Source organism: Lissotriton helveticus, chromosome 4_1, assembly GCF_964261635.1.
Source record: "Lissotriton helveticus chromosome 4_1, aLisHel1.1, whole genome shotgun sequence".
Taxonomy (NCBI): Eukaryota; Metazoa; Chordata; class Amphibia; order Caudata; family Salamandridae; genus Lissotriton; species Lissotriton helveticus.
The window spans coordinates 1457240852-1458375909 of record NC_136063.1 but is presented as its reverse complement, the minus strand read 5'-3'; the positions used below and the strand labels follow the sequence as shown (position 1 = coordinate 1458375909).

Sequence of the window (1135058 nt, the reverse complement as noted above, 5' to 3'; positions counted from 1 at the left end):
GCACACACCTACTGAAACAGGATTAGAGAGAGGGTCTCTGCATATATCCACTGGAGATGCAGTGGTCATAATTCGGTCAAGCCTTGAAGATCCTACAACTTGTATTTCACTAGATCCTCCCGGGTTGCATGAATCCAGTAAGGGAGGGAGAGAGAACTACTTATAATTTTTGTGTAGGGACCAGGAAAAATCTTCGTTTCAATTTAGAACTCCACACACAAATGTATCCGGTTCCCCTAGTTTTACCCTGTTACATGCTATTTATTCAGGAACAAGTACAAGCAAGTTCCAGGATCATTTGATTCGTTTCTGTAAGACACACACACACACACACGCTCAGTCTCATTATTTATCATTGGCTCTCATCCTGGTGCCTAAAAACTACGATGAGCTGGCTCAACCATGTTTTGTTATATATTGTGAAACGGGAAGTGAGAAAGATAAAATATACCTTCGGATATCTGGTACCCCTTTATTATTGGGTATCACAAGATTAAAAGTGAAAATTATAGCCGTTTCTAGGGGACTAGTATCCTTACCCGCATCTTATCATTAATATGTTTCAGCCTCTCACAATGGGCTGAAAAGCACCCTGTTTTAATTTTTAATGTATAGACTTATCCCTAATGTCTATGTGAGTACAAGGGGAAATGAATACATATAAGCATGTGGTCTCACTTTGCCTCATGAGTCGAGCATCTATTAGTGATGAGAAAGAATAAAGTATTAATCAGTCGATGATTCCTAGGGTACTGTAACCATGACAAGCAGACACAGACATGTATGAAATGTAATGATCCTGATGTAAAACATGGCCAACTATTACATGCATGCTGGGTGGCTCATACTGAAAGGTAGACAGAACAACATGTGGCAAACATGCTGTAGTCAGATGTAATCTATTGCACTGTAAACTTGTGGTGGTGAGCACAATGGTATTACAAGTGAAAGTATAGTCTCAGCCTACGTATTATTGGCTAGTTGCCTCTTTTGAAAGGAGGCAGGACCCATGCAATCACACTCTGTATTTGAAAAATGTACCCTAATATATGAGAGTCATTAATGAAAACGAATTGCTTCATCTCTTTATCAGTGCAAAATGGGCACTTGCATATGGTAAGGATTATTTTCTTTAATGTTATCATCTTGAAATTGTGGAGATGCAGGGAATCCAGGCTGGGGGCACATGTACTGCCCATGGAAATCCCATGCTGTTGTTCATATATCGTATCATACTCAAAATAATTCCTTCTAATGGCAAGCCTGGCTAGTTTCATTTCCCTGAATGTAGTAATTCTGACATGATGGACAGGCTTTCTTCTTGCAGTATGGTTGTATATGTACATCTAAACCAATCATTCTCATTAGTAAGAAGTCATGTTTCACATGGGTTTTAAAATGTTTTTGTATCTTTCATTGATTAGTTCTTTGTAAGACCCTGACACACTTCGTATCATTGGGTCTCATCCTCTCCCCTATTAACCTGAATAGTCTCTACCATATTACAGGGAACACTTTTAGAAATTGTGGAATGGGGAGTTGAAAAAACAAAAATGTCTTGAGATACTCCAGTATCCCTTTATTATTTGGTATCGCAGGCATGGTTAAAAGTAGAAATTATAGGTGTCTCTAGGGGGATTAATATCCATACACCTTTTTTGTCAAAGAAATGTTTCTGCCATTCACAATTGCCGCTTAGGGTTCTAGGCGTTCATTAAGATGTTTGAAAAACAGCTTTTTATAATGTATAGTCCTGTCCCTAATGTTTCTGTAAGCACAAGGATGGTAAGTCACTGTCAATATATAAAAGGCAGACCTATCGGTTTTATCAAAAGGGATCATTGCATTGTGTGTCAGAAGACATTTAAACAAAGCATTTGTAGTCAAAACAATATTAAGCAGATGTTAGAGCCTTTATTTTTTCCTCCTCCTCAAGCCACATAATGTAGTCATTAGATCAACCACAGGGGTCCCTGCATTCCCAAGCTGAAGAGCAAAAGCTCCCGCGTTAGGAATGCTTAAAGATATCATAAAATTTTCCTGTGGTCATGTTCTATAGACCACATGAAATAGTCTTCATTTTTTAAGTATTTCTTAGGGACTGCTGTACTCTCTGCAGCCCACCATAATACTTTTAAACAAAATATGCTGGTAGTGCCTCTGCCCAGATTGGAGCACCACCATGCACCAAAGTATATCTAAATTAGACCACAACGGCCATTCTGGTGCCGCCGTAGGCTAATTTAGATATAGTTGGGGTACATCTTTAATGTTGCGGGCCATGGAGGAGGACCATGAGCCCCACAGTGGCGTAGCAATAGCCCCGAGGTGCTGGGGCTGAGTTCCAGGGTGCCCCCGACGGCACTGTGCACAGGCAGGCCTGAAAGCTCACTGGGGCCAGAGAGTGGGGGCCCCCTCAATGCATTTTGCAGGGGGGCCTAGTCTGTTTCGTTACACCACTGTGGCCCAGCTGGCTGTCCTGTCAGTACCCATTCTGGGTGTTGCGGTAGAAGGCTTTACTCCCGCCTGGGTGTGAGCAGATTTTTTCTCTGTTCCTGCGGAGTGGGAGCGATCTTTGGTTCCCTGCCTGTGACAGCAAGGGAGGGGAGAAACTGTTCAGCGTCAATTCAGTGGGAGCATTTTTGCTTGCTCCCGCCATGTGGAAGCTATGAAGTCTTCCCTGCTTGTGCTCTTGAGGGCAGGGAACCGTGTCTTGGGGATGGAGTCCACTGGACACAAACAACGATCCTGCCCTCTGAGGATTGAGGCCAAACCATGGCTCAGGGTTGTACACCCTCTCCCCAAAATAAGACTGGGCCCTGGACAATGGGGCCCTGGGGCTGAGATCGGCTTGGGAGGAGTGACCTCACACTCAACTCCTCAACAAAAATACAGCAGGCCCCAGGGGATGTGGTCCTTGGGGCCGTATCATGGATCGGGGAGGCCACTCACCCATTAAAAACAAATATGGCCCAGAGGATTGGGTCGCTGGGCCTTAAATGGCTTGGAGACAGGGCCGCACTCCCACTTCGCCATTAAAATAAAAAAGGCCCAGGTCAGTGGAGTCCCGAGGCCTTATAATGGCCCAGGGAGGTGGTCCACGTACCCCGCCCCACAAAAATGTTTCCTTCGATCACCCTGGGGGAGGGGTATTTATTTCAAAAGGGCAGGAGCTCGCTTTTTGATTTTTGTGATTTTACCACAAAACTAAAGAAAAAAGAATAATCTCTTGCCCTATAACCCCCCACCACCATACGTAGGGGATCAGAGATTCTCTACCTGGCCCCCTATGTTTTTGTTTCATCTGTTTGCAGGGGACTCTGTCCCAGAGTCCTAAAACGGCTGCGGCCACATCTTTTTTGTTTTTGATGCAGTGGCAGCAAATTAGATCTTATCTTGAGATCTGTTAGGTCGACAGATCCTCTGTTGCAAGAATTATACTTGTATTTTTAACTTTAATGTTTTCTTTTTGGAAAACTACTGAATGGATTTAGACCAAATCACAAAAAGCAAATTTCCGGGTTCAAGATCTAGCTTTATGGGAAATTTTGTGTAATTCCATTCAGCCCTTTCGGTAGTAACTGTGCTTAATTTTTCTATGAAAAATTACAAGCGGAAAACGTGTTTTGGAACCCAACCTTTTTCTTAGCCCCCCGTTTAACGGATCACCCCAAAGCTTTCCAGGAAGGAGCTGAGCTAGATGAGACTTTTTTTGTTAAATTTTGTCAAAATTTGTGAAATGGTTCCAAAATTAAAAGCAAACCAAAAAAATGTGTTTCCTATGGAAACTTGGTCCTTACTAAGACTAGCGAGTGGTGAATATAGATATAGATATAACCTACTGGCAGTTGCCAGTAGGTAGTTATAGTTAAGACCTAGTTTCTAAATGAAAAGCATTTTTTGACTTCCATATAACCTTGGCACCGTTTGACGAATCTTGGTGAACTTTTCCAAAACAAGCGGCACAGTTAGTCTAGTTTTGCATGGAAAGTTTGGGGACTGAGAAAAGGGGGGGGTCTCAAAGAATTTGCGTTTCCTAAGCAATTACCCATTGGGGTTTTGAACATGACTACAGCGTGAATTAGTGGACGGAATTACACCAAATTTAGCAGAGAGGTACCTGTTGGTCCAGAAACCGCACTTTTTGTGATTTGGTGTAAATCTGTTAAGTTGTTTTGCAATTATTGAAGAAAAAAGGAATATAGATATCTAGGAACATGGACCCTCTGCGGATTCAACAGATCTCATGTGGAGATCTGATTGGCTGCTAACTATTCAACCAGGAAGTGTTGGCAGCCATTTTGGGACTCTGACTTAGCTGAGTCCTCAAAGAAAAGTAAAACAAAAAAGAAGGGGGAAGGGTCTGAATACCCTGGCCCATTAGGCCTGATGGTGAGGTACCCCAGGGACTCTGCCAGGACCCAAAAGCTTCCCCCCCCCCTCAATTTTGTAGCAAAATCACGAATGGATGCAAGCATTTGCTGCAAAATTGAAGAAAAAAAACAGGTACACTCTGCGTTGTTTGCTTTTACTTCAGCCCATGGGTGGGCCCGGTCCAAAGGGCATAATTAAATTAATATATTGGGGAAGTGGGTGCACGCGGCCAGTCTCCCATGGCTGATTGTGATTCCTGGGGCCGGTCAATGTAAAGTATGGGGAAAGGGGACTGCGCAGACCCCCCACCCTCCCCCCGGCACTTTACAGCCCCGGAGAGCACCGCCTTCCCAGGGCAAGAACAATGTTTATAGTGGAAGGGGCCACATGAACAGCCCGTGTGGGCCTATAACGGCCCCAAAGACCACCACCTCTGGACCCAATTACAAAACAGGGAGGGGGGGCGCCTGGACCCCCTTCCTGGGCCATTTACAGCTCTGGGCACCACCACCTCCCTGGGGCATAGCTGTACAGTTAATAGGGAGGGGGCGTGTGCCACAACCCCGGGCCATTTGCAGCCCTGGAGACCACCACCTTCTTGAGGCAGGCCCTGCAAGAAGAAAGGCAGGGGGTTGTGCGGCCCCCTTCTGCAGCTATTAATGGCCCTTGGGGATGGATGTCCACTCTCAGGACATAGATGTTTGTGTATGCTTGGCGGCAGCTTTGACAGCTTCCGTCAATTGAGAGCTAACACTAAGACTGCTCCCAACAGGAGGGTGCAGGAAAAATGCTCCTGCTTGCTGGGAGCGGACTTTTCAAGCAGGCTGTCAAGTGAACAGCAAAACAGATGAAGAAATTGCGAATACATGCAAGTAGCAGCATTTTGTTCTGCTCCCTGCTTGCTGGAGCAATGTTGGCTGCCGATGGAGGAGTAGAGCGGGCAGGGACCATTGGGGCAGTGGGTCTCCCCCACTCTCCCATACAGTGCACACTGTGGGTGCTGGTTGGGCTCCAGGGCACCCAGCATCTAGTGGCTGGGCCCCAGGGAATGGAGTCCCTGGGGACAAAAGCGGTCCCTCTCTCCTTCTGTAAAGAAACTTCTTAGGCTTAGAGAACGCAAAGCAAGTGTGTTTTCGCATCAATTCCACATTGAAAAATGATCTTGAAATCCTTTGTGTAGGTGAATGCATCGTTGATCTATTGGAGCATATTCTGTAGTGACTGTGACAAGCGGGTTCTTTCTTGTCCTCTCCTGGTGAAAGCTGAGTTCATGATTCTCCTTTTAAATTGCTATGAGTATGCAAATGTGCAAAATCACCTGGAAGTCTTGTCCGTTTGGCCCCACCAACCTTGCTGGTATTCAAAGGTCTTCCTGCCTTTTGCCAGGATGATGGATAGCTTACCAAAAGATCCCCCAGAGCGTTTCCTGTCGATTTTAGTAACGCCTTCTTGATGCAATGAATGAGGACATCTTGATGCAATGAATGAGGACATCTTGATGCAATGAATGAGGACATCTTCACCAAACAAAGAAGCACTTACTTTATGCAGTTAAGTGGAAGTACCCTTGTTTGGTGCAGATTAATCTCTAAGTTGTCTCGCCATCTTCTCTACAGGAGAATTGATACTATTACACATTTCTGGAAGAACACACACAAGGAACAGTCATTTTGCAGAAATTAAACACACAGAAGGTCACAGGAGACATTTCCTCCTGGTCCATTACTCAGCTGTAGTGTAGAATATGCACTAGACAGTTACCCAATGAGTTAGCACTTCATAATTAACCACTAGAAAGTGCTCCTGCTGAGTAGACATTTTGTGCAAAACTGTGGGCTCTTGTTGAATAAAGGTGCAGGTGAGGTTCTGTTCTGGCACACGGACACACACGCCCCTCTCACAGCCACTCACAAACCCACTCATAGATACAAACAGCCACTCGCACCCAGGCACACTCCCATACAGCCACTCACACACCCACTCAAAACTACTCGCACCCACTCATATACCATACAGCCTCATGCACACTCAGACCCATACAGCTGTTCACACCCACTCATTGACCCATACAATCACTCGCACACCTACTCACAGACCCATACAGCCACTCACACACAAACTTATACAGACACTCACAGATCCATACAGCCACTCACAAACCCATACAGCCACTCACACACCCACTCTCAAACGTTGCAGATTATAATTAGAATATAATTAGGAAGAACATTTTTAAAAACATTTGAAATTCACTAAAAAAAACTAAGGTTACAGGGAAGTTCTAGTTAGGAAATGATGTTAAAAAAGTAGAAATTCACTGAAAAAAACAAAGGTTACACGGATGTTATGATTAGGCTCAAACTGTACACTCAAAAAACCATAGGAAATCAGCAGTTACTTGAGCAAACTATAACTTATGCCCCCACAATACACTGTTTATGACCTCACATATTACATCACTCATGACATGATCAGTGACATCACTCATGACACCTCAAATGGTGTCGCTGATGACATTATTCACTCCAACACCCATATAGTCACTTACACACCCACAAAACCACTCGCAGACCCATACAGCCACACACACCCACTTACTGATCCATACAGCCACTCACACACCCATACAGCCACTCACTGACTCACAAATCTACTCCTATACCCTCAAAACCGCTCATTAACCCATACAGATGCTCACAGATCCACTTACACACCCACATATAGATCCATGCAACAACCGAGACACACTCCTACAACCACTTAAACACCCACTTTCACATCCACACAAGTACTCAAACACCCAGTCACACAAAGATACAACTGCTTACATTCACACACACATGCAACCACACACCCGTGCAACCACTCACACACCATATGACCACTCACACACGCATACGACCACTCACACACGCATACGACTACTCACACACGCATACGACTACTCACACACCCATACAACCACTCACATATCCACTTACACACTCCTACAATAACTGACAGCCACTCACACACCAAAATAACGAGACTGCCACCCATTGACTGATGTATACAACCATTTACATACCAATTGACAGACCTAAACAGTTACTCACAAACCCACTGACAGACCTATACAGCCACTCACAAACCCACTTACATATTCATACAGCCACTCGCTTACCCAGTTGCATATCCAGTCACACATCCATACAGCAACTAAGACACCCACAGACAGTGACACAGCCACTCAGGTGACATATTTTAGAAATCGTATCACTTAGTAGTATTGGAGAACATATAATTTAACTAATGCAGTAGCTTACAATATATCTTTGGGCATCAAGCATTTATGAAACAATCACTGGATGAAGTCATTGATGATGGCATTTGAAATTTCATCAGTTATGTCATCAGTAGGGCGTGGCTGGCCGGGCAGCGGGATGGCCGCTTAGACAGCGAGCTCTGCTGCCCGCATCGTTTATCCTGTTTAAATCCTGCCTGCTCCCGCTCGCACAGGCTCGTGGATGACACGACACGACACCGGATGATCTGGGGCATGACTGACGGCAACTCCGGTGTCCTGGCATAAGCGGGAACCCCGTCTTGGACTCCTCCCTGCCCGGGCCGTGGCGGAGTCGGGCTGCGTGCGGAGGTGCTGGAGGTCGGCGCCGGCTGCCGCTGCTAAGTGAGGACGTGGCGGTGCGGGCCTGAACGATTGCCAGACGGAACTGCGAGGGACGGCGCTGTACCCGCGCTGGTGGAGGTGGGGTAAGGGCGCTGCCACGGCTGATATACTTCGGGAATCCCCCGTTGTGCGCCCGCACGATTTTCTCCTGTTTTTCGATTCGGCTGGTGTGGATCGGTAGAGAAAAGGGGCCGCCATATTGGGCTGGGCACGGCGCCACCGTTAATGTCGGACTTGGAACAGACTTGTGAACCCTGCCTCTCCAGTTAACAGTGCAGCGGAGGTTATTGATTTTCCACGCGCTTGGAGGGTTCACCACTGAAACAGTCTCCTGTGCCACTCGGCGCCACTTTTGCCAGCGCCTCGCATAAGGCGTCCGGGACTGTGTGGTCTGTGCATGTTCCTGGTGGCTATGGCAGCTTGCCCTTATTTTTCTAGGATAGTGACGGCCCCTGCCTAATGGATCTACCGTGGTTTGCCTACCAGCTGCAATTGACCGGGCCTCTGATGCCGTTCTGAGTGAGGAGCTGCACCCCGAGAGACAGAGAGTGTCCCAGAAACACATGATGGAGCCCACGGTTCGTGACCTCTTTGTTGTTCTTGGCTCCCTCCATGCTGCCTGGGTGGGAGGAGTCAGAGTGCTTGGACTAAAGCTGGACGCCATTGTTGCCCCTCCGACCGATGGGAGTCAAGATGATCCTGTGATTGTTAGTGCCGCTCGCGGCTTTGCGCCAACACCAGGGTTTACGGTTGCCCGCCTAGAGATGGTTAATTGTGGGGCTCCGTCAGGTGTGGAATATGCGTCCCGCACGGCCGATTACATAAGTGGCGCTGGGGGGCCTGGAACTACACTACGGGCGGAACACTTCCACGGAACAGCACCTTTGCCCATTCGTGATGCACCGCCTTTGCGCCCGGCGGAAATGCCCTTCTATTCTTTATTGCCCTGGCGGCATCGTGACTTGGAAGGCTGGCTTGGTACTTTGTTGCTGCACTCAGACGATCGTTGGTTGTGTCTTGATGGTTCCCTGATGCAGGACTCTCGCATGGTGTTGGCTTTGCCTTGCTTGCCTGTTAACTCTGATCATTGGACATTGTACTGTGGGGCGGATGTTCGGTTGCCACGCGCCAACGGGCGTGTTAAAGCGGGGCAGGGTTGAATTTTTTCGTGTGATGTGGAACGGATTCCCCGGCCAGCTATTGATAGGGAGTTGCTTTAATGCTCTGTCTTTCTAATGCCACATTCGATTGTCAGTTCGTGGACCTGCTTGTATTCGATTTTATGCTGCTTTGTGCGAGCGGGGCGGGGGAAGTTGCATTCTCCTCCATCTTTTTCCCTTCCTTGGGGTGTAGTTTAGGGGGCGACAGACATACTGCTAGTGGGGTTGGGTCGTAGCCATCGGCAGGGATGTAGGGTGGGGGGGGGGGTTATTTTTCTTTGTTATTTTCTATGACCTTCTATTCCCCTTTCCTCTCTTCACAAGAGCTGTTGCGTACTCTCCTGATTCTTGTTTATAGCATATTCGGGTGTCCATGTTTGCTTTGTGTATCCTGTACATCTGGTGGGCGGGTGTAGGTGGGTGGTGATTGCTGTCATTACTCTCTACTTGCTTATTTTTGATTCTCGCTACATTTGGATCACTGTGGCTTATGCTGTGTATTGATTCGTTACTTATTTGCCCGTCCACGGATCTATTTCAGTTCGTCTATTGCCACCGGATATGTCTATGTGTATTTCTTCTCTTGTGTTGTAATAATAAAAAGATTACAAAAAAAAAAAAAAAAAGTTATGTCATCAGTGATGTCACTGACCATGTCATGAGTGATGTAATATGTAAGGTCATAAGCAGTGCATTATGGGGGCGTTTTGCCAGTGACGGCACCACCAAGACGAAGCAGCGCATTGCGTGTGGTACTTCCCCAGTGTAGCCCAGTAAGGCAACCTTTGGGACCAATGCTGCAACCGCCACTACTCTTTCGGACAGCACCTGGCTCACTTAGTGCCAAAATTTAGCTACTGCAGGGTAATGACATTCAAGGTGAGGAAAATCTGCCTCTGGCGTGCCACATCTAGCTCATCTGGAGTGCTCTTGTAGTTTGTGTGAATAGAGTTTTAGAGGAGTGTAGGAGACAATGAATGTATTTGAAGTGTATTAGCCAAAGCCTGCCATTTGGGGAGAGTGTTGATAGTTGGCACAGCAATAAGCCCATTCTTTGTTCGAAAGAGCTGTGCCCAAGTCTATTACCTGTGGTCGTCTGGAACTAGGAGGTGGGGAGGGGGGTCTCCGCCTGTCTGTTAGAGTATGGTTAGTCACCAAGCGTTTGACTGCTGGGATGGACAGAAACCTCATCAGTTTGTTGGATTTTTGAGGTTCTTAAGGGAAGGGCGGATGGTTGTGTCTACACACCACCTGAAAGTAGTAATAATTAAATGTTACCGTTTGTCTAATTGGGTAGCCATCTATCTCAGTAGGACAGTCCAGAAAGTGGGCAGATGGCAAGAGGTCCCCATGGTATATATGCCTCATCTGATCAAAAGTCTGAGAAGGGTTGTGGTCTGGGTTAGCGGGGTCATTAAGAAGCGGATCAATGATTGCTTTGGGGAGCAAAGGGTAAGGTGCTTGATTAGTTTTCATATCTTTCCCAAGGCCAGCTGGGATTAGCAGGCATTTCACATGTATTGTACACCATATTGAAAAAGGTTAATTGGATCCGAGGAAAGCAGGTAGATATTTCTAACCTGCAAGAGGCCATCTTGGCCTCCATTGACGACTCATTTTCTAGAGTTCCTATTTCTCTTTTCCTTTGTGTCCGAGTTGTGGAACAGGGTCTGACACATTTATTAATGACAATTCTGTTTGGTAATGTCCTAATGCATGTTGTAATTGTAGGTATTTGTAGGACTGTGTTGTGAAGCTGAAAGTCATCTCGTAGTTCATCAAAGGACTTTAAGGGGTCTCCTGCTCGCACATCCCTAAGATTGAAGAATCCAATGAGATGCTGGGCTCTGAAGCCTCCTGCCGAGCCCACATGGGATAGTTGTGTATCATAACAAAGGGTGGTCTCCAGCACGAGTTTGCCTCCTCAGTCCTCCCACTGGAGAGGCCATCACCAGCTTGTACGGGGTATCCTCATCACCAAGGAATGTAGCACCATGCAAGAACCCATGTCTGGGCATACCCGTCCCACTCGGTGACAAATGCAAAAAGAACAATTGATGGTCAGACTACAATGCTTGTTTCCAGTCCAAGGAGGACCTGGCCTGGCAGTTCGGGCTGGACTGTTCCCATTGGGCACAGGGTCAAGACCGATTTGCATGTGGCTGGGTCCAAACTGGAATGGCGAGCAAAAAAAAACCGATGGATTTAGTCCCAAGTCTCTGTACTGGGGTGAATGTATGATATTGTTCTGCATTCTGTCCATCATTTGTTCTTTTTGCATTTGTCTCCCCGAGTGGGATGGATATGCCCAGACGTGGGTCACGTACTCCCATGCCAATGTAGTCAAGCTATCCTGGCTGATGAGGGCTGAAAGCCAGAAACCAGTCCTAGGATGCTTGTTTCCAGTCCAGGGAGAACCTGGCCTGGCAGTTCCGACTGGACTGCTCCCAACGGGTGCAGGGTCAAGACTGATTTGCATATGGCTGGGTCCAAACTGGATAGGCATGGTGAGGAAAAAACGATGAATTTAGGCCCAGATCTCTGTACTGGGGTGAATGTATGACATTGTTCTGCATTCTGTCCATCAATTGTTCTTTTTACATCTGTTGGTAAGCAGCTTTTCTATGCCCCATAAAGGTTCTAGTAAAACAGCTGGCAGAAAGTGACTGCTTGATCTGTGTGGATATCTCTACCAGGTGGCCTTAGATATGTGCAACAGATTCTCCCATTCTGGAAAGCATTCATGATTCATTTGTTTGAATAATATCTATGAGTCCCAGAAGTGCTCCAGCACCCTGATGCCCTTGGTTCTTTGGAGATTTATAAACTTTGCTGTGATTATTTTTTTCAACCCTACCCTCTGCTAACTGGACCTAATTGACTGAAGTTGCCCCCAAAATAACATTGATCCAGGTACCTCACAAGGACTGTTGCCATTGGAGTAGCCCTTACACTGCCGTCGCAACATGCTTTGTGTTTCTCCCTGAAGATGCGTCTTGACCCGAATGAGCCATGGTCTGGTGGTGGGGAAGAATACACTTCACAGGGTGGCTCCTCTCTGGCCATATGTTTTTCAGTGCAGGAAACCAGGGAACCTGATAAATATTAAAAATATATATATTAGGATAGCTCCATTGTTATAATTGTATATATTTGTTCATGTACACGAGCAAAGTACTTTGTTAACTTGATTCATGCAATAATACAACTGCAATACATACGCCTCAAGAACCCTGCTGTACAAAATTTCTCAAAACATAATTCTGAACCCATCCACGAGTCTTCAAAATCTCCATAAGTACATCTTAATAAAATAGGTGAAATTGTGTCCTCCGAACCAGCTAACAAGTCATTGATATATCTTGAAGTGTATTCGTGCACCATTATTCATCTTTCCTACTACTTAAATAAAGAGGACTTTCCAAACATTAGCAATTGTTGCATATCACTAGACCGTATTTCTTCATGAGGTTATTTGCTTACCACGAGCTTCATGTAAATTGGTATATTTTGCAGTAGTTGCCTCTATTTAACATCCCGACTGATCGCCAATGTGCTAACACCTTTGTCCCGTATCACTGCCTGCTTGCCTTCCTACACAAGGAACAAGATTGTGGTGATGCTACTGCACATTTTTCAGATCCACAGAGCTGAGTCTGCCACAGTCTAAAACAGTGCTGTAAATGACTTATTTTTGTGTATGCTGCTCGAGGTATAGATGGAGGCCATCTTGATTGGTCCATGCAGCAGATTACATTCCTAGTGCATGTTCCTTTCTATTACCACCCGCCGCAAAGTGTTCACCCCTAGAACGTGGCATTGTGACCTTGCAGAAGGGAAGGGTGCGCTTTTTGGAATGGGGCAGGTGATAGGTTCCCATCCTAAAGTATCTGTTCTCTTGTCTTCCTGGAATTCAAAATCACCTGATAATCCCTTAGCGTTGGGTAACAGCTTTATCAAACCAGCTGAACTTTTCACTCAAATGATCTGCAACATTGCACAAACTTTTAAATCAAAACAAGGTAAATCCTTGTAATTGACAACAGAAGGTTATCCAATGGTAGGTGGTTGATTGTCAAGACCATTATCTATATACTTTATTTGGCTGAACTGTGAAGCTGATCAATTGAAAAGAAATACCTTTATTGAAGATCACCAATCATGTTTCAGATCGGGTAGCAGCACAGCACCTGCTGCCCTCAACATAGAAGAGAAGCCCCAGAACCTCATTTCACACCTGAGTCCTTTCTCCTAGAACACCAAATCTGCTGGCAGTTTGGGTTACTCCCAGTCTACCATTCACACTTGAGATGGATTGTCTATCTGTTCCACTTTCAAATCCCTTGGAACCTTTTCATCAAAATAATCCTATTTGTGATCTTCAATGTAGCTGGTAATGTTTTTAACCTAATCAAATCTGTACAATCTCCCCCGTCAATGATTAAATTGACACATTTCTTTAATTCCCTTCCTCCATAGATTATATCTAAATCAAATGTAAAGCTTTTCCTCAGAGGAAGTAATTGCTTTTCTGTAATAAAAAAAAAAAAAGTAAGATCACCTTCAAATCAGACATCTCATATTTATAAGTTTGTTGCAAATACTGTCTTGGTAAGTACTTTCATTCAGTGGGTATCCAGTAAGATCCAAGACACTTTGTAGTGTTGCTTCCTTTTACCCAAAGCCTTTGAGTCTTTCGCTTGTGTTTGTTTAGTTTAGTCTGTTACAGAAGCAACTTCATGCATATCATTAAAACCTCTTGGGTCCAATGTCCCCCATTTTTTACTCAAAATGGTTCTATTTGTGTTGGAGGGTTTTCTCGGTGTATCCCTCTTTCTGTTTATTTTATTGCTGTAAATCATTCCAAAGTCTAATGCCGCCAGTCAGCTTCTCCCGATGTTGCAAGAGAGCAGTGTTGTCTCTGGTATTCACTGTTTTAAGAGATGCGGAAATCCCAAACCAATGTCTCACACACCAACTAACATTAATTACAGTAGTGAGACTCTGAGAAGGACAATCTTTGTTGATTTGCTTCTACCTCCGTGTCCTGTCATCTGACTCCAGGTCTTCAAGTAATTGCATAGAGCTCTGATGGAAATGTCAGCATTTCCACCATGTCTCAAAGTCCCAAGCGTTTCTTGGCGCCCTTCGCATTGCTCAGTCACCAAGAGATTCAACGGGTCCCATGAACCGAAACAAAATATTACTGACCGTGCTTACAGAGGAGGCGGAAGAAGGTACCATTGCTCATGGAGACAATAGGCGTGGCACATTGTGATACTTTGATATGGAGATATTTATGTAAATAATGTCTGAGAGACTTATGATGCAATGCTACTGTGAGAGTAATGACCTGGAAATATGTAAACCAAAAATAGGGAATGCAGCCTGGAACAGTCACTACAAATAACAGTGAAACAAGTAGAAACGCCCGTTGCCCACCTCAAAGGTCAGCTGTAAATTGACCATACATTAATGCAACTATATACACAAAACGAGAGGTGGCAGGACTAGTTGACGAAAACCACATTCAATAAAAATGAGAAATTGTGTGTCTTGAATGAGGGTACAGAATTTTTCAATCTTGTATATTCTCTTTATCTTTGCGAATATACAATCAAGACACATTTTGCACTATATTTGACAATATACAATTTAAAAAAATCCTGCACCATCATTCAAGACTCACGATTTCCCATTTTTATTGGATGTGACCTGGAAAATGTACTTCTTATGGTCTATTTGTCTCAAAAGCAGGTTCTGAAACCCCAAGGTATGGAATGACATGGCCCTACAAAGCTCCTGGCAGCAGAGGGTACAGAAAACAGAATTTCGCATACAATGCCATTGCAGTTGGAATGAGAAGGATATGGGAGAAAGGGCCCAAATATATATACCTGCTTTGCTTTCCAAGTCGCCTTCATACTTTGCACATTGATAAAGTATTTTCCTCAACGGATCCTGCATTTTGTTGTGAAGTTTTGAGAGTTTCGTGAACATCTCGCACACATCCTTTTTGTTCTCATATTGTCGAGCAAGATGTGACTTCACCAGGGGAGGCAGCCTCAGAGGGGCGTTGTCGCTTGTAGACATGGTCAGCAATGGTCACGCTCAGCCGCTGTCATAATAAAATATGGTACTGTAACCCAATATTCAGTTAGAGGCAAGGTCCAGCCAGCTGCAGAAGAGGCTTGCTTCCTACTGCCAATATTCAGAGCTCTTGCAGGGATCTAACTGAGCCTTTGAAGCTCTCACCTGATTGGAACAAAAACTCACAATTACTCTTCTTCAGGTGTCTGTTTTGCAAACAAATACAAATAGTAAATAAGGCAAATGTTTGGAAACAGGTGACACCATCAAAAGCTTACTGAAAGTATAAATTATCACTAGCTTACCAATTCATTTTATTATTATTAATAAGCATCATAATGATAAAAAGCATCATAATAATCATAACATATTCACCATCTTCATCTTGACATTTATTGTTTTGCAAACAAATACAAATAGTAAATAAGTGAAAATAAGGCAGGTGTTTGGAAACAGGTGACACCTTTAAAAGCATACTCACTTAAAGTAAATAAGTGCACAAGGAAGAGAATTTGACTTGAATTTTTCTAAATGATCACTCTAGCTTACCTATTAAGCATCATAATGACAAAAAAAGCATCATAATAATCATAACAACATATTCACCATCGTCATCTTGACGTTTATTGGTCGCTTACTGCACAGAAAGTTCCCATTATAAAGAAAGTTCTGTGGGAGTGGTAAATTGCTAGACATTTATTTCTGGGATACAAACATCAGGGGGTCCAGAAGTATAATGATGGAGAGAACATGAAGGCTGAGGGACTCTAACCCATTCATTTCAAGAATATGATTATGTTTCTTTAGAAGGGATTACACGAAGCCATTAGTCCATGCATATGATTAAGTGAACAGAGGTTTTGCTTCAGCTCTCATTTTGGGAGGTTGTGTGATGTCAGAAGATTATTCTATAAACCAGCAGATACTATTGTATAAAATAATTTGTTTTAGTCAATATAGCTGTACCCTATTACCGTAACACATTTTATTCAGTTTTACGTAGAGCAAACTCAACCCGAAGGTATTGGAGCACCGTACAGGAGCACCAGTTACATTACACAAGAACATATTAATGTTTTTTGTAGGCAATTCGAGATTAAATGATACCCAGAATCACAGGATGTTGAGCCAACTCTGAGACTCAAACCTGGTTCTCCAATTCTAAAATCGGCCCCTCTGACCGTATCTCCACATCTCTTACCCTATCCATTTGCCCTCACCTTTTTTGCAACCAGTTTTTGAAAAAGCAATTTTCCGCTAATCTGGTGGTGAACTAAAAATTGATCCGGCTTCCACTACCTAAGGGACTTGTTAGCTAGCCACCAAATGTTTAGTGAGGGCCAGTTTTGCTGCAGGCTCCTGTCCAGGTTCAGTTTCAAAACCAGGGAACCAATGAATGAATTCTGTTGAGAGGGATGGGCAGAGCGCCTCGATATCACCACCTCAGGCTTGCTCCAGCTGCGATGGTGCACCGCCCCTCAGGAGTAATTTTGGCATTCAGACCCTATACCAGACAGCCCAGAGCACCACTGCTGCAATGACACCCCGGGACAGGGATCAAACCCAATTTGACATTTCCACTTTCGCCACCTCCATGGAAGCAGTGGGTCGAAAGGTACAGAGAAGCATTGTCCCATGTAGTCCATGTGGTCGGAGGGGGGTAGCGGGCAGCTTGGCGCCACACTCCCATATTACACACGTGTGTCCAGGGCAAAGATACCAAACTTCTTTATAATAAGTGATCCACCTTGCCTTATAAAGATGGGGATGATTTACCCTCTGCACAGAACACCAAACACGACAACTCTGGATAGTAGAACGAAAATGTAAGATTAAATGCAAAAAAAGAATGGCAAAAGTATATTTTTAACGCAACTGAACAACCACATTAACAGGTCTCAATTTTCAGCAACGAAAAAGAGGAGCGTGTACCCCAAGTCCCGTGGGAAATGCCTCTGAGATCAACTGCATAGCCCTGGCACTGTATTATAAACCATTTTTCACTAAATATGAAGAAGAAACGATACTTCTGAAGCACTGAAATGGTAAAGGTGTTTCAAGGAACTTTTTACTTGTCTCTGCTCTACCTTATGCCGTAAATTAAAGTAATTGAACCCAACTCAGAGTTTGTATTTCACCCAACAAATCCACAGGCAGCATCTACTTCCTTCATTTTTTTCACATTTTAGGTAAGTGACAAAAAGGACTCATTGTTTTTATTACTTACAGTTGACCTGGAAGTCCAAAGAACACAAACCTTTCTGACTGAAGTTTATTTTGTTGCCCTTGGCAACCATGGAATGGAATACGATTGTGTGGAATTAAAGGGCCAGGCGTTTTTCTCGGGCTGGTTACCGAGATGCATTTCACAGGCTGGAAATCCATTGATTTGAGGTCATATTTCTAGGGCTACAGTTCACTCTTTCAAGGAGGATTTAGGCAACGATTACAACGCACAACGGGTTGTTGTGACCTACAGTCTTGGTGAATGTTAGGTGAAGTCTCCAGTGGTAAACACCTAAGCATATAAGGTAATCACGTGGAACCTTAGAGGCATGAATAACCCCTGCAAAAGGGAGTAGATTGGGTGTGTATCTTACAAGAAGATACAACGCACACATCACACTCCGACAGGATAACACTTCATTCAGGAAGAAGCAGGGTTCTGAAGTGGTAGCAACACAAATTGCAGAGGAGATGGAATCTAGGATACTATTGGTAAATACTAATAAGGTAGGTAGATGTGTCTCCTTGGACAGAGTGCCTGGTGTTAAAGAACACTAGTCAATGTGTAGGCACCTAAAATATTAAAAGAACCTATTTTCTGTGTTTGATATCACAATTTGTTGAATTCTGGGAAAATCGGCTGAATTATTGGCTGATCACATTGAGCTATAGCATGATTTCGCTCAGATTAAATGTCTGTTAATGACCCAATTCAATCACTCATCTGTATTTTGAGAATGGTTAGAGCTTACACCTTTAACCCTACTCAGAAAATGATGGGTTTGATGCTGCAAGATGCTGCATTTAGGGGACAGCGTAGTAGGAAGTGATCTTCCCAGCATTCCCTTGAGTGGTAAGTTTTCAAGGTGTTACGTAGAGGGTCGGCCCTAAGTCCTATGAAAATGCTGGGAGTTTTTTTTTTAAATAAGATGCACTGTTTGGAAAGAAAATATGCACTCAGAAACACTGCTAGCACTGACCAGTGAAGCACCGAAGAAGGGGAAATTAAAATGCTAGTTGTAGTTCAATTGCTAAGTGATACAGGGAATCCATTTCCTTTGCATTAAGAATCTTAGCAATATACTAGCGACCAAAATAGAAAGGGTGATAATAGGTCTAGTGCAAGTAGGCAGAAAGGTTTTATCTCAGGCAGAACCACTAGTCTTGGGTATTGATAGGGCAGGTTTTTCGCAACAAGAAATCTGCTCAGATGAACACCCCCATAACATGTCCTAACAGTGTGCGGTGTAAACTAATATTTGAATCCCAAGAAAATACGTGGGAAACTGCTTTACGCATGTGTGCACTAACATGAAATAATGCTTGAAAAAACAAAGTTGTATTTACATTGCACTTTAACCCCTTCGATGCTGATGACGGAGCGGTTCCGTCATCAGCATCGGTTGGGCTGTGCTGATGTCGGAACCGCTCTGTCATCAGTACAGCCCTGGGGGGAGCGCTGGCGCTCCCCCCCCATGCAGCGATCTTTTTTTTTTTGCAGGGGTGGCAGCGGAACACTTTCCGCTGCCACCCCCTGGCCCCCCCACGCTTCCTGGTGACGTCAGCGCGCACAGCGCGCGCCGACGTCATCAGGAAGCGCTGGACGCGCTGGAAGCCATTTGTTTCCAGCGCGTCCAGCAAAGAGGTGCGTGTTTGCTGCTCCGGTGGGGCGGGGGGGGCGTTTTTCGGTGCCTTGAGGCATCGGGGGGGAGGAAACTGTGTTTCCTCTCCCCTGATGTCCCAATGCACGGCATTCCTGGTGCACGATCGCGCACAGCGTCGCGATCGTGCACCAGGAATGCCCCACTAGACACCAGGGATTGCTTGTGTTTGGTTTTTTTTGTGCAGGAAGCGACCCCTTGGGCAAGGGTCGCTTCCTTAGGGGGCCAAATAATGTTTTAGACTTCTCTGCCCCCCCTGGGGCAGATCGGCCGTTTTGTTTGGCCGATCTGCACCCAGGGGGGGCAGAAAAGCCCACTAGACACCAGGGATTGTTTTTGGGCATATTTATTTGTCGAGGAAGCGACCCCTTGGGCAAGGGTCGCTTCCTTTTGGGGCCAAATTATGTTTCAGACTTTTCTGCCCCCCCTGGGGCAGATCGGCCGTTTTGTTTGGCCGATCTGCACCCAGGGGGGGGCAGAAAAGCCCACTAGACACCAGAGATTGTTTTTTATTTATAAAGGAAGCGACCCCTTGGGCAAGGGTCGCTTCCTTAGGGGGCCAAATAATGTTTTAGACTTTTCTGCCCCCCCTGGGGCAGATCGGCCGTTTTGTTTGGCCGATCTGCACCCAAGGGGAGCAGAAAAGCCCACTAGTCACCAGGGATTTGTTTTTTATTTGAAAAGGAAGCGACCCCTTGGGGAAGGGTCGCTTCCTAGTGGCCCTAATATTTTTTTAGACTTTTCTGCCCCAGGGAAAAGCCCACTAGACTCCAGGGTTATTTTTTTTAATAGGGAAAGACCCCTTGGCCAAGGGTTGCTTCCTTGGGCCCATTTGTTTTCAGTATGTTCTGCCGTGTCTTTATTTGGCCTCTCTGCCCTCCGTAGGGTTGCTTCCAGGGGGCCCACGTTTATAATGATTTATAATCTTCCCCCCTTGGGGACAGACTCCCCATTTGTGACATACCCTGTGACATAGCCTGTTGTAATGTGTGTTGTTTTTGTTTCTTCTAATGTGTATTGGTTTTTTTTCTCTTTAGATTGTTGCAGTGTGCGGTTCTGTTACTGGTGGTTCTGTTGTTCTGCTGTTTCTGTAGTTGCATGTGTTTGGTAAGAGACCTTTTTTTGTTCAATTGTAATGTAATTGTTTATTTTGCAAAGTGTGTAGTAATACGAGTATGTTTTGTTGCTGTTTGTTGTGATTGTAAAACATGTTTTGCATTTGTTTTTGATGTGTCCTTCTGTAGATGTAAGTTTTTTTTTCTTCTTTCTAGTGGGATATTGTTGCCTATTTGCTGTGTCTTTGCAGAGTAGGTGCTGGTGAGTGTAGTTGTGTCTTGTATATTTTTTCTAAATATATTTTTTTGTGAAAAAGTCTTACATTTTTATCTTACTTTGCGCAGTGTTGGGGTTGTTGAGTTGTTTGTGCAGACTCCTTTATTTGTAAGGATAATGGCTAGCCGCCGGATTACTGCTCAGCAAGTTGTTGGAATGCTTTTTGATTCTTCCTCTGACCATGGTCCAGAGTCTGACTCTGATTCTGAGCCAGAGGTGGGAGGTGAAGATTCAGGTAGTGAGTTTTCTGTACACATGGCTTCATCTGATGATGAAGACACTTTGAGTGCTGATGAAGCTACTTTTGGTGTGGATGATGTGCCTGTGGTTGGGGAGGACATTGCTGTGTTTACGGTTTGGGAGGACATTGTTGTGCCTGTGGTTGCGGAGGACATTGATGTGCCAATTGTGCGGCAAGAGACATCTGGGCTGCAGCCTGGGGCTGCTAGACTTCCAGTTGGTGTAGTGAGACAAGAGGCAGCTGGGCGGCGGCCTGCGGCTGCAAGACTTGACGATGAAAGTTCTGACCTCTGGGTTGCACCAGGCATGGTGCAGCCGGCATTGCCTGAATTTACTGGTGTTCCAGGGTGTAGGGTGAACATTGAAAACTTTTTGCCTATTGATTTTTTCAAGTTGTTTATGGATGATGTGTTTTTGGCAGAGATTGTAGAGCAGACTAATTTGTATGCTGACATTTTTTTGAGGGTGAACAGTGCCAGCCTTAAGCCCCACGCTAGAGCTACCCGGTGGACTCCCACCAATTTGGAGGAGATGAAAAAGTTTTTGGGTTTAACTCTTTTGATGGGCTTGCTTAGGAAACCATCAATGGCTTCATATTGGTCTACTAGTCCCTTGATGGCAACAGCTATATTTCCGGCAGTCATGAGTCGTGATAGGTATTTGCTTCTGCTGCGGATGATGCATTTTGTTGACAATAGTCTTGCTTTGCCACGAGATCACCCTGATTGTGACCGTCTTTTCAAGATTCGGCCTGTCATTGATCATTTGGTTGATCGATTTTCCGAGATCTTTTATCCTGGGAAAGAAATTGCAGTGGATGAGTCTTTGCTGTTGTTCAAGGGCCGCTTGGTATTTCGGCAATACATTCCTAGTAAGAGGGCCCGCTTTGGAATCAAAATGTATATGCTGTGTGACAGTGAGACTGGATATGTCTCTAATTTCAGGGTGTACACTGGTAAGGAATCGAGGATTAACCCCCCTGGTTGTCCGTCGACTTTTGGAGTGACTGAGAAAATTGTGTGGGAACTTGGTCGTGGCTTGTTTAACAAAGGCCATCATTTGTATGTCGATAACTTCTACACTGGTGTGCGGTTGTTCAGGGAATTGGCCAAAGTGGACACTGTTGCTTGTGGCACAATCCGCTCAAACCGTAAAGGTTTCCCAAAAGAACTTGTTTGTCGAAAGCTTGCTCGGGGACAGTGCAGTGCATTGCGTTGTGAGGAGCTTCTAGCTGTGAAGTTTACAGATAGGAGAGATGTCTACATGTTGACTACAATACATGATGAAAGCACTGAACTGCGGACTGTTTGGGGTCAGGTTGCAGAAGTGCGCAAACCTGTGTGCATACTGGACTACAATAAGTACATGGGTGGTGTTGACAGAGTTGATCAGAGGTTGGAACCGTATGCTGCTCTTCGTAAGGCTTACATTTGGTCCAAGAAGTTGGCTATCCATCTTTTCCACTTGGCAACCTTTAATGCTTTTATTGTGTTCCAGAAATCTTGTCCCCAGTCAAAGTTGTCTTTTGTAAAGTTTCAGGAGTCTGTAATAGGCAGCCTTGTTTTAGTGGAACAGGCAAGTGTTCCTAGGGTTGGAGTGGTGGAGGATGTTGCCAGATTGAAAGATCGCCACTTTCCTGATACAATTCCTCCTACAACCTCAAAAGACTTTCCCAGTCGGAGATGTAGAGTCTGTTAGCGAAGAGGTTTGCGGAAGGAGGTTTGCATGTACTGCCCCGACTGCCCTTCAAACCCCGGGCTGTGTGTACCTGCTTGTTTTAGATTGTACCACACGCAAAAGAATTTTTGGGAGTATCAATGAGTGGTAAAGTGAACTGGTTGGTCTTTATTCTGTAAAAGTTATTGTTCAGTTTCAAAGTTTGTATTTGTGTAGTCTTTTTAGATTTAGTTGTCGAGTTAGTAGATTTGTATCAATTTGCAATTTGTTTTTGTTTCTCTTTTATTTAAAAAAAAACTAAAGTATGATGTTGGTTTGCGTGTAGTGTCCATTGTCTGACTGTGTGCATGGTTTGGCGCTTGGCTGCCGGTGTCTGTGGACTGGTGCTTGTCTGGCGGTGTCTGCGGACTGGTGCTTGACTGGCGGTGTGCGTGGTCTGGTGTTTGGTTGGCGGTGTGCGTGCTCTTGCGCTTGCCTGGTGTTGTGTTTGGATTTGTCTTTGGCTGGTGGTGTTCGTGGAGTGGTGCTTGGCTGGCGGTGTGTGTGGAGTTGTGCTTGGCTGGTGGTGTGTGTTGAGTGGCGCTTGGCTGGTCGTGTGTGTGGAGTGGCGCTTGGCTGGTGGTGTGCGTGGAGTGGTACTTGGCTGTCTGTGCACGGAGTGGTGCTTGGCTGGTGTTGTGTTTGTGGAGTGGCGCTTGGCTGGTGGTGTATATGGAGGGGCGCTTGGCTGGTGGTGTGCATGGAGTGGTACTTGGCTGTCTGTGCACGCAGTGGTGCTTGGCTGGCGGTGTGTGTGGAGTGGTGCTTGGCTGGCGGTGTGTGTGGAGTGGCGCTTGGCTGGACGGTGTGCGTGGAGGTGGACTTGGCTGTCTGTGCACGGAGTGGTGCTTGGCTGGTGTGTTTGTGGAGTGGCGCTTGGCTGATGGTGTGCGTGGAGTGATGCTTGGCTGGTGGTGTGTGTGGAGTGGTACTTGGCTGTCGGTGTGCGCTGAGTGGTGTTTGGCTGGCGGTGTGCATGGTCTGGTGCTTGGATGGTGGTGTGGGTGGACTGGCTCTCGGCAGGCGGTGTGTGAGTAGTTACTTTCTGGTGGTCACTACACACACTGCTAGTTGAGTGACACTCCACACAGTCCATCATTTTGTGTAGTTGCAGTGTCAGAAATGTGGGCGTGTGAAAGTGATGGGCCCTTGAATGGCGCTGTTTGCTGGTGTGAGTGTTGGAATGTGATGGGTCCGCGGCTGGCGGTGTGAATGTTTTGTATGTGTCACGCGTACGAAAGGTGTATGAATGGCCTGTAAAGAGTTTGGTGCTTTGACGTGGCTTTACAGCTCACGAGCTGTGAGTCAGTGGTTCAGTTTATCATACTTTCAATTATACACAGTGTATTTCATTTTTGTGAAATTACTTGCGTATACAATTGTATGTACTGAATCATCACTCACCCTCGTGCCAAATCCAACCAGTATGTGTGTGTGCTTGCGGATTAGATGGGTGTGCAGTAATAATAGTTTTTTTTCTCCTTCTGCAGTAGGGTGTACCTTGTCCCTTATTGTGATTGTTGTTATGTGTTGCTTTTCCATTCGGATGGTGTCAATGGTCTGGTTTGTATCAGGTATGAAAGGTGTGTGGATGGCCTGTAAAACGGTTGGTGCCTTGTCGTGGCTTTACAGCTCACGAGTTGCGAGTCACTGGTTCAGTTTTTATGCATTTATTTATTGACAGAGCATTTCATTTTTTTGAAATATCTTGTTAATAAAATTTTATGTACTGAACCATCACTCGCCCTCGTGCCAAATCCAACCTGTATGTGTGTGTCTTTGAGGAATAGATAGCCGCGCTTTAATGTTTGACTTTTGAGTAACTCTGTTAAGGTGTGGTATCCTTTTAGTCGGGAGAACAAGGGGAACGCAGGGTGGTAGGACTTTTTTGTCGGCACGGCGATCCCACGCCAAAAAGTTTGGAAAAGAGCTATTTTTACCTATTTTTAAGGTTTGCAAGGAGTTCTGGGTAGGAAAACATTGGGGGACCCACGCATGCCATACCTCCCTGGACTCTCCGGGGTGTCTAGTTTTCAGAACTGTTTGGGTTTGCTACTTTCCAAAGAATACCACCCAGCCCCGGGCCAAAAACTCAGGTGCCCCCCCCCAATCAAATTTATATTGCTTCAGGGTATTTTAAATTCACCACCGTACGATTTGGACCTTTTCCTGTTGCAGCCACTATGGCTACCCACGCAAGTGAGGTACCGTTTTTATCGGGAGACCTGGGGGAACGCTGGGTGGAAGGTAATTTGTGTGAGCCCAGTGATGCCACGCTTTCCCAGACTACAACGTGTGAAAGAATTAATTTTTTTCTGCTAAAATTGAGGTTTGCAAGGGATTCTGGGTAAAGGAACGTTGGAGGATCCACGCAAGCCATACCTCCTTGGAAGCCCCCGGGTGTCTACTTTTCAGAAATGTGTGGGTTTGGTAGGTTTCCCTAGATGGCTGTCTCGCACGGGGCCAGAAACCCAGGTAACCCCTCTTGCAAAAGCTGGTGAATTTAACAATGGTGAAAATGTTAAGTTCACCAGCTTTTGCAAGAGGGATTACCTGGGTTTTTGGCCCCGTGAGAGACAGCCATCTAGGGAAACCTACCAAACCCACACATTTCTGAAAAGTAGACACCCGGGGACTTCCAAGGAGGTATGGCTTGCGTGGATCCTCCAACGTTCCTTTACCCAGAATCCCTTGCAAACCTCATTTTTTGCTTGGAAAAAATCAGTTTTTTCACACGTTTTAGTGTGGGAAAGCGTGGCATCACTGGGCTCACACAAATTACCTCCCACCCAGCGTTCCCCAAGGTCTCCCGATAAAAATGGTACCTCACTTGCGTGGGTAGGCATAGTGGCTGCTTTAGGAAAATGCCCAATTCATACTGTGGAGACCAAAACATTACCTTTAGCCAAATAATCTTATTTTTTGAGGGGGTCACCTGAGCTTTTGGCCCGGGGCTTGGCGGGCATCTTTGGAAACTACCAAACCCAAACAGTTCTGAGAACTAGACACCCGGGGGAGTCCAGGGAGGTATGGCATGCGTGGGTCCCCCAATGTTTTCCTACCCAGAAACCCCTGCAAACCTGAAATTTTGGTATAAAAACCCACTTTTCCGTACTTTTTTGGGTGGGATCTCGCTGCCGGCACAAATGTCCTACCACCCAGCGTTTCCCTTGTTCTCCCGAGTAAAATGATACCTCACATGTGTGGGTGGGCCAAAGGCATGTGACTCAGGCTGGGGGGCTTAATTTGTAAAACTTAAATATGACTAAAAACTACTTTTTTCAAAATTCATTTTTGGCGTGTTCTGCTTTGGGGCACCCACACAAGTGAGGTATCCTTTTACTCGGGAGAACAAGGGGAACGCATGGTGGTAGGACATTTTTTCCGGCACGGCGATCCCACGCCAAAAAGTTTGGAAAAGTGCTATTTTTACCTAATTTTAAGGTTTGCAAGGAGTTCTGGGTAGGAAAACATTGGGGGACCCATGCATGCCATACCTCCCTGGACTCTCCCGGGTGTCTAGTTTTCAGAACTGTTTGGGTTTGCTACTTTCCAAAGAATACCACCCAGCCCCGGGCCAAAAACTCAGGTGCCCCCCCCCCCAATCAAAGTTATATTGCTTCAGGGTATTTTAAATTCACCACCGTACGATTTGGACCTTTTCCTGTTGCAGCCACTATGGCTACCCACGCAAGTGAGGTACCGTTTTTTATCGGGAGGCGTGGGGGAACGCTGGTTGGGAGGTAATTTGTGTGAGCCCAGTGATGCCACGCTTTCCCAGACTACAACGTGTGAAAACATTGATTTTTTTCTGCTAAAATTGAGGTTTGCAAGGGATTCTGGGTAAAGGAACGTTGGAGGATCCACGCAAGCCATACCTCCTTGGAAGCCCCCGGGTGTCTACTTTTCAGAAATGTGTGGGTTTGGTAGGTTTCCCTAGATGGCTGTCTCGCACGGGGCCAGAAACCCAGGTAACCCCTCTTGCAAAAGCTGGTGAATTTAACAATGGTGAAAATGTTAAGTTCACCAGCTTTTGCAAGAGGGGTTACCTGGGTTTTTGGCCCCGTGCGAGACAGCCATCTAGGGAAACCTACCAAACCCACACATTTCTGAAAAGTAGACATCCGGGGGCTTCCAAGGAGGTATGGCTTGCGTGGATCCTCCAACGTTCCTTTACCCAGAATCCCCTGCAAACCTCATTTTTTGCTTGGAAAAAAATCCGTTTTTTCACACGTTTTAGTGTGGGAAAGCGTGGCATCACTGGGCTCACACAAATTACCTCCCACCCAGCGTTCCCCAAGGTCTCCCGATAAAAATGGTACCTCACTTGCGTGGGTAGGCATAGTGGCTGCTTTAGGAAAAGGCCCAATTCATACTGTGGAGACCAAAACATTACCTTTAGCCAAATAATCTTATTTTTTGAGGGGGTCACCTGAGCTTTTGGCCCGGGGCTTGGCGGGCATCTTTGGAAACTACCAAACCCAAACAGTTCTGAGAACTAGACACCCGGGGGAGTCCAGGGAGGTATGGCATGCGTGGGTCCCCCAATGTTTTCCTACCCAGAAACTCCTGCAAACCTGAAATTTTGGTAAAAAAACCCACTTTTCCGTACTTTTTTGGGTGGGATCTCGCTGCCGGAACAAATGTCCTACCACCCAGCGTTTCCCTTGTTCTCCCGAGTAAAATGATACCTCACTTGTGTGGGTAGGCCAAAGGCATGTGACTCAGGCTGGGGGGCTTAATTTGTAAAACTTAAATATGACTAAAAACTACTTTTTTCAAAATTCATTTTTGGCTTGTTCTGCTTTGGGGCACCCACACAAGTGAGGTATCCTTTTACTCGGGAGAACATGGGGAACGCAGGGTGGTAGGACTTTTTTGCCGGCACGGCCATCCCACGCCAAAAAGTTTGGAAAAGTGCTATTTTTACCTAATTTTAAGGTTTGCAAGGAGTTCTGGGTAAGAAAACATTAGGGGACCCATGCATGCCATACCTCCCTGGACTCCCCCGGGTGTCTAGTTTTCAGAACTGTTTGGGTTTGCTACTTTGCGAAGAATACCACCGAGCCCCGGGCCACAAACTCAGATGCCCCCCCCCCAAAATCAAGGTAGTTTTGCAATAAGGTAATGTAAATTCACCACCGTACGATTTGAACCGTTTCCTGTTGCAGGCACTATGTCTGTCCATGCAAGTGAGGTACCATTTTTTTCAGGAGACCTGGGGGCACGCTGGGTGGGTGGAATTTTGTTGATCCACGCAGATTCCATAACTTTCCACCACAGAAATGTGAGGAAAATGTGTTTTGTTTGTCAAATTTTTAGGTTTGCAAGGGATTCTGGGTAACAAAACCTGGGGGTAGGCAGACGAGTCACCCCATCCTGATTTGCCCTGGGTGTCTAGTTTTAAAAAATGTATAGGTTTGCTAGGTTTCCCTAGGTGCTGGCAGAGCTATGGCGCAAAAACAAAAGGTAGTCTTTTTGTCCAAAACTTGCTAAATTTCACTGGGAAATTGAGGTGCGACCATGCTGCGTTTTGCGCTGTTTCATGTCGCAGCCACTATGCCTACCCACGCAAATGAGGTACCATTTTTTCCGGGAGACCTGGGGGCACGCTGGGTGGGTGGAAATTTGTTGATCCACGCAGATTCCAGAACTTTCCACCACAGAAATGTGAGGAAAATGTGTTTTTTTTGTCAAATGTTTAGGTTTGCAAGGGATTCTGGGTAACAAAACCTGGGGGTAGGCAGACAAGTCACCCCATCCTGAATTGCCCTGGGTGTCTAGTTTTCATAAATGTATAGGTTTGCTAGGTTTCCCTAGGTGCTGGCAGAGCTACGGCGCAAAAACAAAAGGTTGTCTTTTTGTCCGAAACGTGCTAAATTTCACTGGGAAATTGAGGTGCGACCATGCTGCATTTTACGCTGTTTCATGTCGCAGCCACTATGCCTACCCACGCAAGTGAGGTACCATTTTTTTCGGGAGACCTGGGGGCACGCTGGGTGGGTGGAAATTTGTTGATCCACGAAGATTCCAGAACTTTCCACCACAGAAATGTGAGAAAAATGTGTTTTTTTTGTCAAAGTTTTAGGTTTGCAAGGGATTCTGGGTAACAAAACCTGGGGGTAGGCAGACGAGTCACCCCATCCTGAATTCCCCTGGGTGTCTAGTTTTCATAAATGTATAGGTTTGCTAGGTTTCCCTAGGTGCTGGCAGAGCTACGGCGCAAAAACAAAAGGTAGTCTTTTTGTCCGAAACGTGCTAAATTTCACTGGGAAATTGAGGTGCGACCATGCTGCGTTTTGCGCTGTTTCATGTCGCAGCCACTATGCCTACCCACGCAAGTGAGGTACCATTTTTTTCGGAAGACCTGGGGGCACGCTGGGTGGGTGGAAATTTGTTGATCCACGCAGATTCCAGAACTTTTCACCACAGAAATGTGAGGAAAATGTGTTTTTTTGGTCAAATTTTTAGGTTTGCAAGGGATTCTGGGTAACAAAACTTGGGGGTAGGCAGACGAGTCACCCCATCCTGAATTGCCCTGGGTGTCTAGTTTTCATAAATGTATAGGTTTGCTAGGTTTCCCTAGGTGCTGGCAGAGCTACGGTGCAAAAACAAAAGGTAGTCCTTTTGTCCGAAACTTGCTCAATTTCACTGGGAAATTGAGGTGCAACCATGCTGCGTTTTGTGCTGTTTCATGTCGCAGCCACTATGCCTACCCACGCAAGTGAGGTACCATTGTTTTCGGGAGACCTGGGGGCACGCTGGGTGGGTGAAAATGTGTTGATCCACGCCGATTCCAGAACTTTCCACCACAGAAATGTGAGGAAAATGTTTTTTATTTGTCAAATTTTTAGGTTTGCAAGGGATTCTGGGTAACAAAACCTGGGGGTAGGCAGACGAGTCACCCCATCCTTAATTGCCCTGGGTGTCTAGTTTTCATAAATGTATAGGTTTGCTAGGTTTCCCTAGGTGCTGGCAGAGCTACGGCGCAAAAACAAAAGGTAGTCTTTTTGTCCGAAACGTGCTAAATTTCACTGGGAAATTGAGGTGCGACCATGCTGCGTTTTGCGCTGTTTCATGTGGCAGCCACTATGCCTACCCACGCAAGTGAGGTACCATTTTTTTCGGGAAACCTGGGGGCACGCTGGGTGGGTAGAAATTTGTTGATCCACGCAGATTCCAGAACTTTCCACCACAGAAATGTGAGGAAAATGTGTTTTTTTGGTCAAATTTTTAGGTTTGCAAGGGATTCTGGGTAACAAAACCTGGGGGTAGGCAGACGAGTCACCCCATCCTAAATTCCCCTGGGTGTCTAGTTTTCAAAAATGTATAGGTTTGCTAGGTTTCCCTAGGTGCTGGCAGAGCTACGGCGCAAAACAAAAGGTAGTCTTTTTGTCCGAAACGTGCTAAATTTCACTGGGAAATTGAGGTGCGACCATGCTGCATTTTGCGCTGTTTCATGTCGCAGCCACTATGCCTACCCACGCAAGTGAGGTACCATTTTTTTCGGGAGACCTGGGGGCACGCTGGGTGGGTGGAAATTTGTTGATCCACGCAGATTCCAGAACTTTTCACCACAGAAATGTGAGGAAAATGTGTTTTTTTTGTCAAATGTTTAGGTTTGCAAGGGATTCTGGGTAACAAAACCTGGGGGTAGGCAGACGAGTCACCCCATCCTTGATTGCCCTGGGTGTCTAGTTTTCATAAATGTATAGGTTTGCTAGGTTTCCCTAGGTGCTGGCAGAGCTACGGCGCAAAAACAAAAGGTAGTCTTTTTGTCCGAAACTTGCTAAATTTCACTGGGAAATTGAGGTGCGACCATGCTGCGTTTTGCGCTGTTTCATGTCGCAGCCACTATGCCTACCCACGCAAGTGAGGTACCATTTTTTTCGGGAAACCTGGGGGCACGCTGGGTGGGTGGAAATTTGTTGATCCACGCAGATTCCAGAACTTTCCACCACAGAAATGTGAGGAAAATGTGGTTTTTTTGTCAAAGTTTTAGGTTTACAAGGGATTCTGGGTAACAAAACCTGGGGGTAGGCAGACGAGTCACCCCATCCTGAATTTCCCTGAGTGTCTAGTTTTCATAAATGTATAGGTTTGCTAGGTTTCCCTAGGTGCTGGCAGAGCTACGGCGCAAAAACAAAAGGTAGTCTTTTTGTCCAAAACGTGCTAAATTTCACTGGGAAATTGAGGTGCGACTATGCTGCGTTTTGCGCTGTTTCATGTCGCAGCCACTATGCCTACCCATGCAAGTGAGGTACCATTTTTTTCGGGAGACCTAGGGGCACGCTGGGTGGGTGGAAATTTGTTGATCCACGCAGATTCCAGAACTTGCCACCACAGAAATGTGAGGAAAATGTGTTTTTTTGGTCAAATTTTTAGGTTTGCAAGGGATTCTGGGTAACAAAACATGGGGGTAGGCAGACAAGTCACCCCATCCTAAATTCCCCTGTGTGTCTAGTTTTCAGAAATGTATAGGTTTGCTAGGTTTCCCTAGGTGCTGGCTGAGCTACGGCTCAAAAACAAAAGGTAGTCTCTTTGTCCAAAGAGCTTAAGATTTCACTGGGAAATTGAGGTGCGACCACGTTGCATTTTGTGCCGTTTCCTGTCGTAGGCACAAGGCCGACCCACACAAGTGAGGTACCGTTTTTATCGGGATACCTGGGGGAACGCTGGGTGGGTGGAAATTTGTTGATCCACGCAGATTACAGAGTGTCTTTCATACAGATTATTCCATGTATACATTTTCCAAGACAAAGTGCACTATACCCAGTAAATGAAAAAATACCATTGCAAGTTGCTGCTCAGTTTTTGGATCTGGGTTCGTCGGGTTCTTGGTGAAACTACAAGTCCTATATATCCCCACAACCAGGAAGGACTAACGGATGTAACAGTATATTGCTTTCCAACAGTTGTCAAAATTAGAAAAAGTTATAGGTGAAAACGTTGAGACAAAAGGCTGTTTTTTTCAACAAATTTTCAAATATTCCAATATCTAACTGTTAGTTTCTATAACGAAACCTTCATGGATTTAGAAAAATGACCCCTTTCTGAATTCAGAATTTTGTCTACTTTTCGAAAATGTAAAGCTTTCCAGGATCCATTATTGCTTTCAAACTCATTTCTACCATTAACTGGAAGGAGGTGGAAAGCTCTAAAAATAGCAAAAATAGGCTATGTCCGAGAAAAATGCCAAAACTGAGTAAAATATTTCGGTTCTCTGACAAAAGTCTGTCATTCCCTGAAAGCTGAGAAAATGGAGATTTCAGCCCCACAAACCCTTTTGTGATACCATTTTCAGGGAAAATCCCAGAGGCTTTCATTTGCAGCCCGTTTTTCCCATTTTTCTGAAAAAAACAAAAAAATCACTATATTTTGGTTAATTTCTGGGACCCCTCCAAGGGAATCCACAAACCCTGGGCGCCTTTAGAATCCACATGATGTTGGAAGAAAAGGACGCAAATTTGGCGCGGATACCTTATGTGGTCAAAAAGTTACAAGGGCCTAATCGCGCACTACTCCAAAACGCCAAAAAAAGACTTAGCACAGGAGGGGAAAAGGCCTAGCAGCGAAAAGAAAAGAGAAATAATGCATGACTAGGCCGCATAATGCATTTTGCATGTTGCATGTTGCATTTTGCTTTAAAATAATAAATAATGCTGCTTATGCTTTAAGCTCCTGCTAGGAAACCCTTAACAGGGGATAGTGCAAAGGTGGGTGGTAAACAGTGTACATTGCATTTCATGTAATTAATGAGTGCTTATGTTCTATTTGCCTTAGTGGGCCGAATGGGCCTCCATTTTTCTTAAATTGGCCTGATAGATTAGGGCTGGAGAGCGAAAGGGATGACGTGAGCAAACAGACAGAGTTGCTGAGCACTGCAGAGAAAGAATAAAAGTTCAAGGTTGTTCAGATCGAAGTGCATTGTTCGCCTGCCAAAGGATGAAAGTGGACGTGGGATCCAGGCCTTCTTCCGCAAACGTAGCTGAGAATATGTGTGAAATTGATGAAATGTTACAAGCATTGAATTAAATGAACGAGTCAGAAATTACGTTATGTGAACAACGAATAAACAATAGGCTATACAAAATGTGAATGGGAACTTGGTGGTATGACAGTCCACCACCCGGCTCAGCGAATCAGAAGTCAAATTTTGTGAAATGATTCAACTGATATGGGATGGACATGTAAGGTTTAGGATATAACTGGGGTGCCTTTAGAGGTGTGGTTACCTTGGGCTGGCTTGCGGAGAGAGAGAGGGACGGGAGATGCATCGCTCTCGTCAGTTTGTAAAGAGGCCTAACTGTTCCTGTCCCTCTCCTGGGTCCTGAAGCCTTTGTTCCCTGCCTCTATTTCAGGGAACCCCCACCATCTCCTCGGCCAGGACGGTGGTATTTCACTGACTCCTTGGGTTAGTATTTCTGTCTGACTCATACTTTGCAAAATCATTTGCAAATGTATTTTTGTCTCTGAACCCTATGTCTCTTCACCTATCCACCCTGTCATAAATATATTGCTTCGCATTATTTTTGCTGAAACTGATGTCTCTCAATCTATCCACTCCTCCATATGCATATTGTTAAATTGTTGATGAGTATGACACTGTTTGCATTTTTGCTAATGTTTTCTCTCCCTCTTGTGAATTTCATTGTTTTGCATTTGTAACCGTATGCAATGAGTATTTATAAATTCATATTAATTGAGACACATTTTTATTAATCATATTGAGAGTCAATATTTATTTAACTAACTAAATAGTTAGTTAGATAGTACTATCATTTCCATCAACTTCTCAACTAATTGGTCCATCGACCACGAGGAAAGAAAGTTGATATAAAGTTTAGGTATGTATTTAGAATTGGTAAATATGAACCTTTTAAGAGAACAAATCTATACGTCATTAAAACTTGACCCCCAGCGCATCAGGGATTTGGGTGAATGTGTATGGGCCATTTGTATGTGATGTTATTGAGTAATGATCCCTAATTAGGTGTAGCGCTGGATACATAAAATGTTTGAGTCCACTTTGAACTTAGCACCTTTCTCATTAGCTGTCTAAAAGGCTTATGACTCTGTTGGTTGGAAGCATGTTTCTTCATAATACAGGCAATTAAATTCAGCACAAGGATACCAGCTTGAATCCGTGTTCTTTATTATAAGCTGTTCTTACACATAGGGTCAAGGAAAAAATAATATTGGAACCCTTTAAGTTTGACAATTGCCCCCTTTACTCTTCATTCTTGTGCTGAAACCTATTTCTAGTCTTCTCGTTTAGGCATTAGTCAAGAATAGCTTTATACTAGAGCATAGACCCATACATGGTGTCACTAAGTGCCAGTGACACAATGCAATTGACGTCAGGAGCCATCCATTGTTGCAATTGGGAGAACATTTTTAGGTCGAAGCCTGCCGTTCACTGCGCAAGCAGTGTCGCGCAGGCGAGAAATTTTGATCTCCAGTATTGGGCTTTAACCCGCCTCTCTCTTCCATTGGCTAGCTCCATAAATGGAGGCTAGCCATTGGAAGAGAGATGTGGCAATCATTCTCGGAGCAGATTCGTGGGCGTTCCTGTCTTTTTTAAGCCCCGCCCCCTTTTTCCGTCATGAGGTTGTGGGCGTGTTTTTTTTGGGTTTTTTTACACCGATGTTTTTCTTCATTGTTAACCTCGTCCCTGTCCTGCGTGGTTGTATCCTGACCACCTTCCCGCTGTCTGTCCCCCCTCCCGCTGTCCTTGTCTTTGTTCCCGCCGCCCCCCTCGCAGATCACTACACGCCCGTCATTTTCGGGGGGGGGGGCTGGCGTAACTCCGCCGTGAAACTTTACGGGAAACTCTCCATGCTGCAGTTGTTTCCTTGCTCTCTAACTTGTTCTGTATTGTATTTCTTTCTGTTTCCAGTTTTTTATCCTCTTTTGCACCCTACTCCAGGTAATCCCCTTGTCTTCTCCAACATACAGATCACAGCAAGGCCAGCCCTTCCCTCTAACTAGCTCCTGAAGTGCGTGCCGCCCTCCCCGTGCCCCAAGTGGCCGCTGTTGGCCCTAATCCTCGACACTCAAAATTGATTTAAAATGTCCGCCTCTCTGGGTGATGTTAAGAGGGGTCAGGCTGTCTCTCCTCGGCCCCTTCGGAGCCGGCACTCCCTCCCAGACTTGTTTCCATTAGTTTTTACTTGCTCATCAATGTTTGGTACAAAACGGTCAACCTTATCTTTTAACTCGCCATAGCAAGTTTGTTATCCACGATTTGTACGAAACATCTTCTATAATGGTGAGTAAAACAAAATGTGGGGTGGGAGGAGCTAAGGGGTGGTGTGGATCTGGTGTTGTGAATAAGTGCAGTGGGCCGCACAATGTTTGGGGCCTGCCTTTGAACCATGTGGACCTCAAGCAATATCGCCAACATCTTTCCATCCATACAGCCCTGGAAGGGCGCCAGGGAACTGCTAAAAATCAAGTAATCAAGTGCTTCACAGCTGTGTCAGGGGTATGAAGCGCTGTACAAATATTCCGACACAATCCAATGGAATGTTTAGAACAAAAAAAAACTCTTTAGCCACCTACACGTTGCACAGCCCTACGTCCAGCAATGTCACCTCCGAATTACGAATGCAGCCGCAGGGCAAGGACAGTATACAGGCGCAGCGGCAGCCAGGCCAGCTCTCGGGTGCAAATATTTCGCCTGCCTTCCACACTCTGCCGAGCCAGGCGCGCTATGCCTCCTTCCTGCTTCCCTCTTGTTTTTTATTTCAACTATGATGGTCTCGCATCAGCTGGAGCTGGGCAAGCGAAGTGGTTGCAGGCTGGATGGAGAAGCGCTGTGGGAGCTTCACAATTAGAGCCCGTGAATTAGTGATGGCCGCAGAGTTTGTGAGTGTGTGGGTGCGGGGATGGAGAAGCGCTGTGGGAGCAGCTAGGAAGCAGCTAGAAAATGAAGACGCTTCACAATTGGAGCCCGTGAATTAGTGATGGCCACAGAGTTTGTGAGTGTGTGGGTGTGTGGGTGCGTGGATAGAGAAGCGCTGTGGGAGCAGCGAGGAAATGAAGACACTTCACAATTAGAGCCCGTGATTGAGTGGGTGCGTGTGAGGAGTGGGCCACACGGGGGCTACTAGACAAAAATAAGTCCTGATGGGAGCTCTTCCATTTCTGCAAACCAGGCCCCTACTGTCACAGCTTCGTATCAAAGCAGCTAAAAACAGTATTTTGTCTGGATTTCAGGCGATGTACTATTTTGCAGGCTAGCAACATTTTACAGGACGTTGTATCACTCATATTTTAAGTTACATGTCTGCCCGAGGAGGAAAACTTGTCAGCAAATCCCAATAGCCAACCTTTGTTTATATGACACATGATACATTGTCAATACATTTGAGTGGCATGTATTAACTTCAGTGTAACTGACCCACAATGGAATGCTCGTGACCACTGACCAGATATATTTATTGACTAACCACATACCACACGAGGCTACCAATTATGCGTGCAGAACCGAACACATTTGTTTGTTGTGCATATATGCTCATATATATCCCTTTGTTCCTCTTTTTACTCCAATATCTTGCCAATCACTGTTGTTTCTACGGACCTACTGGCCTACCTCTTTTGGTCCGGGAACATCTGTAAAGCGCTCTTGATACCCGCCTGGGTCTTGTCCGCGCTACATAAAACTTTATATAAATAAAGCATCCTCGAAGAAAGTAACAAGGGAACTATTACTTGCCTCTCTGCATGTCCAACCAACTTCTAGTGTGAAAAATTTGTGCTTTGGTTTTAAGTGAGGCGATTAATCATCACCTTTGATTACAGCACCTCCTCATATTGCAGACTACACAACACTCATTCAGAGAGTCCAAGTAAAGAATTAGGCACTCTCATGAACAGGCTGGCGCCATTTGAATCTAAGATCAACTGTGATTACCCTGAGGGCATCTGAATAAGCAAAATGATAAACTTTTAACTGTAAAAGGGCAATAGCACTTGCCTGAATGATTCCAAGAAAGAATCTACATTGAATCTCTCAAGGTGGAGTCAGAGGTACAGGATTAGTTACAATACCGCTGAGCCTGTAACCCAGGCGAGGTCGCCCCCACACACCACTGCTCCTGCTTGCCTGCCGCTGCCTTGCCTCGTGCTTCCTTCGTTTTGCCTGCTTTTTGCCCGGACGACCCAGCCGCCACTGGGCCGCCCTTCTGACCGTTTTCCCGCTGCTGCCTCCCTGCAGCCCCGCCCCCCTCCTACCCATTCGCCTCCCCACTCCCGCCACCCAGCTGCTCCTCCCTCACGGCTCCCTACTTATGACGCCCACTCCCACGCGCAGCGTTGATGCGCAGCGGGCGCGCCGATTGTGCGCCGAAGGCTCGCCAAAGGCAAGCCCGTCTGCGCCCGTCCGCGCCTGGACCGCGCCCAGCGCCAGCACCCCTGGCCCTCCCCGCCGATGCAAGACGACCCGACTGACCTACGACGCCGCCACTCTCAACGCACTCAATGCCGGCCGGACCCACGCCTGCTGCCGAACCTCCCCGAGACGCACCCACGGACCCTTCACCTGCTGTATCTGCAAATTCACCTGCCTCCTTACCTGCCCCGCACCCGCCAAGACAAACACCAGCAGCAACCACCTCAAGTGCATCCTGCTCAACACCCGCTCAATCCACAGAAACGCCGTGGAACTCTGGAACCTCCTCGACGCTACATCACCGGACGTCGCCTTCCTCACGGAAACCTGGATGAACGCCTCCTCTGCACCCGACATCGCCATCTCCATCCCGGACGGGTACAAGATCATCAGGAGAGACTGCATCAACCAGACCGGAGGAGGCATCGCCATCATCCACAGGAACACCATCCGCATCACGACCGACGCCAGCGACTCCTTCGCCGCAGCCGAACATCTCCACTTCCAGATTCACACCGCCCTAAGACGACCCTCAGAGGCACCCTCGTCTACAGACCCCCGGGACCACGCACACAATTCAGCGAAGACATCACAGACTTCATCAGCCACACGCCCTCCCCTCCGCTGACTACATCCTCCTAGGGGACCTCAACTTCCACCTGGAGAACAACAAGGACCGCAACACCACCGCCCTGCTGGAGAACCTCGCTAACCTCGGACTCAAGCAACTGGTCAACACCCCCACCCACTACGCCGGCCACACGCTTGATCCCGTCTTCTCTTCCAGCAAGTACATCACCTTCAGCCACGCCACCGGACTCCACTGGACCGACCACAGCTGCGTCCACTTCAGCTTCAAAAGAACCACGACCCACCACCACCCGCAACAGGTACCTCACAGGAGCTGGAGCAAGATCACCGCCGACCAGCTCACCACCTCCCTCAGCCAGAGCCCACCCGCCAACACAACGGACCCCAATGAAGCAGCCCGCAACTTCTCACAGTGGCTGACCGCCTGCGCCGACGACCTCGCGCCACTAAAGAACCCTCCCAGCAGACCCAGAAGCAAGAAGGCACCCTGGTTCACCGACGAACTCAAGGACTCCAAGAAGACCTGCCGCACCCTCGAGAAAGCCTGGCTCCTCGATCGGACCACCTACAACATGACCGCCCTCAAACACGCTACCCGCAAGCACCACCAGCTCATCAGCACCACCAAGAAGAAATCCCTGAAGGAACGACTAGACAACAACGCCCACGACAGCAAAGAGCTCTTCACCATCGTCAAGGAGTTCTCCAACCCCAGCACCGGCACCAACGACATCACTCCGTCACAAGACTTCTGCGACTCCCTCGCCTCGTTCTTCCACCGCAAGATCGCTGACATCCACAACAGCTTCGGCGCACCACCCACGCACCCAACCGTCGAACCAACGCCCCCCCACCGCCACCCTCCGCACCTGGACCACGGTGACCACCGAAGACCCAGCCCGCACGATGAACACCATCCACTCCGGATCACCGACCGACCCCTGCCCACACCAAGTCTTCAACAAGGCCGACTCCACCATCGCACCCCAACTCCGGAACATCATCAACACCTCCTTCAACACCGCCACCTTCCCGGAGAGCTGGAAGCACGCCGAGCTCAGCGCCCTCCTGAAGAAACCTACAGCAGACCCCACCGACCTCAAGAACTTCCGCCCCATCTCGCTCCTTCCTTTTCCTGCTAAAGTCATCGAGAAGATCGTCAACAGATAGCTGACCGTCTTCCTCGAGACGAACGGATCCCTCGACCCCTCGCAGTCCGGTTTCAGAGCCAACCACAGCACCGAGACCACCCTCATCGCAGCCACCGACGACATCCGGACCCTGCTCGACAAGGGGGAAACAGTGGCCCTCATCCTCTTGGACCTCTCCACTGCGTTCGACACTGTCTGCCACCGCACCCTAGTCCAGCGCCTCAGCAACATCGGTATCCAAGAGAAGGCACTGGAGTGGATCATCTCGTTCCTCGCCGGGAGAACACAAAGAGTCTGCCTCCCCCCGTTTCGCTCTGAGGCCACCGAAGTCATCTGCGGCGTCCCGCAAGGATCTTCACTCAGCCCCACCCTCTTCAATGTCTACATGAGACCTCTTGCAGCCATCGCACGCCAGCACAACCTCAACATCATCTCTTACGCCGACGACACCCAGCTGATCCTCTCCCTCACCAGAGACCCCGACACCGCCAGAACCTGCCTACACGAAGGGATGAAAGACATCGCCGAGTGGATGAAGGACAGCCGCCTGAAACTGAACTCGGACAAGACGGAAGCCCTCATCCTGGGATCTTCGCCCTCCGCCTGGGACGACTCCTGGTGGCCCCCAGCCCTGGGCACCGCACCCAAGCCAACCAACCACGCACGCAACCTGGGCTTCATCCTGGACTCCTCCCTCTCGATGACCAGACAAGTAAACGCCGTCTCCTCATCGTGCTTCAACACCCTGTGCATGCTTCGCAAGATCTTCCGCTGGATCCCGACCGAGACCAGGAAGACTGTCACCCAGGCACTCGTCACCAGCCGACTGGACTACGGAAACACCCTCTACGCCGGAACCACAGCCAAGCTACAGAAAAGACTCCAGCGCATCCAGAACGCCTCCGCCCGACTCATCCTGGATGTCCCCCGACGCAGCCACATCTCCAGCCACCTGAGGAACCTGCACTGGCTCCCCGTCGACAAGAGGATCACGTTCCAGCTCCTCACCCACGCACACAAGTCTCTCCACGACCTGGGCCCCAAGTACCTCAACGACCGCCTGACCTTCTACACGCCCACCCGCCAGCTACGGTCCACCAGCCTCGCCCTCGCAGTCGTACCACGCATCCGAAGAGCCACCGCCGGAGGAAGATCCTTCTCTTACCTGGCTGCCAAGACATGGAACTCCCTTCCCACCCACCTTCGGCTGACCCAGGACCATCTCGCCTTCAGGAAACAACTCAAGACATGGCTGTTCGAGCAGTAGCATACCCCTTCCCCCAAGCGCCTTGAGACCCTCCCGGGTGAGTAGTGCGCTATACAAATGGTATGATTGATTGATTGATTGATTGAATACCAGAAATGTATTGTTTATTCCTCTCTGATGATTTGGAGTACACAACAGACTGACACTGCCTCCTTTCAGATGCCTTACCCCATCCGTCAGTCCATGACCAATCTGCTGGCGGAGATATTGTTTCTGTGGAATCTCAAGTAAAAAAAAATATGTTTTTTCCTTATTTATACCCCTCTCTCCTCTTTAAACAGTGTGGAATGAAACCTGACACTCTTTTACACGCAAGAACAGCTTAACTTGTTGTTTAGGAATAACTTGGCCATAGTCCTAACCCATGAAGGATAGGAGGTTTTTGTTCTAGAAAGATTTATTGCCTTGGCCTTTAAACACTAATCCAAAAGCGTTGTTGTCCATGAACAGCACCTTACATGTGCAGTTCTTCTGGGCTTTCAGTCCTATGCCCCAGTGTAGTAACAAGCCCCAGCCACCACAGTTGATGTTCTCAAACAAAAAGTCACACATAAATGTAGGCTGTATTTTAATAAAGACTAGAGACTCTGGGAGACCATGGTATTGAAAGACCTGGGGCGAACAGAAGGGTGGCGGTTTTGGGATCAGCTGAGTATCTACAAACTAGAACTCCGCCCTCCAACTCAAACTCCACCCTCCAACTCAAACTCCACCCTCCAACTCAAACTCCACCCTCCAACTCAAACTCCACCCTCCAACTCAAACTCCACCCTCCAAGTCCACCCACCAACCCCACCCTCCAACTCAAACTCCACCCTCCACCCTCCAACTCCACCCTCCAACTCAAACTCCACCCTCCAACTCCACCCTCCAACTCAAACTCCACCCTCCAACTCCACCCTCCAACTCCACCCTCCAACTCCACCCTCCAAGTCCACCCACCAACCCCACCCTCCAACTCAAACTCCACCCTCCAACTCCACCCTCCAACTCCACCCTTCAACTCCAGCCTCCAACTCCACCCTCCATCTCCACCCTCCATCTCCACCCTCCATCTCCACCCTCCAACTCCACCCTCCAACTCCACCCTCCAACTCCACCCTCAAACTCCACCCTCAAACTCCACCCTCAAACTCAAACTCCACCCTCCAAATCCACCTCCACCCTCCAAATCCAACTCCACCTTCCAACTCCACCCTCCAAATCCACCTTCCAACTCCACCCTCCAACTCCACCCTCCAACTCAAACTCCACCCTCCAACTCCACCCTCCAACTCAAACTCCACTCTCTAACTCAAACTCCACCCTCCAACTCCACCCTCCAACTCAAACTCCACCCTCCAACTCCACCCTCCAACTCAAACTCCACCCTCCAACTCCACCCTCCAACTCAAACTCCACCCTCCAACTCAAACTCCACCCTCCAACTCAAACTCCACCCTCCAACTCAAACTCCACCAACTCAAACTCCACCCTCCAACTCGAACTCCACCCTCCAACTCAGACTCCACCCTCCAACTCCACCCTCCAACTCAAACTCCACCCTCCACCTCCAACTCCACCCTCCAACTCCACCCTCCACCTCCACCCTCCAACTCAAACTCCAACTCAAACTCCACCCTCCAACTCCACCCTCCAACTCCACCCTCCAACTCAAACTCCACCCTCCAACCCCACCCTCCAACTCAAACTCCACCCCAACTCAAACTCCACCCTCCACCCTCCAACTCCACCCTCCAACTCAAACTCCACCCTCCAACTCCACCCTCCAACTCAAACTCCACCCTCCAACTCCACCCTCCAACTCCACCCTCCAACTCCACCCTCCAAGTCCACCCACCAACCCCACCCTCCAACTCAAACTCCACCCTCCAACTCCACCCTCCAACTCCACCCTCCAACTCCACCCTCCATCTCCACCCTCCATCTCCACCCTCCAACTCCACCCTCCAACTCCACCCTCCAACTCCACCCTCCAACTCCACCCTCAAACTCCACCCTCAAACTCCACCCTCCAAATCCATCTCCACCCTCCAAATCCAACTCCACCTTCCAACTCCACCCTCCAAATCCACCTTCCAACTCCACCCTCCAACTCCACCCTCCAACTCAAACTCCACCCTCCAACTCCACCCTCCAACTCAAACTCCACTCTCTAACTCAAACTCCACCCTCCAACTCCACCCTCCAACTCAAACTCCACCCTCCAACTCAAACTCCACCCTCCAACTCAAACTCCACCCTCCAACTCAAACTCCACCAACTCAAACTCCACCCTCCAACTCGAACTCCACCCTCCAACTCAGACTCCACCCTCCAACTCCACCCTCCAACTCAAACTCCACCCTCCACCGTCACCCTCCAACTCCACCCTCCAACTCCACCCTCCACCTCCACCCTCCAACTCAAACTCCAACTCAAACTCCACCCTCCAACTCAAACTCCACCCTCCAACTCCACCCTCCAACTCAAACTCCACCCTCCAACCCCACCCTCCAACTCAAACTCCACCCCAACTCAAACTCCACCCTCCAACTCAAACTCCACCCTCCAACTCAAACTTCACCTTCCACCTCCACCCTCCACCTCCACCCTCCAACTCAAACTCCACCCTCCAACTCAACCTCCACCCTCCAACTCAACCCTCCAACTCCACTCTCCAACTCCACTCTCCAACTCAAACTCCACCCTCCAACTCCACCCAACTTCACCCTCCAACTCCACCCACCAACTCCATCCACCAACTCCACCCTCACCCTACCCTCCACCCTCCACTACTCTACTCCTCTCTCCTACTCTTTCTACTACTCTCTACTACTCACTCTCTACTCTCTACTGCCCACTCTCTACTACTCTCTACTACTCACTATCTACTCTCTACTCCTCACTATCTACTACTCTCTACTACTCACTCTCTACTACACTCTCTACTACCCACTCTCTACTACACTCTCTACTACCCTCTACTACTCACTCTCTACTACTCAACTCTACTACTCTCTACTACTCACTCTCTAATGCTCTCACTACTCACTCTAATACTCTACTACTTACTCTACAACTCTCTAATACTCCCTACTCACCGTACTACTCAATCTCGACTACTCTCTAGTACTCACTCTACTACTCTCTACTCACTCTCTACTACTCACAATACTCACTACCACTCACTGTAATACTCTCTACAACTCTCTACTACTCACTCTATTAATAACTATTACTATCTAGTACTCTCTCTAATACTCTACTAGGCACTCTCTACTACTCACTCTCTACTACTCACACTCTACTACTCACTCTCTACGAACTCTTACTCACTCTACTACTCTACTACTTACTCTACAACTCTCTAATACTCCCTACTCACTCTACTACTCAATCTCGACTACTCTCTAGTACTCACTCTAATACTCTACTACACACTCTCTACTATGCACTCTCTACTACGCACTCTCTACTACACACTCTCTACTACTCACTATTACTCACTCCACTACTTCCTCTTTACTACTCACTCTTTACTACTCGAACTTTACTACTCACACTTTACTACTCACACTTTACTACTCACACTTTACTACTCACTCTACTACTCCCTCTAGTAGACTACTACTTACTCTACAACTCTGTAATGCTCCCTACTCACTCTACTACTCACTCTCTACTACTCACTCTACTACTATCTACTCACACTCTACTAATCACTATACTCACTACTCACTATAGTACTCTACAACTCTCTACTACGCACTACTACTCACTCTCTATTAATAACTCTATTACTCTCTAGTACTAACTCTAATATTCTACAGCACACTCTCTACTCCTCTACTACGCGCTATCTACTAATCACTCTACTACTCACTATTACTCACTCTACTGCTCACCCTCTACTACTTACTCTACTACTCACTTTCTACTACTCTCTGCTCTATTCACACTCTCTACTATCTACTACTCACTATCTACAACTCTACTAACTCTATATTACTTGCTCTACTACTCTCTTCTACTCTACTACTCATTCTCTACTACTCACTCTCTACTACTCTCTACTCTCAAATCACTATACTATTCGCTCTATCTACTACTAACTCTACTACAACTATTCACTACTCACATTTGCGAGAGATTAAACTATTGTCATTGTAAATGGCAATGCCATTTTTTTATCTGTTTTCAAAAACAACACATAGAGAAAAATTTGTAATTTACAATGCCAACAGCTCTAACTTTTGCAAAGGCGAGACCGTTGCATTGTAAATGCTTGTTGATTTTCATTATCACTCACTCTGTGGCTGGCGGTTGTTCAATTCAAGGTAATTGTAGAATTGTAACGTAACCACAGTTTGAGGAGTTTGGTAACAGAAGGGTGGCAAAAGATTTGTCTATAATAAGACAGGGTCATTTTGTTGACTGTAAGTTTCGTAAGAAGCATAGTTAGAGTGATATGTTTTAAGTTTACAGGGGACACCTCCTGACAGGGAGATGCTGACAGACCTTGAAATTATCTAGATAAAAGAAGGCAGGCAAATGTTGATAACATTTGTTTATTGACAGTATTTATAGAGAGCAGCATTCATCCCAATGCGATATTACATCATTAATTGTAGCTCCCTGTGTTTATGAAAACATTCGTTAAAGAGGACCCCAAAAGCATTACTTCCTAAACAGCCATGTTTTCAGCTTCTTTCTCAACCCCAAATGGACTTTGGTGAGGTGTAGGTCTAATTGTAGTTTATACCATTGTACATCTGCCTGGTATAAAAGAGAGCGTCCGCCTGCTCTAACTTTCTTTATTCGCCCGGTTTTGGCAAGTGCAAGATTACGAAATCTCAGTTCTTGCAGAGGCGAATAGAATTCAACTCTTGCTGGATCAATTTGGGGTAGTCTTGTTTAATGCTCTATGCGCAGGGCACAGTAAATTAAACTTAGCTCTTTGGCGCATTGGCAACCAATGTAACACCTCCATACATTCTGATGCCGAACTAAACTTGTTCTTGTTGTAGACAAGTTCTATAGAAAGGATCAAATGGTGAGCAGCAGCTTTTATTTGTTGGCAATGTAGTTGGTTGCGGTAAATGTGAAATTAAAGTTTTTCCGATGTAAATTTGCTGCTATGGTACCACTGATCAGGGTGTCTTGCTGACTGCTAGCGCGAGGAAGATGATGTTTGAAAACATTCAGCAGTTTCAGCACTAGTTCTGGGGTGCACATAAACAGCGAGAGACCTCACCTGTTTGGTACGGCCAGTAATTTCTCCCTATTTGGATATGGTAGGAGGCAGAAACACTCTTCAGGCCAAACCAGAGCACTGTGCAGGCCGGACTACCACAAGATAATTATGAATGCATAGTGCCATGCGAGGAGACGAGGATGGATTATGTCTGGATACATCTCCTGTTACTACGTAATAATTAAATTAAAGTAAATAATTTAGCTGGGCCTAGATTGAGATGATTTCTTAGCAACTCGCCTCTGCTTGATCTGGGACCGGATCACACTAAGGGCCAGATTTACTAACCTTTCACGCAATGCAGTGCAGCAAGGCAACTTGCTGTGCTGCCATGACTGAAAGGGAGGGAGCAGAAATGCGCCATATCTACTAAAATAGGGCGCACACCTGCTCCCTCTCAGCTCTAGCGCACTTCAGGCAGCCTAGCGCCAATGCGTGCAGCCTTGCACCATGATGCAAGAGTGCATGTGTTACAAAGAAAATTGTTATGGGGAGAAACGGATACCTTCCTGCACAACACAATCCTTCGAGACATTTTATCTGTCTTTCTGTGCTGCAGAATACAGCACACATAGAAAGAGGAAATAACAAGGAGAAAAAAAAGTTTCTCCTCGCAATGAGTTCATGCAACCCCAGGTTCACACCCCTTTGTAAATCTGGGATTCATTGAAATCCATGGATGGATGCACGGGGACGCCCCTGCTCCACCCATGAAACGCCTCCCAGAACAAAATGTAATGCAAGGCGGCAGCGCAAGCCGCTGCACTGCGTTACATTTATTTACTAAGTCATGCAAACTGCCCCTTGTGTGGCTTTGTAAATATCTACTACCATTTTGAATTGTGGATGCGCCACAAAAGTGGTGCAACTATGACGCAAAATGTTAGTAAATCTAGCCCTGAGTGCATTAGCTTCCACATCCCACCAGCTCAATCAGCTGCGACGCCTTGTCACGCATGATAGGAACTGCCTTTGTAATTTGTGACATTATTGTTTTGGTACAGTAATGCCGACACCAGCTCTAAAATGGTTGGTACATGGTAGGGATGGTTGCTAACAGTGGTCCTCCGAACACTCTACTGAATATTTTTCCTGATCTGAAACGGATAAAGACCAATGTTTAAGTATTTAAGGGTAACCAATATTTTAGGCTTCTGTAGCATCCTGCTACAATAAACACAGACACTTATTGCTATATAACTTGGAGCTTTATTTTGTACACCTTGCTCATGCCCTGTCCCTACACTAACTGCCCTCATCCTGTCCTGACTCCTCCTTTTCCCCTCAGCCCACCTAGCTCCTCCCATCCCAGCTACTAGACTGTCAACTATATTACATCTCCCCCCTTCTTAACAAAATGAGCTTAATGTCTTCAGTGTTCGCAATTCTTCAATCCACCACACGGGTCGGCGGACGGCCTGTTTTTCAAGCTTCAGTAGTGTTGAATCAGTGGTGGGCTTGGCTTTGGTCACTCTTTCTGTTGTCTTGATCAAGGCATTCTTGACCACGTTGCGTGTAAACTGTTGACTCTCGCGGTCCGCAGTCCTCATGTTTCCTTCCGGTGGTGTAACTACGATTGGTTCAGATGCTCGATCTCTTTCACGAGTGGATAATGTTCCGGTCCTCTTCCGAGCACCCGCATCTACTTTTGCTTCCTTTTGTCTTGTCCGGCCAAGGGCAACACTGCCCTCAAATTCAGAGTCATGTATACCAGACCGTACGGTGTTACCTGATGAGACTGTCTTGGTTTGGTAACTCATTCGCCACATTTACCCTTACTTCCTTTTGGCTAGTCCGGTCGAGAGCAACACTGCCCTCCAATTCAGGGTCGTGTATGCCAGACAGTACGGTGCCATCTGATGAGACGGTCTTGGCTTGGTTCGATAACTCATTCACGGCCTCGGGTTGTCTGGCGAGCTCGTGAGCTATCTGTGCATGGGCATGTCTCTCTCTCATCTGATGATATTTCTCTACTGACACGTCCGGCTTCTGTGCATAGGCATGTTTCTCTCTCATCTGATGATCCCTCTCTCCTGACACATCCGGCTTTCCTTGCGGAGTGACTGGCTGGTCCTTTCCCGTCCAGTTACTAAGGTCCACTGTCTCTGTCTTCCTTTTGTAGGTCCTGTGAGTCAGCCTTGCGGACCCCTTCAGGGGTGACGGTGTCTGATCGGTGTCTGAATATACTTGTGCCTGACATGACAGGTTGTCCGGTGGGGTGACTGAGTATTCAGAGACCTTAGTGTGTGACATGTTGCTCTTGACGGGAAGAATGTCCTTTGGTTCCATGGTGCGTTCGGGTGGCTGACGCCATGTCTGTTGTCGGGACCATGACTTGGTCGACTCACGGGATTGGACAGACATGTTCTCTGGGTCATAGAAGCCTTTTGTCGACTTCCAGGATCGGGCAGATGCGCTCTCTGAATCAGAGGAGGTCTGGGCCATACCCCTTTTAAAGGATCGGACAGACGCGCTCTCTGAACCAGAGGAGTTCCTGGCCATAGACGTGCTTTCTGGGTCAGAGAAGTCTTTTGTCAACTTCCAGGGTTGGATGGATGTGCGCTCCGCATCAGAGAGATCCTTCTTCCCATTCCTTCTCAAACATTTCTTTGAAACTGTCTCGGGTAATGGATTTTTGAATTCCGTAGTCCGTGATAAATTGCTCTTTCCCTTTGAATTGTCTTTGAGAGGCTTTTCCGTGTGCCTTTGTTGGAGCATCTTCAATGCTGTCTCATTTGGGGGTTTGTTTGATGACCCCGTGCTTGTTCCTTGTGCTTGATCCCAAGCTTTTGCCTCTTTGTCCTTCTCGCCTGAAGTTAACGATTTCCCTTCCGTTTCTCCATTGTCGCGGGAGCCAAAGATGCATGGATCTTTTCTGGTTCGTTGTTGTGGAGGATCAGTCCATCTTGTGCGACCTGTTTCTCCTTCACGCTTGTTTGATGCTCTAACACCTCTGGTCTGGGGGTGGTGCGGTCTCCTGCCAGATGTTTCCTTGGACTCGTCTTCACTGCTTGACGACTGATGTTCCTGCGCCGACTTCAGGTGTTGACCAGCGCGACCCTTTCTTCTAGGGTTTGTCTTTCTCTCCCACTTGTTGTGCAGGATGCCCTCTTGTCCAGGAGTGCGATCTGTCCCATTTGACTCTCTTTCCTCATCAGAGTACTGTGTGTCATACTTTGAATGACTCCTTGAGGAACTCTTGAGGGGTGAATAACTCTTTGGAGTTGTCTTTTGGATGGTTGATTCTGAGTCATCTGACTCTGAGTAATCCTTGGTTGACTTTGAGTAGTCAGACGCTGAGGAGTCTGACTCTGAGTAATCCTTGTCACTTTCTTTGTCGCGGTATCTTTCCCGTTGTCTTTTTGAATGACTCCTTGAGGAACTCCTGGGGGGTGAATAACTCTTTGGAATTGTCTTTTGGATGGTTGACTCTGAGTCATCTGATTCTGAGTAGTCCTTGTCACTTTCTTTGTCACTGTATCTTTCCCGTTGTCTTTTTTCTGGTCTGCCTTCCCTCTCTCTCCTTTCAGTTTTGTTTGTTTTCTGAGTTCTATCTTCCCAGGTATCTTGATGGTTTGCTCTCAGGTGCACGTCCTTGAATTTGTCTCTTGCTTTTATTTGCATTCCAATTTCGGCCTTCTTGATGATTTCCTTTAACGACCAATGCCCTTGCAGGATCTTGCGCTTGGTGTCAGGGTTTGTGCAACCTTCAACGATCCGAAGTCGGACCGCATCCTCATTTGTAAAAGTGTTGAAGTGGCAGCCTCGTACCAGACTTTGTAACCGAGTGATGAAGTTTGGCAATGGTTCGCCTGGTTCCTGCCGTGCTGTATTGAAAACTATGCGATTGTGATCCACATCTGTCTGTGCGTTGAGATGGGCACAGAGCTCCCTTTGGAGTCTTTTGTAGATATCTGTATCCTCTTTGGAAAATGTCCTGATTGGGCAGCGGCCCTCAGGACCCACCAGACGGAGGAGTAGTATCAGACATTTTCTCTCTCGTTGCTCACCATTGGCTTTTAAGAAATCTTCCAAAGCTTCGAGCCACCAGTGTCGTTTGAGATCCGAGATCCACTCATCAGTCTGCACCGCTGGGGGCGGTACTTCAGTGTCTGGAGTGACCCGCGGTGCTACGTCTCTTCCCGCCATGAGAGAGGGAGATTCTGGTCAATGTCTTTGGTCTGGTCGTTTGCTTAGAAATTGATAGTCTTTGTAACCATCCCAGTATGCGCTGTATGTGCTGGTGAATGAACTTGGATGGTTCTACTTTCTCCGCGGTCCTCTGTAGGACTGCCCTCCTCTGGGTCTTCTGCAGTTTTGCCCAGCGGCTCTTCTCTCTTCGGCGCTCTTTGGTTTGTGCTCAGTATCGTCTTTATCGGTCTCTTGCATTTGCTTATGCTTGTTCCATTCTGTTGTTGTCTTTGCTTGGTCCTTGTGTTTGCTTGTGCCTCCTTTATTTTATAGACACGTGCTACTTCATTGCATTCGCCACTGCGCATTCGCTTGCGTTTCTCAACGTTCGCGTTTCCACCCGTGCTGACCTTTGTTTTGTCAATGCATGTTTGGTAAATCACTCTTGTGGTTGCTCGTGCTTGTTAGTTGATTCACTCTCGTGTTTGCATGTGCTTCTTCTGTCTTGGTTGCCAAGACTTGTTCATTGTTGTTCACGCGCCGTTATCCACGCTTATTTATTTGCCTTACCAATGCCTATTTCTTGGCATTTACCAGTGCATGTTTATTTGCAAATACCAATGTTTGTTTATTTGCATGCACCAATACTTGTTTGTTTCCTTTCGCCACTGCTTGTTGGCTCCTACTCGCCACGGCTTGTCTGTTGGCTCTTGACAGTACTTGTTTGGTCTTCGCCAGTGCTTGTTTGGTCTTCGCCAATGCTTGTTTGGTCTTCACCAATGCTTGTTTGGTCTTCGCCAATGCTTGTTTGGTCTTCGCCAATGCTTGTTTGGTCTTTGGCCAATGCTTGTTTGGTCTTTGCCAATGCTTGTTTGGTCTTCGCCAATGCTTGTCTGGTCTTTGCCAATGCTTGTTTGGTCTTCGCCAATGCTTGTTTGTTCTTCGCCAATGCTTGTTTCTGTTCTGTTCGCCAATGCTTGTTGTGAAACTCAGCTCGCCTGACCTCAAAATGGCCGCCTACAGTTTGCACAGGGAGGATGTCCCAAAAGTTGCCTGACTCAAAGATGGCCGCCGTGGTTATCTGCAGGCACTACTTTCTCTCTCTTCATTCGACCCAGTTTCTTCACACAGGACTCACCGGCAGTTGCTCCCAGGGTCAGCATACTCCTGATTTGGCTCCCTCTGGTCAAGGCTGCAGTCAGGTGAGGTTGGGGTGGGCTCCCGCCTTACTTTGCAGAGTCCTTCGGCAGCGGCGTGCGAAAACCCACGCATCCGGCGTGAGGTTTTCCGACGCCGGGCACAATTTTACCGCGCTCAGCAGCGCTTGACAGTGGACCTTCACGGGGGCAGTCCACACCAGGATGCACTCTCTTTCGGCCACAGCAGGCCACAGCAGTCCTCAGGTGAGCTTGGGGTGAGCTCCCAGCTCACTGTCACAGTTCCCGCTCTCACTTACGCCGACAGCATGCCAAACCTCACGCATCGGGCGTGAGGTTTTCCGACGGCATCCAGGCTCCGGTTTCGGCGCGTTCAGCCGCGCTTGGCAGTTAGCTCTCGGGGACAGCGTCCTCTTCACCAGGGCACCTTTTCTTTACTTTGAGGTTGCTGGACAGGGTCGGAGTGGGCTCCCGACTCCTGTTTCTTCACCACGGCTGGGCACCACGTATCCACCGGGACTCGCGCTTTCGGTGCGAAATGGTTCCTGTCACCGAGCGTTTCAATGCTCAGTGTCGTGACTCTCTTGGGGCTCCCCAGCGTCGCTGAGGATCGGGGTCACTCACTACTGACCTCCTTTGCCTGTTATCAGCTTCACTCGGCAGCGGAGCTCTTCTCTCGACGCTGCAGGGACAGGGTGCCTTCACACGATCTTGTGGGCTGCATTCACGCTGATCCCACCCTCGTCGCCAGCTGTAGCATCCTGCTACAATAAACACAGACACTTATTGCAATATAACTTGGAGCTTTATTTTGTACACCTTGCTCATGCCCTGTCCCTACACTAACTGCCCTCATCCTGTCCTGACTCCTCCTCTTCCCCTCAGCCCACCTAGCTCCTCCCATCCCAGCTACTAGACTGTCAACTATATTACAGCTTCTTCTGGGTATTCTGGCTTCAATGTGCAAAGGGGTAGCTGTAAGCTTTGTGACGTTCGTGGACCTTTCTCTCTTGCCAATAGACAATGCAAATATATACATTCTCCATACTGGTATAGGTGCTTGAAATTAACTTGGATGGGTGCATTAGGTGATATATGTGGCACACATTCATTTGACATCTACCTTTGATACCGTTAATTGGCTGAGGCTGTGGACAAAATTGTAAAGCTGGGGTATCCCAGTGGGTTACTTGCCCTGCTGGGTGAAGTACTCGAGTGTTAATGGGTGGAAATAGAGCTGGGAACTAAAGGAGCTCAGTCTAAAAACATTGAAACCCAAATGGCCTTTGGCAAGTCTGTAAACGTGCCCCCTTCTGTTTTCTATCATTATAGAAGACATCCCAAGCGCTTTGATGATAGTCAGTCTTTTCCACTAAATCTGGGGCAAGTGGAAATCCCTTACCAATTTTACACAGAGGATCTTAGACTATTTGGTATACAGAGATTCTTGGAGGCTTTAGCAAACTATTGTGCTGAGAACAACCTGATAATCAATGTGCCACAAAACCAAAGCCATGACATTCTCTAGGAAATGGGCCAAAACACATAAGTAAAAATTATGGTTAAATGGACTACAGGTTGAGTTTGTAATGAAATATAAGTATTCAGTGGGACTTTTAGTCGGAATCTCAATTTCAAAAGCCATCTCAGAACGCTGGAACAGGGTAGAAAAGCAGTGGCAGGTGTTCTAACCAGACTGGATTTGGAATTGGGCCAAAACTGTGGAGGAGCTGAGAGTGACATAACTTGAAAATTACAAATGTGCTGCTATGTGGCCCTGAATTTAGGTAGAGAAAGACACCCATCGCTTGGAAAAATCTAAATGAATATCCGGAAGTCGTGGATGGGTCTAATCTGTCAAGGCGGTCAGCTAATTCAGCATTGCTACTAGACTTAGTTGTTGTTGATATTAAATGTAAACCTTCCAAAGACCCTTGAACTATCGGAGAGAATTGCAGAAGCATTAAATGGCACAGTTAGGTACATTCTTAAATCCTTCCTTCAGCCTATGCCCTCATTGCCATGCATGACGAATTTGGACAAAATCACACGTTTTGTGGATATAAAAGGGGCCTTAAACCAAGATCTGTGTCAAAGAATCAGTAGACAAAAAATCATTGAACTTCTGACCAATAAATTGACCACTCTATGCAATTCCACAGACTGTGGTCATCGTCCCCAACTTGCCCACATCTTGGACACCTCGAGAACAAATAAAATGCAGCTCTGCCTAAAAGATATAAACGAAAGGGGTATAAGACGTTGGGGGTTGAAGTTAAGACTGCGTCAAGTGCCTACATTTATAGACTGGAAGATGCTGAAAATTGGAACAATAAACCCATTAGTAAACTCTAAAACTGCCCATTGTGTATAACCGGCGGTGGTTACTGAGTCATCTGTTTATTTTTTCCACTGTTTTTTTTTTTACAACGAAAGAATCTTTTATTACCTGTTTTTAGAGCTTTGGGTATTAGGACAATCACTGCTTTGTCTTGCATTGTTATGAAAGTTAAAAATATCACCTTGTGTTTTAGATTAGGCCAATTCTTTGATAGAATTAACTTGAGGTTAAAAGCAATTGCTGAGAAGGAGGTTGTAAGCTGCAATCCTAATATACATTTAATATATTAGTTGATGGTGCTGGGACACTAATGCATGTTTGATTTCGGAGTTCTGATAAGACCGTGCATACATTTCAAAACAATGTTTTATTTGCTTCAAGGGTTTTAGGACAATTGTTTTTTTTGTTGTTATGAAATGCAATAATGTATATACATTAGGTCAACCTTCTGATATGACTAATTTGCGACTGGTGGCGTTTGAGGTGGAGGCAGGTCGTAAGACAAGTCTCTGATATAGAAGTAAAAAAATCTTGGATGCTGCTAGTCAATAAAATAACTTTTTTTCTTAGGGGCCTAACATGATTTTTGTACGCACTTGCAAAAATTGTTTCCTGCTGGTAGGTTATAAATGCCCTTTATTATCTGCTCTGTTTCTAGGTTTATCAAGGGGATATGTTGTAAACTATGTTGATGGCTACTGTCCAATATAGTAATATCAGCGCAATGGTAAGATATGTTTATCTAGTAAAATGGGAAGCAGGGGATGGTTGGAGAAATAGAAGTTTTAATACGCTTGTTGGTGTACAGAAAACGTATTTCTCTTTGGAAGATATTGCTTAAAGGGTGGTGGGGTTCAGGGGAGTTTAACTACCTTTTGCTTACTTATTTTAAAACCTATTTATCCTTTTAAAATTGCATAAGCAGTATAATTGTAATTTTAAAAAGTATGTTTTGCCATTTCAGAATAATATCAAACTTGATAAACTAATTTTAAAACTTGGGTGCATTCTCCAGATTACACTGTATGCAAAATCCCTTTGCTTGACACCGAGCTCTGCTCAAAGAAGGAAATGCCAAGAAAGCAAACACAGCAATGTCCCATTTCCCTGCTGAAGAGAGTAAAACCTTCCTCAGCCAAACAGACTTCAGAACAAGCAGCTAGAGGCAGGGCGTCTTAACAGCATTATAGGCCCCCGGGCAAAGCAATGCACTGGGCCCTGCCTACGCAACCATTCACAGGAATAAAAATGTTTAATGGAAAATTAGTGTTGAATTCTGGGTCTGCCTGGGGCCCCTATGCTCGTGGGGCCCCAGGTAACTGCCCAGCGTGCCCATGCGTTAAGACAGCACTACCTAGAGGGAGGCAACAAACAGCCTGCTCTGCATTCAGACTTATAGAGTACTCTATTGCCTGGAGGGGATCCCTGACAACACCGAATGAAGCAGCTCATCTCCTCAGACACCTAACAAAGAGCGAGCATACCTCTTCAAGTTGTATTGAACTGAACCAGCTTCCCTCCAAGCAAGCATCATCTTCAATATAAGCAGCATTGCATACAGAGCCGCTAGGACTGACACCCCTCCTCCATACCTGGCTCAGAAATTACCTACCTCAGATGGACAGTGACACCCCAAAAACCATGATATCTCCAGACTGCAAACAAAAAATCTGAAAAAAAGAGAAAAACAGAAAAGAAGGCTTCTCCATCTGTGCTCCCAGGATCTGAAACAGCATCAAAACAGAAAGGAACCGAAGATCCACCCATACATACATACATACATACATGAGAGAGGTATAACATTTAGGGACCTACTATGAAATTGTGCACTTTTGGGAAAGACAGAACAGTAAAAGTTCATACCATTAAAAACCCTCTAAGGATTTACATGGGAAATGATCTGTAATGAAGTGGTGAAGTATCGTAATGTTTTACACCCTCGCCGCCAGATCGCTTCAGACTGAGGGAAACTCACCATATCATTCCCTGTACCTCAAGCGTGCAACTCACTCTTCTCTGTTATGAGAGGGAACAAACTCATTGCCCTGGGTCGGTACCTCACAAAGACCTCCTCATTTGCTTAGCTTAAGTAGAAGTATTAATGGAGGAGGAATTTGGGGTTGGTTGAAGCCACTTTGAGCTTCATCAGTTTACGTTCTTAGCAGTTTACTCTTAGCCAGTTGTAAATTCCTAAATGTGACAATAACAGATACGTTGTGATGTGCCTTCAACTCACAGAATTTTGATCAGCATGCTGTCATGTTGCCCAGTCTAAACACTGAAATGCAGCTTTTGATTTCTCATTGTCTGTTGTCAGCAGCCCTCTTTCAAAACTGAAATTTCAAATGTACATTTTTATGTGAATTCAGCCAATGGTTTATCAATAGTCACAACCAGGAACGTGGCAGATAGGGAAAGTGTAAAAATACAAGGCACTGGATGCAGTTATCCGTCTTCAAACAACCAATTGTGATGAAATGCTTAGCAAGTGACCAGAGGGATAACAATTGTGTAATGGAATGGGGATTTGTGTTAGTGATAATCTATCACATGGACTTTAGTGGAACATCTTATGTGCATGGTTTGCCACGGCGGTACACTTATCAGAGGATGCTGGAAGTGTTCTATTGTTGGAACAGTGTTGCCTCTCACCTTGTCCGTGTGGTGCTCTTCCTGCAAGTGTGACTGAAACACATCCGGTATGGTGCCCCACTCATATCAGAATCTTTTTGTGGGCAACACTTTTGTTTTGCTATGATGGATGCTCCTGTAAAGGCGAGTTGTTGTGGTCCATACTGTGGTTGTTGTCCTAGTCTTACTTTCTGACTCATCTTTTTTCCCCATCCTGTGGGCCTGAAGCAGAAGTAATGCAACTTGACCAGTTAACTGTCATTTACAATTTGATTATAATTGAATTCTACATACCAGAAGGTCCACAAAATGGTCGCCAGTTTAACCTAGCCTAAAATGGAGGCTGAGTATTGCTACTTTGTCTTTCATAACAACAATAGAAAGGGTACTTTAAGTTGGATTTCTCAGGTTCAGCTAGGTAATGTGGCTGGTCCTTCAGGTTTGTCCTTGATGTATTGGAACGTCGGAGGACTCAACGATAATCGTAAAAGAAGACATGTTATTCATTATCTTCTCAGGCATAGAGTAGACATTGCCCCTTTACAAGAAACGCACTTACCCAAAACTGACCTGCTCTGATGTGCTACGAGTTGGGAGGCACACAGGTACTTTTCCAATTTTAGTGGCTAAGCCAGGGTCACAGCCATCCTTATTCTCAAAAGGGTCCACTTCAGCTTAGGTTCTGTTATAGGGGATTGTGATGGTCGATACATCATTGTCATGGGATTCCTCATGGGGCATAGGGCTGCTCTGGTGTGCGTGTACGCCCCGAACACTAATTCTCTTGATTTTTTCCACTCATTACATGCTCAACTATTAAAACTAGATCCCTGCCTACTCTTGCTGGGGGGATTTTAACTTGCTCCTTAATCCTGCTTTAGATAGTACTGCCACAACCCCTGATGCTAAACCTCGAGCACGGGGCGCTCTCCTGGACCTCTGCGAGCAACTGTCGCTCCTAGATATTTGGCGCATGCGCAATCCCACTCTCACTGAATATACACATTACACTGGCCAACATAATACCTGGACAAGAATTGACTTTTGGCTGGTTTCCCCTGGCATTGCTAACTATTTCCAGGCACTTACAACGCTCCCGAGGACGTATTCTGACCACTCCCTGGTCCAGCTCCCCCTGCGGGTCCCACATCCGGAGGGGTTTGAACGACAATGGCACTTACCGAGCCACGCACTTCACGATAACCTTTTTAACAAAGAAGTGCGTGAAGCCATTGAAGACTACTTCGCTATTAATACTGGCTCAGTTGACACTTGGGCAGTCCTATGGGAGGGCTTCAAGCGTACATTAGAGGCATTTGCATCCTCAAACACGCAGGAGTGCTTAAAAGTCCCTGCACCATGATCACCCGCATTGAACACTACCTTGCTGACTTAGATGCCACTAAATTACACTCCTCTGTTCTGGACTCGACAGGTCGGCGTTTAGCTCTCCTTATAGAATTCCGGAATGCCGCGGATCTCGAGATATTATATCTAGGCAAGAATCACACCGCCAGGTGGTACGGAGAGGGAGAGCGGCCTGGTCGGGTACTGGCACAGATGTTGAGACCCCCTTACAGTAAAGCCTGTGTCACTGAGCTGCGTTCTTCTGCAAATCAGACACTCACATCCACCTCGGGGATTGGTGATGAGTTCCTGGATTATTTCACGGCCTTGTATACCACCAGAACAAGCCATGACCCTTCGGCGCAAGAATATTATCTGTCGGAATATGCATTGGTTTATCTGGAAAAACAGATGCAAGACTTCCTTGCAGAACCAATCTCAGAAGTCGATGTTCTTGGTGCCATTGATACCCCCGCTGCTCCTCGGCCCCCGGGCTGGACGGCTTCACTGGGGAATTTTACAAGACATACAAAGAGCTTTTGGCCCCGCAGCTGATTGAGGTTTACGCAGAGGCCCTCAAGAAACAGATTCTACCCCCCTACACTTAGGGAAGCGGTTGTGATTCTTCTCCACAAACCTGGCAAAGATCCGACGCTATGTGGGTCCTACAGACCATTATCCCTATTGAATTTAGATCATAAAATCTTAGCTAAGATCATTGCCAATCGCCTATCCCAATTATTGGAATTTATCATATCCCCGGCCCAATCTGGCTTCATCCCCCACTGATCTACCTCTTTGAATCTTAGGACTCTTTTTTCGGTCCTCCACAGAATTAATCCTACGGTACCGGTGGCCGCAATCCTGTTAGACACTGAAAAGGCCTTTGATTCCCTAGAATGGCCCTTTTTAATTTCTGTTATGCATCGCATGGGCATGCCAGCGGGCTTTATAGCCACCACCGCCTTATTATACAGCCGTCCCACTGCACGGCTCTGCCTCAACTGAATCCTGTCTTGTCCCTTTTCAATCTTGCACGGCACACACCAAGGCTGTCACTTATCTATATTATTGTTTATTTTAGCAATGGATCCCTTAATCTGCCACTTCCAGGAACGGCACCTACAGAGGAGCTTACAATTCAACACTGGCCCTCTCCACACTGACGACACTATCCTCTGTCATAGATCCTCGTGTAAACCTAGAACCTCTCATTAGAGAAATACTACGATTTGGCAACTTCTCCGGCCTAGGCATTAACTGGTGTAAATCTGTGATTTTCCAGTTAACTTCCAGCACTGCCCAGTGGGAGTGTGAATTCCCTCTTGAATGGTGTACTGACTCTGTTAAATACTTGGGCATCCATCTCAACACTGCCCAGATCCTCCTCCTTAACTACGGGCAAGCAATCGCCGCCCTTGAAGCTCAGGTGGAGAGGTGGTTGGGTTTGCCATTATCCATAGCTAGATGGGTAGTGATCCTTAAGATGATAGTGCTCCCCCAATTTTTATATCTTTTCAATAATATCCCCATACCACTCACCAACAGTTTTTTCTCGATATTACTTTCGCACCTTATCCGACTCGTCTGGGGTGGTAAGCAGGCTCGCGTCCACTGGCAAGTTCTCACCCTCCCATTTGATAGATGTGGGTATGGTGTGCCGGATCTCCAATTTTATTACCTGGTGGCTCAATGCTGCTATGCCTATGCATGGTTTCACCCTGAAGCCATGATCCCATATCTCCGCCCAGAGGCGGATTTTGTCCTTTCTGAACAGTTGTCCACCGTTCTACCCAAAGGGGTTCCCAGAGACCCCAATGACTTACAGACAGTTTCCACTACCAGCTGGGCCTGGGATAAGCTGAGACGGGTCACGGGTGCCGCAATTCTGTACTCCTCTGCCCTGCCTATCCCAAACGCCCGCTGGCTGCCAATCACCGGCGAACAGTTAATAAAATGCACCTTAACCAAATTTGATATTTCCACACTGGAAAACTTATACCCAGAGGGGCAGAAGATACCTGTTTCCATGACATCACCTTTATGGACAGATTTTTGCTGAGTCGAATCAGCTCGGCTCTGCGCGCTATGTTGCCCGGTTTCCCCCTAGAACTGGACTCGTTTACACCTCTCACACTGATAATTGAGAGCACGAGCGGGGCTCATCTAATTTCTAAACTATATAAGGCATGCGCTTTGCTGTGAAAGAAAGAAAAGCAAAAAAAAACTTTTGAATTGTGAATGCGCCACAAAAGTGGTGCAACTATGACGCAAAATGTTAGTAAATCTAGCCCTGAGTGCATTAACTTCCACACACCACCAGCTCAATCAGTTGCAGCGCCTTGTCACGCATGATAGGCACTGCCTTTGTAATTTATGACATTATTGTTTTGGTGCAGTAATGCCATCACCAGCTCAAAAACGGTTGGTACTTGGTAGGGCTGGTTGCTAACAGTGGTCCTTGGAAAACTGTACTGAATGAATTTCCTGATATGGAACGCATAAAGATCAATGTTTAAGTATTTAAGGGTAACCAATATTTTGGGTTTGTTCTGGGGATTTTGGCTTCAATGCACAAAGGGGTAGCTGTAAGCTTTGCGACGTTCGTGAACCTTTCTCTCTTACCAATAGACAATGCAAATATATACATTCTCCATACTAGTATGGGTGATTGACATTAACTTGGATGGGTGCATCAAGCGATATATGTGGCATACATTCATTTGATATCCGTGTTTGATACCGTTAATCGGCCGAGGCTGTGGACAAAATTGTAAAGCTGTGGTATCCCAGTGGGTTACTGACCCTGCTAGGTGAAGTATTCGAGTGTTCATGGGTGCAAAAAGAGCTGGGGACTAAAGGAGCTCTGTCTAAAAACATTGAAATCTAAATGGCCTTTGGCAAGTCTGTAAACTTGCCCCCTTCTTTTTTCTATCATTATAGAAGACATCCCAAGCACTTTGATGAGAGTGAGTCTGTTCCACTAAAACTGGGGCAAGCTGAAATGTCTTACCTATTTTACACAGAGGATCTTACACTGGTTGGTATACAGAGATTCTTGAAGGTTTTTGCAAATTATTATTCTGAGAACAACTTGATAATTAATGTGCCAAAAACCAAAGCCATGACATTCTCTAGGAAATTAGCTAAAACACATAAGCAAAAATTATGGTTAAATGGACAATAGGTTGAGTTTGTAATGGGATATAAGTATTCAGTGGGACTTTTAGTCGGAATCTTAATTTCAAAAGCCATCTCAGAACGCTGGAACAGGGTAGAAAAGCAGTGGCAGGTGTTCAAACCAGACTGGAGTTGGAATTGAGCCAAAACTGTGGAGGTGCTGAGAGTAACATACAACTTGAAAATTACAAATGTGCCCTATATGGCCCTGCATTTAGGCAGAGAAAGAAGTCGTGGATGGGTCTGTTAGGGCGATCAGCTAATTCAGCATTACTACTAGACCTAGGGGCATATTACCAAGGTAGTGATATGAAATTATCGCTGCTTTTGCGGCCGTTTTCGGCTGAAAAGCGGCGATAATTTAATCGCCTTATCAGCAAAAACACACTACGCGTGTTTTGCTCTCTAATGAGATGCAAAGTGGGCGTTCCGTGCCAAAATAACTGGAGAAATGTCGCTAACCAACATTTCTACAATTATCAAGCTGCACGCTAACAAACAGAGCGTTAAGAAGAGTAGAGCTAACCACAGTTAACGCTACTTTCCTAACGCCTGCTTGTGACCTGACTTAGCCATGTAATCCAATGGGAGGTGGATTACATGGCTAAAATCCCCCTGCCCTATCAGCAAGGTTTCGCTGGTAGCAGGGTGATTATCGTTGGATTTCCAGTGATAATCACACTGTTTTCCAACTAACGCATGGATTCCTATCACTTGGGAGGTAAGCGTTGCTGATAGCACGCTATCTCCGCGGGATGTATGACAGTACAACGCGGGTTTTACACCGCAGTACCATTACAACGAGGGTTTTACAACGCAAGTCGTTAAAACGACTTGCGCTGTAGGGTGCTGGACTTAGAAATAGTAAGATTTACTATTCCAACACCAGCCTACGTACAGTAGGGAAGGTGTTGGAATATTAAATCTACTATTCCTTAGTCTAGAGCGCCCTCCAGCGCAAGTCGTGGTAACGACTTGCGTCGTAAAACCCTTGTTGTAATGGCACTGCGGTGTAAAACCCGCATTGTAATGGATGTTCCACATCTCCGCGATGGAATCCAGCGTTAGCCTGCGATAATTATCCTCGCGCTAAAAGCGCTGAGCGATAATTATCGCAGGAGATTGCTAATATACCCCATTGTTCTTGTTGATATTAAAAGTAAACCTTCTAAAGATTCCTGAACTATTGGAGAGAATTGCAGAAGCATTAAATGGCACAGTTAGGTACATTTTTAAATCCTTCCGTCAGTCTATGCCCTCATTACCATGCATGACGAATATGGGCAAAATCACACGTTTTGTGGATATTAGAGAGGCCTTTAACCAAGATCTGTGTCAAAGAACCAGTAGACAGAAAATCATTGAACTTCTGACCAATGAATTGACCACCCTATGCAATTCCGCAGACTGTGGACGCCGTCCCCAACTTGCCCCATGTTGGACACCTCGAGAACAAATAAGATGCAGCTATACCTAAAAGATATAAACAAAAGGGGTATAAGACGTTGGATGTTGAAGTTAAGACTGGGTCAAGTGCCTACATTTATAGACTGAAAGATGCTGAAAACTGGAACAATAAACCCATTAGTAAACTCTAAAACTGCCCATTGTGTATAACCAGCCGTGGTTACTGAGTCATCTGTTTCTTTTTTCCACAGTTTTTTTTTACAACAACGAAAGAGTCTTTTATTACCTGTTTTTAGAGCTTCGGGTATTAGGACAATCACTGCTTTGTCTTGCATTGTTATGTAAGGTGAAAATATCACCTTGTGTTTTAGATTAGGCCACTTCTTTGATAGAATTAACTTGAGGTTAAAAGTAATTGCTGAGAAGGAGGTTGTAAGCTGCAATCCTAATATTCATTTAATATAATAGTTGATGGTGCTAGGACACTAATGCATTTTTGATTTCGGAGTTCTGATAAGACCGTGCATACATTTCAAAACAATGTTTTATTTGATTCAAGGGTTTTAGAACAATTGTGTTGGAACAGGGGTCACCAGTCCCCTAGGGTAGCACGGCACGAGCGGGTAGGCATCCGAAAGCACATGTGTTAAGCGATCATGCAGCACACACTCACACTGAGACAGAAACCTGGGCACGCAATAAATGACTCCACTCCAAAGCTTGTATAAAAACAAGTAATTTGTATTAAGATAAATAGTTAGATAGAGCAGGATCAGGGAAATCATAAATTCATTTAAAATACATGTGTCTCCAAACTTGCAATCAATATTGGATGAATAAATATCCGTTCTGCAATAAATATTAAATATTGGATCAATAAATAGTTAAATACATTTTTAGTGGAACACAGGCCCGACCTACGCCTTGCTTCTTGGTCAGCACCTGAAAGGAATACATCTCAAAGTCATAAGAACAACACTGCATTAAGCATCAATATCCATTTCCTCAGGTAAACAAAGGGACAGTTCCATAACAGAAACATCTCCCCGCTGTAGGAATAAACAATTCGTTAAGTGTAGTTCAAACATTTCCTTAAATATGAAACATTTCATTTGCCACAAAAGTATGTGGACGTAACTCTCCTCCTGTAATAGGAATTAAACATTTCATTAAGAATAATTATTCCATATAACAAGGTAGGGCATCCCTTTGGGAGAACTTCTCATTGGGCCCAGATAACCATTGCATTAGCCAGCACTAACTAGGAGTAAACATTGCCTCAAATGAGGACAACACCTTTCATTAGGCGTAAAGTATTTCTTTAGGCATAACATACCATCCCATTACCTGATGCCTGAACAGGCAGGGCCTTCCCCCTATTAATCAGGAGCTTACAGGTAAAACATTTCATTAACCATTTCCTTAGGCAGGAATGAAACTCCTATGGCAGGAATAAAAACACGCCACTGCGGATAAAACATCTCATTAGGCAGTGTAGCTATATCCTTATAGCATTATCGTTCCCCTACTCAGCAATCAACAGTTAACATCTCTTCAAGGCAGACATAACTGTCCCGTTAAATACATATAAACTCTGCGCCTAAGAACCACTAGGCAAGGATACGTGAGTAGGAATAAAACATTTCATTAGGTAACACACCTGGCAGGTGTAGACATTACAGTAATTAACTTGCGTAAAAATAGACACTTCCTTACGATAGCCCAGGCAAGGAGCTCAGTACACAGCAGGGAGAACAACTCCATTTCACTGAAGGGGGGTAAACCATTTCCATAAATGTAAAACATTTAATTAGCCAGCCCCAAGTATTTCCGTAGGCCCCTAGAAGCCCTACATCAGGCTGAAAGTGAACATTTCATTAACGCATTTCCTGTAAATATTTCATTAACCAGGGCCTTAAAGCATTTCTACATAAGCAATTCACTATACATTCAATAACGCAGTCTCAATGAGCATGTGAATGAAGCAATGAACTCCCTGGCACAGGGCTAAACCATCGCGGCCCAATTCATTAGGTTCTCAGGCCCAAGCAGGCAAATCTTCCCAACTGGGGCTAATAATCCCCTTATGCAGGGTGAAACATATAAATGAGGGCAGGCCTATTCTCAGGCCTGACAGTCACTGGGTACAAATCGGTGGGCCCGGGTAGTCTAGGGCTCTAACAAGGCCTTGTCACCACTTGAGGCTCTTTGGGGGCCAACGGGACCCAACAACAGTTTCTCCCGGGGAGGGGCGAACACGGGGCCTTCTCCGGCCTTCCGCCCACCTCCCCGGGGATTACCGTGTGCTCTTCGGCCCTCCAGGGCCCTTGTGCAGCTCCTCGGGGCCTCGGGACGAGTAGGCCCTCTGGCAGGCCTCTCGCTCGATTACCGGCCTTCCAGGGGCCGGTGCTGGCAGGTGGGGGCACACAGGCTCCTTCTGAGCCGGCGCCGGCAGGTGGGACAAATCGGAGAGGGCTCTTGGGCTCCACGGCCCCCCTCCGCGATGAGTGCTGGGCCCGGCCGGGCTTTCCCCGGGTCTCGGGCCAGGAACTGGGAGGCTCGGCTCGGCGGACCAATCCGGAGATAAGGAAGGCGGGGGCTCGGCTAGAGACGCGGCGCCCCGTCACGTGGTCGGCGTCTCCGACTTCAAGGCCTGGCACGGCCTAATGACTTGCGCTGGATGCGGCGGCCCTCTCCTGGCATCCAAGGGCCACCGAGGGGGACACGGTACGGGCACGACCTCACTCGAGGGTCGGGCCGGTCAGGCAGGCCAGGCGCGGCCGGTGGAAGCTTCCGGCGACCCTCTCCTGCACACGGGGGCTGCCAAGGAGGGTCAAAATGCTGACGCTTGACACCGGGCGTGTGGAGATTCTTCGGCGCCTCAGGTAAGCGCGTGGAGGGGGGTTTCACGGCGCATGTGGTCCAGCAGCGCTTCAAGCCACATCGCTTCCGAAGGGGGCAATTACAACAGCGCTTCTCACAGCCTCAGCGCTCACACCAGTGGCAGTAATTCTGGGCACAGAAGCGCTTTCTAACACAGCGCCAGGCAGCCACTTCGGGTCCTGGGCACACAGCGCTTCGCTGATGTAGTGCTGGTCACTAATGACAGCTACCAGATGTACAGCGCCTCACAACTTCACAGCGCTTCGCAGGGGCATACAAGATAGCGCTTAGAGGCACTAATACAGCGCTTCTCCAGATGAGGGAAACAATACAGCGCTTGTCATTAGTGGATTTAGAATAAAGGCAGCTCACAGGACAAGCCACACAGCAGCGGTAAGTTAGCGCAGGGACCCCAGGTGGCGTCAGGGCGCACAGGGAGCGACACAGCGCCAATACCTGGGTAGTCCCTCAAAAGTCCTGTGGTTGCTTAGTTTCTTCTTGGCGTGATGTTTCTTGCGCCCTTAGTTTAGTTGCTTGGTTACTTGTTCCTTGATTTAGTTGCTTGGTTTCTTGTTCCTTGAAGGGGGAATAAATTGGTGGCTGGTGTTCCAAGTTCTTCTCAGCCAATCCCTTCAAGTGGTCCCTGGGGGTTCCGTTCCGCGGGGCTAGGTCAGAGGGGGGGTACAGGATACCTCAACACTTGAAAGATAACACCTAGGCCCTGTCTCTTCCAGTATCATAAGTCCCTGCCCTGACCCTCACTGCCTATCCTCCTGCGTAGGTTCTTCCCCAGGTCTCCCCTCAGTCTCTCTGACAGGAAAGTTTCCCTCCCTTTCCTTATATACTGCCAGTTGACAGTTGGTAGTGGCAATTGGTGTCACCTCACCTCTTCCAGAAGGTTCCAGAGGCTTCCAGGAGGTTCCACCATTCTACCTGTGGGCAGGCTGGCAGGCTAAGATGGATACATTGTTTGGAGGGTTCCAGCTAGGCCCTGGCCACTAGAATGCGCCCACTAAACCACGCTGCAGCAGCAGTGGTCAGTGGCAGCCATGTTAGGGGTATAAGTCACCTGCACCTTAACATCAGTTTCACAGTACACAGGGCTTTCCTCACTACACAAGGCCTATACATTGTTGTTACCATAAGGGCATTCTAAATTAAAAGGGGAATAAAAGGCGAAAAATTTTGGGGAAAGGGCCAAGTCTCACAAGTCTTTTTGTTGTTATGAAATTCGATAATGTATTAAGTATCATACATTAGGTCAACCTTCTGATATGACTAATTTGCGACTGGTGGTGTTTGAGGTGGAGGCAGGTCGTAAGACAAGTCTCTGATATAGAAGTAAAAAAATCTTGGATACTGCTAGTCAACAAAAGAACTTTTTTTCTTAGGGGCCTAACATGATTTTTGTACGCTCTTGCAAAAATTGTTTCCTGCTGGTAGGTTATAAATGCCCTTTATTATCTGCTCTGTTTCTAGGTTTATCAAGGGGATATGTTGTCACACTATGTTGATGGCTACTGTCCAATATAGTAATATCAGCCCAATGGTAAGATATGTTTATCTAGTAAAAGGGGAAGCAGGGGATGGTTGAAGAAATAGAAGTTTTAATATGCTTGTTGGTGTACAGAAAACGTATTTCTCTTTGGAAGATATTGCTTAAAGGGTGGTGGGGAATCAGGGGAGTTTAACTACTTTTTGCTTACTTATTTTAAAACCTATTTATCCTTTTAAAATTGCATAAACAGTATAATTGTAATTTTAAAAAGTATATTTTGCCATGTCAGAATAATATCAAACTTGATAAACTAATCTTGAAACTTGGGTGCATTTCCCAGATGACACTATGCAAAATCCCTTTGCTTGACACCGAGCTCTGCTCAAAGAAAGAAATGCCAAGAAAGCAAACACAGCAATGTCCCATTTCCCTGCTGAAGAGAGTAAAACCTTCCTCAGCCAAACAGACTTCAGAACAAGCAGCTAGAGGCAGGGCGTCTTAACAGCATTATAGGCCCCCGGGCAAAGCAGTGCACTGGGCCCTGCCTACGCAACCGTTCACAGGAATAAAATTGTTTAATTGAAAATTAGTGTTAAATTCTGGGTCTGCCTGGGGCCCCTATGCTCGTGGGGCCCCGGGTAACTGCCCAGCGTGCCCATGCGTTAAGACAGCACTGCCTAGAGGGAGGCAACAAACAGCCTGTTCTGCATTCAGACTTATAGAGTACTCTATTGCCTGGAGGGGATCCCTGACAACACCTAATGAAGCAGCACATCTCCTCAGACACCTAACAAAGAGCGAGCATACCTCTTCAACTTGTATGGAACTGAACCAGCTCCCCTCCAAGCAAGCATCATCTTCAATATAAGCAGCATTGCATACAGAGCCGCTAGGACTGACACCCCTCCTCCATACCTGGCTCAGAAATTACCTACCTCAGATGGACAGTGACATTCCAAAAACCATGATATCTCCAGACTGCAAACAAAAAATCTGAAAAAAAGAGAAAAACACAAAACAAGGCTTCTCCACCTGTGCTCCCAGGATCTGAAACAGCATCAAAACAGAAAGGGACCGAAGATCCACCTATACATACATACATACATGAGAGAGGTATAACATTTAGGGACCTACTATGAAATTGTGCACTTTTGGGTTTGACAGAATAGTAAAAGTTCATACCATTAAAAAGCCTCTAAGGATTTACATGGGAAATGATCTGTAATGAAGTGGTGAAGTATCGTAATGTTTTACACACTCACCGCCAGATCTCTTCAGACTGAGGGGAACTCACCATATCATTCCCTGTACCTCAAGCGTGCAACTCACTCTTCTCTGTTATGAGAGGGAACAAACTCATTGCCCTGGGTCGGTACCTCACAAAGACCTTCTCATTTGCTTAGCTTAAGTAGAAGTATTAATGGAGGAGGAATTTGGGGTTGGTTGAAGCCACTTTGAGCTTCATCAGTTTACGTTCTTAGCAGTTTACTCTTAGCCAGTTGTAAATTCCTAAATGTGACAATAACAGATAAGTTGTGATGTGCCTTCAACTCACAGAATTTTTATCAGCATGCTATAAGTCATGTTGCCCAGTCTAAGCACTGAAATGCAGCTTTTAATTTATCATTGTCTGTTGTCAGCAGTCTTCTTTCAAAACTGAAATTTCAAATGTACATTTTTATGTGCATTCAGCCAATGGTTGATCAATAGTCACAAAAAGGAACAGGGTATATAGGAAAAGTGTAAAAATACAAGACACTGGATGCAGTCATCCGTCTTCAAACAACCAATTGTGATGAAATGCTTAGCAAGTGACCAGAGGGATAGGGATTATATAATGGAGAGGGGATTTTTGTTAGTGATAATCTATCACATGGACTTTAGTGGAACATCTTATGTGCATGGTTTGCCACGGTGGTACACTTATCAGAGGATGCTGGAAGTGTTCTATTGCTGGAACAGTGTTGCCTCTCACAGTGCCTGTGTGGTGCTCTTCCTGCAAGTGGGACTGAAACACATCAGGTATGGTGTCCCACTCATATCAAGAATCTTTTTGTGGTCAACAGTTTTGTTTTGCTATGATGGATGCTTCTGTAAACGCGAGTTGTTGTGGTCCATACTGTGGTTGTTGTCCTAGTCGTACTTTCTGACTCATCTTTTTTCCCCATCTTGTGGGCCTGAAGCAGAAGTAATGCAACTTGACCAGTTAACTGTCATTTACAATTTGATTATAATTGAATTCTACATACCAGGAGGTCCACAAAATGGTCACCAGTTTAACCTAGCCTAAAATGGAGGCTGAGTATTGCTACTTTGTCTTTCATAACAAAAATAGAAAGGGTACTTTAAGTAGGATTTCAAGGGTTCAGCCGGGTAATGTAGCTGGTCCTTCAGGTTTGTCCCTGATGTCTTGGACTGTCATAGGTCTCAACGATAATCACAAAAGAAGACGTTATTCATTATCTTCTCAGGCATAGAGTAGACATTTCCTATTTACAAGAAACGCACTTACCCAAAACTGACCCGCTCCGATTTGCTGCGAGTTGAGGGGCACACAGGTACTTTTACAATTTTAGTGGCTATGCCAGGGGCATGGCTATCCTTATTCACAAAAGGGTCCCCTTCAGCTCAGGTTCTGTTATAGGGGATTGTGATTGTTGATACATCATCACAGGATCTCTCATGGGGCATAGGGTGGCTCTGATGTGCGTGAACGCCCCGAACACTGATTCTCCTGATTTTTTTCACTCATTACATGCTGAACTATTAAAACTAGATCCCTGCCTACTCTTGCTGGGGGGATTTTAACTTGCTCCTTAATCCTGCTTTATATAGTACTGCCACAACCCCTGATGCTAAACTACGAGCACAGCGCGCTCTCCTGGCCCTCTGCGAGCAACTATCTCTCCTAGATATTTGGCGCCTGCGCAATCCCGCCCTTACCGAATATACACATTACGCTGACCAACATAACACCTGGACAAGAATTGACTTTTGGCTGTTTTCCCCTGGCATTTCTAACTGGTTCCAGGCACTTGAGACGCTCCTGAGGATGTATACCCGGTCCAGCTCCTCCTGCGGGTCCCACGTCTGGAGGGGTTTGAACGACAATGGCGCTTTCCGCACCACTCACTTCACGATAACCTTTTTAACAAAGAAGTGCGCAAAGCCATTGAAGACTACTTCGCTATTAATACTGGCTCAGTTGAAACCTGGGCAGTCCTGTGGGAGGGCTTCAAAGCATACATTAGAGGTGTTTGCATCGCCAAACACGCAGGAGTGCTTAATAATCTCTGCACTATGATCTCCCGCATTGAATACGACCTTGCTGACTTAGATGCCACTACATTACACTCCTCTGTACCGGACGCAACAGGTCATCATTTAGCTCTCCTTATAGAATTCCAGGAGGCCGCGGATCGTGAGATATATCTAGGCAAGTATCAGACCCCCAGGTGGTACGGAGAGGGAGAGCAACCGGCCAGGTACTGGCACAGATGTTGAGACCCCCTTGCAGTAAAGCCTGCATCACTAAGCTGCGTTCTTCTACAAATCAGACACTCACCTCCACCTCGGAGATTCGTGATGAGTTCCTGGATTATTTCACGGCCTTCAATACCACCAGAACAGGGCATGACCCTTCGGTGCAGGAAGATTATCTGTCGGATATAGCATTGGTTTATATATAAAAACACATGCAAGACGTCCTTGCAGAACCAATCTCAGAAGCTGATGTTCTTGGTGCCATTGATACCCTCTGCTGTTCCTCGGCCCCTGGGCTGGACGCTTCACTGAGGTATTTTAAAAGATATACAAAGAGCTTTTGGCCCCGCAGCTGATTGGGGTTTACGCAGAGGCCCTCGAGAAACAGATTCTACCCCCCACACTTAGGGAAGTGGTTGTGATTCTTCTCCCCAAACCTGGCAAAGATCCGACACTATGTGGGTCCTACAGACCATTATCCCTATTGAATTTAGATTATAAAATCTTAGCTAAGATCTTCGCCAATCACCTATCCCAATTAATGGGATTCATCATATCCCCGACCCAATCTGGCTTTATCCCCTACCGATCTACCACTTTGAACCTTAGGACACTTTTTCGGTCCTCCACAGAATGAATCCCGTGGTACCAGCCGCCTCAATACTGTTAGACTCCGAGAAGGTCTTTGATTCCTAGAATGGCCCTTTTTCATTTCCGTTATGCACCACATGGGCATGCCAGAGAGCTTTATAGCCACCACCGCCTTATTATACAGCTGTCCCACTGCAAGGCTCCGCATCAACGGTACCCTGTCTCGTCCCTTTTCACTCTCCCGCGGCACATGTCAGGGCTGCCCCTTATCTACATTATTGTTTATTTTAGCCATGGATCCCTTAATCAGCCGCTTACAGGAATGGCACCTACAGAGGGGCTTACAATTCCACACTGACCCCCTCCTTGTCTCTCTCTACGCCGACGACACTATCCTCTATGTCAGAGATCCTTGTGTAAACCTAGAACCGTTCATTAGAGAAATACTACGATTTGGCCACTTCTCCGGCCTAGGCAAAAACTGGCGAAAATTTGTGATTTTCCCGTTAACTTCCGGCACTGCCCAGTGGGAGTGTGAATTCCCTCTTGAATGGTGTACCGACTCTGTTAAATACTTGGGCATCCATATCCATCTCGACACTGCCCAGATCCTCTGCCTTAACTACGAGCAAGCAACCACTGCTCTTGAAGCTCAGGTGGAGAGGTGGTTGCATTTGCCATTGTCCATAGCTGGAAGAGTAGCGATCCTTAAGATGATAGTGCTCCCCGAATTTTTATATCTTTTCAATAATATCCCTATACCACTCACTAACAGTTTTTTCTTGACATTACGTCCGCACCTTATAAGACTGGTCTGGGGTGGTAAGCAGGCTCTCATCCGCTGGTAAGTTCTCACCCTCCCATATAATAGAGATGGGTATGGTGTGCCGGATCTCCAAATGTATTACCTGGTGGCTCAATGGTGCTATGCCTACGCATGGTTTCACCCAGATGCCAGGATCCCATATCTACGCCCGGAGGCGGATTTTGTCCTTACTGAGCGGTTGTCCACCGTTCTACCCAAAGGGGTTCCCAGAGACCCCAATGACATACAGACAGTTTTCACTACCAGCTGGGCCTGGGATAAGCTGAGACGGGTCACCGGTGCCGCCATACTGTACTCCTCTGCCCTGCCTGTCCCAAACGCCACTGGCTGCCAATCACCGGCGACCAGTTAATACAATGCACCGTAACCAAATTTGATATTTCCTCACTGGGAGACTTATACCCAGAGGGGCATAGCTTCTCCTCGTCAGGAGATACCCATTACCATGAAGTCACCTTTATGGACAGCTTTGTGCTGAGTCGAATCAATTTGGCTCTGCGTGCTACGTTGCCCGGTTTCCCCCTTGAACCGGACTTGTTTACACCTCTCTCACTGATATTTGAGAGCACGAGCGTGTCTCATCTAATTTCTAAACTATATAAGGCATGCGCTTCGCTGCGGCCTGTTAATGACGACATGGTTTGCTCGGATTGGGAGATAGATCTAGGCACCACATAACAGATGATCAGTGGGCTAAGTGCTGCGCAGTAACAAAGGACGTCTCTCTCAACAGCTGGCATCAACTGTTTCATTTTAAGTTCTTACATAGAATCTATATTACCCCTGTTAAAGGTGACAGACTGGATCCGACCAGACCACATACTTGTCGCAAGTGCACTGCCCCACATGCTGATTTAGCACACCTCACATGGACCTGTCCCAAACTCCGAACATACTGGGAATATGTACACAGCACAATAGGGGCCATGATAAAGCTGACCCTTGCCCCCATACAGAAAGTGGCACTTTTGGGATACATGGTGAACTTCCCCAAAAATATCAGATATTTTGCATCCCTCTGTTTGCTCCTTGCCAAAAGAGAAATTGCTCTATTGTGGGGCCGCAAATCAGGTCCTACCCTTCAGGGCTGGCTGCGCAGCCTGGCGTACTGTAATACCAAATGTGAGGTGTATTCCGGTATTCTGTCAAGCTTTTCCTGACCTAAAGACATTTGGGGTCCCTATAGAGCCTAAGTGAATGAATAGTGGGGGTTCCACTGGTTACCTGAACTTTACAAGGTCTAGCATCAAGGAGATTGGGCAATGTCCTGCCGTGGGTATGCAATGTATGCGAGACCAAGTACCCTTGACCTCCTGATCGATTTTAGAACACCGGAGCCTGTGCTCCATATAGCCTGTCCCTATGTGGAGGTCGTGCCAGCTCAGACAAGATGCATTGGCACTGTACTCGGAAGGGGCTACCACCTCGCTGACCCTGTATGCCCTAAAGTACGCTAATGTGAAGACCATTCAGAAGAAGGCTATCTCAAAGTACTCACCACATATTGCTTGTAGCAACGGCTGTATCACCCTCAACTTACCAAAGTCAATTAGGAGCCTACTGTCCCTGGTTTGCATACATCCCCAATCCTTCAAGGCCACCCTGCATCTGATGGAATTGGTTTAGTCGCTCCCGCCATTCTGTTTGGTGAAATACACCACTGCCACTAGGTGCGATTGTGGCCAGGCATTACTTTTTTTGTTATGGAAGGCCCATATAATGAATCTTTCAATCGCAACTGTCACTTGATCCCCGCTAAGTGCTTCCACGCTCGTGCCCCATTGGAATACATGTAGACACCTACACTATTTGCTGCCAGTTGCCAGTACCAATGCCTTGCCCACAGAGCACTCCTCAATTGGGTCTACCAACATTCACAACTCGTTTGGGAAAGGGGTCGTCTCTTTGTCTGGCTGTGGTGCCAATTCCGTAACCTTGATCACTGAAACAAGACAGAGCATCAGCTACTCAGTTGTCACTACCTGGGACATGCCTAGCCTTTATTGCTATATTTAGGCTGACTTGAAAGAAGGATCCAAGTGGATACTGCTGCCCTGTTGTTCACCAGCTGTACCAAACCATGGTTGGTTGACCATTTGCTTGTTCACTAGCCTATCCTTCCACAAGCAGTAGACCACCACTCTGGGAAAGAGCTCCAGGTACGTAAAGTTTTTTGTGATGTATTTCTTTCTCCAAGACATGGGTCCCTGCGCAGAGCATCATGCATTTTCCATTATAGTGCCAAAACCTTCATGTCCTGTGACATCTGTGAACAGTTCTAGCTGGGCTGCTGTGACCAGTGGGTCCTTCCAGATTTGTTTACATTTTAAGTCAGCCAGAAAACCCATCCATACTCCGATGTCCTCCCTCATCCTTGCTGCCATTCACAGTCTATGATGTTTCTTGGTTAGTCCTCTTGTCACCTAGGCCAGGCTCTTGTCAAAGGTTGTTCCCGCCAGATCACCCTCCCTGCAAAGTTCAGCTTCCTGAGAACCTGCTCTAGCTCCCGTACCTTGGCTTTTTTTCTTAGTGACCAGATTCTGCAGAGGCTCCCTCAGGCCTGCCACTTTATCAGCTGGCAGCCTGCATACCCCTTCAACTGACCCCAATTCTATGCCCAGGAATGTGATTGTTGTGGCTGTACCTGCCATTTTGTCATGCTGTAGAGGCATTCCTAACTCATCAGTCAGTTTTACAAATAGCGACTGATATTAGTTCGAGTTTGACTCCCCAATAAATTAGAAGTCATCCAAGTAATGCAATTTACCTCAGGCCGGGTGCATCTCACTGAGTGCCAACTCTATAAATGAGCTGACCGCCTCAAAGTAAGTGTAGGATATGGGCAGTCCATGGGCAGGAACATTGTCAAAGTAGAACTGGCCATCAAGCTGGAAGCTCAGCAAGTGTAAGCTCTTGAGATGAAGAGGCAGAAACCTAAAGGTGGATTCAATGTCCACCTTTACCTATGCTAAGGATTGCCTTAAAACATCTTTTAGGTGCAATTTCAATTGGGAAAAGATAGAGATTTGGAGTATGGTGTCTCTGGACTCACAATTTAAAATCACAACTCATAGTGAATTTGGATTGTAAATTGTAAGTCTGGAAACGCCATTTGAGGAAGTTTGCCTTTCCTCACTTTAACCAATCTGTGCTTCTGCCTGTCTCTGAATATGGGTGACAGCTGACGATGCAGGGCGCGACTGTGAGGTTCAACTCCGACGCAGTGCCGATCCTTTGACAACGACAGCGTGGCTTGACTTCGAAGCATCAGCCCTTCTGTGTGAATCATAACTGACACAGGAAGTCCGTAACGCTGACGCTTGCTCCATACAAGGTATTTTATCAGCGGCCCGTGCATGGGTGCTGTAGCCGGCCTACCCTCCATTGCGGTCAGTTTGGAACTTTGAATTTACCCCAGTCTAGCCGAACCTCAAGTAACCTTTTAGCGCTATTGACTTCTAAAAACTGTTTTTAGATTTATTCTTTAAAAATTCAAATCTTGACTTCTGCTTATTGGATTTTCGATATGTTGGTCATTTTACTCAGATAAATATTCTCTATTATTCTAAACTGGTGTGGAGTCTTTTTTTGGTGTTTTTATTGTGACCTACATGTTGCACAAGCAATTTACACATTGCCTCTTAAGTTAAGCCTGGCTGCTGTGTGCCAAGCTACGAGAGGGTGAGCACAGTTTAATTTAGGTTGTGTATCTGACTTACCCTGGCTATCATTGTGGTATTTCCTTGCACAGGGTGCAAACCTCTGCCAACTAGAGACCAGATTTCTAACAATTACCGCTTGTATTACCATATTTTCTTTGTGTTGTCACAATTTAGTGACATACTTTGTGTGTCTTTTCATTGATACCCTATGAGTCATTGTTGCATGATCTGCATATGTGAGTGTGAAGCAGGTACCAATCTGTTGTAATATTGTCATGGTGAGCATAAAGAAAATACATTTTTTACAGGTTGAATGGGTGTGTTGTGCTTGTATGGGGGAGAAGGTCAAGTAAAGGAATTGCAATGACGTATGTGCTGAAGGAGAGAATGATAAGAGGGTGCAAAAGACGAAACCGATGGGTGTGAAATATGTAGATGAAGGATTTCCGAAAGATGTGGAGATAAAAAGATTATAAGTGTCTTATGCAGAACCTGCAGAGGAAAGTGGTGTGAATGGGAGAACAGGGGTGACTGAGACATGCTGAAGACTACTACCCCTTCCACAGACATCAGTAATGTTTAACTGACTATCATATTTTGAGAACTGAAACATTTTATTTCTAATTATACTGAAGAATATCATTATTGTCACTCATGTATCTAACACTGCTAACAAGCATTGGTAAAATCAATAGTTCTGGCTAGTTGTATGCACGTCTGTTATTGTGGGGTGGTATTGAATGCAATAACAGAAAGCTCGAAGATAGCGACTCAAAAACTAATCAGATGGCATGCTGTGTGAAGCTCAAAATTGTAGTTTACATGTTTAAGCCACGCCCTTATTTGCATGGGTCACCCCTACTGGAAAGTATTAGTAATTACACTTATTTATCCACACCCTTTTTAGAGACCCCTCCCCCCCCCAAGCACCTTTTTCATCCCACTTTAAGCCCTACTCTTCTCCACCCATGTGCTCATGAAAAGTACTTTATCTTGCAAGGGCGGCCTCAGATGACCATAATTGCGAGATGAATATGTTATGCTGCACATCAGCGATCCACAATAAAGTCCATTATAATAATTTGTGTAAACGATTAGGTAATGCAGGCGGAAGACGTGTCAACATCAGACCTTCCCCTGCTGGAGCTCTATGCATTGTCAGCTCTTCCAAATGGGGAGGGGGGGGGGGGGGCATGAAAGAGCAGGAGCGCAGAGTCTGGGTCAGTTTTCATTTTGGATGTCTAACTAGTTCGGTTGCTATTAATGATTTTAACATAACCTTCTAACCGCAAAGACAGATCACACAGTGCCCTAAATGCTCTGTATGTGCATCAAACGAGTATGAGATGGGAACAAAGAAAAGAAGTAAAGCGGAATGTAAAATCCCAAGACACACAGTAAGTATAGGTGAAGTACAACTAATTCACAAAGAGGGTTAGAGTAACATGAGGCAGGGCCCAACCGTTTAACTCATACAATAAAAGCTGTCACATCAGCTTGAAGTACATTGTCACACGGGTACATCTGCTACACAATGCCACAGAGATCAGATGACCGCCACCAGATCAAACGGACGCAGCCGCCATTGGTCTGTTTTACTAATGTTACTTCTTGAACTATCTTAATGAATAACTATTGTATTGTGGAGATCAGCTACATTTACATTGCTTAAAAATATGTAATTTCCTGCTGAAGTAAAGTATACTTTTATTTATACTTTTATTTTAGGGTTTTATGGAATGAGAACCAGAACCTCTTGGGTGTCAAAGAGCTCTAAGTGATGGTGAGAACACACAAGGGGGAGGGTGGGGATATTTCCATCATTGTAATTGTAATTTCATTTATTTAGCACTTACCTGCCCTGATGAGGCATCAAAGCGCTTTTTCGGCTTGTAGCACGCTACTCGGAACCCAAAAAGGATTAGTGGTGAATTAGTATAGGGAGGTATGAAATTAATTCAAGCGGTGTACATGTGAGTTTATTATTTGGATTGAAAAAGGATAGTGGAGGGATAGAAGACGGAAGGGTTTGCATTTATACAGCACTTGTTACCCCTGATGAGGTGTTGAAGCGCTTTTTGGCAGGTAGTAAGCTACTCCGGAACCAAAACAGGATTAGTGGGGAATCAGTGTAGGGAAATAAGAAATTAATTTGAGCGGTGGCCATGTTATTCTGCTGGTTGGATTGAAAAGTGTAGTAGAAGGATAAAAGAGGGCTCGCTTATTAAGCACTACATGCCATAGCAACATGGCTTCAAAGTGCTACAGAAAGATAGCACCAACCAGGATAGAAAGGAAAAGGATAGAAGTCTCAGATTGGGAGGACTGAGGAGAAATTGAGGTTGACCAGATTTCAAGAAAAAGTAGCCACGTTAGACGGCAGCTCCGAATAAGTGAGTCCCTAATGTTTTCTAGAATGCAGCCATGCTAGGGACAAGCTTCAAACAAGAGACTTTCAGAGTTCCAATGCTTTAAATTTTCTGTGCAGTTTTCTTAGATTTTGCAGCAACAGGCTTGAGACAATAAAAGGAACAATTAAAGGAACGCACTAATGGGGCTCTTGTTTTGGTGCAAGTAATATGAAATTGAGTTCAGATATTCAACTTTTTGCTTGTATTGTATTAGATAAGCAAGTTCATGCTTGTGTGTATTGTTTTAGGAATCGAAGAGATTGCTGGATTGTATTGTATCAGATGTGTATGAAATAAACTTTTCATTAGCATAACTGTGAATCGAGTCAGACATGGTTCTGCTCATGCTCAGACCTGCCTGAATTAAGTGCCTGCCTCTAGCGTTTCAAGCTTCATTTTCACATCAGAGAAAGAACGCCTTGATGAGCTTGCTCATCCGAGCTGTTTACATATGTTCGGCAGTCTAAATGGTGCCTTTTTCATTTCTAATAAGGTTGATCTTCAGACCTGGCTTGTACTCTATGTGTTATTGCATAACGAGTCTCCCTTGCAGACCCATGTGTACACTTCTATAAAGTGGGGCTTTGCCTTTGTTTGTTAACCACTTGGCTGCTAAGGCTTTTCCCGTCCTGCGCTGATATTTATTGAATCCCATTATACATGACGAGTTCCCCTTGTCATGAGCACAGCTCCAGTGTGCCTCATGACGAGCTCACCTTGTCATGAGCATCCAAGAGGTTAAGGTTGCAGCAACCCACGCATACCCACCCCACATTTCACTTGTCTTGAGCCCTGGAGAGGCGGAGGTCCCCAGCGCTGCGGGAGGCCTGCATGGGCCCCTCATCATTATTTTCAATTACCCCCGGGACCTTTCCTACCCGGGGGCCTAAATTAAACGAAACATGGGAGCCTGCGTTTCGTTTTTTTCCACATTCTCTACGGGAGTCGTGGATACAATGTGACTCTCGCCGAATAAAAAAACCTTTTTTGGCCCACAGGGACCCTCCCCAAAGAGGCCTAGGGGATCAGGATGTTTCTACCCTGCCTCCTATTTAATAATTTTTTACAATTTTTTCTTGTGATTTGGTTCAACCGAGTCACAAGATGGCTGCCAACACTTCCTGGTTTGAAGTGCTGGCAGCCTATCAGATCTCAGGCATAAGATCGGGAGTGGTCCGGATCCACTGCGGCCTCAATTCTATCTCTGAGAAACCTTTAAATTTCTCAGCAACTACTGAATGGATTTATATCAATTAACAAAAAGAGCTAACTTTCTGCCAAATTTGGTGTAATTTCGTTCAGTAGTTCGGGCTGTAGCTGTGTCTAAAGTTTCCTAGAGAAATTAACATTGAGAAAAAGCGGTTTGTAGCCCCCCTTTTTCTCGGTCCCTGCTTGACAACAGATCATCCCAAAATTTTCACAACAGCGCCTGAAGTGACTGAGTCATTTGTGTTGAAAATTTCGCGAGGATTCATAAAACAACGCCAAAGTTAATGACAAATGAAAAGAAATGCTTTTCGTATGGAAACTACATCCTAACTATAACTACCTACTGGTGATTGCCAGTAGGTTATATATATACATATATATAGAAATATACACACTCACATATATATATACATATACATTACAAGGCTATACCAAAATCAGGCCAGGCATAGCAGTAAGGCTAAAGGATTTAGTCCTACTTATATGTCTGGCCTGTCCTGTGTTTGCTTCTCAAAATGTGGTAATTCTGTCAATGCACCATGGGTATTGCTGGCTGTCCCTGAAGACTTTCAGAAGAAAACAATACAAATATTGGCAAGGATGCTCCGAATAATGTACTTCAAACTGAAAGGGACACTTCTAATTACGTAGAGAGAGCTATTGGCCCAAGTGTCATGCTCAAATGGCACACCTAGATAAGATCAACAGCTTTTTCACAGGATGTGTAGGCATCCTTAATCGACATGCCTTGTGATGGTGTCAGGCTATTTGGAAAAAAAGCTAATTCAGTGCTAAAATGATTTAAAGACCATAGCATCACAGGTCAGTGCATGATGCAAATATTGTCAGCTACGTAGTTTCCCAAAACGACAGGAAGCTTTGACGTTGTTCCAGGGGGTAGCTTAGAGACCGTGCCAACCTTCTCTGCCTGTACTACTGCAACTGACCTAGTACTTTCCAGGTTGAGGGTGTGGGAACAACTGAAACCATGGGCACCAGTAGGGTATGCAATCATTCAGTGTTTCCTCTCCTCATGCTGCTTTAGTTTGTCATAAAAAGACCATGCCTAGCCTTTATAAGGAAGAATATGGCATGCTCTCTCTGGTTGTTGATCCATCGTATCACATTGGAGGGTCTTACAAATTGTTCAAAAGATCTACACCCTGCTGTTTTTTCCCCCTTCATGCCCTCCTCCAACAGAGCGACATTTGGAGGAGCTGGCTGCAGCCCTGATGGAGGAAGTCAACCGTCTGCTGTCCAATGGTGCCATTGAACAGGTGTCAGCCTCAGGGAAGAGAGAAGGGTGCTACTCACGCCACTTCTTTAGACAAATGTCTCAGACCTATCTTGGACCTCAACACCTGGAATGCATTTTTAAGGAAGAACAGGTCCAAATGCTCACTCTGACTTAGATCCTTTCAACTCGGGACACAGGTGACTGGATGCTGTCCCTGCCCTGCAGTGGCACTAGGGTTATCAGCAGCAAGGGAGTTGACTGTATCTCAAATGGCACTTAGAAAGTAAGCCCAGCAGTCATTTAGCAGATTGTTTTTTTTTTATGGGGGAATTCTGAAATTCCTTCTTTCTCCCCATCCTCGTTTCATTATTTTGTCCTTCTTTTTTCCATCCTGCTGTCTTTTGTCATCTTTAAAATTCTGTTTATTGAAAAAGAACAAAAGAAACAATAACATCAGGTGAACAAGAATTGTCATCATTGTGAGGTTCGATTTGTCATTCGTACAGAATCATATATTACAAAATACATATATTTGGGATCATGGGGATTCTTGTGCTTCTGCTTTCGTTTGCCGCATCGGGGGGGTGCATAATTCACCGCGATGACTATTCCAAGCCCCCCAGATCTTCCCCCACTGCTCCGGACAACCCCTGGCCACGTACACTGCCCTCTCCCTGAACATACACCAATCTAAATCTTCTGCCCATTTAGTAATCCGGGGTGGCTGGCTGGCTCCCCACAACTGGGCTATATTCCGCTTCGCCACCATACATGCCAACGTGACCCACTGTTTCAGATACCCGTTCAAGTCTGTGGGCTCCCATAAATTTAATATACATCTTCGAGCTTCTGGTTGTATCTCCTCCCCCAGTACTTCTTTCATCTCATCGTGTATCTTTGCCCAGAAGTTCTGTATCTCCTCACAGTGCCAAAGGATATAAATGAAAGTGGCAAGTTCTCCATAGCCTCTTCTACACTCCCCACTCGCCGCCCGTCCCATGTGTACTAGTCTGGGCCCTGTGATATACGACTTATGTAAGATCTTAAGCTGCACCAATCTGAGCCTCATCTGAACTGCAACCACTTTAGGGGAGGAGACTGCCTCCACCCAGTCTTCATCGTCTAATTCCAATCCATCTGCCCCCATGATATTCTGACTCGTCCCAACGGGTCATCCATATTATTTACAAGCTTCTTGTATATTAAGGAGATAGTCTTTTCTGGAATGTGACCATCAAGCACTCGGTCCTCGAGAGGGGAAGCCTCTGGAAGCGCCGTATCTCCAGGTATGTGGGCAAGAAGGGCGTGTCTAATCTGCTGGTACCTAAAGTGTTCATTTTCATTCAAACTGTATTGTTGTTTCAAAGATTCAAATGTCTGCACACTGCCCCCCCCCCACCCACACATCCTTAATCTGGCTGATTCCAATGAGGTCCCTTTAGACTTCCACAAGCTACCAAGCTTCTCCGAACAGAACAGGGGGGTGGCCAACGTCAATCCTCCCTCCCATCCCAAACTTCTAGTAGCAACGTGCCAAACATGTACAGCGTGTGCTGTTGGGCCCACCAGCGTGAACCTCCCGGGTCTGGCATACAGGGCTCTGATGATATCTCAACCCGGTGCCTGCCCACGATCCATAGCATAACCTGGGTCCCCGGGGGTCCATAAACTATGTGGTTCACCGTTGCAAGGTGTCAGGCCCAGTAATACTTCTTCAAATCTGGGAGACCAATTCCCCCATCGTACCACGGGAGGGTTAGCTTGATAAAAGCTTAGCGAGGTCTGCCGTCCCAGCGGAGCCGCCGCTGAAGTGTCTCAATCTCCTTAAAATAGGATATCGGCACCGGATCCATTGTGTTTTGGAGTAGGTATAGAAACCGAGGCAAGGCCATCATCTTGAATAGCACTGCCCTCCCAAGCAAAGATAACTGGAGAGCTTTCCAGCGCTCCACGTCCTTTTTAAACCGATTCAAAGGGGGGCCCTAGATTATTGGCATATCTTAACTTCGGGTCCAGGGTTATATATATGCCTAGATATTTAAATCCCACCGGTTCAATCTTTATAGGGCAGGACTGTGGAACCACAGGCGGCGCTCCCGATGAAACAAACAATACCGACTTCGACCAGTTTATAGTGAACCCGGAGTATCTGCCAAATATGGCCAGGACATCCAAAAAATTACACAAGGACACCCTTGGGTTAGTGAGGTATAGCAGGATATCATCCGCATAAAGCGAAATCTTATCCTCCCACTCTGGCCTCCACCACAAGCCACGTATCGACTGGTCCCACCTGCCCCATGCCGCCAGAGGCTCCAGCGCCAGAGCGAAGAGAAGTGGGGACAGCGGGCATCCCTGTCTCGTGCCTCTCCCAAGGGAAAAATCGGCTGATTTACAATTATTTACGACCACTCTGGCCAAGGGAGTGGCGTACAGCAGTCAAACCCGACCGATAAACTCCGGGCCAAAGCCCAACTTAGCCAAAACTGCAAATAAATAGGCCCATTCGACTCTATCAAATGCCATAGTGGCATCCAAGGATACCAATACTGCTGGCTCCAGCAACTTTTGGGAACCACCCAGGATCCAGTGGAGCCTCCGCAGGTTCAGGGCTGTGTTGCGACGTGGCATGAAGCCGGAATTATCGGGTTGTATCAAAGTTGTATTAACCTTAACCAATCTGGTGGCAAGCAATTTCGCCAAAATCTTGAGCTCAGCATTGAGAAGCGAGATGGGCCTATACGAGGAAGGAGATGTCTTAATCTTGCCTGTCTTGTGAATGACCACAATATTTGCAACCCGTTGATCATATGGGAGTTGGCCCGACTCCCTACTTTCTAGGAACATGGACCGAATATGTGGAGCGATTTTATGGGCATTCAACCTATACAGTTCTATTTGTATCCCGTTTGGACCCGTTGCCTTCCCAGATTTTATGCCTCTAATCGCCTGCGCAACTTCATCATCCATAAAAGAGGAGTCTAGATATTTCCTATTGTCCTCAGACAAGCTCGGCATGCAGATATCTTTAATCATTTTGCCATTCTCTGCCTTTGTAAAACAACCGACCGAGGCAAATACGTCTTTGAAATACTCAGAGAATTCATCTGCCACTGCCTGCGGGTCTGTGATTCTGTCGGATCTCGACCCCTCTAGCTCCGTCACCAACCTAGAGGCCCACTCCCCATGTTCTAACCAAGCAATCAGCTTACCGGCCTTGTCTCCATGTTCTTATATTCGACTTTGTGTGGCATGGTTATAAGGAATTGCTCTTTATCTGGAGAGGCCCTTGTATTCATCTTGTTTTAACTTCAGTAGGTGAGGGTCCTCCTGAGCGGCAGACTCAGCAACCCGTTCCTCCAACCTTATCACATCAGCCTCCACCCTGGTCACCTCTGCCTGGTGTTTCTTCTTCCTGCCCGCAACCAAGAAGAAGACCTCACCTCTCAGCACCACTTTATATGCCTCCCACAGTGTCTGCGCCGAGTCGACAGTGCCCACATTCTCCTATAAATAGCGTTCTGAAGCCCGGAGTATCTCCTTTTTAGTGGCCGGATCTTTCAGGTGCCATGCATTAATCGGAGCAACCCTGCCAACCGCTGGCTGCCTGAACTCGACCTGTAACCACATCGGGGAATGATCTGAGATGCCCCTGCCAAGGTATCGTGCTTCTCTAACTGTGTCTGCCATAGCCTTTTGCCATCTTTATTTCCTTTTGTCCTTTATATCTTTCCTTCTGTCATATTGAATTCATCCATTTTTATCTATCCTTCCTTCTTTCTCCGTCCAATTTTCCTCCTTTTCTTCATACTTTCCGTCCATCCAACCTTTTTTCCATCTACCTTCCCTTCCCTCTTTCTGTCCATTCATCCCTCTCTCAACTATCCATCCATTGTTCTATTCATCCAACTATCCATATCCACATCCCTCCTCTATCCATCATTCTCTAAATCCATTCATCCATGCATCTCAGCATCCATATATACATCTCCCATCACCCTCTCTCATCCATCCATCCACCCCTACCACCCTCCCTTTTTCCCCTACCTCGCTTCCTTCCTATGTTTATCTAATGGACAGTCTCTGTTTAAGTGTCCGATTGTAATGCATTTAGTAAAACGTTTCACTGACATGTTTCCTCCCCAAACTATTTCCCCAACTTTTGCCACTTAAAAAACTTCTTCCTCACTGAGATGAAGCCAGCACACGATGTAAGTGAACTGCAAGTGCTTTTGGTGCAACTGCCTTACCTCACCTTCTTTCCAGACAAACTGGTACAAAGAACTCAAGAGGTCTTCCTACCAAAGGTTGTGACTCCTTTCTGGCCAATCAATGAGTCTGCCAGCGTTTCTCGCTCTGCCTCAGCCCTTGAAGACAGCGTTAAGCTTTTACATCAACTGTATAAAAGACCCTCACAAGGATAATTCACTCTTTATGGGATTCTCAGGTGCAAAGAAAGGCAAAAGAGGGATCTGCCACGGAGGATGGTTCTCTTCATCAAAATGTGCTATGCTCTGGCAAAGAGGCAACCCCATGAAGGCCTGAGGGACCTTTTCACCTAGCCCAGGCTGCTACAGAGGGGTGCCTATGCTACACATCTGCTAGGCTGTGACATGGGCGTTGATGCATAATTCACAACATATTTCTGCCTTGCCATCTGGTATGGTGGAAAGGTTTCTGTGCCCACTCAGATCTGCAGGAGTTTTTGGACTGAATCCAATCCCCAGACCTGCCACCTTTGGGAGGTACTGCTATGGTATCTATCCTAAAGGCGAGGGGCCTCATTTATGAGAAATGACGCATCGCTGCGTGAAAGCAGCGATGCGTCACTTCTCAGTGCGCACTCCTTTTGTCATACCTGATGCGTCATTTAATGTATGACGCATCATGTCGCAAGGAGTTACAGATACGTCAGTATTTCTGACGTATCTGTAAGCGCAAAAGTGACGCATTGCTGGAGTGTGTCACATAAGTGACGCAACTCCAGCAATAAGTCCTTTCACATGGGGCAAGCCACATGTGAAAGGGCCTGCGTCAGTCTTACGCCTGCTGTGAGGCAGGCGCAAGATTTTGATGCAACGACGTAGTAAAATCTCACTTCTACGGGGCTTTTTGCGGGGGAACGCCCCCCTGCATACATTATAACTGATGCAGGTATAATGTAGCGCAGGGGTTTCCAAAGTGACGCATCTGCTTCGATGCGTCACTTTGTAAATAGTGCGCAACAGGAGGTATGTTTTACGCCACCGAAGCGTCACAAAAAGTGACACATCAGAAGCGCAAAACTGACGCAAGCCCTCATAAATGAAGCCCCAGGAATCTGCAGTTAGAAGGATCCATCAGAAGAACAAGTTGCTTACTTATCTTCTATAACGCTCTTTCCGGTCTCACCTCAAAATCCTCACTTCCCTCCTGTCTCCCCATTCTATAGAGTGCCCTTTTGAAATTCTAAAAATGTTCCAAGTTAGAGATTGGCACACTGTCTCAATCAATGTATTCTGTGCTCTGTGTCTGAGGGTATGGAATGGGAAAGATACATGAAACTGACGTGAGTGCATAAGGGTGGTACTTGTACAAGGTACCACTCCAACACCTCTGAGGTGTAGGGTGTCACCGCAGAGCCACCCAACGCCGTCAACCAGTGCAGAGGATCACTGTTACAAAATTCTCCAGATTCCGTCTACTCCCTGGGGATATTCGACAGGTGAACAATCTGCATTTAGGTAGAGTGTTGCTGACCCGTCTCCGAGCAAACCAGATACTCAGCGCCTCGGATACTGTCAAAGACACACCCGTGTCCCTTGACCCCCTCACCTCTTCCCCTACATTGCTAAAGCTGTATAATTAATTTGCTGTTAGTTCAAGCTCCTCAATGTGTCCTTCGGCGTAGGGTAAAATTGTTTTTAAAGTGTAAGCTATTGCATCTGCTAAACCTTTTAACTTAAGGCGAATAAAATACTTATATGTTTTCAATACGAAATGATTGGGCAATAAAAAAAAGTGTATTATTATTAACGTATGAACTGTATTTGAATTCTACCCTAACCATCCTTCAGGAGTAAGTCTTGACTTGGTCCTTGCTTTTCCCTGAAAGTGAAAGCCCAAATGAGGAGTCATCTGGCCTCAGTGTAAGGTTCCTGAGCTTCCAGGTGACAGGGATACATGGAATGTATGACGTTACAACGAATTCCGTTGCAACGCATGCCTTTACAACGCATACGTTACAACGGAATTCGTTTTCCACGCTTAACCTTTACCTCGAATATTCCTTTACCACGCATACATTTACACCGTTTTTTGTTGTAAATGTATGCATGGTGAGGACATACTCTTGATAAAGATTAAAACTCTCCCCTTACATTCCCCCAGCCTCATTCCTTATATTTACCCTTAACCCTTAATATATATATATATATATGTATTTTACTAAAATACCCCTTACCTTTTAACTCGCCTTCCCTCCATCTTCTCTGGTTACGTCGGACGTACGTCGTTAAGAGGAAGCGGAAGTTACTTTCCGTTTCCTCCCTAACGACGTTGATAGCTTCGGCTTTAGCTTCGGCTCCTCAGGTTAGTTTTGTTTTTTGGGGAGAGACCCCCCCAGCCCCCCTTTTTATCCCAGCGCTTTATTTTTTTTTATGGGGGAGACCCCCCAAACCCCCCTTCGTTTTTCTTTTCATTTACCACACATGCCTTTACTACGTATTTCGTAGTACAGGTATGCGTGGTAAAGCCTTTAGTTGTAACCACGCATGCGTTGTAGTGCATGCGTGGTAAATGATTTCGTGGAAACGGCTTCGTTGTAGAGGCCGTTTCCCGGATACATGTATGTGACTGCTCACCTAGAGGCAGATTTACAAGCCACTTGCGCCTCATTTACGCCGCTGTTGCGTCACTTTAGTGACGCAGCGACGGCGCAAATCCTGCTCCATGTTGCAGGGGTACTTACAACGTGATGCATCTGGGAGATGCGTCACGTTGTAATGCCCTGCGCCACATGTAGGCGTTCCTGTGCAGGGGGGCGGCGTTCCGGCGCAGGAACGCCTCCTAAAAGTGGCTGAGTGAAATCTACAAGATTTCACATAGTCACTTTTAGGCCCATGCTGCGTCAAAACCCTGCGCCTACCTGAAGCAGGCGTAAGGATTGACGCAGCATTAACTGGATAGGGCCCCCAGAGCATTGTTGGAGCTGCGTCGCGCTTGCGACGCAACTCCAGCAATGCGCCACTTTTACGGCACAGATACGTGACGCATCTGTGCTGTTTTTGCACCATGGTGCGCCGCATTGTAAATGCGGCGCATCCATGATGGCGGAGCTGTGGCGCACAATAACTGGCGCATCCCTGCTGATTTGCAGGGATGCGCCAGTTATTGTAAATATGCCCCCCAGTGTTTCAAACTCCTGAACATTGTCATGATACGGTCCCTTGGTTTCGAGCACTGGGATAGGGGAGTGGTGCCTGTAGTTCAAGGTGTTAATGGGCTCATCAGGGCTCTGGGTCCTGGTGCCACTGCACCTGCTGCACCAACGGTAGCTATACCCCTGGAGAGCGGGCGACGGATTGAAATAGCGGGCGCATGTTTGTGAGTGTGAAACCAAGGAGCCCAGCCGGGCACTCTGCTCCTCACGGCCGGCTCCTGAAAGACCCCATGGGACGGGCGTGCAGTGTTCCCATAGTAGCCCGCCTGTGACGTGCTGCCCGCGGGAGGGCTCGGCACCTCCTCCCTGTCCCAGCCCGACCTGCAGGAAAGTCAGTAGGAAGTGAGAACTGAATCCCTCCGCTCAAATCCCCGCCTGGGGGACGGGCAGCGGCGCCGAGCCGCTTTTAAGAGTTCGTCTCTGGAAGGGACGGCATCCGGGTGCACGTCCCTACCTCATTTACCAGCCTCTGTTGCAGGCTTCTAACCCACCCTACTCCCACCACCACCTCACCCCCACCACCCAAAGGCGGGCGAGCCATAGGCAAGAGATGCTGCGATGTCCCCCTTGCTCCAATGGCCACTTTCTCCATTCCAACCCCATCCCCTCCCTACCTGGAGGCAGGTGCTGCTCCCAGCCTACAGAGAGGGGATGTCGGAGGTAGCCCGGCCCCAGCCCTCCTAAACAGGGCCCGAGGGGAATCCGTGTCGTTTTGGCGGTGACTCGGTTGTGCTGCTCCGTCTGTCATTTGTGGGAAGCTGTGAGGATGCTGGGGGTGAAGCGCCGCCTCGTCTACCCCCGAAGTGGAAGATTCCAGGACAGAGATTCCATAGACGGCCTCAGCGGGACGGGCATCTTCAGGGCGCAGCACGCGCACACCCCTCCTCAGGTAAGCCACGAAAACTCAGCGATTATCATTATACCTCCACCCCACCTCCCTTCTTAAAACTAGTCCACCCCCCAGAGGGGAAATGTTGATACTGGCGCATGACATGTAGTGGGGACGGGTTTACAAGAGGCAGGGCTGAAATATTGCTTTTCCAGCCTCACTTCCCTTATGCCGAAGTAGTAGACACTGTTCAAGGTCAGGATATTCAGCGAAAGTCAAATAATTAGCTTGTATGTTGTAGCTGTCTGTCAAGTGGTGCAATAATCCACCTTTCAAGAAAGTGTGAAACACGTTTGAATGGGTTGCAGGGCATATCATAACTTCCAAATGCGCCTAGGTAAGTAGTTTTTAATGTCCCACCTTTGTGTTTTGCTCTCTGACACAATGTTGACTTTTTCGCTTTTTATTACTGAATTACATTGTTTACAGGGAATGTTTCTGATTTTTCAGTATAGTGTTTTAACTGATTTATAATAACTCCTCTGGTTGTTACTGTGACTAATGCCTCTTATTTGTCTTTGTAGGCTACTAGACTACCATTTAAAAGTATTTGTATTCAGTTTTTTATGTATTGTGTTTAGAAATATTTTATTGTCTAATCTTAATTAACCCCTTCGCTGCGGCGGCAATTCCGCCGCAGCGCTAGGGGGGAAAGCCGCCGCGCGGCGCTCACATGCTCGTGACAGAACCGCTCCGTCACGAGCCTCGGGTGGGCTGTGCTTGTGACGGAGCGGTTCCGTCACGGCCCCGCCCGCTCAATAGAACTCACCGCGCAGGCGCGTAATCAGCACCGCACAGGCGCCGAGCGAGCCGTGACGGAACAGCTCCATCACCAGCACAGCCCACCCGAGGCTCGTGACGGAGCGGTTCCGTCACGAGCATGGGAGGGGTTAAGCGGTACAAAAGGGGGTGGTGATGGAAAGAGCATCTGAACCAATCAAACACTCACACCCAATCAAGAGATCTGGGTTTAATCCATCACCATTCTTTAGCCCACTCTGCCACCCCAGTTCAGACATGGCCATATGCAAATCAGTCTGACCCTGTGCCTCATGGGAACAGTCCAGCCCGAACTGCCAAGCCATGCCTTCCCTGGACCGGAAACAAGCTTCCTAGGACCGGTTTCTGGCATTTCAGCGCTCATTGGCGCACCTATCACTGAGATTTCTGAAAACAGGTCATTAATCTGGCCCTGCATTGGCACTCATAGTACTCCCTGAATTTTGTAGTAGCATCTGCGGGTCAGATTTGCTAACTGTTTTTGAATACCTGAATGGAATGCAGGTGCAGACACTTTGTGTGCCCAGCAATTTTCAGAGGATAATAATAATGGTAAGTAGGGCTGGACTGGCCTTGGCGGACACCGGGCCTTTCCCCGGTGGGCCGCTAGGGTGGGCGCCGGTATTGGGCCGGGGGTCAATAGCACCCTGTTTCCAGCCCAGCCCTGATTGCAAGATAACTCTGATGGGTAATACACCTGCTAGGGAGATCTGTTTTTTGTCTAGTCACAGTTTTGACTCATGAAGTAGCATAGAGGGTTAATGTGTCTCCTGCACAGCACATAGGGGCCCATTACGATGTCGGGCGGATCGCCACCGCCATAGTGGCGATCCGCCCGACATTTATGCCCGCCCGCCACCCATTTCCCCCCGCCATATTACTATGGCGGGGGGAAAGCGGCGGACGGAAACACGGTCTGCCGCTTTTCCGCCCCGGTCGCCTTGTGGAAAAGGTTTAATATGGTGGCGGTGTCTATTAGACACCGCCAGCCATATTACAATGGGCTCAGTTAGATGCCTTCATGCGGTCTTCACTCTGGAGGCCCCCTGCGGGCCCCCAGAGTGAAGGACAGGTGGGGGTGCACATGGTGGGTACCTGTGGTACCCCCCAGCATTTGAATACATGAAGCGGCAGGCACCGCGCGGTGCCTGCCGCTTCGTGTATGCAAATGCATACATGCATTTTTAGCATTGTGGCGGGCAGTGTTCTCAGCACCACCCCCCACAATGCTAAAAATGAGGGATGCGCCCGCCACTGTGGCGGGCGCATCCTAATCCCCACCACGGGACCCCCGCCCTTGTGGTGGGCGGTCCCAATCCCCGTGAGGATGGCAGGTGGGCAAAGTCCGCCCGCCATCCTAATGACCCCCATAGTGTACCATGCAGAACACAGATTTGTATTTCATGCAGTTAGCTGAGCGTGTTACTGCTTTTGATACAGAGAACTTTTTGTTACTTGCAATTAATATGTTGCAATAATTCTAGTACTAGACATAGAGCTATAAATCATCACCAAGGTCAAGGCATGGGTTTAGAACCTGATTGTGTTTTTTCCTCAATTTGTTGTTATTCTGATGCTGTTAAAATAGCTCCTTTGGGTAGTATGGTGGTAATAAAGTCTTATTAGTACAGACAACCCCCACCACTGCATTATATTTTAAATCCTGCCTTTGTGTTTCTCCGACCATTTTATTTATTTATTTATTTATTAAGATTTATTAAGCCCGAACAAATGCCCGTAGGCGTCTCAGCGCTAAGACTCATTGCATGATTCTCCAGTGCTGGTTCCAAAGAAGGATTACTGGTTAAACAGCCATGTTTTTAGCCTTTTGAGGAATAGCAAAAGAGAGTGACTTGCCCTGATCGACTGTGGGAGGGTATTCCAGAGTCTGGCTACAGTAACCATGAACCGTCGATCTCTCCAGGAGACTGTCTTGGTGAGAGGAATCGCTAGTTGATTAAATGTTGAGGATTGAAGTTGTCTTGGGGGGCAGTAGAGTGTCAACTGGTTCATAAAAAAATGTGGTCCTTGCTTATGTACAGCTTTGAATGCTATGCAAAGTGTCTTGAATTTTATCCTGTTTTTAATCGTAAGCCAATGAAAATTCTGAATTGTTTCAGCAATGGGTTTAAATTTGGGGGTCCTGGAGAGCAGTCTTGCTGCAGCATTTTGTATTGTCTGCATTTTATTAACCACACGTGTTTGGACATTGGCAAATAGGCCATTACAATAATCCAGTGAGGATAACACCAGCGAGCTTACCAACGTTTTTCCGGCACTATCTGGTAGGAAAGGGATTATCTTTCTTATAAGTCTCAGCTTGTGAAATGCCGTTGCTGCTATTTGATTGGCATGAGCAACAAAGTTGAGGCTTTCATCAAAGACCACTCCCAAATTCCTAACCCTTGGAACCGGTTTGGGTGGTACTCCAAAGGATGAGGGCCACCAAGTGGGGGACCAGGCTGGGGAAAGCTTTCCAAAAATTACAACCTCCGTCTTCTCGGACTTTAGCTTAAGTCAATTGGAAGACATCCAGTCTCCAATTGCTAGCATGCCTTTTTGGAAGCATTCGGCCACCTTTTCTCCATCATTGTTGATGGACAGCACTAACTTTGTGTCATCTGCGTAGGAGGTAAGTCTCATCCCGTGCGATTTGATGACTTTGGCTAGGTCCGACACATAGATGTTAAAAAGTGTCGGACTCAGGGATGAGCCTTGAGGAACCCCACAAGGCAGAGACAGGTTAGCCGACTGGAACGGTCCTAACGTGACAGCCTGTGTTCTTCCAGATAGAAAGGAGGCAAGTAGGTTCTTTGCTACCTGTTGGATGCCCATTTTTTCGACACGGTCGATCAGAATAGAGTTAGTGACCGTGTCGAAAGCCGCAGATAGGTCTAGTAACACGAGCACTGCTGTTCCTCCCTGATCTCGCATGACTCTAATATCCTCAGCGGCTTTAATCAGGGCTGTTTCTGCGCCGTGAAATTTACGGAACCCGAATTGGGTATTATCCAACTGATGATGTTCCTCGATGAATTCAGACAACTGCTGGTTCATCGCTTTCTCTGCCACATTTGCCAGGAATGGAAGGCTGGCTATTGGTCTATAGTTTTTTAAATCATTTTTATCCAGATGCGATTTTTTTAACAGTGGTTTTAAAAGGGTGTTTTTTAGTGTGTCTGGATAAATCCCTGATCTGAACATGGTGTTACATACTTGTGTAATTACTGTTATTAGGGAGTCCATGACCGGGGGAAGAATTTTGAAAGGACAAGGGTCCAGGGCTGATCCAGTTTTTATGGATGTAATAATATCCATTATTTGTGACTCAGTGAGTTCTTTAAATTGAGTTAGCGAAAAGTCCAGTGGAATGTTACAGGTGGAATGTGTAGAAACGCCGATCTTGGACGAGAAGGCTTGATAGATGTCATTAACTTTTGTGAAAAAGAAATTTGCCAGTGCGTCACAAAGGGATTGAGAGGGAGGAGGGGCCAGGTCGGGGGCTTTCCCTGCTAATTGCTTTGTTATATCATAAAGTTGTTTGTTGGAGTTCTTGCCGTTCTCTATTTGTTCACTAAAGAACTTCCTCTTGGCCTCAGTAATCATCTTTTTATATGTGACAAGCATCTCCTTGTAACGGGATTTGTTTTCTGGGTCATAGGATTTCCGCCAGTGTCTCTCGCTATTCCTACAGAGTTGCTTCTGTTTCCTAAGGTTCTCTGTAAACCAGGGCGCGGAGGGCGCTATCCTATTTCTAGTTACTGTTTTCAGTGGGACCAGTAAATTCGTTGCATGACCTAGCCATTCCAGGTATTGATTAGTAGCTATATTCGAATCTGAGGATATAATGGGACGGGTGCTATCCAATAAGGCTTTTAAGTTTACGTTGTTTATATCCTTCCAAGCCTTAAAAGGTTTGCGACTAGGAACCACCGTACTATATGTGGGGGCATCCTTAGAGGTAATTGTGCACAAAATGGCATGATGGTCCGACCATAGGAGCGGGAGGATATCTTGTATATGGATACCGTCTAAGTTAGAAAAAATACCGTTCAGAGTATGACCGGCATCATGAGTGGGGGATGTAACCAATTGAGGGAGCCCTAGGGTTTCCATATCTGATAATAAAGATTGAGTTTAGATGTTATCTAACTTTTCTAGATGAAAATTGAGATCACCTAGAACCGTTAGTGAATCTTCTATTGCTAAAGATTCCAAGATTGTATTTAAATTTGAGAGGAATCCAGAGCGTGCTCCTGGGGGTCTGTATAGAAGAACTCCTTTAAAATTGTGCGAGGGGGTCAGAATAATGGCAAATTGCATGGCTTCACAGGTTGGTGAGGGAATAAAGAATGTCCTCACCATGAAGTTGTCACGAGCAAATATTGCTAGCCCACCCCCTTTTTGTCCTTGTCTGTCCTGGCGGTAGGCCTTATATCCTTGAGGGACGGCAATCACAAGATCTAGGTCGGATGCATTGTCCATCCAGGTCTCTGTTATGAAAAGTATATCTATTTTCCTATTGCTGATGAGGTCAGCTATATCCTGTCTGTGCCTACCTAGCGAACGAGCATTAATGAGCGCTACTGTGGTGTTTGTGGGTTTTCTATTGTTCGTCTTTCTAGGGTTGGCAATATTGTTAATAAACGGTATAGAGGACTTACAATGGGGGCAGCTCATGGTAGTTGTATTTAAAAGATACTCAGGGGCATACCTCATGCAGTTACTTCCTGGTACTGGTCGTAACTCATGTAATTTCGCAGTAGAATAAAATAGCTGGGGCTCTTTGCGACCAGGACCAGGGGATGTGGCCCTGGGTGCGGGTCCGGCACGGACGAGCGCAGACGGGCTTACCTTTGGCCCGCCGCCGGCGCGCCCGCTGCGCCCGCCCGCTGCGCGGACGAGATGACATGGTCCTTATATGCGGGTGGAGGAGGGTGGGAGGCGTCCTGCAGCTGGACCGCAACCCTTTCCTCCTAATAATATGGCGGCAGCAACCCTTTGTCCCTCGTCGTCAGCACCTAGTCGGCTGCGCAGGGGATCAGGGTTCGAGGTGCAAGGAGCTCTAAAGTGCAGGTATTTAAAATTAAGTATTTCTTAAGTGATAATAAACGATGTGCTTTATTTTCCTCCATTGCATTGACATCTAGGTATTAGGTTCCAGTTCGCTCCCAGCCAGGATGAGACTCCTACAAAAAGATTGCTGGTAACCCTTCAAAGCCGGCCTTTGTTTTGGCTCAGCTGGAAGTGAAAATAAGAAATCCCCTTCACCTCTAGCAGGTTGCTGCTTGGTGAGAGAGGAGTTGGCGTAACGGCTTGGGCGGTCGATCTGGAATCTGGGGAACCGGGTTCGAGTCTCGGCAATGAAGCTGAACATCCTGTGATTCTGGGCAAATCACTTAATCTCACCAAAAATGAATGTGTCTTCATGTAACGGAACTGGTGCTATGTAAAGCGCTCTGATACCCGATGCCAGGTCAAGTTTGTGCTATATAAAACTCTGTAAAAATAACGGAAAGCAGACAACGGTGGGTGCTACTGAAAGTGTCCTGTTGTCAGCAAATTATACCAAATTCAGCATATTTCACTGGGGCTCACTAGAACCCAGACACAGCTAAATAATAGCTGCCGGATCTGACAGGATCCCACTCATTTAATGCAGTGGTTATTTTCACCCACAAATGACACTGAATACTGTACACAATTTGGCCATATGTAGGGTTTGGTTTAGACGTGTGGGACAGGTGGGTTCTGAATTCACATGTTTTTGGGTTTTGATAAACATTTTGCATGGCCTTTCCAATCCTGTAACCCGAAGCGGCTGTTGCCAAAATAAAATAGTGGGGCAGCGCAGGGCACATGAAAAAAAAAATGCACTTACCTTCTTTTCCCACTGCCGCTCTCCCGCTGGACGCCTCGGTGCTCCTTTCTTCTATATGTCCCTGGGCCAGCACAGGCTCCCCAACCAATCAACACGCTGCTCTCATGCTGTGAAAGCTGCACCTGTATTGGTCTGTGTGGCCTGATTTAGCTCTCACGTCGGGACTGTGAGCCTGTGCCATTTCTGTATTGTACAGCTGGGTGGAGACATTCTAAGGGGCAGATTTACAATAACAGGCGCATCCCTGCATATCAGCAAGGATGCGCCAGTTATTGTGCGCCACGCCTCTGCCACCATAGATGCGCCGTATTTACGTGACGCATCTGGGCCGTAAAGGCGGCGCATTGCTGGAGTTGCGTCGCAAGCGCGATGCAGCTTCAGCAATGCTCTGGGGGGCCCCATTCTTACAATGCTGCACCAATCCTTACGCCTGCTTTAAGAAGGCACAGGGTTTTGACGCAGCATGGGCTCAAAAGTGACTGAGTGAAATCTTGTAGATTTCACTCAGCCACTTTTAGGAGGCGTTCCTGCGCCGGAACGCCCCCCCTGCGCAGGAACGCCTCCTTCTGATGCAGGGCTTTACAACGTGACGCATCTGGGAGATACCCCGCTGCATGGCGCATCTTTTGAGCCTCCGCTGCGTCACAAAAGTGACGCAACGGCAGCGTAAAAGAGGCGCAAGGGGCTTGTAAATCTGCCCCTAAGTGCACATGTGTGTTTGGATGGCCTGAGACGGCTGGCAAAACTGACATGCACACTTATAAGTGCCCTCCACTCCTCCTCCCAGTCCATGGCTAGCGTCAAGAGGATTGCCTCGCTCCGCCCTAGACTCGGCAGCATCGGCTGCCAGTGAAAAATAAAATGCTAATAAAATAGTATTATTACTGTTTTAGTTTTCATTCTCAGTGGGGTGATGCGCCGCTGCTGCCTGGAATTGTAGGGACCACTACTCCTGTAATTTATGGGAGTACTTTCATTTCGAGGGTGGAAAAGGAATACAGACACACACACATATTTCACTGGAGTGTAAGAGTAGGGATACCTCAGTATGGAATGCCAGGACATGCCCTCGTCGGTAAGAACATCAGAGACTCCATACAACTGGCTACAAGTAGATTTATTCTCAGCAGCCAAAGGTAAAAACATCTACACTCTTCATATTCCTGTCTTCAACTGTCAATCATATCCAATACATTCTACCTAGAACCATTATGCTCCATATTCCATATTCTAGTCCATGCCTCCGATTCTATATCCTGTAAAGAGTGGCCTGTTCTTGTATACTAGCCACCACCTGGACAATTAGCATCAGCATACTAATGGAAAGAAGTCCCCACGGAAACTGCACAATATCGAAGTTTCTATAAATACTCCAGGGGATATTTTTGTGAAACTCCAAACAGCCAAAAATCTACACAAACCTTAGAGGTAATTCTATGATATGTAGAGATTCGGCTTTCTACTTTGGACCCTGTGAAAGGGCTGGTGACGTCACCGCTTGTAGGAATCCCTCCGCCTGTCAGGAGCTTGGGTTGATTCGAGGCTTGCTGTGTGCGCTTCCTGCTACTGCTATCAAAGGTTAAGATATAACAGATGAGCTTTGCGATGTTAATTATTTATGCAATCTATTTAATAGAGTGCTGGAGCTCATTATTTTCAATGTAGGGGTCGCTGAACTCATTAAGATTTTAGCAAGTTAAGAATTGCATCCTCTGCAACTTCTTTTGTCCTTCTTCCTACAAGCCTTGCATCCCCTTATCATTTTACACTTTTGTGAACTTGGTGTGTAACAGAATTGCGCCTTAAGAACGTTCCTATTCACCAGAAACAAGTTTGGGCTAACTTACAATATAATGCTGCTCAGGGCGAATGGCTATCAGTTCTCGAGGCATGTACAGGTTATGACTTTGAAATGCCACCTAACTGAATTCATTCAAAACCACATAGTTTAGTACTGCATGTTGGATTGTATTTTATCTGCTGCTCTGTCAGTTTGTCGCTGTTGGCATATGAGGCCTTCAAATAAAGGTTTGTCTAGTTATTTAATTCCTGCAACCGATAAAGGCTGCTGGAACAGAAAGGACACTTAGGCAGAATTCTTTTAAAGTATTAATGTTTTATAAAGTCTTGTACAAAAACCTGCAAAATAAAAATAAATTCGCTAGAATTTGCAAAAAAATACTTAAGCTCGGGTTTAAATAGTTTTTGGGGAAGGTATCTTAAGTTACTTCTAGTTGGTATAACTGCAATTTTAATTAACTGTAAGCAGTAACATGTGTGGTGATGCAACAGAAGCATGGTGCACTTTTTTTGGTCAGGTAATCGATGTTACTTCCCAATTTTGGAACCGACTAGAGACTTTAGAATTTAAAGCCACGTGTATATATGGGTGTACAGAAAGTGAAATAGAGGTGTGGAAGCTTGAGATAGGTGGAGGAAGCACCGGACGCCTGGAGACAATGAACTATAGGCCTAAGATTAGCAAACATTAAAAGCAATTTGTAAGGAAAATGGATTTCTCTGAAACTCAATTAATAATCTCTAAACCACGAAGAGTTAACACCGTGGATTAGCATAGGTCGAGTGGAAGAAAGCCACGTCATACAAAATGGCTGCCACGCCTGTCAGAGTGTTTTCTAAGGAAATGACAGTGAGTACATCTAACTGTTCAGAAGTCTCTGGTAGATAATCACATCATGAAACGTGTCTAAGCTATAACTGCAGGTGCACTGCACGTGGAACTGTACATGCCTGGTGACTAAAGCAGTAGTAGTAAATATTTATTTGTTGATTACTTGAAATCATTACAATCAGCAAAGTACATATCCAAAACAAAATCAGTATAAAAATATGCAGATACAGTGTACATTTATATCCAAGCCAAAATCCACAGCTAAGCCCTGACATAGCCCTGACATAGTTTGTTTGAAAAATAAAGTGCATTGTGCCAGCAGCTATAATTCACAAGATACAATACTTTAAAACAATAAGACATACAAAAATAAAAAAGGAACAAAAGAATAACATTTAAGACAAATTTGACAATAAAGTACAATTAAGCTGATAAACTTTTAGCAGCAGAAACTAAGGTGCCTTCTGCTGTCAGCTAAAGTTGTCAATATACCAAATAAACATTTAGAATAAAAGGTCCATGAAAAACAACCAACCATAGTAAAATTGCGTTAGAAACAGCATTAGCAATAAAGTGCATTTATAGTAATAGACTTTAGCCAGACTTCAGAATGCCCACACTATCCCTGAAAACATTTGAAAGCGATGTAAAGAAAACACACTTGGGCTATCAAACCCTAAAAACCGTGGTTTAAAGACAATGCATAACCCAAGAAAATCATTGCAGCTTTTTAAATAATTTTCGTAGCACAAATATCTTCACTTAAATTGTCTGTATTACAAAGTTTCTTTTCAGCTATAAAAATAAACTTAACAAATCGGGAAATAAGACGGGTGGTGGCTCCACTTAAACATAAAATGATGGTGTTTCTACAAGATCTTGCTCTAATTCATTAAAAATAGACTTTAAGATGATCTTCCGCTCTTCTAACAATTTTGGGCATAAAGTTACTAAATGCACGAAGGTTTCCTCACAAGACCCCGATAACCTACATAGGTTAGAGGGCCACTTGTTTTTCCATTTTGGTATTCCATCTTTAGTTGGATATCTCCCGAACCGTAATAACATAAATGTATTCTTAATCAAAAGTTTTAAATGACTAAAGCACTACCAGTCTGAAAAAGTACAAATTAATTTATTAATTTATCTGTATGTTTTTACATTGTCCTACCATAACATCAATGCATCGTGTATACAAGTTATGGAAGTTCCAGCATTAAAAAGTTACTGCAGGTGTAGGACAGTTGAAAAGTGAGGAACGAATGAGTTAAATGAGTGAGAGTATGCAGGAGAGTGGAAAGAATCAATCTGAAGGAGAAAAAAAATGTTAGTCATAGTCACTGGTGTCGATCCCAAAGGGGAATGGTCACCAATGTTTTCGCTTCTGCAGCGCTGTCCCAATCTAAGATGGTGGACAATGAGTTCTGTTTCAAGACTGCAGCGCAGCAGCATTTAAGGCAACAATCAGATGTGGAGAATGTGCTCTTTGTCTCCTACCAAAGTTTGCACCTGATCCTGCTGTTTTTTTAAATTTTGCTTGGACCCTTCAGTTCCCTCAATTTTTCAACTTGGAATCTTAGCTTCCTGATTACTTACTTGCAGCCACACCATTTGAAGATCTGCAGCATCTTCTCCAGTATGCTGTATGGATAAAGATCTCCCTTTAACTCTTCACGGTGAACATGTGGTGTATATGAGTTACATATTCAGTTTCTGTTTCATACTTCTTTATTTCGACTTTTACATCATAAAAGACATCAATTAAAATACATACATGATTCATAAAAATTCAGTTCATAACATAATTAATCCAACATGTTTAAGAAATTTCCCCTAGTGTCCTCTAAAACATTAAGGGTTCAATAAAACAGAATTAAACAAATTCGAAAAGACGTTCTAGAATAAGAAATATTAATCTTCATCACATTAAATAACAATTGTTAATCCTCATCTGATTAAATAACAATTTGATTAAATAACAATTGGGTGCCTAGCTCTGATAATCCATGCCCACCCCAAAAATTTGGCCACGCCTATAGTCACCCACTCTGAGGTATTAGATCTTAATACCCAAAGGGCTTCCCTACACACCCGTGAATTAATCCTCCTACAAATGGGTTTAAGCCATTTGCACCATGGGGCAGAGTAAGCAGGGCAGACAAAAAAGAGGTGGCCAATAGATTCCCTTTGCCCGCTACACCAGGGACAGGTCTCATTTTGTTGACCACGCCATTTGTATGTAAACGCCCTTACAGGTAGCGTACCAACTCTAAACTGATGATAGAGTTTTCTGTCTAGACTTTTGGTAATGCTATCCCAATATGGCTCTAGGCGGATGTCAACCTTATGAAGCAAAAAAAGACCTGTCAGGTTAGTAGACTGTGACAACAAAACATGTTGTTCTTTTACAGTTGCCCAGTATAATAACTTAAATTCTTTTTTCGGCCGGAATACGTTGTTTCCCGGGTCTGACCACAATAGACTCAAGCCCATTTTTTGTAGGATGGACTTCACTTCCCGAAACCACGGAAGGTTTCCTGACCCTATGATTGATCTCAGATCCAAAATTTCATTAGCAAATAAGATCAATTCTGGGGTGGACCATACACGTCTCCACAGAGCAACCATCCTGTATCGAGCTAGATCTCTAATGGAGTGACAGCCCATATCTAATAGAAGGGGGATGATAGGCGTAGATTGTGGAAGACTAACCAAACTGCGCAAGAACTTATTTTGAATTTTTACCAAAGGTGCAAGATCTACAAAACTCCATAGATCCGCTCCATAAAGGATAGCAGAGCCTATTTTTGCATGATATATTTTTAATGCTGGTAGTATCCTTTTGGTTTGCGAACATCATTGCTCCTTTACAAGACACCCCGTTAAACGGGCACATTTTAAACAGAGGGCCTCGATCTGTGCCTTCCATCGCAGCCTATAGTCTATAACCACCCCTAAATAGGTCATAACTCCCACTTGTTCTAAGTTGGTGCCATTCATACTGACTTAACTCCGTTGTGGTTTATTTTTCGTTAAGACCATAAATTTCGTCTTGGACACGTTGATCTCGAGATCGTTAATTTTGCAAAAATCCACAAATTTGATGATTGCGGTCTGTAGCCCCATTTGTGTTTTTGCCAAGATCAACGTGTCGTCAGCGAAAATAAGAAGGGGAAACTTTCTCCCGCCTAAAACTGGTGCATCTTTTGGGGTATCTGCTAGAAACTGCACTACTTGATTTATGAAAAGAAGGAACAGGGTTGGTGCCAGGACACAACCCTGCCTTACACCACGGGTCACTGGGAAGGGCTCTGTCACCTGTCCCTGCCTACCCCATCTTACTCTAGCAAAGTTGTTCTTGTGCAGCCTTACTGTTAACTCCAATAGTTCTGGTGGCATTCCCATTTTCCTCAAAGCATCCCACAGCTTCTCTCTAGGGACAAGGTCGAACGCGGATTTGAGGTCCACGAATGCTGCATAGATAGTACCCCCACCTAAAAGCACAACCTTCCAATATATCAAATTAAATCTGAACACTTGGTCGACTGTGCTGGTACTTGACCTAAAACCTGCTTGCATCGGGGATAAAATATTTTCCTCACTCATCCACGCCTGAATTTTAGCAAGAAGCATTCTTGCTATAATTTTCTGCAGGGCATCTATAAGGCTTATGGGGCGATAATTCCCTGGTAGAGACCGATCTCCTTTTTTATAAACCGGTAGGATTTCGGCCCCTTTCCATGATTCTGGAACCCTAGCCCCATTGGCAATGGCATTAGCTAAAGTCGTTATATATGGTACCCAGTTTTGCTGATCATACTTGAAAAGATCGGCTGGAATGCAGTCCATGCCGGGCGCTTTGCCCACTTGGACCAAACTTAACGGATTCTCAGCCTCGGTACTTTCAAACACTAAAAGCTTACTTATGGGCTTAGGTATTGACGACAAGCCTCTCTATACTTCATCATTTGTTGCCATTACCAGACCACTAAAGTGTGTCGAGTAGTGCTCCATCCAATCCTCGGCAGAAACATGATTAGCTGGTGTTTGCGAGTCCTTGGGCCCGCCCCATTTCACAACCTGCGAGAATTTAATCTGGTTGGAGGACAGGCTGGCCTCATACAAATTCAACCAGCAGCGGTCATCCCATGTTTGCTTCGTGATCTTTTGGACCTTCTTATAATTTGACCGTTCCGCTTTAATAGCTGATGTCATCCTAGATTTGATAGCATTAATCAGGGAGCTATGGGCCTGACGACAGGTCTTGTCGTACCATTTAGTACCAGAAGAATCTCCACCTATTTTCCCAGATGTCCCTGGCTTCGTAAAGAGGGTTTTTAATTTATCAAACAATTGCTCATGTAAAGAGCAGATCTGCTCAGGTGAGCTAGAGTTTTCAATCACTAACCTGGCCTGTTTTGCCGAAGATGACACTTTGTGGAAAATTATATCAAGGGTGACTGGGTCGTCCAGGACCCTACACCAACGAACCCTACGACAATCGTTAGTGAGGATGGCCTCCGCTGTAATACAATTTGTAGCGTTAAATCTAGCGAATTCCCCTTCAACTTTCAGCTTTAATACTAGGGGGTTATGGTCACTCTCTGGCCTCGCTATGATTACCATATCCTCTAGTAGTGACCAGAACACTAGTTTGATTAAAAAATAATCTATTCTACTAGTACTAAAACCATTATCAAATATAACCTGACCTGCCCTGTCTGAATTTGCTCATCCATTGACTGCCCTAAAGCCCCATTCCAGGCACAAACCCAGCCACAGTAGTGCTGCCTCGGTGACCTTTTTGATAGGTTTTATGTCAAGGTAAGGAACATTCCATAATTGATCAACCTCACCATAGCAATCTTCTCCCTCACTAGGCAGTGGTTCAAAAGTGCAATTTAAGTCACCTGCCACTACTATGCACTTATCCCTCCCAATGGAGTCCAATAAGAGATCTAGATCCTCTATTATTGCTGAGCTCCGCTCTCCTGGTAAGCCCCTGGCATATATGTTAATTAAAAATAAATCCTGTTGTTTATCTCTCAGTTTTAGACCAAGGATGTCATTATTTTGGGCTATCAGTTCCAGTGGCCTGTAACCTAAGGATTGTCTAATCCAAATTATTAACCCACCTGACGGTCTTCCCTTTTTTCCCTTGATTGCCTGTTTATAAAAATTAAGATAACCTGTGCGAAAGACAGGATCTATTGCCCAGCTTTCTTGAAAAACTAAAATATCATACTGATCTATAAATTCCCCCCATTCTGCTCCATCTAATTTCCCCTTCAACCCCGCAATATTCCATGAAGCTATCGTTAGTGTGGGTTCCTGTCTTGAAGGTTCATTAGGATTTGAGTCTAAAGTCCTCCTCGCTTCCTCACCTATCAACTGCCCACGTGCGGGCACATCTGCCACATTACAACCTTTAGAATCATCTCCTATATATCTCCCCCCAATACATTCTCTGTGCTATACAATTTGTAAATACAACTATCCTCCTCCTCTGTGAAGGAAGAGTTAAGATCCTCTAGACAACTAACTATAATAGAGTCCCTGTGATTGTCGGCTGACTCACAAGAGAGTCAGTCGACCCCTATTGAATTTCCATCAATATTTATCTCTCCTGTTATATTAAGCATTTTTTGAGGGATGTGTAATAAGTAGCACCATTCAGAGTCCCGCAATTAAGACTACAAGATTTGCAATCCGCTCTGATCGACTGTTCTGCCACAACTCACCTGAACTCTTGTGCGCTTCAGGAGTCGAGGCAAAGTTTTCGGAATGACTCCTCTGATCCTCGGATACTGAAATGCCATATCAGTTGTTGTATTCAATGAAGTGTTGACCAATTATGGGTATGTCTAGGCAATGGCTTGTCTGGTAGGAGTCTTTCCTCGTGAGACTGCACCTTCCTCTCATTCTTCAAAAGGGCTGGGTAGTCAAGTGTCTGGTAAAATAAACTCGCAGTATATGGAATGTGAAAGGGAAGGGATGCACCGTATTTATGCAATGCAGTTCATTACGGTCCTTTCCCCCTGCTCTGGCGCCGTTTTGGCAGTCTACTACCAACAAAGACACCCACCCTTGCACCATGGTGCAAGGGTGCCTGTATTGCAGGAAGTATTTATTTTGTGCAGGAAGGGGTACCTTACTGCACAAAAACAATCCTAAGCTGTGTTTTCCTATTTCTGTGTTTTCCTCTTTCTGTGTACTGCAGAATGCAACACACATAGAAAGCGGGAAAAACAAGGAGCAATTAAGATCTTTCTCCTCGGTACTCCTCACCTCAGGAAAAGTAAGGATTCAGCACTTCTCCAGGTTCACGTGATCTTGTAAAGCTGGAGCAGCATCAAAATCCATGGGTGTTGTGGGGGAAACCCCACTGCAACGCCCATAGAACGCCTCCCAAGTGCAGAGTAAGGCAATGTAGCAATATGCCCTGCGTTGCCTTGGTACGTAGACATATCGAAATTTTAATATGGATGTGACATAATATCGATGTTTAAATATCGATGGTAAAAATATTGGAAGTATATATATCGACAACAAAAATATCGTAATTAGTATGTGTGTTTAAATATCGGAATTAAAAATATCGAAGTAAAAATATCGTTGTGGTTAAATATCGATTATGTGTTAAAATATCGATAAATTAATTATTATAATATGTGTTATTTTAGTTTTATAGTTTTTATATTTTTTCTAATGTAGTAATAGTAATGTGTATCTATAATAACATTTATTTATACTTTTTTTAAAAAAATCATATATATTTTTAGGAGCGGGATGTTGGGTTTATAGGGGATAAGGGTGGGGAGTGTTTTAAAAATGTATATATTATAATTATAAAATATTGGAAAATTTATAAAACATATGTATTTTAAAAAAATGTATTTTATATTAATTAATTTTTTATTATAATTTAAAAAAATCATATATAATTTTATCAGCGGGGTGTTGGGTTTATAGGGGATAAGGGTGGGGAGTGTTTTAAAAAATAAATGAAATGTAAATTAAAAAAATATTTAGATTTGAATTTAAAAAAATAAAAAGAAAGTAATTTTTTTCCAATTTTTCATTATATACTGAATTTAAAAATTGTAAAATAAAATGTAAAAAAAAGTAACATTTTAAATTAAATTTGAAAAAATAAAAAAAAAAAAAAATTTTTTTTGAATATATTTAATTAAAATTTCAAATTTTAGATTTAATTTTATAAAAATAAATGTATATATTTTAATATTTCTCATTATTAAGTATATTTTGCTTTATAAAATAAAAACAAAGTAAATTAAAAAATTTTTTTATTTTCAAATAGAAAAAATAATAAAATAATGTAAAAAAATTATTAGAATATTTAAATATATTTATAATTTCTAAATTTAAATAAAAAAATGCAAAAAATTTAAAATTATAAAATTATTTTTATAAATATTTTTAAAAAATTACAAAAAAAAATCAAATTAAAGATACAATTATCATTATGTTGCAATAATTTTAACATTTTAAAAGATTTATAATAATATTTATAACATGTATTTCATATTTAACAAATATTATGATTGAGTAGACTTGTTTATAGAGTGTAAGGAGTGAGTTATTTTGATAAAAATCTATAATGATGTAAATTTTGCACATTATACTCAATTTAAAATGTAACTTTAAAATGTATTATTTAAAAAATTTACAATTGGATACAGTAGTATTGTATATAGTGTTTAAGGGTTTTTGTTTTTTTATCAAATCATATATTATAGGCACCTATATCAAATTAATGTACATTGGAGTGGGATTAGAATAATAATTTTGTATGTTATTAGTGTCCAGCACCTACCCCAAATTGATGTAGACTGGAGTGGGAATAGTAAATCATATGTAATTAGTGTTCAGCACCTACCCCAAATTGATGTAGACTGGAGTGGGAATAGTAAATTATATGTAATTAGTGTCCAGCACCTACCCCAAATTAATGTAGACTGGAGTGCGAATAGTAAATTATATGTAATTAGTGTCCAGCACCTACCCCAAATTAATGTAGAGTGGAGTGGGAATAATACATTATATGTAATTAGTGTCCAGCACCTACCCCAAATTAATGTAGACTGGAGTGGGAATAGTAAATTATATGTAATTAGTGTCCAGCACCTACCCAAATTAATGTAGACTGGAGTGGGAATAGTAAATTATATGTAATTAGTGTCCAGCACCTTCCCCAAATTGATGTAGACTGGAGTGGGAATAGTAAATTATATGTAATTAGTGTCCAGCACCTACCCCAAATTAATGAATACTGGAGTGGGAAAAGTAAATTATATGTAATTAGTGTCCAGCACCTACCCCAAATTAATGTAGACTGGAGTGGGAATAGTAAATTATATGTAATTAGTGTCCAGCACCTACTCCAAATTAATGTAGATTGGAGTGGGAATAGTAATTTTTATGTTATTAGTGTCCAGCACCTACCACGAATTGATGTAGACTGGAGTGGGAATAGTAAATTATATGTAATTGGTGTCCAGCACCTACCCCACATTGATGTAGACTGGAGTGGGAATAGTAAATTATATGTAATTAGTGTCCAGCACCTACCCCAAATTAATGTAGACTGGAGTGGGAATAGTAAATGATATGTAATTAGTGTCCAGCACCTACCCCAAATTAATGTAGACTGGAGTGGGAATAGTAAATTATATGTAATTAGTGTACAGCAACTACCCCAAATTGATGTAGACTGGAGTGGGAATAGTAAATTATATGTAATTATTGTCCAGCACCTACCCCAAATTAATGTAGACTGGAGTGGGAATAGTAAATTATATGTAATTATTGTGCAGCACCTACTCCACATTAATGTAGATTGGAGTGGGAATAGTAATTTTTATGTTATTAGTGTCCAGCACCTACCACAAATTGATGTAGGCTGGAGTGGGAATAGTAAATTATATGTAATTAGTGTCCAGCACCTACCCCAAATTGATGTAGACTGGAGTGGGAATAGTACATTTTATGTAATTAGTGTCCAGCACCTACCCCAAAGTAATGTAGACTGGAGTGGGAATAGTAAATTATATGTAATTAGTGTCCAGCACCTACTCCACATTAATGAAGATTGGAGTGGGAATAGTATTTTTTTTTGTTATTAGTGTCCAGCACCTACCACAAATTGATGTAGACTGGAGTGGGAATAGTAAATTATATGCAATTAGTGTCCAGCACCTACCCCAAATTGATGTAGACTGGAGTGGGAATAGTAAATTATATGTAATTAGTCTCCAGCACCTACCCCAAATTAATGTAGACTGGAGTGGGAATAATAAATTATATGTAATTAGTGTCCAGCACCTACCCCAAATTAATGTAGACTGGAGTGCGAATAGTGAATTATATGTAATTAGCGTCCAGCACCTACTTCACATTAATGTAGATTGGAGTGGGAATAGTAAATTATATGTAAGTAGTGTCCAGCACCTACTCCACATTAATGTAGATTGGAGTGGGAATAGTAAATTATATGTAATTAGTGTCCAGCACCTACCCAAAATTAATGTAAACTGGAGTGGGAATAGTACATTATATGTAATTAGTGTCCAGCACCTACCCCAAATCGATGTAGACTGGAATGGGAATAGTAAATTATATGTAGTTAGTGTCCAGCACCTACCCCAAATTAATGTAGACTGGAGTGGGAATAGTAAATTATATGTAGTTAGTGTCCAGCACCTACCCCAAATTAATGTAGACTGGAGTGGGAATAGTAAATTATATGTAATTAGTGTCCAGCACCTATCCCAAATTAATGTAGAGTGGAGTGGGAATAATACATTATATGTAATTAGTGTCCAGCACCTACCCCAAATTAATGTAGACTGGAGTGGGAATAGTAAATTATATGTAATTAGTGTCCAGCACCTACCCAAATTAATGTAGACTGGAGTGGGAATAGTAAATTATATGTAATTAGTGTCCAGCACCTTCCCCAAATTGATGTAGACTGGAGTGGGAATAGTAAATTATATGTAATTAGTGTCCAGCACCTACCCCAAATTAATGAATACTGGAGTGGGAAAAGTAAATTATATGTAATTAGTGTCCAGCACCTACCCCAAATTAATGTAGACTGGAGTGGGAATAGTAAATTATATGTAATTAGTGTCCAGCACCTACTCCAAATTAATGTAGATTGGAGTGGGAATAGTAATTTTTATGTTATTAGTGTCCAGCACCTACCACAAATTGATGTAGACTGGAGTGGGAATAGTAAATTATATGTAATTGGTATCCAGCACCTACCCCACATTGATGTAGACTGGAGTGGGAATAGTAAATTATATGTAATTAGTGTCCAGCACCTACCCCAAATTAATGTAGACTGGAGTGGGAATAGTAAATTATATGTAATTAGTGTCCAGCACCTACCCCAAATTAATGTAGACTGGAGTGGGAATAGTAAATTATATGTAATTAGTGTACAGCAACTACCCCAAATTGATGTAGACTGGAGTGGGAATAGTAAATTATATGTAATTATTGTCCAGCACCTACCCCAAATTAATGTAGACTGGAGTGGGAATAGTAAATTATATGTAATTATTGTGCAGCACCTACTCCACATTAATGTAGATTGGAGTGGGAATAGTAATTTTTATGTTATTAGTGTCCAGCACCTACCACAAATTGATGTAGGCTGGAGTGGGAATAGTAAATTATATGTAATTAGTGTCCAGCACCTACCCCAAATTGATGTAGACTGGAGTGGGAATAGTACATTTTATGTAATTAGTGTCCAGCACCTACTCCACATTAATGAAGATTGGAGTGGGAATAGTATTTTTTTTGTTATTCGTGTCCAGCACCTACCACAAATTGATGTAGACTGGAGTGGGAATAGTAAATTATATGTAATTAGTGTCCAGCACCTACCCCAAATTGATGTAGACTGGAGTGGGAATAGTAAATTATATGTAATTAGTCTCCAGCACCTACCCCAAATTAATGTAGACTGGAGTGGGAATAGTAAATTATATGTAATTAGTGTCCAGCACCTACCCCAAATTAATGTAGACTGGAGTGCGAATAGTGAATTATATGTAATTAGCGTCCAGCACCTACTCCACATTAATGTAGATTGGAGTGGGAATAGTAAATTATATGTAAGTAGTGTCCAGCACCTACTCCACATTAATGTAGATTGGAGTGGGAATAGTAAATTATATGTAATTAGTGTCCAGCACCTACCCAAAATTAATGTAAACTGGAGTGGGAATAGTACATTATATGTAATTAGTGTCCAGCACCTACCCCAAATCGATGTAGACTGGAATGGGAATAGTAAATTATATGTAGTTAGTGTCCAGCACCTACCCCAAATTAATGTAGACTGGAGTAGGAATAGTAAATTATATGTAGTTAGTGTCCAGCACCTACCCCAAATTAATGTAGACTGGAGTGGGAATAGTAAATTATATGTAATTAGTGTCCAGCACCTACCCCAAATTTATGTAGACTGGAGTGGGAATAGTAAATTATATGTAATTAGTGTCCAGCACCTACCCCAAATTGATGTAGACTGGAGTGGGAATAGTAAATTATATGTAGTTAGTGTCCAGCACCTTCCCCAAATTAATGTAGACTGGAGTGGGAATAGTAAATTATATGTAATTAGTGTCCAGCACCTACCCAAAATTAATGTAGACTGGAGTGGGAATAGTACATTATATGTAATTAGTGTCCAGCACCTACCCCAAATCGATGTAGACTGGAGTGGGAATACTAAATTATATGTAGTTAGTGTCCAGCACCTACCCCAAATTAATGTAGACTGGAGTGGGAATAGTAAATTATATGTAGTTAGTGTCCAGCACCTACCCCAAATTAATGTAGACTGGAGTGGGAATAGTAAATTATATGTAATTAGTGTCCAGCACCTACCCAAAATTAATGTAGACTGGAGTGGGAATAGTAAATTATATGTAATTAGTGTCCAGCACCTACTACAAATTGATGTAGGCTGGAGTGGGAATAGTAAATTATATGTAATTAGTGTCCAGCACCTACCCCAAATTGATGTAGACTGGAGTGGGAATAGTACATTTTATGTAATTAGTGTCCAGCACCTACCCCAAATTAATGTAGACCTGAGTGGGAATAGTAAATTATATGTAATTAGTGTCCAGCACCTACCCCAAATTAATGTAGACTGGAGTGGGAATAGTAAATTATATGTAATTAGTGTCCAGCACCTACTCCAAATTAATGTAGATTGGAGGGGGAATAGTAATTTTTATGTTATTAGTGTCCAGCACCTACCACAAATTGATGTAGACTGGAGTGGGAATAGTAAATTATATGTAATTGGTGTCCAGCACCTACCCCACATTGATGTAGACTGGAGTTGGAATAGTAAATGATATGTAATGAGTGTCCAGCACCTACCCCAAATTAATGTAGACTGGAGTGGGAATAGTAAATTATATGTAATTTGTGTCCAGCACCTACCCCAAATTAATGTAGACTGGAGTGGGAATAGTAAATTATATGTAATTAGTGTACAGCAACTACCCCAAATTGATGTAGACTGGAGTGGGAATAGTAAATTATATGTAATTAGTGTCCAGCACCTACCCCAAATTAATGTAGACTGGAGTGGGAATAGTAAATTATATGTAACTAGTGTCCAGCACCTACCCCAAATTGATGTAGACTGGAGTGGGAATAGTAAATTATATGTAAGTATTGTCCAGCACCTACCCCAAATTAATGTAGACTGGAGTGGGAATAGTAAATTATATGTAATTAGTGTCCAGCACCTACTCCACATTAATGTAGATTGGAGTGGGAATAGTAATTTGTATGTTATTAGTGTCCAGCACCTACCACAAATTGATGTAGGCTGGAGTGGGAATAGTAAATTATATGTAATTAGTGTCCAGCACCTACCCCAAATTGATGTAGACTGGAGTGGGAATAGTAAATTATATGTAATTAGTGTCCAGCACCTACTCCACATTAATGTAGATTGGAGTGGGAATAGTATTTTTTTTGTTATTAGTGTCCAGCACCTACCACAAATTGATGTAGACTGGAGTGGGAATAGTAAATTATATGTAATTAGTGTCCAGCACCTACCCCAAATTAATGTAGACTGGAGTGGGAATAGTAAATTATATGTAATTAGTGTCCAGCACCTACCCCAAATTAATGTAGACTGGAGTGTGAATAGTAAATTATATGTAATTAGTGTCCAGCACCTACTCCACATTAATGTAGATTGGAGTGGGAATAGTAATTTTTATGTTATTAGTGTCCAGCACCTACCACAAATTGATGTAGACTGGAGTGGGAATAGTAAATTATGTGTAATTAGTGTCCTGCACCTACCCCAAATTGATGTAGACTGGAGTGGGAATAGTAAATTATATGTAATTAGTGTCCAGCACCTACCCCAAATTATTGTAGACTGGAGTGGGAATAGTAAATTATATGTAATTAGTGTCCAGCACCTACTCCACATTAATGTAGATTGGAGTGGAAATAGTAATTTGTATGTTATTAGTGTCCAGCACCTACCACAAATTGATGTAGACTGGAGTGGGAATAGTAAATTATATGTAATTAGTGTCCAGCACCTACTCCACATTAATGTAGACTGGAGTGGGAATAGTAAATTATATGTAATTAGTGTCCAGCACCTACCCCAAATTAATGTAGACTGGAGTGTGAATAGTAAATTATATGTAATTAGTGTCCAGCACCTACTCCACATTAATGTAGATTGGAGTGGGAATAGTAATTTTTATGTTATTAGTGTCCAGCACCTACCACAAATTGATGTAGACTGGAGTGGGAATAGTAAATTATGTGTAATTAGTGTCCTGCACCTACCCCAAATTGATGTAGACTGGAGTGGGAATAGTAAATTATATGTAATTAGTGTCCAGCACCTACCCCAAATTATTGTAGACTGGAGTGGGAATAGTAAATTATATGTAATTAGTGTCCAGCACCTACTCCACATTAATGTAGATTGGAGTGGAAATAGTAATTTGTATGTTATTAGTGTCCAGCACCTACCACAAATTGATGTAGACTGGAGTGGGAATAGTAAATTATATGTAATTAGTGTCCAGCACCTACCCCAAATTAATGTAGACTGGAGTGGGAATAGTAAATTATATGTAATTATTGTGCAGCACCTACTCCACATTAATGTAGATTGGAGTGGGAATAGTAATTTTTATGTTATTAGTGTCCAGCACCTACCACAAATTGATGTAGGCTGGAGTGGGAATAGTAAATTATATGTAATTAGTGTCCAGCACCTACCCCAAATTGATGTAGACTGGAGTGGGAATAGTACATTTTATGTAATTAGTGTCCAGCACCTACCCCAAAGTAATGTAGACTGGAGTGGGAATAGTAAATTATATGTAATTAGTGTCCAGCACCTACTCCACATTAATGAAGATTGGAGTGGGAATAGTATTTTTTTTTGTTATTAGTGTCCAGCACCTACCACAAATTGATGTAGACTGGAGTGGGAATAGTAAATTATATGCAATTAGTGTCCAGCACCTACCCCAAATTGATGTAGACTGGAGTGGGAATAGTAAATTATATGTAATTAGTCTCCAGCACCTACCCCAAATTAATGTAGACTGGAGTGGGAATAATAAATTATATGTAATTAGTGTCCAGCACCTACCCCAAATTAATGTAGACTGGAGTGCGAATAGTGAATTATATGTAATTAGCGTCCAGCACCTACTTCACATTAATGTAGATTGGAGTGGGAATAGTAAATTATATGTAAGTAGTGTCCAGCACCTACTCCACATTAATGTAGATTGGAGTGGGAATAGTAAATTATATGTAATTAGTGTCCAGCACCTACCCAAAATTAATGTAAACTGGAGTGGGAATAGTACATTATATGTAATTAGTGTCCAGCACCTACCCCAAATCGATGTAGACTGGAATGGGAATAGTAAATTATATGTAGTTAGTGTCCAGCACCTACCCCAAATTAATGTAGACTGGAGTGGGAATAGTAAATTATATGTAGTTAGTGTCCAGCACCTACCCCAAATTAATGTAGACTGGAGTGGGAATAGTAAATTATATGTAATTAGTGTCCAGCACCTATCCCAAATTAATGTAGAGTGGAGTGGGAATAATACATTATATGTAATTAGTGTCCAGCACCTACCCCAAATTAATGTAGACTGGAGTGGGAATAGTAAATTATATGTAATTAGTGTCCAGCACCTACCCAAATTAATGTAGACTGGAGTGGGAATAGTAAATTATATGTAATTAGTGTCCAGCACCTTCCCCAAATTGATGTAGACTGGAGTGGGAATAGTAAATTATATGTAATTAGTGTCCAGCACCTACCCCAAATTAATGAATACTGGAGTGGGAAAAGTAAATTATATGTAATTAGTGTCCAGCACCTACCCCAAATTAATGTAGACTGGAGTGGGAATAGTAAATTATATGTAATTAGTGTCCAGCACCTACTCCAAATTAATGTAGATTGGAGTGGGAATAGTAATTTTTATGTTATTAGTGTCCAGCACCTACCACAAATTGATGTAGACTGGAGTGGGAATAGTAAATTATATGTAATTGGTATCCAGCACCTACCCCACATTGATGTAGACTGGAGTGGGAATAGTAAATTATATGTAATTAGTGTCCAGCACCTACCCCAAATTAATGTAGACTGGAGTGGGAATAGTAAATTATATGTAATTAGTGTCCAGCACCTACCCCAAATTAATGTAGACTGGAGTGGGAATAGTAAATTATATGTAATTAGTGTACAGCAACTACCCCAAATTGATGTAGACTGGAGTGGGAATAGTAAATTATATGTAATTATTGTCCAGCACCTACCCCAAATTAATGTAGACTGGAGTGGGAATAGTAAATTATATGTAATTATTGTGCAGCACCTACTCCACATTAATGTAGATTGGAGTGGGAATAGTAATTTTTATGTTATTAGTGTCCAGCACCTACCACAAATTGATGTAGGCTGGAGTGGGAATAGTAAATTATATGTAATTAGTGTCCAGCACCTACCCCAAATTGATGTAGACTGGAGTGGGAATAGTACATTTTATGTAATTAGTGTCCAGCACCTACTCCACATTAATGAAGATTGGAGTGGGAATAGTATTTTTTTTGTTATTCGTGTCCAGCACCTACCACAAATTGATGTAGACTGGAGTGGGAATAGTAAATTATATGTAATTAGTGTCCAGCACCTACCCCAAATTGATGTAGACTGGAGTGGGAATAGTAAATTATATGTAATTAGTCTCCAGCACCTACCCCAAATTAATGTAGACTGGAGTGGGAATAGTAAATTATATGTAATTAGTGTCCAGCACCTACCCCAAATTAATGTAGACTGGAGTGCGAATAGTGAATTATATGTAATTAGCGTCCAGCACCTACTCCACATTAATGTAGATTGGAGTGGGAATAGTAAATTATATGTAAGTAGTGTCCAGCACCTACTCCACATTAATGTAGATTGGAGTGGGAATAGTAAATTATATGTAATTAGTGTCCAGCACCTACCCAAAATTAATGTAAACTGGAGTGGGAATAGTACATTATATGTAATTAGTGTCCAGCACCTACCCCAAATCGATGTAGACTGGAATGGGAATAGTAAATTATATGTAGTTAGTGTCCAGCACCTACCCCAAATTAATGTAGACTGGAGTAGGAATAGTAAATTATATGTAGTTAGTGTCCAGCACCTACCCCAAATTAATGTAGACTGGAGTGGGAATAGTAAATTATATGTAATTAGTGTCCAGCACCTACCCCAAATTTATGTAGACTGGAGTGGGAATAGTAAATTATATGTAATTAGTGTCCAGCACCTACCCCAAATTGATGTAGACTGGAGTGGGAATAGTAAATTATATGTAGTTAGTGTCCAGCACCTTCCCCAAATTAATGTAGACTGGAGTGGGAATAGTAAATTATATGTAATTAGTGTCCAGCACCTACCCAAAATTAATGTAGACTGGAGTGGGAATAGTACATTATATGTAATTAGTGTCCAGCACCTACCCCAAATCGATGTAGACTGGAGTGGGAATACTAAATTATATGTAGTTAGTGTCCAGCACCTACCCCAAATTAATGTAGACTGGAGTGGGAATAGTAAATTATATGTAGTTAGTGTCCAGCACCTACCCCAAATTAATGTAGACTGGAGTGGGAATAGTAAATTATATGTAATTAGTGTCCAGCACCTACCCAAAATTAATGTAGACTGGAGTGGGAATAGTAAATTATATGTAATTAGTGTCCAGCACCTACTACAAATTGATGTAGGCTGGAGTGGGAATAGTAAATTATATGTAATTAGTGTCCAGCACCTACCCCAAATTGATGTAGACTGGAGTGGGAATAGTACATTTTATGTAATTAGTGTCCAGCACCTACCCCAAATTAATGTAGACCTGAGTGGGAATAGTAAATTATATGTAATTAGTGTCCAGCACCTACCCCAAATTAATGTAGACTGGAGTGGGAATAGTAAATTATATGTAATTAGTGTCCAGCACCTACTCCAAATTAATGTAGATTGGAGGGGGAATAGTAATTTTTATGTTATTAGTGTCCAGCACCTACCACAAATTGATGTAGACTGGAGTGGGAATAGTAAATTATATGTAATTGGTGTCCAGCACCTACCCCACATTGATGTAGACTGGAGTTGGAATAGTAAATGATATGTAATGAGTGTCCAGCACCTACCCCAAATTAATGTAGACTGGAGTGGGAATAGTAAATTATATGTAATTTGTGTCCAGCACCTACCCCAAATTAATGTAGACTGGAGTGGGAATAGTAAATTATATGTAATTAGTGTACAGCAACTACCCCAAATTGATGTAGACTGGAGTGGGAATAGTAAATTATATGTAATTAGTGTCCAGCACCTACCCCAAATTAATGTAGACTGGAGTGGGAATAGTAAATTATATGTAACTAGTGTCCAGCACCTACCCCAAATTGATGTAGACTGGAGTGGGAATAGTAAATTATATGTAAGTATTGTCCAGCACCTACCCCAAATTAATGTAGACTGGAGTGGGAATAGTAAATTATATGTAATTAGTGTCCAGCACCTACTCCACATTAATGTAGATTGGAGTGGGAATAGTAATTTGTATGTTATTAGTGTCCAGCACCTACCACAAATTGATGTAGGCTGGAGTGGGAATAGTAAATTATATGTAATTAGTGTCCAGCACCTACCCCAAATTGATGTAGACTGGAGTGGGAATAGTAAATTATATGTAATTAGTGTCCAGCACCTACTCCACATTAATGTAGATTGGAGTGGGAATAGTATTTTTTTTGTTATTAGTGTCCAGCACCTACCACAAATTGATGTAGACTGGAGTGGGAATAGTAAATTATATGTAATTAGTGTCCAGCACCTACCCCAAATTAATGTAGACTGGAGTGGGAATAGTAAATTATATGTAATTAGTGTCCAGCACCTACCCCAAATTAATGTAGACTGGAGTGTGAATAGTAAATTATATGTAATTAGTGTCCAGCACCTACTCCACATTAATGTAGATTGGAGTGGGAATAGTAATTTTTATGTTATTAGTGTCCAGCACCTACCACAAATTGATGTAGACTGGAGTGGGAATAGTAAATTATGTGTAATTAGTGTCCTGCACCTACCCCAAATTGATGTAGACTGGAGTGGGAATAGTAAATTATATGTAATTAGTGTCCAGCACCTACCCCAAATTATTGTAGACTGGAGTGGGAATAGTAAATTATATGTAATTAGTGTCCAGCACCTACTCCACATTAATGTAGATTGGAGTGGAAATAGTAATTTGTATGTTATTAGTGTCCAGCACCTACCACAAATTGATGTAGACTGGAGTGGGAATAGTAAATTATATGTAATTAGTGTCCAGCACCTACTCCACATTAATGTAGATTGGAGTGGGAATAGTAAATTATATGTCATTAGTGTACAGCAACTTCCCCAAATTGATGTAGACTGGAGTGGGAATAGTAAATTATATGTAATTAGTGTCCAGCACCTACCCCAAATTGATGTAGACTCTAGTGGGAATAGTAAATTATATGTAATTAGTGTCCAGCACCTACCCCAAATTAATGTAGACTGGAGTGGGAATAGTAAATTATATGTAATTAGTGTCCAGCACCTACTCCACTTTAATGTAGATTGGAGTGGGAATAGTAATTTGTATGTTATTAGTGTCCAGCACCTACCACAAATTGATGTAGACTGGAGTGGGAATAGTAAATTATATGTAATTAGTGTTCAGCACCTACCCCAAATTGATGTAGACTGGAGTGGGAATAGTAAATTATATGTAGTTAGTGTCCAGCACCTACCCCAAATTAATGTAGACTGGAGTGGGAATAGTAAATTATATGTAATTAGTGTCCAGCACCTACCCAAAATTAATGTAGACTGGAGTGGGAATAGTAAATTATATGTAATTAGTGTTCAGCACCTACCCCAAATCGATGTAGACTGGAGTGGGAATAGTAAATTATATGTAGTTAGTGTCCAGGACCTACCCAAAATTAATGTAGACTGGAGTGGGAATAGTAAATTATATGTAATTAGTGTCCAGCAACTACCCCAACTTGATGTAGACTTGAGTGGGAATAGTAAATTATATTTAATTAGTATCCAGCATGTACCACAAATTAATGTAGACTGGAGTGGGTATAGTAAATTATATTTAATTAGTGTCCAACACGTACCACAAATTAATGTAGACTGGAGTGGGAATGGTAAAATATATTTAATTAGTGTACAGCACCTACCACAAATTAATGTAGATTTGAGTGGGAATATTAAATTAATGTAGATAGAAATGTCATTATACAAATATTCCATACAGTTTGTGTATTGTTGACGTTTTTTATTGTTTTATTAACATCACAAATAATAAAATTAAACATTAGTATGACATTTATATTTTTTACAAATATATTTATTTATGTATTTGTATAATTATGTTATTTTTCATTGTACATTTCAAATTATTTTTGAAATATTCTTTTTTTCGAACTAAACATATTTAATAGACATAAGTATTGTTAGAAGTAAATAAAAAATACTGTTTGAAAAATAAATATACAATGTATATATTGAAATACATGGTGTTTGTACACAATAGTTTTCTATTCATATTAATAAAAAAATATTAATATTATTATTTTAAACAAACATTTTACATGAAGAAAATATTGTATTACAGCTTTATTTATATACATTTTCAAAAACATTTTTTAAACATTTTTAAACAACATTTCAAGATTTTTATAATTATAATAATAAATATTTATTTTATAATATTTATTTTTATAATTTTACAAAATGTGTACTTTTTGGTAAGTAATTTAATACAACTAAAAAAACAAATATTTTTTAATAGAATTCCTTAGTTTATTTACTTAACTAATAATTTTTTAACATTAAATAATAAGTTTGTCATTTCTATCTTTTTATTTAGTTTTGGGTCGTTTATTTTGTAACCGCTTTAGGTCGTTTTGTGTCATTTGGAAGAAGTTCAGCTCGCGGTTGGGAAACACTTCACGTCTCTGAAGGTAAGATTTTTTTTTATATATTTTAAGAGTGTTTTAAATTAATTTTGAGAGTAGTTTGTTAGTATTTATTGTTGTTAGAAGTAACTTTGTTGTATTAGCCATTATGATATGTTGTATTTGCGGATGTTGATTTGACGTACTTTCTTTGTAGTGTTGTATTGGCTTGTGTGTAGAGTTAGTGTTTCGATGTTTAAAGTTTAATATTAGAAATAATATGTTAGTTTTACTTTTAGTAGGACTTTATGTGTTATTTTCTGTGGGTGGGAATATTTGTTTTATGTATTTTTGTTGCAGGAGTTCGTGATGTCGGAAGGAAGCGTTTTTTTTTTTGGAGAAGTGTTTGTTAGTTTTATTAGCTAATCGTTTTTAGACACTTCTTCAAATTTTTCGGTTTTCCTGGAGCGTTTTTTCTATATTTTTACATTTTTCGGGTTTTGTATGGTATTTCGAACGACCTTCGAGGAATGGATTTATCTGTTTTGGGACAGTTGTATTTTTTCATTTTTTTTTATGTAACTGTTTTTCGATACTGGATTGTTTTGCTGGAAAAGGATTCTACAGCATTTGGAATATCTTTGGTAAGTGTTTTAAATGTTACTAATTGTGGGTGGGTAATGTTTCAATGATTATTGTTTTGTTTTATTTATTTCAAAGATTATTAATGTGTGTATATATATTTTATAATATAATATATATTGCATACATTAATTATTTTCGAGATAAAAAGTATGATTGTCATTATATTGTATTTTTACATTTTTCTAAAGTAATTGTTTGTGGCTTAGAGTAGTTTAGAGTAGTGTTTTGGCTATTATATTGAGGTATTCTATGCCTGTTGTTCTAGGGTACAGCTTTACTTGTTGCTCTAGGTATTTGTGCATTTGCTTTGTTTGTTTGGATGTTTTTGGAGTTAGTTCAGTAATGGATTGCTCCATTCTGAATTCCTGATAACTTTGCTCTTTCTGGAGGCATTTAATACATTTTTCTAATGTTGGTTTAGTTCTGCCTGTTGATTGTAGGAAGGCATTGTGCCAACCAACTGCGTTGTTGGTTTTAGATTCTCCATTTAAGGTGCTTCTGTAAACATTCCACCAGGGTATTAAGAATTTAGGTTTTCTCCTGTGGCCAGATCTATGGAGTCTACCTATCCAAGTGTCCTCAAAGTAGTCTAAGAGAGGATTTAATTTTGCTTCATTTTGTTTGTAAAATGCGCTGTCTATTAAAAGGTTGTAGTGTTCGGCCACATCTGTTTCAGGAACGTAAGCTAGTCCTATCAGTTTTTTTATTTGATATGCAAAAGATGAGCTTGTTGCATATTCTATGCTTAGGGTTGTTTTTTGTAAATGCCTCCAAAGACACTGAATAAAATGATAATAGCAGCCTTGGATACAGGTATGGGGGTGTATTTTTAAAATAGCAGAGAGCATTGCTTGTTCAAAATCCAGTAATATTTTTTCAGGGGAATAGTCATTTGTTTTTTGTTTGATAATGTTTAATAATTCCATATATGTTGAATTAGTTTTATTTGGAAGCAGTGCATACAGTAGAGGTGTATTACAGTTTTGATGAAAGCCATGTATTGTGTAAAGGTGGTAGAAAGGTCTGGGACAGATATTAAAAGTACCGTCCATCATCCAATATTGGCATTGTTGGAGTTTTATTAGGTTTATGGCTGTACCAAAGATTATTAGTCTTTTCTCGTTGTTTTCATTGTCATAAATTATAAAAGGTATTTTGTTTAAAGTTATAGTTTGGTCAGGAGTTAAATTTATATCACTATATGTTTAGGAGGTGGAGTGGTAGTAGTAGTTGTTTTTTTGGTACGTGATATTGTTCTTTTGAGAGAAATTATATTAGGCATTTGGGTAGTGGCTGTTTTAGGGATTTGTGGAATTTGTTCTTTTAAGATTAGGCTTGTTGGTTTTTGGGAACCTGTACTTGCTTCTTTAATGTTTTCTAATGCTGTTCTGACTTCTATTTCTGTTACATTTGGTGGGTGGTTGTGTTCCCTGGTGTAAAGGACAGTTGCTTCTCTAGTTGTTGCTCTTCCATAACATTTGTTGGAGTAATATTTGCAACATTTCCAATTTACTTTCATCCCAAATTGTTTCTCTTGGGTATAAGTGTAACCCATGTAGCAGAGTAATAGTTTCCCTTTTTGGCTGGTAACAAATTCTGCTCCTTCTGTCATTTTGTTCTTTTTTAATCTATAAGAAATATATGTTATAGTTATTTTAATTATAGTTATATGTATTTTAAGTTGGAATTATAAACATTTATATAGTGCATGCTTACCTTTGGTAGAAGTTTAGTCTGTAATTTTGATGTTCTTTACTCATTTAGTTTTGGTCTGTATTTTCTGGGTTTTCTTTATCTGGAAAAAAAACATTTATTTGTGTTAATTGTTCAGTTATATTTTTTGGGTTGCTTTTACAGGTTTTGCTATAGGTTTTAGCTTTTACTTATTTTAGCTTTTAGAAAAGTCTTTGGATATACTTACTTTGTTAGTTGTATCTACGTTTGTTGAATTCAGTTCTTTGATATTTGTTGGTAGAGTATGTTGTAGTGAAGCTACAAAATAAAAAGGACATATGCATTAATTATTAAATTATGTTTGTAATTTTTATGTGTGTAGCAGCTAGTTTTAGTCACATCATTTTATTGACTTACTTTTTATTAGTTGCTTTTTATGTTGAGTTTTAATGTTCTTGTAGGTGTAGTCCAATCTGTCCAATTGTCAGTTGTGCCCTGTATTTTCTTTGGTTTCTTTCTCTGTAAAAAATAAAACATTAATTATGTTCAATGTTTAGAACAATATTTTAGGTTGCAGTTATGTTTTATGCTTTAGGTTTTATGCTTAACTTATTTAATGTAGTTCGAGAAATATATGAACATGCTTACTTTGTTAGTTGTTTTTTAGTTTTCTTAGTTGTTTTTTCTGTTCTATAGTAGTAAAGTTTTCTGTAGTGGTAGGAGATAATATACAATACATATGTATAAGTTAATTGTCCTTTTTAGTAAGTTTTTTATTTTAGCAGTTACTTTACTTAATTTAATTTTAGTTACTTACTTTTAATCCTCTGATTAGTAGGTTGAATCTTGATGTTCTTTTAGGTCTTGTCGAATGTATCCACAGTACTCTCTCTTGTCTTCTATTTTTGTCAGGTAGTTTGTTTGTCGGATTTAATTGTTTATATAGTGTTTTGGAGTTAGTAATTAGTTAGCTATTGGTTAATTTATGTTAGGAGTGTTTTTATTGGTTCGTTTGTATTTTTGAAAAACTGTTTGTGTAATTATTTACCATATAAGGTTAACGCTAATTAATGTATTGCATACATATTTTTATATAACATGGTAAAAAAAATATTTTATAAATTTCTAAATCATTTTATTTTAATTGCGAAAATAATTATATTCATAATTTGTTGTGAAATGTTTATTTTAGTGTTTATAGTATGTTTATAATGTTAAAAAGTGTTATAGAATATTAATAAATATGTTCGATATTTCTCAAAATACGATATTATTGTTGCCGATATTTTTACACTCGATATTTTTAACGTGGTGTTTATATTTTTTAATAATCGATAAATAAATATAGCGATATATATGTTGTCGATATTATTGATATCGATGTTTATGTAGTGCGATATTTATTTTCCAATATTTGTGTATGCTTTTAAATAAGTATAGGATGTCGATATTTTTGAATTCGATATATTTGTGTAGATAAGTTTGTACAACGATATTGTGTCTTTCGATAATATGTCATAGATTTGCGTTGCCTTACTCCCAAAAGGAATGCTCCGGTGGTGTAGGAGGCTCGTAAATAAGCCCCTAAGTTTTATTTTGGCTGGATCCCAAATATTGATCTACCTCTTCCTTTGTAGACATATTTCTGGTATAGTTACCTCAGGATGTTTCACATATGGTAAAATGTTATCTGCATTCACTGATATATAGTGTAATATTTTCCCTATAATTATATCCTTGTGTGTATGCCTGTATTTAATCAATCTTCCTTGGGATCCTAGTACTACTGTGAAGAGTAAAGGAGAGGATTGACAACCTTAATTTGTTCCCCCATGAATTGGTCATGATTCACCGATCAGAGTGTTAGTGCAGACTTTCGCAGTCAAGTCTGCGTATAACATTGTCACCAAGAGCAGGAAAGTCTCACCAAGAGCTGGAATGTCCCACCAAGTGCATAGCAATACTGCAGTCATACATTTCCATTCTACAGTGTCAAATGTCTTTTGCACATCCAAACTGGCTACAGCACAAAGGGTGATATCATGTCCTATTTAATCCATTAGCATGAATGACAGCAATGCTCTTCTAATGCTGTGTAACATGTCTGATGAGGTGTGGGTGAGGTGCCAGGATTTACTAGTGAACGGGTGGGGGCAAGTCCTCAGCAATCCCTAAATAATAAAGAAAAGGTTCTCGAAGGCAAACCTTCCCACTTTTGCAGCACATAATTATTGTCTTAGTCAACTATCCTACAGTGTATTATTCTGAGGCAAATTCAATATGGCAGAATCTTCTGCCCTTAAAAGGAGCTTCTGTGTCAACCAGAGGTGAGTCTAGGGAAATTAATAGTCACCTCCTCTTCAGATACACTAAACTGGTTTTAGGGCCAGCTCTCCTCTCATGAGGCTGGTTCCAAACTGGTTACAGAGGTCCTAAGGAACAAAATACTTCTCTATCACAGGTCTCCCTTTAAATGTAACTATGACTTTAAAAAGGCAGGATTCGCCTTGGTCCTTTCAAGTTAATGAAGGTCCCAAACCGTCCCCAGGTGCTCTTCCTGATCTGATATCTGTCACATACCTCACACTCAGGTCTTCATGTGAAAAGGTTTAAGCTAATGTTGTGCTCTGGGAGTAGTTTTTAAACCTCATTGTAGGGAAGTACTGGCAGGGCCAAATGTCATCAGGCTAATTATAATTAGCCAGCTGGAGACTCAGGCAGGTAAAGTATAACTTTTTAAAAGTCACTTTTCTTAAATATGTACTAAAAATGTAACTTCACCAAAGATGTGATTCTAATAAATATTACACATAGTGGTTTGATCATCTCTGAAGCTTATCCCAATCCAAAGTTAACAGACGTGTTACTTTATCTGAACTTTAGTGTTTCTCATTGGACAGCTACAGCCCTAACAATAAAAATAGTGTTTGAGACTAGCCACAGTGGGTGCATGCCAACATTAAATTCTGGGATGTACTACCTCTAAATAATAGGTGCTCCATCTTGGGGACTAAAGGTCCTACTTAGAGGTAACTTACTTAATACTTAAAAGTAGGATTCTTGACACATTTGCCTGCAGTTTTAAAAGCTGCAGCAGCCAGACTACACAGGTAGACCTGAAACATGTTTTCTTGGTCACTTCAATGGATGGTACAATAAGTGCTCTAGTCCATAGGTCATTTTTATTTTATTTATTTATTTATAAAGAGCAGCACTCATCCCATCGGGATACCAAGGCGCTCAAGGTGACATTTAACTTTCGATGCCATTGGTGTATTTTTCTTCCCCATATACTATGGCCTTACTGTAAAGTTAAACATTTTGTTTGGGGATTAGGAAGCTGTACCATGTTTTACGGGTCAGAGCACATACACGGGAGCCTGGATAACAGTGTCCCAGTGTACATAGTTAAAAAAACAGCAAGTTCAAAATGTGGCAATTCCTTGTAATGCTACGTTTTAGCCAGTTGGATGCCCTTAGCAAGCCTGATGAAGAAACATGCCACTATAAGACATTTTAAACAAACCTTGTGTTTTGCCTACATAACACTCATTCTTGATTATTTTATGACCTCCTTTCCCTTTTTGTGTGTTTTACGGTTAGTGATCTGGGAGTGTGGGTTAGGAACGGTACCTCTTACCCCTTCATTTTGAGTGAAATAGTGACAGTATGGCCTCTGAGCCAAAAGGTGCGCAAGCCGAAGAACAGGCTGAAATTTTCAGTGTATGATAAAACTGAGCAGAATTACTCAGTGTTCTGGATAAACCATGTCTGATGATCAGGGTTTGTCCTTCGGGGATGACGCAGCTGCATTGATCCCCTCTGGACCCTCTTTATCAAGTGAAACCACAATCACTCAGGCAATCACTCAGGTAGAGGGTTGGGACACATTGGTTGACTTAAAAAAGACCCATGTGAAGATTATCTTGCATGGGGCAATTCTAAGAGAGTGTCTTAGAGTGAATGCAATACCCAGGGGGTTGTTTGTGAACAACAAACCTCTGATATTCTCAAAGATGTATTGTTCAGACAAGATTGGGTGTTGATTGCCTGGAAATGCACAAGAGATTGGCTAGTTTTATTCATCAACACTGCAAAAATGATTGTGGGTGCATTGCTGATACATATTCAGTCTAGTGAGAAAGCTCTGAGAACCAATGTATTAATAGCATTGTACAAAAAGAGACTTGAAACTAACAATGAAGTAGCAGAGTATAAATACCTTATGCAGTCAAAAGTTAACAAGCTCCAGAAAGATCTGGAATGGTTTGCCAAGGAGAAAGTGTAGCCTTACACAACAGATGGGTATGTACAATAGAAACAACACGATACCCGGGGGGGGGGAAGAGATGGTCATGCTACTAGCTCAGCGAGTGATAGCAATGACCATGAAAATAAATGTAGGAGAAGAATAAGAGGGAGAGGCTTCTTCCAGGGATAATGTCTGATATTTAATATAACCTTCCCAAGACATCCTGGTCAAGGATATGGCTGGCCTCAGTGTTTCCACCAATGCAGTCTATACAACCAATGCGGCCTTTCCAACACCAATCCAATCCTTCCCTTTTTTAGAGAGAGGCAGGGGAAGAGAGAGAGGAAAACAAAGAACAGGGCAACAGGTCCAGTGAGAAGACTTGAACCAATGAGTGACACAGAGCATGACTCAGGATTTCCACCGGGGGACAAGCAAGGGCTAAATCTAGTTTTGACATTTACAGATTATAGATTATTGGAATATCAAGAGAGAGTTCTGAATATGGGCCTACATTTATTATTCCTATGAATCTGCTGAATACCTTTTTACTGAGACAGAAATTGGTAGACATTTACAGAAAAATGCATCTGAATATTATCTTTGACAAGAGAGAGGAGGAATTTACACAGCAGGATGACACAGCTTCCACCCAAAATCGAGCTTTGTACCTCAACTCTTACTATTTCCACCAGAGATGGCGACGTTCAAGCAGGCTGTGGTCCATAACATAGAAGAAATTAGTAAGAATATGGACCAACCCTTTAGGAACCTCTAGAGAGCAGAAAGGGAGGCAATAGATGAACTCCAGCAAAATAAGAATCAAGTTATTAAACCGTCCGATAAGGGTGGAGCCAAGAGAGGTCTACAAATAGGAGTGTCTGTACCCCCTGTCAGACAGACAGAATTACAACATACTTTTAAGGATCCCACTTCGGAACTTCAGAAAGAGATAGGATCCAAGGTTAATGAAGCTGTCAATAATAGATGAATCTCACAGAATGAGGGGAGCTTTTGGTGCAGAGAGAAAACAGTCATTCTGCATTTTTATATGTTACCAAAGGTGCACAAACCTACTAGGGCACTGCCGGGGCGTACCATAGAATCCGAGATCAGACCCATATTGGAGCCCCTATTACTGTTCTGTGATTTTGTTCTCAAGTCGTTGGTCCAGAAGAATGAGTTGTACCTTAAAGATACCAGGGATGTTCTCAACTTGATCAAGAATATGGAATTTGGTCCAGCAAGGGAACTACTGGAGGGATTGTACACAGAATCCCTGTATATGAATATACTACAAAGGGAGACTCTGAGAGTGATAAAGGATATACTGTACCAACTAGAGTGGGTTATTGAGATTCAAAGACCATTTATTCCACATTTGGCAGAGATAGCATTGAATTATTATTTTGTTTCAATTTGAGGGAACGATCTACCCCCCCCCCCCCCCCCAATCCCATGGCACGTCTATAGCCAGTGCATTTGCGACGAGCCTGGCAGTAATGTATGTAGCAGCATTTGAGAAAGAATACATTGTTGTACCTGAGGGACCCTGAACGAACCGAATCAGGCTGTGTTCGGTTTATAGATGACGTTCCACTAATTTGGAAAGGGGTTTGAGGCATCAATTCATGAGTTTCTGGAGTGGCTGAATAGCTGCAACCCCTTGTTACATTTCACCTCCGCTATTACACACACCTCTGTACCGTTTCTGGATTTAGAAATCTTGACTAAGGATGTGAGACTAACCACTCAAGTATACCACAAACCCACAGACAAGAATGGTTTTTTGTCATTTAAGAGTTTCCACCCAAGACCTCTCCGGGAGAATCTACCATTCAGACAATTTCTGCGGTTCCATAGGAACTGTACCAAAGTGAGGGATTTCAAGTCAGAATCCCCAAAACTCAGTCATATATTGCATGAGAGGAACTACCCTACGATAGCGATGGATAGGGCACAAAATAGAGCATTGAATTGTAACTGGGATGCCCTATTGGAAATCAGAGAAAGGTCTGTTGTGAAGAGCATTATTTGTGTTAAAACCTTTAGCACAGCATCCAACAGAGTGAAACGTATCATCACAAGGAATAGGCGCATTTTGAACTCCAATGGTTTGGGTTTACAGAAACCTGTGTTCTCCTTCAAGAAGAGTGCCAGTATCAGAGATTTACCGGTACACATAAGGCGATATCATCTGGGTCCGAATCAGCAGCCAAGACTATGGGATCTCCCATGAGTAACTGGCCACACAACGTGTGGCTCACGCATGGTATCCTCACTGACAAGTACCACAAAGTCAGTTGACGTGGGCCTGAGGTACCCATGGATCCAGGCTAAACACATAAATTGTAATTCAATGTGATTTATTTGACCCAGTGCCCATATAATCTCCTCTACATAGGCAACACCACTAATCCTTTATGGTTTACGGAGTAGAGTTCTACTCGCCAAAAAGCACTTCGACGCCTCTTCAGGAGTAGTAAGCGCTATATAAATCCAATTACAATACAATACAATGACGACTCGCTAGATTAAGATCAGAATTATGGAGCACAGAAGTTACATCAGGTGCCAGAAAGCTATGACCAAATTCACAACATACTTCCTAGAAAAGAAACATACGGTCAATGACATCTAATGGACAGTATTGGATAAACCCAATATTCCCAATACCATCAAGGAAATTAAGAACTTCCTATTGCCATGGGTACAGAAGTGGATCTATTGGATCCGCAGTCATGACATTGGTCTTAATGATTATATTACATGGCAACAACTCAGCAGACTTTAAATCATGAGGGAGCGCCTCATATGAACCAGAACAGATGGAGTGAGAGACAATTTCTGCCTAGGAGGCAGGGGTAATAGGGGAAAAGGGTGGCACCACGATTTCTAGACCCCTAGGTCTTTTGTTTAGACAGAGTAGATGGATTTCATCTCCGTAGGTTGAAGACTGTAGGCACCCCCTGAGTATATTTCATCAAATAGACCGTCTCTCTATATGGAGATAGAGATAACTCCTAGAGACCCTGGATTTAGGAGGGAGGTTGGGTGTAACAACATTTCCCAGGTTCAGGAGTAACATGGGGCACACTGACATCCACCATACAACCTATTTCACAATCAGGAATTCCTCCTACTTGCTTTATTTTAAAAAAACTAGACTTCAAATTACTATTTGCTTAATCAGCAAGTGGTTTTCACAGTTTGTTATGCTCTTTTTGGGTTTTATATTGTTCAGGGCCTCTTTCCAAGATGGTGGCAATGTTTTAGCCCTTGCCTGATGTATGTCCCACACCACTGTAGGGAGACCATGTGACCGGAGTCCCAGATCACTGGCAAGGAGCGGATGTAACATGGGTAAAGAGAGAAGCCAGCACCTACACGGTGAGGACATGAATACGGCTCTGTAATGGAGCAAGGGGCTCACAAAAGGTTGTACTTAATGCGTATGGGGGGATGCTTGAGCCCGAAAGGAGAGAGGGGGAACCTGCAGATTTTAAATATTTGATAAATGGGCTAGTGACCCTGGGAGGGGTTATAGAATAAGCATCATTTAACATCTCACATGACGGGGTATGATTTCTGATTAATGTGATTGTCGCCTCTGTGTGTATACAATGGGTGACTACAGGGAGACGCTCATGATCACATACCAGTTCCAGAGGTGGGCTTATGAGACTTGGTAAGCGTGTTTTCACATTGCATTTGTCCCTCCCTATATCTATCATTTTATCATCACTTTAGGGTGTGGCTTGATTGTGGTTATGGAATATGTATATTCACGATTATCATTTCATGAAGCAAGCAAGAGAGTTAGCAGTATGGTCATGCCTTGGAACAATAGGGCAATGACCATTGCAAAGGCAACCAACATTGTATGGGTTCTCAGGGTTTTAACTGAGGATGAGTGTTGGGTACATTGAGGAAAATGCATTGTTTGTTTATATGTGTCATGTACCATTGTAGGAGTTATTTGTCTATTTGTGTCATATGTCATTACAGGAGTATCTGCAGTGTGATTTCAGAAAAATACCAGAGTTGGTTATCCCTCTCTCTACTGGAAGTTCTAGATAGGGTAGTAGTGTCGTTGTGGGATCTGTAGTCCTGAATAAGGCCTATTGATCCATTGGGACAAATTTACAGTGGCCAAAACATGTAGATATGAGGGATGAAGAGGTAATAACTCCCCCTTATCATCACCGTCCTTTATATATTTTTTATTTCTAGCAAGGAAATCCAAGAATAAAGGTACTTAGGGATTTTTCTCAAGCCAGTTTTAATTACTGTTTTTTTGGAGTCCTGCACAGTAAGACGCTTGCACATATGTGTATGTATTGTCTTCCCCTTCCCTTTGCTCCATCCCAGGCGTTGGTCTGTGCAGAGATGTCGTTAGCAAGCCCGATGATGTAGCATGCCATGTAATGCATAACACTCCATCTTGATTATTTTTTGGCCTCATTTTCCCTTTTATGTGTTTAAGGTTAGTTATCTAGGAGGGTGGATTAGGAGAGGTACATCTTACCCCTTTGTTTTGTGTTTAATGGTATTAGGGTTATGTCATCCTCCACATACTTTTTTGCTGTAATCTGATGTGCAGGAGGGGCCCCTGTAAGTGACAGAGAAGTGGTTGATACTGCAAGTACAGTAGACATGGAATAGAGGGCAATTCTGCAGGGGCAACATATATATATGCAGCAGGGTTGGTACATTGGCCCAGTGTACTAAAGATCATGTGATTACCCTGACCCAAACTGCTTGAATAATGGGTGTGATGATACAAAATGCTCAAGTAGCATTTTATTTTGCACTGGACATTACCCATGAGAACAATTATAATTTCTAATCGTCATTTTATTTCAATTCTAAAACTGTTGCATAATTAAATCTGGTTAATCCTGTCTTTGGCATAAATAACTGAATGTTTGCTCTGTGCTGCAGGACAGATGCAAGATTCCAGTGGATCAGATGGAAAACCTTCACCTATCAAAACACAAACATATCCAGGTAGATGTGGCCAATTATTTTCTGTGTGCACTCACTTTTAAACAGTTCTTGTTCCCTTATAGGCAGTGGGTATTACAAATATTATTAGAACAACGGTTATTTATCAAGCACAGTTAGCCCATGTTTTTCATCAGGCTTGGAGGTTTAGTGCAATGTTATGGTGCTACCCGGTGGTGACAAGTGGTGGCTGGACTATTAGTGTGTTCTCCACCTTCAAGCTGTCACTCATGGGGAATGTTCCCAAAGCTGAGAACCTGATCTGAGCTCATCCACTACAGCAATGCCTATTTCTGAAACGCACCCTGCATGCAAGGCAGGATAGGGGAACCAAAAGCAGACGAGCAAAAAATGCTCAAACCAGCCCAGCTCTGTTTCTCTCCTAGCGCTATCTCTCACTTTTCATCCATCCATTTTATCTCTCTTCTCTTTCACTGTCCTCTCGCTCACAGATCTCTTTCTCTACATCTACCTCTCACACACTCTTGATCTCTTTTAAAGGCCCTGCCCGTCCCCTGGAGTTGAGGAAAGTAACTAAGGTACTGGAAGCAGCCCTGGGCTCCAAAAGGGAAACATCCTTTACCCCACAGTCTCAACAACGACCAGCCTTTACAGCGCAGTCACTACCCCAACTGTGATGTTACCGCACGTTACTTTAATCCACAAGTCATTCCAATGACTTGCTGTAGGGGGCGCGTTGTTGCACTGGTGCTGGATTTTTAAGCCCAAAACCTTCCCTACTGTTGCATAGACTGGAATTGGAATAATAATGTATACTATTCCAAAGTCCAGCACCCCCAATGCAAGTCGTTGTAATGACTTGCATGGTAAAGTAACGGGTAGTAACGTCACAGTCGGGGTAGTGACTGCATTGTAAAGGCATACGGGGTAATTGCGTGCAGGGTTCCATCATACAACCCTCCCAAAAGTAGGATCCAATTGCTACAGCCCACCGGGAAAATGCCAGGCGGAAGAAAAGGCCAGTCCAGCACTGCTTATGAGGCAAGTGGAGCTGCTGAGCATAGAACCTTCTCGCTTGAAGTGCACATTAAACAAACTGCTTCCAGCTTTCCCTGCACAAAAGGTGGTGTAGGCACAAGTCTTGATGCAGGCTAAGACTACCCCAGATTCCATCCTTCTCTTCTCCTGTTAGGCTGGAACCATTTGTCAGTCCATGCATTTTACAGAAGAGGCATGGATCTGAATGGGACAAACGAGAGGACAACTTCCACTTGTCCTTCCTGCTGTGCTATTCCTGAGAATTAGCTGAGCTAAAAGACACTGGGTACAAGAGATTGTGTATGACCTGCAGCAGAAGGTGAGCTGGGCAGTGGATGGGTGTGTGGGCACGAGGATCTTTGCATCTCAGTCTTCAGGTGTAATCATTAAATAACCCTCTCAACTGGCCATATAGACCTTTGTTCTTCGGCAAGGAGAAATTAAAAGGAGGAATCTTACACTTCAAATATCATGAACAGTAAAATTAATTTGGGTCCAGAGAGTTGGTGTGAGTTACCGGGTTTTATTAACAATTCTAATAAAATTCAATTTTTTTAATCAGTAGTATTAATCTTTATTCATCGTTATTACAAATTAAAATAATCCATTAGTTGGTATTTCAAAACATGCTAAAATACCAAATTAGTGAAGATTACAAATAAAATACAGATGATACAGCAAGCCTGTTCCATAACGGAATTTCCCTAATCTACACTAAGGATTAGAATCACAATTTCACAATTAAGCCAATGAAAGGTCTCAGTTCAGAAACTGAATAAAGAGTTTAGATGAGAGAATACAATGCATGAGCATGAAGCTTTTGCACTTGAGCAATAAAGAAATGATCAAGCTGGAAAGTATTCTCAGCTATAAATCAGCAGTCATCTTCTGAAAAGATAAGAGCTCTAATGGGGATCACTCCTGAAGAGATGTAACCCTAAGAATCTCAGGAAAAGAGTACTCGGGAGAGAGGAAGAGAGACCTAACCAACTCTAAGTACAGACACTAATATAAATGTCATAAAGTACAAGGGGAAAAAATGTATGCATTCTCCATTCATGGCATCCAATCAAATTTCAGCAAACCCTAGCGAGCAGGTAAACTCCCTATTTTCTCACGTCTTCAAAATAGACCATGGTGACAAAAGATACTTCATCTGCATTTTGAGTTTCAGACAGTTCTTCCCGTGAGTCCCTTCCTGCCATCTCCTCCCGTGAGAACCTCATTATCAGTTTTCTAATACATAACAAATGCCCATTCTCTAACTAACAGAAGGCTTCTAGAAAGTTACAACATCTGCAGTGGAGGAGAAAAAATATCTGGTGCAAAACAAACATTCAATCTGAAAAACAGGCCTTTCAATGCTAATGTATACATCAGTGTTAACATAGCATCAGTAGTTGGGCTAACATAAGTCAGTACATTATTATTTCTTTTTATATACCTGTAATACCTAAATATGGGTGCCTAATACAAAAATTGCATTTACTAACGTATGTTAGTTTGCATAGACTTTTATACTTTCTATTCAATTGTGTGTTTGTTTATAAAATGACAACATTTAGCTCCGCCATGGGTGAAAAGCCTGTGTGTGTGTACGTACATCCTTATGTTTGTGTTTCCAATGAATTGATGTGTGCGAGTCTGCCTGTTAGTATATGTTGGTGAAAGATATGTTTTAAAAACCAGTGGACCATGCAATAATCATGGAGATTGTATACCATTCACCCTACACACTAGTCATAAATGGCAGTGTAGTGGCACTAGCATAAAGTGTGCCCATCCTTGACATATTGTGAGCATTCTTTAGCATAATTGTGGCTGTCATTGGTATATTGGAGGTCTTGACAAAAAGGTGTTCTTACTTGCCATATTGTGAGCCCTCTTTCTGTCACATGGGCTTTTTCTGGCATACTGGTCCCCACCCTTCACATACCTGGGCCTATCTATTGGGTGATGGTGGCTCTCATATACAATTACTCATTATTGACATATTAAAAACATTCTATACATATTTGTTGCTCCTCACAGCACAGTATTGACCTTGGAAAGTGGTTTATGTTCAGCATCCTTATCAATATTCTGACTATCCCTTCACACTGTTGGTGGAAATCTCTGCCCTATGGGATCGTAAATATGAATGATAGGCAAATTCTGTCCATATGTGGCAGTACTGCATGTGAGTGCTGAATGGCAATGACTCGCTTGTGTTTGTGGACCAAACATGTATTTGCAAAGAATCAAAAACTAACATCTTAGGGTAAAAATAAACATCTTATGGAAATGAGGAGCTTTAGTTTTGCAGTACTGAACCTATTTATCCAAAATGAAAAGTTTGTAAACTTTTTATTTGATAGCAAAGAGGAAATGGCAAGCTAATGTGTGGTGACAAAGGTACCGTGTTCCATAAAAATATTTAAACCTGATAAGTGAGTAATAATTGATGCTGAGTTTGAGTGGCATGTTAAATCTCACCATGTACAGAATTTGTCCCTTGAGATAAGGCTACCAAGATGACTGTGGTTTTAACAGCTGTAAATAGATTGGTTTGGACAGTGACAGATGCCACTAAAAGGTACGGGGGGTAGACATATATATACAATTATTTACCTGGCTGCCAGCCACTGCCTCCGTCAAGCTCCATCCTCTACTTCCTGCCATAAGCAGGAAGCAAACACAAGCTCCCCTAAGCCAATCACCATGACAGCAGCATCGTGATTGGTCTGAGCACTTTGCTTTGGTGCTCAGATAGGTACTATGAGCCTGTGCATTTTCTGCACAAATGGCTGTACAATACAGCTAGTGGGGAACATGCAAAGTGCACATATTGTTTGGCCGGCCAAACTGTCATACGCACTTAAATACACCAACCACTTCTCTCCTGCTGGCTGTGACTACAGCCTAGCCCTGCCTTGCAAACCTCCCTCAGTAAGGAAAAATAAAATTATAATAACTGTGAGTCATCATTTTATTTTTCCTGTTTTCACTGCTCAGTGAGCAGTGGGGCGGCGCTCCTCCTCCTTAGCAGAGGAGCCACGTCTGGGTATAGAGCTGCGATCTTCCTGTAGCCAATGACGCAGGACGTTTTTCAAGTTCCTGGATCCCAAAGATCAGTGAAGATATATATATGTTAAAGGGTTAGCACAAGCATAAGGAATCCTCAGGTACACATTCCTGGACTGCTTCTCAGAAAATCTGGACTCAGGTTGTTAGCCCTCTTCCGTTGTTGGGAAAGTAGGGCAGCTAAAAAGACATCCACAAGGCGAACTTTGCAGTGACTGCATGATATGCTACATCTGAATTGTGGCATTGTTAGAAAGGGGGTTTCTGATTGGTTAGGGTATGCACCTAAGCCAGGCAAAACACAATACTCTAGTGAGGGTAAGGGAGTTACACACCCAAGACAGCCCCTGCTCGTCCCCTTGGTAGCTTGGCAGAGCAGTCAGGCTTATTCCAGAGGCAATGTGTAAAGTGTTTGCACAACACACACACCAGTGACACAATAAATACAGCACAAAAGAGACTCCAAACAGGAGTATATAAAAATCTCTCATATATTGTGTATAACCATAGACCAAAAATGACATAGTCAATTGTCATAATATCACAGTTACTGCACTAAGGTAAAGACATATATGTTGCACACGTCATAGAAATGCCATACACCATCACAGTACATATTATGCAGGTATGCAATTATCTTGTCATTGCAAGGTATAAAATGCCATGCATCGTAAATCAGGGCACAAATATAAAGCAGTTTAGGACCCATTATATGAATCACCACGTCACCAAAACATCAGCACACACATGCAGCATGTGGTGAGTAAAAACACATAAGCACCAAAAACACATAGGATGCAGCGCACCTACTACATGTTAGACAGTAATTTAGGCACCAAACACAGGGCATAACCGCACCTGCTTGCCTATCACTTTCAATACGGTAACTTTACTTGTTTCCCTGAACGCAGCCGGTTCTTGGTCAGAGAGTGGGCTGAGGGCTCACCCCGTAAGACCACAGCAAAGAAACAGGTGCACCGAAAGTATGTCACCCAGGAAAAGTGGGGGCACACACCCACACTGCCAAATCCAGTTAAGAGACGACTGCAGCAAAAAGAAACAGGTATCGCGTCTCTGGACTGGGAAACCAATGTGGGGAGATATGGAGCCGACGGATAAACTCCCCTGGGGCCCTCAATCGGCTTGGCGGCCTCTCATCCTGAGCCTGCCCCGTCTTCCTTGGCCTACATTTGAATCCTGGAGGAGACCCCTATCAGACATGGTATGTCTATCCGGCTGCCCCTGGTTACCAGGCAATGAGTCTTCATTAAAGTAAGGTGGCGCTGTCGTTGCAGGTGACTTCTCTGTTGCCCCAGCATCAAGTCTGGTGTGGGTTGTAGGTTCAATATTTTCTCCTCAGTGTAGCCCATGCAAGAACAACTGCTGACTTACAGGGAGAGCGCCCGACCACACTACCATAAAAGCACTGTTCCTTAGAGAGGCAGGAAGGCCCACGCTGCTCACATAACTGAGGGGGCCACCAAAAGTCAGTACCTGGTAGGAGATATGGGCCAAACGTCACGCTCACCACCCGCTTCACTTCAGGGAAAGATCAATGAAGCATAAAGCGCTTACCGCTCACTTCGCTTGTGGCCAAGAACCAAAGTAATAAAGCACTCACCAGTGCAACGTTTTCACAAACACAGAGTATGCCACCAAACCTTGGTATATCTTTGGGAGCACCAAGCAGGAATAGTCCACGCGCTGATCATCTCTCACTTGGACTACGCGAATGGACTCTATTTAGGATTACCCACTGGCCTCTGTCACAAACTCCAAACGGTTCAAAATGCTGCAGCTCGCTTGATAGGTGGCCTTTCACGTAGACAGCATATATCTCCATACCTCCGCGAACTGCATTGGCTACCCATAAGCAAACGCATTGAGTTTAAAGCTATGACACTAGCCTACCGCTCTACCCAGGGTAACGGATCTGCTCATCTGAGATCAATTCTCCGCCCTTACCGCAATTCTCGCTCACTTCGCTCCAACTCTAAAGGTCTACTGGTCACGCCAAGATTGAAAAAATCTCGTTCTGGAGGAAGAACCGTTGAACTAGGCGCCGCCCAGCGATGGAACAAGCTGCCTCTCAATTTACGCATGAGAAAGACTGAATCAGAATTCCGTCGCGCTCTGAAAACTTTCCTTTTCTGTCGGTAACCGCCCATCTCTGGTTCCTCCCTGAGATCCCCAATCAATCAGCGCCGGGACACCCCGTTGGGGTAGCTGAGCGCTTTACAAAAGACACAAATAATAATAATAATAATAATAGGTGCAGCAGGCCAGCACACAGAGGCCTTATAGGGAAGCAACCTAGGAACACCTTGGGTTGGCTCTTAATCAGCAAGGCTGAGCCAAAATTCTAAATCAACAAAAAACGATTGCCTATACTGATACTGTTTGACAAAGGTTTTGCCACCAGAGCAAAGAACGTTTATCCAAGCTGGGATGTGCTTATAAGTAGCTTTTTATTAGATTATCTTAGTCCAAAAAACACAGGGGTATATTTGTATTAGTCATATACATTTAGAACAAAAGCAACACTTTTACATACACTAGATACAATACGGACAAAAAAAGAGAGAATAAGTTTAAAAAAAAAAAAAAAAAATTCAACAAACATGCCAAAGTCAGTCATATCACATTCATACCTTACCATTCATACATGGAAAACATACAAAAGCAAATACATACACGATTAAATAAATAATAAACAATCATGTAATGTATTAGGTCTGCTGCAGTCTATATAATTATGTACACAATAATATTTACAAGTATAAATCCAAATGAATCAGAAAAATCAAATATCAAATTGAAATATATACAGCAATATTTTGTAAGCCAGTAATGTGACACTGTATTCACACTAAAGGACAAAACCTATGGAAGGAAAGCAGACACTGAGCATGGAACGGCCTACGCGTTTCAAATCCCAGGGTTTTTAGCAGGGATTTTCGTCAGGGCCAGGTCATTCTAAGGAAAAAGAGAGAAAAAGAATTCTATCGTGTGGATCTACAAAACTATTGTAATAAAATATCAAGACACTCTACAGCATTGCCACCCAAGGAGCTTTCTGCTTACCACTATGGAAAGTATCCAGGGAAGGAGTAAAACCTGTGTGATGAAAAGAACAACATTCAAAGGGCTATATGAGTAAGCTGAACAACACACAACGGAATGAGGTTTGCCATATTCCAGAAAAAAGTTTACCTTAACGGTATCTTGTAGTGTTGCAAGTTCAAGTAAGGGGGGGGCCTGTAACAGAGCAACGTTCATTTTAGTATGGCATGACCGGGTGCAATGCTCATGGACCAAAACAAAACGAGGTTGTGGATTGCTTACCAGCCGATTGTGGCCAAATACGTCCTTGAACAAGGACAATGCGAGTAACAAATTCAATCAAGTTCTTCCAAACAAACGGCCTCTGTTAGAAAGGAAAGAACGATAGGCTCGTTTATTCCATGCGCCGGTTTACTGTGGGCGTATTTAACAAACAACCCGGTCCTGTTCAAGCTTACCGGCATAAAGCTCCGTTGATTACCAGCCGATTGTGGCCAAATTCGTCCTTGAACAAGGGCAATACGAGTAACGAATTCAATCCACTTCTTCCAAAAAAACGGCCTCTGTTAGAAAGGAAAGAACGATAGGCTCGTTTATTCCATGCGCCGGTTTACTGTGGGCATATTTAACAAACAACCCGGTCCTGTTCAAGCTTACCGGCATAAAGCTCCGTTGGTCTCAATGGATCGGCGTCCCCTGTGGCACTGTTCTCCCGCGCATGCGTGGAGTGTAGGGTAACTTGCAGGGCTGCTCAATATATGTCACGCTAATGCGCATGCGTGGAACAGAGACAAGCCGGGAAGGCTTCTCCTGGTGTGGTGTAGATTGCGCATGTGTAGCGTCCTATAGATTCACTGTGTGACTTTATAGCATGGTGAAATTCCTGAGTTAAAGCTTATATATCTCTGAGATCTCATTTAATCCTTTGACTGCTGTGTCAAATTTTACAATTAAATAAGCTTCCCTTTTGGATAATTTTAGCTCCATGTCTCCTCCTCGTGCATCTTTTTCAATACGTGAGATCACAGTCCATTTGAGGTCACTAAGCAAGTGTTTACAACGTTTCCAATGGTTAACCAATGGGGCAGTGTCGATCCCATTTTTTATTCTGGATTTATGTTGTGTGATTCGTGTCCGAGTTTCCTGATTAGTTTTTCCGATGTAAAGTAGCCCGCACGGACAGGTAATGCCATATATGACATATTTAGTTCTACAGTTGCTAAAACTGTCGTGTTTCCATGATATCCCACGATGTTGGAAGAGGGATCCCTCGATGGTCAATTCGCAGCAGAGGCAAGTGCCACATTTGTGATGGCCTGTGATGGGCGGTAGTCCCATCATCTGTCTTAGCGATGGTTGTTTGTCTTTTTTGGTTCCTGCTCTAATCACATGGTTGGCCACACTGCTCTCCTTTTTGAATGCGAATAACGGTGGAGCTTTCAAGCTAGTGTCCAAGTTTTTTACAAGGTGCCAATTTTGTAGGATGATTTTTTTGAGGTTATTGGCATTTGGACAATAGGTAGTTACACAAACTTGCCTGTTGGAAGCAGATTTGTTTTTCCTTTCGAGGAGGCTTTCCCTCTGGGTCCATCTAGCCCTTTTCATGGAATTTCGGACAAGTTTTTTGGGGTATCCCCTGTCACACAATTTGGATACAAGGTTTTCAGCATGATGTTTATAGTCCTCCTGTGATGAGCAGTTTCTACGAATTCGCAGAAATTGCCCATAGGGCAGATTTTCCTTTAGGCTTCGCGGGTGATTACTAGAAAACAGTAATGCTTTATTCCTGTCGGTGGGTTTAGTGAAAAGAGATGTTGCTAACGTACCTCCTAACGGAAACACTTCGACATCCAGAAAAGAAATTTTTTCAGCTGAGTATGATATACTGAACTGTATGTCTGATGTTCTATTGTTAAGCCAATTGAAAAATGATGTTAAACTTTCTTCTCCCCCAGTCCAAATCATGAAGACATCGTCTATAAAACGCCACCATGTGGTGATGTGTTCTTTAAACGGATTGTTGTTGTGAATGTACTTTTCTTCATAGAGTGACATAAAAAGTACTGCCAACTCCGGCGCAAAGGGACACCCCATAGCCACCCCCTTTGTTTGGAGGTAGAAATCATTACCGAAACTGAAATAGTTCTTTTTTAAGGCAAAGGATGCCAATTCAACAAGGAATTTTGTGGGTACCTGGACAGGTCTAGGTCGCTGGTCCAGGAAGTATTCCAAAACTGCCACAGCCTCATCCTGAGGTATTTGTGTATAGAGCTGGGTCACATCCAATGTTACAAGTAGATCCTTTTCTTTCTCGAATTTGATGCCATCCAACTTAGTGATGAAATCTGTTGTGTCTTTTAAATAAGAGACAACTAAGTCCATAAATTGTTTTAAAAAACAATCGACGTATTTGGCCACCGGTTCCAAAAGGGAATCACAACCCGCCACAATTGGTCTACCTGGTGGCTTTGTTTGATGTTTGTGGACCTTTGGGAGGACATAAAAAAGGGGTACTTTGGGGTGTTTGTTTCGTAAATATTCCAGCTCTTTTGGCCCTAAGAAGCCCGCCTCAAAGCCTTCTTGTAAAATGGGAAACAGGAGGTTTTGAAATTCTAGCGTGGGGTCTTTACTAATCTTCCGGTAGCACCTTTGGTCGTTTAGCTGCCTCAATACTTCAGTATTGTAATCATTGGTGTCCCAGATGACAATCGATCCGCCTTTATCGGCTTGTTTTATGGTGATTGTATTGTCATTCTTTAACATTGAAAGTGCATTTGTTTCGTCCTTTGAGATATTAAATTTCACGAACTTTTTTTGTTTCTCCATGTCCGCAATGGCAGAGAGAACCGTTTTTTCGAAGATGACTACTTCTTTTGGTACTTTGTGCCCAGGAGGACAGAATGTGGATTTTTTTCGTAATCCAGTGACTTCTGAAGGTGTGGGGGAAGGATTATCCGCAAAAAATGTGGTGAGGCGCAATTTACGACAAAATTCAATGAACTCGGTCTTCATCTTAACAAAATCTGTTTTTTTTGAGGGCACGAAAGATAATCCTTTGGATAAAATACTTTCTTCGGCTGTTGTTAATATCCTATTTGAGAGGTTGAAGATCGGGGAGACTGCTAGTTTTTGTATTGTTTTTGGCGGGTTGTCATCTCCCAAGGCTGATTGTAGCGTTGTCTCCCTCTGGAGCTCGTTTGGCCTCGTCCTAAAAAAGAGGAATTTGATGACTGTCCTTGGGGTTGTTGCATTTGGTTCCATTTGCGATTTTTATTATTAGATCTACTATTATTTATATCGCTATCGTCCCCCGAGGAAGAGGTGTCCGAGAATGTGATGAACTTGTTGCGGGATCTCCCACGATTGTCAGACAAGTATCTCCTAGAATCTCCCTTGGTGTAAAAATCCGGTTGCAGGAATGGATATACGTTTTCGATCCTAAAGTTCTTTTCGTCCTTCTCAAATTGATTTGATTTTTGGGTTATGGTAAAGTCCTTGAATTCCTGAATCTCTTTGTTGACTTTTTCCAATAGTCCTTTCGAATCCGTAATGGTTTGATTGTTGCTGATTTCTTCCTCTAACTTTGCGATTTCCTCGAGCTCAGCTTTAGAAATCCTGACCGCTGTTTCAATAGTAAGGACCATAAGGTCCCTACTACACTTGGTTTCTATAAAGCTGAACCCTTTCTTAAACACCGGGTCTGTATAGCGGGAGCTGTCTCGCGAGGTTTTTTTGGTAATTCCTACTAGCGGTAGGTACAAGGGGTTAAATTCCCCATTTTTCTATTGACTTCTTTAGGTCTCTCTGGTGGAGGTTTTCTGTTCTTTCACAGTTGTTTTAATTTATGTTTGTTTACACACATTTTACGTATTTTAACACGTCTCATTACAAAGGATATGGCAGAGGAGGACACCTTTGCATATAGTGAGAATCATATCAAGAACCTCTTAAGCGACCCACCCATTTTTTCATCCTTCTCCTTGAGTACTACAGCCACCTCTCAAAACGAATCTGACAGACTCTTAAGACTTAAAAAGAAACAAATACGCACGGACCTGCATGGTCATTTTTTGTTAAACCATCTCCGTGAAGGCACCATCCCTGGAGGACTGCAAATTAAAAATATTCCCGTCATATTTACAGAGGACCCGGTGTTTAAGAAAGGGTTCAGCTTTATAGAAACCAAGTGTAGTAGGGACCTTATGGTCCTTACTATTGAAACAGCGGTCAGGATTTCTAAAGCTGAGCTCGAGGAAATCGCAAAGTTAGAGGAAGAAATCAGCAACAATCAAACCATTACGGATTCGAAAGGACTATTGCAAAAAGTCAACAAAGAGATTCAGGAATTCAAGGACTTTACCATAACCCAAAAATCAAATCAATTTGAGAAGGACGAAAAGAACTTTAGGATCGAAAACGTATATCCATTCCTGCAACCGGATTTTTACACCAAGGGAGATTCTAGGAGATACTTGTCTGACAATCGTGGGAGATCCCGCAACAAGTTCATCACATTCTCGGACACCTCTTCCTCGGGGGACGATAGCGATATAAATAATAGTAGATCTAATAATAAAAATCGCAAATGGAACCAAATGCAACAACCCCAAGGACAGTCATCAAATTCCTCTTTTTTAGGACGAGGCCAAACGAGCTCCAGAGGGAGACAACGCTACAATCAGCCTTGGGAGATGACAACCCGCCAAAAACAATACAAAAACTAGCAGTCTCCCCGATCTTCAACCTCTCAAATAGGATATTAACAACAGCCGAAGAAAGTATTTTATCCAAAGGATTATCTTTCGTGCCCTCAAAAAAAACAGATTTTGTTAAGATGAAGACCGAGTTCATTGAATTTTGTCGTAAATTGCGCCTCACCACATTTTTTGCGGATAATCCTTCCCCCACACCTTCAGAAGTCACTGGATTACGAAAAAAATCCACATTCTGTCCTCCTGGGCACAAAGTACCAAAAGAAGTAGTCATCTTCGAAAAAACGGTTCTCTCTGCCATTGCGGACATGGAGAAACAAAAAAAGTTCGTGAAATTTAATATCTCAAAGGACGAAACAAATGCACTTTCAATGTTAAAGAATGACAATACAATCACCATAAAACAAGCCGATAAAGGCGGATCGATTGTCATCTGGGACACCAATGATTACAATACTGAAGTATTGAGGCAGCTAAACGACCAAAGGTGCTACCGGAAGATTAGTAAAGACCCCACGCTAGAATTTCAAAACCTCCTGTTTCCCATTTTACAAGAAGGCTTTGAGGCGGGCTTCTTAGGGCCAAAAGAGCTGGAATATTTACGAAACAAACACCCCAAAGTACCCCTTTTTTATGTCCTCCCAAAGGTCCACAAACATCAAACAAAGCCACCAGGTAGACCAATTGTGGCGGGTTGTGATTCCCTTTTGGAACCGGTGGCCAAATACGTCGATTGTTTTTTAAAACAATTTATGGACTTAGTTGTCTCTTATTTAAAAGACACAACAGATTTCATCACTAAGTTGGATGGCATCAAATTCGAGAAAGAAAAGGATCTACTTGTAACATTGGATGTGACCCAGCTCTATACACAAATACCTCAGGATGAGGCTGTGGCAGTTTTGGAATACTTCCTGGACCAGCGACCTAGACCTGTCCAGGTACCCACAAAATTCCTTGTTGAATTGGCATCCTTTGCCTTAAAAAAGAACTATTTCAGTTTCGGTAATGATTTCTACCTCCAAACAAAGGGGGTGGCTATGGGGTGTCCCTTTGCGCCGGAGTTGGCAGTACTTTTTATGTCACTCTATGAAGAAAAGTACATTCACAACAACAATCCGTTTAAAGAACACATCACCACATGGTGGCGTTTTATAGACGATGTCTTCATGATTTGGACTGGGGGAGAAGAAAGTTTAACATCATTTTTCAATTGGCTTAACAATAGAACATCAGACATACAGTTCAGTATATCATACTCAGCTGAAAAAATTTCTTTTCTGGATGTCGAAGTGTTTCCGTTAGGAGGTACGTTAGCAACATCTCTTTTCACTAAACCCACCGACAGGAATAAAGCATTACTGTTTTCTAGTAATCACCCGCGAAGCCTAAAGGAAAATCTGCCCTATGGGCAATTTCTGCGAATTCGTAGAAACTGCTCATCACAGGAGGACTATAAACATCATGCTGAAAACCTTGTATCCAAATTGTGTGACAGGGGATACCCCAAAAAACTTGTCCGAAATTCCATGAAAAGGGCTAGATGGACCCCGAGGGAAAGCCTCCTCGAAAGGAAAAACAAATCTGCTTCCAACAGGCAAGTTTGTGTAACTACCTATTGTCCAAATGCCAATAACCTCAAAAAAATCATCCTACAAAATTGGCACCTTGTAAAAAACTTGGACACTAGCTTGAAAGCTCCACCGTTATTCGCATTCAAAAAGGAGAGCAGTGTGGCCAACCATGTGATTAGAGCAGGAACCAAAAAAGACAAACAACCATCGCTAAGACAGATGATGGGACTACCGCCCATCACAGGCCATCACAAATGTGGCACTTGCCTCTGCTGCGAATTGACCATCGAGGGATCCCTCTTCCAACATCGTGGGATATCATGGAAACACGACAGTTTTAGCAACTGTAGAACTAAATATGTCATATATGGCATTACCTGTCCGTGCGGGCTACTTTACATCGGAAAAACTAATCAGGAAATTCGGACACGAATCACACAACATAAATCCAGAATAAAAAATGGGATCGACACTGCCCCATTGGTTAACCATTGGAAACGTTGTAAACACTTGCTTAGTGACCTCAAATGGACTGTGATCTCACGTATTGAAAAAGATGCACGAGGAGGAGACATGGAGCTAAAATTATCCAAAAGGGAAGCTTATTTAATTGTAAAATTTGACACAGCAGTCAAAGGATTAAATGAGATCTCAGAGATATATAAGCTTTAACTCAGGAATTTCACCATGCTATAAAGTCACACAGTGAATCTATAGGACGCTACACATGCGCAATCTACACCACACCAGGAGAAGCCTTCCCGGCTTGTCTCTGTTCCACGCATGCGCATTAGCGTGACATATATTGAGCAGCCCTGCAAGTTACCCTACACTCCACGCATGCGCGGGAGAACAGTGCCACAGGGGACGCCGATCCATTGAGACCAACGGAGCTTTATGCCGGTAAGCTTGAACAAGACCGGGTTGTTTGTTAAATATGCCCACAGTAAACCGGCGCATGGAATAAACGAGCCTATCGTTCTTTCCTTTCTAACAGAGGCCGTTTTTTCGGAAGAAGTGGATTGAATTCGTTACTCGTATTGCCCTTGTTCAAGGACGAATTTGGCCACAATCGGCTGGTAATCAACGGAGCTTTATGCCGGTAAGCTTGAACAGGACCGGGTTGTTTGTTAAATACGCCCACAGTAAACCGGCGCATGGAATAAACGAGCCTATCGTTCTTTCCTTTCTAACAGAGGCCGTTTGTTTGGAAGAACTTGATTGAATTTGTTACTCGCATTGTCCTTGTTCAAGGACGTATTTGGCCACAATCGGCTGGTAAGCAATCCACAACCTCGTTTTGTTTTGGTCCATGAGCATTGCACCCGGTCATGCCATACTAAAATGAACGTTGCTCTGTTACAGCCCCCCCCCTTACTTGAACTTGCAACACTACAAGATACCGTTAAGGTAAACTTTTTTCTGGAATATGGCAAACCTCATTCCGTTGTGTGTTGTTCAGCTTACTCATATAGCCCTTTGTATGTTGTTCTTTTCATCACACAGGTTTTACTCCTTCCCTGGATACTTTCCATAGTGGTAAGCAGAAAGCTCCTTGGGTGGCAATGCTGTAGAGTGTCTTGATATTTTATTACAATAGTTTTGTAGATCCACACGATAGAATTCTTTTTCTCTCTTTTTCCTTAGAATGACCTGGCCCTGACGAAAATCCCTGCTAAAAACCCTGGGATTTGAAACGCGTAGGCCGTTCCATGCTCAGTGTCTGCTTTCCTTCCATAGGTTTTGTCCTTTAGTGTGAATACAGTGTCACATTACTGGCTTACAAAATATTGCTGTATATATTTCAATTTGATATTTGATTTTTCTGATTCATTTGGATTTATACTTGTAAATATTATTGTGTACATAATTATATAGACTGCAGCAGACCTAATACATTACATGATTGTTTATTATTTATTTAATCGTGTATGTATTTGCTTTTGTATGTTTTCCATGTATGAATGGTAAGGTATGAATGTGATATGACTGACTTTGGCATGTTTGTTGAATTTTTTTTTTTTTTTTTTTAAACTTATTCTCTCTTTTTTTGTCCGTATTGTATCTAGTGTATGTAAAAGTGTTGCTTTTGTTCTAAATGTATATGACTAATACAAATATACCCCTGTGTTTTTTGGACTAAGATAATCTAATAAAAAGCTACTTATAAGCACATCCCAGCTTGGATAAACGTTCTTTGCTCTGGTGGCAAAACCTTTGTCAAACAGTATCAGTATAGGCAATCGTTTTTTGTTGATTTATAGGGAAGCAGGCAGTCCTTCTTGTAGCCCACCAGGCCACAGGTCAGCACAACAGACAAAGGAGTTCAATGGTGGCTCCTCGTGGCAGCATAACAGTTCCTTTGGAAAGGTGCAGTCTGTAAATCCAGCAACTTCTGCTTACAAGTCCCATGCAGTGTCTACAATCATGTAGTCAGAGCCCCTATACTTATGCTCATAATGTCTTTGATGTGAAGGTAACTTCAATACAGACTCTCAAAGTGCATAACACCACCATTCAGTCCCAGCCCTGGTTCCAGACACACTACAGGGGGGGCGGAGAAAGCATTGTGAAAGGCAGGCACAGCCCTATTGAGGTGCAGGTGAGTCCCACCATTCTAGCCCAGGGAGACCCTTCAGCATATGCGGGGCACACCTCAGCTCCCTTTGTGACTGTCTAGAGAAAATGCACAAAACAGGCGCATTCAATGTCTGGTTTAGACTGAACCAGACATTGATTGGAGTCAAGCTTCAAAGAGTCATAAGCACACAGAAATGCCCACTTCTAAAAGTAGTATTTCTAAAATAGCAATAACAAATTCACTTTCACTAATGAGAAGGTTTTATCACCACTATTCCAAATATACCAAACATGAAACGCTACTGCTTCCATATCAGAAAGTACCAGTGAAACACATCAGGGAATTTCCAATGCAAACCTATGAGATGAGCAGCCTCACAGCAGTGAGAAACCAAATATGCTGCTTGTCACTACTAGGACATGCCCACAACAAAGGCACATCTCTCAACTTTTACAACCCAGCACCCTGTCCATAGAGGTGACCTATATGTAGAAAAAGGGGTGTTTCAGACTTGGCAAGCACTTTAAATGCCAAGTAACTATGGCAGTAAACTGCATTTAATTAATTTAATTTACAGGCCCTGGGTTTATAGGATACCACTGTAAAAGGCATTTACCGGTACATTAAATATGCCAAACAGGTTTAGACCAATCTTATCAGGTTATGGGAGAGAGCACATGCACTTTAGCACTGATCAGCAGTGGTAAAGTGCCCTGAGTCATAAAACCAACAAAAACAGGACAGAAAAAATACAGGAGGAAGGCAAGAAGTTTGGGAACAACCCTGCAAAAAGGGCCTGGTCCAACCGGCCTGTGTCCACCTGATCACCTTTTAGGTCGAGCCTAGCAGTGAAAATGCGCTGCGCTGCGAGGCATGGTTTATTCGGTACAAGCCGGCCCATCACTTGTCATTGGTTGTTCCGGGTACATTTCTAAATTCTTTACTTTTGAATGGTAAATCGTGCCAGTTTGTCCCTACTTTTGGTCTGTCGTTTCTTCCCATAGGAACTGGCCCTGTTACAGGGCTGATTTTGCTTCTGTACATTTCAGTTCATTTAGCACACTAATTTTCTGATTGCCTGCCTCATTTTGTAGAAGCGTTGCAAACGTGAGCAGCTGACAAGTGTTACTGCTTTCCCATCCTACCCACCGTTTTTCCGCATGTTCACCACTTCGCACCTTGGCTTTCACTTATGATCCACAGAGTCTGGGTCACTGAAGATCAAGTTGAGTGGTCACAAAGTTAGAATATTAGAAATTTGACTTTACTTGCTAGCTCCCTTTAACCCAATCTTTCGTTTTTAGCATTAAATATGCTTCACTCACTTGTAGCTCCGCTGCTCCGTTTCTATAAGCAGGGCTGTAAATCTTGTTCTTTATCTGGTCAGAAATGTAGCAGCTGTGTCTCTCTTTCCAGTGGTAATTCCCCTTTCTTAGTCCTATAGGCAGTGCTGCAGCTTTGTCTTTGTTCCCAGTGGTAATTCCTCATTCTTAGTCTTCTAGGCAGTGCTGCAGCTTCTTCTCTGTTCCCAGTGGAAAGTCCTAATTCTTAATCCGCTAGGCAGTGCTGCTAGCTGCTTCTCTAGTCCCACTGGTAATTCCTCATTCTTAGTCCTCTAGACAGTGCTGCAGCTGCTTCTCTGGTCCCTATGGTAATTTCACATTTTAAGTCTTCTAGACAGTGCTGCAGCTGCTTCTCTGGTCCCTATGGTAATTTCACATTTTAAGTCTTCTAGACAGTGCTGCAGCTGCTTCTCTGGTCCCAGTGGTAATTTTTCATTCTTCGTTCTCTGGGCAATGCTGCTAGCTGCTTCTCTGGCCCGGACCGGCCTATAATTCCTAATTCTAAGTCTTCTAAACAGTGCTGCTAGCTGCTCCTCTGGTCCAGTCGGTAATTCCTCATTCTATGTCCTCAAGGCAGTGCTGCTCGCTGCTACTCTAGTCCCGTTGGTAATTCCTCATTCTAAGTCCTCTCTATAGTGTTGTAGCTGTGTCTCTGTTCCCAGTGGTAATTCCTCATTCTAAGTCCTCTAGACAGTGCTGCTAGCTGCTTCTCTGGTCTCATTGGTAAGTGCTGCTGCTGTGTTTCTATTCTCAGTGATTAATCTTCATTCTTGGTACTGTAGCCAGTGCTGCTAGCTGCTTCTCTAGCCCCAGCTAGACAGTAATGCAGCTGCTTCTCTGGTCCCAGTGGTAATCCCTCATTCTTAGTCCTCAATGCACTGCTGCTAGCTGTTTCTCTGGTCCCATCAGTAATTCCTAATTCTATGACCTCTACGTAGTGCTGCTAGTTGCTACTTTGGTCCTGTCAGTAATTCCTCATTCTAAGTCCTCTAGGCACATTATCACCCTTCACTTAGGATTCTACTCACATAACCACATGCACCAAACGGCAGTTCTCAAAAGATCTCCGCTAAAGTGACCCTTCGGGGGACCCATTGGGCATTGCAGCGCCGGCCGAACGACAAAGCAACTGCCCAATGATGAAGCATGACATCCCTTGGGGTGTGTGAGGGCTACAAGAGACAAGATCTGTCTCCCCCCACTGAGTCCTAGACCTAGTACTCTCCCCTTTCAAGCCCTTTTTTCCATTATCTCTCTCTTTGGAGTGAGTGTGTAACTGCTGGCACTACTCACCTTGGAACAGTGTCCTCCAGTTGTTGACGACCCAGTGGTATTTCCCCATTCGAAATCTTCTAGACAGTACTGCAGCTGCTTCTCTGTTCCCAGTGGTAATTCCTCATTCTTAGTCTGCTTGGCAGTGCTGCTAGCTGCTTCTCTGATCTCATCTGTAATTCCTCATTCTAAGTCATCTAGACAGACAGTGCTGCTAGCGGCTTGTTTGGTCTCGTCAGTAATTCCTCATTCTAAGTCTTCTAGGAAGTGCTGCTAGCTGCTTCTCTGGTCCTGTCAGTATATCGTCATTCGAAGTTCTCTAGACAGTGCAGTGCGGCCCTGGTGACCGTACTGGACGAGCTTCGTTGGTGGGCAGACAGGGGACAGGCAGGGGGTTTTGATCCTGCTTGACCTGTCTGCCGCCTTCGACACGGTGAACCATGATATTCTGCTGGGCAGGCTGAGAGATGTTGGAGTTGTGGGGAGTGCCCTACGATGGTTTGAGTCCTTTCTTCAAGGCAGGGAACAGGCTGTATCCCTTCCGCCCTTTCAATCGGCCTTCTCCACTGTCTCGCATGGCGTTCCACAGGGCTCGGCAGTTAGCCCAGTTCTTTTTAACATCTATATGAAGCCCTTAATATCGGTCATCAAACATTTTAAGATCGAAATTGTCAACTACGCTGATGACACACAGCTGATTCTGTCCTTGGAGGGGAATGATCTTACCTCCTTGGAGGAATTCCACAGCTGCATGCGAGCCACTGCAGAATGGCTGGAAGCCAATTCGTTGCAATTTAATTCTGGGAAGACCGAGGTGCTCTATTGCCCTCGGCCTAGGATAAGTTCTTCCTTACCTGACAACTTCTGGCCGAAGGACTTCACCTCATTGGTCCAGCCGGTGAGGGTAGTTCGGAACCTGGGTGTCATGTTCAATAGTGAGCTCTCCTTGGAGGCGCAGGTCTCTAAGGTGGTGGCTAGCGGTATGGCTATCATTCGCCCTCTGAGAAAAATCCTGCCCCTGTTACCACCTACGGCACGGATAGAGGTGGTACGTTGCACTGTGCTAAGCAGGTTAGATTACTGCAACGCCCTTCTGCTGGAGTCCCCGAGCTATCTTTTGGATAGGCTTCAGAGACTTCAGTCTGCAGCTGCCAAACTGGCCTTAGGTTGGCCTCCGAGATCCTCTTCTGCTATGGCTTTGGCGCAGCTACACTGGCTCCCAGTGAGGGAGAGGGTGACCTTTAAGTCCTTGTGTCTGACCTTCAAAGCCCTTCATGGGCTGGGCCCGGCTTGCCTCCAACGGATGTTTTCATGGTATGTACCGGCCTGTGATTTGCGCTCCTCCCTGGCCAGGGTGGTGGCTGTACCTAGGTTTAAAAGATCTAGAGCTGGAGGCAGATCATTTAGTGTGGCTGCGGCTAAGCTGTGGAATTCTCTGCCCATGGAACTTAGGCAGATTGATTACCTGCCTGCTTTTAGAAGGCAGCTAAAAACTTGGCTTTTTCCACGCTTGCCTTAATCTTCAGCCGCCTCCAACTGTCCTTCCTCTGTGCTTTTGCTACTGCCAGCGCCAGGATGCCTCTTGAGGTGATAGTGCGCTCTACAAGTACAATAAATAAATAAATAGCTGCTACTCTGGTCCTATCAGTAATTCCTCATTCAAAGTGTTTCAGACAGTGCTGCTAGCTGCTACTCTGGTCCCGTAATTAATTCCTCATTCTAAGTCTTCAAGATAGTGCTGTTAGCTGGTACTCTTGTCACGTCGGTAATCCCTCATTCTAAGTTCTCTAGATAGTAGTACTGCTAGCTTCTTCTCTGGTGTCATTGGTAATTCCTCATTCTAAGTACTCTACATAGTCCTGCCGCTGCTTCTCTGGTCCTGTTGGTAATTCTCACATTCTTAGTCCTATAGGCAGTGCTGCAGCTGTGTCTGTTCCCAGTGGTAATTCCTCATTTTTAATCCTCTAGGCCAGTGGTTCCCAAACTTTTGACTCCTGAGGACCCCCATTGAGTCACCACTGGAAGCCGGGGACCCCCAAGCAATTTGTATGAGTTAAATTTCAAATATGAAAACAGTAATTCGAAAAAAATACACACGTGTGCACACAAAACAAATACTCAAAGTATTTAGGGGCAGATTTACAATAACTGACGCATCCATGCATATCAGCTGGGATGCGCCACTTATTGTGCGCCATGCCTCCGCCACCATTGATGCGCCGCATTTACAATGCTGCGCCTCATGGGGCAAAAAAGCACAGATGCATGACGCATCTGTGCCGTAAAGGTGGCGCTTTGCTGGAGTTGCGTCGCAAGCGCGACACAGCTCCAGCAATGCTCTGAGGGGCCGAATCTTGTTAAAGCTGCGTCAATCCTCACGCCTGCTTCAAGCAGGCGCAGGGTTTTGACGAAGCATGGGCCCCAAAGTGACTGAGTGAAATCTTGTAGATTTCACTCAGCCACTTTCAGGAGGCGTTCCTGCGCCGGAACGCCTCCTTCTAGCACAGGGCTTTACAACGTGGCGCATCTCTCAGATGTGTCACGTTGTAAATACCCTGCACCATGGCGCATCTTTTGCATCGCCGCTGCATCACAAAAGTGACACACCGGTGGCGTAAAAGAGGAGCAAGGGGCTTGTAAATCTGCCCCTAAGGATTTTGGGGCCAGATGTACGACCATTTCATTTAGCGCCTCGCAATTGGCGACACATTGCAAGTGGCAAATTGCGAGTCGCTAAATGAAATGTACAACAGTGTGTTTAACTCTGTTTCGGATTCCCAATGGGGTCGCAAATTGCGAGGTTCATTAATATTAATGAGCCTCTCGCAATTTGCGAGCCTATTGGGAATGCCAGCCCTCTTAGGTATGGTGCCTGCTGGGCTCTGCAGGCCACCATGTCTGGGACTGCTTTTAAATAAAGCAGTTTAAAAAAAAATGCAGCCCATTTACCATACATTTAAAAAAAAAAAAAGAAAATGAGGGCAGGCAGAGATCCCTGGGACCACTGCCTGCCCTTAAAAAATAATTTTTCATGCATTTGCAAAGGGGAAGGGGTCCCCTGGGGACCCCTTCCCATTTGCAAATGCATTACCATGTACTTGAAGTAAGTGGTAATTGCGAGGGGTTTGCGACCGCAAAACATTTGTACATGGTTTGAAGACTCGCTATTTGGAAGGGAATGCCCCTTCCAAATAGCAAGTTGCAAAGCCTATTTAGCGAGTCGCAAACAAATTGCGATTCGCGAAATAGGCAATGTACATGGCCCAATACTTTTTTGCGAGTGAAAGCGGGTTCACGAACCCGTTCACGCATATAAAAGCGGATCGTACATCTGGCCCTTAGTATTTTATATTGAAGTAATAGCCCCTCTGTCACATGTATTTCATTTGTTTTATAGCATCTCTCATACCATTGTAGGATGTCTTTACATCACACACATATAGAGACATTGAATCTTACATGTAAAACAGTGTGTATATAAAATGTTTAAAGAGTGTTTGGTCTGGAAAAGCACAAACTCAGGATTCAGAACATAACACATTGGCTAGCACTGACTTTAACATTAAAAATGTATTTCCACCCAAATAAATCTTTTTTAGCAGCATCAGGATAATGAATAACTGGGAAAAAACAAAAGTTACTAACTGGTACCATGCAGTTTGCAAGCTGCTCTTTGATGACAGTTTATAGGTCCCTCTGCTACATTACGATTGTCACTTATGAAGTGCACAGTAACAAAAGAATCTATGTGACAAAAGCAGTAACCACGAACCTATGCACATAAAATGCTGCGTTTTAAAATGCATGTTGCACCTTCTTTGCAGTAGGCACATTAACCCTCTGTGCTACATTAGTTAAGTCAAAGCTGCCACTAAACAAAACTCTCCTCACGCTCCAGCAGGTACATTAATCACTAGCTTTATCTTGACACTTTTATTGCTGCTGGAAAGCTGCTATTTATACAAGAAACTTTTCTGTGCTTTTAAAACTGTTGCCTGCGGACCCCCTGGGAATGTGTCACGGACCCCTGGGGGTCCGCGGACCACAGTTTGGGAAACACTGCTCTAGGCAGTGCTGCTAGCTGTTTCTGTGATCTAGATGGTAATTCCTCATTCTAAGTCCTCTAGATAGTGCTGCAGCTGCTTCTCTGGTCTCATCAGTAATTCCTCATTCTAAGTTCTCTAGACAGTGCTGCTGCTGCTTCTCTCGTCCCGTCGGTAATTACCACATTTTAAGTCCTATAGGCAGTTTTGTAGCTGTGTCTCTGGTCCCAGTGGCAATTCCTCATTCTAAGTCCTCTAGGCAATGCTGCTAGCTGCTTCTCTGGTTCCGTCGGTAAATCCTCATTCATAGTCCTCTAAACAGTGCTGATAGCTGTATTCTAAGTCCTCTAGACAGAGCTGCTAGCTGCTTTCCTGGTCTCATCTGTAATTCCTCATTCTAAGTCCTCTAGTTAGTGCTGCATCTGCTTCGCTTGTCCCAGTGGAAATTCCTTATTCTAAGTCCACTAGGCAGTGCTGCAGCTGTGTCTCTGTTTATAAATCCATTACACTCCAAACCAAAACACTTAGATAAAAGACATTGCCATTTACAATGTCAATAGCTCTAACTCTGGTAATTGAGAAACTTATTGCATTGCAAATGCTTGTTGGAAAGTACAGTTGGCAGGCAAAGTACATTATTTTGTGTGTGAGCTGGCTTTAAATATCGTTGTAATAAATGATGCCCGAGTAATATATTTCTGTTTTGGTCTCCTTATTTAACAAGTGCAGGTTGTGGGTAAAAGCTAATAAACGGTCATTATCAAGAGTTGAACGTTTAATTTGCGATGTTTTTGTAGATGTAGGGTGAAGGTGAGTTCACGAAGGTTGCTGCTTTTCATTCTATACAACGTTTCATGAACAAACTAACTAGCTGCTCTATAAGCTGCAACAGTGACATTCCACAAAATACCACAAGATGGCAGGCTAACATAAGGAATGTGATTACCTTTCAAGGAGGATTAAAAAGTGCTCAGGGAGTTTGATGGAAAATGTTCGATGCCCGGTTTTGTTCTTAATTTCTTTCTTCTCTTGCTCCCATGCGTATGCCCCAGGCTGTTCAAAATGCTTTCCTGTGTTTGCTTTAGTGTTTACTGCTTTGGGGAGATCTCGCCGTGAAATAGAAAGTCTACCTTCCCTCTGGCACTCCACTGGAAGTGGACATCTGTTTGCAGCAACTGCCTGTCTCCTCAGTCGGTGCTTAATTTGAGTCGGTGGTGGCCACCGGCACAAATTTTTTAGGACCATCATTTATTTTTCAGCATCAGACATTTACCGAGCGCAAAGAGAGAAAAACAAAATGAAAAGACGGAGGTACCGAAAGAGGAGAAAAAAACGCAAGAAAATTAGAATGTAGGAACCTACAAGAGTGAGATAAAGTCACAGGGAGTGTCTGGTAGTGGATTAAAGAGGCTTGAAGTGGAATAAAGACTACATAGCCATAGTACTGGCTGCGCCAAAATTGTTCAGCAGGCCTCAGAGCTCATCTTCGGGCACCAGCACTCGTTCTTTCACAAATCAAGCGCTGCCTTTATTTATGTCTAGATGTATATATTTTGCATAGTGCTGCCTGTTGCCTTTTAGTAACTTCAAAGAACCAGCAAGTTGGAAGCACAGTGTGACTGCCGGAAAAGTCAGTGGTACAGTGCTATCAATTAATAAAACAGTGGTGGGTTATATGCAGGGCTTTAAGTGGGCCTGGTCTTGCCGGTGCTGAGAAGTGGAAGTTCTTAAAAGCAGGTTCAGAGACGGGTCCCTATCTGGCTCTCCATTCCTGCTCTTACCCTCAGGTTGGAAAAGAAAATCTTTTAACTCTGCAGCAGTACCACTGCTCAAAAACTTTGATGCAACCTCAAAGAGACTCATTTTAGTTCTTTCAGTCTCATCATTTCAGAACTGAAGCATTTTCAATATTATATACAAAAAAGTTATAGGGGTTGCTTTGTGCAACGAACAACCATTGACAAAGCCAATAGTCCTGACTTGTTGTAGGTGTAATGTTACTTGTTGTATTATATTTCTGGATGCAATGACAGAAGCAGAATAATACCAGTGGGGTGGCACACTAAGCTAAGCACAGATTTTTAGCTTAAGTGTGTTTAAGCCGCGTCCTAAATTACATCGGCCGCTCCCCTTTGAGGGACCCCCAGTTTTTTCATCCCACTTAAAGCCCTTGTTATTTGACAAACATCTCTATATGCGATTTCTTGAAGAGTTCAAGGTCGAGTTATTTAGCTGTGAAACATTAAACAAATGTTACTATGTTGGGAACCTTACAAGTTCCAGTGAATTTATCTGGTGAATGGATGCCAAATTCATTCCTCTAACACCTGTATATATCATTTTGCATTACAGCGGCATCAAAATGCTTTACTTTGTAGTCCGCCCCGGTCGTCGCATTCCTGGAACAACAGACCTAAACAAGAAAATGGCGCAATGAACAGGTAAAACGATGGGCTATTTAAAATAATTTGAATTTCCCGAAGCAACCTTTGTACGCCAACCCCCTGAAGGGAAGAAGCATCTTTTCCGCTTCCCTCTGCTCCCAAACCCTTGCTGACAGCTTTTTTTAAATGTTTCAACTTTTATTGCTTTTATTCCACAAAAGTTATCCAGGTTAAATTTTGTTTTTTGTAAATTATTGTGTTTTTTCAGACATGTTGGAGGTTTCAAAGGTACCCAGGGTTTGTGGATTGACCTGGAGTGAACGGAGAAAATAGCCAAAATGTAGCAACATTGTGTTTTTTGGGAAACAAGTGGAAAATGTGCCTTGCAAGAAAGTGTGTTTTTTTTTCTAAGAAAACAGTAGTTTCTTACAGATAATGCCCTTCAAATGTCATCACTATGCTTAGGAGGTGAGGTTCTAATTACAGCACACCAAAAAGTGTTTGACTTATTTAAGCCTTCATGTACATTTCGGACAAGTGAAAGATTTGATAATTGTCACCAGTAAAATCCATAAACTAATATAGAAAACAGTATAAAAATAAACAATAATCCAATGTTGGGTCAAGAACAAGGTCATCTTCATATAGTTTATTTTTGTTATTCTTCTTTATTCAAGGTTCATAAAAAACAGGTTTTTCCAGCATACATATCGCCAACACGTGTTTCGTCTCCCACAGAGACTTTATCAAGGCATAAATAATAGTTGGAAGATGTATAATACTCTGTTCTTGAGATAAGGACACAGCTTCGCTTGATAATAATAGAATACCCAGAACAAACAGTGGGGTGAATTCGTAACTGGATTTACTTCAATTAAAGCGTCAGCATGATCATCTTGGTAATCATAACACAATAGTTTAAGACGACGAAAAATATCATAGGCGAAAAAAAAGAATATAGATGTATGTTGCCAGAATCCCAAATTTATATGGAGGATCCCATGATGCAAGTCACACAATATATTTAAACGAACTCAGCTCAAGGTTAAAAAAGTCCGCATTCGCAACCCTGATAGCTATTGCAGGCGACGAGGCGGATTATCGGTGCTGCTGCCACTTGGTAGATTGCAACTTATCAGGATTGCGAATGCGGACTTTTTTAACCTTGAGCTGAGTTTGTTTAAATATATTGTGTGACTTGCATCATGGGATCCTCCATATAAATTTGGGATTCTGGCAACATACATCTATATTCTTTTTTTTTTCGCCTATGATATTTTTCGTCGTCTTAAACTATTGTGTTATGATTACCAAGATGATCATGCTGACGCTTTAATTGAAGTAAATCCAGTTACGAATTCACCCCACTGTTTGTTCTGGGTATTCTATTATTATCAAGCGAAGCTGTGTCCTTATCTCAAGAACAGAGTATTATACATCTTCCAACTATTATTTATGCCTTGATAAAGTCTCTGTGGGAGACGAAACACGTGTTGGCGATATGTATGCTGGAAAAACCTGTTTTTTATGAACCTTGAATAAAGAAGAATAACAAAAATAAACTATATGAAGAGGACCTTGTTCTTGACCCAACATTGGATTATTGTTTATTTTTATACTGTTTTCTATATTAGTTTATGGATTTTACTGGTGACAATTGTCAAATCTTTCACTTGTCCGAAATGTACATGAAGGCTTAAATAAGTCAAACACTTTTTGGTGTGCTGTAATTAGAACCTCACCTCCTAAGCATTGTTTTTGGTTACACACCCGTGTGCACCAATATAGTACCTTTAGGTAGTAGGTACTTTGAGTTTCTTGAGCACCCATTGTATATTATGTTTATGTCTATTTACAGTACGCATCTACTTAGTGATATGATGAAACATGCTTCTTTTTGAATGTTGCTGACTTTTCCATTTTTTGGACACTACTACCGCCTTCTGTTAAAATGTCATCACTATGCCTAATAAAATTCCTCATCATTTCCAAGGGGTATGTCTGTAGTACTGGGCCTGACTAGCACCCAAAAATACCTTCTAACCGCAAAAGTTCTGAAAACGTGACTCTCGGGGAGTTGAAGATGTTGCGGCTTTCATTGATCTCACCATTTTTCACATCCCTTACCCAGAATGCCCTATACATACCAAATCATTGGTGAAAAACGAAATTCCCTCACATTTATGTCATATACATTTTTGAACTTACAGCCAAGAGCAAAAGTCCCACTTTCCTGTAGACTTATCCACATGAAAAAGTACCCCACATTTGTGAGTGGGCCTACTATACTTCCATACTACCAAACAGGAACTGACGGAAACCTGGACTGTGTGAAAGTTATATAGTGTCAATATGGTCTTCACATGGTTATAGTTTTGCTCTTTTCCTATCATGCATGTTAGGCCCATCCACACATGTGGCTTTTCTTGGTAGACATGGAAATGAAGGAAGGTGAGACTTTTACAACACATTGGAAGTGCCCTAATTGTATGGCACACAAATGTACGCACAATTATGCTTTTAGATCCTACTTTAGCAAACAGGTTCCACCCATTTAGTCGCCTAGGATTGTTTGCAATTGACTACTTGGTTTTGGACTTTTATTGTTAGCCATTCTCACTATTCACCATTCTCCCTATTCGCCATTCTCACTATTCAGCCATTCAGACTCACAGTAAATTCACAGTAATTGGACAGAGTGATAACTGCCACTGTCCACCTGTTAAGATTAGCGAGCTGTTTCGCAACTGGGCTAAGAGGCTCTTGGCTGTTTACATGTGAACACATGTGCAGACTGCACGTGTGAGACTGATGTATTTTGCAGCCTGTCACAGAAGGGGCTCTTCAGGCAATTGGTACTAACCTGGGCTCGGCCTTATTATGCACGTGGGCATTCACAGTGAAGACTTGTAGAGGCATATTATCAACAACTAGCGATATCTATTGCTAAAGAAGCTTAGCAAAAAAAAATTTTATCGCCAAGCATCGCCGGATTTTATCGCAGAGATAACGTGCTATTAGCAACGTTTATCTTAAATGCGATAAAATAACCGGCGATAGCGGCGAAATGCGTGAATATCGATGAAAAACCAGTGACATTCACTCATCATCGCCAATAGGGTCTTAGCCAGAATATCCACCTTCCATTGGATATAATGGCTAAGAACTGGTCTGAGCAGGCGTTAGTTTTTAGCGATACTCGCGCTTAGTGCAATTTTTTTTAGCGCTACGCCTTGCTAATAGACGATAGCGACGTTAGCGACTGCTTTCAGTCACTAACTGGTTGGGTACGCCCACTTTGCATGTCATTAGCAATAAATATCGCTGACATGCAAAGCGTGCCCTAAACCGCTCGCTATCACCTAAAAGCTGCTAATAGGGCGATGAAATTATCGCCGCTTTGCGGCCGAAAACGGCCGCAAAAGGTGCAATTATTTCATTTCGCCTGCCTTGATAATATGCCCCGTAGTGCTTACTGGCAATCTGTGGTGCCTACACGGTGTTCTGCTTTATAGGGGAAATCCACACTAAGGTACAGTTTTGCTGCACTTACGCCTACAGGATCCAGTGAGGTAATCTAGAGAAGCACACACCCCAAATGTAGATTTACAGAACCTAACAACCTTTTTACACTTATTATGGCACTTTCAGATGTATCTTATTTCCCTGGCTCAGCTCAGAATTGAATTCCTGGCCTTTGCCCCCCTTACTGGGCCAATTACTCTGCTCCTCAGCGGAGGACTCAAAGGTCTTCCCACACAACAGAGCAATTAACAGTGTTTTACCCAGTTCATGGGAGATTAAGGGGTGGGGAGGTAGTCTGCATCTGTTAATTAGCTTTTCACTTTGGACCTGGGCTGAGACAACCCAGGCCTAGTGGAACAAAGGAAGTGAACCAGTCCTCAGAGACCAGCGCAGGAAGGGCTTGCCTTTTAAGTTTTGGTGGTAAGGGATCATGCAGCTGTGTCAGCTATTGGCAGAGCTGAGGTTTTCAGGGGAGCTCTTTCCACAAACAAACTGAAGTTGCCATATTCGATTGACCTAGAGTGCTGTGCACAAGGGCTGGGAAAGGGATGGAGTGATCATGTGGAATCATATGATTGGCCATTGGTTCCACCCTTTCTAAAACTTCCAAGGAAGAGAGAGAGGAGAAGACACTGGCCATGGGAGTGATGGCTGTAAAAGAATGCCTAGCTGAAAGGAGAAGCCACCGGATGCCCTGCAAGAATGGACTTTGGGACTTTGACTCCAGCTGGCCCTTGGAAATAAGATGGATCTCTCCAAGGCCAGGGATGCTGGCTCCCTTATTCCCCCTGAGGAACAGCTGGGGGTATGGACATGCTGCCTGCTGGGGACCCTGGATAGTTCTCCTGGATGTTCTTTGGACATTTCCTAGACTCCACTGATATATAGGTGCCCGTGAAACATCCTAAACAATGAAGTTCAAACAACGACATACATTAACAATAAAGTCTTAACAACGAAGAATTGCATACAACGAAGTCCTGAACCACGAAGTCCAGAACCACGAAGACCTGAACCTCGACTTTTCAATGAAGAATCAGACAGGCTTACATCGTGTTTGTATCCGGGCAGTATGTTAGGCACGTCACTTCTCTCCACCCCCCTACCACTCATCTACACTTTGATTCAGCAGTGTTGGAGTGTTACATCACTCATCTCCGCCCCCTCACCTTTCTGAACTGCACAGTAGTGAAACTGCAAATGCCTCACATTAATCTGTGGACCTGGCACCATATTTGGCACTGCTGCAATAATGCTGGCGGGCAACGTGAACTGCCAAGGTGTGACATTACGTCTTGTTTGCACCCTGGCTTGCGGAGTCCAAAGAGTGTTGGGAAGCAGTCTTCTTGTTCGTCCGGTACTTAAAAGTATGTCTTTCCTTTGGAAAATACGTTTATTTAAGGAATCGTCACTTAAAAATATGTATAAAATATTCATCTACTATTACATTAAAAAAAAAATCAAGCACATACTCATTTTATTTCAGCCTTACGAGTCTAATGTCGTTGATTGTGCTTGTGCAGAGGGGCACAGCTTGATGTGTTTGTGTTCGTCACTTGTTAGGTGCTTAAGCAGATCAGCACAGCCTTTCATCTCACTCTGCTTGATTGTGCTTGCTGATGGGCACAGCTTGTACATGTTTATTTAAATGAACACACTGGCGTCAATTAGTAATGGTCAATTTAAAGTAGATTTGTGGTTTAGGAAGTCATTGTAAAAAAAGTAGTGGTTAAGCATTGTTCGTTGTTTAGCTTTCGTTGTTCAGGAAGTCGTGGTTTAGGCAGTAGTTGTTTGTCATACAATCACAGGTGCCCTTCAAGGACCCAGGAGGCTCTGGACCTGGAGAGTGTAGCTGGGAGGGTGTGGTAATGGCAAGGTGTGGAGGGGCTGCACAAAATGCCCTAACATGTAGGAGAAGAGCACCTGGAAGACAGACAGAGGAGAAGTCTGGAGCAGGGAGCCAGAAGAGTACCCCTTTAGAGACAAGGAGGCCTGACGAGGTTGCTCCTGGTAGCTAGAGCTTGCACCTAAGAGCAAAGTGACACCTTACTAGAGTCAATAGGCCCTACAGGGCCAGAGACACATCCCTGGACCCATTGGAGGGCCAAGCAGAGAACAAAGCATGTGGGGCTTTGTGGAGATCTGAAGATTTCCCCAGGGCAGGCCAAGCTATTTAATTAACTTAGGGCCACATCAAACTAAAGGGTTTCCTGGCCCACAAGGATACCTGGTGAGATGTGTTGCCCACCCCTTTTGCCCATGTCTGAGGGGGGGCACGTCACGTCGATCTCTGGACTACCTGCCCACGCTCAACACAGGTAGGGTACAGTGTGCTGCTGGAGCTGTGGCCAAGAGCAGCAGCTGAACTTGCTCCAGATGTGTGTGGAGCAAAAAGAAGGATGCCAGCTTCCACACAGATATGGCTAACTGGGGTGGCGTGGTGAGCAAATAAATTATGGATTAAACCTAGATCTGTGACTGGGATGAAAATTTGATTTGGTCAGCATTCCGTCTATCAATTTTTCTTTTTGCTTTTGTCGCCCTAAGTGGGAAGAGTATGCCCAGACATGAGTCCCAAGCTCATTGTGGCTCTGGATTCAAGCTAGTCTGGCTGATGAGGGGTGGTACCCCACAACAGGTCGCAGGATGCTTGTTTCCTGTCCAGGGAGTACCAGGTCTGGCAGTTCGCTGGACTGTTCCCATGGGGAGCAGGGCCAATACTGATTTGCATATGGCTTGGTCCAAAATGGGATGGTGTGGTGAGCAAAAGAAAACAATGGATTAAACCCACATCTGTGACTGGGGTGAATGTTTGATTTGTACAGCATTCTTTCCATCATCTGTTCCCTTTGCTTTTGTCGCCCTAAGTGGGAAGGGTTTGCCCAGATATGGGTCCCGTGCTCACTGTGCCACTTGATTCAAGCTAGGCTGGCTGATGAGAGGTGAGAGCCTGAAACCAGTTCAGGGATGCTTGTTTCCAATCCAGGGATGACCTGGCTTGGCAGTTTGGTCTGGACTGTTCCCATGGGGAGTAGGGTCAAGACTGATTTGCGTAGGGCTCGGCCTAAACTGGGGTGGTGTGGTGAGTAAAAAAATGATGGATTAGACCCAGATCTGTAACCCGGGGTAAATGTTTGATTTGTTCAACATTCAGTCCATCATCTGTCCTTTTTCCGGTCGGCTCCCACACCAGCACAGGAAGCAGGAAATCATTGAGGGGGCCTTAGGGCACCCAACATTTGGGTGCCCAATTGTGCATGGGCACCTGGTAGCACAGAGACACGCAGTCTAGACCACCACAACACGAAAGAGAACAGGCACTCATGTGGTATACATTCCTCTGGGTAGGGAATTGCGTCATAAGCCCCTGTACACATATGAAATCTGAATATTGGCCTATGTTGTGCCACATAAGGGATGGGCAGGGGCATCATAAACGACTTTCCAAAAGTGTTTGGAGGGCTTAATGATGTGCAACAGCTCCCACTGAATGTTTTCTTTTTTTACCTGCCTTAGTCTCCTGGGTTTGCTTCCCTTTTAAGTATCCTTTTTCGATTCTGATATCCCTCGGTAGGAAGTGCCAGGCTAATTATCCGCACTTGATACTATCCGACAGTCATCTCTTCAAAAGGCGTAACTCAAGGAACATTGCTTTTATTCCTTGCTGCCCTTGTGATACCAGTCCTAGAGATCACTACTTTCTTCAAATTACATCTCTGGCCTTCTGCTAGTAACCATTCAGCTTGAAATGCCCTGATGATAATCCTTGCATTTAAATACGACCAAAGCGTTGGCGACTTTGCACACTGACCCCGTACTGTATATATAATTTGAAAGACTGACTTGTATTAATTGCATTACTTGGTGTTCCTTGATGACATTACCCACTACCCTTGATTGTTAATAAATATGTCTTTTAATTTTGTATGAAGACATTGATCATGATAAAGTTTATTGATTTAATTTGAGTGTGATTGTTGTTTGCAAGGACCGTTGTTCCTGTAAAATATCATGTACCCTTGGTCCCTATGTATCCTCAGATTTTTAAAATATGCTCATTAAAGTGGACAGTGTAGGGCAGTAATTACTAAAAGATACTGCACTACTTTAAAAGAAACACACTTGACCGCACAGTGGTATAAAAATGTAGAAAACTTTATAAACAAAAATGTTAACTGTGGAAAACAAAATTTGGGGTAAAGCAGTACTCCCGTGCTTCTCCATAGGTTGAAAAAAAATACTTAAAATTATAACTATTTTGCTCTACATATTACCACTTTAGTGGTAATAGTTAGGGCAAAAATACCAAACCTAATACTTGCCTCCATCACAACACAGGGAAAGTGTACCTCAAAATAACATGTCTGCCTTTAGCTTTGTAAAGGCAATGATTACCTGACCAGCTAATGGCATGTGAGAACAATGTACTGTGGGACTACCGCAAAATACCCCAAATTTCACAAAAATACCTGAATAACCAAAATTACTAACTTTCAACACAATAATTATATAACTTATCTGCAGCACACAAAATAAACATGTACCCACGTTAACATGTAATCGTGCCAAATTTAAACAAAATACGACTCTGGCTTTTCGAGCAACACAAATTTTAAAATTGTGTATCAAATATATTCAATTAAAGCATGTGTTGGGCCCCCACTTTTGTCTTTACACCCCCTTCAGTCAACCTCACAAAAGTTTTACTCCTTCCACAATTAAACCACTGTAAGAAGTCTACTAAAATGTGTGGACATTCCTCAAACAGGTGTAAAGTTATTCAGGTACATAAGAAAAAAACATAGGTTGAAAATATATCGAATTTTCAAATCAAAAACATTAACGTATTACCACTTCACAAGTTGTAATATGTTGTTAACAATAATAAAACTTCATATTTAACTATAGTAACACCCTAGCCCAGAACTCAATGAAACGCTGACTACACAATAATTCAAAATTGTCATAAAAACTACATGGCTGATTTCTACCCTTGTTAAACACAGTCATCAACAACCCGTCATGTCTCCCGTTCTAAGCACAATGTACTGTGGTATACCAAGGCGTTTGCACGGTATACCATAGCACAATTAATAACTACGTTTTATACAATCTATACATTTACAATTACTTACACTATGTACTATATTTATAGAAATGTAACATTTAGATATAGAAACTTGATATTTTTCAGATATAACATTCACATGTTTTCACACAATTGTGCGGTACCTTTAATTTTAATTACACACTTCACTTTAAGCTACTCCAGCGTATGAGTTGACTTTACGCCACAGCAGTCTACGCTACTTATAGTATGCCAGTCCACCTTATGACACTCCAGTATACACCATTAAATTGTACTGTAATCCACTGTATGTTACTCCACTGTACTCCACTTAACTGTATGGCACTCCAGTCTGCACAACTATACGTTATTATACTCTTCACCACTGTATGCTATTCCACTGTACGCAAGTCCACTTTGTGCTATTCCTCTATATACTATTCCACTACGCCCCACTACATGTTTCTGTCATATGGTTCATACTATAGCAGTAAGACTGTGTGTTTGGACACCATTAACGCCAAAACTGTGCGAGACTGAGTCCATGCACACCATCAGGATATGCTGACCTTAGTCCTGGCTTGCTCACAGTGCACCAACTGGACCTGTAAACTTTCAAGGTACTGGATTGTATGTGCAACCTCAGAACATGACAACTCTGACTCCCCAATGAAATCGTGGAAACAGATCAGTCCCCTTCCTTAGTAACCGATGCATTCCCAAAGGGAAACACAAAAAATACTCCATTTGGCATTTCAAACATTTATTGAAGCAATAAGATTCTTGTGTTAAATATGTGCGCTGCAATGAATAATAGAATGAAACAGAACAGAGTAATCAGCATTAGGAGGATGGTAAAGAAATTCAACCATTGTGCTGTTACATTGATTATATGCAGAGGTATATAATCATATCTATACTCCTATCTAGCACTTCCTAACCTAGTGGGCTTAGGGGATACAAAACGGCCGGAATACCCTAGGGTGATCTAACTCCCCAGTTACCTATTGGTATGTTTCATCTGGAAGCCCGTTCTTACGCAGAGCAGGCCATCGTCCTTCTCAGGAAGGTATAGAGGATTCAGCTGAGCTGACCCGAGGGCGACCTCAAAAGTGACAGCAAAATGCTCCTCTTCCTCAACAAAAGATTGGTGTTGTTTATATGATAAACTTCACCCATGTTACCATGCCCAAGCTCTAGTCAGACCGTCATTATTGATTCTATCCTTGCATGGCTGTTGCCGAGCAGACAACAACAAATATCAACTTTATGCACAGCAAACTTGAGACTTGACAAAACTCCCCAATTACCTGTGGGTATGTTATATCTGTGAGTCCGTTCTTGTGCAGAGCAGGCCATCATCCTTCTCAGGAAGGTATACAGGATTCAGCTGGTCTGAAATTCTGGTATGGGGTGACCTCAACAATGACAGCTAAATGCTCCTCTCCCACAACAGAGGATTGGTGTCATTTATATAATAAACTCACCCTTGTTACCATGCCAGAGCTCTAGCCAGGCCGTCATTATTTATTTTACCCTTGCAGGGCTGTCGGAGAGTGGACAACAAATATCAACATTTTGCACAGTGAACTTAAGCCTGGTACAGAATGTTTAAGGCCCTGATATTATGCCTATGAAAAAGCGCAAATGTAAGCAAATTCGTTTCAGAGACTATTATCCCGTATGGGAGTGCATGCAAATGTGTGCCAAGAGTCATCATTTAGGAAAGATTTCAACTTTAAACGTGAACATGTAAAATGGTAGTGTTCCCTGTCTGAGGCCTATGTAACCACATGACAGTTCACTACCGGAGTGTACGTTATTCCTGTGTACGCTCCTCCACTCAATTCTAATAAAACACCACTCCACTGTATTGCACTCCACTGTACCCCACTCCAGTTTATGCTTTTTCAGTTTACGCCACTGTAATGTACCACCCTCACTGTACTCCACTCAACTCTATGCTATTGTAGTATACACTATTCTAATGTATGCCCCTACACTATACACCACTCCACACTATAGCACTCCATTCTACGCCACTACAGTCTATGCAAATACACTCTACATTATTTACAGGACATAACTCCACTTTACCACACTCCACTCAATGCTATCCCACTGCACTGTACCACAATAAACTCTATGCCACTACAATATATGTCACTCTACTGTATGTGACTTTAGTATATGCCCCTCCACTGTATGCAACCCCACTCTACGTCACTCTGCTGTATGCCATTCCAGTGTACGCCACTCCAGTATACCTAATTCCACCTTATTCCACTCCAGTATACCAAAATATGTTGTACAATAGTACACTTTACAACACTTTCCTCCTCTGTGATCTACCATACTACACCTAATAACACTCCATTCCACACCACTAAACTGTACCAATATAAAAAACAAAGGTTAAAGAGAAGTTATAGTTAAGAAAACTTTCTTTATGTTTTCTATAGAAACTCAACTTAAACTACACAAACATTAGAAATTCTAGAGTTATAGTTATATGTTTAATTTATAATTTAAGCACCACTTATAAAGTAATATATCATACTTATAACTCACATTTATGCTTACGCACCATCTTAAAATTCTGTTAACTCACGCACCACTGTACACAGCCTTCTCACCTCATTTGCTTTGCCACACTCCATTAACTATAACTCAGCCCTTCTCCATGCATTACATATACCCTTACATATTACAGAATTTAGAGCATGTGGAATCACTGCATTAATAACAACACTTAAAACATCTCAAATGAGATGATGTGCCTGAACATACTGCTTGGTACAGTGGAGGGTTATAGTTATTGTAGTATCGGCGAGCGAGGTGAGAAGACTGTGTACGGAGGTGCGTGAGTTAACTGAATTTTAAGGTGGTGCGGAAGTATAAATGTGAGTGAGTTAGATTACTTTGAAAGTGGTGCTTAAATGATAAATTAAAGATATAAATATAACTGTAGAATTTCTAATGCTTGTGTAGTTTAAGTTTGGTTGTAATACCAAACATAAAGAAACTTTTCCTAACTATAACTTATGTTTAACCTTTGTTTTTTGTGTGAATATATATACATATAGATATATATTTCAAAACACCAAGGGCCTCATTTATGAGGTTTTGCTGTAGGGCATCACCGCAGGCCTTCCTGCTGCGCTGCCCAATGGTAAAAGATAATGGGCAGGAATGCGCCGTGTCTATCAGATACTGTGCATTCCTGTCCTTTTCCCCTGCACTGGTGCACAAAGTGCTGCCGTGCACCAATGCAGGCACCTTTGCACCATGGTGCACGGGTGTTGCGTTGCATGGATGATTTGTTTAGTGCAGGAAGGTAAACCTTCCTTCACCCAAACAATCACAAGAGGCTTTTTTCCTCTTTCTACATGCTTTGCAGAATGCAGCACACATAGAAAAGGAAAAACGCCTCCCGAGGGGAGGCGTAAGTTTTTGGCACTGCCTCAGATTTACGATTTCTCCTAGATCTGGGGCACTATCAAAAAGACATGGATGTTGCTGGGTACACCCCCAGCAACACCCATTGCACACCCCTTTAACGTAGAAAACTGCTTTAAAGGGAACAATAATTCACAAGGCAACATTATGCCCAAAAAAGTGGCTTAGTGCAGGCTTGTAAATATGGAACAGTCTCCTGCACCACGGAACCTAACAAAAAGTGATGTTTTGGCAGCGCAAAGGAGCTTCATAAATGAGGCCCCAAGTCGTCCAAAGTCCAAGCAAGTAGAAGCCATTTACAGAAAATGCCAAAAGTATACAATAAGAGATTCATCTGACAAATGTGCATTTCATGACATGGTATGGCACAAAAGATAATAAAAATAGATACCCAAAACAACCTAATGTCCGATTATATCTCCTATGAGGGAAATATAAAGCCCCAATGGGTGCAGAGAGGCTGTAATAAGTGTAATAAATATATGAAAGAAACTAAATACTGTTGTCTGATATCCCACAAACATCTCCCATAACTGTACAAATACTGCCCAAGTGGGCACGAAAAACGTCCAAATAGGAGAGAGCATTGGTATGATAATATAAAAGGAAACAGAGGTGCATATATGTTGTCAACGACATGAATCAAAACATAACAAAAACATATCTAAATGATCCCAGGTATTAGAAAGAACCCTCCATAAAGTTTGGAACACTTTTGCATAGATAAGAGGCTTTTGTTACTTTTATATAGTATATTCTCTTTAATTTTATCGTGGGCTTATGTTTATATTTGTCTTTGCCTTGTGATTTATCATTTTCCCACTATGGTTTATGGAGTGTTCATTCTGCACAAAATAACTAGATGGCCACAGGTAGATGAGGAGCTGAGCAATTGATAAAAAAAAACATTGGTAAGGAACGCGCGAACAAAGATGGCCGCCGCACTCCTGCATTAGTGCGTTTTATGCCCATTTTGGTTCAAATTAACGACGATGCCTGCCGGAGATCGCGTTAAAAGCGGTCGGATAGCTGTGGGAGTGCCTACCTGACATCTCCAGTGAATCTCGCTGTTTTTGTAGCCTTTGCAGTCGCATTTTGAGCAGTTTGTCTTCTGGTCCCAGCACAGCTCTGAGGTTCTGCAGGGTTTCCAGTCAGGAGAGCTATTCTAGGAAAGGGCCTGGCTTTGGCCTAGCCACGCCCACAGGTCATTGTAGCTGCTGCACCAGTTGTTTTTCTTCCTTTACCACAGTTTTTGCTGCATTTTTGACTGGAAATTTATATTTCTACTGTTTCCTTTTCATTTTTTTGGGGGGGGGGATGGAAAATAAGGCATCTGCTAATAATAAAAGGAGGCAGCAAATCTCCCCACCTCCTATTAAATCTAAGGTTGTGGAATCTTCTGAGCCCTCTTTATCTTTAATATTAGAGGAGATTCAAGCTCTGAGAGTCAACACTAATTCCATTGCGTCAGAAATTAAAAATGTTCGCAAGGACATGGTTAGTTTATCTCTGAAAATTTCAGATCATTCAATTAAAATTCAGGATAAGGCTCAAATTGACTTTTTCACTCCTCTAGTGGCAAAAATTTCTCCTTTGAGTTCTCAATTGCTCGATTTGGAAAATCGCAATAAACAGTACAATCTTCGCATTTTTAATTTGCCTGAAGATGTTGAAGGAGCTAGCTGCAGATTATATTTGGAAAACTTGCTACCTAGTCTTTTGCAACTTAAATTTCCTGATAAGGGGGAGGAGCCAAGCTCGCGACCGTGATGGCCGCGTTGTAGCTCGGCTCCGTCAACCTTCCTGCTTGAACTATCTATCCTGCGCCTTATCCTGCCCCGAGAAGTCTTATTTGATGGAATATGGAATTATGACGTTTTGCTGGCACTTACCGTCTGCTCCGGATGATCCTAGGTGCCGCGGATCTTGAGCTGTGCCCTTGTTCGCTTCGGAGCCTCCGGGGCGGGCAGGCCTGGGACTCGTCTGCGGCGCCCGGGCGGGGCAGAGCGCCTGGGCCAACCCCTTGGTGGAGGAGTGGGGTCGGCCGGAGCGGCCACTGTGCGGTTGGACCGGTGGCGACTGACCGGGCCTGGTCTGGCTGTCCGGGGACCTGGTGGTGGAGCGTTGCCTTCCACGGACGGGGGTTGACCGCATGGGCGACTCGTCTCCCCTTTGTTCTCCTGTCCGGCCATCTTGAAACCCTCCGCCCGGTCTTGGCGGGCGGCGCCTGTGGGTCGGTGGCGCCGGCTGCCTCAATATTCTGGTGGCCCGCCTTTCTGCCCTGGAGGTTCCATTGCTTGTCGCCGGCTGGATTTCATCGAGCCCCGCCGGTGGCCGGATTGGGGTCGGAGATTGCCGAGGCCTCGCCGGGCTACCAAGATGGCGGCCTGCGCCCTGTATCTACGCCCTGTTGGAGATGGCGACATCGGCTGGCCGCACGGCACGTTTGCTGAATACCGTAAAGGTGAGCCTACAGTTGGCGACGTCTTTGCTGCCTTGTGTTCCTGGCGTGCTTCCATGACTGTACCTGTCGCTGGGCCGGATGGTGGTCTTGGTACCGAGCTCGTTGGGCCGTCCCCTGCGTGTGCGGTTCCACCGCTTCAGTGTGCTGCGGGGTCCTTCCTGGAACTTGAAGACACCGGGGCCACCGCTTGTTTGGACGTACAGATGCCTACTGCCTTGTATCGACAGGAGTTCTTCCCTGTGGTGGGTGTACTGGAGGGCCTCCAGCCGAGATCCGTCCGGGTCTGTCTAGCCGGGTCTCCCGGTGTTTTTTTGCCTCGACCTGCCGAGCGGAGATCCTGTAACTGTTTCACCGGGGCGATTTTTTCCCCTTGTTCGGCGGAGTTGCGCTTGAGCTGCTTGCTGCTGTTGCTGTCCTTTCTTGCTCATCCGGTCCGAAGCCGTTATGACTTGTGTGGTGTATCGACGATTGGAATCCCTGCTTTTCACCTCAGGCCCCTCATGTTCTGGTTCTTTGTGCACTTTGTGCCTATGGCACTGGACAGACGCGGACAGGGGTGAGTTACGCTTGTACCGCCGGACTATTACTTCGTGGCATGGCCGATGACCACCTTGCAGCTGTACGTTTATGATCGATTCCTCTTCATATTCCTGGTGCCTGTTTTTTTAAATGACTTCATCTTCTCGTGGGATCTAAAATGTGTTCGAACGGGGGGTTGGGAGCTGATATTTTTGATTATGTGTCTCCTCTCCCACTAGAGTTTTTTTCTTTTTTTTCCCCTTCCTTTCCCCTTCCTCTCCTTTTTCCTATGTGGTTTCTTCCTTACTTTTTGACTCTTCTATATTTCGGGTTTCCTGTTAGGGCGACAGGCACGCTGCTGGGGGGGTAGGCCGTAGCCTTCTGCAGGGGTGCAGGGTGGGGTGGGTGGGGGGGTCTGTATTTTTGTTTTTTCTTTGTTCTTGGTTCTATGGCTCTTATGTATTCTATTTTCTGGACGCTGCGTCTACATGTAGGCCTCTTGGGGTGTTTTTGCCAGCGTAGGCCTCATGATCTCCCTGCCACCGATGTTCATTGTGCATCCACTGCTCCTATTTCCTTCGGTTCCATAAGCTGGCCTTTTCTTTTGTATGCTTTGCTTGCCAAGGGGCGCATGATGTGGTGCCGCGTTCTCTTTTCCCTGTTTTTTCTACCCTTTTTCTTGATGTCCTTTTCCCCTCTCTTCCCCTTCTTTCTCCCTTTCTTTGGGTTGATGTAGCGGATGGCTCTTTGTATTGAAATCCTGACTTCCTTTTTATGTATTGCTGCGTATTTTCGTAGTAACGGGTGGGCATTGGGCAGTGGTTGGACTCGCTTGCAGATGTGGGACTTACGTTTTGCTCTTGCTATAATATAGCTGTTCTTTTTTAAATTCGCTGTGTATTGTTTTACTGCTTGCTGACAGCCCGCCACGGACTTTTGGACCCTAATAACTGCACTATTCCTGCTATTCACCCTATTGTATTATAAAATTAACCTTCACTTTTCCTGCTCATGGTGGTTTCCTTGTGGCTTTCTGCCTCGTCTTATTGCATCTGTTATATTGGAGACCCGCTGGAACTTCTTTCCTGGCCTACGTGCTAATACAGTGTGGTGGCCGGCCCGATGGGTTGTAGGCCCGTATTTGTAAGCTACAGCTGCACAATGAAGGTTTTCCCAAAAAAACAAAAAAAAACAAAAAAAAATCCTGATAAATTTTAAATAGATAAGGCTCACAGAATTCCTCCCCACCAAAATCCTCATCACTCCAAGCCACGACAAATGATCTTTAAGGTTCTTCGTCACCATCACTTGATTTTAATCAGAAAGGCAGCACGAGAAATTCCTTCCCTGATGGTTAATGGAAATAAGATCTTTATAAATTAAGATTTTGCTAAAGAAACTGTTGCAATTCGTAAGGCATTTTCTGCTTTCCGTCCTCATCTTCGACGTCTTGGCTTCAAATATGGACTTTTTGACCCATAGACGATGCGTATCTGGAAGGATACTTTCTCCAAATCTTTTCAACGTCCTGAGGACTTGAGACATTTTATTGATCCGCAATCTCACAATTCAATGGATACTCATGATTCCAATACTTGAACTCTGACAGGTTTACCTTCTCTGACAGGATACTAAGTCTCTCTTCTGTAGGGCTCCAGCGGTTCTGGCCATACTTGTAACCGTGTGTGCGTTTCACATTTCACATGGATGTTTTTCGTTTGTTGTTTTTTTCCATGTTTTTCTTTTTTCCTATCCTTGGGTTTGTCTTGGAGCTACTTTTTTCTCTTCTTTATTCTCTTCCGATATTTTATCTGTTTTTCTGATTCTTCCGCTCTTCTTCTGGATCTCATTTCTACTTCTTCTCTCTCATGGCTCTTTCATAAGCTGAAAGTAGTGTAATTAAATGTTAAAGGCTTACGTCATCCAGTTAAGCGCACAAACATTTTGGATTATTTAGGAAGGTATAACGCTGATATTTGTTTTATTCAGGAGACTCACGTTGATGACAACATTTTAGAATATATGAAAAAGAAATGGGTTGATATCATTGTCTCTTCTCCTGCTTCTGGCAAGAACAATGGTGTGGCTATACTGTTTGCAAAAAGACTACACTGTCAAATTTTAGGCAAGCACTCTGATGCTGATGGTAGATTTATATTAGCAAAAATTAAAGTTCAGGATACAGTTTTATTTTTATTAAATGTTTATGGTCCTACTGCAGATGATCCTACATTCTGGTCCACTCTTGCTACAGAGGTCTTGAATGTTGGAAATGTTCCTTTAATTGTAGGAGGGGATTTTAATATAATTTCTGATCCTTTGTTGGATAGAATTTCTCGCACTAAATTTCACCCTTCTAAAGTGTATTTCGCATTCAAAGCTTTTCTTCAAACTACTAAATTAGTAGATATATGGAGATTACATTTTCCCACAGACAAGTTTTACTTTTTTCTCCAACCCTCATAACTCCCATTCTCGAATTGATTGCTTATTAATTTCTAGACAATTAATTCTGTTATAGATCCTCAAATTGCTAACATTGATATCTCTGACCATACCTCGGTTTCATTAATTTTGAATTTAGAATCCACATATACTAAGCAATCTAGGTGGCGAATGAACACTGGTATTGTATTGAATGAAAAAAACAAACCAAAACTTTTATCGGCCATCAAAGAGTATTTTTCATTTAATCAAGAAGGTTCTACCTCTTTAATAAACAGATGGGATGCTTTTAAGGCTTATATTAGGGGGGTTACGATATCCATTATGGCACATGAAAACAAAACTTTCAATGCATCCATTAAAGAATTACAAAAACAAATTGCAAAATATGAAAGACTATTCATAACCTCTAATGATCCCCGATATAGGTTTATGCTTCAAAAATTAAGATATGAATATAATTCCATTCTTAGTCAGCGAGCAGGCATTCAAATTTCTAATGCTAAAGCCAGATTTAGTTTTAATATCAATTGATCTGGCAGACATTTAGCTAATTAGTTACGTATAAAAGAGGACAAAACTCAAATTAACTCTATTCAAAGTTCTCATGGGAAAATTGCTTTTACACAAAATGAGATTGTTAATGAATTTTTGTAGTTTTATTCTACATTATATAATAAACCTACTTTTAATGATGAATCATTAATTGACTCCTTTTTATCTTCCTGTGATTTACCTAAGATTTCCCAATCTGATAAAAATGGTCTTGATTCTCCCATCACTAAAGATTAAATTTTACTTGCCATTAAATCCCTTAAAAAAAAATAATCACCTGGTCCGAACGGGATACCAGCAGAATTTTATAAAGAATTTCAATCACACTTGTTACCTTTTTTATTTCAACTTTTTACTTTTTTGGGTCCACTGGTACGACTTCTGGTTCATTCACAGAAGCTTTAATAATTGTACTTCCATTGCCGGATAAAGATCCCACTCCTGTCTCTAACTACTGTCCTATCTCTTTGATTAATCAAGACTGTAAATTATATGCAAAAATATTAGCAACTAGATTAGGACCTATTTTAGATTCACTTATTTATCCCGATCAATTTGGTTTTATAAAAAATAGATTTTCTGCTAATACCAGAACTTTACTTCACGTTATTGAGCAAAGCTACACTTTAGTCAGCCCCTTCCGGTATTCTAGTATTAGACGCTGAGAAAGCTTTTGATAAAATTCATTGGCAATTTTTATTTCATACATTATCTTTTTTTAATTTTGGTGATGCTTTTATACGTATGGTTTCCGCTTTATATTCTGCTCCCACTGCTCGTTTTTTTATTAAAGGACACATTTCTCATCAGTTTTCTCTTTTTAGAGGTACGAGGCAAGGATGTCCACTTCCTCCTCTTTTATTTTTAATTGGCATCAAACCTTTCCTCTCTTCGATTAGAAAATGTAATGAGATTAAAGGAATCACTATTTAGGATGTTCTTGTTAAATCCCTTGCATATGCAGATGATGTACTTTTATTTATTAGTGATCCTGTGTCCTCTTTCCCACCTTTACTTCAAATTATAACAAATTACACTACAGTTTCTGGGTATACTTTAAATACAAATAAAACAGATTTTTTCCCTTTAAGTATATATTGTACCCCTGACATGCTTCCCATGAATGGTATAATTTGGCAAAAAAGTAAGCTGAAATATCTTGGGACTTTATTTTCTATGCCTATAAAGTCAACAATTACTTTAAATTGTGATTTTCTCTTAAATTATATTAAAGACAAAACATCTAAATGGCTTTCACTACATCTCTCATGGTGGGGTAGATTGGAATTTATAAAAATGACTTTAGCGCCTAAACTTTTTTATACCCTTGCAATGCTCCCGACTCAATTTCCACTGAAGTTTCATAAAGCTGTTGATAGACTTTTGTCTAAATTTCTATGGAATAACAAATCACCTCGTATTAGTTATAAATTACTAAAAATTCCTAAGCGTAATGCTGGTTTTGGTATTCCTGACTTTTTTCTTTATCATAAAGCCTTTATTTTAAAACAAAGTTCACTTCGGTTTAACCATTCTTCATTAAATATTCCACCTACATGGTTATCTATTGAGAAATCATTAGTAAGTCCTTACCCGCTTCCTTCTCTAATGACAATGACTAATACCACAACTTTTTTCCATAAATCAGCTATTATTAAATCTTCTAAAATTATGTTTAATGATTTAGATTTAATTTTTCTTTCCCCTATGAATACTACTGCAGATATCTCCCTTTGGTATAGCAATGTTATCAAACTGAATAGAAATGTTAATTTTTGGTCTTCATGGATTAAAGCAGGTATCTTTTACCTTAAAGATGTGTATATTAATAATAATTTTATTTTGTTTGAATATTTACAATCTTGATTTGGTTTATCTCGATCCCATGTTACCAAATACCACTACTTATGTAATTCAATTTTGGATTATTTTCCTGATATTATTCCCTCGAACATTGCGTCTGATTTATCCATTTACATTCAAACGGTGTCTTCTTCTTCTCATGGTGTTTCTATTTTATATAAAAAGTTATTAGATACTCTTGGTAGCAGTATAGACATGTTGTCAACTTTTCGGAATAATGAACTGTCACTTTCTTTTTCTACTGACACTTGGAAAGATATATGGTGTAATGGTATATCAGGTTGGCTGCCTGTTTCCCTTTATCAGACTAATTCATATATTTTACTCAATAAATTATGGACTCCTTCACGGTTATTTCATGCTAAACTCCTATCTGCTACTAATTTTTGGCATTGTAAATTAGATTCGGGTACATTGCAACGTATGTTATTTGATTGTCCTTTAATTTTCAAGTTCTGGAAAGATGTTTGGGCTATTATAACTAAGATTTTAAATATTAAAGGAGATATTTCATATAAATTGTTGATTTGTAAATCTCATATTTGTTCACAAGATTTAAATGGTTGAGAATGTAAACTTTTCAACTTTCTCATTTCAGCAGCATTGAAATCTATTACGTGTTGTTGGAAGGACAATTCTTCTTTATCTGTTCATGCATGGTGGTCATGGGTTCTTTTTACTAGAAGAGGTGCTCAGTTATCTATGAAGGGGCTCACTCATAATTCAATGTCTTTTCAATCGTTCTGGTTACCTGTTGATATATATTTAGATATTAAGTAATGTATGCTTATTTCTGTAATTTAGGTTGACTTCACTTGTTATTACTGTGTTTATCTTTATTTCAGCAGCTCCATTCAATAGTTATGTTCCAATTATATATCTTCCCTATCCTTCCCCGTTTATTTTTCATTTCAATATGTTATTATATTTACCTAATTCAATCTCTTTTTGTATATTGATTGTTACATTGGATGGTGTTTTAGGTATTTTCGCCTTATGGTAATAGTTTATGTATTGTCTTTATGTTCTATCTGCATATAAATTTCAATAAAATATTTTGAACTCAAAAAAACATTGGTAAGACTGTACACATTGCTCATGCTGCGGGCTATAATCCAGAGTGGACTGTTATTGTTTTCCTGCAAGAGTACTACCTGCCTTCACATAGAACCACCAAAAGGGCACCAGCTCATCTTTGCCACCGATGCATACTTCATACTGTGATCCGGTATCATCGGTCATGGCCTCCAGACAGCCAAGACAATGAAGTGAAGGTAGGGAACGAAAGGAAAGTGCAGAAGTAGAACATAAGTATCTACGTGAAAACATGGAGATGTGTGCTCCTCAAATATCCTCATCCAGGGAGCAAGGTCAGATTGCTTTTTGAGACCTCTATTGGGGCACTGGTGAGTATTAGATGCACCCAAGTGACTGCAAGGAGAGGAACCGAGACTGGGACACACAATATATCATTCATCAGGGGATTCAGAGGGGATTCTACTCCTTTTGAAAGAATGAATAGTCAGTGTTTAGAGGAAGGCAGTGCATGGTGGCTGAGTAGTCATTGCTAGAGGCACTGCTGGTACAGTAGCCAGTGTCCACCCAGTGATCCCTCCCTTTCTGCCTCTGTCAGACCATGTCAGGGACTGTTTGGCATTGAAGTGTTGGGCAATGCAGCAGATGATGAACGATAGATGCAGCTCAGGCCCTTATAATGCAGCCACGTCTCCTCACTGCCCTTGCGGCGCATGGATGGGAAGGGTTGCTTGGGTAATCTTGGGCCCCTTGCAAAGGCATAATGCAAAACACTGGCCCAGAGACGGCTGGCAGTGCACTGGACATGCTGGGGCTGAGACAAGGATGTGGGGCTAACGGAGAACAGCATGCCATTCAATCAATCAAAGACACTTGTAAAGCATGCAGCTACTTCAGCAGAGACGTCCCGGCGCTCAAAGCATGACTGAAAACCAGGATCGGCCATTACTATCTAAACTTGATTGCAGAGCCAGGGTTTTAAATCTTTCCTGAAACAGCGTTCGGACCTGGCCATGCCAACATAAATGAGCAGGGAGTTCCAGAGCTTGGCCGTCTGTACGGAGAAAGACCTGCCGCTTCGACGAACCTTAGCAAACTTAGGCATGCGCAGGAGTCGCAGGTGGTTAGATCTCTGGTCTCTCTCCTGATGGTACAGGCTAAGCATATTCCTAAGATAATGTGAACCTCTGCCCCTAATGGCTCTGAAAGCAAATGTCAGAGCTTTGAACTCGACCCTCTTGGCAACCGGAGCCAGTAGAGCTGCTTCAAATGAGGGGAGATGTGATGACAAAAATTAACCCGTCGAATCAGTCTGGCCGCTGCATTCTGAGCCTAAGGCTCAAGAAAGCTGGAAGCCGCAGATATAAGCTGTTAGTATAATCCAAATGCAATGTCACCAACGCATGGATTATGATCTTTTGGGTCTCTTCTGGAAGAAAACGCAATAGCTTTCTGTAGTGATTGCTATTTCTTGCTTATCCTCTGCTGTCACCATGTGGAATGTTGGTATCCATGATGACACATTAGAAATTTTGGGTTCCTAGCTCTGTGAGTTCAGTTGGGATGCTTGGGACTGAGCTGAAAGGAGACAGCTCCTGGTGGGGTTTTTATCCTTCTTAACATCTTATACCTTTGACTTCCATCCTGTACCATCTTATCAATAAATACCTATTCCTACAAGAACCTACGTGGACCTGATCTTCATTTACTTCACTACACTTTCTGACAGATCTTAGATTCAAAAAGTAGGATGATAAAAATTGCTGAATTTTGGACATAAAGGAAAGGTTGGAATCAAACATAATTCCTAACTTTTTAGCTGAAATAACTGGTGTCAGAAGGAGATTCAATTCAGAGGTTCACCAAAGACTAGATGGAGGGGGAGTCATCTGACTGAAAAAGAGCCCCTCAGTTTTGTCCGTGTTTAGTTTAAAAAAGTTGATGTCCATCCATTTTGAGATATCTTTTACACTCTCTTTGAAATTGAGAAAAGCTGCTTCTGAGTGTTATCTAAACAAAAACACAAGCTGGGTATCATCCGCACACAAGACAACCTTTACTCCCCATGTTTTAATGAGGGGGGCCAAAGGGGCCAAGTATAGGTTGAAAAGCAGCAGACTGAGAGCAGAACCCTGTGGCACCACACAAACAAAAGGTTTGGGCAAAGATGAAAATGGACGAAGAAAGATCTGTTGAGATCGATCTTCTAAAAAAGACTGTATCCAAGTTAGCACTGTGCCCTGAAAGCCAAAATGGCTTAGTCCATTCAACAAGGTAGAATGTACTACCGTGTCAAATGCTGCCGATAGATCAAGCATACTACCATACCAGAGGCAAGACCATCCAGAGCCTCTCTAACATTTTCAGACATCCAGTAGAGCGGTCTCCATGCTGTAGCCTGCAAGGAAGCCAGATTGAGCAGTGCTCAGCTGGCTTTGTTCAGGCTTTATTTTAGGTCTCAACTGGCATATCTGCAGTAGTCACATACTCTGCTGGTAGGCTTGTAGACTCTGGTAAGGAAGGAAGAGCAGGAGCTGTCTGGCTCTTGAATACGAAATGATCAGAACAGTGTCCAGTCTCGCACTTTTAGAATTTAATATCCGGCAAACGCGGTTTCTCTATCATTCGCACATATAATTTCCCCGTCACATATTCAAGCCAGAGAGGACTGCACAAAATGTACACATTAGCAAAATGGCAGATGCTGTTACTTAAATGTGTCGGTCAACCTAGGAAGCCAGAACCTGAACAAGGCTCAGCTAAACACGGCAGTGGCTGTCGATAGATTCCACACAGCCAGTTTCTGTATCTCGTGTATGTGGAGATCTATGAGACAGCTAAAGTTGTCCAAGGATAGGCCTGATTCAGTGTTGTAGCTGGGGGTGCGGCGGGTGCGTTCTGCCCCATGCAGCATTGTTTTTGGGGACGGCTGAGGTGAGCAAGTCGTGTCTGTCGACTACCACCATCCCCCTGCCCACTGAGAAAAAGTTGTCCATCGGACGCCACCACCCCGCTCTTACCTACACCCGGGTGGCAAACTTAGAGTCTGACCCTGGTGGCAATAGGTCTAGCTACGCCACTGGCCTGATGCGCCTCGAGAAAAACATAAAAGTACATGTGGAGATTTATATCTCTGCCTAAACATACATGAATGTTTTTTAAAATTGGGAAACGATCCGAGTAGTGTACCCGGAAAGCTGCATTGGGCGCAGGTTTCTAGGTCTACTTCTGGGAATGTCGTGTGACATTCCCAGTGATTCCTGTGTGCACACATCTACATTGGTTAGATTTAAATACAAAGAAATTGAGCCTGCTGTGCAAATGGACATGCCTTCCCTCTCACTTCCACCAAACCTGGGGGTTGTCTGTTCCTCTTCCGTCCTGGAAGGGGAGTCCACCCAGCTTTTGAGTTGACTCCAGAAATTTTCAACCATTTTCAGGGTGAGGAGGAATTGAATATTAGTTTGTGAATGCACTCAAATGTGTGTCTGTGAGTGCTTACAAACGTACTGAGCTAACTACTCCTTTCAAAATGTGTGAGCTAATCGCAAAATTGTGAGGCCAACCATGCACAATGCCCACTTCTAGCGTGGAATGTACTACTGCAGATTTCTCTGTGGTCAAAGCAGAGAAAGCTGCAGTAGAACATCCATTGCCTACCAGTAATCTTTATGTGAATCCTTGGAAGAGATAAATAGAGGGGTTTATGGCCAAAAATGTATTTGTACATTGGGCTCTTCCTCAGACACATGGAAATAAAATCGCATACAATTTGGAAAGCAGCTGCTTCTAAGATAATACTAGAGCAATAGTCATGAACCATGAGGCTTAGCCTTAACCAAACGAGAAAGATGGTAACAAAAAGCCGCTCAGTTGGTAAAATAGCAGCACACTAGTGCAGATATTTTGAAGGAGTTTATAACTAGGCGATCATGATGTATTTCTATGATAGTGTTAAGGATAATATAACTTAAAGGTAAACGTTGAGGTGGACAGTTTTAACACACATTTATGTTTTTTTTTAAATCCTCAAACAATTCCAAACACTCCTATTCCCCTACCACAATATCGTGACACATGGGCAGGTGAAGCAGATTGTTAATTTGGTACAGATGAAAATGAAAAGATGGTATTTGATGTCCTCACACGTGGATATATTAAATGAAAAGGTGCCATTTGAGCATCACTAATGCCATTTAAGAAGTTGTCAAGTTTTTTTGAGTGGTATCCAGTTTATTTACTTACGAAATGAAAAGGTGATATTTGAGAGCAAAATGTGTGTAGTTTCGAAAGATGTCCATCAGAAATTTGGAGACAAAATGATTGCTTATATATAATTGATTTAATACTGATATCGTTGAGTTGACAAACTTAATTGTTGTCATTGGTCTCTTACTAATGTGGTCGGTAGGAGATAAGTTATCATCTATATCAATAAAATATTTTGACCTTAACATCAAAACTGCTTTCTCATGCCAAAGCCTGTAAGATTGGTTTTGGCTCAAGGAAATCTTTGCTCTCTGAACTAGTAAGGTTCTCTGTAACCTGGATGGTAGCTCTTGAGTCTAGAGACTGTGAGATCTATCTGACCAGACAGATTGCTCTGTTGTTTACTGACACAGATTGGGACTTGTTTAACGTTTAATTCTAATCTGATCCTCCCTCAATAGAACCACGGTCACAATAGGAGACTGATCTCCTAAATGAAGGAATAGGATGGGAATGTAAAAATAGGTAAAAAGTAAAAGTGCAGAAATATATACATCTTCAAATATGGTAGTCCTTATCACATGGTATATCCCAGGTACTGCAAATTACTCTAAAACCTATAACCTTTTAGTCAATTGGGTGGGGGTGAAAATAAACAATTTGACCCAGATTGCTTTGGAGGGAAAGCATCCCCATGCCCAATTTCTACTGAGGAAGTCAGGCTTGATTGCTTCACTCACTGCAAACTGGCTTTGGGCATTGTCCATTGAGGCAGAAGTTTGCCCAAGTGGGGGAAGTGGGTTGCACTATTGAGTGAAGTGAGAGGATACCCCATAAGAAAACATTTGGGCACCCACACTTATTTCTTTTTACATATTAGGCAAATTAAGCACTGGCTCAAGGCATTTAAGAACATCATGATTGGAGCCGAAAAGAGGCTCCATCATCTGGAAATAATGGTACAGAGTCAAACGGACCGGTGGAGAGTCACCCTCACCCGAGGTTGGGCTTTGAAGATGGTGGAAAGTGATACAGGGCGAGGTCACTGCCGAAGCAGGCTCTGGATCCAAAGCATCTGAGTTGGATCCTGCATGGTGCCACTGCAGCTGGTAGTTGCACTAATGAAGGAAGAACTGACATAGTGTGTGGCTCTGGAGTGGAGCAGTTATCTGATGCCAAAGGAGGAGTGTGCTGGCTGCTTCTAATATCAGACGTCGTCGGGAGACGTGCCACCAGCAGAAGCCTAAATGGAGGCCCTGACAGATCTGTGGAGTCCAAAGTGAGCCAGAAACATTTTAAACAGTTGTATCATAGCCTCCTTGAAAGCCCAATTTGTTGGTTAGTCCACGATGGCCCAGGGAACTTGAGGTGCCTTTTAATCAAGAATAGCTATCTCTATCAGAGGCAGAGTTTGAAGTCAGAGATGGTTCCTTGAATGTGACCTCTGCCTGGATTATGAGTGCTTGGGTGTTGAAGAGCTTTGCTTGTTACTCTTCTTGTGCTTTTTCTTTCTTTTATAAACTTCAGGTTTGATTACCTGAAGATGGTCAATAGGAGTGGCCTTTCAACTTGCAGTCGAAACAACACTGTTTCTTGTGCTCCCCGACTTAGAGTTTTACTTCCTGTTTCCTGATAGCGTTTGGATGCATCCGGGAGCAGGACAGTGTCATGTTTGGTGACAAGGCACCAAAGACGAGTGTCATTTGGGTCCATGACTGTGGCCTAACTGCAACACATGTGGCACCGCTTGGTAGCTGTAATTTTTGTGGGCAACTTCCCTGAACACAGAAGCTTCTGAAAATAACAATAAAATTGATAGGAATGGAGCTCCAGATCCACATCCACGAGTGCTGATAAAGACAAACTGGTGTCAGCAGGCAGGGGTGGTACCTATAAAATGGCGTCATACTGTCCTGTCCGGAGGCGAGATGGAGCAATTTAAATTATTTTTGTATCAAAACTGGTGCTTGACGAAATTCACATGGCAAGGAATCGGCAATTAGGAGCATCCATCGAGTTTTTCTTCAGTCCATCTCAGTAACTTATGGTAACCAATTTCTTCGAATCACAGCATCTAAACCATGGAAATCTATGCTTTTGTATTTATAGCCCTAAACCTGTGTACTACCTTTAAGAAAACGTAGCTTTTAATCCAGGTGTCTCCAACCGGTCAATCGCAAGCTACCTGTAGTTCGCAGCCTTGAGTTCATTTTTAGGTCTCGGCCTGCGTAGGCTGCGCTTGCGCAGTCTCGCCGGCGAGATCTTATGTTTCTTAGTGTGGGGCTTGAACCCGCCCCTCTTCTCCATTGGCTGGCTTCCTAAAAGGAGGCCAGCCATTGGAGAAGACGAGCGTCTGTCCATTTAAGTCCCGTCTTTTTGGGATTGAGGGGTGTGTTTTTTGGTTTCTTTCTCTCCTCTTCCCATTGGCTGGAATTTTACATTCCAGCCAACGGGAAGAGGAGAGAAAGAAAAATACGCCCCCCAGTCCATAAATGACAGGGCATTTCTCGGAGGCATTTCTGCTTGACCTCGGAGAAACATGGTGGTGTCCATGGCGTGATCCACAGTGGAAGTTTGGAAGTTCCACTGCTGCCCGCTCTCACCTTCCACCCATCCCTCATTCTCTCTGCTTTCTCGCTCTTCACCTCCCTCTTCCCCTCACTCTACCTACTTCCCTCCCTCCCTTCGATCTCCCCCTCTCTCTACGCTCTCATTGCTCTCTCCTACTTAGTTCTGTACTCCCCACCACAATCTTTCATTTATTTCTCAAACAGGGAGACCCAAAGTCCACAACAAACTACAGCTGCCCCACTATCATCCGGACTCAAGTGAAGAGCCTGTCCCAGTTCACCTGGTCCCACTGTCCCCGCGCTCCTGCCGAGAGGCAAAAGGGGCGGAGGAACACATGGAGAAGAGCACTCGGCCAGACGGCGCCGGGAGGCACTGATGGAATTGAGCCTGTGAGGGTTCCCCCCACTGTAGTCTCGGCTCTCTTTGACTCCGCTGCCACTCCAGAGTACCTCTGTCTCTCCTCCACAACGTGGACAGCCTTCCCCGCGTGCCCTTTCCAGGAGCAGGGAAATGAAAGCGCCCTGCTGCGGCTCTCCCCACTCGCGCTGCCCCGACGTCGAAGAAACGCAAAGCCCCGGATGGCGGGGGGCCTGGCAGCCATGGGGCCGGTGGAGCCTCGGCGAGAAGCGAGGGCATCAAGGCAGGTGAGAGGGGAGCTAGAGGGTTGGGCACTGCTGGAGATCCCTTGGTGACAAGGGGGACCCCCTGCGGTGCAGTAATGTACCAATGCGCGCCAGCCTGGTGCTCTGGGAATGCAATACCCCCTTGTTGTGGTGCGGGGCCCCTGAGGGGTCACCAAGGTGGTATGCTTCACATCTGGTGTCCCCAGGGCCTGGCAGATGAATGCTAGGGAAGGGGCCGTGGCAAAAGACGATAGTGATGGTGACACATTAACCCTTTTAGGCGTTTTCTACCCGAACGCCAAATTGTATTTTATGAAACGTTGTGCAATGGACCGTCCTTTCCACTTTATGCAGGGTGTATGCTGGGTCAGAATGCATTTTGATCAGGGTGTTGGCACCTACTTTAATATTACTACCACTACTACACTACTACTGCTGCTAATAATAATTATTATTATTATCGTTAGTAGTAGTAGTATTGTTGCTGCTATTACTACTGTTATCACATCTGCTGGTGCTGATAGTTCCATCGTTATTGATGTTGGTGTAACTGTCAATAACGTTTTTTTAATTTTGAATACCATTTGACTTATCTTTATTATTAATTGTTAATATTACAATGGGGAAGATTTTTTTATTGCTTTTTCATATATACATTTGACCACCTTAGTCGGTATTCTGCTTAATTTGTGAACACTTAAAACGAGCTGTACGTGTGTGTGTGTGTGTGTGTGTGTGTGTGTGTGGCGCTCTGTGTGTGTGTGGCTCTGTGTGTGTGTGTGTGGCGCTCTGTGTGTGTGTGGCGCTCTGTGTGTGTGTGGCGCTCTGTGTGTGTGTGTGGCGCTCTGTGTGTGTGTGTGTGGTGCTCTGTGTGTGTGGCGCTCTGTGTGTGTGGTGCTCTGTGTGTGTGGCACGCTGTGTGTGTGTGGCTGTGTGTGTGTGGGGGGGGCTCTGTCTGTGTGTGTGTGGCTCTGTCTGTGTGTGTGGCTCTGTGTGTGTGGCTTGTGTGTGTGTGTGTGGCTCTGTGTGTGTGTGTGGCTCTGTGTGTGTGTGGCTCTGTGTGTGTGTGTGTGTGTGGATCTATGTGTGTGTGTGGCTCTGTGTGTGTGTGTGTGAGACTCTGTGTGGGTGCGTGTGGCTCTGTGTGTGTGGCTCTGTGTGTGGGTGCCAATGCAATAGGTCTCGCATTTGCGAGAGATTAAGCTATTGGCATTGTAAATGCCGGTAGCTCTAACTTTAACAAAGACGAGACCATTGCATTGTAAATGCTTGTTTAATAATCACAGGGTCACAGTTTCCTTTTAAAGAGAAGGGAAAGCTGTGTTTATTTTACATTATTATCATAAGGCTACAGATAGCAGGGCCTGGAAATGAGCAGTGCTCAGTCATATTTATGACCCAGGATGGGGCACAGAGTTGAAGAACTGAAGCACTGAGGTATTTAACTGTTAAATAAAAGTGCTTGTCATCTTAACATTGGAGCATGAGGGGAAAATGATGTTTCAGAATTCTTCTGAATGGAAGAAAATTATTTAAATGAAGAGTTTACTTAATGAATAAGTTGACTCTTTATTTAAATGTTCTCCCATTTCAACGTGTTGCATTTACAAACAGTATGCTGTTTCCTATTTATAACTGAAAAATACAGTCATCTTTTGAATGGGCGAAATTTAAAGTGAAAATCAAAAGTAGCTTCCACTACAAAAAATGTTGGAGTTCCTTGTTTTAATCTATAAATAATCTATAAGTATTGAGCCGCGGAGAAGGCTCCGATGCTGTAAGCATTCCTGCAGCAACGTCAACCTACGCCGCTGCTTTGGGAGCAGGTGCCCTTTATTGAAGGATAAGATGTGCAGTGGGGACCTGAGGCTGACGGCGCAACCCACTGGGGTTTTAATGGCACTGCATAGACCAGAGAGCCATGGGGATGGCCACGCCCAACAAGTGAAAAGATTCAAATTAGTGACGAAATCACTGTGCTGATCTGCAAGTCCACGCCTTTGAGAAAGTGTTATGACACAAAACGTGTCAGGTTCCAGACATTAACTTCTGTGGTGTTACAGCTGAAACCCTCGCAGCATCCTTCAATAAATGACAGTGTGGCAAAGAACTTACCTGTGGTGTGGCTTTCTCCTAAACAGGCAAAACGTTGTTTTGGATGTGTGCCGCCCCGCCTGGGCCGTGGAGAAGGCTCCGATGCTGTAAACATTCCTGCAGCGACGTCAACCTACGCAGCTGATTTGGGAGTAGGTGCCCTTTGTTGAAGGATAAGATGTGCAGTGGGGACCTGAAGCTGACGCCGCAACCCACTGGAGTTTTAATAATGTTTTACATTGCACAGTGGCATGTCATCTCACTGGAGTATAATGGCACTCAAGGGCGGGTGAAAAGATTCAAATTAGTGCTGAAATCGCCGTGCTGTTGAGTCTGCAAGTCCACGCATTTGAGAAAGTGTTACCACACGAAACGTTAGGTTCCGGACATTTACGTCTATGGTGTTACAGCTGAAACCCTCGCAGCATCCTTCAATAAATGAGTGTGGCAAAGAACTTACCTGTGGTGTGGCTTTCTCCTAAACAGGCAAAACGTTGTTTTGGATATATATATATATATATATATATATATATATATATATATATATATATATATATATATATTCAATGAAAAAACCATAGATTATAGACCATATATAGTTAGGAATTAGCATTTAAAAAACCTTATTTTACTCACACAAAACCATTGAAATTCCATATATAGTTAGTTGTACTAACTTTATATCGCGCACCCGCAATCCACTGCTGATCATGTCACATATTACATCATTCATGACATGGTCAGTGACATCACTGATGACATCACTGATGACATCTCAAATGACATCACTGATGACATCACTGATGACATCTCAAATGACATCACTGATGACATCTCAAATGACATCACTGATAACATCTCAAATGACATGATCAGCAGTGGATTGCGGGTGCGCGATATATAGTTAGTACAACTAACTATATATGGAATTTCAATGGTTTTGTGTGAGTAAAATAAGGTTTTTTAAATGCTAATTCCTAACTATATATGGTCTATAACCTATGGTTTTTTCATTGAATTTTCAAGGTTTTGTAAATGCAAATTCCTAACTATATATGGTCTATAACCTATGGTTTTTTCAGTGAATTTCATTGGTTTTTTAAAAGCTAATATCTGTAGCTGTAAAATGTATTCTTCTTTAAATCCAAAAATATATTTTATATGTTTATTAATAATTTTTAAAAAAAATGTTTTTTTTTTCTTCGCTCCCGGTTCGCGAACCGGGAAGCTTCCCGTTAGCTCACCTTGATGCCGCGACCCAGTCCACGAACCGGTAAACGTTCCGTTTGCGGAACTGCCGCGTTAGAAATGAACATCGTGACGCATCGCGGAAGCGCGACATATCACGTTGTCGCGTAATGCGTCTTATGACGCGCCGCGTTAGCGCACCCGGAAGTGCTCCGGTACGCGAACTGAGCCTCATTTGCAAAGAGAAGTTATCAAGAGGGACTGATAAAAAGTATAGCTATGGGAACTATACCATGCATCGGCACATGAACAGGTGGCATCCATTGAATTACAGCCGGGCAGAGATACGTGACCAGCAGGAGAACCCAACAACAACTCCTGTGGCCAGGTCAACTTCTCAAATATCGTTGTCAGGAGCAGAGGCACGGGAAACCGTGCCAAACATTCAAGACAACTTTGCACACTTCAAGTTCACCTGTTTGTATTGTGGAGCATTGATTTCCTGTGGAAACATGAGCATAACATTAATAAATGTAGCTTATGAAAATCATAATTGCCCTAAACGCCCCAAAAAATATTTTTTTTTTTGCTCCTGTTGAGCCCTTTTCAATGCCTGTTTTTTGTTGTTTCCCCCCCCAAAAAACCAAAAAAAATATAAAATTGTTCAAAAAATACAAAAAAAAAAATGTTCAAAAAAAAAAAATATATAAAACAACAAAAACATTTAAAAAAAAGTTCTTTTCAGAACTACCTCCCCTTTCAAAAAAAATTGCTAGAATGTTTAGCACTCTGGCAAGCTCTATTTCTTTTAGTTCGCTTCCCAGTTCGCTTCCCGGTTCGCGAACCGGGAGCGAACCAAAAAAAAAAAAAAAAAAAAAAAAGAAGAGTAAGTATAAGGAAAGTAAACAGAGAGTGATGTTAAAAGAAAGACAGCTATAGGGAGTAAACCAGAGATACTGTTTAATAGATCTATTTACCGAAGAAAAGATTTAAGAGGGTATAATTGTGAAAAACAAAATAGATAAGGAAGTGAAAGAAAAAAAAGAGAGTAGAACAATAACAAAGAAGAGTTTCTTGGACAATGTGAGTGAATGTTCAAACTCAGAGTAAAACATGTGGAATAACAGAGAGAAAAAACAGAAAACAAAAAAGAAAAAATAACAGAAAAAGATTAATTGAAACAGCAAAGAAATGTAAATAACATAGAGCCATATCATCAACATAGGCAATAAAAGTTTTGCAGCTTTTATCGGCAGAAATGTGTCGCTAAAGCCGCTTTTGCGGCGGAAAACTGCCGCTAAAACAACTTTTGCAACACTTTTCTGCCAATAAAAACAGCAATAATTTTATTGGCTGTGTTGATAATATGCCCCTTAGTGTGCTTCAACTACACAGAAGAAGCATAATGAACAAGTAGTGAAAGAGTGATCAGTCAAAGACACTAAGAGTAATAGAGATGGAGTGAGTGAACAAGAGTGAGGAACTATGAGAAGAGAGGGACTGAGAAAAGGAGTGGAAGGAGTAGAGTAAGTAGGTAATAGAGAAAGGAATGAGGGAAGTAGCAAAGGCAGGAAACTGAGGGTTAAAGAAATGAAGCTGTCAAACTACTAGTAGGTGAATGTGATAGAAATGTAACGAAAAGAGTACAAAACATTTACCTTATAATTGTCATTAACTTACTCACTTTTTGTTTTTATACTTTCAATCTGTGAAAGAGAGAACAAACATTTGAAAAATATTAAAACATGTATTTAAAAATTAGAAAAGACAAGGGAAAAGATTGAAGGACAAACAGTTTTTCAACAACTTTGACACTTACAGAAGCTTCTGCTTCTCCAGGCCCCGTACACAGTCCTAAAGATATACATTTTAAACTAACAGTATCTTGATGCAGATGAAGTGAGGCCTATCTTAAAAAATGGTGCATCTTTTGCACTGCTGTTGTTTCACAAAAGTGTCGCAAGACACTAACATTTTAAATGTTTGTTTCAGGATGCCAATAAGATGTGTCCTATCCAGAGGTTTGTTTGAGGTGAGGCCTACTCAGGGTTCTAAATGAAATTTCGAGTTGTTGAAGAATACAGAAGAGATAATACATGTGAAGGCCTACCAATGAAGTAAGTCATGTCCACTTCACTCTTGAACAAAGGCCAGACCTCTTCTGTGTCCGTGGACAGACCTAAACTTCATCTGCACAATGTCATTCGTAAACTTAGGAAACACAGGTGATGTAATTGAAAAATGTGGAGTTTCTTTTCCTCATTTCACAATCACATCACCTGTGTTGCCTAGGCTAAGGTATCTCATAGTGCAGATGTAGTGCAGCATATTAAACAGTACCCAGAAGTGCACCACTGCATGCAACAACTTTGACACTTACAAAAGCTTCAGCTTCTGCATGCCCCCTACACAGTGCTAATTATATACATTTTAAACTGATGGTATCTTGCTGGAGATGAACTGAAATCTATCTTGCAACATGGTGCATCTTTTACACAAAAGTGACCCACAATGCAGCAAAAGAGGCGCACGGCCACCATAAATCTGACCCTAACATTTTAAATGATTGTTTCAAGATGCCAATAAGGTGTAACCTATGCACAGATTTGTTTCAGGTAAGTCCTACTCAGGGTTGCAGATGGAATTTAGGTTTGTTGAAGAATACAGAGGAGATAATACATGTGGAGGCCTACCAACGAAGTGAGTCATGTCCACTGCACTCTTGAACAAATGTCAGACCTCCTCTGTCTCCTGGAACAGGCCTAAACCTCACCTACACAATGTGATGTGTAATGTTAGGAAACACAGGTAATATAATTGAAAAACGTGCAATTTATTTTGCTCATTCCACAATCATATCACCTGTGTTTCCTTTACTTAGGTATCTCATTGTGGAAATGTAGTCTATCATATGAAAGACTACGTAGAATATGAGCACTGTATGCAACAACTTTGACACTTACAGAAGCCTCACCTTCTCCATGCCTCCTACACAGTTCTACATGTATATCATAAATGCAAACAGTACAGAATTAATTATACATGTTAAATGGTTTATTTTTGCTGTTCTCAGAATGTATCAAATTTCACTAAAAACAGTGACTTGAAGGTATTCATCATATAACAGCGGGGAAAAAAAACCACAATCAAAATGATTGTGTTTAAAAAAACCCATACAACATAACAAATCAGAATTCAGAACTCCTTAAAGTTAACTTACTTTCCATGACGTCGAAGGATGTCCTATGAACAGCTTACACTCTGTTGTGCTGTTATTACTTTCAGACCGCCACTTTCTGAAAGAAAACCCCCATCGTTTTGAAAAACATGTTACATACAATAAATGACTTCTCGCTCTCTACCACACGTTTCCACAAGGCCAAATCGTGTCAGAGCCATTTATAACTCTTGGAATTCTTGTAAGCCAATCCCGTCATGTTGTATTTCCGCAACTTTCACAATTAAAATGTTGAAGATCATTTTCACAATCCTGGACTAGTAATATCTTCCCCTTCTTGCTCAGTCATGTTCTACATTTCCTATGACACTGATACTGCTTACTATGAAGCAGACTTACACTACCTCTATGACTACTACAATTATTTAATTCTCTACATCACTTTTAATTACAAAGCAATGTAAAACAGTAGACAGCATTGCAGACTTACATTCCCTCTACTCTATGTTTTGATTGGCTGCTTCAATTAGCTTATAAAAAGAAACAGTTTTTCTGAACTCATTCAAAGTGCACTTATTTCTCCATGACGTCCAGTCTTATAGTTAGAAGTTATGTCTCTGAACTACACTTATCCTCAAGGTCAAATCGTGTAGGAGCCATTAGAACTTCTTGAAATTCCTCAGAGCACATCCCGAGATTCTTTCCCTAAAATTTTGGTTTTAAAAACACCAGGTAAGAGTTTTTAAGGTCATACGGCAATTTTTTTTTGAAAATTAAAACAGAATCATTGCAGAATGACCAGCCATTTCTAGACTTTAAATAAGCTGTGTAATGTCCTGATGTTATTGAAGGACCATCATGATATATAATTGCTGCAGTTACAAAAGTCCTTCCTGATATTGACAACTGTGAAGCCACAACATTTTTAATTAAAGTTGTCAATTTTGTTCCATCAGGCCTACATCGTTGGTACATTAAAATGACATACTGGCCATATGTTCGTATAAATAATGTGGACATCATTTCAGATTTACATTGGCTACACTCCATGTTGTGATCAGCTGCTTTTACTAGCTTATTAAAGGAGACTGATTTACTGTCTGGCAAAGTTAAATATATAAATCTTTCTGAGTCTACACTAGTAGTACTTGATACCCTACAGTTCTCGCAGTCATGCTGCCATTGATAAGAAAGCCCAAACAGCTGATCTACATCTACACCTTCAGCATGCAATACATCAAGCATATACATTAAAAACTCCTGACAATCTTGCTGAATATTTTGAGAGAATTGTGTTTGGCCTGAACATCTGTCTAACAGATTTCGAATTTCAGACACACTTTCTATGTTTGTTCTATCAGTGCTACATTTTTCTAAGACAGAATTTAACAAACTGCAAAATCTTTGATCAGAATTGACCACAATCTCTTCTTTAACATTTTCTAGAGAAAACAAAACATTAACCACTACATTAGCATAGCAGTTGACACCAGAACTGTTTTCAAATTGAAAACCAACATCTTCAACAGAATCCTTTTTGTTTCTGCTTATAATTTCAGGTTCATCGACTTTTCGTCTTTTTGCTACAACCTCCCCAGTATTGGTCACATTTCTTCGTTTCCGGCCTACCACACGTTTCTCAAACAAAGGATATTGAGGCAAATGTGGCGCATACTCTCTTCTTAACCTATTGTATTCCTTACCACAATCTAGATCCGCACAAATGTTTGTGACATCACACTCAATCAAGTACAATCCCGATAAAGTTCTAACTCGTGACAATGCCACATATGCCATACCCTCCTTGAACACAGAACTGCCAATATTCACCAATGCACTGTCTACACTTAAACCTTGCGATTTATGGATTGTCACCGCATATGCCAAGCAAACAGGAAACTGCTTACGGCGAACATATAAGCAGGACATTCTATGGTCTCCTTGGCGGCATTGAAAGAGTCTTCGTAACAGAGGAAATCTCCAAGCAGTTCCTCTTCTGCACGCCAAGGCTTGAAAAGTTGCAAAAGTGCTAAATAGAAAAACTTTTTTTCAGGAGATTCGCCACTCAATTTTCGATGGTTTATCAAGTGGCATTTTCTTTGCTTGACCAGACATCCCTCACTTCCTATTACAGCATACACTCCTTTCTCAGTATCTTCTTTGATGTTCCTCTTGAATATGTAATTTTGAAGAACCTCATACAGACAAACATTCTCGAGGTGACTGCTTCGATTTGGATAATATGTATCCAACATGTTTGTCTTCAAAATGTTGGTACTGTTTGGCTCCTTTTCCGCCAAATACTCAATTTCCTGCACAGGTTTGAGAACTCGATTACGCGTTGCAGCAAGACCAAGACTCGCCCAAACGATACTCCTGGACTTGGCATAGAGACTTGCTGAATACAACCGGTCAGAACATTCGTAAGCTCCGATTTCTCGATGCGACAACATCTTCAGACTGAAACTGTACAACTTCTTGCTGAGGCTCTTTTCATAGGAAATGTCCTCCCACATATCCTTCAATTCTGTCTTCTCTTTTTTGGTGATGTAAGATGTCACATACCGAGCCACAGCCATACAGTTATCAGCCACAAACTGTATATCCATGTTAGCATTCCACATGGACAAAATCACCGGGTTGTAGTCGTTGATGTACTTAGACTCTTCGTTCCTCTTCAAATTGTATGTGTTTTTAGGTGATTTCTTCATCACATTATGTCGCAGCGAAGACATCAAACTGTTCACTCTTCCTTTAGAAATCACCGGTCGTGGAAAGCCGAAACGACATTTGGTGTAGAACTTGTCCTTGTTTCGGAATTTACCACGACAGTACTTTCCACATCGATGGCTTTGGAAACGTAGAACTTTTTCTCTTAGGCTTTTCTTCTCCTTTGCGTTTGGAACAGCACACGTAGAATACTGTTGGATGAAACTCATCACTGAGTCTTCTGGATCCGTTCCAAATTTAGGTGCATCCTTGATCCACAGCAACATATGTATATGAGGAGCACCTCTTGCTTAGTACTCCTTTCTCCAGAAGAAATCCACCACCTCTCCAAGAGGTGGATTCTTCTTATTCATGATGAAAGACATCATAGCTTCAAATCTATGATTGAAGTACCTACATACATTGACTGGATCCAAAGAGCACAGTTCTCCAGGTGTCTTGAATTCGATGTTTTCTACGTTAGCATTTGCCTCTCGTAGAAATTCAAGTAAGTCTTCCCAGCCATACTCGGCACAGCTCAGAGTGAGGAACCATGTGGGAGTTCCTAAGTTCCTCAGCATACATTTTAAATCACCATGACGACGGTACCAGTACTCATTAGTACCACGCTGACACGCCATGAGATTAATCAGGTGAGAATCCAAAATACTGTCTTGGACATTGACTTTATCCATAAAGTCACTTGCCGAGATGTTTTGCATGTGTATACCACTTTTCAAGATGTGGTTCACTGCATATGACAGTCCAGACAGATCGCTTTCAAACAGGAGATGAAACAAATAAGGAATGAATTGTCGAAACCTAGCATCTCCTGCATACAATCACAAAGTCCGGTATTCAGAAGCAGGAATTTGATGAGGTCGCTCATCATATCTTCCTCCCTGACCTGTTGGAAAAAGCTGTGGGAAACACCGAGCTTCCAAACTTTCCTCCCAAACACTAATGGGACTCCCTTTGGCTTGTTTCATTTGAAACAACTCAATAGCATTCCCCATGACTTCCTTGGAATGCAAAGGATGAACACTATAATGTTCATATATTTCTTCACTAGTAGAGGGTTCTACTTTCTCAATTTGACCAGCACACAAATCACTATCCTCTTCCTCACTTACTTCCTCTTCTGCAACATATACATTCTTATAGTATTTATTATTTTTTTTCAAATACAATGTGTCCTTTTTAACTTTCCTAACATCCACTAAATCTTGCCATATTTTCTTATTCTTTGTCGGAACCCCATTAACTAAGATAACCACAGGTTCCTCTTCCACTTTTTCTACTCCAATTGTGTTAATGTTTTTCTTCAAATCTAGAGGCAAATAAACAACTCTTCCCTTTAATCCTCTCTGTAAATCTGATGGAGGCAATTTCCCTGTCTTTGGCTCCATTCTTACAATAGCCTGAAAGGGATGGATACTTTGAATCAAAATAGATTCATAAGTATTTAAATCCTTCAATTCAGAAGGAATCTCAACCAATTCCAGATTATTATGAACTGCTCTAGCAGGCATCTGGTTTTGATTTAATTTATTACAACAATAAGTACACACACGTTGATCCAATCCCAAATCAAAACAATTTTCTACCATCAAGTATGTTGCGAAATCCTTCCATTCACTATTATTTTCCCTTTCACTTTTTCCATATAAATCCACTAACTTAGTCTGATTCTTATAATAAGTGCGTCGACAACACACACAAGTGAAATTTGGCCTCCCACTTGATTTGACCTGAAACGTCGCAATTTCCCTCTGGAAATTATCTGTACTGGAAACCTGTACACTATCTTCCACATTACCCGCTTCTTCTTGGTCAATTTCAACATTCTCCTCTTTACTTCCAAAGTAACAAAACTCAATTTCTTCACATATATTCTTCACATCTATTTCAGAACCATGCAAAAGAGCAGCGCATAATTGTTTAAGCATAATTGCTGGACTCTTAGCATAATACAACATTCTAACTAATTTCCTCACTTTATTATGATGCACTGCTAGCATCCTGAAATGATGAAAAACACTCTGGCATACTCTCCTGGAAAGACAAGCCAGTGAATGACCATGCAAACCTGTCACTTCTCTCACTCTGCAAGGATCTAATTCTTGCAACAACTTCATTTTCTGCTTCAAACTTTTCTTATTAAATGACCGTACAAAATCACAAAGCAAATTGATGGAATCCTGTCGCACACTGCAAATACTACTACACTTCCAGGTGTACACAGGACCCTTAGGATGTCTTCCTAAAACCTCATTACCTAACACCTCTTCTGCCTCTGTTGTCACAAGTTTTTCTTTTTCAACTGGACAACCATCTTTCACTTCATAAGCTCGACCACTGGTGTCAACTGCATGCACCAAATCATTATCCTGGAAATAACTCTCCTCATTAAAAAATGCCTCACAGCTTGAACTATGCATCCATTCTCCAGAAAAAACTTCACAAAAATTACTACGAATAACTATTCTCTTCCATCTACTATTTCTTTTGAAATCATAAATTGCCTTGTTTAGCTTCCTAATTCTATTGATTATCAAAATAAATAACTTACGTTTAATTTCAAAAGCCTGATCACTAACTTTCTCAACTTTTTTTTTTCTCTTATAAAAAACCACTTTCTGTCGACCTTTCCTAATATTTTTTAACAAATTGCCAATTATCCTGTTGCGGAACATTCGTTTACGAATGTCCCTAAACTGTTGTTTCCTTCTACTATCATGCACAGAGTTATCTCTTGCTCTAGCAGTAACATTTTTCATTGGCCTTTCCTTTCCGTTTGAATTGCTTCTCTTTTTCTGGACTGAAACATTTTCTGTAGTAATATTTTTTTAACTACAGATATTTCTTCTGAATGTTTTTGTACTCTTACCCGGTGCTTTCTTGGTGACTTGACAAATCTTTTTGTTAGAGGACTGCTGCTTTTTTTCATTGACCTGCTGTCTTTGACGTTTTGCAGCCTTTCTCAGTCTTTCTTTGGTTGGCATGGTGAAATCTTGAAATGATCTGCAGTTGAATCTGTGGTAAAATATATTAAAAAATGTTATTAACCACTATTACCCAACAGTAAATCAATAACAGTAATCAAAAACTTAAAACACTACTTGACATTTTTACATAGAAGATTTTTTAGTCCTTGGCAAATTTAGAATACAGAAATAGCAGAAAAGAAATGGAATTTATATTCATTTTACCTGTGCTATTTTATATGTGAATCTGATCAAATTTTATGAGCATATTTTAATATTTTATTGAAGACACTACACATAACCTGTTTTTGAAGGTGTCTTTATTTTTAAATTAAACGGTTTACATTTTTACTTTTTGTTTATTATAAATTTTTAAAGTAAATGTTTATAGTTCCATATGCTCAAGCACGTCAGCTTCCCATCCTATGTCATATAATTCTGACAAATCTGCATCCTCATCACGTTCTTCTTCATCCTCAGGATTTAAATCATCCAAGGGATCAACATCCACTGATGTTTCAATTACGAGTTCAATGATGAGGTCGAAATCAACTGATTGCTGATTGTCGCTCATGTTGATGTTGTCTTTATCTTTAAAGAAAGATAACAACAATGAGATGTTGCAGAGTAAGAGACAAATCTCAGAGATTATAATAGTAAAATTGTTTAACAAGAGTAACATTTCGCAGCTATTATTTAGCCATGTCCAGCGATGCTGAGCAGGTGAAGCCTATGTCTAATTTTTCACTGAACAGGACTCATCTCTTCTTAACCTTGGATAAGCCTCACCGACTCTGTGTCCCCTGCACATACTTAAATGTAAAGGGGCAGATTTATGTTAACTGGCACATCCCCAGGCATGCACCAGTTAACGTGCACCGCTGCTCTGCCACCCATGGTGTGCCGCATTTACAATCAGATAGGAGAAAGCTGCGTCAAAACCCTGTGCCTGCTTGAAGCAGGCATAGGTCTTGACGCAACATTGTGGAGATGGGGCACCCCTGAGCGTTGCTGGAGCTGCATCGCACTTGCGATACAACTCCAGCAATGCGCCACCTTAACGGCACAGATGCGTCACGCATCTGTGCCATTTTTGCCCCATGCTGCGCCGCATTGTAAATGCAGCACACCATGGGTGGCGGAACAGCGGCACAGGATGACTGGCACATCACTGGTGATGCGCCAGTCATCATAAATCTATCCCTAAGCTTCTTATCTTGTTAGAGATAAACTGCCATATGTATCATCAAAATATTTTGCATTTCCTAAATAGCGAATTTTAAGGAATAAATAGCTATTCTTTACCATTCCTAATTTGCGATGAGCAAATTGCTAATTGCAAATTACTCATTCATTTCCATGGGCCAGGAGGCCCATAGGAATGAAGGTGCAATTTGCGATTAGCAATTAGCTCATCGCAAATTAGGAATTTTTCCAAAGGTGCAGGGGTGTCTCAAGAACACCCTGCTGCACCCCTGAAAAAGAAATTTGGGGGCATATGGCGCACATACATGCCCTAAGGGCATGTATGGGCATCATATGGCACCTTTTGTTTTTTTGAAAAAAAGCTTTTTGAAAAGAATTCGCAAATTACCACCAACTAGAAGTTGGTGGTAATTTGCAAATCCTTAATGGCATTTTTTGCATATTTTTTGTTTGATACATTGCATTTAAGGAATCGCAAAATTTGCAAATCCTTAAGTGCAATCGCAAAATAAGGAATAGCAAATTTTGCTATTCCTTATTTTGCATCAAACTTGTTTGATACATACCATTTGTCTAATTAGCATTCGCAAAGGCCAAAATTCGCAGAATTTCGGCCTTTGCGAATGCTAATTAGCTTGATACATATGGCCCCAAGTGAGGCCTGTCTTGCAACATGGTGCATCTTTTGCATCACTGCTGCATCGGTTTCATGTGGCACGGTTTTTTTACACCATGACACATCTGCCTAAATGCATCAATTTGTAATTTTGTCGCCTCATAGCAAATCTTTTGCACCGCCGCTGCATCAGAAAAGTGACCACAGTGGCGCAAAAGAGGCATACACCTATCATAAATCTGTCCCTAGCATTTTAAATGATTAATTCAGGATGACGATAAGGTGTGGCCTATCCAGAGGTTTGTTTAAGGTGAGGCCTACTCAGGATTGCAGATGAAAGTTACACTTGATGAAGAATACAGAGGAGATAATACATGTAAAGGTCTACCAATGAAGTAAGTGATGTCCACTTCATTGCGCCAGTCATCATAAATGTATTCCTAAGCTTCTTATCTTGTTAGAGATGAACCGCCATATGTATCATCAAACTATTTTGCATTTCCTAAATAGCGAATTTTAAGGAATAAATAGCGATTCTTTACCATTCCTAATTTGCGATGAGCAAATTGCTAATTGCAAATTATCCATTCATTTCCATGGGCCAGGAGGCCCATAGGAATAAAGGTGCAATTTGCGATTAGCAATTAGCTCATCACAAATTAGGAATTTTTCCAAGGGTGCAGGGGTGTCTCAAGAACACCCTGCTGCACCCCCGAAAAAGAAATTTGGGGGCATATGGCGCACATACATGCCCTAAGGGCATGTATTGGCGTCATATGGCACCTTTTGTTTTTTGGAAAAAAAGCTTTTGAAAAGAATTCGCAAATTACCACCAACTAGAAGTTGGTGGTAATTTGCAAATCCTTAATGGCATTTTTTGCATATTTTTTGTTTGATACATTGCATTTAAGGAATCGCAAAATTTGCAAATCCTTCAGTGCAATCGCAAAATAAGGAATAGCAAATTTTGCTATTCCTTATTTTGCATCAAACTTGTTTGATACATACCATTTGTCTAATTAGCATTCGCAAAGGCCGAAATTCGCAGAATTTCGGCCTTTGCGAATGCTAATTAGCTTGATACATATGGCCCCAAGTGAGGCCTGTCTTGCAACATGGTGCATCTTTTGCATCACTGCTGCATCGGTTTCATGTGGCACGGTTTTTTTACACCATGACACATCTGCCTAAATGCATCAATTTGTAATTTTGTCGCCTCATAGCAAATCTTTTGCACCGCCGCTGCATCAGAAAAGTGACGCACAGTGGCGCAAAAGAGGCATACACCTATCATAAATCTGTCCCTAGCATTTTAAATGATTAATTCAGGATGACGATAAGGTGTAGCCTATCCAGAGGTTTGTTTAAGGTGAGGCCTACTCAGGATTGCAGATCAAAGTTACGCTTGATGAAGAATACAGAGGAGATAATACATGTAAAGGCCTACCAATGAAGTAACTGATGTCCACTTCATTGCGCCAGTCATCATAAATGTATCCCTAAGCTTCTTATCTTGTTAGAGATGAACCGCCATATGTATCATCATACTATTTTGCATTTCCTAAATAGCGAATTTTAAGGAATAAATAGCGATTCTTTACCATTCCGAATTTGCGATGAGCAAATTGCTAATTGCAAATTACCCATTCATTTCCATGGGCCAGGAGGCCCATAGGAATGAAGGTGCAATTTGCGATTAGCAATTAGCTCATCGCAAATTAGGAATTTTTCCAAAGGTGCAGGGGTGTCTCAAGAACACCCTGCTGTACCCCTGAAAAAGAAATTTGGGGGCATATGGCGCACATAAATTTTAACAACATTCCTTTACCTCAAAAACGATTTTCAAGTCATAATTTGAAAACACTGCCCACGGGGAAATGACTTAAAATGTCCTTAAGACACATGAAAGTGTTTTTTTAAAGCCTTTGCAACTTTTTTGGGTCACTTTTAACATGGCTATGTAACTCAAACAGTCAAAATCTAAATTTACCATGCACAGGTGGGACCATATTTACAAGGAATGTGCTCCACGGGGAAAGGTCTTTTAATGTAATATGGGAAAAATGACATCAGAGACACTGAAATGCCTTATAAAGAAGCATACACCATTATGTCCTTGTCATAAATTTAAAAACCATTCCTTTTCCCCAAAAACGATTTTCAAATCATAATTTGAAAACACTGCACATGGGGAAATGACTTAAAATGTCCTTAAGACACATGAAAGCGTTTTTTGATTGCCTTTCCAGCATGGTTGGGTCACTTTTAACATGGCTATGTAACACAAACATTCAAAATCTAAATTTGCCATGCACAGGTGGGAGCATATTTACAAGCAATTTGCTCCACAGGGAAAGGTCTTACATTAAAATGGGAAAAATAACATCAGAGACACTCAATTGCCTTATAAAGAAGCATACACCATTATGTCCTTGTCATAAATATTATAACCATTCCTTTTCCTCAAAAACGATTTTCAAGTCATAATTTGAAAACACACCACAGCTCCTATGCACAAAAAAACCCTGTCAGTACTAATACTTCACATTTTCTCCAATTACAATTTCTCAAAGAAACAAAATCTATTTGTAAAACACTTGAGACAAAGCAACATTTGAAAAACACAACTTTCTTCATAATTTTCTCCTTAAAGCACACTATTCTCTATCTAAATTAAAGAAATCTTTTCTCACCTTAGCAAATACTTTGAGTTTCAAAACAGTCTCAGAAACACACCAATTTGTCTTCAGCAGAGCAAAAGGTATGCACTCCAGAGTCTGCAGCTATCAAAAGCACAGAAATGCTGTAATTCTTCACACATATCTCTCATGTCACCCAATCAAAACTCTTCCCTCACTTTTTTTCAAATCAAAACCCTTCCCCCCTCTGCCCTTTCTGCCTTTTTTGCATAGCAACCACCTCCTTGAAGGCCTCTGGTGTTTGCAAGTTCACACAACAATGTTGCAATTGAACTCTGAACTCTCAGTGCACCTCATATCCAGTGCATTCTTTCATTTAATGATTTTTTCTTGACCACTCAAAATACATCTTTCAAAGAACTCATCCATGCACCCTAACTTTCTGTTTTCAGCAATCAAAATCCACCAATCACTGTTACTGCTTCATTAACACAGAAACTCCACAGTTTTTTTCATTTTAAACTCTTATTTTTTCAACTGCCATTTCATTGCCACACTTCATCTGACTGCAGGAGAACCTTCTCTCACCATGTTTTCTGTCTGGATTGTTGGACATAGTTACATCTATTGGGCTCAGAGGTATGCTGAGAACAGGAATTTACCTAACCTCAATTTACAAGATGTGGAAATTAAGTGGTTTGGCCACAGAGGATTAAAATGTCACCAATTGATACCATTGGTGAAAACCTTTATGCATTTGCCAAAACCTGACCTGTTAATTGTGCACTGTGGAGGTAATGATTTGGGCACTTTGACTGGGGTAGGTCTGGAAATGCTTTTAAAGGACACCTTTGAGCAATTAATGGCACTTTTTCCTCAGACTGCCTTGGTATATTCAAATATATGCCAAAGACAGAAATGGAGGTGGTCAAACCAATTTTGTCCACAAATTGAGAAGTCGAGGAAGCATGTAAACAAATCTGTTTCAGCTTACATGAGAGACCATGGAATGGGCTCCCTGTACAACAATAACTTGCGTTACTACATGCAAGATATCTACAGAGGAGATGGAGTTCACTTCTCAGATGAGGGCAACAGAATTTTCATTCTGAATTTAAGACTGTGCATTGGTACCTACTTATAAGTACCTAAATGTACCATAAACCCAAAAGCTCTTCTCAGAGCTACCCTACATCTGATCACTCACAATTATTATTTTACTCTAACTTTTTTCACTAATTTTCAACAAAGTACGCTCCCTGGGACGCTACCCGGTACGCGAACCGGGAGCTAACCTCGCTAAATTTTTTAAAAAATCAGCCACCCTCAGAAAACCTAGGGGGTCAAGATAAGTCTACTGTGCCCCCTTCTACCCATTCTGAACATTATTTGCCCTCCATCTTGTATCTTAATTCGACCAAAACACAAAATGGTTGACTCCCGTAACGCTTAAGGTTCGCGTATCGGAGCGCTCGCCAGTTCGCGTACCGGGTCGCTCCCTGGGAAGCGCACCATCAAAAAAGGTGGGAAAGTAGTTTACAGAAAAGCGACTGGAGACACTTTCACCAAATATAGATTAGCTCATACTACATACCAATCCCTACCATTTTCACAAATTTGATTGAAATTCCATTTAACCATTTAGCCTGTACACCTCTCTAAATACCCTGAGGTAAATTACTTCACAAAACACATCTGAAGTGTTGGAATTGACAACCAATTAAAATGTTACTTTCATTTTCTACTTTTTTTACCTGGCATTTGATTGGTTATGTACCTGAATATATATAAAGGAAGAGAGAGAAACACAGCCATTTTGACTACTACTTCCTGAACTACATTGCAAGATCATTTTCACTCACAACTTAAACTTGTTTTTAGAAGGTGAGATATTATTTTATAAATTTGAAAACATTTTCAGATAGTTATATACTATCCCTCTGTAAGAGTTAGACATTGAGAAAGGCTTCTTTATTATAATTATGGATTGATTTAGGTTTCTGTGGTATAATTATGAATTTACTTAGGCTTCTTCACAGGCACTTTTTAATAGTACTACTTCACGCCTGAAACCATACAGTGCCCATAGATTACTTCTCTGTTATAAACTCACAAGTACCTGTCTGAACTTAAACCCAACAGTGCCCTATCTCTACTGATATAATTATTTTTTATGCAAATTACAGCAATAAAATGGAAGGTGAGCAGAATATTTCCTTCGAAATTGTTCTGGAGAACAACACAGAAAAAGATATTGAGGATAATGATGACTCAGATTTCATGGATGAATCACGGGACCATGAATTAGTTCAATGTGTAGAATCTGTGGATCATTTACTTCATTATGATGACGGTCAAATGTGGGAAGTTATGTTCACTCAACAAGAGGACATATCTGACAGTCAAATGTTAGACATTCTATTAAATTTTGAAAAACAATCCGAAAAATAAAATTATATGTAATATTAAAAAATTCTTTGAGTCTTTAATCATTTTTATATGTAATTCATAAATTCATAAACTAGTGAAATGTTAGAAATGTTATTACATTTTGAAACACAATTACAATAATAAATAATTGCTTAAAAAATAAAAAAATTAAAAAATAATCAACAAAACCAACAATCAATTAACATACAGTATTTGAAAAGTCTATCATTCTTTTTTCCTTATAGTACGCTGCCCAGAACGCTTCCCGGTTCGCGAACCGGGCGCTACCCACGCAAAAAAACAAAACATTTTTTTTTTCTTTTTTTGCCCCGCGGGGCCCTTTTAAAGCCTCCACATTAAACCTAGGGGGTCAGGGAGGATTTACTATGCCCCCTTATGGTCATTTCCCCCTTTGTTTTGGCCTCCTCTTGTCTCTCAATCCTACCGAGAGACAAGATGGCGGCCGCTCCGGACTGTTTAGAATGTTGACAGACAACGGAGAGCCAATCAGCTTCGCTACGCGAAGTTCCGTTACGCGTAAAGTCCGCGAACCGGAGCGCTGCCCGGTCCGCTGTTACAGATATATATCTTTTTTTGAACGTTAATTTCTCAAAATCCACTGAAGCACATATATAGAGACCTAGCAAAGGCACATCGGGCTACCAGTCCCTACAATTTTGCCAAGTTTCGTGGAAATCCATTCAGCCGTTTGGGCTAAAAGTGAGGCCAACCGCCCTATGGAAAACTCAATGTTAAAAACACGTTTTGGGACCCCCCTTTTTTCTAGGCCCCCCCTTGACGAACCCCCCCCCAAATTTCCAGGGGCTGCTCAGAAACAAAATGTTCCATTTTCCTGAAAATTTCAGCCAATTCCGTCCACAAACGCCAAAGTTATTAGACATAGAATTTTCAAAAATCCCATAGGGAAAAAATCCTAACTATATATACCTACTGGCGACCGCCAGTAGGTAATATATATATATATATATATATATATATATATATATATACATATATTCGCCATTCAAAACTTCCCTTTCATGGAAAAGAACAACGAGGAGTGGACCCAGGTACTAAGGTGCAAATCCTTAGTGCTTTATTAAGTGCAAATAATAAGCCAGCAATCCGCTATATATATTTGCACTTTAAAATGGGTGGCCAGCCTCCTGACTGTGTCATGTGATCAAGGCTCTTGGCAGCCGAAACGCGTCATGGCAGACTGGTGTTGGGTTTAATTAAAAAATAAGAAACACCGCAAGACTGGGTCTCGTCTCTTCCTTTTCGTTTTGGCATGGAACGATGAACTGAGGTTGAAACTTACCGAAAAAAAAAAAAAAATATATATATATATATATATATATATATATATATATATATATATATATATATATATATATATCATACCCAACTTTCCAACACGTGGAAAAACTGAGTCGCACTCACACGATTGGCTGACATGCACTTTTATTTATCAATGATGGCGGCAGTCCTGGCGCGTTTCGTTCATACGTGAACTTTTTCAAAGGTAAGCCTCGCACTGTTTAAAATTATTAAAGTCCCCACATCAATTGCCTCTATTCGTGGTTTCTGTCGCTCCAGTGGACACTGTTAATATTTCACGGCATGCTGGTACATGTGGTTCTTTTAACAATCACATTTTTCAAACCCTCCAGTGGGCAGTGCATTTCGTTTTTTTCTTTCAAAAGTCATTATTTTCTGTGCAGTCAATATCAGCCTTCAAACGTGCTCCAATGACGACTCACTTTAGAAGCTATATATATATAAATTAACATGTAGTTGTATATCATCAGAAAGAGAATCAAAATGTGATGGACAAATTATCTAAACAGATTAATGTGTGATTAGGAATTTGGACAAGGGTGCAGTACAATGTTGAGTTATCAGAATGGTGTGAGCAAAGGCTTTTGAGTTATGAAAAATGTTAATTGCTATGCATTGAGGGCCTCATTTACGAGGAATTGGAGAAGGGCAGTGCCACAAATCTTCTTGCTGCGCTGCACTACACCAATGTGAAAGGGCAGTAATGCAACATATTTATGAAATATGGTCCATTCCTGTCCTTTCTCGTACAGTGGCACACAATTTGATGCTGAGCGCCAACGTAGGCACCCCTGCACTATTGAGGCAGAATTTTGTTGCCCTTTCTGCACAAAATAAATCCTGAGATTCTATGTGTGTTGCAGAATGCAGCACACATGGCAAGAGGAAAAAAGAAGAGAAATGAGAACACTTCTCCGTGTTACGCCTGCACTGGGGAGGTGTAAGGTTTTGGCCCTGCCCTAGGTTAACGTGATTTTGTAAATCTGGGGCAGAGTCTAAATACATGGGTGTTGCATACGAAAACCCTCCGCAACGTCCATGGAAACCCTCCTTGATGCAGAGTAAGGCAACAATGCGCTTTGCGATGCCATACCTTACTCCATATCTATGGGGCCATGCAAAGCTACGCAGAGTGGATTTGCATCGTCTCATAGATATGAGACTGTGTCACCGGAGCCTCAAAAAAAGTGATGCTCTGGCCTCTAGTAAATAAGCCCCTGAATATGCAAGCACACCATTTATTTTTTACCTGATACCAAAAATTCATATGGACATAGTAAAACCTCTTTTGAAAATACATCAAAGTATATAGACCACTTCCTAAGTGATTTTGTGATGCATTTACCTTTGCATGTGAAAGACATTTGGGTACTTTTTGAAGAACATTTTGGCTTCCCCTGGGAAAAAGAATATGCAATGATGACCTTAGATGCAACCACACTAGTATAAATCATGAAAATGGGCTAAGGGCAATGGAACACTTCCTGACCATACTATTAAAACTGTGGGCGTACCCCAGAATGTTATTGTCCATGACCCGCAGATGTAACTATTTTCTTTTTGAAAAGGAACTGTTTCATCACAACAGAGGTGTACCAATGGGCACTTGCTTTGCTCCCAGCTATACTAATTTGCATATGAGCTGGGGGGAGAAGCAGGTGCTCCAGAATGAATATCATACTGAATGGCATTTTGGTGTTCCTTTATGGAAGGGCTAGTTGGAAGAAGCTAAGTTCTTCATTAAAAAAAATAATCACAATACATTTCACCTACACTTCACTAGCTCAATCAGTAAGATAGAGGTTAGCTTCTTAGATCTAATGGTGTATGTTAAAGCAGGGAAACTTGAGACAAAACTCTACAGAAAGCTAACCTCTGGAAATACAATCCTTCATGCAACCAGCTTTCATCCTTGAAACCTAGTGTGGAATATCCCTTATGGTGAAAGCTTGAGAGTTAGGAGATATTGTGGTGAACCCCAGGAGGACGAAAATGCTCTAATGGACATGACCCATAGATTCCGGGAAAGTGGATATACATGTAATAACATAGAGGAACGAAATATAAGGCTGAAGTAAAAACAATGGAGCAGCGGATCTTTGAAGGAAAGAAAGAGAAACCCCAGAAAAAGGGGTCTTCACTGTTTAGATGAATACCCACGTACGATAAACAGGAAGGAGTGATTCATAAAATAGTGCAGAAGCACTGGCACCTTATTAGGAATGCAGGGGCAGCTGGCACAGATCGGGGGTGGTGGGGCATCACAGCAGTGTCGTGATTGGTCTGAGCACCGTGGTTCGATGCTCAGACAGAGATGTGTATGTGCATGTTATCCACCCAGGCTGTGCAATACAGCTGCGTGGAGAACATGCTAAGTGTGTAGGACTGTTTGGCTACTGTTTGGCTGGCCAAACCGCCATGAGCACTTAGAAAGTGCCCCAACCATTCCTCCCCCTGCTCTTTGAGCAGCCCAGCCCTGCCTGGAAAAAACTGCCTCAGCAGGGAAAAATAAAATAATAATAACATCATGTTATTATCATTTCCTTTTTTCCTTTTTGCACTGCTGAAAAGCAGTGGGGTGATGCTCCTCCGCCTTAGTGGAGGAGCCACCATTGAAAAAATGACCCAATAATAGGGGAAAAAGCTCCTAGGAGACCAGATATAATCTTCAAAAGGGCAAGAGCTATGAGAGATGAGCTAGTGAAGAACACACCTGAATGTACAAAGAAAGATAATTGATTCGGAAGTAATAAAGGTTTACAAACATGTGGAAAATGTAAGGCGTGTGAGCATGGTGTTACAACAAAGAGTATGAATCACTATTTTAAAAGACAACCAAAAAGATCAAAGGTTATTTCAACTGTTAAATTGAATTTGCCATTTATATTTTGGGTTGTCCTTATAAATTGATGAATTTAAGCAGCACTAAGCTTCCTGTCAAAGGAATCGTACAACATTTGAGCGCGATAAAAAACAAGGATAGATCACCCAGTGGCCCGCCATTTTGAAAAACAACTCAGCAGTGAAATGCAAGGTCTAACATATTTTGTAGCAGATGCCTTACCAAAGAATATCAGAAGAGGCAAAAGAGAGAAGAGTTTAAGATAACAGGAGTCATGCTACATACCAGAAGTAGATACCACCCCCCCTTTTGACGAAGATATGCACACCCACCTGTAACAAGTAAAAAAGCAAAAAGAAATAAGGAATACAATAATTTTAAGAAGTGTTGTTGCTGTTTAAGAAGTCTCTCTCTCTCTCCCTTGTATGATATGACTAATGGGAAGCAAAGTTTTTAAGTGAAGTTTTTTTAAGAAAAGCTTTTAATTCACTTACATAACAGCACTTTATCTAAAGCACTAGCCCTTTGGGTCAAAGAAGCATACTAATATAAAGAGTAAAATAAACAATTCCAGCACAAGCACTTTAAAGTACAGTTGATATTAGAAATTGTCCACTGAGGCATTATGCCAGAATTGTTTACATATCATGATGTATGATTTTAAGTGCAGCGTAAAAAAATGTTGGGCACATTTTGGTAAATGTGCTATTGAAGATTTATGGAAGGTACGCCTAGAGGGTTATGACCCAAATGATTAAGTTAGGTTTCCCATTGTTATGGTAGTACTTTTATACCATTATGCTGAGTTTGATCTATATTAATTTGTTCCTAAATTTATAATTAAAACCTAATAGACTCAGATAAAAGAGTTGGGTGGATTTATGCGTGGCCACATTGGTTGCACCGTATTGAGATGCAAATTCGTGATTTTTCCCTTTCACTGCTCACTCTTCTACAAAGACCCGTCCCCTCTGAAGAAATTGTGTAAATGGGCTTAGACTTTAACGCCCTTCATGGTGTGTTGTGCTTCCAGTGCCTATCCCGCCTGCCCTCCATTGTCAGCTTGCTGCTCCTGCCCAGCCCTGATGCCCCCTGCCCCCTGCCCTGTTTGCTGACCACTATCCCCTCTCTCCTGCCTTGTCTGGTCCATTGTTGTGGCTCTGCCCTCTCCCGCCTGCCCTTCGTGGTCGGTTATACTGCAACTGTCTCTCTCGTCTGTCCAGTACTGTCAGCTTGCTGCCCATGCATCTTTCCTCTCTGCCCTCTATTGACCATGTGCATGACCCTGTTCCCTCCCTATTGCTTTGCATGGTTCATTGTGCTGCACTGCCATCCCGCTTGCCCCATGTACTGTGTTGTGCTGCTGCAACCCCTGACCAGGAGCGTCCCGTGCAGGTAAGAGCGGTGGGGCGGGGTGGGTGGGGATTGTACAGACAATGCCAAGGGAAAATTCAATAAATATTTAATTTTACCTCGTCGTTGTCTGTTGAATACCCCCCACACTGCCCCACCCCGCCCCTCACCTGCACGGACCACGCCTGCCCCCGACGCCTGTAAGGTCTGCTTGGTCACCAAGCGGCCTCTGCCCATCTCCCTCCTGCCCTCTGTTATCAAGCCAATGCCCCTACCCCATTCCTGCTGCCCTCCATTATCCAATGTACCACACTTGCCAACATTTTGACCTTGAGAAGTGGTAGATTTTGAAAAGAAAACGTGAGAATTCATTTTCCCTATTGACTTACTTTGAAAAAGAGATTTTTAGGCAGGATTCAGATAAAATAAAGCTGTTTTTAGGCTCGAAAACATTGGGAGTCTCCTGTCTGAATTGGATGTATGACGTTATAACGCATACTTTTACTCCGCAGACCATTACAACGCGACTTTTACTCCGCATACCGTTACAACGCATAGCGCCTTGGGGCGCTGGATAGTGGTAAGTATAATTTACTATTCTAACTCCAGTCCCCGTGGACCCTAGGGAAGGTGTTGGATAGTAAATTATACTTATCCCCTATCCTAGAGCGCCCCCCAGCGCAATGCGTTGTAATGGTATGCGGAGTAATGGTCGCGTTGTAATGGGTCTGCGGAGTAAAAGATCCGTTGTAACGGGTGTATACCGTCTGAATTGGGTCTGTTAGCATGTATGGCTGTACTTCCTTCAGCCTCTCTTGCCTATCCTGCATGGTTGGTTTGTTGCCCCTGCCCCCTTTTTCCCTGCCCTCCATGGTCCTTTGTGTTGCCACTGCCCCTCACTCCTGCCCAGCTGGTCACTTTATTGCCTCTGCACCCTACTCCCTGCCCTCAATGATCCGAGTCTGTGACCTCTGCCTCACTACAGTATTCTAATGAACAACTAGATTGCTAAAATTGTATATTTATTACAAAACTGTGGCACGCCTAATGTTATCTTGATATGATCAAAACTGTAATATCTAAAGCATTTCCTCTAGAAATTATAAAAAGGAGAGGGTCTTATTCCCATTCAAATTATAGTTAGTGCTCTAAAAAACTAAGATGAGGACATATTTTCTGAGTTCTCAAGGAGCGGCAAAGCACTTTTAAATTATTTGCTATCTTTATGTTTATTTACCCAGTTGATCACTTGTTTATATGTGATACGTAGGGAAGAAGATGTGGCATTATGGCCAGAGCTGCAGACTTTGCGACTGGGGAACCAGGTTCGAGTTTCGGCGTCAGCTTGACATCCTCTGATTCTGGGCAAATCACCTAATTTCCCCATGCCTAAACCAAAATTAATATGTCTTTGCGTAATGTAATTGATGCTCATGTAAAGCACTCCAATACCTTTGGGTCAAGTCTGCAACATATAAAATGACAAAAAAAAAACCAATTAAGTATTTTACACACTTCTGTCATTGGGCTACACTTGGGTGATACTTGTGCTACATTTGGGCTCCTTTTTCTCTGGTGGCCATCTTGGGAGACTTATTTATTATGAAGCTTCCTAATTTCATCATTTACTGCTGTATCTTCAGTAGAAAATGCTTTCACTTTACCACTTTGATTCCATGAAGATGGCGTTCAGATGTGCCACATTTTGGCATAGATTCAGAATGTTAGCATTCTAGTTGCTCATCCAAGCAGTGTAGAAAAGCTGCTGATCACAGGGAATTAACTAGCAGTCTGCTGCTGGTATTAGAAGTGCATGTTCCAGTCTGCATGTCAGATTGTGTTAGTGAAATAGAAGAGGAATATATTTGAGAACTCACTTAAAATGTGTCATAATTTTTCTTTTTACAGCACTAACCATAATTTCTATGACAAAATGAACATCCTAATTGTGTTCCTTTCTAAATAAAATGTTTTAAGTTTTACCAGTTTGATTCAATCAGGATGGGTTCAGGGGTGCTATACTTTTTTCATAAGTAAGACCGTTAGCACTCTTGGTCTTTAGAACACTCTGGGAGGCTGTAGTAGAACACAAGAGAATCAACTGACAGGCTGCTTCTGTTGGCAATACATGTTTTACTGAAAATGTCTGACTACATTGTCATATAGCTGAAAAAGAGAGTGTTAATTTACAGAAAGTATGCTCTCTTTTTTAGCTTCTGGAGTACCTTCCATAAACTCCATGGGAAAATTATGAGAAAACAGTTTTCTCTCAATCATGATTCATGAAATCCGAGAAGACTTTTTCACAGGGTGAAATCACTTTAGAGCACACCATAATTCCTAAAATTAGTATGGTACCATCAACAAATGATAACTAAAATCAGTTATCACCCTTTACACGTTCTTTTTATGACCCTCAAAACCTGCCATTCACTGCAATGCATTTTAGTGGGGTGCTATCATGTATATAGGTCCCATGATGGCTGCCAGTCAATCAGATCTCACCATGAGATCTGTGCTTAGGCTCCGCCGAGATCTACAAATGTCTTTTTATTTAATATCTCAAAAACTCCTGAACGAATTTACACCAAATAACAAAAAGGCTGCCCTCAGACCCAAGACCTACAATTCTGCCAAATTTGGTGTAATTCAGTTCAGCAGTTCGGGCTGTAGTCGTGTCTAAAATCTCCATGGGAATTATCATGGGAAACATACTTATTTTGCCCCCTTCCCCTTATTCTCGGTCCCTGCTTGACAGATCACCGGAACTTTCCATGCTCAACTAGAATCAGGAGTGCACTTTTTTGGAAAATGTTGTGAAGATTAATCAAATGGCGCCAAAGTAATAAGCAAGTCCAAAAACATTTTTCCAATGGAAACTGGGTTCTAACTATAACTACCTACTGTCGATATTTATTTAGCATAACATACAATGTCATACAAATATAGTACGGGCAAGAGGAGTCGCAAAATGTATATACACTATGTTTGCCAAATGCACTTAATCATGAAGCCTGCATGCAGAATGTGAATTAAAACAATGAATACAATTAACGTTCATGGTTTTTATGTGAACTGTGACTAACATACTTCTAGTTTCTTTACAAATAGCTCTTGCTCCAGTTTTATGATGGTATGGTGTTACACTGAATCATATTGGGATTTGTATTGTAATGGTGTTTGTTAACCTAACAGTATATGTTTGCTACCAGAAAAGGCGTATAAGTACTCGCCGAATGTTCACCATTGTGAAGGAAAATATATTCCGTCACTATGGTGACACATGAGCCACATCCCTCAAGGATCAATCCGGAAACGCCGACTAAAACATGAATAACTTAACATTTAATGAAAAATAAAAAATGCAACGCATGTGCACTGACCTTAAGTACGTTTAGGCCTGGTATTTAGTTGTTACTGTGATATTGCACATATGTGTATGCTTAAAAGGAGAACACAACGAATGTTTTAAAAGTTACTGTTGTTTACAGAATTAAATCAGCTAATATGTGGTTGAACAATACCACACTGTACAAAAAATTGGTAATTAATGAGAATGTTTTGATATTGGTTCATTGCAAGCTAAGCTTTATAAATGTATTTTTATTCCCCAATCAGGCCTTTCAACAGTCACATGGATGCTAACTATGCAGCAAGTCTAAAAATCTACATGCGCAATCCAGCCTTTTCCGCTGTTCCTATGTGGCAGCAACCAAGTGTCAGTCCAGAGCGGTCAAGAATGCCATCTCAATTCCAGTGGTCATTTGAATCCACACACAGCAGGAATACAAATGAAAAACCCACCCTTCACTCATGCCCAGCTATTGAGTGCAGCGACCACCAAGCGCTTTTGAGCGCAGTCTGGAACCAGAAAATGACCATGACTGAAAGCTCTTTATCGGATGAAAGTGGTCTCTCTGATAACGAGAAGCCTGATGAAGTCTTGCTTAGCTACAGCAAACGTTTAGACACAACTTTAAGTCCTGAAGTTATTGACCATGTTGAAGAATCTTGCTCAACGTCTGAAGCTCAATGTTTCACATATGCCGATGTTCTACCACCACCCCTAAATACTATGGAACTGCAGGAGTTGGCATCCCCAAACAGTGGGGCCTGGAAGAATGGTGTTGACCCTTCCCTTGAAGTTACTATAAGGCCGCTGGTTGTTCGTCTACTTCAAATGGAGAAAATGCAGCACATGACCATACACAAAGAAAGGTGCAAGATTTCTCAGGCACATCTAAGCTGCTCTGGGCACCCTTGGACCAGTACCCGTGGAGCCTTTAACAAGCCGAAACAGTCAAAGTGCGATGAACCAAAATGTCTTCCAACAACTAGTGCCGATCGTACTCAACAACTAAAACCTAAAAGCACCTGCCACTGCAAATGCAAAAGAAAAGGCTCCAAATGCTCTTGTTGCAATATAAAATGGAGTTCTAGAACAGCATGCGGTAGAGTGTTATCAACAGCGCGTTACAGGACACAAGGTGCTACCAATAGAATTTCCAAACCCCATTGGCTTTCAGAATTAAATCACTTGGTGCTTCAGCTGCCTTCAAGTCATGCATCTTCAAGCATGTGTCCACCATCTGCTCAAGTGACTTGAAAATAGTTACCAATGTAACCAAAAGCACTCTATAGTTCTGTCAATCATAAATATGCAAAATATTGTGTTTGACTCTTTAGTATGTTTTAATGAGATTCTTGTTCTCAAATGGTTTTTAACAAACAACAGAAGAAATGTAGTATTAATAAAGCAACACAACCACAAATCTAGTGTCACTGCCACATTTCCTGTCTAAGATACATTCGGTCACAATTGAGGATTCCACTTGTGTGGGTTTGTAGAAACACAATAAAAAGCACTGCTCAAGAAAACATTACAAATAAGATCACTGAAATGTATAGGTAGATGGACCTTCTCAATAAGTTCATGAACTTCATAAAACATGTGCTCGAGATTATTTTGCTAAAAGATTGATCACTGTGATGAAAACATTTTAGGAAGCTTTTGGCCAGTATCCAAGATCCTCTTGCAGATTTGGTAGCCAAATGCATAAAGGGTTGGCTTTTGTTTCTTCTGGAAACAAAAGATACATTGACAAAGCAATTAAAGTTGTAGTGAGTTTTATGCAATATTTCACCTACATAAAATAAATACCATTTCATGGTTTGGACCAAAGAAGTGATTCAAATTAAACAATACTTTGTCAATTGTTGATAGTACTCACGTAGGGTTTTAGGCCAGATGCAAGGAAGTGCTTTTTACGTCGAGCCTACCAGACAGTGCAAGCCCACTGTTTGTAAAATACCTGTTGTGGGTTTACCAAGAAGTTAAAGGCGCTTACCGTCTGTTCATTGCTTACCATTGGTTGGCTTTATTGTCACTGTCATTTCTTATTCAATGGCTTTCCTTCACCTAGCTTGTCCATTTTGTGTTTGCCCCTGCCCTGGAACATGGCCTTATTACCATCTCTCTTATTGGCTGACTTCCATTCTTACACTGCTCACATTTAGGGAACAACGTTTTTCTTTTTGCTTAAGCACTACCTAGACTGCATGTCTATTCCAACTCTCTCCCTTGTGTGCTCTCATCCATCAAATACCCACCCCCATGGTCCGTGTTGCTTTCTGCCTCATGTTTCAGTTTTTCTCTTGTCGTACTTTTACCCCACCTGACTTTCAACTTTTCAGCGCTCCCTGGAGCTTTTTCGCTTGAATATTTCTTTCCCCACTCTCATGTAGCTCTCAAGCCAGCTCATCGGCTGCCCTACTAACAGTCTTTTTTGAAGGGCCTTCTCCCTTGAAAAAAATACTTTTTGCGCTTCTTCTTTTAATTTTTTTTTTAATTTACCAATCCATTTCAGGCTGGAAAATAAATAAAAAAATGGCGCCTAAGCCATTTTGTAGGCATGCATGTAAAATGACGCATGCACATGTCATCATGCATGGGTTTCCCTACAAAATGGCGCGGCCACATCATAGCACCTTTATTTTTTTCTTTTTCCTTATAGGTATGCTGCACAGCATCTTGCTGATGCTGGACAGCATCACAATAAGGCTTTGGCAAAGGCAATAGTTCCCAAAGGCGAGACATATTGGATTTACCAGTGCTTGTTTGTTGTATGCTACCTCTAGGGAGAGCATGTCTTTTCGGTCCATGGATAGGAAATTGATTTGTTTCTTTTAGTCTGTTAATGGCTGCTTTCTGGGCATCTTCCATGTTGATTTACATGCAAACGTAGTCCAGGATGACTATGTTGGGATCGTCAGCTTTCCACCTGTCGTTCCTGTCTTCCTTATCGGTGGCACTGACATACATGCTAACATTGTAGAAGGGGAAAGGAGAAGATTTTTATTTTTTTAAATGATTGGGAGAATGGATTTCTTCCATTGACTTCTATTGTGGCCTGAATCGGGTCTATTGTCATGTACTGTGACTAAATGAAAAAATTGTTTTTTTTATCTTACCGGTCAGGAGCACGGAGAAAGCACTATGGCAGGCAAAGGGAGTATGACAAACTGCTGTGCACTGCCCTGCAGGAGCAGGTTACTGGCAGTGCATACTCTGAGTCACACAAGATCCGTCCATGTCTGCAGAAGCCTGACGTGGAATCGGGTTTTGCATACAGGAATCGGGAGGCGGGAGACTAGCCTTAACATTGGTTGTCTATATGCACTGGATACAGAGGCCGGCCGTTCCATGTTGGGGGTAAGTGCGCTATCTTCTGTATGCGCCACGCCACTAAACATACCAGCGAGCGATGAAGAGAGGTGGAGGACTGAGTTTTCCTTCGATTTGAGCTGCAGTCCCACCTATCGGCCCGAGGTGCACCTAACAACGCCTCCTCTGGCCACCATTTTAAAGTCAGGCATCTACTGAGACAAGTGCCGAGGGAAAGGCACGGGCGCCATCTTGGAGTCAGGCCTTTTTGCTTATTTAGATTTTTGCCAGCATTTTATGGTGATTGAGGACATTAAAGTGTAATTCCCATCTTAGTCTGCTAGACTAGCTACTGTGGAATTTATTTTATATTTTTACTTTAGCAAGATAATTTATCATTCTCTACTCCCCCATGGAAGGTATATCACCTTTCACAATTTTTCTCTACACCTAGAAAACCATTATTCAAATGGTCATGTTAAAGAAAGCTTTCGAGGCCTATCTTGATGTTGTTGGCGGTGACACTTTCACTAATAAAAAAAAGAAACTTCTATTGGTGCACAATTTAGGTCCTAAAGGCAGATCTGTTTAAAAATCCCTGCCATTGGTAGAAGTAAGGATATCTTCTCAGAAGGAAGAGGCTGGAGAACAAGTGACAGTGTATCATGTATATGAGTATGCTACAGTGTTACAAGCTCTTGAGAATCTCATTTCTACAAGTAGGTATGTAGTACTAGAGAGACATACATTCTTACAAAGATCTCAACAACCGGATGAATCCATTGATGATTTTGTTTCAGCTCTTTGGCCATTACCTGTAACCACCGCGACATGCAAAATTATATTATTAGCGATCAACTAACTGAGAAAACATCCAACAGAAAAATTCAAGAACATTTACTTTCCACTAACAACCCGGATCTGGAAATTGCAATCGCCAGTGCCAAAGCAATAGCAAATTCAGGCCAGATTTACTAAAACTGTGCTGTGTTGCGTGAGAGGGACAGAGCAGGAGAGGACCATATTTACAGAAATATGGCACCCCCCTCTCCTCTTCCTAGCACTGGCACTTAATCATGCAGCTATGTGCTGCGCACACACCTTTGCACCATAGTGCAAAGATGTCTGTGTGAGTCCAGCACAGGTTTTGTACTGGAAGTATATTCTTCCAATACAAAATATTATGATTAGACGAACTTTAAAACTTTCCCCACTTTATTTTTTTTTGCTGTACAGTGCTCAGAAGAGAAAGGAGAAATAAAAGCTTTTCACCGTGATAGAGCCTATTCGAGATGGGTGCTATTTTTTCATGCACATCCTGCTTTATTTTTTTTAGTAAATTGGGTTTTGCCTCTAAAGCTTTGGGTGGTTGCATAGAAACGCCCATGCACCACCCATGGAATGCCCCATTGGTGCTAAGTAATGCAAAGCAGCGCTATGTGCTGCTGTGTGTTACTTTCAAGTGATTTTCCAGCCAAAACAAGTTTTGCTCTGGAAGGTAAATAGGGAAAATAAAATGTGTGTTGATTTGCGTCACGGCACAAAATCTTAGTAAATATACCCCTCAGATGCTTATCTTAAGCAATTATTTACTCCTACAGACCATGTGCAGTGCAATGAGATAACTCGTCAACGTAGGGCCAACTAAAGGCTCCAAGGTCATGATGGAAATGAAACCTGAATATAAACAGGATTGGAAAAGAGACAATGAACATGGGGACCATTTTGTAGTGTGTTTTAGGTGTAGCAGCAACAACCACACATCATTCAGCAAAGAAGTGCTCTGCATCTACTCTAATATGTTTCAATTGTAACAAAAAATGTCATTTTACAAGGGTTTTTCGCATGCCACAGAAGCCAGTTGTGTTCAACATAGAGGAAGAGGATAAACGTGAAAATTACAATGATATTGTACCCAGTGTAACTAGTGTTGGGGTGGAAAATGAAGGGTCAGATGTAAATGTTTTTGAAAGTAGTGTTGGTGGAAATTGTGTATGCCACATTAGAAGAAAACCTCCTATGTGTGAATTGCATTTAAATGGTACCACAGTCCAAAATATTTCTACCTGTGAGCTTTAAATCATCATCTGTAAAGAATTATGCATATGGAGGGGGATACATCGAGGTTATGGGCAAGTATGATAAACTCTTGGAATTTGATGAACAGTTGAACTTTGATGGCAAGACAATCTCATCCATGATATATGATTTACTGGGGTGGTATGACCAGGGAGAATTAGATACAATTCTGGACCCGAATTATCCTGGTCAAGTCATCTCAAAGTCCAGTTTAACTAGAATCAGTGGTAAGAACTACATGAATGTGTCCTTTTCCTGTGGAGGATGGCCTGATCGTTTTCCAGAGGTTTTTAACAAAAATCTGGCAAGTTGCATGGATTTCAGCACAAGTTTGTATTGAAGAGTGATGCTAAGCCCGTAGCCCACAAGGTCAGCAAGGTGCTATTGTGTTTGAGAGCTGAATTGAATTGGTTATGTGCCCTTGACATTATTGAACTGATAGAAGGTTCAGAGTGGTTGTTTCCAATTGTCCTGGTTTACAACAGTGACTGTAGTTTGAGACTGTGTGTGGATTTATGCAATTTGAACCACAATATCTGGGTTGATTGTGAACCTTTATCCAATATCAATGAGATATTGTGCACTTTAAATGGAGTAGTATTCACTATACTTGATATGTCAGCGACATATCATCAGGTCGCTGACATATCAAGGATAGTGAATTTAGGCATCTCACATCCTTATTACTCCCTTAGGGGTTTTATCGTTACAAAACATGCCTTTTGGTTTGGTGTCAGCTAACTCAGTTTTTAAGAAGATTCATGTTCCTTGGTCACAAAGGGGTGCTTTATTCCCAGAATGACATACTGGTGTTTGGAGGTAATGTAAAGGAGGATGACGAGCATCTCACCAAGGTTCAGTCTGTGCTAAAAGATAAACGATTACCATTGCTGGCCAATAAGTGTAAATTTGAAGTGAGTGGGGTGGATTACCTTGAACTACATATTAGTATCAAAGGAATTGAACCAAAAATGAAGATTTTGAAAGTCATCAAGGAAGCCCTTGCCACAAAAACTAGTAGCAACTCAAGTTTTATTTAGGCCTGGCTGAATATTATTCCAAGTTTGATCCTTGCTTTGCCCAAAAGACTGCGTCTTTATGGGTTCTAATTAACAAAGGAAGTGCATTTGATTAGAATGTAGAGTGCCAGAGTGCAGTTGAAACCATCAAATCAGATGTCGTTGGGGCACTGCCATTAAAACATGTTGATACTTGCGAATCTAATATCATCATCCCCAATGCCAGTAATGATGGTTTGGGTGTTGTGTTGTTACAAAAAAAGAAAAGCTGGCAGGTAAGAGTCGATTGCATTTGCTGTAGGGCACTACAAGGATCTGAATTAACCTATTGCACCACTGAAACGGAAGCAATGGAGATGTGTTGGGGCACTCTACATTTTAGAACTCATTCCGGGGTGTTTTTACTTGTGTTACATACAGATTAGAAGGGGTTGGTAGACTTATTTAGCACCGAAGGTGGTGGTAGAACAACGCCCGGGGTTGCCAAGTGGCAATATTGTTTGCTAGAGTATCATTACAAGGTGGAGCATGTCCCAGATAGAATGAATGTGGTTGCCAATTATATGTCTAAAATGCGGTTACGTACTACAGAAGAATGTGAGAGCCATAATGAAACTCTGGTGTGTACCCTCCATCAAATATAGGAAACGACAAGTGTTGCTATTACTGAGCATAATTGGAGGGATGCTCTCGAACTTGATACTGTTTTGGCTCAGATGAAGAGTTTGGTGTGTTTTAGTTGGCTAGATGCTAAGTGTGTTGGTACTGAATAAGGCCCTTATTTTCAAGTGGGGATGAGTTAACGTGTGGAAGTTTTGGTGCAGAGGGTTGAGCAATTGGCTGGGCCGTAGGAGTTGAGGAAAAGGAGGTTAGAAATGGCCCATGAGTTGCATCTGGGAATATGTGCAATGAAAGGAAAGGTCCAAGAGGATTATTGGTGGGCAAGTGTTGACAAGTCTGTTGAGCATTTTGTGCGTGATTGCGACAAGTGTGTGTTGAGTGATAAGAGCCAAGTCACAAAACCGTCACCTAAAACTCCAGTGGAATCATATATGTATCCCGGCGGGAGGGAAATCAGGGAAGTGAGGGGCAAGATGGCCGCTACAACGCTGTAGAGAGAGGTCGCACTTTACTCTCTCTCCAGCCTTCACAGTAAGATGTTGGTAGTTTGGACGCAGTGATGCTGGTACTGGATGGGCTGATTCAGGCTATTACAAAGGACACCTCATACGAGCAACTCTAGCGACTTTGCGAGGTTGGAGGAGATATTGGATTAACAGAATCAGAGTCCGTAGACTTCCCGATATTGCTGCTGAAATGTCACAGCGCAACAGAGACAAGGATAAAGAGAAGCCTCCACCTACAACCGGGATGAGTAAAGGCCCGACAGCAAGAGACGGAGCAGCTTTACCTACAGGAGTGACACCGAAGGTACTAATGCCGGCGAGCAAGAGACCGGTATCTGCGGCCACTCTGACGTAAGCTCAGCAAAAGAAAGCCGACAGACTAGAGAAGAAATCTGAGACACCGGAGATCAGTACGGCCAAAACACAGAAAGAGACGCCGCTGAACAGAGTTCCGTATGCAAAGGAGAAGCATAGATCGCAACGCTCAAACCCCCTCCCTCCTAAGGATGTGCCCGGCATGAGACAGCCTACCCTGACCGAATCATTCTCATCCAAACCCGGTCTCGGAAACCAGATGCAGGCGGCGACCGAGGATGCAACCGGCAGCAAGATTCATTCGGACGGGCTGAACGCGGAAATGGGGAAAGACGTCCTCGAGGACGCAAGCAGTACAGTTGCTGAGCAACCAGCGGAGCCCCTACAATCTACCACGCATCACGTGGGTACTGCCGGATCTGAAGCGAAGGAGACTCTAACCATTACGGTGAGCAGAGGGGAACCTGGGGTGGCTCAGGACGATTTGAGGCTGCTTGAGAGGCAGAACAATAGCCAGATGATGGACGCTTTATTGACAGTAGAGGCCGGGCTTAACACTGCCACCAACCAACCCCAGACAACAAAATGGGGGAGTTTGGCAAGCTTAGACTCGCAGCAGCAGGCAGAGAACAGAGGTGCTAGCTAGAGGGGGGTCCCCGGAGTTCTACTCTGTTAATGAAGGATCAGACTCCACTGATATAAGCGAGCATGAGGGGGGCAGTACACCAGACCTCACCACCACTGGTTCAGATTCAGATAACAGCAGAGATTCAAGGGACAAAAATACTCAAAAGAAAAAGAATCCGGGAGCAAGAAGAAATGGAGGGGGCTCCACAGGCACTAGAAATAAAAAACTCTCATGGGATTACTCAGCCACCTCAGGGGTATACCAAGAAGTTGGACAAGGAGATGGAGATGGAGATGGGGCTGGAGGAGATTCAGTATTGAGAACTGCACCCCAGAATATAACGATGGAGATGATGTTTGGCACATTGAAACAGATACAGTCTGAGGCCAGGGTGGAAAGTCGGAGAGCAAGGCGAGACACAAAGAAAATTCAGGCATCAATCAGGAAATTAAACAGGAAGTACAAGGTGGTTGAGGAGAGGGTCTCAGAGGTGGAACAGAGAACGGGGAGGATGGAGGATGAGATAACGGACTGGCAGGACTTTAAAAATGAGCAAGGGAAGAAGCTGGAAGATCTTCAATGGAAGATCGAAGACTTTGAGAACCGTCAAAGACGGAATAATGTAAGACTCCTTGGTATAGAGGAAGGGGTGGAGGGACAAGATCCGAGGGGATATGTCATCAAGCTATTGAAAGGCGCCTTCCCTGAGTCCCAGTGGCAGTGGGAGTCGGAAGTCCAAGGAGCCCATAGATTCCCATTCACAATGAAGAAAAATCAAGGGGCTCAGCAGAATGCACTACCTAGGGCAATGCTTGTGTTCCTAGGGAATTTTCTTGCCAGACAGGAGATCATGGACAGAGCCAGGCCAGACTCTAGGAAAATATATGATGGTGTTACATTTTTTGCCAGGCCTGACTTCTGTCATGTTACAGTTGAAAGAAGATGGAAGCTAAGACAATTGATCTCCCCTTTTCAGAAACAAGGTGCAGAAGCATATCTACTTTATCAATCGGGGGTAGACTAGGATGTTCTTGTCGGAAATTAAAGCAGGAGAATTTCTAGCGGAATTAACGGAACAGAGCAGAGGGAGGAATAATAGAGGGAGAAGCCCACCAAAAACACCATAAGATCTGTATAGATTACCACATCCAGGAAAAACTACTAGATAAAACAGTAGGCAAGGGTAGGAGAGAGAGGCGACGCTACAGCCTATAGAGGTCACACATAGGTCACAATTGACCTATTTGCCTGTAGAAGGGGGGGTGGGAATTCAGAGGGAGGGGAGAAGGGTGGGGGATGAGAGGGAGGGGCGGGGGGGTGGACACAGGGTTGGTGAATACAACACGCAAAGAGGAACTACACAGACATAAAGCTTTTGGGATAAGTGCAGTACACACAGGAGATAGCGAGACCATATTCTGGTATCATAGCAAGGAAAGACATAATACTATGCGATGACTTTAAGGATTGCTTCTATAAACATCTGTGGCCTAAATAATGGCGGAAAAAGGCAGAAAGTGGCTACAATGTTAAAAATGCTGAAATTAGACTTAATTTGTCTCCAAGAGACACACATAGAGGAAAACAATAAATATCTGTTTGAACAAATGGGATTTGAGGTATTAGCCTATACCAGACAAGAAACCAAGACTAGGGGGGTAGCCATATTAGCTAAAAAAGGGGCCATTAAAACAAAAAGAAAAAAGAGGACCAGAGGGGGAGATGGGTTATAATTGAGGGGGAAACAAACGCAGGATGCTATACTATAGTCTCTGTCTATGGATCTACAGATGATGACCCAGAGGTCTTCGAATTTTTGGATCAGGAGCTACCTCTATGGCCCGAGCCAATTATATGTTGTGGGGATTTGAATATTAATGGGATGAGTGGTTTGGGCATGACGGGAGGGGGATGTATGTGGGGAGGAAAAAGAGGGTTTGTAAAGCGGTATGTGATCTTATGAGGCATAATGCGTTAGTCGATCTATGGGCTCAGAAACACCCACCTGGGACAGGCAGTACATATTATTCAGCACCACATAGATTGGTTGTTAGACTAGACTATTTCTTGATCTCTAGCTCTTTGGTAAGCGTTAGCCAACTAGAGAGGCAACCTAGGATATTATCCGACCATAACCCGCTTGTACTGACACTCCCACAGGTTATACCAGGGGAAAGAAAGCCTTACAACTGGACGTTTGAGAGAGGTCTCCTTAAAGATGAGAATTTTGTGATTAAAATGAGAATTTGGATTAAGCAATTCTGGGAGATTAACAGAGGGACAGCAGCAACCGGCATGATTTGGGACGCCTTTAAGGCGGGCGTTAGGGGGAAACCCTTTGCTACATGCTCCAAAGGACTAAGAAGGAGAAAGCTGAAATGGATATAAGGATAAGGGATTTAACGGATCTAGAAGATCGTCTAATACTAGCAATCATTAATCAAGATCCTTTGGAAGACCTGCTGTTGAATATAGAGCTGAAGAAGGCAGAGGCGAGTGAAAGTGTAGTAAGGAGAGCTGCGGCCAATTATTTAGCTAAAAGAGAGAAAAGCTATGAGTACAGTGAGAGAATTGGACATCTACTGGCTATTCGAACCAGACAGAACTTAGCAGCGGGGGAGATTAAGGAAATAAAAAATGAGGCAGGAGAGGTAGTAAATAAGGTAACAGATATTCAGGATGTTTTTAAGAGATTCTACACCAATCTCTATGAACAGAACATAAGTAAGTCAAAACTGGAGATTTCGGGATACTTACGTACTATAATACACCCAGTGCTAGAAGATGATGAGAAAGAAAAATTAGATTTTATGTTCACAGTACAAGAAATCCAGGAAGCAGTGAACAGCCTCCCCTCTGGGAAAGCTACGGGCCCAGACCAAATTCCTGCAGAGTTTTACAAAACATTTGGGGATATATTAGGGAAAGATATGCTGTGGAAAAGTAAATTTTGCCATGTTCTGTGTCCCTACGTGTCCTCCATCTTATGTTATGTGTGCATGATTAATATGCATATGTATTCCCCATGTTCGATTAAAGACGCAATTACAGTTGCGTCCATCTCTAGTATGCCAGTTTCCAGTTCTCGTGAAAGCTACGAGTATTAGGCCTATGTAAAGATACGTTGCCACGTTTCTCAGTGTGCACGTTATTTCATTGAAAAGTCCCCGTTTCTAGGCCTCAAAAGGGCCCGGACACCAGATTCAGCTCCTGTCTCCTGTACCCTCGCTGAGGAGCGATACAGCCCCCACCTGTATCCTCGACCCTTCACTTACTTCCTGCCTCACAGTGCCCGGCTCAGCCTGGCTCTGCCTACGAGTCTGCCAAGAGTATGTTATGATTCTAGTTATCAGTCCAGCCCTCCTTCTTTGCATTCCTAAGCTACTGAATCGCATCAATAGTTTCCGTCATTGTCTAGCCTTTACGTCTCCATGTAAGAGAAATACTGTATTAATGGTCATTTAAATATTCCTCAGCACGTACTACATGTAGAATAATGCATGCTCCAGTCTTAGAGTCCGTTAGCCTCTCCCCTCCTGACTCTTAGTTTATATCAACATGTCCTCTAAACATCAGATACTAGATAGGGTTAGGTACATGTCGCCCTGACTCTCCAGACTTCAGTCTCTACTCCTAGCACAGAGTTCATAGCCCCCAGCTTCTCCTAGTAACACGTCATTGTCAGTTTGCGCGCACCATTAGGTTAGAGGTCCCGGCTCCTTAGGTAGCCCCCTCCATGTTTCCGCCCCATTTATGACATATTCTGTTACGTTTACATCACATGTCTATGTACACGCCTCTTGTTACACCTACTTTCACCCTTATCTTTCGCGACTGCTATTGACTACACCCACTGCTCCGCCTATCGTATGTATTGTAATGCAATTGTTTTTGTATATATATACTTGTGTACTGTTATTAAATGTTACGCCGATCCTGATCCAGCCCCCGGCAGCGCTGCCATCCCATTCCTGTGCAGGTTGTCCTGTTCCTGTCCTTTATGCTGTATTAAACCTGCAAACTCCTACTACCTCGTATCTTGACTCTTATTTATTGAGCTATCTGTTATTACTATGTCCAGTAAAACCTAGATCCGGTATTATTTATTTATATACCACATAATGGCGCCCGAATAGGGACTTGCCCTTTCCCCACGCGCCGGTGAAGCCACGCCGGCCCCCAGACCCTCTGCAGCCGTGACGGAACCATACCGTGCACGTGCAGATATTTCTGCTTCAAGTATCCCTCAGGCCCACGGAGGAGACGGAGGTGGCGGTCCAGCATCCAGACGAGGCGGTGGAGGAATGCGGCGAGTCCCGACCAGAGCCCAAGCCGAGAGTCCAAGGTCCGAGGTATCCGGAGGCCCACCCGTAACAGAAGTCCGAAGTTCGTCCGTCCGGCGTCGAAGCAGTCCAGTCTAGTCCGAGGCCTTCCGTTCTTGCTGCCCGGTGAGTACCATTGCTGGGGTAGTATCTAGACAGGGTCAATCTAAATTGACTCTGGTCCGTGGGTTGGTGGTACACAGACCCAAAAACGAAGTGTCCACTTCGGTGGATGCGGGTCCTGACGTGTCTCTTTATGAGACCGGTAAGTTTCGTACTGTTTCAGCAGTACATCTAGTTTCTGTTCTAGTCAGTTCTGTTCTCGAGAAATTCATGTATTCTGTTTTCAGTATTCCAGGTAGTATTCTGTTCGAACTGATATTTTAAATGTTCTTCATGTATTTTAATGTCGTGGTATGAATGTGGAGTAATTATCGTGTTCATTGTGTATTGTATTGTGTCTAGATCAACAGTTCAGTCATGCCGTTATTTTCCAGACTACGTCAGTTAAGAACTAGAAAAGGTCTGTTAGAAGAAGCAGTTCCTGTCCCGCCTAGGGACAGTCCAGGTCATTTTATGTATCAGAAGCATGGCATAAGTGCCATATTATATCTAGATTTATGGGTAGAGTATACCAAACAGTTAGAAGAAAAGTATAGATGGCCCGTATCGGGTACATGGGATGCTGAGTGCATCATGCGAGTAGAAGAAGCATTATGGAAAAAGAAAGCCAGACAGTCACAGAAAGATGCCATCGAGTTATGGCGCAAAGAATCTCATAAAAGAACCGAAAAAGAAATCAGAAGGTCAGAATTAAGTAGAGAATCCTTAGAACGAGCCCAAGAAAGGGAACTAATCGAGATAGGTGAACAAGTCAAAACTGAACAGTCAGCTAGACAGAGGCATGCCCTCATTAAGGGTATGTATCCTCTTCTTGCTGAGGGCTTGCCAAAAGCGACCCCGGAGGCATCCAGTAATTTTCCGCCACCATTAGTTCCGACTAAGCTACGTCACAAACCGACCGCAGCTGATATTTTCATCTCGTCCTACTTGGACGACACAGTTCCAGAATATGCAAATCCTGTTCCGCCAGTTCCTGTAAATAATGTAAATCCTGCTCCTCCAGACACCGGAGTACCTGCCACGGTACCCCCGGTTCAGCCCACATTACAATTTCCCACTCTGCCAGCACGAAGAGTATCAGTCGACGATTCCAGCATAGGGGCCGCAGGAGGAGGTCCTCCTGGTACCCCGCCACCACACCAACGTAGAACGTTGGCCGAGTTACATGAATGTGCGTTACAACGTACGCCCAAATTTAAGTCCGTTGCAGATATCCGACGAGCTCTTACTGAATGCCGCTATGATCCGGTTGCAGGTGATGCTAGTACAGTAATATATTCCATCCGTGTAAGACGGGTGACCGGGTATTTAGACACCCTACCAGATATGAAAGGAGATCTAGACAGAATATATTGTTTCATCCGTACAGGGGATGATCCAGAAAGTATTGGTGAAGCCATGTCCCAAAGGAAAGCTGAGATCCAGCTCATGATATTAAAGTTTCTGATTAATTGTCTAATAAGAGAACAAGACTACCCGACTAAAGATCCGGCCGAAATGAGAATCCTGACAAGGTGGAGTGATAATATAGCCGAGGGTAAGCACAAGACTATCAGTAGTATAGAGAGTATGTACAAGAGAATTCGTAAAGAAATAATAAAGTTACATGAACAACGTAAAGCAGCACAAGTAAGCGAGAAAGAGAATGACTCTTCTACTGAAGAGGTAGAGGACGAGAATCCCACTAGAATAGCGTATGTAGGAAAATCTAGATTTCCAGACCGACATTCACGTCTAGACTACAAGAAAACTGTTCATCATCCGGCGCCAGAACAAGGTTCTCTAGAACAAGTATTTCAAGCTACCGATCACATTCTGAAGTCACGAATCGGTTACAGTGAGTTAAGTACTATGCATGAACAAGAACTAGTCCGATCAGCAGTCCGATGGATTACTGATTCTACCACTTTTCCAGACGAAATAGTGGCACAAATGTTTCTGAAACTGCCCCCAGCCGAGCAACGACTGGTGGGTATGTATATGATCCAACACCTCATTACTCTGTATGAGGGTCAACATTCTGATCCAGGTCCGTTACATGATGTCCTGAACGAGTTACTCCAGTATAGATGGAAAGGTTTAGGTACCGATTTAATTAGGGTCATTCTAGAACAGCGCCACAAATATAGAACGTTTCTGAACCCGCATTTTGTTCATGTCTCACCCCCAGAAAGTAAACCCTTTTACATAGATAGACAGAATCCGTTACGAGAAGTACACCCAGTCAGGACAACAGGTGGTGAAATGCAACGAGTGTTTGTTTACACTCCGATTACCAAGATGGAACTCTTAGAGATGAAGAAATTAATTCCCTGTCATGACAAAGATCCAGCAGGGTTCCACCGAGAATTAAAGGACATGCTCCGTATGGGAGAATACACGTATCCAGATATAATTAAAATGCTAAAAGTCCTGTTGCCCGCAGGGGTATATGAAAAACTCAAGGAAAAAGAATGGGAGGTGGGAGAGAAAAAGATCGATTGGGCAGTTCTAGAAGCTGAAGATAAGATACGAGTACCAGGTACCGGTCTTGGAGAAAAATGTAAAGAATTACCAGAGCTGTTAATTCAAGTTTTGCCAAGATTATTAGCCACTAAAAAGGAAGACTGGGATGCAATCTCAGCCTGTAAACAGAAACAAGATGAAGACACTAGTGATTTTTATTCTAGATTTGAAAAATGTTTTATCATAAACAGTGGCCTCAAGACGAGTAGCGAGTCATACCCTCATCTTTTTGTTACTAAATTAGTCGAGAATTCGAGTCCACAAGTTAAGAATCGAGTTTTGAAAGTTGAAAGTACATGGCAAGCTAATACCCCGTCCCAGATGTTACAGATGCTTCAGTATCACCAGAATAGAATCAGAGAAGAGCAAGATCATGAAAGAAAACGTATGAAAGACACGAAAATGAAAGTACTAGTTGCACAATCTGTTCCTCAAGACAGTCAGAAGAGGGGTACGAATCAAGCCAGTCATCCTGCAGTTCCCGTCAAAGGGACCTGCAATTATTGTAAACAGCCAGGTCATTTTATAAACGAGTGTGCAGTTCTAAAACACAATATAGCTACTGGTAAGACTAAAGAAAGACCCCGTCCGCCTAGACAAGAACAAGTTTCACAGACTTCTCAGCCACAGAATGCACAACAGACAGTTCCAGCACCGCAGCCTATTGCTGCAACACAGCATGTTACACTGCAGATGTACCAGTATGCACAATCCGAGTATCCAGAGTATCAGCCATATTCATGAAACAGCCTAGAGAGGGAGGTAGGCTTGCCTCTCATCGAGATACCTGTAGATCAAGAGGGTCCCTATGTTCATAGTCAAGTACTAGGGAAAGACAGAAAGTTTCTGATTGATACAGGGGCAAGTAGGACCACCATTAGTCACGCCGAAGTTCCAGGGGCTCCGCTCTCAGGCTCTAGAAATGTTTCCCTTGGATTTTCAGGAAAGCCTATTGTAAACGAGATATCTAAGCCAGTTACTCTAGAAGTAGGTCCATTGTCCCGCACTACTGATCTATTACTTACTAAGTCGTGTCCAGAAAATCTGTTAGGCATTAAAACACTGAAAGAATTAGGTGCAGTTATTTGCTGCTCCCCAGAGGGAATACGCCTGTTTCTACGTGACTTCAAGGGTCACTATGTATTACGAGATTTTGATCCGAGATTGTCCAATGTTCCGCAGCATCTATGGGCGCAATGTCCAACTGATGTAGGTTATATGCAAATCACACCCCATCGTGTGACTCTCAAGCCAGGTGTAGTGTTACCACGAATCAGACAGTACAGACTGCCACCTGAGGCTGTAGCAGCCTTATCCAAAATTATTGACGAGCTCATGGCTCAAGGAGTAGTTGTAGAAACTGACTCCAATGTATGTAATTCTCCGATCATTCCAGTCATGAAACGTACTGATCCAAATGCACCCCCAGTATATCGATTAGTGATTGACCTACGAGAACTTAATAAATGTATTATTCCCCAGTACCCAGTTGTCCCAGATATTTCTTCCCTATTGACAGCCATTGATTCCGAAGCCTCATTTTTTACAGTCATAGACCTCAAGAACGCGTTTTTCAGTGTCCCCATTCATCCAGACAGCCAGTTTCTTTTCGGATTTTGTTTAAATGGAAGGAGCTATATGTTCACACGAGCTCCTCAAGGTTTCACAGAAAGTCCTAGTATTTACAGTCAAGCACTTAAGAGACAACTAGACAACATTCACATGCCAACTGACACTGCCTTGCTCCAGTATGTCGATGATCTACTGATCACAGCCCGTTCTGAACGTGCTTGCGAGCGAGCATCACTTACAGTCTTGTATTTCCTTGCCGAGATGGGGCACAAGGTGTCCCCTTCGAAGCTTCAATTCTGTGTCCAGCAAGTGATCTACTTAGGCCACTTGCTGTCCAAGTGGGGTAGGCAGTTGACACCAGACCGTATCCAGTTAATAGCGAGTCTTCCTCAGCCCAAGACACAGAAGGAGGTACGTGCTTTTATCGGCCTTACTTCTTATTGCAGACAATGGATTCCTCAGTATGCATTTCTAGCTAAACCACTGATACAGTTAACAACGCAGGAGGCAGCCGTATCGACTGTCCTCCCTTGGACATCTGAACATACACTTAGTTTCAATGAGTTAAAGAAAGCTTTATGCCAAACTCCTGTTCTAGCTACACCGAACTACAGTAAGCCTTTTACACTTTTCGTCACAGAACGCGAAGGTACAGCATTATCTGTTCTCACACAAGATCAAGCAGGACAATACAAGCCCTGTGCTTATTTTTCGAGCACACTAGATCCTGTAGCCCAGGCTCTGCCTGCGTGCCTCAAGTCAGTTGCAGCCACAGCACTAGCTATCAGACAAAGTGATTCCATAGTATTAGGACATTCCTTGACAGTACAAGTTCCACACTCCGTGGAAGTTCTTTTAAACCGAACACAGACTCAGCACTTGACAACTGCACGTTTAACAGGTTATGAATTGACACTGTTCCAGCCACACATAGAAATCAGACGCTGCAACGTTCTAAATCCTGCTACACTGTTACCGTCAGTTAATTCGAATCCTGCCACACACGACTGTGTGGAAGTAGTTAACATTATGACAAAGCCAAGACAAGATCTGACAGATATTCCATTACCAGATCCAGACCTGACACTTTATGTGGATGGTTCATGTATGAGAACAAGTACAGGAGAACTAGTAGCCGCGTATGCAGTGACTACTGACACTGAAGTTATAGAAACACACCGTATTGACACCCTGTCTGCTCAAGCAGCAGAGCTAGTTGCTCTGACACAAGCCTGCATACACGCTAAGAACCTGAAAGTTAATGTTTACACAGATTCACGCTACGCATTTGGAGTTGTACACGACTTCGGAGTGCTCTGGCAGGAGAGAGGTTTCATGACTTCTCATGGAACCAAGATTCAGCATGGTCTCCTTATTCAGGCTCTGTTAGATGCCATACATTTACCGACATCTATTGCTATCATGAAATGCAAAGCACATACGAAAGTTACTGACATTATTTCCCAAGGTAATGATCTAGCAGATCGCACAGCCAAGCTTACAGCACAGACTCCAGACATTCCAGTTAACAAGACACAGACACATACTCCAGATCCGACTACTTGTATGACAGTTAAGGACCCTACTCAAGATGTCATAGATATTCAGTTACATGCTACTCCCGATGAAATCAAGAAATGGTCCGAACAAGGAGGGGTCCAGACAGATCAGGGATGGGTAACGAAGGGTAAAGCCACATGGTTTCTCCCCGACTCCATGGTTCAAGTCATTATCAATACCGCACATAGTCCAGCACATTTAGGAGAAAAAGCTATGTTAGACAGTATCCAGAACATTTGGTTCAACAAGCATTTACGAGCTGCAGCCAAACAGAAAGTCCGTACCTGTATGATATGTTGTCAGTTTAATCCAGGTAAAAGTGTCCCGGTGGAACAAGGTGGATTCCAGCCCCCTGACCACCCTTTTGAAGTCCTCCAGATGGATTATATTCAGATGGAGCGATGTCGAGGTTTCAAGTATGTCCTAGTAGTTGTATGCGCTTTGTCCAGATGGACAGAGGCATATCCAGTCCCAGATTACACAGCCGCGACCACTGCCAAGCAGTTGGTTCGTGAGTTCTTCCCCCGTTATGGACTCCCTAGAGTCGTATATTCTGATAACGGCCAGCCATTCTCATCCGAGTTGATGAAACATGTTTCCCTTTTGTTAGGGTACCAGTGGAAGTTCCATTGTGTACGCCATCCAGAAGCAGCCGGTCTAGTAGAGAGACATAACCAGACCCTGAAAATTCGAATTGCAAAAGTATGTAAAGAGAAAGGTGTGGACTGGCTAGTAGCTCTGCCAGTCGCTTTGTTTTATATGCGCATGATCGCACATTCCAGATCAGGTCTGTCCCCGTACGAAGTCGTATTCGGCCGCCCCCCTAACATGTGGGGTACACCTAGACCTCGAAGTATTACCGATGTTTCAAGTAATATGCTGACAGATTACCTAGCTTCCTTGATGTCTGCCCTCAACTCTTGTCGTTCACAGGTTGCTGCCGCATTTCCAGACAATACCGAGGTGGCACCGCATGACATCGTTCCTGGATGTTTGGTTCTTGTCAGGAACTTTGATCGTTCAAGTCCGCTGGAGCCCCGCTGGAAGGAACCCCGACAGGTCCTCCTGGCCACCCGTACTGCCGTCAAGCTGGAATGCAGTAAGGGCTGGGTCCACCTGTCACATGTGAAAAGATTTTTTGGATTGAAGCCTGTTTCAAAGAACATTTCCGAGGATCTTAAGGACTGCCAAAGTACTATTCTAAAGGACTGTCCCGCAAAAGACAATGATATTGAACCCCCCCCGTTAGAGAAAACTCCGCAACAGGAGTATAAGCTCAAATTAAGGTCTAGTAAAATAAGTCAGCCAGTTTGATTGTCTAAGTCCTCCCCTAGGTGAAACGGTTAGACCGGTTTCTGACATGTATATAATAGACCCCCATAGTGAGAGAGTTAGTCAAAACTCAATCCGATGTATCGTTTTTCTAAGTTTCATATTGTTTTTCAGCCTTATGATTACCTGCACAGGTTATGCTTTTTATTTGTATTTTCCAGTTTCTCATGTAAATAAGTCTGCTAATGCTACAGTAGAGCACACGTTTAGTGATCTGCCTCCTCATGAACTCTCTTATCGTCTCGCTATGCGAAATAATTCTTTTATCCGCATGTTACATTATTCACACCAGACCAACAATGCCACTAATTGTTGGGTGTGTGGTCGACTCCCCCCTTTCCAGACACCGAAGGGAGTTCTGCCACTCTTTCCTTATCCATTTTCACATAATGGTTCGTGTGGAGCATGGTCCACGTTAACGTCATCCTCAACAGATATGTCTTTTCTTAACAGTACATGTTTTCCAGACAAGCAAGGTCTTCCCCACAGAACAGGGTTAGATCTAGAAAATGAAGTTTATAATTTAGGTAATTATTCTTCGAATTTCATGGTCCTGAATGTTCAGTCTGATACTACTCCAGACTTACCTGCTATATCAGTATTACCAGTTAAAGGCGAATTATGTGTCCGAAAGAATGGTTCCGTACATGTAGGCCATAGTGATTGTACTACTATCGTCAAGTATAGTGACAGTGGGAAATCTATTTTCAAAGCTTCACGTCATTCTTATTTTGTTTGTGGTCAGACCGCATATGTTCGTCTGCCCCTCGATTGGGAGGGAACCTGTTACATTGCCTTCCTACTGCCACCAGTTTTTCTAGCCCCACCTGACTACCATAGGAATTCCCACCTAGTACATACTAGACACAAAAGAGACCTCCCGATTGTCGATTATACTGAAACTGCTCTAGAACAATACATAGATATCAATAAAGGTGTCTTCCCTTATTTAGGTACTGTCGTGAATAGTAAACTGATACGTAGATTAACGAGAACCCTTGAAGCAGTAGTGATTGAGACTACTTCTGCTCTAAGTAACTTAACCGAAGAGCAATCCTTTATGAGAATTGTCGTGCTCCAGAATCGTCTCGTCCTTGACGTCATACTGGCCGATAGGGGCGGGGCCTGTAGAGTCATCGGATCTAGTTGCTGCATTTTCATTCCTAATAACGCGCCGTCTGTTTATTCAGCTATAACCAGACTCCATAAAATTGCCCATATGTTACACCAAGATCCAGGCACCTGGACATGGTCCGGTTGGTTCTGGAATATAATTTCCGCCTGGGGATGGAAAGTATTGTCATTTCTGGGTATTGCAGTAGCGATCATATTCAGTTGCTGCCTCTGTTTACAATGTGGCCCTGCGATTTGTGGCATTTGTGCTACCTCTTGTATTCCTAGTCCTAAGTCCCGTTCTAAATCCCGTTCCAAGAAAATTCGAGACGAGCAAATGATACTGTATGAAATGATAGATGGTATCATGAATATTGATGTTTCCTGATGGAAACGTAGTGACAAGGAGGGAATGTGGAAAAGTAAATTTTGCCATGTTCTGTGTCCCTACGTGTCCTCCATCTTATGTTATGTGTGCATGATTAATATGCATATGTATTCCCCATGTTCGATTAAAGACGCAATTACAGTTGCGTCCATCTCTAGTATGCCAGTTTCCAGTTCTCGTGAAAGCTACGAGTATTAGGCCTATGTAAAGATACGTTGCCACGTTTCTCAGTGTGCACGTTATTTCATTGAAAAGTCCCCGTTTCTAGGCCTCAAAAGGGCCCGGACACCAGATTCAGCTCCTGTCTCCTGTACCCTCGCTGAGGAGCGATACAGCCCCCACCTGTATCCTCGACCCTTCACTTACTTCCTGCCTCACAGTGCCCGGCTCAGCCTGGCTCTGCCTACGAGTCTGCCAAGAGTATGTTATGATTCTAGTTATCAGTCCAGCCCTCCTTCTTTGCATTCCTAAGCTACTGAATCGCATCAATAGTTTCCGTCATTGTCTAGCCTTTACGTCTCCATGTAAGAGAAATACTGTATTAATGGTCATTTAAATATTCCTCAGCACGTACTACATGTAGAATAATGCATGCTCCAGTCTTAGAGTCCGTTAGCCTCTCCCCTCCTGACTCTTAGTTTATATCAACATGTCCTCTAAACATCAGATACTAGATAGGGTTAGGTACATGTCGCCCTGACTCTCCAGACTTCAGTCTCTACTCCTAGCACAGAGTTCATAGCCCCCAGCTTCTCCTAGTAACACGTCATTGTCAGTTTGCGCGCACCATTAGGTTAGAGGTCCCGGCTCCTTAGGTAGCCCCCTCCATGTTTCCGCCCCATTTATGACATATTCTGTTACGTTTACATCACATGTCTATGTACACGCCTCTTGTTACACCTACTTTCACCCTTATCTTTCGCGACTGCTATTGACTACACCCACTGCTCCGCCTATCGTATGTATTGTAATGCAATTGTTTTAGTATATATATACTTGTGTACTGTTATTAAATGTTACGCCGATCCTGATCCAGCCCCCGGCAGCGCTGCCATCCCATTCCTGTGCAGGTTGTCCTGTTCCTGTCCTTTATGCTGTATTAAACCTGCAAACTCCTACTACCTCGTATCTTGACTCTTATTTATTGAGCTATCTGTTATTACTATGTCCAGTAAAACCTAGATCCGGTATTATTTATTTATATACCACAATGCACGAAACCTTTACTCAGGCACAGAGAGGAGAATCAGTTCCACAATCTTGGGCAGGGGCCGATATTATCGTAATCCTAAAGAAAGACAAACCCCCTTTAGAACCTGGGTCTTACCGTCCGATAACGCTTATGAATGCGGATGCTAAAATATACACAAAAACACTCGCACATAGGTTAAGTAGGGTTATAAAGCATTTCGTTAGCACGTCACAGCACGGGTTTATTCCAGGCAAGGGAACCACACAACACACGAGGCAAATGATCACTATATTGGATGCTATGAGGGTTGCAGGAGACCCTGTCGCTGTTATATTCCTGGATGCGGAGAAGGCCTTCGACAGGGTCTCCTGGGACTACCTATGGGAGGTAATGGAGTGGTTTGGAATTGGCAGCGGGTATATTAGAGCAATTCAGGCACTGTACTCAAGCCCTACGGCTAGAATTAGAATTAACAAAGGATACACCGAGACAGTCCAGATAAAGCGAGGGACACGACAGGGGTGCCCAGCATCCCCGCTGCTCTTCGCCCTTTATATTGACCCCATACTACGAAGACTGGAAAAAAATAATAGGATTGCCCAAATCGAGCTATATGATAGAAGCTATAAAGTATTCACGTATGCGGATGACGTGGCCGTTATTACAAATAAACCAGATATAGCGCTTCCTGAGATAGAGAGAGAAGCATCAAACTTCGGGGTAATCTCAGGCTATCGAATTAATAGCGGGAAAACCCAAATTGTACAGAACAGCCATATGCTATTTCAAGACACTAGAGTGGTTAAGGAAGCAACATACCTAGGAATAAAAGTCACTGCAGATCTCGACAGCCTGGTAGACCTCAACATCAGACCTCTATTAAACAAAGTGAAAGAGAACACAGAAAGGATACACAAACTACATTTGACGTTGATGTGGCGAATAAATGTAATAAAAATGATTACATTTCCAAAGTTTTTATATTTGTTTAGAGCTATACCGTTATATTTTGATCATATATGGTTTAACAAGATAGAAGCTATAGTAAATAAATTTATTTGGGCACATGGTAAGACCAGAAGAGCATATAGACACCTTACACTTCCAAGGGAAAGAGGGGGTTGGGGGGCACCTGATTTTAGGTTTTATTACTGGGCTGTAGCTATGCAGTACTTTCAGGGATTAATTGGTAGTGGTGGTACAGAACAGGGAGTTAATTCACAAGGGTTCTCCAATGTTTATGCTGCGGTGTTAGGCGATGGGGCTGTAAACGGATTTCTGAATACAATTGATTTCGGCTATTTCAAGCACACAAGATTTAAAACTCTAAAAGCCGCCTATAATGTCTGGAAGGTGATCTCAAAGAAAATAGGTGTGGGAAGACACATTAGCTACACACGGTTGTATACTAACAGATCCCTACCTGGAGATATATTCAGGGATTCAGTGATGAAGGACTGGGATAATAAGGGGATCAAGAAAATTGGAAACCTATTTGATCAACAGGGCGGTATTCTGCAGTTCCACGAGATCCAAAGTATTTTTAAGATAGGAAACAATAGCTTTTTTAAATATCTTCAGATTAGAAGTTACCTGTCAAATAAACAAGGTGGGACTCTGGGTTTTGGCTCGTGCCATATAATGGACTATATAGAGAATAGCACACACTGTACAATCCGGTACCTATATGCAGAATTGGGTAGATACAAAAGTGATGATAGAGACAAATATGCCAGGAAGTGGATGGAAAAAATTGATCTACAACCAGAGGGTTTCCAGTTATCTTTAGACTTGGGACGTACAGTCTTATGTTCTGCGACCTTACAGTCGCAGCACTATAAGACTTTGTACTCACTCTACTACACCCCAGCAAAGATTGCACAATGGGGGGGTACCTCAGGAATCACATGTCCCAGGTGTGACGCGACCGAGGCAGACATAATTCATGTATTTTCAAAATGCCCACAACTTTATTCCTTAAAAAAAGATATTGAGAAATTTATGGATGGATCGTTCGGTCTCAAAATTAAGCTTACTGATGAATTACTATTGCTGGGGTAGTGATAGGGGCAGAGGATATTCCTACTGAGTTTATGTTTATGGTATCCGCAGTTTATCGTATATGTATTGCAACATTATGGCTTGATAGGGCCCCACCAACTTTTCAAATGTGGATTGCTCGGCTATTGTCAACCTACAACCTAGAAAAAGCAATTTATGATAGAAAAGGTAAAAGGGGTAGATCTTTGGGTAAGAGGATCTGGCACCCACTTGTAAACTGGAAAAACGGGTCGATAAATCAGCAAGGGGAGGTGGTCGCGAGGGTATATACAGCTGAAGACACAAGCTGAAAAGTATGCTAAATTGTTATTATTATTTTTATTATTCTTTGTATTTATGATTATATTTCTATTTGTCTCCAAAAGAATAATGTCAGTATGGTAATGATTTAAAAGGCTGAAGCGTGTTGAAACTTCTATTTGTTTTCTTGAGAAAATGTTGTAAAATTTACTAAAAAAAAAAAAAAAGGAATCATATATGTATCCCTGGTCAAAGTTTAGTTTTGACATTGCTGGTCCTCTAAGAGTCCAAAGGGAGTTATCCAAGTATGTTTTAGTGTTGATTGACTGCATGTCTAAATGGCCGGATGCTGCTTTTGTTAACAATATCACGACGTGAACCATCATAGAATTTATACGAGAAGTATTTGAAAGAGTATCCAAATGAATTGGGGATGGATAACAGTATGCAACTGGTGTTTGAGGAAATGGGTAAATATTTACTTGAACATGACATAAGTCATACCTGTACTTCATTGTATCATCCCAGAAGTAATGGGTTAGTAGAACGTTTTAATTGCTCACCGAATGGCCCACAAAATCTGGCTGTTCGAATATGCCTCCAGGGCCTGCAAGGGTCTGGATAACCTATAGTGTGATTAGCGTGCTATATAAATCATGATTGACACTGATGAGTCAATTGCTGCTTGCTTTTGTCAATTAGCTGAATTGGAGGTGCGTTGTCAGCGACATGTTGTGTGACATGCGATCCACACCCAATATGACAACTGGTGTCACGCCTTTTGTGTTGAGAGGATGTGCCCAGGGATCAAAATTAAACAGGAATGGATGGGTGACCACACAATTGATCCTTCTAGCATGGGAAAAGTGGTTGATGTTAGGGAGAAAGTTCAAGCTGCTTAGAAAGGCAAAGGTGATCATGGGGATAGGGTGAAAGTAACCGTGGAATGTTGGGTAAGGATAAAGAAGCCTGGTTATGTAGAAAGAAGAGTCTACATTTTCTTCTCCTGTGCACGTTGTTTGTGTAGTGTCTCATGCTGTACATACCAGTGATGGCCATGTATAGGACAAAGACAGATTGGCACTGATTCCTGATGATAAAGTTGACATAGTGCGTGACCACATGGGATTTAGTGACAATGTTAAGAGATTACAAATGCTAGAGTCAAGGGGGTTTTCTCGTCCTACAAGTTTGAGTTTCTCTAGGCATCTGCCTGCCATTTCAAAGATTATGTTGTGGGGCAACTTTTTGGATGTATTTGTAGTCCATGATTCATTAACTATCTGCAGTTGTCTGTGGCTATGTGTTCATGTAATTGTTCGAACACCATGCTTTATTTTGCTAAAGGGGGGAGTTGTTAGGTTGATTATGCTCACATCATGATTCCATGACATCATGATGTCCACTGGGTTATGTAGAAGTTGGGAGAGGAGTGTGGACATTGGTGAGATGCTGGAGGTCGCCTTTCAACTTAAAAACTAAATATTTACCACCGTCATTGTTGAGGCTCCTCATTTCAATATGGTATCATGTTTGTTCAGTCGAAAACGTTGTTTAGAGTTTAGTCATTGTTCTTATTTGGTTGATGGAACAAGTACAATGTGCCCAATCTACTCAGGGATCTTTTTATTGCCCTATGTATTTGCGTTTCATAGAACTTTAAAACTCACAAAAGAGAAGGACATAGAACTTTGCTGTTTAATATTTTCCGGAGCATTGAATGGATTTCCATTGTCTGAAGGGCTGTTCTGTTGAGTTACATAATTTGTCAAGTATTTAGCTTGAATGCAATGTATTTCCTGTGCATCAGAGGTACAAGTTGAACAGAACTTGCTATACCGAAAGTGGCTTGCCAAGCAACCCCAAACTGAAGGATTACCCCTTGCCGAGGAGGGCCAAATGGCACAAAACAGGTGCATTTATAATTAGTAAGTGTTGTTAGGGGACCAATGATAGTTGAATATGTAGTTTTTATAAGATGTGGATTATTCAGGTGAAACGTTTCTAATATGTTAAACTCTTTCGTGGAATGTGTTAGTATTAGATGGTGTTGCAAGCCTTGTGTGAATATTAAGGCGTATCTATGCTGTACATGCATTTGAGATGTTCTGGCTACCATGTGTCACATGATGCACTTCTCAGCTCAAGAAAGTATTAGAACTCAACTTGTTTTTGGGAACTTTATTACTGACCAAGATGTAGCTTGAGTAGATGCTTATGTTCTTTTGATTTTTTTTTTAGAACACTGCCCACAGCTTTTGTTTATGACTAGAATCCGAGCTTCTAGAACCATCTGTTCCAAATGGAAAGATCTCACCCTTGACGGAAGTTCAGAGGAGGCCTGCATTTTGTAACCAGTTCCAACTATATTCAGCATCCCTTTGTAGTTAGTTGTATATGGATGGAAAACCTTCTCCAGAGTAGTGGAAAGCTCCAAGCTCCCTCTAAATCTGCTTGCTTTACAGTGCTGAACGAAGGGTTTCTGAGACTGTGATCTGGAATGCTGCTGATGCATTTGCTAGTAAGGTGTATGAATGTGATGCTTATGTCCTCTACAGTAGTTTCTAGATTGGACTCTGGGGAAATCTGCTCTTTTCTCTAAGCCGGCCAATTTTAGGCTGTGGGCCGCTGATGGGTAGCAACAGCGGAACAGACCACAACATGGTATTTATTTAGGATTTATTTCAGGTGGGAACAGAACTCTTGAAAAGGATTCTCCTGGATCAATTCAGTTGCAGTCTGTTGATTGCTCAGCACTGCAGTCTAAGGATGTGCTTCTGGTGACAGACATTCACTTTCAACCTTCTCTCCAAATTTCCAGATAATTTCTAGAAAGCTGACCATGAGTTATCCAGTTTTTTTTTTTTTTTTGCAGAGTTTTATATAGCACGAACTAGACCCAAACCGAATCAGGTATCAGAGCGATTTACATAGCACCAGTTACGTTACGTTACATGAGGACACACTTTCATTTTAGGCACGGGGAGATTAAGTGATTTGCCCAGAATCACAGGAGGTGTTTGGCGTCGTTACCGAGGCTCGAACCCAGATCCCCAGGTCCGAGGTCGAGCGCCTTAGCCGTTAAGCCAACTCCTCTCCCCAAGGGTTCTTCTTTTATATATGTTCTACTCACTCCTTATTCGGCGAACCACCAACTGACCATCCCTGTTAATTGGCTCATTTGAATTTCCTGCATTAAAAGTAGTCACAGTATTCTACATAGAGAATGCTGATCATTTTGTTTCCCTTCACCTAACGTGGTTGGCTTACCCCATTTCTCCCTGATGGTTATTCTGCCTCCTTCAGCATCTCCTGCCACTCCTTGTCTGGCAACCTTCACCTTCGGTCCCTCTTGCTAGAGAACTTCCATTCCTCTCTGGCCGAATCTGGTAAGTGGAAGTCAGGGGAATTACCATTAGGATGGCTGGTGTTGTAGTGGCCCCAGGGAAAGCTGCGTCTCGGTCAGCAGCAGCTACTGCACATTCAGTTGCTGATCTGTATCCTTGATTCATTCAAGTTTTCACCCGACGGCACAACCTTGTTCAGCCCCTCTACACAGTGATGTAGCTACATACAGGTGCAATTACCGGCTGGAATTGCCCTGAAATGTATCTCTTTGGTGGAGACCCCAGTAACGCCTGCCCGAAGCCTCACCAAGACACACACGACGGTGACTAAGCCTCCCGTCGCTACGGTTGCCCCCTTACCCCTTGCCCTGAAGAAGACCCGCACAGCTGAGGCTTAACCCACCCTTGTGCCCTAAGTCGGGTCGAAACGGCGACGCCCCTGGATAGGCCTTGACCACACATGTACCTTTATCGTGTCAAATGGGAATTTATTTCTGTAACTTTTGCAAATACTATGAGTTAAGCTTCTGTACTGTAAATGTGGCTAGGCCCAATAAGGACGGTGATTAATAACCGGTCCCCCTGTACAAAATATACAAAATAGCGTTATTACTTCCATGTCACCTACTAGCCCTTCTTTGCACAACATTACACCTGAGCACCACCTTTTTCCATGCACATTCCCCCTTGGAGCAACCTCTCTCGTAAATATCCTATAAGCAAGATTACTGCTGTTTATCTTCACCAGCACAAAAATGACTAATAAAATGCTTGGTGAATGAGAATTATGGTTTGTTGCACTCAATCTATTTGATGTATGAATAATGGACTAAGACTCGCAAGCTTAAGAAAAATTTCCTTCACAGAGCTCATGTTTAATTACCAAAAGCATATGCCTCAAATGTGAATTGATTGATATCCTACTATAAATCAGGTCCGCGACCACTGTCTTTTGTATCACATTATATTTTCAAGCCAGCAGCCTTCCTTATCGGGAGGGGTTGCGCATGCGGAGGAATAATTTTTTGCTCTCCTCTGAGCGGCTTGCATGATGATCGAATCTGGTCAAGTATGGCCAATGAGACATTTAGGGGAACCCCCAGGGGCCTGGTACTTTTTGTCAAGTTTTAGAATGACAGACGCTGGTCTCTTCATTAATGTTATGTTTTCCTGCCATATAAAATCCATAATAGGGATAGCACGAGAGGTGTGTTGAGATCATGCTTTAAAATCAGAGCAAATGCTGTTTAGCTGGCATAAGAAGGTCGAAGCGCTTAGATGCACTCTCAAGCAGATAGTGGAAACTTACATTAAACAAAGGCAGCAAAAAGACTGCTGGCGGGTAGGAGACACTGGGATTGGTGAGACGTAATCATCCTACTCATCATGGGCATTTGGATCTTTCTGAAGTTCACCCTCTTCTTATTCTGGTCATTGCTGTCCTGGAAAGTATCCAGAATTGATATAGGTGGCAGTATAGGTCTTTCTTTCTGAGGCCTAGGCGTGCCTCGCAGAGCAAGAGTTGTGTCAGGGACTTCCCGCCTTAGTGGAGGCAGCTAAGCAAAGCTGGCATCAGGGAACCATTTGTAATAGCCATTTAGCAAAATGCACACGTATGTGACCAGTGTAATTGGCACACTGATAGAAAGTTCCAGAACATGATGCTGGTCATCCTCTTGTTCCTCATAAGGATAATGCTCCTGGACTGTATCAAATTGTTGAACAGAGGGATGCCCTCTATCAGAGAAAGAGTAATCACTTCCAAGGTAGGCTGACTGATCACATTCCACTTCTTTGTCCTCTGATTCCTGACACTTCACCCTTAATTGTGATGGGCTGTATAGCTGTATGCAGGGCCAAATAAACCTTCATTCCCAGATTCCCTAAAGTCCAGGATATGAGCTGGAGATAGTGGAGAAAGCTTTCAAAAGTCCTGAGGCAGAGATGGAGTTGTGCCCTTACTGAGAATATGCAGGATATCACCCCCCCACCCCCCCAAAAGAATCTTTGTCGACGGGACACTTAGTGGTGAAGTGATTGACGAGGAAATCTTCATCTGAGACGGTCTTGTCGTCGTCGATGACAGTATCGTCGACACGGTTTTTGTCGACAACACAGCGGTCGGTGTCTTGATAGTCGATGTAGTGGAAGTTGCAGTCTATACGATCAACGGTGTTTATGCTCTTGGTGACATAGGAGCCATCAACGGTGCCGTAGACGGTTGATTTTTCTTTGAAGGGGGTATGAGGAGCAATTGGAGGTGCTGAATCAAACCTTTGATGAGAGGAGGAGCCAGCTGGCTCCTTTCTTGAACTTTTTCCCTCACTAGCCTCTCTGCTGTGAGATTTCGATTTTTTAAAGTCTTGTTGAGAAGATGATGATTCTCCCTCTTTCCGCTTCCTAGTGGAGGTACAAGTCTTCTGCTCGCACTCTAAGTCGGAGTCAGAGATAGCCTTCTTCTTCTGTAGCCACAGAAGTAATCTACTGTTCCAGTATTTGAGGGTTTTTGTAGAAAAAGTATGGCAGTACTCACATTCTTTCAGGTTATGGTCAGGATAAAGACAGTACAGGCATTCTTTATGGGGATCCTCAAAAACAAGCCTGGATTTTCCACAAGTCTTGCAAGGCCTAACAAGTATTTATTTAGACTTGGACATTATGTGTGAAAACACAGCCAAGCACACTTCCAAACTGTACCTCCGATGATGGTAGGAGGTGTAGAGATGAACTGGAAACTGCAGGTCAAAAGGTTAAAAATAGTGACACATTGTGACTGAGCAGCGCTTCGGGAGACTTCCTAAAACATGAAGTGCGGTAAAAAATCTGAGCATTGGTGGCTCTGCAAGGGGTGAGTGCTTCAGGGTCTCTGCTCTGATTGGCTGACGTTTGGGTATATTAAATCAATGTGAATTGGCTACTAACTGCTATTGGGTTTTTTCATTGGAGTTTAGGGCTAATTCTTTAGCACTGCTTTTATTACTTTTACCGTGGGACTTCCACAATGATGACGGGGGAGATTCAAGCATGTGAATCTATAAAAGATACAATACTGGCGAACTCGCACCGCCCGCCATATGTATATATAATGCATATATCTTGCGCAATGGCAGTTTCCACTGTGTAATTATGTAATTATAGCTAGGTCAGAATTTCATAGGGAAAACGTTTTTTTATTTCATGAATAACTTTGTAGCTATTTAACGAATCTTCACAAACCTTTCCCAAAAACATTTATTCACCTCAGTTCCTTCGTGGAGAGTTTTGGCGTTATCCGTCAGGTTGGGTTGAGAAAAAGGATGGGTCTAAAAATGTAATTTTCCCATCTTAATTCCCATAAGAACTTTTGGGAAGCGATACAGAAAGAACTGATAAAAGGGATCACACCGCATTTGACAGAAAGTTAGAACTTTACTGAAAATGTATGCATTTCGTGACTTGGTGCAAATCCGCGAAGCTGTTTTTGAGAAATTCACATTTAAAGAGATTCTTGATGTGGACTTTATAAAATGAATAAACCAGGAATATATGGATGCTTGGTCGTTTGGGACTCCAGATGTACTTATATTTACCTGAGAGAGCTTTTTCTGTCCATCAGCCTTTTTGGGATTGAACAATCTAATCGGCTGGCCATAACTTGAAGAAAAATGTTGCACCCGCCATTACAGGACACAAGGAATCAGTCCCAGTGTCCTGAAATAATGAAAAACAAAGCATACAAGGGACAGAGAAGGCAAACCCTGATGCCCTGCCACTCATGGAGGGTCCCAAAGGAACCGCCCCAGAAACACAAAAAAATGTACAGATAATTTCATAACTTTTGTACACTGGTGCTCCTAGGGATGCAGCGAGACCCTCCTGGGAGGCATCACGGACTGCTGGTGTTGCACCGCAGGATTGAGTAAGCTTCACTGAGTGCAGCTTGCTTAGCCCCATGGAAGAAACACTTGTACCGCCATACCACAAAATAAAAATAATAAATAGCGTTGAAAAGTGAGCCTGCGCAGTGAGGGGACTGGTGCCCACAGAGGCACTTTTTGAATAAAAAAAAGTGTATAAAACTGAAAGCAACTTGTGCATCAGGGACTAAATGACGGTGGAATCTAGCACTCGCTGGCTGACTTGCAAGTCACTTCTGATTTGAGAGGCATACACCGACCTTTGAGGTGTGCTGTGGATTTTCGATGCATCTCGGTACCCATGACTAATACCCTGGCGTCAGCCACCTTTGGAGTTGGCCGGCCTTCGTGTCCTCAGTGATGTCATTTAACATGTCATGGGTGACGTAATATCTGAGGTCATGAGCAGGGTATGGTGGGGGCACAAGTTAAACCTAGCTCAGAGAACTATAATGGTGAATATGTGTTTTTTTGTTTTTAAATGTTAGTTACTTCAACACCTAACTATAACATGACTTTAACGTTTGTTTATTTCAGTGAATTTCTAGGCTTTTTTTTTTTTAACATAAAATAAGATCTTATACCATACCCAACTATAAAGTCACTTTACCCTTTGGTCGGTAATATCGCCTTCCAGGTGGGCCGCTCGTAATGAAGACCATAGTATTTATTATTATTCAGCTATTACATACTTTCTTTACTTGTATGCCAGTATTTTAAAAAAACTGTAAAAGGCTGCAAACTGTTTATAAAAATTGTTCAATTTTTTCACAATTAAAGATGGTTCTTTAACAAAGCAGCTTTTGGGGTTTTTGATGTTTTTATGCTTTTTAAACTTTTTCTTACTCTTTAAATTTATTTGATGAAATAATATTGGAAAATCACCATTTTAACGTTAAACTACAAACGGATGTAAAACTCAATGATGTGTCCCTTGTGCAGCTACTGCTTTGTGTTCTAAAGGGCTTTGTGCGGTCTGTATAATGGAGTGCCATTATTTGCATCGCTGGGTCAATTTCCGAGCCTTCATTCTTCTCTACGTCTGTGAGAATGGTGGTTACGGGTAGCCTTCTCTCTTCCCTTCGGGCATCCTATCCCAGAATGGATGATGTCTTCCAAAGCTTGCACATGATCGAACACGGTTGTTGACCTAAAAGAATTATTTTCCAGCTTTTTAGTAGAGCAGTGTATGTTCACCCTGCTGTTTGCCCAGGTGATTGAACCCGTGGCACACCGCCTCAGATCTGTCAGCCTACTGGAGTAGTAGGGTACTGGCTGACACTGCCGGTTTTGTCCCTCTGCCCACACACCAAGCATCAGCTATTATTCTCCCAGTCTTTACTGTAGCTACAGTACGGTGTGAAAGAACTCTAACCACTGTAGACAGTAAGACCCGAATACCATTTTCTTCAGAGCCCCATCGAAAACCTCACGCCTGAGGGTCTTCTCTAACTCAGTATGGCAGAGGTTCAGTCATCAATGTGAAGAGCAGCAGGGAAAGGGGACAGCTCTTCTGAGCGCCAAAGACCGATGACACTGCCCCATTCACCATTACCACCACAGTGAATTCCGTATACAGGAGTAATACCCACCCTAAAGACCTGGGCCAAGGAATCTCAAACCCTGGAGTGGGAAGTTCGACTCAATGAAGTTGAATGCCTTCTCTACATCCAGCAAGAGACCAACAAAAGGATTAGCCCCCATTGCCCGGCACTGTCTAAGTAATTGAGACTACTAAGTTGGTGGAGAGCTTAGACATAAATCTCACTTGGTCAGAATGTATACGAGTGGTGATGCCCGGGAGTAATCTATTGGTCATTACCCTAGCCAGTGTTTTAATTTCTTTATTTAGGAGAAATACAGGCTGACATTCATCTGCAGGCTGGCCCTTCAAATGCATTATTGTAATTGTAGCATGTTTCAGATTCTCTTTCAATCTCCTGACACCGCTTCTACAAAGACAGCTAACATATGTGTCCCTAGTAAGGAAGATTACTTAACAGCAGCATTCTGTTAGGTTCCCAAGCATATTATCATTCTGCAACTTGACTGACTGCGTCAGATACTTCTTCTATTGTTGTATCTTTTCGTCTAGTTCCTGCCTCTTCCAACAATTGAGGTCATTCCAGCTGCAACAGGAATGCCTCTATCAAATCATTATCCTTCTCAGCTGCCATGCAATATAGTAGTCTGGGAATGCCTGGGTGAGACATTGTCTATTTAATGTCCCATGGTCTGTGATTCTTTTTCCACACACCCAAACTATTCATACCATTTAGGTAACCAGGCCAGGAGCCTTCACATCTGGTTTATCATTTGAAATGCCGCTTTTGTGTGTGGAGGGGGTCATCTCAGGGAATCCACAAGACTCTATTTCCAGGAGTTTACGGAGTCCTTTCAGTCTGATGGTGCGCTGTGGAAAGTTCCTAGAGGCTGAGCCCTGGCAATAACACATTACATAATGAAAGTTAGTACTGAAAAGACAATCATGATAGAACAGATACTAATGTGAGAAGTGGGATCCATTGCACTTACATGAACTCTGCTCAAAAGTGTCTGCGCAGAGTACTAAAGTGGGATTACAAGAGGTGGCTGAAGAGCAATTATCCGTTTATTCCCTTACCCTTTAGCTCACTTGCATTTAACCTTGGAAATGTATCTGGAACCCTTTCCTTAGTTCCTATTATTAACACTAAGGGAGAGTGGTCAGGTATTCCAAGGCCAAATACTACAGTTCCTGAGGGATTTTCTGACCGGCAATGAAGAGATAATCAAATCTGGAGATGGAACCATGTGCCCCCACAAAGGAGGAATGCTGCTTCTCCCTCCCATGCTTGCAGTGCCATATATGAATGTGGCCCAATCCTAGGGACGCTCTGGTCACTGCACCCTACATTATATCCTCCAGTTCCCACTTTCCAATATGTGAGTGAATGTTGCGCCATGTAGAATCAATGTTGATCAAATGTGCCTTTCTGCAATCTTGGCAGGGTGTATATTCTTGTCCACCCACCCCGTTTAGCATGATAATGGGGCCTTCCTCTGCCATTTCCTGCTCATCCCCCACCATCCAAAGGTTTCCCTATTCCTTCCTTCCGATGTGTAGGTTTCTCCATTCCCTAGAGAGGTTCCTCTTGCCTGCCCAAGGTAGCTATGTTCTACTTCTCCTATGTCAATTACAGATCAGCAAAATGGAAGCAAAACATTCATGAAAAATATGTCCCTTACACTCGTAATGTCCTCCCCCTGTTCCCAACTCTACCCCCTCACAACAATTCCATAGGACTAACTCAATGTTCCGATGTAGGAAGAATCTGTTGCCTCATCCAACAACTTGGACAGTATAGAGAATTTCAATAAATGTCTGTAAGCACTATCAACCTCAGCCATCTGTAAGGCAGGCTTAAATCCAGTAACTCAACATTTCTCACAAGTTTAATTAATTCACCCACAAGGCAACATCAAATTACCCATGAACTCAGAACTGTTGCTAGCCACATTTAATGTGAAATCTTCCCTACTAATGTGACAGGAGGTTTAGATTTAATGAAAGGCACAGAGGCAAATATTATGACATAACTTCTTTACTGATAACTCTAGGAGGAAATAAATAGTATACACAAGGAAATGACAGACAGAGCACTAAAACTTTTCAGACACTCACCCCCAGTCACGTCTCTGGGTTTAAAGTTTCAGCGCTCCGTCCATCATCTCTTTGTGTTTGCTTTGTTAGCCCCTAGTTGGCAGGGTATGCCCAGATGTGGGTCCCTTGCTTACTTTGCCACTTGATTCAAGCTAGCCTGGCTGATGAGGGGTGTTACACCGAAATCGGTCCCAGGATGCATGTTTCCTGTCCAGGGAAGACCTGGCTTGGCAGCTCGGGCTGGACTGTTCCTATGAGGAGTAATTTGCAAATGGCTGGGTCTGAAGTGGGGTGGTGAAGTCAGCTAAAGAACGATGATGGATTCGACCTAGATCTGTGACTGGTGGTGAGTGTCTGAAAAGTTTCAGCGCTCTATCCATCATTTCCTTGTGTTTGGAAATAAATAGTTTATCTAGAGAACATATTTCAATATGACTTCCATAAAAGCAATAATGTTTAACATTAAGGTACGATGCATCTAGTGGTAATAACCTCATTATCAGTCCTCTAAGCCCATCAGAAGCCCTACAAATAATGCAGCCCTAGTGAGGACTTAATCATTTGCGATACTGAACATCATCAAAAAGACCCTTCAATAATTTTTTATTGAATTGTAACCATAGAGAACAGAATAGCCTTTAAGTGTCTCTTCATAAATTAGACCATACTAACATAAAGGCAAGACAACAGCTTACAAGTTTATTTTATTGTTTGATGAATTGCTTCTTGGACAAAACAAACATCACAATTAATATCACTTTTAAAAACATTACCCATGAGATAAAAAATAAAAACCTTTCCTTGCTGAATAAGAGATCATATTAAAAAAATGCCTTCAAAATCTGGACAGTCACTCCTCCCAAACCATCATATATGGCAGATAAAAAATCAGATTTCCCCTGCTGGATGGCAACTTTCTTGTACATACTAATCATCCATTATATTCATTTTTCCCATTACTAATTAAAAAATGTGGTCAATTTAAAATATAACACATTATTACGATTCTTCATCAGAGACATTAATTCATCTACTTTCCTAATCTGGGGTGATCTACAAACAGTGATTAGAATATTCCTTCTCTCCTTAATAAAATACATACAAAAGAGAATATGTTGCAATGTTAAAGTGACAGCCTTAAAGACCTGCATGTGGAGCTGTCATTTCCCAATGGGTGACCTAGTTTAGGACACCCCCGCGCCGCACGGCCACCAGCTGCTGCGTGTGCCTCCCGCCTGCCTGCCTCGCTGCCCCGGCCGCCGCCGTGTGACCACGCCCCCTGCCTCCGAGCGGCGTGGTCTCCTACGGTGTAGCGATGTGCTCGCCTGACCTGCAGGCTCCTTTACCCCGCTATCTTGACCTGTGCCCCTCTGCATTTATTGTATTTTATTGTGAATTTGTATTTGTTTTTTGCCTGTTTGCCTGTTTCGCGCTCCCCCCGTCTCATCCCAACCCGCTCTCCGCTTCCCGCCACCGCCGCTAACCACGCCCCCTTTTTTCATTCTGTACCCTCCCGCCTCCCAGCTGCTCCGCCCTCCCTCGCACTTGGCCATATATGGCGACCGTGCGACGCAGGTGAGTGTGACCTAGTTTAGGACACCCCCGCGCCGCACGGCCATCAGATGCTGCGTGTGCCTCCCGCCTGCCTGCCTCGCTGCCCCGGCCGCCGCCGTGTGACCACGCCCCCTGCCTCCGAGCGGCGTGGTCTCCTACGGCGTAGCGCTGTGCTCGCCTGACCTGCAGGCTCCTTTACCCCGCTATCTTGACCTGTGCCCCTCTGCATTTATTGTATTTTATTGTGAATTTGTATTTGTTTTTTGCCTGTTTGCCTGTTTCGCGCTCCCCCCGTCTCATCCCAACCCGCTCCCCGCTTCCCGCCACCGCCGCTAACCACGCCCCCTTTTTTCTTTCTGTACCCTCCCCGCTCCCGCCTCCCAGCAGCTCCGCCCTCCCTCGCACTTCGCCATATATGGCGACCGTGCGAACGCGCAGCGGACACGCGCAGCGGGCGCGCTGATTGTGCGCCGAAGGCGCACCAAAGGTAAGCCCGTCTGCGCCCGTCCGCGCCTGGACCGCGCCCAGCGCCAGGACCCCTGGCCCCCACCGACGGGAGACGACCCGACTGTCCTACAACGCCACCGAACTCATCGCACTCAACACCGGCGGGATCCCTGGATGCTACCGAGCCACCCCGAGGCGCACTCACGGACCCTTCAGCTGCCACGCCTGCAAGTTCACCTGCATCCGGACCTGCCCCGCACCAGCACCCGCCAAGCCGAACACCAGCAGCAACCACCTCAAGTGCATCCTGCTCAACACCCGCTCCGTCCACAGACACGCCATCGAACTCTGGAACCTCCTCGACACCACAGCCCCTGACGTTGCCTTCCTCACGGAAACCTGGATGAACGACTCCTCAGCGCCCGACATCGCCATTCCAGAGGGATACAAGATCACCCGGAGAGATCGCGTCAACCAGACTGGAGGAGGTATCGCCATCATCCACAGGGACACCACCCACATCACGACCAACACCGACGACACCCTGACTACAGCCGAACACCTACACTTCCAGATCCACACCGACCCGAAGACCACCCTCAGAGGCACCCTGATCTACCGACCCCCGGGACCATGCACACAATTCAGCGAGGACATCGCCGACTTCGTCAGCCCGCATGCCCTCCCCTCCGCTGACTACATCCTCCTCGGGGACATCAACTTCCACCTGGAGAACAACAACGACCGCAACACCACCACCCTGCTCGACAACCTCGACAACCTCGGACTCAAGCAGCTGGTGTCCACCCCCACCCACCTCACCGGACACACACTCGACGCCGTCTTCTCATCCAGCAAAGACATCACCTTCAGCCACGCCACCGGACTCCACTGGACGGACCACAGCTGCGTCCACTTCACCTTCAGAAGAACGACGATCCACCACCACCAGCAACTGGTTGCTCGAAGAAGCTGGAACAAGATCACAGGCGACTAGCTCGCCGCTTACCTGAGCCAGCACCCCCCCGCCAGCTCAGCGAACCCCAGCCAGGCCGCCGACAACCTCACGAAGTGGATCAGCAACTGCGCGGACGAACTCGCCCCACTGAGGACCCCGCCCAGCAGACCCGGCAGCAAGAAGGCCCCATGGTTCACCGACGAACTCAAGAGCTCCAAGAAGAACTGCCGAGCCCTCGAGAAAGCCTGGAGAAGGGAACCAACACCGGACAACACGACCGCCCTCAAGCTTGCCACCCGGAAGCACCACCAACTGATCCGCGCCACTAAGAAAACTGCATTCAAGGACCGGCTGGACAACAACGCACACAATTGCAAGGAACTCTTCAACATCGTCAAAGAGCTCTCCAACCCCAACGCCGGAAACAACGACATCACCCCATCGCAAGACCTCTGCAACTCCCTCGCCTCCTACTTCCACAACAAGATCGCGGACATTGTGGAAAAGTAAATTTTGCCATGTTCTGTGTCCCTACGTGTCATCCATCATATGTTATGTGTGCATGATTAAATATGCATATGTACTCCCCATGTCCGATTAATGACGCAATTACAGTTGTGTCCACCTCTAGTATGCCAGTTTCCAGTCCTCGTGAATACTACGAATATCAGGCCTATGTAAAGCTACGTTGCCACGTTTCTCAGTGTGCACGTTATTCTATTATAAAGTCCCCGTTTCTAGGCCTCAAAAGGGCCTGGACATCAGATTCAGCTCCTGTCTCCAGAAACCTCGCTGAGGAGCGATACAGCCCCCACCTGTATCCTCGACCCTTCACTTACTTCCTGCCTTGCAGTGCCCGGTGCAGCCTGGCTCTGCCTCTGAGTCTGCCAAGAGTATGTTATGAGTCCAGTTATCAGTTCAGCCCTCCTTCTCTGCATTCCTAAGCTACTGAATCGCATCAATAGTTTCCGTCATTGTCTAGCCTTCAGGGCTCCATGTTAGAGAAATACTGCATTTAATGGTCATTTAATATTCTTCAACACGCACTACATGTAGAATAATGCATGGTCCAGTCTTAGAATCAAGTTAGCCTTTCCCCTCCTGACTTCTAGTTTATATCAACATGTTCTCTAAACATCAGATACTAGATACTGTTTAGGTACATGTCGCCCTGACTTTCCAGACTTCAGTCTCTGCTCCTAGCACAGAGTTCATAGCCCCCAGCTTCTCCTAGTAATACGTCATTGCTAGTTTGCGCGCACCATCAGGTTAGAGGTCCCGGCTCCTTAGGTAGCCCCCTCCATGGTTTCCGCCCCATTCATGACATATTCTGTTACGTTTGCATCACATGTCTATGTATACGCCCTGTTACACCTCTTTTCGCCCTTATCTTTCGCGACTGCTACGCGTCACGCCTTCTGCTCCACCCACTGCTACGCCTACTGCAATGTAATGCTATGTGTTTGCGTTATGTATATATGCTCATGTATTGTTATTAAAAAGTCAGCGCGCTCATCCCAGATCCAGCCCCAGCAGCTGCTGGGCCCTGCCATTCTATTCCTATGCAGGTTGTCCTGTTCCTGTCCTTATGCTGTATTAAACCTGCAAAAACTCCTACTACCTCGAATCTTGACTCTTATTTATTGAGCTATCTGTTATGATATATGTCTAGTCAAAAAGAGAGGTATTATTTATTTATTTACCACATAATGGCGCCCGAACAGGGACTTGCCCTTTCCCCACGCGTCGGTGAAGCCACGCCGACCCCCTGACCCTCTGCAGTCGTGACGGAACTCTTCTGTGCACCGGCAGATATTTCTGCTTCAAGTATCCCTCAGGCCCACGGAGGAGACGGAGGAGGCGGTCCAGCATCCAAACGAGACGGTGGAGGAACGCGGCGAGTCCCGACCAGAGCCCAAGCCAAGAGTTCAAGGTCCGAGGTATCCGGAGGCCAACCCGTAACAGAAGTCCGAAGTCCGTCGTCGTCGTAGCAGTCCAGTCCAGTCCGAGGCTTTCCGTTCTTGCTGCCCGGTGAGTACCATTACTGGGGTAGTATCTAGACAGGGTCAATCTAAATTGACTCTGGTCCGTGGGTTGGTGGTACACAGACTCACAAACGAAGTGTTCACCTAGGTGGATACGGGTCTTGATGCGTCCCTTTATGGGACCGGTATGTTCCGTACTGTTTCAGCAGTGCATCCAGTAACTCTAGTCTGTTCCGTTCTCGAGAAATTCTTGTGTTTCTGTTCTCAGTATTCCAGGTAATATTCTGTCCGAACTGTTATGTTATGATGTTGTTCAATGTATTTCCAATGTCGTGGTATGCCTGAATTGTTCTCCAAATTGTTATTGTTTCTCGTGTATTGTATTGTGTTCCGATTCAAGTTTACAATGTCTCTCTTTTCGAGATTACGTCAGCTAAAAACTAGAAAAGGTTTGTTAGAAGAAGCAGTTCCTGTTCCGCCGAGGGACAGTCCAGGTCACTTTATGTATCAGAAGCATGGCATAAGCGCCATATTGTATCTAGATTTATGGGTAGAGTATACCAAACAGTTAGAAGAAAAGTATAGATGGCCCGTATCGGGTACATGGGATGCCGAGTGCATCATGCGAGTAGAAGAAGCATTATGGAAAAAGAAAGCCAGACAGTCACAGAAAGATGCCATCGAGTTATGGCGTAAAGAAGCTCATAAAAGAACCGAAAAGGAAATCAGAAAGTCAGAATTAAGTAGAGAATCCTTAGAACGAGCACAAGAAAAAGAACTAATCGAGATTGGTGAACAAGTCAAAGCCGAACAGTCAGACAGACAGAGGCATGCCCTTAATAGGGGTATGTATCCTCTCCTTGCCGAGGGCTTGCCAAAAGCGACCCCAGAGGCATCCAGTAATTTCCCGCCACCATTAGTTCCGACCAAGCTACGTCACAAACAGACCGCAGCTGATATTTTTATTTCGTCCTATTTGGACGACACAGTCCCAGAATATGCAAATCCTGTTCGCGCTCCGCCAGTCCCTGTAAATCAGGCACTTCCCGCTCCTCCAGACACCGGAGTACCTGTTACGGTACCCCCGGTCCAGCCCGCCATACAAGTCCAGCCTGCATTTCCATTTCCCACTCTGCCAGGACGAAGAGCCTCAGTAGACCTAGACTCCAGTTTAGGGGCCGCAGGAGGAGGTCCTCCTCAAACCCCGCCGCCACACAAGCGTTATACGTTAGCCGAATTACATGCACAAGCGTCACAGCGTACGCCCAGACATCAGACTGTAGCAGAAATAAGAAAATCCCTTGCCGAATGCGGCTATGATCCAGTCCCAGGCGAGGATAATATGGTTTTATATTCATTCCGCGTAAGAAAGGTGGCCGAGTATCTAGTCACCTTACCGAATATGAAAGAAGATCTAGACAGAATATATTGTTTCATCCGTACAGGGGATGATCCAGAAAGTATTAGCGAGGCCATGTCTCAAAGGAAAGCAGAGATCCAGCTCATGATATTAAAGTTTCTGATCAATTGTCTAATAAGAGAACAAGATTATCCGTCTAAAGATCAAGCCGAAATGAGAACCCTGACAAGGTGGAGTGATAATATAGCCGAGGGTAAGCACAAGACCGTCGGTGCTATGGAGAGTATGTACAAGAAAATCCGTAGAGAAATAATAAAGATACACGAACAACGTAAAGCAGCACAAGTAAGCGAGAAAGAAAGTAACTCTGATACTGAAGAGATAGAGGACGAGAATCCCGCCAGAATAGCGTATGTAGGAAAATCTAGATTTCCAGATCGCCATTTACGCCTAGAACACAAGTCTATTTTTCATTCTCCAGCACCAGAACAAGGTTCTCTAGAACAAGTATTCCAAGCTACCGATCACATTCTGAAATCACGAATCGGTTACAGTCAGTTAAGTACCATGCATGAACAAGAACTAGCCCGATCAGCAGTCCGATGGATTACTGATTCTACCACTTTTCCAGACGAAATAGTGGCACAAATGTTTCTGAAAATGCCCCCAGCCGAGCAACGACTGGCGGGTATGTATATGATTCAGCACCTCATTACATTGTATGAGGGTCAACACTCTGATCCAGGTCCGTTACATGATATCCTGAACGAGTTACTCCAGTATAGATGGAAAGGTCTAGGTACCGATTTAATTAGTGTCATTCTAGAACAGCGTCACAAATATAGAACGTTTCTGAACCCGCATTTTGTTCATGTCTCACCCCCAGAAAGTAAACCCTTTTACATGGAGAGACAGAATCCGTTACGAGAAGTCCACCCAGTTAAAGGAACGGGTGGCGAAATGCAGCGAGTGTTTGTTTACACTCCAATTACAAAGATGGAACTCCTCGAGATGAAGAAATTAATTCCCTGTCATGACAAAGATCCAGCAGGGTTCCATAGAGAATTAAAAGACATGCTCCGTATGGGAGAATACACATACCCAGATATAATTAAAATGTTAAAGGTTCTGCTGCCCGCAGGGGTGTATGAAAAGCTCAAGGAAAAAGAATGGGAGGTGGGAGAGAAAAAGATCGATTGGGCAGTTCTAGAAGCCGAAGATAAGGCACGAGTACCAGGTACCGGTCTTGGAGATAAATGTAAAGAATTACCAGAATTATTAATACAAGTTTTACCTAGATTATTGACAACTAGAAAAGAAGACTGGGATGCAATCTCAGCCTGTAAACAAAAGCAAGATGAGGACATTAGTGATTTTTATTCTAGATTTGAAAAATGCTTCAGTATCAACAGTGGCCTCAAGACAAGTAGTGAGTCATACCCTCACCTTTTTGTTACTAAACTAGTCGAGAATTCAAGCCCACCAATTAAAAATCGAGTTCTGAAAGTCGAAAGTACCTGGCAAGCTAATACCCCGTCCCAGATGTTGCAAATGCTCCAATACCATCAGAATAGAATCAGAGAAGAACAAGAACACGAGAGAAAACGTATGAAAGACACGAAAATGAAAGTACTAGTTGCACAATCTGTTCCTCAAGACAGTCAGAAGAGGGGTCCAAATCAAGCCAGTCATCCTGCAGCTCCCGTTAAAGGGAATTGCAATTATTGTAAACAGCCAGGTCATTTCATAAATGAGTGTGCAGTCCTGAAACACAACATAGCTACTGGTAAGACTAAAGAAAGACCACGTCCGCCTAGACAAGAACAAGTTTCACAGATTCCTCAGCCACAGAATGCACCACAGACAGTTACAGCACCGCAGCCTATCGCTGCACCACAGCATGTTACATCGCAGATGTACCAGTATGCACAGTCTGAGTATCCAGAGTACCAGCAGTATTCATGAAACAGCCTAGAGAGGGAGGTAGGCTTGCCTCTCATCGAGATACCTGTAGATCAAGAGGGTCCCTATGTTCACAGTCAAGTATTAGGGAAAGACAGAAAGTTTTTGATTGATACAGGGGCAAGTAGGACCACAATTAGTCACGCCGAAGTTCCAGGGGCTCCGCTCTCAGGCTCAAGAAATGTTTCCCTTGGATTTTCAGGAAAACCTATCGTAAATGAGATTTCAAAGCCAGTTACTCTAGAAGTAGGTCCATTGTCCCGCACTACTGATCTGTTACTTACTAAGTCATGTCCAGAAAACCTATTAGGCATTAAGACACTGAAAGAGTTAGGTGCAGTTATATGCTGTTCCCCAGAGGGAATACGATTGTTCCTACGAGACTTCAAGGGTCACTATGTATTACGAGATTTTGATTCAAGACTGTCTAATGTTCCGCAGCACTTATGGGCGCAAGGTCCAACTGATGTAGGTTATATGCAAATCACACCCTATCGTGTGACTCTCAAGCCAGGTGTAGTGTTACCACGAATCAGACAGTACAGATTGCCACCTGAGGCTGTAGCAGCCTTATCCAAAATTATTGACGAGCTCATGGCTCAAGGAGTGGTTGTAGAAACTGACTCCAATGTATGTAATTCTCCGATCATTCCAGTCATGAAACGTACTGATCCAAATGCACCCCCAGTATATCGATTAGTGATTGACCTACGAGAGCTTAATAAATGTATTATTCCGCAGTACCCAGTTGTCCCAGACATCTCTTCCCTATTAACGGCCATTGATTCCGAAGCCACGTTCTTCACTGTCATAGACCTCAAGAACGCATTTTTCAGTGTTCCTATTCATCCAGACAGCCAGTTCCTTTTCGGATTTTGTTTAAATGGAAGGAGCTATATGTTCACACGCGCTCCTCAAGGTTTCACAGAAAGTCCTAGTATTTACAGTCAAGCACTCAAGAGACAACTAGACAACATTCACATGCCAACTGACACTGCCCTGCTCCAGTATGTCGATGATCTACTGATCACAGCCCGTTCTGAACGTGCTTGCGAGCAAGCGTCCCTTACAGTCTTGTATTTTCTAGCCGAGATGGGGCACAAGGTGTCCCCTTCTAAGCTTCAATTCTGTGTCCAGCAAGTGGTCTACTTAGGACACTTACTGTCCAAGAGGGGTAGGCAGTTGACACCAGACCGTATCCAGTTAATAGCGAGTCTTCCTCAGCCCAAGACCCAGAAGGAGGTACGTGCTTTTATCGGCCTCACTTCTTATTGCAGACAATGGATTCCTCAGTATGCATTTCTAGTCAAGCCACTGATACAGTTAACGACACAGGAGGCAGCCGTATCGACTGTCCTCCCTTGGACATCTGAACATACACTTAGTTTCAATGAGTTAAAGAAAGCCCTATGCCAAGCTCCAGTTCTAGCGACACCGAACTACAGTAAGCCTTTTACACTTTTCGTCACTGAACGCGAAGGTACAGCATTATCTGTTCTCACACAAGATCAAGCAGGACAATACAAGCCCTGTGCTTATTTTTCGAGCACACTAGATCCTGTAGCCCAGGCTCTGCCTGCGTGCCTCAAGTCAGTTGCAGCCACAGCACTAGCTATCAGACAAAGTGATTCCATAGTCTTAGGACATACCTTGACAGTACAAGTTCCACATTCCGTGGAAGTTCTTTTAAACCGAACACAAACTCAGCACTTGACAATTGCACGTTTAACAGGTTATGAATTGACACTGTTCCAGCCACACATAGAAATCAGACGCTGCAACATTTTAAATCCTGCTACACTGTTACCATCAGTTAATTCAAATCCAGCCACACATGATTGCGTGGAAGTAGTTAACATTACGACAAAGCCAAGACAAGATCTGACAGATATTCCGTTACCAGATCCCGACCTGACACTTTATGTGGATGGTTCATGCCTAAGAACAAGTACAGGAGAACTAGTCGCCGCGTATGCAGTGACTACGGACACCGAAGTTATTGAAACACACCGTATTGACACCCTGTCCGCTCAAGCAGCAGAGCTAGTTGCTCTGACACAAGCCTGCATACACGCCAAGAACTTGAAAGTTAATGTTTACACAGATTCACGTTACGCATTTGGAGTTGTACACGACTTCGGAGTGCTCTGGCAGGAGAGAGGTTTCATGACTTCTCATGGAACCAAGATTCAGCATGGTCTCCTTATTCAAGCTCTGTTAGATGCCATACACTTACCGACATCTATCGCTATCATGAAGTGCAAAGCACATACGAAAGTTACTGACATTATTTCCCAAGGTAATGATCTAGCAGATCGCACAGCCAAGCTTACAGCACAGACTCTAGACATTCCAGTTAACATGACACACACTCCAGATCCGATTACATGTATGACAGTTAAGGACCCTACACAAGATGTCATAGATATCCAGTTACATGCTACTCCCGAAGAAATCAAGAAATGGTCCGAACAAGGAGGGGTCCAGACAGACCAAGGATGGTTAACAAAGGGTAGAGCCACATGGTTTCTCCCCGACTCTATGGTTCAAGTCATTATTAATACCGCACATAGTCCAGCACATTTAGGAGAAAAAGCTATGTTAGACAGTATCCAGAACATTTGGTTCAACAAGCATTTACGAGCTGCAGCCAAGCAGAAAGTCCGTACCTGTATGATATGTTGTCAGTTTAATCCAGGTAAAAGTGTTCCGGTGGAACAAGGTGGATTCCAGCCCCCTGATCACCCTTTTGAAGTCCTCCAGATGGATTATATTCAGATGGAGCGATGTCGAGGTTTCAAGTATGTCCTTGTAGTTGTATGCGCTTTGTCCAGGTGGACAGAAGCATATCCAGTCCCAGATTACACAGCCGCGACCACTGCCAAGCAGTTGGTTCGTGAGTTCTTCCCTCGTTATGGACTCCCTAGAGTCGTATATTCTGACAACGGCCAGCCATTCTCATCTGAACTCATGAAGCATGTTTCCCTTTTGCTAGGGTACCAGTGGAAGTTTCATTGTGTACGCCATCCTGAAGCAGCCGGTCTCGTAGAGAGACATAATCAGACTCTAAAAATCCGTATTGCAAAAGTGTGTAAAGAAAAAGGTGTGGACTGGCTAGTAGCTCTGCCAGTCGCTTTATTTTATATGCGCATGGTCGCACATTCCAGATCAGGTCTGTCCCCGTACGAGGTCGTATTCGGCCGCCCCCCTAACATGTGGGGTACTCCTAGACCCCGAAGTATTACCGATGTTTCAAGTAATATGCTGACAGATTACCTAGCTTCCTTGATGTCTGCCCTCAACTCATGTCGTTCACAGGTTGCTGCCGCATTTCCAGACAATACCGAGGTGGCACCGTACGAAATCGTTCCAGGATCCATGGTGATGGTCCGCAACTTTGACAGATCAAGTCCGCTGGAGCCTCGTTGGAAAGAGCCCCGACAGGTCCTCCTCACCACCCGTACAGCCGTGAAGTTGGAAGGACGCAAAGGCTGGGTACACCTTTCTCATATTAAACTTTTTAATGGACTGAAACCCGCCTTAAAGAACATTTCCCAGGATTCAAAGGATTGCCAGAATATTGTTCTCAAGGACTGTCCCGCAAAAGACATTGCTACAACCCCTCCCCTGTTAGAGAAAACTCCGCAGCAGGAGTACAAGCTAAAACTCCGGTCTTGTAAAATAAGTCAGTCAGTTTGATTGTCTAAGTCCTCCCCTAGGTGAAACGGTTAGACTGTTTCTGACATGTATAAAATAGACCCCCATAGAGAGAGAGTTAGTCAAAACTCAATCCGATGTATCATTTTTCTATGTTTCATATTGTTTCTCAGCCTTATGATTTCCTGCACCAGTTATGCATTTTTCTTGTACTTCCCAGTTCTTCATGTAAATAAGTCTGCTAATGCTACAATAGAGCACACGTTTAGTGATCTGCCTCCTCATGAACTCTCTTACCGCCTCGCTATGCGAAATAACTCATTTATCCGCATGTTACATTACTCACACCAGACCAGCAATGCCACTAATTGTTGGGTGTGTGGTCGACTCCCCCCTTTCCAGACACCGAAGGGAGTTCTACCACTTTTTCCTTATCCATTTTCACATAATGGTTCGTGTGGAGCATGGTCCACGTTAACGTTATCCTCAACAGATATGTCTTTTCTTAACAGTACATGTTTCCCAGACAAGCAAGGTCTCCCCCACAGAACCGGGTTAGATCTAGAAAATGAAGTGTATAATTTAGGTAATTATTCTTCGAATTTTATGGTCCTGAATGTTCAGTCTGATACTACTCCAGACTTACCTGCTATTTCAGTACTACCAGTCAAAGGCGAATTATGTGTCCGAAATTATGGTTCCATACACGTAGGACATAGTGATTGTACTACTATTGTCAAGTATAGTGACAGTGGGAAATCTATCTTCAAAGCTTCACGTCATTCTTATTTTATTTGTGGTCAAACCGCATATGTTCGTCTGCCCCTCGATTGGGAGGGAACCTGTTACATTGCCTTCCTACTGCCACCAGTTTTCCTAACCCCACCTGATTATCATAGAAATACACATCTAGTACACATTAGACATAGAAGGGAGTCCCCAATTGTCGATTATACTGAAACTGCTCTAGAACAGTATACAGATTTCAATAGAGGTTTCTTTTTCTTTATAGGACCTATCCAGAATAGTAAACTGATCCGTAGGTTAACCAGAACCCTTGAAGCTGTAGTAAATGAGACTGCCTCTGCTCTAGGTAACTTAACCGAAGAGCAATCTGCTATGAGATTTGTCGTTTTACAGAATCGTCTCGTCCTTGACGTCATACTGGCCGATAGGGGCGGGGCCTGTAGAGTCATCGGATCTAGTTGCTGCATTTTCATTCCAAATAACGCGCCGTCTGTTTATTCAGCTATAACCAGACTCCATAAAATTGCCCATCTGATACACCAAGATCCAGGCACCTGGACATGGTCCGGTTGGTTCTGGAATATAATTTCCGCATGGGGATGGAAAATATTGTCCTTTCTAGGTATTGCAGTAGCGATCATATTCAGCTGCTGCCTCTGTATACAATGTGGCCCTGCGATTTGCGGCATTTGTGCTACCTCTTGTATTCCTAGTCCCAAGCCCCGTTCTAAATCCCGTTCCAGGATAATTCGAGACGAGCAAATGATACTGTATGAAATGATAGATGGTATCATGAAAATTGATGTTTCCTGATGGAAACGTAGTGACAAGGAGGGAATGTGGAAAAGTAAATTTTGCCATGTTCTGTGTCCCTACGTGTCATCCATCATATGTTATGTGTGCATGATTAAATATGCATATGTACTCCCCATGTCCGATTAATGACGCAATTACAGTTGTGTCCACCTCTAGTATGCCAGTTTCCAGTCCTCGTGAATACTACGAATATCAGGCCTATGTAAAGCTACGTTGCCACGTTTCTCAGTGTGCACGTTATTCTATTATAAAGTCCCCGTTTCTAGGCCTCAAAAGGGCCTGGACATCAGATTCAGCTCCTGTCTCCAGAAACCTCGCTGAGGAGCGATACAGCCCCCACCTGTATCCTCGACCCTTCACTTACTTCCTGCCTTGCAGTGCCCGGTGCAGCCTGGCTCTGCCTCTGAGTCTGCCAAGAGTATGTTATGAGTCCAGTTATCAGTTCAGCCCTCCTTCTCTGCATTCCTAAGCTACTGAATCGCATCAATAGTTTCCGTCATTGTCTAGCCTTCAGGGCTCCATGTTAGAGAAATACTGCATTTAATGGTCATTTAATATTCTTCAACACGCACTACATGTAGAATAATGCATGGTCCAGTCTTAGAATCAAGTTAGCCTTTCCCCTCCTGACTTCTAGTTTATATCAACATGTTCTCTAAACATCAGATACTAGATACTGTTTAGGTACATGTCGCCCTGACTTTCCAGACTTCAGTCTCTGCTCCTAGCACAGAGTTCATAGCCCCCAGCTTCTCCTAGTAATACGTCATTGCTAGTTTGCGCGCACCATCAGGTTAGAGGTCCCGGCTCCTTAGGTAGCCCCCTCCATGGTTTCCGCCCCATTCATGACATATTCTGTTACGTTTGCATCACATGTCTATGTATACGCCCTGTTACACCTCTTTTCGCCCTTATCTTTCGCGACTGCTACGCGTCACGCCTTCTGCTCCACCCACTGCTACGCCTACTGCAATGTAATGCTATGTGTTTGCGTTATGTATATATGCTCATGTATTGTTATTAAAAAGTCAGCGCGCTCATCCCAGATCCAGCCCCAGCAGCTGCTGGGCCCTGCCATTCTATTCCTATGCAGGTTCTCCTGTTCCTGTCCTTATGCTGTATTAAACCTGCAAAAACTCCTACTACCTCGAATCTTGACTCTTATTTATTGAGCTATCTGTTATGATATATGTCTAGTCAAAAAGAGAGGTATTATTTATTTATTTACCACAACATACACAACAGCTTCAGCTTCAGCTTCAGCACTCAACCGACGCACGCCACAACCGAACCACCGCCCCCCACCACCACCCTCCGCGCCTGGAATCCGATCAGCACCGAAGACACCCTCCGCATGATGAACTCCATCCACTCCGGATCTCCAACCGACCCCTGCCCTCACCACGTCTTCAACAAGGCCGACGCTGTCATCGCACCCCATCTGCGGGACATCATCAACACCTCCTTCAACACAGCCACCTTCCCGGAGAGCTGGAAGCACGCCAAACTCAGCGCCCTACTGAAGAAACCTACAGCGGACCCCACCGAACTCAAGAATTACCGCCCCATCTCGCTCCTCCCGTTCCCAGCCAAGGTCATCGAGAAGACCGTCAACAAGCAGTTGGCCGCCTTCCTCGAGACGAATGGATCCCTCGACCCCTCACAGTCTGGCTTCCGAGCCAACCACAGCACCGAGACCGCCCTCATCGCTGCCACCGATGACATCCGAACCCTGATGGACAACGGAGAAACAGCGGCCCTCATCCTCCTAGACCTCTCCGCAGCATTCGACACTGTCTGCCACCGCACCCTAGTGCAGCGCCTCAGCAGCGTCGGAATCCGGGAGAAGGCACTGGAATGGATCATCTCCTTCCTCGACGGAAGAACACAGAGAGTCCGGCTACCACAGTACAAGTCAGAGGCCACCGAAGTCATCTGCGGCGTCCCTCAGGGATCCTCGCTGAGCCCCACCCTCTTCAACATCTACATGAGCCCCCTCGCGGCCATCGCACGCCAACACAACCTCAACATCATCTCCTACGCTGACGACACCCAGCTGATCCTCTCCCTGACCAACGACCCCGCCGCCGCCAGAGCCAACCTCCACGAAGGGATGAAAGACGTAGCCGAGTGGATGACGACCAGCCGCCTGAAACTGAACTCAGACAAGACGGAAGTCCTCATCCTGGGTTCCTCACCCTCCACCTGGGACGACTCCTGGTGGCCCCCCCCCCCCCTGGGCAGCGCACCCAAACCGACAGACCACGCACGCAACCTGGGCTTCATCCTGGACTCCTCCCTCACCATGACCAGACAAGTCAACGCCGTCTCCTCGTCATGCTTCAACATCCTGCGCATGCTACGGAAGATCTTCCGGTGGATCCCCACCGAGACCAGGAAGACGGTCACCGAGGCCCTCGTCACCAGCCGACTGGACTACGGCAACGCCCTCTACGCCGGAACCACCGCCAAGCTCCAGAAGAGACTACAGCGGATCCAGAACGCCTCAGCCAGACTCATCCTCGACATCCCACGACACAGCCACATCTCCGGACATCTGAGAGACCTGCATTGGCTCCCCGTCAACAAAAGAATCACCTTCCGCCTCCTCACCCACGCACACAAAGCCCTACACGATCAAGGCCCGAGCTACCTCATCAACCGCATCAACTTCTACGCTCCCAAACGACATCTCCGATCAGCCAGCCACGCCCTCGCCGCCGTCCCCCGCATCCGAAGAACGACAACAGGAGGAAGGGCCTTCTCCTACCTGGCCGCCAAGACCTGGAACTCCCTCCCTCCCGACCTGCGCCTGACCCAGGACCACCTCTCCTTCAGGAAGAAGCTCAAGACCTGGCTATTCGAGCAGTAGCAGCACTCCCCCCCCCCCCCAGCGCCTTGAGACCCTCCGGGTGAGTAGTGCGCTATATAAATGTCTGTGATTGATTGATTGATTGACATCTAGTTGATGAAAGCCAGCATTTGTCCCACTCTCACCTTCAAGGCCCACCTATGGGTGTTATACATTTTATGTCTTTTAGAAATGGCTGGATGTTACCTTTAGTCTCTGGTAGAGTGAGGGACAATGTTTGGGGTCTATTCTTAAAGTCCTCTTTATCTTTTATAAAGAAATAATGAAAAGGAGAATATAATCAAAAATAGTACATTTATATAATGATAAACAATATCAAATTCATGCGAATTGAAACAATACTAAAGAGCGGGGAGTCTTGAAATTTCTTTTCTTCATATAATCTTTATTTTTATTAGCAATCAGAAGCATAAAGGCCAGCCAACGCGTTTCGTCCAATAAATGGACTTCATCAGGGTTGTGAATCAGATCACGAAGATCAGCAAAGCAATCTACGAATGTGAACTCTTGAAAGACAAGAATCTCGTGACGTCTTGTTATATATATCCAAGTTGGAAACAGCTCATGTAAATCACCAAACAAGTTTAGTGATCTCAATAGCAGCAATGTCTTCTGGGTTTCCTAAGGATTATTGCCTTCTATCCATGCCAGTATCATATGAAGTTGTGCCCAAAGTATCGTTCGTCTGACCGGTCAGACTCCCGCACTTTAATTTTGTTTCAATGCGCATGAATTGGATATTGTTTATAATTTATAAATGTACTATATTTGATTATATGCTCTTTTTCAATATTTCTTTATTCTAAGAGAAGTTTCTTCTCGTATAGTGTGACTTCTATAGCAGTGGGGTTACGAAAAGTGGAGCATTACGAGAACTAATATACTGGTGCAGCCATGTAAGCCCACACTACGGTTTCTTAAAAAAATATTATCTTTTATAAATGCTAACACTCTGGTTGAACATTTTACAAGTTTTTTCCTGTAGGTACCTGTATTTGCCCAATTTTCGACAGGGTTCAAGGTCTACTAAACCCGTATTTCTCAATTTCTCTTGCCAAAGGAATAAAGTATCTACCTCAGTGTAGGAGTTTATTTGATGCCTTTAAACCCCACTCTGATGTCCGAAAGCTGGGCGGTAAAATTATTCAGTTGCTGGTAGCATTTGAATAAAATATTTTTCTGCCCCAGTTCCAGTGATGGTTATTGACCCTCTTGGGAGTTTGAGGCAGTTTTTTCAGATGCTCATTTCAACCCTCTTGATCCAAAGTACTACCCTTGCATCCATTATCTCACACCTACAGAGGAGCAGGATTTAAATTTTTTCATATTACAGATCTCTTTTAAGACTTTCAAGGAGTTATGAACCGGTTTGTGGTCCACCCTACGGAGAACATCTGCTGTAACTTTTGCCTTCTGTGTCACACTCTATGGCACACTGTATCACCCATGTAGATAAGCTGGGGAATTAGGACTTCAGTCAGTTTTGGTGGAAATGAGCAAATTGAACTACACCCAGTGCTGACCTGAAATAAGTCTTATAGAGAAGCAGAAGAGTCAAGAGACATCCCTGTCGCAAGCCATTTGGAGTTAAGGTATTCCAGGACAGGGAGCTGTTACATCCAAGCTCCACTTGCGTCCAAGACCCTTCATGGAGTTGGATGATCTACTTTAAGAGGGCAGAAGGAACCCTCCCTTATGCCATTTGTTTCAACACAATGTCATCCTATTTCTAGTATTAGAAGCTGAGGGTAAGTCTATGTACACCCCATAAAGAGATCAATTCATAATTAGAACACATTTTCCAGCCAGGAATGTTATAGCGAGTCAGCCATCTGTTGTGGACTACCCCCTCCTGAATCCTAGTTTAACAACAACTTCCACCGATCCAAGGAAATTTAAACTGCAAGAGGGTGAATAAATATTAGACTGTGGTTGAGAGTGATATTCTTCACCTTCAGGTCTTTAATACAATCTAAACCTCTTTTCACAATAGTGGAGATTTCACATTGTATTACATAACCGGAGGCTCAATTATGACTAGTTCAATGCTGCTCTACAGTTGATTGAGGCACATGGGCTATTAGCTTTAAGTAGAAAGTTCTAACGATAGATTCATGAACCCAGCCTGATCCCTTCATAATCTCCTCTAAGAGACACAGGGCTGCAAGCACCTTAGTGCCTTCGCCACCTTCAGCTGAATGAGCCCCGAAAACTGAAATGTCAATAACTAATTAACTCACGACACAACTGACCCAAGTGAAGGAACAAAATGGGTTAAAAGGCTTTTTGGAAGAAATCAATAGTTGAGATGTAGAAGGACAAAAAGTAGCAGTTTTTCCTTTGTAAAATGTCAGGCCGTTAAGCACGTATAATTTTGCACAAATGAGCAAAAGGATTTTAAAACAAACTTTTGTTGATAGTGCCTTAGTAAGTCTTGTAATATAAAAGCTAACTCCAGGAGGAGGAAACACTTATATCAACATCTAGAGCTTTAACATTTGATATCCTACAAAAAGAAATCAAATGCAACTATAGAGTCAGTTTTGCCGAAAGCTGCTCCAAAGAAACTAAATTGTTCTCCAGCCACTTGATGCACTAGCTACTACTTGTGTAATGATATATCTGTAAGAGACATTAGTCAGTGATAGATTCCTTACCTTAGAATATCCCCAGGCATCAGACTGGATCTGGAAAGTTTTCGCTAGCAGTACCTCAGCACGTCAGTAGGTAGCGTTGTGCGGCTCCGTGTCCGCCGCTGGCATCGTAAGCGCCGAGATGATGTCACAGAGACTACTGAGGAGCCACCCATGCCTGCTGACGTCCGTTCTGTACACAACTTTCCGTGACAGGAACGCAGAGCCATGCAAGAAACTGACCACTGGTGCCAAGAAACTAGAGCCCTGAAAGGGATGTCCTTAACCCTAGAAATCAGTTCGCAGAACGGAGAGGATGGGTGGGGTGGTAAGGAATCTATCACTAACTAATGTCTCTTACAGATATATCGTTACACAAGTAGTAACTTGTGCATCTGAAAGAGACACGTTAGTGATAGATTCCGTACCTTAGAATAGATACCCCAGCAAAACCAACCCCGGTGGTGGGTCTGCAAAGCAATAATCACACCAGAAAGTCCCGGAGGATGGAACGGCCAAAGAAGCCATACCTCCGGACTTGGCTGTCCAGGCAGTAGTGTCTCGCAAACGTGTGCAGCGAGGCCCACGTAGCTGCCTGACAAATGTCCTGCAAGGGCACTCCTCGGCCCAGGGCAGTCATAGTCGCCGTGGCCCGAGTGGAATGAGCCCGCATCCCAACAGGAGGTTCCTTCTTGGCCAAGGAGTAACACGCCTGGATGCACAAGATGATCCACCGAGAGATGGTCCGCTTGTGCACCGCCCGTCCCTTCTTAGCGCCCACGTAACCAACAAAGAGTTGGTCATCCACCCGGAACTGGCGTGTGCGATCCACATAGTAAGAGAGCGCACGCTTTGGGTCCAGACGGTGGAGCCACTCTTCCTCTTTCGAGGGATGCGGAGGCGGAAAGAAGGTGGGCAAGGTGATGGACTGCCCGATGTGGAAGGCCGTGACAATCTTGGGCAGGAAAGAAGGTCTCGTCCGCAACACAACCTTGTCCGGATGGACGGAGAGGAAAGGAGGTGTGGAAGAAAGAGCCTGGAACTCACTCACTCTCCTGGCAGAGGTGATGGCAACCAGGAAAGCAGTCTTCAAAGTAAGAAGACGGAGAGGACAGTTATGGAGCGGCTCAAAGGGAGCACACATTAGATAAGTAAGTACAAGGTTCAGGTCCCACTGGGGCATCACGAAAGGAACAGGAGGAAACATGTGTGTGATGCCCTTCAAAAACCTATTTACAATTGGGGACTTGAATAAAGATGGCTGATCAGGTAGCCTTAAGAAGGCGGAAAGGGCAGAAAGGTAGCCCTTGATAGTGCCCAAAGCAGAGCCCTGCTGGGCAAGAGAAAGAAGGAAGAGGAGAACCTCAGAAAGGGGGGCAGAGAGTGGATCCACAGCCTTTGCTGTGCACCATGCCACAAATCTGTTCCACCTGCAGGCGTATACCGACTTTGTGGAGGGATGCCTGGCTGCCAGAATGACATTACAGACTTCAGGAGGCAAGTCAAATGGCCTCAACTGTTGTCGCTCAATCTCCAAGGTTGTAGGTGGAGACTGGACAGGTTCGGGTGGAGGACCGTCCCCCTGCTGCTGCGACAGAAGGTCCTCCTGAAGAGGCAGACGAATCGGGGGTTCGACAGACATGCTGAGTAGCTCTGGATACCAATATCTTCGTGCCCAGTCCGGAGCAACAAGGATAACCTGGGCCCGGTAGCGCCGAATCTTATTCAGCACTCTGGGCAGAAGTGGTATAGGCGGAAAGGCGTACAATAGACCGCAACTCCACTCGCGACGAAAAGCGTCTCCGAGCGAGTGCCGCCTTGGAAATTCCAACGCGCAGAACTGATGACACTGCGCGTTCTCTTCTGTGGCGAATAGATCTAACCAAGGCTCTCCCCACTGCTGAAAGAGACCTTGCACCACGTCCGAGTTCAGACGCAATTCTTGATCCATCATGCACCGACGGCTGAGTTCGTCCGCCCTGGCGTTCAGGGAACCTGCCAGGTGTTGAAGCACCAGGGTCACGCCCGGATGTTCCAGCCACTGCCAGAGGCGCAGAGCCTCCTGGCATAGGGTCCACGACCCCACCCCGCCCTGTTTGTTGCAGTACCACATGGCGGTGGTGTTGTCCGTGAACACCTGCACTACACTCCCCCGGACCGAGGGGAGGAATGCCTTCAGTGCAAGACGGATCGCCCGCAGCTCCAGAAGGTTGATGTGGAGCTGGGACTCCGCCGGAGACCAGAGGCCTCTGATCTCCGCCTCTCCCATGTGGCCCCCCCAGCCCTGGAGGGACGCGTCCGTCACAACTACGTGCTACGGTTGGGGTAGGGAGAGGGATCTGCCGCTGACCCAATCGAGGTCCGTGAGCCACCACTGCAACTGTCTTGCAGTGCCCTCCGATATCAAGACATGGTCGGACAAGTTGCCCTGATGCTGGGCCCACTGAAACTTCAGGTCCCACTGCAGAGCCCGCATCCGCCACCTGGCGTGATGCACCAGAAGGATGCAGGAGGCCATCTGCCCCAGAAGCAGCAGTGTCAACCTGACCGATACCCGGGATAAAGGCTGAAAGATCGGATTCAGAGCCTGAATATCCCGAACCCGCTGTTTGGGAGGATAAACCCGAAACTGCGCCGAGTCTAGAACCGCTCCGATGAAGAGGAGCTTCTGAGAAGGACACAGGTGTGACTTCGGCACATTGATGGAAAACCCCAGCTGGTGCAGGAGGTCGGCCGTAGTCTGGAGGTGGTTGCCGACTGTCTGGGGCGAGCCCGCCTTTAACAACCAGTCGTCGAGGTAGGGGAAGACTGAAACCCCTAACCTGCGCAGATGAGCTGCGACCACCGCCATCACTTTCGTGAACACCCGTGGGCCGCTGGTAAGGCCGAAGGGGAGCACAGTAAACTGAAAGTGCTCGTGGCCTACCGTGAACCGGAGGTAACGCCGGTGGGCCGGCAGGACGGTGATGTGGAAATAGGCGTCCTGCAAGTCCAACGCTACCATCCAGTCTCCTGGGTCCAGGGCAGCTAAGACCTGAGCCAAAGTCAGCATCTTGAACTTCTCCTTCCGGAGGAAGCCGTTGACGTTCCGTAGGTCCAAGATAGGGCGTAGGCCCCCTTTGCCCTTCTTGGGTACCAGAAATTAGTGGGAGTAACAACCACACCCTACTTCTGGCCCAGTAATGCGCTCGATGGCCCCCTTGGCCAAGAGGGCCGTAACTTCCTCTTGCAGAAGTTGCAAGTGATCCCCCGACACGCGGTGGTATTGCGGTGGCATGGCTGGAAGGGTCGTCTCGAAGGGGAGGGAGTAGCCCCTTCGGACGATTTGCAGCACTCACCTGTCCGAAGTGACAGTGCGCCAGTGGAAGAGGTGATGGCGAACTCTGCCCCCCGCTGGCGTCACATGGGCCTGAAAGCACGGACTAGGAGGGTTTTGAGGCGGGCGCTGCAGGGGAAGGTATGGACTGGCCTCGTCGTTGTGTCTGACCGCCGCTACGGGGTTGCCACGGCCGCCTCCGCGCTGTGTAGCAGTCTGCGGTGCGTGGCTGGCAGCACGTTTGGGAGCGCCCCTTCCTTGACCACAAAAGGAGCGAAAGGCAGCCGTTTGCTGGCGTGGGGCCGAGAGGCCCAAGGACTTGGCCGTACCCCTGGATTCCTTAAAACGCTCAAGCGCATGGTCTGCCTTGTCGCCAAAGAGGCGACGGCCATCAAACGGCATGTCCAGAAGTGTGGCCTGGACATCGGCCGAAAAGTTGGCGGACCTCAACCAGGCGTGGCGTCGAACCGCCACCGTCGTTGCCATCGCTCTGCCCAGTAAGTCCGTGGTATCCAGCCCACACCTGATGGAATAGCACGCTGCATCTCGACCCTCCGCAAGGGCTTGGGAGAGTTTAGCCCGGGCCTCCTCCGGACATTGTAGCAGCACGTCCGCGACCGTGTCCCATAGAGTGTGGGTGTAGCGGCCCAAGAGGCATGAGGTATTGACTGACCGCAGTCCCAAACTCAGGGATGAGAACACTTTCTTTCCGAATTGTTCGTACCTCTTGGATTCCCGATCGGGCGGAGCCGTCGAGAATGCGGTCTGGGAAGTGGAGGCCTGGATGACCAGGCTATCGGGGGTGGGATGGGTGGACAAAAAGCAAGGGTCGCCCGGGGCCTGGCCACGTTCCTATCCACAGGTTAACCTGTGGCGGGCTTGGACCAAGTGCCCACAAGAACGTCACACAAGGCGTCATTAAACAGCAACAGAGGCTCATTGGAGCATGCTTGTGGTTTAAGGACCTCAGTGAGGAGGTTAGTCCTCACGGCTGCGACGGGGAGCGTCAGGCCCAAGGCCTTGGCCGCCCGCGTCAACACTACACTGTAGGCAGCCCCCTCCTCCGTAGCCACGGTGGTAGGGGACACAAATCTAGTGTCTGGCGAAGTGTCAATTCCACTGGCCTCCCCAAGCTCATATGTCCAGTCCTGCTGAGACTGGCACTCCTGTGCCAGAGGGTCCACAGACCCCTACCAATCACCCTCGTCACCCATCTCCTGCAATTCAGGGTCAACAGATGGGGCCGGTTCATGGAAATAGAAATCTCCATACGACGTCGAGAGTGGCGCCGCTCCGGCGCTGGAACCGAATCGAGGGTAGGAACGGGGACGGCGCCAGTAGGCGGCGACACCCGCGGTGCCGGTGCGGTCGTGAGGTCGACCGGCGACGACCCAGATCCGGAACCGGATCCAGTGGAGGCCTGCTGTGAGGAGTCCGAAGTCGCCGGCGGTGCCGGGCCAAAGCACCCGACGGCGTGGGAGCCGAAGCACCCGACCAGCTAGGCCCTCCAGCCGGGACCGTTGGGCCCGTAGGCGCCACGGGATCCAGCGGAGGAGGGAGGGACTACATGGCCATGAGGTACCGCTTGACGTCCTCTTGCGTCGCACTGTGCCCATGGACCGGAAGGTGTGGGGCAGGTGGCGACGTCGGCAACTCCGTCGGAGCCGCGTGGGTGGTGTCACCCGAACCCCCGGCCGAGTCGCGCGAGCGTCGGGGTGGGTCGAAAGAACGATGACGTCTCTCCGACCTCTCATGCCTCTTACCTGAGGACCTGGATCCTGAAGACCGATGCAGAGTCTCGGAGCTACGAGGACTCCGACCCCGCGACCGGTCCCTCGACCTCCTGTGGGACCGGGACTTGGAACGGAGCGGGGCCGACTGCTGGAGCTCCAGTCGCTTGCGGGACCACTCTCGCCTAGCCTTAGACGTCAGGGCACGGCAGTAGGAGCAGGTGCGGTCGTCGTGGTCGAGGCCTAGACATTGAATACACCGGCGATGGGGGTCGGTAACCGACATCAGTCGGCTGCACTTGGAGCAGGGTTTGAATCCGGACATCCCTACCGGCACCGTAGGAGTCGAAGACTCAAGTAGAAAAATGATCAAAAAGATCAAAAAGTTTAGTCAAAAAATGACTAAGGGGAAGAGCTTCTCCGGATCTGCGCTAGCTGGCGCGAAAAAAAGAAGAACTGACGTCAGCACGCGAGGGCGGCATCTAAGTACTCCGACGATGTCATTCTGGCGCTAACAACGCCGCCGACGGACGCGGAGCCGCGGACGACGCCGGCCGGCGCGCAGGGGTATTGCTACGCAAAATTTTCCGGATCCAGTCTGAAGCCTGGGGATATTCTAAGGTAAGGAATCTATCACTAACGTGTCTCTTTCAGATCAGGATGGCGCGTAATCAGTAAACCAAGGCCGGAGGTTTCAAAGCTATGCTGCCCTTTATATGTGACCCCTGCATCCCTCTGACCTTGGAGCTGCCACCCCCTGCCCTGAGGGACATTTGGCACCGGGACAGGGGGGAAATAAGTATGCAAAGTAGGAGTGGAGGACACCCAGGACAATCACACCCCTAAGGTGAGGTGCTTGATGTGCCCCACTCTAGGAAAATTCTGCCATCTTGGTGAAGGCAGAATTTAGGAAACTGGGGCAGGGTTATCACCATTTAGGGAGCTTAGTGACCCCGAGGGCAGGTAATACTATCCACTCCCCTAATACCCCTTAAAATAGTTATTAGGGGGCTCCCTGAATTCTGGATTTCAGATTCCACTGACTGTAATGGTGAGGACACTGAAGAGCTGATCCTGAAAGAACTGAAGACTGCTGTGGACTTTTGGCGACAAACCCTGCCTGAGACTCGACAGTTGCAAAGACTTGACTCGTCCTGCAGCTGTGCATCTCACCCATCAGCCAGCAGGGGAGTGGAGGAGCTACTCCCCTGCAACCACCGATCATGACATCCAGTTTAAAGAACCTTCTGTTCATCGGGTCCAACGGCCATTAGCCTTCCAGGCGATGGTCAGCGCACTCAAGGTAGGCAGATCCATCTTCCTGCCAAGCCTGAAGACACCAGGACCTTTACAAGTTCTCCTGCACCAATACTTGGGGTACAAGACCCTTGCCTCGACCAACACTTATTGAAAGTCCAGTCGGCCTCCAACGACATCACCAATAACCAGCCGCCAAGGAACGTCAGCACCGCAGAGGCCAGCACCAAGAGTCACCCAGTTGTCCTGTTTTTCTCCCCTTTGCTGGTTCTGACCGACACCATTGTGCGCCTTGCCGACAAGAAACAGCCGACCACAAACACTCTGCACCAAGCCTCCTGGCCCTGAAGTAACCGAAGTAACCAACTGCTCCCCCATGATCTCCAGGCCTTCATGGCCCGAGCACCCCGTTGGGAGCTCTCGTACTTCTCCATTGCAGCCTATTTCCAGGTGCCCCCCCCTTCATTTTTACCGCACAGCCTGCAAGGCCACCAACCAGTCTAGCACCTCTACACCCGAACTCACCAGGTCATATAAAACCGATCTGCTGGTGGAACTTTGGTCCTTATCCCTCTACTGTCTCACGACCGAAAGGGGTCCCATGGAAACACCTTGCAAGTATATGCATGCAGTAAATGCTCTTTCTCCCAAGGATAGCATCATGCGTAAAGACAAACTGTTGGTGAACTGTGCTAAAACTGTAAAAAGTCTATTTCCAAAAACCGCTTACCTGATAAAGTTCTTGGGTTGAAATTATACATAAATAAGCCTGTTATTTTTCCAAATTGGTGTGGATCTACTTTTTGAGTGTGTGCATCATTTATTGACTGTGTCCTGCAAATGTCTAACACTCCTCTCTGATAAGCCTAATGCTGCTCAACCACACTACCCTAGATAAAGGACCTTGGGATTGCTAGAGCAGGCCCATGTCCACTTATAAGGGGTACCTGGACTCTTTACTCAGTATACCTCTATTTATAAAGAGACAGCTTCCTACAGTCCCCCCCTGGAATTCATTTGTGCGGTCAAGGTAGAACGACAATGATCTTTCTGGGTCCAGATAGTGGAGTCCTTTCTCTTTCTTAGACGGATAAAAAACATAGTCAGGGTGATGGTCTGGCCCACTTTGAAATGGGTGACTACATTTGGAAGGAAGAAGGGACGTGTCTGGAGGACCAGTTACTCAGGATAATAAGTAGTGTAAGATAGGTACACCAAGAGAGCCTGCAACTCATCAACCCTTCTGGCTGATGTAATGGTCACCAGGTTTTGGTGGTTAATAACCAAAGAGAACAGTTGTGTAATGGCTCAAAAGGAGCACACATCTGGAAAGAAAGGACTAGGATCAAGTCCAAATAAGGCATAATAAATGGCCTGGGGGTGGGGCTACGTGTTGCAAACCCTTGAGGGATCTGATCACAATGGGTGACTGAATAAAGGTTGTTCCGACAAATGAAAAAAATGGCACAGAAATAGCTCAAAGATCGCCCTTAACTGTGCCCAGAGCAGAGCCCTGCTGGGCCAAAATAGAATGAACAATAGAACCTGAGAGAGATGCGCAGATAGGGGATCATTGCTTTTTGATACACACATTGCCACAAATTTGTTCCACTGGTAGGCATAAACTAATTTTATGGAGGGAAGCCTAGCTGCCAGAATAACATCACAAACTTAGGGAGGATATGTATTGGTTTAATTATATTTTGTTTACTGTACCTTATTATGCTCTTGTAACTGATGTAACTTGTAACACAACGATCCTCTTGTAAAGCACTCTGATACCTCCGGGTCAAGCCAGTGCTATATCAAACTCTTCAAATAAATCAAATAAATAAAGGTAGGAGGCTGTCAAATGTTGCCACTCAATCTCCATGCATGAATGTGGAGTGTGTGAAGGTTCAGGTACAGAACCTTCGCCTGCTGCTGTGACATAAGATCGACCCGAAAAGGCAGCTTGAGCAGATGATTGATGCTCATGAGCTGGGAATACCAAACTCTCTGTGCGTAGTGGAGCAACAAGAATGACTTAGGCCTTGGGCCTGGTCGTTCCTGGTCTTCTTGAGAACTCTGAACAGGAGTGATATTGGCAGAAAGGTGTATAGGAGGTCGGAGTTTCACTCAAAATGAAAAGGGTCTCCGATCAAGAGCCGCCTTGGAAGATCCAGAGCACAGAACTGATGATATTGTGCCTTTTTGGTGGTGTCAAACAGATTTAACCAAAGCTCTCTCCAATCTTGGAAGATGACCGGTACCTCCTCCGATGGAGACTCCATTTGTTTTCCGCTAAACATTGATGACTGAGCTTGTCCATCCTGGTGTTCAGAGAGCTTGCCAGGTGTTGAACCACCAGAGAAATGCGCTGGTCTTCCAGACATGTACAGAGCCATATTGCATCTCGACAGAGGGTCCATGACCCCACCCCGCCCTGCTTGTTGCATACCCCATTGCGACGGTATTGTCCATGAACACCTCTACTAGTCTTCCCTTGATGGAGGGTAGAAAGGCCTTTAACAGCAAGTGATTCACCCGAAGCTCCAACAAGTTTATGTGGAGTCCAGACTGCACTGGAGACCAGAGTTTTCTGGTCTGCACCTCCTCCCAGGTGACCGCTGCAGCCCAGGGGGTATGCATCAGTCACTACAGTCAGTTCTGGTTGGGGAAAGGAGAGGGGTCTTTCACTGACCCAATAGCAGTTTGTTAGGCACCACATCAGATCTTTTGCAGATCCATCTGAGATCTGGACCATGTCAGAAAGATTTCCATGATGCGGCGCCCACTGGAACTTCAAGTCTCGCTGTTAAGCCTGCATATACCAATGAGTATGTGTTACCATACCAGCAGGATGCAAGAGGCTATAAGGCCCAGAAGCGTCAGAGTCAGTTTCATCGAAATCCAGGATAGAGGCCGAAATATTGCTATCATAGCCTGAATATCTTGGACTTGCCGCTCAGGAGGATAAGCCTCAAACTGCATAATTTCCAGAACAGCTAAGATGAAATGGAGAGTCTGAGAGGAGTCATGTCTGACTTCGGCACATTGATAGTCAACCCCAGTGAGTGCAGAAGGTTTGCCGTGGTCTGGAGATGGGAGACTAAAGGCCTGGGGCGAGACCACCTTCAACAGACAATCATTGAAGTAAGGGAAGACTGGACCTCCAGACCTCCGTGGGTGTGCTGCAAAACCCCCATCGGCTTGTTGAACACCTGATGGGTGCTGGTAAGGCCGAAAGGAAGCACAGCAAACAAAGTGCTCATGACCACCATAAACCGCAGGTAATGTCTGTGCGCAGGAAGGTGGTGTGAAAATATGAGTCCTGCAAATCCAATGCTACTATCCAGTCGTCCCGGTCTTAAGCAGAGAGAACTCGTGCAAGCTTTTTGAATTTCTCCTGCTTGAGGAAGTGATTTAGAAGGCGCAGGTCTAGTATAGGAGAAGGCCTCTTTTCTTTCCTGGCAACAGGAAGTAGAGGGAATAGCAAACATGACTTACTTTTATGCTGGCACCATCTCTATAACTCCATTGGCCAAGTGAGCCAGTACTTTCTGGCGGTGTAAGGAAAGATGTTCCTCCGTCAACCGGTCTTAAGTGGGTGGAGGGGCAGCCACTAAAGAGAAGGAGTAGCCCCTTTGTACAATCTGCAGTACCCAATGGTCTGATGTTTGTGACGTCCAGTGGGGCAAGTATTGGTGTACCCTCCAAGCCTCCCAACCACCCCCTCCCAACTGGATGTTCACAATGGTAAGAGGGCACGCTAATGGGGCTTGGAGGCTGTGGCGGACGGAGGTGTGGTGGACTGGCCAGAATTTACTCTACCTGTCCCACATGGTCTGTGGAACCGCGTCCTCAGCCACAGAAAGGTGTGGAAGCTTGCTGGCCATGGAGGCTAGGATGGTATTAATGTAGTTGGAAACCCCTTCTGTGGCAGGGAAAGGCAGACTAGAGGTGGCGAGGGGCCATAGAGAGGTCCAAAGATCTGGTCATAGCCCTGGAGTCCTAAAAGTGCTCTAGTGTTCAGTGTGCCTTCTCTCCGAAGAGACAGGAGCCAGAGGGAATGTCAATAAGCGAAGCAACATCCCTGGAAAAGCCAGCATTTCTAAGCCAGGTGTGGCACAGAAGAGCCGCCACCAAAGCGACTTGTTTGTGTCCAAGCCACAATGAATGTCGAACTTTGCCTCATCTCTCCCATCGGCAATTTCCTGAGAAAGTATGTCTCGTGCCTCCTCCGAGACCATTGGCAGCACTTGTGCAACCGAGTCCCAGATCATGTGGGAAAAACAGCCCAAGAGGCATGCGGGGTACACCGACCGCAGTGCTAGGCTTGTTAAAGATATCCAGCCTCTTGAATTCCCTATCTGGTGAAAAGGGAGGGAAAGCACCAGAGTTGATTCTGAAGAGAAGCCTAGACCACCAAGTTCTCTGGAGTGTGGTGCTGGGCGAGGAAACTGATGTCCCCGGGAGCAAGGTGGTGGGCAATCGTCATGTGTACAGGAGCTCCTGTGCAGGGCTTGGACCAGAATCCGAGGAGGACATTGGTGAAGGCTTCATTAAAGGGGAGCAAGGCTTAGGAGAGGGCAGTCCCCGATTGAAGCACCTCCATCAGATGTTCAGTCTGACTGCCACTGAGGGCAGCTGAAGATCCAAGACCTTAGTCACCCTAAGCAGCACCATAGTGAAAGAGACCCACACCTCCAAAGCCACAGGAGGATAGACCAAGCAAGTGTCTGGTGGCACCCACCAATCCTCAGTATCATCTAATGTGTAGCGATATTCATCACCGTTGCCATACCCCTCCCATTCACCCCCTATACCAGGCCTGTCATAGACAAAAGATCCTGGCTCCGCTACAGAAGGCATGAGTCTGTGGTACACAAGTCCTGCTCCATGTCAGAGTTGAGAACGATGAGGATGGAGTCATTGATGACACAGGGGGCATCGGCATGGATGCGAGCACTAGAGAAGATCTGTCTTGCTTGCAGCGCTACTCTGGATCCAGCATAGTATCCATGGGGCTCAACAGGCATTGCAGGTTTATCCGCCGGCGGGGATCCAGTAGGGGCTCAAAGGTGCTCCAGAGGGGTTGGGACACCGAAAAATGAGTTGCATGGCCTCATAGAACTCATGTAGTTGAGAGGGGGTTGCCCCAGCCCCGGGAATACCAGGATAGTACAGAGCTGACCCTGGGCGGGGCTCCACAGAGGAGCAGAGCCTAGAGTGCCAACACTCCTGGTCTCGTCTGAAGATTTGAATGGACGCAGAGAAGTAGAAGACCTCTTTAACGTTTTAGACTTCTTTATCAGTTACTTACCAGACGAGGTCTTTGACCAGTACGACGACCATTGGGTATAGCAACGTGAAGGGTCATGAGACCTACCAGGATCTTGATCTTCAGAGGCTTGTCTGACGTCGGGCATTGAGGAACTTGAGGGAGCGCTCCCTCAGAACCTATGGGTGCATGGTGGGGCAATCCTCGCAGGCCTTCAAGTCATGGTCTTTCTCAAAGCATCATAGATTGAACAAGTGGGGGGGGGGCTGTCACAGATATCTGCCTGTGACAGATGCCACATGGTTTGAAAGCAGACAGTTCCTTGGGAGACACCCCTGTCACACCAGGAGACAGTTGAGAAACAAAACGTCAAAAAATCCAGTTATAAAGTGACAGAAGGGTAGCTCTTCATAGATCTGCGTTGTACGGCGCAGAAAGGAAAGAACTGACGCGTGCTGAGATCCCCCACGGTCCTGTGGCGGACCCACCTGGATGACACCTCGGCCCACACACAGGCTGCAGTCTTGAAGACTTTCCTTATCAACTGGCCTATCTTTATCAGAAGACATGGACAGGCGTAGGAGCCGCCATTGGAGCATACCTTGCTGTGGTGGATCTTCACCAGGTCCCGCAAGACATGTGAGATGGATGCTGAAAATACGCAGAGGAGCTGAGGGAGGCCATAGGTGTGCAATGCTTGCCGAGGAAAAGGAAGCAGTGGCTTCCTTTTCGGACTCTATCAGACATACACGGCACTGCTCACCAAGTAGCTCTTGGCAGCTTAAGTGGAGGTCAAACAAAACGGAATATTACCACCAACTGTCCGGCAGCTGGTTATCTGTATGATGAAACAACCAGGTGGTGACACCTTGGACCTCTCTGCATATTGTCCATTGACTATGATTAACACTTATACCAAGATCTTATGTAAGCTCCTCGCTGGCAGACTGCAAAGGGTGGTTGGCTGTTTGGTGCACTAGGACCAATGAAGGTTCATCGCTGGGCCAGCCACAAACCTATGCAGGCTGACACATGCAGAGCACGAGGAGAGGGTAAGAGATCAGGAACTCACAATGTTGTCCATAGACCTGGAGATGTCATTTGACATGTGGGGGTGGCTTTACCTCATGGAGGTAATGAAGGCTCTGAGCTCTAGAACCTTCTTCGGCCGATGGATGAAATTCCTTTATTCAGAACCAAAGGCTATGTCAGGGTCAGGCGGGAGCTATTCGACAGCTGGAATGTTGGTAAAGGAAAGAGACGGGGTATGTCCCCTCTAACTACTACTTTTTGTGTTGGTCCTAGAACCATTGGCTGCCACAGTGAAACGCAAAATAAGAGAATGGGGGATTGAGATAGACTAGTAACTTACCTTTGGTAACACTTTCTCTGGCAGAGATTATATCTAACTGCAGATTCCTTACCTTTTGAATTTCCCCAGGCGTCAGACTGGATCTGGAAGATGTTTTTTGAGCAATACCCCAAAGCAACGGTAGGGAGCGTCGATCGGCTCTGCATCTGTCGTCATCCACCCCTGAATTGACGTCGTGGTACTTTTACAGTGCCACCCAGGCACTCTGACGTCAGTTACTTTTCACGACTTTCCATTCCAGAAGCGCGGAGCCAAGAGGAACATTGACCACTGGTGTGTCAAAACTAGGGCCTTGGAAGGGGTCATCCCCGTCACAAAAAATTGGTTCGTACAGCCTGGAGGTTGGGTGGGTCGTTAAGGAATCTGTGGCTAGATTAAGGGCCAGATGTAGGTAATTTTTATTTACCGACCTCTTAAATACCGAGTCATACCGACTCGGTATTTAAGAGGTCGGAAAATAAAAATACCGAGATGTAGGTAATTGCAGATGTGCAATTACCGAATCGGAAACAGTCGGTAATTTCCGATGTGGTAAATACCGACCAGTTAATGCCCATGCATTCCTATGGGCTTTGAAGCCCATAGGATTGATTGGGCATATACCGGTCGGTATTTACCACATCGGAAAATACAGACTGTCACAAGGGTGCAGGGGGTGTCACTTTGACACCCTCTGGCACCCCCAAAAGAGGCTCGGGTGCCATGTGGCAGGCATACCTGCCCTAAGGGCAGGTCTGCCTGTCATATGGCATAGGTGTGCATGCACACATGTGCATGCACACCAGAAACGGTATTTTACCATCAAGTAGTATTTGATGGTAAAATACCGATGTGGTACTGCTTGTGGGACTCAGAAGAGTCCCACCTACATACCAATTGTCCGGAATCAGTAATGATACCGACTCGGTATTTTACATACTCGGTAAATTTACCTACCGGTAAATTTACCGAGTCTGTAAATTACAGGGACCTACATGTCAAATTGCTTTTACCGGGTGGTAACGGCCGAATTCGGCCGTTACCACCCGGTAAAAGCCTACCTACATCTGGCCCATAGTCTCTACCAGAGAGGACTTTACCAAAGGTAAGTAACTTGTTCATCTGATAGACGGCCCCCCTGCGGCGGGATGCCTGGCTTTCACCTTGGGGATGCCCTGTAGGGGCTATCTCACAGGGAAAAGCCAGGACGGGTTCCCAAGGCAAGCGCGGAGATACCCCTTCGGGGGTCGATTCAGGCGCTATATAAGAAACATAATAATAATAATAGAGACTTCTTGCCGCATATTCCTTACCTTCTGAATAGATATCCAAGCAATACCATCCCAGTAGGAGTGTCTGCGAACCAATTTTAAAAAAACAAAGTCCTGCACAGTGCCTATCCCTGCAGCCCGACTATCCAGGTAGTAGTGTGTGACAAAAGTGTGCCGGGAAGCCCACGTCGCTGCCTGACAGATGTCCAGGACCGGAATTCCGTGAGCTAAAGCAGTGGTCGTAGCATTAGCTTTTGTGAAATGAGCTTGCAAGTTCACAGGAGGTTGCTGATTGGCCAGTGTGTAGCAGATTTTGATGCAGAGCACAACCCATCTGGAAATGGTTCATTTTTGCACTGCCCAACCATTCTTTGCATCATCATAACACAAGAAGAGATGGTCGTCCACACAAAACTCTTGTGTGCGGTCAAGGTAAAACAACAGCACTCTTTTGGGGTCCAGACGGTGGAGACCTCCTCTTCTTTAGAGGGAAGTGGAGGAGCATAAACGATAGGCAATATGATGGATTGGCCTACATGAAAAAGGGTGACCACTTTTGGTAGAAAGGAGGCCCTTCTGCGAAGCACCACTTTTTCAGGATAGACTGAGCGGTTAGGTGGCTTAGATGATAAGGCCTGGTGCTTACTTACTCTGCAGGAAGATGTAATTGCCACAAGGAAGGCAATTTTCAAGGTGAGAAGCCTGAGGCGACAATCATGTAGAGGCTCAAAAGGAGCACACATCAAACAAAGATGCAACCAAATTAAGGTCCCACTGAGACGTAATGTATGGTGAAGGAGGGAAGAGATAAGTAAGACCTGTGAGGAACCTATGTACAATAGGAGACTTGAATAAAGAGGGTTAATCAGGAAACCACAAGAAAGGAGAAATCGCACATAGATAGCACTTAACAATGCCCAGAGCAGAGCCCTGCTGAGCAAGAGAAAGAACGAAAAGCAGAACTTCAGAAAGAGGGTCAGAAAGGGGATCAACAGATTTTCCTGCACACATTGCCACAGAGGTTTTCAAAGGCAGGCGTACACCTTGGTGGAGGGATGCCTCGCTGCAAAGATGACATTAAAGACTTCACGAGGAAGGTCAAAAGGTGTCAACTGATGCCACTCAATCTTCACGCAAGAAGGCGGAGAGTGGACATGTTCGAGTGGAGAACCCTACCCTGCTGCTATGACAGAAGATCTTCCCGACGGGGCAGCCTGATCGGAGGAACGATGGCCATGCTGAGCAGCTCAGGATACTAGACTCTCCGTGCCTAGTCCGGAGCCACAAGGATGACTTTGGCCAGGTCATTCTTGATAACTCCAGGCAAGAGTGGTATAGGCGGAAAGGCGTACTGGAGGCCTGCACTCCACTCGAGACGAAATGAGTCTCCATGCGAGTGCTGCTTTGGAAACTCCAGTGCTCAAAACTTCTGACATTGCCATTCTCGTCGGAGGCAAACAGATCTACCTAAGGCTCTCCCCACTACTGAAAGGGACCTTACACCACTCCTGGTTGGAGACGCCATTTGTGACCAGCTAGGCATCTTCAGCTGAGTTCTTCCGCTCTGGTGTTCAGAGAACCTGCCAGGTGTTGAACCACCAGGAATATGCCCTGCTGTTCCAGCCGTGTCCAGAGACGCAGGACATCTTGACAAAGGGTCCACAACCTCGCCCTGCCCTGTTTGTTGCAGTACCACATGGCAGTGGTGTTGTCTGTGAACACTTGTACCGGCTGCCCCAGGATGGAGGGCAGAAAGGCTTTCAATGCCGGTCGGATCGTACGGAGTTCCAGCAGGGTGATGTGGAGTCCTCGGATCTCCATCTGCCCCAGATGGTTGCCCATCCCAGGAGTGATGCATCTGTCACTACTGTGAGATTTGGTTGGGGAAGGGAGAGAGAGAGGTCTGCCTCTGACCGAATTTGTGGTTCATTAGCCACCAATGCAGATCATTTGCAGTTCCCTCCGAGATCTGGACCAGGTCAGAGTGGTACCCCTGATGCTGCGCCCACTGGAACTTCAGGTCCCACTGCAGAGCCTGCATATGCCATTTTGTATAGCTCAGTAGCAGGATGCAAGAGGCTATGAGGCCTAGCAGCCACAGTCGGTCTCACTGAAACCCAGGAAAGAGGCCAAAATAGGCACCTTAGTCTGAATATTCTGGACTCGCCGCTTAGGAAGATAAGCCCGAAACTGCACTGTGTCCAGAACAGCAATGATGCAAGGGAGCGTCTGAGAGGGAACATGGTGTAACTTCAGCACGTTAATAGTGAACTCCAGCGAGGGCAGACGGTTCGCTGTAGTTTGGAGGTGGGAGATGACAGCCTGGGGCGAGCAAGCCTTCAGCAGCCAGTTGTCGAGGTAGGGGAAGACTGGCACCCCTGACCATCGCAGGTGAGATGCAACCACCGCCATCACTTTTGTGAACACCAGAGGGGCGCTGGTAAGACCAAAAGGAAGCACAGTGAGCAAAACTGCTGACATTGCGTGTTCTCAGCTGTGGCCAACAGATCTAATCAAGATTCTCCCCACTGCTGAAAGTGGCCATGCACCACCTCTGAATGGAAACGCTATTTGTCATTTGGTAGGCATCTTCGGCTAAGTTCGTCCGCCGTAGCATTCAAAGTGTCCACCAGGTGTTGTGCTACCGGGGAATTGCTCTAGCATTCCAGCCATGTCAAGAGATAAATACTCTCTTGGCAAAGGATCCACAACCCCACCCCGCCCTCTTTGCTGCAGTACCATATGGCAGGGGTGTTGTCCCTGAACACCTGCACAAGCCTTCCCTTGATCAAAGAAAGGAAATCTTTCAAAGCCTAGCGAATCTCCCAAAGCTCCAACAGGTTGACAAAGAGTCCATGACCCTACCCTGCTTTGTTGCTGTACCACATAGTGGTGATGTTGTCTGTGAACACTTGCACCAGATGCTCACTGATGGAGGGCAGAAAGGCTTTCAGATCGCACGGAGCTCCAGAAGGGTGATGTGGAGCCCAGGCCCTATGCCAGAGACGAGAGCCCTCTGACCATCTCCTCTTCCAGATGGCCGCCCCATCCCAGAAGTGACGCACCTGTCACTACAGTCAGCTCTGGCTGGGAAAGGGAGTAAAGTCTGTCACTGACCCAATTGCGGTTCGACTTCCACCACTGCATATCCTTCGCAGCTCTCTCTGAGATCAGGATCATGTCGGAGAGATTACCCTGATGCTGCACACACTGGGACTTCAGATACCTCTGCACAACCCACATATACCAACTGACATGGGTCATTCTCTCCAAAATCCAGGATAGAGGATGAAACATCAGTATTGTAGGTGGATTACCCTGGACTCACCACTCAGGAGAAAAGGCCAGAAACTGCACTGTGTTCAGAAGAAAAGGAGAGTCTGAGAGGGACTCAGTAGTGACTTCGGACCCCAGTGAGTGCAGAAGGTTTGCCGTGGTCTGGAAGTGGAAGATGACTGCCTGTAGTAAGCCATCCTTCAACAGTTAATCATGAGGTAGGAAAAGTCTGGAAGCCCTGAGCTCCGAAGTTGAGCTGCAACCATTGCCATCACTCTCATGACCACCCGAGGGGCGCTGGTAAGGCTGAAGGAGAGCTGTTAACTGTAGGTAATGTCTGTGGGCAGGCAGGACAAGGATATGGAAATATGTGTCCTGCAAGTCCAATGCTACCATCCAGTCACCTGGATCCAGGGCAGACAGAACGTGTGCACCCATGAGCATTTTGAATTTCTCCTTTGTCAGGAACAAATTGACATGGCCAGGTCTAGGACACGACAAAGGCCTCTGTCCTTCTTGGGCACCAGGAAGTAGCGAGAACAGAACCACAACCTACTTCAGATGCCAGCACCCTCCTTAATTGCTCCCTTAATCAAGAGAGCAAGCACTGCCTGACGGAGCAAGGAGTGGTGGTCCCCCGTTAATGGGTGGAGGGGTGGTAACAAAAGGGATGGAGTAGGCCCTTTGTACGGTTTGTAAAACGTAATGATCCAATTTTACTGACAGGCAGTAGTGCAAGTGAGTGCATAGCCTGCCCCCAACTGGATGCCTATGATGGTCGGAGGGCAAACCTATGGGGTTTGGAGGCTGCTGGGCAGCGTGGTAGACTGACCCTACCTCTAGCTAGCTGTCACACAGGACCCTCGGCCATGAAAAGACTGAGAAGCCTGTTGGCCAAGGTGGATGGTAGGGTAAGGATGCAGTTGGAACCCATTTCAGTGGCCACGAAAGGGGCGGAAGGGAGGCTGGGATTGACGAGGGGCTGTAGACAAGCCCAAGTATCTGGCGATAGCTCTGCTATCTTTAAAGTGGTCCAGTGTGGAGTCAGTCTTCTCTACAAAAAGGTGAGGGCCATCAGAGGGTATGTTCAGAAGCGTGGACATCCTCTGAAAAGCCAGGGTTCTAAGCCAGATGTGGATCAGCAAGCACACCAACAATGAAAGTGGTCTTCCCAGAGAGTTGGTTGTGTCTAGTCAACATCATATGGAGAACTTTGCTGCACCTCTCCCATCAGCATTAGCTTGATATTATGGTGTGGGCCTCCTCTGAGACAACAGACAGCACTTATCCAGCCGAATACATCGTATAGGAATATCGATATCGGTCCAAAAGGCACACAGTGTTTACTAACCACAGTGCCTGTCTGGTGGAAAAGAAAATTATCTTTCCAAAGTTATCCAGCCTCTTGGATTCCCTAACCGGTGGAGTGCTATGTTTTGCGTCAGGGTTGACTCTAGAGATGGAGGCTTGGATCATCAAGCTGTCCAGTGTGGGTTGCTGGGTGAGGAAACTTGGGTCCTTAGGAGCGGGCGACTGGCAATTGTCCATGCACAGGAGCCCCTGTGCAGGGCTTGGTCCAGGCCAGAATAAGGCATTGGTAAGGGCTTCATTAAAGGGGAAGAAAGTTTTGGAAGGTGCGACTCCTAGCTGAAGAACCTCTGTTAAGACGTTAATCTTGATTTCCACTGTGGATAGCTGCAGGTCCAAGACCTCTGCCACCCCATACACCACCATAGGGAAAGACGCTCCCTCCTCTGTAGCCACTGAAGGAGGAGAGACCAAGTGACAGATGAGGTGTCTAACACGCTGGCCTAAGCCCCTTCCATTTGTCTCCTTTTACAGGTCGGTCAAAGGCAAAAGGCACTGGCTTTTATTCGAAGAGCATTTTATTTATAAAGTTTTATATAGTGCGAACTTAATCCCGAAGGATATCAGAGCGCTTTATAATTTGAGGAAAATTAGGTAACAGGTCAGTACATTAATCAAATAGGGAATATACATAGGCATTGAATCAAATCGTGCACACAAAAAAAAAGACCAATAATAAACCTGGGGTAGGCGAATAATGGGCTAGTCACTGAAACATAATGGCAAAGGGGAGCAAAAACAATAGTAAAATACAAGATTGACAACCATTCTTGTAGTATGTCCGATGCGCTTAGAGCATAGTCCCAGTAGGTGCTGAAACATGCGTCAGACGGTGCATGTCCAGCACCATGCGTTGGAGTCATGAACAAAGATCAGAACGGTGCTGCAGTAGGGTGTATGCCGAGAAAGGTCTCTGTCACTGGTCGCTTCACTCCGGATCCCTGGGGCCAGACTGGCACAGAGGGAGAACCTCATGTGGACCAAAGATGCTTCAGAGGGGCCAGGCTGCCCAAATACGAAGTGCATGGCCTCATAAAATTATTAAAGCACGGTGGGGGTAGCTTTGCCTTTAGGAAAGTCAGGAAAGCACAGATCAAACCCTGACTTAGGTTCAGCCAAAGAGCGAAGCTTGGAGTGTCGACGTTCCTGAACCTCGTCAGAAGACTTTGATGGGTGCAGAGAAGTCAACTGACTTCTTAAGTTTGTGGGACTTTCCCGACGACTTAGAGTGAGTTGTCGGTCAACTGGTGACCAGGATTTTGATCATCGCTGGGTTGTCTGATGTCAGGCGACGAAGAGCTTATGTACTTGCTCACAGTCCTCACAGGTCTTGAGCTCATGGTCCTTCACGCATCACAAACAAACCAAACGTCCAACCAAAAAATCTGCCTATAACAGGCACCAACTAAGTTTGAAACCAGTCGGTTTCATTAGGACATCCAGTCACACCAGGAGAGAAAATCTCTCAAAAAGCGTTCGACAAAAGCAGAGAAAAAGCCAGTCACAAAACGACTGAGGGTAGCTCTCCCAGAATTAGCGCTATATGGCGTGGAGAGAACTGACGTCAACGTTCTGGGGCGGCGCCTATATAGGTACCGCCCATGTGATATCCAGTGTGGACATGAACAATGTCACCAACTGGCATTTAGAGTGTAGGAAGCTGGCTTTTTATGTAGTGTATCAAAATGAGGTGCACTATGTAGAAAGTCTAGACGACCCATATTGGCTTACAGGGCTTAAATTATTAATTCAAAATGTTTTGTGGTAGTGTGAGTAGTTTATGCTTATCAGAGGGTAGTTCTAAGCATTTGTTATACACACAGAGCCAATAAATGAGAACACACACTGAAGAAGAAACTGGAGACCAATAATAAAAAAATGAATAATTTACTTACCTTTAGTAATGCCTTATCTGGTAGAGACAGCATCTAGCCGCAGATTCCTTACCTTTGAATTATCCCCAGGTGCCAGACTGGATCCGGAAACATTTCTACAGCAGTACCTCTGCATGTTGGTAGAGGGCATCAAGCATCTCCGCAGCGACATCGTCCACCGGATGAGACATTAACGGAGTCCATAGCACTCCCGGACGTACTGACATCAGTTTCTTCCGTGACTATTTTCCGCGCTAAAAACACAGAGCCACTTATAGAAACTGCTATGGAAACAGTGTGTCCAAAAAAAATCATCTTTTTGTAAAATGTTTTTTTTCTTTTAAACCCAATGAAAGGCACAAGAGTGCTCAGAAAGGGATCTGGTAGACAAATGCGGGGAGGACAGGTGGCGAGGTAAGTAATCTGCAGCTAGATCCTGTCTCTACCAGAAAAAGCGTTACCAAAGGTAAGTGACCTATTCATCTGATCCACAGATTCCTTACCTTTGAATTAGATAACCAAGCAATATCTTCCCAGGAGGAGGGTCTGCCAACTGATCTCACTAAAGATCCCTGACTGGGGGGAAGAGGAAGAGAGGTGGAGAGGTGGAGAGGAAGGGTGAGAGAGAAGGAAGGAGGAGGAGCCATGCACGCGCACACACACACACACACACACTGGCTGTCAGGAAGGTAGGTGAGGAAGAAGACGTCCCAGCAGAAATACTGTGGAAAACCCGCAAGGAACCGAAGTCTTTAACTATGGTAAATCATAGGAAGACACCCATGGCAAAAGTAGAAAAAAGATGTTGAAAAGATCACTTCAATAACCATAATACAACATAGCTCCTCCAATGGTAGCTGAACCATTAGTGATTAGGGCTGAAGGCCAAGGACAATAGCTAATACCACTGATCCAAAGCTCCTTGCCATAGAAACAAGTGCAGTAGACAGCACAAATCAAAGCTTTAAGAAAGCAGTGGGACAAATTACATGAGCATAGACTACTTGTGGTCAAAGGAAACCCTTCGCGAGAGAATTAAGTCTTCCCCCGGACTATTCAAGGTAGAACCCACAAAGGAGGCAAGAGTAGCCATTGCAAAGCAACTAACAAATAAAGGTCCCTCTACAACACGATTAGAAACGCAGTAATGTAAGCAAATACGCACTCCCATCGAAGAAAGGCAGCATAACAGGACTGTTCAAAGAGAACCTATATAAAAAGGTTGACTAATATATATATAAAGCTAAAGATAAAGGCTTACAACATCGGTCATGGACTGAAGATGTGACAATGGTACACATGGTACTGTATAAAAGAACCGAGGGAGTGGAAGATATCACGCACCTCAGAAAAATAAAAGCAATTGGACATGAATCAACACTACTGACTGAATGGTTACAGAAAGGTGTGTGAGAGATAACTAAAAAAGAAAACAGCAGGTGAAAAACAACCAAGCTAGAACACAGAAATTAAGACCACTATCTAGGACTGTAAAATAATCAAGTTGAACAAGGCCAACACATGGAGGACCTATTCAGATAACCAGGCCCCATCTTAAGAAAGAATACCAGACAGAAAAAGGGAACCTGTCTGAAGCAGCGGATAAAAGACAGGGTAAATAGCTGTGGAAGAACAAACGCCACAAGTGGAGGTCCAAAACCAAGGATCAGTATAAGGAACAGAATAACTGTTGGAGTGGCCGTGCATACAGCATAACAAGTGTGGAGGCCATACAAGAAATGTCTTAACAGGAGACAGGAGCCACAAAATGACCAGAAGGTATAATATAAACACACCAAGAATGCTTTAGTCTACCATGGTCATTGAGGAGAAAGACCCTACCTCTACCAAGGAAAGAGAAAGGAGAGAAAGAAAAATACACTAACAAAAAGAAATTTCCAGCTTCCACAGCACAACCTGCGTCCAGTCACAATTCCTGTGACATCATGAGTGAGGATACTGGCATAATCCAAGATTGTCACTTTTCATACTCATTAGTTCAAGGGATAAATAACCTCCCAATGGTTTGGAACCCTATCCACGTTCACGAGAAGTAAAGGAAACTCTCCGGAAAAGAATCTGAAAGGATCACCAAATCTCCTTAACACCAAACCCAAGAGAGGGAAGTCAAGGAACACATGCTCGAGAAGAAACATAAGATGAAAAACAGCCATGAACCCCTAAGACGGGGTGAAGGCAATATCAGAAGAATAACCAGTTCAGTAGCTAAAAATTGGGTATGGTGTCAGAGGTGTAATGGAAATGTTTCCAACTAAGCACAAAAACATTTCCCAAAAGTGAAAAGCAACAACAGCTTCGCACATGGCCGATAAAAACGATCCATGCAGTGGCATAGAAGATAAACAGTCAGCAGAGCAGTCCACCCATGCTAAGAAACGGACAAGGTACGTCTACTAGGAACCTTGAAAGTAATAAAAATGAAGATATTTCTTCTTGCTCATGCATAGCGAGAGCTAGCACAAGAGAGACTAAAAAAGGAATACTGCCTAGGCCAGGATCAGATAATGTACCCTAGGCTAAGAACTATACCCTTTCCCCTTGTGCCTGCTAGGAAAGAAAGGGCAACAGATAGAGTGTAAGGATAAAAACCCTGGCAGAGAATACATTTAACAGAATGGGGGGGGGGAGGGAGCAGATAGGAGAAACCCCTGGCACCATCTTAACAAAGCAGACAATTTGAAGTCCCCTACAAGGGGTACGAAAGTGCCAGAAACATAAGTAGGAAGTCCTGTAAGGCATACGGACGAAGTGCCCTGTAGGACAGGGAACAAGGCTACAGTGCATCCACACAATACAAGCAAAATACCCCAACCAGAACCTGGGTAGAAAAGCAAAAGAACACCTTGCATCAACAGGCATTGACCCCCAATAGGACCATAAAATGAAGAGAGTCCCAAATAACGGGGATCATAACCTGTCATTGACAGTTAAGGAAGCAATAACAAGCATTTGCATGCCTGGGTGACTTAATGGAAGCTGCTCCAAGAGTTCACTAGTAAGCAAGGCACCAGCACTGCATGTCTCACTGCAGTAAGGCAAGCAGCTTCTAGAGGTCCCTAGTGACCATGGCATCAGCACTGCATGAGTAGGTGCAGTAACGCAAGCTGCTCCTTGAGGTCCCTAGTGAGAAAGGCACCAACACTGCATGTCTCGGCGTAGCACCGCAAGCTGCTCCTAGAGGTCCCTAGTGACCATGGCATCAGCACTGCATGGCTAGGTGCAGTACCGCAAGCTATTCCTAGAAGTCCCTATTGAGCAGCATAAACTACCTAAGCGAAACAGTACACAGCAGCTTGAAATATAAACAATTATATGTTTAAAGTCGTACGGCAGTGGTGACATCACGGACAGCTGACGATCCACTATAACAAAACAAGCACGCCTATGCCCAAAGTAAAAGAAAAGAGCGTCCGCCATTATCCCATCTGAGGCGCCTGTGCTGCTTAAATTTTTAAAAAGCGTTGCGAAACAGAGAGAGCGAGCATGTCCTGCCTGCAGCAAAGGGCAGAAGAAAGCAATTAAGAAAATTGTGCTCCCATGCTCTAATTAAAGTATACCTGTAACAACCGAAGTAAAAGGCCAGTCCTCATGGGAGGTTACAAATGAAGACCAGGCGGTACTAAGTAGGGATTACCAAGCCTGTGAACCAATCAGAAGCCAGCATTTACGAAGGACAATGACACAAGCCAATGACAAATATGGGCGGAGAGTGGGCGGGGCTACAAGTGCATAATGCAAATCAGCATGCCTCGCAGAGCAACGCATACGGACTGACTCTAGGCTCGACCTAAAAAAACCTGCAGGAGCACCTCACTGGTTGCCATCCGTAGGTGAAGACTAAAAGAAAAAGCCAAATGGCACTGTCCTAGAACAGCTGATACATGAAAGAAAAAGACTAGACCTCGTACAAGCTCAGTATGGGAGGAAGAAGAGGAGCAGACGATACTGTAAAATAGGGTCTAAGAGTCTGCTCCACTATGACTGTCTCGAAAACAGCGCCAAGCAGAATCAGCGTGAGCCATTAGTAGATGTTGACCATCGAAAGGCATATTCACCAAGGCTGATTGAACAGCCTCAGAAAAACCAGAGGTGTGTAGCCAGGCACGCAGACCAAGTGTCACTGAAAGAGCCATAGCTCGCCTGACATAATCTGTGGTATGCATGCCACACTGAATCAGCAATCTAGTGTCAGCCATAATGAAGTAACTGAGTAAGACAGTTCCAGGAATCATTCAGGAACTGAGGGGAGAAGGCAAGAGACTGAATCCCACAACACATGAGGAAACTGGCTTAGAACACAAGAGGTAGTAGGTGACCTCAAAGCGGAACTGATGGCAGAAAAAATGTATCAACAAAAAGTATCGAGACACCTAGACTCTATGTCTGAAGGGACGTCAGGAAGGGTGCTGATGTCAGGGGAGGCTGTAGCAGCCTGAACCACAAAGCTGCAAGGAATAGGCTGCCGGAGGAGGCAGGCCAGGTCTCCAGGGACAGGACAGTGCCTATGAGCTATAGACTGGCCCAATGGGAACCCCGAAACTGGTTTAGCCGAAGAGCCCAACAAAATATCAAATAGGGCTTCACTGAATGGGGAGCACAAGCTCAACCCCTGTTTGGCCCTGATGAAGCACCCCAATTAAGGGGCCAATGGTTATATCTACAGAATGGAGCTGCAGCTTCTTTTTTTAATTTTTTATATGGAGATGCAGCTTCAGAACCACAACTACCCTCCTCAGAAGCTCAGTAAAAGCACAGCTAGCTTGAGTAGTGAGGCTGGGAGGAGAAAACAATCCAGAGGAAGGGGAAGATTCGAGGCCACTAGACTCACCCAGTTCAAATATCCAGTTAACCTCCAAAGGAGGCTGACCACCAGTGTCAGTCATGGTAGGAAGAAACCTCATTTTATCTCCATTCCCACCTAAACACCGGTCTCCTGATGGAGGAACAGTAGGGAGTTCCTCCAAAGAAGGAGAGAGGTAGCATAAGGCAAAGTGCTCTGCAGCCGCCATCCGAGGGCGATGTGGCCACGCCTCGGTGTCGGAGGAGAGATATAATAGCGTCCATCGGTGCCATTGAAGTTGACGTTGGAGCCGGCTGATCAGACACTGGCATTGTAGGTGGGAACCCCAAAGGGCAGTGCACAGGAGTTGACACAAAACCAAACTATGCATCCAGAGGGCCTCAATGATGCCGAGGGGGACACCGCCGGTGAGGTTTCAGTCAATGCTCCTCTGACCTCCTAAGGGCTGAGAAGAGCATCAGCTGGAGGCAGAGAACCAAAGATTCAAAGGACTTCCAAACTGCTGTACAAGCCCTAGTCATCCCCCGCATAGACTACGGAATTGTGGCTCTCAGCGGACTCCCTCTAACAACAACCGCACCCCTAAGAGCCTCCTTGAATGCTGCCGCGAGACTCATTACTGGCTCAAGGAAACACTCTCACATAACTCCTGACTTGAATTCCCTGAAATGGCTTCCCTTTGAAGCCAGAATGCAGCTGAAAATTGCCGTTATGACACACGCGGCCATACACCTCAAGGCACCCATCTACCTCACTCAAAAGTTGTCTATATCAGGAGGCTCGAGATCCAATAGAAGTGCAAAAAGTCTGCTCCTGAAACCTCGCAGATTCCGTAAGGAAAAAACGTATAAACGTTCCTTCTCAGGGATGGCACCCAGGATCTGGAATGCACTCCCTCCGGAAACGAGGCTCATCTCCACTGCACTCTTCAAGAAAGAAGTGAAAGCCATCCTTATGGCCAAGTTCACCTGAACCTTACTGTTGTAGTTCAGAGACTTTGCATCGACTTTGTAACATTGATTATTTGATGGCCCAATAACTTTATAGTATTAACAACAAGGAGGGACAAGGTGAGGACAATCTTTAAAGGGGTCCAATGTACGTGTCCTATGAGACTGCAAACAACAAAAATGTACAAGGTTCCCCAAGGGAAAGGAAGGGTTAGAAGAATAATAACTCTCTCACTGGGAATGGTGTAGAACCATGACAGGGAGTAACGTAATCCCTTATCGGAATTGAGGATGCCTCACACAACTAAAAAGCTGGACGACCGTTGTCATCCTACCTGATGGTTGTATTGTGTCATCATTGGCCTCCTGCTCCAGCGACAGGCTGGCGGTGCAATGCCTGACGGGTAGCAAAAATTGCTACTCTTTTGGTGGAGTTCTTTTGTTCCTGGCCAATGGGTGCATGTGTGTGAGGGACGTGGGAGGTAAAGAAGTGAGCGTGAAAGAAAAAGTTAAAAAAGGTCAGAGAAGTCCACTTCAATTGCTTTATTCATGTGGCTTACTGCCTTGTTAAAATAATGAAGGGAGGGGTACCGATGCCGAGAACTAGGTGGTTCGGCTTCGTTCAACCCTCACTTGTGATGTGGTCAACATGTTTCATGCCTCAACGGCAATTCATCAGGACCTAGGAGTGCTCATCAACTTGTAAAGGAATATCTCAAGTTTGAAGGAAGTTTTCAAATACGACCTGCATGGTGAGAGTACCAGTGCAGTGGGGTGTCTGTGTCCCACGTGGGGTCCTGCCCTATGTGAAAAAGAAAAACAGGGGGAGGACTCAGTATTTCCCTGCAACCCAAATGTAATTCTATATGATATTGCAGGACAACAATTGGAGCAGTATGTATCCAATATTTCATATAAAAAGCCCACATTAAGGCACAGTGAGAGAGAAATAAGGAATAAAAGGGAGATACACCGCGAAGGTCACGGAGGGGCATATATTTAATAAAACCAAATTTAATGGTTGTCACACGTTGTGAGTCACAGCCGGCCAGAAGGTGAGCCGTAAGCACTTCAAAGGAAAGGGGGGGGAGGTTGAACAGACACGAGGTGTCAGAGTACACAGTGTTAATTTCTTACCCCTTGGTCTTGGTGGATGGTCCCCACGGACTGTCCTAGTGGGGCCTGAGCTGTAAGGTCAATACCTGTAAGAGAAAGGTAGGGTAGAAAGGGAGGGAATAGGGCCATATACCCATGGTTAATAGTCCTCTAGGTAGTGGGACCTCAAGTAATGGCACCGTGGTGAGTCGGATTGGTCGGCGAGTCTCATGGGGTCCAACCAGGGGTCCCCCGGAGCCTCAAAGAACGTGGTCCGGGCCAGACCCGCCACGGATGCATCAACCCCAACAGCCCGTGTCAGGCAGCGGACAGCCCCGCCTCCCGGGGCCGATCACAGTCAGTCTGCCCAGGGGGAGAGAGAGGCTCCCCAGAGGAGATCGCCGTAAGTGTCCCAAAGGCGGGGGCGTGCCCGCCCCCATTCCCGCGGGAGCCAGCGGGCGCGGCACCCCCGTGGCGGCCAGGACCAGACCCGTCCATCGGAGTGCTCACCGAGGCACCGGGACCGGACGGCAACGAGCTGCGCCGGAAATCCGGCCATCAAGGGTAGCTCGAGAATCCCCGGGATACGGAGCCCCGCACCTTACCTTGGATGCTCGAGGCAAATGCCGGTATGCACCTACCCCTACCACGTCGGCGATGTCGGGTCGCAGGACAGCCGCTCGCCAGGTAGAGGTCTCGGTGGTGTATAAGTACACGGCACTGCAAACGCCACGCATGGGCGTGGTCAGGGGGGCGTTACTAGGGGATCCAGCAAGGAGCGAAGTAAGGGGCGAGGTAGGACTAAAACATAGCGTCCAAAGGGAGCGCCATATTGGAGAGGGAAACCTCCCGATGGGGAGAATGGCCAGATAGAGTCATGGGGCACGGAGAAGCCAATGCCCCGGGGGCCATTATGATTCTGCTGGCCCATTTTGTACAAATCTGATCTAGTTAGGTCAAAGTGGGATGGGGGTGCCAAATTGCAGAAAGCCACATTGATTTCATGGACAATTGTTGTGGGTGGAGCTGGAACAGAGCGTCCAGTAGGAGCGCCATATTGAGGTGGGGGAGCTTCCAATGGGGAGAGTAGCACGAGCGAGTCATGGGGGACAGAGATGACAATTCATAGAGGGTCATTATGACAATGCTGTACATATTTCAATGACTGATCTTGCCGGGTCAGGTAAAGTGGGGGTGCTACTAGATGGAAGGCCTCACAGGGTTCGTGGACAATTAGTGTACAATATCACGTTGTGCTTCCAGAGTCCGTGTGGAGTAGGTTTTACCAGGGGATGTGGAACTAAGTAGAGGATGCAGGGGAGAGACCCATAGTGAATGTCAATGAAGGAGGGCCGGTATTTTGCTGATCCCCCGGAAGACTGAGGGGAAGGTTACAGTTTGGTCAATGCGGAGAAAACTCTATATTTGTAATTACAGCATGGCTGTGAATAGGTGATTACAATTTGTCCCAGGGACAAGAGAGCACCCCTGTCCCACCTATCGGCTATGGGGGGATCCCATGTTGCATAAGTGGCTGCAATGGCAATCTGAGCCTGATCTATCTGGCCAGCATATTCCATGGCACGGAATCATTGAGTCCTTGTGTGTCTGTCTGTAGACGATGTACCCAACGTTGTTCCATTCTAAACAGTGCTTGTTGAGTGATTGACGGATGACATTCAAGGACAGTCCATTGTATGCTCTCAGCCGAGTGGCAGAGTTCTCTGCAGTGTTCATATAGCCGAGTATGTGACTTCTTGCAGCGGATGTTACTGTTGTGTTCCATAATGCGTAATTTTACAACGCGCATCGTCATGCCAATGTAGTTTAGCTTGCATGGGCAAGTAAGCATGTAGACGCATTTGGAGCTGTTACAGTTCGTGTGTTTGTTCAGATGCCAGGTGAAGTCTTTGGACAGAATTATTGATTTCCCTTGGGTGGTCTGAGGGCATATCACACATGATCCGCACCGGTAGTGGCCCGTGACCGGAGGCAGGCCCCAGAGGGTGTTCTGTGGGCGAATGTTCGTTTTCTTCGGTCGAGTGTGGATCAAAGCATCCTTGAGATTAGATGTTCTCTTAAAGGCAAAAAGGGGCCGAGGAAAGTCCAAGCCTGCCGAGTTCAGAATCCCCCAATGGGAGCTCACAGTTTTTTTAATGAACGCAGAGTTTCTTGTGTAAGAAGTAACACAGGTAATGGTGTCCTCTTTGTCTTTGGTGTGGATTTCCAGGAGGGAGTCTCTGTTGTTGTTGAGCGCCCTCTTTACTGATTTGGTGAGGAGTCTTGTCGGGTATCCCCTGTCTTGGAGTTTGTGTTGTAGGATGGTGGCTTCTTGTTTATAGTCTGTTGTCGTGGTACAGTTTCTACGCAGCCTCAAAAATTGTCCGAAAGGTAGATTGTCCCTCAGGGCCTTGGTGTGATGGCTTTTATACAAGAGAAGGCTATTTCTATCAGTTTCTTTTTTGTAGAGGGTAGTTGTAATCTCTGTCGGCTTTAATTGAATCGTGAGATCCAAAAAGGGTACAGATTGTTCAGAGATAGTGCCCGTGAATTTCAAAAAAGGATCTTGGAGATTGAGCCATGTACAGAACGCCTCACAACTGGTACGGTCACCTTTCCAGAAAACCAGGATGTCGTCGATATAGCGACGCCAGAGGGTGAGATTTTCCCGGAACGGGTTGTGATCTGATGGGTAGATGTAGAGCTTCTCGAAGGTGGCCATGTAGATACATGCCAAGCTTGGAGCGAAGGTAGAACCCATCGAGGTACCGCGAATCTGGTGGTAGAGTTGTGACTCGTATTTGAAAAAGTTTTCTGTTAGGGCTATGTGGGCTAGTTCCATGATGAAGGAGATCGGGGTGGGAGACACCCATTCTTCCAACCTCAATGTTGACTCGACGGCCTCAAGGGTGGCTTGTTGAGGGATGTTGGTATATAATGCCTCCACGTCTAAGGTTAGGAGGAGGTCAACGTCTTCTCTTCCATCCACGTCGTTGATCAGGCGGAGGACGTCCCTGGTGTCTTGAAGGTATGACGGAATCTGCTTCACCAGGGGTTGTAGGAAGGAGTCGGTAAATTGGGACAATGGCTCCAAGAGTGACCCTATACCTGAGACAATGGGTCTCCCAGGGACAGGGGTAGTACCCTTATGAATCTTCGGAAGGGTATAGAAATAAGGTATGATGGGTTCCGTGGTGATGAGGAAGTCATGCATGACTGTGATATTATTATGCTACTCACCTACTACCCATTACTATACGGTGCACATCTCCCCCTGATCCCCCTACCCCTTGTTTTCTGGATCTCTAAGTAAGTGATATAGATATCCTTTTAGCCTGAGCCCTCCTGATTCCTTCTGCAGCTGGATCAAAGACTCTGCACCATTTTATATTATTGTCTATTTTAAGTGTTTATTGGTACCTGCTGATCTACATTGTAGCTGGATCAAAGACTCTGCACCGCCTTATATTGTTATATTTATAACAGCACATGACTGCTATTCTAGCATGCTAGCGTTTACTATACTGTACCCAATTATTATGTTTATTCACCCTCCTGTTGCCCACTCCTGTTGCCCCCTGTAAAGCGCTCTGATATCTGTAAAGATCTTGTTCGCGCTATATAAAACTTTGAATAAATACATAAATAAATAAGATAGCATGAAAGGAGTGATAATATTCCCTCATCTGGTCCAGATTCACCCTGGACCCAGGGAATACCAGAATGTGGAGGGTAGACTCTTGCTCCGATTCCTCAACCAAAGAATGGGAGGGGCATCAAAGACGCTGCACATACGCGGCAAATGCCGCGACTCTGACCGATTATGACACAACTTACCCTTTGACATGGAGTATGAAGGAAGCTCGCTAGAGGGACTTCTGGAGCAGGCTCTCGAGCGGTTCTTGGTACCAGAAAGAGACCGCGAATGACGTGGAGCCTGCGATAACCGTGCCACCAACAGTTTCATGCAGTGCTCCCGCAGCGCCTTCGGCTTAAGTTGGTGACGGGAGTCACACTCCTCATAGTCATGGTGTTTGCCAAGACACTACATATAACTATTATGAGGGTCTGTGGCGGACTTCTGCCATACACATAACCCAGAAGGTTTGAACCCAGAGGACATCTAGAAAAAAGCACTGTTTCGTCGACAAAAAGTCGAGACCATCCAAAAAACAGCCAGAGGCAACACTCTCCGGATCCACCTTATAAGCAAGGATAGGTAGAAACGTCAGCGCGTCGGGGGAGGACTTATTTGGACTCTGTCGACATCACATCCGGTGGACGTCATGCTGTGGAGTTGCTTGACGCGCGGAGGTACTTCTGTAGAAAATTTTCCAGATCCAGTTTGGTGCCTGGGGATAATTCAAAGGAATCTGCGGTTAGATGTCTCTATTAGATCTGCATTTTTAGAGAATCTCTAACACCAACAACTTCATCATCGGGTAAGTACCTTTCAAGTATTCAATTTTTACAGCTAGGCAAAAACGTCACACAAAAGAGCTTTTACTCAATAACGCTTTGCTATGGAGAAAGAAACAAACTGCATAAAAGTATTTGAAATCAGATTTTAGGGGTCCCCATCAGGCTCACAAGATCCACCAGCAGTTCGAGTTTACCTGCCCCGGAGTGTCCGGGTGCTGGACGGGTTAATAGACATGAGCGCTACACAGTTGACAAACAGGAGGCACCTAGAAACTGGCAGACGAAGGGGGGGCTTGAGGATAAGTCGGTGCTCCCAATGGGGGCTCAGTTTATGAGGGTCTTGGGAGAACGGGGTACAGTCAGTGTTCATGGACCCAGGATGCGGAGCATGGGTACAGTGTTTGGGTCAGCAATGGAACAGATACCATGTATTAGGGAAAGAACACTGGCACTGGGGACCTGGTTAACGTGAACCCTGTGCATTTCAGTCAAAATTTATATAACAATTACCAGGCAAAAATGGGGGTGACCATGTCAAAAAGGGGTACTTTCCTACACAGGGATACTGCTCAAAAATGTCCAGATCCAGTCTGACACCTGATGAATATTTTAAGGTAAGGAATCTGCGTTCTAGAAGTCTCTATCAGATGTGGGCTTTCATCCATTCCTCCATTGTTTTAGAGGCAGCCACCAGCTTGCAACTGTATTCGTTAGGGTCTCCACAGTATCTTCTGTGTCAGAAACCCTACATATACTTCCTCGGTTACTGTGTACATCACCTTTCGCAGGTCCTGTCTCAATAATTACATACCTACTGTGACCTTCCCTATTTTGGTTTCCAGTCCAATTCGTCTACTAATTGCTTGAAATATAACTACTGTAGGTGAGGAGGAATCTTCTCAATTCTTCTCTTTCTGAGGGCGACGAACTCTTGGCAGTTGGAGCTCTTGTTACCTGACGAGCCTTGGTAAATGTATCTAGCTTAAGCTGGTGGTGGGTGGCAGTGACAGACCATGAAAACTGATAATGTGTTCACATACTCTCAATAGGGCAGAAGAACACTTGTCAAACCTCCGATGGCTCTTACTCCGTCGGCGGTGTATGTAGGGGTGGAGATAGAGTAGTTCCAATGTCTACCTTTTGAAGTTCCGCCCATCTCTAAGTGAGGCGGGCGAACTTCGCTTTAGCAGAGAGGGTACTCTGTAGCAACAGCGATGGAGTATCTCTCTGCCAAAATCTAGATCAGGTCCAGTTATATAATATTTAAAAGTTCACATTGTTAACAAATTGCCCAAATCCCTAGTCTGTTGCTACTTGTAAAGGTTACTCTTATTAGAGTAGCTAGTTTGGTACATTCAGATGGTCAGTACTCTGTGAACACACATCTTCTACTTCCCATTTATGGATAATTAATTTATTTCCTATCTTTATTGCACTTTTGGATTCACAGTTTCATCTCGAGTGACTCTAGGCTAAGCTAAATCAAGTTAACTGCAATAAACAGCGGCTTCTCATTTGGCATTAATTTTTGGCAATATGAACATTCCCACACAATTCTAACGCAATCAAACCAACATACGAATTCATACAATCAGAATAAAACTAAGAGATATAATGAAAGGAACATGTACACATTTTATTAAATAAGTAACTTGCACTTTCTGTTTCAAGATGATTTAGTTATAGGTGGCCAAGTTGTAGGAGCTACAGGTTTAGTGCCTGTAGTGGTAACTTCAACATTGTAATAGAACGAGTAGCTTTCCAGGTTAATTTGAATGTAGGTCCTCCATATCAATTAATGGCGCAGGTGATGTAGAGCATCTTTTTAGCTTGTACATAAGCTTATTAGTGTTCCAATGATCACCGAATATAATGTTAATCCTGTGGCACAGAACCCCTTACCCTATATCTGAAAAAGAAAGACAATAATCAAGAAAAATATATTGACTTCGGCCAAAGGCTTCCTAATGTCGATGGACAATTGAATCTAGGTTAATAATACTGAGCAAACAAAGGGGAAATACCTATCACGCAACTTTATTATTGTTTACAACTGCAGATTTACATTTACCCAACCGGCAACATCAAGAGGGAAACAGGCGAGCTTGACTTCTCAGAATGATGTTCCTTACATCCGGAGGGCTAACTTGAATGTACCATCGGGCAAAAAAAATGCTAAAGCGAACTTGTTTTTAAGACTTTGGTGGAGCAAGTGGAAACTTTTCTGGGAGCACTTAAGTAGTCCTGGGATAGGCACATTATCAGGTAAGGTTACAAATATTAAAATAAATGTTAAAGGGGGTAGAATGCACATATGAAATCATCAAAGAACACCTCGTTAGCTAGAGAATTTAGAACAAGTTATTACATTTGAAAATATAGATTGTTAACTCAATGAGAAGGCATTTAGTCACTGCTGTTTAATGGTGTCAGTGGTACAAATTATGTGAGATGGGGGACTAAAGTAGTTTAGCATTTGTCAAAAGAAAGCAGTGATAAACCTACATTATTTCAAGTGTAATTCTTCGTATTTAATGTCTTTGAGTGTACTCTACACTACCTTCCTCACCTAGAACTGACGACAGGAAGATTATGCAAATTATATGCTACTCAGGATTTGAAATGAGATATAGGTTTTCTTGTATGGTGGCCTGCTGTACAAAGAAAAAACATCCTAACTGTTGATTTAGGATCCAAAATGAATAGAAGAACTGGAGGTTGAATGTCCATACACCAAAAGTGAAGAAAATGGATCGCGAGTTTCCAGAGTGATTTATGGTGTCTTGCAGTCCTTGATATTTCTTGAAATACAGACTTTTTGAATTAGATTAAAGTGTGAGAGGCAAGCAAGTGATCAATGGAACCATTTTCCGCAATTAAACTTTATGAGGCTCAAATCTGCCTACAGAAATGCTGTTTTACTGGCTAGGTTACGGACTCTGGAACCCAGAGACCTGGGTACTACGACTGACTAAGAACCTTAATTAAAAAACAATTATTGATCATTAAAACAATACATCTCCCAAGCTAAAAACTACAGGTATAAATATGAAACTAGTTAGCTCATTTTGGAACCAGTTACCCCACCTCCAGCAGAAATTATTCCAAATTGAATGGTTTCCGGAACTAAAGAAAACGTTTTCCTCAAATAAGTCATCTGGTCCATCTAGAAACATTCACATCACCTGCTTCTATGAAAAATAAACCGCTTTTCCTTAGTCAGTTATATTTATACCTTATATCTCCGCTGCCCTACATCTTTCTCTGTCTTAGCTTTATTGTCAAGGCATTTACCTTATTTACTCTTCGTTTTTATGACACACTAAAATAATATTCTCTTCTGTTATCTGCAGTGCTTTATAGATAAATAAAAATGTGTTCAAATGTGTCTGGTTCCACTCTCCACTGTGCTTTCTGGTCATGACTACAGATTACATTGGTGACTTTATCAAGGACAAGAGTGGTTTATATCACTGAAGGATAAACAGACAGGTGTTCCTGGCAATTCTCAGATGTAATACACTTCTGAGACTATATGCTGGTTTCTTAAGACAGCCTATGGGACTCTCTAAAATATAAACAGTAAACATATAAATGTTAATTTAGCACACATAAGTTCAACACACTAATCTGAAAACATTTTCTTCGTGTACGGTACAATATAAAAACTACCACAATGCTGCCCAACTCCCATGCATAGATACCCATCACCTCTGTCAGTACCGAAATACCACTACAACATATGTACTCAAGACACATACTTTTTGCAAGACGTTTCACACACTGTAGCATGCACATTGTGTAAGATGAGTAATAATTATTTTATTGCTCCCATTCCCCTCTGTATGTCCTAGTGATCCATTTATAACTATTCCAAAACCTTTCCTCACTTTCCAACCTCAGCAGCTGCACTTCTAAAGTCTACTCCAAACTGTTCCTTTGAAGAGGAAGAAAGAATAGCTTGGTAACACATTCCACACAGTTAAATGTTCATGTCTTCACGGTATTGTAAATACTAATTCTCACTCTTTGAAGAGACTTCCAATTGAGCATAAAAGCCTTGGAATAAAGCAATTCATATTTTGAAGAACAAGTTACTTACCTATGGTAGCATTCTTTCTGGGTGGACACTTTATCAAACCACAGTCTTTTTTCTGTCCCGGAAGTGACGAACTGAGCTACATATATGCGCCATCCCTGTGCGCTAATAACCATTTCTTACTTCACTATGTCCACATTCTCAGAAGAAGAGCGCAAAAAATAACCAAAGTACCAGTGTGCAGATCTCTATCTTGGGACACTTTTAGATGGAAATGAGAGACCATTCCACCCAACATAAGTAGGAGACCAGTGTGAAATCTGTGGTTAGATAGGGTAGCCACGAGAAAGATCATTACAGAAAGTAAATAACTTGTCATTCTGATGGATTCTAGCAGCATATTCCTTACCTTTAGAATAGATACCAAAACAGTAACTCCTGAGGTGGTGTATCTGTGGAATGGGCTCAGACCAAAAAATCCTGCAGGGTTGTACGGGTGAAAGGTCTTTACCATCAGACCTGGCTGCTAAGGTTGTAGTGCTTCTTGCACTTGTGTATGGATGCCCAAGTCGCAGCCTGAGAAATGTCGATAAACAGCAACTCTGCTTCCCATTGCAGTGGTATCAGCCTTGACCCAGGTAGAATGAGCCCTCAATCATTACCAAGGCTGCTTCCTGGGCAGTACATAGCAGATCTTGAAACAAAAGACAGGACTATACAACTTTCCTGCACAGCCTTCTTTTTCTTTTCCCCAGAAAACCACACAAAAAGCGGATTGTCCCCCCAATAGTCTTTGGTGTGATCAATGTGAAAGCTTAAGGCTCTTTTAGGATCCAGACAATGGAATCTCTACTCTTTCGAGGCCTTAGCAGAGACGAAGTAATCGTAACAAGGGGAACAGTCTTCAGAGTCAGAAAACACAATGAGCAGATGGGCATCAGCTCAGATAAAGTACACATGAGGATAGTCAGGAGCAAACTGAGATCCGACTGCAGCATCAGAAAGGGTTGAGGGGGAATGTGTGTTAAGCCTTTGAAAAAATCTCATCAAAACAGGTGATTCAAACAAGGGTAGTTGGTCCGGAAAATACAAAAAAGCCAAAGGAGTTAGCAAATAATCTTTAATGCCATCCACTGCAAGTCCTTGCTGGGCCAACGACAGAACAAACAATAAGACACCTGACAGTTTGGCTTGTAATGTTGGGACACCACAACAAGCCACAAATGTGTCCCAGCACCCGGCGTAAACGGACTTAGTAGAGGGACACCGCGCAGTGATGATAACATCCACAACCCCCGGAGGGAGACCAACTACCACCGCATAATCTACAAGGCCCAGATGCAGAACCTTGCCAATCTGTTGCGAAAGAAGGTCCTCACGAAAACAGAGCCTGACTACAGGAGAGGTGCTCATGCCCAGACATTCGAAGTACCACATTCTCCTGACCAAATCTGGACATAAATGACTTGGGCTCGGAGGTTCATGATCTCCAAAACTCGGGGCAGGTGGGACAGGGGTGGAAAGGCTCATCTGAGTGCTGTGCGCCACTCTAGCTAGAATGTGTCTCCCAGAGAGATTATTCTTGGGAACCTGTGCATGCAAAGTTTTGACTGTGCGTTCTGGCCAACTCCAGAGGCAGAGTCTCTCTACTCAGAACCCAGGACACCACCCCATCTTCAGTGTTGCAGTAAAACATGGCCATGTTGTTATCAGTGATGACCTGTACCACTCCCCCTTTGAAAGATGGAAGAAAGGTCTTCAGCGTCAGGTGAATGGCCTGCAACTCCAACAATAAGTTGATGTGAACTCAGGATTCCACTAGTGACTAGAGTCCTCTGAACTCCACCTTTCCCACGGCATTGACACATCCATCACCACCGTCAACTCTGGGTGGGGAAGGGGTCTGCTGATGGGAAGCCAACGCTGCAGCTATTATGCAGACTCCTCTGAAATCTGGATAGAATCTAACACATTCCCTTGCTGCTGGGTCAACTAAGACTTCTTAACGTTCCGCTGCAGAGCCGGCATATGGCATAGTTGACATAGAGGATGCAGGAGGGAAAGAATCTCAGAGCCACTGAAACTCAGAAATGAGGATGAAACACTGGGATCATAGCCTGAATGTCCTGGACTTATTGTGATGGAAACAAGGGACTGATGTGCATCATATCCAAGATGTTCCAAGAAAGGGAGACTCTGCAAACGAGTCAGGTGTGACTTTGGCACATTGAGTACAGACCTTACCGATGTCAGGAGGTTCGCTGTTGTCTGGAGGTGGTCTATGACTAACTGCGGCAAGCTCGCCTACAGCAGCCAATCAGCGAGTTAGACGATAAATGGTATCCCCGACCTCCAAAAGGTATGTCGTGACCATTATCACTCAAGTGAACACCTGAGGGGTACTGGTGAGGTTCCTGGCCTACGTATAATCGTAGGTAATGCCAGTGGCACTGCAGGAGAGGTATCTAAACATACATATCCTGATAAACCAGATCAATGGCAGACAGAACCTAGGTCTCGTGAGCAACCTGAATGTGTCCTTCCACAGTAAGGCTTTAAGAGGGCAGGGAAATAAAATAGGACAACCAGTCTCAATTTCCAATGCTAGTACCCTCTGCATGGCCCTTTGGACAAGAGAGCCTGCATATCCTACATCAAAACGGTCAGTGGCTTCTCTGAAAACTGCTTTGGTGTGAGTAGAAGATGAGGCGGTGTGGAAAGGAATGGAAGGACATAGATCTGTTGTACAATCTGGAGGGCTAATCTCTCTGATCAGATTCTTAGCCTCCCTTGGGGAAAGTATTGGATCAGGACTTCCCCACAGGGTGGTCGTGTGCCACGGAGGGCAAGCTAACACTGCTTGGAGGCTGATGCAGCAGGGCTGGGTGCTAAAATGGTCACTGTCTCTGGTGACCCCCAAATTGTATGCCCAAACCCGTCCTCGAAATGATTGGTGTGCCTGCTGCACAGGTGGGAGGCACTGCCTGTTCGCCAACAATCTTTAGTATCATCAAAAGGGTTCAAATTGCCTCCTCACAAAAAGGTTTCTCCTTAACGGTTGCATGGACATCAGTAGAGTAGATTCATTCAAGCGTGGTTGCAACGCACCAAACTGGTGCAGACTGCCTGAACCAAGCGCTTGGTTGTTTCCAGGCCATACCTGATGATGTATATGACTACATCCTGGCCATCCTGAATGGTATGAGGCAGGGAGACACACAAGACTTCAGGGACTACTGGCAAGATACTGATGACCACGAGCTAGATGGCTTGAGTATACCGGCCAAATAGGCAACTAGCATTGACGGAGCTCAAAGCAAAGCTGTTCGATGAGAACTTCAGCTTTTCAAATTCATCAACTCTGTCTGGGGGTGGGTGGGGTGTGGGGGATCTGTGAGACATTAATTGGGGTTCACCTTGATGGTGGAATCTTGAACCACCAGATTCAGTAGTCATATGTTGAATAACAAAAAAATGGCTTGCCAGGTGCCTGTCTACGACACCTGGCAATCTGTGTGTACACTGAAAGACAAGAGCAAGTCTTCATTCAAGTGCCTATCAGAACATTAGTAAGGGCTTTATTGAATGCCAGCAAAGGCTCTGCAACGCCTCTGTGAGCACATTCGTTTTTACCGCCACTGAAGGAAGTCATAGGTTCAAAACATCAGCTGAACAAGTAATTACTGTATTGAAGGAAGCACCTTCCGCCGCCGATGGTCTGAGAAGTGTGTGCCGGCGCAAACTAACCTCTTACCAGAAGTGTCCAGTCCTCTGGCCTCCTGAGAGCCCATGTATAGCAGGGTTCTCCAAAGAGTAGGTCAGATGCTAGTGGCTCTCCAGGTATCTGTGAGTAGCTCTCCTATGTGTAGTCAAACCTGGCAAATAAAAAGCTTTTCTTTGGTTGAATTAGGTATGATTCTGTTGGGTTATTTACTTTGTATGTGTCATCTTTTTTCACAATTCTTTCGCTAATATGTTTTGAAGAGTGGATTCAAAAATTTTGGATGCATTTATACTTCATGGAATAATACTAATTTATCGTTTTTTTGAGACTTCATTTTAATTCCAAATTTGAATAGGATGTTTTTAAAAGTAAAATGTCTATCCTCAGATGTGACCAGCTGATGTTTGCAGAACAAAATATATTTAAGGCAGATAAATAAATGGTAATTCAGGTTGCATTGGGGACCATTATTACTGATGTTCTTTCTTAGATGCCAGGGTGGTTGTGTATATGACAGCTATGACACAGAGAGACATTACAAATTAAAATGGATAGCTTTTTTTTCTTCTTCTTAAATATTGCTGGCGACTGCCTGATGCACTGAGGTGGTCACTGCTAGTAATCTTAAATGCAACGGTCAGTAACGGAATCCTGTCTGAAGTGGTCATCATTGTAACCGACAATTTTTGTTAGTAGTGTAGGATAATTGTTACTGAACACACATCGACCTCTGATGTAAAGATTGTCATCCTCATATGGGGGAGAGACAAGTCAGCCCGATAACCCCCTTTGTCAACTTCAAAGGCTTTCTAACTCTGATCAGAGTCAAAACTAAAAAGTTGGTGGAGCACCGGGGGAAAACTCCTTGGTAGAGGCAGGGTTAGTTCTTTATAAATCTTAAAGAATGGTGACTGGGTAAGTCAAAGTGGATTTGAAACGTGACCAAAGGTGAGGTGTGCTTGACTCCGAATCGGACACAAGTATAGGTAGAGGGTACTTCTCGAGGGCTGCCATCACAGGCTGAAAGGACGGGCCCAGGTTTGGGTGTCAGCAGTGAATGTGCTGCAGAACCTGAAAAGGGTTAGAGAGGCACAGAGGGTGCCAAAGAGAGGTGGAATGGTGTGTCGGCAGAAACAAGACTGAATGTCCCAGCTAATTTCTGGGGCTGGAAGACATGCCAGAGGGAACCGAAGAGACCCACAGATGTACAACATGGCCTTCCTAACAGCCTTGATTTGTTCCAGCAGAGCCGACTGTCTGGAAACTTGGGATACATCAGGACCAACTGAGTTACCAGCATGCTGACTCTCACACAACTTTTCTGGTAAGTGGCAGAATAGGGATGAGTTCAGCTTGGCTTTTTTTCTGTTTCGTCTTTGACTTCAATTTGGACTTACACAATGACTTTGAATGCAACAAGGATCTGTTGTGGAATCAACCTTTGTCACTAACAAATCTACATTCTTGATTTTGAACGGACTGGGAACTTGCCTGGTGTCTCCTGGTGTTCGGCAACGTACACTTCCCTTCACATTTGTGGATCGCCTTCAGATGACTGAGGGCATATTCCTCACATTAGTTAGAGTTAAGTTCTGAGCCCAAACATCAAAGACATACCTGGGGCAGTTATGTCACAGGGATTTGTTTGCTTAAAGTCAGTAATTTTTGAAGGGGAAATAATTCCCTTGTTCACTGGAGGAAGACATTTTTCCCTAGAAAAAAATCTAACCAAACAAAACAAAAGATTGCCAAGCTCTGGATCCGTGTTCAAAAGCGTGAAAGAAAGGAACATCTTTAAGCACCCAGAGGTGGGCTTACATGCATGTCAGTTTCACTTCTGGGCAGAACAAACTATATGCGGAGCCCCGATGCACCACCTACCAGTGCGTGTATACGTTTCCTGGTCCAGTCTGGCACCCAGGGATATTCTAAAGGTGAGGAATCCGCAGTTGAAAGTATATCAGAAAAATATTTTTTTCAAGTCCCTTTTGCATATTTTGATCTCAGGCTTGGAATCATGGGATCGAAGTACAAAATATAGTGCTCACTTCCTTAGCATGAGACTAGTTTTGAAATAGCGGTGTAGAAGCAAACATCTATTATATGCCCCAAAATTAAAGGGTCCTACGCAACAGAAAGGGAGGTTCATAGGATTTTGCTCATGTAAAGAAACCAATTGCTTAAATAAAATGTGGGTTACTAATCTAAAGTGACCTTGCACGTGATACGGAAAAGGCTACTCACCTTGTAAGTATCTGTTTGTGGCATGTATTGCTGTAGATGCATTTGATGTGCATACTCCTGCCATCTAGTGTTGGCCTCGGATATGTGCAAGTTGTCTTTCTTCTAAGAAGTCTTTGAGTCACAAGATACCTATAATCCACCTATTGATACTAATGAGCATGGGCATTGGCTTCCATGTTAGAATGTTTTTTCCGCACACAGGGTAAGGACACGGATGGAGCATAGAGATAAAGAGGACCATGCGAAGGAAAGATTAAAGATGAAAGTTAAGGAGAAAACATCTGCAACACTGAAACACGACCAGGTAGGAGGGTGGCCTCATGTGAATCTACAGCACTACATGTCATGAACAGATGCTTACAAGGTAAGTAGCCCTGTCGGGGCTTACTTCCAGATCCTTGCACTGGCTTCCGGTCAGAAAGCGCATTATTTTCAAGACCTACTGCCTTACCCACAAGGCTCTGATGCGTGGAGCCCCTTTATATCTAAAGGACAAATTGAGTTACTACTGTCTTGCAAGAATGCTTAGATCAAGTGACAAGGCGTTCTTGATTGTTACCCGCATCCACACCACCAGACTGGGCAGTAGAGCTTTTTCCTTTCTTGCCCCTTCGGCTTGGAATCAACTTCTATACCATCTGCACTGCTGTCGGACTTGGCCAAGTTTAAAAAACTTTTGAAGACTTAGCTATTCTAGCTGTTGTGGTGTTTTTGTGCCGGCACAGCACTGAGATATACATTTGGGTATAACTCGTCATGCTATACCAAGTAGAAATTACATAACAAGTAACATTTCCGTTCCTAACATCTGTAGCTGTAGATACACATGCTGTGCATAGTAAAGCAGTCCTCCCAAAAAGCGGTGGTTAACTTGAGGATGTTGCAGACTTGGAAGAGTTTGCATAAAAAGCCTGACCAACTTTGGCTTGTTGGCGTGCTCAGACATCCACACACTAATTTCTTGCGAACGTGTGGGGAGTAGCCCATGTAGCGGCTTTGCAGAAGTAAAGTATAGGAATATACCCAAGAAAGCCATAGATGCTCCTTTCTTGCAGGTTGAGTGGGGTTTGGGAGGAACTGCAAAGGACGCTTGGCTTTGGCATATCAAGTTTGTATACATTTAACTTTCCAGCAAGCAATATCCGATTTGGATATTGCACACACCTTATGCGGTGTGGAGAAAGACAAAAAGTTGTTGTGTTTTACAGAAATGCTTTGTTCTATCAATGTAATACATGAGCCCCCTTTTGAGATCTAGTGTATGGGGAGCTCTTTCTGCTACTGACTGTACGTGGAAAGAACACTGGAAGTACGATAGTCTGATTGAGTTGGAAGCTAAACACCACCTTAGGTAGGAATTTAGGGTTTGTTCTGAAGATCACCTTATTGCGTACCTGGAAGAAAGGCCCTTCTGAGGTGAGCGGCTACCACTGCAAGACACTTTGTAAAAATACTGGGAGCTGTGGTTACTCCAAAAGGCAGCACTTTGAACTGATAATCCTGACCACTTACCACAAATCGGAAGAATCTTCGATGTGCAGGGTGGATGGGTATGTGGAAATAGGTGTCCTATATGTCGAGAGCGGTCATGAAGTCGCCTTGCTGTGACAGTGGGATGACGTCTTTGAGTGTCACCATATAAAAATGTTCAATAGTATGTACTTGTTTAGTGGCCTGAGGTTGAGAATGGGGCTTAAGGAACTCCTTTTTAGGTCTCGCCCTGGAACAGGGACGGAGACTTATAGGCGGCTGAGCCGGGGAATGAGGGACACAAAACTGGCACGATTTTCAGCATTCGGATTTGGCTGCGCGAACGCGCACGTTCCGTCCTGCGCCGCCCTCCCAGCCTACTGCGCATGCGCCGCCCTCCCAGCCTACCGCGCATGCATGCATGCACACAGACACAGACACACACACACACACACACACACACGTCGCAGACAGACACTCGCTCACACACACACCCCCTCCCCCACAGTCACACACACGCACTCCAAGACACATACACACACGCACGCACACACATACACAGGCCGCCCCCCCCCGCGCCTACATGCTCCTCTCCCTCCGCCCGCCCGCCGCTCAGCAACGCACTCACCGGCTTCCTCTCCTCAGCTGCAAGGCCTGGCAGCAGGACTCTTCTTCCCTCCTTCGGCACCGGGGCGCAGGGTAGGCTCCTGCCTGCTCCGGTGCACCCTGCTCCCAACACGGCTCCAATCGCGGCTCTTCCGTGGGAGGCGGGGTAGGCTCCCGCCCTCCTACTTCCTGTTTCCGGGTGTCGCGCCGGCCTGCCTGACTTCCTGGTCGCAGGCCGGCAGAGTAACGAGGATGTTTTGCGGTATGTATTTATTTATTTAATTATGCATTTTTATATAGCGCAGACTTTACCCGAAGGCGGTATTTATTTTTTTATGTATTTATGCATTTTTATATAGCGCGGACTTTACCCGAAGGCGGTATTTCTTTATTCATGTATTTATGCATTTTTATATAGCGCGGACTTTACCCGAAGGCGGTAATGCTTGCCTTTAAATACTGCATAAATAATTTTAACAACAAATACTTTATATGTAGCTTTTTATGTACATAAGAAAACTATAGCATAAAGCAAAAAACATTGCCATTTACAATAATATTAGCTCAAACTTAAATAATGCGAGACCTATTGCATTGCAAATGCTTGTTTAGAGATGAGAAAGTACGAAAAGTACACCCCTTAGCGTCTCAAATGGAGTGGTACAGTATCTATAGCCACTTTGCTCAGTAATGCATGTATTTCCTCTTGGAGGAGACGCTGATGATCTGAGGAGAGCCTGTGTGCGTGAAGGAATGATTGGCAGAATTTGTGTGAGTTTTAGGCAATACCTCATCGCTATATTGTGTCCAAAACCCACTCGACCAAGGTGTCCTCTGCCCAACTGGGCAGAAACCTTTGCAATCTTCCTCCGAAAGGTATTGAATGGTCAAGGGGGAAGAGTGAGGAAGTTACAGTTTTGAAGGTGCCGTCCCTTTGGGCGATCCACCCTGTTCTCTGCCCCTACTATTGCTACCTCTATATCCTCCCTTCTATTATCCCCAGGTTGGTGGCTGCCGTTATTGGTGCCTGGGGTAGGACACAGAGGCCTCAGGGGAGGTGGTTTTGTCTCTGCCACAATATAGTGTGCGGCAAAAGGAGCACCGGGCAGCTGGTGTTTACAGAGCACCCATGGCTTTTGCTGACTCTGTGTCCTTTCTGATTTTCTTTAACATCTCATCAACCTGCCCTCCAAAAAGGGGTTCTCCATCAAAAGGCAAGATGAGATGTTATTGAACCTCTAGTTTAAAGCCCAAAAAGTACAGCCATGACATGTCTGCGGAGAAGGACAATAGTACTGACTTCATGCATCTAGGGCACACCTGATATTGGTGTTAGAAATAGGTTTCTATTCTGCCACCGACACCTGGCCACATTTGCTTTATTGGTCAGGAAGATGCTAAACCAGATCTTCTAGGTTGTCCCAGTGGGCGTAGTTGTAGCGAGAAAGCATGTCCCTTGAATTGGCGATCTGCCACCGTGTAGCAAACACATTGGTGACCGGATAAATCTTCTTGCTCTCCTGGTTTGGAGGGGAGCACCTCCTGTACCCTGTGAATCTGCAAGCTTGTGTACCGTGTGTACCACCAGAGAGTCTGGTAGGGGTGAGAGGGGAGGCTTCATATTTTTTATCCACCCTGAGGGTAATAACACGCACCTTCCTAGCTCTTTGAAGAGGTCATGTATGGGTCGAAGTTTTCCCTTGAGCATAGGCAAATATTGAATTGATTTATGCGTGGAGGAGACGGTTTTCATGAGGACGTCTACCTCCTCAGGTTGATTGTGCATTTCCAGTAGAGAAAAAAGTCTTCCCTGGAAAAAGGATAACACACACACTTTCACTCACTTGTACACTGCGCTCTTAAACCGTACACTCTTGTATTCAATCGATGTGTAGATAACTAAAACTAAATATATGCCCCAAATCGAGATGTAGCGTTTGACAGTTTTATTTTTTATATACAAAAACTCTGTGCTCCAGAGTGTTGATAAAACTAACACATAAACATAAATCAATAACATTCACACATGATATGCAAGAAGACTCCTGCCAAAAAACACTAAAGTTAAAATCCGACGAGCAAAAAAATGATTTTCAATAGATCAAAACAACAACCAATCAATTAAAACACCTATGCTAGAGGACACTTTCGGCACAGTTACACATGAGCTGTTGCATAAGCAGATCCAATGTATGACATCAGGTTAAAAACACTGGTAGGATAAATATTTATTACTTCCCAGGGTTCCTTGTAGTTGGATTCTAGTGGACTGGTGTCAATGTGTTTCGGTGGTGTACAAACTAATTTTTAGAACCACCTTCTTCAGGACAGAGAAATTCCTAGGCCCATCTCTGCTCTTTCTTTTTCTAGAGCCAGGAGTCTGGCCTCTAAGTCTAATCATCTGGTCAGCCTGGCTAGCAGGATGTCCACCTCATTGAGGCTGTCCTCAATAGTCCCTGATCCACCTGTGTGAGATCTAGATACTGAGAGGGTGATTCTTGGAGTCAAGGGTACTTAGACCCTTTTCTCCCTAGGAAGTGGAGGGGGTTGATCTACCAGGTCATCCCCTTCCACTCCTTCTCCATCCGACTGGTCTTCACCCATGTCTATGTTTTTGAGTTTACATAGGGACCTTACCTTCTTGAAAGACAAGTGCAGGTAAGGGGTGAGGTCGAGCTCCTCAACCAAGTCCTCTATGTCATTGCGGTTATTTTTTTTACTAACAGCTGGGTTATTGTTTTGAGACATTGTTAAAGAAACGTCTAACCCCTCTAACCCTAACTACAGTGACTTTTTATTTTACTAAAATTAAAGAACCTTCTAACCCCTCTAACCTGAACTACAGTGGCTTTTTATTTTACTAAAATTCTACAGGGACTTAACCAAGGCACTAACAAGACTTTTAGTAATGTTACAAAAATGTTAATTTGAAAACATCAGAATTCTAAAGCAATTTAGGAGTTTTGTCGTGTGATCAGGTGGTAACCAAGTTGTCCAACAAATGCAAAGTTGTATATCCCAGCGCTGCCAGCAATGTAGGAAGCTGGCTCTTTATATACTACACCAAGGTATAGTGTGCACAGAGTCCAGTCGATCCCCAAAGGTAGACAGAGGTAAAGTTAGATAGCACCTCACTCTCTAATTGTGGTAGTGTGGTCAAGCAGTAAGGCATTATGCGAGGACAGTGTTAAGCATTTGCTGTGAACACTCACTCAGCAAATGAATAACACACACTCAAAGACTGAACTTCAGACCAATTGATTTTGTATAAAAATATTCTTGAAGTTATTTTATTTTCTAGAACCAAGTAAGCCTGGCACAGGTAAGTTAATAAATATTTTGCAGTAAATATACAGTTTGAAATCCAATTGTAAATGTACTTTGAAATGGTTACAGTTTGAATTACTGGTAACGCAATACTATGAAATGCTGTACATATACTTTGTATCGACTTTACAATGAAGATTACAGGTAAGTTACTTTTAGGTTACTTTTGAGATCACTTTTTCTACTCCGTGTGATATGCCTAGATAGCACACTGGGACATTTCCAAGAAAAAAAGGTAAGTAAAGTCAGTTTTGCACAATTGTTATTTTTCAGGTTTCCATAAAAATCAACACCACACTTAGAACATTTTTCAGAGGAAAACAGTCAATGGACTCCTATGGCGAAAAATGAAGTTAACGGTTACCAGGTAAGTAATCGGTCTTTGGAGTTGAACTTCCGGGGTTAGAACAAGGGTTCCTGCACTCTCGTTGCACCCTCTGCGGTACTAGGGCGGCCGGGTGCGGAGTGCTGAAGCCCAATTGTGAGAAAGTGCCCTCTTTCTTGCATGGTATGCCCCCACTTTTTGCTGAATTGCTGATGTTCTTTGACTGAGTGTGCCCTGGGCCCCTGCTAATCAGGTACCCAGTGCCTATGTTTCCAAGTGGCATCTCTGGCCACATGTCAGCCCCTAGTAAATGGTACCACAGGTACCCAGGGCACTGTGACCAGAGAAGGCCTCAAAGGGTTGCAGCACTTGTTGTGCCACCCTTAGGGGTCCTGTACCCTGACACACACACTGCCTTTGCAGGCTGCGTGTTTTGGTGCAGAACAAAGTTAAGATTCACATGGCACACTACTCCGTTGCCCAATTAGGAATTCCACCAGTGCAGCTTTTTGGTCATACCAGTGGTTCTGGAGCTCATTGCTGGCCTCAAGATTTTTGGAAGCTGTTTCCCTGTACTGTGCCATTCTATACCTTAGGCCTAGTATATAGTCCTTAATACCCTGTTTGAGTTCTTGGAGAGGCTTCTCCCATCCCTCTTTAACAAGACAGAGTGGCCTAGCAGACGTTCTATGGGGAAAACCCTACTCCATTTGGAGGCACCTCTCTGTAGGAGAAAAGCAAGCATAGCAAGAGGACATCTCATTTCCTTTTGAGTTTTTCAGGGAGCCCCATAATCATACCCTTCAATGTCTTGTTGAACCTTTCAACAAGACCATTGGTTTATGGGTGACAGGATGCAGTAACCTTGTACAGCACTCCACACTTTTCACATATGTTTTAGGTATGCAGACATGAAGTTTGACCCTCTGTCTGAAACCACCTCCTTAAGAAACCCTTCCCTGGTGAAGACACAAATGAGGGCCTTGGCTACTGCAGGAGCTGTAGTAGTCCTAAGGGGAATTGCTCCAGGATACCTGGTGGAATGATCCACTACCACCAGTATGAATTTATTTCCTGATGCTGTAGGAGAGGTTCAAGTGGACCCCCTATGTCCACATCTACCCCTTCAAAGGGAACCACAACCACAGGTAGTGGGTTTGAGGGGGCCTTTGGGTGTCCACCTGTTCTGCCACTGACTTGACATGTGACACAGGAGCTGACAAACTCCTCTACCTTCTGGGACATCTGGTGCCAGTAAAAGTGGCTGACTAGCCTTTCCCAAGTTTTGGTTTGGCCAAGATGCCCAACTAGAAGGATGTCATGAGCCTAAGTGTGTAAGAACTCCCTGTACCTTTGAGACACTACCACTCTCCTAGTGGCACCAGGGTTGGGGTTCCTGGCCTCAGTGTACTGTAGTCCCTCTTCCCAATAGGCTATATGGGTACCACCGACATCTCCCTTTTCCTGTGCAGCAGCTTGCTGCCTCAGGCTTTCAAGAGTTGGACAGGTCTACTGTCCAAGGCACATCTTTTGCCTAGTGGGCCCCCCTAGGCCTAAGAGCTCATCCTGGTAAGGGTCAAGGTCCATGGGCTCAGTACCCTCTGGGGCTTCCAAGTCCTCTCCCGGAGAAGAGGGGTCCTGATTTTTTGGCTGTTCAGAAGCTGGTTTCCCAGTCTTCTTACCTTTCCTCTTGGTAGGTTGGACCATTCTTTAAGGCTCCAAAACTTCTTTTTCACCCTGCTTTCGGCTCTGTGCTCTAGTACTGACGCACACAATCTCAGGGATGTCTAGCATTGCTGCATGGGTTTTCAATTCTACTATAGCCCATGCTGAGGTCTCCAAGTCATTTCCAAGCAGACAGGCAGCTGTCACTGTAGCCATGGCATGGTTAGTAGTAACACTGTCCGCGTTGGTGACTGGCTAAGATTTCCCAATCTAGTATTGCTCTGGGGAAACCAGAGTATCTCTCCCCATAGTGACAATGGCACCTGTATTCCTTAGGGCTTCTATTCTAGTCCCATTTATCCAGGGATATTGCAAATACTTCTTTTAGTTGGGTGCCCGCACAGCTAAAGTGGCAAACTCAACTTCACCCTCAGCAACTAGAACTGATTCAGTGTGAACCCTGATTTGCTCTGGGCAAACTGTTGATCCCTTCTGGAGACTGACTACACCAGTAGTAACTGGAGGAGGACTAGGGGGCTTCTTGCTAGGACAAGTATCACCTACAGTTAAGTGTCCAACTTCTAACAGTTGAAACACCTGGCCTTTAGGGAATCAAGGTTCTCCCCTTTGTACCTACCCCTTTCTTTTGGTCACCCCCATTGGCTGTTTTTGTTACCCTAGTCTTGACCCAGTGGTCTGCCTTCTTTCACAAATCTTGGGGAGAAATTAGACCTAGGTCTACCAAATGCTGCTCTACCTTTCATTAGTGCGATTACTCAAAATATGTTCTTTCATAAAAAAGATTTTAAAATCTATTAAAATCATGCACATTATTTCCAGTTAACCATCTATCTAGTGTCTTAACTGAATAGTCAACAAAGCCAATTCTGGATTGGTTTTGAGAGCCCCCCTGAATCTAATTCTATATTCCTCTGTTGTGAGCCCAAATCCCTCAATCAGAGTGTTCTTCATGAGGTCATAAGACCCAGCATCTGCCCTGTAATGATCAGGAGTCTGCCTCCCCTGTAGTTGACAGTGAACAGTTCCAAAAGGAGTGCCCCCCAGTGTGATATTGTCACTTTACTCAAATTTAGGGAGAATCCCTTTGGGAGTTTTGGGATCATAAGGTTGCTCTCTGTCCCTATTTAGTATATTGCTGCCACCATTGATGGGAGCTAAGCCCATCTCTGCGGTTTCTTTTCCAAGATCCTGGAGTCTGGGCTCTAGCTCTAATCGCCCTGTCAACATCACTAAGAGGATGTCCTCAATGGTCTCAGAAGTACCTGACCCACCTGTGTGGGATTAGGTGCTGAGAGTTGTGTCCTTTGAGTTAGGGGCCCCTGACCTAAGAGGTGGGTGGGTGGGGGTGGGGGGGCTGGAAGTTATCCTCATCCCGTCAATCTTCTTCTCCCTCTGAGAGGTCTTCACCTTGCTCAGATGGATGGCCCTTAGCATACCCTGTCAACAGGTCCTGGAGCTTTTGTTTGGAGGGATGGAACCCCATGTTAATGTTTTTAAGTTTACATAGAGACCTTAACTCCCTGAATTCGAAGTGGAGATAAGGGGTGAGTTCTAGCTCCTCAACCATGTTTTCTATGTCATTGGTATTTTCACTAATAGCTGGGTTCTTGTTAGAGACATTCTAACAAAAATTCCAACCCCTCTTATCCCGAACTAAAGTGAGTTTTTATTTTTCTAAAATTCTAAAGGGACTCAACCAAGGCCCTAACAAGGCTTTTAATAATTTGAAAAATTTGTCAATTCAAATATTCAGAATTCTAAAGGCAATTTAAGAGTTCTGTTGTGTGATCAGGTGTTGACCAAGTCAGTCCAACAAATGCAAAGTTGTAGATCCCACTGCTGATCCACCAATTTAGGAAGCTGGCTTTGCATATACTATACCAAAGTGAGGTATATTGTGCACAGCGTCCAGTGGGTCCCAAAAGGTTGGCAGTGGTAAAAATAGATAATACCTTACTCTCCATTTGTGGGAGCATGGGCGTGCAGTAAGGCTTTATCAGAGGGCAGTGTTAAGCATGTATTGTACAAACTCAGGCAAGAAATGATTTCACATACTCAAAGACTGAACAATTTTGTTTGTGTAAAAAATATTGTTTAGTTGTATTTTATTTCTAGAACCAAGCCAGGCCTGGTACAGGTAAGTGAAATAATACGTTGCAATGTTTATGCAGTGAATTACAGTTGAATGCAGGTTCAAATGCAGTTGATTGATTTATAGGTAATTTTCAGTTACTTTATAGATTACTGTGAATTTTACTTCTTGGATTACGTTTTAAGTTACTTTTGCTAATCAGTGTGATATGCCTAGATATCACACTGAGACATTTCCTAGACAAATGGTAAGTAATTCAATTTTGACACATATGCAGTTTTTCAAGATTTCATGCAAACCAACTCCACACTTAGAAAAGCAGTCAAAGCAATCCTATTGGAGGAAATTAAGTTATCGGTTTATAGCTAAGTACAGGTATATGGGAGTTGGGTTTCTGGGGTTAGAACCCCCAGGGTCGAGGATGCACACTCAAAGCACCCTCAGGTGCACTAGGGCGGCCGGGTGTAGAGTGCTGAGGCCCAATGTTATCCAATGGGGGATCGGGCCTCCGGTTGGTGGGTGCTGACAAGCAGGCCACAACGTTATGGGAGCAAAGTTCCTGGTGTTAGGTTCAGGGCAATGGGGGATCGGGTTTAGCACACAAAGTGCACCCACAGCGGCACAGGGGCGGTCGGGTGCAGGGTGCTGGTTTGGCGTTGGGTGTCCTGTCGATTTCAATGGATAGTCTCTGGTTGCAAAAACACTGCAGGCTTTCGGACGAAGATCATTTGGAGGCGAATACCAGTTGGAGAGGTAAATGGGGATGCTGGGACACCATTGGTTGGGCCACCCAAGGAAGTTACCGGCTCCGGTTGAGGTCGGGGGATCCTCCAGAAAGGGGCTGCAGGCGTCGATTGGAGATTCGAGGCAGGTCAGATCTCCAGATCTCAGGTCAAGATCGCCAGGGTGACCTCCTTGTGTTGTTGGGCCACTCAAACTCAGGCCATGGGCCTCAGGTGCAGAGTGAGGCAGACTCGTGGATTTGGCCAGAGCCAGAGTCTTTGGGTGAGCAAATCTGGTGCTCACAGTAGACAAAGTCTTGGTTTGGGAAGGCAGGGCAGGCCCTCCGGGTTCTTGGGGGTTGCTAGCTGCAGAACACGCTGGGGTTTCGGTGGAGCAGGTTCGAGGTTGGGACAGGCAGGTAATGCTGGGACCAAGTCAGTGGAGGGCGCCCTCTTCTTAGTTCAGCACGGCTTCTTCGGTCCTTCTTCTTTCTTCTCGTCTGCGGAGGCAAGGTTCGGGGTGGCCCCTAAATACTAGATTATAGGGCGTTACAGGTTGGGACCAATGTGTCCCTTCCTTGGGGTGGGTACACACCCTATTATGTCACCCTCCAGTGGGAGGGGGTCATAAGCCTCACTCTGGTTGGCTGGGTCCCCCTACAAGAATGCTGGGACAGAGTTATGCTTCAACTTGCCTCCCCCACCTGAGGGAAGGGGTTGGCAAAGGTGGGCACACCTCTCCTCCTAACTTGGTTACCCGCTGATTCTCGCTCCCAAAGTGGGGGTCGTAACAGGTGGGGGCCAGTTGCTGGGAGCAGCAAATGGCTGGGGTAGCTCACAAAGGTGGCAAGCCTTTAAAGCATCCCCTTCGTGGACCCTGCCAATCCTGGGGAGGAGGCTTGGCACATTGTGCCAGGATGTGCATTGTTTCAGGACCCCGAGAGCGGCAGGCTCTCGACCCAGGGGTCTAGAAAGATATCTGGTAGTGGCAGCTGGCGAGCAGCCACTCAGCCAGGACACTAGAGCTTGGCCATTTTTCAGGGGGCATTTCTAAGATGCCCTTTGAGTGCATTTTTCATTAAATCCCACATTGGCATCAGTGTGGGTTTAATGTGCTGTGAAGTTTGATAACAAACTTCCCAGTTTTCAGTAAAGCCATTATGGTACTGTGGAGTTCGTAATGACAAACTCCCAGCACCATATACTCTTTATGGCATTACTGCACTTACAATGTCCAGGAATTGACTTAGATACTGTAGGGGTACAGGGCTCATGCCCCTGTACCCTCACCACTGGTATAGTGCACCCAGGTAGAGGGATGCTTACCTATGCCAGGGCAGCGGGTTGTAGGCATTGCACACATATCCCTGTGTGCCTTGCAGACTCTAAACTTTGTTTTGCGCCAAAACACGCTGCCTGCAATGGCAGTGTGTAAAGGTACAGGGCCTCTAAGGGTGGCACAATAAGTACTACAGCCCTTCGAGGCCTTCCTTGGTCACAGTGCTCTTGGTACGTATGGTACCTTCTACAAGGGACTTACATGTGGCCAGAGAGTTGCCAATTGGGTTTTGCAACAGTACAGTTTAGGGGAAGAACATAGGCCCTGGGTACCTGGTTGCCAGGAACCCAGGGCACACTCAGTCAAAGTACATCAACAGTTTTGCAAAAAGTGGGGGCAACCATGCAAAAAGGGGCACTTTCCTACAGGGGGCAGATGCTCATGTACAGTAGTTGAGTTTAGCACTTTCTTGTAGCCCAATTCAGAACCACTAAGATGACAAGGGCCCGGGGCTTCCTGACCTTTACAGCTGAGGCACAGGAGGGAAGGTGTATAGTAGTGCCCAAGAATGACTCCATCTAAAATGCATTTCCTAAGGAGAATGATCTCAAACACGCAAAGATTTTAACACTGCGTCTTCCCAATCATGGTGATAAGATCTATCCAGGGCTCTCCTAGTGTCTGAAAAATTCCTATGCTACCTCAGGAAGCAGACTCAATTTGTGATCTGGCAGGCACTGCCAGCGGATCTCATCCACCCAGAAGTTTAAAGATCCTGCCAGGTGGTTCACAATCAGCGAGATGCCCTGATGCTCCAGCCAACTCCACAGGAACAGGACCTCTTGCCACTGGTCCCAATATTAGAGTCTCCCCTACTGGCTGCAGTACCACATGGCAGTGGTGTTGTTTGTGAGAACTTGCACTGCCTCCCCTTGATGAACAGCAAGAAGACCTTCAGCGCCAGACAAATCATCTGCAACACCAAATGACTGATATGGATCTGGGTTTGGGCCAAAGGCCAGAATCTTTTGATCTCCACCTTTCCCAGTAGGCCTTCCTGGCCCAGCAATGACCCATTTGTTGCAGACTGTGTAGCCTCCTTCTAAACCTGGATGGAATCTCTGAGATATGCTTGGTGCTGGGCCCATTAGGACATCAGCTTTCATCACAGGTCCATCACAGGTCCACATTTCCCACCTGCCAAAGTCGACAAGCAGGGTTCAGAAGGGTAAAAGGTCTCTGCTGTCACTGACTTTCAGCACCGATGCTGAAATATAGGGTGTCATAGCGTGAAAGTCCTGGACTCCAACAGAGGGAACGTCCTGAATTGTAAAGCATAACGGACTGCCTCAATGAAAGATAGCCTCTATAAAGGAATCGGATGGGACTTCAGCTCATTGATCGAGAACTCAAATGATGCAAGAAGGTTCACCGTTGTCTGGAGGTGGTCTACTACTAACTGTGGTGAGCTTATCTTCAACAGTCAGAGATAGGAGAAAACAGGTATCCCAAACCTCTGAAGATGAATGGTGACCACAGCAATCAGTTACATGAACACCCAAGGGGCACTAGGGAGGCTGGTAGGCAGCACAACAGACTGAAAAAGCTCCTCTGCTACCCTGAAACGTAGGTAACATATGCTGGACAGATATTTGAATATACGAATCCTGCAGGTCCAAGGATCCCATGTAGTCCAGATAAGACAGAATCTAGGTCAGTGTGAACATTCTGAATTATTTTTCTGTAGGAAGGCTTTCAGAGGGCAAAGATCTAAAAGAGGTCAAAGGCCTTCATCCTCCTTCAGCATGAGAAAATGGCGAGACTAGCAAGGCCCCCCTATTTCCGAGTTCATAACCCTCTCGATGGCGTCTAGAGAGCAAAACTAGCACCTCTTGCATTAGAATGCACAGGTACTCCCCTGAAAGCCGCTCAGATGTATGAGGAAAATGCAGGCGGGGAAAAAAAGAAGTGTAGGGCACAGCCATACTAAACGGTTTGGAGGACCCATCTGTTCAATTTGATGAACCACCACTATGGGAGAAAGTGCTAGATCCTTTACCCCACCATGGCTTGTTGAATGTCAATGATGGCAAGCTACAGTGGCTTAAAGGGGAAGGAGACAGGAAGTTCTAGCCCCCTTGATGACCTGTGTGATGCTTTCCCGATTCAAGCCCCCAACCTCAAAAGGATTTTTGAGATTGAAGCACAGACTGGGGGGACTGGCACTGCCTCTATGTCAGTCCCCTAGAGTGACAATAAAGTGGAGCGTAAACTGCTTGGCAGAGGCCAAAAGACAGAGAGTGTTGTAGCTCTACTATCCATGAAACTTTCTAAGGCAGAATCGTCTTTCTCACAAAACAGTCGAGACCCATCAAAATCATATGATAAGGGATGCCTGTAGGTCTTCAGAATATCCTGTGTAACACATTCATGCATGGTGGTGGAGGACCACACTGGTGACAACTGCTATTCCCAGTGAAATCAGTTGTATGACGGCCAGCATAAATCACATTTTTAGCTACATCTTACCCATCCTGAATGGCTTGAGCGGAAGAGACCTGGAGGTCTAATAGGACCAATGGCAAGAACTCCAGTATATGTCACACAGGAAATGTGTATATCAGCCCAATAAACAAACTGCATTGACTGATCTCAATGCTAGCCTGAAAGAAGAGGAAATCAGTTTCCGCAATGCCTCATTATTACTAGACTCCTTATCCAGGGGAGTTGCAAGGAGTTCATTTGGGTTCGCCCTGCTGCTGCAATCCTGAACAACCGGATTCTCTAGAGCAGTGTGTTTAGTGAGGAAGTCAAGTGTGCCAAGTTGTGATGCCAAGCCACCTGCCTATTTACCGTTGGCCAAGAACAGGGTTGTGATTAAGGGTCCACCAAAGCCTCAGTGAGAGCTTCACTAAATGGGAGCAAGGGCTCCACACTGGCTCCGCCTGCAGAACCTCTGCAAGGACATTCATCTTAACCTCAACAAAGGGCATTTGAAAGTCTAGGGTCTCAGCTGTCCGTTTAATTATGACTCTATATGAAGCACCCTGCTCCGCTGAAGGACCAAATATGTGAATTGAAACGGTTATCTGGTGTGTGTGTGTGTGTGGGAGGGGGAGGAGGAAGGAGGTTAGAAAGTCCACCATAATCTTGTAAATCCATGTAAAACTTGACAATGCAATGAAGGGGCAAATCAACTCTACCCTCATCATCATTGGGTGGTGGTAAGCTTTGGAGTCTGAACAAAAAATCGAATGTAGCCTCCGAGAGTGCTTCTCCACAGGATAAGATTGAGACTGAATGGTGACCAGTTGCGCCTAGTGGATTCATAGCACGGCCTCGTTTGGAGTCATGTCAAAGCTACATCAGGGTTGGACAACAGAACTGCAGCTGGGTCCTCCTGTGAGGAAAGGACCAACAGTTGGCACTAGGGTCGTGCAGGGCCTGTGACGATTCCAAGGGGTTCAGATGGTGCGGAGGAAGTACCCACCACCTTTAGTCCGACTGAGGTCACCAGTGGACCCTTGGGGACCACAGACACACCAGAAGGAGCTGAAAGAGTGCTAACAATAAAATACATGGCCTCCTTAAAAACCTGACTGTAGGAAGCTGGCTTTTTATGAAGTGCACCAAAATGAGGTACACTATGTAGAAAATACAGGCGTCCCTTATTGGCTTACAGGGCTTAAACTAATATGACTATTCTGCCTTTGGTATGCGACCATGGCCCCCCCCCCAACCAGGGGAAGTGCCACATCTTGACCCGGAGCCATTTGGCACCAGTACAGGTGAGAAAATTAGTATCAGGCAAGTTTCTAGCCTAAGGTGGGCTATCTGATGTGAACACAAGAACTAGAATTGTACCATCTTGGGTTTTGGTGGAATTAGGTTCACTGGGCCATGCTTATGCCCACCTGCAAGTGGTCATATGGGGGTGTAGTCACCCTAAAGGTGAGTAGCCCATTTGTTACCACCTGTCACTCCCCTTAATGCCCCTAAATTGAGTATTTAGGTGGCACCCCTGTAGCCAGGAACTTCGATTCAACAGATCCAGACAAACAGGACAAATAACAGCCATGAAATAGAGTACTGAAGACTTGCTGTGGACTTTTTTCCGGTGCCAAACACTGCTTGCCTGCACCGGTCTCAACAATTGTAAAGAAACAGACTCATCCTGGAGCTGAGCTTCTGCCAAGAACCTTGGTAGACTGCCAGCCCTTCGCAAATTGCCAGCAATTTCCCTTGGAGTGGAGGAGCTACTCCCCTGCAGTCTGCAGGCACCAAAACAGCAAAGTACTGTATACTGTGCTGCCACACCCCAGTCAAAGACACAGCAGCCGCCCAGGAAGAGGTCACCGTGCTCCAGAAGGCTAGATCCATCTCCTCACAAAGTGAGAAGATGCCCGGACGAACCCGAGCCACACAGCACCCATACCCAGGGTATCGGAGCCATGCAGCAGCCAAAGCTTGTTCGAGTCCAATTCAGACTCCTACACCACCAAGAAGCCGTTGAGGGACGTCAGAACCACAGAGACCCACCTCCAAAGTGGAACAGCTGTCCTGATTTTTGCACCCTCAACCAGAGAGACCAAATACCACAAGGTCCTATGGCACACCAGCTCAGCTGACCTAACCCCTCTGCACCTGAGCACCATGGCCCGGGTTCTCCACAACCAACTGTGCTGCCTTGCTCCCTGAGCCCCACTATTGGGAGCTCCCGAACTTGTACCCAAGTCCCCCTCTGCAGCCTGTGTTTTGGTGGTCTCCCTCTCTCCTTTGGTGTAGCGTGTAAGACTACCAACCTGACCACCATCTTTGCACCCGGACGCCACAGGGCAGGTATACTCTAACTGCTGGTGGTATTTGGACCTTAACCCCCTACCACCTTAAGACCTGAAGGGGACCCCTGGAAACCTATTGAAAGTACCTCTGTGCCGTATAGGTCTGTTTGTCTGATAGGAAAGTAGTACGCATGAAGATGCATTTAAGTGAACATTTTACTTACCTGCAAAAGTCGATATTTTAAAGAGTACTTACTTACAACGTTCTTGCAATCAAAATGTATATTAAAATACACATTTTTCTAAATTGGTCTTGGATTTATTCTTGGAGTGTCCTGTTAAGAAGACACTGTGAGGTAAGATTTGAAGCTTGTTATTCAGCTTAAAGGATACACCACCAACTCCTGCTGCCAGCCTAATGTTACTCCTGAAGCAAACTGTACAACAGAATGCTACCATGGAGATAGAATAAAAAAGGCGCTTGCAGCTCATTTAAAAAGATCACAACACATCCCCCTTACAGAGGAAACAATAAAAGAGAAGAAAAAACAAAATGAACAAAGAGAAACTGTGTAGGTAATTCATAAACTGGTTGTACATCTATCAGAACATTGCAAATTTAAATATAACGTCACAAAAATAAATTAGGTGAAGAAATTAAGACATCTCATAATCATCATACCTTTTCGGAAGACGATGAGTTCTAAGAGGGTGAGTTGGAGAATCTCTATTGGAAAGTGCCTCAGAAGTAGGTGAAACATCTGGACATGATGGAAACAAAGATTTATCACCTTGAAACTTCACCAATCGAGACATACTCCATTTACCACCATTATGTACAGTGACAACATTTTTGTATACGGCAACAATAACAAAAGGTCCCATGTAATCAGTGACTCCTTTCCTGTGCCAGCATGGTCTCTTGACCAGTACGCATTCTCCAACTTCCCATTTTACAACTTTGGCGGATTTTGTTTCATCAAATCTTTGTTTATACAAGTCTTGATACAATTTGATTTTATCACTCCCCTCTTCTTCACTCAAAACTGAATTTTTAATAGGGGGTAACCAGTTTGGGTTGAGTCTAGAGGAAGCCACCCTGCCACGCAATATCTGGAATGGGGACCTTTGCAAAACACAGTTAACAGTGGTACGATGAGCCCACCATGTGTCTCTCAAAATTCCTTTCAAAGGAAGTCTTATAACAACAGCTCTCTCTACACACGCCTTGACCACTGTTCATGCGTTCAGCCAATCCATTGGCTTGAGGCAAATACAGAGCAGTTCTTTGAGGCACTATGCCATACTCATTCAAAAATTCATGCATTTTCTGTGAGACAAATTGAAGACTATTGTCTGTGACAATGTATTTGGGAACACCTTCAACAGCAAATTAATCTTTAAGAAAATCAATCACCACCCTTGTACTTACTGAGCTGACACACCTGGTAGAAACCCATTTCGATGAAAAATCCACCAAAAGAATCACAAACCTGTCTCCAGGGCCTAATAGCTCAAAAGGACCCATTAGATCTAAACCCAGTTTAACCCATGGTTCCTTGGGAACATCAACAGGAGAAAGTGGAGGATTATTGATGACTCGGAACTTATCACAAGAGCCACACTCATGACACTCCTTAACTACTTTCTCGACTTGTCCATCCATTCTTGGCCACCAATACCTTTCTCGTAAACAAGAATTAGTAAGACTTCTTCCTAGATGTCCCTCATAGGTCAAATAATTAGCTTGGGACTCAGTCCTTCAGGAGGAATTATTCTTTCTCCATGCATAAGTTGTCCATGAGAATGAGTGAGTTCATACCCGACTGCCCAAAAGAGAAGTAAATCAGAGTCCATACTTTTGCTATCTGGTCAACCTTCAATAACAAAACGTGTTAAAGTAGGAAACAAAGGATCTTCAAGCCTTGAACTTTCCCATTCACTTTCAGGAATAGTCGACTCTTTAACCCAAGCAACATAGATGGTATCATTGTCAAGAGAATTCTAAGTATACTCAACAGGTAATCTTGACAAACAATCTGCCACTTTGTTAGCAGTGCCAGGGAGGTACTCCACAGAAAAGTTATACTCTTCAAGACCTTCACTCCACCGCTTCAGTCTCTGAGTGGGTCTTTCACTTCCCATGGAGGAGAACACTTGCACTAAGGGCCGATGATCAGATCTAACTAAGAAGGGAATGCCTCATAAATAAAACTTAAAGTGTTTGATACCCCAAACAATGGCTAAAGCTTCTCTTTCGATGCAAGAGTACTGTTGTTCAGGTTTTTTTAAAGCCCTGGAGGCAAATGCTACAACCTTCTCTTCACCACACACCACTTGAGAAAGCACGGCCCAAGACCACTCAAACTGGCATCAGTTGTGAGAATTGTTTTCTTCTTGGAGTTAAAATGACCCAAGGTTGGCATTTTCCCAATAGTTTGTTTGATAATATTGAAAGCATAAGCACATTCAGGGGATCAAACAAAATGTACTCCTTTTCTTAGAAGAACTCTGATAGGTTCAACAATGGAGGCAAAAGCTTGGATGAATTTAGAATAAAACTCTGCGAGGCCCAAAGAGGACTTAACTTTCTCTTTATCTGTTGGGGCAAAAGCATCAACAATACTTTTCGCCAAGTCTAATTTTGGTTGAATGCCCTCCCCCGATATCAAATGCCCCAAATATGTTACAGAAGATACAAATATTTTACCTTTCATACGATTGACAGTTAAACCATTGTCAGCCAGTCTACGAAGAGTGCTTCTCAATGTTGTGTCATGTTCAAGATTATAGAAAAACATGACATTGGGAACATCTTTCAAAACTAATTTCATTATCCGTTGAAAACATGCAGCCGCAGAGGCTAATCCGAATGGCATTCTGATAAATTGGAAGCCCCCCAGTGGTGTGACGAACGATGTGAGGTGTCTGGAATCCGGATGGAGGGGAACTTGATGGTACGCTGAAGATAAATCTAAGACACTAAAAACTTTTGCACCTTCAAGTATGGTAATCGATTCAGAGATATTAGGAAGTGGTTAACGATCTACCCATATCCATTTATAAAGGCTTCTCAAGTCAACACACATCCTAATATTCTTCCCTCCATCCTTAGGGGCCAAAACCACTGGGGCCAACCATTCTGATGATTCAATTTCCTCAATGATATTGTGAGAAACTAATCTTTTGAGTTCACACTTAAGAGGTTCTAACATCATATTAGAAACCTTCCTGACTTTATGTACTACAGGCAGAGCCCTTTCCTTAAGTATAATTCGGTGCTTAAAATGTTTAAGTAGACCTAAATTATCAGAGAAAACTTGGGGAAACTCATCAAAGAACTTATTCGACAAATTGTGATCCACTAACATGACTTGTTCTGAAGGACAGCGAGCATTAGGGTTCAGAATTATGCCCAAGTCTCTTTGGTGCCTCCATCCTAGGAGGTTGTCACCCCGTTTTGCCACATACATTTTTCCAATTGTTTCTCTTCCTTTAAAATGAATTTTCAAAATGACATAACCTGTTACATCTATGTGTGAACTTACAGGATTAATGTCAGGAGGAATAAGTTCGAGATCAGGAAAAGTCTTATCCCAAATTTAACTTCCAATCATAGTGAATGGGAACCCGAATCAGCCAAAAAGACAAACAATTTATCCCCAATCAGAACGCCACATTCTGGCATGTGAATATGCTCGGCATCTACAGCACCATCATTACATACACTTAACATTGTCGTTTTGGTTGAAACAATTGTTCCAACATTCTCATTTGTGACATCAACAGTACATACCCTTCCTCCAGACTTATGTACTCTTGCGTAATGGCCTTTGATTCCACATTTAAGACATGTGGTATTTCTAGCATAACATTGAGGATAATTGGATGAATGATTGTTACTACCACATCTATAACATTTCATTTTTGAAAAGTCTGAATGTGTCTTGGGTTTAGGACGGCGGACAACTTTGGAGATGTTATCTATGAATTCTTGAGGATGACTGGGACCTGGTTCTTTTTGATTCACTTCATAACTGCTACTAGGTGTAGGAGTATCATCAGAATTGGTTTTTTGAGCTTTCATTTCTTTGACCCAACCGGAGGTGTTCTCCATTCCTTCGACAATAGCTACAGCTTCTTTGAGCGATGGATTTTTTTAAAGAAGTTTTCTTGCACTCTGGAGCTGTTAGTAAATCTAAAAAGCTGGTCACAAATTAATGAATCAGTTAAATCACCAAATTCTCAAGTACGAGCAAGGGTTTTGAGAGATGCTACATTATTGCCAACTTTTTCATTGTGTTCTTGGACTCTCATGAAAAATGTAGGTCTTTCTAAAACAACATTGATACGAGGTCCAAAATATTTTTCTAACATTTTCATGGACATATCAAACACATCCGAAGGTTCACCACTACCTTCACCAATAGGAATTACGTCAATGCTTTCATAAATATTATGTCCGTCAATCCCTAGGTTGTGGAGTAGAATTGCTTGTTTTCTGCAAGCTGAGAATTTCTCATGACCTTTCGCAACTAGAGAAAAATCGAATAACAATTTCCATCTTTTCCAGGGTAAAAGCGGTTCACCTTTTTCACAGAAAAAAGGAGGCGGTTGACTCATGCTAGTTGCAGACATGTCGAAAAGAATGTTCACTTGATTTGTAAGGTGAAGAGAAAAGTATTGCAAAGTCAATTAAAGTATGCAGTTAAAAGAAGAGAAACTGCTAAAAAAAAAATGTATGGAAACAGTTTGCAGATTAGCCAATGTAGAAATCTATGTATAAAATAAACAAGCAAAACACTTTTCCAGTTGGTCACTAAATGGCAGACTTGTCAAGCAAATAACTGTGAGAGTAGTTCGTTATTAGTGGTTCCAAGAGGTCAGGTTTAAAAAAATAATAATGGTGAAGGTAGGTCTAGTGATATGAGAATCACTAACTGGATTGCTGGTAAAAACCAATAAAATATGCTTCCAGAACAATTGGTAATCGTAGTGCAGGCAAAAGGCAGCTTTATTGTGAAATCGCTGAAATCATACTTGAAAGCGTTCGTTTTTCTCAGTGTATGATAATCTGTCCAGCGCGTTCAAATCCTGATGTGCCTCCATGTGGGGGTTGCCAGGGTAACAGTAACAAAACAAAATGGCTGCAAGCACGCACATAATTTCAACGAGCGTGATGACGAGCGTGATGACGATGATGAGATAACGAGGTTCAACACATCTCGAGCTGCATCTTGAGCTACTCATCATAACAACTTGGCAATTATTTAAAAAAAGTGCAAAGTCAGAAAGGAGCATTGGAAATCAACCGGAAACGCTGGAGAAGGTTCGTCAAGGATGGCGGAATGACACTGCTTCACTAGGTTCACGGTAACTCACTGTGAAGTGAAGACATCCGTGGGTTCGCTGAAAATGGGGAGAGCTGGTGGCAACTTGTCCCCGCAAGTATCCCATCCATCGTCGCCAGTGTTAAGAAGACACTGCGAGGTAAGATTTGAAGCTTTTTATTCAACTTAAAGGATAAACCACCGCCTGCTGCTACTCCTGAAGCAAACTGTACAACAGAATGCTACCATGGAAACAAAATAAAACAGGTGCATGCTGCTCATTTCAAAAGATCACAACACATCCCTCTCATTTGTTGCCTCTGTGAGTACAACAAATGCTTAGCACTACCCTCTGATAAGCCTAAACTGCTTCACCACACCATCACAAAAGAAGATTTAGTGTTATCATTTTTGCCTCTGTAAACCAGTAAGGGTTATCTGGACTTTCTGCAGAGTGTAGCTCGTTTTGATATACTATATAGAGACAGCTTCCTAAAGTGTGGGCAAGCAGTTTAGGCTTATCCGAGGGTAGTGTTAAGCCTTTGCTGTAGACACAGATTCAATGAATGAGACACACTCAAGAAGAAACTCAAGACCAATTTAGAAAAACAACAGATTTTTGGATACTTTTTGACACCAAGATTAGGAATCGGGTGAGTACTTTAGAAGTTATCAATTTTTACCATAAAAATAGAAAATTACAGCTGTCAGATTTGAGGCACGAGTCATGAATGTGTTAATGTTATCCTAAGGGAGAAACATACACCGCATAGGTACGCCAACAGACGACTTACAGGACTGTTCTTCTGGACTAAAGGCAAGTAGGGGCCAAGGTCTGAGACAGCACCAAGAGTTAAAGTTTATCCGCCCTGGGGTGTACGGGTACAGAGGTGCTTTTCACGGTGGCAGCCTTGAATGCTACATGCTAAAGTCAATTGGAAAAGTACCTGTAAGAAAGAAGCTGCAGGGGGGGACTGAAGGCCCAGTACTGCAGAACCTAAAGGAAGCCTCGGCTCTTGAGGGTCTCAGGACCACAGAGACACTGCTGGTTTACATAAGCCCCTGCTGGGGAGCTATGGTGAAGAGGTGTTTTGTCCAGCGGGACAATAAATTAGAGACTCCTGGTTCTTGGTGTACCTGCAGAAGAGGGAAAAGAAACACAGCAGGGCCACTCTGCATGTGGAGCTGCCCTCTCTTCAAGTCCCTCGAGGTACAGGTAAGTTTTGGGGGCTGTGGTGTTCCGACTGAACACAAACAAGCCTTGCTGCTTATAAATGGCTCCAGTACCTTGGATATTGGTGCTGGGCGGCTCCTGGAGTCTCCAAATTTGGCAACTAGATAGATCTGAACTCCTGAAGCAATGAATGCCTCTCTTTGAGGCGCTGCTTCCACGGTGGGCCTGGGGATCAACAGAATGCTGTACCGGGCAGATGCAGTCAGTGTCTGCTGGTGCAGGGAAGTGGCTCCTTCACTTCAAGGAGGGAGATGTTGCTGGGTCGATGAAGTGCTGACCAGACCTCCAAGGGTTTGGGGAAGCAGTTCCTCATGTGGATGAGTCGGTGTCAGCGATTGTCGGGATAGCAGCAGCCATGCAGGGTTTTGCACCATGTTAGGTGCTGGTCCACAATTCTGACATCTACAGCTCTTCTTTGTCTATCATCTTCTTTCAGGCAGACTAATCGAACTTCCTGGTGTCAGAGGGCAACCTAAATACTAAATTTAGGGGAGTGAAGGGTAGTAAGTAGCCAATGGGCAACTTACCTCTCGGGTCACTACACCCCGTATACGACCACTTCCTGTGGTGAGTGGGCATAATCTGTCCCAGAGCTTCTAATTCCACCAAAAATAAGATGGGGGAACCTTTCTATTGTGAAGCACATCAGGTAGCCCACCTTAAGGGTGTGACTAGCCTGGTGATACAACACGCCTACTTGCATAGCTTATTTCCCGCCTGTCCTGGTGCCACATGGGCCTCAGGGAAGGGGTGGTATCTCCCAGGTCTGGAGGAAGCCAGGGTCGCATACCAAAGGCAGCAGGGGCTTTGAAGCCCCTGGCTTTGATATGCTAAATCACTAGCCATCGAGCTGGAGTAGGTGTGAACACCTTCCTCCGTAGCAGGCACTGTTTCTGACCTCAGAGAGCACAGGTTCACACCTTCAGGGGGTCAGAAACTTGTCTATGGTGGCAGGCTGGATGGTACCAATCACCCAGCACACTATATACTGGTAGATTTTTCAAGAGGCTCCTCCAAGGTGTCCTCTGGGTGCATGTTATAATAAATCTAGTACTGGAAACAGTACAGATGTATTAAGACAATGTGTTTGAAACCAAACACCATAGGTTTCAGTGAAGCCATCATGTAGCTGGGAAACTTTTAATGACCAGTGCCAAGTACATATTCTTTAGGCTTCCATTTTCACTTGTACCATCTAGTAACTGAACTAGACAGCACAGGGGCATAGCTGCTCATACAGATATTTCCTCACATGTAATATAATTCTATAATGGCTAAAAGGCCAGCTGTAGGGGTCATTACATATATTATATGTGGGGACGTTGGCATTGCACACAGTGAGTGTGCCATGTCTTGTTTCCACTTCTGGTTTGCACCAAGTATCGCAGCTGCATGCAATTTGTATGGGGGTTCCTTAGGCTGGCATAATACATACTGCAGTCGTTAGGGACCCTCTTTAGTACCCATGCTCTAGGTACCAGTAGTACCGTTTACTAGCGACCTACAGGGGTGATAAAATGTGTGCCAATTGTAACACAATTTTTAGGGAAAGAGCACTGGCCCTGGGACTTGGTTAGCAGGGACCCAGTGCACATCAGTTGAAAAACATTACAACCAGTGGTAAAAAGTAGGGGTGACCATGACAAAAAGGGAAACTTTGCTACAATTGCCCTGCTGCTGAGCTACTGATGGCCCAGGACACATTAAGATCAACTGTGGATTTGGCACCTTAATTGGAGATTGGGAGCGAAATAAAAGTGGAACTTTGACACCCTATTAACTTCTCCTTTGATAGAAAAAGGCTGGCTTCGTTTTCTTGTGTTTCCACTTAGATTTTGACTTAGTGGAGAACTTCAACAGCAAAAAAAAAAAAAAAATCAACTTGGAGTGAGACCGTGATTTTTTCCATGTGTTGCTTCCTGGTCCCGGGTTGCCTTCAGGTGCATGAGAGTGCAAGCATTGCACAACTCGGAATTGTGCTCTGAGCCAAATACACACCGCATGCTAGTCCGTCACTGTTTTCTGCAGTAGTGCATAGTTTGAAACCTGTCATTTTAGGAAGGGGCATCGTTCCATTGCACATAGTACTTCATTGTCACTGAAGACAGACAAAGGGAGCAAAGATTGTGATTCGCGTGTAAAGGTACTGCAAGAAATGCACCAACTTTGGCGAATAGTGGTGGTGCCTATATGCGGCTCTACTCTGTCACTCGAAGGGGAAGAACGAAGTCCACAAGGTGACACACAGCACCACTTAGCAGCGCACAGGAGTACATCAATTAAAAGTTTCAGAATCCAATTTAGCACCTGGAGAGTACTTGAAAGGTGAGCAATCTGCAGTTAGTATCTATCAAACGTTTGCCAAGGTGGCTGGGCCTTCTCTTGCAACGTTTCCATGATCTGAGACTCCCTTCCATTTGCTCTTAGTGAAATGACATGCTATCTGAAGTTCAGGAAAGCATTGAACACCTGGATTTTTCAGCTTTGATTTGGGATGTTGCCATTGTCTTCAGTGCCCGATGCTGCAGAGCATCTGCATGCTTTATAATACCAACACATAACACAATTAAAATGAAGGCAGTTTGATGCCAGCCTTGTGGAACGTCCTCTAGGGTGCTCCCCTCTCCCTCTAAGACTTATACTAGGGTCAACCTATTTTATGAAACCAGATGTATCGCTCTCTATGAATCTCAACAGGTAGAGAAATCTGCCTATGGAGGTACGGTCCTCTATTACAGTGACTTTTCTTTTTTTACACAATGATGAACTACAAAGCATTAGAACTCACAGCACCTCCAAGAAGATGTGTCCTGATTGTCCAGTTACTCAAATACGACTGTGTAGGAGAGTAGGATCAGCTTCTTACAGTTACCCCCACTTTTTGCTGAAGTTTCACTGTTTTCGACTAAGTTGGGTGGGATCTTGCTATCCAGTACCCCAGTCTAGCTGCTTTCTCCTCTAAATTAATTGTAAGTACTTTAGGTACACTCCAGATTGGATTCTGGGGTACCCTTATAAGTCCGTGTAAGAAACTGGCTCTATATAGACTGCACTAAAGTGAGGTACAGTGTGTATGGAGTCCAAGGGTCTCCAGAGATTTGGCAGAGGCTAAAGTTAGATAGAACCGTACTCTCTAAAGTGGTAGCTTGGTCGAGCAGTAAGGCAGTATCGGAGAACAGTGTAAAGCAGTTGATGTACACACTCAGTCAGCAAATGGTCTCACACACTCAAGAACTGAACTCTAGGCCAAAATATACTGTTTTATTTCTAGAACCAAGCAAGCCTGGTGCAGGCAAGTATAAAAATACTTCTCAGTAGTAAATTACTTGTATGAACACAGTTCAAAATAGCAGTGTAACTTGTATTGGTTTTGATTACAGTTTTAAGAAAGCAATTTGCAACACATTGCAGGTATAGTACATTCAATTGAATGGGCTTTTAAAGTAAAGTGCAGTTAATTACTTTTCAGATTACTTTTGTTAACACAGGACTGGATCCTGGATTCAACCCTGGGACATTTCCTGAAAACAGGTGAGTAAATGCGTTTGGGTTAAAGGTACGATTTTTTAGGAATATTATTGTATTTCAAAAGTTGACACTTAGAAACTTTTTCACATAGAATCACCAATGTTATCCTATGGGAGGAAATTCACTTAGCAGGTAAGTTAGGTTATCGTTACTTTTTCTTACTCAGTGCTGGATCTTGGATTCAGCACTGGGACATTTCCTGAAAACAGTTGAGAAAATGCGATTTGGTTATTCATCTGATTTTTAAGGAATATTTGCAGTTTCCAAAAGTCGACACTTTTTGGAAGAAAAAGTATCAATGTTATCCTATGAGGAAAAATGAGTTATCGGTTTCAAGGTAAGTAATGGGCCTTTTGGCAAGCAGGCCACAGGATTGTGGGAGCAAAGTTCCCAGGGTTAAGCTCAGGGCACGTTGGGGACTAAGTTAGCACCAAAGGAGCACCCATAGCGGCGCTAGGGGAGTCGGGTGCTGTTTTGGGGTCAGGTGCCCTGTTGCGAAGTCTCCGGGGCAAAGAAACACTGCAGGCTAGGGGACGAGGATCTTCCAGGAGTGACCACCACTTTGAGGGGTAAGTTGGGATGTAGATGGTACACAAGGCCATGGGGCGTCGGGTGCAGGGGTGCATTTGGACGTCAGATTTTCTTACCCGCTCTGGTCGCGGTAGGTGGGGCCCTCTGGATTGAGGCTGCAGGCGTCGTCTGGAGGCTTGAGGCAGGTCAGGGGTCGCAGGACCTCCTTGTGGTGTGTGTTCACTCAAATATGGACAGGGCTCGGCAGGTGCAGAGTGTGCTGGATTCGCGGTTTCTGGTTGGCATCAGACACTGCAGTTCAAACACGTGCGGCATTCACGGGAGAAACAGCTTGGGAAGTGAATGTAGGCGGTCCTCCGGGGTTTGTGAGGTTGCTGGCCGCTGGACACGCAGGGATTTCGCAGGAGCAGGTTCGAGGGGAGATAGGCCTGTAGGGTTGGGGCCAAGTCAGTGGGCGTCGCCCTCTTGTTTGCTCTGCACGGCTTCTCATCCTTCTTTTCTTGTCGTTGCTGGATCTGTGGAAAGAAGGTCCAGGGTGCCCCTAAATACTAAATTTAGGGGCGTTACAGGTAGGTAAAGGTCAGGGACCAATGGGTCCCTTCCCTGGGGTGGGTACACCCCTTATTCTGGCACCCTAGGGGTGGAGTTGGCAGAGGTGGACACACCTCTCTTCCCCACTTTGTTTTTCTCGCCGGGTCTCCCGCCCAAAGTGGAGGGTAGAACCAGTGGGGGCCAGGTGCTGAGTACAGCAAGTGGTCTGGAGAGGCTCACAAAGGCAGTCTGCCGTTAAAGCTTCTCCTTCTTGAACCCTGCCCATCCTGTGGGAGGAGGCTTGGCACCTCGTCCCAAGATGTGCATTGTTTCAGGCCCCCGAGAGCGGCAAGCTCTCGACCCAGGGGTCCAGAAACATGTCTGGGGTGGCAGCCACTCAGTCAGGTCACTGGGAGTTGGTCGAGTTTTCAGGGGGCATCTCTGAGATGCCCTTTGTCGTGCTTTTTACATTAAATCCCCACACTGGCATCAGTGTGGGTTTAATGCGCTGAGAAGTTTGATACCAAACTTTTCAGTCTTCAGTGTAGCCATTATGGTGCTGTGGAGTTAGTAATGACAACCTCCTAGCACCATATACTCTTAATGGCAGCACTGCACTTACAGTGCCCAGGAATGGATCTGGGTACTGTAGAGGTACAGGGCTCATGCACCTGTACCCTCACCACTGGCATAGGGCACCCAGCTAGAGGGGTGACTGATGTATGCCAGGGAGGTGGTTTTGTGGGCATGGCACACAGGGATGTGTGCCATGTTGACTCTTTGTTTTGTTCTGCACCAAGACACGCGGCCTTCCAAGGAAGTGTGTGTGTGTCAGGGCACAGGGCCTCTAAGGCTGGCACAATAAGTGCTGCAGCTCTTAGGGGCCTTTTCTGGTCACAGTGCACTGGGTACCTACGGTACCATTTACCAGGGCCTGACATGTGGCCAGAGATGCCAATTGGGTTTAGGCTTCAATGCAGTTTTAGGGAAGGAACACAGGCCCTGGGTACCTGATTGGCAGGAGCCCAGGGCACACTCAGTCAAAGTACATCAGCATTTCAGCAAAAAGTGGGGGCATGCCATGCAAGAAAGAGGGCACTTTCTCACAGTCCCTAGTATATGGTATACAACCCAGAAGCCTCTCAGGGGTTGCAGCATGTATTATGCCACCCCTGGGAGACCATTTGAAAATGCCACCACAAGTCTGATACAGCAGCCTGTGTAAGGTGGTGCATGCACCCCTTACTTAGATATAGGTTCACTATATCTATCCTGTATCACTGCATATATAAACCTATTAGTCACCCCTATGGCAGGTCTTATCAATCCTGAAGGCAGGGTGCTGGGATTTATGCGAAAGGGTGCTCTTGCAAGAGCAGAGCCCCTCTGCAGCCTTCGGAACCTATATTCTGGGGTTGTTTGTGATGCAGCCAACCATATATACTTAAGTGCATTATAACCTTGCGGTAAATGCTAAATTTAAAACGGCTGCATGGAAACATGTCGTGTTTGTTGTCAAACACCTTGAAATCAAACCTCCACACCAGTAACTGGTGTGAGAGATATGATTCCACCCTCCTAGAGGGAAAAATATGACAACATGGGTACACCCGGTACCAGCTTCCTCGACGCTGGCATCACAAGATGGACGCTGGCATCACAAGATGGATCCTGCCAACCACGGACATGAGTCCAGCCTCCTGTTGCTGGACGAAACGCCAGCAAGGGAAGGCTTGACAATAGGTTTCCTGTCACATGGAGGTGTGACCACCTCCCAGACAGGCTTTAGTGTATTGGGGCTGGGTGGGTGCACTCAGAGCGCTTTGATGTTTGCACTGGGGGCACATTTGGTGTGCCTGTGCATAGTCCAGCTCAAACAGGTTGCAGGAGCAATTTGCTCCTGCTCTGGTGCGAAACTGGACAAAGGACATGGGTGTAGCCACCCCTCTGTCCTGATCCTCCCATAGGTGGGTCCCCAGAGTTTGTCCCACCCCTTCCTTGTATATAAAGTAGGAACCCCTAACTACAGGACTTTAGATATTACCTGGACTAAACTCTGCTACAGAAACCAAGTACTTAGACGATCTGCACAACGCTGGATGACTGAAGTGTCTCCCTTGGAGTAAAGGAGTTACTCCCCTGCTAAGCAGGCACCTAAAAGCATCTGACCGAAGCTCCTGAAGGACTCCGAAGGTTTCTAAAAAAACAGCAGGTGGGTTCCTGTGGTCTCTGAGGTTGAGCTGCGCTCTCAGCTATTCTGAGGCCCGTATCCCTCGTGGGGACCGTGCAACTCGAACCCCTGGGCATCGTGTACTTTTGCAGCAGCATATGCTTTCCGGCGACCCCCGAGGCTGTGCTTTGGGCTTGTTGTAGTCCTGACCCAAAGCAGTGTTTGCACTGAAGATTTCGGGCCTACACTCCACAAGTGTTCCATGGGCTGATATTTTGTGATTCCTCTCGAGGTCCTGTCACGATCCCTGGTCTGTTGACCTGTGGGTCCCTTTGAAGGTATCTTTAACTTTCAGTGGGCTTTCCTGGTTGCTCCAGATATGCCCTGACTCTCGACTTTGCTGGTCCTCACAGAAGCATCTTTCCTCTGACTGCGTGGGTTGCAGTTGTCAAGGCTTGTTTGTGTTCAATCTGGACACTGACTCCCCAGCACTCGACATCCTTCGTGGGACAGCTCACCTCTGGACTTTGGTCATCATCGACGTCTCCTGTCTCCGTGGCTGCAAGGACAAGCTTCACCTCTGCCCACCTGAAACACCCGACATCGGTGGGCATTCGGCTATCGTGCCCCTGGTCACTGTGAAGTGACCCAGACTCTGTCCCCTCTGCTTTCAGGTTCTTCTCAGCTCCAATCCAGGCTTGGATCACAACGGACACTTTTCATCTTCCCGTCAGCAGCACTTCTTCACATCACACCACTGAAATCAACAAGCGTTTCCGACACCACTTGACCCATATGCAGCTGGCTTCCCTGGGATAGGTAACACGGGTACCTCGGTACTCACAAGGGTGCTGGCCTTAGAACCGTCTATGTTCCAAAGGGTTTGCTTGAAGTCCTTTCCAAAGTGTCCTTAAACTGTAATTTTCCAACTGCGACTTTCCTATAGAGTTGTACGGAGATCGCGTCTGTATTCTCACACTGCACCCATCCTACGTGGGTCCCCTGTGTCACTACTTTGGGTTGTTCCTTGGGGTACCAGCGATTCTACGTGCTCTAGGCACTGTGTCTAGTGAAGTCGTGGTTGTTATACCACTTTCTTAGTATATGTTTCGTTCTCGCCCTGGAGCCCGCTGTGTATTGTGCTATGTACTATCGTTCTAGTGATCTAATATTGTGTGATTTGTGCTCTACTCTCATACAGAGGTTAGTAGAGAGTGTTTAGTAATAAATACATATATTTTATATATCTTTTTTCCCCCTCATTCGCCTTCAACCCCAGACAACTAGAAGGTTAGGAAGACGGCACTGTTACTCAATTTGAGGCGTAGGCTCTCTAGGGGGTAAACCCGGATCTCTCGCTCACCTACCAGTAGCCGACAACACCTCCTTCATGTTGCTGACCTCTCATTGTTGTGGAGAGGGTGGTCATGCTCTCTTCTGATTGCTCGCAACCCATGACTGTTGCTTACAGCTCACCAAAACACGAACCTGGGCCCAAAAAGAAGTCAGCAGGAACTAGCACAGTCTGAGAGCTTTCCATAAGGCTTAATCATTTGACCAGAGAGAGATTTTTACTGCACTTCCAAACGAAAGCTAGCTAACTGGTGTTTAACCGGGCGACCAGTTGATCAAACAATCCCGCATAGCTTTCCTCCTACTACCCTTCAGTCTGGCCAGGTCTGTTCGAGAGGTTTTATACAAGGCAGACAACCAATCTGAATGTGTGGCCTCAACCCATCTTTTACATATTTCTCGTCTAGCCAACAGCATAGAGTAGAATAAAAAACTCCTACTCAAACCTTTAATTTCGCTTGATAGACCAAAAATGACCAGGCCGAGAGAAACATGTACAGGGAAGTCCAAAATATCCTTTAAGGTGTTTCCAACTTGCTCCCAAACTTCTTGGATAGCTGGACAGTCCCAGAAGATGTGAATATCAGAGGCATTCACCATACCACATTCTTTGGAACTGGCATTGGGACCATTCACGATTTTTGAAAGCCTAGCCGGGGAAAAATAGGCTCTCTGTAAAGAAAAATAGTGATTGCTCCTGAACCAGGCTGGTTTTACAACTGTAAATAAGGTGTTAAAAGAGATTTGCCACCAATCTACCCAATCTATGTCTGGTAGATGATCCCTGTAGTTCTTCAGCTAGCCTAACATCCCCATCAATAGCCTCCTCAATACACCAGTAGAAGAAAGATACTTCTTTCTTCCCTGCCAGTCTCTGTACCAGTTGCTCTACCAGTATGTTTCCTATGCCAATAGGTTTATTCAAACTCTGGGACCAACTCTGTCATTGGTTATATATTTCTTGTGTTGTTCTCCTTTCATTTGATCATTCAGGAGGTTCTGATCTGGTAAAACAAGCTGCTTTACATTTCTTCGAGACTTAGCCTGAAGGCTGCTCTCCACAGCTACCACTAGGATAGCTTTACATAAAGGTTGTCTTTAACCTAATCATCAATAAGGGTTGTTTGGACTGGTACAAGGTGCCCACTTTAATTAGTGCCCAACTGGTATTATTTGGAGACAATTAAACAAGATATGTCAAAGATTATCAGGAAGGAAATAAGGAGACTCTTTTGTAGTTTCAAATGTGCTCATGGCATCATATTTATGTAGAGCAAAGAGATGGGCAAGTTACAGTTGTAGCAGCACTGTAAAATAAACAAATAATACAACCCCAATTGTACTTGGTGCTCAATTTGTGCAAGTGATGTACACGGTGGCGACGCAAGTGACAAAGTGATCAGCATAAAATGCGCATGGTGACTAGTGTAAAAATATATACAGTGAGTAGATGAGCCAATATGGTTCCAGTTGAATTGTATAGTTTGGTTCTACTTTGGGCTGGCTGTAGTTTGGACGAACCACATTGTGTGTTGCACCTATGATTGCGCTGAGTGGTCGACGGCGTTTCGATCCTCATTAATCCTCCTCCTCCTCCTCCGCCTCCTCCTACCCGGCCTCCACAACCACGGCCTGGGGTTCCTCCTCCGCTTCCGCCTCCTCCAAGAACGGCGGCTCCGGCGAGACCCAGGAGGTCTAGATCAAGGTCCAGAGGGAGGCATCGCACTCGCAGTAGGCATCGCTCCTCGACAAGATCCCGTCATCGCCATCGGAGGGACAGGTCACTGTCCCGTTACACTGACACCTCAATTGACCGGAGGTATTCTCCCACGTTATCGGATTCTCCTCCAACGAGTGTCGTATGTGGACGACATTGTGACATTTCAGGAGGTGCTGCTGAGGGAGACAGTGAAGTTAGGGATCACATTGACGGTACCCACTCCATCTATCTCTGTCATCTTTGAGACTTTGCAGGTGGGGGAGAAGGTCCCGGTGGCCCTCTCTTTACTCCACCAGGGAGAGTACAAAGTTTACCTAGAAGATCGAGATCTCCTTCTGAGGAATCTAATAATTCAGGTACTTCTGTAGGGACTTCTGCTTCTCATAGAAGGGACTCCTCTTATGAGAAGAAGTGTCAAATCACTTGAGTATGAGAAAACCAAACTCAGAATCAAGAAGGAACAATTGGCCTTAGACAGCTCACCTCTGGACTTTGGTCATCATCGACGTCGCCTGTCTCCGTGGCTGCAAGGACAAGCTTCACCTCTGCCCACCTGAAACACCCGACATCGGTGGGCATTCGGCTATCGTGCCCCTGGTCACTGTGAAGTGACCCAGACTCTGTCCCTTCTGCTTTCAGGTTCTTCTAAGCTCCAATCCAGGCTTGGATCACAACGGACACTTTTCATCTTCCCGTCAGCAGCACTTCTTCACATCACACCAGTGAAATCAACAAGCGTTTCCGACACCACTTGACCCATATGCAGCCGGCTTCCCTGGGATAGGTAACACGGGTACCTCTGTACTCACAAGGGTGCTGGCCTTAGAACCTTCTATGTTCCAAAGGGTTTGCTTGAAGTCCTCTCTAAAGTGTCCTTAAACTGTAATTTTCCAACTGCGACTTTCCTATAGAGTTGTACGGAGATCGCGTCTGTATTCTCACACTGCACCCATCCTACGTGGGTCCCCTGTGTTACTACTTTCGGTTGTTCCTTGGGGTCCCAGCGATTCTACGTGCTCTAGGCACTGTGTCTAGTCAAGTCGTGGTTGTTATACCACTTTCTTAGTATATGGTTCGGTCTCCCTCTGGAGCCCGCTGTGTATTGTGCTATTTACTGTAATTCTAGTGCTTTAATAATGTGTGCCTTGTTCTCTAATCTCATAAAGAGGTTAGTGGAGAGTGTTTAGTAATAACTACATATATTTGCTTTATTCCTTGTGTGGTTCTTTTTTCATTTGGTTATTCAGGAGTTTATAATCTGGTAAACCAAGCTGCTTTACATTCCTTCAAGACTTAGCCTGAAGACTGCTCTCGATAGCTACCACTAGGATAGCTTTCAATAAAGGTTGTCTTTAACCTAATCATCAATAAGGGTTGTTTGGACTGGTGCAAGGTGCCAACTTTAACTAGTGGACAGCATATACCAGGCCAACTTCTCACAGACTGCAACAATAATTTTGAGAGCAATATGGAAGAGATAATGCAGAGCTTCAGGAAATTTAGGTAATGTCCTACTATCTCACATGGAGTATTAAAAATTAAAAGACCACTACAACGAAGAAAATGTGTTTTTAGAATCACTTCAGAAAGTCAATTGGAGTAAAAAAAATCCAATATGAAAGTGACAGCCTTTACAGCAAAGCAAGGAATAAATTTGCCGTGAAGATATTAAGATCTCGGTCTAAAAAGAGATCTGATTTTTATTGCTATCCTCTAGCGAAAACTGGAAGTTTTACATTCTAAATTATTGTGACTCCCTTGCCAGTCCTTTTACTTGCTACTGTAAATTGTGGAGGTGAAAACCTCTAACTCTATACCCTATTATGACTTTATTGGAGTTGTATGGTCTTAAAACAAGCTATTTGGTTATCTCTTCACACAGTTTAGAACTGTAAGATGGCACTTTTTCAGACATTAAAATAAAGTAAATGCTTTCTAATGTTCCTGTAATTTTGGTGGAAGCAACACAAACACTTACTCATCAGAGAAACACATTTCAACATGTATGTCTTGCAAATGAGTCTATACCATTTAATGGTAGTGGTGCTTGGCTGATTGTCAGACAGTCATAAGGTTGTGTCACAATTTGATTTGATAATAACATGGATCTGCTTCAGGAAAAATGCAAGGTATCGGTACTGATAACAATTTCCATGTTGGAATGACCTTATCACTGATTAAAGTTGGTGAATGGTAGAAAATGGAACCGCAGGCATAAATCCACAATGGATCAGAAAGTAACTGTAGGCTATGGAAGAGACACAAGCTAATTCTCCTGTATGCCAGCAAGAGTTTACAGATATTAGGCAATATTTCACACAATACACAGGGGAAAAACAAAAATCATGAGGATAAATCTCCACATAACATCTTAAAATGCATCATATTCTCTCTGCAAGTCTATGCCACATTAACAGTACACCTAGGGCTTCTTAACAGGCAGGAGCTACGCCTTTTTTGTGCGTTTTATTTGTGGAAGGGTCCACCCAGTGGTGGTAGACAGCAAAACTAGGTGAGCGGGGGTACATTTTGCTTCTTTGTGGGGCTGGGAGCACCACTGCACTCATCCTTACCAGTGAGTTACTTTGGAGTATACAGAGAAATATTTGCCAAAGAAAAATCTTGGTCAAGGGGTTTACAGTCTGGTATATGGAGAGCTACTGAAATGAGAGTGGCGTTTAGATTTATCCGATTCCCTTTTGTCCAAAAGAAAGATCTCCAAGAAGAAGAAATTTGCTCACTACTTTGAGTGGACGGGACAGAGTAGAAGGCCAATAGAAAGCGGTATTTTAAAAAGACACAAGGGACATGCAGCCAGATGTATATGTAGCATATACCATGAATGATTTGAATACCAGGCCCAGAACAGAATTTTTTTTCCGAACTCTTTGTGACAGGATGTGCTGCAGACCATGCTTGACATGTATTAGAGCCCAGGGGGCAACAATGAACATTAGTTTTCTGCACATTATTTTCTCACCAAGTACAAAAATAGAAAATGGCCTAAAGTAGACAGGGGAGTGAGAGATTATGGAAGAATAAGAAATACCTGCATACACAAAAACTGGTTGCTTGAGTTGAGTAGTATTAGATGTTTTCCCAGCTGTCCACAGCAAGAAAGTGGATTATTATGTGGAGTGGCCTTCGCTCACCTCAAGTAATAACAAGCATTTACAATGCAATAGGTCTCACAGTAGTAAATGTTGGAGCTTTTGGTATTGGAAATAGTAGTGCAATGTGAGTATGTGTAATGTTTATATTCTGAGAGGCAATAGGAAAGAGGAACAGGTTCAAGTAAGGAAAAAGAAAAAAGAAAAAATAATGAGGGAAGGATCTTGATTATCCAGTTGTCCTACATAAAACTGTAGCGCCAGAAATGTTAGCGATACGGTGTACTGATGTAGCCTTGTTTATACGTGCAGTTAGTGGACCTCTTTATCCTGTTGCTAATAGATTTCTGGGGAATGTGGGCTGTGGTTGGTATTATTAATCTAATTGCTGAACTTTGGCAGGTGTAGGTTGAGTATGGGGATTTGGGGGCATATGTGTAATATTGTACGCTGTTTGCATTGTTACAATTGGAGGGAAGAAGACGCAAAAAAATGGCGCTTGGCGAGATGGTAAGCACTATAGAATGCACCTAGCAGGCAAAAAATAGCAAGTTTTGTGGAAACAATAAGAAACGAGTGTGTGTCTGGTGGCGGGAGAGTGCTTTATTTTCGGTGGTTGTGAAAGCGTTGTGGCGAAAGCGGTGTTTTCGAATGCTTGCTAAAGAAGCGGTATGGCTTAGGGCGGCAGTTTTATTGTGTAAGTAACATGCAAAGAAGAAAGATATCGCCAGGAAATTGGAGGGCTGTGCATAGCTGCAATATGATACCCAGTTTGTATTGCTTGTGTTAATGTACAGTTATTTTTTTTGTGTGGCGAAAGTGGTGTTGCGAAAGCGGTGTTTTTATATGGTTTTGGAGAAGTGGCATCGGTTGGGGCGGGAGCTTGGAGTGTGGACGTAAGGTGAAAAGCTGGAAGAGCTCGCCGGCAGATTGGAGGACTAGCTATGGAGTTTCCTGAGTTACCGTTGTTCGGCAGCAAGGACGCACTTTAACGGTAGACGTTTATTGCGTATGGTAAGTACTATGTAGCATTCTGATGCATGTGAGCTGTGGCGGAGTGGAGTGAATGTTGTAAGTATTGTGTTTCTTTAAAAACAAAAATAGCTATTATATCGACATATATGTTGGTGTTGGCGCTTTGTATACATAACTGCGAGGTCAAATGATGTAATATTTACTAGCTTTTGCAATGGAATTATTGTTTGCTGGTTAGTGTATAATTTGGTGCTTGAGGAATGGTGTTTGAAGTGGGCATGAGACATGCATGTAGAGTGAGAGGAGACGTTGTGAGCCGCTGGTGAGGATGTGTCGGGGCTGATAAGGGCATTGGAAGTGTTGGAGTTAACAGGCAGTGTTTGTAGGGTGACAGGCAGACGTACCAAAGGCTCCTTCCAGTCTGCCTGTTTGTCTTGTGTTTATAATTTGCATGGGGACGGGTCAAAGCGCAGCATGTGGTATTGGAACCACAACAAGCTGCTTTGAGCGACTAACTGAGGATGCACAATAGACCGTGTGATAGATTAGCTTAAACACATTTTTTAGTACATAGTAAACACAGCTGTAGGCAGAGTGCCTGGTTTTGGAGAAATCTCTAGGACCAAATTAAGTTACTTTGCCTCCAAACTGTTTCCCTCCTTACAGTTTGTACGATATATTTAGGAATAATAACATGTAAAATAATACTGGTTTTGTTTGCAGTGGCGTGTTGCCGGGTTGCAAAATAATTATGGTAGTGCTGTGGGCATAAGCATTTATTGTATGTATGCTATGTATTTACATATATTGTTTTTTAGTTGTAGCGTAAAATGTATATAGCATGTGTGTATAGGAGGGTTTTTTTTTTTTTAGTAATGCAACACAATGAAGGGCGGAAAACAGGATGCGGGTAAAAAGGGAGCAACCGGAGGTAGAATTGAAATTGGTACAGAAAAAAAGTTTCACAGTACGCATGCTTATGTTGTGTCCTTGGACTTGTGGTTAGTAATATAGAACATAAGTCGGTATGTGAGTGCGTGTGAAATTAGGAAGCTAAACAACAAATGGTGTAGGTGTAGTAACTAATATGGAAACAACAGACGATGTGGGTTAAGGATGTGTGATTGTGGGTGAGGTGACATTACTAATGTAAAGCAAAAGTCAATGTGGGAATGCAGCCTAAATTAGTATGCAAAGTAGCAAAATTTGGAGTTGTGACAACAAATGTTGAAAAAACAGAAGGCGATGTGTAAATGCAGGAGAAATTAGTATGTGAAATACCCAAAAAACTACCATAGGGCAAGTATATATTTGTAAAATAATGGGTGAGGGACGGTAGGGAGCCACCGAGCAGGGCATGGGATCACGTAATGCAGCAGAGGCGTGATTGCGTTTTTAATTCAAAAAAGTATCAGAGACCGCGTGCACTTGTGCTGTCCTTTCACTTGTGGTAGCGTCCCTGTACGCGTATAAGCAAGAAAGCAGGACACGTGTGGTGTAAGCTGGCGCATGCATATCTCCTAATTTTGGAGTTGTCCAGCAAGAAAGCCCAAACCGTGGTAACGCGCTGTAAGCTGTTGGGTACATATGTGCAGTCCTCTGAGTTGTTCAGCAAGGAAGCAGGAAATGCAGGATAAATTTGCATGTAAAATACCAAACTAACTATCACAAGGCAAGGATACATTTGTAAAATAATGGGTAAAGGATGCCAGGGACACAGCCAGCAGGGTATGTGATCCCGCCATGCACCGGAGGCGTGGATGTGTTTTTGAAAAAAAGTATCAGAGAGCACCTGCATTGATGCTGTCCTTCCAGTTATGGTAACGTCCCTGTATGCGTATAAGCAAGGAAGTACGAGACATGTTAACGCGGTGTAAGCTGGTGCGTGCATATCTCCTGTCCTTGTTTAGGAAGGAAGCCCACGCCGTGGCAACATGCCATAGGCTGTCGCGTGCACATGTGAAGTCCTCTCACTTGTTCAGCAATTAATCAGGAGGCGTATTAACATGGCGCCAACCGTATGCGTGTCCATCTCCTGTCCTGCGAGTTGTTGAGCAAGGAAGCAGGAGGCGTGTTAACGTGGCGCCAGCCATACGTGTGCACATCTCCTGTCCTGCAAGTTGTGCTAACGCCGCCATACGCGTTCACAACTGCAGTCTCCTGTCCCCCTTCCGAACCCAAGTCGACAACAATAGATCTCGCCAAGGTGGGCAGCGCAAGCGCTGCATTGCTAGGTGAGACCTAAACACGTTAACAGACCGGACAGGCCTAACTTGGGGCAATGTAAAAAGTACCAAAACAGTAATGAAATTCAAATATCAAACAAAAAAATCCCAAAGTGAATTAGAAACAGAGTACATTTTAATAGAATACATTAACCAAAACTACAAAAATCCAATTAGAGGAACTTGCAATAGGCATTTCTAAAGATTAAAGTGGAAATACCATGAACAAGCTCTAAGTGCCAATGATAGTCTATAGAAGCTGTAGACCGGGACCTAGTTGCGATTTCAGGCTGACCGTGGTGGTGCCCCCGCAGGCCCTTATATTTTTAGAGTGAAGCACAAGTCTTACCATAATTTTTCCCACTCTAGCCCCCGTTTCTTATTCCCAACAGGAGATATTAAATTATCAGTGAAAAGAGGTGGTTGTCCACACAATACTATTGTGTCTTGTAAAAGTATTAGGTGACTTGCAGAAAGCAAGCTGCTCTTTGTCTTTAAATAGGAAATCACCAAGGCGCAGACTTCCATTTCACATACTGAGGTCATTTAAAAGTGCATGTCTCTCTCACAAAGGTTTAAACAGTCACTGTACTGTATATAGGGCAATCGTTATGGATAACTTTGGAGAGAAAATTACCCTCACATTCTACACCTCCATGCATGGAGTTTTAGCCGCAGCAGCCGACTGCCTTTGATCTGCCACTCAAAGTTGTGGATGGCATGCTCGTTGCCATGCGTCCTACAACAAAGTCATTTTATGTGGGGCACTGGAATAAATTTGTGACCTGGTGTGGATTTCCCAAGAAAAACCCTTTACAAAGGAAACTGTCAAATTCTTTATTATTTTTGTTTTTGGCCGTCCAAGGTCAAAAAGTGAGCACTATTAAAGATGGTTAGCCATTTTTGCATTTCTCGGACCAACTGTCCTAGTTTAAATTAGCGGTGGGCAGTAAACTCTGCTTCGCCAACAGAGTTTGTGGAGCTTTGCCCACTTTGCTTGGAGCACGAAGTTTGGCAAAAACTCTGTCAACTGCAGTGTGGCAGAGTTTTTCGCACATGCGGCTCACCAACATTAAGTTGGCAAGCTCAAAAAAATTTGCGCTAGACTGCTTCCCATCGAGATTTCACAAAGCGGGCGGTCGCTGTCGCTCACATCGGGAAAGTTGCTGCTTGCTCTGCAAAAGCTGCAGCTTGAATAAAAGCTGCAGCTTGAATAGAAAATCTACTCGAGCGGCAGTTTGCACTGAATTTATAACGTGTGACAAGCTCCCAGCACTACAAATCAGTGCAGCAGAACGGGATTCCGCCATTCACTGAGCTCTGTGGAATCTCACAAAGTTTTTAGGTAACTCCGCCCACCCCTAGTTTAAATCACCTGTTGTCATGCAGGTTCTTAAAGGTTTGACACATATGCTCCCTCCCAAACTGTTTGTGATGCAGCAGAGGGACTTTAACTTGTTATAGAAGTTTCTCATGTGTACACCCTTGAAGCCGATGCACAGGTTATTGTTGCATTGTGCGTCTTCTGCCCTTAAAGATAGTCTTCATCATTGTGATAACTTCAGGCACTATTGATGCCACTGCCCTACACTACCTTTTCCCGCGAAAAAACTGGTGCTGTGGACTCAGGCGCCCTTTTTGCCTAGAAGTTGACTTCTGTCCATGTTGGACAATCCATCACTCTCCCAGCGTTCCCTAGCCCTGGTCAGCTCTTGAAAGAGAAGAGACTTCATTGGGTTGACCCCAAAATGGCTCCAAGCTTTTAAGATTGATCGCACAAAGGACCATCAGGTGGATGATCGCCTTTTTGTAGAGTCCTCCGGGATAAAGAAAAGGGATGGCTGTACAGAAAAGGACTGTCAAGGTGGATTGTCTTCTAAGCTCCGATGTACACTGACCAAAAAGCTCCCTCTGGATAGACTAAGAGCACATTCCACCAGGGCTAGAGCCCACTGCATTGGCATGCGGAGTACCTGCCCTTGACATTTGCCAGGCTGCGTCGTGGGTGTTGGTGCATACATTAACAGAGCACTAGTGGTTTGACAAACAAGTACGACAAGAAGGGAATTTAGCCCTTTTGGTCCTGCAAGACATTTTTGTCTGAGCCTACTCCACATACGATTCAACTTTGGGAGGCACTGCTTTGGTAGCTATTTTAAAGGTGGGAACGATGCTGTTAGAAGTATTCATCAGAAGTTACTTACCTTCAGTCACATTCTTTCTGGTGGATACTCTAACCACAGATTTCTCAACACCCTCCCACATCCCCGTTCATAGGTCTGGCCTCTTCATGCCATCTCAAAGGTTCGCACTGGTACCAAATATTGTTTCATGTTCCGTGTCTGGGACCGTAGAAAGAGTTGAGCACGAAATTAAAGTCAGTGCACAAAGTAAGAAACTGATGTCAGTGCACAGGGGTAACACTTTTTGAAGCAGGTGCATGTGTAACCAGGAACTCAGTACTTAGGCAATACAAGAGGCAATCATTCCAGGAAGTTTGATTCTCACTCTCAGAGGATGCAAAGTCTTTAAGAAGGGAAAGAGCCTATGGAACACCATCACTCTGTCTCGACTGGGGTAGGTTTTGCATTAATTAGGAAACCTTTGCATTTACTGCAGACAAAGATGTGAATTCTTCACATTGATGGTAAAACCATAATTGATGAAGCAGTCAAACTGTTTATCAAATCTAAGCAAGGCAATGTGTCTGACTGTTCCCCTTAACTAATCACACAAATTGATGAAACTGCAGCAGAGAAATGCCAGTGAAGACCCATGGGTCTGTTGTGACATTGATTTTGAATAATGAAATCCACTTACCACAAAATGTGGTACGGGTGGTGACCGGGATGAATGGGAATGTGGAAGTATGCAATCTTGTGAACGATGGCTTCCATGTAGTTCCCTTCTTAAAGAAGAGAAATGACGTTTTTGGAGATTTGTCATTTTGAACCAAACAGATATGATACAGTTGTTGCGTGCTCTGTAGTCAAGGATGGGCTGTGCAGTAATATTTCCTTGGAATTAGAAATGTGTATCCCCTTTGAAGGAGCTCTTGTACTTCCTCTAACAGGAGTTATGCTGTACAGGAATTATGCGGCAGGTGCAGCCTTGATTGTCCCTCAACAGGAGTTGGATGCTCAAAAGTAATGACCGGTTGATCAGTTACAGGCAGCAGGTGCCTCTAACCCGGGCACCTCTTGCCTTACAGTGTGTGTTTTTATGCACTCTACCTTGCTGGTATTGTCCCTGCTTGGACTGCTGACTTTACTGAAAGGATTGCTGTTAATCCCTTTGATAATAGTTTTGGATGCCACATGGGTTTGTGATCATGGAAACCCACTTTTGGGCTGCATAGTTTCTGCTTTGTCTGTAGCCTCAATTGTTTTCAAACAATGTATCCACCTGAGGGCTGAAGGATGCTTGCCATCAAGGGACAAAACAATGAGCCCTTGCTGTACCTTGCGGAGAAAGTCAGAGACGCTCAGCCAACCATGTTGGAGAGCTGGATACAGATATCAATTTGCCAAGAGGCAACTATTACACAACAAATGTTTGCAATAGAAATCATTTTGCCCTCCTTCACAATTTCTATATTCCTTTTCCAGTAGATGTCAGAGGTGTTTTTGCAACTCGTCCATATTGTCCCAGTGATCCCTGTTGTGGTTAGCCAGTACCAATGGATTTAGCAGTACACCATTCAATGACAGCTCCTAATGCAACTTGTTTCCACTATCATATAAATCTTTTCACTTTTCTTGTCTAGAGATTTAACGCCTGTGCCATGCACAAGAACTCTCTTGTGCATATTTGGCAGCAAAGCTCTGATAGGCTATTCCAAGGGTGTCATCGTGAGAATCCACCACATAAGAATGCCAAGCATCCTCCTATTTATCAGTGGATGCTGGTTCCCCAAAAGCTGGTAATGGATCAAATGAAGGCTCCAACTCAGAATCTGAATGTTAATCATCTGTGTACACATGCTAAGGTGGAGGCAAGACTGTATCAGCTTTATTCCTGTTCCTCAGAAACAGTCACCTGAAATGTCAGCTTCCTTTACTAATGTGGAAAACGGGGGGGAGGAAGGGGACCTCACAAACATATGACCACTGATAGGACTGATATAGATGGTGAGCTGACTGCTGTTCATCCTCTTCTAGGGGAGGGTGTAAAACACAGGGCATCAAGAGAGTGATGGATTTTCGGTGCCTGTTTTGGTGTTGAAGGTATCTCAGTGCCCTCTTCAACTGGAGCATCTGAAACTCAGTCTCAGTGGTGTTCTGGCATCAAAAATGCCTTTCAACAATAAATGGTCTCAACATTAGTTGGTGGTGATGACTGTCCAGCCTTTTTTTAAGGGCTCAGTTGGTGGCTATGCCAACAAAAATCGAACATCAATACACATAAGTAAGGGATATATTAATCACTTAACAATTAATGGTATAAAATGAAGGTGCTATTGTGGTACTGAATACCTGTCTGCCTGGGGAAATGTCCTTGGCGGAACCTAAACAAAGAATAGGTTTTGAAGCAAACACAACAAGTCCATAAAGTTAAGATAAATAAAAGCAGGTAATCTGGAGTGAATAAACTTGTAAGGTCCATAGCATTCTTCTTTACACATAAATGGTTTTATTCCTTTACATTCTCAATAGCTTGGTATGTAAAAAGACAGAAGCAGCCGATACGTGTCGTTCTTTGGACTTTGTTATGGCTAAATGTCTCGTCAAATTAGCGCATACACAAGGAACTGCCTTCGCTTACTTTACGGGCATGACATAAGTTCACGGCTTTTTCGCTTCTCAGAGAGACTGGCTTGGCCGAACAGCATATGCCGCTGACTGTTCCCCTATGGACTACACTCGCTTCTCTCTACGCCACTTAATTGGATTACATACTGGGACGCATTACTTGCAGCAGCTCAGTTTCGACACACTGCATCTTTGATCCTCACAGTGAGATGTTATTTTAGAAACGTACTTGTCTCTATGGCCAGGTTAGCAACCTCCTCTCTTTTTGGGAAGCAACATGGACAAGATATTAAGCCTTGAAAAAAGCCCAAAGGACAAAACACTTGTAGGATGATTCGGTCTGAATAAAACCATTTAAGAGAAAAAAATGCTATGGACCTTACAAGTTTATTCACTCTAGATGACCTTCTTTGATTTATCTTAACTATACGGACTTCTTGTGTGTGTTTTGGTGCCTATTCTTTGCCGATTTTGAGGCTCACTTCAGACCTCAGGGAGCGCATTTTCGGTGAAGGGGTGATCCTCAGTAGATTGATGAGCAGTCTGTCTGAGGCCCTCAAACCTTGGTAACAGGGATTGAAATCACAGGTCTGGTGTGGATCCCTGGAGATTCTACTGCAGAGTCAGTCATACAAGAACATAATTTGTATACTCTGTTGCTGTGTGACTTCAAGGATACGAGATGGGCCTCCCTGTTGTTGTCAGAGCTGATGCCTCAATACCTTTGGCAACCGCAGCAGACAGTGACTCAGTAGAGTTGCGGTGCTGACTTGTGGAAGAATATACCCAATTCTGATCACATTGGTGCTGAATGGTTTTCTTTGATTTAATGAGTTACAAGCCAAACACACACCTTTGCTGCTGTCCCTCTGTAGACGGATGTGGAAGACCCAATGATGATATGACCATGGGACTTTATCATTGCAGAAAGGGCAGAGTTTAAAAGGTTTACTCTCCATAGCCCCCCCCCCAACCCTGCAACACAATTCTTGTGTGAGTCGGTCGAAAATTCTTTATATTATTTGGTCCCAAAGCGTCAATGTTTATGAGATGCACTTGCTGTTTTTCACCAATAAGTCCCTCAGTCTTTTGGCACTGAAATTTAGCATTTGGTGCACAGTACTCAGAAACATGGTTGAAAAAATGCTAGAGTCTGTGTCCAGGACCGTTATGGGTTATGGAGAGGTTTGAGGAAGTGGGTTTTAAAGAGTCACCGCAAAAATGAAACTCCTTCGAAGAAAAACAAGTTGTAACATTCAGAGCCCAACACTAGACGTGAGAATTACGAAAATCATTTTATCTACAGCAACCTATCAGCAAACATATGAAGAATATTTTCATCCGATGCATATTTCGTCCAGTGGAGGACATTATATGCTCTTTAATATCAGGAACAGTGTGGTTGTAATGTTTTGTTCACAGCTGCATCAATTCCTGTCCTGTTGGGACACATTATTTTTAGTATACACTCTTGCTGGCCCAGTCAAGAGTATAAAGTAACAAAATTAGTTTTTGTAATTGGTTTTTCATGGATAACTACTAAAACAAGCATTGGCATAGCCAATAGGTCTCGCCTTTGGGACCTAATAAGTTGTTAGTGATGTAGCGAGGGTAGAAGAGAACAGGGGCAGTGCGCTCAGGTACCTTACTCTGGGAGGGTAGGGAAGAGGTAGATGAGCTTGTGAGCGGGAGCATGGATTCACATTGAGGGTACTGATGCAGTAAGTTGGGGCTCGCGTACAAGGTAAGTGGGAGAGGAACATTATGGAACACCTATGCTGCCGCACAAAAAAGCATTATTAAAGCCAACCGGCTCGTTGGTACACACTGACGTGCACTAACTTGCATGCAAGAATTGCTTTGCCAATGCTTGTGTCTAGCTACCAGCTGAGCTCCGATCATAGTTAACCAGGAAAAGAGTGATATTTATCAAACCAACATACTGCTGGTTTATTTAGGACTTGCTTCCTGATGTCATGCCTGCCTCGAGAGTCCATTCACATGCCCTCTGTTTCCTCACTGCTTGAGTCAGGTACCTTCGTGTTCATGAGTATTGCTGTGTGTTGTGTTTGGGTTGTAGGGCCTGAGGTCGTACTCAATTCGGATACATGCCAACTGCCACTGGGAAGACAGGCATGTATCCGATAATTTGGTAAATAGATTAGCCCTGGCAAGTTACTAAAAATATAATGAAGGGATATGTCATAAACTTTCGAGCACTATCTTTGCCAGCTGTAATAATTGTAGTGTGTGGCAGATCTTAAACTACAGCCCCTGGCTTTGGAGATTAGAGCTTCTGCCACGTTAAACCAAGTTTCTCAAAAAATGCAGAAGTGCCACAAAGGGATTAAAGCACAGGCTTTCAGCCACTGTGTTCCAAATGTTAAACTGAGAGTAACACAAATAACCCTTATTTGAAACCAAAATCCAGGCGCAGGTCAAGTAAACATCTGTAACACAAAAAACGTGTTTTGGAGCCTGTTCTCTTTTGGAAGAGATGTGAACGCAATTAATGAAAATAAAAACGGAACAATAGGACTTCAACAGCTCAGAGCTTAATTAAAGAGGACCCGCAAGCAATGCACGTGAACTCGAGACCACGAAATGTACATGTACATGTACAGCGTTTACCTTGCAGGAGCGAGCAGCAGCGCCATCTGTTTCCAAAGCGCGAGCGCGATGATTGCAAACAGATGGCGCCGCCGCTCCCTCCCGCAATGTAAATGCCGTACATGCACGAGTGCTCATTGGAAAAAGTGCAGAACATGCACAAGTTTCCCAAAAAGTCCGGAGTGATTCCAAGAGGTCACTCCAAAGCAGCGCTTGTGCGCTGCGTGGGCGAGACCTAAAAACCATTTAGGGACATGCATTACAAGTTAGAACAAGCATTGGCATAGCCATTAGGTCTCGCCTCTGGGACCTTATAAGTGTTTAGCCATGCAACAGTTGATGTTGTTGCACCAAGGATATTGTGCTGGATAAATAAAAAACTTATAAGGTCCCAAAGGCGAGACCTAATGGCTATGCCAATGCTTGTTTCATATTTCACAGTCTTGTATTTGGCTATGTTCAGAAATCAAAATTGGATTTGATTAAATTAAAGCATTTTCTATTAACTATATATTTTTTTTAAGATATTGGTACACAAAGATTTTTGAATAATGCTTGAAGGGTAAGATTAAATAAAAAAAAGTAGCTTTAATAACAAGGCTATGGTGCAGTCATGAGAGTTTTGCATTCTTAAAGAGCTTGTTTGGTGTTAATTTTTTTTTTTACTCTTTTCCCTTAGAATGGAAATATGTATTTAATGAATGCGTTTTTTCACTGTGTATTGATTTTTTATGCCTATTTTGAAAGGTTTGTGTTCATAAAACTGTACATTGTGTCAACATTGGAAGCATGATCTGCAGTCTCAGCCATACTTCGATGTAAAGTTCACCTGCAGGTTAGAAGTACATATCCGGATGGGGGGCGCAGCTCACTAAGCTATCTTGGCAGCCAGTTTAAGATGAGGCACTTTAAAAGCGGAGAGATGTGAGTGGATCAGCCGTCTTACTGCCCCAGTAAGAATTGTCTGGACACGACCAATGACGCCGAGGCAGAAGGGGGCGCGGTGGAAAGCCCGGCAGGGAAGAGGCAATTTTTCTCAGTCTGATGTGACATGATTTATCACACGCCGAGGCTGAGGGGGGGACGCAATGGAAATCCCAGCAGGGAAGAGCCAGTTTTTCTCAGTCTGATGTCGCATTGTTTATCAAGGCTCCGTGAGAGCACTTCAGATTCCGGTTTATTTGGCGCTTCTCTTAAAGTGCAAATATTATTGTAGACCAGTTTAGGGTTTGTTGCAATAAAGTGTTTATGTGAAGTTCTTCCCAGAGAATCCCAGCTATTTCCAGAAGTATGAAGCAAGCCTTTGATGTGTTCTCTTGTGAGGAGGAGTGCCGGCAAGAAAGTGAAAGCACTCGTGCATGTTCGGCATCTATCTTGCAGCGCCATCTGTTTCCAATTAACAAGCGCATGCGCAATAATTGGAAACAGATGGCGCAGCTGCTCACTCCCGCAAGGTGGATGCCTTACATGCACGAGTACTCAATGGAAACAGTGCAGTACATGCACGAGTTTTCCAAAAAGTACAGACCGATTCCAAAAGGTCAGTTCCTAAGCAGCGCTTGTGCGCTGATTAGGCTCGACCTAAAAATCTGAATGCTTCATAATATTTTTGGATAAATAACATTATAAACATGGCATATATTTCACTGCCATGCCAACACGGAAAAAACACTATCTGTTACTACTGAACAATAAGTTACCATGAATTAAAAGTTTACTAAACATAACTTTATTTAGTCAAACTGCTGCAACTCTTGACAGGTTAAAAAGAGGTAAAAGTATGAATCGTTGTTATTTCACTGTGAACCACAAGGGTAACATGGTGAGAAAAACCTATCTTCCGTGCACTCTAAAAAAAAAAGTTTCAAAGGTCGTTTACTGGCATCAGAGAGCATTTCAAATGATGGAACAGTAAGAAAAAGAGTGCAATGAACATTTTTGGATGACTAATTTAAACTCCTTCACATGTGTTATGCTTTGATACACAAACTCCAGTCGCACCACTACTGAAGGACATCTTTAAACCACAGACAACAGCTGAAAGCATTCAGACATAAGAATTACTTGGCATATCTTTTATAGGGCAGAAACCTTTGGGCATGTCTTCTGGCTTCCATCATCTTCTGTTACACAGCACCTAAAAATACAAAGAAACATGTAAACAAGGAACTTTCAGTTCGATTTGTTCAGAACTGCACTGTAGATGCACACTGAACTTAGCAGAACATTTCAGCTCCCTTAGATAATGATGTTAATTCAGAATCCAGATAACATGAAAGGCTGTCTGACATTTCCCTTAAAAAAAACTACTGTACACAATGTGGCATCTCTCTGTTGGGTGTCAGACACACCAGGTTATTATGAATATATACCGGAGTGACGTCGGGTTTGAAAACACAGCTAGCCAACTAGTATGGCTCTACAGATAAGGCTAAGTCCTTACAAATCATTTTGAAAAATCTTTGCTTTCTTGATTACATTTTAATACATAAGTTGAAAGTAGATAAAGAAATATTAAAGGTTTGAATTAGGCAGCCAGTATGCCCCATCACCTGACAGCACTGCTCGTCATCTCATCTGTTGGTTGGGGTAAATCCCACCAGCAGAAACGTCCATGGTTGTACTCAGGTTTCCTATCCCGGACTGCACTAAGTGTACACATTTGTCCCAATTATGTGCCTTTATGGATAGAAAAATACTATTCATCACTTTAAAAAGTTCTAAAAAAACTAAACCATTGTTTTTCACAATATGTCCATGAACTGCAAACAAACACACTAAGTTTCCAGGTGATAAGCACAAGTGCACTTTTGCTGGTTCGTGTCCCTTTACACACAAAAAATCCAACGTGTATTCGGTAGGATTACCAATATGGTTTAGAAAACAGAAGGGTTCTCTCTAAGTAAACATATTTTTCAACCATTTTGATTCAACTGGTTGCTTATGAACTACACATACTGTCAGAAATAACCTTGTAAGGAAGGCGAAGAAGGTGTTGCAGCGAATCAGACCCTTGGAGAAGGCGGTGGGTGGCCTGTGTCTCGCTTTCCTTTTTCTCTCTTAGCACCATCCGAAGGAAAAGTAAGAAAACAGCATAAGAATTAGTTAGACACAAGGACTTCGCTGCATTGATAACGGAAGCAAAAAGTAACAGTATTTTTTCTTAATGTAATCATCACTACCACTGCAAAGCAGACAGATATCTGTATATACATGTTTTGCTCAAAATAATACTAACTCTTGTTGCAACTTCAAGGAAATATGATTTTTCTAAAACAGATGGCAACAGTCCTGCAATACTAAGTGCTCAATAATTGCTGCCAAATATCCCTGCAATCATACAGAACAAGATACTGAAGAGAAACTTACCTGCAACAACATTTCTGTCAAGAAGTATCTTCATTAAATTCATAAACATTGAATGCATCTGCCCAGGTGCAGTAATCTTGAACACTTAAAATGGAGAGAAACTATCCCTCCAAATAATGCAACAAAAAAAAAATGCCCTTGGAAAGGAACATATTCCTTCTATTTTTATCTTTTACTGCAAGTGTATATAATAAACAATAAAAAAAAAAGTAAAAACTGGTCCAAAACATATGCGGCTGCATTTCCCTCTTTTATGAGTGATTAAATTACAGAAAATTGCGTCCTTGAGCAATTAAGGTCTGAAGACAATTCTGCACTTTCAATTCCTACATCCAAGAAAGTCTTCAATTCAAACACTCAGAACAATCAAAATTACTCCTCGGTTCATTTTAGGTCTACTGAAGGATAACGTTTCTAAAGTCCCAAAACCTGCTTACTTTCTCGAGCACCACTGGGAAGGATGGATTAATGTTTATGAATTTAATGAACAAAACCATTATAAAGAGCTGGCATTTTTAGTTAAGTAACTCTTCTCCCTCACGAGATCTTCAGTAATAAGCGTGGACCCTAAGTAGCATAGCAAGATCTCCCTAACCTAAAGCTGGGGGCCAAAAGGCAGAGACGTAAACAATAGAAACTGAACATATGCCATCTGAGGTATACGCACTGCAAGAAGGACAAGGCACACTGGTGCTGGTCTTTCAGTTGCAAATGAGGTAGAAAGGTGCACGAATGCTAATCAAACTGCTATTTCATCGTTCCGATTCATTAAATATATCACTACTATTTGATTCTGGCTGGAGGGCAAAAACAACAACAAAAAAATGGCTATCGTAAGGCTATTTGTACCCTAAAAATACCCCTGAAAGTGCATTGCATAATTATGCTTTAGAGGTCGGGTAAAAGAATAAGAAGCATGTGGAAAGTACGCCTGACTGCAGTACAGTATTGTTTTGCATATCAAACTGTTGTACTTCTTCTGAAGTCACATTATTTCAAAACTTTCTTCTTGTACTTGGAGAAAAGATTGTTACTGACAGTTGACTTAACATTGATTAAGACAACTGAAACACGAGACGTAAATTTCAGTTTACATTCAATTTCTATTTGCACAGGGGGTTAGGTGTCATTCCGATCTTTGAAAGAGGGATAATTAAACCACTTTGCAGATACAAATAACAAGGGACGAGACAGAGACTGGTTGAAACTCTGTGCAGAGAGGAAGTGACACAAAGGTATACTTTGATAAGGTTGTTGGAAAGTGTTAAATCTGTCAGTGTCATCCATTTCAGGATACAATTGAAAGCTTACTTTTGAATTCTTCACACACACTGTTACAAAGCTAAGAAAAAATGTGCCATAATGGCTAGGCAACGCCACTTAAAGTGATATGAAGAGGATATTCATTCTGGTGAACTGTGAGCCATCAGTCCATATTATCACCTTCATCGGATTCTAGCAAGGCTACCACAAAGACTGCTTCACCTAGGGAATTTGGACTAAACTTGCAGGAAAGAACAGAATAAAAAGATACTCCCCAGGAAGATGACTCCGGTCCACCAAAGCAAATTGTATCTACATTATTAAGTTCAGGAAGACAAGACAAGGTGGGCGAGCTTTTATGGTCAGAGCAGCCCAGCTTTGAAATCATTTACCTGCCTTCCTTAGATCCTTGCCTTTTTGCACTTTAGAAAAGTCCTGAAAACTTAGCTGTTCCCTAAATTACCCCGTTTTCACATTTTAGCGCTTCTTAGTTGCAGCAGCCTTCTTTTTTAGTCCCGGTAGAGGCTGGTAATGCTAGGATACCAGTATGGTGACAGTGCTGTCATTAAATGCTTTAAATATATAAAATAAATAAAGTGCCACTGTCACTGTGATAACATTGCACTGATTATCACCAAGTCTGGAAATGGAAAATTACTGAGAGTAAGATGCAAAGCCCTTTGAAGTATGAGACAGACCTCAGAAAGAAAAGGGATCTGTAATCACCCAAGCTATATTCCATAATTAGAATCTGCAAGAAGTAGAATACATTCATATGCCTGATTGAGCTATCTCGCTGAAGGCGACAGGCGCTTGATATGTTAAAATCACCTTTCCAAGGAAGAGGTTCAAGGAGTCCTTAGGTGTCCTAGCAAGGAACAATTAAGTCTCCTCTGTATACAGCTGAGAATATAATCATGGAAGAAACAGTGATATTAGACACTATTGGACCTTCTTCTCAGACTGTAGTCCATGCCTCAATAAAGGTCTTAACTGGACTGAGACTCCCTTATATTTCGAGACCACTGTGATCAGGTAGAGCCAAGAAGCATGACTGTAGATTAGCATTTAATGACTGCTCGCTTTCATTGGATTTGAGTACACCATAGGTACTACGTGGGGCACACAAAAATTCACCAAGCCTCGCAACAGTCATATCTTCTCCAGACTCCTAGGGTTACCTGGCTTTTGGAGAACCTGAATGTCTCTAAGGCCCTTCACTGTGGTATGATGGTTTCTTGGCATGCAAAATGTTAGATGGCTAGTCTTTTGAAAGCTCATCCCACGACTCTGGGGTTGCTCTTAAGCCATTGCTTTCTACGGCCTTGCTCTATGGTGGACAGCATTTTGGCAGTGACATTGTTTTATTTCAGCATCATCTGGAATTTCTTTAGTGCTCTGTGGCATATTTTCTAAAACCAATGTTGTTCAATAATATAGCACATAGCTACATCCCAGCTAAGTGTTCTTCTGGAGATGCCGAACCCCAGATATATCATGGTGATGGTCCGGAGACATGTTCCTTTAACATGCCTACTTGTTCACGATAATGGTAACTACTTTTAAAGCAAAGGCCATTAGCTCTACATTGAAGCTGCTGACTGGCCAAGGAAATCTCTATTTAGATTCCGGAATCTGCAACGTAAGCCTCAATCAATGCTGAGGACCCTGCTGTGATGCTTATAAAAAGAGCATCAAAAAGCCTATGAAGATATGATTGAGGTATTGGAGCTGATGGAGGGTTCAGAGAAGTTACACGATCTAATGGCACCCTTGCTACAGCTACTATTAACACTTACAGGAACCTTGTGTTTGTTGAGAAAACACCTTTTCTGCTCAACAAAGCATGCCCAATCATAAATTTCAATTGTATTCCCCATCCTAGCCTGATCATATTGATCACAGTTGAAAGCAATTCAGTTTGGGGTAAAGATGTTGAGTGAAATATTTTTAAAAAAGTCAGACAAAAAGACATTTAACTAAGAGATACAGATAAAAGGGCAATATGCAATTCTCATAACTATGCATACTGGCTATGTGACACTACACCCAGTTAAGCATTTTCTTTTTTTCTCAAAAATGAAAAAGGAGCAATGCAGTTACATCGTGTTTAACCCCATTCTCTTTCCCTAATGGTGTTTTTCTGTCTAAATGTCCAATAAGAAATAAAAAAAGGAAAAAACATTTTGCATCTAAACAGGCATTTCCTTCTTTACTTGGCTGTGCTAGATCTCTGTGTTTTGGAGTCCACACATGGACATATTCTGTCTTTATGAGTATTAATGAAGATCCGATGATAAAGAAGCTTGGTTAGTGAATAACTATAAGGTTTTCAAAGTAACTAATTACTTCTGGACTGCACTGCCAACATAATAATACATATATAAAGGTCTTTCAGGGTTTGTTTTGCTAAAATTGGGGATTTAGCATTTATTTAATTTAAAATAGTGCTGCTTTGTAAATACAGGTATACAGATGATAAAGGTTTTGGTAAAGAGCTTACAAAAGAAAAAGGGATCTTGCAACAATCTCTGAATTACCTGACTTACCCGCACTGCAGACAAAATATTTTAAAAATGGCTACAAATGCCTTGTTCACAAAAGACTTTATTATCTAATGATACATTTTGAAAACATACAGAACTCTGCATGGTCCACTTAACGTGCAGCAGAAAAACTTCACTTTACAGTAAGTGAGTGCCAACTGGTTTAGGCAAGAAACACTCTGAACTCACTTTCTTAAAGAAAAGTGTCATTTACAATATAAAATAAAGGTAAAGAAGCAATTACCGCTTATAAAAAAGCAGCTGCTTTGTTTCTGTGTGGAAGTTTTAGGCCTGTATTGAAAGACAACATGATCACAAATAATGAAAAACAAACAAAGCACTTTCACCAAAAAGCAGTACACTTTCAATAAGTGACATACAAATAGTTAAACATTTTATTTGTTTTGCCTGTATATCACTGAAACAGAAGGACTTTCAGAGTCTAACCCCAAAACCTGTAATCTGAAACGAAGAAATGTTCTGTTATGTCCTTTTTCTGCCCCCATTTCACTGTATTCAACAAAACGTATACAAAGTCTATACAGGGAGTTCATTAAAAAAAAGACAAAAAATCATTAGAAACAGTACACTGAAGGCGCGCTGTCCATCAGGTGAGCACACTGCAAATTTGTAAGGTAATGAGCTGAGCTGAATTTAAAGCCGATGCTGTACAATTCCACAGGTTGCAAAGCAATATAAATAAAACCAGATCCTTTATCAAGCATGCAGGGGTTTTCTGTCACAAATGCCATCAACTCATTTGCCATCTGTTCCAGGAGAAATAAAATCTTAAAGACCAGTGACGTCGATGGTTTAGCTTACCTTCAGTGTACTGAAAGCTGTACACAACCTGCTTTAAAAGATGAGATCATCCCTGCAGGCAGGCTCAAGAAGGAACAGACCCCTTTCGGCACTGACTACACCAAGGGCATGCTGCTGTGGCCTGCACACAACCTAGGGAAATGTGAATATAAACAGCATTTATGCTGGTCTATTTGCCTTTTTCTTCTTTTCTTTTTTTAAAACCAAAAAAAGTAAGCCAAGTTTGTGGGGGGAAAACAAATCAACCTGGCATTACCTCTCCTTTATACAACAGGTACTTATATGAACGGGAACTGCATTAGCTCTTGCACCTTATGCAGTCTTGGCAATTAAAATAAGTCTACAGGGAAATTCTATTTACAAAAAGACAACAGCAGATTTACACTATCTTTTTCCAAATGGAAATACCAGCCTCAGCTGTTAATTGAAATATATCATGCTTCTTCAAATCTGAGCAGAAATATTTATAAGTTTATATACAATAATAAATTGCTGTGCAATTTCTTCAGTCTTTGTATCTTAATTACTCAAACCCTTTGAGCTTCTTCGCCGGAATTAGATTTTTTCCTGGATGAACGCATGTTGCAGGGCCTGGTTGATGCTAATTCGCTTGGCTGGGTCTAGCATGAGAATCTGGTCCAACAAGTCCTTAAGTTGGTGCACTTTTTTACGCTGCTCTTCTGGAAGCCGCTGGCACCCAATCAAGTCTGCTAGTAGGTCCTTGGTCGGATTAATGGTGCTCATGACCGTAACTTTCTCCTGAAGAGATAGAGGGGGAAAAAAGATTATGGGTGGTCTGACATCAACATTTTTCACCATTTTTCCTCCTACAAAACACAAAGAAATGGTCTCTAGGCATACAAGATAAAATGGGGTACAGTCAATGTATTTGTTCTTATAAACTACATTAAACTGGTATTTATCAGAGAAGGGGTTGGAGGACTTATGGGTGGAGGCAGCGCTAAGGTCCACTAACTGCCAACCTGTGAAGAAAATATATCTCAAGAAAGACACCGAGCAAGATTGTACATGATCTTGGGAGAGGTAACAGAGCAGAGTCCTAACAAAAGATGGCTTCCTTCACTCACTTTTCATAATAGTGAGCCATTGTGGATTGATAACAGAGTATTCCTCTGATTACTTTACAGGAGTCATTAGTGTAATCTGCATTGACTAAAACCTGCAAAATAAAAGATGATACATATAGGGAAGCAGAGTTCTAAAGGGTAGAACAGAGTTAATAAGGAAAGAGGAAGAATGGACATAGGCACAAGTGGGGTTTCCAACTTTCCATCTCAGGCCAAAGCAATGTTTTAATAGAGGCTTAATTTTTATTACTGCTGAGGAATATGCTGGCAAATGCTTGACAATGCCCCCAACTCCCTACTCAAAGAAGGAATGTTCTTTACACTGGTTTGCATCATGGAGCTCAAAGATAAATTTGAGTGGCACCTGTGCAATCTCCTTGGAAGAGGAGTGGTCAAGCCCTGCTGCCAGGACCTGCAAGGCAAGTAAAGCAAAGAGGTTCTAACTGGAATAAGTGTAGCAGCTGAGGGGATGGCTCAGAAGTGGCTTGTGAAGACAAAGGCCTAATTTAATCACCTATGTCTGGCTCTCGGGGAAAAAAGCAAACGAGATAAAGCATTTGTGACCGGTTTTAAATCTACTCAACACACAACTGCCATAAACGATACATAAATCTGTAGAATCTCATTTACAATGGACAAAATGATTGGAGACCATTAAGCATTCACTCCTGGAACAAAAGTAGACCCGTAGTACACTGGCAGATAACGATGCAGCAAAACCCGTAGAGCATGCGCTATATTCAAGGATCTATTACAACTTGCAATCTCAAATCATTATATCATTATTAGGTAAAGTTTGCAAATGACTACAAAATGATTAACAAATTACAGATATTGGACTGCTTGATTCATATGAACATAGAATCAATCTCAAAGTACTTTAGCAATAGGGCAACTTGATTTATACATTCAACTCAATTTTCCAAAAATTGTGTAAATGTTCCACACCCAGCAATTCAGGGTGAACCTAAAAACACAACCCTAAAAACTGAACAGCTTTTGATATACGCAACATAATGGAGGACTTACCCACCAGCAATGGTCTTTTTACTTAGGATCTAGATAACGTGAAAAACTAATTTAATTCCTCGTGATTTACAATGACCATTCTTGGATAAGGACTATATACCCCAATTCCAGGATATTGGGACCGATCTACTTTCAATAAGGGTAAAAAGAGGGTAAAAACTGCTACCCCCTTTCTAAATGAAAATCCATCCCACCCTGTTCCACACCTCTCTAAGGGATCCAGAACATATCCACACATTCCCCTAGTCTATCAATCAATCAATCAAAGCATTTATATAGCGCACTACTCACCCGGAGGGTCTCAAGGCGCTGGGGGGAGGGGGTCCGCTACTGCTCGAACAGCCAGGTCTTGAGCTGCTTCCTGAAGGCGAGGTGGTCTTGGGTCAGGCGGAGGTGGGTCGGAAGGGAGTTCCAAGTCTTGGCTGCCAGGTAGGAGAAGGACCTTCCTCCTGTGGTGGCTCTTCGGATGCGGGGGACGGCGGCGAGGGCGTGGCTGGTCGACCGGAGCTGGCGTTTGGGAGCGTAGAAGTTGAGGCGGCTGTTGAGGTATCCTGGGCCTTGGTTGTGTAGGGCTTTGTGTGCGTGGGTGAGGAGCCGGAAGGTGATTCTCTTGTTGACCGGGAGCCAGTGCAGGTCTCTCAGGTGTCCCGAGATGTGGCTGCGGCGGGGGATGTCCAGGATGAGTCGTGCTGCGGTGTTCTGGATCCGATGGAGTCTTTTCTGGAGTTTGGCGGTGGTTCCGGCGTAGAGGGAGTTGCCGTAGTCCAGACGGCTGGTGACGAGGGCCTGGGTGACCGTCTTCCTGGTCTCGGTGGGGATCCAACGGAAGATCTTACGTAGCATGCGCAGGATGTTGAAGCATGACGAGGAGACGGCGTTGACTTGTCTGGTCATGGAGAGGGAGGAGTCCAGGATGAAGCCCAGGTTGCGTGCGTGGTCTGTGGGTTTGGGTGCGCTGCCCAGGGCGGGGGGCCACCAGGAGTTGTCCCAGGCGGAGGGTGATGATCCCAGGATGAGAACTTCCGTCTTGTCAGAGTTCAGTTTCAGGCGGCTGTTCGTCATCCACTTGGCTACGTCTGTCATCCCTTCGTGCAGGTTGGCTCTGGCGGTGGCGGGGTCGTTGGTGAGGGAGAGGATCAGCTGGGTGTCGTCGGCGTAGGAGATGATGTTGAGGTTGTGCTGGCGTGCGATGGCTGCGAGGGGGCTCATGTAGACGTTGAAGAGTGTTGGGCTGAGCGAGGAGCCTTGAGGAACGCCGCAGATGACTTCGGTGGCCTCCGATCTGAACGGGGGGAGGCGGACTCTCTGTGTCCTTCCGGCGAGGAAGGAGATGATCCACTCCAGTGCCTTCTCCCGGATTCCGACGTTGCTCAGGCGCTGTACTAGGGTGCGGTGGCAGACAGTGTCGAAGGCCGCGGAGAGGTCCAGGAGGATGAGGCCTGCTGTTTCTCTGTTGTCGAGCAGGGCTCGGATGTCATCGGTGGCTGCGATCAGGGCGGTCTCGGTGCTGTGGATGGCCCGGAAGCCAGACTGCGAGAGGTCGAGGGAACCGTTCGTCTCGAGGAAGGCGGCCAGTTGCTTGTTGACGGTCTTCTCGATGACTTTTGCCGCAAACGGGAGCAGCGAGATGGGGCGGTAGTTCTTGAGGTCGGTGGGGTCGGCTGATGGTTTCTTAAGTAGAGCGCTGAGCTCGGCGTGCTTCCAGCTCTCCGGGAAGGTGGCGGTGTCGAAGGAGGTGTTGATGATGTCCCGCAGGTGGGGTGCGATGACAGCGTCGGCCTTGTTGAAGACGTGGTGAAGGCAGGGGTCTGTCGGCGATCCGGAGTGGATGGAGTTCATTGTGCGGACGGTGTCTTCGGTGCTGATCGGGGTCCAGGCGCGGAGGGTGGATGTGGGGGGCGGTGGTTCGGTTGTGGCGTGCGTCGGTTGAGTGCTGAAGCTGTTGTGTATGTCCGCAATCTTGTTGTGTAAGTAGGAGGCGGGGGAGTTGCAGAGGTCTTGCGAAGGGGTGATGTCGTTGTTTCCGGCGTTGGGGTTGGAGAGCTCTTTCACGATGTTGAAGAGTTCCTTGCTGTTGTGTCTGAGCAAAGGACTCAGCAAGAACATCCTTGCCATACATTAAGACATGATCAAATTCTGATACCGTAACACATGCACACAGGTTCCACCATCCTCACACTAGCTCTCCCTTTATAGACACATCTACAAGCACATCTAGAACAGAACACACTATTCAGATCATGAGTGCAATATAGTCCAGATGGTCTTTAACAGCACTCACTACCTAACAATTACTTCATTCGCATTCTGTACACTATGTAATGTGCATGCCAAAGAACTTAGATGGAACCCAATCGATTTGGTTAAGACCTCATGCCACACTCCTAAACACAAAACTCAATACCTTTTTCACTATTAAGACACATAATATTAAGATACAAGACATAGTAAAATAACTACTAATGGATCCTTTTTAAATATTCAGAAGGCAAATAGGACTCCAATCTACAACAGAATGCTCACAACTCAAGTTAGAAACTATTAGTATATTACCAGTGCAAGGCCATAGTAATGCCTAGAGTGCACATCATACAAAAGACCAGAATATAAGAAATAAAAGGCCAATGCTAGAGACCAACACAGATGATACTTCAAAATTTGCAAAGCGTGTGGAAGGTCTACACACAATCGATGTACATACCATTGTTATTCAATAATCTTACATAGGTGATGGTTTTAAACACATACTGACATTCAATTGGAAGGTTCTCTCCCAAAGACACTCCCCCAAGACAAATGTCTCACGATGGGATTCAAGACTATTTACAGAAAATCCCCCTCATGAATCTTATTATTCATACATATGCTACACTGTGTGTTCTTTAGAGATCGATCCTCTGAATTGCTCAGACCCAGTTTATAGAAAGTCCTTCATAACCAAATACAAGCTAGGTTATCCCATCCACAGTTTAATGGCATCAACAAATAATACCTCATGTCTAGGGAACACAGTCGGGTATAAGGGTAATGGCGAGCATTCCCTCGGACTCATTCTCAGATCACAGCCATTGAGGTTCATTAAAACACTCAAACCATCAGTTATGCTCCAAACCTTTTATGTAAGTCTCTACCACAGGTAATCATTCTTCATTCATGAAATCACCCAGATGCATGTTAATATGCACCACTATGAACGTACAGCATTTCTTTTAAGAGCAATTTTACAAACAAATATCCCATGATCTCTAGTACATTCTGGAAAACAAAGCCCAGAGGCAGCCAACCTAGTACTGTGTAGTTTATCAAGATAACGTCAATGGACAATAGGCACATTCAACTAAACAAATATTCAACAAAATTGCATACCTAACATTTGCCCTATAACCAAACACACTCATCATTAAATGATGATTCTAAGGTGTACAAAAACCCATACCTTTGCAGGGAAGCACACAGATAGACCATAGCATTAACAAAGTCATACCACTAGCAGAAATACACTACACAAATTCCAGAGCTCAGAAGAAGAATGGTGCTCTGTTTTATCTAAAGGCTTTTGGGAATTCAGTCTTGCAGTCTCATCATGTGGCATAGACTACAATGATTTTAACCAGTATAGGTACACTCAGTGCAAATGTAAAGGATTTGCCTCATCCTGCATGGTACTACGATTGCAATAAATGTTCCTGCAGAACTCAGTGGTATCTCCTGGACCGGTTCACTGATAAAATATCGACTTCTATACCTAAACAAGTACAAAAATAGAAAATCAAAAATATCAATGTCAAAAATATAGATGTAAAAAATAGCGATTCAAATATATATTTCAAATAAAATAATATATTAAAATATATAAAATATTAATATTACCAAAATTAATTAAATGTAATATAAATTTTTACAAAACATAAATTAACTTAATTAAAAAAATAAACACAAACATAATTTGTACATATATATTTATTTTAAAATAATTAAACTATTACATTTAATTTATTTTAAAACTTTAAAGTAACATTTATATATACACAATTTAAAATATTTAAAACATCTAAAATAAATTAAAATATTAAACAATACAAGATTAATTAAACTTAAAATGCCCTATACAATCACAGTAACAGTAGATGTTAGATGGCAAAATAATAAAATTTACTCCAGTGAGTGCAACAGTAATGAAAATGGGTAGCGGAGGAGTACAAATTGCTATTCTCACTCCAAAGAGTGCAATAGTAGGGAAAGTGTTGGCTAGCAGAGGGGAAAAATTCCTCTCCCCACTCCAGTGAGTGCAACAGTAGGGAAAATGCTGGATAGCAGAGGGGAAAAAATTACTATTCCCACTCCAAAGAGTGCAACAGTAGGGAAAATGTTGGGATAGTGGAGGTGTATAAATTTGTATTCCAACTCCACTGAATGCAACAGTAGGATAAGTGTTGGATAGCGGAGGGGTAATACAAATGATTCCCACTCCAGTGAGTACTACAGTAGGGAAAATGTTGGCTAGCGGAGGAGTAAAAATTACTATTCCCACTCCAGAGGGTGCAATAGTAGGGAAAATGTTGGATAGCTGAGGGGTAAAAATTACTATTTCCATTCCAGTGAATATAAAAGTAGAGAAAGTGTTGGATAGCGGAGAAAAAAAAAACTGTTTACTAACTATATATTAAAAATAAAACAGCTTGGGTGTGCATCGATGCCCAACTTCGGGGGTTCGAGTGGGCGCCGGGTCTCTCTAACAAAATAGCACTGTACGCGGACGATGTCCTGTTATTTCTTACCGCACTAGACAGATCGGTTACTGCGCATACTGCAGATCTTTGGGGAGACCTCTGGATTGTATATGAATCCACGCAAATCTACACTGTGGGTCCTGGAGGGTCGACCAAGGGTGGAAGCATGGGCCGCATCCCTTCAATTGGCGAAGGGGGGACTGAAATATCTGGGGTCTTCTTGTCTGACGTGCCGGCGGTGTCCTGGGAACGCAATCTGATCCCGGTGTGGGACCGCACCCGGGAAGACCTTAAGGTGTGGTCCCGCATGCCTTTAACCCTATGCGGTAGGTTGGCCATCTTCAAGATGGTGGCGCTTCCCCGTCTCCTCTACCAGTTGCAGAATCATCCATACCAAATTTCCCCCCGAGGGTTCCGGCAGGTGAACTCAGCGCTGGGACAGTTCTTGTGGGAGGGGGGCATGGTGAGGGTGGCCCTATGCACTTGTTTCTTGTCTACCTACTCCGGGGGTCTCTCATCTTCAGACGTCCTCTCCTATTATCAAGCCTCATACTTGCTGGTCCTCAATGAGTGGTGGTACGGGGACAGGGGGGAGCGGCAGCTCATGGGCAGTTATCCACTACACACGCTATTACACTCTGCCGCTTCGGAGGCCCGGTTACGTGGGTGTTATTCCAAATCTGGAGGCAGGCTCTAGGCAGGATGGGGTGGTGGAATGTCTTGACCCGAGAGACTCCCTTTTGGGGCAATGGGCGTCTACCTCAGTTAGCAGCACTGCAGGGCTTCCGGGGATGGGACGCCATAGGCATCTCGGTTCTGGGGGACGTTTTGAAGGATCTGACACTCAAATCATTTCAGGATCTGCAGGAAGAATAAGGGATGCCGCAATCCCAATTCTACAGTTAATTACAGTTTAGACACGCCCTCTCCCCTAGCTTGGAGGGCCTGGAGTCTCTCCCCGACTTTAGCCCCATAGAAGCAAAGGTCTTCATGGGGGATCTATTGGACCGCAAGATCTCCTGCATATACCAAATGCTTGTTATTCACTGTTCCACTAATCTGCAGAGGCTTAAGAATGCATGGGAGACGGACGTGGGTGAACTGGAAAAGGAGGACTGGGCTGAGGCTCTAGCGAGCCTGCAGGGGGCGGCAATAGCTGCACGCCTGCGGCTGGTACAATTCAAATATTTACATAGGGTGTACTTCACCAGAGAGCGTCTGTGGAGGGCAGGAATGATTGCATCTCCGAGTGTCTCCGCTGTCAGCGGGAGGAGGGTATGCTCCTACACACAGTCTGGAGTTGCCTTTCACTGCATGGCTTCTGGAGGGGGGTATACTCCTGCCTCTTGGAGGTATTGGGTTGGGAGCTCCCCTGCACGCCGCGCTTGGCCCTGCTACATGTTATGGAGGGTAATCACTATAAGCAACACCTCTTGTTATCGGGCCTCCCGTTGGCAAAAAGGGATATTGCTGGGGAAGGCGCCCCAGGCTCCCTCACTGGCCGCTTGGAAAAATGGGCTGGATTGTATGGGGCTCGAACAGCCGGTCTTCCTTGCCAGGGGGTGCCCATGCAAACATTATAAGATTTGGAAGAGATGGGCAGACTACCGGGGTCTAGAACTGGATACGCCGCTGGAGGGAGATGTACGCTTGCCGGACTGACATACATGCCGTATTCATGTTTAAAGGGTGGTGGGGAAGGGACTTCCCGGAGAGAATGTGACCTTCGGGTGTGCAGCTACAAACTGGATGTATTCTTGTGTCATGGGCGCAATCGGGGGGGGGGGGGGGGGCAGTTCGTTATCATGCGGTTTGTCACTTTTTATAAAATCCTTTATAAAAGTCAAAAGTCATTATTATTGTGCGAAACAAGACAAAATTTGTTTTAAAAAAAACAAATATACACAATATTTTAAAAATAACAAATATTATGAAAGAATACACAATATTAATTACCTATAACGAAATACTACAAATATATACAATAAATGATAAATTTACAAAGAAATTCTTTTAAACTAGAAAATATTTACAAACAAAAAATTTATTAAAACATAAATGTATTTATTTTATACATTTTATTGTATTTCCTACCCTATACCACGACAATAACAAAACACTTCCAACATTTTTAATTAAATAATGTACATATTTAACATAATTAATAATCAATTAAAAAATGATTAATACAACATTTACATTAATTGACTCCACCCACTTCAACACTATAATATCCAAAACACACACAAACTATAAAATAATAAAACATAATGAAAACTTCTTACTATTAACAACTAATAATTAATAATTAAAATGTACTTCCCACCCTTTACTCCTACAAACACCACAACACACACCTAAAATTATTTACACAATTACCAACATTTATATCCAATTAATTAAAATGAATTAACTACGAATTATTAAATCATAAATTAAAAATAAATTACTTCCCACCCTTTACACCTATAATCACCACAACACACCTAAAATTAATCACACAATTACCATAATTAATTACCAATTAAAATGTACAACCAACTATTAATAAATACAGTACGTTACACATTTAACACTATAGTATCTCAAATAAACTAAACAAATATTAATGAATAAATATTAATCAATACATTTAATATTATTAAATAACTTCCCACCCTATTCCCCTATAAATTCACAACCCGCTACGGAACTAAAAGTTTAAAATTCAAATACATTTTACAAAATAAATGTAATATAATTAATTGACTTCCCATCCTATTCCCCTATAAAACCACAACCCGCTACAAAACTAAACGCAAAATTCAAATAAAAAATAAAAATAAATTTAATATAATTAAATTACTTCCCACCCTATTCTCCTATAAACCCACTATGAAACTAAAAGTGCAAGATAAAAAAAAAAATAGCTACTAAACCTTTAACACATATTGAAAATACAAAAAAAGCTTAGACAAAAAACATACATCACATACTGAAAAAGCTATGGGGCCCATTAGGACGGCGGGCGGATCTCCCCTGCGGGTAGCCACCGCCGGCCCAGCGGGGGCGATCCGCCTGCCATGAATGACCCCCCCCCCCATTTTGGTTTGCTGGGGGGTCCGCAGCGGACGGAAAGACTGCAAGACACCGTCATCCATATTATGATCATGGCGGGGAGCAGTCTTTTCATGGCAGCGAAAAGGCATGCAGTTTCTGCTATTGGGGGCCCGTTGTGGGCTCCCAGGGTGTTGGGGGGTGCTTTGGCATGGAAAAGGTGGCTGGCACCGCACGGTGCCTGTCACCTTGTGCTTGGCAATGCACAACGTGCATTCCCAGCATTGTGGTGGGTGGTGCTGTGAGCACAGCCCGCCACAATGCTGAGAATGGGGGATGCCACGATGGCATCATAAATGCAGGTGCGGGACCACCGCACCCCTGGCAGACGGTCACGCATACAGTTACGTCCACCATGGTAATGGCACCCTATATTTTTAACTATATTTTTGCAAACAATATTAAACACTTTGATATTTTCAAAATCAATATTACTTACCTTAAGTTGATATTCTAGACCATGATATTCTTGCTGTCAATATTTCTGACCCACGATATTAATGATTCGATGTGTGCAACTCGATATTTTTTACTCAATATTCGGTCTCTGCACCATTGTCAGTAGGACTTGGCCTGGTGCTAGCATTTGTTGAAAAAAGGCCTAAAAGATATCCCACACTTCAAACTATGAAGCTACGTACCCGGTGACTTAGCCCAACATCTATACTTCTAGGTCCACATCCATCACTATCGATACCATGGTGGTCAGACAGGGTTCCTAGGCAGCCATGGTCTAGAAAAGAACCTTCTGCAACACTGCAGAAATAATAACTTGTTAAAGGACCCAGGTACAAGGTCCAGGTACAACACTACTGCATTATAGAACAAGCACTAGGTAGGGGGCATAAACCCACTGTGCTTTCCCAAAAATCACCCATCTGCCATATATTGGCCCACCTGACACCTGATCAAAAAACACCCATACACTAATCACAGGGAATGAACACATGCCCTAGGGCACAACATCAAAGGGTTCATGCCTCTAACATGTGTTTGTTTTATTCAAACAAGGTGGAACTGGTCGAAGCAGTAGAGGCTCAGTAATTTCTCAAAAGCAAACCTTGTGTGGTGTAATTGGGTTTTATGAAAGGTATGGAAAGACATGCCAGTTCAACAATTAGGTCACACTTCAGAAGTACCTATGTTTGAACTGGAAATGTATTCGTAGAGCTGGAACTCGAGAACATCCTGGAATAAGGTATTCCTGCAGTTAAGTTAGTTACAGAACCTCTCCAGAGGCACAGGTTCACCTGATGATCAAGATACCTCCAAGAGCATTCGGGCCGGAGTGCTATAAAACGAAAGGACCACAAACCTGAGAAAAATTGACCTCACTTGCAACACCCAAATATTCAGTGGCGCGGCAAAACAATAAAGGTGCTCTATTACAAAGCTCTGCAAGCACAAATTTAGAAAGTCTGCTTCAGAGCATGGCTTGTGACAGGAATGGCATGGTGTAAACTTGTTTGGCAACTGCAGATGCAAGAGCAAGGAAAAGCCGGGGGAATTACAATGGAGACTAGAACAATTGCAAAAATGAAGAACCCTTAGGCTGTGCCTGAACGTTTTAAGAAAGGAAATATATGTGCTAGCTGATTCAGGGGGTGGAGTGGCAGGCTGTGGGAGCTTGTCATGCACAAAGGCTTAATACCTAATCAGAATGCCTTGCCTTTACGTGGGATATCTAACAGTAGCATTCTATGTAGTACCTTAGAGCTGCACAGATGCCCATGTTTTACAGGATTTCTTCAAGCCTAAAACCATGGTATTTCAAAGCATAGTAAGACGGCTATTAATTAATTTGTAAATTACAGACAGTTAGTATTGTTGAAATATGCTGGCTAAGGATTACAGTTACTTTTAAAAGTAAGTAGGTTTGAGAAGCCAAGACACATGACTCAATTTACTAACATGATGAAGTAAATGTGGAATTTAGACAAAGGAGTGCTTCAGACCACAAGCCACTGTGAAATGCAGAAAGAACATCAAAGAGCATGGCTTTGCTTTTCAGGTCTCATCCATGTGGAGTGAACTTCATGACAAGCAGTAGATTACGGACTGTTTAGGGTATTACTAAATTTACTTCTTCCATTTGTCTCAAATATTCTGCTTTGGAGAGCATCCAATTTCGAAACAACTCACATTCTTCAAAAATTATTTTATATATACATCATTAAGAATCAACTATCAACTCATTATCTAAAAGAGCACAGAGAGAAGTTCCACATAATACCAATATAAAGTTTGCAACTCTGCTGCGTATTTAGCAGAAGGCAAGCAATTTTTCACTATACATTCAGAAACTCCACATATATAACAGAGAGAAAATGTAATGGTAACTTACCCTTTCTGTCACTTTATCTACTTCAATATACATGAAGTTGAGATTTTGATCAAAGTGCTGATCTTTGAACACACCTTTTCGGATCATCTGAAATGAAATAAAGTTAACATATTGAACTCAAGCTTCACTTCCATCTAAGCAAGGTACCCATACAACAATATTGCCTAGGCATCTTTTCATTTCATCAGTGTATCTCAGTTTTGCCTTTTTAATACATTCACGTCCATGGAAGTGGTTAGGATGACAGAACACAATCCATGGCTCTTTAGCTATGTGAAACTGACACATACTAAATTGCCACTCCCTAGATTCTCTCTCTCTATATCTTCTTAGGAAGAGCATAAAAGAATAATCTACTCAGTAACACCTTTTCTGGTAAAGGCTACCTAAGCACCAGTTCCTTACCTTAGAATATTCTCCAGGCACCAGATTGGATCCGGAAAATCTTGAGCAGTTCCTCTGAAGAACTGACGTCAGCACGTGGAGGCGGCGTCTAAGTACTCCGACGACATCATCACGGCGCCCACGACGCCGAACGCGGAGCCGCAGACAACGCCTACCGACGCGCAAGGGTACTGCTACGCAAAAGTTTCTGGATCCAGTCTAACGCCTGGGGATATTCTAAGGTAAGGAATCTAATACCAACGTGTCTCTTTCAGATATAAGTTTCCTTTGTGATTAGTTTGGCGACAAAAAACACAAAGCCACGTAAAAGCCAGTGCTATTTTCATGACCAGTGTGCAGACTAAAGCGAGCTTTGTGGGTAAAGAGCCCAGTTTACAGAGCAGTGAGGATGAGAGGGTCATTGAGGAATCTGCAGTTAGATAAGAGTCTCTACCAGAAAAAAACATTACCAAAGGTAAGTAACTTGTTCTTCTGATAGAGATTTATACCCACACATTACTCACCTTAGAATAGATACTGGAGCAATACCTCCCTGGAGCAGGGGTCTGCAAACTGGCTTAGGTCAAAAGGTCCTTAAGGACCGAATGGGCAAAGATTCCCATCCCAACAGACCTGTCTGTGCATGCAATAGTGCTTTGTGAACATATCAAGGGACGTCCACGTGGAAGCTTGCCAGATGTCCAAGATAGGCACCCCACCTGTTAATGTAGTAATGAAAGCTTTTGTCCTGGTGGCGTGAGCCCGCAAGCCCTCAGAGATCTGCTTCTTTGCCAGTACGTAGCAGATTTTTATGCAGAGTACTATCCATCTTGAGATGGCTCGTTTCTGCACTGTCTTTCCCTCCTTCGCTCCGGTGAACACAATGAAGAGCTGATCGTCCACCCGATAATCTTTGGTGAGGTCAATATCGAATGACATAGCTCTTTTAGTGTCCAAACGAAGGACCTCTCCTCCTCCGTGGACGGATGAAGTAGAGCATAGGATATAGGTAGAGTAATGTTTTGGCCTATGTGAAAAGGGGTGAACCCCTTTGGAAGGTAAGAGGCACACGTCTGAGAACCACTTTGTCAGGGAAGAAGTTGGTATAAGGAAGTTGGACAAACAGAGCCTGAAAGCTCACTGACTCTCCTGGTCGAAGTAATGATCACCATGAACACTGTTTTCAGAGTCAAGAGCTGAATAGGGCTGCTATGTAGAGACTCAAAGGGAGAACACACAAGCAAAGTAAGAACCAAATTAAATCACAAAAGCACAAAAGGAGGAGGCAGGATTAAAGGTAAACCTTTGAAAACCGAGTAACGTGTGACAAACAGGGAGGGATGATCTGGCAGGCACAAGAAAGCAGAAAATGGCTGACAAATAACCTTTAATGGTGCCCAGAGCAAGGCCTTGACAGGCAAAAAAACAAGAACAAACAAGGGAACCTTCGCAAGAGGTGTAGTATGGGGGTCCACATGGCGTAAGGAATACTAAGACACAAACTTATTCCAACAGCAGGCATAGACAGTTTTTGTGGAAGGACACCTTGCTGCCAAGATAATAGCACACACTTCAGGAGGGAGATCGAAAACCCTCAACTGTCGCTGCTCAATTGCTATGCATGGAGGTGGAGTGTGCGCAGGTTCGGGTGCAGTACCCTGGCATGTTGCTGCAATAGGAGATTCTCCCAAAAGAAAGATGCTCATGCTCAGGAGTTCTGATACCAAACTCCCCAGGCCTAATCCATAGCCACTAGGATGACTTGGGCCCGGTCGGTGCTGATCTTCTTGAGAACTCTGGGCAGGAGCTGTCTTGGCGAAAGGGGTACAGGCATCCAGAGTTCTACTCAAGGTTGAACGCATCTCAGAGTGAGATCCGCTTTGGAAACTGCAGTGCTGAATTGCAGACATTGCACATTCTGGGCAGTGGCAAATAGATCGAGCTAAGGTTCACGCTAGTCTTGGAAGAGACCCAGCACCACCTCTGGATGCAGACACCATATGTGATCCGTAAAGCATCAAAGTCTAGGTTAGTCTGCCATGGCATTCAGAAATCCCGTCAGGGGTTGTACGACCACCGACGTCCGGCAACATCCAGAGGCTTAGAGTCTCCTGGTACAGGGTCCACGACCCAACCCGGTTTATTGCAGTATCACATGGCGATTGTGTTGTCCGTGAACACCTGAACCATCCTTCTTTTGATGAATGGAAGAAACACTTTCAATGCCTAACAAAATGAATGAATCAATCTCTAAAGCAGCTGCTGCTCATGTAAAGCGCTCTGATAACTTTGGGTAAAAAATGCCAAAAGAACAGCTCTCAACTCCACCAAGTTGCTATGGAGTTGAGATTCCAGGAGACACCACTGTGTGCTCTGGGTGGGGGAGAGAGAGGGATCTGCCGCTGACCCAATCCCGGCTAGTCAGCTACCAGTGAAGATCTTTTGCAGTGCCCTCCGATATCTGGCCCAGGTCGGAAAGATTCCAATGATGCTGCGCCCACTGGGACTTCAGGTACCACTGCAGAACCCACATATGCCACCGGGCATGTTGTACCAGCAGGATGCCAGAGGCCTGGACTAGCCGCTCTGAAGGATAGGCTCGAACCGCACTGTGTCCAGAATGGTTGCAAAAAAGTGAGCGTCTCAGAGGGTCTCAGATGTAACCTCGGCATGTTGATAATGAATCCAAGTATATGTAGAAGGTTCGCTGCAGTTTTGAGGTGGGAGACGACTGCCTGGGGTGAGCCCGTCTTCAACAGCCATCCAGGGGAAGACTGGAACCTCAGCAGATGGGCTGCAACCACTGCCATCAGTTTTGTGAACACTCGAGGGGCACTGGTGAGGCCAAAGTGGAGTACAGTGAACTGCAAATGCCCGTGGCTCACACTGAACAGCAGAATACTCATGTGGTATTAGGTTTATTAAGGAGCATGTCGTATACAAAAAGGAGGGGACAGAGGGCCTTTTTCCACTCAACCAGGAGTGGGAAGGTCCAGCATAAAAGGAAGGCCCCAACAAACGTGTTCAAAATGTGGGTTTATGCTGTTCCTCTGGGATAGGTGTTTGTAGAGACCAGAGTGACTGGGTCCCACTAGTCCCTGTGAGGGTCACAGCTGGGAATCCATATGTTGGATTGTAATGCCCTCACACACCCTTTCAGGTGCCATGCGTTATCATCTGGGCTGCTCCTCGTTGGGTCAGCGGTGCAATACCAAACGGGCTCCCTAAAGTAGGGGCCCTCTATCAAAGATCTTTATCCAACAGCCGTTTGGTGAAGTGCGGATGTGGGGCCAGAACTGTGTAGATGTGGTGCAGTGATTAAAATAGGATTGGGAGTACCTAGAAGGGCAAACTTTATTCTGGTGGTCTCCTACCCTAAATAAAAACAGTGAACAAGGCACATGCCTGAGTGTTATGTCTCGCATGGTGGTGTCCTTGTTAGAACGCGTGGGTCGACATGTTTCTCGCTCTAAGAACATTCAACTTGCGATTCTTCAGGACCAAGGTAATTGAACTATCTACATCTAGGGTTGGTGGCATACAATATTACTCACAAGATTAGTGTCTATTACAAAATGTACCTTTCACAACCTGGATCTACCTGTTATGGGAGACAAAAATGCAGAAGTATCATTCAAGATGATGTAGTACATCACAAGAATAGACATGGTCTCAACGTGACTCTAAAACCTAATATTTACATACGTGAAGTGAACGCAAATGCATCTAGAGGACACCTAAAAGACGACAGGTTTAAAAACTAGTGGCGAGTATCCACAATGAGGTATAGTGACTTTTTGCCCCTGTGGAAAAACATGTTGTTGCAGAAATACATCGGTCTGGACTCACCCAATTAGTATAGTCCCCCAGGCTTCAACAGTACCCGGTGGTTTCACGTACAAGGCTTTGCTCCTATGTGTGATGGACTAGTAGGGGGAAGGAAAACAATATATGTACAACATAACATCTCTCTCTGTGCCGCAGTGATCGGCATATCATTCAACTTCAATAATCGGGCATCAATTTTTCAAACACCCGTGATACTGTTAACACAGTGTTATAGAAAAGGTGGAGCGATAGGCATGTGTGTTTCAGTGTAGTTGCTGCCGGATATTGGCAACACTTCATATGCGTTTGTAGAGGGAAATTGCTGCCTGCCATTGGCTAGTGGCGGCATTCTCCATGTTTCTGGGTTAAAAGTGGTTTGATCACTCAAGGCTCCCTTTTAAAAACTAAGTGACGACACCAGAAGCTGTGTTGCATGGAACGTTAGGGTCAAAAACCGTCAATATAGCCAGAGTCATTACTGTGCGTGGGTAGTCTCTCCACACACGTCTGTTCAATAGATTGTGTGTGAACTCACCTTAGCGGAGTGTTGGATAAAATACCGTTGGGTACTGCACTGCCGACCTAACGAGGAGCAGCCCAGATGATGAAGCATAACACCTGAAAGGGTGTGTGAGGGCATTACAATCCAACATATGGATTCCCAGCTATGACCCTCTCAGGGAATAGTGGGACCCAGTCACTCGGGACTCTACAAACACCTATCTCAGAGGAACAACATAAACCCACATTTTGAACACGTTATCAAGGAGCATGCCATAGTTCCGTTATATTTGAGTTGCTCAAATGCAGAGTCAGCCTTGGCCCCTAACAGCTTTTACGGCATGTGCATGAAGGATGCTTTCACGTACATGGAAAAGCATATGGTGTGCAACCAAGGATGGCGCTGAATTACCACACTGGTCCATTGTCTATTAAATGTATTTGGCCATATCTTGTTTATAGCAGACCATTTAGACAAAGCTGGCCAAGGGACTGCAGAACTGCTTAGGGAAGGAAGGCAATATCTCTCTCGCCATGACCCAAAAAGTAGGAATGTAGCATAAACCCTCTTGCCAAACACGTCGATGCACTTTGATTCCCTGTAAGGTGGGACCGTAGAAAAGGCATTCAGATTACTCTTGCTGGCTGAAGCCTCCCCTTAAGGCTCTTTGATGTCAGGTGCTGAGTAAAAAGGTTGTGTCTCCAGCAGCAGGCTTAAGGTGCCTAGCAAATGGATAACTCACTCGTGAAGCTGAATAGAGTTTCAATCTACTGTTACCAAGGTCTCATAAAGACTTCACTTAACCCCTTGCATGCTGGTGACGGCTCTCGCCCGTCATGGCACACAGTGCTCGTGTGCTGATCACGGCCGGGAGCCGTCACGACCACGCCCGCGATTGGAATGTCCAGCACAGGAGCGGAATTCCGACCGCAGGCAAGGGGTTAAAGGCAGCAAGGGCGCTGCAAGAATCAGGCTGCAAGAGTTTTGTAAGCAGCTTTGCTCCCCACAGTAGGTAACTCCAGTTACAGCACATTCGTGGATATGTGGACAACCAGCACACAAGAAGCACTTTCCTTAGTAAGACCCATAATGAGCATCTGTGAGAAAATGGAGTGCATTATATGGTGCGATTTTGACACCTCACCGTTACATACACCCAATTTCCACACACCATCCAATTACATTTCAGGGGAAAATATCAGGACTTCTAACATTTTTGCAGTCCAAATATAGACTAATATCAGTATGGTGAAAAGATAGCAGGTTGTCCACCTCTCTATGTCATGTGTAGCTCTCTGAAGGCCCTGAATTGCATCTGAATCTGAACCAAAAATGTCCTTGAGTTGTTGGGAGTATTAATGTTGAGGCAGATGCAAAGTTGCAGGCTTCTCACAATAAGGGAATATGCCTTCTTAACATCACAGAGAAACAATTCAATTCAATTAACTTTATTTCAATAAAATTATCATAAAAGTTCATTGGCAATGCAATAAAATAAAATCATAAGAATATTTATAAACCCATATATACATGAGTACTACATTAAAACAGATTTTAGATATATCTTGGTTAATCGAATTTCACAATATAGAATATAAAAACAAGTTTTGTTAAAATTTTAAAATTTTTAAATTTTTTAAAAAGCACTATGTAAACATTCCTTTAAGCATAGTTGGTGCCAACTGTGATCGGTAATCGTATTACAGTTCATATTTTTTCTCCTGCTTTTTTCCTTATGAAGTGTACTGCGAGCAAATACCTACTAATGCCAAATACTAAGACCTGGCTCGTATCTGTTAATAAAATTCTTTCAGCATCTCTGCACCTCCGCACTCCTAAATTTATACATAGGGGTTTAATCCACTTTATCCTTTGAGCCTTGTAGGCAGGACAGAAGAACAGAACATGCGTAATGTCCTCCCTCCCGCCTCCACTGCACATGGTGCATTTATCATCACTATTTTTGTTCCACCTTGCAACACAACTTTTTAACAAGAGTATTCTATACCTAAATTTAAGGTATAGAGTTTTGGCTAGTGGTGGATTCACTTCATTCAAGAAGGATTCGTAGTGAGGGTCAACTTTGAACAACAGAAATTCTCTAGTTAGGGAACCATTTGCTACATCATTAGTTCTGGGTTCATTCATATAGACCCACAAAATGTCTTTTAATGTCTTTCTCGAATTGGGGGTTAAAGCATTAGGGCTATTCCAAAAATGTAACAGTCCTACCCTCCCAAACCATACTCTTATATGTGTGAACCATGTGATACAGTTAGAGGTATCCAAATTTTTAACTTCTCTAACGCTGCTCTATTATGAAGGAGTGCCGGTGTGGTCCATAACCGAACCCAGAACATTAGTGGTCTAAGTATTGCATAGTGATCAGTGCGCCTCTTCTTGAGGTCTAGCATCATCGGAATTGTAGGGGTACGCACGGGTATCTTTAAGAGGGACCTATAGAATATGTTTTCTTTCACCTCAAATGATTTTTTACATGCAGGACCCCACAGTTCTGCCCTATATAAGGCCGCCGCTTGAGGTTTTGCTCGGTACACCTCAAGTGCAGGAAGCACTGCTTTATTCTGGCTATCCCCGTGCCTTTTTAGTATGGGGCGACTGTTCTGAATTAGAAGTAACTTGCTTTTTTCAATTTGGGTTTTCCACTGCATTTTAGAATCAAGTGAGACTCCCAAGTAGTTAAAATTTTGTACATATTCCAATTTTTGGTTACCTAGGACCAAATTTCCTCTGAACGAGCTGTGGGGGTTTATGGCCATATATTTGGTCTTACTAGCATTTATCTCTAATCCCTTGTCATTACAATAAGAGGCAAAGGAATTGAGAAGACGCTGTAATCCATTTGCAGTTTGAGTTATTAGAATGGTGTCATCTGCGAACAATAAGGACGACACCACCTCTCCCCCCAGTTTAGGTGAATCAGTTCTGCATTTACTCAAATAAATGGGAACATCATTAACAGACAAAGAAAAGAGGGTAGGCGCCAGGACACAGCCCTGGCGCACTCCTCTATTTATGGAGATAGGACTCGTTAATTCGCCCCAAGGGCCCCACCTTACCCTGGCAAAATTATCACAATGTAATCTTATTAACTGCTCTTTGATATTAGCAGGTAAACCCTGTTTCTCAAGTTCTTTCCACAGCAGATGCCTGGGGATGAGGTCAAAAGCAGCTCTTAAGTCGATAAATGCCACATACAAATGGCCCTTCTTTAAACTAATGTACTTCCAAGTCAGACAACAAAACCTGAACACTTGATCTATTGTGCTGATTTTGGATCTGAATCCCGCTTGGAATTTGATAAGTACATTCCCTTCTTCGATCCATAGATTAATTCTATTTAAAAGGTGCCTAGCATATATTGTTTGCAGTATATCTAGCAAACTGATAGGACGGTAATTAGCTGGATCTCTCCTATCCCCCTTTTTGTAGATGCAGATAATTACTGCCCCCCTCCATGTAACAGGTATTTCAGCTCCCGCAGCTATGAAATTAAACAAGTGATTAAGGTACGGCCCCCAGATACTCGGGTCATGTTTGTACAAATCTCCTGGTATGGAGTCTAAACCGGGGGCTTTACTTTTTTTCACCATGTTTATTGCTACAATTGTTTCCTCTAGGTTAAACTCCAGGATACTCGCTTCCTGGTTAGAGACTGAGTGGCAGTCCCACTCGACCTCAGAATCCGGGCCTGCGTATAGGGAAGTGAAGTGGTCTCTCCACGTCTTTTCATCCAGATAAACCTCATCGCTACTCTTTTCTTTATGATTTTTGTTAGCCACTAATTTCCAAAATAAAAAGGAATCTTTGTTCCTTGCTGCCTTTAGCATGTCTGACCAGATAGTCGTCCCAGACCGATTTGGCAATCACAAGAGCTTTCTTATATCTTTGTCGTGCTTCCCTTACCTTTGAGCTATTATCCTTAGTTTTAATTGAGTTTATTAGTTCAGATTTAGCCCTCCGGCAAGCTTTATTATACCATGGTTTCCCCATTGGCCTCCTTCTTCCAGTTGCTAACTCTGTTTTGGCTGTCTTTGTTAGCATGGGTACTATTTCACTAAGGAATCCCTTGTGTAATTCCACGAACAGATCCCCATCTATTGGAGCTTCATTATGTATGAGGGGGTGAAAAAGTTGAAGCTAATAAATTATAAATGTTTGCTAAATTAGCTCCATTGTCCAGAATCTGTGCCCATTTAACAGCTCAACGGTTGTAAGAGACAATTACATTATCAGTTCTTGCAGAGTGGGGACTAGAATAATCTACAGTACTGGGTATTATCGTACCTTTTAATAATAGTTCAATTGGCCGGTGATCACTTTCCAGTCTTAGCTCTACCCTACAGTCGATCGCATATTCCCAAAGATCGAGGGACAAGACTATATAGTCTAGCTTGCTATGGGAGTTATTCCTGTAAAAGGTAGGAGCCATCATTTTATCAGAAGGAAGGCGGCCACTACATGATCTTAACCCATTGGTCAACATTAGACTCATTATTTGGAGTGCGACAGATGAGCATGGGACCGATTTTAGACCTGATATTTCGGGTATCTTATTTACCATGTCTTCCTCCTCGTAAATATGTTCCAGTCCCTTTATTGGCTCATATTCACAATTAAAATCACCTCCTAATATTACACCTGTACCTATACTGTTCCTACTGATAACCTGTTCCAGTTGGGCAAATACTAGCGATTCTTTTGATGCCTTGCAAGGTCGGCTATAGATGTTATATACATGCAGCGCCCTGTCGTCATTAGTCACTATTTTAATGCCAAGAATATCGAGAGAGTGCGTCTCTAGCTGCTGCACAGTTCCATTGATGGTTATTTTGGTCCAAATGACAACCTCCGGATGGCCTGCCTCTAGGTGAAGGGGTGGCTGCAATAAAAAAAAATTGTAGCCCACACAATGTACATTCTTAATAGGCCATGTCTCCTGCAATAAACATATGTCGAATTTCTCAATATATTTGTTCCACCCCGGGTCTATTATGTGCTTCCTCAGACCGGCTATATTCCATGACATAATGTTTAATTAAGTATGTGTCAATTGGGACGGTAGATACTATAGGATTGTTAATAATACCTGGTCTCATTTCAGTTAGAGTGGCTACCTCTTTATCATAGATGTTATCCCAATCACTTCTTCCATTATTTGCACATATGGTGAATTTGTTACCTACATCTGTTTTTGATTCCACCCTTGCCTGATTTCCCTGGGTGTATAAAGGATGCAGTCAATCCACTGCTTCCAACTGGGATAGCTCTTGAAACCTGTTGGACAGAGCAATCGAGCTTATGCTATTAGGAAAAACTACGGTCTTAATGTGATGGGATTTGTAGAAATAACCCAATGGAAGAGCATGAATATCTGTTTCAGTTAAAGAAGTTTCTTCATGAGATCTTAGCAGGGATCGGACCAAATGTGGGTTCCTAAAATTGATGACTACACAGTCCCCAGAGATTTCTTTCAGTGAGGCTCCCACCCACCCTACCCTTAGTACCATTATGATATCATTGGCTCTCCAGAGAAACATAAGCTGAGATCTAGCTGAACACGGGTCTGAATTAGAAGGTAGTGTTGGGATCAGATCCAGGGCAGTCTTCGGCAAAAGTGTAGCACCAGCAGGGAGCCGTTTGAATTTGAAGGCCCACCAGGGCAGGTCACATCAGTGAAAGTCCAAAAGGGGGGTTAACTGATCCATGGGGCTCAAATGTGCTGAAAAAGAACCTAGTATTGTCCGAAAAATGTGCAGCATCAGCTTCTAAAAGGCCTTGAATTCTGCAGGCTCAATGATGACCCAGGAACATTGTGGGACATCAGCTGGGAAATTAGTTCAGAGCCGGACGACAGACATGGAGTTGGGCTCTTAGAGTGACGATTATGAAACCTTTTCCTGGAGAGAGTGAGTGGTGGTGATCCGTAGATGCCTGCTTCTTGTACTGAGACTTTTCGCTTGACTTAGACAAGGACTTACCTGAGGATGGTCTCAAATTACACGCCCCGTCGAGGGATTCATTTGCGGTTCAGCTGACCCCGGCACGGCCTTCATCTGCCAACTATGAAGACCCTGATGGAAGGTACTTATTAGTTGTTTAGGTGGGATCGTATCAGGACTGCTGCGTCAAGCATTTGCTAACAATATTCTGTGTGGGCGCAGAGCGCAGCCCTGCACCCATAGTAAAGGTACTCTAGAAGTGCCTGCCACTGTGCTGCTGCTCCTCGGAGTGGTGTGCAGTTGTGACCCAGAGTAAAGGGGCAAGCTGAATAAGACTGATTCACCTGTATAGGTGTAAGAGACTTGAAAATGAGCAAACATACTCTTTGGAGATGATTATGATGCATCTGTGCTAAATCCACACTACTCCTATGTACCCCTAGAGATATAGGGGGCCCAAAAAGAATCTGCCAGACAGCCTCTTGACACTCACTTTTTTACCAGAGGTGGATAATATAATGTTGAGTAACAATGGGTAATTAAAGTACTTTCTTTCTTGGAATTGGTATTTGCTTCTCCCTGAGAAGCCTGCAAATGCTAGTCCTCACTACCCAGAGAGTCCAGTGCATAATGGGATGGGTCATGGGACATCAGAAGCAAAATATCCCAACATTCATGGTTTGGTCCCAGTAGCCACTACTTATCCAATGGTTCTCTTGAATGGAGTTTGACACTTCTGTGGAATAATTTTCTATTAGACAATATCTCAGAATACCTGGTCAAGAATGAGATCAAAGCACTTCCCGTGATGATAAATTTTTTAGAGTATAAGAAGGTCTTCTCAGGAAATGAGAAAAGCTGTCAAAAAGAGATGGGGAATCAACAATTTAACTTCTGGGTAATGATGAAAAGTCTGAGTGTAGGAAAGTGCCCCTTTTTGATTTGGTTACTCCAACTTTTTGTCTTTTATCTGATGAAATTTGGACAGAAGTGCACTGGGTTCCTGCTATTCAGGTATCCAGTGCCAGAGCTTTTTCCCTAAACCGGTACAATTGTTCCCCCAGTTGGCAATACCTTTGGCAGCCCCGCGAGTCCCTAGTAAATGGTACGCCTGGTACCTAAGGCAAGGAGGCTAAAGAGGGTCCCTAAGGGCTGCAGCATGCATTATGCCACCCTAACAGACCCCTCTGAAGACACAACATGGCACACCACCTGTATCCCATGCCTGCAGACACTGCATGCAGTATAGGTAAGTGACCCCCACAGCAGGCCTTACAGCCCCACGGGAAGGTGTACTATACTACTTGTGTGGACATATCTGCATGAGCAGATATGCGCTTGTGATGTCCAAGTCGATTCTTCGACATTGCCAGTGGACAGAGAAGCCATCTTGAGTATATGCACTGGGCTCCCCAGCCATTTTAGGGCTTCACTGAAACTAGAGATATTTGGTATCAAACATCTCGTATTAATAAACTCACTGAATCCAGTGATGCATTTATTACTACTTGCAACCAGAGGGCACCTTAGAGGTACCCCCTGAAAAACTACCGACTAGTAGTGTGCTGGCTGACTGGTGTAGACAAGCCTGCCACCACAGATAAGTTTTTGACCCCCTGCAGGTGAAAGCCGGTACTCCATGGGCAGAAACAATGCCTGTGTTGTCAGCATATCAAGGCAGGAGGCTTCAAAGGCCTCTGCTGCCTTTGATATGCAACTAAAGGCTTCCCCAGACAGGGGAAATTCCACCCCTTGCCGTGGGCCTATTTGCCACCAGGAAAGGTGGGAAAATCATCTACTCAGGAGGTGTGTCCTCCTCTCATGCTGGTTCAACCCCTAAGGTGGGCTACCCGATGTGGACATCACATTTAGAATCCCACCATCTTAGTTTTGGCGGAATCAGGCTCTCTGGGTCAGGGTTATGCCCACTTCCCACAGAAGTGGTCATAAAGAGGATGTAGACACCCTAAAGGTAAGTAGCCCTTTGGGTACTGCCTGTCACTCCACTCAATGCCCCTAAATTGATTATCTCACTTGACACCAGAAACTCTGATTCAATGGATCCAGAAGTAGAGGACAAAGAGGAGTCACGATAATAAGTGAGAACTGAAGACTTGCTCCGGATTTTTGGCAGAAAACCCTGCCTGTATGTACTGGTCTCAGCAATCGTGACCAGTGACTCGTCCTGCAGCCGTGCAGCTTCCAAGAACCCCAGGAGAATGTCAGCCCTTCACAAATTGCCAGCAAGTTCCCTTGGAGTAGAGGAGCAACTCTCCTGCAGTACGCAGGCACTGAAAATGCAAAGCCCAGTTTACCAAGTTGCCACTCCCCAGCCAGCCCGATGCAGCAGCCTCCCAGGAAGAGGACACAGTGCTCCTGAAGATCAGATCTGCCCTCCACTAAGTGAGAGGACACCAGGACCAACCAGATTCGCACAGGACCAATATTTGGGGTATACTGGACCCCTTGCTCCAAAAAGACCATGAGAGCCCAATCTGGACTGCCACTACAATGAGCAGGCATCGAGAGACGTTAGCATTGCAGAGACCCACCTCCAGAGTAGCCCAGCTGTCCTGATTTTCCACTCTCAACCAGCAAGACGGATGACCACAAGGCCCAAGGATGCATAAAGCCCAGCCAACCTTTCCACTCTGCACCCAGCTCGGGTACAGACAAACCGGCTGTTCCCCCTTGTTACAGACGCTATACAAAGTGTGCACACTTTGTATAGCTTCTGGTATTCATGGAGATACAAGGAATTTCTTATACTTTGCCCTGAAGAAGTCCCACACTGGGACGAAACGCGTCGGCTGTACTGTTTTCCCTACCACGTAATGGAATAAAGAGATCAAAACTGAGGAGCCTTGCTCTCGTTATCTTTTGGATTTGGACTTATAATCGTTCCATTGGAATTGTGTATTGTGGTGTGGTGCAACCGTGCTTTTGTGTTTGAATTGTTGAGTTCCGGAAGGAACAAGCACTGTGATGGTGGGTGCTGTTCGGTGTGCACACAAACCCCTAAAGAGATGGAAGGGGATTTATTATTGGAGTAATAGTAGGTTAGGTGCGGACAGTAAGAAGGTTCCACCCTTCAATCAAAGTTTTGTTAGTACCTCTTATCGTCATCATCATATTATTATAAAGTAAGTGATTTAATTTGTTCTGGTGAAGCGCACACACACAGACGCACACACGACGCTTACTTCTGAGCTGGAACCATTGGCTATTCTGGCTAAAAGGATGCCATTAATTCCAATCCATGTCTGCTGTGCTGCTCCCCCCACCTCCACCGTGCTACCTTCCAGCGCCACTGGGCTGTCCATCACTGATGCAGGATCATTTTTTTTCACTTGGGTCTCGGTTGGACTGAGTTCTTTATGTGTGTATAATCTGCTGGAATATGTTCCTTATCTGTGACTGTATTTCTCCCAATGTGTGAGTGAATGTGTATGTAACACACATTTAAATGTCTGTGTTTCTTTACCATAGTGTGCCTATGTGTGACTGTCAATTTGCTTCTCTGCATTCCTTTCTTTTTATGTTTCTGTATTTCTGCTGCAGTGTATGAACAGCACACTTTCTCTGTGTTGTCGCTATATGTCTCAGCTATTGCATATCCAATCCTTGCCTGTAACAACTTAGGCTGTGCAACAGTGGTAAGGAAATAACCAGTTTCTAAAAACAACTCCAGATCGCCCACATCAAACTCATGGCCCAGATCCCTAGCTGAGGGCAGTGTAGTGGAGCCAAGCTGTTTAGCTTCACTTAACACGACCGGTGCAGAAAAACTGAGAGAAAAGCAAAGGCCTCTGCAGTATTGGCAGAGAAATAACATTTTCTTTGAAGACTCTCCCACACAATTCAAACAAGTAGTGTTTCCATAAACAGACTCCTGTCGTGATTTAACTTTATTTGGTGGACTTTTGATCGCTTGTTTCTTGTGCTGGGATGCACATTTTCTGAGGTCCTAGTTACAAATTTCCCTGGAACGTTCACCTGGATACCATCAGGGTAACTAAAAACAGTTTGGGGTTTCCAGACCCAACATTTCCGGGCCCAGAAATACCAGCCATAGGTTTACTGGGTGCAGATTTAGACCTGTTAACACCATAGGTAGAGAAGGAGAGGGGATTGGTGGAGTTCAGCTGAAGAAGACAACTTTTACAAGACACATTTGTTACTAACACACTTGCAACATATGTTGATTTTACATCTCATCCGCACACTGCATATTGACTCTTTAAGAGTGGTAGATTTGCAGAGGAACACTGTTTTTAACTTTGCAGGCAGGCTTAAGGAATCATTTTAATGGTTACTTTTAGCAGTCACATTAAAGACAGTTTAACCTACTTCACTCAACAAGCATTTGCTTTGAAATAGGTCTCCCATTACTGAAAGTTTAAGCTATTGGAGTTGCAAATAATAATGTTTGCTAGACTTGTTTTTCGTTGTTAAAATAAGTAGCATAAGTAAGGGTGAAGTACCTTATGTGGCTAATTGAGGTCCTACCACAACTTCACAAGGACACCTAGTAACAGCCTGTGGTACTGCATCCTTTTCTTGCTTCGTGGATTTTATTTCATTACTTATGTTACTGCTGGGATATTTTTTAACAAAAAAAATTACCATTTGCAACACCAATACCTCAAACTTTCAGTAGTGCGAGACCTACTGAATTGCAAATGCTTGTTGTGTTTAGTGGGTGTCAACATATCTCCATTTGATGCTCCTTCTGATCTTGTGCTTCCTCCAGAAGCTCCCACTTTTGGTCGCCATCTTCAGATTCTTTTTTATTTCTTTCTCTACCTAACCTCTCATCTTCTTGGCGGAGGAGGGGGGGTTTGCTTGTGAATTTAGAAAATTCTTCAAGCTGCAAAACTACACCAACAGGTAAGAAACTATGCGTTTTGCAGCATGAATCTCTTCTGGATTCACATGCTGTGTAATGGTTTTGTAGTAGTTTTTTTACAACAGTGGTGGCTGGGTTGAAGATGCGCATTTGCCTTGAAAACAGACTTGTAAGACCTTTTGTCCTACTTGAGCTTCTTCGTTTATCTGAATGTCTACAGAGTAGTGTTTTCTGAACGTGTGCACGGATGACCATTTTGCTGCCCTACAAATGTCTTGAAGTGGAGTATTGGCTAGGAAAGCAATGGTAGCTCCCTTCTTTCGTGTTGAGTGTGCACCAGGATTGCTTTTTAGTGTCACATCTGCATTTTTGTGGCATAACTGAATTGTTTGTGCAATCCATCTTGCAATAGTAAATAGTAGCAGAACAAACGTTTTTTGGAGAGGGTTCAGGACGCAACCACTAGATGGCGGAATAATGCAGAACATATGAATCCAGAAAAGATTCATGCTGCAAAACTATTAGTTTTGAAACCCCAAACGAAACATCAAATTGTACTGACGCAGTGAGAAATAGCGAGCACTACAGATCATGGGTATGAAAAAACGCAAGCAGGTTGCTTAACCCATCCATCACTGTTTCTGATAGTGTGGCCGGAGAGTAAATAGATATTGGATGAGGTTAAATTAATCCTGCAAAAATTTTTGTCTATACCACCAAGAAACTGAGTTATCTCAGGCAGATAATAACATGTACTATGCACACGCTTAAGTGTCCAAATGAAAGTTCTTCCTAGAATCAGAGCACATGAAAAAAAAATTGCATAGTGTCCCTTGTAATCTTTTCTATGTCTTTTATTCCAATAAAAGTGTCCAGCCAACAATCGTTATGTCTCTTGGGGACTACTCCTCGACTTCTTCAGGGCGGTTCTTTTCTGTAAGTATATTTCTCAACACCTCTCTGCCAGTTATACTTCCGACCCAGCTGGTCAATTATTCTTATTTCCTTTTAGGATGCAATAAACTTTCCAAAGAATAGATATAAGAACTTAATATCAAGGTTTAGTAGTGTGTCTTATAGATCGAGTCGATCAAAAAACAACCATGTATATAATAGGCCGTCGTGAAATAAAAAATCTTAAGCGAGTAAGCTGTGTTTCAAATCAGGCGCCGGGTACGCAAGCGTCTGTACCGGAAGCTATCTCAGCCAGAATGCACTATTCTCCGTTATCCTCTTTGTTGGCTATCCCTCAGTTAGCAATGCAGAAGAATCCAGGATAGGACTTTTAAAGGAGTAAGGCTTTTCAGAGATAGAAAAGTATGAATCTAATGAATGCTATCAATCAGCTAGAATTTATATCACATGTTTCCTGAAACCTAAACTGTTTTCATAAGACTTCACCTGAGAACTGACAGACTAGGCTCATAAACAGAGTGAAGTTAGACAGTCTAAAAGGTGGCCAAATCACAATGAGATGGTGCTATAGAAAACAAAATCTGATCCCGACAATTGTAGGTATAAGGAAGACCTAAACATTGGCTGAAGTGCAAGGAAGTGCATTTTAATTTCTTTTTTTTAAACTTTTCTTACCTTGTTAGGCATCTTTCCTTTGAGGTCCATGGCAAGTTTCAACATATGATTATTGGTTTTTCCAGCAAACAATATTTTTCCTGTGTAGAGTTCATACAGTGTGCATCCAACAGACCACATATCGATTCCATAGTCATATGTTTTTCCAATAACTGAAATATAATTTTCACAACAATATTTATATTTTTTAAGACATACAGTAAGATGGCATTCCAAAAGACATACAGATGCTTTGTATAACAAGAATTGGAGCACTGTTGGATATACATATCCTAAAATGATAGTACGAAACCAGGCATGTGAAAATGCTAAAACACCTACTCCCCAATACAAGCCTGCAAAAATAATTTGTATAGGTCACAGCTTTTAAACGCACCATCCAAAATGCAGACTTTTTAATTAACTTACTGCTATGTGGCAGATCTGAAAGCCGCTGTCAAATAGAAAACTGACAAGAGTAGAAGCTCACTGACAGCATTAAGTATAACTTAAGTATTACTACCTGGCCGCCCAGTGCTCCTACGCACACTCTTGGTATCATCCTGATGCCAGGATTCCACACCTGAGGCCTGAAGCTGACGCGGCGCTCCCGGTGAGCCTAGCGACGGTTCTTCCTAGAGGTCTCCCCCGTGAACATCAGGACATACTCCCACTCACCACAACGACCTGGGACAAACTTAAACGCTTGCTACGCATAGATACACTGTACTCCTCCGCCCTCCCGCTGCCCAACTCCCACTGGCTGCCCATAACGGGCGAAACGGTGGTCTGTAGAACACTGGCGAAATTCCAGTTACACACGATTGGTGACCTGTTCACCAATGGCCACGTATTCACGATCACTGAGGATTCCCGATTCGCAGACCGCACATTCATGGACACGTTCATTCTTACAAGAATACGAGCGATGCTGAGAGCTACATTCGACACGTTTCCTCTCCCGCCTGAAGATACTCCGGCCCTTACGCACATCATACAGGACACATCAGGGGCCCACTTGGTGTCCAAACTTTACAAACTGTGCCTGCTTTCACTTCCCTCGTCAGACGAAACGGTCCGCACTGCTTGGGAATTGGATCAAGGCACACAGATCACGGACGATCAATGGGAAGCATGCTGCGCCATGACCAGGGAAGTCTCTATGAATGCCAGACACAAGCTTATTCACTTTAAATTTCTCCGTAGACTGTACCACACACCGGCACTTTCACATAGGATTGACCCCACCAGATCCCATACCTGTCCTAAATGTGGCGCCCCCCAGGCTGATTTTGCTCACCTTTCCTGGACCTGCCCGAAATTACACTCCTACTGGGTTGAGGTACACAGAACATTAGGTGAAAAACTGACACTATCATTGACTGTCACGCCTGAGATTGCATTGCTGGGGTATGTGTCCGATTTCCCTCGTAAAACCCGCAGATTGGCGTCCATCTGCTTCCTGCTGGCCAAGAGAGAGGTGGCGCTGCTTTGGTGTTCACGGCGCGCTCCCACGGTGGCGTCGTGGCTTGGGAGCCTGGCATTCTGTAATATTAACAGCGTGGAATATTCGGAACAACTTCCGACCTCCTCCCGCCCCGTAGATATCTGGGGCCCTTATCGCCATTATATAACTGAAAAGGCGAAGATGGCGCCCTCTCAATCCCTACATCCTAATACTCCAACCGGGGTGGGCTAGTTCGTGAACTCTCTCTACTTGCATCCGCTTCGAACATTCCCTCGGAGCGGCACACTTACCTTCCTGGTGTATGATGACCTGATTCAGCTGGGCCGGTGGTTCTTCTCTTCTCCTTGCACTGGAGCATGTTCTTGCTGGAGCAATGGGCGATGGAGCGGTTCTGATCCGCTCTGTGGTATGTTCCGTCCCCTGATACTTGTGATGGCACTTGCAGGTTGCTTGGGCCCTTGCAGGGTGGTGCCGGTCTTCAACGCTTTTTGTATTGCCCTAGGATGGTTGTCACCGATTGTATTGTGCATTGTCTTACAAGCTGACTTAAGGTGCTGTTCTCGCAAGATAGCCCGTATGATTTCTGTTTTTTATATTCCCTGTTCTGTTCTGTACGTGCATTTTGATTTACAGTATATCCACACCTGTTGCCTTATCAGAAAAATAACACTATTGTATGCATGTTCTCCTACTACGCAATCTTACTGTACAGTTGCAGGTTAAATTTGTATTGTTGATACCATCACTTGCTATTCCAGGGTACGAGAAATGTATCAAATTGCTGTCACTGTAGATTGCTTTACTGACTTCAATAAAGTGTTTACAAAAAAAAAAAAAAAAAAAAAAGTATAACTTAAGTATTACTAGAGTGGCACGATTGTAACAAAAGTAAGCACATTTTGTTTTTTAAATGGCGGCTGCACACTTTTTTCCCCCTTCTGTTTGTTTTCTTTGTTACAATGGCGGTACCCGCTGTAGGAAGCTGGCTCTGTATATACTATACCAAAATGAGGTATAGTGTGCAGAGTCCTGTGGAACCCCTAATGTAGGCAGAGGTAAAAGTAGTTAGCACCTTACTCTCTATTTGTGGTAGCATGGGCGAGCAGTAAGGCTTTATCAGAGGGTAGTGTTAAGCATATGTTGTACATACTCAATCAGCAAATTATGTCACACACTCAAAGACTGAGCTCAAACCAATTTGTTTTGTATAAAAATATTGTTTATTTTATTTCTGGGACCAAGCCAAGCCTGGCACAGGTAAGTGAAATACATAGTTTGCAAAATCTTATGCAATGTTTTACAATTGAATGCATATTCAAATGCAGTTGATTGAAATATGGGTAAGTCAAAATGTCGAAATTACTTTTCAGTTCCTTCTCAGATGACTTTTTAAGTTACTTTTTCTACTCAGTGTGATATTCCTAGATATCACACAGGTACATTACCTAGAGAAAAGGTAAGTAAATCAGTTTTGTTACAAGTTTTCATACAAATCAACTCCCCACTTAGAACATTTTTCAAGGAAAAACAATCAATGTATTTCTATGGAGAGAAATGGAATTATCGGTTAACAGGTAAGTACTTTGTTGTGGGAGTTGGTATTCTGTGGTTAGAACCAGGGTTCCCCCAGGGCAAAGGATGCACCCTAGAAACACCATCAGCGGCACTAGGGTGGCTGGGTGCAGAGTGCTGAGGCCCAATGGTTGGTGGCTGCCACGAGCAGGCCACAAGGTTGTGGGAGAAAAGCTCCTAGGGTTTAGCTCAGGGCAAAGAGGGATCCGGTTTAGCACAAAAGGCGCACTCACAGCGACACATGGGCGGCCGGTTGCAGGGTGCTGTTTCGGCGTTGGTTGCCTTGTTTTCAATGGGGATTGCCGGTTTCAGATTTTGGCTACATGCTCGGTCCAGGAAGATTTCTGGGAGGAACCAACAGCTAAGCAGGTACGTTGGGAGGCTAAGGGACATACGTGCACCTTGGGTTCTCTTCTTCAGGGCGCAGGGTGGCTGGATACAGGGGTGTATATGAGGTTGGATTTCACCTTACCGGGCCACTCGCGGCTGGGGGGGGATCTCCGTGCAGTCCTAGAGAGGTCAACCCAGTGTACTCGGGCTCTGGAGGACTCGGACGTAGGCGATGAGTTCAGTGGTACAAGGCATCGGGTTTCTTTGTCCTCAGCAGGCTCAGAGTCTGTCTTTGGAGTTTCCTTTTGACCAGAGCTGCTGTTCACAGCAGATCTTGTCTTTGTTGAAGGCAGGCAGTCCTCCTAGGGGCCTTGGAGGTACCTGGCAGCAGGACAGGTAGACTTTTGGCGCAGGATTACATTGAAACTGCAGGCAGGTCGGTATGGCTGGGGCCAAGTCAGGTCTTCTCTGCAGTCTCCTCTGGTAGGCATCTTTTTTCGTCCTTCTTTGGTTGCAGGAATCTCTCTTCCTGGTTCAGGGCTGCCCCCTAAATACTGTATTTAGGGGTGTTTGAGGGGTCTCGAGGTCAGTAGCCAAAGGGCTACTGACCTTAAGGTGACAACACCGATCGTGTTGCTCACCCAATGTGGGGGAGTCTGCATAATTCCTAATCCAGATTGGAGAGTGCCTGCCATCTGAAAGATGATGGGCACTGACGAGTGGCGAAAGTGGTTTTCACTTTGCCTCCCCCACCTGAGGGGTGGAGATGGCAGAGGTGGGCACACCTTCTGGGCTGCGCTCATTTTTCTTGCCAGCCTTCCCACCAAAAAGGAGGGGAGACAGGAAGGGGGCCTGCTCCTGATGGCAGGAGAGGCTGGGGTCGCATTACAAAGGTGGCAAGGCATCTGAAGCTCCTCTGCCAGATGGCTCTTCATTGCCTGGGGAGAGGTGTGAACACCTCTGCCCAGGAAAGGTTTTGTTTTTGGGTTCAAGGAGCGAAGGATCCCACACAGGGGTCCACAATCATGTCTTGTGGTGGCAGGCTGGTGTGTACCAGTCGGGTAACCCTCCAGAGGCTAGTGGTTTTTCAGGGGGCATCTCCAAGATGCCCTTCGAGTCCTTTTTTGTTTATTAAATCTCACACTGGCATCAATGTGGATTTTTATTTTTTTATTTTTTATTAAAGACCTTTATTGCTCAAGACAGTCTGTTTTGCACTCACACAGCGCATAGCCTACAACCCGCAGGGGCCGGCAGCAAAGATTGGTAAACAAGAAATTTTGGGCAAGATGACACAGCCATTCAGCCGACAACCCTGGGGTCCGGCGGCATAGTATAAATAGAACATGTAGACATATTATAATACGTAGCACGGTAAACAAATAGGTCTGTAGATTTTCCATTTTCTGCGTTCAGTAGTGTAGGCACATCGGTGCGCCTCCGACATCTGCCCCATATGGGCAACAGCCTATATCCACAAGGAGCATCTAGTGACAGAAGTGTTTATTAGGTATTGTGTGGACAGGCAACAGAGGGATTGAAAATTCTGCGTTTGAGATGTCGCCATGATGTGAACAGATGTATAATGGTATAGCTCACTAATGCAGGGAAGTAAGCTCGTATAGTCGGTGACACCAGGTTGTGACTATTGCAGTCAAGACCGGGATATTTGATGGGCTGATGTGCGTGGTGCTCCCCAGTGACAGCCATGTAAGTGTGTACATCAGAGGCGAGAGGCAACACTCATGTTTGGTCTTCCGGTGTCAGGGAGGGGCATCCGTCTCTGTCATGGTTCGCAGCCCACATTTACAGGAGATCGTGACATATCATCGTATCGGGAGTATATTATGTCACCAGGAACGTGTTGTCTCGCAGCATTGTCACTGAGAGTAGAATGTCGCTGTCTACAGCAATATAAGGCCCGGTCGGGGAACATGACCGGTGTATAAGCAAATACGTGTATTAACACAATAGTGGAATAGTAAAGGGGTAGGAAGTAGGAGAGCAGTGGTGCCTGTCAGCGTGGTATGTGATGGGAGGTCTTTGCAGTCGCATCAAGGGGTCAGTGGTCTAGGGGCGGGGCGCAGCTGGTCCAATCCGCAACTGCGAGGGGGGGTCCGAGTAGGGACCCTTGAACGATACGCTCAGTATACAGTCAGGACAGTGGTCATGCATTGAGGGGCACGGCTAGGGCTAAGTGCGCGGGGAGCGCAACAGTGTGTAAAGGGGAAGTCCATCTGCCATTAGTGGCGGGGCATGCGGTGTAGGCAATCAGGGGCGAGTACATGGGTGTGGGTACTGCGCAGTCTAAGCGCGTTCATAGCGGGTGAAAGGCGGAAGCGCTAGTATTGGCATGGATGCGTTGTCTGCCAGAGAGGGGGGGCGAAGGGGGCGAGTGCTGTGGTGTCTCGCAGTGTCTCTCGTCAGCGCGACAGTAGTGGGTCATTTCATCTCAAGTCGTCTCTCGTTCCTGGCAGGCTTGCTGAAAGGAGTTAAGGAGACCGTCCCAGAGTTGTGCAATGGGGAACTTCGGAGGCCCGCTGTTTCTTCCCGGTGGAGCACTGCACTCTCCGCCCGTGCCCAGTTAATGAAGGATGTGTGCCAGTGCCGGACGTGTGGGGGATTGGTGGCCTTCCAATGTTTGGTAAGTAGGCGTTTGGCTGTGGTGAGACCCATATCCCAGAACCGTGCCAGCACCTTGTTCAACTTAGTGCGTTTGTAAAGCCCCAGGATACAGGCTTCCCACGTTCGCGGTACATGTTCGTCGGTGCATTGTGTGAGTGTTGTTGTGACCTCGTCCCAGTACGACTGAATGTTGGGACAGTGCCAGAGCATATGTAGGAGATCCGCCCCCACCAGGGAACAGCGCTGGCAGGCAGTGTCCGTAAGGGAGAAGTATCTGTTAATTTTGTCGGGTGTAAGGTAGGAACAGCGCTGGCAGGCAGTGTCCGTAAGGGAGAAGTATCTGTTAATTTTGTCGGGTGTGAGGTAGGCTCGATGTAGGATGTAAAATTGGATGAGCTTAAAGCGGGGGTTGCGTGGGATATTAGTTGGCCCCATCAGCATCCTCTCCCACTCCCTATCCGTCCAGTCCCCACCTCTGTCGGCTACCCACTTCTCCCTTAGTGGCAAGATGGAAGGCTGCGTGTGGGCCAGCAGGGCTTGCGCCAGCCAGTGTACTACATGAGAGCCGTTGCCCCTGACATGCAAATATTGCATGAGTTGATGCATCGGCAGTTCCTCCGAGATATCGCCCCAGGAGATGGTCAGTGTACGTACTATGGACGCATGCAGTAGGAACTGCCCGGCCGGGAGGTCTGTGCCGGCGGCGAGGTCCGCAAAAGAAAGCAGCGCACCGTCGGCGTAGAGGTCACCCAGCGTTTACACTCCCGCCCGCGTCCAGCTGGTCAGTTGGGCTTCTGTCAATTGTCCCGCCGCCCCAGGGGTACCCTGGAAAGGGAGTATCGGGGCATATGGTGTCGTTGCTCGGGTGAGCCGTAGGCAGCGAAGGAAGCATTTGCGTGCCACCGCTAGGTGCAAGTGAGAAGGACAAGGGGGCCGAGCTAGAGGATGGAACAATGCGCAGCCCTGCGTTTGGGTCCAGGCGGTGGTATCCGAGGCAGTATCTCCTAGGTTTTTACCACAAAGCCATCCCGACACCCACTGTAGCTGTGCCGCCAGGTAGTACAGCTCCATGTTGGGAACCGCCAGGCCTCCCGAGGCAATGGGCATGTATATGTATGTATTTAGTCAGCGCCACGCGGGGCCGGCCCGCGTGCCAGACAAGGCCGCGAAGTAGGACCTCAAGTTCCCGAAACACTTTATTGGGGACGTAAGTCGGAATATTGGAGAAGTAGTACAATAGCCGTGGCAGGACTATCATCTTGGCCAGTGCCACACGACTAGGCACATTGAGGGGTAGGGTCCTCCAAAAGCCGATTTGGGCACGAATGGAAGCAATCGCTCTCATCAGGTTCCTCTCCAGGACATCTGCTGGGTTCCGATAGATGTGGATTCCCAGATAGCGAAATGTAGTGGGGTACCATTGCAGCCTTTCTCCGCCGAGGTGGATGTCGCTTTCAGGTGTATCCGGGCTGAAGGAGTAAGCTCCCGACTTGGACCAATTGACCCGCAGTCCCGACATATCTTCAAAAGTTTGGAAAATGTCAGTGAGTGATCCCTGACATATAATAGCAGGTCGTCTGCATATAGCGAGACCACATGAAGTCCATCTGCCATTGGGATTCCCCACTCATTTCCCAGTGTCCAGAGGATCGTGGCCAGAGGCTCCATGGCCAAGGAGAACAGCAGTGGCGACAGGGGGCAGCCCTGCCTGGTACCTCTTCGCACACAGATGGTGTCAGAAAGCAATTTACCGGTGCGGACCCGGACTGTTGGTCCGTGGTAAAGCAGATCTACCATGGTCTCATAGCCGCCTCCCAGTTCGTATTTCTTCAACACCGCCCCCAGGTACGGCCACTCAACAGAGTTGAACGCTTTCTCGAGGTCTAACACTAGGCACCCTGCTCGAGGCCAGTGTCGAACAGCGTACTCCTGAACACGGAACAAGCGACGGATATTATAAGAGGTGTGGCGTGTTGGAACAAATCCATTCTGGTCATGGTGCACCAGGAGGGGGACTAAGGGCGCCAGTCTCCGGGCTAGTGTGGAAGCAAGTATTTTATAGTCCGTGTTCAGGAGGGCCAGGGGTCGATAAGAGCCTACTCGTGTGTTATCCCTGCCAGGTTTGGGTATGGATATCAGGTTGGCTTCATTTAACGTGGGAGGAAGAGAGGAATCTTCTGCAGCCGCAGCGTACATCTTTAGGAGCCTCGGAACGAGCATGTCCGAGCCAGCCTTGTAAAACTCGGCCGGTAACCCATCCGGGCCAGGAGTTTTGTGTGGATAAATTAAAGATGGCGTCACGGAGCTCTTCAGATGTGAGCGAGGCTCCGAGTTCATCTTGTTGCGCAATTGTTAATTGTGGCATCTGGAGGGGGAAAGATACCCAACGATGTCAGGGTGGGGGTAGCGGAGTCTGGAGCGATATAAAGCGTCGTAGTGTGTCGTGAACGCTTCATGAATGTGGCGTTGAGAGTACAGTAGGCCCGCCCCGTCTACGTGTATCGCTGCCACCGGGGCCGGCCGGTCTTCTAGCGAGATTAACCACGCCAATAATTTACCAGGCCTATCGCTCAGATGGTGCGTCCGCGCCAAGTGGGCAGCGTAGTTAAGAGTGCGCAGCCGTTCCAGGAGGCGTTCATGTTCCGCACGTGCCTCCGTCAGCGGGTCAGCTGTGCCATCTACCGCATCTTGCTCTTGATCGAGCAGGCCGGTCTCCAGTCGCGTTAAGTCGCTCTCTAGTTGTCGCTGCATGTGTCCCTGTGTACCCAAACAGTGGCCACGAATCATGACTTTGAAGGCGTCCCACTCAATCTGGGGAGAGGACGCCGTGTCAGTATTCTCCTCAAAGTATTGGGCTTTCTGCGTGAAAAGGGAGTTGCGAAAAGCCGCATCCAGCAACAGCGCCGGTTGGAGTCGCCAGGTGGGAATGGGTGGATGTGGGGATTCCCAAGCGATGGTCAGGAAGTGCGGGTTGTGGTCCGAATGAGTGCGTCCCATGTATCTGGTGTCAGTGACAAGTGGGAGAAGGTCAGTGGATACCATGAATCTGTCTAGACGCACGTGCAGGTTGTGCGCGCCAGAATAATTGGAGTACACCTGCGCTGTAGGATTGTGAACTCGCCAAGCATCATGGAGATCCCACTGCACGGCCCAGCCGAGCAGCGCCCTCGTGGTACCGTGTGTCGGTGCGTTAGCTGGGAGTGGGGAGGAGCGGTCAAGTATCGTGTCTAATACGCAGTTATAATCACCCCCCAATATCCATGGGGCTGCATGCCAAGCCACCATCGTCGTAGAGAGGCGCGCGAGGAAGCTGCTCTGGTCTGTGTTTGTGAATATAAAGAGACTAGTGCCACTTGCTGCCCATCTAGCCTGCCCCGGGCCGCCACGTATCTACCTTCGGGATCTATATGTGTGTCCGTGACTACCCAGGGGGTCCCAAGACGAACCCACATCAGGGCACCTTGTGCGTATGATGAGTAGTCCGTGGCATAGAGCTGCCTACGCCACCTACGGTGCAAAGCACGTACCTCCGCTTTATTTAGATGTGTTTCTTGGAGCAGCGCTACATTTATCTTATGACGTTTTAAATAGGAGTAAATCTGATTACGCCTAGCTGGTGTGTGCATGCCCCTGACATTCCAGGTACAAATCCTGATTTCAGCCATATTCACCACTCGTGTAGGTCCCACGCCCACCAGCCCGGCTCAGCCTCGCAGGCGAGGCACCCCGCAGGCCCCCCAGCTCCATCCCCGCCCCCAGGCCACAACCAGACGTTAATACAATTCTCAGTAATTCCCACAGGTGCACAAGGGAAGGGGGAAAAGGGGAACATATAAAGCCAGGAAGAGGCAACATTATAGATAATGCCAAAAGGTCGGCTAGACAACAAGTCGCCGTCCAAACACTCAAATGAGCTATAGTAAACTATACAGTTCTAGGGGGGTAATAAGTGGCTTTTGCAACCGAAGTCCGAAGAACAATAGTGTCCACAAGAGGAATGTCGCCTCTCCCGGGCCGAAAAGGAGAGGCCGTGTCTGATAAGCAGACCCAGGAATCCACCCACTCAGGATACTTTAAACAATAAGGTAGGGAGGGGGGGGCACTCAATGTCAGGAAACAGATATAGAGCTCGGAAGGAGTTCTTGTCGCCAGAGGGGCCAGAACAAAGGTCTCTGGTGAGTGTGCAGTCACAGCAGATGTGTTGGTCCCATCAGGGTAGAGGATAGGACTATGTGTGCATATCGAAACGTTACTTACGGTCTCTCTTTGCCGCTCAACCCCCAGGGCTGTGAAATCCCCGCAGCAGTCAGTACTGGAGGTCGCTCACTTCAGGGGAAGTCAAAACAATACCAGCTTTGCTGCACCCTTCCTGTGCCGTAGGGGAGCAAGGCCCTCAGGCCTTCTTAGCCAAGGAGATCCACTGTCTGAGGCTAGCCTCATCATCACTTGGAAACGTGGTCAGGCTAGCATTCGGGGCATTGAACGGGGTCGGGGAGCTGCCGATCTCCGTGACTCTGCGTAGCGCATCCTGTTGTTCCTGTAAAATCAGATCCGCTGGTGGAGTACGTGTAGGCATCTCCTGGGTGCGGGGGGTTTAGAGGTTCTGCGCCTACGGCGTCGTCTGGATCCTCGGGAGCGTGGGGTCGTGTTGGTGCCCTGTGCCCTCCGAGGCGCTTCAGCCACACCTCCGTCTAGCCAGGCCTCAACCTCTTCTGGGCTGGTGAAGAAGTGTGTTTTGTCCTGTGCTACCACTTGTAGATTGGTGGGGAAGAGCAGCGAATATTTGAGGTTCTCCTGTCGCAGTCGTCTCTTCACTGTTAAAAAGGAGTGACGTTGTCTTTGAACCTGCACTGTGTAGTCAGGGAAAAACATCACTGTGGCGTTGTCTATCCGGATGTCGCCAAGCTTTCTGGATTCCCGCAGGATCGTATCACGGTCCCTGTAGTTAAGGACACGGAAGATTAGAGGCCTGGGGTTGGAGCCAGTAGGGAGGGGCCGTAAGGGCACCCGGTGAGCCTGTTCCACCACAAAGTGAGGCGACAGTGCGCCCTCTGGCAGCAAGTCTTATTTCCAGGCTTCAACTCGTCTAACTGGATCCATCCCCTCCCATTTTTTCGGGACGCCTACTAAGCGGATGTTATTTCTCCGTGCCCGTACCTCCGCGTCCTCAGCTCGTTCCTCCAAAAATTCCACCCAGTTGAGCAGATCCCGGACATGCTTGTCTGTCTGGCTCACCGCGGGCTCCAGCATCGACACCGTCTCCTCCAGGGTCGAAGTGCGGTCTTGTAGCTTCTTATGGTCGGCTCTGAGGTGGGTTAAGTCAAACGCCACGCTGTCTATCTTGGTCTACATGGAGGTGCGAGTCTGTTGGAGGGATTCTTCCAGCCGCTCCATGACGGCTAACACATGGTCCAGTTTGGACGTCACCTGTTCCGCATCCATTTTAGACGTCGCTTTGGAAAGCTTCCCCTTGATCGACGCGCCTCCGGTACCGATCCGCGTCTTCACCCCTCCAGACATGGGCCAGGCGCAGCGACTATGTAGGGCTGGTGTACGAGTGGGACAGTGCAAGGCGTAGACTCAGGTGGTCAGTATGTAGGGTCCTGGGAGATCGACAGCCTCCAGCACAGTTCGGGTCCGAGGTGGCGACAATGGTAGCGGCGTACCGCAGTGTCCGCGGCCCCGTGGCTACAGAATAATCATTAGCGCCAGCGCCCACTCGCGGGTGCACAGATGAGCAAGGCAGGCAGTGGCGGCGCCATGCGAAGGCCAAGATGGGGTGTCCCCAAGAGGTCGAGTAGTTCCTCTCACAACTCCCATACAGTAATTGTCCGGATGGTGCAGGGCAGGTGCATCAGCGCGTGGCAGACGCTTCGTTACAGCTACTCTCAGGGCCGCGGTAGAGATGAAGAAGTAGGGCTGCAGTGGGGTGTCCGATTTTTAGTAGGGGTTCCCAGCTCACCTCGAAAAGTTCCTACTGGGCAGAGCGCAAATCTTTTCCCCTCTGGACAGCTCGCGGCATAGCGTCTCCGCATGTGTAGGGCCTGTGAGGATGGCAGCTCCCCTCGTCTTCATCCGGCGATGGCGAATGGTGGGTAGGATCCCCCTCGCTGGTCACGGCTCTCCCTGCGTCTCTGGTCACAGCTTCACATGCCACCCGTTGCACTGCGTCCCCGTGTTGACTCCTGGGGGGGGGGGGAGAAAGGGGTGTGCGGTTCTGTCCCTCTAATGTGATGTGCGCCGGGTGGTGCCCAGTTGCAAGGGGGCTTGCTGGTCGTCCCCTGGGACGTCGCGTGGCGGCCGCGATCCAGGTGCAGCGCCCACACCGTGTCCCAGAAGGTATGCGCCGTGTCCGCCGAGGGTCAGCAGAGGAAGTGGGGGGTGCCACACAGTCTCGGCCCCCAGGTCGTGCGAGGTTCAATGAGGATTTGGGTGGGCCGTGATTTCAGGCCTAGCGTCCCAGCCGGTAAGTCTCAGGCGGTGGTATACGAGGGGGGGGGGGGGACACACACCGCCGCCAGCGCTCCGGCCGCGGTTCCCCGCAGTCACTCACCGGCGATGTCCTGGTAGTGTCCCGTGATAGCTAGGCGCTGCTCTCGAGGTGCCGCCGGCGTGGTCGCACTGATCCGTGCCTCTCGGACTGCCAGACCGCCCAGTCCCCCAAGTTGCGGCTCTGCCCGGGATCTCCGCCTCCCGCTGTTCTCTGCCGCAAGCGTCCGCAGGGGTTCCAGGTGAGGAGGGCCCAGCGACTTGTCGGGATTCGGCCCGCAGCGCAGTCGGCCGCGCAGTGTCCCCTCTCAGGCCCCACAAGGTCCGGCCACGCCGCGCGTAGGCAGCAAAGTTAGGCCTAGTCGCAGCATCAGAGCCCCGGCTTCACGTAGTCGAAGGCCCCAGGGGTGTCGCGACCACGCCGGCTACCGCCTCTCAGTGTGGGCCGGTGCGGATCCCTGTGTCCGATCTGCTCCGCAGCCGGTCAGTGGCTGGGCGGGAGTTAGGTGTGGGTCCGCCAGCAGTCTCCGGCTGAAATAGGAGAATTGTGTCGGAGAAATAGCCCGGGAGAGGGGAGCTCAAGCAGGAGCTCTACCCGAGCAAGTCATCCTTCATCGCGCTCCAAGCCACGCCCCCCTGGCATCAATGTGGATTTAATGTGCTGTGAAGTTTGATACCAACCTGCTCAGTTTTCAATGCAGCCATTATGGTACTGTGGTGTTCGTAATGACAAACTCCAAGTACCATATACTCCTAATGGTATTACTGCACTTACAATGTCTAAGAATTGATCTAGACCCTGTAGGAGTACAGGGCTAATGCACCTGTACCCTCACCACTGGTATTGTGCACTCAGCTTGAGGGGTGACTGATCTATGCCAGGTGTAGGAAGCTGGCTCTGTATATACTATACCAAAGTGAGCTATAGTGTGCACAGGGTCCAGTGGGACCCCCAAAGGTAGGCAGAGGTAAAGTTAGATAGAACCTTACTCTCTATGTGTGGTAGTGTGGTCGAGCAGTAAGGCAGTATCAGAGGACAGTGTTAGTGAAATAGCAGGTAAGTAATGTGAGAAAGTGGCTCTATATATATACTGGACCAGAACAAGGTACAGTGTGCATAGAGTCCACAAACCCCAGAGGTATAACAGAGGTTAATGCCAGGTGGGACCTTACTCTCTAAAGTGGTAGCTTGGTCGAGCAGTAAGGCAGTACCAGAGGATAGTGTAAAGCATTTGTTGTACATACTCAGTCAGCAAAATGTAAGGATTACTTTTGCGGTTCAGTACTGGGCTACAAGGTACAGTACTAGCTTCTCTCCTGATCACAGGTGAGTACTTCGGAATTCGGTTGATTTTATATGAATATTTTAAGTTTCCAAAACTTCACATTTAGAAGATTTTTCGAGTCAAACCAGTCAATGTTATCCAATGGCAGGTAAGTGAGTTACCGGTTTCCAGGTGAGGCAGAGGTAAAGTTAGATAGAACCTTACTCTCTATGTGTGGTAGTGTGGTCGAGCAGTAAGGCAGTATCAGAGGACAGTGTTAAGCATGTGTTGTACACAGTCCGCAAATGAATTCACACACCAAAGACTGAACTTTAGACCAATTGCATTTGTATACAAATATTATTTTAGTTATTTTATTTTCTAGAACCAAGCCTGGCACAGGTAAACAAATACGTTATCATAGTAATGCAATTGAAATACAGTTTGAATGATAATTGTATATGCACTTCGGTTTGATTTAAAGTATGGATGCAGAGAAATGCAATATTTAGTAAATGTAGTACATATACTTGAATAGGCTTTTTAGTGAAATAGCAGGTAAGTAATGTGAGAAAGTGGCTCTATATATATACTGGACCAGAACAAGGTACAGTGTGCATAGAGTCCACAAACCCTAGAGGTATAACAGAGGTTAATGCCAGGTGGGACCTTACTCTCTAAAGTGGTAGCTTGGTCGAGCAGCAAGGCAGTACCAGAGGACAGTGTAAAGCATTTGTTGTACATACTCAGTCAGCAAAATGTTTCACACACTCAAAGACTGAACTCCATGCCAATTGTTTTTATATCAAAGATATAGTTGTTTAATTTATAGAACCAACAGGTATCAAAATATACTGTTCTCAATATGAGAGGGCTCAGATGAGTACTTTGCAGAAAGGCAATACACTTTGTAACCACAATAGGTACAGGGGTCGCAGTAGGCAACACAATTCTACAGACAATTTAGCATTGAGCTCAATGGATTTACCTATATAAACACAATTGATTACTTTGTAGATTACTTTGGTAGTTCCAGGACTGGCCCCTAGATTCAGTCCTGGGGTCTAAGCTGAAAACAGTTTAGTAAAAACGTTTCAGTTATTGCAGTGATTTTTCAGGAATATAAAGCTATTTTAAAAGTTCACACTTAGAAACTATTCAACAGAAATCTGGCAATGTCATCCAATCAGAGGAAATTTAATAGAAAAGCAGACAATAGATTCCTATGGAGAAAATTCAGGTTACTAGTAAACCTGGTAAGGATTACTTTTGCGGTTCAGTACTGGGCTACAAGGTACAGTACTAGCTTCTCTCCTGATCACAGGTGAGTACTTCGGAATTCGGTTGATTTTATATGAATATTTTAAGTTTCCAAAACTTCACATTTAGAAGATTTTTCGAGTCAAACCAGTCAATGTTATCCAATGGCAGGTAAGTGAGTTACCGGTTTCCAGGTGAGTACTCGACTGGTGAAGTTATGGTTCCGGGATTAGACTCAGGGGCCCCCCCAAGGTCAGGTAGGTACAGTTGGTTCACCCTCAGCGGCGCAGGGGCGGCCGGGTGCAGAGGTAGTTAGGCCCAATGTTATCCAAGGAGGGACAGGGGGCCTCCGGATGGTGGCTGCTGGCTAGCAGGCCACGCGGCTGTGGGAGCTGGGTTCCTGGTCACTTGCTCAGGGCAAAGGGGGAAGCAGGATAGGGCAAAGGTGGCACAGCCAGCGGTACTCGGGCGGCTGGGTGCAGGATGCTTTTGAGCCGTCGGACGCTCAATGTTATCCAATGGGAAAGGTAAAAAGGGAATATAGACTGCAGGCTCGGGCCGGAGACTCTCCAGGGGCGACCAGCACTTCGAGAGGTAAGTTGGGATCTTGGAGCACAGGTAGGTACCCCAAAGGAAGACACAGGGGGCTGTAGGGCGCCGGGTGCAGGGGTGTCTTTGGGTGTCGGAAAAGCTTACCCTCAGCTGGTCGCGGTTCGGGTGGCCCCTGGTTCTGAGTCTGCAGGCGTCGTCTGGTTTGTCGAGGAGGGTCTTTGGGCACTGGACTTCGGGTCCCAGTCGCCGGGGGGACGTCCCCATGGTCTTGGATCACACGGGCAAGGGCCCGGCGGGTGCAGAGTGGGCTGGTCCGGAGCTTCCTGGCTGGCACCAGGGGGGTTGTTGAAGCAGAGCCTCTGCTGATGGGAGTCCCAGACTTTAAGAGGGTCAAGGCAGGCAAGTCCTCTGGGTGTCCCAAAGTTGCTGTCCACAGGAGTCGCCGGGATTTAGGCAGGAGCAGGTTCCAGGATCGACAAGCCGGTAGGACTGGGGCCAAGTCAGTTGTTGTCGTCCCGTTGTTAGCAGCTGCGCGGCGGGTCTTCTTTCTTCTTTTCTTATCGGGATCTGAGGAAGGAAGGTTCAGGGAGCCCCTAAATACTGAATTTAGGGGCGTTACAGGTAGGGCAAGGGCAGGGACCAATAGGTCCCTGCCCTGGGGTGGGTACCCCCCCAGCCTGCTCCTCTCCTGTGGGAGGGGGACAGAAGCCTAGCTTTGATTGGGCAGGGCTCCCCATCTTGAAGATGTCCGGAGCCCGGGGTCGTGCTTCACTTTGTCTCCCCCTCCTGAGGGGTGGGGTTGGCACAGGCTGGCACACCCCCCTTCCTGACTTAGTTTTTCCCGCCAGTCTTCCCGGCAGAGTGGGCGTCAGGACTGGTGGGGGCCAGTTGCTGGAAATGGTCTGGAGAAGCTCACAGAGGCGGCATGCCTTTGAAGCTTCCCCCTGCCCATCCTGGGGGAGGAGACCTAGCACCTCGCCCAGGATGTGCATTGTTGCAGGCCCAGGAGAGCGGGGGCTCTCCGCAGCCAATCAGCCCAGACGTGGATTGTAGGTTAGGTTTTCAGTGGGCATCTCTAAGATGCCCCCTGGAGCATTTTACATTAAATCCCACACAGGCATCAGTACGGGTTTAATGTGCTGAGACGTTTGGTACCAAACTTGTCAGTCTTCAGTGCAGTCATTATGGTGCTGTGGAGTTCGTAATGACAACCTCCCAGCACCATATTCTCTCAATGGCATCACTGCACTTACAGTGCCCAGGAATGGCCCTGGGTGCTGTAGGGGCACAGGGCTCATGCACCTGTGCCCACCCCTCAGGCATAGGGCACCCAGCTAAAGGGGTGACTGAAGTATGCCAGGGCAGTGGGTTCTGTGGGCATGACACACAGGGATGTGTGCCATGTCGACTCTTTGTTTAGTTCTGTACTTAGACACTCAGCCTGCAAAGGCAGAGTGTGGGTGTCAGGGTACAGGGCCCCTGAGGGTAGCCCAATAAGTGCTGCAGTCCTCAGGGGTCTTCTTTGTTCACCATGCCCTGGGTACCTAGGGTACCATTTACTAGGGGCTGACAGGTGGCCAGAGATGCCAATTGGGATTTAGTTTCAACACAGTTTTAGGGAAGGAACACAGGCCCTGGGTACCTGGTTGGCAGGAACCCAGGGCACACTCAGTCAAGGCACATCAGCAGTTCAGAAAAAAGTGCGGGCATACCAATGCAAGAAAGATGGCACTTTCTCACAAGTAAGTTTTGAGATTACTAGGCTTACACAAAGTAGTATACCTAGATAATACTCTGGACATTTCCTGAAAACAGGTAAGTAAAATCGTTTTTGTCAGATTATGCAATTTTAAAGATTTTTTTTAGTTTCTCAAACTCCACACTTAGAAACTTTTCACAGAAAAACAGTCAATGTTATCCTATCGAGGAAAATGCCTTTGCAGGCTGCGAGTCTTGGTGCTGACAAAGTGAAGAGTCGACATGGCACAAATCCCTATGTGCCATGCCTACAACCCACTGCCCTAGCATAGATCAGTCACCCCTCTAGCTGGGTGCCCTATACCAATGCTGAGGGTACAGGTGCATGAGAAGAAGAAAGACCGAACCGCCGTGAACCAAGCTAACAAGAGGAGGACGCCCACTGACTTGGCCCCATCCCTACCAGCCTGTCCCCACCTCGAACCTGCAGAAGCGAAACTCCGATGTGCCCTGCTGCCAGCAGCCTCAAAAACCCAGAGGACCTGCCCTGTCTTCAAAAGAAAGAACTGTGTCTCCCGTGAACATCGGATTTGTTCACCAACAGACTCCAGGTCTGTCAAAGTCCGCACCACTCTGCACAAGACGCCCACGGCCCGAGTTCGAGTGGCCCAAAACCAAGAGTTGATCTGCCTGGCGTTCCTGACCCGAAATCCGGTAGCTCCAGACCTGCATTAAGCCTCCAGCCGACGCCTGCAGCATTAAACCGGAAAGTCCCCCCAACCCCGACCAGGAGCTGGTAAGAAGAGCCGACCTTAAAACGCACCCCTGCACCTGACGCCCCACGGCCTTGGGTGGCCCAAAGGACAGTGCCTAACCAACCTCCAACATCCACAAGTGGTGGTCGCAACCAGAAGACCTTCGTCCCAAGCCTGCAGTGTGCTTGCAAACCAGAGCTTCCCCACTGAAAGCTACAGGGCGCCCAACGCCATAACAGCACTCTGCACCCGGCCGCCACAGTGCTGCTGAGGGTGCACCTTTTGCGCTGGCCTGAAACCCCATTTGCCCTGAACTCAAGTCCAGGAGCTTTGCTCCTACAACCCAGTGGCGTGCTCGTAAGCAGCCACCAACTGGACGCCCGCTACCCCCCATTGGATAACACTGGGCCTCAGCACTCCGGCCGCTCTAGTGCCACTGAGGGTGTAACGAGAGTGCATCCTTGACCCTGGGGGACCCGTAATTCTAACCCCAGAATACCAACACCCATAACCAAATATTTACCTTTGAACCGATAACCCTATTTTCCTCCACAGGATAACATTGACTTTATTTCTGTGAAAAATTTCTAACATTGGAGTTGGAAAATTCATGAAACCCTTTAAAACAGTAACTAAATAACAAAAACGCTTTTATTTATCGGTTTACAGGAAATGTCCCAGTGCAGTATCCAGGCATACTGCACTGTGTAAAAAAAAAAATCTGTAAAGTACTTATTGCTTACATGTGCCAGGCTTGCTTGGTTCTAGAAAATACAATAACTAAAATAATATTTTTATACAAAACCAGTTGGTCTGAAGTTCAGTCTTTGAGCGTGTGATATCATTTGCTGATTGTGTGCGACAACAAATGCTTAACACTACCCTCCGATACAGCCCTACTGCTCGACCACACTAGCACAAATAAAGAGTAAGGTGCTATCTACTTTTACCTCTGCCTACCGTTGGGGTTCCACTGGACTCTGTGCACATTATACCTCACTTTGGTAAAGTATATACAGAGCCAGCTTCCAACACAGCCCCCTTTTTTTTTTTAAATGTAAAGATTTTGCAGTACTATGAAATGGTTTCTAGTGTAAGGAAAGTGTTGCAAACTTGAACCGTGGCGGGGTGAAAGCCTGAAACACAGGTACAATCGGAGTACTGTGATGCTTCACAGGAGGGTGCCCCTGGGTACTCGCGGCATGATTTTAAAATATTTTTAAAGGAGTCACTCTACTGCTGAAGAATCTCAATTAGCATTTATATACAAATGGTAAACAAAACACATATAAAACTATTCAGCATTTTTCATCGCACAGGACTTACGAATGGATAAAGAGCCCTCTCTCCATTTCCACTTTCATACCAAGCCCAGATCTCAATTTTCCCCTGTTCTGCCACTGTTATAGTGCCCATCTGTGTCTTGTTCAATTCCACCACTGTTTTGATTTTCTCGTGCCTGCCTGATCCTTTTGCCGCCGCTGCCCCTGCGTCCCCCCCCACCGGAAATAACCCCCGGAATTCCTACGCTTCCGCCTCCCAGCCTCTCCTCCCTCCCCTACTAAATGGGGGCCACTGCACGGTCGCGCCATAAGAAAGCCCATCTGCACCCGTCCGCAACACAACCGCGGCCAGCGCCAGGAACCCCCGGCCTCCCACTACCCATCGCTGCGACACCACCCTCTCACTCAACCCTGGAAGGCTTTGAGAATGCCAACAGGCCTCGCCAAACATGACCCAAGGCCAGTTCTCCTGCCTCCACTGCCGCCAGACCCTCCCCGCCACCCCGGCCTACTTGACGCCCTAAAATGTATCCTTCTCAACGTACGCTCTGTACACAAACACGCCATGGAAATATGGAACCTACCCGACTCTCTCTCGCCCAACATTGCCTTCTTCACAGAGACCAGGACCAATGCATCCTCCGCCCCTGATATCAGCACCACCATCCCAGACGGATACAAGATCCAGAGGAAAGACAGCCCCAACCACCAAGGAGGTGTCCTCGCCATCGCCCACAAGAGCACCCTCCACCTCACCACCTCCAGCAAAACCTTCCCCTCCGCCGAACACCTGCACTTCCAGATCCAGACCACCCCCAAAGCACCACTCCGAGGAATCCTCGTCTACAGACCGCAGGGTCCCCAAACACCCTTCGCCAACACCATCACCGACTTCATTGCACCCCACGCCGTCACCTCAACAAACTAAATACTTATTGGAGACAATTCCACCTCGACAACTCCAGTGACCCCAACTCCACTATCCTTCGTGAAAACCTCGCCAGCATCTGACTTAACCAACTCGTCAACACACCAACCCACAGAGCAGGACACACCCTCGACCCCAACTTCACGCCAGGAAACAGCATCCAATTCAGCCACAAAACGCAGCTGCCAATGACCGACCACACATGCTTACACTACGCCATCAACAAACCCAAGGCACCCAAACCAGTCCCACGCCCACTACGAAGGACCAGGAGCAAGGTTACAGAAGAGCAACTTAACTCCACCCTCACCCGAGACAACCACACCTGGGCAAATGACGCAGCCAGAGAACTCCACACCTGGATCTTCGAATGCGCAGACGAGCTCACCCCGCTACGCAACCACGACAGACAACGCCCCAGGAAAGCCGCCTGGTTCCCCACCGCTCTACAAGAAGCCAGACACACCTGCAGAAGACTGGAGAAGAACTGGAAAAATACCAAGACAACCAAAAACCACACCACTTACAAGGACGCCATGACAGACTACCACAACCAGATCGGTGCCACCAAGAGGAACTTCATCCACAACTAAATCCTGGCCAACTCCAAGGAACTTTTCAGTGGCATTCAAGAATTCACCAACCCATGCAGCAAAGCCAGACATCATCCCATCCCAAGACCTCTGTGACAAGCTTGCAACCTATTTCCACCTCAAGATCAAAAACCTCTACGACAAGTTCATCGACCAGCCACCAGGTGCCACAGACAGCCCCCCGCCCCCCCCCAGAAACACCAGCCACCCCACCATCTCCAACTGGACACCGATCACAGCCGAAGACACCGCCTCAACTATGAAAACATCCACTCGGGGGCCCTCACCGACCCCTGCCCACCTCACATCTACCACAGAGCCGCGGCCGCCATCGCACCAGAACTACAACGCACCATCAACATCATCTTCAAAACAGGCACCATCCCAGACGATTGGAAGCACGCAGAAGTCAGACCCCTGCTCAAGAAGCCCACAGCTGACCCCACCGACCTCAAGAACAATCGGCCCATCTCGCTCCTCCCCTTCGCAGCCGAAGTTGCAGAGAAAACAGTCAGCAGAAAACTGACACGATTCATTGAAGAGCACGCCGTCCTCGACCAGCGCCCAAATCCGGATTCTGAAGCAACCACAGCACAGAGACCGCCTTACTCGCCGCCACAGACATTCGTACCCTCCTGGACCAAGGCCACTCCGCAGCCCTCATCCTACTCGATCTATCAGCGGCCTTCGGCACCGTCTCCCACCGCACACTAGTCGCCAGACTACACGACGCAGGCATACAAGGAACAGCCCTGGACTCAATCGGTTCATTCCTCAACAGAAGAAGCCAAAGGATCATACTCCCACCCTTCCTCTCCGACCCCACAAACATCACCTGGGGAGTCCCATAGGGTTTCGTCCCTGAGCCCCACCCTCTTCAACATCTACATGGCCCCCCTCGCAGCCATCGTCCGACAACAGGGCCTCAACATCGTATCCTACGCCGACACCCAGTTCATCCTCTCCCTCACCAAAGACCCCACCACTGCCAAACTCAACTTCCAGAAAGGAATGCAAGACGTCGCAGTCTGGATGACCAACAGTTGCTTGAAGCTCATCACCAAGAAGACAAAAGTCCTCGTCCTTGGACCATCCCTTCTGTATAGGACAGCACCCGGTGGCCGACCGCCATCGGAAGCCCAGACAACCCCCTCAGACCACGCCAAGATCCTAGGCATCGTACTCGACTCATCACTCACCATGAACCAACAGGTTAACACCGTCACCGCCAGCTGCTTCAACACCCTCTGCATCCTCCGCAAGACCTTCAAGTGGATCCCCCCTGAGTCAAGGAAGACGGTCACCCACGCACTCATCACCAGCCGACTGGACTATGGAAACGCACTCTATGCCGGCATCAACAAGTACACCAACGAAAAATAGCAGTGGGTCAAAAAGCTAACTAAATTATGTATCTGTGTGAAAAATATAAGTTCAAAAGCAAAAGTGAAATCTTGCCTAGGGCACTCCCTCAATGTGAAAGAGTTCCCATCAGTCTTCGATCGAGACCGGCATCAACAAGTCCCTACTCTGCAAACTCCAGAATTTATACAGAACACCGGCGTCAGACTCGAACTTGGCATCCCCGACACAAACACATCAGTCAACACCTATGAACTCTCCACTAGCTCCCCGTGGAGAAAAGAGTCACTTTCAAAATCCTCAATCGCCTACAAATGCCTACATAACAACGGACCCAAACGACAGAATCAACTTCCAAGTACCCAAAAGAAACCTCTGATCTTCCAACCTCGCACTGGCCGAAACCCCGCGCATCCACAGAGCCAGAGCAGGCGGAAGATGTCCCCGCCCCCCTACCTCAGCGCCTTGAGACCCTCACAGGTGAGTAGCGCGCTTACAATTCCCTGACTGATTGATTGATTCTTAATCCAATAGTTTGTGGTCCATGTAGTCTTAAATTCATTGCAATCACATAGATCTTAAAAATGAGGACAACAAACTCTTAAATCAACAATTCATTCCATTCATGTTGCGGCTACACTAGTTGAGAAGAGAAGGACCTACATTGCCTCAGCGCAACTCGAGATATTGCACCTCACTACATTTATCTTGGCCAAAACGAAAATTATATAATTTCTCTCATTCATCGCTTTCATGTACTTGCCTTCTCTTCCCTACAGGCCCTCACAAACCACCTTTTTCAATCAACTCAATAGCATCCAATGCTTGCTTCAAAACGTATATTAGCAGCATCTATCAATGCCTTGCATTCAAGTCAGCAAAATATTATTATTAGGCTTATATATTTGTATTGAACGTCTGCAGCAGCCTCCCTTTTGTTCTACAACAATACTCTGAATGCTGCCTTGTTCAACTTCTCCTATGAGACCCATACCCCATATTTCCTACCACATTCTGACTGGTACGCTGCACAAAAGAAAGTCTTATGAAAATGTTTTGCATAGTCTTCAAATTAGTTAATGGAACAACTCTGCCCAACATCGCTCACATGATCTCTACACACTGGACCACCACCTCCGTTCATAAATCCATAATCCATAATCGTCTGCGATTAACATCTAAAAGCTGACCTCAAGATTGATTGATACGCTGCACTTTCCTTACACTAGAAACCACTTCAGGACTAACAATGTCAAAAGGAAAACTGTGCTTTCCGACAGACTCCCAAAAGAATAAACACCTTTGCCAGAACAAACTAGAGAAATGTTCCTGACAACCGAGGCCACTCATGTTCCAAAACCACAATTTAACAAGTAATATTGTCTAAATGTGTAAAATATGTTATTATGTACTGTCAGATGTTGTTTACCTGTTATGTAGTTTAAAAACAATCTTGAAATTTTTCGACCCAGACACCAGACAAGTGATTGTCCAATCTACGGTGTTGTCCAGACTGGACTACGCTTCTTCTCTGCTTCTTGGGACCAACAAAACAGAAACTGCCCGTCTGCAACGTGTTCAGAATGCGGCTGCAAGAGTTTTATTAGGCCTGCCCCGTTTTAGCTCTACCTCCAAAACCATTCGCAAACTGCATTGGCTTCCAGTAGCCCAGCGAATACAGTTTAAGGTCTTGCGTATCTCTTTTAAAATTTTAAAACAGTCTAACCCAAAAATGCTAAAACCTTTATTAAAGATGTATGTGCCCACGCGAGCCCTTCGTTCAGCCGGTCAGAATCTGGATGAAGTCCCCCGGTTCAAGCGCAGTAGAGTCGGTGGACGCTCCTTTCGGTTCCTAGCAGCAAAGATATGGAACACCCTACCTGGCTACATTCGAGAAATAAAAGAATTGTATCAATTCAGGAAAGCCATTAAAACTCATTTATTCCCTTAATTTCCTGATATTTTATTTTCTGTTCTCTGTTGTGTTTTGTTCAGGATCAGCGCCGGGACGCCCCTTTGCTGGGGCAGCTGTGCGCTCTACAAATTCCCATAACATAACATAACATATCCCCCAGTCCTCCTTCCACCCTAATTAAAGTGTAGAATTGTCATATCAAGTTCGCAAGTACTAACAATAACTATACGTAGAGAACATCTTGCAAACTTCTTAGAAATAAAATTATATAAATATATAATACTGCAAACAAATATACAAATAGAAGCTAGTAAGAACTCAAGAAAGAAGTGGAGATCAATTAATGCACACAGCCTGTATTTCTACAGGAGTCCCAGTATTAACTCTTTACCATCAGTACTGGATATTCTCAACTCGGTATGTAGGAACAAAAGAGTGAAATCAGATATCTCATTTTGATTTTGTTGGTACCTTAAAGAATTACTTGTTCCATTCATTCTAAAAGAGAAGAGTCGCTAGGAAGGCTTCTCAATCACAATCCTTAAATGAAGAAAAGAAAGAGTCAAGTTGCTGCGGCTGCTGAGGTAAATGCTAAGTAAATAATCCTTTTCAAAGATCTGTGAGGTGATGGACAACCTAGATGATCACTGGAGAAGAGCTCCACAGTTTGTAGTCACAGGTGAGGATGTTTTGCTTCTTTGTGAATCTGGTGACAACTGGCACCTGATCGTAACCTTGCTCCTAAGAAACTCGGTGACTAAGAGGGAGGATAATGCTTACATTTATAAGTAGTGGGCCAGCAGCATATAAGATTATAAGGCAAATGCCCCTGACCGCTAGCCTAATGTCTACTGATGGACAACGTTACAATTGTGTTACAAAGTTATTATTGGCAGTTGACCTTAAGGTTTTGGAAAAAACTTTTTATGGAGTCCAGGCAGGAACAGATGATGGCATGATTGCCAAGCCTCAGTAAGGATATGGCAAATATGGAAATACCTTGAAGGCATCAGAGAACATAAAAACAAGCTTGGGCAACCCAGCTGAATAGTGTAAAGAAGGCCAAAGAATCTGACCGCTGCCACAGAAGTGGATGTGACCCCCCCTATATACTCTAAACAGTGGTCAGTAAATCAAAGATCAAGATGCAAACTCCAAACTTAGACTTTCATGTCTTTTACTTGAACCACTCATCAGCTAGGAAAATATGGTTAACAGGAAAAGGTGGCTTCTAGTGCACACAGATCACTTAAGACAAAGAATGACTGAATGACATAGTATAGTGTGAATGCAAACACTGGGCCAGATTGTTTAGTGGCATCTACTAAAATAACCTTTTCATAACTTTTTTGTAACTAAGAATAAGATCAATGTTGTGTCCTGCTTCAGGAGTGTAACATCCGAACAGGTGAGTAGTGCAAGTAAAATAGTATATTAAAATTAATGCATAATAACTTACCGATCTCAGGTGCTCGATAAAATCTGCTTACGAGATATGGTGTAATATCATTATCTGCAACATGTGAAGCAGAGCCAAAATCACAGAGCTTAAGAATTGTTTTAGATTCATTTACCTAGAAAAAAAAAATGTCACAGCATTAATAAAATAAAAAGGTGAACTAGCCATAAAGTATAAACTTTAAACACCTTCCGACTACAGCAATATGTAACCAGTTAGTGAGCATCAATAGTTTTGGATTAAAACCCTGTCGTTATAGAGATAATGTCATTTGATAATCTTTTTTCACGGGGATCAAGAATACAGAGCAAACAACTATGAAGTATAAGGTCAACAATCAAACTTGGATGAATGGATGATAATAGGCACTCAATAAGAAAAATAGAGCAGGGGAAATCAGGAGCAGTAGAAAACATGTCATTTGCCAGATTTCTCAAGTTCTGAGGATGAGGGCAATCACAAAATGGGCACGCACTGAGAGTAAGGGCCTTGTCTATTGTCAGATATACCTCAGTAACATTTCCTCTAGAACAGAGTTTGTAAGTGAATCCTTCTTTTACTAGCGCACATTTCAACTCATTTACACAAAAAAGCAATACTACTATCTTAGAAAGAGTGTCTCCTAGCAAAACACTGATTCTAGTACCATATGTTAGGTTGGATTCCTGGAGTTCATTCGGGCCCGACACATGGACCGACTACATTTTGAAAAAGTCTGGCTTTTCTTAGCATTTACTCATCAGTAACTGCTGGGTCTGCCCCGGGTTCCAAGCAAACGTTCATGAGGTTTCACTACTTTGCCCTAAACCATACATTTATGTTACCCCCTGATGAAGGAAGAACCCTGCAATGCATTGACTTGGATATTTAGGGGGGCTTTGAATCAAGATAAGACTATTTTTAGATGTTTACAGGGATTTAAAATAACACAAGTCTAGCTTTCTGCTTATTTTATAAAGGCTTGATTAGCACATTGTGAATGTGAGGCTGTGCAATGTGTAGACATGGATCGAGATTTATTCAGAGCACAAGTAAGAAAACAAGTTAGTTACCTGTAACTACGGTTATCCAGTATTGGTATCTTTCATAGATTCACATGCCTGAATCATTCCCCATCGCCGAGGCGGGAGTCCCACGGTAATATTATATACAAAAGCAGTGCGCCTTAGTAAGAAACTGTAGTTGGCTGACAAGATAATAGGCCCAAAATGCCCAAAGCTTAGTAGCCTATCTACCTCATTATATGAAAAGAACTAAAAAATTGTTCCAACCAATCAGCTGCCAGCACCCTCTAGAACCTTCACAGCAGGGGCAGTTCTCCTCAGATTTTCCCAGCACAAGTGAGAAGTAAGTATACCAAATAGAGAACTGTCTTGTCGGGGAGGAGGGTGGGTGCATGTGAATCTATGAAAGATACCAATACTGGATAACCGTAGTTACAGGTAAGTAACTTGTTTTCTTATCCAGTATTGGGGTATCTTTCATAGATTCACATACCTGAATCAGAATAGCAAGCAGTAAACCTAAACATGTCGTTTGCGGAAGGTGGGAGACAAGCGTAACTGTACATATCCCCACGCATCCGGAAGGTTATAGAGCACTAGAAAATGTAAACATACATAAATGCAGAAACCTTCTGAAATTAAATAATTATAGTCGGGTAACATACTTCATAGTAAAAAACAGTAGTTGACAAGCAAAACATCACAGTGGATTATGTTATACTCATACCTCATAAAGGCAATATGAGAGACATTTAAAAATCTAACCTTAATGAAGAAGATGCTGCAGTACTGCTTGTCCCACTGCTGTATCGTCCTGCGATGCAGACTGCAAGCAGTAATGCTTTGTATGGCCACTCTTCCATGTTGCAGCTCGGCAAATGTCCTCCAGCGTGACCCCAGCAAATAGGGCTGTCGACGCTGACATCATTCTGGTGGAATGCGCTTTCACCTTTCTGATTATAGGCTTGTTAGCTTTTTCGTGACAAAATTGTATTACAGAAGATAGCCACTTGGCTATAGTTGCTTTTGTCACGGCTTGCCCCAATGTGGCTTGACCATACGCGATAAATAGTTGATTAGATTTTCGTATGTCCTTAGTTTTCTGAAGATAGAACTTCAGGCAACGTTTCACATCAAGAGAGTGCAGGGCCTTTTCTGCTAGTGTGACTGGATCCGGGAACAAAGTCTTTAACTTTACCGGTTGGTTTAGATGAAACTGAGACGGTACTTTAGGAATGTATTTCGGATTTGTTCTCAAAGTGACGTAGTCTTTAGAGAAATGAAGGAAAGGTTCTGAAATCGTGAAAGCTTGGATTTCACTAACCCTCCGGGCTGAAGTGAGAGCTAGTAAAATAGCCACCTTCCAGGTTAAAAACCTTAGCTCAGTCCTGTGAATTGGTTCGAAAGGTCTCCTCATTAACTGAGATAAAACTATATTGAGATCCCATTCAGGAGGTGGAGGTCGAATTGGAGGAAAGGCTTGAAACAATCCCCTCAGGAATTGTTTTATAAGCGAGTAAGAACAGAGCGATGGCTTGTTCGAACTCTTCCTGAATCTAGAGATAGCAGCAAGATGAACTTTGATAGAGGAGAATAGTAGACCTGCTTTAGCTAGTGATAGCAAGCAGGGAAGGATATCTTCCCGTGGAGCTTGGAGCGGATGAATATTATTGGTTTCACACCAACAACAGAAGCTTCTCCATTTAAAACGGTATGTTCTGATAGTACTTTGAGCACGGGCCTGAGATAGAATTTCTCTACAGTCCTGAGAAATCTTGAGATCCTTAAACTCTAAGAAGTCAGGAGCCAGGCGTGCAAGTGAAGCGATTGTGGATCCGGGTGTAAAATCTGACCTCTTTCTCTTGTTAACATTGAAAGTGTCGGTTTGAGATGAATTGGAGGCTGCTGAGACAGTAGGAGTAGCTGCTGGAACCAATACTGCCTCGGCCAGCAATGAGAAGAAGAGTGCAATGTTCCCTCTTCATCTTTTGCAGAATCCTCGGTATTAACGGAATCGGGGGGAAAAGCGCATGCATAGATTCCGGACCATCGCATGGACAGGGCATTCCCTCTTGATCCCCGTTGAGGAAATCTGCTGGCGTAATAAAGGCATTTGCTGTTCTGTTGCATCGCAAACAGATCTAGAGTTGGCGTGCCCCATCTTTGAAAGATCTTGTTCACCTGTTCTTGTTCCAGCTCCCATTCGTGGCAACCTGTGAGAGATCTGCTGAGGTTGTCGGCCAGAGAGTTTTGAACCCCTTTCACATGCTCCGCTCTTAGGGTTATGCCATGTGTTATAACCCATTCCCACATCTCTTGAGCTTCCTGCGATAGGGAGAGAGACCTCGCCCCCCCCTGTCTGTTGATGTAAAACATGCTGGTGGTATTGTCCGTACGCACCAACACTGAGGAATTTGCAATTCTCGGAAGGAATGCAGAGAACGGAAAATGGCTCTTAACTCAAGACTGTTGATGTGTTTCTGCCGATATTGGTGAGACCATCGGCCCTGAATCTGAAGGTCCTTGAGGTGACCTCCCCATCCTTCCATAGACGCGTCCGTGGTCAGAATAAACTCCGGAAGGATTGAAAGAAATGTGAGACCTAGAGACAGGTTGCTTCTTTTTGACCACCATTGGAGAGCATGTTTCATTCCTGAGGTCACTTTTATGTAATCGTCAAAAGAACCTCCAATTTGTTGCCATTGACGGTGCAACTCCTCTTGCAGCGGCCTCATCCTGAGTCTTGCAAATGGGACTAAACTGATCGCTGAAGAGCACATCCCCAGAAGAGATGCGAATGTTCGGACAGAAACAGACTTTTTTCTTGAGATTAGTCTTGCCAGGCTTTGTAATTTGCCCTGCCGTTCCTGAGACAAGAACGCCTTGCACTGTTGGGTGTCTAGTGACGCTCCCAGAAAGGTTAAAACTTGGAGGGGTTGTAATTGTGACTTCTTTGCATTAAGAGTGGGTCCCAGATTTGAGAATAGATGCAGGCAACTTTTGACCGCTTGTCTTGTAGCCTGTTTTGATGGTCCTTTGAGAAGCCAGTCATCGAGGTATAAGAAGACTTGTATTCCCTGAGACCTCAGCGCAGTAGAGACTGGGGCTAGATATTTTGTGAATATTCTTGGTGCAGACTTCAGTCCGAACGGGAGCACCTTGAATTGAAAGTGGACGCCAGTTACCGTGAATCATAGGTATTTGCGATGTTTGGGATGTATAGGGATATGGAAGTAAGCGTCTTCCAAGTCCAGAGAAGCCATAAAGTCCCCTTCGTTGAGGCAACTGAGTACATCTGCTGTCACCATGCGAAAACTCTGCTTCTTCAAGAACTTGTTGAGTTTGCGCAAATCCAGAATCGGGCGCCACTCTCCCGACTTTTTCTTTATGAGGAAGAAGCAAGAGTAGAATCCTTTTCCTTTCTGCGAGATTGGAACCTTTTCTATTGCATTCTTTCGAAACATGTTTAAGGCTTCTTTGAACAGTAAGTGAAGACAAGGGGGAGGGGGCCCTTGGGCGGGGTCGTAGGTGGTGTCTTTAAGAACTCCAGAGTGTGTCCTTTCTCCACCAGTTCGAGGACCCACTGATCCGATGTTATGCTCCGCCATTGTTGGAAAAAGGCTGAGATCTTCGCGCCCACAGGGAGGGGAGAATGTTGGACTGGCATCCGGCAAAGCACATTGACGTTTATTGGAATCCCGGCCTTGATTATTCGATCTCCGTCGTCCTCCTTGACGAGAGAAATTGTTCGAAGAGGATTGCCTGTAAGAAGATTGGTAATACGGCTGTTTATACTGAGAGTGGTATTGTCTGTTTTGTTGATTGTGGTAATTTCCTCTAGAAGAAAAACCACGACCCCGTGCTCCTCTAAACGAGCCGCTCTTATATTGTAGGGTACCAAGTGATTTAGCAGTGTAGGTATCAGTCTTAATGGTCAGTAGGGCGTCATCTATGTGCTTACCGAAGAGCGAATCCCCATCGTAAGCCATATCAAGGATCTTTGTTTGCACCTCCGTACTGAAAGAAGTTGCTTTGAGCCAACCCTGGCGTCTGAGAACCGCAGCACCCGCTAACTGTCGAAAGTTAGTATTTGAAATGTCCAGGGCGCAGTCTATTATCTCTGATGCCGCCCTCTCTCCTTCAAGCACTATCTTACGTGCTTCCTGTTGACGATCTTCCGGTATCAAATCTATGAATTCCGAAAAATCCGACCACATCTGTCGGTCATAGCGTGCAAGGATTGCAAGAGAATTTGCTGCCTTGATGGATGATGCAGCATTGGTGGAGAACTTTTTCCCGATTAAATCCAATCTTCTGCCCTCTTTATCTGGTGGAGTGGAGATTGCGGTGGATGGATTCTTGGACTTCTGTTGAGCAGCTTGCGAAATTATCCGGACGTGGGTGGCCTAACAGACAAGATGGAGTTTCTGGCGGTGCTCTATATTTCTTTTCAATACGCGGAAGGACTGCAGGAATAGAAGCCGGTGTCTTCATAATTTTAAGACCTTCCTTCCAAATGAAATCTATGATAGGTATAGCCCTGGTGATTTTTCTATACCCCTCTTTAAAGTCATGCAAAAAACAGTCCGACTGCTCAATAGTAACTGGAAGGTCAAACCTTGTAGCAGCTCTTTGCATTATATTGTGAAAGCCGCCAATGTACTCAGGTGGAGAATCAGATGGTTGCGGCAAAGGAGGTGAAGGCATTGGGATTATATATTCATCCCACGGATCTCCAGGTGTATTGTCATTCGGCAGCTCGCCTTCCTCTGTTCCATCTTCATCCGAAGAGGAAGTATCCTGATCCTCTTGTTGCATGGGGTCTACAGTGCGTCTTGGCGACACTGGAACCTGCGGTGGTGGAGGCATAGGTACATCCGCCGGTACAGGAGGCACGGTTGGAGTGGACGGTGTAGGCGGGAACCTCTGGCGATAGTCTGCCAACATGGCCTGTAAATCCTGAATCAAAGTAGGAGGGAGATGACTTGTCTCCTCCGAACGTGGAGCTCTATATGATTGTGTATGGTAAGGTGTAGACAAATCCCCTTGATAGAAATGCTCCTGAATATCCTCTTCCTGACATTTTATCCGTAATTCTGATGGATGGCGTGCAATCCCAAAGGGGCCTTCTTCGTCTCCATCATCCTCATCAGATTCCTCTTCTTCCACATATGTTTCCAAAATGTGTGATGGCCTCAACGGCGAAATATTAGTGTAGTCCTGCCTATGATAGGTTTCTAACTGAAAATGAGTGTACGCCACAGGTGACGCATGAGACACTCGAGGTAAAGCAGGCCAGGATCTTGCAGGTGGAGTTTTGGAGATTAAAGGACTCTTTGTTGACTTAGGCGTCTTAATTGTAGGCGGCTGAGTCATTGCTGGAATTGCGGTCGACGAGCTCGTCGTCGATGGACTTGTTGTCGACGGAATCGTCGCCGACGGAGTTGCTGTCGATGGACGGGATTGCCGTAGACGGTGCTGTTGTCGACAGAGCCAACGTCGATGGACTCTTCTTCGACGGGAGAGTCGTCGACGGGCTCTTCTTTGATGATCCAGTCGTCGACGGGCTCTTCGTCGACAAGATTTTCGACGTTGACGGGCTCTTCGTCGACGGGGCCTTCGTCGACGATGACTTCGTCGCCGATGGAACAGTCGTCGACGGTATTGAAATTGAATAAGTGTCCTTAGCCTCAGAAGATGTCTTAGAAGAGACTTTGGCTGACACAATAGAAGTTATAGCTGAAGTAGACACCGTAGCAGAAGAGCTTGAGGTGGTAAAAGTCACAGAGACTGTGTGAGAAGACACCAGTGAAACAGTTTTTGCCTGGGCTTTACTCACTGTTTTAGACGCTGAAGATCCTGAAGGCGGAGATAATGGAGATTCAGAAGGAGGAGAAGATGACCTCCTTGTTGGTTCTGAAGCTATATGAGAGGATTTCTGATGTTTCCTCCTCTCAGGAGAAGATCTGTCTTTGGATCTGGCTCTTTTGCTGGAAGTAGAAGCTCTGTCCTCATCATCTGTAATAGATGATTTGAGCCATAGAAGAACCCTGGCTTCCCTGTACATGATGGTTTTGGCAGGGAAGGTGCGACAAATCCTACAATCCTTCACAATGTGATTGGGATGTAGGCAGTAGATGCAGTCTTTATGCTGATCATCTATATGGACCCTCTTCTTATCACACGTCCTGCAAGCTTTGAATAGGGCTTTCTTTTCAGACATCCTGAAGATAAAAAGAAGAAAAGTGAGTAGGCACTCAGGGAGACTCCTTTCCACACGACGTGCGGTGAAAATCTGAGGAGAACTGCCTCTGCTGGGAAGGTTCTAGAGGGTGCTGGCAGCTGATTGGTTGGAACTATTTTTTAGTTATTTTCATATAATGGAGGTAGATAGGCTACTAAGCTTTGGGCCTTTTGGGCCTACTATCTTGTTAGCCTACTACAGTTTCTTACTAAGGCACTGCTTTTGTATATAATATTACCGTGGGACTCGCGCCTCGGAAACGGGGAATGATTCAGGCAAGTGAATCTATGAAAGATACCCCAATACTGGATAACTGCCAGCATGCATCACAAATGGGCAGGACTAGTAGGCATGTGGATCAGGAATAGGATGACAGAACTGTAAAGTTGAATGTGGAGATGATTTAGAAGGAGTTGAATTGGTGGGGCATTGACAAGATGTTTTGAGAACAGGGTGATTGGGACTTTGTGGTTAGGGATAAGAGTGTAAAGGAAAAGTGGATAGCATTAGCAAAGTAAACTGTTAGTAGCTTTTTTCAGAGCTATAAGTGTGGTGTCTTTTTTGGGGGTGAGGAGGGTAGGTGAATAAGGAAAAGTCATAAGCACTAAATAGTCACACCCATATGCAGGGATCCCGGAGCACATTATAAGTATAAATATATGTATAACAAACTTCGTATCACAATACCTTGCATACATGTTTGCAGCCTAAAGAAGGTTAAAAATGATAAGATTTTAATGAATTTTCATTTTAAAATAGAACAAATTGCACAGAAATGCATCACTATAAAAAATGACCATAGGAAACCTTTCACAAACCTTTTTTAAAAGGAAAAAGGGAATATGAGACATTGTTAGCTGTGTTCTCATAACAACTCTATTACTACAGAATACTGCGCATGGTGCAGTAGAACATGGAGCCTGAATCTCACTAACTTTGCGCGCAGAGGTAATAGCAACTAAGAAAGCTGCTTTCCATGTAAGATATTGTAAACAAGCTTTGTGAATGGGTTCAAAGGCGGGTCCCATTAATTTAGAGTAAACAATGTTAAGTTCCCAAGGAGGAGAAGGGGACTTGACTGGTGGAAAAACATTTTTAATACCATCTAGAAAATCTTTAACCAAAGGTATTTTGAAAAAAGAGGTTTGTGATGAAGGCTTGCTATAAGCAGTTATAGCCGCAAGGTGAACATTAATGGAAGAAAACAGTAAATCAGACCTTGCCAGATGAAGATATGGCATCAATACATCCTTTTGACAGGAGGAAGGATTGAGGCTTTGATGAATGCACCAAATGCAAAATCTCTTCTACTTAAAGGAGTATGATTTTCTTGTCAAAGGTCGTTTAGTTTTTTGTAGAATGTTCATGTACTCTTGTGTAAGACCTAAATGGCCATATTGCAGGACTTCAGGAGCCATGTCGCTACGTTCAGTGATGGAAGGTTGGGTTGCAGGATCTGGCCCCCAAACCTGTACAGGAAATCTTGTCTGCATGGCAATCTCTTGTGTGGTTGCTGTGATAGGTGAAGAAGGTTTGTGAACCACCACTGACAAGGCCAATCCAGTGCATCATGGTCTGTACCAGTAAAATTTGGCCAGAACTGTTGAAATGAGAGCAATTGGTGGAAATGTGCGGAGAAATTTCTTCAATCAGTCTATCAAAGAGCATTTCCCTTCATCATTGGCTGGTAATATCTGGAGGCATAGTCTTTTGTGTTTTCTATGCTGAGAAATAAGTTTATTTGAGGATATCCCCATTCTTGGAAAGTTTCTTCTACGAGTTCGGCATTTAGAACCCAGTAATGGTTTTCTTGCAAGTTTTGACTGTCGGTGTCCGCTTCCCTGTTTTGTGCACCTGGGAGATGGACCGCTGTAATTCTCAAGTTCCTTGCAATACACTATTTCCATATGGTTTATTACTCTAGGGACAGAGGTCTTAAATGCAGCCCTCCCCGCATGTTTCAGTAGTACATTGTTGATTTTTCATCCGAAGAAGCAGAGAAGTTGTTTTGATTGCTGGAAGAAAAGATTTTAAAGTCAGAAGAACTGCTCTCAACTCTAGTAGGTTCATGTGGTAGGTCTTTTCTTTTTGTGTGACCTAAGTTCTTGAGTCCTTAAATGGCCCAAGTGTGCTCCCCATCCTTTTAAATACTTTTAAGGATGCATCTGTGATGAGTCTGAACTGGGAGATCCTGATAGAATGAGGTCCCTCTCATTAGATTTTTCAATTTGGTCCATCATGGAAGTGACTGGATGACTGATTGTGACAGTCAATTTCTTCTTCCAGTTGTTCGAGGGGTCCTCTAGACATTGCTGTAAAGTTCTCATGTGACGGCTTGCACAAGGAACAAACAAAAATGCAAGAAGCCATTGATAACAGGGATAAAAACTGCTGAGCTGTTGGATGAGGAGTTTGCAAAAGAATGTGACATTTCAGTTGGATTGATAACAGCCTCTATTCTGAAGTATACACCGCTTGGACTGTGTATCTATTATAGAGCCCAGATAGATTTTCTGAGGTTTCCCCGAAGACCTAATTTGGTTACAGTGTGGAGACATATGTTAAAATGGTTCAGTGTTTCTTTCGAGGATGTTCCTTTTAATAGCCAGTCGTCTAGGTATGGGTATACAAATATATTTGGTTTTCTCAGACGTGCAGCGACAATGCTCATACATTTTGAAAGTGCTCAGACGCGGATTTCAGTCCGAAGGAGATGACTTTGAGTTGAAAAGGTCATCAGTCTACTGTGGCACCAAATAGTGGTCGACAGCGACCAAAATAAGAAAAAAGAAAAGAAAAACTATTCCGGACCCAACCGGTTCATAAACTAGCGAAAGTCAGGGCTCAGTGGCAAGATAACTGGGGATTTATTGATTTTTGGCGAGCGCAGCACCCGGACGATAAGAGATTTTTCGTACTTTTCGGCTTTGCATGACTTACATGTGCAGATGGCGCGATTTTGTGTAGGCCTGGCCTGGTATCATTGGCGGTTGGTAGAGAATATTTACCGCGCACCATTTCGGACAATAATCCGTTATTGGTGAGTTTCTGTTGGATGGCGGAGCGCCCTATTGTACCGACCTGGAAAGTGCGTCCGGAGATGCTGGAGGACCAGGCCTTTCGCGCGGAGATGGGGTGGAGCAATACTTCGCGGAGAATGCAGGCACGGCCACGACAACGGCCCTGGAAGGGACACTTTTAAAGTAGTGGTTCGCGGGATATGTATTGCTAAATGGGTGGGAGTAAGGAAGCTGTTATTACAGGAAATCGAGGCTGGCGAACTGGCCCTTAGGGAGGCCGAGAGAGCCCACTCTGACGGTTCTGAGACGCGTAACACGGTCCAGTCCCGGAAGGAAGCAGTAGCGGTGGTTGTGGAGCGCTCAAGGTGCTTCGATCATAGAGCTTACTTGGCCCGTGCACATGCTGAAAGGGATAAGGTGGGCACACTGTTGGCTTGGCTGGCTGACCCCGTTCCTAGATGCGTACAAATATTGGCGCTGACCTCGCCCTCGGGACGTTTAGAATACACTCAACATCAAATTAATGATCGATTTCGGTCTTTTTATGCGAGCCTATACACAAGCCAATTGCAAACTGGGGAGGCAGACGTGCAAACGTTTTTGGAGGAACTGGAGCTGCCTACTGTTGAGGCGGAAGAGGCAGAGTCCCTTGGTCAGGACATCACATTAACTGAAATTCGCTGCGCCATTAAGCAGTTGGCGCGCAACAAAACTCCGGGCAGTGATGGACTGCCTATCGAATTCTATTTAGCTTATATTGACCTCCTGGCTCCCAGATTGCTGGCAATGTATAGAGAGGCCAAACAGCGGGGGGTACTGTCGACCTCCACTAGGGAGGCTGTCATCGGTCCCCTCCTTAAACCAGGGAAATCTCCGACCGATACGACCGAGTATAGGCCTCTGTCTATGCTCACCACTGATTACAAAATACTGAGTCGAGTGCTAGCTACTCGACTCCTCCCCTTCATGACACGGTTAGTCCACTCTGATCAGGCCGGTTTTATCCCGACTCGCAATACTGCTAGCAGCATACGCAGGCTGATACGAATATTGGATGGAGACTATGGAGCGGAGGGGCAGGCGATGTTCCTCTCAGTTGATATGGCCAAGGCGTTCGACAGCCTGGAATGGCCCTATTTGTTCTCAGTCATGAAAGCATTCGGGCTTGGAGAAGGATATGTCCACTGGACTGAAATATTGTATTCATCGGCGATTGCTAGGGTACGGGTTGGTAGAGTTGTTTCCTCCTCTTACCCTGTGGGGCGGGGTACTAGACAAGGCTGCCCGCTCTCCCTGCTGCTGTTCGCCCTAGCAGTGGAGCCTTTAGCGGTTCGCGCTAGGATGGGGAGGGCATTCCAAGGCTTGCGACTTAAAGATCGGCCGCACTATATATCACTGTATGCGGATGACCTCCTACTGTTTCTGAGAGATGTGGGGGAGGCCCTGGAGGGAGTGGGCTCCCTGCTCAGCTGGTTCGGAGGTATCTCGGGCTTGCGGGTCAACTGGGCAAAGACTTGTGGAGAAGTGTGGCTCAAATGGTTAGAGCGGCAGACCCTGATGCAGAGGTCTGGCCCGGGACCAGGGTTCAATACCCGCCTTGGCGGGTCTTGGGCTCAATTTTATCGGACCTGATAATTCTCGCCTCGGTGCCTATTCTAATCATGGGTCCCACTCTGCGACTCTGGGCAATAGCTTGCTTAATCTCCACAACGGCCCCAAAAGCGCTGGGATGCCTGGTTTCACCTGGGAGTGCCCAGGAGTGGACACTCACAGGGAAAACCAGGAAGGGTTCCTAAGCGGTATACAGACAGCGCCGGGACACTACCTTAGGGAAGTAGCTGTGCGCTCTATAAATACCGGTACATTTACATTTACTTGCATATTCCCAGTGACCAGAACATGTGACCCACCTGCACTGCCACCTGACTTGACGTGGGAACCTAGGAGTCTCCCCTATCTGGGGATGCAAGTGTATCATACTCAGGAAGATCTCCTTGAAGGCAACATAGGTAGAGCGCTGAGGGGCCTGAAGGGTAGCATGCATTTTGGGGGACTCTACCATTGTCGGTGGCGGGTCGAGTAGCGCGGTTGAAGATGGTGGCGCTTCCTCGGCTCTTGTATTTTTTCCGGACCCTGCCAATACGAATACCTGTTGCAATGGTTCGGCAACTCAGTTCTGCGGTGGAGGGCTTTATCTGGGGTGCAGGGCGGCGTACAGTAGCATTGGATACTCTGATACGGCCAAGGGCTGAAAGGGCCCTTGCCGTCCCAGATTTTGAATTGTATTATTTAGCTGCACAATTCCAACACCTTACCCAGGCAGTGGCACTGGAGTTTCGAGGACCGGAGAGGGAGTCTGAACCAGATGTGCCGCGGCATGTTCTGTTCTTCGTGGTCCTGCGGCAGAGATTGCGGACTACTGGTTTGTCGACAGTGGAGTGCGCCCTGAGGCATTGCTGGAAGCGATTCCACAATAGAGTTGGGGTGCAACGACCTTACGCTCCGGAAGTACCGCTGGGCATGTGCACGGCCTTACCGCATGGTAGGGATTGGTCTGCCCTCGCGGAGTGGGAGGCACTGGGCCTACAGATGGTGGGTGATCTATTTGAAGATGGTGCACTATTGCCCTACGGTACATTGCAAGAGGCTTTTGGCCTCCCGCGAGGCCATTTCCTAATACACGCGGCCCTGGTTTCCGCTATCCAGAAGCATTGGGGCGCTGGCCTCTCTGAACCGCCAACAAGCGGGGCGTGCCAATATGAGGTGATGGCAGCGGGCAAGTATAAAGCGGTTACTTGTTTGTACAAATGTATGCTGGGAGAGGGGATGAACCAGCTGCAGAGGCTACGTGAGCAATTTGCGACGGACTTAGATAAAGAAATACCCGACACGGCCTGGTCACAAATACTTAAAAGACAATGGAAGGGCACCAGATATGCTAGGTTCCAATTGATCCAATTTTTTATACTACACAGGGCATACCTTACGCCGGCTAAAATTAACCAGTACTTCCAGGTTAACACAGCACTATGCCCCCGGTGTAGACTACAGGACGCGGATTTGCTGCACATGCTGTGGGATTGTCCGCAGTTGGGCACATACTGGGAGGAGATAACTGGTTTACTCTGTAGAGTAACGGGGCAACAGATTACTCCGGACAAAGGGACTTGCCAATTACACTGGTTTCCACACACTAGCAAAACTAACTTGACTAGCAAATTTATAGACCTAGGATTTTTGCTGGCTAAGAGGGAAATGACATCTCACTGGAAGGCATTACAAAAAGGGGGTGGTGATGGACAGAGTATCTGAGTTAATCAGAACACTCCTACCCAGTCAACAGATCAGGGCTTGATCCATCACCGTTTTTTAGCTCACTGCACCATCCCAGTTCAGAACCTGGCTATATGCAAATTAGTCTGTCCCTGGCCCAGTGCATCATGGGAACAGGGCAGACCAAACTACCAAGCCAATTCTTCACTGGAAAGGAAACAAGCTTCCGGGGACCGGTTTCTGGCATTACAGCCGTCTTCGGCCCGGCTTGCTTGAATCCTGATGGTGCAATGAGCAAGGGACTCATGTCTGAGCATACCCTTCCACACTCATGGTGGCCAAAATAATTACAAAAAGGGGGTGGTGATGGACAGAGTATCTGAGTTAATCAGAACACTCCTACCCAGTCAACAGATCAGGGCTTGATCCATCACCGTTTTTTAGCTCACTGCACCATCCCAGTTCAGAACCTGGCTATATGCAAATTAGTCTGTCCCTGGCCCAGTGCATCATGGGAACAGGGCAGACCAAACTACCAAGCCAATTCTTCACTGGAAAGGAAACAAGCTTCCGGGGACCGGTTTCTGGCATTACAGCCGTCTTCGGCCCGGCTTGCTTGAATCCTGATGGTGCAATGAGCAAGGGACTCATGTCTGAGCATACCCTTCCACACTCATGGTGGCCAAAATAATTACAAAAAGGGGGTGGTGATGGACAGAGTATCTGAGTTAATCAGAACACTCCTACCCAGTCAACAGATCAGGGCTTGATCCATCACCGTTTTTTAGCTCACTGCACCATCCCAGTTCAGAACCTGGCTATATGCAAATTAGTCTGTCCCTGGCCCAGTGCATCATGGGAACAGGGCAGACCAAACTACCAAGCCAATTCTTCACTGGAAAGGAAACAAGCTTCCGGGGACCGGTTTCTGGCATTACAGCCGTCTTCGGCCCGGCTTGCTTGAATCCTGATGGTGCAAAGAGCAAGGGACTCATGTCTGAGCATACCCTTCCACACTCATGGTGGCCAAAATAATTACAAAAAGGGGGTGGTGATGGACAGAGTATCTGAGTTAATCAGAACACTCCTACCCAGTCAACAGATCAGGGCTTGATCCATCACCGTTTTTTAGCTCACTGCACCATCCCAGTTCAGAACCTGGCTATATGCAAATTAGTCTGTCCCTGGCCCAGTGCATCATGGGAACAGGGCAGACCAAACTACCAAGCCAATTCTTCACTGGAAAGGAAACAAGCTTCCGGGGACCGGTTTCTGGCATTACAGCCGTCTTCGGCCCGGCTTGCTTGAATCCTGATGGTGCAATGAGCAAGGGACTCATGTCTGAGCATACCCTTCCACACTCATGGTGGCCAAAATAATTACAAAAAGGGGGTGGTGATGGACAGAGTATCTGAGTTAATCAGAACACTCCTACCCAGTCAACAGATCAGGGCTTGATCCATCACCGTTTTTTAGCTCACTGCACCATCCCAGTTCAGAACCTGGCTATATGCAAATTAGTCTGTCCCTGGCCCAGTGCATCATGGGAACAGGGCAGACCAAACTACCAAGCCAATTCTTCACTGGAAAGGAAACAAGCTTCCGGGGACCGGTTTCTGGCATTACAGCCGTCTTCGGCCCGGCTTGCTTGAATCCTGATGGTGCAAAGAGCAAGGGACTCATGTCTGAGCATACCCTTCCACACTCATGGTGGCCAAAATAATTACAAAAAGGGGGTGGTGATGGACAGAGTATCTGAACAGACTAATTTGCATATAGCCAAGTTCTGAGCTGGGATGGTGCAGTGAGCTAAAAAACGGTGATGGATCAAGCCCTGATCTTTGGACTGGGTAAGAGTGGTCTGCTTAATTCAGGCACTCTGTTCATCACCACCCCCTTTTCTGAATCATTTTGTCCACCATAAGCGTGGAAGGTTATACTCAGATGTGAGTCCCTTGCTCATTGCACCATCAGGATTCAAGCAAGCCGGGCCGACGATGCCTGAAATGGCAGAAACCGGTCCCCGGAAGCTTGTTTCCTTCCCAGTATAAGAATTGGCTTGGTAGTTTGGTTTGCCCTGTTCCCATCATGCACTGGGACAGGAACAGACTAATTTGCATATAGCCAAGTTCTGAGCTGGGATGGTGCAGTGAGCTAAAAAACGGTGATGGATCAAGCCCTGATCTTTGGACTGGGTAAGAGTGGTCTGCTTAATTCAGGCACTCTGTTCATCACCACCCCCTTTTCTGAATCATTTTGTCCACCATAAGCGTGGAAGGTTATACTCAGATGTGAGTCCCTTGCTCATTGCACCATCAGGATTCAAGCAAGCCGGGCCGACGATGCCTGAAATGGCAGAAACCGGTCCCCGGAAGCTTGTTTCCTTCCCAGTATAAGAATTGGCTTGGTAGTTTGGTTTGCCCTGTTCCCATCATGCACTGGGACAGGAACAGACTAATTTGCATATAGCCAAGTTCTGAGCTGGGATGGTGCAGTGAGCTAAAAAACGGTGATGGATCAAGCCCTGATCTTTGGACTGGGTAAGAGTGGTCTGCTTAATTCAGGCACTCTGTTCATCACCACCCCCTTTTCTGAATAATTTTGTCCACCATAAGCGTGGAAGGTTATACTCAGATGTGAGTCCCTTGCTCATTGCACCATCAGGATTCAAGCAAGCCGGGCCGACGATGCCTGAAATGGCAGAAACCGGTCCCCGGAAGCTTGTTTCCTTCCCAGTATAAGAATTGGCTTGGTAGTTTGGTTTGCCCTGTTCCCATCATGCACTGGGACAGGAACAGACTAATTTGCATATAGCCAAGTTCTGAGCTGGGATGGTGCAGTGAGCTAAAAAACGGTGATGGATCAAGCCCTGATCTTTGGACTGGGTAAGAGTGGTCTGCTTAATTCAGGCACTCTGTTCATCACCACCCCCTTTTCTGAATCATCTCACTGGAAGGCAGCGGCGGGACCTAGCTACCCTAGATGGAAGGCAACTTTACTCATATGGGCTAGTAGTAGCGAGAGCTAATTTAGACTGCAGCAGGCTCATAATGACAAGGCACAAGAGGCGGCGCGGGCTTGGGAGGCCCTGGTGATGGAGCTAAGGACAACCGATCTAGACACTGATTCAGAGACAAGCGCGATGACCGAGGAAGAAAACCAGTAGACCGACTCCTCTAGACATTTGTGTGCCAGCATGTGAGGCGATTCCCGACTCCAGTGATAATCAGAATACTTAATGCTACTGTTGGTGTGATGACGCTTATGAAACCCACACAATATGGTAGTACTTCGATTGCATTTAGTCTTCTGGTAGTGGCAGCGGGGGGGGGGGGGGGGGGGTGTTTAGACGGGGAGGGTGGACCTGTGGATGGAGTTGAATAAAGACCTGATGCCCAGTACTTTCAATCATAGTAGTATATTATACGGGGGGCTTGACACTGTATCGGTAGGTCTATTAAGGGGACCTTGCACCACTGGTCGATTCTGAATATTTGATTTGTCTTGATTGCCGGAATAGTGTCAATGTTCCCTTCACTACTAAATATCGGTCTCTATGTAAATGTGGTGGTCCATTCTTATGTCTGTTGTTCGTGTTTTCAAAACTAAAAAAACAGGAGGCGCACTTAACAAAGGTGAAGGTATTTTAGAAGAAAAAATACTCCTGATGATGATTTAAAAAATAAATAAAAATTAGGGATGCTGTTCATGTCTTGAAAAGATGTTGAGTGAAGTATGAAAATATTTCTTACTGAAAAAAAGTCCCAGAAAAAGGATGGGTTTATCACCCTGAAGAGTTCTGAGATGCTGTCAATACAAGCCAGAAAAAAAGAACTGAGACTGGGGCAAACTGCCAGTAGTGCATGCCGGGTAATGGAAGCTGCTGACTCTCGTAAAGCTACAGTGCATATTGAGTGCCACAAATGCAGCTTTGACCTCACAATCACCTTTCTCTTCATTATTCTCTGCATGAACAGCAGAGATTTGTGATATCTTTCTTTCTAGGATGCATTTCTACTTAAAATCTTGCAAGGTGGTTTCAAAAGCATAATCCTACAATGCAGAACAACAACTGTGCTACTACAGCTAAGAAAGAGCACACTACAGTGGTAGGACTAAAACAATGAAGTGACTAATCTTTGGAGCCCCAATTACCATTACAGATCATAAAAGAATGCAGCTTTTAAAGTAAGCACTGTAAGAACATAAGAGAAGATACTGAAATGCAAATGGATAGGATGAGAACCCTATTCTCCTGGTTGAAGGAGCTTCTTCCTCTGCACTGAAATTGGGTTTTAGGCTTAAGAGGCAAGAAGGATGGCTTTCTTAACTAAACACATGGTCACTTTTCATCAAAGGAAAGGGGATGCAGGAAAAAAAGATAAATTGTTGCTAGAATTTAATTGTAAACGAAATTTAATGGCTATTGATAATTTTGAGTGGCTTTCTAAAATTGATAAATTGGTTCTAAAAATATTTTAAAAGGAAGCAATAGAAGTTCTGAGTTAATTCAACCAACAATCAATACTTACCAAGATATTGTCTGGCTTAATATCAGCATGAAGGATATTGCATCTTTTAAGTAGTTTCAATGCCAGGAAAAGTTGCTGACTGTAAGATCGAACTGCCTTAATATGGAGACCAACATCCTTGCCATACTTTTTCAGTACCTCCCGCAAGTTCATACTTAAAGAGAAAAATAGTAACATTAGCAAGGAAATAGAAGCATATTATCCATTGTTAACCACGAAAAAAAAACATATGGTGTCTTACCTCCTAAAACGTATTTGTAATCAAAGTCAAGTACAATAACAGGCAGGTGCCAATACCATTAATGTAAAACTGAAACATGAAAACTAAATGGTTAAGACCGACAGAAAGTTATATGTATGGGGGATGCTACTGTTAATTGCTTATGATGTATCTAGTGGTGTAGTAGGTAGGACTATCACAAGTTACCAACACACTGATGTAAAACAAATATAACAAATATATTTATATAAAAATAAATATAAATATAAAATATTTGGTTTGAAAGAAGTGGCTGTCAACAGAAGATTACGTTATTTAGACTTCACTAATTAGCGGGAAGAGGGAGAGTATAATGATAATATGACTGATACCTTGGATATAAAAGTTGACTACTTGAGAGTAAATGAAATGTAATCTGAACCACCAATACAACTGAAACACAAGCAGTACGAGGAATAAAGAGTTATCTGATTATGATAAAATGTTTAGTAAAACTGCCACACCAAAGCTAAACATTAGTGGTTTGAGAAAATATGAATGGAAGCTTACGTGGCAGCTTTACAGATTATCATCTTTGTAAAGTTTTGCAGGAAAGCAGAAACATTTAAATCTAATAAATGTTAAAATGCACTTCAATATCCCTCCGGCTATGTTTCTCATTCTCATTGCCCCCCCATGGACTGCATTAATGTTTGGAAACAAAGTAGAATTAAAGGGTTTCATTCAGATTTGAAACTGAAGGGCTCTCAAGATCAAGCACTATTACCTTAAGATCAACTGCTTCAAGGTACTACTACATTAGTTCCAATACAAGGACAGTAACTAAATGTGGGACGCTGGCTCTGTATAAACTATAACAAAGTAAGGTATAGTGTGCACAGAGTCCAGGAGATCCCCAAAGGCTTACAGAGGTAAACGTAGATAATACCTTTCTCTCTATTTGAGGTAGTGTGGGCAAGCAGTTAGGCTTTTCCACAGGGTAGTGTTAAGCATTTATTATACACACTCAGGCAATAAATGATGTCACCCACTCAAAGACTGAACTCAGACCAATTGTTTGTATAAAAAAAAAAGATATTTCTTTAGTTGCATTTTATTTTTTAGAAGCAAGCGGTACTTGGTAAAGGTAAGTAAAATGGTACTTTTCAAAACAAGTCAATCAAAATATGAAAGCTGGATGAAATTGACTTTGTTACAGGTTTGTAAAACATTTCAAGATAGTTGATACTTGTAATTACTTTGTGATTACTTTTTATACTCAGTGTGGTATGCCTAGATATCACACAGGGACATTTCCTAGACAAAGGTAAGCAAAGTATTTTGACATTAAAACCCAGTAGCTTAGGTTTCCATACAAACAAACTCAGCACTTAGAACTTTTTTTTGAGGAAAAATAGTCAATGCAATCCTATGGAGGAAAATGTGGTTACCGGTTTGAAGGTAAGCAATTATTCTTTAGGGTTGAGTTTCTCGAGTTAGAACAAGAGTTGCCGCGGGTCAAGGATGCACTCAAAGAGCACCCTCAGAGGCACTATGAATGCCAGGTGCAGAGGGCTGGTGCCCAATGTTAGCCTATGGGGCTAGCGCGCAGTCGGTTGGTGGCTGCTCTCGGGCAAGCCACAGGGTTGAGGGAGCAAAGCTCGTAGGGTTAAGCTCAGGGCAAACGGGAATCCGAGTTAGCACACAAGGGCACCCACAGCCGTACAGGGCGGTCGGGTGCAGGGTAATAATTTGGCATCAGGTGCCCGGTTGTTTTCAATGGGAGATTTCTGGTCGGAACAAAGACGGCAGGTTTGGGCAGGGAGGTTTCCAGGAGGTGACCACCCATTGGAGAGGTAAGTTGGGAAGCACGTTATGCCTGGACACGGTTAGTCGGGTGCAGGGGTGTCTTTAGGATGTCGGGTTTTCTTACCGGCTCCGGTCGCGAGGATCCTCCAGATAGAGGCTGCAGGCGTCGTCGGAAGGCTTGAGGTAGGTCAGCAGTCACCAGATCCCAGGTCAGGTTCGCTTGGGGGGATCTCCTTGGGTTGCTGGGCTACTCGATCGCGGGCCGCGGGCATCGTGTGCACATTCGCAGATTTGGCCTGAGCCAGAGTCTGGTTCTTGAGCCAGTCTGGTGCTCACGGGAGACAGAGTCTTTGCAGGGAAAGCAGGACAGGTCCTCCGGGTTCTGGGGCACTGCTGGACACATCAGCATTCCGCTGGAGCAGGCCATGGTTGGGACAGGCCGGTTGGGCTGGGACTAAGGCACTTAGTGTCCTCTTCTTCCTTCAGCACGGCTCTTCGGTCCTCCTTCCTGCTTGTCTGAGGAGGCAAGGTTCGTGGTTGCCCCATAATACTAAATTTAGGGGCGTTTCAGGAGGTACAGGTCGGGATCAATGGGTCCCTTCCTTGGGGTTGGTACACCCCCTACTATGCCATCCGCAAGTGAGGGAGCATAAACCTCTCCCTGGTGGTCTGGGTTCCCCCATCTTCAAGATGGCGGGGACTGAGAGTTGTGTTTCGCCTTCTTCACCTGAGGGGAGGAGTTGGCAAAATGGGCACACCTCTCCTCCTAGCTTGGTTTTCCTGTTGATTCTCCCTCCAGTGGCAGGGTTAGCTAACAAAGGTGGCAAGCCTTTGAATCTTCCTCTTCGTGGACCCTGCACATTTGAGGGGAGGAGGTTTGGCACCTCTGTCCAGGATGTGCTTCGCTTCAGGACCCCAAGAGAGGAGGCTCTCGACCCATGTGTTCAGAAATATGTCTGGGGATGGCAGTTGGTAAAGAGCCACTCAGCCAGTTAGGTCGTTTTTCAGGGGGCATGTCTAAGATGCCCTCTGTGTGCATTTTATGTTCAATCCAACCCTGGCATCGGTGTGGGTGTAATGGGCTCAGAAGTTTGATAGCATACTTCTCAGTCTTCAGTAAAACCATCATGGAGCTGTGGAGTTCTGGGTGCCAAACTCACCCACCCATTGTCTAAAATAGCTGCACTGCACTTACAATGCCTGTGAATGGCACAGGTACTGTAGGGGCCCAGGGCTCATGCCACTGTGCCTTCATCTGTGGCATAGCGCACCATGCCTTAGGGCTGTAAGGCCTGTTAAAGGGGTGGATTACCTATGCCACAGGCAGTGTTTTGGTTGGCACGGCACACAGAGATGTATGTTATGTCGACTTGTAGTTTTAGGGTCCCCCCCCTGGCACACAGATTGCACTGGCAATGTGCATGGGTCAGGGGAGGAGTCTCAGAGGGTGGCAAATATATGCTTCAGTCCTCAGAGACTTTTTCAGACTATAAGGCCCTTGATGCCCCTGGCACCTTATACTCTAGACCTATATGTAGGCCAGAGGAGTGCCAATGAGGGAGCAGAGGTACAGTTTTGGGAACGGAACACAGGGCCCTGGATACCTGATTAGCGGGAACCCAGGGCACAGTTACTCAAGAAGCATCAAACATCATGCAAAAAGTGGGGGGCAAACATGCAAAAAGGAGCACTTTCCCACGCTAAATGAAAAGGTTACCTGCTTGTAGTCTTAGAACTTTGTCAGGAGATTCTCTCCCTGAATTCTTAAAAGATACAATATATTGGTGATGTCTAAAATTCCGGGAGACAATTTTTCACAAATGTTTTATGCTTTCCAATCAAGTAAATAAAAAGAAAACATGTCCAAATAGGCAATTATCCCCGTTTTGTCTTCTATTAGCCTGTTTACTATCCACACAGTGCATGTGGTTGAAATTTCACTTAGCGAATAATGGAAAATCTATGTAAGATTAGTGGAAATGGTGACCCAATGAAAAAAATCGAATTCTCAGGAAGGGGTCATTATTAGGTCGAATCTGGGCAGCGCATGCTCTGCTTTGCGAGCCATGCTGTATTGGAGTAAAGAATAGAAGCTCCACCAACTCTCCGCCAATATTTGTCATTGGCTTGTGTCATTGTCCTTTGCAAATGCTGGCTTCTGATTCGTTAAAAGGCTTTTTAGTCCCTCCTTAGTACCGCCTTGTCTTCATTCGTAAACTCCCATGTGGACTGGCCCTTTTACTTTGGTTTCTACGCAGTGAGTATTTTTTAATCTGTAAGCACTGTAGGAGAGTAGGGTCTGCAATCCTATGATCACCCAGATTTTTGCTTTTTGCTTCACTAGGGAGAGGTGTGGCGCCGCGGCCAGGGCGACTGACACTGGAATCTGGGGACCACGGTTCGATCCCCGGCTCCGGCGGCAGGTTAGCCCAGCACCATGTGACTCTGGGCAATAGCTCGCTTAATCTTCCCGACGGCCCCCAGCGCCTAGAGACCCTTACGGGTGATTGTGCGCTTTACAAATGTGGACTTTACTTTACTTTACTGGTTTACGACTTTCCCTGGCTGTGGGCCTGCTAATCAGACCCACAGCCTAGCTGTTCTCTCTATTCCAAATTGTACCCAGGTACTGAATTGGCACTGGGCCCTCTCCAAGTCCCTGTACCCAGGGCTGAGGTGCACCCAGAAGTCTCCCAGGGGCTGCAGCATGTATTATGCCAGCTGGGGGCAAGGTGGTGTACTCACCCTTTGCTTTAGATATAGTATACCTATATCTAACCCTCAAATGGACACACAGATCTCCTATCAGTCACTCCTATGGCAGGCCTTAACAATCCTGAAGGCAGAGTGCTTGGAATCGTGTGAGATGGTGCTCTGGCATGAGCTGAGCCTGTCTGCGGCTTTCGGGATCTATCCCTTAGCCGTTTCCATGATAGCGTCAGACCATATACTCTTAAGTGCCTTATAATCCTCGCGGTTATGGTAACTTTGGACTGACATTATCTAAACATGTCGTGTAAGGTGTCATACGCTTTGGAATACTACCCCCTCGCCAGTTCTGGTGACGGGGGTAGCATTCCACCCCTCTAGAGGGAGAAGACATGTTGGTAACCTGTAACCCCGGTTAAAGTCAGACATAGCCTCAGCTCCACAAAATGGATGCTGCCACCGAGACACAAGTCTGCCCTCCTGCTGCTGGGAGTCCTTCCAGCAAACGGAGGCCTGGACAAAGGGTTTCCTGTCAGGGGCGGTGCCAGCACCGTCCCAGACAGGATTTTGTGTATCCCAGGTAGGCAGGGCTTTAGAGGAAGGTGACTGCAAGTGGCACCCCGGTGCTCACTGTGCATAGGCCGGCTTGAACCAGTTCCAGGGGCACTCCAGCCCCTGATCTGGGGAAAAGCCCGCCAAAGGAGAGGGGTGTAACCACCCCCCTCCTAGTCCCACCCATGGGGCAGGACTTAGTCGCGTGCCAGCCCCCTTTTTCAGGATAAAGGTAGGAGCAGGCCCCCTTCCAGATTAGATCATCTTTGAATCATGAAACTACTTTCCACGAAAGGAACTCTCGACTTCTTCTCAAGATTTCTCCCTTGTGACTAAGGAGTAGTCACCCTGCAGCAGCAGGCACCATCCAAGCATCGCGGTCTGCTGTAAGTCTCTCCTCCGGATCAAGACTGCCCAGCTCGACGAGAACCGGCTTCCCTGGCACCTCTGACCTCTACCTGCATCATCAGCCCAGCTGAGATTCGTAGGTGTGACGAGACCTCGAGGGACCGGCCATCTTCAAGACTGCACGACGCTTGTCCAGCACGACCACCGAGTGACCCTCGACTGAGTGCTTTGGGGTAAGAGAAGCCCCGACCCTGAGCAGCTCCAGCACCGAAGTTCAGCCCCCTTGCATCCACGAGATCTGCGTGGGGCCCTTCTGCTTTTTGCTGCTCACCGCGTTGTCCAGGTCGCTTGCCCGTTGGCTAGTGACCCTCCAGACGACGTCCTACGTTTGTTTCACCGCTGGTCTAGCTCCTCTGGACTGGCCCTTGTCTCCTCTTGAAGGGGAACTTCCTAGGACCCTCCTGGTCCACCCCAGACGCCATTTTGTGTCACCGCGTGGGCTTGCCTTAGCCAAGGCTTGTTGCCTCCTTCACCGGATCCAGCATCGCCAGCAGCAGACATCCGACGTGGGACAGCTCGCAGACCTCCAGCCTGGTCGACATCAGCGCCCTGGTCCGTGCAGCAGCAGAATCCAGTGTCACCTCTTCACCTGGCTGAGTGACCTCGTCCGGTGCCATCCTGGTGCCCACCTAATCACTGGCCAGTGATTCAGAACTTGGTCCCCTCTGCTTACAGGTATCCTTCTTCAGCTGATCCAGCCCTTGGATCAGCCCGGAACATCTCCACTGGTCGCCTGCCAGCAACTTCCACTTCAGGCTCCTGGTTCATCAACGAAGAAACCCGACGACACTTGAACCCTATGCAGCCGCAGCCCCTGGGCTAGGTAAACCGAGTACTCCGGTGCTCCAGCGTAGACCAACTCTCTAAGTGTCTAGACCCACTTTCGTTTTTGACCTACCTAGTCGGGTTCGCCCGAGAACACTAACTTTGCAATTACTAGGGTCCATAGACTTTGTCCCGCATTCCGCGTGAGAGTTCCCACTCTGCACACGACGTCCCTGGGCCTCCTGCTTCTAATCTAAGGGTTCAGCATTGTAGGCCTAGCGTTTCTACAGTCTATGAGAGTAGTACTTACCTGCTAGTAATTTCGCATTCCACTTTTATAGTATATGGTTTTTCGTGCCTCTCGTGCATTTGTGTAAATTGTGCGACTTTAAGTATTTCTTTAAGAGTTTTGTTGTGTGCTTAGCTCCCTGTCTCATAAAGAGCCAGGGTAGTCTTGTTATAAATAAATATACTTTATTTTTCATAACAACTTGTGTGGTGTCCTTTCACTTGGTGTTCAAGGGGTATATGTGATGGTGAAACAGCTGGCTTAACACGCCCTCTAGAGTTTAGCCTTAGACTGCTCGTATCCATGCTACTAGGATAGCTGGTCTATAAGGTTGACTTACAACCAATCATCAATAAGGGTTGTTTGGACTGATACAAAGTGCTCACTAGAATAGTGAACATTATATATCAGGCCAACTTCTCACAAGCACTATTTTCTTTAAATAGTTTCTCCTACTGCACGCATGACATGCATTCCCGCTACATTCAGCACTCCATGCGTGCTGTCACTTTCTAAGAAGAACGGGACAATGGCGATCGCTTCTTTGAATAGGTCTCGCATTTACAATAGATTGAGCTATTGGCATTGTACATGACAATACCTTTCATTTATGTGTTAATTATCAAAACATACAAATAAAAGGCATTGTTATTTACAATGCCAATAGCTTAAACTCTCGCACATGCGAGACCTATTTGTAAGAACGTCCCCTCTTTTTGCATGGTCATCCCCACTTTTTGACAAACTGTTGATGTACTTTGACTCAGTGTGCCCTGGGTTACTGCTAAACAGGTATGCAGGGACTATGTTCTTTCCCTAAGCTGCATTAAAACAAAACCCAATAGGCAACCTTTGGCCACATGTCAGTCACTTGTAAATGGTACCATAGGTACCAAGGGCACTTTACATACATACATACATACATACACCCCCACCCCGAACGAAGTGGAGAGTCGACATGACACACGTCGCTGTGTGCCATACCTACAACCCACTGCACTGGCATAATCAGCCACCCCCTTTAGCTGGGTGCCCTATACCAGAGGTAAGGGTACAGGTGCATGCGGACTGTTCCCCGACAGGGTCTAAGCCAACTCTTAGACATTGTATGTACAGTAATACCATTAAGAGTATATGGTACTGGGAGTTTGTCATTACAAACCCCACAGCACCATAATGGCTTTACTGAAATCTGGGAAGTTTGATACCAAACTTCACAGCACATTAAACCCACACTGATGCCAGTGTGGGAATTTAATTTAAAATGCACACAGAGGGCATCTTAGAGATGCCCCCTGAAAAACGACCTAACTCTAGTGTCCTGGCTGAGTGACTGCTCACCAGGTGCCACCAAAAGAAATGTTTCTGGACACCTGGGTCTAAAGCCTGCTGCTCTCGGGGATCTGGAACAATGCACATCATGGGATGAGGTGCCAAGCCTCCTTCCCCAGCATGGGCAGGGTTCACGAAAGGGAATCTTCAAAGGCTTGCCGCCTTTGTGAACCACCCAGCCATTTGCTGCTTCCAGCAACTGGCCCCCACCGGATTCTGACCCCCACTTTGGGTGGGAGAATCAGCGGGAAAACCAAGTGAGGAAGGGAGGTGTGCCCACCTTTGCCAACCCCACCACTCAGGTGGGGGAGGCAAGGTGAAGCACAACTCTCAGTCCCCACCATCTTGCAGATGGGGGACACAGCCAAGCAGAGAGAGGCCTATTCCCCCCCTCCCACAGGAGGGTGGCATAATAGGTGGTATACCCATCCCAAGGAAGGGACAAATTGGTCCCTACCTTTACATACCTGTAATGCCCCTAAATCTAGTATTTAGGGGCAACCCCGAACCTTGCCTCTTCAGACAAAAACCGACCAAGAAGCAAAGAAGAAGGACCGAAGAAGCCATGCTGAACTAAGAAAAAGAGGACGCCCGCCGACTTGGCCCCAGCCCTACCGGCCTGTCAGCACCTCGAATCTGCTCCAGCGAAATCCCGTTGTGTCCTGCAGCCAGCAGCCTTCAAGAACCCGAAGGACCTGCCCTGTCTTCCAAACCCAAGACTTTGTCTCCCGTGAGCACTGTGTTTGCTCAACAACAGACTATGGCTCTGGCCAAATCCGCAAGTCTGCACCACTCTGCACCCGACACCCACGGCCAGAGTTTGAGTGGCCCAAGACCACGAGGAGGTCTCCCCGGCGATCCAGACCTGAGATCTGGTGATCTCTGACCTGCCTCGAATCTCAGATCAACGCCTGCAGCCCCTTTCTGGAGGATCCCCCATGACAGCGACCAGAGCTGGTAAGAAAACCTGACGCCTAGAGACACCCCTGCACCCAACGTCCCACGGCCCTGGGTAGCTCAATTGACGGTGTCCCAGCATCCCGAGTCATTCCAACTTACCTCTCCAACTGAACCTTCAGAAGATCTTCGTCCCCGACGCCTGCAGTGTTTGTTGCAACCAGAGAATCCCCATTGAAATCAACAGGGCATCCAATGCCAGAACAGCACCCAGCACCCAGCTGGCCATATGCCGCTGCGGGTATACTTTGGGTGCTAACTCAGATCCCCCTTTGCCCTGAGCCTAACACCAGGAACCTTGTGGCCTGCTCATAAGCAGCCACCAACCGAGGCTCCCTATCCCCCATTGGATAACATTGGGCCTCAGCACTGCACCCGACAGCCCTAGTGCCACTGAGGGTGCTTTGAGAGTGCATCCTTGACCCTGGGGGAACCCCAGTTCTAACCATAGAAAACCAACTCCCATACTCAAATACTTACCTTGAAACCAATAACTTAATTTCCTCCCACACGGCTGCATTAACTGCTTTCTTGTGAAAATTGTATTGTAAGTGTGGAGTAGGTTTTGTATGAAAACTTGAAAAACTGCATATATCTAAAAACTGCTTTACTTACCTTTTCTCTCGGAAATGTCCCAGTGTGATCTCTAGGCATATTGCACTGAGTAGAAAAAAGTAATCCATAAAGTACTGAAAAGTAATCTAACAGCAATTTACACTGTATTGAAAGTGTTTACAACCTGTTACAAAGACATTTTCATTCAGCTTGCTTGTATTGTTCAACCTGCCTTGAAAAGTACCATATACACTTACCTGCACCAGGTTTGCATGGTTCTAGAAAATAAATATAACTAAATAATATTTTTCATACGAACAAACTGGTCAGAGTGCAGTCTTTGAGTGTGTGACATCATTTTCTGCCTGAGTGTACAATAAATGCTAAACACTACCCTCTGATAAAGCCTTACTGCTCGCCCACACTACCACAAATAGAGAGAATCTACTTTTACCTCAGCCTACCTTTGGGGTGCCACTGGACTCAGTGCACACTATACCTCATTTTGGTATATTATATACAGAGCCAGCTTTCTACACTATTGCTTTACAAATGCTTGTTCATCAAAGCTGCAGTAGATACCTTTGCCCCTGTGGGATGGGTCCTTGGCATTTCGTGTACAGATTAATTAGCATTTTCCTAACCTGTAACAATGCAAGTAACTATATACAGTCTGTTCAAAAGATGCTAGACCGATCCAGACAGCACCATTATTGACAAACAGCTGCATGATCTTACAAATCTCTTTTAGTCATTCACACATAACACAAAGCCTTCATGATATCTCGGGTAAATCAAGAAGTGGAATCAGAGGAAAAGCATAAAGAAATTCTCTTGATCAACTTATCAAAACTGCATTCCCAAGGGTTGAGGTTCTAGAAACCTGGAGACATAAGCAGGGCACTGTGGGCGCCCTTCTGTTACAAACAGATCTATTCTGGATACAGCCAACAAGACAAGAGACCTGACAGCACTTTGTTGTTTTAAAGCCTCATTTGTGTTTTTCGAAAGCAGTTATTCTCTTCAACCAGCTGGTTCAGTATTGTAAGGTTCATCCCACTTTGATGAAATCTGATGAGGAAAACTGTAAAACCTAATTTTCTACCCATTCTGAACAACATCTTCCACCCTCGTCCTTTGTAATTTCATGCAATGCAAAGATAGTTGGAAATAGGTGAAAAATGGTGGAGGCAGGTAAAAAGTTCTTGCTTTGCTGGGTGTCTTCTTGAAGCTGCAGTAGACTGCTGGCTATTTCTTTATCCACAGGTGGATTTAACAATTCAGGTAACGTGCACATGAATAAAAGTAACAGTTATTTAATTTTAAATGATTTGATGTACTTTTACAGCAGAAGGCGTGGGACTGAATTGTTTTGAAAAGAAGCATTTCAGTACACGTATTTTCTATTTTTTTTTGTTCTTCTTGACTAAGACTCAGCAGAAGTTGCTTGTACTTCAATGTAATAGTTTGACTTTACTTTGGTTTCAGGGTGCCAAGGATATCCAGACAGTGAAAATAAAGATGGAAACCTTGAAGTCCACTAAGCTACATGGAAGGAAAAAATTTAATTATGTACAATATAAAGGTTTTATACGGGGTAAACAGGATCCTCCTAACCCTTTTTGAAAAAGGCAGCTTCAGGAACAAAAGTAGCATTAGGAGTCAGTTGAACAGCAAAAATAAGATAAAATAATTATCCTTGACTTAAAATTAATACTAGTGATTGCCCCCATGTTCAAGGAACATCCAGGCATTAAGGTGATGCAGGATAATGTTATCCCCAATGACACTTTCTATTTTCTAACCGTGATGTGAGATTCTGCATGATCTTCTGCGCAAATTTCACTAGCCTCTCCCAATTTCTTGATAAGAGTAAGTTTATCTGCAGATATGTTTTGCCCCTACAAACACAGTGACCTGAGCAGGAATGACTGTTGATGACCTTTTCGTTGAAAAGATGTTTCCGCTTTTTAATAGGCGTAATGTCAGACCGGCTGCCTCCGAGGTTTGTTGCAGTGACTGAGCTTCTATAACCCAGTCATCTAGGTACAGGAAATCTCGCAAACCCTGCCCCCATGGATGTGCATCCACTGGAGAGAGGCACTTTGTAAATACTTTGGGTGCTAACTGGAAGCCATAAATTAGTGCTTTTAATTGGTAGTAATGGCATATACCCTGTAAACTGCAGCAATTTCCGTTGCCCTGAATGAATGGAAAGATGATGGAAGTAAGCTTCTCATAGGTCTACCAACACTAGAAATTCCTTGCCGTTGGTAGACTGAAGGATGTCTAGAAGTGAGATCAGCTTTAAATCTTTTTTTAATGAATTTATTTAGTGCTCTGAGGTCCAAGGAAGGGTGCCCTTGTATTCTTGCAAATAAACAAAAACCATGAGTAAAAGCCCTGAATGGTTTTGTGTTAGTCCTGGCATCCTTGGCGTGGTTTCCTCCGACTTTTTGCCCTCTAAACTCCTGTTTTGCTGACTTCATGATTTTGGGCACTTTACCCCTGTTGACCAGTTTTAAAGTGCATGTGTTTTGTACTTAAAACATGGTAGCACTGGCTTATCCACAATTTACATATTTTTATTCACAATTGACATAATAAATAAATGTAATTTACTTATAAGTCCCTAGTAAAGTGCACTACATGTGCCCAGGGCCTGTAAATTAAATCCTGCTAGTGGGCCTGCAGCACTGATTGTGCCACCCAGTTCAGTAGCCCTTTAAACAAGTTTCTGGCCTGCCATTGCAAAGCATGTGTCCACAGTTTTAAACTGCCATGTCAACCTGTTAAGTTAACCCACTTGCCAGGCCCAAACGTTCATTTTTAATAGATATATGTCACCCGTAAGAGAGGCCCTAGACAGCCCCAAGGGCTGTTTATCACCTTGTATTTCATCATTCTGGTGATGACGGGAGTTATCAGCATCCGATGTATTTTCCTTTCCTACATCATGCGGGGCTTCTGTAGCTGATTTATGGTGTAGATCATGAGACAGAACAAAAGAGAAGTGGTGAAGTAGGATATGCAAAAGTTTGAACCAGTTAAGAAGTAGATTCGCTCGAGGTGCTGGGTAGTTGCGGCTCAGAGCAGTCAGGCTTTATCAAAGAAACAACTTTAAAGCATTAAGAGGTACTACAACAGTTGTATAAGAAGAAATGTGACAATAAAAACGCAACACAATTTATTAAAATAGGTTGTACTTTTTGCTTCAAATAGACACCTCAAGGACAACAACAAAAAAATCACTGGAAGGTTTTAGAGACATTTATTTTTAAGTAAACAGTAAGTAACTGTTTTTCTCCCAAATGCAATCAATCATTGATATCAACCACGATTCAAGGTTAGCTACGACAAGTGACTTGAAAACAATTATGTAGGCACTCTTGTGGTTGCTAACTGCAACAGGGAGCTAAGCGAAGGAACCAGTCATGTCCAACTGAACAATTACCACGCTAGGACAGCAGTCTTGGTTCAAGTTCCAGGCTCTATGGGAGAATCAGTATTAAAATCAATTGAGTACTTCGGATACAAGGGATGCAGGATGCTTAAGATGCTCACAGATGCTAAGTCGGTGTTGGTGGTCTTCATGTGGCTTCCCGAAAGTCCTCGAGGAAAGGGGATGGCTTTGGACTGCACTCTGACAAATCTCCTGTGTTCAGCAGACTGATGCAACTTTTGAGGGTTGAGACTTGGCAGTCAGCGGAAATCAGGTTTTTGCCACTGGCTTTTCAAGGGTGCAGGTTTCTTCAGCTTTTCTGGCCCTGTGGCTGTAACAGGGAGTCATCCAACTGACTCCTGCAGTCATCTTCTCTCTTTGCTAGGTCCTTGGAACAGCAGGTATTCATCCTTCGGTCCTCTCTCCACTTCAGATGTGATCTCAGGTTGGGGGTCCAAGGGTGTCACTTTTATGCCCATTTCTTGCCCTCAGAGGATGTAGCAATTACTAGCCAATGGGCTATTTAATCTCCTCCTGCCTAGTGACAACTTCATGCATAGCATGTGGCTAGCGCAGAACGAACAATTCTGTCCACTACCAATGTGGCAGAACCTTTCTCTGTGTGTGTGTGGGGCTCCCTGGCCCAATCCAGGTGTGGCGTGTACGAAAGTGCCCCTTTTTAGGTTGAGCCTAGAAGCAGCGCCCGTGCGCTGCTCTGCGAGGCATGCTGTATTGGAGTATGCACTTGAAGCCCTGCCCACTCTCTGCCTATATCTGTCATTGGCTTGTGGCATTGTCCTTCGTAAACGGTGGCTTATGATTTTCACATAGGCAGGAAATGTGCTACTTCAGCTAGAGCTTTAACACGGGCACCTGCTTTCAATTACAACCCAGGCACCCAGCATTATCTCAAACCCCCACCCACCCAGTCGCGGCTTAATCTCGCTCCGTCGCCCTTATGTCTGCCCCCCACCAACCAGACCTAAAGCCCTGCCTCCTCCATGACAACGTCTACGCTGCCTCTACCCTTGCTTGTTATTAAGGTGACATTTGCATGTACGACCAGAACTACTTTTTTTCACAGACCCGTAGCTCTTTTTCTCAGTTCCAAAGGCTGATATTGAGCTAACTTCTGCAAATGATTTAGCTGGCTGCAGCACAGTTTCACATGGGCTCCGAAACTAAGTGTTACAAGCTCTGAAGTACCCCTTTTCATGTGCTTCGCCCACAACTAGTGCTGTGCTGCTGTTACAGCATAGAGCAGCATGTGATCTGAGAAGTGTTACCGCACGTTTCCCATCTATCACAAGTATGCCTTACAGCAGCGGACAGACAAAGCTCTTGGGCGCATGTGGGAATAGCGCAAGACATGGACCCAGTTGGCAGCATTACACTGGCACTTCAGTCTGCTTTGCTGTTAAAACTGAGACATACTCCAGCTACGACAGGTTTGCAACTCAGACCTCACACCTTAATAGCAGTCGCCTTGTGGTTGCAAAAACGTGTGTATGTAAAGCGGTATGCCCAGTGATTGGCACCATTGTGCCCGCAGCAAAGTCACATAAATCATCAACTCCTGAATACTCACAGTATGCCAAGAATATCCTCATTATACATAGCCATTATTATGCAAAACCGAGATGGCCACAACGTTGACCACAATATACCAATGTTTACTTTCCAAAGACAGCATTGTACCACTTATGACTTCATCATGTCTGTGATGCCTATAATTGCCCCATCATGCCATACGTGGGCTCCATCATGCCAAAGATAGCACTTAAGGGTTACTTTAGTTAAAGTAATATGTACAGTAAAAGCGACAAACAAAAGTAACTCATTTTTGTAGCGCTGTTACTGGTCATCATTTTTTTTTAAACATTTTTTTTAACATTTTTGACCACATTTCACTTTCGAAGCATGCACACTTTATAGTAAAAAAGCACAGTATCGATAATAATTTACGGGGTTTATTGAACTTTCGGTAATTCATCCTACTGTGGCCACCATAATGAATATGCTACTTACCAGTATGCATCTGTTCTTGGCATGTAGGGCTGCTGACATTCATATCTTTAGCATAGATCGCTGCCTAGTATTGGGTCCGGATGATTGCACATTGTTGTCCTGGAAGAGTCTTCGAAGTATCACGAGATAGGTGGCTCCTCCCCTGGACTACAGTGCGCATGGGCATCGACTCCATCCACAGATTGTTTTTAGCCATTGTGGCGAAGATGGAGTGTAACAGTGTGAGCGATGACCATGCTAAGAGTAAGTGTAAATTCTGCAGCCGCTACAGGCGCCGGGGAGGAGGGCGGGCGATATGAATGTCAGCAGCCCTACATGCCAAGAACAGATGCATACTGGTAAGTAGCATATTCAGTTCGAGGCATGTGGGCTGCTGAATTCATATCTATAGCATAGAATGAATAGCAGTCCCTCCATTAACGGCGGCCGCCTGTGCCAGCTGCAGACGTTTGAAAAAGTGTCTTAAGAACAGCCTGCCCTACAGCTGCTTGGAGTGCACATCTACACAGTAGTGTTTAGTAAATGTGTGTGGTGTAGACCATGTGGCTGCTCTACAAATATCTTCCAAATGGATATTACCAAGGAAAGCCATGGAGGCCCCCAACTTGCGGGTGGAGTGGGCTCTGGGGGGGACCGCTAAAGTGCGCTTAGCCTTGTGATAGCAAATCTGAATACACTTAACGATCCACCTGGCTATACCTGCTTTGGAAATGGGGTTGCCTTTGTGCTGGGCTGAAAAGGCAACAAAGAGTTGTTGTGTCTTCCTAAATTCTTTGGTCCTATCGATGTAGTACATCAAAGCTCGCTTGACATCAAGAGTGTGGAGCATTCTTTCGGCTACGGTCTATGGGTTTTGAAAGAACGCGGGCAGCTCAATGGTCTGATTGACATGGAACTGCGAAACCACTTTAGGAAGAAATTTAGGGTTAGTGCACAGCACCACCCTGTTGGAATGAATTTGAATGAATTGCTCTTGTACAGTGAGCGCCTGTAGCTCACTAACACGTCGCAGAGACGTAATGGCAATGAGAAAAGCCACTTTCCACGTTAAGAACTGAATCTCACATGAATGTAGAGGCTCAAAAGGTGGGCCCATCAACCTGGTGAGGACCACATTGAGGTTTCATACAGGAGCTGGCGGGGTCCTGGGAGGGATGACCCGCTTCAGTCCTTCTAGGAAGGCTTTAATGGCAGGCACTCTGAAAACGGAGAGATGCTGCCTGTTTTGGAGATAAGCCGCTATGGCGGATAAATGTATCCGAATGGAAGCATATGCTAGATTGCATTTGTAAAGATGTAACAAATAACAGATGATGTTGGGAGTGGATGCATCAGGCGGGTTGATGTTGTGTTCAGTACAGTAAATGACAAACCGCTTCCATTTCGCTGCATTGTAAGCTCTGGTGGTGGGCTTTCTTGCCTCCCGTATGATATCCATGCATTCAGGAGGCAAGTTCAGGTAGCCAAACTCTAAGACTTCAGGAGCCAGATCACAAGGTTGAGCTGTTGCGGATCTGGATGCTGAATGTCGCCACGGTTCTGCGTCAAAAGCCTGGGTGTGAGGTGCAGCCTTTGATGCGGTACCACGGAGAGTTCTGGAAACGTGGTGTACCATGGTTGGCGTGCCCACGTTGGAGCAACCAGGATGAGTGTCATCGAGTGTTGCTTTAGCTTTCGTGCCACCAGCGGTATGAGAGGTGCTGGGGGAAAAGCGTACGCAAATCTGCCTGACCAGTTCATCCATATCGCATTGCCCTGCGACTGTGGGTGAGGGAACCTGGCGGCAAAGCTTTGGCATTTTGCGTTTTCCCTTCTGGCAAACAGGTCTATCTCTGGATGACCCCACTGCTGGAAGTACGGGCGGAGTACTGATGGATGTATCTCCCACTCGCGCATTTGGTGGCTGTACCTGCTGAGCAGATCCGCCATCTGATTGTCCTTGCCCGGGAGGTGTTCCGCCATGAGGAAGATGTTCCTCTGAATGGCCCACTTCCACATGCTCTGAGCCAGATGAGACAACTGCGGAGAGTGTGTACCTCCCTGCTTTTGAATGTAGTACATGGCTGTCATGTCTGTCCCGATCAACACGACTTTGTTGCACAGATGTACTTTGAATGACTTCAATGCCATGAAGATTGCCATCAGTTCTAGGTAGTTGATGTGCATCTTCTTTTGCTGCGTTGTCCATTGTCCCTGCATCGTGTAGTGGAGTACATGAGCTCCCCATCCCTGGAGAGATGCGTCCGTCGTCAGGATAATCTGTGGCACAGGCACCTGGAACGGTCGGCCCTTGCAAAGGTTGTGTGGATTCCACCAATGCAGAGAGTTGTATGCCCGACCGGTCACCAACACTAGGTCGTTCAACTGTCCTTGAGCCTGAGTCCACTGATGAGCCAAGCATTCTTAGAGCGGACGCATATGTAGTCTCGCGTGCGGGACTATGAAGATGCAGGAGGCCGTCATGCCTATCAACTGCATGAACACTCTTGCTGGAAGCGAGTGTTGCGGTCTGAACTTCTGGATCAGTGACTGAATGCTGTCGATCCTCACAGAATTTGGCTGAGCTGTGGCTGCCAGAGTATCTATTGTCGCGCCCAGATACTGCCGCACATGGGCTGGCTGAAGGTGCGACTTCGGGTAATTCAGTGAGAATCCCAGATCGTGAAGAAGGTGAATGGTGTGGGACATGTTGTCGGCGCACTGCTGGGCCGACTTTGCTTGGACAAGCCAGTCGTCCAGATAAGGGTAAACGTGAACGTTCTGCCTCCTGAGGTGCGCCGCCACTGTCGCCAGGCATTTTGTGAACACCCTGGGCGCTGTGGTCACCCCGAAAGGGAGGACCTTGAACTGATAATGCCGACCCTGAATGGTGAACCTGAGGTATTTTCTGTGTGATGGATGCAGTGGAATGTGGAAATATGCATCCTTGAGATCCAAGGTTGCGAGGAAGTCTCCTTGATTGAGCAACGGGAGAACCTGCTGCAGTGTGAGCATATGAAAGTGTTCTGATAGAATGTACTGATTTGGGGGTCTGAGGTCCAGTATGGGTCTGAGGGACCCGTCCTTCTTTGGGATTAAGAAGTACAGGGAGTACACTCCCGTGCCTTCTTCCTCCACCGGCACGAGCTCGATTGCCCCTTTTTGCAGCATGACGAGTACCTCCTGCTGCAATAAGTGCAAATGCTCTGTGGACATAGGACGGTGTTTCGGTGGCATGTTGGGTGGAGTGGATGTTAACTCCAGACAATAACCAAACTGGATAAGTTTCCTGACCCACCTGTCTGTGGTGATGGATTTCAAGACCGGCAGGAACTGCTGGAGTCTCCCCCGACAGGTGTAGTATGGTCAGGGGGCAGTGACAGGGCGTCACTGTTTGTTGGTGGCGTAGGAGCGGGAGTTGTTGTTTCCACGACCTCTGCCCTTGGTGCTCTTGCCCCGATAGCCGCCTCTACTCTGCTTGGTGTAAGAGGACTGCGCCCCACCTTTATTGCATTGCGTTTGCTGGGACATCTGGCCTCTGGAAACACCTCTATTGCTTGTGCGACGAAAAGTACTGCCCCGAAACTGCTGGGACTGTAGAGCCCCCATGGACTTTGCAGTCTCGGTATCCTTCTTTATCTTTTCCAAGGTGGTATCCACCTCAGGACCAAATAACCTATCTGGGTTTACTGGCTGATTGAGGATGGTGGTTTGTATCTCCGGCTTGAAACCGGAGATTCTGAGCCAGGCCTGACGTCTCAACATCACACTGGTGTTAATGGCCCTGGCCGCGGTGTCTGCCACATCCAGTGCACATTTAATAGAAGCGTTGGAGATGAGCTTCCCTTCCTGAATAAGCATCTCAGCTGCCTCTTTATACTGATCTGGAAGATGTTGTAACAGGGTCTCTAGTGTGTCATAGTGCGCCCTGTCATATCTGGCCAGGAGTGCCTGAGTGTTTGAGATACGCCAGATATTGGCCGCTTGAGCCGCCACACTCTTCCCTGATGCCTCCAGCACTTTAGATTCCTTGTCAGGGGGAGGAGCATCACCAGTGGTCTGCGAGTTCGCCCTCTTCCGGGCATTAGAAACGACCAAAGAGTCCAATGGCAACTGGCTCTTGATGTAGGTAGGGTCGCCAGGTGCCGGTTTATTTTTCTTTTCAATCTTAGGGTTGACCACCCTGGCCCGTGTGGGTTCCTTAAAAATTTCTGCAGCATGTTTTAGAACCCCTTTCAGCATGGGGAGAGTCTTGAAAGTCTTTTCTGCTGTGGAAAAGGTATCAAAGAGGAAGTCCACTTCGATAGGGTCAGCATGCAGCTGGACGTCGTGGTTTTTAGCCGCCCTCTCAATTAGAGCATTAAATGCAGCTGAATCCTCAGTAGGAGAGGTCTTGACATTGTACACCTGAGGGTCCTGGGCAGTTTGCTGATCTCCTGGGTCCCCTGCATCTGCCCATGAGTCTTGGTGATCCTCAGGATCAGTGTTGGCAGGAAAGTTATACTCCTCGTCATCACCTTCTCCACCCTCCACATCTGAATAAGTGGGTGAGGGTGTAGCCACTCTTGGAGTCCGTGGAGCAAGCGGCTCCATTAGAACTGGGGATTCTGTAGCAGGCTTCTTGCGCTTCAAAGGAATCGTGTAGGACTCCAGAGGCTGGGTTGCCGTGATCTTCCTCTTGTAGAGGGTAAGTTTCCCGGTGTCGGCGTCGATAAAGTGTTCCGACTGCTCCTCTACCGAGGGTTGTCGATGCTTTAAGCTCCCAAGCGGCTGAGAAGGCTTCGACGCCGTAGACACTTGCACGGGCGCTTCGGCGACCGAGCGTGGTGCGAAGGCCTTCGGTGCTACCTTCGGCGGCAACGTAAACAGGAGTGGCGTCGAAGACTTTGGCGTTGTGGCAGCTGGCTTTGTGGTGGAAGCTTCCTTCGGAGCGGCCGCGGAAGCCTTGTTCCTGATGCGTTGTAGAGAGTCCGACACCTGCTTCGTAAAGGAAGCTGACGGTTTCGTCGACCCGACAGACGTCTTCGGTCCACCAGCGAGTGAAGACTCGAGCGTCGATGCCTTGTTCTTATCCGGCCGAGGTACAGGATCAGCCCTTTTCGGCACGCTGTGCCCTCCTTCCGTGCCAACGGCCTTCGGTGCCGACGTTTTCGTGTCGGGGGCCTTGACTACTGGGTGTGGGGCCCCAGTCTTCGGTTTGACGCCCTTGGTCGATTTTGGCTCGACGCCCTTGACCGATTTTGACTCGGCGCCCTTGACCGACTTCGGCTCGGCGCCCTTGGTCGACTTCCCCGGGTCGACAGCCTTCTTCGGCTTTGGCTGCCCCGACGTATCGGAAGCCGAGGAGGCGGCCGAAGGGACAGACGTCTTCTGTTTCGACGGCGTCTCCATCACTTTCGTTTTCGTCGACACCGAAGGTTTCAGTTTCGGTTTCGTTTTGACCAACGGCGGCTTCGCAGAAGTGTCCGTAGCCGGGCCCGTAGGCGAGGCCGTGGATCTGGGTGGAAGGTCTTGGGTAAGGCCATGTGGTGATCCCTCGACCTGAGCCTTAGTGATTATTCGATCGGGGCTTAGCTCTTCACATGAGCTATCTTCTGTGGCCCCATAGGCCTCATTGTCGTCTCCTACCTCGTCGACGACTTCTTCTGCATCGAGCACTTCGACCTCCGCGTCGTAGTCGATCTCCTCCGCTGGAGGGGAAATCTGCATATGAACTTCTTGTTCGTCTGCTTCTTCTCTGTCGAAGATGTCCACCGGTGCCGGGGCCGATTGCCGGGCCTCCTGGCGCGCCAAAGTCGAATCGTCTTCTTCGATCGAAACCTGGAAATAGCCATACAGTTGGCTTCATCGTGGTCCGGCGACAGGCACTTGTTGCACACCGGGTGGACGTCGATGTGGGGATACTTAGATCCGCACACGGGACATTTCTTGAACGGAGTCCGTTCCATGATCTGTCGTCGAAAGTCTTGCTGCGTCGACCGGGCCTCGAGCACCAAAGAGCCACGCAACTCCTCTGGACGTCCGACTCGGGAACTGAGCCGGAACAGAGCTGGGCACCGAACGCAAAACAATACAGACGGTAAAGGGAAAGGCCTTCGGGCCTTAAGGAAAAGTCTATATCGATTCCGAACTGGAGTTATCGAATATGCATCCGAACCCAATGGCGGAAAAAAACAATCTGGGATGGAGTCGATACCCATGCGCACTGTAGTCTAGGGGAGGAGCCACCTATCTCGTGATACTTCGAAGACTCTTCCAGGACAACAATGTGCAATCATCCGGACCCAACACTAGGCGGCGATCTATGCTATAGATATGAATTCAGCAGCCCACATGCCTCGAACATACAGTTTCTGAATTGCACATGCAAGCTTTATATTCCTTCATCCTACCAGCATCGTGTTGTTTTTCGATGATGTGCGTTTCTAAAGTTTTCCTGAGCACATAAATGTTCCAGCAGGCCCGTACGCTCATCCAGATTTCGAACCAGATGGGACAGTCATCGAGACATACACTTTATGAACTTCAGATAAGCTTTTACTGCAGCAAAAATGCAGTCAGAGTCCAAGAAGGGCTCCGTGTGTGGTGTGCCAAAGCTGTACTTTGATGTCGATTATGACTGCATTTTAAAGTGAGTTCTGCTGTGATTCACAAAGAGAAGCTTGTAAGAGAGATCAGATATGCATATTCGTTTAAATTCACTTCAATATATATGTTATATATACATATATAAAATTTGAAGAGACTAAGTCTGGAGATGCCAGGGCCCCCAGCAGTCGCCCTGCACCAATACCTGGGATACCGGATCCCTTGCAGCAGGCCAAGGCCTGTTCAGTGTATCCCGGACACCAACAAGACCGACCTACAGACAAGGGACATCAGCATCACCAAGGCCAGCACAGAGAGTGGCCCTGCTGTCCTGTTCTGTCCCTCTCTCCAGGTCGACCTAACAAGTAAGAGCCTCCAATGCAAGTGACCCGCCGGACAAAACACTTCTGCACCCGAGCCCCACAGCCCGAATCTGAGCCTACATAAGGTGCACCCTTGCCCAAGAAACACTCAAGAACCGAGCTCCCCATAGGATTTCAATGACTTGTCCCCACTTGCAGCATTTTTCCGCTTACAGGTTTTCTCCATTTACCTCAGCTGTAGCGTTTGAGGCGACCCTTGCGACCAGCACCACTGCACCCACATACACCAGGGCAGTTAAACCAAAACTGCTGGTGGTTCTAAGTATCTTGGTCACTACGTACCTAAGGTCCAGAAGAACTACCATGTAACTCTATTGCAAGTACCCCTATGCAATGTAAGTTTCTGCAATAGGATAACATTACAGCGTTCGAGGCTCATGCCTAAAATCTGACAGCTGTATTTTCTATGTTAATGAAAATCGCTAACTTGAAAAGTACTTAGCTAATCTCGCAGATCTTGTTGCCTAAATTAATCTGTAATTTTTCTAAATTAGTGTCAGATTTCCTTATTGACTGCGTGTTTCACTTATTGACTGTGTGTGAGCAAGAAATGCCTAACACTCCTCTCTAATAAGCCTAAGGCTGTTTGAACACACTACCATAAATACAGCACCTTGGGATTGTTAAAGCAAGCTGCTGTACCTAATAAGGGATACCTGGAATCTCTGCGCAGTGCACCGTATTTTGGTGCGCAGTGCACCGTACTTTGGTACACCAGCTTCCTACAGGCTACCGAGGGGCGACACTCCCCTTGAAAATCCGGTCCGACAACGGCTTCTCCCTCTCTGCCCGAGATGCTAGCCTGTCTGCATAAACAAAGGAGCAGCTCCTTCCTTGTTTGATTTCCATTTGCCCTTCAAAGGCGGTCTCCCCTTTAAAGCTCGCCTTTTGGGCTCATATCCCCTGTTGGACATCCTGCCAGGAGCAGGTCACACCTCTTCTCACAGCAGATCCATTGTTTGGCTTCCCAAGAGTTGGCAGGGACAGAAGACTGTCTTGAGGACAGAAGCTTGTGTGCAATTGTAAATGCCTACTGGAGACTCAGCAACTAAGTGGCAACTTTCTAGAGTTGACATTTGTGTAAAAGGTACATTAAATTTGGGTTTAAAGCAACAATTTGTTTGATACCTTACCATATTTCATAATTCCATTTGAAAGTTAAAACTTCTAGGCTGACCATTGGTTTAAAAGGCAAAGTGGAGTTAGCAGTTTTGACTGCTCTGCAAGCCCGCAATGGTGGGCTGGAAGTCGCGCTTTCCTTTGCTTTTTCTTATGTCATACTCGTGGTGGCACAATAACTACTGCAGTCTACAAGGGATACTAAACTTTACAAGTCCTGGGTACCCCTGGTACCATATACTAGGGACCTATAAGTAACTTATGCCAATTGTGAGTACACTACCTAGACATACACCTATTGAGGGCCACAGCACTGGCACATGAAGGCCTATTTGGCAGGACTCCAGGTAATTTCAGAGTCGAAAAGTCAGCACCACCAGTCCAAAGATTACGGTGTGATTATGAACAAAGAAGCATTTTTTTACACTGCTTCCGAATCACCTTAGAAATAAAAGTTATGCAATGTGCAAGAGATGTTTTTAAAGCAGCTTCAGATTGAATGTCATCATTGAAATAAATTGGAACTAGACAGTCACCTTCTTCAATAGCATGGTAACCAACCTCCCCTTCCCTTTGGCAAGATGAAGAAAAATTGTCCAAAAGCTGAGCCAGTGGCTCGAACGTATTCCTTAACGGAGGTAAAAGAGCTACTGTACTGTTGCCAAAATCTGAATTTAAGGGAGGGCCAAAGTGAGTGTAGCAGCAGCTGTCGATGAAATTGGTACGCAAGAAACGATTGTCTATTTGATGGGCATTGTCGACGGAATGGGATTTGTTGGCGGCTGGATGGTTTTCATTGGTTGGTGAGTCTGTCGGAAGAGTGGAGTTAAATGTGGAGGTGGAGTTCATTACCAACGGTGAGATTGCCTTAAATGCATATGATCCATTTGTTGTCACAATGATCTTTAACAACGATGGTTTAGAAAAGGTCTGCTTACCACGACTTGTTGACGAGGGAGTCGTCTGGACAGCAGTGTAAGCTCGGACACTAAGGGAGATAAAACTACACTGGACAAGGGTTTAGATTTGGGTCTCTCAGATGAACAGAACCGAGAGTCTTCATCTTCAGGGAGGTGCAAAAGCTCTTTTGGTGGGAGTCATATGCGCTTCTAATAAGGAGCACCCTGCAATCTGATTTTTAGAACTGACTCAATTGAGCTTTCAAGCCTTTGAAGAAGGATGTAGAGTAGCACTCTTCACTGAAAACCAACCACACTGAAAAGCAAGACACAAAGAGGGCGACCTTAGCTATCAACGTGGGTCTTAGAGCAGTGTCTCACAAATTGAGTAGTTCTTCAGAACGTGCCCCAACATGTTGAGACAGTGCCTTGAAGAGTGATCTGGAGACAAAGGGTGTGTTAGCCACGATGATAGAACTCTCAGGGCTTTCCTCCCAGTCACTAGAGGAACAGACATTGCTTACTTTCAGCAGCTGGGGGTGAGGAGAGGTCCCAGGGAGAGATTATATCTAAAAAAAACACGTTCCGAGAAAAACAGCCACGCTCAGAGCATTACCTGGTCCCTGTAGATGTGTGGTGAAAGAAAATAGAACAATCCAGTGGATAGGACTATTTTCTAAATTATTTGCTATATTGGTATACAAGTGTTAACAACAGGTCTTCAGTAGGTTGAACCATTAGCATTAAGCATTCTCTAAAAGACATAGTTTTCAAATGTTGTGGCTCAGACTCTGCAAGGAATGAAATACTCAAATGTCCATTTGTAGCATGCTCAACCCAGCAAAGTTGAGCCATTGGGAACTGCAGCACTTTTAGAGATATAGCTGCATGGTATCCTCTGGAAACTATCCAATTTAATGACCGGACTACCTGAACGATTTTTAGTTAGATGGGTAGTCTACTGCCATAACTTATATCCAGCTCCCTTTCCCTCCTCAAGGTGTGCCTAATGTGGGTACATGGGACATGAAAAAATGAATGGAAAGGAATCCTGGAGATTCATTAGGTTACCTAATAGAGCACCCACGACAATGACCCGTTGGCAGCTTAAGACAGAAGTCACAGGGTGTAAAAACCTTACAGGGTCTCACCTATCTTTGTGGTGATCACTTGTATGATGAAATGGTACACAAAACAGTGGAGACACACACTATACTACCATAAGACTACACCACTACCAAAAATGTAAACACAGTAATTATGACTGAATAGGGGTTGGGAGCACACTGCCTCACAGTCCCAGCAGTATTTATGACTATCTTCATGTGGCCTACCAGGGTACACCATCTCAAACCTCGGAATGCAATTGAATCACTGACCTAGAGGGTAATCCCGCCAATGCGTTATCCCATTTAGATGTTAATGTCATCCCATAAAGTCTCAGTGGGCCTTTTTCGCAATGAAAAGGGTCTCCCTAATGAGGGTCTTACTATGCCTTTGGGGGTCCTTCAGGGTGTAAACAGTACCCCCTCCCTCCCAACATCAGGGACCCTCTATGCTGTTGAGGAACACTCCATTAAACGGAAGGCCACTCCTATGACATTAGGGACATTGTGAAAACACATCGAGGCCACTTCCGTGGTTCAATGGTGCTCAAGGAAAGGTTGAAAAAAACACTTCTGTTCTGAGGGGGCTTTTATCAAGCATGAAAGGAAGGGTCAGACAGACTTACAGTGAAGCATATCACTTATGCCAGTTAGGTACCCAGGTAACTCTAAAAGGTAATATATCACATGCCAGCAATGACTGTTACATTTTTCTCCTTGTATAAAAACTTTTCCAATAAGAAAAAAAAAGTAACCCATCAGTTGTAAAAAATTGAGCACTTGCCACCAAAGCCTCTACTGGGTATAGCCCTAACACAAACAAGCATTTACAATGCAACGGTTTCGCCTTTGCAAAAGTTAGAGCTATTGGCATTGTAAATGGCAACCTTTTTATTTATGAGTTGATTTTGAAAACAGATAAATAAATGGCATTGTCATTTACAATGCCAATAGCTTAATCTCTCGCAAATGCCACACACACACACCGAGCCCCCCCACACAGAGCCCTCCCCACACACCCACACAGAGCCCCCCACACAGAGCCCTCCCCACACACACCCACACAGAGCCCCCCCACACAGAGCCCTCCCCACACACCCACACAGAGCCCCCCCACACCATATACGTTTCCGCTCTCAGACCTATCATATGAAAGAACAGAAGTGAAGGTTGGCAACTCTATTGTTTTTAGTAAACTTATACAAGACTCAGCACTGTACATGCTGTGCGCACTTCTCTAAAGTGGAAAAGACACTGGCTTGATGTCTGTAAATGTACTGTGTGTTTTTATGCAGGGGGCGGTCTCTGCCAAATGCTGGTTACTTTGAGGTGAGGGGGGCACAAGGTATCTAGTGTGCAGCCAGAGTTGAGACTGCTGGGCGGGCGGCCCTTGACGTGAAAATGAAAGTAAATAAGAAACTCAGGTGATCTGTTCGAGGGACGGCCCCGCTAACGCAAAATGCTACAACGGGGTAGTGGGGGCTCCACACAATCGTGCCAGAGGCCTCAACACAGACTGTTCCAGCCCACACAACCACCCCATCCCCAGGGCTTCATGTTATCCGGTGGGTGCAGGCGGGGCCCACCGGCACTCTTCTTTGGGGACGGAACTCATTGATAGCCATTAGTCTTTGACCCAATGGCGGAAAGAAAGAGGGAGAGCAAGACCGACAACAGTGGCAAAGGGAGAACACACAGATGAAAAGGAACCCAGGCGTGTCCAACCTAGGTGCAGGAAAGCTATGCTGGTGGATAAATAGACATGGTGTGACATACAGACTAGACGGCCTTGGCATTTGGCAACCCCGTCATTCTGCAACAACGCCAGCAACATTCTTAGAAACATGTAGGCGCTAGGACGTATTCTTCTCCATAATAAAGCACTGCCCACCTCTGACTGAAGCTCCCTAAAGACCAGGCAATAAGTCTCAAAGACTGCACCGTTCGAATATAAACCCCTAACGTGAGGGAACACAGAAAGTGAGACACCCACAGCTTTCATCACCCGTAGAAGAACATGAAACATGCAGTCCTCTCACAGTGAGCTACGACAGTAACGTATCATCGCATGGAACAAGGGCGGCATGGGGTCATCGCATGAAGAGGAGCTGTGCACGTGCCGAGAGCACAGCCTGCCACTGCATGGAGAAGAGCTGCAGGAACTACTGAACGCCATCATTACACACAGATCCGTTACTGACAGGCTATCACCACATGAATATCAACTATGGGCATGCTCTTATGATATGGAGATTACCTATTAGCATGCGGTCATCATATGAAGAGAACAGCACCCATCGCATGTAAAGGAACTACAGACATGGTCTCATCATATGAAGATTAACTACGAGTGAGCGGTCATCAAATGAAGAGCACATGCTTTAGCCAAAAACGTAAAAAGTGCTTTGGAAAGCACTACACACATATGGTGCAGCTGATAGCGGGAGCTGGCATGGGAGGCGAGGCCGCAGTCTAAACAAACCCTGGAGGAGCCCGTAGGCCTCACGGACAGCGGGAGGGGGGGGAGGGGTTGGGTGGCAACGGACTCACGGACAGCGAGCTGGAGGGGGGGGGGGGAAAGACGGAAAGAAGAAACGGAAAAAGGACATGAGAAAGGGAAAAGACAAATATAAACAAAATGCTGCCTGGGCAGGCACACGGACAGCGGGAGGGGCGAGGAAACGGCAAGGAGGGCGGGCAGGCACACGGACAGCGGGAGGAAACGGCAAGGAAGGCACTCACCTGGACTTCCTCCGGCGGCGGTCGGCCGCGGAATGGCCAAAACAAAACTGGACAACAACAAAAAATAAACCCCGCCCACGGCCGCGATGACGATGAGAAAAGGGTGGAGAGGGAAAGAATCGTCGGGAACGCCCACCAATCGCCTCGGGAAATGACGGACAGTTCTCTCTTCCAATGGCTAGCCTCCATTTATGGAGCTAGCCAATGGGAGAGTGAGGCGGTGCCCAAGCCACAATACTCTTACAAAAGTTTTCGCCTGCGCGAACCGCTGCTTGCGCAGCTTTTCGCCAGGTCGAAACCTAAAAAGAGTCTGCTAACTGGAAAATGGGTAAAACAGACTTTTAATCCACCATTTACTATCAGAAACAATTTAAATGAATGAAGTATTAAATATGCTTTAGAGTCTGTTTTTGCTTGTTAAACAGAAACGATCCTGTGTTCTGGGATAATTTCAAAGATACAGAAAAAAGGAGAGAGACACTTTCACCTTGCTGAATGCTGTGATTGTGGTGGTCCAATGGCAGTCTTAAAGTGACAGTGTAGTATTTCCTCTATGTTAGACTATGCGCTTCTGAAGAAAAGGCTCTTTCATGTTTTTTGGGGAGAAGGAGGACTGTTCCAGAGCAGCAAAGCAGATATATGTTTTGAACCCGTTATTAGGTCTGAGTTTTAAATGCTCAGCCATCAGATCCACTGCTATAAATACTCCCCATTTCAGCCACAGACTTTCTTTGGGCAGCCAAAAGCTTCAGACTTTGTCAACAGTCACATCTTTGCTCAGACCAGTCGACTATTTCTATCTCACCCAATGCTACTTGCTATTTAAGTGCTTTCTTCCACCACCACTCAACTGCTTGCACTGAACTACGAGGGAATTTTTTCAAATTATAGTCAATTTCTGTCGCTCTTGCTGCCACCCTCCAATCTGTATTGCTCTAATGTGCTAACTATGCATGCATAATTGCATTAAACCGAAAACAACTGGCACGATTTTTAGAGAATATTTGTAAGTTTCAAAAATCGACACTTGGAAACTTTTTCAGCAAAAAGCAGGCAATGATATCCTATGGAAGGAAATTCAAGTCACTGGTAAGTACGGTTAGAATTACTTTTCAGGGTCAGTACTGGGATCAAAGATGCAGCACTGAGGTCTCTCCTAATAACAGGTGAGTAAATCGGAATTCGTAGTTCGGCTGATTTTAGGTGAATATTTAAAAGTTCCAAAACTCCACACTTAGAAGAATTTCAAAGTGAAACCAGTCAATGTTAGCCTATGGAAGAAAAGTGAGTTATCGGGTTTTAGGTAAGAGCTCGACTGGCAGAGTTAAGGTTCTGAGCATAGACTCAGGGGTCTCTCAGGGTCAGGTAGGTACAGTTGGTACACCCCCAGCGGCACAGGGGCAGCCGGGTGCAGAGGTAGTGAGGCCCAATGTTATCCAATGAGAGGCAGGGGGCCTTCAGTTGGTGGCTGCTGGCTAGCAGGCCACGCGGCTGTGGGAGCTGGGCTCCTGGTCACTTGCTCAGGGCAAATGGGGAAGTAGGATAGGACAAATGTTGGACTGCCTGGGGCACTCGGGCGGCTGGGTGCAGGGTGCTTTTGAGCCGTTGGACGCTCAATGTTATTCAATGGAGATCTTGAAAAGGAAACAAAGGCTGCAGTCTCGGGGACGGAGGCTCTTCTGGAGCGACCAACACTTCATAGGGTAAGTTGGGATCTTGGAGGGTAGGTAGGCACCCCAGAGTTGGGCACAAGGAGCTAGGGGGCGCCGGGGTGTATTTTGGCATCGGGAAATCTTATCCTCTGCCGGTCGCGGGGTCCCTGGTTTTTAGGCTGCAGGCGTCATCTGGATTGTCGAGGAGGGTCCTTGGGCACTGGATTCCAGGTCAGAATCGCCGGGGGACGTCCTCAGGGTCTTTGTCTACTCGGGCAAATGCCGGGCTCGGCGGGTGCAGAGTGGGCTGGATTCGCGGTTCTCAGCTGGCACCAGGGGTATTGTTGTATCAGAACCACTGCTCATGGGAGTCCCAGTCTCTAAGAGGGTCAAGGCAGGCAGGTCCTCCGAGTTTCTCGAGGTTGCTGTCCGCAGGAGACGCCGGGATTTAGCAGGAGCAGATTCAAGGATCAACAGGCCTGTAGGGCTGGGGCCAAGTCAGTTGGTGTCGTCCTCTTGTTAGCAGCTGCACGGCAGGTCTTCTTTTTTGTTTCGAAATCTGGATCTGAGGAAAGAAGGTTCAGGGTGCCCCTAAATACTCATTTTAGGGGCGTAACAGGTAGGGAAAGGGCAGGGACCAATAGGTCCCTGTCTTGGGGTGAGAACACCCCCTATTCTGCTCCTTTCCTGTGGGAGGGGGGCAGGAGCCTATCTCTGATTGGGCATAGCTCCCCATCTTCAAGATCGCAAGATTTCCTATTTATCTATTGCATATGTGAATTTCATTCGTCTTATTCGAACCTATCCTGATTTTAAAACATAAATTGAACCTCATGTATCCAGTACTATGATCCGTGTGTGCCGAAAAGTTTGTGCTTCTATTGTGCTGCCGTGCCTTCGGGAGGTTCGGCTGAATAGCTGTGTACACTTTTTGCATAAATAAAGGTTTTCCCCCCCAAAAAAAAAAAGATCGCCAGGGCCCAGAGTTGTGCTTCACCTCGCCTCTCCCACCTGAGGGGTGGGGTTGGCACAGGCTGGCACACCGCCCTTCCGGACGTAGGATTTCCCGCCAGAGTGGGGATCAGAACTGGTGGGGGCCAGTTGCTGAGTACAGCAAGTGGCCTGGAGAAGCTCACAAAGGCGGCATGCCTTTGAAGCTTCCCGCAGCCCATCCTGGGGGAGGAGACCTAGCACCTCGCCCAGGATGTGCATGGTTGCAGGCCCAGGAGAGCGGGGGGCTCTCCACCCAGGGGTCCAGCAACATGTCTGCTGTGTGGCAGCCTATCAGACCAGACATGGATTGTAGGTTAGGTTTCAGGGGGCATCTCTAAGATAAACCAAAGGAAATGATGGACGGAGCGTTGACAATACAAGCACTCACCCCCAGTCAACTGATCTGGGTTTAATCCATCACCGTTCTTTAGCCCACTCTGCCACCCCAGTTCAGACATGGCCATATGCAAATCAGTCTGACCCTGTGCCTCATGGGAACAGTCCAGCCTGAACTGCCAAGCCATGCCTTCCCTGTACCGGAAACAAGCTACTGAGGACCGGTTTCTGGCATTTCAGCCGTCTTCAGCCCGGCTTGCTTGAATCCAGTGGCAAAGTGAGCATGCCTTTTGAAGCTTCCCGCAGCCCATCCTGGGGGAGGAGACCTAGCACCTCGCCCAGGATGTGCATTGTTGCAGGCCCAGGAGAGCGGGGGCTCTCCACCCAGGGGTCCAGCAACATGTCTGCTGTGTGGCAGCCTATCAGACCAGACATGGATTGTAGGTTAGGTTTCAGGGGGCATCTCTAAGATGCCATCTGTAGTGCATGTTACATTAAATCCCCCACTGGGGTAGGAATGAGTAATGAGGAGTGAGGAGAAGGAGTAAGGAGTGAGGAGTGAGGAGTGAGGAGTGTGAGGAATGAGGAGTGTGAGGAATGAGGAGTGTGAGGAGTGAGGAGTGTGAGGAGGAGGAGTGTGAGGAGGCGGAGTGTGAGGAGGAGGAGTGTGAGGAGGAGGAGGAGTGTGAGGAGGAGGAGGAGTGTGAGGAGGAGGAGTGTGAGGAGGAGGAGGAGGAGTGTGAGGAGGAGGAGGAGGAGGAGGAGGAGGAGGAGGAGGAGGAGGAGCAGGAGGAGGAGGAGGAGGAGGAGGAGGAGGAGGAGGAGGAGGAGGAGGAGGAGGAGGAGGCGGAGGAGGAGGAGGCGGAGGCGGGGAGGAGGAGGGGGGAGGAGGAGGTGGTGCGTGCGTGTGTGTGTGCCCCCTAAGGGTGGCACAATAAGTGCTGCAGCCCTTAGGGGTCTTCTCTGGTCACAATGCCCTGGGTACCTAGGGTACCATTTACCAGGGGCTGACATGTGGCCAGAGATGCCAATTGGGTTTTATCTTCAACACAGTTTTAGGGAAGGAACACAGGCCCTGGGCATCCTCAGTCAAAGCACATCAGCAATTCAGCAAAAATTGGGGCATACCATGCAAGAAAGATGGCACTTTCTCACAATCATTAGCTTACAAGGGGTCTAGAGTTTGCCTGCTGCTTACCGTTGGTTGGCTTTATTGTCTGTCTTTTACTTGCACACATTACTTCTGCCCTTCCGCTGCTCATTTTTCAGGTGCAATTATTTCTTTTGGTTTAACTGCTTCAGCGCGGCGCGAATTTTCGCGCTGTGCTGAACGTTCTAATGAGCCAACGGGCTCATGACGGAACGGTTCCGTCATGAGCACAGGCCAACCGACGCTCATGACGGAACCGTTCCGTCATGAGCATCGAAGGGGTTAAGCACTCCACAATAGTAAATATTTTCGAGCTATACTTCTCTTCCTCCCCCATGGCACTCTTCAATGCGGTTTCTTTCCTGCCCATGCGCATCTCCCCTGCCCACTCCAGTTGCTCTCTCACTTATGTACTCTTCCTCTCTCTGGTTCCACACTGTTCTCTTTCCCAATTAGTTTACTTCCTCCCCGCACCCTGTGTTGCTCCCCACCTGTGCCCCATGCGTTGCTTCCCCCACCCAGTCCTCCTTAACTATGCTCCCCACATTGCTTTCACCCCGCCCTGCCCTCCCACTGCATGTTGCTCTCTCTCCTCGTTAGTTTGCTTTCCTTCGGTGCATTGCATGCTGCTTTTTTTCATCTGTGAACCCCGTGTTGCTTCACTCACCCCCTCCACTGTGACTCTGCCCCCCTCTCCATGATGTTCACTACCCTATTGGTTTGCTTCACACACCCTAAGTGTTGCTTCCCCCCCTTCAAGTTGGTTTAGCCCTGCCCTCCTGTTAGGTCCCCCAACCCCATCTTCTGTAACACTGTATCAATAACAAATAATAATCCACTTAAGTTCAATTATATTGTAAAAATGTGTTACATCTTCTTTCTTTTCTCATATAAAATCAAACACAGCCTCAGCCAAGGCGTTTTGTCCAATAATGAACTTCTTTAGGGTGTTTCATTACTGTTGTTATGTTTAGCCAAAGAAGAAAATGCCTTGTATCAAGTCCAGTCGTCTCCTTTTTTCCTGTATCGATTTCATGTTCATCTGTTATTTAAAGCAATCCTACATGATCGGGGCGCACCATATTCCCCAACGTAATCCTCACAATCAGGATTGGACGTACACCATATTGACACTCGAATCAGTGTCTATTGTTCTGACAGGCACCAAAGCAGTAAGGAAACGATCTGAAGCAGTTCATTATTGAACGAAACGTGGTGGCTGAGGCTGCGTTTAATTATATATGAGAAAAGAAAGAAGATTTGTAAGAAAATAAAGATGATATAAGAACTTTTAACAATATGATTGTACTTCTGTGGATTACTGTTCTTTATTTTGAGAGCACCACTATGCTCAATCTCATATTTGTCTGACTAGCGGAGGTACACTTGTCAGTGGATACTATATAGATTGTGCACCATGTTTGAAAATCTGGGACAGCTTGGGATGTGCGATTAGTGGGACCAAGCTGCCATTGTGTGCATTTGTGATTGTTTTGCTTCAATGCCCCTTTTCCCACGCTCCACCTTGCTATCTCTTGCCCATGCTGTTCCATTCACGCTCAAGCCCAGAGAACCTGATGATATCTGGGTCTGGTCTGCCAGGGAGCAAACGACGTACAAGACCTTTGGATCAACATCGCTGGGGAGAAAATACTGCAGTTACACTTCTAAAGGCGCATGGTGGCACCAAGAGCCCCAATCATGGCCTGGGGCGTCACAGTTAAAGTGGTCACAAATTTGGCTTTCTTTCTCTGAAGTGCACAACTTCCCCCTCTAACACGTAACTCAGCTAATTTTAGATTTAACACTAAGGATGCCAGAGTTCTACAACATCAAAACCTTTACGTCACACTTTTAGCTGTCTACAGGCAAAAGCCTATTTTGGGATAACAAAGGTTTTGGTGGGGGTGTAGCTTGATGGAATCTCTAAAGGGGGTGTGGCCTAAGTAATTAAGGCTGTATTTAAAACATTTAAACTACAATCCCGTGCTTTGGACAGCATGCTGCCTGAGTAGCATGTATGTGCCTCTATGTGAGTTTTCTACTATTGCTTCCAGAAATATCCCAAAACATATGCTTAAAGCAAGTCAAACCTACTGGCTTTGTTTTTGTTAGCAGTTTGATACAAATGATTGTAAACAATTAGAATCGGTCATTGCAAATGGTACATCTGTGAATATCCAGTGCGCACTGGAGAGAGGCCAAGGAGTGGATGGGCTTGTAATCTAAACATTGTTATGGCCTACTGACTCACACTCCTTCGGCCTCAGCTCCAGAGCTTTCAATGAATATGCTACTTACCAGTATGCATCTGTTCTTGGCATGTAGGGCTGCTAACATTCATATCTATATTTACAACAGTGTAAGAATTGGCTTTTGTAGTTTGGTTTGCCCTGTTCCCATCATGCACTGGGACAGGAACAGACTAATTTGCATACAGCCAGGTTCTGAAACTGGGATGGTGCAATGAGCTAAAAAACGGTGTTGGATCTAGCCCTGATCTCTTGACTGGGTGAGAGTATTCTGCTTAATTCAGAGACTCTGTCCCTCACCACCCCTTGTTGTAAATAACATTCGTATCTACAGCATAGATCGCCGCCTAGTGTTGGGTCCGGATGATTGCACATTGTTGTCCTGGAAGAGTCTTCGAAGTATCACGAGATAGGTGGCTCCTCCCCTGGACTACAGTGCGCATGGGCATCGACTCCATCCCCAGATTGTTTTTAGCCATTGTGGCAAAGATGGAGTGTGATAGTGTAAGTGATGTCCATGCTAATGATTTAATGCAAGAAGGTCTGCAGCCGCTACAGGCGCCGGGGAGGAGGGTGGGCGATATGAATGTTAGCAGCCCTACATGCCAAGAACAGATGCATACTGGTAAGTAGCATATTCAGTTTGAGGCATGTGGGCTGCTAAATTCATATCTATAGCATAGAATACATAGCAGTCCCTCCATTAACGGCGGCCGCCCGTGCCGGCTGCAGAAGTCTGAAAAAGTGTTTTGAGAACAGCCTTCCCTACAGCTGCCTGCTGTTTGGAATGCACATCCACACAGTAATGTTTGGTAAACGTATGTGGTGTAGACCATGTGGCTGCTCTACAGATGTCTTCCAAAGGGATGTTACCTAGGAATGCCATGGAGGCCACCAACTTGCGGGTGGAATGGGCTCTGGGGGGGACCGTTAAGGTGCGCTTAGCTTTCTGATAGCAAATCTGAATACACTTAACGATCCATCTGGCTATTCCTGCTTTGGAAATGGGGTTGCCTTTGTGCTGAGCAGAGAAGGCAACAAAGAGTTGCTGTGTCTTTCTAAAAGGTTGTGTTCTGTCAATATAGTACATTAATGCCCTTTTGACGTCCAGTGTATGGAGCATTCTTTCTGCTACCGTTTCTGGGTTTGGAAAGAATGCGGGCAGTTCAATGGTTTGATTGACATGGAACTGCGACACCACCTTAGGAAGAAACTTGGAGTTAGTGCGTAGCACCACCCTGTTGGAATGAATTTGTATAAATGGCTCTTGGATTGTGAGCGCTTGTAGCTCACTAACGCGTCTTAAAGACGTGATGGCAATGAGAAAAGCGACTTTCCATGTGAGGAATTGAATCTCACATGAATGTAGAGGCTCAAAAGGTGGACCCATCAACCTGGTGAGGACCACGTTGAGATTCCACGCAGGAGCTGGTAGGGTCCTGGGAGGGATGACCCGTTTCAGCCCTTCCAGGAAGGCTTTAATGGCAGGCACCCTGAAAACAGAGAGATGCTGCCTGTTTTGAAGATAAGCTGCTATGGCGGATAAGTGTATCCGAATGGAAGCATATGCTAGATTGCATTTGTAAAGATGTAACAAATAGCAGATGATGTTAGGAATGGATGCATCTAGCAGGTTGATATTGTGTTCTGTACAGTAAATGACAAACCGCTTCCACTTTGCTGCATAGCAAGCTCTGGTAGTGGGCTTTCTTGCCTCCCGGATGATGTCCATGCATTCAGGAGGCAAATTAAGGTAGCCAAACTCTAAGACCTCAGGAGCCAGATCGCCAGATTGAGCTGTTGCGGATCTGGATGCTGAATGTCGCCATGGTTCTGCGTCAATAGCTTGGGTGTGAGGCGCAGCCTTTGATGCGGTACCACGGAGAGTTCTAGAAACGTGGTGTACCATGGTTGGCGTGCCCACGTTGGAGCAACCAGGAGGAGCTTCATCGAGTGTTGCTTTAGCTTTCTTGCCACCAGCGGAATGAGAGGTGCTGGGGGAAAAGCGTACGCAAATCTGCCTGACCAGTTCATCCATATCGCATTGCCCTGCGACTGTGGGTGAGGAAACCTGGCGGCAAAGCTTTGGCATTTTGCGTTTTCCCTTGTGGCAAAGAGGTCTATCTCTGGATGACCCCACTGCTGGAAGTACGGGCGGAGTACTGATGGATGTACAGGCGGAGTACTGATGGCTGTATCTGCTGAGCAGATCCGCCATCTGATTGTCCTTGCCCGGGAGGTGTTCCGCCATGAGGAAGATGTTCCTCTGAATGGCCCACTTCCACATGCCCTGAGCCAGATGAGACAGCTGTGGAGAGTGTGTACCTCCCTGCTTTTGTATGTAGTACATGGCCGTCATGTTGTCCGTCCGGATCAACACGACCTTGTTGCACAGATGTACTTTGAAGGACTTGAGTGCCATGAAGATTGCCATCAGTTCTAGGTAGTTGATGTGCATCTTCTTCTGTTGCATTGTCCATAGTCCCTGCACTGTGTAGTGGAGCACATGAGCCCCCCATCCCTGGAGAGATGCGTCAGTCGTCATGACAAATTGTGGCACAGGCTCTTGGAACGGTCGGCCCTTGCAAAGGTTGTGTGGAGTCCACCAATGCAGAGAGCTGTATGCCCGACCGGTCACCAACACTAGGTCTTTCAACTGGCCATGAGCCTGAGTCCACTGACGTGCCAGGCATTCCTGGAGCGGACGCATATGCAACCTGGCGTGCGGGACTATAAAGATGCAGGAGGCCATCATGCCTATCAACTGCATGAACACTCTCGCTGGGAGGGAGTGTTGCGGTCTGAACCGTTGGATTAGCGACTGGATGTTGTCGATCCGTGCTTGGTTCGGCTGAGCTGTGGCAGTCAGAGTATTTACTGTCGCGCCCAAATACTGCCGCACATGGGCTGGCAGGAGGTGCGACTTGGGATAGTTCAGTGAAAACCCCAGACCATGAAGAAGGTGAATGGTGTGAGACATGTCTGTGGCGCACTGTCGCTCCGACTTGGCTTGAACGAGCCAGTCGTCTAGGTAAGGGTAGACATGTATGTTTTGTCTCCTGAGGTGCGCTGCTACTGTTGCCAGACATTTGGTGAACACTCTGGGGGCAGTGGTCACTCCGAAGGGGAGAACTTTGAACTGGTAATGCCTGTTTTGTATGGTGAACCTGAGATACTTTCTGTGTGAAGGATGGAGTGGTATGTGGAAATAAGCATCCTTGAGGTCCAAGGTTGCGAGGAAGTCTCCCTGGTTTAGTAATGGAAGAACCTGTTGCAGTGTTAACATGTGGAAGTGTTCTGAAAGAATGTACTGGTTCAGAGGCCTGAGGTCCAGAATCGGTCTGAGTGAGCCGTCCTTCTTTGGGATTAAGAAGTACAGGGAATACACCCCTGTGCCTTCTTCCTCCACCGGCACGAGCTCTATAGCGCCTTTTTGCAGCATTACAAGAACTTCCTGCTGCAATAAGTGCAAGTGCTCGGCTGACATAGGACGTTGCCTTGGGGGAATGTTGGGTGGAGTGGATGTTAACTCCAAACAATAGCCGAACTGGATAAGTTGCCGCACCCACCTGTCTGTGGTGATGGACTGCCAGACAGGGAGGAACCGTTGGAGTCTCCCCCCCGACAGGTGTTGGATGGTCGGGGGGCAGTGACAGGAAGTCACTGTTTGTTGGAGGCAGAGGAACGGGAGCTGTTGTTGCCTCTTCCTCTGCCTTTGGCACGGTTTCCCCGGTACCCTCCTCTACCTTGCTTGGGGTACGAGGATTGCGCCCCACCCCTGTTGTAAGGCGTTTGCTGTGCCAAGTGTCCTCTGGTAACACCTCGATTGCCTGAGCGACGAAAAGTGTTCCCACGGAATTGCTGAGACTGGAGAGCACCCATGGATTTGGCCGTCTCCGTATCTTTCTTGATTTTCTCGAGGGTGGTGTCCACCTCTGGGCCAAATAACCGGTCTGGATTAACAGGCTGGTTAAGGATAGCTGTCTGGATCTCTGGCTTGAACCCTGAGATGCGGAGCCATGCTTGACGCCGCAGCATAACACTAGTGTTTATCGCCCTCGCTGCCGTGTCCGCAACATCGAGCGCACATTTTATCGCAGCGTTGGAGATGAGCTTGCCCTCCTGTATAAGCATCTCAGCTCCCTCCTTAAACTTGTCTGGAAGGTGTTGCAGCAGTTGTTCTAGGGTGTCGTAGTGCGCCCTATCGTATCTGGCCAGCAGCGCCTGTGAGTTTGATATGCGCCAGATGTTTGCTGCCTGAGCTGCCACCCTTTTCCCCGATGCCTCCAGCACTTTGGACTCTTTATCCGGGGGAGGAGCTTCACCCGTTGTTTGAGAGTTTGCCCTCTTGCGGGCATTGGAGACCACCAAAGAGTCTAAGGGCAACTGGCCCCGGATGTAGGTTGGGTCGCCAGGTGCCGGCCTGTATTTTTTCTCTATCCTGGGGTTGACCACCCTAGCCCTGGTGGGTTCCTTGAAAATGTCCGTGGCATGCTTAAGGACCCCCTTTAGCATAGGAAGAGTTTTCACAGTTTTTTCTGCAGCAGAGAAAGTGTTGAATAAAAAGTCATCTTCCACAGGGTCAGCATGCATCTCTACTTTATGATTTGTAGCTGCCCTCTCAATTAAAGCATTAAACGCCGCAGAGTCTTCTGTCGGAGACGTTTTTACACCATAAACCTGAGTGTCCTGGAGAACCTGCTGCTCTCCGTGATCACCAGTGGCCATCCAGGAGTCCTGCTGCTCATCAGTGTCTGTGTTTGCAGGAAAGTTATACTCCTCATCTTGTTCACCCTCATCTCCTTCTGAGCAAGTGGGTGAAGGTGTTGCCCCTCTCCTAGGCTGTGGAGGAATTTGTTCAACTAGCACTGGAGTTTCTGGTGCTGGCCTTTTCCGCTTGAGAGGAATTACAAACGACTCCAGAGGCTGTGATGTAATTTTCCTCTTGTATAGCGTGAGTTTCCCTGTGTCGGCGTCTATAAAATGCGCTGACTGCTCCTCCAGTAGAGGTTGTCGAGGACCGAAACTTGCGCTGGAAACTGTGGAGTCCTTGGTCACCAAGCGTGGTGCAAAGGCCTTCGGCGCCAACTTAGGCGGTAGAGTGTAGAGGATCCGCATCGAAGTCTTTTTCGGTGGGGCCAGCGGTTGGGGTGCTGAAGGTGTGTTCGGCTCAGACGCCGACGCCTTGTCCCGTATCCGCTTGAGGGAGTCCGAGACCTGCTTGGTAAACGAAGCGGATGGTTTCGTCGACCCGAGTGATGACCTCGGTCCACCTCCATGGGAAGAGACGAGCGTCGATGATGGCTGTTTGGCCGCCGTAGGCGCAGACGTTTCTTCGACCACTGCGCTACTGTCACCGACCCCGGCCGCAGGCGTCGACGCCGACTTCTTCGGATCGGCAGCCTTTGTTTTTTGCTTCGGGACTCCAGACTTCTGCTCGGTGCCCTTCGCCGACTTCGTCTCGACGTCCCGTTTGCCCTTTGGATCGGTAGCTGTGCCCGCCGTAGGCTCGACAGTCTTCTTCGACTCGGCCACCTTGCTCGACACCCGCTCGAGGACCCCCTTCGAGCTTGGTTCCTTGGCCACTTTCGACACCTTTGCTGAGTCGATAGCCTTACAAGGCTTCGAGGTGTCCGAAGACGGCGTCGATGGCGGAGCAGACGTCGTCGGTGTCGATGGCGTGTCGGCCATCTTTGTCTTCATCGATACCGATGTTGTGAGTTTCGGTTTCGATTTCTGTATTGGCGGCTCCGCCGAGGTGTCCGTAGCCGGGCCGGAAGGCGGGGCCGTGGATCGAGGTGTAAGGTCGTGGGTAAGGCCGCATGGCGATCCCGTGACCTGGGCCATTGTGAGAGTACGAACGGGGCATAGCTCATCCTCCGAGCTATCTTCCACGGCCCCATATACTTCTTCGTAGTCCCCTACCTCATCGACGTTTTCTTCTAGGTCGAGGGCCACAACGTCTGCCTCGGATTGGGCTGGACCTCCGCCGATGAAGGTGAAACTTGCAGTTGAAGTACTTGTACTTCTGCTTCGGGGTCTTCGAAGATGTCATCCGGCGCCGGGGCCGACCGCTGTGCCTCGAGGCGCGCCACGCGCCGAAGCTTGAGAGTCTTCTTTGACCTGAATTTGGAACAGGCCATACAGTTGGTCTTGTTATGGTCCGGCGACAGGCACTTGTTACACACAGGGTGTACGTCGATGTGTCGGTACTTCGAGCCACACACGGGGCACTTCTTGAATGGACTCCGTTCATGCCGTCGAAGTCTTGCTGCGTCGACAGGGCCTCGATGACCGAAGAGTCACCCGACTCCTCAGATATCCGACTCGACGAGTTGGAGTGTACACGAGACCGAACGCGAACAATACCGACGGGATAAGCGAAGGCCTTTTGGCCTTGAAAGAGTGTTTTTTATCGATTCCGAACAGGAGACGTCGAAATCACATCCGAACCCAATGGCGGAAAAAAACAATCTGGGGATGGAGTCGATGCCCATGCGCACTGTAGTCCAGGGGAGGAGCCACCTATCTCGTGATACTTCGAAGACTCTTCCAGGACAACAATGTGCAATCATCCGGACCCAACACTAGGCGGCGATCTATGCTATAGATATGAATTTAGCAGCCCACATGCCTCGAACTTGTGTGCCCCATTTTGAAAACCCTCCCACAACTGAACTCACCTGGACAACTAAATGCGACTCAGCTCAAATGTACCATACACGCATTGGAACAGTCAATAGCTCAGCCTTTTACTGCAGAGACATCTTGGCTCTGCCAATAGTTTTTAATTAGGCAAGCTAAGCTTTCTTCAAAAGAAAGAATAAAACAAGCCGAAATTCAACCTAACAACAAAATAGTCCCTGAGCGCTCCAGCAAGGGCACAATTGCACAATAAAAGAACACCAAAACCTCAAATAAAACTTGGGGTCAGGCGGACGTTCATATATACAGAGGTAAACATCTAAGGTAAAATAAAGTGGGAATGAACATATGGTGAACACAAGGTGGACTTGACTGAGATAAGATACTAAGATGAACCGTTGGCTAGACAGATCAGCAATGTGTGCAACATGAAGTATATTTGACTAACCAACCTCTATTCATGCACTTGTTTCAACAGGAGCAATTTTAGGTCAGTAGATACGAAATGATAGGGACAAGTGAAAGGGATGTCATGAGACCACAGTCCGAAGCAAATAGTAGGGCTGTCATAAAAAAAAATATATATATCAGCACGTTGTTGCTAAAAAAGCTTTTGCAGGAATATGACTAAACAAGCTTAGCGTAAACTTTTTTCTTTTCAACTGACCCTATTTGAAGAGTAGTGAAAATGGCAAAGAAAATTTCGCCGCATGGAGAAAACATGCGCATTGTAACTTGCTACCTTTTTAATTTTAGTCTACTTTGGATGATGCATGACTATTGTGGCATTTCGGTGAGTGCAAACATTAAATGACAATGGGAAAAACACGTTGACAACATGGTAGGGAGCCCAAGAACATCAGGATTTAGAAATTCACTCAACTAATATTTCTACAAATCACTATATGATCATTCAGTTTGCTTCTTTCACCAGAAATTGTCCATTCTCGAGTCATTACCACATTTAGGTTTTTAGAAAATGCGGCATTCAAGATGTTGATTACATATATAGAGAAACAATGCAGATAATTTTATGACAACTGGGCATCCAACTACCAGGAAACAAAGAAAGCAGTCAGGCTTGAAGGCTTATACATCCATTTAAGTATAAAAAAAAGATACTGTATGCAGCAAAAATTCACACAAAGCAAACATTCATACAGGTCTAGTCTGCACTCTTCTGTAAACAGTGTTGACAAAAAGAACAGTACTGATATTTCATCATGTTACCTTAGAGGCTCAAATACCAGACACAAGTGCTGTTTGTGGTAAAAGTGCCTGAATAACCGCAGACAGTGGAACTTGTCATCAGGATCTGCATCATTGAGCTTCTTCAAAAAGTCAAGCTCTTTTAAGCCAGTCTTTTGCCTAAAATAAAAAGCAAAGCAGGCTGTCTTAGTGAAAAGAAGTGTGCTGTCACCATTGCTTGAATTGAAAGAAATTGAATTATACATGATAATGCAATAAGTACACGAAAAGAGCCATTTTTATCTATATACATTTGAAAATAGTGACCCAAGAACATGTTTAGAGAGAGAGATATAGAGGGATTCTACCAGGTTGGTGTGGCAATCTTCATCTATCCGCCTAAACTACTACTTTTTATGAAAGAATCAAACAATACAATGCCTAATTTCTACCAATATAAAAATATTTGAACAAAATCAACTTGATACAGCCACAAAATGAGGTTATTAGGTGATTTATCTGATACACCACATAAATAGATTTAGACCACAGCAAAATGTACGGCACAGACTGTAAAGCTAGTGTGGAAGGTGTGGTTTAGAGTATCCATCCGAAAAAGCATTACAGGAGGTAAGTAACATGCTCTTCTGATGGATACTTTGAACCAAAGATTCCTCCTCTTTAGACTAGAAACCAAAGCAATACCTTCCCAGGTGCTGGGTCTGTGGAACGGCTTAAACCAAAAAGTCGTGTAGGACCGTACAGCCAAAATGCCCATCATGTCAGACAAGGCAGTAGTGCTTCATTAAAATGTGCATTGATGCCCACGTTGTGGCCTGACAAATATCCAAGACAGGCACTCGGCGTACCAATGCAGTGGTAGCATCCTTGACATTGGTGGAATGCGCGCAATTTTTCTGGAGGTTGCTTCTTGGCCAATGTGTAGCATTGATGTGTAATGCATGGAGTTAACTACCTGGACAAAGCAGTTTTCGCACCACCTTGCCTTTCTTTGCCCCAGAGAACAAAAAGCTGACAATCCACAAAAAAGGTTTTGCAGCCATCGATCTAAAATCTCAAGGCTCTTTTGGGACCCAAACGATGAGGTATCTTCTCTTTAAAGGCATCAATCAATCAGTCAGGGGCTTGTAAAGTGCGGCTACTCACCAGTGAGGGTCTCAAGACGCTCAAGGAATGACAGAGCAAAAATGTTGCGAATGTGATGAACGGTTGGATATGAAAGGGAGTAATAACCTTTGGTAGAAAAGCCGCTCTAGTCCTCTGCACTAGTTTGCCCTGAAAGGTGGTGTAGCTTGGGGGAACATAAATAGCCTAAAGCTCACTTACGTGACGAGCTGAAGTTATTGCAGAGAGAAAAGAAAATCAGTCAGGAGGCATACAAGGCAGCAATGTAGAGGCTCAAAAGGGTGCATATATAAAATTAAGGATCAAATTCTGATCCCACTGTGGCATCAATCAGGGATTTAGGAGAAAACATATGAACAAAGCATTTAAGGGACTGCATCACAACAGGTTACTTGAACAAGGACAGATAGTCGGGTAAATGCAAAAAGGCTGAAAGGGCAGACAAATACCTTTAGGAGTGTCCACTGTATGTACTTACTGGGCCAAAAATAACAAACAATACATCCAATAGTTTGGTCTGCAATGTATTACGTATGTCAAACCAAGCTACAAACTTATCCCAGCGTTGAGAGTAAGCAGACTTTGTAGGAGGATACCTGGGCACAAATATGACATCAACTACTTTGGTAGGGAGATCGAATGCACTAATATGCCACTGATCAATCTCTACGCAGGGAGGTGCAGATTGGCCATCCCTGGTTGCAAGATCCTGCCATGTTGCTGAGACAGAAGGTCCCTCCGTAACAGCAGCCTCATTGGAGGACAGATCCCTATCCCCAGAAGTCCTGGGAACCACACTCTCTCGCCCATAGGCATAAAGGAGTATTCTTAGGAATTCCAGTGGGTAAAGGTGCTGACATTTAGCTTTCTCTGAACTGGTGAAAAAAACATCAAGCCAGGGTTCTCCCCAATGCTGGAAGACTATTTGATAGCTCCCTAGTGTTTTCAGCTGAGTTTGTCCGTCCTGATTCAGCCAGTTCCAGAGGTATAGGCCCTCCTACCAAAGGACCCCTCTCTGCTTGTGCTTGTTCCAATACCACATGACAGTGGTGTTTTCGGTGAATATCCGAACCAACCGCTCCATCACTGACGTCAGGAAGGCTTTCAACAACAAGCTAATGGCCCACAACATATTGATGTAGTGACCCGTTTCCACTCAAGACCTCAACAAACCAGCAGTGATGCTTCTGTCACCATCGTCAACTCTGGATGGGGCAGAAGCGGCATCTGATACGGGTCCAATTGAGGGTGAACAGCCACCACTGCATATCTTTTGCTGTCTCTTCTGACACTTGGATGAAATATGACCAGTTCCCTTGGAAATCAGGCTAAATAAGACTCAAGAGGCTGCTTGTGCCATCTGGCATGGTTGTAGGAAGCTAGCTCTGTATATACTATAGCAAAGTGAGGTATAGTGTGCACAGAGTCCAGTGGATCCCCAAAGGTAGGCAGAAGTAAAGTTCGATAGCACCTCACTCTCTATTTGGGGTAGTGTGGTCGAGCAGTAAGGTAGTGTCAGAGGACAGTGAAAAGCATTTGTTGTAAACAGTCAGCAAAATAATTCACACACTCAAAGACTGAACTTCAGACCAATTGTTTTTTTATAAAAACATTCCTTTAGTTATTTTATTTTCTAGAACCAAGCACGCCTGGCACAGGTAAGTTGATAAATGCTTTGCAGTATATATATAGTTTGAAATGCAATTGTAAATGTACTTTGAAATGGTTACAGTTTGAATTACTGGTAATGCAATACTGTGAAATGCTGTACATACACTTTGTATCGATTTTGCAATAAGAACTATAGGTAAGTTACTTTTTCTACTCAGTGTGATATGCCTAGATATCACACTGGGACATTTCCTAGAGAAAAGGTAAGTAAAGTCGGGTTTGCACAATTGTTCTTGTTCAGGTTTCCATACAAATCAACTCCACACAGAGAACATTTTTCAGAGAACACAGGCAATAGGTTCCTTTGGAGAGAAATAAAGTTAAAGGTTACCAGCTAAGTAGTCGGTCTTTGGCGTTGAGCTTCTGGGGTTAGAATGAATATGCTACTTACCAGTATGCATCTGTTCTTGGCATGTAGGGCTGCTAACATTCATATCTTAGCATTAGATCGCCGCCTAGCGTTGGGTCCGGATGATCGCACATTGTTGTCCTGGAAGAGTCTTCGAAGTATCCTGAGATAGGTGGCTCCTCCCCTGGACTACAGTGCGCATGGGCATCGGCTCCATCCCCAGATTGTTTTTCGCCATTGTGGCAGAAGATGGAGTGAAAAGTGTAAAGGATGTCCATGCTAATGATTGAATACAATAGTATATCTGCAGCTGCGACAGGCACCGGGGAGGAGGGTGGGCGATATGAATGTTAGCAGCCCTACATGCCAAGAACAGATGCATACTGGTAAGTAGCATATTCAGTTCGAGGCATGTGGGCTGCTAAATTCATATCTTAGCATAGAATACATAGCAGTCCCTCCATCAGCGGCGGTTGCCCGTGCCAGCTGCAGAAACCTGAAAAAGTGTTTTGAGAACAGCCTGTCCTACAGCAGCTTGCTGCTTGGAATGTACATCAACACAGTAGTGTTTTGTAAAGGTATGTGGTGTAACCCACGTGGCTGCTCTGCAAATATCCTCTAAAGGAATGTTCCCTAGGAAAGCCATGGATGCCCCCAATTTGCGTGTGGAGTGCGCCCTTGGGGGTATCGTTAAAGTGCGCTTGGCCTTTTGATAACATATCTGGATGCACTTAACAATCCACCTGGCTATTCCTGCTTTGGAAATAGGGTTGCCTTTGTGTTGTGGTGCGAAGGCAACAAAAAGTTGTTTTGTCTTTCTAAAGGGTTGTGTCCTGTCTATGTAGTACATCAACGCCCTCCGTACATCTAAGGTATGGAGCATTCTTTCCGCCACCGTTTGTGGGTTTTGAAAGAATGCCGGCAAGTCAATAGTTTGGTTGAGATGAAACTGTGACACCACCTTCGGAAGGAATTTGGGGTTAGTGCGTAGCACTACCCTATTTGGATGAATCTGAATGAATGGCTCTTGGATTGTGAGCGCTTGTAGCTCACTAACACGCCTCAGTGACGTAATAGCTATTAGGAAAGCCACTTTCCACGTTAGGAACTGGAGTTCACACGAGTGCAGTGGCTCAAAAGGTGGTCCCATCAGTCTGGTGAGGACCACATTGAGGTTCCACACCGGAGCTGGTGGTGTTCTTGGGGGAATGACTCGTTTCAGGCCTTCAAGAAAGGCTTTAATGGCAGGCACTCTGAAGACAGAGAGATGCTGCCTGTTCTGAAGATAAGCCGCTATGGCGGATAGATGTATCCGAATGGAAGTGTACGCTAGATTGCACTTGTAAAGATGCAACAGATAGTAAATGATGTCAGGGATAGATGCATCTAGCGGGTTGATGTTATTGGCTGTACAGTAAATGACATAACGCTTCCATTTCGCAGCATAGCATGCTCTGGTAGTTGGCTTCCTTGCCTCCTTGATGATATCCATGCATTCCGGAGGTAGGTTAAGGTATCCAAACTCTAGGACTTCAGGAGCCAGATCGCCAGGTTGAGCTGTTGCGGATCTGGATGCTGAATTTCTCCATGGTTCTGCGTCAAAAGTCTGGGCGTGAGGCGCAGTTTTTGATGCGGTACCACTGAGAGTTCGAGGAACGTGGTGTACCATGCTTGGCGTGCCCACGTTGGAGCAACTAGGATGAGAGTCATCGCGTGCTGCCTTAGCTTTCTTGCCACCAGCGGTATCAGAGGGGCTGGCGGAAAAGCGTACGCAAATTTGCCTGACCAGTTCATCCATATCGCAAATTTCCCTGCGACTGTGGGTGAGGGAACCTGGCGGCAAAGTGTTGGCATTTTGCGTTTTCTTTTGTGGCAAACAGGTCTATCTCCGGATGACCCCACTGCTGGAAGTACGGGTGGAGGACAGATGGGTGTATCTCCCACTCGTGCATTTGATGGCTGTACCTGCTGAGCAGATCCGCCATCTGATTGTCCTTTCCTGGGAGGTGTTCTGCCATGAGGAAAATGTTCCTCTGAATGGCCCACTTCCACATGCTCTGAGCCAGATGAGACAGCTGTGGCGAGTGGGTGCCTCCCTGCTTTTGAATGTAGTACATCGCGGTCATGTTGTCCGTCCGGACTAACACTACCTTGTTGCACAGATGTACAATGAAGGACTTGATCGCCATGAAGATTGCCATCAGTTCCAGATAGTTGATGTGCATGTTTTGTTGCTGCGTCGTCCATAGTCCCTGCACTGTGTAAGTGAGCAGATGAGCTCCCCATCCCTGGAGAGATGCGTCCGTTGTCAGGATAACCTGTGGCACTGGCTCTTGGAACAGTCGGCCCTTGCAAAGGTTGTGTGGAGTCCACCAATGCAGAGAGTCGTATGCCCGACTGGTAACCAACACTAGGTCTGTCAATTGTCCCTGAGCCTGTGTCCACTGATTCGCTAAGCACTCCTGGAGCGGGCGCATATGTAACCGTGCGTGAGGGACTATGAAGATGCAGGAGGCCATCATGCCTATCAACTGCATGAACACTCTCGCTGGAAGCGAGTGTTGTGGTCTGAACTTCTGGATTAGAGACTGCATGCTGTCTATCCTGACTTGGTTTGGTTGAGCCATGGCCGTCAGGGTATTGATCGTCGCACCTAGAAACTGCCGGACATGTGCCGGCTGAAGATGCGACTTTGGGTAGTTCAACGAGAAACCTAGATTGTGAAGGAGGTGAATGGTGGTCGACATGTCCGCGGCGCACTGTTGTTCCGACTTGGCTTGAACGAGCCAGTCGTCCAGGTAGGGGTAGACATGGATGTTCTGCCTCCTGAGGTGCGCTGCCACTGTCGCCAGACATTTGGTAAACACCCTTGGGGCTGTGGTGACTCCGAAGGGTAGGACCTTGAACTGGTAATGCCGGCCTTGAATAGTGAACCTGAGGTATTTCCTGTGGGACGGGTGTAGTGGAATGTGGAAATAAGCATCCTTGAGATCTAAGGTTGCTAAGAAGTCCCCTTGGTTTAACAAGGGAAGAATCTGTTGCAGTGTGAGCATATGGAAATGTTCTGACAGTATATACAGGTTGAGGGGACGTAGATCTAGAATGGGTCTGAGAGATCCGTCCTTCTTTGGAATAAGGAAGTACAGGGAGTACACCCCTGTGCCTTCCTCCTCCACCGGCACGAGCTCGATTGCGCCTTTTTGCAGCATCACCACTACCTCCTGCTGCAATAAGTGCAAGTGCTCTGCGGACATAGGCCGTTGCCTTGGTGGAATGTTGGGTGGAGTGGATTTTAACTCTAGACAATAACCGTACTGTACAAGTTGTCGCACCCACCTGTCTGTGGTGATGTTTCTCCAGACGGGCAGGAACTGCTGCAGTCTCCCCCCGACAGGTGTTAAGTGGTCGGGGGGCAGTGACAGAGAGTCACTGTTTGCTTGGGGTAGAGGAGCGGGAGTTGTTGTTTCCTCTGCCGCGACCTCTGTTGCTGTTAGTTCTGTAACCTCCCTTGTTCTGTTTTGTGAACGAGGATTGTGCTCCACCTCTTGAGAATTGCGATTGTTGACCCATTTGTCCTCTGGTGACTCCACGTGCACCTGAGCGACGAAAATTATTGCCACGAAACTGTTGTGACTGTAGGGCCCCCATGGACTTAGCAGTTTCTGTGTCCTTTTTTATCTTTTCGAGGGTGGTGTCAACATCTGGACCAAACAGTCGATCAGGATTGACTGGCTGATTAAGGATGGTTGTCTGAATATCATGTTTAAACCCAGATATGCGGAGCCAAGCTTGTCGTCTCAGCATGACGCTAGTGTTGATCGCCCTAGCTGCTGTGTCTGCGGCGTCAAGTGCACACTTGATGGCTGCGTTGGAGATCAATTTGCCTTCCTCTATAAGCAGTTTTGTGCCCTCTTGAAACTGTGGAGGCAGGTGTTGTACAATCTGCTCTAGGGTGTCATAATGCGCCCTATCGTAACGTGCTAAGAGTGCTTGTGTATTAGAAATACGCCAAAAGTTAGCAGCCTGTGCAGCTACTCTTTTGCCCCCTGCCTCTAGCACTTTGGACTCCTTATCCGGGGGAGGAGCTTCACCCGTTGTTTGGGAGTTGGCCCTTTTGCGGGCATTGGCGACCACCAGGGAGTCTAGCGGCAACTGTCCCCGAATGTATGCAGGGTCTGCAGGTGCTGGTCTGTACTTTTTTTCAATACGAGGATTGACCACTCTCGCCCTGGTAGGTTCTTTAAAGATGTCCGCAGCATGTTTGAGGACTCCCTTGAGCATAGGCAGTGTCTTTACAGTCCTCTCAGAGACTGAAAAGGTGTCAAAGAGAAAGTCTTCTTCAACCGGGTCAGCATGCATGTCCACATCATGATTAGCAGCTGCCCTCTCAATTAGTGCATGAAATCCTGCAGAATCCTCTGTTGGGGATGCACGTGCACTGAAAGGTTGTGGGTCTTGCCCCACACTCTGGGTGCCTTGGTCACCAATGTCATCATATGCATCTGGATGTGCATCTGGTTCATTGATGGGGAAGGTGTACTGGTCCTCTTCATTATATCCCTCACCCTCAGATTGTTCTGGTGAGGGAGTAGGGCTTCTTCTAGGAGGAGGCTGGATAGGCTCTATGAGGTTAGAAGCGTCCTGAGGAACCCTTTTTTTCTTCAGTGGGATGACATAGGAGTCCAGAGGCTCTGAAGTGATCCTCCTTTTGTATAGGGTTAATTTGCCTGTGTTGGCGTCGATGAAGTGCTCCGAATCGTCCTCTGATTCGAGTTCTCGACCTGAAGGTGCTCCTGCCGTAGAAGAATCCGACTTCTTTGGCGTCGATTTCGTGGAAAAGGCCTTCGGAGCCTCTTTCGGCGGCAGAAGGAAGAGAAGCTTACTCTTAGGCTTTGCCGGAGCGTCCTTCGGCGTCTGAGGCGACGGCAACGGAGCCGACGTAGCAGCGGCCTTGTCCCTGATTCTCTGTAGCGAAGCGGCGATGGGGGACGCTTCACTCACAGTGGCTTTTGGCGCCGACGAGGATGTCTTGACCTTCCCCTCGGATCCGACGTCATGGTGGCCTTTCTTAGGTTTGGACGCCGATGCTGTTGTCGCTGACCCAGAGTCCTTGGATCGATGCGCAGATGTGCCAGCTGTCGATCCGTGCGCCTGCGTCGGTTCCGTGTCCACTACGCGACCGACTAACGGAGTCCCAGGCGTAGCCGGAGCCGTGCCGCTGGCCTTGGCGTGCTTAGACGGTGTCGCTGCGGTTGATCCGTGCCGACCACCCTTTGTAGAAGATCCCTCCTCTTGCGCCGCTTTTGACCCTTTTGAATCGACCGACTTCTTCGACTTCTGCGGACCGGAGGTCGACGGAGCCGATGCGGCGGGTGCAGTAGTTTTCTGTGGGCCGGCCGCCATTTTAGGGACGCTCGAGTCCATAAGTTTCGGTTTTGTTTTCGGGTCGGCCATTTTAGGTGTAGTCGACACCGTAGGTTTCGGTTTCGATGTGGCCTGCTCAGCAAGTACGTCCGTGGCCGGGCCTGATGGCGGGGCCGTGGCTTGCGGCACGGGGTCTTGGGTAAGGCCGACTGGCGATCCCGTGACCCGATCGTGATCCTCGAAACCTTGGGGGCATAGCTCGTCCCCTGAGCTATCTTCCGCGGCCCCATAAATCTCTTCGACGTCCCCTACCTCGTCGACGTATTCAAGGCCTTGATCCGCGACTCCGTCGTCGTCCACCGGATCCGCCTCGACCTCCGTTTCGGGTGGGGATATCTGGAGATGATGACCCTGTTCATCTTCTTCTTGGTCGCCGAAGATGTTTTCTGGATCCGGGGCCGCTTGTCTGGCCTCCAGGCGCACCGCGCGCCGGAGCTTAAGAGTCTTCTTAGACCGGAACTGAGCGCAAGCCTTGCACTTGCCTTCGTCATGGTCCGGTGAAAGGCACTCGTTACAGACCGGGTGCAGGTCTATATGTGGGTACTTAGACCCACAGAGCGGACAGTACTTAAACGGACTCCGCTCCATGCTGGAAAGTTGCGGTCGTGTCGCGATGAGAAGGCCTCGACGTCCGAAGAGTGAAAAACTCCGCTGAATCCGACTCCAAGAGTTGGAAGAACTCGAGACCGTGCGCAAACAATACCGACGCTATAAAATACAAGACCTTTTGGCCTTAAAAAGTCAGTTTTACTCGGTTCCGACAGAGAGAAGTCGAGACCGCATCCGAACCCAATGGCGGAAAAAAACAATCTGGGGATGGAGCCGATGCCCATGCGCACTGTAGTCCAGGGGAGGAGCCACCTATCTCAGGATACTTCGAAGACTCTTCCAGGACAACAATGTGCGATCATCCGGACCCAACACTAGGCGGCGATCTAATGCTAAGATATGAATTTAGCAGCCCACATGCCTCGAACCAAGGGTTCCCCCAGGGTCAAGGATGCACTCTCGTTACACCCTCAGCAGCACTAGGGGGTCTGGGTTCAGAGTGCTGTGGCCCAATGTTATCCAGTGGGGAGGTAGGGGGCCTCCGGTTGCTGGCAAGCAGGCCACTTGGGTGTGGGAGCAAAGCTCCTGGACTTTAGCTCAGGGTAAATGGGGTTACAAAGTAGCACCAAAGCTGCACCTTCAGCGGAACCAGGGTGGCCGGGTGCAGGGTGCTGTTTCAACGTTGGGTGACCTGTTAGTTTCAATGGGGAACCTCCGGTTTGCAAAGGCACTGCAGGCTCAGGGATGAAGGTCTTCTGGGTGCGACCAACACTTCGAGAGGTAAGTTGGGAAGTTAGGGGCTGGTTAGGCACCACACAAGGCCGTGGGGCGTTGGGTGCAAGGGTGCCTTTTCGGGTCGGATCTTCTTACCAGCTCCTGGTCCTGTTTGTGGGGACATCTGGATTTAGGCTGCAGGCGTCGGCGTGAGGTTTGAGGCAGGTCAGGGGTCGCCAGATCTGAGGTCAGGTTCGCTCGGGCGACCTCCTCGTGGTGTTTTCCCACTCGAGCTCGGGCCGTGGTCTGCGAGTGCAGAGTGGGGCTGATCCGCAGTGTCCGGACGGAGCCAAAGGTTGCAGATGATCAAATCCGGTGACAGAGTCTTTGTAGTTGAAGGCAGGCAGGTCCTCCGGGGTTTGTGAGGTTGCTGGCTGCAGGACACACCAGGATTTCGCAGGAGCAGGTTCGAGGGTGAGACAGGCCGTTAGAGCTGGGGCCAAGTCAGTGAGCATCTTCCTCTTGCTAGCTGCTGCACGGTTGTTCGGTTTTTCTTCTTGTAGTTTCTTCTTGTCTGAGGAAGCAAGGTTCAGGGGTGCCACTACTTACCTAATTACTAGATTTATGGGTGTTACAGGTAGGTAAAAGACAGGGACCAATGGGTCCTTTCCCTGGGGTGGGCACATGCCACCCTCCAGTGGGAGGGTGGCATGTGCCTGTCCCTGGTTGGCTGAGTCCCCCATCTTCAAGATGGCGTGGACTCACAGTTTTGCTTCACCTCGCCTCCCTCACCTGAGGAGTGAAGTTGGTAGAGGTGGGTACACATCTATTTGTTTTTCCCGCGCGTTCTCCCGCCAAAGTGGGGGTCAGAACCAGTGAGGACCAGTTGCTGAAAGCAGCAATTGGCCTGGGGAAGCTCACAAAGGCGGCAAGCCTTTGAAGCTTCCCCTTCGTGAACCCTGCCCATCCTGTGGGAGGAGGCTTGGCACCTCATCCCAGGATGTGCATTGTTTCAGGCCCCAGAGGGCAGCAGGCTCTCAACCCAGGGGTCCAGAAACATGTCTGGTGGTGGCAGCTGAAAGCAGCCACTCAGCCAGTACACTAGTGGTGGGTTGGTTTTCAGGGGGAATCTCTAAGATGCTTTCTGTGTGCATTTTTCATTAAATCCCATACTGGCATCAGTGTTGGTTTAATGTGCTCATCAGTGTTGGTTTAATGTGCTGAGAAGTTTGATACCAAACTTCTCAGTTTTCAGTGTAGCCATTATGGTGCTGTGGAGTTCGTAATGACAAACTCCCAGCACCATATACTCCTAATGGTAGAACTGCACTTCAATTGTCTAAGAATGGACTTAGACACTGTTGGGGTACAGGGCTCATGCATCTGTACCCTCACCACTGGTTTAGGGCACCCAGCTAGAGGGGCGACTGACCTATGCCAGGGCAGTGGGTTGTAGGCAAGGCAGAGATGTGTGCCTTGTCAACTCTTCACTTTGTTCTGCACCAAAACATACAGCCTGCAAAGGCAGTGTGTGAGTGCAGTGGTACAGGACCTCTAAGGGCGGCATAATAAGTGCTGCAGCCCTTAGAGGCCTTCTCTGGTCACAGTGCTCTGGGTACTTGTGTTACCATTTACCAGGGACTGACCTGTGGCCAGAGATACTAATTGGGTTAGTTTTGGGGAACGAACACAGGCCCTGGGAACCGGATTGGCACGGACCAAGGGCACATCAAGTAAAGGTGCATCAGTAGTCTGGCAAAAAGTGGGTGGTTACTGCAACAAAAACCCACTTTCCTACAGCTCTCGACCCAGGGGTCCAGAAACATGTCTGGAGGTGGCAACTGAAAGCAGCCACTCAGCCTGGACACTAGTGGTAGGTTAGATTGCAGGGGGCATCTCTAAGATGCCCTCTGTGTGCATTTATCATTCAATCCCACACTGGCATCAGTGTGGGTTTAATGTGCTGGGAAGTTTGATACCAAACTTATCAGTCTTCAGTGTAGCCATTGTGGTGCTGTGGAGTTCGTAATGACAAACTCCCAGCACCATATACTCTTAATGGAAACTCTGCACTTACAATGTCTAAAAATTGACTTAGACACTGTAGGGGTACAGGGCTCATGCAACTGTACCTTCACCTCTAGTATATTGACCCCAGCTAGAGGGGTGGTTTATCTGTGCCAGGGGAGTGGGCTGTAGGTATGGCACACAGGGATGTGTGCCATGTCAACTCTTTAATTTGTTCTGCACCAAAACATGTGGCCTGCAAGGGCAGTGTGTGAGTGTAAAGGTATAAGCCTCTAAGGGTAGCACAAAAAGTGCTGCAGCTCTGGCCTTCCCTGGTCCCAGTACCCTGGGTGCCTGTGCTACTATTTACCAGGGCCTGACCAGTGACCAGAGAGTGCTAATTGGGTTTGGTCTTCAATGCAGTTTTAGGGCAAGAACATAGGTCCAGGGTATCTGATTGGCAAGAGCCCAGGGCACACTCGGTCAAAGTACATCAGCAGTTCAGCAAAAAGTGAGGGCCACCATGCAGAAAGAGGGCACTTTATCGCATGTACTCACCCCAAGGAAGGGACTCATTGGTCCCAACCTGTACCAACCTGAAATGCCCCTAAATTAGTACTTAGGGGGCAACCCCGAATCTTGCCTCCTCAGACAAGCAAGAAGAAGACGGAGCGAAGAGCCTTGCTGAGGAAGAAGAAGACACCAACTTCCTTGGCCCCAGCCCTACCGGCCTGTCGCAACCTCAATCTGCGCCAGCAGAATCCCGGTGTGTCCTGCAGACAGCAGCCTCCCCAGAACCCGGAGGACCTGCCCTGCGCTCCCTACAAAGACTTTGTTTCCCATGAGAACCGGACTTGCTCAAGAACCAGACTCTGGCTCCCACTAAACCTGGGAGTCTGCACCACTCTGCACAAGATGCCCATGGCCTGGGTTCGAGTGGCCCAACAGCATGAGCAGGTCCCTCCATCGAAATGGAACCGGGATCTGATGATCCCTGACCTACCTCAATCCTCCCAACGCCGCCTGTAGCCTCTATCTGGAGGGTCCCCCCGACCGTGACCAGAGCTGGTAAGGAAACCAGAAGCCTAAAGACACCCCTGCACCTGATGCCCAACTGACTAGGGTAGTCCAACTGATGGTGTCCAAGCAGCACCCTGCATTCCAACTTACCTCTCCAACCGGTGGTCGCCTCCAGGAAGCCTCCCTGTCTGAACCTGCAGTGTTTGATCCGACTCTAGATCTCCCATTGAAAGCAACAGGGCACCCAATGACAAATCAGCACCCTGCACCGGGCCGCTTGCGTGCCGCTGTGGGTGCACCTTGTCTGCTAACTTGGATCCCCCTTTGCCCTGAGCTTAACCCTAGGAGCTTTGCTCTCTCAACCCTGTGGCTAGTCCAAGAGCAGCCACAAACCGACGCCCCCCTAGCACATAGGCTAACATTAGGCCTCGGCATTCTGTACCCGGCCGCCGTAGTGCCGCTGAGGTTGCTCTTTGAGTGCATCCTTGACCCTGGGGGAACCCTTGTTCTAACCCCAGAACCTCAACCCTAAAGACCGATTGCTTACCTGCTAACTGATAATCACATGTTTTTCCATAGGCTTGCATTGACTGTTTTCTTCTGAAAAAAGCTCTAAGTGTTGATTTGTGTTTGTAGGGAAACCTAAGCAACCGTGTTTTAATGAAAAATGGTTTTACTTACCTCTGTCTGGGAAATGTCCCAGTGCACAGAGTAGAAAAGGTAATCTGGAAAGTACTTTCAAGAGTAATCTGAAAAGTAATCAGCAAGAAATTACAAATTCCTATTACCTTTAAATATTTTACAAACCTGTAAACAAAGTCAATTTCATCCAGCTTGCGTACTTTGAACAACCTATTTTGAAAATAACAATTCTACTTACCAGTACCAAGTCCTGCTTGGTTCTGAAAATAAAATGCAACCAACTAAAGACATATTTTCTAAACAAGCAATTGGTCTGAATTCAGTTTTTGAGTGTGTGAAATCATTTCTTGCCTGAGCGTGTACAATAAATGCTTAACACTATCCTCTGATAAAGCCTTATTGCTCGGCGACACCACCACAAATAGAGAGTAAGGTATTATCTACTTTGACCTCATCTTTGGAGTTCCACTGGACTCTGTGCACACTATACCTAGGTTCGGTATAATAAGAGCCAGCTTCCTACACCAGTGTGCTGGCTGTAGACCAGTGTGCCACCACAGACTGCTTTCTGACCCCCTTCAGATGAAAGCCTGCGCTCTCTGAAGGCAGAAACAATGCCTGCTCCGGCTGCAGGTGTTGTCACCTCCTCCAAGCAGAATGTCTAAATGATCAGCATGTCAAGGTAGGAGGCTTGAAAGGCCTCTGCTCCCCAGCTTCCCCAGACACGGAAAAATACCACCATATGCCGCGGGTCCATTTGGCACCAGGACAGGCGGAAAAAATAGCTAGTCAGGAGGCATGCTCCCCATTTAGGCTATTAACACCCCAAGGGTGGGTTACCTGGCTTGTGCACGACTTCTAGAATTCCACCATCTTAGTTTTGGCAAATTAGGCTCTCTGGGTCAGGGTTATGCTCACTTCCCACAGGAAGTGATCGATTAGAGGGTGTAGACACCCTAAAGTTAAGTAGCCCATTGGATACTACCTGTCACATCCCTAAATTGAGTATTTAGGTGGTACCCCTGAAACCAGGAACCTAGATGTGATGGATCAAGAAGAGATCCCCTCTGCAGCCCGTTTCTAGGTGGCCCCCCTTTCTTAAACCAGCACAGTGACCAACCCAAACAGCACTTCTGCAACTTGACCGCCCCCTCCCCAACCCCCCCCCCCAGGGCAGGTAACGAGTAACTGCTGGTGGTACTTTGGCACCCTACAACCTTAAGTCCTGAAGAAGATTCCCAGAAACAGATTCCAAATAACCATATGCAACATATGCCTTTTCTCCCAATGGGAAGCATTGCTGCGTGTAAGACGCGTTGATTGGAACTATTTACCTGCCTGTAAATTATTGCCTCTGAGAGTACAACGAATTCTTAGAACTACACTCTAATAAACCTAACTGCTCATCCACATTACCACAAAAAAGAGCATTTGGCGTCTGTAAACCAATTGAGGTATGCCTGGACTCTACACAGTGTACCCCATTTTGGTCCGCTAAAGAGCCAGCTTCCTACACAGGCATGTGATGACATTTTGCTCACCTATGGTGTTAAGGATGTTAGTCTTAACCATGAGGACTGTTTCATAGATAAATCAGCTGCTAAATCTACTGATGCACAATGGATTGCCTTGTGAGGCATAACCATCACCCAAGTTCAGAATTTCAATAAATACCCTTAAGTCATTACTGGGATGCAAATTCTTGAAACATTCCAGGGAATCCGAAAGCTCTGTTGTATCAGCATAGCAGAGCTGATACTCCTGCCATATTTCTCCAGCCATCTGTCTACTAGCTGGATGGAGGGCAGAGCTACTTAATGCTTAGAGGTTTTAATAACCCTGGAACCAGACCTACCAATTGCTTAGCCTGTGGTTTCATATGTAAAGTTAATCTGTTAGTGACCTCAAGGAGTGAGACATCATCAGTCCCTGGTAAAGAACTATAAGGTGGAGATTTTGGTGCTCTGGCTAATATAGCACTCATATTTAATGGGGAAGTGGTATCTCTTCAAGGAGTAAGCTCCCTGGACCTTACTAGGAGACTCTCTTTCCCTCAAAGGAAGAGTGGTGTTTCTTTTCCCGCGTTGGTAAGTTGTGAAAGCTAGTACTTTTCTTTCTTTGTTCAAATTTAGTGAGGCGCTGGAATTGTACTAACATTGTTGAAATTAGAGTAGGAGGCATTCTGGAAGGAGGTGAACCCTCTTGAACTCTGGGTTGTAATGAATCATCCTTTGCTAATGGGATGAGCGAATTGAGGTTCTGGAGAAGGTGGGAGACTTGTAAGATACTCCTGCAGGATCGCACCTCCTCACTAAAGGTTGGCATCTCGCTACAGAGATCAGAGTGTAGTTCTCTCAGATGCCCCTGTCTTTGACAAATACCTGAACAAGATGAGGCGTCAGAAGCCAATGGCAAGTTCCTGACTTACTTGACATCAAATATCAAAAGTACCTGCTTCACCCTGAGGCATACATTCTCTCTGTCCGAGCTACCTACATTTTGCCAGATATAGATTTTCTCCCCTCATCATGGAGTGGGAATCGAGAAGACAATACACACGTGTTTGTTGTAGGAAATTTACCAAAGTGAGCCAACATGGAGAAAAGCATGACAGGAATAAAGTCAGGAAATAACACTTCTGTTTCTGGTGGAAAATGTAAGTTAACCTTAGAAAACGTTGAACAAAGCCAAAAACATTGGTAGTTTTCCATCCTATAAAAGTCTGCACTGTTTGAGGATCCTTCTATAGTAAATCCATAAAGAACTAAGGGCGGGATGTAGGTAATCCCAGATTACCGATTCTTAAATACCGAATCATACCGATTCTGTATTTAAGAACTGGCAATCGGGATGTAGGTAATTTTACCGATTTAATTACCGAATCGGTATGATTCGGTAATTACCGAATCGGTATTTACCGATTCGGTAATTGCCATTCAGGAGGCCCATAGGAATGAATGTCAATTACCGAATCGGTAAATACCGATTCGGTAAATGGAGGAAACATTGAAGGGTGGCAGGGTGTCAATTTGACACCCTGTTGCACCCCTCAATTGTGCATGGGTGCACATGTTGCAGACATACATGCCCTTAGGGCATGTATGTCTGCAACATGGCACTGTTTAAAAAGAAAAAAATGCTTTTTAAAGGGTTTTCATTATTTACCACCAACTTCTAGTTGGTGGTAAATAACGAATTCTTAAACCCCTGTAGCACTGATTACAGTGCTACCTACATGTCAAAATACAGATTCGGAATTTTACCGATTCGGTAAAATTACCGAATCTGTATTTTAACATGCCCCTACATCCCAAACTCCAAATACCGGTCGGTAAAGGCCGAAATCGGCCGTTACCGACCGGTATTTGCCTTCCTACATCTGGCCCTAACTGCCTTAGTTTCATGTCACTACAAGATTGGAAGTCTAGCAGCTTCTTGAATTCTTAAAGGTGTTGTGTCAAATACCAAAATGTGAGCCAGGCCACATTAGTTTGATAACCAAAACAAGTGTTAAAATGCACCAATTCATTTCATTTACTTTGATGATAGTCTACTGTTATCACATTTATGAGTCTTACACTAATTATACCTAGGTTCTATGAAGCTTAAAGACAATAGTTGGTTTCAAAGTGCAGACCATAGGGGATCTATGGGGAAACAAGTGCACAATTGGTGATAATCCTGGGACAATCAAGTGTGTGCTACAAGAGGAATTGAGCGGTCATGATAGTTTCATAAGGAATCTAGAAGTGGAATAAAAACAAAAGTCTAAAAATCCAAGTTGAAAATGTAATATTTTTTAATTGATTAGCATATTAAAATGTGTATAAATTAAGGTTAAGTCAGGTTTCCAATGCATTTTCCCATTAGACAGGAACAGTGACTAATGCTACGGGTGACAGGACCTGGAAATTATAAGAACTTTGTTCCATGCTTCTTGGATCCCAACATATCTGAGCAACCGCCTCATAAACGTTTCCATAAACAACAATATCCAGTCTGATTCTAAAAGTTTAAGAAGGTGGCTTTTGTAGCCAATAAAACTGAAAAGGCCAAATGTACACAACTCCATTGGAAAGAAGTTGTATCAGCAAACAGAGTAGATGCCCAAAACTGTGTTCACTAGAAGAAGCTCCCTGTATCTCGTTAACATTTAGTTTTTAAACAAAAGGCAGAGTCATGTTATTCATGGGCTTGGGTATGCCTTGCACAACACAAACTGTGGCTCCACTGGCACCAAAAAGGCCACTGGATATTTTGTAGAAGTTATTTTCCAATCCTCCATATTGAACAGGTTTCTGCTGTAGGAAGCTGGCTTTTTATGTTGTGTAACAAATTGAGGTATACTATGTAGAAAGTCCAGACGACCCTTTTTGTCTTACAGGGCTTAAATTAATAATCCCAAATGCTCTCTTTTATAGTAGAGTAGGAGAGCAGTTTAGGCTTATCTGAGGGTAGTGTTAAACATTTGTTGCATAACCAGAGTCAATAAATGAAAATCACATTCAAGAGGAAACGAGAGATCAATTTAGAAAAAAAAGAAATTAATATAATTTTAGACACTGTGATTATCGGAATCAGGTAAACACTTTCAACGTTATCAAATTTTACAGTAAAAACAGTAGTCAGGTTAGAGGCATGAGCCTCATAAGCAGTATTGTTATCCTTTGGGAGAAACATACACTGCATAGGTACACTCAAAGAGTTAACGAATATGCTACTTACCAGTATGCATCTGTTCTTGGCATGTAGGGCTGCTGACATTCATATCTATTGCATAGATTGCCGCCTAGTGTTGGGTCCGGATGATTGCACATTGTTGTCCTGGAAGAGTCTTCGAAGTATCACAAGATAGGTGGCTCCTCCCCTGGACTACAGTGCGCATGGGCATCGACTCCATCCCCAGATTGTTTTTAGCCATTGTGGCAAAGATGGAGTGTAACGCTGAGAGTGATGACCATGCTAAGAGTAATTGTAAGTGCTGCAGCCGCTACAGGCGCCGGGGAGGAGGGTGGGCGATATGAATGTCAGCAGCCCTACATGCCAAGAACAGATGCATACTGGTAAGTAGCATATTCGGTTCGAGGCATGTGGGCTGCTGAATTCATATCTATTGCATAGAATACATAGCAGTCCCTCCATTAGCGGCGGCTGCCTGTGCCAGCTGCAGCAGTTTGAAAAAGTGTTTTTAGAACAGCCTGCCCTACAGCTGCCTGCTGCTTGGAGTGCACATCTACACAGTAGTGTTTTGTAAATGTGTGTGGTGTAGACCATGTGGCTGCTCTACAAATGTCTTCTAAAGGAATATTGCCAAGGAAAGCCATGGAGGCCCCCAACTTGCGGGTGGAGTGGGCCCTTGGGGGGGATCGTTAAAGTGCGCTTTGCTTTCTGATAGCAAATTTGAATACACTTAACGATCCACCTGGCTATACTTCCTTTGGAAATGGGGTTGCCTTTGTGTTGAACTGAAAAGGCAACAAAGAGTTGTTTCGTCTTCCTAAAATCTTTGGTCCTATCAACGTAATACATTAAGGCTCTTTTGGCATCAAGAGTATGGAGCATTCTTTCTGCTACCGACTCAGGATTTTGGAAGAACACAGGCAGTTCAATAGTCTGATTGATATGGAACTGTGAAACCACCTTTGGAAGAAATTTAGAGTTAGTGCGCAGCACCACCCGGTTGGAGTGAATTTGTATAAATGGCTCTTGGATAGTTAGTGCCTGGAGTTCACTAACTCGTCGCAGTGACGTAATTGCTATCAGGAAAGCCACTTTCCATGTTAAGAACTGAATCTCCCATGAATGTAGAGGCTCAAAAGGTGGACCCATCAGTCTGGTGAGGACCACATTAAGGTTCCATTCAGGAGCTGGTGGGGTACTGGGAGGAATGACTCGTTTGAGTCCTTCTAGAAAGGCTTTAATGGCAGGCACTCTGAAAAGTGAGAGATGCTGCCTGTTTTGGAGATAAGCCGCTATGGCGGATAAATGTATCCGAATGGAAGCATATGCTAGATTGCATTTGTAAAGATGGAACAAATAACAAAAGATGTTGTGAGTAGATGCATCCAGCGGGATGATGTTGTGTTCTGCACAGTAAATGACAAACCGCTTCCATTTTTCTGCATAGCATGCTCTGGTGGTGGGCTTCCTCGCCTCCCGTATGATATCCATGAAGTCGGGAGGCAAGTTAAGGTAGCCAAATTCTAAGACCTCAGGAGCCAGATCGCCAGGTTGAGCTGTTGCGGATCTGGGTGCTGAATGTCGCCATGGCTCTGCGTCAAAAGCCTGGGAGTGAGGCGCAGCCTTTGATGCGGTACCACGGAAAGTTCTAGAAACGTGGTGTACTATGGTTGGCGTGCCCACGTTGGAGCAACCAGGATGAGCGTCATCGAGTGTTGCTTCAGCTCGCGTGCCACCAGCGGTATTAGAGGTGCTGGGGGAAAAGCGTACGCAAATTTGCCTGACCAGTTCATCCATATCGCATTGCCCTGCGACTGTGGGTGCGGGAACCTGGCGGCAAAGCTTTGGCATTTGGCGTTTTCCTTTGTGGCGAACAGGTCTATCTCTGGATGACCCCACTGCTGGAAGTACGTGTGGAGTACTGATGGATGTACCTCCCACTCGTGCATTTGGTGGCTGTACCTGCTGAGCATGTCTGCCATCTGATTGTCCTTGCCTGGGAGGTGCTCCGCCATGAGGAAGATGTTCCTTTGAATGGCCCACTTCCACATGCTCTGAGACAGATGAGACAACTGTGGAGAGTGTGTACCTCCCTGCTTCTGAATGTAGTACATTGCCGTCATGTTGTCCGTCTGGATCAACACGACCTTGTTGCACAGATGTACCTTGAATGCCTTTATCGCCATGAAGATTGCCATCAGCTCTAGGAGGTTGATGTGCATCTTCTTCTGCTGCGTTGTCCATAGTCCCTGCACCGTGTAGTGGAGTACATGAGCTCCCCATCCCTGGAGAGATGTGTCCGTTGTTAGGATGATTTGTGGCACAGGCTCCTGGAACGGTCGTCCCTTGCAAAGGTTGTGTGGATTCCACCAATGCAGAGAGTTGTATGCACGACCGGTTACCAACACTAGGTCCTTCAACTGTCCGTGAGCCTGAGTCCACTGATTGATAAGCACTCCTGAAGCGGACGCATATGTAGTCTCGCATGCGGGACTATGAAGATGCAGGAGGCCATCATGCCTATCAACTGCATGAACACTCGTGCCGGAAGCGAGTGTTGCGGTCTGAATTTTTGTATCAGCAATTGAATGCTGTTGATCCTCACTGAATTTGGCTGTGCTGTGGCTGCCAGAGTGTTTATTGTCGCGCCCAGATACTGCCGTATATGGGCGGGCTGAAAGTGTGATTTTGGGTAATTCAGTGAGAATCCCAGATCGTGAAGAAGGTGAATGGTGTGGGACATGTTGGCGGCGCACCGCTGGGCTGACTTTGCTTGGACAAGCCAGTCGTCCAGATAAGGGTAGACGTGAATGTTTTGTCTCCTGAGGTGTGCAGCCACTCTCGCCAGGCACTTTGTGAACACCCTGGGCGCTGTAGTCACTCCGAAAGGGAGGACTTTGAATTGGTAATGCTGATTCTGAATGGTGAATCTGAGGTATTTTCTGTGTGACGGATGTAGCGGAATGTGAAAATATGCATCCTTTAAATCTAATGTGGCGAGGAAATCTCCCTGATTGAGCAACGGAAGAACCTGCTGCAGTGTTAGCATGTGAAAGTGTTCTGATAGAATGTACTGGTTTAGGGGTCTGAGGTCCAGTATGGGCCTGAGGGACCCGTCCTTTTTTGGAATTAAGAAGTACAGGGAGTACACTCCTGTGCCTCTTTCGTCCACCGGCACGAGCTTGATTGCCCCTTTTTGCAGCATGACGAGTACCTCCTGCTGCAATAAGTGCAAATGCTCTGTGGACATAGGACGGTGTTTTGGTGGTATGTTGGGTGGAGTGGATGTTAACTCGAGACAATAACCGTACTAGATAAGCTTTCTGACCCACCTGTCTGTGGTGATGGATTTCCAGACCGGCAGGAACTGTTGGAGTCTCCCCCCGACCGGTGTTGGATGGTCGGGGGGCAGTGACAAGGCGTCACTGTTTGTTGGCGGCGGAGGATCGGGAGCTGTTGTTTCCACGACCTCTGCCCTTGGCGCTGTTTCCGCGATAGCCACCTCTATTTTGTTTGTTGTAGGTGGTTTGCCCGCCACCTTTATTGTACTGTGTTTGCTGGGACAGCTGGCCTCTGGAAACACCTCTATTGCCTGAGCGACGAAAAGAACCACCCCATAACTGCTGTGACTGGAGAGCCCCATAGACTTTGCAGTCTCAGTGTCCTTTTTGATCTTTTCCAGGGTGGTGTCCACCTCAGGTCCAAATAAGGGATCGGGGTTTACAGGCTGATTAAGGATGGTGGTTTGTATCTCTGGCTTGAACCCGGAGATTCTGAGCCAGGCCTGTCGCCGCAACATCACACTGGTGTTAATGGCCCTGGCCGCGGTGTCTGCTGCGTCCAGTGCACACTTAATAGAAGCATTTGAGATGAGTTTCCCTTCCTGTATGAGCATCTCTGCTGCCTCTTTATATTCATCTGGCAAGTGTTGTAACAGGGTCTCAAGTGTATCGTAATGTGCCCTGTCATATCTGGCTAAGAGTGCCTGAGTGTTTGAAATGTGCCAGATATTGGCCGCTTGAGCCGCCACCCTTTTCCCCGATGCTTCCAGCACCTTAGATTCTTTGTCAGATGGAGGAGCATCACCAGTAGTTTGTGAGTTTGCCCTCTTCCGGGCATTGGAAACAACCAGAGAGTCCAACGGCAACTGGCCCTTGATGTATGTAGGGTCCCCAGGCACCGGCTTGTACTTCTTCTCAATTCTGGGATTTATAACCCTGGCCCTCGTGGGTTCTTTATAAATTTCTCCAGCATGTTTTAAGACACCCTTTAGCATTGGCAGAGTCTTTACTGTCCTCTCAGAGGTGGAAAATGTGTCAAACAAAAAATCCACCTCAATAGGGTCAGCATGGAGCTGGACATCATGATTCTTGGCTGCCCTTTCAATAAGCGCATTAAATGCCGCTGAGTCCTCAGTAGGCGATGTTTTCACGTTACACACTTGAGTGTCTGGGGCTGTTTGTGGATCCCCTGGGTCAGCAGCATCTGCCCATGTGTCATGTTGATCCTCAGGATCAGTGTCGGCAGGGAAGTTGTACTCATCATAGTCATCTTCCCCAGCCTCCACATCTGAGTAAGTGGGCGAGATAGGAGCAGTGTCCTGTCCACGTGGAGCTATCAGTTCTACAAGAACGGGTGAATCCATGGAATCCTTCTTCTTTTTCAATGGGATTTTGTAGGACTCCATAGGCTGTGCCGGGGCAATCTTTCGCTTGTAAATAGAAAGTTTACCCGTGTGGGCGTCGATGAATTGTTCCGACTTCTCCTCAAGCAGGGGTTGTCGATGCTCCGTTCTCACAACCTTAGGTGTAGGCTTCGGCCCCGCGGACATCTTCATGGACGCCTCGACGACCGGTTTAGGTGCGAAGGCCTTCGCACCACTTTCGGTGGCAGCGTGAACTGAATTGGCGCCTGTGCCTTTTGAGGTTTGGTGGCAGTCTTCGGCGTGGAAGTATCCTTCGGTCCGACAGCTTTCTCCTTAATGCGTTTTAATGACTCCGACACTTGCTTTGAGAAGGAGGCGGATGGCTGCGTCGACTCGACAGGTCCCTTTGAGCCACCACCATGTGCGGACTCGAGGGTCGTATTGCTCTTGGCCTTGTCCGGCCGAGGCGCAGGATCGACAACTTTTGTAGCTCCGAGTCCTTTGTCTGTGTCGACGGCCCTCGGTGCCGATTTCTTCGGGTCGACTGCCTTGACAAGTGCTTTCGGTGTCCCAGTCTTCGGCTCGACACCCTTGAGCGACTTCACCGGGTCGATAACCTTTTTAGACTGCGTCGGCGCCGATAGGTCAGAACACTTCGAGCCGACCAAGGCAACACACACTTTCGGTTTCAATGGTGCCTCTAGTGCTTTCGGTTGTGTAGTCACCGAAGCTTTCCCTTTCGGTTTCGATTTTACCATTTGTGGCTCGTTAGAAGTGTCCGTAGCCGGGCCCGGAGGCGAGACTGTAGAACCCAGTGTAAGATCTTGGGTAAGGCCATGCGGCGATCCCTCAACCTGAGCCGTATGAATTGTTTCATCGGGCATAGCTCCTCGCTTGAGCTATATTCCATGGCCCCATAGGCCCCATCGTCGTCTCCTACCTCGTCGACGACTTCTTCAGCATAGAGCATTTCTACATCTGCGTGGTAGTTGGAGTCGATCTCCGCTGCCGGATTAGACATCGGCTCTTGATCTTCCTGCTCGTCTGCCTCTTCTTTCTCGGTATCGAAAATGTTCACCGGGTCAGGTGCCGTCTGCTGGGCCTCCTGGCGCGCCGAAGTCGAATCGTCTTCTTGGAGCGGAAACGAGAACAAGCCATAAAGCTTGCCTCATCGTGATCCGGCGACAGGCACTTGTTGCACACCGGGTGGACGTCGATGTGAGGATACTTCGAGTTGCACACGGGGCACCTCTTGAACGGGCTCCGTTCCATGATGTCTCGTCGAATAAGGTCTCTAGCGTCGACCGGGCCTTCAGCGCCGAAGAGCCACGCGACTCCTCTGGATGTCCGACTCGGGAACTGCGCTGGAACAGAACAGGACACCGATCGCAAGACAATACCGACGATATAGTAAGCCTTTGGGCCAAAAGAAAAGTTTCTATAGGTTCCGAACTTGAGTGACAAAATATGCATCCGAACCCAATGGCGGAAAAAAATAATCTGGGGATGGAGTCGATGCCCATGCGCACTGTAGTCCAGGGGAGGAGCCACCTATCTCGTGATACTTCGAAGACTCTTCCAGGACAACAATGTGCAATCATCCGGACCCAACACTAGGCGGCAATCGATGCAATAGATATGAATTCAGCAGCCCACATGCCTCGAACAGAATTGTTCTCCTGGACTTAAGGTAAGTAGGGGCCAAGGTCCAAGAAAGAACCAAGAGTTCAAGTTTACCTGCTCTAGGGTGCACAGGTCTAGAGACGCTTTACATAGCGGTAGCCTCGAACACTGCCCGTTAAAATCAATAGGAAAAGCACATGTAAGAAAAAAATGCTGCAAGGGGTGAAAAAAGGACCAGTTCGGCAGAACCAAAGGGGGTCTCGGACCCCTGATGGTCCCAAGGCCACAGAGACACTGTCGTTTTACATGAGTCCCGGGCTGGGGAGTTCGGATGCAGAGGTTTTACTTTCTGGTGAGTCTGTAAGTTAGAGGCTCTCACAGTTCTCAGTGTTTCTGCAGAAGAGGGAAATGAGACACAGCAGACCACTCTTTATATCTGGACTCTCGGAAACCCCTGAACGTGTAGGTAAGTTTTAGCAGTGGTGGTGTTCGGACTGAATGGAAACAAGCCCTAGTGCTTACAACGGACTCCGGCACCTACGATATTTGTACAGGGTGGCTCCTGGGTGTCCTGGCGTCTTGACAGGCAGATGGATCTGACTTCCTCGAGCGCGAAGACCTCCACCCGGGGTGCTGCTCCCTCAGTGGGTCAGAGGGTCAACAGACCGGTGTACCAGGCAACTGCACCCAGTACCTGCTGTTGCAGTGGAGTGGCTCATCCACTTCAAGAGAGATATATTATATGCAGTGACTTTAGCATGGCACCGCACAGTGAGGGTGCTATGTCGTGTTTTCACACATGGTTTGCCCCATGTCAAGCAGACTTCAATGGCAGCCTGTATGCAATTTTTGTGGGGGTCCCTTAGGATGGCATAAAACATGCTGCAGCCCTTATGGACATTCTTAAGTACCCATGCTCTAGGTACCAGTGGTACCATTTACTACAGAATTACAGTGGTGCTAAAATGTGTGGCACTTGTATCACAATTAGACCATTTTACTTTGTCTTTAGGGAAAAATGACTGCCATTGGAACATGGTTAGCAGGGACCCAGTGCATACCAGTCGAACAAAATCAGTACCAGTGGCAAAATGTGGGGGTGACCATGACAAAAAGGGGCCCTTTCCTACATATGCAACCAGTGAAAAGGAGGAACAACAGGAATAATACAATTTTGAATTAGTTAGGCAGTTATTGAACGGCACTAGTTAAATTAGGTGACATTTTCGTCCAAAGCAATCAGTAAGATCTTCAGTGCTTTATTTGCTCCAACTGTACTTCATACTGTTGTCCTCAAGCGTGACCACTTTCTTCCCCACAGTCTTATCTCATCAGGCTTTCAGATATTCTACTCTCCCAGCTCATCAATCTCGGTCCTGTTGTGACCCCTGCCACTCCACATTCTAAAAGTTGTTTTCGTATGCATTTAGACATTAGTCAAGGTACATTTGGGTACCAATGATTCACTGCAACCACCCAAACCACTGTGTAGTAAAAGGAAAATGCTACTTACCAGTATGCATCTGTTCTTGGCATGTAGAGCTGCAGTCTCACACAGAGCATTAGCTCTTGGGCTCGGATGATTGTATGTTGTGGTCGTCTTGGAAGAAGTCTTTGTCTAGTCACAAGATAGGTGACTCCTTCTTTGTACGACAGTGCGCATGGGCATCGTCTCCATCTTTAGATTGCTTTTCGCCATGATGGGAAATGATGGAGTTAGAAGAAAGAAAAAAGAGACGTCTATGTGTGTATATCTAATTAAGATGGAACTTGAACAGATACAGGTCCCGGGGAAGCGGGTGGGCGTGTGAGACTCTGCAGCTCTACATGCCAAGAACAGATGCATACTGGTAAGTAGAATTTGCTGTTCGAGGCATATGAGCTGCAAATCTCACACTGAACATAGATTATATAGCAGTATCTCCCGTAGCGGTGGTCGCCTGTATCTGTTGCAGTAGTCTGAAATAAGAGTTTTGAGGACAGCTTGGCCTACGGCAGCTTGCTGCTTGGCTTGCACATCAACACAGTAGTGTTTGGTGAAAGTATGTGCTGTAGACAATGTTGCTGCTTTGCATATGTCTTCTAGAGGAATGTTCCCTAAGAAAGCCATAGAGGCTCCTAGTTTGCGTGTGGAGTGCGCCCTAGGAGGAATTGTTAGTGTACGCTTTGCTTTTTGATAGCATATTTGAATGCATTTGACAATCTACCTGGCAACTCCCGCTTTAGAGATGGGGTTGCCTTTATGTGGTGGAGAGAAAGCTACAAACAATTGTTTTGTTTTACGAAATGCTTTGGTTCTATCAATGTAATAGAGAAGAGCTCTTTTAACGTCTAGGGTGTGTAGAGCTCTTTTTGCCACAGAGTCTGGGTTTTGGAAAAACACCGGTAACTCTACAGATTGGTTTAAATGGAACGGGGTAATGACTTTTGGAAGGAATTTAGAATTTGTTCTAAGAACCACTTTATTATGGTGTAATTGTAAAAATGGTTCTTGTATAGTGAAAGCCTGAATCTCACTAACTCTCCTAAGAGGTAATAGCTACAAGAAAAGCTGTTTTCCATGTGAGGAATTGCAGTTCACATTTGTGTAAAGGTTCAAAAGGGGGTCCGATGAGCCTGGTAAGAACAATATTTAGGTTCCACACTGGAAAGGGTGGTAACCTGGGCGGAATGATTCTTTTTAATCCTTCCATAAATGCTTTAATAGCAGGCACTCTGAATAAAGACAGATGTTGTCTATTTTGTAAGTATGCTGCCATTGCTGCAAGATGTAGGCATATAGATGAATATGTCAAGTTACATCTTTGTAAATGTAGAAGATAGCAAATAATATTTTGGATGGAAGCATCTAGGGGATCAATTTGGTTATTGTTGCAGTAAATGGCGAATCTTTTCCATTTAGCAGCATAGCAAGCTCTAGTAGTAGGTCTCCTGGCTTCTTTAATGATATTCATACAGTCTGGTGGTAGGTTAAGGTAACCAAACTCTAAGACTTCAGGAGAAAGATCGCCAGATTCAGTTTGTTTGAATCTGGATGTCGGATTTCTCCATGGTTCTGCGTTCGCATGGATGGTGTTAGACGTAGTTTTTGGTGTGGAACTAGGGATAGTTCTAGCAGTATTGTGTACCACGGTTGGCGTGCCCATGTGGGAGCTACTAAAATCAGTTTGAGCGACTGTTGTCGTAGCTTGTGCATTATTAGTGGTATTAGTGGTAGTGGCAGAAAAGCGTACGCAAATCTGCCTGACCAGTTCATCCATATCGCGTTGCCCTTTGACAGCGGGTGTGGAAACCTGGCGGCGAAGGTTGGGCATTTTGCGTTCGTGTGTGGCAAACAGATCTATGTCTGGATGACCCCACTTGTGAAAGAATGGTAGAAGATCTTGCGGATGTAGTTCCCATTCGTGAATCTGCTGTGTCTGTCGACTTAACAGATCTGCTATCTGATTGCGAACTCCTGGAAGGCGTTCTGCTAACAGATATATGTTTTGTGGAATGGCCCATCTCCAAATGTTCTGTGCAAGCTGGGACAGTTGTATAGAGTAAATCCCCTCTGTTTTTTGTATATAGTACATGGCTGTCATGCTGTCCGTCCGGATTAATACAGTATTGTTTTGTACTTGGAAAGTTTTGGGCGCTAGGAATATTGCTAGCAGCTCCAGGTGGTTGATATGGAGTGCTTTTTGTTGAGTGGTCCATTGCCTTCGAGTTGTATGTTTAAGAGATGGGCTCCCCATCCTGTGAGAGATGCATCTGCTGTAAGTATTATTTGTGGAACAGGTTCGAGGAACGGCCGCCCTTTTGTCAAGTTTTTGGTGTTGAACCACTGCAGAGAGCGATGTGTGCGGCTGCCCACAAACACCAGGTCTGTAAGTTGTCCTTGAGCCTGGTACCACTGTTGTGCTAGACATTCTTGTAACGGACGCATTTGCAGTCTTGCATACGGTACAATAAAAATGCAAGATGCCATCATGCCTATTAGTCTCATGAACACTCTGGCTGGGAGAGTGTTGATGTTGAAATTTTGTGACTAAGGCTTGAATGCTCTATATCCTTGCTGGGCTGGGATACGCTAGAGCTGTAGAAGTGTTTATTGTAGCCCCTAGATATTGATGTACATGAGAGGGCTGCAGATGAGACTTGGTGTAGTTGATTGTGAACTCTAAGTCGTGCAATGTTTGAATTGTCTGATATGTGTGTTGGACACACTGATTGAATGACTTGGCTTTTATGAGCCAATCGTCTAGATATGGGAAGACATGAATGTGTTATCTTCCGAGAAGTGCTGCTACTACTGCTAGGCACTTTGTGAACACTCTTGGTGCAGTTGTGACCCCGAATGGAAGGACTTTGAACTGATAATGCTGTTCTTCTAGTACAAACCTTAGATACTTCCTGTGAGAAGGATGTATAGGAATGTGGAAGTAGTCGTCCTTTAGATCTAGTGTTGTAAGGAAGTCACCTTGTTGCAGCAATGGGAGCACTTGTTGTAAAATGATCATATGAAAATTATCAGAGTGTATATAGCGATTGAGGGGCCTGAGGTTGAGAATTGGTCCTAAGTGTCCCGTCCTTTTTGGGTATTAGGAAATACAGCGAGTAGACCCCTGTTCTTTGATGTTGTAAAGGAACTATTTCTATTGCGTTTTTCTGAAGAAGTGATAGAACTTCTTGTTTGAGCAGCGTAAGATGTTCTGTAAACATTGAACGCTGCTTGGGTGGTATATGTGATGGGGTAGCTGTAAGTTTGAGGCAACAGGATAATTTGTCTTACCCACTTGTCTGTTGTGATGGAATTCCAGACAGGTAGGAACTGTGTTAGTCTGCCCCCTACACGAGTGGAATGCTGTTGGGGCAGCAGAGAAAAGTCACTTTTTGTGGTGGAAGAGGTTCGATTATTGTTATTCACTCGACCTCTTCCCTTATTGTTGTTGCCTCTATAGCCTCCTCTAAAATATCCTTTACTGAGGATGTTTGTGTATTGGATTTAAAGGAAGCTGAATTGTCTGCTCCAGCTTGCTTGGAGCCTCCTCTATAGAAGGAGCGACGAAAGGAGCCACGAAAGGAGCCTCTAGCTTGGGTGGATTGTAGAGCACCCATAGGTGTGGCTGTATCGGTGTCCTTTTTTCAATTTTGCAAGTGTTGTGTCTACCTCTGGTCCAAACAGTTGTTTTTGGTTGAAAGGCTGATTTAAGATGGTAGTTTGCACTTCCTGCGTAAATCCTGAAATGCGTAGCCAAAATGACATCTAGGTAGGACACTAGTGTTTATAGCTCTAGATGCAGTGTCTGCTACATCAAGTGCACACTTGATTGAGGCATTTGAATTTAACTTGCCTTCTTGTATAAGGTCGTTTGCTTGCGCTTTATATTGATCAGGTAGATGTTGTAATAGTGTTTCTAACTGATCATAGTGAGCCCTGTCATATCTTGCAAGGAGGGCTTGTGTGTTAGCTATACTCCATGTATTGCTAGCCTGAGCAGCTATGCTTTTTCCTGAAGCATCTATCACCTTAGATTCTTTATCAGGGGGTGGTGCTTCACCTGATGCCTGCGAGTTAGCTCTTTTTCTAGCATTTGACACGACTTGGGAATCTAAGGGTAGTTGTCCTTTAATGTAGGCAGAATCCCCAGGAGCAGGCCTGTACTTCTTTTCTATTCTTGGGTTTAGAATCCTAGCACGTACAGGATCTTTAAATACTTCTGGAGCATGTGAAATGTTAAGAGGAAGGGGAGATGAAGGAGAAGGAATTACAGGAGAAGAAGGGTGCACAGGAGATGTGGCAGAGTCCTTCTTGTTGACAGGCACTGCAGGTGTAGGTGCTGTGTCTGACTTCCTCTTCCTGTGTGGTGTAGTGGATATATGACTAGTCTTTGGGTCAATGTAGATCTTCTTTTGTAGAGGATCAGGTTGGAAAAGGTCTTCTCCTTGCAGAACCGCTGCCAGAGCCGATTTTTTCAGTTTGGGCGTGGTTGTTGCTTGTCTTTAGCATTAGGAGCTGTGATAGGGTCCTTTGACGTAGTTTTTGGCACCAAAGGTATTGTCTTCGGAGTCAAAGGCTGTTTCGAGAACTTGAGCGCATCGGAATCAGGCCTTGTATGTCTTGGTACTAAAGATATTGGCTTCGGAGTGGAAGCTTGTTTCGTAGGCTTCGAGGCGTCCGAAGCAGGCTTCATAGTTTTGTCTGTAGAAGTCGACGGTTTCGGAACCGGGGCTTCTTTCGGTGCCACGGGGGCTGGTGGGATCGGCACATGAGGTTTGCTCGGTATCGAGCTACCAGAAGGCTTGAGTATTTTCTTCGGAGCCGGGCTCGATGGCGGGGCTTTCGAAGTGTTCTTTCGGTCTCGACTGGGTCCTGGAGGCGGAGTGTTGACCTTGGACTTCGATTTCGGTGCTGGGTATGGGGTAGGGGCAGTAGTACTCACGCGTTGACCATCGGAGTCGTCTGCCCCAGATACGATTTGGAGATCGTCTGAATCTTCTTCTGGAACGAGCGGAGCTTCTTCGGCGAAGATATCCACCGGTTCTGAGCCGATTTCTGCATGTGGTGTCGACGGGCCCTCCGATCTAGAATCATCTTTTTTGATCGAAAGGATGCACAGGCTGTACAGCTTGACTCTTCGTGTTCTGGCAATAAGCACAGGTTACAGACCTCGTGATGGTCACTGAGTGGAAACTTTGCGCCACTCTCGGGACATCTTTTGAATGGCGTCCTTTCCATGAGTTGTAGGCCTCACGGCGTGGATAGGCCAAAGGCCCGCGTTGACAACCGGAATCGAACAGATGAAGTCGAAACGATGTTTGTTGATATCGGAAGTCGTTTGTAAAGTTTTTTCCGCGTCCAACTACCATTATAAGTAGATGTCGAACCGGAGCGGAAAAGTTACATCCGAACCCAGTGGCAGAAAAAAACAATTTAAGAATGGAGCCGATGCCCATGCGCACTGTCGTCCAAAGGAGGAGTCGCCTATCTCGTGACTAGACAAAGACTTCTTCCAAGACGACAACAACAACATGCAATCATCCGAGCCTAACACCAGGTGGCAATATAATGCTCAGTGTGAGATCTGCAGCTCATATGCCTCGAACATGAGGTAACCTTTGAACAAACCACAGTCAAAGTAAAGATGAGGAAGCTTCAAATATGGATGCTATTAGATGAAAAGTGATATCTCTGAAGAGCATCAACTTACATAAGTTCATTGTTCCTGATGATCTTAACTGCTACTTCTTGATTTGCTCTGGCCATATCTCTGGCTCGCACAACATTACTGAAGACACCTTGGCCGGTGTAACCATACACATTGTACCGTTTATCTAAAATTTCACCAATGTTCACACCTTAAAAGAAAACAAAGGGAAGTGAAAGTTAAAAAAGTTCAATACATTTAGTGACAATTTTATAAAATCCATTGCTATGCTGTACAACTTTTATTGTAATTTTAAGACCAAGCACACAACGCAACAATGTAGCACAACACACACATTTGTTTAGATGTGCATTAAAAAAAGGAAAATGTTACTTGTCCTGTAAACATCTGTTTGCAGTCTGTAGTCCTGTAGATTCTCATATACTGCATAGTGCTGCCATCTACTGTTTAGGTCTGACAGCTGCATAGCAGTTTTTTGAGTAACAAAATGCATTGTGACTTCTCCTTTAGTGGAATACGAGTATGTGGACTGACTCCATGTTGGATTGTTTTCGCACAGCAGGTTAGAGTATGTATGGAAGGAACAGCTGTTTTGTTCATTCAGAAAATAAATGAGCAACAAAAGTCGCCTTTAAATCTTGTTTTAATCTGGACACGTTTGCTGTCTTTTCAAGGACAGAGGTCAAATGTCAGTTTGTCTTTTTTCTAATTGTTTCTTATCTTATCATAGAAAATGGTGTTTACTTTCCCTTCTCTTATTACAGTTAGAGGCTTTTGTCAAGTGAGCTGTCCGACAAACATTGTGAAACAAATCGCTGTGTTTTCTAACACACAACATTTAAACAGCTTGTAAATCAATACTACAAGTATTTCAAAATAGATCAGGAATTACAAAAAAGAAATTGTAATTCAAAAGTATGATGCAAAACAAACCAGAACATTTACTTTGTGATGTCCATATGATAAATATTAGCAGAAACTTGGTTTTCAGACTTTATACACTATATCGTTTTATCAGTAAAATCACCTGTTAGTGGGAAATGTTGTGGCCATTTCAATGGAAAATCTGCTGAATGCAAATAATTGTGCTACCACTTCATGCTTCAGGTATGTATTTATTAAAAGATTTGAGAACATTCCTGCCTTTGCCCCCACCCTGATGTCAATGGGGTTAATGAATGTAGGAAGCTGTCTCTTTATTTATGTGGTAGGACAATAGGTGGCTATACCAAGCACAGAGTCCAAAGAGTCCCCAAAAGTGTACAGGGCTCAATGTAAACCCAGAGTGCTCTATTAGTAGTAGTGTGGGAGAACAGCCCTAGGCCTATCACAGAGGAATGAAAGACATTTATTGCGCACACATTGACCAATCACTGAACAAGACTCAAAAAGGAGAGCCACACCAATTTTGGAAAAATAAGCTTTGTTCAATTTTTATTTTAAGACCAAGAACTTCGCAAAACGGTAAAAACGTTTTTCAGGTAAAATACTTTAGTCTTTTAAAAGTCAACAGTGCAATTGTCAAACATTGCAATGTTATCCTATGGAGGAAAACCGCAATGCAGTTTCACGGGTAAGTACCCAACTTACAGTTCCAGCCTTCAGGGTTTGAGATCAGCAGAGGGCAAGGTTCAGGTAAGCACAAAGTCTGCACCACCAGCGGCACAGAGGCGGCCGGGTGGAGCGATCAAATTCGGAGCCGGGCCCAATTCGTTTCAATGTAGGCTGTGGGTGCTTGAAGCCACACTGCTGCAGGTAAGTAGATCGATTGCAGGGGCAGAGGTTTAGGGCAAGCACCTGGGCGGGGCTGGGGTTGTTTACCCACAAAGCAGCGCTAGTCATATGCCACCAGTGGCACAGGGTCAGCCGGGTGCAGCATGCAAATACAGCATCGGGTGCCCTATGCTTTTCAATGGAAAAACTCAAGATGGTTAAAAATGCTGCAGCCGTTGCCCCGGAGGCTGCATAGAGGAAACCAGTGACAGCAGAGGTAAGTTGAGGTGTTGTGGGTAGCAGGGCTACCGTCTATTCAGCTCACCTAGGTCCAGGGGCTTTGGGTGCAGTGATGCCCTTTGACGTTGGATTCTTCTCACCGGAGACGGTCGCGGTGAGCCTTTGGATTCAGTCTGCACGTGTCGTTGTGGAGTCTATCAGGATTCAGCCAATGCTGGACTTGAGGTCAGGATTGCTGGGGTTCCTGTTCTGGATCAATGGACCATCTCGACATGGGCCAGAGGAGTCTGGTACAGAGTGGGCAGGACTTCCGGTTCCAGAGGGCACTAGAGTCCTTTGTGTAGGTTTCTTGTGGACAGATCCGCTGTCCTCTGGAGTTCTGGTCTTTATTAAAGAGCAGGTCAGTCCTCCTCAGGTTCTGGAAGTCGCTGGCTGCAGGACAGGCGTTTTCTTTTGCAGGGTCTTGGAAGCTGGAGACAGGCCAGTAAGGCTGTGGCTAAGTCAGAAGGCGTCTTCAGGCTGCGCTGCACGGCATCTTCTTTGTCCTTCTTAGGTTGGCAGGAACCAGTTTCCAGGACTGGGAGAGCCACCGAAATACTAATTTTAGAGGCGTGTTAGGAGAGTAGCAGGTAGGGCCAGTGGGCACCTTACCTGGGGTGGCTACACCCTCAATTATGCCGCCCTCCTGTGGAAGAGGGCATAGTCCTAGCCCTGAATGGAGGTGTACCCCCATCCTCAAAATGGTGGAGACTGCTAGACGTGCTTCATCTCGTCTCCCCCACCTTCAAGTTGGAGCTGGCAGAGATGGGCAGACGTATTCTTCTAGATTTTCCCGCTAGTTTCCGGCCAAAGTGGGGGTTTAAACCGGGGGCTGCCATCTACTGCTAGTAGCAGAGGCTGGGGGTCGCATTACAAATGCGTCTGGCCTTTGAAGATTCCCTCTCGAGCAATGTGTCCATCCTGGAGTAGGAGATGTGACACATCTGTCCAGGATGTGTATTGTTTCTGGTCCCAGAGAGAAGAGACTCTCGACCCAGGGGTCCAAAAACATGTCTGGTGTTAGCAGGCTGCCTACAGCCAATCTGTAACCACACTAGGGTGGGTAGGTATTCAAGGGGCTAATCTGAGGTGCCCTCTAAGTACACGGTTCAGCAAATCCCACATTGGCATCAATGTGGGTGTATGGACAGCATTAGTTTGGTATCAAACACCCCTGTGTTCAGTGAAGCAATCATGTGCTGTGAAACTCGAGTTGTCGAGTTTCCAGCCAATGTACTCTCTATGGCTTTCCTGCAATTACAACATTAAGGAACAGAACCTTATATTGTAGGGGCATATCTGCTCATGCCGATATGCGCACACCTGTGATATAGGGCACCCTTCCTTAGGGTCTGCTAGACGGGTGAATTATCTATATCTGAGGCTTTGCTAGTTGGCATGGGACACACGCAGTGTGCCATGTCGACTTTGTCTGCATCAGGCCATGCATGCTGCAGTGGCAGTCTGCATGGCCTAGGCGAGGGGTTCCTTTGAGAACTTCTTCAGTCCCAATGTCCTAGGTACCCAAGTACCATTTACCAGGGGCTTACAGGGGGTCTGAAGGGCCAATTGCACACCAGTTTATAGTGAAGAAGCACTGGCACAAGAGACCTGGTTGGCAGGAACCCTGTGCACTACAATCAAACCACATCATTTTCCAGGCACAAAGTGGGGGCTAGCCTTGTCAAAAGAGGCACTTTCTCACAATGAACTAAGAGGCAAGTCAGCGATCACGGGTATCTTATATGTGGCTAGATTGGCATTCTATATGCATCAAAAGTTTAGTCTATTAAATCAAAGTAAAGTGTTTTTTGTACAGCAGATATGCTGAACACGAGTATTTGAAGGTGCTCTCATAAGTGATAAAGAAGAAAATGGTGGCTCAGTGAATTAAAATAAGTGCCCTCTGGGTGCATATCTTAATAAATGTATTACTGGCATCAGTATGTATTTATTAAGACAAGGTGTTTGATACCAACACCATAGGTTTCAGTAAAGTCATCAAGTAGCTGAGGGAACTCATAATGACCATTGCCCAGTACATATACTGAAGATGGATTCCCTGTCCACTTGTATTATCTAGCAATTGAACTAGACACCACAGAGCCATATCTGCTCATGGAGATATGTCTTTGCATGTAATATAATAAACCCTGCCTTAGGGCTAGAAGGCCAGCTTTAGGGGTGACTTAAATATAATGCATGAGTTTCTGTAGGCATGGCACATAGGGTGTGTGCCATGCCGTGTTTTCACATTTGTCTGCACCATTTCATTGCAGTTACTTTGTTTTACGGAAAGAGCATTGGCACTGGGGACCTGGTTAGCAGGAAGCCAGTGAACTTTAGTCAAAATGACATTAAATATCAGGCAAAACTTCGGCGTGATCATATCAAATAGGGGCACTTCTCTTCACTAACAGAATACTGATAACGGCAATGAATTCCAAAAGATCACAGAATGCTTAAGCCCTAGGCAACTGCCCATGCTGAGCATAAACTTCTTCTCTATGTGCAGCAATTAAATCCCAAGGTATTTGAGGTAATCTGGCTTCCACCTAACACCTAATTCGGATTTCTACTTCTTTGTAGCCCTCTCAATACCACCAAGAGGAAGAGTCCGATTTCTGTCCAGTTAATGTGAAGTCCCAATACATTCCGAAAAGTTCCAGTTCTTAACTTAATATAGAATTATAAATAGAAAAATGAAAAATACTTACGATAGTAGCCTTCAGCATCAGTCCAGTTATCTCTGAGGTTGGGGTTTTCTTTGAAGTCTTTTCCAATACCAGCAGCTCTGAATCGTGCACTCTGAGAAAAATAATTTTAATATATTAGGTGTTTACTTTGTAATTATTGAATATAGTCACATACAGAATTCTGAGTCCTCAGGCTTTGCATCCTAACACCTGAGGAGAAGCGGGGTCAAAATCACTTAAGAACAAACACAAGTAGAAGTCGAGAAAATAATCTACATTTGAATCTGAGCCTAGCTTAAGAATTTGGAGAAAGAAAGCATCCTTCATATAAAGCACAAGTTCTTGTTCTCTGCTGGAAGACAGAACCATGTATTAATGAACAAGTTACTTACCTTCGGTGGGGGGGCGTGGCTTGGCAAGCCACGATGGCGGCTGTGTCTTGCTGAGGCTCCGCGATCGGGCTAGCATCTTGCCCATTTCCCATGATCGCCGGGAGCCTCAGCCTTTCCATACCTACTCCTGGACGACTCACCTGCAGTGCGGTGACTTCTGCCCTCGTCTGGGGAACTGCAGACGGACGACAGCCACGGATCCGTCCCTCTCCGCACCCGGAGCGGAGTGCCGAGCGCACAAGATGGCGGGCGCGACTCCCTCTGCCTACCGGGAGCGCCTCTGAGACTCGGTCCCTGAAGCGGCGACCATCGTGGGACAGGAATATTGCCGGCTCCGGTGCCCGGTGGGGAGCGCGGCAGCTGGACCTCGGACTTTCGGTCCGGTACTATTGCCCACATTATCTCGACGCACAAGATGGCGGCCGCACTAACGCAGATCCATAGCGCCGGCGCCTCTTCGCGTCTGGGAGCCTGATCTTCCCAGCACACCGCCGCGGACAGCGGAGCACCAGCGGAGATCCCACCCGTGTGGCGCTGGACCCACCGAACGACCACGATCCCTCCTGAGGGCGGTAGGTGTACGCCCCCCTCCCCCCCTGAGCCGCGGTGCCGGTGATCCGGCGGCCCCCCTGTCCCCTCTGGGGTCCAGTCACGATCCGCATTGGCCCCTGCTCGGGGGAGGGGAGCTGGTTCACGCCTAAATCCTCGTGTGTCCTGGTGGACCCAGATGCCTGACTCTGTAATGGCGCCCATGGGTGTCGTGGCACCGTGACTGATGTGAGAACCACCCTGGGGGCACGGAGCTCTACTGGCCCTGAGGCGGTGGCACGCCACGCCGTAAGACACTCTTCAACCTGAGACCTTCCCTGGGCCCGGATCGTCTGTTCCTTGGCCCCCGGAGTTACCTGGAGGGCGGAGCTGCCCGCCGGAGAGGAGGGAGCATTGGATCCGACCCTAACGGGGGCGCCTAATCTCCGAAGGGCCTCTGGCCTCTGGACTGTGGTGGCAGTGCCCCTCTACTGCCCTCCTCCTAGCACCCGAAAAGTCGCCCCCTGCGGCTGCGAGCTCCTAAGGGTGTCCTGACCAACAGTGGGGCCCCCCAGTGGGAGGACAGAACCCGCCCCGGGACCGCAAAAGACTGTGTACTCACCCTATGCTGAGCTCCTATCTATCTGACCATACCAAAGGAAGGCGGCCTGCTGAACGCGATATACACAGGAGCCGGGGCCCCCCCCCCCCCATTTCCATCAGCACTCATGGGGAAAACGAATGCCGCAAAATGCTCGGCGGTCCCCGAGACGGCCCCCGAGAGGATGCCACAAACGAGGACATGGACGCAGGCCCATGCGTCGCAGACCGACCCTACACTGTCGGCAAAGCTGGATCAGGTGTTGGCGGCAATTGAATTGTTCCGCCTATCGATGGAGGAGCGGCTGGGAGCTCTGACGACGGACATTAGTCTAATCCGCGACGACCACCGCAAGTTGGCGGATTGGGTGAAGGAGGGAGAGCGGATCGTGACCGAGCTACAGCCTGCGGTGAAATCGCAGACAGCGGAACTGAAGGAGGTCCTACACCGTGTGGCGGCCCTCGAGGAACGCACGGTGGACTTGGAAGGACGCTCAAGGAGATGTAACATTCGCGTTCTGGGTCTACCGGAAGGGATTGAGAACTCGGACCCTCTGACGTACATGGAATCCTGGACCAAATCTTTCACGCCTGAGGCAGACAGGACGGCGTACTTCTCCATTGAAAGAGCCCACAGGGTCCCGGCCCGAGCACCAAAACCAGGCCTCCCTCCACGACCCATGCTGGCTAAATTTCTGCACTTCCGAGACCGCGACGCGGTGCTCCGTGCGGCCCGGACAGTCGGTCCCCTACAGGTGGAGGACCAGCATGTTATGGTGTTCCCGGACTATGCCCGAGAAGTACAGCTTCAGCGCTCCACCTACCTCGATGTCAAGAGACGCCTTCGCGCCAACGACCTTCAGTACTCCCTGCTGTTCCCGGCCCGCCTGAAAGTGCTGCACAAAGGGAAGGCCCTCTTCTTCAATACGGCGGAGGAAGCGCAGGATTGGACTGACTTTCACTGCCCAATCATTCCTAATCCTGGACCCCAGAGAGCACGCAATAACGACTTCCGGCGTTCCAGACGGCGAGGTGCGAGCCGTGCTCGATCGGGTCGCCCCAGAGACCAGGAGTCACCCCCCAAGGGCTCACCCGACCTCGCGCAAATCATGCAAGAACGACGAGACGCCTTGAAAGCGGTGTCCGGCCTACATACGTCGCCCACGACCTCAGATCTGGAAGGCCAACCGCACCTGTTCACCCCTGAGAAGGACCGGGACAGTGATGGAACAATGTCGGGGATCGGACCGATCTCCTCCCCCCTTGTAGCGGTACACACCCTGGAAGCTACCCTGGCCAGCTGATCTGGCACCTCCTCCTGAGGAAAGGACTACCTACTGTTATATCCTTCTCATGGTGTTCTGTTGTGCTGCGCGACGTCTAGGAGCCTAGACTGTTTGTCATTTGCTTGTAAGCGCTAATGTGCGATAGACGCTTCTCCTGCAAGAGCCTGACCCGCGCGCAAGCCCAGCGACGACACATGCTGCCACCCCCGCAGTTATTCGTTGTATTTCTCCCCAAGTGGGACACTAGTTTGGATATGTCACCCCCGGTGAGATATCCCCAGTATTGGGACTGTTATGTCACCCCCGGTGAGATATCCCCAGTATTGGGACTGTTTCCCACCTACCGTTCTGTTTATTGTTACTCCCCTTAGTCCCTCCCCTATGACTGTGGAAGCTCGGCGCGTAGGAACACGTATGTCACATGCACACCGACGGCCGTCGGGGGCTGCAGGGGGTTCCCTCTCCCACTCACGACACCCTAAGTATGGCAGTCTCATGCACAGACGTTAACGTCCTGACACTGAATGTACGAGGCCTACACACACCCAGCAAACGGTACTCGGTTTACTCATATATTAGGCGCATGTCAGCCAATATAGCGTTTCTGCAGGAGACACATATTAATACCACCGAACTCACCCGCTTACAAGTCAAATGGCGAGGTGTCCTCTGTGCCACACACTATTCAGCATTTGCGCGCGGCGCTTTAATTTGGGTCAGGCCTGGCACTCCCTTCCGGGAACTTCGGCGGGTGGTAGATCGAGAGGGCCGGTATGCGCTTTTGGAAGGGGTGCTCGATGGCCAGGGTATACTCCTTGGAAGCATATATGCCCCCAACACAGATCAGGACAAATTCTGGGACCACCTCACAGGCGTTCTAGCCCAGTTCACTACAGTTCCATGGGTACTGGGAGGCGACTAACTGTACACTAGACCCCGCCCTGGATCGCTCACATCCTCCCCCCACACACTCCCCGGCCCCTCGACAGGCAGACCTCTTCAGGGCATGGACCACGCACTGGGCACTCACTGACGCATGGCGACACCTACACCCACTTGCCCGCGTTTACTCCTTCCACTCGATCCCGCATAACCTCAGGGTCCGCCTGGACCGTTTCCTTTGCTCTGCGCCGATCCTCCCTAAGATCGCATCTGCAGATTACTTGGGTCGGATCCTATCGGATCATGATGCCCACGTCATTCGGCTGAACTGGCGCCCCCCGCGCCCGCCAGTCCCCACCTGGCGCCTCCCTAGAGACTGCCTCACGGACCCAGTGTTCAGAGACGCACACAAATCCAGCATCCAAGACTATTTCGCACACAACACAGACACGGCATCGTCAGTACTGGTGGAATGGGACGCTTTTAAAGTGGTGGCCAGGGGCGAATGCATCCAACAGGTAGTCGGGGTTCGCCGCACCCTGGAACGGATGCTCCAGACCTCAGAGCGGTCTCTGGCCGCACTCACTACACAGCCTGACGACTCAGAGGAGCACGCCATACTCACGGCCAAGGCTAAGACGGATTATCAGGCGGCCTGCGCTGACCTCAGAAAGTACAATTTTAGAGCTTATGCCTCTAGGGTGCATAAGGACAGAGACAAAACTGGCGCGCTCCTGGCCTGGATGGCGAGGCAAGATACCGTAATCAAGCCGATCACGGATATTATCAATCCAGACGGCGTACTGGTGCGCTCCCAAGCCGATATCCTCCTGGCGTTCCAGCGACACTATACACAAGTGTACGGAACTCCGACCCACTGTTCCCCTTTTTCCGTGGATAGTTTTTTGGACCCACTGACGCTACCTACAATATCGGAAGCAGATAAGCACACCCTCGACACCAAGATAAAACCCCCTGACATCACCCAGGCGATTCGTGCCATGTCCCGGAATAAAGCGCCAGGACTGGACGGCTTCCCGCTGGAATACTACTCGACATTCTCTCCCCTGGTGGTCCCCCGTTTGTCGCGGGTGTTCGGGGCGTCCCTTCAACTGGGGAGATTGCCCCAGTCACTGCGGGAATCCGTGATCGTCCCCTTCCCTAAGCCCCACAGAGACCCACTCCACATGGGATCGTACCGCCCCATCACGCTCCTATCGGCTGACTGTAAAATTCTGGGGAAAATTCTAGCTGATCGTTATGCACAGGTCATACGCCCACTGGTCCACCCCGACCAATGTGGCTTTGTTCCGGGAAGGAACACCTCCCAGAACCTTCGCCGAGTTTTCCATGTACAGGATCAGGTGCGTGGCAGATTTCCTCGCGCCGCCTGTCTCATTATGGACCTGGAGAAGGCATTTGATACCCTCACCTGGCCCTATCTTTTCTCGGTCTTGCAGCGCCTTAATGTTGGCCCGACGCTTGTAGCATACACGCGCCTCTTGTATACTGATTTGACTACGCGTGTCCGCATCGGGAAACGTATATCACCAGCGTTCGAGGTTCGGCGAGGCACGCGACAGGGGTGCCCCCTGTCGCCTCTTTTATTTGCACTGGCGGTCGAGCCGCTGGCGGTGAGACTACGCCTAGAGGGCGCGGAATGGGGCATCCCGCTAGCGGACAGCACCCACAGTGTCTCCATGTACGCGGACGATCTCCTCATATACGTCCGAGACATTGAAACGGACCTGACCGCTATTGGGGCGACATTGGAGGAATTCGCGAATGCCTCCGGATTACAGGTGAACTGGGACAAATCCACGGTCTACCCCTTGCACCCGAGCCTGCCCCCCCGGGAAGTCGAGCTCGGAGCACATAAACTCTCGTGGTCCACGGAAGCCCCCCGCTACCTTGGTGTCCGCATGTATCATTCCCCAGCGGACCTTTTCGCGGGGAACCACTGCAAAGCACTTGCCAGCCTGCGCCCGGCGGTTGCCTTCTGGAATAAACTCCCACTAGCCCCAATAGGTCGGATTGCACTGGCTAAAATGATAATGCTCCCCCGGCTCCTATACCACTTCACGAATTTGCCAGTGGTGCCGCCCAGATCTTTTTTCCGCGACGTTGACTCCCTCCTAGGGACCCTTATCTGGGGCGAGGGCCGACACCGGGTCGCCCTGCGAACCCTCCAACTTCCCACGACGCTGGGAGGGCTCGGAGCTCCATCCTTCGAGTCATACTTCCTTGCAGCGCAGCTCCAGTGGCTGTCGTACTGGACGGCGGACCGTTACCCTCAGGAAACTGTCACCTCGACCGGTAGAATCGCGACCCCGGAACTCACCCGTCTACTACTCCCGGGCACCAAGCCACGGCGCACATACCCCCTCCAAGTGGCGATAGCGCGCCGGTGCATGATGCGGATCCACCGAATGTCCCCCGCTCGACCTCCGTACTCTCCGCTCTTACCGCTGATAGGCAGCCCCAGGCAAGACTCTTACTTCACGACTCCGTTCTTCGCCGGATGGTCGCTCTGTGGCATCACGGATCTGGAGTCGCTCTTTGAGGAAGGCCAGCTAAAAACACTTGACCGTCTGACCGCTGAATATGGGCTCCCCCCGGGCCAATTTCTCAGATATCGACAGCTGATTGAGGGATTCCGACCCCATTTCGACCTTCGCACGGGCGAGCCAGACACGCATCCAGTCATACACACTATCCTACGTATGGGGGTGGGACGTCATTTGGTCACCTGGTTGTACAAATCCATCCGAGAACTCTCACATGCTCCCCTGACGACCTTGCGCACTACATGGGAGGAGGACATAGGCCGCGTGCTGCACGACTCTGAGTGGACTAAGGCGTTGGAGGCCCCCAAACGCGTCTCTAGGAATGCCCGCTTCAAGAATATCCAATACTATATCCTACACAGGGCGTACCTCACCCCAGCGCGTTTACAGAAATTCTATCCCTCCACGTCCTTCCTATGCCCCAGATGCTGCGCCCCTACTGCAGATTTTCGTCATATGTTTTGGAGCTGCCCCGACCTCCATTCCTTTTGGCGGGCGGTACATGACACCTTGTCGGAACTGACTGGCCTCACCACGTTATCCACCTGGGAGTCTAGCGCACTAGGCATCTTTCATGTCCCTAAGCGGGTTCCAGTACATAGACGCTTCGTGTCCTTAGCGCTCCTGTTAGCGAACAGATGCATTACCATGCGCTGGCGATCCCCGGAGGGTCCCCCTATAGCAGCCTGGACGGGGGCGGTCAGTAAATGGGCGGCGGCGGAAGAGGATGCTCTCAGAGAGGAAGAAGCCAGGGGTGCGCGTAAATTTCCCATATCCATGGAATGGGCCATGCTCCTCCACAGTTTCCGACAGTCCTTCACTGTGAGTGAACCACCTACCCCTTCCCCTCCCCTCCCCTCCCAGTCCGTGAAGACCGATAGCATCTGCCTGATGTCTTCCCCCCCCTCCCCAGAACACGCTCCTGACTACCTGCTCGCCCCTCTGGAACGCAGGCTGATTGACCCACTGGGTCCCCCCCCCCCCCCCTTGACGCCCGTCGCTAGTATCCCCCTACTTTGACCTTGCTGGCGCCCGCACGCTTCCCTCCCACGGTTTTGTTCCCCCCTGTTCTCTGGTAGCACCGTTCATGGGCAGTACAGGCCCCGATCCAACGCCTTAGAGACCGGAACTTACTTACATGTTATCGTCCACTGTTTTTTTTGGCTATGCGGGTTCACCGTCTCCCGACCGATAGACATGGCTATACGACCAGCACGGCTTGATCGAGGAATTGTATATTTGCACCAGTTGTATAAACCAAAAATGTTGCACGCATGGCCGAATGTTGAGGCCAAGTCGGCTGATAATTTTTACTGTACCTGTTTACTTTGATGCAACAATAAAACAAATTTAAAAAAAAAAAAAAGTTACTTACCTTCGGTAGTGCATTATATGGTAGAGACTATCTAGCTGCAGATTCCTTACCTTTGAATTTCCAAGGTGCCAGGCTGGATCTGGAAACTGTTGCTGAGCAATTACCCTTGCGCGCGAAATCGGGTGGCTCCATTGATTCGGCTCCGCGTGATGTCGTTAGTTTCGGTTAGGACGTTGCGGTGCCTATATAGGTGCCACCCAGGTGCGTGGACGTCAGTACTTTTCCACACCACGACAGAAGCACAGAGCCACAAAGTAACTGACAACTAGGGCCCTGAAAGGGGAGTAACCGTAGCCTTACAATTAAAGTCTGCATAGCGGGGAGGCATGGGTGGGGCTGTAAGGAATATGCAGCTAGATAGAGTTTCTACCAGATAATGTGTTACCTAAGGTAAGTAACTTGTTCATCTGATAGAGACTTTTAGCTGCAGATTCCTTACCTTTGAGTTAGATACCCAAGCCATAACATCCAAGAGGTGGGTTGCGGACTCAAATCCTATAATAGGAAGTCCTGCAGGACTGAACGGGAAAATGCCTGTCTCTGTGAACCCGATTGTTCCGGCAATAATGCTTGGTAAACGTGTGCAAAGATTGCAACGATGCCGGCTGACAGATGTCTTGGCCGTAGCCGTAGCCTTTCCCCTGGTGGAATGGGCCCTTAATCCCTCAGGGGGCTGCTTCTTTGCCAAGGCATAGCAGATCTTGATGCAGAGAACTACTCAGCGGGAGATGGTTCTTTTCTCCACGGCCCTTCCCTTCTTCGCTCTCATGTACCCCGCAAACAGTTGGTCATACACCCGGAACTCTTTTGTGCAGTCAAGGTAGAACAACAACGTTGTTTTTGGGTCCAGCCAGTGGAGACGCTCCTCTTCCTTTGAATATGCAGGGGAGCAAAGAAGTTGGGCAACCTGAAGGACTTATCCAGATGGAAAGGGGTCACAACCTTTCGTAAGAAAGATGCCCATGAGTGAAGCACAACTTGTCCGGAAAGGACATAAGATAAGGAGACTAGCAAGTTAACGCCTGCCACAGATGTCATCGCCATTAAGAAGGCTGTTTTGATGGTCAGCAGCTGGAGGCGACAATTGTGTGCAGGCTCAAATGATGCGCACATCGAAGTAGGTGAGGACCCAAATTAAGGTCCCACTGTGGCATGAGAAAAGGCGTAGGTGAAAATAGGTGAGTCAGCCCTTTTAGAAACCTATGTACAAAGTGAGATTTGAAGGGAGAGGGTTGGTCTGGCAGCTGCAAAAAAGCAGACAGCGCAGAAAGGTAACCCTTGACAGTTCCCAAAGCAGAGGCCTGTTGGGCAAGAGTCAGTATGAGACGTAGAGAGAGAATAAGAAAGGGTGTCAATAGAACTTTCTGTACAGTATAATACAAATTTCTGCCAACTGCAGGCGTATATGGCCGCCAGAATAATGTTACAGACTGCAAGAGAAAGGTCAAAAGCGATCAACTGTCGCCGCTCAAACTCTACACGTGGAGTCGTGGAGTTGACAGGTTCGGGTGGAGAACCCTCCCCTGCTGCCGTGACGGAAGATCCTCCCGAAAGGGCAGCCTGATACGAGGATCAATGCTCATTTTCAGAAACTCTGGGTCCCAGACTCTCATTGCCCAGTCCGGAGCCACAAGGAAGTCTTTGGCCTGGTCGCTCCGGATCATCTTCAGCCTGGACAGGAGTGGTATGGGCGGAAAGGCATAACACACGCCAGAGCTCCACTTACAAAGAAAAACTTTGCCAGATTGATAGCCACCTTGGAAACTCCAGTGCGCAGTACTGCTGACACTGCGCGTTCTCTACAGAGGCGAACAAATCTAACCAAGGTTCTCCCCACGCCTGAAATAGACCTTGTGCCACCTCCCACTGGAGACACCATTCGTGATCCGCTAGGAGCCGACGGCTGAGTTTGTCCGCCCTGGCCCTCAGAGAACCTGCCAAGTGTTGTACCACCTGGGTTATGTCAGCGACGCAGGGCCTCTCGACAAAGTGTCCACGACCCCAACCCGCCCAGCTTGTTGCAGTACTACATGGAGGTGGTGTTGTCCGTGAACACCTGCACTAGCTTCCCCTTGACAGAGGGAAGAAATGCTCTCATTGCTAACCGAATAGCTCTTAACTCCAACAAGTTTATTTGAAGCCCCGTCTCTGCCAGAGACCAGTGTCCCCTGATCTCCGCCTCTCCCAGATAGCCGCCCCATCCCACAAGTGGTGCATCAGTGTGTGAAAGTGGCTCTATATATATGGACCAGAATGAGGTACAGTGTGTATATATAGAGTCCACAACCCCAGAGGTATAACAGAGGTTAAAGTCAGGACTGACCTTACTCTCAAAAGTGGTAGCTTGGTCGAGCAGTAAGGCAGTACAAGAGGACAGTGTAAAGCATTTGTTGTACACAATCAGTCAGAAAAGGATTTCACACACTCAAAAAAATGAACTCCAGGCCAATTGTTGTTATATCAAAAGATATAATGGTTTTAGTTTTAGAACCAACAGGCATAAAAATATACTTTTCTCAATACAAGTACTCTCGTGTAATTACTTTGCCAAGTAGCAATAAAGTTTGGGAACACAATAGGTACAGGGCTTGCAGAAGGCAACACAATTCTAGACACACTTTAGCATTGAGCTCAATGGGTTTTCAACATATAAGGACAGTTGATTACTATACAGATTACTTTAGTAGTTCCAGGACTAGATCCTAGATCCTAGATTCAGTCCTGGGGTCTAAACTGAAACCAATTTAGTAAAAACGTTTTGGTTACTGTAGTGAATTTTCATGAATTAAAAGCTGTTCTAAAAGTTCACACTTAGAAACTTTTCAATGTAAATCTGACAATGTTATCCAATGGGAGAAAATTCAGGTTGCAGGTAAAGTACGATCTAGTTACTTTTGTAATCCAGTACTGGGCTCCTAAATCCAGCACTGGGGTCTCAACTTAAAACAGGTAGGTAATTGCGTTTCAGTATTTCGTATGATTTTTAAAGAATATTTCAAGTTTTCAAAAGTAGACCGAAGAAATTTCATGGAAAAGCAGACAATGGATTCCTATGGAGAAAATACAGATTACGAGTAAACCCGGTAAGGATTACTTTGGCGGTTCAGTACTGGGCTACAAGGTACAGTACTGGCTTCTCCTCTGATCACAGGTGAGTACTTCGGAATTCGGGTGATTTTATATGAATATTTTTAGTTTACAAAACTTCACACGTAGAAGATTTTTAGAGTCAAACCAGTTAATGTTATCCAATGGCAGGTAAGTGAGTTATCGGTTTCCAGGTGAGTACTTGGCTGGTGAAGTCAGGGTTCAGGGCATAGACTCAGGGGTCCCCCAGGGTCAGGTAAGTACAGTTGGTTCACCCCCAGCGGCCCAGGGGCGGCCGGGTGCAGAGGTAGTTAGGCCCAATGTTATCCAATGAGGGAAAGGGGGGCTCCGGTTGGTGGCTGCTGGCTGCTCAGGGCAAATGGGGAAATAGGATAGGGTACAGGTCGCACTGCCAGGGGCACTCGGGCGGCTGGGTGCAGAGTGGTTTTGAGCAGTCAGGCGCTCGATGTTATTCAATGAGGATCTTGAAATGAGAACAAAGGCTGCAGGCTCGGGGACGAAGGATCTTCTGGAGCGACCAACACTTCGAGGTGTAAGATGGGATCTTGGAGCATAGGTAGACACCCAGGAGTTGGGCACAGAGGCCGTGGGGCGTCGGGTGCAGGGGTGTCTTTTGAGGTCGGGAAATCTTACCCCTGCTGGTCGCGGTCGATGGGGTCCTCTGTCCTGAGGCTGCAGGCGTCGCCTGGTTCGTCGAGGGGGGTCTTTGGGCACTGGACTTCGGGTCCCAGTTGCCGGGGGACGTCCTCGTGGTCCTGGATCAAACGGGCACAGGCCGAGCTCGGCGGGTGCAGAGTGGGCTGGTCCAGAGCTTCCTGGCTGGCACCAGGGGTGTTGTTGCAGCCGAGCCTCTGCTGATGGGAGTCCCAAACTTTAAGAGGGTCAAGGCAGGCAGGTCCTCTGGGTGTCCCAAGGTTGCTGTCCGCAGGAGTCGCCGGGATTAGGCAGGAGCAGGTTCCAGGATCGACAGGCCGGTAGGGCTGGGGCCGAGTCAGTGGTTGTCGTCCTGTTGTTAGCAGCTGCACGGCAGGTCGTCTTCTTCTTGATCTTCTTTCTTCTTTTCTTATCGGGATCTAAGGAAGGAAGGTTCAGGGAGCCCCTAAATACTGAATTTATGGGTGTTACAGGTAGGGCAAGGACAGGGACCAATAGGTCCCGATCCTGGGGTGGGTACACCCCCTAGTCTGCTCCTCTCCTGTGGGAGGGGGGCAGGAGCCTAGCTGTGATTGGGCAGGGCTCCCCATTTACAAGATGGCCGGAGCCCGAGGTCGTGCTTCACCTCATCTCCCCCATCTGAGGAGTGGGGTTGGCACAAGCTGGCACACCCCCGTTCCTGATGTAGTTTTTCCCGCCAGTCTTCCCGCCAGAGTGGGGGTCGGGACTGGTGGGGGCCAGTTGCTGGGTACAGTAAATGGTCTGGAGATGCTCACAGGGGTGGCATGCCTTTGAAGCTTCCCCCTGCTCATCCTGGGGGAGGAGACCTAGCACCTCGCCCACGATGTGCAGGCCCAGGAGAGCGGGGGATCTCCACCCAGGGGTCCAGCAACATGTCTGCTGTGTGGCAGCCTCTGCAGCCACTCAGCCCACGCATAGTTTGTAAGTTAGGGTTTCAGGGGGCATCTCTAAGATGCCCTCTGGTGCATTTTATATTAAATCCCACACTGGCATCAGTGCGGGTTTAATGTGCTGAGAAGTTTGGTACCAAACTTGTCAGTCTTCAGTGTAGCCATTATGGTGCTGTGGAGTTCGTAATGACAACCTCCCAGCACCATATACTCTTAATGGCATCCTTGCACTTACAGTGCCCAGGAATGGTCCTGGGTACTGTGGGGGCACAGGGCTCCTGCACCTGTGCCCACACCTCTGGCATAGGGTACCCAGCTAGAGGGGTGACTGAAGTATGCCAGGGCAGTGGGTTCTGTGGGCATGGCACACAGGGATGTGTGTCATGTCGACTCTTTGTTGAGTTCTGTACTTAAGCACTCAGCCCGCAAAGGCAGGGTGTGGGTGACAGGGTACAGGGCCCCTGAGGGTGGCACAATAGGTGCTGCAGCTCTCAGGGGTCTTCTCTGGTCACCATGCCCCGGGTACCTAGGGTACCATTTACTGGGGGCAGACAGGTGGCCAGAGATGCCAATTGGGTTTTTAGTTTCAACACAGTTTTATGGAAGGAACACAGGCCCTGGGTACCTGGTTGGCAGGAAACCAGGGCACACTCAGTCAAAGTACATCAGCAGTTCATCTGGTTAGGGAAGGGAGAGGGGTCTGCCACTGACCCAATTGCGGTTCGTCAACCACCACTGCAGAGCTCTCGCAGTTCCTATTGAGATCTGGACCATGTCAGTGAGATTTCCTCGATGCTGTGCCCATTGGAACTTCAGGTCCCACTGCAACGTTACGACCAAGATATGGTCTTTGTGACAAAGACCATTTCTTGGTCAAAACGTTGGTGGGTGGTGAAATATGGTGGCGGGATTTATGCTTGAATAAACAAGCTTCTTTGAAACCACATCGATCTCTGGAGTGCAGTGATTCTGCTTGATGAAAATTAACTACGAGGCACTGTCTGACCTCGACACCTGCACCCGTGTGTAAGAGCGGACCAGCTACAGATATATATTTTTGTATCACAAAAGAGGCGGCACAACCGGATATTTTACTGAAGCCTTGTGTGGCTGAAACACATCGGTGGGGTGAAGCGCTGATTAAAAGGCTTCAGTAAAATATCCAGTTGTGCCGCTTCTTTTGTGATACAAAATTAGTTTTGGGTCAGGATCCGACCCCTGGGCTGAGCACACACTGTCGAGCGCACTCGTGAACTGCAGGATCACATTGTGAGAAAATATATATATATATATATACACACACACCCATATGACCTCTGATGATATTGTTTTTCTTTTTACAGGTCTCCTTCCCCGCTGTTCCCTTCCTTCTCTTCCCCCGCTTGTTCACTCTAAGTCTATACACAGGAATATGACCATGGGGCTATCAGGAGGTGGGTCATAAATAGCAACATACGATCCCAAGGATTCAAGGCCTTGACATTCTTCTGGGGAGCTGCTGCGTCAGGCTGGCTGGGGTGCTGCAACTCGGTGGACCGCACCTCGTGTCTTTGAAGGCTGCAGCTGTAGGGGAGTAACTCCTCTACTCCAAGGGAGTTTCTTTAGGCAATAGGCAAAGCATTGGCAGCTCTAGTGGTAAGTAACTGCAACAATAACCCGGTTCTCTACAGTTGCCCTAACATCCATCATGTCCTTCTACCTTATCACCCTCGCTTTCTCCAAAAACCTACAAGTACTATATAACTCCGACATACGCTTACCACTTCTGCTAGGTTCCAAATACTCTGCTTCAGGAAAATCTGCGCACGTTTCCTTCTCTACCACCAAGTAACTAAGCAATAGTCTAATAATGAGTAAGCTTGATTTCTACAATAGCTTAACACATCTCCCACCTTCAACACAAAGTAATACATTTTGCTAGCGTAACATTGTACAAAGTACCACATTTCTCACCTACCTACTTCAACTAGGATGCTGCTCAACAAAACAGTCCAATCTAACCGAAAGGCACACTCAGTCTGTGTCACTACAATTCACTGACCTCCATGTGCTAATCATAAAAAGGGCCCTTGTGTCATACTGTAGGTATTGTTTAAAGTTAGTTGGTCGCTGGTCTGTATCACGCTCAACAACCTATTCAGAGAGATCCCAACTCTTACCATTTTCCAAGAGGCCAGGAAAACTCACTTTACCGAATATGAAAGGTGTAAATTGGCCACCTCGTGCTGTTTATTGTGCATCCCACTTTACAATTCCTAAACACAATACTCTCACACTGGCCTATGCTCGAAGTAATCTGAAAATATATAACCTTTTTCATCTCCTTTTCAATAATAACATTTGTCCATGTCTGCACTCGTGATCCTACCTCAAGTATTCAGCACTAACCCACATGTAACCACCACACCAGCAAATTATGTTATGCTTGGACCAGTTACTCTGCACAGCACTTATGTTTCAAGGGCTTTAATCACATCAAATACAACACAAATAGCCACAGAAAACCAACTGTTATCTGTACGCACGTTTGGTTTTTATTACACAAAAAAACAAGCAGATGGTACAATGCAGAACATACTTATCAAATGTAAGGCTCTTTTTGATAAAAAACATCCTCAAATTCCTGCTATTAGTGTCTTTGGAACACTGATGTCCCTTCCCAACAAAATACCGCCAGAAAACCTTTCACATAAGTAGCAAATATCAAACTCCAGAGAAATCACATACATGTATGGCACTAGCATAAAATAAATTTACATTAGTCTCTTTGACAAGGTAATAAAATGTAAGGAATAATGTCTTCCATGATGGAAGTTTATATATTTTATTTCTAGTAATCCTCACTTCTTGCATCTTGTTGGAAATTTGCCCTTACTGCAGGTAAACGCGAATTTTGTGGCCTTTTTGCAGGATCCTATTTTCCCTAGCCAAAGAACTCTGCATTTTACCAATGCTAAAGTGCCTTATGACGATTGCAAAATATACGTTTATTGTAACTGTAGGAAGCTGGCACTGTATATACTATACCAAAGCAAGGTATAGTGTGCACAGAGTCAAATAAATCTCCAGAGGTATACCAGAGGCTAAAGTAAACAATACCATACTCTCTCTTGTGGTAGTGTGGTTGAGCAGTCAGGCTTATATGAGGGTAGTGTTAAGCATTTGTTGTACACACTCAGGCATGAAATGATGTCACACACTCAGACTGCATCCAGGCAAAGTGTTGGTATAAAAAGTTGCTATTTTGCTATTTTTATTACTAGGACCAAGATTTACTCTGTAGCAGGTAAGTGATAAGTTCAATACAATATTTGTCAAGAAACATCGTGTACTGGCTTTTAAGAAGCATACAAGTTACTTTGCAGTAGACTAAATGGGTTGTAGACATGTTAGAGTATTTTAAATCACTTTTCAGTTACTTTCCTAGACTGGGGTGAAACAAACTAATAACACAATTTAAGAATACCAAGACTTAAGCAAGCAGGTTAACCCTTTTGAAAGCACTAAGTTACTTTTGTTGTAGTACAAGACAGTTCAACACTTAAAGTTTTCAGGTAAGTAAACGGTTTTGGGCAAGGAGTTTTGTGGGGTAGAACCAAGGTTCCTCAAGGTTCAAGTTGGCACTCAAGGGGCACCACCAGCGACAATAGTGCAGCGGGTGCATAGTGCAGCGCTCCAATGTTAGCCAATGGTGCTAGGGGGCACCTCGGTTGGGGGCTGCTTACGATAGGCCACTTGATCTTGGGAGGCAAGCTCCTGTTGGTAAGGTAAGGGTAAAGGGGATCCCAGGTCAGCACCAAGTCCACACCACCAGCGGCGCAGGGGAGGCAGGGTGCAGGGTGCTTAGGCGGTGTCGGGAGCCAAATGCTTTCCTATGGCCCTTGCCGGTCGAGGAAAGAGACTGCAGGCTGGAGCTAGAAGCATGGAAGCATGGAACCAACGACTGGAGGATGAAGTTGAAGAGTTGTGGACACCGTTGGTCCGGCACCTCACGGCTCAGGGGCTGCGGATGCAGGGGTGTATTTTTGTTTCGGGTTCTTCTCACCGGTTCCGGTCGGGAGACCCTACATGATGAGGCTGCAGGCATCGATAAGGTCGGAGAAGGTCGTCTAACGTTCGATCCTACGTCAGGATTTCCGTGGGGACCTCGTGTTGGGCCACTCGGACTCAGGCCATGGGCATCGGGTGCAGAGTGATGAGGACACGTTGTTTCAGCTGGATCTGGAGTCCTGGCCTTGGCTGCTGTTGGAGAAATCCAGTGTCCACATGAGAGTCCTTCTGGAAGGCTGGGCAGGTCACCGTGGTTCTTAGAGGCTGTTGGCAGCAGGACTCTCAGGTTTCAGCTTGCAGGGGTTCCAAAGCAGGAGACGGACTGGGGCCAAAGAAGTTGTCATCCTCCTCTGTTCTGCAGCATGGCTCTTCGTCCTTCTTCTTGACAAGTCAAATCTAGCTTCTGGATTTCAAACTGCCCCCTAAATACAGTATTTAGGGGGGCGCTTTAAGGGGTCTCCAGGTAGTAGCCAATGGGCTACTGTCCTTCGGGTGACTACAGCCTTAGAGCCAGTGCCTGCCATCAGCAAGATAGCAGGCACTGAAGAGTGGGCTTCACCTTTCCTCCCCCACTTGAGGGGTGGGGTTGACAGAGGTGGGCACACCTTCTGGGCTGGTCTAAGTTTTTCCATCTGTCTTCTGCCGAAAAGGGTGTGAGACAGGAAAGGGGCCTGCTCCTGATAGCAGGAGAGGCTCGGGTTTGCTTTACAAAGGCTGCAAGGCTTTTGCAGCTCCGCTGCCACAGATGGCTCTTCCTGACCTGGGGCAGGTATGAACACCTCTGCCCAGGAAAGGCCTTGTTTCTGGGCCCAGGGAGCAAAGGCTCCCAACCCCAGGGGTCCGAAACTTGCTTCATGGTGGCAGGCTTTTGTTCACCAGTCAGAAACTCCAATAAAAAATTGTGACACAGAAGCTGGTTTGGTTCAGGGGGTCCCTCCTAGAAGAGACCAGAGTGAAGGGAATAATAAATCTGAAACTGGAATCAGTGTAGGATTATTATCCCGAGATGTTTGATACCAAACATCCCAGGATTCAGTAAAGCCATTATGGTGCTAGGAAACTCATAGGGACCAGTTTCCAGAACATATACTCAGGATGGCTTTACTGAGCACTTATAATATCCAAGGAAGGCGTTAGTTATTATAGGGGCCTGTCTGTTCATGCAGACAGTCCCTTACATGAGACATATTGCACCCGAACTGAAGGGTGATTTACCTAGGTCTCATGCAGTACTGAGCAGGCATGGCAAACAAGGATATGTGCCATTTCGACTATTCATTTTTAGCTGCACCAAAACATTCAGGCTGCAATGGCCATGGTGCACGCTTGTGGTGAGAGGTCTCTTGAGCGTGGCACAATACATGCTGCAGCCCTCGGAGGCCTTTCGCTGTCTACCAGGCCCATGGCACTATAGGCACCCCTTACAGGAAAAAACATGACTGGATGCCTGCCATGTGTAGGACACTGGTGCAGGCTTTAACTGAAAATAATCCAACCTGTCAAAATAACCTCTTTTTGACAAGCCTAACCCCATCTTTTAAATATTATTGTCACCCCTAAGCAGGCCTTACTCTCCATTAAGGAGGGATGCATGGTATTTAAAAGTAGTAGCGGTCGCTCCCTCCTGCCCTTGCTCTCTCCTGCCTTTCCACCTGGGTATCGTTAGCGCTGCTCTGCTATCACTCACAACGATTGTCCGTGCCTGCATTATTTATTTATTAATTTGAACTGCCTGTATTGCTGATATAGAGATCGTGTGCCCGTGCCTGCATTATTTATTAATTTGAACTGCCTGTATTGCTGGCATAGAGATCGTGTGCCTGTGCTTGCATTATTTAAGTATTTACTGTTTGTATAGCCGCTTCGCTGACCACGGCGTATATTTCTCATCAATTTCCCCCAACCCGATCGGCGCTTCCGCCCCAGCCGCCATTCCTGTTGTTGTTGTGCCCGGAGCCCGCCCCCTCCACCACGCACCCGCCTCCCAGCTGCTCCTCCCTCCCACTAAAGTAACAAGGCTTCCTCCCTGGACACCGAAGCGCTGTGACCGTCCTGACTTCGTCAGTAGCGGTCGCTCCCTCCTGCCCTTGCTCTCTCCTGCCTTTCCACCTGGGTATCGTTAGCGCTGCTCTGCTATCACTCAGAGCGATTGTCCGTGCCTGCATTATTTATTTATTAATTTGAACTGCCTGTATTGCTGATATAGAGATCGTGTGCCCGTGCCTGCATTATTTATTGATTTGAACTGCCTGTATTGCTGGCATAGAGATCGTGTGCCCGTGCTTGCATTATTTAAGTATTTACTGTTTGTATAGCCGCTTCGCTGACCACGGCGTATATTTCTCATCAATTTCCCCCAACCCGATCGGCGCTTCCGCCCCAGCCGCCATTCCTGTTGTTGTTGTGCCCGGAGCCCGCCCCCTCCACCACGCACCTGCCTCCCGGCTGCTCCTCCCTCCCACTAAAGTAACAAGGCTTCCTCCCTGGACACCGAAGCGCTGTGACCGTCCTGACTTCGTCAGTAGCGGTCGCTCCCTCCTGCCCTTGCTCTCTCCTGCCTTTCCACCTGGGTATCGTTAGCGCTGCTCTGCTATCACTCACAGCGATTGTCCGTGCCTGCATTATTTATTTATTAATTTGAACTGCCTGTATTGCTGATATAGAGATTGTGTGCCCGTGCCTGCATTATTTATTAATTTGAACTGCCTGTATTGCTGGCATAGAGATCGTGTGCCCGTGCTTGCATTATTTAAGTATTTACTGTTTGTATAGCCGCTTCGCTGACCACGGCGTATATTTCTCATCAATTTCCCCCAACCCGATCGGCGCTTCCGCCCCAGCCGCCATTCCTGTTGTTGTTGTGCCCGGAGCCCGCCCCCTCCACTACACACCCGCCTCCCAGCTGCTCCTCCCTCCCACTAAAGTAACAAGGCTTCCTCCCTGGACACCGAAGCGCTGTGACTGTCCTGACTTCGTCAGTAGCGGTCGCTCCCTCCTGCCCTTGCTCTCTCCTGCCTTTCCACCTGGGTATCGTTAGCGCTGCTCTGCTATCACTCACAGCGATTGTCCGTGCCTGCATTATTTATTTATTAATTTGAACTGCCTGTATTGCTGATATAGAGATCGTGTGCCCGTGCCTGCATTATTTATTAATTTTAACTGCCTGTATTGCTGGCATAGAGATCGTGTGCCCGTGCTTGCATTATGTAAGTATTTACTGTTTGTATAGCCGCTTCGCTGACCACGGCGTATATTTCTCATCAATTTCCCCCAACCCGATCGGTGCTTCCGCCCCAGCCGCCATTCCTGTGGTTGCTGTGCCCGGAGCCTGCCCCCTCCACCACGCACCCGCCTCCCAGATGCTCCTCCCTCGCCCCTCCCCCCCTCACCACCCTTTTATGAGAGGTGCTAATGCGCGCAGCGGTCGCGCCCCGTGCGCGCCGAAGGTGCGCCAAAGGTAAGCCCGTCTACGCCCGTCCGCGCCTGGACCGCGCACAGCGCCTGTCCCCCTGGTCCCCGCCGCACCCAACCCTCTAGAGTCACATATGATGCCGCTACTCTCCTCGCCCTCAACCCCGGACGTTCACCACTATGCTGCGAAGCTACTCCAGGACGTACTCACGGCCCATTCGCCTGCCTCTCCTGCAAGTTCATCTGCTTCAGGACCCGCACCAAATCCACGTCCCCCAAACACAGCTCCGACTCTAACCGCCTAAAGTGCATCCTGCTCAACACCCGCTCGGTCCACAGACACGCAACAGAACTCTGGGACCTACTCGACACTGCGTCTCCTGACATCGCCTTCCTTACTGAAACATGGATGAACACATCATCTGCACCCGACATCGCCATAGCCATACCGGACACTTACAAGATTATCCGAAAAGACCGCACCAATCAAACAGGAGGAGGCCTCGCCATCATCCACAGGAACACCATCAAAATCTCAACCAGCTCCGACGACTATCTTGCAACCGCCGAACATCTCCACTTTCAGATCCACACCGACCCCAGGACCACACTTAGAGGCACCCTCATCTACAGGCCTCCAGGTACCCGCACTCAATTCAGCGATGACATCGCAGACTTCGTCTGCCCACACGCCCTCGCATCCGAAAACTACATTCTTCTAGGAGACCTCAACTACCACCTTGAAAACAAACACGACAGCAACACCACCACCCTTCTGGACAACCTGGTCAATCTCGGACTCAAACAACTTGTAGACACCCCCACCCACACAGCCGGACACACGCTCGACCCTATCTTCACCTCCAGCAAACACATCTCCTTCGACCGCACTACAGCTCTCCACTGGACGGATCATAGCTGTGTTCACTTCAGCTACAAAACCACCCTGACCCACAACCGTCCACAACCTATTCCTCTGAGAAACTGGAACAAAATCACCTCCAACCAACTCCTCACATCACTCAACCAAAACCCCCCCACCCTCTCAATGGACCCAAACCAAGCGGCCACCAACCTCAGGCAATGGATTACCCACAGTGCTGACGAATTAGCACCCCTGAAAAAGCACCAGATGAAATCAGCCAGCAAAAAGGCTCCCTGGTTCAATGACGAACTTAAAAAATCCAAGAAGCTATGCCGCACCCTGGAGAAGATATGGAGAAAAAACCCAACCTCCGACAACATGGCCTCCCTCAAGTCAGCCACCCGCAAACACCACCAACTGATCCGATCGGCCAAGAAATCAGCATTCAAGGATCGTCTCGACAACAACACCCAGAACAGCAAGGAACTCTTCAACATCATCAAAGAATTCACAAACCCCACCGCAGCATCTAACAACATCACTCCCTCCCAAGACCTCTACAACGCGTTATCCTCCTTCTTCTACAACAAAATTGCCGACATCCACAACAGCTTCGAGAATACTCCCAGCGATCAACCCTCCCCACACCCCTCAGATCCTACTCCGCCAACTAACAACCTCAGCGCCTGGAACCCAATCACCACTGAAGACACCATTCGCCTCATGAACTCAATCCACTCTGGCTCGCCCACCGACCCCTGCCCCCACCACATCTTCAACAAAGCTGACTCCATCATCGCACCCCATCTCCGTGATGTCATCAACTGCTCGTTCAACTCTGCCACCTTTCCAGAAAGCTGGAAACACGCCGAACTCAGCGCCCTTCTGAAGAAACCCACAGCAGACCCCTCTGAACTTAAAAACTACCGACCCATATCCCTCCTCCCATTACCAGCCAAAGTCATCGAGAAAGCCGTCAACAGCCAGCTCGCTGCCTTCCTTGAATCCAACAACTCCCTTGATCCATCTCAATCCGGGTTCCGAGCCAAACACAGCACCGAAACCGCCCTCATTGCAGCGACCGACGACATCCGAACACTCCTGGACAACGGAGAAACAGTGGCCCTCATCCTACTCGACCTATCCGCCGCCTTCGACACAGTCTGCCACAACACCCTTATACATCGCCTCAGCAACATCGGCATACAAGGAAAAGCCTTGGACTGGATCATCTCATTCCTCGCTGGGAGAACTCAAAAAGTCCGACTTCCCCCATTCTACTCAGAGGCCACCGAAGTCATCTGCGGCGTACCTCAAGGATCCTCACTCAGTCCCACCCTCTTCAACGTCTACATAAGTCCTCTCACCTCCATCGCGCGTCAACACAACCTCAACATCATCTCTTACGCCGACGACACCCAATTAATCCTTTCCCTCACCAAAGACCCCAACATCGCCAAGACCAATCTTCACGAAGGCATTAAAGAAGTAGCCGAATGGATGAAACATAGCCGCCTAAAACTCAACTCAGACAAGACGGAGGTACTCATCCTGGGATCTTCCCCCTCAGCTTGGGACGACTCTTGGTGGCCTTCTGCTCTGGGCACAGCACCCACACCCACAGACCATGCACGTAACCTCGGCTTCATCCTAGACTCCTCTCTCTCGATGTCCAGACAAGTCAACGCAGTCTCGTCCTCCTGCTTCAACGTACTTCGCATTCTCAAAAAGATCTTTCGCTGGATCCCCCGCGAGACAAGAAAGACTGTCACTCACGCACTGGTCACGAGCCGACTGGACTATGGTAACACACTATACGCCGGAATCGCAGCAAAATTACAGAAAAAACTCCAGCGCATCCAAAATGCGTCAGCGAGACTCATATTAGACATCCCTCGCCAAGATCACATCACCGGACATCTAAAAGACCTCCACTGGCTTCCCGTCAACAAAAGAATTACCTTCCGCCTTCTCACCCACGCACACAAGGCCCTCTACAATCTAGGACCCGAATGCCTCAACACTCGACTGTCCTTCTACAAACCCACCCGCCAACTAAGATCGTCCAATCAAGCCCTCGCCGCAGTCCCGCGCATCCGAAAATCCACCATGGGTGGCAGATCCTTCTCCTTCCTGGCTGCCAAGACCTGGAACTCACTCCCCGCCCACCTCCGCCTTACTCAGAACCACATCGCCTTCAGAAAAGAACTCAAAACCTGGCTATTCGACAAATAATGTACCCCTTCCCCTAGCACCTTGAGACCCTCTGGGTGAGTAGTGCGCTATACAAATGCCCGAACTTGAACTTGAATGTTAAACGTGTCCTTAACAGTGGAAAGGCCCAAAAGGCTATTTTTGCTGTAGCAGAATTAGCTGTTCCATAGGAAAGCATTGGGATACAGTATTAAGTTTAATGTTATCACCGCCTAGAAAATAGCAAGAGAAACTCTTTTTAGTAGTTAAACAAAATCCAGTGTGATAGTAAAGTAGAAGTTACCTTTTGTCTGTCTAAATCTTCTAATGCCTTTCAGTGCCTTCCTGCCTGCACTTGGCAGATGATTGCTCCCCTGTGTTAGTGTGGATTTCTCCCAGTTGTAAACAATTGGCTGTCTGGAATGGGCAAATATTGCCCATCTGAACCCGGTAGAATAATGCAGAGGAGGCTGGAAAGATCCTCTTTGAGAAAAAGTGCCTCATCCTGCTTGAATATCACATCCTGTCTTTAAAGTCTCCAAGAGTTTTTGCCATAGAACACTTGGGGCGCACTTCAAAGAGGTCTCCCCTGTCAAAGCAAATGTTAGATGACACTGAGGCAGGGCCCTTCTTTTGTCCTGCCAGGCCTTAATCACAGTAGGACTCTCTTTGACATTACAGTGTCAAAGCCGGTTTAACAGGTCTGCTAGGTTTACATATAACATTTGGAGGGCACTTCAAAGGAAAGAAACACTTTGTATGTATCCACTGTCTGGTTGCCGAAAGCTTGGTTGGGATAAAAGACACTGTCTAAAATTGATGTGGGAAGCCACGGGGATTACCATAGTACACTCCCTGCATCCAACTCCAGCCCTAGGAGCCCACGTTTAGTGTGGTGGAAGACTTCAATCATCTTGAAAATGCCCAAAGCTGGTATGGTTAGGCCTGGAAACCTTTAATCCCCAGGTTGGGGTGTCCCCAGGGGTCATTCCCACTCACTACCTTGTGCCAGGCATAAATGTGATCCCACCAGGCATTCATTTCAGAACACTTCCTGACCTTTACAAGATCAAAAGAGGTTGAAACGTGCCTTCGCAGACCTTAGAAGAGATTCGAAGACTTGATCTGGCTTGCCTCTTGTACTCAGGAGAAGGCAGTGAACTCCCAAGTGTCATAAGGCTGACCTTCGGTTAGAGATACAGGGACAAAACAAGCTACAAGAGGCCTTTTCCTGGAACTGCCCAGCTGATCAGTGGCAACTGCTTGTAACCCTGGGAGTATCTAAGTGCCTCCAAGGAGGTCCTGGAGGGCTTTGGATGTGTATTCTTGTGGTAGTTTGGGACTAAAAGAACTAAAGCCAGAGGTAAAACTTTTGACCAGGACGAACCTTGCTAGTGCATCTGACCAATGCTCGACCACAGATGGTCTCAAATTGTGCCTAGGCCCCGTTCTCCAGCTTCTATTGGCAAATTGGGCTACTTGGTGTTATTTCAACTGAAAACGTCAAAATTCATATCTCCGGTTCCCCTTTTTAGATTATTGGTGTCATTTTATTTATTAAATTGTGCTTTATTTTTCTAAATGGGTTTTGGATTTTTTTTAATTTATTTTTCATTTCAACTTTATTACTATTTTAGTAATGCATCAATAGTTTAAACATTGCCTCCAAGCTAAGCCTATCTGCTCAGAGCCATAACTACCAAGAAGTGGAGCTCAGTTATATTTGGTGACTTTAGTGGTTCACCCTGATGAAGATTGTGGTTATTACCCGAGGTGGATACCTACCCAACCGAACTAATAACTCAATTTCTTACACTTATCTTTTAAATATCTTATTTTAATCATGGAAATGTGTTAATGTAATGAAATTGGTTTTTACACATCCCACAGAAAATACTTTTTTCCTTAATCACTGTGCTGGTATCTAGTGATTTTTGTGTACCTTTCAGAGAGGGACAGGTCTCACATGTCTGTTCAAACTGAGAAGTACATAAAAACTTCACTTAAAGATTGTTAGCGGCAACATTTTTTATTCGTACACGAAGCTGCCGTGAGCCTATTAGATGCTGATATCAGAACATTCACGCAGTAATGGTGTTATGTAAGCTTCGCTAAAGATACAACTGCGTTATATGTAATCACTTTGCCTGCCCAATTGGAATGGGACAAAGTTAGTGTTGGACAACTATAATAGTTTTTTGTTCTCCTTTTTTGATCCTGGCCCCTCCAAGGCGTCTGTATTGAAGTTAAATGAATAATTTATGTACCTTAATTCCTTGCTAAGCTGTATTGTTTCTTGTCACATCCGTCCTTTTCACGGTCTTTAAACAAAATCAATAAAACTGGTTATACAAAATAAATAATTCACCCCCTATGCATTTGTTTCATCACCTGACAAACTACATATTATAAAAGACACTTTCTTTTTTGTCAAAGTTGTGAAAACAAGCCTCTCTCAAACAGAAAAGGCAGCAAGCACTAACAATACAGTACAACACATAGTAGCTCATCTTTAAAAATACCTACATCAAAGAATGCGGCAAACATATCATCAGATTCTGTGAACATGTCAGGAGCCAAAATCTTTTTCTGTGTTGTACCTTAGATAAGGAAACACATGTTAAAATGATATTCATTCAATCAGATCTACTTGGTTCAGGTCATTAATAAGTGAACAAACTATACATCTTAAAAAATAAATTAATAATTTTTCTTTTCGGTGTGGTTTAACATACTCTAATTTCAGTAGCAACTGTTTTCTGAACTAGCCATATTAACATAAGTGAATCAAGACATGAATAAGACGTCGTAGCAACTGAATATTGTGAAGATTACCCCCACGTTAGCGAACAAGAGTATGAAGCAAGTGCACCTGGTAAGAAACATGATTCTGATAATGTTCTGTATCATAACGTACATCAGGCTACTTTATCATATTTAACAACTTGTAAACTAAACTCTCCTGTCCACCTTCCTACAGCAGAGAATCAATCCACAAACTTTACTATAGTAATGCTTAATTAAAGAGGCCAATGATAAGTTGTGTATGAAGGAAATATTAAGTACTTGTATTCCTTGTTCTCCATCGTGGGAATCATTGGAAGGCATAGTTCCTTGTCTCTCAAATGTGCAAGGAACTGAAGTACTTTTAAACATCTAATATACAGACAAGCACACACAATCTCCCGCCTTTATACCCCCCCAGTTAAGGTGTACAATACAGCAATCAGTACTTACTACGATGGGATAGACAACCAGTTGATTTAGTCATAATAGTACAGTAAATTTTGTGCGTATGTGTATATATATATATATATATATATATATATATATATATATATATATATATATATATATATCCAAAACAACGATTCCTCTCCTCGAGGAACCTTGGAGTCGCAAAAACAAATCGCTGGGCACACTGAAGTGTTCTTATTCCTTTATTTTCGAAGCCAGGGGCATTTCAAAGCAAAAACAAGAACCAAAGCGTTTCGGTCACGGTTAGTTAGTGAAAAATATGTTCTAAACTTATAACATCAATAAAGTTTTTTCACATGAGGTCACTCCCCAAAAGGGGGATGTATCCTTAAAAAGAAAACTCCCACATTGTCACGGGGATTCTGGGCGATGTAGTTTGAAAAGTTTACACATCATCAGCATAATAAACAATTATATTTTTCAATGATTTGTCATAACATTTTACCAGTTTCGTCAACATCGGGACATTACCCTCTGTTTTGTGGTATTGTTACCTCAGGACACTCCCGCCCTCCAGTGGGCTGATTTTAACTGAGATGTCAAATTAAATCATACAATTTAGCTCTCTGCAAACACGTGCAAGTCCGCCCTCTGGTGGGCATATTTTGACTAGCACTAAGGAACCAATGATTCAATTGGTTTGATGTCTAAATCAACTTGGCAAATGGAACCCACAGAAAAAAAAAACGGTGTTTTTTTTAGGAAGGTAGGGGTGGACCACTAAGTCAAATAAACAATAATTGTAAAAAGGTGAAGGTTTGGGGTGTGAGGGGATTGTGACTGAAAACATTTGCTAACAAATAAACTGTGTGGTTGTGTATAAAATTGGGGATGATTGTCCAGAAGTTCATAGTTTCTCACACAGCGTCAATGGGAACAAAATCAGGGGGCGCAAAGAAATACACGAGGCAGATCAAGAGGAAGGGGGAGATCATGGCAACCCAGATTCGCAAAACCCCAACAAGGAGAAGCCGGAGGAGGAACCGCTACAAACGAAAAAGTGGGCACAGAAACCAGATTGATGAAACAAAAGAAGGGGAAATAAACGAAGAACTACAAATAATAAACCTTTCACGGAGAGAAATAACACAAGCAGAAAGCTCGCTTCTGAAACAAGCATTTGCAATGCAATAGGTCTCGCATTAGGAAAGTTTGAGCTATTGGTCTTGTAAATGACAATTTTTTTATGTGTTTTTGAAAATAGCTAAATTAATAGCTTTGTCATTTACAATGCCAATAGTTATAACTTTCGCAAATGTGACACCTATAGCATTTGTAATGCAACATGTTTTGTATTTACGTGACTTAGATGTATTGATATTACAAATAACAATGGCTTTTAATTTTTTTAAATAATTAATACTTAAATAAAAATGATTGTAATTTATAATGGCAATAGCTTAAACAAACTTTTGTAAATAACTTTTGTGAAGATAATGTTCAATGTATTTTATTGTGACGAAAATCCAAGAACAAAAGTGAAATATTAACATCTTTTTGTGACATTTGTAATAAAGCTTGAAACATTGAGAGAACATATTTGAACCAGTGATGCTGTGGTGGTGCTGAGTGATGCTGTGGTGGTGCTGAGTGGTGTTGAGTGGTGCTGTGGTGGTGCTGTGGTGGTGCTGAGTGGTGCTGTGGTGGTGCTGAATGATGCTGTGGTGATGCAGTGGTGGTGCTGAGTGGTGCTGTGGTGCTGCTGAGTGGTGCTGTATGATGCTGTGGTGGTGCAGAGTGGTGCTGTGGTGTTACTGGGTGGTGCTGAGTGATAATGTGGTGGTGCTGAGTGATAATGTGGTGGTGCTGAGTGATAATGTGGTGCTGCTGAGTGATAATGTGGTGCTGCTGAGTGATAATGTGGTGCTGCTGAGTGATAATGTGGTGCTGCTGAGTGATGTTGTGGTGGTGCTGAGTGGTGCTGTGGTGTTGCTGGGTGGTGCTGAGTGATAATGTGGTGGTGCTGAGTGATAATGTGGTGGTGCTGAGTGATGCTGTGGTGGTGCTGAGTGGTGCTGTGGTGGTGCTGAATGATGCTGTGGTGGTGCAGAGTGGTGCTGTGGTGGCGCTGAGTGATAATGTGGTGGTGCTGAGTGATAATGTGGTGGTGCTGAGTGATAATGTGGTAGCGCTGAGTGATGATGTGGTGATGCAGAGGGCAGAAAGGCACAACAAGCGGTGTGTAAACACCCACTTTGTACTTATAGTCCTTGCTTACAAGAAGCAAGGCAGGCAGTAAAAGAGATGCAGTTACTGACAGCCTTGCTTCTCATTAGTAACCACTATAAGTACAAAGTACGTGTTTATGCACTGCTTGCATGTTTTCCCAACACATAAATAAAAAGCACTGTCATTTACAATGCCAAATAGCTAAAAATCTCGCAAATGCGAGACCTATTGCATTGCAAATGTTTGTTTCCTCTGTTGTTCATGCTGTAAAACATTAACAAAAGACATTGGTAGAGCCAGCATGTCTCTTAGGCCAGAACTTTTGTCTTTGCAAGTGTGTGTTTTCTTTTTGCTCACCACTCTTGCTCGGTGTCCACAGCCATGCCGGATTGAAACAACCAGTAATTCTCTCACCCACTTAAAGAACAAGCACTACAATGTACTAACTACAAGGCCAAAATGCTCAGCACTCCGTTTACAAACCACTGTAGCTTGGTACTTTAATCAAGCCGTTAAATTAAAAGAAGCACAAAAACAGACTACAATTCCTAAAATTCATCAGCTTTTTCAAAGAAACTCCAGGGCTGCAAAACTGATGTCCCCAATGCCCCTGTTCCACATAGTTCTGGAATTCACCAAGAAGTGGCGAAAATTGCACAAAGGAGGGAGGAGCAGGTAGGTGGCGAAAATTGCACAAAGGAGGGAGGAGCAGGTAGAGTGAAAGAGAAACACAGTGAAATAGCTCGGTAGGTTGGGCAGCGGCTGCTGAATCTGTTTATGTGATAGAACAACACATTTGCCAATACTGAGCACCTTAATTAAAACCTATAAATCAGAAAAAGTTGTCATGAATATAACATGGACACTTGCTTAAAGAATTGCAAAATATATTTTTAATTGCTTTGTTTTCAATGATTATTCAATTTGTACACATACTTGTTTTGTGCATGGGAATACAAACAAACTATGTACATTTATATACAACACCTTATAAAACAATTATCAAAAAAGGAATGACATTAGACACACACTATCAATTCCACTCACTCTTGGCCAAACATTCAAACCACTGTTCAGACATACACATACAGGTCCTAGTGTCAACAATATTAAGCAAAAACCAAAGAATGAACCCTCGTTGTTTGAATTAATGTACAATTTTTTGTAAATTTAAGGGAAACCAAAATGTTCTTGCTGTTGGAAACTCAAGTTTTTTGCTTCGCAAAATGTTTTAAAGTGACACAGGACACAGGACTCTTGGTTTGAATGTTTGGCCAAGAGTGAGTGGAATTGATAGTGTGTGTCTAATGTCATTCCTTTTTTGATAATTGTTTTATAAGGTGTTGTATATAAATGTACATAGTTTGTTTGTATTCCCATGCACAAAACAAGTATGTGTAAAAATTGAATAATCATTGAAAACAAAGCAATTAAAAATATATGTTGCAATTCTTTAAGCAAGTGTCCATGTTATATTCATGACAACTTTTTCTGATTTATAGGTTTTAATTAAGGTGCTCAGTATTGGCAAATGTGTTGTTCTATCAGTTATGTTTGGCTCAGCCTTGCTGAGTTTTGAGTCAAGACCCTTTGAGTTGTCTTACTTTTGAATCTGTTTATGTGTCATCTAGAAACCCGTCAGTGGGGCTGTCTCGTCTTTTCCTCCTGCCAAGGTGGCTAACAATGAATACCCACGGAGATGGACAACAGTGAGCAATGAGGACTCTTTTCACGAGGGGCTTCTGAGTGACTGAAATAGACGAGAGTGAAGCTCGAGTTGTCTATAATGTCACTGAGATCACGAGGTGAAAAACACCCCCTTGACGCACCGGCACCCACTTATAACTACTTTACGTTGTATTTGGGTTCCTAATATGTCCACCAACACACATTTTGAGGCGTTGTAAATATGGGCTGGGAGGAAGGATTCAGCATTGTGACGTCCCAGCGTCTCACTGCTGTTACGTAACTGCAGAGGATAACAGCATTTTGAAAAGCCTGTTCAGGGTCGTAGGTGGGAATGAGGCTCGATACAACATGCAATACTAATAGCGCCTAGAGACAATTCATTATGCTGCGTGCGCCACAAGAATAGTAAAATCCAAAATATGAGTGCTAGAGAGAAATGTGGGATTTAAGGCTGCTTTCCATAATCAAGAGGGCCGAAACCAACAGGCTCGCAACGAGAGGGGGAAGAAGGGAGAGAAGAGATCGGGGGCAGGGCGAGAAAGGTTGCTGGGTCAGGAAGAAGGAGCAACAAGCTCTTAGCATTGCTGTGGAGAGGGGGGGAGGAGAAAGTGAAAGCGGGCATGGCATGTTGTGCGCGTGAAAGGCACGGCATGGGGCGGCAAAGCAATTTCAAAGAGTGGGAGCGAAGGAGCGAGCATATGGGGATGAGGTGTGAGTGAGGGGGAGAAGAAGCCTTTGATGTGGTGATGTGGTGTGCGAGGCCAAGCTCTCAGAGGCAGGCAGTTAAAGAAACAAGCTTCTTGGCATTGCTGTGTGGGGTGGACAATTCCTTCAGCTGAGTGCAGTGCACTACAATAGTAAAATACAAAATATGGGTGCTAGAGAGAAATGTGGGAGCCTTCTTAAAGTATTGACATAGTGTGTTCAGCAACCTTATGCACAGCTCCCACCATATGTGCACGTACAGTGCACCATGCAACTGAATTCACCTCTAGGCGCCTTCTGCGTCTGAGAGGGAGCGTGAAGGGACAGATGTGGGTGGGTCTAGGGATAAACTGGGAGGACAGACGAGTCAGTGCCGCAGAAAGTGCCTGGGGCCAATGCCCTGCCCTGCTACACAGAACGCATGCTCAGCCCTGCGGGCATCTGGGCACTGAGTAACAGATGCTTGCGGTCAGTGGGTGCTGATGAAAGTAAAATATCACGTGGCATACACTCTGAAGCCTTGAGAGTTATCATATGTTCCATTCCAATATTACACCGTGTGTGTAACCACTCCCATTTTAGCAACAAGCATTGACCATGAAAGAGACAGGGCCCTGAAAGTGCGGCCTTGAGATGCGCTCTGTGGTGGTGGAGGGGGGTGGAGGGGGGGGGGGTCAGGGGGTGTTGTGAGAGGCGCAACAACAAAGGAAAGGCAAAGGCAGAGGATGTTTATAAGATTCACCGAGGAGGGGGTGATCGGCGAGAGACGAAGAGGCACGAAGGAGTGCATCTCTTGAGAACCTTGATGTCTTTGCTGAGGCACAGGGATAGTGACTTTATTCCGTTTTAAAATGTATAAATGAGTTCATAAGCCCATATTTCTGGTAACAATACGACGTTTCCTTTTAGATCACGGGTTGTCCGAGATTCTTTGCATTTGTAATCACTCACAGGAGATGGCAGCATTATCCAATCCAGTAATACCTCTCGACTTCTAAAGGAGTCCGCTCAGCTGCGACTGGAAACGGAAACTGTTACTACAGGCTGCAGACAGATCTCGCAGCAGGCGCTTAACTCACTGAGCTATCTTGCCGGTTCATTAATCGGCTTGGAAAATGTGCTTTGAAGTGCCCCGTTTATTCCCAGTTTTCAAATAATATGAAACGGTGCCAAAGCTCCACTTGAAAAAGCTTGGCCTCTTGCTCAGTAAGTCCCAGTAATGGAGGCATCACAGCTGTGCCTATGAAATGTGCTTCTGTGGGTGGTGGGGTAGGCTAAGCGGCAGAGGTGGGCGGCTGCCAATTACGCGCTCTCCCGGATGCCGGGTTCCAGTGGATTACCAAGAGGGTTTATTACAAATCTCGCTTGATCCCGCGAGTTGTGGGAAGCGCAGAAACCTCTCGTTAGCAGAGACGACGAGGTGTGTGTGGAGGGGGTGATCGGCGAGAGACGAAGAGGCACGAAGGAGTGCATCTCTTGAGAACCTTGATGTCTTTGCTGGGGGAGCCTTTGATGGGGAAAACAAAACCTGTAACATTACGCAGCAGTGGACGGTGATGCAAAAAACTTTAACGCAGAAAAGTGATCGAGGTTGTTTGCCCCTCTTGGCGCAGTCAGGCGCCCTTTGTGTCTCACAAACTCCGACTCCAAATCTTGATAAAACTGTAGCAGTCTGTCATGCATGTGTGACCTTTGTGCTGCAAATGTTTCACTGCCTGAAGTTGCCTCTGCTTATATTTGTGTGAAAGTCTGCGCCTAGCGTAACCGCTCTTTCTGTGGGTGAATGCCAGAAAGGTGAAAAGGGGATATATTCCACACACAAACGGAAGCGCTCCAACAAATGGCATGAAAAGCAACGGAGAAGGAAGGAGTGGGAGGCGAGAAGGGAGGAAAGCTAATCGGATGGAGACTAACTTGAAAAGCAACGGAGTAGGAAGTCGGGGGGAGGCGGGAAGCTAATCGGATGCAAGAATTTCTTCAAGTTGTCCGCGTGGATGCATCTCTTGAGAACCTTGATGTCTTTGCTGAGGCACAGGGATAGTGACTTTATTCCGCTAATGTAATTAAAGCAGGATGGGGGAGCGGATCCTTTGAAGCACGGCCTCCCGGCCGTCAAAGAAGTAAACATCGGGGATGTAATTAGGGGGGAGGAGAAGTCGCGCTTGGGTGAATGCGCGCTCTGTGCTGGGGGAGGGCCATTAGCCTGTAAGAACTCGCGGCAAGATCAAAGGAAGGGTGGGAGGGACATTGGGGAACAGATGGCCATGAAAGTTCATGGGCCAAGAGCGCGTGTCCCCGTGGCCACGTGAACTCGAAGAAAACCGTACGAAAAAAGCGGTGGTTTCACGAGGATTTTGAGCACTTGAATTCTCGCCATTTCCCATTCCTTCGGAATGGAAAAGGCGAGACCTAAAAAGGAATAAACTTCTGCCCAACTCAGCGGATGGATATGGCTCAAACAAGAATAGATGTATATCTATACATCCGAAAAATCAAGCTAGCCAAATTATTCATGGAAAAAGAAAAGAAAATTAAGATCACCAAAATTCAACCCGAAATAATCTCGACATTACGAGTAAAAGAATCAGAGGCATATGTGACGCTATTGAACCTCAATGTGGAAGAGGGAAAGGAAATTAGCTTAAACACAGCAATACCACAATTGGGTGCTGGAACCAGCAACCTAAAGGCGAAATCCAAATTCTACCCACAATTAACACCCGGAAACAAAATCGATATGTTTCAAGAAGCGGTCATCCATGATTTATACAAAATTTCAAAAATGCAATGCAAGGACAACTTAACATCATCGGAAAGAGAAGCTTTAATTTCCCTAAAAAATGACCAAAGTTTCGAAATAAAAACAGCGGACAAAGGGGGGAATGTGGTGTTGTGGGACAGGGATCTGTATACCGCAGAGGCCATGGAACAATTAAACAACCCCTACTACTATGAAGAACTAAAAGTGAACCCTCTGGACAAAATAAAAAGAGATTTGGATCAAAAATTACATCAATGGGAAATGAAAGGCCTCATAGACTTTGATGAAAAGAAATATCTAACAGTTGATTTCCCAAGAACGGCAACATTGTATTTTCTGCCGAAAATACATTAAAAACCCACAAAACCACCAGGGAGACCGATTGTATCAGCAAATGGTTCTTTGTTCGAACCCATAGCAAATTTCATTGATTTCTATCTAAACCCCGTGGTGCAACAACTAAATTCTTACATAAAAGATACCACTGATTTTTTGTGTACTCTAAGAGATCTGACTTGGCAACCCAACTTCCAAATAATCACTATGGACGTGATCGGACTATACACGAACATTGATAACGAATTGGGTCTGAACGCATGCAGATATTTTTTGAAAGAACGGAACATTCATTACAAATATCACAACGACATGCTGATGGAAATGATTGAGAATATACTTACCAATAACATTTTCATGTTTGGTGATCTGTTATACAGACAAAAGAATGGAGCCGCAATGGGCTTCTCCTTCAGCCCAAGCTATGCTTGCATAGCTATGGGCTGGTGGGAGGAGACAGTAGCTTGGGACTCAAAACATCAAGAATTCACACAACACATTGTAACCTGGAAGAGGTTTATAGACGACCTATTTATAGTGTGGAAGGGGAGTGAGGAAGAATTTTTGGAATACTTCCCAATATTAAATACCATCACCCCATCCTTGAAATTTACCTACACTCTAAACCAAACCAGGGCGGTCTTCTTGGACACAGAAGTATATGTGACTAACAATCACATAGAAACAACACTTCATCGCAAAAGTACGGCTACGAATGCGACCCTTGAGGCTACCAGTTTCCATCAAAAGTCCCTAATTTCCAGCATACCCTACGGGGAATTTCTTCGTTTGAGAAGAATTTGCAGTGAGGAAACAGGATGGCATAAACAAAGCAAAAATACCATTAAACGTTTCCAAAAGAGAAAATACAACCAAAAAATTGTACAAAACTGCTGGGAAAGAGCGAACCAGACAGCAAGAACGGATTGTTTGAAAAAGAAAGAAAATCAAAAGCCGACTGAAGGAGAACCAATCAGATTAATTTTGAGTTACAGCCAAGAATAAAAAAAATAAACCAAATTCTCAGAAAAAATTGGAAAATCTTACAACTAGATCCGGTCATGGGTGAAAAAATGGGCAAACATCCGGTCATCACGTACAGAAGGGCGAAAAACCTACAGGATCAATTGGTACACAGCCACTTCAAAAAAACAACCAAAAAGAAACTGTAGTTAAAAACTAAAGGCTTCGAGAAATGCTATAATTGCAAAGCATGTGACATTGCCAAACCAACAACGGAAATAGCAATGCCCAACAAGAAGATGTGGCAAATCAGACAATGTATAACATGCAACAGCCAATACACAGTATACATGATCGAATGCCCGTGTAAACTAAGGTACATTTGTAGCACCATATGTGAGTTGAAGAAACGTATCCTCGAACACGTTTGAGCGACAGTACATAAAGATCGAAGCAACGCTGTTGCAAAACATATGGAAACTCACCACAATGGAGACTGGAAACAGTTACGATTTTGGGGATTAGAAACAATGACCTTATCGGACAGAGGAGGCCACAAAGAGAAACTTCTACGGCAAAAAGAGTCCAGGCACATACTTAATTTCAGAACAATGACCCCGTATGGCCTGAACCAATCTGAAGAACTTTACATACACCTTTAATAATCGCAAGGAAATTCCCTAAACTATGAACTTCTGGACAATCATCCCCAATTTTATACACAACCACACAGTTTATTTGTTAGCAAAAGTTTTCAGTCACAATCCCCTCACACCCCAAACCTTCACCTTTTTACAATTATTGTTTATTTGACTTAGTGGTCCAACCCTACTTTCCTAAAAAAACACCGTTTTTTTTTTCTGAGGGTTGCATTTGCCAAGTTGATTTAGACATCAAACCAAATGAATCATTGGTTCCTTAGTTCTAGTCAAAATATGCCCACCAGAGGGCGGACTTGAACGTGTTTGCAGAGAGCTAAATTGTATGATTTAATTTGACATCTCAGTTAAAATCAGCCCACTGGAGGGCGGGAGTGTCCTGAGGTAACAATACCACAAAACAGAGGGTAATGTCCCGATGTTGACAAAACTGGTAAAATGTTATGACAAATCATTGAAAAATATAATTGTTTATTATGCTGATGATGTGTAAACTTTTCAAACTACATCGCCCAGAAACCCTGTGACAATGTGGGAGTTTTCTTTTTAAGGATACATCCCCCTTTTGGGGAGTGACCTCATGTGAAAAAACTTTATTGATGTTATAAGTTTAGAACATATTTTTCACTAACTAACCGTAACCAAGACAGCGGAGGCTGTCGAAACGCGTTGGTTCTTGTTTTTGCTTTGAAATGCCCCTGGCTTCGAAAATAAAGGAATAAGAACACTTCAGTGTGCCCGGCGATTTGTTTTTGCGACTCCAAGGTTCCTCGAGGAGAGGAATCGTTGTTTTGGATATTAAAGTGGTTGGGCTCAACCACAGGAGTAACGCGGCCATTGCTGAAGCGCCTACCGGGGAAGAGAAGAGAGCCATATGGTTGAATATATATATATATATATATATGTATATTACCTACTGGCGGTCGCCAGTAGGTATATATAGTTAGGATTTTTTCTCTATGGGTTTTTTGAAAATTCTATGTCTAATAACTTTGGCGTTTGTGGACGGAATTGGCTGAAATTTTCAGGAAAATGGCACATTTTGTTTCTGAGCAGCCCTTGAAAATTTGGGGGGGGTTCGTCCAGTGGGGGCCGAGAAAAAAGGGGGGTCCCAAAACGTGTTTTTAACATTGAGTTTTCCATAGGGCGGTTGGCCTCACTTTTAGCCCGAACGGCTGAATGGATTTGCACGAAACTTGGCAAAATTGTAGGGACTGGTAGCCCGATGTGCCTTTTGTAGGTCTCAATATATGTGCTCCAGTGGATTTTGAGAAATTAACGTTTAAAAAAAGATATATATCTGTAAGCGCGGACCAGGCAGCGCTCTGGTTCGCGGACTTTTCGCGCAACGGAGCTTTGTGAAGCGAAGCTGATTGGTTCTCCGGCGTCTGTCAACATTCCAAACAGTCCGTAGCGGCCGCCATCTTGTCTCTCGGTAGGATCGAGAGACAAGAGGAGGTCAAAACAAAGGGGGAAATAACTATAAGGGGGCATAGTAGATCCTCGCTGACCCCCTAGGTTTGATGTGGAGGTTTTAAAAGGGCCCCGCGGGGCAAAAAAAAATAATAATAATAATAATCGAACGGCTGAATGGATTTGCACGAAACTTGGCAAAATTGTAGGGACTGGTAGCCCGATGTGCCTTTGCTAGGTCTCAATATATGTGCTTCAGTGGATTTTGAGAAATTAACGTTCAAAAAAAGATATATATCTGTAACAGCGCACCGCTTCGCGTACTTTTCGCGTTACGGAGCTTTGCGAAGCGAAGCTGATTGGCTCTCCGGTGTCTGTAAACATTCCAAACAGTACGTAGCGGCCGCCATCTTGTCTCTCGGTAGGATCGAGAGACAAGAGGAGGCCAAAGCGAAGGGGCAAATGACCATAAGGGGGCATAGTAGATCCTCGCTGACCCCCTAGGTTTGATGTGGAGGTTTTAAAAGGGCCCCGCGGGGCAAAAAAAAAAAATAATAATAATAATCGAACGGCTGATGACCATAAGGGGGCATAGTAGATCCTCGCTGACCCCCTAGGTTTGATGTGGAGGTTTTAAAAGGGCCCCGCGGGGCAAAAAAAAATAAAAATAATAATAATCGAACGGCTGAATGGATTTGCACGAAACTTGGTAAAATATTAGGGACTGGTAGCCCGATGTGCCTTTGCTATGTCTCAATATATGTGCTTCAGTGCATTTTGAGAAATTAACGTTCAAAAACAAGATATATATCTGTAACAGCGCTCCGCTTCGCGGAGATAAAATTATATCTGTATTACCTAGCTGTTGCTAACACCAGTTAGCGACGGCTAGTAGGAGATAGCGACCATCTTGGGTCCCACTTTGCATGTGAGTGATATTTATCACTAATGACATGCAAAGTGGGCATGCCAAGATGTTAGCGACTGGAAACAGTCGCTAACATCGCTATCTCCTATTATCAACTTTTGGAAATATTCGAGATAAGCGCGAATATCTCCAAAAAGTAACAGCTGCCCTGAGCAGTTCTTAGCCATGTTATCCAATGGGAGGTGGATAACATGGCTAAGAGCATTAGCTCGGTAATGCATGAATATCGCGGAGTTTTCAGCGATATTAATGCATTGCGCTCGTTTTTTATCGTATTTGCGATAAACCTTGATAATAGCAAGGTTTATCTGCGATAATTTCTGACGGTAAAAAAATCTTTGCAATGCATCGTTAGGGATAAATATCGCTTAACTTTGGTAATATGCCCCAACGTCTGTTAACGTTCGATTCGAAGGAAATCAGGAATTGTTGAAAAACATTGTGTGCGCCATCTTGTCTTTTTTCAAATGCCACACTTTTGTCGTGCACGGCAGCCATTTTAGATGCCTTGACCAGATCCACTCTGTGCACGCTGTCGATCCTTAGCATGGCTCCCCACCCTCGCAAGCATCTCCCCCAGGCAGTGGTCACCCCCGCTCTCTGTTTTATGCATGGGTAATAAACCTCCCCCCATCTGCGCTGTTCTTCCCTGAGAATCACACCCTGTGCCCGCCCGACACCTCCCTTTCGCCCTATTCACTACCGCACCCTCTGACACTCCTTTTCCTCTGTGTCCGATTGTCCAGGCCGGTCCTAGGCTATCAGCTAGCCCTGCAGATGTAGTTTATGGCCACAGCTGTAAAGAATCACCCGTCTTCAAAGGAGTTATAGTAGATCAAGGCCCACACTCGATGAGATCCGTCACAGCAGAAGCGTTGCTATTATCTGAAAACCATCCTGTATTGTGATTGGGGAGGGGACCGAGCGTGAAGCGGAAGATTCCAGGGATGACTCTTTGTACATCAAAGTTTTTACAATTATGTGTCACATTAAAAATATATAGCACTCCGACAAAGTAGTAAGATTATAAAACTTTAATAATTTATAAATATATACAAGAAAACAAAAATAGTAATAACATATAAACATTTTTAGAGAAAAACAACGAAGTAGCGGTCGGCTGTGCGAATAGTCCCAACGCAGCACAACGTCCAGATTTCCGGCGTGGGGCGTCGCGGGGGGTGGGTCATCAGTAGCAAACTGTTGTGCGAATAGTTCCAAGGCAGCAGAACGCGCCGAAATCTAGATGACACGAAAGTGATGTCTAGTAAGTTGCCACCCAGCAAATAACGGCGTGGGGCGTCGCGGGGGGTGGGTCATCAGTAGCAAACTGTTGTGCGAATAGTTCCAAGGCAGCAGAACGATGGCACCAAGGTGATGTCCAGTAAGTTGCCGCACTGGTTTTGGTATCCTACAATGCTGCTCCGAATAACGGCGTGGAGCGCCCCGGGGGAGGCGGCGTGAACGGGCCTCTCCAGGTGGAGTCTCATCTGTTTTAGTGGGGCGCCCCTTTACCGTTTCAGTTGCCATTCCGTCCGCTTTTGGTCCACTGTGTCAAAATCCGCCATTCAGCTGAGTTGCGCCCACTCTTGCGGTGCAGCGATAGGCGGCTGTCACAGGACTCTCAAAATGGCGGCAGGCTGTTTCCTTTTTGGGCCTGGTCCACTGAAATGGCCCTGGGACACCTTGGAAATCGGACGCTTGTCTGCTAGGTCTTGGACCCCATTCTCGAAAGCGTCCCCTCCGCCTTGAGAATTCATCAAAAGTTTTGGGGGCCCCGAGTCCTGCAGGCTTCTGGTGGGGAGCGGCTGCCATGATTGCTCGCGGAATGACCACGACGGAGCTACGAGATGGTGGTGCTCTCATGGTGACGCCAGTTTAGTCTGAAACATCCAGAAACAAGGTGGGGCTTTCATCGTTTGGGGGAAAAAAAAAGTTTTCATCCAATGAAAAGTGTTGTTTTTAGGTCATATGATCAAGCCTTCCATCATTAGGAAACCAAAAGTAAAATGAACCAATGAAAAGTTTTATAAACAAGTCACATGACCTGTTATGCGGCATAGGGTATAAAATGCGGAGAAAATACGTTGGCACGTGAGGCGGCGTCAGTAGCGGACCGATGTGCGAATAGGCCGAAGGCAATACAACGCGCTAAGATCCGGATGGCACCGAGGTGGTGTCATAGTTGAGAGTTCTGAGCAGCGGTTGTAACACTGTCTGAAGCTTATTTGCAGCTGCTGCAGCTTCACTACGCGCCAAGATCCGGATGGCACCGAGGTGGTGTGTAGGAAGTTGCCGCACTGGTGTGGCCATCCTACAATGCTGAAAGTCGGCGTGGGGCGCCCCGTTGGCCTGTGAGTTTGCGTCAGTAGCGGACCGATGTGCGAATAGGCCGAAGGCAGCACAACGCGCCAAGATCCGGATGGCACCGAGGTGGTGTCTAGTAAGTTGTCGCACTTCTGTGGCCATCCTACAATGTTGAAAGTCGGCGTGGGGCGCCCCGTTGGCCTGTGAGATGGTGTCAGTAGCGGACTGATGTGTGAATGGGGCCAAAGGCAGCGCAACAATATTTTCTACTATATTTCCGGAGTAGAAGACACCACAAGGCGCTGAGATGCCAAGATCCGGATGGCACCGAGGTGGTGTGTAGCAAGTTGCCGCACTGGTGTGGCCATCCTACAATGCTGAAAGTCGGCGTGGGGCGCCCCGTTGGCCTGTGAGATGGCGTCAGTAGCGGACCGATGTGCGAATAGGCCGAAGGCAGCACAACAATATTTTCTGACTGACACCACAAGGCGCTGAGATGCCAAGATCCGGATGGCACCGAGGTGATGTCTAAGTTGCGGACTGATGTGCGAATGGGGCCAAAGGCAGCGTAACAATATTTTTTGTATGGAAGATACCACTAGGCGTTGAGATGCCAAGATTCGGATGGCACTGAGGTGATGTCTAGCAAGTTGGTGTGGTCATCCTACAATGCTGAAACTCGGCGTGGGTCGCCCCATTAGCCTGTGAGATGGCGTCAGTAGCGGACCGATGTGCGAATAGGCCGAAGGCAGCACAACGCGCCAAGATCCGGATGTCACCGTGGTGGTTTCATAGTTGAGAGGCACTTCATCTGCAGTGGGGCGCCGAGATCCGGATGGCACCGAGGTGATGTCTAGCAAGTTGCTGTACTGGTGTGGTCATCCTACAATGCTGAAACTCGGCGTGGGTCGCCCCATTAGCCTGTGAGATGGCGTCAGTAGCGGACCGATGTGCGAATAGGCCGAAGGCAGCACAACGCGCCAAGATCCGGATGTCACCGTGGTGGTTTCATAGTTGAGAGGCACTTCATCTGCAGTGGGGCGCCGAGATCCGGATGGCACCGAGGTGATGTCTAGCAAGTTGCTGTACTTGTGTGGTCATCCTACAATGCTGAAACTCGGCGTGGGTCGCCCCATTAGCCTGTGAGATAGCTGTTCTTTGGATTTGGGCCTGGTCCACCAAAATGGCCCTGGGACACCTTAGAACTCGGACGCTCGATTTTTTTTTCCTTTCCTGTACATGCAAAAAAAGGTAAATGCCCGGTACGTTACACGCTTCATCTGCCACGATGAACTCTCCAGAGGAACCGAAAAAAAATATAGTTGTGGTAACTATACCATGCATCGTCATATGGAGAGGTGGCACCAATTAATTATAGTGCTGCATAAAAGAGAGATTTGGAGGAGAACCCCTGACCTGCTAGTACATTCATCAAAGAAGTGGCACTGAGAGCTTCAGAGGCAAGGGAAACGGTCCCAAATATTTAGAAGAACTTTGGAAAGATTAAAATGACATGTTTAGATTGTGGCAAATTAATTTCATGTGGACAGATGAGTGTTACTCTAATAAATACAGCATATGAACATCATCATAGTCGATGGTTGGTAGAGACATTTTGACTATATCCTGGACCTGCCCGTCCTCGCCCAAAATGGCGCCAGAATAAATGGGACTCGTAACTCCTTGTTGTGTACTGGTTGCAGAACCTTGAAATCACGAGATACGTATGCAGTTTTGAAGCACATGGCGGGCGGGGACGAGAATTGATTGAATATTTCGACATCCCTATTGATATTAAGTTCTGATGTGTTATTGATTACTGTACTGTTGAAAGTTCGAATTAACGTCACCCATGGTACTTGCCCGCAAATGTATATCTAGATAATTTTATTGTAACTGGCCCTGTCGTATTTTAATTATAAAATGTACGTCCACCGATTCCGTAACTGTTAGACACCTTAGTTCTTGCAACCTAATGGCCCGCCCGTTACGTTCCTCTACAGTGTAAATGTCTATTCATCATATACGATAACAGTTTGCTCCGTGGCTGGCCCACGTGGTTATAGGCTCGTATTTGTATAATGAAATTTTCACAATAAAGGTTTTTAAAAGAAAACATGGTAGTAGTATATACATTGGTAAAGTTTTTAATAATAGTCACTGTTTTAGAATCATTAAAAGGCAAGTGAAATAAAGCAGACCAATTACATGAAGGGTAAAAGGTATAATACGAAGGAACGCAGTAAAGATAAATGGTCAAGGGCTGTTGTGTTTTCTATTCCTGCAACATAAAGTGATCGATAAGAATCTCATATTCAGGCGTATCGGCGACTAAGACAGCAGGTCGACCCTCTTTTGCTCAACGGCTCCGTCATGGGACGAAGAAACGCTCTTTTTCTCGAAAAAAGAATATATTTTACTTGCAGGACAGTTGTAAAATTTCCGGGAAAGTACATTAGCCTGGAACATTATAACATATATTTAAGAAAAAATAATGTTCGGAAGTAATGAAAAGCGTAATTTTTAGGTCATATGACCAAGCCTTTCATCATTACAATAAGAAAAGTAAAATGAACCAATGAAAAGTTTTATTAACAAGTCACATGACTTGTTATGCTTACGTTACGCGCTGCGCGCCCCGGATGACTTCCGGATGCGCTAACGCGGCGCGTCATATGACGCATTACGCGACAACGCAGGTACAGAATATAGTCAAAATGTCTCCACCAACCAGCGGTCGGAACACAACCCCTTTCAGCAAGCTAAATAGTTCTGTTAAATGACAACAGAAGGGACAGGCAACAAGAACCATCAGTCAAAGAGGGGAGGGCTAGTTCTTCTCTACCGGGTTACATTGGGGCGCTACCGGAACTGATCGAATTGGTAGTCTACAGTGTTTCTGGATGTTTCAGACTGAAGCTGGGGTTAGCATGAGAGCAGCACCATTTCGTAGCTCCGTCGTGGTCATTCCGCAACCAATCATGGCAGCCGTTCTTTATCGTTATTTTGGGCGGGGTGGGTGGCGGAGCCGAGCTGTTTTGCAGCCATCATTGTGTGGAGTTCAGTTCATCTCACTAGTTTTGTATTTGTCCTAATGTTTCTATTTTAGCGAGGTCAAAAAGAGATCCCATTAGTGGCCTACTGATTTTGCTCGATTCCTTTTCTTTTTTTTTTACACGATTTTTCGTTATCTGCAAAGACTAAACAGAGTATTGCGACTCTGTGTTTGTTTGTAAATAGAGAATGAACCAAAGAGAACTAATTCTAAAACAGTAAATACTTGGATAACAATGAATCAAATGGAGAGAGAAGCAGGCACGACGGATTACAATGGGGGCAAAGACCTGCGTTAACTACCTTTCACTATCTGCAAAGAGAGAGTACTCCTAATAGAAATGAGGGGGGGGGGGCACCATTCAAAGCAGATCAGTGTGCATAAACACGAAAATGTTTTCACTTACCACGTACTTGACATTCGACAGCTTATGATATTTGCTATTAAAAAACCATTGAAATTCACTGAAAAAACCATAGGTTATAGACCATATATAGTTAGGAATTAGCATTTACAAAACCTTGAAAATTCACTGAAAAAACCATAGGTTATAGACCATATATAGTTAGGAATTAGCATTTAAAAAACCTTATTTTACTCACACAAAACCATTGAAATTCCATATATAGTTAGTTGCACTAACTATATATCGCGCACCTGCAATCCACTGCTGATGATGTCACATATTACATCATTCATGACATGGTCAGTGACATCACTGATGACATCACTGATGACATCTCAAATGACATCACTGATGACATCACTAATGACATCTCATTTGACATCATTCTTGTGCTAATACGATAAACCTCTTCAGACTCTAATATAATCTTAGATACACTCAGTGTATACAGACACTCACACACTTCCACTCATCCATGGAGTTACTCACACACCCAGTCAGTCATGCAAAGAAACAATCTCATCTCCATTTCTTCAACTATACAGTTAAACACACCTTACTTATTGAAACATATACTAACACATATTTACTCTCTTATACAATCCCTGATACAAGTTCACAATGATCGATACAACCACTCACTCATTCGGTGGCTCTCATGCACAGTTATTTATATATGCCAACTCTCACATGTACTGTGTTTTACATATGTACTTACTATGACATGTAGCATTGAGATATCCATTTACTCATCAATACACTCATGCACACAGTCAACTGCCCATGTAGCTGTTTCCACATGCACTCTTGAACTCATACACCTAGTGAATAAACTGTTCACACATCTATGCATAGAGTCACACACCTTTCAGCCACCCCCACACAAACTCAATCTCCCATAGAAATACTTGGGCAAGCAATTAATAACACATATAGCCTCTCGTATAGCTAATGATCAACACATGCAGCAGTTTACAGAACAACAGACATAATGATGCACAAATTAAGACAGTTTAGTCACTAACCCATGCATTCAGTGAGACACATTTAATCACTCACTCATACAGTCAGTCACGCACCTACTAAATCCTTCATCCAGACACTTATACATCCACTCATTCTTCAATATGTAAGATATATTTTAACTTTACAGAAACATACAGTCACTGGATGTTGTCATCAGTGATGTCATCAGTGATGTCATCAGTGATGTCATCAGTGATGTCACTGACCATGTCATGAATGATGTAATATGTGACATCATCAGCAGTGGATTGCAGGTGCGCGATATATAGTTAGTGCAACTAACTATATATGGAATTTCAATGGTTTTGTGTGAGTAAAATAAGGTTTTTTAAATGCTAATTCCTAACTATATATGGTCTATAACCTATGGTTTTTTCAGTGAATATATATATATATATCACGTTAAGCTCCCAGCAGCATTTGCAGCGCGAACGGAGAAACGGACACTTCAATAGTTTCCAAGATGCAGGTATTTCTTTATCAAGATTAATCCGCGAACTGCATGTGTGCAAAAAACAAATATATATATATTGAATATGCTACTTACCAGTATGCATCTGTTCTTGGCATGTAGGGCTGCTGACATTCATATCTATAGCATAGATCGCCGCCTAGTGTTGGGTCCGGATGATTGCACATTGTTGTCCTGGAAGAGTCTTCGAAGTATCACGAAGTAGGTGGCGCCTCCCCTGGACTACAGTGCGCATGGGCATCAACTCCATCCCCAGATTGTTTGTAGTCATTGTGGCGAAGATGGAGTGTAACAGTGTGAGCGATGACCATGCTAAGAGTGAGGGTAAATTCTGCAGCCGCTATAGGCGCCGGGGAGGAGGGCGGGCGATATGAATGTCAGCAGCCCTACATGCCAACAACAGATGCATACTGGTAAGTAGCATATTCAGTTCGAGGCGTGTGGGCTGCTGAATTCATATCTATAGCATAGAATACATAGCAGTCCCTCCATTATCGGCGGCCGCCTGTGCCAGCTGCAGACGTTTGAAAAAGTGTCTTTAGAACAGCTTGCCCTACAGCTGCTTGGAGTGCACATCTACACAGTAGTGTTTAGTAAATGTGTGTGGGGTAGACCATGTGGCTGCTCTACAAATGTCTTCCAAAGGGATATTACCAAGGTAAGGCATGGAGGCCCCTAACTTCCGGGTGGAGTGGGCTCTGGGGGGGACCGTTAAAGTGCGCTTAGCTTTTTGATAACAAATTTGAATACACTTAACGATCCACCTGGCTATACCTGCTTTGGAAATGGGGTTGCCCTTGTGTTGGGCAGAAAAGGCAACAAAGAGTTGTTTTGTCTACCTAAAATCTTTGGTCCTATCAATGTAGTACATCAAAGCTCGTTTGACGTCAAGAGTGTGGAGCATTCTTTCGGCCACTGTCTCTGGGTTTTGAAAGAACACAGGCAGTTCAATAGTCTGATTGACGTGGAACTGTGAAACTACCTTAGGAAGAAATTTAGGGTTAGTGCGCAGCACCACCCTGAGTGAATCTGTATGAATGGCTCTTGTACAGTGAGCGCCTGGAGTTCACTTACACGTCGCAGCGACGTGATGGCTTTTAGGAAAGCCACTTTCCATGTTAAGAACTGAACCTCGCAAGAATGTAGAGGCTCAAAAGGTGGGCCCATCAGCCTGGTGAGGACCACATTAAGGTTCCATACAGGAGCTGGTGGGGTCCTGGGAGGAATGACCCGTTTCAGTCCTTCCAAAACAGCTATAACGGCAGGCACTCTGAAAATTGAGAGACGCTGCCTGTTTTGGAGATAAGCCGCTATGGCGGATAAGTGTATCCGAATGGAAGCATATGCTAGATTGCATTTGTAAAGATGTAACAAATAACACATGATGTCGTGAGTAGATGCATCTAGCGGGTTGATGTTGTGTTCTGCACAGTAAATGACAAACCGCTTCCATTTTGCTGTATAGCAAGCTCTGGTGGTGGGCTTCCTCGCCTCCCGTATGATATCCATGCAGTCGGGAGGCAAGTTAAGGTAGCCAAATTCTAAGACTTCAGGAGCCAGATCGCCAGGTTGAGCTGTTGCGGATCTGGATGCTGAATGTCGCCATGGCTCTGCGTCAAAAACCTGGGTGTGAGGTGTAGCCTTTGATACGGTACCACGGAGAGTTCTAGAAACGTGGTGTACCATGGTTGGCGTGCCCTCGTTAGAGCAACCAGGATGACTGTCATCGAGTGTTGCTTTAGCTTTCGTGCCACCAGCGGTATGAGAGGTGCTGGGGGAAAAGCGTACGCAAATCTGCCTGACCAGTTCATCCATATCGCATTGCCCTGCAACTGTGGGTGCGGGAACCTGGCGGCAAAGCTTTGGCATTTTGCGTTTTCCCTTGTGGCGAACAGGTCTATCTCTGGATGACCCCACTGCTGGAAGTACGGGCGGAGTACTGATGGATGTAACTCCCACTCGTGCATCTGGTGGCTGTACCTGCTGAGCAGATCCGCCATCTGATTGTCCTTGCCCGGGAGGTGTTCCGCCATGAGGAAGATGTTCCTCTGAATGGCCCACTTCCACATGCTCTGAGCCAGATGAGACAACTGCGGAGAGTGTGTACCTCCCTGCTTTTGAATGTAGTACATGGCTGTCATGTTGTCCGTCCGGATCAACACGACTTTGTTGCACAGATGTACCTTGAATGCCTTCATCGCCATGAAGATTGCCATCAGTTCTAGGTAGTTGATGTGCATCTTCTTTTGCTGCGTTGTCCATAGTCTCTGCACCGTGTAGTGGAGTACATGAGCTCCCCATCCCTGGAGAGATGCGTACGTTGTCAGGATAATCTATGGCACAGGCTCCTGGAACGGTCGGCCCTTGCAAAGGTTGTGTGGATTCCACCAATGCAGAGAGCTGTATGCCCGACCGGTCACCAACACTAGGTCGTTCAACTGTCCTTGAGCCTGAGTCCACTGATGAGCCAAGCATTCTTGGAGCGGACGCATATGTAGCCTCGCGTGCGGGACTATGAAGATGCAGGAGGCCATCATGCCTATCAACTGCATGAACACTCTTGCTGGAAGCGAGTGTTGCGGTCTGAACTTCTGAATCAGTGACTGAATGCTGTCGATCCTCACAGAATTTGGCTGACCTGTGGCTGCCAGAGTATCTATTGTCGCGCCCAGATACTGCCGCACATGGGCTGGCTGAAGGTGCGACTTCGGATAATTCAGTGAGAATCCCAGATCGTGAAGAAGGTGAATGGTGTGGGACAAGTTGGCGGCGCACTGCTGGGCCGACTTTGCTTGGACAAGCCAGTCGTCCAGATAAGGGTAGACGTGAACGTTCTGCCTCCTGAGGTGCGCAGCCACTGTCGCCAGGCATTTTGTGAACACCCTGGGCGCTGTGGTCACCCCGAAAGGGAGGACCTTGAATTGATAATGCTGATTCTGAATGGTGAATCTGAGGTATTTTCTGTGTGATGGATGTAGTGGAATGTGAAAATATGCATCCTTGAGATCCAAGGTTGCGAGGAAGTCTCCCTGATTGAGCAACGGAAGAACCTGTTGCAGCGTCAGCATGTGAAAGTGTTCTGAGAGAATATACTGGTTTAGGGGTATGAGGTCCAGTATGGGTCTGAGGGACCCGTCCTTCTTCGGGATTAAGAAGTACAGGGAGTACACTCCTGTGCCTTCTTCCTCCACCGGCACGAGCTCGATTGCCCCTTTTTGCAGCATGACGAGTACCTCCTGCTGCAATAAGTGCAAATGCTCTGTGGACATAGGACGGTGTTTCGGTGGCATGTTGGGTGGAGTGGATGTTAACTCCAGACAATAACCAAACTGGATAAGTTTCCTGACCCACCTGTCTGTGGTGATGGATTTCAAGACCGGCAGGAACTGCTGGAGTCTCCCCCGACAGGTGTAGTATGGTCAGGGGGCAGTGACAGGGCGTCACTGTTTGTTGGTGGCGGAGGAGCGGGAGTTGTTGTTTCCACGACCTCTGCCCTTGGTGCTCTTGCCCCGATAGCCGCCTCTACTCTGCTTGGTGTAAGAGGACTGCGCCCCACCTTTATTGCATTGCGTTTGCTGGGACATCTGGCCTCTGGAAACACCTCTATTGCTTGTGCGACGAAGTCAAGTCAAGTCAGGGAATTTATATAGCGCACTACATACCCAGAGGGTCCCAAGGCGCTTAGAAAGGGGAGGAGGGTTACTTGTCAAATATCCACGTTTTAAGTTGCTTTCTGAATGCTAGGTGGTTCTGGGTAAGGCGGAGGTAAGCGGGGAGTGAATTCCATGTTTTAGCAGCCAGGTATGAGAAGGATCTGCCTCCCATGGTGGTCTTGTTGATGCGAGGTACCGTGGCGAGGGCTTGGCTGGAAGAACGTAGTTGGCGGGAGGGGGTGTAGAAGGACAGACGTGAGTTGAGGCATTCAGGTCCGATGCCGTAGAGAGATTTGTGTGCGTGGGTTAGCAGTCGGAATGTGATCCTCTTCTCGACGGGTAGCCAATGGAGGTCTTTAAGGTGACCAGAGATGTGATCGTTGCGTGGGATGTCTAATATGATCCTGGCTGAGGCGTTTTGGATTCGTTGGAGTTTCTTCTGGAGTTTGGCGGTAGTGCCTGCGTAGAGGGTGTTTCCGTAGTCCAGTCGGCTCGTGACCAGAGCATGGGTGACTGTTTTCCTTGTTTCGGTGGGGATCCAGCGAAATGTTTTTCTGAGCATGCGAAGAATGTTGAAGCAGGAAGAGGATACGGCGCTGACTTGTCTGTTCATTGAGAGTGAAGAATCCAGGATGACGCCTAGGTTCCGTGCGTGGTCTGTCGGGATGGGTGCCTTTCCGAGGGCTTCCGGCCACCAAGAGTCGTCCCAAGCAGAGGGGGATGTACCTAAGATGAGGACTTCCGTTTTGTCTGAGTTCAGTTTCAGACGGCTTTGTTTCATCCATTCGGCAACTACGAAAAGTACTGCCCCGAAACTGCTGGGACTGTAGAGCCCCCATGGACTTTGCAGTCTCGGTATCCTTCTTTATCTTTTCCAAGGTGGTATCCACCTCAGGACCAAATAACCTATCTGGGTTTACTGGCTGATTGAGGATGGTGGTTTGTATCTCCGGCTTGAAACCGGAGATTCTGAGCCAGGCCTGACGTCTCAACATCACACTGGTGTTAATGGCCCTGGCCGCGGTGTCTGCCACATCCAGTGCACATTTAATAGAAGCGTTGGAGATGAGCTTCCCTTCCTGAATAAGCAGCTTTTGTAGTTTGGTTTGCCCTGTTCCCATCATGCACTGGGACAGGAACAGACTAATTTGCATACAGCCAGGTTCTGAAACTGGGATGGTGCAATGAGCTAAAAAACGGTGTTGGATCTAGCCCTGATCTCTTGACTGGGTGAGAGTATTCTGCTTAATTCAGAGACTCTGTCCATCACCACCCCTTGTTGTAAATAATTCTTCCTCCACCGGCACAAGCTCGATTGCCCCTTTTTTGCAGCATGACGAGTACCTCCTGCTGCAATAAGTGCAAATGCTCTGTGGACATAGGACGGTGTTTTGGTGGCATGTTGGGTGGAGTGGATGTTAACTCCAGACAATAACCGTACTGGATAAGTTTTCTGACCCACCTGTCTGTGGTGATGGATTTCCAGACTGGCAGGAACTGCTGGAGTCTCCCCCCGACAGGTGTTGTATGGTCGGGGGGCAGTGACAGGGCGTCACTGTTTGTTGGTGGCGGAGGAGCAGGAACTGTTTGTTTCCACAACCTCTGCCCTTGGTGCTGTTGCCCCGATAGCCGCCTCTACTCTGCTTGGTGTAAGAGGACTGCGCCCCACCTTTAGTGTATTGCGTTTGCTGGGACATCTGGCCTCTGGAAACACCTATATTGCTTGAACGACGAAAAGTACTGCCCCTAAACTGTTGGGACTGGAGAGCCCCCATGGACTTTGCAGTCTCGGTATCCTTCTTTATTTTTTCCAGGGTGGTATCCACCTCAGGACCAAATAATCTTTCAGGGTTTACAGGCTGATTGAGGCTGGTGGTTTGTATCTCCGGCTTCAACCCTGAGATTCTGAGCCAGGCCAGACGTCGCAACATCACACTTGTGTTAATGGCCCTGGCCGCGGTGTCCGCCACGTCCAGTGCACATTTAATAGAAGCGTTGGAGATGAGCTTCCCTTCCTGAATGAGCATCTCCGCTGCCTCTTTATACTGATCTGGCAGATGTTGTAACAGGGTCTCTAGTGTATCATAGTGTGCCCTGTCATATCCAAGAGAGCCTGAGTGTTTGAAATACGCCAGATATTGGCCGCTTGAGCCGCCACCCTCTTCCCTGATGCTTCTAGCACTTTAGATTCCTTGTCAGGGGGAGGAGCATCACCAGTGGTTTGTGAATTCGCCCTCTTCCGGGCATTAGAAACAACCAGAGAGTCCAACGGCAACTGGCCCTTGATGTAGGTAGGGCCGCCAGGTGCCGGCTAATACTTCTTTTCAATCCTAGGGTTGATAACCCTGGCACGTGTGGGTTCTTTAAAAATGTCTGCAGCATGTTTCAGAACCCCTTTTAGCATTGGGAGAGTCTTGACAGTCTTTTCTGCTGTGGAAAAGGTATCAAAGAGGAAGTCCACTATAATAGGGTCAGCATGCAGCTGGACGTCGTGGTTTTTAGCCGCCCTCTCAATTAGAGCATTAAATGCTGCAGAATCCTCAGTAGGAGAGGTTTTGACATTGTACACCTGAGTGTCCGGGGCAGTTTGCTGATCCCCTGGGTCCCCTGCATCTGCCCAAGAGTCCTGGTGATCCTCAGGATCAGTGTTGTCAGTAAAGTTATACTCCTCATCATCACCTTCCCCAGCCTCCACATCTGAATAAGTGGGTGAGGGTGTAGCAACTGTTCGAGTCCGTGGAGCAATTGGCTCAACCAGAACCAGGGGAATTCGTTGAAGGCTTTTTGCGCTTCAAAGGAATCGTGTAGGACTCCATAGGCTGTGCCGCCGTGATCTTTCACTTGTAGAGGGTAAGTTTACCGGTGTCGGCGTCGATAAAGTGTTCCGACTGCTCCTCCATCAGGGGTTGTCGATGCTTCGAGCTCCCAAGTGGCTGAGAAGGCTTCGACCCTGTAGACACCTGCACGGGCGCTTCGTCGACCGACCTTGGTGCGAACGCCTTCGGTGCCTCCTTCGGCGGTAACGTGAACAGGAGTGGCGTCGAGGACCTTGGCTTTTTGGCAGCTTGCTTCGGGGTGGAAGCATCCTTCGTATCGATCGCAGAAGCCTTGTTCCTGATGCGTTGCAATGAGTCCGACACCTGCTTCGTGAAGGATGCGGACGGTTTCGTCGACCGGACAGACGTCCTCGGTCCACCAGCGTGTGCAGACTCGAGCGTCGATGTCTTGGCTTTCTCCGGCCGATGCGCGGGATCAGCCCTCTTAGGTGCTCCGTGTCCTTCTTCCGTGTCGACGGCCTTCGGCGCCGACGGCTTCGGGTCGGCGGCCTGGACAACTGGTTTCGGTGCCCCAGTCTTCGGCTCGACGCCCTTGATCGATTTGGGCTCGACGCCCTTGACCGACTTTGGCTCGACGCCCTTGATCGACTTCACCGGGTCGACAGCCTTCTTCGGCTTCGGCTGCCCCGACATGTCGGAAGACGAGGAGGTGGCCAGAGGGACAGACGTCTTCTGTTGCGACTGCGTCTCCATCACTTTCGTTTTCGTCGACACCGAAGCTTTCACTTTCGGTTTCGGTTTGACCAACGGCGGCTCCGTAGAAGTGTCCGTAGCCGGGCCCGTAGGCGAGGCCGTGGATCTGGGTGTAAGGTCTTGGGTAAGGCCATGTGGCGATCCCTCGACCTGAGCCTTAGTTATTGTTCGAACGGGGCATAGCTCGTCGCCTGAGCTATCTTCCGTGGCCCCATAAGCCTCATTGTCGTCTCCTACCTCGTCTATATCGAGCACTTCGACTTCTGCGTCGTAGTTGTAGTCGATCTCCTCCACTGGAGTTGAAATCGGCTCTCGATCTTCTTGCTCGTCTGCTTCTTCCCTCTCGAAGATGTCCACCGGTGCCGGGGCCGACTGCTGGGCCTCCTGGCGCGCCACGCGCCGAAGTCGAATCGTCTTCTTGGATCGAAAACGGGAACAAGCCATACAGTTGGCTTCATCGTGATCCGGCGACAGGCACTTGTTGCACACCGGGTGGACGTCGATGTGGGGATACTTCGATCCGCACACGGGACATTTCTTGAACGGGCTCCGTTCCATGATGTGTCGTCGAAAGTCTGGTTGCGTTGACTGGGCCTCGAGCACCGAAGAGCCACGCGACTTCTCTGGATGTCCGACTCTGGAACTGAGCCGGAACAGAGCTGGGCACCGAACGCAAGACAATACCGACGGTATAGGAAAAGGCCTTCGGGCCTTAAGAAAAGTCTATATCGATTCTGAACTGGAGATATCGAATATGCACCCGAACCCAATGGCGGAAAAAAACAATATGGGGATGGAGTCGATGCTCATGCGCACTGTAGTCCAGGGGAGGAGCCACCTATCTCGTGATACTTCGAAGACTCTTCCAGGACAACAATGTGCAATCATCCGGACCCAACACTAGGCGGCGATCTATGCTAAAGATATGAATTCAGCAGCCCACATGCCTCGAACTTATATATATATATATATATATATATCAATCCCAATACTAGGGCTCACGCACTAGTAACGCCTTTTCCTTGCCGCTCACGACGGCGGTCCGCAGCGAGGCAGGCAAGCCTCACCATGTCAGTCCAGAATGCTGTTTCCATTTCTCCCAAAACACAGCAGCCGCGGACACCACGGAGGACTTTAAAGCAGCCAAATTTATTGCAGTACAGATTAAATGGCAAACCGGCAACACTCCACGCGTTTCGGGACTTGCTCCCTTGTTTATTCAGCTGCTGTGTTTTGGGAGAAACGGAAACAGCATTCTGGACTGAATCAGAGACACATACAGACACACACACACACACACACACACACACACACGCACACACACACTTTTATATAAATAAAGAATGGTACGGGGATCCTTCCATTACACAGAAGATGGCAACTGAAGCAACTCCACATAAAATGCATGATATGGTGTTGGAAAAATGTATAACAAAAGGAGGGAGGGAGAGGGAAAGTGGATTCGGTCTTCCCTAGCAATTTACATAAACAAAATAGAATCCACTCTGGTCGTGGTAGTGGTCCCTACAATGGTGGGGAGCACACAGCGTTGTTTTGAATACCCCTCACACACCAACAGGCCCCTTGGTGTCATGCTTCATCATTGGGGTCTTCGCACCCCTCTACGGGATGCGGCGTGCTACAACTCACGACTACGTAGGAGCACTTGAAGTGTACTATGTGTTGGTGTGTGTGTAGGGAAAATAAGTGTGAGTGGTGAGGTGGTGAGAAGTGATGGTTAACCTTAGCAAACTTGACTTCACTGCCAGAATTTAGTCCTCTTGAGGCTAAATTGTTCATGGGGGAATTAGACACAAAAAAAATCTCTAGTATATACCAGACGCTCGTCACCCATTGTTCCCCCTCCCTTGACAAACTGCGGTTGGTGTGGGAAGGAGAGTTGGGGAGTTTGGAAGAGGAGGATTGGAGGGAGGCCCTGGAGGCCCCTAGGGGGGCTGCGATTGCAGTGCGCCTGCGCTTTATCCAATTCAAATACCTCCATAGGGCGTACTATACGAGGGAACGGTTGTGGAAAGCGGGATTGATTGCCTCCCCGGAATGTCTGAGGTGCGGCAGTGCTGTGGGATCCTTTCTTCACACGGTGTGGGAGTGCGTGAGACTGCGGAGATTTTGGTCAGGAGTGTGGGACTGCCTGGAAGAGGTGCTGGGCTGGGAGCTCCCCCGCTCGCCGAAGTTAGGCCTTCTTCATGTCATGGAACAGGTGGGGGGGAATTTGTACAAGCGGCACTTGCTCCTATTGGGCCTCATAGTGGCCAAGAGGGACATTGCTAGAGCATGGAAGGCTACTAGAGCCCCACTGCTGGAGGTGTGGAAACGAGGTTTGGACTTTAACATGGGACTAGAACGCCCGATATTTGAGGCGAGGGGGTGTCCTGCAAAACATTATAAGATCTGGAAGAAATGGGCTGACTACAGAGGCCTTCTGCTGGACCCCCCGGAGCCTCGGGTTGCCGACGCGGACCGCGTCTGAACTGGCTTAGGGCGACGTGGCTCACATGCAGCGTCTACGATTGCTAAGCTCCTCTAGATGGACAATACAGACACCGTGCGGGGTGGGGGGGAGGGATCCGGGTGGGTTAGTGGTGGGTGGGTACTGGGGAAATATTAGCTGGTTGTATTTGATTATGCTGTTTTTGCTATGCCCACTGCCTCTCTGCTACTAGGGGAGCGGTGGATTATTTCTATTGTGCTGTCAACTGCCAAACCTAATATAATTTGTTTTGAAAAAAAAAGAAGTGATGGTTAAAAGATACCTGGCTCGTAGGAAGAAAAATAAAATGTATTAAGCCCTCGGCCTTGTACCATTAAAAGGGGTGCAGAATGAGGTTGCTACTGTGTGTTAAGGTACATCAACCTCAGAAAGTGTGTCGACATGTTTCGGAGTGTGAAAACTCCTTCAGGACGAGGATATGCACAACTATCCTCACCTTACTCACATGTGATGTAGGTGTAAAAGTGAACTCTACAAAAATTATTTAAAATTAGGTGTAATGTTCCTAATAGTGTTAAAAATAGTAGTCTGTTGCGCCCAATTGGCGTTTATAGAACAAGACTTATAAACTAAGGCTAGATGGCCTCATGAGCCTTTGTGTGGTATTGGTTTTTTTTTCTTCTGCGTATTGTTATTGAATACGTCGGAGCCGCGTTGAGGGGAAGGCAGCCTACTGGGTCTTGCAGAAACCGTTGCCGCATTGAGCAGGAAAAAAAAAATACAATACCACGCAAAGGCTCATGAGGCCATCTATCACTCCTGGATGGACTCAATAAGGCATTTATTGATGGACCAATAGTAACTTCAGGGGTTGGGCCTCCATCACCTTAGACTGGATTGCCACCAAAACATGCATTGTGGGAGTGCCTCATCTGTCCAGAAAATCAAGCCTGGGAGTATGCTCTCAATAAAATAAAAAGACATTTATCATTCAGAGAAGCAAGAAATACCGGATTGTTCTAAAAATCAAGACTCAACTGACTTCGTTTCAAACTCAATAAAAGTTTGTATACACAGCTTCAAAAAGCAATGACACACTCCCTTAGCTTCCTGCACCATGCTCAGAATGCCACTACATGCCTCTGTGCCAAGTCTGGAGCTCATCTCCAGGCTTTACGCAGGACACCAAAACACACTACTAAAAGCGACACCACAACCAACACACTTTTAAGACAATATATAAACAAAAGGAGTTGCTACTTATTCTGCCAAAAAGAACAGTACAGTACAGGTCTTGTCAAAAGGTAGAAAAGTTTTATATAAATGCTAAAATACATCAGAACGCAAATACCTGCTCCTTCTAAAGGGTTATTTTTTTCACATGGGAACAAGCCTTCAAAACAAGAACAGGTATGGATATATAGAACTAAGTATGATTAACACCTGGGTCTCGAAAGGCAAACCGAGTTTGATTTGTGTTCCTCTGCTTTCCCTTTTCCTGCATGTTTTTAACTCATTGCAGTATACTTCTGTAATATGGCAAGTACCCTGTTAGAAAGAGTAAAACAATTTAGTACTCTCAAGTAGCAAATAATCTTTTGAAATGGCAAGGTACTACCGTTATTCTGTTCAGACACAAGGCTGTGCTTGGCTTTCATGGCAGCCTCGAAGGTATCTACATTGTCCCTTTCATAGGCCTTCACATCTGCAGTTACACGCTCAAGTACATCATCCGGGGAGGCAGAACGGCTGCGCGCACTGCTATGAGGGCTACTTGGCTCCGAAGGTACGGACATGCCACTGTCTTCATTCTGATACCGGTATTTCTGTAAAGAGAAGATCAGGGAGACATTATTAGAAATAGAAGCAAACAGGAGCTATCACTTTGAAAGATAAAAATGCACATGCCATCATGAAGAGTTAGATTGGCAGATACCTCTTTTATTCAAAATCAGGAGGTAGTCTCAAACAGTGGTGGAACAAAGGCATCTTTAACTGCTTTGAGGAAAAAAAATTAAGATAAAAATACCAGCACAAAATGTTGCCAAATTTACGTCTTGAAAGAAGTTTGTAAAAGAGAAAAACTACTTGAAAGCAATTTTAGTTCACCATCACATGTTTTTTCTGTAAATTAATCTTTGACTAGGAGTGGCATGCATTAAAACAAGGAGATTGGCACATTTCTTATTTTTTAGAATAAGTTTGAAGACTAACAATTTTTATTTTTTTTAAATAAAACTCTCTTATGAAAAAAACAAGTAAACAAGCAGACACACACTATTAAAAAAAATAGAATTGCGACTACTACATGCCTGTGGATGGATGGCAAGTGACTCAACGTCAAGGAGTCCCTGATGACAAAATACAGCTCAAGGTTAAACACATAATCAGCCAGGCCCCCAGTATCAACTCTAAGAAGGAATTACGATAACGGACCACCTGTAGGAGAAACAAATTCTGATAGAGAAATCACCATCTCTAGGGCTTTTGGGGTGGGGAAATCCCCAGGCCGATAGTTCTGGTCTTTTTTCCCCCCAGAAGCCCTAGTGTGACACTCAAGCAGTAAACATGTTTTCTTTAGTCGCTTAAATGACATTGAATGGCATACACTACAATCCAAAATTGTCTGAGTCTGGAGCGCAAACATAAAATGTGTTGACCCATGTAGGAAAGTGAAATATTATGTTCTGTGGTTGAAAGACTTTGACATATAATAATGTCACAATCTTTATCAGGTCCAGTTAGGTTTGTTTGAAAAACCTTAGGTCAGAGCTGGGTTAGTTGTGGCACACAGTAGTCAGGGTTGGACAAAGAAACAAGTGTAAAGCATTTAGAAGTACCAAAGAAGTTAAGAAGAAGAAAACACAAACATTTAAACCAATATATAAAAATAGATTTTATTTTTAACTTAAAATAGACACCGGAATGACAAAAATCTATCTAGGGAAGCAGGAGGTTAGATTTTTTCAAAGAAAACCTAAATCACTGTAATTCAAAAATGCTATAAATTGTTGTAATATATTGCGATTTAGGGTTAATCACAAACATAAGGCCTGGAAATGCGATCAGCAAGTACTTTGACTGGAAAATCCGATAGGGAGTCTGTAAGGGTGACCCAAAGAACCAGAGGGATAGTTACCAGTGCCTTGAAAAGTCTCATCAGTTTCTGTAGCCTTCCTTTAGACCACCAAAGAAGTCAACGGTAGAGGTCCTGATGCAAGGCAAACAGGATACTGCGGATATAGTTGCTGTGAAGGATGATTGTGAGAAAGTGCCTCTTTTGACATAGTTAACCCCCACTTTTTGCCTGGAAAATGGTGTGGTATTGATTTAGTGCACAGGGTCCCTGTTAAACAGGTCCAAGGTGCCAATGCTTCTTCCCTAAAAACTGTTCCACACTGGACACTAATACAGTTTCCCTCGTTTTTATTCACTGCTTGCATGTCTTCCTTATTTTTCTTCACTACTTTTCTCGTTTGCCTCGTTTTTGCCCCCTTTTTCTTCCCCACTGCGCCCCTTGGGTACTCATTCCTGCCTGCTGCCCATTTTTCCGCCCCCCATGAGCCCGCCAACCGCCTTCGAAACACCCCTCCCTCCTCCCAGGAGCTTCTAACAGAGGAGCCAAAGACAAGCCCGTCTGCGCCTGGACAGCACCCAGCGCTAGGACCCCTGGTTCCCGAAACATCCAGATATAGTGAATCCGGCTTCTTCATCCTGATTACCAGATGACGAAGGAACACTGCTGCCACGCCACACATCATTCTACTGTAGGACTGTTCTCCTGCGCCAGATGCACCTTCTGCTGCACCAGCACACCCACCGTCACGTCACACAGCACAATGCCAACCTCTCACCACAGCACGGCAAAAGCAAAAAAAAATAAAGCAACATACCAACTCCTCTGCCTACTCCTCCACACACACTCGTTGCGCAAGGACTCCACTGAACTTTGGGACCTCAGCACCACCCTCACACCAGACATCCTTTTCCTCACCAAAAACCTGTCTCAACCCCACATCCGCCCAGATGTTGTCACAGCGATCTCCAATGGATATTAAACCAGACCACACCAACAAGCCAGGAAGAGAAACAGCCATAATCCACGAAGAGACCATACAGTGCACCACCTCCACCAACATCATCACCACCTCAAATCTAAGCTCCGCACAGACAATAAGACTATCATTAGAGGCTCTCTAGCATACCAACCCCCGGGCACACTCCAGCTTCTGTAACACCATTGCAGACTTTATTGGGCCCCTAGGCTTAGACTTCCACATCAATGACCCACACAACACCACCACCACACATCTCCTTTCCTTGGTCTGACCCAAGACACGCTAGACGCCAATTTCACCTCCAGCAGTAATGTCAAATAGCGCCACATCACCAAACTCATGTGGACCAATCACTCAATCATCCACTTCAGCATCTCCACACCCGGCACCGCAACCTCCAAGACAACCAGCGCTCCCCAGCGAGCATGGAGTAAAATTTCATTGGTACAAACTGGATGGAGGCCCTCAACACCTCCAACCCCACCACCACCACCGACCTTGAACAGGGAATAGAGAATTTCAACACCTGGGTCACCAATTGCGGCAACAGCATTGCACCCATCAAGGACAAGATTGCATCCTTATACAGAAACTTTGAACCCTAACCTACACCTACAGATTTCATCAACTGAGACGCCACAAACCCCAACCACAGACTGACCACCTGAAAACTCCTCTCCACCCAGGACACCGCATCCACCAGGAAATCTATCTACTTGGAAGGCCCCTCAGACCCTTGCCCACACACACACATCTTCAATTTCGGAAACCAAAGGATCAGCCAGGAACTCACCACTCTACTCAATACTTTCATCACCACCGCAAGACTTCCTGATGCTTGGAAACACGCCGAAGTCAAACCACTACTCAAAAAGCCCCCCCACAGACCCCAGTGTACTCAGAAACACCAGGCCAATCTCCCTTCCCCCATTCCCAGCAACTGGAAAATGTAATTACCAAGAAACTCAACATACCTGGAGAAGCACCAGCTACTCATTGCTTCCCAATCCGGCTTCCACAGCAATCACAGCACCGAGACAACCCTGAACGCACCCACCGACAACATCAGACCCCTCCTCGACTTAGGGGAAACAGCAGCCCTGATTTTCCCTGACTTCTTGGCAGCCTTTGAAACCGTATCCCACTACACACTAATAAAAAGACTACACCACATCAGCATCCAAGGGGACGCACTCAATGCATCACCTATCCTCACTGGAAGAATCTACAGAATCCACCTGCCTCCTTTCTCCTTTGAATCTCAATATATCACCAGTGGTGTACCCCAAGGATAATCCCTCAGCCCCATGCTTTTCAACGCATATATGTCCACGCTGGCCAACATCATCAGTTCCCACTGTATCAACATCGTCTACAATGCAGATGACACCCAACTCATCCTCGCTCTCACTGGCAATTCCACCACAACCAAAACCTACTTCCATATATGTATGACAAGCATTGCCAACTGGGTGAAAGCCAACAGCATGCAGCTAACCAGGGATGTGGAATTCCTATAGCCCGACGCCCAGGACATATTGTTTGGGGTCAAGGGCAACACGTTTTCATGTGTATTTTGTCCTTGGGACAAGTAGGCCCAACCCCCTGCAGCACAAACACTTTGGCTGCCAGTTTGCAGTACCACATTATGGATCAGCGAAGGGCACTGTCTGCAGTTAAGGTAACATTTTTGTCAATATGCGAATGTGCTGGTCAGACTTGTATTTATGGTTCATTAATTGAAAGCCTTTATTATTAGGGTGAGCCCTCTAAAAAATGTTGTAAGCTCTGACTGCATTACTGACAGTGGTTCCAGTATTAAAATGTGTACACACATTTTCAAAGTTTAGCAATATGAGGCTATTATAATGCTCCCGGAATGCTCTCTGATTTGATGCAAATATTTGCAGAAGCTTGAAACCAAGATTGATGATTCTTTGCTTTCAAAATAAAACGTTCATAAAAAAATGAAAGCAGAAAAAAAAACATTTCTCTAAACCACTGTCAAATTTTAGGTTAAATTTCTTTGCATCATAATTTAGTAATGTGTTGATACATGCTATTACTTCCCAAAAATATTCATAATGGAAAATCAGTGTAACCAGTTTCAATAAGATTATGGGAAACAAAAATAAAAAAGCATTGGCAAAGCCAGTAGGTCTGAAATTGGTGGTCAGCTTTTTAGTTTTGTCAATGTGCGACTTGTTTTGGCATGGTTTTTGTAAAATCTTATTGTTATGGGAGCTGCCGAGCCCTCAACATTATAACAAACATTGGCAAAAGCTAAAGTTGTTTTATTTATTTATTAATCTTATAAAGCGCGACAGCTACCCGTGAGGGTTTCCCGGCGCTAATTGACAGTGAACAGCATAGTTGATCCTGAAGAAAAAAAAAAATTATTGGGCAAAAAACCAGGTCTTTAAGGCTTTTCGGAAGCGGAGATGGCACTGCTCCATTCGTAGGTCCAGGGGAAGAGAATTCCAGAGTTTGGGTCCCAGTACAGCAAAGGAACGGCCACCTGCTCTTGAAAGCCTGAACTTAGGCACGCAAAACAGGTGTTTGGAAGAAGATCGAAGAGAGCGTGCGGGTATATAAGGTTTGACGAGTGATTGAAGATAACTGGGAGCGGCTTCAATCTTAATCTTATGCATAAAGCATAGTGCCTTAAATTTTACCCGGTTGTCAAGATTAAGCCAATGGAGTTGCTTGATGCGTTCCGTAATTGGATCATATTTCCGGCATCCACATAGAAGCCGAGCAGCGGCATTCTGGACTAGTTGGAGACGACGCATAACCGCCCTGGTAGCCCCCAGATAGAGCACATTGCTGTAGTCTAATCTTGAGGTCACCAGGGCCGTCACAACAGATCTTTGGGTGTCGGATGGCAGAATCCAGAAGATTTTCCTCAGCCATCTTAGGATAGTAAAGCAAGTGGCTGTAACTTTATTGACCTGGTCTTTCATCGATAGATCCCTATCGATAAGAACCCCTAGATTTCTTGCTCGTTCCGATGGAATGGGTAAGTCGCCCATGGTTGGCGGCCAGTGTCTCGAACTCCAAAGGTCAGGCTTATTACCAAAGACGAGCACCTCCGTCTTATCGCTGTTGAGCTTAAGAAAATTACGGCTCATCCAGCGAGAAATGTTACTAAGACCAGATTGCAGAGAAGAAGGTGAAGAAGGATCAGCTTGAGATAAAGAAAACACAATCTGAGAATCATCAGCGTAAGTAAAGAGATTAAGACCAGAGTGATGTGCGACATGTGCTAGCGGAACAACATAAAGATTAAAGAGGAGAGGGCTAAGGATAGAACCCTGGGGAACACCATGTGGGGAAAGATAGGTGTTGGAAGTGGAGGTATTAGAAAAGATTTGAAAAGTCCTATCAGTGAGAAAAGACGAGAACCAGAGCAAGGCTTTGTCACAAATGCCAAAGGAGGCTAGGCTACTGAGAAGGATACTGTGAGAGACGGTATCGAAGGCTGCACTGAGATCGAGCAGTATCAGTGCAGCCGTTTCACCTTGATCTATTAATTGGCGAATGTTCTCAGTTACTCCTAATAGCGTGGTTTCAGTGGAGAAGCCTTGACGAAAGCCAGATTGGGAGGGGTGAAGGAGATTGTTAGAAGTGACAAAACGTGAAAGATGAAAATGAATGTGCCTTTCCAAAATTTTAGAAAAAGCCGGCAACAGTGAAATGGGCCGGAAATTGGCAGCAACATTAGGATCTGCAGTGGGTTTCTTAAGGAGCGGGGTAACCATTGCATGCTTCCAGCTGTGGGGGACCGTGGCTGAGTCAAGAGAGGCATTAAGTAAAGAACAGATCACATTGAGTTGGGGAGACTCAAGATAACGTAGAACCGAAATGGGTAGGGGGTCCATGGGTGAGCCAGATTTAATATTATTTAAAATTTCCAAAAGGGTGGCAGGTACAAGGTCAGGCCAAGTCTTCAAAGAAACCAAGGGAGGGCAAGAAGTGATGGGGGATAAACAAGGACTGGCATTAGATTCCTCATGGGTTATTATGTCTTTGTAGATTTTGTCAATTTTAGATGTGAAGTACTGGGCAAGTTCGTCACATTTCTTACTCGAAAGAGGAGGGGGTATAGCAGCTGTCTGCGAGCCAGCAAGGTCTTTTACTACTTTAAATAGGACTTTAGATTTATTTATGGCTTCTGTAATCAGATTAGTAACATAAGTGGCTCTGGTGTGAGCACAAGCCTTGTGGTAAAGTTTCAATTCGACTTTATAAGTAAGTCCAGCAGCAGTTGAATATTCCTTCCTCCATATACGTTCTAGTCTCTTACATTGGGCTTTATGTAGACGGAGGGTTTCGTTGTACCAAGGGGCGGGAGAATTATGGACAACAATTTTTTTATTTGTAAGAGGGAGACAAGTATTTATAGCTTCGGAGAGCCAGGAGTTTACCGAGTTAGCAGCTGAATTCATATTGTCTAAGTTAGGTAAGTATTTAGGCAAGAGATCAAACAGTTTTTTATTGAGAGCTGCAATGTCCAAATTTTTCCAGACTCTCTTCTTAAAATTGAGAGAGAAATTGGGTGTGGTCTGTGTTTTGTTTGTAGTCACAGTAAATTTAACTGGATAATGATCAGACCAAGAAACAGGTGAAACAGGAAAACATGTTATTAGCGAAGAGTTTGAAAAAATAGGGTCTAAAAGATGCCCGCCCTTGTGGGTGGGACCCTTGTTATGTAAGATTAAGTTCATAGCAGCAAGATCGGTAATGCAGTTTCCTGCTGACTTATCATTGGGGTTGTCCAAGTGTAAATTTAAGTCACCAATGACAAAGAAGTTACTGGAAGAAACAAGCACTGATGCAATGTAATCCAAAAATTGGGTATACCAAGAATTTACAGTGCCAGGGGGACAATACATAAGAAGCCCAGTAAGAGTATTATTGGGATTTAAAATGAGCTTGAAATGAAGAGCATCACATCCGCTCAAAGTGATAGGATCTGAGTGACATTGGTATTTTTATTAAAAATGATCGCCACACCACCTCCAGTCCTTTTAGGACGGTCGTTACGGACAATGGCATAGTCAATAGGCAACGCTTCGGCGATGTCAGGGCCAGAGCTATCGTGGAGCCAAGATTCAGTGATAAATAGCGCATCCGGCGCCTCGTCAATAAGCAAGTCAAAAATGTTGCGTTTATGTTTGGGCAGTGAGCGACAATTGTGACTAATAAATACAAATCCAGGAGGAGAAGGAGTAGTAGTTAATTGCTGGTGACTTTTACATAAATGAGGAGTGTTTAAAAAAAATGGGCAATCAGGGCAGTACTGAGGAAAACGGTCGAGCATATCAAAAGAATGCGTAGTATGCATGTTGGGAGGTTTTAAATCAAGTAGTTGTTTCTTGGAATATGGGCGAGGAGCCAAAGGAGACGAACCAGGGGTTCTGGCCCCGGGGCCCGGACGGGCGCAGACGGGCACGCCTTTGGCGCGCCCGCTGCGCCCGCCCGCTGCGCGGATGGGAAATGACACACATTTATGCAGGAGGAGGGTGGGAGGGTCTGAAAGCCTAGACCGCGATCCCTGCACCTCCCTAAGATGGCGGCTGACCCCCGGCTCGAGCCGCGACAGCGTTCAATCGGCTGTGCTGTCCGAGGTGGGAAGCGGAACAGCGTCAATATGCCAGAATTGTGCAAAATAGCAAAGTTTAAAAGGGTTGGTTTTAAAATCACAAATTTCACAATTCAAATTCAAAATAGCAAAGTTTAAAAAGGGTTGTATTTAAAAACACAGTTTCACAAATTCTAAACAACAAATGTAATGAGCAATATTTCCCGGCTTTCCGCCTTAGGAAAAAACACGCTGGTATCAAAATAGCAAAGTTTAAAAAGGGTTGTATTTAAAAACACAGTTTCACAAATTCTAAACAACAAATGTAATGAGCAATATTTCCCGGCTTTCCGCCTCAGGAAAAAACACGCTGGTATCAATCACCAGGCAGTGTGAAATGAAGGTTTAAGTACCCGGGAGGGTCTGAGAGCCTAGACCGCGATCCCTGCACCTCCCTAAGATGGCGGCTGACCCCCGGCTCGAGCCGCGACAGCGTTCAATCGGCTGTGCTGTCCGAGGTGGGAAGCGGAACAGCGTCAATATGCCAGAATTGTGCAAAATAGCAAAGTTTAAAAGGGTTGGTTTTAAAATCACAAATTTCACAATTCAAATTCAAAATAGCAAAGTTTAAAAAGGGTTGTATTTAAAAACACAGTTTCACAAATTCTAAACAACAAATGTAATGAGCAATATTTCCCGGCTTTCCGCCTTAGGAAAAAACACGCTGGTATCAAAATAGCAAAGTTTAAAAAGGGTTGTATTTAAAAACACAGTTTCACAAATTCTAAACAACAAATGTAATGAGCAATATTTCATTAATGTTTTGGTCTCAAAAAGCACACAGCCACAGTAGTTACTGGCACTGAACAAAACTACTTTGTCTGCTGATATGCTCCTCGTGAAAGAGCAGAATGCGGTCACTCACAGTGAAGTCAGACGATACAGTGAGAGAGACAGTATTCTAATAAACTCTAAAAGTCACGGTTAACGTCAGACCAAATTAGGGGCCCAAGTATTGAAGAAAGTCTCAAAAGTGCACCCTCGGTATATGTCCTTGAATTAAGTGCAGCTATACGGCTTTCGTGTATTCCCAAGTAGTTACGGAAGTAGGAAAAGAAATAGTACTCCTAGAAAATATTTGTGGACTGCATTTTAGCATGAGCAAAATTTGCATATGTAGATTTGCTCATGCGAAAATCTGAGTGTTTGCATGTTCACTTTCCCTCCAACCATTTTTTTCCCAACTTTGGAAGAAAGTTTACATCTGCCATTGTCAGGAGTAAATTGCCAACATTTCTCAGTATGGGAACAGGTTAGAAAAGAGTTGTTGAAAACACTTAAAACATGCACGTTAGTAGGTTTGGACAGACTCAAAAGGGCATTCTAACCATGGAACTATTGCTTACCACTTCATTTCAGCCCTAATATGTAGATCTGTGGAAAGGTGGCAACATAAGAGGATTGCAAGTATTCAAACACTACTATGGTATGAGCCTTGGTATAATCAGAGAGGCTATATCAGAGTTCTTATATAATGAGATTATTGCCATTATTTATCACCGCAGTACATGGCACCAAAGGGACAAGTGGATTTTGTTACAGGACAAGTAGATTTATGAAGTAACCTGCCCCATGGACAAGTAGATTTTTTATTAAATTCCACACCCCTGTAAACACAGACATGACTGACGCTCTAATCTTCGGCAAGAGCAGCAACACATGGACCATCTCCTGGTGGCTTTTTAGAACTAGGACTTGCACCCACTCGCTCTGAAAATGCCAGAAGCCTCATAATCATCATTGACAAGCTCACCATGAAATCATAGATCAACGCCGTCTCCTCCAACTGGCTACCACTGCACTGCACTGCACTTGAGACGCACCCTGAGTCAGGCACTCTACCAGCCGACCGGACTACGGCAACATCCTCTACGTGGGAATTGCCACCCACCTCCTACAAAGACTTCAGACCACACAGAAAGCCACTACCAACCTCATCCTCAGTCTGCACCGACGATCCCACATCACACTGGCTGCTGGTGCAGAAGAGATGCCAATTCAAGCTGCTGACCCATGCACACAAAGCTCTACACAGCCACGGACCTGCCTGCATTAACCACCGCCTAAAATTCTACCAACCGTCAAGAAGACTACGCCCTGCCTCCCTATCACTTTCCCACACTCCTTGTATCCAGCTATGCAGAAGCGGAGGACGATTCTTCTCCTTGATAGCAGCAAAAACCTGAACAGCCTCCCCATGGACCTTGGAACCATCACCTCACTTCCGGAATTCCGTAGCTCCCGCAAGACCATGTGTTAGACTTAGCCACAGAGACCTGCAAGCGTCTGGCTAATCTTGCGAGTGATTAGCTGTGCTTTATAAATCAGATTTGATTTATTGACCAACAAAAAAAAGAAAACAACAAGAAAAACAATAGAAAGTGCTGCTGTTATAGGCATGTTTATATATAAATTTAAAAAAGAAAACGCAAAGTTTTCTAAATATGCTTAAGGAACCCTGCCCCCTTCTTCTCCTCCGCAATGCAAGTACAGACATTAGTGCGTTTATGAAAAGCAAAGATTCTCCCATGCTGGAGAAACAGTCCATTAACTCAGCCACACTTGAGGCTATACATACAAACCAAGCAGTAACCATGCTTGCACCAGAAAACACCATTGGGATGGCACTGCCTGTCCTCACTCTGTACTTTGCATATGAGAAACACTATAATGAACCATCACACGTTCATCATAAAAAGCAACTTCCCCCATTGCACTAACTCCTAAAAGGCACCTTTATTTAATAAGCTTAACATGGTGCTCAATGCCCTTTCCACTAGATCCTTCTCTAGGTTGTTTGCAACTTCAAACTCAATAACGCCAATCGCTGCAATGGCTCCTGTTTTCACAACTGGTTTATAACGGTTGTCTCAGAAACATACACTTCTTGCCCAGAAAATACAACTGCACATCCACAATACAAGTCAATGCACCTGTTCTGGCTTAGTCTTCCTCCTGTTGTGTAGTTAGTCAGGCACATATGACGCTGAACCACTCACATTACATCATCTCTCTTAAGTTCAAAAGCATCCATCCTTCACTGGAAGCTCTCCATATCAACCACTCTCCAACTCAGACTGTTGCTATCCCCGGCGAACGAAATCTAAAACCAGCATGCTCGCATTCACAAATCAATCAAATGATTTAACACAATGAAATCTACAATCTTTCTTTTGATGCCATTATGTTAGATGCGGGAGACTTCTTGCAAAAACTGTCCGCTGTATGCAGACCCACACCTGACAACAATTTATAACCATGTAAATTCTTATTCAAATAATCTTTGGCAACCATTTTGCATCATTTATGGCGAAAATCACTAACATCTGTGCATCCAAACCGACCTCCTGCTTGCTTTCAATCATTTTGATTTACTATGTTTCTGCAAGCAATCCCTTAAACCTAGCCTACATATCCCGGTTCTAATAACTTATTACATCCCCATTGGACTACTTAACATCAGCCCCTTCATCCTCATTAAATTATCAAACATATTTTCCAACTAGTCACTACTCCTTATCATTTATCCCCAATATTTCAAAACCGCCTGGACTTTCCCAGCTCAAAAAGCTTGCATCCAACCATAATTCTCTCTAACAATTGTCCTATTTTCCCTTTTCTGTTTTCAAAATGCTCAAATCAGTAATTTCCGCTACACCGAACCTCTGACTTTCCAAATAAAATATTTTAACACCATCCAGTAAGGGTTTTACAGATTATGTTTTCCTAAGATCATGCTCATCCCTGGATCCAAAGTCCTCATTGCTCGTCATCAGAAACATCCATTCTCAATTCCCATTATCCTAAAAGCATCCCCAGCTTCCTGGAGACGACAAAGCCACTCAGTTCTATGTTAATCACCCTGGTAATCACTGTATCCTAATTGCAAAGTTCACATTCAGTTTATCTAATTGTTTGTGTGCGGTATCCTGGTGCTCCCTTAGCTCCACAGTCAGTGGCCTCACACAAGTGCTGTACAAATTTCAGTATAATGTGCTTAACCTATTTTAGCTCTTCTAGATTACTTCTTCACTCTGTTTCTGCTACTAACCATCTGTCAACACAAATTTTCACACTCTTAGCCTAGTACCTCCATGCAAACTGATAGCCTGTGTACGAAAGTGGATTTCTTTTGCAGTAACACCTCCCCCCCCTCGGCCACTCACTTTTTGCCATATTTCTTATGCAGTTTGACTGAGTGTGCACTGGGTCCCTGCCAATCAGGTTCCCAGTGCCTGTGTTCTTTCGCTAAACTGTACCATTGTTTCCACAATTGGAACACCTCTGGTAGACGTGCAAGTCCCTTGTAAAACGTACCAGTGGTACAAAGGATCTTGTGACCAGAAAGGGTCCCTCAGGGCTGCAGCATGTATTGTGCCACCCTAAACGATCCACACCCAACACATACACACAGCTACTGCGGGCTATGTGTTGTGGTGTGGATAAGCCAAAAGAGTCGACACGGCACACCTTCCTGGGTGCCATGGCTACACACTACAGACTGTTACAGAGGTAAGTCACCCCTCTGGCAGATCTAACAACCCTAAGGCAGGGTGCACTATACCACAAGTGAGGGCATAACTGCATGAGCAGTATGACCCTACAGTGTCTGAGTCCATTCTTGGGCACTAAGTTCAATGGAGCCATTTTGAGTGCATGGGCTGGGAGTCCACATGAACTCCACATCTCCATGATGGCTGAAGTGAGAGAAGTTTGGAATCAAACTTCTCAGCATAATAAACCCACACTGATGGCAGTGTAGGATTTATTATAAAATGCACTCAGAGGGCATCTTAGAGATGCCCACTGAAAAACAACCACCTGCTAGGGTATCGGCTGATCAGTCCCTGCCAGCCAGCCACCACCAGACAGTTTGTGACCTCTTGGGGTGAGAGCCGTTGTGCTCTCGGAGTTCAGGAATAAAGCCTGCTTTGGGTGGAAGTGCTTCACACCTCCACCGTGCAGAAACAGTAGCACTTGGCGGTAAACCTCAAAGGGTCTCTCCTTGTGTTATGGCGTTTTGAGCAGCTTCGAAACGGGGGTTTTGAGGTTGCTGACCAATGGAGATGCCGGGGTTTAACAGGAGCAGGTTCGAGGGTTGACAGGCCTGTAGGGCTGGGGCCAAATCAGTTGGTGTCTTACTCTTTTTAGCAGCTGCACGGCAGGTCTTCTTGTTTCTTGATCTTCTTTCTTGTTTCATAATCTGGATCTGAGGAAGGAAGGTTCAGGGAGCCCCTAAATACTGAATTTAGGGGCGTTATAGGAAGGGCAAGGGCAGGGACAAATAGGTCCTTGCCCTGGGGTGGGTACACTCCCTAGCCTGCTCCTCTCCTGTGGGAGGGGGGCACGAGCCTAGCTGTGATTGGGCAGGGCTCCCCATCTTCAAGATGGCCGGAGCCCGGGGTCGTGCTTCACCTCGTCTCCCCCACCTGAGGGGTGGGGTTGGCACAGGCTGGCACACCCCCCTTCCTGACGTAGTTTTTCCCGCCAGTCTTCCCGCTAGAGTGGGGGTCAGAACTGGTGGGGGCCAGTTGCTGGGTACAGCAAATGGTCTGGAGAAGCTCACAGAGGCGGTATGCCTTTGAAGCTTCCCCCTGCCCATCCTGGGGGAGGAGAAGACCTAACACCTCGCCCAGGATGTGCATTGTTGCAGGCCCAGGAGAGCTGGGGGCTCTCCACCCAGGGGTCCAGCAACATGGCTGCTGTGTGGCAGCCACTCAGCCCAGACGTGGATTGTAGGTTAGGTTTTCAGGGGCTTCTCTAAGGTGCCCTCTGGTGCATTTTACATTAGTGCAGGTTTAATGTGCTGAGAAGTTTCAGTGTAGTCATTATGGTGCTGTGGAGTTCGTAATGAAGAAAAACAGACCCGGGAAATACCTGGACGAAGAAGGGGAACTCGGATGGGATTACACGGCGACGCAATAAGTAGGCCCCAATAGCCCGGAAGGAGCAGAAAGACTCTTAAAAGAAAAGCAAATCAGTCAGGGAGGGATGTCAATGATCTTTCAATCCCGAAGGTCTTTTCAGGACGAAATTAAGATCGAGAATCACCAAGCACGACTTGCCTCAAAGATACTGCAAGGCACTATGCACCAAATTGGGAAAACATGCACGGAAATTGCAGACAGACTGGGCATGGTGGAGAAGCGCATGGAGGACCTAGAAAACACAGTGGACACACTAAACGAACAGGCATCCTCACAAGATTGCATGCTAAAAGATGTAATGTGGAAACTGGAGGAGGCCGAAAATCGGCGACGCCGGAACAACCTGAGACTGCTGGGAATTCCCGAAAATGCCGAACGGAAGGATGTAAGGGAATTTACCATAAAGCTTCTGAAAAACTCTCTACCGGAACTAGCACATTGGGACTGGGACAAAGAAGTCCAGATGGTGCATAGATTTCCCCTGTCAATCCCCAAACGCCTGACGAGTACGCAAGAGTATCCACGGGTGATTCGACTATATTTTGGGAACTTCTTACTCCAGCAAGCAGTCTACGATCTGGCTAGACCCAACATGAAAAGAAAAGGGGAAAACTTTCTGTACTGAATTTGCCGTCTGCTTGGTCATTAGAGTTTGGATTTGTATATAAAGGAAGGAAACCGAGGGTATTTCGAGCACTTAAGGAATTATGCACTACACATGGTCTGTGGGACTGCTGGCAGTCAAACCACCCTAAAAATCCAGGATATACGTTTTTCTCCAACCCGCATGCCAAATTTGCTAGGCTAAATTATGTATTTGCTTCTAGTACCATGATCTCAAAATGCTTAATAGATAGACTACCACAGGTCCTATCGGACCATATTCCCCTAATTATAAGTATCGATTGTGAAAGGATGCACCATGATCAGAACATTTGGACTTTTGAGTGGGCCTTGCTTTTAAATAAAGAATACTGCCAAATTATAAATAAAAGGATACCCGAGTTCTTAGACGATAACCTGTGTTGCGCATCGATAGAAACAGTTTGGGACACCCTTAAGGCAGGAATAAGGGGAGAAACCTTACGGTTCTCGCTAAAATCTAATAAAGAAGCTAAATTAAAAATGGGGATATTACAGAAGAAATTGGCGGAAGCAGAGGAGGGACTCATAAGGGCGGTACAAGAAGGGCAGGATATTGAGGGGGCGCTATGCGTGGTGGCAGTCGCAAAAAATGGTAACACTGATTTTTGCAGAAAAAGCAATGTGTAAGGCTACAATGACTAGAGAGAACACGTATGAACTAAGCGAATAAGTGAGGCATCAATTGGCAGTTCGCACGAGGCAACAAAACACGGCTAATATGATCAAGGAGATGATTAAAGATACCAAGAACAGCCTTAAAAAGGACCCCAAAGAGATAAGAACAGCTTTCCAAAAATATTATCAAGAATTTTACAAAGAAACCTATAAACAACAGGATGAGATTGAGAAATATCTAGATCAGACTATAACACCAAAGCTCCCTCTGGAAGATCAAGATAGCTTAGAAGAAATACCTCAGTGGGAAGAAATATACCAAACTTCGCACATGCTACCGTAGAGAGAAGATGGAGACTCCGACAGCTCATAACCACTTTCCAAAAAGCCGGCGCATCTGCATTTCCACAAAATCTAGCAAAACTGAAAAGTATCCATCAAGGGCGGAACTTTTACTTTAGCTCCGAATTACAAGCCCAGAAATTGCTCGATGAGATCATGGCTGGGGGGGGGAAAAAATCTGTGGAGACCAAATGAGCCAAGTAACCCAAGGGGCAAAAATCTTGTGGCAGGAAGCAGGATAGTGAATATATGTTTATCTCCACTCTCTTCATTTGTTCTAAATTGGCAACAGAAATGAATGTGAAATGTTGATGGGTCACGAAAGGTGGTAAACCTTTAATGTACACTAGGGTGCTAGTTTTTTTTTTTCTCCTTTCGTTTTTTGCATGTATAGAGATGAGCACAAGGCGAGGTGGTGGGTGGCGGGAGGAGAGGGAGGGTGGGCGTGGACAACCAAGACGCTATCACACAGGCTCAGGATTGAGCTAGACTGCCGGGGGAGGGGGGGGGGCTGGGGGTGCTCAGGATGGTTGGGGGGAACGAGACCACATACATCTAGCAGGTACAAGACAGACAGTCAGGTCAAATAAACCATGGCACACCAAATGGCTTGTCATCGAGAGGGTAACAAATGGCACGAAGGGATCATACGACTAAGGAGGGGGGGGAGACAAAACTCGGAATGGCTAAACTAAGAATTCTATTTACTAATATCTGTGGCTTCAACGACCCAAAAGAAAACGAAGAGTAGTGGTGGGATTAAGAACAACGGGGGCTAATATCATACGTCTCCAAGAGAGACACGTGGAGGGAGCACAAAGGCAACTTCTTAAATCTTTGGGTATAGGTTGATTGTAGCCACAACGCAGGCAGCAAAGACAAGGGGGGTGGCCATTCTGGCAACGGGAGGGGGGATTGCAATTCACCAGATCAGGAGCCGACAAGTATGGTCAATGGGCAATCACGGAAAGCCAGTATAGTAATGGTAAACAAGCATTTACAATGCAACGGTCTCGCCTTTGCAAAAGTTAGAGCTATTGGAATTGTAAAAGACAGCATTATTTATGTGTTTGTTTTGAAAACAGACAAATAAATGGCAGTGTCATTTACAATGCCAATAGCTTCTTGTCGAAGTTTGCGGGTGCACTTGAGAGCATTTTGTCTTGCCCCTTACCTTGTGGGGAATTTGACACACGCCGCCAAGGGTCTTTGCCTGCCCGCCTCCCGCCGCCTAACTCCTTCAATCCAACGTGGAGTAGGGCCGCCGAGCGGAGCGTGGGCGGGCGCCTCAAAAACTACAAATCCCAGCAGCCCCAGTGGGGCAAAACTACAGCGTTTGGCGCCAGGAGGCGCTCAAATAGGACGTCATCCCTGACGAGAGGGTGCTTCTTGTTGAAGTTTGCGGGTGCACTTGAGAGCATTTTGTCTTGCCCCTTACCTTGTGGGGAATTTGACACACGCCGCCAAGGGTCTTTGCCTGCCCGCCTCCCGCCGCCTAACTCCTTCAATCCAACGTGGAGTAGGGCCGCCGAGCGGAGCGTGGGCGGGCGCCTCAAAAACTACAAATCCCAGCAGCCTCAGCGGGGCAAAACTACAGCGTTTGGCGCCAGGAGGCGCTCAAATAGGACGTCATCCCTGACGAGAGGGTGCTTCTTGTCGAAGTTTGCGGGTGCACTTGAGAGCATTTTGTCTTGCCCCTTACCTTGTGGGGAATTTGATACACGCCGCCAAGGGTCTTTGCCTGCCCGCCTCCCGCCGCCTAACTCCTTCAATCCAACGTGGAGTAGGGCCGCCGAGCGGAGCGTGGGCAGGCGCCTCAAAAACTACAAATCCCAGCAGCCCCAGCGGGGCAAAGCTACAGCGTATGGCGCCAGGAGGCGCTCAAATAGGACGTCATCCCTGACGAGAGGGTGCTTCTTGTCGAAGTTTGCAGGTGCACTTGAGAGCATTTTGTCTTGCCCCTTACCTTGTGGGGAAGTCGACACACGCCGCCAAGGGTCTTTGCCTGCCCGCCTCCCGCTGCCTAACTCCTTCAATCCAACGTGGCGTAGGGCCGCCGAGCGGAGCGTGGGCGGGCGCCTCAAAAACTACAAATCCCAGCAGCCCCAGCGGGGCAAAACTACAGCGTTTGGCGCCAGGAGGCGCTCAAATAGGACGTCATCACCGCCTCGCGGGACGCAAGCGGGACGCCCGGGGCTAAGCCCGGGCAAAGGGCGGGCCCTCTGTGGCCCTCGGTGACTGAGGTAGGCTGGGCTGGGCCTAATTATTAACATTTTAACAACGAACATTCGAGGTTATATGTTTTGTTGCTACAATCTGTGTCGTACAAACCGACGGTCTCGACATTGCCTCTGGCAGGATTACTTCTCCGGATACACCTTCATTGTTTTATTTATTTATTTCTATGGACTAAACCTTATTTTTATATTTATTTCTTTTCTGTGATTTTGCCTGCGCATTCTTTGTTTGTTAAGGATGACGGCAAAGAAACTTCGTTCTGGAAGATTATTGGGAGGAAGGTCTTGTGTAAAGACAAAATCCAACCCCCTAAGAAATAAATCCACTAATAACTTCCTATTGAAGGGGCAATGCCAGCTTTTGAACCTGTGGGAAAAACCCATTGATAAAGTTTTGCCAGTTGATGCTACTGTAGATGCTGATATTGTTCTATCTGTGGGGCCCGCAATGGTATTAGATAAAATAGATTCCGCTCTGGTTGTGAAGGATTCCACCCATGCAGGGTCTGTTGGTAATAATTGCCTTGTGCACTCTGAAATATATAGTGACAGTAGGCATTTTGTTCAAAATTCAGAGGAAGAGCAATATAATAATAAGACATCAGCTCTTAATGTTATTGTGCCTGATATTTCGTTTGGAGGTTTGTGTCCCGAGGTGGGTGCTAAGGGTGACTCATCTACGTTAAGTATTGACCAAGAGCTTTGTGGTCGCTACTTGGATGGGGGTAGCCTGAAATTATCAAAGGCTATCAAGTCTCCAGCAGCCGCTACTCGCTCTGGGCTATTGTTGTACAGTAGTACTCCCTCCATAAATTCTCAAGATATGTCTGCACTACTTAATGTCTCTAGGAGCCATATGCCTAACTTGTCAGGTATTTGTCCTCTTGCTCCCTCTGGGTATCATAATGATGAAAACCCTATTTCTGAATCCTTGATTGCTCTGGAACATTTATTGGCTTCTATACTATCACTATTGGGCAAATTTGTTGGAAGCTCTGATTGCATCATGGATTCAGTTACAAAAATATTGCATGCTATGTTGTTGAAAACCCCGGAAAAGGTTCCTGATCCTGCTCCTATGGCGGGTACGCATGGGGCAATGGAGGGTGGTAATGCTTCTGTGGGAAATGTGGGTATAAATTTTCCCGTGGTAGTTCAAGAAATTGACCCCTCTGGAATACCTACTTCTTCCGCACTTAATTGTGTAAAGGTTTCTGACCTCGAAATAGAGGAAGAAAGTATGATTGTTTCAAATTTAAAAACTGGTAATGAGTTATTCCCAATTTTTGCGCCAGAAAAAAAAGGGTCCCATGACGAAGATAAAGTAAAAGAAAATGATAAAAGTGATAGACAGCAAAAGATCATAGGAAAAAAAAGGAAACCAGTGCGTAAATACAAGAAGAAAAGACAGAGGCAAATAATTTTTCAAGATCCTATTGATTTAGCTGGTAACGACGATATTGTTAGTGAGGCTATAAATGGATTTCTGAGTCCGGATGTTGATATTCTCGCCTCTGCCTTTGGAGAAAAGGTTCCTTCTAATGGATCTCCCGCTTCTGTGGGAGTCCATCCCCCTGATGGTGGAGGAAGGTTGATTCTTCCTCCAACAGCTGAGGTGATAGGTCCTGTTCCGGTTGTAGCTGGGTCCCTTAACCCTCGAGCATCTCCTTTTCTGTTACCTGAAGATTTTGTTGTACGTTCTCAACATTCTCTGACAAAGGAATCAAAAATCTATGCTGATACTCTGATTGTGGACTTTTTGCCATTGTTTGACTCTGACCTGTATTTAAATAGGTCATGGTTGCTCAATTGCTTCAAAGATTTTGAAAGCTTAAAACGTATTCAATCAAGTGATATTGATTTGGTTACCTTGTTAGGTGGAGACAATGCGTCTAGTATAAGGGTGACATTTTATTCTAAAATTATTGTAAACCTTATACTACAACAGGTTGAGAACTTCCAATGTAGAGGAATTGATGTTTTACCTATCTTCTCTTTAGGAAATACAACTTTACCCCAAAAAGGGTTTGCTCAACAGGGCAATATACAAGATGGGACCCTTTCCTCTTTCAATGACCTAAAGATTTGGGTTTCAAAAGGTAAACGTTTGGTTTCCCAGGTTTTGCCACCTCCGTTAAATCAGAATGCACTCCTTGTAGAGGACAACCAACGGTGGAATTGGCTTCCTGGTGCCTTGTCAAATAAAATCGCAGACAAACCCAAATTGTTTCAACATCTTTAACAATAAATTGAATATTATATCTTGGAATGCAGCAGGGATACATAATAGCCCAGAGAAACTAGAGTTTTTGTTTTCTCTGGAGGCTAACGTGATTTGCATCCAAGAAACATGGTGCGTTAATAATCTATGTGCAGGGAAAGACTACTTTGTACTTGAGGCTGCAGCCTCCCCGTCTAAGAAAGGGCATGCAAAAGGGGGAATTGCTTGTTTTTTGTCAAATAGATTGCTGTGGAAATTTTCCCATTATGTTGATTCAAGTAATCTTTTTCAAGCAATTACATTAGGTAATCTTGATAGTACTGGCAATAAGCATTCGGTTGTAATTATTAATGCTTACATTCCCCCCGAAGAATGTTTTAATATTTTATTGAAGCAAGTGTTTCTTTATATTAAAAAGATCAAAGAGGTATACCCACCACCTGAAGTTATATTAATGGGGGATTTGAATTGTAAAGTTTCAAATTCAAGTATGGATTTATTCAGAAATAGGCCTAAAGAAGAGGCCTACCTCATTCCACAATTACTCTTCCCAGATAAAATAAAAACTAATAAAAGAGGGAAGATATTGTTGGAAGAACTGTTTTTGGTAGAGGGGCTTATCTTAAATGGTAGGCTCCCCTCTGATTTCCCTGCTAAATTTACCCACAGGTCCGCTCATAGCGAGTCAATTCTAGATTATGTGATTTCTGATTATGGTATCTTCTCGCTAGTCCAGGATCTGATGGTATTACCAACAACATTGAGTGATCACAATGTAATTAGCATAAACATCTCTTTTCAACCGCCTCCCTCTGATACCTGGTCATTTTGTAACGAAGGTGTTAATTTCCATAAAGTCTCGGGTAGATGTTTTTGGAATCCAAGCACCAAGAAGGGTGTGCAGGATATTCTTCATAAAACCATACTAGAATTAAGTGATTGCATGGGTTTTGAAATTATGTACTTTGAAAAATTTACGAGGGAGATTACCTTGGTTGCAAAAAAGTCTAGTCCTCTAAGGAAAAAGTTTGTTTATCCTAGTGCAATGCTCCCACTAAATAAGGAAATAAATAAATTAGTGCGGGAGCAATTTTTACGTAGATCTAATGAATTACAAAATAAAATATCTTTGCTGAAAAGAAGGAGAAATAGACTAAAAATGAAATTTAAAAAAGAAAAAGAAGACTCACTATGGATAAATCTAAGGGAGGCCGTTGTGCATGGCAAGGCTAGAGATTTTTGGTCTATAATTGGTAAGGGATGTGGAGTAAGAGCTAGCCCTCTTCCTATCCCCATTTCTGAAGAGGTATGGACCTCTTTTATTTCACAGCTATATGCTGTGAACGGCACAATGGTACAGGATAGTGGGTTTGCCCAAGAAGCTGATCTTCCTATTGACTCCCCTACGGAGAAAACTATCACAATGGCTATTAAGAACATGCGCTCCTCGGGAGCTATGGGACCTGATGAGTTACCCATATCGGTTCTGAAGCAGGATCCGAATCTATGGAGTAAGATACTTTTCCCATTGTTCAGATCCTGCTTCATCTCTAGAATGGTGCCTGCTTCATGGAGGGGAAGCATACTGGTCCCATTATTTAAGAAGGGAGTTAGGGACAAACCTATGAATTACCGCTTGATAGCCCTCCTTGATTCTATCGGAAAAGTTTTTGCAAAGTGTCTCTTAATATTAATTAATGATTGGGTTGAAACAAATAATATTTTACCATTGGAACAGACTGGTTTCCGTAAAGGGCACGGCACGCTAGATAATCTCACCGCCCTTCAGGTGATCTCGGACAAATACATACATGTTCGAGGGGGGGGGGTGTTTGCGGCGTTTATTGATTTCTCCACAGCGTTCGACAAAGTAGATCGTCCTACGCTGTGGAGAAAATTAGCTGCACTGGGCATGCCGTCTCATTTATTGGATCTTGTACGGTCACTTCATAAGAATACCTGGTGTCGTGTGCTTCAAGGTGGAGAGAGGGGTCTTTCACAACCAATTCCATCGCTGAATGGACTTAAACAGGGTTGACTTTTGGCCCCACTATTGTTTTCCCTGTATATTGCTGATCTGCCAGCTTCTGTGTCTGCTTGTGAGGGCATTGCCCCGGTTGTGGGGGGCTCTGCTATCTCCTGTTTGATGTATGCAGACGATATCCTTATACTTGATCTAACACCGAAGGGTTTGGCTAATCGTCTGCAGGCGCTCCATTTAGTCGCTGAGTCCCATTTTATGAGGATAAATGCGTCTAAAAGCAAAATTATGTGTATGGCAGGAAAGAAGAGATCTAGGTCAGAAAATTTTGGATGGTCCATTGGTGGTCAGAAATTAGAGGTAGATAAATCTTACACTTTTTTAGGTAAAATAATTTCGGCCAATTTGAGTGAGAAGCCGCATATTGATTATAACTCTCGTAAAGCCCTTGCACATGGCAAAGGTTTGTGTTCCCTTTACCATGCTACAGGGAAAAGACACTTTGTGTGTTTACTGGAGGTGTTTAGGGCAAAAATTCCTGCAACACTTCTATATGGAATTGAACTTGTAGAACTGAAGCATTGGGGTTTTTGTCACACAGTTGAAGGAAAATTATTAAGATCCTTATCTACTCTTAACAAAGCTTGCTCATTGGCCGCATGTAGGCTTGAATTTGGACTTAGAAGCTGGGTTCAGGGATTGTGTGCTTTAGTTAGATGGGTGGCCAGCTTGGCCAGAGGAGAACCGGGATCATTGAGAGCTCTCCTTAAAGGAGAATTATTGGGCAACTTTAAAGAGTTTTCTCAAATAGTTAGGAACTTTAGAAAAGCTGTGACACTCCTAGAGTTGGATGAAAGCACTCTCTTTTCAAATTCCTCGACTCAGCTAAAATCCATACTGAAACAGGCTTCGTGGGAACTCTGTTTTAAATTGGATAAGAACGCCCTTCAAGAAAAGAGAGGATGTGTTCTCCTGCTCAATTCCTTTTCAATAAAGCTTGCTCAACCGTATGTGACATGGAATATTCCACATGGAATTCGAAGACTATGGTTTCTTTTAAGACATGATTTATTACCTTTAAATCTTCTTTTATCTAAATGGTATGGATCGTCTTCGACATGTAACCTTTGCAATATGGCCGTACAGGATCGAACTCATGTGTTGTTTTTATGCCCTGCATTGTGCTCTTTGCGATTGAAATGGTTAAAAGCAATATGTCTTCAACTAGGTCTTGTTAATGTGAATATCTTTTTACAGGCTTTGTATTCTCCCCCTAATGAAATGTTTTGCTTCCAAATGTTTAACTTTTTTAAAGGTTTTTTAGCTATTTATTAATGAAATATGAAGGTGTTTGCTGCTGATTATCTTGTCCGTTGCTAATTGTTGTAAACTGTCTTTGGGCTTTTTGTATTCAAAATATATTTTCATTTGTGTATTTGTACTATGTATTTTATGTGGCCCTCTTTTGAGAGCCAAAAAACATAATAAAAAATTGAATTGAATTGCCAATAGCTTAACCTGTTCTAATTGCACTATCAAATAGCTACTTAGCATCAGCAAGCATTGTACAAAAGGTCCTTGGCAGAGTCACTCAGCAGTGGCGTCCCTCTCAACATTTCAGGGTTGCTATATTTTTGAGATAGCTCCTAATATCACTACTTTTTGTCTGCTACCCAAAATCCCATTGTTGCATACATGAATGTGTGTGTGTGTGTGTGTGTGTGTGTGTGTGTGAATATATATATATATATATATATATATATATATATATATATATATATATATATATATATATATATATATATAGTGTTGATATGCAATGTCCATTTTGTCCATCAGACTCTTAATACTGTCGCTCGATCAGTTTATTATCGATATTTGAACCGCAGAAAGGGGGGGGGGGGGGTGAAGAGATATTTCCAAAAATCAATGTGGAAGTGAGGGGATACAGAGAATGAGACTGGAGTCTTACTTCCTAGTACACATACTTATTGGGGTCAACTAAAAAAATGAATGTAGAAGCGCAGTAAGTAATGCTATAGGAACACTCTTATGTACTCTGACGTGCCTTTGTTTATGGGTTCATAGATGGCACAGTCCTTTCTCTTTGTGCTAATTGTATATGAATATTTCTATAATATGCCCATTTTATTCCAATTTTAAATGCTCTGAGGCCAATTACCAAAGATGTAGTAGCACGTAAAAGAGTAGGGCAGGAGTACCACCTATGCACTCCAAAAACAGCTTTATGACTAAGCCCCTTCACATTTAATGTATTTACGTATTGGACCAGTTATGACTATGTCTGTATAAAGGAGGACCCTTTCTGGAGCAGAGGGCTCATAGATACAGTTTTAGCATCCAAGTGAAGAGTCTCGCTTCATAAAAAATACTATTAACACATTTTTTATTTAACTGTACCATAAATTCACACCACGCAGTCTTTCTTCACCCATTCCTCCCTGTCCAAATTTTCACGCAACCTCAACCCTGAGCACCAGGCAATTCGTTTGGCACATTCCCTGATCTCAGAAGACCAACCCATTGTAAAACTCTGTATACGAAAGAACGGCGATCTGGTCGGCTTTATAATAAACACTTTGAATTCAAAGATTTTGAAGTCTTCGCTTACTTTTCCCAAACATGCACTTATTTATTCATTTATTCATTTGTGTACTTGTTTTTTTATAGGTGATTTCTGCAATTTATTTGCATTTGCCAGTATCAGGACCTTGATTTTTCCTAACTTATTTTACCCATTTATGTTTGCAACTATCCGTTTATTGATCATTTTATTCTAGGTTTATAACTTTTTTTTAATATATTCATTACAGTGTTTAATAATGCATGGAAATGCGCGTGTATCGATGTATATGTCTATCCATGGCTTCTAGCTATTTATCCATTCATGGTGGCATGCATCGTGTTATATACCTATGTATTTATTCTGCTATTTACGCAAACGCTAATATGGGTAATTATGTTGGGGTTAGTTGCATATGTATGTTTTACCTGCGGCATTTATTCTGTGTATTAATGTATATAATAAGATATTTCTTATTTCAAAGTAGGAAAATATATCATTTTCAGCCAGGTCCCCATTTTCTTCCCTGCACTCGACCGCAAGAAGGCGCTGCAGCCCGTCTTATGGAGCTGACCGCAGCTGGACTCCGAGATATGGCTCTGCTGGTGTAAGCGCCCAGTTAATGGCTGTCAGCAAGGGGAAGAGACGTTCGCGGGCGGGTAATTAAAACCAAATTGCAGGCGGGGGATGCCCGCACGTGAATGATATTGTCATTTATAATGATTTAACATGCACCTGGGTAAGGTGAGGGTGAACAGAGGACCCGTTTGGTGATGCGGAAGCTGCGCCTATATTTAAAGTTGTTATATTTTCGAGTCAAAACGTGTGGGAAAACGGAATAAAAGCAAACACGTCTTGATGGTGGTTAACATGAATGAAGCGGTAACTTCATTTACGTTAGGGCGCAAAACGTTGTTCTTATATACAACCTTACATACAAAATAAAAAATCTACGCACCCACCGGAAGTCAGGCAATGTCGCCTGTGACGGGGGCGGGGCCACGTCCGGACCGGAAAAGGAGGCATGCGTATCGCGGCCCAGGGCTCCTGTGAGCGGTGGAGAGCCCCGGGCCCGCCAGCAGGAGGTTAGGCGAGTGTTGAGGGGCTCCCTTGACCAAGAGGGAGCCCCGTGAAAGGAGCTGGCAAGCGCTGCAGCGGCGGAGTCCCCCGAGATTGGCCCGGTAAGTTAAAAAGGGCTGGGGGGGGGGCTTGGTGACCTTGTATGTGTGTCTGTGTGCGACGGGGGGAGCACTCGTGTGTCTGTGTGCGTGCGTGCGCGTGTGTATGTGTGTGGGGGGGCTGTATGTGCGTGCGTGCATGGGCGCTTGTGTGTGTGTCTGAGAGAATGCAGCGAGCGCGTGCTCGTTTCAAATCGCCTCCAAGGCGATGCGCACGGCCAGGATTGTCTCCTGGAAAGGAGACATGCCAACAATAGGTTCTCGGCGGAGACGCGCTTCCGCGCGTTCAGCCGAGACCTAAAAACTAACCATATGCTCTATATTCGGTAATATCACAGACGATCCAGATGTATTGGGATTTATCACAAATGAATTAGCTCATTGGCCACTCCCATTGATTGTTTGAGGCGACTTTAACTTGAATTTGCCGTCTGATTGGTCATTAGAGTCTGGATTTTTATATAAAGGAAGGAAACCGAGGGTATTTCGAGCAATTAAGGAATTATGCACTACACACACCCTAAAAATCCAGGATATAACAGGCATGCTAAATTTGTTAGGCTCAATTATGTATTTGTTTCTAGTTCCATTATCTCAAAATGCTTAACAGATAGACTACCACGGGTCCTATCGGACCATATTCCCCTAATTAGAAGTATCGATTGTGAAGGGATGCACCATGATCAGAACATTTGGACTTTTGAGAGGGCCTTGCTTTTAAATAAAGAATACTTCCAAATTATAAATAAATGGATACCCGAGTTCTTAGAGGATAACCTGGGTAGCGCATCGATAGAAACAGTTTGGGACACCCTTAAGGCAGGAATAAGGGGAGAAACCTTACAGTTCTCGCTAAAATCTAAAAAAGAAGCAAAATTAATAATGGGGATATTGCAGAAGAAATTGGCAGAAGCAGAGGAGGGACTCATAAGGGAGGTACAAGAAAGGCGGGATATATCAGGGGGCGCTATGCCTGGTGGCAGTCACAAAAAATAGTATCACTGATATTTTTGCAGAAAAAGCAATGTGTAAGGCTACAATGAATAGAGAGAACACGTATGAATTAAGCGAATAAGTGGGGCATCAATTGGCAGTTTGCACAAGACAACAAAATACGGCTAATATGATCAAGGAGATTAAAGATCCCAAGAACGGCCTTAAAAAGGACCCCAAAGAGATAAGAACAGCGTTCCAAAAATATTATCAAGAACTTTACAAAGAAACCTACAAACAACAAGATGAGATTGAGAAATATCTCGATCAGACTATAACACCAAAGCTCCCTCAGGAAGATCAAGATAGCCTAGAAGAAATACCTCAGTGGGAAGTAATATTACTATCAATAAATAGTTTAGCCCCTGGGAAGGCAGCAGGACTAGACGGAATACCAATAGAGTTCTATGCTAAATTCTAAAAACCACTAAAAGGGATTCTAAGCGATCTAATATTACATGACTTTTGGGCTTCCCCGGGTTCATGGGCTTGGGCTAAAATCGTGGTGTTCCCAAAGAAAAACATGGATCCAACAGAACTGGGATCTTATCGTCCTATCACTCTAATAAATTGTGATTCTAAAATACAAGCGAAACTAGCCAGCCAACTAGCGCCAATTACACATAAAATTGTATCAGCTCTCCACATGGATTCATCCCGGGGAGATCCACCACCGATCATGTGCAAAGGGTGATTACACTCTTTGACATTACCGAGGTAGCGGGAGACCCTATGGCACTCATATTATTAGACGCAGAGAAAGCCTTTGATAGGGTCTCCTGGCAATATCTATGGGCGGCGGTGTCAAAGATCAGAATAGGGAAACAGTTCATAAGCGTTATTCGTATGCTATATACAAACCCTGAAGCAGTAGTAATGGTGAAATCGGCAATGTCAGGGAAAATAGATGTAACCAGAGGGACAAGACAGGGTGCCACTGCTCCCCCTTATTATTTGCAATTTTTATAGACCCTTTCATCCGCAGACTTGAAACCAATCAGGCTATCCAACCAATTAAATCCCAAAATGGCGACACAAAGACTTAAGCGTACGCGGACGATATTGCACTGGTCACAAGACACCCAGGCGAAGCAGTAAAAACAATGGATGAGGAGGCTAAAAACTTTGGGAAGATCTCTGGTTATAAGATGAACCAGGATAAGACCCAGATAGTTATTAACAACAAAACTATAAGTAGGGATGATCGGGTAGTGGAAAGTGCCACATATCTCGGGGTTAACATAACTGCCAATTTGGATAAGTTGGTAAAGGTTAACTTGGAACCACTTATAAAAACAGACCGAAAAAGATCTTAACAGATTACACAATCTGCATCTAACTATAGTGGGTAGATGCAACGTGATAAAAATATTATTTTTTTCCAAATATTTTGTATTTTTTTAGGACAATATGTTTAGAGTTTACACCACAGATATTCAAAGATATAGATAATTTGTTTTCGCGATTCATTTGGGGATACAGAAGACTGCGTAGGGCACTCAGATACATCTCTCTCCCGAAAGATAAGAGGCGGACTCGCCTTGCCTAATTTTAAAGTTTATTGGTGGGCCCCGATTTTAAAATAGAGGTAGTGCGTTATTATCCCCAAATGGGAGTAATAGACCAGATGGAGACACCAACCCCGCAAGAACTCTTTCTGGGCAATGAAGTTAGCGAACATCTATGGCGACTTACATACAATTGCTACTTCAAAAGAGTACGCTTTAAAACCCTAGCAGGTATCCACATAGCCTGGAATAACATACGCAAACCCCTGGTAAATCGGGAGGTTCTCTTACTATACTACTCTGTCCAGAAATAATAATTTCCCGGAGATTTTTAACAACACGTATGAATAAATGGCTATGAGTAGGGATTACCCGGTGTGGCTGCTTTTATTCTTCAATGGGGCTCAAATCGTTCGAAGATTTAAGAAATGAATACACATTAGACCATCGACACTTTTTTAAATGTTTGCAAATCAGAGATTTCTTGATGAAAAACGGGGGTGGACGATCTAAATTTCAGAAAAATCAGACCATGGAAATAATAGAAAAAATGGTTAAGATTGGAGAAATTTACAATAGCTTGGTCGCTGTACTCCAGGATGACATGAATACATTTAGTGTAAAATGGCAGGACAAAATGGAGGAGACAAGTCTGGGATCCTATGAACTATCTCAGTCTCTGCTAATGTCGGGTAGACTACAAGCCCAATGTTATTAAACATTCTTCCAGCTATACAACACACCAAATAGGATAGCCAAATGGGGATCAGGTAAAGGCACAGATTGCCCGCGGTGTGCTTTATATGAGGCTGACATTGTACACAGATTCGCCACATGAGACATATTAGGAACTTTGCTAAGGGACATTTCGACCTTGTCCAAAAATTTTAACACAAGAATTTAAGTCACAATGGCAGAAGTAATGTTAGGTTTAGATGGAGATATCCGACCAAATTATATGCAAGGGTTCATATTTATATCCATGGCAGTATTCAGAATATGTCTAGCCTCGGCGTGGCTAGACCCAAACCCACCGGTATTCCAACAATGGCGGGCGCAATTATTGGCCATCTATAGAAGGAAGGGACGGAATGAGAGGAAAAGGGGACTAGAAATCTGGGGTCCCTTGGCGCAATGGATGCAAGGACTAGAGCCTCGAGATTAGTATGTAAAGTATATAGGTGATAGGATACAAGAAGAAAATCTTGGGTTTATAGAACCGGGACATATCCAGTGCATAATGAACTTCTGATGTGCTATAGTATACCTATTCGATCTTCAAATTATAATGTAAATTATATGATGTGATAGATATGCCTGACTGTACGTAAATGTCAAGAAATACAATGCCTGGGTGAAGCGGGAGGGCGATAGGTGGGGTTGCCTGTAAATGGGAAAGTGCTTTAATAAAGATTTTTTTTTTCTTAAACATATACTTTGAATCGGATATTGAGTAATTACAGTTAATTTACTTTTGACATTACTTTCCTTACACAGTGTAGTATGCATGGATACTACACTGGGACATTTCCTGTAAACAGGGAAGTAAAATCATTTTGGTTAGTTAGTACAATTTTAAAGAATTTCTTTAGGTTTTCAAACTCCACACTTAAAAAACTTTTCCAAGAAAAACAGTCTATGTTATCCTATGGAGGAAAATAGTGTTATCGGTTTTAGGGTAAGTATTCGGTAGTGAGAGTTGAGGTTCTGAAGGTAGACTTGGGGGTCCCCCAAAGTCAGGGATGCACTCTTGTTACACCCTCAGCGGCACTACGGCGGCCGGGTGCAGAGAGCTGACGCCCAATATTATCCAATGGGGGGATAGAGTGCCTCCGATTGGTGGCTGCTGAAGAGCAGGCCACTTGGTTGTGGGAGCAAAGCTCCTGGACTTTAGCTTAAGGCAAATGGGGAAACAAAGTAGCACCAAAGGCACACCCCCAGTGGCACTAAGGCAGCAAGGTGCAGGGTGCTATTTCGACATTGGGCACCCTGTTTGCAATAGGGAACCTCCAGTTTGCAAAGGCACTGAAGCCACTTCTGGTGCGACCACCACTTCGAGAGGTAATTTGGGGGTTGATTAGGCACCGTCTGTTGGGGCACCCAAGGCCATGGGGCGTCGAGTGCAGGGGTGCCTTTTTTAGGGTCGGATCTTCTTACCAGCTCCTAGTCGCGGTTGGGGGACTTTGCGGATTTAGGCTGCTACGGCCGTCCCTTTGTTTGTTTTTGGTGTTCAACCATTGCAAAGATCGATATGTACGGCGGTCTACCAACACCAGGTCTGTGAGCTGACCTTGAGCCTGATTCCACGGTTGTGCTAGACATTCTTGTAGTGGGCGCATTTGCAGTCTTGCGTGAGGAACTATAAAGATGCAAGACGCCATCATGCCTATTAGTTTCATGAACACTCTGGCTTGGAGAGAGTGCTGGCATTGAAAAAGGGAGACTAAGTTCTGAATACTTTGAATCCTGGCTTGACTAGGATACGCTAGAGCTGCAGATGTGTCTAAGGTAGCTCCTAGATATTGATGAGCGTGCAAAGGCTCTAGGTGCGACTTTGTGTAGTTTATCGTAAACCCTAAGTCGTGCAATGTTTGAATTGTTAGTTTTGCGTGTTGTACACACTGGTTGAACGATCTTGCTTTTATGAGCCAGTCGTCGAGGTTAAGGGAAGACATGTATTTGTTGTCTTCTGAGATGTGCTGCTACTACTGCTAAGCACTTTGTAAACACTCGTGGTGCTGTTGTGACCCCGAATGGAAGGACTTTGAACTGATAGTGTTGTCCTTGTATGACAAACCTTAGATACTTCCTGTGCGCAGGATGTATAGGAACGTGAAAATAGGCGTCCTTTAAGTCTAGTGTGGAAAGAAAGTCTCCCTGTTGTAGTAATGGGAGTACTTGTTGTAACGTGATCATGTGAAAATGATCCGATTGTATGTAGTGGTTGAGGGGCCTGAGGTCGAGAATTGGTCTTAATGTCCCGTCCTTTTTGGGAATTAGGAAGAACAGGGAGTAAACTCCTGTTCCTTGTTCCTCTAAAGGAACTACTTGAATAGCATCTTTTTGTAGAAGTGCTAGAACCTCCTGTTGAAGCAGAGTTATGTGTTCCATGGACATTGGACGCTGCCTGGGTGGTATGTTTGGGGGGGTTTCTATGAGTTCTAGGCAGTAGCCATGTTGGATAATTTGTCTTACCCACCTGTCTGTTGTGATGGAATTCCAGACAGGTAGGAACTGTGAAAGTCTGCCCCCCACAGGAGTGGAATGCTGTAGGGGAGTCAGAGGGAAGTCACTGTTTGGGAGTGGAAGAGGAGCGGTTGTTGTTATTACCTCTACCTCTTCCCTTATTGTTGTTGCCTCTGTATCCTCCTCTAAAGTAGCCCTTGTAAGAAGAGGTTTGTGTGTTTGTCTTAAAAGAGGATGCGTTATCTGTGCCGGTCTGCTTGGAGCCTCCTCTATGGAAGGAGCGGCGAAAAGAACGTCTAGTCTGGGTGGATTGTAATGCACCCATAGACTTAGCTGTGTCCGTGTCTTTTTTAATCTTTTCTAGTGTGTTGTCTACCTCCGGCCCAAACAACTGGTTCTGATTGAAGGGCTGGTTCAGTATGGTGGTTTGTACCTCTGGTTTGAAACCTGAAATGCGTAACCATGCATGACGTCTGAGAATAACACTAGTATTCACTGCTCTGGATGCTGTGTCAGCTACATCTAGTGCGCATTTAATTGAGGCATTAGATATTAGTTTGCCTTCTTGTAAGAGCTCTGCTGCCTGATCTTTGCATTGATCTGGGAGATGTTCCATTAATTTTTCTAGTTGGTCGTAGTGAGCCCTGTCGTAGCGTGAAAGTAAGGCTTGTGTGTTTGCTATGCGCCATATGTTTGTTGCTTGTGCAGCAATTCTTTTACCCGACGCATCAATAATCTTTGATTCTTTGTCAGGCGGGGGCATGTCACCAGAGGTCTGGGAATTGGCTCTTTTACATGCATTTGACACTACCAAAGAGTCTAGTGGCAGATGTCCCTTTATATAGACCGGATCAGCTGGTGCTGGTCTATACTTTTTTTCTATTCTGGGATTTAGCACCCTACATCTTACTGGATCTTTAAAAATGTCCGGAGCATGTTTAATGACTCCTTTGATCATGGGTAATATCTGAGTAGACCTTTGTGACTGCTCAAATATGTCTAGTAAGAAATCCTCCTCAATGGCATCAGAGTGCATTGACACTCCATGGTAAAGGGCAGCTCTGTTTAATAGATGATTAAACCAATACTATCCTCTGGAGGGGAAGGTTTTGTTGGGTAGTACTGAGGATCAGGGATGTCTGGTGCATTGTTTGGTGGAAAACCATATGCTTCGTCATCCTTGGGATATTGGGGGTAGACATCCTCATCTATAGGGTATGTTACGTCATTGCCCCCACCTAAATCATACTCCTTGTCAGTGTGGTGTGATGATTCAGGAGATTGAACAGGAGAAACTATAGGTTCAATGTAAGGAGGGATAGGCGAGTAAGAACGTGAAGGAGAGGAAGGGTGCATTGGAGAAGTTGCACAATCCTTCTTTTTGGCAGGAACCACAGGTGGAAGTGGTGTGTCTGCTGGTCTTTTCTTATAAGGAATTGCTTCCAACATGTCCAGTTTTTGGATTAATATAGACTGTTTTCTGTTTAGGATCTGGTCTAAACAGCTCTTCTAGTTCTATAATCTTCTTCGGCTTTGATTTTTTCGGTGCCGATAGGGGTTGCTTAGTGTTCTTTGCCCTAGGAGGAGTGATTGAGTCCTGTGGCAATTTTTTCGGTGCCAAAGGTGGTTTAGGCTTGGTAGGCTTGTCAGAGGGTTTAGGTGTGTCTGTATCATGCCTTGGAGTCTTTGGTACCGATCTTGGAGATTTCGGGGTGGAGACAGGTTTTGTTGGGCCTGCGGCGCCGGAATCTGGCTGCCCTTCTTTATTTTTGCAACCGGAGGGTTTCAGAGTCTAACCTTTCGGGTCCGGTACGATTCTTGGCTTCGGCACCGATGTGTCTTTTGGTTAGGGTGCCAAAGGGTCTTTGTCTTTGGGCACCGAAGGGCGTTTTGGCTTCAGTGTCGAAGAGTCCCTCGGTGTCGAAGGATGTTTCAGTGCCAATGGAGGAGGTGGAATTGGCACATGGTGTTTTTACGGCGCAGAGGCACCGGAAGGCGTAGTCTTTTTCCTCGGAGCCGAGCCCGAAGGCGGGGCGTCGGAGGGTAAATCTCTGTCTCGATTGGGCCCCATGGGCAGAGTGCCGACCGCTGCCTTTGTCTTGGGTAGTGTATATTGTGCAGGGGCAGTGATACTCGCGAGTTGTCGAGATGGAATCGAATGGTCTGAGTCCTCTGCCCCCGATATGATCTGGAGATCAGGCGAGTCTTCCTCGGCGACGAGTGGAGCCTCGTCCTCGGAGATATATTCGATTGGATCTTCGTCCTCGGAGAAGTCTTCTTCGACGATCTCCTCCTCAAAGATGGCCTCCGGTGCTGGCGCTGATCTCCTCATTTCGTGTCGACGGGCCCTCCGATCCCGAATCGTCTTTTTGGATCGGAAGGAGGCACAGGCTGTGCAGGTCGACTCGTCGTGTTCTGGCGCGAGACAGAGGTTGCAGACCTCGTGATGGTCGCTATGAGGGAATTTTGCTCGACATACCGGGCATCTCTTGAATGGAGTTCTGTCCATGAGGCGTAGGCCGTACGGCGCCGATAGGCCCAACAGCCTGCGTCGACGCACCGGAATGTAGCTGGTGATGTCGAAAAGTCTATTCGATGTCGAAAAAAAGTTTATCAAACGTTGCTCGCTTCGAAATTGCAGAAAAAGTCTTTCTTAAAACTTTCGGATGAAAAAACTTTCATCCGAACCCAGTGGCGGAAAAAAACAATCTGAGGATGGAGTCGATGACCATGCGCAGTATTGTCCAAGGGAGGAGTCAATTATCTTGTGACTACAAAGACTTCTTCCAAGAAGACAACAACCTGCAATCATCCGAGCCCAACACCAGGTGGCGATCTATTGCTAAGTGTAGGATCTGCAGCTCATATGCCTCGAACACAAAGTATCTTTTTCGGTACCGAAAAACATTTCATGCACATGCAGAGGAATTGACTGAGGCTATACAAATCTATTTGCAGTATCTGAAAGTATTGCAAATGAAAAGTACTTACTTGTAACAGAGTTCCACTAGGTTCATAGAAATAAAAGTAAACAAAGTAATATTTTCCTACAAACATTGGCCTGGAGTCAGTCCTTGAGTGTGTGTTTCTGACTTTTATGAGTATGCACACCAAATGCATTCACACTACCCTCAGATAGGCCTAACTGCTCAGCCCAGCTACTACTAAATTGAGAGTAAGGTATTATCTAATTCAACCTCTCCCAAAGTTTTGGGGACTCACTGGACTCTGTGCACACTACCTATTTTTGGTGAAATATATTTAGAGACAGCTTCCTACAGCTTATCACACCCCGGTGCACCAGTGAATGGCCTTCAGATTGTTACACTAAACCAATCAAAAATACAGTAATCCACCAGCACTCCGAACTCTGCCTTTATAGTTTTTCTACTCCCTTGTCAGCATGGAGTGTTTCAGACATGCAGATGCTGAAATAAGAAAAATCAGCAAAACTAGTAATAAAATTGATAAGCCAAAATGAAGTTCAGCTTAAATCAAAATGCTTTGTAGCACCAACTGTCCCAATCTGATAACCTCTGATGTGGAAATATCAAGAAAAAGTGTGGCTTCAAGTCTCTCCAACTCATTGGCTTTTTGCAGGTCAAGCAATGAGGCAGATACGCTGCACATACTTCAGCAATAAATGACTGGGATTCTGCCACTGCCAATTCAATACTTCTATTGAGGATGCCAGACTCATATTGGGGAGTAGTTGGAGCAAGCAAAACTAGGAACGATCCAATGGAAGGGAAACATCCTCACACTGGACTGGAAGTTTATCATCCATGGACTATTTACCCCCCCCACTTTAAAAGGGCCCTCAAGAAGCGCAATATCGACAAATAAGAGACACATTACAAGTCATCGACCTGCACCAGCATCATATGGAACAGCAGCATTATTGATACCTCTGTAAGAATGATACTGCTGCACATTCTGTTAACACAGTCATATAACATCACTAATCGTCCCCATCCATCTTTCCTGACCACGTCTTCAACCAAATGCTCCAATTCATATGTACTCTCTTGTCTAAATTAGGCATGGTAATTATTGTCAGTCTGCTCTCAGTAATTAAATAATAAAAATCATGATATGCTGATTTGTCATGGATAACGATATGGATACTCAGGATGACTAACACTGTAACCTATATATTCAATTTCCTTTACAGAATCACAAACTAATTAAATGCATTAATAAAATAACTTACTTGAACAATTGCCTGCCGCTGCAGTCTCCTTTGCTCTATTACAGCTTCCTCGTCTTCTTCCTCCACATCAAAGTCTTCAAGACTGCCAGAAAATATGAAAATGGTTTAGAAGTTCAAGAGGAGTCCACGGAAAACATTCAGTGTTAATTTAGTCAACGGTTCAGACTAAAATGCTGACGTGTCAAATAAAGTACCATTGAAAATAAAACACTAAACTACAAAGGTTAATATACATAGTGTGGGGGTAAGGATGGATCCTGAAACATGCACAAGCTTCCACTCAAGCAGTTGAAATATGGATTTAATCTTCTGGATTCATAGCAGAGGACCACTGGGACCAATTACTTTGTTCAGGTAACAATGCATATAGCTTTTAGAACACTCAAAGTGTCAACTCGAGGAAATGTACAAAAATTACTCTTCTCAATATAAAAGGTCTTACTTTAGACATAGCCAAGAAACATCCATACAGGAGATAAGTTCAGAGTACAATATTAATATAATTTAAATACAATTTTAGAAAGATCAGTATGTCAACACATTTCCAGAGTAGCATAAAAGGGTACATTTCAAGGAACCAAGAATAAAAGAGCTAATATGAAAAGCTACATTACAAATATAGTATATTCAATAAATCCTATTTATATTAATTTCTTGTAACATCAAGATAAAAATAATTGGCATGGGTGGAGAGGGGTACATGTTTAAATGGTGTGGGCAACCTCTCGTTAGAATACGAAATAAGAAGTACTGATAACCTCTTCGTAGAACACATTTACAATGCATAACTATCACTATGCACTTTCTCAAGCAACCAGAACAGCTCATTTGTTCTTTTGTCACAATTAGAGAAACTATAAGAGTAAAACTGCTAGTTTTAATAAAGAAAGATAAATATCCTATGCTTTATGTGATAAGGCAAGGGGAAAGAACATGCCACATCTAGACCGGCTGCCGATTTTACCTTGATGGGTAATGTAGGATGATGGCGCTTTATATAGTACTAGCAGCCCATCCCGACGTTGTCCGGGTATGAAATAGAATGTGTGCGCCTTGAGACCCTCCGGGTGAGTAGTGCGCTATATAAATGCTTTGATTGATTGATTGATTGTAATGTGTGTATTCAGATACGGTCATTCGCGTGTTCCCCCGCTTGAGGCCCAGCTGCAGCCCTGGTTGATGTTAGCAGGCGCGTGTCCCCCCGCTTGAGGACCAGCTGCAGCCCTGGTTGATGTTAGCAAGCGCGTGTCCCCCCGCTTGAGGCCCAGCTGCAGCCCTGGTTCATTTTAGCAGGCGCATGTAATTAGTGTAGTGATCCACCGCCTGAGCCCGGCTACAGCCCTGGCTGATGTTAGCAGGCGTGTGTAATTTGGTTTAATGTGATAGTTCAGTAACAGCGCACATGAGAGGCTGTAGTTATTGTCCCCGCAGACACGCTCAGTCGCGTGTGCCCCTGCTTGAGGGCCAGCTGCGACCGTCTAACAATTAGAATTGTGTGAGTCTTGAATGATTGTTTCCCGCTGTTCTTATTTGTTTATGACCCACACCAACGCTCTTCGGCCCGAGTGCTTTTTAGACGCACCCAGACCAAGGCACACACTGCATTCGGCACCCCCAGTAAGTGTGAGACAACAGGCAGTCCCCCAAGGGAGTCTTGCGAATGGTTACTTACCACGCTTCGAGGTGAATGCCTTTGTGACGCCCCCAGCACACGGCCACAGCAGACGATCTGATTAATGTACGACCCAGATGGCATGAAGTGCGGAACGTAGCACACGCCCCCAGCGTTTGTCACGCCCCCAGCGTGCCCATTGATGCGGCGCAATTGCGTAATTGGCGCATCACATGGCATGAAGGGCGGACACACGCCCATAGCGTTTGTCACGACCCCAGCGTGCCCCTTGATGCGGCGCAATTACGACTCACATGGCATGAAGGGCGGAACGTACCACACGCCCCCAGCACACACCCACAGCAGAACGCAGACACGCCCACAAGGGACTACTTTGCTGGCACGGTTCTTTTACCTTTTAAATGTATATGGTGGCCGTCTGCATAGCCTATGTCCTTCTGCTGCAACTGCCCTTTCCAACGCTGTATTGGGTGTTGTGATTAGTGCTGTGGTTACTGAGATTATCCACCTCAAAGGTTTGGATACATGGATACATGGATACATGGATACATACATACATACATACATACATACATACATACATACATACCCCTCGGTTCCTTTTTCCAGAATTTGCAGCGCTCTCTCGCCGGTTCGTAAATCCCCGCGGCAGAACCACGCCACATTTAAATCCACAACCAATTCCCCCAGCTGGGAGAAAAACGGGACAAACTCGCGTTTGTCTTCATTCATGTGCTTTTTTATTTAATCCTCACAGCAAGGAGTTTCTCAAGCAGGCAGGCACAAATCTACGCATTTCGGGATAGCATATCCCTTGTTCACGATCAATTTGGCTCCAGGCTCTCAGTCTCAATATAGTGAGTCACATTATTACATCATTTCCTGTTTGATGTTATTTTGGCCCTCGGCCTTCTGGATGATGTAGTTTTTTGCAATTCTTTTTATACATTTTTTTATCCGTCTGCATAGCCTATGTCCTTCTGCTGCAACTGCCCTTTCCAGTGCTGTATTGGATGTTGTGATTGGTGCTGTGGTTACGGAGATTACCCGCCTCAAATGTTTGGGCTCTCTCTTTATAATATTAGTATGGATATCAAAAAGAGAAATACTGTGCAAAGAGTCCAGGTATTCCCTTCTGAGTGGACAGGGACTTTCTCTAGCAATCACAAGGTGCTCTTCTAGGTGGTATTGTAGTCAAGCAGCCTTAGGCTTGTCAGAGAGGAGCGTTAGACATCTGCAAAATGCACACAATAGTCAATAAATGATGCACACAACTCAATAAGGAGATCCACGCCAATTTATAAAAATCTTTATGTTTAGGCAACAGAACCAATACGATCAGGTAAGTACATTTTGCAAAAGTCAACACTTTAGCTACAGTAGCTATAATATTATCCTTTGGGAGGAAAAACAAAAGTACAGCATACAGGTAGAGTACTGCGACTTACAAGACCAATCTTCTGGACTTAAGGTGAGTGCGAGGCAAGGTCCAAGGCAGCACCAGCATATCACCTCCAGCGACATTAGGGCAACCAGGTGCAGTGGGTGCTATACAACTTTGGGCGTCCAATGTTAGTTTATGGAATCGATATTCGGGAAAAAGGCTGTAGGTTTTGACTGGGAGGCCAGTCGGGCTGAACCAACAGAAGGAGCAGGCCTCACGCTGCTCGGGGACTCCTTTGGTCCTTTTTCCGGGCTCGGCGATGTCACCACGAAGTGGGGAGGAGCTGCGAGCCGTATTGTTGCGAGTTTCTTGCTCATGCTGGATAAATTATTTTTTGCTCTTGCATTTGCAGTGCTTAATTTTGTAATCTGAATGGTGATTGGTCCTCGCGGTGGTGTTTTTTTAGTAGTCTTAATGCGATAGGGCATATGTAATGTTAGTCCGCCATTTTTGGCATTTACTGTGCGGTTTCGCGCACGGCAGACCATTAATTTTAATTAGGAGCTGTCAGGGTGCCCTTTTAATGCAATCCAGATGGTGGGAGCGCGTTCACCATTCTGCATTGCATGTATAGGGCGCGCGTTCGTCTGCAGCCTTTTTTGGCTGAAAAAGAGGCAGTATTTAAATACAGATTATCAAAGGTAGCAGCACAAAAGGTACGAATATCACATAATTGGAAGAAATAAATATAGCGAATATGTTGCAGGTCCTCTTACATTTGCTATTAAACAAAAACTTTGAAGGGACTTATGTTTGGGACAATATGCTGCCGATTTTTTTTAATGGATCCTTGCCTTAGTGGGAAAACAAAGCTTCAAATCTGTTTTCCCGTGTCCATGAAGCATGAGGCCAGGGAAGAGGGCAGGAATGTGACACTACTCTGACAAAATGAGATAAGAAGTAATTAACAGAAAACAGATGTCCTCTTCACTTTTATGAGGCCAAGAGTGTTCGAGAGTAGGCTTCAGTGGCAGGCAGCGGCTGCTTGCAGACCCAAGAAGGATGATGAGACAGATCAGCCGTGCAGATTAGATCAGCAGAGATCAGGCTTCAGTGCCAGGCAGCGGCTGCTTGCAGACTCAAGAAGGATGAAGACACAGAGTAGCCCTGCATATTAGATCAGCACAGACCCAAGAAGGATGATGAGACAGATCAGCCCTGCAGATTAGATCAGCACAGATCAGGCTTCAGTGCCAGGCAGCGGCTGCTTGCAGACCCAAGAAGGATGAAGACACAGAGCAGCCCTGCATATTAGATCAGCACAGATCGGCAGTGCGGCATGTGCGTGTCTGCCGTGAAGGGAACTAGGCTTCAGTGCCAGGCAGCGGCAGGTTGCAGACCCAAGAAGGATGAAGACAGAGCAGCCTTGCAGATTAGATCAGCAAAGATCGGCAGTGCCGCGTGTGCGTGTCTGCCGTGAAGGGAACTAGGCTTCAGTGCCAGGCAGCGGCTGCTTGCAGACCCAAGAAGGATGAAGACACAGAGCAGCCCTGCATATTAGATCAGCACAGATCGGCAGTGCGGCGTGTGCGTGTCTGCCGTGCTGCTGTGAAGGGAACTAGGCTTCAGTGGCAGGCAGCGGCTGCTTGCAGACCCAAGAAGGATGATGAGACAGATCAGCCCTGCAGATTAGATCAGCACAGATCAGGCTTCAGTGCCAGGCAGCGGCTGCTTGCAGACCCAAGAAGGATGAAGACACAGAGCAGCCCTGCAGATTAGATCAGCACAGATCAGGCTTCAGTGCCAGGCAGCGGCTGCTTGCAGACCCAAGAAGGATGAAGACACAGAGCAGCCCTGCAGATTAGATCAGCACAGATCAGGCTTCAGTGCCAGGCAGCGGCTGCTTGCAGACCCAAGAAGGATGAAGACACAGAGCAGCCCTGCAGATTAGATCAGCACAGATCAGGCTTCAGTGCCAGGCAGCGGCTGCTTGCAGACCCAAGAAGGATGAAGACACAGAGCAGCCCTGCAGATTAGATCAGCACAGATCAGGCTTCAGTGCCAGGAAGCGGCTGCTTGCAGACCCAAGAAGGATGAAGACACAGAGCAGCCCTGCAGATTAGATCAGCACAGATCAGGCTTCAGTGCCAGGCAGCGGCTGCTTGCAGACCCAAGAAGGATGAAGACACAGAGCAGCCCTGCAGATTCGATCAGCGCAGATCAGGCTTCAGTGCCAGGCAGCGTCTTCTTGCAGACCCAAGAAGGATGAAGACACAGAGCAGCCCTGCAGATTAGATCAGCACAGATCAGGCTTCAGTGCCAGGCAGCGGCTGCTTGCAGACCCAAGAAGGATGAAAATACAGAGCAGCCCTGCACATTAGATCAGCACAGATCGGCAGTGCGGCATGTGCGTGTCTGCCGTGCTGTTGTGAAGGGAACTAGGCTTCAGTGGTAGGCAGCAGCTGCTTGCAGACCCAAGAAGGATGAAGACACAGAGCAGCCCTGCAGATTAGATCAGCACAGATCAGGCTTCAGTGGTAGGCATTGGCTGCTTGCAGACCCAAGAAGGATGAAGACACAGAGCAGCCCTGCAGATTAGATCAGCACAGATCAGGCTTCAGTGCCAGGCAGCGGCTGCTTGCAGACCCAAGAAGGATGAAGATACAGAGCAGCCCTGCACATTAGATCAGCACAGATCGGCAGTGCGGTATGTGCGTGTCTGCCGTGCTGTTGTGAAGGGAACTAGGCTTCAGTGGTAGGCAGCGGCTGCTTGCAGACCCAAGAAGGATGAAGACACAGAGCAGCCCTGCAGATTAGATCAGCACAGATCAGGCTTCAGTGGTAGGCATTGGCTGCTTGCAGACCCAAGAAGGATGAAGACACAGAGCAGCCATGCAGATTAGATCAGCACAGATCAGGCTTCAGTGCCAGGCAGCGGCTGCTTGCAGACCCAAGAAGGATGAAGATACAGAGCAGCCCTGCACATTAGATCAGCACAGATCGGCAGTGCGGCATGTGCGTGTCTGCCGTGCTGTTGTGAAGGGAACTAGGCTTCAGTGGTAGGCAGCGGCTGCTTGCAGACCCAAGAAGGATGAAGACACAGAGCAGCCCTGCATATTAGATCAGCACAGATCAGGCTTCAGTGGTAGGCATTGGCTGCTTGCAGACCCAAGAAGGATGAAGACACAGAGCCGCCCTGCAGATTAGATCAGCACAGATCAGGCTTCAGTGGTAGGCAGCGGCTGCTTGCAGACCCAAGAAGGATGAAGACACAGAGCAGCCCTGCAGATTAGATCAGCACAGATCAGGCTTCAGTGCCAGGCAGCGTCTGCTTGCAGACCCAAGAAGGATGAAGACACAGAGCAGCCCTGCAGATTAGATCAGCACAGATCCGGCTTCAGTGCTAGGCAGCGGCTGCTTGCAGACCCAAGAAGGATGAAGATACAGAGCAGCCCTGCACATTAGATCAGCACAGATCGGCAGTGCGGCATGCGCGTGTCTGCCGTGCTGTTGTGAAGGGAACTAGGCTTTAGTGGTAGGCAGCGGCTGCTTGCAGACCCAAAAAGGATGAAGTCACAGAGCAGCCCTGCAGATTAGATCAGGACAGATCAGGCTTCAGTGGTAGGCATTGGCTGCTTGCAGACCCAAGAAGGATGAAGACACAGAGCAGCCCTGCAGATTAGATCAGCACAGTTCAGGCTTCAGTGCCAGGCAGCGGCTGCTTGCAGACCCAAGAAGGATGAAGACACAGAGCAGCCCTGCATCCACATTTAACTTTTGTAGCAATCGCAGTATGGTACACTTTACTTTTAAACATATTCATCTAAAGCACAGCATGACACCATTGGTAACATTACAATCCAACTCACATAATACCACTACACACCACATGCACACACTCCATCACACATGGCGAAAAGACATTGGCATTTACAATTCCATTAGCTCAAAATCAAATAAATCCGAGCCCGATTGCATTTCTAATGCTTGTTTTCCATTGCTGATGGGTGCAGAGGTGTCCTTAGGTGTTGGGTGTTTGTCAGCATCAGCAGTTTAGGGGGCCTGCAAACAGAGGCAGTAGGCAGCGTCGAGAAATCCACAGCGTGGAAATCCAAGATGGGCTTTGGGTCTGGGGACCACGTAGACACAGTTTGCCCACTTCAGCTCGGGCTAGGCTGCTTGGGTGCAGTAGTGCTTTCTGAAGTCCGGTTTACACTGTCTTGGAGCCTCACAGCTCAGTCTTGGTACCTGCAAGATGCATGGGAGCAGCACCGCTGTTTAACTAGAGTTCCTGGTTCTTGGCTGAAGTGCTGGCAGTTATCCCAGCTTTGGAGACACAGCAGCTACAGGACAAGTCCTCTTTTGGCACAATTGTCGAAGTTAGTAGACCGGCAGGGTTGACGCCAAGTCGGTGGCTGGGGCTTCTAGAGGCTCTTCACGTCCGTCTTCTTTGTTCATGTCGGCAGGATCTGATTTCCAGGTGCGAGGGTCTCCCCTAAAAACTGACTTTAGGGGCATTAGGGGGATTCAGGATAGTAGCCAATGGTTACCTACCGCTGGGGTCACTACACCCCGCTATCGGACCACTTCCTGTGGGAAGTGTGCACAAACATGTTCTAGAGTTCCTACGTTTGCCATCACCAAGATGGCTATCTTTGAAAATGCCCCTCCACTTCAGGTAGCCCGCCTTAGGGTTGGTAGTAGCCTGAGAGTTAACACGCCTATCTGACTAGCCAATTTTCCTGCCTGTTCAGGTGCGAAAGGGCTATGAACAAAGGAGGTCAGCTTCTTCTCCTGCGAGGGAAGCCAGATTTCCATACCAAAGGGGGCCAGCTCTTTGAAGCTTCCCTGCCTTGGAATGCTAATCTGCAGGTCATCCTGGTGAGTAAGTGTAAACACCCTCTTCCCGAGCAGGCTTTGTTTCTAACCTCCTGAGAGCAAAGGGCCTCACCATTGGGGTCAGAAAAGTGTCTCTGGAGGCAGGCTGGTGAAAAACAGTCGGTCAGCACACCAGTAGCTGGAAGGTATTCAGGGGCACCTCGAGGGTGACATACGTGTGCATGTGTTATTAGATCCAACACAGGCATCAGTGTGGGTTTATTAATACGAGATGTTTGATACCAAACATCCCTATTTTTTACTGAAGCTGCCAAGTAGCTGGGGAACTCGTTTTCACCAGTGTCAAACACATGTACTTAATATGGCTTCCCAGTTCATTTGAACTGGCAGCAATAGAGCTGACCAGCACAGTGCCATATCTGCTCCCGCAGATATGTCCTCACATGTAGTATGGTGCATCCTGCCTTAGGGCTGTAAGGTTTGCTGTTGGGGTGACTTACCTATACTGCATGCAGTGTCTGTGGGCATGGCAATCAGGGATGTGTGCCATGTCGTGTTTTCACTTTTGTCTGCACCAAGACACGCAGCCTGCAGTGGCAGTCTGTATGTGTTTGCTGAGGGGTCATTTAGGGTAGAAAAATTCGTCCTTCAGCCTTTAAGAACCCTCTTTAGCCTCCTTGCCCAAGGAACCAGGGGAAGAAATGCGTTACTTACCTGTAACAGCAGTTATCCAGTATTGGTGTCTTTCATAGATTCACATGCCTGAATCATTCCCCGTCGTCGAGATGGGAGCCCCGGTAATAGAAAAGTAATGTCCTATAGACATACATAGAGAAAAATAGGCCTAAGGGCCTTGCCTTAGTAGCCTATCTATGTCCTTTTGTGAAAAGGACCAAATTTCCAAAGGTAGCCAATCAGCTACCACCTCCCTCTAGAACCTTCCTGCCAGGAGCCTCAGTCTCTCAGATTTTCGTACGCACCAAGCTAGGTAGACGTAAGATATGCTCTGTAGTGAGAGATGAGTCCTTCCTGGGGAGGTGGGAGGGTTGCATGTGAATCTATGAAAGACACCAATACTGGATAACTGCTGTTACAGGTAAGTAACGCATTTCTTATCCAGTATTATGGGTGTCTTTCATAGATTCACATGCCTGAATCAGAATAGCAAGCAATACATTATGCACATATGCGATGGAATATAACAGTCTGAGATAATACATATCATGTGACTAGATACCATCAGTAATATAGAGAGTAAAGTAAATAAATGTGCATACCATTGCAGGACGGTGGGAAGTAGGAAGGCTCATCTTACTGGAAGAGATGGCGAAGTACAGCTTGGCCCACAGCTGCATCCTGCATCAGTTCCGTGTCCAGGCAGTAGTGTCTGGTAAAGGTGTGCGGCGATTTCCAGGTGGCCGCTCTGCAGATATCCAGAATCGGTACACCAGCGAATAGTGCTGCCGATGTGGACACAGCTCTCGTGGAATGTGCTCGGACTGAGGAATGTAATGGACGTCCGGCTTTGTCATGACAAAATGCAATTGTTGCCGATATCCATCTGGAAATGGATTGTTTGGAGAGTGGCATGCCTTTTCTCGGCCTGCTGAAGGCAACGAAAAGTTGTTTGGTCTTTCTGAAAGCTTTCGTTTTGTCCAGGTAAAATTTTAGACATCTCTTAATGTCCAAAGAGTGAAGAGATCTTTCCGCCACTGTGCCTGGGTTCGGGAAGAATGAGCGAAGCACAAGCGGTTCATTGAGATGGAAGTCCGAGGGGACTTTAGGAATGAAACGTGGGTTGGTTCTTAAGATGACTCTGTCTTCTCTAAATTGCAAGAAAGGATCCTGTATCGAAAGAGCTTGCAACTCACTGACTCTTCTGGCTGATGTTAGAGCTAAAAGAAGTGCAGTTTTCCAGGAAACGTATTTGAGTTCAGCCCTATGGATAGGTTCAAATGGATGTTTCATTAACTGATTGAGTACAATATTCAGATGCCACGTTGGTGGTATTCGTCTTGGTCTAGGGAAAGATCTGTAAAGCCCTTTAAGGAACTGTTTTATCAGTCTGTTGGACCATAGTGAAGGGCCTTTTGAAGACCTGGTGAAGCGAGAGATTGCTGCCAGGTGTACCCTGATGGAAGCATGCGCCAGACCTGTTTGGGCCAGATGCAGGAGATAAGGCAGTATCTGCTCTGGAGTGATTCTAAAAGGGTGTATATTGTTGTCTTTACACCAAATACAAAAGCGCTTCCATTTCAAGGAATAAGTTTTGTTCGTGCTAACTGCTCTTGCTTTAGCTAGGACTTCTTTGCACTCCTGCGGGATGCTTAGGTGACAGAATTCTCGGTACTCAGGAGCCAAGCCGATAATCTGAGAGATGTCAGATTCGGGTGGAGTATCTGGCCTTTGGACATCGAGAGTAGAGAAGGATGTTGATCAGTTGGATTGATGGACGGACTGAGAGGCGTCGGAGGTCCGCGAACCAATGTTGTCTCGGCCAGTATGGGGCCATGAGAATCAATGTGCAATGCTCCATTTTCATCTTCCGGATGACTCTGCTGATCAGGGGAAATGGCGGAAACGCGTACGCAAACACGTTGCGCCATGCGATGGAAAATGCATTTCCTAATGACCCCTGTTGGGGATGCCAACTTGCGAAGCTTTGGCATTTTTTGTTCTCCTTGGTGGCAAAGAGGTCTATTTGAGGTGTTCCCCATGCCGAGAAGATGTTGTCTAGAACTTGCTGGTTCAGTTCCCATTCGTGGGACATTGACCTCTGTCTGCTGAGAGCGTCTGCTATGACGTTGTCTTTTCCTGGGACATACTCCGATGTTAATGTGATGTTGTTGAGCAGTAGCCAGCTCCAAATTTTTTGTGATTCGCGAGACAGCGTCAGCGAGCGTGTCCCTCCCTGCTTGTTTAAGTAGTGCATTGTGGTCGTGTTGTCTGTCCTCACTAGCACTGCAGAATTTTTGATGCGAGGGAGGAATGCCTGTAGGGAGTGAAGGACTGCACGTAGTTCTAGGAGGTTGATATGCAGAGCCTTCTCTTGCTCCGACCATCTGCCGCTGATTTGTAAGTCTTGAAGGACTGCACCCCAGCCTTCGAGAGAAGCGTCCGTCGTTATGACGTGTGGAGTTTCTGGTAACAAGAACGTGAGACCTTTGGATAGGTTCTTGTGCTTCATCCACCAGCCCAGCGTCTCGGATATCTGTCGAGTGACGACTATGTGATCCTCGAAGGAATCTGTACATTGGGTCCACTGTTTGGTCAGGGCCTCCTGAAGGGGGCGCATTCTGAGCCGACAGTGAGGGATGAGTAGAATGCAGGAAGACATCATCCCTAGAAGAGATTTGAAAATCCTTACTTTGATGGTTGGTTTTGAAGATATCGCGGTAGCTAGAGTCATCAGTTTGTTTTTTCTTTCCAGAGATGGGAAAGCTTTGGAGGAAATGGTGTTTATAGTGGCCCCCAGAAATGTTATTATCCTGGTGGGTTGTAAAGTAGATTTTTCGAAGTTGAGAGTCAAACCCAGGTTCCGGAAAATGTCGAGACAGGCGTTGGAAGACAGCTGTGCGTCCGTGAGAGACGGTGCTTTCACCAGCCAGTCGTCTAGGTAGGGGAAGACCTGGTGATTCTGTTGTCTCAGGTAAGCTGCCACAGGAGCCAGGCACTTTGTAAAAATGCGAGGTGCTGATTTGAGGCCAAATGGGAGGACACAAAATTGGTAATGGAGACCTGCTACTTCGAATCGTAGGAATTTTTTGTGTCGTTTGTGTATTGGGACATGGTAATATGCATCTTGCAGGTCCAAAGATGTCATAAAGTCTCCTTCCTCCAGGGAGCCTAAGATTTCCTGGATAGTCACCATACGAAACGATTGGCTTTTCAGGAAGGCATTGAGTGCCCTGAGATCTAGAATGGGCCTCCATTTCTTCTTTTTCTGTTGGATTAAAAAGAAGCGGGAATAAAATCCCTTTCCCTTTTGAGCTGATGGGACTCGCTCTATTGCTCCCTTTTTTATCATGGAAGAGATTTCCTGCAGTAACAGACGAAGGTGTCTGTGATGATGTTTGTGAGGAGGGGTGAACGGTGGGATGGAGTTGAATTCCAAGGTGTGACCGTGTTGAATCAATTGTAGTACCCACCGATCCGTCGTAATCCTTTTCCAATTTTGGAGGAAATGTGTTAGCTTGCCACCAATTTTGAGCGGACCGGACGGTGGGGGGACTGGCTGCGGGAATTGGTCATTGTCTTCCGCCAGCCGTTTTCTTTTGCGATTTGCCTCTGAAGTTCGGTCTCCCGTAGGGGGTCTGACGACTTTGTTGTTGCTGCCGCTGTGGATATTGGGAGCGATTTTGATTATATGTGGATTTGCCTTGATAAGATCCTCTGTACGTGGATTGTCCTCGTCCTCTGTGCCCTCGAAAGGACTGGTTCCTGAATTGTAAAGTCCCGAGAGCCCTTGCAGTATCGGTGTCTTTCTTTATCGTCTGCAAGGCTTCATCTATTTTAGCTCCAAATAGTAGTTGTCCGTCATAGGGCATATCTACAACTTTGGTTTGTACTTCCTGTCTGAAGGACGTCGCTTTGAGCCAACCTTGCCTGCGCAAAACTGCGGCACCTGCAAGCTGTCTGAAGCCTGTCATGGCGACATCGACAGCTGAGTCTATGATTTCTGATGCCGATATTTGACCTTCATGAAGGAGTGCCTGGACCTCATTTTTCAAGTCATCAGGCACGTGCGTGAGATATGGAGCAATATCTTCCCATAGTTGCCTATTGTATCTGCCCAGCAGAGCAATGGCGTTGGCCACTTTGACCGTCATGGCTGACGTTGTGGAGAAGCGTTTGCCTATGCCATCCAATTTCCTGCCCTCCTTGTCTGGTGGTGCTGAGAGTGGCGAGGATGGGTTTCTGGAGTTCTTCTGGGCGGCTTGAGTGACGACCGAATCAGGTTTTGGATGTGAATTAAAACAAGTGGCTGCCGTTGACGGAGCCCTATATTTTTTGTCCAGTCTAGGGACCACTATTGAAACAGATGCAGGTGTTTGCATGAGTTGTAGCCCCTGTTCCCAGATATGTTCTATTATGGGAATGGATCGTGCCTCCTTTCTTATGGGGTCTTTGAAGTCATACAAGAAACAATCTGTTACTTTTGTTTCCATTGCCATGTGAAATCTGGTGGCCGCTCTCTCTATTAAATTGTGGAATCCACCGATATCCACTGGTGGAGAGTCTGATGTGCTGGGTTCCGGTGTGGCCGGAGAATGAGCAACGTAATCCTCATCATCTCTGTTTTGAGAGAGGTCATCTCTAACCTCACCTTCCTCAGGAGGTTCGTCGTCATCATCAGAGGATTGTATGTTGTGAACCTGTTCAGTATCTTGAGGAATAACCAAAGGCGTTGGTCTTGCCCTTGGTGATCTTTGCTGTGTGGAAGATTCTTGAGAATTGCCATGTGATGGTGTCGCTGACGATTCTGGGAATCTCTTTTTATAGTCTGTGATCAGGAATTGAAGATCCTGAACTATCTCGGCCGGTAATACGATCATTGGAGTGACTTGAGTATGTACCTGAGCCTGAATAGTTTCTTCCGTAAATATAACATCATCTCCGTCATCGTCAGTACTCTGGCATTTGACGTTGAGATCTGACGGGCTAGTAGCTTGTTCGAAGTGGTCATCATCTGATTCGTCAGCTTGAAGTATGTGAGAAGGAAGCAGTGATTGAACCCTACTGGGTGATGTTAATTCGGGCGTAATAGGGAGTTTGGTGACCTTTTTTGATGGAATTAACTCCGCTTTTTTCCATGGCGTCGATGATGTCGTCGTCGACGAGGTCGTCGACGAGGTCGTCGACGGTATCGCCGTCGATCGCTTTTCAAGCGTCGAGTGTCCCTTCGCCGATGAAGCTGTCGTCGACGAGGCGGTCGTCGACGGAGTAGCCGTCGACGGTGCCTTCGCCGTCGACGGAGTTGGCGTCGACGGTGCCTTCGCCGTCGTCGATGCGGTCGTCGACGGTGCCTTCGCCGTCGTCGTGGACGTCGACGGCAGTTTTGTCGTCGGCGTCGTAGCAGCCGTCGACGGTGTAGTTGTCGTCGGCGGTGCTCCTACCGTCGTCGGTGTCTTCGTCGACGATGCGGCGGACGTCGACTGAATTCTCGTCGACGATGTCGGTGTTTTCTGTTTTGTCAACGTCGACGGAGATGACGACGGAGTTTTGACAAACGATTGCTGTTTTTTAATAAGTACAATCGACGATATTGGCTTACCCGTCGTCGACGAGTGGGTGGTCGTCGTCGTTGAAGTCAAGGCTGACGATGCCACCGTCGTCGAGATCGTCGTCGTCGATGTGGAAACATAGTTCGTGTTTCTTGAAGATAATGTCATCGAAGTAGACGACGAGGACTGCGATGGCTTTCTGAAGGTTGCAGCATCCTTCACAGACGTATCAGATCTTGCCTCAGAAGACTTTGAAGTAGTCTTTTTGTGAGGGACGTCTGGATGGCCAGGGGAAGCCTCCCTTGGCCTTTTTAAGGACAGTTTTGAGGAAACTGAAGCCATTTCACTGCCCTCCGAGGAGAGCACCTCAACATCTCTGGTTTTTAGTCTGTTTAGCCAGAGGAGCAGTCTGCCTTCTCTATCCTTAAGGGTTTTGGTAGAGAATGTTCTACATACCCTGCAGTCCTTTACTGTGTGGTCAGGGTAGAGGCAGTAGAGGCAAGTCTCATGCTTGTCGTCGACGTGCAGTCTCTTCTTGCCACAAGAAGAACAAGCTCTGAATAGTCCTCTTTTCTGTTGTTCAGCCATATTTGAAGTAGAATCCAAGTTTTTGTGAAGAAAGTAAAGAATTTGAAGAAACCTGAGGAGAGCTCAGGTGGGGACTCCCTAGCACAACGTGCGGTAGAAAATCTGAGAGACTGAGGCTCCTGGCAGGAAGGTTCTAGAGGGAGGTGGTAGCTGATTGGCTACCTTTGGAAATTTGGTCCTTTTCACAAAAGGACATAGATAGGCTACTAAGGCAAGGCCCTTAGGCCTATTTTTCTCTATGTATGTCTATAGGACATTACTTTTCTATTACCGGGGCTCCCATCTCGACGACGGGGAATGATTCAGGCATGTGAATCTATGAAAGACACCCATAATACTGGATAACCATTTACTTTTACTAGAGACTCACAGGGGGTGCTAAAGGTATTGCCAATTGGGGGCATAACTGCGGCTTGGGAAAGAGGCCTGGCACTGGGAACCTGGTTAGCAGGAACCCAGTGCACTTCCAGTCGAAATCACATCAAATACCAGGCAAAAAGGTAGGGGTGACCATGTCAAACAAGCATTTACAATGCAACGGTCTCGCCTTTGCAAAAGTTAGAGCTATTGGCATTGTAAATGACAACATTTTTATTTAGGTGTTGGTTTTGAAAACAGATAAATAAATGGCATTGTCATTTACAATGCCAATAGTTTAACCTCTCGCAAATGCCAGACCTATTGCATTTGCACCCACACACACAGAGCCACACAGACACAGAGCCCCCCACACACACATGTGAAGCAGGAGCCCCGAACAGCACTCGGCGACTGTCCAAATGGCAGAGCTTAGACACCCGCACTCTTCCACCCCCTCCCCCGCCGCCTCCCCCCCCCCCTTGGAGCCCCGTGTGCCCGGCCCTTATGCCTCCTGCGCCCTAGGCCAGGCCTGGGAAGGACCCAGTTCCGAGCCACTCTAGCTGATTGTACCTGCCCACCGTGAGGGCGCGGCGGTTCGGCGCTCGCTGCTGACATCTACGGTCCGCCGGTCACACTTCAGGATCCATGCGGGGACAACTGCCAGCACAAGACCTTCCGGGGTTTGTATCTGTGAATTCTGGGAGTTATGGCCCTGCTGACTTCGGGTTGACCAATGGATCAACTGAAAAGTCGGTGCCCTATAACGGAGCAGCGCTTGGCTCTGCAAGGCCAGCGCTGTGCTGTAACGGCGGGGGTCCGTGGCACTGTACACTCTCTCTCTGCACATGGCCTGGTGACCTTCCAGCCCGACCTTACTAGCCTTCACCGAACAAATAAATCCAAACTTTGCAGCAGTGCAACTTGAAAGAGACGCTCGCTGCTGACATCTGTGGTCACCGCAGGTCACACTTCAGGATCCCGGCGGGGCCAACTGCCAGCCCTCATCCTTCCGGTGTTAGGGTCTTGAGCACCGCAAGCCATGGAAAATGTAAATATGAGGGCTGAGACGGGCAGTAACTAGGTTCAGTTAAATCTGAACTCCCGCAGCACAGGCGCGGGGGAAGGTGGGGGGGCACCAAAGGGACAAGTGGATTTTGTAACATGAGATGTAGATTTATGAAGCAACCTGCCCCATGAAGAAGTAGATATTGTATTAAATTACACACCCCTGCTATTGTACACATCTCTTAAATCAATAGCCCTGTGGTAGAAGCACAGTCAATTGCTCCAATCACGTAACCTCATAAGTAACTTGGCTGCAAAAAAAAAAAATACATGATCAAAAACACTTGCAGTAGCTGTTTCTTACCCAAATTTAGCAGTGACTCTGGACTTGATTTTGGACTACCCCAACACTTAAAGACCTTCGTGCTTTCAATACTCTAGATCACTACATCCAGCAATTTTGACAGCCCTACTGAAATCTCCTAACTAATGTTCACCGTGGATTAATCTTATCGATATATATACACACACACACACACACTACTCTTACCCAGATACACACACACTACTCTTATCGATATATATACACACACACACACACACACATCTTATCGATATATATATATACACATACACACACACATGTACCTGTGGAGCTGGGACCACTAAAGGAAATTGCCAAGTGGTGAAGCGCAGAGACTGACGATGAAAATATTAGAAACAGATTTGGGAAATCACAGCAGTGAGCCTAAAACGGAAACGCTGTTTTTTAATCTACATTGTGTATTTTGCACACTGAGTTCACCCTTTTGAGCACACCTTTCAAACAATGATAATAACAAGGGTCAAAATATTGAGGTGGCGACAGTAAAAACAATGTTGTCAGGACAAACAAGGTTTGTGCAGAAAATGCCCCCGGAATCCCGCCGCAGCCGCACCGGAAGTCAGGCAAGGTCGGCTGTGACGGGGGCGGGGCCGCGTCCGGACCGGAAGAGAAGGCAGGCAGAGTCAATTCGTCTCGCGGCCCGGGGCTCCTGTGAGCGGTGGAAGCCCCGGGGCCGCCAGCAGGAGGTTGCGCGCCGCGTGCTGAGAGCGGAGTCCCCCGAGATTGGCCCGGTAAGTTCAAAAGGGCTGGGGGGGACTTGGTGCACTCGTGTGTGTATGCTTGTGTGTGTATGTATGTGTGCGACGGTGGCGGGGGGGGGGCCTCGGTGCACTTGTGTGTGTGTGCACGCGTGTGTGTGGGTCTCTGTATGTATGTGCATGCGTGCATGGGCGCTCGTGTGTGTGTGTGTGTCTGTGTGAATGCGCAACAGCAGCTGGCCACAGTGAGCGTGTTCGCGTGCGCGTGCCAGTTTCGAATCGCCTCAAAGGAGAAACGCGCGGCCAGGATTGTCTCCTGGAAAGCAGACACCCCGACAAAAGGTCTTCGGCGAGAAAGCGCTTCCGCGCGCTTAGCCGAGACCTAAAAAGGGTACTTTCCTACAGGTAAGGGAAAAGCAATGCAAGAGTAAATAGTTTATTTCAAGTTCTAAATAGACCACAATCCTGCAAACATGTGACAGACTTAGTTACCATCAAATCGATTGAATTAGGAGTCATAAAACAATGTTTTAGAAGCCATTTGGTCCTTTCTTAAAAGCAATGAAGCAATGTTATCACACACATGCTGCTGCACAGAAGAATTACATGCAACAGACAGATACTCATTTCAGAGCACAAATAGGACACACTTCTGCTTACTTGTCATCAGAAGACTCCTGCTCAAACTTCATCCCTTCGGAAAGACTTCCTTTGAATTTATCCTCTTTGTCTCTTCCTCTACTACGCCGGCGTCCACGGCCACCTCGTGACCTCGACCTTCGCCTTAACCGAGATCTACTTCTCCGAAGTCTGTCCCTGGCGACAAAGATAGAAATGGGTTATATATTTAAAATACATTTTGAAACGATCAACTGGAGACATAAATACAATAATTGGACAAAAAATATACTTTGAAAAAATATATCATTTAATGAGCCAGAGCTAATAATTACAAAGCTACAATATGGATAAGCGATGCCGATTTGGGTAACTAGTCGTCTGATTATAGATGGTAAACCAGTAATGTTCCAGTAATCCTGATAAAGACAATAGAGCCACTGAACACAGGTCCTATGGGCGGCTTGGGAAAACTGGTTGCCTTGACTTTTATGTTTTCGGACAGCACTGTATTGTATTTTATTTCCCCAACTGAGCTCTAAAACCATGCTGACCCACTAAAGGCACACCGCGCACTTCTCATTTGACATCAAAAACAGAGCCTGTGCGCGTTTAAGAATTTTTGGCCTATGAGTGGACTGTTCATTGCTAGAGTCCACTGAACTGGACATGTTCTACATGAAAAAGTGCTCTCCCCTGTTTAGTGTTGAATGTTATATTTACACATGTACACTCCAAGTCCTCTTGTATGCCTTGGAAAAGCTATGGTATCTTTTCTTGTGGGCTTATTCTGGTCTACCAGGGGTGTTTCTTCAAGTGAATCAGCCATTCTGTTACTACACTTGTAGGCTTCCCCGGGTCTTACTCTGCGGCTGAATAGTTACTCATAAAAAACCCTCAACATTAGTGGCCATGGCCATTACCCCTCCATCGTGGCCTAGAGGAGGCTGGTGCTGGTAGAGGTAGAGGGTTCAGAGTTCGGAGGAATAAGTCTTTCTGTCTGTACCATTGTGAGAAAACGGTCTACTGACCCTACTCTATAAAGATCCATCGAGTATCCTATAATAGGGCCCCCTTGGATATCCCTTGCTTGCTCATTGTAACAAAGAGAACAGTGGCTGGGACTCAGTGTGTAGGGGCCCACAAGGGCTCAACATCCTGTGAATCTGGGCAAATCACGAATGTGTCCGTTTGTAATGTAACTGGTGCTCATGTAAAGCGCTCTAATACCTTCAAGTTGAGTTTGCGATATATAAAACTAGAACAAAAAATCCCAAAAATTTGGTGGTTTGTAGGCTATCCTTTGTGTAAAAGAGCTGGATGTCTCGGCCCAGTCCGCTGTACATCATTTAGACATCCATGAGACACTGTGCATCAGTCAAGAAAGAACACATTGCCAGGTTACATTTCTAATGTTTTAGGAAGAGGGCTTGTGATAACCTGCTGAGAATGGTCATCTGACCTGCAAAGATAGGAGCTAAATTGCCTCCTGCAAGAAGAGATGTCCTTGTCTCAGGAAAACCTTGCATGGAGACCGAGCTGACTGAAGAATCTGCACTGAAGTGGACTTGAGGAACCAAGACTCTCCAGTAACTCCACAGCCCTTGTGGGCAATAAAACAAAGCAAACTTTGTCCAGGTTGTGGAGCTGCAAAGACGCCATCATTTCAAATAAGCTTGTCAGCCTGCACAGCTCAGGTCTCCCATGTACCTTTAGGGTGCCCCACATTGACAAGAAAATCATACTGAGTCAGGAATGATTTAACCCTGCTATTCCGCCTTTAATATTCCATAGATATCTCACTCAAAATTCGATCCCCGCTGCAATCTCTATCGTGCAGTGTAGAGATTGCAGCGGGGACCGAATTTTGAACACGAAATACACAGCGAACAGCTGTCTGAAACTCCAACCGATACTCCGGTTACAACGAATGTACTAACCAGAAATAAAGTCCCCAAGCAGAACCCCATTGAGGGTTGGAATTATCACCTCAACAAATAAATAACGACAGTTTGGAGAATAGCCTTGAGAAAGTCGTGGGTTACATTCCCTCAACGACGAAACACGTGTCGGCTGTGACGTCTCCAGAAATAAAACTACATCATCGACAAACCTGAATACAAGGAACTGAAATTCTTTACGAATGTATGACTGATGTATGGTGGAAACACATGTAAACTGCCAGAATTTTATTACCAAACGTGTGCTAAGGAGTATTAAGGAATCCCAATTGAATTCTATAAACTAGGATCTGCTGAGGTGACGCCACGCCTCCTAGCCATGTATAAAGAAAGCTTTGAAACCGGGGCTCTCCCTTGTGACCAGAGACTGAAGACGATAGTAGCAATACACAAGCCGGGTAAACCGGCGCAGGAGTGTGGGTCCTACAGGCCCATCTCCCTGCTTATTGGCAAAAGCCCTGGCCACGAGACTCCAGGCCCACCTAGCAGACATCATCCACCCGGACCAGTCGGGCTTCATGCCCCACCGTAATGCGGCACTCAACTTGCGGCGGCTGTTCGGCGTGTTGAAGAGTAGGGAAATGATAGCTGAGGACGCGGCCAAACTCTCCTTAGATGCCCGTATGGCATTTGACTTGGTGGAAAGGCCCTTCCTCTTTGCGGCCCTCCAGCATCTGGGCTTTGGCCCCATATTTTGTCAATGGGTACGCTTACTCTACGAACTACCAGTTGCCAGGGTGGTGGTAAATGGCTGTCTTTCGAGGGAATTCCCACTAGGTAGAGGGACACGGCAGGGGTGCCCGCTGTCACTCCCTGCTTTTTGCTATATTTTTGGAGCCGTTAGCGACATGGATCAGGCAGGACCCCACGATACAGGGCATTAAATGGGCAATGGGCTGGGAAGACAGAATATCATTGTACGCAGACGACATCCTACTATACCTCAGTTCCCCAGCGCAGTCTATCAATCGTCTGCTTGACATGTGTGCGAAGTACGGGAGAATGTCTGGTTATATGATAAATTGGGACAAGTCTCCGCTATATGTCCTCACTGGCTCGCCACCGCGCTTACCAAGCGGATGTGCATTACAGACTGTCACGGACGGGTTTAAATACCTAGGAATTTTCATCACGCCCCACCAGGTGCAATTTATTGATCAAAATGTAATGCAGCCGCTACAGCGGCTTAAGCGGGATGTTTAGAATTGGCAAACACTGCCCCTCATCCTCCTAGGGCGTGCAGCTCTCATTAAAATGGTGGCGCTGCCGAAATTTCTATATGTACTGCAAAATACCCCGTATCGGGTCCCAGCTCTGTAGTGTAGTTCCTATTATCCCAATAGGCTCTGCGCATTGGAATAATACCTCCAATAGTATAGACCTAGACCAGACGTTAACTAGGTCTTCTACTGTCGATATTAGACTTAAACATTTGGGTTTGCCAGCTAGCTCAGAGTTCACTAGAAACTTTCTCGAATAGACAAGGAGGAGTTGAACCTCCCTGGAGAGACAAGAAGGGATTTAGTTTCTGACAACCATAGAACATGACAACTTTGCTCTCCCCTAATCAAGAGTGTATCTCTAGAGTCGTGTGAAAACAAAAGACAACTTATTTTACTCAGTCAGTACGTGCATTCTTAGTTTCACCAGATTGTAGAGAAAAGGAAGAGACGGGCGTGTTCAATAAAAGATGTTATTTATTGATCAGTCTCTTTTCTCGTACAAGAGAAATGAATCGATATTATTGCAATACTTATGGTTAAGTAAAGTGCATACAATAAAAGCAGAAGTATAAAATAATACTGTAAAAACATTTATATGGTTTCTAAGCCATATGATGGTTTAAAATGGATAAAATAGATACATACATATAAACATTTGACTAATCGTACTCAACTGGTGCTTCTAACCACGCCTACCCCGGTGTACCTGACCTAAGCCTAATACGTGGGCGGGGATAGAAAGTAGTAGTTTAAGTTAAGTTTGTTTTGCCAAGTGACTGATTCAAGAATTCTCTGCAAGGGGTTTATTCAGTTCCGTACCTGAGGTCTAGGATGGTTGAGGGATAGTATCTCTCGTCTGAGGTCTCGATATTCCAAGCTGCCTGCGAGGGCTGCTCGGAAAGCGCCGGAGCTGGATTTCTCGGCAGGAGAAAGGCAGCGTCTCGTTCTCAGCGCGTCAGGAAGGCGGGGCAGCTAGTGGGCTTCGCTCTCTGCTGGGCTTCGGGAAGTCTCGCTGCTCCGATCTCGTCACCACCGCGTGTGTTTGCTTAAGGCAATATCGGTAATATTTATACCTGTAAGGTGCAGAGATTGACGTAAGGATGGACATAGATACGTCAATAAGGATGTCATACGAGCTGGTCGTTAGCGCATTCTTTTACTGAAGTTCTCGGTGAAATCAAAACAATGGCCGCAGGGTTTTTCCCAGGTTGTCATAGGTTTGATTTGTTTGAGAACTCCGTATGCCTTATCAGGGGCTGGAGGAATATTGCTTGCCTAATTAGATGGCAAGCGTTATGACCTAATCAGATAACGCGCTCCTGTGCCGTGGTCTGGCGTAATCAGATAACGGTTTCTGCATCATGGGATGGCTGCTAGTTAACTCGTTAACCAGAATAAGGGTCAGGAATAGGGGGATCGATACAGAACCTATAGGAATACATCACACCCACTCCACGCTAACTATGGCCATATTTACGAATCTAGGCATAGTAAAACATACTGTAGAGTATCGTGTATACCTTACCACCCCAAAATACACACAATGCATTTTGAAATTATGTAACATACGGGGGAAAAAATAGTCATATGTACTATATGCACTCAAGCAGTAGAATAATGCTAAAATAATCACGCATATGTATACATTATTAGTAATTGAATATTAGAATTACACATGAAATGGCTCTTAATACAGAAGAAAAGTTCGAGACCACTTCATCACAGTTCAAAAATATTTATAAACATACCAGCGGGCAGCTAATGTCTATGAAGTTTCTAAAAATAGAAATTAGTTCTCTAAGAATAGTTCTTACTTTAAGCAGAAGGAAAGTGTCCCGTAAAATTTAACAAAAATATTTTGGGGCTGCTAAAAAATTGCTGTCCGTGAACTGGAGAAAAAGTCGATCTTGCTACTTTATTATTAAAGTTGAAGGCCAAATTCAAGGTGTCGGGAACGCCGTATGCTAGCTTGTTCAAGAGTCATTATTTCTGCTCTGGTGAGAACATCATATCGTTGAGACTGCTGAAAAAGCTGTCAACAGCTTCCTGTGATAGTTCCACTAATTCGGAAAAGGATGTAACCATGCATTCATGTGCATGATTGTCTCCATTGACGTTTTGATTAGTATTGCTGACAGAAGGTTGTACCTGATCGATGCTGCTTTCATCTTGATCTTCACTACCCCTTAATCGTAGTGGTGAAGTTTCCACGAATGCCGTCATCAGGATTGGCAGCCGTTGAGGGCAGCACAATGCATGAGCCTTTACCGGACCCAACAATGTTTCTGCATCCATTGGCGCATCCGATTGTAGCGTCAGACAGGTGTCCAACACGCATTCTTCTCCGCACAGCATGCACCTTAATACAGGTAAAACACATCTTTGCCATATCGACCGAAATGAAAGAAACCAAGTCATGTTCAGGTCTCTAAGCCGGGTTAGTCCCAGGATTTTTGATATCCGGTCCCGGTATCCAATGGCTCGGATTGTTTCTTCCCTTGTCGCAGGTGTTTTGTCTGTGACATGGTTTGCCATAACGAAATATAAGGACTAAGAATAGGATTCCTGCAATTAGTCCCAAAATGAGGGGAACTCCTCCAAAAATCGAATGGACGAAGTCTGGAAAAATACCCAGTATGGCTTTGAATGGTGTTAATGCCATCGAAAATACTGTCTTAAATACATTTGAGACTCCAATGGTATCAGAAATATTTAAGATTTCATTCAGGATTTCTGCGAAATGTATGGGGGAATTAGTTGATAACAATGAGTGAATCTCTGCAGTCGTCCTTGTGACTAGGAGATCATACGTTTCTTTTGATGACGTGAGCCTGGTCGGCGTCTGAAGAAGCACTGTTTTCATTCTGCTTAAAGTATCAACTCGAATAGAAGTAATTTTCAAGTGAGGCCATGCCCTTGCCTCCCTGTCTGGAAATGAGCTGGGGAACAATAAGCGTCCACAGCACATGACCTTCGCAGTCGTACTAACGAGATAAGGAACCCCGGGCAGTAGACTACAACATCTGCGATCCACAATTAGAATGTAACTCCCGTTATAGAGTCTTTTAAAGAATGGTTCTATCTCTGTTGCAGGTGTGCCTAGCTGGTGACATGAAAGGTTATTTGAGTTCCCTTCACAGGCTCCATGCAAACTAATTCCATTACACAGAAGTGTACCGCTTAGTGACATCGCACAATTATTGCCACTAAGAAACACTTTCTGTCCTTTATTACTGACACATGCATGTGAATAGGGCAAGTTCCATGTTGTCTTAATGTACCCTTTTCCCAATTTTTCGTACATGCCAGCCTGTATATATTTTTGGCAGTATTGAAACCTGAAAGTAGATATCGGAATATTAATTATCCCATGTATTATCCATTCAATGACAGGTCGTTCTGACATTGTCAATGGTAATCTCTCGAGTTTCTCAATGCTCAGGATTGTATAATCAGCACCCTTTTGTGCCATACTGATCTGTTTATCAGTAAGGTTAAAGATAGTGAATAGTGACGTTGTGTTGATTAAACGCCAAGGCACATAGCCTGAACGCAGATTTTGTAATGTCCAGCCAAGCTGTACAATAGAACGCAATTGAGACTGACCGTGTTGTAACAACAGTAAGTCTTGCGATATTATGTCGATTGCTGATGACACAATGCTGTCCAATGAAAAGATTCTGGAGGACAGAGTCATTAACCCATTGTCCACTACAGAAAGTGATTTTTCCAAATTAATACGGTCAATTTCCCGTATACTTTCTGCTGTCTCAATTTGAGTTATCTTCCAGGCCTCGTTGTAAGCTGCATATATAGAGGCTGCTATGAAGCGTTTTTGACGCTGTTTGCGTGGTCCCATAATGAAATCACGCAAGTCAGCACCATCAGTAAAGTTAGGTGTTGCTTAATTTCTGTCAGTGTGGAAGTTTTTAGCCATTGAAGGCAGAGTTTGCCCACACTGTAGGTGGTGATTATCCCTGGGTGTTGTCTTTGGGAATATCTAGGGTCTGGCCTGGTCAATTTGAACCCCTGTGTTTTGTTCAGGAATCTGTCTTGACAGTTATTAGTATCTGTTGGCCAGATCAACCATTGTTTCCAATCAGGATTTGTTCTGTTTTGGTTTAATACATAGTTTACGTCTATCTCTTCATCTGCAGAGTTATTGCTGTTCATTGTTGGTTTTGGAATAGACGGTTTATTTAAGTCTTTGATTTTGGCTAATCCAAGACAGGTAGTTTGTTGAATAGTTTCATTCAAGAATATAATTTGTTCTGGGATCATGCAGGCTCTAAACAATGATTCTATACCTTGTACTTGCCATTCTTTTGTACCCCAAACACTTTTTACTTCAACATTTTTGTCCCAATAATCAAAACCAAATGTATTCATTTGTTCAAAAAATGAGTCAGAATATATCAATTTTGTGTTTGTAAGCATGGTTTTTGTTCCTGTCTTATTTGACAATTTGAAATAAAATGTTTCAGCATTACTTGTATTGAACCCTGAAAAGTATGAATATTTGTCATAAAAGGTTCTTGAGCTTCCTTTTGGAGGGGTTGCACAATGTTCCCATTGATTATAATTTAAAACATTTCTAGGTTGTGCTGATTTATGTAAAAAATGGTTACCATAGTGGTTGTAGCAGTACATACTATCATAATTAGACGAACCCTGCAAATAATCATGTTTGGTAAATTTAGCAGACATCACTAAATCAGACATCATGTTATTAATACTTTCAAAGTCCCAATCATCAGCAAATGAGTTTGGTTTTACAAAGTCACTCAACGAGATCTTGATTTGGTGTGGATATTTGAGGATTTCTACCGGACCATAAATTTCATAGTCAGTATTGTCCCATGCTACCCCACCCGGTATAGGATTGGCTGTGAAATTGACTGAAGAAAGTTCTCTTTTCTTGACGTGTGAAGACGTGTGTGGCTTGAGGATCAAGTTGATTTTCTGGCTTGCTGTGTCCATTTTAGCATATTTTCCCTCAATGAAGCGTCCCAAACATAGTATCATGATGAGCCAAAGTATCAGGATAAATACACCAAATGACACCCAAAATTCAATCCACGGAGAAATCAGATAGGTTTCTTTCAGCTGTTTCAAAAGTTCCTTAGCTTTATCTTTAAACGTTTTTGTTGATGGCTGTGTCTTTGATTCACTTAGATCTTCAGAAGAATCTTCAAAGTTGATGAAGTAGCCGGATGCCGTTCTGTCTATTATTCCAATTGCTTCAGGATTACTGTTTCTTGCAGCTTCAGCATATTCATTTGTTACTTCATTGTAGGTTGGTGTGTCTCTACTAAATGTTTTTAATTGGGTTTTCAGAGGTGTGAGTTCCATTGCATTGTTGCATAGTCCTTGTCGTTGTTCTGTAGGCGTTTCAAATGTGATTAGCCTTTTAGTTAGCACCTCTGTACTTGTAGCAAACCTTGGTGTTCTACTACTTATCGGGAGTCCACTTGGCCTACTGTTTGTTATCGGCCACATGATTGTGGTTTTACCAGGTCGATGGATACAACTCGGTTCTCCTTTTTACCAGCAAGCGGCGGTAGTACAACTGATCTTGTCCCGTTGATGGACAAGACAGGAACTGCTTTTCTGTAAGAAGGCCCAAATTCCTTCTTTACCGCGATCTTTTCTCTGACTAGATCCCCGACTTTTGGAATCCAGACAGGTCTTGCTGGGACAGGTGGTGGTTCTTCAGTGGTTGTTGGCTGCTGTTTCAAATTTATGTTGCTCAGGTCTTTTCTTGTTTCGTTTAAGTCCTGTAAAATAGTCAAACGATCTTTGATATCAAAGCTTTTTTCTTTTACCACTGAAGTCTGACTGTCAAGATCAAACACTAGCATCCTAGTTCCAAACAGTAATTCGTACGGACTGAATCCCCTCAGAGAATTTCTTGGCAAGTTGTTTAGACTACGTTGGACACTTATTAGATGTTTGACCCACCCAGCTCCCGAACCTAATACCTTTGCTGTTATAGATTGCTTTATGTCACGTTTTTTTTCTTTCAACAATTCCGTTTCCCTCGGGATGAAATGGACAAGAATACCGCAATGTAACGCCCATGCTGACCATGGCCTCCTTATAAGCTCTAGAGCTAAAAGCAGGACCCTGGTCCGAATGCAGCATGCCAATTGCGTATGTGCCGATAAAGACTCGCAAATCTTTTATAACAGTTCTGGCGTCAGCCGTTCGCTGGGGCCACATCCATATGAATCTCGTGCATGAATCCACTGCGACCAAGATATATTTATAGTTACCATCCCTTTGTAAGGGACCACAGTGGTCCAGGTAAACACAGGCTAATGGTTTATCCGAGATTAGAAGGGGCGTCTGTGCTGGTCGTCTCACTGTTGATACTTTCATTTTTTGACATATTTCACATTCTAGAACATAGTTCCTGGTTTGTCTTCTCATTTGTGGCCACCAGTATCTCTGTTTTAATAACGATACTGTGGCTGAGACGCCAGCATGTACAGAAGCAAGTCCTTCGTGTGCCGCTATGATGAGTCCTAACCTATGTTCCATGTTTGGAATTACTCTATCCCCCACTCCAGGGATTCGAGCAAATGGAACGTTATTTGCATCAGTTATGTATGAGTACTTCACTGGAAAGCCTTTCGGGAGTGTTTCTATCGCATCTTTTACTGTAGCGCTGACAGCTTGTAATATATCGCTGTCTATTTTTGTTTTTGACCGAGTGATGGCAGCTACGGAAGCCGTTTGCACAGCTGCCTTCGCGGCCTCATCAGCCAATGAATTCCCTGCAACGTGAACGCCATCACGTTGATGACTCAGTGTATGTATCACGTGAGTCTTTGGTAGTTCCTTTTGTAAAAGAACTACTTGTTCCCAAAGCATTTTATGCTTGATTGTGCCTCCTTTTGCATCCTTAAAACCATTCTAAAGCCAGATCTGTAAGTATTCATTGTAAGACTGAACGCAATAATACGAATCACACACTATGAGTGTGGGGAATTCTCGATCGGTATTTTCAAGCGCCATCTTGAATGCTAGTAGTTCTGCTCGCTGAGCTGTACAATCTCCTAGACATTGTGTTTTAGTGACCGCCGGTTTGAATTTCCCATCGTGCCAGCGACCTTTTACAATCGCACACGCAGCACTGTAAGCTTGTTTACCTCCTACTGCGGGTTGTGCTGATCCGTCTGAATATATTATACAGCCGTAATGTTCTAGAGGCAGAATGTCGGTCGGCGTCGGACATTCGAATTCGTATTGGAGAAACTCTTGTGTTTTTAAGTTAGGATCAAATTCGTATGCCACGTCTGTTGCAGCAAGAGAATAAGCCCATTGTATCCATCTCGGATGGAGCGCTTTAGCATTCGGTATGCTTGCTTTTGTTACAGCCTCTAGGGCTGGTATCGGTGTAACGATTATTATTCTTTTACCTTGTGAAAGGGCTCGTTCTTTTGCTATAGCTGTCTGTGTTGCAGTAAGAATTTTTTCCGTTGGGCTAAATTTCATTTCAGCTTTAGTGTACAAGTGCGATTTGAATGCAATTGGTACCTTTTCTCCCTCATTCGAGGTCAGGTATGTGAATCCGCATCTTCCTGGGATGACTCGAATCACAAGGTTGCGTGTGTTATCACGTGTTTCTAATTTTGTTTTAATTAACATATCTGTTTGTAAGGATCTCAGAATTTCTGTGTGTATTTGAGTCCAATTTGATTTTTTAAAATCTGGTTTTATTAGATCATAAAGGGGTTTGACCCTTTCTGCGTAATTTGCAATGTATGTTCTTCCGAAATTTAGGAAGCCTAGAATTGACTGTAGGTTTTTTAGTGTTCTAGGTGCTTGGAGTACGGCACATTTCTCTAGGAAATTGTCAGCCAGGCTTTTGCCTTCACTTGATAATTCATATCCTAAGAACAGGACTGTTAGATGGGCAATTCTAGATTTTTTAAAGTTGAATTTGTAACCCTCTGCTGCGAACCCAAGTATTATGGTGTTCACTCTCTTCAAGTGAGTATCCAAGTCATCATCTGTTAGGTATATGTCATCGACATAAGATAATGCTTCGTCATCATATGTTTGTAGTAACTCTGTTACCCTCGCTGAGAATACTCCTGGGCTGTTCTTGTACCCCTGGGGTAACCGACAGAATTCTTTTTGAGCGCCATTTATTGAGAACGCTGATAAGTATCTGCTCTCTGGTGCTATATTTTGACAAAAGAATCCATTAGAGATGTCTAATGTTGTTTTATATTTTTTGCGCACTATGTTATTCATTAGTGCAGCACTATGCAAGTTTTGTACTGCAAAAGTTTTGCAACACGAGTTAAGGTGTCTGTAATCCAAACCTAGACGATATGAATTGTCTGGTTTGGAGACAGGAAACAAAGGGTTGTTCATTTGTGAGGTGCAAGTTTCAATCACCCCCTGGTATTCTAGTTGATCTAGAATTTCTTTTACCTGTTTTTTAGCTTCTTGCTTGATTGGATACTGCCTTTGTGCAGTAGGTTGTGATTTTAACTGGATTTTGTGAGGAGGAGAGTCCTCATCCCATCCTACATGATTTTTATATAAAGCAGGAGCCTGAGCTACTGCCCACTTTCTTGCAAGTGTATATTTTTTATGAATTGGAATATGATTTGAGAAGGCAGGCATAATTATTTCTTCGCCATGTGGGCACTCCCTGACGAACTCTGGAGGCCAATCTTTTTCAGCTAGAAGGATGTCATAGCCCTTGGAGAGATTATCCCAAAAAAGGCCCCTTATTTTTCTAGTCTTATCCCCTTCTATACGTAAAGTTATTTCATATATTTTGTGAGGTTTGCTAACTCTGGTGTCTGCAGTTTCCACCTGAATGTATTCATTCGTGTCCACTGTCTCCAGATGATTCATAAGGACTTTGCGTGCTATGCTCACTTCTGCTGCGCTGTCTAGCATTGTCTGAGCCCACTCTCCGTTTTTCAGCTGTGTCCTCAGTATTCTCGGCATTGTTGAATACTTTAATACTTGCTACCTTCTTTTTTGGAAACTGTAATTTTTTATTTGGATGAGCAGGTTCCTTGTCTTTGGACTTGACGTGCCCTTCCCTGGGTTCCGATCGTCCTCTTCTTTCCGATTTCTGCAAGGAAGTCTGAAAAGATTGAGAGGGACGTGTATCAAAATCTTGATATCTATCAGGTTTCTTTATGTTATCCCTATTTCTAAGGTTGTATTTTTTCACAGAGGGCTCCCTTTGGGGAGACTTGGGTCCTTGGTCCGGAGATCTTTCTCTCCGCCGAGGAGCCCTTCCTCTGGACTGGAATCTCTTTTCTTTTGGATTGGATTGTTTGTTTCCATCCCAGTTCTTCTTTTGACTGTTTAGATTATTTGTAATAAATATTTTTTCAGGACTTTCAATTAGTTGGGGTTTTACTGGTATTCCACCCAAACTATCTCTACCTAGTTCTTCATAGGATTTTTCTATAATTCTGGCAATTTCAGCTGGTTGGTCTGCTATATCTGTCTCTTTTAACCTCTGGCGGATCGCCACATTCGCTGCTTCTCCTTTTATGTTGGCTAGTAATATTGCCCAGGTTGTCATAGGTTTGATTTGTTTTGAGAACTCCGTATGCCTTATCAGGGGCTGGAGGAATATTGCTTGACTAATTAGATGGCAAGCGTTATGACCTAATCAGATAACGCGCTCCTGTGCCGTGGTCTGGCGTAATCAGATAACGGTTTCTGCATCATGGGATGGCTGCTAGTTAACTCGTTAACCAGAATAGGGTCAGGAATAGGGGGATCGATACAGAACCTATAGTAATACATCACAGCTCAATATATTAGGGCAGTAGAGGCAGAAATCACCACTCTCCTATGGGAAGGAGGGCTCCCCGCATTGTCATGAAGAAATTGACTAGAAGCTGGTATGATGGGGGATAGCTCTGCCAGATGTGCGGGCATATTACTGGGCGTCTGTCACGAAGGCCTGAATTCTCTCGCAGGGGCAGTCCTGTTGCTGTACCCAATCGCCCCTCCACCAGTGACTTCGCCTAACTGGCAAAGGAACCAGCAGAAGGGAAAAGGGGAAGTGGATAAGAAAAGAGACAACTTGAGTTCTTCTGACACCCCTTCAGAACGCTGAGTGTAGGGACTTCTGCTGTCTGAACTTCACGGGTGCCTAATACACAGAATGGGAAAGAACATAAGCAACAACCCACCTTATGACTGTACTCTCTATTCTAATAACTGAACTTGTCCTACCAGAATTTCCCAAGCTATTGCCACTCTTCTTGCAGTGAAAGGGTAGACTGCTGGACACTCTTATATGGAAGAACAGGAGCCAACATAACAGGTTGTTCTATTAATTTTTTCCTTCTGACTTTCCCCTAATGAACATTCTTTACCTGAGAGTATCCTTTGAATGCCTTTATTGGGATTCTGTTGAAAACTGCAGGCGCTTGAACCTTGGCGTGACTGCTGACTGTCTTTACATCCAAAGCGCGCAAAAAGGAACCAGGAAGGAAGGAAGGGGGGGGGGAAATCAGGGGAAGCGCAAGGAGGGACTGCTGAGTCTATATACGCAGAAACGGTGGCTGAGCTTACAATCAATGGAGTGACCTTACTGCTTCTTCGACGTGACGCTCTCCCTCGTGCTTCACAACTCTCTGGAGCTCTGCAGTCTCCTCAGCATTGGAATATAAAGAAGACAGGTCTGGAGGAAAACAGCATTCACATGCGGTACTGCCGCCAGGAAGATTCCGCTTCAGAACTCAAGAAAAGTGGAACTTCAAACTCCACAAAAAGTCTAGGAAAGACTACTTCGGAGTAACTTTAATCTAAGAGATACTCTGACTAGAAGACCGCTAAATTCCCTTCAACAGCTCCTGTCACGAATACTGACACGGAGCAAGGGAATTAACAGCCGCCTCAGGAAACGAAGCAGTTGAAGTGCGCAGATACAACACTGCGCGCGAGGCACATTGACTAGACCGAACGCTGACTTTAGGAAGTCTTTAGCGCCCACAGCGGCGGCCATCTTAGGGAGGGACTCGGATTAATGAAAACTATTTACAATTTAACAGTTACCCTCTCCTAATGGTAAGGGTGCCACACATTCACCAAATGGGGTCTTGAAACGGTCTTTGTCCTAATTGCTGGTTTAGAGACAGAGATGGCAGCAACTCGCAGACCCCTGACAGTACCCCCTCTCAAAGACCGATTTATCGGTCCTGGTTTGTTGGGATATCGGGTATGAAATCTTCTAATCATTTGAGGGGCATGGATATGAGATTCCGGCTCCCACGACCTTTCCTCAGGACCATATCCCTTCCAGTCCACCAAATAGAACAATTTTCCTTTTCTGAACTTAGAGTCCAGAATATCTTGAACTTCATATTCAGTATTACCTGAAATCTGAAGAGGATCAGGTGGCTTGACTATTCTCAAATGTGGCTTCGTTTTTTTCAGAAGAGAGACATGGAAAACTGGGTAAATACCCACTTTAGCAGGCAGTTTCAGTCTTACATTAACTGGACCCAAGACCTTTTCTACAGCATAAGGACCCACAAACCTAGGCTGGAATTTTCTATTCCCCTTCAGATGTAAATTCTTTGTAGATAACCACACCTGATCTCCCACTCGATATTGTGGAGCTGGTTGCCTATGTTTGTCCGCACCCTTTTTATAAGACTGGTTAGCTCTAATTAAATTTTCCGCAGCAGACTTATGCAAGGAAGCCATATTAGACAACAGAGTACTGGCAGCAGGGACCTCTAAATCTTCCTGGGTGAGAAATAGATTAGGGTGACGACCAGAGTTCAAATAAAAGGGGGAGTAGCCAGTAGACACACTCCTTGCATTAATACAGGCGAACTCCGCCATCCACAATCGATCTGCCCACTCACCTCCCTGATCAATCAAGAACAGACGAAGGTACTGTTCTAGTTCTTGATTAATGCGCTCAGTCTGACCATCAGATTCCGGATGATAACTTGTAGACAGCCTACTCTCCACTCCCAAACCTTTTAAGAAAGCCTGCCAAAACCGAGAGATGAACTGGGATCCACGATCCGAAATTACAATTTTGGTAACACCATGCAATTTTACAATGTTTTCACTAAAGGCTTGTGCTAACTCAGGAGCTGAAGGAACCCCAGCCATAGCGATAAAATGGCTCATCTTAGTGAATGTATCTACAATGACCAATATAGTATCTAACCCCCTACTAACAGGCAAGTCCACAATTAAATCCATAGAGATGGTGTGCTAAGGATGAGTAGGGGTGGGTAATGGCTGTAAAAGTCCTTGAGGGGCTTGTCTGCTGGGCTTGCCTCTAGCACAAAGTGCACATGACTGAACGTATTGTTTGACGTGAGAAGACAACCCAGGCCACCAAAAGTAACGTTGCACCAAATCCAAGGTCTTTGAAATTCCTTTGTGACCAGCTAAAGGATGGTCATGACAACTCTGCAAAGCTTTTTGTTGCAAGGCACTGGTAGGGAGATATAACGCCTCCTTATGGTAAGGCAATTGTTGTCGTATCTGTCTCTCATGATCACCTTGAACCCATTCTTGAATCTCATTTGGAGATAAACTTTTCCGAACTTCTTCTTGAAAGTTATCCAAGGAAAGAGTACAGATAAACTTGGCTTCCGGAATGATGGGCTGAATTTCCACAGGATTTTCACTTTCCTCAGTATCCAAACGCGATAAGGCATCCGCTTTACCATTCTTATTTCCTGGACGATATGTGAGAACAAAATCAAAATCCGCAAAATATAAGGACCATCGTAACTGGCGTGGGGTCAAGGTTTTGGCAGACTTTAAAAATTGCACATTTTTATGATCTGTGAACACTGTGACTGTATACTTGGCTCCCAGCAGATAATGCCTCCAATCTTCAAAAGAATCCTTTATTGCTAACAATTCCTTTTCTGCAATAGTGTAATTTAACTCTGCAGGGTTCAATTTCCTTGAGCGATAGGCCACAGGATGGAGTTGCCCAGTGTTCGGATGTCGTTGGGAGAGAACTCCTCTAATCGCTTGATCAGAGGCATCGGCTTCCACCTAAAAAGGTTCTGCCGGATCAGCATGCAACAGAACGGGAGCAGATGTAAAGGTATTCTTAAGCTTGCGAAAAGCTTGTCCTGCTTCTGTAGACCATTCAAACTTTACTCCTTTCTTCAACAAGCGAGTGATAGGAGAAATCAATTGAGAAAAACCTTGAATAAATCTTCGGTAAAAATTAGCAAATCCTAAGAATCTCTGAATCTCCTTCACATTCCGTGGTTCAGGCCAGTTCTCAACCGCTTGTACCTTCCCAGGATCCATGGTAACTCCTTGTGGAGAAAGGACAAACCCAAGAAACTCCACAGTATGAGCGTGAAACACGCATTTCTCCAACTTCACAAACAGATGATGTCTCTGTAATCGTTCCAGTACCATCCTGACGTGTCGGGGATGATCTTGTACTTCCTTGGAAAAGATTAAAGTGTCATCTAAATAAATGATTGCCACCTTGTCAATCAAATCACCCATGATGTCATTAATGAAATGCTGGAATACCGCAGGGGCGTTGCAAAGACCGAATGGCATTACACAGTATTCAAAGAGTCCAAACTTAGTCCGGAAGGCAGTCTTCCATTCTTGACCTTCTTTCATCCTAACAAGGTGATATGCTCCTCGTAAATCCAATTTAGTGAAAATCTGAGCCTCCTTAATTTGATCTAATAAAACAGAGATCAAAGGCAAAGGGTAACGGTTCTTGATGGTAATTTGATTCAATGCACGATAAATCGATACACGTTCTTAAGCTCCCTTCTTCCTTCTTAGGAATGAAAAAGAGCGGAGAGGATACTGGCGACTGAGATGGCCTAATGAAGCCATTGGCCAAGTAACGATCTAGATACTCCTTCAAATGGGCGTTTTCCGCTTCAGTTAACGCATAAATTCGGCTGCAGGGTAATACCGCCCCAGGCACGAGATCTATGGTGCAATCATACGGTCGATGTGGCGGTAACAGATCAGCCTCTTGCTCACTAAAAACTGTGGCATATTCCTGATATTCGGGAGGAATTTCTCCCGAAGTGATTGCACAAACAGACTGTCCTCCATATGAAAGTAATGACGCTTGTGATGGTGCCTTTGAGTCTTCTTTCTCCCCAAAGCAATGTTCCAGACAAAAACTAGAGTTCATACTCACAGTTCGGTTCTCCCAATCGATAGCAGGATTATGGGTGGTCAACCAGGGTAACCCCAGAATTAATTGGAATTGCGGTGCATCGATCAGATTAAATTGCAGTACCTCCCAATGCCCATTAGCTTGAATCAATTCCAATTCTTCCGTATGGCTAGTGATCGGTCCAGATGACAAATTGGTACCATCAACAGCTCGGACAGGTTCTTGTCTTTCCTTTTGAATGGCTCGAATTCCCATGCGTTGAGCATACTTAATGTCACAGAAATTCCCTGTGGCGCCAGAGTCTAACATGATAGCCACACCCAAGATCTGATGTTCTCTAAACTTAAGGGTCATGTGAAGAATTACATGAGGAATATTCGACTGTAAGGTGTTAAGAATTGAATGAGAATCTGGAGTCGTCTTTGCCTCTTGTTCCATCAGTGCGGCTCCATTTACTGATGGCTCCCCCCGTTTCCCTGCAACGGATTCTTAGGGCGTTTTGGGCATTCTTTTACAAAGTGTCCCGGGCTTCCACAGTACAAACACTGCTTCTTCAGGCGCCTCTGCTCCTTTTCCTCTTTGCTCAATGGCCCGCGGACTGCTCCTATTTGCATGGGTTCAGGATCATTGCTTCCACCTGCGCCCTTCTCGACCTTGGCACGATCAAAACGAGGGAAATTTACTCTCCAGTCCTTGCGTTTCTCTCCCTTTCGTTCTGAGTGACGAAAATCTAATTCCAACACCAAATCTACCAGAGCAGATAGTTCAGTAGGTCGATTCGGTACTTGTGCAAGAATGTCTTTGATTTCATCTCTTAGACCACGATAAAATAAAGCTGCTCGCTTTTCTTCGGGCCAATTCCCTTCCAGAATTAACTTGTTAAACTGCGTCAGATAGGTAATGAGATCTTTGGATCCTTGCCTTAGTTCTAGCAATTCGTTGTCAGTGGCCTGGGAAATCCTTCTCCTATCAAAAATACGTAAAAACTCAGTCTTAAACTTGTCAAAATCACAAAGTATGGGGTCATCCTCACTAACCAAAGGCATTGCCCAATTGGCCGCATCCCCACTTAAATAGGATAGAATGAAGGCCACCCTGGATTGAGCATCTGGAAATAACGTGGGACGGCACATAAAATGGAGGGAACATTGGGTTAAAAAAAGTTGTGCCTTTTGGGGATACCCTGAAAACCTCTCTGGAGCTGCGAGTGGAATCAACGGCGATACTGAATGTATCACTTGTGTGACTGACTTAGAATCTGGAGCTGGGGTACTGGTACTAGGCTTATGAGAACTAAGGACAGGATTTCCTAAGACCAACCCTTCTACCTTCTGAGCCAACATCTTAGTCTCCTGACGAGAGGCCACCAATTCTAACTTTAAACTTTGATTCTCTTCCCGCACTGCACCTATCTCCCTTTGAATACCAACTAGAAGCTCTCCCAAATCTTTTAAATTCAACCCTTCCGCCATACTGCCCAGGCGAGATAAAAACTTGGGCACTTCAATCTGTCACGAAGGCCTGAATTCTCTCGCAGGGGCAGTCCTGTTGTTGTACCCAATCGCCCCTCCACCAGTGACTTCGCCTAACTGGCAAAGGAACCAGCAGAAGGGAAAAGGGGAAGTGGATAAGAAAAGAGACAACTTGAGTTCTTCTGACACCCCTTCAGAACGCTGAGTGTAGGGACTTCTGCTGTCTGAACTTCACGGGTGCCTAATACACAGAATGGGAAAGAACATAAGCAACAACCCACCTTATGACTGTACTCTCTATTCTAATAACTGAACTTGTCCTACCAGAATTTCCCAAGCTATTGCCACTCTTCTTGCAGTGAAAGGGTAGACTGCTGGACACTCTTATATGGAAGAACAGGAGCCAACATTACAGGTCGTTCTATTAATTCTTTCCTTCTGACTTTCCCCTAATGAACATTCTTTACCTGAGAGTATCCTTTGAATGCCTTTATTGGGATTCTGTTGAAAACTGCAGGCGCTTGAACCTTGGCGTGACTGCTGACTGTCCTTACATCCAAAGCGCGCAAAAAGGAACCAGGAAGGAAGGAAGGGGGGGGGGGGAAATCAGGGGAAGCGCAAGGAGGGACTGCTGAGTCTATATACGCAGAAACGGGGGCTGAGCTTACAGTCAATGGAGTGAGCTTACTGCTTCTTCGACGTGACGCTCTCCCTCGTGCTTCACAACTCTCTGGAGCTCTGCAGTCTCCTCAGCATTGGAATATAAAGAAGATAGGTCTGGAGGAAAACAGCATTCACATGCGGTACTGCCGCCAGCAAGATTCCGCTTCAGAACTCAAGAAACGTGGAACTTCAAACTCCACAAAAAGTCTAGGAAAGACTACTTCGGAGTAACTTTAATCTAAGAGATACTCTGACTAGAAGACCGCTAAATACCCTTCAACAGCTCCTGTCACGAATACTGACACGGAGCAAGGGAATTAACAGCCGCCTCAGGAAATGAAGCAGTTGAAGTGCGCAGATACAACACTGCGCGCGAGGCACATTGACTAGACCGAACGCTGACTTTAGGAAGTCTTTAGCGCCCACAGCGGCGGCCATCTTAGGGAGGGACTCGGATTAATGAAAACTATTTACAATTTAACAGTTACCCTCTCCTAACGGTAAGGGTGCCACACATTCACCAAATGGGGTCTTGAAACGGTCTTTGTCCTAATTGCTGGTTTAGAGACAGAGATGGCAGCAACTCGCAGACTCCTGACAGCGTCACACCTAGTCCCGATCAATCAGTGGTTACATGTCACTCAAAACGAGCCAGCATACAGGATGGACAGACATATATTGGAGGAGAAAGGTATCATGAGCGCCCTATACAATAGAAAACGGAAACAGACGGCTTCCGGACCGACGCTCCACACGATTAGTATCTGGTATGTGGCGCAGCGTGCATTAGGGTGGGAAGGAGTGATTACATTAGCGACACCACTGTGGGACTCCCCAAAGCATGGCAGGCTCGGCAATTCCAAGGGTTTCAGAAACTGGGATACCATTGGGATCACGTCAGTGGGCGATCTGTGGCAGAAGGGGCAGGTAATACCGTTTACACAACTACAGACTACATATGGCCTAGCGGAGACTGAACGTTTCCGCTATATGCAGATCCGACACGCACTATGTGAGAAGGTGGCTCTATATATAGTGGACAATAAGGCAGTCCAGTGTGTATAGAGTCCACAAACCCAAAAGGTTTAACAGAGGTTAAAGTCAGAACTGACCTTACTCTCCAAAGTGGTAGCTTGGTCGAGCATTAAGGCAGTACCAGAGGACAGTGTAAAGGATTTGTTGCACACACTCAGTCAGCAAAAGGTTTCACACACTCAAGAACTGAACTCCAGGCCAATTGTTATTATATCCTTAGATATAGTTGTTTTATTTTTAGAACCAACAGTTGTCAAAAAATATACTTTTCGAGGTACGAGTACTCTTAAGTAAATACTTTGCAGAGTAGCAATAAGTGTGTACACACAATAATCACAGGTTAGCTAATAGCAAGACAGTTCTGCAACACACTCTAGCATTGAGCTCAATGGTTTTCATAAGAAAAAGTACAGTTGATTACTTTAAGGATTACTTTGGCTGTTCCAGGACTAGATCTTGGATTCAGTCCTGGGGTCTAAGCTGAAACCAGATTACAAAAACGTTTTAGTTATAGTGATGGTTTTTCCTGAATATAAAGCAGTTTTAAAAGTTCACACTTAGAAACCTTTTGAGGTGGTTCTCACAATGTCATTCAATGGGAGGAAATTCAGGTTACAGGTAAAGTACGATCGCGTTACTTTTGGTAACCCAGCACTAGCTTCCTAGGGCCAGCACTGGGGGCCTAACTCAAAACAGGTAGGTAATTGCGTTTCAGTATGTCGTACGATTTCTAAAGAATATTTGCAGTTTTAAAAAAGTGGGCACTTAGAAGAAATTTCATAGAAAAGCAGACAATGGGTTCCTATGGAGAAATTACAGGTTATTAGTAACCCCGCTAGGGATTACTTTGCGGTTCAGTACTGGGCTGACAGGTACAGTACTGGCTTCTCCCCCTAATCACAGGTGAGTACTTTCGGATTCGGACTTTGGCTGATTTTATAGGAATATTTTCAGTTTTCAAAACTTCGCACTTAGAAAATGTTCGAGTAAAGCTGGGTCAATGTTATCCAATGGCAGGTAAGTGAATTACCGGTTTCCAGGTGAGTACTTGGTTGATGAAGTCAATGTTCTGGGCATAGACTCAGGGGTCCCCCAGGGTCAGGTAGGTACAGTTAGTTCACCCTCAGCGGCACAGGGGCCGCCGGGTGCAGAGGTAGGTAGGCCCAATGATATCCAATGAGGGGGAGGGGGCCTTCGGTTGGTGGCTGCTGCCTCGTAGGCCACGCGGTTGTGGGAGCTGGGCTCCTGGTCACTTGCTCAGGGCAAGGGGGGACATAAGTTAGGACAGTGAGGTCGCAGCCAGCGGCACTCGGCGGCTGGGTGCAGGGCGCTTTTGAGCCGTCGGGCGCTCAACGTTATCCAATGAGGATCTTGCATAAGGGAAAAAGGCTGCAGGCTCGGGGACGGAGACTCTCCAGGGGCGACCAGCACTTCGAGGGGTAAGTTGGGATCTTGGAGCACAGGTAGGTACCCCAAAGGGGAGGCACAGGGGGCTGGAGGGCGCCGGGGTGTCTTTGTGTGTCGGAAAAGCTTACCCTCGGCTGGTCGCGGTTGGGGTGGCCCCTGGTTCTGAGTCTGCAGGCGTCAGCTGGTTCGTCGGGGAGGGTCTTTGGGCACTGGACTTCGGGTCCCAGTCGCCGGGGGGACGTCCTTGTGGTCTTGGTTCGGGTTGGCCCGGCCCGGGCTCGGCTGGTGCAGAGTGGGCTGGTCCGGAGCTTCCTGGCTGGCACCAAGTGGGTTGTTGCAGCAGTGCCTCTGCTGGAGGGAGTCCCAATCGTCGAGAGGGTCACGGCAGGCAGGTCCTCTGGGTGTCCTAAGGTCACTGTCCGTCGAGGTCGCCGGGTTCTCGATCTTCTGCAGCTGATGGCAGGTCAATCAACCAGTGACTCACAAGGGACACAAGTGAGCACAGCAGATTCAGCAAGAAGCTTTGGAATAGAGCAGACTCGACCGAAAACCAAATTCAAACCTCAATCTAAAATCATACCAATTATGCCATACCACGCCATAGATGTATTCGAAGACTCAGTAAAGCCGAGTTGGCCAAACTCAGATCTAGAAGTCCGAAATAATTCAATAACAAACAATGGAATCTCACGAAGGAATAACGAGTGGCAATGGAAAAATTAAAATCAAATCCAAATTTGGTGTGCAAGCCCTCTGACAAAGGAGGTAACATTGTCCTCATGACTCGAGAGTACTACTACACAGAAGCCTTGCATCAACTGAAAGACCTGACTTACTATTGCAAAATAATACAATCAAAGCATTATCTTATATCATGATCTGCTTGAAAAATAGGTTGGTGAAGGAATGTTAAACAACAATGAACATAAATTTGTAACCTCTTCGAATCCAGTCACCCCAACGTTTTATCCTCTACCCAAAATTCACAAGAACGCAGAAACGCCTCCTGGTCGGACCATTCTCTCTTCCAAAGGCAGCCTTACAGAAGCCATGTCCCAATATATTGATTTTATTGATTTTGTTAAGACTTTACCCTCATATGTACGGGACACAACAGACTTCATCAGGACAATTTCCAATATAACATGGGAATCAGACATGCTTATGATTGTTCTCGACGTCACCGGATTGTACACTTGTATATCACATCGTCAAGGCAGTGCAATATTTTTTGAACAGTCATTCTTTAAAATTTGCATCACATAATCAAATGCTCACAGAGTTTGTCACCTTCTGTCTTAATAACAACATCTTTTTATTCCAAAAGCAATACTATAGACCGATCAGAGGTACGGCGATGGGAACCTGCTTCGCCCCCAGCTACACAAACTTGTTCGTGGGCTGGTGGGAGAAGCAGGTTGCCTAGTCGGACGAAAACCAGCAATGGGTCTCATCAGAGATCGGGTGGCACCGGTACATTGATGACCTCTTCATTTTTTGGAAAGGTCCTAGGGCTGAAGCAGAGGCGTACATCAAACATTTGAACAACTCCTTGAACTTACACTTCAGTGGCCAAATCAGTGACACTGAAGTGGATTTTCTCGATCTCAAGGTCACAATCAGAGAGGGTAGAATTTGCACCTCATTATTTTGTAAAACCACAGCAGGCAATTCCATTCTAGAGGCTAACAGCTGCCATCCTAAACCCTTAAAAACCAGCATCCACTATGGGGAATTACTGCAGTTAAAAAGGAATTGCACATTGGAAAGTGATTTTGAGAAAGCAGCAGAGGAGCCAATTCTAAGATTAAAAAATTGGGGTTATTCAGAACAAATCTTAGAAAAATCTTTAGAAAAAGTTAAAAAGATACCTCAACCATGCCTGCTGCGAGATAAAAATAGATCCGAGAAAGATGACCAAGCCACCCCCCGCTTCATTACCACCTTTTCTGAAGATTCCAAAACAATTCATTGAGTATTTTCACGCAATTGGCACATCTTGAAAGCAGAAAACATCATTGCAATAGATATTTCGGATTATTCGAAAATAACATATAGGAAGAACCGCTCATTTAGGGATTTATTTGTGCACAGTCATTTTGACTCTGTCCCTAGATCACCAAGACTAGGCAATCTCACAGGCTTCTTCCCATGCCATTGATGCAAAGCATGCAGAACTAGTTCCAAAGTTATAAACTACCAAATAGCTGGGACAAACATTTCTAAAAAGATCAATAAATTCATGACATGCTCCACACCATATTGTGTGTACTGCTTAGAACGCCCTTGCAAACTGCATTACATAGGCAGTACAATAAATCCAGTTAAGAGAATCTTAGAACATGCGAGAGCAATTGAGCATAATGACCCGAATTATCCTGTCGCCAGACACTTTGCTAAAGAACATCATAGTGATCGGAACCTTCTTCGTTACTTCTGTCTTGATCATATTCCCATAAAAGACCGGGGGGAGACAGAGAAATACAGTTACGTAGACTAGAATCCAGATTCATCATTGATTTTCAAACGAGAACACCTCTAGGCCTGAACACTGAAGAGGAGTTATCTATACATTTAGTCTAATCTAATTACTCTGTCTCTCATGTCATCCAAAACTCAGGAAATAGTGTTAATAGAAATCAACTCGCAGACAACATTAATCTTGTTTTATTTTTAAATTTGCACAGATTGCGATTATTACATAGAAGGTCCATTCTAAAACCTATCCGGAGGCTTAATTGTCAGAGCAGTACACAGGCACGATGTACGTTATTACATTTGGAATGCTGTGTTGAATTTCTTGGACCGTTAAGTTAAAAGGAATTTATTCAGACAATTGTTGTATATATTTTGTTTCTTAGCAAATGTTAATCAAAATGAATGAATTTATGAATTGCCGATTTATGGCTTTATTTTGTTAGCTGCTACCTCCTCACAATCATTGTAAATACACACAATAAGATGGCTGACAGGTTAATAACCTGCCATAGCACATCATTACTTTCTATGTTCATGCCGGAAATTAGATCACCAAATCCTAAGTTGTGTCAGTTAACTTTATTGATAAAATGGCGAAAAAAATGTCGTGCTGTCACAGTAAGAAAAAGGCGCTATGCCGAAACGCGTCCTGTGTGACTTACTGCAGTGAATAAAACCGTTTTTGTAACTTCTCCCAGTTGAGTGAATTTTTTGCTGATGGGAAGGAAGCTGAGCTGAATATGAATGAATGAATGAGAGAGCATTTTTAAAGCGCGTGGTTACCCAAGGGCATCCCAGCGCTATAAGATATATATATATATATAGATATATATATATAGAGCTACATATATGGTTTTCACACATATGTGATGTGTTTATGGGTCCCGCACAGGGGCGGGAATATTCATGTGCTTATGACAATTGAGGAGGATCCCCTGGAAGAGAACTTGCTTCATTAGTCTCTTTGTAGTGAAGAGTGGAGATCAAAAATCTGATAGAGTGAGTTTGTTTTCAGCTAGGAAGTACACAAGGCCTACATAGGCGATTGGGGGGGTGAAAGTCCTTGAGAAATTGGGCCAAGGAGCATCAGCTGCCATGTCACCGAGAAATTGAGAACTGGCTGCGAGGGAGGCTGCAGCACATATGTATTGCTATGGCAGCTTTAGTAGGAAATTCTACCTTCAGACATGCAAATAGGGGAAATGTAACCACCTGCTTTCAACACAGTCCAAGGTAGTTGCCAGTTTTCAGTCAATGGCGAGTACGGCCCTTTCAAGCCCTCGCCTCTCTTATTCCATTAAAATGCGTGAATATCTCAGGTGAGAAGCAAAGTAAGTTTTAACACTGCTACCATATGCACACTGAAGAAAGCCTACAAACTGCAGTTTAGCTGGCAGGCACCAACACGGATACTCGGCATCAAACTTTTCCTGCAGACTGCCATTACAAAAGGGAATATCTTCCTTCATGCTTTATTTGAGGCATCTAAGGCACACAGTGAATTGAGTAGTCTCCTAGCGATTTGCGAATTGATTTTTTAAATCAGATTTTATTGAGTTTTCAAATATTCACAGTGCATATCTTGCAACAGTGGGTTCATACATATGGTATTGAATATACAAAGGCTGGTCCGTTTCAACACTAACACAGGCTTCTGGGTAGTTGTCGCTTCAACCACTGTGTGTGTGATATTGGCCTCTTCTTATTGTCTGGCATTATATTTTTCATATAGCTGCAATAATGTTGCCTGGTTGGCCCACTCCTGATCTGCCAGGCCTTATTCCTTCCCTCCCTGATACGGTGTCACGGGCTGCGGGGATCGTGCTCTGCTGGTTTTATGCTCATTGGTTATCAATTCTCCCAATAGTCATTCCCATGCCCTTGCCCGGTCTACTGTGCCTGGGAGACATTGTTTACAACGCACGTTACAATGCGTGCCGTTGCAACGCAAAATCCAATTAAATTTTTTTTCATTACAACGGCATTCCCCAAAGTAATGCCCCGGCGGAGTTAGAATAGTAATTTGCATTCTAATGGATTATGCCTTATAATGGCTTGTGTTGCAATGACATTCGCTGTAATGGATTTTGCGCTGTAAAAAATGCGTTGTAATGGCACGCGTTGTAAATGTGTGCAATGTAACGTGTCCTATTCATTTTGCCTATGCCTCACCTTGCTTCTCTGAGTAGTAGTCTTCCTTCCGCCCTGCCAACTTTTCGAATTTCTTTTTCCATACTACCACTCTCGCCACCACCGGGGCTTTTCAATGCCTAGCTATCTCCCGTTTAGCCAGGACATAAGCCAATTTCCCAGTCGTTTCATTTTTGGCCGTATGCAGGAACCAACCTAGTATGTAATGATCAGGGGTTTGCAGTAACTCTTTGTCTATAGTGTCTCCTATTGTGCAGCGTATCTCCTCCGGGAACGTGTAAAGAATAGGGGGACTCCCAGAACATGTGCAAAATATGGGCTTCTCTCTCCCCACACCTGGGGTATGCAACAGTTTCTACTTCAAAATATCACCTTATTTGTGTCGGGGTGAGGTATGCTCTGTGGAGCACGTAGTAGTTTATTAGTTTGAACCGCGCGTTTCTGAACGCTTTCGGGGTTCTCTCCACGATAATCTCCAAGTCTGTCTCAGAAATCTTTCTTCCCAAGTCCTCCTCCCACTGCGATCATAATCACTCTAACGGTTTCTGTATGCCACGTCGGATCGCCCTATAGAGGCAGGAAACTTGTTTTATCTTTCCTGCCGAAAGTGTGACATACCGGCAGGCCTCCAGCGCCAGAGGTTCTGTGGTGCCTGTGCCCCTGTGTTTCCCTACCCTCAGTGCGAGCACCCTATGCATTAAAAACAGGCCTCCTGGTAAGCCTTATTCCGTTCGGAGCTCTTCGAAGGAGAGTAATTCAGAGTCCAGGTAGAGATTCCCCTTCACCCTCAAACCTGCCTCTTCCCAAGCCTCCAGTCCCGCCCAGTGTCTCCCCTACAGAGGGTATAGGAGCAGGATTATGGGCAGGTCCGAAGTATAAGGTACTCTAGCACAAACACGCCTCAAACACCAAGCCCAGCAGTGCGTCTCCACTCTGGTTTCAGTTGTGTCTACCGAAGAGTCCCTCTGTACACCCATCAATATTTTCACGAGTGTTGGGGTGGTCAGCGAGAATGGGTACTGTACTCTATCCAGGTTCTTCCCAGCCACTGGATCATCCAGCTCAATTGAGCGGCTATATAATATACTTCAAAGTCTGGGACTGCAAATCTGCCGGCTTTCCTGCTTTCAGCGCCAGGACAATGAGGGCCTCTCTGGTGCTCTCAGGCAGTATCCCGGTGTCTCGAGCAGCCTGATATAATGGAACCAATCTGGGGCCAGTTCTTCCACATATGCAGACTAAAATTCCGCCAGTAGCCCGTCGGTGCCTGGGGTCTTGTTACAAGCCATATGCTTGATGGCTGCCCGCACCTCGTGTAACGAGATATCAGTCGCCAGTTCAACGGTCTCGGTTAGATCTGGGTGTCTCATCTGTAGTCCCTCCAGATATTCCTGGGCTGTCGTTCTGTCGCAATGTGTCAAGCCCATATACAAACCAGCATAGTACTTAGCGAAGATATCATTTGTCCTCTCCTGCGTATATTGCCTGGTACCATTTTCGTCCTCTAGTTCGGCCATTGGGGAGTCCCTGCCTATGGGATTCGCCAACCCCGCCAACAGGGACCCTGATTTGTACCGTTCTGCGCGAGTTCGCTCAAGGAATTGTATGTAATCAAAGCAACTGAGCCTCTCAGGCTGCTTTGATACCTCCTCTTTGGCCTCTTGTACTGCCTGTTGGAATTCCAGGTGCATTGGTCATCTGCGTTCTAACCCCTTGAGAGTCTCATCCGCCTCTTCGACCTCCCTAGGAGGGTACACCTGACCCCCATGGTTTGGGCTATGCACTGGCCCTGCAGCAACACCATGAAAGTAACCTACTCTGCCTGCTGTGAAGAAGCTGTCCCTCTGTAAAGTATTGTGTCATTTTACCTCTATTCTCTTCTCGAAACAAATGATTTTCTAGAACGTCTGGAAGAAGTGTCCAGGTGGGATTCGCCGGCCTCAGAGTCAGCACTGCTGGGTTATGGTCTGATGTTGGGCGTGATAGGTATTCTATAGTATGAACTAGGCGTTTGTATATCTGCTGTGCACAGGAAGGCATCTAATCGCACGTGTACCTCACAGACTACCGAAAAGTAGGAGTAATCTCTGACCCGGGGATGAAGGGTTCTCCAAGAATCCATACTCCCCAGCAGTTACTAAATGCTTGTGACGCGTGCATCGCTTTAGAGCCTCGCAGAGGGGGGTGAGAGTTGTCCGGGTATATATCGTCCAATCTATTAAAAACCCCCATTATCGTAGCGTCAGTGAGATATGGAGCCAAGCAGTGGCTCAGTTGGGTAAAAAAAGCAGGTTGTTCACAGTTGGGGGCGTAGACATTCACTATGCTCAGTTCACAGCCTTCCAACCATCCCCGAATTGCCACATAGCGGCCCTCCGGGTCTATTAGGGATTCTTTGAGCTGGAATGGGACCCCCGCCGGGATCCATATGAATACGCCCTGCGCATACGCCGGATACTTAGTGTTATAAACTTAGCCTCATCAGTGCCTCTGTAACGCTGTTCCCTTCTTCTGCGTAAGGTGCGTCTCCGGCAGCAGGGCTATTTGGACTCCTCACCAGCGAAGGTAGGATAGTACTTTATATCTCTTTGCCATTGTGTGCATTCCCCTACTGTTCCAGGTCAAGTATTTATGCTTCTGTTTGTCAGCCATTTGTTATTGCCTCTGAAAATGTGTAACCTCGTCTCCCTCCCTGGTTCTACCTACTCAGCTGACACGTGTTCCCAACAATCCATGACTCGTTCCGCGGATAGTGCAACTCAAGGCCCCCCCCCCTTGATAACAAAAAACAAATCTCCCAAATCCCACTCCCCAGGACAAGTAGGTAAACGCCTCCCATCCAAACTAGAAAGTTAATTTAGCAAGTGACTGCTTGCAGTTCATTCAGTCAAAGGGGGTAGTCCATTGCTCCTCCAGCCTTCACAGCTGTCTCCCAGCTCAGGAACCTCAGGACACCCCTGTGGCTCCAGCCACATGTCTCTCAAATGATGCAATCAGCTGTTTGTGGCATCTCTTCAGGGAGCCCAGTGCTCAGAGCCTCAGACTCATTGGACCTTGTTCTGAGCCCGTCTCTATTGCTGCATCGCAATCCTCTGGGGATGCACGCTCCTTCTCCTTTCATCAGCGCCTCCACCTTCATCACATTTTGCCGTTCCAGTTGCGCTTCCTCCTGCGTGGGTGCCATCACGTCCCTTTTGGCTATCCGGTTGCGGCACCTTTCCCCTCGTTGTCTTCTCTGTCTGGGCACCTGAGGTTGTCCTGCTCCATTATGTCTCTCCAGCCATTCCAGGGTCTCTTGCGGGGTTGGGAAAAACTCTGTCCCGTCCGGCGGGGTCATTCTAGCCAGGCTGGGTAGAGCATTATGTATTTGTAGTTTAGTTGACGGAGCTTTTGCTTCGCACTCTGGAATGAGCTCTGTTGCCTCTGCACTTCTCTAGAAAAGTCTTGGAAGATTAGTACTGCTGCATTGTTCACCTTTATGTCTCCCTTTAGACGCGCTTGAGCTAAAATATGGTCTGTGTCCTTATAGTGGAGCATGTTTTGTTATTATCACTCGTGGTGGGGCTCCTGGTACAGGCGGTCTCATCGGTAATCAGTGAGCTCTCTCCAATGCGTAGAACTCCGATAGTCCTTCTGGTGCTACTTTGTGCATAGCCATTTTTCGAGATAGTCCACCATGCTGGAGCTCGCTGCTTTTTCAGGCAGGCCGACTATACAGAGATTGTTCCTGCGTGATCTGTTTTTAGCGTCTTCTGCTCAGAATTCAAGCGTGCGCACTTTTGTCTCAAGGGCTGCTAGTTGCTTTTTCACTGCCGCGATATCCGGGGAGGTTTCCGGCAGTTGATGTTAGTTCGCCGATACTCGCTGCGTTATTCACCTGTGGTCCTCTCTAAGGCTGCCCAGGTCCGTGCCTATAGGGCCTATCTTGGCCTCCAGCTGCTCACTTGAAGTGGTAATGGCCTGTAGAATGTCTTGGAGTGTCGGGTCTGATGGAGGTTCTATTTGAGATTGAAGATTTTTACTCTCCTCTCTCTCTGCCGGCGTTCCATCCTTGTCCCTCTTCTTTGTTACTTTTCTCATCTTTCTCTCCAGGTCTGTGCTGCCCCTTGTGCGACTTGTACTCATGCGTCTTTCTAGGGTGTTTTATTCCCCGGGATATGAACGTCACTTCCTGTTACGGCTTGTCCAGCCCACACTCGTAATGCTTAATGAATTATGCCCATAAAAGAAGCATAAGGTCACACAAATAAGAAAAGAAAGTATGAGGGACACACTTCATCATATTAACCAAAACTAATGAGAGGGTCAAAGTAAATAAATCTTTAATCAAAAGCCAGATCATATAACTGAGACTGAGGTACAAATGTCAAATGTCTCAAACAGGGGGACAAAAGTTTCACAAATGCATGATATAGTAAGTTAGAGAAATCACCCGGCAGAGGGTGGAACTCTGCACCCCCAAATGAGGGCCCAATGGTGCACAAAATCAAAATAAATATATATATAGGAAATGCCAATGGAAGCGAAAGGGAGGGATGACTCCTGCTACGATCGTGCAGCAAAATGTTGCGTTTTCAAAATCATACACAGAATGATTAATGAAGCATTTCACCAACTCACCGGACTGTTGAAAGCTATTTCCAAATGTATAACAGTGCTTATGCTTAACAGAAAATCGACAACAAAGTAATGATACTCATGGACTTCCAAATCATGTTTATAAGACTATGAGCAAAGCACTGTGGGACTGGAAGTATGGTAAATCCAGTCACGTGATTTATTTATTTTTAAAGCATGCCCGAGCACGCAGGAGCTTTTGCACTTCTTTATGTGAGCAAGGCGAACATGTCGAAACGTTAGCTATGGAAGCGGACGTTGCAGATATTTTTAAAATTAAACCTCTTTGTGCAGTGATGGGTCTCATTGTTTGCCTAACAATGTTGTTTTGATGAGCTGCTCCGTGCCCATTGTATGAGGCCGCCCCGTAGGTTCTGGGGCTCCGGAAGGTGGAAAATGCTGTCAGAACGAACACACACACACACACAAACACGTGACACACACACACTTGTGTCCGCAGAGGCTATAGCTACCAGAGCCTTTGTGGAGGGATGCTTGAAGAGACAATCAGGGGCCCCAGGTAACGGCAGATGCCTATGGTATATAGCCTGGTCTACAGGCATTCCCGCTACCAGCCTTGCCAAAGCCTAAAACAATATGTCGTGGAGATACTCATTAGGAGGAAGGGCTCCACTCCCACCTTACCCTGAGGAAGAATATCCACCAAAGGGTCTGTGAGCAATTCCACTGAGGGGAGCTGGCAGTCTAAGACAACAGCTGCCCTCCTTAAAACCACAGCATAAGAGGAACTCATCTCTGTTGCCATACCAGGAGGAGAAATCAAATCTGAAACTGGGGAGGACTGAAGATCACTAGCCTCACTCAGGTCAGTCAGCCAATTTTCCTCCAAGGGAGGCTGGACAGTATTGTCCCCTAGACATCCTGTATTCTCCCCATTACCTGAAATACTGTGCATTCCTGTAGGAAGAGAAGAAACAGGCTGCGTATGGGGTAGATGGAGAATTGTCTTAAGCGAACAGCTCCATTGGCGCCGCATCCGAAGCCGGTGAGGTGATGTGTCGACATCGGGAAGCATACTTGATGCATTATCAATTGGCGCTGTCAAGGTCATGGGCTGACCGGTGAAGACACCGAAGGGCTGTGCCCCAGCACAGTCTCGAATCCGATAACTGGTTTAGAGGGCCTGACTGACACTGAGGGTGTACCCACCAGCGAGGACACAGTAGGGACATCACTTACCTCCTTGAGGCTAGAAATCGCCCAAGACGGAATTTGAGGCATAAATACTTTATGCAAGGGAATGTAATATTCCAGCATTATGGTTAGAGTCACCTTGGCTCCAGGAAATTTAGGGAGGTGAAGGGTGGACTCCAACTCTACAGCCGAAGGTTGGGCGACTGTGTCAGAAACAAACTAACATTTCTACCATTAGTGTTTCGGAGCCTCCTCAGAGGGCCACTCACCCGAACGGCTCCTCGTCCTGCCCCTGAACTTTGTCGAGAACCGACGACGCCACGGTGCTTTAGATGGGCGCACCGCCAGAAGTTACATTCAACTCTCTCTCAATGCCTCAGCCGAAGACGCTGAAAGGAACCACACTCCTCTGAGTCTTGGTGGTCTCCCAGGCACCACAAATAGATTGTATGAGGATCTGTGACCGACATCTGTCTGTCAAAATATCCACAGGGTTTAAAACCTGACGGCATTGCAAAAACACAGTTTCTCACACAAAATGTAGGTACTGGCCGCCTAACAGCTCTGGATCCACATTGCAAGCTCATAAAGAAAGGACTCACAGACGTAGTGTGGAAAACATTTCCGGATCCAGTCTCGCACCTGGGGGAAGATTCTAAAGTAAGGAATCTGCGGCTAGATGTCTCTATCAGGTGTTATAATTTTAGTTAAATGTGTGTTTTTGCAAATCTCAAATTTATATCTGGCATCACAAACCCACACAACTGTTAGTTTAAAGTATGTTAATCACCTCATTTTAATCAATATCTGTAGTGTCATTAATGATGCTGTACAAAGTATTTCTATCAAAAGGTTGCTGTAAAAAAAAAAAAACAATTTCATCCTTGGGCTCCAAAACATGTCATGAAAAGCGATGGAGTGGCTACATGTTCTAAAACCTCACTAGGAGAGACTCCATCTACTGGCTGAAAATAGAATTTAAGGCTACATATCTTACAACTTAAAGCTTAATTTGGTTGCCACGCCTTCATTAGGCATGGAGAATTGATTAAGGAAACAAAATAATCAAGACAGGCATAGCCTGTGCAAGTGGTTGACTGCAACCTCATCAGAACTTTACAACACAGAATATCAGCTGGCTGTTTAGCAAAGTAAGTTGCATTTTTGCTAAATATCATATATTGTATAGGTATATGTACATTAAACAGCAAATCTACACCCCAAAAGATATGCCTTAATCAAATTTATACACAGAAACTAAGTCCAGATTTCTCCATAGGACTCGCAGAAGGGAACAAAAAAATTATTTCAAAACACTATCTACCCATATTCCGTGACTAGGGAAATAGAACTCTTTCGGTTTGCTCACCATGTCAGAGCAAGTATAAATGTACTTACTACATGTCCATATTGCATGGGAAAATAATTTACTACATGTTTACCTCCTAATAGGTGACCACCTTCTCGGAGACCTGCTTCGTCTGAGTGGAGATCGAGATCTCCGCCGGATGGGTGACCTGCTAAGTCGCCTCCTGGAGGGAGACCACCTTGGTGGGCTAGAGTCTTTTGTTCTTTCATGCCGCATGAGTAAATCATCTCGAGGTCTTGTTCTAGGAAAAGAGAAAAAAGAGGTGGGATGGAAAAACGGGAAGTTACAATCATTGCAAATTCCCCATGGCATAGAATCTACCAATTTAAGTGCCACTTTAAGATGGTCAACATTTTCCATATCAAAAGCATGCTCACTGAGGGTATTATAGCAGTATATTTATTATCACATCCCATTTTAAGGCTCACGGCCTACATTCCTTAAACATGTTCAAACATAAACCATCATTACGTTTTTAAAAATAAAGATATGATCAAAAATGAAACATCTTATGCTTCCTACGAAATAATGAGTGATAGTCAAAGTTCACAGGCTTTCCTAGGCCTCTGCTCAAAACACCACCATAACGTAGTGCATTTTACAATGCAGGATAAAATTAAAAACAACGTTCTTGTTAGGAGTATGTGGTTACCTTTGACACAATAACACTTAGTGAAAACAAATCATTAGAGCCAAGAAATATGCAATTTCATACACAAGACCAAATTCAGTATAGTTTCCCCCTCGTTCATCTCTCTCAAAACATGCATAAGCATAAATTACACGGTCAAAATAATATTGAAAACCGTTTACAAAAAGTGAAAAATGTCTCAATCTGCATCTACATCTTCTCAACAAACACAAAAGAGCAATTCAGGAGCACTGCTCTGAATTCCTTTTGTGGGGAACAGGAAACACAGGCCCAGATCACACTAAGGACCCGATTCTGAGTTTGGCCCTAGGGAGAACGTCGACTGCCAAGTTACGAGAACACTGTTAGAGATGCGAAACATAGAGAGAGCCTAAAGCAGCCATTTGCACTTCGGTGCACTGTGTACCATGTAGTGCATGGCACACAGTGCAAGCACGACAGTGCAAACAGAAGGAAGCACAACATGTGCCCACATTCACAACCACCAATGTGCATATTCGCCCTCAGGCACTGTTTTGGGCCCCTTCACTGGCTTTCCGCTGGCCTTTTCATGCGGGGTCCCCACCATGAAAAGGTAGATGGAAAGGCAGGTTGTGATCAGCACCGCCGCCATTTAACACCGATTTCCCCACCGCCGCCCCATCGGGATACAGGATCCTGGCAGTGATCTTGCGTCGGGCTTGTGGCAGTTTGACCACTAATCTTGTAATCAGACTGCCGAGGAGGGGTCGGTCGGACCGCCGTACTCTTAATCGGGCCCCAAGTGTCCCGGGGGCACAATGGGCATCTGTGTCTGCATCTCTGGTACACTTTGTAATTACAGAAGTGGCCTCGGATACTTATGCCGCCACTTCTATAATAAAAATCAAAAAAGGGTGCTTCCTTATTTCTATGGTGTTGTGACCTCATGCAAATGACACAGAAGCAAATAAACAGTCAGAAGAGTGCCATAAAGAGGAGGTGCACAGTCAGTGTCCCACCCACCTTCCCCAAAGGGTAGACTCCAAAAGGGGCAAAGAGAGTCCCATGGATTTTACAGGCAACCACTGCAGGTGGGTGCAATATCTAAGTGCATCCCCCTGCAGGGGATTTCCTCTGCCCCACCACCCCTTGAAGTGCCAGTTATGTGCCGTCTGTACTGTGAAAGACCAGTGCTAAGGAGAAAAGGTGGTTTGACGGTACCTGCTCTAAGGCTCACAGGAATTTAATGAATGCCCTAAAGCAAACCCCGAGGGATGAGGCAGGAGCCGGGTCCTGTAGGAGGGCCTACAAACTTGCAATCCAACAGAGGAAGAAGATCAGTAGGGAACAGGCATGGGAGGCCTTCGGTCAGGAAAGGGTGTTGACAGACAGCACTAAGTTCTGGGAAGTGGTCAACAGTCCCTTTTCAGAATCAGCAAACTCTAGAATAGATTGCACTATAGCTGCTGAAAGATGGGTTCTTCACTTTGAAAAAAATGTATAGTGGTGATGATGAAGGGGAGTCTGACCCATCGTGGGATATTGGCACAGATAGTGTGCCATTGCACTTTAATACAGAAGAGGTAAATGAAGCTCTCTTGGCCACAGCCATGGGGGGTGCAGGGACCGGATGGGGTTCCATCGGATCTGTATAAAGCACTGCTTTCTGCTAATCAGATTCAGATTGAATCTCGTATACTGGTTATTAGCCTTTCCTAAAGGCTTTGTGAAGCCTGCAGATCAAAAGCCATGCCCATGCGTCAGATTTTCTGATCAGGACTCTTTGCATTTTATATTCCTCTGCAAATTTTATGTCTCCCTGCGGGGGAAAAAATCATTCTTTCGCTCCTTAGACTGGGTCAGTTTGTCCAAGTAAGGCCTGCATTATTATACTTACAAATGTTTTCTTCGCCTATGGTCTGCTTTGGGGTTGGAGGTCTTTTATCAGGAGCTTTAAGAATCAGGAAGAATAACACGTACGAGGAAGGTGGCCTTGAGGCTCCCAGATTGGAGCTCTACTACTATGCAGCGCAACTGCATCACGCCGCTAGGTGGTTTGCCCAGGGGGACAATTGGGAGAAACAGCTACTTCAAGATAGAGTTCCAGTTATTGACCTGCCAGCGCTGTTCTTGGGGTGCCTTTGAAGCAGCTCCGTTTTGTGGTCGGGCAAACAGTGCACATTTGGCAAACGTTTGTGGAGCGAATCCTGAAACACGCCCCGTTCCACCGGGAATTGTCGGTGTGCGACCTAGCGCCGATTAGGAGAGCGATGGCCAATATGTTGCACCGGGCATGGAAGGAGGGTTTGTGGGGCTATAGCGAGACACTAAAACAGACACTTGGGGAGCCACGCATATTAACCCCACGGATTACGGCATTTGAGTGTATGGCAGACCTAGCCGAGTGTGAACTCTCATTAATACAGGCGAACGGATAGAAGTACGTGACTGCACGACACCACATCTGGATAACTGATTACAAAAGGGTTCCCCCCACCCCGCTTCAGCCGCGCCTCAGCGGCACAAACAAAGATACTCACTAACGCCATCGTCGACCTAGAAGACCACGCTAGGTGGAGACAGCTGGTCTACGTGCAAAGTCCAGCGCTGCCCCCGTGATACAGCACGCGGACCTATGTCCCTAGACACTATGGGCAAACCGGACACCCGCCGGCCTAAACTCTCCTTTGACCACACGGCAAAAAGAGGCCCTAAGACTAACGCCGCTGGCCGTGATCCAGAAGACTCTGCTAGACCGAGTTCGACGGAGTCATCAACGGATCTTGATATGCAGCAAAATCTCCAAGAAATGCAGCAAGGCTTCGCTACGATAGTGGACAAGGTGGACCGCATGTCTTCCAGAATGGACGCCATGGTTCACAAGGTTGATCAACACGAAGAGCGTCTAAATGAGACGGAACGACGTATCTCAGATAACGATGATGCCACTGCTTCCCATGCCACACAACTAGCGAGAATGGATAAGCTCCTCCGTGTAATTGCTGCAAAAGACGAGGATTTGGAAGCTCGTAGCAGATGCAACAACATCCGCGTAACGGGCATTCTGGAATCCACAGACACAGGGCGTATGGAGGACTATGTCGAAAACATGCTCAGAGACTCCATTGGGGAAGAGGCCTTCTCTACGCAATTTATTGTGGAACGAGCGCACCGCTCCCTCGGACCGCGACCGAAGCCTGGAACACCACCGAGGCCCATTATCGCACGCCTGCTTAATTATCGCGATCGGGATGTGGCCCTCCAGGCGGCACGCACCAAGCAACAGCTGACCTATAAAGGAGTGCAGTTTTCCATATACCCAGATTTTACCCCGATAGTACAAGAAGAGCGCTGCAAGTTCATCGAAGTTAAAAAGAAGCTACGTGCAGAGCTAATTAACTACGCCTTACTGTACCCGGCACGCCTACGCATGACACATCAGGGTAAGCAGCGCTTCCTCACTGACCCGCACAAAGTAAAGGAATATTTACGCTCCCTTAGAAGACCACGCCACGGAGGTAATGACCAAAATGAAGATGGGAGAGAAGACATTCCAGCTGAAGAAGACGAGAACTGAACATTGTTCACTTGGACTGCGCTGGAACACTAGACTAACTGACTAAACCACCTGCCTAGACTCTGAAGTGCACAGGGTCTAGGGTTGCTACTTAAGATGCACGACAAGAAATCTCCACTTACAGTCCAGTGGTGATGCATTCCAGGGCCTGCTACCCTCTCTTACACGAAGCCTGGAGGGCGTATAGGTCCAGAGGCTCGAGGAGAGGACAGTGGTGTTGTGGCCCTCTGGTAGGACCCCCTGTGGGTATTCCCCAATATTGAGTTTTCCTACTTGGGGTATGATTGCTTTGTTGTTTGGGGATAAGGGAGGGGGGAGGGTATGGTCTACTGGCAAGTTGGGGATGCTTCAGTGGGAGGAGGGTGGGATTTGGGGACTTGAAATGTTTGTTACATGTTTGGGCGGATTGACTATTGAAAAGGTGTCGCACTTAGATTCAATACGTTTGTGGGGTGTTGGGAGGAGGGGGGCTGCACATGCAATGCATTTGGTACACATATGCTTCAGCTCACACTACTGCAACAACAGGTGCACCGCAGAGATGCCGAGACTGCATAGATACCGTTCTCATCTGGTGGAAATGGTCACATGGGGTAATACATTTAGATTGCTGCACTGGCTGTCTCAACCAGGAGCCCAGACTGCTTATGGCGGACAATGATTTAAATGTTATTACATGGAATGTGCGAGGACTAGGTGACCCGAGGAAGAGGCGGCAAATACTATCGTACCTAGACCGCCACTCAATACACATAGCTTTCCTCCAGGAAACTCATTTCAAAGCCCAAGCTGCTCACACTTTTGCCAGCAGATGGGCAATTCATACTGCCTTTTCTTCCTATTCCACATACGCGAGAGGCACAGCGATACTTGTGAAGAGGGGCACGCCTTTCACCATGGGGGGCACGAAGTTAGATGCCCAGGGACGGTATTGTATACTGTGGGGGAGACTGGGACAATTGGTGGTCACTCTGGTGTGCTGCTACGGCCCCAACACAGATGACCCTCAGTTCTTCACAGAGCTGTTGGCGACCATCGTGGGTACAGGCCCACAACACCTCCTTTGGGGAGGAGATTTCAACACTACGCTAGACCCGTCTGTGGATAGGTCGCACCCAGCCCCTCACCATTACACTAAGGCAAGGACAACCCTACTCTCGACACTCAAGGATCACAACTTGATAGATACCTGGAGACATCTTCATACTGACACACGAGAGGGTACACACTTTACGGCACCGGCACGATCATGGGTGAGGCTCGATTCCATACTTCTCTCCCCACAGTTTTACACCGCGCTCGTAAAAGCGCAACACCTACCTCGAACCTATTCTGACCATTCGCCTGTAAAAATTACATTGAGGACTACAGACTTAGGCCCTCCAAAAACTGCCTGCCGTTTACAACCTACGATGCTAGTAGACAATGCGTTTCAAGAAGAATTACGTGAAGAAGCCTTAGATTTTTTTAAGCGCAACAAGGACTCAGTAAAGGAGGTAGAGACTATCTGGGACGCCTTTAAGGTAACCTTAAGAGGGATTTGCATAACTAAGGGGTCGGGAGTACTAAAGAGTAGAATGTCAAGATTGACTAGACTAGACACTGAGCTCAAACTCCTTGAAACATCCCTAGCTGCCTGCCCGGATGATGCGACCCTCTCAAGCATGCGGGAATAATTGACTGAATATACTGATGAAGCCGCTAGAGAATCCAAATTTAGGGGTAAACACTGGATAGCTCGCCGATATGGTGAAGGCGAAAGACCAGGTAAGGCCCTTGCTGCGACGATTAAATTAACACGGCAGCCGAACATTGTCTTAGAACTTGAGAGACCGGATGGAATGGTGTATAGAGACACTACGCAAATTCTTAACGCATTTGTGACACACTATACTACACTTCACACGTCCACTAGGACTGGCAGTCTCCAACTACAGGAATACCTGGACTACGTATCTCTAGGTTGGTTGAGTGATGCACAGAGAGCATTCCTAAGCACCCCTTTCGAACTAGACGAAGTGCGCAATGCTATCATGAATATGCAGTCGGGTAAGGCTACGGGATTGGATGGGATCCCAATAAAAGTTTATAAAACATACATTGACTTTATGGCTCCGGTGCTGCGAGAGGTCTATGAAGATGCACTGGAGGTTGGCCATCTTCCCCCTTCCATGCGCGCCCCGCTTATCACATCGCTCTTGAAACCAGGGAAACCGGCGAATAGTTGCGACTCGTACAGGCCCCTATCATTGTTCAATTGCGATGTGAAAATACTTGCTAAATTAATTGCCACTCGTATCAACCTCCTGCTCCCTACACTAATTCTGCCCGATCAGTCGGGCTTCGTCCCTGGTAGAGCGACATCACATAACCTACGTACCTTCTTCTCGGTCTTAAACACGGTCCATGAGGACCAACCAATAGCTGCCATATTCCTTGATGCCACCAAGGCCTTTGATTCACTGGAGTGGGACTATGTGTTTCAGGTGATGGAACGTATGGGCTTCCCGGCAATATTTATATCTTGGATTAGACTTTTATATGAATCGCCTGTGGCCAAAATGGCTATTAATGGTAGACTGTCCTTGGAATTTTCCATCACTAGAGGCACAAGGCAGGGATGCCCTCTGTCGCCACTGCTGTTTGCTATTGCTACAGAACCTTTGGCGGCGAAATTGCGGCAGCACCACAAGAAAAAAGCGTTAAGATGTTTCCAGAGACAGATACTGATATCAATGTATGCAGATGATATCACCCTATATGTGCGGGATCCCAGCCATAACTTAAACCCCATTCTCAGGGAGTTTATCTGCTTTGGTAGGCTCTCTGGAATTCAGATAAACTTGGGCAAATCCTGTATCTTTCCTCTCACGGCGTCCACAGAGAAATTTGTGTTAGATTACCCCATTGCTTGGTGTGAAGGAGATTTCAGATACTTAGGGATCCACATAGAAAAAGATAGAGATGAACTATTACGAGCAAACTATGGCACGACCATGACCCGTATTGTAGATTATATCACGAGATGGATCACCCTGCCTCTGTCCATGGCGGGCAGAACGTCTTTGATAAAAATGGTAATATTGCCACAGTTACTTTATCTGTTTCTGAACATTCCATTCTACCCGGGCAGATATTTTTTCCAGCAACTCCGAGCGGAACTCACTCGCTTGGTATGGGGTGGAAAATTGCCTTGACTCAAATGGGACACTAATTAGACCATACAATCAGGGCGGATTTGGCGTTCCCGATTTTGAGCTGTATTACTATGCCGCTCAAGCTCACTATGCCTACTTCTAGGTGCGACAGCCCAGGTATATGCCTCAAGTGGCGGCGGAACACTGGCTGGCGCATCCAATCCCAATAGAAGGGGCACTATACGCCCCATCCCATGGTAGAGATAAGACACCTACAACAGTAATGAGCACGGTAAATGCGTGGACCCGGCTGTCAACTATATTACAGTCTGACATGCTCTATTCGCCACTAATGCCCCTCGTTTATCATCCGGATATGCTCTTACTACAGGAGGCAGTCTTTCGCAAATTGCTTAAAGGCATACATGTCACAACATGGGGTGACCTGTATCATGCTGGAATGTTCCGATCGATGGACCATTTATATGAAGGCATACAGCCATCTCCACTTGACACTTTCCTGTACATTAGACTGCGTCAGGGATTGAAAGCGCTTACACCTGATTTTCCCCATGAACCTCAGGTTCTTGCACCATTGCAACGCATCCTTCAAGATGACACACCCAAAAAACTGGTCTCGACAATCAATAGAACAGTCCACACATTGGTAGACACTCCACCGCTAGCGGCCAAAGCAAAGTGGGATCAAGAGCTGGGGGTGCCACTTACAGACAAACAATGGGAATTTTGCCTACAGCAGACTTAACGCGTTTCATCAAGCAGCCGATTTAGAATTATACACTACAAATAACTACACAGATTATACTACACTCCAGTACGAATGCACAGATTTCAGCTACGCGCCACTGACAACTGTGACAGGTGTCATGCCCCAGGGGCTGACTTTCTACACCTGGCGTGGGAATGTGATGGAGTGCAAATCTACTAGCGTCAGGTGTTTGCAGCACTGTCCAAAATGATTAATACTGGGATAGAGCCCTCCCCCATCCTGGCTCTCCTGGGGTATGTAGAACCAATACAGGCGGTGCACCGCAAATTTACCGCTTTAGCCTTCCTCGTGGCTAAAAGAAGAGTCGCATGCAGATGGGGTTGGGGCAGGGCCCCGAAATTTAAGGATTGGCTACGAGATCTTACATATTGCCAGGAACAGATAAATACATATTCTGAGTTATTACCGGTCTCCTCACGGCCAAGTGATATTTGGGCTCCATTGCAATGTTACCTACTAGAAGGGAATGACTCCACTGCCGCAAAGACACCTCATTTAGCACAAGCTTGAAGGCCCTCTATGATATTTCACTTGACACGCATGCAAGGGCTGGGCCACGAGAGGTTGGAATTTGGATGCTGGATTGTGTGCCAAATAATTGATAATACCTGAAGGGCAAGGCTGCCTTGTTGTACTGTCATGTTCTGGTTGGATTGCCTTCTCGTTACTTAAGTTCTACTGCTCATGATTAAATACGCTGCCTTAATTGGTATTACAATGGAGGGACTGTTATCAATGCATTAATGATATTGCCGCACGTATTTTGCGATGTCGATTGAACGTGGGGCAGTTCTGGGGTGAGACCATCTGATTGTTGTCCAAAGATGATGGCATATATTTGTGTGTGTTTGTTTTCTCTGGCTACGTAGCTGCACTGTTGACTATAAGCTGTAATGTGTACACAGAAATGCACCTTTTTGATGTATCGTTGCTAAAATTTAAAAATAAAAGTTTTTACAAAAAAATGGAAGGAGGGGGGAGGGGGCGACACGCTCGCCGATTTGTACCCAGGCGAGAGCTTTATCACATTTGAACAGGCATGTGGTGACTTTGGACTGGGGCAGGGGAAATACCTAAAATACACCACCTTATCAAACATTTTCAAGGGAATCTGGCCCATGCATCCATCAATTCCTCAGCTTACACAGACATTAGACATCCTGCTTACATGCGGGGCGGGCAGGCGTACTACCTCATAGCTGTACAGGGCGATGAGGGCGATGATAGTGCGCCTCTTCCCGCAGCATTTGAAGCTTGGAATGCAGACTTGGAGGTTCCCTTGGAAGATAGATTGGAGGTGGTAGGAGCAGTCACACACATGATTTCCTGCAATGCTCGCTTCCGGTTAATACATTAGAACATCGCGCACCGCGCATATATGACCCCAGAGAGAATACATCGCATAGCTGCCAGTAGGCCTAACTCATGCCCCAGGTGGCATAAAGAGGGGGCCAACTTTTTGCATTTGACTTGGGAATGTCTTGAGGTCAGGAATTTCTGGGCAGAGGTAGTGGAGCGGATAGGAGGCAGGGTGAATAGCAGAGTGCAACTAACGCCCAACCACTTTCTATTAGGAGTGTTACGAAAGTGCAAAAAGCAAAGCAAGATGGTGTATAGGCTCCAGCATCTTTTGTTGGTGCTGGGTAGGCGCAGAATTGCAACTGTTTAGATGGGGGTGCGTGCACCGGAAATATCGGCATGGATTCGTGATGTGCGTGAATGGACGCTAGTCGAGGAGGTGCATATGAAGAAGTGTCGTAAGGATGAGAAATTAGAGGATGACTCAAGGTTCTGGATGGAGCTCTGCCACAAAGTACTGGCGGACTGTCTCCAGGCAGGTTCCCAAGGTGTTACTGCAGGGGAAAATAATGCGGACTCTGAAGGAGAGGGGGGAGTAAATGTCTTATCTGACTACAATACCTGCCTGTGGTTCTTGTAGCGGGGGTGCTATAGATGGGCCGTCGTCTTGTACGGTTGCCGCTGTACTATATCATATGAATGTCGGATTCTAATGCTGGATGCCGAGTTCACACTCTTGTTATGTTCTATGTAAAACTTTAAATATAGTTTGGGGGAAAAAAAAGAAATCAGGAAGAAGATGCTCTTTGTCTAGTTAGCCAGAACTCGACCAGTGGTCTCTAGGAACTATATCTGCCCATTTTGTTATGGTCTTAGGTAGGTCTTGCAAAACTAACAATTGAAGGAAAGAATGCAGAACAATGTCATACATTCAGCCCAGTACAGAGATTTGGGCCTAAATCCATCGTTTTTTTTTGCTCCCCATGCCATTCCAGACCCTGCGCCCAATGGGAACAGTCCACCCCAAACTGCCAGGCCAGATCCTCCCTGGACTGGAAACAAGCATCCTAAGACCGGTTTCGAGGTTTCACCCCTCATCAGACAGGATAGCTTAACTCCAGGGCTTGAACATGTTGTTTGCTTAATACGTCAACGCTTTGCCACTTGGCACTTTAGTTGATGAATATTATAATTCAAGCTGCTATTCGTATTTTCTTTTAATAATGAGTTATCAGTCCCAGATTAACCTATTCAGGCAAACTGTACCTGCTATGTATCTATGGTCTTCTTTTAACTTTTGTATTTATAAGTGTCTTTGGTATAACTGTTTCTATCAGTCTGCTTTTATGTCTTTTATTGGCCGAATAAAGAATCTTTGACTGACTGACTGACTGAGCGGCTGCTTCAAACATCATTCTTTAATCCTGTTAAAGGTGTCCAACGGCACAAACAGGGATAGTGCACTCTATATAATATGGCTCCTCATGTGCATAGTTTATCGGAATGCGCACACAAATTGTCACAACATATGCTTTGCAATCCATAAACCCAAAACTTAACTTAATATGTGAAGACCAAGACAATTGATACTAAGGAAGGGAAGACACTTTTGAAAAGTAAATTTAGTATTTTTTGGCCCAATTGGTGAGGTGGACTACAATTCGGGATTTTAGAGTGATGGAAAGGATCGAGAGCGATCACAACGCCCTTGAGCTTGACCTGGTTCATCCAGGCCCTCAAGCTCTAGTGCCTACAGTGGGAGGGAATAAACCCGCGCTTCTCCTGGATAACAGCAGGAGAAGAATCAGGTGGGAGCACCTGGTCACATCTAAGGACAAACTCCCCTTGCTCTATGCTGAGATTATTCCTATTTTAGAAACCATGGGGAGCTTTGACATCGAGGTAAACAACATAGGCTCCCAGACTAAACTGTATAAAGCCCATGAGGACCTTACAAAAATTGCGGCACTCCATTTTTCCAGCAGCCCACGGAAGCCAAGGGAGATGCCCCAAGGCAAAGTATTGTGGTATAATCAAGCATGTAGACGGGCTAAATCAAAACTTCTTGGTGTAATTAAGGAGGGGACAGGTGGGGAACGTCTCATACAAAGCAGGCGAGCCTATAAAAAACTTCTTGTACAGGCCAAAGTAGAATGGGAGGAAAACCAGTGGGAGGAACTCACAAAGGCTTTAGCCCTCCAAAATCAACGTTTGTTTTGGAGGATAGTGAATGGGGGGTCAGGAAATCTACATTCGGCACTAGAGCCTAATATAGCACCTGGGGTCTGGCAGGCTCATTTTCAATCCCTATATAGCTCTGAGCCGGGAGAACTTCCTGCTGCTACTGAGGTGGACACGCTGGGTTACCATGGGGAGCCGATAACGCTGGGCGAGGTCACTGCTGCTATCTCTGGCCTAGCTTCCGGGAAGGCGCCGGGACTGGACTGTCTACCGGGGGACCTGTTTAAACAGGAGCCCACTATCTGGGCGCCCTACCTCGCCGCCCTTTTTAACAGTGTTCTTGGTGGGATGGAAATCCCTAGTACTTGGCTGGGGGCAGAGGTGGTCCCCATTTTCAAAAAGGGCTCCCCTCTCCTCCCAGCCAACTACAGACCGATTAGTCTAATAGACGTACCGCAGAAGCTGTTCGGTAGGGTTCTGCTGAACAGGCTTCAGGATTGGATGGAGGAGGTGGGAGCCCTCAGTCCGTATCAGGCGGGGTTTAGGAAGGGGGTATCCACAGTGGACCAGGTTTTTAGATTAAATCTAATCTATTGGAAGACAGCAAAGTTCGACGGCGGCAGTTTGTACACAATTTTTGTGGACTTACGGGCCGCCTTCGACCTGGTCCCCAGGGGGAAACTCTGGAGCGTCTTGGCAGAGATGGACGTCCCCGCAGACATCCTGTCAATCCTACAGAGGCTGCATTACAGTAACTATGCGCGTGTGAGGTGTGGGAGGTCGGGGGAACTGACCGATAGATTCCCCGTTGGCCGAGGGGTAAGACAGGGCTGTGTGCTGGCGCCGACCCTGTTTTGCCTTTTTGTCAACGGGGTAGTCGCCCATCTCAATGCCACCGATTACACGGACGCCCCCAAATTAAATGGCAGCAGGGTGCCCGCAATCATGTTTGCGGACGATACCCTGTTGCTATCTAAAACCCCTATGGGCATTCAAAGGATACTCGACTCCTTCATGGCCTTCTGCCATGACAGAGGGCTAGAAATAAATGCCGCAAAAACCAAATTCATGGTTTTGAACCCGAATGCGAAATTGCGACCGAACACATTACTGGGGGCAGTGCGGCTTGAGCAAGTAGCCACCTTCGAATACCTAGGTGTGACCCTTAATGAAACTATGACCTGGGGATCCCATCAGAGTAGGGCAAACCTCAAACTTATACAAATCACTGGGGGTATTGCCCGGATAATGACTGGCTCGACGTACCGCCCATTGGGGGCTCTAATCCAGATTTACAAGGCCCAGGCTAGAGGAGCGATTATGTATGGGGCTGAACTCTGGGGTCATAGGCCCTGCCGCAGCCTGTCAGTAACAGAAAATAGGTTCATAAGACAGGCAGCCGCACTCCCCCCGAGTACCCCGCTTCTTCCCTTGAGGCTTGACTTAGGGTTACGACCATTAGCTGACGAGATAAGTCTGAGACCCATAGCCTTTTGGCGCAGGCTATGGAGTAGTGATGATCTCGCAGACTATAGGGCGGAACTGGCCGAACTACTGAACCACCCCAAGGCGCTTAGTATTCCCTGGGTTAAAAATATCCAAACTATTTGTATGGAATTGGGCCTCCCTGATCTATGGACTGAGCCGGCGACGGCAGCACCTAACATTTCCAAGAGGTCCCTGTCGAATTTGTACCACGAACGCAAATTGGCATTGGCCAAAGCTACCCAGCCAGACGGGTCTCTATCATCCGTGTTCATGCAGAGCAAGGATCTCTATAGGTTTGAGAAGGCACTGGATCCTATTTATCCTATACTTGCCAGAAAGCTATTCCTCCAGTGGAGGTACGGCACATTGCCCTTTAGGTCCTTTACAAACTTGTGGTTATCGGCGTCCCACACAAAGTATTGTCCTGTATGTGTGGACAAGGAAGAAAATGATCTGCATGTGGTCTTCTTCTGCCCAGCCTACAAGGCAGCAAGAAAGTATTGGCTCCTTCCGCTGATAAGGAATATGGGTGGCAGGGAATATGCACCAATGTACAGGATTTTAAAATCAGATGTCACTGGCCCAACAGTTTTTGCGCTCTCAATGTTTTTTATTAATGTCTGGTACATGCGTAATCGCATTTTAAAAATGTTGGGTAGTGTTTAGAAATGTTATCTTTGCCAAAGGCGTTTAACCCTGTACAGGAGCCTTTTATATATGTATCAAATGTTTTATCTGTTTTGATGAAGTTACATGTGTTTTCTTTTTGTATTGTGCATCTTTTATGACCAAATGGTCGAAATAAAGATTGGAAAGTAAAAAAAAAAAAAAAAGTAAATTTAGTATTTCAATCAAGATAGGCTACATAGAAACTCCACAAAATCTGGGAATATCTACAGTGCCAGGTGGTTGGACAGCAGTTATACAAAGAGCAATGTTCAGAGTACCAGTACAGTAACAATCTGAGTTGCGCTAGGTCATGAAGTCAGACAGTAAGCTATAGAAAGTGGATTAGGCTACACATTCCTAACCAAACTTTCCAGGGTAAGTTCTTGTAGTTCATCATCCATTCGTGCAAACAATGATTTTCGGACACACTTTTATCCAGTAACCTGTAGAGAGGTAATGTTTGTTGATCCTTTGTTTTTCAAACTTGTAGTGAGCTGGAGGCTGCAATCAATTGCAGCAAAATACATTTTCATCAATTCGGAAAACTTTGTAATACCCACCTGTAGGAAAGTGCCCTTTTTTGTCATGGTCACCCCTCCTTTTTAGCTCTCGCGTGGCGTTGCAGGGCAGAGCCCTGCTCCGCCTCCGCGAGAGATTTAGTAAGAGAGGACTTTCAGAAGAGTGCTTTAAGCCTCTCCCCTCATTTCCATTGGCTGGTGTCACCGTTTATGCTAAATGGTAGCCTGCCATTGGAAATGAGGGTTTTCTGTGCACGCCCTTTCTCCCCGAGCCAGACTGGCTTGCCTGGTTTACGTCTGTCGTAAAGACATTTCTTATCAGCTTGTTTATTTAATAAGCTTATAAGAAATGTCTTCTCGAGAGCAGTAAAGGATCATGCAGAAGGCGTCCTGCAACTACGCTGGCTTCACGCCTGGAGCATGCGCCAGTCAGCTCTCTCATTGGTCTGTCGCTGGATGGTGAGTGCACTTCAGGCTTTCGGCGCTCACTGCTCTGTGAAGTACGCTTGGTTAGTTTGCATCCAGGGCGCCTCCCTGAAGAGGCTGCTTCAGGACACCAGCCCGGGACACGGTCTCTGCTTCTCTCCCTGCCCATCCTGCCACGTCAAGTTCTCTCACCCCACCCCTCCGTTCCAGGACAGCTTCCTTCCTCCCCTCTGCCTCCCTCTCCCTCTCTCTATCCTTACTCCAGTCCCCAGTCGGTGTCTCTGGCTCCATTGCTGCTCTAGTAAGGAAAATGCTACTTACCAGTATGCATCTGTTCAAAAACTCCAAGAAAACCTGCCGCACCCTCGAGAAAGCCTGGCGCCACGACCAGACAACAGAAAAATTGACAGCCCTCAAGAACGCCACCCGCAAACACCACCAGCTGATCCGCACCACCAAAAGGACAACATTCAAAGAACGACTAGACAACAACACCCACAACAGCAAGGAACTCTTCAGCATCGTTAAAGAGCTCTCCAACCCCAGCGCCTGCAACAACGACATCACACCCTCGTAAGACCTCTGCGACTCACTCGCCTCGTTCTTTCACCGCAAGATCGCTGACATACACAACAGCTTCGGTGCACAGACCACGCACCCAACCACCGAACCAGCGCCCCCCCACCACCACCCTCTGCACCTGGACCTCGGTCAGCACCGAAGACACCACCCGCACGATGAACACCATCCACTCCGGCTCCCCAACCGACCCCTGTCCACACCACATCTTCAACAAAGCCGACTCCATCATCACACCCCAACTCCGGGACATCAAGTCAAGTCAAGTCAAGTCATACTTTATTCGATTAGTTAAAATCATAAAAGCAATTCCATCACATTATTAAAAGAGAAACAATTCATATCTTAAAAACATTATTTGTTAAAAACAATCATTATCATATATTTACATAAAGTGCAGATAAACACATCCCCGCATATAGAAGACTACATTAGGATCACATTTTGGAAACATTTAGCAGCGATTTTTTTGGCCTTGATACGCATAGCAGCGACCAAAAGACTTGCGACCCCAAAGATTACCCTGGTACTACTCAAAAGCTGCAGGTAAAGGAGTGCAGGCCGGACTTGTATAAAGCCTGCATCTCTCAAAATAGGAACCAGGAACTGTTTCCTACTATCCTCAAAATGACCACAGAACATGATGCATCAATGACTGTTCCGAGAAATTATCACAGCTACAGGGGATAGATGGATCTGGTTTCCCCCATATCGGGTAGTTCCCCAAGGAATACTGAATGATATTAAATCTGAATCTTACAAGAAGATTTCGATGGAACGGTCGGGTCACAATTTTCAGGTAGGGTTCAATTAGGGGAGTAGTCAGAAGTATGTAATTAGCTCTGACTCCCGGTTTTAGAACCTCCACTACCTCCTGTTCCTGCTCTGCTTGACCCAGAAAATTTTCCTTGATCCATAGAACATCACCCTTCTGTATCAAGTTGGGGAAAGAGTATAGATCAGGCCTACCCAATTTGCAAAAAGTATCCTTGATATAAGCTAACCAAGGGATTTTATTTACTTTGTCCAATACCATGCAGTCTTTGAGGATAGAATGATTTAAGGTGATTTCAGTGTTAAGCCAGGTCTTGGCCAAGCAAATCAGTGGCGTCAGTTGTAACTGACCGCTGATAAAACCTAGGCCCAGCTCAGAATGCACTGAAAGCACGGGGGTCGATTGAGGGACCGCTAACAGGGATCTCAGGAATTTATTTTCTACTCCGGGACATCATTAACAGCTCCTTCGCATCCGCCACCTTCCCGGAGAGCTGGAAACATGCCGAGCTCAGCGCCTCCTGAAGAAACCGGTCCTCTCTGACCTCAAGAACTTCCGCCCCATCTCGCTCCTCCCTTTTCCTGCCAAAGTCATCGAGAAGACCGTCAACAAACAACTCTCCGTCTTCCTCTAGACAAACGGATCCCTTGACCCCTCGCAGTCCGGTTTCCGAGCAAACCACAGCACCGAGACCGCCCTCATCCCAGCTACCGACGACATCAGGTCCCTGCTCGACAACGGGGAAACAGCTGCCCGATCTCTCAGCAGCCTTCGACACCGTATGCCACCGCACCCTGATACAGCGCCTCAGCAACACCGGAATCCAAGGAACGGCCTTGGAGTGGATCATCTCGTTCCTCGTCGGAAGAACCCAGAGAGTCCGCCTCCCCCCGTTCCGATGCGCGGCCACCGAAGTCATCTGCAGCGTTCCGCAAGGATCCTCGCTCAGCCCCACCCTCTTCAACGTCTACATGAGCCCCCTTGCAGCCATCGCACGCCAACACAACCTAAACATCATCTCCTACGCTGACGACACCCAGCTGATCCTCTCCCTCACCAACGACCCCGCCACCGCCAGAGCCAGCCTCCAGGAAGGAATGAAAGACGTCGCGGAATGGATGAAGCTCCGCCGTCTGAAACTGAACTCAGACAAGACGGAAGTCCTCATCCTGGGACCATCCCCCTCTGCCTGGGACGACTCCTGGTGGCCCCCTGCCCTGGGCACCGCCCCCAAGCCAACGGACCATGCACGCAACCTGGGCTTCATCCTGGACTCCTCCCTCACGATGACCAAGCAAGTCAACGCTGTCTCGTCATCCTGTTTCAACACCCTGCGCATGCTCCGAAAGATCTTCCGGTGGATCCCCACCGAAACCAAGAAGACGGTCACCCAGGCCCTCGTCACCAGCCGACTGGACTACGGGAACACCCTCTACGCTGGAACCACAGCCAAACTCCAGAAAAGACTCCAGCGCATACAGAACGCTTCTGCGCGACTCATCCTGGACATCCCCCGTCACAACCACATCTCTGCCCATCTGAAAGACCTGCACTGGCTCCCCGTCAGCAAGAGGATCACATTCAGACTCCTCACCCACGCACACAAGGCTCTCCACGACATGGGCCCCAAATACCTCAACAGCCGCCTCACATTCTACACACCCACCCGCCAGCTCCGATCCACCAGCCTCGCCCTCGCCACCGTCCCACGAATTCGCAAAACCACCGCCGGAAGATCCTTCTCCTACCTGGCGGCCAAGACATGGAACTCCCTTCCCCACCCACCTACGGCTGACCCAGGACCATCTCTCCTTCAGGAAACAACTCAACACCTGGATGTTCGAGCAGTAGCGACTCCCCCTCCTCCCAGCGCCTTGAGACCCTAGCGGGTGAGTAGCGCGCTATACAAATGTGTGATTGATTGATTGATTCTTGGCATGTAGAGCTGCAGAGTTAGACACTATGCATAGATCGCCAGCTGGTGTTGGGCTCGAATGTTTGCACTGTGTTACTGTCCTGGAAAAGTCTTTGGAAGTCAAGAGATAAGTGACTCTTCCTGTGGACCATAGTGCGCATGGGCATCGGCTCCATCTTCAGTTTGTTTTTTCGCCAGTTAAGGGAAATGATGGAGTATTGTGAGAAATAGAAAAGATGCCTATGTATGGTGTATCTAAATAAGATAATACTGTAAAAGATACAGGTAGCCGGGTGGGCGTGTGTAACTCTGCAGCTCTACATGCGAAGAACAGATGCATACTGGTAAGTAACATTTTCCGTTCTAGGCATACGAGCTGTAGATTATACACTATACATAGATTGTATAGCAGTACTCCACCCTTGCGGTGACCACCAGTATCTGTTGCAGTTGTTTGAAACAATGTTTCGAGTACAGCCTGGCCCACACTAGCTTGTTGCTTTGCTTGCACATCTACACAATAATGTTTTGTCAATGTGTGTGGTGTAGACCATGTAGCTGCTTTGCAGGTGTCATCTAAGGGAATGTTCCCTAGGAAAGCCATTGAAGCCCCTATTTTTCTTGTAGAGTGGGCTTTAGGTGGAATAGTTCAGGTACGTTTTGCTTTCTGATAGCAAATTTGAATACATTTTACAATCCACCCGGGATTAATATTGTTATTTTTACAATATATAACAAATCTTTTCCACTTGGCCACATAGCAAGCTCTAGTGGTTGGGCGTCTAGCTTCTTTTTTTTTTTTTTTTTTTTTTTATAAAACTTTATTCAAGGAAGGAATAGCGGTGTATCAGTTACATACATTCTATTGGGCGAACCCCGTATAGCATTTCAATTAAACATTTCTATATGTGACGAGCGATTTTTGTAGCATGAGTTCGTTGCCTGTATTGCTCAGGCACATTACATATATCATTCGTGAGTTGCATCGTGCAGGATTGAGTCCCCTGATACCCCCACCCTCCTGTGTCAGTGATGGCGAAGTCTTTTTTATGTCTTCATTGAACAGTGTGAACAAACTTCCCAACTTACCCCCCCTGAACCATGTGTCATCGCAAACTGTTTCACCCACCCACGTGGTACAGTAGTCAGTGTCTCTCCACGCACTGTGGCTCGTGGCCGGGCCAGCGCCGTTTTAGTAGCATTGTCCTGCTCACGAGGCTGCCTCCCGTGACCGCTCATTTACTCCTCCTCACCCTCCGAGTCTGAGTCCTCCCCCTCCGGCAAGGGTTCACAGATGTCCCCTCTGTACTTGTTCCATGCCGCCCAGACTTTGTTCCATTTCCGGGGCGCTGCTCGGAGCACGTACACAGCTCTTTCTGTCACCATGAGAATGTCCATGTTTTTGGCCCACCTACTAGCGGTGGGTACTTCTGGCGCCCCCCACTTCTGCGCTATGTCTCGTTTAGCCACCGTCATAGCCAACGACGCCCAAATCAGTTCGTACCTGCCCAGATCATTGGGGTCCCAGATGTTCAGAAGGCATTTACGTGGTTCCGGTATTACGGACAGTTTAAGGGCCTGGGAGAGTGAGCGGAGCACCTGCCTCCAGAATTCACAAATGTGCGGGCATTCCCACAGTGTGTGTATCAGTGTCCCTTCTTCCCCGCATCCTCTCAAACAAAAGGGGTGTAGTGCCCTCCCAATTTTGTGCAGCAGCGGCCTGGTGTAGTAGACGCGGTGTAGGATTTTAAGTTGGACTAGCCTGAGCTTACTCGAGATCCCAACCTCCCTCGGGGAGGCCAACGCTTCATTCCATTCGAATTCGTCAGTGCCACCCAGTTCCCTTTCCCATTTTTCTTTAAGTTTTAGTGTCGGGTCTTGGAGATTGTTTAGCAGTTTTTTATAGGTAAGGGAGGTGGCGCTCTGGAGCATGTATTCTGTCAGCAGTCTATCCTCCAGCGGTGAGGAATCCGGCAGGGTGGTGCCTGCAGGGATTGCTTGTAGTAATGCGTGTCTAATTTGGACATATCTAAACGTCTCTGTGGGTCCTAGACTGTATTGGTGTTGTAGGTGCGTGAATGGCAGCACTGAGTCAGTATCCCACAGGTCTCCTACTGTAGATATGCCTATGGAGTCCCATCGCTCAAATCCTTTACAGCCTCTCAGGTTTCCCAATGCCTTTGTGTCCCATAAGGGCGTCATTTTAGTGATCCGGCCTGTCCAACCCAGACGGGCCTGCGCCATGTGCCACAATGTCGCCGTATGTTTGGTCGGGCCAATCAGTGTTTTTAGTTGTGATTTGTTATAGAGTACGGACAGCATCCCTTCCGTCCCAAGTTGGGACCAGTCCGCCTGATAGGCCGGGTCGTTTCTTGGGGCGTGGATCCAGTAGTTCACAATTTTGAGCTGGGCTGCCCAGTAATATAGCTGGATGTTGGGGAGCGCTATGCCCCCTTCGTACCAGCTTTTCACTAGTTTGTCATATGCTATACGCGCCGGGCCAGCGTTCCATAGCAGGACCGTGACCAGCGCCACGATCTGTTTAAAGTATCGCGGCGGTACCAAATACGGAGTATTTTCGAGGACATAGAGGAGTCGCGGGAGGGCCATCATCTTGTAGAGAGCCGCTCTGCCCAGTAGGGTCAGGGGCAGGGTTGCCCAATATTTAACATCGGCTCGTAGGCGATCTATGGGTGGCTTCAGGTTGTTGATAAAAAACTCCGCTTCCCCACAGGCTATGACAATTCCTAAGTATTTGAAAGAGGCCGACGTCGTCAGCAAGGGACAGTTTGCCTGCAATGTCGGAGCCGGGCCCTTCAACGTGAATATTGTGGATTTCGACCAGTTGAGAGTGTATCCCGATGTGCGCCCATGCGTGTCACAAAGGTCCAGCAGGGCTGGGATGCCTGTATCAGGTGCGGACATGTAGATAAGCATGTCGTCTGCATATAGCGAGACTTTGTCCTCCCACCCCTCCTCCCACGTGATGCCCGCGAACAGTGACGTGGTTCTGATCTGGATGGCCAGAGGTTCAAGCACCAGTGCAAAGAGCAGGGGGGACAGGGGGCAGCCCTGCCTAGTCCCCCTGCTCAGTGGGAAGCTTGGCGAAATGTGGCCGTTGGCCACTACCTGTGCCACAGGTTTCGCATAAAGTAACCGTACCCATTGTATGTATTTCGGCCCAAACCCCATACGCTCCAGTACCACGAAGAGATATTCCCACTCCACCAGATCGAATGCCATTTTGGCGTCGAGAGAGAGAATCACCGCCTGCTCCGCAAGGAGGTGCGCCCTGGCTAGTACTCCATGGACCCTTCTAAGATTCATCGCAGTGCTCCGGTGGGGCATAAAGCCCGACTGGTCAGGGTGGATCAGGGTACTGAGGTGGGGTAGCAATCGGGTAGCCAGCAGTTTAGCCAGTATCTTGGCTTCGACGTTCAGTAATGATATCGGTCGGTATGCGTTGCATTCAGTCGGGGGTTTCCCTGGCTTGGGTATCGTTACGATCGTGGCCGTGCGTTGATCTAGTGGTAGTTCTAGCTTGTCCCTGCTTTCCAGGAACATGGCCAGCAATGGGGTACTGAGGTCTGGAGCCATGGACTTGTACCACTCCACCGGTATCCCGTTAGGGCCCAGAGCTTTCCCGGATTGCAACGCCTGGATTGCCAGCTGGATTTCCTCTCCCGTCGGGTCCAGTTCTAGGGTGTCTCTATCTTCCTGAGTAATGCTGGGGATGGTAAGGCCTGTGAGTGTTGCCGTTGCCATTTGTCTAGTGACGCACCGTTCTGGTGTGTACACTGCCCGATAGTGTCGTGCAAGTTCGCAAACTATTTCTTCTGGGTGTACCAGTGTTCGCCCCTCCTCTGTGTGGAGCTTCTGAATGCCTCTAGCCCCAGTCCCTCTCCTGTCCAGCCACGCAAGCATACGGCCCGCTTTGTCGCCTACGTCATAAATTCTATGTCTAGTGTTCGCGATATAACCCTTTTCGGTCGTTTTGAGGTGCGCCAGGTGTTGTTGTTGCCTAATCTTGAGGGTGTGCGTCGTGGATGGGGATGGGTCCGACATATGTGCTTGGTTGGCCAAGTCGAGCGCCAGCTCCAGGTCCGTGAGGTCCTTTCGTAAGTCTCGTTTGTGTCCCGTAATTGCTGCAATGGCCGCCCCCCTGAGGACTGTTTTGTACGCCTCCCATAGGGTTGAGGGTGATTCCACTGTGCCCGTGTTTTCAGCAAAGTACTGTGTGGTCACCAGTTGAAGCCTTTTTCGAATCTTGGGTATTTTCAGAAAGTTGGGGTAGATAGGGTAAAGTCGGGCCTTCCGTGTACCCCCAGCGGTGAGTGTTAGGACAATCGGAGAATGATCTGAGATTCCCCTGGGTAGTGTGTCAACCCTGTCCACCATGTCCAGTCCCAGCCCCAGTGCCATGAAGTAGTCTATGCGAGAAAGGCTATTGTGCACCGCTGAATAATAGGTGTATGTAGTGGTCTCGGCGTTCAGTTGTCGCCAGAGATCAACAAGGCCCAGGGCTTCTGTAAAGTCCGACAGTGGAGCCGTACCGCGTGGCCGGGTTCTAGAGGGAAAGGTGTCCACTATCGGGTCCATGACTGCATTGAAGTCCCCCCCAACAATCGTTGCGCCTTCAGGGAGATCAAGAAGGAATTTGCCCAGTGCCGGAAGGGCCACAGAGTGTAGGGCTGGTGGAATATATACTGATACCACATTTAGAGCTCTGCCCTCCCACTGCCCATGTATCGCGGCAAAGCGACCCTGGTCATCCTCCACCCGGCGTGACACTATAAAGGGGGACGACTTTCTCATCAGTATGCCCGTTCCCCTGGAGCCAGATGTGAAGTCTGCATGCACAGCCATTGTGTAGCCTCTCCTGTCTAGGGCCTTGCAGGTGGACCCTGCGAGGTGGGTTTCCTGTAGGAGTATTATATCTGGGTTTTGTCGTTTTATGGCCTGTAGGACCAAGCCTCTCTTAATTTTGTCCCCAGGCCCCGGACATTCCATGTCAGTATGCGTAGTGGGGGAACCCTCCCGGGCGTGGAAGAGCCCTCGGCGGGCGTGTGATCAAGTGGCCTGGCCATTAAGGAGCTGAGGGAGTGTTGCACACGCCGTGTGCTGTGGCGGAGCCCATGCGCCGGTGTGTATCGTGCTGTGGAGGAGACACACTGATGTCGAGGTAATAGCACATTGTAGGTGGTGAGCGATGACTACAAACAAAATTAAACATTTCAACTCGAAAACTTCGACCCCATCCCTCCTCCCTGCTACCCTGCTCCACGGACAATTCCCCGCCCGCTTCCCCAACTGTGCAGAGTGCTTTCGCCCTCCCCCATACATCTTACTTGCTTGTGGGGTTAGTGAGTCCCCTTCGGGCACTGCCTGCGCCCACCCTACTCAGCTTTGTCCGAGCCACGGCATCCGCGGCCCACACAGTCTCGAAGGCAACTTAGTACAGTGTCATACCGGAGCCGATTGCCCAGAGTCCAAAGGGTCTCTTTCAAGGTCTGATTCTGTTTCCTCTTCGCCTCTCTGTAGCGGACGCTGGGAAGACTGACTGGTCGGCGATGTCGCAGGACGATGTCGCGGTCGGTCACGCTGTGAACGGTGTCTCTGTCCCGCAGGTCTCCAGCCCTCCGGCCAGTCCTGCGCCACCTCTGGTGTGTCGAAGAACCAAGTCTTTCCCTCCGCCACTACTCGCAGTTTAGCCGGGAACATCATGGAGTACGGCAGTTCTCTTTCACGTAGCGCTTTCTTAACCTCCGTGAAGGATTTGCGTCGTCTGGCCACTTCCGCCGTATAATCCGGGAAAAAGGCTAGGGTTGCATTTTGAATCCGCACTGGCGGTGAGTTCCTCGCTGCCTGCAAAATGGCGTCTCTATCTCTGAAGTTGAAGAGCCGGGCCAGCACTGGCCGTGGTGCTGCCCCCGTCTTGGGAGGGCCTCCCGGCACCCTATGTGCCCTCTCCACTGAGAAGAAGTGAGATAGACCTTTGGGCTGGAGTTTGCTTTTGATAAGGTCTTCTATATAAAGGTCCATAGCCCCTTTCCCCTCCGTCTCTGGAAGTCCAAGGATACGAACGTTGTTGCGTCGCGAACGCCCTTCCTGGTCGTCCAGCTTGTCGTGCAGGAGCTTGGTCACTTTCTGCATCCTTTCCATGGCCACTTGGAGCTCTGAAGTGTCTTCCACCAGTGACTTAGTGACCACTTCCACTTGCGACACCCTCTCCGCCATTTTGTGAAAGTCAGCTCGCAGCAGGGAGACTTCCGAGGAGATGGCGCCCACCGTGGTTTTAACCTCTGAGAGTGTTTTCATGATGTCCTCTAGCGTTATTTTGGCAGGTTTCTCTGGTTCTTGGCCTTGTCCCGAAGATGGGCGCCCCGTGGTCTGATGTTGACTCTGGTGGCCGTAGGCGAATTTGTCCAGTTTGGCCTGTGTAGAGCCACTCCTGAGGCCTTTACCCGCCATAGTGGTAAGATTTGCGAGGTTTGAGGCTTCGCCGCTCGTCGGAGTGTGTCTTTAGAGTCGGGAACAGCAGTACGTTGGGTTGGTGGTGGACTGAGTGCTCTTGCCTGCTGATTGCTGAGCCTCAGCGGCCGTTTGCGTGGGCGTCGGGAAAGTGCCTGTCGGTTCCGAGTTGGTGCCCCCGGTGGTTTTCTCCTGGGCTGGGGCGGTTACTGCGGCCTCTCCCTATGTTTTCAGTGTCGCTCCGCCCTGCACGGCCACCACAGATGGTCTGGGGTCCGAGCTCTGTCAGCCGCCCCCCTCACAGGCCGCCGGGTCACTGCCTCTGCGTTGGCGTTGTCAGGTGTGTCCGGTAAAATGCAGACTTTTTCTATGTTCCCGTGCAGATGGCCGGAGCGGCGGCGTCCCCCCGGGGTACCGGCGTTCTGGACCGTGAGTCAGCAGCGGTAGCAGCGCCCGCTGTCACCTCCCAGGTGCGCGGGGGCCGCTGATGGCCGCCGAGGCGCTCCCGGCCCGCTAGGACTTCTCGGGGAGTGCGGGGGGTTTCACCAGGACGAGGGCGCCATTACGAGCGGCCAGGGCACCAACCTGCGTGTCACTGCAGTCCCGTTCGGTGGCGGCAGCAGTCCGCGCGCCTGCGGAAGGTGGTTGAAGGAGTGTTAGGCTAGCTTAGGACCGCCTGGCTGGCTTCCGGGTGTTTCCACTCCTTCCGGCCGGGTCGGCCGCGCTTCCGCCGGGGCTCGGATGTCACGAGAGGCCGGTGTTGCTCTTCTGGCTACAGGCCCCAACTTGCCATTCGATATAACTCGTGCTCCGGTGTTCAGATCCGTTCCAAAGTCGGACTGGAGGCACCGCCGAAGTCCGGGACCCGAACGCCGCCGCTTCAGGTGCGCTAGTAAGCGGATTATTGTGCCGGATAGATTAAAGGCTGCAGTGCCCTCGGGAGCTCTCACTTCAAGCGGCCGCCATGTTCGGCTGCTAGCCACGCCCCTCGGCGTCTAGCTTCTTTGATAATATTCATGCAATCAGGAGGAAGGTTAAGGTAACCAAACTCTAAGATTTCAGGAGCCAGATCGCTAGGTTGAGTTATGCTGGATCTGGATGTCTGATCTCTCCATTGCTCTGGGTTTAGAGGTGTTGAGAGAGGTGTAGTTTTTGGTGGGTGACTACTGAGAGTTCCAGTAATGTGGTGTACCACGGTTGTCTGGCCCATGTTGGAGCAACTAGGATGAGCGTCAGTGAGTGTTGCTATAGCTTGCGCACCACTAGTGGAATGAGTGGGAGAGGCGGAAAAGCGTACGCAAATCTGTCTGACCAATTCATCCATATTGCATTGCCTTTGGACAATGGGTGTTGATACCTGGCGGCGAAGGTTGGGCATTTGGCGTTTTTCGTGGGTTGCGAAGAGATCTATCTCTGGGTGCCCTGCTAGGTGGGAAAGTTGGAGAGAGTGCGTCCCACCTTGTTTTTGTATGTAGTACACTGCTGTCATATTGTCCGTGCGAACTAGGACAGCTTTGGCTAGAATGTGTTTCTGGAATGCTTTTCATGCTGGAAATATGGCTAGAAATTCCAGACGATTGATGTGGAGTAACCTTTATTGGGGTGTCCACGTGCCTTGTATGGTATGATGCAAAACAAGAGTTCCCAAGCCGGAGAGCGATGCGTCTGCTGTTAGCTTGGTTGGTGGCAGCAACCTAGCCCTCTGGGAACTCTGAAATTACTCGTGGTAATAACGCTGTCACTGGCAGACATTGTAGCAGCTCTGGCGCGATCAAGGCGCTAGCGCTCGAAAATCTTTTTATGCTCATTTTTAAAATTGTAGTAATATTTTACTTCACATACCGACTGTAGTGATTGCATCTTTGCTACCCGCCCTGTTCCATCGCGGCTTGTGCCGTTTGTGTGGAGGGTGAGGCGAGCCGCCATCTTAGGTGGGGCTAGACCGGATCTAGCGGTCTAGTCCTCCCGGGAGGCAGGCTTTAAAACGCTTTCTGTCTCAGAGCCTACCGAGAACGCTTGGTTGGTGGCAGCAACCTAGCCCTCTGGGAACTCTGAAATTACTCGTGGTAATAACGCTGTCACTGGCAGACATTGTAGCAGCTCTGGCGTGATCAAGGCGCTAGCGCTCGAAAATCTTTTTATGCTCATTTTTAAAATTGTAGTAATATTTTACTTCACATACCGACTGTAGTGATTGCATCTTTGCTACCCGCCCTGTTCCATCGCGGCTTGTGCCGTTTGTGTGGAGGGTGAGGCGAGCCGCCATCTTAGGTGGGGCTAGACCGGATCTAGCGGTCTAGTCCTCCCGGGAGGCAGGCTTTATAACCAATGTGCATACAGGAGCGCAGCGGACGAGCGCAGCGGGCGCGACGAATGCGCGCCGAAGTCGCGCATAAGTCAAGCCCGTCTGCGCCCGTCCGCGGCAGACCGGGGCTCGGGGCCACAACCCCTGGTCAAAAACATAAATACTCCTCTTCTGAGTTATTGTTACTTAGACCCTCTATCAGTGCGGAACTCGCCCTTCCTGCGTATGTTTTAAAACGTGCTGCCACCTATGGTATTTTAAGGCCAGAGTTCACTATTGTTAAAACCCCAAGGCCAAGCCCTCTAGATTCTCTTCTACCCTCTCCTGACCTAAATACCATTCTTAAATGCTCATATCTTAACACTAGGTCCATGGTTAAGCACCACCTGGACATCTTTCTTTATCTCCAAACTGAGCAGCCAGACATTTTATTTCTCACGGAGACTTGGCTTAATGCAGACTCCCTACCCGACATTTTGGCAGCGGTTCCTTCCGATTACTACATTTTGCATGTGGATAGACCCGCTGATAAAAGGGGCGGGGGGGTCGCTGTGATCATTCGTAACTCCCATAAAGTCTCCCTTTTACCGTCCCTGGACCTCACATGCTCAGATAATCTGATTATCAAAATGGATAATAATAGCGGCACTCTACTCATGATCCTCATATATCGCCCCCCTCAAAATATGCCCACTTTTGCGGCAGCCTTAGCAGAACAGCTTGCTCCTTTAATAATCTCGCATAAAAAAATTGTGCTGCTAGGCAATCTTAATTTTTGGCTGGATTTGGCTGAGTTAGATACTCAGGCAGCTGCACTGAAAGATGCCCTCCTAGACATGAACCTCATTCAACAGATTCACCTCCCTACTCATGTAAAAGGGCATAGCCTTGACCAAATCTGGTCTCAGAACATCCCTCTGGCTATCAATTCCATCATGCCCTGCATCTGGTCAGATCACTTCATGATCAAATTCACCATGACCATTGAAAATAGTAGGAAGCCTCCGGCCCAGATAGGAGGCAAAACTAGAATCTGGAAGAATGTTGATATTTCTGCTTTCATTGGCACCTTAACATCCTCTTTTCCTCCTTTAGATCGGGATATTGAAGAAATGGAAGCAGCATTCTCTAGGTGGCTACTTCAGGCAGCTGATGCTTATGCCCCTTGCACCAACTTTCCCCGCTCTCGCCCCAATGACGCTCATAGGTGGTTTACACCTCTCTTGAAAAATCTTAAACTTGAAGTCCGTCAAATGGAGCGTAAGTGGCGAACAGCCTACTTAGAAGTAGATAGAATTAACTATTGTAAGACACGAAAGGATTACCAAAAACTTATTCAGGAACATAAAACTGATTACTTCTCTAAAAAGATCCTTAATGCCCACAACAAATCCAAAGAGCTGTTCAACGTCGTGGAGAATTTGAGTGCTAGCGATAGAACGTCTCTCTCGGTAGTTCCTACTCAGGAGCTTTGTAATTCTCTAAATTCATTTTTTTCTGATAAAATTAGCACTATCAAACAAAGCATTCCCATCACTCAGTCTCCGCTCTTACTGGCTGACACTTTCCACAATACTGCGACCCTGAGTTTGCTCCCCCCTGTTGATAGCACTATGTTACTCAAACTTCTCGCCAAAGTTAAATCAGGCTCCCCTGATGACATTTGCCCCCCTTACATCCTGAAAGAAGTGGGAACCAGTATTCCTGAGGGTATACTTTCTTTATTGAATTGAACGCTCACTCAGGGTAAAGTCCCCGACAACTTTAAAAAAGCCCTTCTCAGTCCCTTGATAAAAAAAGTAGGAGCCAACCCGCAGGACCTGCAAAATTATAGGCCCATATCCCTGCTGCCTTACTGTGCCAAACTTTTGGAGGCTCATGTCTGCAACAGCATCTCCAGGCTGGCTTCCGCCCATGTCACTCTACCGAGGCGGTCATTCTTTCGGTGCAGAATACTCTGAGACGGAATGCGGACGAAGGAATACACCAGGCTCTGGTGCTACTGGACCTCTCGGCTGCTTTCGACACGGTCGACTATAACATCTTGGTCGACCGTGTCGAGCAGGCAGGTCTCAGGGGCCCGGCGCTGAGCTGGATTCGCTCATTTATCACTGGGCGTACTCAGGCTGTCAGACTGGGACCTTTCACTGCCCCCACTATACCTTCCACCTGTGGAGTCCCTCAGGGCTCTTCGTTATCACCCCTGCTTTTTAATTTGTATTTACGTCCCCTTCTGTACTCCCTTAGGAGGGCCAAAGTGACAATTTTCAACTATGCAGATGATTTGCAGCTCATTTTTCCTTTAACCCCTTCAGTGCTAATGACAAGGGTAACTCGTCATGGAGTTTCCATTGATTTCAATGGAAAGTCAATGGAAGTGCATCAGGTGCCTTAGCAGCCAAGTGGTTAAACACCAAGGACGCTGTGGTTGAATTTCAAAATACTATGTCCCACATTTTGAACTGGATGAACTGCAGTCATCTGAAACTTAACCCTGGCAAGACCGAATTGGTCTTGCCGGGACAGAGTGCTCTCAGTTGGAACCCCAGCTTTTGGCCTTCCAGTATGGGAGCCCCTCCATCCAAGTCCTCCTCGGTCAAGAGCCTGGGAATACACATTAGCGAGGACCTCTCTCTCAAAAAACAAGTAGGAGCAGTTGTCTCAGCTAGTTTTTTCCAGCTGAAGAAAATCAAGAAAATTGCCTGCTTCTTTTCCCCAGCTGCCCTCACTCAGATTGTCATCTCCCTGGTTCTGTCCAGATTAGATTTTTCCAACAGTCTTTATTTTGGCATTCAAGTTGGAGAGCTAAAACGCCTTCAGCTGGTTCAGAATCAGGCTGCCAGACTTCTCCTGAACCTCTCTAAGAGGCAGTCTGTTAGACTCGGCCTGAAACAGCTACATTGGCTGCCCGTGGAGCAGCGTGTGGCCTTTAAAACAGGGTGCCTTTTATTTAAATCTCTGCATGACTCTGGCCCCCTTTTCATTAGAGACATGTTTAAGAGATACATCCCTCCCCGCAACCTCCGGTCTATCCACAAATCCCTTCTGACTGTCCCACCCTACAAGAGGAAACGTCTTGGAGGCAGCTGTTTTGCCCATCTTGCAGCTGGCTTCTGGAACTCTCTCCCCCTTCACCTAAAACTGAATGATAACATCCTCAGTTTTAGACACTCCCTGAAAACTTGGCTTTTCACTCAGGCGCATTGCTGAGATGCTCCCCCTCTTCTGTGACCTTTGCGTTCGTTCCTTCCTACAGCGCCATGAAGCCCCCGGGCGTACGAGCGCTTACAAATACATACTAACATTAACATAACATTAACTATCTGTGGAACTGGCTAGATGAACGGTTGCCCTTTGGAAAGGTTTTTGGTGTTCCACCACTGCAGAGAGCAATGAGTGCGACCGTCCACCAACACCAGGTCTGTTAGTCGACCTTGAGCCGGGTTCCACTGATGTGCTAGACATTCCTGTAGGAGACGCATTTGGGGTCTTGCATGAGGGACTATGAAAATGCAAGATGCTATCATCCCTATAAGTTGCATGAACACTCGAGCTGGAAGACTGTTGTGGTTGAAACTTTGTGAGAAGGCTTTGTATACTAGATATCCTGGCTGGATTTGGATATGCGAGTGCCTTTAAGGTATTTAATGTTGCCCCTAGGTATTGCTGTATGTGGCACGGTTGCAGGTGAGTCTTTGGATGGTTTATGGTAAACCATAAGTCGTAAAGCAGTTGGATTGTAGCTCGAGTGTGTTGTACACACTGGTTGTACGAGGTGGCTTTTATGAGTTAGTCGTCTAGGTAGAGGTACACATGAATGAGTTGCCTTCTTAGATGAGCCACAACTACTGCTAGACACTTGGTGAAAACTCTGGGTGCTGTGGTGACTCTGAAAGGGAGTACCTTGAACTGGTAATGCAGACCGTCCACTACAAACCTGAGATACCTTCTGTGAGAGCTGTGAATGGGAATATGAAAGTAGGCATCCTCGAGACCTAGAGTAACAAGGAAATCGCCTTGTGCCAGTAGAGGGAGGACCTGTTGAAGCGTGACCATGTGAAAGTGGTCCGATTGTATGTATAGGTTTAGAGTTCTGAGGTCCTTTTTTGGAATGAGGAAGTACAGGGAGTATAGCCCTGTGTTTTGTTGATGCAGTGCTACTGGTTCTATTGCATGCTTTTGTAGAAGGGAGAGGACTTCTTGTTTGAGCAGAGACAAATGATCTACTGCCATTTGATACTGCCTGGGTGGTATGTTTGGGGGTTGGAGGCGAGTTCGTGACAGTAGCCTTATTGAACGATTTGTCTCACCCACCTGTCTGAGGTGATGTTGTTCCAGACAGGAAGGAACTGTTGTATTCTGCCCCTGACAGGATTGGAATGTTCCGGGGGTAGTGGAGGAACGTCATTGGGAAGGGGTGGAGGCAGACCTGGTCTTGTTGGTTTTGCCTCTTCCCTTATTGTTATTGCCTCTGTAACCACCTCTTTGGTAACCTTTGGTAAAGGTAGACTGGGTGGGAGCTTTGTAAGAAGTGGTAGGGTTATCAGAGGAGTACCCTCTGCAAAATGAGCAACAAAATGAACGACTGGGAGCTTGCGATTGCAAGGCTCCCATAGATTTTGCTGTGTCTGTATCTTTCTTCATTTTCTCTAATGAAGAATCCACATTAGGGCCAAATAAATGCTCTTGGTCAAAAGGCTGATTTGATTTAAAATAGAATTTTGGACTTCTGGTTTGAATTCTGAGATGTGTAGCCACGCATGCCTACGCAAGAGTACACTTGTATTTACTGCTCTAGAGGTGGTATCGGCTACATCCAGAGCGCAACAAATGGAGGTGTTAGTAATTAGTTTACCCTCCTGTATGAGGTCATTGGCCGTATTTATATTTATCTGGTAGGTGTTGTAATAGGGTCTCTAGTACGTCAAAATGTGCCCTATCATACCTGGGCAACAAAGCTTGAGTATTGGCGATACACCAAATATTTGCTGCTTGTGATGCTGTTCTTTTGCCTGAGGCGTCTAGGAGCTTGGATCCCTTATCAGTGAGTCTAATGGGATAGGGCCTTTAATATAGGCATGGTATCCAGGTGCGGCTTTATACTTTTTGTAGATCCTGGGGTTAATAACACTAGCCTGCACAGGATCTTTGAATACTTTTGGTGCATGCTTCATTACCCCTTTTAGCATTGGTAAAATGGAAGTGGACCTTTGTGAGGTGTCAAAAGTGTCCGTAAGGAAATCCTCTTCTACAGGTTCTGTGTGTAAGGTAACACCATGGTACTGAGCAGCCCTGTGAAGTAACTGGTTAAAGCCTGTTGTGTCCTCTGGCGGGGAAGGCCTAGTAGGGTATATTTCCTCCTGTGGAATATTAGGAACATCGGGTGTATTATAGTCATCCCAGGGTTCAGGGAAAGATGGTGGACTATGAATCCCTATTGGATCCTCATATGGTCTGTATACTTCATCAGAAGAATCGTCATAATTCCCTGGTGGAGATGGTGTAGGAGAATGATGTGGTGGTGGTGGAGGTGGGGGAGAAGTTGGAGAAGAAGGTGATGGAGGAGTTGGTGGAGAAGGGACCCTGAGAGGAGATGTAGCTGGTGGGGAAGGGACCCTGAGAGGAGATGTAGCAATGTCCTTCTTTTTAGGTGGTGGGGCTGGTGTAGGGTCATCCAAAAGCCTCTTCTTTGAGCTGAGGGTGAGTTTCCAGTCTTGGGGTTTTTGACCAGTCTTTTGTTTAGGATTAGGGGTAAAAAGCTCCTGAGGCGTAGGCAGTTCTTTAGGCACCAACTTCTAAGGGTTGTTAGACTTATGAGGCACCGGTTCCGGAACTTTTTTGTGATGTTTTACCAGCTCTGTAGTTTCTTTTGGAGCTGGTTGTTTTTTCGGAACCAAGGGTTTTTTCGGCTCTGGAGGACGTGGATCCGAAGTCTTCAGGATTGGCTGTTTACTTGGCTCCGGGTGTTTCTTCGAAGTCGAGGGTTTGGTGCCTGCGGCTTTTGGTACCGAATGTTTGGATGGTTCGATGCCGGTGGATTTCGGTGCAGAGTGCTTGGTTGTGGAAGCAGCGATTGACAATGAGGCTGAAGGCAGTTTCTTTTTCGGTGCCGGTGTTTCAGTGCCGACAGCAGACTGGCTCAAGCTCCATCTGCCTGAAGGCTTAATAGGCTTCTTTTCCGAGCCCGAGTGTGGGGCATGGGAAGCAGTCTCTCGGTGTGCACCTGGGCCCGAAGGTGAAGTTGTGACCGAAGCCTTTTTTGGTGTTATACAGAGGGGTTTCGACGATCCTACTTACGCCCCGCTGTGCCGGAGTTATTTCTTCGATGTCGAATTCCTGTGCTTCGGATTCGCTGCCGAGGATTTGTTCGACGCTCTCTTGTTACGGTACGTCGACGCCCTCCTGAAAGATGTCCTCGGGGATTGGAGTCGAGTATCGAGCAATTTTCCTTCGAGCTCGACGATCTCGAATAGTCTTCTTGGAGCGGAAAGAGGCACAAGCTTCACGGTCAATAGCCTCATGCTCCAGTGAAAGGCAGAGGTTACACACCCATGCAGAACAGTGTGGGGAAACTTCGACCCACATTGAGGACTCTTCTTGAAAGGAGCCCTTTCCATGAGCCAGATACCGAGGTCCAAGTAGGCTCAAAGGACCTCGTTGATGATTGAAATCAAGGACTTGAAATTTGTTGAGAAGCGCGTCGAATGGGATCGCGATTGAAATAATACAGTCGAAAGGGTGAAGGATTGCGCGTCGAAATCAAATCAGTAACGGTTCCGAACTGGAGCGCTACAAGTACATCCGAACCCGATGGCGGAAAAAACCAATCTGAAGATGGAGCTGATACCCATGCGCACTATGGTCCAGAGGAGGAGTCACCTATCTCGTGACTTCCAAAGACTTTTCCAGGACAATAACAAAGTGCAAACATCCGAGCCCAACACCAGGTGGCAATCTATGCATAGTGTGTAATCTGCAGCTCATATGCCCATAACACTCCTTTTCAGTTTGTCTCACGCCTGCCTGCTCGAGGTCTCCCTCCTCCTACGTAGCTGCCTTCAACCGCCACTTCCTTCCTCCCCTCCCTCACTCTGTTCGCGGTGCCCTCCCACCTCTCTATGCGCCCTTTCTTCTCAGTCCCTCTCTCGGGTTCTCTTCCTCAGTTCCTCTATCCGCCTCTCTCACTCCAGGGCCTCCTCTCCTGCTCTCCCTCCCTCCACCCAACCAATGCCCTTTTGAACTGATGTTCTATTTATTGACTTGCAGGGGTCCACGGAGGCGGCGCTTCCTACAGAGATGGGCTTGGAGCACTCTGGAGCAGGATGAGGGGCAGAGGCAGACCGCGCACAGGAAGCAGCAGGCTGTGTGGACATGAAAAGTGTGTGTGCGCACTCACACATGCACACAAACACACCACACACTCGGGGTGCCAACGAGCACCCACTCTCACTCACTCCCCAAGACAGAAGCTGGTTCACCCGGCCCGTGCGCATTTAAGGGGCCTTGAAAGGGTGTCAAGGTTTCTCGATTTAGGGGGGCTGCACAAAACACACTGTGCCCCCCGCCGTTCCTTACAGGTGGGGCACCAAGAACGCCCAGTCAACAGTAAGGTGACGCGAGTAGACATGGCCAAAACTGAACAAAGGAATTTTACAATAATGTTATTTTAATCTACCTACAGTGTCTAGGGGGTCCCACCCACCAAAGAGGCAAGCACCTTACACGTTGTTTGCACTGTGAAATGGCCGGCGTATCACCGGATTCCCATTTGCTGGTCAATGACTGACCATTTTGTGGCACCTTAATTCCACAAGGAATTTTAGAAATAGCTCCATGAATGTGGTAAAAAACCTTGTTTGTAGGAAGTGCTCTGTTACATAATTTTCCTCACTTTTACAGCAAGGTACTTACTACTTGTTCAATTACCCCAACTCCAAGAGTACAATAACCACGTCACAGCAGCAGTAAATGATCGAGCTCCTTCTAAAACCAAAAAGCAAGGAAAGTGCCAACTTATAAATGGTTGATTCAACGGGCACCCAGCCAGATGACTCTTTCCTTTCGCCAATAGGAACAGTGCTGGACTTTTCCCCACTTGCGCACTGTCAAGACAGATTTGCATGTGGCTGGGTCCAAACATAGGAGTCATGGTGTGTAAAATAACAGTGGACTGGTAAGTGGCCTGAGTCATAACTAGTGGCCAAGAGTAATTCAAGCATTCCAGCCATCACTGTTTTAAAACCTCAGTTTGATGCCCTAGGTGGGACGGGTATGCCCAAATGTGGGCCCCGTGCACACTGTCACTGGAAGCAAGCTGTACCCAGCTGATGAGCCCAATGAGGGTAAAACAGGTGCCAGTTTGCTTGTGTTGTGGTTTAGGGAGGACCTAGTTTGGTAGTTCGAGCTGGACTGTTCCCATTGGAGCAGGGTCAAGCCTTAGTTGAAGATAGCAGAGTCCAAACCGAGGTGGCGTGCAAGGTGGTTAGAAAAGGTCAGCATAGTTCGAAGATACGAACCACACATCTGTACATAACAAGCATTTGCAATGCAATAGGTCTCGCAGTTATGAGAATTTCAGCTATTGCCATTGTAAATAACAATGCCTATTATTTAGGTTTTTAGAAGAAAAAAAGACATTATTATTTGCAATGTCAATAGCTCAAACTCGGATAAATGTGCGACCTATTGCATTGCAAATGCTTGTTTACATTGGTACTGATGTTTTTCAACTGATGTGCACTGGAACCCTGCTAATCTGACCCCAGTCCCAGTTCTCTTTCCCTAAACATTAGGTAAAATGGTTTGTCACACAATGGGAACACTCGTTAGCACCCATGTAAGTCCCTAGTAAGTGTAACCCCTGTTACCAAGCGCATGGGTACTAAAGAGGGACCCTAAGGGCTGCAGCATGCATTATGCTACCCTAAGGAACCCCCACACAAATTGCATGCACCCTGTCATTGCAGACTGCCTGTCATGGTGCAAACCATGAGTGAAAAAAAGACATGACCATCCCAAAGCCACTGTATGTGATATATGTAAGTCACCCCTACAGCAGGCCTTGTAGCCCTAAGGCAGTGTGCATTGCAACCAATGTGAGGACATATCTGCAAGAGTAGATATGCCCCTGTGCTGCCTAGTTCAATTACTAGAAGGTACAAGTGAACAGGGAAGCCATCTCAAGTATATGTACTGGGCATTGGTCATTATGAGTTCCCAGCTGCACGATGGCTTCACTGAAACCTATGGTGTTTGGTATCAAACCCCTTTTTTTAATAAATCCATACTGGCCCCAGTATTGGATTTATTATGACATGCACCCAGAGAACACCTTAGAGGTGCCCGTTCATGTCAAGCTGCTAGTTCTCTAATGTGAAGGCTGACTGGAAATGCCCAGCCTGTCACCACAAACAAATTTCTGACACCCCTGCAGGCGAGAGCCCACGCTCTCTGAGGCCAGAAACACTGCCTCCACCTGAGGAAGGTGTTCACACCTCCTTCAGCACGATGGCTAGTGAATTAGTATATTAATACTAGTTACTTCAAAGCCCCTGCCGCCTTTGATATGCAAACCTGGCTTCCCCTTGACCTGGGAAATGCCACCCCTCTGCCCTGAGGACCATTTGGCACCAGGAGGATGGTCAATTAGCTATGCAGGACGCGTGTTGCACCACTACGCTAGTCACACTCCTAGGGTGTGTTACATGATGTATTCCACGAAAGTAGGATTACACCATCTTCTTTTTGTGGAATTAGAACTCAGGGTAATGCATACTCCCCACAGGAAGCGATCAAATAGGGGGTGAAGTGACCCCAAGGGTACGTAACCCATTGGCTATAACCCATCACTCACCTTAACACCCCTAATTTCAGTATATAAGTGGCCCCCTGACACCAGATTCTCAGATTCGACTGACTAAAGAAGGAGGACAAAGAAGAGCCGATGAACACAAGTATCATGGGCTACATGTGGACTTGGCGCCAAACCCTGTCTGCCTGCCTCGACAATTGCAAAGACCCGACTCATCCTGCAGCTGTGCATCCTCCAAAAGTCTTGGAGAGCTGCCGGCACTTTGTAAACCAGTCAGCATCTCCTTTGAATTGGAGAAGCCATCGACAGCATCGACCCGGTTCACTATTCTGCTGATGGTCCACTGGCATCTCTGGATACACCGACCTACCCTGCATCCAGGGTACCGGGAGCCCTTGCAGCAGACAAGCCTTGTTTAGTGTCCAGCCTGGACACCAACACTGCCAAGACAGACCTACCGACAGAATCAGAGAGGCCACCATCGAAAGTGGCACTGTTGTCCTGTTTTGTCCCGATCTCCAGGCCAACCTAAAAAGTGAGAGCCTCCAACGCAAGCAACCGGCCACAAAAAACACCTCAGCACCAGAGTTTACTGACGGTGCACCGTTGCTCCCGAGACTCTGAAGAGCCGAGCCCCTTTGGGTTCTGACTGACTGGTCCCTCAGTGCCCCTTGAAGCAGTTTTCTTGTGATAGGTTTTCCCATTAACTTTAGCGGTCGAGTTTGAGGCTAGCCTTGTGACCAGCACCTCACCACCGGACACACCAGGGCAGGTAAATCGAAACTGCTGGTGGTTCTAAGGACCTTGGCCCGTACTTATCTTAAGTCCAGAAGAACAACCCTGTAACTGGATTGCACGTAGCCCTATGCAGTGTATGTTTATCCCATAGGATAACATTACCGTGTATGAGAAACATGCCTCAAACCTGACAGCGATTTTCAGAAACAGAGAAAATTCTTCTAACATGAAAAGTACTTACCTAATCTTGTAGTTCTTGGTGTCTAAATTAATATAATATAAAAATCAATGTTATTCTTTTAAATGTGTGCCGTATTTCCTTATTGAGTGCATGTCTCAATTATTGACTCCATGTGGGCAACAAATGACTAGCACTTCCCTCTCAAAAGCCTAATGCTGCTTGACCACACTACCATAAATAGAGCACCTTGTGATTGTTAAAGCAATCCCCTGTACACTAGTAAGGGATACCTGGATTTTCTGCACAGTGCACCCGATGTTGGTACACTATATAGAGAGCTAGCTTCGCACACCAGCTCACAGCTTGTAGCATGCCAGGTAACTTTTAAAAGCATCACCCGATGTTAAAAAAAAAACATCACGCTAGTATCTCAGGTATAGTTTACGCTACAATGCTTCTTCCAAATACTATAATCTGCTGTTCCTCTGTATATTTTCAGCCATAAGACCCATACACCAAGGGGAACCTTACTAATCCATCTATTTCTTAAAAGATAACAAGTCTTGGAGAGCAGGGAGCAGAGTACCAGGAAGCAAAATACCAACTTCTAAATTGAGTTTCAATAATTATTTGTGGCCTGGGTAGAATCTGAGCATTATCCGGTCACTGAACATGGCAAGAAACCTCTGGGCTTGTTTTTGTTGTACCATCTTTATGGCCTTAAACAGAAAAAAAAGCGGCACAACAATTCACATTGGTATGTTTTTTGAGAAGGGGATAAAACTGATTTGGCTATAGTTACTCCCTTTCTGCAGAGGCACCGTAAACAAAACAATGAAGCACTGGAATGCTGTGCAGAGCAATTAATAGTGGCAGCAATTATTTATCTTTTATTTCATTTTTTAGAGTTCTCAACTTCCTTCACACTTCTTAAGGCTTAGAATGCAACAATCTAAAAGGGGCAAGTAAACTTTGGAAATTAACTCTTGGGGAGGACAGCTAAGTTCTAGATAGGCTGGCCAAAACACGCATGAGTGTCAGGGAAGGACCTGTTGAGATGAGGAACGTTTAATAGGCCTGCCTTCGTTTTCAAAGTTGCTGAGATGGCAGGTATTGCACAATTTCGCTAGCTTTTTATTCAAAACACAAATCAATGTGTGTGCTCAAGGGCAAGTTAAAGATGTGCTCACTGGAGGAGGAGCTTAGCACGCACCCAAGATGGTCGCGTGAGCTTAGAGCTCCCAGACCTTCGCCACCTCCACCGATTATCCTGTACCCTATCCTGACTTAGAGGACGAGTTCTTATTGGCACGGCCCCGCTGATCGTCTATCTGTTTTCAGACTTCGATTTGAACCCCGGGAGCCGAAGATGTGGACTTTTCAACATTTCCGGCCTGCTCCATGGCACTGCCCCGGGCTTGGTTTCTCTGCCAGCCGGACAGTAATTGAATAACAACGGCTCATGCGAGTCTCCCTCGACCGGTCTTCTACTTTCAGTTTCGATTCTCGTGCTTCGACTTCTTTGAATTGGCCTTAAACGCCCTGGTTTCTTGCTTTCTGTTTCACCACGCATCTTCGACTGGTGATCCGGACTTTCACTACTCCTTGCCTGGTGGTTGATCCTCGTCTTATTCTCCAAATTGCTGCGGGCGCATCGAGTGTAGCCATTCTTACTAGGTCTCAGAATACCCTCCGGGGCGCACGACCTAAAATGGCCACCAAGCCTGAGGGAGAAAAACGCAAGACCAGACCGGCAACTCGAGGGGGTCCTGTGCAATCTAACGTTATGGACAGATATACCCTTGCAAAGGGCTCTCCGGGCGGCTCGACTAAACTCCCGGTCAATTTTGGAGAAGACTCCCCGATGGGTGAAGATCTGTCGTTGAGGGACGTCATGGGCGCCATTGCCGGGATGAAGGCCACACTGGGTCAACAGTATGAAGCCCTGACCCACAAGTTGGACACGGTCGCAATTGATGTTACCCTGATCAGGGCTGATCTTGCGAAGACTAATGAGAAGGTCAAATCCCTCGATCTAAAAACATCTAGTCTTGTTACCGACGTCTCCGAGTTACAGGCAGAGGTCGGTAACCTGCGATCCGCCCGTGACCACCTCTCTCGGCGCTTGGACGATTTTGAGGGCCAGGCTCGACGAAAAAACGTCCGTCTGGTTGGTGTTCCGGAGACGCTGGAACCATCATCGGTGGACCTGCTGGTGGAGGACTTAGTCCTGAATCATTTAGCGCCCAAGGGTCTCAGCAAGTTTTTTGCAGTAGAACGTGCACACAGGATCCCGGGTGGCCCGCCTAAGCTGGGAGCTACTCCGCGTCCCATCATTGCTCGGATCTTTAACTTTCGGGACAGGGATGTGATCCTGCAAGCTTCACGCATATCGGGTCCTATGGCTTATGAGAACACCACAGTCAGTTTCTACCCGGACTTCACCCAGCAGGTTCAGAAGCAGCGACTTGGATTCCAGGGGGTGAAAAAGAGACTGAGGGACAGAGACATGAAATATGCTATGCTTTTCCCGGCCCGGCTACGTGTGGTTTACAATGACCGAATATTTTTCTTTGATCATCCCGGGGCGGCTAGTGACTGGCTGGACACGCTGCCCCCGGGACGGGATCAATCTGATCATTCTGGACACTCCGGTGGAGCAGAGGGCGGCCCGATGGAGCAGGAATAGGGGGTGAAATCGGCTCCCGGACCAACGTAATGACTTTCGGCTGTGATTCGGTGCTATGCCACTATTGCTTGCTAACATGTTGTCTGATTGGGGTGTGGGTGGGGGTTGGGTGAGTCTTCCTCCTCTGGGGTTCTTTTCGTAGAATAGTTGTATGTTAAGGCGACAGGCACACTGCAAGTTGGGGTGGCTTTTGAGTCTTATGCAGGGGTGCGGGGTGGGGGGTATGATGTCTTGGGGGGTTGCGGTTTCTGATTCTTTGTTTTTATCAAGGCATAGTATCGATGATCTTCAGTTTTACAGTGTCGCGTCTGGTGTGGGGGGGGGATGGGGGTGGCCTCTGGGATGGGGGTAGGGGATTAAGATTACTGTGTTGGAACGTTAATGGGTTGGGAGACAGGATCAAGCGGGGTGTAGTTTTGCAACTGCTGCGACGTCTGTCCCCTGATGTGGTTTTGCTTCAGGAGACGCACTTGCTTGGTAATACGTGCCACGCAATGAATAGGCGTGGCTATCGTCTCATTGCGCACTCAGGTTTCACTTCTGGCTCCAGGGGGGTGGGCATTCTGGTTCGGAACTCCCTCCCTCTTGCCGTTGACGATATTATCCTGGATGATAGGGGACGATACGCCGCCATTGTGGGGCGCTGGGAGGGGAGGGTTGGTACCCTGCTCTCCGTTTATGTACTGCCAGGCCTCCAGACTACTACTTTTGCTGACCTGGGAAGAGTTCTCTTGGGAGTCCCCGAGGGTCTGCTTGTAGTGGGTGGAGATTTCAACTCTGTAGTATCTGGGATGTTTGATCGTTACCCTCCCCGTGAAATCGCGAAGTCTCAATCCTGGTTGGGGGACTTCCTGGAGGCTCTGGGGCTTGCCGACTGTTGGCGCCTGCTTCACCCTGGGCAATTGCAATATACCTTCCACTCTGGGGCCCATGGAAGTCTTTCGAGACTGGACTACGTGTTGATGCCCTCCTCCCAGGCAACTCTCATAAGAGAGGTGAAACATCTTGCTAGGGGCATTTTGGATCATTCCCCACTATGGTTGGTTGTGGACGCGCACTTGGGGTCGGAGGGTAGAGTGGCCCCGATAAACCCATGGTATCTTCGTGATCCCAAGGTCAGAATGGAACTAATTAAAGCGATTGACCAATACTTTGCCGAAAATGTGGGTTCTGTGTCCTCCTCTGTCTCATTGTGGGAAGCGTACAAAACTGTTATTCGGGGCCAGGCCATCTCCTTGATTGGCAACGTTAAGAGATGTAGGCGGGAGGAGGTGGTACGTCTTGAAAATGAAATCTCCGTTCTTGAAGGGGAGTTGGAGTCCGAGGTCTCCCCGGAGAGGCTGCACCTTTTGGGTCTGAAACAACTTGAGTATAGAGCACTGGTGACTGACGCTGCGAAAGAGATGGGTCGGGAACAGCAGGGACATTTGTATGATGTGGGAGATAAGGCTGGGAAATTGCTTGCTTGGCTGGATAGGAGGGAATGTGCGAGTCAGGTTGTCCCTGTTATTGTTGATGTGAATGACGTAAGTATCACTGACCCTGCTGCTATTGTTGAGTGTTTCGCTGATTATTTTCGGGTAGTGTACTCCCCTGTGTCCGATAGACCTGAACAGGACTCCCACTTGCTTCTACGCGATATTTCGCTGCCATGCTTGTCCGACCCTGAAAGGGATCTTCTGGAGGCTCCGCCTAAGGTCGATGAAATCGCGACTGCCATCCGCTCGGTTCGCTCGGGAAAGGCTTCGGGCCCTAATGGGCTCCCCATTGAGCTTTACAAGCTCCGTCCGGATGTGATGGCACTGCATCTAAGGTCGATGTTTTTGGAATCACTGGAGACGGGTTCCCTTCCTCCTGACCAGAGATTGGCTTCCGTAGTGGTTATTCATAAGGAGGGTAAGCCACGTGACCGCTGTGATTCCTTCAGGCCCATATCTCTGATTAATGCTGAACCGAAGATCCTGGCCAAAGTGCTCGCCAATCGTTTGGTATCTGTCATAGGCGACCTGGCCCACCCGGACCAGTCCGGATTTCTACCTCACCGTAACACGGCACTTAACCTCCGGCGCCTGCATGGAGTCCTTTCGCGAGCGGAGACCTTCCGTGAACCGGCCATCTTGGCGTCTTTGGACGCCACCATGGCGTTTGATACGCTGGAGTGGCCATATCTTTGGGCGGTTCTTTCTAAATTCGGTTTCGGACCCACTTTTATTAACTGGGTGAAATTGCTCTACACTGACCCTTTAGCCCAAGTGGTGGTGAACGGGCGTGTCTCGAACTCCTTTGCTCTCGGTAGAGGAACGTGCCAGGGCTGCCCTTTGTCCCCACTCTTGTTTGCCCTTGCTTTGGAGCCGCTTGCGGCCTGGCTGAGGTGGGAGCCATCTTTGAAGGGCAGTAGGTGGACTCCGGAGTTTGAAGATCGTATATCCCTGTACGCAGACGATATACTCTTGTACCCTACGTCGCCTCGGAAGTCGTTGATCGTCCTTTTCGTCGTTTTGACTTCTTTCCGTAAAAACTCCGGTCTCGTCATCAACTGGTCGAAGTCTTGCATCTATGTCCTCTCCGGCGAGGCTCCACTCCTGCCCCGTGGCTGTCCTATCTCGGTGGTACTGGAGGGATTCAAGTACCTGGGAATCTTTATCACCTTGGACCCCATGCTTCGTTATGAACGCAATTTGCTGCCCCCTCTCCAGCGCCTCCGTGCTGATGTGATTGCGTGGGGTAGACTCCCTCTCTCTCCTCTGGGACGAGCGGCGCTGTTTAAGATGATGTCGCTCCCCCGATTTCTTTATGCGCTACAAAACACACTTGACATTGTGCCAGCCGGTTACTTTCGGGAGATTGAAAGTCTACAGCGTCAATTGATATGGGGGGGCAGTTCTCGTATTGCCCTTTCAAAGCTGACGCTCCCTTGGTATGATGGGGGCATCGCGCTCCCGGACATCCGTCACTACTACTGGGCCTCTCAGCTGGGGGCCATTAACCACGGTACTTACGCTCACTTGCCGAACCCGGCTTTTGAGATGGATAAATGGCTGCTACCCGGTGGAGATTACAACAGGGCTTTGTACGCGAAATCCGCCGGCGGATCTCTTACGGGCCCCACTAGGATAGCAGTACAGGTGTGGCATCGCGCTACAGCGGCCACGGGGTGGGCTGACAAGCCGACCCGTGCCACTCCGCTTTATGCGTCGGAAAGACTAGGCTCCCTCTGGAAGTCGAAAGGTTTTGATAGATGGGACGTGATCGGTATCAGCAGGGTTGATGATGTGTGGATCAAGGGTAGAGTCAAGACGTTTGAGGAGCTGAAAGTTGAGTACGACCTGAATGATAGAGAATCCTTTCGATATGCGCAAGTCCGACATGCGGTCCTGTCCGTTTTTCCCTTGGGTTCGGATATTCCGGAGGCGTCCCCGCTTGAAGATCGGATACTGGATGGGCACGTCCCTGATAGCACGATCTCGCTCATATATAAAAAGTTAATTAACACCAGGATTGACCTACTGGATAGCCTTCGAGAGTTATGGACTAGTGATGGTCTAGAGCTCGATGACGAAGACTGGCAGGTTGCGATCTCTTCCCCGAAGGAGGTGGCTATCCCGGCGCGCCTCCGGTTTGTCCAGCTCAAAATTCTTCATAGGGTATACGTGACAGGTCCTCGTTTGGTGCGCATGGGGTTCTCGGCGGATGGATTGTGCAGGCGTGGCTGTGGTCTGGTAGGCACTTTTCTACATATTATTTGGGAATGTCCTGCGGTGCTACGCTATTGGACTCGTGTGCATGCAGTTATGAGTGAGGTCACGGGTGTGCAATCAATGCCTGAAGCGCGGAGGTGTCTGTTGAATGTTTGGGAGCCGAATGATTATGACCAGGCGCAGCTTCGATGGGTGACCTTGGGTAACATGATTGCCAAGAGAGACATTGCCCAGTTATGGGGCGCGCAGAGGCCACCGACAGTTTGGTTGTGGCAACAAAACATGGACTGGTGTATGTTCAGAGAAAAGACTGTTTATGTCTCCCGTGGCACGCCACGCAAATGGGGGAAAATTTGGACTCAATGGAACACATACCGTGGTGATATATGTACTCCCCCCCGTTCGGAATTGAATACAGACTGGTCTTCCTCCCAACCTGATGTTTCCTCCGCAGGACCTTAGATATTTTGTTTGCTTCTGGTCTCCTCCCACCCCCCAATATCATCGTATAATTCTGATATTTGATCTGCATATGTACCCCCCCCCCCCCCGGCAACGAAGTGACACATTTGTATTGTATTGCCTTGCTTTTGTTTTCTTTTTATGTTTCTTGTCATTTGAATTCAATAAAAAGATTTAAAAAAAAAAAAAAGATGTGCTCACTGTTTCATCAGAAGCCACTGTTGACATTCGAATAGTAGTGTGCTCCAGTGGTCTAAGAAGTTTCAGATTTCTAAGGGTGCTGCGGTTAGCCAATGAGATACTGGGATAGACCCAAATACAAACGTTGCAATAGTTTATCCTAAATGGGATCACAGCAGTGAAAACAGTGTGTCTCTCATTAATGGGAGGAGACGGGGCCTAGAGGCTACGGCTAGCGCTGTCAAACTTGTAGCTGAGCAGACCAGGTACGTGTCCCAGTCTCAGCTCAACATCCATTGATTCTGGATCAATGACTTAATCTCCTTGTAAACAAAAAAAGTTAAAAAGGTTCTAGTGCTCTTGTAAACCGCTAAATGCCCTCATGTAAAGTTTGAGCCATCTAAAACCACAAAAAATAAATACAAATTACTTAAGAGAATAGGCAAAAACTTCCTCAAAATACTGTTGCATGCCTCGAGAAATCTACTCACCCACTCACTATGGTGACTAAGATTTTATCAAAGCAAGCCCTTTTCTTAAGGCCTACTGTTTTCTTAAGGCCTACTGGGTTGTTTGACAACAGAGCTTTGGCTGACAAAAAACAAATCTGCTGTTCATTCAGAAAAGTAATGAGCAATAAAGATGCCTCTAAAAATTGTTTTTATCTTGCCACTTTTGCTGTGTATTCGAAGGCAGATCAAATGTCAGCTTATGTCTTCTTACAAATTGCTGCTTATTTTATGTTGGACATTGGTGTTTACTTTTCTTTCTCCGACTGCAAAATTAGAGGATTTTGTAAAGGGAACTGTCCGACACTGTGGCTGGGCACACAACAATTAAATAGCTTGTAACTGAACTGTACACATATTTCAGTAGTTAGGAAAGTACTCTTTTTTGTAATGCTGAAGGGAGTTGGAAACAAAGATTTTAATAGAATCGGAAGAAATCAGAATACTTTACTCTGTGATGTGCAAATGATAAATATTTGCTGAAACTGAGTTCCACACATTATCATTCGTACGATATGTAGTTTTATCAGCAAAACTGAACATCAGTGGGAATGTTTGTGCCCATTTCATTGGAACATGTCTGTCTATAACAGTGTGCTACAACATCATGGTATAGTTATTAAAAATGAGTTTTTAAATATGAAAAACTGAGAAGCACTTATGTTCCTGTCCTGATGACAATTCTATGAGGGAACTAATGGGCGAGACAGGGGTGACGGGTACCCTGCATGTGGGCTAGATTTGTATTATACATGGAGCAAAAGTTCAGTCTGTTTGATAAAACAAACTAGTTTTGAGTACAACAGACATGCTGAATCGCATTATGGAAGGTGCTATTGTATGTGATAATAGAGAAAAAGGAGGATCGATGAAATAAAATATTTGTCTATGATCACACAATTTGAGACGAGTTTATGGAACATGAGCATTGCACTTAGGTCGAGTAGGTTATTCAAGTCACTAGAACCACAGGTCTGATAACAATATTTCAGATTTTTTTAAACAAGTGTAAAAAATTAAATGATCGGTTTATTACAAGGATCATACACATTCACACGAATCAGTTAAAACCTCTCATGTGACTCCTTGCTCCAGAATACCAGGAAAACCAGACACAAATGGAAGAAACTTCACCAGGATTGAAATGTGTTTGAGCGTGGAAGAAGGCAGCACTGTAGTTAGCTCTGGTGTCTTGTCACGAGTGGTAGTTATATCTGAGTGAAACCTGCAAGTTTAGTTTTTGATGTATCCGGGAACATGGCGCACTTGTACATTGCACACAAGCTCTCAAGCTCCAGCATCTTACTGTAAGCAATCTTAAACAGAAACGCAGAACAGCTTGCAGAGTCAAATATGCTTTTCTGTGATGATGAGTTAGCAGTGGCAAAGAGCAACATCAATAGATTAAAGAATCCTTTGATGGGGGGCGTGGTTACGACTCCACGCAAGATGGCGGCTTGAAGGCGCATCTCTGCCGAGCCGGACCTTATTCTTGTGTTTTTCACCCTTTTCACGGAATGCCCTGACTCTTCACGACACCGTATATTCACCGGAACATGAACGCTGCAGGGTGAGCTCATTTTCTTCACCTGCCGCGCTACGCTTTCCCGGCTTCGGAACCGCACGTTCCTCAGCTGTGCTGACTGCCATTTCCCTGACGCGCGGTTCTCCTCATGAACCGACACGCTTTTGACGGAAGGCTGCATTAACCTTCCTGGTGGCTTTTTTTACTCTTCTTTCCTAACAAACATATGTCTGCCACAATTATGGATCTTTCTAAGGTTTTTTCACTGCTCTCATGCTGGTTATCTACGAGCCTGCATTTCTCCTCATACAGAGTGGCACTTGCAACCTGAACTTTTTCTTTTGTCTTCAGCGCTTTGCTTGGCACCCATGGCTGGCATGTTTATCTGGCACTCTTGAGTGGTGTGCTCGTTTGGCGCTCATATTCGCCATGTCCCACTGCTGTTCGTTTTCCTCACTGACCTGCACTCTGTTGGTTCCAGCGCCACCATGCCAAAGTAAGGAAGAGTGACCCTGATAGAGGATTTTGTTACAAGCATGAAAAGTCAACTCAGCATTAGGAAAAGAAAATAATACATTTTAAAGAACATTGAATTGCTTCATAAATATTTCGAGCTACTGAACTTTATATGAAAGGAGGTCTATCATCGTTTTTTTGATGCATATCTGTTATTTAAATAAATAAATGTATGTGCATTGAATAGTTTAACGGCATACTAAATATTAACGGATGTAGCAAAGTGGAGTGATAAATATTGACTGGCCCATTCTTTGTATTACGTGCCTCTACCCCATAAAGACTATAAATATTAACAATTTAAATGCAGCATGAACTGTGTGCGGCGAATGGAGGTGTAAACGGTTCGAAGATATGTGAAATATGGTGCAAAGGGTTGTAATGTCATCGTATACATCAATTATACCAGAGACAGGAGTAACCCAGCGCTCAACTCATTGACAGTTTAACGTCTTTCTTTTCCAACAGGCACTACATGTTGGCTGTTACCCACGTCATAAACAGCTGCAGTACTTTATAGGTGATGCTATATGACCAAACTGCGCATGCCAACATTTGTCTTTGTCCCTTCTCGTCGCCGTATTGAGGATATGGCTTCTCCATCTGCGCCGGACTCTGTTTCTTCGTCTACAATAACTGGGGCTCCTCCTAATCGATCTTCTGCATTGCAGTCCTTGTCATCCAAATCCTCTCCTCCTACCACTTTGTCCAAGCAATTGAAGCAGGCTCCTCCTTCTCCAGATAAATCATCCTCTCCTATCTCTATGGAACTAATTTTGGAGGAGATTCGGACTCTACGTCCATTTGTTGAGGATACTAACAATGAACTGAAACTTCTGAAGGAGAAGTGGTTAACTATGGACAACAGAATTTCCTCTGTGGAGCAACAAGTTTCGGAGATACCAATCCATGCTGAACGCATATTTTCCTTGGAGAAATCAGTTCTTGCTCTTCAGCAGCACACGGAGGATTTGAAAAACAGAAATAGGAGGAACAATCTTCGTATTTATGGTCTCCCTGAATCTCTGGAAGGTGATGATCCTGGTACTTTCTTCACCTCCTTTCTTCCAAAATTATTGGATATGCCACCCACCACTTCTCTTACCCTCCAAAGAGCACACAGGCTTGGCCCTCGTTCTTCCACTTCATCGAAACCGCGAGGAGTCATCATCCTCTTCTTGAAATTCACGGATCTTCTTTCAGTTCTTTCGGCAGCTAGATCTAAGCATCAAGTTTCCTCTTTGGGCCAGAGAGTGTTCCTTTCTGGCAACGGCGGCCAGGAGGAAGGAGTTTCTCAGTCTTCGTGCGCCATTACGCTCTCTAGGTGCAAGATATGGCTTGTTTCATCCATGCATCTTTAAGGTCACCCATCAGAATCGAACATGGACTTTTCAAGACCCTGGAGAGCTTGAGAACTTGAGAACTTTATTCACATTCAGTCTACCAGTAGCATGGATACTTCCTCCTCTTCTAGTGGCTAACTCATTTCTCGTTGGTATTTGATGATTAGTCTCATGATACTTTTTGTATGGTTCTGACAATGTTTCTACTCTTTACCGATCTGTTACTGGTTCCTTTGTATATGTTATAATGTTATTATCTTTGTTCTATACTCATTGTTCTTACATTTTATCGTATTGGCGCTCTGTTCACTTTCACGTGTAACACACAGTCTGCTACCTCTTTATTTGGGTTCACACTATGTGTATCCACTACCTCTTGTGTTAGAGACAGTGTTTTTGCCTCTGTTAATGTTTAGACAATGTTTTATCTATATTATATTATTACTTGTATCTTGTACACCTTATAACCTGCACCCAGTTCACTTTCTCTCTGTGACGCACCGACTGCTACCCCATGTACTCTGATTGCTCACTAATGTGCATATCAGCACTGAAGCGCTGACTCTCACGCGCTAAAGCAGCAAAGTGATTTTGAAAACTGTCATTTTTCTCTGTGTTTGATCTAAAAAGCTTTTAGTATACCTGCACTGAAGCGCTGACTTCTCACGCGCTAAAGCAGCAAATTGATTTTAAAAACTGTCATTTTTCTCTGTGTTTGATCTAAAAAGCATTGAGTATACCTGCACCGAAGCGCTGACTTCTCACGCGCTAAAGCAGCAAATTGATTTTAAAAACTGTCATTTTCTCTGTGGTTGATCTAAAAAGCATTGAGCTTACCTGCACTGAAGCGCCGACTTGTACGCGCTAAAGCAACCCTCCCAGACCCCCCTGACACAGCGACTTCCAGCGCTGACACAGGGAAAACGCCCACACCGCCAGCGCGGGCCCAAGGCGGAGCCACGCCCACTGCGAGGCCACGCCCATAACACTCACTACAAATGTGCCGGCCATACCAGCGCAGCGGACGAGCGCAGCGGGAGCGCCGTCTGCGCGCCGAAGGCGCGCCGAAGGCAAGCCCGTCTGCGCCCGTCTGCGCACGGCCGGGCCTAGGGCCAGAACCCCTGTCGGATAAAACTGCCCCTAAGGTAACCTACTCACGTCGGGACCTCCTAAGTCTCAGACCCACCATCGCCTCCTCTTGTGAGTATGTTCACGATCTAGAGGGACCATTTATCAGCTGCACTTACTGCCACCCAGTCCTACTCAAACTCCCTATTCAACCCTACAAACCCTCAGCCCTCAAACTTGCTTCTCTGAACTGTCGGTCTCTCCCTAAACATGCGACGCTTATTAACCATCTTATAGAAGACCATGAGATCGACATTCTATTTTTGACGGAAACGTGCCTTTCCCCACACTCGGCGTCAGACATGGTTCTAGCTACCCCTCCGGGCTTCCTCATTCAGTCCCTACCTCGCCCTTTAGGCAGAGGTGGTGGGGTCGCCATTATTCACCGGGACTATCTCCCCTGCAAATACAACGACGCGTAGGTTCCCGACTCTGAAAGCCTACAGTTCACAATTAAGTTAGACCCGACTAACTCTGTCACAGGCATCCTACTGTACCGCCCCCCAGGTCACCCTGGTTCTTTTTCTAGTGCTCTCCTGGACACGGTAGCAACACAGGCCCACTCCATCACCAACTTCATGATACTAGGAGACCTGAACATTCACTTCGATGACCCTTTAGATACTGGGGCAGCCGACTTGATCACCGATCTGGCGGCTCTCGACCTCCACCTCCTAAACTCCGGAGCTACACACAACAAAGGTCACTTGCTAGACCCGGTGTTTACAAGCACCCCCACCATGCAATTCAGCGAGTCCCTCCCACTCCCCTGGACGGACCACTTTTTAGTCTCTTTCCAACTATTAGGACCTTTCAGGAAATCTCAAAAACCTCCCACTTACACCAGGGACAGGGCCTGGTCCAAGCTCCCCACCGAAGACTGGGTCAGGACCCTAGAGTCAACTACCCCTGCCCATGCAGAAGACCCGGCTATCGCCGATAGTAAATTCAGAGAGTGGATTACTACCTCCCTGGATTCTGTACTCCCATTTAGAACTCGGGAGGACAAAAACGGGAAACCAGGCTCCGCCCCGTGGTATACCCCGGAACTTCGATTACTACGTAAAAAATGCAAGAAAGCCGAACGGCTATGGAGGAAAGACTGGCAGCACGCCAGCAAGGAAGCCTACCAGAACTCAGTTAGATTATACAAAGCCTCCATTAAGCGCTCTAAAACCTCCCATTACGACACTCGGATAAGAGAATCTACCAACTTAGCTAGGGAATCCTTCCTAATCGTAAAAGAGCTACTGAAAGTACCAACCACTCCTTCCTCCAACGCCCCCCCTGTTGACCGAAGCAACGAATTAGCCACCTATTTTAATGACAAAATTGCCCGAATCTTAACATCCCTTCCCCCCCCCTGTCCCTCTAGTCACACGGACAATGAATCACCCCCCAGCCAAGCAGGAAGCAGCATGCGCCCCCAACTAGCTACATTTAGGGCAGTAACCTGCAACGAGGTAGATGCAACCTTGGCCAAAATGAAAAGCGGATCACCTCTGGATCCCGCACCAATTAGACTCCACAAAACCGTAGCCCCTGTCATAGTTCCCACGATCACAGAGCTTATTAACAGCTCGCTTGCCCAAGGATCTGTCCCCGATAGCTGGAAGAGCGCAGTCGTGAAAGCACTCCTTTAAAAACCCCAGCTAGACCCAGCAGACATGGCAAACTACCGGCCAATCTCACTCCTCCCTGGCATCAGCAAGGTAGCCGAGAAATTGGTCAACGGACAATTGTCTCAGTTTCTCGAGGCAAATAACATCTTACGGCAATCCCAAACTGGGTTTCGCCCGGGTCATGGCACTGATACCGCCCTTCTGGCCGTTATCGAGGAGGCAAGGCGCATTTTGGATTCAGGAGGGTCAGTGGCAGTGATCCTCCTGGACCTTAGTGCAGCCTTCGACACAGTCAACCATCGTGTCCTCCTCCAACGGCTAGCGGCAGCAGGGCTCACCGGGATGGCGCTCAGGTGGATAGAGTCCTTCCTTGCCGGGCGCACGTTCCAGGTATGGGACAGCAATCACCACTCGTCCACCCTCCCCCTCACGAGCGGGGTCCCCCAGGGATCATCCCTAAGCCCTACGCTTTTTAATGCTTATATGGCCCCCCTTGAAGACGTGGTGACACCCTTCGGCATCAAAATAGTGAGTTACGCGGATGACACACAGCTGGTCGTCTCCCTATCCCAACTAGACGACCACCCAGACAATTTGGCAAATTGCCTTACGAAAATCTATGGCTGGATGTGTGAATCATCACTCAAATTAAACGGGTCGAAGACCGAAGTGATGCTCATGGGAAAGCAATGGGTGACCATCCCCCCATCAGCCTGGCCAGACGTGTTCGGGGAAATTCCCACCCCGAAAAAAGAAATTAAGACCCTAGGAGTCTGGCTAGAACCCGAGCTCTCAATGAAAACACAAGCGGCCAAAACTGCAGGAACCTGTTTTGGGCTTATGCGCACCTTCCGCAAGATTCTTCCCCTACTCCCGCCCACCTCCAGAAAACTCCTAGTCCAAGGGCTAATACTGTCACGGTTGGACTACAGTAACATGGTTTACCTGGGTGCCCCAGAGGCCACCTTGGCTAAAATACAACGAACACAGAACGCTGCAGCCCGACTACTCATGAACCTTCCCTCCAGAGTGTCAGCTAAACCTGCCATCAAAGCCCTGCACTGGCTCCCGGTGCGTCAAAGGGTGGAATTCAAAGCCATGTGCACGGCTTACAAACTGATTAATGGAGCTGGCCCTCCGATTCTCAGCGACCTGGTAACTCCTTATATAGCTCCCAGATCCCTGCGGTCCGAGAATGAACATCTAGCCAACATCCCCAAATTTAAAAATACACGCACTGGAGGCCGACGCTTCTCTGTGAAAGCTGCCACCGGATGGAACTCACTCCCCCGTACCCTCAGACTGGAACCCAGCTATCTTATTTTTAGAAAAAAATTGAAAACACTTCTTTTTCCGAAATAACGTCCCCCCCTTTTTCTTTTTTTTCTCCTCCATCTCATCTGGACATCAAAATCATTACAGCGCGGGGATGCCTTCGGGTCACCAGGCGCTCTACAAGTCGTTAAAATAAATAAATAAATAAATTATTGTGGTGTATTACTGTTGTTTACTCTTTTCATTTATTCTCATACAGGTTCCTGATATTTGTTTTTCTCATTCCGTGTGGCTCCTTGTCTTCGATTTCCTTGTTCTGGCTTGGTTGGACTTCCGCTTTTCGAGCGATCCATCTTGTTGAGTGTCGACATTGCCCCACTTCCCTCTGGTTTGTCCCCCTCAGGTATGTTCCTTTCAGTCATCCTTTGGATATGTACTGTCTACTCTCTTATTTCACTTTCTTTTCCCTTTCCTGTTTTCACCCTTAACTCTCCTTTTGACCCTCTCTGCTTTACTCTCTTTTCTTTCCTTACTCAATCTCACTTAGGCTATATTTGGCATATATGTCTTTTTGTATTATTTGTTTGTATTATCTGTATCCAATTTCTCATTGGCTGTCTGTTATGGTTCATGTTGTTTGCAACTCTTGTTCATATTAATTTTATACTTCTTACACATTCAGTCATCTCCTGGAATGTAAAAGGTTTTAATAATCCCATTAAGCGAAAGAGAGTACTTTCCCATTTAGAATCTTATAACCCTGACTTAGTACTTTTACAAGAAACCCACCTTAATGACGTTAAATCCCTTAAATTAAAAAGGCAGTGGGTTGGTACAGTTTCATTTTCTCCTTCTCCTAATAAGAAGAACGGCGTTGCTATTTTATGTCATAAAAAATTGAAATGCAAAGTGTTATCACAAGAAAATGATGAAGATTGCAGATGGATATTGTCTAGATTGCTTATCAACTCTATTCCTTTAACTGTTTTCAATGTTTATGGTCCCACCCAACCTGACTCTTCTATTTGGCCTATGATTACAAACAAATGCATCCAGTATAAAGATGCTTCTTTTATTTTAGGTGGTGATTGTAATCAGTTTGTAGATCCATTTATAGATCGCAAGTCTTCAGTACGATTTATCCCTCACAAATCTCAAACAATTTCTTGAAACGATCTTACAATCACGACTTATTGATTCTTGGAGACTTTCCCACCCTGATACTTTAGATTATTCCCTTTTCTCTCCTCCTCACTCATCTTTTTCTCATTTGGACTACATCTTTCTCTCTCAATCTCGGTCTCAAACTTTACTTTCTTCTTCTATCGAACCAATTGTTATTTCAGACTATGCTCCCATTGTGACGGACCTCGATTTGCTTCCACTGTTTCCCAAGCCCTCTCGCTGGCGTTTTAATAGCACACTTCTTACTGATCCTAATTTCTCTTTTGCATTTCGTTCCTTTACTGAAGATTTTTTCTTCTTAATGCTGACCCTAATACCCCACCTTATATCCTTTGGGATTCTATTAAAGTTACTGCCAGGGGATTCATTATTGATTTTGTTTCCCGGAAAAAGAAACAATATCTTCAGAAACGTAAATCTTCTCTAGCACATATAAAATGCTTGGAACATAAATTTTATACCTCATCAGATAAACATATGATACCTGAGTTTTACGCGCAAAGCTACAATTTAATAAACTCACAACTGATAATGCCTCTTCAATTCTTCTCCATTCCAGTGCTCGCTATTATGGGGGCCGTAACAAGTCTGGGAAACTTCTGGCTAATTATCTAAAATCTCGTAAGGAACGCACTCTCATAGAAGCCGTTTATTCTTCTAACAATTCTCTCGTACATAAAGATAAAGATGTATTCGATCAATTTAAACTGTTTTATCAAAAACTTTATACGCCAGAATCTCCTCCATCTCCTGCTCTTATTCAATCCTATTTTGATAAGCTTCCTACGCCCTCTCACCCACATCTTAATTTCCAGACCCTTGATTGTGATCTCTCCCTACAGGAACTTTCGATGGCCTTGACATCCCTTACTAAGGGGAAGACACCTGGTCCTGATGGCTTTCCTGTCTAATTTTACTTACATTTCTCTGATCTTCTCATACCCAAACTTCCAACGCTTTTTCAATCCTTTTATTCTTCAGGTAAAGCTGAAGGTACTTTTCAAGACGCCACCATCTCTCTTATCCCAAAAGAAGGCCGTGACCCCAAACTTTGTAAAAATGATCGCCCAATCTCTCTAGTCAATTTAGATTATAAACTGTTTGCCAAGTTACTTGCATTACGCTTAGATCCTTTAATGCCACATCTTATTGGCAAAGAATAATGCGGTTTTGTAAAAGGTAGGCTCACTTCCGACAACTCCCGTCTCTTCCTTAATGTTCTAAATAAAGCTCCACTTCTGTCTACACCTCTGGCCGCCATTTCGGTTGATGTAGAGAAAGCCTTCGATCGAGTCGATTAGTCCTTTTTATTTGCATCTTTACGTTGGCATGGTTTTAATTCCAAATTCATCTCCCTCGTGTCTCTCCTCTATTCTGCACACAAAGCATCAGTACTTGTAAATGGTCACCTTTCTTCCTCTTTTCCTCTTCAACGTGGAGTTCGGCAGGGTTGTCCTTTATCACCTCTCCTTTTTGTTCTAGCTCTTGAACCTTTTCTTTCCTCTATCCGTAATAATACCTCTATTTCTGGTTTTCCCTATGGCGATAACCAAATGAAACTTTCTGCTTATGCAGATGATATTCTTCTATTTCTTTCTAATCCAGAAGTGTCCATTCACTCTTTACTTTCTGAATTTACATCCTTCTCTTTAGTTTCCGGCTATAAAATCAACTCCGATAAAACGGAAATTCTTCCCTTAACCAAAACTTGTCTTCCTCACCTTTTCTCCACCACTGGTTTTGCTTGGAATAGCTCGAAAATTAAATATCTGGGCATTTGGTTCTCCAACTCCATTTCTTCTTCGGTTAAATTGAACATGTCTGCAGTCTTATTCCGCATTGAGCAGCTCTTTCCATCTGGAATCCTCTCTTTCTCTCCTGGTGGGGCCGTTTAGACTCAATTAAAATGATGATAACTCCCATTCTAAATTATACTTTTTCTATGTTACCTGTTCATATTCCTGCGTTTTATTTTAAACGTTTTGATTCCCCCCTCTCGAAATTTCTTTGGAAAAATAAAGAAGCTAGAATCTTTTTTCTTGCGCTTCGTAAACCGAAATCGAATGGTGGTGTTAAATTCCCTGATGTCCGTCTCTATCACAAATCCTTTTCACTTCGTCAAGCTTCACGTTGGCTTTCTTCAGTCTCCTCTCCTTTTACTCCTCTCTGGCTTCTCATTGAACAAGCTCTCTTACTACCCTTTTCTTTTGATGAGGTGATACGTTTCTCTACTAAGTCTCCTTTCATATTATCTCCTTTATTCAAACATACCTCCTCTCTTTTAAAACCTTTGGTTTCCCCTCAAGAAATCACTCAGGCTTCTTTTTTAACTACCCCCATTTGGTATAACTCTTTTATTCTTTTAAATAATAGACCCATATCTTGGATTTCATGGAGATTAAAGGTTATCATATGGGTTTATCATCTATTTGATGGCTTGATTCCTTGCTCTTTTCCTCAATTTCAAGTTTTATTCAAGTGCCCACGCTCCTTTTTACGCAAGTTCAATATCCTTATGGGACTTATTCTTGATCGCTATTATTCTCTTCCTTCTTCGTCTTCTGCAAACTCACCTCCATCCCCTCTTCTTTCTATTCTTACTACTTTCCCTAAAGATTCTCTTATCTATAGTTTTTTCTCCTCACCTAATCCTGACCGTGCTAAGTCTAAAGTGGAGCTGGCTTGGGAGGCGGATTTTGGTTGAACTTGGTCTGTTGCTCTCTGGGACAAAATTTGGTCCAGATCTCTGAAAGTTTCCCGTTCTGCTTCTCTTACTCAATCTCTATTCTATTTCTATCACAGACTCTTTCTTTCTCCTCTTGCATTGTCTCGCTTTCTTCCTCTTTCTGACTCTAAATGCTGGACTTGTGATGCTTCACATGCAGACCTTTTACACTTGTTCTTCTTCTGTACTGTTGTCTCTGGCTTTTGGGACAAGGTATGGTTCTATCTCTCCCGCATTTTTTCACTTTCTATTCCGTATACCTCTATCACTCTCTTTCTGGGTAGTCTTTCAGACTCCTTAGAACTCCCTCCACATTCTCATGGTCTTTTTGATCTTATGCTTGTTCTTGCTTTTCAACATATCTCTTCTAATTGGAGATCTCTCAGCAAAATCTCCATACAGGGTTGGTGAAACAATTTATGCCATTTCCACAGGCTTGATGTTGCTTTTGCCTCGTCATGCAAACCATTACGCAACACTGATCTCTACTGGTTACCTCATACCTAGATCAATTGTCTTTAAACCATCCTGTTCCTGTTAACTCGGAGAATTTTAAACCTCCTTAAATGGCTTACGCTCTCACCTTCCTGCCATTTTCTTTCTTATAGCCATTCCACATGCTGACATGTTTTGTTCTTCTTTATGCTATTTAATTTTGTTATTGGACATTGTATAATTTATTTATCTGCCATAATGTAGTCTTTATTAAGTATTTTACGCTGTTATTGCTTTCTTTACCTCCCTCCTTTCGTTCCTCTCTCCCCCTTAAAATCTCTATACAAATGCTTTCTTACTTCTCATGCTTTGACATTAGTGATCATTAACGTTTTTGAGAATGTTCATGCAATGTTACTGTTTTTGACATGTTTATGCAATATTACTGTAATTTTTCTCTGGTGATGTCTTTGCTTGTTAACCATTTCTTAAATAAAGCTTATCAAACATAAAAAAAGAATCCTTTGATATCTCCAAGGCCTCCACCTCCAGGTCCCTGACTTCATGGGGGCGAAGACAGTAGCTGAAAGAAGACTGGTGATCAGCACAAATAAGTGAAACACATCCTCAACCTTAATGCAGCACCAAGGAATTGTGCTCAATCTTCAACTACAAATACTCTTTAGATGACGCCCAGTACACAAAACTGCTCTCTTATTTCACAGTAAAGCTCAGCAATCTAAGGCAAGACCACTTTATTTTACAAATCGTTTTCTTCAAGCTCTCAATCTTCTGAAAAAGTAGCATTTAAAGTCTTACTTTTCTTTTTCTGTGCATAAAAGAAGTCTGACAGACCATGGTCAATTAACTTTTTACACTCCTATAACTAACAGCAATACTCGTCAGGCTAGAATATGAAAATGCTACTAATCATGTGAGGCTTCAACACATACATACTGAGAAATGGTGGCCTTTACACGAACAACATTGTTCGGCTGCAATTTGGACCACCGATGTATCCAGATTTTTGCTTGGTGTTTGTACAGGCTCCTCCATCAACAACGCCACCATGGCAATACAAAACATAAAATTAAGCACTTCATGAGCTAAACAAAAGGCTTTGTGCAAGAACTGCCAAAACTGGTGTACCATCTGGGCGATCTGAGGTGACAAACAAACCACACGCCTTTGATATACAAAACACTTCTGCGTCTATAAACATTAACACAATATGGAGACAGTGGTAGTTGCATTTTGTGAATCCAGAAATAATATTGCTACAATTTAAATATGTATTAATGTAGAAACAAATAGGAGCGAAGAGACTGAGATGCACAGCCAATTTCACTTTTGAGGCCGGTCACCTTTTTTTTCGTCATTTCTTCAAATCTACCTACCCCCAAAATCCAACCATATGTACTATTAGGATCTACTTATTTTATTTTGAGTTCTTGATCCTGTTAGTAAACCACTGTAATGACTTACTAGAGAATGTCTTCAGTGTCTACATATGTATCGATTAAACTTGGTGGATAAATTATAGCATTGCAGAAGTAGCAGTATTAGACGATGATTATAAGTGGAGGAGTTGATAACACTCCTTTTGTCACAATCAAGGTATCATAGATTGCTGCTAGTTAAAATGTTTTACATAACACACATGGGTCAGTGAAGGAAGCTTCAGTTAAACTCCACATTAGTGAAACAACATTCAAAGATGGCCAATAAACCCAAGCACCATTCGAAGATGTCTTCATACATCAGCATTCAAAGGTCGCTATCAAGCATGACACCATTTCATTATACATTGTTATAAAGTAGAGTAAGCAAGTCTCAATATTGGTACACATATAGTAGGATTGCGGTCCGGTATCAATGAGTAATACAGTGACCAAGTATTTGCAGTACATGTATTGATTTTTGAGGCAACAAAAAAACATAAGTAGCCACTATATAATTTCAAGGCAGTAAAGAACTTAGGGCAGCCGCTGGGAGTTGCACAACTAGTTAGTAAGGAGGAGTATTGTTCATTATCTGAATTAACAAGACAAAAATCGCTCCACCAACTAAGAATGGCAATGCACCACCACTCACAGAATCGAGACAGAGCTATAAATCTGTCAATACTTTCCATGACCGTTACTAGTTGGTAGAGCAATTTATTTGGTTAATTACGATAACGAAACAGACACCTCCATGCTAACTAGTTCCTTACTGCCTGGAAATTAGATAGAGGCTGCTTATGTTTTACATTGATTAATCTGCCTTCCCAAAAAAATTATATTTCATATTTGTGGGCATAGGGGTATTGCCCTCCTTGGGGTAAGCAAACTTTTAATTAGCCAATAATAGTTAGCTTTACTCTGTAAATTCTACCCCTTTGGAGACACTCGCCATTGCATTATAGCCAGTGGTTGAGAGCGGAGCAATATGCTAAAGGTCTCTATTCCCGACCCTCGCCCACAGCAGTGACCACGGAGTGCAGGCCTTCACCTTTGACTAGGCTTTGCACTCAGTACACAATCTTCAGGGACCACTGAACAAAGTCTTTCAGCTATGCTTATCTGGCAGTGGGTGTAAGCTCCAGAAAAGGCCATGTACTACTCTCTGTACCTCAGACACTGCTGGGCATGACTGCAAAAGACACCACTCTTATAAATGGGAAAACAATTCTGAGAATCCATAAGCTATGCTGCCCTTTGTTTTCTGTTTTCTGTGTGATAGGCCTGAACTTTACCAGGGCCTGAACTCAATCCCCCTCCTTCCTCTCCCGCACCCCGGAAACCCACTACTGGGCTTCTCCTATGGTAATGTCCAGAAGCCTCAAAGAACAGAACATAACCTTTGGTAAGGTCCTACACTCAAAGTCACAGTACCGATAACAGCACCAGCAATAATAATGATGCCAATTGTGATATCATGAGTGAAGTCACTGATTAAGAAATTTATGAGGTCACCTGTATTGTCATCTCGCGGAGGCCACGGGCCGTGAAATGAGGAAGAGGGAGAAATGGCTGTATACCTCCCGATAAATGTCAAATTACAGTGCTATTTAGATTCTAAACCATAACCATATTGAACCATAACTTCTCTACAGATTTTCAATTATATTTTTTAATATATACTTTTGTTCAGGTCCAGAAATTAGGAGTACAGTCCACCTGGAATACAGAGGTCAACAACCTATGTTGATTTTATTCGTTTGCTGCTAAATGTACCACTCTACAAAATTGCTAGACAGTGGCTGAATTTTCTACTGAAATCAACAACTATAATGGATAGTTGAGGTTTTGATTTGGTCAAAAGACTAAAATTACCTTGGAGAAGAAAGTCGCCTTCTTTCCGGTTCTTTCCTTTTTCTTTCCATGGATCTGCTTTTTGCTCTGCGTACAGGAGAATGAGTTCTAGGAGGAGACTTGCTTGGTTTAGGCCGTCTATCAGTGAGTAAAGGAGATCTGCTTAGTCTCAAAGGCCTTTCACGCAATCTTGGTGATAAACTTCTACCTCTGGGGCTGCGGCCAAGTCTTTTACTTGGGGATCGATTCTCTTTTCCTGAAGAGGGATCTTTAGAGGGAGACTTGCCTGGCTTTTTGTCTTTTTCAGTCTCAGATTTTCGGGGTTTTCGATCTTTGGACTTTGACCTCCTTTCTTTGGATTTACTTCTTTGCTGTCTGGGAGATTTGGATTTTTTACTTTGATCTTTACTTCGGTTTTCATTTGGTGGTGGAGACTTCCTGCGTTCTCGTGATTTAGATTTATCATCAAACGGGGATTTGGCCTTTGCAGTTCTCTCTTGCGATCGCCGTTTCAGTATCGGTGAGCGCGATTTTGGGGCCTGATCTTCAGACTTTGTACGTTTAATTGGGCTCTTTGATTTTTTCCTATCTTTGGACCTACCCGGGGCTGGTTTCTCTTTGGCAACATCAGTAGCTGCCTTGCTTTTCTTCTTTTCAGATCTGTGTTTAGTCCGTTCTTTTGATTTGCTTTTACTCCTCTTCTTTGAACCTGTTTTAGAGTCAACTGTCTCATGCCTCCCTCTAGTGTGTGTTGCTCTTGTAGCAGATTTAGTCCCATTTCTCACTTTTTCATGAATTTCCCCCTCTTCCTCAGAACCAGATTCATATCCTTGCAATATCAAACTCATCCCTGACTGGACCTTGCCTTCCATAAGTTCATTGTCAAGTTCAGCTTTTATCAAGGCTCTCTGCTTCTCCAAGTCTTCAAGCAGAGCAAAGTCGTCAATTTTAGCTTTTTTACTTGGTGATCCATCTTCCTTTCCAACATCTCCAAGCAATTTTCGTTTGTGCTTCTTGTGCTTATGGTTGTGCTTATGCTTATGCTTTTTGTCTTTATCTTTGTCCTTGTCCCCCTCTGGAAGGTGCTTGTGCTTCTTATGTTTACCCCGATGCTTGTGTTTCTTTTTTTTGTGCTTGCTGTGCTTATTCTGGGTTGGATCTTCAACATCAATAATCCCATTCACCTCAATGACACTTTTTTCCGACCCATCACCATCATCTTCCATTCTGAAAATACAAAATGCATGAGTTACCAAAGGGACAAGTAAATAAAGCACATCTTCTCATAGTTTCTAGTGCTGACAAAAATAAAATGTGATACTCCATATTCAGACCTACATAATCATGGAGGAGCATTCAAAGAATTCAGAAATTGCCTACCTATTTTGTTATATTTCCTTGGAATTTCTTTCCCTAATGCTCAAAAGGGTACAAACTAACGGTTTTGTTGATTATCATGCCTCTACTTACAGGAACGTATATAAACATTTTACCTATTTTCCGTACCACACTCGTATAGAAGTCAAAAATGCACATTTTACAGCTACTGCTTGTAGGTAGAAAGGTTCCAGTATGAATGATCCCATGGGCAAATACTCACTTCTCCATATTATTTGGAGCAATGAACAGGTTTCTCACACACTGCATTTGTAAATCGGAAATTGTATTCATTTTAAAAACTTATTTGAAAGCACTTTATGATGTACAATTCAATGCTTGTTAAACTATACAGAACTTCAGACAACCATGGATTAGGGGTCCAAGGGAAAGGGTTTAAAGACCCACAAGGTGAAGATTCCCCAATATTATGATACACACACTAAGTCACCTCGAGTCTTATCTACAGCAAGAAATAGATGAACTATAGTCGGAGTCCTCTCAAACAAAAAACAATGTGTTCATCAATAAGGGGGATTCATCCCTTAAGGATTAGACCCCTCACTCACCCAAAGGTGACATGCTTCATCATATGGGTCCTCCTTACCAGTGAAGAAATCCTAGTCAACACTGGGAGCTACTACTTTGTGATGTTATGAAGGAGTTCAGAGATGTTTTATTTTACTATCAGGATGGGTACTAATTCCCATATGCCTTCATGGCTCCCAGTGTTGACTAGGATTTCTTCACTGGTAAGGAGGACCCATATGATGAAGCATGTCACCTTTGGGTGAGTGAGGGGTCTAATCCTTAAGGGATGAATCCCCCTTATTGATGAACACATTGTGTTTTGTTTGAGAGGACTACGACTATAGTTCATCTATTTCTTGCTGTAGATAAGGCTCGAGGTGACTTAGTGTGTGTAAACTATACAGAACTCCAGGTCCTGCATCAGCCAGGAACTTCTCAATGCAAACAATGCAGAGGGATATTTTCACCAGTAACATTACAATAGGCAGAGTGTGGGTTCTAGGGTGCATAGTGGACACGATCACAAAAAGGTTAAACAAGCATTTGCAATGCAACTGGTCTTGCATTTATGTGAGTTTGAGCAATTGGCATTGTAAAGCACAATGCCTTTTTATTTATGTGTTTTTAAAAAAGATAAATTAAAAGGCATTGGGCCAGATGTATGTAGAAACCGTTTTGTGATTTCCTAATTGCGAATCACAAGGATTTGGAATTAGGAAATGCAAATGTATGAAAGTATGTTGAACACTTTCTGCAATTCCTTAGGGGTCGCAAACGACCTACCTCATGAATATTAATGAGGTAGGTCGCAATTTGCGCCCCCCTAGGAATCGCAAAAATCACAGGGATGGTGGCCTTCTGGGGTCAGCAGACCACGAGGTCTGTGATTACTTTAATATAAAGCAAAACAAATGTTTTAAATACAGTCAGTTTTCCTTAAAGGTAAACGGGGTGCATTTAAAAAAGAAAAATGAAAAGTTCTTTTTTCCTTTTTAGGTCTCGCCAAGGAAGCCCTTGCGATGTCTCTTCGAGACATGCTGTATTCACGCACAAAACTCCGCCTACTGCCCGCCCATCTTTTTAATTAGCTCCTGTCCCTTGTAAATAGTGGCTTTTCATTAGTCATTAAGCTTAGAAGTTCCTCCAGTACTGCCTTGTCTCTAGGTTTTAATTACAGCCTCAAGGCATTATTTCAGACAGGACACTCACATGGTCCTAAACTAGGTTAGCACATCTCACACTTATATCAGACCTTCAATAAATTTTCCTTCATCAGCTACACAGAGTTCAACCTAATCCGGAATTAATATAATAAGTCTTTTGTCACATTTCAAAGCTACTAATTATATATATGGGCATAGCTATTTGAATGTGCTTGTCGTACTGTCCTGCATGCAATGCATTATAGGTAGGGTGGATTTACCATATCTTCTGCAGGGTGCAGTACCATATGTGACCAAAAGTGTATGATGCTCACTAAGGACCTCTAGGAGCAGCTTGCGGTACTGCACCTAGACAAGCAGTGCTGATGCCTTGCTCACTGGGGAACTCTAGGGGCAGCGTGCAGTACTGCACTGAGTCACACAATGCTGGTTCCTGGCTCACTAGGCAAGCATTTACAATGCACTAGATCTAGCATTACTGAAATTATAAGATATGGTGTTGCATTTTTATTTGCAATGCCAATACCTCAAACTATCAAGAATGCGAGACCTATTGCATTGCAAATGCTTGTTTAAAAGAAGGCAGTGGTCCGTGGGACCACTGCCTGCTCTGAAAAAAAATATTCGTTGCCATTCAAAAAGGAGAAGGGGTCCTTTGGGGACCCCTTCCTATTTGCGGATGGGTTACCACTTACCTGAAGTAGGTGGTAAAATGCGAATGTTTTGCAACCGCATTCAAGGTCACAAAACATTCACACATACCATTAGGATTCGCTATTTGGAAGAGACGCCCTAAAACATGCCCCTTCCAAATAGTGAATCGCAAACCCATTTTGCAATTCAGTAATAGGTTACCGAATCGCAAAATAGTGTTTGATATCACTGAAATTCTGATATTCTTTTTTTTCTAATGCAATCCAACAATATTGCTTTTCATGCCCTTTTCCAGCTTAGAGTATAGTTGTCTCATAGAGTGTGTTCACAACGTAAAATGCATTAAGAACCTGTCTACAGAGTCAGGCAAAGCCAACGAGTGAATAACAAAGCAAGGCCCAAGCTTCTTAGGGTGTCACTTAAGACTATGTATTAGCATCATAGATACACAAACAAAAGAGTGTGCTGCTATTTGCAAAGCCCACTGGCACAGGACCGAACGCCAGTATTTACTCTATTTGTTTAAGATAAATGTACATAAGAGAAAGAAAGATGTGCTCCTAACTCCTCAGAAAGACAGCATTCTTGGAAACCCGACTGCTTCAAAAGTTTGAGGAGAGCCTAAGTTGGTTTCCAGACAAAAAAATGGGACCTTTTTATCCCTAGCAGTGTGAATTCTCTACAGTTAAGGAAGTGTGAAGGCAGCAGGGAGCCTTGATCCAGGGAACTTATTGGGGCAATAAAGTTTAGCTTGAAAGAGGTGATATGTCGGCAAATTGCTTGGAGCTCCTACCATGGAGCAGAGAGGAGCAGCCCCCGAGAATTTCAAGCCAACAAGCGCAAGTTGTAATGAACTCTTCAGTCAAAACAATCTTAACACCTTCAATGCTAAGGCAATTCCCGCTGGGCGCTGAGCTTCCTGAATCCCCATTGTTCATGACAAGGTCAGCTCGTCATAAGTACAGCTCCATTGTACGGCATGACGAGCTGACCTTGTCATGAGCATCCAAAAGGTTAAGTCCTGGTGATATGGATCCCAATCAGCCAACAATGGTTCCACAACCAGTCAAGTCAACCAGTTCTCTTAGAGGACACACATCTTACCTGCAAGGAAAATTAGATAACATACCCCTTATTCACTATAGCTGGCCCAAGTGGGGCCAAAAGGTGTCCGAGGAGGACCATCAAGCACAATAAAAGGCGCAGGAAAAAGATGAAGACCCAAGCAATATAGTAGGGTCTGCTACAACTATAAATTTGATCCTCCCACTGGCAACCCGGAAATTCTAATTCACGTATATTCTCTCCAACTGAGGCACCAGCGATAGTACAAACCTCTTCATTCGAGATAACACACAACTAGATACTATGTGAACTGCGAGAAATGAAATTATCTCTGGAAAAAGCAAATAGAAAAACAAACAAGCAGGTGGGCCAGATCAGTTCCAGTATACAACTCTCCTTGCATATGACCCAGGTGGAGCAGAGGGTTTCTTCCTTGGAAGATTCAAATAATGTTCAGAAAGGGGCAAATACTAGAATCCAAGCAGAGTTGAAAGAGCTGCAGCTGAAGCTAGATGACATAGAAATTAGATCACGGCATGCTAATCTAAGGTTCGCTGGAATTCATGAGGATCGTGAGGCTGGACTATCTGTCACACCAATAATATCAGACCTGATCTTCAAGCATGTTCTTCCGGATAAATCATCAGAAATAGATCTAACAATCACAAGAGCACATAGGGTTCCAGCAGTTCGGTCAGCAAACGCCAAGTACCCTAGAACAATTTTGGCCAATTTTTAGCACTTCAGAATTAAAGAAGGAATCTTATTTTGTGCCATCAAGCAGAAACTTTTCACCACTTCTGACAACTTTTTTTAAATTTTTACAGACATGTCCAAAGAATTTGTGGCCTTAATTGATGACTTTAAGCGACATTGAGCTCCGGCCGCTATTGTTCAGCAATCTAAACTCAAGGTTTTGTTCAAAGGACATGTCCTCGTTTTTCAATCCTTTGAACTAAAGGAACTTTCTACATTCCATCATGAAAGACGCAGGAGGAGGAGGGACAAATAGCAGAGCCTCCTAAAGGATTATAGATGTTAAAGGCACCAGAATACATACATTAATTTGGAGTATAGGGAGAGTCTGAGGACCTTTATTCTTTATATATTAATTTGTGTGTTTTCAAGGAGCTTTTTTTCTCTATTTTAAGGAAACAAAAGCTCAAAAGAGAAGAAGCAGACAAATAGGCACAGGTAAAGTAGGATGTCAGCACTTGTTTAAACACTTACCACATATCTCGCATCATGAGTAAAGATTTTATATAAATTGTGGCGTGTAATATTAATGGTGGCAATAACCAGGTCAAATACAAATCTACACTTCACTGGCTTGTAGCAGTTCAAACGCAGATAATCCTACTCCAAGAAACAGAGTTAAAATCACTATCGAAACTAGCTCAAATGCCAAATTCTCTCTCTCAAGCATTCTTTGCATCTGCGAATGCTGTAATTAGATGGGAGACCATTCTGATTAGTCAGACCTTTACGGGGGAAGTTTTACAAGTCACTAGAGACCCTAAGGCAAGATGGATCATTGTCAAGGTAAGACTAGGAACTCAACTCTTTTGTATCGTCAGCTTTTATGGCCCCATAGAGGACATCATAACTGCTTTTAAATAACTACATGAGGCTTTGCTTTTGTTCCCTGACTTTTTGGCGTTAGGGGCGATTTTAATATCCTGCAGGATTTAAAGTTGGATTAATCTCGCAAAAATAAAGTCCAGAATAAACCCAGGGACTCTAGCTCAGGAGTCTACCTGTTTCTCGAAAAGGTTCAACTCTGCCTCCAGGATCAACTTTCTCTTAGTTTCACACCAATGGGCTAGAAGGAACTCTGGTCTACTCTCTAATCCTTTCTTAAACCACTCAGTACCATTTGTAAAACTAAACATAGATTTTTAGCAGGCTGAAAGACCGTGTTGGTCTTTAGATAAAACCCTGTTAACCAAGTGTGGAGTTATAAAATTGAGCCTCGTAGAATTTCTGGAGAGAAATGTGGGTTCTGCCATTCCTTTTCGAGTCTGGGAAGCATGTAAGGACAGTGGTGAAGCAATTGCTTTCAAAGCACAGGTGCTCAAACTGAAAATGGAAAAAAAACAAGCTGTGCAATCAGACTTGGAACAACAAACAGAGGCCCACTTGGCTAGCTATCCTAAGAGGTCAGGCTCCAGGTTGATCAAATCTAGACAGACCTTGAAGGACCATTATATGTTCCAGACAATAGCTAACGAAATGTCAAGCTTCCAAGAACTCTATGAGGAGAGGAAACACGCCGGACGACCCTTGGCTTGGTCAGTTAACCAGAAGGCGCAATGACGCAATCATAAAATTGATATAGGACAGAGCCAGGGGTTGCATGGTCAATCAGTCGGATGAGATAGAGAAGGTTTTTTTTAATACACTATACTTACTGATCTATACAATTCCTAGTCCGCTAGATCACCTGATGCAGCAAAGGAATATTTAGAAGGTATCGACCTACCCACTCTTAGTAGAGAGCAACAGTGTAGAGCAATTGCTCCTATTGTGCTTACGGAGGTTCAATATTCCATTAAGTCTTCACTGAATGGGAAAGCTTGAGGGAGCAATAGATGGCCAGTCAAAATTGACAAAATCTTCAGGGTTGTGAAGTGCCTAGTACATTCAATCCGGCTTTTACCAAGGAAGAACTATAAAGGCTAACACTAATTTTCTCTTACAAGATATTGATTTCTTTACAAACAATACAATCAAAGTGGCTGTGATTATGATAAAAGCTGAAAAAGCTTTTGCTTTAGTTCACTGGGAGATTCTTTTCACTATTTTATCTAGATTTAGTTTTCTTTTTTAAGCTAGCAGAGGCTTCTAAACAATTTATACAGTAGAGCTCAAGCTAAAGTTTTGGTGAACTTGCATATGGCAGGTAACACTTCCAATCAGTCGAGGTACCCGGTAGGGTTGCCAGATGTCCCGGGTACTATTCACACTTTACATTGAACTGTTGGATTCAGCCTTCAGGCAAGATCCTCAAACTAAAGCACTTCTTCAGGGCGCACCTAAGTTGAAGCTGCTTGCCGACGATCTGATCTTGTACCAGAGTGCTGAGGAGCACACCATCAACAGAGCATTAGCCAAAATCAAAGCCTTTTCAAACTTGGGCGGCTATAGAATTAATCGCTCTAAATCAGAAGTCCTTATATTTGATTCTTCCTACCTAGTACTGCCCACTGCAATGTAGCCTCAGCTCCAGATCTAAAATCCTATTAGATACCTTCAGGTATGTTTTGTATCCCAGGATTTTTCAGAACTTTACAAACTTAATTATTTACCCACTTTAGCTAAATCCCGGAATCTACTACATCAATGGCAGTGGTATTCTCTTACTGTTATCGGACGAAAAGCATTAATAAAAATGAGGATTCTCCCACTTTACCTTTTTTCAAATGTAATTAAGGTGCCGCACAGCCTCTTTACTTAAATTGATCAGATGCAGCAACACTTTGTCTTGGTAAGAAGCCCCATACTAAGCTGGACACTCTACAACTATCTTTTGAGGGTGGTGAATTAGAGCTTCCTCGTTTTAAGAAGTACTATCAGGCTTCCTGTTTTTAGATTAGTGTGTTGACGGACAGTAGTTTCGCAGAAATATCCTAAAATGCTAAGTGAATCTTGAATTCGGCTTACCCCCTTCCAAAAAATTCTTACGCTTCCTAAACATTGCAGGTATAACTATCAGGCTGTGGAGTCTTGCAGATTCACTCAGCTGAACGAAGAATATGGCTTTCCCCAATTTCACCCAGATATCTTTCTGAAAGACTGTGATTTGCTAAGCCTCCAGCTAGGGAAGGGAAGTATCCAGGAATGAGGAAAATTTGGGATTCTCCGCTTTAAGGAACTTTTAATCACTGGAGCTGTGACACTTTGGTGGCAGACTCAATTGAGCTTTCCAGCAATTTCAGATACAATGTTTTTCTCATACCTTCAACTTTACCACTTTTTCTAAAAACTTCAGCCCCCAAGAGATGTGCTGGCTTCCAATGTAAGCCAAGCGTACTAGGTAAGTGGACTAGTCGAAATTGGTAAATGGTACCATACATCACTACAACAACTTCCGATTAAAAGGGTACTGGCAGCTTTAGAGAAGATTGAAATTTCCACTGGGTGCAGGATCGAGGGTTCTTCTTGGACTCAAAACAATCAGTTGGTCTAAAAAGCCATTAGAGGGGCCAACTTCAAAAGAATGGTTGTTCTCTCAAAATGGATGCTGTACTATACGCCATCTCGCATAAAAAAAAAAATTCTATTAGCATCCCAGCTATGCTTTAGATGTGGCCTAGTTAAAGGCTTTTGGATACATGTATGTTTTACCTGCCCCATTTTATATAATTTTTGGAACAGGGTGTTTCAATGGATCAGCAAAAAACTCCACGGTCCAGTAATACCCGATCCTTTGGAAGTCCTTTGCGGGATACGTAATTCATGAACTTATCCGTATGCCAAAAACTGTTATTTTTCATAACATCCTTGGTGGCTAAATCCTTCATTCTACAAAAATGATAAACAACTGAAGCTCCTTCCTATGAGGTCTGGGTACAAAAGATGCAACAGGTGAATCCAAGGGAAAAGTCCTATGCTTTAAGAGTAGGGGCCTCAATAAAATTTTAAAAAAGCTGGGAGGAGGAAGAATTGTAACAGGATATAGTCAGGACAACTACCATTTACATAATTTGGTCATATTGCGAAAAAGAACGATATAAGAGATTGCATGAGGATAATTTATAAATATATGCTTGGCAAGATGAGAAGGGTGTATATTCTTCTTATCCTCTAGCTTAACTGTCAAAAGTTAGAAGAGGGAGTAATAGCATCAACCTAATCTAAGCCATGTATGATGTCTTTGCTTTTGCTCGCTGCTTAGCCGCTTTAATACAATTATATACATATCTAGCCCTATCGGACGCATGAACTGTAATGTACTGATGCTCATTTCTACTTGCTCAAAATAAAAGACTAAAAAAAATAAAAAAGTTCAGCTTGAAAGCCTTTCCATGGCAATATAGACCAAAGTCAAACACCGAAAAGCCATCCTTTAGCTCCAAATGTGCTTCTGCTTCTGCTTTTACTCGCCGCGGTCTGTGAGCGCTTGTTCCATCTATGAGAATGTGTGCACATCCGTAATTGGTAGTCGATTGTTTATGTCGGTACGTGTTTCGCTCTTGGTCACAATGAGAGGGTAAAACTGCCCATCTTACTAAATGGTACCAAATTGGTTTTATCATGTTTTCTGTTCTGATAAAAACATCAAACCGAAAAAAATAGATGGGGCATTAGTCAACACTATCCAATATACTAGCATTACATTTTCAGAGAAGCTTTCATGTGGTCTTATGTATGACAATTCTATGTCAGGGCCGCAGGCTCCGATTATGCTTCTCATTTCTTTACTGGGAAATTCTCAGCAGCCAAAAAAATTACAGAAAACAAAAATACTCCAGTACCCATGAACATACTATGCGCCACGTGACTAACCAGAGTGCATCCTCTATATAAACTCCAGTCTCTAGTACAACTTCCTCTTTCTTTGCTGCTCCGCAGCCTGTTAAGTGCCTTACAACGGCCCCCACAACGCTAAGGATGCCTGGCCTCCAGGAGTGGACACCTCACAGGGAAAGCCAGGATGGGTTCCACAGCGGTATTCGTAGAAGCGCCTTGAGACCCTTGCGGGTGAGTAGTGCGCTATACAAGTATCAATTTACATTTACATTACTTTTCTTCGTTTCTGCAATATGTACGCTACTGCGATGTGATATTTGGCATGTTTAAATGTTACTTGTAAGCGCTTTGCGTGCATTTTTGTTTGGGGCTTTTTTCCGCTTATACGCAGTGGCACTTTGTATTTTGTATACTTTATTGCAACATTGTTGCCTTTCCAAATTGATTTCAAGCGCGTATCGCATCTTTACTTCTGGGCTGCTTGTATCGCTAGGTCGCGGTTGCTGCTTTGTTGCTTTGCTCACCGAGTGAGTGGAGTTCGCTTTTAAACGGGGGAGCGCTCTGCCTCCCAGAAGGGGCGCTTTTTTGGTGCCCACGTCTGATTACTTTGGAGCTGGAGATTACGGGAGCAAGAACGTGCGTCAGTGAGATGCGTAGTCCTCTTTCTGGCTTCAAGGGCGCCTCGTTCTGCGCATGCACAGCGGCCATTTTACCCATTTTCTCAGCTGATTTTGCGGGTTTATACGAGCACGGGAGCAGCGCATAACTGCTCCTGTCCCACTAAGCTTGTACCATGCTCCCAGCAAAGCCCTGACAAACAAGCATTTTCAATGCAATGGTTTCGCCTTTTGAAAAGTTTGAGCTATTGGCATTGTAAATGACAACATTTGTATTTATGTATTGGTTTTGAAAACAGATAAATAAATGGCATTGTCATTTACAATGCCAATAGTTTAATATCTGGCAAATGCCACACAAAAACACACAGACCCACACACACACACACACAGACCCCCACACACAGAGCCCCACACACAGAGCCCCACACACAGAGCCCCACACACAGAGCCCCACACACAGAGCCCCACACACAGAGCCCCACACACAGAGCCCCACACACAGAGCCCCACACACAGAGCCCCACACACAGAGCCCCACACACAGAGCCCCACACACAGAGCCCCACACACAGAGCCCCACACACACACAGAGCCACACACACACACATACCCACACACACACACAGACCCACACATACAGAGAGAGCCACACACACACACACACACACAGAGAGAGCCACACACAGAGCCACACACACCCACCCAGAGCCACACACACACACCCAGAGCCACACACACACACCCAGAGCCAGAGCCACACACACACACCCAGAGCCACACACACACACCCAGAGCCACACACACACACCCAGAGCCACACACACACACCCAGAGCCACACACACACACCCAGAGCCACACACACACTCAGGAGAGCAAGCTGGGGAGAGGGGTTGGCCTAACGGCTAGGGCGCTCGACCTCGGACCTGGGGATCTGGGTTTGAGTCTTGGTAACGACGCCAAAAACCTCCTGTGATTCTGGGCAAATCACTTAATCTCCCCGTGCCTAAAATGAAAGTGTGTCCTCATGTAACGTAACTGGAAAATATGTAAAGCGCTCTGATACCGGATTCGGTTCGTGTCTAGTTCGCGCTATATAAAACTCTGCAAAAGAAAAAAAAAAACAAAAAAAAGAAAAGCAAGCACAGCCAGGGGGCAGGGAAGCAAGCACAGCCAGGGAAGCAAGCACAGCCAGGGGCAGGGGAGTAAGCACAGCCATGTTTCCAGTGCTTGGCTATTCTGAACAAACCATTGGTATCTGGCCTGCCACTCAAACGAAAACAACTCCCAGAATACCTTCTATGAGCATTGGTACCCAGGAACCTGCACTAGCCTAACTGACTTGATAAAGTAACAGTGACCAAGTGGTCTCACTAGTGGTGTGACACCTTGAGCCAGTTCACCTAGAGAAAGGAGCACATGCAGACCTCCACTTCACATAGAAACAAGGGTACACGCAGACCTTCACTTCACATAAACAGGGACACACGCAAACCTCCACTTCACAGAGACAGGGGCACACGCAGACCTCCACTTCACAGAGACAAGGGCACACGCAGACCTCCACTTCACAGAGACAGGGACACACGCAGACCTTCACATCGAGACAGGGACACACGCAGACCTTCACATAGAGACAGGGACACACGCAGACCTTCACATAGAGACAGGGACACAAGCAGACCTTCACATAGAGACAGGGACAGACGCAGACCTTCACATAGAGACAGGGACACACGCAGACCTTCACATAGAGACAGGGACACACGCAGACCTTCACATAGAGACAGGGACACACGCAGACCTTCACATAGAGACAGGGACACACGCAGACCGACACACGCAGACCTTCACATAGAGACAGGATTACACGCAGACCTCCACTTCACATCGAGACAGACCTACTCTTCAGATAGTTGTAGTGTGCTGGCGCCTCTCTGAGCACTCGTCTAACTCCAGAAAACATCGAGACTCCAATACAGTCATACATGCACCTGGAGCCCTGGGTCACACTACAGACTGCAGTACCTCACGCCGGAGCTGATCCTTCCACGGAGGCTGTCACCCACCTCAGCAGAGACTGCCCGCTGTCCTCCCTCGGACCCAAGGCTAAAGTCTGCCCGAACTTCGGCAACTCTCCTGCCCCGTCCCTCGCCCCGCCCGTCGCTCACCTCTCCTGCACACAATAACCAGGAAACGTGTCGCTCTGCGGTAGGTTTGAGCGAAGGAAGAGGCCAGGCTGTGGCAGGGGGCAGAGGGACACCCCCAGCCGGGGCCGGACCGGCGCCAGCATGGCCCAGTCTGAAGAGGCACAGAGAAGGAGGGGCCGAGGAGGAGAGGCGAGGCCATAGAGGGCAGGCAGGATTAATGGATGGAGGAGGGAGGGACAACGGAAGGGGGCAGTCCCACACAGGCACGAAGAATCAAAGGAGGGGAGGGACAGAGGAGGGCCAAGGAAGGGGGGGGTGGAGCAAGGAATCTTTTTGCGTGCGAGAAAAGTGGCTGAGGTGAAAGAAAAGGCAGCCATCACAAACCCAGCTACAGACTTAATGGAGATTGCTGCAAGCACAGCACCGAAACCAGGCAATAAGGCATCTCGGGATTTGGAGTGTTTATTAACTGGGGCGTGAAGGCAATAGGGGGTGGGGAGGGGCAGCAGTAAGACAGGAAGAGGAGGATGGCGGAGAGCCAGTAAGGGCTGGGGCGGCGCCGGTGGACAGAACCGAAACTTCCCAGTCTGGAGACGGACCGGACAGCGAGGGGTCAGGGCTGCCAGAAGCAGAGACCTAGCAGAAGCGCAGGCTCCCTCGCTGCCCAACGCAGACACTCCCAGAAGGGAGTCTGGTCGCCAACTTCTGTGTGAGGAAACCCACTCCCAGAAGTGGCAGGACTCCGCTTCCTCCTTGGAAGAACACGTGCGTGCGAAGAGGGACCAAAGTGCGCCCGTGTGTGCCACAGAGGGGACACGGCGAGCCTGGAAGACAGGCACCCGAGAGGCCATGTACAAAACACAGCAATTCCTCCACGGCGAGCCTGGAAGACAGGCAGGCGCAGGCAGCCAAGAGCCATGTACAAAACACAGGGACGGGCAGACAGACAGCGGGAGGGGGGGCGGGAACGGGCACAAGAACAGCGAGAGGGGGAGCGGGAATGGGCACACTGATGCAAAGACGGAAACGGAAAACAAAGCTGCTTACCTGATCGCAAATGGAAAGTACTTCCTGGCAACTTCAATCTCGCAGCCCATTTCTGCAAAAGTCACTTCGAAACTGACCAAAACATGACGAAAAAAGAAGAAAAAAAAGCAACCGCCCACCGCCGCATGACGCACGAAAATGGGCGGAATGAGTAAAAATCGCCGGAACGCCCACGAATCTGCTCCGGCAATGACGGACAGATGTCTGTTCCAATGGCTAGCCTCCATTTATGGAGCTAGCCAATGGAACAGAGAGGCGGAACAAAGCCCCATACTGTAAACAAAAGTTTTGCCTGCGCGAACGCTGCTGCGCAGCAGATCGTGAGGCGAAACCTAAAAAGGTTACCATTTTGTTTACTTTTGTGTGCATTGGATTGCCTGGGATTTTCTCCACTCCCTTATTGAATTGCTTTTGCAATTTGTTTCCAGTTCCTATCTTTGCAAATTGGCCCTTCTTGTATATTTCGGGCACTACTCTTGTGGGAAAGTGTGTCACTTTAGTGTGACGTTATGTCGGATTTCTATTTTGAGGATGTATAATTTGATGAGGAACCCTCTGGGTCCATGGAGCAGGAACTTGTTGAGGCGTTAGACACAGGAGTACAGCAATCAGTCAATAAGGTTCTGGTGAGAGTAATAGAACCACTGATATCTTAGAAAATAGGTAACTCAATAAACCCATGGAGGCTTGAGAAGTTTAATATGGGCAGGTAAGTGCGCCTACAACATATTCAAGGTCCTGAGGATGGTCTAACGGACAGAGACATCATTAGATTGAAACGTCGACTATTACACCTATTTCTCATTCAATTATATTGTAGGTAATGTTTGCTTTGTGTAAACCCTTCCGATTGCCTTGAAAACATTTCTGTGAAAAAGGTGTTCACAATTGTAACTACGAAGGTCCTCTAATTTGATACGATTGTGACCTGGCTAAATTGTGTTATTTTTGATTATGTATCCTTTATAACTAAGAATTTTTTACTTAATACAAAATTTGTTTTTGAATATATACACCTGTGTCTCTTCCATATTCATTTGTATGATTCACTAAATGGTAAAATATCTGAATCGGTTTTTGAGCAATCTGACTGAAAGTTACTCTGAGAGAGCTTGCCCAAATTGTATTTATCAACTGTTACAAATACATTTTTGAATAAATCTCTTGTAGGCGCATTGAACCACTGAAGCGTCACTTATGTTCTTTCGCCCTTCAGCAGGGCTGGCTCCCCAGCTCCGGCAGTCGCCCTACAGCCAGGTCCAATTATTTCCAGGTGGCGGATTTTGCGAAGCTGGAAAGAGCTATGCCCACTGATCATGAAACTTCTTCTAAGCAGGCATCTAATCCTGAGTTACTTCAAGGGGCTGACGATGATACATCTTCTGACCCAGTTTCTGATCAGGAAGAGTCCTCTAGACCCTCCCAAAAATTAAGAAAGGAACGCTATGTTGACGCACCTTCCCATCCGAAACTCCTTACCTTTGAACCTACAGAGATAGTTCATCCTAATTCCACCGCCTGGCTACCGTCTCCTGAGGTTGCTGAATATGTTTAGTCTCACATTAAGCAGGCATTTTACAATGATGTGAGAGTGCGCCTCCATTCAGAATGTTCACGACCTGATTTGGCTGATAAGCTGGAGGAAACGGCAGAGGTGGATCCTTCCATGCTCACCTACCTAACAAAATAATCTAAGGATCCAAAATAAGGTATTAACCGGGCATGGAGATCCTGTCAAGGCAAGCTCTTGGATTTGACAGGTCTTCTCAAGATTTTGGAATTGGGTTTTCGTGCCAAGGAGTCATCCAGGGGTATTGACCCGGAGGAACTAATTCGATGGGCCCAAAGGGCAATATGCCAGATGAGGACCACAAATTGAACTATGTCAAGCGAACGTCTTTGTTCCATTCTTCTGAAGCTCAATCCTAAATTGGCGGAGCTCGCCTCTTCGGAGTCAGGTCCATTAGCTCAGGGCCTCCTCTTCGGTCAAACTTTTCTTGAGGAATTGACTAAGTTTGTCGCCATTTTTAGTGATTTGGACAAAGTGCAGGGATCCCTTAAAAGGGCTTTCTGCCCGGTTTTTTGGCAGGGCCGGACTATATCGTGGGCGGTTGTTCACCCATGGTTTCAGCCAAGGTGCCCCGTGGTCAGTATCAATCACATCGAGGAGGCTATCAGGAAAGCAGTTTCAATAATTCCTCCTCCTTCTATCTGACTCGACGAGCCAAGAACAGGTTCAGAAAAGGCAGATATGGTGGCAACGAGGGTGGACAACAAGAAGCCGGAACTTCAAGTGAGACAGATTTTGGCGACAGAAGTAATGTTGGGGGCCAGGTTACATTTTTTTCTACACAACTGGCGTAAGATCTCGCAGGATGCATGGATCTTGGAGACAGTACAGGGGTAAGAGATGGAGTTTTACAATTCCCCCGATCAGCTTTTTCCTCCACATCAAATGTATTTTTCCCCCGACAAGATCAGGTCTTCATCTCCAACTAGATAGATTCACTCCTAAAGAAAAGGGCCATAGTTGTCACGGATCGTCATCCCCGAGGCTTCATCAGCAGCATCTTCCTAGTGCAGAAGAAAGGGGGTTGGGTCCAGGCTAGTTTTAAATCAAAAGGATTTGAATGTATAAGTTGTATATCAGCATTTCAAGATGGAGGGTATTTATCTTCTACATGACCTCCTTCAGAAGGGGGACTGGATGGTCCATCTGGACCTGAAAGAATTGTGTATCTGTTCCCATTTACAAACCTCATCGACTCTTTCTCCAGTTGCAATGGCAGCGAGTTTGGTACGAATATACAGAGTCGTTCCCTTCGGCCTCTAGTCAGCACCTTGGTGCTTCATTAAGCTTCTGAGGTCAGTAGTAGAATCCTTGAGAGCCCGGGGAGTTCATCTGATTATATACTTGGACAACATTCTCATCATGGCTCATTGTCCTCTACTTGTGATGACTCATGTAGAATGGACGATCAATATTTTGCAGTGTCTCGGATTTTTTGTAAATCCGCAGAAATCAGTCTTAGTGCCATCGCAATTGATCGAGTTCCTGGGTTTTCTGATCAACTCCCAGAGTAGTCAACACCTCTTGCCCACCCAGAAAATCAGGACTATCAAGAGAGAGTGGCGGTTGATTTTGAACAAGCAGATTATGTCATTGAGATCTGTAGTCCGGATAGTAGGACTGTTAGCTTCCTCAATTCAAGCCATCTTCCAGGGTCCCCTTCACTACCAGGCACCTCGCCGGCTCAAGACTCGGCATCTCCAGAAAGGCCTCGGGTACTCCGATCAGATTCCTCTTTCAGCGGAGGCGAGGTTGGAGATGTTGTGGTGGCTGGACCATACAGAGGCCTGAAATGGTCAAGCCCTCTTCGGATCTACTCCGGAACTGGTAATAGAACCCGATGCCAGTCGGTGGGGTTGGGAGCCCATTGGGGCCAGATGTCCACGGGCGGCTGATGGTCACAAGAGGAATTTGCGTTGCATATCAATTGCCCGGAGTTTCTTACAGGCTCCTTTGTGATTCGCTGTCTTTCTCCCCACAAGACAAATTGTTGTATCCTGCTTCAAATGGACAATGCGTCAGCAGTTCGATATGTAAACAAGCTGGAGGGGGGGGGACAAATTCCCAGATTCTACCGGAGATTGCCAAGGACTTTAGGCACTTTTGCCTTCAGAACAAGATATTGGTGGTAGCAGGGTATCTTCTGGGCTGCAACAACGAGATAGCCGACTGGCACTCTCGTCACCTACGGGATTTCAGCGACTGGAGACTCCATCCATGGATTTTCCAGTCGCTGAATCGACTTTGGGGCCCCTGCCAGATAGCCCTGTTTGCTTCACGCCGTAACAGGCAAATTCCAGCATTTTACAGCTGGCGTCCAGATCCGGAAGCTCTGGCAACTGATCAAATCTAAAGGACTGGCTGTCATCTCTATGTTATGCCTTCCCGTTATTTGTGATGATTCCCAGGGTTCTGGCACGAACCAGACGTTATCATTCGGAGTGGAGTATTATCACTGCGCTATGGAGAGCACTGGCATGTTTCCCAGTACTTCTGGAGATGCTTTGTGTAGTGCCGATCCTCCTTCCACAGAGGTGGAACCTGTTGCTGGACCCTCTGAAAACTCTGCATCCTTTGATGGAATAAGGGCAACTCCTTCTAGTAGCATGGCAGATTTCAGGGACAGATGGAAGATCCCAGGCCTTTAGCGAGACGCTGACAGATTTATCAGCGAAGCATGGTCATCCAACACACACAAGCGCTATTCTTCAGCTTGGAAATGATGGTGTGGTTGGAGTTCTCAACGGGAGGTGGATCCCACTACAGCACATCTAATTCACTGTGAATTTTTAGCTTCTATCGCGGCTTCAGGCCTAGCCTATAGATAGGTAAATGATTTCCTGTCCGCCATCTCGGCAGGTCACATGTCTGTGGATGGCAAACCGGTAGAACATCCTTTGATATGTAAGCTTCTTGGGGGTATCAGGATGGTCAAACCCCTTTTCCTAAATATTCAGAATTATGGGAAGTATCCTCGGTTCTGAGATTCTTGGAGGCTTGGCCTTCTAATAAGTATTTGTCTAGAAAACAGCTTCCTGCTAAATTGAGTATGCTACTCTGTCTAGTTTGATGCAAAAGGGTCTCAGACATCTGTGCTTTTGATCTAGCAGGTCGTAAGTTTTCCCCAGAGGGTGTTACTTTTCTAATTACAAAACGCACTAAGTGTAATACCTCGTCAGTAACTTAGCCAGCTTTCCCAAATAATACTAAACTTTGTGTAGTAGTGTATAAAGGATTATGAGGTGAGTACCGCTGAATTTCAGCAGGACATGAGGGGGTCAATTGTTAATTGCTCTACAAAACCCTTTCGCCCAGTAACTCCAGCTACCTTGTCTAGGTGGTTACGTTGGCTCATGGGTGAAGCAGGTATTGGCATCTCGAAGTTTAGAGCACATTCAGCTCGTGGAGCAATGGCATCTAAGGCTTTCTCTGTGGGGTCAGCTTAGCAGACATTATGAACACAGCAGATTGGTCATCTGACACAATGTTTAAGTCCTTTTACTATAAACCTATTGTGGATGTGGCATCAGTAGTGGTGGCTAAGCTTTAAACAAGCATAATCTGAGCCACCGGTCCAGACATAGAATTCAAAATTTGCGAACATACGCGACAAGAGTTTTTAATTCTATTAAGGACACGGAGGCGAGGTTTATCCCACACAAAGACATGTATTGCATATTGTAATTTGCATTGTTTTGAGTATCTCTTTAATGCATATATGTTACGATATTTTCCCTACCTACCCTTTCTGATGTATTGTTGAAATATAGGAGAGCAGATGATGTTACGGCCCTATTCTTTTCATTTTCAGGTGCTGGTCTCAAGTAGAGCACGAGGGTCCTCGTCTTTAGCAGGTCTTCGCGTTTTTCACGGAATTTAAGGTGACATGTTGATTCAGGAACCAAGTCTGGAGTAGAAGTCTCGTTGGGCTGTTCGTTTTCTCTGATAGAAGAGGTTCTGCTATGTTCCAGATGGTTCTTCGACATTATGTTGTTGTTCATGGACTTAACAGTTTGATGTTATCTCAAAGAAAGAGGAAGTTGTAATAGAGCCTGGAGTTTATATAGAGGATACACATAGTGTGTTCATGGGTATTCAAGTATTTTTGTTTTCGGTAATTTTATTGGCTGCTTAGAATTTTCCAGTAAAGAAATGAGAAGCATAATCCTCGCCTCCTTGTCCTTAATAGAACTGAAAATTCTTGTCACGTATGTTCATAAACTATGAATTCTTACATTGGTCTCCCCAAAGAAAATGCAAAGCATTTCTGAAATTATCCAAAGCGCCTCATGTCTCGCTCTGCACCTAAAGGCTCGCTCAAACGATTTACCCGCAAAGAAAGATCCCAACCACCTCCGATGCATACTACTGAACACCCGCTCCGCACGCAAGCATGCCGTCGTGCTCTGGGACCTGCTCGACACAACATCCCCGGACGTCGCCTTCCTGACAGAGACCTGGTTTAGCAACTCTGCACTCGACATCGACATAGCTATCCCAGACAGCTACAAGATCACCCGCAGAGACCGCACCAACGGAGTCGGAGGCCGAATCACCATCAAGAACAGCATCAGGGCCTCGACTAGCAGCGACGACACGCTTAGCACCGCCGAACACATGCATTTCCAGATCCACACAGACCCTAACTCCACCCTCAGAGGCACCCTCGTCTACGGACCCCCCTGACCCCGACCCCAGTTCAGCGACTCCATCGCAGACTTGATCAGCACGCACGCCCTGACCTCTACCGACTACATCCTCCTCGGAGACCTGAACTTTCACCTTGAGAACAACAACTACAACTCCACAACCCTGATCGATAACCTCGCCAACCTTGGACTAAAGCAACTCGGCACAGCGCCCAACCACTCAGCCGGCCAAACGCTCGACCCCGTCTTCTCCACAAGTCCGCACGTCTCCGTCAACCACTCCACCAAACTCCTCTGGACCGACCACCAATGCCCCCACTTCACCTTCCAGAAACCCACCACACACCACTGCACCCAACAGATCCCCCACCGCTGCTGGAGCAAAATCACCGAACACCAACTACAAGCAAACTCACTCTCAACCCACCCACCGAACCCGCCAACACCGACACCGCTGCCCACAGCCTCAGACGCTGGATCGAGGACTGTGCCAACACCCTCGCCCCGCTGAAGAACCCCCCCCCCCACAGAGACAACAGCAAGAGGGCCAGCTGGTTAACCCCAGAACTCCTAGCCTCCAAGCAAGCCTGCCGGAAACTAGAGAAGAAATGGCACAGTGAACAAACTACGGACAGCCACGCAGCACACAAGGACGCCATCCGCAACCACCACCACCGGCCAAGAGGACCTCCTTCAAAGACCGCCTCGACAACAACGCACACAATAGCAAGGAGCTCTTCAACATCGTGAAGGAACTCTCCAACCCCAGCTCCAACACAAACGACATCCCGCCGTCGCAAGCCCTGAGCGACTCCCTTGCCACCTTCATCCACCGCAAGATAGCAGACATCCACGACAGCTTCAACACTCACACAGCCCCAACAGACAGCAACACAACAGACCCTCCGTACACCATCGGCCACGACCCCCTGCTAGCTTGGGCCAGCGTGAACATCGATGACACCATCAATCTCTCCCTCGAGACCTCGACCTTCCCAGAGATCTGGAAACATGCCTAGATCAACGCCCTACTCAAAAACACTAAGGCAGACCCAAGAGACCTCAAGAATTCCGGCCCATCTCTCTGCTCTCCTTCCCGGCCAAGGTCATCGAGAAAACCGTCAACAGACAGCTAACCCGATACCTCGAAGAAAACAGAATCCTGGACCCTTCCCAGTCATGGTTCCACAGCAACCACAGTACCGAGGCTGCCCTCATCCCCGCCACCGACATCAGGGCCCTGCTGGACGACGGCGAGACCGCAGCACTCATCCTCCTAGACCGCTCTGCCTTCTTTGACACTGTCTGCCACCGCACACTACGCGCACGCCTCCACGCCGCAGGGATACGAGACAAGGCTCTGGACTGGACCACCTCCTTCCTCTCCGGCAGAACCCAGAGCATGCGCCTCCCCTCATTCCGTTCAAAAGCCTCTGAGATCATCTGCGGCGTACCCCCAGGGATCCTCCCTTAGCCCAACGCTGTTCAACATTTACATGGCCCCGCTCGCACACTTAGCCCGACCTCAACATAATCTCCTACGCCAACGACACTCAGCTGATACTCTCCCTCACCAAGGACCCCATCACCGCCAAAGCCAACCTCCATGAAGGAATGAAGGCCGTCGCCAACTGGATGAAGACCAGACGTCTGAAGCGGAGCTCGGACAAGACGGAGGTCCTCATCCTCGGCTCCAACCCTTCAGACTGGGACGACTCCTGGTGGCCGACAGCACTGGGGACAGCCCCGACACCCACCGACCACGCACACAACCTGGGAATCATCCTCGACTCAACGCTCTCAATGACCAAGCAAGTCAACGCCGTCTCCTTCAACACCCTATGCATGCTCTGCAAGATCTACAGATGGATCCCGACAGACCCTTGTCAGCAGCAGACTCGACGACGGAAACGCCCTCTACGCGAGCCCCGACCAAGCTCATCAAACGAATACAACGCATCCAAAACGCCTCGGCACGACTGATCCTCTATGTACCACGCCACGGCCACATTACCCCCCTCCTGAGAAACCTGCACTGGCTCCCCATCAACAAGAGGATATCCTTTAAGCTCCTCGCCCACGCACACAAGGCACTCCACAAGATCGGCCCAGCCTACCTCAACAGACGGCTCTCCTTCCACATCCCCAACCGCCATCTAAACTCAGACGACCTTTCACTGGCCACAGTCCCGCATATCCGAAGAACAACCACCGGTGGGAGATCCTTCTCCCACCTCGCCGCCAAGACATGGAACACCCTCCCACTGAGCCTACGACAGACCCACGACCTGCTGACCTTCAGGAGGATACTCAAGACCTGGCTGTTCAATCAGTAGTGCCCCCCCCCCAGCGCCTTGAGAACCTTGCGGGTATGTAGTGCGCTTTACAAATGATTGATTGACTTAAAACATTTCTGAAAGCATTTTATGTTTTTTTTTCTTCTTTATTTTTATTTTTTATGCACTCTTCTAAAGGGATAAAACAGAGGCTCAGCATCTGTGATTTCAGACAGGCCCTTTTGAGAGTGTCTTAAATAGCACCAAATGTAATAATGCACAAAACGACATTCAGAAAATCAAAAATGCATTTGGGATCACGAGTCCATGACAAGCAGGATACTGTTTAAATTACCTTCATTCAGAACCTCAAAAAGCCAAACAGTGAATATATGACCAGTGGATTGCAGCAAACAGCATGTTTTCACATCTCTTTGAAGTGCTATTTCCAAACAGTCTGGGTTCAAAGGGGTTAGGGAGAGGGGTTAACAAAGTTTCCAGAATCTCCACAAAGAATATCTCCCACACAACTGGATAAAGTTTTCTCAAATATGCACAAAAGGTAAAAACACTGCACACTGAGTACCTTCGGAGGCACCTTTAGACAATATCTGGAGCAGGTGTTTTATGTCAAACAGCAATCACACACATAGGACATTGAGAATTGTATTTTGAATACCGTGTGCATGAACATACCAACATAGACACTGCTAATGAGTACCAGTAGTATAGCAATTATATACTCTGCCAACTGTACACTAACACGTCCTGTAATTACGGTATTATTTGAAAAACATGGTTTCAAAGTGTACACAATGAGCGAGATCTTAAGCTTTCCTAAAAATCGTAAAATTAGCCAAAGGATAAAAAAATTCATCGCTGCTGAATTAACTTGATCAGGAAGAAATGGCAGACAGATTACTGAATTCTTACAAGAAGTTATTGAAAGAGAGGGCTAGTCTAATGACACTTCTAACACCAGAAACTAACACAAGTGACTGAGCGCAGCACACAGAGGAACACACTATACACATCAGCGAATAGCTATGTCTCGTTCCGAAATAACACAGACCTCTCCTTTATTACAGCAACGTAAACAAGCAAAAGCCTCGTAAACCCCAAAAATTATAACTTTTAGCAACAAGGCGACATAATAAGAAAAAGAAACATGCTGGTGCACAATACATCCCATATAATGAAGACTTTGTTTTGAAAGGGCTGGTAAATCCATGCGGACAATACAGTGAAAAGGTCATGACTAGTGTTTGCTTTTAAGTCCGAAAGCAATTTGCTTTTGAGTGCTGATAGGTCTCGCATTAGGAAAGTTTTGGTATTGTAAATGACAAATATTTTATTTATGTGTTGGTTTTTAACCCCTTGCGTGCTGATGACGGCTCCCGTCCGTCATGCGTCACAGTGCTCGTGTGCTGATGACGGCCGGGAGCCGTCATGACCACGCCCGCGATTGGAATGTCCAGCACAGGAGCGGAATTCCGGCCGCGGGCAAGGGGTTAAAATAGCGAAATTAATAGCTTTGTCATTTACAATGCCAATAGTTTTAACTTTCGCAAACGTGATACCTATAGCATTTGTAATGCAATATGTGTTGTAGTTACATGACTTAGATGTATTAATATTACAAATAACAATGGCTTTTATTTTTTTGTTATAATTAATACTTAAATAAAAGTTATTGTAAATTATAATGGCAATAGCTTAAACTTTTGTAAATAACTTTTGGGAAAATTATGTTCATTGTATTTTATTGTGATGAAAATTCAAGAACAGCAGTGAAATATTAACATCTTTTTGTGACATTTCTAATAAAGCTTGAAACATTGAGAGAACATATTAGAACCAGTTGTTGTTGAATGGTTGCACAGAGTGATGCTGTGGCGTTCAGTGGTGCTGAGTGATGCTGTGGCGTTCAGTGGTGCTGAGTGATGCTGTGGCGTTCAGTGGTGCCGAGTGATGCTGTGGCGTTCAGTGGTGCCGAGTGATGCTGTGGCCTCCAGTTGTGCCGAGTGATGCTGTGGCATTCAGTGGTGCTGTGGCGTTGAGTGGTGCTGAGTGATGCTGTGACGTTGAGTGATGCTGTGACGTTGAGTAATGCTGTGACGTTGAGTAATGCTGTGACGTTGAGTAATGCTGTGACGTTGAGTAATGCTGTGACGTTGAGTAATGCTGTGACGTTGAGTAATGCTGTGACGTTGAGTAATGCTGTGACGTTGAGTAATGCTGTGACGTTGAGTAATGCTGTGACGTTGAGTAATGCTGTGACGTTGAGTAATGCTGTGACGTTGAGTGATGCTGTGACGTTGAGTGATGCTGTGACGTTGAGTGATGCTGTGACGTTGAGTGATGCTGTGACGTTGAGTGATGCACGCTATGATATTATGGCCTTGGTGGATGCTTTGTGTTGTATTAAAAGCAGTTGTAACATAAGAGTGTGGGGGGGGAAATAAGAACAAGCAAACAAGGAGAACTGGATAGTTTTTGTTTGAAAAAATGGAGAGTTTAAGGGGAAATAGGGGTTTGAGGGAAGAGAAAAGGTGCAGGACACAGGAGGATGTTATAGAAAGTGCTTTAAGTTGTGTGGAAAGATATGGCCAGATTGGAAGGAAACGTATGAGGAACAAATCACTGACGGGAGAAACAAATGGTAGGAAAAGAGTAGTGGGGAAGATGTGTTGTGGCTGCCTGCTGTCCATATGGCGTCGCTGGTCTTTCCTGTGAAGCTTTGTGACAACGACTTGTTATTTGATGTTAGTAGGAGCGCATGAGGCCGTGATTACATTTGTAGGAAAGTTTGGCGTTTGGTGGAGGTATATTGCAAGTGGGGGAACTGTGCTGCATATGCCTGCAGGAACTGTAAAGGAGCTGGGTAGCATAAGGAAATTTTAAAGGCAGGATGCTTTTTATATGTATAAGCCTTATTGGTTATGTGTAATTTTTAAAATAGAAAAGGAGGCCAAACAAACATGTGTACAATTTTTCTAGAAAAAAAGTGTAAGTACAGCTTTAAGCGTCCCGGAAGACCCCGCCCTAATTTAAGCTTTTTGCACGTGATAACAATACGGCACTAATTTGACTAAACTGGAACAGTTTTGCACAGTACATTGTCAAATAGGCACAAAACTGTTTATAAAAATTTGATTGCAGAGGAGTAGGCACTATTTATTAACGGCCCTGGCAGCCTCTTGGCGCTTGAGTGAAATGCGTGCTACGAGAGTCACCGATTAATTAGCCCTGAAACGGAAGATCCTCTATGGGCAGGGACGAATTCTGTGTTGGTGATAGGGAGAGAATTTTAATATTTGTATGGACTTTAATATAGCTTGAACTGGACCCGAAGCACCAGCTGCACATTCATTTGTGTTGTTGTTGGGCACAGGGATTTGCTCAGAATCACAGGATGTTGAGCGTCCTCGCCAAGACTCAAAACCGGTCCTCCAGCTTCAAGTTGGACTGCTCTAGCTGTTAGGCCACATCCTCTTCCCTACTGGACTGCTTACCGGATTTCAGACTGTCTCGTGGAAAGTAAATAGTGAGCCATTGAGGCACAAAAAGCGGACAATGAATAAAAGAATGATTATATAGACGCCGACTGGGGAGAAAGGGCGAGCAGGGAGTAGCAGAGAGTGGACAGTGAGGTGTGGTTGCTTCTGGTTTGTCTTCACAGAGGCCTGCGCGTGCTCGAGTGCAGTGATTCCTAGGGGGTGGGGGAGATGTCACTCCTCCCACCTCTGCTATCCCGACAGGGAGAAAGAGGGAAATAAAACACATTCTGCAAGTGAATCAGGACGCATTGTCAGAGAACCTGAATAAAGTGGGCACCGGGAAGTGGTCCAGAGTGGAGAAGGACCCCATGTGTGCAACGCGGCGCAGCGTTACATGATAATAATAAAAGGGAGCAATGAATGAACGCAGGGAAGAAAAAGGACTTGTGTGCGCATTTGGAAACTGCAGGGGGGATGTAGGTGAGAAAGAAACTGAACAGGAGGCTGTGATGCTTCTGTACAGCCTAGTATGGTGTCACGTAAAATATCAAGGGACCCCTTGGAGCGCTGAAAGTGTGTGCTGGAGCACGGGCGAAAGCGATGTGTTGATGACCAGTTACCCCATGTATGACGGTGCGTTGGGCAAAGATAGAAGCGGATCCTGTGTGAAACAGGAGCAGATAGATGCCTCGGGATAGTGAGGGTCTGTAAGTAGGGACAGGATGGTGGGGGAGTAAAAGTAAATAGCCTGCATGCTAGAGATGTAGCTCTAGTATTACCGGCAGGAACGTGTGTGTGGTAAAAGAAAAAAGCCTGCAAGGTCAAAATATGGCAGTGCCCGTGCCTGTTGCAATATCAGGGAAGGAATGTGGCATGTCCGACACGCAGTGAAAGTCGAGAAACATGCGTGAAGATGCGCTGGCGAAAGGGTAAGATGAGATGCCGTTGGAGGAACGTGTGTGTGGTAAAAGAAAAAAGCCTGCAAGCTCGAAATATGGTAGGGCCCGTGCCTGTTGCAATATCAGGGAAGGAATGTGGCATGTCCGACACGCAGTGAAAGTCGAGAAACATGCTTGAAGATGCGCTGGCGAGAGGGTAAGATGAGATGCCGTTTGAGGAACGTGTGGACAGAATTAATGAAAACAAGTCTGATGGGGGTGGGGGAGCAGGGGAGTGAGCGAGTGGGAGGGAAGCGCCGGCGAAGCGTCGCGCCTCAAGAGCCTGGTGGGGGGGGGCGGGGGAGGGAGGTAAGGAGCATATGGGGATGGGGTGTGAGTGAGGCCAAGCGCGCGCCTGGCGAAGCGTCACGGTTCATTAGACAACATGCATTGGGCGGAATCTGGCTTGGAATCCTCTTGGTCAAACAGTTGTTTTCAATCCAATAGTTCAGAGCAATAAATTGCTCGACCTAAAAAAACATAATCCGACGTGCGTAAAATGTCACAGTTAAAACGGAACAAATGCTATAATTCCTAAAACAGGGGCTGCGTTAAAAACAACTTAAACAAGCGAAAGCCTGGTCAACCCCAAAACATGCACACAGAAAATCAAAGGGAATATTCTCACAACATGGGCTAGTCGGTAAGCAACTTTTTAACTGTAACAGCCACAAGTGCAAGGAGACAAGAAATAGGTCACTGCTCCATAGGTGTGACTGAAACACTAAAGGGACAACAAAGTCAGAACAGCCACACACAATTGCAACCTCTTTTTAAACGACACGTAAACAGACAAAACTACAATGGGGGTGATGTAAGCTCACAGAGTAGATACTGTATGTCTCAGAGGCAATGTTGGCATGCGCTGCCTAGGCGAGACCTAAAAATTAGTGCCTAAAATCTAAACAGTGGAAGGACAGAAATAATGCAACCATGCTCCAGGGGATGAACAAACATACAAAGATGAAGGAAGGCTATGGCCGCCGACCAATTAGAAGCAACCAAATGAGAGTTACAATGAAGCCAACCAATGGTAAACTATGGGTGGACTCTAAGCCATCTGTTAGAAAACAAAAAAAAGCCCCCCCCCCCAAAAAAGCACATGCGCTGTCTAGGCCAGACCTTAAAGAGAATCCAGACTGTGTCCAGGCATTCCCTCCAAATGTTCTGATCCCAAAAGGAAAAATTCAACAGAAATCCTACAATGAGTATTCTAGTCTGCAAAAGCCTTTGCAGTGACGATATAATAATGCTTTGGATGCCTCACGCCATGCACACTCAGGCCTCGAGAAATCTACTTGCCCACTCACTATAGTGAGTCAGATTTTAACAGGCCTAGCTATTTTTAAGGCCTGGCTCGGCCTGGCAAGAGAGCTCGAGCGGGAAATGAACAGGTGTTCTGTTCATGTGAAGGAGCAGTAAATATACCTTTCTATCTTGTTATTATCTTGTCATGTTTGCTATGCATTCAGACAGAGGTCAAATGCCAGCTTATGTCTTCTAACAAATTGCTGCTTATTTGTATCCCAGAAACTGGTGTTTACTTTTCCTTCTCTGACTGCAAAGCTACAGGTTTTAAATAGTTTGTAAACGAACTGTACACATATTTAACAAGCATTTACAATGCAACGGTCTCGCCTTTGCAAAAGTTAGCGCTTTTGGCATTGTAAATGACAAATGTTTTATTTATGTGTTGGTTTTGGAAACAGATAAATAAATGGCATTGTCATGAGCAGTAGAGAGTGAGTAGTAGAGAGTGAGTAGTAGAGAGAGTAGTAGAGTGAGTAGTAGTGAGTAGTAGAGAGTGAGTAGAGAGTAGTAAGTGAGTAGTAGAGTGTGTAGTAGAGAGTAGTGAGTGTGTAGTAGAGAGTGTGTAGTAGAGAGTAGTGAGTGTGTAGTAGAGTAGTGAGTGTGTAGTAGAGTGTGTAGTAGTGAGTGTAGTAGAGAGTAGTGACTGTAGTAGAGAGTGAATAGTAGAGAGAGTAGTGAGTAGTAGAGTGTGTAGTAGAGTAGTGAGTGTGTACTAGAGTGTGTACTAGAGTGTGTAGTAGAGAGTGTGTAGTAGAGAGTGTGTAGTAGAGAGTGTGTAGTAGAGAGTGTGTAGTAGAGAGTGTGTAGTAGAGAGTGTGTAGTAGAGAGTGAGCAGTAGAGAGTAGTGAGTGTGTAGTAGAGTGGTGAGTGTGTAGTAGAGTGTGTAGGAGAGTGTGTAGTAGGGAGTGTAGTAGAGTGTGTAGTAGAGAGTGTGTAGTAGAGAGTAGTGAGTGTGTAGTAGAGTGTGTAATACAGAATGTGAAGTAGAGAGATTGAAGTAGAGAGATTGAAGTAGAGAGATTGAGGTAGAGAGATTGAAGTAGAGAGATTGAAGTAGAGAGATTGAGGTAGAGAGATTGAAGTAGAGAGATTGAAGTAGAGAGTGTGGAGTAGAGAGTGGAGAGTCTGTAGTAGAGTGTAGTAGAAAGTAGTGAGTGTGTAGTAGAGTAGTAGAGAATGTGTAGTAGAGTAGTAGAGAGTAGTAGAGGGTGTGTAGTAGAGTGTGTAGTAGAGCGTGTGTGTAGCAGAGTGTGTAGTAGAGTGTGTAGTGTATAGTGTGTAGTAGAGAGTGTGTAGTAGAGAGTGTGTAATGTAGAGTGTGTAATGTAGAGTGTGTAATGTAGAGTGTGTAGTAGAGAGTGTAGTAGAGAGTAGTGACTGTAGTAGATAGTGTGTAGTAGAGAGTGTGTAGTATAGAGTGTGTAGAAGAGAGTAGTGGCTGTAGTAGTGAGTGTGTAGAGAGTGTGTAGTAGAGTGTGTAGTAGAGAGTAGTGACTGTAGTAGAGAGTGTGTAGTAGTGTGTAGTAGAGAGTAGTGACTGTAGTAGAGAGTGTGTAGTAGAGTGTGTAGTAGAGAGTGTGTAGTAGAGTGTGTAGTAGAGAGTAGAGTGCGTAGCAGAGAGTAGTGACTGTAGTAGAGAGTGTGTAGCAGAATGTGTAGTAGAGAGTAGTGACTGTAGTAGGGAGTGTGTAGTAGAGAGTAGTGACTGTAGTAGAGAGTGTGTAGTAGAGAGTGTGCAGTGATTTGAGTTTTACATCAAATTAAAAACGGGAACGGAACAAACTCATCCTATACATTTTTGTGGTAGGTGCCCACGCATATAGGGTTAAATGATGCGTTAGATGCCACAGGTCCCACCAACACGCTTCCTTTATGATAGGAGAATGCCCAACATCACGGAGATTTGCTCTCTGCTCTTCCCGGATATTTGTATTTTCAAATATATAATGTTATCCTGCTAAACGAAGATGATGCTCAAACTATAAAAGAAGAGGGTTTCACAGATATGTTAGTCCTTCCGGGCAAACGAAATGACCCAAAGAAAGATCAAGTGACAGTTTAGAGCTCCAAGTGAGTCTTAATAAAATCAGTGTCTGGAATGCATAGCATCAAAGACGAGCGGGGCATCAAACTGCAGTGTCATTCAATCAAAGCTTCAAGGCTTCTGAGCGCTAGCCGAGAATTATTTTTTGTGAAGCACTAATCACTGTGGAAGGTGCCCCTGCTATCCCAGATGTGAGAAGTCAGTCTGATATAAAAATAAGCAGTATTTGGAATGAATGGATTTGGCAGGGGGAAGGTGGGGCGGCGCAAGACCGTACTGACGAGTGAACAGGAGCCATTTTGTACCGAGTGATTCTGCCTGTGTGCATGTAGACAAACCAGGCAGCAGCATGAGCATGTGATTCGGTAAATAACGAGAGTTCGTCAAAATATGACGGCCTCTTTAAAAAAGGTGTCGTTCTTTAAAATGTGAAGGCTTGGTGTTAATGCTGCACGTTATCGCTCTGCACTGAGAAGGTTTTCTACAACTGGTAGCGCACATATTTCAAAGTGTTTTCATACACAAAAAAGAAAAAAAAAACACTTTGCGTTGTTGTAGCTGCTGCTTGCTTACATGTTGGAATGTGTGTTCCAGCGGAGTTTCTTCAAGTTCCCGCTGGGCCGCCACGCTGCCTGCGACGACCCGGAAGCGGTTGGGCAGCCGGCCAATCGCAGCGCGGCCCCAACCGGAAGTCCCGCCCCCATCGCGGCGCGAGAGAGAAGCCACTGTCCGAGGAGCCCCGAGGGCTCCTGATCGAGTCCCGGTCCCGAGATGGGGGACCGGGTGAAGAGCGGCCGGGCGCATGAAGAAGGCGGGGCTCTCATGTGGTGAGAGTGCCCCGCAAAGCGCAACCGCCGCCCGAGAGGCACGCCGAGCACCGCCAGAACAGGTGAGTGTGTTGCGGAGGAGGAGGGGTGAGTGGGGGTGGGGTGTGCGCGTGTGTCTGTTGTAGTGTGTCTGTGCGTGCGTGTGTCTGTCTGCGCGTGTGTCTGTTAAAGGGGGGGTGCGTGTGTGTGTCTGTGTATGCAGTGTGTGTATGTGCGCATGCGTGCGGGAGCCTTTCTGTGCATGGGAATAGCAGGCACGGCGACGCGACGAGCGCGCTCACGAGTTACAATCTCCAGGAGGACAAGCTCGTCACAGTCTGCTGTCTACATTCCCCGGAAAGTGGCGACATAAGTTGTCTCCCTAGACAGCAAAAGCTTTGCTTTTGCTTTCGTCTAGGCGAGACCTAAAAATGTATTTCAGCAGTTAGGAGAGATTGAAGCAATGATTTTATTAGTAATAAAACAAATCAGAATACTTCACTTGGTGATGTGCAAATGATAATTTGCTGAACCCAGAATTCCGCACATTGTTTGTTTTATTAGCAAAACTGCATGCAATGGGAAAGACTGGGGTAATTTCAATGATAATGTCTGTAAATGACAGTGAGAAACAACAAACACCATGTTTTAGCATTATTTTTATTATAAGTGAGAAATTTGAAATATGAACTGAGAAACATTCCTAATCCCGCACTGATGACAATGCTAACAGGGAACTAAGAGGCAAGTCAGGGTTCATGTGTACCCTATATGTGGGCTAGATTTTGATTACAAATGGAGCAAAAGTTTAGTCTATCAAATAAAAAAACTTTTTGTGTACAGCAGATATGCTGAACTCACATTTTTAAAGGTACTCTCATATGTGATAATGAGGAAAAAGGCAACACTGTTAAATACAGCATTTGCTTAGGATCACACAATTGGAGATACGTTTATGGGTTTAGTGTTTAATAGTTAGGCCGAGTAGATTATTTAAGTCACTAGCCCTGCAGGCGTAATATTTTTCTGCTGTTTGCGAGGTCTGCACACTAAAAGATGTCCTGCAGAAACTAACTGCTTTTCCAGGCAGTACTGAAAAATAATCTACCACAATCATTCATGTTGAGCTTGACCTCTCTACACCAGTAGTACTCCGGTACAGATAACTTGGCCTGTGTGTGGACTGTATGCAGCTCCCCAGAGTCATGGAGACTATACATCTGAGAGAGCTACACCTTCAAGTGGAGAAGCTTCAGCAACTATTGACAACAGACAGATCCCACATACAATGCCTAGAAGCAGTGTTGTCTCATCTACTACAGGCTTCACTTGTCTGTTATTACTTCTAGTAGAAAAACTCATTCTTAGCCTTTTTATACCTATAATCAAAGGCCGCAGTTATAAGCCTTCAAATAGGTGTTTCTGCCATGAGGATCTGGATACTGCATGGGAATTACATTGATGCATCATTCTTTCAAATCCATCCATGTGTCTGACCGACAGTAAATCTTTTTGGACAGAAGCGTCGGAGGCCCGCATGACCAAGGGGGAGTGCCCGGGAACATCAAGAGACAAGGCCACACTGGGCCTCCACGAAGCCCCGAGGCGGAATTAGAGGCCCTGCCCGAGGAAGCAGCTCGAACTCGGGGGGCATAAATCGAGCCCCCGGCGCGAGGCCTATCGGGACCTGCCCAGCTCCGACCGACACAGGCCTTGGGCGGCGCATTGAGACGGTACCGAGAGGCCGCAGCAGCACTGACAAAGGGGGGGCCCAGAGACATTTGAGGGCCGGGGCTACACAGAATTTCCACGGGACCCCGGGGCAAGGATTGGAGATCTGCCCACAGGGTGGCATTGATTCGGGGGGCGGAAATCGAGCCCCCGGCGCGAGGCCTAGACAGGCCTGCTCGGCACAAATCACCAGAGCCCCACCACACACGAGGCGAGGGCCCGGGAGCGGTCAGAGGGGCCAACTGCCAGCACATAGTCACGAGATCCCGAGCGGTACAAGCCGCGGCCTGACGAAGAGGAGAAAGGGCTAGGGGGGCGATTGTCGAGCCCCCCAGGAGGGCTCTGCAGAGACTGGCCCAGCAGCATCAGGAGGCCCAGGCCCTTGATATAGCCGGCAACAAGGGGCGAGGCGTCCCCACATCAGATACAAGAGCGGAGCCTCGGGCTGTGGAGTGCATTGGCGGGGTTCGCGGAGTTGCCGGATTGCAAGGCTGGCGAGCACCCTGCGCGGAACCGCGTGCCTCTAGCCCAGCCTAGACCGGGTCCAGGAGAGGGGCCGGGGCGGGGTACTGCTGCCCCCTCACACAAGTCGGGCCCCTCAGCACCGACACCGAGCGGCCTCCTGGGCGGGGGACATTGCGGCCATCTTGCACAGAGGTCACGACATGGCGAACCGCAGGGGAGGACGCACTATTCCCGATATGCTGGCCAGGGGCACCCCCAAAGGGGCGAAGAGCCAGGACCAGGGGCAGCCGGCGGAACATCCCCAAACACAGCCGGAAGGGGAGATCCCCATAACGAGGGCCTTCATGGAGACCCTCTTCAGCTCCCTCAGAGAGGATTTCCAGACACTTAAGCAGGAAATGGCCGGGGAGCACAGGGAGCTCAGGCGCGACGTCGACGACCTTGGGGAGCGTGTGGCGGCGGTGGAGGACTCGGTGAACAATAGGAGCGGGGAGATCGAACTCCTGCAACAGGAGATCGTCAGATTACAGGACCAACAAACAGACCTGCAGGCGCATTCTGAGGCCCTTGAGAACCGCTCTCGTCGCAACAACATACAGGTCCGAGGAGTGCCGTCTAAATCAGAGGGGAGCGACATGACGGCCTTCCTGCAGGAGTTGCTCCGAGACATACTGGGGGAACCAGAAGAATTTGAAGTCCAGATTGACCGAGCGCACAGGGTGGGCCTGGCTCGCCGGGCTCCTGCTCCACCACCTGACATCCTGGCCTTTCTGCCGGACTACCCACTAAAAGAGCGCATTCTGAAAATGGCAGAAACAACCTCTTCAGTTCCGGGGCTATGCGGTGGCGCTCTTTCAAGACTTGTCGGCTATCACATTACAGAAAAGGAAAACGTTCAGGGTAGTTACGACCTTCTTAAAGGACAAAGGGGTTCCCTACTCCTGGGGACACCCCTTCAGGCTCATCTTCAAATGGAAGGGGACCCTCCATCAACTCCGATCTCTCCGGGATACTTGCGCACTGCTGGGCATCACCCTAGAGGCCGACGACGAAGAGGAGAGCACGTCCCCGCGGTCCTCCCCGGCGAATTCTCAGTCAAGGGCGGGCGACGGCTGGCAGCATGTGCGACGGTGGCGCTCCCGCAAAAGCACTCTCAAAACGGACCCCACAACTATGGCTCAAGAACATGCGGCGGCGATTCAGGAAGTCGCCATGGACATTTCCACTGGAACATGATATCACACTGTCGGGGGGTTCTGAATGAACGCATCTTCCTAGCATGGGGCGGGGGGGGCGGGACAGGGGGCCACCGAGGTTGCCTTAGTCACACATTTCCTCACTTCGAAAGACACCACGGACCTGAAGAGAGACTGCACAGGCCCGGGACAATGATTCCTAGTTTGGGGTTTGACTTTAGTAGGGAGTACCTGGTTGGGGTTAGGGAGGGATCCGGGTGGGACTTGGGGAGCGGGACGGGAGGGATGGTTGAGGGACAAATGAGGGAGGGGGGGGTCGGGGGAGATGCGGAAGGGGTGGGAGGGAAGGGGGTAGGGGGAGCCCTCCTTGTCCAAGGTCCTTTTCTTTTGAAATTCTACGTTATGCCACACAAGAACCGCCGCGCAGCACAGGCCCGAATACCCGCTTAAGATGTCTCGTCCACTGAAAATTCTTTCCCTCAATGTGCGAGGGCTTAACAATCCCAATAAACGCAGGGCGATACTCTCCCTCCTGGAACATACTGCGGCCGATATATGCCTCCTACAGGAGACGCATCTGCTACCCAAAGATCATCACCGCCTTAAATATCGGTCCTTCCCCCTGCAATTTTTTTCCTCGGCAGCTAAGAAGGTGGCGGGAGTAGCAATCTTAGTATCAAAATCCTTTCAGGGACAGGCCCTACAGAAGGAAGCAGAGATTAAAGGCAGGCTGCTCATACACCGCTTCATGATTGGGGGACACACACTACTAGTGGGTTCCATTTAGGCACCTAACGAGGGACAGGAGAAATTCCTCCACACAGCACTAGAGACGGCCACAGCCAACATGCACCCACACCTACTCCTGGGAGGGGATCTCAACATAGTGTTCCACAACACGGCAGATCGCAATAACCAACGTTACGGGCAAGTAGGGGCACTTTCTAAAGCAGGTCACGCCCATCTCTCAGACCTAGGCCTGGCTGACCTATGGAGACACTTTCATCCGCACGCCACGGCATACACCCACTACTCGGCAGCACATAAGTCTTACGCGCGGCTTGATTACTTTCTATGCTCCCCGCAACTAGTCCTCCACGCTCAAGACGTGGAGATCCTGTCGGATCACTCCCCGGTGCTGGCAGCTTTCCTCTTCCCGAGTACGCCCGGTCCGCAACGGCACTGGCGCTTACGGGACACCCTGCTCCAGAGCCCTACCATAGTGGAGCGGATTGGGACCGCCATCACTCAATTTCTCACTCACAACGCCAATACGGATACCACTAAGGCCACCCAATGGGCCGCGCTCAAGGCGGTCCTCCGGGGCGAATTCATCTCCATAGCAACGGCTGATAACAGGGAACGCGCTCAGAAAAGAGCCGAAATAGCCCAGCGTGTCACAGTGCTCGAGCAGATGCACCAGCGCACGGGAGAGGCACGAGCATGGCGCCAAGTCTGCACAGAGAGGAAAATGCTGGCGGCCATAGACCAGGACGTGGCGGAATACGCCGCCATACGTCTCCGGCATGCCTACTATACCGGGGGAGATCGTTGCGGGAAGCTTTTGGCGAGTAAATTACATGAGCAACGTCAAAGGCAGGGCATTCGCACTATTAGGTCCAACCGAGGTGAGCAGATCACGGATGATGCGGCGGTTGCCGCAGCGTTCGGAGACTTCTACGCCGACTTATATGCGGCGGACACTCTTGACGTACAAGCAGGCCAGGCATATTTGGAGAGTGCGCCCGTCCCTGACCGAGGCGCAAGCAGAGTTCCTTGATCGGCATTTTGGGCTAGATGAGGTGATATCTGCGATATCCCGCCTCAAACTAGGGAAATCTCCGGGCCCTGATGGCTACTCAGCGGCCTTCTACAAAACCTTCTGCCACCAGGTGGCTCCGATTCTACGAGACCTCTTCAACACCTTTGACCAACCAGGTGCAATCCCTGCAGACCTATTGGAGGCGGCGATTTCGGTTCTACCTAAACCAGGCCGTGACCACACCCAGTGTAGCTCCTACAGACCGATCTCCCTTCTAAATATTGATCTTAAGCTCTATACTGGAATTCTGGCGAACAGATTGGCATCATACATGCAGCAGTTAGTGGAACCTGACCAGGCAGTCTTCATCCCACAACGACAGACCAGCGAAAACACCAAACGTGTCCTCCATCTCATAGAGGCAGGGTCTCGGACGAGGCCAGGCTGCATGTTGCTCACCATCGATGCCGAGAAGGCCTTCAATGGGGTACACTGGCCCTATCTAGAACTCGTGCTGCGGCGATTCGGTGTAGGGGAGACTCTCTGCAACCGCATATTGAATTACTATCGCCAGCCTAACGCTACGGTTCGGGTTAACGGGCACACCTCCCCGCGTTTTCCAATAGGCAGGGGCACCAGACAAGGCTGTCCTCTTTCCCCAATCCTGTTTGCGCTCTACATGGAGCCGTTGGCGCAGCGGATTAGGCAGCACGACCTCATTAAAGGGATCAAATTCGGCAGAGACATACACAAGATTAGCTTGTATACAGATGACATTCTGCTCTCCCTGACAGAACCGATGCAATCCCTTAGGGCCCTCTTTATTGAGCTCCATACCTTATATAGAGAAGTCAGAGGCCCTGAACCTATCTTTGTCAGCGGAGGTGCTCGCCGATGCCAAAGGCGAGTCTGATCTGAAATGGTCCGACTCCACGATCCCATACCTGGGAGTCCTATTGGCCCCGACCTTACGAGCTACCGCAGACGTCAACTATGCCAGGCTCCGCTCCCGCCTCAACGAAGACCTCAGGAGATGGAAGAGACACTCGCTCTCCTGGCTAGGGCGGATTGCTGCCGTCAAGATGACCCTGCTGCCGCAATTCCTTTACGTGTTCCAGACCCTCCCGCTACGGCCCCCAATGGGCTGGCTCCAACGAGCGCAGTCTGATTTAGCATGCTTCATCTGGAACGGTCGCCGTCCGCGCTTCAGGCATGCGATCGCTATACTCCCCCCCCCCCCCCGAATACGGCGGGGTAGGGGTACCTGATCTCACTTTATATTACCAAGCAACACAACTTCGTACCCTGGTGGAATGGCACCAATTAGAGTCAGGTAAAAATTGGCTCTTTCAAGACCAGGCAGTGGCTGCCAGACCCCTCCAGGAAATCCCGTTCCTGCCTCGTGGCCATAGGCCCCCAACCTATACGCGTCACAAATCACAAGCACAGTCCTGGAGGCGTGGGACAGGGTGGCGGTCAAACATGGCCTTACCTCGTTCCCCTCCCCGATGACCCCGCTCTTCGATAACCCCGATTTCTCCCCAGGCCTGGATCCTAAGGCATTTGCATCCTGGAGTCGCACACCCTGCAGGGATCTGGGGCACCTATTCGACCTGAACGGGATCCTTCCCTTTCAGAAAGTGAAGGAGAACTATGGCATATCAGAAGCGGATCGCCTACCCTACCTGCAAGCTCGACACTGGGCACTACAGCCAACAATCAGGCTAGGCGCACAACACTTTCTCACCTCATACGAAAAGTGGTTATTGACACGCACCTCAGATAAGAAACTGATCTCAGACCTATACCAACAACTCCTCCTTACCAATCAATACACATACAACACAGGGAGTGCCAGGTCAGTGACCGCTGTTGGAGGGGCTGTGGAGAACTCGGCACGTTAGAACACTTGTTATGGAGTTGTGACCGCCTGCAGCCCTACTGTAATTCCATCCTGGATGAGATAGACTACCATTTAGGCACTTAGCTTCCCAGATTACCAGCCTAAGTTCTCCTCGGGCTCCCCAACACACTAATGTATCCCTTGAAATCCAGGAGGGGAAGACTTATAGCAATAGCGTTAGGGGCAGCCGTCCAGAACATTGTGGCGCACTGGAGGACCACCCAGCCCCCCCCCCCACAGTCCGGCTGGCTACACAGATTGTGGATGATACTAGGGATGGAGAAGTTATCACTGGCAAAGGCGGGACGAGGAGAGGAGTTTGCTGCACTTTGGCGCCCGTTTCTGACCTTACTTACGGGAGAATTCAGGGAACTAAGCTGTCCCCGGTACCTGCGCTTACTGCGTTTGGCAGACACCCCAATTGAAGAACCCAAAGCTAAGCCACGCAAGCGAAAGACCCAAACTGAGGTTTAATGTGCATCCTCACATCTGGGACAGAGGGCTGCCTTATCACACTTTGCTTTTCTTTCTTCTTGCTTTGCTTAAATGGACAAGGAGGGGGCGAGGGTGGGTTGGGGGGGGGGAGAATTCGAGACCTATATTCCCCGCGGCGGGAACCCTCTCCAACGGACGCTGATCATATCTATACTGCCTCACACTTGGTGGGGGTTCCTTGCATGTGGTTCAGCACTGATGTATCGAATGACAAATATGGTCTCTTTGTTTTTCCTGTTTTGATGAAAACAATAAAAGATTTAAACCATAAAAAATTCTGACATGCAGTCTCCAAAGATTGCCACCAGAGACAAAAGAGCCCAAATTTAGCCCAAATATCACCCAGATGTATCCCAAGTATAGCCCAATGACAGAAGACTGAAACATGCACTTGTCACTGACCATGTCATGAATGATGTAATATGTGACATCATCAGCAGTGGATTGCGGGTGCGCGAAATATGGTTAGTACAACTAACTATATAGGAGCAATTTCAATGGTTTTGTATGAGTGAAATGTCCAGCTAACTAGAACACCCCTAAAACTTATAGTTTTTTGAGTGAATTTTAAAGGTTTTTTAAATGCTAATTCCTAACTATATAAGGCCTGAAACCTATGGTTTTTTCAGTGAATTTCAAAGGTTTTTTAAATGCCAATTCCTAACTATATAAGGCCTGAAACCTATGGTTTTTTCAGTGAATATATATAATATACATATACATACATACACACACACACACACATCTGCATATCTATATAAATACAAATATGAATGCATGCACACATATATGCATTATATGTACATTAAAGTTTGAAAAACACTAATAAAAGCAAAGCTAAAAATCCACCTACTACAAACAGAATTGCTTTAACTTAAACGAAGGCGAGACCTATTGCATTTTCAATGCTTGTTTTAACATTTGGCGCGGTGTATTGCTGTGGTGTAAGTTTAGGTTGATCAATATCCGATCATTCTGCTTACTGTTCGTTTGAGAGCATCTCTGCAAAACCACTTCCCGCTGTCTTCCATGTTGATTAATACTTTCCTTAACAGTTAACGAGCTTGTAGCCAGTCTTGTTTGCTAGTTCATCTTTTGTGTTCGGAGCAGTTTCTTGACAAGGTTTTGCGGTGCCTAAGTGGCTTTTGTTCTCGTTATCCCAGATTGTATTCACATTGCTCACAGAGGGCTGTATCCTGCTATCTGTGGGGGTTCATTGTTTCCTTTTACATATTATTGTAGGATCCTTTTCCATATTATGTTTGGATTCTGCGGTTAGAGAATGTAATGCGTCCAACATCGAGGGATCCTTATGAATATTTTTGGGATCTTCCTTGGCTTCTTGATTTGTTGCAGGGGTGATTGAAATTTGTTTCTTCTACTTAAAGTTGAAGATTGGATAAAATCTGTTCTCCTGCTGATCTTTTTTTGATTGTGCTGAAGATGCTTTCTGGCCTTCGTGGTACGTCTCCTCAGTTTTTTTGTTTGAAAATGAACAAATGAGTTATCTTGGTCGTTTTGCTGGTTTATTGATTGCTCCGTTAAGTGTGGGTTGAGGTCGACCAGAACGCTAGATGGAGATGACAATTTATGTATTCAATGTTTTACCATTTTTCCCGGTTTTTATATTTGATTGTCAGTCTCTATGGTGTTTTTATTTGGAGCTTTTAATAATTCTAGAGATATTGGTGTTTTTTTCCCCTCTTTGGTAATTCATGCTTTGCTATGCTGTATGACACTGGTGGTTGATTACTCTGTTTACCCTGATTCAGTATGCTCATTTAACCCCTTAAGCGCTGCCAACGGTCGTCGCGTGCACTACCTTGGTAGTGCTGTGCACGTCCGTTGGCCGACGCGGCCCCACCCGTTATTACGCTCTAAACGGGATAAATGTTTTGGACTTCACTTAATTTGTCGCCTATTGGTCCAAATGCGCAGGAAATTGCTGGCATAGAGGCGGTGTGTTTGTCTGGGTTATGAATAGGGCTCCCGGTTTTATGGTATTTATATTTTTGTCATTTCCGTCTTTATTAATCCATATTTCTTTTTTGTTAATTTTGCCTGTATTTATCCATATTTATTTTAGGTTTTGTGAAATAATGAAACAGAAATGTGTATCTTTCTGCATTTATTTAAACAGTTAATATACACTCGTGCCTGAACGCCTGACAGGTTTCAATGATATACACAACCTCAGATGATAAAATATGTAAATGTTATTATCAAGGTGGGGCAAATGTACTGCTGTTTAAGGCTCTTTACTAAAATTCCCTTATTTTTTCAATCCCCATACCTGCCAATGTGCACACTATTGTCATGGCAGTCATGGCTGACCGCATTTAGAATCACTAAAACACAACACTATTTCCATTTTTATCCCTATTTAAAAATAAATACAGACAGGAAAATAAATGGTTTTCTGTCTGTATTTATCTGTAAAAATCAGTAAAAATGGAAAACAGGGAGCCTTAGTTATGAATTACGTCAATGTTTCAAGTTTTGAGTTCATGCCAGTGATATGTGCTGCTATGATGTTCCTTAAATTAATCTGGATATCAAGTTTATCTGATTGCATGTTAAGAACACTGATTGAAGATTGCAAGACATTTTATTAATATGGTGTGCAGATTTAGAAGGTCTTCCACTTTTATATCTGGTTTATCCTTATTTTCCTTCGTCTTTGAAGCAACCGCCGGTTCCTTTAGGTCACTTATCACCATTGATAGCCAAGCGTTGTCTAACGTACCATCCTTGCTGAGTGCATGGGCCAGTTTACTTTGGTGTTTGTTATTTACTTTGTTTTTGTGTGTTTGTTGTTTAGGGTCATTGCTGTTTGTCTGCTCCCGCCAGCTTGATATTTCGATTATTGTTTGTTGTCGGGTTTCTGGTTGGTCTGGTATTGGAATACTGGTTCGCGTGTTGTCTGGATTCTTTGTTAGGACCTTAATGCCGGCATTAAATACCTGTTATTTGTATGGGCGATTGACTCGAGCCAGGCGGCATTTGGTTTTTCCATGTTCGAGTTATCCCCCTGTATGTCCTCCTTCGATATCTCCTGCCTTGGGGTAGAATGACCTACTTTTTTGGAGTGCACTTGGGCATAATTAACTGTCCTTTTGCTATCGATGTGATTTGTTTTTAATTCCTCTTGCTGGGTGGCTATTACTATGAAACTCTGATTTATGATGTGGTGCGGGTCTCTTTCAGTTGCTATTAGGCTCTGCACTAAAGATTAACTCCTCTTCTTGTGAAGTGTCAAGCTTTTGAGGCATCAGTGGTTTGGGTAAGCCCGTGATTTTATCTGTTGTTGCATAAATGACTGTGGTTGGATCCTTCAAGAAGGTGGATTTTCCACTCTGGTTTATTAACCCAACAATTGATTGTATGGGTGGGATTATTGTACCAGAGGTTTGAATTGGATGTGTTATACAACGTAGAGGACCAAAAGAGGTCTTATTCCATCATACGATAGGGTAAATCAAATTGTAGAAAGTACCAAATGGTTCATCCAAAGTTCAATATTTATTCAACCATAGTTGAAGGTGTTGAATCATTGTTCAGTAAAGGAATATATTCAATAACGTATCTCCATCTTTGAGAAAAGTTTTTTAACAAATGATCACACATCCCGATACATTTCGGGCCACGCCCTTCTTCAGGGGATTACTCTACAAAAAAATCCAAATAAAACTATTCAAGTACATGTCTATCTGATAACAAGCAACAATGATACATATGGTGCTCCTAAGGGGTCCAAGGGCAAAGAAAACAGCCTCAAACAGAGCCTCAACCATAGTAGCAAAACCCCAAATGTGCGGAATAAATTCGTAACGGGTGATATAAGTGAAAGTCATACAGAGTTTGTAACGCAGAGAACATAGTCATCGTGATAAAATGCTGTGCTCAGAAGAAAACGAGTGAACGTACACTGAGTAAGTGCATAATAGGAAAGACGGTCGACACGTGCATTGTAAAATAAAATAAATAATCGAGTAAAATAACAAGAATTAAACTTGCAGTAAGGAACGTCTGGGGGTGTCCCAAGTCGGGTACTTACATATGTGTAAAGATGTTCTAGCTCCGCGGAGTGCCGCAGAGGAAATGCTCAGTCGGGTAAGCCGCTGATCAACTGGTTAATAGCGTGTAGTAGAAGGAGAAATGAAAAGAGGACTACCGATCAGAATGTAAACAAACGGTGGACAGATAAAGAGAGAAAACCGTCGCCATGATGGAGCTGGAAAAAACAAAGAAGAGCATCACCACAATTGAGAGAGAGAGATATGAAATCATATGAAGGAATGCAACTGAAGGAACAAAAATAAAAGAAAACGAGTGCCAAACAAATATAGTTTACAGATAGCATAGATATTCCATCCGATCATTGAGCCCATTGGGCACCATGGTGGACATGAATCGGATCCAAAAGTTCTCTCTTTTTAATAGGGTGTTCTTGTTGTTCAACGTAACCTTGACTTGCTCCAATATTTGAAATTTCAATTGCGCCACACTATGTCTGTTTTCATTGAAATGGATAGCCACACTAGATTTCTGGTTTTGAGTTCGAATGTTACTTTTATGTTCAAGAATTCTGACCCGAATCTTTCTCTCAGTGTGTCCAATGTAGCATTTGCCACAGGGGCATTTCAACATGTATATAACGTTACTGCTGTTGCAGGTGGCATTAACATGTAGTTTGATCGTGTGTCCTTTCATAGGATGATTGGTCGTGTTGCCAGGGATACAATTATTGCGGTTGCTGCAATTGTGGCAGGGTTTAAGTCCCATATAGGAGAGGGGGTTAGTTGTTTTTCTGGGTTGACTTAAGATTTCTTTCACGTTTCTGCCTCTGGTAAAGGCAAACATGGGAGGTTGGCTGAATAGGCCATGGAAGTCAGGTTCCATCGCTAGAATAGGCCAGTGCTTGCGGATGATATGTTGAAAGTGATTAGATGTCTTCGAGTATTTAGAAACCACGACCATGCGGTCAGTGTGTTTCTTGGGTTTAGACTTAAGAAGTTCAGTCCTGCCAATCTTGTCTGTTCTTTCAACTGCCAGATCCAGAATAGGGGTAGGATACCCTCGTGCCTTGAGTCTCTCCAAGGTGAGTTTCATTTGTTTCTTGCTTTCTTGTTCATTTGAAACAATGCGTTTCACTCGGAGGAGTTGAGCGAAAGGTAGGTTGTTCTTTAAACCTCTTCGGTGAAAGCTTTTATAGTGTAATGTGGAGTTCCTGTCGGTGGGTTTCCGAAAGATTGTAGTGGACCACTCTCCTGGTTCTCTGTGAATTTCCACGTCCAGGTAATGGACACATTTCTCACTATATTCCCAGGTGAATTGGATTCTCTCATTGAAGGTATTCCATGATCCTAGTAAGGTACTTAGGGTGTCAACTGATCCACCCCATAATAAAAACACATTGTCTATGTATCGAAGATACAATTTTCCATGTTGTAGCCAGCTGTTTTGACAAAGTATGTGTGACTCCTCGAATAGTTTCATGTAGATATTGGCGTAGCATGGAGCTGCCGAATTTCCCATGGCAGTGCCGTTCAATTGTAGTATCCACTTGTCTAGTACGGTAAAGTAACTATGATAAAGTGTGATAATGGTAAGTTGCATTAGAAATACTTTTAGATCTGGGTCTAGCTCAGATGAGGCCAACACTTGTTCAATCGCTTCAATACCTCCATCGTGGGGAATGGAGGTATAAAGTGAACATACGTTCACTGTGCACATGATGAGTTCAGTATTTCTTAGTTCGTTCATGATAGGTTCAAGCTTCAATAAAAAATCTGTAGTGTCCCGGACGTGTGACTGAGTTTCTAGAACAAAAGGTTGGAAATATTTATCTAGAAATTTCCCAACATTCTGGTGGATACTACCTCTGGTGGATACAATAGGGCGAAAGGGAGGTTTTGTGGGATGTTTATGCATCTTGGGTAGCATATAAAGTACCAGAGGTTTCGGGTTAGTCGGAGTCAGGAATCTTCTGGTCTTATCATTAATGGTGCCATTCTCGAACGCCAAGTTAATGATTTGAATCAAATTTTTGGAAAACTCCAAGGTGGGGTCCCCCAAAAGAACATCGTAGGTGTTAGTATCACTGATATGAGCCTCAATCTGTTGTTCATAAAATGTGGTGTCCATGATCACCAAGGCACCGCCTTTATCAGCGTTCTGACGTGTGATGGAGGAATTGTCAGCCAATTTCTGTAGGATATTTCTCTCCTTCTTGGTGAGGTTGCCATATTTCATTGGTTGTTGGAAAGGTAAACTCAGAATCTCCTGTTTGATCAAGTTTTCGAAAGAATCAATGATCTTATGGCTTTGTGGTGCCAGAAACGTACTGTGTGGGCGAAGTCCTCGAAGCATATCTTCTTCTTGTAAAGATGTAGGGCAGACATTCTGAAAGTAATGTCGGAGACGAATGTTCCGTACTAATTTGAAGGCGCTAACTTCTAGCTCCAAAGTATTGGTACATGTGGTCGGCACGAACGATTGTCCCTTTTGAAGGGTGTTGATCTCTTCAGTGGATAATGCCATGGATGAGATGTTGATGACCAGATTTTCCTCGGGGTTCATCGTCTTCTGTTCGACCTCTTTCCTTTGACTGCTTGTGGGGTTCTTTCGGATCCCTCGCCGGATTTTTCTCCCCCTGGATCTTTTTTTTTTTGGTCTGGACCTGATTCTAAAAAATGAACCGCAGGTTCAGTGGAGGTGCTCGGTGTCTGTAATTCCACATTAGATATGTCATGGGCTGATCTTTGTCTGCTCTCTTCCTCCGAAGAGGATGTTTTGTTGCCAGAGAAAGGGTTATAAGGCTTGTTGGGTCGTCGGCGGGCGTACACCTCTGCCCAGGTGTACACCTCGCCGAGCTTATAATCGATAGTGTCTCTTTTGAATTTTCGGAGCTTTCTTTCTTGTGTTTCCCTGGTATGTTTATCAATTTGGATTTTCACATCCTCCAACATTTTTGTAAGTTCTTCGGCTGACATGGCATCGTCCAGCTCCTTTTTTACGTTTGTTATCTCGTGTGACAGTTCTTCCAGTGTTTTGGATAATTCCTCCACAATCAGGAGGATCAGGTCAAGGGAACACTTGTTGAGAATGGAATACCATCTCTCAACAAATTGGACATTGTTTTTGCAGAGTAAAGGTTTTAAGGGGACCCTCATGCAGAGTAAAGGTTTTAAGGGGACCCTCATGCAGAGTAAAGGTTTTAAGGGGACCCTCATGCAGAGTAAAGGTTTTAAGGGGACAAGTGTTGGCCTCATCTGAGCTAGACCCGGATCTAAAAGTATTTCTAATGCAACTTACCATTTTCACACTTTATCATAGTTACTTTACCGTACTAGACAAGTGGATACTACAATTGAACGGCACTGCCATGGGATATTCGGCAGCTCCATGCTACGCCAATATCTACATGAAACTATTCGAGGAGTCACACATACTTTGTCAAAACAGCGGGCTACAACATGGAAAATTGTATCTTCGATACATAGATGATGTGTTTTTATTATGGGGTGGATCAGTTGACACCCTAAGTACCTTTCTAGGATCATGGAATACCTTCAATGAGAGAATCCAATTCACCTGGGAATATAGTGAGAAATGTGTCCATTACCTGGACGTGGAAATTCACAGAGAACCAGGAGAGTGGTCCACTACAATCTTTCGGAAACCCACCGACAGGAACTCCACATTACACTATAAAAGCTTTCACCGAAGAGGTTTAAAGAACAACCTACCTTTCGCTCAACTCCTCCGAGTGAAACGCATTGTTTCAAATGAACAAGAAAGCAAGAAACAAATGAAACTCATCTTGGAGAGACTCAAGGCACGGGGGTATCCTACCCCTATTCTGGATCTGGCAGTTGAAAGAACAGACAAGATTGGCAGGACTGAACTTCTTAAGTCTAAACCCAAGAAACACACTGACCGAAAGAGGTCGAACAGAAGACGATGAACCCCGAGGAAAATCTGGTCATCAACATCTCATCCATGGCATTATCCACTGAAGAGATCAACACCCTTCAAAAGGGACAATCATTCGTGCCGACCACATGTACCAATACTTTGGAGCTAGAAGTTAGCGCCTTCAAATTAGTACGGAACATTCGTCTCCGACATTACTTTCAGAATGTCTGCCCTACATCTTTACAAGAAGAAGATATGCTTCGAGGACTTCGCCCACACAGTACGTTTCTGGCACCACAAAGCCATAAGGTCATTGATTCTTTCGAAAACTTGATCAAACAGGAGATTCTGAGTTTACCTTTCCAACAACCAATGAAATATGGCAACCTCACCAAGAAGGAGAGAAATATCCTACAGAAATTGGCTGGCAATTCCTCCATCACATGTCAGAACGCTGATAAAGGCGGTGCCTTGGTGATCATGGACACCACATTTTATGAACAACAGATTGAGGCTCATATCAGTGATACTAACACCTACGATGTTCTTTTGGGGGACCCCACCTTGGAGTTTTCCAAAAATTTGATTCAAATCATTAACTTGGCGTTCGAGAATGGCACCATTAATGATAAGACCAGAAGATTCCTGACTCCGACTAACCCGAAACCTCCTGTACTTTATATGCTACCCAAGATGCATAAACATCCCACAAAACCTCCCTTTCGCCCTATTGTATCCACCAGAGGTAGTATCCACCAGAATGTTGGGAAATTTCTAGATAAATATTTCCAACCTTTTGTTCTAGAAACTCAGTCACACGTCCGGGACACTACAGATTTTTTATTGAAGCTTGAACCTATCATGAACGAACTAAGAAACACTGAACTCATCATGTACACAGTGGACGTATGTTCACTTTATACCTCCATTCCCCACGATGGAGGTATTGAAGCGATTGAACAAGTGTTGGCCTCATCTGAGCTAGACCCGGATCTAAAAGTATTTCTAATGCAACTTACCATTTTCACACTTTATCATAGTTACTTTACCGTACTAGACAAGTGGATACTACAATTGAACGGCACTGCCATGGGAAATTCGGCAGCTCCATGCTACGCCAATATCTACATGAAACTATTCGAGGAGTCACACATACTTTGTCAAAACAGCTGGCTACAACATGGAAAATTGTATCTTCGATACATAGACTATGTGTTTTTATTATGGGGTGGATCAGTTGACACCCTAAGTACCTTTCTAGGATCATGGAATACCTTCAATGAGAGAATCCGAATTCACCTGGGAATATAGTGAGAAATGTGTCCATTACCTGGACGTGGAAATTCACAGAGAACCAGGAGAGTGGTCCACTACAATCTTTCGGAAACCCACCGACAGGAACTCCACATTACACTATAAAAGCTTTCACCGAAGAGGTTTAAAGAACAACCTACCTTTCGCTCAACTCCTCCGAGTGAAACGCATTGTTTCAAATGAACAAGAAAGCAAGAAACAAATAAAACTCACCTTGGAGAGACTCAAGGCACGGGGGTATCCTACCCCTATTCTGGATCTGGCAGTTGAAAGAACAGACAAGATTGGCAGGACTGAACTTCTTAAGTCTAAACCCAAGAAACACACTGACCGCATGGTCGTGGTTTCTAAATACTCGAAGACATCTAATCACTTTCAACATATCATCCGCAAGCACTGGCCTATTCTAGCGATGGAACCTGACTTCCATGGCCTATTCAGCCAACCTCCCATGTTTGCCTTTACCAGAGGCAGAAACGTGAAAGAAATCTTAAGTCAACCCAGAAAAACAACTAACCCCCTCTCCTATATGGGACTGAAACCCTGCCACAATAGCTGCAACTGCAATAATTGTATCCCTGGCAACACGACCAATCATCCTATGAAAGGACACACGATCAAACTACATGTTAATGCCACCTGCAACAGCAGTAACGTTATATACATGTTGAAATGCCCCTGTGGCAAATGCTACATTGGACACACTGAGAGAAAGATTCGGGTCAGAATTCTTGAACATAAAAGTAACATTCGAACTCAAAACCAGAAATCTAGTGTGGCTATCCATTTCAATGAAAACAGACATAGTGTGGCGCAATTGAAATTTCAAATATTGGAGCAAGTCAAGGTTACGTTGAACAACAAGAACACCCTCTTAAAAAGAGAGAACTTTTGGATCCGATTCATGTCCACCATGGTGCCCAATGGGCTCAATGATCGGATGGAATATCTATGCTATCTGTAAACTATATTTGTTTGGCACTCGTTTTCTTTTATTTTTGTTCCTTCAGTTGCATTCCTTCATATGATTTCATATCTCTCTCTCTCAATTGTGGTGATGCTCTTCTTCGTTTTTTCCAGCTCCATCATGGCGACGGTTTTCTCTCTTTATCTGTCCACCGTTTGTTTACATTCTGATCGGTAGTCCTCTTTTCATTTCTCCTTCTACTACACGCTATTAACCAGTTGATCAGCGGCTTACCCGACTGAGTATTTCCTCTGCGGCACTCCGCGGAGCTAGAACATCTTTACACATATGTAAGTACCCGACTTGGGACACCCCCAGACGTTCCTTACTGCACGTTTAATTCTTGTTATTTTACTCGATTATTTATTTTATTTTACAATGCTCGTGTCGACCGTCTTTCCTATTATGCACTTACTCAGTGTACGTTCACTTGTTTTCTTCTGAGCACAGCATTTTATCACGATGACTATGTTCTCCGCGTTACAAACTCTGTATGACTTTCACTTATATCACCCGTTACGAATTTATTCCGCACATTTGGGGTTTTGCTACTATGGTTGAGGCTCTGTTTGAGGCTGTTTTCTTTGCCCTTGGACCCCTTAGGAGCACCATATGTATCATTTTTGCTTGTTATCAGATAGACATGTACTTGAATAGTTTTATTTGGATTTTTTTGTAGAGTAATCCCCTGAAGAAGGGCGTGGCCCGAAATGCATCGGGATGTGTGATCATTTGTTAAAAAACTTTTCTCAAAGATGGAGATACGTTATTGAATATATTCCTTTACTGAACAATGATTCAACACCTTCAACTATGGTTGAATAAATATTGAACTTTGGATGAACCATTTGGTACTTTCTACAATTTGATTTACCCTATCGTATGATGGAATAAGACCTCTTTTGGTCCTCTACGTTGTGCTCAGAGGCGCTTTCTCCTTGTTGAGAGAGCTAAGTATTAGTTCCTTCGGATTTTGCACTGCCAGGCCAGACAGTGTTCTCCTCTAGCAGCACACTACACCCCTTTACAACTCATCACTTTCCGATTAAACCATCTGTGCGAGTTCCTACTTATTTCAGTCTTCACTAATAGCTAGTTTTACACAGGAAGGTAATGGTGGATGAGGCCCTGCAGAAACCACCTGCTTGGTGCTCCACACCCTGCAGCAGGTTAGGTTTGTCTTTGCTTGTCATTTGTCACGCTGAAAAGGTGCTGCAGTTTTTAGGGGCGTGTTGGAGCGTGTTGGAGCGTGCTGGGGCGGTCCAAACCACCTGCAAACTGTGCTCAGTAGGATTTGGTGGATGGAGAGGAGGGGGAGCATACCACGCCACCCACAAGCAGCACCCAGTCCTAGCTGGGCCACTTTCGTGGGGGCACGGACTCGCTCTTGAGGGACAGTAGCTACTACCGCCGCACTCGTGCCCAGATCTTACCACCAATATCACCAGTTGTCGCCGGCCAGATAGCTAGCTATCTAGCCAGCTAGAAGAGTTGATTATGGAGACTAGAGGTTGTCTAGGGAAGTCCTAATCCTCAAACGCCTCCCATTCAGCGGAGTGCTATTTTGAATCTGGCCCCTTAGCCCCACACAGCACTGGAGAGGTAAATGGGGAGGGGGGGGAGGAGTAGATGGAGTGAAACTAGGCCAGCAGGGCTCAGAGCAAGAGGGGCAGCAGAGCACAGCAGGGTTTCACATTAGCAGCTCTCTGGCTCAGACGTATTTACCCCCAACCTGCCTACAAGCCTCCGGTGAGCATGCCTGTACCTGGTTTCTCCTGCTCCTACTCCTGCAACTGCCACCGGTCACCTCTGGGCCCAGAACTCCCATGTGCTGCCTCTGCCTGGATATGCTGCAGCTCCACAAACCCCTGACTCACCAGGGGCACGTCAAGACACGGCTTTTGTGGCAGTAGTAAGCAGGAGAAGAAGCGGTGTGCTGTCGGGGGCAAAGGGGGGAGGGGCAACAACTGAAGAACCGGCGGTAGTACGGGTGATGGCTCTCCGTGCTGCACTGCGATTCAGGACCGCCCACACATTAATGACGTCAAGAGGTACTGGCTTGCTTCACGCCGGTTTCCAAAAGGTGATGGAAGAGGTTGAGAAGGGCATCACATCTGTGATGTTTTTTCTGGACAGCATCCTAGTTTATGGAGAAGACAACATTAAGCATAATGTCACACTAAGGGAGGTTCTCATTAAATTAAAAGATAGTGGGCTAACCTTAAAGCAGGAGCAATGTAAATTTAAGGTGGGTACTGTTTCCTTTTCAGGGCACACTATCTACTGGGACAGAATCACTCCAAAATTTACATTTGCAAGATCAAGGATGCACCTACTTTAGTGACAAGGAACATTTGAAATCATTCCTTGGACTTGCGGAGTATTACTTAAAGTTTGCTTCCAATTTTGCTAATGTCATTTAACCCTGGGGTTACGCTTGAAGAAAGGGGAACATTTTGAGTGGTCTACGGAATATTAAAAAACTTTCAGAGAAGTGAGGAGTAGGATTGGAAATATGAACACACAGACATTTTGATGTGAAGAGAAATATTCTACTCTACTACAACTGATGCCAGTATGAAAGGACTGGGAGATTTCTCTCCCAGGAAATTGAGGGTTAGGTGAAGGTTGTGGCCTTTGCCTCATGATCACTCAAGGGTGCTGACCAGCGATATTTTGCATTTGAAGTGAGGCACTTGCCTGTGCTTGGGCCATGAATCATTTTAGGTTTTGTCTGTGGGGTTTGCCTTTTGTTGTGATGAGTGATCATAGGCCTCTTGTCCAGTTGGTTGCGTTCAACTTATGGATTTCAATTTCCAGGTGGAGTATATACCGGACAAAAGGAACGTTCCCCCAGATTTTCCTTCCAGATTGCCTCTTGAAGGGGGTAAGATTCCAGAGGCAGAAGTTCTTGTGTTGTGAGTCAAGGAATCAGCCTTAAATAAAACAGAATGAGGGTTGGAGGCAGACAAGGATACTGCTCGTAAACTAGTGTATAGGTATGTCATTGGTGGTTGACCTAATCTAAATGCATTTATAGACAATGCAAGGGGGTTTTGGAGTATCAGAGAAGAATTGAGCATAGTTAGAGGTGAGTTATACAGAGGAGATAGACTGGCTCCTCCAGAAGCATTGTTTAAAAAGATCAATCTGGTCCACCCATGAGGGACACTTGGGCAGATCTCTTACGAAAGCTAGAGAAAGCTATTGGTGGCCAGGCCTTGACAGGCAGGTGGAGGGCGTTGTGAAAGATGGTCTGCAATGTGCTGGTAGCAATAAAACTAAAGTGGTTAGAACTACTCCCCTACCCCTAGTTAATTTTCCAGGTGAACCTAGGTATAAATTAGGTCTAGGTTTGGTAGGACCTTTCGATTTGTTATTGCCTAATGAAATATTTGTCCTTGTTTTAGTGAATTGGACTTCCAAATAGGTCACGGCTTGTTCAGTGCCTCAGCTAACACTAGAAATGTACTAGAGTTGGAGAGTGAAGGAGTTCCCAAGACAATTGTGATTGGCAATGGAGTTCAGTTTACCCCACAAGAAATTAGAGATTTTCTGAATGATTTTTCTGTCACTCATTCCCACGCAGCTTTCTATACCCCCCCCCCCCAAGCTAATGGCCTGGGAGAGAAAATGATTCAACTGGTGAGGGCCAGTGTGCAGACTGTTATGGAGAAGAGATTACCACTCAAGTGCATGATAAAAGCTATGGACACATAGGAATGCACCTAAAAGTGTGACAGGGATGTGTCCTTTTCAATCATTGAAGGGAAGAATGACTGGATCGAAACTGAACCGACTGTGGTTGTGTCCAAGAAGAGGTGGAGAATCTGTTGTGACTGATAAGGTGATAGCCAATCAGGACAGGTATGAACAAGCATTGGCATAGCCAATAGGTCTCGCGTTTGGGGCCTTATAAGTGTTTAGCCATGCAACAGTTGGTGTTGTTGCTCCAAGGATATTCTGCTGCATAAGTAAATACTTATAGGGTCCAAAAAGCGAGACCTATTGGCTATGCCAATGCTTGTTATTTATAGCTTTATTTGTTTTAGGTTGTCTAGCTTGAGTTAGTCCCACACGTGGAGCATATCCTAGTTACCACCACTCTTGGTATTCTTCCACGAAATCACTTTCTGCAACTAGACATTTAAATGTTGTTCTTATCTTTTTACATTTGCTGTGCATTCAAAGACATAGGTAAAATGTCAGGCTCTGTCTTCTTTCTTCTTTCATTTTGCTATTCCTTCTTTGGAGAGCCATGCTCAGTGACCAACACTTGTTATATTGTGCGGGCTCTTTCTTTCTCAACTTCGATAACGCCGCATAAAATCAAGTGCCTAACACAACTAATGCACAAGAAAAAAATGTGCTAACCTACTAACTACTAATCTTGGGTTCCGGGGTAGCGTGCACTGGCATTAAAAGGGCTTCAATGTCGCGTGCGGGGTTTGTAAGCGCTTTATAGGTACATTTACAATTTCAAGAGTTCAATACTAGAATGAAAAGCAGTGTCAACCATAGAAAGAAGCCGGTTAGGAAAAGTGGTTTGCCGAGGATCACACATGCGGTCAAAATGCAGAAGTAGCATTTTGTATTTTAAAGGCAATCTCTGATTGTTGTTTTTCTACATGTAAGGCACCGTTCTATATTTTTCTATCACTATTAAGGCTTATACAACAACTTGAAATAACTCTGCGAGTCAAGTGCTTACTGCTACTGTTGAGGTATGTGTGTGTGTGTGTAATATGTTGGTTCGAATCCTGCTAAGGTAGACTCGACCGTTCATCCTTCCGAGGTCTATACAAGATCAACCAAGTTCGATTGAATTGTAATAACTGTAAATAAAACGTAAAGGCAAACTGTTTTGGCAAAGTGCTACGTATATATAACTATATCAAGAATATAAAAACATATGTTGTACAGAACATTAAAGAAATATCTTTGCCAGTAGACCACACATTTTTCTCACCAACCTGTGTTATATTATTTCATTAAAAAAATGAAACAGAGAAGGAAGGGTGTTCATGTGCCAAACACTTACCTAGAAAAGAAAATCACGATGTCGTATTGGGGGAAATAAATTTGCTCACGAAGAAAGATGAGTCTTGGCCAGACTTTATAATCTTAAAACAATGGATTCTGTGTCGAGGGTCTCTTGTCTGCTTCCACTGATCGTCAAAGGCTCCTGGCTGCTCTGCACCCTGAATCAAGATATTTGAACACCACGTGATGCACCTATTTAAGGTAGATTTAAGTGTGCGAATGAAAGGGACACGTGAGACACGTGTGAGGAGAAGTATAAATCCACGAGTGAAAGGGAGAGGGTTTAAGGTGGTGGGCTTAGGGGGCTTTACCAAGGGTGTCTGGAGAGAGATAAAGGTGTCACCTGTCCGCCAGATGGTGTGGCCTGAGGTGTGCGATCCCTCACAGTAAGACTCCACTGACAGAGCAGGCAGTGTGAGGCCTGGGGTGCACGACAGGGCTGCGGAGCCAGCGGCCGCTCCCTGAGGGCTCACCTGACGAAAATATACCGAGCGGCCGGGAGGAGGCGAGGGATAGAAGAAAGAGAGGGGTGCAGAGAGAAGGGGGAAAGGAAGCGGGGGGATGGGGCGAGAGGGATGTGAGACGGACGAAAATATACCGAGCGGCCGGGAGGAGGCGAGGGATAGAAGAAAGAGAGGGGTGCAGAGAGAAGGGGGAAAGGAAGCGGGGGATGGGGCGAGAGGGATGTGAGACGGACAGAAACTATGTGAAGAAAGTAACAAGGAGAAACACGAGAGACGGCCTGCGGCCGTCAAAGTGAAAGTACGAGGAGAAATGTGACACGGCGGGCAGGGGAGGGGGCGGAGCGGGGAGAGCGGCATGAGGGTGTGAAGCAGCAGGGGCCTGAGACGAGGCCGCCTTGCCTTTGATGTGGTAATGCGAGGCAAGCGGCTGGTGGCATTGTGCACGCGCTTTCACGTGCACTGGAAGAAATCGCCTGGGAATCGCCTGATCTCGGTAAGCTCTGTTTAAGCCGCAATAGATCGAGCTCCCGCTCTCAATGCGCACATGCGCATTGAGATAGGTCGCTCGACCTAAAAATGCTTTGATGAAAAACAGTGTGTGTGTCAGCGAGTATGGAATGTTGGTGATTTGGTGTTCGTTAAAAGGCCTAGTTGGTGTCCAAAGAGGGGAGTCCAAATTCCTGAGATCCTAGATTATCACCTTGACTGCTAAGGCAATTCCCGCTGGGTGCTGATATTTATGAAATCCCATTGTTCATGACGAGCTCACCTTGTCATGAGCACAGCTCCAGTGTGCCTCATGACGAGCTGACCTTGTCATGAGCATGCATTAGTTGACATCAAGTGCCAGTTCTGGACGGATCATTCTCTGATTAGGTTTTCCCTCCGTAGGGAGGACTCTTCGTCGCGAAAGGCTGGAGTACCCCTAACCAAGCTAGAGAGACCTTGGTCCCGAATACTCAAAACCTCCCCACTGCCGAATATTTTAGGTGAGGATTTCAAGCTTGGCAACACCGTCGAAGAAAGTTATAATCTTTTCTGCCAATCCATATCGAGTACATTGGATAAGTTGGCACCCCTCCGGAAGTCCCGAGGAAGGGTGAACCGAGCCAGCCCTTGGTACACGAGCGAATTACGCCAGCTTAAACTCGACTGTAGACGCGCAGAACGGGTCTGGAGGAAACAGTACCTAGATTCTGATAAAATTGCATTTAGGTCGGCCATGCAAAAATATAAAGCTCAAATTAAGACGGCGAAAGCGACCTTTCTTGAATCTACTCTGAATCAGGCCCCAAACAAGGCACAGGCCCTCTTTAAAATCGTTAAGGACCTTGCCCACCCCACGTGTGTGGCTAGCGCAGTCCCTTCATCGCAAGCTCTTTGTGACTCACTTGCGGATGCTTTTGAGGAAAAAATCCGTAAAATCTTAACAGGTCTGCAGGATCCACGGTTTTCCACCACTGAGGAGGGAGCTCCGGAGGAGATGGCCAGTCGACCCCTGCAGAGGGGTATTCACCTCTGTCAGGAAGCTCCGGCCACGTCCTCTAGTCGACCCCGACCAGATGAGCAGCCCCCCAACTTGGGAGCTCCGGCGACGGAAGCCAGTCGACCCCAGCCGAGTAACTCTCCTTCTCCTTTTCTGGATCAGGCCCTCGGACTGGGAGCTCCGGCGAGTGTGGCCAGTCGACCCCAGTTGAGTAGCTCCTCCCTTCCTTCTTTGGACCCGGCTCGCTGTCTGGGAGCTCCGGCGACTGTGGCCAGTCGACCCCAGCCGAGCAGTCTTTCTTCTCCTCCTCTGGCTCCAACTCTCTGCTTGGGAGCTCCGGCGCTGGTGGCCAGTCGACCCCAGCAGAGTAATTCCTCTCCTCCTCCTTTAGATCTGGCTCTCAGCTTGGGAGCTCCGGCGAGTGAAGCCAGTCGACCCCAGCTGAGCAGTTTCTCTCTTCCTCCTCCGGTTCCAACTCTCTGCTTGGGAGCTCCGGCGTCGGTGGCCAGTCGACCCCAGCAGAGCAATCCCTCTTCTCCTCCTTTGGATCTAGCTCTCAGCTTGGGAGCTCCGGCGACTGAAGCCAGTCGACCCCAGCTGAGCTGCTTTCCCCTTCCCTCTCTGAAGGAGTTCGGAGACTTAGCTCTTACGGTTACTTCGGGTTCGCCTCTTGATCCTCTTCCTCCAAAACTCTGGAAGGTGTTTCAAGAGGATCTCTTCCAGCCCTTGCATTCCATCTGCTGCCAGTCATTTGAGACAGGCATTGTACCAAGTTGCTGGAAGAAGGCAGTGGTATCCCCACTTCTAAAAAAACCCACGCTCGACCCTGCATGCCTATCCAACTACCGGCCGATTTCCCTGCTCCCTTTTCCGGTGAAAATCATGGAAAAATTGGTTACCCGCACCCTGTCCGGCTTCGTTGAAGGGATCACCTGGTTGGATGAGATGCAATTTGGTTTTCGCCCTGCGCATGGGACGGAATCTGCGCTGGTGACCGTGCTAGACAACCTGCGGGCGCGAGTCGACAGTGGTCGGGCAGCATTTTTGGTGCTGCTCGACATGTCGGCCGCGTTCGACACGGTCAGTCATCCCACCTTGATCTCTAGGCTGGAAGAATGCGGGGTTACAGACAGAGCTAGGGATTGGTTAATCTCCTATCTGGACTGCCGTCAGCAAAGGGTCTCGCTACCCCCCTTCAGCTCAGAGGAGCGGATAGTGGGACAAGGTGTTCCCCAGGGCTCTGCCATCAGCCCAATACTTTTTAATATCTACCTCCGCCCTCTAGTCCAGATCATTAAATCCTTTGGTATCTCCGCATTCAACTATGCGGATGATACCCAGCTGGTCTTTTCTCTGGAGGGTCAGGATGCAGTCACATTGGAGACTTTCCACCGGTGTATGCAGGCGACAGCAGAATGGCTCAGTCTGAACTCTTTACAGTTCAATGGTACCAAGACGGAGGTTTTACACTGCTCTACAGACCGAGTTCCTCGTGATCTGCCGGCCGATTTTTGGCCTCCGTCCTTCTCTGAGACGGTGTCAGCCGCACAATCTGCGCGCAATTTGGGCGTTATTTTTGGGCCCAACCTGCAGCTAGATCTACATGTAAACAAGACCACTTCCACATGTATGATGCTTATCCGTATGCTGCGCAAGGTCTTACCCCTTCTCCCGGAGCAGGCCAGGCCAGAAGTAGTGCGTTGCACCATCCTAAGTCGACTTGACTACTGTAACGCACTGCTTCTGGAGGCCCCGGTAACACTTCTGGGCAAGCTGCAAAGGGTGCAGAACATCGCTGCCAAACTCGCCCTTTCTCGCCCTTATCATAGTTCTTCTACGGCAGCGCTGCGAGAACTCCATTGGCTGCCGGTTCACCTGCGGGTTCGCTATAAAGCAGCTTGTATTGTGTTCAGGGCTATTCATGGCCTGGGCCCTATTCCTCTGCGACGAATGTTTGCCTGGTATTGTCCACCTCGAGCCTTACGCTCCTCGGCGTCCAGGCTACTGATAGTTCCGCGCTTCCAGAGAGTGAGAATGGGTGGCCGCTCGTTCAGAGTAGCGGCGGCCAAACTTTGGAACTCTCTGCCAATATCCTTGAGAAGCCTTGAAGATCTTCTGGCCTTCAGAAAGGCTCTGAAAACCCATCTTTTTCCCAGGATGGGTTGAGCCACTGTTTCCGCTGGATCATGGGTCAAAGCGCCAGGATGCCCTTGGTGGTGACAGGTTGCGCTATACAAGTATGCTACAATACAATACAATACAATGGAACAGGTTATAGAGGTACAAAAACGTGGCAATACTGGAAGGGGGTGAAGTTTGGAGTATGTCACGCCCAGCAAGATCTTCACGTGAGAAACAGGAGGAACTTGCAGGGTTTTAATGGGAGGGACCTGAGAAGATATGTGGTAACGACTGTAGGGCAGGGAGAAGTTTGCGTACACAAAGACGACCTGTGCATTTCAGGGATTATTTAACAAATCAGTTCCATGCTAATTAGTTCAGAATATGTGTATGTGCTTGGTGACTATCACATAAGAGAATTGTCTGGAGTTACATTATTCATCATCTTCCTAAACCATGTGATTTGAGTTAATTCATTTGATTTTATGGTACATATGATTCATTGCTCATATTGTTTTTGAGGATTTAAACTTAACTTTTGTATCCTTGGTCTCTTGATAATTTTCCTTGTTCCTCCCCTTTTCCTTTCCTCGTTATGTTTCCGTTTGTCTAACATAATGCAATTACGGTTCTCATGATCAAGGGGGCGGGGAAAATGTGTTTTTAGCCTGCTGTCGCTTCAACTGCAAGGTTTCATCAGGTGGAATCCTGTATGTCAGAGATACCTGATGAAGCAGCTGAAAAAAAGAAGAGTACGACTGGATGGCTGTGTACAGAGTTGGTGTGAGGTGGATGCAATACATGACTTAATCCTGTTAAGTGTTGGAGCACTTCGATAAATAACCATAATTCACAAAAAGGTGATGCCAATATCAAAGAGTCTTTTGCTTCAAACTTGGGTGTTTTGCAAAGCTATGCTATTAAACCACTGATGTACTTCCAGATACACTTGAAGCATAAGCGTCATCTGTGAAACATGCATTATTGAGACCACAAAATGTGCTCTCTCAAAATCAATCAAGAAATTTGAGATGAATTCATTGTTATTTGAAAGATAACTTACTTGTCATATATTGCATTATGGAACTGCAAAGTGATAAATGGTTGGGCAAAGTATACACCATTCAACATTAGAGAACAGAAGAAGCTGAAGCAACCAACAAAAGAACTTCTCTGTGAGAAGTTGGCATGGTATATGATGTTCACTATTCTAGTGATCACCTTGCACCAGTCCAATCAACCCTTATGGTGGTGGTTGTAAAGTCAACCTTATAGACCTGCTATCCTAGTGGTAGCATGGACAGAGCACAGGGCGTGTAAAGCTAGCTGTTTTACCATATGTAACCCATTGAATACCAAATGAAAGGACACCACACAGGATATATAGAAAATATATATGTATTTATTCTCAACACACTCCTATGAACTCTTTATGAGGTCAGAGGCCAAAGCACATAACAAGACACTTAGTTATTATACGTTAAGTTGCACAATTTACGGTTAGGCCCTAGGGGCGAAGCAAACCCTATATTAAGAAAGTAGTATAAGTACCACGTCACGAGAAAAGGAAAGGCCTAGGGCCTAGAGAATCGCTGGGGCTACACTATCTGAACAATAGTTTAGGAGTAGGAGGCCCACAGGCGGCGCGTGCAGTGTCTTTACACACAAGCGGGAGTCAATTTAAAGTCATTGGGAACTTAGAAGTTAGATTTAGAAGGATTTAGGACACTTCCGGTTTAGCTATGAGGAAACAACTAAAAACCTAGACACTTGGATAGTCAATACCCTTGGGAGCACCAAAGTACTCGTGTTACCTCACCCACGGACGGCGGGTGCATAGGTGTGAAGATGTGTCGGGTTTTGTCGTTGGATCCTATGGAGACCTGAAGAAAGATGCTGCAGGCGACCAGGAGGAAGATGCCCGGGTGGATCGAGGATGAAGAGGACCTGAAAGCAGAGGGGACAGAGTCTGGGTCACTAGCCAGTGACCGGGTGGAACCAGGAAGGAACCAGACGATGTTGAGGAGCAATCAGGTGCGATCTTGAAGCTTGTCTTGGCAGCCACGTGGACCAGGAGGCGTCGTCGACGACCAGGTGCTGGAGACGGGCTGTCCCTTGAAGGATCTCGCAGATGGAGGGGTCGACTTCCGGATTGGAGTCGACAAGCCTTGGCAAAGGCAACCCAAGCAGGATACAACAAAGGCTTCTAGTGCAGACCAGCAAGGTCTGGGGGGCCTCACCTTTGCAGGGAAGGAAGGGCCAGTCTGGAGCAACCAGACCAGTGAGGTGGTTCAAAAGGATTGTCGTCACAGAGGCTACTAGCCAACGGGCCAGCAACCGGACAACGCGTCGAGCAGAACAAAAGCAGAAGGGACCCACACAGAACTCATGGAGTGTGGGGGGGCTGATCTTCGTCGCAGATGGAGCTCGGGATCGGGGCTTCTCAATCCCCAGTGCACAGCTTCGAGGGTACCTCAAGAGCTGCACAGGTAGCAAGTTGCAGGCTTTTCAAGATGTCCGGTCCCACGTGTCTCGTCGCCTCCACAGATCTCAGCTATGCTGCAGTCGTGAAGAGAGGGTCAGAGAGGTCTGGAAGCCTGGGTCTTGTCAGGCTCTGTGCTTGGGTTCCGGCGGGAACGTCAACAAAGCAAGTCGTTGATTTGCTGGATGGTGCCTGGTTGCCCAGGGTGGTCACTCCATGGCCACAAAGGAGATTCTTCAGTCTTCAGCTTCAGCAGAATGTCGAAGGTCCAGAGTTTCGTGTCAAGTTTCAATTCAGGATTAATCTGATTTCTCAGGACTCAGCTCCTACCTTTATACAACTAAAAGGGGCTGGATTACTTTCTAGGTCCCTCCTATGGGTGGGACCAGGAAGGGGGGTGGTTACACCCCATTTCCTTCATCCAGTTTTGCGCCAGAGCTGGGGCTGGAGTGCCCCAGCAACCGGTTTGAACCGGGGTATGCATGGAGCACCTAGGGTGCTCCAGGCAGTGTCTCAATCTATTCAGCCCTCCCTGTCCCAATACACAAAGTCCTGTCTGGGGTGGTGCTCGCACCTCCCCAGGCAGGAAACCTATTGTCCAAACCTCCGTGACTGGAAGGAATCCCAGCAGCAGGAGGTCAGACTTGTGTCGGTGGCAGCAGCGTCCATTTTGTAACGCTGGGGCTCGAGTTAACTTTTAACCGGGATAGTCAGCAACAACATGTCTTCTCCTTCTAGAAGGGTGGAATGCTACCCCCGTCACCAGAATTGGCGAGGGGGTAGTATTCCAAAGCATACAACACCTTACACGACATGTTTGGATAAAGCCATACAAAAGTTAGCATTAACCGCGGGGATTAGAATGCACTTAAAAGTATATGGTATGGCGATATCATAGAACAGCTATAAGGGCATGGTTCCGAAAGCTGCAGACAGGCTCAGCTCATGCTAGAGCACCATCTCACACATAACCAAGCACTCTGCCTCCAGGATTGTTAAGGCCTGCCATAGGAGTGACTTATAGGTTACTATGGGTCTATTTATAGGTAGGTATAGGAAGACTATACCTAAGCAAGGGGTGTTTACACGACCTTGCCCCAGCTGAGTGATCAGCCAGTTGTGTCTATTTAAGTGGCCAGCCAGGGGTGGCATAATACATGCTGCAGCCCCTGGTAGGCCTTGGTTACACCTATGCCCTGAGTACCTAGGGTACACTTGTACAGGAGCTGATAAGGTGAACCAATTCCCAATTGTGGATGTACCTAGAGTGCATGGTGTAAATTTAGAGAGAGTGCATCTGGGCTGTGGGTCTGATCAGCAGGCCTACAGGCACATCTAAGTCGAAAACCAGAGAAGCAAAAGCAAAAAGTGGGGGTGACCATAGGGAGCAGAACCTACTCTCCTACATTCTCTGTACACGATAACTCACTTAGCATCAACAAATGAAAGCAATTTCAAAAGTAGCAAAATATGTTGGCTTCTCCCACACAAATAAAATGTATCCTGGTAGTTTGGATAGTTTTTTTTTTATATACATACTTACTGGATAATTGTTGAGTGTCATGTTATGTGACGCTTCAAGGCAGATACACACAGTTCAAAGAGCACAAACTATTTAGAACATTATATAACATAATGAAAACACATAGTAAGTTCTGCATGTCAGTTTGGATTCCGAGTGAGCTGTAATATTTACTAAAGCAATGCAAATATTAAAGAAAGTATTGACAAAACGAGTAGATTGGTTTGTGTTTCGAACTGAAAGCTTTTGAGTGTCATGTATTAAAGCTGAGAAGGCACAGGAAGATCTCAATGTACGCAGGAATAATCTGTGGCACTTTGGCACCTTGCCCTATAGACTCTTACATTATTTAAAGTCTGATTAGTTCAAATGCCTCATGTACAATATCCATTAGGTCAAAATATAAGCAACTAGCTTCAAACCTTTCATTGCTATTCAAAATAAATCTACTACAAAAAATAGATTCCTTCAAATAAACCACCGCCTTCCACTCTGTCATACATCACCACATATACATAACGGCTGTCAGGAACTCATAAGAGGTTTCTTAAAATGATTAATGCAAGAGCTTTTACAGACACCCATGAGCAACTACAACCAAAGCCATCCCAAGAAATCTTAAGATGTTCACAGATTACATGTTATTTTTTTACTTTAACATTGTTGCTAGTATCAAATTGCTTTCTCCGGAGCCAGAAGCTCTATTTTGAAAGCACTGCAACAAGACTTCGAATATTACAAATTTGAAACTATGGCCATGAGTGGGTTTTGCCCATCATTTTAAAGGACTGCTGGAATTTGTAAGAGGTTTCTTAATGCAAGAATTTCTGTGGCTGCTTTGATTCAAAAGATGTTAGCTTCAGTAACATTGAACGTTTGGCTATGGAAGTACATTCTTCTTGTGAAGCTATTATATGGAGACCTATTAAGCAGGATAGTTTATTGAGGTACTAATTAAGGCCCTTGGAAAAATTATACCATATAAAATACAGTGCTGTACACCTGAAAACACAGATAACATCAGTTTGATTTCTTGGAGAAGGTGTTTTTTTGTATGAAGAAGATTCCACTAAAAAGTCTGTAGGCATTCTTTTTAATAAGAGTTTGATTGTTTGAGCAACTCTAAGACTTGGACAAGATCTCTTCAACTTCTAGGACTCTGCTGCGAGACAAAAACAAGTATGTTAGAGACTGTTTTATGTTATGTATACAAGATGCTACATGACAGTGGAAGGAGGGGGTTTCTATAAAGTAACGGATTGTCTGTAATAGATTTAGGACAGGAATAAAAGTGTAGATACTATTTGCTAATATTTGGACTAACAAATGCTGAATTTGAGGACATTTATGCAACAGGTACAATAGATCCCAGTCTCCCTATAGCCCTATTTAAATTGGCTTGCCATCATTATATGTGGAACAGATAATTTGAATATAGTGTCCCAACTCAAGCTGCAAAATTACTTTGATAGCAAATTTAAACAGGGTGGTATTGGAACTGTGGAAATAGTTAAAGAGATTAAAACACGATGCCCCAGGGTCTCAGTAAAAGAGGCTACTATCAAAACACAAGTGGTGTTGCCCATTATATACATATTATGAAGACCACATCAAAACTTTGAAGTACATGAACAATTCACCTATATGGAGAACACCATTTTTACAAACAAGAACGCTAAATCGCATATACTTGTTATATACATCTTGATCTAAACACATGTTTCTGCTACCATGTGATCATATATGTAGCAGGAATTTTAAGGAGAAGAAAAAGATATACAATCATCATCACATTACCATGACATTCAAACAATCGTTATGCTTAGCACATCTGGCACATACCAATGTCACAGATAAGAATTATATTTTAACAGTGACCCAAGTTTATAGTAAACATGCATATCAGTGTTTGTACTGCAATTAGCCCTGGGCAGTTATATTGTATACAGCAATGTGTCCTGGGGAAGGTTCTATCATCCAACTTGCACAGACTTAAGTAATTAAAGCCCAGATTTCATCTAAGTCATTCAACCCGGTCACTACTGTTAAGTTTTTCAATCAGTCCTGCTTCTTGTATGTTTTGAGTCCTATCTATCCGTTCTTTACTCAGTCCCTGTGTATGTAAAGCGCTCTGATACCTACGGGTCGAGCTAGCACTATACAAAACTTTTTAAATAAAATAAATAAATAAACGTATGGTTCATTGTAATATAGTGCTGCACCGTAGAGGAGGCCCCATGGGGTGTCGCACCGAATTCTTGAACGATGTTGCAAAATGCGTGTTTTAACAAACTGCATCGTTTGTACAATGTATGTTTTATTGCACGGACAGGTAATACAGTATATGACATTTCTGGTGTTGCATTTAGAGAATGGCATTTCTTTAATGTACATTGCATTCAGAATCGAGCTTTTGGTGCCCGAGGTAAACTTACGGGCCGGTACAAGCACCCACCATGATGAACTCCTGACCCAAACTACGGCCCTGTAGTGGTATGCAGTAATATGTTTGATTTGTTTTCTGGTTTTGAGGTGACACACTATTTGAGGTACCTGTGCTGGCCTTCCATAGCAGCGTTGGAGTGCACTTGGAAGTCGCTTGCCGGCCTGAGATGTGAACTGCTCAGTACCCTGAACTACAGTGACATACCTGGGCAGGTGAGGGGAGGTTGGGAACTGTATGTCAGTGTACGCTTATGTATTTGTTTATACTGTAAATAGTAGAGGAAGAACAATGCTAGAAAGTAACCGATGCCTTTTTCGGCTCGCTAGAAGTTAGTTACATGTGAAGACGTTGCGTTGTACGCATATACAGTTTCTGAGACATGTAATATGTTTGTACTTATAATAAAAAAATAAAACATTCTCAGTAGAGAAATGTAATGTTTCGATGCCGTTAACAAAATTACGCTGTTACTATGTATGTACTAACAAAATGAGTTACTCTGTAAGCTACCCGACAAGAATTTCTACTCTTTGTATACAAGTGGTTCTTTCATTGCTCACAATTCTCTGCAAAGTTCTATTATTGGCTTTCAAAGCGCACACCCAATTAAACATCACTAGCCCCATAAAACAGTTCTGCACAATAACGTCAACCTCCCAAGTTTTCATTAGATCACTGCATCGCGTCATCTGCCATGCGTCCTTGTCACAATTCGGAATACGGTATCCAAGGCGTCGAAAGTAAAAAGATCCACTAGAGACCAAAACCAGGAAGGTTTAACTGGTTTCATTTACGTGGGATATATTGAAGGGACTCGAAAATGTCAACAACGTAACTAGAGACTTCACATGAATGGAGGGAAAGGCAAAGCTGCCCACGTCTCCCATTTGTCAAACAACCCCCAGTTTCACCTTAACCTCCCCCAGAATACACGGTTCTTCTATTCCAAAGCCTTATAAGCCTGGCTACCAATCACTCTCCGACACCCCTACTTTCCTAAATAAAGACCACAGGCAACGAACATTCGCGATCACACAGAGAATGCTTACTCGAGGTCCACCAGCTCAGGCTCCTCGACAGCCATTTTCAACTCCCGAATGTCCTCGATCGCGGACTGCGCATGCGTCACAGGGCAGTGTCACCGAAACACAAATCCGAAACAAGGACGACCACCTTTGAAAACAAACCTAAAACAAATTAAACTAATACCGATTGAAGGCAATCAATAACACAGCCATCAAAACTCCAAAAAGTAATTTTAAAAAGAATGACGTTATCATTTTCTTTTCAATATGCTCCCAGTTGTTTTTCTTTCTAGAAATGCTGAGTTGTTGTGTTAAGTACTATTATTCCGATTTGAATTACATTTATGTGATGTCTGCTTGCGTTATAAAAGTTACATTTGACAGTATAAACCGGAAGCAAACAACATTTTAAAGCGCTTTTCCCCTCAAGGGACGTTTGTCCATGAATGTAAACCTGCACGTTATAAGATGGCCGCCTCGTAAGGGTGCTTTGTGAGTAACAAGCTGATGCCACTCCTTCACATACATGCACGCATCCGTTTAAACAGTCGGCCCCGAGCCTTGTTGAGTTGTTGTTAGGTCGGTCGCCAACATATGCTGTCATCAGAGCAGCTGAGGGGGATTGGGCTGTGATATCCAAGCCCAAATATTGCAACAAGCGTTTGAACAAATGTAGAAGTGGCGCTGAGTAAAAACTGCCGATGGTGAGAAGCTGGCTGGAAAATCTGGACGAGCATCGCTACAGATAAAGAGCATGGGACAGTTTAGACGAAGAGCATGTATCATCAACATTTCTTAGTTGCGGAATTCCCGAACTACAATAGATATATTTGCGAAATACTTGTGATTTGGAGTGTGCTGTTTGCAGCAAATGCTAACTTAAATAAATACGCGTATTTAGGCGTGTTTCCAGTATTAATCACAAACCGGAATATCATTTCCTTAAGTGTTTAGAATGCTTGTACCATGATAGAAAGGTTGCAAATGTTAAACTAATTTCCCCAGTAAATGCACTGAAATATGGTACCGGTTGCTTGAAGATGGCCTCTGCAAAACGGGCATAAACTTAACGTTTAGCCTCTATGTCTTCTCTTTTAGTGTCCTACGTGCAGACTTTGACGTGACGCTCTTCTCAGTTTCTGTTTCTACACCAAACTGTTAGTTGTATTACTCTGGTTTGTTGGCATCATCTAACTTTGTTATGTTCGTTGAAGTAGTTTCACTGTATTGGCCAGTTCAACTGTTAAGTTCACTTACCTGCTTTCTGTTCATACCTATTCAAACGAAGGCAATGACCCAGTCTAAGATGGCCGCTTCAAAGAAGGTCTGAAGGAGCCAGAACATCGCAGGTGAGTTTTCACAGAGAAGTTAAGTAGGGACACGACAACAGTTCCTGTGTAGCAGTAGTAGTCTTACCTGCTTCGAACTATCAAACAACATTTGGCTGCTACACGGTTTGAATCGCAGAGCTAAATTGAAAGTCTTTTTAGGGCTCCGATCATACACACTTGCTGTGTTTATCTCGCTTACAATTCGCCATTCATTAGCAAATATGAACATTAAAAAAAATAATATCGAGGAAATTCGGTATCACCTGACGCACGATTCAACGGCATATATTTTAAGCGAGAAAACGCCTAAACCGAACTTTGGCTTAAAAGTTGTGAGAGCTTCCTGAATCGGGAGTGTTGATATGTAAAAGCGCTCGCTTCACGTTCGTTTACAGCCGCATTAAATGAGAAAACCACACATGCCAAGTCAATCTCATTTGGTGGGTGTCGTAGTATTTTCAATCATGTACTACAAGCAGCATGCCTCTGAAGGCTTCGAGTAGGTTATTTCTTTGTAAAGCAGCATCATCCTCTGGAGAATATTTTTTTTTCTCCATTCACTTTATATGGTAGGACCTTAAGTGGGAAGGGTCTTGGAAGTGCTCAGCTCAGTAATTAAAAGCAAGATATTGAAACGTAGCCCTGTTTAAGTACCCAACTTTAAAAATAAAAACACCAATCTCTATTTTGACAATATGTTTTAGTACTGTTAATGCAGGCAAAGTCAGTCTGGTTCACGTTGTACTTCATGCTGCATGTTATGTGCGTCCCTATTTCCTAGGAGTGTTTACCTGTCAACCTGAACACAAATCTCACCGTGTGAGGGGGCAGGGGAGGCGGAGCCTTGTGCCGAGATGTACCTAAAAGACCCTTTTGCCCCCACCCTGCCCCCAAGCACCCTCCTTTAAAAATGTTTTTTTTTTTTTAAATCTTGCCAAGGCTGGCGCCAATGTTCTGGGGTGTTTTCGCACCCTTCATAGACGACAGTAGTTTAAAGCCGCAAACAATGAGCTGGAAATCTACTGTTTACAGTGGTTTTCAGCTCATGTTCCCTGCCATCGTGTGATAATAGCTCTTACTGCCTTACCGTGTGAGGGGAGTCGATATGTGTCACCCGGTGGCGCCATGTGAGTTGGCAGGTTTGGTTTATATAGTACACACTACAAACTGAGTCTTTTCTAGGAGTCCGGGTGAGTTCAGAGTGTTCATCGGTATTTTTGACTGAGCATAGTTGAGAGCTCAGCAGTTGAGGCCGAAAGCAGTGGAAGTTTCATACTGTGTCTGACACTGTGTCAGCACCCAACCGTACGTAACCGGGGCCAGCCTCTGTTGTTTTCCTCACTATATTCACCAAAGGAAAATCTGGCCCTGAGAAACTTTCCAACATTGCTGCCCGAGATGGACTCAATTCCTTAGCAAGCATTTGCAATGCAATAGGTCTTGCATTTACACGACTTTGAACTATTGCCATCATAAATGACAATGCCTTTTATTTATGTTTTGGTTTTTATAACATAAATAAAAGCCATTGTCATTTACATTGCCAATAGCTTAAACTCGCGTAAATGCGAGACAAATTGTACTGCAATACTTGTTTCCGATTTATTTACATGCTGAAAGCGGCCAACCGCCATTTCCTTTCAGTTTCATTACTTTTGTTACAATCTCGGTGTGGGTGCCATAATGGCATCAAAAGTTTTTCTATTTCTTACATTTGATGCCATTGTGGCTCCCGCGCCGGTGCCGAGATTCCAACAAAAGTAATGAAAACGAAAGGAAATGGCGGGCGGCCACGAGCTAAAAAATAAATTAAAAACTGCGATCTCGGAACGGTGGTGGGGCGGGCAAACACGGTAGAAAGCCGGCATGGCTTGCTGAATGTAGCAAAGCACGCAATGCCTGCAAGTAAGACACTCAATAAAGAAAAGAGTGCTTACAGACTTAACTAAAGCATCCCGTATAGCAACTTAAGGAAAGGGGCCAGTCGCCATGGGAGGTTACTAATGAAGACGAAGCGGGACTAACAAGCCTATTAACTAATCAAAAGCCTGCGTTTACGAAGGACAAAGACACAAGCCAATGACAAACATGGGCGGAGAGTGGGCGACGCATCCACTCCGTACTCCACTACAACAAGTCTCGCAGAGCAGCGCATGCGCGTTGACTCTAGGCTTGACCTAAAAACTAATGGCATCTTTAGAAGTACTAGTTTAGAGCCCAAAATCTCATGACATGTAGGTATGTCGGTATGTCATCTGTGTTTTTTCTTAAATGTGGCTGTTTGAATACACGATCACTGCATAAACATGTGCTTGAAATCGAAGATCTAATCATGGCTAATGATCTAAATGTGCTGTTATTATCTGAAAATTGCATTTCAGACGCATCTAGCCCTGAATCAGAACTGGCCTGCCAAAGTTATATAATATTATTTTTAAAAACCAAAGAGCAAATGAAGCTCGAGGAGCGGTTGCTGGGATTTGTAACAACATCCCAGTTACCACCCAGCATGTAATTGATCTGGATGATATTAAAATTCTTTTGGTTTTTCTAAAAGGCAATAATAGCAAGTACTAATTCAACCAAATTATCGTCGTCCTGGCTATTCTGCTAGTTTTTTCTATGGGGTACTAAAAAATCATTAGCTCAGTTCTTATGACTTCTAATCAACCATATATAGTGGGCGATTTTAATTACTGGGCTGATGAACTAGCAGCAAACCCAAATCCTCTTGAATCCAACAAGCTCCTCTCTCCCTTCAATCTAATCAAGCATAAACAGGCTCCAGCACATAACATGCATTAGCAAAGTCAATAGGTCTGGTTTTAGCCACCAGCCTTTTGGCTTTGGCAATTATTGTCTTGGTCTCTCATGGTTCTGCAAAACTTTATTGTTGGGGAAGTAGTACCTTACTCTGAAGGGAACTGCTGTACTCCTTGTGGAAGGCCAGCATGCCATAACTCACAGTAAATTCAGCCAATGGCTGATGTGGGCTGACCCACTGCCCTGTGATGCACGCAGGAGGGGGTGAGGAAAACGTGAATGTCACAAATACAGGCTAACAGGTATAGTCTGGTTGGTTGATAACCCCTATAAGTAAATATGTTATACGCACAACTTACGTGGAATCAAAAGGTCTTTGGTAAAACCAGACTTAAAGAAGCCAATCAGTATGACACTGGCTTTCAGCTTTTTGACTTTGCTAATGCTTTTTTTTGGTCGTGTTTTTATAAATTTTTATTACAAGTAGAGGGAGTTGAAAAGGTCAATGCGTAGAGACTTGCAAAGATAGATATGTTATGTTCGGGTGTTTTATATAGCGCGACAGCTGCCCCAGCAAAAGGGCGTCCCGGATAGAGATGTTTGTATGGATAGATATTGTTGCATAGACAGCTAAATGGAGATGGCGGCATACATAGTGAATATTGCACGGTTAAAGATAAATAGATGGATAGATAGATTGATAGAGAGATGGATACATTGGTAGGCCACGAGAAATAGAGATGCAGACGATCGGCTAAGAAAGAAAGACTGCAGACAGATACGTAGGAAGATAGAGAAGCAGGTTAAGAGCCAGAGAGATGGATATCTAGACTGGTAGGTCGGTCGGCAGATAGATGGATAGACAAACAACTAGATAGGAAATTGGACAGTGTTGCAAAGATAAAAAGATAGAGAAGGAACTTGAAATAGGTGGCACAGCTTCACTTAGTAGTATAATAATTAAATAGCTATTTAATCCCGGCATACAAGCGCACTAAAGTACAATTGGTCTCGCCTTTGGGACCTTATATGCATTTAACTATGCAGCACATTAGCCTGGATGCTGAAACATCTACTGTTCTTTAACATGCAGGGAATGTAAGCACCAAACTGTGTGACACGCCAGGTATGGGAACAAATGGAGAGTAATATTGCCTTTCAGCTGGAAATGGTATAGTCCAAAGCTTTATTTTTAATAAAAAATCAGGGCCTTCAGTGATCATATCAATGAAATTTCAAGATTAAAAAAAATATATTATCGTCTACGGGTGCTCGTGGAAAATAAGTTTCTAATGCCTGGAATCTAGAGAATGCTAAAGTGATTCTGGTATTTTACTGACCTCTGCTGGTCGTTTTCCATCAAAAAAGTTAAATAGAAGCAGTTGCCAGAAAAATATAAAAAAGAAAGTCCCTCAGCAGAAAGCAATTCTGGTATTTTACTGACATCTACTGGTCTTTTTCTATCAAGACAATGAAATAGAGAAAGTTGAATAGAAAAAAATTCCCTAAGCAGAAGCGTCCAAGTCCTATGGCTGATCTCCAGAGCCCACAAAGTACCTACACATATAAGTATATACTAAAGTATATACAAGAGGTCTCGAATGCTCGACCCAATAATACAGGCCTTCAAAAATCTACTCACCCACTTGCTAAGGCGAGTCAGAGTTTATCAGGGCGAGCATCTATTAGTACCTACTCGTCTCTTCTACCCAGTGAATTTAAGCTGGGAAGGAGCAGGTGTTCTGTTAATTCAGAAAGTGAATGAGCAATAAAGAGACCTTTAAATCTTGTTGATTTGCTGTCTGTTCAAGGCCAGAGGTCAAATGTCAGTTTGCTTTTTACTAATTGTTGCTGACCTGATCCTGGAAAATTGTGCTTACTTTTTTCTCTTATTACAATTAAATGATTTTGTCAAATGAGCTGTCTCACAATCATTGTGAAATAGGCCGTAAAATGTCAGTTTTTTTTCTAACACAACATTTAAACAGCTTGTAAAACAGATAGTACAAGTATTTTAAAATATATCAGGAAGTTTGAAAGAACATTTCATTTGTAATCGGAAGTGTGATGCAAACAAAGATTTAAATAGGAGCAAAAAAAATCAGAACACTTTACTTGGTGATGTGCAAATGACAAATATTTGCAGTAACTGGATTTCCAAACATTGTACACTATATAGTTTTATTAGTAAAACCACATGTCAGTGGGGGATTTTGTTGCCATTTCAATGGAAAATATGCTTATTGCAAATAAGTGTGTTACCGCTTTGGGTATGTATTTATTAAAAGTGATAGTTTTTAAACCTGATTTGGGAAACATTCCTGTTCCTGCTGTGATGACAATGCAGTTAATGAACTAAGAGGCAAGTCAGCGGCGATGTGCATTCTACATGTGGCTAGATTTGTATTGTATATGGAGCAAAGGTTTAGTCTATTAAATCAAACAAAATAGTTTTTGTAGAGCAGGCATTCTGACTCGTGTGTTTGAAGGTGCTCTTATATGTGATATAGAAGAAAATGGCGCATCAACGAATTAAACTATTTGCCCAGATTCAGATAGTTTGAAAGCAATTAATGGGTGAGGCACATTATAATTAGGTCGGGTAGAGTATTTAAGCTCCTAGACCTTAAGGTCTAGTAAAGTGTTTATGATTTTTTGAGGCCTGAGTAATAATATTAAAGTAAAAACAAAAACCCTGGCAGTGAAGGGACCTCTTTGCGCGTGAATGTGCACCTTGTGAAAGAGCAAAATGCACTGTCTCAAAGTGCTGGTAGCCAGTAGCTAAAGTAGGCTGATTCGTTCCTCATGATATATGCTCTAGTGCAGTGGTTCCCTGACTTTTGACTCCTGAGGACCCCCATTGAGTTACCACTGGAAGCCGGGGCCCCCTCAGCAATTTGTAAGATTTAAATTTCAAACATTAAAACAGTAATTCGAAAAAGATTAACACGCGTGTGTACACAAAACAAATACTCAAATTACTAATGATTCTAGGGGCATATTTACAAGGCCCTATCACCATGGGAACATCACTTTTTGAGATGTTCCCGTGGCGATGGGGGCTTTGCCTTATTTACAAGGCAACACTAAGCCACTTAACGTGGTTTTACGGTGCCTTGTAAATAAGACCCCCTTTCACCCAATGCTTAGCGTGAAAGGGGTGGGCAGTGGTGTTGCAGTGGGCATTTCCCGTGCAACACCCATTGATTTTGACGCTGCCCCCTATTTACAAGGGCAGCGTAAATGGAAGGCAGCGCCAAAATTAAGGCCAATGAAAACCTGGTCTTAACTTGGCAAAACAAGGTGAAATGCTTGATTTCTCCTCGTTTTTGCAAAACGCCTTGGATTGTTTATGTTCAGGAAGGTGACCCTTCCTGCACATCAACAATCTTTAAAAAAAATGACATTTTGTAACTTCCATGTGTGCTGCCGCATTAAGCAGCACACACAGAAGTGACAAAACAACATTTCAAGATTATGTGCAGGAAGGGGGACCTTCCTGAACATTAACAATCTTTCCCTGTTAAGTGTAGCGCCAGCGCAGGGGAAACGCACGGCTGCCCCATATTCTTGTACATATGGTGCAGCCCTGCGTTTCTGACGTGGCAGAGTGTGTTGTTAAGCCAAGGAGGCTAACGACACTCTCCGCCGCTTCTTTTGTATTTTAAATTGAAAGAATTTGCAAGAAAACGAAAAAGGTTAACAGGAAGGTTGGTGCTGCAGCTCTGTGACTAACATTTCAATGGTTGGTTTTATTTCGCAGTACGAGGCTCCTGCCAGGGCCAGACTGGAAACCCAAAGCAGCCCTGGAAAATATTTTCAAACCAGTCCCCATACGGTGCACACCAAGTGCAGTGAGTGAGCCTGAGGCTCTCACCCGAAGAAATTTTGGAAACAATGGTGCAGTCTGCAACACATTTATCATTATATATTGAATTGTATTAGCTTTTAAAGAATAGTAAATGAAGACCTGACTATGCACCAGAATACGAAAATCTTTTTGGGGGTTCTTCAATGATTCCCCCACTATCACCCTCCAACAGTGCTTCTCATCTCTCCATATCCCCTCTGTCACGTGTATTTCATTTTTTATAGAATCTCTCATACCATTGTAGGATGTCAGAGCAATTTACATCACACACATATAGAGACAGTGAATAATACGTGTAAATCAGTGTATAGAAAATGTTACATAATGCAAAGGGGACTACAAGGTGTAGAACTCACATGTCATTCATACTGGTAGGCATTTTAAAGAGTGCTTGGTCTGGAGAAGCACAAACTCAGGATTCAGAACATAACACAGTGGTTAGCATTGAATTTAACAATATAAATTTATTTCCACCCAAATAAACCTTTTTAGCAGCATCAGGATAATGAAAGACTGGGAAAAAACATAAGTCACAAACTTGTACCTTGCAGTTTGCAAGCAGTTGTTTGATGACAGTTTATAGGTCACTGTGCTAGATTACGATTGCCACTTATGAACTGCACTTTAACAAAAAATCTCTCTGACAAAAGCAGTAACCCACTGACCTATGCATATAAAATACTGTTTTTTAAAATGCATGATGCACTTTCTTTGCAGTAGGCATATTAACGCTCTGTGCTACATTAGACGAGTCAAAGCTGCTACTGGACAAAACTCTCATCTCTCTCCAGCAGGGACATTAATCATTGGTGTTATCTTGACACTTTTATTGTTCTTTGAAAACTGTTAATTAAACAAGATACTTTGCAGTGCTTTTAAAACTGCTGCCTGTGGACCCCCTGGGAAAGTGCCAGGGACCCCTGGGGGTCCAAGGACCACAGTTTGGGAAACACTGCTCTAGTGGGCATGAGCAAAACATGAACAAAAAAACATAGGACTAATGGAAGAAGACAACTGGCTGAAAGCCTCTTTAAATAGATATATTATACATATAATTTTATTAAAAACAAAAGAGCTTGGCCAATACCAGAGTTGAAAAACCGAGTTAGGCTGTGGTTTCAATAGGCTGACCTATTGACCCCTGCTGTATGCTGTAGTGGCCAGAAGCAAAACGTGAATGAAACCACAATAGACTGATGGATAAAGAGAGCTGGCTGAAAACCTCTTTAAATAAGTGTATTATACGTATAATTTTCTTAAAATCAAAAGGTCTTGGTAAAGCTCCATACCATTAAAAAAAAAAGCCATACACTGGATCGGTTATGGTAGTCTGATATTAATATTACTTATGTATCGATCGAACTATGCCGTTTGAGTGATCACTTTTGTATAAAATGGCATGTAACTTCCTTAGGGCTCTCATTTATGTAGCAAACAACAAACATTAGTTGTACAACAGTGGGAAATTAAACTAGATAAAGTAATCCATGAGTTTAAAGATTATTTTTCTGCTCTTACCTTCAAATTGAGGAACAATGTGCTCTGTTTAACTAATGGCTCCTTAAATATATTAATCAGCAGGTACCATTAACAAACACATCTTCCTTTTAGAGTCGTACATCTGATTGATGGTATTTGCAAGAGTTGAAAGATGCCACGACTAAATTATATAAACAGTGCTCTCATCCTAGTAAGGATTCAGAACTGCTGTACAGGTCTCAACTGAAAATATAAACAGGATATTTTTAGGACTAAGCCATGTTTTTGACTTTGAGAAAATAACCTCATCAAGAAATGTTCACATTTATTTTTCAGATTTTGAGTAATCTTAAGAGGTTTGTTCATTATTCATCCAGGGATAATACCCTTCCAGGAGTTCTGTGATCACCATAATCATTATTTTATTTTACATCCTAGGAATGATATCAATCTTTTCTGCCAACGGCGACATATTTTGAATTTTCAGTACTTTGATGTCTGAGGCTGAGTTAACTCTGTTAGTACTGTCTACAAAATCAGGTTACCCCTTAACCTATGTGTAGGAAGTTGGAATCTGACTACATGGTTGCCCCCACTTTTTTCTGGTGTTTTTATGGTTTTTGACTTAGTTTGGCTGGGATCCTGCTATTCAGGACCCCAGCCTAGCTGCCTCCTCTCTAAAATGATTGCATTTACTTTAGGTACACTCCAGATTGGTTACTGGGTTACCCTTGTGAGTCCCTAGTATATGGTACCTTAGGTACCCCAGAGGCCTATCAGGGGCTGAAGCCTGTATTATGCAACTCCTGGGAAGCCTTCCAAAATGGCACCACAGGACTGCTACTGCAGCCTGGGTAAGGTGGTGCATGCACCCCTTACTAGGTTACCTATATCTACCTTTAATCACTGACCCATATAAACTCCTATGGTAGGCCTTATCAATCCTGAAGGCAGAGTGCTTGGATTGTGTGAGAGAGTGCCCATGCATGAGCAGGACCCCTCTGCAGCTTTCGGAATCTATTCTATAAGGCTGTTCTGTGATGCAGCCAGACCATATGCTCTTAAGTGCATTATAACCTCGCGGTAAATGCTAACTTTGGAATGGCTCCATGGAAACATGTCGTGTTTGGTGTCAAACACTTTGGAATCCAACCCCCCCCCCCCCCCCCAGCGCCAGGCCTAGCGGCGGTGGTATAGTTCCACCTTTCTAGAGGGGGGAGACATGTACACACTGACCTAACCGGTAATAGTTTAAAAGACTCCTAGCATCACAAAATGGATGCTGCAGCTACAGACACGGGTCAGACCTCCTGCTGTTGGACGAAACTCCGGCACGGGAGGCCTGGACAGTAGGTTTCCTGTCACAGGGAGGTGTAACCACCTCCCAGACAGGCTTTAGTGTATTGGGGCTGGGTGGATGCATTCAGAGAATGCTTTTCAGGCAGTGCTGGGGACACACTTGGTGTCCCTGTGCATACCCCAGTTCAAATCGGTTTCAGGGGCACGCAGCCCCTGCCCTGGCGCAAAACTGGACAAAGGAAATGGGTGAAACCACCCCTCTTTCCTGACCCTCCCGTAGGTGGGTCCCCAGTGTATGTCCAACCCCCTTTCTTACTATAAGTATGGGACCCCAGTACTTAGGACTTCAGATTACACCTGGACGAAAATCTTCAACATATATCCTGGAACTTCGACATTCTACACGACTAGAAGACGGAAGAATCTCCCTTGGGGTCAAGGAGTGACTCCCCTGTTCAAACAGGCATGAAAGAAGCATCTTGCCGGTCTGCATTTCCAAAGCTTCCGTCGGATCCCAAAGTATTTGTGCCTCAGGACACGTACTTCCAGACTTCTCAGAGGCCGACACGAAATCCCAGTGAAGCTGAGACCCGGAACACCCTCATGAGTGACGTGGAGCCGGAACTCCTGGACACCGTGCACATTTGCGAGTGCATCGACTTCCCGAGCGTTCCCGAAGTTGTGCATTGGGCTAATTGTAGACCAAGCCCCGAGAACCATCTGCACCGAAGATAGTGGGCCTACACTCCACAAGTGTTCCGTGAGCCCGCTTCTAGTATTTCCGCTTGAGGCCCCTTCGCGATCCCTGGATCGTCGACTGGTTGGTCCCCGTGAAGGTAAGTATTCTTTCCTTTGGGCTTCCCTGGTTGCTCCAGACATGCCCTGACTACCCACCGAGTGGTGAGTCCCTCAGACCTTGCTGGTCTGCACCGAAGCTAATCTCTGCTTTCTGTGTGGGTTGCTGTTGCCAAGGCTTGTTGGGTCTAATCCGAAAACTGACACCACAGCACTTGACATCCTTCGTGGGACCAGCATCTGGTCGTCGTCGGCGCCTCCTTGTCCTCGTGGCTAAGAGTCAAGCTTCACCTTCTTCACCTGAAATCACCCGTCATCGGTGGGCATCCGCTCCTCGCCTTCCTGGTCACTGGCTAGTGACCCAGACTCTTTCCCCTCTGCTTTCAGGTTCTTCTCATCCTTGATCCAGGCTTGGATCCCTCCGGACACTTTCGACTTGGTCGCCAGCAGCACTTTGCAGCAGATCGCCATTGAAATCAACGACGAAACCCGACACCATAAGACACCTATGCACCCGGCTTCCCTGGGTGAGGTAACTCGAGTACTCCGGTGCTCCCATGGGTATTGACTCTAGAACTGCCTAGTTCTAAAGGGGTTTGCTCCAAGTCCTCTTCTAAGTGTCCTTTAGCTTTAAAATGTCAACCGCGACTTTCCCCATATCAGTTTACGGTGATTCGCGGCTGTGTTTAGTCACTGCACGCATCGCCTGTGGGTCCCCTGTGTCACTACCTTGGGTGGTTCCTGGTGGCCCCAGCGGTTCTAAAGGCTCTAGACCTTGTTTCTATGTCAGTCGTGGTTCTTATACCACTTTCTTAATATATGGTTTGGTACTCCCCTAGGGCTCAACGTATATTGTGCTAATTTACTGTGTGCAAAATAAGTTTACCGAATGTACTTTTGCCTCTAGCCTCATAAAGAGACTAGAGGGATGTGTTTAGAATAAATACATATATTTTATATATATACCTGGTGTGGTTCTCCATTGATTTGGTTATTCATGAGATTATAGACTGGTAAAATAAGCTGCTTTACATTCCTTCAAGACTTAGCCTGAAGACTGCTCCCCACAGCTACCACTAGGATAGCTTTCTATATAGGTTGTCTTTAAACCTACCATCAATGAGGGTCGTTTGGACTGGTGCAAGGTGCCCACTAGAATAGTAGACCCCATATGCCAGGCCAACTTCTCACACTATGTACCTCCTTAGTTTTTAAATCATTGCTTCATTGCTGAAATAAAGATCTCTTTAAAAATATTTTGCGGTAATAATGTGTAGAAGGTTGTATGTAGACTTAGATTATTTTGTTCTAAAGAGAGTTTGGCATGTATAGAGCGAATTTGGAAAGCTGTAATTTTGCATACAATGTTAATAAACTAGTCAGATTCAAGACCAAATATTGTGTACTCAATATAGATTTGCCCATAAAACTGTATGATGCCAAGGCTGTGTTCTCCACACCGTACAGTACAGGGGTATGGGGTTGTCTGGAAACAAGTTATGTAGTATTTTGCACCTCTAGGGTCTCATTATTATTATTAGTATTAGTTATTAAAAACCATAAACACACACAGTACAAACAAAACAAGTCTGCCTTACATCTTCAGCTTAATCACAAAGCTAAAACAACTGACTAAACAAATACATCATGCAAAAAGTGCATTGTGCGAGCATCAAAGGACATACTGTGCAAGGGAACATAAACTGTTTAAAATCATACAGCATACTATATCAACCTGGCTAAGCACAAGAAAATAATTTAAGAATGTATTCTTCAAGCAGCAACAAAATACTGATTATCCTGTAACTAAGCACAGGAAGATAATACAAATGTGCATTATGAAAACATTAAAGGGCATGCTATGTAACGAGGATGAACAGTTTAAAGTCATAGATTAGTCTATACCAACCTGGCTAAGCACAAGAAAATTGTTCAAATGTGCATTATACGAGCATTAATGAAATACCGTGCAATAGGGCATTAAGAGGTTAAGAACATGAACCATCCTATATTAACCTGCCTAAGGAGAAGAAAATTGTGCAAACATGCAATGTGCAAATAAGCATAAATAATTAATCCTTTCCTATGGGCACAAAGTTGTGCTTTGTTTAAGCTAACCAATGCTTGAGCACCCAACATTATATAACAAAAGCAAAAGTGGTTTACCCGAATCACCCTCTTGTACCTAGGTATGAAACAACGTAATATGCAGGAAAAAATTGGTATGGGGCAATCAATATCTCTTTTATTTAATCATAGGGGACATTGAATTACTATATCTGTAGTTCAAAGTCCTATAGCAATACATTAAAAAATCATTTAAAATCATTTAAAAACACATGTACCCAATCTTTGAAAATATAAATCATTATTGAAGTTATTAACACAAAGAAAAAAACATATACATATATATAAACATACACATCACAAACATTTATAGACCAACATCTAAATGCAAAAAGTCTAAGTTGCTAATACCCATATATTTCTATGATGATTAGTGTTCACGCATTTAATCTGAGTGATACACTGTGAGGTAGTCTTTTAAGCACATGAGGTTACAACACCTCCACACTCATTCCTCTAGTGGGCTTTACAACTAAAATCATGATTTTCGTAATTAAACAGACTCCTCCCGTCAAACCTGTAGATGCGGACGCGTTTCAGCCTTCAATTTCTTCTCAGCCTCTTCAGGACAAGGATAATGGAACCAACCTAAATGAATCCATAAGATATATGTATATTTATGTACATATTTAATACACTACAGTGGAGGCTGGTGGACTTGGAAAGTGGTGAGGCGAATGACTCTGCGGACACCCATTTCAAAAGTCCCTGCCTCTCTACTATTTGGTACTGTGCTCCCTGAAGTGCAGATCTCAAGCTCCGAGCACTGGTGCTTTTGATACTGCATTGTGCAGAAATAAAAGAACACATTTACACGTACATTATCACTGTTAGCTTAGATATAGCCTTAAGTCCCCATTACATGTTTCTCACCCCTCTGAACATTGCCTACGACAGCCAAACTATTCCCACATAAGTTGCTCTCTAGCCCAGCAGCGTAACTATTGTGAAACCTCTTACTAGAAGATGGTAAATGCCCAAGTAAATGTAAGCATAAAATCACAAATCTCACCTTTAGTGCATGGCCACAAGTTTGCCACAATTGTTTGAAGGGCACCTCTGAACCTCACACATGACGCCCAAATTATTTCCATTAACCACACAATAAATCCAAACTTGGCAAACCAAACAAATCAAAGAGAGTAGCCTCTTTCCTTAAAATCAAAAGCCCTTTGGAGCCTTGTCAGTGATAAAAGAAGGCACTATACAAGAGTTACAATACCAAGAAATACACTTGCTGGCATAGCAACAAACTATTATCCCTTGCTAGCACAGAGGTTTTCCCCATCCTACTGAATGTGAATTGAGGGTTGTTCAGTAACTTTGGGGCTGTACAAGACTATTCTCCTAAGTTTCAAGTTGGTAGTACTTTGTAATAATGTCAGATAGTAATGTACTTCACAATTCACTGCTGCTGGAGTGATATGTAACACATGCTATACAATATTGCCCCATACTATAGGTAATGAAATGATGCAAACAGTGTTCCGGACATATAACATTTCATTCACAAGCACTGTGTCCTGATGTTCACCCAGTTATACAACTTTCCCCTGCATACAACTTTCCCCTGCAGCAGCCAAAGCCAGTGAAATCCTGAGTGCATTGCAGCAAAGCGTCGCGGTGCAGCGTAAGCCCAGATGGAGAAACTCAGTATGAACTGAAACAAGATGCGGGACAATAATTGCCAAAAAACTGACTTGCCACACGAAAATCACAACTAGCATCATCTCTATATTGGTAAGAGAGACTAGGGCCACAGTCCTTTGTAATATTGGAAGCGAGCACACTGTTTATTGCACACGTGAAACGGAGATAAGCAGGCACACAGAAAGATGCAGTTGTAGCAGGAACAATGTAGTGGCATGAACTGTAGTATCTCTGCACTTACATAAAGGTTTGCGTCAACTTCATCATGGTTCTTCAAGCGCACACGCACACACAAGTTGCAGAGTCAAATATTGTCAGGCACTGACGAAAATGTTGTTTGCACCAGGCATTTTTGTGCCCATTTGTGCCACGGTGTACATGTAAAGTTCTGCACCGGGTGTGCCCTAACGGACTGCACTGAAAAATCCATTCTGCCCTGCAATACCCGTTATTCTAAACTGAACGGTCTCATTTCCCCAAGCATAAGCAACAAAGCTACACAATGGAGGCAGTGCATTTTGATTGCTTAAGTCGGAGTTTTAGAATTAAAGGCCAAGAGAATTCAAATTTCTTGAATCTGTCCAGCCACCAAAAATTCTATTTATGCATTTTTGTACAAAAGGCTTGCCCACAGCACCATGTGTTTCTCTTTCGTACTTTGGGGGCAACATTGTGCCGTTTGGAGGCCCAATCCCGAAGCTGGCTTATCGTTATGTAAAATGAGCACAACACATAAATAATAAAAGGCACATCACGTCCAATGCACATTTTCAAGGCAAATGGTTTTCTCTACTACATTGTACCACGCAGCCTTCGGGTTTCAACTGCCTCTATTTCTAAGGCTCACGTTTAGTTCAATAAATATATACCGTAGTTCCAAAATCTATAAAACATGTCACTACAGTTAACATTGCTTCCAACCATTTGTGCATAGTTACGGCTGACAGCAAATGCCAAAATATGATAATTTCTTACCTGACTCACTGTTTGGTAACTCTCTTGGCAAACCAAGTTCAGGAAAGTCGACTTCTAAACCTTTGTTTAAAGGACACGCACGCCACCGCCGGAAGCTTGCCCACAGCCACAGCTGGTTCCATGTGTTTGCCGGGCCAGGCCTCTGTTGCAAGAAATGAGATAAGGCACCGTTTGCCTCGGATTTCGTCAATCAGTCTCCGAGAGGATCAGGCCGCAGGCGGGCCACGAGGTTGTGTGCCGAAGAGGGGAGGGGGGGACGGACGGAAGAGAGAGGCTGACGCAGTTAAGGCAGAATGGCCAACTGTGTGTGCGGTAACCAATCCTGGCGCAGCATTAACAGTACCACTGCGCCAGGATTGGCTACGAGCAGGGCTAATACTGCCCATAATGAGACCCGGGGGAGCCGGGTCCCTGCCTATCTTCCTGCTAGAGGGGGAGGAGGAGGAAAGGTACTGCAGTGTGTGTGCGCATGCTTTGGCAAGTCGTAAAAAAGACTAGTCCAAAATGCGCACACTGCTGCTGCCCTGGCTGCCATCCTTCTGCTCAGCTGCACACGCACGCAGCCACGCTGCCTGTCATCACGCACTGACACTGGCGCAGGCCCGCCCCCACCCTTCCGCGATGATGAGGTCAGCTGCAGTCCGATGAGTCATGATTCTGTGACTCGTGCTACACAGACTGGACCGGTGGCAGCGCTCATAATTGAATTGTTGTATTTAATTGAATGCCTGCCAATGCGTGACAGACAGTGACGGTTGTCCTGGCTAGTGGGGCAACGCCCCCAATGGACGCACCGCCACTGATACACTATCCTTTCAATTATACAGGGCATGCTGGGTTCATATCTTGCACAGGAGGTTATTAACAAAAACCACCAGAAAAGTAAAAAAAGTAAAAAGGAGTCAATCCGTGTTGGAATATGGGGAACATAGAACTGAGGAGGCCAAGAAGAAATTGAAGGCTGAAAATTGTGATTATGTGCATGAACACTAATTATCCTGGAATCGAAGGACAGCACACAAGGAAACCGGCACAAAAACCTTTATTGTGCACTAGTTAACAAGGACGACGCGTTTCGGCGTTTGCTTTTATCAAGTAACTTCCTGTGTCTCCATTTCCCATAGAAATACGCTTCACAGTTCATAAAAATAAAAAAAATACTGTGTCTTATGTTTCTCATCAACGTGTTACATTATTATTGACTGACTGACTGACTGAAACATTTATAAAGCGCTCGAATGCCGCGGCGTCTTGGCGCTAAGGTGCAGAGAGAGTGGTGTGAACGGGAGTCTACTGCGGAGAGAAAAGCCAGGTTTTCAGTGCCTTTCTGAAACACATTTTGGATTTTTGTGAGCGCAGTACGGGGGGCAGAGAGTTCCACAATCTAGAGGCTTGGTAGGAAAAGGATTTCCCGCCCCAACGTGCTCTCCTAATTCTGGGTTGGCAGATTAAGTTCTGGTTGGCTGATCTCAAGGTTCGAGCCGGCGAGTACCGAGGAAGGAGTTTGATAAGGTCATCAGGTCCCTTGCCATACAAGGACCTGTGAACCAGGCAGAGGGCTTTGAACTTTATTCTGCTTCTAATTGGTAGCCAGTGAGGCTCGCGTATGGCTTTAGAGGTTGGATGGCGACGCGGTAGGTTCAGCAGGACCCTGGCTGCGGCATTTTGGATTGCCTGTAATTTGGTCAGCTGCTTTTCTCCAGTGCCCAGGTACAGTGCGTTGCAATAGTCCACTCGGGACATTACCAGGGCCCCCATCACCGTCTTTTTTAGTACTGACGGAATGTATGGTAGCACTTTCCTGAGGATCTTGATGGTATAAAAGCAGGTGGAAGTCACCTGATTGATTTGCGCCTTGCAAGAAAGATCTTTGTCCAACAAAAAACCGAGGTTCCTGACCTTCTCTGCAGGGTTAGGACAAGAGCCCGCCTCTGGGGGCCACCAAAGGTCACTCCAAATGGAAGGTTTTTGGCCGAACTCAATTATCTCGGTTTTATCCGTGTTTAGTTTTAGGAAATTTCCGCTCATCCAGTTTTTTACACTAATGAGGCAAGTTTTAAAGCGCTCGGCTGTTGCTTCGATTGATTGGGATATTGACACTACAATTTGAGTGTCGTCTGCGTACGACACTAATTGTAGGCCATGAGCTTGGATTAGAGCGGCAAGAGGAGTGACATACAAATTAAATAGTGCAGGTGATAGTGCAGAGCCCTGGGGAACCCCACCCGGCAATGTGAATTCATCGGATTGTAGACCGTCCCAGTGAACCTGCTGGATTCGAGAATCCAAGAAAGATTTTAAAAGGGTCAACGCGGTGCCGGTAAAGCCAAGAGTTCTCAATCTGCTTATAAGGACCAGATGATTCACGGTGTCGAAAGCCGCTGTGAGGTCCAATAGAATCAGGGCCGTTCTGCCGCCTTCATCCATTGTCCTACGTATGTTTTCCGTTGCCATTATCAGGGCAGACTCAGTTGAATGACACGGTCGAAACCCATGTTGTGATGGATCCAGTAGCTTGTTAGAGTCTACGAATCTCACCATTTCGTTATTCATAGCTTTCTCCAGGATTTTAGCTGGAAGGGGCAGGCAAGATATAGGCCGGTAGTGTTTAAGTTCGGCAGGGTCCAATGTGTCTTTCTTAAGGATGGGGCGGATACAGGCTTTTTTCCAATTTGTGGGGAATTCGCCGGAGGTGATGACCTTGTTTAGGAGGGGAGTTAGTACAGCTGACACAGTCTTTGGGATCATATGCAGTACATGCGGTGGACAGGGGTCAAGTGGGGAACCTGATTTCATTTGTATGATTAAATCCATCACTTGCCTCTCCTCTAATAGAGGGAAGCAGGAAAAGTTGGGGTGAGGCATCATGAAGATCGTATTGTTGTCAGTGGGTGGGTCAGCTGAAGAGATACTGAGATCATCGTAAACAGCCTGGACTTTCTGTTGAAAGAAGGTAGCAATGCTTGTCACCATGTTCTGGTTGGGACTAAAAGCAGTATCACGGGGGCTCTTTGTCAAATGGGTGACGGTTTTAAATAGTTCTCTAGCAGTGTTGGAGGCAAGTTGGATTTTATTTGTAAAATAGGTTGATTCGGCCAGAACTATTGCTAATTTATATTCATGCAGGGCTTTAGAGTATTCCAATTTACTTTGGTGACTGTAGTCTGAACGCCACGACCGCTCTAATCGCCGGCATTTCAGTTTTATTAGTTTCACCTCAGCGGAATACCATTGTGCAGTGGCAAACCGTCTTCTAGGTATTTTTATTTCTACTGGAGCCAGCTCGTCCACTGCCTGGCTGATCCAGTTATGATATTTCAGAGCCCCATTGTTTGAGTTTTCATGCTCAAGTCTCGGGGGATCCTTTGCAAGTATATTTGCCAAAGGAGTAGGTTCAAGCTTCTTCCACGGACGTATTTTTTCAGGGAGTGTAAGGCCTCTCCTATGGTTGACCAGATTAATTAATTGCAAGTTAAAAAAATAGCATTGTGGTCAGACCAGGGAACTGGTTGAATTGAGATAACTTTAACATGGTTATTATTTGTAAAAAGGCCATCCAGAGTATGTCCTGCGATGTGAGTGGGCTTTGAGATTAATTGAGTCATGCCAAAGCTATGAAAATTATCGATTAGTGCAGTTGAATCGGGGTCCTTAGGTGCTTCCAAGTGGAAGTTAAAGTCACCCAGAATAGTATGAGTAATCGAGTCCGAGGTGGTTTCTAGGTAGGTATGTAATGCTCTAATAAATGGAGCTCTCGGGCCTGGTGGCCGGTAAATCAGCAGGCCATCAAAGATCAGGCAGTTATTGTTTTTAATTTTAAAGCTCATAGCTTCGGCTTCTAGGTCTTGTTGGGAGCGTGCAAAAACTTTTAAGTGGGATTAATAGATTATCCCAATTCCACCACCCACTGCTCCTCCTCTATTTACATATTCCACCGAATAACCTTCCGGAGTGGCCACATTCCAGTCGGATGCCCATGTTTCTGTTAGAAACATTAGGTCAGCAGCATGGTCTGAAATCAGTGCTTCAATTTCATATTTATGTTTGACCATGGATCTGGTATTTAGCAAGATACAATTTAAAAATCTGTTCCCGCTGCCTTTGCACCCTGCCCCGGGTTTCTGATTGTCGTTTCGCCCCTGATGAGCAGTAAGGCATTCGTTTATAGCCAGTGACGGGATGGGCAGTTTATAGGTTAAGCAGGGGGAGTTATTAAACACCTGCAAGCCACAGGTAGCACACTTGAGGGTAGAGGAAATATCTACCGGGTTTAATCTTCGCGGAGGTTTGCAGGAATGCGTATCCAATTTGATCAGCTCCGCTCTGGAGTAGTGTCTATTTAGAAAATGGGCATAGTCTCCCGCGCCCGTCCGCTGCGCCTACGGAATGGAGGCTCCATTTTATGGTGGCAGAGGGCGGGTGGGCGGGAGGGGCGAAGCACAAGAGTGCTGAGCCTGATCCCGGTCCTCAACCAAGATGGCGGCCCCCGAGCAGCGTCCAATCAGCTGCAAGAGGTGGAACCTGACGTGGATTAGGAGCCAGGAGAGCCCCTGTTCCAGGTAGCGCGTCTGTAATAAGGGGTTCTGCCACAAGTGCTAGGGTACAACTAAGTATCACGTGGGTAAAGTGCAAAGTACAATTTTTTCACAGGTTTAAAAAAAATAGTTGTTTTTAAAAATCGGAGATTTTAAAATAATGCAGGATACAGGAAATGCGCAGACAGTCCCGGCTTTCCGCCTCAGGACGTGGTAGACTGACTCACACACACACAATCGCAATCATTAGTGGTGTGGAGGAAGAGGGCTTTTGTAGTGGCCGAGGGCGGGTGGGCGGGAGGGGCGAAGCACAAGAGTGCTGAGCCTGATCCCGGTCCTCACCCAAGATGGCGGCCCCCCGAGCAGCCTCCAATCAGCTGCAAGAGGTGGAACCTGACGTGGATTAGGAGCCATTTATGCCACAACTCATAATTAATTAAATTTTATTAAGGCATATGGTTTAAACAATTTACACTGTAAACATATTTTTAGATAGAAGCATATTTCTAAAAACTATCTGAATTAACCGTGCTTGGGCCTCATAATTACATTGCATTCACCACGAGTTAAAATACGTTCGTAAAAATAATCAATTCCAACATAATTCAATGAAGAAAACAACAATAATAACGTTTTGTAGCTCAATCCACGTAATCCGATTGCACCTCGGCAGCATTATGGGTAATGTAGGAATTATCACCAAAGACGGCATACAATCATAACAGCGTGATGCTCATAATTAATTTTATCACTATGTCTTTTTCGCAGCATGTCCTTGACCAAATAAGGTGTACTTCACTTGAGCACTAATCTTAGCACAATTACGCAGAAACTCATATTCGCGGCATCCGCCTGACTATTAGCACAGTGCTGAAAATTCATTTTTCCATGAGAACATTGCATACTTTTGCAGCGTATCCCTGATGAATTCAAAGTACACATCATTTCGGCACTAATTAGCACTCATTACAATGCGCTAATGAATACATCCCAACATTGTGAAATAAGAAATCTTACACGCATTAGTCGCCTTTAGAACATCCTCATGCGCCTAGAGGACATTTCGCCTATCTGTTTCATCCTCTGTATCCCTTCTGATATGCTTATATTTCATGGTAAACCTTGCCCAGCATATGGTTAATTTCCGGGAGACACCGGATGTATCCTTTATCTAAGTGCTTAGTATTGGGGATGTGAAGGGACAGTGTGAGTGTGTGCATTAATTCTTCCTAAGGTGTCTAAAAAGTGTATGTGCAAGGACGGGACATACGGGAGAGACCTCCAGTGCTTCTAGAAGATTACATAGCTTCACCATGAGACTCCACAATTGTGGATCAAGCTCATATATTGCCTAAAATAGGCTAAGCACAAATCCTCTCAATCCCGTACCATAACATTTCTGTCCCCTTTCAATTAAAAGTGCAAATTAGAAAACTGTAAATAACAAATCATCATCTTTAAAATCCTAACATACTTCTGTTCAGGAAAATCTTGATACTCTACCTCGAGAGACTACTGAGACAGTTCTAATCCCTTATGAACCTATATGTGTGGCAAGCTCCTCCCCACTATTAAGTCCTTTTGGCATTTTGCAATCCAAGTCTCCAATAAACCTAGATTCAAGGATCCTTAGTTGTCTTTCACGGTCCCCGCCCCTTATGTGTTTCGGTATTCTTTCCACACCAAAAAAACGTAGGCTACGGTTGTTACTATTGTGGCATTCTGTATAGTGCCGTGCAGCCGGATAGTTATGATCACGGTTTGTGATGGCACGTAGGTGTTGTAATATTCTCAGCTTCAATGGGAGTTTAGTACTGCCCATGTACTGGAGGCCACATGGGCACTCCAGCACGTAGACAGTAAAATCACTATTACAATTAATCATGTGTTTGATTGGTCGTTTTTGTTTTGTGCCTGTGATATATTCCTTACAATTCCTGCCATTCCGATCTGCTTTGCACATACCGCATGTGGAAAAGCCATTAGGCATTCGTAACCACTGCGTTTGAGTGTCTTCTCTAGGATAGCTGTGGACTAGCCTGTCTCATAAAGATCTCGCTCGTCGATACGTTATCTGTGGCCTAGCTCCTATCCGATCACCTATTATGGGATCAGCCACTAGAAGATTCCAATGTCTTTTCATTATTTTCTCGAGTGCCCATGCCCCTCTGCTGAATTTAGTTATCATTCTAGGTACATTGGATCCCCCTGATTTTGTTTCCTTCTTTTTCATGGTACTTACAGATGGCTTAATGAGGAGTCCAAGATGTGACTGGTCCTTTACTTTATTGTTCGCTATCTCTAGAGTTTCTTCCTTATATCCCCTTTCTCTGAAACGCGATAACATGGCGTGTTGCTCATTGTTGTAATCTACATCAGTGCTGCAATTGCGGGGAGCCCTCAATAATTCCCCATAGGGTATACTCTGTTTTAATGAAGTTGGGTGATGGCTCGCCGCATGCAGCACTGTGATACCTGCAGTTTGTTTCTGAAAAAGGCATGTTGTGATTTGTCCTTCCCGGATCTCTACTGCTACGTCCAAGAATTCGCAGTAACTCGCACTCATAGATTACGTGAATCACAAATTCAAGTCATTTACTCCAAGATTTTCTATAAACTCCTTCCCCAAGTTTTCTGGCCATTCCATATCAGGAACAAATCGTCTATGTATCTGATCCACAATAATATGTGATCAGTATACATTTCTATTTGTTGTGTCCATACCATCTGTTCCTCCCACCAGCCTAGGAATACATTTGCTAGGCTGGGGGCAAAACAAGTACCCATCACGGTACCAGATCGCTGACGGTACACAGATTTTTCAAAAAGGAAAATATTCTCTCGTAGGCAGAATAACATCATCATTTCCAGCATCTTATTGTGCTCCCAATGATCTATATGTCTACTTCTAAGGAAATACATACATGCTGCTACCCCTTTATCCTGATCAATGCATGTATACAATGAACAGACATCCATACTGATCATCATATATCCATCCTTCCACCATACATCATGTAACCTTCGAAGAAAGTCAGTGCTATCTTTACAATATGAACTTAAATTAGAAACATATTCAGATAGAAATAGATCCAGAAATATTGATGTATTCTCCAATAGCCCGCAATTGGACGAGACTATTGGACGCCCTGGTGGTTTTGAGGATTGAGTGGATTTGTGCTTAGCCTATTTTAGGCAATATATGAGCTTGATCCACAATTGTGGAGTCTCATGGTGAAGCTATGTAATCTTCTAGAAGCACTGGAGGTCTCTCCCGTATGTCTCGTCTTGCACATACACTTTTTAGACACCACAGGAAGAATGAATGCATACACTCACACTGTTCCTTCACATCCCCTATACTAAGCACTTAGATAAAGGATACATCCTGTGTCTCCCGGAAATTAACCATATGCTGGGCAAGGTTTACCATGAAATGTAAACATATCAGAAGTGTTACAGAGGATGAAACAGATAGGCAAAATGACCTCTAGGCACATGAGGATGTTCTAAAGGTGACTAATTCGTGTAAGATTTCTTATTTCACAATGTTGGGATGTATTCATTAGCGCATTGTAATGAGTGTTAATTAGTGCCGAAATGATGTGTACTTTGAATTCATCAGGGATAGGCTGCAAAAGTATGCAATGTTCTCATGGAAAAATAAATTTTCAGCACTGTGCTGTGAGTCAGGCGGATGCCGCGAATATGAGTTTCTGCATAATTGTGCTAAGATTAGTGCTCAAGTGAAGTACACCTTATTTCGTCAAGGACATGCTGCGAAAAAGACATACAGTGATAAAATGAATTATGAGCATCATGCTGTTATGATTGTATGCCGTCTTTGGCGATAACTCCTACATTTCCCATAATGCTGCCGAGTTGCAATCGGATTACGCGGATTGAGCTACAAAACGTTATTGTTGTTGTTTTCTTCATTGAATTATGTTGGAATTTATTATTTTTACGAATGTATTTTAACTCGTGGTGGATGCAATGTAATTATGAGGTCCAAGCACGGTTAATTCAGATAGTTTGTAGAAATATGCTTTTATCTAAAAAAATGTTTACAGTGTAAATTGTTTAAACCATATGCCTTAATTAATGAAATTTTTTTATGAGTTGTGGCATAAATGGTGATGTTCATTAATAATGTAACACGTTGATGAGAAACATAAGACACAGTATTTTTTCCATTTTGATGAACTGTGAAGCGTATTTCTATGGGAAATAGAGACACAGGAAGTTACTTGATAAAGGCAAACGCCGAAACACGTCGTCCTAGTTAACTAGTGCACAATAAAGTTTTTTTGGCGGTTTCCTTGTGTGCTGTCTTTCGATTCCAGGATAATTTGTTTGGAGTGGGAGAAATCTTTGGTTTATATATATATATATATCAAGGCTCACTATCCGTCTGCTCTCCTTCACTCGCGGCCGGGTGCTTTCGATGGCGGGAGACGGTACCACGCCTGTCACAACCAGGCTAAGCTCAGATGCAAGAAGCACGCAGCACTCACGAGGGACTGTTTCAATATGGTTTATTGGACAAACACTCTTACAAGACGCGTTTCGGTCACCGCCATTCTCAATTAGAGGCCGGCGCCACCCTTAGGCAAAGTTTAAATACAGCCAATCAACAAAATAAAGAAAGGACATGTATAGTGCATTACTAACCACCATTTCTGAGTGGTGTAAATTCAGTTGAAATCACTGGCAAAATTGCGCCCTGGATAAAGGCAAACAGCGAAATGCGTCGTCCTTGTTAACTAGTGCACAATAAAGTTTTTTTGCCGGTTTCCTTGTGTGCTGTCCTTCGATTCCAGGATAATTTGTTTGGAGTGGGAGAAAGCTTTGGTATATATATATATATATATATATATATATATATATATATATATATATATATATATATATATATATATATATATATATATATATATATCCAAGCAAAAATCCTCAATAAAGAAGACGCCGCGCACCACTTTAAAGATGGTTTAGGTGCTTTATTTTCAGTAGGTTTTCTCTCACCCTACGCGTTTCGGACTTTCCAGTCCCTGATCACGGTATACAAACAATAGTCCCTTGTTTGTTTTGCAATTTTATACACAACCTCCCACCTGGCCAGTTATGGTGCATTGTGGGTGTTGTAGGCATTTTGCAGTGTCATTTTTATCAAACAATTACCAAATTACTAGGATTATTTATAATGTTACACGGACTAGTTGGGGCTGTCATTTCTAGCATTCACGAAATGAAATCATACATTTTATATAGGAGACAAAACACTGTTGTTAAGTAAATGTCTAATCTTTACGATCAAATGACGGCTGAGTGCCATATTCAAAAGTGAAATTTTATATAGGAGACAAAACACTATTAAGTAAGTGTCTCATATTTAGAATTTTGTACTCTGGTTAAGATTCATTGACGATCTCTTTATCGTCTGGAAAGGCCCTAGGCAAATACAATACAATAGGTCTGAAATTTACCTACAATATTCAGAAAAAAGAGATTGATTTCCTGGATACTAAGATCTACATCAAAGAAAATAAATTGGAAACGACAGTCTTTAGAAAAAAGACCTCCACCAACAGTGTTCTTCTTGGTACGAGTTTTCACCCCCTGCCATTGAAACGCAGCATTCCTTATGGAGAATTTCTCCGAATGAGACGGAACTGTTCGGAGGAGGTTCAAATGGAATCTAAGTTTGATGAAACAAGAAAACGCTTCGGCGATCGTGGATATAAACACACTGACATCAGACAAGGTGAACTAAGAGCAAGAAAAAAACCAAGAACAGAGACTTTGATACCACAATTGAAAGAAGGATCAAGTGATGATGAACAACCACGAATGATTTTGACTTATTCAAAGGAGAGCTTTAAAATAAGACAGATCCTAACAAAATACTGGAGTGTGCTTAAGAAAGATACCGACATTGGACCTTTGATAGGAGATAGACCTCAGATATCATTCAGAAAAGTATTTTTTTGAGGCTGTTCTGTTGCGCAGCGGATACCTTCGACTTCCTACTTCTCCTGGTTTTCCTCCTTGGTTTGCATTCACTGTTTGTCCTCTTCCTCCTCCTCGTGTCGATTGACTGCCTCTGCCTCTTCCTACTGTTTTTGGTATTTGCTGATCCTTGTATAGGATCTCCATCTCCTCTAAAAAAGAAAACTTTTTTGAGCTGGCCGCCATTTGTTCACCATCACTGATATCGGATTCTGGCTCACTTACTGATGTTGCAGATGTTGCACTATCTGAATTTTGAGGTGTTGTCAGTTTTTGTTTTTTCAAAACCTCAAAACGTTTTGCGAAAGTGAAAATAGTTCCATTCTCAAAGTCTGATTCATCGCGCCTAAATTTTCGCTGTTTTCTTTCTTGTACTTCAGAGTCATGTTTATCAAGATTTTTGTCCATTTGGGACCTCAGATTCTTAATTACTTCTTCATTTTCACCAGAGTTCTTTATCAATTGTTCTGTCTCCTTTATTTTAATAAGCAAATCATCCACACTAATTTTCGCATGTTTGATTATAATGTGGATCATTCTTCTAGAACATTCCATATTATTATGCCCCCACTCCTCGAGCATTTCTGGGGTTGTATCTGGATGGTTGGGCAAGGTGAAGATTCTTAAGCCTCTGGGTACTAATCCGAGTTCAGAGTACTTCTCTAAAGTTATTATTTCCCATCTTCGTGAGATTTCTTTACGAAGCAGTTTTTCTAGTTGTTGAAAAAGTTGTTTAATTGTGGCATCTTTACTTTTACTTGTAGCTATCTTATTTGCGCCATCAGGTTGAGTTATCTGTTTAGAGAACATACTTTCAGCTTTCTGTAGACGATCAGCTGCACGTTTTTCCATTTTAAAGTTGATGGATTTTTTGGGGCCAGAAATGCTTCCAGTCTTTTATTAAATGTGGTTCAATTAGTTGACTCTGTCGTGAACTTTTTGTGAGAGAAAGTCTTTATATTTGCATCCACAGAGCTTTCACTTGACACTCTGTTACTTTGAGCACTATTTAAAGTGAGCGTTTTTTCAGGCTTTTCATTTCTAGCACTGAAACCCTTTCGAGTTCAAAGTCCAAACTCGTCGAGTTGTGCACACGCTCGCTTTCGGCATTAAACAGAGCAGTCAGCTATTTTGGACATAAGAAATGCAAAAGCGTATTTACTTACCGGGAGACTCCCGTCACTGTTTGTGTCCTCCGACACTTTCAGCCGGCGCTCGACCGGTTGCACTTCAGTCCGGTTAGCCGCTTGCTTTGCCAAAGATTTTCCTCACGACGTGTGGAGCCTTCAAAGTATAAACGTACAGCAATGCGATCTTTCCAAACAATTCAAAATGCCGTTTGTTCAAGGGCTTCCGCGATATCAGTTTCTGCTCTCTGAATCGTCTACACGTCAGTTTCGAGGACGAATGACGGGCTCTACCCCGTATGAATTCAAAGCGTTCAAACAAATGTCCCAGGCGGAGGGAGCTCAATGGCTATCGCTGGCGGCGAGGAATGGGACAACCTCGCTGTATTTCCAAGCAAAAATCCTCAATAAAGAAGACGCCGCGCACCACTTTAAAGATGGTTTAGGTGCTTTATTTTCAGTAGGTTTTCTCTCACCCTACGCGTTTCGGACTTTCCAGTCCCTGATCACGGTATACAAACAATAGTCCCTTGTTTGTTTTGCAATTTTATACACAACCTCCCACCTGGCCAGTTATGGTGCATTGTGGGTGTTGTAGGCATTTTGCAGTTTCATTTTTATCAAACAATTACCAAATTACTAGGATTATTTACAATGTTACACGGACTAGTTGGGGCTGTCATTTCTAGCATTCACAAAATGAAATCATACATTTTATATAGGAGACAAAACACTGTTGTTAAGTAAATGTCTAATCTTTACGATCAAATGACGGCTGAGTGCCATATTCAAAAGTGAAATTTTATATAGGAGACAAAACACTATTGTTAAGTAAGTGTCTCATATTTAGAATTTTGTACTCTGGTTAAGATTCATTGACAATCTCTTTATCGTCTGGAAAGGCCCTAGGCAAAAATTTGTGGATTACATTGAAGCCCTTAACCAGAATACAATAGGTCTGAAATGTACCTACAATATTCAGAAAAAATAGATTGATTTCCTGGATACTAAGATCTACATCAAAGAAAATAAATTGGAAACGACAGTCTTTAGAAAAAAGACCTCCACCAACAGTGTTCTTCTTGGTACGAGTTTTCACCCCCTGCCATTGAAACGCAGCATTCCTTATGGAGAATTTCTCCGAATGAGACGGAACTGTTCGGAGGAGGTTGAAATGGAATCTAAGTTTGATGAAACAAGAAAACGCTTTGGCGATCGTGGATATAAACACACTGACATCAGACAAGGTGAACTAGGAGCAAGAAAAAAAACAAGAACAGAGACTTTGATACCACAATTGAAAGAAGGATCAAGTGATGATGAACAACCACGAATGATTTTGACTTATTCAAAGGAGAGCTTTAAAATAAGACAGATCCTAACAAAATTCTGGAGTGTGCTTAAGAAAGATACCGACATTGGACCTTTGATAGGAGATAGACCTCAGATATCATTCAGAAAAGCCCCGTCTATAAAAGACATAGTTGTAAACAGCCACTTTCAGTCAAATAAGCCGCTAACCTGGCTGGAAAGAAAACAATTGGGACTTTCAAAGTGCCAAACATGTAAGGCATGTAAAATTGGTAAAAATCTGAAGTTCCTAATGGATCCAAAAGGCCGAAGATTTGAAATAAGAAACAAAATCACATGTGACTCTCAATTTGTAGTATACCAACTACAGTGCTTTTGTGGTAAAAAATACATCGGATCTACAACATGTGCATTAAAGAAGCGAATTTTAGAACATATTCGCGCAATAACAAACAATGAATACAAGTATGCAATTGCCAAGCATTTGAAGACACACCCTGGCAAAACATGGAAGGATGTAACCTATTCTGGTATTGCTCTGATAAAGGAGGAAGAAAGAGGTAGGGATCGAATCACAAGACTGCGACTTCTCGAATCTAAACTGATAATTAAATTCAAAACCAAAAGCCCTGTGGGATTGAATGGGGACGATGAGATGTACGTACATCTCTAAAGTGATAATTTGTTTTGAAGGATAAACATGAGCAAAAGACCCCTTGGCAAAAAAACTTTTTGGTTAAATGTGACAAATTTTTGAAAACCTAAGAATGTATTTCAGCATGTAAAAAGTAGAAGTAAATGTGGTAGATAAGCAGAATCTATAAATTATTTGTGTTTCCGAAGAGCTAGGATCTAAAGGACAATGCGATGTTGGGGCATCTTTTTTGAATATGGCACTCAGCCGTTACAAAATTCTAAATATGAGACACTTACTTAACAATAGTGTTTTGTCTCCTATATAAAATGTATGCTTTCATTTAGTGAATGCTAGAAATGACAGCCCCAACTAGTCCGTGTAACATTGTAAATAATCCTAGTAATTTGGTAATTGTTTGATAAAAATGAAACTGCAAAATGCCTACAACACCCACAATGCACCATAACTGGCCAGGTGGGAGGTTGTGTATAAAATTGCAAAACAAACAAGGGACTATTGTTTGTATACCGTGATCAGGGACTGGAAAGTCCGAAACGCGTAGGGTGAGAGAAAACCTACTGAAAATAAAGCACCTAAACCATCTTTAAAGTGGTGCGCGGCGTCTTCTTTATTGAGGATTTTTGCTTGGAAATACAGCGAGGAAGTCCCCCCTTATCTGCTGATTTGATTTCAATAAGGGGGTTTGATTGCAAAGATTTCAAAGCTTCTCGTTCTTGTTTGCTTATGTTTTCTTTTTTGGTTATCACATTTGTCATTGATTCTAATTCTGCTATTATCAGATCATGATATGCCTCAATTCGGTTCCCAGGATGTATGATGGGGCAGAATTTAGATTTTTTTCTTAAAATTCGTTTTGGAATGTGATGCTAGTTGGATTCCCATGTCGGTGATTATTTGTGTGTTTTTCAGGTCTGTTTCTTACGTTTCATTTTCCAACTGGTAAGCTGTTTCTAAACTTGTGGCATCAGCTATAGTAAACATTTCCAATTGTGGTATACTCGTTTCTGTTACATTTCTGTTTTTTTTAGCAAAGAATTTCTTTAACTTCAATTTTCGTATATATTTATATACCTCAATGCGAGTTTCCACGTCATCCTGATGCTTATCTGGACAAAAGGACAATCCTTTACTAAGAACCGATGTTTCATGTTCAGACAGAATATAGTCCGATAGATTTACTATTACTTTGGGATCCATTTAAGCACGTTTATTTGTTTCTAGTATTTTTTTGAGGCTGTTCTGTTGCGCAGCGGATACCTTCGACTTCCTACTTCTCCTGGTTTTCCTCCTTGGTTTGCATTCACTGTTTGTCCTCTTCCTCCTCCTCGTGTCGATTGACTGCCTCTGCCTCTTCCTACTGTTTTTGGTATTTGCTGATCCTTGTATAGGATCTCCATCTCCTCTAAAAAAGAAAACTTTTTTGAGCTGGCCGCCATTTGTTCACCATCACTGATATCGGATTCTGGCTCACTTACTGATGTTGCAGATGTTGCACTATCTGAATTTTGAGGTGTTGTCAGTTTTTGTTTTTTCAAAACCTCAAAACATTTTGCGAAAGTGAAAATAGTTCCATTCTCAAAGTCTGATTCATCGCGCCTAAATTTTCGCTATTTTCTTTCTTGTACTTCAGAGTCATGTTTATCAAGTTTTTTGTCCATTTGGGACCTCAGATTCTTAAATACTTCTTCATTTTCACCAGAGTTCTTTATCAATTGTTCTGTCTCCTTTATTTTAATAAGCAAATCATCCACACTAATTTTCGCATGTTTGATTATAATGTGGATCATTCTTCTAGAACATTCCATATTATTATGCCCCCACTCCTCGAGCATTTCCGGGGTTGTATCTGGATGGTTGGGCAAGGTGAAGATTCTTAAGCCTCTAGGTACTAATCCGAGTTCAGAGTACTTCTCTAAAGTTATTATTTCCCATCTTCGTGAGATTTCTTTACGAAGCAGTTTTTCTAGTTGTTGAAAAAGTTGTTTAATTGTGGCATCTTTACTTTTACTTGTAGCTATCTTATTTGTGCCATCAGGTTGAGTTATCTGTTTAGAGAACATACTTTCAGCTTTCTGTAGACGATCAGCTGCACGTTTTTCCATTTTAAAGTTGATGGATTTTTGGGGGCCAGAAATGCTTCCAGTCTTTTATTAAATGTGGTTCAATTAGTTGACTCTGTCGTGAACTTTTTGTGAGAGAAAGTCTTTATATTTGCATCCACAGAGCTTTCACTTGACATTCTGTTACTTTGAGCACTATTTAAAGTGAGCGTTTTTTCAGGCTTTTCATTTCTAGCACTGAAACCCTTTCGAGTTCAAAGTCCAAACTCGTCGAGTTGTGCACACGCTCGCTTTCGGCATTAAACAGAGCAGTCAGCTGTTTTGGACATAAGAAATGCAAAAGCGTATTTACTTACCGGGAGACTCCCGTCACTGTTTGTGTCCTCCGACACTTTCAGCCGGCGCTCGACCGGTTGCACTTCAGTCCGGTTAGCCGCTTGCTTTGCCAAAGATTTTCCTCACGACGTGTGGAGCCTTCAAAGTATAAACGAACAGCAATGCGATCTTTCCAAACAATTCAAAATGCTGTTTGTTCAAGGGCTTCCGCGATATCAGTTTCTGCTCTCTGAATCGTCTACACGTCAGTTTCGAGGACGAATGACGGGCTCTACCCCGTATGAATTCAAAGCGTTCAAACAAATGTCCCAGGCGGAGGGAGCTCAATGGCTGACGCTGGCGGCGAGGAATGGGACAACCTCGCTGTATTTCCAAGCAAAAATCCTCAATAAAGAAGACGCCGCGCACCACTTTAAAGATGGTTTAGGTGCTTTATTTTCAGTAGGTTTTCTCTCACCCTGCACGTTTCGGACTTTCCAGTCCCTGATCACGGTATACAAACAATAGTCCCATGTTTGTTTTGCAATTTTATACACAACCTCCCACCTGGCCAGTTATGGTGCATTGTGGGTGTTGTAGGCATTTTGCAGTTTCATTTTTATCAAACAATTACCAAATTACTAGGATTATTTACAATGTTACACGGACTAGTTGGGGCTGTCATTTCTAGCATTCACTAAATGAAATCATACATTTTATATAGGAGACAAAACACTGTTGTTAAGTAAATGTCTAATCTTTACGATCAAATGACGGCTGAGTGCCATATTCAAAAGTGAAATTTTATATAGGAGACAAAACACTATTGTTAAGTAAGTGTCTCATATTTAGAATTTTGTACTCTGGTTAAGATTCATTGACGATCTCTTTATCGTCTGGAAAGGCCCTAGGCAAAAATTTGTGGATTACATTGAAGCCCTTAACCAGAATACAATAGGTCTGAAATTTACCTACAATATTCAGAAAAAAGAGATTGATTTCCTGGATACTAAGATCTACTTCAAAGAAAATAAATTGGAAACGACAGTCTTTAGAAAAAAGACCTCCACCAACAGTGTTCTTCTTGGTACGAGTTTTCACCCCCTGCCATTGAAACGCAGCATTCCTTATGGAGAATTTCTCCGAATGAGACGGAACTGTTCGGAGGAGGTTGAAATGGAATCTAAGTTTGATGAAACAAGAAAACGCTTTGGCGATCGTGGATATAAACACACTGACATCAGACAAGGTGAACTAGGAGCAAGAAAAAAAACAAGAACAGAGACTTTGATACCACAATTGAAAGAAGGATCAAGTGATGATGAACAACCACGAATGATTTTGACTTATTCAAAGGAGAGCTTTAAAATAAGACAGATCCTAACAAAATACTGGAGTGTGCTTAAGAAAGATACCGACATTGGACCTTTGATAGGAGATAGACCTCAGATATCATTCAGAAAAGCCCCGTCTATAAAAGACATAGTTGTAAACAGCCACTTTCAGTCAAATAAGCCGCTAACCTGGCTGGAAAGAAAACAATTGGGATTTTCAAAGTGTCAAACATGTAAGGCATGTAAAATTGGTAAAAATCTGAAGTTCCTAATGGATCCAAAAGACCGAAGATTTGAAATAAGAAACAAAATCACATGTGACTCTCAATTTGTAGTATACCAACTACAGTGCTTTTGTGGTAAAAAATACATCGGATCTACAACATGTGCATTAAAGAAGCAAATTTTAGAACATATTCGCGCAATAACAAACAATGATTACAACTATGCAATTGCCAAGCATTTGAAGACACACCCTGGCAAAACATGGAAGGATGTAACCTATTCTGGTATTGCTCTGATAAAGGAGGAAGAAAGAGGTGGGGATCGAATCACAAGGCTGCGACGTCTCGAATCTAAACTGATAATTACATTCAAAACCAAAAGCCCTGTGGGATTGAATGGGGACGATGAGATGTACGTACATCTCTAAAGTGATAATTTGTTTTGAAGGATAAACATGAGCAAAAGACCCCTTGGCAAAAAAACTTTTTGGTTAAATGTGACAAATTTTTGAAAACCTAAGAATGTATTTCAGCATGTAAAAAGTAGAAGTAAATGTGGTAGATAAGCAGAATCTATAAATTATTTGTGTTTCCGAAGAGCTAGGATCTAAAGGACAATGCGATGTTGGGGCATCTTTTTTGAATATGGTACTCAGCCGTTACAAAATTCTAAATATGAGACACTTACTTAACAATAGTGTTTTGTCTCCTATATAAAATTTCACTTTTGAATATGGCACTCAGCCGTCATTTGATCGTAAAGATTAGACATTTACTTAACAACAGTGTTTTGTCTCCTATATAAAATGTATGCTTTCATTTAGTGAACGCTAGAAATGACAGCCCCAACTAGTCCGTGTAACATTGTAAATAATCCTAGTAATTTGGTAATTGTTTGATAAAAATGAAACTGCAAAATGCCTACAACACCCACAATGCACCATAACTGGCCAGGTGGGAGGTTGTGTATACAATTGCAAAACAAACAAGGGACTATTGTTTGTATACCGTGATCAGGGACTGGAAAGTCCGAAACGCGTAGGGTGAGAGAAAACCTACTGAAAATAAAGCACCTAAACCATCTTTAAAGTGGTGCGCGGCGTCTTCTTTATTGAGGATTTTTGCTTGGAAATACAGCGAGGTTGTCTCATTCCTCGCCGCCAGCGCCAGCCATTGAGCTCCCCCCGCCTGGGAAATTTGTTTGAACGATATATATATAGATATATATATATATAGATATATATATATATACATATATATTACCTACTGGCGATAGCCAGTATGTATATATAGTTAGGATTGTTTTCCATAGGGAAATCGCAACATTCTATTGGGAATAACTTTGGCGCCGGTTGAGGAATCTTCCTGAATTTTTCCTTAACTTTGCCTCGCGGCGCTCCGCTCCTTCCCTGAAAGTTTGGGGGGGATTCGTCAAGCGAGGGCCGAGATAAAAGGGGGGTCCCAAAACGTGTTTTCTCCATGTTAATTTCCATAGGGCGGTCAAACTCACTTTTAGCTCGAACGGCTGAATGGATTTTCACCAAACTTGGCAAAATTGTAGGGACTGGTAGCCCGATGTGCCTTTGCTATGTCTCAAGATATGTGCTCCAGAGGATTTTGAGTAATTTGGGTTAAAAAAAATATATATATCTATAGCAGCTTACCGGTGAGCTTACCCGTGCGCTTACCGTACGCGCACGTACGCGTACGGTACACGCACCCCTACGTGCACGAGCTGCATGCTGATTGGCTGCCACTGTCTGTCAACACTCTAAAACAGAAATTGTGGGCAGCCATCTTGTGCCTCGGTAGAGTGAGGTACAGGAAAGCAGAAAAACAAATGTGTAGAACTCAAAAAGGGGGCAGGGTAGAAGCACCCTGACCCCCTAGACCTGCTCAGGGGGTCCCACAAGGACCCCCAAGGCAAAAAAAAATTTTAAAAAATTAAAAAGTCGCGGGGTGCGCGTACCCCGACTTTAAAAAAATAATATATATTTTTTTTTTCCCGTTTTGTTTGTCTTTGGGGTCTTTGTGGGACCCCCTGAGCAGGCCTAGGGGGTCAGGGTGTTTCTACTCTGGCCCCTTTGCGAGTTTCACACCTTTGTTTCACTTCTTTCTTGTGCCTTGGTTCTAACAAGGCACAAGATGGCTGCCAACACTTCCTGGTTTTGAGTGTTGACAGACAGTGGTAGCCAATCAGCATGCCTTCCCGAGAAAGCTGCATGGTCATTGGCTGTCAACACTTCTAACCAGGAGGTGTTGGCATCCATCTTGTGCTAGTGTTGATAGACAGTGACAGCCAATCAGCATGCCTTCACGAGAAAGCTGCATGCTCATTGGCTGTCAACACTTCTAACCAGGAAGTGTTGGCATCCATCTTGGGTCTCAGTAGACTGAGGCACAAGAAAGCAGAAAAACAAACGTGTAGAACACAAAAAGGGGGCAGGGTAGAAACACCCTGACCCCTTAGGGCTGTTCAGGTGGTCCCACTAGGATATTAATATATTTAAACGTTATCCGCTAATAGAATTTAAAAAACCTTTGAAATTCACTGAAAAAACCATAGGTTTCAGGCCTTATACAGTTAGGAATTAGCATTTAAAAAAACCTTTGAAATTCACTGAAAAAACCATAGGTTTCAGGCCTTATATAGTTAGGAATTAGCATTTAAAAAACGTTTGAATATATAAAAACGTTATCCGCTAATAGAATTAGCATTTAAAAAACCTTGTGAATTCAATGAAAAAACCATAGGTTTCAGGCCTTATATAGTTAGGAATTAGCATTTAAAAAAACCTTGCGAGGAAATGGTCGCCTTGTAGCTCGGCTCCGTCAGCCCTCTGGCCTGACTCACATATCCTGCTACATATCCTGCCCGGAGACGATACATTTTCGGAGAAAGAGAAACGCAACACTTCGCTCCCACTCACCGTCTGACCTGGAGGCTCCGACTTGCGGTGGATCCGGAGTTGTGGCCTCTCGCGGAAACCGGGGCCTTTGTGAAGCTGAGGCCGGGGCTTCGCCTATTGGATCCGGCCTGGCGTTGTGGTGACTGTTGGCCCCGGCCGAGAGACTGCACCACGAGAGAGAGCCATTGTGAGAAATCCACGGTGATCCTGAACCAGGCCTGCCTTGACGGCCGTGAGGCTGGTGCGGGGCGCGGTGCTCCATGGACTAACCGTGTAAAGGGGTGATGGAGCGAGATAGAAAACAAAATTTTGTTTAAACTCGCAAAGTCACATTTCCATAACATGAATAAAAATATTAATGATTTGTGATATGTCGTGCTAATACAACTTAGATTAAACTTTACACGTGGGGGGACTAACATGTGTGCTCATAAACGTGCATAAATGTTGCATCTTTTTGTTCGTGCAAAATAATAAAATAATTTATTGTTTTCGTTTTTGTCATTACTAACTGCTGCAAACTTAAAATAAGCATGTGCTTGTTTTGCTTTTCCTTGTCTGTGTGTTGTCATTTCTACTATTCTAGGTGCATATGAGTCTCATGGAATAACGGAGACTGGTAGATATAAACGCTGCTTTATTTGTTTGCAATGGCTAGGTAACATTTGATTAATCGGGTGGGTTAATTAATTAGTGAACCAAGGGGTGGATACAGAATCTACATTATTTCTTACATTAATACTTTTCTTGTGTTTGTTTTATATTAGAAATCATAAGTTGCCTGCTTTTGGGCCTAGTCAATTGAGCCGCAGAAAAGAGCTGACATGTATTTCTGCAGAAAGTCACGAGACGCCCATTCTGAAATAAAGCGTTTGTCAAAAGCTGCGTTCACAAAGCAAAAACTAATGCTGTCATCATTCTGTCGGACATGGCCAAGGTCGAAAGTGAACATTTTGTCAATCCTTAACTTGGCATCCGCGGAAGTATAATGAAAGTCAATGGACGCTGCGAGAATGACTTAATACATTTGTTGCAAAATGAGGAAGCTTCTGGCTTCACGTGGAAGGAACAATGGTCTCTATGAAATATGATTTAGTGGAACTTTTTGAAAACTGGGTGACATGTCACTTGTCACTCTCAGCCAATGGGACGTCGAAGATTTCTGAAAACTTTCCTTTGCTTAGTTCAGTTAGCGTAGAAAGGTATAAAAAGTCATGCCCTTAGGGATGGGCTGGCTGCTGCTTTCTGACTTTCCGATGAGGGTGATGTGCTGTTGGACTTTGCGTGGAGCACGTAAGAATCCTCAAAGAACTTTACTTTAATTTCTATCTATTTAGCTCAGTTAGGGAATTAGATTTTAGAAATGCTAAACTTTAAATATTCATTTTAATTTTGATTCACTTGCTTAAATTGTATTTTTCTCATATTTCTTTACAGTCATGCTTGCTTTATTGCAAATAAAATTCATTTATAAAACTATCAATTTATATACCATAATTTAGTAAATAAAATCTTACTTTTGACAAATAAGCTGGTCTTGGTTATTCAGAAGTGTAGGTTACTATTAGCTAGATCACGTCGCCAATGGTGGTCATTTAAATGGTATAGTTTTATTCTAATGACAACATTCCTTTCGCAGATGTATAAAATGTATATAGTTTGTAGATAATGTGTATATAGATTTAATTTGACCACCTGATTCAGTAGGCCCAAAATATGTCAGGTTTATAAATGGGTCCACATTTAGTATAGAATTTTGTTTATAGGTTATGAAGTTGGGTAGTGTAGTTTATGATATATTTTCTATAGGCCGCTGGATCAATTCTCTGGTAGCAGAAATTGATGGTTGCTAAGGGGTAACCAAGGTAATATGTTGGTTGCTAAGAGTTACGTTATGGTATGGAAATAGGATCGATGTTTTAACACATGTTGAGTTCGTTTTTCGTGCTATCTATAAGCTATACCGGTATAGATTGTGTGGCGAGAAATTAGTCACGCAAGCCATCTGTTCTGTTTGTAGTGATATCGCCGAGTATCACAAGAGGTATCGCCGTATACCATAGTGTTGTCGCCGAGCAGCACAGTTTTAGGGCTAGGTCTGAATCTTGTATAGTGAGGGTTTTCTAAGAAATTAGAGCAGCATGAGAATAGGGACAAAGCGCCTTCCATAAAACTCACTGTGATAAAAGTATTAGTTATATCCGAGCTTGAGTGAAGGGTAAATTAGCGTCGGTGCATGATTATCTATAAACAGGTTAGAGTCCTGTACGGGTACATGTTTCATATCTATAAACAGGTGAGAGTCCTGTACAGATAACGTCGTTATTTTGCTAACGGTGCATGATTTCTATAAACAGGTGAGAGTCCTGTACGGATTTCATGTGTGGTTGAAATTAGGGAAATTTCAGTGTGAAAGTGCGAGTTTGAATTGTATTTTATGTTCAAGTGGAACTCTTAGAACTTTCACTTCGCGGTGGGTTCAGAGCAAAGCGAGTTCATAATTATACGTGTTAGAAGGGTGGGGTAAGGTTACTCTACTGACAATTGAATATTATCCTTAGTGTGAATAGCGCCGTCTATTCCGAAGTGTGGATACTTGAATGTATGTAAACTATCCTAAATAGTGAAACGAACAGATGTTGTCTTTATAGTCATCGTTAAGAATTAATTTACTCTAAAAAGTGTTCTTAAAATGGCGCTGTGAAAAGATTTTGTGAAGGAGGGGTAAGCGCCAGGAGTGAGAAACGAGAAACCGCAGCTGCTGTGTACGTCACAGAGCCGCGCTGGGATTGGGTGACCTACGTCACAAGCTATATTCTGATTGGCTCTTGAGTCTCTGACGACCTGTAAGCTGATTGGTCCTTCGGAAAATCTCCAAATTTATTGGTTGAGCAGAAAAGTGACGTAGCTCAACTGTCATTGGCTTGTTGGTGTGTTTCGCGCACGGATTGGTTGTTTTGCGGAACATCCCGGAAATATTTTACGAACGATTTTGTGAATTAAATTTAACTCTTAAAAATGAGTTATCATTTTAAACATGTTGAGAAAAAGTCAACATTATTTCAGAAATTTAAGAATTTATTTTCACCTGACAAGAAAATCGAAACGCGAGGTGGTAAACTACTTCATAAGTATAAAACACCTGCAGCGTATATGGAAGGTGAATATGGATATCATACTGTCTTATGGTTCGACAGTTGGAAACGTTATACTAAAAATGACGGTGTTTTAACTTGGCCTGATGAAGGTTCATTTAATGTAAGAGTTTTAAGAAATTTACGAGAGAAAATGAATGCTCTTGTTCCAAAACCGAGACCAACTCAATTTGAAGCTTTAGTTGAGTGGGAAGACGAGATGTATCAGTTACAAAGAGAAGCTAGTGGAATTAAAAGACCTTCTAAAAATCCATCTTGGAAAAGAGAAACTCATGAAGATAGATTGAGAATGTGGAGACAGGGAAACATGAGTGAAGGATTGTATTTAATTCATGAAATGGTAATGGGTACTCCTACAGGGAAATCTATGGAAAGTGAATCTGAGGATGCAGTTATGGAAGAAATATATACAACTGCTAGAAAGAATCAGCCTAATCAGCCTTTGAGACCTCCTAGATCATGGTCTACTCCGGTGGTTTCTACTGAAACTTCACCGAGTGCACCTCCAATTAGTGAAGCTCCTAAACTTTATCCAAATAATTGCGAAATCAATGAAACTCCTAGAAGACCAGAATTCGAGAATGCTCGAAATGAAGGTAGACATTTTTCAATGACTCCAAGAGCAAGGGAACCTCCAAAAGATTATACAAGAGAGGCAAGAAATGTTGAAGATGTTGATTATAATGAATATATAAGATCAAAGGAAGAACTAATAAAAAGAATGACAAAAGGCATGGAAGCTGTGACAGTTCCAGTAACAATTGGTCCTGTTCAGCCTGTATTTGACCAAAGGGAAACAAGCAAAACTGGATTAACTATTCCTTTAAATACAGAAATTCAAAAGGCTGCTGAAAAATTTTATTCAGATTTATCTGAAATAAACACTTCTAAATCAAGAATGCCTGATTTAACCTTTAATGAGGATTTATCTCCAAAAACACCAATGGGTGCTATATCAGATATAGGGAGTCCTGAAGTCAGGGTAACCACACCAAAACTAGATGTGGCCAAATTAAAAGCGAATATCGAAGAATTAATAATTGGAACAATTGGTCCAGATAGTTTAAATTACTATCGGGATGATGAACTACTGTTCATTTGCAAAAGCATTCAGTGGAAAACGAAAAATAAATATGATCAATTAGAGGATCTAGCAGCAGAACTTGAAATCGATGTGAGTAAACAAAAGAATTTTGCAAAGCATTACAGATTAGACTTTTCAGAAAGCGACATTGAGAGTTTGAACTCAATGGGAAGAATAGTTCACATTAAAGATTTGATTGTCTATATCAAAAAGCTAGGAGAACTGAATAAATGGAGAGTAAAATGGACGAAAAAGAAGGAAGATGAAAGATTGGATAAATTGTCAAAACAATTTCCAATGAGAGAAGTTGCAGGTGGAGGATATGTTCATATCCCGTGGTCGAGACAGGACATTCTGTTATTTACAAATGACTTTCCAAAATTGAGGGAAAAACCAGTTGAGTGGTACAGGCAAGTTGATAGATTTATCAAAGTGTCAAAAGTTCTGTGGATTGATTTAGATGGATTTTTTGACATTGTTGTTCCATCTGATCTTTGGACAGAATGCAAAATATCGATTAGTTGGCCAAAAGCAGAACCTGAGCGAATTAAAGAAACAGGTGCTCCTAATCCACTTGTAATGGATTTTTATGAGAAAGTAATTGTTTGGATGAAAAACAAAATTCCACCCAAAGAAGTCGATTGGGTTAAAATAGAAAGAACAGAACAGGAAACAAAAGAATCAGTTCATTCTTTTTATGAAAGACTACTGTTAATCTTTAAACAATACAGTGGTTATGAAAAATTAGATGAAAAAGACATGAGTCATTTTGTCTATAGATTTGTTTATGGACTAAAACCTGAAATTGGAGAAATGATCAGAACTAGTATTGTCGGATGGCAATCACTATCTGTAGATGATATTCTAAGAAAAGCAAAGTATTGTAGCGATGAAATAGAAGTAAAACAGAAAAAGCTGAAGGAGAAAGCCATGTGGGCTCAGGTAAAGGTGGCTGAGCAACAGATTGCCAGCATGGGAAATAAGAACACTAATTTTGTTCAAACTGGAAATACAAACCAGATACAAGGAAAGTTTAAAGGTAATAATTTCCCAAAGAAATTTAGCCCAAAGATTGAGGAGCTGAGCAAAGATTACCTTGTTTTAATTGTGGCGAAATTGGACATTGGAGGGACGAGTGTCCTCATCCTCCTAAAAACTTAAAGAATCCCCTATTGAATCCACAGATGCAGAATGGTGTTGACCTGCAGCGACAGCTACAGATGCAACAGGGGTTAAACGAATTTAATATACAACGACAGTTACAGCAACAGCAACAACAACAGGTGAATAATCGTCAAGACCAATTGCCACAACCACCTTTTCCGAATTGTGGGGGAGTTCAAAAATATAATCCAAACGTGGGATTTCAGGGAAGTGAACAGGTAATAAAACCACAAAAACAGCAAAAACAGCAAAGGGTTCAAATGCAAAATGCTTCACAACAATTTTTATTAGCAGAAAGTCAAGACAGTGATTCTGATGATTGTTACTGAAGGTGCCCGAGAGAGGAGGAAGAGTGTGTTGTTGGAGCCACTCTTGAGGTTGACCAGTCTGGTCCTTTTGTAAACGGGAAAGTTAATGATGTAGACATCACTTTTCTAGTGGACACTGGTGCTACCCGTTCTACTGTTAGATCAGTAGAAATTGAAAACCTACCTCTCTCTGGGGATACCATCCAAGTTGTCGGAGTAAGTAATCAGCAAATTAAAACTGACTTAACTGATCCAGTACCAGTTGAAATTGGAAACTACAGAGATAAACACAGATTTGTGGTTTGTAATAGTAGTCCAGTAAATCTATTAGGTAGAGACATCCTTTGTAAAATGAATTGTAGAATATATTGTTCTCCTGATGGAGTTGAATTACAAACAATGGAGGAAGATGGTTTATACAGAATGACAATGATGATGATAGAAGCAGAAGAAACAAAATTGTTTCCTGCATTTGAAGAAAAAGATCTACCTGAAGAACTCAAAGAAACAGTGAAATCTGAAATATGGGATTTTAGTGGAAATGAGATGGGTCTGATGAAAAACGTAGATCCAGTGAAAATTACATTGAAACAGGGAATAGAATTTCCAAACACTCCACAATATAAAATGAAAACAGAAACAATTGAAGGTATTACACCTATAATTGAAAAATTAATTAAGCAAGGTGTATTAAAGGAAATGAAGAGTAGCTCTTGTAATTCACCAATTATGGGAGTTAAAAAGTCTAACGGAACATTTAGAATAGTACAAGATTTGAGAAAGGTTAATCAAATTGTCGTTCCATGTTGTCCTGTGGTTCCAAATCCAGCAGTAATTCTATTTCAGATTCCACATGATGCTGAATGGTATACAGTCATAGACCTTTGCAATGCATTCTTTACTGTTCCCTTACATCCAGACAGTTATGAAATATTTGCTTTCAGATTCCAAGGTAAGACCCTCGGATGGTCAAGAATCCCACAGGGCTATACAGAAAGTCCTTCAATCTTTAACGAACTGTTAAAAAGATCATTAGAAGACCTAGACTTACCTGGTAGGTCTACATTAGTGCAGTATATTGATGATTTGTTAATAGCTGCAAAGACAAGAGAAAATTGTGTAACAGATACAATAATTCTGTTAAATCGCCTTGCAGAAGAAGGACATAAAGTGTCCCCAGCAAAACTACAGTTTTGCAAACAAGAAGTAAAATATCTTGGTCACAGAATTGCAAAGGGAAAAAGACAAGTAACAATAGAGAGAATAAAAATGATTCAAGCAATGTTACCACCAAGAACACAAAGACAAGTCAGAATGTTCTTGGGAATGGTAGGTTACTGTCGACAATGGATAAGTGGATTTTCAGTAATTGCAAAACCACTACAAAGACTGACAAAGTCAGATGTAAAAGATCCAATTATTCTCAATGATGCTGAGATGGAATCTTTTGAGAACCTGAAAAAGAGCTTATGCCAAGCTCCTGCTTTAGGTATGCCAAATTATGAGAAAGATTTTGAACTGTATTGCAGTGAGAGAGAAGGATGTGCATTATCTGTGTTAATTCAGAGACATGGAAATTTAAAGAAACCTATTGCATATTTCTCTGCAGTTCTTGATCCAATTGCAAAGGCATTACCAGGTTGTTTGAAAGCAGTTGCAGCTACAAGTATCAGCCTCGAACAAAGTGAAGGAATCATTATGGGATTTCCTGTGAAAGTTTTTGTGCCTCATTCAGTTGAAATATTACTGACAAGAGGTAAGACTCAACATTTAACAAGTAGCAGATTGACAAAGTATGAGAAAATCATACTGGGAGCAGATAATGTTTCGATTTCAAGATGTTTGAATCTGAATCCTTCTACATTACTGCCTGATTCTGAAATTGTTGATGACATTGAAACAGAACATGAATGTTTAGATGTCATGGAATTCTGCACAAAACCAAGAAAAGACATCAAAGACAGACCTTTGTCTGAATCGGATTTTGTCTACTTTGTAGATGGCTCATGCTTAAGATCCGAAGGAGGTGTCTTGAAAGCTTCATACTCAGTTTGTACAGTCGTAGATGTTGAAGAAGCATCATGTCTTGAAGGAGTTCGTTCAGCACAAGTGGCTGAATTGATTGCTTTAATTCGTGCATGTGAAATATCAAAGGATATAAGAGTTACCATCATTACTGATAGTCAGTATGGGTACGGAGTTGTGCATGATTATGGACAACTCTGGTCACAGAGAGGATACATGACATCAACAGGATCACCAATTAAAAATGCAGTTTTCATAAGGAGATTAATTGAAGCAATACAATTGCCAAAAGAAATTGCCATTGTTAAATGTGCAGCACACACTAGAGGAACTGATTATATTTCCAAGGGAAATGCCTTCGCAGACGAAACAGCAAAGTACTGCGCAAGGAAAAATTATTCATACAATCGGGAGAGGAGTAAAGAAACTGATTCAAATTCATTAATGCTAACAACTGTTGTAGAAACATGGCATGAGATTAGAGATTTACAAAATGAAGCAGAAGATGATGAAAAAGACTTATGGTTAAGATCAGATTGTAGACCACGTGAAGAAGATGGAGTGTGGGTTTACAAAGATGGCAGAGTAGTCTTACCAAATTGTTTGATTGCTGATATGGCCAGATTATATCATGGTCCAGCACATCTAGGAAGAGATTCTATGGTCAGACTTTTCAGAGAAACATGGTTCAATACCAAATTTAGAACTATTGCTGAATCTTTTTGTCAAAGGTGTTTGTCATGCCAACAAATGAATCCAAACAGAAAATCAGTGGTGGGGACAGGAATAATTGGTCGAGAAGGTGGTCCCTTTACCAGGTTACAAATGGATTTCATTGAAATGCCCTTACACAATTGTTTGAAATATGTACTTGTAATTGTATGCTTATTTTCACGATGGGTAGAGGCTTTTCCTACACGACACTGTGATTCAATTACAGTAGCAAAACTAATGCTCAGAGAAATCATCCCAAGGTACGGTTTTCCAGTCACTATTGAGAGTGATGGAGGAAGCCATTTTGATAACAAATTGATGAAGTTAATTTGCGAAGCTTTGAGCATTGAGCAGAAAATACACTGTGCATACAGACCAGAGGCATCAGGAGTAGTTGAACAAATAAATGGAACAATCAAAAACAGAATTGGAAAAATGTGTCTTGAGACAGGTATTAAGTGGACCGATGCTCTTCCACTTGTTTTGATGTCATTAAGAAGTACACCAGATAAAAAGACAGGTTTGAGTCCTCATGAAATTTTAATGGGAAGAGTTATGAGACAAGCATTTGTACCTGTAGGTAAACTGTTGAGCATAAATGACAGTGCAATTTTGGATTACTGTAAAAGGTTATCTGATATGGTAACTTCTGTGTCTAATCAGGTGGGAACTGAAGCTCAATCAAATGAAAAAGTTTTGACTCATGATCTGAGACCTGGCGATTGGGTCAGAACGAAAGTACATCGGAGAAGGAATTGTCTAGCTCCTAGATGGCAGAAACCTAGGCAGATAATCTTGATCACTACTAATGCTGTAAAGTGCAGAGGATTAAAACGTTGGATACATCCTAGTCATACTATTCCAGTACCAACTCCTGAGAGTTCTGATATTGAAAGTGATACCACAGATGATTCTGATTCTGAAGCAGAAGACAAAATAGAAGGTGAAGTAATTCCAGATTCTGAAGATCGCCAAGAAAGTCGACATCTGGAAACTGTGCCAGTGAATGGAAATCTGACAAGAAAAGACTTGGAAATAATTGAAATAGATTCTGAAGGTGAAGAGAATCTGTTAAAAGGAAAGATAACTGAGGATTCGGTTGTCTCTATTGAAGACAAAGAAGCTGAACCAAAAGAAGTTTCAGACCAGGAGAGTATCGAAAGGCAGAGAACAAACTCTGAAGTAAGGAACAAAAATCCGAAATCTGGGAAGTTGGAGGTAATTGAGGAAGAGGAGGAGAACGAATTACCAAGTACCAGTGATGGAAGACAAAGTGAAGTTCCTGAAGGAGTGAAATTGCCGAATAGAGAAGTTCCTGAGTCAATTGAAATTTCAGACTACGAAACTGAAGAAAGTGACGTGGAAGGTGAAAGTGAAAACGGAAAGAAAAGGACTTGGAAGTCAGAATCAAATAATTCTGAACCAAAGAAGAAGTACGTGAGAAAAGCAGACTACTGGCCAGGTGGAAGATTGAGAGTCAGATTGATCAAAAAGCCAATAGAACAAGTTGAAGAAATCAGTAGTCAAAAGAGTCCAGGAAAAGAAGTTGGAGTTGGAAGGAAAATTGAAGTGATATCGAGAAAAGGGAAGAGAATAATAAGACCAAACCAGAAATACAAGTCTCCTGAGTGGACTTACTTAGTAATTCCACCTGTTATTGACATATATGATAGTAGTGAAGAAGAAAACGAAATCCAAGAAATTAGTGACAATGATTGAAGTACAGAATTATTAAATTGGCAAAAGGCTGAAGAAAATTTGTTAGTTGACACAAGGTCGAAGAAAAACTGTTTAGTTGAAGAAAACTTATGTATGACATAAGGTCGAAGAAATCTTGTTTAGGGTTATAAAAGAAAAATATATTTTAAAAGGGGGGTGTATATAAATTTTAAAATTTATTTTTATTTTTGAGACTAAAACTAACCAAAAATGCCTTATGTTAAGGAGAGCACTTCAAAATGTTCTGTTTTTAAAAGATGCTGTAAGATGACTCTGGTATGTCTGCTCATTTTAGTTCTGCTCTGGTTGGTACTAGCTGTGATTATCCCTTTAGAAATGAATAGAGAATTACACAAAGTTAACATAACAAGCAAAGCTCTGGTTAGCCAAACTAAACATAGTGCATCTGCAAAAGTTATTGATCATCAGCCTAACATTCATCAAGATAAATCAATAGGTGATTTTTCAAGTAATACATTTACAAAGCTATTGAGTGAATATGTTAAGGTAATGGATGCAAAAGACTGCTATGTCTGTGTTAAGTTACCTGCTTCTGTTTCTGAGGGAGTAACATATAATATGCTTCCTCTCACTTATGCTGTAACATGTAGTGTATTAACTAGTTTATTTTATCAAACTGGACGTTTAGAATATTACTATTCAAATTATGATGAGATTTTTGCTAATATTAAGATTGATAACGCTTTAAATAAGCATAAGAAAGCAAAACAAATGAGAGAATTTTTCCTTGTTACTAATGAACTCACATATGAGTATGCTTACAAGAATAATTTAACATGTAAATTAAGTGCTGAAGGAAAGAAATTTTTGAATTTGGTTGAGGAGAGAAGAGCAATTTATAAAAGAAATGAATTAGTCAAGCAGACTAAGTCAGCCTTCTTGCAAAAAGAGGATGAGAGATTAAATGGCAAAATGCTTGAAAATATTGCAATTCACATAGACAAACCAGTTAGTGGAAAGCTTTGCATTAGAAGAGATAATACACTTTTTGATAATTACTTTGTAGGTGCAAGTAACTGTGAAGATACTTATCAGATTTTGGGAGGTTGGGGATTTAAAGGTGGAAAAGATCCTATCTTTCCTGGGATTTATTTTGTTTGTGGTGACAAAGCCTACTACAACCTTCCAGACCATTGGTATGGAACTTGTTATGTGGGAATTGTTTTTCCTAAAGTGTTTCATGTTGACAGAGATTCAGAAGGATTGTTTAAAATTCATAATTATGTAAATAGAGCTAAAAGAGAAACTTTTACTGAAGTTCTGGGAGATATTTTTCAAGCTGTAATACCTTTTGTTGGTATAACCCTAAATGCAGGGAGAATCAGAAAATTGTCCACTATAGTTGATAGATTATCAACTGACACTGCTGATGGGTTTCAATTAGTGAATGTTGAAGTTATTGCAATTAGATCTATGGTAATTCAAGACCGTCTTGCTTTGGACATTCTTCTAGCAAAAGAGGGAGGAGTCTGTGGCATTTTACATGTTCAACATTGCTGTACATATATACCTGATGAAAGTAAAAATATTGAAATGTATATTAAGAATATTACACAAATGCATTCAGAGATAATTCCTTTAGAAGAAGAAGATTTTACAGGGAAACTTTCAAAAAGGTTTCAAGCAATTAAAAACTGGTTTCATAATATCGGAAGTTCAATTCTTGGCAAGATTCTGGCACCTTTGATTATAATAGTATTCATTTTTATTTTGACCAAATTAGGTTGTTTGTTACATAAAAGAAAGAAACAGTTGAAAGAAAAGAAAAGAATCTATAAACTCAGAAAAGAAGAAGAAAGGGAGATCGAATTACAGGAGTTACATAGAGAGCGTCATGTTAATTGCAAAGATTATGCAGAAACAGACTTTTAGGTTTACTGATACAAATGAATTTGAATCGATTTCTTAAAATTTTAATTTAGCAAAATTTTAAGTGCTGGTGTGGTGATTTGTTAATCACCAGATGAGGGAGTTGATGGAGCGAGATAGAAAACAAAATTTTGTTTAAACTCGCAAAGTCACATTTCCATAACATGAATAAAAATATTAATGATTTGTGATATGTCGTGCTAATACAACTTAGATTAAACTTTACACGTGGGGGGACTAACATGTGTGCTCATAAACGTGCATAAATGTTGCATCTTTTTGTTCGTGCAAAATAATAAAATAATTTATTGTTTTCGTTTTTGTCATTACTAACTGCTGCAAACTTAAAATAAGCATGTGCTTGTTTTGCTTTTCCTTGTCTGTGTGTTGTCATTTCTACTATTCTAGGTGCATATGAGTCTCATGGAATAACGGAGACTGGTAGATATAAACGCTGCTTTATTTGTTTGCAATGGCTAGGTAACATTTGATTAATCGGGTGGGTTAATTAATTAGTGAACCAAGGGGTGGATACAGAATCTACATTATTTCTTACATTAATACTTTTCTTGTGTTTGTTTTATATTAGAAATCATAAGTTGCCTGCTTTTGGGCCTAGTCAATTGAGCCGCAGAAAAGAGCTGACATGTATTTCTGCAGAAAGTCACGAGACGCCCATTCTGAAATAAAGCGTTTGTCAAAAGCTGCGTTCACAAAGCAAAAACTAATGCTGTCATCATTCTGTCGGACATGGCCAAGGTCGAAAGTGAACATTTTGTCAATCCTTAACTTGGCATCCGCGGAAGTATAATGAAAGTCAATGGACGCTGCGAGAATGACTTAATACATTTGTTGCAAAATGAGGAAGCTTCTGGCTTCACGTGGAAGGAACAATGGTCTCTATGAAATATGATTTAGTGGAACTTTTTGAAAACTGGGTGACATGTCACTTGTCACTCTCAGCCAATGGGACGTCGAAGATTTCTGAAAACTTTCCTTTGCTTAGTTCAGTTAGCGTAGAAAGGTATAAAAAGTCATGCCCTTAGGGATGGGCTGGCTGCTGCTTTCTGACTTTCCGATGAGGGTGATGTGCTGTTGGACTTTGCGTGGAGCACGTAAGAATCCTCAAAGAACTTTACTTTAATTTCTATCTATTTAGCTCAGTTAGGGAATTAGATTTTAGAAATGCTAAACTTTAAATATTCATTTTAATTTTGATTCACTTGCTTAAATTGTATTTTTCTCATATTTCTTTACAGTCATGCTTGCTTTATTGCAAATAAAATTCATTTATAAAACTATCAATTTATATACCATAATTTAGTAAATAAAATCTTACTTTTGACAAATAAGCTGGTCTTGGTTATTCAGAAGTGTAGGTTACTATTAGCTAGATCACGTCGCCAATGGTGGTCATTTAAATGGTATAGTTTTATTCTAATGACAACATTCCTTTCGCAGATGTATAAAATGTATATAGTTTGTAGATAATGTGTATATAGATTTAATTTGACCACCTGATTCAGTAGGCCCAAAATATGTCAGGTTTATAAATGGGTCCACATTTAGTATAGAATTTTGTTTATAGGTTATGAAGTTGGGTAGTGTAGTTTATGATATATTTTCTATAGGCCGCTGGATCAGGGGTTTCCCCGCCGCCGCTCCGTCCATCGACCCTGGACCCTCGCGCTATACTTTTGAGGAGCGCCGGCTCGAGCATAGGCGACCTTCCGCTTGGTGGGGCTCTCTTTTCTGCACCGCGGTGGTCATTGCCGGGACCCCCCCAGACATCTGTAAAGGCCTACGTTTGTGGACTGCTCCGGGGGTGGCGGAGAGTGAAGAAGGGGTTGAATTTACAAAATGGCTGCCGCAGTTTGGAGCTGTGGATTTCCTCCTGATGGCGATCTCCGATTGCTAGATTGCGCGTAAATATGGCCATGTGGACGTGAGCCTACGATCGGCGACGTTCTTGCTGCCTTGAGATCTTTACATGCGATCTTGGCCCCCGGTGCTCCTGAGGACTTGTCCGGTCCACCGCCATCTTGGGTGAACGCTCCTTCAAGGTCCCCTCTTGCCTCGGTGATACCATTGCCTCACCCCCCTCGCTGGCTCCGAAATATGGTGCTGCTATCCACCAACGGATTTGTACATCGGCGGCTTCAGAACCTCCTGTTCGATGTTCGGAAACTGGAGACTTAGACACTGTGCGAGGGCCCGATCATCCCCGGGTGCCTGAGAAAGATGGCGGACTGTTGCTTGTTTTCTCATTGATGAGGTCTTGTTTCTATTTTGCCAGTATACTCCCGCCTTTTCGAACGACGAGACTGCACTCCTGTTTTTTATTGCCCCTGTTGCTGTTGCTGATATATTTGGATTGCTTACTTGAATTTTTATTCACTTGCTTTTTCATTGACCTTTCTGACCAGCATCTGTATTGTATTCTTTTTCATTTGTGTGCTTGCCTCGCATCGTATTGCACGCTTCAGGCTGTTATTTGGTGGGTGGTAAATGCAGTGAAGAAGGGATTGGGGTGAGATGCATGGCCCCCGAAAGATTATTGGTATACGAATTCATGGCGGAGTTGCCCATATTCATAGTGTTATGAGAAACCTCTCTGAAAGTTTTATTGTGCTCGAGTCTATATCGTTCTGGTACGCATGTACTGTAGTATATGGTTGGGTGGAGGGCTGTAGCCGACCGTATTTATTTCTGATCTCATGCTCCTCCCTCCTATTTACTATTTTGTTTCCGTATCTTTTTTTGTCTTCTGTTTCTTTTCTCTCTTATCTCCACTATATTTCGGGTTCTGGTTTAGGGCGACAGGCGCGCTGTTTGAAGGATAGGCCGTAGCCTACTACAGGGGTGCTGGGTGGGATGGGTGGGTTGGGTCTTTTTTGTTGTTTTATTTTCTTCAGTTCTATGACCCTTTTGTATATCTTTATGGGGGTGCCGCGTCTATCCTTTGCCTCCCGTGGGATGATTGGGTGGGATATGTGACGTCGCTTTTCCTCTTCTTAAAGTTCTGCTGCTTCCGATGCGACTCTCATGCCCTCATCGTTGCAATTCCCCTGTTCCTATGTGTGTTCCTTGCTATGGGGAGCTTGTTCCGACGCGGCATTCCTATTCTTTTAATCTGTGTTTTCTTTCCTTCTTTTCTTTCCGTTTCCCTCTTCCTCCCCTCCCCTTTTCTTTTTCTCCCCAGGTTAGTATGGCGGGCTAGTTTTAATGATATTACTATTCCGGCCCCCCTGTTCTGTATCCAAGTGCTATTGGGTGGTGGGTACGCCAAGTTATTATTGATTGCATATTGATTTGTGCTTCCTACGTCTGTCCTTCTACCGATGTGTATAGTATTGCCATTTCTACATTGCTGCCCTTTATCCTTTGGTCGTTAATGATTTGTGCGGGTATCCGGATATTGTTTTGTTCTCGCTGAGCCTGCCATACGCCCTATCGTTATATTATAAAATTAACCTATATTACTCCTGATTGCTGGCCGTATAGATCCTCATACTTCCCCCTCTCTTTTAGCGACTATATTGAATGTACAATTTTACTCTGATTCTGTGACTACTATTTTGGAATTTTTGACTGCTTTACCATGTTGTGGCCGGCCAGATCGGTTGTAGGCCCAGCCTTGTATATCCTTTCTGTACAAATAAAGGTTTTTAAAAAAAAAATAATAATAAAAAAAAAAACCTTGCGAATTCACTGAAAAAACCATAGGTTTCAGGCCTTATATAGTTAGGAATTTGCATTTAGAAAACCTTTGAAATTCACTGAAAAACCATAGGTTTCAAGCCTTATATAGTTAGGAATTAGCATTTAAAAAACCTTGCAAATTCACTTAAAAAACCATAGGTTTCAGGCCTTATATAGTTAGGAATTAGCATTTAAAAAAAACCTTTGAAATTCACTAAAAAAAACATAGGTTTCAGGCCTTATATAGTTAGGAATTAGCATTAAAAAAACGTTTGAATATATAAAAACGTTATCCGCTAATAGAATTAGCATTTAAAAAACCTTTGAAATTCACTGAAAAAACCATAGGTTTCAGGCCTTATATAGTTAGGAATTAGCATTTAAAAAACCTTTGAAATTCACTGAAGCAACCATAGGTTTCAGGCCTTATATAGTTAGGAATCAGCATTTAAAAAACCTTTGAAATTCACTGAAAAAAACATAGGTTTCAGGCCTTATATAGTTAGGAATTAGCATTTAAAAAAACCTTTGAAATTCACTGAAAAAAACATAGGTTTCAGGAGTTATATAGTTAGGAATTCGTTTTAAAAAAACCTTTGAAATTCACTCAAAAAACTATAAGTTTTAGTGGTGTTATAGTTAGCTGGACATTTTACTCATACAAAACCAATGAAATTGCTCCTATATAGTTAGTTGTACTAACTATATTTCGCGCACCCGCAATCCACTGCTGGTGATGTCACATATTAGATCATTCATGACATGGTCAGTGACATCACTGATGACATCTCAAATTACATCACTGATGACATCACTGATGACATCATCCACGTGACAATCACATACACCTTTTCACACACTATTACAATTTTTCATCACTCTTTGTAAAATACAGAATATCATATTTAAATCCATTGTCACAGCAATACAAGTATCTAAAAATCCAATCAGTGATTCATAGATGTATACACACATCTAATCACTTACCTATGGATTCACTCATACATGCTGTCAATGAACAATAGAACACTATCAAAAATACTTATACATCTATATCGACATTAAACAGCAGCACGCATCCTATTCACATATGAAGTCATCCTACTCACTTATGCAAACAATGGATCATACTTACATATTTACTTAGCAAAACACTTATACAAACACCACTTCTTCTATTCATTTAGATAGTAAGTCATACTTAGTGAATTATAAAATCATTATTACAAGTATACAGGTATCCATACAGTCACTCACACAATCATTGTGTCTTATGTATACTTATTTATATACAACAACTGACACATACACTGCCTTTTATTTTTCTAGTTTGTTGGACCTGTACCATTGAGAAATATATTTGCTCATCACCACACCCATAAAGATATTCACTCACCCAAACAACTGTTAGAACATGTAGTTTTAACTTCATATATCTACTGAATCAACTATTCACACATCTTTGGACAGTCACACACCCCCCACCGAACCACACACACTTTCACACTCCCATACAAATACTCAGTTAACTAATCAATAACTAATATAGACTTTCACATAGCTAGTAACCAACTGTAGAATCAGTTTACACAACAACTGACAAAGTGATACAGATATTCACACAGTTTAGTCACTATCCACTATATTTAGTGAGACAATATAAATTGGTCAAGTAAACAGTCAATTACACTGCTACTAAATCCTCCATCCAAATATTTTTTATATATATCCACTTATTCTTCAATGCAAATTGCTATATATATAATGCATATTTAAATAACGAAGCAAACCACATTCACTGGATGATGTCATCAGTGATGTCATTTGAGATGTCATCAGTGATGTCACTGACCATGTCATGAATGATCTAATATGTGACATCATCAGCAGTGGATTGCGGGTGTGCGAAATATAGTTAGTACAACTAACTATATAGGAGCAATTTCAATGGTTTTGTATGAGTAAAATGTCCAGCTAACTATAACACCACTAAAACTTATAGTTTTTTGAGTGAATTTCAAAGGTTTTTTAAAAGCTAATTCCTAACTATATAACTCCTGAAACCTATGGTTTTTTAAGTGAATATATATTATATATTACCTACTGGCGATAGCCAGTAGGTATATATAGTTAGGATTGTTTTCCATAGGGAAATCGCAACATTCTATTGGGAATAACTTTGGCGCCGGTTGAGGAATCTTCCTGAATTTTTCCTTAACTTTGCCTTGCGGCGCTCCGCTCCATCCCTGAAAGTTTGGGGGGGATTCGTCAAGCGAGGGCCGAGATAAAAGGGGGGTCCCAAAATGTGTTTTCCCCATGTTAATTTCCATAGGGCGGTCGAACTCACTTTTAGCTCGAACGGCTGAATGGATTTTCACCAAACTTGGCAAAATTGTAGGGACTGGCAGCCCGATGTGCCTTTGCTATGTCTCAAGATATGTGCTCCAGAGGATTTTGAGTAATTTGGGTTAAAAAAAATATATATATCTATAGCAGCTTACCGGTGAGCTTACCAGTGCGCTTACCGTACGCGCACGTACGCGTACGGTACACGTACCCCTACGTGCACGAGCTGCATGCTGATTGGCTGCCACTGTCTGTCAACACTCTAAAACAGAAATTGTGGGCAGCCATCTTGTGCCTCGGTAGAGTGAGGTACAGGAAAGCAGAAAAACAAATGTGTAGAACTCAAAAAGGGGGCAGGGTAGAAGCACCCTGACCCCCTAGACCTGCTCAGGGGGTCCCACAAGGACCCCCAAGGCAAACAAAAAAAAAAAATTTAAAAAGTCGCGGGGTGCGCGTACCCCGACTTAAAAAAAATAATATATATATATATTTTTTTAGTTTTTTTGCCTTTGGGGTCTTTGTGGGACCCCCTGAGCAGGCCTAGGGGGTCAGGGTGTTTCTACTCTGGCCCCTTTGCGAGTTTCACACCTTTGTTTCACTTCTTTCTTGTGCCTTGGTTCTAACAAGGCACAAGATGGCTGCCAACACTTCCTGGTTTTGAGTGTTGACAGACAGTGGTAGCCAATCAGCATGCCTTCACGAGAAAGCTGCATGCTCATTGGCTGTCAACACTTCTAACCAGGAAGTGTTGGCATCCATCTTGGGTCTCAGTAGACTGAGGCACAAGAAAGCAGAAAAACAAACGTGTAGAACACAAAAAGGGGGCAGGGTAGAAACACCCTGACCCTTTAGGGCTGCTCAGGTGGTCCCACTAGGATATTAACATATTTAAACGTTATCCGCTAATAGAATTTAAAAAACCTTTGAAATTCACTGAAAAAACCATAGGTTTCAGGCCTTATATAGTTAGGAATTAGCATTTAAAAAACCTTTGAAATTCACTGAAAAAACCATAGGTTTCAGGCATTATATAGTTAGGAATTAGCATTTAAAAAACGTTTGAATATATAAAAACGTTATCCGCTAATAGAATTAGCATTTAAAAAACCTTGCGAATTCAATGAAAAAACCATAGGTTTCAGGCCTTATATAGTTAGGAATTAGCATTTAAAAAACCTTGCGAATTCACTGAAAAAACCATAGGTTTCAGGCCTTATATAGTTAGGAATTTGCATTTAAAAAACCTTTGAAATTCACTGAAAAAACCATAGGTTTCAAGCCTTATATAGTTAGGAATTAGCATTTAAAAAACCTTGCAAATTCACTTAAAACACCATAGGTTTCAGGCCTTATATAGTTAGGAATTAGCATTTAAAAAAACCTTTGAAATTCACTAAAAAAACATAGGTTTCAGGCCTTATATAGTTAGGAATTAGCATTAAAAAAACGTTTGAATATATAAAAACGTTATCCGCTAATAGAATTAGCATTTAAAAAACCTTTGAAATTCACTGAAAAAAACCATAGGTTTCAGGCCTTATATAGTTAGGAATTAGCATTTAAAAAACCTTTGAAATTCACTAAAGCAACCATAGGTTTCAGGCCTTATATAGTTAGGAATCAGCATTTAAAAAACCTTTGAAATTCACTGAAAAAACCATAGGTTTCAGGCCTTATATAGTTAGGAATTACCATTTAAAAAAACCTTTGAAATTCACTGAAAAAAACATAGGTTTCAGGAGTTATATAGTTAGGAATTCGTTTTTAAAAAACCTTTGAAATTCACTCAAAAAACTATAAGTTTTAGTGGTGTTATAGTTAGCTGGACATTTTACTCATACAAAACCAATGAAATTGCTCCTATATAGTTAGTTGTACTAACTATATTTTGCGCACCCGCAATCCACTGCTGATGATGTCACATATTAGATCATTCATGACATGGTCAGTGACATCACTGATGACATCTCAAATTACATCACTGATGACATCATCTACGTGACAATCACATACACCTTTTCACACACTATTACAATTTTTCATCACTCTTTGTAAAATACAGAATATCATATTTAAATCCATTGTCACAGCAATACAAGTATCTAAAAATCCACTCAGTGATTCATAGATGTATACACACATCTAATCACTTACCTATGGATTCACTCATACATGCTGTCAATGAACAATAGAACACTATCAAAAATACTTATACATCTATATCGACATTAAACAGCAGCACGCATCCTATTCACATATGAAGTCATCCTACTCACTTATGCAAACAATGGATCATACTTACATATTTACTTAGCAAAACACTTATACAAACACCACTTCTTCTATTCATTTAGATAGTAAGTCATACTTAGTGAATTATAAAATCATTATTACAAGTATACAGTTATCCATACAGTCACTCACACAATCATTGTGTCTTATGTATACTTATTTATATACAACAACTGACACATACACTGCCTTTTCTTTTTCTAGTTTGTTGGACCGGTACCTTTGAGAAATATATTTGCTCATCACCACACCCATAAAGAGATTCCTTCACCCAAACTGTTAGAACATGTAGTTTTAACTTCATATATCTACTGAATCAACTATTCACACATCTTTGGACAGTCACACCCCCCCCCCCCACCGAACCACACACACTTTCACACTCCCATACAAATACTCAGTTAACTAATCAATAACTAATATAGACTTTCACATAGCTAGTAACCAACTGTAGAATCAGTTTACACAACAACTGACAAAGTGATACAGATATTCACACAGTTTAGTCACTATCCACTATATTTAGTGAGACATTATAAATTGGTCAAGTAAACAGTCAATTACACTGCTACTAAATCCTCCATCCAAATATTTATTTATATATATCCACTCATTCTTCAATGTAAATTGCTATATATACAGGGGTGTGGAAATTTTTCAAAAATCTACTTGGCCAAGGGACAAAATGTTACACAAATCTACTTGTCCTGGGAAGGTCACTGCTTGCCCCGCCTATTCCATAAATTACTAAGGGAGGTCTACACGAAGAGAACCTGCAATGCAATCAGTGCAACATATTATGCAATATATATTTCAAGTGCAAGTCCAATGATGCAATGCATGGTCATGCACTCTCAAATGCAATGTTGTAGTGGGTGGTTGTACAGCATGCGTGCAGATGTGTCAGTGTGTACTTCACCCAATTATCAACTAACTTGCATGTAACACATTTTCATATGAAGAGAAGTAGTACTTAAAGGCAGTGTGCAGACTTATAATTGACTACATTTCTTGAAGTTTTTTGGGCACAGACAAGACTTTGTCGAAAAATGAACCTGTAGGATAGAAGGGTGTTCTCCATCATAGGGCGAACTCCTAGCTGTCCAGCTTCAAAAATACTCGGATGTGATGCCCTGATAAACTTGTGAATGGGAATAGCTGCACTTCTTGGCAGAGTTTATGAACAGTTCATGGGGCAGCAAAATCGCATAGCAGATGTGCTGTGGCTCACTGCGGCAGTATACGCAAGTACAAATACACAAGAGGCAGTAATAGGCAGTTAAATCAATCTATCCTTTTATACTTCTGGTCAGGTGATGTGTGTGTATATTATTGTGCACTGACCTGTACATCTCTACATTCTTCTCCCACACAAAGAGCATATGCAGCACTGGCAGTAGCAGTACAGGGTTCTCTCTTGCATAGAGTAATGGCAGCAGCTGAATAAGCTACCCTAACATGAAAAAGTGCAGCTCACCACTTGATGTTCAAGTTTGTCTCTCTTAGATATGTAGGACATGTAGCACCAGTGAAATCATTATACTCACACAGCTGGAAAGCAAACGTTAGTCTCATAGCGAAGGGAAGGAGTGTTACTTTGAAAAGACAGTAAATCAAGAAGTGCAGAGTGTAACTGGGGAGTTGGGAGCTGGGTAGGTATCTGTGTGTGAAGGGCATAAGGATGGTGGTTGGTAAAATGGTGGGGCAGCCCCACTCTCTTTAAAATAAGGGGACTCTTTGCTCCCTTCACTCAGTCTGGAGTCTATGACAGGAGGCCCTTCACCTACCTCTTCTCCTGCCCTGCTCTCCAAACCCCATGGCAGCAAGTCCTGAATACTGTATTCAGAGGGCAGTGTGAGTGCAACAGTGGTAGCAGGCACAGCCTGCGACCTGTCTGCTCAGTAGTTGAAGTGCATAAAAAAAACATGGGAACTGTGATGCTACATGAAACTGAGGAGGCAGGGTTAGCGAGTCTGGGGCGGGGTCAAGGTAGTGGCTAAAAAAACAAATATTTTCTAACTTTTTGTGGTCTTTGACCTTCAGGTAACTACATGTATAATAATGGACAGCTTTAGTTGAAATTAAAGTTATGTTAATCAGTGTGATTTTTGTTTATTTTACAGAGTTTTATACAGCGTGAACTTGACCCGAATTGGGTATCAGGGCGCTTTACATAGCACCAGTTGCGTTACATGAGGACACATTAATTTTTGTCAGGCACGGGGAGATTGAGTGCTTTGCCCAGAATCACAGGATGTTCAGCGTCATTGCAGAGACTTGAACCCAGTTCCCCAGATTCGAGGTCGACCGCCCTGGCCGTTAGGCCAACTCCTCTCCCCAAATATTAAGAAACCTCTATTAGTTCATGCACTGACCAACCCATTAACATTTAGCAGAGCAGGAAAGAATCTCTGACAGACCGTCCTAGGCACTGGCACCCACATGTGCAGACTGCACATGCATCCCTGTGCAACGGTGACTGTGCAGGTTTTGCTGCAGAGTTCTGATGCTAGCCACAAGCATCCATCTTGCAGGACACTCAACTCCACCAGAGACAAACTGTCAAAAGAGCCGGACCAGCCCTTGATTAATTGGGGTAGAGGTGGAGGCTGTGAGATGCATGTACACAGGGTCTCTGCTGAAGGAGTTTCTGGTCACCGCATGTGAAAGGGGAAATGAAACAGCTCTTTATCCGCAGGGGCCTGTCCTGGAGGCTTTGATGCCACCTAATAGTGACACTGAACTAGTGACAATGTGGGGTTATGACCCGGAGATCCCCTGAAAAACATTTCTGTAGTCAGAATAAAAAAAAGAATGTGGCTGGGCGAGTGCAAGCATCGAGAGTGATTTTGTGCTGGGCATGAGGTTCAGGGGCAGCAAGCAATAGGGGGACGGAGGACAACAGTCTAAACATTCGTAATGTACCTCTAACGTACCCAAGCATTCAGGGCTCTTTGCCTAAAGATAGCTTGAGAAAATCTGATTGCATCAAAGGCAAACTGTGACACTTTCTGATAACAGCCTCCATTCCCGATAGGAGGGCAGCTAAGGAGGTTGAGAGTCTGCTGCAGTGATTGGTTTATAACCTACGTGCCATAGATATATATGAATATGGTAATTTGGTGGGCTTTTGAACCTGCTGTCACATACAAGGTAAAGAGACACCTGCAGGTCCCACATGCTCTGACCCCAGTGGGTTAGATCATCAGGGTCGGTGTTTTCTTCAGTGATCTGTTTGCAATGTGCCTGCCTCAGGCTCCAAAGCAAGTACGCTAGTTTGAAGAGTTGATGCACCTGCTGGAGAGGGAGAAGGGGAGGGGGAGAATGTGAGCAATACGACTGCATGTGAGCCTGTATTAGTGCAAGGAAGTGTGGAGTGGTTGGTATCTTTATTGCATGTTTTGTAGTTGATTTAGTCTAACTCCCTGGGTCAACAGGAGGGATTAGAGAACATTTATATAACATCAGAAACACCCTACGTTGAGGTGCTTTAGCAAGAACCGAATTGTGTGCATGGAGTCTGTGAAAACGGTGCAGGGACTAGTAGTTAGTGGGGTATTACTGGGTTGTGCACTCATGCACAGTACATTTTTAATTTTTTTTATGACGCACACAGTCCGAGACCAGGGAGAGAGTCGTTTTAGAGCAGAATTGCACCTGCTAAAACCAGAATATAACTAAGGTTTGCGGGTTCCAAGACTGAAAGCAGTACATTTCACTATGCTACTCCAGAGTACTATCTTCACATTCAATAATCTTGCACATTCTGCATGCCTTCTGTGCGGCCCACAGAAAGAACATTCTGTGTCAGGTGAGTGTTAGGGGAACTTGCCCGATTTTCAATGCAATAACATGAATTACACCAATTCCGTCTTAGCTCGTAAATACACACAATTATCACAAATGACTTTAGGGCACTAGTTGGAAACTTTTTGTAGCCTCCTGGAAGAAAGCAGACAATGTGTTCCCTACGAACACTCAACACGTAATGTGCACAAGGGGGAGGGGTGCCAGGCGTCCTCTGATCGGACTGAAGTGGTTTGAACAATAAAAGTCAAACTGTTAAACTGCTAGTAATGAGGTGTGAGGAACAGTTTAGGAGGGGGATTTGGGGCGGAAGAGACAGGGCCGATGTGCTTGCAGCATGTGGCTGCAGGCAGCACTTTCGATCCTCACGAACCAAGCATTTATTTTAAAATGAAGTTGAACAGACACATGTTCTGAAAAATAGCAGGAAAGAGAGAATGAAACCTCGGCCCGTGAGAGAAAAATAAGGCGAGGGAGTGTGAATGCGACTGATAGTGTTAACTCATGTCACAGAGTGTGCAATGTGAGGCGCACACTCTATTAGCCCACCAATTAATGAGTTTCTGAGATATGGGACTGATTCATAACACTAGAATTTCAACAGCTTTTCGTCTTTACATATATTATGTAACAGCATACAGCGGTTCACTGTTCACCACCTCAATTCTCATCCAGACAAAAAGTAGCAGACTTCGATCAGGCACTTTACAGGTAACAGATAGCAGCTTCAGTCCCTAAAGGAAATGAATATAAATCCCCCATCTGCCCTTTCACTTTTAAAATCCACCAGCTGTTACGGGCAGTACGAGATAAAACAAACATCTTGCTCATTTGCTTTAAAGCTATGTGTGGTGTAGCTGAGATACTGATCACGGGAATTTGAAATGTTTACAACCCGGTACAATTCTTTAACACCACATTTAGTATAAATGAGCCGTTGCATAGCAGAGCTCCACTTGTAGAACAGTCCGCTCCAAAACCCAAGTTAGCGCGCTCTATTTTCTCTCGTGGAATCTGAACTGAGCAGTAGCATAATGCATTATTTTAACTGCAATCTGTTGAGCTCTGAGGAGAATCTTTGCATTTGTTCTTTCCTTCGCGAGCAGAGAGGAAAAAGTTAACTGTACTCCTACGCCCCGCGCATGGTGCCGCAAGCTCACTTGGCAAGTGATAACATTAATGCCACCCTTTCTCCTCACCTCTGTCTCGGGTCGCGCCACCAGCACCGAGATATTTCTGCTACCCTCGTGTGTTAAAATTGAGACCGCTTCCTCGTGGTTCTGCACGTCCACCCCATTGAGCCTGAGAAAGCGAGACACCCGATTGCCGAGACTACCGCTTTCTGCGACTGACGACTGACGTTTTGGTCCCCCATCCAATCACTGGCTAGAGCCTAGTCATGGGCTGCTAGCCAATCACAGGCCTCAAAATCGTCTCGGCTCTCTGGCAGCCTTTCTGATTGGCTGCGAGTCCCAGAGTGCCCACAGCCTGTATTATGTATGCGGTTTAATGTCTAGTTGTCCATCGGACAAAATTGACATTAAATCTTCTTGCCCGTGGTCAAAATCAACATGGCTCGGGCGTCGGGCGATATGATTCCCCCACCCCTGTATATATAATGCATATTTAAATAACGAAGCAAACCACATTCACTGGATGATGTCATCAGTGATGTCATCAGTGATGTCATCAGTGATGTCACTGACCATGTCATGAATGATCTAATATGTGACATCATCAGCAGTGGATTGCGGGTGCGCGAAATATAGTTAGTACAACTAATTACATAGGAGCAATTTCATTGGTTTTGTATGAGTAAAATGTCCAGCTAACTATAACACCACTAAAACTTATAGTTTTTTGAGTGAATTTCAAAGGTTTTTTAAAAGCTAATTCCTAACTATATAACTCCTGAAACCTATGGTTTTTTCAGTGAATATATATATATATATATTACCTACTGGCGATAGCCAGTAGGTATATATAGTTAGGATTGTTTTCCATAGGGAAATCGCAACATTCTATTGGGAATAACTTTGGCGCCGGTTGAGGAATCTTCCTGAATTTTTCCTTAACTTTGCCTTGCCGCGCTCCGCTCCTTCCCTGAAAGTTTGGGGGGGATTCGTCAAGCGAGGGCCGAGATAAAAGGGGGGTCCCAAAATGTGTTTTCCCCATGTTAATTTCCATAGGGCGGTCGAACTCACTTTTAGCTCGAACGGCTGAATGGATTTTCACCAAACTTGGCAAAATTGTAGGGACTGGTAGCCCGATGTGCCTTTGCTATGTCTCAAGATATGTGCTCCAGAGGATTTTGAGTAATTTGGGTTAAAAAAAAATATATATCTATAGCAGCTTACCCGTGAGCTTACCCGTGCGCTTACCGTACGCGCACGTACGCGTACGGTACACGTACCCCTACGTGCACGAGCTGCATGCTGATTGGCTGCCACTGTCTGTCAACACTCTAAAACAGAAATTGTGGGCAACCATCTTGTGCCTCGGTAGAGTGAGGTACAGGAAAGCAGAAAAACAAATGTGTAGAACTCAAAAAGGGGGCAGGGTAGAAGCACCCTGACCCCCTAGACCTGCTCAGGGGGTCCCACAAGGACCCCCAAGGCAAACAAAAAAAAATAATTAAAAGTCGCGGGGTGCGCGTACCCCGACTTTAAAAAAATAATATATTTTTTTTTTAAAGTTTTTTTTGCCTTTGGGGTCTTTGTGGGACCCCCTGAGCAGGCCTAGGGGGTCAGGGTGTTTCTACTCTGGCCCCTTTGCGAGTTTCACACCTTTGTTTCACTTCTTTCTTGTGCCTTGGTTCTAACAAGGCACAAGATGGCTGCCAACACTTCCTGGTTTTGAGTGTTGACAGACAGTGGTAGCCAATCAGCATGCCTTCCCGAGAAAGCTGCATGGTCATTGGCTGTCAACACTTCTAACCAGGAGGTGTTGGCATCCATCTTGTGCTAGTGTTGATAGACAGTGACAGCCAATCAGCATGCCTTCACGAGAAAGCTGCATGCTCATTGGCTGTCAACACTTCTAACCAGGAAGTGTTGGCATCCATCTTGGGTCTCAGTAGACTGAGGCACAAGAAAGCAGAAAAACAAACGTGTAGAACACAAAAAGGGGGCAGGGTAGAAACACCCTGACCCCTTAGGGCTGCTCAGGTGGTCCCACTAGGATATTAATCTATTTAAACGTTATCCGCTAATAGAATTTAAAAAACCTTTGAAATTCACTGAAAAAACCATAGGTTTCAGGCCTTATATAGTTAGGAATTAGCATTTAAAAAACCTTTGAAATTCACTGAAAAAACCATAGGTTTCAGGCATTATATAGTTAGGAATTAGCATTTAAAAAACGTTTGAATATATAAAAACGTTATCCGCTAATAGAATTAGCATTTAAAAAACCTTGCGAACTCAATGAAAAAACCATAGGTTTCAGGCCTTATATAGTTAGGAATTAGCATTTAAAAAACCTTGCAAATTCAATGAAAAAAACATAGGTTTCAGGCCTTATATAGTTAGGAATTTGCATTTAAAAAACCTTTGAAATTCACTGAAAAAACCATAGGTTTCAAGCCTTATATAGTTAGGAATTAGCATTTAAAAAACCTTGCAAATTCACTTAAAAAACCATAGGTTTCAGGCCTTATATAGTTAGGAATTAGCATTTAAAAAAAACCTTTGAAATTCACTAAAAAAACATAGGTTTCAGGCCTTATATAGTTAGGAATTAGCATTAAAAAAAGTTTGAATATATAAAAACGTTATCCGCTAATAGAATTAGCATTTAAAAAACCTTTGAAATTCACTGAAAAAAACCATAGGTTTCAGGCCTTATATAGTTAGGAATTAGCATTTAAAAAACCTTTGAAATTCACTAAAGCAACCATAGGTTTCAGGCCTTATATAGTTAGGAATCAGCATTTAAAAAACCTTTGAAATTCACTGAAAAAACCATAGGTTTCAGGCCTTATATAGTTAGGAATTAGCATTTAAAAAAACCTTTGAAATTCACTGAAAAAAACATAGGTTTCAGGAATTATATAGTTAGGAATTCGTTTTTAAAAAACCTTTGAAATTCACTCAAAAAACTATAAGTTTTAGTGGTGTTATAGTTAGCTGGACATTTTACTCATACAAAACCAATGAAATTGCTCCTATATAGTTAGTTGTACTAACTATATTTCGCGCACCCGCAATCCACTGCTGATGATGTCACATATTAGATCATTCATGACATGGTCAGTGACATCACTGATGACATCTCAAATTACATCACTGATGACATCATCCACGTGACAATCACATACACCTTTTCACACACTATTACAATTTTTCATCACTCTTTGTAAAATACAGAATATCATATTTAAATCCATTGTCACAGCAATACAAGTATCTAAAAATCCACTCAGTGATTCATAGATGTATACACACATCTAATCACTTACCTATGGTTTCACTCATACATGCTGTCAATGAACAATAGAACACTATCAAAAATACTTATACATCTATATCGACATTAAACAGCAGCACGCATCCTATTCACATATGAAGTCATCCTACTCACTTATGCAAACAATGGATCATACTTACATATTTACTTAGCAAAACACTTATACAAACACCACTTCTTCTATTCATTTAGATAGTAAGTCATACTTAGTGAATTATAAAATCATTATTACAAGTATACAGTTATCCATACAGTCACTCACACAATCATTGTGTCTTATGTATACTTATTTATATACAACAACTGACACATACACTGCCTTTTCTTTTTCTAGTTTGTTTGACCGGTACCTTTGAGAAATATATTTGCTCATCACCACACCCATAAAGAGATTCCTTCACCCAAACTGTTAGAACATGTAGTTTTAACTTCATATATCTACTGAATCAACTATTCACACATCTTTGGACAGTCACACCCCCCCCACCGAACCACACACACTTTCACACTCCCATACAAATACTCAGTTAACTAATCAATAACTAATATAGACTTTCACATAGCTAGTAACCAACTGTAGAATCAGTTTACACAACAACTGACAAAGTGATACAGATATTCACACAGTTTAGTCACTATCCACTATATTTAGTGAGACATTATAAATTGGTCAAGTAAACAGTCAATTACACTGCTACTAAATCCTCCATCCAAATATTTATTTATATATATCCACTCATTCTTCAATGTAAATTGCTATATATATAATGCATATTTAAATAACGAAGCAAACCACATTCACTGGATGATGTCATCAGTGATGTCATCAGTGATGTAATTTGAGATGTCATCAGTGATGTCACTGACCATGTCATGAATGATCTAATATGTGACATCATCAGCAGTGGATTGCGGGTGCGCGAAATATAGTTAGTACAACTAACTACATAGGAGCAATTTCATTGGTTTTGTATGAGTAAAATGTCCAGCTAACTATAACACCACTAAAACTTATAGTTTTTTGAGTGAATTTCAAAGGTTTTTTAAAAGCTAATTCCTAACTATATAACTCCTGAAACCTATGGTTTTTTCAGTGAATATATATATGTATATTACCTACTGGCGATAGCCAGTAGGTATATATAGTTAGGATTGTTTTCCATAGGGAAATCGCAACATTCTATTGGGAATAACTTTGGCGCCGGTTGAGGAATCTTCCTGAATTTTTCCTTAACTTTGCCTTGCCGCGCTCCGCTCCTTCCCTGAAAGTTTGGGGGGGATTCGTCAAGCGAGGGCCGAGATAAAAGGGGGGTCCCAAAATGTGTTTTCCCCATGTTAATTTCCATAGGGCGGTCAAACTCACTTTTAGCTCGAACGGCTGAATGGATTTTCACCAAACTTGGCAAAATTGTAGGGACTGGTAGCCCGATGTGCCTTTGCTATGTCTCAAGATATGTGCTCCAGAGGATTTTGAGTAATTTGGGTTAAAAAAAAAATATATATCTATAGCAGCTTACCGGTGAGCTTACCCGTGCGCTTACCGTACGCGCACGTACGCGTACGGTACACGTACCCCTACGTGCACGAGCTGCATGCTGATTGGCTGCCACTGTCTGTCAACACTCTAAAACAGAAATTGTGGGCAACCATCTTGTGCCTCGGTAGAGTGAGGTACAGGAAAGCAGAAAAACAAATGTGTAGAACTCAAAAAGGGGGCAGGGTAGAAGCACCCTGACCCCCTAGACCTGCTCAGGGGGTCCCACAAGGACCCCCAAGGCAAAAAAAAAAAAAAAAATTAAAAGTCGCGGGGTGCGCGTACCCCGACTTTAAAAAAATAATATATATTTTTTTTAAAGTTTTTTTTGCCTTTGGGGTCTTTGTGGGACCCCCTGAGCAGGCCTAGGGGGTCAGGGTGTTTCTACTCTGGCCCCTTTGCGAGTTTCACACCTTTGTTTCACTTCTTTCTTGTGCCTTGGTTCTAACAAGGCACAAGATGGCTGCCAACACTTCCTGGTTTTGAGTGTTGACAGACAGTGGTAGCCAATCAGCATGCCTTCCCGAGAAAGCTGCATGGTCATTGGCTGTCAACACTTCTAACCAGGAGGTGTTGGCATCCATCTTGTGCTAGTGTTGATAGACAGTGACAGCCAATCAGCATGCCTTCACGAGAAAGCTGCATGCTCATTGGCTGTCAACACTTCTAACCAGGAAGTGTTGGCATCCATCTTGGGTCTCAGTAGACTGAGGCACAAGAAAGCAGAAAAACAAACGTGTAGAACACAAAAAGGGGGCAGGGTAGAAACACCCTGACCCCTTAGGGCTGCTCAGGTGGTCCCACTAGGATATTAATCTATTTAAACGTTATCCGCTAATAGAATTTAAAAAACCTTTGAAATTCACTGAAAAAACCATAGGTTTCAGGCCTTATATAGTTAGGAATTAGCATTTAAAAAACCTTTGAAATTCACTGAAAAAACCATAGGTTTCAGGCATTATATAGTTAGGAATTAGCATTTAAAAAACGTTTGAATATATAAAAACGTTATCCGCTAATAGAATTAGCATTTAAAAAACCTTGCGAATTCAATGAAAAAACCATAGGTTTCAGGCCTTATATAGTTAGGAATTAGCATTTAAAAAACCTTGCAAATTCAATGAAAAAAACATAGGTTTCAGGCCTTATATAGTTAGGAATTTGCATTTAAAAAACCTTTGAAATTCACTGAAAAAACCATAGGTTTCAAGCCTTATATAGTTAGGAATTAGCATTTAAAAAACCTTGCAAATTCACTTAAAAAACCATAGGTTTCAGGCCTTATATAGTTAGGAATTAGCATTTAAAAAAAACCTTTGAAATTCACTAAAAAAACATAGGTTTCAGGCCTTATATAGTTAGGAATTAGCATTAAAAAAAGTTTGAATATATAAAAACGTTATCCGCTAATAGAATTAGCATTTAAAAAACCTTTGAAATTCACTGAAAAAAACCATAGGTTTCAGGCCTTATATAGTTAGGAATTAGCATTTAAAAAACCTTTGAAATTCACTAAAGCAACCATAGGTTTCAGGCCTTATATAGTTAGGAATCAGCATTTAAAAAACCTTTGAAATTCACTGAAAAAACCATAGGTTTCAGGCCTTATATAGTTAGGAATTAGCATTTAAAAAAACCTTTGAAATTCACTGAAAAAAACATAGGTTTCAGGAGTTATATAGTTAGGAATTCGTTTTTAAAAAACCTTTGAAATTCACTCAAAAAACTATAAGTGTTAGTGGTGTTATAGTTAGCTGGACATTTTACTCATACAAAACCAATGAAATTGCTCCTATATAGTTAGTTGTACTAACTATATTTCGCGCACCCGCAATCCACTGCTGATGATGTCACATATTAGATCATTCATGACATGGTCAGTGACATCACTGATGACATCTCAAATTACATCACTGATGACATCATCCACGTGACAATCACATACACCTTTTCACACACTATTACAATTTTTCATCACTCTTTGTAAAATACAGAATATCATATTTAAATCCATTGTCACAGCAATACAAGTATCTAAAAATCCACTCAGTGATTCATAGATGTATACACACATCTAATCACTTACCTATGGTTTCACTCATACATGCTGTCAATGAACAATAGAACACTATCAAAAATACTTATACATCTATATCGACATTAAACAGCAGCACGCATCCTATTCACATATGAAGTCATCCTACTCACTTATGCAAACAATGGATCATACTTACATATTTACTTAGCAAAACACTTATACAAACACCACTTCTTCTATTCATTTAGATAGTAAGTCATACTTAGTGAATTATAAAATCATTATTACAAGTATACAGTTATCCATACAGTCACTCACACAATCATTGTGTCTTATGTATACTTATTTATATACAACAACTGACACATACACTGCCTTTTCTTTTTCTAGTTTGTTTGACCGGTACCTTTGAGAAATATATTTGCTCATCACCACACCCATAAAGAGATTCCTTCACCCAAACTGTTAGAACATGTAGTTTTAACTTCATATATCTACTGAATCAACTATTCACACATCTTTGGACAGTCACACCCCCCCCACCGAACCACACACACTTTCACACTCCCATACAAATACTCAGTTAACTAATCAATAACTAATATAGACTTTCACATAGCTAGTAACCAACTGTAGAATCAGTTTACACAACAACTGACAAAGTGATACAGATATTCACACAGTTTAGTCACTATCCACTATATTTAGTGAGACATTATAAATTGGTCAAGTAAACAGTCAATTACACTGCTACTAAATCCTCCATCCAAATATTTATTTATATATATCCACTCATTCTTCAATGTAAATTGCTATATATATAATGCATATTTAAATAACGAAGCAAACCACATTCACTGGATGATGTCATCAGTGATGTCATCAGTGATGTAATTTGAGATGTCATCAGTGATGTCACTGACCATGTCATGAATGATCTAATATGTGACATCATCAGCAGTGGATTGCGGGTGCGCGAAATATAGTTAGTACAACTAACTACATAGGAGCAATTTCATTGGTTTTGTATGAGTAAAATGTCCAGCTAACTATAACACCACTAAAACTTATAGTTTTTTGAGTGAATTTCAAAGGTTTTTTAAAAGCTAATTCCTAACTATATAACTCCTGAAACCTATGGTTTTTTCAGTGAATATATATATGTATATTACCTACTGGCGATAGCCAGTAGGTATATATAGTTAGGATTGTTTTCCATAGGGAAATCGCAACATTCTATTGGGAATAACTTTGGCGCCGGTTGAGGAATCTTCCTGAATTTTTCCTTAACTTTGCCTTGCCGCGCTCCGCTCCTTCCCTGAAAGTTTGGGGGGGATTCGTCAAGCGAGGGCCGAGATAAAAGGGGGGTCCCAAAATGTGTTTTCCCCATGTTAATTTCCATAGGGCGGTCAAACTCACTTTTAGCTCGAACGGCTGAATGGATTTTCACCAAACTTGGCAAAATTGTAGGGACTGGTAGCCCGATGTGCCTTTGCTATGTCTCAAGATATGTGCTCCAGAGGATTTTGAGTAATTTGGGTTAAAAAAAAAATATATATCTATAGCAGCTTACCGGTGAGCTTACCCGTGCGCTTACCGTACGCGCACGTACGCGTACGGTACACGTACCCCTACGTGCACGAGCTGCATGCTGATTGGCTGCCACTGTCTGTCAACACTCTAAAACAGAAATTGTGGGCAGCCATCTTGTGCCTCGGTAGAGTGAGGTACAGGAAAGCAGAAAAACAAATGTGTAGAACTCAAAAAGGGGGCAGGGTAGAAGCACCCTGACCCCCTAGACCTGCTCAGGGGGTCCCACAAGGACCCCCAAGGCAAACAAAAAAAAAAAAATTAAAAAGTCGCGGGGTGCGCGTACCCCGACTTTAAAAAAATAATATATATATATTTTTTTAGGTTTTTTTGCCTTTGGGGTCTTTGTGGGACCCCCTGAGCAGGCCTAGGGGGTCAGGGTGTTTCTACTCTGGCCCCTTTGCGAGTTTCACACCTTTGTTTCACTTCTTTCTTGTGCCTTGGTTCTAACAAGGCACAAGATGGCTGCCAACACTTCCTGGTTTTGAGTGTTGACAGACAGTGGTAGCCAATCAGCATGCCTTCCCGAGAAAGCTGCATGGTCATTGGCTGTCAACACTTCTAACCAGGAGGTGTTGGCATCCATCTTGTGCTAGTGTTGATAGACAGTGACAGCCAATCAGCATGCCTTCACGAGAAAGCTGCATGCTCATTGGCTGTCAACACTTCTAACCAGGAAGTGTTGGCATCCATCTTGGGTCTCAGTAGACTGAGGCACAAGAAAGCAGAAAAACAAACGTGTAGAACACAAAAAGGGGGCAGGGTAGAAACACCCTGACCCCTTAGGGCTGCTCAGGTGGTCCCACTAGGATATTAATATATTTAAACGTTATCCGCTAATAGAATTTAAAAAACCTTTGAAATTCACTGAAAAAACCATAGGTTTCAGGCCTTATATAGTTAGGAATTAGCATTTAAAAAACCTTTGAAATTCACTGAAAAAACCATAGGTTTCAGGCATTATATAGTTAGGAATTAGCATTTAAAAAACGTTTGAATATATAAAAACGTTATCCGCTAATAGAATTAGCATTTAAAAAACCTTGCGAATTCAATGAAAAAACCATAGGTTTCAGGCCTTATATAGTTCGGAATTAGCATTTAAAAAACCTTGCGAATTCACTGAAAAAACCATAGGTTTCAGGCCTTATATAGTTAGGAATTTGCATTTAAAAAACCTTTGAAATTCACTGAAAAAACCATAGGTTTCAAGCCTTATATAGTTAGGAATTAGCATTTAAAAAACCTTGCAAATTCACTTAAAAAACCATAGGTTTCAGGCCTTATATAGTTAGGAATTAGCATTTAAAAAAAACCTTTGAAATTCACTAAAAAAAAACATAGGTTTCAGGCCTTATATAGTTAGGAATTAGCATTAAAAAAAGTTTGAATATATAAAAACGTTATCCACTAATAGAATTAGCATTTAAAAAACCTTTGAAATTCACTGAAAAAAACCATAGGTTTCAGGCCTTATATAGTTAGGAATTCGCATTTAAAAAACCTTTGAAATTCACTAAAGCAACCATAGGTTTCAGGCCTTATATAGTTAGGAATCAGCATTTAAAAAACCTTTGAAATTCACTGAAAAAACCATAGGTTTCAGGCCTTATATAGTTAGGAATTAGCATTTAAAAAAACCTTTGAAATTCACTGAAAAAAACATAGGTTTCAGGAGTTATATAGTTAGGAATTCGTTTTTAAAAAACCTTTGAAATTCACTCAAAAAACTATAAGTTTTAGTGGTGTTATAGTTAGCTGGACATTTTACTCATACAAAACCAATGAAATTGCTCCTATATAGTTAGTTGTACTAACTATATTTTGCGCACCCGCAATCCACTGCTGATGATGTCACATATTAGATCATTCATGACATGGTCAGTGACATCACTGATGACATCTCAAATTACATCACTGATGACATCATCCACGTGACAATCACATACACCTTTTCACACACTATTACAATTTTTCATCACTCTTTGTAAAATACAGAATATCATATTTAAATCCATTGTCACAGCAATACAAGTATCTAAAAATCCACTCAGTGATTCATAGATGTATACACACATCTAATCACTTACCTATGGATTCACTCATACATGCTGTCAATGAACAATAGAACACTATCAAAAATACTTATACATCTATATCGACATTAAACAGCAGCACGCATCCTATTCACATATGAAGTCATCCTACTCACTTATGCAAACAATGGATCATACTTACATATTTACTTAGCAAAACACTTATACAAACACCACTTCTTCTATTCATTTAGATAGTAAGTCATACTTAGTGAATTATAAAATCAATATTACAAGTATACAGTTATCCATACAGTCACTCACACAATCATTGTGTCTTATGTATACTTATTTATATACAACAACTGACACATACACTGCCTTTTCTTTTTCTAGTTTGTTGGACCGGTACCTTTGAGAAATATATTTGCTCATCACCACACCCATAAAGAGATTCCTTCACCCAAACTGTTAGAACATGTAGTTTTAACTTCATATATCTACTGAATCAACTATTCACACATCTTTGGACAGTCACACCCCCCCCCCCCCACCGAACCACACACACTTTCACACTCCCATACAAATACTCAGTTAACTAATCAATAACTTATATAGACTTTCACATAGCTAGTAACCAACTGTAGAATCAGTTTACACAACAACTGACAAAGTGATACAGATATTCACACAGTTTAGTCACTATCCACTATATTTAGTGAGACATTATAAATTGGTCAAGTAAACAGTCAATTACACTGCTACTAAATCCTCCATCCAAATATTTATTTATATATATCCACTCATTCTTCAATGTAAATTGCTATATATATAATGCATATTTAAATAACGAAGCAAACCACATTCACTGGATGATGTCATCAGTGATGTCATCAGTGATGTAATTTGAGATGTCATCAGTGATGTCACTGACCATGTCATGAATGATCTAATATGTGACATCATCAGCAGTGGATTGCGGGTGCGCGAAATATAGTTAGTACAACTAACTACATAGGAGCAATTTCATTGGTTTTGTATGAGTAAAATGTCCAGCTAACTATAACACCACTAAAACTTATAGTTTTTTGAGTGAATTTCAAAGGTTTTTTAAAAGCTAATTCCTAACTATATAACTCCTGAAACCTATGGTTTTTTCAGTGAATATATATATATATATATTACCTACTGGCGATAGCCAGTAGGTATATATAGTTAGGATTGTTTTCCATAGGGAAATTGCAACATTCTATTGGGAATAACTTTGGCGCCGGTTGAGGAATCTTCCTGACTTTTTCCTTAACTTTGCCTTGCCGCGCTCCGCTCCTTCCCTGAAAGTTTGGGGGGGATTCGTCAAGCGAGGGCCGAGATAAAAGGGGGGTCCCAAAATGTGTTTTCCCCATGTTAATTTCCATAGGGCGGTCGAACTCACTTTTAGCTCGAACGGCTGAATGGATTTTCACCAAACTTGGCAAAATTGTAGGGACTGGTAGCCCGATGTGCCTTTGCTATGTCTCAAGATATGTGCTCCAGAGGATTTTGAGTAATTTGGGTTAAAAAAAAATATATATCTATAGCAGCTTACCCGTGAGCTTACCCGTGCGCTTACCGTACGCGCACGTACGCGTACGGTACACGTACCCCTACGTGCACGAGCTGCATGCTGATTGGCTGCCACTGTCTGTCAACACTCTAAAACAGAAATTGTGGGCAACCATCTTGTGCCTCGGTAGAGTGAGGTACAGGAAAGCAGAAAAACAAATGTGTAGAACTCAAAAAGGGGGCAGGGTAGAAGCACCCTGACCCCCTAGACCTGCTCAGGGGGTCCCACAAGGACCCCCAAGGCAAACAAAAAAAAATAAATTAAAAGTCGCGGGGTGCGCGTACCCCGACTTTAAAAAAATAATATATTTTTTTTTTAAAGTTTTTTTTGCCTTTGGGGTCTTTGTGGGACCCCCTGAGCAGGCCTAGGGGGTCAGGGTGTTTCTACTCTGGCCCCTTTGCGAGTTTCACACCTTTGTTTCACTTCTTTCTTGTGCCTTGGTTCTAACAAGGCACAAGATGGCTGCCAACACTTCCTGGTTTTGAGTGTTGACAGACAGTGGTAGCCAATCAGCATGCCTTCCCGAGAAAGCTGCATGGTCATTGGCTGTCAACACTTCTAACCAGGAGGTGTTGGCATCCATCTTGTGCTAGTGTTGATAGACAGTGACAGCCAATCAGCATGCCTTCACGAGAAAGCTGCATGCTCATTGGCTGTCAACACTTCTAACCAGGAAGTGTTGGCATCCATCTTGGGTCTCAGTAGACTGAGGCACAAGAAAGCAGAAAAACAAACGTGTAGAACACAAAAAGGGGGCAGGGTAGAAACACCCTGACCCCTTAGGGCTGCTCAGGTGGTCCCACTAGGATATTAATCTATTTAAACGTTATCCGCTAATAGAATTTAAAAAACCTTTGAAATTCACTGAAAAAACCATAGGTTTCAGGCCTTATATAGTTAGGAATTAGCATTTAAAAAACCTTTGAAATTCACTGAAAAAACCATAGGTTTCAGGCATTATATAGTTAGGAATTAGCATTTAAAAAACGTTTGAATATATAAAAACGTTATCCGCTAATAGAATTAGCATTTAAAAAACCTTGCGAATTCAATGAAAAAACCATAGGTTTCAGGCCTTATATAGTTAGGAATTAGCATTTAAAAAACCTTGCAAATTCAATGAAAAAAACATAGGTTTCAGGCCTTATATAGTTAGGAATTTGCATTTAAAAAACCTTTGAAATTCACTGAAAAAACCATAGGTTTCAAGCCTTATATAGTTAGGAATTAGCATTTAAAAAACCTTGCAAATTCACTTAAAAAACCATAGGTTTCAGGCCTTATATAGTTAGGAATTAGCATTTAAAAAAAACCTTTGAAATTCACTAAAAAAACATAGGTTTCAGGCCTTATATAGTTAGGAATTAGCATTAAAAAAAGTTTGAATATATAAAAACGTTATCCGCTAATAGAATTAGCATTTAAAAAACCTTTGAAATTCACTGAAAAAAACCATAGGTTTCAGGCCTTATATAGTTTGGAATTAGCATTTAAAAAACCTTTGAAATTCACTAAAGCAACCATAGGTTTCAGGCCTTATATAGTTAGGAATCAGCATTTAAAAAACCTTTGAAATTCACTGAAAAAACCATAGGTTTCAGGCCTTATATAGTTAGGAATTAGCATTTAAAAAAACCTTTGAAATTCACTGAAAAAAACATAGGTTTCAGGAGTTATATAGTTAGGAATTCGTTTTTAAAAAACCTTTGAAATTCACTCAAAAAACTATAAGTTTTAGTGGTGTTATAGTTAGCTGGACATTTTACTCATACAAAACCAATGAAATTGCTCCTATATAGTTAGTTGTACTAACTATATTTCGCGCACCCGCAATCCACTGCTGATGATGTCACATATTAGATCATTCATGACATGGTCAGTGACATCACTGATGACATCTCAAATTACATCACTGATGACATCATCCACGTGACAATCACATACACCTTTTCACACACTATTACAATTTTTCATCACTCTTTGTAAAATACAGAATATCATATTTAAATCCATTGTCACAGCAATACAAGTATCTAAAAATCCACTCAGTGATTCATAGATGTATACACACATCTAATCACTTACCTATGGTTTCACTCATACATGCTGTCAATGAACAATAGAACACTATCAAAAATACTTATACATCTATATCGACATTAAACAGCAGCACGCATCCTATTCACATATGAAGTCATCCTACTCACTTATGCAAACAATGGATCATACTTACATATTTACTTAGCAAAACACTTATACAAACACCACTTCTTCTATTCATTTAGATAGTAAGTCATACTTAGTGAATTATAAAATCATTATTACAAGTATACAGTTATCCATACAGTCACTCACACAATCATTGTGTCTTATGTATACTTATTTATATACAACAACTGACACATACACTGCCTTTTCTTTTTCTAGTTTGTTTGACCGGTACCTTTGAGAAATATATTTGCTCATCACCACACCCATAAAGAGATTCCTTCACCCAAACTGCTAGAACATGTAGTTTTAACTTCATATATCTACTGAATCAACTATTCACACATCTTTGGACAGTCACACCCCCCCCACCGAACCACACACACTTTCACACTCCCATACAAATACTCAGTTAACTAATCAATAACTAATATAGACTTTCACATAGCTAGTAACCAACTGTAGAATCAGTTTACACAACAACTGACAAAGTGATACAGATATTCACACAGTTTAGTCACTATCCACTATATTTAGTGAGACATTATAAATTGGTCAAGTAAACAGTCAATTACACTGCTACTAAATCCTCCATCCAAATATTTATTTATATATATCCACTCATTCTTCAATGTAAATTGCTATATATATAATGCATATTTAAATAACGAAGCAAACCACATTCACTGGATGATGTCATCAGTGATGTCATCAGTGATGTAATTTGAGATGTCATCAGTGATGTCACTGACCATGTCATGAATGATCTAATATGTGACATCATCAGCAGTGGATTGCGGGTGCGCGAAATATAGTTAGTACAACTAACTACATAGGAGCAATTTCATTGGTTTTGTATGAGTAAAATGTCCAGCTAACTATAACACCACTAAAACTTATAGTTTTTTGAGTGAATTTCAAAGGTTTTTTAAAAGCTAATTCCTAACTATATAACTCCTGAAACCTATGGTTTTTTCAGTGAATATATATATATATATATTACCTACTGGCGATAGCCAGTAGGTATATATAGTTAGGATTGTTTTCCATAGGGAAATCGCAACATTCTATTGGGAATAACTTTGGCGCCGGTTGAGGAATCTTCCTGAATTTTTCCTTAACTTTGCCTTGCCGCGCTCCGCTCCTTCCCTGAAAGTTTGGGGGGGATTCGTCAAGCGAGGGCCGAGATAAAAGGGGGGTCCCAAAATGTGTTTTCCCCATGTTAATTTCCATAGGGCGGTCAAACTCACTTTTAGCTCGAACGGCTGAATGGATTTTCACCAAACTTGGCAAAATTGTAGGGACTGGTAGCCCGATGTGCCTTTGCTATGTCTCAAGATATGTGCTCCAGAGGATTTTGAGTAATTTGGGTTAAAAAAAAAATATATATCTATAGCAGCTTACCGGTGAGCTTACCCGTGCGCTTACCGTACGCGCACGTACGCGTACGGTACACGTACCCCTACGTGCACGAGCTGCATGCTGATTGGCTGCCACTGTCTGTCAACACTCTAAAACAGAAATTGTGGGCAGCCATCTTGTGCCTCGGTAGAGTGAGGTACAGGAAAGCAGAAAAACAAATGTGTAGAACTCAAAAAGGGGGCAGGGTAGAAGCACCCTGACCCCCTAGACCTGCTCAGGGGGTCCCACAAGGACCCCCAAGGCAAACAAAAAAAAAAAAATTAAAAAGTCGCGGGGTGCGCGTACCCCGACTTTAAAAAAATAATATATATTTTTTTTTTAGGTTTTTTTGCCTTTGGGGTCTTTGTGGGACCCCCTGAGCAGGCCTAGGAGGTCAGGGTGTTTCTACTCTGGCCCCTTTGCGAGTTTCACACCTTTGTTTCACTTCTTTCTTGTGCCTTGGTTCTAACAAGGCACAAGATGGCTGCCAACACTTCCTGGTTTTGAGTGTTGACAGACAGTGGTAGCCAATCAGCATGCCTTCCCGAGAAAGCTGCATGGTCATTGGCTGTCAACACTTCTAACCAGGAGGTGTTGGCATCCATCTTGTGCTAGTGTTGATAGACAGTGACAGCCAATCAGCATGCCTTCACGAGAAAGCTGCATGCTCATTGGCTGTCAACACTTCTAACCAGGAAGTGTTGGCATCCATCTTGCGTCTCAGTAGACTGAGGCACAAGAAAGCAGAATAACAAACGTGTAGAACACAAAAAGGGGGCAGGGTAGAAACACCCTGACCCCTTAGGGCTGCTCAGGTGGTCCCACTAGGATATTAATATATTTAAACGTTATCCGCTAATAGAATTTAAAAAACCTTTGAAATTCACTGAAAAAACCATAGGTTTCAGGCCTTATATAGTTAGGAATTAGCATTTAAAAAACCTTTGAAATTCACTGAAAAAACCATAGGTTTCAGGCATTATATAGTTAGGAATTAGCATTTAAAAAACGTTTGAATATATAAAAACGTTATCCGCTAATAGAATTAGCATTTAAAAAACCTTGCGAATTCAATGAAAAAACCATAGGTTTCAGGCCTTATATAGTTCGGAATTAGCATTTAAAAAACCTTGCGAATTCACTGAAAAAACCATAGGTTTCAGGCCTTATATAGTTAGGAATTTGCATTTAAAAAAGCTTTGAAATTCACTGAAAAAACCATAGGTTTCAAGCCTTATATAGTTAGGAATTAGCATTTAAAAAACCTTGCAAATTCACTTAAAAAACCATAGGTTTCAGGCCTTATATAGTTAGGAATTAGCATTTAAAAAAAACCTTTGAAATTCACTAAAAAAAACATAGGTTTCAGGCCTTATATAGTTAGGAATTAGCATTAAAAAAAGTTTGAATATATAAAAACGTTATCCGCTAATAGAATTAGCATTTAAAAAACCTTTGAAATTCACTGAAAAAAACCATAGGTTTCAGGCCTTATATAGTTAGGAATTCGCATTTAAAAAACCTTTGAAATTCACTAAAGCAACCATAGGTTTCAGGCCTTATATAGTTAGGAATTAGCATTTAAAAAAACCTTTGAAATTCACTGAAAAAAACATAGGTTTCAGGAGTTATATAGTTAGGAATTCGTTTTTAAAAAACCTTTGAAATTCACTCAAAAAACTATAAGTTTTAGTGGTGTTATAGTTAGCTGGACATTTTACTCATACAAAACCAATGAAATTGCTCCTATATAGTTAGTTGTACTAACTATATTTCGCGCACCCGCAATCCACTGCTGATGATGTCACATATTAGATCATTCATGACATGGTCAGTGACATCACTGATGACATCTCAAATTACATCACTGATGACATCATCCACGTGACAATCACATACACCTTTTCACACACTATTACAATTTTTCATCACTCTTTGTAAAATACAGAATATCATATTTAAATCCATTGTCACAGCAATACAAGTATCTAAAAATCCACTCAGTGATTCATAGATGTATACACACATCTAATCACTTACCTATGGTTTCACTCATACATGCTGTCAATGAACAATAGAACACTATCAAAAATACTTATACATCTATATCGACATTAAACAGCAGCACGCATCCTATTCACATATGAAGTCATCCTACTCACTTATGCAAACAATGGATCATACTTACATATTTACTTAGCAAAACACTTATACAAACACCACTTCTTCTATTCATTTAGATAGTAAGTCATACTTAGTGAATTATAAAATCATTATTACAAGTATACAGTTATCCATACAGTCACTCACACAATCATTGTGTCTTATGTATACTTATTTATATACAACAACTGACACATACACTGCCTTTTCTTTTTCTAGTTTGTTGGACCGGTACCTTTGAGAAATATATTTGCTCATCACCACACCCATAAAGAGATTCCTTCACCCAAACTGTTAGAACATGTAGTTTTAACTTCATATATCTACTGAATCAACTATTCACACATCTTTGGACAGTCACACCCCCCCCACCGAACCACACACACTTTCACACTCCCATACAAATACTCAGTTAACTAATCAATAACTAATATAGACTTTCACATAGCTAGTAACCAACTGTAGAATCAGTTTACACAACAACTGACAAAGTGATACAGATATTCACACAGTTTAGTCACTATCCACTATATTTAGTGAGACATTATAAATTGGTCAAGTAAACAGTCAATTACACTGCTACTAAATCCTCCATCCAAATATTTATTTATATATATCCACTCATTCTTCAATGTAAATTGCTATATATATAATGCATATTTAAATAACGAAGCAAACCACATTCACTGGATGATGTCATCAGTGATGTCATCAGTGATGTAATTTGAGATGTCATCAGTGATGTCACTGACCATGTCATGAATGATCTAATATGTGACATCATCAGCAGTGGATTGCGGGTGCGCGAAATATAGTTAGTACAACTAACTACATAGGAGCAATTTCATTGGTTTTGTATGAGTAAAATGTCCAGCTAACTATAACACCACTAAAACTTATAGTTTTTTGAGTGAATTTCAAAGGTTTTTTAAAAGCTAATTCCTAACTATATAACTCCTGAAACCTATGGTTTTTTCAGTGAATATATATATATATATATTACCTACTGGCGATAGCCAGTAGGTATATATAGTTAGGATTGTTTTCCATAGGGAAATCGCAACATTCTATTGGGAATAACTTTGGCGCCGGTTGAGGAATCTTCCTGAATTTTTCCTTAGCTTTGCCTTGCCGCGCTCCGCTCCTTCCCTGAAAGTTTGGGGGGGATTCGTCAAGCGAGGGCCGAGATAAAAGGGGGGTCCCAAAATGTGTTTTCCCCATGTTAATTTCCATAGGGCGGTCAAACTCACTTTTAGCTCGAACGGCTGAATGGATTTTCACCAAACTTGGCAAAATTGTAGGGACTGGTAGCCCGATGTGCCTTTGCTATGTCTCAAGATATGTGCTCCAGAGGATTTTGAGTAATTTGGGTTAAAAAAAAAATATATATCTATAGCAGCTTACCGGTGAGCTTACCCGTGCGCTTACCGTACGCGCACGTACGCATACGGTACACGTACCCCTACGTGCACGAGCTGCATGCTGATTGGCTGCCACTGTCTGTCAACACTCTAAAACAGAAATTGTGGGCAGCCATCTTGTGCCTCGGTAGAGTGAGGTACAGGAAAGCAGAAAAACAAATGTGTAGAACTCAAAAAGGGGGCAGGGTAGAAGCACCCTGACCCCCTAGACCTGCTCAGGGGGTCCCACAAGGACCCCCAAGGCAAACAAAAAAAAATAATTAAAAAGTCGCGGGGTGCGCGTACCCCGACTTTAAAAAAATAATATATATTTTTTTTTTTAGGTTTTTTTGCCTTTGGGGTCTTTGTGGGACCCCCTGAGCAGGCCTAGGGGGTCAGGGTGTTTCTACTCTGGCCCCTTTGCGAGTTTCACACCTTTGTTTCATTTCTTTCTTGTGCCTTGGTTCTAACAAGGCACAAGATGGCTGCCAACACTTCCTGGTTTTGAGTGTTGACAGACAGTGGTAGCCAATCAGCATGCCTTCCCGAGAAAGCTGCATGGTCATTGGCTGTCAACACTTCTAACCAGGAGGTGTTGGCATCCATCTTGTGCTAGTGTTGATAGACAGTGACAGCCAATCAGCATGCCTTCACGAGAAAGCTGCATGCTCATTGGCTGTCAACACTTCTAACCAGGAAGTGTTGGCATCCATCTTGGGTCTCAGTAGACTGAGGCACAAGAAAGCAGAAAAACAAACGTGTAGAACACAAAAAGGGGGCAGGGTAGAAACACCCTGACCCCTTAGGGCTGCTCAGGTGGTCCCACTAGGATATTAATCTATTTAAACGTTATCCGCTAATAGAATTTAAAAAACCTTTGAAATTCACTGAAAAAACCATAGGTTTCAGGCCTTATATAGTTAGGAATTAGCATTTAAAAAACCTTTGAAATTCACTGAAAAAACCATAGGTTTCAGGCATTATATAGTTAGGAATTAGCATTTAAAAAACGTTTGAATATATAAAAACGTTATCCGCTAATAGAATTAGCATTTAAAAAACCTTGCGAATTCAATGAAAAAACCATAGGTTTCAGGCCTTATATAGTTAGGAATTAGCATTTAAAAAACCTTGCGAATTCACTGAAAAAACCATAGGTTTCAGGCCTTATATAGTTAGGAATTTGCATTTAAAAAACCTTTGAAATTCACTGAAAAAACCATAGGTTTCAAGCCTTATATAGTTAGGAATTAGCATTTAAAAAACCTTGCAAATTCACTTAAAAAACCATAGGTTTCAGGCCTTATATAGTTAGGAATTAGCATTTAAAAAAAACCTTTGAAATTCACTAAAAAAAACATAGGTTTCAGGCCTTATATAGTTAGGAATTAGCATTAAAAAAAGTTTGAATATATAAAAACGTTATCCGCTAATAGAATTAGCATTTAAAAAACCTTTGAAATTCACTGAAAAAAACCATAGGTTTCAGGCCTTATATAGTTAGGAATTAGCATTTAAAAAACCTTTGAAATTCACTAAAGCAACCATAGGTTTCAGGCCTTATATAGTTAGGAATCAGCATTTAAAAAACCTTTGAAATTCACTGAAAAAACCATAGGTTTCAGGCCTTATATAGTTAGGAATTAGCATTTAAAAAAACCTTTGAAATTCACTGAAAAAAACATAGGTTTCAGGAGTTATATAGTTAGGAATTCGTTTTTAAAAAACCTTTGAAATTCACTCAAAAAACTATAAGTTTTAGTGGTGTTATAGTTAGCTGGACATTTTACTCATACAAAACCAATGAAATTGCTCCTATATAGTTAGTTGTACTAACTATATTTCGCGCACCCGCAATCCACTGCTGATGATGTCACATATTAGATCATTCATGACATGGTCAGTGACATCACTGATGACATCTCAAATTACATCACTGATGACATCATCCACGTGACAATCACATACACCTTTTCACACACTATTACAATTTTTCATCACTCTTTGTAAAATACAGAATATCATATTTAAATCCATTGTCACAGCAATACAAGTATCTAAAAATCCACTCAGTGATTCATAGATGTATACAGACATCTAATCACTTACCTATGGATTCACTCATACATGCTGTCAATGAACAATAGAACACTATCAAAAATACTTATACATCTATATCGACATTAAACAGCAGCACGCATCCTATTCACATATGAAGTCATCCTACTCACTTATGCAAACAATGGATCATACTTACATATTTACTTAGCAAAACACTTATACAAACACCACTTCTTCTATTCATTTAGATAGTAAGTCATACTTAGTGAATTATAAAATCATTATTACAAGTATACAGTTATCCATACAGTCACTCACACAATCATTGTGTCTTATGTATACTTATTTATATACAACAACTGTCACATACACTGCCTTTTCTTTTTCTAGTTTGTTGGACCGGTACCTTTGAGAAATATATTTGCTCATCACCACACCCATAAAGAGATTCCTTCACCCAAACTGTTAGAACATGTAGTTTTAACTTCATATATCTACTGAATCAACTATTCACACATCTTTGGACAGTCACACCCCCCCCCCCACCGAACCACACACACTTTCACACTCCCATACAAATACTCAGTTAACTAATCAATAACTAATATAGACTTTCACATAGCTAGTAACCAACTGTAGAATCAGTTTACACAACAACTGACAAAGTGATACAGATATTCACACAGTTTAGTCACTATCCACTATATTTAGTGAGACATTATAAATTGGTCAAGTAAACAGTCAATTACACTGCTACTAAATCCTCCATCCAAATATTTATTTATATATATCCACTCATTCTTCAATGTAAATTTCTATATATATAATGCATATTTAAATAACGAAGCAAACCACATTCACTGGATGATGTCATCAGTGATGTCATCAGTGATGTAATTTGAGATGTCATCAGTGATGTCACTGACCATGTCATGAATGATCTAATATGTGACATCATCAGCAGTGGATTGCGGGTGCGCGAAATATAGTTAGTACAACTAACTACATAGGAGCAATTTCATTGGTTTTGTATGAGTAAAATGTCCAGCTAACTATAACACCACTAAAACTTATAGTTTTTTGAGTGAATTTCAAAGGTTTTTTAAAAGCTAATTCCTAACTATATAACTCCTGAAACCTATGTTTTTTTCAGTGAATATATATATATATATATATATATTACCTACTGGCGATAGCCAGTAGGTATATATAGTTAGGATTGTTTTCCATAGGGAAATCGCAACATTCTATTGGGAATAACTTTGGCGCCGGTTGAGGAATCTTCCTGAATTTTTCCTTAACTTTGCCTTGCCGCGCTCCGCTCCTTCCCTGAAAGTTTGGGGGGGATTCGTCAAGCGAGGGCCGAGATAAAAGGGGGGTCCCAAAATGTGTTTTCCCCATGTTAATTTCCATAGGGCGGTCAAACTCACTTTTAGCTCGAACGGCTGAATGGATTTTCACCAAACTTGTCAAAATTGTAGGGACTGGTAGCCCGATGTGCCTTTGCTATGTCTCAAGATATGTGCTCCAGAGGATTTTGAGTAATTTGGGTTAAAAAAAATATATATATCTATAGCAGCTTACCGGTGAGCTTACCCGTGCGCTTACCGTACGCGCACGTACGCGTACGGTACACGTACCCCTACGTGCACGAGCTGCATGCTGATTGGCTGCCACTGTCTGTCAACACTCTAAAACAGAAATTGTGGGCAGCCATCTTGTGCCTCGGTAGAGTGAGGTACAGGAAAGCAGAAAAACAAATGTGTAAAACTCAAAAAGGGGGCAGGGTAGAAGCACCCTGACCCCCTAGACCTGCTCAGGGGGTCCCACAAGGACCCCCAAGGCAAACAAACAAAAAAAAATTAAAAAGTCGCGGGGTGCGCGTACCCCGACTTTAAAAAAATAATATATATATATTTTTTTCGTTTTTTTTGCCTTTGGGGTCTTTGTGGGACCCCCTGAGCAGGCCTAGGGGGTCAGGGTGTTTCTACTCTGGCCCCTTTGCGAGTTTCACACCTTTGTTTCACTTCTTTCTTGTGCCTTGGTTCTAACAAGGCACAAGATGGCTGCCAACACTTCCTGGTTTTGAGTGTTGACAGACAGTGGTAGCCAATCAGCATGCCTTCCCGAGAAAGCTGCATGGTCATTGGCTGTCAACACTTCTAACCAGGAGGTGTTGGCATCCATCTTGTGCTAGTGTTGATAGACAGTGACAGCCAATCAGCATGCCTTCACGAGAAAGCTGCATGCTCATTGGCTGTCAACACTTCTAACCAGGAAGTGTTGGCATCCATCTTGGGTCTCAGTAGACTGAGGCACAAGAAAGCAGAAAAACAAACGTGTAGAACACAAAAAGGGGGCAGGGTAGAAACACCCTGACCCCTTAGGGCTGCTCAGGTGGTCCCACTAGGATATTAATATATTTAAACGTTATCCGCTAATAAAATTTAAAAAAACCTTTGAAATTCACTGAAAAAACCATAGGTTTCAGGCCTTATATAGTTAGGAATTAGCATTTAAAAAACCTTTGAAATTCACTGAAAAAACCATAGGTTTCAGGCATTATATAGTTAGGAATTAGCATTTAAAAAACGTTTGAATATATAAAAACGTTATCCGCTAATAGAATTAGCATTTAAAAAACCTTGCGAATTCAATGAAAAAACCATAGGTTTCAGGCCTTATATAGTTAGGAATTAGCATTTAAAAAACCTTGCGAATTCACTGAAAAAACCATAGGTTTCAGGCCTTATATAGTTAGGAATTTGCATTTAAAAAACCTTTGAAATTCACTGAAAAAACCATAGGTTTCAAGCCTTATATAGTTAGGAATTAGCATTTAAAAAACCTTGCAAATTCACTTAAAAAACCATAGGTTTCAGGCCTTATATAGTTAGGAATTAGCATTTAAAAAAAACCTTTGAAATTCACTAAAAAAAACATAGGTTTCAGGCCTTATATAGTTAGGAATTAGCATTAAAAAAAGTTTGAATATATAAAAACGTTATCCGCTAATAGAATTAGCATTTAAAAAACCTTTGAAATTCACTGAAAAAAACCATAGGTTTCAGGCCTTATATAGTTAGGAATTAGCATTTAAAAAACCTTTGAAATTCACTAAAGCAACCATAGGTTTCAGGCCTTATATAGTTAGGAATCAGCATTTAAAAAACCTTTGAAATTCACTGAAAAAACCATAGGTTTCAGGCCTTATATAGTTAGGAATTAGCATTTAAAAAAACCTTTGAAATTCACTGAAAAAAACATAGGTTTCAGGAGTTATATAGTTAGGAATTCGTTTTTAAAAAACCTTTGAAATTCACTCAAAAAACTATAAGTTTTAGTGGTGTTATAGTTAGCTGGACATTTTACTCATACAAAACCAATGAAATTGCTCCTATATAGTTAGTTGTACTAACTATATTTCGCGCACCCGCAATCCACTGCTGATGATGTCACATATTAGATCATTCATGACATGGTCAGTGACATCACTGATGACATCTCAAATTACATCACTGATGACATCATCCACGTGACAATCACATACACCTTTTCACACACTATTACAATTTTTCATCACTCTTTGTAAAATACAGAATATCATATTTAAATCCATTGTCACAGCAATACAAGTATCTAAAAATCCACTCAGTGATTCATAGATGTATACAGACATCTAATCACTTACCTATGGATTCACTCATACATGCTGTCAATGAACAATAGAACACTATCAAAAATACTTATACATCTATATCGACATTAAACAGCAGCACGCATCCTATTCACATATGAAGTCATCCTACTCACTTATGCAAACAATGGATCATACTTACATATTTACTTAGCAAAACACTTATACAAACACCACTTCTTCTATTCATTTAGATAGTAAGTCATACTTAGTGAATTATAAAATCATTATTACAAGTATACAGTTATCCATACAGTCACTCACACAATCATTGTGTCTTATGTATACTTATTTATATACAACAACTGACACATACACTGCCTTTTCTTTTTCTAGTTTGTTGGACCGGTACCTTTGAGAAATATATTTGCTCATCACCACACCCATAAAGAGATTCCTTCACCCAAACTGTTAGAACATGTAGTTTTAACTTCATATATCTACTGAATCAACTATTCACACATCTTTGGACAGTCACACCCCCCCCCCCCACCGAACCACACACACTTTCACACTCCCATACAAATACTCAGTTAACTAATCAATAACTAATATAGACTTTCACATAGCTAGTAACCAACTGTAGAATCAGTTTACACAACAACTGACAAAGTGATACAGATATTCACACAGTTTAGTCACTATCCACTATATTTAGTGAGACATTATAAATTGGTCAAGTAAACAGTCAATTACACTGCTACTAAATCCTCCATCCAAATATTTATTTATATATATCCACTCATTCTTCAATGTAAATTTCTATATATATAATGCATATTTAAATAACGAAGCAAACCACATTCACTGGATGATGTCATCAGTGATGTCATCAGTGATGTAATTTGAGATGTCATCAGTGATGTCACTGACCATGTCATGAATGATCTAATATGTGACATCATCAGCAGTGGATTGCGGGTGCGCGAAATATAGTTAGTACAACTAACTACATAGGAGCAATTTCATTGGTTTTGTATGAGTAAAATGTCCAGCTAACTATAACACCACTAAAACTTATAGTTTTTTGAGTGAATTTCAAAGGTTTTTTAAAAACGAATTCCTAACTATATAACTCCTGAACCTATGGTTTTTTCAGTGAATATATATGTATATTTGTATTTTTTTTCTATGTGTTAATAACTTTAATAATGATTTATATTTTTAAAGTTTGGCTCCATGGTGCATGTGTTTTTGAATGACATTTTAATGTATTGCTATAGGACTTTGGACTACAGATAGGGAAATTAAATGTGCCCTATGATTAAACAAAAGCGAGATATTGAGCACCCAACATTAGACAGGATTGGGGACAGGGTTCCTCATACCTGTCCCCTAGCAGCTCCTCCATTTAACTATATCACAACAACACTGGGATAGGGGTCAATAATTCTCTGTTTTCGCCCACTAACTGCCCATAATTGAATAGTAACTTTTTAGAGTCCCATTAAAGTGTAAGCCATAGTATTTAGCTGTATTTATAGTGTTGGTATCTGCTTATTAAAAATTGCTAAGAATTGCACCAGTCAAATGTTTAACATGGAGTTCTGTGGGTTTAAAGCCATTATGGCAACCAACCTTCAGGTTCTTACTTCTAGAGCTAAAAACTCTTTATGCAGCAAAGTTGTCTGAAGAATAAACATAAACAAAATATATGCATAAACGTTTCTTTAGCCTGATGTTGGGTCTTTTTTTGCCACTTAGGTATAAATTCAAAAGATGGAAGGAGACCAAATCTCATTTGTATAAATTCTCTCTTTATAGTCAATGACAATGCTGCCTCAAAGTTGTGTGGTTGCTTGCTGGTATTGTAAGAATGTAATACTAGCCACTGATGCGCTAGTTTTTCTAATGCTGCTTTATCCTTTAGGCAGCTTTTCTGCTGTATATATTTATTTAAAGATTTCTTAAAAGTATAATCATTCGTGTTTAGTTGCCATAAATGTGAAATACCAAGATTCTCTATGCTTCTCTGTAGATACTTGGCAAGCTGACATTTTCCTCCTTTGCGGGTTTATTCTTGCCCAAGCCAGATGTACCAGTGAACCTTTAGGGGCCCTCCTCAATCGATGACAACATTTAACGAACGCTCCTTGTGTAGCTAGTGATTGTTTTATTAAAGAGAATTATAGTCTTTCTTGTGCTGAAGAAGCAGGCTCTGGTAGCCGAAACACTCATTTATACGTTTGTATTACAAGCTTCTCCTGAAGATTAGCAGCTTCACCCAGCATTATCTTGCCTCCCTATGATATAGTCAGAATCAATTTTGATTTTATCACTGTTATCAATGCCTTTAGGTTGTGCCCCCACAGGCTTTACTTTAAATTAGAGAAGGCAACATTTAGTGTATCTGATTTTGCAGTAACAGCTATTTTTGTGCAGCAAAGGAGCTCCACCAGTCCAATTTGAACCCATGGTACGTGTAAGTTACAGTTTCCTCAGTTTTAGACCTCCTGAGCCACCATTTCCCCTGTTTAGATATTTGACGATTTAAGCATATTACTTTGGTCTTTTTGACATTGATTTCCAGCTGGTTGATAACTGAGTACTCGGCGAGCCTATGAATCAGCCTTAGCAGACCTACTCGAGTAGCCTGTTATTGAATCTAATACTTGACACTCCCCATGTCCAGCTGAGATTAGAGTTAATCTTTTGGGGACAAGTTTAAGTTAAATTTTGTTTTACTATGGATTAGAGTGTAGACAAATAAACACGAAGTGTTATTTTTAAAGACTCAGTGAAAAATGTGATATCAATGCCTGGAAATCTTGTTATACCAGAGCTTTGGCAGTTACGTCAACTCTGTTTTGACTAGGATTTTAACAAATATGGTGTTATTTAGAACTGCTCACTGTGACTGCTAGCGTGATGGTAAAAAGGAAATATAAACAGTGGATCTTATAAATAATCTTGATAGACACTTTACCACACCGTCTCTGTATATGAAACAAGTCAGGTGATGGTTGTAAGCAGAATCTCAGCCTGGGGCACCATCCTGAATTGAGAAATGTATATGTACATCTCAGACTAAATATTTCGACTTTTGCCTCTTATACTAAGAAAAGGCAGGTACTGAAGAGGTGCACGGAATGTGTGATGGTGTTTCTAGAGACATTTGGGAATGTGATAAAATATATAAACTGCTAAACAGTGGTGTTTCATAGACCACAGAATTTAGGGTGCTGTGCTGTTGATAGCAATGCAGCTAGCTAAATGGCATAGACGTTGGAGATTGTATACCTCACCAGTAACTAGGGTGTCACTGGTCACCTGAGACAAATCAGTTACACCTCAGAACTACACCACATTTCTATTTCTCTTCATACTTTTTTTTGCTACTCCCAGACTTTTTACTAGGGTTTGATAAAAAATGACATTTCACTTATGGAGAGACATTAAGTGCATGCTGTTGGGCTCACTGTTTAAGAGGGGTAAGATCTAGAGCTTTGAAGAGATTGAGGCAGAATTTGCATTACCTCACAAAGAATAATTATGCCATTTGCAAATAATAGCAGTTGGTGATACATCCCACAATGAGAACAGGAGCATTAAGGAACTTACGTCCTTGAAAAGTTGTATGCTGGGGGAAGAGCTATACAAGCACATTATCTTCACTGTATATAGGTTTAGCTTGACATTCAGTCACCCAGGGAAGACACTATGCCAAAAGAGATGAGAGAGAGAGAACAGTGTGTGAATGAATTTAAGTGATAGGGAGAAGGATAAGCCGTTTAAAAGCTCTGCCCTGATACTTAGTAATGTATTAGGAAGGGAATTACTTCCTAAAATGATCATGTATCGGTACTTAACGCCTGAGAAATAAATACTTGGGACAGTAAACGGTCAAGTAATTGCTGGCAGATGGGGGGGTGGGTATCTCCTGATTTCATAACACTACTAGCTGTTAAGCAATCAAAAAGAAATAACTATTCTAGATCACTATTCAAAGTGTCTAGGTCTAATATTGTTTTCATGCATTACAAAATAGTATATACTGAGAGAATATTCTCCACATTTTTTCACATTTACATATGGCTCCTTTTCTTATTTCATACTCATTGCATTTGCTCTTTTCAGATTTGTAGACTTTCTTTATTTTATTTAACCACATTACAAAGCCTGGTGGTAAACTTGATTTCCATAAGCCTGTTTTTACTGATCTAGCAATTAATTTGGGAGCAAACCACAATTTGTATTCAATGAAGTGAAGCACGTCATGTATTTTGATTTATCCCAAACACTACTTCAAAAGGATTATACCTTTTGCTTAATAATTTACCTATACTGAAACTATAATGGTACTTCTATTGAATACAATTAAAAGGAGACTTCCCTGAAAATAATTTTTTATCACTCCACAGTGCCCTTTAAGTCCTGCAAATGGAGAGCATGTACCTCTTTTGCATCTAATGATAGATAAACCTTAGCCACGTTTTGGAACACGTTTTTACTGATTAAACCAATCCCCAGCCATTATTAATCTAGTTCTCCCACTTGGTTGCTGTTCGGGGACCTAATTTGGCTACAAGTGTATATTCTATTGCTTAGTTTCTGCATTGTTCTTCTAGTTGTTAAACCTTCTAAAAAGGAACTTCTGTCTGTCTACTACAGAAACTGGTGATTGATACCAAACTGGCTTTGGATATTACATTCAGTTTCTAAAATGTGGTACTTGGATTGATATATCTTTTAACAAATAATAAAATTAATTTAGAGACATTCTTATGCAAATTAACAAAGCATTATATATATATCTTATTTATATGCTGCTACCTAATAAATATTAGAGCAGGCAAATTCCAAACCCCCTTGGTTTATATATAAGCATTGTAAGCTGATCCTGGCATGTTTCCCTACAAAAGGCTGATATAGAGACTATCTACTTACCTAAAGAATTGATTGCATTTATTTTGATTAAAGAAAGTCTATCAATGTTTGAAAGTGGTAGTCCCTTGAAATTTTTGAGTAGATCTTTTTAACGTTCTTACTTTAACTCCTTAATACATTTTTAGGTCTCGCATATTAATCCCGCAAGGGATAATAGACGAGAGTATAGTGGGCAAACCAAGGTCTGAAACCTTTGCGGATTTCGGACAGTTCGTGTGGTGCACTCGTGCGGAAAGCGCGTCCACATCAAAGCCATCAGCCTCCCTCCCACAGGCATCTGTTGCTTCCCCAGCATGCGCAGTGCGCGCTCGGCCCCACTTCTCCTCCCCCCTAATTACATCCCGCTTTCACTTTCACGGCCGCGAGGCCGTGAGCTTCACTTCAAAGGGGCCGCCAATGCTTGTTTCAATAGCGGCGGCCTCACCGCACTCGCAGGACTCTGCCCATTTACATTTCTCTCCCACTGTTTGCTGTCCTCGCTTGCTGCAACCTTTTCACTCCCGCGGTGCATCCCCCGTATCCTTCTGTGAGCGCGTCTCGTTCCTCATTTGTAGTTTTGTATCTTATTTGCCCCTTTATTCATTTATGTACTTGAATGTAGTGCAGACCTCATCCAAACGTGTTGGTGTGCTTTACAATAAAAATGCATCATTACATAATGTACAAATAAATGGAATCCTTATGTAATGTATCTGGTACGATTGTAAAGCGCTCTGACAACTTTAGGTAAAGTCCGCGCTTTATAAAAACGCATAAAATAAATATTGTTGCAAGTGCACAAAATTCGTTACAACCTGCTTGTTTTTTTTGTTGTTGTTGTAAAACTTCCCCAAACACATTATTTTCCTTTCCACTTAAGGACGCAGCGTTTAACCTAGATGTGTGGTTTTTGACATCTTCACCTTCAGGTTTTTCGGTTCTATTCGCCAACCAACTGAAACGCAGCGTTGTTAATGTTCTAAATTAAAACATATGTTATTTCTTGAATGACGCTCCTCAGAGAGGATTTTTCTCTCTTCCCCACCACTTGAAAAATTATGCCTGATTGTTTCTCTCTCGTTCCACTCGGGCTATTTGTTTACAACCCACACATTAAATGTCTGTACGGACCTCCACTGATGGGGTTTTCCAATAGCCACTTTTTTAATGAAACACAACTTGTCTTTCTGAAAGGAGCGTTTATGTTTTTATATGGTAACTAAAAAAATCCTACTTATGTTTTTGCTACATTTTATTTTATGCTCTCGCCAATAAGTCTGTCTGATATACCTTTTCACGAAGTTACTTTCAGATAAAACTGGAATTTCTATTAGCAAAACGTCGAGTTTCTCCTTAAACTCTGACTTGGCGCCTTCGGTTTAGAAAGAGCAATATGTTCTGTCTTCTTCTACCATGCACTCCAGAACACGTTAGTGACAGTTGTCTATTTAGCGCTGTTTAGAGGAATTATACCAGGCTTTAGCGGTGTCATGTTCTTGAATGGGGGAACAGTGTGAGTGTTTGGTAGACTTCACCTATTTGCAATTTGTTTTAAGCACTTAGTTGAATTGCATGTTTTTCTGCTGTGCTGACAGATACTTGCGTGATTCGTAGGTCAAAGGTTTGACTCAGCACCACCACAGCACCACTCAGCACCACCACAGCACCACTCAGCACCACCCCAGCATCACTCAGCACCACCCCAGCATCACTCAGCACCACGACAGCACCACTCAGCATCACCACATCATCACTCAGCGCTACCCCAGCATCACCCAGCACCACCACATTATCATTCAGCACCACCACAGCACCACTCAGCACCACCACAGCATCACTCAGCACCACCACAGCACCACTCAGCACCACCACAGCATCACTCTGCACCACTCAGCACCCACCACCACAGCACCACTCAGCACCACCTCAGCATCACTCAGCACCACCACAGCATCACTCTGGAACACTACAGCATCACTTTGGAACACCACAGCATCACTATGCGTGACCACAGCATTATTATGCGCCACCACAGCATCACTCAGGGCCTCCACAGCATCACTCAGGGCCTCCACAGCATCACTCACGGCCTCCACAGCATCACTCACGGCCTCCACAGCATCACTCACGGCCTCCACAGCATTACTCAGGGCCACCACAGCATCACTCAAGGGCACCACAACATCACTATGTGATACCACAGCATCACTGAACGCCACAGCATCACTCGTCGCCACCACAACATCACTCCGCGCCATCACAGCATCAATCTGTGCAACCATTCAACAACAACTGGTTCAAATATGTTCTCTCAATGTTTCAAGCTTTATTACAAATGTCACAAAAAATAGTTAATATTTCACTTCTGTTCTTGCAGTTTCGTCACAATAAAATACACTGAACATAATCTTCACAAAAGTTATTTACAAAAGTTTAAGCTATTGCCATTATAAATTACAATCACTTTTATTTAAGTATTAATTATTTAAAAAAATTAAAAGCCATTGTTATTTGTAATATCAATACATCTAAGTCACGTAAATACAAAACATGTTGCATTACAAATGTTATAGGTGTCACATTTGCGAAAGTTATAAGTATTGGCATTGTAAATGACAAAGCTATTAATTTAGCTATTTTCAAAACCAACACATAAATAATAATTTACAAGACCAATAGCTCAAACTTTCCTAATGCGAGACCTATTGCATTGCAAATCTATGTTACCGTATTGATCCTGACGGATTAATTGTGATGCTCAACTGATAATGTAAATCGGTGTTGCTTTGGCCAGAATTGTATAACCATTGTTTCTGCAAGGTCTTGTGAGTAACAAGAGAATTTATAACCTCGTTTATGTCCGTCTTTAGAAAGGATGGTGAAATAGATGCAGACTGCTTTTGAATGAGTTTAGAGATTTGAACATTTGTCAGCACTTCCCGTATAATTAAAGGTGGTGGAGCTGGATCCGTCTAATAAATCTTTTGGTAATGAAAATGAAAAACTCTTCCTACAATATTAAAACTGTTCTTTGCTGCATATGGTGCCAAAACATGAGATTGTGCTGTAAAAGAAATATTATAACCGAAATAAAATTAGATTAGAGTTTGGAATTAGATGAAAATGTATCCTCAGCTGTTCATAGCATTATGATCTCCATAGTAGTTCACATAATTTTCCCTATTTATTTTGTGCACATTCCTTTCTTGTTCCATCAAATGTGCTGAGGAACACTTACCCCTATACTGGGGGAGGGGGTCTGAGGAAGGGAAGAACTCCTGTCCCCATACTGATTTATAACATTTAACTCACTAGGACTCTACAGAATATAAACACTTCCATAGTCACCCTGTCTAGATTGGGAGCAGGATTACACTCACACCACAGTAGGGAGAAAGAACCCTTAACTTTAGGTATTATTGCCCTCTGCACAGGAACCTTCTCTTGGATGCCTGTTCCTGCTGGGTCCCCTGGTTCCATTTCCCTTGCCCTCATAGCCATGTTGCTAAACCTCCTTCTATCAAACCCTGGTGACATACTTTAAACATTTTTTTTAAAATGGTTCAAATTAAAATTAAACCTTGGTGGCAACTCACTAGTTAGCAGCTACTACCTGCTGCTTAGGATTCGTTTTCTTCAGGCTAGGTGCACAAGTTTTTTGATGCACTACTCCCAAATCCTTTGCTCGTCTTCCCTTTCAATCAGCTCGCCCAACTTTTCTCAGCGGCATGCAGCCATGTTTTAAAAGAAACTTTATCTTTTTTACCTTTGTCTATAACGGTTTTCCTATATGCATATACAGCCAGACCAGATCTGTGGATCATAACATCTTTTATTCTGGCATACACTAGTCACTCCTGGTTTGTCAGCTCGACGGTTGCTTTATTCCCATTTAGGTAAAGATGACTTAGTGCTCCTGCTCAGCAGTGTGTATGCCTGACCTGCACATTTAGTTTAAAAAGTTTTAACCATACCAAAGCCTGTAGTTATTGTGTTAGTTTAGCCTTCTTGGAAGCAATAAAGCCTTAGTGGGATCTGATTATTTACTGAACTGTGCATTGCAGAAGGCAGAGTTCCAGCTTCTGAAATGTAATTATTTATGGAAGCAGAAACGATAGAACTCACTCTATTAGAGTCGGTAACTCACACCATCTACTCCTAGCAGGTTAGACACGTAAAAATCCCAGTGTCCTAAATCGAGTCATAAGAGAAAGAATTATGGCCTACTGCTGCACAATGCCACAGTTGTTTTGCACATTAACTGGTACAATCCAACAAACCATATCAGGATCTAGCATTTCGATAGAAAATGTTAGACTCAATTAGAACTAGGGCTCCTTGTTTTCCATTTCTACTGATTTTTACAGATAAATACAAATAGAAAAACATTTATTTTCCTGTCTATATTTATTTTTAACTGTGGAAAAAAACAGAAATTGGGTTGCTTTTTGAGCGGTTCTAAATGCTGTGTTGATCGAAAGGTAAGGGGGTTAAAAAAGTAAAGGAGTTGTAGTAAAGAGCCTTAACAGCAATAGATATGCACAACCTTCATATTAAAATGTGCATTTTTTTTAAGAAGAGCATATTTTATCATCTGAGTGTGTTTATATCCCTGAAACCGGTCAGTCGTTCTGGCATGAGTGCATATTTATTGGTCAAATAAATGTAGAAATATACAGCTTTCTAATTCATTTTTTCACAAAACAAAAAATAAATATGGATAAAAGTAGCAAAAAATAATTATCGGAAATGTTCTTTCACAGTCTCATCATTTCAGCACTGATGCATTTTCAATATTCTATATAACGAAGCTGTAGTTGTTACTTTTTTTCCTATGCAGCTAACAACCACTGAGAAAGCCAATAGTCCTGCTTTGTTGTAGGTCTAATGTTACTTTTGGCATTATAAATCTGGATACGACAGAAACAGCAAAATACCAGTCGAGCAGCACACTGCGCTAAGCATATTTTAACGCCACGCCCTTAATTACATTGGCCACGCCCCTTTGAAAGACCCTTCGTTTTTTTCATCCCACTTAAAGCCCCGGCTATATAGATACCAAACTCTAGAGACCATAATATAGAGCCCCATGGAACATGCCAAAAACGGGATTGGAAGAGGACTGAGTCGACTGATACGCAGTCGATACCTGTTAACTTTTAAGTCAGAATTATCTTTTGCAAGAAGCTGTGTGGCTCCTCTTGTTATTTTATTCCTTCTCTGTTCACCTAGGAGATTACATCAGCGCCTGCATTTGAGTTAAAAATGATTTCTGAATCTGTGATAGCAGGCTCTGATGTTCCAGTTTCATGCGAAAACAGTTAAAGAATTTATTCAGGTGGAGTTAAGTGGCCACGCGAGTCTGGTGCAGGTCAACAGTTAGATAAAATAAGGATACCGCTGTGGACTCCAGTTAGGCGGGAAATGCACTTTGTGGAGCTGTCAGTATTATTCGAAAGTCCGTTTTTATTGTCCAAAAATCTTTGCCTGCCGTGTAGCAGTTACTACATTTTTTCCCTTAACAAAAGAAACCCAAAATCGGATAAAGGGCAAAATCTGCATTAAAAAAAGTGTGTGGCCCTTTGCCCCACTGTCCTTTTATCGAAACTGAATTTCCTATATTTTCTTTTACTCTTTTGGGATTGTGCAGCTTAATCCCGCAACGCTCTGTGGTCAAACCATGCCGGATCTGCCCCAGGCTGTTAGTGTAAGTACTGCAACTACTTTTTGAGTGACAGTCAAAGTCTTGGTATCGCTGTGCTTTTAAGTTGCTTTGCGATGCTGTGTTTAATTTGTTACTTGAATAACCTCGAAAAGGCACACTTTTCGACATGTATTATAGTCCCATTACTCTGAAATAGTTTGTCAATATTTCACTGACAGTAAAGTTTTTGTAACCTAAGGTTTCTAAAAACGCTAAAGAATTGAGGTTTGAATAATTGAACACTTTCACAAAAAAATCGCACGTCACCTCACCATGTGCTTAGAAACCATTGTACGCATTACCTACTGACATACAGGTTCATATTCTCACATCCCAACAGAACTGCAGCCAGACCAACAGTTACTTAACAAACATACAAGAAAAGAAAACAAGGGGGCAGAGAAAGCACACGTTTCCCCTCGAGAATAACGTGTTCAGAAGCTAAACAAGTAAATAGTAACCTGAACCACGAAGAATGCAGCTGCCACCCTGCGTGCCGCTGCTCGCTTCCACAGGCAAAACGCTGTGGGAGTGAACATTACAAAAGAGGTGGGACATGCACCCTCCTTAAGCCATTTGTGTGCTTTCATTATTGAAAGACACACACTAAAGCCAACCAAATGCGTGGGGGGAGCCATACCCACACAGAGCAGCTACAAGAATCCTTGCAGCGCATGCGCGCTGCACTAGGCTCGACCTAAAAAATAGGAGTGACAGTGGGCATCCTTGTCTTGTGCCTATTTTTATTTGAAAGGGATCTGAAAGAATACCTCTCTTTCTCACAAGCGTTGATGGTGCTTTATACAGTAGTTTGATATGAGATTTGGTTTCAGACAAAATCCCAAAGTCTATGAGCATTACGCCCATTCGTTCTTTTCTATCTATGCAATCAGAATCTGGAACAACATTTCCTTATTCATCAGGGCTGCTGCTGTGCTGTATCAATTTGGATAGATTTGAAGGCTCACCTCTTTAAGAACACTACATCGCATTAACCGTTCACAGTTAGCAACCTCTCCTATCACTAGTTGCCTTTATGATTGCCTTTGACTCTGTACAGTGCTATGCTGCCTTTTGTCTATGTTCGTGCTTTAGAAATAATATACATTTCAAGACAATTCTTAACCATAAAGAGAGATTCTTTTGCTCTTTCTTAGAGTTGTACTATTTAAGCTTAGTATTGTTGTTATGCTGTTTCCCCAATGACTTGCCAATTTTGGATTGTTGGATAAGAAATTGATGACCATGCAATAAAAAAAGTTTAGTAGAATCTCTCTTGCACTTTAAGCACATTGGCACAATGCAAGACCACTACACACGCAATGATACAATCCTCCACACAATAGGCCATGGGAGTAAATAAATCACCTGGTTGTATAAAGCCACAGCGGAACATGCAATTGTGTCATTACAGCCCCTTAGGAACGTTTGGAAATGAATTTCAGCAGGATTTCAATGATAGGAAATGTTTGAGTGCCATGGTATCATCCTCTAAGATCACCCTCAATGTCTGAATTAAACTCATTTAATTTAACGTCTTAACCACTCGTTTGTTAGACCACTATTTTGTTGGCTCTGTTACCAGCCAAAAGAGTGATTAAGAGATGGTAGAAATCATCATTGCCTCCTCCATTGTCCTAATGACACAGTGAACTACATAAATGGGCAGACACAGAGAGCACTGAGTTGCACTGAGAGGTAAAACAGATAAACCGGCATATCCCAATAGCAAGTCAATGGCACAAATTGACATAGTTGTATAAAGAACTCTTTAAAAATGATGACAGACCTTCCTTAATCATTGTGGTCCTGATACAAACTAACTGTTTCGCTGATTGATGACTGTTTCATGCCATCTTTTAGTAGGCAGACCCAGCTGACCCTCTAACTCACCTGTTACAGTTCATGGTGTTTATAATTTGAAGAATTGAGCATTCGCTTGTGCATTGTTTTTATTTTTTTTGTTAAAGACTTTTATTGAGCAATCAAATAAAAATTACAAAGATGGGCCCACAACCACACGGGCTGGCCGCTAATAGCAACGCACAACATAAGAGGCAAACGATCACTTTTGTGGCCAGGCACATATCATATACCAAGTATTGCTCAAAGCATAGGACAGGACATAAAAATTTTCTGTATTAATCATAAAAACAACGAACTCTAAACAAGGCGAATGCACATTAATCAAGTCAGCCCAGAAGGCGGAGGGGAAGTCCACTAATCAGGAAGACAAAAGCAAATCAATGGGACTCGGCAAGGCCGGGGGGGGGGGTCAGCGGGGAGGGCAGGAAAATCCTAAAACAACATGAGAAAATTTCGGGAACGTCAGCCTAGGGAGATAAGGCAACATCGGGAGTGTCAACCAAGGGAGGGGTACAAATATCTCCACGATATGCATTCCACTGACCCCAAATCTTCGTCCACGCCCTGGGTCTGCCCCTAGCCACATAGACGGTCTTCTCTCGGAACATGGACCAGTCCATGTTATCCTCCCACACCGAGACTTCGGGCGGTCGGGATGCGCCCCAAAGTTGCGCAATGTCCCGCTTCGCGACCATGTATCCCAAGGTCGCCCATCTGGTCTGGGCCACAGAATAGTCGGTGGGCTCCCACACGTTCAACAGGCATCGTCGGGCCTCAGGTCGCAGGGCAACACCAGTCACATCAGTCATCACCGCAAGCACATCAATCCAGTAGGCTGCTACCACCGGGCACTCCCAAAGAATATGCAGAAATGTAGCACTCATCCCACAACCACGCTTGCATAAGCCATCCGGGGAAAAACCCATCACTACCAGACGCGGACCAGTTACATACACCTGGTGGAGGATCTTAAGTTGAACCAAACGGAGACGGGCGGGGATGGCGACCTCTTTCGGAGAAGAGAGTGCCGACTGCCAATCCTCGTCATCCAAGTCCAATCCGTCACCTACCCAAACCTCCCTAAGTCGGACCAATAAGTCAGCGCGATTATTAATCAGTTTCTTGTAAATAAGGGAGATAGTGCTATCAGGCAGGTGTCCATCCAGTATGCGATCCTCAAGGGGGGAGGACTCGGGCAGGGTCACATCAGGAGTCAGAACTGAGGCCAGGGCATGCCGGACCTGCAAATACCGAAAAAACTCCCTATCACTCAAGTCATATTCTGCCTTAAGGGCCTGGAAAGACTTCACTCTACCCTTCACACAGACGTCACCCACCTTACATATACCAATCATATCCCAGCGGTCAAAGCCCTTAGTAGACCAGAGACCCCCCAAACGTTCAGAAGCATAAAGCGGAGTCGCCATTGTCAGTCGGTTCTCCCATCCCAAACTCACATTCGCGGCGCGCCACACATTGACAGCGGTCCTGGACGGGCCCACAAGATGGCGCCCGGCCGATCTGGAATAAAGCGCTCTATTGAAATCCCTCCCCGGCAGCTGAAGTCTATCCATCTCAAAGGCCGGATCTCGACCCGGGGAATACATTGCGTGGTTAATGGCAGACAGCTGGGCAGCCCAATAATATCTCTTGATATCGGGGAGCGCCATGCCCCCGTCATACCAAGGGATGGTAAGTTTCGCAAGGGCAATACGTGGACGCCCGTCCCAGATCAGCTGCCTCTGAAGACTCTCAATCTCTCGGAAATAGGTAGCGGGAATGTCATCATAAGAATTTTGAAGCGCGTAGAGGAAGCGCGGCAAAGACATCATTTTAAAAAGGGCAGCCCTGCCCAGAGGAGACAGGGGTAGCTTACGCCAACGGGCCACATCCAGTCGCAGTCTAAGAAGCGGGGGAAGGAGGTTACGCTCGAACCGGAGTGAGGAGTCCAGCGTAATAAAGATCCCCAAATATTTGAAGCCAGATTGGACAACCTGGATAGGAAACCTGTCCGGTAAAGGGGGCAAAACACCCGAGAGAACATACACACAGGACTTAGCCCAATTAATAACCAGACCCGAATTAGCACCAAACGAAGTAAGAACATCAAATAAGACATTTAAAGATTTACGCGGGGAAGTAAGATACAGAAGAATATCATCCGCGTAAAGCGAGACGCGGTCTTCAAAATCCGGTGACCAACGGATCCCTTTGAGTGAAGGTTCCCATCGAAGCCACGCAGCCAACGGTTCCAGGGCAAGCGCGAAAAGCAACGGAGACAAGGGGCACCCCTGACGGGTTCCCCTACCAAGACAGAAGGGGACAGAAACCCGACCGTTTACCACTGCCTGTGCCAAGGGTTCAACGTATAACAGCTTCACCCAACCAATAAACTCAGGCCCAAAACCAAATTTCTCAAGAGCCGCCCAAAGATAGGGCCACTCTACCGTGTCAAAGGCCATCGAGGCGCCTAGTGAAGCCAAAATGGCCGGCTCCGTCAGAAGCCCCGCCCTCGCAACTGCGCCGTGGAGACGACGTAGGTTAAGAGCCGTGTTGCGATGCGGGATAAATCCGGATTGATCCGGATGAACCAAGCCACTAATGACCGTCAAGAGGCGGGTAGCCAGGAGCTTAGCCAGGACCTTGGGTTCAACATTCAACAGGGAAATGGGCCTGTAAGACGAACAAAGGTCCCGAGGTTTACCTTCTTTGGGAATAACAACTATCGTAGCCAGACGCTGATCATATGGGAGAATACCCCGTTCGCGGGATTCCAAAAACATGGTACGAAGATAGGGCGCCACCCTGTCAGGACGTAGCTTGTACAATTCAATTGGCAATCCATTCGGGCCCAAAGCTTTGCCCGAACGGAGTGAGCGAATGGCCGTCGCTATCTCGTCCGTAGTAAAAGGGGACTCCAAAGAGACTCGGTCCAAATCGGAAACACAGGGCAGAGCTATATCACGCAACAAAAGGCGAGAGTCATCAACATCCCGTTCAGACACAGGGGTATAAACCACACGAAAATAATCCGCAAAACATTCAACTATTCCAGCCGGGTCTGTCACTCTCACACCGTTCAAAGTTTGAATCACAGGCACCACACGATTCGCCCTCTCCTTCTTATCCAACCATGCCAGTAATTTACCCGCTTTGTCCCCCACATCATACAAACGACCCTGTTGCTCCCGAAACATCAGTTTAGCCGCATCTGTGACCAAAGACTTATAAGCAAATTGTTTCAGACCCAGGGCGTGGAGTTTATCAGATGTAACATCCAATTCTAGGTCAGCCTCTATCTCAGCAATCTCCCTCTCAAGGTCCACCACCTCCCGATTCCTCGCCTTTTTGGATTCAGTAATAAGGGAAAGGGCCTGCCCACGAATCACCGTCTTAAAGGCCTCCCATAGGGACACCTCCGAGGAGACGGAACCCTCGTTGTCTAAAAAATAATTGTCCAAAGACTTAATCAAGAGATTACGGGTCTCGGGGGAGGTGAGATACCAAGGGTTGATAGGAGCCACCCGGCCCGCCGCCTCCACTCCCACCTCAAAACAAAGCCAGAGCGGAGAATGATCAGAGATGCCCCGGGGGAGGTGTCTAATCTCACGAACCGCCGGCGACTGCGCCGCAGGCATCAGGAAATAATCCAGTCTAGACAGACTCCCATGGGCCCCAGAGTGGAAAGTGTATTGAAGCTGAGTAGGATGCATAAGCCTCCAGCAATCCACCAGGCCGAACGTATCCAGAAACCCACCCAGCCACTGCTGGGCCAAAGGGGTGTCCCTAGGGGGGTGACGATCATGTAGACCGGAAAACACAGAATTAAAGTCACCTGCTATGAAGAGAGTACTATCTGGGAGGTTCAACAACACACGGCCCAAATCGGAAAAGGTAGAGGTCTGTAGACCGGGGGGCACATAAACGGCAAACAAGGAAAGGGTCCGACCCTGATAGCGACCCACGAGGACGGCATAACGTCCCCGATCATCAAGGATCACCTCATCAGTAGCTAGGGGGAGGGAAGCCCGAACAAGGATACCCACCCCCCTAGAACCCGTGGTAAACCCCGAATGCGCGGCGAGGCGATAGCCCCACCTATTCATTGCACGACAGGTATTGCCCACCAAATGAGTCTCCTGTAGAAAAACAATATCTGGAGACAAACGTCGTAGACATCGCAACACCACACCCCGCTTAATACGATCCCCCAGACCATTAACATTCCACGAAATAAACCTCAACCCGCTACCCCCCATCCCACACAACAACGCCGCAACCCCCTTCCAATGAGCATGACATCAAAAACCTCTGTAGCAAGATAGAATCGCCTTGAGAACACAACACACAAACATCAAACTTCCCATCCACCCACCCCCCAACAATAAAGGAAACACCCCCCACCCTGCACCCCTGCAAGAAGCTAAAAAGCCACCCCAACATGCAGTGTGCCTGTCGCCCAAGAACCCCCATTCTACAAAAAGACCCCGGAGGAGGAAAGGCTCTGGCCCGCCCGCCACCCCCACAAAACAAATAACAAAGAAAACACATAGACAATAGAGGCACTGAGGCATAGAATCCCAGAAGAAGTTACTGTACACGAGGACCCGGGCATAGACCAACAGTTCAGCTCTCTACACCACCCTCAGCACCACCCGGGTGGGCGGCGGACTCAGCCGCAGGAGGTCGGTCCGGCAGAGAGTCCAGCCAGTCATTCACAGAATCAGGCCGATCAAAGAAAAAGGTTCGGTCATTGTACTCAACTCGCAGCCTGGTCGGAAAAAGCATAGCGTAGCGCAATCCCATGTCCCGGAGACGCTTCTTAACTCCACGGAAGCCCATACGCTGTTTCTGCACCTGTTGAGAAAAGTCCGGATAAAAGTTCACCGTGGCATTCTCAAAGGCCACCGGGCCCTTCACACGTGATGCCTGCAGGATAGCGTCCCGATCCCTATAGTGGAAGAGTTTCGCAACAATAGGCCTCGGCGGGGCGCCCGGCTTACCCTGGCCTCCCGGAACACGATGGGCACGCTCCACGGCGAAGAACTTACTCAGCCCAGACGGAGAGAGGTAGTTCTGGTTTAGATCCTCGACCAGGAGATCAACAGAGTGCGGTTCTGGATTCTCCAGAACGCCAACCACACGCACATTACAGCGACGTGCCCTGTTCTCAAAGTCGTCCAAGCGCCGGGTCATGAAATCGTTCACCCTATGGAGATTGCCAATCTCCGTCTGTATCTCCGAGACGTCTGCCGTGAGGCTGGATGACTTGAGATCCAATGACTTCACCTTCTCATTGGTTTTAGATAGGTCGGCCCGAATCAAGGTCACATCAATGGCCACGGTGTCGATTTTGTGGGCCAAAGCTTCATATTGTTGGCCTATCGTTTCCTTCATCCCAGAAATGGCGCCCATGATGTCCTGCAAGGACGGTTCCATTGACGCGTCCACATTGTGGTCAACCGCACTTGGGCCAGGCAGGGCGGCTCCGGGGGACCCCTTCGCATGGGTGTAGCGGTCCATAACGTTAGACTGCACCGGGCCCCCACGCAGGGGCGTCTTGGTCTTTCGTGTCTCTCGGTCCCCTCTGCCCGCCATGTCGGAAACCGCGTCACCAGGAGACCCACTCGACCCGATGGAAATGGCCACAGGAAAGCAGGGCGTCGGGACCAAAAGGCAGCTGCAAGGGTACCACTAGGAGAGAACCAGCCTGAAAGAAGAATAAGCCAGCCAAAGGCCCGACAGCCGTCTCGTGCGCCGGACCCAGCCCAGGCCAGACTCCCCAGCCAGATGTCTCAGTCTGAGGCCGAATCGAAACCGAAACTTAAGAGGGGGACCCACAAGTCCAATCCCCCTGCCGCTGTTGTTCAACTCCGAGACGGCCAGAGAGCCTCACCCAGTCCCGGGCGCACCGCGAGGGCGGACCCCAAAAGTTCGAATCGCCGTAACTGCGGCGCCCCGGGTCCAAATCAAATTCCAAAAGTCCCAGGAAGATCAGCCCAGCGTCCTCTACATAAATCCTCGTGAAGAATCAGGATATGTTCAGGATATCATGCCGGGAGTGGTGGGGGTCCGGAGAGCGCTGTGCTCACGCGGCCATCACGGATGCCCGCCAAGCTCCTCCCTCCGCTTGTGCATTGTTGATCATCTTTACGTGAAATATAGTCTACTGATTATTGCTTAACAATCTAAATGAGTATTAAAATGTAACTTCTGTTAAAATTATTGAATTGTATAATGCCAATGTTATCAAAAGAAAAAAAACATTACAAATTGGTAAAAAAAATAAAAGAAATATCATATACGTACATGCTATGAACTTTATAACCTGACCGTCACTGTACTAGCGTTCAGTACTATTCTAATGTGGTATCTGGTAATCTGTTGGGCATAAAGTTGTTCTTATCTAAGTAATCAAGTCGGTACGAATTTTATAAAGCCAATTGGCTAAGGTTGTAGGTAATATTTTGGTTTCACTATTGATTAGGGAGATAGGCCTATAAGAAGCGCATTGCTCTGCAGGTATATTGTGTTTTAGACTGACAATTATATGTGCTTCCTCCAGATCCTTTGGTAAACTTCCCTTTTCTTTTTCATTTGATCATGAATCGTGTGATGTTTGGGTAAGTAAATCTGAGAGGCTCTTTGTTTTATGCCTTAGGGACAGGTATTTTATGATTTGTTAAATACGCAAAGGCTTTAGCTATTTAATCAGTTGTTAGTGTTTCTTCTAGGGTATTTCTATGGTCAGCTATAAGATGTCGGAGAGGATTATTTGCAAGGTATTCGGGTAACTCCTCTCCTGCAATACTGAGGGATGTTATAAAGTGCTTAACAAAACATGGGAGATACAGAACCATAGCCCTCATTGCTCCCTAAAGTTTATTATGTATTGGCTTGCTTCCTCTCTCTGGCTCAATCGATGCAGCACCATACTCATATAATGGTGCTGTTAAATGCTTTACACTAAGTTCCTTTATCAAGCCTTTCTGCTAGAAGTCACAGCTACACAGGGTTGAGCAAAGGTAATAGAAACAAGCTTGTTTGGACCCAAGATGAGTTTTGCAAGTGTATTCCTCTATAAGGCTCCACAACCATATCCTATAAACACCCAAATTCTCACATGGTGTAAATTGCCAACTGACTTGTCAGCTTTGCTTTTTTCTTCTGCCTTTAACATTGCATTTTCTAGGTCGGGAGACCTTTGTTTCTTTTTCTTTTTAAATGAGTTACTGTTAATATGGCTTTCCCTCAGATGACAGTTTTACTATCTTTACAGAGGGTTGCAGGGGATTCTACTGTGTTTGAATTGAGTTGAGAATATTCTTGTTTGGTTAGCCACCAAGGTCTCAAACTCTACAGTGAGTGAGATTTTGGATTCATACATTGTATCTAAACTTCATTTCGATCTTGGTGGGAGAGATTTGTATCTCCATGATGATGTGTACATAGGCAATGGGGGTGAACAAGTAATCAATGTGAGAGTGCTCCTGAAATAAAAGTATAACCCTCTGCCTTGGGTGGTAATGTTTCCAGATTTTGCTGTAACCACCATTCATAAGGCCATTGAAAACGCCCCAATGATTGTGAACCCTGATGGGACTTTTACTATAGTATTTCTGAGGGGGCAGTGCACATTGACTAGTGTAATGAGCATATTGTAAATGGATCCATTAATCACCACATATAGTCCCTACTTGCCTACCCATATGGGATCTATTTTCAGGGGGAATTGTCAATTGCTTAGGATTCCTGCTCCTATGGATCCTCTAGGAAGCCTTAGTGACACGCCTTCAAAAAGCCATATCACTGCAGGAATTTACAGTCATTGCCAAAGAGGTGATAGGCCATATTGCTTTGATTTAAGAAATGCATCACTCTTGGTTTTATTTGAAGGACCATTAACGTTCCATGAGTGGCACTTTAATGAATTCCCATATATAGACATTATTTTTATAAGGTTGTCAATGACAGGGCGAAATGTCAGTCATATTGCACTTCACAAGATCCAATTGAATGAGTAGCTTAAGGATAAATCCTACTCCCACCCTATGCTGCAATATAAGAAGTATCTATTGGAAACTAGTACAACAAAGCATCAGATCCTTTTAACCTTCCTATACTGAGTGCATGACTTGAAGCCTGTAGCTGTTGTGACTTTGTTGCTCATAAAAGGGTTGTTTCCCAAAGGGGACTCAAGAACTGTTCAACTTCATTACAAGTATCCATTATTTAATTCACTTACCGTGTTGTTTCTACTCTCGAATCACTTTAACTCAGTTAATGAACAATAGGTCACTATGTCGGCCTCACGATTGCAGTAGTATCCATATTAATAAACGGAAAAAAAAATGTTGCCACATGAATGTAGGCAGCGTCTGGATATGGCCATCCTGGTTCCGTCCTCGTATATCATGCACCACGTAAGGTTGGTTGAAATCCATCTCTATCTAGGCTCTCACGTCTCCTGCTCTATAAACCAGAGTGATGTTGTACTTTCTACTGGGAGCAATAGTAAATAGGGTTGCTACAGCGAGGTAAGTCTCAGTCAACACGAAAATGTAGGATGCCAACAGAAGTATGTCTTTCACCAGCAGTCAAAGTAGGTGCAAAGGAACATGTTTGGGACTGTTGTTCATATGTTTTTGTAGCATGGTTTGGTGCACAAGATTTTTAACTGTTCGTTTTTTAATTGTCTAATGTGGACCGTAAAATGTTGAAGTACAGTGTCTTATAAGAGTCCGTTTTTAGTTTCTTTTCATCTTTCTTTTACCTTAGACTCTACATTCCCCTGAAGGGAAGATGAATGAGCTCAAATATAAATATATTCCATCGATCACCCTGCATATAACTGAGGAAATCACTACTACGAGGCTCTGCTCCTCTTCCAGTGAAGATTTTGAAGAGCAAATCGCCAACCTTGTGGATGTATTTTTGGTCAAAATGTACATGTGCAAGCTTTGCCAGTTTACCACTAGTATCAAGAATAAAATCAAGATCCATGTGTCTAATGATCATGAGCTTGACCGTATCCATCTAATTTCCGCAAGCCCTGGAATAGGCGCAGACCAAGAAGAAAATGACAACTACAGTATTGGGGATGAAATTGGTCAAGAAAATAAAGAAAATGAAGTGAACCTGGAAAAGATGCCCTTCCTTTTGCCCATGTACAGAATTCTTAACAACATGAGTCCTGAGTCCTGTGATATAAGCCTTGGAGACCATAGTGATAGCACACAGGTGGCCCACACTTGTGACGTCAATACACTGTTTGAAGAAGAAACCTCAAATTTTCAGCTTGACGAGCCAAGCTCGGTAGCCTCGAACCCAATCCCATGCTCAGCAAATGCCTCTGAATCCAGAAAGAGCACAGATGACGAGGAGGCCCAGTCTGAGCACCTCATGTCTCTTGGTCTCTGTCGCACGTCCATCATTAAATCCCAGGCACTAGGAGCTGAGACCAAAGTCCCTGTGCCTGAAGCAAGATGGGAGACAAATAGCAATCAGCAAAAGGACAAGGCTGAGCAGAACTATATGAGTGTTGCTCAGAAGAACAATTTTCGGCCCCGGCTCCGAACTGACAGAAGAAAGCATGTTTGCAAACTTTGTGATTGTGAACTCAAGTCCAAAGAGTCTTACAAAACCCATATGAAATGCCATGACAGGGCCCAAGGATTTAAATGTCTTCATTGCAGCTGCTGTATGTCAGATTGGAGTCTGATGGAGAAACACTTAGAAACCCATGTGACAGCCAATGAGACATACAAGTGCCTTGTCTGCCAAAAAGGATTTAAGATGAGAAGCACATGGAAATTGCACAAGAAAAGGCATCAGGAAAAACTGGATGTTTTCCAGTGCTCGAAGTGTTCTACTTTTTATAAATCAGAACAGATTCGAAATCTCCACTTTGCTTGTCACGCTGAAGATCATTTCAAGTGTCCACACTGTGATTTCACAGGTAAGCAAGCGTTGTGATTTTTATCTTTTGTCTACATGTTTTATTGTGTGCCAACTTTTGTAATAACAGACCTCCCTAGAGTTCCTTCTGTTTTTATCGAACTTGCAGAACCATTTTACTTCCGATTTAGAAACAGAAATATGAGTCCAGAATTGAGATTATTTTTCTTGTTAAGCGAGAAGGTGTATGGATCTATACATAGTTTCACTGTGGTTTGTGCACAATGCACACACTTGAGCATTCTGGAAGCAATAATTGTTTTCTCATTTATTTGTTTTTTGCTAACTTTAATATTTTTTCATTCATTGTTCAGTATTATTTGAGTTCCTGGGTAGTTCTCCATTCAGTCCTTTTTAGGGTATTCTGCAGTACAAGTATATGGCTATTGAGTAAAGGTAAACTTTGGCAGGAATGGTGATCAGCGAGACACCTCAGGCTCCCCGCCATGTTATTCCCTTGATAGTTATTTTCTTGTTTTCTATATCATTGGCAAATCGGTGTTTGGCACATGGTAGGTGGAGCGAGTTATGGTGTGCACTGTGTACATTGGGGTTCACTGACATCGAAACCCACAACATCCCCTTACAACAATATGGAATAATAAATATCAAGGTCAAAAATATCGACATCCTATGTTTCTAAAGGTAAGCACAAAAATGGCACCAAAAATATCGATGACATAAATATAGATGTACAAAATATCGTTTTTTATATATGTATATAAAATAATATATATTAAATATATATTAAATATATTAAATAATAAAATTAATTAAAAAAATATGGATGTAATATACATTTCTAACAAATATAACAAATAAACTTAACTTAAAACATTTAAACACACATATATAATAGTTATATATATATTTACTGTAAAACAATTAATAAACTTAATTTACATTTATTTTATACTTTTAAACATATATAAACAATTAACAAATATATATATATATATATATATGTATATATATATATATATATATATATATATATATATATATATATATACCAATAACATAAAATGTATGTTAAAAAACATTCTATTATTAATTAAAGCATTAAAATATTTTAACTTACATTTCCCACTCTAGTCAATGCAACAGAAGGGAAAGTGTTGGATAGCGTAGGGGTGAACATTACTATTCCCACTCCAGTGAGTGTAACAATAGGGAAAGTGTTGAATAGCGAGGGGTAAAAAATACTATTCGCACTCCAATGCATGCAACAATAGGGAAAGTGTTGAATAGCGGAGGGGTATAAATTACTATTCCCACTCCAGTCAGTGGAACAGTAGGGAAAGTGTTGGATAGCGGAGAGATAAAATTACTATTCCCACTCCAATGAGTGCAACAGTAGGGAAAGTGTTGAATAGCGAAGGGGTAAAAATTACTATTCCCACTCCCTTGAGTGCAACAGTAGGGAAAATGTTGGATAGCGGAGGGGTAAAAACTACTATTCCCACTCCAGTGAGTGTAACAGTAGGGAAAGTGTTGAATTGCGGCGGGATAAAAATTACTATTCCCACTCCAATCAATTCAAAATTAAGAACAAACAAAATATTAACAACAAAAAATATTTGAAATACAAAATAAATAAAAAGATATATAAATGTTAAAAATTAAAATACAAATATATTTTATGTTATGAACTTTAAAAAAGAAAACATATGATATTAAATACATATCACAAATACCGACAAATATTATATTAAATATAAAAATATTTTTTAAACAAATATTTTTAGTTAGAAATTATTTGTAAACAAAAACTTTATTACATACATTTATTTTATTTACATCATACCCTATAACACCACACAATTCACAACCCACATCTAAGTTAAAAATAAAATGTACTTCCATAATCAACATAATTTTCAATTAAATAAATATTATTTATTAAGAACCAAATTAAAACACATACAAATTACTTAGCTTCCCACCCCTTACCCCCATAAACCCCACAACCCACAACCCACACCTAAAATTACTTACACAATTTCCATATTTAATTTTCAATTTATTAAATATTAATAACGAATTATTAATTAATTAAAAGTAAATTACTTCCCACCCTTTAACCCTATAAACCCCACTCCCCCACCTAAAATTATTTACACAGTTTCCATATTTAATTTTCAGTTAATTATTATTAAGTAACAACTGATTAAATAAAAATAAATTACTTCCCACCCTTTACCCCTAAAACCCCACAACCCTCACCTAAAATTAATTACACAATTACCATAATTAATTACCAATTAATTATGTAATATTAATTAGCAACAAATTATTAATTAATTAAAAATCAATTAAATCCCACAATTAACACTATAAAATCTCAATTAAATAAACATTAATAAATTGTAAAAAATCATTAATTTATTATAATTAAATTACTTCCCACCATATTCCCCTAAAACCCACAACCCGCTATGGAACTCGAAAACATAAAATTAATAACTCCTAAAAATGTACCACATATATAAAAAACATAAACAATACTTATCCAAAAAAAGCTTCACATACATTTAAAATATATACTAAAAAACATAACACTAATTAAAAAATCGATATTTTAAACAATATTTCTTACCTACAAATCAATATTCTTGACAACGATATTCTTTCTGTCGATTGTCTGCACACCGTGCATTGGCAAGTATAATTGGCAAATGTACATGTTTTTTACAGTGAATTTCATTGTTTTTTTAATGATTTACTTAATTTCCAATTCCATACTGTTGGCTGCATCTAACAAAATATGGGCCTCCTACCCCTACTACCTTTGAAGCTGCATAGTGGGATTGACTGCAGGGCCTGGTCTGCGGCCAGACCTTGCACCCAACCTGCCGCAGACACCCAGACCTCTCTATATCTGACCTTTGGCCTTCGGCACCCAACTCACAGCAGTGGCCAATCCCTGCTGTGCACAGCCTTTGGCCATGTGCACCAGGGGTTGGCAACTGAGTCTGGCCTACCCAGCACGGGTAGATAACACCCATTGAATATGTCAAAAGAACTGGCCTTCATTCAGGCCCTGCACCAAACCTGCTCCAGTTGGCCAACCCCTGCTGAGCAGAAGGGTTGGTCCATTGAGCTTGGCCTTATTTATTATTATTATTATAATTAGTACTATTATTATTGTTTTGGTTCACGGATCCTGAATTAGAACTTCCAGCCAAGGAAAGATTTATGCCCATGTACTGCAAACCAAGAGCAAGCTTCCCGTTAGGAGGTTTGCGATTCCAAATCCATATCTGTCTATCGGCGATACCAATACAGAAGCTTACCCTGGGTGTCTGCTGTAGTAGGGCATGGAACTAGCCCTGGATTTTTTCGGTACGTGGATCTCAACAACTAAAATGTCAGCCAGAGTCTGAGGTACCTGTGTTTGTGCCAGGGTCCCTGTCCACAATTTTAGATGTTGAGGATCCATAGATTAAGCAACTCCTTTTATTTTTATTAATATATTATTTACATTGGAGATCCTTTGATGGTCTCCCCACTGTGGCCTGGAAATCAGCGGGATGTGCCTCTCTGACCTCTTTATATGGTCTTTACATTTTTTATTCAGAACACAGGACATCATGAAATGGCCACGTCAAAGGAAATTTATGTCTCTTACAGCAGTAAATAAAACTCGATTGGATGCACGGTGCTAACTCTAGATACCCGTATCCTAATGCATCGACTAGATAGAAGACTTCCTCATAGGATCAGTTTCCTTTTTTTTGTATTTCTTCATTTATGAAGGATTTGCGAATCCAAAAAGCCTAAGATAATCAAAATTGTTAACCCTTTAATACCTGCTGGGCTATATTTGTAATACTTCTCAGGAACTATGAATGGATTTATGGAAAACGTTGCATGCACGTATAATTCTAATCAGGAAATATGCTTTAGTTGGTTTGGTGTACATTCGTCTTGTTGTTTTTGAGATAAACATTTTAAAAAGGTGGCAGTTAGAGGTGAATGGGTGAACACTTTTGTGTATAACTTTGTTTAATGTAGCAGTTCAGTGATTCACCACTCCTTTAATAACATTTGAATTTTTTTACAAATTTAATTTGTTAGAAATGTGCTTTGTATATTTTTTTCTGCCACATTGGAAAAACACAGTTATAGGTTAGATATAGTGCAGCAAACACAAACCTTAAAAAGCCCTCAAAATTTACAGTTTTGTTATGCAACAAGCAGCACACACCATAACTCGCACCAATTGCCAATTTTTTGCTCTTGATCGACAGGCTTGTTTCATATATCATCGGCAAAGTGATATGCGCATGTTCAGTGTTGTGCGTGATGGTGTTGTATACTATAAGTGGCAAATTTCAGTGCTCTTGTAGATTACTCTTTGCTAAACCATTACAAACTTTAACTATTTTTTTCAGTGAATTTGTATATATTTGTCAGAGATTACCCATTGCCTTTGTTGTTTAATAAATTACCTCTTCATGATATATATATGCAGAGATACTTCCAAATCCAACCAGGCAATCCTTGCATACTGTCCAACAAGGATTGATGCAGACGCCAGATTCGATTCAATTCAATTATTTTTTCGAGTATCCATCATAACCACCATTACGCATTTCAGTCGTTCAGTGCAGACTTTGGTTAGATCACATGCACGTCATTTCCATATGCTATCTTTCAATTAATACATCATCACAGATATAAAGACAAGACTTGCATAATGATGCAAAGAGGAGAAATACATTGACCATAGTATTTGGCGTAATCAAACTTCACGTGGCTTGCCCATTGCACTGATTTACCAATATAATCACAAACTAAAAGTGTGAATTGAAATTGATTGAAAAAAATGTAATTCTTATATCAGTCATTCGTATACATTGTATGCGACCTGTACAAATGTCAGTGTTTCAGCCCGAGAATTCATACAGTACAATAAGATGCATTTGTTAGATCAATCAGACTCTCTACGGGCAGATAATTTCATTATTCTGGTTGCACATAGCAATATTCCACCAGTGATTGACTCTATGTTGACATAGACATTTAAAGTGCATATGTGTGGTTTGGACGTACTTTTTACGGTGCTAAGTCCTTAAAACATACAGTGGAAATAGTTAATCCTTTGTGGGCTGACACTTCTGTGAAACACATCTATAAAATTAGCGTCATGCATAAATGTCAATATTAAATTTGTACAGTACACTATGATATATTTGCTCAGTCAATCAGGCTTTCTACGGGCAGATAAATTCATTTCTCACATTGCATATAGCTCTATTACACCACTGATTGAGTCAATGTGGATATAGACATTTAAAGTTCATATATGCATGTTGGGCGGATGTTTTGGGGTGCTAATACCTTTTCTCATACAGTATAAATGCTCAAGCCTTTGTGAGCAGACACTTCCGTTAAAATACCTCTTATCGGCATACCCCTCCAAAGCACATGTGGGCAAATAATTCTATGTCTGGAATGCCCTTCCATCTATATTATGCCATATATATGGAAATATTTTTCATCAACTGCGCGTTACAAATTATAGTGAATTCTAAATGTCAAAACATATAGCTAAAAACGGGCAATGTGAATATCATTGTGACTTTAAAAGTACAAAACCACTCCTAGTCGTTCCTCTTTGCACGCAAATTCCATCACCACTAAAGTACTTGCAAACTCAAATAGTTCATCAACATAACGTACATCATGAAGTGGCATGTAATAAAGAAAATAGTGATATAAGGTCAAGCCCATATGGGCCAACCTGTCATTTGTCCATACTCAGAGGCAGGCATACAGCTCCTCATTTATATTGAGCCCATTGGGGAGTCTGCAGTCTAAACTTACAATGTAGCGCATCTCAAGCTCCCTCAGTGCCTTTATTCGATCACCAGCCCTTCTGTTGAATGGTGCTGCCTCAATTACGAAAGAACTCATTTGTTTGGGATCGTGGTTATAGTATAGCTCACAGAACCTGGGTATGCCTGATCAATGTTACTTATGGCATGCATGTGCTGTATCACCCTCTTATGGGCAAGTGTTGTAATTGTTTTTTTGTTTGTAGATTTATATAGTGCAGCTTATCACCAGTGAGGATATCCAGGCGATGTCCATGGACACAGGGAGGTTAAGTGATTTGCCCAGAATCCCAGGATTTTGCACCAAGACTGGAACCCGGATCCCCAGCTTCTGAGTTGGCAGCTCTGACAGCTGCTTCACATCCTCTTCCAATATAACATAGGTTGCATGTCCATATTGATTAAGCATGAGCGCAAAATCCGCTCCGATCGCGGATTTTGCGGATTTTCGGCAAATCCGCGATCCGCGAACTCTCGCGGATTTGCCAAAAATCCGCAATCCGCGATCGGAGCGGATTTTGTGGTCAAAAGTTCAAGCGCGCCTAATTAACGATGGCGCCGGCAAGCTGCCAGCGCCCATCCTGCAATAGTTACTTAATTAGCTTCAACAGGAAGCTCTAACAGATAAGATACAGCAGGGGCTCGAGCGCCTGCTTTATTTTAGCAGTTGGAGCTTCCTGTTGAAGCTAATTAAGTAACTTTTGCAGGATGGCGCTGGCAGCTTGCCGGCGCCATCGTAAATTACTTCAACAGTGGTGTCTTCTTGAATAAATATGAAGGGCAGGGTTCATTCGGGCACGACGGTCCTGGCACAAAAAAATAAACCTCAACAGGAAACACTTGCAAATATCAATAAAGCATGTGCCCTAGTTGAAGCTTAAATTCAGTGACTCATTCATCAGCCCAAAAATTAATCTGCTGCTCTGATCGGTCTCTGACCTTTTATACACACAAGAGGCATGCTCGCATGGACGCCCCGTCCGTTTGGCCCCGCCCACACACTCGAGGTGTGCACCGTCTTCCCGCCATTTACCCACTATGATGGACATTTCACTCAAGGGACCCCTGCGCACTTCGGCGCGATTGCATAGTGACACACACTTGGTCGCTGGAACTAGTTGAAGCGCAAATGCAGTGACTCATTCAGCAGCCCAAAAAAAAACGTGAGCGTTGGGAGGCTGGGCATCTTTGACTTTTACGAGCGCAACCCCCGTGCTGTTCCTGTGACCAGGGGCTTCTGTCTCTTAATCTGCTGCTCTGATCGGTCTCTGACCTTTTAGACACACAAGAGGCATGTGCGCTCGCGTGGAAGCCCCGTCGGTTTGGCCCCGCCCACACGCTCGAGGAAGCCCCGCCCCCAAATCCGCAAATCCGCTGAATCCGCGGATTTTGCGGATCCACGATCCGTGAATCCGCTGAATCCGCGAATCGTGGATCCGCAAAATCCGCCCATGCTTAATATTGATACATCAATGGCATAGTCTGTTCTACAGTTGTATGAACTCCTAATCTTTTTCGGGTTGTCTTTTAAAGGGGATGTATACTCAACGGTATTCTTGCCTATGGTTCAGGCTTTGCATCAGGAGCATTTTTTTAAATCGTTCTAGGTTGCAACCAACTCCTTTGTTTAACCATCTATGGGCTACTCTTTACTAGTGCATCAATCATAGATTGTGTGCGTTTGTAAGTAATTTGGGGATTTCTTGACATCAGCTCACCGATTATGGGATCTGATCTCACTATCTGCCAATGCCTTATGAGTAAGGCCCTTAATGCTTTGTCCTGGCTGCTTTATGGAGTTATAAATCTTACTCCCCCTTCAGTCGTTTTTTTGGCCTTGATAACAGAATGGCATATTTCTCTCTTTTATTTGGTGCCAGTGGCAGCTCCCTCATTAGGGCGTTGGGGCGTTGCCCCCCTATATTTGGCCCCCCAAGCCCTGAATTTAATGTAAATAATTGCAGTCAAATGTTTTCGTTTCGGCTGCTGACGCTGGACATTCATTTTTCATGATCAGCCGCCGGCCGGGTTGCTTGCATCGTGATGAGTGGGTGTGGCTTGAAGATAATTGACATGCAATCAGGAATACAGGCTCACTTTGTCAACGCACGTACACTTCGAAGTACGCAAGCCCGGTTGGCCGACTGCCTTTCCGTGGCCAACCCGAAATGCTCATCAGACTGGCCTCTCATTACTTGTACATAGTGAGTGGGGGTGGATCCCAGCCGCAGACCCCTGCACTCGGAATGAGCGCTGGGTTCACCTGCTCGATCCAATCCTGGTCTGCTCTCAGCAAGAGGGAAGTGTCTGGATTGGCCAGGACTCGCAGTTAGGCCCGGTCCTCCCGCACATGAGGCAGCGCGGGGTGGGGAGTTTAGGTCCATGGAGCACATGGCCAATCACTGCATGGCTCAAATATGAAGCCATTCAGTGAGTGGCCATTCTGTCCCCTGCTTTTCCCTCCCTCTCTCTGTGCGTGCAGCGTCACTAATGGCATTGCAGTAGAAGGAGTGGTGGAGTAGTCGTAGTGGGTCCAGGCAAGTGTCTTCCTGGCAAGAAGACAGCTCTCCGAGATGGCGTGAGACTTCCATCATGGTGTAAAAAATGTAGGAAGTAATTTATAAGATATACTTTTCTGTGGCTGTTTGTGAATTTTTAAAATAAAGATGAAAATGTTGTTTTGCATTTATTATAAGTATTATGTTACTATTGTAGAGATGAAGAAACCAGATTTTCTAAAAGCTAGTGCAGGTGCTATTTAGAATTCTTGGACTCTGATCTCTGTCTGACATTCTGTCATTTATATTATCTTAAGGCTTTGCTGTCTGCAACTAAATCATATGGGTCATTTTGATTAAACAAACTGTGCGTGGCATAAGGGCTTTTTTGAGGGAAGTGCATTCCTGTTTGTGGGGATGCAGTGTGTTTATTGTGTGACATGACATTAATAGGGCATCGAAAGATCTCCCCTGCTGTTTTATAAATTATAATTACTTACTGCGTCACACAGTCCATGACGATTTTCAAACTGGCGGTAAAGCCGAGTGGGCCTTGCTGCACACTGCCATCTCACAAAGTAATCAGACGGTAAACTCAAGCTCAGAGCGGGCCTCAGCTACTCGCCAAGTTAAGCAGCATCATAGTAAAAAAACAATTGTGGTATTTCAAATGCCAAGATTAAGGATGTTTCTATTTTCCTCTATCGCACTTGGGGTATCACCGAGTGTTTTGTCTGTGTTTGTCCCAAAAAGTAAGTAAGGATCGGGAGTCGGATGGATCTGTAAAAATAAATGCAGTGAAATAGCTTTTCACAACTAGTATGTCACTATGTGATGTGTCTAAGTCTTGCATTATGTGACCCTCTTCTCAGGCCTGTCACGATAAATCACAGGTCAACTTAAACTCGGAGCGGGCCTCCGAGACCTCGCCTTTATAAAGTCCATCATTGTACACAATCAAATATCACAGGTCACGAAATTTGTGTTTTCTTCGCATAGTTATACTATTACTACTGGACTGCAGTGCCCCGAGTGTTCTTTCCGTGTGTTGGTCCTGGCCGAAAGGCAGCAGTTTAAAATTATTATGTATCGGGATTCTGATTGGTGTCTCATAGCAACTCGTTTGTGATGTGCTGCCTATGTGCGGTGTTGTTGAATTATCTGACCCAGCGGTTAGGCCTGTGTGAAAAGCCATAGTCACAGGGAAGGCAAGCAATGCAATCATAAGAGCAGTGCATGTAGCGCTACTGCAGCATGGCACATGTTTAAAAAATCAGCAATGTTGTGCACACTACCGCCTCACAAAGGATATCTATCTTTCTGTTTAACCTTGCACACTACCACTAGACTGCCTTGCAGTGCGCAATGTGTTCTTTCTGTTTTATTCCGGACGAAAGACAGCAGTGTGAGATGATTAAGGATCGGGATTCAGATCGGTGTGCTTAACTGCAGTGAAATAGTATTTAGTAGGCATTCTGGGAGGGGCTGCTAGATGTTAAGTTAAATCTATCCCCAACACTGATGATTTTAGGATGCGAAAGCAAGCTCGATCTTAATGCTGAGACGGAGGCTCTAGTATTTATTTCAGTGGCAGTGCTCCATATTCTCAAATCAGTTGCTTGGAAAGATACGGGGTACCAACATTCCAGATGTGGCTGACTAGACTCCTAGGTATGCACAATTTTGAGACTGCCCTGTATGAGCACAAGGGTAAAAGAATACGAGATATGGGCCTAAAGGTTTGGGCGCCGTGGCTGCTTGGAGGACCACTAGGATGTAGGAGGAATTAATGTGGAGCTAAATTAAATTGTATTATAATGTATATAATGGTCCTCTTTTATACTCATTGCCTTAAATATATAATCTCGAGGTCTATACAGATGGTTTCTCCGTTTTAAGGTTCCATTTTAATCGGATTTTAATGCTTCTTTCTATCTTTGTATACTGATGGATGAAATGTATTTATTATTCTCTGTATAATCAAGTCAATGCTTTTACACTGTGTCAATTAATTCTCAAATAAAAAATAAGATTAAAAAAAAAAAAAGAAATGGGGGCGCTAGAGGGTGCGAGACAAGATGGCCGCACTTTAATGAGGCTCCGTCAGATCAAGCCGAAAATCCGTTAATAATCCTGCACATCCTACTTTGTAAATTGCAACGCTGAGGCGTGAAGGCATCCCGACCCCGGAGATCGCTTTGTGGGCGGTTCTGAGGCTCCCGCTGCCCGAGGAGCTCTTGATACACCGTGAGCTGGGACGGGCCTGGTGACCCGGCAGAACATCCGAGCGGAGCCTGCCATCGAGTTTCCCCCACCAGCGGCTGCACTGACGGCGGCGAGAGGCGAGAGGAAGACCCCACGGCACGGAGCCCGGCGAGCTTCTCCTGTTCCCCAACCCGAGCCCATGGGTGAAGGCGAGGCCTGAGGGAGCGGCTTACAATGGTCCGAAGAGCAACGCGGGAGACGGGCCTCGAGAGGGCGGCTGCCAAACGGACCGGGACTCTGCCGGTGGTCGGAGGAACGAGCAAGGTGGAGGCTGCCGACGCCCGGACGTCTCCGGAGCCGGCTGCGGTGAGTGGGGTAGGGGTCGGGCGCGGTCTGGGACTGTGGAGGCGGTACCGGGCCTTGTGCGCGGCCCCCCCCCTGCGAGCTGTGGTCGGGGCTGGGCGGGACGGGTAGCAGGTCCGGCTGCTGCGCATACGGCTGCTCAGAGTGGGCTCGATCGAGGCTGTGGGTCCTGACTGCACCCGGACTGTACCTGCAAGATTTGCCGGCATTCAGCGAGTGGGCCGATAATCCCCGTCCTCGGGTAATCATCGAGCTGGTGCAGGCGGGCAATTGCATATTGCTGATTGGCGGGAGCTTTGGGACGTCTTTGCGGACAAACTTTACTGTGCATAACTCCTTGAGCATTGTGTGTCCACTTAAACTCTGTGTCTGGATAGAGCGTGGGGGAGCTGCTTGGGGTGATTGGACTCTGGATATTTCGCAGGCGCCACAGATCCCCCTGGACATCTGCGGAGTTGTGGTTGGGGCTGCAGAACGTCCACAGCCATGGGCAGGCCGGACAGGGGTCAATCCAAGATAAACTTCGAATCCCGCAGGCCGGCCAAGATGCCGCAAAAGGCCACCTCTGACTCAGACTCTGAAATGGCGTCTGGTGGGACGCCTAAACTGGAGGCAATGCTGGCGGCCATGCAAAAATCGCTGCAATCTATTGAAGGTGCCATGTCTGCGGTCAATCACCGGCTAGATCATATGTCGACGCAGCTGGAAAAACATAAATCTCGCTTGTGGGAGGTTGAGCAGAGGGTTTCGGCCAATGAGGACGGACTGACAGCAGTCACAGATAAGGCCTCAGATATGGATAAGATTCTGGCTGTTATTAAAGCAAAGAATGAAGATTTGGAGGCGCGCTCGCGATGCAACAACATCCGCGTTACGGGCCTGCCTGAATCGACAAATGTGGGGAGAATGGAGGTATATATGGAGCGCCTCATTGCTGACATATTTGGGACTGAGCAGCTGTCGGCCATGTTTATTATTGAGCATGCGCATTGGTCACTGGCGGTCAGACCACCACCGGGCGCCCAAATAAATACAAACAATGGGTTTGCCCAAGACGAACCGCACATCAAAAGTGTTAAGCCAATCGTAAAGAAAAAAGCATCTATTAGTAACAAAAGGCAACTATGGCCGGGGTGCTCTAAAGGTATATGACACCTACCCACCAAAGTGTCAATCAGTCCTAGGGTTCAGCCGAACCCAGGGCATACATATATATACAAAACACCTGAGCACACAAATATCATGAATTCCAAAAAGTCAATTGAATATGTAAGTATTTCTCCGAATACTCCAATGACGTCTCAGCATACTGTATGTTATAAATCCATACTGTCTTAGAGCAACAATTCAATTAGTCCAAACAAATCTTCATGGATTGGGATCTGTGTTTAATTTCCACAATTCACAAACGATAAGCAGCAGCCGACGCGCGTTTCGCCCACAGGGCTTTCTCAAGGCTTGTTTGTTACTTTTTCCAAAGAAATATAGTTGTAGATATTCTCTAGGACAGCACTTCTCAATGGAGGACGGGTAATAGCCCGAATGTTTGGCAACACAGTAATCGATCTTTATTGACGATTTATGCTCCTAATATCCTTCATCATCATAGTAGTTGTGGCCCTGATAAAATCTTGTCCGTTTGGATATCGTCCAATTTCAAAATTCAAACCCCATCTTTTGTGGGATAGTGCTATCCATTCGGATCTTGATAAATCCCAAGAATATACTTTTGTGCTCCGGAGCACCCTTGCAGTGCTATCTGCTCCGATTTCTTTTCCGTGCAGAGTCCACCGGGCGCCCCTCCACGTCCTGTAATTGCCCGAGTTCTAAACTATAGAGACTGGGACGCCATTTTGAGAATGGCGAGGGAGAAAGGCGCAATAGAACACCAAGGGAACAAGCTAGAGTTTTTCCCAGACTTTACTGCAGCGGTTCAGGCGGCCAGAAAAGAATTCAGAACGGTTAAACAATTCTTACGAAAAGAGGAAGTGCCCTATGCCATGTTCTACCCCGCTAGACTCCGAATTGGAGCCCCCACTGACAAAAAAATATTTAACACTCCAAAAGCGGCGATGGACTATGCTAAAAAGCTGAAACGCAAAAAGCGTGACTCTTCCACGACACCTGAGGAGGAGATGGCCGAGGAGGAGCTCTGAACTGCCGATAAAGGCATTCTGAAGCTTGCAGTCGTTGGTTACATAGCCTGGGGGCTGCGACTTCTCATTATATGAACATTTCTATCTTAATATGGGTTGAGGTTTGAACTCCCAGGCCACATGGGATTTGGGTGGAAGACATGAACGCTCAGGAGCTAATCTATTGGTTGGCCTGCTTCTAGGGGTTGGGATGGCATGTCTGGTTCAGAGTGTGTTTCAGATGATGCGAGCATAGGACGGAGGGAATGACAACGTCTGGCCTTGAGATTATTCGTGTCCCCTCTGGAGTTTAGATGATGCTACCATGCTCTGTTGTTATATGGATGTTCATTCATAAATGCTTGATCACCTCCCGTTATGTCTGTTACGGGAGGGATATGCACCCTGGCGCCTTCCACATGGGTGTACCCAATTGTTGTATGAACAGGGGGGGGGGACGAGTTGGGAATTGGGTTGGGATGGCTTTGGCTAGATTGGGTGGCTGAAGTGGGAGGGGGGTTGATGGGGGAGGGGGGTAGGGAGAGGGAATGTTTCTGGATCTTCCCCTGTTGGGAGGATTTGTTGTGCGTGTACAGCCAGGGCATGGTTCTTTCTACACTACATCGACTCACTCTTGAATGGCGGGGTCAGTATTACGAGCACAGCCTAGACATGAATGCTTCACTTCTCTTTCAGACACACTACGATTTGACCTTTGACTCAGCTTATTCCAGGTATATGATGATTTTGGTAGATGCTCAATAGCAGTAGACTCAATTGGATCACGTGGAATGTGAGAGGTCTCAATAGTCCCAAAAAGATTAGACAGGTATTAGGATATTTAAATCGTCATAACGCACATATCGTTTTCCTCCAAGAAACACACTTAACGGCGCATAAAGCGGTATCTGTAGCTAAACAGTGGGCGGGGTTCCGGTTGGCCTCGACCTACTCAACATATGCCTGAGGCGTTATGGTTCTGATCAAAAGGGGTGTGCAGTTTGAGAGTGTACGAGAGGAGGTCGACAGAGAAGGGAGGTACCTTTTATTGCATGGTAAACTGTGCGGAACATTACTTACAATGGTCAATGTCTATGGGCCTAACATAGACGACCCGGATTTCTATAGGGTGCTGTGGAACAGAGTGTATGAATTGCCACCGTCTGCTATTGTATGTGGGGGTGATTACAATGTGGTTCTGGAAGCTGGTGTGGACAGGAAAGACTTCTCACCCGCTGCAAGAGAAGAAAGCTGCGAAAGCGGTGCATGATGGTATGACAGATCTGTGATTGGTGGATGCGTGGAGACTGCGTCACCCTCAGGACACAGTGGGTACATGTTATACGTATGCGCGAGACACGTGGTCCCGATTGGATTTTTGGTTAGTGACTCGGGATGTGAATGCGTGGGTTTCTAGTGTTGAACACTTACCGCGTACATTGTCAGATCACGCACCGGTTGCACTAGCGATGGACCTTCCGGCTTACTCTTCTGCTCCGTACACTTGGAAATTGCAACCCACAGCCCTGCTGGATCTAGTGTTTAAGGAGGAAGTTCGGGAAGTGATAGAACATTTCTTTTCGGAAAATGTTGGATCAGTACAAGGCATGAGCACTATTTGGGAGGCCTTTAAGGTGACTATTAGGGGTGTGTGTATAGGGAAGCAGGCAGGGGTTCTCAGATCACTGCGTGACTCTCTTGCACGGCTAGAGCATGACCTGAAGAGCCTGGAACACCGTTATGACACTTCCCCCACTGATGCATTGCTGGCGGACATTAGGTCAAAAGTAGACGAGTATAACGAGCTAGCAGAACAAGAAGCTCGCCACTTGTCCAAAAGGCGTAGAGCAAGATACTATGGGGAAGGTGGACGACCCGGTCGCGCACTGGCAGAGCGCATTGCTGAGCCGTGGGCGAAATACTGTAATGTGCAGGGGATTACCGTGAATGACCGCTCCGTGACAGACGCCGCAGGGATTTTGAATCAGTTTGTGCAGTATTACAAGGGCATGTACGAACATAGGGAAACGGCTAGTGAGGACGAGGTGGGAAAATATCTAGAGGAAGTAGCATTGGTTTGGCTTTCTAAAGCTCAACAAGACTTTTTAATGCATCATATAACGGCTGACGAACTGAGGGACGCCATCGCTGCATTGCCGAATGTTAAGGCAGTGGGCACGGACGGTCTCCCCGCCGAATTTTATAAGGAATATGCAGATGTGCTTCTTCCGCACCTGGCCGAAATGTACGAGGAATCGTTTGAGCAGGGACGACTGCCGGACACGCTCAGAGAGGCCCTCATTGTTGCGCTACCTAAGCCCGGTAAGCTGCATGACCAGTGCAAATCTTACCGGCCGCTCTCTTTAATAAATACAGACGTGAAAATCTTAGCTAAGGTGTTGGCAACACGGTTACGTCTGCTCCTCCCCGTTATGGTCTTACCGGACCAATCGGGGTTTATTCCGTCACGTTCTACCGCGCACAATTTACGAGCTATGTTTGCTGTCCTCCATTTGATCAAGCCAGAATTGCCGGCTGTGGCTGTTTTTTTAGACGCTGCAAAATCGTTTGACTCTATAGCATGGAACTTTCTATTTGCAGTGTTGCACCGTATGGGAGTTCCTCTGTTTTTTGTCAACTGGGTGAAGCTGCTGTATGCAGACCCAGTGGCCCGGGTTCGGATCAATGGGCATGTTTCGGACGTTTTCCCCATACAGTGCGGGACCAGGCAGGGCTGCCCGCTCTCGCCTTTATTGTTCGCTTTGATCATCGAGCTGTTGGCCTGCATGCTGCGCCAGCGACATATGCACTCGGCTCTGCGCTTTGAGCAGAGGCCGCTGGCTGTGTCCATGTATGCAGACGACATGGTTTTAAATGTGAGGGAACCGGAGAGCCACCTCGAAGGGGTCATCCGGGAATACATTCGCTTTGAGTGGTTCGCGGGACTGTCCATTAACTGGGCGAAGTCGATTATTATGCCTCTTACTGAGAGCACTGTGCGGTTCTCTCTGAATTTTCCCCTGGAATGGGCCACGGAACCTGTCCGCTATCTAGGCGTCTGGATACACCGGGACCCGGACGAAATGCTCAGGGCTAATTATGGGACGGCGGTCTCTAGGCTCGAGGACCAAGTGTGCAGATGGAAGCATTTGCCACTGTCCTTTGCTGATCGGGTAGCACTGATAAAGATGGTGGTACTCCCAAAATTCTTGTATTTATTTGTGAACGTCCCGCTGGAGCTCAAGAGCCATCTTTTGCTCACATTGGCATGGGGAGGTAAGAAACCCCGCCTGGGCTGGGACACTCTGACAAAACCATATGAGTTTGGCGGATTTTCAGTCCCGGATATGCACCTCTACTACTTGTGTGCTCAGGCACATTTTGCCACATATTGGCTGTCGGCCCCACCTTACACGCCGCATGTGGCGATAGAGGCTGGGGCGGTCAAACCGTTGCCATTACAAGCCATGATAGTGAGCTCCCACTCGGTGTATGAGAAGAATGAGGTGGATACGGTTCGGAGCACGACTGCGGCCTGGATTGCGCTTGGGAGGCGTGCAGTTAAGCTTCCCCTATGCGCCGGCAATGCCTCTCTTGCATCATGAAAATATCTGGATGTTGGGTGAGGCCGGAGCACTCCGCCTCCTGCAGGCCGCGGCACTGCAGGTCATGGGGGACATCTTCCCAGGCGGCACATTTATCACATTGCAGGCTTTCCTGGCAAAGGGCGGTAATGCAGGCATGGCCACGTTCATGTACGTCAGACTTAGAGCCGCACTACGAAGCCTATTCCCGTCTTTCCCCTCGGAGCCACCGACACTGGAGGCATTGCAGCTCCTATACATGTCAAAAGACAGGACGAAGCTGGTGTCCCGGTTATATAGAGCGGCGCAACAGGACGAGGGTACGGTGGAGAACCGCTCGAAATGCAAATGGGACGATAAGCTTCAGCAACCACTAACGGATGAAGAATGGGAGGAGTGCTGCTCCATCACGGGTAACTTTGCAGCAAACGGAAACTTTAAACGTATACATTATAAATATTTACATCAATTATATTACACTCCGGCACAATTACGTAAATATGGGCTGCGGGAATCTGACAATTGTACACTCTGTGGGGCAGAGGCTGCTGACTTTGGGCATTTGGCTTGGGAATGTCCTAAAGTTTGCGAGTTCTGGACCGATGTGGTTGCGACACTGACTGCTATGACTGAAGTCACGATTGAATGTGCCCCCCGAATGTGTCTGCTGGGCTTGGTTTCTACCATACCGAAGGGAGTGCGTAGGCTTGTGTCTCTGTCACTTCAAATGGCTAAGCGCAGGGTTGCTATGTGCTGTTGGGATAGGAGGGCACCTGCTCTGAAAGATTGGCTGTTGGACTTGGCACACTGTCGGGACCAACTCACCTGCTACTACGAGGCTTTGCCGTCTAAATCTAGGCCTAATGACATTTGGGGGCCATACACTGCATACATGCTTGCCAGGGTAGACTCTGATTGTGGAACTGAATGAATCGGGCTGCACGCAAAGCTCAGAAAGGCTGGGATTTCATTTACTGGGAGCAGGCAGGGCATCTGAGACATTATTGATGTTTGTATTGGGTTACTGTGTGGCATCACACCTGCAGATCTTAAGTCGTTACATGGCTATCGTGGAATACCTGATTTTGGAGTCTTGGGCAAAGTGAGTGTATATACTACATATCATTGGCTGGATTACCTACCATGCACTGGCTTTGTTGTGTTTTTGTATATAGTTATCTAGGGAAATAATACAAGAAGGGTTGGTTTTACGAAGCTCACTACTACCCTGATGGTTGTGTCCATGTGTTCTTGCAGTCGCCAACTGGCAGGAAATACATTAGCTTTGCAATAGGTGTCACCTAGTCAAGATCCGCCAATATCCGACACCTCTATTGCTACAGGAAAGTAGGAAATAAGGACTGGAAGCGCGGCCGGCCCTGAGGAGTTGTAGGTGGCGTGCTGTGTTAGTCTGCAGAATATCTATGACTGTCTCTTGCTACTTATGTGTTGCGAATGTGGAGCTGCCGGCCAGTTGATGGTTGTAGGCTACCAGCTGTGTTACTTACTTTATTGGACAATAAAGGTTTTTGAAATTAAAAAAATAAAAATAAAAATAGTATTTAGTAACTAGCATGTGGTTTTCTACATGCGTGTAGTGTTGTTGAATTATGCGACTCACAGCTCAGGCTGTAGTGTAGTTCCTATTATCCCAATAGGCTCTGCGCATTGGAATAATACCTCCAATAGTATAGACCTAGACCAGACGTTAACTAGGTCTTCTACTGTCGATATTAGACTTAAAGTTTTGGGTTTGCCAGCTAGCTCAGAGTTCACTAGAAACTTTCTCGAATAGACAAGGAGGAGTTGAACCTCCCTGGATAGACAAGAAGGGATTTAGTTTCTGACAACCATAGAACATGACAACTTTGCTCTCCCCTAATCAAGAGTGTATCTCTAGAGTCGTGTGAAAACAAAAGACAACTTATTTTACTCAGTCAGTACGTGCATTCTTAGTTTCACCAGATTGTAGAGAAAAGGAAGAGACGGGCGTGTTCAATAAAAGATGTAATTTATTGATCAGTCTCTTTTCTCGTACAAGAGAAATGAATCGATATTATTGCAATACTTATGGTTAAGTAAAGTGCATACAATAAAAGCAGGATTATAAAATAATACTGTAAAAACATTGATATGGTTTCTAAGCCATATGTTATTTAAAATGGACAGAATAGATACATACATATAAACATTTGACTAATCGTACTCAACTGGTGCTTCTAACTACGCCTACCCCAGTGTACCTGACCTAAGCCTAATACGTGGGCGGGGATAGAAAGTAGCAGTTTAAGTTAAGTTTGTTTTGCCAAGTGACTGACTCAAGAATTCTCTGCAAGGGGTTATTCAGTTCCGTACCTTGAATCTAGGATGATTGAGGGATGGTATCTCTCATCTTTGGTCTCGATATTCCAGGCTGCCTGCAAGGGCTGCTCGGAAGCGCCGGAGCTGGATTTCTCGGCAGGAGAAAGGCAGCGTCTCGTTCTCAGCGCATCAGGAAGGCGGGGCAGCTAGTGGGCTTCGCTCTCTGCTGGGCTTCGGCAAGTCTCGCTGCTCCGATCTCGTCACCACCGCGTGTGTTTGCTTAAGGCAATGTCGGTAATATTTATACCTGTAAGGTGCCGAGATTGACGTAAGGATGGACATAGATACGTCAATAAGGATGTCATACGAGCTGGTCGTAAGCACATTCTTTTACTGAAGTTCTCGGGGAAATCAAAACAATGGCCGCAGGGTTTTTCCCAGGTTGTCATAGGTTTGATTTGTTTTGAGGACTCCGTATGCCTTATCAGGGGCTGGAGGAATATTGCTTTGCCTAATTAGATGGCAAGCGTTATGACCTAATCAGATAACGCGCTCCTGTGCCGTGGTCTGGCGTAATCAGATAACGGTTTCTGCATCATGGGATGGCTGCTAGTTAACTTGTTAACCAGAATAGGGTCAGGAATAGGGGGATCGATACAGAACCTATAGGAATACATCACAAGGCCTGCCCCTGAATGAAAAGCCATAAGTACAGCAGGCAAGGCAAGCAATGAAGGCAATACTAAGCAGCTCATGGAGCGCTGCCTGTGCACGTATTAAAAAAATCAGCAATGTTGTTGATTTTGTGGCAATGTATATAGATTGTCTGTGTGATGTGGCATCAAAGGAAAGGTGCCTGGCTAATTCCTCCACCAAAGTAGTTTAAAGGTCTTTGTTTCAGTCTTAACAAATGAATTAAGTCTGAATAAAACTACAGAAAGCAGACACTTATGTCCAAATTCAAGCAATAAATACAAACCCTTTGTCAGCACATAAATACCGGGCCTGGTAACTGATTGAAGGACATACGGATTCGGGCCGTAGTCTGCACTGTGTAAACACTGAGAAAGGAAATCCATTACATGAAATGAATCTCGTTATTGGTGTCATCATAACTAAAGTTTGTTATAAAGAGAAGGAACGCTTCTACTATTCAGTATATGTAATACAACATGTTAACATTTTGCCCGAACCATAATGTACATTTTAATTTTGCAATACCCATGTGTTCTCTTGTTATTACATAATCATTATTGTAGGAAGATTTTCAGCTTTAAGTGCCAACCAGATGCAGTGCAGAGAGTGACAACCCCGTGTCCATGTAGGATAATGGCAGACGTTGCTTTTCGCATTGAACAATTTGAATTTATAAACTACACTAACCGTTGAATAATTTTAATTCACTAATATACCAATTTTATGATAGTCTGTCGAGCTCACTCGCTTGCCAAGTGGCACTCAATCCAAACTTTTACGCCGCACCACTTTCAAATGTCACCAGCCGCCACTGTTTGGTGCCCTTTGGGCTTGAACTATTACCAGCTTGCTATTCCCTCTCTACTTAAACCTGTCTCTCGTCTATCCCTGACATTGAAGTCTATTGGGTTGGTGCTTTAGTGCCTTCTGGACTACAGCGAATCGCCATAGGGAAATACTTATCTTGGTGTGCTTCGGGTGAAAGCTGGATGCTTGCAAGATCGTGTTCCCTGCAGTTTCCATCCTGAATAACCACGTTTTAAGCTTCTTATTGCTAATGTATACTTCCAGGTCTAGAAATGGAACACTCGCTTTGCTGATGTGGTGTGTAAAGTGTAAATTCAGGCTATTCGTATTAATCTCCTTTAAAAACAGTTCTGTGCTCTCCATGTATCCTCTCCATACAACATAGAGATCATCTATAAAACTCTTCCAGACATTTATATGACTGTCTTATGCCCACCTGTGATTCCTGAAGAGCACCTGTTCCTCTCAACAGCCCACATGCAAGCAGGTGTGGCTGAGGTCGAAACAGGTGCCCATTGCAGTTCCACTGGTTTAATGAAATATTTTATTAACAAAATGGAAAAAGTTGCTCTCCAAGCACGTCTTGGCCATTGCAAGAGGCATCTGTGTATGCCTGTATAATCTGACCTGACGACTTTGAAAAGAGTAGCTGTGACAAATACTTGTATATAATTTTGTCACCTCTAATGAAATGAAATTATAGTCCTCTTCCATTTGGATGCCACATATAAGTTTCAAAAAGTCACCTGTGTCCTTTACATAAGATGTAAATGTGTAATGTATGTCTGAAGAAAGTAATCAATGTACTTTGATGCATTCTCTTTATTTTAAAAAACATAGTTATTGGCATTTTCTATTGAAAAACAGTGATGCATTTCATTGAATATTCAATAGCGCATACATAATGGTAAATAATGTTTTACAATAGTGGTGTCTTTCTGACATTGATTATCAAGGTCCCTCTCTTGCACCTTTGATGCATTCTCAAGGAGACTGCTCTGGGCAGATATAATCAGTCTGCTATTGGGCACTTTGGGGTTCTTGTGAACTTTTGGAATCAAGAATATCACAGCTATTCTCGATCGGTCATTGCGTCAAAACATATACTTATCCTGGTTGATCAACCCTTCATTTCGCCATTATGTCAAATAGGCCTTATACAGCTGTTTACATATATATATATATATATATATATTTTTTTTTTAAGCAAAGGTCCGATCTTTAGGAGGCACACACAGCTACCCCATTTCCTCCAGGTTTGCAACCTGGAGGAAATGGGGAAGCTGTCTTGTGCCTCCGAAAGATCGGACCTTTGTTTAAAAAAAAAAAAATTATATATATATATATATATATATATATATTCCTTTAAACCAAACTCGTGCGATTGAAGAAGGCGCTGACTCCGTGGGTCTGAATCCAAACTTTTTTATTTCTTGATCAGTGTCTGCTTAGACGCGTTTCGGCATTGCCGCCTTGTTCACTACCTGTATATATATATATATATATATATATATATATATATATATATAAGAAGAATCCGCTCCTTACAACTCAGCTCAGCGCGCCGCGCCAGCAACGGACCAGCCAGGTACAGCAAGATGGTAGTTTTTATTTCACAGAGAACAGCTACGCATTTCGGGCCAACTCGCCCTTGTTCACACTGTAATTCTAATAAAAACAAATGCTTTTTATATATGCTTTGAAAGTGAACACACCTCTAGTGATGACATCATAAATCACATGGTCATATTTGCTTTTCATCTTTTCATCTTTCTTTCTATCTGTGAAGCATAATTTTGCAATAAACAACGGGATAAATCCCAATTGGCTTCATAAATATAGCTCAAATGCAGTAAAAACATGTGCGTGTATATATCAAAAATGGTCATCAACAATGTATGTGCTGAACCATACATGAACATGAAAAAAGAGAGATCATCATACATTTATAAATAAATATACAAATATCTAAAAATGTATAAAAAGTGTATATAGAAAAATAATAGAAATTTTAAATTGAAAAGATGGTACCAAATTATCTGAAAATGAAGAAGAAAAATAGAATATATTAAGATAAAGTTAAAAACTGTATCATATATACATATATTTACAGCATAGTATCAAATTTATCAAAGATAGGAAAACGCCAACTTCAAGTACGAAAATATATATTTATATAACAACTGATGGTGATGTTGCACTCAATAATAGGGATCCTAACTATTGAGTGCCTGGTTGTTATAAACAATAGATAAGTTACGAGAAAGCACATGTATAAAGAGAAACTGTGGATCTGGAAGTAATGGATTATATGCAGTTAATCATATGAAGTGAGGCATTTCTTCTGTGTTGTTTAATCCATTAGGCCATCTACTGTCAAATTCTAAAATCATTTTAGTTTCCAACTGTCTGAGCATAAGTTCTCGGTCACCACCTCTTCTGAGTTGAGGGATAGCTCCCACCACAAAGTATTTGAGACATGCCACATCTTTGTTGTGGACAGTCTTAAAATGGCGGACAACCGGATAGGCCGGGTCACTATGGATGATAGCCCTCAAATGCTGCAATATCATGACATGCACCTGCAGCCTGGTATTACCAACGTAGTTTAAGCCGCAGGTGCAGGTCACGACATATACAGCATGATCGGTTTTGCAGTTGTAACTGCCAGTGATCGGTTTACCATCTGGGCAAAAGGGGGTCAAGTACCGTGTGGCATTTACCCCGAATTTGCAGGCTTGACAGCTTGAGCATTTTCGAAACCCTTTAGCAGGCTGAAGCCATATGGTATTTTGCTTAAGTTCAGGGGCAGCCTTGTCCAGGGCAGATCCCATATGTTTTGCCCTTCTAAAGGTGAGAACAGGAGACTCAGGGAGCTTGGGGCCTAGAATGGTATCACTTTATATATATATATATATATATATATATATATATATATATATATGCAAAAAAGAAGGAGAGAACTCTGGGTAGGTCTCAGTTTAGGTGGAAAGCAGCTGCTGTTAGAGCACTCTCAACACCAGCGACACTCTAGATCTGCTCGCCTCAAATGTCTGTTTTTCTATCAAAGTTTTTAAGCATAGGATTAGACAGTGCTATCCATGCCGAGATAGAAAATGACAAAGTCTTTCGCCATTTAAACAGCAAAGTCTTTAAGCATAGGACTAGTACAGTGCAGTCCTTGCCGAGCTGTCAAATAACAAAAGCCATTTATCACTCCAGGCACAATATTACAGCTTTGAATTGGTAAAATACCAACTCAAGCCAACCTGAAATGAATAAGAGCAACCCCTGACACAGTGTTTCGCTCTAATTAGAGCTCTTCAGAGAGGTATAGCTTTGTCCAGACACAAGGGAGCACCCAGTATTAAGTCAAAACAAAACCCTTTCAGGCATAGAGTGACGCATAAATTATGCAAAAAAGAAGGAGAGAACTCTGGGTAGGTCTCAGTTTAGGTGGAAAGCAGCTCCTGTTAGAGCACTCTCAACACCAGCGACACTCTAGATCTGCTCGCCTCAAATGTTTGTTTTTCTATCAAAGTTTTTAAGCATAGGATTAGACAGTGCTATCCATGCCGAGATAGAAAATGACAAAGTCTTTCGCCATTTAAACATTTGCAGGCTTGACAGCTTGAGCATTTTCGAAACCCTTTAGCAGGCTGAAGCCATATGGTATTTTGCTTAAGTTCAGGGGCAGCCTTGTCCAGGGCAGATCCCATATTTTTTGCCCATCTAAAGGTGAGAACAGGAGACTCAGGGAGCTTGGGGCCTAGAATGGTATCACTTAATATATATATATATATATATATATATATATATATATATATATATATATATATATATATATATATATATATATATATATATATATATATATATATATATATATATATATATATATATATATATATACACATACTCATATCCCATCCCAGTGGCAACTAGTTATAGTTAGAACCCGTTTCCATAGGAAATTGATTGTTTTGGTTTGCTAATAACTTTGGCTAAGTTTGACGAATCTTTCAAAAACTTTCCCAAAAAATGTCTTATCTATCGCAGCTTCTTCAGAGAAAGTTTTGGGCTGATCTGTGAAGTTGGGGGGGAGGGAGGGCTGACCATGAGGGAGGTTTCCTAAATGTGTTATCCCCTGGCAATTTTAGAAAATTGAACTTCAATACCGCAAAAATGGCAGAATGGAATTACACCATATTTGCCAGGAAGCTAGATCTAGGTCCGTAAAGCATGCTTTTTGTGATTTGGTGTAGATTTGCTCAGTAGTGTTTTTGAGAAAATGAAGATTCAAAATGTATGTGTAAATCACGCTGCGGAGGATCAGCATAGCTGGCAGATCTAAAGATAAAACCTGAATGGCTGCCACCACTTCACCAAAGATGTGGCAGTGGCCATTAAAGACTACTAAGGGCATAATTTGTCCGCCCGCCATCCTGACGTAAAAAGGGATCGCCCGCCATAAGTGCGGCGGTCCCGTGGGGGAGTTTAGGATGCGCCCACCACACTGGCGGGCGCATCCTGTATTTTTAACATTGCGGCAGGCGGTGCTTTCAGCATCACCCGCCGCAATGCCAAAAATGTATGTTGTGCATAGGCACCTCGCGGTGCCTGCCATGCTGTGCATGTACATGCAGAGGTGGTATCCCTCCATGTGCCCCCCCCTCCCCCCCGTCAACTTCAAAATCCGCATGCATTGTCGCCATGGAAAGGCTGCCTACCTCCTGCATCCTGATATGGATTTTGTCAGTACCTTACATTTTCTATTACCCTCACATTGCAGCTTCTGGTTTCGTGGGAGTGAAAGAGTTTAACAAAGATGCAATTTTGCTGTAAGAAAGTTTTGTTCTAATGTTAAGTCTTTAACTCTGCAACTAGATTGGAGCATCACTCTGGACCTTCCACAGCTCAGTGAAGATGTTTTTTCAGGTGCATTCTGGACTCGACCAGGCTCGAAAGTGTTGAACATATACTGTTGCTTCCATCACAGAAACTCTCCTTTATTACACTTTTGAAGAAGTGATAGCTTCTTCTATCTCTCTTGACTTGAATTGCGTGTCATCTAGAATGCTTAACATTTATGCGCACCTATTAAACCCAGCATCCGCATTCTCACTTACCGTGCTAGGGGATCTTATGAACCCCTCTGCTGTACTCTAGCCATGAGTTTCTCTGTAATCTGGAGATGCAGGTCCCCTGTGAGGTGGCCGGTCGCAGTTGGCATTAGAACTGTGGCTGTGTGGGAAGGTAACAATCCTATATTTGAAAGTGGCTGTGTAGCTCCTTTCTAATACCTTGTTTGTGATCGCTGCACGTCCAGAGGCAGTAGGAAAGGGAACTTTTCAAAAGGATGAAACACTGATATAGATCTTCATCTATGTAACTTCCTTCCATCTCTGATTGAGTTTTTTCACTTCAGTTAGGCGTTTAGAAATCAGCTGCCTAAAGTCTGGAAGGTGAAATAGACTTGCCCTCTTTAGCCGTGCCTCGGCCTCTCCTCTGTCCAGGCAGAGCTGAAACTGTAGCTAAAACTAAAACTGAAGCTAAGATATACACTTCAAAGTCCCTAAGTGTGCAGTTTGAAACACACAGCACTTCTTGATGTGCCCTTTAAAGCGTGATTTATTAATCCTCTAGCCTTCACTCCAGGCAATAAGACAGTGGGGCCCAGTTCCCACTGCCATGTGTCTTGGTAAGTCACTTCAATGTGTATGACATGGCTAACTCGAACTGCCAGGCACATGAAATGAGAAGTGGAAGAGCCCTATATCCAGCAATGAAATCAAAGTAGTGTCAGAGAGGGCAAGTTGAGAAAAGCTATGCAATCAGTCTGTGATCATCCCACTCAATCTGTTAGAGTGGCGTGCTGACAAAGAACTATAGCGACCTTTTGCCGTGGAGTAATATATTAGGTAAACTCAAGAAACCTTGAATGAACAATGCCCTAGATTATTTGGTCTGCAGCTGCTGAATTTCACTGCTCGTTTTTAGGAACATTATAACTGATCCATATTCAGAAAGAAGACTGTGCTTGGTTGCTTACTTGCTCACTGTGGTTATTGATGTATGTCCCGGAGCCTAGCAGGAGTTCCAGCAATGCTCCTAGGTTTCATCAACAAAATAATTAATCAGATGAACTTGCTAAAGATGGTGTCATTATTGAACAAGGTCATTATCTTGAACAAGCATAGGTCTGGCCTTCGTTCTACTAAGACAGGTCTGAGTTATTGGCTTTGCCAATACGTGTGAACTCACACACACCTTTGAGCGGTCCTGGCATTGCTTACTATTGATTCACCATTCTAAGATGGCTGAGGTGTTAGCAAGAAATGTGGTTACCATCTTGGAATGGTAATGTGATGACAAAGTATGCTAAGACTATTCAAAGATGGTGGATGTAGGTGCCAGATGCCATCTCTGAATGGTAAGCCAATGATGTATTATTGATTTACTATTCCAAGGTGACCTTTGTGTTTAGAAGCAATTCATCAGCCAATTTGGAACAGTAAACCAATAATAAACTATTTGTAAACATTTGAGGACGGTCAATAATGGAAGCAGTAGGTACGAGAGCGACCAGACACTGCATGCAGCAGTGAAGGAAAGCAAATGGCCTGTTACCAATTTGTGGGGATCTGCTAGTCCCTTGCAAAACATTGAAGAGGCAAAAAATTATATTCCAAAAGTGTTGGACCTGGCCCTCTCCGCAGGGCCACTCCCAGACTTTTTGCCTTTTACCCTCCACTTTTTGCTGGATTTGTTTTTGTTGGCCTTCTGACTCTGTGCACTTTACCACTGCTAACCAGTGCTTGTGCTCAGTCTTCTAAACATGATTTGATTGGCTTACACCTAATTGACATATTTAATTACTTAAAAGTCCCATGTAGGGTGATATACCATGTACCCAGGTTCTGTAAACTAAATGTTACCAGTGGGCATGCAGCACCTATTGTACCACCCACTTAAGTAACACCTTAAAACATGTCCCAGGCCTGTCATTGCAGCCTGAATGCAGCTTTAAGCTGCTATGTGTACTTGGCTTTTAAACCCCCTTGCCAATCCTTAAACCCCCATTTTATGACATACGTCACTCCTAAGGGAGGTCATAGGGCAGGGTGCCTTGTAATTGAAACGTTGGACATTTGCTATTTAGTTTTACATGTCTTGGTTGTGAAAAACTCCAAAATTCTTTTTTCACTACTGTGAGGCCTACCCTTTCTATAGGAGAACATTGGAGAGTCATTCTTTCATTTAATAAACTGTAATTTCCAATAGGGAGCAGGTAGCTATGTCAGGTTTGATCGCTGTTGAATTTTAATGAAAACCCCTATTTAATTGTAAAATCGGGGTTTTAATTACACTTTTGAAAATGCCACTTTTAGGAAGTTAAAGACACACAATTGATGGACGAAATGCAGAACAAATCAAAACATTCACCCAGTCAAGAGATCTGGGTTAAATCCATAATTCTTTTGCTCACCTTGCCATCTCAGTTTAAAGCGGGCTATATGAAAATCAGTCTTGACCCTGTGCCTCATGGGAACAGTCCAGCCCAAACTGCCAAGCCAGTTTCTCCCTGGACCAGAAATAGGCATCCTAGGACCGGTTTCGGGGTTTCACCCCTCATCAGCCTTGATATCTTGAATCCAGTGGCACAGTGAGCCCGGGACCCGCGTCTGGGCATACCCGGCACACTTAGGGTGAGAAATCCATCATACTTTTACGCACCGTGCCACCCAGGTCTAAACTGGGAGAGCATGGTGAGCAAAAGAATGATGGATTTAACCCAGATCTCTAAACTGGGGGTAAATGTTCAGGGCTCGACAAATCCACTCGCCCGCTCGCATTTGCGAGGGAGAATGGATGAAGACGAGCTATTTTTAGGTCCTACTCGCCCTTTTTCGCGAGTAGGATGTCAAACTAACTTTTGTCCTCTGTCTTTGCAAACGGAGCAAAAGTGACAAGATAACACGATTTAAAGGCATTTTTATTGCTCACAAAGGGAATGAGCAATAAAGATGCCTTTAAATCTTGTTATCTTGTCACTTTTGCTCTGTTTTCAGAGACGGAGGTCAAGTGGGTTGCAGTCAGGTCGAGGGGATTTTCCATGGTACTAGACCTGCAGGACTAGTACCATTTTTCGGATTTGTCGAGCCCTGATGTTTTGATTTGTTCTGCATACCATCCATCTATTGTGTGTCTTTTACTTTTAGAAAGTTTAATTTTTTTGCTTGCTCTCAGCTCTTTGGCATCTGCAGCCTGTCTTTGGTCAAATGACTGGGTGTAACTGACAGCTGGACTTTGTGAATTCCTCCCAGATACCTGCACAAAAGAGTGATTAGGTGTGTCTCAATGGACCATCTGCTGGCAGGATGGGAGGGCTGAGCACAGCCCCACTTGCAACTGAATAGGTTGTGCTCTGCCTTCACATAAAGGACCTAACACCTCCACATTGTTACTGTAGACCGCTTGGCAGGGGAGTCAGAAAATTCCATGCACATCAAAGAAGCATTCCAGAAGCTTCTTCCACCTTCCAGAGGAAGGGCACCAGGGTATAAAAATAGGTCCTTCAGATACACTCTTCAGTTTAGCATTGGGCCTGCAGAAGGACTCTCAGAGGATTGCCTGCTGCTGTGACTTGCTGGGCATTCTGCAAGACTGCTGCTATACTTGAAAGTACTGTGTTGCTGCCTGAAGCCTGTCTTGAGCCCTCAGAGGCCAGCCCTTCGTCTTCACCCAAGCCCAGGACTAACAGAGTGACTCCAAGGGCTAGATTGCTGGTCTCCTGTTCAGATCCACAGGGACACAAAAGACTACCGCCATCTTGAACCCATACCTGGACCTAGCCTTAGTGAGTCCTGAACCAATCCTGGACCCAGCCTTAGTGAGTCCTGAACCAATCCTGGACCCTTGGTTGTGGTGCTAAAGGTGACCAGATGGCCTAATTCCAAAACTGACGACTTAAATTTGTTCGCCAAAAACTGTTCTGAGAACCAGGAAAAGACCGGGACCAACCTGCTTGCCTATTAGCTGGAGGTGCATCACAAGTTGGATTGACTTTATGCCTTCTCCTGCTATATTCTCCACAGTAGCAAATCATTTTAATCGGTCCTTCGGCAAAGAGGTCATACCAGTTTTTGTGGAACTGTCTTCGGCTACAGCCATCTGCCTCCTTCTGGTGAAGATTTTCGACTTCTGTTTCAGAGACTAAGGGCCAGATGTACGACCCTTCCATTTTGCGACTCGCAGATTGCGTCATTTTACGACTCACAAAATGGGATTTACAACAGAGTCTCAGACACTGTTTGCGATTCCCAATGGGGTTGCAATCAACCTCCCTCATTAATATTAATGAGGCAGTTCGAAATTTGCGATCCCATTGGGAATGGCCAGCACTCACAGGGATGGTGGCATGCTGGGGTCAGCAGATCACCATGTCTGTGACTGCTTTTTAAATAAAGCTGTTTTTTTAAAAAAATGCAGCCTGTTTTCCTTAAAGAAAACGGAAATGCATTTAAAAAAAGAAAAATGAAAGATTTATTTTCTATGAGTAGGCGGTGGTCCATGGGACCACTGCCTGCTCTTAAAAAAATATTTCCACTACCTCTCACAACGGGGAAGTAGGCGCACAATTTTGGAACACATTTTGTGACCTTTCTCTTTGTACATCAGGCCATATAGCCTATTACTTACCAATTCCAGCAACATCCTTTACCACACACTACAGCAGATTAGGGACACAAATACTTAGGTAATACTTCATATACCTTTAACAATGTGAAACTGAAAGTCAACCATGTTTTATTAAATGCATGCAATGCAAATATTTATTATTTTTACCCGGAAAATAAAATGGAGGGGAACAGTGGGACTCATGGTGACATACGTTCAATGACTTGAGAAAGACACTGATAAACTCAAGCCATAAGTGTCTCCCAATCTAAAGAGCTTCACTGTTAATTTGCTGGGGTGCAGATAGGTTCGCAGCATCATGAAAAATCCAAGATGTAATTGTTTTACTGTGGTGTGACCCCTCCTCCCCCCCCCCCATGGGGTGGTAGATTGTGGCAACTATTATTGTAAGTTCAGCACAATGGTTGCCTCGCTCTACTCTGATCATAGATATGTTTAGGTGTGCAAGATAAATTCAAGATGGTTGTAGCTGATGGGGCTCATGTCGATGAAAGATATTGGGAATTTCTTAAAACTGAAAAAATACCACAGGGTTCAATTGGTAGTACTTGTGTACAAGATTTAAAAAACAACCAAACAATCTTGGGCTCGCCCAGTCAACAACACTATCACTAAGGTGTTTGAAAATTCCAGTATAAATAATTTAGACCTTACAGTGGCAAATGTGTATAACAACTGAAGGTTTCTCTCACTGCAGTAATTTGAATAATTGTAAAATAATCACAAACTTACTGAGAGTCTCCACCTGTCGTGACAGGTATGGTACTCGCACCATCCATGGCAAGCATACTCAGAGTTAGATATTCCAAGTATTTTATAGGTTGAACACCCTGAGAATCAATAACTTGAAGGTTTTGCAACTGCTAAGCACTTTTTCTTATTTACTGAGCCAATTTAACGACTTGAAATGGGTTTAGAAATGGTTTCCAAATCACTATTTGGAAGAGGTGTGTTTTGGGCGTCCCTTCCAAATAGTGATTCATCAATGGTTTACGGCCATAATTCTAGTTGCAAAACATCAAAAACGCAATGACTCCCTAGTTGAGGTTGTAACTCCTTCTTAAAAGGAAAAGCACATTTTTCGACCCTTTCTCGTTTGCTAATTGGGGTGGCTGCTTTAAGAAGGTTGGGGGCAGTCTTTAGCCTCATGATGTCTCTGTGGTATTAGTGCGCTCTAAAAGTAATCCTTGAGGGAACTGCAGAAATATATCTCTTTGTTCATGAAACAGTATTTCTTAGTAATGGCTTGCAAATTAGTAATTTTATAGACTATTGGGCACTTCTATTGGCACTATTGTTTCTTCTCGCACATAAGGAATCCATTTTCTGCACCCGCCTTACTACTATTGGTAATGTAATTTGTTTGACTTAAACTGCCCTAGCAGGAAAATAGTTGCAGAACACAAATGACAAATCAATACATATAGATAAATAAATAGATGTTTTCTTATCTACAAATATACACTTCCACATGATTGTTATCGTAGGGACTTTGGGAGGGAGTTGAAGTAGCAGTGAATATGTATATTTTTTAATCAAAGGAACAATTAACCCTATTTTACCTGTTTCATAGTGGATCGTTGTAATTAAGGTTAATGGTGTCCCACACTATTACTAGGAATAACATAGTTCACTTGTAGTTATACCTTGTTAAACCCTGTTTTAAATTATTTGTGTACTTTACAGAAGTTATCTTTTACAATTTTACCCATCTAGAAGGATGTTTCCAATTTACATTTGATGTGCTCTTCTTGCTGCTTTTTCTTCAATGCAGATACAGAATGGAAGAAGGTCTACAAGCATTTGTGCACCCATGACTATGGCATAACTCCTCATCAGTGTACAGAGTGTGACCAACGATTCTTCAGAGTGTAGGTAACTTTTGGAAACTTTTGTTCTGTGGCCCTGTGTGCACTGTTCAGCTCTGCATGTTTGAAATACAGACTGGTCAAATACCAATGCATATATCACGCTTGAGATCTTCTATAGGGTATCAACATGGATGTTATAGGGAGGCGTAGTTCAGCACCATGTGAGAATGCTGAAGATGATGTGCATAGGAAACTCAGAGCATAATGTTGTTTGGTTTAAGTCTACCTATTTTATACCATGTATTTAGTGAATTTTATGACTCAATGTGGATCACTATATTTTTTCATTTGATCTAGAACTTCTCAAACGCAGATTGATACTTCAATGTTTATTAATTTAGTTTATCAAATGTGTGGTATTTGTGATGAGCAAATTATTTAAAATCCTAATTGTAAAACTCACACATTCAGTTACATTTGTTATATCCCACTGGCATTAGCAAGTCAGTTGGAGACCGTAGACCTGTGGTTGAAATTCATTACATTTTCGGTAACATTCATGAGCCATTTTGAGTTCGTTTTGTGACTCTAACCACATAAAATAGCCCAACTGTATGCCACCTTGTCAAACCCTTCCTTTCAGAAATCCCTCAGTTATTGCTACCCCTTTTTCTTTAGGATTTACCGACTTTTCAAAGTGATAACAGTTTGCAAACCCCAAAGTTGAAAAATGTGTCAGTACACCATCTCACTTACTTCTTCTAGCTTGCATTTTACTTACACTGACGATATGGACTCTTCCATTTTTTTTTAAATTTCTTTTTATTATTAACCATAAAAACATCACAGCTTGCAAGTGATCCAAATCACATGTCATGATATTCAGTGATACACTACATACAGTTCTATATTATCACATGAAGATTACTATACAGTGAACATTAACATATCAGGGTGTTCACTCTCCTTGGAACGGATGCGCAGGCAACATGGGTGGTTCACATATGTTACTCCTATATGCGTTCCATTTCCCCCATATTTGCATCCATTTTCTAGGGCAGCCTTGTGATACATATACTGTTTTTTCTCAGTCCATGCCCCCGTCCCACTCCTGTAGTGTTGGAGCTGTGTGCACCCCCCTTCTCCGTGCAACATTCTTCTTGGCGACCATCAATCCTAAAGTCACCCAAGCTTTCTCTTTGCTACCAAAGTCCATTGTTTCCCATTTTTTTTTGTTTGTAAATATCTTTTTATTGCAGCAAAAATAGTGATAACGTTACAGTATATGAGTCATCTCTGCTGGTAAGCAGTCTCTTTACGAGTTATCATCATTCGTTTCACACAGCTCTGTAGCTCACACCCCGGAGGTCGAGCAGCGCAAAAGCAGAGAAGTATGTGCGGATGTTGGAGTCCCACTGAACAGTTGTTACCAGCTTCCTAGTCAATACAGTGCTGCTTTGTAATCCTCACGCTCTCACCCCAAATCGCGTAGCCTAGAGACATGTCGAAGCAAGGGCTTCTCAACCCCCTAACCCACCCCGAACCTCTCCACCTCCCCCCCCCCCTCCCAACCTATCCCCCATTCCCCCGACTCCACCCCCCACCCTCCCAGGCATGCCAGCTCGTCAGCAGAAGTCCATTGTTTCCCATATATTTAGGAGGCAGCGTTTGGCCTCCATAGCTATCGTTTGTTCCATAACGACCCCTATACACGAGTGAACCGCTCTCCAATATGAGGGCATTCCCATATTATGTGAAATAAGGTGCCTTCCTGGCCACATCACCTTCGACAACTAGTCTCATCTCCGTATCCCATCTTGACCAATGTTGACCCAGTAACGTGAATCCTGTGCAGTATTTTCAATTGCACCAACTTCAACATAGAGGAGATCGCTCCCTCCCTTGGGACGCTATGGACTCTTCCTTTGATGTTTTTCTGATTTTACTGATGGGACGCTGCAGTTTTTACAGTGTTAATAAATAAAAATATGTGATACACATGTCTCTCTGTTTTCTGTAGGACTAGCATGGAGCAGATAAGTTGTTTATCACTTAAGAATGGCCTGCTTGGGCCTCTGGGTGCAGTGTGGGAAAGGCCTTCGAGGGTGATAGCTTTTGCCACTGAACTCTGGCAGTGGTCTGCATTGGATGACATTTGAGGCCAGTTGCATTGCACTGTGGGGAAGGTCTATGGTGTTCCCTTTTCGAGTTTGAGATAGTTAGCGAACCTCAGCTTTTGATTCTTTCCATTGTAGCATTTGTACTCTTGAAAATGAAGCTACAAATGCAAGAATTCAAAGTGCTGTGAGATACAGCGAAAGGCGACGGCTTCTTTAGATCGTGCCTATTACTGTGCGTTTGCTGCATCACTAACAGATATGTGGTGGGAATGATTGCTGCTGGAATCGCTGTCTCCATGTCACCTATCCTTCAAAGTAACTGCAAACGGCTACAGTGTGTTCCTTTAGTTTGGAAAGCTACTTCGGGTATGTGACTATAGAGTAGTGCAAAAACATCCCAGCATTGGCAATCGCTTTTGTGCATGTGGTCCCAGTTCACACAAGCGTTTGCCCCTGCAAGGAGAGATTGCCTGTGTAGATGGTGGCGCTCATGACCAAGAACGTTGTACACCCCAAACTGAAATCATTTATTGTTTATGTGTAGTACCAAAAGCACTGGTCAGCAGGCTGGAGAAAGTAAGAGAAATGCAGGGCTGAAAAAACCGAGGTGGCTATGGAAAGAAGTTGGGTTGGAGAGACTAAGCTGTTGGTTTTTGAGGAAGCAGGAACAGCAAATCCAAGAGGAACTGAGGAATGAGGGTGGGGTCTGTAAATTGAAAGGGTCGGACAGAGAGGGCTTAGGAGAAAAGCAGGGATCTGAGGAGAGAGACTAGCGTAGAAAGCAGGCAGGTATTATGGAGCTGTGATTGCTTGGTAGTTTAATATATTCACTTGGCCAGACATCATTCACAGGGCAGGCACCACCCACCCTTACATGCTTCTAATAATTGATTCCATCCTGAAACCATGTTCTACAACTTCTCTAACAGCAATTTATAAGTCCCTGAGCAGCCTGATCGGAATGTGGGGGCACATGCATCAAACTCCTCATTTGTGATGACCAAATAGCGATTTTTAAGGAATCGCTATTTGGTCATCTCAAATGCCTATGCATGTAGTAATCGCAATAACATTTGTGATTCCTTAACATTAGCTAATACCGATTCAGAAATTGCGAATCGCTATTAGCTAATGTGACTCAATTCATTCCTATGGGCCTACAGGCCCATAGGAATGAATGGTAATGCATTTGCAAATTGCGATTACCAAATTGGTTATCACAATTTGCCAATGCATATCCAAGGGTGCCCAGGGGCATAGCTAGAGCTTGTGGCGCCCGGGGCTATCCCTCAGATTGCCGCCCTTGGGGCGGGGGCTGGGCAAAAAGGACCGAGAGTCACGAAGTATCACCGCTAATAGTTACCTCGATCATGCAAGTTACATGCACATACATGACACGGTCCAAGGCTACACAGTTAAATACACCGGGGACCGGCAGTACAAAGGAGAACACGCAGACTGCCACCATACTAACACTTACGTTTGTGACATTTAATCGCAGCTTTCTCCAGCACCTGCACCGCCACATATGCAGTGCAATTCTTAAATCAAATATTGTAGCTTGAAGAACAAATGGACGACTTAATGTTCACTATAAAACAACACATCTTTGCTAACATGGATTTGTATGACTTAGATGCATTTCTCAGAATATGTATCTACAAATTGCAAAACGCTCTGACAACATTTCTTTGTAAATATGTATGTTTCTTATTTGGAATCATTTCTCACATTTTTTTGTAAAAAATAACTGTAGAGTACTTTAACGTCGTCTGTGTGTGATATAAAATTTCAAAAAAAAGAAATAAAAACTTAGGAATTACCAGCATTCGCAGGGTTCTATACTTTATGGAATGTTCTCTGACACCCCACTGTACAACCGGCGGCCATGCCTACGTTTCTGCCGTTGCAGAGCAATACCTGCAATGTTCAGGTCATGGTTTGTGCACGTGGAGTGGCGCAGCTGGCACCGGAAGTACAGGTAACAACAGCAGGCCGGACATAAAGGAAGCATAGCTGCCAAGGTTTCAGATTGCTAAGTGTGATATTTTCATAATGTCAGCGTAATTATGAGTGACATTTCAACAACTATGAGTGACACTTTTTTCGCAAGGAAAATCAAGCAATAAAAACAACGGAAACATAAATATCAGAATTTACACCCATTTGAGCAAAGAGAACTGTAAGAAGATTTTAAAACGGCAGCAAAGTACTGGAAATGGAAGGGTACACGCATAGCTTAGAGGTCACAAACCCTCTGCAGACTGTAATTTATCTCAAAAAGACACATTGAGCAATTTGATAAAAAAATTAATTCGCTGATAATAGCAGGGTGTGCGGCGCCGCCCGTTATTTATTAACAACCTGAGGCTGAAGCTACGTTGCATTGCAAGTCTAAGCAATTAACATTGAGACACAATTAAGCATGGGGGTGCATGCAAGCCTCAGGAGAAAAGATTGATTAAAGTACACATAGCCTAGGGGTCACAACTCGGCTGTAGGCAGTTTTATTTCATATATATATACTTTTGAGAGAGTGAGCCTTAAAAAGCCTGCTCTATCTAAGAGTACTTGCACCAGTGAGTGTTATGCAGCAGGCTGTAAAAGGAGTCTAAAAAATACATATGGTAGCCTAAAAAATACATATGGCACTGCACAGAAATGTTTGCTTTAAAAAAATACCTTACCGTCATTCGTACTGATTCCTGAAGATGAATGACTTCTTGTGGCAGCTGTGCATCGGATCAGGCGCTCAGGTGCCACAACGGGAGAAGCTTAGATAGCTCCTATACTTCTGCACAGGTTCGCCAGCGACTAAGGCCTGCCTCACTCGAGTAAGCCACAGGTAGGCCTGAGGTCATGAGTTGAGTCGCCAGGAGGGATCGCATTACCATGCTGCTTTAAGCCGCTCTCCTGCGACATTGCCCAGCTGCGGCCCGCCTGTCCCGGATGGCGTGTGGTGCGTCGGTGTTGAATATTTTGAAGAATACTTATATTTGACAGACAGAAATCTACATGTAATAGCGAGATATGCAGGTTCATATTTTTAAAGTTAAAGGCTTGTAACAACATTTGGGTTTCCACAGGTGAAAAGTAGGGGGACTTAAGCAACCAGTCAGCTGACCTCAGGCAAATCTGCCTACTGACACCATAAAAGAAAAGCTTTAGATTAAACTGATCTCAAATGTTTTATTGAGCCTTGTGAAAGACCAGGCATGTCGCATTATGCTTGCGATGCAAATTTCCTGGTGTTATGCCATTATGCCAGGTCGCATAAGCAGGAGTTATTTTTGAAATGTATTAGTTTTAAGGATGCATAGAGGCATAACCGAATAACTGACGAGCTTGCACCAAAATCGAAATACCTAGGTCATTCAGAAGAGTAAATAATGCTATGAATAGTTATGCCACATTTTCATGTAGAATGCCACTGCAGCCCGGCGTGGGCTTTGGACACCAAGTACCAGAACTCTAAGCAACATGGAGGGTGCTCAGTCATACATGGGTGGGAGTGGGAGGGGGGGGGCATGAGGTGACAAACAAAAAACCTAACCTGACCGGGTACTGGTCGCTCCGCCTCTGCTTCTGTTATGCCCTGCGCCAGGAAGGCGCTTTTAATCCCAGATTTAGGCCCAGATCTCTGTACTGGGGTAAATGTATGACATTGTTCTGCATTCTGTCCATCAACTGTTGTTTTGCACACATCGATCCTCCAGCACAGGACTCAAGCTGGGGCTTTGAACACCAAGTAGCAGCACTCTTAAGAGGCAGGAAGGGCGCTCCAGTCACGCTCAGTGCCTGGAAGGCGTTCTTAAGCCCTGCATCACTGAGTCCTGCAATGTGGGACGCATGTGTGCCCAGGTGGGGCCTGGGAGCGGACATGGGGTGGGGGGGTGGGAGGGCTCAGCCACCACCCCCCCGGTACTTCACTGTCTTTCAATTTGCTAAACTCGGCCCTAGTGTATATCCGGACTAAATGACATTGGATCCAGGGGGCTTGTAGTACTTGTTTTGCTCCACACATAGGAGGTACTATACTTTTTCTGCTTCGATTTAAACTGATGAATTCTGTCATATCTAATGGTATATCAGCCAGCCTTCCTTCTTATGAACTGGGAGTTTTTGATAACATAGCTGGAGCTCCTATTAGCATGAAGGATTGACTGGGAACTGAGGACCAAGGGCCCTTAAAGTGTCAGCCCTAATCAATCCATTCCTCAAGATCCCCACCGGGACAGGGTTGAATAGTTCGAGGCTGGCTCCCGAGTCCCAGGATGTTGCGCAGTTCAGAAACCTTTGAAATGCCGCACGCTCGATGCATAGCTGCCAAGGTTTCAGATTGCTTATGTGTGACATTTTCATAATTTCGGTGTACTTATGAGTGACATTCAATGATTATGAGTGACACTTTCTTGTAAGCAAAATTCAAGCAAGGAAGATGAGGGAAACATATAAATATAAAAAATTACACACATTTGAGCAACTCGAAACTCTGCAGAGCATCAGGAATGGAGGGCCACTAACCCACTTGAGAAACAGACTGAACTTACAACAACAAATCATGCCTATTGTCATTGCCAATCCTAACTAACAGTATCACAGCCACAGTCCTCCCTACCGCCATAACTAACTGAAAGCTCTGAATGGCCACCTGACTTACTACTGGGCTAGCCTTTAAAATGCTGTAGTGACTGTCAGGTGCTTTATATATTGGTGCTGTCACGCTCTGTTGTTGGGCAGGCTGCTGTTTCCGTCTTTATCGTACAGACATATAAAGAGATCTAGTAACTCGATCTAAGTTTATACCCACCCACTTTTAATAACAAAACCTCACCATTTTTAAATTAAAAATCGTTTCTGGTGAAGTCTTGCTTTTTAGACATAGCCTTCCAATTACCCTCCGTTTCTTTTTAGGGGGAGCCCTCCTATCTCTGGACACTACTACTCATACCAGAGGTTGCCTCAGGCTTGAGGCTGGCATACAGCACAAATTTGGACACCCAATGATAATGCCGTACCGCGCATGTGGGGCGGAAAAATGATATATATCGCACAATCAACATAACATTCATGAGGGTGATTCAACTTAACCTACGGTTACGTAGTTACAAGTGTCCATTCTCTCACTTGGTTATGTGGTATATTGAATTGGGGAACTGAATGGACCATAATTCCTCCTCCCTACCTGTTGATTACTAAATGTAAACTAAATATGCTCAACAATATTATTTGTAAAAACACCGATGTACACACAGACCGGAGTCTGCTACAATTAAATTTTGCATGCATTTGAGGTGCTAAACCTGACCTTTTAGTGTGTCACCGTAATCACTTAGAGTTCACAGAGCCAGTGCAGCGGGACCGTCCGTGCGTGACTGCACTGCTGTCCATCGATGGTGCACTCTGCTGCAGCCTGTTCTCAGGCTGCCTGGCCACTCAGACTCGTCCCGGGCCCCCGTGCCGCTCGCCAGCCAGACTCTGACTGTGAGCCGACGGCTGCAGAAGTGTTTTGCGCACCCGGGCCGCCTGTTGCGATCATGCCTCTTGCGCGGCCGGCGATGCACACCGCAGGCGGCAGCTGAGCTCAGCATGACTCTGGGACCTGTGGCTCGTCCCCGCATTAGCCCGTGTCTTTGCGCACGCTGGAGGTTGCCATTGCCCAGGAGAGACTGCCTGACTCGTGCGCGCAGCACACCAACGTGCGTGCAACGTGCGTGCAATGTGCCACAAGTGCCGCGCCGCCTTGCCGCTCCAAAACGGTGCCGCCTGGGGCGGTCCGCCCCCTCGCCCCCCCCCTAGCTACGCCAGTGCAGGGGCCTAAGGAACCACTGATGCCGCCCCCACCCCCCCAAAAATGTATGTGTGCACATGTGAAGCGCCCACATGCCCTTTGGGCATCTGTGCGCTACATGGCACTTTGAAATAAAAAATGTTGTGCATTTTTCAAAGCATGCACAAATTAACATCAACTGGTAATTACCGTTTCCTAAATGCACAGTTCACATTTAGGAAAGGCTACATGCATTGGCAAATAGGGATTTGCAAATTACGATTCCCTAAATGATTTTGCAATTTAGGTAATCGCAAAAAATTGCGATTCCCTAAATTGCAAATGACAAAAGACACATGCATCTGAAAAGGTCTTTTTCGATTTGCAAATGGCTCGATTCTGCGAATCGGCCCGTTTGCGAACGGAAAAAGGCTTGATGCATGTGCCCCATGGTGTTTTATGGCCAGAAACATACTGTGATATTCTCTAGTTCCCTTACATTTTTTTATTAGTTAACATTTTGTGCGTGGGAAACATGTTTAGCCAGTATTATCATCAACATATTCCAGCAATTGATAAAGCACACATAAAATGGCGCTAAAATCAATTTATAGATCATTGTATAAAAAAATCAATTCATGATATAGATATAGTGCAGTACATATAAAGACTAACAAATGCTTTATTTACTCCTCTTATGCAATTTACTGGCCAACAGCATAATAAATGTAGGTATTGTAAATACAAAAAATAACTTGACAACCTCTTACGCCAGCATGAACAAATAATGGTTGTTCATACTTTCTTCGAATCTATGTGCAAAAATGTGGAGAAAAATATAAAATGTATATTTGTTTCCCAAGATTGAATGTCACAAAAACACAGACTAAAGGGGCCACTTCATGCAAAGGACCATGATGTATGTTCTACTGGACACTAGCAGCAACAAGTCTAGCCCTAGTTTTTTTCTGTCACCTTTTGTAAGAGTTCCGTACCTACTGACCCTTGAATTTAGGAGATTCACTTTTAGCTTTCTCAAAAGTTGAAATGTTAGTCTAAACCATGTTTTATCAGCCTGTGCACACTTTCCTGATGCAGAATAAGCCCCAGATGTCCTAGAAGAGTGATTTCTCACTGTATAAGGAGCAATATTTCAGATGGATTTATTCAAAACAATCTAAAACGTTAAGGGACATAAATATGTCTATCATACAGCTAGTCCTATTAGTACGAGGATTTTGGCAAATTACAATGCTAATCTATCAATCAATCAAAAGAATGTTTATTTAGACCAATTGTCTTTAAACAACACAATAGCACATATAATCACATTATCTAAAACATTTAACAATTGAAGTGATAAATATTATACAATAAAAAAATGTCAGCATCACAATTTATATGCCACCCATCATAATTTAAAACCGATAAAATTCCCTAATACGTATATATCCCTTCGTACTCATATCATTAGTTCCTAATTTAAAATTAGCTCACCTCTCATTAATTTAGTGAATGCATTTTCATTTTATTTTGTAGGGTTGACACCTCAGGTGTTTCTCGTTTAAAACCAAGATAAAATAGCTGTCTTTAAACTTCCAGTTTATATTTATACCATTTAATTTCCTATTATAACTGCTGTAATATTTTATCTAGACTACTGATTCATTTTATTTATCTGAGCATGACTTTTTAACTGCAGTCGTACACCTGCCAAAAGCAATTGCGGTGTCCAAGTTTTACGTATCAATAATCAACTCTATTGCCTGTGTTCAGTTCATTATTCCATATTTAAAAATAATGGACGTAGAAACACTTTCCACAAGGGCAGCACCTTTAATCATTCCATTAACGTGCAAAATGTCGCATTTTGTATGTAGCCCACATGTGCAATTTCCATCAGGTTGGATCATTTCTGTTTTTATTTTCCTACTGGCATAGTAAGGGTTAATTCTAATTCTTAATACATTGCACCTAAGCCAATGGTTTGGTAATATATACAAGTTTGGGAAACCAGATTTCCTTCTCCCATGAATTTAGCATGAATTCAGCTGATTTTTTTCCCTCCCAAATACTGCCAGTCCTTACCTTGGGATAGTTCTCTTTCCATAGACCTCGGCTCCCCCTTGGAGACGCCAACTTCCAGGGTTTCATGACATAGGCTCACCTTTATATCCCTGCAAACAGATATCAGATTTTTTCTGACCCCTTTAACATATTTTAGTTCACTCTGCTAGATCTTGTTTTTGCAACAATGGGAGACTTTCAGTTTCTTTTCCTGGTCCACTTTTCCAGAATCTTGATTAAGCCCTTTGGGCCGATATGTTCCATGTGGTCAGACCGCCTCTAGTCTAATGGTCAGTACCATTGAGAAAACTGGCAGGGACATTAAGGTCTTGATACATTTCCCATTCACTGCATCTCACCCGCTTTTACAACTGATGCAAAGTATTTCAGCTCCGTATTGTAGTTATGGTGGTGTCATGGACACGAAGGCTTTCAAAACTGGTCTGTTTGAAATATCCCCATAGTTCTGGTTGAATTTTCTTAAGCCACTCACAGAGGCGAGGGCCTTCACCTTTATGGCCTCCACATGGGTATGCCAGTTCAGAGACCTTTTAAACCAAATTCCTAAGTACTTATAATTTAACTGTTTCCAGTGTAGCAGTTCCCATATGCCACCTGAACGTACGAACTTTTTTACCAAAACACACCATTTTAGTTTTATTTATATTTACATTTAACTGAATGTGGCTACAGTAATCCTTAAATGCATCCAACTTTTTCTGTAGACCTATCTCCATCTGATCTAAAATTACAAGGTCGTCTGCATACAAAAGGTATGATATGTGTTTCCCATCCATTCTAGGGACTAACGCCTTTTGCCCCTGCCAGTGTCTTGGGGAGATCCGTGACGAATATGGAGAATAGCAGTGGGTCCAGCACGCATCCCTGTCTTAATCCATTGCTAATTTCTATCCTCAGCACCATTAATGCCTAAGTATCGATAACTTGGGCTGAATTGTGTTAATGTAGCTCTGTATTATGCCCAAAATTTCCTTTGGAATATCGTTATTTTTCATGGTTTGCAATAGACAGTCCCGGTCCACCAAATCAAAAGCAGCACAGAACTCTACGCAGCAGCAGAACAACCTCCCTCTTTGCTCGATCGACAACCACGCAATGGACCAGCAGTGATCGATTGTGGAGTGACTCTCTTTGAAGCCACGTTGTTCTAGGGGGCCATTGATTTCGATTCAACCCATTCCTACTATATTTCAAGTATGAGTTTTGTGAAGACTTTTTCACCCTCATCTAAAAGGTTAATCAGCCTATAGTATTTAGGAGACCGTATATCTTGTCTTTTATGTATGGGTCTTATTATTGCACCTCTACAATTATCTGGTAATCGTCCTTTGTCAACGATAAAGGAGAACAACCGAAGCAGACAATCTGCCCACCACCACAGCCGAGCTTTTATTTTTATGGCTGGGAGATGATCCGTGCCAGCTGCACAGGTCAGATTTAAATTTACTATAGTTAGTGTTATATTCTCTACAGTTAAGAGTGCTCAAATGCCTCCCTCCACCCCTACCCAGTGGGTTCTACTTCCTTCCTCTGGCTCTTGCCTTTTACCATAGATTTACCCCCAAGTACTCCTCCCAAGCAGCTTCCTCCACCACACAATTCATTACAGCCTGAGTTTTGCCGGAGCCTCCCTGTATTAACTTCCAGAACTTTCTTACATTTTTTGTTTCAATTGCTTAAAGTAAGTTTCTCCAGCATTTCTCTTTAAACTTCCTTTTCTGATTCTGTATACGTGTTGTATACATTTTTCTTAGTTTTACCAGATTACTATAACTTTCAAAATCATACTTTACTCTAAGACTTCGCTCCCCTTTCCTTGTTAACCTTTTTAATTTTAGACATTCCTCACTGAACCATTCCTTTCTCTTTCCATAGTTATCTATATTTCTTTTGGCATTTGTTGTTGCTTTTGTCCTAACCCTAAGGCACATGACCACTTGTTTGATTATATATTTTGTATCTCTGTAGATTTACTACCCTTACATTGTCCACTTTGAAGTTCTGCAGCAAATTAGCCAGTTTTTCCATGCATTCCGTGGTTATTCTTGTGGTGAGGGGACTTGGGTAATCCAATTTTAGAGGGATTCTCTTTTTCCATGGGGCTCTCTCACCCCTGAGTAATTCTAATTTTAGAGGATATGGGTCACTTTCCTCTCCTTTTGTTACTGAAAAGCTCTTAATACTTTTGAAATTCCAGGCATACGTAGAATCAATTGGGCAGGTTTGAGAGCCAACCTTGAATGCTTGCTTAGCTTAGCGATCAGTCTCCATCCTGCCATTCAGGCAGAACAGGTTCTTCCTGGCCAAGTACTTTCCTAATGCAATATCCCGTGCTGACATTTTAGTTTCAGGAAAACTCGCTGCATTTATATTGTAGGTACCCAACATCTCTTTGAACCATGGATCAATCATTTTTGGATTAATTTTGTGGTTAAAGTCTCCCATTAAAATAAACATGTCCTTATCATATTTTTCGCACAGATAATCCAGTTCTACCTTAAAGCAGCCCATTCTTAATCTATAGGTTTCCGGGCTCACCCCCTGCATATATACATTTATAATTACCATACTATCAAATTTGGGGTCTGGGTTCCGTAGAAGCACTCTGCACTCCACAAGCCATTTGCATTTTACTTTAAGGGGTTTTAACTTAGTCGCTATCCTGCGGGGCATCCCTGCCGACTCCTTGTTGCGGGCCTATTTATTTGGACAAACCCATTGATTGTGGGGATTTCTTCACACAGCCAAGTTTCTTACAGGAGTATGATCTAATGGGAGGTTGCACATTTTTTAAGGTTTCCTTATTTTGTCCTTCTCTCAAACCTATTAATGTTCCAAATTAATATCCCAAGGCTGTGCGAAGACCCAACACCCTAGTCGATTTCACTTAAATACCTCTGTTTATCTGGGTCAGTTTGAAATGGGCTCCCATACCTCTTTTCAAAACTCCTATTACCCCAGTGATTGCTTGTCTCTATGTTGTCAACAGTGATTTTGATGTTGCCTTTTTCCTCATGTATCCTATCTAATAATCTCACCTGTCTTGACCCAAGTCCTGCGTGATGTCTCAAGAATGGTTCAACTAGGTGTCCTGCTCGGAGTACTTCTGTTTCTGAAGCTAGCCTTATCCCTTGCTTTTGTAATTCTTCCTCTGCCTTTATCAACCTTGTTTTTACTAGCCCTGAATATATCAGAACTTCCGTTATTTCTTGTCTTTTGCTATTTTATAGGAACCCGACTTGTCTAAGGTCATTTGTTCCTATTTCTCTCAGGTTGATGCATTTAGAGAAAGCAAAGAGAAGTTGAGACCGATTTTAATGGATATAACTTTCTCGTTTTTTACCACCCTTTCCTAGTTGTGCTGGTTCAAAATATAGCCACATAGTCGATTCTTTATTTTTTACTGTGCTTTGTTGACCTGCACTATCCTGCCCTCTCTTCCTACTGTTTAAGGCAATGGGCTTACTTCCTTTTTTCCTCACGGGCTACAGTTCTCTTTTTAGTACCACACCCCTCCCCCTGTTGATTATCAATGGGCTTTTCACTTTTTTGTGGTTGGAGTGAATCCTTCCCTGTTACCTTTTTTCCCTCTCCTTCCTTCCTTCTCCAGGAGCACCCTTCCAATTCCCTTTTGTTATGTCTCTCATCAGGCTTTTTATCTTTTGCTTACTCTCATGTGTAAAACCTCATGTGATATTTTCCATCTGCTGTTTTTCATTTCTCCCGTTCCCCATTCCATTCCCAGGGATCTTCCTCACTCTTTTTGGCCGGGGTATATACTGTCTCTATCTTGTTGGTTCTACCTGTTTATTTATGAGCATAGGTCGTTTGGAGATCTACACATTCTGCATTTCCATCTGTCCAGGAGCGTCCCACTGCTTTCCATGTTTTGGTCAACAATGTCTGCGGGGGTCTATCTATAGATGGCATATGGTTCTGGATCACTTTTAATTCTCCCACAATGTTCTGCAGTTGATCTTTTTGTGCCTTTAGAATATCATTATTCATCATGGTTACTTCCAAACCAATAGACCTTGCAATGTTTTTTGTAGCATTATCATTATGTCAAACATTGAGGCAGATGGTATTGCCATAATTTCTATTCCTAGGGAAGAGTTGTGTGCTGAACCTTCTGTGGGCACGTTGTCTGAACCCCTGCAGCTGCTTCATGTTCTTTCCCTGTTCATTTGTATATACCATGCTGTGATCTCCTTTCTCACCCTCAATGCTTTTCTCCTCCAATTGGGATGCCTCTTTGTCTCGAAGGTAGAAAAGCTGAGGTGATGAGGAAAGTCTAGGTTCTAAGGGAAATGCATTTCGCCTTAACAAATCTTGCTGGCTATTCTCATCTTCCAAATTATGCACATCCCCCAATATCTGCGAGTCTGAGAGGAATTGTTTCTTTTTGAAGTGTTTGCCCATGAAATCCTTAATTGATCTAGACACTGACACACCCTCCTCATCTTGCAGGGAATTTTTAAGTAAGGATTTCTTCCTTTTATTTCTCTGAGTTGTCCCCATCAATTCTTCGCTGGGGATTGCCACATTTCCTTCCTGGCCCTCGTTATATTTGAGGCACCAGCATCCGCCTGTGGCCGCACCTTCTGCCCTTTTTGTAATTAAGTTTTCCTGGTGCCATCTTTCAAGTAAATACTGTTTTTCAGGTGTATTTCTGATGCTTGACCTTTGGTGCCTTCCTTGATTCTCTTATTGCGGTATTTACATCAGTTGTCTCCTTCCTACCTGAATGCTTTTAATCTCCTCGCCATCCTTAAGAACCCTTTCCCTCGTTATCAGTACTTTTGCTTCTTTGATAGCAATGTAACTTTATCAAATCAGATCAGACTCAGCCTTCCTGGTAATCTATAGAATTAGTGGGCCATGAAAAAGAAGTGTAAAAGTGATGCAGTTTAAAGAGTATTTACATTACTTAACAAAAAATATATCCAACGGTGTAGTGCTTGGTGCTTTGGTAATCAATACGTGTTCGAAGTGCTTGTTCAAGGAACTGCATATGTTACAAGCAGAAATAATGATGATACAAGTAACAAGAGAACTTAGTACAGTATCATGTCCTCCAAATGACCATCAAATAGAACTGCGACAACATAGGTCTGTCTCATGTCTACTTCCAATTGCTGACATTTCAACTGTGCGAATAATCTTCAGGTCGTCACCAGGACAAAAGAACAATGAGTAACTGTGCTTAACTTTTCGTCACCTGGAGAGGTCTAAATGCATTTGCAGTGCCAGCATTTAATTGTAGCAGCAAGTGCTTTTATGTCTTCAGATGCGAAACAGAAATTTGCAGGTTTCCTTCCTGGAAACTCTGGACAGAGCTAATGTCTCTAACATGGGCGAAAAGTACAAGTCTCTAACTAAAGTCCATGGTACTCTAAGGGTTTCGGAGAGGCATTGCAGAGCAGCCACATCTGTCTCCAGTGCTACATGTGTGAGCAAAAAACGGATACTTTTAACAAGTCGTTCTCATCCCAATGCCCATTCGGTATTGACTATAGTAGGCATCTGTCTTAACTGTGGAATACAGTTTCTATGGGGCCCAATGTGGAGGACTTGCAATGTATCCCTTCACCCTGAAATGTCATAAACTCAATCTGAGCCCTATTCAAGAGTTTTTTTTTATAATAACAAGGATTCCCAGATGTATGCCTGGAAGCTGAGCCAGGCCTTCATCATCATATTGTTGATCTTATTTGTTGCTTCGCTCAGTCACCCATTTAAAAACTCCCTTGCTCGCTCTCTTGATCATGTATCTAGAGAAACAGTCTCGTGCAGTAAATTAATCATTATTAGGATTAGTAAAACCCTTTGAAGCTGAAGTCACTAATTTTTATCATGCCATTGTCCCTCCTGCAGCAATGGTGTAGGTGATACCACAATGGGGTTTGCCCTATGAGGATTGCCCTAAGATATTACAATGCAGCCTGTTTGGAGGAAACAAAGTTGGTCATACTTTGGGCTTTCAGGAATAATCCCTACAATTGAACTGGAAACCCATGTCAAATTATCTCATGGATGACAGAGTATGCTATGGATTTTGTAGAATATACTCCGGGATTCGATTCCACTATGTCCGCCTTGTAATGGGTAAATGGATTGCACTAAGATCTAACTAGATGGATCTTCCACTCTGCTGTGTGTAGAATCATTGATGGGATTTTTGCAGACCTGCCTGCGGTTGCATAAGGTATTGCATTCGGAGTTCTCAATTGTTTGGAATTGCCATGCAGTGAGAGATGTCCAGTGGACCATTTGGGCTCATATCACTTTGCATGTATTATCTGCCTTTTGGCTTTTATAATTTGGAAAAACTGCAAACGCCAGAGTGCAAGGTGCTGTTACCTAAAATGTATGTTGGGTCACGGCAGGTCCACTCAGCCTTTCATCCATCTGAGGTCGATAAAACGAGTACCATTGAGTTGGGTAACAATAAACATTTGTTATTTAGCGCCAAGATATCCCACCGGGGGTGAAAGTGCGCTTTACAAATACAAATGTTATAATATGTTATGTAGTGTTTAAACAGGGGTATACCCTGAAGTCAATGGGGATATGGGCGTATTAAGTATTAGAAAGAAACAGTCCCAATTTAATCAAAATGGCCAACAAATATTATTTTAAACATTTATTCTAATAAACTAAGAATTTAAACCATGAATTGCATATGCTAAAAATTACAGTATATACAGATGTGTGTAAATGAAAGATGCAACGTGCTCGGCGCTGACATTTGCTACACACTGTGATACAATAATGTTTGTGCATCACACAGTGTTCGTAATATATGACCGTAACAACAACAACAGTAGATTCAAGGGTATGTACATATCAAAGTCGACGGCGTTTCGATCCCTTAAGTATATGGGAGCATCATCAGGACTAGGACTAGGAGGGAGTAAGGAATCCTACTGTAAGAAGAAAGGAACATCAGAATAAGAAGCAGGCATAAACTCCTGGTTGATAAGAACACATGTGCAGTAGACTGTCAGGCCATACAATGCTCACTAATAGTCCCAGAAAGTCTGAAAGAGAGAAAAACATCACAGGAGGGAACAAGTACAATATTGTACTGCCAATAATTATAACAAGGAATATAAGGCAAATGTGAAAGGTGTCTGACGAACTCACACGGACGGCTATTTCTGAATGCAGGGAGCACACCAAGAATTGCACGAGAGACCCCGTGGGGTCATAATGAAAAGTATCATGAAGAGGAAACATGGAAAAATAAATTATGGAAAAAAGCGTCATATGAGAGAACTTTACCCTCAAAGGACTCGGATCCACGATAAACTGGTCCCTGAAGCAGGTGGTGCCCATTGTTGGCCTGGCACTATTGTGTAACGTGAGTAGGCCAGTGAGAACTAGTCAGTATCCAGTTAAGAATTTCAAAATGTGAAGGTCTGAACTGGCTGGTTTAAAATAATACTTTCTGGCAGTTTAATGAAAACGGAACCCGTGTTACCTAAAATGCAAACACAGATGTGGCTGAAGACTTTAGACTTAACCACCGGATATCTTGATATCTGTGCCACATATGGACCTTTGGACAAAGAGACACAGAGGAACTCTAGAAGACTGGGACACTCTTTCCAGCTATCCTCACTCATGTAAGTGTTGCCAACCTTCCACAGCAGGCTGGTCACTACTGTTTCAGAAGCAGCGATGTTATGAAATGCATGAGGTCAAAATTGGAATTACACTCTGAGCTGATTAAAGGTACTGGGTTGATAACAATTTAATGCACATGCCTATGAAAGCAGACACCGAAGGTCAATTTTTTTCTTCTTTATGTCCTAGTCTCTGAGCATGAGAAGCAAACTCAAATTGGCTGAAGTAAATTGTCAACAACTTGCATGCAATGGGTTCAATTATTTTAAAATCTCATCTGGGGGCACTAGGGTACTGCAAGGTATCCATGAGAAATTATAAGTGATTGTTGGATAAAGATGAGTTTTTCACTTATTGTTGTCATTAGTCCACAGATTCAAGTGATAACCAATGTTTTGACAATTTTAGGGACCGCTACATGGGAGTCGACTAAGTTCTACCACAAGACACCTTTTGTGTGGAGTAACTTAAGAGCCCAGTTCTAATATCCACATTGCAGAGTGACAATAACAGAGGAAAATACACAAAGGAGAAGAGCATATGATGGTACCCCTGGGGCATATTGTTTTCTAAATCTAAAACCTGCTTTCTTCATTGGCCCTACTGGACCTTTAAAGAATATTTTAGGAAGGAGGTGTCTGGTACCAAAGTTGCATGTACACGTGATTTGAATGTTTCTCATCAGCACCTAAGGGCCCTTTCACTGTGATCCTATCTTTCCTACCTACTACTTGTTTTACAAAATCTCAGAGTGTATTTTATGTTGCCCAATTAACAATAATGCATACAACAGATATGTGTTTTTAATATCTTCATTTGCTCATGTTTTCAACTGACTTACATAGCAGTAACGCAATATCCCAAATCATGTATGCACAGTTTAGATCTGCAACATGTATGTAAACCTGGCATTCAACTATTCAGACCTAGTAGTTACCCTTGCTCCGGGGCACGCTCCTTATTTATAACCCTCACCCCAGGAGAAAAATCGGGCTTGCCTATTGGCTACCCACCATCCTCTCCTCCCATACGTTTTTCATTACAGTAGGTGGGAGGAAAGGAGCCCCCTCCTGCTCCTTCTTCCTTTATCCAAAAAGCTCACACATTACCGTGTACCTCACTCATCATAGTCTGCCATGTTGTCTACCAACTCTCTGCCTGCTCCCCATGATCTCTTAAATAACAGATATTTTTTCTTCCCTTCTCTATGGGCTTCATGGCATTTGGTTTAAATAGTTTGTTACTAATACTCAAAATAAATAAAAACATTTTCAGCACGTGGCATACCACAGAATATCTTGAGTCTACTACTCCAGCTTTCAGTATCTCAAAGCTCTGCACATACTCAACCGAGACCAGATTAACTTTAGTTTCATAGAGGTTGGCCAGTAAGGAGAAGGAATAAAAGAAAGGAATCAGGAAGATTTTCACTGTTATTCACTGGATAAGACCTCCTATGATAATACTCATTAGTGACGGTGTCAGAAGTGCACTGTGTAGCCTGTGTACGCTAGCAGCCTGCTCTTATGTGTAAGTAGGATCACCCTTGTTCAGTGACAGACCGGTTTAGGCGTTCCAGTCCAAAAGCCTGGTGACTGCTTCATAAGTGGGGGTTGCACCATCTGCTAGGAGGTCCCCATCTTGGAAATCACTTTACTCTTCTCAGTCTCTGCCTGTATTTCACGGTGTCCCACCGATCTTGGTGAGGGCCCTGGGTCTCCCTGGGGTCCTGCGGTATCACTGGTGAAGGAGCAGTGGTGTGCAAGATCTAGTTCGTCAAGATATTTACAGGAGTGGAGCTCGCTATGAGAGGAGTCGATGTAAAATACATCCTACTCTATTGATAGTTAGTTCTGCTCCTCTTCACTAGGTGGGATTTGGGAAACCGTTCATGCACTTCTTCCCTTTGAAATTATACTTTGTCAAATATTCTTGCTAGCCCTCACGGTTTTAACACATGCCTCATGATAGAAAAATAGAAATTAATTTAATAAATAAAACAAGACCAAAATGAAATACATCCAATAAGCAGGACTTGAGATATGAATTTTAAAACAATAAATTGTAAATTAGCGCTTAGAAGCAATAAGCCCTTACTTGGGAAATCTGGTTGCGCCGGGCCAGGACATAGTCAAAAGTTCAAGCTAACTGCGATGGAGCGCAGGGCCCATTGAGGCCAGCTGAGCAAAAGTACCCTGATCCTGGCTGTGTCTGTGTCGATCTACGGAACAGGGGTGAAGCACCAGTCCTAATCTATTCAACCGCAACGATGTGTCCGCTCCGATGAGCGCAGTGCTTCAATGCGGGGATTCGGTGCCGTCTTCAAGAATGCCGCTGACGGAGATGCAGAGACCTTGTGAGGTGGAGGTTTTGAAGCAAATGCGTCGCAGCTGATTGACACACTAAAAGTGATGAGCAGACTATGATTACACTACAGGAGCGATGCACCAGTTCCGATTAATGCAACAGGGACAATGTGCCATTTCTGATACACGTGACGGTGCCTATGCACCGGTTTGACAGAGGATGTGTAGGTTTAGCTGAAGCAAACACTTTAGGCCTCACTTCTAAGGGTCCGGGACTGAGGTGGCACCGCTTGTCAGGGCAGACTCACAGATGGCTAGCTGGGTGCAGAAGCAAGTACGTTGGAAGTCTTTTATGTCCCCGAGGCTTCAAATCCGGGGGCAAGCCAGCTAACCCTTGGCGTCACTCTGGGTTCAAGTGATGCAGGTTCAGTCCTTCTCACCCAGGGAGGGGGCAAGGAGGCAGCAGGGCAGCACAGCAAGGCAGGAATCCAGCAAAGCAGCCCTTCAGCAGCACAGCAGTCCTCCTTCCTGGCAGAGCCTTCACAGTTTCAGAAGTGTACTGAAGTGGTGATGTCAGAGGTCCAGTAATTATACCCAGGTGTGCCTTTGAAGTGGAGGAGACTTCATAGACAGGTCTTTGAAGTGCACAGATGTCCTTCCTTCCTGCCCTGGCTCTGTACTCACTACAGGGGGTATGCATCCCTTTGTGTGTGGACAGGACTATTCAGGTATAAGTGAGGTTGTGTCCAGGTTCTCCCTTCCGTCCTTCCAAGTTGGCCCATCAAGTCACCCCTAAGCTCCCATTGTGTGTGGCTATCTAGGGGGAATACACATAGCCCAGTTGTTACCCTCTCCAGACGTGTACCAGAGAAAGGCAGCATGCACCATATGGCTAAAGTAAGAAAATGCCAATTTTCTAAGTAAGACCGCCCTAAGTCTGTCAGGTAAGACCGCCCTTAGGCTGTCAGGTCTAACACATGTCCCCCCACAGCTGACAGTGGGGAGAGCCACCCAACCACTTGGGAGTTCTCCTCACTAAGGCAGAAAAGCCTGGAAAGACCATCAGCATTGCAGTGGTCTGACCCCGGTCGGTGTTCCACAGTAAAGTCCCTTCCCTGTCGGGAGATAGATCATCTCAATAGTTGTGGATTTTCACCCCTCATCTCCATGAGCCATTGGAGGGGCCTGTAATCTGCTTGAACCAGGAAGTGAGTACCAAATGGTCTCAACTTCTTCAGTGCCCAGACACATAATAGCAAAAGCTTTTCTTTCAATGACACTCCACCTCTGTTCGTAGCCTCCTGCTAATGAAGGCTACTGATTGGTCTAGTCCCTCTTCATTCAGCTGTGCTAAGACTGCCCCTGTGCCATACTCTGGAGTCTCTCTCTTCACGATGAATTGCTTAGAGAAATCATGTGCCTTGGGTACAAGTGCTATACACATGGCTTCCTTGAGAGAATCAAATACTTTCTGACAAGACTCTGTCCAGATAACCAATCTGTGCTGCTTCTTAGAAGTCAGCTCAGTTAAGGGGGCAAGAATGGTGCGATACCCCTTAATATATCTTCTGTAGCAGCCTGTGAGGCCTTAGAATCTCACTTCTGTCTGGATTTTAGGTGGTTGCCAGGCCATGACAGTCTAAATCGTGGCCTGGAGGGGCTGCACCCTATCTGGCACTTACTGGCCTTGATTCTCAGGCCTGCCTGAAGCACCTTGTACAGGTAATGCAGGTGTTCACACTGTAGACAGCAAAGTCATCTAAGGGGGTGGTACAAAATACCTTCTTACCAGCCAGGACCCTGTTAATCAACCTTTGGAAGATAGCAGGGGCATTTTTCAAGCCAAACGGCATCACTCGAAACTGGAAGTGGCCCTGTGGGGTTGAAAATGCTGACCTGTCTTTGGCCCCCTCATTCAGATACCCTGATGTCAAATCAAAGGTACTGAAAAAATTGGCAAGGAGCAGGCTGGCAATGAGTTCTTCAGCTTCAGGGTGTGCGTCAGTCCTGGTGAGGGAATAGAGTCCTCCTTAGTCAACGATGAACCAGAGTTGTGGTGTGGTGCCCGGTGGGGTAGCCTTTAGTACCAATGACACAGGCATGGACCAGGGACTATTAGAGGGCTCAGTTACCCCTAAATCCAACATCTTGGAGACTTCCTGATCGATGCTGGCTCTCAACCTGTCTGACAACCTGTACATTTGTTTTTTCACAGGTGGACTGTGTCCATTGTCAACATCATGGATGCACAGATGTTTGAATCCAGGGTTGAGTGAGAATTGCAAGGCAAAGTGCCCCAGCACCTGGTAACAGGCACTCTGATGTTCTGGGGTCAGGTTGGAAGTGATGTTGGCACCCTCCACTGACCCATCCTGTTCCTGTGCAGAGAGGAGTTTGGGCGAGGTTAACTGTCCTCTTCCACCCCCTCATCTGTCATAAGGAGAATGCTCACTTCAGACCTCTCAAAGTGAGGCGTGAGTCTGTTCACATGGAGCACCCTTAGGGGAATCCTATGGGTCTGGATGTCTACCAAGAATACAGCCTCCCCCTCGCGCTACTTGATTTTGTATGGGCCAGTCCAGCAGACCTGGAGAGCCCTGGACTCTACTGGTTCCATGACACACACTTTCTGGCCAGTCTGAAACTCCACAAGAGTGGCTTTTTGGTCATGTCATAGCTTCATGCCTTCTTCGCTGGCCTTTAAATTGCTTTTTGCCTTCTTCCAGAAGTGATGTATCTGGTTGCAGAAGGCCAGCATGTAGCTCACCACATACTAAGGGCTTCCTAGGAGCTTGCTTCCACCCCTCCTTGACAAAGCTCTTAGGTCACCTAACAGGGTGGCCATACATGAGTTCAAAGTGGCTGAACCCTACACCTTTCTGTGGCGCCTTATGCCTGATGTCCCACTTATGCCTCATGGGCTCAGGCAGGCCAATGATCATGCTCTTCAAGGTCTTGTTTAATCTTTCTACAAGACCATTAGTTTGGGGGTAATAGGGTGTGGTAAACCTGTAGGTTACAAGTAACAACAAAGAGAGAGCAAGGAAAGATAAGGGAAACGTCCTTCTCCCTGGATTTAATCTATAAACAACAACATGGACGGACCCAGTAGGGGATCCAAATATAAGGATGGCATACAGTCATACACAGGAATGGAAAAAACTATTGGTTTTTTAGAAGAACCCTCACCCACTAACCTAGTTGGTGGCATGCTTTATCATTGAGTTCCCAGCTGGACTCCGAGTGCAACCTAGCTGTGCTGGGACCCCTGAACTACAGCGGAGCAGGTTTGTTTTTTTGAGGTGATTGTTTGAAAACTGGGGGGTGCTAGAAGTGTGATTTAAAAGTACCTCTAGAACTACCTTTATTCTTGAGTTTCCACACTACACACCTTCACACACAGGCATAAATTCACTTTGAGTATTCTGAGTCACGCAAAGTGGGTAGTGCACTGGAACATGCCCCCTAGTAAAGAGATATACACAACTGATGGCTGCTGAGCCTGGTGAGGGCCAGGCTGACGAAACATATAACGACCTATTGTTACATGTGAAAGTAGGTAAAAATTTGCCTATTAAGCCCTAAACTGTAGGTTGCAGCAACCATTAGGATTTTTTATTAAATATGGCACAGATAGGCACTCAAATTTAAAAAGCGATAAATGGTAAAAGAATGTGGCTAACAAGGGCTACAAAGGTTAAGTAGCTCCAACTGAAATTGGTGGGGGCGGACTCCTGTAGTCACACACTGCGGGCGAGAACATTATAAGGAGAATGAGCCCTCCGGTCACAGGATCTGCTGGAGGAAAGTAAGGAGAATGGAGAGAAAAGCTCGGTAAGAGCTCAGAGGAAGCACTTTCTTCATCAAGGATGTCCACCTGCCTTCGATACCTACTATGGTCCTGCCCGGGATCCCGATGGTATTGAATTGCGGCGGCATCCTGGTGTTAAAAGCTGCATTGCCAGAAGTCGGGGGATTGGCCACGCCCCACACGCAGGTGTGCATCCTTGTCTCCCTGGAGGTTGGAGGAGTGGCCACGACCCGCACATAAGTCACAAGACCCACGTACAGGCATGCGTCCTTGTGAAGCATTAGACCAGGTGTTAATTTAACGTCAAATCCAACTAGGCAGCAAAAACGCCTCCTGGCTCAACGATGATCTTAAGAAATCTAAGAAACTCTGTCGCTCCCTTGAGAAGGCCTGGAAAAAAGACCCAAACACCAGCACCAAGGACGCCTTCAAAAACGCCACCCGTATACACCATCAACTGATCCGGACTGCCAAGAAAGCCGCTTTCAAGGACCGTCTTGATAACAACGCCCACAACAGCAAGGAACTATTCAACATCATCAAAGAATTTACCAACCCCCCAGCCAACTCCTACGACATCACCCCCTCTCAAGCCCTCTGCAACTCCCTAGCTTCATTCTTCCACAACAAAATCGCAGACATCCACAACAGCTTCGACAACCGACCCGAAGACCAACCCACCAAACCCTCTGCAGGACCTTCATCCCCCTTGAACATCCTTAATGACTGGAACCCGATCTCCACTGAGGACACCATCCGCCTGATGAACTCTATCCACTCAGGATCCCCCTCAGACCCATGCCCTCACCACATCTTCAACAAAGCAGACTCCATCATAGCACCACACCTCCGAGACGTCATCAACTTCTCCCTCAACTCCGCCACCTTCCCGGAAAGCTGGAAACACGCCGAACTCAGCGCCCTTCTGAAAAAACCCACAGCCGACCCCACCGAACTCAAAAACTACCGCCCCATCTCGCTCCTGCCATTCCCGGCCAAAGTCATCGAGAAAGCTGTCAACAACCAGCTCGCCGCCTTCCTCGAAACCAACAAATCCCTCGACTCCTCACCGTCCGGCTTCCGAGCCAAACACAGCACTGAGACCGCCCTCATCGCAGCAACAGACGACATTCGAACTCTACTGGATAATGGAGACACTGTCGCCCTCATCCTACTCGACCTCTCCGCAGCCTTTGACACAGTTTGTCATAGCACCCTAATACAACGCCTCAGAAACATCGGAATCCAAGGAAAAGCACTGGAATGGATCACCTCGTTCCTTGCCGGAAGAACTCAGAGAGTCCGCCTTCCACCATTCAAATCAGAAGCCACTGAAGTCATCTGCGGCGTGCCACAAGGATCTTCACTCAGCCCCACCCTCTTCAACGTATACATGAGCCCCCTCGCGGCCATCGCACGCCAACACAACCTCAACATCATCTCCTACGCTGATGACACTCAACTGATACTATCACTCACCAAAGACCCTAACACCGCCAAAACCAACCTACATGAAGGAATGAAAGAAGTAGCCGAGTGGATGAAGCACAGCCGTCTAAAACTGAGCTCAGACAAAACAGAAGTCCTTATCCTAGGTACCTCCCCCTCCGCCTGGGATGACTCTTGGTGGCCAGAGGCCCTTGGAAAAGCACCCATCCCGACGGACCACGCACGGAACTTAGGCATCATCCTGGACTCCTCACTCTCTATGAACAGACAAGTCAACGCCGTCTCATCATCTTGCTTCAATATTCTTCGCATGCTCAAAAAAACATTCCGCTGGATCCCCACCGAAACTAGAAAAACGGTCACCCACGCACTGGTCACGAGCCGCCTGGACTACGGAAACACCCTATACGCCGGTACCACCGCAAAACTCCAGAAAAAACTCCAACGCAGCCAGAACGCTTCAGCCAGACTCATACTAGACATCCCGCGTAAAGACCACATCTCTGGCCACCTGAAAAACCTCCACTGGCTCCCCATTAATAAGAGGATTACTTTCCGCCTCCTAACCCACGCACACAAAGCACTTTACGAACTTGGACCCGAATGCCTCAACACACGACTTTCCTTCTACACCCCCTCCCGCCAGTTACGATCCTCCAACCAAGCCCTTGCTACTGTACCTCGCATCAACAAAACCACCATGGGAGGTAGATCCTTCTCCTACCTGGCAGCTAAAACCTGGAACTCACTTCCCACTCACCTTCGCCTCACTCAGAACCACCTAGCATTCAGAAAGCAACTTAAAACTTGGATATTCGACAAATAACTCCCCACCCTTCTTCAAGCGCCTGAGACCCTCTGGGTATGTAGCGCGCTATATAAATCACTTGACTTGACTTGACTTGAATTTACAATCACAGCAAGCAGAAGTGAGGCTTGCATTTAAAACACGTGCGCTATTCGGGAACCATGCATTTTACCAGAGCCTCATGGAATCAGAGCCTTGGTAGATATCGGAAATAGGTCACAAATAATAAAAAAACGATAATTATGCTCACAGTTTGGACATGGAAAGAATTTTTATTATTATTATTATCATGTAACAGACATGGGGGTCATTCTTGCAATGCTAGATATTGCTCCCTAGAGAACGGAGTGCCCAACCTGGGTATTTTGTATTAATATGTCTACATAGCTGGAGGCGACACTGGGTGAATTAAATAAAATCGATAATCTGTGGCTGCTGTGACCTGGGGTATCATTGGTAGGGAATAGTCGGAGATGATCAAAATAAAGGTAAAAAGAACTCAGCTGTAATGGGCAAACAGTGCTTTCAAGGGATACATTGGAATGTGTGTAACACAAGTAAATCATACATGTGTGTATGGTGTTGCAACATACTTTTTAGAGGTTACTGAATGCATTCCAAGGTCTAATATCATTGAGGCCCTTCTTATTGGTGGACAGGCGGTATACCCAGCATTGCTCCTTTTCAAAGAGACGGTTATGGAGATTAGGGATGTTGGTATACGGCTATTTAATCACCACCCAACTTAGATCATCGGTGGTATGTTCTGTTTCAAGGTAGTGGTCTTTCATCCTGCTTGCACCCACCCCTCCTTGACAAACCTCTTAGGTCCCCTAGTAGGGTGGCCAAACATGAGTTGAAAGGAGCTGAACCCTCCACCTTTCTGTGGCGGCTTCCTGTAGGGAAAGAGAAGACATGGCATGAGGACGTCCCACTTATGCCTCATGGGCTCAGGCAGGCCAATGATCATGCCCTTCAAGGTCTTGTTCAATCTTTCTACAAGACAATTGGTTTGGGGATGATAGGGTGTGGTGAACTTGTAGGCTACACCACACTCATCCCATATTGACTTTATGTTCTTCGACATGAAATTAGTGCCTTTGTCAGACACTACCTCCTTGGGAACCCAACATTGGTAAAGATCCCCATCAGAGCTCTAGCCACCACAGGTGCAGCCACTGACCTCAGAGGGATGGCCTCTGGGTAGCGGGTGGCATGGTCCACCTAGACCACGACAACCCGGTTGCCTAAAGCTGTCATGTGGTCCAAGGGTCCAATTACCTCAAGTCCATCCCTCTCAAAGGGGGTGCCAATGACTGGTAAGGTGGCTGTGGCAGTGTCCCCCGACCCGCTAGTTCATCTAATGTGCCTAAATGTTGCTCTATGCTGCGCTTGTGACATTTTAAAACGTTTTCATTTTATTGGTTGTGAACTTTAAAATGGGAATTGGAAAACTGAAACTGCTACTGCTAGTTCACTCGCGCTAGCTTGTACCTGAAGTGCGCTGGTGTCCACACATTTCCCTATCCTGATCTAAGAGGGGGGACGGTACTTTCAGAGCAGTGGGAAGCCTGGGCTCGATTACCACTCCTGCCCGCCCCGGTCCGACGCGGTAGCCAGTACCGTTGCGTGGAGGGTGGGTCAGGGAGAGCCAGGCACTTCCTGTTCACCACTGAGCGGTTAGCGCTCTAGTGGTTGTATTCACGGGGCTATTTAGGCTGAGCCTGAGCATCGTCGAGCTGCGGTAAGGTGGCTGTGGCAGAGTTCCCCGACCCGCTAGTTCATCTAATGTGCCTACATTTTCCTCTATGCTGCGCTTGTGACATTTTAAAACGTTTTCGTTTTATTGGTTGTGAATTTTAAAATGGGAATTTGAAAACTGAAACTGCTAGTTCACTCGCGCTAGCTTGTACCTGAAGTGCGCTGGTGTCCACACTTTTCCCTATCCTGATCTAAGAGGGGGGGACGGTACTTTCAGAGCAGTGGGAAGCCTGGGCTCGATTACCACTCCTGCCCGCCCCGGTCCAACGCGGTAGCCAGTACCGTTGCGCGGAGGGCGGGTCAGGGAGAGCCAGGCACTTCCTGTTCACCACTGAGCGGTTAGCGCTCTAGTGGTTGTATTTACGGGGCTATTTAGCCCTCGCCCCCTGCCGAGCGCGCAGCGGTCGCGTGCAGGGGAGCCGAAGAAACGCCGAAGAGTAGCCAAAGAGTCGCCCGTCTGTGCCCGTCCGAGACCAGACGGGGCTGGGGGCAATGGACTCTGCCCAACATGGTACGTACCCCACTGGGAAACACTATATTAAATACTCCGCTCAAGCCCTAAAAAATCTGCAACCAGAGCCTTTAGTGGGTTGCGCTCGTAACTCTTGGCCATGTCCAGAGGGTCCCTTCTCATGCACCTTTTGCCACTTCCAGGCATCCCACACAGACACCATTAGAGGTCACAATATACAGGAGATAATGGCTCCTAAGGGTTTGAAGATGTTTCTTCTTAACATTCGCTCCCTACCAAAACACCACTGTGAACTCTGGGACCTTATCACAACGACAAGGCCTGAAATTTGCTTTTTAACAGAAACATGGTTAAAACCACATACGGTCCCTGCTATAACTTTGAGGGTTCCTGCCGGATATAAAATGCTAAAGCTTGACCGTCCGATAAAAATTGGCGGCGGTATTGCGATGGTCTACAAGGAAGGACTGAAGGTAAATGTTATAGAGCAAAGAAGCTGCTCCCTGATGGAAGTCATGATCTTTAAGATCAGTTCGGCATCTAAAACCCATTGGAAGGGAGTTCTTGTTTACCGCCCCCCTGGGCCTAGTACAGGTTTCACTTTAGCTCTGACCAAACTATTGGCCCCCACATCTTAAAGTTAAAGAAGACTTTCTCCTTTTGGGAGACTTCAACATTCATGTAGACACCCCTAATCTTCCAGAGACGCTGTTGTTGCTCTCAGATCTCTCTCTTCTGGAGCTTGAAATACGCAATAAAGGTCCCACTCATATAGGAGGCCATACTCTGGATTTGATTTTTTCTAACTGTGCTAAGATACTATGTCGACCTTCGACCCGAGTTAACTGGTCCGACCACTTTCTGTTGGAATTCTTTCTCCTTGGCCTGGATAAACCAAATAAACATCCGGACCTTCCGCCTCAATGGCGTAGACAATGGCACAAGGTGACATTGGACGACCTGCAGAAAGTGTGGATAGAGCCCATTGTCCTAGCTACGGACAATGTGGACTCTGTTTTATCTAAGTTTAATACCTCTCTTCTAGAGGCGTTTGACGTGTTGGCCCCAATGAAATTGCATAAACAGCTTCCCATATCCAAACAAGAGATATGGTATACTGAACAACTTAGGATAGAGAAACAGGGATGTAGGAGGTTGGAAAAAGTATGGCGAAAGAACCACACAGAGGAAAGCCCTATCCCTTTATCACAAAAACATCAGACTAGCCAGGAGGAACAGTCTCACTTCACAGCTGACTGAGGCAGGCAATTCCTCCAAAGAACTCTAAAAGGATTTTACAAACATTTGTGAAACCTGTAGCCTGTGAGAGTCTGGATGACTTTTCTCAAACCCTGTGTGATGACATCTCTCTATTCTTTGAAAACAAAATAGAACTGATTTATGATTTTTTTTTTAAAGTAATTAATTGCAAGGATAACACTATCAGTATTTCTCCACCATTAAGTCCTCCCAATAGTGTCATACCTGCACCTACACTCACTGCCTTCCCGGAGATTGGATTAGATGACATCAAATTATTGATAAATCATATTAAAACAGGGTCTCCCCTGGATTTCCTGCCGGCCAAAATGGCTGCTTCTTTATGCAATCTACTTGGCCCTATGATCCAATCAATAATAAACCTTTCTCTTAGGAATGGCCGGGTACCTCAAGAATGGAAAAGAGCTGTAGTTAATCCTATTCGTAAGAACTTGGCCTCACCATGGACAGACCTATCCAACCTCCGCCCGATTTCCCTTCTGCCTTATTTAAGCAAGCTGACCGAGAAACATGTGAATACCCAGTTGTCCAAATTCCTCGAGGCATCAGGAGGGCTTGACCATACACAATCAGGTTTCAGACCCAACTACAGCACCGAATCGGCGCTCCTCTCTGTCACAGATAACATCAGTATGGCAAAAGACAGAGGAGGCTCTATGATTCTGGTGCTGTTGGATCTGTCCGCAGCCTTCGACACGGTCTCACATGATATTCTTCTCGGTCGCTTGCAGAAGGTGGGGATTGGAGGATTGGCCCTGTCCTGGTTTGAGAGTTTTCTCTCAGGCCGCTCGCAAAGTGTCAGCTTAGGCCCCTATTGTTCCTCCTCTAGGGAGCTTACCAAGGAGGTCCCACAGGGCTCATGCCTAAGCCCCACATTATTCAATCTATATGTGGCCCCTTTAGCTGACATTGTGAGAAAATATGGATTCACGCCAGTGTCGTATGCTGACGACACTCAGCTTCTGTTCCCATTCCAGATCCTTACTCCCGCAATCAAACATTCTTTTGCGCAGGGAATGAGAGCAGTGTCTGACTGGATGGCCTCTAATTGCCTACAATGTAATGTGGGCAAGACAGAGGTCATGCTGTTCGGGAAAGCCCCTCTCCTTTGGTCACCGGATTGGTGGCCCCTCGATCTGGGACCTGTTCCCGACCCTAACCAGACAGTGAAGAACCTAGGTGTACGGTTAGACCAGGGATTACTGTTAAAGGAGCACGCAAACCAGGTGACAGGGTCTTGTTTTCGGATGATAGGACTTCTGAGGCGTGTATTTCCATTCTTGTCGGACATTTTTAGAAAGACCCTTGTCCAAGCCCTTGTAGTCAGCCGGCTAGATTATTGTGATGGCCTCTTCTTGTCTGCTAACGAAGAAGTACTCAATAGATTGCAAGTGGCCCAGAACACCGCGGCAAGACTAGTCTTAAATGTCCCCCCAGAACGCCTTCTCGTCCCCTCCTTGAAAAACTCCACTGGCTGCCCATTCGCCAACGGGTCAAGTTTAAGATCTGCTGTGTCATACACAAAAGTCTGTTTGGCTCAGGCCCTCAATATTTGACTGAAAAATGTAACATCTATAACCCGGAACGTCTGCTTCGTTCCAGCGGCAAACTATTGCTACAGATCCAGACAGTCAGAAAGGCACGGCAGGGTGGGCGAGCCCTATCCTATATGGGCCCTACCCTCTGGAATAAACTTCCCCCCAGCCTGAGACAGACTACCTTAAATTTAGGAGAATACTTAAGACACATTTGTTCCTGACAGCATAATTTCATATGCCTCCCTAGAGCTCTGTTTTGACGCACATCTGGTGAGATAAGTGCGGAGATACCCCTTCGGGAGTCGAGTCCTGCGCTATATAAGCAACTAAATAAATAAATAATGGAACCAGGGAAACTTTTTGCTTTTTCCCTGATTTCCCTCTGGCGTAGCAGGTGAGACAGAACCTGCAGAATGCATCTGAGGCTGTCTTCATTCTGGGCCAATAAAAGTGGGAGGCAAGTGTGGCGAAGGTCTTGTCTTGGCTCAAATGTCCCGCCAGAGAGATGTTGTAAGCCAAATCCAGTATGAAGATCCTGTAACACTGGGGGGCCACCAGCACACGGGTTGCCCTGCACCAGGAGCCTTAGGCTCGCATTAAGGAAGATCGGTCCTACAGTAGATTAGGTGATCCTCAGAGGCTTCACCTGCTGCATGGCTGAGGCCTGTTGCCTCAAGAGTGGGACACTCTTTCTGCACTCTGCAGAATTCCTCCTTGCCAGTCAGCAAGATCAGGGAGGTCATCTAGGGTGGCAATGTCTTCCCTGGTTGGCTTGGGAGCCTCCTCCTTAGGGACCCCATCAACCTACACTGTGGGAATGTCCAGGGCTGGTGTGCCATGCCCCTTGCCAGTCTCCGTGGCAGTTGTCTGGGCCATTTTTTAGGGCTACAGACGCCCTTGACTCCCTTCCCGGGCAGCCATGGACCGTGTGGTCATGCAATCCCAACATCTCCAAGTGAGATCTGAGCTCTACCTTCCTCCAGGCTGTGTGTTCTAGGTGATTGCCTAGCAAAAAATCAACTGGCATGGCAGGACTGACAGCAACATTCAGAAGATTTGAGGCACACCCCTCTCTCCCCCAACTCAAAAGGATGCAGAGCCTCCGGTATATTGCTTTCTCGATTGTCGGCGACTACGACTTGGTGGAATGTGTTAGGTAGGAGCTGCTCTGCAGATACCAGTCGACACTTGACAGTAGTCATTCTGGCTCCTTTGTCTCGCAGAGCCTCCACCCGTTGCCCATTAATGGTGACCCACTGCCTGTACTTTGAAGTATTTGTAGGCATGTGGGCTTTAGGCACTGTCTCTTTATCCCCCAGGGAAACTAGGGTAATCGCGGTCTGGCCCGCAAAGCTAACTGGGACTACGTCCTTCCCGAGCGCTACACTCGCCAACCCAATTGTCTGCGCACCGGTGGGAGGCTGTGCCCTCTTGGGACATTTGGGGTTGCCCTTGGAGTGCCCATAATTGTAGCACTCAGTACACTGGGGTACAAATCTCCCTCTCCCTGTCTTATGATCAAAGAACCCCTTCTTCTTAGGATCATATTGGGATTGCTTTCCACTGCTCCCCTCAGACCATCTTAGTGGGAGTCTCCCTCCAGATAACATTTTAGACAGAGGCCCACCTCCTCAGCAAACTTTCTGTGGTCAGTCAGCTTACTGTCTACTAGATGATGGTGAATCTCAGAAAAACAGACAGCGAGTATGTCCTCTCTCATGATTAGATTGTATAACCCATTAAAATCACAAACCGTGCTGCCCAAACATTCAGTGCCTTACTGTAGTCCACAAAATCTTCCCAAGATTGATTAGGGAGCTTTTGGCTGTCTCTCAGTCTTTGGCATATTTTTCAGGGGTCAGCCTAAATTTGGCAATTAAAATGGCCTTCATGGGGGTATACTTGGTTTGTTACCCAACCTCTAATGTGAGCAGTGTGTCCCTCCCCTTTATATGCATGGGTTTCCATAGACCCTCCCCCCTGTGCTCCTCAGAAACCCTGTGAACCTCAGTGCAACTTCATAAGCAGAAACCCATGTATTAATGTAGTCTCCCACCACATAACTGTTTACCAAATCTTTGTGTATGCAAACCCTTTTTTTCCCCTTCTGGTGCTTCATTTTGCTGCCTCCAACACTGCTACAATCTTCCTTGTCTGGCTCCTTCAGACTCAGTTTATGAGCCAGTAAAAGTTTATTCTCTGCTAAGGCTCTTTCTGCCTCAACCTTCTTTGCCTCCCATACCCTTTCATCCGTTTTCTCCTTGGCCTCCATTTTTGTTTAATTTGGCCATCTGCAATTTGAATTCTTTCTCCTTCCTCCTCTCCCTTAGTTCCTCTGGGGTTAGGCCGTTGGAAGAGAAACTGCTTCCTGCTCTGACAGGGAGCTCAACTTCAGGATTTTCACCCTCAGCCACTGCAGGTGGCCCCTCAGAAGAGCCATTCCCAGGCTTCCCTAATCCATCATCTTCAGGTGTGTGGTTATCCTCCTCCGAGCGGGCTTCTGCCCAGGCCCTTATTGCCTTTTGTAACTCTTCCTTCCAGGTGGCACTCTTGGCAGAAAGCCAATCTCCTTGCAAATGTCTCTGAGTTGGGCCACTGCATAGGTGTCCTGGTTTGTCAGGTCCAGTTCCAATTCCATGTTTCCACTTGTAGAACCAGCAGCCACATACATGATTTTGAGGAAAAATCAAAAAAGCCAATTAGGAAGAATTTAAAATTTCAATTGGTCTTGGATATGGATGGGGAGTGTACACCAAGTTACTGTATAGAACTACACAAATACAAGTCCTATCCTCACTCCTGATTTCCAATGTTAGAAATTGGATTTTGGGTATCTACGGTCTGAGCCCAATTCAAGCAGCAACCACAAACCTAGACAGGGAAAGAAGCAGGCAAACCCTAAATTAACCTGTGTTCACCCTCTTGTAGCTTGGCACAGAGCATTCAGGCTTAATTTAGAGGCAATGTGTAAAACAATTGTAAAACAATTGAGTCACTCTGGATTCAAGTGATGCAGGTCCAGTCTTTCTCAACAGGCAGGGGAACGGCATACAGCAGGGCAGCACAGCATAGCAGAAGTCCAGCAAAGCAGCAGTCCAGCTGAGTGTCAGTCGTTCAGCAGCACAGCAGTTCTCTTCCTGACAGAGTCTTTACAGTTTCAGAAGTGTACAGAAGTGGCGGTATCAGAGGTCCAGTACTTATACCCAGTTGTACCTTTGAAGTGGAGGAGACTTAAAAGACAGGTCTTTGAAGTACACAGAAGTCCTCCCTTCCTGCCCTGGCTCCATACTCGCTGCAGGGGGGTATGCAACCCTGTGTGTGGAGATACAACACAGCCTATTCAGGTGTGAGTGAGGCTGGGTTCAGCATCTCCCTCCCATCCTCCCAAGATGGCCCATCAAGTCACACCTAAACTCCCATTGTGTGCTGCTATCTAGGGGTAATATGCAAAGCTCGGATGTTACACTCGCCAGAAGTGTATCTGAGACAGGCAACATGCAGCACATGGCTGAAGTATGGGAAACAAACTTTCTAAAAGTGCCATTTCAAGCATTCTAATTTAAAAGCCAACTTTACATTAAATGTGGGATTTTAAATTGTGGTTACAGGGGCACCAAACTCGAAAAGTCTATCTCTTCAAAATTGGCAATTACACTGATAAGATGTAATAAGGAAATCCCTATGTTATCCTACAAGAGACTGCAGTATTGAAAACGAATCTGAACGTTTTTCACTACAAGGACATCTAACAATTAATAGTACATGTCCTATCTTTTAAAGACATTGTACCCTGTCCTCTCGGTTCTCCAGGGCCTACCTTAGGGGTGGCTTATATGTATAAAAGGAAGTTTGCAATGGCATGCCCGGGACATATTTAAAGGGCTACTTAAGTGGGTGGCACAATCAGTACTGCAGACTCCCTAGTAGCATTAAATTTACAGGCTCTGGGTACATGTAGCACCACTTTACTAGGGACTTGCAAGCAAATTAAATATGCCAGTTGGGTATAAGCCAATGTTACCATGTATTAGGGGTAGAGCAAAAACTGTATGTGTGTGTGTGTGTATATATATATATATACACACACACACACACACACACACACACACACATACTTACACTTGTTATACACTTACACACACATATACATATTAGTACATGTGTAAGATACAACATATTTTAGAGACTGTAGGTGCTTAAAGCTATCTTTCGCTGGTGCAGCTTAAGCAGTAGAGTTGTGGCATCCCCTTCCGATCGTATTGTTCTTGCACCAAGTCTCATCACCTCTGAAAAGTGTCTGGTCTCAATGTGTTAACGTGAAGCCCTGGATCAAGAATATAAAAAAATAATGAAACTCTGAATTTCTTGTAGTATCATCTTGCTGTGCAGCCCTAAATGCAATTTAAATGCTTAAATGCCTAAATTAGACGTCAATTGACCCCCAAGTGCATTAGTATGTAAAATGCTTGCGTACAGTCACTAAACGCATACATTGATTTTCCCTGTCACACTTACCTGAACATGATCGATTGGTTGTTAATGTTCTTCTCACTTGGCCAGTCTGAGCTTTCGAGCATGGTGATCGCCTGCTTAGCCAGCAGGTTGTATATCTCAGTGGTAGGAGGTTAGTGGTGCAGCGAATCTTCTGACAAGAAGTGCCAAAAACGGAACGGCTTATAATGCTTTCCTACCCTCGAATGAAATTTCCCTCTAAGTTCAATGTAGTGTAGTTGGAGATTCTGTAGAGTGCAAATTTGCTAAGACCCTGGGTGACATTCCCTTCAGAGATTCCAGCAGCCGGAATTACTGTTACTGGACGGTTCTCTCCATCGAATTACAGCGGTTACAAGTTAAACCCCTCCGAATGGGGAATAACTGTGCGGATATGGAATTACAGTTCCATATGGTATTCCTTACTCTGGTTTAACTCTCCCAGGTACCACCTCCTCTGAGCAGGTGGTAAATGGGACCACTGACTTCCCTGTGGGGCAAGGATGGAGGGAGAAGGGGCTGTAAGAGTTGGTGAAGGGAAGAATAATTGTGTTAGGGGCGGGGGCGCAACTTTTTGTGAGTGGCTTAGCAGGCATCACTCCAATGACACATGTAAAAAGGCATGGTCACACTGAGTGCTATTAAACACTAAATGGGTATGCTGCCACTCGTGGCACTTAATTCCTGGCAAGGGCAGTAGCCCTCTGCCAGCATGAGGGTAGTGCCTGGTGCTCCCCTTCCTGTCTAACAAGACCTCATTATCATACGACAGGCCTAAGTCATGTTGCACACCCATGATCCTTGTTCGCCCATGACCAAAAATCAATACCAGGGAACTGGGCATCCATTCAGCTGTGGAACTCAGCACAAGGGTGCACATCTGTCACCATGGAGGGGGCTTTTCCATCCCAACGATGAGCATTGTGTGTTTTGTATTGTGTGTAGACTTGCTAGGATGCTGTGATGGCTGGAAGTGGTGTGCATAAGGTAGTGCAAATCTTTGAAACTAACGTGAAGGGCTGCAGGGATGTAACAAGGCAGTGCAGATTTCTATTGTTACACGCTACTTGTAACAAGGAATAAGAAGTGAGTGTTGTGCATGGCAGAGAATACCACTGAGTATGTCTCAAAAGGCAAACATTTGTTCCTGTTGGCAATGGTGTGTGCATGGCTGTGTTATCTCCCACATGCCACAGCTGCCAGGAACATGACAAGACAGCCCTGTGTAGACTAGCTCCAGCCCACCTACAAGTGTGGTGTACATGTTCACGGCTGTACAACGTGGCACTTTGAGCCCTCACAAAATAAACTGAGTGTGCCCAGTCCCTCAAACCACGCTAAGTGGCAGCCAAGTCGAAATATGCGAACATTCATTCTCTCTGTTAAGCTCTGTTAAGCGAGCAAAGACATTAAGGCCCTGATTAGGAGTTTAGGTGTTAATTAGCACACCTGATAAATAACGATACCTCGGGGTACTTTATTTCATGGGTGTAATAAATAATACCTATTACGAGTTGGTGTGAATAACGTGTATTTTGGGGTTAAAGGCTCAACATTTCGCATGATAGGGTAAATACTGTCAGTTTTACCCCTGTTAAATTATGGGAGATTTGACCTGCCAATAGCGCTGCTCCTGCTTTTCTTATAGGGGGTTGATAGTGCTGCACTGCTGCAAAACCTGCTCCCTGAAAGAAAAGTGGCCATGAAACTGGCCCCCACCAATCCGGTCCACCGGGGAAATGCCCGGCTCCCGCTTCGGCCAGTCCGGCCCTGCCCATATCCCATGAGCAGCTTTGTCAAAGGGGCTGACAGCATGTTTTGTATCGAGCAGTGCCCCAAACACAGCGCCAGTGTCTGCCAAAAACTGTATGTTACACCAACCACACAATTTAGTACTAGCCTGGCAGAAGTGATGTTTCATGTGCATTCTGCAGCTCGCAAACCTTTTCCTATGACTGCTCCACTGTTCCACATAAGAACACGAAAACGAGCCCACTCAGAAGAACCAGATGCATGTTTTAGGCATGTCCTCTTCATGTTTTCTCCATGCATGTGAGCAGGGAGAAAGATACTGGAGTAGGGCGCACCACACCTGTACTAACAAGCATTGGTATTGCTAATAGGTCTGGCTTGCACTTTGAGTACTGGCTAAACGATTGAAAAAAACATGCAGCAATAAAAAAAATCAGAAAACGATTGCTTTGATCCACAATGCCAATATGAGATACATGATTTAATGTGTGAATCAGAGTATTTGGTGCTAAGGCAGGTTCCCTCTATAGGGGTATGTATCGAGATGTGCAGTTCCTATAGTGAGGAAAGTCGGAAGAGCCTGAGGGATCCAGTCAGGAGATCTGACCCTTCAGTAGCAAGAGCCCTCACACACCCCAAGGGGTGCCATGCTTCATCATGGGGCAGTTCCTCATTGGGCCGGGCTGCAACGCCCAACGGGCCCTGCAGGGGGGCTCATTGCCGGAATTCTTTTAAGCTGCCGTAGTGAAGGATGAGGCGTGATATGAGGGTGTGGTAAGTGAGTAGGGTGATGGTTTAAAAATAACTCTAAGGGTAATCAAGTCAATATTTAATCTGTGGAACCCTTGGTTATATTAAAAACACTGAAGGCTAGAGTGGATATAATGGTCCACATTGGCTCTAAGCACAAGTGTTGGTCACCAAGTTTCTTGCCGGAAATGTCACAAATGATGAAGGCAGTTCGTCAGGACTGTGGATTTTAAAACTAAAGTACTCAAAGGAAGGAAGCCAGATGTATATGTGTCACCTAGTGCTGTGCCACTCCCAGTGCATGAGGGTATGCAATACACCTTAGTCCAATCGATAAATCAACCGATGGCTAATGGAGGGAGATTAAGGCTTCATGAGCAAAGGCGGAGGAGCATTAGCCGAGCCAGGAGTAGGTCGCGTGCTGTCCATGGCGAACTTGAACCACAGGACTACGCTCTTCTAGCGCGACTCCGCCTTTGCTCATGCAAACGCTGGCGAGCCTCGCAAGAGGGAAAACGCTGCGTGGCTTTGTGGAGTTTTTCAGAACTCCTCACAAAGTGGGCAAAATTCCACAAACTCTGCTGGCGGAGCAGAATTAGTCACCCTAATGCTGTGGTTCCCAAACTGTGCGCCGTGGCGCCCCGGTGCGCCGTTATCAGTAGCCAGGGGCGCCGCCGCACTATGCGGGAAAGATAGCATCTGGCCGTGTTAGGCCTCCTGTGCAGGATGTCAGAGGTGCAGAGTGCAGAGTAATTATGCGCGATTAAAACAAACAAAGACACGATCACACTCACACATGCATGAATAAACACACAAACGCTGCGCACAGGCTTCATTTCTAACAAGCCAAGTCCCATTTTCTTTCTTTTCCTACATGGGGAGACAGGAATCAATCAGGGGTCAAAAAATGTATGAATCGCCTCGGTGCTATTATTGAAGTCGACACAACTACTTCACGCTTAGCCCATAAACGTCGGTGAAATACAAGGCAAACCATCCTGAATTTCAGAAGAAATATATTAAGTACACTGGCACCATTTACTTTGAACCTGGTGAACGCGGATGTTGACCTAAGGCTACCACCACACCGAAAGAGATCAGCAAAGATTATTTCAGCAATCGGACAATATCTGTCAACCTATCACCTGAGGTTTGACGGGTCTACCATAAAGAAGAAGCAGAGGAATGGAACTCGGCTGAAAAGGAAAAACTACAATCCTTAATGAGTAAAAGAAACAAGCACAGCGAGGGGGCAGGAGAGCAGGCCCAGCGAGGGGGCAGGAGAGCAGGCACAGCGAGGGGGCAGGAGAGCAGGCACAGCGAGGGGGCAGGAGAGCAGGCACAGCGAGGGGGCAGGAAAGCAGGCACAGCGAGGGGGCAAGAGAGCAGGCACAGCGAGGGGGCAGGAGAGCAGGCACAGCGAGGGGGCAGGAGAGCAGGCACAGCGAGGGGGCAGGAAAGCAGGCACAGCGAGGGGGCAGGAGAGCAGGCACAGCGAGGGGGCAGGAGAGCAAGCACAGCGAGGGGGCAGGAGAGCAGGCACAGCGAGGGGGCAGGAGAGCAGGCACAGCGATGGGGCAGGAGAGCAGGCACAGCGAGGGGGCAGGAGAGCAAGCACAGCGAGGGGGCAGGAGAGCAAGCACAGCGAGTGGGCAGGAGAGCAGGCACAGCGAGTGGGCAGGAGAGCAGGCACAGTGAGGGGGCAGGAGAGCAAGCACAGAGAGGGGGCAGGAGAGCAAGGAGAGCAAGCACAGCGAGGGGGCAGGAGAGCAGGCACAGCGAGGGGGCAGGAGAGCAGGCACAGCGAGGGGGCAGGAGAGCAAGCACAGTGAGGGGGCAGGAGAGCAAGCACAGCGAGTGGGCAAGAGAGCAAGCACAGCGAGTGGGCAGGAGAGCAGGCACAGCGAGGGGGCAGGAGAGCAAGCACAACGAGGGGGCAGGAGAGCAAGGGGCAGGAGAGCAAGCACAACGAGGTCCTAGCCCCACATCTGTAGCATCCACTGAAGCCCCTCGGCTATTGCATTTATTTGTTACAACTAGCAGCCAGACTCGCATTTCATGTGTGAAATTTTGAAAATGATTATACCAGTGGGCTCTGCCAATATTTGCCAGTCTTTGACATGGAGAATGAATAATGGTCTGCTGGTAGTTTAAAGCTAGCTAGCAGCTGCTATCATTTTTATCCCTAATACCTTGATTGTATCCCAATTAATTTAAGGAAGCCAACAGGAAGTATTCCCGAGGTCTTGCTTACATTCTCCCCCACCCGCCGGTAAAAAAATGGTAGGGAGCCACGGCCAACTGCCTATTAGGTCAAGGGAGCCACGGGTTAAAAAAGTTTGGGAACCACTGCCCTAATGTATGGCCCAGGCTGGGACTGGGCCACAGAGGTGAACAACTGAAGCAATGTGGTGTTTACCTCAATGATGTTTCGGAATGCTTTTAAATAGTAGAAAATTAAAATGAAAAGTTACCTCAATAATTAAGTTAAGTCTTCATTTTAGTTTTCTCCCATTTCACAGTTTTACAAACTACAGGCCTCTTGCTCCCAGTAGACACTGCACCATAAGTATAACTGCCAAATACATCCTTTTTTTTTTTTAAAGAAATTTTAAGTGCAGAAAAAATGCTCCATATTATATTTTGCAGAACATTTTTCTACATTTTCAATTTCTCTCATAAAAAAAAAATGATTGTATGTTTGTGTTATACAGGTAACGGTGTCACATATAGCGAAAGGTATGCCCTGTGCTGCAAGTACATACGCCACAGGCTCTCATGCCACCATACAAATAATCCCATTCATATGCACTTATGTTGATACATCCCCAAAGACCACACTTTCACTGGCACACATGGCAGTCCTGTCATAGTGCCCTAAGTCAAAGTATTTTGTTCAAACCACAGTATCTGGCTCATTAGCCTTAAAGTCAATGAAGCTGGGCGTTGGGGTGTCTGGAAACAATGCACAAGTTGGTTAGCCTTCAGTAGCTCACAATGATCGGAAGTAGCTCTCATTACAGAAAAGGTTGGTGACCCTTGTCCTTGAGTCTACCACATACACAGAATAGCCATATGCTGGCCCCATTCATTGATCTGTGTGGGAATCGTTAAGGCTCTGAACGCCGCTGCCTGCCCCCACAAGTTTAAGACAGAAGAGCCACCAACTGAAACATTTTAAGACATGGGCAAAGTGGACTCTGGCCAGAGTCCCAGTCTTTCAGGGACCCCCTGATAGAGCCAGCTGTGGCCTGCAGTGAGTCTTGCTCTGATGTCCTTATAATTATAGTAAAATTATTCTTGTTTGTAAAGCGCAAACATATCACACTCTTAAGGGTTTGAGGGTGCTGGGGGCCATCGGAGAGATTAAGGGCCAGATGTAGGTAGGCAAACACCGGTCGGTAACGGCCGAAATTCGGTAATTTCGGCCGTTACCGACCGGTATTTGGAAAAGGAGATGTAGGTGGGCATTTTACTGATTCGGTAATTTACCAAATCGGTATTTTAAGGAATCGGTAAATTACCGATTCCTTAAAATACCGAATCGGCAAATTACCGATTTTGCTATGTAGGGAGCACTCAAATGAGTGCTTTTCCCCTTTTAGGATTCGTTATTTACCACCAGCTACAAGTTGGTGGTAAATAATGAAAACCTTGGAAAAAGCATTGTATTTGCTTTTCCAACAGTGCCATGTTGCAGACATACATGCCCTTAGGGCATGTATCTCTGCAACATGTGCACCCATACACAATTGAGGGGTGCAACAGGGTGTCAAAGTGACACCCTGCCACCCTTCAATGTTTCCCCCTTTTACCGAATCGGTAAATACAGATTCGGTAATTGGCATTAATTCCTATGGGCCTCCATAGGAATGAATGCCAGAGTCCCAGCCTTTCAGGGACCCCCTGATAGAGCCAGCTTTGGCCAGCAGTGAGTCTTGCTCTGATGTCCTTATAATTATAGTAACATTATTCTTGTTTGTAAAGCGCAAACATATCACACTCCAGGCCCATAGGAATGAATGGCAATTACCGAATCGGTGTTTACCGATTCGGTAATTACCGAACCTTACCGATTCAGTAATTTTTTCGGTGAAATTACCTACATCCCATTTGCCTGTTCTTAAATACCGAATCGGTATGATTCGGTATTTAAGAATCGGTAATCTGGGATTACCTACATCGGGCCCATAGTGAGTTATTGCCCAGAGTCACATGATGCTGAGCTGCCGCCGGCACCGGGGATCGAACCATGAGACATGCACTCCGGAGTCAGCCGCTCTGGCCGCTGTGCTACATCTCTACCATCGCTGCACCACACCTCTCCCACTTTTTTTGGGGGGTGGGGGCAGTTTTATATAGAGTGAACTTGTCCCGAAGGTATCAGAGCGCTTTACATGAGCACCAGTTGCGTTTCAGACGGGCACATTCATGTTTTTGTTAAGCACGGGGAGATTAAGTGATTTGCACAGAATCCCAGGATGTTGAGCGTCCCTGCTGAGACTCGAACTCAATTCCCCAGCTTCGAGGTTGACAGCTGTAAGAATTGAATGATTGAATAATTAATAATTCTTAAATTCCTAATAATTCTTGAACAGATACTCTTAAATGCTGTTTTGCTTGAAACTATTTTTTAATGTGGGTGATGTGTAGAAGTCTATTACATACATTTTGCAGAGAAAGGTTGTGTTTGTTTCATGCAACATCCATAAAAAAAGGTATTTAGATAAAAATAGGATGTCACATATGAGAAATAGTAGTGTGTCAGAGATTATTTGCAGGAATACTAGTGAACTGCTGCTGTATTACAATATTGAAAACACATGTCACTATCCCTGAATATTACAGTAAACACATTTAGGTTTTGGACTGGTGTGCTTGTAAACTGTCAGTGACCTGGCCAAAGAGGGCATGAAAGAGCTGAAACTGGATAATAAATTCAAAGCTATTCCGAACAGGGCCCCTTCAATTACGTTTGGCTCAGGCCCACCAAAATCCTTAAGATGTCCGTGGCCACCAAGACCCCCATCCTCAACATGCAGTCTGTGGCTGAAGAGATATCAGCCCTTAGGGTCTATTTTGGCAGCATATCAAAGTGGTCAGGCCACAGCTGGTCCTCCACATGCCCCTGTTCGTGCCAACTGCTTCAGAAATGCAGACGTCAGAAAAAAACTGTTGTGCCTATTTATTCCTTGGTGTCTTTCTGTAACCGGATCCAGATTTTAGTTAAACACCCTCAATCCACTCCCAGAGAGCAGAGAAACTGATGCACCTGTTCTGGGGTGGGAAAATGGCACGATGCCTGGGTGAGTTGCCCCTATCCCTTTTTAGGTCGAGCCTGGGCAGCGCATGCGCTGCTGTGAGGCATGAAGTAGTGAAGTATGGCTTTGAATCCCCGCCCACTCTCCGCCCATATTTTTAATTGGCTTGTGTCATTGTCCTTTGTAAACGCTGGCTTCTGAGTCATTAGTAGGCTTGTTAGTCCCGCCTTGGTACCGCCTACTCTGCATTTGTTACCTCCCATAACAACTGGACCTTTAACTGGTGTTGTTTCATGGTCTGCTATAGAAGTTGGTGAGCACTATTTTCTTTAATGCTCTTCCTCTATTCCACCCACAACATTGCAGAACGCTTTGCTATATAAAACTTTATAAATAAATAAATACTACTGTATTTATTTAAATTACTACATGGCCCGCTTTAACTGTAGCGCTCGTACTTATTCAATTATTTAATTTACGGCGTGGTCCGCTTTCAGTTTAAGTTAACGTGCTTATTTAATTTTTTATTTTACTGGAGGACACTTTCACATTAGCAGCTGCGCTTATTTATTTTAGTAATTAATAGCTCGGGCCGCTTTCACGTTAGCGGCCACACTGCACAGCGTTTCTAAATAAATTATTTTGGTTTTGCTTTGTGTGAAAGCACACCATATGTGCTTTCACTTTAATATTGTCCGTGCCCCTTTGTTTAGACGCTTCTCACTAACCTGAATATGGTGAGCAGTGTCTAAAGAAAGGGGCGCGGCCAACATTAAAGGGCTCTCGCATTTGCGAGAATTTGAGCTATTGGCATAAAAAATAACAATGCCTTTTACATATGTGTTGGGTTTAAAACACATAAATAAAAGGCATTGTCATTTGCAATGCCAATCGCTTAAACACTTGCAAAAGCGAGATCTATTGCATTGAAAATGCTTTTTTATTTTGGGGAATATTTTTCCCCAGATGACTAGTGGCCTTTCTGTTCCCTGGGGGGCAGATTTTGAGTAAACACCCTCAATTCACTCCCCTGGGGCAGAACGTCTGATGCACCTGTTCTGTGGTGAGAGCACGGCGTAATGCCTGGGTTAGGACACCCCTGCACTCTGGTGCCAAAAAAGGGGTGTGGGGGCAGCTCATACTGGCATCAGGTCAAATTCCCATGCCAAAATAGGTACATCAGTCCTTGTGACCCCCTCGTGGGCGTGTTGAGAGTGTTTACCCACAATTTGCCCCCAGGGGGACAAAAAGGCCACCTGGTCTCCAGGGGAAAAATATGTCCAAACAGTAACAAATAAACTAGTGGTGGCAGCTCACCCACTTATCGCACCACGCTCTCACTCCAAAACAGGTGTATCAGTCTTTCTGCTCCTTGGGGTGGATTGAGGGTGTTTACCCAAAATCTGCCCCAAGGGGGACAGAAAGGCCACTAGACACCAGGGATTTCAAGATGGCGCAAAAACAAACACAAGGCTAGGGAGACCTACGTGAGCATTAAGACAATACTCCTACTCCAGAATGGGCATTAGAGTCTTTTTTCCCCTCTAGGGATAAAGCATCCCCATACCAACGACAAGAGGCAACATTTTTATTATTTTGGATTTTTTTCACTTACAGGTATCAGAGCGGGGCTAAGTCTTAATATTGTCCTGCTTCTAGGCTGAATGTGTGCGCGTTTTGCGCTCCGGTCAACTGCCATCTGGTGAAACCTACCAAACCCAGGCATTTTAGAAAACCAGACACTTTGTGCAGTCTAAGATGGTGTGCCTTGTGAGACTCCCAAGACATTTCATTACCCAAAATGCTGTGCAAATCTAAAACGTTGACTAAAATCACACATTCTCCTTGCATTTCTGTAATGTAAACTTCCGGAAACCGCAGGAATCCACAATATTCCTACTACTCAGCATTTCTCCACTTGTCCCAATAAAAATGCTACCCCACTTGTGTGGCTGGGCCTAGCGCCTTTGATGAAAAAAAGGCCCCGAAACGCAATGTGGAGAAATTGGCAACAGGGATAGCTCTGGTGTTTGGGCTCGGGTTCTGCAGCCACCTGGGGAAACCTACCAAACCCAGACATTTCTGAAAACTAGACATCCAAGGTTATCCAGGGTGCTGTGTCTTGCGTGGATCCCACAACATTTTATTACCCATAATGCCATGCAAATCTCAAACTTTCACTAAAATCACACGTTTTTCTTGCATTTCTGTAATGTAAACTTCTGGAAACCACAGGGATGCACACAATTGCTCCCAACATCATTCCCCCATTTGTTCTGATAAAAATGGTATCCAACTTTTATGTCTGGGCATAGTGGCTCCAACGGGCACACATTAAGCCTAGGTCAATGAGAGTCGCCCTGCGGGACTCCCATTGACCCTGGTTTGATGCATGCCTATCGAGGATCCAAATTCCACAGCTACCCACATTGCAAAAAAAAAGGTCAGTTTTCAGAGGAAAAAGGTGATGAGTTCATAGTGCATTTTAGGGCCTTTGCTGTCACGTGCCGAAGGCCTTCCCACACAGGTGAGCCATCTTTTATATCGGGAGTCCTGGGGGAAGCTAGGTGGTAGAAAATACTTGGCTCTCCACAGATTCTGGTACTTTCCATCAAAGAGCTGTGAGGAGAATGTGTATTTTAGTTAAGGTTTGAAGTTTGCAGGGGCTTCTGGGTAAAAAACCTACTGTGAGCCACCCAAGCCTCCTCACTCTGGATTCCCAGGGTATGTAGTTTAAAAAAATGTACAGGTTTACTATGTTTATCTAGGTGCCGGATGAGCTACAGAACACAATTCACCGCTGCCCACATTGCAAAAAAAGTGTCAGTTCTCAGTGGAAAAAATGTGATGTGTCCATGTTAATTTTTTGGGGCATTTCCTCTTGCAGGCACTAGTCCTACCCACACATGTAGAAGTACCATTTCTATTGAGAGACTTGGGGGGGATACAGAATTATAGAACATTTGTTAATACTAATTGTTTTTCGGTCCATTTGTGCCTTCCAAATGTAAGCCAGTGTAGTGTGTAAAAAAGAAGACATTTTGAGAAATGCCCTCTGAATCACATGCTAGTATGGGTACAAACAATTCAAAGATGTACAAATAACCGCTGCTCTTAAATTCTGTATCTAGTGCCCAGTCAAGAAATACATATGTTTCCTTGACCCCCATTTGTACTCTATATTTTACCATATGAATTGCTCTATATTCAGTACACAATGAGAAACCATTAAGGTGCTGCTAACGTACAAACTCTATATATCCACACAATCAGAAAGGTCTAGTGGATATAATGGTATATTGCTTTTGTAAATTGTGCATGGCAACAAGAAATTGCAAGTGAATGTGTCACAAATGGAAGTTTTTTCCTACCATTTCCAGAAAGTTTTATTTGAACGGTTAGCTTCTTTGGGAAAACCTTGAGGGATCTATACGGATGACAACTTGCTGAATTCAGAATTTTGTCTACTTTTCAGAAATCAGCTTTTCGGACCCACCCATGGGCTTCATAGCGGTTCCTACCACAAACTGGAAATAGATCGAAAGCACAAACGTTTGCTTAAATGGACTACCTCTTTAAAAAATGCAAAACTGTGGTAAAAAAATGTTTTGGGGATTTAGCTTTATGTTCCTGAAAGCTGAAAAACTGTTGATTTTAGAACAGCAAACCTTTCATTAATGCAATTTTTAGGGGGGAAACATACACTTTTTTGTGGAGCAATTTTTTCCTGTGTTCCCAAAAAACCCCAAATTTAGCTGTATTTCGGCTTTTTTCTCAACACCCATCCAGGAGAATCCACAAACCCTGAGTGCCTTTGGGATCCCCTGGAAGATGGAAAGAAGGACATGATTTTGGTATGGATACCTTATATGAAAAAAAGGTTACGGAGGCCTCAGAGCGAAATACCCCAAATCGCCACAAAGGGGCTTAGCATTCTATGGAGAAAATGCCTAGCAGCGAAAGGGTTAATGGACACATATATTACCTCTAAAAAGAATAACTAATTTTCACCATGAAGCTTTAAGTGACTCCATTAATTAAAACATTTACTTGCTCCAAAACAGCCTTTATATTTGGTGATTAACCAATTACACACATTTATATTTCTTTCAGGTATCAGGCACCCTGGTGAGAAGGCATGTTTCTTCTTAGTTCTCTAGCCCACTCTCTCTGTTACAAAGCACAGGAGCCCCCCTCCATCCTCTGTTAGTGGCCACTGGAACCCAGTTATGTCAGCCTAACTATGAAAAAGAAAGCTGGGGTGCATTTTCCTTGCTAGCATTAGGACCCAAGTCACATTGCCGCTCACCCAACGGGTCCCAAGCAACAGAGGAGTCTAAATGTGTTTTTCTTTTTTTACGTAAAGCATCTGAAAGCCTGCTTTGGTTCTCTGACCTTTAAGTGATGGCCCTGTTGAGTGAGCAGAGTAGACTGTCTGCTTTGCAGAGCTGTAGATATCATTGTGCTGCAGCTGCATTAGAGGTCCAGGGCATACGTGCTGTACCAGAGTTTCTTGCAGTCTTGGAGGAGTGGCCTAAGAAAGGGTAAAAGTGAAGCAGAGGAGACAGCGTGATTTGGACATCAGAGAGATGATTGGGAAAAGGCTGATGACAGATGGGAGGGAAAGGGATTGATTGAGATGGAAGGCAATGTTGTTAACAAAGGTCACAGGCTACAGGAAGGCAGTAGCTATCATTTGTGAAGCAGATGAAGGGACACTTGTGCCCAGGGGTCTACTGCATCACAATTGTGAATGTTTTACTATACAAAGTGGGCATAGGGGCTTATTTTTCCTTTCTAACATTTGGGCTGATGGCGCCCTCGTAGCACAAAAGGCGAGCAACAAGCTGTAGCTCATTTTTTTTTCTTTTTCAGAAAGAGATCGATTTTGTTTTGACATTGAAATGATGGTCAGATATGGCGGGGAAGGAGCAAAGGAAAATGAGATAGCCTGCTGCTCAGGGCTAAAGCCATTATTAGCGCAGCAGGTGGAGTTGCATTGGGGCCCACAGCACCCCAATTATAGGGAGGAGTGTTTTTGGTCAATTCTGTTTTTATTTGAAGGTGTTTCTTTTTTATAAGCCCCACATTTAGTGTAGATTACGAGCTACATAAAAGCACTCCTGAAATGATCTCCAGCAGCTACAATCGTTGCTCCCCCCTCTCACTCCCAAATCGTTGCCATATAGTGTTGGAAAGGGGCCAAACATCAAAACATTATGCTTAGGAGGGCTCAGAGCAAAAAAAGTTTGAAGACCTCTGATATTGGGTAAGAATATGTGTATGTAGCTGAGTGAGGAGGAAAGGGGAGCCAATAGAGACGGTTCAACAGTTTAGGAGTGGGTATATGGCATAAAAAGAATTCCCTCCAGTTCGAAAAACGTTTTACAATGAACATTTCCTGAATTTGCGTAGCTTAGAATAAAGTTAGTTGTATCATTAGAGTTTTATTTTACAGGTTGAGTGTTGGATACAACAATAGACCCTTGTTGGTGGTGACTGGGAAAGAAGAGAATTGTGGCATATGGAGTTTGCTGACATTTTCATAATTTCAGTTTACTTGGGACCTTTAACATCTTCTTGGAGTGGAGACTCGATTGTCAGAGTGCTGCCTCGAGTTCAAAGTGCTGTAATTATTGCCATTATTATTGATTGCCAATGCCAGGGTAGGAGCCAGGGGACCCAGTTGGCGCGGGCTGGCTTCAAGGAAGGATGGTTTGATGCACCCTCATGAATGATCAGATTACTAAAATCATATTCAGACCAGCTGCAGTGCCAGCGTGCCCTCTGTAACTTATAACAGCAGTCTGTCTCCAGGCAGTGCCCTTCCATTTCTGGTGCTTTTCAGCAGTTTTAAGTTCTTCTTAGACTTTCTTGTTGCTCAAATGGATGCAATTTCTGCTATTTATATGTAACCCTTGTCTTCCTTGCTGGATTTTGCTTGCTATAAAGTGTCACTCATAGTCGTTGAAATGTCACTCATAATTACACTGAAATTATGAAAATGTCACTCACAGCAATCTGAAACCTTGGCAGCTATGCTCTTAATAAAATGTATGAACTCCCTCTCAATGAATGTTTGTAGTGTGTCCCTATTTGTTCGTCTTTAGAAGTGCATTGTGGTTTTATGAGAAGTTTACGAAAAATGTTCATGCTTATATATTTTTTTTTATGAATACTGACCACAAGTTTTAGTGGATGTACTTTTTTATTAAAAAACAATTATTTTGAGAAATTAAATAACACCAGCTAATGTGTAATGTATTTGCTTCAAACACACCAAATGAAATGGGAAGAAGGGTTGCAGATAATCTAAGCACTGCTAATCGCTCAGGGTGGCATTGTAACCTATCAGTTTCATGCACTGTACTCCTTTAGAAAGAGACCCACCTTATGCAGATCAGAACTGACCCTGCTTCTGATGGGAACAGTCCTCCTTGAACTGCCAGCCCCCCCTCCCCCCCCTCCCCCCAAGGAACACACGCAGCCCCTGACCAATGTTGGCCTTTTTAGGCCTTGTCAGTGAGGTATGGCTTGGATCTAGTGGCAAAGCGAGCAAGTGACCACTTCTGGGTATACCCTTGGCCGCTTACGTCATTACATCAAACAGTTTGCCGCCAGCAGCTCTTCTTGCTAGGTGATTGCACTCTAATTTTGTATAAACGTTTGTTGATGTGTAAGGTGCAACTTTTCTTAGTGTTTCTTTACTTTTCTCCCTTTAGTACTGAACTGAAAGATCATATGGCCACGCATCACAATTCTACTTCCTTCATGTGCTCCCTTTGCGGTCAGACTTTCAAATGCAGACGCCAACTGAACAAGCATCACAAGCGTGACCACCCGATACAAAATATCTTCAAGAGGAAAAGGCGGAGGAAAAGTCAGAGCCATGGTCATGGTCACCAAGACATCACAGCGACAGTTACATCCAGAAAAGGCTTAAAAGACTATGCTTGCAGTGACTGCAGCAGGTACGTACTGTGCACTACAATACAGGGCATGGAAAAATACATATTTATTTTTGTTAAACTGGAGCACACTTGCCAACATTTGGAAACTCCGAATGGTAATACAGGATTAATATACATGTTAGTTTTTTTTATATACCTCACTAACATACACTAAAAGATTGAGATTATTGTTAAATTGAAATCTGAAAAATCATTCAACTTGGAAAAAAGAACCCAAAAAGCTAGTATAACTCCCAAAAATATGAAGAGTTCATAGCTCTAAAAAAGGCGGGCATTCATGCTATGAACATATCATAAAGCAATCAGTAAAAGTAACTAAAAATTGTGGTCATGTTTATTCATATATGCATTTCTCACCTCTAGCATTTTATTTATAGATAGATTTCTGGTGAACGGTTTGGATGGTGTATGCATTCTTGAATCTTTGACTTACTGATTCTGTGAATCACGATTTTGGTCAGGACTGTACATTTCAGTTATTTTGGATCTACGTTACTCTTCTGACTGCTAAGTGTTTTGTGGATTTGACCATAAGGAATAATATATTATCTTGCATCAGTCCACCTAAAAAAGCTGTTATGTAATAATTATTTTAAAATAATGTAATTCTTCTAAATATTGAGACATAAGAATGGTGTCCCAGCCTCCCCCAAAAACCCAAAGCTAAGTCAAATTGTTTAGGTAAGAGGACTTGGCAAGGACTCTGACACTGTTCCCTGCAAGCTGCCATGTTCCTGACAACATCCTGCCACTGTGATGACATCCTTCAGTGGGATAGGCAGGACCTAAGTCGTGCATGCTTGTCAGGTTCTTGATGGAGCAAAATATACACAGCAATGGAGGAATCAGCAAAGAAGCCGATGGCAGTACCCAGTTCAAAAATGAACCTGCCAGATTCTGTAACAACTAACACCCGGGAAAGAGCCCAAACAGTGAGGATCGGCTAGAAGGGCAAGGCCTAGCCCCGAGTGTGACTCAGAGGAGGCCCAGGCAGCGCGTGTGAATACTGACATTGCAGGAAGTGGTACAAAAGGGGGTGGTGATGGACGGAGCATCTGAACCAATCAAACACTCACACCCAGTCAACAGATCTGGGTTTAATCCATCACGTTCTTTAGCCCACTCTGCCACCCCAGTTCAGACATGGCCATATGCAAATCAGTCTGACCCTGGTCCTCATGGGAACAGTCCAGCCCGAACTGCCAAGCCATGCCTTCCCTGGACCGGAAACAAGCTTCAGAGGACCGGTTTCTGGCATTTCAGCCGTCTTCAGCCCGGCTTGCTTGAATCCAGTGGCAAAGTGAGCAAGGGACTCACGTCTGAGCATACCCTGCCAACTTATGGCGAACAAAATGGTACAAAAGGGGGTGGTGATGGACGGAGCATCTGAACCAATCAAAAACTCACACCCAGTCAACAGATCTGGGTTTAATCCATCACCGTTCTTTAGCCCACTCTGCCACCCCAGTTCAGGCATGGCCATATGCAAATCAGTGTGACCCTGTGCCTCATGGGAACAGTCCAGCCCGAACTGCCAAGCCATGCCTTCCCTGGACCGGAAACAAGCTTCCGAGGACCGGTTTCTGGCATTTCAGCCGTCTTCAGCCCAGCTTGCTTGAATCCAGTGGCAAAGTGAGCAAGGGACTCACGTCTGAGCATACCCTGCCAACTTATGGCGAACAAAGTGGTACAAAAGGGGGTGGTGATGGATGGAGCATCTGAACCAATCAAACACTCACACCCAGTCAACAGATATGGGTTTAATCCATCACCGTTCTTTAGCCCACTCTGCCACCCCAGTTCAGACATGGATTCAACCCAGATCTGTTGACTGGGTGTGAGTGTTTGATTGGATCAGATGCTCCGTCCATCACCACCCCCTTTTGTACTGCTTTGTCCCCATAAGTTGGCAGGGTATGCTCAGACGTTGAGTCCCTTGCTCACTTTGCCACTGGATTCAAGCAAGGCTGGCTGAAGATGGCTGGAATGCCAGAAACACGTCCTAGGAAGCTTGAATCCGGTCCAGGGAAGGCATGGCTTGGCAGTTAAGGCTGGACTGCTCCCATGAGGCACAGGTTCAGACTGATTTGCATATGGCCATGCCTGAACTGGGGTGGCAGAGTGGGCTAAAGAACGGTGATGGATTCAACCCAGATCTGTTGACTGGGTGTGAGTGTTTGATTGGATCAGATGCTCCGTCCATCACCACCCCCTTTTGTACTGCTTTGTCGCCATAAGTTGGCAGGGTATGCTCAGACGTTGAGTCCCTTGCTCACTTTGCCACTGGATTCAAGCAAGCCTGGCTGAAGACGGCTGGAATGCCAGAAACCGGTCCTAGGAAGCTTGATTCCGGTCCAGGGAAGGCATGGCTTGGCAGTTCGGGCTGGACTGCTCCCATGAGGCACAGGGTCAGACTGATTTGCATATGGCCATGCCTGAACTGGGGTGGCCGAGTGGGCTAAGGAACGGTGATGGATTCAACCCAGATCTGTTGACTGAGTGTGAGTGTTTGATTGGATCAGATGCTCCGTCCATCACCACCCCCTTTTCTACTGCTTTGTCGCCATAAGTTGGCAGGGTATGCTCAGACATTGAGTCCCTTGCTAACTTTGCCACTGGATTCAAGCAAGCCTGGCCGAAGACGGCTGGAATGCCAGAAACCGGTCCTAGGAAGCTTGATTCCGGTCCAGGGAAGGCATGGCTTGGCAGTTCGGGCTGGACTGTTCCCATGAGGCACAGGGTCAGACTGATTTGCATATGGCCATGCCTGAACTGGGGTGGCAGAGTGGGCTAAAGAACGGTGATGGATTCAACCCAGATCTGTTGACTGGGTGTGAGTGTTTGATTGGATCAGATGCTCCGTCCATCACCACCCCCTTTTGTACTGCTTTGTCGCCATAAGTTGGCAGGGTATGCTCAGACGTTGAGTCCCTTGCTCACTTTGCCACTGGATTCAAGCAAGCCTGGCTGAAGACGGCTGGAATGCCAGAAACCGGTCCTAGGAAGCTTGATTCCGGTCCAGGGAAGGCATGGCTTGGCAGTTCGGGCTGGACTGCTCCCATGAGGCACAGGGTCAGACTGATTTGCATATGGCCATGCCTGAACTGGGGTGGCAGAGTGGGCTAAAGAACGGTGATGGATTCAACCCAGATCTGTTGACTGGGTGTGAGTGTTTGATTGGAACAGATGCTCCGTCCATCACCACCCCCTTTTGTATTGCAGGAAGTGGGCACTGACTCCTTTAGCTGGGCTGACACTGTGTGACACCACTAGAGCCTTGCAGAAAGGCAAGTGTCCTCTGTGGTTTGGAACTGGTGGTGCAACATAATCAAGAGGGCATAGTAAGAATGGAGGCTACAGGACTCTATCTGCTGGGTATTCATGGCTGTCCTTGGGCAGAGTGGAGGCTTAGCTCTAGCTGCGATCTGAGATCGCTGCAAAAGGATTATCCACCCCTCCATATGCTCTAGATCTGGTGCCCTTTTTGAGTAACACTCCCGCAGTGACTGCACTTAGTATGGATAATTTGAACTTTATAGGAGTTGGTGCTGAGCTCATACTCTGCCCCCCCCCACCACACCCCACCTGCCCAATCACATACTAGAGACGCAATTATGTGGCTGACAAGATAACCTGACAGGATTTCGAGAGACCTGCGGCAATTATCAGGTAACATGGATGGCGTCAACAAGGCGATGAAGGAACATGCACCTTTGGGGGTGCCCAGTTCTAGGGGGAGGCAATTCAACAATGCCCCTGCAGCGCCATTATCAGCTTGCGGTACATCTTGGAGGACCCCTAAATGCTGCGCTCCTCATGTCTATGTCTGTTGTTAAAGGGTGAGAGCATATCCTGAGAGACGAGAAAGCCCTAGTCAATAAGTCTAATCCCTTGTGCATTGAAATAAACCAGAGAAGAATATTTCCATTTTCCATTTTTTTCAATAGTTACTTTAAACTCTGTGTAAAATTGTATTTTAAACACTTGAAGCCTATCTAGTTCCATTATCAAACCTTTCACTTTTTGTCACCTGTGGGAAACATTATTATCAGAATTGATTCCACTAACCTCTTTACTCTTTCCACTTGGACCGCCTCATCCCCACAGTAAGCTAGAAATATATGCTTCCCTTGGTGTTTGAACTTAGGAAATGAGTGAGCTGCTACTCCATGCAGGTTTGAGCCTCATGACTCTAAGCTTGCATTTTAATGTACATCATAAAAAGCCTAGAATGTTCACAGATATACATTTATTTTCAAAATTGCTGGTGATAGACCCCACCCCATCATGTTTGCTGTGTGCAGAGCCAGTTATTTTTATGTCGTAATATAAACTGCCCATACCAAAGCACATTTTATGATAATGTGTAAGATATTTTATTTAAACTGTTTAGTTGTGTCCAGAGTAGTAAAAGGATTTGTGTGTGTTGTGGTATTCATGTAGCGTGAACTTTTCCTCTGACCAGGCAACGTGGAAAATACATACCGCAGGCTAAAGACAATTGGACATCAGAGCCAAAAAAGCTTACTTCCTATCCCATATCACTCAAGCCAATAACTTGACTAAAGAGCTATTCTGAATCTAAAAAGAGGTGACTTCCTTTAAGTTCTCTCCTACCTTTCTCCCACCCTCCACTGAAACTTGCCAACATTTTCACTAATCAAATCGCTAACCTAAGAGAATGTATCTCTACCACAGCCTACCTGCTCAATGACACACAACAAAAGGCCCCAATTATCCTTCCAGACTTTATTCTGGCATCGGAAGCTGAGGCAGAAGGCTAATTTGGTCATTCAAAAAATCCTCCCCATGCTGGGATATCTGCAGTGCTAAAGTGATCAATCTAGGTCTTCCAGCTTACTACCCCTTACCACTAGTCACACGAATACCCCAATCACTAGTGGTACCATCCCTCAACTTGTGAAAAACACCATTGTCACACCTCTCCTCAAAAAGCCGTCCACATATCCTGTGAACCTTGCCAACTACAGGTCCATCTGTGGCTTGCCTAGTGTTGCCAAGGCCTTGGAAACAGCTGTCTTCCGGCAACTCTCCTCGCATATTGAAAACAGCAGCCTCCTTCATGACTTCCATTCAACTTCATACCCTGAAGAGGAACTGAAACCACATTAGAAAACATCAGAGAAGAGATCCTCAAATCTAGGGATAATCGATGTCCTTGTGCCCTGATACTGTTTGACGGTGACATTCCATATCATTGCCATCTTAACCATTCTGGATATGTTAGAACAATTCTCAGGCATTAGATACACTGCACTTACCTAGTTCACTTCCTTCCTCTCAAATCTATCCCACCAGGTCAAACTTCCATCCTTCATAGACCACCTTCATCACCTCTGGGGTCAGCGGGCCACCATGTTTGCGATTACTTTTTAATAAAGGATTTTTATTTTTTTTAATGCAGCCCGTTTTCCTTAGAGGAAACCGGGATGCGTTTAAAAAAAAAATGAAACTTTCCAGTTTAATTTTTTGGGAGTAGGCAGTGATTTATGGGAACACTGCCTGCCCCTTAGAATATGTTTTGGGACGCCTTCCCATTTGCAAATGGGTTACCACCACTTTTTAAATGTTGGTAAAGAATTACTGTTTTGCAACTGGAATTCGGTCACAAAACAATAATACATACCATACTGATTCGGTATTTGAAAGGGAGACCAAAACATGCACCATTCAAATACCAAATCCCAAATGCAAATTGCGATGCAACTCGCATTTTGTACATCCGAAAGAGCATTTTTCTGTTTGCATTCTACACAACTTTGAGAATCGTGTTGTTTGCCACTGGAAAAATGCTTCATACATCTGGCCTATTGATTCTTATGAGGTTAGTTATCACATGTTTGCTGACGACACTCAACTTCACATTAAGCTTGATGGCATGTCCTGCAACCAACCAAAAGTATGCCTCTGCTTTTCTCATATTCTTCACTGGATACAGCAAAAGTGGCTCTCCCTCGGTGGTGACAAAGCCATATATTCTCATCATGGGAGACCCAAACCTTACTGCTTAGCTTTCACCTGGCCCAAGTCTCTTGGCCATCCTCCACAACCCTTTTCCACCGCTCACAACCTGGGTGTTCTGTTTGACACTGACCCTTTCTTTACTCCTCCGATTAACACTGTCACAAAGTCTGCCTTCCATCACCTACACAGCTGCAACGGGTCCACTCCCTCCTACACTTGCCACAAAAAATTACCATTGTCCTTACTGTTGTGATCACCGGCCTGGATTACAGCAACAGCCTTTACATCAACCTGCCCAGCAAAGCTATTGCAAACTCCAAAGGGCTTAAACTCATTTAAATTGTACCTCTGCCATCACATCACGCCCACCTTTATAGACCTCCACTAGTTGTCAATGTGGGAAAGAGCACACATCAAAGTGCTTTGCCTCATCCATAAAGTCTTGCATCGAGGACCTGCCCACTTCATCAGCAAATTTGTCACATACCAACCCATCTGAGGTGTAAGATCCATGACCCAAAACCTGCTCTTTTCACCGGTTCTGCCTCAAGAAGTTCAAAAGTTGATCACTTCACACCCTTTGCACATCCCTCTGGAGCTCCCTCCTGTCTCGCTTAAGGCTGGAAAATAACTTCTTCTAATTAAAAAAAAAAAAGTTAAACCAATTTTTTTCAGTAAAGCTTATCAGTTGCATTAACCATCACATTTAAATGGGGAGCGTGTCCAAGCCGGAGACCGAGATGGTCGCTCGGCTTTGAGGCTCCGTGCAACGACGTGGTCCACTTACAAAGTCCCTGCCTCCTGCAGTGTCCCTACCTTTCCAAGCTACCCTTTAGAAACACCTTCCTTCCCCCCACTCACTAGAGTCATTGGCAGTGAAAAAGGGGTGCACATCGTGTCTCAACTCTACAAGTCATGCGCAGCGATTATGCCACTTAATGAGGGCAGGGCACGTAAAGCCTGGGATGAGGACCTTGGCGGTCCGATTTCAGACGAACAATGGGATGCCTACTGTATGGTCACTGATAGGATCTCCCTCAACAGTAGACACAAACTGCTGCACTTTAAGTGTTTGCGTAGGATGTACATTACCCCGGCCAGGCTACATAGAATTGACCCAGCTAGGACGCATCACTGCACCAGGTGCCACTCCCCAAATGCTGACTTCGTACACTTGGCTTGGAACATATTGGGTGGACATACATGGGAAAATTAGTGAAATGGTTCAGGTGCCAATGTCCCAGTTGCCCGAGATAGCATTGCTGGGATACGTTATACAGTTCCCTTTGGCCGTGCGCAGGTTTGTTGCTATTAGTTTTCTCCTGGCCAAACGGGAGGTGGTGATCCACTGGGGTGGCAGGACATCTCCCTCGGTGAAGGGTTGGCTGAAGAGTATGGCTTCTTGCTCTATGAACAGCGACCTTTATGCAGCAGCGCTCCCCCCCCCCCTCCTCCAGGCCCAAATATGTATAGGGGCCCTTCAGGGCATATTTACAAGCCCAGCAACTGACCCCCTCTGCACCAGCGGATTATGGAATTGTTCCAGTCGGAGTGGGCTAGATGGACACGCAGGGGTCCCTGCCCCCTTGGAGGTTGACGGCTCAGTAACTACAGCTAGGTTGTAAGCAGGCCTTATGTATGTTTTTTCTTTCACTATGGTTCTATATATGATTGAAATGTCTTATATGTTTTTATATGGGGGGTAGCTGGGGAACTTATGGTGGGGCGGAGCGTGAACATCACAATGCTTAAATAAATTAAAATAAAATAAAAACCCATCACATTTAAATCTCTAGAGACGTGTTCTGCCACAGCAAGTTTATACTAAGGATTAATTCAAGCATTCAATCTTTCACTTTTGTATACTTTAGTGTGTCGCCCTAGGTGGAGCGGGTCTTCCCAGACATAGGTCCTGTGCACACTGTGTCAATGGAACCAAGCTATACATGGCTGATGAGCCCTAACTAGGGTGAAACTGGTCCTGGGTTGCTTGTGTTCTGGTTCAGGAAGGACCTGGTCTGGAGGTTTGGACAGGTTTGTTCCCATTGGAGCAGAGTCTAGACCGATTTGCAAGTGGCTGCGTACAAACTGAGGTGGTATGGTGTGCATAAAAATGATTTATTTATTTATTTATTTCAAAGGTTTTATATAGCGCTACTGGACCCGAGAGTATCAGAGCGCTTTACAAGGTAGGTGAAAACAAACAATGAAATAAACTAAAAATTAAGCGAGAACGAGTTACTAAATGATAGTGTAATCAGAATGTCTAATGGGGCAAAGAGAATAGAGATCGAAATTGAGATGGGAATGGATAGTGAAAGTTAGGAGAGAGAGGGGGGTGAAGAGAGGGGGAGTAAAAGTATGAGGGCATAGAGAGGGGGAGTAAAGAGGAGTGCATAATAGAGGAGAGGGGAGTGAACGTGTAAGGTGTCATTAACATAGATACCCAATACTTCGAACATGTACAGTGTCAGTAACATTAGATACCCCAATATTTGTTGAGAAGAAGTATTTTTAGTTCTTTTTTGAAGAGAGGGTAAGAGGGGTTGCAACAGATATCTTTTGGGAGAGAGTTCCAGATTGTGGGAGCGTTACCAGAGAACGCACGGGATTGGGTCTTTTGACATTTTAGTCTAGGTGGGATCAGGACAAGGGAGTTTGTGCTCCTCAGGGATCTAGAGCAACCTGCTTTGTGTAGTTTTGTTGCAAGGTAGGAAGGGGTGTTTTGGTGGAGAGCTTTGTGGGTGATGCAGGCAATCTTATAGGTGGATCTACCTTCTATTGGGAGCCACTTGAGATTTTTGAGGACGGGGGAGATGTGATCAAATTTTCTACAATCAGAGATTAGTCTAGCAGCAAGGCTGAGGACAGATTTAATTGGAGCAAGATGGATTTTAGGGGTGCCAGCCAAAGTGGCGTTGCCATAGTCAATCCTGGAAAGGAGTCATTAGTAGTGCCTGAGATTAATTAAAGCGCTTCATCCATCACTTTTGCATACTATAGTGTGTCACCCTAAGTGGGACAAGTATTCTCAGACATGAGTCCAGTGCACACTGTGTCACTGAAACTAAATTATACCTGTCTGATGAACCCTAACTAGGGTGAAATCGGTCCTGGGTTGCTTGTGCTCCGGTTTAAAGGAGGACCTGGCTGGCTATTCAGGCTGGCCTGTTCCCATTGGAAACTAGTCAAGACTGATTTGTACATGGCTGGGTCCAGACTGAGGTTACATGGTGTGCAAAATAACTATGGATTGGGATGCAGCTTGTGTAATTACCAGTGGCTGATATTAATTCAAGCATTCTGTCCATTACCTTTGAATCCTTTACAGCAAGTTCATAGGCATTTCATTTCATTCCCTGACCTCACGTTGGAACTCTTTTCATTCCATCTTAGACTGGTATTGACTCTCAGATATGTGTACAACTTATAGCCCTATGTCCTCACCCAGTTCTACACAAGTCTTGAGTTTTTCATCCTCTCCATTTTCCTTGATTCACGGTTATACAGTCCTTTCAAATCTCTGAGCAGGAACCAGCAGGTTAAATGCCTAAAACTAGAATTCCTCTTGTCCTCACCTTCTCTCTCCTGTAGTTATTCTATCCCAATCTTACCTGCTTGAGTACTCTGAGGGCATGGTATTTTGGTTGCTTGTAGCACTGTATACATCATAAATAAATAAATAAACTTAGTAGTTGGAGTGACCATAGTGAACTAAAATTCACATGAGATAGACCCTCCTATATACTACTGTTCCAATGGAAGCCACGCTCTGTATTATAGGCGTGAGACTGCCTAGATCACAATACCATGTACATTCATATTTGTTCTAGTAGTTCTGCTTATCCTGTCAAGATGATTTCTCTAACTTGCTTTTCAAAGGTGTCTCAAACCTTCCCTTAAGTGTCTGCTCGCAGTTTTTAACTGCCATGTTGACCTGGCAAGTGCACCCTCTAGCCAGCCCTTCGCTTCCCTTTTCTTACATCTAAGTCACCCCTAAGGTTGGCCCAAGGTACCCCCAGGGTACAGTGTATGTGAAAGGAAGGACACGTACTGGTGTGTATGAAATGTCCTGATAGTGAAGTACGGTGTATTTCGTTTTTCACTATTGAAAGACTGTCTGTCCCATAGGCTTAACATGGGAGTTGGCTTGTAAGATTTTACACGCATAACTTTCTATTGGAACAAGATGGAAAAATTGAGTTGGGCTTCCTGAACACATCTTTTAGTGAAAATAATTTGTATGTTGTGTGTTTGAAAATGCCACTTTCAGAAAGTGGGTATTATCTTGTCTAACCATCCGGAGTGCCTCTGCCTTTTGTGTATTAGCTGTCTGGGTTTAGATTGCCGGGAGCAGGGGATGTGCATTCACACTAGACAGACACAAGGCGGGTTGAAGGTGTTCTGCCTATCCTGGGTGACTCCTAGCCAGGGTGAATAGACCTGGCTGCATTTAGAGTAGTGGGAGGAGTTGTTGCTTATACCTGAATGGTCTGTGTCTTTCTTCCACAATGCCGTCTCTATCCCCTTGAGTGAGCCTGGCCTGAGCCAGGCAGAACTAGATTATGTATGCCAGTTGAACTTTGTTTGTGCCAACTTCAAAGGGAAATGTGGTATACATATTGGCGCCCTGACCCCAGAACTTTAGATTACTGCTGGACAAAGGAACCTGCCAGGAAAAGAGCTGGAAGTGCTGTGAGGAGAGACTACCACTTTGCTGGGTTGGCCTGCAGTTACTGCTGTCTTGGGCAGGGAATGACTAGACTGTGCTTTAGGGCATCCTAAGTATCTCCAAGCTTGATGTAGAGCTTTCCTCCTGTTGGAAATCTCAGGTAAATCTAAGGACTTCAACATCTTCCGGGTACTGACTTCTGGAACTTGATGTTTCAGCTGCCACAGAGGAGAAAAAGGTAGCCCGACACCGTCAACAGCGGCTTTGTGACCTGAAGGCATCAAAGAGGGCGCCGCCACACTTCACACCGCAACCTGGTCTTACCGACGCCGCCACAGAGCCGCTGCCTGCACTGTGACCTGTGGGCCGCGCACTCCGTATCGCCTCACTTCACACCACTGCCCTGGTATCCCCAACGATGTCAGTGGCCACTGCTTGTGGAGAACATGGAGCACCATCCCACTTCACACCGCAGCCCTGGACTCACCAAGCTGACATCCATGCCGCTGCCTGCACCATGGTTTGGGGCACCGCTCATAGGTTACTCAACGCACTGCCCCATCCCACATCGCAATCTTGGCCAACCCACGTCAGCGGCATCGACTTCAGATGGTCAAGCGATGCCGCTGCTTGCACCATGACCTGTGGGCCCCACACGATGCATTGCCCTGTCTTGCACCGCAGCCTTGGGTCTACCAATGACAGCGCTTCAGCAGCGACAGCGCCGCTGCTTGCACCGTGACCTGTCAGTACCACTACGAGCACTGCTCCACTTTGCACCGCATCCCTGGTCTCACCGACGCCGCTGGACGACCATCACCAAGCTGCTGCTTGCACCCCAACTTGAGGGCATCGCACGTCGCACGCCTCAACTTCACACCGCAGCCCCGACGCCTGCGCTCCTGACTTCAAACTCACAGAGTTTGACCTGCAATGTGTGTGACTTCAAGCGCCCGACAACTCTTGCACTAACGCCCGGAACCGACGCCTGCTGACATCGCTACTCCAGAGCTCACTGCAAGGTCCGATGCCCTGCATCTCCAAAGGTACTATTTTACGGGTCTCCGATAACACAGCTGTTCACGATGCTGTGATAGCCCTGGACCGAGCTAACAACTTCAAGACACTCTATATAAAGTCTATTTTTGCATTATTCGTATTTTGATGACTGTATGTTGGATTTTTATCGTTCTGGTTATGTTTTACACAGATAAATATTGGATATTTTTCTAAAACAGGTGTGGTGTGATTTTGTAGTGTTTTCACTGTATCACTGCTGGTTATGTGCAAATGCTTTACACACTGCCTCTGACACAAGTCTGATCGCTCGTGCTGAACTACCAAGGGGGTGAGCAGGGGTTATTTTAGACATGTAATCCCCTTATCCTGATTAGAGTGGTGGATTCTGCCTGGCTTAGGCGCAAATCCTAGCCAACTAGAAAACCCATTACCAATCCCCCATTAAATGATAGATAGTGGTTGCCATAGTCTCATAGTGGTAAGTGCTGACTAGTGTGGTCTGATTCCTGAAGCGTGCGAGGATAGCCTTATTCTGCTATGCCTGCACCAAATGTTTGCTTGAAGAGGGTCGTTTTCTAAAAATTGTTTGCATTTCAAGTCGACTCTAAGATCTCGATGTCAAATCCATATCTTTCTGAAGCTGAGGACTCTCAGGCTTGAGGGTTCATGGTCAAAACCAGTGCGGAGACAGCGTTTACAACGCTGGTAGTACCACGCGGGTTGATAACTTTGCAGACGTTACATCGTCCGCGTTGTTACCACGCATGGCATTACATCACAAGTCGTTTCAACGACTTGCTCTAGATGGCGTGCAATACCAGGGAATGTGTTGAATTTTAAGTCCAACACATTCCCTGCTGTTGCGCTAACTGCAGTAGGAATAGTAATTTATACTGTTCCTAAGTCCAGCGCGCCATCTAGTGCAAGTCGTAGAAACGACTTGCGATGTAATGCCATGTGTGGTAACAACGCGGACGATGTAACGTCCGCGTTGTAATCTACCGTGTGGTATTTGCTCGCGGTGTATCGTCATATATTCAATAGTGCATGTGGCTATTATGATGGCAGCCAGAGTTTCTGGAGTGGCTGATTTTTTGTGGAGGTAAGATTCCAGCTGAACCATTTGTTATTCTTTTTGGTGACTGATTGTCTCCACTGTTAGCAAGGAACGACCTTTAGTGGTGTGGCAGTAATGTTCACTTAAAGGGGCCTTTAGGAGGTGCTCAGGTGAAGCTTCAGCTGATGTGACCGTGCCTACATGATAAAAACTTATTGAAGTAGGTTGGGTTAACCCTTTTGAGGAAACCCAGGTAGGGCAGGAGACTCTTATCTTCCTAGTTTTGTCAATGATGATTAGCAAGTGACCTGATCAGGATAGGGGTTTAACCTCCAAGTTGCTCTGGTTTGAATTCTGGAAAATATTAGATCCAGTGAGCAACTATCTCTGTAGGTTACTGGTTCAAGTCCAGTGATTCCATCTTTTCCACAGTACATGAGCCACTTTATTACAAGCAATGTCCCATTATGAGGATCTTCTGAAATGAGATGTTGTTCAGCGATGGGAGGTCAGATTGAGAAATTCCTCAAGAAGGCTGTTGTTGATGGTGGAATGAGTGATTGGCATTGACTGTACAACGTATCGTGAGGAATTCAAAGGCTGTTATAAGGACTGCAGCTGATATTGGTTAATGTGAGTTCCTCACAATAAATTGCTTCTCATACTTCTTTCTTAGGCTCTCTACTTTTGAAGATGATTTTATGACCACAAGGCAACAGCTCAGCTAAGATCCTGGTGGGATTCATGGACTGCCACATCTTGGTTTGAATGGGGAAGTTAATTAGATTTTACACTTAGAGAGCAGGTTTAGCTCGTGCCGATAAAGTGATTTTCGTATTGTAAGGTGTTAATTTTATACACCATTGGCAGTCTGAGTCCCAGAGAGGAGCTGGTGATTCTGCTTTTTATGTAAGCAAAAGCCGGGGGTGAACCTGGGTTCGTTTAATTAATGCTGTGACCAGTTGCCTGCCTCCTAAGATTTTGTGGTTTGTGGCCTTCACTGTTGAAAACCAGTAGTGGTTTACTGCCTTACCCCACAATTGCTTGGTCTTTCTTTCATAGATCCTCTTTTTGGTTGCCTTGTCCACATGGGGCATAGGGTACTTGGGTATTTTGTGGGCACATACTGCATTTTGGCAGGACCTTGCAACACTCTGACCAGCTTGTGTTCAAATATTTGGAGGTGGCTGTTAGATGAGCATTTCATCATCTGGGTAACATAGGATGGCAAGGCTGCAAAAGAGTATCCTCAGCCAGTGCTGGAGGTCTGGTGTTGGATTTAACGTATAGGACTTTTACTGGTGGGAGAACGATGTTATGCTATTTCAAATCAGGTCTCCATGTATAACAGTACAGCCAAACTTGTATAATGTAAGACAGGCCAGTAGCTGTTTCCATCCCAGTTCAATAGAACAAAGACCTAAGAACACCTTTAGATTCCAACTGTGGATGATCTTGAAATGTATCAACATATTGGAAGAAGAAATAGGTTGTATGTGTTGTAGTTGTAACTTTGAATGCATGACGTGCAATGAGGATTTCAGGATTTGCTACTAGTAGAGCATTTTAAGTAGCTTGCTGGCATTCTTGACCACTATGCATACTAGTTCCAGGATTTCAAACCTTGTGAATCAGGTTTTTTGAGGTGGTGGGTCGTTGCCCAGAATACAGTGCTTACATTTTTGAGTACAGTTGGACATGCTCTCGCTACAGAGTGTAGGGAAAACGGGGAGGAACTCAACCACCTTGCCATGTTGGTGGAGTATTTGTGGCTGGAGGCAGTGATGGAATTGGAAAACATTTACACCAGGAACCCATAAATTGTAGGTCAAGTTGCGGAAGAGGAAAGGGGGGAGTCAGAAGGGGCCGAGCTTGAAAAGCAGAGCCTTACAGTCAACTTATTCACTGATTTAAGAAAGAATCTGCTACAAAGAAATTGGCAACAAGGCCATATGTGACAGTAAATCTGTTCTAGTTTGCTTAATTGGCCACACAAGGCTGCTTTTTAAAATATCTTAAACGGTTAAGTAATCTGCTGCAGAGATCTTTGTGTGCCCAGTAAATTTGAGGGGATTATAATAGCGATAACATAACACTTCTGGTCTAGATCATTTTGCTGCTGCCGGTTCATAAGTTACAGCCCTTCTAATATGGTGCAGTGATCTATTTACCTGCATCAAGGATCTACATGTAAACTGTAAGTCATGGGTTTAGAGCCTTATTGGGTTTTTTATTTTTCTCTCAATCTGTTGTTATTCTAAGATTGCAAATAAGGGGTCATTTGGAAAGTAAAAAGTCTGACATTACAGACCGCCACAATCACTCCATTACGTTTTATGTCCTGACTTTGTGTTTCTCCCGATCATTCACTCTTAACAAATAATGTCTACTAGTATGGATGGTTTGTGATTCTTGTCCCCTTATAGCCCTCATTGTCTTTTGTAACCTTTCCTGTGCGGAGTTACAAATTTTGTATGATTTATGTGCATCTCTGTGTGATGTAAAGTGTTCTGACATCATACACTGCGGTGAGAAGTGTAGTAAAAGAATTAAAGGTGCCACTTAAATCATTGTGTAATTACTCATACACACAGATAAATCTTACATTGCATGGGCATGTCTTACATATGGGTTGGACAAAGTCAAAACCCTGCCTTTAAGTCATAGTTTCTCTAAAGTACTTGTGAAGTGATACGCTGTGTGCCTTTGTTTCTTTCATTTGCATTGGCATCTCAGTAGTAGGCTCCAAATAGCTCCCAACCAGGGTGATACTTGAACAAAAGGAGGGCTGATAGCATTTTAGATCAGGCCTTTGTGTGTGCACAGCTGGAAGTAAAATTAGAAAATTCCCTCACTGGCTGCATTTTGCTGCTCCAAACGGGATGCAAATAACAGGCAGGCACTGCTGCATTTTGTCCAGGTGTCTGAAAATGACACCAGGACAAATTCAGCATATTTCCAGGGGAAATAGCTACTGACGCCAAGATCCAGCGTGATCCCTCCTACTTTACAGCACTGGTTGGTGGGAATCAGTTTTCAGCAGATTTGGTTGGTTTTGCTGCTGGTATATAGTGATGCTGAGCTGCAACGTTGGCCGGCATATAGTGCAGCTAGGGTTGCTATCTGACCGGTACAAAAATAAGCGAAATCACCTAAAGTCACTATTTTTAGCCCTTATCTGTATATTTCAAACAGTAAATATGAATTCAAAACACGTTTTAATGTGTTCTAGAGCTGTGTTAAGGATCCCTAAATAATAATTAAAGGAAACAAAGGCAGAAAAGTCATGATATAAAGGAATGCATACAATTTTGTTTAAGGTCCTAGTTAGTATCATGTACTGGATTTTGCAGACTCTTAAAACAACAACTAATGGCCAGAATTTTTCTCTCAGAAAGTTGCAGTGGCAGCTGCTATTGTGGGTGGTGCAGCGGTGTGTACGACTAAAAATAATTTTTTTTTAAGCACTTACCTCATTACGCTGCAGCTACTCCTCTGTCCTCTTGTATTCCTGGCTCTTGACAGCACACAGGCACTCCTAAGCTAATCACGACGCTGCTGTCACCAGCATGACAGCAGTTTCGTGAGTGGTCTGAGTGGCACATTTGGCCCCTCAGACTGTGCCTGGGGGCCTTGGGACTGTTCTCCATCCGGCTGTGAAACACAGCTAGGTTTAGAAATGCTAAGTGCACATGACTGTTTGGCCAGCCCAAGACGCCGGCAAACTGTCATGCGCACTTATGGTGCACAAACCAGTCCTCCTCTCTGTGACCTCAGCCCTAACATAGCCCGTAGCTGGTACGAAAAATAAAATGATAATAACAATGTTATTACCAATTTACTTTTACTTTTTCCACTGCTCTCACAGCAGTAGGGCGACACTCGTCCGCCTGAGCAGAGGAGCCGCCGCTGGACAGGTGGCAGCGCTAAGTGTAGCCGGGGCGGCTAAAGCCGTATTGGGAACAGGTACATGCTACATTAGGTGAAATGACTTCCCTGTCACTGATCCCTACCCCGGAGATCACACTCATGGGATACATGATCAACTTTCCCAAAAAGATAAGAAGGTTTGCGGCTCTTGGGTTTCTGCTGGCTAAGCAGGAAATAGCACTAGTATTGGGCAGGAGAATGGCTCCCACATTGAAGGCCTGGCTGCGCAGCCTAGCTTATTGTAACGTAAATAGTGAAACCTACTCTTCTCTCATGCCGAGCTCCTCACGCCCAAAAGACATATGCGGCCCTTATAGAGCATACATTGCCGAGAGATGTAGAGACATTGATATGCAAGTTGAATGCGACATTGTGACTGAAGGGGTTGGCTGAGACGATATGGTATGGACATGGGTTTCTGGTGGTTTCGTATATTATACGTTTACTACATTGTACCACACCTGTGTCATTGTATGCAATAGGTTGTAGATGATGTAAATGCCACAATCAATGTAGTCTGTTCACGCTACTGAATTATTGATCGTATATCCTTGAACTGTACAGCCTGTATATTCCTTTGCCCTTTGGCCAGATGCTCGCTTTACTGTTGCCTGATGTTGGTTTACTGATGGCGTGGAATATTTTTGCCAAAGATTTGAAACGCCTGACAATGTCCCACTTTAATATTGTCTCCTGATTACTGTGTATGAAAACTGAAAATAAAGATTAAAAAAAAAAAAAGTGTAGCCGGGGCGATGGAACCGAGTACTTCCTTAATCTGCCGTCCAGGACCTGCCGAGTTCTGATTGATTTGTGGAGCATATTTTAACTTGCTAGGTCAAGCAGGACCTGTAAAAATCACTTCACCAGCAACCAGTAGACTGGCTGGTGAAGGGTACAGCAGAGATTGTGTGAGGTCATTATTAAGAATATCTCTGAGAATGAGAAGTCGCAGGCTGTCAGGGTGATTCGGGCGGCAAATGCCTGCACTTGGATTTCAGTTTTTATGTATGACAGATGTAGTCTATGCAGGGTTGGGGAGTGTATGCATGCGTGATACTCTCCCATTCGGCGATATTTCTTTTTTTTTTTACAACTAATCAGCTTTTCTGCAGAGAAATTGTTTTAATACAACAAAGCGCTTTTATTTTAATAAAGGATCTTCACAAGTACGTTCAGAAGATTTTGAAAACAAAATGGATTTCCCGAAATACAAATAATATTTTCGGAAAATACTTGCACCATTTTCATATGCCACAAGGGGGCAGCAAAGCATAATTAATTCACCATAGTTGCTCGAGCGAAAGTATTCAATACTACACTGGTTTATTCATCCGATAAGAAGTGCAATAGTGCATGCATTATTTAATGATGATAATTGATTATTTTTCTATAGTTTGGGATTGAAATTTTGTATTTCATGGGGCTTTTTGATAGAAAACCTTGCGGGGTGAGAACTATAGTTCAAACTGGTGATTATTTTTCCTTTGTACTATTGCACAAAGTATGGTACGATTTTTTCAACTGTATTGCATTGCAATATTTATATATAGCGCTTACTACCCTTGTGTGGTATGCTGAAGTGTTTGGCTACATGGGTAGCACGCTACACCTTGTAGGATGTGTTTTTGGGAGGATGCAATCTATGTTTTGATCCCATGTGGGAAGCAGCGGTGGCTCCAATGCTATAGCGGAGGAATGTGCCTCCCCCTGCCAGCACCCTCAAAAACCTGAAAAATAAAATGATAATAAAACGGGTTTGAAACCCATTTTATCATCGTTTTATTTTAATTCTAAGTGTGCCAACTTGAGTCTTGGGGGCAGGACCAGAGAATGACAGGATGATGGAGTGGTAGGTGCACTGCCTTCAGTGCGCATGTGGGTTTGGCCGGCCATCTCAGGAGGGCCAAACAGACATGCGCACTGAAGCTGTCTCCAATCCCAGCTGTGCTGCCGGGTTGGAGACAGCTGACACAGGCTCCCAGTCTCCCTGGAAGCTCAAATCAAGGAGGCTTCGGCTAATCCGGACGCTGTGTGAGCAGCGTCAGGATTGGCCGCAGGGGAGTCTGGGAGCCTGTCTGGAGAGAAGCAGAAAAGGTAAGTTCTTATTTTTTATTATTGTTATTTTTTCCGTTCTAGTCCTGACCCTTGGCCCCCTCCCACGACCATCTACCCTGCCCTGCCACCAGCTGCCACTGGTGGGAAGTGTTTCCAGGTTGTTCGTCAGAGCAACCAAGATGCGATTATCGTGTTATGAGGCGCAGCACTTAGCAGTGTGATGGATGGAGAAGTGTGGTGAGAGATAGGCACACAGTTTGTTGCTTTTAGTACTTTGGCAGCTTGGAGGGGCTCTGCAGGTCTCTTTCTGGTATTTCTTATGTTCATAGACCACTTAGATGGTTACTTCACTGGGTTGTCCATTATGAGATATTTTATTTAAAGTTTATGCTCCTGAGCATGCAGAGGTTAGAGCAGAGGCCTCCAACCTTTTCTGTAGTGCGAGCTACTTCTAAGAAACAATAGCTGTAATATGGAATTTAGAAAAGAAAATTAGGAATAAAATGAAACATACAAAATTATTCATGGTGGTTTGGGAACTTCTACCACCAAAGAGCGATGCAGGGTGGATTTTAGATCTACTTCTAATCAATTAAAATCATTGTGCTTTACTGAAGGCTAGACAACTTGTGAATTGTTACCAAGCACCCCCATGCTCAGCTTTATTGACTTTAAGCCTAATGTCCATAGGCCCAGATACTTTGGTTTGAACAAAATACTTTGACTAGGTGTACTATGACAGGGCTGCCATGTGTGTCAGTGAGAGCATGCTCTTTGGGGATGTGTGAACATGTGTGCCTATGTATGGCATATATTGGTATGGGTGACTAAGAGCCTGTGTGGTATTTACTTAAAGCGCAGGACATACCTTTTGTTAAATGTGAGTCATCCACCCACCTGAAATCCAGGTTTGTTTGTGGGGGCGATGACTGCTCCTCAATCCCCCTGAACACCTCTCAGCACTAATGATTGTAACAGGAGTTCCAACAAGTGTTCAAAGAGGGAAGGGGAATGGGACGAGAGACAAGAGAAGAGAAAGACTGCTGCTGTTCGGCGCCTGGGCCAGCCAGGATTCAGATTTCTTAAGTACCGGCTTAACGCTTGTCTTGCCTAAGGACAAAATGAAGTGTATAAGCTAGACAAACAAACTCAGAAACCCTCCTCAATATCACATAAACATTTGTCACTTTATTAAGCAATTACCTCTTTTTGCGTTGTGATGTATGCAATTTTATGAGGTTGTTTCACACAGATTTTTATGGAACAAAACAACTGGTTCTATGAAACAATATAAATGTAACACATATTAGTCTTCATATTCATTACACAATTTGTACTTAGGATACTCTAAATTGTACCAATTCCCTCCTGAGCATTTCATAGGTTAATCGCTTAATGAGTCTTCATCTGTACTACAATGTAGTTCAGAGTAAATTAAACACCAAATGCCTGAACTGGTTAATGATTAAACAAGAAACCAGCAATATGCTAAACTCAGCCCGAAGAGCTGATATCCAAAAGTCAAGAACTGGCAATACACAATAAAGATTTAAGTGTTTTTGAAAGTTACATGTGATATCCTAAACACGAAGTGCAAGCTAAGTGAAAATCATGCAATGAACACTTAGCTCTCTCTGTGCGCAATGTTCATTTTGCTGTCCTTTCGTCTTGAGCCGGCTCAAAGAACGAAGAAGGGAATTCCTTGCAGACTCCAATGCCAAAGAACGAAGAGGGGAATTCCTTGTAGACTTGGATGACACGATTCAGGAGGCGAGGCCAAAGGAGTTCCCACTTCGTCGTCAATAGCAGAAAGCCAAGCGGCGCGTACGATGTGGGCGTGGCTATTTATAGTTTTTCCCAGGGTGTTGCCTGTTTCGTTGGAGCAACGTGCTTGGTAACGTCATAGTCGCGTGCTCAGCCGGCCCACTGTTGCTTTCGTGACATAACAAAAATGCTGGTGTGCGTGTCTCCTGATCGCACATCGGTTTCCTGGCAACTTGCCAACAAGGCCAGTGCGCGCGTCTTCTCAGCGCGCATTGGTATCTTTAAAGAAACAAGAGTTTGTCAATAAAATAGTCACAGACAAGGTGTCCTGATGCTGTGCATTCCTCATCAAGCATTGGCAAATGGCAGTAAAGTTCACAATGAGCTTTTTAAGCTTCTCCCACAACAGGCACTAGTAATGCCACTAACAAGCCTTAGTAGATTTACAAGAAAACACATAACCTGCCCTTAAATACACATTGCCACAAGACTAATATGGATACCATGTGGATGCTGAAAAATAATACAGCTAAATCTGTTTCCTGTGAGGCAGGAATTTCTGACACCTTTTGCCATATGTGGCACCGTTATATGTATAACACAAACATACAATCATTTTTATAATGGGAGAAATTTAAAGTGTAGAAAATGTTCCTAACATGCAACGTTTTTCTGCACTTTAAATTTCTCTCATTGAAAAAAAATGGCTGTATTTTAAGTTATACATATGGCACAGTGTCTACTTGCCACTGGGAGCAAGAGGCGGCCTGCTATTTGTAAATGCAACACCTTGAAATGGGCAAACATTAATATGAAGAGTTAACTTAAACATTAAGGTAACCTTTCATTTTTATTTTCTCCCATTTAAAAATAATCAGAAACATAATTTTGTTCACAGTTCCAATATTGAGTTGACAAGGTATTTTATTCAGAGTTAAATACCTCATTGCTTCAGTTGTTCATCTCTGTGCCCCAGCTTGGGTCATAAATCTGACTATGCACTGCTCATTATCAGGCCCTGCTATCTGTTGCCTGATGGTAATAATGTAAAATAAACATAGCCTTCCCTTAACTATAAAAGGATAATATGATCTTTGTAGGAGAGTAGGGTCTGCAATCCTATGATCACCCAGATTTTTGCTTTTTGCTGCACTGGTTTACGACTTTCCCTGGCTGTGGGCCTGCTAATCAGACCCACAGCCTAGCTGTTCTCTCTATCCAAATTGTACTCAGGTACTGAATTGGCACTGGGCCCTCTCCAAGTCCCTGTACCCAGGGCTGAGGTGCACCCAGAAGTCTCCCAGGGGCTGAAGCATGTATTATGCCACCCCTGGATTGACTAACTAAAACTGACACAACTGGCTGCACGACAGCTGGGGCAAGGTGGTGTACTCACCCTTTGCTTTAGATATAGTATGCCTATATCTAACCCTAAAATGGACACACAGATCTCCTATCAGTCACTCCTATGGCAGGCCTTAACAATCCTGAAGGCAGAGTGCTTGGAATCGTGTGAGATGGTGCTCTGGCATGAGCTGAGCCTGTCTGCGGCTTTCGGGATCCATCCCTTAGCCGTTTCCATGATATCGCATACCATATACTCTTAAGTGCATTATAATCCTCGCGGTTATATGCCAACTCTGGTATCGCTTTATCAAAACATGTCGAGTAAGGTGTCATACGAATTGGAATACTAACCCCTCGCCAATTCTGGCGACGGGGTTAGCATTCCACCCTTCTAGAGGGACACGACATGCATGTAACCTATAACCCGGTTAAAAGTCAGACAGAGCCTTAGCATCCACAAAATGGATGCTGCCACCGAGACACAAGTCTGCCCTCCTGCTGCTGGGAGTCCTCCCAGAGCAGGAGATAAGGACAAAGGGTTTCCTGCCAGGGGCGGTGCCAGCACCGTCCCAGACAGGGTTTTGTGTATTGTAGGTAGGCAGGGCTTTAGAGGAAGGTGACTGCAAGTAGCACCCCGGTGCTCACTGTGCATAGGCCGGCTTGAACCAGTTCCAGGGTCACTCCAGACCCTGTGCTGGGGAAAAGCCCGCCAAGGAAGTGGGTGTAACCACCCCCCTCCTAGTCCCACCCATAGGGCAGGACTTAGTCGCGTGCCAGCCCCTTTTTACAGGATAAAGGTAGAGACTGGCCCCCTTCCAAATCAGATCATCTTTGAATCCTGAAACTACTTTCTGCGAAAGGAACTCAAGACTTCTTCCTAAAGATTTCTCCCTTGTGACTAAGGAGTAGTCACCCTGCATCCGCAGGCACCATCTAAGAACACTGCGGTCTGCTGTAAGTCCTTCCTCCGGAATCCGACTGCCCAGCTCGACGAGAACCGGCTTCCCTGGCACCTCTGACCTCTACCCACCTCTACAGCACAGCTGAGAACCGTGGGTGCGACGAGACCTCAAGGGACCGGCCATCTGCAAGACTGCACGACTTCTTTCCAGCAAGCCCGCCGAGTATTCCACTGGTGAGTGCTTTGGGGTCCGAGAAGCCCCGACCCTGAGCAGCTCCAGCTCCGAAGTGCAGCCCCCCAGCATCTCCACGATCTGCGTGGGGCCCTTCTGCTTTCCGCTGCTCACCGCGTTGTTTGGCTACTAGCCCGTTGGCTTGTGGCCTTCCTGACGACGCCCGACGACATTTCTGCTGCTGGTCTGGTTGCTCCAGACTGGCCCTTGCTCCCTTCCAGAAGAGGAGCACCCCGGACCCTCCTGGTCCACTCAAGACGCCATTTTGAGTCCACCGCGTGGGCTTGAATTAGCCAAGGCTTGTTGCCCAATCCTGGGTAACTTCGACGCCAACGACTTCATCCTTCGTGGGACAGCTCGCACCTCCATCCTGGTCGCCGACAACGCCTCCTGGTCCGAGAGACTGCAGAGCCCAGCAGCGCCCACTCACCTGACTGCGGTGACTTCGCCCGGTGCCATCCTGGTGCCCACTTAATCACTGGCTAGTGATTCAAGAACTTGGTCCCCTCTGCTTTCAGGTTTTCTTCTTCCTTGATCCAGGCTTGGATCCATCGAACTTTCCTTCACTGGTCGCCTGCCAGCAACTTCTTCCTTCCAGGCTCCTGGTCCGGCAACGAGATCCCCGACGTCTTTTCAGACCTATGCAGCTGCAGCCCCTGGGCTAGGTAACTTCGGCACTTCGGTGTCCCAGCATAGCCTCACTATCCTAGGGTCAGGATCCACTGTCGTTTTCTTCCCACCAGGTCGGGTTCGCCCGTGAACACTAACTTTGTGAATTCTAGCTTCCATAGACTTTGTCCCGCATCCCGCGTGAGAGTGCACACTCTGCACCCGAGTCCCCTGGGCCTCCTAGTAGTAATCTAACGATTCCCTAGTCCAGTCCTAGCGATTCCAAAGCCTATTAGAACTGTTACTTACCTGCTAGTAATTCGCATTCCACTTTTAGCGTATATGGTTTTTCGTGCCCCTCGGGCATTTGTGTAACGTGCTAACTTAAAAGTATTTTCGTAAGAGTTTTGTTGTGTGCTAAGCACCCTGTCCTCATAAAGAGTACAGGGTTGTTGTGATTCTAATAAATACATTGTTTATTTTCATAACACTTGTGTGGTGTCCTTTCACTGGGTGTTCAAGGGGTAATGTGATGGTAAAACAGCTGGCTTAACACGCCCTCTAGAGTCTTAGCCTTAGACTGCTCGTATCCATGCTACTAGGATAGCTGGTCTATAAGGTTGACTTACAACCAATCATCAATAAGGGTTGTTTGGACTGATATATAGTGATCACTAGAATAGTGAGCACTGCACATCAGGCCAACTTCTCACATTGGTGAGCAGCGGTTGGGATTTGAGCTTGCTGTTGTTTTACCACACATGCCCTAAGAATATCTTGTGAAAGATCACATAAGTACTAAAGGTACATATAACTTAGCTTAGAATACTCTGAGTTCTACTGAACCAGCTGTTGTAGCTCCTAGGGCCTAGCACACCCTAAACTACAACTCTAGCAAGGGATCAGTAGGCAAACATATAGTGTAGGTAAGTGCACCACTTACACCTCACTAGAAAAGCATGTCGACTCAGGGGGACTCTACTGAGACTCCCCTGGTCAGTGTTGACCCTCCACAGGTCACTTCGAGATATGCAGCTCTCAATTTTCAGGAGATGAGACAAATCTGTGTCTCCAGGAAACTGAAGCAGGGGTCTAACCCCACCCTTCCCTTTCTGATAGGTCTCTTAGAGACATATGATGCCAGAAAGCTCTCTCAGTTACATGGGAGCATGCCAGCCTTAGAGGGAACCTCTGGGGATCCAGACCTCCCCAACACTGATTCAGCAGTTGAGGAGGAGGATCAGGAGGTACTCTCTGGGGATGAGGCAGACAAGAATCTTGAGGTAGTCAGAAGGCTAACCAAGACCAACTTAGACTTACTTGGGCTAGGATCTGGGGGCCCCCCAGTACTAACCCGAAGTGGGCCTAACCTTGGAGTTAGGAGAGATAGATCTCTTTCTAGGGACTCCAATAGATCTCTGCACTCTAATGCCTCTTCTCAGGGGAGAAGGAATCCTCCACAGAGGAGATTTACTTCCCCTCAGAGAAGGGAGCATGAGGCTAGGATGAGACAAGCTGAACTGAGGATTGAAAGGGAAGAAATTGCCCTGGCCAAAGAGAAGCTTGCCCTGGCAAGAGAGCAGCAGATGAGTGGGCTAGCTCCCACTGGTGGCAGCAATCTCCCAAGAGATAGAGAGAAGGGTTTAGATACTAAACACCTGACTAAAATAGTGCCCCCCTTTAAGCAAGGGGATGACATCCAGAAATGGATGGCTGCTCTGGAGAGGGCCTGCACTGTGCAGAACATTCCCCAGAGTCAGTGGGCAGCTATACTGTGGCTCTCCTTTGATGGTAAAGGTAGAGATAAGCTCCTCACTACAAGAGTGGAGGATGCTAACAATTACCAGGTCCTGAAGAATACACTGGTTGATGGGTTTGGTTTAACCACTGAGCAGTACAGGTTGCTGTTCAGAGACACCCAGAAAACTCAGTCTCAGGACTGGTCTGATTTTGTGGATTGTGCCACTAAGGCTTTGGAGGGCTGGTTGCTGGGTAGCAAGGTTACAGATTACACAGGATTGTATAATCTAATGATGAGAGAACAAATTTTGAACAATTGTCAGAACCAGTTGCTGCACCAGCACCTTGTTGATTCAGATCTGACCTCTCCCCAAGAATTGGGAAAGAAGGCAGACAAATGGGTCAGGACAAGGATCAAGCAGAACCAGAACCAGAACCAGGGTGGTCAGAAGAAAGCAGACCAGAAGGGTAATGTTAAGAATGAGCAAAATGACCAGAAGTCTTCACCAGGTCCCCAACAAACCAAAGAGGGTGGGGGTCAGGCTTCCCAGAAGAAGAAGACTCAAGAAGGCCAGTCAAAAAGGTGGTGCCAGTACTGCAAAAGTAAATCTCACTGGTTTAGTGAGTGCACCAAAAGAGGAGGAGGACAAACTCCTGCCACTACAGCTCCTAAAGCAACTGCACCCCCTAGTACAGTCAGTAGTGGTAGTGTCACTCCCAAGGCATTAGTTGGGTTAACCTTGGGTACTGAGGGGTCTGACAACTTAGTTGGCACACTCACTCAGGCTGTCCTTGTCTGTACAGGGGATATGGATATGTCCCCTGAAATAAGTCCCAATACTTTGGGCAAATACAGGCAGACACCTTTGATTAATGGCAAAATGGCTCAGGCCTATAGGGACACTTGTGCCAGTGTCACCATGGTGACACCTAACTTTGTGGACCCTGGACAGATCATGCCAGGTACTGATTTCCTGGTGACCAATGCCAGCAATGTCACTACTAGTCATAGTGTGGCAATTGTAGCTTTCTCCTGGGGTGGAGTGAAGGGACAAAAGAAAGTTGTAGTCAGTTCAGACCTCCCAGTTGATTGTTTGTTGGGCAATGATTTGGAGTCATCACAATGGTCAGAAGTGGAGCAGAGGACTCACATGGAGATGTTAGGCTTGCCAGCACATGTGCTTGCAGTGACTAGGTCACAGGCCAGAAGATGCCCCACTGAACAGGTGCTGGATCCTGAAATTATGGACCAGACACCTCCCAAGAAGAAGAGCAGTAAGGGTAAGGCTTTGCCTTCCCCCTTGCCCCAGGTTGAGGATCAAGTCTCTGAGGAGGCTGATCTAGCAGAGCTGAGGGAAACTGAGCCTAAAGAGCTTGAACTTGATCAAGTTGAGTTTCTGGGCTCAGGGGGACCCTCCAGAGCAGACCTGGGGAAGGAACAGTTGAGCTGCCCTTCCCTTGAACCCCTCAGACAGCAGGCTGCTGCTGAGGCTGCAGGGAATGCCACAGGTGCCCACAGGGTATACTGGGAAGATGGACTCCTGTACTCTGAGTCAAGAGACCCCAAGCCTGGTGCAACCAGGAGGCTGGTCATCCCCTTGTCTCTGAGAGGTTTCCTTCTCACCTTGGCCCATGAGATTCCCCTTGCAGGTCATTTAGGTCAGACAAAGACTTGGGACAGGCTTGTCTCACACTTTCACTGGCCCCATATGAATGAGAATACCAAGGAGTTTTGTCGCTCCTGTGTCACTTGCCAAGCCAGTGGTAAGTCAGGTGGCACAACAAAGGCCCCCCTCATACCACTACCTGTGGTGGGGGTTCCCTTTGAAAGAGTGGGGATTGACATTGTTGGTCCAATGGAACCCCAGACAGCATCAGGACACAAGTTTATACTGGTGGTGGTGGACCATGCCACCAGGTATCCTGAGGCTATTCCCCTTAGGACCACTACAGCCCCTGTAGTGGCAAGAGCCCTAGTTGGAGTGTTCTCCAGAGTGGGTTTCCCTAAGGAGGTCGTTTCTGACAGAGGTACAAACTTCATGTCAGGATATCTGACTGCCATGTGGAAAGAGTGTGGTGTGAACTACAAGTTCACCACACCCTATCATCCACAATGCAATGGGCTTGTTGAGAGATTCAACAGGACCCTGAAAGGGATGATTCATGGACTACCTGAACCTCTTAGGAGAAGATGGGATGTCCTGATCCCCTGCCTCCTGTTTGCTTACAGAGAGGTCCCACAGAAGGGGGTTGGCTACAGCCCTTTTGAGCTTCTGTATGGGCATCCTGTAAGAGGACCCCTGTGTTTGGTGAAGGAAGGATGGGAGAGACCTCTCAAAAAGCCTGCAACCAACATAGTGGACTATGTACTTGGTCTCCGCTCCAGGATGGCTGAGTATATGGAGAAGGCATCTAAAAACCTTGAGGCCAGCCAGGAACTTCAAAAAGCTTGGCATGACCAAAAGGCTGTACTGACTGTGTACCAGCCAGGACAGAAGGTGTGGGTGCTGGAGCCAGTGGCCCCAGCAGCTCTGAAAGACAAATGGTCTGGGCCCCACACCATCATTGAGCAAAAGGGAGAGGTTACCTACTTGGTGGACCTTGGAACTCCCAGGAGCCCTCTCAGAGTGCTCCATGTTAACAGGCTCAAAGCATATGTTGACAGGAAGGACATGAGCTTGCTCATGGCCACAGATGAGGGACAGGAGGAAGAGAGTGACCCTCCCCCAGACCTGCTCACTCAGAATCCTGATGATGGGTCAGTTGATGGTGTTGTCTTTTGTGGCAGCCTCACTGAACATCAGCAACAGGATTGCAGGCAAGTTCTGCAATCCTTTCGACATATGTTCTCTCTGACCCCCAGCCAAACTGGTTGGTGTACCCATGATGTTGACACTGGAGACAGTCTGCCTGTCAAGAGTAAAATCTACAGACAGCCTGATCATGTTAGAGACTGCATAAAAACTGAAGTGCAGAAAATGTTGGAACTGGGAGTCATTGAGCCCTCAGATAGCCCTTGGGCTAGCCCAGTAGTTCTAGTGCCAAAGCCTCACACCCAGGGTGGTAAGAGAGAGATGAGGTTTTGCGTAGACTACAGAGGCCTCAATGCAGTCACTAAGACTGATGCCCACCCAATCCCAAGAGCAGATGAGCTTATAGATAGATTGGCTTCTGCCAACTTCTTAAGCACATTTGATTTGACAGCTGGGTATTGGCAAATCAGGTTAGCTGAGGAAGCCAAACCTAAGACAGCATTTTCTACCCCTGGAGGGCATTATCAATTTGTGGTAATGCCCTTTGGACTGAAAAATGCACCTGCCACCTTCCAAAGGTTGGTGAATCAAGTCCTCACTGGGCTGGATGACTTCTGTGCAGCTTATCTTGACGATATTGCTGTCTTTAGCTCCACCTGGGAGGATCACCTGGTCCACCTGAGGAAAGTGTTAGAGGCCCTGCAAAAGGCAGGCCTCACTATCAAGGCCACAAAGTGCCAGATAGGGCAGACACAGGTTGTATACCTGGGCCACCTTGTAGGTGGAGGCCAGGTTCAGCCACTGGAGAGTAAGATACAGGCCATCAAGGACTGGACTCCTCCAATCACCCAGACTCAGGTTCGAGCTTTCTTGGGCCTGACTGGGTACTATAGGAAGTTTGTCAGAAATTATGGGTCCATAGTGACCCCCCTTAATGACCTGACAAGCAAGAAGATGCCAAAGAAAGTTCAGTGGACAGCAAGCTGTCAGAAAGCATTCAATGACCTAAAGCAGGCCATGTGCACAGCACCTATCCTCAAGAGTCCAGATTACTCCAAGCCATTCATTGTCCAAACAGATGCTTCTGAGTTGGGTGTGGGAGCTGTTCTGTCTCAACTGAATTTTGATGGTAATGATCAGCCTATTGCTTTCATTAGTAGAAGGTTGACACCCAGAGAGAAAAATTGGTCAGCTATTGAGAGGGAGGCCTTTGCTGTGGTCTGGGCCCTGAAGAAGCTGAGGGCCTACTTGTTTGGCACTCACTTCACCATTCAGACAGACCATAAGCCCCTCTTGTGGCTAAATCAGATGAAGGGTGAAAACCCCAAACTGCTTAGGTGGTCCATTTCCCTACAGGGGATGGATTTTACAGTGGAGCATAGACCTGGGACTGATCACAGCAATGCTGATGGGCTCTCCAGGTATTTCCACTTAGAGCAAGAAGACTCACCTGGTCAAGGTTAGTTTATTGTCCCAAAGTTTGGGGGGGGGTCATGTAGGAGAGTAGGGTCTGCAATCCTATGATCACCCAGATTTTTGCTTTTTGCTGCACTGGTTTACGACTTTCCCTGGCTGTGGGCCTGCTAATCAGACCCACAGCCTAGCTGTTCTCTCTATCCAAATTGTACTCAGGTACTGAATTGGCACTGGGCCCTCTCCAAGTCCCTGTACCCAGGGCTGAGGTGCACCCAGAAGTCTCCCAGGGGCTGAAGCATGTATTATGCCACCCCTGGATTGACTAACTAAAACTGACACAACTGGCTGCACGACAGCTGGGGCAAGGTGGTGTACTCACCCTTTGCTTTAGATATAGTATGCCTATATCTAACCCTAAAATGGACACACAGATCTCCTATCAGTCACTCCTATGGCAGGCCTTAACAATCCTGAAGGCAGAGTGCTTGGAATCGTGTGAGATGGTGCTCTGGCATGAGCTGAGCCTGTCTGCGGCTTTCGGGATCCATCCCTTAGCCGTTTCCATGATATCGCATACCATATACTCTTAAGTGCATTATAATCCTCGCGGTTATATGCCAACTCTGGTATCGCTTTATCAAAACATGTCGAGTAAGGTGTCATACGAATTGGAATACTAACCCCTCGCCAATTCTGGCGACGGGGTTAGCATTCCACCCTTCTAGAGGGACACGACATGCATGTAACCTATAACCCGGTTAAAAGTCAGACAGAGCCTTAGCATCCACAAAATGGATGCTGCCACCGAGACACAAGTCTGCCCTCCTGCTGCTGGGAGTCCTCCCAGAGCAGGAGATAAGGACAAAGGGTTTCCTGCCAGGGGCGGTGCCAGCACCGTCCCAGACAGGGTTTTGTGTATTGTAGGTAGGCAGGGCTTTAGAGGAAGGTGACTGCAAGTAGCACCCCGGTGCTCACTGTGCATAGGCCGGCTTGAACCAGTTCCAGGGTCACTCCAGACCCTGTGCTGGGGAAAAGCCCGCCAAGGAAGTGGGTGTAACCACCCCCCTCCTAGTCCCACCCATAGGGCAGGACTTAGTCGCGTGCCAGCCCCTTTTTACAGGATAAAGGTAGAGACTGGCCCCCTTCCAAATCAGATCATCTTTGAATCCTGAAACTACTTTCTGCGAAAGGAACTCAAGACTTCTTCCTAAAGATTTCTCCCTTGTGACTAAGGAGTAGTCACCCTGCATCCGCAGGCACCATCTAAGAACACTGCGGTCTGCTGTAAGTCCTTCCTCCGGAATCCGACTGCCCAGCTCGACGAGAACCGGCTTCCCTGGCACCTCTGACCTCTACCCACCTCTACAGCACAGCTGAGAACCGTGGGTGCGACGAGACCTCAAGGGACCGGCCATCTGCAAGACTGCACGACTTCTTTCCAGCAAGCCCGCCGAGTATTCCACTGGTGAGTGCTTTGGGGTCCGAGAAGCCCCGACCCTGAGCAGCTCCAGCTCCGAAGTGCAGCCCCCCAGCATCTCCACGATCTGCGTGGGGCCCTTCTGCTTTCCGCTGCTCACCGCGTTGTTTGGCTACTAGCCCGTTGGCTTGTGGCCTTCCTGACGACGCCCGACGACATTTCTGCTGCTGGTCTGGTTGCTCCAGACTGGCCCTTGCTCCCTTCCAGAAGAGGAGCACCCCGGACCCTCCTGGTCCACTCAAGACGCCATTTTGAGTCCACCGCGTGGGCTTGAATTAGCCAAGGCTTGTTGCCCAATCCTGGGTAACTTCGACGCCAACGACTTCATCCTTCGTGGGACAGCTCGCACCTCCATCCTGGTCGCCGACAACGCCTCCTGGTCCGAGAGACTGCAGAGCCCAGCAGCGCCCACTCACCTGACTGCGGTGACTTCGCCCGGTGCCATCCTGGTGCCCACTTAATCACTGGCTAGTGATTCAAGAACTTGGTCCCCTCTGCTTTCAGGTTTTCTTCTTCCTTGATCCAGGCTTGGATCCATCGAACTTTCCTTCACTGGTCGCCTGCCAGCAACTTCTTCCTTCCAGGCTCCTGGTCCGGCAACGAGATCCCCGACGTCTTTTCAGACCTATGCAGCTGCAGCCCCTGGGCTAGGTAACTTCGGCACTTCGGTGTCCCAGCATAGCCTCACTATCCTAGGGTCAGGATCCACTGTCGTTTTCTTCCCACCAGGTCGGGTTCGCCCGTGAACACTAACTTTGTGAATTCTAGCTTCCATAGACTTTGTCCCGCATCCCGCGTGAGAGTGCACACTCTGCACCCGAGTCCCCTGGGCCTCCTAGTAGTAATCTAACGATTCCCTAGTCCAGTCCTAGCGATTCCAAAGCCTATTAGAACTGTTACTTACCTGCTAGTAATTCGCATTCCACTTTTAGCGTATATGGTTTTTCGTGCCCCTCGGGCATTTGTGTAACGTGCTAACTTAAAAGTATTTTCGTAAGAGTTTTGTTGTGTGCTAAGCACCCTGTCCTCATAAAGAGTACAGGGTTGTTGTGATTCTAATAAATACATTGTTTATTTTCATAACACTTGTGTGGTGTCCTTTCACTGGGTGTTCAAGGGGTAATGTGATGGTAAAACAGCTGGCTTAACACGCCCTCTAGAGTCTTAGCCTTAGACTGCTCGTATCCATGCTACTAGGATAGCTGGTCTATAAGGTTGACTTACAACCAATCATCAATAAGGGTTGTTTGGACTGATATATAGTGATCACTAGAATAGTGAGCACTGCACATCAGGCCAACTTCTCACAATCTTGTACTTATTTAAAAATGAACTGAAGGCCGTGATCTACTCTGAAGCAGCTACTTGTAGCCCCAGATGGACTGGCTGGAGGCACCTGGAGCCGATTTCGATGTCGGGTGGAAAGATTCCTCACGACAGTCCGATTCTCCTTGACCGTGTTGGAACCCTTCTTTCCGACTGACTCGGTTAGTTTACAATCCGCCCGACCGATTACGATGTTTGTGGTTGGAAAGTAAGCCGCGTGGTCATTCGGAATCGGTTCCGACCGGCTCTCGGAGTATTCCTGTCGGTTGGAACCGCATCGTACACCCATATGGACAGCGTTTCCAACCTCGGGATTACAACGTCGATTTCCAACATCCTTTCCGCGTCGGCATGACTGACACGAAAAGGCTGTCGGAAAGGGACTTTAGGGGCCCCTGGCAGGGCCCCTTCATCCTGCGGCCTCCGGTTGGGGGCCGAGGGTGTACCTAAGGGACCCCCCTGTAAAACCCTGCACTATGTGGCAGGCACTATGGGGTGCCTGCGACAGGGTGCAGGGTTTTACAGACACACCCCATTTCCCCATAGGAGCCTGTGTTATGTCTGGTTGTCAGGCAGAACACAAGCTCCCATAGGAAACAATGGGAATCTGACCGAACAGTGTTCGGTCGCATCGTAATGCAGCCGGCGTAACTGCAGACTGTGAGTCGTCAGTACCGAATCCGAGTCGGTGTCCACCCGATATCGTTATGCGCCCCCTGGAGTATAAACATAATATATTGTGTTTTTTGAGGGGGGAGTGGTGTAAAGAGTAGAGGTCAAAGTCCCTGCAGCTTCTTGTTGCTAATGAGAAGGAATTTGTATGGTTAACTACTGTTCTATTGAAGTGCAGAGGGGCACACTTTAGTGCTGTCTTTGAACTGGGCCGTCTGTCCTCACTATCCTGAATTTTAATTCACAGCTTTATGCATGTGTGTATGTATCTAAATATATGTATAGCGATTTATATACATACAATGTCAGATTCAAACTTGTTTTTTTCAAGAATGTGTTTTTCTTGTCATGTTGATCTTTACTGCAAAAAAACCCCGAATTCTTACATTGAAGTGGCTCTTTCATTGATCAGCACATAAAGCAATGGTTTCTTTAAGGCAGTAAATACCACTGCCAGCACACTGCTCAGTTACTATGTGAGAGACAAGTTCTGATTGTGATTCTGCTGTGTCGGGAGCACTGCACCGTCCAAAGGCAGTGAACTCCAAGCTCACTCTCCCCCCGTAGAAGCAGCCTGGACCTGTGACGTGCTACAAATACCACATGTATATTAAGGGGTGTCTCAAGCTCATTAACCACAAATTTCATTTTAAAATATACATTCTTGCCCCAGATATCACAAATTCTACTCCTTGGGGTCCATTGAGCCACCAAGTGTCGTTTTCATTGCAGTTGGTGCCACCACAAGCTTCATTTGCATGTTTAAGGTCGAACAATATAGCAACAAGACAGCTTGAAAACTTTGAGGTGCTGCGCCCCCCATGGTCCATGCCGCTAGCTCTAAAAAGCTGAACCACACCAGCACTGGATCACAGACAGGAGCTCCTAACTCAAGCACACCCCCTATCTGAGGGGTTCCCCAATGTGTGAGTCAGCAAAAATAATAAACATTTGACCTGTTTCTGCTTTTGAGTCTTACTTCCTGCCTCTGGGTCTAATCTGAGGTGGGGTGGTGGGCAAAAATATCGGTTTGGTCTGTGGCGCGGACCCGAGTAACTACAATATCTGAGATTAATTCATGCATTCATTACAGCCATCGCTTTTTTGTATTTTTCCTTTCTGTCCACGGCATGACTGGCACTCACTCATGCGTCCACTAGAACGGATCTTGATGTTATTCTGGGGAATATAGGCTAGATTTTTTTAAGTATGTTTGTGCTGCTTGTCTCTTTTTGATCTGTGATAAATGTTACCCTGGCGAGTGGCTGATTGTATTCACTCGACCGTTGAGGCACAAGGGAGGGCGAATTGAGATGTTGAAGTGAATTTATGCTGTTTTTTGGATGTGTTCAAGGTTTGCTATGACTATGGTCGCAAGAAGTATGACACATTTTAAATGAGGGTTAGCTGAGAGCCGGTGAGGGTTAGTTGAGAGTTCTGGTTTTGCAAACGCTTGTGATTCAGTGTTGTTGTCTCAGCTGTTGTGAGCGATTCTTTGAGCTGCTAAACCCATGACACATCAGGGAGTATTTGTCAACGTCATATAAGAAAACAGTCATTTATCACAGATTCTTACAGGAATCGCCTCACCCTCCTTGGAATCGAAGAAGGTTGATCGGCCAGTCAGGAAAGGCGTGCACTGTGACACGAAGACGCAGCTCCGCCAAGTTTAACATAATATTCACGTTTTAGTCCAAATGCCGAGATGAAATAAGGCGTGAAATGACAAACTCTGCCTCCTAGAGGAATGGTGTCCTTTGCCTTTTTACATCACTCCTTTGGAGGCCTGCCACATTTGGAAACATTCCCATGGCGGGCGTGATGGAGGATTTGAGTCGAGGGTGTGAGGCATTAGAAACAGTAGATCCGGTGACGCAAAGCTTTGAGAGCAGCGAGACTGGCGGGGTGGAAAAGGGGCCAAATGGTGAATTGCATGCCACTATTATTCAATTGTACCCGATAGAACGGCAACTGTGAAATATTCCAAATTCTGCAGACTTCGACTGTGTTCCTAGTGATGCTTAACACTGAGACCTGCACATGGATGCTCTTTGCATCTCACCAGGTTATGGAGCATTTTCCATGACTGTCCTTGGTGGGCGACCCCATCAATCAGTCAATCAAGCAATCAGTACTCATACGGTGCAATTATTCATACTAGGGGTATCCAAACGCGGCAGTCCCAAAGGTCTCTTGTCAAAGAGCCAGGTCTTGGGTCCCTTTCTGAAGTCAGCGAGTGAGGGTGATGTCCGTAGGAGGTCGTTCCATGACTTGGCGGCGAGGGAGGAAAAGGATCAACCTCCGCTGTGGCTTCAGCAAATGCAGGGATGTGATGTGAGGGCAAAGGAGACGAAGCACAGTTTTCTGGTGGGCTGGTGGAAGTTCAGGCGGTGGTTGATGTAAGTTGGACCCTGTTCTGGAGGGCTTTGTTGGCGTGGGTCAGCAGCATTTTGAACTTGCACCTCTTCTGGACGGGGAGCCGGTGGAGGTTCCTGAGGTATGGGGTGAAGCGGTCCGTTTGTGGAGGATTAGTCTGGCTGGTGTATTCTGTATGGTCATGAGTCTCTTGAGTAGTTGGGTGATGGTACCGGAGTAGAGTGCGTTTCCGTAGTTCAGACAACTGGTGATGAGGGCTTGCATGACCGTTTTCCTAGTGTGGATGGGGATCCATCTGAAGATCTTTCGAAGCAAAAAAACAACAAGCATTTACAATGCAATGGTTTCGCCTTTGGAAAAGTTAGAGCTATTGGCATTGCTCATGACATTTCTTTTTTTTTTTAACTTATAAATAAATGGCATTGTTATTTACATTGCCAACAGCTCTCTCAGCCCACACAGCTCTCTCAGCCTTGTATATCCCTTCATAATAGCGAGTGGCAAACCCTATTTTGCGAGTCGGTAATGGTGCCGATTCGCAAAACAGGGTTTGTACATTGCACAGGCCTATTTTCCTATTTTGCGGTCGCAAACGGGCCAATTTCCCATTTGCGACCGCAAAAAAAAACGTTGTGCATCTGTCCCAAAGTAATTAAACTACAATCTATCCTCACACTCGTAATCGCCAAGCTCAACTATGTAAACAGCCCATCCTCGGCTCCCCAGCTACATCATATGTAAATGCAACTAATTCAAAATGGTGTTGCAAGACTCTGTCTCCCCCTCCACCCTTGAGAATATATGACATCAGGCCTGGAAGCTCTCCACTGGTTATTCACAACTAGATAGATAAGCAATGTTCATGACGCCAAGCTCTAGAGCTCACTATCAGCCAAGATTCGGAGCCTTAACATTTTGGAGGGAGGGGAAACAGCTGCTTGCAACCTAACTACACTATACAATGACTCTGAGCTAGAACCTGGAACAGTAATCGCTCCTTTAAGTACAATCTACAGTTCATACATATAGAACAGCCTTACCAAGCAAACAACGTTCTATGTCCAGATAAGTTATGAAGGGCTGACTTGTGTCTAACTGGGGTATTATACAGGAATATAAATTCACAAACAACTCTTCTGGCTCTCACCCAGCAGGCACGCAGCTCAAACAGGCTTCATAGTAATTCACCAGTACTGCTCGATCCTCTCACGCTTTCGGAAGACAGTACTGCTACAGGTCATGTTTGGCACCCAATAATGTGCAGGTCCACAGCAACATACAAATAAACAACCAATCATCAACTTAACAGGAAAAACTAATGAGATATGCCACCGGACGACTAATTTAGTCTACTGCAGCATGTCCCAAATAACAAAATACTGTGAGGGCTGCTCCTTGACATCTCACAACAACTATATGCAGTAACCACTATAGGAAGTACCCTAATGAAACTTGCAGCACTGACCAAAGCTGGCAGCTTACTGGAAACGATAAACTGCATGCCTACCTACACTGCTTCCTCCATTCACACTAGCAAGTGCTGCATCCCATAACATGATAGCCACATGTTGGTGGTCATCGTATGCTACATAAAAACACTACAAACATAGAATCAAAACTAAGACAACACCCTTCCAGCCCCACACCTTAGAAGATGTAGCATACTGCCCATATAGGCAAGAGCTTCAGTGTCACACACAGGGCTAGTAATTGCGAAATACAAATGATAATGCATTAGTGCAAGTCTTAGAGTGCAAAGGGTGTTTGGCTACAACGTCAAGACTCACTGGAGTTGTCATAATCCACTTCATCATTCATTTAAAATGCGGTCATTCAGATATCATTCGAACTGTATCCAGAAGGTCCCTATCATGATGTTGATAGTGATTGGAATTTGTTTCCGGTAAAGGTTGGATCTGAGCGCTGTTACTGGCACAAGTGGCCGTAAGTATAGCTCTAGAAGTATGATAGTGTCTGTTATTCGGGGGGATTGTTTCCGAAGAGATGGAGGTGGTCTGGCAGCTGAGGTTTTTGCCTTTAGTAGTCGTGGGCCTTAGTGTTGGGAGGATGGGAGTCATTGGTAGGGGCTGATCAATGTACTGTTTCTGCCAGGGCTATTTAAGATATTGTTTCTCATAGTCATGCCGGTTGGTCTGGGACTATTTATTTCTTGCAAGGTGTTCTTAAATCATAAGTTGGTGAGGTGTTTGTTTAAAAGATCTGGCCGCAGGATTGTGTTTTAAGGCAATTTACGGGAATGTATGTCTGCTGGTGTTTGCATGGACACTGTTTCTACAGGATCTGGTGGGTGGGTTTTGTCTGGGGGTACGAGGCAGAGGAGGGGGCTAGTTCTTTTAAAATAGTTAGTCATTGTCCTAGCGATGCCGGGTGATGATCTGCGGGGTGTGGCGGGCAAGCAAGGTTTCCAATAAAAATCCTCAGTCGATGCTTACGGTGCACGAGGAAATGGTCATGTGGTGGGCTATGTGTCTGCTAGAGAAGTAGGGGATAAGTCGTAAGTTATATTAGGGCTGGGGGTTGAGGATTCCCACCTTCCAGTCATGTTGGCTGCTCCGGTCCTCCGCTCGGGATCCCACTTGCCAGCCGCTTCTCTGCTCCTTCTCGGGGTCGATGCAGACACGGACAGCGGGAGGGGGGGGGGGGGGGGGCGGGAAAGCACACGCACAGCGGGAGGGGGGCGGGGAGGCACACGCACAGCGGGAGGGGGGCGGGGAGGCACACGGACAGCGGGAGGGGCGGGAACGGCCAGCGCACAGCGGGAGGGGGGCGGGGAGGCACACGCACAGCGGGAGGGGGGCGGGGAGGCACACGGACAGCGGGAGGGGCGGGAACGGCCAGCACTCACCTGGACCTGGACTTCCTCTGGCGGGGGTCGGACACTGTTTCTACATGATCTGGTGGGCAGGTTTTGTCTGGGGGTACGAGGCAGAGGAGGGGGCTAGTTCTTTTAAAATAGTTAGTCATTGTCCTAGCGATGCCGGGTGATGATCTGCGGGGTGTGGCGGGCAAGCACGGTTTCCAATAAAAATCCTCAGTCGATGCTTACGGTGCACGAGGAGATGGTCATGTGGTGGGCTATGTGTCTGCTAGAGAAGTAGGGGATAAGTCGTAAGTTATATTAGGGCTGGGGGTTGAGGATTCCCACCTTCCAGTCATGTTGGCTGCTCCGGTCCTCCGCTCGGGATCCCACTTGCCAGCCGCTTCTCTGCTCCTTCTCGGGGTCGATGCAGACACGGACAGCGGGAGGGGGGGGGCGGGAAAGCACACGGACAGGGGGGAGGGGGGGGGGCGGGAAAGCACACGGACAGCGGGAAGGGGGGCGGGGAGGCACACGGACAGCGGGAGGGGGGGCGGGGAGGCACACGGACAGCGGGACTTCCTCTGGCGGAGATCGGCCGCACAATGACCAAACGAAACTGACTAAAAAAAATAAATAAACCCCGCCCACGGCCTTGATGACGATGCGAAAAGGGTGGAGAGGGAAAAAAATGCAGGAACGCCCACGAATCTGGTCCGGCCATGACGGACAGATCTCTGTTCCAATGGCTAGCCTCCATTTATGGAGCTAGCCAATGGAACAGAGGGCGGGACTAAGCTCCACACTGTAGGCGAAACCTAAAAATGAGCCCAGGACTCTCTGATAGGGTTGACTATACATGCATGTATACAGGTGTTTGTATGAGAGAGTGAAAACCATAGAGTGAGAACAGGGGAGGGGAGAGAGAACTGAGAAGAAGACAGTGGAGACCTTCAAAGTGACCGAGTCCGAGTCAGAGCGAGTATGGCGAGATGTTCAAACAAACAGAAAGTGTGAGAGAGAGAGAAATGATGTCCGTGTGTAAGAGAGGGAATCAGAGAGAGAGAGAGAGAGAGAGAGAGAGAGAGAAATGATGTCCGTGTGTAAGAGAGGGAATGAGAGAGAGAGAGAGAGAGAGAGAGAGAGCAAAAAAATATGTGTGTGTGTGAGGAAGAAAATGATGGAGAGAAAAGTACTGTGAAATGGAAATGCATTGTTTTGGGGAGAATGGTAGTCAGAAATATATACGGTGGATACATATATAAAGTGAGTGGGAGAGAGAGGGCGAAAGTGCGAGACAGACTCCGAAAAAGAGACGCAGTTAGTGACAAAGAAATAAGAGGGGGTGAAGCGAACATTTCAGGCATTATGGACCTATAATTGCATATGGGATATTAGAGACAAGGTCAATCGAGTCCTTGTTCTTTTATTGTCATAGGACTATGAGATGGCATTGTAGGACCCCCCCCCCCCAAAAAATGGAAAATAATTTTTATGAGAAATGAACAATAAAACGTTCTTTTGGGGGTTGAAATACCGCTATTTGCAGGGATGACGTCATGCGTATGAAATAGGGGCCTTACAACTTCTGGCATTTGCAGAATCACACTGAAGAATAAGTCAATCACTGACACGGTTAAGGACAAGGTCGGCCTTGGAGAGCGGCTCAGCGTCCGAGTTGTGCTTTCCCGCCCTCACCCGCCAGTGATAAACAGTGTGATGGTGAAATGCCTTCCAGCCTCCATGTAGTGTTATTGCTAGATGACTTTTCCAGATAGTAATACAGGAATCGGTTCATCTAATACACTGCTTGTTTACAATGCAATGCATAAGGTATAGATAAGGACGTATAGCGGTTTATTTGGTCCACCCAGAACATCTAATTCTGTTTTATAGAAAATAACAATATATTTTGTAGGGCGTCACTACAATGGAAGCTTTTAGGAAGCACTCCCCTCTGTAACATAAAGGTAACATTTAGATTATTCGAGTGTGTACGTCCGTTCCTCTGATGTATGCATGCATGTTAAGGAAATAAATGCATGTACAAAAAATATAAAAAGAAAAACAGGAACATATAATGCAACCTCATAATGCCTAAAGTTATCTTTCATTTAGTGTCTTATTATAATGTAGGGCCTAATACAGAATGTAATGGCAGCAACATCTCAAACGTGCATTTACTACAAAGACTGTCTTTGCCCGCCCCCACCACCACTGGTTTTCACATTGCCCTGACCCAGTCGCTGTTGTTAGCCTTCTTTCAGGAAGAGCTGACCCTGAGCAGTGGCACCAGAAAGGAGAAAAGTGTCTGAAAATGGCACACAAACATTTTGAAGATTGGTGTTAGGTTTCTAAGAGCTGAGATCAAGCGATGAAGCACCCAAGGGAAAGCGGTCGCAGCTTTCCCACTTGGCCTAATTGTGTCATCCTGGGCACTTAATTGGTGCATGCCTCAGTAGATTCATTTAAATATATGGGAGCGCCTAGAAAGAGGCAGGAACGCAAGGGCGGGTCGCTGTATGCAAACGGCACAGTTGCCTTTGGCATTGGAATTGTTGCTTAATTGGGACCGGCAGGGGAGCGTAGGTCACGCGGGTCCTGGACGCCTTGCAAGTGGTAGCTGTGTCAGAATAAACAAGATATCTGATGTCCCTTGGAGACCCCTTCAGGCATCCTTGGCGGAAGTGTACCTAAGCTGCTCTGCCATCAAGCACCACCAGGTGAAATCTGGGGCACCATAGCAGGGTGCTCGTGTTTTATTTAGGTGGGGTTTAGCGCCAACATGCTTCTAGTCACATCTTTCGGATGGCTTCGAAGCACTGTAAACATTCTGAAATACTAAAATAATACGGAATATAGAAAACATGGGCTGTGGCAGCTACCAGAGGTAGCATCACGCATCGAGGCTCAGAGCAAAAATGGTGAACTAAGTGGGGGATGGGCATTACCCCGCCCCGTTTTGTTACAGACGATGAAGTTGGCATGAGCACAGCATTCGTATGTCACGCCTCAAATCCCACCAAACCACGGGGGAGGGTGCGAGTTTGTTTGGAAAATTGTTCACGATACCACGTCAGAAAAAAGTCACCGACGGTTCAAATGGTGACACTGACAGACACCCGCGTCCGCCACCCTACGTCCCGCACCCTCAGGGAGGGTGCGGGACGCAGGGTATGTGACTGTGCACTTGGGCATGTGAGAAGCATCTAGTAGCTGCCTAGATAGAGGCAGAGGGCCAGGGCCCGACAGCACCACCCCGCCAACTCCCGGGAGGAACCCCGAGCGCCTGCACTCGAGGCAGCCTCCGAGGTTGGCTGCGAGGCGCCTGCTCGTCACGGGTCTCTTGGAAGTGGATGCGAGTGGTCTATATGGACTCTGAGCCATATAGACCATTTGGCCCCTCCTCCAAACCCAATAAAATCGATGAAAGTGTTCAGAATCGCAGCGCATATGGGGGGAACGCATGATTATTTTATAGAACCATTTGCTTCGTGTATTTTTCCCAGGCGGGTCTGTTCCGGGTCTCTAGTGTCTGTACACGCAGAGAGCGCTGCTAAATAACGGAGGGTTAAATATGTATTTTAAATGCTGCTTAATAGAAGCACCTTTGTGTCTGAGAAGATACGAGATTAACAACTCGCAGCTGCAACAACTAAAACCACAGAGTGCCCTCAGGCTCTCACCGTGCAGAGGCACCGGCAACTTTGAATGACATCTATTTTGGAGAGGGTGTGTGAAGGCAAGGGGCCTGGGCGCTCCTACTTACCATGTCTGTGTGCACCACGTCCCGTTCCCACATACATTTGTACGGCCTGTGTATTGATAGTGTTTCTAGCACTCGGAGCCGGGAGCGGGGCTAGCAGTGCTCTGCACACCGGTTTAGAAGAGGCGCCCAGAAAAGGGATGGGAAAGAGGAAGGCACGTATTCTTGCCAGACGGAGAGAGTAAGGTCGACCAGTCTCCTCTCCTGTCTTTTACAGCGCCTGGTGGACTACAATGCAGCGCTAAGCAATCCTCCCGCTCTATCACGTAAACTCGTTCGCTGCTCTTTCTTACGGCACACAGAGGCAGCAACAATACAGCGCTACACGGACAGTGGGAGGGGGGGGGCGGGAAAGCACACGGACAGCGGGGGGGGGGGAAAGACACGGACAGCGGGAGAGGGGGGGGGAAGGAACGCACTCACCTGGACTTCTTCCGGCGGCCGTGGTCGGCATGAAATGAGGAAAACAAACACCCAAAAAAAAAACGAAACTCCGCCCACCGCCCAATGACGATGCAAAAAGGGTGGAGAGCGAAAAAAATGCAGGAACGCCCACGAATCTGGTCCGGCCATGACGGACAGATCTCTGTTCCAATGGCTAGCCTCCATTTATGGAGCTAGCCAATGGAACAGAGGGCGGGACTAAGCAGTACACTGTAGAGACATAAGATTTCTCCTGGGGGCAGAGCTAAAGCTCCGTGCCCCAGGCGAAACCTAAAAAGGGGGAGTGAAGAGGTTCTGCTGACACAAGGAATGTAGGTGGATACGCCCTCCTCAAGTCAATAGATAACAAAACATAAAGATCCACCCTCAGATAGATGTAAAAGCCGTATCCTCCCAGACTACTTGTGTTTCCTACAATGGTGGAGAAACACACAGCTTGTTTAATTACCCCTCACACACCAAAAGGGTCCTTGGTGTCATGCTTCATCATAGGGGTCTTCCTGCCCCGCTGTGGGATGGGGTGTGCTGCAAACGACGACTACATGGGAGCACTGTTATTGTAGAAAGACTGTGTCGTGTAGGAGTGTGAGTGGAAGGGTCAGGAGTGAATGAGAGAGTAAAATCAAAAAATACCTGGCTTGTTGGACTAAAAGACTTTAATATTCCTTTGAGCTGGTATTGTTAAAAGTGGGGAAGGAGGTATATTGCTTCAATGAGCAGTACCTCATTTGTCTGTCAACCTGTTTCAAAGCTCTCCCCTGGCTTCTTCTTCAGGACCAAAAGGATCCCTTCTACACTCACTCTATAATATGGAGCAATATCTATAAGGTATCTAAAAATAGTGTATGTACATGTAGTAACTACTTGAAGGGCATGCCAAATAACCATGCACAGTATACAATACTTAATTAGGTATAATACTTTGTGATTTGATTCCTAAGGAGATAAGTCCCCATGAGCCTTATAACGGGAGGGAGGGGTGCCTATAGTCACACGTACTCCAAGGACACTGCCTCTCTGTGTCAAGCCTCCCTGCGGCTCCGTCTTTCGAAGCATACGGATGGTGTGGAAGCAGGCAGAGGAGACTGCTTTGACCTGGCATTTCATGGAGTGTTTGCTGCACACTTCAGTGTTCGATGCAGCTTGCTCTGAGTCTGATGTGAAATGTTTTTGTGCCTCCCAAGACTCTGTCTACCCTGCCTAAGCAGCATGAGCAGAAGTATTTAGAAAGATAGGAAGGATAGGAGCCTTCCATATCTTGGAAGGCTGAATAACCAAGGACAAGTCAAATTAGAGGAGAGAGAAATCAGTGTTCAAAAGCATCTGGGGGGCCAACATAGCAGGAAAATAAATGTATAATGGCAGCAGCAGATATTCTCACCGGATCCCTTATGTTCACCACAATGCTATGCATTAGGTGCACTCCTCCCAGATCCCAGCTGTCAATGGTCTCAATAAGTATTGTTACCGTAACTGGTATGCCTAATTTCATAACAACATGGGATAGAAGATGTGCTTATTCATATGAGTTCAAGTCTTTAGTGTGCGGCACTCTTGACAATTACGTTTTTTAAGTCCAGAAATCAACAGATAACTTCAAAAATCCACCATGTGAGTACTCCATAAGACAGTTCTATGGTATTCTTGTACGACCAAAAACCTCAACCCAGCCAGAGCTTTTCGTTCCAACTTTCAGAACTTCTTTCAGGTGAAATCATGCATAAAACACATGCTAACCCTCATAACTTCTAATTGATTCAGCATTTCTTTCTATAGTTTGTCTCATACATACCTTAAGCATCATCATTCTTTCTTCTTTTGCACTAGTCTTTGTCAAACACTTTAATGTAGAGGCAATCTGTACATTTAGTGTAGTCTCTCTCAACACTTGTGGTGAACCTTTGGCCTATCATTCACGAATAAACCGTTTACATCTAGGGTACAACGCATCAGGGGAAGCAGGCATATCACACCTGACTGTTTGGGAATTATATCATCAATATAATAAGGATCATCAGAAAGGTGGCAACAGATTACATTGCTGCTCTGTGAGTGTACCAGCTGAGGTGGAAGATGCAAAAGAGGGCCAACATAGAGGGGGCCTGAAGATGGGGGATGGAATAATGGAGAGGCAGGCCTGGGGGTGCAGTAGTATCCGAGAAGAGTAGTGCAGTGCAATGGTGCTTCATTTGCTTTGACGCAAAGTACATTTTCAATGCACATTTTCCCTATGTTACAGGATGGTTGTCCCAAATGGTTATTCCTTCAACTGAAGCACTGTAATGATTGATAGACTTAAAATCTTTAGGCAATGCCAAAAGATGAGATACCTGTCTCCAGTCTCCTTATCCAGATTCTAACACATCCCAAAAAGTTTTTCATAGCCTCTACAGAGATCTCGGCCGGAAAGGTGAGCTGTAAATGAGAAAAAAACACTGTCATGGTAGACGTCCTTTACAGGTGTTGAGCTCCACTTCCGTTGGTCGGTATCTGTAGCGGAACCATATCTAATTAGCCCTTACATCAGTATCACCTTCATATATTACTAGATAATCATTTTAAATGATATACCTTATGATTACAGTCTTCTCAGCGTCTCTTCCTCTAACAAATGGATTTATTGTGTGTCGCAAGTTAATACCATCTAAATAGAAAATTAAGGGGCATGCCCAAGATGGCTCCCGAGTAGGAGCTGTCTCTCGGAGCTCTGCCGCACACATCAAGAGAAAGGTAGACAGGGGGAGTTGCACCAGCAACAACTGAGCTACCATGCAGAGGAGAGTTGGTGGCTTGCCTTTATTCCCGCTGGGAGGCGAGATCCGACCCCCACGAACAGAGCTGGAGAGGAGTCTGGCACCATGATGGCAGCCGCAGGTGAAAAGAGGGCATGGACAACGGAGCCTACCGCCTAGACCCGGGACGGGAGAAAACACATCCGGCTTCAAAGCAGGCTCAACCCACCCTGGACCTGCTATAGTGAGTCACCGATACGAGCCGGGAACTGGTCAGCGCACTGCGGCAGGTGACCGAGGCAGGAGCTGCAGCAGGAGCCCTAGGCTCTGACCAAGAACGGGGTCGGGCCGCACCAACATACGAGCCTCCGGAGGACCTGAGCTGAACCCATCAGGACACGGAGCAAGGCCGGAGTCTCTGGTGGATGCAGGAGACTCCGGTGGGTGTGCAGTGAGGAAGCAACCAATTTGCGCCGGAGGCAAAGACGGCAGCCCCACAAGAGGTGAGCCCCAGAGTGTTAGAGTGGATGCGAGGGCGCCCTCGGGAGGCTAGGCTGCATTTGGGCATTGGATACTTGTTAGCAACAGGGCAAAGAAGCAGAGACCGGGTGAGATAATATCTGGGATTGCCATTGATCTGTCTACTGTGAGACCCACGCCGGGCCCTGTGCAAGGGGGGCAGCGGCCTACAATGATGAAGATTGCCCAGAACCTCGGGGAGGGGTGAGAGAGGGGGAGAGCATGACCCGCCTGCAGCAGGGGAGATGTTGGAGCAGGAGACCGGATTTTGGCCCAAGAGAAACCCAGGGAAGCAGACTGAATACGACAGCCCTCTCCTAACAGTGGCCCTTGTGTGACATTTGGGTGTCTTGGCTGGCCCGAGGGGACCAGTGACTGATATGGGTACCGCCCTCCCCACTTTCTCATCCGCTGGAGTGGAGACAGGATTTATAAAGCGAGGCCTTCACCACAAGGCGGGAGCAGACCGATTACCTGGCACATCACATAGCGGATCAACTGGCGACTGTGGAGGACATAGTACAGTGGGATCATTCTTTGGCAATACTCAATCGGAGACTGTCGGCACTGGCTGAGGAAGTAGCAGCTTGGTAGGCTCTCTCTACTCGATGGACTCGGAGCAGGGGCGAGCCATACTGTTGACACTCAGACGCCCCTATCACCTATGACTTACCTGCGAAGGGGACCATCCATTTCCACGTGCACATACTCCTCCAGAGTCTACAGGGGCGAATAAAATGACTTCAACGAAAACAAAAAAAGACCCCACAGTCAAAGATCTATTCCCTAATAGCTCCTCCAAACGGGCTGAATCAACCAAGGAGCCCCGGTTCGCCCAAAGGCACACCTCCGAAGCCAGGCAAAGACCAAGATGCAGATGGAGAGGCCCCCGTCACACGCGGATTCATTGAAACCCTCTTTGCTACCCTGAGAGACGACATAGCAACTCTCAAGATGGAAATGACCAAGGAATTGAAGGACCTTTGGCGCGACATGGGTGACTTGGAGCAGCAAGTGGATTCAGTGGAAAAGAATGGCGATGCCAGAGAGGAGGAATTGGAAGCCTGTCGCAGTGAGATCCTTGAACTCAAAGACTGCAATGCCGACCTCAATTACTATTTGGAAGATTTAGAAAATAGGTCCCGCAGGTCCAACATTAGAATTAAGGGCTTCCCACTACAGGCAGATGTGGGCAGGTTGGAAGAGTATGTACTGCAACTTTTCTGCCACATCGCAAAGGAGCTGGTGGAGAAAGAACTCCTAGACTGCACACATTGGCCCGGACGCCCCACTTGGGAACCCTGCACCCCGCAAGACATACTCATGTGCCTCCATAATTATAGACATAAGGACATCATGACCAAGGTGCAGGATCAGCCCCATGTCCTCTTCAAGGGGGTTAAAGTAAGCCTCTATCAAGATCTCTCCTTTATCACGCTCCAGCGCTGATGGACTATGAAACCGGTGACTTCTTTCCTGAGAGATAATGGGATCCTCTACTGGTGGGGCCATCCTTTTCACCTAGTCTTTGTCTGGGAGGGAGAAACGCATATGGTTCGCACCCCCTCAGAAGCAGTGATGATTTTGGGGTTGGACCTGGAACAAGACAACCCTGTGCCCCCACGGAGATCCTCGACAACATCCCAAGGGCGCAAACCTAATAGATCATCTAAATCCTGGTCTCGGAAATGATTGAATAAGCCAACCACAATGGAGAGTCTAAGAGAGAGATCAGCCTTCTTACAGCACCTCAGTAGACAGGATCCATCTCCAGAGCAGGCTGTTGAGTGACAGAGCTGGAGCTCCCAACACGCCCATGGACCTGTTACCAGCATCTCAGTTTGAACCCTAGTCCGGCCTGTCTGTCGTAGTACAGCTGAAGGAGCGCATGGAGGGGATCCGCACCTTTTCATCCCTTGCTGCTCAACGCGATTGGCGGGCGACATGGACCCCTACCACACGTTCGCTTTTTCAACACCAATTGGTGTATTTGCTTATGCTTGTTTCATTGTATTGTGTTCTCTTTATCCATCAATGTACTCCATTCATATGCGACATGGTTACACCTCAACATACTCATTGGTACCACAGGTGTATCCCCGTCTTTTAACGGGCTTTCATGGCAGATACTTCCCCCACACCCATGGTGAAGAAATTTAGCGTAAATGTCAGAGGGCTGAACACCCCTGCAAAAAAGATAGCGTTGTTATCCCAACTGAGGGCCGCTCAGTGTGACATATGTATCCTACAAGAGACGCACTTGCTTTAAAAGGATTGGGACCGGATGTAGTCGAGGTGGTTCAGCTGCCAATACTGGTCCTCTGGCCCTGGAAAAAAGGCGGGGTGGAGATTTTATTATCCACTCAATTTCAAGGGCAAGTCCTACAGGTACATTCGGAAATTACAGGCCGCATGCTTGCTTTGAGGATTTCAGTACACCGTCACACGTTTACAGTTGCATGCATATATGCACCCAACAACTGCAAAGAGCTTTTTATTTGCCGTGCAGGGGGATGGTTCTTACCTCCTCGGATGTTAAAGTCTTAGTAGGTGTAGATTTTAACCTGCTACCTGACTCGCTATTAGACCGATCCCCCTCTAGAGCAGGGCTATCATGACCATCCTTCCCGCAGGGGTTCCAGTGGACAGCAGATGCAGGGCTGTCTGATATCTGGAGATCACTGAACCCCAACATGAGTGCTTACCCTTTCTTCTTGGCTGCACATCAGTCCTATGCTAGAATCAACTACTTCCTGGCATCTACCCGGATTCTGCCGGAAGTAGTACATACAGATACTGAGGTGGCCTCTATATCAGATCACTCCCCATTATGATTGCATTACACCTTCCCAACTCCTGCCCAAGAACTAAGTTGGTGCGCTTTAACCCTAAATTACTATCCTACGCCCGCCGATCGGGAGGTGGAAAAGTCAGTCATAGATTATTTAGAGATTAACGAAACGCCCCACACCAAGATAGCGACCCTATTGGATGCCATTCAGGTGGTTGTGAGGGGGGACCAGTGTAGCGACAGCAACACAACTTAACTGGGAGAGAAAGGCCAAACGTCTAGAATTGGAGACACAGGTGAGGGGGTTGGAGGAATCACATTGGAAGGTGGGCTCCCATAAGGTACAACGCCAACTTACTTTAGCTAGGATACAGCTCACAGTCCTAGATATGAACTCAGCAGAATACGCCTTACTCTACACGAAACAAAGATACTACGCAGCGTTAAACAAACTGGGAACAATCTTGGCACATAGACTACATGCACAGATTCACACACAGCGTATTTCCCACATACTAGGTCGCACCTCCCATCCCCTCACACGAGACCCAGAAATAGTATTGGAATGTGACCGGTTTTACACACAGCTTTCTAGCCCAGACCCAGATAGATAGATACAACTATAAGATCCCAATTCCCCACGATGCTTCTCCCAATCGACTCTGAAAAATAGTTCAATCGCATGCAGTGACCTTTCTTACGATTATTCATAGGGGCTATTGGCCTTGTGCCCTGGTTCCGGAAGTGTATATGGCCTAGTTACTCTAACCCAGTGGCTTTGGTGCGCGTTAATGGCTTGATTTCTCAACCTTTTCCTATATCTAGGGAGACACGACAAGGGTGCCCGCTCTCGCCGTTCTTGTTCGTGCTCTATATGGAGCCGCTGGTGGAGAGTGTGCGGGGCCTGTCCCTTATTGAAGGGGTTCAAATGGGGGCCTACCCCACAAGATAGTGCTATATGCAGACGATGTGCTTGTGGCCATTACTATGCTGTGTCAATCACTGCCTCCTCTGCTGGAGGAACTCGAGCAGTTCGGGAGGGCCTCAGGGTTTAAGGTGAATAACACCAAATCTCAAGCTCTCAATCTCACCATCACGCAGGCTGAACGGGCCTTCCTAGCCACGACATTTCCATTCACTTGAGCTACACAAGGAATTCCCTACTTAGGCATTCAACAATTCTCGCCCTACTGAATATGGCATGCTCCATAATACAATCCTGCCACTGGGGTCCACTTTGCTGGCTAGCCGAATAGTAGCCATCAAAATGTCCCTATTACCTCAGATTTTGTTTTATATGTAGGCGATACCGCTGCAGCCCCTCCACCTCCCCATGCTGCACAAGCTTCAACACTCCCTAGAGACCTTCATTTGGGGCAGCAAATGAGTGAGAATGGCACGAGACCGTACCTACCTTCCAGTGGCAAAGGACGGGCCTGGTATACCCCATCTACCGCGCTACTACCAGTCAGCTCAGTTACGTTTCATGGTGGAATGGCAACGCCAATACACAAAGAAACACTGGTGCTTCCTCAACCGGGCGGATGCGGGGATCCATATTTGGAATATTCCTTGGCTTTCAGGATGGCACCGCCCGCCAGAAGTATATATCTCTCTGGTAGTTCGGGCCACAATGGGAGTGTGGGACAGACTCTGGGTCCCAAGCAACTCTCTACCCCTATTTCACCCCGATCACAGGAAATGCAGACTTCCCCCCAGCACTACACAGTACAGCTTTCTCTCTATGGCAGTAAACAAACTGCAAACGCATTGGGGATTTCTTTGACGTGCAGGCTTGCTGGAATTCTCACAGGTGCAGCAGGATTTTGGGATGCCAAATTCTGGACACTGGCACTACGTAGCAATACGACGCTGGGTAGCACACCCATCGATACGCCCTCAGGCCAGTAGACAACTCACCCCATTTGAACGTTGGCTCTTATTGAGGCGGGATGATAGACGTCTATTGTCAGACGTTTATGCATTTCTAAACACTTCATGGAGAGCACTGTGTTCTCCAGCCAGGACACGTTGGGAACGCGAATGCTAGCTCCAATTTTCGGGCAAAGAATGGACCGTCATTCTGCAGAGGGCACGCATCTCGGCTGGTAGCGCTTCGGGCAGGGAAACCCTGCTCAAATTCGCCCACTACTGGTATTATACACCTTCCAGGTTAGTTAAGTGGAAGAAGGGAAGTGAAGATAAGTGGCGGAAGCACTGCAATCACTCGGGCACTTTATCCCACTTACTATGGCATTGTCTCAAGTTACACCGAAACTGGTCCGAGGTTCTCAGCGTCATGTACACTATGTTTAACACTGAGCTACCCCACTTTCCTAGCTATATTCTATTAGCATTACCCAACGCTCTGACATATCCTTTATGCTCAGCTAGGGGAAGGGCCATAACACTGGCATTATGCGCGGCCAAACAGCTGTTGATGTTTCATTGGGGTACAGACACCATACCCACACATGCAGACTGGACATGCAAGCTTTGGGATCTATTAGCCATGGATAAATTGACAGCGGTAGTAGATCACACACTGCCCAAATTTGAAAAAATGTGGGGACACAGCTTGAAATATTTGTCTTTAGGGAGCTTACCTGCCTGATATATTTGCGGGTACTCCTCCTTATGGCAAATACGGTGCCCGACTCATAAGAACTGTACATGGAGGGAGGGGCACAGGGATTATTAGAGGTACCATATGTAAAGACATGGAGCAGTTATTTAACTTATATTCAAATTGTTTATGTATAACTCTGTTTCTCCCCTGTTCATCCAGCACCCCCCTTCCCCGCCCTACTGTACGACTGTAACTGTTGTACCTTTTCTAAAATGAAAAATAAAAACAGATACAATTCTAAATAGAAAATTAAGATGTGTTACTTTCAGAAACTATATTGGTTCCTTTCATGAAAAGGAAACAAAACAAGAAAAATTATCCACTCAACATCAGTTGATTTATTTATTATATATATATTAGAAGGCAAATATATGTATCATAACAGTTAAGTAATTATGCTTGTAATGATGGCTTACGCACATTTAATGGTAGAAACAGTTTTATTTCACAAATGGCCACACAAGCAAGAGATAGTACAGGGTCATGCACACTCTCGTCCAGCCGTTTCCACTCCCACTTGACTCCTAGAATCCACTGGCACCTGTCTTCCAGAATGTAGAGACAATGTGACATACAGAAAGAAGAGGCAAAGGACATACAATATATAATCATAACAATAACACTATCCAAATATTCAATCATAACAACACTACTCAGTCTACCCATTAGTAATTCAAAAAACGAAAACGAATGTAAATGAAAATGGAAACAAGCGTACAATTTCAAAGTGGACGGAACGCATCCATATAGTCTTCACTTCAAGCAGGTTCACGTCCATAACATAGTCTTTGAATGTTGCTGGTGCTCTATTGGTCCTACCAAATCTACTACAATTAATAGTGGACTTGGAATCCATGTGATCAAATGCCAAGTCCTATCTAATGCTACTCTGTGAAATATTCAAATGATCATTAGTAAATTATGCATGGTTATCAGATATTGTTTATCATTAACAGGAAATGAGTTCAAATTACTCTGAGTCTGCTCTGTAGGTATAGCTCCTTCGTCATGTGAACAGTGTTAGCAGTAGACTCAGCTACTGAATAACCTTTTTTTGGATCTTACTAACAAAATTCATCATGCACGAGCAACCAAAACCTTTTTCTATACAACTTCCTCAGATGGATTATCCATTGTTATGTTCCTGACTGATGACAATTCACACATGTGATAATCACATCCTTCATCCATTCTTACAGCATTGCAAAGCACCTTATGATTTGAACCTATTTTCACATGTAGGTAACTTACTTTCACATTTCACGTGTACCAGTTGACCGACACAAAGTGATGTGTCTTCAACCCCTTATCTTGTATCATAATAGCTCCAGTTCTTGCTTTGAGCTACTTCAATTGACTGTTTCACATCTTCCAAGTTCCATTTTATAATATCTCTTCTCATCCAACCAGGATTAGATTTAGAATAAGGACTACATCCTCACATTGTCACAAATGGGCTGAGATCTGTGGATTCAAGTTTACTGGTTCTATACGCCCACAACAATTTTTCAAACTCTTTAAAAAAAAAAATTACTTGTGAATTTAGCAAACTCTACCAAATTATTTATATTATGATTCATTATTTCTACTGCACCATTCCCTCTTGGATGGTACAATGAAGTAAATCTTTGTTTTATTCCGGAAACTTGCATGATTTCGAACAGCTCATGTGATTTAAACTTTACACAGTTATCAATCAAAATTGTTGCAGGAAACCATCTTTCACGAAAACTTTAAACATTTTATAACGCTTTGAGTATCAATTTTATCTACTGCTTTAAGTTCAACCCATTTGGGAAACAAATCCATCAGTACAATAATATATTTGTAGGATCCCTCATCCCAAATAGTGGGTCCCATCAGATCTAACTAACGCTGTCCCGTGGTAGACGTGGACATTCTATGGCACAAAAAAGGGGATTTCAAATCTTCTTTGATTTGTCAGCTCTCCTACAATCAACACATTCCATAGCAAATCTTTCAGTTTCCAAATCAATTCCAGGCACAAGTAAATTTTCATTCTTTTCTTATTCTTGACTGTAACTAGAAGGCCTTTGTGGCATTGATTGATGATTGATGATTTTTCCCCTTAAATTGTGAGGTTGAATAATTCTGCTTCCGCTCAAAAAGAAGAATTTGCTTTCAGTCAGGTAATTTTTAGCTATTCAAGACCATCTTACGTTGGGACTGCACTTTTGTTCTTTACTCCGCCCCTTTCTGATATACTGCTTTACTATTTTTTTTAACTATTTCATCAGACAAATTAAGCAGATAAAGCAGACACACATTCTTGCTGTGAGATTGCTTTTTTACACCAGTACAAAGCTGAAACACACACAACACTGAATTAATTCTGTTCATTGTCATCATCTTCAACCATGGGCATAGACATTCTGCTGGAAAAATCTGCAGCACCATTCTTAACTCCAGGAACAAACTGCACATGATATTCAAAATCTTTTAGTCACATTGCTAAGCTTGCAATTCTTGCTGAAGCCGTAGCTAATCCATCTGTTGTGAGTAACATGGTCAATGGGCAAAGTACATTTCTGACTCCAAATATATTTCCAGAAATATTCCATAGCCCACACCCTTTTCAAAGGCTCTATTTCAATTACAAAGTATTTATCCTCAGAAGGTAAAAGAAAGTGTTAAGCATAGGCAACAATGAATTCCTTACCATTCTTGTCTAATTTAGATAACACAACTCCAAAACCTCTTCCGCTGGCACCTGTAGTCACAAATGTGGGTGGAGATGTATCATAACCATGTACATTGAAAGCATTACGGATATCATCCTTATTGTCTTGAAATGCTTTTTGATGGTCACTAGACCATTCAAACCTTGCCTTATTTTTAAATAGGATCTTAAGTGATATGTTTTGCTGTAAACATTTTTTAAACAATTTTTTAATAACACTCGGTCATACCTAGACAAGACATAATATCATCTTTAGATTGAGGAGAAGGTGCCTCAGCCAACTTGGTTTCATACCATCATTACTTATAGTATATCCTGGATACGATATTTACAGTTTAGAAAACAGCAACTATAATAACCTCGAAATTTCAACAGTAAGGCCCTTAAGTTTCAGTACCTCCATAACCTTAAATAATTAGATGTCATGTTCTGTCTCTTGTTATTTTCTGTAGCCAGGATATCATCATGGAAACAGACAACTCCTGGCGTATCACCAAATACTTCTACCATTGGTCTTTGAAAAACCACTGTAGCCGAAGCAGGACCAAACGGAATACGGTGGAACTGGTAGCCACTGAACGGCATAATGAGCGCTGTTAACGATCTTCTCTCAGGAGGGAGAGGAATTTAGTGATTTGCTGAGAACAAATTAGATGTGAAGAACCACTTAGCATTTCTGGTCACTGACAACATTTCATCTACGCCTGACAAGCGAAATTGATCCACTACCATATTATTATGCAGTCTCCTGGAATAGGCACATAAAAGGACATCAGTATGCGCGAAAGGCTGTTTGTTAATAGACGAAGCCAAAGTTTACAACACAGTTTCAAGTAAAACGTGATCCTTGTAAAACAGAGTCGTAGGCATGTATAAAGTTGTGCAAGCCTGTATCTTAAAGCGATGATCAAAAGAGAAATAAGATACTGGGATCGACCTGCACAGATGCAGCATAGGTTTGATGCCAATTGCCAATTCTGTTATGACGTCTTCCACAATTGTAATGGTAGAAACAAGTTTGTTTCATGAACAGCTACACGAGAAAGAGATAGGACAGGATCATACACATCCACGTCCAGCCGTTTACTCTACCGCTTTACTTCTTCTAGAATCCACCAGCACCAGACTTCCACAATAAAGAGCCAAGGTGACATACAGAAAGTTTAACATCATTACTCTCGCTCTTTCCACTTGAATTGTTGACTAGATCTGAGTGGCAAAATGTAATGCATTATGAATCTGACTACAAAACAGTTTAGGCAAAGTTTGTGTACCATCTGTTGAATATAGTTACATGCAACGTTTTATTTCAGTGATAACCGAACAGGTTATTATGCTGTCAAAAGTGTTAATAAATCACTTCTGAGAAATAAATAAAAAGACATGTATGCCACCTGTACATGAGTATATCTTTACCTGAACTTAAACATGGTCTCATCTTGAAATGGGCAATATTTTTTGCTTTGTGTTATCATTCTTGAAAGTCAAGGTAGAACAGGTTTTACCCATGGCTTATATAATTAATCCATATAGTGTTTCTTCAGAAGTATGTTTCGCCCATCAATTTTTTTAAAGGTTGAACAAGTGATGAATACTAATGTTTCTTACATGTACTCATGAAGCAGGAAGTTCTGAGTACTTCTGAACTTGATACATCTACCACATTGTTATTTTTAAGGAAAGAGAATAATTGATTCAATATAGTTTCTTAATTGCCCCAGTTGTATTTGCTTTTTTAGGTCGAGCCTAGCGCAGCGCGCATGCGCTGCTCTATGGGAGGCTTCTTGTAAGTACTCAAAACTTCTCCATATGGGTCTGACTCCTCTCACACATCGGATTGTATTTTGCGTGTCTCTTTGACTAATGGAAGCACGCAAATGGCTAAAGGCGGGTGTATGTCCCACCTCTTTTTGTAATGTTAACTCCCACAGCATTTTTACTCTTGGGAGCAAGCAGCGGAGCGCAGTGTGGCAGCTGCATTCCTGTGCCCGTCCCCACCACTCCTCTTGAGCTGCTTGTTTTCATTAGAAGCCTGCGCTCCATGTTTGAACCCCCTCTTCTTTGTTTCTTATTTGTAGCCCAGTCTGAGTCTCCGCTTCAGCTCAACATCCTGTGATCCTGGGAAAATCACTTAATTTCCCCGTGCCTGTCTTCCTCCGAAAAAATTAACGTGACCGTGTGTAATGGAACTGGAACTTATGTAAACCACTCCGATACTGTTGGGTAGAGTTAGCGCTATCTAAAAACTGCAAAAACAAATAAATACATGCGAGCGCATTCTGATTCAGGATAAAAAACTTTGAAAGCCAAAACACAGCTTTATTGTAGATTTTCATAGTGCTTACTGCTCCTGAGGAGGCGCTGAAATGTCAGTGATTGAAAAGTGCCCTCCCCCTTTTAAAAAAAAATTACTTTATTGAGAAGTTGACAAGAGATTACAGGACACGAGCAAAATGTTTACAATAAACTGAATCTCCTCAAAACGAGCCAGTGACAGTCCGATGCATCTCATAGGTCCACTGTAGGCTCGTAAGTAGAATGTGATGTCAGTAGGAGTCCGCTGCCCCAACCCACCAGGCAATATACTACTAACATACACACCAGCAAAACACACTACGCACATACATCCCACCAACACACATCATATCACAACTCACCACTACATTCCACACCATGCCACTGCCCTTTTGTCACTACACAAAGCACAACTTGCACACAAACTTTACAGTACTGAACACAGCAGCTACATTGCTCTACAACATACCTTAAAAACATTGCCAATAACTCTGACTAAACAGAGGTGAGACCTATTGGCTATGCCAATGCTTGTTAATGTAGCCATCATATAAGAAAGAGTCTGCAACCCTAGGCGAAGCAGACTCCTATCGAAGATCATGATCAAAATTCATCCCAGAGCAGGCAGTATCACTTGCCATCTCTGGTTTATCTCCATGTCTTTTTTTGGTTTTGTTGTACGTACAGCTTCTGGTTGCAGTAGTTAATGGTTCAGGGCCTTGTGCATACAAGCACTATTGTGGGAGCTGCTTGAAGTATAACGGAAAAGGGTTAACAGTGTCAACTAGGACTAACCAGCAGCACCCACTTCAGCCATTGTAATACTTGCATTAGAATGGCAAGGTTCTTGACATAACTTTTCTCCCACCAGCTGTATCAGGACGAGGTGATCAGCTTTCCTAGCAGAAACCCTAGAATAAGTTAGAGCACAAACCAAGCAATGAAGAAGCACATGAAAGAGTGGCGAAAATGGTTTCAAATTCTGGGACAAAACACTACTAGTATTGGATTTCCCCATTAGTGCATCTCTCTTGCACGATGGGGTATGCTGGGAGTGAGTCTTTTGATTGAGGTTTCAGTATTTGATGCATACCAGCGATCAAGTTAGCTTTACCGAAAAATTAAGAAGAGCAGAGCACTCTTTGATGAAGCTTAACAATGTTACATCTTCGCTGTTGAAGAAAAGGGGTAAAGGAACAGTGATGCAAGAAATTGATGTGTGGAAAGAGGGCAAGGCACACTGTGGACAACCTTTAGCTTCAGGCTCATGAGACACAATTGTGATTGTGCTAAAACTGTTCCTTTTTTGTAATTATAGAACTACCCAGGTGAATATTAGAGAGAAGTGCAGAAGAGATAGCAGCGTTCAATCCCGGAATCTAGGCATCGACCAGAGGAAATAGGAGAAGGTGAAGATTTCCACTGAAACCAATCCCATGGGCAAAAAAAAGACTGCTGACTCAACCATCTCACAAATACGAGTAACTGGCACAAAACTTTGACAGTGTGAACACTGTCAGTCATTTGTTGTGTCCCTGACTGTTGCAGTCGCAAGAACACTCTGGCCTCAGGCACCTCATTAAGACAAGAGGGACATATGCACTAATTTCTCTTCCTGACATCACTCTCACAGCCGATGGTGTTACAGTGAACAAACCTGCTACACTGAGATTGAGAGAAAGCATTGGTTCTTGGTGATGGATTATTGTGCCTGACACAATATTGCAAGCTAATTTGTTGTTGTTCTTTTCATGCACTGGATCCTGCAATATAAGTCCCACAGGGACCTTCCAGTTAAAGAGAGTATTCTGAAGTTGAAAAATTCAATAAACCCTCGGGTAAACGCAACACCAGTAAGTGCATGTTTACTTCTGACACCTTCGCAGAAATACTCTTGAACCTTGGTTGCAACACTCTGTGGTCAGACCTAAGGATCTTGAAATGTCTACGGTCTCGCTCAGGACCTGTGAAGTACCAAAGCTTAGGCTGTGCCCAGAAATGGGCAAGGAAGAAGAAATATGGTTAGGACACGTTTGAGGAGGATTTACGGAGGCTCTCATGATACTCTAATCCCATAAATGAAATCCACTAGGTAAGTCTGGAGCCTTGACATCTGCGAGTGGGACCATATTTGAAGTAATCAACTAATCAATATAAGATTGGCGTACCCAGTCCTGCCCTTCAATATAATTTGTTTTCATGCTCATGCCAGATGGAGATGAGGAAAAATAATACGAAGTGCTGGCCCTAGGAAGCATAGTCGTTTCTGCCAGTGAACATCACAGGAAGTCAAAAAGCAAGAACGCCCCGTAGTGAGTTCTGAGGCCTTGTTATCATAGACAGAGCATCTTCTCACTCATCATCTAAACCCCCGTAATGTGTGGCTTTTCATATTGACAGAAACATGACTGAATGACTTGCTGTGGTCTCTAATGACCTGAAAAAACGTGGAAGGTCAATGAACATCAATTTCTATTAAATTAAAGTTTATATATTTCTGGCTGAACAAATACAATAATGACTTTAAAATAAAAAAAATGCAATAACAGCCGCATTGCATCTACACGCACGATGAGGGCTATCCCGAAAGGATAAACAAATACAGTTCCAAGATTGCCAGCTGCCACCAAAATTGTACAAGAATTAGTAAAGTAAGACTGATTAGGCTTTCAAACACTTGTTGCAGTTAATAGATAGAATTATATGCTGACTGAACTGTTCTACTGAGATAAAACTGCAGATTATATACTCACATGATCTGATAGAGACTTTTAGCTGCAGATTCCTTACCTAGAATTATCCCAAGGCATCAGACTGGATCCAGAAATTCTTAAGCCGTACCCCTGCACACTGGTAGGTGGCGTCATTTGACTCTGTCAGCCACACGGAAAGTGATGTGTGCGATGCCTATGTAGGCGCAATACCAGCTCACTAACATCAGTTTTATTCTTTTTGCACTAGTTAGTGCAGCTCCGTAGAGAGATACCCCCAGTCAATTTTTCACTGAGTTTTCTTTGTTTTGCCAAAGATATTTTTTGAGATTTGTCTTCTAATGTTCTAGGGATGTCCCTTAAAAAAGACAACGGGCCTCCAACCCTGTGATTTCGGTCACAGGCAGATGTCAGTCACAGACCTACACTTTCTTTGTGGTGCTTGCAGCTGGAGCATGACTCTAAGACCTGGAAGGACTGGTGGGCCATAAATCCTAAGGCGCTACGGGAACACTCTTTGAAACTCTCCAAGCCGACTCAAGACAACTTTGCAATGTTCAAGATCCTGGGTTCTCAGAAGGTTCCGGAAATGCTTGCGGAGCCGCTCCTGATGATAGTCATCCCATTCCAAGTCGTTGGGTGAGTCATATAAAAAGAAGAAATCTAAGAAGGCTAAGCGCTCTTCAACTTCACCGCTTCAGTCCAAGTCCTCGAACGAGGTGTGGGAACGACCTCTCCTTCGCTTCCACCACATAACCTGTGCTTGTGTCTGCTCCTTGCCTCCCAGGGTTTCCCAGAGACAGAGCAACCCACACCCAAAACAAACAGATTTTTGTTTTAGAACCTTTACTTATTGTTTTTCAATAAAGTCAGTTGGTGTACAGTTACAATTGTGGGATCAGACGGTCCAAGGGCAAAGGGCAATTACATAAACAGTACATTATCACTTATTGCATTACCAGTTGCCTTTATATCCAAGAGCTTCACAATGAGCATATCCAGGACATCATCTCACCTCTTCCAAGGTCTTTTTTTTGTTCTAATATCTTTATTAGTTTGAGAGAAGAAATATAAACAATTAAAATACCATAATAAGCAATACAACCAAAAAGAGTTACACAATAAATAAATAGATAAATAAGCATTCATCAGTATAGATATAATTAATGTAATATATATCACCGACATATCAATTAATATGGTGGAAAAAGCAATAAAGAAGCAATACAAGAGAATCAGTTGTATCACTAGTATAAATCAATCAGCAAGATAAAGAGAGAAAGGAAGAAAAAAAGAGAGAAGAAAGTATCGAGGAAGAGTAAGAGAAGTAAAAATAAAGCAAAGAGATTTACAAGGCTATGCACCTTGTATTTTTCTGTGGCCAAAACTCTCTGGAGTGCCATGGGTTTGGAAGTTCCCCTTTCTGGATTCCCCCCGGTGGGTCCGTCCTCGTTGCCAGTCAGATCCCTGGATCTGGCGCTGGAACTGTATCGGCTCCTCCCGCGAGGGATTGACTTTATGTGGAGCTCGCTCCATTGCTGTCTTTCCCAGCGCCGTCATTGCCCCACATAGTCATTCCAGACTCCAATATGGTGCCAGATCAGTGTCACCCAACATCAGAGCTGGCCAGTGCCATGGCTTCAGAGTCAGAGGCCATGTCATTTTCTTCTGATTGGCCTGGAGAGGGGGTGACTGGGAGGGTTCTGAATACCACAAACCCCTTGACGAACCAGAGGACAACGAGGATCTGGCAGAGGCCAGTGGTTTGGACACCCACCAGGCTTGGTCTCTCTTCCCACCGTGGTTACGGAGGAGAGAGCCTCTTTTACAGTGGTGGTGTGGAGGGCGGCTGAGGTCCTGGACCTTCAGCTGCCCTCAGAGGCAGTCAAGAAGATTGTCTTGATGGAGGGGCTTCTGTCTGGAGTTGCATGGCCCCTGCCAACCGCATTCTGCCTTTCGCCCCTCCTATGGCTACGGTAGGAGCTAACAACCGCATCCTTTCCCGCCCAGCCACCAAGGCTAAGAGGCTTTCTATCCTTTTCGTGGCCACAGATCACGTGGGACCACCAGCCAGAAGTTGGGCCAGTCCACCACCCGCCCGACAGCTGCAGCCTCCAAACCCCTTTAGTTTGCCCAAATACCAGCACAGGCACCCAGTGGAGACAGGATTTGCCATCACCTGCCCTACTGGCAGTACATAACATCGGACAAGTGGGTACATCTAAATCATCCAACCGAGTTACTCCAGCCCCTTTCTTGGAAACCGTTCCACCCGTGCCACCTTCTCATGACTGACGGATGAAGGACCATCTCTCCTTCCGCCATCAGGAAGTACTGGCTCTTTTGCCCAAAGTAGCCATCAAGAGGGTGCCCAAAAAGAACTGCAGCCTCTGCTCTATTCTAGACCTGAGACCGCTCAACTTCTTCCTGAAGCCTGAAGAAGGAAAGGTTCAAGATACTTACTTTGGCTCGGGTTCTGTGTGCCCTCGACCCTGGTGACTGGATGTTAGCGCTGGACTTGCAGGATGTCTACTTCTGCATCCCTGCTTTTCCTGCACACAGTCGTTACCTGCTGTTCACGGTGGGCCACTAACATTATCCTTTTGCTGTGCTCCCCTTTGGCCTTACCAGCTCCCCTTAAGTGTTAATCAAGGTGATGGCTGTGGATGCAGCACACCTACGTAGATCAGGGGTTCCAGTCTACTACCTCGATGACTGGCTGTTGAAGACAGGCTCACCCCAGTCAGTTGTCTCCCACCTCCACACTACTGCAAACCTCCTTCACTCACTGGAGTTCACAATCAACATGCTGAAGTCACAATGGACTCTCTCTTTGGTGCTCCCTTTCATTGGAGCTGTTCTAGACACAATGCAGTTTCTGGCCTATCCTCTCGAATATGATAGGATATGGACTTATCTCCAAGACCATTCATTATGCCACAATGGGACCAAAATGTGGTCTTGATCTTTCTGATATGTGCGCCCTTTGAGCCTCTCCACAACGGTCCACTTTGTTTTTCTCACCATCAAACAGTTTTTTTCAGTTGCCATAACATTGGCCAGGAGGGTCAGCGAACTGCAAACACTGTCTGTTGACCCTCCCTACGTGACATTCTACCCAGGCACATTAGTTCTGAGAACTCTATCCTCCTTTTTCCTGAATTAGTGACACCTTTTCATTTGGGTCAAAATATCGCCTTGCTCTGTCTGATCCTCCTAAAGAAGAAGAGACTGCACCACATTGGCCCAAAGAGAGTGTTGTCGCTCTACAATGATCATAGTAGAGAGTTCCAGGTGGACGATCAACTCTTTGTTGGGTACGTCGGGCGAAGAAAGGAAAGGGCGTGCAGCAAAGGACCATTTCATAATGGACAGTACTCTGTTTAGCTTCCTTGCAGTTGCCAGACCAACCTCCTTTGTTAAAGTCAACCGTTATGACTTGTTTTCTAAAGGGACTCCCACCACCTATTTTCTCCAAGACCATTCATTATGCCACAATGGTACCAAAATGTGGTCTTGATCTTTCTGATATGTGCGCCCTTTGAGCCTCTCCACAACGGTCCACTTTGTTTTTCTCACCATCAAACAGTTTTTTTCAGTGGCCATAACATTGGCCAGGAGGGTCAGCGAACTGCAAACACTGTCTGTTGACCCTCCCTACGTGACATTCTACCCAGGCACATTGGTTCTGAGAACTCTATTCTCCTTTTTCCTGAATTAGTGACACCTTTTCATTTGGGTCAAAATATCGCCTTGCTCTGTCTGATCCTCCTAAAGAAGAAGAGAGACTGCACCACATTGGCCCAAAGAGAGTGTTGTCGCTCTACAATGATCATAGTAAAGAGTTCCAGGTGGACGATCAACTCTTTGTTGGGTACGTCGGGCGAAGAAAGGAAAGGGCGTTCAGCAAAGGACCATTTCATAATGGACAGTACTCTGTTTAAGAATCTGCTACACATTGGCCAAGAAGCAACCCTCTGACGGTTTGCACGCTCATACCACTAGAGTCAATGCTACGACCACTGCGTTAGCTCACGGTGTCCCTGTCCTGAACATCTGTCAGGCAGCTACGTGGGCATCTCTGCACACGTTCACTAAGCATTATTGTCTGGACAGTGAGGTCTGTTGTGACAGGCACTTTGCCCGTTCAGACCTAGAGAACTTTTTGATCTAATCTGTTAACAGACCCGCCTCCAGGGAGGCATTGCTTGGGTATCTATTCTAAGGTAAGGAGTCTGTGGCTAGAAATCACTATCAGATGAACAAGTTACTTACCTTTGGTAACTCCTCATCTGGTGTAGAGTCTATCTAGCTGCAGATTCCTTACCAATCCTCCCAAACTCCCTGTTCTGCAAACAGATTTCTGCATAGCACACCAGTACATCAGCATCCTTTATGGCTACATGCTTCTGGTGTGGAAATGTCACGAAAAGACACTGATGTCAGTGTGCCGAGGTGGCCCATATATAGGCACCACACACTTCACTTCTAGCGTGGCCGCCGCCGATGCAGAGCCGAACTATGCCACCTACCGGCGCACAGGGGTACTGCTCAAGAATTTCTTCATCTAGTCTGATGCCTGGGGTATTCCAAAGGATGGAATTTGCGGATAGATAGAGTCTTTACTAGATAAGGCGTTGACTGAAGACAATTAACTTGTTCTTCAGGCCTCATAGTCCATATCCAGGATATTCGGCCTATGATTCCGATGTTTCAGCCTCTATCCTGGATTTTGGTGAGACTGACAGGGCTTCATGGCCTCCTGCATCCTGCTAGTGATACATGCCCATTGGCATTTGCCAGTTCTGAAGTGGGACCTCAAGTCCCAGTCGAGACAGCATTGGGGAAATCTCTCCAACCTGGTCTAGATCTTGGAAGGAACGGCAAAAGACCTGCACTGGTGGCCAACGAACCATGATTGGGTAAGTGGCAGACCCCTCTCACTTCTCCAACCAGAATAGACTGTAGTGACAGATGAGTCATTCCTGGGCTGGGGCGGCAAAATGGGGGAGGTGGAAATCAGAGGACTCAGGTATCCGGCAGAGTCCGGGCTCCACATCAACTTGTTGGAGCTATGGGCGATCCAGCTGGCATTGAAAGCTTTTCGTCCTTCAATCAAGGGAAGGCTGGTGAAGGTGTTCATCGAGAACACCAACTCCATGTAGTACTGCAACAAATAGTGCGGGTGGGGCCATGGGCCCTTTGTCAAGAGGACCTTCATCTTGAATGGAGCTCAAGTCTCCTATATGCCTTTCCACTGCTACCACTCCTGCCCTTCCATACAAGGACAGGAACAACTGTGCTCAAGTCATTCTTGTGGCTTCAGAGTGGGCACAGAGAGTTTTGTATCCTGAACTCCTGAGTGATGAGCATCAGTCCTCCGATCAGGCTGACCCTTCAGGATGATCTTCTGTCACAGCAGCAGGGCAGGGTGCTGTACCCGAACCTGTGCTTGCTCCGTCTTTATGCTTGGAGTTTGAGTGGCAGCAGTTGACAGCTTTCGACCTTTCCTGTCTATTTTTTTTCTGACAGCCAGGCATTCCTCCACCAAGACGATATATGCCTGCAGTTGGGACACATTTCTGACATGGTCTGTCACCAAGAAAGATGACCCGCTTCAGCGCCCTTATCCCAAGTTTTGTTGTTTATTCTTTCTCTGTCCTAGCAGGGCTCTGCTTTGGGCACTGTCAAAGGTTATTTTTTAGCCACTTTAGCTTCCTTGCAGTTGCCAGACCAACCTCCTTTGTTAAAGTCAACCGTTATGACTTGTTTTCTAAAGGGACTCCCACCACCTATTTTCTCCAAGACCATTCATTATGCCACAATGGGACCAAAATGTGGTCTTGATCTTTCTGATATGTGCGCCCTTTGAGCCTCTCCACAACGGTCCACTTTGTTTTTCTCACCATCAAACAGTTTTTTTCTGTGGCCGTAACATTGGCCAGGCGGGTCAGCGAACTGCAAACACTGTCTGTTGACCCTCCCTACGTGACATTCTACCCAGGCACATTGGTTCTGAGAACTCTATCCTCCTTTTTCCTCAATTAGTGACACCTTTTCATTTGGGTCAAAATATCGCCTTGCTCTGTCTGATCCTCCTAAAGAAGAAGAGAGACTGCACCACATTGGCCCAAAGAGAGTGTTGTCGCTCTACAATGATCATAGTAAAGAGTTCCAGGTGGACGATCAACTCTTTGTTGGGTACGTCGGGCGAAGAAAGGAAAGGGCGTGCAGCAAAGGACCATTTCATAATGGACAGTACTCTGTTTAAGAATCTGCTACACATTGGCCAAGAAGCAACCCTCTGACGGTTTGCACGCTCATACCACTAGAGTCAATGCTACGACCACTGCGTTAGCTCACGGTGTCCCTGTCCTGAACATCTGTCAGGCAGCTACGTGGGCATCTCTGCACACGTTCACTAAGCATTATTGTCTGGACAGTGAGGTCTGTTGTGACAGGCACTTTGCCCGTTCAGACCTAGAGAACTTTTTGATCTAATCTGTTAACAGACCCGCCTCCAGGGAGGCATTGCTTGGGTATCTATTCTAAGGTAAGGAGTCTGTGGCTAGAAATCACTATCAGATGAACAAGTTACTTACCTTTGGTAACTCCTCATCTGGTGTAGAGTCTATCTAGCTGCAGATTCCTTACCAATCCTCCCAAACTCCCTGTTCTGCAAACAGATTTCTGCATAGCACACCAGTACATCAGCATCCTTTATGGCTACATGCTTCTGGTGTGGAAATGTCACGAAAAGACACTGATGTCAGTGTGCCGAGGTGGCCCATATATAGGCACCACACACGTCACTTCTAGCGTGGACGCCGCCAATGCGGAGCGGAACTATGCCACCTACCGGCGCACAGGGGTACTGCTCAAGAATTTCTTCATCTAGTCTGATGCCTGGGGTATTCCAAAGGATGGAATTTGCGGATAGATAGAGTCTCTACTAGATAAGGCGTTGACTGAAGACAATTAACTTGTTCTTCAGGCCTCATAGTTGTTAAGCAACTTCATCCATTCATGGAGAAGATGTTAGTCCCCTATTAGTGTTTGCTGAGATTCTGAACAACAGTTTTAAAGAAACCAGTTCTACATGTTCACTTTCTCCATGAACCTGTTTCATCAATTTTCATCATTTTGTTTTCAAATGAATGGCAATCCAAAACTGTTGACTCCATCCTGACACATACGTTCCATGAAGAAAAAGGTCCTGTGTTTTTCCAGAATCACAGTTGTCACCTATTTCGCTACTACGGGGAAAGCCCACTCGTAGCTTTCTATTTTGTCTACCTCTCCTTCTTCTTCAACCCCTCTCTCCTTTTTCTTTTCTTTCTTACTCTCAGTGCTCTTCCTGTACACCAAATTGCCTACTCCTTCTCCGTCGCCTGTTTTATTCTTTACCCTATACTCCCCCACTACCCTCTAGTGCCTATTCCCACACATGTTCGTTGTCCAGCACAGCCTCTTTTCGCTAGGTCATCCTTTGGTGTAGATGGTACTGTACTGTTTCAGACAAGCTAAACACATCTTTGGCTGCCTGTCGCCGCTCAAGTAAGGACAACAAAAAGCAATATATACTGACTGCCTTTGTCTCTGGCCCTTTGCTGGTCAGCCTTTTTACGCCAACTCCGCATTTGATTGGGCGTCAGCTATATTAGTCCACTTAAGGACAGCTGTCATTGCAGTACCTAGAAAAGGAAGTGTCCATGCATTAGAGGCGCTTTGTTCTAATATAGGTTTCCCACCCAACTGCCCTGAAGAAACCACCCCTGCTGCGGGCAGATCATTCCCAGCTCTGTGCTGGGCCGTAGTGTGGATGGTAGAGTAATGACAGCTTGTCATGCGCATGTGCCCGAATCAGCATGGCTGGTGGGCATGATGTTCTGTGTGAGTCTGCTCTGGATTGTGAGGGCAGGCTCCTCATATAAGATGGCTGCCTGGTGAACACAATTGCACAGGGGCCATCTTACGTTAGGGCATTCATCTCACCATCTAATTGGGTTGTCTGACAATACGTACATGTTCTCCATCTCTTAGCAGCATAGCGTACAAATGAAGGTCTGTAGTACGCAAGCAGCTGGGAGAGCCGAGATGTTGGTACTTTGCAGCCCAGTGACAGTTTCTGGACCACCTACAAAATTTAAAGGTTACCCAATGTAATTTGGGACCTTTCATAACAAGAAAGTAGGGTCTGGCATGTTAACCATAGGCGAATTATGGCGGATGGTGGATGTAACTTGAAACGGATTTGAACTTAGCTATAACGTTTAATGCTGATTTTTACAGCAAGAGGTGGTATTTACGGGTGTGTTTGGTGACTCCATGATGGTGTCTTTGTAAGAGGGAAAGAGTCTAGTAAAATGGTAACCATTTAGTCCTATGTTATGTCTTTATTTTAGATACAGCTGCGCGTGATAACAATGAACTGTTTTTTTCCTTTAAAAACTGAGGGAAAGCCAATAGACTACCTTTTTCCTTCCATCAAAGAAATAAGTAACCAATGCTGCTGCGGCGAAGAAGTAAGACATCAGTAAATGCAATTAAAGAAATGGGCAGTCCCCGAGTTCGATAAAAAAAAGTGCAGCCAGTTAATATACGGGTTTGTATTTATATGCCCTCCTTTCGTTTCCTTTCACTAGATGCAAGATAATTTTGATGACGTGCATTGTAAGAGCAGATAACACTTGAAGGTCTTATGACGGCAGTTTTGGCATATTACATTAGCTCCCAACGTGTACATGGCAAGAATTTATACACAGTTATGGCCTATTTATCAGTAAATGTAAGGTAATATGATGTGGCATTTATACCTTCAAATATTTTATAGGCAGGAAGATTCAGCAAGATGTCTTTTTTAAAAATGTATGTAAATTGCTAAAACCTTTCAAATAGTCTATAAATTGTGGGGTTTGTGCAATTTGACTGGGTGCTTACATGTATTTGCTATAAGGTAACAATCCCTATTCTTTTGTATGGAATTTATATAAAATAAAAAGCAAAAAAAGTAACTTAGTTTTGCTCAGATTTAGTTTACGCATAAGTCATTCCTCTTAAACGAAAGGGAGAGCATTACAGAATGAGTCCTTAAAGAGTATTGTCAGCACTATGCTATATTTTAAAAGCACTTTAAATGTTCTTATGGTTTATGAAAATATTAAGTATGGTCTAATAATGGCAGTATCACAAAAATCTTCCTGTCCTCCGAATACAGTTAGAAATGGGACTGTATTGAAGAAGCATTACTACTGAGCAGGTTGACAGTTGAATTTTCTTTTACTTCACTTTATTGTAATTTTTTTTTTTAAGTCTTTTTATTGAAGAGAAACAAGAGGAAACATTACAAATATCAGGTGCCATACAATAGAATAGATTACAACCGTATGTAGGTGAATAGGCCAATGCAGAGAAATCAATACACAGGAGTATGAGACATCAACGTCGACAAGCACATGAAAAAGGAGAGACAGAATAATCAACAACCTCGGTAAGCATCAGTCTGCAGGACCCGCCCATACACGATTCAGGATATTTAAGACCAGAGTAGACACCCAGATAAGAGAGAAAATTCGATTCAGGATAGACAACACACCTCTCGTAAAAAGGGAAAAGAACAAAGGCCATAGAACTAAACAAAGACAAAATAAACCCCCCCCCCCCTCAAACCCCCCACCCTGCACCCCTGCAATGGCTACGGCCTAACCCCACTAGCAGCGTGCCTGTCGCCCAAGAACTAAACCTAAAAGAAGGAAAAGAGTGGAGGAGGAGATATCAGACAGGCCCCCGGTCTCCCTTACTCCCCGCCAGAAGCAACCCACCCCTAAATATAATCAAGACAATTTAAGTCTACAATTACAAGCCAACCGGGGGAGTTTGTGAAAACCACCCGACTCCCACATCATTATAGGTTACAAGTCCCGTAGCAAATGAAGCCAGTTTATCAAACCCAGACAGTCGAATTCAACCCTGGCCACTCCGATTTTTCCTGCGAGCCCTCTCCGCTCGAACCGCCATCTCAATAGAAGTATCCAAATGTTCCAAAAAGTGAAAGTCAGTACGGTAGGATCGAAACCAGGATATTAGTACTCGAAGTCCACAAGTCCGACGGAGATAACTGTCCACCAAAGAGAAGACACAAGAACGTGATTGAGCCAACTGGGCGGAAAAGGATAATGATTCACTCCGATAGTCACTGAGGAACTTATTATGGAGTATAAGATCGTCTATGTCCATCTTGGGCGGTATCGGTCTTGCGCATGGTGAGCTTATGGTTGTCCCAGGCTCGCTAGCTGGTATTTGGGAGCCGACAGAAAATACCAAATCTGGCTTAACCTGCTCCGCGGGTAACACAGCTTGTTTCAAACCTATCGAGGGGTCGTAGTCCGGTCTCAGGCAGATATTGTCAACTGTTACGACCATTTTCTGGATGATGGCGGTGACCTGCGAGTGGAGCGCCCCAATAGCGGCCATTACGCTCTGCAGCGACGGCGTATATTCCACCCGTTCCATCCCCTCTCGCAAAACGACAGATAAGGTCTTGAATCCCGGAGGTCGACTACTCCGGGGTATCAGGCACAGGTGGGGCCGATGGCAACAGCGGGCGCTCTCAATTTCGCGATATCGAAACCTTCGCCGCCGCCGAGGATCCAAGCCTGTCGACCCCGGGAGCCTAGCAGAGCCTCCGGGCAACGGACCCCCGACCACAGCGACCGGCGCGGCACGCTTCTGTGTCTTCGGAATCAACCGACCACAGTCTCGCCATCCAAGTCAGTCAGGATATTCTCCACTTCGGGAGACCGGACGCCGCCCAAGTCCCGCGGCCGATGTTGTTCAACTCCAACCCGGATGGGTTAGAAATCGAGGCCCCGGCTTCAGCGCTGGGTTAGGCCGAGAATAAAAACACGGCATATCTTCATCATTCGAGAAGATGGAAATATCGGGATTGCACCTTCAGATTCAGGAACACCTCAGTCACCCGGGATTCCGGTGCAAATTCAGGATAAATACCAGGATTTACGAGCTACTGGCGGAGGTCGGCGGAGCCGGGAGCTTACGTGGCCATCTTGATTGCTAGCGTAGCTCCTCCTCCAGTGTTAATGACTTTATTGTAATTATTCGAGATGCGCACCAGTAATGGCTGCTGCTTATCATCCATGCCCACCGACTGGCGCTAAAATTGATGGATTGAACAGAACCGGTATTAGTCAGTGAGCAAACAGACCTGTTCCCAGTGGAGGGAGTCTGCCTGTGCAGAGGTCAATATCCCCACGGGTGAGCAACCACTGCATAGCTTTAACTTTACTGTGACTGTCTGGCTGAGTTTCAACTCAGTTATGTCAAGCTACTAGTGAGTCTTATGTTAGTAGGCAATGGGTGAGTTTCATTCCATGCAGTTTCTGGTTCCAGATTCTGGAACTACAGCTGCACTGGCTCCACACACCTAGGCTCTTTCACCGAACCTCTCGCTTGCCTACTTCTCCTAGTTGGACCAAGTCTAGACTGATCTCCGATTCAGCAATTCAGTTTCAAGTTGGAGCTGGCTTAGCTGAGCACGAAGTCTGATGTATCCAATTAGTCAGTTACCTTTAATGTTTTCAGCAATAAGCCATAACAGTTATACTCCTAAAACTGTGCAAATATCGAAGTTGAAATAAAAACATCAAGTAAATTCAATTATGAAAGCAAGGGGGGAATCCTAAAACTCGTTTGGTGATCTTGTATCAGTTTTTCATTTTAAAACAGTACTAAAAATCAGTTTCTAGACAGGATAATGCTTGCATACAGCCTAGGGCTATGGACTATTTCAAAGGTTCCTTTAAAAATAACAATACTATACCCGACTCTGGGCAATACGAGAATCACAACAGTCCTGTTGTTATACACAGTTGGAGGACACAGGGGTAGACAACATAGCTATTTACTAGAAGGTTCACACTAGGGGCCCAGATCCCATTCTTTGTTAGCAAATAACCACTAAGGATCCTGGATCTCATCCTTGCCTATTAAGTAAACAGATCAAATGTTCACCTAGATCTTAAATCAACAACAAAGTGCAGTGCACTGGCACAAAACAAACAAAGAAAGTCTTTCAGCTGGATTATTCCTAGATCAGTGGCCTGAACTGGTCTTCTCGTCCTAATCCAAGCAGCCCAAAGATAGCAAGATACAGACATAAAAATTAGGGGGTTGTGAGTTCTGCAACAAAGTGTGTGCGCATTACTACATGTTGATACTGATAAAAACTTAAATAAGGGCACTAACCATTGGCATAGTTGATTTTAGTTTTTTCGTGTGCAAAAAAGTTTTAAAAAACTGGACTAATGAATCACAACCCCCGTCTCAGAGTCATGTGGCCCACTGAAGGACTGATTGCAGGAAAACTTAGCCATTTACACTCTGGTGGGAAAGACAGCCAATCTAAATTTAAAGTTTAAAGTGTGATGTGCCTGTGGTAAGATGCAATCCAGATAACTCTCAAACCCCCACAAGTGGGTACTGGAAAAGTAACTGGCAGTCAGTTGCAAGGTTTCTGCAGATGCAATACGTGTTCTAAATGTAAGGGACCAAAATTAGTGCTCAACCTTGGAGGTAGAATCAGAGGTGATTGTCGCTGGATCCATCCAGGGATGGCTGTAGCCCAGATCAACTAGGAACTATTTAACAAAGTATGTCCATGCAGTACAGGGGAATTAGGTAGGCTTGGATACTTCGCATAGACCTCCCTCAAATCCATTTCTTTTCAGTCTAAGCTACTACATCACAGTAGCAAGAGCAATGCCATCTTCAATGAGATAAATACCAAGCTCCAAAAACAAGGGGGTAAATCGTGTCCCAGAACTTTATCAGCTTTCATAGAAAGTAGTTTTCTATCATTTGAAGCTGTTTAGAATTGCCGTAGCCTCATAGGGCAGCACCATAAATTGCCAATGCAACTGCTTTCTGCCTATATCCTTGTAAAATCACACTTGAGGAACGACTGTTGATTTAGTTTTTAGGGCATAGGATAGAATATGAAGCATGTTTTAATATAACTGAAGGCATGTCCTTAAGATTGTGGTAACTCAATTCATGATTGAAATCTATGCCCCGATAATCCTAAGACAAAACATTATATATACAAAAAGCTCCAGCGGCGGACTGTAGAAGCTGCACCTTAAACTCCAATTCTGGCCAATAAACAAGTCCCGTGCACAATACTCCCTGCACTTGCCACCTTTCAGTGTAACTGTAGTCCAGATCAAGATACGTATACCCAAAGGGGAGGTTCACCAGAAAAAAGTCCAAATTCCAGTATAATACTTTCAAGATTCTTCTTTATTAATATTCCTCATTGTAAACATTAAACTCCAGCCAATGCGTTTCGTTCAATAGCTTTTCTAGAATGTCATCAGGGCTGAAAGCAATCATGAAAGACAAACTGTAAACAACACATATAGCATACAGTGTGGCACACTAAAAACATACACATAGGATTAAAAAACCCACCAGAATATAGACATTAGAGGACTTAATAGGCCAAGTTCCATGAGCATAATGATCATCAAGGAAGTAAAACCCAATTGGAGGCACAAGAACAAATTCCACTTTCATAACAATTAATAAACAGACAATCACATAAATAAATTACTTACACATAGACCAAAAAATAAATTTACAATAAAGTTTGAGATTGAACTTCATGATTTGATATCAGACCAGGCTCGACTTGTGAGATGTTTGCTGGTTTTTTGTCTGTGCCTGGATGAACAACTTGATGTCGGTCCACTGGAAAATTCTTTCATTTTTACCAGGTGCCAAAGGGCCCTAATTTTAAGTGTAAAAAAAAGCTGTCAAAGTAAAGAGAACATAGCAGGTATGGCATCATCTGCTATCTAGTGTTATGGCCAAGTATATGATGACTACATTCTTGCTTTAAATTAAAACATCAATAAATATATTTTGCTGCACGAATGCAGGGCTCCTGAAAAGCATACGCCTGGGATACATTACCCCCTACCCCCTTGTGATAGCTCTCCATCTGGCTTAGTAAAACCAAATAAAGCAGACGAGCATGAGAGGCTCAGGGAAAAGCAGAGGTGTGAGGGACTGGGTCAAGAACCAGATTCAACCCCTAACACAGTCTATTTATCATATATGTTGCCATCTCAATTTGCCTGTTAGTGCCTAGCCAGAATGTCAACCACCAAAAAAGGCAATACTTCAGCCTGCTGCATGTCCGCCAAAGCGCTTGTTTTCCAACAACTGTTGGGGCAGTGAATAGTGTTTATCATTCTGATGCTTCTGCCACCCACAGCACTAGCCCTTAGGAAATATATTAAGGAACAAGTAGGTACAAGACCCCACTGAACCCCATGAAGTGGTGTCCCAAATCCTACCAATACATTTTAATGGGAATGGGTCTATTTGCATACCAATAACCTATAGGTCTGTTCATTCATTTAGATGTTTCGTATAGCAATGTCTGTTGTGAGTGAAAACTTAATAGCAATTTGCACCACAATCAAGGTAAGGTCAACCTTATCTACTAGTCAGTGGGTTGTTAGTCCTCCAGGATAATGTGCACATAGTCAGGGCATCTTCTTCAGTTGCAATACACAGAGGAGTGGATGCTCCTTTTGGTCAATATCCTTGAAGGAGCCTGATCTTTAGCAGTGCTCTTTTAAAAGGTGTAACGTCTAGTATTTGGTGCGTTTTAACAAAGATGAGAAGACCCTTAGACAGTTTGTTTGCACAACGAAAAGTTAAAAATTCATAGTTTTCAAATGTCCTTTAAAGGTTCAAAAACGCTCCCTAAAATTTGTACATCTTTCTCCTCATATGACACTCATTTTAATTAGTCTCAACGATCAATCAACCAGAGCATAGGGCTGCCCACCACTACAGCGCAAGGTGTTTGTGGCCGCACTTCCGGCTTGAAAGTGTCGAGAAGAGAAGCTCCTGTTTTCAGAGCAATCATGACGCCCAACCTAGACTTGTGTGCCTTCAAATGCTTAGTTTACTTATTTGATTTTGTCATGGAGTAAGATAAAAGGATTAAAATCTCAAATTGGGCTGCTGTTGTTTTCCACTATTTGGCACAATTTTTTTTAAATCAGTTGTGCTCCAACAAATTCAAAGGTGCTGTTGTGTCATAAACCATGAGGACACCATCTGGAAAAAAGCAGTATTTTCAATAGTTGCAACTATTTATCTCTGGATCCTCTTGATAGAATTGAAGTCCATTTTCCCATCTACCCACTCTTTTCCTTGCTTCTTTTCATGCTGTATCTATGGCCAATACTTTTCGGCTTAAATATGTGTTCTCAGCAAACTAGGAGCCTGAAGGAGTAGGAAAACAAGAGAAAAACCTCTTAGTACCATGCAATGTTGATTTTCTTAATCCATTTACTTATTCGGATTACCTCTACCGTCTGCCAGTAGGTTTCACTTAACTGTTAAGAACACTTTTTACTGATTGGTTCTTTATTTGTCTGAACTGTGGTCGGAATTATTAGGAGCTTTTACGAAAAGCCTAACTAGTCTGTATCACCATCTAACCATTTGTGACTTTTCCGATTAATCAGCTTTTTCATGAGAAAATGGCCAAGGCAGGGGTGTCTAGCACCAATCCAGGAGGGACAGATCCATGCCAAATTTTCAGGGTAGCCACAAATGATAACTTTACCTACAATAAACCTAAATGAAACTCATTTACATAATCCCAAAGGTTATTCTGAAAATGAGGCATGGATCAGATTCCCCTCAAACGACTCTGGACAACATCATAAACATTGAGGACTTGTTGTTTTCAATAGACTTTTATATCATACAGTCAGCTGTATTTGATAATGTATAAAACTAAGTTATTTATGGAGCATTCAAAAGGAAAGGGGGATTATGGAATATATTTAGACAATCGGAGATTTAAAAAGTATTAATCAGTGTTGGACACGTCGTGCTACGAAATAATAAAATGCTGTCTCTGCTTCAAGATATCCAGGATTGATGTGTGACGAGCATTTATAGATAATATGTTTCGAATGAAAACGATTTGCAAATCTGGAGATACACGGTATGATTTTCACAAACTTTGACCACGAAGGTCACCCGAACCCCTTGAATTTAATGTTCTGTCTTATTGCCAAGTTAATTGCCAAGTTTGCGAGATTGCGCAATGTAAAAAAAAAATATATATATATATATATATAACAGCTATCTTGTATCTTGCCCCCGGGTCTGCGTCTCTACTCCTTGCTCCTGCTCTCCTCATGGGACAGGAAGCCAGGAAGAAAAGCCTGACTCCCCTGACCAAGCACAGCGCTACAATGCAGCATTGTGATTGGTAAGCACCCATGCTCTGCTGACCAATCACAAAGCTGCACTGCAACGTTGTGATTGGTTTTGAGCATCCTGGTTTGATGCTCAACCAGGGAATGGGGGCCTTGGCTTGATCTCCACACAGGCTGCAATGCAGCCTGCATGTAGAACGAGGAAAGTGCGCATGGCCGGTTTGGGCGGCCCGTGAGGGCCGACCAAACAGTCATTGCGCACTTAGGAGTGGGCAAACCACTCCTCCCCTGCGCTGCTCCGTGAGCAGAGCAGATCCGTCCACCCACCCGCAAAGAAAACATTAAATTATAATGACTCTAGTTAGTATTATTTATTTGACCAAAAGCAGCGGGGCAACGCTCCTCTGCCATAACGGAGTAGCCGCCACTGATTGGGTGGAAGGTAGTGGAAAGGGCTTTGAAGAGGAAATCCTTTTCTATGGGGTTGGCATGCATGTCGACCTTGTTGTTCGAGGCTGCTCTAGCTACTAGTTCATGGTAAGATGTGGAGTCATCAGGGGTTGAGGGTCAGGCTGGGTGTAGGTCGGGATCTGTGTCCCCTGCAGGGTGTCACCATGTTGCGGTGTATCATAGGTATTCCCCACGTGCCTCCCCATGTCTGAATACAGTGACCCCTGATGTGTGTATGAAAGGGGTTAGTTGGAGAATCAGGCTGGGATGGGGAGTGCCATGGTCTTGGTGGAGATGCTGTGGGTAGTGGTAAATCAATGTCCAGAAGAGGGCTGGTAGTGTTGCATGATTTCTTTCGATGTTTCATCTTAACGGGTGTATTAAGAGCCTCCTCAAAGATCAGCTGACGTTTAGAGGCCTGTGGGGCAGTCACTAGTAGGCAGCTGAAGATCCTGCATGGTTGGAGGTGAATCATAATGTGCCTTTGGCGAGCGTCGATCTCATCTTGGAATTATGGAGGGTTGGTGTGACGGTTGGTTGTGCCAAGGTTTTCAAAACTGGAACTAAAGTCTTTGGGACCAGCGATGATTTCAGCTTTGGCGTCGAGGATTTTGGCGGGCCGGTGTCGAGGTGGAGCTTTTGCTCTGAGTGAGCCGGCTTTTATGGTTTCTTCGGCACAGAGCCAAGGCTGGGTGTTGCGTCCGAAGCAGAGTTTCAGCGCCAACCATGGCCTGAAGGCAGTGGTGGCTCGGAGGCCATTCTCTGTGGATCCAGTGTGGCCAGACACCCCTGCAGTTGGTCGCTCAATGTGCGAGCGGTGTTGAGGGAGTGGAGAAGAGGAACCGTACTCATGACCATTTGTGCAGTTGGAAGGTCTTCGATCTCCAGGTCAAAGTCGGAACTGGTGTTGGACAAGAAAACCTCCTCATCAGCAGCCAACGGCTGTGCATGTTGTTCCCCCTAAAGGTCCTGGGTGCAAAATAGGTCTGGGGTGTTGCCTCCACTCCTACATGACATCTTGAGGCGATAGATCCGACAATCTCAGAAAGTCTTTTTCGAGTGGAATGAGCGACAGGCTTGCAGGCGGAATTCTAGTGCTTGGTAAGAGGCAGAGGTTACAGATCTGCCCGAGATGGTAACTCAGGGAATGCAATTGGACACATTACCAGCAGAGGGAGAGGAACCATGAAAGCTGAATACAGCACTGCGCCAATGTCGATCTGTAGCACAGGAACACAGGTCCACTCAACAGTATAAAGAACACAATTTAACAATGGAGTCAATGCCCATGCACATTACCAACAAGAGGAGTCACAGTACCTCGTGACTTGAAAGACTTCTTTGAAACTTGCACACATCTGGGCCCAATACTAGATGGCAGGAGTATGCAGAGCATGTGTATCTACAGCCACACATGCCTCAAACTGAGTTTTTCTTTAATGGGATATGTTTTATTTCTGGAAAAGCTGGTCACGTAGCCAAAGATAAGTTATGTCCTGCTTTGACATTTCATTGCAATCGCAGTGGAAGAGGAGGGTATTTTGCAGTTTGTTGTATGAGTGAGTGATTCAAGAATGAGAAAAACTGTGAAAGATGTTGGTGAAGAGGTATTGCAACTGGTGTGCCAGGTTGAAGATCATCCTTCTGACCTTGTAGGTGTGGAAAGTATTAATGTTAGAATGTTTGCTTCTTGAGCAAGGATTAATATTATATATGAAAACTTTAGTAAGTACTTCAGCGAAAGGACGAAGATGAAAAGGATAGATATACGTTTGAATGATATGATGGACAACCCATTAAAATGTTGGGTTACTTTAGTGCTGGATTATAGTTTCAGAGGAAAATACATTGTAGGTAAAGTGTATGTTTCAGAGAAAGGTGATAACATCATAGTTTGGCCACATTAGAAAGAGCTGGGTGTTTTAGTGAATCCAAATTCTCGACCACAAATACTTGTTAAGGTAATCTAATCGTCTCTATTTTAAAATTGAGAGCTTTTGGACACATTTTGAAAAAGTATTTCTTGAGGTATTCTCTGAGAGTTTGGGTTGGTTGAAGAAATATGTTAATTGCATACATCTGAAAGAAGGGGCTAAACCTATTGTTTCAAAGATGCATAATTTGCCTGTACGGCATTATGATGATATGAAAAAGGGAGCTAGAGAACCTCAGTTGTGAAGGAGCTGTGGAATGTTTGACTCCTAGGGTGGTGGAGAAAAAGGCCTCGGTAGACATCAGACTGAATTGATTTTAGGGCACCAAACAAGGACGTTATTGTTGACATGTTCCCTTTACCCTACACAATGGAAGTTCTCTCAAGGATATATGAACCCACATTTTTTACCGAACTCGATTTGGCTTCAGCTTACTTTTAAGTTACACTTCATGAAGAATGTCAAGAACATACCCCGTTCATCTTGGCCATGGGTTTGTTCAGATTTGTCCAAATGCTATTTGGTTTGGTCTCAGCTGCCTCTATTTTCACAGAGCCATTGCTGGCATATAAGGTGGAATTTGTGATGTAAACATTTTCCAAAATGATGTCCTAATCTTTGGTGGAACCTGGCTGAACATAATGAAAGAGCGTATCAAGCACTTGATTGATTTCATGAACGTGAGTTAACTCTACGAAAAAGTGTCCTTTTGGTGTAGAGATTTTTTTTTAATCTAATGCACATGGTGAATATAATCTTACCCTAGTTACTACTTTTGAGAAATTAAAAAAAACTCCAACAAGGATGAATTATTGTCATGTTTAGGTATAATAGAATTTGATGTTCAATTTGAAAAAATATTTGTCTGAAAAAACTTTTGACAGGCAGGTTTTATTACATAAAGGTGTTGTATTCAATTGGAATGAGGAGTGTAGTCTAGGGTTCAAACACGTCAAAGAAGATCTTCCATGTTTGAAAGCATGTGTAGTGACAACCGATGCGAATGGCAAGCGTTTAGCTGCTCTTCTTTCCCAAGTTTACTACGGGCTTGAAGAAATCATTGCTTTTGCATTGAGAACTCTACTCTACTCTGTCATTGAAAGAGACGCTTAGGAGTTAATTGGGAAGTTATTATTTTTTTAAACTTTTTTTTTGTACATTTGTTGTGCCCGCTGATCACAAAACCCATGTGAGATCTTTGAGAAGAAAGGTTATGCTATTTCTATAAGAATGAGAAAATTGGTCATTAATTTACAAGAATATACCGTTGATATTCTATACTTACCTGGTGTGCAAAATTTTGCTGCAGATTTTCTTTTATGTCTGGTTAGTTTAGAAGACAGCAACGAATTGTATGTTCAAGAGATGTGGGATGACGAGAAAGTTTACATTATCACGAATGGTGCCATCTACAAGCAAGAGTGGAAAAGGAGTTTGATAGAGATTTATTTTTATAGACTGTAGCTAAATATATGAGTTCTGGGTGGCCCAACAAGACTAGTTTTCTTGATGGTATTAAAACGTGTTGGTTGGTAAGATCAACTCTCTGTGAAATATAAATTACACTTGAGGGGTTCCCATTTAGTCCCTCCAAAGTTCCTACATAACCATGTTTTCAGTTTGGCTCATGACGGTTATCTTGGTATGGTCAAGACCAAAGAGAGATTGCAGACAGACTTTTGGTGGCCTGAAGTGGAATTGGAAGTTAAAAAAGTGTGAGTGAATGTGTTGAGTTCACTAGAAGTGACAATGTTTTAAAAATCTTCACCCCATCCAAGTACTATAGAAAGGTGCCAGATTATCCATGGCAAGACTTTTCTTTTGACTTCGTCGGACCATTAAAAGGAGAAATTACATTCCCCTATATGTTTGTGATGGTAGATTTATTCAACAGGCAGCCAGTGGTCAAATTGGTTTGAGATGTTTCTTCAAAAAGGTCTATATACACTCTTCAAGAAGTATTCGTTGACTATCTTGACTGACAATGGTGTTCAGTTCTGCTCTAAGTTTGAAGAGTTGTTCCATTACTTGTGGGACTAGGTACAAGAAAGGGGCGTTATATCATCCTGAGTTCAATGGTATGGTTGGGAGGGTCATTAGAACCATGAAGAAAGCATTCAGTTTCCAGGACAGCTGAACATGATTGAAAAGCAGAGTTGATGAGAAGACTTTAAGCCTACAGGCGAATACCACATCAAACAACTGGGAAAACACTCTGTGAGTTGTTTAAGAAAATCAATCTACCTCTAAGTTAGTCCTAGGTTGGATGCACTGGCTAAAATGTTGTACCAATGTTTCTACTCAGGATGACTACCGTGTGCCTGAAAAGAGATTTGCAAACCAAACGAAAATAACATTTTGACCACAGAAAAGATGCAAATGAAATGCATTTTCATGTGGATGAAAAGGTTTGCATAAAGGCTCCTGCAGGGTCTGTGGAATTGCATGGAACAAGTAAAAGTGCTGGATCGGGCACAAGGATAAAGCTTTCTCCGTACTCGGGGGTGTATATCAAGACAACAACCCGGATGTATAACAGTAATCCCGAAATTTGAGGCACAATACTTGGATGACTTCTGGGTCAGAATTATCACCGAAGCAGAGGACTCTAGAAGGGGTTACATTAGCCCTGAAGAAGTCGCTGGATTACTTCCCTCAAAAGCGAAGAAACACGTGTTGGCTAAGGCTGTTAAAGATTCAGTGGCTATACAATGACACCATCTACTGAAGAAAGAAAACAATAAAACTACAGAAACAAAGAAGATGGCTGTTGATTTATATTACAGTAATTTGACTATACACTTTTAGCGTGTGCAGGGGATCAATGTGTATGGTTTTGTGTGGTCTGTGACTGCATTCCAGGGAATGGGGTGGTATTTCCTACCTCTTTAGCACCGCATGTAACTGGTATATATTAATATTTTTGGGTGGATATCTTTGGAAGCGCCTTTCTTCTATTAATATTCCACCCAAATTTTATAGAATAGTACATTCCAAGCTCTTATAGCATGTTGATGTTTGAAGTGCAGTTGTAGAGCGACACTTACTGTAAGGCTGTGGCTAAGGTGACAATAAAGAGCCATTTCTTGTCTCCATCAAGAGTCTGTCCACTCATTTCATACATACCTTCAAATGCATGTAAAAACTGCTCGTGGCCTATGGGTATTAAAATACCTCGTAGATGTAGTGCCATATCCTGGAAACACTTGCAACTACTTTCAGCCGATGGTAAGCATGCCTTTCTAAGTTGGTAAGAGGTAATGAACATTCAAATTTCAGATGGTGTGTTATGGAAGCTATTTCCCCCAGAAGGAAAATGCTTCCTCGTTGTTGAATGAAGAAAAGGTTTAATGAGTTAGTGCATTTTGTGTCACTATTCTGAATGCAGAATTTCCAACCTTGTAGAAATTTCACATAATAACTTTCACAAAAACGCCTCAGAAACAATAACTGTTGTAGTTTTCCGGGATTGCTCCTAGAATTATTTGTGAATTCGTAAAAATCTGAAATTGGCTCTAAACATAGGAGCAGATTTCAGAGGAAATTCACAAGGTGCAAGCTGGACCACTTTCCTGTGACATATGTTAAAACTGCCCTATAAGTTTCAGATCCAGAGCTTACTCACAATTGACAAAGGTTTTCCTTTGAACGTTAAGCCTTTCCTGATGCCAGCTACTCTGAGCTCTAAAGGTCAACCCCTTTTTGTAATCTGTTTCAGATTACTGCCATTTTGTTGTGCCTAACTATATATGACCTACTCATCTGTGGAACCTCTTCTACAATTGTCCAGTTCAGCTCTGAGCTGGTGGCATTTATTGGATTAATGTATTCTATCTTTGTAATCACTGTTTATCGTTTATGATTGTGTTAAATGTGCACCTGATGGTATTTTGTAATGCAGCATAAATAACACTGGAAGCATACAAACAGAATCCCTGGCTTTTATGTAGTAGGTTTGTAGAAGGAATCATGGAACATGTTTCTCATTTCCGCAGCTGATAAATCAGGTTTTGATCTTCTCTTTTGTAGTTTTTCATTTGCTCTTAGTAGTTGATGAATTTGCAAATGAATGGAGCCAATTTTACTACGTAGGTAATTTACTTGTCATGTATTTTAATGTTTTTACCCGAGAGGAATAAAATATGATGGGAAGTCGATTTTGGTTAGTTTAAAATACGCACGTGAATATTACTTTCCCATTAATGTTATCACAATTTGCATATGAATATAATTTGCCCGAATGCACGCAAACTCCAAAAATGCTTACTGTATTGGAATTCTATGCGATTTTATTAGTATTACAAAAAAAGGGAGGACAGTATGTTGCAAGGTTATTTACCAGTTTCTAGTTTGGTGACGCTTTTCTTGCTAACATGATTGCACTAAAAAAAAGAAAAGTATGCGATGTTGCCATGTATTCATGAATAATAGCACTTTTTCACTTTTTGCATACTTCGTTCTAATTGTGTCAAATTTGTGTATGCAGACTCCCTAACACAGCAAAACAGAACTTTTGCCAATCATAAAAATGAAGGAAAAACTCTTGGAATGCGAATTTTCTAAATGTTAAAGCTAAATAGAAATGAAGACACTTTATTGAGTATGAGCTGTACAATTTGCTTTATTAGGACAATACCTATATTATCAAAATTAAAGTTCTGTAACTCGAAGGAAGTGAAATGTGTTAGAGATTTTTTTTAATTAGCATCACATGATGCGACGTCTGTTTCTATGCAAAACACTTGGACGGGCGCATGTATAAGAAAGAGATGTATGAACAAACTTATATTAAATATAGCAGCTTGAAGTGTTATTTCTGTTGTTAACTCCTTTATAGAAGCTGTTACTGCATCTCATTTGATGCTAGGTCCATACATAGTTCAACTAATAACCTAAGTGAAAAACTGCAGATTGCATGACCACAGTAGTTTTAGGAGAGGTACTTATCCCCCACTTTCACACATTAATCTTTATCCATTTAGACTGGATTTAAAGAATCAGTTCTAAATCCTGTGGTACTGCCTGTGCTGCGCATAATGATGCTATTATGGAGCACGCTCGTTTCCCTCTGCGTTCCTCTCAAGGGTGTTTATGTGAAAGACCTTTTGTTTCTTAGCCTCTGTGACACGGTTTGCTTCCTGTCTTGCAGGAAGTGCTCCTCGAAATTGGCTCTGCAGAGGCACATGGGAGTGCACGCGGGAGTGAAGCCCTTTCATTGCCAGCACTGTGATTATAAGACCAGACTCAAGGCCTCGTTGATACAGCACATGCGAGTCCACACTGGTAAGACGAGTCTGAATAAAAACGTCATTCATTCTATTACAATCGTATTATCTGTGTTACACTCGTAATCCTACTTCAGTAGTTTGGCATTTCCGATTTATGGGCCTGATCACCAAGGAAACGTTAATTCTATTCTGCTCTTAAATTCTCGTTTCTGGCCAAAACGGGATTATAAATGTCGTCGTTGAAACACACCCAGAAATATCAGATGTGGTAAAAAACCTGGCATTGATTCCACCTGTCAAAAGCATATGGGATTGATGCTCCCTACCTGGCCTAGCATTGAGGAAAACTTGAGGAGACAGATGCATGGAGGTCAGTTCAACAACACAGGGGTAGCGGAAGTGACATCGCACGCCATTTGACCTTTACTTTCACTCACACACACATGCTTACACATACATTCATATTCACTCATACACACACTCTGTCTTACATTTGCACACTGTCACCCACAAGCATGAACAGAACATACATTTAAAAACAGTTTTTACTTACCTCAGCTGCCGGATAGTGTCATTTTCCATTTATCTTTACTATATTTTATACTACACTAATAGTGAATAATATGATGTTATTCACTATTAGTGTAATGAAAACACCTGACCGGAAACATGGAACGTGGTGCCTCAACCAAGATCCATAAGGACGAGCTGCCCCTACGTTCCTGGCACTGACTTTGCCACCTATGAGGTCAGGGGTTGCAAAGGCAGTGCCGGGGGTCGCAAAGGGCAAGCCAGGGGTTGCAGCTGTGACCCCTAGCGACCCCTAAATGACCTCCATGGACACATGCGGTAATTCCATTTGGCATGTTATTCTCCATTAATGGACCATTAACTTATAATAACACGTCAACATGGGGTAATATGGGAATATCAGTGGATTGCTGCAGAGTTCGACTGGGAGTTTGCCAGAAAAATGTGGAGTCTAAAATGTGGGGAGTTTTCTGGTGGATAGCCGTCTGCAATAGCATAATACATTTAAAAATGACTCCGTTGTTTGTGGGTTACCAGTGTAGTGACTTCAATGCCAGCTAAGTATTCTCACTTATCGAGCAGCCCAACATTATGCCGGCAGCTGAGTTCTAGACCAATTAGAAGCACTAGATAAGTTTAACAAGAGAAGCCAGGTACTTTGAATTTCCATAGTCAAGTCTTGACTGAATTCACCGGAACATGGAAATGAACATTTAAGAAAGGCAGGATTATTTTTAAGACTTTAAGATGGGCAGTGCAACTATTAGCTACCTTATAAGAGAAAGGAAAGGAAAGTATCTAGCAAAATTCCCAGATTTCTTACATGATGAACAATGTGTTGTGTTAAGGTGTGAGAGGAAAAAGCAGAAAAATCCAATTTTACAGATGAAATGTCTGACAGGATGGATAAAGGGAAGGAAAGAAAGGTAGGAGAGGGTCCAAAAGAAGGTAATCATTGGGCTGCAGTAAATACTTACATTTCTAGGTTCCTCAATTTCCAACATATGGGATTTCTGCCCCCTCTTAGGCTGTTGCAACAATGTGTTAGAGATGCATTTACTTGTGCCAAAGGTCCATGTGCGTGACTTTGTACATGCCTCGCCCACTCCAAAATGCCCTGCTCCCTTCATGCCTAACTGGTTCTGCCAACCGATGCAGACCAGAATGGTACTGTTTTGCTTTTTTTTTATTTATTACATTTTTTTGCTTTGGAGCTTCACAATGTAAGTGCGCTTAATACTCGTAAGACCAAAGTTTTGTAGTCAGTACAAGCCACTGATGACTAGCTTCACCCAGCACCTGAATCTAGGACATTGATCCACGGAGTCTGCTACCTTTTATTTACCTGCCAACAATTCACAAATGTAAAGTGGGAGATATTGAAAGAAAATCAGGAGAAGGCCTTTTCCCCACTGACTTTTTGAATCAGAGGTAATTACAATCGAGAAACAGGTAAAATGAAGCCAATTTTTTCTTCTAAAACCGGGAGTCTCCCACCTGAATCGGGTCTGTTGGCCATGTATGCTGTTATCTTAAATTCTTGTGCAATATTTCTGTTCTTTTTCATGGGGCATCTTATGTTCTCTATTGAAACTGTATCCAACATTTGAATAATGTCTTTAACAGCCCTGTCCATTTTTAGTCCCTGAACTTGATCTATCTACACTGGCATAAGAAGGACCTGGTACCGAACGGGCACTCATATTGGCATCTAATATGGAAAAATTAGCACCTTACAAGCTTTTTTGTGGTTGCTAGTTTTTCAACTTTGTCACTGTTACTACGTCTTCGGTGTTGGGGAGGAGTGACAGCACCACTTACGAAAACATGCTTAGGTTCCAGTCCAATTCCCTTTCCCAGGCTAGACTCAAAGCCTCCTAATTCTCAAGGCTACTCTCACATTACCTTTTTGTATCATGATTTCAAGTTAGTCACAAGCCATTTCAGGTAAAATGCCAGGCTTCCATAACCACTGCAAGTGACCAAACTCAAAGAAAACCTATTTCCTAGTAAATTTCAGATTTCAGTTCTCCTTCTTTGGAATTTGACCATGAAATGTGTGAGGTGGTTTCAGTGTCTATAGTACATGTCAAGATGTCTGCATGTAGTCAGTAAGACAGAAGATGTTAAAAAGGCCAACTCTACTAGGGCACTTCGTCATTTTTAAAAGGTCATTAAATGTACCAAAACCTGTCTCTGTTCTGTACTAAAACACTTTCATTATAATATAATGATTCCAGGTCATATTAAAACTAGTAACAGCAAAACCATATTAGAGCCCACTTTATCTGTAGGTAAAATATTTGATTAAGCTAATAATTCTATATTGATATGTTTGTTGTGAAACTTTTCAAAAAGCAAGTTTGTTAGCGAATGACCAGTGCCATAACTTAAAATGATGAGGCCTCCTTGTAGAATGTGAAGAGGGACCCTGAGACTCCCATACCTCAGAGACACTAATTGGTCTTGGACGGATTGGAGCCCTTCTGAAGTGTTTGGGGTCCACCTGCACTGCAGGGGCCTGTGTTACGCCCTTGCAAATGACATGCAATCTATTTTCTGGAACACTTCGATTTACGTGAAATGGCCTGTTTGTAGCAGGCCTGCCGCTCTTTGAAACTTCCTCAGAGGGAATGCATTGGTCCACTTATTAAGGTGTCAGTTTTGGGGGTATCAATCTTTAATACCTCATCAATGGGCGACCTTATGAAGGCTCACTTGTATATATAATACTATCAACAAACATGAGCGATATACCTCCGTAGGACTTTACCTCTACCAAACAAAACTATGAAGACTCAACTTCAAAAAGGGATTCAGCTTCTTGAACTCAACTTATATGAGATCTGATGAAGTTGAGAAAAAGGTACTTTTGAACGAAACGCGTTGGATGGATGTTCTTTGTGGCTGAAAGTCTGTTATACAAACAAGACTATTACGCAAATGGATATAAAGTAAAGAAAGACCAAAACAGATATCTTGCAACATTTATTGGATTTCTACGGACTGCAATCTTTTTCCGGGTGCACCTTTCCATTTGTATTTTCAGGGGTAGACCAGCATTGATCTGAGGATCTTTTATCTTTCTATTATAGAGATGGATGAGCAACTGAAGGCTTGAGATAGACGTCATGGACCCTTGAGTCAAAAACGAGCGGAGCCTCTGAATGGCTTCTGCTGCCTACCCTCTCTCCTCAATCATCCGCCTCTTCCGCTGCCTCCCCCCTCCACTCTTGCTGCAGAGGAGGTGCTAACCAGCGCTGCGTTGTCTTTCTATTGTAGATGGGCTGAGCTTGAACACTGTGAAATATACTTTGAAAGTGCTCGGGCAGGGGTGTTGTGCTAATAATTTTTCTCTAAACACGTTCACAGCATTCAGCAGGGTCTTGAATGTCGACTCATCTGAAATGTTACCCGTGCTCCAGGAAGTAATGAAAAATTCAAAAAGGCCACATGGTGTGGGACAGTGTGAACATTTGCCTGCAGCTGCAGTTCACTTGTGTCATGTGTCCTCTATGGGATCTCTCAGATCTTTGCTTTACTAATGTTTGTAATTGCCTTCTTTAAAGGTGTTGGGCGTCTCCTGAAATCTACATCTTTACTAACTTGGGAGAAGCAGGTCAAAATAGAGTATCCTGGCTTCCCTTAACTTAGTCATCTTCTTCTGTCAACTTAACTTACCATGTAATACATGGATCTATTTAACACAGTGCACAGATGTAGCGCCTCAAAGAATTAAGGATTACCTTCTGGTTTAAAATGGGAGATTGAAAGTGATACCCATTTCTTGGCTGAATTATACAATGTGAATCTAGGAAACCTGGGATCAATTCTGCCTTCCAAGTTTGAACATATTGAGTGGCTCAAGGCAATAACATTATTTCTCTGTGCCTCTTCCTTAATGTTCACATTTGAGAGCACAGCGAAAAAATATCAATACAATCTGTCTTTTATGTTTTAATGTACTATAATATTCCTCCATCTATAATAACAACCCAGCCCACATATATAGTATGCGTGACAAGTGACCTGCAGCTTTGTTTACTATTTGCATCGATGTCACAGCAGGGAGTGTTAATGAATGTTTCTAAGTTAATGTGTAGAAACTCTTACTCCTAATAAAATCCACTCAAAGTATTATTATAATTTAATGCACTATAGAGGAACATTTTCACGATTCTTTATCATATTTTTAAATGACGTTTATAGCATGATTTACTTGCAAACTATGTTGATGACTGGGCTCGTGTTATGGCTTCTCCACCTGGGCTCTCCCTATTAATTTGCTGACTTGTCCAACTCTATTCTTTACCCTCTTACAGTGTCTGCTCCTACAGAGGGATATTCTTCACCGTTAAGACCCCACCGTGAGTTTCAGCCAGGCTAATTCGAGGTCATAGATGTTACTTTTGCTCTAACATTTTGTAATTTTATTTTTTGTAGTTTTATATATATCGCAAACTTAACCTGAAGGTATTGGAGCGCGTCACATGAGCACCAGTTACGTTACACAAGGACACATTCCTTTTTGGTAGGTGCCTGAGAGATTAAGTGATTTGCCCAGAATCACAGTATGTTGAGCTGACGCCGAGACTTGAACCTGGTTCCCCAGCTCCAAAGTCGGCAGCTCTGACCACTACATTTGGTCCAAGCAAGGCAAATGCCACAGTTCTACTCTTGACATTATGAAAACAAATGTCCATCTGCTTCAGGAATTCAGCTAATGCATCTTCATCACCCTCCATGGAAATCTCCTTTCTAATGAAACCATTGGTCATGTATTTATGTATGTATAAGATTTATAAAGCGCAGGAATCACCCCCGAAGGGGTATCTCCGCGCTATAAAGGGTAGTCTTGTGACTAGGGTCTTCACTTCATCACCACCTGCTAGAATAATGTTGGCCCATTGACCATTACATCCCAACTTAGCAGGGCCTTTGGTAAGATGGTCTCTGCGTTTTCTACGGAACAACAAATAGTGCTCTTGTCATAGGCCTTCAAGGATTTCATCAACAAGTTGCTATGTAGAAAGTGGTGTGCCCCACAGTTGGCAGAGGACGCTGCACAGAGGTTGGTTTGACTGTTTTCCTGATTCTAAATTTAAACCACCACCAAGCTGCTAAAACTACACTATATTTCAGTCACCGTCACTTGTGTGGCAGATCACACCATGGCATGGCTTGACTGAATCCAAGTAATGAGAGGGGGAAAGACTAGTTGTTGCTTTCATGGTCCCTCAGTGGCAGAGATTCTGGATACTGTTCTGGAAGACTCTGGACGTCCTGGGGTTAACTTGCATAACCAAATGTAATACTCCAAGAGGGCTAGTAGCATCTTTTATTTCAGGTAAGTAAGATGCATATTTCGATTTAAAGCAATAGTCCATTCCACTTCCTCTTCATATATATTATCGGGATAATATGCAGAATTGACCTACTTTTCAAATCATAGGTCTGTTGGCTTTGCGGCAGAATAGAAATTCGAACTGTATAGCTCCTGTATTATGCCTTTAGTGCTTGGTGTTTCTCCTTTTGCGTATTTCTTGGTTGGGGCATCATAACTTGTTATAAGCTTTCTTGCACTGTGCTCCTGAGACCATGGGCCATATGTATCAAGGCCAAATGGGTTCGCAAACGTTTGCAAACCCATTTTCGCTAAATGATATGTATGAAACAATTTGGGTGCAAAACAAGGAATCGCAAAATTTGCCATTCCTTATATTGCGATTGCATTTAAGGAATCGCAAAATTTGCGATTCCTTAAATGCAATGTATCAAGGAAAAAAAAATTCTAAAATGCCCTTAAGGAATCGCAAATTACCACCAACTTCTAGTTGGTGGTAAGTTGCGAATTCTTTCAAAAAGGCATTGTTTTAAAAATCAAAAGGTGCCATGTGACGCTCATACATGCCCTTAGGGCATGTATGTGCGCCATATGCACACACATGTCATTTTCAGGGGTGCAGCAGGGTGTTCTTGAGACACCCCTGCACCCTTGAAATTATTCTCAATTTGCGATTAGTAAATTGCAAATCGCAAATTGAGAATAATTTCACATTCATTTCTATGGGCCTCCTGGCCCATAGAAATGAATGGGAAATTATTCCTTAATGGCGATTAGCAATTTGCTAATCGCAATTAAGAAATTTTAAGGAATCGCTAAAAAATAGCGCTTTTCTTCATACATACCATTTTGCGATTTCTAAATAGCGATTCCTTAAAAATCGCTATTTTGAAATCGCAAAAGGGTATGTTGATACATATGATACAAGAGTGTTTCCACGTCTAAACGATCTGTATGTTCCTCTCTGAACACGTCTCTTTTGAACTCCAGGCTCTAATCAGTCATCTTGGTTTTGGTGGTGTGTTTCCTGTGTTTCCCTAGGCGAGAAGCCTTTCAGATGTGAGATGTGCTCATATGCTTCAATCGACGCCAGCTCTCTGCGCAGGCACTGCAGGACCCACACCAGTGAAAAGCCCTACAAATGCCATGCTTGCTCCTATAGCTGGTGAGTATGGCGCGAGCTGATTAGCAATGTGTGAGTTTCTTTTGTCCCACGTGGCAACTGTGGCAGGGTAGAAGGCTGCAGAACAATGCAGGCTGGAATTCTCAGAAGTGTTGCATTTTAATGACCTATTAATATTCCTTTCTGGTCTCCCTTGATTCTACTTAATGTTAATTGAACGCGTTCAATGCATTAGCACATTCGAGGATGCGGGTATTTCCAAAGCTGTGCAGTCCATTTAGTAACCATGCGATTTTGTGCAGCCAACTGTGTCCTGGTGACTTCCTTTAAGAAACACTGCCGTTATATTTGTTTCTGTCTTACCGCTATATGTATGAAGGGACCGATTAGCGAATCAGAAATTGCGAAAATTACCGAATCGCTAAATCTGTATCGCTAATCGGGATGTATCAACGCATTAGCAAATATTTAGCGATTCGGCCACAATCGCTAAATATTTGCACAATATGAATCAGCGATTCCCTAAACGGCCAAACTCGCAAAATAGCGCGACCCCGCCCCTAAATACGCAAAAATAGCGCGCCGCGTCGCTAAATTGTGCGACCGCGTCGCTAAATTGCGCGACCGCGTCGCTAAATAGCGCGACCGCGCCCCTAAATACGCTAATTAGCGCGACCGCGCCGTGAAATAGCGCGACCGCACCCCTAAATACGCTAATTAGCGCGACCGCGCCGTGAAATAGCGCGACCGCACCCCTAAATACGCTAATTAGCGCGACCGCGCCCAGCAAAGCGCTAAATTGAGAGGTACCCCCGTGAAAAATCGCTATTTAGCACAAACTGGAAACATCCAATTGCAATCCTGATGCTATATGATGACATCACAACCAGGAAGAGAGTGATTTCCCATGGGGCATCTGGAGTGAGACAGAGAGAGTGAGAGTGTTGTGTGCAACTCTTGAGCCATGTCAGAAAGTGGAAGCCAGGATGTCCCAGCAAGCCAGCAGGAGCAGCAAGCAGGGGAAGCAGCCAGGAAGAGGAAGCTCAAGTTTTCTGAGCCTGAACTAGAGACCCTAATCACTGAAATGGTGCAACACCATGACTCATTATTTGGGGCCACTTCCCACAAGGTGCCAGAAGCCAGCAAGAGAAGGATTTGGGAGGGCATCCAAGCCAAAGTGAATGCCCTAGGAGTCACCCACAGGACAGTTGATGTGCTGCGCAAGCGCTGGTACGACCTGCGCCAGCGCTCCAAGGAGAGGTTGGCTGCCAGGCTGGAGCAGTCCCAGCTCACCGGTGGGGGAACCTCCAACGTCCAAGACTCTACACCACTGGAGGAGCTGGTAGAGGGCACACTGCCTCATCAGAGTGTTGCGGGCGTGTCCGTGCTCGACAGCTCAGCACAACCATCAGCAAGACCAGGTAAGAAGCATGCCTCCCCACCCTAAACCACCCCCAGAACCCCCTGAGGCGACCTAGGGATTAGGGCAACCACATGTCAGGCTAGACCAAGTACACAGCAATGCATTATGGGAGATGTAGTCACAACAGTCAGCAATGTAGAAAGTAGCATGAGATTGTCAAATTGTACACATGTGCAGGTCAGGAGAGGTGAATGACACAAGTAAAGTCAGGGAACACTGTGAAAATTTATTAGTACATCACCTGTGATGATCAAATAAGTAATGTGTGCTGTTCTATCCACAGCACCTGCAAGTGGGAAAGCTACAGCCAGTGCAACAGAGACAGGAGCCAGAGGCTCAGGAGAAGGCAGGCATGGCCATGATACAGATGGGGAGGACAGTCCTATTATCCAAACACAGGGACACAGTAGGAGGAACGTGAGGCCATTCAGAATAATGGATGATGAGGAAGAGGAAAATGACAATGTCCAGTCTGAAGCACCAGTACCCCAGCAGCAGGAGTCCAGAACAGAGTCCAGAGGCAGGCGTAGACCCCGCACGGCCATCAGCACCAATGTGCAAGAAGAAGAATCAGTGTTCGCCGGTCTTGAAATGCACATGCTCCAGGTTCACCGCCTGCAAGCGAAACACATGAAGGCCATTCAGAGAGAGATCAGGGCAGGGACCAGAGGACTACGCGAGGAAATCAGGGGGGCTGTGCAGGAGCTGACTGCAGAGATGAGAGCTGAACGCGCAGCCAGGCGCAAAGAAATTGCCCGCATGGACCACTACACGCGTGCTGTTAATCGCCTCGCCTCCTCCAACAATATGCTGGCAAGGCGTGCCATAGAGACCCAGCGAGAGTTCTCGCATGGTATCCAGGACATAGCCACTGTGGTAGTGCAGTCAACTGCCACCCTGGATGAGCTGCGTGCGCTGCGTACTGCTGGACCCGGGGTGCTTACCCCCAGTGAGGAGGACTCACAGTCGGTGCGGAGCACTAATACACCACCACCCACTGTTGAGAGGCGCCGTAGTGGCCGGAGCAGCAGGCCTGCCCCACAACAATAGGGACTGCATCAAAATGACTACTCCGCACAGGGGGTATATGGGGCCAGCAACTGTGTAGCACTTGCTATACCAATGACTGTTTAGTTGCACTGTGATTTGAACATGTGCTTTTGTTAAGGAGAGTTCATCCTGCATTTTTTTGGAAGTCACATTGTTGGTTTTGGAAATTAAACACGTTTGCAGAGCAATAAGTTGTCATTGTATCATTTTTACTCACCTAGAAGTAGTTCCGCATGATCTCATCACGCCTCTGGCGCCCAGCTGCAGCAGCAGCTACGCCAGCTTCCATGTGTATGGGTCCGGGTCCCTCCACGTCCGAGGTATCTGAGTCACTCGACTCCATAGGTGTCCCTTTCCTGGTCGCAATGTTGTGGAGCATGGCACAAGCTACAACAATTTTGCAGCATGTCTCAGGGCTGTATTGAAGGGCACCTCCACTTTTGTGGATGCATCTGAATCTGCTCTTCAGAATCCCGAAAGTTCGCTCGATGGTGTTTCTTGTGGTAATGTGTGCCCGGTTGTAGCGGTGCTCCCCAGCAGTGGCAGGATTCAAGTAGGGTGTCAGGATGAAGTCCCTGACTGCATAGGCACTGTCCCCTGTGGGTGGAAGAGTTGAAAGGTCAGTCAATGTGATGCACATGCAGGTCATGAGTAATATGGGCTGACAATGTGTGCTGTTACCTAGTAGGTATCCCTCTCCAAATTCCCCTCTTGAGAGTCTACGGTATAGGCCACAGTGACGGAATATAAATGCATCATGTGTGCTACCTGGGTACTTTGCCACTATATCGGTGATAATGTTTTTGGCATCACACACCATCTGTATGTTCAGGGAATGGTAGCATTTCCTGTTCCGGAATACATACTCTATGTTTGTGGGGGGTGAAATGGCAATATGTGTTCCGTCTATACATCCTATGACGTGGGGGAAATGGGCTATGTTATAAAAATCCTGCTTAGTCTGTGCTAGTTCCTGTGGGGTGCTGGGGAAGTGGATGTGATGTTGCATCCTATGTGTCATGGCGTCGAGGAATGCATGGAAAAAGCGCGACAGGGCACTTTGAGACACCCCTCCTGCAGTGGCTATGACCCCCTGGAAACTACCTGAGGACAGCAGGTGTAGTGAACACAGGACCTGGATGTGTGTGGGTATGGCTTGGGTCCTGCGGGTGGGGTGTTCTAGGTAGGGCCTGAGTTCATCAATCAATTCAATTATGCTCTCTTCCTCCAGTCTGTAATGGGTGTGGATATCCTCATCAGTGCGTTGGAAGATGGTAATGCGCAACCGGAATATCCTCTCCTGCCGTCTCCTCCTCTGCGCCAGAGCTCTCACTCTTCGCCTCCTCACTATCATGTACAACCCGGACATTGTGGTAGGGAGTGTGTTGCATTCTGGGTTTCAATTTATAGTTTGCACCTGGTTACCACCTGCTCCCACTTGATGGTAATTGCGAGGCGCTATTTAGCGAATTTGCTTGATTCGCTAATGCAAATTGGTTGATACATTCCATAGCGATTTCAGAATTGCGATTTCCGCTTTAGCGATTCTCGCTAACGGATTTCTACGCTAAATAAGGATTCGCTTTTGTATTCGCTATGTTGCACTTTCGCAACGTTTGGAAATCGTTATTTACCGAATCCTTATTTCGCAAGCGTATTTTGCTTCATACATAGCGAATAGCGATTTTTTAGTCGCTAACGCTATTTATTGCGAATCGCAGCGTTTGCGATCGATTTTTGGCTTCATACATATAGCGGATGGTGAGTTAAACGTGCCTCAGATTGGAACTATGACACGAGATTGGAGATGGGGGGCACTGATTGGGAGAGACATTTAATCCTTGCATAAGGGCAACGAGGAAGAGGAAGCCTACGGACCAACCGGGGCTTGCTTGATTGCTAGCTTGAAAGAAATGAATTAGTCTCCTGGGCTATGGCATTTCGTGTTAAAGAGGTCATTAAAACTCTGCACAGCCTGAACACAAACAAGGCCCTCAGCTTTGAGAGTGTTGTGGTGTCTTTAGCAGTGGTCACCCACCTCAATCCTGTAGATCATCAATAGTTGTCCTCATACAAGAAGGGCAATCGCCTTCCCCGTCAAATTATTTACTAATTTTGCGTCTGGATGGAGTGGGTAAAATCAATGGAAAGCTCTTATTGATCCAAGTGAATGTATGGGTGGAAAGTGAAAATATATTTTTGGGAACCAAGGCTGGGTTTAGGAAAGGACTGAGTACCATTGTCAAGGCCATGAGGCGTTACGTAATAGGCATAAAGTACATTCAAGACAGAAATGTTCCCCTTTACATGGTCTTAGACACAGTAGACGAGAGAGAACCTTTCCTGGATAGATGAATATCCTGGACCAGCTCCTAAATGTGCTAATACGAATACACCAACAACAACAGCTAGAGTTCGATATGTTATGGATGGGAAATTCACAAATAACATTATAATAAATGTTGGTGCCTGGCAGGGATGTGTTTCTTCGCCCCGCTTCTGTTTAACCTGTATATAAACAATGTCCCTTACTTTCTATTAGGCATTGGGAGAGGTGTGGCGCCACGGCCAGGGCGACTGACGCCGGTAGCTGGGGATAACAGTTCGATTCCCGGCGCCAGCAGCAGATTAGCCCAGCACCATGTGACTCTGGGCAATAGCTTGCTTAATCTTACCGACGGCCCACAGCGCCTGGAGACCCTTACGGGTGATTGTTGGCGCTTTACAAATGTGAATTATTATAAGTTCGACACCCTAGAGTTCGGCTGAGAAAAAGTTAGGATAATGCTTTTAGCTGAAGATGCCACGATCCTTTCTCTGAACGAGCTATTTAGGCATTGCATACTAAAGGGCTTTGAAACCTATCGCCAAACAAATAAACTGATGTTCAATCCTACTAAACAAAGTTGATGAATATGAACCAAAAGACCCTATGAATCGAACATTTAATGTCAATGGGATATTACTAGAAAAAAATTCAACTTTTAACTACTTAAGGATCTGGTTGGTTTAACAGCAAACCAACTTGGACACAACAAAGAGCCAAATGGCATGGAGAATGGCCCATAACACATCAGTGATACTCCAGTTGATACAGTCAAACCATTTTATTCAACAAACCTGTTCAGGGTGATCCAGCGCTGCTCCAAACCAATCTTCCAAACCATCACTATATATCCTAGGAGCTATCATACTTTACTTGCCGGTGGGGCCCATGACACCGCAAGTCATTCATTCATACAGATCACCCTGCTCCCAATATCAGTGAAAACCAGAGGATGAGCTGCTGGATTAGCGGAGTGTTTTACGTCATCTCTTTAATCTAAATTTTATACACTATGTACATCTGCAGTTTATTAGATCATACCATGGTTTTACTCTTAAGAAACATTAAAACACCCCACTTTTGGTCAATGGATCAGCTAGTAAAAGTTAACTAATGGACAACAAGACCAGCTTAATTCTCCATTAATTTAATTTGTATTTAAGATTTAATCTCCTAGCATGACCTTGTTTTAATTAACCTTAATTCGAACACCATTAAACATCTAAATGCACCTAAAGAAAAAGAAGATTAAATTCAAACAGTTTACATTTATTAGCAGAATAGTTCAGAAAAATAAATCAGACATATTACCAATGGTATCGGCAATGGAAATCAGAGTTAGTGCAGAATGGTTCCCAAATACAGCCTCTCTATTCTTTCTCGATGATCACCTCCTATCAGGACTCCGTCCACATCAAAAGATAAAGTCAAGAAAATTTCAAAGTCTTTGCACCATGGAAAACTCAATCAGTCCGACAGCATGTAGTGGTGCGAAAAAATTAATTCAAAAGCACGCTCTTTTCCTTCCTCCAAACGACCTCTTTTATACCATTTTTCCCTAACTATCTATCTAAAATTTGAAACTTTTAGGGTCCACACTCAATTCTTATTGGTCCATTCAAGGGGTGGATGAGGATCACCTCATCTCCTCATTGTCCATATTTCCGCCAAGTCATAGTTCTTATCATAATAAAGTTCAGGTTGTTTGTTATTCCATTTTGTTCACTCGTGTCCTTTAACTTGTCACTTCACCAAACTTTCCCAGGCTCATGACTCAAACATCTCAATCTTGGCACCATTCTGCACTTCAGGCCACGCTGACCTTGACCGACACTGCACAGGCACAGACTGCTTGCACATCTCTCGAGCATAGTCGTGCATGCGTAGAAAGTCATTATCTCGGAGTCTCGCAAACCCTCCATTTTTATTTATGCCGCACGAGCCATAACTGGAACTATTATAGAAACAAACACAATTAAACGTTAGATTTCGTATAGCCCTTCTGTTTACCTCCCCCCATTCTAAGATGACCCTGTTAGTTATTACCTAGCTTTAAAGCCACACATATGCATTGTTTTCTTACCATTCTCCATCATTTCTGCCATAATAATATATTTAAAATGGGGCGGAGCTTGCTGGCGCCGAGGATGGCTGCTTGAGAGCGGAGCTCCGCGCTTCAACACAAGATCCTTTAAGAATCCTGCATTAACCAGGGGCATTTATCCTGGCATGAATGCCGCCCGTGATGCTGGCGTGATCCGCACCCGAAAGAACTGACCAGCTTGAGTGAGGGTCCTGTGCACATGTAGCTACGGGTGCGAAGGAGCCACGAGGAAGCTTTGCCGTGAATCTGCTGACTTGCGTCACCGACTGACCAGCTGGAAGTGGAGCTGGCTGAAATACACTGCGATGGTGGTCCGGTCGAAGCTCCGGTGTAGTGTTGAGCATCGTGGCGGACGGCCGATTATTATGTAGCAGTGACTGTGAAGTGCGGTGCTCTTTTCTGGCCACACCGGTTCGTGGAGGTGCATTGATGCAAACCCCAGCAGGAGACTGCTGATAGCGTGTGGATGGGGTACTACAAGGGCTACTAGACAAGACCGAAGATTTGGAAGCGAGATCTTCGGAGAAGCAACCTGCGAATTACTGGCCTACCGGAATCAACCCCCACAGGAAATATGGAACAGTTCATAGAAAAATTGCTGGTATCGCTTCTAGGCTCTGACACATTCTCGTCCATGCTCGTGGTTGAACGGGCGCATCATTCACTGGGCCCGTGCCCGGTCCCTGGAGCCCCGCCAAGGCCCATCATAGCTAAGTTGCTGAACTATCGCGACAGGGACGCCGCGCTGCGAGCAGCGAGGGAAAAGCAGACTTTGCAATATGAGGGGGCCACGCTTGCTCTATTCCCGGACTTCACCATGAAAGTGCAGGAAGCGCGTCGCCAGTTCATGCCACTCAAGAAAAACTTAGGGACCGCAACATTGACTATGCTATGCTATATCCGGCCCGCCTGCGCGTCAATCACCAGGGCAAATCACATTTTTTCACTGACCCCAAGCTGCTGCAGAAAGCCATGAAAGACTGGAACAGTGAACAACGACGCAGCCCGGAGACGTATGCCTTGCCTGGGGCAGTTGGAGGTTCACTGGAGGAGCAGGACTGATAGTTGCCAGATCGCCATACAGATAAGGCTCGGGTCTATGAGGGAACTGTGTAGTGCTATTTTCACTTGCGGGAAGATCCAAGTCAGGGAGGTGCTGGGAGGCGAAAAGGTGGGGGTGGGTGGAGTTTCAGTTTTCAGTTTTTGCAGCTACATTGTCCTGACCCTACCACTCCCAGTTATTTTTGTGCTTTTATGGTTCGAGATGTAGGATGAACCTGGTGGCTTATTTGATCCCTCAGCTTTACTTTATATGGGACATGTATGCCTTTTGTTAATGTTTAATATTGACTTGTTGGAGTGCGGGGGGGCTGTCAACTGTCACCCAGTCGGTGGACGGTATAAAGCTGGCAACCTCCGCCTACGAGTGCAACACACACTCATGGGTAATGAAGCTTTTCGTTGGGGGGGTATAGTGGCTTCCTTGTTCAGAGCTATGTTAAGTATGTTTTGTTTCATGTAGGTTTTTGGGAATTTTTGCGTCAAGCCTTGGTTGGGTTGGGCTTGATGTGGGAGGGGGGTGGAGGGTTGTTGAGACTCGGATGTTGCACAGTGCGTGTTGATGGCTGGTTGCACTTGTCATGTAGCGTCACGATGCAATACACTATTGAGATATGGTGACACGGACTGATTCCGAAGTACGTGGCCAAGGGGGTGGTCGGGACTCTGGGGTGGACATGCTACAAACCCTTACATGGAACGTCAGGGGGCTGAATGATTACAGGAAAGTTCGTAAAGTCCTTTCGTATTTGTCCTGACATGCCATAGATGTGGCTTTACTGCAGGAAACACATCTCCCACTTAGCTCCCCCATGTTACACAGCAGAGGTCTTCGAGGTCATATCCATGCTGCTGGGTTCCCTACACACGCACGCGGTGTTCTTACATGGATCAACCCCAAGTCGTCACTTACTTTGGACCCACTATACACTGACACTGAGGGCAGGTATGTCATTACTAGATGCTTTGAGAAAGGCATGGATCTTTTAATTGTGAATATATATGGCCCCAATTTAATAACCCTGAGTTTTTTACAGCTCTGGCGAATAGGGTAGGTGGCCACTGGGAGGGCACCCAACTATGGGGTGGTGACTTCAACCTGGTTCGGAACCCTAGTTTAGATAGATCGGGTGGGCCCGAGAGACGTGTCACGGCCGATGCCAGGGAGGTCGAATGTGCGTTACTTAGATTTGACTTAAGAGACGTGTGGCGTTTGAAATACCCGGAACCGAGTGGCTATACACACTACTCTGCATATCATAATTTACATACACGCATTGATTATTGGCTAGCGGCCCGGATACTCTGTGACAAGGTCCGCTCCTGCCAGGTACTGCCACGAACGCTCTCTGACCACTCGCCAATTCTATTGACAATAGACACACCCAGCATGCTTATTCCACCTTTCACGTGGCGGTTTCCCCCCTATTCCGTACTCGATACAGTGTTCAAGGAAGAGCTAGCTGAGGCTATTGAGACCTATTTTGATAAGAACGTTGGCTCTGTGGAAGACTATCAGGTATTATGGGAAGCCTTTAAAGTATACATCAGGGGAATCACTATATCGAAACACTTGGGGGTTCTCCACTCTATATGGAATCGACTGAGGGACTTGGAGGGTAAGATTAAGATTCGTGAGCGCCGCCTGCTGATAGCTGCGGATGATTCGGTTGCGAGCGAAGTTGCAGAGTTGCTAGAAGAATATCACGCGCCAGCTGATGATGAGGTCAAGCATATGGGCAAATATGCCACTGCCAGGGTGCATGGTGAGGGTGAACGGCCAGGGTCAGTTTTGGCGCACATGCTTCGACAACGCAGGGAAGCAGTGCGTACGGTGGAGGTTCGGTCAGCAGAAGGTGGGCTTTTAACTGAGGTTTCTGATGTGGCAGATTGATTTTGACAATATTATACAGGATTATATGCCTCCAGGCAAGGGGCAACAGACGAGGATATTATTGATTATTTGTAATACATATGACTCCCGTGGCTCTCCAATACACACCGTGAGTTTCTTATGAGACCCATTGAGAAAGATGAAATTCTGCTCGCTTTAACCAGTATGAGAGCCGGGAGTGCTCCGGGGTCGGACGGTCTCACGGTCTCATTTTATAGAGCATTTTTAGATTTGTTGCTCCACAATTGTCCGCGCTTTTCGATGACATGTGTGTCACGGGCAATATGCCGCCCTCCATGTCTGAAGCAGTGATTGTTGCACTACTTAAGCCAGGTAAGTCTTCGGAGGACTGTGCATCGTACCGCCCTTTGTCTCTGCTTAACATGGACACGAAGATATTTGCGAAAATCCTGGCTAATCGTCTAGTCCCCTTAGTTCCCATTTTGGTTGCTCCGGAGTAAGCAGGGGTTGTGCCAGGTAGAAACCTAACTTACAATTTACACATGGTCTTCGGTGCGTTACAACACATTAAGACTGAAACACCAGCAGTGGCAGTCTTCCTAGATATTAAAAAGGCGTTTGACTCTGTGGAGTGGCCGTTCATGACACATGTTCTGACCAGGATGGGAGTGAGCCCAGAATTTTTACAATTAGTCGGCACCCTTTATAGTAAACCCACGGCCGGAATAAAAATAGGTAGCATAGTGACGGACTCTATACCCATTTCACGGGGCACAAGACAAGGCTGCCCATTGTGTCCGTTGCTTTACGCTTTAGTGGGCGAACTTCTTGCCTGTGCACTACGGGAATACCATCAACATCGGGGAATATGTTTTCCATGCTACAAAATTATAGTATCAACGTATGCTGACGATACGCTCTTGTATGTCAGGCATCCGGAGTCTAATCTCTCAGCTGTCCTTTGCGAAGTGGTACGCTTTGTAGTCCTTTCTGGTCTACACGTGAACTGGTCAAAGTACATTGTCTTTCCGTTGACTCCGAACACCTCACAGTTTGACCTAGACTACCCCTTGCAGTGGTCCACTGATGCGGTAAGATACCTGGGTATTCGAATCCACGCGGATTCCGACATCGTATTTAGAGAAAATTATGGAAAGACTTTTAGTAAACCGGAGGACAACGTTGAAAGATGGATAAAACTCCGGTTGCCTCTTCTCGGCAGAATATCCATCATGAAAATGGTGGTGCTGCCGCGTTTACTGTTTCTATTCACAAATATCCCGATGGTTCTGCCGTGCTTCTTTTTCGATTGTCTCACCATGTTGATGGTTCGGTTGGCATGGGCGGGTAAGCAGGAGAGGGTAAAGTGGCAGATTTTGGTACTGCCTTACTCTACGGGCAGACTGGGCGCGCCTGATTTCAATTTGTATTATAGGGCTGCACAAGCTGCGCAAGCGTATTATTGGGTACACGGCGACCCAGACATACCGCACCTACGTATAGAATCGGTAGTGGCGAGCCCGCCTCCACTCCCTGCAATGTTGTTTCAAGCTTCAGACCGCCGGACATGCATCTTAGACTCTATTAATGCTACTACCCACGCCTGGCGCTATTTACTGCATTTACAGGCCGGAGCGATACTTTACTCTCCGGCTACGCAGATAGACTGGTGCACATGGCTACCACCCTGTACGGAGAGAGGAGTCACACAGGCGCTCCACACACTGGGCATTCATACTATAGGGGATCTGTTTGTAGATGGGGTTGCCAAGATGTGGGAGGACATCAAACCTGTAGATCAGGAACCTTCCACATTGATGAAATTTCAGTTTCACAGAACGAGACTTGCATTGAGGGAGCTGTTGGGAGATTAATATCTAGAGCTGTCTGAACTTATTGCTCTAACACTTATCCTACAGGCGAAATCCCCAAAGCGCATAGTTGCGACCATTTATCATTCCTCCATGGCACACAGAGTGAACCACTACACTAAATCGCGCCTGGCGTGGCAGCGAGATTTAAACGTAGATATTACAGACGATATGTGGACTTATAGCTGCACCAGTACAAAGTGGATATCGCTCAACGGCAGACACCGACTGATACATTTTAAATACCTAAATAGGGTATATTATACGCAGGAAAGGCTACACAGGTATGGGCTGAGGGACAACGCATTATGTGAACTCTGTTGTGCGCCATTAACTGACTTCCTACATCTGGCCTGGACTTTCCCCGGCATAGCAGCCTTTTGGGTAAAAGTCTTTCAGGAAATAGGACAGATCACAAAGTTGGTTCTTGCTCCAGATCCCTTGCTCGCTCTACAAGGCTACTCTAAGTTAATCCCTTAAAACGCACGTAGATTCGTGGATATGGGAATGCTCATGGGCAAGCGCAGGGTAGCTATAGCATGGGCGCAAGGTCCTCTGCCTAAAATCACTCAGTGGAAGAATGACATGACATTCTGCAGTACGCAAACAGAGCTTTTTAGTGAGCTGCTCCCGCCGCACAATCGGCCTAAAACATTTTGGGAGCTATACAATACATATCGACACACCAACACAGGTAGTGTAAATGACACCCCTGCTCGCACACACAGTTAGAGTGCTATATAGGGGGTGGAGTCCTTGTTCGCCCTGTGGATTTGGTCGAACCCCACTCACAGTTAGACCATAATTTTTTAGGGATGGGTCACCAACGTGCCACCTGTACTGAGGAAAGTGATTGTGAATGTTATGATTTTCCTTTTTGTGTATTGCGCTACTGCCTATGCGCTTTTGTCGATATTTTGCATTACTTGACATAAGACTATCTGTCTGCACTGTGTTATAGCTGATTGCATCAGCTGAGTCTCAAAGTTGTTTGTTCGATGAAAATGAGTAAAATAAATAAATAAAATAATACATTTAAAATGCATTCATGCAAAGCTTTTCATTAGATTATAGCATTTCCGCACTACATTAGTAAGACGACTTCACATAATTAATGGATTAAGTTTGCTAGACAAGCATATTAATATCCCACGGGTATTTGTGTGTGTGCTTTCTATTCTACATTGGTTAATTTTAAAAACACACAATTGTTGCAAATTATAGTTATGGGAAGTCAACTTTACAAGGGGTATACAAACATTTTTGTTTTCACCCTACTCCATCAAGGGCAATGTGTCAATAATGGCTAACTATCCATTGTATTTTGATAGAATGCAATTATTGGCATGCAGCGTGGATCTAGACTTGAGTATCAATTACCGCCTACATGACTAGTGATTGTATGAACTGGGGCGAAGTTTAACCAGAATTGCTGTGATAATAAGAAAATGCCTGTAAGGAAATGCCTCTTTTTGCATGTTCACCCCTACATTTCTGGACTGGTGCTGCTCATTGGCAGCTGCCATGTACTAAGGGTGGTGGGGCAGGGGTAACGGAAAAAAAACACTTACCTTGAGTCACAACGTCCTCCTTCACTGGTCACTTCTACCACAAGACCCAGCCTACTCCCCTAACCAATCCTGGCGCTGCTCTAAACAGTATGAGCCCAGTGCCAGGATTGGTTGGAGTGGCCTCTCTCAGTGCTCTTAAGAGCACTGGAGGCCTGCACTTTCTCTAACCCAGCTGTCTAGGAGAAGTTTAAAATCTGCATGTCTGGCTGGTCATAGCAAGACAGCCAGCCATAGAGACATGCACATTTTAAAGCGCACAGCTCCATGCTGCTGATCGGCAACACAGGCCCCCGCCCCGTCCTGTCACTCAGTTCAGTATGGGTCTGTTGCAGAAAAATAAAATGGTAATAAATAAACTTTATTGCCATTTTATTTTTCAGCTATGGTCTGTGGGTGGTGCTCCTCCGTGCAAACGACGGAGCCGTCCCTGATGCTGCTGCTAGTTTCTTTACTCCAAGAGTGCACAGAGGCCTGCTAACCAGACCCCAGTGCCAGTGTACCAACCCTATACCAAGTTATGTTGAATTGGATGCACCCAATTGGCAAGAACTAACTTACTTATAAGTCCCTAGTGTATGGTACCCCAGGTACCCCGGGCATGTAAGACAGTGTTCATCCATGGCTGCAGCACTGGTTGTGACACCCTGCATGGGACAGAGTCAAAATGGACCGCAGCCTGCCACTGCAGACTGTCAGGGCAGTATGTGACACTGCCACTTCGACTTTGCCATTGCACTTGATGGCAAAGCCACCACTTCCTTTAAGCAATATGCGTAAGTCTCCCTTAAGGAAGGCCTATATAGTCCTATGGCAGGGAGCTGTATATCTGAAAGAAACATGTTAGTTATAGATTCATTACCTCAGAATTACCCCCGGGAGTCAGACTGGATCCGGAAAGTTTTTTCATCAGCAGTACCTCTGTGCGTCGAATGGTGGTTTCAGTCGGCTCCGCGTCCGCCGTAGGCATTTTGTCGCCGGGATGATGTCGCGGTAGCTACTTAGACGCTGCCCTCACGCGCTGATGTCAGTTCTGTCTTCTTCTGCACCAGCCAGCGCAGATCCGGGAAGAGTGGTACCTCCAGTCACTTTTTGACTGATTTTTTCTCGACTTCTTTTTGAGTCTTCGACTCCTGGTGCATGAGGGATGCCCGGCTTCAAGGCATGCGGTACCTGTAACTGACTGAGGTCCTGAAAGCTGCTTGAGTGCTGGCAGTCGGCTCCGTGCTGTGCGAGGTCCCGGTCACGAGGGAGGTCAAGGGACGGGTCACGGAGCCACCACTACTCGTCCAAGTCATCGAAGTCTTCGCACTCGGGGTCGAGTAAGTCGAAGCATAAGAAGAAGTCAAAGAAGCACTGTTGCTTTTCGACTTCTCCTCGTCAGTCGGCCGATCTGACAAGGGATGCATGTGGTGCCACTCCTGCGGCTCCGCGTGCGGAGCCCGAAGAGTCGATTTCGCGTTTCCCTCCGTTTCCGGGACCAGGAACGCATCCCGCCCAGCTTCATACGTTGTACGAGGTGATGCATGCCATCTTTGGGGGGGCCGGACCCGCCGGCGCACCATCGGGCCCAGCAGAACCGGTTGGGGGGCCTAGGCCTTCTCCGCCAACATCTCTGGCCCTGGCGGCGCATGCCCCCCTTGGATCCAGGCCTGAATCCGGATCGGCGCCGGTTGACCTCAATACACCTCCACCAGCACCGCTTCCTCCGCCACCGCATTACCGCATTTGACGCCGGTCGCCCCCCCCGGCCGGCGTCGACACCGGCCTCCATCCTGAAGTGGACAAGGAGCCAGACCGATGTCGCCCGACATCGGATCCGGCACCGAGAGGGGTTTTTGTGCCCCTGTTCACTCCTTTCCAGTCGGATTGGCACCCAGATGATGAGGTGGAGGCCTTGGAGGGGTCAGGAGACTCTTTAGCTGATCAGGTAGAATCTGAACAGGACTGGAGAGAGGAACTGGGGGATGCCAGTGGTCTGGATACCCATGGCATGTTGTCTCCTCCTACCGTGGCTACGGAGGAGGGAGCTTCGCACGCAGTGGTGTTGCGTAGGGCAGCTGAGGCTCTCAACCTCGAACTCCTTACCGTGGCAGTCAGGACTATCATCCTGACAGACGTGCTTCAGCTGGCGGCGAGCTCTTCGGAGCTCCTGCTTCCGTTCAACGAGGCCCTCACTGACATCCTTTTGGGCACTTGGTCCAGGCTCAACAAGGGGAATCCCATGGATAGGATGATTGCCCGACGCCACTGCCCAGCCCCGGGCGACCCCACTTTCCTTTCCCAACACCCCACCCCTGAGAGCTTGGTGGTCCAAGCCTCTACTTCCAAAAGCGCGTTCCCTACCGCCCCACCGGAAAGGGAAGCCACGAAGCTGGACCATCTTGACAATAAGATTTTCTCTTCCACCAGCTTAGGACTGAGGTCGGTAAACACTGCATGTCTCTTGGGCCTTTATTCCCACTCTGTGTGGGATATGGTTGTGCAGGTGCTGCCTCAGTGTCGGGAGGAGGCCCGGACAGTGCTCTCCCAGGCTGTCGCTGCTGGGAGGGATGCAGCGAAGTTTGCCATCCATTGTGGGATGGACACCGCTGACTCTCTGGGCAGGACCATTCCAACGTCAGTAGCGCTTCGGCGCTATGCCTGGATGAGATCGACTGGCTTTTCGAGGGATGTCCAGAACACCTTGATGGACATGCCTTTTGATGGCCGTCGACTTTTTGGTGACAAAGCAGACAACGCCCTAGAGCGTTTCAAGGACTCACGGGCTAGGGCCAAGTCCTTGGGCCTCTCCACCCGCTCTGCGCAGTCTGCTTTTCGCCCTTTCATGGCTACGGAAGGGGTGCTCCACTACGTCCTGTCCAGAGCCACAGGCTGCAGCAAATTACCCAACCTTCGCGCAGGCAGGGACGTGTGAACAACCGTCATGGTTCCAGGGGCCAGCGGGAGGGCCAGTCCACCAACCCCCACCCCCCTCTGCAGCAGCCTCTAAGCATTCCTAGTCCAACATTTAAGGCCCATCAAATGCCAGTGGGCGGCAGGATTCACCATCACCTCCCCCACTGGTGCACCATCACATCGAGCAGGTGGGTTTTGCAGATAGTCCAAAGGGGATACTCCCTCCCCTTTGAGGCTACCCCTCCACCATGCCACTGCATGTTGGAGGGTCACCTGGCCCTTCTCCAGCAGGAAGTTATGGCTCTCTTGGCCAAGGGAGCCGTCCAGCGCGTTCCTGTCCCAGAAGTAGGTCGTGGTTGTTACTCCCACTACTTTCTGGTCCCCAAGAAGGACAAGGGCCTGCGTCCTATCTTCGATCTCAGGAACATCAACCGCTTTCTCTGGAAGGAGAAGTTCAAGTTGTTGACGCTTGTCTGCCCTAGACTTGCAAGACTGGATAGTAGCGCTGGACTTGCAGGATGCTTATTTTCACATCCCCGTCCTGGCGGCCCACCAGCGTTACCTGCGGTTCACGGTAGGCCACAAGCATTTTCCGTTTACCGGGCTCCCCTTTGGCCTTACCAGCGCCCCTTAGGTGTACATGAAAGTGATGGCAGTGGTCGCAGCTCATCTGCGATGATCAGGGGTTTCAGTCTTCCCATTTCTTGATGATTGGTGGTGGGCTCGACCTAAGCAGTAATCCCCCACCTCCAGACTACGTCAGATCTCCTGCATTCGCTGGGATTTTCAATCAATGTGCTGAAGTCACATCTGATTCGCTCTCAGAAGCTCCTCTTCATCGGAGCGGTTCTGGACACAATGCGGTTTCGGGTCTTTCCTCCCAAACAGCGAGTCCGGGATATTCGGGCTATGATTCCAATCTATCAGCCTCTATACCAGGTTTCGGTCAGAATGACTCTGAGGCCTGCTGGGCCTCATGGCCTCCTGCATCCTGCTAGTCGAGCATGCCAGGTGGCATATGCAGGCTCTGCCGTGGGACCTGAAGTTCCAGTGGGCGCAGCAACAAGGGAATCTGTCCGATTGTGCCCAGATCTCGGAGGGCACTTCTCGACAACTGTAGTAGTGGCTCATGAACTAAGATTGGGTCAACGGCAGATCCCTCTCCCTTTCCCAACCAGACCACACAGTGGTGATGGATGCTTCCCTTTTGGGATGGGGCGGACACATGGGAGATGTGGAGATTTGAGGCCTCTGGTCTCCGGTTGAGTCCGGGCTCCACATCAACCTTTTGGAGCTTCGGGCGATTCATCTTGCACTAAAAGTATTCCTTCTCTCTGTCCGGGGAAGAGTAGTGCAGGTGTTCATGGACAACACCACCGCTATGTAGTACTGCAACAAACAGGGCGGGTTGGGGTCATGGACCCTATGTCAGTAGGCTCTCCACCTCTGGACATGGCTGGAACATCCCTGATGGGTCAACACCTGGCAGGTTCCATTAATGCCAGAGCGGACAAACTCAGCCGCAGGTGCATGATGGATCACAAATGGTGTCTTCACTCGGAGGTGGTGAAAGGTCTCTTTCAACATTGGGGAGAGCCTTGGTTAGATCTGTTTGCCACCGAAGAGAATGGGCAATGTCAGCAATTGCGTGTTGGAATTTCCACGTTAGGCGACGCTTTTCATTGCATGTGGAGTTGCTGTCTGCTGTACGCTTTTCCGCCTATACCACTTCCGCCCAGAGTGCTGAAGAAGATCAGGCGCGCCTGGGCCCAAGTCATTCTTGTGACTCCAGATTGGGCACGAAGAGTCTGGTATCCAGAGCTGCTCTACATGGTCATCAATCCTCTGATCCGACTGCCTGTTTGGGATGATCTTCTGTCGCAGTAGCAAGGGACGGTCCTCCACTCGAACCTGTCCAGCCTCCACCTCCTTGCGTGGAGATTGAGCGGCGGCAGTTAACGTGGTTTGACCTGCCTCCTGAAGTCTGCGATGTAATCTTGGCAGCCAGGCGTCCCTCCAGACGGTATATGCCTGAAGGTGGAACAAATTTGTGGCATGGTGCACAGCAAAGGCTGTGGATCCCCTCTCTGCTCCTCTTTCTGAGGTCCTCCTGTTCCTCCTTTCTTTGGCCCAGCAGGGCTCTGCTCTGGGCACTATCAAGGGCTATTTCTCTGCCATTTCTGACTTCCTTCGGCTTCCAGATCAGCCTTCTCTTTTCAAGACCCTGGTTGTAAATCGTTTTCTAAAAGGCATAACTCACTCACCTATTTCCTCCTATTCCTTTTAGGTTATGCCTCAGTGGGACTTGAATCTTGTTTTGACCTTTTTAAGGTGTGCTCCCTTTGAGCCGCTCCACAACTGTCCTTTAAGGCTTTTCACCCTGAAGACTGTCTTCCTTGTTGCCATCACCTCTGCCAGGGGAATGAGTGAGCTCCAGGCTCTTTCATCAAAACATCCTTTCTTGTCGGTCCATCCGGATAATGTGGTCCTTAGAACCCCTCCATCTTTCTTTCCAAACGTTGTTACTGCCTTTCATATCGGCAAGTTCGTCACTTTGCCCACCTTCTTCCCGCCTCCACATCCTTCGAAAGAGGAGGAGAGGCTCCACCGTCTAGACCCAAAACGTGCGCTCTACTTCTATCTGGATCGCGTAAAACAGTTCCGGGTGGATGACCAGCTCTTTGTTGGGTACGTGGGTGCAAAGAAAGGTCAGGCCTTCACAAACAAACTATCTCCCAATGGGTCCTTTTTTGTATCAAAGCCTGCTATTCTCTGGCAAAGAAGGAGCCTCCAGTGGGGCTATGCTTCCATTCTATCAGGGAGTGACAGCAGCGACTACTGCTTTGGGATGAGGCGTTCCTCTAAATGACATATGTCAGGCAGCTTCGTGGGCTTTGCTGCACACGTTTACATAACACTACTGCCTTGACGGTCCGGTCCGGAGAGACAGCTTCTTTGGCCGTTCTCTTCTCCCAGATATTTTGGTGTGATCTTGGTTCGCCGACCCACCACTGGGGTTGGTATTGCTGGGGTATCCATTCCAAGGTAAAGAATCTATAACTAACGTGTTTCTTTCTGATGAACACGTTACTTACCTTGGGTAATGATATTTCTGTAAGAAACATTAGTTAGTTATAGATTCCTTACCGCCCCACCCATCCTACTGGTTCTGTGAACTGATTTCTAAGGTTAAGGCTATCCTTTTAGGGCCTTAGTTTTGTGCTCCAGTGGTCAGTGTCTTGCATGGCTTTGCGTTTCTTGCGCTGAAATTTGTGTACAGAACTGACGTCAGCGCGCGAGGGCGGCGTCTAATTAGCAAGCATGACTTCAGCCTGGCGACACAACACCAACGCCAGATGCCGAGACGACCGACACCACCTTCCGACGCTCAGAGGTACTGCTGACGAAAAAACAACACTTCCTAATTGTCGTTTTGTGTTGGAAAGGTTAAGAGCCCCATTGGCTAACACACCTAGTCGAGTAAGGTATTACATTAATTGTGACATTAAACCCGACCTGATACCGAGGCCAGATTTAAAGTCGCTTTTAAAGATAAGCAGCTTTTAGAAAGTTGTCATTCTGCGCTCCAGTAGTTTCACAAAGGCACTGACTCATAGACGGTTTCTGACCATCTGGGGAGTTGTAACAGCTCCCAGGCCCGGGAACAAAGCCAGTTGCCACAGAGTGAGGTGTCACCTTGTTTCCCAGGATGGCCACTCAGGGTGTTAGCCCAAAAGGCAGACTTCAAAGGTGAAGCCACCTTTGAAGGGCTTGTGACAACATTCCTGAGCATTAGGCCTTCTGTTCCTGCAGACAATTAGGAGACAGAGCTAAGGGAGGGAAACCTATGTCCAGACCAGTTTTCCTGCGAAATAACAAATTAAAAGGAGCATTCAATTCTATACAGTATTATCTGTTCCAAAATCGACAGATGGTTAAACTCTCCTTCAGCAATAGATCAAGTAGTCATGATGTGACGAATAAAAGTTATTCCTGAGTCTTGCGAGTTGGTTAGAATCCAGTGTTATTCAAAAAATGCCAATTTGACAGAAGCAATCCATTCGGCCCAGCCAATGCATTTCGTTCCAGTGGGACTTCATCAGGGCTTGATCAATATCCCAATGTTGTCATCCACCCAGTGTTGGCTCCTGTTGTTATCTTATAAATCCTCATAGATACAGTTTTGTACCATTAGGCGTGAACTCATTGGACATTCGAACCAGGAAACAGAAAGAATTAAGATAAAATAGGAGCGCAACACGCCATCTAGTCAGTGCTTAGTGCTTAATTTGAAAAATATTAAGTGCAGGTGCTCAGATTTGTTAAGGAGGCCACACCCACACACCCCTGGCTCCACCCACTTCATCTATTGGCTCCACCCACCCACACCCAGAACGAGTATTGCTGAAAGTGCCATAACAAGGGTTAGACCAAAATCTACAGGTTGAAAGGTCAGGAAATGAGCCATGTGCATCGCCATAAGAATGCACTACAGGACAGTCTATACCCTGTGCTGTGCACCTGTGGCTGAGGGTCATTCACTAGCCACGTATCATTGAAGCACTGGAGGGTCAAGCTGTGTCACAGCAAGATCCTGAGGAGGTGCCTGTCACCCACAGGGGTGTAAGTCTGAAAACACCACACACCCAGAGAGATGGAAGACTGAGCACCACACACCCATGACATCTCACCTTCACATCCCTAGCCCACAGGAAGCCCATCAAGGCCCCATCAGCTCCTGTATACACAGGCTGTAAGGATCTGACTTGCAGAACCCCTGCAGGTGCTCAGCAGTGGGTAGAGAGCCAGGCAAAGGACAGAGCTCCTGCCTGGAGTCCAGTGCTGCAGCGAGCGGACCCGGGTCAACTCTGAAATTAAAGCCCTGCTGTACCTTTCTGATGATGCTTATTCTGGAATGTCACTTATTCACACCTGACTACCCCACCCCTTCTCCCTAGCTGCAACCGGACCTGACCCTTGAAAACAGAAGCATCAATCAATGCAATGCCACTTGCACTTGCAAGAACACAGGCTCGCAGTCGCAATATCCAATCATAACATAATGTCTCGCAACCACTGCACCCTAAATAGAGCATCAGCTTTGGCCCTACCACAGAGAACAAGACGTGATTCATTGTGATATTATATATAATATTTATACAATCTATGATTTTTAGGTGAGCCGCACCAATACTTCATAGACAAAAGTTGCAGTTGAGCTATTTTTGCAATTGCTGTTCATATTTAATTTCCTGCTTAATAAGGTCCTCTAAGTTTTTTATCGCCACACAATGTCCGGTTTTGTTTAGCATTACTCCATATGGACATAAACAAAACATCCCAGTCTCCTCTAACCAAGCTTCAAATCCGGTAAACTGTGAGAAAAAGTGGTGATGAATTTTCAAGGCAACAGCAAACCAACCCTCTCCCTTTCAGCCTCCTGAGAAATTCCCAAGTCAAGCAGCTACAAATTACTTCAAACAGAAACAGTGCTAATTCATCCCTCTGCTGAACGATGAAGTGGCCAGGCAGTCAGAAGATAACTGTGGGTGCACTAGTATAAATTACGTGAAAGGGCACAAAGTGTGTGCGAAAAATGTGTGTGCGAGAGTGATAGTGGTATTTTCTTATTGGGCGAAAACACAAATAATATAGCGTGCATTGTTTACATTCTGCTGTTTTAATTAGTTTCAAGCTTAAAAGAAAAAAATTTCAATGTGAAACTACCCCTTGTTTTTGGAAAAAGTCAATCTCATTTTAACTCCATCAGTCAAAATGGAGCCTGGAGGTTCTCCAAGCAGCTTGCCTGAAGAGTGTTGTATTCAGTTGATGTTGCCTTGTGTTAGCGGGGAAGCAGTGCAGTTGGAAACTGCCACATGAAACATGGCACAGTCCGGGCCTTTGAGAAGAATGTGCACATTTAAAATATCTGTGAGTGTACACACACAAGGCCTGTCTGATATTCATTCAACTGCGTGATTTACATCTAAGGTTACTACAAGAATGGAGATGCTACAGCCAGGGGTCCTACAGTGGACCAATTTGCGCTAGAAACACAAACATAGACAACCTGCAGGAACTTCTGTTCATACGTGTGTCACTGGGTTCTGCCTAAAACTTGTACTGCACCTGCAGACAAGTGCTGTAACCTGCCCTTTTTCATTAGCAGATTCTGCAAAAAAGAAAAACATGCCGGTTTACATGTTCGGAAAAGCACTGGCACTGGCAATTTACTCTGGTAACCCATAAATTGGGAGGTCAGGTGTGGCAGAGGAAAGGGGCCGCTGAGTCATGAGGTGCTGAGCTTGAAAAAGCAGAGTCGGCAGTTAATTTATACATTTATTTGCTGCAAAGAAATTGGTGAAAAGGGAAACACAATAGAAAATCTGTTCCAGATTAATTAACAGTGACTTGTTGTAGTACTATCTACTACTCTCTTACCTGTGACCTGCAGTCTCCTTGGCACTGGCTCCATTAGATCACTGGCAAATAATCTGTTTTGGTGGGCCCCCGGCCCAAGCCAAGAGCATTAGAATGCAATGCAAATGACATGTCAAAAGGAATAATGTATGGCCTGCTTCTGCTGAGTTTTCATTTCAGTGTATGCGAGTTGTTAACAGAAAGCAACTACGCACTTTTTTATTACTTCGACGATGTCGTATTAAGGTTATTGTCGAGACCGGAACTTTCCAGGACCCAGTCTGCCTTGCCCGCAGCTCACCCTTCAGCCCGCCCTCAACTGTAATAATTAACCAATGCGAAAGAAAATGCTCCTTTAAAGGCAGGCGTGCACTACTGACATCACTAATGTGATACAGTCATCAGCCTGGACCTGGGTGGGCCATCCTGCAGGAAGGAGGACGACACATTTATTTTTAATTAATATTGGGCTCATCTCACTGGGGAGAAAAATTCCATAGCTCTGGCCCTGTTAAAAAAGTGCTGGTGCTTAGCACCTGAAAGCTCCTGCACAAATTAAGCACTGCATCTAGTGGTACAAAATTGTACCTTGTTGCACTGTCGACGGGCCCCGATGCATGGAGCAAAGGAGGTGGTGCGTCATCGCCAATCCCTTTCGATGTTGGTGTTGCATCGATTGCAATCTGGTAAAATGTGATGCAGCAGCTTCTTCTGATGTAGGTGATACACTATTGTCAAGCTGCTCAGCCCGCGATGTGATGTCCTCAAACCAGGAGATATGTCGGTTCTGAAGGAGATGCATTAGTTCTGACCAGCGTAATGAGGGCAATGAGTGTAGTTTGTTAGTTGCAGCACAGAAGTCTCTGAGACTTCAGAATAGGAGGCAAGCAAGCAAGCCCTTGGATTACTTTGGTTCTCGGGTGTAGAGATGCAGGTCTAGCCCTTCAAACCCCCAGGCAAGAAAGGGTAACAGGCAGCAGGGCAGAGACAGCAGAGCAGGTGTCCTGCAAAGTCCAGCAGAGTCCACCAGAGTGACAATCCTTTCAGCTGCACAACAGTCCTTGTTCCTGGCAGAGTATCCTCAAGTCCACAAGTGTACTGACTTGGTGGTGTCAGGAGTCTTTCACTTATACCCAGTTGTGCCTTTGAAGTGGTGAGGGGAGTTCAAAGAGAGGCATTTGAAGTGCACAGAGTCCCTGTCCTTCCTGTCCTGGCCCCAGGCTCACTACAGGGGATATGCAGCCCTTTGTGTCGGGCTAGGCACAGTCTATTCAGGTATAAGTGTCCGCTCCTTCCTCCCATCCTGCCCAGGATGGCCCATTAGGATGTAGATGGCTCATCAGTCACAACTAACTTCCCTTTGTGTGTGGCTGTCTGGAGTGAATACACAAAGCCCAGCTGTCACCCACCCCAGAATTGCATTCAGAGACAGAGAAGGCACCAAATGGGATAAAGAAAAGAAAATGACAACCTTCTAAAGGTGGCATTTTAAGAATTACAATTGAAAATCTAGCTTCACCATAAGTTAGGATTTTAACTTGTGATTCCTGAGATACCAAACGTTGGGATCCCACCTCTCCCAATTGGACATGAGAGATAGGCCATGGCAGTAGTGAAAAGCAAATTTAAGAGTTTTTCACTAACTGGTCATGTAAAACTTAAAAGTACATGCCCAACTTTTTAAATGCACTGAACCCTGCCCTGGGGCTGTCCAGGGCCTACCTAAGGGTAACCTATGTGCATTAAAAAGGAAGGTTTGGGGCTAGCAAGAGGGTTAACTTGCCAGGTCGACATGGCAGTCTAAAACTGTACATACGGGCTCTGCAGTGGCTGGCCTGAGGCATGTTTAAAAGGCTCCTAAAGTGGATGGCACAATCAGTGCTGCACGCCAATAGTAGCATTTAAATTACAGGCCCTGGACACATGTAGTGACCTTTAATAATGACTTATAAGTAAATTAATCATGCCAATTGTGGATAAGCCAATTTTACCATAATTTAATAGAGCACATGCACTGGTTAGCAGCAAAAAATGAAGGGTACTTGCACTTCAGCAATGGTTAGCAGCAAAAAAGAAGTCAGCAAAACAGGCAGTCAGAAGGCAAAAAGTCAGAGGAAACCACCCCAAGGATGCCAGGTCTAACACATACCACTCTAAATACCACTGCAGAGCAAAATAAATGTTGTATGTTGAGGTTCCTCTGCTTTGGGACCCCATTTATATGCATTTATGCGTAAATATACTCTGGGGACTAAAGGAGAGACGCAAATGCTGCTTTAGTGTATTATGAAAGTTCCAAATACAGATTTCTACCTCACATAAGAGCACCTTTTTGCAGTTATCTTTCTGAAATCTTTTCTTAGTCTAAGTTCCAAATGCAGTTTTCTACCTCACTCAAGAGCGCACTATTGCAGTTACCTTTCTGAGAACTTTTCGTAGTCTATTCGTAAAAAATGTCCACATCCTGGGTGCACTCTAGTTCTACCTTTGAAACATCAATAGGATTAATACCTTGCCTCTAATGTTACTAATGCTCTAGCCAAACAAGTTCTTGTCCCTTCTGTTCCTCAAAGCCATGAGATTGACGTGTAATGCTCAATAACAGTGTCTACTCATTCCACTAGATAAATAAGTCGACTGTCATTCCTGTTTCATTCTGTAACCCTTATTCCTTGGATGACTCTTCGAGAGAGGGTACTTGTCGCTTGTTTGCTTGAAGCCTGTCTCTAGGCTTTGCAGGATGCCCGCGGTCCCTGCAGGGGACCCCATAGGAGGGCAGACCCCGTAGTAGGGCCGTGGGGAGCCGCCTCCCATTTCCGTGGGTGGAGGTGGTGGGGGGCGTCACCAACTAAGGAAGGGGCGTCCCCCCTGGGACAGGTTTAAATGATCACCCCTCCCAACTCGCGCCATCTTTGCTGCTGTCCCCATCTCTAGTCGGTCGCTCGCTGCTCAGGCTGCCCCTCGCCGGCCATAGGGTCATTAGGCCTCCCACCCCCGCCCATCCCCCGACGGACGCGAGGCCCGCGCTCTTCAGCTGGGTCAGAGGTAAGGGTGACTCTCTCGCCTCCCCCCGGGACCCGTCCCTGGACTAAAACCAGGTTGCACGGGGGCCGCGTGGTTCGGAAACCACGAGGAGGTGGAAGGGTCCGTTAAGGGGAGCTAAGACGGAGGCGGTGGGGGGTGCTTGGGTACAGTAGCACGGAGCCGCTCCGATGAGGAGGAAGAGAAGGCTGAGGCACGGGCGCCGATCCCCAAATGGTATCTGGTGCCCACAGGAAGGCTCGGTCACGACCCCAAAGCGGGAGCCGCAAGTAGTGTACCGCCCCAGGCCGCAGCAGCCTCAGGGTTCATTTGTCCCGACAAGAGGGGGCTGGGCGAGGCAGGGGTGCTCGGATTCGCTCAACGTACAACTCGTTGCAAAATCCGTCACGCATTATTGGTTTATCTCCTTTGCTCATCGGGTGGATTGCCCCCATTGCGGAGGCGTGGACGTGTGGTGCGGTTCTGGAGTGCGCCTTGCAGCTTCCGGCGGCCACTGTTGGAGACAGCTGTCTGACGATCTTCTGGGTACAAGTTCAAATTGAGGGTTAATTTGCATCTAAATGATGCAACCCTTGTCTCGATTGTTCCGACCTCTGAATACGGGAACGGTTGATTTGCTCGGCAGCATGGTTTGGTGCAGGGGTGGAGCGTATGCCGTGCTGGCGGGGAGACGGGTTTTCAAGCCCTCCTTGAGCCACGTGTGTTTTGGTAACGGCCTTGCAGGCCTCCTTGTAGTTGTGGACTGGTGTTCAGGTTGGGGGTTTACTTGCATCAAAGTGGTACAACCCTTGCCTTGATTGATCCGGCCTCTGAATGCAAGTTCAAGTTGAGAGGTTTGTTTGGATCGAAATGGAGCAACACTTGCCTCGATTGTTCTGACCTCTGAATGCAGGAACATTTGGTTTGCTCGGCAGCATGGTTTGGTGCAGGGGTAGAGTGTATGCCGTGCTTGCAAGGAGACTGGTGTTCGAACTCTCCTTGAGCCACGTGTGTTTTGGTAACGGCTTTTCAAGCCTCCTTGTAGTTGGGAACTGGTGTTCAAATTGTGGTTTATTTGCATTTAAATGATGCAACCTTATATAACTCTTGGCAGACAAACTTTTGGGAATAACAGGAAAACGATTCAGGGAGATCTCTGAATGTAACTTGAAGAGTAGTGTGAAATACGAGGGATAGGACTGTTGCGGTAATAACACAATTTATTAAGGTGGGACCACGCGAAGTGAGTGACTCGGAGGGGAACATCCGCGCCGGTCGGCGCGCATGAAATTTACAAATGAAACCATCCAGTAGTGTGTTCCATATGCCACGACTATCTGATGTGCACTCTAAGGTGGTCGGGCAGGGCACAAGTCCAAAAATAGGATGTGGGGGGGACGCGCGCACCGGAAGTGATGTCACAACAGGAAATGACGTCACAAAAGGTTTCCGTCTGTTTTGTGTAAAGTTCGGCTGGTCAGTTTGTATGAACATTGCGGTCAGTTACTACAGCGCTCTTTTCGGCCTGTCTGTTTAAATGCTGCTTTGATTCTATACCGCTCTTTGAAGCGAGTTTGTGTGAATTCCGTTTGGTGTGAATTCCGCTTGGTTTCTTCAACGCTCTTCGGGGCACCGTTTGCATGAACGTTGCTGTCTGCTTCTGCAAAGTTCCCTAACGGGCACAGTTTGTATATACAGCGTGTGGCCTGCTCCTTGAAGCCGGTGTGAGACACCAGGTAAAATGATGAGTGCTTACAGGCTGACTTACGACGCCCGAGCCTCACACGGCCTGTGTGGAGGCGTTATTCCTTTCATTCTCGCCACTGTGCTCAATTTGCTTGCACTAACACGCTCATTACCTATTAATACACAAACCAGCTACGTCTTCATTACCTATTAATACATAAACCAGCTACGTCTTTTAAAAGACACTGTAGCAGGGATAGTACGTTCCGGCGTCATCGTTTCCCTTAAATTATTTGGATACAAAAACCCCTTCCATCAATGCAGATACAAGTAGATGGATTACAACTCGAAATGAAGTATCCCGCTTTCCCAGCGAGGAGGAGCTAAACTCTCGGGGGTGGGTGTCTCGTTATGATAAGGCGGCTCTGCGACCAGCTTGCTATAGATGTACCTGACCTTAACACATGGACTTGTTGTTTCTTCCCACATGTTTGGATAGTGCATATTGTGATACATTTGGCCGCACTGGCACGCTGTGTATCTATATGCGTGCGTGGGTGCATCAGCTCAGTGCCTGCACTGCGTCTGCCCGGAAGCCTGCTTTGTCAATTGAGTGCACTCTTCCGGTAAACGTTGACACCGCTTTGAGATTATAACATTAGGGAAGGTCAACGCAGGCCCATAGTCACATCAGGGCCACATGAAGTCTCCCGCCCCCTGGTTCCCCAAACATGCAAAATAATGCACAGACAACGTATTAGTTTGGGAAACAATTGCTGCAGGTTTATTTACATACAACATATGTAATGATGGTGGGTGAAGATTACGGGCGATCCCGGGCAGGCTGCCTTCTCGCCACCTGCCCGCCTGTTGAGCCAAACAGCACAGTGGCAAAGCACCCAACTGCTGTATTAATAAAATTATAACTACTGACACGCCCCCCTGTGGGGCGTGACTAGGCAAACCCCCGGTTGCACAGGCCCACAACCGCCCGAAGGACTACTGGGGCGCCGACACGAATTCCTGCACCTCCCATGAGGATACAGGTTAGGCTCTGGCACCCCTATGTGCCCGCTGAAGTACATCGTTTGCACCTCTCTTCTTCCGGATCGCCCAGTAACTCTGCCACAGCCTGTGCGGTGGTACCCGCTGCCGCACAGGCCCCCCCACCACTGCTACTCCTCATTACCTGCAACCTCTGCTCATAAAGCTTCTTAAAAACTAGGAGGAACAGGTCAAAGCCTGCGGGCGTGAGATAACACCATCCTCCACGAGGTAACATTTGACCTCGTCCTGAAACATCTTGTGTTTGCTGGATCCCAGGCCCCTCCGTTGGGGGAAACCTTTCACGGCCCCCACCACTTTGATTTTAGGGAAACCTGAACCTTGCTCTGGAGAGCATTTAAACGGCTAAGAACAAGACCACAGCAACAGGGGAGCGGTGGACACTGTCCACCTCGAAGCGACCAGATACTGACATGAACATTACATGCCTGAAGTCACCCAGGCCCCTCTGCCCCTACTCTGCCGACACCCCGGGTGTTAAGGCTATCCATCAAGGAGTAACCTAACTCGGTTACCTGAAGTCATACCCCTAACCTGGTTACCAGAAGTCATACTACCAGGAGAATGACAAAGGCTGAGGAGGGGCCAAACTGCTGAAGGTGCTTTGAATCGACAATAGGTGTTCCAGCACATGCCCAACAACTCAACCACATCCTTTCACCACGAGCGTCAGCAGGCAATACCCAGTAAGTAACTCCTGCTGTACGCCGTTCTCCGCAGACTTGGAGAAAGAGTGCTTATAATGACGCTTGTGCAGCTATACTCGAAAAAGCACAGGGGCATTGCAGGGATAAAACATATATACACGGGTATCAACAGCAGGCATCCCCTGCCCTCTCGGATTAGTCTGGAAGCGGCCTAGGCCACGCTACCTGTTGATAGCTTGTCTGAAGGATGACTAAGACCCCCCAAGGGATTGCTGGGACAGAAACAAAGTGCCCCAGAAAGATGCAGACCTGCAACATGACACGGCCGCTGACACCACAAGCCCTCTGAGAGTAGTCAGCAAGGACCCCAGGGGACAAATTCCCCTACAGCAATGGTGTAGACTGACCCAGGTCAGAAGGAATACCCATGAAAGAGCCCAAGAGATAAGGGGACCTCCCCTGCTGATAACATTCGTACAAAGCATCAGTAAACTATACCCAATGATGTACGACTACTGCCACAGCGCAGTTCTCAAACTTCAACTGAAACTGCTAGGTATACGCTGTGCAACAAAAGTCACGAAGGTTGCATACGCCTCCTGCGGTGCGCGTAGCATCTATTGGGATAGAACTTGCGAGGTAGACTGACATGTGATCTATAGTATTACCAAGGTAACAGCCGGGATCACAAGCCCCCCAGTTTAGCCAGACGGCTGCAAGTCCATGCTACCTCGAGGAAGCCTGTCTGATGACTACGACCCTCATAAGGGATATGATAAACTAAACCCAGGTGGGGGGGGGGAGGGGAGGGGGGGCACCAGGTTGGTGACATGGAAAGTCAGGCCAGCTTCTCACTTTGGGAGGGGCATAAAGGAATTTATAGCCCTCAGGCAGCCAGTGTGTATAACACTGTGCGTGATTCCCGGAGTACTGGGATGACGTTATACCCAAAAAATAAACTTTGTGTCCTAGCTGCCCAACAGGATGCAAGAGCCCAATCACTGTACAAGCCCGCACTGACCCGCTGCAATGCTGTCAGGGGGGGGGGGAGATCACAAAGCCCGGGAAGGGTGCCACGGTGCCAGGCCACCCTGTCTACTAACACACGGGGGGGCGCAGGCCGCCGAAACCGCCCCCACACGACAGAGGTCAGATTTGGTGTACGGCCCGAGCCCTAGGGCGCCCCGGCCAGAAGAAGGCATAGGGCGCCCCGGCCAGAAGAAGGCATAGGGTGGGGCCCAAAAGGTTCTTCTCTTAAAGGCACCTCCCAGCACTGCGGGCCCTCTCTCGTCTGAAGAGGAACTCAACATGAAAGAGGTCTCCTATACTAAGGGGGGGGGGGGGGGGGGTGGGCCCAAAAGGTTCTTCTCTTAAAGACACCTCCCAGCACTGCGGGCCCTCTCTCGTCTGAAGAGGAACTCAACATGAAAGAGGTCTCCTATACTAAAGGGGGGGGGGGGGTGGGCTCACATTGTTAACCCAAGGAAGGAGTCAGCCAGGTACCGAGAGTGCACTCTCTCTACCATAAGCATGCGACATATATAAGCATGCGTCACATAACTCTATGTCACAGTGGACAAGAGCATAGAGTGACTCCGCCGCCTACTGCATGAGAAAGGTGAAGTCGTGTGTCTTCAAGCTGACACGCAAGATTTCCCAACAAGGGACACTTCCACTGACACTACCTGACCTTTCCCCACCTTGGAGGCGGACCTACACTTCTAGTAATTCTACTTGCCCCGAGTGTGGAGGTATCTTCCCAGCAACCGGACAACTGTCAGGTGATCTTCTACCAGGGATAACTAGTAATCACATACCTTATCTAACCTCTTGCACCACTACGTGCTACTCAAGAAAAGATTGGTTACCTGACACACCAGCGGCACTAACGCCTGCGTAACCAAACACTCCTGGGTAGGCCTGTCCACCAGCCACCAATAAGAAATTAAACATCAGAAGTGGCCCACATACCCAACCAACAAAATTTAAACATCAAAAGGCTGATCACCCAGGGCACAACAATAGCAAATGTTCGGTGCCTTACCGATGATAAAGCTCATGGGTGCCGACACTGGGAAAGGCCAGAGCGCCGCTTATAGGCTGGAGAAGTGTGAGAGACAAGTGGCAGAGCGCCGTGGATGCACTAGAGGTGCCCACCAGGGCAAGTGCTTAAGAGAGTTAGCAACTTGTATGCAAAGACTACTCTTAGTCTAGAAAATTGGGTGGGGGGGGGGGGGCGGGGCATGCCCCAGCACACAGTGTGGAAGCAGGTGCCGGTGCAGCCAGGCCCAGGTAGCGACGAACTCGTTGTATGGACAAGACCAGGACCTGCGATGTTAATATAACCCCATGGGAAGGAGAGGTCCCATGCCACTAATCTATGCTCTTCCACACTACTGCTGATGTCTGTCTGCTTATCCACGGCTCCGGGATCTGACAGACAGCAATACTGTGCCAACAGTTAGGAGCACCTGCTGCTCCGTGGGATGTAGGGTCACCAGCCTGCAATGTTCCACTCATTTCGCTGAAAGGAGGGAACTGTTGAACCTCAGCCTGAGGCTGAACTGCCAACGACGCACTAGAAGGGGGCAGTCCCTAGAGGACTCCCATGTAAAATTACTCAAGAAGTGATTCAACAGCTGGCGGAGAACTAAGAAATAATTCTATTGTAGGGCTGAAGACAATCCTGTATACTGATGGCCACCAAGCATCTATACTTCAAATAGCACAGGGCCCATCATGCCTATCAGTGACCTCGAACACTTTGTCTGGGGGTTACTGGTGTGTAGTAAAGCTGAGATACCAACCAGGATTAAATTAACCCCCCATCTAAATTGACACTAAGCTGCAGATGCGGAAACTTGCAGACAGAATATAATGCTTGCGACAGACCTGTAAGTGGTACCAAATTGGAAGACTATAGCAATAGTACGCAAGTGAGCCGAGCAAGTGCACCCTTAACTCGCGTGCTCGCAATCAGAGGAACAACTAATACTCTGTAAAGCTTGAGGGTATGGCACTACTAAACAGGGGGGGCATGATAGGATGTAGATACATAGAAGCTGGAATCGCTTCTGGAGTCTGTAATGAACCCCTCACACCCTCCATCGTTGGTGTAACTGTCCTATTAAAATCCTGATGACGCTGGCAGGATATCCCATATTTTTCTTGGAATCGAGGGCCTGTCATCTGTCCCCTAAATGCCTCACATTGTAGTGGGATGGTTGGACAACTTATAGCAAGATACCCTTGTGGCCGGAAGTTGCACATTAACGTCAAATTCCCACTATGTCGGGCTCTCAAACAGGAGCAAGTTGGCGTACCGAGGCAATGAAATTTGAGAAGTTTCATAACGGCACATCCTACAAATAAACAAACCTGGTGACATTAGGCTTGAGCGCACACACCTGTTCCTAGGGATGTGAGAGGAAAGTACCACCGATGTGGGATGGTATTGTACTGCAGTAACAGGTATTGAAGGTGAGCACCGTCACGGCTGACACTCATTCAAAATCGCAAAGTGCCTTCCTTATAAATAGCTTGACAATTTCGAAAAACACGTACAAGGGAACAAATACCAGGAAGGATATTTCAGCCAACCAGAAGTAACTTACATATAATGTTTGTGTATTAGGCAAGTATTCGTTCCCAACTGGACGTAGGTGTGTTAGTAGTTTAGTTCCTCATCTGCACACTAAGAAAGACCCCTAGTAGATGAGATGTCGGGAGAATGAACAAGCAACTAGTGCACGTGATCGGCCTACCCTACTCGCTGAGATATGTAAGCCCACGAATAAAATTAATTATACACCGATTGGACTTAAGGATACCATGGCCCCATGGTGCTGGAAACAACAATTGGAGATGCGAACACAAAACAAAGTTACAGCCATAATGGCTTACCTCTCCCTGAAATATGCGTCGCCACGTGTTCAAACTGCCTAAGTCCCTTGTTAGTGCTACGAGATACATATGTCCGCCACTGCGCACGGATTAGGATAAGTAAACACACTGCGAAATCAATACCGAGTGTGAAAAGATGAAAGTCACTCAGATGGCCCTGAGGTAATATGGCCCAATGCTACTACTTATGAATGGACTCAAGCGACGAATTCGCGCCCGCAACAGTCTAACCGTCTCGCAGCATTGCGCAATGTCACGTTAAATTTAGATAAGTCACACGATAGGGCCTCGAGGTGCTATGGCACATAATACTGTACTCCAATTGTAAATACAGCCAAAACCACAAATTAGCACGTAGTCGGCTGAGCCCTCGCGCTCGAGTATCTAGTGCCACGTGCAAATTAAATCAGTCACACAATTGGGTCTAGATGTACTAAGGCCCAATCATACCATACCTCCTTGTAAATATGAACGACACAAACTAAACTGTGCACAGAATATGCTTACCCCTCGCGCTGAAAATGCCACGCAACGCGTTACATGAAGAATTAACACAAGTGGGCCGCGAGGTATTATGGCCCGATGATACTATGCTCCCACACATTTACGCGCGTAATGTGCTGAACCCCCGCACTCACATCTAATGCCACGTGAAATTAAATCAGACCTGCAATGAACAAATTAGCGCCCGTAAGGCTTATCCATCGCACTGGATTAAATATGGGCCCCATTAAAACCATGGCGCACGGAAAGGCATATCCCTCCTGCTGCCAACGCCATGACACTTGTAAATCTGCATAAAACACCTCTTTTTGTGGCCACCGAGCGATTGCATCAATGCACTCAAATCTCATGCACAGGGCTCCCTCCTGAACCTGCCCCTCCTGCTTCGCCAGTATACTGACCTCCCGGAAGGGGGGTAGAAGCTGCTTGGCACCGCGAGGCGCCGGGGGTGCGGAACGGGCAAGCATGAAGCGATCTGAGCCTGCAATCGTGAAGAAATGGCACATTGAAAGCAGCCAACGCTCAGTGTTACTGCCAGGTCTCGAACCGGGGACCTTTCGCGTGTTAAGCGAACATGATGACCACTACACTACAGAAACGACCTTGCTGCTTGAAAGCGTCCCCACCAACTGATACTGCTGCATGAGGCCTGAAGCAGCGACCACCTGCAGTGTAGCCCAACCCACCCGACCAGCTACCGATATTACGACACCCGGCTGCCCGTGCAACCAGCCGCCGAACACCAGCCGGACCCGGCAGGTGAAGCCGGCTTAACCCATCGCGCCACACACCACCAATTAAGACAATCATTTACGTGTTCACGAGAACATGAATAGCGGCGTCATAGCCGCGACTCCCATCGATTCCGGGGCCCGATGCTCAATGCCGCCGGATCCCGTAGTGGCACCGGAGCATGGGGGTGTGGAAATGTAGCTGTGAAAAATTACTTGTTTTCACCCAACGTGGGGCTCGCACCTATGGCCCTGAGATTAAGGGTCTCATGCTCCACCGACTGAGCTAGCCTGACGTGAAAATAAAGCGGGGCATGGTAGTCGCACAGGTACCAAAGGAATTGCCGATATCCGGCCTGCGACATCAGCACGGGAGACAGCATACACTACTGACCCCAATGGCTGTCCGCCACGTGCAAAGCGTGATAAACAAATCCCCTGCCGAAACAAAATCTTAAACGGCACGCAAACCCGGACATGGCGACATCACACACCGAGACCGCCCACCACATGGCAAGCAACAGGGGAGGGGGGGGTGCTAGGTTATGCAACAAAATACTCGGTTTCAGCAAGCATAACAGGCCAGAGAACGTCAAAGATTACCTGCCCCACACAAAATAACCGCCCACCCTACGTGGTATATATCAATAGGATAAGCCATCGCATGTAACAATACCATAAATGAAATAATCGATAACATGCATACAATGTCCAGCAATTTCCAATTACAGTATGGCTGTCGGCACACATCCCCCACCTACACAGAACAATGCGGTTCCAGGAATGTTTAGCGTTGCCCCGCCAAGATTATGCTCGGTGACCCCCTTTACCAACCATCTCCTCACAAAATAGACACAATCGCAAAGCCCCCAAAGATACACGACACTGTCGACAAGCTGCACTTCGACGATGCGCGGTTTTCAATTGAGGCCCACACGGAGGATATGGGGGGGGGGGGGGGGTGACGGGATTTCTAGGGACCATCAGAGTCCACTCACGGTCACTGCCTGAGTGACGAAGACGGCAAGCTCAAGGCCCGGGCCGCGACAATAGTATGCGCCCAGCACATGTGCAGACACCTAGTCCCCTCGCACTCTGGTACAGGCGGCAACCCGCCAGCGGAAGACATTCTCCCTCCTATGGGACCCAACTGAGGGCCAGTCGAGCTGCCCGGCTCACAAAGGATATAGGAGAGGGGGAGGGAGGCACATCACCCCCAATGGCCAGCCAGACGGCCTCGTGGGCTAACCGGTCTCGCCCGCACCCAGCGAGAGAGTGCGGGAGGGGGGAAATAAAACCTTTGAAATTTTCCCACCTTGGGATAATTCTACAGCATTGGCAGGATTCGAACCCTGGTCTGTGAGGGCTGTACACACCAAAGGTACGAGACTTTCCTTTGAGCTATAGCTCATTGGTCTCGTCGCCGCGTCGTTTGCCGCCCCTGAAAGGAAGGAAAACCACTGCAAAAGTTGGCCCCCCCACCGCACGCAGTTAAGGCGGGGGGGGGGTCGGAGAGGGGAAGAAAGCGCCACCACAGAGGTAGGGCGAGGATCGGCCAACGCACCGGGTAGCCCGCATGGGGGCACTCTGTCAGCGCGGTCGCGAAAGCCGCGGCGGGACCGACGGAAATACCGGCCGGCCCGCTAAACCCCACCCGCCGTGAGGGGGGGGGGGGCAAGGACGGAGACCACATCGGGAACCGGACGTCCCCCCCCACAGCAGCCCACGCGTAATGGGCCGCCTCGCCAGGCTCGCGACTCAAGGAGGAGCAGGCGGAGGGGAAGGGGGGGAATTATAGGCCGGGCAAGGCCTTGCTCACCTTAAAAAGAGTGTCCCGAAGAGAACCGATGGCGTCCGGGGCGGCAAAGAGGCCCTCCAACGTGGTGCGGCAACCTAAGTACCCACGGAGGCCCCTCCCTGCCGCCCCCGGACGAGACTCGCGTCCAGCCGCCTCCTCAAACCAGTGAGGAGGGGAGGCTAACAACTTCCTGGGGGCGGGTCAGCCCTCCGTGACTATTGGCCCGCCCTCTCAATGGCCACTGCGTGGCCTCGGGCAGGCGCATTCTCAACGTGTTCTAGTTATCACTATTTTTAAAGGCTAGACAAGAGGAATACACCCCAAGGCCTCAAGGATGAAAAGGCGTCTAGCCCGGGTGATGCTTAATTTCAAAACACAAACTCGCGTTAGTCTTATCACATTCCTATTTCCGGTTCATGAGCTTTCAATTGCAGGATCTCCTTTCGGGTCCAGGGAGCGTAGGTTAAAACAATGGTAAAAAAATTATATTCAATTGCAAGATCTCCTTTCGGGCCCAGGGAGCGTAGCTTAAAACAATGGTAAAAGATTTTATTGAGCCCTCCAGTTTGCAGGCGTTTAAGCTAAGCCTCAGCAGAGCCCCTTATTACTGGTATGAGAACGCAACACTTATTATTTATTAAAAAGTGAGATAAAAAGTCGGGGATATAAGTAGGACGTTTGGAAGCACGTGCTGAGAGGGGTACCTATCTGGTTTTCTAATTTTGTCCTCACGATCGGGGCGACAATAATTTACCCGGCAGCACTGCCTCCTTTCTCTGCCTCTGATTTTAGTCAAACGAGTCCCGTCCAAGTTCATTCACAGTCTTACCATTTAAGACATGGGGCATCCGAAATATTGTGCCAACAACGCCATAATTGTTGCGTATTTGCATTACGCAGCAAACAATCACGATAAGACAATAGCCCCGACCACTGGTAGGTGTATTTTACCTATTTTATTATATATATGGACGCAGTGACTTAAGCAGGAAAATATCAGTTTGGAGTCACACTTTGGGATGCTCAACATTGCTTCGTTGCGTCAAAGGGGGAGTCAAGCAAGAGACGAGCCTAGAACTAGCACTGGCTAATAGCCCGAGCAAGTACAAGTTTTGGAAATATTTGGCATGCAAATCATGCAACAAAGTTCATGCTCTACTGAATACAGTGCTGCAAAATTCAGTCTAATCCGTTAAAACGCTTAAGCATGTCACCACTACGTCAGTTTATAACTCTGCAGTTAGAAGGGGCAATTCTGGGGAATATGGGCGGAAGGGCAAGGCAATGACAAATATAGCAGTCTGCAGAAACTCGCAGAATCTATGCTCTCCCCAAGGCGGTTAGGGACGGGCCAGTCTGGGCACGGGCGCCCTTGCCCCGGTCCGGGATTACTTATACCGGTGCGCGCACTGAGAACTGCCCAGGCCAAAGAAGGTCTTACCTATTCGGGGCGTTTAGGGGTAATATGCAAGGGGGGGACACCGCGGGAATGAACGGAGGGAAGCGGAAGGAATGGAAAACATGCATTAGGGGTGTGGTAGGCGAACGAATTTAACTAACAATCCTAAACAGGCTGCCAATGGAAAGTCCATGTCTGAACTCTCTGTCCTTTGCGCTTCAGGTCACTATGCCATGCACCTTTATACATGAAAATAATTCTTTATTTATTATTAACTGTGCAGTTGTATATAGCGCAAACATGTCCCAAAAGCATTGGAACGCCTACATGGGCAACAGTTGCGTTGCACAAGGTCACATTCATATTTAGGGAAGGCGCAGGGACAGGGAGTGATTGGCCCAGAATAATAGGAGGTGTACGTGTCACTGAGGCTCGCACCTCGGCTTCCCAGCTCCAAAGCGCCAAACTAGCAGGCAGACTTTCCTTTTATAGGAGTAATGGCGGGCGTTTGATACACAGATCGTTACCTGATTCTTTTATGCCACTTGTATAGCGGTATCCCGAGCGCGACAAAGGCTCAGACCAGGAGGAGTGTAGCCCTATACACAGCCTGTGCTCCCCGTATGAACTCGTCTCTAGCTTTGGGAAGTTATAGTAATTAAATTACATTGTATCATTATCAGTAAGAAGGATACACTTGCAACAGTTCTATGGGAGGAGTTAAAGAATCAGTAAGAAAAAATACATAAGATATATCATAAGTAAAGTGGCCTCAACGCACCCAGATCTTAAGTACAAAGAATTCAGTAAATTCAATGATAAATTCAGCATATATCTGCCTCTTAAAGAGTGAGAAAGAGGGTTAGGGAGCTCTCAAGTATTAGAGCAAAGACAATAACGACATTCAGGCGGTGCATCACGGCATCATTTTACACTGAAATGTGTCGGCGCAAACATGATTTGGCACGATAGGAGAATAAGAAAAAGTAAAACAATGTTCTCACGTGCAGGCGGGTAAAACAACACTGCCTTGGCCCTCGTGCCCCCCTCGTGCCTTTCAAGGTGGCTCTTGGAGAAAAGGTGACTGGCTGCACCGGCTGGTGAGGAATTTTTCCAATTTTGTGCGGGCCAACCTGCAGCATCCTTTAAGTTTGCTAATTTTAAAGAATAATTTCATAGCACTTTGAAAGAGTTTGTCTCTAATTCGGCTTAGGTTGTTCGGCGAATAGTGCTAGCTATTTTCGCCTTCATGGTTAACTGAGTGGGATAATTTGCAATCTCTTACAGGGAACATGTTTATTCTAAAGTAATACCTTTTGGGCAAAATCGCCCAGAGTCCATGCTGCGCGCTTGGTTCTGTTACCTTGATCAATACATGGTCACGGCTGAATTTGCTTGTATATGAAGGGACAGGTGATCGATCTCTGTCACAAAATCTGGCGTGAATCTGTGAGCAGAGTTTGGTTTCAAGTATAGAATTAATAAACCAACCAAGGTACCAGAAGGGCAGTGTAAGATGTGAGCTTAGTCCAAAGATAACAAGATGCCGGTGCATGGGCGGTCTCCTTAAGCCCTCTCGGGGGAGTGACAGCAAGGATGACAAGCGCTGTCTCTATGCTGGCTATCACCCCACCTATCAGTACTACTCCCAATTAAAACACTTATGCATGTTCAAACATAGTTAAGAACACCGGACATGTTAACCAACCCTAAGCAAGTAACACATAGTTAATAAATACATTAATGGATCTGGTCAGCATGTCCCTCCTTAGTTAATTAGCAAAACAAACATACACATGGGAAAATTGATGCTGCAAACAAACATAAGTTAGTATAAAATAAATCAGTAAACACTTCAAGTACCTTGACAACACGTTAATGTATTTAAGAACACGCCACCACCTGGCGTATCTGGTGCACCGTGGGAAATAATATTCCTAGGCAGTGATGCATGGAAAACATGTGGCAAACAATGACAGTAGGGACGAACACAAGGAACATTAATAAGAGCTGAATTTTAATTAACAAATTGGGAAGAATATAGTAGAGCAAAGTATATACTATTCGATAACAATAAATACACAATTTCTTACACACAGTTTTAATTATAAATACATGAAGTCACTGGGTCCTGGACGATATCGCAATTTTAGTCCGTTAACAGAATAGGGAGGCTCAGGAAATGATATGTTCCTGACTCTCGTCAAAAAGGGGAAAACAAATAAGAAAGGCGCACTCGGGGAATGTCCCGTCCTAACACCAGTGTAGGTCACTGGATATCCGCTATAAGTAATGTGGCAATGACTCCTTGCTTGGTGGTGCTCGCATACACTTGAAGCCCATTGTAATAAACACGCTATTTTGCGGGGTATAAGGGGCGTCCTTAAAGTAGCTAGCTCTTTGTTGCAGACAAATAGATTCAGCTACATATGGCGCAGCGGAACGAGGGCAATACCCTCAATCTGTCACAGGTTAAATTTCTTAAAAACAAGGGGCAAGAAATTGCAAAGAAACGCACATAGGTCCCAGTGCGCCCTCGGCGACAAAATGTTGAACGAGTGTGCCAACACCCTAGTCCACGCACTTCCTCGCACCACCTTATCAAAAATTGCAACATCAGCTGGAAGCGGTATAGAAGAAGTGTAGTTGTAGAATAGGTAAATTATTTACATTAATTTCATTAATGTCTGGCCACAATTGCTGCCCTGGGGCAACATTTAAGTGGGGGTTAGTCTGTCTCTAGCAGGAGAGCTCAGAAAACAGCTTCAGGCAGCGAAGGAAGTAAGGAAAATAGTAGTGTCCCTAGCTGCCCCGACATAGTGTAGGCCCCTGGTTAGGGCATTGCTTCAGCAACCCGGGGACTGACGAACACTCCGTCCAAAATAGGCATGCTATACCCCTATTAGATCTAAGGGAGGCGTTAGAAACAGCCGGTTGCAGATAGAGGAGAATAAAGGGCTAGGTAGTGGGGGCTCTGGGCGCAGCGGGTGCCACGCCCAGGGCTGTGGAAGAGGTACAAGGCGATCCCCATACAGGACAGGCGCAGGAACAGGACCTGAAGCCCCAGTGCGAAACGCACCGTGCTGAGTCCTACATAATCCAGGGGGCCCTTCTTGGGGACTTGGTTTCGACGGCGCCCCGTTAGTCCTTAGGGCGGTTGTAAGCCTGAGCAACCGGGGGCTTGCCGATAACGCCCCGCCTGGATGGAGAAGGTGTGAGTTGACTCTCCCTTGTCCGGAGGGTGGGGTGGGTGGACGATAGGTCCGCCGGTGGGAGGACTTCCTCCCAGGTACCACACCGGGCTATGGCCGCTGGTGTCCGCTTCTTTGGCTCAACTTCAGGCGCCCTGCAACAAGGGGTTGCGGGGTGTGGGGGTCGCCTGTCAGTTAACCCATTCAGTTATTTGTACTACAAATAAACCTGCAACTTCTTCATCCCAACATGCTTCTTGTCTGTGTGTCATTTGGTTTGGGGAGGTTGTGGGCAGAGGGTACCGATGGAACTACTATGCAGGATGCCCGCGGTCCCTGCAGGGGACCCCATAGGAGGGCAGACCCCGTAGTAGGGCCGTGGGGAGCCGCCTCCCATTTCCGTGGGTGGAGGTGGTGGGGGGCGTCACCAACTAAGGAAGGGGCGTCCCCCCTGGGACAGGTTTAAATGATCACCCCTCCCAACTCGCGCCATCTTTGCTGCTGTCCCCATCTCTAGTCGGTCGCTCGCTGCTCAGGCTGCCCCTCGCCGGCCATAGGGTCATTAGGCCTCCCACCCCCGCCCATCCCCCGACGGACGCGAGGCCCGCGCTCTTCAGCTCCCCTCCCTGCCGCTCACCCGCTGAAAAGGGGGGAAGTGGGAGGGGGGATTATTAATAATGTATTTATGTTTTCTATTGCTGCAGGAGGAGTTACAAGGCGATCCCCATACAGGACAGGCGCAGGAACAGGACCTGAAGCCCCAGTGCGAAACGCACCGTGCTGAGTCATACATAATCCAGGGGGCCCTTCTTGGGGACTTGGTTTCGACGGCGCCCCGTTAGTCCTTAGGGCGGTTGTAAGCCTGAGCAACCGGGGGCTTGCCGATAACGCCCCGCCTGGATGGAGAAGGTGTGAGTTGACTCTCCCTTGTCCGGAGGGTGGGGTGGGTGGACGATAGGTCCGCCGGTGGGAGGACTTCCTCCCAGGTACCACACCGGCTATGGCCGCTGGTGTCCGGTTCTTTGGCTCAACTTCAGGCGCCCTGCAACAAGGGGGTGTGGGGGTCGCCTGTCAGTTAACCCATTCAGTTATTTGTACTACAAATAAACCTGCAACTTCTTCATCCCAACATGCTTCTTGTCTGTGTGTCATTTGGTTTGGGGAGGTTGTGGGCAGAGGGTACCGATGGAACTACTATGCTGTCACTATCTGCCAGTGTCTTCTCCTTGGTGTTGGGCTCCTTCTGGCTGGAAATAACACAGAACCAAATGGAAGAGTGAGAAAAGATTTCCTAGTAACCCATTACCTCTTAAGTGCTGAGTCACAGAGATAGTCACTACCATTTGTGACTTTTACTTACGCATGTACATGTGTACATTACACTTCTATAACTCTTCCTAATGTACATACGTAAAACAGCTGCTCTGTCAATCACATATGAATTATGCATGCATAAACTACATCTTTATGTGGGCATAAATATTATTTGCTTCCTAAGACAAAAATTGGGAGTTATTAAAATGAGGTCCTTAATCTTTAAAGGGACACTGTTTGGACCTCGTTCACCACCCTTTCCAACCTCCATAGATTTTTTTGTGAATAAACACAGACTTTAGGGGGACGGTAGGGCAAGATGAGAAACTGCTTCAAAAGTGGCAGCAGCGTGCTGCAGATCACCATCGTCTTTACCTCCTGCATTCCCTCTTCCTTCTTGTGATTGGAAAAAGGACCCTTGGTATGGCATGGTCCAGCCACCCACTCCACTCACATTAAAAGAATAGCTCACTGACATTCTTTTGGTGCGAGGGGGGTGGACAGATGGAGACATAAGAAGGGATGTGGTCATCAAACCTCTGTGATGATGCCAGCGCCTGTTTGGATAGAAGAACACCTCAAATTTAAGAGTCATTTTTTTTCCTCCTCAGGAGCTGTACAATGTTTGACTTTATTGAAATTTTCAACGGGTCACTGTAATTGAGGATCGAATTAATTGTTAAAAAAGGAAATGCTCTTTTATTTGGTCTTATGTTAACAACAGATTCACCCCGTCTATACTCCGCTTTGGTTGCATGTATAAGTGTGCTGTCCTTTTGGTGTCCTTCGAGGGTGGGATGGGCAGATGTGCTCAATACCAGAAGCCTAAATTCACATTGACTGGAGCAGTGGAGCTATTTGCGATCTCGTCACCTCTTGGTGGCCTTTCACCACAAAACAACACAGAATTTGCCATTGCAGAAGGTCCTTTTTAGGCTGAGCCGGGCAGCGCATGCGCAGCTCTGCGAGGCATGCTGTTTTCAGGTAGGACTTGAAGTTCTGCCCACTTTCCGCCTATATTTTCTTTGACTTGAGTCATTGTCCACTGTAAACTGTGGCTGTTCATTGGTCAGTAAGCTTAGTATTCCCCCCTTAGTACCGCTTTGTCTTATTTTGTGACTTCCCATGGCGACACCCCCTGTTACATGTGTTGTTACTCAGTAGGCTTTATTTACCGCCTCCGGGCACTATTTTCTCATATAGCTTAGTCCTGTCTACTGTTGCATGCAGGACATGCTCTCTCCTGACGCTTTAAAAAAATATATTTATAGCACAAACACATTTGCAATAGGTTTCGCATTTGCGAGAGTTTAAGCTTTTGGCATTGTAAATGACAATGCCTTTTATTGATCTGGTTTGAAAACAAAGTCTAGATAAAAGGCAATGTCATTTTCAATGCCAGTAGCTCAAACTCTGGTAAATACAAGACATATTGCACTGCAAATGTTTGTTTCGATGTTCTAGGTCTCATTTACTAGTCGGAGAAGTCTTTCTGACTGTAAAAGTGCTTTTGGGAGCCATTCTGATTGGGGAATTGGAGGGGGTGTGAAGGAGGCGCTTCTCTTTTGTTTGTCAATGGAGGAACTAAATGCTGCACGGATTTGAACACAAATCTCAACAGTCTCTAAGCATAATTTTAGACGTGGTAGCACGATCACAACACTTTCTGGCACAAAAGTCTGACTCCCTTTGTTGGTCTCTGTCATTGCAGCATTCAGAAGAAGAACCTGGACCTGCACGTGCGCCGGCATCACACGGGCGAGGTGTTCAGCTGTGAGGTCTGCCAGTACTCTTCGCCGGACAGGCAACTTCTCCAGAAGCACGTCAGGAAGTACCACCTCACTTTGGATAAGTCAACCTCTGACGTACAGCCCTCAGGGGACACTTAGGTATATTCAGCAGGTGACTGTGTCAATAACACTTGAAATTGTGCTAAAGTGCTCATAAGTAGGCCTCATAGGTTTTAACATCACCAAGTGACTTTTATGTGGAGGCCATGGCGGTTTGTCTCTCCCAGTCAAGGTCATATTGACCTGTGACGTACAGCCTAGCGTAGACAGGTCAATATTGCTGCAGTGTCCTTAACGCTTGAGCTTGCCATCAAAGTCCCACAAAGTAAGCTTCATATATTTTAACATTTTAAAGTTACTTTTCATGTGGAGGCCTGCACTGTGGTGACACCAAGTTCATTTTGTCTCTGCTAGTCAAGGTCATACTGATCAGTTGAAAAACATTGTGTTCATCTTGTTTCGAGAACTTCTTGTCCAACGGCCCACTACACTTAGAAAGCGATTGGATGGTTCCTCCCTGTTATGAGAAACTGCAGATAAACAGGCATGTGGCAGGCAGACACATCGAGCATTCAGTAACCCGGAGGCCAGTGAATAAAGGAAGGACTTTCCCAACAGCAGGAGGTTACAGTAAATTGACCCGGAAGAGTTTGCTCGTGCTGATGGTGGTGAAAGCTGTCTCGTTTTGAAACAATGCATCCATGCTGGAAGGAGGGAAACAAGGACACAACATTCTTGAGAATCCAGATCCGTGATTCGTACCCCTTACGTTTGCTAAGAGAAGGCGTTTGGACAGCTGATTTAAATTCTTATAATTGTAAATAAGCTCAGAATTTTGTAAGCCAAAATATGTTTAGAAGTTTTATATTTAAATGTTTCGGAGCTGACTTGGATCAATAAATCGAATATACAATATCGAAATCGTAAGAAAGTTAATCTTCATAAAGGGACCCAATAAATACGATTTAGTTTTTACAATTCTCATTTTTTTTGATTCCCAACAAAAAAAGTTTTGTCTGCAGAATGTCAGTGGAACTGTGTTAATTGTCACAGGTTCGAATGGGGTGATACACAAGGAAACAATGTGCACGTTGTATTTGAATCCTAGGCTTTTGTTTAATATACAGTACGAAATGGTACAGTTTTAGAAATGATCTAAAATTCTGCTAAAGTGCACAAAGCATTCTATCATAAAGGGGAAGAGCTAGTCTATGATATATCTCTAAATGAGAATACATACTTACATGGTACACCCTTTGACTTTTAACAAGTGGCTTCTGAGAGCACAGATCACAATGTAGAGATTCTTTCAGATAGGTCGTTTGTTTAACCAGCTTCAGGTGAGAACCATTCACTGAGCTAAATATTCCTTCAGTTTGGGGCTGTATCTGTCAGAAACTTCATTCTATAACATGTTTAGCAGCAATATCGCAACTTGATATGAGATTCGTTTTGACCTGGTCTGGTCGCAAAGTGTAGCCTTGCCGAAGCCTATCTATGTAAACTGCAGTAACCATTTTTAGGTCTTGCCTGCGACAGCGAATGTACTGTCGCTTGCAAGAAATACTGTATACTACAAGGGGCTTGCAGCACACCCATTGCTTAACATTAGTAGCTTTCATTGTGACTCTTATTTGCTGACTTCTAAGTGACTAGCGCACACTGGCTTCACTTCCTCTTCTTTTGGGTGGAACATGGACCAAGTACTGCCTGCGGCTTCAGCTTGATTGCTGTCCTTCTGCTGATCGTGCTGTGATTGAGCTACTACTTTTATTTTTTTTCTTCCCTATTGTCCTTAATGAACTGCTTGCCCGTTGTAGCTATGTTTTACTATGTTACATACATTTCAAAGAAGCCTTTTCTCCCTTGAAATGGATGTTTATTGTGACAACAAATATCTGCTTCCAAATGTATTTTCACTAAGACATGGACATGGGACATTGCTTTCTTTATGAGAATTTTTTTTTTTTTGCCAAATGTCTTTTTTTTTTTTTTTCCACGTATGGAGAGAATAACTGATTTTACTTAGAATCACTGGGGTGTTGTGTCAAGACCTAACAAACCTTGGCAAAACCAATAGACAATTGGCGCTGCTGTTGCCTTTTGTTCCTGCTGTACAGCATTTGTAGTGGCGACTTTGGCAATAATTTGTAGCCATGTATAGCAGTGTGGCTGCTGTGCAGCATGGCTAAAAGAAGAATAATAAAGGCTATGATGATGCAGTGCTAATGCACTTTTTTATTTAAAAAAAGGGCATTAACCCTGGCTGCATTGTAGTACTTCTTAAAAATGTGTTTTAGCCACAGTGCAAAGCATCATCTCATTGCTGCTGCACAGCATGGCTTCAAAACATTGCCATTGAGTGGAGAAGTGTGGCTCAATGGTTAGAGCGGCAGACCCTGATGTAGAGGTCTAGCCCGGGACCAGGGTTCAATTTCCCGCCTCGGCGGGTCTTGGGCTCAAAATTCCACGGACCTGATAATTCTCGCCTCGGTGCCTATTCCAATCATGGAGTCCCACTCTGCAACTCTGGGCAATAGCTTGCTTAATCTCCACAACGGCCCCCACAACGCTAAGGATGCCTGGCCCCCACCTTGGGGTGCCCAGGAGTGGACACCTCACAGGGAAAGCCAGGATGGGCTCCATTCGTACAAGCGCCTTGAGACCCTTGCAGGTGAGTAGTGCGCTATACAAGTATCAATTTACATTTTAAAACCAATATCTCTCATAGGCGATACCTTTTGGCTTTATCAGTGCTTGTTATTAAGCAGCACTAATGCATTAACTGGAATCACTAGCATCGCAGCGAAACAGGGTTTGTAATTGGCAACCGAGAGCTGAATTTTCATAAATTATCTGTGTGTAGAAAAGGAGGCGCTGACCTTTATCTTTAGATGCAATTGAAGGACACATGTCCTCATTACACTCTTACTGATGTTCTTATTCCTGCATCTGCCGCCTCGAGCAACAAAATATTCCTCTTGTGGCCAATTTTCTAATGCTTCTGATAATTGCTTTAAATGTATGTGCTGCCCTGTCTTGAGAGTTCTTGTGTCTGCTGCCGGGGAGACACGTGCCACATTTTTTGCTAATAACTACTTTTTAATAAATACAGTTTGCAGTCTCAATTAGAATAAAGAGTACTGAAGTTCTCTTCTACATTGGAGGAGAAGGAGATGAGAGTTTAACACCCTTTCCATCAGAGCCCTACTAGGTGACTTAGTGTAGGAGGCCAAAGGGAGATTCTCCTCCTGTCCAGGGAGAAAGGAAGAGAGGTCTGAGACCCTCCCAGGAAGGGTAGAAGAGAGGTCGTTTAGTGAATGAGGGAGGAGAAGAGAGTTTGCGGGAGATCACACTTTGCTACTTGCAAGGCAAGTGCTGCTGCTCTGGTGTCTGGGACCTCTGCTTAGGATAGAGTGATTTTGTGATAAGTGCATCTCCATTTCCATCCCTTGAAAAATGTAATCTTAAAACGCACAATAACTCTTTTTTTCCTAGGAAACATTAACATAATTTAGTAAGAGGTCATTTAACAGACCACTTTGAGGCAGATAATTTTACAGCTTTTTTGGAACACAAATGGCGAACTGGGGTGAAAGTGTAGACCCGATACATGAATATGTTATTCCCTCAACTTCCTGGTGACTTTGAGACACGATAGATACGTTACCTGATAAATCGTTCCACAAAATGGAATATTTTGTAAAGGGCCAAACAAGCAGGAATTATCATTAATTATCATGAATGAGTGTTAGAAGGGATATGGGTGCTCATATGTCACAACAGTTTTTATGCCAAATGTTATATCTAGCGGCGCTCTCAAAGCGGGGGAGGTACACCCAACACCCCCATTTGCAATCCTAGGATTGGCCAACAGAACTTGATAATATGCACTGATAAGAGTACAAAAACAGTTTCAAAGACAAGCAGAGTGTCTTTTCTTGACTTGTAGATTTATTTTCAGGTACTTTGACCTCTTCTTAGAACTTTAGCCAACACATGTTTTGTCGCATGAGGGTGTCCCCACGACTTCATCAAGGCTATATGAATCTGTAAGGGTTCCTCATCAATCCTAAATTCCGGTTATACTCCTGACCCGAAATATGAGTCTGTGTCTTCTTAATGCCCAGTAGAGCAACCGGCAGTGCGGGGGATTCTTCCTGGTGCTAAGTCTCATCACTGCTGTCCGTAGTCTATCACTCACTGCACCTCTTTGTAATATTAAAAGAATCCATGAGGGTCCTCCCAGGTAAGAAGATGGGTTGCACACATCCACATGAATCCACTCAATGCCCGTTTCAGACGCCAGCCTGCAGCGGACTCGCTCGGAGCTGCGCGACCCATCTACTTCCCTCGGACGTCAGTCATGTTTTCCCTTTTTAGCAATTGTGCGAGCAGTTATCCTGCTTTTTCGATGTGCCATTCACGCCAATTGAGCCATCTGTCTGTGATGTAATTTCCTGTGATGCCATTGGTGGTTGAAGGGGGATGTCATATCATTTGCGCTACTCTCAGGGTTTTGGTTAAATGACAGCACTTCATGAGATCACTTCTACAGTTTAACTACTGGGATTCGAATCTAGTGCCTGCCTCCTACTGGTTATAATTCTCCAAGTATGATCTCTGGAAGAGTCACCTACACATGAGAATGGAAGCACATTTCAGATGGTCTAGTAGATGGAGTAATTAATAGTAAAGGAATAGAGTAACGTTTACGATTTATAGTTTTTTTAAAATAAATATTGACAACCTCTACTTGAGACCAGTCCTATGTGTACAATATTATAAATTGTACTCACGTGGGCACTGTGTTCTGGATATATCCATATTATTTCTTTTCTCGGTGTCAGGCTCAACAACAGTGCTTTTTCTGAAAAAGGCTTATGCAATTCCCTTTCATTATTCTGTTCGTAGCTGCCATAGGAATGTGGTGTCTGCTGTCTATAAACTGGCCCCAGATGGAATGTTCCACTGTGTGATCACTTTTTGTAGGCTGTTTCAGAAAATGTGCTGCTGTTTGAATCCTTTGCTTTTTCTTGCACTGGCGTGTTAAAGAAAGCCATTGTCTGCTTATAAATAAAGTACAGCTTTCGCCACAGCTTTTTCCAGCAAGGCACCAACAACCATGTAATGTTAGTTGAATGTAAATCACGAGAGAAACAGGTTCTTTGAAGTTAGAGGTGGGTTTATTAAACCTCATCCAGCAACAGCCTACAGCAACTGACAAGTAGAGAATCTCACAGGTACTACATTCTACATTCTAAGAACACAGGAGTTCTCTGAGTTCCCTAGTCTTAAAGGGGCATAGAAGAGAACATCACACATCTCCCTTCTATACACTTGAACAAATGAGAAAGAAATGAAAAACCTTGGGAGAACATGAGAGAACTAAAATTAAGTAACTCACACAAACCCCATTAGCAAAGATATTAAAACAAGAAGCACGTTTAAACATAATCTCTCAAATACACGGGAGTTCTGCGGGTTCTTTGACTCCTTCTAAAGGAAGAAGAAGGAGAAAACCTGTCAAAGGAAGAATTAGACAAAAAATGCAAATTATCATGTGAATCACCAACATGAACAGAGTCCCTTTGAGAAGTCAAATATGGATCAACAACAACAACACGACTCTTATTCCATATTCTCCCATCATCAGTTTTAACAGCATTTTTAAAGATCTTAATCACAGCTCTAATATCAGTATATTTAGACCAAGGTCTACATCCCACAGGAGTCTTAATCTTCACAAAATCTCCAACCTTGACTTCCTGAAAATGGACATTTTTTACCTTGTCAAAGTAAGACTTGCGAGCATCTTGTTTGAGTAATTCTTTTGTCCTCCAAACACCAATGTCATTATCCACCAGACCTTTATTCATGCACATCCACCCAGGACACAACAAGGTGTTAGGAACCCTCCCTTTGAAGAGTTCAAATGGAGATCTGCCCGTAGAAGCATGAGGAGCAAAGCGGTAGGTGTTGATTCTGTCCTGAAGAGTGGACTTCCAATTCAGATTGGATGAGCGAGCGGGCTGGATAGACTCCTTCAATGTCTTATTAACTCTCTCAATAGCACCATTGGTTTCAGGATGGTACAAAGAACATCTCTTATGAACAATTCCACATTTTTTTAGAAAATCAGCAAAAACCAGAGAACAGAATTGAGGCCCATTGTCAGATAATAAACTGTTAGGAAAGCTCTCCTTATTGAACAGAGGTTCCAGAAATTTAATGATAGCCTCAGAAGTGATATCTCTGCCACAGATACTTCAATCCATCTAGAGTAAAGGTCGATTAACACAATAAGATAAGGAGTATCAGAAACTCCTGAAAGAGGACCTACGATGTCGATGGCAACCTCATCCCAGGGATGACCCGACAAAGTCCTTTTTACCATAGGCATGTGTCTAGTTTTTAAAATCTTGTCACTAGCACAACACTCAGGACATTCTCTGACCATTCTCTCAATTTCCAAATCCATACCTGGCCACCAAAATTGCATGCGAAGTATCTCCTTAGTTTTTACTATGCCTAAATGACCACAATGAGCATGTACTAATAGTTTTTTCCTTAATGTGCCAGGAGGAACAAGCTTGGTCCCTCTAGTTAAAAGACCATCATTAACCGAAAGTTCATCAGAAATTAGCAACCAAGGTTTAACCAACCTAGTGTTATTCTTCAAAGATTGTATGACATTCAAAATTTCTTGATCCTTCTCCAATTCTACTCTCCATTCAGATTCATCAATTGCACCATCAGTCACCTCACACACATTCGTAAACTCCTCCCAGTCACCTGAGTCATCAACTTCAGAGTTATCAGAATCAACTAATCTTGACATACAATCCGCAGATTTATTAGCTAAGCCAGGAATATACTCCACATCAAACTCAAATTCTTGTAGTGAGACAATCCACTTTCTGATCCTGGAAGATATCGCATCCAACCCTTTCTTTGAAAACACCTCTCTCAAGGGTTTATGATCAGATAAAACGCTAACTTTCGTGCCCCAGATCAAATTTTTGAACTTCCTTAAAGCCCAAAAAATTGCAAGAGACTCCCTCTCTATTACAGAATAATTGTATTCCGCACCCCTGAGACAGCGAGAAGAACAACAAATTAAGGCATCCTTCCCATTCTTCTTCTGAACCAAGACCGCTCCAAGTCCCTTATCACTTGCATCAGTAAACATGACAGTGGGAAGACCAGGAACAAAAGCATGAAGAGAAGGTGCCTTTCTTAACTCATTCTTGATGCACATAAATTCTTCCTTACATTCATCCGTCCAGTCAAAGACAGCATTTTTTACCGTTAATCTCCTCAAATTGCAAGTCTTGTTGGCAAAATTAAAGATAAACTTACCATAGAATTCTACCATCCCTAAAAATGAGAGAAGCTCATCTCTGCACCTCGGCTCTTTTACTTTATCAATTGCTTCAACTAATTCCTTCTTAGGAAAAACTCCATTACCAGTAATTCGATGACCTAAATAATTGACCTCTTGTACCCTAAACCTACACTTAGACCTTTTTAGAGTCATACCAGCACCATCCAAACGTTCCAGTACCAAAGAGACCCTTTTATCATGCTCAACAATGCTGCTACCATAAATCAGCAAATCGTCCTGATAGCATTTGACACCCAATAAACCCCTTAGGATCTTTGACATAACTCTTTGAAAGACAGAGGCCGCCGACACAAGGCCAAACGGCATCCTCCTAAATTTAAAGGTACCCATGGGTGTTACAAATGCGGTCAGATCTTGAGAAGAGTCATCCAACTCCACTTGATGGTACGCGGAGGCAAGATCAAGTGTGGTGAAATATTTAGCACCTTCCAACGTACAAATCATCTCATCTATATTTGGAAGGGGGTACCTATCAACTACTACCTCCTTATTTAAGGATCTCAGATCAATACAAAGACGAATCTCTCCAGTAGGTTTCTTGGCTATGACCACTGGAGCAAGCCACTCAGTGGCCTCAACTGGCACAATAATGTTATTTTTGACCAGTTTATTTAATTCTTCCTGAACTTTAGGCTGCTCCACGAGAGGAATCCTTCTGACCTTTGCCACAACAGGCAGAGCATTATTTTTCAATTTAATGTGGTGCTTATAGCCACGTAGACAACCCAAATCATCTTTAAAAACGTTAGGGAATTGCTTAGCTAAACTCAAAGATAACCTTTCATCACTCATGTTGCTTACTGTATCAGATATTTCATGAACTTGAACTTGAGGAGATGCATTGGGGTCCAGTGTAACACCTAACTGACGTTGATGAAGCCAACCCAAAAGTGCATCCCCCTTCTTAGACACATAAACTTTACCCACAATAATGTGAGAACCAAGTTCAATTTCGGCCATAAAATATCCTAACATAGAAATGGGTTTCTCACTATAACCTAGAGGCATAATGTCACATTTAAACAGCTTCACTTTCTTTTTAAACAGATCAATGAACAGTTTTTCATCAATTATCGTTATCTTTGAACAGGAATCGAATTTAAAATTTACCATACAATTTTCTACTTTCACCATGAATGAAGGATGATCTGGTTCATTATCTTTCACCTCAAAACATATAGATGTGGAGAAGTGTGGCTCACTGGTTAGAGGCGGCAGATCCGTAAGCAGAGAACGGCCCGGGACCAGGGTTCGATTCCCGACGCGGCAGGGTCGTGGACCAGGGTCAGCGGACTCGATAATTCTCGCCTCGGTGCCTACTCTAGTCAGAAACCACACTCGGCAACTCTGGGCATCAGCTTGCTTCATCTTCACAACGGCCCCCCCAGACCGCCGGGGATGCTTGGTCGCACCTTAGAGATACCCATCAGGGACCATCTCTCAGGGTGAGCCAGGACGGGTTCCCCAGCGGTCGAAGCGTGGAGATACTCCTCCGGGAGTCGATTCCTAGCGCTATATAAACCCACAATTAAATTAAATTAAAATCTCACCTGTGGCTGAGACCATCTCCTCCTAGAGTTGTCAGTACCTTGTGTTCTTGTCCTGCAGAACTTCGCATAATGACCTTTTTTATTACATAAATTACAGGTTACTTTTAAAGCAGGACACATGGGTGCATTAGCTAAGTGAGTAAATTGACCACACCGAAAACATGAAAACCTATTATAAGATGAATTTGAAGGCCTAATTTGTTTTTCTTCAAAATTATCTCCCACAGTTCTTTTAACTTGACAGATCGTCTCATCTACTTTTGCTTCATCTTTCAATTCAGACATTGCAGGTTTATCTTTCTCTTTTTTAAGTTCTCCAACACATTTTGTCATATGTTCAACCTGTTTTGCGATTTCCAAGACTTCTTCAAGGGGAGGTTCATCTTTCAACCATAGTTCTTTTCTGATCTCATCATGCGCACATCTTAACACAAATTGATCACGAATCCTCTCATCAAGAGATTGACCAAAGTTACAGGACGAAGCAAGTTTCCTTAAAGAAGATACATAATCCTCCACTGACTCATCTTTCTTTTGTTCTCTTAGGCCAAAATGGTATCTTTCCATTATTGTACTGAGACGTGGTAAGTAATGCCTATCAAGCTGAACAATCGCTATCTCATACTCATTTAAGTTCCTCTGTTCAGCAGCTGACAAATCAGGCAAATGTTCAAGTACATCTTGTCCTTCCCCTCCTAGACAATGTAATAATAGAGAATGCTTTCTTTCTGCACTCAGGTTCGTTCCACAGACTCTCGCATAGTTAGCAAAGATTTTCTTCCACTTCTTCCATTTTACGTTCGGTTCACCCGGACTTGTTAAGAAAAACGCAGGTTGGGTTACATTCTGCATATTTTATAATTCTGCCTCCTTTATGTAAATAAATGTACGTTTTTTTTTTTTTTTAATTGTGCACTTTATAGGTCTTTCTAGTAGAATGCACCTTGTAATTTACTTACAATTAGACTTTATCATTTATAAATGCAGTTTTTTTTTTTTATAGCTTGAAAAATAATAAACAAAGTACAAAGCTTTCTTCCCTTTTTATTTTCTTCTTCTGCGTGAAGTCAAAGTGTAATAATGCTCTCCACATATAATTCCTTTGGAAGACGTTCTATTTAGAACAGACAGAACAATGCAGCAGGTTGCGCAAGAAGAATGAAACTGTACAGCGACTTGGAACGCAACGTTCCGTTTTCTTGAAACGCAGGGAAGACAAGAGACGGCACGTACAGTGCGCACTGTGACGTATTCTCCCGCGCGAGTACACAGACAGTGCAAGATGAATGACGTAGGCTCGCGAGCAGGCGAGCGAGGAACTCAGCGCGAGCACAGTAAAACGCTCGTTATGCGCTAAAATAAGTTTTAACAGCATTTTTAAAGATCTTAATCACAGCTCTAATATCAGTAAATTTAGACCAAGGTCTACATCCCACAGGAGTCTTAATCTTCACAAAATCTCCAACCTTGACTTCCTGATAATGGACATTTTTTACCTTGTCAAAGTAAGACTTGCGAGCATCTTGTTTGAGTAATTCTTTTGTCCTCCAAACACCAATGTCATTATCCACCAGACCTTTATTCATGCACATCCACCCAGGACACAACAAGGTTTTAGGAACCCTCCCTTTGAAGAGTTCAAATGGAGATCTGCCCGTAGAAGCATGAGGAGCAAAGCGGTAGGTGTTGATTCTGTCCTGAAGAGTGGACTTCCAATTCAGATTGGATGAGCGAGCGAGCTGGAATGACTCCTTCAATGTCTTATTAACTCTCTCAATAGCACCATTGGTTTCAGGATGGTACAAAGAACATCTCTTATGAACAATTCCACATTTTTTTAGAAAATCAGCAAAAACCAGAGAACAGAATTGAGGCCCATTGTCAGATAATAAACTGTTAGGAAAGCTCTCCTTATTGAACAGAGGTTCCAGAAATTTAATGATAGCCTCAGAAGTGATATCTCTGACAGCAGAAACTTCAATCCATCTAGAGTAAAGGTCGATTAACACAATAAGATAAGGAGTATCAGAAACTCCTGAAAGAGGACCTACGATGTCGATGGCAACCTCATCCCAGGGATGACCCGGCAAAGTCCTTTTTACCATAGGCATGTGTCTAGTTTGAACATTTGCCTGATTTGTCAGCTGCTGAACAGAGGAACTTAAATGAGTATGAGATAGCGATTGTTCAGCTTGATAGGCATTACTTACCACGTCTCAGTACAATAATGGAAAGATACCATTTTGGCCTAAGAGAACAAAAGAAAGATGAGTCAGTAACCACTTCCAAAGCCAAAAGGTCTTGGCTTTAGAAGGCCGAGCTACTGGCTTTCGCAATACTTTTATATCATCGCACGAGTACAGATGCATCAAGGTGCTTGCGCATGTATGCCTTAACATCTTGAATGGGTTTTCTATTTAAGAAAACCCATTCTAAGAGGGTGCCTATATGATTGCATGTGCTGCGATGTAAGTGCACACGTGCAGCATGACGCAGTCTCATGTGCATCGTGAATCAGGCATCATTTACCATTCTAACAAGGAGGATGGCCATATTAGAAGAGTAAATTAAAATATAAATTAAGTGCAAAAAATGCATGTGAGGCGCAAAAAAAGTGCACATTTTGTAGCAGCCCATATACATTTTCTTTTCAGAAAAATTTCACTGGGAGTGGGGGCAGCAGCATCATGGAGCTGGAACTATAACAGAGACCACAAAGTCGAGAGCTAGGAAACATACGCACTCCCATGGAGTGCCTGTTTTAAAATTAAAAACACCTCCATGTACCTCTGTGGTCGGTGTCCCAGGCTGGGGACCACCCTGCGGTGAGGAGCACCACTCTACGCAAAAGCTGTGTGTAGAGAGCACCCTGGAAAGGACACTTGGAAGGAGAACCATTCCAAAATGGATCTGAAAGTGCAGACAGTGGATCCACATCTCCTGCCTGCCTTCATTGTATAAAAGTGGGCCCACTAACCTACATATTCCAGTTCTAGGTTCTATATGACCAAGAAATGGAGGGCTCCTCGGAGTGCTCAGAGGACTACTGTTCAACTGATGCTCCCCTCAAGTATGCTGTGGAAGGATGCAACTCATCCCCTCAGAGAATCGTGAGACGGAAAATCTTCTGTCAGGACAAACACAAGAAGAAACCTTTGAATCAGAAGCAGAGAACTGAGATAGACAAAAAAATATCCAATTATGAGCAACGGCCTGACCCGAAGCCCACTCTAAGCATATGTTGTATATTGGAAACAATAGGACTGCTTAGCCAAGACCTAAAATGGCATCTGATGCTGCAGAAAAATGTGTTCTAGTGAATAAATCAATTTTAGTAACTGGAGAGAAGTGCTACATCTTTGGCCGGTGAGAAGATACTGGCGACTCGGTGTCTTCAGGAGATAAAGGATCACTTCATGGGATGCCTGTCAGCGTGTTGTTGGACACTTTGTTTAGCACATGGCTTAGTGTCTGCACCGACTGGACTGCTCTGACATTTCTATGGTCTCTGTCTTGGAGGGGTGATCTGTGATCTGCCTGAAACGCCAGGCATCAAAGGGTGGCGTTTAGCACTGGGCAGAGTTTGTTACGCCCAGTCTTCTTCTTCTTCCAAGCGAATGCCATGATTTTCAGGAAAGAGGTGGACAAGGCTTTTGAGCTACCCTTTCCAAAATTGTTGTCTGTAAATAAGAGGTTATTCGAGGTTCCCAATCCAAGATGAAATAGAGCCTTTTCCTAATATGTCACTTCCTTTATTGAAATATCTAAGAAGTTATCGCCTGATGAATAATAATAATAATAATAATAATCCACATTTGTAAAGCGCACAATCACCCGTAAGGGTCTCTAGGCGCTGGGGGCCGTCGGGAAGATTAAGCAAGCTATTGCCCAGAGTCACATGGTGCTGGGCTAACCTGCCGTCGGAGCCGGGGATCGAACCCTGATCCCCAGATTCCAGCGTCAGTCGCCCTGGCCGCGGCGCCACACCTCTCCCATGAAGGGTGTGCTGCAGTACATTCTTTCCCTTATTTTGTATCTCATTCTTTGCCCCATTGTGACTGTTTTTTGTCCCTGATTTTCACTTCTAGCATTTGTAACTTCTACTCGATTCTATTTCTGGTTTTCCTTACTTGTCTCTTTTATCCTTCCTGATGCCTGGGTTTGATGCTTTGCTAATTTCATCAGTGTTAATCTTGATCTCCAATCAAAAGCTGCAGGATTGCCAATACTGCTTTTTGCCTTTTGTGTTTTTTTTCTACTACCTATGACCCTTCTAATGAGATACTTGGGACCTTTCAAGTATACTATTCTGTGTAGTTTCGCACTTTGGCTTTTGGGAATAGTCACTCTTTCCTAGTGCGATCAAGTAGTGGACTCAACAGACTTTCTCAGCATCCAGTTTATGACAGAAATTCACAAATGTATAGTTGCTATTTGTGATCATCATCTTTTTATTCTCTGATTGTGTAGTTGTGGATTTTTATTCTCTGTGTCCTGGGCAGCCAGGTTCATTGTGCAGTATTTGAGGTGGATACTGGCGTTTACCATTGGTGTACCAAGGTCTTCGGTATTGGTCCCCAACTGGACTGACCATGCATTACTTTAATAGTGCCAACTCTTGAAACATGCAAAACGAAACATAGCTTGGTTGAGCTGTTCTAGAGATGGTACTAAGTTTGAAACATAGGCCTATTTAGAATTGACACCTGATCAGGATTGTATTGGCATTGCTGAGATTTAATGTCAGGGCCAGTAACAAAATAGTGGAAATCAGCATAAGGCAATATTTCCCTTACTCCAGCCCTTAGCAGTATTAACTGAAACAGCAAATGCAAGAACAAGTAACCTATAAAATTAAGAACTGTCTGAAATGTTGCTAAATGATTATTAAAGCAGGCAGCACTGTCAAAGCCAATAAAACTTTGCGGGTGGACAAGTCAATGAATGTGGGGGTTATTAGAAAGTTTAAGTGTGGGTGATTGGAATGCATAAATAAATGAACGACTGGGTGCAGCAATGGCTGAATAGGTGAATTAAATGATGAGTCAGTGAACAGTGGTGGTGGGATTGGTGTATAGACTTGTGACACAAGCATGAGTGTGGTCATCCCTGCACTCATCCATCAAAACACGTATCTATTCATTCCAATATTTGACCTTGTATTCATTCCCTCATTCAGATGTGCCCACACTCACCCATTCTTCCATCCACGATCCCCCATACTCAACTCCTTCAAAGTCATCTCCTATGGAAATTACACTTGACTTTTGTCCTGCTAGCGCTCTATGGTGTAAATCTCTCACAACCACCCTCTCACCATTGTCAATGATTACCTCACTCACGTCATCTTCCTATAAGACCTTAAAACAGGCAGACCCTCCCCCTCCTGAGGAAACCTACACTAGATCCCAACCATCTCCTGCATCATTGATACTCTAGCTGCAGATCACGTTGAAGCATGGGGACAGCTATCTTAAAATTTACAGATAGAACACTCCTGACCTCAAATAAAGATGATTCATTTCTCCTGATATTGCTGGACTTCTCAGCCAACCTTGACACTGTTGACCACCCCACCCTCATCCATACCCTGAAGTCTCTAATTCTCTACCTACCTATCCAACAAACACCAGTTTTCTAACATGGCCCCCTGTCGTTTCCAGAAGACCCCTATCATTTGCTGAGGCCCTCAAGGTTCTATATTCTCCCCTGTCTTCTACAACCTCTACATGGAGCTCTTGGGTCTGCACATCAGCAACATTATCACAAAGTCCCCAACAGTATGACAATGCACAACTGTAGCTGAAAATCATTCCTGCTGCAGATATCCTATGTCTCATACCCTGCTACCACTTGATACAGACCTGGATGTCTAGCACCTACCTGAAACTCTTATTTGTAAAGAATACCAAGCAAAAACTAGTACAGATCTGGCTAAGTGACGAGAGCCAGAACAGATAAACCCCATCTTTCACTCAATGCTAAGTCTCTTGTATTCACCATGGACCACAACCTCATCCTCAAGGAGCACATTTCTAAGAAAACAAAGGCAGTCTGGAAACAGCTCTCTCTACTAAAAAAGTGACAGTTCCTCCCAGAAAGCCACTTTAGAACTGCTATTCAAACCCTTGTAGTCTTCCATCTTGATGGTGACAACGCCGTCTTCCATGGCCTCCGGAATTCCACACTGGCTCCCCCTAAGTACACCCTACTTCCTGCAGAGCACCACACTCACAACCTGAAGAAATATGACCGCATAGCCCCCCTCCAGATGGAACTCCACCTGCTCCCCTTTCCGACCCACCATATTTTCGAAACAAGCTTTATCATTTACCAAGCCATTGCGACCAGCACTTCCATATAACTGGCTGACCAGTACACCATCTCTGGTGGCTTTCCGGCACACCCGAACCCAGGACAGATCACAGTGGAGGAATAAAAGTTCAAAATAGAAACAAGTAACAGGCTTCTCCCCTAAGGATCTAGAACAATATATCTACATCTATCAGGACCACCCTAAGCCCAATTCAATTTAGGAAACATTTGATGTACCGCATTTAAGAACACTCCATCATAATGCAGTAAGAGTCTGATTATGCTCTCAGAAGCCAGACAGCTGTACAGCCAGTGGCTGACTGTATCTGTGCCATCGCCACTGTACAGTTCTCCACTGCCTTTTATCTAGGTTCTCACTATACATACTATGATATACATACATAAATACTCATAAATCCACACAACCACACACAAATAATTCACAACTTATTTAAAAGCTAGACCTACTGCTCTTTGCCAATACTGCTTTTCTGTTTGCATGTAACAAACACTGACACGGGAGCAGCTTGTGGCAGAGAATCAGTAAAGTTATGCAAATGGGCAAATGCATGGTCTATGAAGGAGGTTGAGAGGTTTGGCTTGGTGTGTGTGTGGGATGAAGACACAGGAGCATAAAACGTCTTTGAGGAGGGTCCTCTGGAAGGTGGACCTGATAAATAACAAGTAATAGTGTTTTATTACAAAGAGTGTGCTTCTCAAGTTGAATGCACAGAGGGTGGACCCAACAGACAGGAGAGTTGATCTCTGAAGATGAGCACTACACAAAAGGTGGACTTACCACTTAGAATGTTGTAGTAAGTGACTACTGACACATCAGAACTCTTCCTTTGCAACCTGTTGAACTACCTGATGCACCATGGCAGAAAATTGGCATTGATCTTGTAGGACCATTCAATGTTCTCCCAGCTTCTTCAAGGTTTGCCATAGTGGCAATTGATTATTATTCAAAATGGCCTGAGGTTCAGTTTATCTGTGAACCTAATTCGAGAAATGTAATTGACTTTCTTAAAGATATATTTTTACGTGAGGGTTTTCCTTCCACCATGGTCAGTGACAATGGTGTGCAGTTTGTGATCCAAGAATTTGAGCAATTTTTGGAACAACGTGGTATTGGTCATTGTAAGAGTTCACGTTATCATCCACAAACGAATAGATTAGTTGAACGTATGAACCGTGTACTTAACAATTGTGTGCAGTGGGCTCTAGCGGGTAAATACAATGTGCAAAATGCAGTATGATCAATGTTGTGGTTCTATCGTACCACACCCCACTCGTCTACCAAGATTTCACCTTATGAGCTTTTGCGCAGGAGGAAGCCTTGTTCTAAAGTATGTCCTGGTTGGATGTCCAAGTGGGTGAAGATGGATTCTATTACTGATTTAGATGTTACCGTCAGAGAGAATGTTACCTTGCCACAAACTAAACAAAAGTCTTATTTTGATTTAAGCAAAAAAACTATTTCCCATTCTTTTGTTGTTGGGGATACAGTGCGTGTGAAATTTCCAATGCATAAAAAGAAAGGTTGTTGTAAATTTTCTGATCCCATGGTCATTGACAAGATTCAAGGTAAAACTGTTAGAATGAACAACAAACAGTGGTGGAATGTATCAAGAATTGTTAGGAATTCATGTGGTAAGATACAACAAAAAGAATCCATAAATGAAGATGACATTTCTTCTTTTCATCCCATCCTCGTCGCCACAATATTCTGTAGTAAGTGACTACCGACACAGGCAAAATGTATTCGTAGATTTATTGTGCACAGGTGCAGCGCAGCAACCAGCAGGGGAAAGGATCAGAGGGCAACTGCCTTGCAAGCACGAGTCACAATCAACTTTCTAAATAAGAACTAAATCTAACATGCATGAGAAGATGACAAATACACTTGTAGCGATAGGACCATTACAAATGTGCTGTGTGAAAATCCGAGCTACACAGAAAATGGCTTTCCTGTGAATGTTGACTCAGCCCACATGAAGCTGCTCTGTGACAATTGGCTCAGCAGACAAAGAGACTGCTCAGTGAAGGTTGGCCAAGCACACAAATGTTCTGAACTCTGGGGGTGGGCACAGCACAAAACCCAGACTTAGCACTCCGTTTTATGTGCAAATGGGTGCAACATAGAATGAGGCTATTATGTGGCAATGGGCAAAACATAAGAATGTGACAGCCTGAAAGTGAGTTGAGCACGAAAGAAGGCTGGTCTGTGGAAGCTGCTCTCTTAATGTTGCCTCGGAATAGAGGAAGCTTCTCTGTGAAGGTTGGCTCAGCAAATAAGAAAGCTGCTCTGTAAGGATACAGAGAGTACACAGGTAGCTTTCTATATAAGTATGGGACCACACAAAGGGAGGCTGCACCTTCGGAATTGGGAAGAGGATACCCTATCAAGTTCGACACAGCACACAGGAAGGCTATGCAGTGAATGTGCGACAAAGGCTACTCTCTTAAGGTGGACACAGCACATTAGTAGGATGGTAAGTGGAGATGGGTGCAGCACACTGCAGCTCACTGATCAGGTACTTATGCAAAATCCCTAAGGCTGTTTCGTCATAGGACAATTTAATTGGGAGGCTATTTCCTTTAGAGAAACCCCCTTCTGCCTTGTGCAGACTGGAAAAATGGAAACACAACTTTAGAGGCAGAGGATTCACAATTTACCATATTCTCTGTATTGTAGGAAAAGCTATGTCCAGTTAGGTGTTGCCAGGTGAACACACCAACACTTTGATTGTTCTAGTCTTCCTTCAATGAGATTGGTCAGATTACCTCTGATCCGCAGCAGAGATTTCTGACCATTGTAGCAGCTGTTGGCCATTAAGCCCTGCTCTGCCTGTATGATGCTAACCCATGAGCCCACCAGCCTCACCTACAAAATGCCACCTCCTAGTATAAAGTAGACATATACAGCCTTCCCTCCCTTTCTACTGGCTCCTCTGTGTACTCCATCATTGCTCATTCACAGCATAGACCATGCCTGCAACCCCCAGCATGGAACATGCAAAGTACAACTGACGTCGCTGGGAAAATGGAAAAGTTTTTGATGGACACATGAGAAAACTCTCAAGCTCTGTCAGGACTGGCCATACAGCTTTTCCGGAGTCTTTTGGCAGTTTGAGACAGTTGCCAGGTAGTGCAGGGTTTTGTACCTTTTTAGGGCTCTGCTGGCCTTTAGCACTGCCCTCCTGTGGTGGTTGTAGTTTCACACCATTGCTGCCTGCTAATAGGGGCGGCTGGCAGGGAACTGGGGTAGCGAGGCGGGAGAGAGTTTGAAACAAAAAAAGCACAAAAACCCACCTTTTTCTGCAGCTGCTGTCTTTCCGCCGTTCCTTCTCCTCCTGGCAGGTCCCAAACCAGGAAGCACCCAGGCTCTCCTAATCCAATCACAACGCTGCAATGCAGCATTGTGATTGGTTCCTCTAAGCCAATCACAACGCTGCAATGCAGCGTTTTGATTGTTCTGAGAGCCATGGTCCGGCGCTCAAAAGTGGACTGGGGGCCTGGGCATGTTCCCCACCAGGGAGTGTAATGCAGCCTGGTGGGAAACATGCTAAGTGTGCATGACGCTTTGGCCAAACCACGACGGCCAGCCAGGCAGTCATGCGCACTTTGAGAGTGTGTCACTCCTCCTAGGCTCCGACCCCAGCCCCACCCTAACACAGCCCCGTAGCAAAGAAAAAGAAAATGATAATAAAATTATTACCAGTTTCTTTTTCTTTTTTTCTCCTCTCAGAGCAGTGGGGCGATGCTTCTCTGACTTAGCGGAGGAGCTACCCCTGCCTGCTAATGATTCAGCGGTGGAGCACAGGGAACTACAAGTCCTGGCATGTAGTTGTGCAGTAATTAACAAATTATGAACTGTTAACCAGAAATCAGTCCGTAAAAGTCAATACAGAGAAAGAGACAAAGAATTAGAGGGTCATGGTAACAGATTCCCCTTGAAAATTCTATCTATCTTGAATCGATTTAATTTTAATGGAGATATTTTCAGCATTGGCTCTTATTGCTGCTGAAAAATTAATGTCATTTAATGGTAGGGTGACTGGATTTTCTAAACAAAAATCCAGGACAATCCACAAACATAGAAAAACATACTGTTATACCTAAACTTGTATGCAAATTACTGCTGACTTTCTTATGCGGGTTATCATTTAACTTGCTCTGGTGTTTCCATGTTATCTTTGTTTTCGAACCACTATACGAATAGGGTGCCGTTGGCATCTGGCCCCTGAACATAAATTGGGTTCCTTTGTCTGTCCTTTGTTTTTCATTTTTATGCGTTGGTGAATTTTTCGTCTTTAACCTTGGTTTTCTTATTTCAAGACGTTTTTATTAGCATTTATAGACAAATATAACGCAGTACTTAGTACAGCAATATGCAGATGTTTCAAGGCCATACTGAGAGAATTAGATCGAGACTCTATAGTCCACATGTCTTCACAAGCAATGCTGGCATAGAAGGCCTACTAAAGCAGGCGAAACATCATTATTAGTTACAGTCAACCACATCCTTAGCAAAGCCAATGTCGGGTGCAAAAGTCCCTATCACTGGTATCTTTGGGTTCCAGTTGCCCAGTGGCAAGAGCGGAGTCTCTGTGGCATGAGGCCACGTGCCAGCGTTTTAAAACTCTTTCTCTATTAAGCATGCCTTTACTGCATTACTATAGCATTCTTGTACCTACATACCATGAACAAATAAACAGAAGAAACAACTAATAGGGAGGAGTGGAGAGTAGGGAGGAGATAGTGGGGGGAGGGGAGGATTTGTGTGGCGGCGGGAAGTTATGGTATCCTACTACTATTTCCGAGGCATGTCACACCACTGGGGGGGGCGCAGTTCTGACTACACCAGATACTGTCTCTAATAACATGAGGGGCAAGAGCGGGGATGGCATCAGCGAGCAAAGCGTCGGGAGGTAGAATGCCTAGGTCATGGAGAGTGTATAGAGGTGGTGTGCTGTGTGGTCAGTCAACCTTGGTTTTCTTTGTGCACACAGTAATGTTCAGCCTTGAAAAATCCCCCGGCCTCGACATCTCGAGGGAGCGAAACAAGTGTTGGCTGCATTTTCGCTTACTATGCCACTCTGGATTACCAGAGTAACTTTGAATAAAAAAAACTCTAAAAAATCTTTTAAAAGTCTCATCAAATTGTTACCCATCGGGATAGAGGATTCGCCACTTGATCTGGTTACCAGCTCTGTCCTTTCCCCCAATTAAAGCTTTTTATATTAATTGGTTAAGCGCTTCCCATTCTGGACATCTGGTTCCAACTAAATAACCCATTGAAATAGGACGGACAGTCTCGGGACCTATACGCCCTTTCTTTTACTCTACTAAGGGCTAATGACTAATTTTGCACCATAATAAATGAAAACCTGCCTCCCCCTGTACTGAGTCTACCCTCTCTGAGACCCAGGACATGCTGAAACTTGGTGAGAAATTTTGCAAGAAGATAGGACTGTCCTAGCAAATCCAGGTCACGCTAACTGTAATAACTGCACTTAACTGCCATAGATGGATTACACTGCCACATCCCACAATCCTAAGAGACAGACTACGTTAGTCAAACAAAATCAGCGTTTTAGAGCTTGTGCCATTTCGTTAAGCTTTACCTAACCGAAGGTTGTACTCACTGAAATCCCTAGGCTTCTCACTGTGTGTCCAGGAGAGGGCGCTATCGTGTAGCTGAGTGAGTCGAACCGGAGCCGGAGTGTGGAGTGGGAGCACTGCAGAAGGGCGAGTGGAGCAAGGAAACAAGGGAGGAAGCCCTCACCCCCGCGACCAAACCCCAAGCCCTCGAGCGGATCTCGACCGCAGCACTCGGCACAGTACTTGGCCCTGGTCCCACCGTTAGGAGAGCAGAGGGACGGCAGCGGGAGGCAGCGAGAGGTCAACGAGGTCAGCGCGGGCGGTGAGTTTGTTCTCTGTCCCCGCCCGCGGCTCCACACTGCCCTTTCCGCCGATAATCTTCCCACGGCGTCTGACCCCCGCAGCACCGCAGCTGTGTCTCAGGGGTAAGGCAGAGAGCGGAGAACGGTGGGCAGCGAATGGTGCACCTCTTTCACCCAGCCCACGCCCACCCCTCGCATGTGCTCACGCACCCTCGACCCCTACAGAAGCCCTTGCCCTACCGTTGCCGTCCAGCAGGCCGGGCAGGTGAACTGAGGGGTCGGATAGAGCATCGACCAGAGAGAGGGCGGCAGAGTTGGGCAGGGGCGAGAGGGTCAGTCTGCAGGAGGGAAAAGGGAAGGGTGGCTGAGCATCGGATGAACAGCAGTGGATGAATAGTGGTAAACAATGACCAACAGACAAAAGCAGCATTGAAAAAAAAAAAAAACAGATCACCTTAAAACCATCCAAAAACTTTGGTGAACAAAACAAGAAGACAAACAGGAACAAACCCAGCGCCAGTGCCCATTAACAAACCAAAAAATAAACACAAGCTTCTGCTGTCATCATCAACCAGGAAGATAAGTGAAAAAAAAAAATAACTTTACAATTGAAGCTCAACCAAGGAGCAAACAAGGAAACTCGGAAATAAAAAAATAAAAAAAATAAAGGGGTCCTTCCAGCAACAAAAAAAGCAATCTGCTGGTTAGGAAGCGCTCCAGTGGTAATAAAATTAATCAAAGCAGATACAAAGGAGTTTTTGAGAAGACACTGCAAATAAGAAAACAATTCTTCTCCACTTCACCTCACCTCTCCACTAACCCACCACTAATCCACCACAACAAGGGAAAAAAGGAATCAGAATCAGAATTGGAACACTGCTGGTTGTAACTCGGAATCCCCAAAACCTCTAAGAACCACGCAAAATTAAGCATATCATGAGGTCAGGTAAAATCAGGGAACCAACAGACGAGGTCCCCGCAAAACGACGCAGGGCCAATAAGCGGAAACTTAACATCGACACCGACACCGTGTTGACAGAACAAGAAGAGATCTTACTACTAGCCCCGACTCCAGAATCGACGGAAAGAACTGCTTTAAATACCAGCAAAACGGAAAGAAAGAGCGTTCAACCCAAAATTTACTCCTTTTTTTAATTTCTGAAAGAGCCTGGCGCCTACCTAAGCTCCGCAAATAGCAATCTTAAGGGACTACCCTCGCCAATGGAACCTCAAGGGTATTCGCAAAGCAATCACTCTGAAAGCATCGAAGATAAGAAAGGCACCAAAACGTGGGATTCTCATACACCCAAGGAACGCAGCACACAACCAGAACATTTAAATAACAGCAATCGCAGGGCGGATAACATCACGATAACAGATGCTATTACCAAAAGGGGTCATCCCCTGGAGCCAACCATTGTAATCCAGGTAGCCTCACAGCCCCAGGCCACAGCAACAGGGGAAGGGTACAGCTATGACGAACCCAACATCGTGAGCAAAATAGATCCACCAGGAACCGCGGAACAAAAAAATCCCAACCCAGACAGTCCCGGTGCCCCCTAAGGAGCCCCCTAAAACAGAACCCAACTTAGGGACCAGTATTAGCACCACGAGGGCTGCACGGGCCTTACATCAGGATCAGAATGTTAACCTGGGGAGTCGGAAAGGCCAAGATTATACCCTCTTGGGGCGGGACAGTGAGACAGAACCAAAGCCGGAAGGCGAGGAAACTGAAGCAACCAAAAATATGGATAAAACTGCAACCCCTGCCCCAATACATACGGGGTGGGCAAGCAAGTCAGAAAACACACAGGAAATGGAGCTAACAGAAGTAATCGATCTCACCGAAAAAAACATAATAATCGATACATCCCAGGCTCCTAACCAAACTGCATCCTCTTCCATCGAAGAGTACTCCCAGCTACCAGCAGAAGAGTGGGAGAGACTGGTAGCATCGTACTCACCGGCTGTCATACAGCCCGAAGGCAACATACCTGAGAGCAAGCAAGACTGCGAGAAGAACTCATCTACAGACGATCTCCCAAAAAGCGCTGATGCACTATGGTCATCTTTGCTAAACACCCTTCAATTATCCATTAAGGCCATGCAGTACCACTCGGAAAAAATGGACATTCAACTATCCCTTTTAAATTTCCTGGCCATACATGTAGCCAAAATCGACAACAAGCTGTCAGACATGAACGGCATGATCAAAAGGGTGCAAGCAGAAACAAAAATAGAGCAGCCGAGTTGTGCCTGCTACACCATAGTGGACAAACTCACCACTATCCCTCAACTCCTGGGAGGTATCCTGGCGGACCTAAAACAGAAAACGGAAAAAACAACCCCAAGTAACCCAGGAACCGGGAAAGTGTGCCAAAACCAACTTCTCCAACACACTAGAGAACACCTAGTTACTGCAAATGAACAGAACCCATCAACTTCTCCAAATAGCCAAAGAGGAAAACTCAAGCCAAACAGTCCGTCTGGCCCAGAAGTTAAAAAACCGACTAATGACACCTATGCGGAGGCCATGGGGAAATCCCTAAAGCAGCCTCTCGCCTACCAAAGGAGTGAAGCCCCGGCACAAAGACACACACAACCCGGACATATGCAAGGGACAGAACCTGATACAGCTATAACTCCCCTTAATGACTCTATCGGAGAGGCAAGTAAGGATGAATCAAAGGTAGTAAACAAAAGACTACGAAAACAAAAAAGGAAAGGAAGAAAAAAGACGGCCAACATAAATTCATTCTTCCACAAGGCAATCATGTCCCCAGTAGTAGTAGCAGTAGAAGCTCCAGAAGAAACAGCAGCAGAAGAAACAGAAAGTCTGCCCTTGACCCTAAAAACATCACCGGCCAGGAAGATGGATAAGCTAACACAAAGTGAAAAGCCCATTAACTCACCATCAAGGGGAGAACCATCAGCAGACAGAAGTAAGCCCCCCCTTCTAAACAAGATTCTAAAGCCACAACCAACAAGACAAACTGGGCAGGGCAGGGGGAGGACCCAAAACCAATCAAAAGACACAAAATCCCACAAAGGGAAATGGGCACAAAAGACGATGAAACATGGGAGATCGGCCAGGCGGAAGCTGATAGTAGCATAATACTGTTCATCCCAGACTACATCTCAAGAGGGAGAGGAGTTATCCTCAATAGAGGCAATATCTTACTCCTACTATCAACTATCAGTAGTCTGACTGATATTAGCACCAAAGACCTAATGGCAGTGGAATGTATCCAAAGTATGCACCAGTCAAATCTTGAGGTCACAAAAACTACATGGGCAAGAAACGAAACAGTGAAGAGAATTATGGAATCTGAGTCACATTTTATATCCTGGGGGATACGCCTAAAAAGAATGGGAAAAACCGGGTATCCGGAACCACTACGTCAGGCACAAAAAGGAAGACATGCCCAAGACCCAACAAGTAAGCCTCCGCCGGTAAAAACTGAAAGTGTCTTAAAGGGGGCCAGGAGCCTCTCAGTGTCCAGGATGACCCCACAGCCCAACAGGCAAGAGCAAGGCATAATGGAACATTCCGATTGGAACTGGATAGCACGGACAATTAACACAAGGGCCTCAAAGCCCTGACAAAATTCCCAACAAAATACAGCAACACCTAAGAATATGTTCTTGGAACATAAACGGCTTAGGAAACAAAAGAGACAACGTTCAGCTACTCTCCTACCTCCAAACATTTGACATAATAGCCCTACAGGAGACCTGGCTAGAACAAGAACACCACATTCAAGGCTACAAGACATACCATCTCCCAGCAACAAGAAATGCTAAATATGGCCATTCAAAGGGGGGTCTAACAATATACACTGCTATAAAGAGCTTCAACGAATCGAAGTACATACACGCGAAACAGACAGGCAATAACTGCACCCTCACAATAGAATTAGAAGTGAGGGGAATAGACCCAAAACAAAAACTAATGCTGATGAATGTATATCTACATCCCCGGAAGAAAAAATCAGGAATGAAGCTCCTGGTGGAAGAGATCGCAAAAACATTGATAGAGACAGAAAGTCCCAGCCTCATAGTAACAGGGGACTTTAACATGTTCCTGGGAGGGCCTCAAACAAGGGACACTCCGCTAGAAGAACTGTTCCTCGCATGGGACATTCCACAACAAGCTATAAGCAATTGGGGCAACCAAAACCGGCTGGCAATGGCAAGCACTAAGGATCTAGAACACCTTAATCTGGCAGCATTAAACGGCCGCTTTACAAACGACAGCCCACCGTCTGCTACCTTTCACAATCTAACAGTCAGTTCCACCTTAGATTTTACATTTGTATCCCTGCAACTCTTCGCGAAAGTCACGGACTTCCGAATAGGTACAATGTCAGACAGCGACCATCAGCCCCAAGAATTCGGCCTTAATCTCAAGAGGGTTGTGCAATCTAGGCCGGCGACAAATTTGGGATGTTCACTGCTGGTGGCACACAAAAGAATTAAATGCATCACGTCAAATCTGGAACGCTTTACAACTGATGCAAAAAGTCGGTGGGAAAAGTGCATCACAAATAAGTCTGAGTACCTAAACGCCTGGGAACAATTCACGAGAAGCCTGGGACAGGAACATACAAGGAAACCTAAGACCGACCATCAAAGCGGCAAAAACCAAGGAAAAAGAACCCACTCAACTGGTAACCGCGACAAGGAACCAAATGAAAACATTGAGATAAAGGCCCTTAAAAGTAAAATCAACAAACTACTGCGGAAACTACACCTCGAAGGACCGGACACTGCAACCCATTTGGAATTGCAAAACTTAAAACAGAGTAAAAAGAGAACAATCTGGCAGGAAAAAAGGAAAGCAGAGGACGAGCTATGGGCGAGACTTTTACACAACGCCAAAGGACCCAATACAAGCGGAAGATTCTGGAAAACAGTCAACTCACTTGAGAACTCCAGGAATCCTACCACCGACTCCTATGTAACCGAGGAAGCCTGGGCCAACCATCTTCAGGTACACTTCAATAAAGTGCAACAACTTGCTACAACCAGTCGACTAGATAAGGAAAAAAAATGCCCAGCACGGTCAACACAATTGGCCAGTAATTCATTTGACCCAACTAAAAAACAAATAATAAGCAGGATTGCGAAAGGGAAAGCGGAGGGGGCGCCAGGTCCCAATGGGATTCCCCCAATACTTCATAAGCAAAACCCGGACTACTGGGCAGCGGCCCTAGTGCCACTCTTCAAACAGATATCAGACACAGCAACAATTCCAGCGTCATGGAAAGGCTCTATACTAGCACCAATACACAAGAAGGGCAACGTCAAGGACCCAAATAACTACAGATTAATAGCACTAATCGATAACGAAGCTAAATACTACGCCGGTCTCCTATTAGAGAATCTCCTAGATTGGACGGAAGAAAATGCAGTAATTCCTATCACCCAGACTGGATTCCGTAAACAAATGGGTACAACATCAAACATGTTAGCTCTTTCACTCCTCATCGACGCCACAAAAGCAGCAAATCTACCCCTGTATGTATGCTTTATCGATTTCACCTCAGCGTTTGACACCGTTAACAGAAACTTACTATGGTCAAAGCTGGAAAAAAGGAACATCCCATCAGGTCTGCTCACACAGCTGATCTTACTACACACGGACACATGGGTCCAAGTCAAGCTAGGGCCAGGTGACCTCCTCTCAAGGAAAATAAAGACCATGAAAGGTCTAAAACAAGGCTGCGTCCTAGCGCCAACATTATTTAACATCTTTATGTCCGACCTTGCCCAGCAGCTGGACAAAACTAACTCTCATGCTCCTAGCATAGGTGGTCTCACTCTTTCTAACTTAATGTACGCTGACGATATTGTCCTAATCAGCAGAACACCGATAGGGTCACAACATCTGATCACCACTACGTATAAGTACTCATCAGACAATAGCTTAAGCATCAACCTATTAAAAACCAAAACAATGAGGATCAACGCAAAAACATCGTCAGCTGGATTTCACTGGCACATGGGAGGGACCACAAAGGAAACAGTGGAGGAGTACAGGTACCTGGGGTTAATCCTCGACAGAAAGGGCTCATTCTACCAGCAAAAGGAAGCAATAAAACGGAGGGGAATTAGCATAGGGATTCCGCTAAGGAGCCTTAAAACAAAAGCAGTTGGCCGAAGCTTCACCCCCCTGCTTCAAGTACTTCAGGCAAAACTAACACCGGCCCTAACCTACGGTAGCCAATGCCTCCGAGGAAGGGACGCCCAGCAACTGAACAGCACCATCGCGAAGGCCATGAGAATAATTTTCAGCCTGCCCAATTACACGTCTCAGGCGCAAATTAGGCTGGAATTTGGCCTGAGAAATCAAACATTTGAGCGAATGGGTGCCTACGCCAAAAGATGGCACAAGATCCAGAGAGGAGATGCCATAAGCCTAAATCACCATCTATGGAAAGAGATGGAAAGAAAGAGCAACAGTGCGGCCGCAATATATCTCAAGCACTCCATAAACTCCTTGTGCCTACAAGAAGCCTGGAAGATCGGTGGATCTCATAATACCTTTAAACAGTTAGTTAACAAATCAGTTAGATCTATGTCATTAATTGAGGATAAAGCAAGTCTAGCAACCCGGGCCCATGGTTGGACAGTTATCCAAAGCTACACAAGCAGCCTCTGCCAAAGCTACTTAGGAGTTGGCTTCACCAGGCGCACAAAGGAGAAGTTTCTACGCATACGGCTGGGCCAACTTCCCGTACAAAACCATCTCCCTCCATGGAAAAGGCCCCAAGAAACAATCAACTGCCGAGTCTGTGGGAAGGAAAAAGAAGACATCATGCACCTACTATGTACATGCAAAGGACTGGACATAGAACGTAGATACGATCTAAAACAGCACCTCAACAGGCTGGGAATAAGAACACGCCGGCAGGCGGTAAAGGCCTGCTTTGATGGGACAAACACCCAGCTAGCAAGTCACGTTGTCAAATTCTTGGAGAAAGCAGAAAAGAAACAAAAATAACAGAGGGCAGAAACAAGCTGACGCCAACTTACGAAGTGAAACCCAAACGGACATTGATAAGGGACCAATCACTCGATATGAGTATTGGACCGCCTCCTGAAGGCTAAATAGCAAGGCGGTATATAAGTGCCTCACCTTTTTCTTCTACGCTTAGCCCGAAACAAACTCAAATTCCTGTACTAATTATTACTTTTTATATGTAGTCATTCCTATTTTATATTTTTACA

General features: G+C 44.9%; 3 protein-coding genes and 1 non-coding gene across 7 annotated transcripts; 2 read left to right on the top strand and 2 right to left on the bottom strand.

Annotated features, from left to right (window-relative positions):
* The first annotated feature begins 87183 nt into the window (after nucleotides 1–87183).
* On the top strand, nucleotides 87184–211588 carry FAM217A (family with sequence similarity 217 member A). 2 transcript variants are annotated; one of them, XM_078685817.1, is made up of 4 exons: nucleotides 87184–87412; nucleotides 128810–128875; nucleotides 153875–153963; nucleotides 210444–211588. In XM_078685817.1, exons 1-4 carry the CDS (start codon nucleotides 87290–87292, stop codon nucleotides 211429–211431), a joined length of 1266 nt encoding a protein of 421 aa, XP_078541943.1. In that variant the 5' UTR covers nucleotides 87184–87289; the 3' UTR covers nucleotides 211432–211588. The 2 variants fall into 2 exon arrangements, with proteins under 2 accessions (XP_078541943.1, XP_078541944.1); XM_078685818.1 differs by having other exon boundaries at nucleotides 87281–87412; nucleotides 128815–128875.
* Nucleotides 211589–298552: 86964 nt separating this feature from the next.
* Nucleotides 298553–781753, bottom strand: PRP4K (pre-mRNA processing factor kinase PRP4K). 3 transcript variants are annotated; one of them, XR_013610604.1, is made up of 19 exons: nucleotides 781645–781753; nucleotides 716128–717333; nucleotides 656119–656286; nucleotides 622408–622563; nucleotides 604632–604713; nucleotides 568918–569125; nucleotides 538044–538117; nucleotides 512717–512807; nucleotides 508050–508197; nucleotides 476429–476566; nucleotides 434310–434463; nucleotides 416237–416351; nucleotides 390704–390855; nucleotides 373588–373674; nucleotides 361301–362059; nucleotides 356272–356359; nucleotides 355365–355437; nucleotides 323915–323993; nucleotides 298553–298846 (listed from the first exon to the last, which is right to left on the bottom strand). XR_013610604.1 is itself a non-coding variant. In XM_078688044.1 (15 exons), the coding sequence occupies exons 1-15, from the start codon at nucleotides 781677–781679 to the stop codon at nucleotides 361856–361858; spliced, it is 3018 nt and encodes a 1005-aa protein (XP_078544170.1). In that variant the 5' UTR covers nucleotides 781680–781753; the 3' UTR covers nucleotides 360522–361855. The 3 variants fall into 3 exon arrangements, 1 of the variants encoding a protein (XP_078544170.1); XR_013610605.1 differs by lacking the exons at nucleotides 298553–298846; nucleotides 323915–323993; nucleotides 355365–355437; nucleotides 356272–356359 and adding an exon at nucleotides 360522–361067 and having other exon boundaries at nucleotides 361324–362059; XM_078688044.1 differs by lacking the exons at nucleotides 298553–298846; nucleotides 323915–323993; nucleotides 355365–355437; nucleotides 356272–356359 and having other exon boundaries at nucleotides 360522–362059.
* A 962-nt stretch (nucleotides 781754–782715) lies between these two features.
* On the top strand, nucleotides 782716–1107616 carry LOC144827554 (uncharacterized). Its single transcript, XM_078685816.1, has 7 exons — nucleotides 782716–782969; nucleotides 890014–891193; nucleotides 923101–923197; nucleotides 973150–973398; nucleotides 1055944–1056077; nucleotides 1062939–1063062; nucleotides 1106565–1107616. The coding sequence occupies exons 2-7, from the start codon at nucleotides 890038–890040 to the stop codon at nucleotides 1106740–1106742; spliced, it is 1938 nt and encodes a 645-aa protein (XP_078541942.1). The 5' UTR covers nucleotides 782716–782969; nucleotides 890014–890037; the 3' UTR covers nucleotides 1106743–1107616.
* TRNAV-AAC (transfer RNA valine (anticodon AAC)) lies at nucleotides 1096947–1097019 on the bottom strand. Its single transcript has one exon. It is a non-coding gene; the product is annotated as a tRNA-Val (tRNA).
* Nucleotides 1107617–1135058: the final 27442 nt, after the last annotated feature.

Coding starts and splice junctions, on each gene's coding strand:
- FAM217A (XM_078685817.1), top strand. CDS start 87,290: ATGCTGGGGGTGAAGCGCCGCCTCGTCTACCCCCGAAGTGGAAGATTC. Junction 128,876..153,874: donor CAAAACACAAACATATCCAG/GTAGATGTGGCC, acceptor TTTGCATTACAG/CGGCATCAAAATGCTTTACT. Junction 153,964..210,443: donor GAAAATGGCGCAATGAACAG/GTAAAACGATGG, acceptor TTCCCCAATCAG/GCCTTTCAACAGTCACATGG.
- LOC144827554 (XM_078685816.1), top strand. CDS start 890,038: ATGAATGAGCTCAAATATAAATATATTCCATCGATCACCCTGCATATA. Junction 891,194..923,100: donor TCCACACTGTGATTTCACAG/GTAAGCAAGCGT, acceptor TCTTCAATGCAG/ATACAGAATGGAAGAAGGTC. Junction 923,198..973,149: donor GACCAACGATTCTTCAGAGT/GTAGGTAACTTT, acceptor TTCTCCCTTTAG/TACTGAACTGAAAGATCATA.
- PRP4K (XM_078688044.1), bottom strand. CDS start 781,679: ATGGCTGTCGAGGAGCCTGAGCTGGTGGACCTCGA. Junction 390,856..416,236: donor TTATCGAGCACCTGAGATCG/GTAAGTTATTAT, acceptor ATTATATTTCAG/TTATTGGAAAAACATATGAC. Junction 362,060..373,587: donor TAGATAAAGTGACAGAAAGG/GTAAGTTACCAT, acceptor CTATCTCTTCAG/GAGAAAGTTACGGTCATGAG.